General features: G+C 41.2%; 19 protein-coding genes and 5 long non-coding RNA genes across 60 annotated transcripts; 7 read left to right on the top strand and 17 right to left on the bottom strand.

Moving 5' to 3' along the window:
* Window positions 1-10,790: 10,790 nt before the first annotated feature.
* Window positions 10,791-66,820, bottom strand: LOC308187992 (sucrase-isomaltase, intestinal-like; the record flags this gene model as incomplete). Its single annotated transcript, XM_080576462.1, has 23 exons — window positions 10,791-11,614; window positions 14,418-14,576; window positions 18,246-18,295; window positions 18,667-18,755; window positions 19,564-19,694; window positions 21,404-21,456; window positions 23,896-23,984; window positions 27,772-27,920; window positions 30,075-30,191; window positions 30,727-30,895; window positions 34,017-34,134; window positions 37,814-37,898; window positions 37,980-38,096; window positions 38,209-38,322; window positions 42,878-43,009; window positions 43,555-43,680; window positions 51,556-51,668; window positions 52,459-52,555; window positions 53,234-53,402; window positions 62,541-62,686; window positions 62,780-62,882; window positions 63,432-63,663; window positions 66,775-66,820. The coding sequence occupies 23 exons, from the start codon at window positions 66,818-66,820 to the stop codon at window positions 11,555-11,557; spliced, it is 2,664 nt and encodes an 887-aa protein (XP_080432588.1). The 3' UTR covers window positions 10,791-11,554.
* Window positions 66,821-68,364: 1,544 nt separating this feature from the next.
* On the bottom strand, window positions 68,365-160,255 carry KIF21A (kinesin family member 21A). 13 transcript variants are annotated; one of them, XM_080577485.1, is made up of 37 exons: window positions 159,988-160,255; window positions 129,836-130,058; window positions 128,360-128,542; window positions 125,685-125,834; window positions 124,666-124,800; window positions 121,861-122,028; window positions 119,904-120,019; window positions 115,593-115,788; window positions 114,684-114,873; window positions 113,925-113,988; window positions 113,010-113,213; window positions 109,913-109,951; window positions 107,657-107,741; window positions 107,357-107,474; window positions 105,901-106,089; window positions 104,734-104,933; window positions 104,208-104,315; window positions 103,635-103,703; window positions 103,318-103,529; window positions 102,493-102,646; window positions 101,917-102,117; window positions 100,492-100,593; window positions 98,579-98,744; window positions 98,043-98,063; window positions 94,080-94,140; window positions 93,814-93,868; window positions 92,204-92,421; window positions 87,509-87,619; window positions 86,820-86,948; window positions 84,605-84,643; window positions 82,460-82,596; window positions 79,871-80,051; window positions 79,297-79,461; window positions 78,517-78,634; window positions 75,712-75,882; window positions 70,462-70,661; window positions 68,365-69,635 (listed from the first exon to the last, which is right to left on the bottom strand). In XM_080577485.1, the coding sequence occupies exons 1-37, from the start codon at window positions 160,029-160,031 to the stop codon at window positions 69,542-69,544; spliced, it is 5,016 nt and encodes a 1,671-aa protein (XP_080433611.1). In that variant the 5' UTR covers window positions 160,032-160,255; the 3' UTR covers window positions 68,365-69,541. The 13 variants fall into 13 exon arrangements, with proteins under 13 accessions (XP_080433611.1, XP_080433617.1, XP_080433619.1 ...); XM_080577491.1 differs by lacking the exon at window positions 159,988-160,255 and adding an exon at window positions 130,157-130,185; XM_080577493.1 differs by lacking the exon at window positions 84,605-84,643.
* On the bottom strand, window positions 116,007-119,895 carry LOC308188451. Its single transcript, XR_013945511.1, has 2 exons — window positions 117,867-119,895; window positions 116,007-116,944 (listed from the first exon to the last, which is right to left on the bottom strand). It is a non-coding gene; the product is annotated as an uncharacterized lncRNA (long non-coding RNA).
* Window positions 160,256-183,660: 23,405 nt separating the features above from the next.
* On the bottom strand, window positions 183,661-232,828 carry ABCD2 (ATP binding cassette subfamily D member 2). 3 transcript variants are annotated; one of them, XM_080577501.1, is made up of 10 exons: window positions 231,215-232,512; window positions 229,656-229,836; window positions 226,286-226,407; window positions 223,346-223,514; window positions 219,916-220,010; window positions 218,410-218,555; window positions 198,747-198,892; window positions 191,293-191,377; window positions 190,428-190,553; window positions 183,661-188,114 (listed from the first exon to the last, which is right to left on the bottom strand). In XM_080577501.1, the coding sequence occupies exons 1-10, from the start codon at window positions 232,133-232,135 to the stop codon at window positions 187,904-187,906; spliced, it is 2,202 nt and encodes a 733-aa protein (XP_080433627.1). In that variant the 5' UTR covers window positions 232,136-232,512; the 3' UTR covers window positions 183,661-187,903. The 3 variants fall into 3 exon arrangements, 2 of the variants coding, with proteins under 2 accessions (XP_080433627.1, XP_080433628.1); XM_080577502.1 differs by lacking the exons at window positions 183,661-188,114; window positions 190,428-190,553; window positions 191,293-191,377; window positions 198,747-198,892 and adding an exon at window positions 214,452-215,923 and having other exon boundaries at window positions 231,215-232,828; XR_013945510.1 differs by lacking the exons at window positions 183,661-188,114; window positions 190,428-190,553; window positions 191,293-191,377; window positions 198,747-198,892 and having other exon boundaries at window positions 218,418-218,555; window positions 219,794-220,010; window positions 231,215-232,828.
* An 11,857-nt stretch (window positions 232,829-244,685) lies between these two features.
* Window positions 244,686-260,210, top strand: REDIC1 (regulator of DNA class I crossover intermediates 1). Its single transcript, XM_080576461.1, has 11 exons — window positions 244,686-245,488; window positions 246,214-246,346; window positions 247,127-247,193; window positions 248,971-249,171; window positions 251,571-251,677; window positions 254,289-254,818; window positions 255,045-255,117; window positions 255,791-255,848; window positions 256,387-256,453; window positions 257,538-257,632; window positions 258,209-260,210. Exons 1-11 carry the CDS (start codon window positions 245,386-245,388, stop codon window positions 258,827-258,829), a joined length of 2,055 nt encoding a protein of 684 aa, XP_080432587.1. The 5' UTR covers window positions 244,686-245,385; the 3' UTR covers window positions 258,830-260,210.
* Window positions 260,211-266,593: 6,383 nt separating this feature from the next.
* SLC2A13 (solute carrier family 2 member 13) lies at window positions 266,594-427,095 on the bottom strand. Its single transcript, XM_080561517.1, has 10 exons — window positions 425,944-427,095; window positions 393,705-393,864; window positions 387,591-387,799; window positions 353,553-353,661; window positions 312,259-312,422; window positions 307,994-308,114; window positions 296,734-296,859; window positions 274,384-274,505; window positions 274,099-274,251; window positions 266,594-272,949 (listed from the first exon to the last, which is right to left on the bottom strand). The coding sequence occupies exons 1-10, from the start codon at window positions 426,488-426,490 to the stop codon at window positions 272,723-272,725; spliced, it is 1,938 nt and encodes a 645-aa protein (XP_080417643.1). The 5' UTR covers window positions 426,491-427,095; the 3' UTR covers window positions 266,594-272,722.
* A 12,476-nt stretch (window positions 427,096-439,571) lies between these two features.
* On the bottom strand, window positions 439,572-473,171 carry LOC308180019. Its single transcript, XR_013940705.1, has 3 exons — window positions 472,538-473,171; window positions 441,713-441,858; window positions 439,572-439,758 (listed from the first exon to the last, which is right to left on the bottom strand). It is a non-coding gene; the product is annotated as an uncharacterized lncRNA (long non-coding RNA).
* A 1,420-nt stretch (window positions 473,172-474,591) lies between these two features.
* On the bottom strand, window positions 474,592-482,903 carry LOC308180291. 4 transcript variants are annotated; one of them, XR_013940868.1, is made up of 6 exons: window positions 482,564-482,903; window positions 480,552-480,641; window positions 479,898-479,953; window positions 479,101-479,233; window positions 478,650-478,724; window positions 474,592-477,938 (listed from the first exon to the last, which is right to left on the bottom strand). It is a non-coding gene; the product is annotated as an uncharacterized lncRNA (long non-coding RNA). The 4 variants fall into 4 exon arrangements; XR_013940869.1 differs by having other exon boundaries at window positions 479,101-479,157; XR_013940870.1 differs by lacking the exon at window positions 479,898-479,953.
* Window positions 482,904-483,030: 127 nt separating this feature from the next.
* LRRK2 (leucine rich repeat kinase 2) lies at window positions 483,031-563,513 on the top strand. Of its 2 annotated transcripts, XM_080561438.1 has the most exons (51): window positions 483,031-483,411; window positions 483,517-483,602; window positions 487,817-487,923; window positions 491,270-491,358; window positions 493,147-493,281; window positions 494,957-495,091; window positions 498,610-498,741; window positions 501,651-501,770; window positions 502,917-503,041; window positions 503,608-503,687; window positions 504,451-504,557; window positions 507,365-507,494; window positions 508,390-508,514; window positions 510,143-510,273; window positions 512,817-512,961; window positions 513,263-513,402; window positions 514,665-514,793; window positions 514,880-515,050; window positions 516,755-517,010; window positions 517,235-517,423; window positions 518,915-519,033; window positions 519,827-519,896; window positions 520,351-520,571; window positions 521,067-521,317; window positions 522,633-522,781; window positions 523,898-523,991; window positions 526,884-527,070; window positions 527,462-527,643; window positions 527,968-528,197; window positions 529,270-529,397; window positions 530,610-530,828; window positions 533,006-533,207; window positions 533,796-533,884; window positions 534,589-534,776; window positions 535,644-535,798; window positions 536,783-536,929; window positions 537,084-537,275; window positions 537,936-538,082; window positions 538,418-538,518; window positions 538,696-538,886; window positions 539,567-539,727; window positions 540,536-540,706; window positions 541,319-541,419; window positions 542,078-542,272; window positions 543,318-543,511; window positions 543,791-543,863; window positions 544,639-544,823; window positions 546,168-546,320; window positions 547,079-547,287; window positions 550,358-550,432; window positions 552,324-563,513. In XM_080561438.1, the coding sequence occupies exons 1-51, from the start codon at window positions 483,252-483,254 to the stop codon at window positions 552,443-552,445; spliced, it is 7,593 nt and encodes a 2,530-aa protein (XP_080417564.1). In that variant the 5' UTR covers window positions 483,031-483,251; the 3' UTR covers window positions 552,446-563,513. The 2 variants fall into 2 exon arrangements, with proteins under 2 accessions (XP_080417564.1, XP_080417565.1); XM_080561439.1 differs by lacking the exon at window positions 493,147-493,281.
* Window positions 563,514-564,713: 1,200 nt separating this feature from the next.
* Window positions 564,714-587,243, bottom strand: ERGIC2 (ERGIC and golgi 2). Of its 5 annotated transcripts, XM_080561543.1 has the most exons (15): window positions 583,672-583,792; window positions 582,009-582,123; window positions 581,540-581,685; window positions 579,150-579,258; window positions 577,764-577,810; window positions 576,511-576,581; window positions 575,502-575,542; window positions 574,290-574,391; window positions 573,411-573,506; window positions 572,296-572,351; window positions 571,151-571,249; window positions 569,839-569,936; window positions 567,996-568,158; window positions 567,193-567,272; window positions 564,714-566,816 (listed from the first exon to the last, which is right to left on the bottom strand). In XM_080561543.1, exons 3-15 carry the CDS (start codon window positions 581,643-581,645, stop codon window positions 566,751-566,753), a joined length of 1,134 nt encoding a protein of 377 aa, XP_080417669.1. In that variant the 5' UTR covers window positions 581,646-581,685; window positions 582,009-582,123; window positions 583,672-583,792; the 3' UTR covers window positions 564,714-566,750. The 5 variants fall into 5 exon arrangements, with proteins under 5 accessions (XP_080417669.1, XP_080417668.1, XP_080417670.1 ...); XM_080561542.1 differs by lacking the exons at window positions 582,009-582,123; window positions 583,672-583,792 and adding an exon at window positions 587,100-587,243; XM_080561544.1 differs by lacking the exons at window positions 582,009-582,123; window positions 583,672-583,792 and adding an exon at window positions 586,891-587,030.
* Window positions 585,031-642,476, top strand: LAMB4 (laminin subunit beta 4). Its single transcript, XM_080561506.1, is given in 40 exon segments — window positions 585,031-586,718; window positions 590,866-591,061; window positions 591,838-591,916; window positions 593,450-593,627; window positions 596,033-596,132; window positions 596,326-598,083; window positions 599,563-599,720; window positions 602,833-602,968; window positions 604,083-604,156; window positions 604,808-604,996; window positions 605,507-605,570; window positions 606,116-606,297; window positions 606,299-606,331; window positions 607,777-607,897; window positions 609,195-609,383; window positions 610,404-610,583; window positions 611,265-611,374; window positions 612,366-612,445; window positions 613,518-613,668; window positions 614,465-614,596; window positions 615,629-615,814; window positions 617,060-617,181; window positions 617,663-617,783; window positions 618,735-618,912; window positions 620,067-620,210; window positions 620,464-620,695; window positions 622,303-622,460; window positions 624,343-624,567; window positions 625,579-625,799; window positions 627,011-627,107; window positions 627,979-628,354; window positions 628,729-628,889; window positions 631,846-632,051; window positions 632,966-633,169; window positions 635,108-635,261; window positions 637,090-637,297; window positions 637,906-638,044; window positions 638,289-638,465; window positions 639,503-639,656; window positions 641,103-642,476. Coding segments are annotated over 35 exon segments (5,436 nt in total). The 5' UTR covers window positions 585,031-586,718; window positions 590,866-591,061; window positions 591,838-591,916; window positions 593,450-593,627; window positions 596,033-596,132; window positions 596,326-598,049; the 3' UTR covers window positions 641,243-642,476.
* A 654-nt stretch (window positions 642,477-643,130) lies between these two features.
* On the bottom strand, window positions 643,131-645,723 carry LOC308180285. Of its 2 annotated transcripts, XR_013940865.1 has the most exons (4): window positions 645,581-645,723; window positions 644,494-644,697; window positions 644,216-644,368; window positions 643,131-643,889 (listed from the first exon to the last, which is right to left on the bottom strand). It is a non-coding gene; the product is annotated as an uncharacterized lncRNA (long non-coding RNA). The 2 variants fall into 2 exon arrangements; XR_013940866.1 differs by lacking the exon at window positions 645,581-645,723 and having other exon boundaries at window positions 644,494-644,823.
* Window positions 645,280-687,364, top strand: LAMB1 (laminin subunit beta 1). Of its 4 annotated transcripts, none has more exons than XM_080561463.1 (34): window positions 645,280-645,414; window positions 645,475-645,517; window positions 645,652-645,821; window positions 647,924-648,059; window positions 649,952-650,025; window positions 651,704-651,892; window positions 651,986-652,049; window positions 653,363-653,565; window positions 654,907-655,027; window positions 655,224-655,412; window positions 655,775-655,954; window positions 656,367-656,479; window positions 657,413-657,492; window positions 659,313-659,448; window positions 661,822-661,980; window positions 662,618-662,745; window positions 663,277-663,400; window positions 663,892-664,096; window positions 664,249-664,392; window positions 664,482-664,713; window positions 665,123-665,286; window positions 665,416-665,640; window positions 666,417-666,634; window positions 667,406-667,502; window positions 676,129-676,498; window positions 678,101-678,285; window positions 679,549-679,790; window positions 681,704-681,907; window positions 682,279-682,423; window positions 683,182-683,389; window positions 683,606-683,747; window positions 684,570-684,746; window positions 685,974-686,133; window positions 687,034-687,364. In XM_080561463.1, exons 2-34 carry the CDS (start codon window positions 645,493-645,495, stop codon window positions 687,168-687,170), a joined length of 5,346 nt encoding a protein of 1,781 aa, XP_080417589.1. In that variant the 5' UTR covers window positions 645,280-645,414; window positions 645,475-645,492; the 3' UTR covers window positions 687,171-687,364. The 4 variants fall into 4 exon arrangements, with proteins under 4 accessions (XP_080417589.1, XP_080417590.1, XP_080417591.1 ...); XM_080561464.1 differs by having other exon boundaries at window positions 645,284-645,419; XM_080561465.1 differs by having other exon boundaries at window positions 645,292-645,404.
* Window positions 687,365-689,465: 2,101 nt separating this feature from the next.
* DLD (dihydrolipoamide dehydrogenase) lies at window positions 689,466-704,374 on the bottom strand. The gene is made up of 14 exons (XM_080561529.1): window positions 704,232-704,374; window positions 703,783-703,858; window positions 702,999-703,078; window positions 699,598-699,666; window positions 697,559-697,628; window positions 697,092-697,192; window positions 696,608-696,751; window positions 696,353-696,454; window positions 695,038-695,228; window positions 693,439-693,609; window positions 692,872-693,061; window positions 692,335-692,472; window positions 690,588-690,677; window positions 689,466-690,483 (listed from the first exon to the last, which is right to left on the bottom strand). The coding sequence occupies exons 1-14, from the start codon at window positions 704,268-704,270 to the stop codon at window positions 690,418-690,420; spliced, it is 1,527 nt and encodes a 508-aa protein (XP_080417655.1). The 5' UTR covers window positions 704,271-704,374; the 3' UTR covers window positions 689,466-690,417.
* A 25,222-nt stretch (window positions 704,375-729,596) lies between these two features.
* SLC26A3 (solute carrier family 26 member 3) lies at window positions 729,597-747,142 on the top strand. Of its 2 annotated transcripts, XM_080589977.1 has the most exons (22): window positions 729,597-729,826; window positions 732,760-732,877; window positions 732,967-733,162; window positions 733,634-733,773; window positions 733,887-733,997; window positions 734,080-734,237; window positions 734,815-734,979; window positions 735,585-735,737; window positions 736,170-736,252; window positions 737,487-737,634; window positions 737,833-737,946; window positions 738,059-738,136; window positions 738,573-738,668; window positions 739,725-739,831; window positions 740,712-740,781; window positions 740,870-740,962; window positions 742,683-742,778; window positions 743,369-743,602; window positions 744,394-744,448; window positions 744,803-744,948; window positions 745,323-745,385; window positions 746,014-747,142. In XM_080589977.1, exons 3-22 carry the CDS (start codon window positions 733,032-733,034, stop codon window positions 746,035-746,037), a joined length of 2,265 nt encoding a protein of 754 aa, XP_080446103.1. In that variant the 5' UTR covers window positions 729,597-729,826; window positions 732,760-732,877; window positions 732,967-733,031; the 3' UTR covers window positions 746,038-747,142. The 2 variants fall into 2 exon arrangements, with proteins under 2 accessions (XP_080446103.1, XP_080446102.1); XM_080589976.1 differs by lacking the exon at window positions 732,760-732,877.
* A 5,725-nt stretch (window positions 747,143-752,867) lies between these two features.
* On the bottom strand, window positions 752,868-760,795 carry CBLL1 (Cbl proto-oncogene like 1). 5 transcript variants are annotated; one of them, XM_080589992.1, is made up of 6 exons: window positions 760,684-760,795; window positions 757,879-758,046; window positions 757,438-757,538; window positions 757,143-757,226; window positions 756,283-756,356; window positions 752,868-755,726 (listed from the first exon to the last, which is right to left on the bottom strand). In XM_080589992.1, exons 1-6 carry the CDS (start codon window positions 760,694-760,696, stop codon window positions 754,685-754,687), a joined length of 1,482 nt encoding a protein of 493 aa, XP_080446118.1. In that variant the 5' UTR covers window positions 760,697-760,795; the 3' UTR covers window positions 752,868-754,684. The 5 variants fall into 5 exon arrangements, with proteins under 5 accessions (XP_080446118.1, XP_080446119.1, XP_080446117.1 ...); XM_080589993.1 differs by having other exon boundaries at window positions 757,438-757,535; XM_080589991.1 differs by lacking the exon at window positions 760,684-760,795 and adding an exon at window positions 760,149-760,425 and having other exon boundaries at window positions 757,438-757,535.
* Window positions 760,796-762,123: 1,328 nt separating this feature from the next.
* On the bottom strand, window positions 762,124-786,172 carry SLC26A4 (solute carrier family 26 member 4). Its single transcript, XM_080571640.1, has 20 exons — window positions 785,849-786,172; window positions 785,061-785,200; window positions 782,805-782,915; window positions 781,012-781,202; window positions 780,369-780,533; window positions 777,611-777,763; window positions 777,418-777,500; window positions 776,319-776,466; window positions 773,908-774,021; window positions 773,051-773,128; window positions 772,730-772,825; window positions 771,261-771,367; window positions 770,097-770,166; window positions 769,681-769,773; window positions 769,475-769,570; window positions 768,039-768,269; window positions 766,504-766,558; window positions 766,039-766,184; window positions 765,641-765,724; window positions 762,124-764,864 (listed from the first exon to the last, which is right to left on the bottom strand). The coding sequence occupies exons 1-20, from the start codon at window positions 786,001-786,003 to the stop codon at window positions 764,841-764,843; spliced, it is 2,340 nt and encodes a 779-aa protein (XP_080427766.1). The 5' UTR covers window positions 786,004-786,172; the 3' UTR covers window positions 762,124-764,840.
* Window positions 786,173-793,307: 7,135 nt separating this feature from the next.
* On the bottom strand, window positions 793,308-818,253 carry BCAP29 (B cell receptor associated protein 29). Its single transcript, XM_080582461.1, has 8 exons — window positions 818,106-818,253; window positions 817,655-817,810; window positions 814,264-814,364; window positions 812,476-812,626; window positions 807,168-807,303; window positions 804,376-804,487; window positions 795,619-795,719; window positions 793,308-794,278 (listed from the first exon to the last, which is right to left on the bottom strand). Exons 2-8 carry the CDS (start codon window positions 817,744-817,746, stop codon window positions 794,240-794,242), a joined length of 732 nt encoding a protein of 243 aa, XP_080438587.1. The 5' UTR covers window positions 817,747-817,810; window positions 818,106-818,253; the 3' UTR covers window positions 793,308-794,239.
* A 3,764-nt stretch (window positions 818,254-822,017) lies between these two features.
* On the bottom strand, window positions 822,018-834,515 carry DUS4L (dihydrouridine synthase 4 like). The gene is made up of 6 exons (XM_080582450.1): window positions 834,377-834,515; window positions 833,604-833,725; window positions 827,741-827,858; window positions 826,108-826,230; window positions 825,094-825,320; window positions 822,018-823,394 (listed from the first exon to the last, which is right to left on the bottom strand). The coding sequence occupies exons 1-6, from the start codon at window positions 834,484-834,486 to the stop codon at window positions 823,144-823,146; spliced, it is 951 nt and encodes a 316-aa protein (XP_080438576.1). The 5' UTR covers window positions 834,487-834,515; the 3' UTR covers window positions 822,018-823,143.
* Window positions 834,516-834,683: 168 nt separating this feature from the next.
* Window positions 834,684-1,021,314, top strand: COG5 (component of oligomeric golgi complex 5). The gene is made up of 22 exons (XM_080582393.1): window positions 834,684-834,817; window positions 835,679-835,818; window positions 836,780-836,837; window positions 839,706-839,760; window positions 839,860-839,929; window positions 845,268-845,388; window positions 913,726-913,856; window positions 953,469-953,634; window positions 955,706-955,818; window positions 955,917-955,994; window positions 969,300-969,381; window positions 971,679-971,883; window positions 972,938-973,099; window positions 974,961-975,060; window positions 995,960-996,070; window positions 997,459-997,521; window positions 998,345-998,448; window positions 999,910-1,000,147; window positions 1,008,470-1,008,546; window positions 1,009,039-1,009,165; window positions 1,009,748-1,009,827; window positions 1,019,663-1,021,314. The coding sequence occupies exons 1-22, from the start codon at window positions 834,742-834,744 to the stop codon at window positions 1,019,775-1,019,777; spliced, it is 2,472 nt and encodes an 823-aa protein (XP_080438519.1). The 5' UTR covers window positions 834,684-834,741; the 3' UTR covers window positions 1,019,778-1,021,314.
* GPR22 (G protein-coupled receptor 22) lies at window positions 867,040-913,189 on the bottom strand. Of its 3 annotated transcripts, none has more exons than XM_080582422.1 (3): window positions 872,754-913,189; window positions 870,651-871,710; window positions 867,040-868,662 (listed from the first exon to the last, which is right to left on the bottom strand). In XM_080582422.1, the coding sequence occupies exon 3, from the start codon at window positions 868,637-868,639 to the stop codon at window positions 867,338-867,340; it is 1,302 nt and encodes a 433-aa protein (XP_080438548.1). In that variant the 5' UTR covers window positions 868,640-868,662; window positions 870,651-871,710; window positions 872,754-913,189; the 3' UTR covers window positions 867,040-867,337. The 3 variants fall into 3 exon arrangements, with proteins under 3 accessions (XP_080438548.1, XP_080438547.1, XP_080438546.1); XM_080582421.1 differs by having other exon boundaries at window positions 867,040-868,665; window positions 870,655-871,710; XM_080582420.1 differs by having other exon boundaries at window positions 867,040-871,710; window positions 872,754-881,571; window positions 881,773-913,189.
* On the top strand, window positions 913,863-936,136 carry LOC308190779. The gene is made up of 2 exons (XR_013947492.1): window positions 913,863-934,679; window positions 935,966-936,136. It is a non-coding gene; the product is annotated as an uncharacterized lncRNA (long non-coding RNA).
* On the bottom strand, window positions 1,020,530-1,038,372 carry HBP1 (HMG-box transcription factor 1). Of its 2 annotated transcripts, none has more exons than XM_080582410.1 (11): window positions 1,038,272-1,038,372; window positions 1,034,447-1,034,639; window positions 1,033,067-1,033,301; window positions 1,031,748-1,031,880; window positions 1,030,867-1,030,978; window positions 1,030,633-1,030,745; window positions 1,030,149-1,030,305; window positions 1,029,460-1,029,604; window positions 1,026,778-1,027,107; window positions 1,023,319-1,023,460; window positions 1,020,530-1,021,643 (listed from the first exon to the last, which is right to left on the bottom strand). In XM_080582410.1, exons 1-11 carry the CDS (start codon window positions 1,038,284-1,038,286, stop codon window positions 1,021,626-1,021,628), a joined length of 1,593 nt encoding a protein of 530 aa, XP_080438536.1. In that variant the 5' UTR covers window positions 1,038,287-1,038,372; the 3' UTR covers window positions 1,020,530-1,021,625. The 2 variants fall into 2 exon arrangements, with proteins under 2 accessions (XP_080438536.1, XP_080438537.1); XM_080582411.1 differs by having other exon boundaries at window positions 1,034,447-1,034,635; window positions 1,038,272-1,038,361.
* Window positions 1,038,373-1,045,129: 6,757 nt separating this feature from the next.
* On the bottom strand, window positions 1,045,130-1,126,612 carry PRKAR2B (protein kinase cAMP-dependent type II regulatory subunit beta). Of its 3 annotated transcripts, none has more exons than XM_080582367.1 (12): window positions 1,126,030-1,126,612; window positions 1,109,280-1,109,330; window positions 1,098,087-1,098,122; window positions 1,065,364-1,065,416; window positions 1,064,170-1,064,253; window positions 1,053,777-1,053,883; window positions 1,052,790-1,052,943; window positions 1,051,297-1,051,398; window positions 1,050,056-1,050,130; window positions 1,049,131-1,049,196; window positions 1,048,844-1,048,982; window positions 1,045,130-1,047,392 (listed from the first exon to the last, which is right to left on the bottom strand). In XM_080582367.1, the coding sequence occupies exons 1-12, from the start codon at window positions 1,126,340-1,126,342 to the stop codon at window positions 1,047,259-1,047,261; spliced, it is 1,314 nt and encodes a 437-aa protein (XP_080438493.1). In that variant the 5' UTR covers window positions 1,126,343-1,126,612; the 3' UTR covers window positions 1,045,130-1,047,258. The 3 variants fall into 3 exon arrangements, with proteins under 3 accessions (XP_080438493.1, XP_080438495.1, XP_080438494.1); XM_080582369.1 differs by lacking the exons at window positions 1,109,280-1,109,330; window positions 1,126,030-1,126,612 and adding exons at window positions 1,082,236-1,082,345; window positions 1,124,864-1,125,101; XM_080582368.1 differs by lacking the exon at window positions 1,109,280-1,109,330 and having other exon boundaries at window positions 1,126,030-1,126,611.
* Between the last annotated feature and the right edge of the window lie 19,852 nt (window positions 1,126,613-1,146,464).

Genomic DNA, 1,146,464 nt, shown 5'->3' with positions numbered 1-1,146,464 from the left:
ACTTAAAATTCTTTCCTGTCTAAAGTAATGCAATAAGTATGAAACAACTAGATCACAGCAGAGTGCTGAAGAATAATCAGCATACAGTTATTATTAGTAGTTCTCTGAATTCCCTTTGTGCTCTGCACTGTCTTAGCACTGGAATTGTTCCTGCCTCAAAGAGATTAAATTAGGCTAAGGTTCAACATGTGAATTTTAAAGATAACTGCAGAGGATGGGCAACAAAGATCACACAGAAAACAAATAATGCCAGATAATTACTTCTATTGATAAAATCAGTGAATGGGGACAATGTAATGTAATATATCCAGATTTCACTAAAAGATTTGATATAATTTCTCACCAAATGATGTGTTGATTAAAAATTAGCACTATACAAAATGAATGCAGCACATGCAAAAAAGATTATGACTCAGAAAATAATTCTAAAGAGCATTTATAATGGCGTGTTTGGGGATCAGTGCTGTTCAATGCATTTATCATTTACTAGGAAACTTCACAGATAAAACCTAATGGAGACCATTAATAAGGAAAAAAAGATTAGTCCTATCAAGTGATTGGGATTTTATGGTAAATCGGGTTCCCTGGAATAGCGGTAAAATGCAACTAAATGCTAACGTTCCTCTAAGAAGCAAAGGTACAGGTCATGCACGTAATATGCAGAGCTTTGTTTTAGAGAGCAGAATTTCAGGTGTGGAACTGGAGACAGGATGGACAGCAGCTGTAAAGAATTTGTGGTGCGGTACAATAGGAGACGGCGCCTATAGCCCCTTCCCCAGACACTTAAGACAGGATTTTTTTTCCCCTGGGCAAACAATATTTTGCACACATGATTTTAAATAACAGAAAGTTTTAAAGGATTGGTGAGTAATAATTTGCAACACACAAAACACTGGCTTCACTCCGTGCCACCAGCCGCAGCCCTCCTCCTTCAGCCATGCCCCACTTTTCACCTGGTTATGGGCTGTCAAGCTGGTCTCCCAAAAGACAGAGCGTGGCTGGTGCTGCACCAGCTCCAAGGGTCACTGCTCTGTTTCGGGAGGAGCCAGAAAGGATTTCTGTCCCCCGGACCTCGCAGCAGCAGGTGGCTGCTCGTCCCCCTCACTGCAGCTTGGCCAGCTGTGCTCCTGCCAGCTGTGCGGGCTGTGCAGGCTGCTCCTCCCCGTCACCAGCAGGCACGGCGGCTGCTCAGCTCCCTCAGCTGCAGCTTGCTCTGGAGTTTCACTGAATTATTTCACAGAGCATTCCCCGAAGTGTCTCTTTGCTCTTAGGGAAGGCTTGGTGGTGCACAGGAATGCGGTGGAGTCATTGCCACAGTGAGGAGAGTCCCCAGGTAGTGTCTGAGAGAAACCTTCAGTCCCTCTCCTTGGGTTTCCCTGTCAACTCTCTCTACTTTGTCAATTGTACTGTAAATTTGTAGAATCACCCAAGCTTCTCTCAACCCTATACCTTAGCTGACTTTAACAAAAATGCTCTAAATGTTACAAAATGCTCATGAATTCTAAGTCTGTTAAGGTGTGACATGTTGGCTGCTATAGGCAGCAGCTCGTGCTTAGGGAGGGCACATTCTGCACAAATGCCTGCTGCTCCCAAAGACAGCCATAATTCTCTCCACAGGTTCAGGCTTATCCAAGCACTGAAAAAAAAACCCACAATTGATTATCCAAGCACTTATCCAAGCACTGAAAAAAAAACACAAATGGTTCCCCGTGCTTGTATTTAACACAACAAGCAGCAAAACTTTCCCTTTAAATAATGCTTCAGATTGTGGGGTTCTCCTGTGGAGTATTAGCTCTGCAAGAAGTCATCCTAGAGATGGTTTTCAGCAGCATCACTAAAGTAGTTACAGCATCGGGGTTTTTCTATGTGTAACATTCACTGCAGGACCGAAGCAATGGGGGAAGAGCAACCTTGTTAGGCCACATCAGTAAGACTGATCGCTTGCCTATTTTTGGCTGATTGTCAGAGCAAGATTAAGGAGCCAGTTACCCTACAAAACATTACAGCTGACCTTTAATCTGCACCCTGCAGTAGTCTTAGAGAGCACTTAGCTGAACCAAACCAGACAGACGGGCATTGCTGTCTTACCTACGGGATGCAAGTATCTCCCAGATTTACCACTTTAACGATTTGCCTTGTTCTTCACTTATTCAGATTACTTTTATTTAAAAGCTCCTTTTCCAAAGAACTTCAGAAGACAGAGATGACTCTAAAGCTAGTGTAAAGTAAGCTACTTTATCCTTGTCGTTGCTTTTTCAGTGTTGCGATCTCCACCATCTTTCCATGCGTTTTGTAATGAAAGACCGTGTATGGAAGACTGTGGCCCACTCACCTGCTCTGCGAAGCCAGTTTGCCTGGGGACTTCCAGGGACTGGTTCCTGGGAAGCACAGCACCCTCTCAGGAAGGAGCCCTCCTTCCTGCACTCCGGTAGGGAAGAGCAATCAGTCAGTTTGGCAATCCGATTGCAGTCCAGTGCCCAGTGATCTGAACAGCTGCCACTTAGAAGCAGTGGAAACTCCAGGGATGGAAATCATCCCATCTGGGATCGGATGTCCACAGAGCAGGTGTGCACCTGGGGCTGGCTGGCCAGGTGCCTGCCGTGACCAACGAGCCCCAGCAAATGCTAGCCATGGCATCTCCACGCCTGTGCTGCAGATACCTAAATTTAAATTTAAGCAGGAAAAATCTCACTCCCTTTTTCTTCATTTCCTGTATTCAATAAGACCAAAGAAAGTTTAGCACGTACCAATAAGCCCATAGCGGTTTCTAGTCCTAAATGGTACAGAACAAATAGCATTAAGAAAAACAACTGTAATAGGTTTGACTTGTTAAACATATGCAAGCATCGGTTGCATAGGAACTACCACATAAAAGTCATTGTAATTATGTCAGTGATAATAACAACTACAGGGAAGATTAATTTCTTACTGTCTCTAAATTAGCATCTTCTATTTTCTAGAGGTGGAAAAAGAAGAAAGCGTGGAGAAAGCATTTGGCTTGAAGGAGTGGATTTTGAGATCTACTTATAATAAGATAATTATTGCTTTTTAAGGTTCAGCAGGAGATATACTTATTATGTTTAATAATGGCTCTATTAAGAACACAGAGCCAAATAAACAACAGTCTCCTGCCTCACAGGATTTACAATTAAAGGGTGCGATCTGGAACAGTGAAAGAAGGAACAGCAAAGTAGGCAAAAGTGAGAGATAATCTGCTCTGCTTGAAATCCTAACACAGCAAAACAAAAGGCTATTAAAAAATATCTGAAGTAGGTTAATGAAACTATGCCACCAGTACCGGTAATGCATACAGCAGCTTAAATTTTACAAACCTGTGAGCATCATCAAAGCAAAAGTTGAAGTCGTGTTTAAAAGGATATCCTTCACAAAGCAGAGTTTTAGCAGTTGCTGGTTTGACCTCTGCACTTCAAAACAAAGTACCATAATAGTCTTATAAACATAAAATTAGGAATCATAGAAGTTGATATGCTATCCCAGAGAAATTAGCATTAGCAGGCTAAGCTCATAAAGAAGACGGAGGAACGCTGTGTGAAGTAGGAGTATTTTAACACTCCGTTGGGAGATCTGGGCTCACACCACCTCTCCAGCAGCTGGGCTGACAGTTTTTCATATTTCTGTTATAGATGAGGTTTCTGAAGGGAAAAAGGCAGAGCATTTTATCAGTCCTTCCCGGTGGGCAAGGGTGGGCTCAGACAAAAACAAAAACCCCAAACTTCTCTGTAAATATTTTTTTTTCTGATTTTTTCCTCTTCTCCATCCCCCACCATTTTTATTAATTTGTGAGGAAAACTGCAAACTGAATTTTCAAGGTTTATGAGCTCCTGGGCTAAATTTGTTCTTGAAGCTAATGTCTGCCTTAGAAAGCAATACAATGCAAAGTGAAAGGCTAGGGACTGAAGAGCCAACATCTACCCTACATGCTTTATGGTGGATTTAATTCCATGTAGCCTGAATGCTCCTTGAGGTTTGGAGTCCACCGTGTGCTATCCTGGAGCACCTGTTCTGGTTTAGCTTGGGGTGAAAGAAATTCCCTTTGCATGCTCCTGGACCCACGTGCAGTAACTGGGTCCTCATCTGAACTACAGTGCCGATATAGGTGCACCTTTGTCATATACATCTCCTGCAGAGGAGTCAGTAGCAATTCTGTAGATGACCCAAAATATCAAATTTAACCCTTCAGACAATTTGAAATTAAGAATGCAGGCAGATATTTTATATAACATTGGTTTCATAATCCCCTTTTAAATCCTAAATAAAACATCCTGTTATTCTAATGTTATTGCCAGCTTAACGTGAACATTTAACGTGCAAGTATATTTTATGAATATATAAATAGCTACTTTTTCAAAACAAGCCTCAAATGTGTAGCTGCAGGTGATTCACTAAGAAGGAAATTCAGAAGCACTTATAATACATTAAAAAAAAAAAAATTGTCAAAGAAGTTTACACAAAAGCAGGTTCATCCACATATGAAAGAGCTCTTGAAGACATAGCAGTCATCTTCCAATTGTTGCTTCGTGGTTTGAAGTTCCCCTTAGAAGCTGAAAAACGGAAAGCATCTGTCTCAGATAGGCAAAACAGCTCCAGGCCTCCCCCAGTAAGCACTGTTTTTACTTCCTTAGCTTTTCATCTACATATTAATTCTAGACATTGTGGGTTGGAGTTTTTCTAACGCCTTCTCCTTTTCTAGCCTCTGAACCTTTATGATCACATGAAGCATTAAGAAACAATGAAGTGCTGCGTAGTTTGTGCACTACATTATTTTCTTTTATGCATTACTAAAAATAAGAAAATAAAATTGTTTCTCCTCTGCCATAAAGTACAGTGCCTCTGGCTCCTTGATCTAAAAACCTATCATAGAATCATAGAGTATCCTGAGTTGGAAGGGACCCATAAAGATCATCCGAGTCCGACTCCTGGCACCGCACAGGTCTACCCAAAATTTTAGACCACGTGACTAAGTGCACAGTCCAAACGCTTCTTAAATTCAGACAGGCTTGGTGCAGTGACTACTCCCCTGGGGAGCCTGTTCCAGTGTGCGACCACCCTCTCGGTGAAGAACCTCTTCCTGATGTCCAGCCTAAACCTCCCCTGCCTCAGTCTGACACCATTCCCGTGGGTCCTGTCACTGGTGATTAAGGAGAATAGGTCACCTGCCTCTCCACTCCCCCTCGCGAGGAAGTTGTAGACTGCGATGAGGTCCCCCCTCAGCCTCCTCTTCTCCAGGCTGAACAGGCCCAGTGACCTCAGCCGCTCCTCATATGTCTTCCCCTCCAGGCCTTTCACCATCTTCGTAGCCCTCCTCTGTACACTCTCCAACAGTTTCATGTCCTTTTTGTACTCTGGTGCCCAGAACTGCACGCAGTACTTGAGGTGAGGCCCCACCAGCACAGAAGGAAGCGCTCTTTTGTCTTTACCAACTTGGCAAAAAAGAGAGGAACATTGCGTGTATCTTAAATTTTTGTGCAAAGTTTTATATATTTTACATGTGCATATATATAGACCCAGTAATTGCCATGCTTTTTATCCCAGCTTTCACAGAATTATTCTCCAGTATGCACAATCAAGTGGTGAAAAAAAATTATCAACACCTTTTCAAAGGGCAGAGAATTGCGTTGCTTTCCTTTTTGCTTCTTCTGAATTTTTATTTAAAAAGACCAATATTTTATCCCAGCTTAAAAATGGGTTTTTAACCTAGACATTTAGAGACCTTTTAGGGATGATTGGAGTACTGTCATGGCATAAGAGTGTACCATAGAAGTATTACTAATCTGAGATGTGGGCTATAGAAGGAAAATACCCCAAAATGATGCTATTACTGTTTGGACAGGATGGTCATCAGGGCCAACATTTAAAGGAAGAGGCTCAGATAGACTTAGAGCAGGAAACCATGGGAAGGCTGAGCAGATCCCTGTGATCACCTCGGGATGAAGACAGGCTCTGGAGAAGGCAGCTGACAGGATATTTCTCATGACTGTTTTGTTATTGGTTATTCAGAGATCACAGGTACCCCTTGAAATAAATGTCTGACTTGATGGACATCTTGTAGTCTAATCACTCCTGAAGATGGAAGGAATTGAGGGGATATCAAAGAGTAAAAGTATGGCAAAGAATCGGAGTAAATATTGAGCAGCCTTTCTGCTGCAGCCACGAGTGCGTTTGGTAGCATCCCAGAACACCCAGTGCTCGGCGGTCCTTGCTTTGTCACCAAGCATGGTAACATCAATGAGAAGAGTTGTATTTCACAGCACTTTTCCATTTGACAGGGAGCTCCTTCACGCACCAAACAATCCCTGGATCCGCAGGAGTTTGTACAAGGTCAGTGGCACGCTCCAGGTGATCACAGAGTTCTGCTCGGTCATCTCTGTGAGCCTTTCTCTGTAGTGCCACTCTGCTACAACCTCCGGAGACCCTGTTACTGCTACGAGGTCTACCTAATCCCTTCTGGGTCACTAGGAGAAGCCTTCCCACCTGTCCCAGGCTCGGTGCAGCTCAGAGTAGCTCCCAGGCCGTGCTCCTGCTGGCTGGGGCCCCTTCTGTGCTCCCAGAGCTGCTCCAGCCGACTGTTTGGTTGCCCTGAGGGAAGGAAGGCCGCCTTCCTCCCCTCCTCATGGCTCTCACCCAGCCTCGAGCACAGCAGTCAGGGCAGGGCACAGGAGCAGCTAGGGAACCTTGGCCTTGCTGTATGAACAGGAGTATCTGCCCAGGTTTCACAGGCCTTCCTCAGTTTATGGGGTGATCTCAAACAGGGGAGGATACCAGAAAACTCTGATGTACATTTTTTCACTTTGAGATGCTGACAGAGACAGTGGCTGACACAGCCAAGGCATGACCCAGGAGCATTGATAGGGCTTTCAGGGGCAGCGTTTTGCATCTGCAACAAGGTTTAACCCCTATAGTTTTTAACCCATTTGCATTTTGGTGTGAGCACAGTGATGGGAGCCCAAATCTCCAGCCCCCTGCACCTGCAGGTCTGGCAGCCCAGAAGCCAAGATGCCACTTCAGGTCCGGGCCTTCCACCCTGGTGGGATCTTGTGCCTGGGGACGTCCCCGGGAGGCTGCGTTCTCACTTGGGTCGTGGTGCTGAGCACTGCTGTGTGACCGTCCCCATGTCCACCCTGCCACCACATCTCCGGCCTGGTGTACCTGGGCCTCACGCTCACCTTCCTCCGTCACACCAGTGGTCAAGTGTGGCTTGCCAGCCTGCCCCAGGCCATCTGAACGGCAAGTAATCCCTGTATAAGATGGCTCCGAACTGCTTTAACTTTCAAGGAGATTCTGGGAACTCCTGGAGACAGGAGAAAATAAGTAGCAGAACCTACAGAATGAGTTAAACAGTCCAAATACATTACACATCAAAACTTACCAATGGACTGATTGTATCAATGGCATTTTGTGATCTTTCTAACTGGGTGGAGACCTCCAAAAGCACTGACTTGTCATGGAAATTTTAATGTTTTGTGAAAACCTACAAAACACCCCTTTCATTATTCATAATTGCAAAGCCAAGAGTGATTGCTGTGATCAGCTGGTATGACACGGGCTAAGGATACGGTTAGAAAAATCCTGAATTATTGAGCAAGAGTATTTCTTTCAGAAAAGCATTCACTTCTCATTTAAAAACCTCTGCCACAGGAAAATTCACCACAGCTTATGACAAGCTGTTCCAACAGTTAAATGTCAGCCTTGAAATTTGTCTGGTTTCATTATAAGACATCGAATCTTACCTTTGCTAGTTTAAAGAGCTTCTGTCACCAGATTTCTGCCCCTGTGGTTACAGGGAGACTCTCATGGGCCACAGATCTCTTTTGGCCCTAAAGCAGAGCTCCTTTGTGCTCTCTTTGGAAGACCCATTTGCTAGTCCTTCAGATGTTTTTGTGGTTTTGATCTGCATCATCTTTTCTTTCTTTTTTGTTTCAGTATATTCCATGAATTTCTGACACTAGGACGGGACACAGCGTTCCAGCAAGATGGTACCAGTACAACACACAAACGAACTATGACATCTCTGCTTTTACTGATCTGTATACCTGAGACTGCTCTACCTCTTTTTTGATTAAAAAAAAAAAGAGGTAGAGCAATCTCTAAAAGAGAGGTTGCATTGGGAACTCATTCTCACGTGGTCATCCAACAGAATTCCAAATCTTTTTCAATATCTATTTGCTCTAGCAATGTCCCATATGCTTTTTTACTTTCTTTATTCGAAGACATAAAATACTACATTTGAACACATCAAAAAGTGTTTTTGTTTGTTTGTTTTATTTTATTTTTATTTTGTCTCTGAGCAGAGCCCTCTGTGCATGTCTCCTTCATTTACTTTGTGCTACTTTTCTTGGTGTAACTTGTTCAGTCTACAGCCATTTTTTCATGTTATACAAAATTGGTATGAAGGTTTAACAAAAATTAGCAGCAGGATCCTTTGAGATGAAGTCTAAAATTGCTCACTGTAAATAAAAAATCGTAAATATACATGAAGTAGTATGGAGGATGTTTGCTTCTTCTTTCTGTGCAGAAGTGAAGCCTAATGGCATACTCTTAGTTGTCAGTGTACACTAGCTATTGATTTTCGGTGTTCCCTTTATGGTTTCATAAGGAAGGAGCCTGCAATTAACTGGGTTTTGAAATACAAATTAAGGTTTTCCCTTTACATTTCAACTCCTTCAGGTTCTGAAGGACTTGGCTGGTGCATTTTATAGCTAACAAAGGCAGGCTGGAGAAAGAAGCTGACTACAGACACTTTTAAATCCCAGCCAGAGAAGTTGATACAGATCTTCTTCTCCACTGAAGATCTATATCTGTAATAAATTTACTCCACCTAGACCAACACTTGGGAAAGTTCATGTTTAATCTAATCTAATCTAAAAAGACGATAAAATATTTGGCTATAGATTCTTGGATCCAGTTCATATCTCTTGTAGCACCTGCTCCATATTTTTTGTCAATGTGTTTATCTTTTTCTCAAAAACAAAAAAGAAATTGTCAGGATGGGAAAGAACATGAAATACAACCAGAACTTAAAAAAAAAAAAAAAAAGAAAACAAAAGTAGATCTAAAATTACACCTGCAGAACAATGCTGAGAGGATAAATAGCTAGATAAACACATGCATGCGCACACACAGCAACACCATTTTTCTTTGATGTCTCTAATACAAATGCCTACCAAGGGCTGTCTTGCTTACTTTTATGAAATAAACATGTGAAATCAGAGCCCAGGGTAGATGTATTACAGACTGGTGATTTCCTGTTGTGTTCACTGATGCTACAAGGAGCGAGGTAACAAAGAAATAAGGTCCAGGTTGTAATACAAGCCTGAACAGCATATTGATGCTGGTAGGAGTGCATTTTTCTGCTCTTATTTCATTAAGAAGTATATGAAATTGCAGGGTTAGTCACTGATTTCACAGAATACCAGTGAGTATCAGCTGCCTTCAGACGGTGATCCAGCAAGGGCTCTCTGTGGAGGTGACATCTCTCCTATTCAGCCACATCAGCGCTCGAGCTCCCACACCAGGCTCCTCTCTCACCATTTGTCACCTTTTCCCCGCACTGTGAGGCAGATTAGAGACAAATCCTCCTCACTAAAACACACACACACCCCAAAACAACCCAAAACATCACCACCACCCCCAGGCAGGCTGCTGACAAGTCTGCTTTCTGTGGTGTTCAGCATTAGCTCTGTCCCTGCATTTTGCCATGGTAAGGAGCTAACATCCTCAGCCTGGTGGCTTTTTTTTTCAGTTTGGGGGGAAAACTGGGAGCAGAGGTGGGTACATCTCTGATGCAATCTTTGCACAGACCAGACATGAGGGGTTGGATTCTGCACAGGATGGGTCTGCTTTACTTTTCCCCATCTATCCTACACTGTCAAGCCATCCGTGTCAAGCTGCTCTGAGCACTTTGCTGCAGAGCTGTGTCACACAGACAAGGTCCTCTGGGTCCACAGGTTATGCAGCAAGTACTACTTTAACTATGTTTTATAGTCCTGTGCAAGGAGGATGGTTGTCAAATCCATCGCCTCAGATCAGCTTTCACTCCACAACCCATGTTCTGCCCTTCCAATTCAGCTATGCCTTTGTGTAGCGTCTTCCCCAGCTCCTTCCCACAAGAGCTGATGAGTGAGCTGCTTTCTCTGCGCTGTGCAGAACAGACATGTTTCACAGCAGACCTTGCTGCAGCCAACAAAAGTTCTGGTGAGACCCAGGCCTTAAATTTTCTCTGCAAGACCCAGCCCTCTTTGAGAAAGCAACCTTTTACCAGTCAGACAAAACTGTGTTTGTCTTCCTGCAGCTAGCATAAACCAGGGGAATTTACTTCTATACTGCGGGCCTGGCTAATTCAGAAGAAATGCGTTCTGGTAAAAACACCTGACATGGGTGAAATCTTTGACGTGGAGTGGTCTAGGACTGATAATTGAGAAAATCAGAAATTCCTGTTAAAAGACTTTCACTAGCGTTAGTAGAATAAGAGAATCATAGAATATCCAAGTTGGAAGGGACCCACAAGGACCATCGAGTACAAATCCTGGGTCCCCAAAGGACCACCCATAGAAATAAATAAATAAAAAATCAGATCATGTGTCTGAAAGTGTAATAAGTGTAGTAGATTGGTGAACAGTTTCCCACTGAAAAGGAAACAGTGGTTGATAATTTTAAGGGACGGCAGACTGTGGCGGAGACCTTCCACTGCAGAATTTTGGAATCCGGATCTGGGAACAGAACAAGCATTGCCACCAGCAGTGGAGTTTTCTGTACTTTTTGCAATAGTGGGAGATAGGAACAGGAAGAGTCATCTTAAGAAGCCTGCAATGAAGGATAACCCTGCCTACAATGCTCTGAAAGGAGCTTAACTGCTGGGAGAGGGAGAGCTGGTCCTAGCAGCCTACACTGGATGCCAGTCCCTTCCCAAACTCCTTACTAGAATACCTGTTTACTATTAAAGCTCTTACGGCTGCAAATTGTGACTCAGGTTTCTTATAGATAAATATCAACGAAGGTAAAAATAGTGCTGTAGCTCAGAGCTAAAAGGGTGTGAACTGCTGAGTTCATGAAGCCCCAACCTTGCCATAATGTGCATCTCTCCTGGTGTATGTTGAAGGAGAACCAGTAAATGGCTATTATACTATTATACATGGAAATAACAGTGGCTCTAGATACCATGAGATGGAGCTTCTCATGGTCTTGGGAGATCATTCGGCAGCCAGAAACAGCTGAATTGCAAAGCAGACCTGTGTGACCCCAGCTCATGGCGAGCTGTGTTTCCCATAGATGTTCCTGACAGACCCACATTGCTTCCCCCAGAGCAGGGCTATGTGAATTGGGCTGGCTGTCCAGATGTTCAGTGTATTGTTTGTTTATGGTGATATTCATTAACTACTATTGATAATTTTATTTGATGAATACTGAATTGCAAATATTACATATGAAAAGAGCAGTCATCAGGTGTGTAAGCAACACTTTAATGACTAAATGCTTCTTTACATAAAACCAAAGATCAATGTCTGAGAGCCAAGGATATCAGTGTTTTCTGAACATTTTAGTAAACTGCGATGTTCAGAGGCCGAGTAAGTGGGGCAGAAATCCATAGAGTGAGTTTCTGTGAAAAAAAAAGACACAAAAATTGTCAACAATTTTGTGCGAACTTAGTAAAGACCAACTTCAAAACAAGAAGGGAGCTTAGTCCTTTATGAGTCCCTTAACAACATCTGATAGACAAGACTGAGTTGTTGGCAGTATGCATCTTTCTACTCCAGTATCCAATTCAACATCCCTTTTAGAAATTCAGTAACATCTTAAAATTAATTAATAACATGAATTAAATATGAAATTATAGATACAATATCTATCCTGCTCTGTCTGTTCAGTGTTAAATTTGTTGTATTTTATGCTATGCAATTTCCGTTTTTAGCACTTCAGTTTTATCTTTATGTTTCACAACCAATAATCTCTTAAAATGCATGATATCCATGTGAATCTCTTAACTATTTCTTTGCCTTTCCACATATTGATGTTAATAGGACTCTAACAGTTGATCCTTAGATCACTTCTTCAGTGTGTGATATTTTCATAATTCCTCAAAAACAGTCCTCCACCACTACTTGGTAAGCAGAAAATCCACTTCTTGAATGATTTGTCTTTTACTCAAATCCAGAGCCAGTTCCAGACAGAAATACTGCAACTCCACCCAAACATTAACCAAAAAGCACAGAGCAGACAGAAAGGCTGCCCCAGACTGCGCTGCTGCTTCCCAGCAGAGAAAAAGGAGAATCTTCCTATGCACAGATCGTTTTGTTTTCAACATGAGCCTGGTCCACAGAAGAACTCCTCCAGCATCCCTGCTGCAGTTGCAGGGGAGTGTCTGAGGCTCTTAGGGTACAGCGCTCCAGCGGGAAAAAAAAGATAAACAGTCCTAATAATAGGAAGATTCTGGGATATTACACATGCCACGGTAGCACTGCATGAACTGGAGAGAAAGAAGTGGCTTATTACTAAGCAAACTGCTTCTATTTATATACAAATAACTATGGCTCAATTATGCACTTAAGCACTGCTTTTAGGCAATTTTGCTTTCTGTAAACCAAAAGCAATATAGTAGAAGTTACTTTCTGCTATATCCCTTCAAACAGACTGTAGTCTTTGTGCTTGTTAAACTATTATGCGGTATGTAATCTCATTAAGCCTGTGAGAAAGTGGCAAATTTGCCCTTTAGAATTCATTATTTTTTTAATTACATGGGTTGTAATTTTTCAAGATCTAAACCCTGGCTGCTAACGCTTTTTTTTTTTTTTAATAGAATGTCTAACACAAGAGAGGATTATAGGTAATGGCATTAAAACAGCTGTAAAGGAATGGTGGGAGAGGTTTGGCTGAATCTCTTACAGTTGTGAGAGGAATATATTTAGCTGGTTTAGGTTACTGTCTGACTTAAGTAAATTTTGTGCAGTTTGGACCTACTACAGCAGTCTGGTAGCTTTTTTCCCTGTTATCTGAAGTGGTTCTTAAGCCACAGAGATCATCTGTTGTGCTTTGATCAAGTTTTAAATGATACTTCCGTGACAAGCTTTTTACTCTTTCTTGATCATCTTTTTATGTTCTGCTGTTAGCATGCAGTTATCTTCTGGATTTCTGAGATTGGTGCCTTCAAGCATATCTCAATGGAGTGTTTTCTTTACCCTGCCACATTTATGTTGCTTTCAGCTTGCTTAGAGGCAGTTTGGCTGTTAAACAATTTCTTCCCTTGAGGCAACACTGATTACTCTTATTTATGACATCGTCTCTGAAAGTGAGTTTATTTTTTTTATGATTCTCCATGGCAGAAATTTATTCTCAGCAATTTTCTTCCTTTACAGATTTCTTCAATAAAGTAAATGTTAGAACCAGGTGCATATAATGGGGATCCCACTTTGGTTGCAAATAAACTTAAATCGTTAGGCCGAGTAGGCAGAGTAACAAAAGACATGATATCCACTGCTTGTTGCCTCAGCTACGTACCTTTGACTGAATGATGAGCTAGTGGTTAGTGTTATAGAGGGTTAGTGTTGGGAGTTCCCTGGGTGCAGACCAGTGCTCAGATGTGAGTACCACATGCACACATGTGGTGCAAGACCCACTTCAGCTTGGTGGCACGTAAGGGACAAGTAACAAGAGCCAGTGTTGCTCTTTTTGTCTGTTCTGATGTGGAAAACAAAATTGTGACCACTGAGCCCATGACTGCGGTGTGTTAGGGATGTCCAGTCCATCCCCATGGGGTGTCTCCTTGCACGTGCTAAAGGAGCAGCGCGGTACAAGCAAGTCATGCATTCGGACCTGGGACAATGACGTTGGACAGGTGGCTTCCCACTTTCAGACAGTGAAACTGCGACTGGTGACTCGCTGCTTTAATAGTTTCCTTAGGAATTCAAACATATGGCTGAGATTTCCCTTTCTTTCCTCTGACAACAGGGAGATGCTCATTAGGGCCAGCTACAGCGCATTCATTTGTGGACACTAAGTACTTGTACAAAAATACCTCTACCATTTCTTTTCAGTAGCTGATAAATATCTTTGTCAGGTCTTCTCATTTATCAGAATGATAACAATGTCCATAAAACAGCTAACTTCTCTCAGTTTGTGGAAATGTGTCTTCTTTCCATTATTTCGTTAGCTTAAAAAACTTGTGTGAGTGGCAGACATCGAGTGACAGAGAGAAAGAGAGACTGTGTGTGCAATAGCAAAGATGAAAGTTTCCTGTAACAGCTCTTTCTCTTGATTTGTTTCTTTTTCCTAAAACTCAGACTGTTGTACCAAGAATAAATGCCTGCTTATACTTGGAAACATAAAGGGTCTGGATGAAAAACTGCTACTCATTGTCTCTTCCCATTCCCCCTAGATTTTTCATAACCCCTCAGCGCAGCTCTTACCCCACTCAGCTCATAGGAGAAGGTATCTCTATGGATGGTTCTTCCATTCAGTGTGACAGTGTGAGGTCTCAGTTTCAGGCCCAGAATTGTTATTTTGTTGTACCTCAGAGAGTCAGCGCCCCGGTAGCCGTTTTTAAGTATTTCTGTCTTCAGGTTGCCCTGCAAAAGGCCACACAGGAAATTTTAGTACCATCACAACTCTTTGGAGTTGACTTACTGGTACTGTGACTGTTGTAGTCTCAGTTTTGTCAGCCAATGTACAGAAAGCCTTCCAATGTAGACAATACAATCTGAGAACATAAAGTAAAAACAACACTCACATTAATCTTCACATAAGAAAGGTTTTGTGTATCATCATAAACTAACAAAATAAGAAACACAATTGTTTCTACAACATTCGTTTGGCATCTTCTTGGGCCAGGTTTTCTACTCGTGATCAATGCAAATTCGGTTCTTGTACCCATTTGCAGGGTACAATGGCATATGCAAACCCAAAATCCAGATACAGAGATTCAATTAGTGACCTTGAGGCAGATTTGATTAACATCTGCAACTAACTGCTTTAAATGGGTAGCATCTTCCACAGACATCAGCTGCTAGATATGTTGCCCCTATTTTACATCCCACATCTCCAAAACTCCTGCTAATAATCTTCTCTGATATACATACCCCGGCTTTAAGGACAGTGAAGGAACACAGTGTGTCCACAGGGCTTTGTTTGTTATACTTCCTACCTACTATATATCTTGTATTTAGGGATGAACCAAGAGGACATACAAAGTCATTAAACAAATTCATTTGGATCACCAGCAACAGTAATTTCCCATACAAGCAATGAAGAGGAATTATTGCATTTGTTATGTGATCAAAGTTGTTAAGGAAATAAAGATGAATTATACTGCTCAGGAAATGATGAATTGCTATGCAATCATGACTTTTTAAAAATATGCCAAGGAGAAGCCCATGACGGAACCTTCTGCATAAATTAGCTTGTGTTATTTCAATATTGCACGGCAGGAGGAGGAGCAGAAACTAGATCACAGTATCTGTAACTTAGGGCTGTGCTCAGACTGCTTACTTCAGGCATCCCCTCTAAAAATAAGTGCTAATCCCCAGCACGCTGATTTAATCTGAAATAAGGAGTGTTGGCTACTGGGGAGCAAATGGGCAGAGACCTCTAAAAGCCTCTGGAGAATGCCTTGGGGTACTTGTACATGGTACCTTCCCCCATTGCTGAATGGGCTCATATTTGACAGGGGGAGATTCAGTAGAGACAGACCACCTCCCAACAGTGATTTATTTCTGTCTCAAGCATGGCCAGGCAGGTGAGCTAGCTCAAGGTGGTCTCACGGACTCAGCAAGCTCAGTGTGATGCTCAGCCCAATGATTACAACTGTGTTAATAACTGAGGTTGCACTCCAGCTCTGAGGACTCTGCAGCAGATGCCACTGTCCATCTGACAGGTCCCAATCTGCCCTCCTTCAAGGCCCTGGGGAGAAGGAGAGGTGGTGATCCAGGGCAATGAGTGACCCTCTCCTCCCCAAGCACCTAGTGTGATTACAGCAATCACCCAGGAAGGTTCCGGGTTCAATTTGGAGCAAGGAACCTTATGGATGTCACTTGAAGCCCTATAAATGTAAAGTACAAGCAAGTCCTGGACCCAAGGCCAGAAGCCAGGACTTCCCCTATGTATTTTTTTTCCCCAAACATTTTCCCCCTGAAAACTGGACCAGTTTTAAAAAGAACTTGCTCCCAGGCTATTCAGTTACCTAGTGGTTAGCATACTTTTTCAGAAGCTGCCATCTCCTTGGGCAAGAGCCCTCTTTGGTAACCCATTTCAGCAAACAGCAAGCCATCCACCCCGTTCCTTTGGTGTAGCTGAAGGCATTCGGCATGGTCTGAGCATCTCTACCTTGTCTGCTCTGGGCATGGAGGCAGAGATTCTGGCTCTCCCTGCTTGTCCCTGAAGTAAAGTGGAGCCTATACATCTGGCTCACATCTTTCTAAACTAGTAGGTTTAATAATATGGGGCACCTTGGCTTAGGTCACTTGGCCATCATGCGTGTCAAAATGGTCTCAAGTGAATTAAAACACCTACCACGGTGAGGCAGTGCCTGAGAGCAGGCAGCGTGAATCATTCCCTAAGGTTTAAGTGCCTGCACTGGTCCTGAATTCCTTTGTACTTCTGGGTTGTTCGAATGAAAGTATAAAAGAGAAGGTCTAATCCTGCAGCTGGTACCTTTGCAGAACTCTGCGCTGGATTCAGCGTAAATGCTGTGATGTCAGACCTTAACAGTAAATCTCTCAGGGACCAAAATTTGTGTGTTTTTCTAAAAGTGAATATGATTAAACTGTTCATCCATAATTTTTTAAGAATATAGAAGTGTGCAACATACACCGAGATTCTCAAACATTTCTCATACTTCTGCAATTTGCTGTTTGAGATGGATTTTTTTCTTTATAAACACATAATAAAAAACTGACATTAGAGATTATTGGAATGCAGATAGGGGCTTCAGTTATGGATTTACAGGCAGAAGTCAAATATGAGCAATGAAAAATGGAAGAGCCAGTGAATCAACAATCTAATTTGCACAGATCAGAATTTAATATAAAACTGGATATTGTTTTTCTGTAGCCTCCCTGCAATAAATTGCTATACACAGACTACAGAAAGTCAAAGTGATTTTTCTTCCTTTTTGCAGTTGAAATATCATTTCTTAGAAGACTTTTTCATGATAAATCAAGAAGAAAATAGATTAAAAATTAAATTTAAATCTAGACATGCAGTGTTACTTCCAGAAAAATACCTCACAAATATACAAGACTACATAATAAAACCCATCAGCTTCCTCTTACTTGCTCTCACTCCTGGAGGACACATATTCTAAGAGCAATATCACAATAAGCATTAATATAATTTTTTATTCTTCTGAAGATTTTGTATAGACTACTTTGGTGCTTTCAGGAACACACAGTGTGAGAACTGTGCTACAGTACATGTGAACACTGGAATTGCGGATGAAATATAATCCGTATAGAATGCTGAAGTAGGTTCAGCTTTTTTTGAATAACTCCCACAACTTACTATCATACACTTAATGAGCTTCCAGTAGGTTTTATTTTAAAGTGTTTTTCTCAGATGAAGCCGAGACTGCTGAGTTTTTCTGTTCAGCTTTCTCAAGACACGCCTGAGAAGTGAACCACATGTGAAAGGCATTGGAGCCCTGACTCTGTGCCTGTGCTCTATGAAGCATCCATCGGCACAGCACAGCAGGTTGCTGGTAGCTTGCTGAATCACTCCACGGGATGCTGACCGTGGGAGCAATCTCCGTGCCATCTGACAAGGAGATGCAAGCTAAAGAAGGGAGAGTATGCAATTCTCTGGGCCACAAAATACAAGCTTCGTGTGAGCACAGCTAAAAAGTTGTGAGGATATCCTGTAGGCGAGAACACAGCCCTCTCCTACCCGTCAGACTAAAAGTGCTTGCAGGAGAAAGGCAAGGAAAATGTCCCTCATCCCCAGGACCTGCAACTCAGGAAAAATATCTGAGCTAAAAAAGTGGATTTGCAGGTTCACATCACACCATGGGTGTTAATGATGCGTCACTGTGATAGTCAATGAAGCAAACAGAAAACTGCAGGTTCATGGTTGGATTAATTTGCAGCTGCCTGCAAACGAAAACATTAGGTAGCTTACCAGTTTCAAAGGCTGGGCTGTACGAAAAAATGTTATTTGGATGAAAGTTAGACATCAGCACCTTACAACAGCTACACTACAGTAGAGCTACCTCTAAGTCTGCGGGTACCTGGTACGTTGCTACTTACTGCGCCGTATGTGTATTTAGCCAAGAAGTAGTTCTCGTTTTCAATAGTATCTGTTAAAACACAAAACAAGGAGGATTAGTATCAAAACAGCAAAATCCATGAGCAGTTCACACTAATTGTGGCAAGCAGCTAACGTCACTCTCGGAGGACTGTGGGTTATTTAATCTCCTCCTCTATTCCTCTCGGTGTGACCTCACGAAATGAGTTACTGCCCTCTCGAGCAGAGCAGCCGTCCCCAATGTCACACCTTTCTTGTGCTGAAACGCCGCCTTCAAGAGCACTCTGCTTTTCACCTCTAATGTTCAACCTCAAAGCTCTCCAGCTCTTTGTAAGAACAGTCAGAGCCATTACACTGCTGAAAAGGTGGCCTGAGGACAGCCCTGCGTGTAGACCCTGCTTCATAGAGGGGGCCCAGACTCACCGATCGAATCACCGTCATCCCAAAAGAGAGACCCAGAAGCTTCTCCTTGTTCGTTCAGGGCGATAATGAGCCCAAATGGGTTCAGGCGGCTGTTGACAAATACACCAAGAGATGTCGGTATGAACTTCTGGCCACTGCCCCTTCCATGTTATTTAACAAAAACTTCTGAACACAATTAGCTCTAATTTCAAGGTTACAAGAAAGGTTACACAGAAAAATGACTACCTAGCTCCCTAAAATGGCTCTTGAAATTACGATGAGAACCTTACCCTGCTCTGTTCCCACCTTTCAAGTGCCTGTGTGGACAAGTTCCCCCTTCTTTAGTGGCCTTACGTGTGACAACTGGGCAGCTGGGGAGGCAGCTGGTCACTGAGGCCACGCCACTGTGCTTTGGTCTGGTCGCTGCATGGTGCTGCTCCCTCCCTTCCCTGCTCACGTTGGTGTCTGAGCATGGTTCAGACCCGAGGCCAGCCCTTTACCCATTGGTGTGGGGAAACAATCTTCCTCGAGAGAGCTTTGAGCCTCTCCACCTTGCCCGTGGCATTTGATAAATTCACCCAAGGACAAGAGGTTTGCATCTTCCCCTAGCATATGTTCACTGCGAGCGGCTGGCAGCTGGTCAGCGTGGCCGTGAGAGGTGCAAGAGCTTCTCCTAGCAAAGCTGCAGAGCCAGGTGTGGGTTTCGGCCATGTGAGAGATGACGTGGGTCATCTCCGGGGTGACTTCTAACGCAACCGAGCGAGTAGTGGGATAAAAATACTGTGCTTATCAGCTGGGATGGCAGCTGGGAGCTGCAGATAGCTTCTCTTCTGCTCTTTCTTTTTGATTGCTTTTTGGTGGTGATGAGTCTGACCTGCACCACTGTTTTTTGGGGACAGGCACGGCTCGTGATATTACCTCTTGGTAGTTGTGGTGGCTGGAGCCTGCTCTGGCAGAATGTACCCTCCACGGATGAACAGAGGGATCTTGTTCAATGGGGCATCGACGGTAGCATACGTCCCCCGCCAGGCACTTGGCACTTTGTAACCCTACCGCAAAAATTAATACAGTTAAAAAAATATATGCAAATGCAGGCACTAAACATTATCACCATATATCACTGGAAAGGAGACCAAGGGGTATATTTTCATCTGAATTACACCAGTTTAAATATGCACCAAAAAAAAGCAGATTTCAGGGGCGTTATTCCAGTTTCTTTTTTGAACGTGAAGGAGAATCTAGCCCCTGCAGTGATGCATATGCATGAAGATACAGCCATCATGAATGAAAGACAGTAAATCGTCTTTTAAAATGGTATCATTCCTCTGTATGCTGGGGAAAAAAAACTCATCAAGACATGAAGCAAAAAGAAAAGGAAACTTTCACTTCCTTTTTTTATGCATATGGAAACTGTCACATTTCAGTGTAAGGTGAGTGATTCATAATCATTGGGGAATGTAAACTGTAGATTTTCTTCTCTTTTAAGGACAAGTCTTCCCCTTTCAAAAAGTAATTACGGGATTCAATGAGTGAAATTCAAATATGTGTAGACAACTAGCATAAATTCTCTGCATCGTTTCTTTCTGCTTTAATCCCTCAAAACCAGGTGTAGGCAAGGTTTATGTGCACAGGAGGAAACAGGAGGGCTTGGCTCTTGCCTTCTGTGAAGGGTAATTATAACTTATGGTAAATATCCAGCCTTGCTTCTGGACGAGCACCAGCAAACACATGCCAAGTGCTGGGAGCTGCTCTTTGCTGATGTGTCCCCACAGGCAGGGGACACCAGGACGATGCTCCCATGCCCGCCCCTGCACATGGGCTTGGGGGGAACTGCAGCAAGGAGGGCTGAGCAAAATGCCCGACCCCACTGAACCATGGCCTTATGAGAGGAGAAAGGGAAAGAGTTGGATGAACATCCCTCTGAGGACACCAGTGACATGCTGCAGATGCCCAGAGCAGCACCTATTGAAGAATAAGCCTGAATTTCCTCTGAGAGCATCTCTGTCCTTCCCACTTGTCTGGCAGTGCTGCTCAGGGTAGTTAGCAGCAGCCTGATGCTCCTGGGCTCAGGTTTCTGAAAGCTTTTAACATCAGCCTAACTAGCTACCCCTGAAGCCAGAGCTGGTTTCATCCAGCAGATTTCAGCAGAGCACAGTTAGCTCAAAACCCGAGCACTTTGGGAACTGCAGCGCTGGGAATGGCGTTGGAGAGGTCGAACCCTGCAGCCCCTGAATCTAGAGGAGTCTGGCTTTTTTCCACAAAGCATCTTGCTCTGCAGCTCCTGAAGCATCTTCTGGAAGGGAGCCTCATGCTGCTCTGTACATATGCCTTCTGTCCAAAATGATGCGTGTGCAAAACTCTGTGCGCAAAAAGGATGCAGCATGTTCTCAGGAGCGCAGCTCAGGTCTCTGTTTCTACACAGGTAAGGGTATAGGTATAATAACTTAAGCGTGCAATAAGGGTGAAGAAAAAAAGAATAGAAATCTTGACAATTTCGTGAATTTCTAGGCTGCTCTTGAAAATTGCGTTCTCTGTGTCTTTAGAGCTTTACAGACCAAAAATAGCAAATAAAATGCTACTGAAAGCTGTGCAATTTACTCTCCCAGCTAGCCTGGTGTTGACTTTTTGTGCTCTAGTTTTCTTAAACACAGATGCTGAGGTAAAAATACTGCTGAACATTGCTAAAAGTCATTTTGCTGGAACTGTAATATTTTAAGTTCTGTAAAAATGTAAGAAACTGAATTTTAGAAATACTTACAGTGTGGTAGTCAAACCACGTTGCTTCAGGGAAATACACATCCACAGATCTCGCTCCCTGTAATTGTTATAAAATGATTAAAGTCCTTCTCTTTTTACATTTCTGATATTACATTAGCTTTATTATATTTGTGCATGGATAGACGTACACTCAATCTTCTAACAGCATCAAATCTTGGATATTAAGGCTGAGTTATTGTCACAGCAATGGACTCGTGCTGGCCAATCTATGATGCAAAATAGATGACCCTACCCAATCTGGGGGGCTGTACTACAGGTCTGTGGGATGAGTCAGTGTTAAGTTGTTAGTTCAGCGTGGCACACCGCTCCACGTCTTGCAAACATAACATCTGAGCGATGCCAGCGAGGGCTACGGCACTGCAAGGCAGGACTTCACATCAGGCAACAGCGCGGGCTGGAGTGGCAGTGAGGGCAACCGCTGCTTCGTCCCTCTTGCCAAAACAGGCAAAGAGCTATGTCTGCACGCAGGACATGCAGATATATGCCTTATTTGCAATCACTTGAAGTTGCGGATAAATTATATTATCTAATGCACTGCTAATTGCACAATTGCTGCACTTTATTTTACAGCATGCATTGCATCGTATTATTGCAGGGAGAAAATCACACTAAAGGCACTTTGAATTAATCACTCTAGGAAAAGTCAGAATCAAAACATATTTCCTTTTTTTTTTTTTGGTCATGAGTTGCTTGTTCTCACAAACAGATTAGTTTTGAGTCTCAAAGCAGACGTCTGCCCCTTTGCAGAGTTATGGTTATCCCCTGGGAGGAGATGGAGCATGAAATGTCAAGGTGGAGGAGAAGAGCTAAGGCATAGTTACCACTTGACATTTTAGGGATTTTTTTTTTCATATTAACCAATAGAAGAACTAAGAAATAGCTGCTTTTTTAACGCATGCAAATCTCATATTAGAATACAGCAACTGCTAACCTGGAAATTTGTCCTGTCCTGCGACCTGTCTCCCACAACAGGCAGTGCTGCATGGCTCAGGGAAGGTGTCCTAATTCTGCAGCAAGTAAGGCTGGGATGCTGTGCCCTGTCTGTTTAGCAACTAAAAGTTGTCTAAATGTGTAAAACACCTTTAAAGCTTGAAAGAAAACCCTATAAAGTCAAGATGTCCCTATTCCTAGATTTTCTCAGCATTACTACAACAACTCTGGTTATTCTGATGTGCAGAGAAGCGTGCAATCACCGCCTGACTCTTGATGAGCCTTGCCTTAAGGAGTCCCTAAGTAACAGCCAGTGTAAGAACATTTCCCATTTTTGTTTTGATTAATCTCCCTCACTCACACCCTCGGACTCGAGGAGCAGAGGGAAACCTGTCCTGCCACACCTTCTCCAGGTGAGCAGGTGCCATGCTGCGGTTTGAGGCAGTCATCATCATCATTTTCATTCATTTCATTGCAGGAAGCAACCCCTGGCTTGTCACCCGCTCTTTATGGGAAGGTTCCTCCCACATCTTTTCATCATCTTACTGGCCTGAGACCCTTTGAATTCTCCACGTTAGTCACCAGCTATTAGAAACCTGGAAGAGTCTGAAGATGAAGGACTGATGGATGAAGTGCCACAGAGGAGTCGGAACGGTTTTATGTGAAGAAATAAGAATTTCATTTTAAATTCACAGAGGCACAAGGGTTGCATTAAAAAAAAATGACAAGCAGAAGCCTGCTTACGTGTTTGATCATCAGCATCATGTAGGAAATGTCTCAGATATTCCGGCAGCATGCTGATCACAAACAGCTCCAGGATACATCACATGGAGATGTTTGCCTCTGCACAACTACACCGCTCTGGTGCTCCTTTGAGGCTGCACCCTGCTAGCAGTCAGCAGCGGGGTGAGGAGAGAAACCCACCCTTGCTCCAGCTGAGCAGCAAGAGCAAACCCACCCTGCAGCTCTATTCTGGGGCCCACGACAGCATCTGCTACCCTGACCTAACCTATGGCCAGCACAGCCATAGGGAAATGATGGCTTTTAAAGCCTGCCATATTATCAGCTATCATTGTCATCATTTTTGTAAGGGTGGTGTGTGCACGTGGTGCTGGTAAACGCCTTGCACAACCCTTAAGATGCTGCAGCGCCAAAACGCAATGGGCCAGCAGTAAATAAGGAGACCAGTTTGTTTCAGTCCTTCCACGTTTCTTCCTAGGCTGGCGATTATTGCCGTGTGTGTCCTTGGAGGGATCTGTCAGCGCAGGCGTAGGAGCGCTCGAGGGGCAGCATCCAGCCTGCTGACATCTGTTCAGCGCTCGCAGTGGCAGGGAAATGCCGTGCCCTCGCCTTCACCCTCCCACCTCCAGCACTGGGCAGCCCTGCGCTGCTCGGGCTTGTTTTGAAATGCCTTCTGCAGGGTTTGACAGGGGAAGGAGGAAACGGGTGGATATGAGCAAACATGCCCTGAATGTCATCTGGTGCCCCAAGCGGAGTTCACTTATTTTATTCCAGTATGATGGCGTTTTTTAATTGCAGTACTTGCCTCTTCAAGAACAGGAGCAACCATAAATGCAGGTCCCCAAAGGAAGGCAGTATCTATTCCACGAGTCTGCTGATCAGAGGTAAATCTAGCGTGGAAAGTGAGGCATGTTAATTCACATTTTTATAGAACTTGCAGAATATTTCGACATTACTCGCTGCCACAAGAAATCTGCTTCCTTAATGCATCCTTCACCACCACCACATATTTCTCCTGGCTGAGGGAGTGCCAAAAGCTGGACAGAGATTCAGAAATTACAGTAACACTGCCGTGCTCTGGCAGATTCTCTGATTCTGTGATATGGCTTCCTACACCCTTCACAGATTTGCATTAGAAATCCTTTGCAGGACAAACACCAAGCAACCTTCATACGTATTGCACTTTGTAGCTGCCTTGCCTGGATGGCACCTTACAGATTTCAGTATATTTTATTCAATGTGTTAAGATCATTCTGATTCTGATCATATCCTCCAGACATGCATTTGCAATCCCGTTCACCCAGGGTCATCTGCCAGCCTGGGATGAGTTCTCTATTGCATCCTGCATCAGCTAATGAAAATACTGACAAGCCCCAGGCAAAAAGGAGACATCCTCCCCCCTCTTAGGAACCTCAGCTCATACAACATAAAATCTCTGAGAATCTGAACAGGCTTCCAGTCATTTGTAAGCCTATCTCCTAGGACATCCATGCAGATCATCATTTCCCAGTTAGCTTATAAGAGTGTCACACAGAGCAGTGGCTCAACCCTCCTAAAATCAAGCTATGTTGTACCTCCTGCTTTCCTCCCTTTCCCACTCAATAGCCCTGTTGCCTCATCAAAAAAGGCAATCATAATTTGCTTTTGACAAATTCACACTGGTTGTTGCACATTAGTGTATAATTCCTATGTCCTCAGAGAATAATCTGTTCCAAAGTTTATTTTCCGTGTTCTGTTTAACTGAGGCTGTTCAACACCTTGGTGCCGCCCCTTCCTAAAGGCAGGTTTTTATTTTATGGAGCAGAGTGGCTCAGTGTCAGTGCCTGCTCTGACACCCTACCTGCTTGGTAGGGGTACCCAAAATAGCAAAAATACATCGGCAGTTAAAAGACATACTTTCAGTGCTCGGATTTCTAAAATATTGCAAGTTTAGGAGAGCACGTGGAACTCAGGAAAAATTCTCCTTGAAGGCATGCTTCAGCATCTCATCTATCGAAACCTCAGTAGGTGAAGACACTAGTTATTCTGCGTTTATTTTTCTATCAAAAAATAGTAGCTCTTTTGTATGTCCTAATCTTGGGCATTATTGAGTTTCAACATAACGCTTTGTAAATGTTTTCAGTGTGGTGGGTTTTTAGATGAATTACCTGGTTTTCAGATTTCTGAAATATAATGTGTTAGGTTTTTTGTCCTCTCAACAACTTCTCTCTATTTTTAATTTCACTGTAATAAAATTAGAGTATTATTTCAACGCACTGTGTTGTGGGAGATTTCAGGAGAAAAAACTGATTAAGAAATGATGACAACAGAGAAGCTGATCATCTTACTTGCACTTGGAAACAAGCATCTCACCATCTAACTAAGCACTATTTCCTTTTTCAATTACAGCAACCATGAGCACACATTCAGCAAACAAATGAATTTTCCCATTTTGAAAACATAAGCCATTAAGCACAGCATAGTTGTGATCTATGAAATACGCCTCACTCCATCTACATGCTTCCTATGGTTAGGCAGTAGCCTCTCTGCTGTCTTATTTTCCCCCGGTAGGCTATTAAGCAAAGCTTTTCCCCCCAGGAGCACAGTAATGGATTACCACCCCCAGGTCTTTTTGGACAGCCAAGGTACCAGCGTCTGTTTCACTGAGTGAAAGCCTCTGCGTGAGACACTTAAAAGACATATAGGCGTCTCCTGGGATGCTGTTCTTGTTTGTTGTTTGAAATGAGCACCTAAACATTTGAAACGAAATGAGAAATCTGAAATGACCGCATGAAGTAGGTATTGCTTGGAGACTCCCTGCCCAGCTACAGTTATTTTCATGGTGAGGTTTGTGAACTCGTAACAGCTACACCTGAAAAGCTAGTGCAGTTTTTGAGCTTTGTGTTTGTTACAAGGAAGAGAAAGATTTGATGTAAAATTCCATCACCTGGACCTCAAAAAATCTGTTTCAGTTCTCTTTCTCTAAACCCCACATTTCTCCCTTTGTTAGCATCTAGGTGACATTCTTTACCTGGGCAGGCACACTAAATAAAGAAGCATTAATTAGAAATAGTAAGAAATACTCATCAAGTAACAATAGTAACCAGAAATAAGTAATAATATTAAATATTTTAAAGCAATTTTAGCATCTAGCTATGGCAACATTAGCAAGTGACATGCCCGCTAGGATGGGACCTGGGTAGGAAGCCAGCTTGTGCTGTTCTCCTGATCTCTGCACTGCCTACCTGCATTTTAGAGGTTTTATTTCCAGTAATCCTAGCTAACTTCCTATTAATGGCAGGAGTGCACCTTTTGACTTAGTTTCACCCAACAGGAGTCTCAGCTGGTGTATCTGAGACTACTCTAGAAATGAAATCAAAGCAAACTTGGAAATTTCCTAATGTAGACGTGTCACAAAAGAGTTCAGATAAAATATATTGTGAGTGGACAGACAGACAGCCTTAACATCACCAAAATCATTTGATATTAGCAAAGGTTATCGAACATTAATGCCCAAAGTAACTTGGTCATTTCCAATATTCACATAAATCCAATTAACAGAAAATACTGCTAAAATAAATCCTTAAAATAGCATAAAACCCCTTGTAAGACATGAATACCTATAAAACTTCTCCTAAATGTTACCCTGTTAAATAAAGTAGCAGAGTAGGAAGAGGAAGGATATCACTGTTAAAATGAATCAGTTAGCCATTACACTGAGTAGGCAAAATAGATTTTGTGCATAACCATTTTGTATTAGCATGTTCTGCACTTTAGTGTAATCTCAGTTTAATTTGCAAAAATGCCTTACCCTTTAACCAAAATGTTTTTAACCTAAAGGGAAAAGAACATTAAACAGTCCGGGACGTAACCTGAACCAATGAGACTAAATTGTGCCAGAGCTTTGGGCAATAGCCTTTCATGTGCATTATTTTCTCTCCTTTTGAACACGTCTTTGGATAAGGTATTCTGAAATAAAAAAATTACCAAAAGCAGGTAAAAAGCTAATTAAACGTGCTGAAAGGGAAACTAGACTTCGCTTTGATTCCTACTTTTTCCAAACAGGGAAGAAAAAAAAAGGCAAAAAAATAGCTGTTCAAAAAATCTGAGGTCACATTTTCCAAGGGTTTTCTCAGTCTGTGTTTATTAATCTTCTCTTTGCACCTGCTTCTAGACTCGAACATCTCTGTCCCCATTTTCTCTATGCAATTTGTGGCACAGATGTAGGTTTCATACATAGCATGCAGATGCAAGTGCTAAATTGGAAAATGCAAATGCCATGGATGATTGGAAAATGGAGCCTTCTCTGTATGAGGCCTTCTTGATATTCTGGGCCAGAATACACATTTCATAGATTTAATTCAAATACAGAAAATACAGGTATGTGACTCCTACTTTTAAAAGAAAGGATTGCATATTTGCCTAAACCAAGAAACGTTGAGAATTCTCCTTACTTAACTCTTTTTTCACTAGAAACAAATACAAGCTACATTTTAATGTATATCCATATCATATATATAAAGTTATTTTTGTTGTATATATTTTGATTAGACTTCATTGTAGAACTGTTCTTTTTAAGAGCAAGCATGCACTGATATTACTATCGCTATTTTCAGGCAGATGTCAACTAGTTTGTACACAGAAGCTCAACTACTTCTTTGAGTAAAATAATAATAAAAAGAGAGTCTCTGAACTTACTCGTGCATCAGCGATCGTACCACTGTGTTGCCATGAACATGAGACTCGAAGAACAAGGTGTAGAGGTATGGCAGAAGGGAGTATCTGATCCGGAGCGTAGCTCGAGATATCTTGGCAAACTCTTCTCCAAAAAACGCTGGGTCTTGTTCCTGTTGAGTAAAAGCTTTGCACTGAGCATTATAACTATGGATATACATTCAACAGAGAAACCTGTGTGCAACCTAAGGCAAGCTGTTGCTAGCATAATCCCATGAATGTGAATGTTTATGTAGAAAAAGTACTGATTTGTGAACTAGAACATGCGTTAAGAACCACGTCAGCCCTCTGCGACAGAGAAGGAAAAGCAGAGGAAAAAGGGAAGACCAGCAACCTCCAAACAAAGGCAAAAGCATAGTTATTTTATACGTATTTTTGGCCAAGAGTGTAAAGTGGGAGTGTGTCTCCCACTCCCACAAAGTCTGTCCTTTGATCCCTCCCAGCTCAACTTCTCCAGCACTAAAATAAGACCACCAGCAAGGCACCTGGCTCCCTTCCACCTGCACAAAATTCTGCTGTAAGACTCAGTTTTCTCATTAAAATCAAAGAATATGTGATGAATTCCAAGGATAATGAAACATAAAAGGAACAGAAGTAACAAAGCTCTTTATACTATCTTGTGCTTTTCAGTGAAAAAAAAATATATTAATTAAACCATTTGAAATCCCCAGTGGATTATGCAAAGTGGCTACTTAAGATTTTATTTTAACACTAAACTTAATATTAATTAAACTCAATATTTAAGTAAAGTTTCTTCATTATTATGTTTACATCAGAATAATCTTTCCTGCTGGCTCTGAGGTCTGAAGCATCCATCTGTTATTTCAAAAATTGCACTGTATTTTTATCAGTTTAAGTCTGACACTACAAATATTGCCTAAGTTCAGGAAAAAAAAGAAAAACAAAAAAGACTTGCTAGGTGATGCTGAGTCACCCAAAATGCCTTGTTCATTTCTGTCAGGGAACACGATGTTTTAAATGGGTTTAAGTGGTCCAATAAAACCCAATGTATCTTCTGCTACTTCTGTCATTCAGTCATGGCTGAGTTGCAGCTCCTGTCACTTTTCCTGCCTATTAAATTGTGTGTACATTAATAGTACCCATTCACCTAGATTAGACCCATTTGCATGCCCAACAGGCCAAGTGAACCTATATAAATAAGGGATCTCTAATTTTATTGAACAGAGGTAAATAGAAAATATTTATCAACAGCAGCACCTAAAACCCCACAGCCATTTGTTCTCCTCAGGAGAAATATCAGCATATCTCAGGTATTATTATAGACTATAGGGTAAATCCTGACTTTCCTAATGCCAGCACAATCGCTTATTATTCCTGCTTTTGCCCTGTTTCTGGATGTACATCATACTTTCATGCAGAGGAAGAGGTCTCTTTGAGGAATATAAATGTCGCAACATTTTGATGACATAACCGTAAAGAAAATTGAAGGTTAGCTAACAACCTGATCTCAAGCATTGCACAGATCACTTTACAGAAGAAACAAAACAAAGCAAAGAGAAACAAAAAAGGCAGTTATTGAACTAGCAGAACCTTTTCATCATTGCTGCAGATAACACAGTGTGCTTACAAAGGCTGCAAGACCTTCACACTGATTGTAGTTAGAAACAACGGGATCCTTCTATCTAGGATAAGTCTTGAAAGGACTATATGATAAGTTGAAGCCAACGCACGGCTCTGATCTGAGGCCGCGCTTTTTCATCTTGCTCATGGGCTCGTTGGCTCTGTTTCTCCTTGGCTGACAGTGCTGCCGCTGTTGCTGGCTGTCCTTGGAGTCCTCACGTGCTTGTCTGGAGTTTCTAGCTGTGGCGTTTGTCTGAAACTCACTTTTAGATAGCAAGTGTGGTGTATAATGCCCTCTCTCCCCTTCTATGTAATAACTATTAAAGTTGCAGGGGTACTGAAATGAAAATTGAAGTTAGCAAGTGAGAAAGAAGATGTACTGGCACTCACTGGCTCTTATATAAAAGCTGGGCTTCAATAGGTAAAAGATGGAGAGGGTAAGTCTTACCTCTACAGGACTTTCAGATGTTAGATACTATATGTTTTTCAGTTTCTAAGCCATTTTTCCCTTACGGATGGGAAAAATTTACACTTCACAGCGTAATTCCTGCTCTCAGTACATCATTCCCTATCACCTGCTCAAGCTTTCCTGAGAATGGCAGGTTAATTTATGAGGAAGTAATACAAATCAACATCGTCAGTACAGTAATCATAGAGTACAGCTCTGCATAACTTCATTTACTTACCATGTTTCCCTCTGCGTTGTGGTTTCTGGAAAATGGGTAGAAAGAGCCAAGCTGCATCCAGCGCAAGCAGAGTTCGTAGGTAGTGTTGTAGTTAAACCCACAGATGTCAGCACCAATCTGGAGAGAAAATATCATAGCATAAGTGTTTGCAATTGTTGCTGGGGCCCAAAAATGAGAAACCACAGAAGATTGTTAATAAATATAAATTTTGGAAAGAGATACCAGTTTCTGATGACTTCATAAGAATGTTCCAGAATATAGTGATACTAATTTTGCTGGGGTGGAGATTTTATTGGCTCCTGGAGCATTAAAATCAGTGTGGAAGATCTGAACATATTTCAATAATTACACAAATCCTGCATCCCAGCTTGCAAAATCTGAAACTTACAGAGGGACCTCAAATCATAAAACACGTAATATAAAGAGATCTGTTTGGGGTGGCACGCAGTGATTTAATCTGAAGTTGGCAGTGCTATTTTTGTTTCTCTTTAGCCAGCCAAGATTGATGACATTTATTTTTTTTTAATCTGCAGTTCCCTACTCCGTACAGGCCATTACTGCTAGCCATCTCAAGCAGCTTATTGCAGAAAACATTTCACTTAAAGTGATATCAGGTACAAGCCAGCAATTGCCCGAAGGACTTCAGACTCACATAGGGCATGCCAAAGAGGTTGAATTCCAGCATGCCAATGATAGAGTAGTGCATGTCCTTCCACTGGGAGAAGTTGTCGCCCAGCCAGTGACCCCCGTGCTTCCCGCTGCTGACGAAGGTAGACCGACTCAGGACAAACGCCCGCTTGCCAGTTGCCTGCTGGACAGCACTGCAAAAAATTGTAACAAGATCATTAAAAATAGGAGTGGTAAACAAAAGAGTCATACGATCAGACTGAGCTTTCCAGCACAGCTTTATCTTGGACAGTGTTATCCTTGAAACAATTATTACTGTGGCCTGGGCCATGTGAAAGCATGGCTCCAAAACTATAAATAATGGAAAGTTTTACTCAGTAGCCAAAGTAAACAACTAAAAACTATGTGATCCCCAAAACAGTTTGTTTCAGGTATTTCTAGTTTTCCAAAAATCTAATTTGCTTTTATTTTATTATTAACATTGTCTCAAAGTAAACATTCAAAATAGAGAATCCTTTCTATATTAGTTCATTTAATTTAGTGTCCTATCATTTCTTAAAAACAAGCATAATATATATATATATATATAATGTTAGATTTGTCTAGACATTTTTATTGGCAAATAAAGTCCTAATATCCTGGACTTAAAGTTAGGGAAAAGAAGAGAGAAAGAGAGAAAGAGAGAAAGAGAGAGAGAGAGAGAGAGAGAGAGAGAGAGAGAGAGAGAGAAAGAAAGAAAGAAAGAAAGAAAGAAAGAAAGAAAGAAAAAGAACATCAACATTTTAAAATCTTAAAAAAAAAATCAATACAGAAAGCAAACGTAATCTTTCAAAATGTCACCCCTTTCCCATAGTATTTCCTCTGATTTCCTGTCATTGTTTGATTTATGAGGTTTCATTACAGAATTAGTGGTGTAATGAATTTTTCCTTTCCTTTTGGAAATAATTTTGCTGCACCACCAGAAAATCAAGGAGATGCAATATGCCTTATTAACAAATCTATTACAAAGTTCCTCAGCATAGAATAATCTCTGCGAGGGGTTACATATTGCAGCATTATAGATTGCACGAGCACAGGTTCAATTTTGCTTTAATAGGATTTGGGCAATAAAACTCCATAGATTCTCTAGGAAATCTTAGCCTGAAATATAAACCATGCTGTCCACCATCTACCTCCTTCTCCCTTAATGAGATCTGTGCAAGAGCTCTTTCACTCATACTTGTAATGGCCAACATTCGGCATTGGTTCTGTAATGGCACAGAGCCTTTAAAATGCTTCAGCACTTGCTTTCAGCCAAAATAACAACCAAACAAACCACCAACCCAACAAAACAACCAACCACCACCAACAACAACTCAAGGTCTTTCATACATGCCTAAACATATGGGTTGTATGCAGCAAGAGGTGCAATTCACACAGGACCTCCTTGGTGCTGTAACGTGGGGGCACCATTGAGCCCAATAACTGCACAAGACTCCCTGTTGTGTGTTTAAATGACATTTTTGAGCACTGCAGGGACAGAAATCTCTTTTTCCTGAACCTTTTCGTGGGTGTCCTGCATACGAGTTCTTTCCTCTGGCTGTGCAGCACAAGTTTGGCTCTGTTTGCAAATGGAGGTGCTAATGAGGGCAATATTGGATCAACTCAACTGTGATCCAGAGCTGCACAAACAATTTGCAACAAATAATTTATTGAATAAATTTCAGTCTATTATGAATCATTGCTGAACTGGTCCTAATGTTCTCAAATGTATTTGTTGACTGAAATTATTTACAGAATATTATGTGTGAATAGTTCTTGGCCTCAAGCTATGCACAAGCTGATTGTTGCTAGTTCACCATACCCAAATTCAAGCCATTTGACTGCATACATGGGTCAGATGACACATTTCCTATTCTCTAGCTTCATTAGCATAATTCTTGGAATTGTTTTGTATGCGATTATGAACTTGTCATTTGTTTTCAGCCAATACCCTACAATTGATGCTGGTTTGCTAAATATTCCCATCAGTAATTTAATTTATTATATTATTTGTGAAGAGCAGATGCAGAAATGGTATACAAGCAGCCTTGAAAAGAAATGCGTTTAAGAAAACCAAATGAATATGTATGAAAAATTCTTCATCAAATTCCCCAGCTCTGCAGCAAATCCTGCCTCTGCTAGTGTTTTTGGTGGTGTTCTCCAGCCTTGAAGGACTCTGCAAGTTTGGCTGAGCAAAATAAGCAGCACAGGGACGGGGAAGGTTCACCACCTTGGGGGGAGGATGAAATGTAACCTTGGTGGAGGTTCCTGTGGTGAGGGGATCTTAGTGGAAGTAAGGGTGCAGAAGCCCCAAAATCTTTCTGTGTCCCATGCATCCTGGCTGGGCTGGGCAGTCAGCAAGGGTGAGGGCTCAAGGGCTTTCTGCCCAGCTCTGAAAAGCTGGGCTGCTCTTCAGCCCAGCACACAAGAGCTAGCAGACTGCTTCTGGCTTTTTCCCAGTGCCTCCCTTCCCCCAGGCTTGGCACAGAGCTGCAAGTGCATCGACACCTTAAATAGGCTCACTTAGCCAACTCCCCTGGATGTACAACTGGTGAAAATGCATGCTTAATGCTAAAATAAGCCAGCACAAGGACCCCTGCTTTGGCACTTACATTGTGGCATTAAACATATCCATGTCTTCGCTCTCTGCTGGAAAACGCGTGATTTGCCCATTTGATTTAATCAAACAGCTAGCTTTCCACTGTCACTCTAGCCTGACAGCAGCAGCGCCTGCCTGTGTAAGCTCATTTTGAGTGCTTCCCAGCTGCTAAGGGACAGCTTTCCAGTAGCCGACAGCAAACCTACTGCAATGCAGCTCAGCCCTCCTGCACCCACAGAGCCCCAGGCCAAAACGCTGCCTGCCAGCAACCAGAGGCAGCTCTGGCAGCAGCCAGGGAGCTGGGTACAGATCCCTCCCTGGCAGTCATGCAAGCTCCTCCAGTAGTGAGGGGATGGAGAAATTGCCCTGGTGCCACACAAGGCTGCTTCGGTATGAGAGCAGCTCTAACGCAGGATGGGAACAACTTGCTCTGGCTGTACAAAAGCACCAGTTGAAGAGTTAAGCCCTACAAGCAGACCCTGATTTTAGCTGAGAAAAAGAAAATTGGAAAAGGTTCTGCTTCCTCTGCCAAGAGTCCCTTTTCTTGAAATTGTTCTTACTCAATGACAAACAGCAAAGTGAAACGTGGCTGTTTCTTATGAGATACCGTTGCAGGTTTCCCAAGTACCTCAGCTGCTTTTAAAATGCATTCCAGTCACCTGAAATCTGCATGTAGAAATACTTAGAAAACTCACTGGAAAGTTGGTGCAGTCTGTGACCAGCCAAAGAGAGAGTGTGTGTTGTAGTGCTCTCCCAGGTAAGTCTTGGAGTCAGGGCACAATGTCTTTTCAGCCAGGGAACGATCAGAAATGCCTGAGAAGGACAAAAAAAATGTTGTAAAATTATATGCATCAGATTTCAAATCTCTTCATGTTTTTACTCATTTAGGAGGGAAAACACCAAAGGATTTGAAAAGAGGAAAGGCTGAAGAACTGCAGGATCTGCACTGATTAGAGGTTAGCATGTAGTTGTGAATACCTTCCTGTAGACAGGCACACGTCCTCAGGAGGGTGAGGGAACTGAGTAAACCCTGCTAATGAGGTTCAAGTTTTCTGTCCAGTAATGCAGAACATCTGTACAGCTATCGTGTATTCAGCAATAGCCACAGAGAAAACATCTGCATGCTTAATTAAGAATATACACACACATTCTTCTACGTAGTGACAAATTTTACTTAACAGAGTGAAAATGTTGCAAGAAAAGCAAACAAACAAAAGCAGAAAAAATACAAACAAACAAACAAAAACCAGAAATTCGGATGCCCAGGCAACTTTTATGTTTGTGTGAAATCACAAGACCTGGGTTCGTGGACCACTGAGATGCAGACACAGGTAGGCAGCATAACCCTGCCCCACAGTGGCAAAATTCATACTTAATCAAGCCTGATCCCTTTCTTCCCCTGAGGAACCTGAGACTTAAAAGGCAGCAGGGCCAGTGGCACAGCCCCAGGCAGCATCGCCAGCAGTGAGCAGGGAGCATCAGAGGTGCACAGGGGAGGAAGATGCATCAGATTCAGCAGTCCTTAGCAGGCCATCTGCTATGGCCCGATACGCTGCACAGAAAAGAGCAAGGACTGATCATAATGGGCATATTCGCACCTAGGTGGGTTACGTGATAACTCCTTCCATGAGCAGGTCACAGACAGCGGAGGCAGTGACAGATTTTTGCCTTCAGTAATGGTCGGGGGCAGCCCTGACCTCGCTGGCACCGCTCTTGTTCAGCTGAGCCAAGGGGAAGCAGTAAGAATTGCCTGCACAGATACTGCCTGGTCTTGGATCCCCCATTAAGGGGATGCTGGCAAGACCCATTTGGTGTGGGAAAAATGTGTTTCTTGTTCTCTGGATCTAGCTTTCATGAAATTGCTATATGCAATTCAGCAGGAATTGGACAGGTCAGGTATTTGGGTTATACAATGGATTTATTTTTAGAGGTGGAGATGAATGTTATAAAATCCTCTCCCCCCACCAAAAAAGAAAAAGACAGACTGTCAAATATTTCTCTTTTGCATGCTTAATTGGGTGCATGCACTATGGTAAATACTTCTTCATGAGCAAGCAACCTCGATGCCTAATCACACTTTGCTGTATGTTTGCAGTTCATGACTACAAAGTGCATTTCTCTGTACCTGAAACCCCATTAACCTGTCTGCTCTGCCAGGCCACCAAAGCTGGCATCCCTGTCTTTGGATCTTTAGACACAAAGACTCCAGTGCTGTTGATCTGCTTCAGAAATAGCTTCATTTATAGGCAATTTCCAAGCAACCCTGACTGGTACAGCTTTAAAGAAGACACTAAGGTTCTGGGAAAAGTTACACTTAATGTCCCAGTGACACTTAATTATTAGCCCTGTAAAATTAAGGTGCAATATGAAAGCAAATGCAGCCACATGAATCATACTTTCATGCTTCTTTCATATTCTGAATATTTTGCATTCTGCACCAGCAATACTGATTATTTTACAGTGTACATAGTAATCTCCACTGTAAAGTGGTTTATAGAAAATTGATTTGAAGGATACATGTTTTTAGAAGGTCAAACCGCAGGTACAGGTAATCATGGTTATGATTTAGATAAGGTGGCTGAAGGCTACATTACCAAACACCTGAGGCACTGAGAGTGGAACTCACACAGACTCAGCTGCCCATGACAAAGAGTGAGCCCCCAAAACTGTGCTGACCCCAGGCAGGTCCTGACTTGTTGGACTGAGCTGCTTAGGTCCGACCTCACACCTACACCAGCTAGGGGCTCAGACAGACAAGGGTATGTGCAGTATTGGCATAATGTGAAATATAATAGAAAGCTCTTAAACACTGGGTGAAAACATTGGATACCAACTCTCCTGCACCTTGGAAGAGACGCCTTAGAATCCTGGCTGCAAGAGAGACCAACACCACAAGCTGCACGTAGAAGGAGAATCGTTGCACAAGAAAGGGCAAGCCAAAGAGAAACTGGGCTCAAAACACAACCCTGTCTTCTGCATCCCCCATTGTCCTTACAAGTCACTTAGATATCTAGGTCTCTAGGTCTGATTAGTTCCTCTAAAACAGCTCAAATTTCAATCCTAGGTGTCACAAAGCTCACTTTCACAGCTCAGGAGACTCTGTGTGGCTCCATCCCTCACTCCTTTATTTTTGAGGGTGAAGGGAACTCTGCTTTTCTGGTCCTCTTCCCCAAAGGCTTACGCCTCTTTTTGCAGTTCTGAATGCTGGCAAAAACAGGGAACTCAAGACAGGGGTGGAAATCATGGAATCATAGAGTCATTAAGGTTGGAAAGACCTCCAAGATCATCTGGTCCAACCATCCCCCTACCACCAATGTTGCCCACTAAACCATGTCCCTAAGCACCACGTCCAACCTCTCCTTGAACACCCACAGGGACGGTGACTCCACCACCTCCTGGGCAACCCGTTCCAATGTTCCAATGTTCCAATGTCTAGCTACTCCTTCTGAGAAGAAATTTATCCTAATTGCCAACCTGAACTTCCCCTGGTGCAACTTGAGGCTATTCCCTCTTGTCCCAAAAAGTCTCATGAGTGTCTGGACCTCAGTCAATGACAACTTGATCGAGACCCACAGTGCTAGTGTACTGTAGTTACAACAGTTTTCCCATAATGAGAGTGAACATCTAAATCTTAATTTAAAGCTCTGCTTCTGGTTTCAACAATCTTTTTATAATTTTGTCATGCTTCTGTTATGTTTGAGTTTCTCATGTGTTCAAACTGAAGAGAAATTAGGTTCAATAAATAAAATGAATAATTGACATGACAGTACAACAGCCTGAAGGGAAAAAGGGGACATTTCCAATATTTCACTGTCAATAACTCATTTATGTCTCAACTTCCTGCTGTATATTAGCCTTACTTGGGCAGCAGGGCTTTCCTGGGGAAATGTTGGCTGGATTAATTGCCAGGAGCACTGGCACTAATTGTAAGTACTCAGGGCTTCCTGGGGGAGAATGAGCATGCCATTAACGCAGCTACTGGAAGAGGTGTTCCCATTCCTAACAGCCTCCCATAGGCTTGGGCCTTTACAGCTTATTTTTAGCCTATAACTAATTTCTAATAGGGGACTGGAAATTTATTTCCTATGAGAAAGAAAATATTTTGAATTAAGGAATCAGGAAGAGGCAATCTTCCTTGTTATCAGTTGTAGAAAAGGCAGGGACTGCCCAGCGCTGAGACTAGCAGTGACGGTGGTAAAGCAGAAGAGTTACTCCTTCCATAAATCTCCATCTGAGTTATAGTCTACAGGTACCTTGCCTGTTCTATGGTGCAGGCCCATTGCTCAGAGAACAGCAAGGAAGGCCACTTTTCTTGCCTTGTTACAAGGCTGCCCCAGAGACAGAAGGTTTCTTATGCTTGGTACTCCACTGAAGCTGAGACATTTGTGTCCTGAATGAATCTGTAACCGTACACTTGGAAAATGAGAAGATGGAAAATGTATCTAAGAATTAGCTTTTTTCAAAAAAAGATTGTCAAGAAAACTTTACTTACTAGGAATGTAAGGAGGGTTATTGATATCATTATCAGCACATCCAGGAAACTGGCCTTGTAAGAAATTGGAAGGTTCATTCATATCCTTTAATAAAGAGAGTAAGACAGGTCAAAAGCCTTATTTTCTGTTTTGAAAAGAAGGGAAGGCATATGTAATCAGACTTACAATCCAGATCCCATCATAGTCAAGGACATTCTTAAACTCCAGACACAACTGGGTCCACCACTCGACTGTCTTGGGGTTGGTGTAGTCAGGAAACACTGCATCTCCGGGAGGCCAGGCCTAGAGTTCACAGGTACAAATGTCTGGTTATTGTCTTATTTCTGCTACACAGCTTCTTTAACACTTCGGAGCTCCATTTAATCAAAAGCATAAGAGAATTTAGTAAACCAACCTGTCCAACAGCAGGAGTTACACCATCAGAGTTGTTCACCCAGACTCCCATTTCCTCTCCAAGGTCATATGGCCTGTAAGTACCTGGTTCTTCGTCCTTAGATATGAAAGGATCCTGAAAGCAGTGATTACACTTCCTTTATCAAGATCTCAGAAGTAACAGTTAATTTTTCTATTTCTATTTGAGAACACTTTGATGTTCTTAATGCAGATTTCAGTAACATTGGAACAAAACAACACTAAAAGTTAGTAAGAGTTGAGAGCACGTAATAATTTAGGAAAAGTCGTTAAAGAGATGTGAATATTTTTTGTTTAAGGCAAAATTAAGTGAAATTAATAAATACCCTCGTGTTTATTTTTTATGAGACTTTCTATATTCAACTGATTTTGAAGAGGCATCAAATTTTGTTTTCCTCCCTTCTGAAGCCACTAAACTTGGGCAGCTCTGGATTCCCTCCAAGACAATCTTCATTTCAGCTTCATTAGCTTCAGCAGCTCACCTCTGGTATAACTAAAACATCTCAAGGGGCTTGAAGTTGGGACACATCCAACCTTGTTAGCCCTCTCTTCAGACCTGATGTTGGACGAGGAGTTTTTATGTCAGCCTGGTGCAGAGTAACCCAAGTCATGAAGCCGGAGTGGCCAAACTCCTCTGTTCCCTGCAGGTGCATCCTGCAGCTCACCCCGCTCCCCGTCACCACTCAGGGGTACTCACCACCTCCCGTCGCTGCCAGTGGCATGGACACCACCAGCTTTCCTACCCCGGGTCAGCCAAAAGTGGCCACTGAGCTCACTGAAAGGGAGCCTAAACTGCTCCTGGGGAAGATGGTGGCCCACCATGCCGGTAAGCCCTGAAGGCAGGAATACTTTGAGATGTCAGTGAAGAGGTTCTGTTCTACTCTGCTCAGCAGCCAACTGGGACTGAAGGAGGTTAGTGTGCTTGGCAGTATGCCCCTAATTGGGAGCAGCTCTCTGCCTTGCGCTGTTTAGAACAAAGAAAGATTGCAGCCATTTTAGAAGAAGGGAATTCTTCCCTTTTCTCTTACAAAATGTTATCCCCTCAGGTTCTGCTTAAGGCAAAGAAACTCTTGGTTATGACACACAATGGAGAGTAATGCCACTGAAATAATTCTTCCATTATACCTCGTGCAATAATTCAAATGAATTTTAATTAATATCTGATAGAAGTGTAACTGCTATACATAAGGACAAAAAATATACAATCACAAATGGTAATTCCTTTCAGGCCATGTTTTAAAGCTCATTTTAATACCTAAATTAATTGCTGATTTACTTGTAAGCCCTATGGCAGCTATAGCCCTGGTGAAGAAAGTGTATTCTTCCAAATAAAAGCCTCTGCTTAATTCCCACCTTAAATGCAAAATTCAGTTCAGCTTTAACTACGCAGCTCCAACATCGGCTTCATAATTAAAGAGTGTAAGTGTCCATTATGTTTTTAACTTGTTGAATAGTTCAGCTTTGGAAAAGAGAAAACTGTCCATCTTCAGTAATTATCTTATAATTGTGGAAAAGATGGTTCTCAAGGGACTTGAAGGCTGGAAGAAGTCAACTTAATTAGCTACTCCTGATCCAAACTTCTTGTTTCCTTCAGCTGAAAGGTTATTCCAGTGCATAAATCTAATCTATTATGCAGGTTTAGCAATGTCCTAAAGGGAACAAAACCCTCGCAGCCCTGGTTTTGCAATCCACATGCAAATCTACGGGGGAAGGAACTGTATTGCTGCTAAATCTTCCCTAGCTCATCTTTTAGCATCTCTTGTAGAAGAGGTGCAGATCATCCATACTTCTGACTGACTGCTCTGAAACCTGGGACACCCAGCACTAAACCAAACCAGCGCAATTGCACGTATAGCTTCAAAAATAGATTTTGATGCGCATCCAGAAGTCTCATCTATCTCTGGAAATTTTAGCTTCTACAGCTCACAGAGATGGACTTGAAAATGTTAAAGCACTCATGCCATATTTTGAATCATAAGCATGTTGCTATTGACTTTTTTTATTATTATTATTAAGAAATTTGTCACTCACCATTCCTAACTGTTTCCATTTTTAGTTTGATTTAATGGAAGGTATACAAGGTCTTTCATTAAATTTCCTCTTCAGGAATAATGTTTATAATTTTACATTCTAGTCACTTTTACTTTCAGAAATTCCTTCTTTGTTTCTAAACAATACATTTGTTCTGACTCAGAATAAGTCACAGCTGAAGTATGCATGTTTCTCAGCTCAATAATGATAACCAAGTACTGCCACACTGAGGCAAGATCTCCCTTACATGGAGGCAGCCTCTAAAAGACACCAGGAGAGAGGAGTGCTGAGACTGCATTGAGAGACTCCAATAACGGGGCCATGCTGCTGTCAAGGTGACCACAGGGGCATGGAGGGCTCTCAGCATTAGTGTGGGGACCGGACTTCCTGATGGTGAGGCACCAGCCACCCTGGTGGTGGTGGCACAGCTAAGTTTGGAGTCCCGGCCTCAGGCAGACCACCAGTAATTGCTAGTACTGCTGACCCTCCAGATGGGTTGGGCAGGGATTTCGGAAACCTGGTCTAGTGGGAGGTATCCCTGTCCACGGCAGGAGGTTGGACTCTATGATATTTAATGTTCCCTTCCAACCCAAGCCATTCGATGACTCTATGATCTGCATTTTTCTTGTGACCACAGTGGTCTGAAATGCTCCATACCAAGCTGAGGGACTGCACCCATCTCCCACAAATCCACTCACAATCCATTCACATGCTTTTACATGACATGAAGTGTCTGCAATCAGAGCACATTTCCTGAAATCATCAAGAGGGAGGCAACAATCTGCTGCACTTGGGCAACTCGCTCATTACTGTCACTACCCAAAGGGAATCTAAATAGAAAATTGCTCTTCCCTTATCAGACTGGATTACACTTGCCTTGATTGCAGGTAGCATGGCTTTGCTCTCACTTGGGAATGAAACCCTTCGTACCGTTCCAGCCCCTGACTCAACTTACAGGAATGACGGACATCACTAACCAAAGCTAACAGTCATAATGTGACAGAAACATCAGCAATTGTAATAAAGCAAAGAGAGAAATCTTCGCTACCAATACAACCTATAGTTCCCACTAGCTTTTCAAAAATGAAAGGCAAACTGGATTTACCTTTGTTTTTTTCTCGCAAGCTTATCTACAGTCCTAGAGTGCAATACAGTCTCTATTTACAGTTTAGGGGAAAGAAAGGACTCCTATTAGGATTCCCATTATTGCACAAATGGATAATTATTGATATATTCCTTTTATCTGCCTAAATACTGAACTTAGATTTATACTGCAACAGCTCCTTGCCCTGCTCTAGCATGCTCCATCTGAGAAACCGAAAGTGCTTTAAAAGTGTCATTGAAGTTAAATTCACGAGTAAGAAGATAACATTCCTTACCCACTATACTGTGACTGCTTGCCTGTAGCTTCCTAATCTGCAAAACAACTGGAGACATCCTGGCTGTGATGAAAAAGGGGTGACTACTGTGTATTTACTGAAGGGCAAGAGTGTGCACAGGAAAAGCTACCCCCCAAACTCAAGGTATTTTTCTCATGTATTCATGTCTCACAAACTTGTTTAGGCAAATCAGTAAATAAGCAGGTGGTATTTAATGTTAGACCTCTACAGGATTAGATGATTTTTAGAGAGGTGTTGAGGATATAGGGAGCCCAAACTGCATAGCAGTTGGAAAGAGCAGTTAGTCCTGACTGCACATGCTCACCTACAGATGGGTTAGCTATTTACAATGATGATGACAGCAACAACTTATGGACCCATCAAGGACTACTATTTAATTTACTGGCCTCCAGTTTCCTCACCACTACTGCCATTCACTGTATCTACTGTAAGAAAAAGTAATTTCGGTGCAAGGATATTTATGGGGACTTGCTGGAGAAAAATTGAAATCTTTGTTGGAAAAAATGACAAAAGAAGATAGAAATCTCTGATTTTCACTTCTGCATAAATTAATTCCTTTGAGTTTCCCTCTTTGGAGGTCTTCCAAACCTTCTGGGAGATGGTCCTGGGCAACCTGCTCCAGGTGGCCCTGCTTGAGCTGGTCCTGGAGACCAGATGGCCTCCAGAGGCCCCTTGCAACAACAACCTCTCTGTGATTCTGTACTTCAGAACCTGGTTACAGGTTCAGCATACATTTTTCCACAAATGTTCATGCAAACAAACTTCTCTTACATTAATTTAGATGAAAAGTAAATATAAGGCAACATGATTTATAATTACCATCTCTCCAGATTGATTATGAGATTTTTTTTCCACCATTCAGCTATTTCTGTGTGCATGCTAAACTCATTTGCCCATTATCAGAAAAAGAATTGCATTAAAGCAATTTTGCCTGAACTCAGTCCTGAGCAGAGGCAAAATTTATCATAAATAAGTGGAAAAATGTGAAAGTAAATTGATGTTATGGTATAGAGATGGTACTGGTACACACAGGTACCTTATAAACATAACACATTTAAAGGTGAAGTCTGTGAGAAATTGTTTGGCTCTTCTCAACAAATGACAAAAATGGAAAATGTGCTACAACAGCATGCATGCATTAGCGCCTAGATACTGCTATGAGCATTACGATGCAAATAGTTCTTATAAATGGAGAAATAATTAACACCATATTTAATTTACCAGAATAATGATGTTGTGCATTCCTGCTTTCTTCAGCTCTTGGAGGTACTCTGGCAGACCTGCAAAATTCTCTTTGTCATAGGTAAAATCCAGGCGACGTTCCATGTAGTCGATGTCAAGATGCTGGACATCCTAAATATTTTAAAAGCAAACGTTGACTTATTTTATACAGAAAATCAACATGTGTAACTGTGTTCCTAGGAAGGAACTAACCTATGAAGCGAGAGCTAAGTGTTTGGCTATAGTAACTGTAAAGAATTGAGGCCAAATTCAGCTCCTATAAATTTATGTGACAGCAGTGGACAAAGTGGACACGTGGAAGACCTAGGTTAGCAACTGTTTGGCAGTGGCATGCGTCAGCACTGCCACAGTTCATGTTTAAAATGCCAGCACCTGGTACTGCCAATTGATTGTTGTTTCAGCAGGAAAGCAAACTGGTACCCAAATCACCTGCAATGCAGCCAAGAGCAGCACTTTAAACCCATTGTTTCAGGCCAGTTTTAAACATTCTTCTCACTATTGTAAAGATATGACTTGTGGAACCACTACATAAGACTATGAACATCCTTTTGCTCTACAATTCTCTTCACAGGATAGTCACATTTCCTCTAATATAATGGTATTCATCCCACTTCAGATTTTAAAATGAACATACACAGTGAAAAATTCATACGTACGTAGGGGATATCGTAGCGGTGCATGCGGTTGACGGTTTCCTTTAAGACATCAATGCTGCCGTAACCCCACCGGGAGAGCTGAAATCCCAGGGACCAGTAGGCAGGCATGTGCGGGCGTCCAATGGCCTAGGGCAGGAATGAGGAAAATACAGGTTCAAAGGGGGAGGTGAAGATTCTGGAGAGAGAAATTACCCTGAAATACCAGGAGAGGCTCCCAGCTCATTTAAGCCACAAAGATCAGAGCACATATATCACACAGCCTTGAAATACCCCTTACTTTCTCAAACAGCTCACTGTAGAATATACTTTATTGTAAAATGTGCAATATACTTTGCTTTAAAATGAGCTTTAAAATAAAGCTTCTTCTGGTGGACCCAACTCTTCGGTCAATAAACGGCAAATCTCCGACGCTGTGCAGCAATGTCAGCTTGGCTAATTTCTGTTGTCACATCCAGCTGAACTAACTCATCTAATGTTTATTGGAGCTCTCTGAAGTTTTAGTTTTATTTGCACACCTCCCCGGTGAAATCCAGTTGCTTATGACTGCCTGCTGATATTGCTGGCCCACAGCGATGCGTTGCCAGGCATCACCAAACCCCTCCAAGGTCAGAGTTACCATTCGCTCCATCAAAATTCTCGTCTGAAGCACAAAGTAATGAGTTAACTGTGATTTTATAAATATTTGATTTCCGGCTCCACATAATCCAGATGCAAATTGCACGAGGAAACTCGAGCAGAGGGGCACGAGGCATCCTGCTCTGCTCCCTGGGGAGAGCTGCTCGGGCAGCCGGAGAACAACCACCACAGTTCTGTTCCAGAAACATGCCGAAACCTTCCCTTGCCTCATTGGTACACACCGGTGTTTCGTGGGAGCGATATCCCCAAGTCCTTATTCCCATTTTAAACAGTTAGAACCCATGAAATTAGACTTTGTTCAGTAATTCCAACATTGTTGCAGGCAACACATGGAAATCAAGTAGCTAGCAAGCACCCATGATTATTTATCAGTCACAGCTACTGACTCCCTTTGGCTAAATAACCATTCCTCCCTTATTTCCTGGTGAATCTCCATAGCTAGGTAATTATGCTAAGAAGTGAAAAAGAACAAAACTTGAATATTGGCAGCTAAAATCCATCTTCTTTACTTAACTAAAAGGAAGCAGTGCTGGCACTCCCTGTCAGCTGCATGGCTAAGCTCTCCAGCCATCACGATGTGTAGAGATGCCTCTTGCTCTGGGGTTTTCTCCAGAAAGTCTGGACTGGGACAGCAATGCTGGTCTTTAAATTGCTCTAAAAGATGCCACAGATCATAGTGGTGGGATGCGCATACTGCAATGGACAGAAAAACAGGTGGAGGAGAAATGCCTGGAAAAGCAGAGGGTGTTTTAAACCTCCTGTTAATGGTTTGAGTCCTCCCAGCAGGGATGTGGTGGCTGAGCACTGCATCTCCCCCCTCTGCCTGTTCCTCGTCCCATTCCACTGGATTTACCTGCTGTCACCCTCCTCACACCTACATGCAGCTGGAGAGAAAGCCCTTGAGAAGAAGCAAGGGCAGGTATCAGCTGCTGTGCCCGTGCCAGGAGAGGCCCTGGGCAGATGAAGGTGGCCCCAAACCATGCACGGGGGACACCGGTGGCAGAGCCACGTGCTATTATGGTACAGTCTCCTCTGGTTACACCTCTTGTTAGTTATTTCCAGCGTGTGCAGATGCATCTGATCCCCAAGACCATCCTTCCAGCTCTGCTGGGGTTTCCTGTGGAGAGCTGGACAGGGAGTGATGGCTTGGGACGATCTCCAGGATGCCCTGTGGTCTGGCACCGTGGTGTCCAGCACAGCACAGCAAGACTCGGGGCAAGAAGTCTGATCCTCTGTCACGACAGCACTCGTCTTATGAAAGACAAATTTATCTATGGAGGCAACAAAGCTTGTTTTAGCCCAGTTAGGATGCCAGATGAGATCCATGAACCCCACCACTTCGTGCTCCAAAAGCAGATGCACATTCCGCCCACGCTTTCTCTACTGTAAAAAGGGTGACCTCTCGAAACAAGGTTAAAAAAGCAGACCGAAACAAAAGAACTCCCTAATGAAATAAAACCTTTTGCACACAGGCTTCTTCCTTTGGATAAGAGGAAGAGGGAAAAACAGCTGATAAATATTAATCCTGCTGCTGGATGCAGAGCCCGGAGCCCTGGCAAGATGCCTGCATGGCACAGAGACCAGCATCCCAGTTGTCCCCTGAGCTCGCTGGGATGGTTCAGAGGCAGCGGGAGCCTTGCGATGCCCCATGCTGCTCCTGGAGAGGGGATACCCCTGGGATGCACCCCAATGAGCTTGGGACATCACTGTTTTCCAGTTCAAGAGCTGGACGGGGATTTACTTCCACCCCGTGTGCTGCGTTGAGTGCCCAGGTGGATGATGACGGGGCAGGAGGTGAAGCTGTGGCCACTGAGGCAGCAGGCAGGTGCCTCCAGAGGACACAGCCCTGTCCCCAGCGCTGGGGGATGCTGCAGCTTGGCTGTGCTCTATTCCCTGGTCCTGCAGGCTCAGAGCTGCCCTGAGGCGAGGCAGCATTTTGTGACAGCATCCCCTGAGGAATTTGGGATTACGGTTGAACAAATGGAAGAAAATCCACCTTGCAAGCAAGATATTAACTTTTAAAGCAATTAGTTCCCCAGGTTGGCCGGGCTGGCGCAGCTATGGTGAGCGTAATTGAAGTGAACAGAACATTTGAAGAGGAAGGATGAAAACAGGGCAGCTGGGAAAACAAATGTTCTTTTTTCCAATTATGCTGTGGACTCTCTCTAATGGATCCCCCTGAAGCTTCCTGATAAAGTAACTGGCATATGGTACCTCCTTGCAGATGGATCAGCAGAGGCAGAGCTGCAATTCTGCAAACCTGAATCTCATGTTGGATTTGATATATATTTAGGATCTAGTTAATTCATATAGATTGCAGTCTGCATACAAATGATCATAAAATGCAGTACACAGAGAAAGCCTGCTCGGCAAAACTGGCTCGCATAGAATCAGAAAAGGTAAATGAGGTATGGTGGGGGAACTGAGGGAGGAAAACATGAGAAATGCAGAAACAGCAAACATATGGAGTATACAAACTGAGAAAAAAAAAAGATACAGTAGTGCAGAAGGAGAAAAAAAAAATAGATGCTATTTTTCCTACCTCGATTCCTCCTGCACTTGCTTCACAAATAACTCCAAGTGTTGTTTAATAGATTCACTGTTACTTTTTCCGGGTTTGCATAACTTGGCTTTATGTAATTTTTGAACTTTTTTTTTTTTCAGGTGCACCTGAGAGCAGACACATCTAGGAAGTACCCTGGAAGCGCTCCTCAGCGAGAGCAAAGCTCAGTGAGCAGCTAAAGGCAGGTGATCTGCACGCACTCTCCCTATGCTCGCACACCCTGCTTTGGGTTATTGGCCAGACAACATTACTACCACGGGCGTCTCGAGTCAAGGATGTGAACCAAGTCATAAATGCTAAATAGCAAACCAGGATCCCATTAACGTTATGAGCAAAGACTGGTGTGAAAGGGAAGGCTGAAGGGTTGTGCCCTGTCTGTCACAGAGGCCAGAGAGGGAGGTATTCCTTCCCATGCTTGCAAGGGAGCTGAGATCTGCAGCAGTGCAGGCAAAGAGCAACACAGAAGGTTGCACTTTAACCCTTTCACCCTAGTTAGCCATATAAAATGTCTCTTGGAGACTGATACTTGCTTAAACTTCCTCTTTTTTTAATTTTATTTTTTGAGGGAAAACCGTAGGAGGAAAATATAAAAATCCACGCTGGGTTAATGTTTTGGATTTAGTCACGGAAATGGTGGCTTTGGATAGTGACACATGGCTACATACAGGTACTCCTGTGGCCTGGATGTCTGTCTCCAGCTCGTCTCCCATAGCTGAGGAGGCAGGTGAGTGCTGTGGGTGCCCCGTCAGGCAGAGGTAACCTGAACCCAAAGTCTGTGCAGAGAAGCTGAACTCTGTTTTAGGAAAGCAAGAAGAAAGGCCCTGCAACAGCTGAACAATTGCAAAGATGCTCACAGTCTCAAGAGTCTAAAAATTTTACGGGCTTTAGACATCAAGGTCTTCAAACCTCTTTCTTTGCTGGACACCTACCAGCTGCTTGGTCTTTCCTGGGGGCCCGTGGATTCAGCTGTGAGACTGCTGAACGAGCAGGCTCCCCATTTAGCTCTCAAGTAGGAGGCTGGACTAGAGACCTCCTGAGGTCCCCTCCACCCAGAACTGCCCTATGAGGACAGTGAGGAGGAAGTAAAGCAGCAATTTGCTCTCAAAACAGAACTGGGAGTCATGCGGTATGCTCTGTTAAAGCTTGTCATTGGATAATTTTCAGTAAAACAACAAATTCATGGTCTTCACTCTACCCAGAAGCTGTTAAACTTGGTATTTGTTCTTTTCATTAAACTATAACTTTCCTGAGTGTCTTGTTACGGAGCTCATATTCTACTGCTGTGCACTGTTACCCTGCCCTGAACTGCCACCAGATTTGGCAGTGATGGTCTGATATTGGGGCTGGCCCGTCTCTGTGCATGGGCCACCCCTGGGTGCTGGCAGCAAGCCACAGAGGTGCACAGAGAAAGTCTGCATCCTTCAGAGACCCCGCAGGGAGCTTCATTACAAGGCTTTCCTAACTCACTGCCTTGGAGGGAGCAGCATAAAAGCACCAAGTCGAGCTAAGCAGTTAAATCTTGTGCAGAAACAAGCATTATGGGGGGGCAGGGAAGGGTCACTCAGGTCTGGAAATGGTATTGAAGCAAGAGAATAAAATACATGAGAAGGTGCCTGGAGCAAAATACTTTGCTCCAGGCACAGCTCTCTTGCCAAGCTGGTGTTTGTCCACCCCGCGGTGCCAGTGGGGACGCACCGGAGGGGATGCAATGGGTAGTTCCTGCAAAAAGCCCCATGCAGTGGCTTTGTGCATCTGCTCGTGTGGGTAGGAGACAGGCACCATGTCCCCGGGGAGCAGCCTGGCCCCACCAGCTGCAGGCCCCCGTGGCCGGGAGCTCCTGACATGCCGCTTCCCAGAGGAAAGCCATGCAAACAGCTGGGAGAGCTGAGGGATGCTGCTGAGCGCTGCCTTCCAGGCGCGGGTCACACTCCTCCCTGCCAGCCCCTCTCCTTCCCCTGGGGGTGACAGTGACCTCACTGCGAGTCCTCTCAGCGTGACAGAAAATGCAATTGAAAAACAGAGCCTTTTCTGCCTCCTTCACCTTCCCACATATCTCGTACATAAAAGCCAAATCATTACCCTAGAGACTAATAATATGGTAATTGCAACATTTGCGATCCGGGAATTTCAGGATGTTTACTGAAGAAGTTATTATTTCACCGTGAAATTGCTACCATGCATTCTTTAAGATTCCCTAGAGAGCGGAGCACAAGCTTGAAGAATACAGAGCAGGGGATTTTTTTGTCCCGGCATTTGACATGTCTAGCTCGGAGACGCCCACCGGCTCCCCTTTACCTTGTTTTCTCTGCTCCAGCTCCATTTCCAGAGAGGCAGGGGTGGAAAGCGAGCTGCCAGCACTCATCAGCTGGGGAGTGAGAACGCTCTCATTTTATTTTCAGCTGCTGGCCACCTGCTAAGCCGCAGAAACGCTCCCTTCAAACACCAGCGAAAGACTTTGAAAAGAAATGGGGATGGCTCTCACCTACGTCGTGCTGCTGCAATGACTTCCCTGAAATAAGTGCTTTCGTCGCAGAGATCACAGCCCTGCCTAGGTGGGTGGGTCACTTGTCTTTTCTGGGCTTGGTTGCCAATGTGGAGGATCAAAAACCCATTTGCTGGTTGATCTATGGCACCAGGGCTGAGGGTTGGACAGGTGGGGAAGGCGTGCAGAGAGACCGGGACCTCTGAGGGTCACAGCTCCGTGGCTCCTGCTGCAGGACACAGAGGGCCAGCAGCAGCCTCCCACCTGAAGCTCTGCTTGGAAAAGGGAGACCAGCAGAGCTTGGACGGACCTCTTTCTAGTCATTGCATCCCTTTAATGCCCTCCTGCTCTCACTACTGAAGCAGAGCATGAACAACACAAGCCAACTCTCGGCGTAGCAGCCACTCTGAGCAGGTTTTGAAACCTTTGGCCACTTTCATCCAAGAACTCCAAACCATGAGGCACACACAAGTTTTGTAAAAACCAGTGTCAGAGCAGAGAAGACACACAAATCACACCAATATCCATCACCCCATCCTCTGCTCAGACGCAGCCTGCTGCCAGACAGCATCCCTAGCTCTGTGACAGGTCCTGTGAACAGGGTCCTAGGGTGGAGGTGGCAGAAGGGGGCATCAGGACACAAAACCACAGAAAGCCAAGCTCCAATCCTGTTTCTTATGTGACACCTAGTCACCTCTCTCTCTCCCTTTATGCGCATACATACGTAAATACATTTATATGTACAAAATTTTTGCACTCACCACCTATAGTGTAAATACGGGGTTTATAAAAAGACACCAGAGCTTTGCATCACTCGCTACAGGTTTCTGGAGCGGAATGACAAGTGAGAGCACCCAAAATACAGATGTGGTACCTAAGATCAAGAACATTTTTCTGTCTCTTCATATGGACTGAGACTGCTTCTGTACACTGGTACAGAAGCATTTAAAATAATCCCTGTTTTTCTTCCCTCATTCTTCAGGCCCACACCCCTGAGCAAACCACGCAGCACCTGAACCAGGTGGCCTTCCCACCAAACCAGCACCTGCCTGCTCCTGTCACTGGCAGTGAGAAGACCCTGGTAGCCCCAAACTACCCAGAATGAAGAAGCTGGACCAGCTCAAAACAACCATGAGGGCTCTTTCTAGGTATGCAAATGAAGCAAAAAATGACTGCTGATTTAGATTGTTAAGGGGAAAAAATAGCTGCTTTAATTATGTTAACTAAGCCCTTCCTCATTGTTTCCTCCCCTCACAAGCTCTCTGACTCATGCAAATCAAGGCGATGACAAGGGGAAAAGGGCTGGAAACTCCGTCTGGCTCCCTCAGCTGAATGCCAAATGAAAAGCAAGGAGAAAACTATCAGCCATACTGGATTTTTGGATGATTATGTCATAGGTGGTGTTCGTATGGTTTGAGAATGGGCCACACAATATGAATCCAAATATATAGATACAGACAGCTCTCTCCCATTGGAAAAATACAAAAGACATAGCAATAGGGAAGCTGCTGTAGTAATGCACAGTATGGCCCAGGTGCTGATAGGAATGTCTCTTGTCTACAGCATTCAATGTTTTTTGATAAGTTCCTAGCAACCTTCTGCCTATCAGCATTTCTATTTTTTTTTTCTCAAAATAATGGTCAGTTCGAATTATAGAGTAAGTGTTTATATAATACTATGATTATGCCAACGAAAGGAAGGTTTGGAAAGCACCTAAAGATAGCCACAAGATCAGCATCTGGCTCTTAGACAAATCTAGATTACTCCTGGCAAGTCTATATTACCATTTGTCCAACCTGTTTTTACCAGCTTCTGACAGGGGACATTCCCTAGCCCCCCAGAATAGTTCATTCAAGTGTTTGATTCCTCTTATAGTAAGAAAGTAATTCCTACCACTGAATTTTCATCTTCTGCAAACTAAGTCGGTGCTCTATTCCCAGCAGATACAAAGAACACGCAGTTACCATTCCCATCGCAAGAAGTCAGCTGCTATCCCCTTGTTTAAAATAATTTGTGCTAAGTAGCTGAGCACAGCCGTGTGGGAGAGGGCTTCAGCAAAAAAATGTATTTCAGTCTTTATACATCCTGTTATTTTCTTTCTGATAATAGGCTGTGCTCACCTTGGTCTTCCTCTTATTGCTAATGCATTCATAGGATTTTTTTCCTGCTGTTCGTCCCCACCTGCCTCACCACATCAGCTATTGCTTTTTATAACCAGAATGAGACCAAGCTTTGGCCAAGCTACCTGCTTATACTACCCGATACCAATGGGATTTGTTCCACCGCACTGCCCCACGTGCCATAAGCACTTTCTACTAACCTCTGTGTACTGCTGAACCACGTTTTCGGGAGTTGGCCCAAGGAAGACATAGAAGTCAAGGATCCCGCCAATGGTGCGGAAAGTTAAGGATGGGTTTGGACTCAGAGAAACATCTGAAAGGGAAAAACAGATTCTCAGGACTAACTCTGCATCATGAGGTGTAAGCATGCTGAGCTCCTCTCCTCCGTGCCTTGATGTGTCCCTAGGCAGAGGTAGACACACGTGCAAGTCACTACCTGGTGCCTTGCCGTGTGATCAGATGAGCACACAGGCCAGTTGGCCAGTCCTTCTGTAATCTGCATCTTCCGATTGGCACGGTGCAGCAATAAATCACAGAAACCCACACAGATTAGAGTGCCCAGATTCATTTGTCTCAGTTTCATTTATATAAAAAGGAACCACAAGCTTGTGTTTAGGGTTCCTAGATGCTATTTTAATCTTCTTATTGGAAGTCATTGCCTGCCAGGGGAAACTGATTTTATAGACTGAGTGAAGATTCCCCTTTTCTGAAATTATACTATTGGATTAACACAGTAAGGTGGCCATGGCAACGCACAAAACTACTCTCCACAGACAGAATATAGGACTAACCTAAATTGATTTGATTCAGTTATGCCAATCCCAGAGGAAATTTCCTCCACCTTCTCCTTTCCCTGTATGTGCATCTATTTTTTAAAAAATTAATCATATATTTTCCCTGAAAATACCTTACCTTGTTTAACAGTCATTCTGTTGAAATCTCTTTGAAAACTTTATAGCAATTACTGAACACTCACTTATGCAACAGTCAGTTACATTTTTACTGCACTGAAAAAGTAATCAGTAAAACAGTTTTTTTATATATTTACTAATTTACTGCCTTTCTATATGCAATCAATTTAGGGAATTTGTATGTCCTCCTACCTTGCGCATTGGAGTTCAGGAGGAGAACGCCGTGGGCATTGGAGTCATCTTCTACGCACATGTAGAAAGGGTGAACTCCATAGAGATTGGCAAATGGCTGAAACATAAACAGCATGTTACGTATGGCTTGGCTTTGCCATTTTTTCATGTTTTTTGTCAACTAGGTACGTATGCAAAGACAAAAAAAATAAATGAATTCATAGTTAGAGACTTGTTTTTAAAGGTTGGGGATTTTTTCCTCTAAACTGGTGTGAATTCAAATTGATGGAACAAGAGTAGTTTTTTTTCTGCTTCAACACGGTGCTTCTTATTAGCCAATCTTAACAAAACCTTCCATATTTTGCTAAAACCTCCAGAATGGCAAAGGTAAGACATGTTTGCCAGCTAAAATAGACTCATCAAGCACTGGCCCCAGTTTTGCCAAACATTTAATAGATCCTGCTGAAGGCCAGCTCGTTTGGATGAGCAGGAATCAATCTGCATGTGAGATTAAATGCTTTTCTGACTCAGGACTTAGATATACAAAACATTCTTTTTCTGACAACTACAGCAGCATGAGAAAGCCTCTAATAGGTATCCAAATCACCTCAAAATGGCTTATGATTTTCTTACTCAATTAAAACTTATGACACGACACGTGGCGTTCAGTCTTTGCCATCACTTCCCATCAGCAGTGTTACCACACCAAGAGAGGTGTCCCCTTAGCAAAGCTCTGCCTCGCCACCCCCTCTTCGTGGTACAAGCTCAGGGCAAAGTGCTGCCCGAAGTGAGTTACCGTTGGTGCCTGGTCCCTGCTGAACATGCCGTAGGTAACGAAGTCCATGTTGTGTTTGAAGGACACGTGCTCATGTTCCCCAAACCCGTACACCGAGGTGGATGGCACAGTCGTTGTAATCTGCAGGTACTGGTTGGAGAAAAACAGATCAACCAGGGGACTGTCCCACCTGTGACAAACAGAGGGAAACATAGTTAGCTTGCTCATCTTTGGTACGCATCATTTGAAGCTCAGGTCCAGCTATTTATACTTTTATTTTGGAGAGTAACAATATTAAAAAGTGTTGAGCTTTACGCAAGCTTCTAATATACTTAAGCTAACACACATTAAATTCATCTTGCAATGGCTGCAGACACCTCAGCTCCTTACACAATAAAACGCGTCGATATAATTTTGAAAAGAACGACTAAAATAAGAGAAGACACTATCTAGAATCCTATTACCAAAATAAGTCATCGCTTGTGCTATTTCTATGACAACCAACAGGGCAGGCTAAAAATTGTTATTACGCAGTGGGGTTCAGAATGCTTAATGAGAACAACAGATATTTGGTTGTTACCAGTTTTTACTTTTTAATGCTTTGCTGGATTAGGACCCCAACACTCTTGTTACCCCGACTTTATGCAGGCACCTAGCCCAGCAGAGCGACACCTTCCTCCGGACGGCTCACACGGGATGTTTATATTGCGACGGCTCTTCCTCACCTCTCTCACCAGTTTAATGCCTTTATTTCTATTGAATCATTTGTGGACACAGGCTCACATTTTAATTAGGTGTTACATTCTGTTTCCTATCTCTAGTGCTATAATGAGCTGCAAGCTAGATGGGGGAGAACATAGTCAAGCTGTGGAGAAGTGTTTCATTAATGGTACTGTGTATGCCATGAGTACCACATTTAGATAGCACCCTCTCGAGCCTTGTTTAACCATGAATTTGTTACAGCTAATTAAAATAAATGAGCCGAAGCCATAGAGCATAGAAGAGGCATAACTCTCCTTTTAATGGTCTTTTGTCAATGATTTTGACAAAATTAAATGGTTGATCAAATTAACCAGTAAATCGGAGCAGCAGAGGATGTGCAGTGCCAGCGGGGGAGCAGCGCTGTCCCTGGCTGCCACCAGCACCCTGGTGGGGCTGGCAGGGCTGGGAGGAAGGGATGGCAGAGAGGGTTGGAAGGAAGGGATGGCAGGGCTGGGAGGAAGGGCTGGAAGCCCACCAGCTTGGGCAGCCCTGCTTTCCCCGTGCGGAAGTGAGGACCTGCTCACAGGGGTGCCAGAGGTGGTCCAAGGCACCCTCCTGCCTCCGTGTGCAATAGGAAGGCACAATCCATCCCTGCAGTGCCCTAGACCAGCCCTAAATCATGCCCATGATCTGAAGGGTGTGTGCCTTTTAGAAAAGTCTATTTGGCCTTTTTTGACAAGCAGGAAAAGTAATAATTTGTATTTAACTCCTGATTCGGTTGTTTGGCAGCAGCAACACTCCCTCCCAGGATCTCCCCCACCTACACGCAGCACTGAATAAGGTTGTTTTCTTACACGAAGGCTAATGCACCCAAAATACCAAAATATCCCTGAGAATCAGGCCCAGCCCTTGGCAAACAGAGGTCTTTCTGCAAGAGGCTTTCTCTGGAGCTGCACGCCTGTCCGAAGGAGCTCCGTCACGTCACGTAGCTCCGCTCTGTGCCACGGCTCTGAGCAGACCGCGGGGTTATGCAAAAAGCAAAGGATGCCGGAGGGGAAGTGCTTTGGGAAGAGCTAAAATATCTGTCCTAACTCATTGAGCACCCTCCATGATGTCTGTTTGGAGGACATGAGGCTTTGTACATCCCTGGCACCCACGTTACGGCACTGACGTTTCCCATCGTGAGCACAATTAGCGTTACCATGGCATTAAAAGTGCTCCTTCCACTCGGCCAGTCCCTCCTGCCCAGGAGGGGCACTGGGGTGCTGCAAAACCACAGCCCTGGGAGCAGACTGTCTGCCCCACTGAGTCCTGAAATGGCACAGAGAAACCCTTTTACGCCCTGTGCACTCCCCCAGGACACTGTCAGGAGCTCAGCTTCTGCACAGCACCCCCAAAACAGTGCCCTGCTCTCAGCTGCGCCATGCTGCCAGCCACTGCTCTCCACCAGCGTGGTCCTTCTGCAGACCACAGCTCGATGGAGCAGCCACAAGCTAGACACAGCATTAACGATGACATTAAAAACGCAGGTAATTGCTCCCTCTTCTTTTCTGGGCACCACTATGTCTCCTTCATCTGAAAAAGAGCATGGATAGGTTTTGCCCTGGCTCCTCCTTCTGCCTCCAGTCCCGAGCTGCTGCCCTCGGGCTCTGCAATGCACAGTGGTGAGCTATTCACTACGTTCTCGCTGTGTTTTCGTTGGCAAAGAGCAATCATTTAAATGAAAAAAACACTGTCTGTCATTCCTCAAACACTCAGAGACAATAAAAGGAAATGTTATATTTCTCCCACCTCCCCGCCTGCTGGTTTTAGGCAGATAGAAGGAACGCAACAGGAGGGAGCATAAAATGACACCGCATGTGCAGGAATTTGCATGGTTCTCCTCCAGCAGCCTTGCAAACCACAGCAGTGCTGTGATGGACAACAGAAAGGATCCTAAAATCTAAAAACTCTAAAAGCCCAGCTGAGAGGTTGTTCACTGTCAGAAATGTAACCCCCACCTGCAGTTAAAGGTGGCAAAGCCTGTGCAGATGAAAATCCGTGAGAGGTGATAGCTGCACTCAGGCTCACTGCAGGAAATCCAAGCCCTGCGATGAGCCTCTGTGGTGGGAACCATCCTGCCTGCAGAAACATCAGCTGGGTGCCTGACACCTCTGCCTGCTCGCTGCTGACCCTTCCTGTAAGCCTGACTGATAAAAGCCAGGGTTTTCCCCCAAACACTGTGTGCTATACTTAAGGGTAAAGCTGTCTCTTTTTTTAACCTCACACCTGGAAAAAAAACATTGATTCAGGACTGGAAAACTCTGTAAAAATTAAAATTTCTGGCTGGCCCAAGTGCCACATCCAGCAGTCATCCCTCAGGCCAGCAGGACGAAAGGTAATGGCAGCAGAGCAGGGAGGCAGTTCTAAGGAGGATGGGCAGGCAGGTAGGTAAAATCCCCTGCCCATGTTGATGACTAACATCTTCATGATGTGTGAGGAGGATGACTAAAAGAGAATGGTTTTCAGAAGTGCAATCATCATTCCTTTGTGATACGAACCACAGCAGATGATTTGCCTGGCTGAAGGACTTCGCTGTGCTCATGTTTTAGGAGTGCTGACTGTCGCTGCTGTGAGCGAGCAACTGCTGGCGCACACAGGGAGGTCACATAAAACTCCCAGAGCGAGGACACTTGGGACAAATACTTCTTTAGGACATGTATAACACATTATTCGAACATTTAAAATCATTTTAGGTTGGGCCAGGGTTTGTTCGTTGTTGTTTTGTTTTTTTTTCTGCTTTTTGCAATGAACACCAGAGAAAAGAGCTCACTGCTTTAGGGTGTGAACACCCCTCTCCTGCTCACTGGCTTGGAGAAAATGTCCTCTCTAACACCTGCTTTTCTTGGCCTCCAAACCCTTTGGAAGCCACAGCCTTGTAAAAGGGTGAACACCCCATATCTTATCTGTGTGCAATTCAGGTGGAAACTTCACACGTCTATCAGAAAAGCAGACCTAACCCTGCCAGCAGAGCTCAGTGACCTTCGTGACTGAGAAGCACAGGCCCTGCGTTCAGATGCTCGGATATACCTGGCCCTGGCTCACCCCACTCGAGCTGCTGGGCAGCACCAGCTCAGGAGCCCCCGTCTCCCCTATTTTGCATTGCACTCAGATTTCTGAAAAATGTTTCCACTGTCTCACAACCGCCAGCCTGCTTATTAACTCTAAGTCTTGAGGAAACCCCAGGCACTGCTGGCCTGCAGAAGGCATGCCAAGAATAATTTTTTATATGTTTCTCTTACTTTAAAGGTGATCTAATAAATAGGGGGAGAAAGTTCTTGCCAGCAACGTATTTTCCACAAACCTGACATTTTTTTAAAATGAATTGCAGAGTATATTTATAGTTGTTGACATAGTTTTGCTCCACTTCTACTGAATTCATCGTCACGGTATCAGAGCATCTCCTATAAGTGGCTGGATATATAATGCTTCATTTTTGTACTGAAAAACACTTGAATAAGTGATATAGCTCCAATACGTCTCAGCTATGTAACATAAATCTTAATGATTAGAAGACTAAAATAATGGCTCTTGTAAACCAGGAGCAAACCCAAGCTACCCATGATCCACACAATTTGCTCCTGTTGCTTTCAGCAAAACCGCAGTTTAAGACAATAGCACTATAAATCATTCTAATAGCTGTGCCTATGTAAAAACATCTTCATGGTAAGTGGCATCTGTGCTTTCTACCACAATCAATAAAAAAAGGCAGCTGAACTCTGCAGCAGCCTTTTTGGAAATGAAGGAAAACCTTGATTAGATTTTTGTTATTTGTGCCATGTCTTCCCAGTAGCAAATGAGGTATTCCTAACTCTTAATAGAGAGAAAAGGGCATTTATCTGGCTTGGGAAAAATGCTGTCTTCCATTATTCATATGACATCATGAGGAAAAATCGCTTGGAGAACGGATATTAAAGTGGAGAATCAAATCAATAGCCCATCCTTCTGTAGCCTGTCTCTGACAATGGCCCATGCCAGGTATCGCAGAGGAAGGCATAAGATGTCACTCAGAGACAGCCCTGCAATAATCTGTTTATGGAGGAAGTTTCTGGCTGTTTTCATAGAATTAGCTTATGTTGTGAGACATGGAGACAAAAATATTTATTTTTTTTTAGAGATGATTTTTTTATTATGCACGAATACGCATCCTGCTAAACCTCCCGTGTCAGCACTGCCCTGGGGCAGTGAGTCCCACAGAGTAATCACACACTGCAAAATTAGTATGCCTTTGTTATTTTTTTCTGCTTTAAAACAAATAGTTCCCAGCCTTTTACTCTCTGTTTTGAAGGAAATCTGAACTTTCTTTGAGCCTTCATACCTCATGCTACCTTTTCCACGTGGTTGCTGCTGTTAACGGGCCAATTTGCCAAAACAGCTCTTGTAGTACTATAGGAGCAGGGAGAGGTTGCCTTCCCTCCAGCCTCGACTGCTCCATAAGTTTGGGAATTTCACCTCCAGGGCAGGAGACACAGCTCCAGTCCCTGTTCCTTGTGTTTGAGATCTAAGACCTGGAGCCTTCGATAGGCTGCAGGCTTGGGTCACAGCCTCAGCAAGACAGAAAACACCTGGCATCTGCATGGGACTGAGTCCCATCCAACCTCACCAGCAGAGCTGGCACCTCTTCCCTCCGGTGTCTTCTGATTGTTCCTGACACAGGAAGGACCTGCCTTGGCCCCCACTGAAAGAGTAGGAGTGAAAAAGATGGGCAGAATAGGATGGGACAGAGAAAATGAAAATAGTGGATGAGAAGGAGAGAGGCAAGAGGGAGGAAAGCCAAGAGGCATTGCCAGGAGGAGAAACGGAGACAGACCAAGAGCTGCCCACCAGCAGCTGCTGGTCCCAGAGCCCCCAGCAGCACCTGTATCATTTCCCTGCATGATCCCATCTGATCTTCACCCCATGCAGGCAAAGAGGAGCCCGTCCCCTGATTATCTTGGCGCAAGCTGAAAATGTAGTGGAACTTGGCCTTTTATTCCTGATCCTGACTCCACATGAGGTTTGCAATCAGCTGCTAATGGCTATTCCCTGACATAATTCACTCCTCTCCCCCCTCATTGTGAATACACAGCCCTGGATTTATCCTGCCCTCCTCAAGCTGGTACTCGGGTGGTTCAGCAATTGGAAGGGCTCCTTGCGCACGACTTGGAGAAAGGCCTGTAAATCAATATTCAAGGATATCTGCAGACTTCAGGACTCCACTGCTCTCCCCTACAACGTTGTGGATGTGGCGATAAATCACTCCTCTCAAGGAGGAGGCTGTGTGTGCACAAATGGCAGAGCTGGGATGGGCTTTTACATCAGGCAGACAGAGCGGCAGCTTGCCACCAGCTGTATCCGTCCTGTCATCCCATGGCTCCTGTGTCTGCAGCACAGAATTATAGAACCACCCAGGCTGGAGAGGACCTTTAAGATCATCAATTTCAGCCATCAACCTGACCTACCGAGTCCCATCACTAAACCACGTCCCTTAGTGCCACATCCACATCTCTTAAATACTTCCAGGGTCTGGGACTCCACCACTTCCCTGAGCAGCCTGTTCCAATGCTTGACCAATGCTCCATGAATAATTTTTTCCTAATGTCCGATCTAAACCTGCTCAGTGCAACCTGAGAGCATTTCTTTTTATCCTATCCTTGTCACCTGAGCGAAGCGACAGACATCCTCCTTGCTGCAACCTCCTTTCAGGGGGTTGTAGTGAGCAATGAGTTCTCCCCTCAGCCTCCATTTCTCCAGACTAAACAACCCCAATCCCTTCAGCTGCTCCTCATAACTCTTGCTTTCTGATCCCTTCACCAGCTTTGTAGCTTTTCTCTGCACACACTTGAGCAACTCAGTATCCTTCTTGAGGGAGCGCAAGCACACAGGATAGAGGCTGTACTACAGCAAGGAGGGCAGACGAATGCACGTGTGGATTTTCAGAGAACAACCCCAAACTGCTAGGAACGGACTGCTCCCACGTGGATTATATCCACCATGAGGAAATTTAGCGTTTGTGTTTTTTCTTTTAGTGGGTCATCCAACAGTGCAAAACTGTTGGTAGGAGACAAAGAGTGTGAGGAAAAGAAGGTTCTTGAGCATCTGGGATTGCTTTACAGAGGGAAAGCCTTTTTGGAGATGTTAGGCAGGTCCAGCAAGGTGCCCGGGCCTGGTTGTTATTTTCCAGTCAACCCCGTGGCATGCAGCTGTCAAAAGGGCCTCATTTGTCCACTCTGATTAAGGACTGATTCAGCTGCTTGTTGAGATGGCAAGACCATGTCTGCTGGCTTCTTAAAATAGGAAAACAAACTCCCTGCAGGTACGGCCTGTGCCTCAGGCCCAGCCCCGGCCTGCTACAAAGCCTGCTGTTGAGCGGGCAGGGCTGAGCCTGCAGCCAAATGGGCTCAAGTGGCCCTCAGGCCGGGCGGTACAGCCTGCTGCCCTAATCTGAAAGATTTCCATCCACACAGCTCCTCTGATGGCTAAATCGTCCACAAGTCAGGATGTGGCGGTGTTCCTGCACTCGTTTGCTCTGACAGGATGGACAGATGGACAGACAAGCCGACGAAAGGGAGGCATTTCTGCTCCTCGCACAGGGAACTTAACTCCAAGCATGATTCAGCTGTGAGAGGAACTGCTCCCTGCCGGGGTGTGATGCTTCAGTCTATAAGCACCGGCTGTGCCATTTGACATGAAATAAAAAACCCCAGGAGCACAGAATTTCCCTTTCTCTAGGCAAAATCCTCCGTCTCTCTGCTGATGAGGATGTTTTATTAGCAGCACTACCACTGCTCAGAGGCTAAAAACCCCACTGACCATGCCCAGTATTCACCCCAATTCCTTATTTCTCGAGAGCCCCCAGCCTGCTGAGTGGCAGAGCATCTCTGCGCCAGCTCTGGGGGCATGGGGAGCCCTCATGCATAGGATCACATCCAGTGTTTGCTTCATGGAGAGCCCTTCCCTTAACTGGGATGTCCCAGATTTGAGGATGCCCTGACTGACCAAGGCCAAACCCTCAGGTTTGGGGTCAAGATAAGCACTGAGCTAGCTGCCAGTGCTTCGCTGTGCAGGCACCTCCTCCTTCACCAAGCCAATTAACAAGCCTCTGCAAAAATCTCTCATTACAAAGAGAAGAAAATAGGGCCTTTAACTTAGCGCACTGTTTTCACAAAGCTGTTAGGTCTAACGAGGAATTAAACTATTTTTTGTTATCAGGCAATGCATAATACATTCATTTACAATAGACTGCAAAAAGAAAACTTTACAGAATTGGCTGTGACACCTAGAAAAAGAGACACCACAAGACTGAAATTTAAAAGGACAGATAGTTAATTAAAAACCCAGTGCAGTGGTTCCATCTGCAGTCTCACACCATTTCAGAGGCTGCCTTGTCTTACTTGCATCACACGTGTTAAGCCTTATATTTCATGGAAAGATAATGCTTATATTTTTAGTCTGTTTGACAAAGAGCTTCTGGAAAAAAAAAAATCTGACTTGCTTTTTTCACATTTTGGGGGTTAAACTTTCTAATGCATAAAATGAACAGCTTGGATTAGGATGACCTTCTGGGAATGCACCTTGCAAATGCTACATCTGCACTCGGAAGGGGTGCAACAGTAGCAGAGCTGGTACCAAGGTCCCAAGGGTACAAGAGGTGGGTGTAATCAGGAGATTCACCTCAAAATGTGCTGCTGATCTAAATTAAAATGCTAATACAGTCACAACCACAGCCTCCTGTGGGCAGCGCACACTTCGTTTTTTTTTCTCTCAAGGCCCTGATGCAAACAGTACCCATATTACAATATTCTGTGCGTCTCCTCTGCCCGCCTTAGTGATGCAGTGGTAACCTACAGCAGCATGTAACACCGTCATTTATCACTGCAGACGGCTGAAGGCTACTTCACCATAGCATCCCCAAACACAACTGGCACCTCAATGAGGATGTAGAGAGCCTCACCTCCCTAAAACTCTCTTGCTAAGTAGCATTACGTGCTACAGACAGGTTGGTGGAAGGCAAGAAAATGAGAAACCTGATGATGTGCACTGGTGGGGGGAGCTTCTGCTGAGGTTAAGTGCGTACCAGTATGAGTTTGAAAAGTACCAATACCAGTACCAGGTTTTCTCAGAGAGCAACGAGCTAGACCCACAAATGCTGTTCCCTGCTTCCATTGAAACCAGTGGAAGCTGATGGCCCCTGTGATTTTGAGCTGTAGTTTCCTAGACCTACATCTGGAAGAGTGGCAAGAGAGTTGGTGCTCAATTTCTGGTGTATTACAACACCCCAAATTTCATAAAATGGTGCTTCAGTGCTTTCACAAGCTGAGAATAACAATGCCTCAAGCTGTGCACCCAGAAATTGCAGTCTCAAAACTTATTTGACAAGAAACTGAATAATCTTTCCTGCATGCACGTGGATAATTGCCCATTATACAGGCAGATACTCCTATTAACAATGAGAGTTTTCTAGGAAAAAGCATAAATCTGGATTTATGCTGTTTTGTGCTTGAGCCTTTTCATGCATACCGACATACAATAAAGCAGTAGGAAACAGTCCTTGCCCCATCACTCTTATTTTCTCCAAAAAACAATGCTAATAACCTCTCGTACTCACAGCACTGTGCCGGTGCTCTTCCTCTTGATCCTGAAGTGGGAGGAGTCATCTGTGAACTCAACGTCGTAGCTGGTGTCCTCGGCAGCCACTCCAGGGGAGTCAATCTTGAGGGGTACCTCAAAGCGCTCTGTGTTGGGGTCATAGATCTAAGCCAAGGCAAAGGGGGCCCAGGCAGGTTAACTGGTTTGCTAGTGTGCGTGGCTTTCTTTAAATGACTTTCCTCCCCCCAAAATACTCACTTTAAACCTGAGCCTGTCTTTCGTCTGGAACTCCACATCTACTACAACAGGAGAAATGTCATTTCCAAACAGCGACAGCTGGCTGCGCTTGTTCAGCGTTACCCTGAAACAGAAACAGGCCTCAGTTTCAGTGTCGGGAAACAACTCAGCTATCCTGCATCAATTCTTTAAAAAAAAACAACAATCAATCAAATGTTGATTTATGAAGAGAAATAAACTGAGGTTACTCTTCCATTTGCTAGGATCTCCTCCTCATCGTGGAGGTGGTGGTGGGCTGCTGGTTCCAGCAGGAGCCCGAGCTCCCAGCCGGGAGCAGCAGGACGGGTGGCACGGTGCTCAGCCATCCCAGCTGCAGCACTAGCGCTTTCCCCTCTCTCTGATTACTGGATTTTCACCTATACAGAGGAGTCCAGTAGCACGCAGTGATATTTATTTCATTCAGCTTTAAGGCTAAAAGTTAGATGACTAAATCTCATATGGTTGACTTGGCTCTTCTTACCATTAATAGGAAGAATACATGGTTTCCACACACCGGTGGTGTGGTGTGAGTGGCTTGGTGCAGAACCCCAGTTGTACACGTCTTAGCAAAACACATCCCCATCCTCACCTTTCCATTAACAAAAGAAATACGTGGTTTTCACAGCCAGCTCACCTCCAGCCTTTAGCTGTCTTCTCCGCGTTTCCGCCCAGGGAATAGCCGTAGGGGCTGTCCTCGGGGAAGAAGCACCAGGGCGCGTTGGGGACGTCGGTGGTACACCAGGTGCAGCCCCGCGCCTCGCAGTTCTCCTGGGTAGCGCCGGGCTGGGGGTGGCAGTCCACCCGCCTCTGCACCGCCACGGCCCTGCTGCACTGCTCCGGGCTGGAGCCGCGGCACTGGCCTAGGGCTGCACAGGGGGGGGAAAGCAGTCAGAGACCACAGAAAAACACACAGAAACAAGCAATGGGATCTGCTTTGGTTATAATTTTTTTGATAATTTCTTTTTCCTCATTTGGGGGCCAACGCTACAATTCTTTTGACTGAGGTGACCTCAGGGCAGCATGCCTACTCATGACCGAAACCAGAGGAACCACTTTCTTTTCCATGCCAACACAGCATGGTCTCTATTGTTCAGTGCTCAGAGCTTCAGGTATTCAGCTGAAGCATGACCAAATAAAATACGTGAAATACTCAGAAATACTCATGGAAAGTTAACTAGCGAGCTACCAAAACTGCTGCTGAGGTGTCGCATCCTACATTCTCTATGTGCTTATTCTCTGCCATGGTATTCACAGAGGTTATGTATGTATACACAGTTATAAATATATAAAATCTTCATGCATCTGTACAACATGGGTAACCTGGTCTAGTGGGAGGTGTGCCCACGGCAGAGGGTTGGAACTGGATGGTCTTTAAGGTCCCTTCCAACCCAAACCATTTTATGATTCTATTATATGTGTAAATATAAAAATGTTGATTACATATATGTTTGTGTTAGGCTTCATTTATATAAATGAACATATAAATTATATAAATACGTTATATAAATACTACGTGTATGTATTATTAGTACTTTGTATTAACATTCCTTGACTTAATACAGTAATATAGCAAAATATCTTCCCTTACAGTAAAGGTAAAACGTTGGTAGGACAAGAAAAGGGACAGATCAGTCATTCATGAAATCAAAACCTCTTAATGAGGCACTCAGCCCTCTCCTGTCCCCAGCTGCTGGTCCAGCCCCGCTGCCCCTACATGGGCTCTGCAGGGCTGGCTGCCTTCGGTGCCGACAGGACACCCCAGGGTCCTGTGGAGAGCAGGCACATGGCTGCTTACTTATTTTGAAGTGTAAATTGTAGCCGTTACAGCAGTACTCAAAGATTAAATCTACTTGGAAGATAATTATTCTTTTCCATAAAATGACAATCACCTGCTTTAAACATTTTATTTTATGTGGACTGGTGGGTACTTGGCAGCTTAAAACGTGATTGCTGATGCAGTTGGGACTTCTCCATATGAAGAAGTTTACAAGCAGCTGTGCATAAGCAATAATTCTGGATAGTGAAAAAAATACAGCATAAAACTGCAGATTCACTAGGAATTTGCATCATGTGGTCCTACCAGAGTTTAGCTCCAAGTAGAGGATGGGAGCGCACAGAAACAGGAGCTGAACACCAGCTCCGTTTATCTTTTTAGTGAAATATTCTCAACCCCCCAGCTTGGTGTAACTAACTCATCCTTGCCACAATGCCCTCGTGTCAGCTGCTGGACGTGGGAATGGCCACATAAATCCAGTTGACCTTCACCAGCTGGCAGAGGCTGGTGCTTGGCTGCCCTCTCTGTTGCCACCCTTGGGTGGGCTGGCTGCTTTCTGTCCAGCATACATCCATCCCATAGGGCAGCCCAGAATTCTGCCCCCCTTGTTCCATCCAAAGCACAAAAGGAGCATGAACACCCCTCAGCGATCCCTAGGTGACCTATCTGTGCAGCAAAAATCAGCGAAGAGTCATCAACAACTTAATTAAACACTTCAGCCCGGGCTGGGATTGCAAACCCTCTCTTTTTCATACTGTGCCCCTGAGGAAGACATAGCGAAGTCGCACAGCTTGCAAGTCCCGTGGAAGTAGCTGCCAGGCCTTTGCACGCTGCACGCTGACTGTTCCTGCTTATCGAGGAAGAGATTAAAAGATTTCAAAGGCTTCCCACAGCCATCTGGGTGCTGAGGTCCTCAAACCTGTGCAGCCACAGGGGCTGAAGAAAATCACACCACGAACACCACATAGCTCCCGGAGCCAGCAGCTTCGTGCTGCTCTGCCTTGCGTTTGCTAGTTAACGTCTGGGTGGGTGAAGCACAAAATAGAGTAAAACCATCACATTTAGCTGCCTTTTTTTTTTCTTTTCTAATAGAAATAAAATGTAGTGTCAATGTTTTCATTACTGAAATCAGAGAATGTGACCGAACATACTGGAGCAGATTATTAACAAGAGACTTTTATCAACTTATTTCTATAATGAAATGCTTTCAAAACACTTCATAAAGATATTGTGAAGGAAAAAGCTAGTTCAAAGGAAAAAAATGCTCCTGCAGAGACCAAGAATATTTTTTAATTTTTTTTTCTCCTCCCCACCTGTATGAAGTTTAAGTGTTCTAGGGAATTTTGAAACCAAGCACTAGCAGCTCTGAGCAGCTGAACAAGGCTGCAACCTCCTTCAGCCCTTGTTACTAGAATTCCCTCTACAATAGTGCAAATGGGACAGCAGCAAGTGGAAATATATATTTAAATTTAAAGCCTCTGCATGATTTTCACTGCTTTTATGGTCTGTGTTTGCTTTTCATCTTCTACATATGTTTGCAAATGAGCAGCTGAATTTAGTAACAACTATGACTACCTGCTCCTTTTTCATGATAATTTCCATGGGATCAGAAACTAAAGAGGCAGCTTGAAAGATATAGGTGAAAAAGTATCCCCACTGTTTGTTTTTTTTTTTTTAAATCTTGACTTCAATTTTGTGAAATTAGGTTAGAAAATGCTGTGATAAGGCGTAAGCAAGGAATTAAAGCAATACCATGCCCCTTTTAGTATTAGTCTGTACATTTTGTGTTCACCTACACATTTGCAAGGTACTTGCTGCAGAGATTCCTTCTTCCTTTATCTGGCAACTTAAAGAGAGAATAAACCTGATTCCTATTATTAGGCTCTGGTATTTGTGGGTAAAAGCCACAGAAAACAGATCACCAAAGCACCAGTTAACTTTCAGCAGCTGAATGGTCGCAGTGACTCCAGCCTGCCTGCTCTGGCACCCAAGAGCTGAGCACACTGCTGGACTGAGGTATCCCTCTTACCAAGCCAGCCCTGTTGTCTTCCCACAAAGTCACATCAGGTGGAGTTAAGCCCATGCCTGCTCTCTCCTTTTCCATGTGAAAAGAGGACCTCCTGCTCTAATAGCTCTTCTGCTGTTATCAAACTTAGCTCTTGTTTTGGAAGACTACAACAAAATAGGAATACGAGACGTTTACCTGCTAGCACAGCGGCCAAGAGCCAGAGACTCCTGGTTCTCTCCATGGTTCACTGCTGATTTCTGCGCGCAGCCTGTAGCCTTTTATACCAGGCAGAGCTGTGATAAGGATCCCCTCAGATTATTAATGGCATTGCCAATATTTTATCAAAGCTAATTCAATAAACTCATGCTGTTATAACACATGGCCTTGCCTGCATTTAAGAACATATCTAAGCAGATACGACAGCGCTAGTGACTAATTTGTCCACAAACTTTGATAAACATCTGAGTCCCAGTCCCAAGACTTTTCTCAGGATTCTTATAAAAAGCCGTTTTCCAGAGACTCCCTTTATTTTTTAAACAAATATCTTCCGAGTCCTGTGCTCACCTTTTTCTGATCCATCTTGTGTCACACACATAATTTTACACTAAAAATGAAAAGTTTGGAGAAAAGCAGCTGAAGAAATCTCCATTAAAACAAGACACTGGTACTGTGACCTTTACAAAATGACAAATTCCCTCCAATTATTTGATGGCAAGAACTTTCAGAGTACCTCTGTGTTGTACAGTAAGATTCATTTTTAGGTGGGATGTCTTCTTGAAGGAAAAAAAAAATCTTTCTATACACACAATTACCTAACAGTCATATGGGTGCCAACCGCAAGACAGTTCATAAAACAAAATGTCTGTGTTTTCAAGCATTACCAGAGAGAAGCATCTGCAAGTCAGACTGTTGCAACAACAGCCCCTCGCCATATGGTCACTTAAGGCAGAACAGCCTGACAGCAAGTAGTAGTCTCTTATGTTTGTAAGGACTTTTTTGCAGTTGAAAAACACAATATTCATGTGAATCTTATGCAGTAACAAGCTACCTAGGGTTCCCAGATGACAGCCCTTAGTGTTAAGCTCCGAAGCCACAGGTCATCGAGCTGCTGGCATCATTTGTGCCTCGGCAGAGGGTGGCCTTCACCACGCTGGCCAGGGCACCCCGCAGCAGGCAGGCACAGCCTCTCACAGGTAAATCCACTCTCCATTTGCTCCAAGTAGTGATGTGGTCCCAAATCACATTGCGTACACATGTACCCTTTAAACACCCTGAAAGCATGATAGATAAACTGTAGCGATACCAATTAGTGCATATTTTAACTCCTAACCTGTATGTTGCCTAACAATGCACATAATTTCTGATTTCTGCAGAAACTTGAGCTAAATCAGACTTCAACTCGCAAGCAGCATGCATTTTCATCTGCTTTCAAGCTGAGCTGAGGAGGAAATAATTTCTCGAAGATGAGTAAGAAGCATCAGGGCTTTTCTTTGCTTGACACTGTACATAACAAGGTACGAGATGTGATCTCTTGAGAACAGGAGCCATCTGCTGTGTTTCTGCTAGTACGAGGGAATCCTACTAGGGTTCCTAAGTACTATGAAAGCAGAAATAATGCCTAACTAGCAGACAGAAGTGGGGTACCAGAACAACCTATGGGCTGCATTACTCAGCAAGCAATTCTACTGCACTACGTAAAATTGTGTGTTTTACCCCTGGGGCCTTTGCAAGTGAAGTGAATTCTTACCAAGGAACTATGATAAAAAAAAAAGTCAAAGAGAAATAGTTCACATTCACATCTTTATTTGTTACCTATATAAGCTATAATTTACAGATCTATATTTTTGGGGGGAAAAAACAAACAAACAACAACAAAAAAATCAAAAAAACTCAACATCCAAGCACTGTATCTGAATCTACATAAAATTTTAAAATTTGCAGAATTTACAAATTAATATTCAGAGCAGTTGGCTAAATTATACATCCTCCCTCAATATCCACACTCTAAGAGCTTTAAAAGTCATACAGGCACATGATAAGATATTTTCTTTATACAACCATCTATTTACATAGCTTTTTCCAATACACGTGGTTCAGTTCTCAAAGTAACTGCCAAGGCTTGCAAAACAGTGTATTTAAAATACATATAGCAGCATATAAAATTAGATAAAAAGGAAAAAACATTTTTGCTTTAAAAAAAAAGAAAATGAGATGATAGAAACAAATCCATAAGAAAAATAGATTAAGATATATTTCTGTTATGACATTACAAACACCTAGTCATTACAGAACATAGGCAAAACACTAATAAAACATACCAAGTTATGAGCGTTTTAGTTCTAGTCCTGAGCACAGAGTATACATAGCTGCACAACTTTGGTCAACGAGGATTATATGCTAACATTAACACAGATCATACAGCATTTGCTGTTAGCGGGACACAGTCATATCAGAAGGATCTGTCACTAACAGCTTCCTGCCATCTTTTATTCTCTCCACTTCCCTAACAACAGTGTAAGTGACCTTTAAAATCCTGAAACGTCTGTCATAATCAAAGGCTTATTAATAGGAAATCATCATTCCCGTGCTACCCTAAAAACGCAACACAGCTGATCGTAATTGTGAGTGAAATACAGCAGAACACTTTTCTTTTGAATATATTCCCAGTTATAATTTTGAGATGGTCATTAGAGAAGACTGGTTTCCAGTTAAACTGCAAGTGTTACTTATGCACACAAACTCAGCCATTATATATAGACATATGTACGTGATTCACTGAGATACAAGAATGCTACCTTTTTTTCTTAAATACAGTACGTGTTTTAAGGACAGCAGGTCTGGTAGAAGAGTTCACTCTTATTTTTCAGTTCATTCCAGTCATCACCATTTACTTAACAGGCATGCATCAAACTGCATAGAGTGCACCTCAAATCCATCAATATATTTATTTTTGCCCACCATCTCAGTTACTGGCAAGATCTTCACTTGCATCTCCTGTATCTGAGATCTGTCCATCTATCACATTTCGAGCTTTCCAGATCCTCACAGTTCGGTCACTGAAAAACAAAACCAAACCAAAACCGTATTAGAGTTACATAATTAATATGGATAATTTGGGAAGGGGAAAAACTTTTTTTTTTTAAATTCGGGTGCTTTATTCAGAAAGGTACTGTTGTATAAATAAGATTTCCATAACAGATATGCAAGGGTCTCCAAGAGAATTTGAAACCTATGATATACCACACAACTAACAGAATAAGGTGCTTTTCTTAATCAAGTCACCTCAGGTTTCAAGTACTGAATATGCTCACATATACTGAGGAATCAAATATTCAAATCAAGGTGTTTCAAGGATAGTAGGGCTGTCTTTTAATCTTTCAAAGCTCCTGCTAGCACTTAAGAAAGAAAGCAGGTACCATGGCTTTTAGAAAAATTCCTACAGGTCAGGAGTTAGCCCTAGCAATAATAGCCTAACTGAAGAGGCAAGTTGGTAAAATTCTCACTATTGCCTAATTCTCCCCGTCATCCTGCCCATTAGTGATCTTCAAACTGTTTTGATCGTGTACCCCTTCACTCAAAAATTTTTGAGCAGGCACCTCCAATATATGTGTTTTTATTCATTTTTAAGTTATAAACATGCAGTAGTGAAGTTCAAGTATTTTCTTCCTCCATCCCGAAGGATCATTTTGTGCATTCCTTGCAGTGCACACACCCCACTTCGGAGACCACTGCCGCAGGTTATTGGCATTTAGGGGCATGGACCAGGTTTCCCCATGTCTGCTATGAAGGGATTTACACAACTGAAGATCTCCCAAATGCATTTGCATGGGCAGAACTACAGCAGAAGCTAGAGTAAAAGGCTTATAGAGGTGAAAAACTCACTCTGCTGCTGTGAAAATCTGGCTAGAGTTGGTGCAGATTGCATTTATAGGACTGTCATGTCCTTTCATCTCCCCAATCGGGGCGAAGGTGTCCACATTCCAGAGCTTGAGGGTGCCTCCTCTGCAGCCGCTGAGCAGAACCGGAGCACCGGGCACCAGACCGAGAGCACACACCCAGTCTTTATGAGCATTAGGAACTTGCTGAAAGACAGAAAGCAGGCAAATCTCACAGGGATGAAAGAAATATAATGAGCACAGAAGTAGAAATAATAATAAATAAATAAATAACAACAACAAAAAAACAACCCTGAGTTCAAAGCCCAACTCCCATCCCGCAGTCCATTAGCTATAGCAGTCTGGACATGTCCCAGCCCTGTGGCTTCTTCTTCAGAACAAGGAGGGTGCTTCCTTCCATGAGGCTACATCTACACTGCAAGTCATCTAGGGTTTGTTTCTCTTTGATAAATAGTGCTACAAACAAGGAGAGAGAAACCAATATGCACAACTGCCATGATGTGGAACAGAAATTAATTTAGGATAATGCTAATTTAGGATAACGCTAAATCTGCATATGTTCAAATGCATATTTGAACGCATATTTGAACATATGGTCTCAGTGTATTTTTGAAATTTGTCTGTAGAAGTTATAAAACACAAAAAGAAAATAATCCCAAACACTGCTCAAAAAATATACCAGGGAAACAGAACTATGGTTCTATATTTGCTTTCCTCCTTTCTTCTTTTCCCACTACGCATCATAAATTGATTTGGTGATATAGCACTTAAAAAAGATACATTAGCTCTTTATTGAGGAAGGACACTAGCATTTCACTGTTGATTCCAAAAGCAAAATGCTGCGCAGACTGGCTGAGAACAACATCCATTTGATACAAACACCAGGGAAATAACAGTTCAAGTTTACTGTCTTTTAAGGAAACCAGGGCTGGCTCTTCTCCAGGTCAGCTTTGTAGAAACTCTTTTGTTTTGCTGCCTTACTCATATTATGGAGCACACACAGCTTTCTAGGACCTTTCTACAGGTTTCTATTGGAGTTTATCTACAATATACACTACTTGGGATGTATAGCACCAAGTAAAGTAGATGATTTCCAAATTCTTTCAAATAGCACGTTTGTTGAATGATTTTCACCAGAAAGGTTTTCCAAACCAGGACCTGATGAAATATTAACATTTATACTTTAAAGCAGCTTCAGCTCTATTTCAGGCTTTTTTCCTCATGTAGAACAGTCGTGTCGAGGAATGTCAAAGGGTACCCATGAAACCTGTGGTATTTAGACTCTTCTGCTACATTACCATATACGTGATCAAGTCAAAATTATACCTACACTTACTGAAAAAATAACTAAGTTCTAGATGTGACGTCTGCAGGACCACAGAGTAGCTGAGGTTGGCAGGGATCTCTGGAGATCATCCAGTCCAATCCCTTGCTCAAAGCAGGCTCAACCAGAGCAGGCTGTTCAGAGCCATGTACTGGTTTTGAGGAGCTCCAGGGATGGAGACTCCACAACCTCTTTGGGCAACTGGTTCCAGTGTTCAATCACCTTTGCAGGGGAGAACAAACAAGCAAACAAAATACTCTCGTTTTCTTTCTTAAATATTTCATGTATTTCAGTTGGTGTCTACTGCCCCCTGTCCTTTTCTGCCCGTTGTTCTTCTACAGGATATCACTGAGCAGAATCTGGCTCTGTTTTCTCCCTCCTATCAGGTATTCATATATACTGACAACCCACCCGAGCCCTCTCTTCTCCAGTCTGAATAGGCCCAGCTCTCTTGGTGCTTCCTCATGAGAGAGGCTCCCGTCCCTCAATCCTCTTCCTGCTCTTTCAGCAGGAAGCTCAAATGCAGGTCTTCGTTGAACCTGCTCCAGTATGTCTATGTCTCTCTCGTACTGGGGAGTCCAGCAGAGGGGAAGGATCCCCTCCCCTCAGCCCTCTTCCTAACACAGTCCAGGAGGCTCTTGGCCTTTGCTGCAAGTCTACTTTCCAGCTGGCTGGCCCCCAGCCTGTGCTACTGGTGTTTGGAGTTATTCCTTAGGAGATGTAGGACTTGGCATCTCCCTCTGCTGAACCTCATGAAGTTCCTCTTTGCCAGTCTGTTGAGGTCCCTCTGCAGGGTAGCACAACCATCTCCTCTATTAACCACTCCTCGTGGTTTTGTATCATCTGTAAATGTCGTGAGAGTACATTCTGCCACGCTGTCCAGGTCATCAATAAGAATGTTAAAGAGCACATAGTATTGACCCCTGGGGTGCACCGCTAGTGACCTGACTTTGTGCTGCTGATTACAATCGTTTCAGTCCACTTCAGCAGTTTCTAATTAGCCTCACAGTGCGCTTCTGTAGTCCATACTTCATCAGTTTGTGAATTAGCATGTTATTGCAAACAGCGTAAAAAACCTTGCTAAAGTCTGGATAAACAACTTGAGATTCCCTCCTCATCCACCAAGACAGTCATTTCATCATAGAAGGCCTCAGCCTGGTTGAGTTCATGAATCCATGCTGACTACTTCCAGTCACCTTCTTGTCCTTGATACGTTTGGCAGTGGTTTCCAGGATTACTTGCTCTATCACCTTCCCAGGTACTGAGCTGAGACTGACCAGCCTGTAGTTCCCCAGATCCTCCTTCTTGCCCATCCTGGAGATAGGCGTGATATTTGCTTTCTCTCAGTCCTCAGGAAGCTCCCACACTGCCATGACCTTTCAAGGAAAATCAGCAGTGGCCTCACAATGACATCAGCCAGATGCCTCCATGTAGTCCCATCAATTTCTCCAGTCTGTTTTAAACATTTCCTAACCTGATCCTCCTCCTCCAAGGGTAAGTTACCCTCACTCGGGACTCACCAACTTGTCTCAAGGACATGGGGCTCCTGGCGGCAAGCCTTACCAGTAAACACTGGGACAAAGAAGGCATGGAGTACCTTGGCCTTTTCTGTGCTCTTGTCAGATCACCTGCCTCATTCAGCACAGGGTCCACATCTTCCCCAGCCTTCCTCTTGCTGCTGATACCACTGGGGAAAACCTTGTTGCCTTTAGTGTCCTTTGCTAGACTCAGCTCCAGGTTGGCTTTGGCTTTCCTAACTCCAACCTTGCATATTTAGACAGTATTGATGTTCTTCCTGAGTTACCTATTCTTGCTTCCATCTCTTGCCTATTAACGTTTGAGTTTAGTCAAGAGCTCCTTCTGTATCCATGCAGGCCTCCTTTCAACTTTGCTTCACTTTCTGCATGTCAGGATGGAACACTCTTGAGCTTGGAAGTCCTTGAAAAATCAAACCATTCTCTTGGGCCCCTCCTTTCTCCAGGACCATATCCCAAGGGATTCTTCCAGACAGGTCCCTAAACAGGCCAAAATCTGCTCTCTTGAAGTCCAAGGTTGTGATTCTTCTACTCATCTTGTTTCCTTCTCTGTGCTATCATCTCATATACTTCAATTATCTCAAGAGCATATATCCTTCCCTATTTATCTTATATTTTTTATTTATTTTTTAAACCTCTATTAAAGACATGGAAGGTTTATTTCTTTCTTCCACATACTTGGGAACTCTGCAAGAATGTAGACTACAAGTAAAGGAAAGTAATTATTTCCCAGTACTTAGCAGGTGGGAGGCCACCTCTGGACTACTAGGTCCAATCTGGGGCCTCCCAGCATATGAGGGATATTGATAAACTGAAGCAAGTCCAGTTGTCCCCAGGAAAACATTTGGGGACTGGAGAACAAGGAGATGGAAAGGGAAATCAGAGTGTGGAGCCTGGAAAAAAAGAAGGCAGAAAAGAAATCTAATTTCTATCTTCTACTACCCAAAACAGAAAATCTAGTGAGAACAGTCAGATGTTTTTCAAGTGCGCACAGCAAAGAAAGTTGCAACAAACCAAATTCTGACTCGGTACAAGGAAAAAAAAGAATTCATATGGGAGTAGTTAAGGAGCGTAGTAGGTCACCCAAAGCAAACTGTGCAATCTGTGACCTTGGAGACTTCAAAACTCAGCTGGGCAATGCCTCTCTACTCAGCACTGGCGAGGCCACACTGTGCTCAGTTCTGGGCCCCTTTTTCTGGGAAAAGTCTAATGTAGGGCCACCAGCATGATGTAGGGACGGAAGAACCTCTCCTTTGAGAGGCTGAGAGAAGAACTGAGGCTGTTCAGCCTGGAGAGGAGGCTCAGGAGGCTCCATCTGAAGTACACAAATACCTGAAGGGAGGGTGCAAAGAAGATGGAGCCAGACTCTTTTCAGTGGTGCCCAGGAACAGGGCAAGAGGCAATGGGCACAACCTGGGACACAGGAGGCTCCATCTGAACACCAGGAGCACTTCTGTGCTGTGCAGGTGACCGAGCACTGGCACAGGCTGCCCTCAGAGACTGTGGGGCCTCCTCCTTGGAGACCTTCAGAAGCCACCTGGACGTGGCCCTGGGCAGCCTGCTCTGGGTGTCCCTGCTTGGGCAGGGGTGGGAGCAGCTGGCCTCCTGAGGGCCCTGCCAGCATCAGCTGCTCTGTGATTCTGTAACCAGACCTAACGTCAAAGTTGGCCTTGCTTGCAGCAGCAGGTTGCATTACATGACCTTCAGTGGACACTTTCACCTTGAAACGTAGCCTCCAGTGGCCACTTTCGCCCTGAATTACGTCATGGTTAGCAAAAACAGATGTTTTCTAACAGCTAGCAGAGATTACTATATGTGTATTACAGGTCTTATAGAATGCTTATGTTATATAATGTGAACGGCAGTCTAAGGAGGAAACTTTTTAGAAAAAGACTGGGGGGAGGAAGAGAGATTCTAAACCCCTTTCTACAAAAAGATACTCTGTAGCCTAACCTAAAGCATTGTTTGTCATTAATGAGTTCTTAATCCAAAATTTACTATCTTGTCAGTGACATAAGAATGTTGTTACCCAATGGTTCAATTCACAGAGAAGAAGGAAAGTGCTGCTTTCATTCCAAGCAAAACAAAACAAAAACAAACACAACAACAACAATAAAAACACATACTCAAAACTAAAATGAAGCCTAACCACTTCATCAGGATTTCCTGACACTACACAGACTGAAGAGAAAAGCAAGTGCATTCCTAGTATAAAGATAGGTACATTATTGATTTCCCTCTCACTCAGTGCTGTGCCTTCCATTTTAGAAACATTAGTAACTAAGTGAATAGTCATCATCTAAACCTGAAAATTTACACGACCTGAAAAGAGTTCTAAAGCATGACTGTCACATTAGCCACATTATTTTTACATTACCTGAAGAAGGTCTTTCTGAGCCAAATCCCATTTCTTAATTCCATTGTCTCTGGATCCACTAAAAAGGTTGTCTCCCATAATAGCAAGTGCTTCAATGCCATCATAGTGAGGAGGTTCAAAATTGTGTGTAGGACTCACGCTTCCAAGAGCCCCTTCAGTTACATCAAACATCTAAAATAAAATAAATTATCAAATATGGTAAGCCAAATTATCTGCTGTCTAACAAGCTTGGAGACACGCAGTGAATAACTTAAAGGGAAAAACTTGGAAAGGTCTCTGAAGTCTTATTACAGTCCAATGTTATTATGATGTGTATTAGAGAGAAATTATCTAATAGAACCACCTCTTTCTTCTCTTCTGCCTTTTGCCTGATGCAGGAATGCTGTGCTGACATAGAGAAGACTGATCTGGGAAAATATGCTCCTAATTAGTTATGAAACACACAGCACCTTCATAAGAAGGAGCCTATCTATAACATGTCTTTGGCTAGAGAAACAACACTCATGAGCTGTGTATAGGAAACATGGTTCAAACAGGAAGAAGCACAGAGACACCTGAAGAAATATATTTTTCTGGACAAGGTGTTTTGGCAAGGGATTCACACCATTACGCACTCTTAGTTTCCAGGGGCTAGACACACCTCTCTCCTTGGCTGTGCTTCAAGAATGGAGTCGTAAAACAAATTGTTAAAATGGTGTCATTTAAAGAATTTAAGCCATAACCAGCCCATCAGCTATTTGTCTCTAGAGCAATAGTATTAAGCAATCCTGTTTCATTTTGCATTGCAGCAAGCCACAACTCACTCAGTTAAACTAAGCTGAGGAGGAACAGATGAGCTGTAACTTTTAAAAACCAATACCTGTTTCACAAGCAAATGTCAGACTTCATTCCCTATTATTAGATCTTCATCGACTTTTCAAAATTAATAAGCTTGGCAGTAAGAAAGGGACAGCTTGGCAATATGAAAGAAAACCTTAACTGAGTTAAAGGTATTTTACAAATTACAGCATTCAATAAACACAAATCAGTTCCAATTGTAACAAAAATGTCCAATGATACCACCAGAATTAGGCACTTAGACTGAGATGACTAACATTCCTGGCTCAGAATATAACACCGTAGTTTTCTGTGGAGGGAGAGCAGCATGCTGTGACCAGATCTACTACATCCAGTCCATCTACCTGTGTGCAGAAGGACCGAAAAATCCCAAATCATGGCACTGACCATCAATGTGCAGATCATTTGTAGTGTCTGAAGTGACTTGACTGTCCTGGAGGTACTAACCTTGCAGAACACCCACTGCTGTACACACGGCCAAAATATCCATGGATATTCTAGTAGTGTAAGTCAAGAAGCAGGCAGCCTCATAAGAATTTAGGTAGCTTGTTCACAGCAAGGGAGCACACAAGGATAGCAGAACACAACAGATAAACTGCTCTGACCATTGACAGATAAGTTTTCCCAAAACCCTCCCACCCCCTGGCTTGTCACAGGAGTCGGCTGTGTGACAAACTTACATTACACGATTGCATCCTGTTGGCCCACTGATGTCCTCCACTCAGTACTGTGCCGGGATGGTAGCTCCTAACTAACCCAATATTCCGAGCCATATAGAGAAGAAATTATTAGAGTCTCTCTGTGTCACCCTGTTCCCTAAGAATCCTCTGGCCTATAACCATAGGGACATCCTGATAGGACTGAAATCCACAGGCCAAGCCATCAAGTTATGTACCTACCTCCCAGCCTGTCTTCTGAGGCTAGCCCACCACACAGCCAAGAGTCTAAGAATTGCAGGGTAGGAACAGCAAAAAGAGAAAGCTTATAGCTCAGAGAGAAAGCTTGCTCAGGTTCTGGCTCCCTGCTGCACTCCCAGCTGTGTTTATACACTTCCTCTAGTGTAAGAGAAGTATAGGCAAATCCAGCAGGCAACACCAGAATGAAGGATAACCCTCCACAACAAACTAGGGTCTCTTCCTCATAAAATTTATGGCTTCACAATTCACATGTTCTTTGCAGTGTGAGAGGTAGCTTTATGGGGACGATGATGTATAGCTCCCATGTTCTCAGAAACATACCCTGGTGGTTTGGGCACATTCCTGAGAAACTGGAGATTGTAGATTCAAATGCACTCTGGCTGTGGTAGGAAAAAATAAAAAAAAAAAGCAAGAGCCAGAAACAAAAAAACTGACTCCCTACCCCTGAGTGAATTAATCACAATGACAAGAAGCAGAGAAGTGTCATAACCTCACTATGCTATGCTTAAACACAACTCAGCATAATCAAAGTGTGTGCTAACGAAAAACCCAAAGGATTGAACAGCTGGGCTGAGATGCAGAGGCCTTTCTCTCCAACCCCACTTTATAAATGGGGTAACATGTAAGCAAGAGCCTGGGCTAGACCCCAAGCTCTTTACTGTGGAGAGCAAACAGAGCACCTCTGCCAAGGCAAGTAGGTCTGGACTCCAAAAGGGAGGCACTCATTGAAGTAACATTTAGCCTGTGAAAGTATCTAAACAGCAGGTGTAATGAATCTTCCTCCAAGACTTCACACACCTGAAGTCCACCTTACTAAGAATGAAGAAAAAGTTTAACTACAGGCAACCTGATTCACATTGTTTTCAAAATTGTTCTATCATGAGATTAAAAATGATGCTTATTAAGACTGAATGCTATTGATAATCTGATAGAATAATTTCTACCTTGGTTATCAGATTTCAGATACGGAGATGTGAGTCACTCCTGCTGAAGCCTGCATCCCATACTGATGTGAAGATTTAAAATAAACAGACAAATACTTGTGGTTTACCTTTATATAATGATCCTTTGAACCAGTGACAATAAGATCTTGTCCATTGGAAATTCGATCCACAGTAAGGCACATAACAGGACCCAGGTGACCAGTTAGCTTTCCTGTAGACTGAAATCTTCAAGAATAAGAAAATAAATGAATGAGGATTTCTTTTTATTTTTCCATGTATCCAACATAAGCTATAACAGTTTCTGCCAGGATGGATCTTGTTCTTTCCTCCTATGTCTTCACTAGTCCTCCACTGGTTTACTTACTCTGTTCCTCATATCCATGCATAAATGTGAAGTGGAAATAAAAGTTTCTATTTAGGTTTAAAAAAAAAAAAAAACTTAAAAACAGACTCCTTAGATTATTCCCTGTATTTTGAGTGCCCTCTTTAGGTGCAGGTTCTGTTTGGAAAAAATGCTATCTAGTAATTATCATAGCCACACATTATATTGCATTACATCAGTCAGTAATCATAACCTCATCTGCAATTACCAGTCAAGACTCATGCATCTGTCACCTTACTCTTCAGCACGTGTCTTAAACACAGAACCTTGTTTTTTTTCCCCAATCATTTTACTGAAACAACTCACCATAACCTTAACAACCAAGGAAATCAAGATCAATTCCATTATCTCTGTAACAACTATAGCACAGATTAGTTGATCCATATCTTGACTGTATTTTACCCAGAATATGGATATTATCATGAACAGGAAACACCTTGTTGACTTTGTTACACATGCACATGTAACCACCCAAGGAAGATTCTCTTCTGCTGATGCTCAGTACCTTTTCAGGTCCCACATCCTCACTGAGTTTCCAGCAGCTGCATAGAGGAAAGTGCCAGTTGGGTTTAGTGCAATCTGATTGATCTGGTTCTCTCCAGCCGGGATAGTAACTGTTCTGTTAGTACTTCCTGAACACGCATCACCGGGCATCGCCTGGCCCGAAGACCTGAGCGCATGGAGGGAGGAGAAAAATAAATAAATAAAACAAAATAAATAAATAAATAAAACAACTACGTTATGTTCTCTTTACTTTATACGTTGTTTAAAATAACACGTATTTACCTAAGCAAAAGGGCTATAAAGCCAATAATGAATACCAAAGACATGATAAAACACTATAAGCATGTACGCAAATTGTTTCATGTTTTCATATATTACCAATGCCCCACACTGACCTACCCTGAACATGCTATTTTTTTAGCATGAAAAAAATTTTTTTTAACTTTTTTTTTTTTAGCAAAAAAAAGCCTCCAGGCCCAACAGTGTATTTGAACTACACTATTGAATTTAATCTAATTTTAGATAAAGTTAAAGATTCATTCAAGCTCTTGGTATTCAAGGTTTAATATACTTACGTCAATGTCCGAACACACTTAGCAGAATCTCTGATGTCCCACACCTTGATATAGGACGTTGAGACTGTGAAGACCAGACTAGTGTAGTTGCAGTATTTTATAGAAACAACATTATTTGGATGCCCCCCCAGAGACATAATCTCTTGTCCAGTTACCAGATTCCAGACTTTACAAGTACGGTCTAAACAAAGACAAGCAAAAACAAAAACAAAAGGTGGGGATTAAAATAGAAAACTCGTATTTTTCCAAAGCTCAATAATTAAAAAAAAAAATCCATACATTCAGTTGTATTCACAGATATCCCTTCCTTTTGGCAGGCACTGCATAAAAATCACTAAACAAAATTGGTCTTTAAGAGTACACATGGGCATCGTCTACCATCATCAAAATTAAGCAGGGTGAATCATTAAATGTCATGTTCAAGATGTGCATGTTAGCTCTCAGAACATTTTAAAATGATAAAGTCCCATCCCAAGGAAAGTGAGTAAAGACAAAGAAAGTTTGGAGGTTGTGAGGTTTGGATGATGACAGATGAAGAGAAGAACACAATTTTACACCCAAAAATTCTTCATCAAGATCATAGTTCAGGAGAGAATGCGAGCCTCAGGATGATGGAGGATTGACTGCCACAACAAATACAAAGTCAAGAAGCAATTCAAACTATTCAGTGCTTTAAGAGCATCTGAAAATTCCAGCATAAGTGCTTTAGTCATAGTTTTCATTCAGTAGCAACCCAATTTAAATAGTGCAAACTTTTGTGTACTAAAATCCCAAATGCATTGAAGTTTTCAAGAATTTTGCAGCGCAAATGGAGTCCACACAGGATACTCTCCTTGTTGCACCATGCCATAGTCATCCTCTATATTTTAGAAATAGATTTTTACTGGAGTAAATACTGGGAGCACAAAGAGCTAACTTCAGGTGTCAGCAGTTGTTACGATGGCATGAAGAAGGTAAGCATACCAAGAACTGGTCAGCTGCTTTAAAAATCTCAACTGTTAAGTCCAAAGCCCAACATCCACAATGCACCTGAGAGCTAATTATCATTCCTGAATTGGCACTGGCTGTTACTGTTATATGCAGTCAATAAGCTACAGCTTTCTGCTTCAGCACCGGATTCCAGAATATTTAGCCTTATTTAATTAAACAGCTGTATACACTCTTCTACTCTTGAGTAGAAGTGCACTTTGTGAAGTTTTCCCCTCCAAAATACATGCAGAAAATATTCCTCTGTAAGTATGGGAAGCTAGCATATGACAAAAAAGAGCAAATATTTACAACATCTGCAAGCATTCCTATGTTCCAAGGAAAAAAAAAAAAAAGAAAAGATATGCAAAATAAATTAAAAAATTAAAGCCTTTTTTCCCCATATAGGCACTGAATTTGAAACCTCAATACAAATCAACTCAGCAGCATTTGCAGAAGCTATAAATACATCCTCTTATTGCACTTGTATACAGTTGCACAAATGCTAAAATGTTGGCTGAAAATTAATAAGACCAAAAATTTGCCAATTCACTCTATCAGTGTGCCTTGGTATTTTTAATAGGCAGGGGAATAGCCACAGAAACCACACCTGAATGTTAGCAGTGGAAGACCTACAGCTGAGGGTGCTATCTCTGTGTCAATGCAGGAATAAATAAAGATGCCCTGAAATTTCAGAATGGACACGTTACGTGTACTAGTGAAAAGGAGAGTCTCCCTGTCAGTAGGCACTAACTTCTTCCCAGCCACCACTCTAATTCACCTGAGCTTCAATACCTTCAAGGAAAATTCACAGATTATCACATAGGCTCTATTTGAGAGAACTTCCAAAGTTTCACGCATTACTAAGAACTTAGCGAGTCCTTTATTATAACTGCCTTATATGAAAAGATCCAGAAAAAGAGAACATACAAAAACAACTTTTTGAGTGATATGAAAAACAACATTTATGAAAAATAACCACTGAGGTCCAGTTATGTTATCTTCAAACCAAACTGAGTGATTACAATGCAGAGTCAACAAAAATAGGAAGGAAATGTTTTCTTCCAAAATGCTATTCCTATCAGCTTGAAGAGCTCGTAGACTGTTCCACCCAGTAGGGAATTTAGTGACTACTAAATCTAGCCCAACCCACAACAGCCATACAACTCTCACAGCCCACAATGGGCAGGTAATGAGATGCACGTGGAAAGCAGAAAACAGCTCTAGCTCTGCAGAATGAATCTATTCAAACCCTGTAGGTAGGGCAGCCAAAGGAGATGTGCTAATTCCCACACCTCTACCTCTACGCCCTGAGGCTATTACTTTGCCATTGCACATCATGTGAGCACCTGTTACCATGACTGGTTGCATCATAAAATTCAACAAATGTTAACATTGTTCTTGAGCGTTACCTTTTCCACTACAAATAAGTAGCTTAATACTACACAATGAGGTTAAAATCTGTAGATAATTACTGTAAGTCCTTCTTCAGCTTATGTTAGAAACAGATCCTCACATTTTCCACTGAGTGTACAGCACTGAGCACAAATTGGGAATTTCACAATAACCCCGGTTGTAAAAGCTGCCTGTACAGACAGCACAGGTGCATGAAGCTTGCCCAACCTTTAGATCCAGTGAAGAGAAGATCATCAGTTGCATCTACACAAAGCACAGCCTTGGCATGTCCTTCAGCTGTATAGATACACTGAAGTGGGGAAGATCGGATGCATTTTGAAGCAGGGAATGGGTTAATTATCCCCCTAAAGAAAAAAGAAAATGTGAGTTGGGCATAGTAATAGACACAGATCAAATTAATTTACTTATATGTAGGGGAAAAGTTAATTTCATTTTTTTACATGCGAGGACAGAACAGCTGAATGCCTTTTATAAACTATGCAAGGATTTTTACTACTTAGCTTTAACAAGTGTGAACTCTGGGCTAAATAAAGGAAATCAGAAACTAAAACAAACAAGAAACAAAAAGAGACAGGATGCTGAGTGTCGGGTACATGGGAAAACCTGCAAGATGCTGAAAGAGCCAAGATGCATAAAGCTCCTGGATTCAGAGGACCAACCACAAGACTGCAAATTGCAGAAAGACAGCTTAGTCCAAATAGCACATCTGAAAAATGCAGTGAAGGTAATGTACACAGCCAATTCCAAAGAGAAACATTCCAAAGAAGTAATTCCAGGAACAATTTCACATCAGCTACCCTCTACGGGCGAGCTTGGAGAACTGCTACTAACTCATGTGCCTGAGGAAGGTCCCTAGCCTGTACACAACACCAAACTTAAATGGCTATAAGGGTGCGCGGTGAGACTACAGGCACTCCGGAGGAATCTTTCCAGGGTACGTGTAGCTAACTCTGAGGTGGTACCAAAAAGATTGTAACCCAGCCTGAAAAATAAATACATAAAGTCACACTAATCTTCATAAAATAATAATAAGTAGTAGTCTAAAATCCCATGCATACAACTGCATGCACAGTGCACACGTACTTCCCTTTACCTGTGAAGTGTAGAAAAGCCTACCCTGTTTCCGTGTTAGATAATGCCCACAAACATGCAACACAATGTTGTGACCTGACCAGCTCACAGTCAAGACTCACAGCCACACCTTTCTAGGGATTAAGTTCATAATTACGAGAAATAGCCACTAAGCCCTACCTCATAAAAACCATCAGGTTTGGGAAACTGTAAAAATTCCAAAATATTGCCCAGCAGAAAACTGCTACAAGAAGGAAGAGGTCTTTACTGATATGAGCTAACTTAGTGGCCTGGTTTATCTGGTACGGTGTTAGAAATGATGATTTTATGATTCTATTCTACGTAATTCATAACTTCCTCACTTTGAATAATACTTTCATCTTTCAATCTGCACCTTATTTATAGTGTTTTCAAGAATACAGAAATAGACAGTTTACTTTATTATTATTATTTTAGATGTCTGCGCTTTGTTTTCTAATGCTACACAGAACTAACGTTTTTTCTCTGTAATATTCTCCAGTGGATCACGCTGCCTGTAGACTGCGAATTACTCCTACTGCTGCTCTCACCCACTCATTCCCTTGACAAGCCCTGTAAAATACATGTCCCAGAGCTATTTATCTACCTGTGTGCTGTGCTTTGAAATCTACAGACAAAACATGCTATGCTTGCTACAATGACTAGACAAAGCCACCGACGCCTTATTATTAATCTTTTAACTGCCCTTTTCTTGCTAAATTTTTTCACTGAGTGCCAACAGCCTAAGCCACTGCTTGGAAACACGACTAGGGACATTTCTTTCATCTCTCGAACCACTATGCATCCTGTCAAAAAGACATGGTAGAAACTATTTGTTTTTATTTACAGAAGAATTTAATTTTTTAGTGACCTAAGCGTACAACTGAACAAGGGAAAAAAAAAAAGACGAGCTTCAAAAAAGTGAGAAAATATTTGCTCTTTTTCAAAGAAAACAAAGAGAGAGTATGTCTAGGGAAAGGTGTACACCCTATTTCATTAAAAAAAAAAAAAAAGAAAAAAAAACAACCACCAAACTGACATGCTCAACAATGATTAACAAAGCCCTAAAAAATGGGGGGGGTGGGGACACATGCTTGACCAGAATTTCAGATTTTTAAATTTCTGGCAAAAGCAAAAATTATACAGTGCATAAGTATCAGGAAAATTCATGCATCTAAATGAAATGCAAAATGAAATTTCCTAAGAACTGGAATAACTTCACTGAGAGATGCCAGGAAAAAAGAAAAGAGAAAGAGAGAATACCTGTGTACCTCCGACAGAGAGGAATCACTTTCATCAGACCTACAACCAACAGTGGTGGAATTGTGAGGAGAAAGAATATAGGTATCAGCAGCAAAGTAAAGCCTCCATATTAGAAGAACAAACAACAGCATGGCCAGTCCAGAAAAGCAATGCAAATTCATACACAGTATGTAGCATTGCTCAGGGTATACCTTAAATCCATGATAATATTAGGGAAAAAAAATCATTAAACGGCTCTCTTGGCAGTGAGTTACATTGGTAGACTGCCTCAAACCAAGAAACTGAGTAACGCCTGCTAAGTCATTTTTTATTTCCCCAATATTTTCTTACTGTCCTGGTTCCAGTTAGGACAGAGTTAAGTAGCTCATAGTAGCTGGTAGGGTGCTATGTTTTGGATTAGGATGAGAAGAGCGCTGATAACATGCTGATGTTTTAATTGTTGCAGAGCAGTGTTTACACCAGGCCAAGGACTTTTCGGCTTCTTGCTCTGTCCTGCCAGCGAGCAGGCTGGGGGTGCAGCAGGAGCTGGGAGGGGACAGACCCAGGACAGCTGACCCAAACTGGCCAAAGGGGTATTCCATACCATCTGACGTCATGCTAAACAATATATAGGGGTGGCTGGCCGGGGTGGGGGGCCGGCTGCTCGGGAATAGGCTGGGCATCGGTCAGCGGGTGGTGAGCAATTGCATTGTGCATCACTTGTTTTCTTACACATTATTATTGTTAATACTATTACCATTATCACTATTATTATTATTATTGTTATTATTATTTTCCTGTCTTAATAAACTGTCTTTATCTCAACTCACAGGCTTCACTTTCCCGTTTCTCTCCCCCATCCCAGAGAGGGAGGGGGGAGGGTGAGTGAACGGCTGTGTGGTGTTTAGCTGCCAGCCGGGTTAAACCACAACACTTACAAAAGTAAAGGTAAAGCAAAAGGAGAAGATGGATTCGAACTTTAACCTTTGGAACATAATGCTTATTGAAAATATGAAAAGGAAAAATCATTTTTAACACCAATGCCTGTTAAGTATAGAAAAAAAGATGTAAAATGTTAATCTGGAAAATATAAATATTAAACATTGATAGCCCACTGAAAAAGGAACTGCAATTTGGAAATTATCCTTACTTCAAAGTCCTTCACCTCTCCTTTTCAAGAAGAGTTTTAAAAAATAAAAAAAAAACCAAGAGAACACACAAGAAGAAAAAGTTCCCCCAAGACATGAATGTTTTCAGTATGTCATAAGACACCCTTCATTTCTAACTCAAATTGAACAGATCCAGCAGCTTCCTTTTGATTTCAAAGCCAGTGCAAAGAAAATGAAAAAGGTTAAGTGGGAGTTAGCAGTGAGATGACATATCAAAGATAAAGAAGTTACAAGCACTGTTAAATTATTGCAAGCATTGCAAGCTACTGCTTGGTATGTGGTAACCCTGCAGACTGAAAGAAAACAAAATTTTTATTTAAAAAAAAAAAAGTGGAAAGAGACCTATTTCTCATCTTGCTATAGTCTGAACCAGAGGTTTATTCCAAGTTTCAGTTGCGGTTCATAAGTGCTGCATGGCACTATTATCAGTACTGAAACCTGCAATAAAGATTCTGTTCAACCCAAGGCGGCTGCAATTTGGACAAACTCCTGCAGAAACAGATGCCTAACATGCCAGGAAACTGAGCTCTACTTCTAAATGAGGTGTTGATATCATCTGCTCCTCCAGATCACCTCCTATTGTGAGCCTGTTCAATAATTTGGATAATCTCTAAACAACTGCATTCTAGCCATTTCAACATCCTGCCCTCCAGGGTGCTATTGTGACAGTGCTCTGAACTGGAATAACTGAACAACTGTCAAAAGCACAATTTCCTACATTGTTAGCCTAATTCTACTTTCAAGTGTAAGCACACACACAAATACACATATATCTAAAAATTCTACAGTTCTTTTCTGTCACAGTTTAAGGCTTTAAAACTACAAGTACCAAACATAGCCTAGAATACAGGAAACAAGGTTCAGCAGGAAATTGTTTTCCTTGAATTTTTACAGCAGTTTCATGTAGGTTTTTAAGTATTTTATTTGAAAGATACATGAATGCAGGAGAAATGTCTCCTCCTGTCTTGCAGGAGAAAGGCAAAATATCTAACAGATACTACACTGGTAACTTGAATGCACTTTGCCAAGTCCCTGTTCGGGGGCTGAGGCTTCCCTCTGTGACTTACTTATCCTGCTGAACTGATGTGTTTCCCTGAGAAACAGTAAGACGACTAAAAACATTCATTTCATTACGGGGCCGGCTTGGTGGGGAAGTAGGAGGTGACAGACTAGCCTCTGAGGTTCCAGAATCTGAGCTACAAGAAAAAAAGAACATCTTCTTTAACAGGCTGTGAATGATTAGAGATGTTAAATGCAACATGCCTCAAATGTTAGATCCTCTTTTCTTAAGCAAATAAATAAAATTATGATGATGGCTACAGATGTTTCCCAGAGAAGGTTAACAAAACTTAAGACTACAACTGCTTCAGACTGCAAGGTGGCAAAATGTTCAAAATTTGCTCGATAAAAGCAGAAGCTCCAAGCAGAAAAATCAAGTATGTGAAATGAAGTTCTTATATAACTGCAGTTTCTTAGAGAAATTGATGATTGCTATTTAATAATAATAATTTAAAAAATTTGCAAATGCTCCAAAGGACATTTTCAGAGCTCTGGTCCAGAGTTATTTGTGTGTACAAAATTACTTGGGGGGAATAAAAAAAATAAAAATACACACACAGCAGTTGAGCAATAATCATTTCATTGCCAACAATAAAAACAACTGTCCGAAAATTAAAGAAACAGAAAATACAGATCTGTTTTTCAAGAAGATATACCCACGGTTTAAATTATTTCAGAGAAAATAAAGGAATCTTACAGTTTTTGTTCTTTTGCCTTTGTCTTTTCCATTGTTTTGTCATAGACTTTTCTCTTGGCTAAAGGTGAAGGTTCAGGTATCTTCTTCTCCGACAAAGATGGCTGTCTGGAACTGAATCAAGAGGAATCATTATCTTACTTTACAGGCCTTTGTCAAAGTTGCTTTTCCCACATTAACTGTCATTTTTTCACTCAGAAGTACTTAATGTATTATTATTTCATCTCTTGAGACTACCAGATTTTTTTTTTCTCACATTATTAAAATATACCAAATGTATTAACTTCCATAGTTCATCAACATATCAAGAGACACATACTGAAAACACATAGTAGATCTACTAATTCAATAATAAAAGAGGTTGACTAAAATAAATACAGTAGCTGGAGGATGTGCCTCAAATTAAGACCACAAAGAAGACTCAAAGTCTAAGATCTAGAATTTCTTATTCCACAAATTTCATCTACAATAGACCACTTACGGATATGAAGAAAAGAAATCACAATGGCTCTTGCAGATGAATTAAAACATTCACTAACATATTCCCGTTCTGATACCAAATTCACAACTGGGATGTGAGACAGTATTTTCCACTGACAGCTTGAATATTATGACACTGCTTCTCTTCTTCTTTGCTCTCCATCCCTCCTTTGTCTCTCTAGCTCTTTCTACAAAATAATTCCAGTTCACAGTCACTGTGGTCTTTATACCAACTTTTTACTTCCCAATACAAATAACAAATGATCAAGAGTGCAATACTGATGTTGACATTCAAGCACCATCATTTTACTGGTAATCCAGATGATTTCCACTTTTCTCAATTCCTGTTCCTTGCTAGCTATACAAACAGAAAAGCCACGTGTGCTTTGGTTTATGCTTTTTTGTGTGTGTGTTTAGAGGTTGTTTCTATCAGAAACAACCAGCAAGACCAGAAATGCTCTAAAAGCGAGAAAGCAATTCTCAAAGTGCTTTTGTGTCAGACAACTTTACTAAGCAGACTACACCCAGTGGGCAGGCACTGGCTTGACACAGTTATTAGCATCCAGTCTCAGAGCTCTACAGAGTCTGGATCTACATATCTGCAATTTCTCCACACAAGAAATGCTCTGCTGGTTTCCCTTGAGAGGAAGTCAGTGTTACACAAACCCCATCTGAGGACCGGTGGGCAAAAATAACATGATTTAGCATCAGCCAGCGGCGTGCGTGGCAGCCTAGAAAGCCAACCGTACCCTGGGCTGCATCAAAAGAAGCAGGTTGAAGGAGGTGATTCCCCTCCTCTTCTCAGCTCCCATGACACCCCACCACCCACTGTGTTCAGTTCTGGGCTCCAGCGCAAGAGAGACATGGACCTGCTAGAGCAGGTCCGAAGGAAGGCCACAAAGATGACCAGAGAGCTGGAGCACCTCTGCTATGAAGAGAGGCTGAGAGAGCTGGGGTTGTTCAGCCTGGAGAAGAGAAGGCTCCAGGGAGACCTTACAGCGGCCTTCCAGTGCCTAAAGGGGGCCTGCAGTAAAGCTGGGGAGGGACTCTTTGTCAGGGGGTGCAGTGACAGGGCGAGGGGCAGTGGTTTTTAACTAAAAGAGGGTAGGTTCGAATTAGATATAAGGAAGGAATTCTTCACAATGAGGGTGGAGAGGTACTGGACCAGGTTGCCCAGAGAAGCTGTGGATGCCCTATCCCTGGGTGTTCAAGGCCAGGCTGGATGGGGCTTTGGGCAACCTGGTCATGTGGAGGCATCCCTGCCCATGGCAGGGGGCTGGAATTGGGTAATCTTTAAGGTCCCTTCCAACCCAAACCATTCTGTGACTCTGTGAAAACGGAGTGCACAACTAAGAACAGCTACTTGACCAAACTGTCCCAAGTGATCACATGTATGCTGAACACAAGCTCCCATACAAAGGTGAAGGTCCTACCTGTAGGGCCTAGTGCCAGGAGTTGTGTGCAGACCCTTACAGTCCCCCTAACTGCAAATAAACAAGGTCTTCAAAATAGAGAAGGAGGAGCAGAAGCAATAACTTCTATAGTTCTGCACAAAAGTGTAGTGGTTAAAGAGCACAAACATGAAGGGAAGGTGGGTTCAATTCACTCAACACCAGAGCACCTCTTTCCCTGCAGGGTCACATATCTCTAGGCATACTCTGCAAAGAACATATAAAAAGAGGGGGAACAGGACACACACTCTCCCTCTTTTTATGCTGTAGAGGTATGTATTTAGGAATGCAGAAATCCTGGGGTCACAAGGCAAGTCCTATGATCAGCCCAATAGCTAGATTTTTCAACAAGGATAACAAACTTGAGCTTTAGTTTCCACTGCCTAGATTGCCTATATCCCTACTGTGCAGCTAGCAGGTTAAATAAACCACACCAGAAACCAGAGCCCAAGCTCCTCTGACTCACACCAGTGGCTTCCAAGTCAGACACGGAGCCAGCTCCTTCCTGCTTACTCTCTACCTGCCCCTTGAGTGTTCCATCTCTGGCTCCGCAGTGATGGAGCTCAGAAGAAGGTGTAAAAAGCATGATTATATAATGAATCCTTTCTGAAACTCTGAAACCCTGGAAATGCAGGTAGTATAAAAGTGTAGTCTTCGTGGAATAAACATAGATTTAAACAAACACCACAGGTGCATCCTATTGATAACCTGAATGTAAAAGCACAAGACACACACCTAATTACAGGTTTCCAGTGTCCCTTTAGATTTCCCAGGATATCACAGACACCTGATCAGAGCTGGCAAATGTAACACAAGACCGACGGGAAACCACCATGCTCTGCTGGAGCTGAGGTGGGAGTCTCAAAGGACAACAGCACTGGCTGTCCCTATAAGCAGAATTCCAACCAAAGTGGCTGCTGGACTCAGTGTTGTCCATGCACATTTTGGTTCCTCTCTGAATCACCACAGAACTGAGAAAACTGAAGGGTTTCCACAGCAGAGTTCATGCATATGCAGACACCTAACTTTGCACCTAAGCATAAAATTACTACCTGTTACTTCCAGGGAACGCATATTTTGGATCACCGTTACTAATTCTACATCCCTGAATGCCACATAAGAGGCACAAGGGAGATAATGTTTATTACAGGTAAGATGACACTCTGCCTCAGAAGAATGCACTTCTTTACAACAGATAACGAGCACTACAGGCTCAAATAGGAAGGCCGGATGGCTCACAAAGACAATCTTTTGTCAACAACAACCAGTGACCAGCAAAAACAGAACTACTGTAGAAAGTAGACTGAGCTTTAGTTATGAAAAAAGCCTTTATGTTACAGTGAGGACATCACTACAGACTGATTGTGGCCATTTTTGATCATTTATCTGCCAAAACATGAACAATAGCAAATCAAAATAAGTGAGGCCTGCTGCTGGCTGAATCGATTCACTGCAGCACACTGTATAATGCTCACAGAATACAGTTTTTAGAAGAGATCCATTTTGCCTTGTGCAAGCTCACTTACACAAATGGATGCATTCTAGCAGATGGAGTGAGGCAAAAGTTGGTATTACCTGAGTCTTGGATGCCAGGCCATAACACTTGATGTTTTAAATCTTGAAGCTTCAAGAGTCCCTAGTGATCTCACACTAACTGCTGAAACAAGTGGGTTTCTTCACCTGTCTTAACCCCCCAAGAGCATTATTTTCAAGCAGACTCAACTTGTAAAATGCACTGAAGCCATCAGCATGGGTTAATAATTGCTGTCAGTAGTGTTTTACTGTTCATGTTTGCCACCTCAAGCACATGCTAGAAATACACAGTAGAAATAATACAAATTGCAAGTGTACATTAGATGGAGATTGCTGTAAAATCATTATGCAAATAGGACAGATGGATAGTGAAAGATGCCTAATTCCAGCATCTGTAACGGGAAGATAGGTATGGGACACAGTTTTTCCATATAGTTGAATATGGCAAGTGCATTCAGTTTACGCATGAGTTTGCAGAATATAGAAGCTAGTACCTTAAAAAAAAAAAAAGGCAAGAAAATGGTCTCTAGCAGTGAACGGCTGATAACCAGCAGTGATATTGGTAGTTATAAAAAAACAGCAAGAACAAATGAAAAAAAGCACATACTAGAGTGCACAAGAGAGGCCTCTTGGCCCCAGAGTAAAAAGACAAAAATAAAGTTTTTAGTTTAGGATTTTAACATGTTTGTTTCAACTTTACACTTGGATACTCCATTAATGTATAGACTTCTTCAGTTTAAGCACGGTCCACACAAAATGTCTCACAGGAAGATTTTCCCTGACAGTTAGGACCACACACAGATACTATTACCACATTATATTATTTAAAGTTTTTATTGTTGCTGCTTTGTTGTTTTTTGTTTGTTTGTTTCTTAAACTCTGCTGTTCTAAGCAGACTTCCTGCTATCTCCCTAGAATGTGAATTTCCCAAAGCACTAGTAAAACAAAATATCCAAGGTACGAGGTGGATTTTTCTCACTATTTAGAAACAAGGCTACAATAATCTCACTATGACAGAACAACTTAATAGAAGTTTGGAAACACATTACTTATAACAGAGCATTTCTACCTTCTAGAGTGGCGATGGCAGAAAAAGGAGGAAGGGCTTTGTCAGTATTTAGTAAGCTTGAGTAGATCAACCTCCCTTGTAAAGTTAAAATAACAGATTACAAGAAACTGGCAACATGCACTTCTAAGAAGCGAAGAATAATTAGTACAGCATGGCCAAACTTACATGCTGCCTATCTTAGAAGGTAAGCCAGATGGTGGGGGAATAAACTCCCTGTCCCTAGCAGCAGTATCATTTGTGTCAGCAGTCACCCCACTTTCTTGGGTTTCTGCAGCAGATGCAAGAGGGCCAGGCAAAGTGGAGTCTGCAGCACTAGTGTCAGAGACTAAATCGCTGCTATCTGCGTATAGCAATTCCATCTGCGTAGTGGTCCTCCGGCGGGCCTGCAGACAAACAGAAAGCAAGTTGCAACTTAAACATTTCTTAGGATGTGTCAAGAATGCTACGTTTAAGATTATAATTAGCTGGTAATCAGCATCCCCCTCAAATCACTTGGCAACTACCTTTGGAAACTAAACCAAGGAGCTCACCTGTACCCTTCGCAATGATTTCAGAGGAGGCAAGTCAAGTTCAACAGCATGAAACATTGATTTGACAACTGTTTGAAAGGATATCCTTGGAAACCAGTTACAAGTGCCTATCAATACTACAAGAGTGCAATGTTATTCTCCTAAGGTTTAACTAAATGAAATGTTATAAAGCAGAGGAATAAAGCAAAATATGAATTTAAATAACTACAATAATATTGGAGTAACTTCTTACGCTGATGCTTCTTATGATGTAAAAACATCTGCTACTTAGTTTATATCAGTTCAGAAGTAATTCAAGCCAAGACGAATTAAGATTCACTCAGCATTCGAACAGTTGGAAAACAGCAGAGAACCTCAGAAAGGTGCCAAGCTTTATGCAACATGGTCATTTTTGGAAAGCTCACCATACATTTTACGTGTTTAAGCTGCTGCTGTGAAATTTAGATCAATTCCTCAAGGAAAGAAAGGCCACTGGGGAAGAAAAAGGTCTAGCCTAAGCACAGCCCTTACAAAAATTACATGTTTACTTGATACCAACATTTTCAGATCAAAGTAATTCAGTTTACCTACCCAAAGAGCCATGAAGCCAAGGGACGCTATCAGTAATGCAACACCAACCTAGATATGTTCCTCTAAAGTCGACTGCAGTGCAAAGCAAAGAATATAGACTTCTACTTACTTTACAAATTTGCTTTATGCTCCTGTGACCACAGAAGCAAATCACAAACAGTACACGTTTCCAGTTCCCACTCCTGTTAATATTAAACTGCAGCCAACCTGGATATACACCTCCAATGCCAACTTTAATTAAGAATCTGAAGGACAAATTTCTATTTGCTTATAAACATCCTTTACACTCCTATGACCATAGAAGCAAATAATTATGACAAAATAATTTAAAAAAAAAAAAAAGAAACCATATTTCCAATTCCCCTGGCGTTAAACTGTAGCCTCAGTAATACTAAACTACAAATCTACTCCAGTTTGGAGTGCTAGTAATTGAAGAAAATCTCTTCTTAAACTGTAAAAATTCAGCCACAAGATATTGAAAGACAATGCATTTTTATCATTGCTTCTCAGAGGGGAGTATTAAGCAAAAGCACATTACAAGTGAATCACATGAACAGTACTTCAGTTCACCTTCTGTAAGTCTTCACTCATTAATGTCTCTAGAGCAATGCAATAGCATCCCCCAGAAGCTGCCACTAAAGTATAAATTATTATTATTATTATTGTACAGCCTACCTTGCTTTTGGGTTTGACTTCACCACAAAGCTTCAAAAGATCTGAAGACAATGAACTAAAAGAAATTACAGCACAATTAGAAAGAAAACAGCTGTATCTTTTTAGAATGTGTATTTTTTATTTCATCCTTCTTCCTAGGGAATTGGTAGGCAATGTGGAATGAAACCTCTTCACAGGTATCTTCTAATGGGTACATAATGTGTTACAAAAAGAGGAAGTGACAGCGTTTTTTCTAGAACCAGATCCAGTTAACAAAGATTGCTCACCTTCCTTCTGTCCCAGGACTATGCAATGGGGCATCCTCGTCAGTACTATCTTCCAAATTTTCTAGAAAATCACCAAAAGAATAACATTAGCCTGTGAATCTACAACAGGATATCCAGGCTTTAAGTACTATACACAACATTTCAGATAATGTTGAATGTAGACGAACGGCATATGAAAGGTAGTCAAGAGATTTTGCAAATCCCTATTTGCCAGTCATTTCTCATTGACTTTTCCTGTGTTTTTTTTTCCCTAATTTATTTTCATTTTTGAATTTTTCATTCATAAATTTTCCTAAGTTCTTTCACACAGCTTAAGGAAATCATACACCTTGGCATATAGTGCCAGATGTGGTCCTGTATTGTAGTAGAGCAACACGGTTGACAGAGAAATAGAAATTGTAGAAGGAGATCTGGAAGACAGAAAGAAGAAAAGCAAAGTAGATTAACTGCAAGACATGGAAAAGAAGATGCTAGTCAATGGACAGCAAGGATGCTTGTTCCACTTCCTTTTTGTGATCATCCTGCTCCAAGACAGAATCAAATCTGTTAAAATGAAAAAAAATAATAAAATGCATTTTTATCTAGCTAGTGAGCTGAGGCTCAGCTCCAGCTTATACAGAATGGCAGCATCAGCCTGACAAGGAGCAAGCACTTTGTTAGTATGTAAGCATATACGTTTCAAAACAGGATGATGCCACCATTTAATACTATAGACCTGCTTCTAAAAGTATTAATTGTATTGAAGGCAATTGTGAAAAGAAGCTGTTCAGTAGAAACGCTCCTGAGGTAAAATGGATATTCAAGCCTGTGCACAAAAGACAAAACCAGCATGCATGGCACACACTGTTACACTACCAAACATCAGATTAGCATGTCTGCATGCAAAACATCAGGCTAAGACAACCAGTCCAGGGCATATGTACAATGAATTCCAAACTGCCAGGAGAAAAAATCCTTTACTTGCATGTTATCCTAGTGATAAATCTAAGTATAGCTTAAGGATATGGGTATTAAATTCCTGCAGGTCCCTTATTTTTGAACACACGCATGAAATCGTATGGATTAAATAACATTCTGATGACATTCCACTAAATCTCTTCTTTATTGTTAGAGATGCTCTACGGTTATTTACTTATTTCTGCCAGAAAGCAGGTACCGTTTGTAACACACAGCATTAATATATTTGGTACCCATATCAACACAGGTTTGTCCATGCATATATTTTAAATGCAAGTTCATGCTTTGGAGAAAGGCAGAAAAAATATATAATCTCCAGTTGAATTCTCAGAAGAAATAATGAAAGGGAAAATGCTGCCTTCTTGTGTACACTAAATCTAAAAATGTTTCCTGAAAAAGCCTAAAACATACATCAATCTAATACCAGCTCCAACAATGCATTTCAGAGGTACTCAGGGTTACACTGTTAAAACTAATACAACAGTTGTTTTTTGTTGTTGTTCCATCCTGGGTTTGAGCCCACATTAAATCTTTTCTGTATATGTTATTATTGTGTATCTTCTGCAGGTAAGAACTGGGGTATTGTTCGCCCTAGCAAGGCATCAAAGCAGCGACAGTAAAATAAATGCATTTTATTTAATTACTGTGATGATGTTACCTCATGCACTTCTCATAAAGGGCCTGTGATCAACTTTGATGTTACTTGCAAAAGCAGAAAGCATGGGATTGCCACAAAAGATGGGATTTTACCTGTGGGCTTACACTCACATGACCTGACGTGTTGTAGTAATTGTTTCCTTGGGTTTATCTGCAATTCATCACAGGAAGACTGTGGGAAGCCCCCAGGTAAAAACCAGTGCACAAAAACAACAAAAAGAAATGCAAAGAGACAGAAGAGCAAGATTCTGCAAGAAGTCCTCAGCAAGAGGAGATGAAAGGAACAACAAAGTTAGCAAAAGGCAGTACTGCTTGTGAGGATGAAGGAGACAGAACTACTGATAATCGGTGATCTAAGACCAGTGCAGAGCTTTGCTGATGGCTTCACGATGAGGTCTTCGTCCTCATGTAGAGACACCTGAACAGTGCCAGTACTGAAATGTGCCACACCAGCACATTTAATCCAGCGGAGACAACTTTTAACCCGCTCTTTCAAGATCTGCACACACATGGCTGCAAGCCACAACCAGGAATGTCCGGCTGTCACAGGTGGGAAGGAGAAGCAGCTCCCACTGCTTCAGGAAGGAGTCACTCCAGCAGTGTTCCACTTCGTGGTCGTGTTACATCTGCACCCAAGGTAGGTGTGCATAAAAAGCCCGTTCTGTGGGTAAAAATCTGAGCCTGTGATGTAGTTCACGGCAGATCGAAACCTCTTCTTCAGGCTCCATTTGAACACAGGTATGCAACTACACTGGGGAACACCTGAACTTCTTCAAGCCAATTGTGTTCAAATGGCTAAGAATTTACAGATCGCAGAGCTGAAAGAAGGCATCAAGGGAGAAGTTCACAACCAGCTGATGATCAGCACCCTGAAGGTGCAACTACCCTGTTAGGGATGGGGCTGAGTGGGTCTTGCCCCTGAGCTGTTGAAATTTGTCTCTGCCACACTCACTTCCACCCTTGGGAATTGTGTCTGATTACCAGGGAGCCCCTGCACAAGAGCCCCAGTCATCAGTCGCAGCCTCAAAGCCTCACTTCAATGGCGTCTGAACTCACTGCAGCCCAAAAAGGTTTACCCACTAGTGATCTACAAAACACAGACTATCAACAGTGTGGATTTCAGTGTGGACTGAGGTTAGTATGGTGTATTCAGTTTAAGGTACATCCAGTGAAGTTTCCTTCCTAAAAGATGTTAACGCAGTCCTGAGTGGCTTAAGTGTTTTAAAAGCCTCAGTTCATGCTAGCAAAGTGTTAAAAAGCTTCTTTAATGGTATATACTCTACAAAAATTTTCACAGTAGAGCTACTGTTTCAATGCATTTAACAAAAGTCTTTTCAAAAGAGTGCTCCAGATGCTGTTAACAAGTGAAAAGCCTGTCCAGAGCTAAAAGAAAATGCAGTGCTAACATCCTGGCTGGAGAAGCACTGCTCTCGCACCAACAGGGGTGAATGCACACACACAAACACACGCAATAAAGGGACTATTTTTGACTAACTACAATACTAATAACCACTGATGTTTCTGAGGAAATACTAGCAAAATGCAGCAACATGCTCTAACACAGATCATCAGAAGGTGCCACCTGTCAAGACACTGGCAAAGCTGTAATTGTTCTCACTGGCTTATACCAGGTGATGATCTATACACTTTAAGACAGTCTTGGACATATGAACTGTTTCAGATGCCTATGCAGACTAGCACAGGACAGCTTAATGGGATTGGAAGTAACACAGGATGACACAAAACAAACTGACATCAGGAATATTTCTTTCAGGTTTCAAACATAGCCAAATTTATGACTACGAGCACAGGAGCTGAGAAAGTGCGTGTCATGTTCTTGGGAATAATTTAGAAGCATCAACAAAAAAAGATTAATCTCCTCAAAAGTTAGTGAAGTCAGTAACTAAACCCAATTGAAAAAAAGTGAGATAAAATCTCCACACTGTAAAATATTTACATTATGAAATAAACTATCTGCAAAAGGTTAAAAATGAACTGCATTAAGAACTTTTTTTTTTCAGAAAAAAGGTGGAATTTATCACAACTATAGTGGTAACATAGCATTAAATAGCCTTACATAGTCCGAACATACAGCTTCACAGACAGTAAGTCATAAATTTGAAATACAGCTCTGCTTTCTGTGTTCACTTGTCTACCAAACCTAATGTGATGCTATAGGGGGTTTCAGAAAGGAGGAATGCTCTGTAAGCTCATGATAAGGAGTACGTTTACAGAACAGTTCATGCAAACTTCACACACTCACAAATTCTAAGACGCACCAGTTAGTGAACATGAATGAATTAGTAACTCATGCAGCTGTACAGTACACAGAAAGCTAAACATACTTACCCAGCGGTATGCTATCTAGGTCTGTGTAATAACAGCAACAAGGAAACAAAAGCAACACTCCAATCAAAACATATCCATTTATAAGGAGAAATAAAACATAAGTACCCAAATGTACTCTATATTTTTTCTTAATATCATCTCACGAGAAGTAGAATAGATGCCGTAAGAGACATACAATGCCACTTTCAAAATCACTAACGTATGATGATTGAACAGGATTATATGTTTAGAATTTCACATTCAAATGTTAAAAACACATCAAATTGTAAATGCAATCTTTTATAAAAATAACAGACAGATTATTTGAATTTTAAGGGTCTCAATAATAAAAAGCTTATTTCCTACATTTCACTGCTGAGTGAATATACTTAAAAATGACATGCATGTACATCAATTGTGAAATAGAGTTTAAATTTAATATGTTAAAATACAGCATCTATTCAGAAAAGAAACAGCCTAGAATGCCCAGTACAGCATGCATGAAAGGCAAACATGACATGCAGCTGACGGCTCAGAATATAAGATGACAAAATTACCTTGCAAAGCATGACCCAGCAAAGCATCAAGTTCAGGATTTAACTCAGCTTTCTCTTTCAGCATATGAAACAGCAGTTGGTTTTGAGTAGCACTAGTGATTTCGGTCTGCTTAAGACGCCCCTCAAGAACTTTAATCTGAGCTTCTTTCTGAGCCGCTTGGAGACCCTAGGAAAGAAAACAAACAAAACCAAACAAAAAACCAATGATATTTCATCACAACACCCTTGTTTAGAAAATAAGAATTGCCAAAAAGTTTTTAAAACTATGAATACAAACAACATGCAACCTTTCTCCCACATCCTAAAGTTCAGATGTCAACTAAAAGTCAAACTTTTTTTTAAGTAACTGGTTTAGCATTCTTTTAACTTGTGATCCTCAGACTCTTCCTTCTGAATATGCATTCAGAGGCTAAACTGGATATGAATCCCAAGTACAATTCATAGATTTCTTGTGCTTATTCAAGACCAGCAAGCACACAAAAATTAACACCTTCATTTTTTCACAAATCACTATAGTACCCCTTTCTTTATTATTTTTCATCTATTACCTGTGATACTGTAATAAAGAAAAATCAGAACAGTAATCTTTCCTACAGAATTACTCACTGAACATTCAGCTTTTGCTGGAAGATCTCTCAGCCTAACTTAAGAGAGAATCCATTTTAAGAGAAATTCCCATGGAAAAACCCATGGTTTAGTGGGGCTTTTTTAGCTGAAGAAAGTGTAGCCAAGGAAATTTAGAGGAAAGACTTCCCAAATAGAAGAGAATTGGAAAGATGAAGATAGAAAGCGTCTTCTGAAATGCTTGCAGGATAGAAGATGATCAAGGACTACCAATTAAGAAAGTATAGTACTATGGACAAATATTTGATTCTTATTTTATCCAAACTAAAACAATAGGCATGTTTCAATAGACTCATTTTGCATGCGGAAACAATAAAACAGAAAGCGTGCATGATCAATTTTACAAGAAAGACCTTCACATAATGGAACGTTTTGCTGTTAATTGAAAGGAGAAATTGTTAACAGAGAAAGTCAGAGACTCCTCTCTCATACACTAACTCTGTTGCAAGGAATCAGGTATGCACTCAACCCACCTAAGGGCTGATAAAACAAATTTTGCAGAAGCCAATGTGATTATGGGAATTTTCTTCTCACGTTTGTTGTTTTGTTCTCAAACTTTTTAGACTACCTTAGTCACCACAGTAGTGAATCAAGAACGCAAAAATGGAACAGAAAATTAGTCAGTGGGCCTGACTCGAAGTTCATTTCAATAGCCTAGAAATCTTTCACTCAGCTCAGTGTCATTGAGCGTGGCCTCTGAACACCAAGAAAAGCAGCTGCAAGGGCATGTGATACATGTGTGCACATAGTTATAAACTGCCAATTACTCATTTTGAAAGTATTATTTCCCAAAGCTTTAAGAAAAGCCCATCTTGCTCTACTCAAAAGCAGAAGTCTGATCAAAGTGTGCCATGCAACATTATATTATCCTACCTTAAAACAAATTTTTTAAAAAGGCTTACATCCTTAAGAAAGTCGCTGAGCTGATCCAGTCTTTAAAGAGAACATCCTGAGCATTTATTAGGAGCTTGTTGGAAAACATGGAAATACGTTATTTATTTGATTGCTAATTACCTCATGTAGCTCTTTTAACAGTGCTATATTTTTGTAGAATGAAGTGGCCTCTTCCGGGGATTAGAAAAACACCAAATGGGTTGAAAGGGACAATAGATCTCAAGGGTCTCCACACTGAGAACCAGCATGACTCAGTAGCGCTGATCCACTTTGCTCTGTCTGGCTTACTTTCCACAGGTGTAAATTCAAGTTAGCCAGCCTTTATGTCAGCACAGCTCTGCTCCTGATACATGGCGTAGTCCTGACACACACGCACATTTCGCTTGCTACATTACCTTATTGATACCCATCGTGAGGAAGTGATCAAGCAAATATCGAGCTTCTGTCAAAGTGCAAGCATTAATCACCGCTGTTACATCCAAGGTCTCTCCCTCTTCCTACAAGTGCACCAATAAAAGAGTCAGGTAGTCAGAGAAAAAAATGCATTTTTGTAAGTATTTAATCATTTTTTACTTAATAAAAAATAGAAACAGTGAGAACGCTCCAACATCACCCAGTTATTCCCTTGGCTTCCTCTAAACCATGCCTGACAGTCTTTTTTTCCAAACTATCCCCCAAAATACTCCATTGTACAGATTCTGCAGCCTTCCAATTCTTCCATTTCTTTCCTGTTAGAAAACTCTTACTAACCTGTAACTCATACGCTTCCTTTCTAAGCTATTCACAGTGGATACAGAAAGAAATTTATTTCTTTAGTCTCTGCCCCCTTTGTGTATTTGAAGACTTCTCCCCCTAGTCTTTTCATTATTTTTCTTCTGATTATTCTCAGTCAGTATTAAGCACTCCAGTACCCTTAGGAATTAAGAAGTCTTTTGTGTTCACTATTCTACTGGCAGTATAAAGTCCTGTAACCTTCCACCACGCTGTCCAAAAATCAAGAAATCCTGATGCAAATAAATCAGTAAAAGCTACTGGCTATATAGCATGCTTTAACGCACAAACTAGCCCAAGGTGACAGAGGGAGAACTCAAATACTGCTATGTAAAATTACTGGTAAGTCTTACAGTTCAGACTTCATATTACCACGCACTGAGGGATCTCAGAGACTGTATCTGGTGGCTTCTTCCTGCTGGATCACATATGTTACGATGCACATTACAAATTTTCACATTTCACTGCTTTAGCCAATATTCAAGTTTCTACATCAATCATAATAGTAACTTAATAAGGGAAGCTGTCTATCTGAAGTCAATCCTAAACAAGCAACTTCAACTGAAAAGCCTCCTTAGTTACAGAAAGCTATTGTTCCATCATTGGAAATATACCAAAAGGCAATATGTAATGAAAGTAATTTACATAAATGCTAACATACAAAACTACTTATGTATATTTAAAGCATATGAAAACATCACAAGGGAGTAGAAGCGTATCAACAGCTGCAGGAGGATGATACAAGCTGGTAACTTTTGGTCCCAAGAATTATATTAATTTGACACCAGCAGCATAGAAAGCATCAGTTTCAATGTTTAAATGCCTTGCATATTAACTTGCACTATGGTTACACAAACTCAGATCTGAAGGTCCAGTTGCATTTACACCCTTCATTTCAGATGTCAGTTAATTCTTCACCAATTTGCAGTTCCTGGTTCCATAATTATACAACCAAAACAAAATGTGTTTCTAAACAAGAACGTTTTCAAGGCTAACACAGTTGTTCTTCTTTTCTGTGTTTCTATTATTTCAATTAATATTTGACCTACCTTCGCTTCTTCCATTTGCATAATGTTTGCTTGGCAGTCAGAAATGCTGTCATTAATGTAGTCTATATTTGCAGTTAGTGATTCCATCTCTTCATTTATGTTTTGGACATTTCTATCTGCTTCACTGACACCCCCGTCCTTGATGAGCTTTTCCCTTTTCTTTGAAAGTTTCTCTCTTCTTTTTGTAAGCTCTTCACGTTGCTATTTTCCCCAAAGACATAATATGACATAAAAATTAGTAAACACTTAGAGCACTTCAGTGCCCTTATTTTGTTTTCTTTTTCTTCTTAAAATTGAATTAACACATCATTATTTCTAAGTGAAGAAAGAAATTCTACAGGTAAATATTTTAACATATTTACACATGATCCCATTAATGTGTTGTTATTCCTTACTGAGCACAGAAAGCCCATCTCCAAATGCTTACTGGAGTTAAAAGCTTCTTCACTGACTGCAAGGGATTCCAAGTCACTTTGCCTATGACACCATCATAGCAACACATTTACAACAAATGTAAATAAACTACTCATTATTTAATACGACCACATAGCCAATAGTACATAGTAGGTCACCCACCGTAAGTAACCTGTTCATATCTGCCTCCATATTGGAAATGGTCATCCTCTGCATAATGATATCAGTCACTCTGCGTTCAAGTAACTGCCACTTCATCCTGGCTGCCTTTGAGGAGTAAACTCTGGTTGTCACTGCTTTCCGCTGATATTTCTTTCTGTTATAAATTCAAGAGAAACATACAGCTAAGTCTAAAATAGTCCAGGTTTGAATGGGGAAACTATCAGGCCAGAATATTTTTCATGAACAACTTAAATTTCTTTCAGAATTTCCTGCAGTTTGTCATTGCGCCAGACACCTATGTGCACCCTGCACTGAACTCTACTACACTTAAATTTATAGCATTTGTAAAAAAAATGTATCAGCACTGTGGCATCTTGTATGATGCACCACTGAAATTCAGTGCCACCTAATAATAATTCCCTGTTTAACAAGGAAATGTGCTTCAAGCTGCAGTGGAAGCCCATCAGTAAAGGTAATATATTACACTGGGTTTTACAACAGGATTACTGTTGAAAATAAGAACATTACGGGCCTTGGATCCACAAGGACATTTCTTTGAAACAGATTAACTGGATTTTGAAATTTTTGTGCATCTTAATACACTTTATCCTTTAATGTCATTTTAAATTATTCCACGCTTACTTAAGCCCACAAAATGGAAATTATATTTGGTAATGGTAAAATGACTGTTTTATGAGCATGACATGACAGCAGTTTGAAAAATACCAACCACTTCAATACGTACCATTAGCGTGAATATCTGCTATAAAGCTCATGCAATTTTCAGTTCTTTTAAGAAGAGTACTGAAGAGTTTTAATCCTTACCCTGTTCCATTTGTTGCAGTTACAGATAATGCTTGAACCCTTGCAACAGGGATTCTCATCTTCTGCTGTGCTGCTGTTCTGGAGCCATCGTGCTCAACTGATGAGCTAGAACTTGGTTCCTGAATAGGATGCTCAGGCAGACTCAGCTTTCGACTTACTTTTCCTGCCACTTTATCAGACAGAGGCCTTACTTGCCGACGAAGGGCTGTGACCTGAAACAGAGCGAAAAGACACAATTACCCTGAAACTCCATTCTAAGTTGCAGCAATACAATATTGTTCTGCTTTCAAAGATGCGTTACTGTTTTACCACAGTACCTCTTCAGTTTTGCGACGTAAGATTACTTCTTGATTTCTCTTCTGAGCTTCCAGAAGCTTGAGCTGGTGCTGTGGAAAAAATAAAAGCAACACATTATGTTCTCTCCACTATCTGCCACAAGGAATTACTGTATTAAAGAAAAAAAAAAAAAGACAACCTTTATACACTAATGTAAATTTGCAAAAATATTGTGACATGAATGGTTGTCACAATGGTTTCTTGTTCTTTCTAGGACAGAATGACAGTAGGTTTTTCACTATAGTTATTATCTTTCAAAAACAACACACATGCAAATAAGGTGGTAGCAACAGTTTTGCAAAGTTTCACTAATAAAATAACACTGATGTACATATTCAGCAAGTCTTCAGTTTTCTGTTGCACGTATCGCTTGAAGCTGGGAACTGAGTTATCACATAAGTCAAACCAAATTATGAGCATTTTGACTGGCAAAAGTATACAGGTACATGCCTGCCTCAGTAAATACATTTACACAGGGCACATGCTTGCTAATGGATGCACATCTTAATGATAGCTACTTATTCCAAATGAAAGTTCTCTATCTGTTAAATCACCTCTCGTTTGCGTTGCTCCTTTTTAAGTTGTGCAATTTCTCTATTTCTTCTAGATTCAGTCATTCTAGCTTTCTCCTGCTCTTCTTTCATTTGTTTCATCAAGCGAACCTGTGAAGAAGTCATCACTTAGATAAGCTGTTTGCACTGAAGTGCTATTCCCATCCCCCACTACGTAAAGAGTTTTTTTTCCTCCAAACTACCATCTTCCAGTATATTACATGCTTTTAGCAATTTCCCTTCTCCATCTAATGTGTCTTTTTCACTCAGTGCTGAATAACAGGTAATAAGCAGCACAAGCTTCTCCACGTTTGATGCAGTAATATCTGTTCATTAAACCTAAAAGGACTCCCCACACACATGTGCACACATAGGAATAGCACAGTCGTCAAATCTTTTCTGTTTTCGGTCTTTTGAGCAGCTGACAGCAAGAACAGAATTATCCAGGGGATAAACGCAGAGACGATCTCAACCCATTTTCCAGTGAACAAACACTCATTGTAAGACACTTAAATATACTGAAATATACCTTAGTTTTCTTCATCTCTGTCACCTCCTGCTGCAATTTCTTCAGTTGCTTTTCATATTGAGACTGATTTTTAAGCAATCGTGCATGTTCCTTTTGAGCTGTTTGAAGTCTCTGCAGTTCTTTATTCATGGCTTGGAGTTTCTTTTCATATTCTGACTTGATTTTTTTTGCCTTTTCTTCTGAATAGGTCTCTACAGAACCTAGAACAAAAGGGAATTCTTAGTCTGCTTTTGTTTACAATATTTTCATTTTGCCAGCCACAGCAGAAGACTCTTTCCTCTGCTTTTAGCATTTTTCACAATATGCTTGAAAAATGTCCTTTGTATCTAGTTCCTGTCACCTGCACTGTTTCAAGATCTTTATCTTTTATGCCTTCCTGGGTAAGGGATCAAATATTACTACTTTCCTTCTGATTTCTTTGCACTGGGCAATAAATATCCAAATACCTGAAGACACAGATACACACATGCTTGTTCACGTGCACAAGATCACAAGAACAGTCAAACCAGGTCCCTAGAGACATCAGGCCTAATAACCACATTCTGATGCTGATCAAAAGGAAAGGTCTAAGGAAGAACAAGGGAACAGCAAAAGCATACAGAGTAACTATGATAAAGCACATATAGTATATTTTTAAAAAGAAATAATAGAAACAAACCAACAACAACAACAAAAAAACTTCCCCCAGTACCCTCCCAAACTTCAATTTATTTGTGGCTCAATTAATGCCACCAATAATTTTTCATCTTAACACAACTCTATTTAAATATGTGGTAGTCAGTAAAACATCTCTGCAAGGCCACTTTGATTCTCATTCTTATTCTAGGCAAGCCAAAGGAAAGGGGGAGGTTGGCGCTAAAACAAACTTTTAATTCATGTACTGTCTTAAGAAATATGTTAAAAAAAAAAGAGAGTTCCTAGAAAATTGAAAATGCTCATTCAAGTAAAATCAAATAACTGTCAGTAGCAGTAGTTTTTTTGAAAAAAATTTCTCTCTCAATTCTGGTAGAAACTAGAATGAAATAAGTATGACTCACTAGCATTTTGGGTACAAACCTGTTTCTGTTTTCTGCAAGTGCTTGTGTTTGCAAAAAGAGGCAAGGAAAGTAGCAAACAACTCAACCTGGAGATCTTACCATTTAGATTTAAATAATTTTTACTTCTTACCCAAATTTTGAAGAACCTGATCTCTTTCAAGCTGAGTGTCTCGAATCTTATGTTGTAGCATCATTAGTTTCTCTTCATATTGTTTTTTCAGTGTTTGCAGTCTCCGCTGGCTGTTTTCTAGCTCATCTATCAGTTTCTGCTTAATGGCTATTTCACAGGTGATATTTGCCAAGTCAGCTTGATAATTTTCTGAAATAAAAAGATATGGATAATTAAGACTTCTGTTAACAGAACAGTGACCACATAAATATGGATTCCCCCTGCAATGTTAAGGTCATTTCCTGACGTGTCGTTGTACATACGAAAATTCTAAACGAAACACAATGAAGCAAGTGAAACCATTACTGAAATTCATGACAAAGTCTCCTCCTTAAACATTCTCCATGATAAAACTGAGAAACAGGGAGGAAAAGATCTCTCTCACTGAAACTTAGTTGCCCAAATGTTTTAATTCTTTACAGTTAAAACTCACCATCAGCAATCTCTCCTTCCCCATACAAAAGTTACACAGACTGTGAGACCTGAGTCACTTCAGGGCTGGAGAACAACTTTGATTTTATAACCTGCTGGGCTTATGAATGAAAGTCTGGCTGTTGCTAGGACTCCAATGGGAGACTTTCCCTTCTCTAGCTCTTGAAAAAAAAATATTACCAAAATCCTAAGAAGAGAGTAGCTGCCCCATTCATGTTAAGTGGAATGAGGAAGGGATTGAGACTAGTCAGAGGGAAAAGTAAGGAAAAAGGATTAACCCAACTGCAAGGTTTATAGAAGTTTAATTAATTTCTTTGATGAGTTGGATCCTTTTTTTGGTTTAAGATTATGTGCTCCAGATTTATTTATTTATTTATTTTAGGTTCTGCAAATGCTGCTAATTGCTTGTGACTCTCAAACAGGAAGCAATTAACAGACTTGCTTTGCCCATTTGGCCCAACTCACATGAGTGAATTGATGGTAATGCTATCTCTCACTCTAGCTATACTAATTTGCATGCCACAAGTACAGCAGCTGTTGATGCTTCTACATAAATAGACACAACCTCTGCAAAATTAGGAAGGCTGATGGACTCCCAGCATTTCAAAATTAAATTTTACCCATGCCCAAATTAGCCAAATGGGAGCTGTCACTTTGGTGACTAGTCCAGACTCATAAAAATAACCAAATACTTAAGCCTTTCACTTCAGATATTCTAACTAAAGAAAAAATGTGTTGTCAAGCACCTGATGGCTTCTGTTCAGTTTTAAAGCCAGTATGGGGACGCTTAATCAGATGTAGATTATATGTTTTAGCATCACAGGCAACAAAGAATTCCCTGGACATACAATCCACAGAGCATTATTAATAGTGGGTTGACAACATGCTATCTGACTTGCCCCAAAAAATCATAAACAACAACAACAAAAAGAATTACAGATAGCATCTGTACCAAAAATTCTACAAAATATTTCACTGACATCACCTTTTTCATCAGAGTCAGAATCTGACTCATCTGAGCTTTCAACAACTTCCATGTCATCTTCATCCTCATCATCTTCCTCTTCTTCATCCTCATGATCACTTACTTCCTGAATTTCCTCCTACAAAACATAGAGGAGAAAGACATTAAAACACACCCACGCTACTCCATCTCCCATTTGCTTCCTACTATCACTGGGAAGCAACAATATTCACCTGACTCATTCCTAATTTTCTTTCTATAACCTTGTAAATCTGTACACAGAGAATAAATAAATCAACACAAGTACTTATAAATACTTACTGCTTCCAATTCATTATTCTCTCTCTCCGAAGGGCCTTTTTCATCTCTCTTCTCTTGCTCATTATCTGTGTTGTCATCTTTAACACTAGCAGAAGAGGCACATACACAAAATATTCACAAACTGAAATGGCAAGTGCTTCCCATCCCCCAAACCAGTAAGTTGTAATTTCAAATAAAGACGAAAAACAAAGTGCATACAAAAGTATAGATGTTGGGCATGGGTAAAACACAACTTCCAAATTCCCACACAGAATAAAATAATGTTTAATCACTCCTAATCTTAGCTTACACAATATTAATGAGTATCACATTGTTTTAGTCCATATTGCACAGCTGGAACAATCAAAATACAAATCTTTGTAAACTGCAGAAGTATTCTTTTTGCATGGAAGTTGCAGTGTACCCAAAATAGCTTTTACTAAACAAGGAAAGAACATTGTGTGCAGGTGCAATATACATGTATAGACATTACTACACTCTCAATCTATAACAGAGTCTAACATGCCTACGATTGTCTGAAATCTTATGCATAAACCCTAAGAGAAAATTTCCTAACCTATAGTACCACACCTACTCTTTGGATCAGTTATCTACTTGGACATCAAGGGAATGCTCAAAATAGGCGTTGATTGATACAACAACAAAAAGAGTTGAGAAATACTGAATTTTTGCAACAGGATTGCATCTCAAAAAGAAACTTTTCCCAACAATCAACATTGCATTTCAGTATATTTCCATGCTTCTGTTTTTCAGAGTATGGTTCAAAATTTATTTAAATGCTAAGTACCTTTATATTCTTTCCTCTTTAAAGGACCTGAACTGTGAACTGTAATTGTAATGATGTCTCATCAATTTTTATTGTTATTATTATTGTTTTTTAAAGTGCAGAGCTGAGATGCCACATACAAATGTTAAAATTCAAAAATTGATGGCACTCTGCAAATTGTCATGGACCAAATATCAGTCCCTCTAGAATTACATATGCAAAACCCAAACAATCCCCAATAGCCAGGAAATTGTGATAGAACAGGGGTAGACACAAGAGGAAGGGGAGCATTGAGAGACCTAACTGACAAATCCAGTCCTCAGTGCGGTGACAAGACACGTTCAACGGATTTGAGAAACTACTCAAATTTAAAAGTCACTTTTAAGACGGAGCTCTATTCTAAAGAGTACTGGTTACAGTGCTAGATGGTTCCTTCTGCCCTACTCATCACCAGTGAAACTGAATCCAGCTGCAGCTGACGATGAGCAAGGCAGAGGGCATTCATGTGGATCCGCTGAATCCATGCAGCAGACTGGAGGCTGGAAGTAAAAAATCTACCCAGAATTGTCCAGAAAGCAAATGCTGGACAAAAAACACTGAGCTTTGCAATCTCATTTCCACAGATTCTCATCTCACTCAACCCACAACATGCTCTGTTTCATGTTGACTAATAAGCTTAAATGTTAATAGATCTTAGCTCCAATCTTCATACAGATCAAGATAAGTTCCCAGGTTCCCTTCTCCTGCACACAGTACAGAGCTCGCCACTACAGAGAACTTGTGTTCTGCCTAATAAATGGGAGAAGACAGGAGGAAGGAGACCCAGCAGCTCCTCCACACAGACCCAGACTGCTTCACAGGTATACTACTGATCTGCAGATTCATGTCATCATCCTACATGAATCCAGTGTGGATTTTTTGAATCAAAGTAGACAGCTGAAAAATAAAAGCTCCTTTACTTTAGTTTTTAAGGACAGTGTATTTCTCTTTTTAGTCATAGAGCCTTTAAAGTAACTGCTCTCCATCTATTACCTTGGCTGAAATTGAACTGAAAGAATGGTCAAGGCTTCAGTAATGCGATTTCAAAAAAATCAAAGGGATTGTGAGCAGACTTAACTGAGGTATGAAGGTCACATGCCAAAATTATTACGGCGGTATATTGCCTGCTATACATTTCCTATTATATGAGCTACAAAACTTTCCTCCTGCCCTTCATCCCACACAGGTCATGCAAGAAAGAAATCTACTTAATTCTATAGCGACTCCCAAAAGCACCACCATCCCACAACTGCTTGCAATCCCAAAGTCAACCTCAGCTCCACAACAGAAGTTTCCTCCTTGGCACTTGCTGAAAGCCAAAACAGGACAGAATTCTGAAAAGCTGAAGGACCTACTTTTGAGGTACTTATGAATCTACCCAACTTCTTTTCATGTATGACAACCACTTAATTGAAATTACAGTTAATTAAAAACCTGGGAAATATTCCAACCTTCTTTCTTCTTGACTGCTTTCCTCAAGTTTCTGTAGCCTTCAAAAGCACGAGGTACAGTATTGGAAGGCCAAGCCAATGAAGGACAAACCAGACAGTGAAAAGCAAAAGTGATAAGAAGGTAAAAAATGATATATGAGCTTGTGGAGTTTAAAAACGAAATTTTAAAAGATATCGTCAAGAGACAACAAGTAGTAAAAAGGCAATACATTTTGCACAGTTGGAAAGTAAATAGAAAACAAAGAAGCAGCATTTGTAGGTTATCTAATCTGTCACTGTCAACAACTGTAAATTCAAGTTACACTAATGAAGAAGTTTTAGATATAGAAAATATGTTTCCTTTTGAGAGTTATTTCTAACATGGATTCAAAAATCTCTTAGTTCTTAAAAAAAAAAAAACACAAAGACACTCTATCCTCTTTTGCCACTTAAAATTGGAAGTTAAAGAACTGAAAAGTTCAATAAGTACTGTCACTGAAACAAAGTTGCATATCCTCAGCAATATACCAAGACAAAAATAATGCACTAGTTTTATATATATGCTGGTAAGATATTGTAATATAAAATACTAATGAGAATTTTTTAGTAATATTCCAAATCATATATTCTGAATATAACTCATACCAACTTTTTTCAAACTGCAATTTTTTGTTGTAGTTTGGAGTCTTGTTATTTGTTTTTAAGTAAAAAGAATTGCAGTTTATTTTCTCTGGGATTCAAAAAGTAGATGCCAGTGATTACTTGTTATTTAAAAAAAAATGCATCAGAAGCAATGAGATGTATAAAATGTTAGTATTTTTACTTGTACTTTTTCCTTCTTAACAAATGGTGATGTAGCAGCAAAGAAGCGTCTGGATGACTTAACAGTAGAGATGGCTTAAATTTCAAGAACTGATTAAATTCTTCATGTTCTCTTTATTAGGGAGTTTTGAATATGAGCCTATTTCACACCGCCTGCTATCTTACTTCAGTACCAGCTAGGAGCTAACATGCTGAACCACATGGCATTTTATTGCTAATTTAGTTTAATAAAGGTTAGGGAAGTCAAAAGACTTCAAAAACTGTCAAAAAGACAGTCAAAAACTGTTTCCAATAGTCTTTATGACAGATGCTTATTAAAGGCTACAGATATGAAGCAGTACATACCTGCTGCTCATTCAAAAACTGGCTCTTAGATCTTCAGGCTACCTCAGAACAACTTGGATGAGTTGCATGTATTTAAGACCTTTAATCAATCATACTGACCCTTAACCAGAAAATGAGCAGATCAAGAAAGGTGGCAGATGGGGCGGAGTGAGTAACTAGGCTTACCAATCCCATTTTAATAGGAAACTGCTAGTTAGACGACTTTAAAATAATAGTAACCCTTTAAAGAAATAGTACAGTAAAAGCAGCTAAATGCCTGTAGAAAACAGAAGTAGAGCAAAGAATCCCTACTAAACTGCAGGGTAAATAGTCCCTTTGCAGTACATTAGCATACCTATTGCCAATTCCTGAAATTTCAATAGAATCAAAATTCACAATGATGTAACCTGAACACAGACTTTACATTTCATTAATCAGATGGAAGCACTCCGGGAATGGATAATCCCTCAAATTCTGTTATTTCCTAGCATCTATGGAATCTTTACAGATGCTAAGATATGAAAGCATCTTATCTTTTATAAGATAAAGATACTTCTTATCAATTTAACAAATGCACCTCAGAAATACAACATTATTTAGCAATCTGCAGGCAAGCCATTAGATAGACTCAATCCGTACCAGCACTTTGATAGCATGATCCCATTTTATAGAACACAAGACCCACTTTGAAACATAGGCTGGCCACCAAAAGGGCTCTTCCAATTTAAATTTTTCTATGGTTCTCTACTACTTTTTTACTACTACTCTTTTTACTACTGTAGAAAACTTCACAAAGTGTTTTTCTTTGTTTCATTCTTAGGTGTTTTGGGGTTGTTTTTTATTCCTGTTTGTCTGGTGGAGGGTTTTTATTTTCTAAGTGAACATCTCCTACAAATAAGAGGTATTACCACCATCTTTTTGTTCAATATGTTAAAGAACACATTGAAGTCTTGGGCTGAACAGAGGCCAGAGGATTCTGCTGATTTCATTTTATACTTCCACCCTCTCCTCAAGTTCCTACAAACATGACACACAAAAATCTATCTAAATCCCCATGAAAGTTTCCTAATAAAATGAGATGCAAAGAAAGAATCTACTTACAATTAAAAGGAGTGTTTTCCAGAAGTATCAGACATTCATATAATGTATGGATTTATAGATAATACCCCAAATTGCAGGGGGTCTTATCTCACTAACCCAAAGCTACTTTACATTTCTACCACATTTCAGGCTTGCACCATTTTAGATTTACTTCTAACTTGTAGAAAAAGCCTGAAGGACCATTAGTAGAAAAAGTAATAAAGTAGAAGCATGGAGAATTTCAAGGAAAAGGGAAATATCTTTAACGGAATCATAGTCTTGGAGTACACAAACAAATCCTTGCTGTACTAACTGCTGTCTGAACAGGCATTTATATCAATGTCTATGAGCATTTTAGTAGATGAGAAACTGGATAGCAAAAACAGCAAAGCACGATGTTGCAGAGAAGTAGGAAACCTCAAATTAAAAACATTCATAAAAGCAGAAGACAGAGAAAGCAAAAGAAGCCATTCCAAGAGCTACCAAAGAATTCCCAGCTATTCAGAATATCTTTTCTTCAGAAAGTTGTATCACTTTTGACACAAGGCAGAAAAAAATTGTAATTTTTGTTCTTGAAAACTTCTTTTGAACTTCAGATGCTTAAAAGAAGTTATGGAGAGCACCTGTGCTTTTACAGTTGCGCAAAATTATAAAATATAAAAAGGTCATTAAATTGGAGACATTCGTTCTACAAATACCATATACTTCATTGGAAGAAAAGATGCAAGAGAAAAACACCTATAAATTCAACGTGTAAAAGGGTTTGTAGGAACAGCAGTTCAAAAACCAAACCCACACACCAACAACGAATTTTAAATTCTCAAAGTTAATAAAATAACACATCCCTTTACTAATAAAAAATAAATAAATAACACTATAATTTATACACCACCTCTTTTTCTTTTTCCTTTCTTTTTTTTTCAGCTTTTCTAGATCTTTCTTGGCTATATCTAGAATTTCCATTGTCTCTTTTTCTGAAGAAAGCATGGAAGCAGAAAATGCTGATGGTCCACCAAAGTACGTTGATCTTGTTGAAGCTCTTGACAAGTTGCGTCGAAGATTTTCATTCACTGCTTCACTTTCTAATAATTTTGCTCTTAAAAAAAAAAAGGGAGAAGTACACCTCTTTAGTATCTGTAACTGCAATGCATTATCTTCAGTTTTAAAAGAAACTGCAATACAAGGTGAAGTTTTATGAAATAAAACTGGTAGATCCCTGGTCAGTCCATTTTACCCAGTGGGTACAGACATTGCACATATATCATATACAAATACCCAAGTGGACAAATATATTTATATAGAGACACACATATATACAGATACATACAGTATATGCAGACATGTATATACATTAAACGAAAGCTACGGTATTATGTATCATTAAGTGAGAATAGGACAGATTTTTTTTTTTTCCAATAATGCAGCTCCCAGAAAGAAAAATATAAATATCTAGAGTATTTAATGCCTTTAATTTAATTTTTAATAAGTAATTTATCAGTACTATCATTTATACCAGACTATGAAGTTATTATAAAACAACATGGCCAAATTTGCTGTTTTTGTGCAACAATATCAAGTTGCGATCATCATTCAAGTAACAACATTTATATTGTCTGCTTCATTTTTAACATTTAAATTTTCTGTGTCCAAAAGCAACACCAGATAGTCTTAGAAGCTGAAGGACCACTGTCCTAAAGCAATCCTCACACAGTAAAACACAATGATCAGTCAATTGAAGTACTTACTTGCTAACATTACTAGTATTTGTTTTTAATAAAAATGATTCAAATACATATTATTTAAATACCTGAGATCTTCAATTTCCTTGATATAATTATGAATCATGTTGCTAATTTCTTCATTTCCTTCTCCTTGGAGGGTGGGGGAGAATAACAACAGCATTAATATCTCAATAAAGCTACTAGGCGCAATGTACCAGCAAAGAGAAATAGTCATACAGACTACACATTTAGATCTTCTGATTTGTGAAAAATATTTCCTCCTTAAGCTGCATTAAGAGTGTGGTTCTTATTTGTGTCCTGTGATCAGGGTTATTAAAAATAATTTCTTGTATTCCATTTGTTTCTATATTAACAACTTTTAGTAATAGACGTACTATAAATCAAAAGGAATCTGACAAACAGTGCACAAGAAGGACAATGCATTTGTGGTATTTCAATTGCTTGATTGTTCCATGAAGTGAAAAGCAAGCCAACTGTCACCCATCTGTGTTTGGGTCCTCCCCAAAGCAAAATGTTTAAGTCCGTGTGTAACTAAGCATAGAATAATTCTTATCCAAAGGGATTATTTCACACTTCATGTTGTTCATAGTATTACATGAATGGTAAAGTCAGTCCCAAACAATTTCTATCTATAGAAGTCACCAGAAATAGAGAAAAGAGCTAGATGGGGACCTTTCCCTGCCAAAGTAGAACCCACGTTACCTTTTCCATATTCAACTCTTTGTTCCATGGGAAACATGGCAACAAGAACATGTAACTGATTTGAGTTCATGTACTTATTAAGCAGTTTACACACAAGCATGCACAGCACACCCACAGCATACCTGCTCTGGCTAGCACTTGGTTGGCCTGATCACTCACAAGCTGTGTTACTCTGGCTCTCAGTGCATCAATAGTCTCTTGCATTGCTTTAATTCTAACACGCAGGTTGTTGTTTTCTGTTTGCAGCATAGCGTTTTCATGAAACATGTCGTTGATGCTTTCAACGCCTTCTTCATCTATAATCCTTTTACCCTTAAGGAAATACAGATATTATTACTATTATTACTAGTAAATGCTGATCTATATTTAAAAAAAGAATAGCAAAGACAAGCCACAGATTGCTTAAAATTCCACATAGATACTTATAGTAAAAGATACTATTCTCTCAAAGAGTTTAAAACAGTATGGATAATTTTCAAAGCACTGATGTCTGGCCAACATCTTAGCACTTGGGTCCTGCCTGCATAGCTCCATATTAGCCTGAAATACAAGTTCTTGAGGAGGTTAAGAAATGAAAAGTCAATCTGTATTAAATCAGGATACTATCTCAAGTATAACAGAGGAAGATGATGCTATTTGGTAACCACATTTATTGCTGAAAGCATTATCTTTAGTTTAAATTTTCAGGAAGAAATGGGCATTGTGAAGTATGACTATTTAGCTTGTATAATTTAAAAACTATTTTTAAAACACAAATACTTTTAGCTCTCTAGTAAGTTTTTAAAAGCAGTACCCAATAACTGTTCACATATTCCTTCATATGCCAATCTAAACTGTGATCATTTTCACTTTGAAAGTGACTATTTCTCATCACTAAGCATGAGAGCATCTGGTAATGACTGGAAGTGCTTATATAAATGAGTGTTACTACCCAATTTTTTTAGTGTGTGAAATGGAATCAGCCAACAGAAAACAAGCTGTAGAACTATAATCATTTTAGAGCAGAAGAAATCCTAAAAGGATACACTTACTGTTTTGTATTCCATAAGCTCCATCTGTAGCCGTGTAATCTCACTGCGCAAAGCATTTATTTGTTGACTAGCCCTATCCTGATTAACCATCACCTTGTTCTTGATGTTTCGTGCCCGATTTGCGTACTTCAATGTGTTCAAGGTTTCCATGAAGTCTCGATCTGACGGGCTCACACACGCTATCATGAGTGTTTGACTGCAAGTTACAAACATAGGTTAGCTTTACAAATCAAGAACAAAAAGAGTACAGAGAAGCTAATGGGTCTTCATATAGAAGGTGAAAAAAGATGCAGTGACTTCATAACATTTGTGAATTTTTTTTAGATCTAGCTCACTGTAGCAGAAGACTGTCAACCACAAAGTTCCAGCACTGTTACATCTTGTATCACCCTAGCATAGTATAAGAGAGAGATCATTAATTGTTCTACATGTTAAATTATAAAAGCAATTAACTGATGTTCCTAGAAATCTTGTTCAGATTATATTCAGTTTTCCTAATCACATGTAAACTGAGATTAAAATACTTCAAGGCAACCTGAGGCCTCAAATAGTGATTTGTATCATGTTAGTTGTCAGGACTAATTAATTCATGAGGTGCTACCCACTTAATCTGGAAGCTGCCCAAACACTCACCTTCACCTGCCCATATGTGCCCAGAACTTCATAAAATACCTGTCTTCCACCTATCTTTTTCTACTGAGATCCAAACTGCCTAAATTCTTCAGCTCCAAATATCTGCTATACCAAAAGAAGCCCAAAAGATAGTACTTATCCTCCGTACACCTGGCAAGAAATTAATTCCATGTTTTGCAACACCACTTAAGCTTAGAGCACCTCCATAAAAAGGAGCCATAGTTGAGCTCTATGCCCAAAACAAACAACTACTTCCTGGGCTCCTCTCCACCCTCTAGCCATCCCATCTTGGGATATACAAGGTGAGTACATGCTCCCTGCTCCAAGAAATAGACTGAAAAAAAAAAAAGGTGGGGGGGAAAAAAACAAAGAAAAAAATGCCTTTCATTCCAGCCTAATGTTTTAGTTATTCGCCTGGTAAGGGGAGGAACCAGGATCACACTCACTCTTATTTCACATGAGACAAGAACAGTTTGGAGGGGTCAGAACCAGAATTCCAGCTGTAGATCCTAGCTTAAAGGCACCAATACGCCCTAAGTTCTCAACAGACAGGGGAAAACACATATTTAGGAGGTGACTGGCTCATCCCCAGCAGGCTTTAGAGGAACGTGCTTCTCTTTGTTGTACGTGGAAGCTTAGGTGGTTGTGTTAGGAGTGCACTGTCTTCAGGGCAACGGAGAAATATCTGCATTAGACAGACTGGATCTGATCTTCACCTTCTGTAATTTCAGATCAAGAAAAACAAATTACTTCTTGAAACCCTTTGTGAGGCAAGTGATTATATTCACCTTACACACTGGGAAACTAAACTAAAAAGAGTAACTAGCCTGAGGACACGGGAAAGACTCAGTATATAAGACAGGACTAGATTTCTGCAATTCTCTCTCAGATCTCCTGTGTACCATTGCATCACCTCTCCAGACTTGTGGAGTTTAGTCCTAAAGATATGAATATGCTAGATTAAGAAAATAATAGTAATTCTGAGATCAGGACTACTTGTGCTTTCAGTTTAGAATCTGACTCCTTTTCTAAGCCTCAGACAACTGCTTCTGCTAGCTTTCTTAAAAACTGAGCAACTCAAACTCCACTTTCCTATCTGCATTTTGTAGTGGACTCATTTTTAAACACCATTCTACTCCTTTTATTTTTCCACTTCTTTAAAATGCCTCCCTGAAATCTAGAGAGTGCTCCGTATTTTAACTTGAATAACTCAAGAAGCATTAATGCTTAAATGCTGCTTCAAAACTGTTACAGAATTGTATTTGTATTCTAACCTGAATTATATTCTAACCTGAATCACTACCAGCAAATCTTTTTAAGTATTTGCAAAAGAGAATGGCTAATGTGGACTGTAGTACCTAGGGTGGAATTTGAAAAGCTATGGAAAAGTCTAGCAGGAATCTAATAATCTGATTTCCCTGAGGAAAAAATGCATATTTATTAAAATTTAGTTTTCCCACAGTTTGTTTGCTAAAGCATGGATATGAAATTATTTAAGTTGTGTTACAATGTGCAACTCTTCCTTAACAGCAAATTACTAATTTTTACCTGTCTTGTCATGTATATTACATGAATAAAAATGAGGGGTGGGAGAAAAAAAATGAACATCCGTCAGGAACAGAAATAATATATCTTCATAACCTTGTAAATGATCTGGAACTGCATTCGCTGTCTGCATTTTACAGTAAGCTGTAATTTCTCTTGAAGTACAGAAGAGGGAGCAGTTGAGCTACCAGACAAAAAATGTTTTGAGTCAAATTAAAATAATATTTCAGTAAAAGTGCAATTTTAGAAGCAGCTTGAAAAGTGACTATTAGCTGGTGTATTTGATATAAAATTAGTCAAGAAATGCTATTTGTAAAGTTATTTCCAGAAACAGCTTGGAAGTCATGCACTCGGTTTCTCCTGATTTTTCCCTATTATTGGGTTTCTTCCTCCGTTAAACACTTTTGAAAATCCTAGCCTTTATTTTACCCATTTTTTATATCTCTGTGCTGCAATACTGCAGACTGTTACTGAAGTTATATCTCTGAAGAACAGAGCAGTGATTTAAGAAATCTCCACTTCTCCCTATTCTTTTGTGAAATGCCCAGAATACTTCCTGCCCCCCTGAGGACAGCAGTCAGCCATATCAGATTAAATAGAGCAATAAATGTACTAGCTTGCTAAAACATACTTAACTGCGGTCCCTTTTGTCTTTCTACATGTTCATGTTGCATGTTTGCTTAGAGCTTCCAGAGCCCAAGCCTCTCTTCCTCGTCTTTATGCAGTACATAGACAGAGAAGGGTCGTACAAACAGTTCTGGTGACACAGCTGTTTGATTTTACTCGTCTCTAACTCACTACCAGATAACTGGACATATCCACAATATCCTGAAATAGACAACCTTTATGAAAAGACGGCAGTGTATGTGCTAAGCTGCCTTGCTCAACAACAAAGGGTACTTTGTGCAAGGAGAACTGGCCGCATGAAGCTCCTGCTCATGGTGATCAGAGCAGACAGTGAGCCTGTGCCCACAAGGGCAGCAGTCGGAGCTAGACAATCTAATTTGCAAATGTGGTTTGGGCTCCCCAGCTAATAGATGGCAACACATGCTGACGCAAGCCAGCGGACATCCAGGGAGAGACATCAGCCAACAATAAAGCTTTCCTGAGAGGTAAGGCTGACATCAAAGTCAGCGTGAATGCCTCTGCAGAAACGCCTCTCTGCTTTTAGGCCTTCATCTGGCTCTTACAAGGCACAGCTTCAGCAGCAGCCAGCATCTATGAGGACTTCACAATATGAAATGCAATTATAAATATAAATAGTAAGGGCACAGTATCGTTAATCCCCAAGCCTTAGCCCTGTGGATGCAATGCAGTCACCTCCATGGTAACCAACACAAACCGTGGCAAAGGGCTTGAATGAAGAAATATAACTGGATGATACCTGTAACTGGATGGTGAGTAAATAATGGGATAACTGCACGCAGATAACCACAATGCTACCTCTTGGGGAGGGAAAAGGCATGAGAAAAGGGACTGAAGGGAAATTAGTGACAAAAAAAAATCAAACAGAGAACACAAAATTTGAGAAGTTAAAATAGCAATAGTCTGACGAAGTTCTCCAGGGAGAATTCTGGTGTTTTTTGTTTGTTTTGTTTTGTTTGTTTGTTTTTACAGTTGTATTTAAAGATAGACGAAGTCAAAGTCACCTCCTCTGTTACTATACTGGCAACACATCAAAAGCCAGTATTGTTTAACAATTCAGGTTAAAAAAAAGCAACAAAAACATCTGCTTGAAGCAGAAAGCCACCATGGCTTTAAACTATGCTGTAATTCATAAGGCTACGACACAATAACAGATTTAACATTTATGGTACCTATAATCTAAAGAGGAAGGACTTGTCCTTTACTTAGAAGTTATCATTTCCAGGTAACTCAAAGCCCCATGTCTAGTAAAGCTACAACAGCATTGAAAAGAATGATGCAAAAAGCCTCTTTAATATCTTTTCCTTGCGTTGCCAGCATTTCCAATCATAACAGTCATTTCCAATCATAACAGTCATTTAGTTTTGGAACCTCCCACCAACAAACAATAATAAAGATAACAACTCTCTTTAAGGGCTATTTTACTTTCTGAAGATCATGTACTCATTCACTTCCATTCACAATGAAACATGCAAAATATTCCCGTACCTGTTTCCCCCAAGGGAGTCTTGAAGTAGCCTTGTAAGCTTTGAATCTCTGTACGGTACATGAGTTGCCTTCTTACTTTTATCTCCCAACGCACTTATTACATTGCCAAGAGCTAGCTGTAAAACACAAGTTCACGTTACATGCAAGTTAGAATGAATTCCTGGGTAGCTTTATTTTAAAAATCAGTCACAAACTCCAGCCTGTGCATTGGGAGGGTGGGGCGTAGAAATCATATGACAGTTAACATACTAAAAAAAGTATTTCTTTATGTTTTTACATTGGAAATCATTTGATTCACTGTTAGCATGGAAATTTATAAATGTTTATTGTACAGTCTGGTATCTTCAGGAGCAAAGAGCTTAACACAGTTGTGTGCACTTTCTATTGATATCTCACATCATTCACAAACTAAAGTTAGAACTACTTCATGTAATGAACACTTTGTTTCATTTATTATTAAAGCTTGTCTATGCCTCTAATGGTAGCCACATTATCTTTAAAATTGATCTTTATCAGGCTGCTTTACGCTAAATTTAGAATAATATATGGAGCATTGATATGAAAAAACAGATTTTACTACCACTATGGATATAAAATAAATTGCATCTGGCGAGGATTTAAGCATTTAAGGTTTGAAATTATGTAGTCCATAGCCACTGCATTGCTAAAAAGTGGCTTGTTTCATGTTTATAAACAGCTAAATATTTGGCTATAAACTTATTTTTAGATGTATAACTAACTACATGTACAGGATTATTCACTTGCCAAATTAAAACACATTCCTCTAGATGGCGCCCTGTACAATCAATTTTTAACACAGTCTTGAAAATGGCTTTACTGCACCCAGCAATTGCAGAACTGCATACAGACCATGTGCTAAGAGTGCTTTAAAGTTTAATTCATCTTCATCTGTGTTTCCCAAAGTTAATGGCTGGAATTCACTGTAAATGTTTTGTGAACATATAAAATATTACTTTTACTATGCTTGTTTTCGCCTTTGGGCATTCTGTAACCCATTTTTGTTAAAGATGCATTTGTTCCATTAAAACTCCAAACTTCTATTGGCTTTGTGCCTATATCAATGATGAAATTGAAGTGAATGCTCTTCCGTTGGCTACAAAATATAACCACTGCCCTGACTGTAAGAGAATCATTAAAAGTTCCAGTGTGCAGAATACATCTGATACTATACACTAGAACCAGGAAAAAAAAAAGCTATTTAAAGGTATGATTTCAAACAAAATGAACTTGTGTTATTGGGTCTTTAAAAGAAGAATTGCAGAGCCTACGCACAGCCAAGCAGCTCAAAACAAAAGATATGAAACCACAATCTTCACTGATAATCACCAGCACTACTTTTCAGTGTACTCATAATTAAATAAAGCATTTAATAGCTAATTACAAAAATGCATAAAGAGCCAGTACTCAGATAAAAAATATGAAGTGATGCTATCAACTTAAAAATTTTATTTCTACTTAGAAATGTTTTGTCTAGGGTTGTTTTATACTACATTTCATAACTGTAATATAGAGTCAGCATTTATTCATCAGTTAAACTTGTTCATTGTCCATGTTTTATGTGCCTGTACTCCCTGAAAACTGCTTGCAATTTTCTCCACTTGTTTGGTTCTTGATGGAATAAAAAATAAATAAAAAAATAAAAATGAAAAGTAAAAGGAACTTTACCAGATCTTTTAAGAGTTGATGTAACTAACTAGATTTCACAACAGTTATAAGTAGTATTACTTGCTAGTTAGAGCCTAATGCAAGTTGGAAAATGTTAGCAAGCCACAACCTGGTAGGAATCAATATATACTGCATACTGTTACATCTTATACTTCAGGCCCCATTCTGCACATGATCTGTTTCGACTTTAGGGATTTATTTAAAGGAAGTGATCCAGAAAGGAAGAGCAGATGGTACCGACGGCCCATGGAAACAAGTTTTGTAATCTTACTAGTCCACAGTTGATGGAAATGCCTTCTTTTGCCCTTTCTCCTGTAGCTCCTGTTCGCTTTAACCTTTCAGATCCCGCTAGATCAACGAAATGGAACTTGGCAGTAAGAGTTTCAAACTCATTCATCTGAGAAGATTCAGATATTATCCTGTTATCGGTGGCATTATCCTGAAATAAAGGAGAATCCATAAAGCTTGGTAAGGTCTTTTATATTAGTCTCCCACAAAGTTCAATCGACAATTATTTACAAGAACAGCTTTTTGTCATGTCCATCTCCTTCCTATTTACTAATTCTCCTATAATAGCAACAACATCTCTCAAAAAAAAAAACAACAAACAAAAAAATGTTTTTGTTTTAGTAATATCTACTAATATATTCTTGAAGACAGCTCTAGATGCTTGTCAATATCAATTACTTCTAAGCATGGTCTACAGTTGATTTAGGGTGAGGTGGGAGGAAATACAAGGATTTTAACAAAACTGTAATGATATTGTTACACACACACCAAAATTACCAGACCCTTCCAACCAACTTATTTTGATTTTATACCTCTATACCTCTCTAATCCCCATCATCAGTTTCTCTGTGGCCCGATTGCTCAACTTTATTTTAGGAATTATTTTTTAAGTCAGTTTTCCCAGCAGCCAGTATTCCATCAGTACTTCTGACTTGACCAGGAAGTAAAGACAGCAGAATGAGTATAGGAGAAAGAGGTTCCTTCCTTTTGTCTGGTAATTGGGATGACCAGCACTTCCATCATCCCTCGGGCAGCACAGTGAGTCTGCCAAGGAAGGCACTGCACCACGAACAGGGAACAGTTCCTCAGCCTCTTTCTTTGTCACATCCCAAAGCACGGCAGTAAAATTACCTTTTATCATAGTCCAAGGGTTTTATTTGTCAATTAACTTTATAACATATCATTGATTTTAATTTACTCTAAATCTAATTAGACCTATTGACACGAAAGCAACACTGAAGAAGAGACGAATCTTCAAGCTAAACACTTCTTGACCTTCCTGCTCTGATACCCACCTCAGGGTTATTTCTACCTACTTGCCCCAGCAGCATGTAGTAGGCATATATCTAGTCTATACCAGACTTAGAAAATATTCACACAGTCCAATATACAGGCTTGATTAGGAATTTCTGTCACAATAAGCATGGTTGGTTCTGCTTTTTCTTTAAATAAATAAATAAATAAAAAGATCGGGTATTCTGTGGCAATGTCCTTGATCAACTAGCCAACAGCTCCCTCCGCTAGTGCAAGAAGCAGCACATGTGGCTACAGACCAAGCCATTCGCACAGCAGCTCAACACTTCAAGCTTTTTAAGCAATCTCCTTTTGTAGCAGTTTCAGAGACAAGATGAATTCACTCCACTTCCATGAGACTGGACTGTCCCTGTTTTGGATACTTTGACAGTCACACTGCTGGCGGATCACTGTTTCCCAGCCCCCAAAGCAATGCTTAACACATCCTTTCACTCTCACACATCCAGTAAAATCAAATGTACGTCCAGAAACTCCTGAGAAGTGCTGACAGCATGAGTGCAGCGAGAGGAGCAGCGTTTCAGTGCCCTGGCTGCCTGCCCGCCCCGCAGGACACAAGCACACGGCCAATGCCCTCATCCTCGGAGAAGCTGTTGCCCTAGGAACAAAGGTCCCCTGAAACTGCTGTCTACAGACAGCCACAAAGACAGAAACTTGAGCAGCATCTCTCCCGGCCACCCATTAGGGATTTATATTAATTTATATTCTGGGAGTGTTCACATCAGGTCCAGCTTCTGCTCTCCTGGTCACTGCAGGGAAAGGCAACGGAGACATGTCCCACTCCAGCCTCTGGCATTATCTCGCTTACATCTGCAGCCGGTGGCAAGTGCCCTTTGCAGACACACTGCTCTGCAAGAAGCGATGCTCCTGGGTGAGACAGTCAGGGAGTGAGCCACGTGCACAGCTCTCAGCAAAGCCTCTGAGCAGACAGTGCCACCACGCAGTGACTGAGGTGCCCGGCCAGGCTCTGCCAGTCCCTCCCTGAGTGAGGAGACAGCTGCCCACACCACCAGGTCCCCAGTTCTGATGTGGGAAGCAGCAAGAAGTGTTTTTAACAGGGGTATAAAGCAGGTCTACATACCACAAAGGACCAGGGAGTGACACTCATTTTGCCTGCAAATGATTATTTGTAGTGTTAAAAAGAATAAAATAAAGAAAGAACCCACACCAAAAAAAGGCATTACAAATGCATTGCGCTGTTCCACGTGCTTAGAACTGTGTTATCTATGCACCTAGGTACTTAGGATTTCAATGAAATAAACTGCATAAATTTACAACACATCAAAATTCTAAATATTTATCTATTTAAAATAAAAATGCTAAGTAACAGAACTGTTTTTTGCTTGCTCCTTACTGGATATAAACGCTTCACCTGAAATACTCTGCACTTTCAGCTTGACTACAACCCTAAACCCACTAACTGCTAAGACTTGGAAAAACGCTTTCCCAATTACAGACAAATTATATTTTAACTTTGTTACGTGGGTTATGTTGTAACTAAATACTGAAGAAAATGCTAGAGGAGAATGGGCAGGTTCATGTAAGAGGCAGCAGTTTATTGTTGCCTCTGGCTAGAAGATGGTTACATGTGCACAGATTAAATCAAATTATTATAACATTTAGCAAATGCGTTGAGCATGAAGCTAACTGTAGAAACTTTTTGGTAAGTGCAATTCAGATCTCAGCTGCTGCCAAAACAATATTCACATTTTGAAAAATGATTACAGCGAAGCTTACTAACAGCAAAGATACGTACAGTGTTAAATGCAGGACAAACTCTGGTTTGACACAAGTGAATGGTAAAGATAGCGTGCGACCGCGAGCTCTGAACGTTCATCTGAGTACTGGCAGTGGTTCGAGACAAAGCCCCCAGCTTCAGGCACTGCATCATCTAGAAGACAGACAAGAAGTACATTGCATGGCTTGCAATTTACATAAAAAGTGTTCCTATAGCACTCAACAAATTGTTTTGGATACAAGTAAGCTTTTTCTCTTTGCGATCATTTCAGTGCCTATATGCAAAAGGCACAGAGACTCTTAAATAAGTAAACAAAACGGGTTTTGTGGTTTCTAAAAGAAACCACTTAAATATTTGTACCCATCTTTTTACTGTCCCTTAGTAATAACATAGCAATCTCCCTTCCATTCACCTGTGGCAAAAATGTACAGGTTTTTGTACTTTTTGTATGAAAAAGCATAGTACAATAACATTTGTATTAAGATTTGCAATGCATGGACACTTTTTTTTTTTTTTTTAAACAGCAGTTTACCTCACATCAGTCATCATGCAGAGCTTTCCTGTCACAGGATAAAATATAAAAGGATTTAAAAAAATAACATACAAGATTTGGGAAATTAGATTTACACACATGCCAAAAAATTTTCTCCCACTGGAACTGCACTGTTGGCAAAAGTCTATTTCTGGAATTAAGAGGAAATTAATATCGGACATGATATTTAAGCCTACAAAAAACAGAGGAAAGTTTCAGCTAAATATACACCTAAATTGTCTAAGATACAGAAGGCTTATGTTAGCAAGCATAACCTCTATTTCTAACTGTTCATTTTGAACAGAATGATAATTGTGAATATTTGTTTCTCTTGATTGTTGCAGTTTTCTCTGGGATTAAGGTATGAGAAATGTTACCACCACTACATAAGGACGAAAAATAGGAATGAAAAAAAGAGGAAAGGTACGATGTTTATCAAAACATACAGACAACATGCTTAGAATGCACTTGGTATGCTACAGAGTAATTTATTTTAAATGGTCACCTCTGATTCTCCATTCACAGTTCGGGTCGTAACACCCACTGTATAAATTCCTCCAGCTGAATCTTCATGAATTTTAATGTTTGATTTTTTATTCTTTGCATCAATATCACGTGTGGTATCAAACAGATCGAGAATTTCTTCATTGTAAAGCTGAAAGAAAAAAAGGGGAAAAAAGTAACATTATGATAGGAAGGAATTCCTTCAAAGACTGCTAAATCTGTGCATGAAACATGCAGAAGGTTCTAAAAATCCACAACATGCCAAGGCTTTCAGTAAAGGGTGCTTTACAAGGACAATAGGATGATAAACAGCAGCTGCAAATTAAGTCATCTGCACACCTCACTATTAGGACAGAATAGTTCAAGTTGGAAGAACCTTCAAAGATCAAGTCCAACTGCCTGACTACTTCAGGCCTAACCAAAAGTTAGAGAATATTAATGAGGGCATTGTCCAAACGCCTCCTGAATACTGACAGGCATAGGGCATCAACCACCTCTCTAGGGAGCCTGTTCCAGCGTGTGACCACCCTCACCGTAACGGAATTTTTCCTTGTGTCCTGTCTGAACCTCCCCTGGTACAGCTTTGCGCCATTCCCACGCCTCCTGACATTGCTCCTGACGCCGGGAGCAGAGACCAGCACCTCACACTCCATGTTATGTCACCCCAGGAAGCTACAACTTCTTCCACATAGGCAGACCTGGAAGAAAATCCCTCTTTGCTGGGACCAGGCAAGGGCAGGCACTGGTGCCAGCAGAGCAACGGCCGTGCTTTCTGTGGCAAGCACCTGCTGTCTTCAGGTCTGACCTTGGGCTTCTCCTTTTGCTGATGCAGTTGGCTGCACCCTCTTCCAAACAATTCCAACTCAACACACACTCCTCCCATTACACCTTTTCTCATTTTTTCCCTTTTACCTTAATAATTCTGTGTCTGTTTCTCTTTTAGATAAACCTAGAAGGAATAGGTATTTAGAATTTAGATAATTCCTAGAAGGAATTTAATACAATAATTTTTGTACAAGCTGTTTATTAGAGACATTGTCAGTCAAAAAAAAAAAAAGCAAGAAAATTAATTTCTGGGAAATGTTCTTTCTGGGGAAGTTCCAATTTAGCCACAGCACAATAAAAAAAATAATCCAAAACCATGACATTTTAAGGAAGAAGCTATTATATATATGTGTGTATATATATATATATATAATTTACCCTTTGTCTAATTTAGATAGGGATTTCATCTGAAGTATGTCACTGTGGTTGCAGTTCAGAATTAAAGTACTGCAATAACCCATCATACTGCTATCACTGTAACATTCAATTACTGGGCTATATTTTGGGACTCTTACAGCCACATTTGTAAAGTTATTTTTAAAAATTTAAAGAAAAAAAAATCAAGGAATTCCGAAACTACACTTAAGTAGTACAGTTACTACCCCTCACACCACTGCTGTTGCAGCTGCCTGAGCAGAAATGACACTGCAGCTCCCAATGTTAAAATTGAGAGAGAAAAGAACAGCACAGCATTTCCACCACCCTTTCTCAAGCCCAGAATCTCTCTAGAAAAACATTAGCCAGAGGAACTTGAACCTCTGCTTAAGGTTAACAGTGGCAAATCTGTACTAGTGCAAAAGCCATGCCAGTTTGTTAATCTTTAAAACAGTTTTAGGAACATATGACTAGACGACCTAGTTTACTTCAGCAGTAGTAAAACCAACCGGTTTTTCTCCTTGGTAATACATTTTTTTTTCTTCCAAAGCCGCAGTAGACAAAGTTGCAAAATACTGAACTAAATAATACACATATATACAACTCTTCCCTAAAATGACTCTCCCTGTCAATATCATTTGAGTATCAGGTTTTATAGCTTGGTAGTGAATGTAAATGTTACAGTCATATCAGTTGATTTAAAAAACAGATACATTGGCAGGAATCACAGCATAAAAGCTGCAAGAGGTGAACCAGCACCTGCTGCAGGATCAGAAAAATCACAAGTGTATACACAGCTAGTAGTGAGAGGCTGTAACAAGAACAGACAAAGGGAACAGTTTATCCACAGTACCGACCTAGGTTTTCTCTGGGCCTACTGAAAGAGGGAGCAGTGACACAGAAGCCCAATCCTAAACCACTGAGGATCACACACACACAGAAAAATAATTATTTCTATGCTAGGTTTCTTCTCTCATGAGAGGAATCTACCAAGTCTACTGAACAGATTTTGAAGGCAAAAGAAATCTATGGGAAAGTTACACAAACAGGCAAAGCATGGCTCACTAGTCAAGGGGTACAACATAGAACAAATGACTTGCTTTCGTAAGCAAGAATTCATAAAGAAAAGTTTATGAAAGAAACTTTCATAAAGCATTGTAGACAAGCAACAGCAAAAGGCCCCATTAACAAATGTATGGCATAGAAAGGGATAAATGATGACAACTGTAATTATTTCTACACTTCAAAATAACCCTGTAAATAAAGTTACTAAAATAATTGGAATAAGATAAAAAAACTCTTTTCATACATTAAAAAGCCGAAGCAAACTCCATAAAAAATTCTTTTGAAATCTTGAAGATTAATTCAAAACATCTTACAGGAAAAGAAAGAGTATAAAAGTAGCAACCAGAAAAAGTGTTTCATTTGTTTTCCAGAAAATAAATGAAATTATACACACACACAGATCAGATTTACCTCTAGGAACTGTGCATTCACTTTAAAATCTGGAGGTGGGAGTCCTTGTTTAATAGCAGCTTGTTTCTTTTCTTCAATACATCTAAAAAGATGCTTAACAGCACGTGATATAATGCCTTGTTCCTCTTCTGTTATGTTGACATCAAATCCAGTGCCCATGGTGTATGTTTTGCCAGCACCTGTCTAAATTGAACAAGTAGTTGTCACTAGAACACAATTCAGAGAAACAGTTTCTGAACACTAGTGTTAAACAGAGACTACAAAGTCAGGTTTTGACATTTTTGCAATATTAATATGCACATAAATAGTCAGAAAAAGTAGACCAACAGTAGATGTTGCAGAAATTCTACTGTTTATCCATGGATCAGCTACAACACAGGCAGGGACCACTTCAATCTTTCACAACCTTTCCCCTACAAGCTTCCTCTAAGCTGCTTACACCCGCCTTGAGTTATCATCTCTGAGGTCAAAAGAACAGTTAACATTTTCAACCATGAATGCTAATTAAGGCACTTATTTGGAGGTAAAAGCATTCTTTACTGAAGTAGATCAAACAACTTTCTTAATAAGAACACCTTAATATCTCAGGTAGAATATTGCCATTTATAGACAGCACCGAAGACTACAAGCTGTACCTTCACTAAGAAAACAGCTTAATTAAAACTGAAGTCCTATAGAAGACAAGGTAGCATTGGGTTTTTACTTAATTAGTGGGTCAAGTCTAAGACAAAGACAGCATTATGCTGTTGACTATAATCTACCAAATTGGATCTGCCAACTGCTTTGTTTCACCATGGCTAGACTTCACCTAACCCACTTGAGATAAGACATTTAACAGTGGTGAAATTCAGCATCCCACTAAGATCAATTTCTATGCAATCAGTTACTAAAGGAAAAATTCAGAAAACAATAAAGCATTCTCTACGCTGTGCTCAATGATATTTCAGCTCTGAGAAAAAAAAATGCACCCTGCTTACTGAGGGGACATCTGTTCTCTAGGAAACGTTCTCAGACTTCGGAATCTGATCGTTACATTTTGCCTACAAAGTGTGGCCCGAAGTTCTCCAGGATCTATTAACAAATACCAAACCTCCTTCTCCCAAAAGCACCTGAAAATGTGATGGGATGGAGAACTGCTCAAGAAGAATTTTAGTACAAGTTACATCTGTAAATCTACTTACTTAAGTCACTAATTTGTATTGCTGCATTAAAGGGTGAATTCAGGAATTATATGGACTCATGCCATTTTCAGTACTATTATTAATCCAAACCTACCACTTATGCCTGCTGCATTTGAATTGCATTCAGCACAGAATCTGTGCAGACTCCTAAACAATATTCTAGAAAATAACTTGTTTAAAATAAAGCCAACAACAACAGGTTCATGCATTGTGAAACTTAAGAGGAAGATTAATTACAAGAAACTCTTTGTGTTTATTCCAAAATAAATACTTTAAATTAAATTGTAAAGCTTACTTGGCCATAAGCAAAGACAGTGGCATTATAGCCTTCAAAGCAACCTTCAATCAGTTTTTCTATACACTGTATATAGATTTCTTCTTGCTGCGAGTCGATGTTGAACACATAATCAAAAGTGAAGGCTTTATCTTTTCCCAAGAACACTTGAGGTTCCCCAGGTGTGACAGATGTACAAATATGGCATCCTTCAATCTTCTCTTTGGCTAGCTGTGGTCTAATTCTGTTTAAGAAGAGACAAAAAGAACCATTAGAAGTTCATCATTTAAAAAAAGGAGCATACGAACAGTGTAAATAAGAAATTTGAAAATAATTCCTTACTGAAAATTTCTCATTTTTCCTCAAGACAGGAAGCTTCCTGCCGTCTGAGCCAGAAGTCCTGACTGTATCAGAGCCCTGCCCGTGCAAACATTTGTGAAAATAATGCCACCTTCCCTGAAGGTTCACCTGCTAACTTCAAGCTGACAACTTGCACGCGACCCTGAATGTTTCTGTACGTACGGGTTGCGCTGCTGAAGAGCAACTTGCACGATTCATTTCAGATCTTGAAATCAGACTTTCTAGGTTTACCAAGCTTCTTCCTGCATTCACTGTGAAAAGGGATTTTCTTGACAGCAACAAAAATATGAAAAAAAGGTTGAAGTAGTAATTTGGGAGCAGGAACTCCGGAAGGCTACATGTTATCTTATATGAAAGACCCCTTGCTATGACAGCAAGGAAAAGGCTTGCGTTTCTTCCTTTCCTTTCTTGTCACAGTAAGAACACTTCTACATAATGCTTGGTTTCAGCAAAGCAACATATCTTCATAGGAAAAAAAACATTTTTATCAAGTTCTAAAGGTAAGAGTGTCTTATTCCTCATTATTTCCCCACTGAGACAAATTCTTGCTTTTATTTCAGTTCATTCAGTTTCTGATAAACCAGTTTGAGGAACACAGCCGTCTCAGACTTCCTACATTTTGTAATTGATTAGTTTCTCTGCATCAATACTCCTGCAGTACTGTCACATCTGAATTCATGGACTAGCTGGGATGAAAGCAGACTGTGGAAGTTTGTGACTCGATTTGCTTAATGGTTAACTACCAGGAAGAAAAAACTCTGCCCAACATAATAACATATTATTCCAGCTGTAATTAACTAATAATTTGTTTATGGAATTGACTTTTAACATTTTTTTAAAGTGTTTCCAAGTTCTCAACGCAAAACCTACTAAAAAAACATGCAGGGCCATAAAGACAGCAGAGAAACAAGGCTATATATAGGGGCAATAAAACATCAGTACAGCAACATACAAAAAATCACGGAATGTTATATACAGATTCTCCATTTAAATCAAACCTCAGGTACCTATATATACCTCAGCGTTGCTACTTTCAGTTACACAACGCTGAAGTTGAAGATCTGTATATGGAGAGCACACTTTAAAGGCATATTTCATACCCTGTGCTTTAAAGGCCATGTCTATATTCGTGCTTGGTTTGGGGTGGCTGTGCTGTGTTGAGGCAAAATGCCCCCGTGCCTTCACTTAGCTGGTTCAGAGCACAGAGCACTTGCAGTGTGCACAAATTATACCCCTTCCAGAGGAAACGAAGCCAAAACCCTCCTCCCCAGGCACGTGAAACTTCTTCCGAAAACCTAATGGGAACAGAAAGGTCCAAAGCTGCCTGCTGACCTACTGCGGCCGTCCCAGCACTTGCCGGGTAGGGAGAGCTCTCTGCACGCTCTGAATGAGTGGGCTGCAGACTAGTTTGAATTATATCACGAAAAATATATCATAACTCAGGTTAGAAACATGCTGTAAAAATTACATCACCTATTTTATTATTTTTTTTTTTTTATTACAGATTAGGATTTTTCCCACTCTGGGATGTGCATCTCTATCAGGAGCATTTTTCAGAACTTTTATTCTAAAAGCTTCACTGTATCCCACTATGTGATACTTCCAAGAATAACCATAATTTATTTGTAAGGCTTTCTGCATATTAATTGCTTTATAGAAAGTTCATTGCTAGCAGAAGATGTGTCCCTCGTCAGCATACCCTCTAGTGTGGAGTGGGAATTAAGCAAACCTTTGAAAAACATCATTAAAGGAATGACTGTATGATGTGTAAAATAAGCTTAAATATTCTAGAAATTGTATTTGCATTTAAGGACATGGAGTGTGTAATATAGGTCACGGATTCTCTGTTACAGAATTATCTTTTATTCTTTCAATGAAATAATATGAAAAATAATTCAGGAGTTGCAGAGCTCCTTCACTAGCAAACAACTTCATCCAAGTGAACTTGTGTCCACTAATCACAAAACCTGACAAAAGATGTACGTAAGCTTTTGGCAGTGCTACTTTCTTCTAAATGAATGAACATTCTGTAATAAAATGGCTTTTATTTCTAGGTAGAAAGAGAGAAATTCATCACGTGCCTTTCCAAAAAGCACCCTACACAAGTGGAAAACCGAGCAAACAAACCATTGTAGCACCCTGCCTGTAGCATGCAATGGGTAGAAGCTGCCAGCTAGGTGGGTTATTCTGCTGCTTTAGGTTAATGCCTTCGTGTCAGTCGGAGGGCAAGCTGCTTTTTCAGACTAAGCACTTATTCTTTCGCTAATCCAGTGAATTCGGCACAAAGGCAATCAGTTGTTCTTCCAAGCATGAACTCTGAGGGCTCCTGAAGTTCCAGAGGTACTTCTCACATTGCTTTCCACTACAATGAATCCTGCAAAAACCTTCTATAAAGATCAAAATGAAAAACACATTCTCAAAATTAAGTAACTTTCTGTGCATCCCAAAAACCCAACTTACCCCCCAGTTCCCAAAGGCTTTTAGCTCTGACTTGTAGAATGAAGTCTGACAAATAAAAACTAGTTTTTCTTTATGTATCTTCACTGGGTTTTGCTTGTTTTGTTTTTAAGTTTCAAATTAATTTCCTACATTGAGGAATTAACACGGTTATGACAGGTGCCAAATAATTTTCTCCCCTCTAATGCTAAGTAAAGGCTCAAAATGACCACAAAGGGGAACCGTATGCAAAAAATATCAAAGGTTTGCATGATTCACAGAGGTGACAGGACTGCCAAGCAAGCAGTTTTGATGCCAGCCCGCAAAGACTTCCCACGAGAGCCCTCCCAGTACGGAGCCCTCCCAGTACGGAGCCCTCCCAGTAAGCTCCCCGGCCTGCGAGCGGGCAGCACCTCCGAGCACCCTGCTGCCACAGAGCCCAGCGTCACAGCAAGCTGCGAGGGCTCACGTGTGGCCACAACCAGGCTGCTGCAGCAAGGCGCTACTCCAGAGACCAGCGGAGCTGATGGAAATCTGTGTCACAACCAGCAGCTTGGCCCGGCTGAGACTCCTCCACCAGGATAGCACAGCATCCCGCCCTGACTTGCAACTAAAACTGAAGGCTGTGCTAAGCAAAAAAAAAAAAAGCAGTACTGCGTTAGGATGCACAAAGGGAAAACAAAGCAAGGCTCTCCACGTCAGGGCAGCTTCTCCCTGAAGGGCTGCCTTCTCTGTATGACTTCTCTTACAGACTGTCCACGGCGTAGGAAGGTTGCACCCGTGACAGGTTTGAAAGACATCTTTCCCAAAAAGGATGTGCAGACAAGATCCTCACCACCCATCCCGTGATCTGTTCAAGGGACACTTCGTGCTCTGAAACCCATACAGCTCCCTTGATAAGTTTAGCTCCGTGAGGAGCTTAATGAGTAAGCACCATGTCTCAGCTGCAACCTGATTTATGAACTGTGTGAGTGGGTTACCTGAACTTCGTGGCTCTCAAAAAGTCTTTCCAGCTGCACTGAACGTGTGCTCTGGCAAGTCTTAGTCCTCACGCAGGTCAGCTTCTGCTCTAGCACTGCCTACAGGAAAATTTCCCCCTGCCCCGTCCCACACACCAAATAGGAAAATGATTTTTCCTCCTGCTTACGGCCAAACCTTTCTCGCTCTCATGTCTCAATGTCAGCAAAGCGGGCAGCGCCCACACTTGAAGATGTGAAAGAGTTCATTTTGGTCATTTCTCTTTGCCCAGTTCCCAGCCTGGCTGTCTGCCACTGGGATTTTTCTCCAGGACCAATATGATTTACTCATTTCATCTTCGACGTGGCCCCACCTCACCTGTTTTTCAGGCCACTCTCTTAATTGTATACAATTGGGTGTCTTCTACCTATTTCCAATCACGTCTCCTTAGATGTGGCAGCTTCCCGAACAACATTTTACCTTGCATCCTTCCCTCGCCTCCTCTCCAAAGCACGAACACACCCAACCCTTGTTTATAGGTGCTTTGCAGCCTCCAGGCCACACACATCAATCTTAATCCCCTAAATCTGTTCTGCCTCAGCACATTGGGACAGGCTGTCTCATTAGGGAGGGCTAAACTATCCAGTGGTGGCATTGTAATGCACGGTATTGTCCCGGCACTAATCTCGCAGTAGGATAGGTACAAAACGTCGCTGCTAAGAAATAAATATTGCCAGCTGGAGCCGATTCAGGTCGTACAGTTCGGGGACTACAGCCATCACTGGGTCAATACCCTGTGTTATGCAGGACACCAGGCTTCCCAGAATGAGTTCCTGTTTAAGCCAGATAATATCAGAATATCCCTTTGAAAAACATCATCTCTTAGTTTATTTCTGGGGATGGAAAATCGTCCCACTGATTTAAATGTATCTTTATTTATATTGCATACACACACACATATACTTACAACTACTTTCCGCTCCGTGAAGAATCCCCACATTATCTAATTTCTCCCCCAAGGAAAAATTATTTTGCTTCTTCATGTGAAGTATTGCAAACCTTCGGCTGCTGTAACAAAGGGCAATACTCACAGCAGTTACAGTGTGCCTTCTCAGCACATGGACAGAACAGCAATAAGCTCATAAGAGCTCCTGAGAGTGACCTATAAAGGGCAAAGAATCAAATTATCCTTGTTTTAAAGAAAAGTCAAAAGTTGAGTGCTGGAAAGAAGAAAGCATAACATTGATCCCATGTAAAGTTCCTTTTTATTAAGCTCTGCAGTGGGGAAAGGCCTGCTTTCACCTTGCTCTGCAGAGCATAACTCCATACATCGCTCCAACGCCACGCAGTAGGAGGAAGGACACAAACTGACCTGAACACCCAAGGCCCTCCAGTGCTCGTCTCTTAAAACGCTGAGCCCATTACATTTCATACAGAAAGTCTCACCTGTGAGCATATGAAATATTAACTCCGGGAGCACCTACTAAAACTTCAAATGAGGTGCAGCAGGCAGTGTAACCTAGGAAACAAAACCTCTCCAAAACAAATAAAAAAGAAAAAAAAAAAAGCTTCCTGCCACTGCTTTGGCCTTGCAATTCCCCCTCCTTTCTATTCCACCGAATTTACACTCGCCCCCATTAAACATGCTCCTTCACAACAAGGAGGGAGTAAGGAAAGCTAGAGATTTCATCCCAAAGACACCTAGTATTTCTGCGTTTCTGTATTTTTGCTAGCACACACAGCTTGCTTGTTGCTGTATTCATTGGCACTTCAAATGAGGTCACAACTGCAGCATGTGAATGAGTTCATCTCAATCAGCTGAACAGAATATTAACTCTTTACTTCTCAGTGAGGTTTAAGGATATGAGAAAAGCTGGCCTGTGACAAATGCCAGGTCTACCTCTTAGAGAATCACAGAATCGTTAAGATTGGAAAAGCCCTCCAAGATCACCTGGTCCAACCACCCCCCTACCACCAATGTCACCCACCAAACCCTGTCCCTAAGCACCACGTCCAACCTCTCCTTGAACACCCCCAGGGACGGTGACTCGACCACCTCCCTGGGCAACCCGTCCCAGTGCCTGACTGCTCTTTCTGAGAAGAAATGTCTCCTCATTTCCAACCTGAACCTCCCCTGGCACAACTTGAGGCCATCCCCTCTAGTCCTGTCACTGGTTACCTGTGAGAAGAGGCCGACCCCCAGCTCCCCACAGCTTCCTTTCAGGCAGTTGCAGAGAGCAATAAGGTCTGCCCCGAGCCTCCTCTTCTCCAGACACAACAACCCCAGTTCCCTCAGCCGCTCCTCACAGGACTTGTGCTCCAGGCCCTTCACCAGCTTCGTAGCCCTGCTCTGGACATGCTCCAGGGCCTCCATGTCCTTCTTGTAGTGAGGGGCCCAAAACTGAAGGACCCAGGAACAAACCTACAGGCTGCCGTGGGCAACCGTCCCCAGTTAAGCGTTCCTGTTCCAGTTGCCAGCCAGCCTGAGCACAAGCAGCGCTACCCCTCCCTGCCCCGCGTACACACAGGCTGGGGTGTTACCTAATGGTCATGGATAAAAATGCTTTTCTTTGGTGAGTTATTGTTCTCTAACCCGTAGTACAGATGCAGTTCTGTAATGTACTTCTCAGCACTTCCAAAGAGGGTTTGGGTAGCCATTGACACAAATGTGTTTCCAAGAGCTGTTTTAGTGAGTTTTTGCCCTGCTTTTTTACTTCCCAAACATGCATGTACCCACACCCCAACTCTTTGTAACAAAAAAGGGTGAGAGTGTTGCAAGTCATTGCCTCCCCCTCCAACCCACCCGCTTTTGAAGTAATAATACAATGATTATTTTATGCAGTACTTTAATTTTGAATGAATGATGAACAACCAGCCTTATAAACAAAGGCAAAGCACGAGGCAAATTCCGGGTACCTTTGGAACACGGTGCTATATCCGCAGAAGGATTAACTCTGTTTCTAGATGCCTTAATCAGCGCTATTCAGCGGTGTCGATCAATCGGTACCATCAATATGGAATTACACCAGACATGACGCTACTATTACCTACAAAAGGCATGCTCGCACTACAAACACACAGGCCATGGGGATTTAAAGAGGTGCTGCCCAGCAGTCCCGAGCTGGCACAGTCCCAGGTGACCCCCCAGGGCGAAGGGGCCGGCTCAGCCTCCCCAAACCCTGTGCCCCCACAGCTGCAGAGCTGCTCCCAGCCCGGGCAGCGAGCTTTAGCTCCCATGCGACTGTAACTCTATCGCTCTTACGTAAGGTCTGGGCACCGCTCCCACCGGCGTTTCTCCGAGAAGTTGCCATGGCTGCCGTGTCCACCCCGAGCTCGGCGCTGCCAGCTTATCTTACACGTGCCCGGAGCCCAGGGAAATGGGGCAGGGTCCGGGTGGGACTCAGCCAAAACTCACACCGTGTCCCTGCACAAGCGAGGCAGAGATCTTGCACGTGTGCCAATGCCTCCTACCTTCAGGTACCAGAGAACTTGCAGCCATGGCGTGTAGGGATCTAGATGAAAATTTTATTTGCTGGCTGTACCAGGGAATAAAGTCTTCCTGGATAAAATCATCTGTTCAGATGCATGGCAGAAGATAAAGCAGAACATATGTCATCCATATTTTACTCCAAAATCTTATTAAGATACTGGTAAATAGGAATCAGCATCCCTTCGATTCACGTGTAGCCACTAAACACGACCATTAAGCCGTGAGCTCAAAACACTCAGCAAAATCAGTCACTAAATTACCAAATGGCCTCTGAGATGTGACATTTTCAATAGATTGCTTGTTATACTGCAGACAAAAAACAAAAAGTTTTCAAAAAGGAAGGCAGAATGTTTTGTTTCAGTGCTGCAGACTGTCACTTCCAATTCCCAAGTAATGGGAAGGCAACAAATGAACAGCTGAAATTAGATGTAACTGAGGAAACATACCACCGCCGTAACTAGATTTGGCCCGCTCTCCCCCGCTGCATGCTATCTCTACCTCTGTGGCTACTTTTTCTTTTTGAACACAAATTTAATTTAAGACAATTACCCTGCTCAGCAGCTTGCCTCTGAGCAGCTCCCCTACCCGTTAAGTGCTGATTTGGGGATCATGTTGGCAGCGCCAGGCCGAGGCGGGCGGCTGCTCCTGCCTGCTCGCTGAAGCCCCGCACAATGGCTGCATCTCCGGGCAGTTGCTATCGCCGACCAGAAAACAGCGGAGCAGTATGATTTCACGTTAATTCTTGTGCAATTCTGTAACAGTCTAGCAGGCTTTGCAACCCAGATGGCATCCTCAGGCTGACAGGCACGGTCATGTGCTTCTGCCAAGAAAAGAAAACCTAGGGGAGGGGAAAAGCCCGAGTGTGCTCCCACACACACCTCCCACTGCCTCTGCCGCCCCCTGCCCCATCCCTCGCTCCCACTGAAGGGATAAAAGCCCCTCCAGTAATCCCGTAGCCCTCTAATATATTATAGCCTTATAACATGAATGAATGCTTTCATCCGAAGCTCCTTCTTGTGTTTTCCCTTGGCCTAATTTACTCTCTAGGGAGCTGAGAAAGCCACAGCTTTTGAGAACAATTTGACTTTTGAGAGCGAGAGAGAGGGACCGTGTGGCAGGATTTGTGCAGGCTCTGGTTATTTCTAGTTCGAGGCAAGGTCAGCAGCGATGGAAAAGCAGCACGACAATAAGCTCCGAGTGCCTGCCAAGCACAGAACTGGCACGCTCTGAATCCGAGAGCAATTTGGTTAGAGCTGAACCAATAATGGAAGTAACATTTCTACGGCAAACAGATTGCTAAAAAAAACTTGTTCTACTGTGCCACTTGCCTTGTTTTTCTTCTGAACATTTAGTGTTATACGTGTCGCCGCCCCCAGAAAGCGAATGCAGAAATAGTAACACGATGGCACAGCATGAAGCTACATCAGGGGAGGGTCAGGCTGGGCGTTAGGGAAAGGTTCTGCACCCAGAGGTGGTCGGGCACTGGGACAGGCTCTCCAGGGCAATGGGCACAGCACTGATCCTACCGGAGTTCAAGACTTGTATGGACAGCGCTCTCAGACACACAGTCTGATTTTGGTGGTCCTGTGTGGAGCCAGGAGTTGGACTCGATGATCCTTCTGTCTCTCTTCCAGCTCAGGACATTCCATGATTCTAACATATTAGAGAAAATTAGATCTAAGCAAATCCAGTAAAGATTAATTTATGAATTAAGGCCCAAAGTACTTATGGTCTGTTACCAAGAAACGAAACACAGAGTCATGCCTTCCTAAAACTAAATTAATTTCGTAACAGATGGGAATACAGCACACCTACACCATGCAGTAAATCTGCGGGACAGACATCACACTCCTTCCTGTCCTCGAGTAAACACACTCCAGGGCTGAAATGACTACAGACACCTGATGCCCACAGAGCTAATAAGCCTGGAGAGGCTGTCCGTCCTCATTAGGGCGCACAAATGAGTAAGTTTAGTGATTAAGAAGCATGAACAAGTATTTCTGCTGTTACAGTGCACTAGAACAACAGCGCTCATACTATGAGCTCGGCTGGCTAAGCTGAAAGTCTGGACACTGCGTTGTACCAAACATGTGGACATACCTTGAAACAGTCAGGTCACTCACAAACAGCTTCACTAGTAAGGTTTCACCCTGAAAATAGAGTCTTTTGCACCTCTTAAGAATGGAGCAAAAAGGAATTGGATGTGGTGCTTAGGGACATGGGTTAGTGGGTGACATTGGTGGTAGGGGGATGGTTGGACCAGGTGATCTTGGAGGGCTTTTCTAACCCTAATGATTCTGTGATTCTGTGATTCTAACTCTAGAAGGTGATAGATCATTGTAGTTTATATTTTTGAGAAGTAACTTCAAGCTTTTTAGAAAACCCTACCCGTGCTTTCAGCTTGCTAGGTCTGGGCATCACCCCAGGGCAGTAAAAAAGCAGAGACAGCCGAAGTACCCGGTTCAGGCATGAAATGCAGGTGGTCTGGGAAAGCCTCCCCCTCCAAAAGGTCTGTCTGAGGTCAAATTAAAACCTTCAAAGCCAAGAGAGGAAACATGGGATCAAGGAGAATACGCAACCCAGAAGTTTACTCCAAGGAGAGCTGAGCCATCTGTGGCTCTAAGATTAGGTGACTGTTCCACGCCACCAAAATTGTAGTTTTCCAAAGGGTTCAACAAGCTACAAGTCTGGCATTTGATGGCTGTGCTTTGCGTGTATTTATGTGCCAAGCCAAATATCCAAAAAGCAAAACAAGGACAGAAACTACAAACTAAATCTGTGTCTATCATAAGAACTCTCACTTCTTGTAAATTTAAGGTTTCTATTGAAAAAAAAAGTTTTAGCTTTTACAACTGGTAAGATCATCCATAGACAGGAAGTATGAAGTAGCATCTTCATTTCATTGGTGCTGTTTCACATCACTCATTAGCACTGACAAGACTGAAGACTAGCAAAAAATTACTGTCACAAAAAATGTATGGCAGTAGTACCCGGTGTTCACACTGCTTAAAGAACACAAGGGTCACGTAATCAAGAGGAGAGAGGAAAGAAGGGTCCTTTGGAGTGTCCCCAGACACTCAGGGACACCAAGAAAACAGGCAGCCAAGTGCGTCTTTCTGCAAATAAGCTTTCATGAGGAAAGCAATTCTAAATGAAATGGAAGAATCATCTGCAAATTACATTTTCTCTTCCAAAATTTAGCTTTAACAAGAAAGTTAGCAGCTCGTATCATTCCTGCTCTGGAGCACGTAGCAGTAAGAAGTGGTTGAGCCAGGCTGCTGTTAACACCACGGCCTCACTGTTAGGTAAGCAGGGCACTACCAGGAAATACACCTTTTGTAGCATCTTGCTGGTACACAACTGAGCACTTACCAGAGATTAAAGCTGCTAAATAAATGTCATTATATGTAAGTTAAGACGAAAAAAATTAATCAAAAGAGCTTAAGGAGAGCTTGGTGAAGAATGCACAGCCAAGCCCAAAACTGAGTCATGGTAACAGACACTGCCAATATTTTAGAGAGGTTTTATTTCCAGCTATTTTAAAGAGTAAGAATTCAGCTGAGCTAAAACTGTACTTTCAAAAGTGATATGGCAAATATAGGCTATCCAGCCTCTCAAAAAGCTCTAGGTACTGGTGCTTTACTAAGCTACAGTAAGTATAGCGTTTATGCAAGTGTAAGGGGAATAAAGGAAAGGAATGAAAAAGTAGGCTGAGTACCTAAGAATCTGAACTCGGTCACAGAGTTCAGGGATTTGAGGGTAATTGGGGTTCTTGTAAGCCAGGGCCCAATCTGCCCAACACATCCAGACACAGCCAGGAAATGGCATCCCACTCACACAGCAAATGGGCACAGCGTCAGCTCTCCATAAAGCACGCCTGTAACTACCGTATAATTACCGGAGTAAAATTTTATTAAAATACAATTTAGTGAGACACATGGTTTCAAAACTATCGCCCACAGCATCACAGGATGCTGATGAATGAATTAATGTTGCCCACAAATATTTTCCGTTGAAGGTACAGAATTGATGGGGGCTCTCTGGTTCACAAGTTGGACACTCCTACTTCCAGGGCAATGACACTTATTTGCACCCCCAAAAGCGAAAGCTTTACCTGTAGAGTTAAATGAATAATTTTATATATATATATAAATATATATGTATTTAATGCAATTAAATGATTTATTTTAAAAACAAGTGCATGCATTCATGAACTTGCTCGCATTTCAAGTTACCAGCACTTCCAGGGAAATCAAGAATGGGTGCCGCAAGCATCCTCATTAATAAGCAGCAAACAAAGCAATGTTTATTCACTATAGGAAAATAAAAGTTTGAATATGAAAGATAAAACAAGCTAACGTAAGGCAAAATCATCCAGATGACCAAAGATCTCAGCCATGCCAACACCAGGCTTCATCCAGTTTCTCCCTGTTAACAGTTAAATGAATGCCTCCTCAAAGACCACTATCTCTTCAAAAGAGCTTAGTTCTTAAAAAAGACACACTCTCTATTACTTTTAAACAAAGATAAAAGGGTTTCCTACATCTGTGGCAAAGGATAACTCCTAGCTGTCTCTTTCACTCAGATTTGCCTTTCCTTTTTGCTAAGGCCCACACACCACCTACCCCACACACTCTTCCAACCCCTAGAGCTACAGGCCAGAAATTACTGCTCGTAGTACAGCAGACTTGAAAACTGGTTTTATTTCATTCACCTCTATACAGGAATTATCTTCTCAGTTATATACTCTTAAGTCCAGGGCAGTTGGTTGCTTTAGACCTAGAGCGACGGGTTCAGGAGTTACATTTTCCCAATTTCACGTAACTCTAAATAAACAAAATGTTTTTGACGTGCTTATTATAGCTAAAGCTACAAGCCACATCCCAAGTAATTACAGTTAAATAATACCATAAAAGAAAAGGAGGATCACGTCAATTAAAAGAAAATTACAAGTCATCGTTAATTATTACTGAAATGACTGCTTACCTAACACTATTGAAATAGCAACTAGACACTTCACAACAGGGTAAGACAGCTAGAAACTGTGTTTTAGTAAGCTGCTCTGAACAGTGCCTTCATTCTTAGTTTTCAGAGCTACGCTCTTGAAACAAAATCCACTGTATGACTTTTATGCCACTCCCTACTTAAAAAAAAAATAACCCACCAGTGTTGTATCCATAACACCCGATCCACTACGTTCCAAAGCAAACTGCAGAAAATTTCTTCATGTGTATTGTCGACTGTTTCTAATGAACAGAAGTTGCCCTGTTTCCAAACAGAAGGTAGACTGTTCAAGCAGTGACTGCAAGTCCTGGCCTAGTAAATCATAACTGTGCACTACGGAGAAAATAACCCACCCCACTTAGTACTATCTATTTTTAAATTTGCAAAACAAAGGAACAATATTATGCACCTTCTTCAGTCCTTTTGGTTCAACTGTACATTTTTATATGCCTGAATGTCAAATCCAAACTTATTTCCTTCGTGTCTATTTGCAAGGCTGCAAAAACATCCACATTAGCAGCAACAGCATCAAGAATTAGGGACAAATTCTTCCATCCTTCTGCTCCAATGCAGCGGCACCGCGTTCAGCCGCCCTGTGAAGACTTCACCACCTGTCTGCTCTTGGTCAGCTTCGGATGATGCTTTAGAAGAAAGCCTCTGAAGTCAGTTGAAAGGCAGCGATTCAGGGAACTATGCTAGAAATGCAGTAGGTAACATTTTTCCACGCTGAGTCATGCTCTGAATTGATCGCTCAGTACAACGCTGGATGCTCTTTTGTTGCAAGCAAGCATTTCAGGCAAATGGGAACTGACAGTCCCCAAACTTTTTAATCTTCATTTTCCACTCCCCAGCCCCCCAGAAGCTATTTGGGAGTCTCTTGGTACTGATTCTAACACCACCGCCCATGAAGTTTCAAACAGGTGCAAAACTTAGCAGAACAAAAGATTATGGTCTGTAGTTAGCCCACTGCACACTGATTTTGGATGAGGGGAGGAACTTTACCTGAAAGCAGGTTTCCACACACAAATTCACATCCCAATGCCAGGGGGCAGACGGCTCTGCTGCAGCAACATTGGCACCGGGGGACGTGCTGCCCCTACTTCACATCCTCAGCCCCTCACCCTCTCTGCAGGAAGTCATGCTGAAGGACTTTCCAGACACTATGTACACTTCGCACAAACACCTATGGCACGTACTCAGCTTTTTGTTAAAACAGTTCTGTCAGAAAATGGGGAATTTTATTAAAAGTGAAAAGTTGTATTTGAGTGTGGATACTGCAGAGAAAATAACTTTCCAGCTGATCAACCAGAAACTTTAAAACATTTTTAATTTTCATATGTTGTTAAATACATGAAATTGACTATTTCAACTTTTTATTTGGTTGATTTGGGCTGAAGCTTCTACAGTAGGCAAACAACTGGAGCCCCTGTGGCTGCCTCCACATCGCCTAAGGTGGCAATGCCCACTGCCAGCAGGGAAGAACACGCTCCATGTCAAGCTGGAGAAACATATTCCAGAATGGCTTAAGTCAAAGCAAACAATTACTTCGTTTGGAAACTGACTGCCGCTTATCACCTGAGTGAAGTTAAAACACGTGATGCTTTGGTATTACACCTACCAGTTCTCCACTAAGTTAAAACTATACAAGTAACCCCTTGACTGCAATATCCCACTTAACAGTTGAGCTAGCACTAGAGATTTTAATGTAACAACATGACAGCACGTGCTCTTCTATCTCACCAGGAAAGTATGGTCCAGTTTCACACTCCTGACTTTGGAGAACATCAAACAGAAGAGGCTGCTTGGTCTTCTAGCAGAGAGCTGGGCAGGCCTTGCTGGCTAGGCTGAGCAAATTCAGTGTGGAAATTATTGTGGGAACTCAGTCACTGGCCTGGTTTAATTGCTACTAGCATACAAACCTTGCTGCGCTAGCAAGCCTACAGTTTGAAATAACCACTAATAAAAGGAATAGCGGTAATACCATTTCAGCAAAGTTTTAGCTTCGAGATAGAACATGTTCATGTTCAGTGCACCCAGGTACTGCATCACGAGGTGAACTGACAGGTTCACAAGCCAGCTATGTTGTTAACACTGTGAATAGGATCTAAACAGAAGTAGGTAGGTACTTCTCTGCTACTTGTTCTGCTATAAACAACTTACATCTGCGCTGGCCCAGCAGTGAGGCTAAGTATTTTCTGCTTCACGTTCCAGCCGCAGGCTTAGTTTTTCATTAAGGCTCAGCTCAGCTTACAACTCCAACCAGAACTATTAACGCAAGGGCACTTTGAAAACACTGGCCATCGCACGGTTGCTCTCTCACAGACTAAAGGCAATTCTCTCTGTTGTGCACTGCATGCAGGGGAGGCCCTGCCCACGGCTCTGGAACAATCCTGCCCCTCCATGCACGGCCGCAGCCTGGCCGCGGCTCTGCCCACCTTCCGCAGCTCCGGCACACACAAAGCAGCAACACCCGATCCCGGGAGCCCTCCCGCCTGCTCAGCGCTCAGCTGCGGCTCCTTGGGGACAGAAAGAAACGTCTGTCCAGACAAGCCTCTTCGGGGTCGAAACGCATCTCTTTGTCCTGAGTGAATTCAATCAGCTCCGCTTGGCACGCAGTACTTCAACGTCGTACGCTTCCCAGCTGCTCTCAGAAACCATGGATGCAAATCACCTGCAGTCCGTCCACAGAACAGTTTGTAGCTGCCGCATGCACTGCAGGTAGAATAGGTGCTTTCAAAACAAGCATTTTTATAAAAACTGTTACAAGTCACCTCAGAAATTTAAGCCGTCAGTTACTGTCTCCTTTGCAGCACATCAAGACCAGAGGACCAACCAAGATGGCTGTGGTCCCGACCACAGAGCTTGTGACCAAATGTCTCGTTCCACGCAGGTGATCATCCCCCTGTACTTGGTCTGGTGAGGCCGCACCTTGAGTACTGTGCTCAGTTTTGGGCCCCTCACTACAAGAAGGACATCGAGGCCCTGGAGCATGTCCAGAGCAGGGCTACGAAGCTGGTGAAGGGTCTGGAGCACAAGTCCTGTGAGGAGCGGCTGAGGGCACTGGGGTTGTCCAGTCTGGAGAAGAGGAGACCCAGGGGAGACCTTATTGCTCTCTACAACTACCTGAAAAGAAGGTGTGGGGAGCTGGGGGTCGGCCTCTTCTCACAGATAACCAGTGACAGGACTAGAAGGAATGGCCTCAAGTTGCGCCAGGGGAGGTTCAGGCTGGAAATGAGGAGACATTTCTTCTCAGAAAGAGCAGTCAGGCACTGGGACGGGTTGCCCAGGGAGGTGGCGGTGTCACCGTCCCTGGGGGTGTTCAAGGAGAGGTTGGACGTGGTGCTTAGGGACAGGGTTTAGTGGGTGACATTGGTGGTAGGGGTGGTTGGACCAGGTGATCTTGGAGGGCTTTTCCAACCTTAAGGATTCTGTGATTCCTCTGAACCCTTAACACGAGACAAGGTAAGAGCTCCTTTAGCTTAAATTGGGCATAAAACAGCTCAGTGCAGAAAGGGAGACGCTACAACAAAGAATTTTGCTGGGACGACTATACACGTTCACAAGAAACAAAGCAGTAATGGCATACTGGCAGCACATACAGGCCTGGGAGAGTCCCATGCTAGGGCCTGTGCTTTCGTAAAGGTGCACACACAGAGTTAGAGCTGATCCGGACTTTTTCCTCACCAGCCCAAAGAAGCCCGAACACTCGATGTTACAGCAAGCTCCAAACATTGCAGCACTGATGGCAATGAATCAGCCAAGTGCCTCCCACACCTATACACAACATGATTTCCACTCAGGGGATGAGCTCGGCCTTCCACCACATCCTAACCTCCACCGCCTCCACCGTGAGGCTCAAAAAAAGAATACAAATCTCAGAGGCATAACAAAGGCCCGGTGTTTTGGCCAACTGTTTCCATTTAAAATAATCTCCTTTAGCAGCATCAAGAAAGTTTGATAGATGGGGAGAACAGGTAGAAAGCTGTTTATTCCATTATATATTTTGACGTGACAGGTACCTAGAGAAAAAAGTGGAATATTTAGGCAACATTTCTTAAGCTAATTCATATTCTAGACAGATTGCCCAGCAGTATTAATCAAGGGCCTAACACAGCATTAGCAGATCAATGCTATTTGTTTTCTTCTGGAATTTGCAGATCTCTGAAATAGGTGGTTATAACTCTCGCATGAAAGGCTACTTTTACAATTTCAGTGTCAAAGCTGAAGATAAAAATCTCTGTCCTGTTTTAACTTTCAATATTTTGTTAAGTCATACTATTCAAAAAAATATTGTTTGGTCCAACTGACCACTACTGAATCTTAAATGCTAAAAGCAAGGCACAGCAATGGCAATGAAGGTTCTTTCAGTTATTTAAAAAAACAAAACACCTCTAAAATCTCATTTTTAAAAAAAATCAAACAGTTCAGCAGATGGAACCACCTTAAGATCCTCCCCGAAGTTTGCTTTCTCCCTGGTTTCACCTATAGACTTTGCTTGCCCATGCCTTATCGCTTGACTTCTGTTTACACAGAAATACAAAATGCTGTCATCAGATGAAGCGCAACTGCAATGCGGCCCTTATATAAGCCTCATCACATGAATAATTAGCAAGGCCCATGGAGAACTACAAATAGGTTATTTCTCAACCATACTTACCGGAGTTAACCATTGCTAGGCCTCTGAATTAAGAACCAGCGGCCCAAGAAGGAGAGCAAAACAAGTTGAAACTAAATGAGCCAGAGATTCAGAGCAGGGAGCAGGATTATCTGGAGCTAAGGAAATGAAAGGAGAGGACTTCCCTGCTGTGAAGTTTGAGGTCAGGACTGGTTACACCTCACAAACAAGCATGCCTCTAACTACACGCATAATTGGATTCTCAATCAAATCCCGCTGTCAGGTGTTACACAACACGTCAGATAATCTTATCAGAGTTCATGGATCAAAAATGTACACAATCCTGCGTGTTTTCTCTATACCACCCATCACCACGGTCGTAACCTGGGGTACCACAGCCACTTACTCTCAGCTCGTACCCTGCATTTCCTAGCAGCCGATGCAAAGCAGAGCATTTGGGTTGTTGGCTCCCAGGCTACGGCAGCACTGGGAGATTGTTGACTCCCCTCGACAGCAGCAGAGGGGCCTTGCCAAGGCAGCAGAAACGCAGCAACACCAATTCAGCAGCTGGAAGATGGTACAGCAGTGACACTCCACCTCGAACCTGCTGCCACAGCAGGAACAACCAGCAACACTTGCTAGAGCCACGTTTAAATGAAAAAAAGGATCAAGAGAGAACCTGACATTTACAGTCCCTTGTCACCTACCTTAGTTAACAATTTAAAACAAAAAAACTAGACTAGGGCTCATAAACAAATGAGGAAAAACCTGACCCAAAAAAGAAATTGATTTTCTTTTCTATGGAAAAAACTTAAAACCAACAAACGATTTCCTTGTGCAATCTGAAGCTCTCCTGTGATTTTTGCGTCAGCCCCCAGCATACTGAACTGAAGAAGCCCAGTATGTAATGGCACATAATTGAGGATATCCGGAAAGATCTGTGGATTAAAAGAAAGGAACAAAGCTCTGGCTGTGTCTTTTTTGAACTTTTTAGACGCAACAATAAAACTGAAAAATCCCTGGTGCTACACTGTCTTGTTATTGCTACCTAGCTGGAGGGGATGAGAGGGAGAGCTCTGAGGGTCCATTTCCTTTGGGAACAAAATGTTTCAGCTATTTACAGATTAATTGAAGACATCCCCTACATTTGTGCTGCAATTGGACACAACTCAAACAGACATTCATACCAAATAAATCCTCAGGAGATGAGCTTATTGATATCCCACCACCAGAGGTGACCCTATAAATAGGGACAGGTGTCCAAAGCCTTATAGCTTAGTCCTGTACTGAAAGAAAAAAAACAAACAAACAACAACACTAAAACAAGTTACACAGATTATTTAAGCAGTGCCAGCTTTGGAAGAGAGACGGCCAGTGACCCCGAACTGAGCGTTTGCTCATGCTGGCACACAGAACTGGGGACGCTGGTGTATGGAGAGCGACTCTTTGCTCAGTCAGATAATAACAGGACAAGGGGGAATGGTTTTAAACGAAAAGAGCGGAGATTTAGATTAGAGGTTAGGAGGAAATTCTTTACTCAGAGGGTGGTGAGGCACTGGCACAGGCTGCCCAGAGAGGTCATGGATGCCCCATCCCTGGAGGTGTTTAAGACCAGGATAAACGGGGCTTTGGGCTACGTGTTCTAGTGGGAGGTGTCCCTGCCCCTGGCAGGGGGTTGGAACTGGGTGAGCTTTGAGGTCCCTTCCAACCCGAGCCATCCTGTGATTCTACGATATAGGTCACATACGGCACTGCCCAGCCAAACAGCTCATACACCCAGACAATTCCCAGTACTGGCAACAACTGTAGCACTTCTCTCTCCCAGAGAGAAAATAAAGCCCTTGAACACAAAAGCTCTTTCAGCTATTTCTCCCAGCAGCACATTATAAGTTATACATCAAGTATCACTTTACATCGACCAACACCAGTGCTCACATGCTAATAAATCCATCAGTGTGTGTTTTTGCCCACCAGTTTTTCTTCTGGTGCTTTCCACATCTACATCTAAGATCTCCAGAGACAGAGCCTTCAGCCTCAGAGGACAACCAGATAAGGAAAATAAATTTTTATAATCCAATTCATATTTTGTACTAAAAGTAAAGTGACTCAGAGAGAAAATGTCTCACAATGAGTTGAATGAATTAATATCTGAAACCCTGGGTTACAATACCTTAAATTCATGCCTTAAACTGACTGGCTCTGAGGGGTGGCATTCAAAACCCCTTTGGAGGATCTGACATCAGAAGCTAGAGACAGATCTTGCCAAAACTGGAGACAATGAAGCAGCAAATACAGCATTAACTGTCAATGAAGAACCAAGCCCAAACCCTATATCCCACAGCAAACAGTAAGAGTGACTAAAGGAAAGCCAAGTGTACAAGTTTCGTATACGAAATACAGCTATTATCTTTAAACCACTTATGCATTAGTAAATTAAATTCAAATTACAGCACTGTTGCCTATTTTGAACAGAAAGTGGGTTAACAGTCAGGATCCCAGAGTTCATTTCTATTATCAGAATGGAAAAACACCCCAATGCCAATTGATGCAGCTTTGGGGCAGAGGGCAGGCCCTCTCACACACATGGCTGTGCTGCAGTGACCATCCCCTCTCTGCTGCGGGGGCACACAGGAGAGCTGCTTTCACAAAAGGATGTTGAGCCGTACATCACCAGCATTCTGCCCCACCTGACAGTCCTTGGTTGGACACACGGCCTTCCCAAAAACACTTTAAGCTAAAAGAGGAAATAGGCAAGTATGAATTACAGAGTACACATGAAAAATAAAAATTAAAAGAGTCTTCTGGCTAGACCACGTCAAATTTCCTCGACATATCTGATAAAGCTGGTTAGTCAGTAGCATTTCCTAGTGGCAGCCTGAGAAATCCAAAGCAGTAGGTGTTGTCCAGGAAAGATGCAGATGTCGGGAGCTTCAAAGGACTTTCCCCAGTCCCCCAGTACACGCCTCTGTTTCAAACAGACTGAACTTCAACCAGACAACTCAGACACGGATACTAGGCAGGCATCCAACAACACAAACCAAAGTGAATGTTACTTTGCCCAATGCTCGGCAGTCATTATGGGAGCACACAAATACAGAGGAGAAGAGGAAAAAAAAAAAAAACAGACTCTTGAAAATTTAAAAATCCATTTCTCCAAGGACAGGACAAAAATGGATAATGCACAAATTATAACTAATTTCCTAAGAGTCATGAGAAACTGTTCCAAGATATGTAACCAACGTTTTGGTTGTATTCACAAGATCATCACATGCTTCATGCGATAAAGCAATGACTACTGCTTGCGTTTCTTTCCGACTTACAGAAAATATATTGAACAAACCAAAACTGAAAGAATGAAACCTGAATTGTCACGGGCAGGACAGGGAAAAAATTACTCTATGAGATTGTTAAGGAAAGCAAGAACATCTATAAAGCAACTAAACATTAAGCAGTGCTGGAGGTTAATTGTTCTTGTTAGTCAGCTTGGCCAAAAGCATAAATGAGCTTAAACTGTGGCAAAGGTGACTGCCAAGTATTCCCACAGAGAGGAGAGGGAAGCAGATCGTTACCCTTCACTGAATCACATTCCAAAGGCCTCCACAGCAGCAACATCACACCTATCGTGAAGCAGCCTTCAAGACCAGGGGGTGGCAGGGAATAGACTTCAGAACAAGAAGAATCTATTAACCATGCAAACCGAAACAAAAGCCTCAACTACTTCATGCTGCGGATGCTTACAACACATTACCTCCCAACAGCAGCCTTATCATCACCACCACTGCACGCCCGTCAGTCTGCCAAGGCCCTGCTATGTCCTTCATACTCAGAACCCATCTGGAGAAGAGGCTGGGGTCCCTTTGCTGAAGCCCTCCCCCACATCTCACCCTTTTCAAGACTATACACATGGAGTTCTTCAATATCTTGCTGGCTTTTAGCTCTTGCCTGTTCTCTTCCAATACCTGAGAAGATGACCAAGACGACCAAGCCAAGCTCCTTACTGAGGCTAGGAGAACAAGAGACAGTAGTCATAAACTAAAGCAAGAGACTTCCCAGGGTGGCGTAAGGAAAATGTTTTCCCCATGAGGACAGCCATGTATTGGCTTCCCAGAGAGACCGAGGACTCTCCACTCTTGAAGGTTTTTCCAAGACCGAATAACTCGATAGAGCCCTGAGCAACATGGCCTGAATTTAGTTTTGACCATGCTTTGGGTGGAAGGTTGGTTCGGATGACCTCCGGAGTTCCCTCCATACTTGAATTAGTCTAAGCTTACCCTTCCAAATTTCCAAAGCTTTATTGTTAACGTGGACATTGTCATACCTCTGTAAGCATATTGTGGCCTCTGAACGGGATCATTCAGCTGCTGAATGCAGGCCTTGGCACTGAACATGCAGCTCCATGGAATTACAGGCAACTGAGATGGAAAAGACCTGGAAGGTCAGAGGGTTTATTCACCCACTCTACCCTTCTGTACCAATATCAGCTATGTCCAAAGCGTTCCTGGCAGACAGAAGTTTGAGCTGGTTTTAGAAGTCTCTCCTATGGGCAATTTCACAGCTCCACAAACAAACTGCTCCAGGACATCCATCCTTACAACAGTAAACAGTTCTCTTCCTATCTTTTACTTTTCTTAGGGTAAGTCAAGACTATTAACATTTATCCATTTCACCTGGAACATGAAGAACAATTTATTCCCTTTTACTTCGTGTTTGGCTTCAGGTATTTTTTTTTTTTTTTTTGCAGTCTTCACTTCCCATCTCTCACATTACGGAACTGGTCCTGTTCCCTAGATGCCCAGTCATCTCCCTTCTCTCCTGAATTGCCTCTAAATACAATTAATTAGTCTGCATTTGTCTCGAACAGTGGCACCCTAAACTGAACACTGGACATCAGCCAACACATTATCAGTACATTATCAAGGTATAAGTTACTTCATGCCTTGCATAAAAACTCCATTTTCTCTATATACTATTTTTTTTTTGCCACAATGTTTGTTTCATGATCAATTTTTATGCATTATTTATAATCGCTTGAATTCTTGCCTATAACAACAGCAGAGAGCTCACTTGCCCTTTACGTTCAGTCAACTAGTATCCAAGATATAGGCTAACACCATTTTCTGTAAGTCTCCTCTTCCTCCCCCAAAATGTCTTGGTGTTCACCAGTCACAAGAGTTTAAAATCAACCCCTGCTTTTGGGGTTGAAAGTACCGAACAGAGCACTTTCATCTAAACCTCTCAACTGTAGAATGTTTCTTCCTCTTCTGGGCCTAGCAAGGCTTTATTCGTTGACACGTAAAGAACGATGAAGAGCCTGTCTGTTCCCCCAAAGGCTTTGGGGAAAACAGATGAAGCAGACCTACACAGCCAAGACAGCAGGTTGGCTAGATGACCAGCCAATGTAGGTCACTTCAGGGGCCACGAGCAGGAAAAGAATCAGCCTGAAGCTTTTGGGAGGACAAAACAAAACAACAAAAAAAAAGAGGACAATTAAGTGTCAGTGTAACTAAACATCAAATAACTTACCTGACAATACCAGTTCAGTCCTACCTCTGATCTGATTTTTAGAGCTCACTGAACACCAGCCAGAACACTTTTTGCTGAACTCAAAGTTCTGCTAATGAAGATCACAAGGTCAGTTTCATTGTTCCTGAGTGACGAGCTGGCTGATTAGATCAGAAGTGTAAATCACACTTTTAGTTACTTAAGTTAAACAGGTGGCCTTCTCTCTGACTTACTACTTCTTCAAACTATAAAAAGAGTAACCCTTCTCTTTTCTCTCATGCCTCGAAAAAATATATATTCAGATATTTATTCCCCCTTAACCCTGTGTGAAAATATTTCATGGTCTTTCATGTGTTTCAAACAATTTGCTTATAAAACACATTAACCTTTCTTAAATGTACCAATCATTCACTCTTATGATATAATTGTAACTAGAAAAAGAAAATAGGGGAACAATCAATACCGCCTAGTCTCCAAAGTAACGTGTATAGATAAGACTTTAAAGAACAAACAAAACGAAAAAAAATCCACGTTTATCAACATTGCTAACAAGTTACATAGTTCAGTATAATGTCATGACTGACATTAATACTCTGCAGCTATACAGCTTTCCAGGTTTAAATGCCGCATTACCTTTGGTGTTTCAGTTGTCTTCTGTTTAAGACTGCTATCATGGATAGAAATAAAAGGAAAAAAAATAGTGAATGAAAATGACAAAGAAGAAATACACAGGTTGTTGGCTTCTGTCCCAACAAAGACAATAACCAAGTGGTTGGTCATTGACCCAAGACACGGCAGACCTTTGTTCAAAAACTCTGTATTAGATTAGTCTAGACAAACTAGACTAAGAAGAATGTTTGAACAAAATCTTCCTTTATCAAAAGAAACCAGGGCAGAAAAGATAGTCAGACTTTGAGATGTCTAATGAGAGAGGAACATTTCCTGTCCGGTCCTATTAGCTATATCCTTCTGCATGTTCAGCTCTGCTAGCTGAACCAGCATGCTACAGCCCTTTAACTCTTACCCACCTCAAGAATCATGCTTTATTGATGTTCTTAAAGGATCGATTATGCTGAAAATAAATGAAAGGGGAGTGAGGGGGAGATCGGTGTCCTTCTAGCTACCGTACACAAGAGAAAGCATTGCAGGAAACCTGGAGGACTTGAAGAATGGAGAATCTGCATTAAATGTAAAACATCCTCCCAAAGAGCTAAGTATTTATTGACCAACTGAACTACGTAGCATTCCTGTAGCAGTACAAACACAAGAACCAGCTGTGAGAAAGAAAAGTTATCCAGACAACAAATGCTTGAATCCATTCTTAAAACCAACAGCAGGAAAGCACTCTTTAGCTTGAATGCACAAGAATTACTGTGTGTGAGGAACAATAATATCAGAAGCTTTTGCTAAGGTTGTGTTGCTGCCAAGGCTTATGTTTGGAGGCTACACATGGCTAAGGGGACATGGCGTGGATGTAAGCACTCCAAACCCCTATCACCCACCCCAATTACACGCACTCCGCAAGTGAGCACTTCAGACCAGTCCCTGCAGCATATGAAAAGATTTTTACTCTGTGACCTATAAAAACAACTGGTTTTAATCACACATTACAAGAAATGCACCAGTTCAAAGAAATTACTCTTTTCAGGACCAACATGAACAACTTCAAGGAAGGAAAAGTTTCACAAATATGTCCCTTCACGGATTTTTCCAAGGCAATGCATGTGGTTCACAGTTTAAAACACCCACTGAACAGGCCTTCTCCACACATCAAAGCCACCAGGCCACCGACCTGCAAACCCTTTCACTGCTCTCCATTTGCATCTTGTTGCTATGGCAAATGCATCAAACAAGAGAACTGGTTGGAAAAATAAGGCTGCGTTTCTGCCTTTAGTCACACAGGAGCAGACGTTTCTTTCAGCAAAGTTTCACCAGGGAAAACTGGCAATAAACACAGAGGACTACAAAAAAAGAGGAAGAACAGGAAGAAAACGAACAAGATTTAAAACATTTTGAGAGTAGAGGGGAAAGAGGACACAAGGAAAAGGCACAGCTCATGTAGTTACTCTTGCTGGACTCGTTCAGATGGTGTTTGATTTCTAATTAAACTTTCTTGTTCTCCAGTTCAAACAATACTTTTAACTTCTTGCGAGTATTTTACATGGGAATTAAATTAGTATAAGAAAAAAATCCTGTGCCCCAGCAGCCCCAGATATGACAGAATACTGAATCTTTTCCTTAAGCAGATAAAAAGGCACCTCAAATGGCTTTAATTCCCCAGCAGCAGTCAGGTAACGTAAGAGGAAAGCAAGAATTCCAGCAGCCATCTCAGGCAGGGCAGCAAGGGCAACCTGTAAAACACTTAAAGCAAATAAAGGGAAAGCAGAGGGAGGGAGCGAGGCTGCCTCCATCCCAAGCACAAGGGTCATTCACCTACTGTAGAAGAATTTGCAGAAGTCACACAGAAAAAAGGAAAATGTGAAGCCTTCAGGAGCTCAGTAATAAAGGAACGTCTGAGCCGACAACCTAAACCCAAACTCTCCAAAGAGTGTAGCAAAGGAAATACCACCAAATGGAAACGGGAGTTTAATTCGCTTAGAAAATCCAAAGTCTTCTACAAACTTTAGGAAATGCCAAGTTAAAAACACAATTCACCCACAAGTATGGACAGACTGATACCACTCATTGCCTTTTTCTCCCCCCCCCCCCCCCCCCCCTTTTTTAATTCAAGATACATTCATCTTTTGGCATGGAAATTGTAACATCAAGGAAAATGTCTGACTAGGTTTTTTTTCCCCTCCATGAGAGGATGAATTTGTGTTTACATCACGGGTGGTGGAAAGGCAAGTTTATTTCCTAGAAAGCAAGATCACAGATTTCAGCCTGCCCCAAGCAACATCAGTTACGGTTGATCGAGTCAGATATGATGAAACCTGAATTAATTCAGCAGCAGATGGTGCTGTGGGTTTTTTTCAGCTGAAATGCAAAACATATGGATGGAGTGGCATAAAGTTTCAGTGAAGGACAAGGGAATGTTTGTTTAAGTCACGGTACAAAGGGAAACATCAAAACTTACAAAAGATATGAAACGTGAGCTTTCCAAAAACAAAATCTCCTTTGTAGCTTTCCATTAACAGACTCCCTTTCCAAAAGAAGTATTTCCCAACACCTGACATGACTCAAAAAATTACTATTTGATACTGTTCAACAATTTTTTTGTCTTTGGCAGGGAATACTTGCATACTGCTAGACTGAACTTCATTAATACTCAACTTTCCAAGACATTTTGCCCCAAAACTTTCAAACCTTCACATAATTACAGCTGGATGATAATAATTGTCTAATAAAAGGAAACCTTTGGCTCATTTTTAGGAGCCAATTCACAGTACTCTAATGTATTGCTGTTGCTTATCTACTTACAGACTGATTTATACAGCGTGAGAACGCTTAGCGCTGTATGGGAAGCACAAACGAGAGCCTCTGCCCGCCAGAGCTTAGGATGTATATACCACAGCATACACGGCCACTCGTCTGACATTTCAGGATCTATTCGTGGCAGGAAGCTTAGACACAACACTAAGTGTTTGCAGAACAGCAGCCTAAGAAAGAAAATTAATTTCAACAGCCGAAGGGCGTCAAAGCACAGCTACCAAAAAAAAAAAAAAGCCAGGTTCCCTCCACTCAGCTGCTTATTTTCTGGTGTGCAATAGCTGAGTCTGTCACAGAGGAAAAAAAAAAAAACTTTGGTGCAATCAGAAAAAAGTGCTGAGAAGGGGAATGCAAAAGGTGAAAAGGTAGACAAACAGTAGATGGGGTGAAAAAAACACAGAAACAAGCAAAGGAGGAAAAAAACGCAGAAGAGAGCCAACTGGTCACGTAGTTCAAGAACTAGGGCCAGGGTAGGAACAAATCCAGTGTTTCCATAACAAATCTATGCCTTGGAAGGCTAAGGTTACACGGCTTGAACGCAGCCCGTTTGCCTTATCAAAAGTTAACAGTGCGTCCTGATTTCATGCCACAAACAGCCTGATTGGTTGCTAAATTTATGCTCCCAAATTGTATTAGTAATCAGCAGGCCTTTCTAGAGTGCCCCATCTCCCCTTTTGGAATGCCAGAAATAGAAGTTTTTAATTCTTGAGCTACAATTACCACTTCCCCTGTTATTTAAGAAGTTTCCTGATAGAGGCGGTACATTTTGTGCACATCATTTCCATGCTTGGCAAACACCAAGACTTCAGGGAAGCGAAGCGGTGTTACGAAGTGTTGCAGACACCCAGGGCGGGTACAAGAAGGGCACTTTTAAGATGTTTCAGGGAAGAGCTGGCGGCCAGATCCCCCGGCTACTCTGCACAGGTGAGGAAGAGGGGAGCAGTTCTCCCCCTCTTGGCACGAGGGATGGAACACAGGAGAGATGCTGATCGCAGCAGCACTCTTGTTATCTTGCCAAAGCAGGGAAGAAGGCACATCTTTCACCACGACAGCACACCCAACGCCAGAGCCCCATTTCCTTTAGCTTCACCAACCACCAATTCATGTCCTTTTATTGTCCGCTCCACCCGAGGTGTCACCCAGCCACGTGTCAATAGCCATTTTACTTGACCGGTGGTCAGCTTCCCGAGCGATTCATCTTTTCACATAACTCTTCGTTATTTCTTCTTTTTTTTTTTTTCCCCCATTTAGCATCTGACAAGGCAGCGTTACAAATCAACACTGAAGCTTATCATCTGTGTGTCTGGGACGTTCAATGACTCACAGTGAATCAAGCTCGTCCTTCTTCGGAGAACCAGAAGACAGATGTTTACTACAGCGTTGACGTCTTCTGCATAACAGGATCCACGTAACAGACATCTTTCCATGCTCCATCAGAGAGAAGTCCTCCAAGCAAGCCTCCTGGTGACTTCCATCCACACATTATTATTCTTCAGCAGTTCCCTTGTCTAGCCTGCATCCAAAAGTGCAAAGGACCTAAGCCCAACTTTCTGGTCTGCTTAGACCAGCACTGGTAGGATGCTGGAACTGTACCACTGCAAGCTACAAGGAGCGAGGGCAGGCACTGCTACCTCTGCTCCTGGAGCTATTTCAAGCCCTGCGAACCCAGCCAAGCCCCGGACAGCTCGCACCATGACCCTGTGTGCAGCACGGACACAAACTGCTGGCTAGTGAGATCCTCAATGTTACGTGAGACCTTCACCTGCCCAGGAAACCTGTACGCTATACTTTGGCTGCAGACACCACTAACATGGCAAGACGCAGAAATTTGGAACTATAACTGACATCCTTTCATGGACTTGGTTCCAGAAACAGCTGCCCGACATTTCCACCATTTCATAGCCTCCTCAGCAAAATCTTCACACGCTGAAGAGACTTTTTGAAAAGCAAGACGGTAATTTCAGATTTGCCAAGAGGATAGCTTTTCACATTTAAAAGAAAAAACAGCCACCTGATTAGGTAACTATCACAGGGGCTCTCTAATTTCATCTGAAAGCAGACACTACGCACAGTCAGACAGAGGAATGCAAAGAGCCAGGCTCTTTGTTGAAGGAGCAGACCATCATCAAAATCTGAGTCCACAAGTCTTTCAGAGGCGGTTGACAATGAAGAAAGAATTTTTTTTCTTAATTGGGGAATTTTACATTAGTTACTGGATTATATGGCAAACTATTTTCAGCTTTCATGCTTCACTAAACCGGAGTATTTAGTTCATCGCTCACAAACCCATTATTACACTGAAGAAAATGGAGAGCAATTAGCATACAAAATGATAGCTTAAAGGTGGTGTTAATTGGAAAGAAATATTTTTAATGGTGTTGTATACAATTAAGTGAGATAACCATGTTCTGGGAAAAAAAAAACAATTTGCTAAACCATTTCAGTAATGTCTGTTCTTCAGCTGATGTTTCAAGTTTAAGCAAATTCAGTGCTGCAGCAGGTTCAGTGCGATACGCCTTTGAAATACCTCGGTTCAGCCACTACCACGTGGGTTGCAACCTAAAAGCTGGTCCTCCCGTTGAGCAAGCCATGTTCAGAAAACATACATATCAGAACAAAGACTAAATCATCGCAACAGTGGAGATCATCACTGAATTAAGCTCAAGTTCCCCAAAAGAACTGAAGAAGGAGAAGAAAACAGAATCCAGTTTTCATAGCGCGCTGTACAGCAATGCGCTGATGCAACTGGTCTTGCAACTCATGGTGTGTTATAGGACCTCACAAAATACACAACCAGAAACAGCAGAAAACAATCTAAACAGAGTCACTGGTGGGGAAAGAGTAATTGTGCACGCTTTTGTTCATGATTTCTAAGCAGAGAAGGAGAAATCTTGTACATGAATAGTTAATCTTCCAGAGGAAGAAAGCAGACAGGAGGAAAGATGTAATCCCTCATTACCAGTGAACTATACTCAGATATAAGGTGTTAGTTATACAAAGGTATTACAGAAATGTGCCTTGTAACGTCTGGGATTTGTTTTAAGAGCTACAGTGAACTATTTTAATCCAGCTGAGTGATGTTAATTCACTTTTACAAATTTTTTGCCAGATACTATTTCTAATCTATTCATCGCACATCTACAGCCATAAACCTATTTGCACCAGTAGCTTTTATTTAATTCCTAGTTACAACAACCCTTTGTATTTTAAATGAACTTCTACATCACTATTTTTTTTGGCTCGGGAGATATTTAATATTTTCTTCAAATGACAGAGCAGTCTGCTAACCTGTAACACGCCCTATTTTTAGAATCACACCTATCTCATATTTTCCCTTTTGAAAACACAGCCTAATTACGCTCTGGAATAATACCTCCCTGTATTTTTATGTGAAAAAGGGCTTCAACAGACACCACTCACAAAAGCATCTCTCCACACAGACAACGCTACCACAAGCAGACTTTAATGAACAACTGCAGCATAAGCCCCACGTTAGCGTGCAGGGGCGGCGTTTCTCTGTTCACCCAAAGTGCTATTGAACTGTTGCCCCCACAAGCACGTACCCACAACAGCATTCAGCGGCATCGCCTATTCCTACGGCCTTCATCCAAAAAAAAAGATCCATGCCCTCTGTTTGCCTGCACAACCCCTATTTATCTAATAAGGTGAAATGGAAGCAGTAAAGACCAACTGGTAGGGACAGACCTTCCCCTACAGCCTGTTTTCTTGTGGCACAATACTCCAGATGCATCAGCATATAATATAAATATCAAATATTCCAAATATCAGCATATAATATAAAGAATCTTCTTTAAAGGAAAAAAAGACGTCATCATTCAGCATTGCAACCAAAACCCAAATATTGACGTTTTATATATGGGTGCATGCGTGGGTATATTTCCTCTTATGTTTGAATTATGTAAAGGCATCTTGAAAGCGAAGACATCCGTGGGCTAATCTGGAAGTTCTTCAAACAATGAAATAATATCTTCCCATAGAAAACCGAGAAGAGCCAAGAGTTCACTGATGAACACCAGATTTTTATCTCCGATAAAAGAGCAATTTGAATTAGCTGATGTTTCAAAATGATTTAAGCTCCACTCCCACTACGGCTTCTACATAGAGTTATTCATGTGTAGTGTGAGCAGCCTCACGGAAACCCATCCATGCAATTTTAGGTACAAGGTTTACGGGTGGGAGAAGAAAAACCCTTTATCATCCTAGGCTGCTCTGGCAGAGCTTCGCGATGCAAACGGCTGGAGCCGAGGGGCTGCCTTTCCCCGATGAGTAAGCGTTTGCAGCGTGTGGCCGCGGTTAGCCCCGATATTTTTAGGGTTTTGCAGCTCTTCCCCCCCTCTACACACACACCCCGCTTCTTACCTGACCGCCACCCGCACCGAGCTCTCGTCCTGGCCGGCCGACATGGTGCCGGGCGGGCCGGGAGAGCGGCCCCGCCGCGCCGGGGAGGGTCCCCTGGCGACGGAGAAGGACGAGGAGGAAGAGGAGAAGGACGAAGAAGAGGAGGAGGACAAGGCGGAGGCAGCGGCTCCCCCCCCCTCACCTCCTCCACCTCCCCTCTCCAGCCATTTTGGGTGCCCGAGTCGCTAGGTGGCGGCGCTCCTCCCCTCACACACACACACCCCGCTCCGGCCCTGGGCGGGGAGAGCCGTCAGCCCGCCCGCCGGCCTGTCAGTCAGTCAGTCCGTCAGTCCGTCAGTCAGTCAGTCTGTCAGTCTGTCCGCCTGTCCGTCTGTCCATCTGTCTGTCAGTCACCCCACAGGCCGAGGTCTGGCCCGCTGTCCTCTTCCCCGACCGAAACGCGCGGTTTGCAGTTGGAAACCCTGTGGGCGGCTGACAGGAATTTCTGATGCCAGTGGTACCCCCTGCCAGGAGACAAGCCCGGTTGTTTTGCCCAAAACAACCCGCATTCCTAAGGGAGGCTTTCTGTCAGAATAAGCCCTTTTTTTTTTTTTTTTTTAAATTGTAGCGGTATGCTAAAAACCTTGTGCTTCAGGTTGTTTGGTAGCAAATACTGCTCGCTGCCGGGCCCTGGCCTCTCTCAGAGGTGGGCAGGTGAGGTCTGACCGTCGGACAGGGCTTCTGGCCATCCACGTCTCTTCCACAAGCAAGCCCCCCTCAGGAGAAGAAATCCACTGTGTCATCATTACTCTGCATGTTTCTCCTCCTTGCTCGCTCACCCTCTTCTGTTCTCCTTGATTCACTTAGGGATTGTAGCGTTTCCAGAAAGCGGCTGGCCTGGAGGTTGCTGTACAAAATGGTGGTCTCCTGTGCTCTTCTGAATCACGTAGCACCGCCATACACAGCTCCGATGTCGATGGAAAACAGGGCGGTTTAAGCTCCGCAGCATATCCCTGAGGTGTGCTGACATAACATTTACTGGAAGGGCAGAAAAATGGAGGCGCAGGTAGTTCAGGCTGCAGCCGCCTCAGGAACCTGGTACACACAGAATAAAACCTAATTTTCCCTGGGCTTCCAGCCATATTCTCTATTTTATGCCATAGGAAAAATGTTTTGCTTTTTTTTTTTTTTCACAATATTTTATAGATAATAGATAAAGTTCTCACAGATTAATTGTGTTAGCATTCGTGCAAAATAGCTTCAAAATGAAAGTGATAGAAAGCTCATAGTTCAGGGCGTTTCCACCTAGTGGGACCTAAACACTCCTGACGGTGTTGTGCATTTACCTTTATTATACTGAGCTACTTAACAATAGCTCCGTGGTGAGTGGCCTCCTATAGCATATCATATATCATAATTTATTTACATCAGATTTACCACTCAAGCTAAAAATAAAGCTTAAGCAAACATGGAAAATACAAAGGTTATTATGTTTTCGCTGTAATAGCTTTAGCAAAGTGGATACTTTCTTATCCAAATGTATCCAATACTTCTTTCCGGTTGACACAGCTACAGTGCTAATGTAACAAACACATTAAAGCCGAATTTGTACTTGTACATCACTCTGCATGTGTTCCACGCAGCATCTTTAGCTGGGTAGGCCCCAGCAGAGCAAAGCCTTATCAACCTCACCCTGAGCATGCGTACAAGCCTGCAGGTCCGCGCCTCCAGCTCTCCACAGCATGAGCTGTGCTAAATGCCCAGCCAGCAGCTGCAGGAGCCGTCTGTGACATTCCCGTCTGCTCAGACCCAGGATCACACTCTAGAACTTGCCAGGGCCATTTCTTTTCTATCCCTCCTGAACCCCTAGACATTTCTCTCAGCCTGATCACATTCAACCCTCTCTCTTGTGCTTTGAAAATGAATTTAGCAAAGTCAGTCTGGCAGAACTCCTCCTGAGCTTAATATCACTCATACAGCTGGGTCAGTATTTACATCTCAATCATAAAAGATTTACCTTTATGACAAAGATTTTTTATCTGCATTGGGATTAAACAGAAAGTCAGAAGTATGGGTGTAAAAACTAGTTTGGGTGGTAAAACTGTTCTCTTGTCATTTATGGTTATTTTGGTCTTATAATATCCTGTTAACCTTTTCTATCCTAAAGATTTCAGTCCAATGAGAGACTCCTCTGAAAATAATAAAACAAGTTACATTTAGCTTCTTGACATTTCACGTAAATTTCCTGTTCTGTGACCATTCAGATGTAAACCAGGAAAAAGACATAGGTCCTATTTCCTTAATGACAGATTTTTCCCTGTATTCCCTGTTTTGAGAAAATAACAGTCCTTTTATTTAAATGAACTGTTTTATTTTGGGTTTTCCCTATTCCTTTAATATAAGCAAGTATTCTGCTATACTGTTACGTTGGTTGGCTCAGGAAACTTAAATCACTTCTGCTTTTCCTTTCTTATAATGTGGTTGACCTGTGCTCTCCAGCATCATATTCACCTCGTTGGAGGATTAGCTTGAATAAATAAGGGCACAATCACTCCCTCTCTTTCATCGTCTATACTGCCAATGACTTGTTTATCTTTAATAAAGCTATATTGTAACTCTTACAGACTTGTGAAACCTCACAGCTGAAGAATGAGCTGGGAGGGTGCCCTCTCCTCATGCTCCTCAACATGCCTACAGGCAGGACCCGCAGCAGAGCACCACTGTGGACTCCCAGGCACAGGCACCAGGCACGGCTGGTCACCCCCGGTCAGCTGCAGAGGCTCCCAGAGAGGGGACAAACTGTAAAACTGGGGAGTAGCCAGGGACTTTATGGCTCTGATCCCTGCTCAGCGCGTTGAGGAGGACTTCTAGGAGCATCGTGCCTTGGCAGCAGTCCCATGTCACGGCTGGTACACTTTCACCCCTCCATTCTGCTCTGTGACTCAGTGCCACGAGCTTCATCCACTGGGCAAACAAACAAAGGTCTGCATTTGGACGGGCGAGGGCTCTGACTGACAAATACACACACGTGCATGCACATGCACAGCTGCACAGATGGGGAAGCTCCTCGTATTGTTCCTCAAGCGTCAGAAATTACAGAGCCGAACATCACGAGCTGTACACAGTCATGATGAGCAGCTCATCGGTCTGTGGAGAGCAATGAGTCACCCTTATGCTCAGTCGTCTCCACCTAGATGTCCAAGCCCCAAGTCTTGGGCCTCGTAATGTTTGTGGCCAGGTTGCCTAGGTCGTGCATGTGCCACATAGGTTGATTTTGAAAAGACCTAATTAAAGAACTGCAAGACCACTTAGAGCAGTAGAGCCTTAACTTCAGATATTTTAACTGTGATAATTTACTGATGCTAACCAAGCTAGTTCAATCAAAGGTCCAGCTGGCTGGTTAGGGCCATGCTAAGGGGGTTGACTATGACTTTGAGCTGCTGGAAATATCCTTTAGTTCTGAGAAGAGATTCTATTGATGGAAATAATACAAAAGTGCTAGAGAATAATGATGCTGAGACAATTTACAGCCACGAGGATCTAGCCCATGATGTTTTGACAGTTTTTTTGTTTGTTTGTTTGTTTTTAAGATTTCACTATACAAAACCTTATCAGACAACAGCCAGACATGCATAATACAGCTGTGATGTTTTCTAGTGCTGTTTCTGCTAAGTAGTCAAGGTGAGACTGTTTTATTGAGACAGGCAGTAACAGCTGAAATTACTAATTTCTGGTAAACCTGTATTAACTAGAGCAAATACAGTATGACTACTAGAAGACTTCAAGCAAGATGTGTGGGTTTTATCAAGTTAAACACTAGGTCCACCATTCTAGAAGTCAGATATTCTTCTGGATACTGAAATGTTCATGAGCTATAAAAGAAAGGCACTAATGCTTTGTTCTGAAAATTCAATATATCTAATCATCTGCATAATTTATGCAATCTTATCAAATTCTCTCACATGAAATAAATAGCTGGGATATCATCTTTTTAATGACTATTGTTTTCTTCAATCTGTATAATAAATAAATTATTTTTAACTGCATGCCATCCACAAAGTATTCTGTGATTTTGGCATGACACATTATGAAGCCTAAATGTATATGCAAATATGACACAAAATGTACATTCTAATGATCTTTTCTTTCACATTCAGTCATATGATAATTTGAAAAAAGTGTGGAGATCTTTGCTCATCATGTAAGGGATTATATATTTGCTCAATAGTTTTTTCCTTGTCCTAGTCTGTCATAATTCTACGAATTGTATGGCCCAATAATTACTTGTATTCCAGCATCTTCTGACACAGGAAGGGTGACTGGACTCCCATGAAAATGGACTTCATGAGCTGTTGCTGATTGAAATTAAGTCAGCAATATTCACCCTTCAGCAGTAATCACACCATTTTATTTAATAAGCACTAAATTCTTCAGCATTGAAGTATATAGTGCTTCTGGGTTTCTTCTTGGCAAAGTCAAACTTTTGTTTGCATTTTCCAAGTGATGCCTTAGGGTTACGTGAACCTTAGGCTTTTCCACAGTCAGCTTTTGAAAGATCTTCACTACACACTAAACTAAACTTCCTGAAACTGTTACATCTTGATTTTTAAGGGCTTTCTAGAAGCAACTTTTTCTTCTCTGGCTGGCTTCTCTGTTTCAACTTGCAGGTCTTTGAAAGCAGTCAAGCTTACAGAAAACATATCAAATGCGTTCCAATTTCTTCTCATCACTCACCAAGACTTTTGATCAAACAACAAAGAGGAACAAAAAGAGTCAAACCACTCTAAACTGGCACGTAAAAAGGTATAACAGGGGGGGCTTTGGTTCCAGTTACCATTGAAAACAGGCTGCTGAAGGGAACAGTTGCTTGGCTCATGATGGGACAGGGAAGGTAATCTCAAAGCTGTAAAGCAAGAAAGGAGCACAAGAACATGTTTATATAATCTGAATAACACCAGCTAAGGAAAGGAAACAGGCTGGTTTGGCATAGGTGGCTGTGGAGAGAACATGGTACGGAGACCAGAAGGAATGGGGTGGAGAACGAAGAGAGATCTCTGGAGTCAAAGCCTAGTGATAGCTCTGTAGGGTGGTTCCTGGAGATCAAGAAGTACCAGGAACCTCTAAAGAAAGAAAAAAGGAGATAGGCCTTTTCCATCTACCTTCCAGGAAATGAATGAATTGCAAAAGAGAAAATATGATGAAAAGAAACATGATTAAGGGAACATATCTGGAGCTGAGAACAGGATTCAGTGGGGATAGAGTTGCTACACCATTGTAATTGATGCAGAAATAAGAATTTCTTTATGTAGTAATGCTTTCTATGCACAAAAATTGCACTGTGCTAACCATAGCACTGTTAACAAAGCCGTACAGTTTTTCTCTTCTCTTTGCAGCTCAGAGTGTTTGTGCTATATAACAAAAATGTGCTTGTACCCATACACTTATTTCCCTTTCTTCGGGGCCTAAGTATTGCTGTAACTTGTTCTAGTAAAACCCTTGTCTACACTAATGATTATTCCAAGATAATTATTTTTATATAAATATACACATTGCATTGTATGCCATGTAGCACACATATGCATTAAATCCCTACCAAACCAACACTGCTAGACTAGAAGAAGAAGTAAGAAAAAGAAGAGGGCTGAAATGTATCTCTGAGGAAACCCTCCCCTACGTGATCATAACAGGCACCACTCAAAAAAATAGATTTCGTTAAGGATGAACAGGCCTTTTATGTCACTGTGTTTTAAGAATTTGTAATTTAACTGAGAGCTAGGATCAGCTTTTTTAGATCAAAAATTTGTAAATTTTCGCTGCCAACTGGAAATCCCTTCAGGTATTACAGGAAGAATATAAACAATGGAGATGAGAGAAAAATAGATCAGTCAGTAGCCTTCACAATAACGTAATTCAGTATAATGATTTACGATAACCCTATTCAAATCTAGCAGTCTGTAGAATATATAGATATATAAGATTATATAGAAGATATAACTCAAGTCTTAGCAGGATGAGGCCTTACTTTGGCTTTGAGCTATTAAATACCTCCCGAGGTGCATCCAGTTCCTGCACTTTTTTTTACAAGGGACTCTATACCATGGGTCAGAAACTTCTGCTTCTAAACCTGATTCTCACTAACGCCTTGAAAGAAACCCAAATGCTATGGGATCGGGATGACTGAATTTTATGCTTTTTCCATACTGTTATAAAAGACTAAAGAACCTCCAAAGGAAACGAGTACAAGGCCTACTGGGAGCCAAATCAAGCCTGACTTTTCCCCTTTCTCTTGTGGGGAAACAGAGGCAAGAAGGAAAAGTGAGTTGCAGATGCCCGTAGCAGGGATGGTTGTCAGAACCAGCATCTTGGTTCTAGCAGCCAGCATGGTTGTTAGACCACACCTTAATGAGATGAATTATTAATACAAAAACTGCACGGGAAATTCGTTTCTGCTGCCTCTCACCAGAGCCAGCTGTTCAGACATGAATGTGTCACAGTTGCACAACACCAGTTTTGCCTTAAGGATACAGTTACCCAACATGATGGGGTTTTCATAACAACCCTCCCAACTGTACCCTCATCCTTCCTCTGCCCTTCACCCTTCCCCCATCACCACCATGCTTTCAATTTTGGGTTCGGACTGGACATGTGGAAGGCACCAAAAGACAGGAGTCCCACATAAACACAGCGAACACAGCGTTTGCAGTCCAGGGCAGCCTCCTCGCAGCAGCTGTGCCAACCTGCCTTAGATAAGACAGAAAAAATTAGTTCACGTATTTAAACAACAAGCATCAAAACCTGGCATACTCCAGACAAAATCAGTTTTAAGTTCTCCATCACTGGGAAAATGCTCAGATGAAATTAGTTCCAACGAGGCCAGGAAAGTTGCCATTTTCCTGCAGATCCTACTAATGGCTGTTAGCAGAGGTAGGTCGGTGGCCACTTTTACGATTGCCCTGTCCTCCTGCGTTGTTCTCCCCGGCCTCCTCCCACTGTAGGTACTCACTAGCCACAGCGTGTTTAGGCCCCGGATTGTGAGTTCACTGGGTTTGCACTTGTTTTGCAGGTTTTTAAGCTGAAATCCTATTTCCTAATTGGCATCCTTAGGCATTACCGCAATAAAAAACAACAAATAGAAATAACAAAAACCTAAGGACGGAAGGTGGGCGAAGAAACGCCTAATTGCCTACACAATACTGGGACCACAAGCCACAGGCAGCATGGGGAGCCTGGGGAAGAGCGAGTGGGTGGAGCGTCACCTGCACAACAGAGGGCTGGGCAGGGAAAGAATACGTCTTGCAAGACAAAACTGACTCTTTATTTTGATAGCATCATGGAATTTATAAATTAAGGGATGACAGCTGTAGATTAAGCATGGCACGAGTTGCTTTATTCCCTGTATGCATGCAGCCTGGCTTGGCACTCTCACAGACTCGTGAAAGAAAAAAGAAAGCAGTTGCAACAGTGGTGGAACAAGCCAGGAGGTGTGGGAAGGAGTTCCCAAACAGGGAGCTGTAGGGTTTGCTACACAAGGACCACTGCTACGCAGTAAGAATCGCGTCGTGCCATGGCAGCAGCAGCCACGGCCACTGCTCCAAGCCCTGCAGCAGGCTGCAAGGCCAGGAAAACGCGTGCTTCCAGGTCTGTGCTGGGCTCCACCCAGGCAGAGAAGAGGCATTTGCTCATCCAGGCAGCAGCCACCAGCCGAGCAGCCACTCTTCGCTTTCTCCTGGGAACATGCTGAGCGTTGTTTTCCTCAGTATTTGTTTGAAGTAGTTCTCATACCACTCACTGTATACGTATTGCTTGGAAATGCTTAGGCCAAAGGACAACATGCAGAGCAGTGGCAGACAAAATCTTCTTTAAATTTGCCTCTCTGGACGGGGCGTGCAGGAACAGTTTGCTGCCGAAATGACCGAGGCAGGGCCTTGCGCAGCGGTGAGGAACTTCCGGAATCCATTGCCACAGGAGGTTGGGGAAGCAGACTATTAGCTGGCATAAGAAGGGATTAGACAAGATTTGTGAACAATGCCTCCATTACCAGCTAATAAAAGGAGCAGGCATTTCCAACGACTGGGATCTCAGCAGACTGGACCAGCCGAGGAGGCCAGGTGCACGTGCTCGCCATGAACAGCATCTCCTTCTGCCACCCCTCAGGCCCTACAACCCACATCTCTGTCCAGGCAGCGCTGTGCTGGGAGGCTGGGGCCTTGCAGGCCCTGCTGGCACCTTCAAAACCTCATCCTTGGCCGTGCAGATGGCCAAAACCTGTGTTTGGTTTTGGTTTTCAGCCTGACCCGGCAGGACTTCTCTTAGGGTTTGGCTGGTTAAAGCTCTTAAATGGTGCTGCTCTCACTGAAGAAGGCAACTAGCACAATGCACTTGAAAGAACAAATAGGAATTGGCTTTAAAAACATTCACTTGGCCTCAGAAAAATGGCTGAAAACAATGAGGATGGAGAAACATAAAAAATCTGTTAATACATTAGAAGTTAAACGATGTTTGGGATAGCAGCACAACGGCTCACTCTCCAAAACGTGCTCAAAGCCAGCTATTCCCTCATTCAACAGTGAAAGAAAGAGTGGGCAGCAAACTACCCACGACTTTGCAGCTGTCCCTTCTTCCATCTGAACCCTCTAACTCTATTCAACTTCTCGTACCATGTCTGAACATCCCTATGGCCCTTCCCAGGACCTTTTCCAACTCCACACATCTTGCCCAAAATCGGGGAACTGGAATGGAAACTGGAAACTGCACTCACAATTAGGTGCACCATGGATTTTTACTCTCTTTTTCCCAATCCTTTTGCAACTAAGTCCTGAGACTGGGTTTGTCTGCTTGACAGGCACTGAGCTGACACACATTACCCATAATCTAACATCTTTTTCCTGTGTGGTAATAACAAAAACTCTTTTTTTTTTTTTTCCCCTCTCCAAAATGAAAGATCATTTTCTCCTCTGTCTTTGTGCTCTGACTTTCATTTAGCACATGCTATCAATGAGTCAGTCTGTATTAGGAGATGCTTCTAGGTCTTTTCATAAGGACTGAAATTATTGTCTGCCTTTTCATGGAAAATAGAGATCTCAGCAAAGATTCTCATGAGGCTGCTAATAAAAACGCTGACAGATTTGTACATTGAAAATACGAGGCTCTTTATAGAAAAAACAGCAGGAATGAGGAAGAACTGCAATGGCTGATAGATGGGTGCAAGGGAGAAGACTTAAAATATCTCTTGGTATATATATAGGTATACTTGGCTAAATAACAGCACAGAGTATTCCAACTAAAGAACACAAATATTTGGAGGGAATGAACCAAGGACAGATTACGGTGGAACACAGACCGTGACTGAGAAGAATGGAAAAATAAAAAGAAAATATAGGATATCTTTATGGAAGTAAGAAATCCCTCACCTTCGGGGCACTGCAAACAGCCCTGGGAAAAAAGGACCTGAAGCACTGCCAGTGAGCACTCACAAAAATGGACTCTGTGACCTGATGTATGTCTCCGGGCTTACAGAAGATGACTAATCAACACAGGAAAGCATTCTGTTTCACTTTACATTTTTGCTTACGAGTTTTCTGCTCTTTAAGTCAAGTCCCACTGTAGAAAATAGGACACAATGTCATTAAGAAAAAATAAAAAAAGAAAAAAAAAAGAAAAAAAGAAAGAAAAAGGCAAGCCCATTCCTCTCACAGCAGCCATTGAATATTAATTTCTTAGAGAAAAGAGCACCACCTAGTGCTACTTGCTGTTTGATGCTGAAGTGTCTCCGCATGCTCTGCCTACTGCATGGCCTGATTTTAGTGTTTTCCCACAGTTTGCCCAGCCACGTTTGTCCAAGCCTTAGCAGCAAGGAGCATCCCAGCTCAGGATGAGAGTAGCTGGTTCATCCAGAGCTTGACATCTCTCAGCTGTGTATGCTGAATAAGGCAGCGCCTTGGGCACCTGGATACCGTAATTATGGTTATTTGTCTGATTCATTCAGGCCAGATTCTACTACCCTTACTCACCCAGTGGAGATCTGTGCCTTACTGATAAGCCTCGCTGCTTTCACTGGCATAAAAAACATTAATCAACACTCACAAGACTTAAGGCCGAAGAAAGCAGAAGCCAAACCCTTGCACTTCAAAAAATAGGTGGTATTCTTTGCATTTACCTTCTGAGTCTATACTCAGATCAAACTTTCAAGCGTCTTTTTACAAAGGTGAAAGCTCTGACCATTTTTTTATTATTATTATTAAAATCTCCAGGAGGGAGGTCTTCAAAGAAAACGTTGCTTTCCATGAGAATTGCCTTCACTATCATGAAGATAGATGATATGTAACAATTATTTTTTCATTATTAATTGTTTAAATCCACTATTGCTGGCTTTGTTTTGTTCTTTTGGTTATTAATCAGCACAATGTTTGTTCTCGTATTTTTAACCTTGAAAACCTTCCATTTTGTCTCACGGCTCCAGCTTTTCTGTCACAATGTAATTAAAATTTCAGAAGAAGGGAAGAAACAGGTAAATCAACTCAGAATGATTCCGCATCAGCTATCGTTATTCATTATTTAAATAGCTCCAGACTTGAAGATACATGTAGCATTGGTTATGTGGGCTGATTTACATAAAGATGTCTATAGTAAAATGTCATTTAAAAGTCTTATTCCATTTACATTTGTGAGTTTCCTAAGTGATCTTCAGGAGCCATGCTACCATGGCTGGATTCAGTTTATCTAACAACAGAATTATTTCTTCTCCTTTTTAAAGTATTCAACATTGCACCATTCATTTCAGCTGAAAGATGGTGAAACAACTATTCACATTTCTTCTACATCCTTTGATTTGCAAAATACAGTTTGTCCAGAGAGATTTTAATTTCTGTTTTATAATCCTTCTCATTTTTACCCTACCAGGCAGTCTTTGCAAAGCATATTCTTCACCTGAAAATAAATGATCCAGACTGCCTGCAGTATTTCTGCCATGTTGTACCCGCAGATACCACTTATGGTCATTTCTTACTTGGAACGGGATTTTTCTTTCTAAAATTTCAGGTTGCTTGTTTGGGACGTTTTTCTTTATGTGAAAAGGAAGTTCCTCTTCACATTTTATTTTTAATTTTAATGAATGGAACCTTGATTTATTCTTACATATTTATGCCCTTCCTAAGAAGTGACAGCAGAATTTGCCTGTGTCAGTACGTGTATTTGGATATATACACAGGCTGTTGAATAAGGGTGGTACAAAGCATGGGTAATTATGAAATAATGATGATCTGTGGCCAGATCATGCTCAGCTCCTGCTTTCTGCATGGGACATCAAGGTGCGGGTTGCAAAAAAAAAAACTGATTCAGGACGTCTGTAACCATGCTGGTTCCCCATCCTACTGGGCAGGTCTCAGGCACTTTGTGGTGAAGGAGGAAAAATCCTGTACAGCTTCTGCCCTCGGTGTGCCCCAAACACACTGACTGCTCTGGCTGTGGCGGCACTGATGCCTGCGGTTCACTGGTGGGTGTCTCCGGGGCTTGGTAAGGGGTACGATGTCAACGTGATGTCACGCTACGAAATAAATTGGAAAAGGCTGGCTTTCATTTTGCCTCTTTCCTGTAGTAACGACCGTGGGGAAATTGGGAGTGTCTGCAGGGAGCGTTATCTCATTGCACGTGGGTTTGATTCTGTTACGGCACTAAGCAATAGATTTAACATCTATTCATAGCTGCACCAGTGACAGTGTAATTAGCTAATTAGTAGGGACTAATTGTTAAAAACACTGCATTGCAGCTACACCAAATTAAATAGCCTGTATACTTCTATTTGGGAGAGTTATGAGTTCATGCTTTCTCTCCTTAGGAATCAAACAAACTCCCACGAAATAAAACCCAAACCAGCAATTCAAAGCAAATTTACACTCCACTATGACTAAACCAGGGGCAATAAGAGACTGGCAGCTGCATAAAGGTCAGTTTTATGGCCTCCTGCAGGAAGGAGAGCGTGTAGCCAGAAGCAGATGAGATCCCTGCAGGCACCGAGGGCTTGCTGCGCCGCCCTCCAGCCTGGCAGCAGGGCTTTTGTCCAAAAGGAAGCCAAAGCCACCGACCCTACCTTCCAAACCCAATGGGCCTGGGCTGCCTTTACAGCAGCACCAGGAGGGAGCGAGCCCTGCTCAGCTCTGCCTGGTGGCTTGTCCGGCCACGTGTGAAACCAGAGGCACTGCCAGGGTCTGGAGAAGCAGACTCCCACCTCTTGTAATAATACGGCTGTGTTAATGCAGTTTGAGAGGGTTGGGTTCCCTGGGAGACCTTCCTTTTCCCACACCCTGACACCGTGCCCACTCTCGGGAAGGTTCAGCAAGGGTGAGGCCAGCTGCAGGCAAGGAGCAGGAGTCCGGCTGTGGTAGCTGCTGCAGGAGGAAACGAGTGACAACCGTTTAAAACTGTCACAGACCAAAGGTGTTTTTCTTTCCTTTCCTTTTTTTTTTTTTTTTTTTCCCCAGACTGTCTATCTGTCTCTAGCCCTGGTTTTGTTCTGTGTTTCCAGCTAGCATATAATTACCATGAATTATACAGCAGAACAGGGTGTGTGCAACCGCACCTTGAACAAGCTGGTTCCCATTGGCTTGAGCAATGGCTGGAGAAGGGCACTTTCCCAAGCGCAGCTTCAAACACGCAGTCTGGGAGGCCTGTGCAGAAAACTGGCTTGTTTTAAAACTTCACCAGGTGCTATATTGTACCTCTGGTGCCATTGCTAGCGCACCCTGTAGCTCTTTAATTAACTAACCATTGTCCCTCTTTGTAGCAGACGCAGAAACATGAAAGCTCACACATTAGAACAGTATTAAAGTGATACAGATACTTGCTGTCAACCTTTTTTAACAAATGTCTGATGAATCCTTCTTTTCATGATCGGGCAGGGAAAAGTACCCATCTTGCAGACGTTGAGCCATTTCTGTATTTTGGTTTAGGCTTCAGACTATCCTGTTGCAGAAGCCTTTCATTCATTCTTCAGGAAGGCATCCTAGAGGTTCAACATGCAAGGTGATTTTAAAATGCTGCTGCTTTCAAACACTAAAGTAAATATCAAATCTTTGGCTGGCTGAAATGTTCCGCATCAGAGCACACTGGTAGAGAGCCACTGAGCCCACCTGCCTGGAAATCAGTGCTGTTGCTCAAGCCAAAATATAGCAAAACTTATATTACCACTGGATAGTAATAAATAATATTTTTTACATTACTATTATCTTTTACTATTCATTATTTACTATTATATTACTATTAATATATTACTATTATTATATTACTATTACTGCTATTACATTATTACATTACTATTATTTTTACCATTTATTATTTACTATTATACTATTATTAGTATATTACTATTATATTTATTATATTACTGTTATATACAGAAATGAAGTACGTAGGGAATATATGTTGACATTTAGTCTTCCGATTTATTTCTGAATAGACCTACTTGGTCTAATTTTCCAGGTAGGATAACACAACAGAGATGTAGAAATTTGTCTGAGAACCTCTTACTATTTGTGCTTCTTGCTGACAAAGCAAACTGCAGGGTATCAAACCAGCTATCTATGTAGATGTTTGCTTGGGTGGTAGTTGGGGGCAGGACATGAAGAAGCCCTGGGGCTCCACAGAGAATATTTCTACATTGATTTCAATTCCAATATCTTTCACTGCTGGAGTTAAGGTTTCCAGATTGAAGGCCGTAAATTAGTGCTTAAGCTCTGAATTAATCTATATATCTGGAAAAACCGTGACCGCATTTTTCCGCTTGATGAACCAAGGGACAAAGTCCTGCCTCACCATGCTGAAGGGTACGATGGACACGGAGGCCTAGAAGTATATCCCTGAGGCAAGATATCCCTCAGACCAAAATCCCCAGTAAAATTCAGAAGAAAATGAGGTCTTTCTACATCCTTGTGCGCAGTACTCCTGATGGGCTGGGCAAGCAGCTGAGTGGTGCTAGCGGCCTGTACTTTGCAGTGCAAGGTAATAACTAACGATGATAAATAAACCGTACACATGCCAAGGTCCAATGTAGACAGTGAACAGCTGCCATTACAGGAAACTTCCCTTATGGGGAAATTTTGATGTAATTGTCCACTGTGGGTGTCTGTCAGACACCGGCCAGACCCAGAGCAGCACCTCATGCACCCAGCAAACCCTTCCGAGAGCCACAAAAACCTTGCTCTGAAGTTGGGTGAAAACAGAGGAATTGAGGTAATACTGCCTTTCACTTAGAGGGCTGTTCCTGCCTTGTCTTGGCCAAGGAGGCCATTTCATCAGAATGACAGCGTTTGCCATGACAGCCTTTGTACAGCCTTTTCTGTCTAACCTCTAAGCAACAAAATTTTTTTGTTGCCTCTAGGCAACAAAAATAGTCAAAGAATTGTGCCTATGGCACGTAGACCCAGGTACACCCCAATACACCTCAATATTATTCACCACTACCTAGCTCACCATTCAGTCCCCAGCATAACCACATGTATCTTTCCAGGATGCTCCACTACATGGTCTGGCCTTCCTGTATATTTTCTAACTGAACTACTACTTACAGCCTTTCTTTTAACCCATGGATCGTGTTCTTTCAAATGAATCTGAACTTTAATCTGTGTTACTGTCTTCGGCCACATGCTGAACTATCTTCTGTTGTCCAACATGCTTTATAAATTAATTTTTGGGTACCAAAAATGATTTATGTACTATGCTGCAACCCCCTTTTTAGTTGCTAAGAAAATCTTGTGAAATCTCTTCTGGGGGGACTGAAATTTTCCAGTTGGCTCAGTTCAAAGATACACACATAAAAGAAAATACATATATACATATCTAATCTTTTTTTTCTTTTTCTCATTGCTGTTATATGATATAGACAGAGATAAAAGAAATTCTTTTCTCATTTTATGAAACATCAGTGTTGCCATTGTTGTAATGTTATTAGGAAAGGCAGAGATTTGATGTTCTGCTCTGAATTATGCAGAAGTAAAACCATTCAGCATTTTTTGAAAAGAAAGTAACCCACACTCATACTCACAAAGAAAACGGGAAAATTTAGATTAGCCATATCCCCAAGGCTCAGAAATCAAAAATACAAAGATAACAATACCCGATATTTGTTGTTTTGCACAAATATCACTATATTCAAGCAGTGATTTTTGAGGTGGGGTGTTAGCAAATCTGAAATCTTGCCACATTCCTCTTCACCTGAGTATCTGAACACTGTCATTGGAAACAGATGATGTAAGTTGTCCTCAGCAAGTAGCACCTCGTTTTGAAGCAAGAAGAAACAGGTTTTGGCTCACCAGGGGAATGGCATTGAAATACCTCTGTGTAAGGACACCCAGGAAAATATTTCATCACATCCCATAAGTCTCACAGCCAGCTGGCTGTGGCATGTGTGACAGCGCGGCTCTGAAAGACACGTTTTCAGCATTTATTGACGCGGTACACACAGCATGTCTCAACAGTCACACCAAGGGCTCATTTATCCCCTTCACTGTCCCATTTCTGACTGTTCCTCCTGGATGCACGGGGGGCAGACTACGCCAAAAGGATACAGGCACCAAAAAAACTTTAACTGTGTATTTCCCAGGCTGCAGTTTAGGAACTTTCCCGTCTTGCCATCGTGTTCAGGACACACGTTTCATAGACACTGAGGACATTGCTAAAGTTTTACACGTGTAACTCATTGCTGGCAATGCTGAGCGGTGCTGCGTCCTCATGAGGCACAACAATAGCTCTCAAAAGTCTTTATTATGGTGGAAATAAAGAGTAATTTCACATCAGCACAAGCTAGTTGGCAGTCCACCAGCCTTTACACACCTCTTTGTGTCTCACCCACACAGCAGCCAGTTAGTTTGGCTGCTCTCCTGCTCTGGGGACAGAGCCTCCTCCCCAGGCAAAGAGGAGCTGCGGGTGGCTCTTGCAGTCAGTCCCCATGCCCCACGCACTCATCGTGCTCATGACTGGTTGCCCAGGGAGGCTGTGGGGTCTCCTCCTTGGAGACCTTCAGAAGCCGCCTGGACGTGGTCCTGGGCAGCCTGCTCTGGGTGTCCCTGCTTGGGCAGGGGCTGGAGCAGCCGGCCTCCTGAGGGCCCTGCCAGCATCAGCTGCTCTGTGATTCTGTGATTCTGGGATTTGAGGATTTTGGCATTCTGGGATTCTGGGATTCTGTGCCTGAAGCCAGGTGGTCGGCCTGGAACAAGGCCTTGTCTTCTCGCACGGTGTGAGGGTGCTGGGAGCATGGCCATGGCACATCAGAACGGCATTCCCATGGTCAGAGCTGGATGTGGTTCCTGGAGGTTTTTTGTGTCCCATAGGGACCAGGGGTTTAAAGATGCTCTACAAATGGGTTCAAAAAGAAGCATTTGAACCATCTTTGGCCCAAGCAATGCTGATGAGCACTCCGTGGTCTTGAACCCAGCCATGTTCTAACAACTCTCAAGAGGCGTGCAGGCTCCCTGTGGGCTGGAAGCGTGGTCTCCCTGCAGCTGGAGGAGTGGTTTTCCACCTCACCCTCGCGGCTGGTTAGGGAGTGGGTCCCTGGCTGGCAGTCTCACCTCTGCGAGCTGGGGAGCGGCTCCTTAATCTCATTCTTGGTTGACTTCATGGCAGCCCTTGCGCAAGCCCCGGAAATACTGCCAGGCATCTCTGTTATGTGAACACCCTCGGAGCTCTTCTGTGCTCAGCTTGAAACAAACTTCAAAGATGCACTGCTTCTGGCCTTCAAAAGCAAGCTGCTGCTGCCCCCAGAGGGGAAGCATTCCCTGGCTTCCCTTCTTTGCTTTTCCCTTTCCTCTGCTTTGCTTTCTCTTCTTGCCTCTGCTCCTCTTGCAGCCTCTGCTCCCTCAGCCTCACCTCCCCAGCACAGAACCAGGACTCACGTATTCCTCCTTTCCCAGCTGTTTCCACCACGGCAGGGGACTCTTGCAGAGAGGCAGGGTGCATTGGCAGGGTGTCCTCGCCCAGAAGCCCTGCAGGAGGACACCTAGCTGCTGCTGCTGGCCTCTGCTCTGATCCTTCGCTGGGCTGAATGGGTGGAGGGCTGAGCTCTTCTCTCAGCAAAGCCAATCCTCACCCCTCTTTAATCACAAATCTCATAACAGTTGGATATTTTTCCTGGAATTCTAGCTCTGTGGAAGTAAGTAAAGAGGAGAAAGACACTGATTGATTGATTATTTAATATATATATTTCTAGGTTCACATCCAGACTGTAAAGCCTGAAAATACGAACCACAGGCAGAGACACATGGAGTGTGGTGAGGTGGGCACACATTGCCATCGCTGTGTGCCAGCCCCCTGTCCCGGGCACCTTCCCCAGCACCTCTCCTCTCCAGAAAGTCAGCCTGGATGTAAGTGAGAGTGCTCAAAACTCAGTCGATAAAAAGAAGCACAAACTGCTGTTAACCAGGTGAAAAAAAAAATAAGGTTTTCCATAATACCTGACCCCCTTATTTCACCATGGAGGGATAGGGCTGGGAGCATAGTGAGCCTTTTCCTTCTAATTCTGGCTGTCATCTTCAAATCTGTCAGTCTGCGGACAGATGGGCAGCGTCGGTGATTGCTGCAGTGGAAACCTGTCTGCAGGTGAGCTCTGACAGCCCCAGATCTGTGTTCTCTGGGAGTCTTTCTGGGCTAACCTCTTCAAAGTGCAGCAGGGAAACACCATCTGCCTGCTGGATCAGAGGAAGAGTGAACGAGATTTAATTAAGATGATTTTGCCCTCCAGTCAGGTTGTTTAAAAATTAATTTCAGCTCTCCTTCCCCTTCAATTAAGCTCGTAAGCTAGAGGGAGCAGTGCGCCCTGGACTATCGATTCTGCCTCTCCGATTGCAGTGACCTAAATTTGGGGGTGCTCCATCCGTGAGTGGGTGCCCGGGGTTGTCGCTGTCCTTGGATTAGCTGCTGGCTTGGATTAGAGGCAGAGTTCGACACAAATCCTTTAATTTCTTTTAAATGCATCATGATTCATTATCTCCGGCAGGATCCTTTATCAGGTGCATGAAGAAAGCTTTGTGAGAGGCAAGCCGAGGTTGGCTGATCAAAGCTATGCCCTAGGCAACGTGAGAGTGCTTCCCTGCCTGCTACATCTGGTTTCTGCAAAGGTAGACAGCTTCGGTTTCAGTGCTGGGATCGACGAGAAGGAAACTGAGATGTGTTTCATTTTTTTCCCCAATATTTTTTCCCCCTCAGCTTATCAGTCACGTCAGTCCTACACAACAAAGAATAACTAAAGGCCAAAATCAATTTGGCTTTCATCCACACCTGTGAAGCTTACGTCATCTTCACTGAAGGCTCCATTAGTGTGGCAGACAAGTTTTTGGCTAGTAGAACATCAGCCTGGCGGAGATAAAGCCGTGAAACTCTTGAGAAATGCCCTGGTTCCTGAGCCCTACCCATAGCTGTGCTGGTCGGGATGCAGATCTGCTCCCATTAAGTAATGCAGCATGCAAACAACAGGGAAAAGAATTTGGGAAGGAATTTAGGATCTGTGAGTACTTTCGACTTCAGCTCTCACCGATTATATATGCCATGGTGCATCGCATATTCAGCCACTCCCACAAGTTGCCGAGCAACTTAAAATTATATTCATACAAAACAAACCCCTACGTGCCTTCGTTAGGTTGAGGGCCATGCATGGAGCTGTCATGTTATGTGTCGTGCCTGAAAGTAATGGCAATTTTAGTCCAGTGACACCAAAAGGAGTTGCATACGTTGTCATCAGAACACACTACCTCACTTCACAGGGGATGCTTGCCAATAAAATTACTCTGGTTATCCGCTGGCTCCAGTCTTTGGCCGAGGAGCAAACCTTTGCAGCGCTACGTGATATGAGCCTGCAAGCTCAGCAGTAACATGGGCTCTTGCAAGTCCCTCTCTAATAATCTAACCAGCATCATTAAGGAAACCTTTTAAGAATGGAGATGCACGGTGACACTGAGCTTTGTGGACCAAACACTTGGTTTGTTTGGTTCCCCTGACAAGCCCAGCACTTCTCCAGGAAGGAATTTGGCTCCACCGCTCATCGTGGTGTTCACACCATTTCTTTCACGCCAGCAGCCCAGTGGGCTGGTGTTTTAGCAGCATTTTTCAAAGAGGGTTCCTGAGGCTTAGCGTTACCCATGAAACAGTAAATCAGAGCCCGTAAGACTGCACAAGTTTCTGTAGAGCTGTGCCTTGCCCCCACCCAAGCACACCGTGGATGAGGACTCAACTTCAAGCACAACAACACAAATCGTTTCTGCACACACCTCATTCTTTAGGAGAACGTGCGGCCGTGCCTCTTCTGCCTCCACCCACAAGAACTCCAAAAACCTTGAAAAGATCAGAGCAGTCAGCTGGGATTAGAGCAGAAAACCAGATTGTGGCCAGTTTAAGACATGTTGGGGCAGGCAGATGCAGAGGTCTTCTGCCCATGCTCCAGGCTGGCACAGCAGGAGCCAGCTCTGCTCTGGAGGCAGCCCAGCACCACGGTTGGAGCAGCCCAGCACCATGCTCGGCCCAACATTTCATGCAGTAGGTCCTGCATGAAAAATCATCTCTTTGGGGTGGGCTAAATGTGCATGCATGTGTGGGGCCAGCTGGGCGCCAGGGCAGGACGGCTTGAGTCTGTCTGTGCTTGCCCACCACAAGGTCACCCTCCTCTACTCCAAAATCTGGAAATCTGCGTGGAGGAGTGAGGAGGACAGCTCTTCTGTGGGGCTGCCGAGTCCGTGGGACTCATGGTTGGATGATTGCTGGAAAGGTGTGGGCAGGAGGGAGCGTGCCCTGCCAGGAGAAGAGCTGGAGTTGCTCGGTCCTTTGTAGGTCCTGTTCTTCAGCCTGTTCCTCCCAAACTCCCCTGGAGTTCACCAGAGCTCGGTGTGCTGCCCGAACCATCCCTGAAGGCACGGGTGGCTGCTCCCCTTCCTGTAATTACTGGTAGGCCAGGAGGGGCTGTTTTGGCACTGCATGACACGAGCCATAGTTGCCACCGAGCAGGGCCCTGCTCCAGACAGGCCCTTTCTGCTGTACCCCAGTCCCCATCTGACACAAAACCTGCCCCGGCTTCATCCTGGCCCAAATATGCTAGCTGCAGCTTCCAGCTTCTGAGCCTCGTTTACGCCTTTTGCAGCGGTGTAAGGCTCTGAATTGGCAAAGTAAACACACGTCTTCAGACATGGTGCTAACAAAAACCACGCGCTTTGAACACGGCCTTGCACTTCACGGCAGACTGAGCAGGCCTTTGTGAGGCGCCCCCGAAGTGTGGCCTAGGCAGGAGCACGCTCGGCCCACCCGATCGGGTTTGTCTGCGACGTGCCCCGGGAACTCCAGCCTTAATTGGGAACTTCGATAGGCAGACCAGGAGTTGAAGCCGAGAGCAAGAAGATTAATTTGTATGCAATAAGCCTGGGTTGGAGGAGGAGGCCGTGCTGGTGCTGATTTCACAGGCGCGGGCGCTTCGGCGGTGTCCCCTCAGCACCACAACTGCCTCCTCTGTACCCCAGAGCCACCGCACAGCCACCAAACGAGACCAAGGTGGTTCAAGGGAACATTTAGCGGGCTCTTTTTTGAGAAGGAGGCATTTTGGAGTCTCCTCCTCTGGAAATATTCAAGGCCCATCTGGACGCCTGCTCTAGGGAACCTGCTTTGGCAGGGGGGTTGGACCCGATGATCTCTGGAGGTCCCTTCCAACCCCTAGTTCTGTGATTCTGTGATCCTGTGATTTCTGAATACCTTTAAAATTGACAATGCCACTAGGTGTTTTTTTTAATTAAAACCTGTCTCAGACAGAAGCACTTTTTAGCCAATGACTCGAAGGAGGAATTTAACTTTCCTTCAGAAGTCCCTGGAAGTGAGCCTGTACAAAGGAAACACAGCCGTTCTCCCAGGAAGGCAAACCTCGCCTCGGCTTTCATCTCTTCATGAAATGCATTAATAACTTTTTTTTTTTTTTCCCACCCATAATAACATGTGTCAAATGTCTAATAAACAGAGCCCTTATCCTCTGATGCTCGGTAATCAGCCGTATGGCACATACACAAGTGAAGATTAGAGGTGAGGCCGGGCTCGAGTTCTGCACCATGATTACAGCACTGAAGTAGGCTGGCAAGAGACTGGGACTGCTCCTCCTCGCATGCTCATTTCACTCTAGCAAGGAAAGGGGGATTTTCATAATTTTGCTTCTGTGGCTACCATTTCATCCAAAATATAAAGGGATTTTTGGTTGAAGACCTGTAATTATTTAAGAGCTGCTTATATTTACGCGTTACCTAACAATACTCCGAAGCACATTATGAAAAGCAGTTGCATGCTTTTGATGAGCCCTTGCTAGGATTAGGAGGGGATTGGTTGTGCTTCGTGAGGATGAGCTCCACAACTTTTATAACACCCTGGCATCGCACGCAGAAAATGATACTGGGAAGAGTTTGCTCGGTGCAAGAATGTCTTACTATGAGCAAAAGCAAAAGCCAGGCTTTCTCAATGCTGTTGCATTTGTTGTCTCCTGCGTGGAGGGCACCAGCTCTGGGCTGGCTCGAGACAAGGCAAGAGAAGGCGATAGAAAGTGGGCACGAAGGGTGGGCAGGGAAGGCTCAGCGAAACCTGCGTGATGAAGACTGAGATCTCCAAAACCTCCAGCATGGAAACACAGTAGCTGAGAGAGAGTTCTCTAATAAACCCGATGTATTTACGGCACCGCGTGGCTATAGATGAGGAGAAAAACATTTTAACTGAGATAAAAAGAGAAGATATTGGAGGATTAGTGAATGAGATTTTGTTGTTGTTGTTTCAATGTCAGATAGGTTGGATTTACGTGAAAGTTATAGTGTCACTTACAGTGAAAATAATTTCTGTTTCCAAAGACCCAGATTTTTAGCAAAATCATCATGAATCTGATCTACTTGAAATGTGGCTCTAAAACAGAGCAAATATAAAACTTCATTTCAAAGACATTTCTATCTAACTAAACTTTACTATTTTTACAATTTTTTACAATTTTCATACTAAAATCAAACAATAAATGAGTGTTTTTTTCTCTCTTGATACCTGTGTTATCCTACAAATGCTGTCAGGGCCAGCTTGTCCCTGTATGTTTGATGACAACAGATACGTGGCATCTCCATTTTTTCCAAACCCCTTCTCCTCCAACTTAGGATTATTTAATGAACAGACACCAAGAAAGCTGACCTACCCAAAGTAGGTTTAATTATTCCCTTTGTCCCCTGTAAAAACAGAGAAAATAAGGAAAAAATAAAAAATAAAAAAAAAACTACCAACACCCAACCTCCCAGGCAATTAAGCAACATTTTTAGTTTGCAAATGATCTCTCATGTAAGAGTAAACTTCTGAAAGATGTTAAAAAGTCTTATTTTTTTACTGATTTTTTCATGTTGCTGAAGCTGCACAGTCAACATAGAGTTATCCAACAGAGAAAATTCTTCGGGGATTTTTCCCCCACCACCTTCTTTCACTTCGGACTCTTCTTAGTGACAAGTTTAGCGACATGGTGGAGACTTACACTCAAATATGGACCTCAGCACATACACAAGTGAAGAAAAGTCCTGCTGGCTTTTGGACTCCCAAATCTTGCTGTGCTTCAGCATCCTGTGCTCCTGGGAAGGGAGGCTCGGGGATGACTGCATGTCCTCCCCATTCCTGGCCATGCCAGCATTTGCAAACTCCAAGCTAGTCCAGCGCAGTCCTCTTCTCCTTCCCTAATGCCAGGCTCTGCCCTTTCTTGCCTGTTTAACCTGGAGCCTGCAGCTCTGTGCATGGCTTTTTGTGGCTCCGTGTCTTCTCTCCTGGTGATTTTCAACCAGGCCCACAGGTGTCAAAGCACCGTCTGCTCCCTGAGCCTCAGCCTGCACCAGGGCATTGCAGTCCCGGGGGATTTCGCCAAGCTCTTCCCATGGGCTCCGTCGGACTGTTTTTTTTTCCCAGACCTCCTCCCAGCCTGGTTTCTTGCTGGGGACTCTGCCCGGGGCCTGGCTGGCTCCTCAGCCCCGGATCGGCCACCAGCCACAATCTCTCTCTCTCTCTCCTTTTTAATTACTCTCTTTAAAAACAGATTCTTCACACACACCAAACTTGCGCTGGGTGGGTGCAGTATTTCTTACACTTCCTGGTGCCCTGTCATAGATGGCCTCATTTACATGGGGTTAAAGACACTAATTTAAAACACACAAAGCAGGTGCCGCAGAATGAGCCCTAATCAGAAGTTAGGCCCCGTGAGGTGTTCTTCCAGATATTCCCCACTGACCAGAAATTTTCAGCTGTACCAAGCCTTTGAACACCTCTACTCAGCCAGCACACGGCGCCAGCCCTCTGCTGGCCTGGCCAGAACATGGGGATGCTCTCCAAGGAACAAAAACCAACACGTCTTCCAAAAAAAACATGAAAGCCACGTGTGGCCTCACCTCCTACCGCAGTCCAGCCTGTCTCCTCGTGCTGCGATGAGCCCTAAGCACAGTCCTACAACCCCCCAAAACCCCAAAATGTGCGTTTCTCATGGCTCACGCCCTGGACTTTGCTCTGTCGGTGCTCTCTGACTTGGCTGGACACAAGCCAGCTCGGTGGGTGGACACAACACCTACCCCTGGCTTCCCAACCCCATCACAGAAACGAGGCACGGGAAGGGGTCCCCAGCGCGCACAGCTCTCGCACGGGTCTCAGCTGCTTTGTGCATGGTTCATAAGGAAAACTGCAAAGGCAAAGTAAATGCAACATGTTTTATTTGAAGTTGGAATAAATTACAACTGGAAAGCATAATTTATTGCTTTATAAATTGTCGGCTCTCAAAAAGGCATTAATATCAAACATAAACAAAACAAAGACACATTCGATTAGCAGTTCAGTTCTCTCAAGCTGTATGAACGACTCAGTAGGGTGATTTCATTCCATATACGACTGAAATCTGATCATAGGCTCATAAACTTGGCTTTGACATGCATTATGATGATTCTGACACACTGAGGGGCCTGTAGATCTGTTTGTTCATTTGCTTTAGGATATCATTTTTATTGCAGTTTTCCCTAAATGTACACCATCGAATACCTAGTCCTTCATTCCTCACTTCAATACAGATCCCACTGGTTTCAAAAAAATCCTTTCAAGATTCTTACGTTTTTCTACTCCTGCAGAAGGAGGGCTTCCAAATCTAAAACACGAAATAGCCTGGTCCCAAAACTAAGCGAAAAACAAACTTTTCCTAGGTTAAAATACTGAAATCCCATGCACAGAAAATGCTTCCTTCCATTTTGAAGACTAGAAAAAAAAAATCCCAGCATTATCTGAACGAACTGATGTGGATACTTAATGTTTTTATTGTACGGTTACTCCATGATTGAGACTGGTGTGAGTTTTGCTCAGCACCTTACCCTTCTAGGATGCAGACCCAGCCAAGCCCAGTCTGCCCTGAGTGCTGGGGCATGAGAGGCTGCCCTGGGAGGCTGGAGACACTCAGCACTACACCACATCCCTGCTGAGAGTGGGATCTGCCTAGCTCCAGCTAGATGCACCACTTGGAAGGAAAGCCAAGAAGGCGCTTCCTTGGCTCCCTGGGGAGCCGCAGCTCCTGGAAGCCACAAAGAGAACAGACACTGATGGATAACTCTCATTGTACCAAGAAAAAGGATACCACCGAGGCATCCTGCCCTGCTCTGGCCCCCTCTGGGAGCACTGCAACAGCCCCGTGCTCCCTCGATCGTGGCTGCAGAAGAGCATCAACCTGAGCCATTCCCCGAGCGGGGAGCGTGCACCTCTGCTCCTGCTTTCCTGGCCATGTCCAAAGGTGCACAAAGTGAGCTGCCCTCCATCACACCAGAGGCAAAAATCTAGAAACAGAACCAGAGGCTCCTGTCTCAATCAGGATTTGGAACAAGCCAGACGTTTGCAGAGAAAATCTCCAGGGCAGCTTCTCTTCAAACCGTGAAACTAAGAATGAATCACCAGCACAGAAAATCCTTCTAAAACTAGCTTGGTATTACTCAGACAAATCCTATTTAGGGAAGGGTTTTATTTTCCTATCAGCGCTCTCATGTTCTTTTCATTCCTGCAAGAATGCAGCGTGAGATGCTGGGTTATTTTACACCATATTACTGAATGGGGACAGCCAAGAATATCACTGGATCCAAGAAATACATAGCAAACTCAAAGAAAAATACTATTACATTGATTCTAGTGCAATTTCAGTTTCCATTAAAATCTCATCAGTCATGATGTACATTTTATGCAGAACTTCATTAAAAACAAACAACACGACCAACAAAAACTTTCTCCTTCTAAGCAGTTCCCTCAGAATTTTTTTTTGTTTTTGTTGGGCCAGAACAGATGGCCAGCTTGATCTCTGCAAGGCGATAAAGCAGATTTTGGGGGGCTGTGCTCACCAGTACCAGCTCCCAACCAGCCAAGTGCTGCGGTGCTGAGCTTTGGTGGGAGGCTGGGAGCTGTAACTGGGAGCTATGCTGAACTGGGCCAATCGTTCGGTGCCTCTCAGCGTCCTCCTCATTCAAGGACGGGACAACCCTGGTTAGGCTCCCAGCCACACAGTAAAGTGCATAACAGTCGTTCCCCTTCCTCCACCTCCGCTCCTGCTTCGGGAGAACCTTGTGGAAAAGTGGTTTTGTGGCTGGGTTGTGCTAGCACAAAGGTGTGCTGCAGCTGTGGCAAGGGCAGGCACACGGCGCACACCTGATTCGAGAAACATAACTCAGGAACACACAGGCCTTAAAATCATCAGTCATCTCATTTATGCTCACCCAGAGCAGATTCTTGGCTGACTTCTTCTTTCCTCAGCAGTTACAAATTTGTCTTTGAAGATGAGAAGGAGGAAAGCTAGCCTTCAGGGAGAGGGACAAGCAGAGACACTCGCAGATTAAAACACACGCACACGTCATCCACCACATCGCTGACCTGTGCTTTGTACTTCGCCTGTACTTTGCAGCACAACAGCTTATTATTTGAACCTTAATTTCTCATCCCTTTCAGAGGTTCCCAGGAGCACTCCTTTCTGTGTCAGTGAGATGTCCTAGGGGACTCTGCAGAGAAAACTAATGAGAGCTGTCACCAGAACAAGTACAGGGTTGCATTCAAGCCACAGACTCCGAAGGAGCAGGGCAGGGACCAGACATATTCCAGGTTCTGGTGCAAGAGCCATAGGGGAATAGCCAAAGCAGCAAGTCTAGCACGCACAGTGAGAAGGAAGAGAGCCTACTCTGAGATGTGAATCCTGCTCTCCTATGAAAAGCTGTCTGTAGCGTTCAGTTCTGAACACAGCTCAGCAAATACCCCAGCACATTTCTCCTCGCTCAGCAGTTGTGCACTACCCTTCCTCAGAGTAAGCAGCAATCATCAGAAATCTAAGAAATTGTACTTCTTCTAGGAAAAAAAGGAACCAACAAACTTCAGGAGTGCTGTATCTCTTCTAAGGCTCACTCATTCACCTGCAGCAGATGAAATACCTGCAAAGGCTTTTACCTGCCCTTTCACTCCTGAGCTGTCTCTAAACAGCTTCCAGCAATGAAGGAGGAGGGGTCAGCTGTACATCTTGCAGCTGCGGTATCCCCATCCCAGCACATGCTGCTGCTAAGGAACCTAATGGACCATGGCAAGCATTTCATCAAGAAAGGCAGCGTGCTTGCAGGCAGGGAGAGCAGACCAGGAGCTCTTACATCCATCCCCGTCTTTAGTTCTAGTTCACTGGGTTTGGCCTCAGGCAAGGCACTCAGGCCAGCTCTGAGGTCTCAGGGAGTTCCAGTTTAGAGCCCTTCCGACCGACTGGGGACACCGTTCCTACTGAGCTGCGCAGCAGCTGGCACGACCAGTGAGCGCACCTGGAAGCAGAGCTGTAACTGCTGTGTTCTCTTGCTTGCCCACAGGGAGAGCAGTGCTCACCCACTCTAACAAAACATGGCAGGCGTCAATTAGTGGTTACAAAATGCTCTAACTTTTCACAGCCCTTTGTAAGTGCCGAGCTTTTTAAGTGGCATGCCTGAGAATTCAGTGTATTGTTAGAAACCACCGTTCTCCTCTCCCACAGTCCTCCCCATCACAAAGTGTCTCAGTGCCTACACTCTGATTTTACCAATGGAGGAACTGGGTCAGAGTTCCAGTGGCTGGATCAGGCCCCTGAAGCAGATGAAAGACTTAGTCAAGCAAATCAAAGTCTCCTGATGCCAGGCTCAGTGCTACATTCCCCCCCCAGAGGCTATGAACAGGATACAAATAATTCCCCGAGAGAGCTGATAAATCACCAAGGGCAAAGAGCCTCCGAAGCTGTGCACAACAGCATCAAGTACAGCACCTGTGTATTACATATTCAGCTCTTTCCCTCTTTCTCTTGTTGCAAGGGCAGTAGGTTGCTTAGGCAATCACCTTCTGGTCAGCCTATTACGTTATTTCCTATGGAAACGCAGCTAAAGGTGTGTATGCGACTCAGTAGTAGAACAGGAGTTTTGTTTTACGTGGGCTGAAAGAATGTTTCTTATACCCAAGTGAGATTTTTGCACGCATCCGCATACTCACCCAGATGCTGCCTCTGCCGTGCTCCATGCCTGAGTTTGATGCCAGGTTCGCTCTGCGTAGCAGGCATATCATACGCACACAGTGACCTGGTACAAGAGCACATTCCGCAGGCCAAGTCTCAGGCCAAAACTCACCTACAAAACCTAAGAGTGTTGGTAGCTCTTTGCAGTGAATTGAGCTTTCACTAGGAATTAACATAAGCTGCAAGGACTAATCTCATACTCTGTGCACTTGCTTATTTTCTTTTCACAGTTCAACCGCGTTCTTCCTTAATACTAAAATGCTGAAGTCCTACATAGCATTCAGAGCATTATTTTTTGCTGGCTGTGTTTCTCTATGCTCTAAGCCTCTAGCACAATGCATGCAAAGGATAATGTCTGAACTTGTAATGCTTTTAACTAAAAAAATACTTTTAAAAACATAAAACATAAATTATTTATTCCTCTTTGTCCATTTTTTTAAGCACTGAGTCTTCTCCCAGCATTTTACACAGTTCATTCAGTCTCTGCTGCATTTTGGGAATTCCTGCAAGCTGGGACTCCAGTCTCTGTTTTTCCTCACTCAGTGACAGACGGACGGCCGTGTTCAGCTGTTCGAAGCGCCAGCCTCCTTGTCCATCGAACTGCAGCAAGTGACTGTGGTACTTCCTGCGTCAGAAATCAAAACATCAGTAATGACTCGTCTTTGCACGCAGTTGGGGTGTCTGTGTCTGTTTTCAGTGGCGTCTCTCAGGAAGATGAGTGTTGTCCAGTTCTGGATCACCGGTAAGACTTTCACAAGCTTTTCGGTGACCCATAAACCCAGGATGCTCTGCTATAAGGGGCTTGGGTATTTCAAAGCCTGTCCCCAGGACTTCCCTAGGCCTTCACCTCTAGTGACATTACAGATATCTGATCATAACCCCTGATCAACACTCCTCCCAGTTCCAGTCTGTTGCACATACGAATAATACCTTCTCTTCTGAGTAAGGAAAGGGAATGTGTGCCCCAGTTCATTTTATTTACTTAACTTTCCAAGAGATGTTATGCTGCTTTAGGGGAAAATACATTCAGGCACGATGCACCTGATGCTACTGATAAAAGTAGCTTGTTCAAATTATACCTCAGTTTGTTCCCCTGCACTTTATAAGGCTGGATAAATAAACCTCCAGTCCTAAAACACTGCAAGGAGACAAAATAAAAAAAAGTCTTTGTAAGAGCCACAAATCTTTTGAGTATCAGGGTGTGTGCACTGAAAATATTCAAAGGTGTACGTGTGTGTGGAGTTTGCCAGGACTTGACAGGACATTTATCAGGAGGTGCAAGAGAGTTCCCTCAGAGCTGCTGTTATGACTGTGTAATTTATCACTATAAATTACAGAAGATGAAACACGTCATAAAACAGTGATTATAAATTCCATCCGGGGAATGTGACAGTTTAATAAACTCAATAGCTTATGACATGAGGGTCAAATGAGATTCAACTTCAGGCCTACATTCACCACTTCTTTCGTACTATTTTTTGTGACAACAAATGCTTAAACTGTCCCTCTATTTCTTCACCCATAAAAAATAAAATAAAATAAAACCAGGAGGCTAAGATAGATGACTGAGACATCTAATAGTTGTGGTCCAGGAAGGTAGCCAATATTTTTAATAAAAGAGCAAACAGTTCCTGGTATAATCTTAAGGAGAAAGCTGCATGTGGCCCTGACCTTTGTCTATATAGTGCAGTCCCTATGGAAGCATACCTGATGCTTATTTCTGAATACTCAGCACTTGTTTTTTACTTCTCCAGAACAAAGCTATCACATCCCATCTAGCCACCTGCTTTTATCAACGCTCGATCCCCATAAATTACCAGATTTCTGATAATTTCAGTAATACTGCGGAGGCTACAAACCTTCCTGAACAGCACAGGTAATAGAAAACAAGAAACATCCATGGAAAACTGAACTCAAAGGTCTTTCTCACAAGTTCTTTTGCAGAATTTCCCTCTGCATCATCACGATTTGTAGGTGGGATGCTCTCAAATACCTGCATTCTTGAGCAGTGGTTTGAAATAATGCCAACTTTAAAAAAAATTGAAATTAAAAAAACTTTTAAGTATAGTTTAAATTATTTTAAAAATAAGTGTCCGTATGACTTTCTTTTCCCTATCAGAATACCAATTTTTTGTTAAAATTCAGGTTCTGATCCATTTTGTCATCAGCTTATAAAAGCAAACAACCTGACTCCAGCAGAGATCAAGGACTTCAGAACAAATAGTCTCTGCTAATGTCAGCTTACACCGTCTTATCTCCTTTTGCCCTTTAAGTATTTGGTTGTTTTATGTATTTACTGACTGTATTTATTTCCTTTGAGGGACTCGTCCATACTTAGCATTACCTCACTAGAATGATTTTTCTCAGAATTCTAACGTTTGTTCTTTTTTTTTTTTACTAGAAAATCAAATTTTGAAAGCTCATGGGCCCTACAGATACAGGACATGACTGAAGCTATGTCACAGTTTTGACATAGTTTTAATATGACATAGTTTTAATATGGATGCATCAATTCCTATGAAAGAACAAAGTGTAGGTGATTCACTTGCCATGTTTCCCATCTTCTTCCAAGCACTAGTGAAATTCCCCCAGACTGCTCATGTTATCTCATCATCTTTACAGAATAATCTGGTGACAGGTATTGTGGCTGTGGTGTAGTGGACTAATTAATTGCCCCCTAGCTACCTGCATGTTGCTATTTATAGTTAATAACTGCCACACATTTTAAAAAAAAAAGAGAGGGGGGAGTAAGTATGTGTCAAAGAATGAAAAAAATCAATGTTAAATGCATTTACATTGCTATTATTTTAGACAGGTTATCTTAGAAAGTGCAGTAACTATTGATTAAACACCTGTTCTAGTTCATAGAACAAAGGCCAATCCACGTCTGCCAGAAAGCTAAAAGCAAGGACCATGAAAAATTCCTGGACATACTTACCAAAGAGAAGGTCTGTGTGTTATAGAAAGCAGGGATATCCCAGCAGCTTTTGCAGCTTGGAATATCGTTCCTTCAACATCAATGCTTACCGCGCTTGTGCATTCATCCAGCAGTGCGTATTTCGGCCTTGCAAAAGTAAATAAAGAACAAAAGTCATCTACATTTTGGACAATATTCCCACATATGATGTTTAATTGAGATGACAACAGGAAGTAGAGAGCTGTTTTTTACAAGACAGCTGCCTCTCATTTGCAGCTGGAAGCTGCCTAGCACCAACATAAAGTTCCCAAGCATTTTTTAGGTACAGACGTGGCTTCCAGGAAAAATGGGTTTTATTTCCTGGTCCGTGTGAGTACACAGTGATCTAACTTCTGTGCCCTAGTTTGACCTGGTATTACTCTGTCCTGTCAACAAGGGACGCTGTAACTACAGGCAACTCAGAAAGTTTCTGTTCGCTGCTGTGTATGGACAGGGCTGCCTCTGCAGGGTTTGCAGTCTCCAAAATCAAAAAATTTTGGAGGTTGGCTTTCCAACTCCCATGGCCTCTAAAGCAGTCCATCAGACTTCTGCAATATTTGTAGGACAGATGTCGGGAAGATATTTGTGCCTGATTAGGTGAAGAAAAGAACATCCAGAAAATGTAATGCTACATTGCCAAAAGCAAATCTTAAGTAAGAAGCATTGCCCAAACTAAAAGCAGAGCTTACATGAATAAATGACAAGGTCTGCAGTGCTACCCACCCGTCTAGCAGTAGGGCACATTGCACGGAGATCATCATCTACTACTGCTCAAACTATTACAGCAAACCTCCAAAACTCTTCCTCATTTTCAAATATTATTTCAAGAACAAACCCAAATGCTTACTTATGATAAAACATGCGAGCCATGCCCATCCTTTGTTTTTCTCCTCCTGATAAGACATCTTTCCAGTCCATGATGGCATCCCAGCCTTACAAAAAATGCAAACAAAACATGTCAGGACAATGTGAGCTGATGAAGGAAATACACCTTAACTTGCAACATCCCCAACCAAAATCATAAAGAGCACTTCCATTGCCGGAGAGACATTCAGGGTTCTAGATCGCATCTTCAGAAATACTTCAGGGCCTTTCCCCTGGCAATCAATTGGAAAAATGTCACAAATACTATGTCAACTTTGAAAGAGGAATTTCACCTTCTCCATCATACGTTTACTGTCAAAAAACTTCACTTACCATCTCTGTGAAGAAACATCTTTGACCTGTGTGTAACTAACCATTTTTTGCCATTTTTTTAATGGAACTATTTGCTATTTAAGGAATTATTTGTTATAACTTCTTGAAAGGAAAGTGGATTTGAGTGGAAATTTAAAAACAAGTTCAGCATGTAAAAAGAAACAAACATAAAAACCATAAGCAGCAGCATCAGATTACAATGTTTAGTGCCTGACTCCTCTCACTACTGTGAGTCAGCAAACTCGAGAGAAGCACAGATGCAGACACAGGGATGCATTCTGTGCGCCCAGACAAGCAGCTAATGCACAGAACCGTGCACGCAGACAGGAGGCTTTTACATACAAACTTCCTGCTACCTTGTATTTAGAAGTGACTCACGGCTGCATAACACTGGATATTCTTATTTAATATTCTGCAGGCCTCCAACCGACTTTTATCTTATCGCTGTCAGACGCATGCAGCAGGGTGTTGATGGTATCTGCAGTCTTACAGGGGGCTTGTGTTGCTGTGCATAATATGGCACGATTCATTCCCATAAAATTATAAAAATTCTCATAAAAATTAACTTCAAATACCAAATCACAGTATGAAGTTTTTGATTAAACAATCCAGGTAGACAGAACAGCAAAAGAGCAAGCAAAGATGAGTTTTGAAAAGGGAGAGCACGGACACTGAGAAAATATGGTGAGGCATATCTCCTGGTAAATCTAATGAGAAAGGTGGGTGAGGGCCAAGTGAGGAAGAAAACATTTTTCCAAATCAGCCCAGAAGCAGTGTAACAAGCACGGTAACACAGCACTGGTGGGCTGTGTCATTGCTGATACCTGAGCAAAGGTGAGGAAAGTGAGATTTGTGGTGGTGCGGGAGGCTGGGGAGGGCTCTGCCAGCCCAGGTAAGCCCAGATGAACCCGAGGCGTGAACCACCTGCTTGTGTGGCTGAAAGCAGGGACTGAAAATGCTGGAAACTGAGTTCCAAGAATTTTCTCTGCATAAAATTGTGAATTATAAAGTAGTATCAAGATTTTTTTATAAATGTGTACATAGATTTAAAAAACACGTGTACATCAGAAATACATCACCTTTACCAATCCTACAGTTTTTCCTTAGTTTCCTTCCATTCTTGCTTAAGGATCCCAGTGAGCTCCCCCCGGGGGGCGCACACAGTGCTTCCTAGCAGCTGGCTCCTAGCAGAGAGGGAGCTGTGTAAGGATTAACTGGATCGCCGTCCAGATCAGCTCTGAACAGGGGACAGGTGCACACAAGCTCTTTCTGATGACCAGTCCCAGCACTGGGACCATGCAGAAATAAAGCTGCGGTGCTTCCCCACCAACACCTGTAGGTTCCCAAAAGGATTACAAAATGCCTGGAGCCCTCACAAAAGCCATAGAAACAGCTACGCTTCTGAAGGTGACATTCAAACGACTGTTTATGTTTTCTGATTTTAAAGCTGAGAATATAGATGATCTCCAGGGATGTGTTGTGATGGGAGCTCTGGATCTGAGCTAGGAGGGTGTGGGTGGGTGTGCACGTGTGTGCACATGGCCCATGGAAGCAGCGCCTGTGTTTAGACCAGCTGGTTTACGAAGTCTTAGTAATGGTCAGAAAGAGAACGAGGTTCATGAAGGGGCTGCAAAATGGGAAGGAAATCACAGAATCATTAAGGTTGGAAAAGCCCTCCAAGATCACCTGGTCCCACCTGGTCCCACCACCCCCCTACCACCAATGTCACCCACTAAACCCTGTCCCTAAGCCAGCAAACTCATTCTCTGATTTTCCTGAAGGGGTAAGATCTAGCCTCAGTTCACCAGGATACAGCATTTCTGGGGTCACTTCAACTCACATTCTGACTTAATATTAACCGTGCATCTTGCCTCCTGCTGCCTCGCTCCCTCCCTCAACTTCCCTACTCACCCCTTGGAACGTCTTAAACAATAGACGAGGAAGGATCCACTTTCGCATTATCCCTTTGCCATTTCAAAAATTATTTTCTAATGTCTGAGCTATTTCCTCTGAACGCTTAGGCAATCTAACTCACAATAAACTAACTTCCTACTGTGCATTAACAATAATGCATCTGCTTGTTTCTCTTTTCTTGCAGCTGGCATGGAGCAGGTCACGAAAGGACCTCAGCATTCCCAAAACATCAGCCAAGTCAGGGGCTTTCAGCACCTACAGCTACATCCCTTTTACAAATAAAGAAAAGAAATGGCTTGTCCGTGAGCACAGCACAACACTCTCAGGAGGTACCAGCATAATCCTGGCTTTCAGAGCCCAAATTCCTCACCAAGCTCCTTGGTACACACAGCCTTTGACTGCACATGATACGATGCAGATGTGACGAACAATAGATGCCACAGAAGTGCCTTTTGCAACCAGTAAGATGAATAACACATGCAGTGTGCTGGGGCAGAGTAATGGTGATAGAAACACATACAGCTGTCAGTAGAAATTAGTGATTGCCTCATGGGAGCAGCAGCTCATTTTCTTTCATGGTTTCTTTTACAATTCTTTTTCCTAAGTTTTCTGAAGGAAAAAACAAGCTAAATTTGACTTTAAAAAAAAGGATTACACCTGGGGTCGGTAGCACTACGTATCCTGCATCCTTGCACTTACATGCAAGACAACACCCAGCTGCCAAAAAAAAAGAAAGAAGTTAAAAATTTCCTTTTCCCAGTTTGTCATTTTCCAATGCAGCTCATCAGACATGGGCTGGAGGATGGTGGTAGGACAGGAGAGAGGCTACAGCAGCAAACTACAGCCAGGGAGCCCACTCCTGATGAGCTGCTGAACAGGGAGTCCTCGTGCACCACGTATGTCCCCAGGCAGCTGTCAAAATGAAAGACAGCCCTGGTGCTGCGCGGGATGAATGTGCGAGGGAAGTCCTTAGTTGAGGAAGGAACAAAGAGACGATCAATGGCATGAGGCCCAGCTCAGCGTGGCGCTGCAGGGATTTGTGGCTCTTTCAGAGCCCCTGGAAAAGCCGGCGGAGCACGCCAGAGTTACTGTCCGTGGCATGAACAAAAGCAAATCCTGGGCTAAAATGATCAGATGGAAAAATCTCGGCGAGAGGAAATATGCTTGTCTGTGTGCTTATACGTGGCTTAGCATAATGGCTCCCTGGCCAAGACCCAACGAAATGACAAATGTGCAAAATAATGAGGAATAATTATAATCTGGGGTGCTCAGAAACCATAAACAGGTCAAACCCGTTCAGTAATGTCATCAGCCCTGAGCGGGCAGGCCAGGTCCTGCAGCCAGCATGCTGCTACACGCGCTCACGGCTTCCCTCATGTGACAGGCTACCACGAGCCTATGGCTCCAGCGCTGTTGACACTTGCTAAATATATGCAGATTTTCACAGCAGGTCAAAAAAGACATCTTATGGATACCTACTGTACGTCACCATAGTATTCTTCAGACCTCTGGACGTGCCTTTTCTTCACCCATGCTGCATATAACCTTGTTTTCCTCATTTTGCACGGAATTATTGTTCTGGTATAGCTAGCAACTTTGCAGGTATTGATGGGGCACCTTACTGATGGCGTTACTGAATAGCATTAATATCATACACACAAGTTTCTCCATGATGACTCACTGCACCAATTACAATACAATGTAATCTTAAATCATCAGCATCACTCTGTTCAAGCTTCTGCCAAGTTTTCTAGTATTTTACATGAGGACAAAGTTAAGGAGTGCAGACAGGCTGGAGGGCAAAGGTAGGCAGGGGAACGGCATTCCTCTTACCGCCGGTGTGGGGTTCTGCAGGAAGGGCATCCTGCCCCCTGCTGCAAGGGGTGCTGCTGCCACGGGAATTGCAGCGGATTTATCTAGGGCTTGGGCTCAGCAACATCAGGAGCGGTGGTGTTGTGGGAGTGGTACTGCTGGTGGGGTTTTTGCTTGCTTGGTTTGGTTTTGGTGTATTCAGCTGCTACGGATTGAAAAAGGTTTCGTAAGGGTAACACTGAAGATAAATGCCAAATTGGCCTACTTATTCTTCTGACTATTCTACTTACTTCTAACTGGGTCAAACCCTATTGCTACAAAAAAATGGGAATTTATGCCATTGGCAGCGAGAATAATATCAGGCTTTTTCTGGCTACTTTACCCTTGGATTTTGGTGACCCTTCAACTGATGCAATGTGCAAATAACTCAGCCAAAGACAATAAAGTTACTCCAGGACAAATAAATTCAGAGCCAGAGCTGTGTAATTCTGGCTCCATCTGCCCTTTCCTAACTGCCCACAGGGAGCAGACTTACACAAAACTGTAAAGCGTCATATTATACGTGTGTGGCATTCGTGGTCAATTAAAGCAACGGGGTCATGCCCTAAGGAGCCTACCGTCTGGTAGAGGCACAGCACTGCAGGGGATAGGTGAAAGGGGAAGAGACAGACTCCGGAGGTGAAGAGGATCTGAAGAAAAAGGATTGAAGAATTACGTTTTGTTTCTGTAACTAGGTGGTTGATAGACAGCTCCGTTCTTGGATCATTTACGAAAACTGAAACAGCATTGATGTATTGCATGTATACCCAAGAATCTGAATAACTAAAACTGGTTTGTTGCTGGCTTTTTTTTTCTTTCTTCCAGATGCTGTACATTCACAAAATGTGTCCAACACAGAAACTTGCTGAGAATTTTTTCAGTAAAACTCTTTTCAATTGGAAAGCATCAGCTTTTGTTAACTATCAGAGCAGTTTGCCAAAAAAGAAGGACAATTTTGTGTAAGTCCTTTGTTCTGCAAGCTTTACATAGGACTTTTCATTATTTTGCAAACAAAACACTCCATTTCTAATAGAAATCATTTTAGTTTAAAAATCTAATTTTAAATAGAAGACTGAAATTAAAGAAAAAATGAATAAAAATAAAACATTCAGCTATGTATAAACAAAAAAAATCAGTTGTTTGAGCCAGAGAAACGCTTCTTGAGACCACTGGTTCAAAACCCTGAATACGAGTCTTTGACCCAGACTGGGGGAGCTCTGAAGAATACGTAAGTATATGAAATCCATGTAACGTGTCAAATCATATGTCACAGATTTCCTGTCTCTCCTCCCTTTGCACTGCAAATGCCCAAGGAGAAAAGTGACTAAGTAAGTGTATTACGGTCTTAAAAACTTCCTGGTATGTGGTAATCCCTCCCTCTATTTTCCGGCTTTGCCCACTTGTGTCATTTTAGATTGCAGCCTAAGAAAGTTTTTGTAACATTTGCTTCTGCCAACTTTTGCACAGTGTTCCCTTATCCTGACTGGAGCTTTGATTCAGTACCAATGAACATTAACACCGTCCTCTATTCCTTTTTATAGATTGCTTCCTAAGTCTCACTTGTGCAGTTAGACAAGCAGAAGAGCAAGAATGGGGTCAGCAATAAAACACGATTACTGTCCTTTGGCACAGAAAGTGGAGCAAGACTTGGGTCTTCAGTTTAGCAGCTCAGAACACCAACCCTAGGCACTGGCATCTGAGAGGTGGAGCGCAGTAACTGCCCCATCATCGCTTACATGCTCCACCTGCAGAGTTATAAACCACAGCGATGTGCGTTCAGAGACCACTGGGGATGTGGTTTTGGCTGCTGAGGGTCACGTGCTGTTCAGTATGCCTACAAGTACCACCAGGCTATGAATGCACACTCCGCAGCGGCTTCCTGCCACTTAGAACTGAACTGCTTCTCCTCTTCCAGCTCCCCATTCCAACACATCTGCTCATTCTTCTGCAATCTGCACACTCCACGTAGAGAAGTAACTGACTCAGGGATACTAACAGTAATAGCTCTAATGTCAGTGTAGCAAGTACAGGCCTTCTCTGCAATTATTCCAATCACTGCGTTTAGTTCCCTGCCCCTTTTCTCAATCCTTGTGTCATAGTATCAGACTCGAATAATAACATGAATTAGCATGATGACAGATTTTTATGTTCTATTGTATCTTGAGGGTCAACAGTCATTATTACATTCTTAACTAAGAAGCATTAACCCACGAAAAGATAAGAGTCTACCAACAGGGCTGTGAGGTGGAGAAATATCTGTAGTTATACAACTGCTGCTGTAAATGATTACTACTCCCCACTCTAAAATGCAATACACCTTCTGCCTTTTGAACAGAACAGGAGGCTGCCACGCAGGAATGGGAATTTAGACATTGCCTTGGGACTCTTAGTGGCTGAGGCACTACTCAGTTGTCACAATGATCCTGAGAGACTCCAAGCACACCTGTTACAAGGCAATGCACCCAAATGACTCTCTCAAAAAGGAGCACTGACAATTGGCAGAGTACATCACTGGCAGGGTTCATCCAGCACTCCCAGTGCCACCTCCCTGGAGGGGTTTGGAGATTCTCCTTCTTCCCTCTAAATGGTACCAACTTTGTCCTACGTTTGTTTTAGAAGTGTAATGATGGGGAAGGGGGGATTCAAACTAGAGATTAGTGATTAGTGGCTTCTGGTGGGAACAACAGAAAGAAAATTAATGCTGTGCTGGGGGAAAGAAAAGCCATGAAATGCTTCAGCTCCCTAGATACAGCAGAAGCCTTCAGCATTTCAACTTTTACTGTACCAGTGTATTTACACTGTCTCCTCTTTGGACAAACGACACTGGGAACACATTGGCAACTTAAATGGCAAGTGGTAGATGGTAAAGCTCTACTGTCAGTCAGTGTCATTTGGTTATTTTTAACTTGTTCACACTGGTGGTGTGGTATTAGACACTTCTTCCCATGGCACATAGTTCTGATCATACAAAACGGGAAGGTGAAAGCAGACCTGACTCTCCTTTCATTCACATGCTGTGCAGTTGGTGTAGTCAGTGACATTACAAGGTTTTAGGACACATTTCCTAGAAATATGAAGGGGGATCTCATAATACCATGAAAAGACTGGACGTTATAACTGAACAAGAACATTCAGCTGGGCATGGATTTGCTGCAGAGGAGAGGAGCAATTTAGCTCTTCTCCCTCCATTAGCATTAGCAGCAACATGAAGTTGTGCAGCTCTCACAACCACAGGTCTGGATCCAGTTTTGCTTGTTCAATAAGTAGAAATCAGTCTCACTAATACACACACCCAAATAATGGATTTTGTGAAGCTTTTTACCAAAATAAGCAATTTACCTCCTTCTCTTTGAACTATGTGGTACAGATGAACCATTTGCAGGATACACTCCAGATCCTGATCCTGGTAGCCTTTTGCATGCATGTCTTCCACGGAGTCTGGATAGATGACCTGATCACGTAGCGTTCCAATGGACATGTAGGGCCTGCGAAACAACACAGAGAAACTGGTGAGCCAGAGCTGGCTCCAGGTGAGTGCATCTTGCTGACAATCTATGAGCACAGTATAATGCTTTAAGCACCGTGTTGCTAAAATTGGATTTATCTGTGAGTACATCGTGGGTGAATGTTTTTCTAAACTTACCTTAGGGACAACTTTGTGTTTACATAACAGCTGATTACAACATAGCAACATGGGTATTATTACCACGAAAACAAAATGACAGAATAAACATCTACCTCAGAGCCCTTTTTGAAGGTTTCTACTTGCAATCAGAAGCTTCTTCTGAACCTCCACATTCCCTGACCTGGTAATTTCATCTGCCTTACTAAGATAAGCTGTCTCCACTTCGGAGCCAGAGCCCTCAGTCACAGCCCAGTCCCTGGGCCATGAGCAGTTTGCGCATTGTCATGGGCTGTGCACAGCCCAGGCCCTAAAAATTCTAGTCTCTAAACAAAGTCATACTGAAGAACAGTTTTACAGCAATTTAGATGATACCGGGCCATCCAGGTTAGGATAGCAAAGGGACCCTCAGACACCAGCTGCCTCCCACCCATGTATGACACCACTTGGTGAGCCTCGCTCCCAGGCCAACAAAGCACATGCAGGACCTCTGACACAGCATTTTTTTTTTAGTTTTAGTTATTTCCTAATTAGCGAGGAAAAGAAATACACAAATGCCAACAGTAAGTGTGAAGATAGCCCCATCTACTTCAAGTGATCCAAATCCAGCTTCAGTCTGCAAAGGCCAGGCCTGTTAGCACAAAATGTAAAGGCCCCATGTTGGTAATTCCCGTTTTGAACCGCCCCATCCAGTCACAAACATGGTCAGTGACTGTGGCACCATGTTGGACCATGTCACCATGTATCAACCATGTCAGTGCAGTGAGACAGACTTCTTACGAACTTACTAGAAGTCCCAGAGCTGGTTTTACTGAAGCAGCTGAGATACTTTAGGCCAAAATTTGGGCTAGCCTAGGGAACTCTAATGCCTCCTGACAAAACGTTGGTTTATGTACTCTGATGGATCATTTTAGCAATCAGACCAAGGATTGCTGGCCCTGGCAGCAAGATGAGGTGGCGCAGCAGAGGATTGCCCTTGCAGCTTTTATCAGCCACCAGAGCACTGAAAAGCAGCGGGCTGGAAGTCATGGCCCAGTGGACTGGAGGAAGACCGCTCTGCAATGAGCTGCACAGGCTGCTCCGTCAGCCCTGAAGGAAAGGGCTCATATGTCCACAGTCCTGGGAAGTCACCTGAGCTCCATGTGCAGATAGGAACTAGCTTGTATAGTGGTTAGCCAGAGCACATAAAGAGTCTGAGACACAGGTATCCGACCATCTCTTTTCCTGGTGCGTTCCAAGGATTTCTTGTGAAGGACGTCCTGTTTTGAAAGCTAGAAACAGCCCAGCTTCCAAGGAATGATCTGTAGGATTTTGAGTTAAGAGGGGAAGGTCAGAGCTGAAGAACAGTCAGGCTTAAGACCCCATCCTGCTTTTGGTACCAGGAGTTAAACTAATTCCCTCTAGGTACATCTGCCAAAATACCACTCGTCTTACTAAAGCTGTGGTGCCAGGGCATGACGACACAGAGGAGGAGACTGGGCCAGCAATGAGGAGTCTTTCAGGCAGCTTGCTCTTGCCACAGAGAACGGAGATAGTTGTTTGTGCTGCAGACACAGCCTGTACCCACCTGTAGTCATGCTGCTTCCACCACCAGCTGGCTGATGGTGGGAAGAGCAGGGAATCTGAACTGCTCACAAACATCTGGTCATGTCCCTGCTGCGGGCAGGATGGAGCAAAACCAGAACCACAAGTCAGATACAAGCTCTGGTGCTCCTCTTTGCTCTGTCTGTTCTGCTTCGTGCTTATTGGGCTGCTGTACGAACACCAACACCAAGAACAGTGAACCATTCCTATTAATGGAGCCATTGCAAGACCTTAACTATAAACATTATGTAATTTCATGAAGTAACGATACAATACTTTTCCACAGTGTTCTCAGAAACAAAAAAAAAGTCTTTACTTATTGCACAGAATTACAGAATCATTATTGTATGTAGAAATATGCATATGTAGAAATCACTTCATTTGCTCCAGACTGCTGCCGTCTCTGGGACAGAAGACAGCAACTCCACCTTGGCTCAGAAAAGTTTAGATGAAGGATGTACAAAAGGTTTTGTAATTTACATGAAGCTGCAGGTGAGAGCAAGGAGGACAGAGTTACCTGTCATATAATTTGTCTGGGGATTAACACCTTACCCTGGCGAAGTATGATCCTGTAATGACTAGCAGCTGAGATTTAACCTACAGCACAAGCAGGAAGGCAGCGCTCAGAAGCACCACACTAGGACGCTTGCTCCCATGCTGTTTCTTGAGTCACCAGCACCGCTTCCTGGTACAACTGGATTTTCCTTGTGGCCTCCCATCTAAACGCACCAGTACTACCAAGATCACTTCTCCCCACCTAGTCTGTAAAACCGAAAGAAAAGCCCAGCCTGCAGTGGAATAGCGAAATCCATCAATTACTAACTGAGAGAGGAAAAATGGTTTGTGGCTACGGGTCTGTCCCTGGAAGTGGGAGAGCAAGTTCTGCTTCCCCCATCTCAGAGGGAGCCACTCACATCCCTGAGGGCACACTTCACCTTGCTTGGCATCTAGTTCAGGGCTCCAACTCTTGACAACAAAGAGAGGCAGCTCTGTGGTTGATTTATCCCATTTATTTTAGAGTGGGGATGAATTTCATCCTGGGGTTGTCTTTCTCCCTCAGAGGGGAGGCAGTGCCCAGACAACTAGTTTAGGTAACTAACTTCTGAGGGTCTACTCAGATGAGGTTCATCTCATACCAAACCTGATTTCCCTACCCGTAACTTGAAGACAATAACCTCCTTACCTACCCATGGATGCCACAAAGACAAACACGCTAAAGCCTGTTAAAAGTCAGATGTTCTTATAATTGAGTTTACATGTGTTTGATAGCTACACGTTAGGTAGCATGAAGTACAAGAAACTGGATACAGAAGGAGTGAAGTCTTGTCTTTGCTGGTAAGCTTCTTGTTAAAATAATGTTTTCATTAAATTTTTAGCAGTTCAAACAACAAAACCAGTCTTTTTGTCCTGAAGTTCTCCTCCAGTTTAATCATTGTTCATAATTGATTTCTTATGGAGTCTTCCCTTTCAGACAGTGTCTGGGTATCCATCTCAAAGAAAGCATTCTTTAGACTCCAAAAGGAACTTCTGTGCTGTGTGGGGTCATGTCTTTGACAGTAACAGCTCTGCAATTGCTATCTTTCTTTGCTCTCTGACAAGAGAACTGGTTTTGAGAGAGGATTTAAGCCCAGTAATTCTTTTTTAGAACTTTGGTGTCAAAAGTTCAGAAAGCTGAGAAAATGTACTGATTTTTTTCCTGGTTTTCTGGAATTTCAAGGTATTTATTGGAAGATGCAATTCTAGATCCTACAAACGGACCTTCTTCAGCCAGTTTGATGGTTTTATTGCATCAAAAGTACCAGTTTGGTGCACTTCAATTCCTAGTAACGAGCTCTCATTCCCAAGGTTTAGGAATTCTCCCTTGGAGCACAGGCTTGAGAGAAAGATAATACCAACACATACTACAATCTGAAGCCTGTGGTGGGGACGATTCCCCAGTGCCCCCCTCTTAACACCTGACATTGTGTATGACACTGGCAAAATACTAGAGAAATCTCATAGGGAGGATGGGGAGGTGGAATGAAACAGATTGGAGTACACAGCAGGCACCTGTCTTTCCAAACAGAGGACTAACATGTAGGAGATGTTAAGCAACACCAATTCAAAGGAAGGGTAGATTAACACTGCATGTTGTAAACAGGCAGTACTATTATCTATTAATTCATTGATGGCTTGGAAGAGCAGGCAGCTTCACTCTTTTGGGTATCAAGTTAAGGAAGATGTCTTGCTTTGATGCCAATTTTTTTTCCAAAATCAGAACAAGCCGTATCCACATGAAACATTTACAAATACTTCCTGAATGTATTCAAACGTATTGTGGTCTTCTACACAATCTAAACTGTACTGACAAAACTGCTAACCTGTTCTGACATCTATAATACTTTAAAGAATTATAGTAACTAATCAATATACACTTTGAAAGTCTATAAAGCAATCTGAATGCGTCAGAGACTTAGTTATAAGCACCCTGAAACAAATAAGGGACTGAAAATACATCTCAATTAAGTGGCTGGCGTTAGAAGTTAAGGGATTAGTCCAATGTAAGTGCCCAAGGAACTGCTTCCAGGTACAGTCTGATGATCTTATCTTCCTTGGCATAGACTGTGATTAACATTTTCTCCATGGAAGGTGAAGTCTAAAAACATGAGGCTTGTGATTCTGGAACCCATCTCCATGCCACTGAATCAAGACCTAACTTGCCATTTTTGCCAAGTATGTTTGCAGTTATTACTGCACTGTTATTCTCACAGATGGGCAAAGTTATGTTACAAAAGCTTTATCCTCTAGAAAACAATGTGTAATACAACTATAAATTCTTGGCTGACCTACCTTTTAAGTTTGTGTCTCTGTGTGACAAGGTCCCTCCTTAACATACCCAAGGAAGAGAGAGAAAGGGAAACACTACTCCTGAGATTCTCCATTTCAGCTTGGATTTTCCAAGCAGATTGGGATGGTTTCAGAGTGCAGAATGACAGCTTTGACATCTAAAGTAAAACGTATTCCAAATGTAGGCATTCCTATTCAAGAAGATTACACTGAAGCCCAAGCTCCAGCCATGGAGACGTCTTCCTAGGAAACCTGAAAGATCACAGTGAGCCTGTGTTTGCACTGAAGGATCTTCGACACAGAAAAGTGTAAGGGCACACTTCGACACAGAAAGTGTAAGGGCACAGTACACATCTACGGATATGTCCAAATGAGCTCTAAATCCCCAGAAGGTCCACTACAGCAGGGACAGTGAAAGAAACAGTTTTAAGTCCAACACAAACCACAGTGGCTACTAGAGATGCAAAATGAGGGGGTGTATATCAAGCTAACAGTCAACAAACCTCTTCCAAGAACTGGGTTCAGGCTAAGTTCTCACTTTAGTTTGCAGGGAATCATTTTCCCATTTTTCTAGGCTAGCATCCAGGCTAAAGAGGAGTCAAAGAGAGGGCACCTTCTCATCTTCCCAATGAAGCAAGGAGATTGTTTCTAAGAGGCAGCAATCATGTGTCCAAAGATAAAATTATTGGAAAGAGCCTAATTATATACTATAATGGTCAGAGGCCACAACTGGAAAGAGGGAGACTTTAGTACCAATCCCCATGAGAAACATCATCTATGTTGTTCCTTTTGTGTTCAGTGCTCTTTAATATAAAATGCAGTAACTGTCCTACTCCTTCAGTAGCACTGTAAAAGCATATTAAAGGGGGTTCTAACCTTATTTAGGTGCCTGCTCTCAGGAGAAGGCTCGTTATAGATAAAGGGGTTTAATGTTTAGCTCTCAGCTCGGCACCTAAATGTCCTAAGAGGCAGGAGTTCATACGTTCATCTTCAGAGATTCCTATGGTTTAACTCTAGGTGGCTCTCTGCATCTACCACATAGGTTTCCTGGATAATCCTCCTGAAGCCCTAAATCTCTGACTGCCTAGGGAATCCACCTGTATTTAAAACTTCCCTTCACCCTTCTGGTGCCAAGATCCTAATTTTTAGGTGCTGTAATACCTCAGCTGGAATCACCTTAGCAGAACTCCAGCTCTTGCCATGCCCCTGGTATAAGTTAATAGTAAAAACTCCACATTTTCAAGGGCAGCAAAGCTTGATCAGTGGTGATGCTCAAGAAATTCCAGGTTCCACTAAGGAAAGTGATCCAGGTTCTTTGATGACATTAATGAAATAAGCAGCAAAGAGGCAATGACAGCGTCACCACTACTACTTTGAGAAATGAATGTTTTACAGTTGTCTTGTATCCATTACTTTCTCTCACGCAGAAGGTGGTATCACTAAAGAGTTAATATAGAGAGAATAAATAATATAATATTTACCAAATATTCAAAAAGGAACAGCCTCAGTTTATTGCACTGTGTCTAGTTTAAGGGATTTTAGGGCCAGCTAAAGTTTCAGCAACCCTTCCAAAGACATAAATAATTGATCTCTCTGCAATATACTCTGCACTGAACTTTCCTCTCCACTCACACAGAACTAACGTGAACATCCTCTAAATATTTCAAATAGATCAGTTACCGGAGTGGAATGTAACCAGCCTATAGCCATTAACATAGTTTATGGAAAATGAAGTGCTCCGAATTAAAGACTGAATTTTCAACACAATTAGGATCAAAAAAATCACACTAGTCACTTTGTGGCTTTCTCTGATAAGAAGCCACGTATACATCTTCAAGAAAATAATCTGGGAGAAAATAATAAACAGAAAGATAAAGGAAGCCTCTAACTTAAAGCATTATTCATGCTCAGGTATCATCCCATCTGATGATTTACTTATTCACCTTAGATCACTTACAATATAACTAGAACTGATCAGATGACATAAAAGTTTATGGTGAACAACTCACGAATTTATCTTCCTGTTCAGTTTGTTTCTTCTAATAGTCAGAACAGACAGAACACAAGAACATGTGTATAATTAAAAACAAAGCCCTGACAATTTGTACAAAATACAAGCAGATATGCAGTCTGAGATAATTATACCTCCTGCAATGAATCAAATCAACCAGCCTGAGAAAGGAAGGAAAAAAATCCCCTTTCCTTAAACACTCCATTTTAGCAGGCCTAGTCTTTTCATACCTTTGGCAGTCCTGATGATAAAAGGATCAACCGGATGCGTGATCAGGAAGATCAATAAATTGAAGAAAGAACATTAAGCTCTGGACAAGAGCCTGGCCTGCCAGTCCCACCAGGCATACCCTACCTAAGGGATGTTTCTGACCTTTATCACAGCAGTGTAGCACAACGAGCAAGGCAGTTTCCCTCTTTTACAAAGATCCCAGACTATTCAGGGTTTCGCGGACCACCAGTGACACCTTACTTCAGGGAGAAGAGCAAGTGTAGACACTGAGGCAGCAATAGGAGAGGCTGCTTTTGCTCTGGGTTTCTACAATCCTTAGTTGCCCATGACTTTGCTCTCTAATCCTCTGTGCAACACTTTTGCTTTACACAGGGCAGAAAGTGACAGCACATTAACACAGAGACACACCATGTATGTGGACATACAGAAAGTTCAAAACCCATTATAGCCACTTTGTAGCATTTTATAGGTACCTTAAGTAGCCACATGGGAGCTGTAGCAATGTTTAGCAGAAACTAAAATCGATAGGGCATAATTAATGCAAAACTACAGGCAGATGAACAAGCCTGGAAAAGCCTTCCCTGTCTGGGAAGATGTGCTTCCATCTATGCTAGGCTAGTGCACACATCTGAACTGCAGAAGGAAACCCACCTGCTACATCCTCCCAAGAGGCCATGATATAAAGCCTCGAGAACAAAGAACTGCAAATCCAGTGTTCTGAGGACTGCTCAGCATTATTTGCAGAAAAGACTCATCTCACCTAAAAGTTACTCATCCAAGTCTCAGTTAGGCATCCTAGGCTCTCCCTGTAGTCAGTGGAGCCCTATAATGAACTGGTACCTCCAGCAGGTCTTGTGTGTCTCAGAAGCTTGTCCTAAGACAAGCAGATGCAGCAGACTGAACCAGAGGACTGTTGTGCCTTGAGGAGTTAGTGACAGCTGACGTGGGCGGGCACCATCTTGGGCTGTGCTGCAGATATAACTTGGCCTTCAGGCCTGTGCTGCACTGCACTTATCACTTGGCCCCAGCACAAACTTTGCTGGCTAATCATAAAAAGGAGCCTGGAGGCAGCTCCTACTTGGCACCGGCAATTACGCCACCTGCATGTCCTTGTCTTTATCTTGAAGCAAAGCAGCACGTTATCATGCCAACCTCCCTTTGCTTGACAGTAGAAATGATAAATGGAATTGCTTACTTTTAAGAAAGCCCTATCAGAACTCCAGAGACCATTAATGCCAACGAACCTTAGCAGGGATGGGATCAGGGCCGTATGTGACTAGAGGTCCATTTGATGCTGCAGAACTCTGGGCTCCAAGCACCCAGAAGGACATGGTGGTCACTGAGATGATGAGGAAATCGGAGCTTCTCATGTATGGGAAAAGCTGAGAGAGCGGGGACTGGTCAGCCTAGAGAAGAGAAGCCTTGCACATGTCATCAATATCCATAAATACCTGAAGGGAAGGTGTAAAGAAGACAGAGCCAGGCTCTTTTCAGTGGTGCCCAGTGACAGAACATGAGGCCATGGGCACAAACTGAACACAGGAGGTGCTGCCTGAACACCAGGAGCACTTCTGTGCTGTGTGGGTGACCAAACACTGACACAGGTTGCCCAGAGAGGTGGTGGAGTCTCCTCCTCAGAGATATTGAAAAGCCAGCTGGACGTGGTCCTGGGCAACCTGATGGCCCTGCTTGAGCAGGGGTGCGGATGAGATGACCTCAGGAGGTCCATTCCAACCTCAACCATTCTGTGTTTCCGTGATTATCTATGCTATCAACTTATTCATTCTCATCTCCAATAAAAGGAATTTTAATTAATGCCTAACAGAGTTTGAATGCCTTTCATACTGGGATCAACAACCAACACCTTCAGTGGCGCGCTGCAATAGTGAATCATCCTTTGGAGGCAGTCATTATAAAGCTCACACAAGCACGTCTAAATTTTGCCTAAGTGAACTTAGACAAGTTCTACCTTCGGTGTACGAGTTAACTGCTCTTTGTTTTACCTTGTTGGGGTGGGGGGGTTGAACACTTGTACACAAAAACAGCTCATGCTCTTCCCTCTGGCAAGTGGGTAGTTCCTAGTGAAGTCCGCATTGTTTCCAAGAGAATGTAGAACAGAATCACCACGCTGCATAAAACTTATATTCACCTCGGACACCATGGTGAACTGAGGAGGGATGAAAATGTGACATCCTCAGCCTGCAAGCAGGCAAACACAGGACCAGACCCCTAAGATCGGTGTCTGAACGAGCAGATCACAGAGAGGCCAGGAGAGGGCTGAAGGTCCAGGTCACACTGAAACTGGGACAAAGTTGTGAAGCCCAGGCAAAAGCCAGAGCCTACAGTGCATGGGAAGGAGTGCCACCTTCTCCTCAAGAGAGAGGTGCTGTCTACGTCAACTATGCGGACACTTAAGAGCACAGGACTCTGTAATGAGAGTTTTTGATTGAGTGCTAAAGTAACAAGGAGAGGACAGGCCTTCTTCCTAGTGGAGAGGATACAGTTGTTAGTAGGGCTTTCAGCTGTCCCCCACCCCAAAGGTCAGCATCTTTTCGTACCAAGCTTTTTATATTAAGAAAGGTTGGGTAGATCATTTTGCCCCGTGCTTCCCAGTTGCATGCTGCCAAGTCGCCTCTCATAATTTGATAGCATCAGGCATTGGAAGCATGCTTTGTGATATTCCTAGGTAAAATACTATTGAAATACTAAACATTTTTCATTCTGTTCATCTATCAAAGATCCCTTATTGAACAGCTGCAATGTAGGGCATTAAGCTGGAGGGAACTGGCCAAGCTGGACACAGTAATGGCACTCCTCTGAAGGAACTAGTCAGTTTAAATGCAACCACCAGATTACTTCCTAGCATACAAGTTCATCCCTACCACTCCTATGTTACACAGCGAGCTCAGGTAACCTGTAAGTGACTTTTCCCACGGAAGTGCTGTTAAAACTACATTTTAAAAGAAAGTGAGCTTTTTATCCTAGCAAAATGAACCTAGCACAGGTTGCTTTGTTGGATAGAGCCTATAAATATCAGCCACGTACTTAGTTATAATCTGTTTTGTGACTTCATATTTATAAAATGTTTGTCATGCTTAACGTGACAATGTTCTTAAAAAAAAAATTGAAACCTCATTTTCCCAGCTTTTAAATGAAGTCCTGTAAACAGTCCAGCAGATAGATGGATGCCTGGTAAGTGTTACAAGCAACATGTAATTACTGGTGCTGGATGTCAACTTCGAATATTCCAAATCCTATCAAAAGAAGGAGGTAGAGGCTGGAGGTATTGCAAGCTCATGCTGGAAAGAACACGGTGTCCAAAACACACTCTGAAAAACAGAGCAGGTGATTGCCAGAGATCCTTTTGGAAATATTCCTGCAAATAGTTGTACACACAGACAAAAATTTAGTTCTGTAACATTGAGGAAGACACTTCAAAAGAATGTAAATGGAGGAAGTTCTGCAGATTAGTGACACTCACTCTTGTGCAGGAGCCAAAATAAGATTTATGTGGTTAATACTGAAGCAAGACTCAAAATAGGAGGGATGTTGCTCTGACTACAAGAATGGATTTCACCTTTAGGTTGCATACACGTCATGGTATTTAATCAGCCTTGCAGCTGACAGCACTTTACATTAAACCTTTGTGTACTTGTCACTTAGGAGAAACGCAATGAGTTACTGAACGGATCTTAATCCACTGAATGTTTGATTTCTTTCATGGATCACAAATAAAAGGAACTTGGCTTGCACTCAGATTCAAGTGATCACATTGTGCATTGTGTGAGCCACCTCCACGCATCTGGAGAAGGAAGCCTCTGCGTCCAACTATACAAAAGGTGGCAGTAATAGAACCCGCTTCAACTGAAAAGACCGCCAGTAGATAAGAGGTGATACTGAAATTTCTGTAAAAAAACAAGTCTGGACTTCCCTCCTGATTCAAACCTGCCTTCATTTGTACAAAGTGTGGTGCTGGCTTCCGTGCTGCAGACAACTGCCCACCAGGAAATGGGCTGGTCCCCATATGGAATAGAAGTTTAGTACAGATCAACACATCTTGATTCCTCACCCACGTTCAGTCCTTTTGGAACCTCCCAGAGGCACAGCTTGCCCCAGACAACGCCCCCGTCTGAAGGGACTGAGGCAGCAAAACCCCAGAGCATGTTGAAGTCCTTCACAAACATCAGTTTAGCTGTGGCCTCTAAGCCAGATGTTGGATTTATGCAAACACATTTTAAATCTAAACTGTAAACCCCAATGCAACAAGCTGACTAAAGCCTTCAGTCTGGGATTTCTACCACTCTTTGCCTAATAAAAGAAAAGGCTCGTAAGCTGTGCTTTAATTAGCTAACTCTGTGTCTGGCCAGTAAGGAAGGCACCTTGCGTGGCTTGTGGCTTGAGAGGGAGTAGCAGTTAATCCCTAAAGCCATTTTCCACCTCTGACTATTAGCATAGGTGAGTCTTGTTCACAATGTGCTATGAAGAGGTACTGTCATTACTGATATCCCTGCAGTCAGTCAGAATAGAGCAAACTAAAAACCTTCAAGCTTTACAGCTGTGAGTGAGCCTTCAGTGGAAACAGAGAGGTCTCCTAGTGATCCTGCCAGGCAAAGCTTCAGCTAACCTCCAGGCAGCAAGGCAAGAACTTTTCTGTTCTACATGAGGTAAGCAAGGACTCCCTCCAACCAGCACGGAGAAGCACAAGCATTTCTACCTGAGTCACAGCCAGATGAAGTAGGAGAAGCTTTGCCCTGGCTGAGGGGACAGTCAAAGGGTCCTCACAGATGCCAGGCCACTCATTCTAATGAAGAGCAGAATAGTTTGTTAACCTGCCTTCACTTGCTTCATCTTAAAAAAAAAGAAAAAAGAGAAAAACAAAGTGGTAGCTAATTCCTCAGAATAAACCTGCATCAAAATTATCACGCATAACTGAGGTATATTATCATTAGTTTTATGTTAACACCATCTATCACAGGCATTTTTCGCATCTGTCAGATAAGTGGTGAACTTTGGAAATACACATATTTAAAAGCAGTGCCATGAACTTGATAACAATAAGTATCACAGAGATGAAGTATGCAAAGGAGCAGATATCTATACAGCATGATTTGAAATGATGGCAAAGTACTGAAGCAGCAAGTCAACGTGGTGGTACAACATCACCAAAATGCTGACAGGCAATGAAAATTGCTAGTGTGGTGTTGGCACGTACAGTCAGAGTACAGCGTAACTCCGACTGACCTCCACCGAAGGGATCATAAAGACACAGCTGTGTGAGCTGACAAGAGACATCAGGACGTGTAAAATATAAAACTTAGCATTGAGATGTCTGAGCTTATCTAAACGAGTTGAGGCAACAGGACTTGCACAGGCATATTAGTGCAGCCCTTCACTTGGACTTCTCTTATCAACAGCCCACACACTAACGAGAAAATAGTCTAATGCAGAACTACACACATACACTACATATGCATATACTTTCATATGTAATATAGGGCACCTGGAAGTGAGCACAGCAATTTTGCAAGATGACATTGTTTAGGTAGTCAACAATTGTCTAGAAAACAATCACATTCTAATGGCAGTGGCCTCTACTAACTACCTCCATGCTTAAGATAACTCTAGAATTACATTATAAGCACGTGAAACCTTGCAAATTACAATGTAAAAATTACTCTTAATTTATCACTTTTTTATTTATGTCACTCAGAACTGAAATACTCGTTTGGTCTCACCCATGTGATGAATATGCTTGGACTACTTGAGGCAAATTACCTCAGACATTTGGATTACTCAACAGAGCTGAGGAGAGAAAATGTATCTTAGTAGCTGATGCAGTTTTGTTTAGTAGTTGAGGATATTTTTAGAATAGAGAAGGAAAAACACCAGACAGGAAAAGACTTGCGGAGGATTGCATGATAAAACATCAGAAATAGAGCAGACATATGCAAAAACAAGCAGCTTAGGAGGGGCACAGAAACATTTAGTCCGTTACATCCCATACTGCCCTAGCAAGAAGACAGCAAGATACAGGTATATAAATCATAAGTGATATAGAACAAACAACATCTGACACTAGTACATCTTTGGTTGCCTCTGTTTTAGCATCTGACAAGCTTGGTATTGAAGGAAAGCAGTATTAGAGCTCTACTAGAATGAGCAGCAGAAAGAACACAGAACTAGAAGCAGAGAGTCATCATAGAATCATAGATCACTGAGGTTGGGAAAGACCTTCAGGATCACCAAGTCCAACCATTGACCTGACCTACTGAGTCCCATCACTAAACCATGTCCTTTGGTGCCATGAACCATGTTCTTTCGTGCTACAATGTCCCTGTTGTGGTGACTGCTGAGAAAGTGATCAGGGTTGTGTTTTCTATCAGAACGCCACATGGAATTAGAGGGAAGCTATGCCTGCTGCTGGAGAAACACAACTCTCAAAAAAAAACGCAAATTACAGTAGAAATAAGATGGAGGGAGAAACCAGTGAAAGCGGGCATGGAGAATGGAGCACAGTGGATTAAGAACTACTTTGTTCTATGAATACAAATCAGTGAATCAATCCTCAACAAAGACAGAGAAAAATACTGATGGATGTTTTAGGCATGTGCTGAGAAGACTGGGGAGTCAGGGTAAAAGGTTAGGGAACCAACAGGGACTGCATGATACATTCCTCAATGCAAATAAGACACATACAGCAGAAAACAATGAATAATTTATATCAATATTCCAATGGTGATTACAGCTTCACTGCAGCTTCGCAGTGGAGAGACACTGAATATTCCTGTGGCGTTGTCAAGGTAACCTGCAAGTATGTAGGTGTAAAATTCTGCTGGCGTTTATATCAAAAGGAGAACTAACAAAACGAGAACCAACACATGCAGAATCTGTGTTTCCTTACAACTGAGGAAGCTGAGACTTTTAGTTAGAGAGCAAGAAGAGCAGAAGTATGTTAAGAGGAACTGTATGCTATAGCACGCTAATTCCTGTCGTCCCATGTTTAAGGTAGAGAAGGAATAGGGCACAGCCTGGAGAAATCAGACCGCCTTCAGATATACTGCTGATGTGCTATGAAAAAATATGTTATTTAAAACAATGCTTCTGAATTCTGATTTGAATCGTGATTCCTTACCAACTAGAGCACCCCCAAGCATTCCTCTTCTCTGCCCTACTACCTTCTGGACCAGTTAATTAAGAGAGTAACACAACGAGGGGATTATCTCAAATGAATTTTACTTTGCAAAGGAGGAACAGCAAAGTAGAAGAAGAGGTAAGAGTATATGCTCTGTGAACCACTGAGGTTCTAATGAGATGTGATAAATTAAGATGTAATGATCAGGGGACTGGAGCATCCTTCTTATGAGGAAAGGCTGAGAGAATAAAGAAATGAGAGGGGATCTTATCTTAAGGGAGGATCTCAGGAGGATGGGGCTACAGTCTCTTCACAGGTGCCACCTGATAGTACAGGAGACAACGGGCACAAACTGAAACAAGAAGTTCCAGCTGACTATGAGGAAAAGCTTCTTTACCATGGGGTGACTGAACACAGGTTGCCCAAAGAGGCTGCAAAACCTCCTTCTCTGGAGATACTCAAAGCCCACCTGGATGTGATCCTGTGCAAAGTGCTCTGGGTGTCTCTGCCTGAGGAGAAGGGTTGGGCCAGAGGGCCTCCAGGGGTCCCGTCCAACCTCAACCATTCGGTGACTGTGACAAATCATTCTCATCATACCATAACATTAATCCGTTCCTGAGAATAAGCTGCGTTTGTCACCAGTATGATACTGGACTGCTTAAAGGGAAGACAGAAAGTCTCCCTCCCTTTTGCCCCCCTCCTCTTCTAAAGGCACACCACAGACAGTGGCAGAGTCATGCTCACATAAATCCTTGGGCTTCTCTCTCCCTGCTCCCCAAAAGGGCAGTTTGTCCCATCAATATCCATCAGAATTGTGACTGATAAAGGCCAAATTCTACAGGCCTTGGCCCTGTGTAAGGGGAAAAAAAAACATCTATTATGACTTCAGAGAGGTAAAATCAAAAGAAGCAGAATAATGATGCTAAGCACTCTAAAGAGATAAAAAAATAGGGACTCTTAGAGCTCTGTTTTAAAGCCTACATAATGCTAAGTAAAGCTAACTACAAAGTGTTGGCACTGGTGATAAAATTTGGAGTATACAATGAGATAATTCGCTCTTTAATAAATCATACTTTCGTGTGTAGCCTTTGAGCTCAGCAAAGACATGGTTTCCCACGCATTTTTGCAATACTACAAACACTGTGATGTTTCGAGCAGAAATGAAAAAACAATCTTTTCAGTGAGCTCCTATTTACTGGGGAGTATTTTGTTACTTAGCAGTCATTGTATTCTTCACCAATCCCCATGTGCAGATGAGGTTAGTGCATACGACTTGAAGAGGCCAAGAAGGCTGATACAGAATTACATTCAGCCACAGGCACACTGGAAGAAGCTCTTACCAGGCTTGGCTGTAACGATATTGATTCACGGAGAGCCATCTCCCACGCCCTTGCAACAGAGACACGTACACAATTATACATGTTGTCCTAATTCACTGCTCTAATAGACATCCATCAACCTGAAAGCCTTTTGCTATGGCCCAGTTTCATTTACCCATCAAATTAAAGTGTGAGGTAGACGATACCTCACCGGGTGATACCGTCTTACCACCTCCCAAATCCTCTTAATCTGGAGCCCAAATTTTCTCTAAAGTAACACTGCAATATATAGATGATGAAATGGAGGCAGGGCACCATCTTTTTCAGTCTGCAGTTTTAGAATTATTTCTAAACAAGCAAACAGAAAGTTTTGACCAAGCAGCAATTTGTACAGGGTTAATAAGCAAAATGGCTGCACCAGTGTGAACTTCCATAATAAGCTGCTTTAATTTCAAGACTTCAGAATGATTTAGTAACCACTGGAGAAATTCTACATGTATTTTAGAGCCAGGGACAGACAAAAAAAATTAAAAAAAAAAAACTAAATGTGTAATTTATTTAGGCCACAAATAAATGAGCTGTTAAAAAACACTTTGAAGTGGAATAAAGGCAGCAAAAATTGCCAGGACCACATAAAGCAATCCACATCTGCTCCTGAAATGTAGAAAACTCAGTTTAAAACTGAATCTCCTTCAAGTCATTCTTGGTGTCTCTGCTTTGTGCAGTGGTCTCCAGCAGCTGTTTCAGACTTGTGCACCACCTTGAGGAATGGTACTCCTTCCCTCCCTCTGACCTTGAGCACAATCCGGGTCCATAACTCCCAGATGTTTCAACAAACTCCACCTGTGTGGAAAGAGGGTGGATCCAGACTCTGCCCTTCTTCCTTAGCTGCTCGGACCTTTCATCAGATATTCATCTAAGGCTCTCAAAGCCCAGCAAGCAAATACATTGAGCAAAAAGAAGCAGCTCAGAATCCTCGCAGTCATCCTAACAAATCTGATGGCTGTCCTCTGCCAACCCCTTCGTTGCACTCAGTCACACTGACCCACAAATCCCTCCAAGACTAAGTCTCACAGTCCCTTTCGAAATACAAGGCGCTTAAAAGTGATGGGCCGTGCTTCTGAGCCTACTGAACCCACACCTTGACAGCTGAACTCTCCATGAAACGAGGCTTCAAAATATTCAGCCACAACATGGAGCGCTCTTGTCAAAAGAGCCCTCTCTGTCACTCACTGTTGCCCTCTGAGAAGGGAATAGTCCTGAAGAAATCTTCCAGGAGTGCAGAGCTCATGCAGAGCCAAGGCATGGCAACGGCACTCAGGTATCCCAGAGACTGCCCAGCAGCAGCAGGACCTCCACACTGCACCCTTTCTCCTGGAGGATGGTATTAGGATGGACTGCATTGGCTTGACACCTTCAGGGTCCACTGTTGGGGTGATATGCCGGTATCTACACGGCTTCAGTCACGGAGGGCTGCACAGATGCTGGCTGAATCTTGGTTTCTGACTTAGAGGTCGGAAATGAACAGGTGTGCTGGAGCCAATTCCTCCAGCGCCCCAAAGTTAGAGGAAACAGCTAAGAATGAACCACGTTTATGGAAACCAAAACCCAGCAGATGGGATTCAATCCCCTCAACCAGCACCATGACAAATCTGCCCAAACACCGTCAGAGTCTACTGATTCTCCGAGAGTAAAGGGGACATCAGTGGGAAGGGCTGGAGGCCTCAGATGTTGCTCTGGGAAAGGGCTAGGATCACACAGGGAACAGAAGTGGTTGAAATTCAAGATTTCCTGCAACAAAAAAACCTTCAGAATAGTTTCCGTTCCACCTATGAAAAATAATGATTTTAGGAACATCTCACTCAACAGGAATTCTGAAATACTGCTCTGAAAAACTTAATAGAGCATGTTGCTCCAACTACCTTACCTGAATGAAGCCCTCAAGCTGCTCGGAAACTGACAAGTCAGTGTTCAGTCTGTCCCACAATGGTGATGCTAGTGAACGTTGCCCTTCCCATCTCTTTATTTCTGATTTGACTACAGAGTAGAAGCTGGCCAGGTCACTTAAACCAAAATGTCCACAATTGGTCACTACCTGCAATCTTTTTTTTTTAGCGTGTGCGACAAACATAGGACCAGACTTCTAGAAAAGCTGAGCATTCACAAATCCAGCTGGAACTATCAGATCTTAATAAAAAATGTGTTACAGAAGTGTTGAATAATCTCAAAAATAAAAGCCCTGTACATTTCAAACTGATCACCTAACATTACCAGACGCTTCAATCAATAATATGGAATTTGATTTCTGCATGCATTCGTCAGTCAGGAATAAAACTGGGATTATAACTCTTTCCCTGATCCCATACAGATGTTGTAAGATAAAGTCTTTGAGATTTGGGGATAGGAAAGACAATATGAAAAATAAGCACTCTGTACGAAGTTCAGAGCTTGATGAACTGAAATAGAACAAAAAAAGAAAAACTGAATAAGGACTTACTAAGTAACTAAGGCAGAGTCTCTCCAAAACTAGTTTTACTTAATAATATATTGATACTTTTGTTTTCAGAATCTACATCATATTAAGGAAAAATACTGTTTTCCACAAACATTCTATTGTCTAAAAATTACTGCTAATTATTACATAGAGCTGCTTCACACTATGCATTTTGAAGGTAACAGAATAAAAAAGATCATGTCCCAAATGCCTTATAACTATTAATTGAAGAGAATAAAAATAAGCAGTCCTGTTTTGTAAGCACCTTATAGACACTAATGTGCTTAATTAACCTGTTAGTTTTATATACCATCTTATTTATATCTCCCTTATAACTGCAAGCTCAGAATGGCAGATACCCAGTAATTATCAACTTAAAACATGCAAGTAACTTTCTCAGACAAACATATGATGAAATATGCCATGCAGTATCTTTCTACACACATTTTACTGCTTGTTAACCATGATTTACATACACCACTGTAACTCAAAGGAGGAGACATCTGTGCAGGTATAAACCTGAGACAAAAAATAAGAATTAAACTGCAAAACACTTAACGACTTGCCATAAACCCAGAATGTTGTGGTTCTTGCAAAGGTGTTAATGAAAGGCTGTACTTCTTGAAGACACAGATGTAGAAATCTACGGCTTTAGAGCTAACATGAGGGGAGCCATAAAATAATGGTACTGAAGTAGGAACCTCACATACTTCACCTTCCAACTCCATGTCTCTATTTCATAATCAAGTCCTCTTGATTTTCTGCTAGGAAGACTGTGTGTAGGTAGGTAAAAATATACGTATCATTTACTTTTGTTGTCTAACTTGCAAATCAAATTTCTTTTCTAGGCAGTAGCACTCAAATAACGTAATGCTTTCCAGGAGAGTCTAGAACATTATGTGATGTACTACGATTTCAAAATTTTCTCTGTGTAGAACTTTTATGACAGGGGCTGACAGTAAATTATACATAAATTTGAAAAAGTTATAGATAAATTGTCTGCGTTACCTTCAACTGCAGCAAGGAAAATCTATTCATCAGTTAATGTTTTCCATTCAGCTTAATAACTTGTACTTTTTAAACAAGACTACAAACTGTGCCATGAATACTTCTTTTGCCCATGGGAAGAAATGAACTACAGAAAGCAATCAAAGATTCTCAGTGTTTGATTTTGCTTTCACAAAACAACCTAGTTAGAAGTCTCTGAGGAGATATTCAAGATCAACTGCATTAAATTATGTTCTGAGAGTCCAACAGCACGTCAGAGCACAAACAAAGCATAAAAAAGCTGTTTCCCTTTACTGAAATGAACCCACATTATGAAAAAGGCAATTTGCTGTTAATATCAGATTGGATTCTTGTCTTGCAGTGTAAAAGCTGAAGAGCTGAAGTTTTTACCATTATTTTGAACAATTCAAAATATGGGAACCAAAACACTCTCACTTGGTTTAATCTTTGGTTTTAAAATGAAATCAGAATTACGACCTATTAAGTCTATTTCAAATTTGTTTCAGATTCTAGTCAGTTCCCTTGATCCCAATCATAAAGGACTCTTTAGCCATCAGGGAAGCGTAGTGTCCATCACATTTGAGCTACCCCTTGTCAATGACTAAAGATTTGAATAACCAACAAAAAGCAATCTCTTCTTTTAGCTCTCTCAGTACAGCTGAGGTGGTGCTCACCACCTTGTAACTGGGCTCTAGATATCACAGATGGAAAATAAGAGAAGCAGGGTCAAAATGCATGTAACCAGAAAAGGTATCGCCTTGAGCAAAACACATACCTTTGTGGTATATAAAACATGTGCTGCGGAGGGGGTTTGTAGAGAACTCCTTCATACACAGGCCACAAACCGCTTAGAATTCTGAAAAGCGAACTCTTTCCACAGCCATTAGGACCAGTGATTAAAAGATTCATGCCCTCCTCGACCTACAATAATAACGAAAATGAAAATATGTTACTGTGCAGTAGATATGACACAAGGTGCTCTAAGAACCCTAGAGGGAGGTATGCAAGCATTTATATCAAATTATCAACCCTTTTCATTAATCACCTGCACATTTTTTTATGCAAACATTCTGGAAACAGTGGAATTAGGTATAATAATGAAAATAACTTCTATAATGTCCGAGTGTTTCTATACGGTATGCTAATTATATCAAAAGATCAATACATCGCAGTCAGAATCAATTATTCTAATGCGGATCAGGCCCAAAGTTATTGATGGCATACAGAGCAGTACTATGCCCATCAGTAATAATAATTTAAGCTATGTGAGCCAGATCAAATGATTTGGAAAAATTACTTCATGTTGTCCTTTCCTACTTAATTACCAGTGTTATTTTGGGTGCAATACACTTGGTTTTATTCATTTAAATATTAACATGTGTACATAGGAGTACATATATATGCATAATTACAATGTCAATGTTTTATATAAATATACTGACTATTACATTATAATTTTTGTTGGTTTTGTCTGCTGAGACAAATAAATAAAACTGTTTCCTTGACTGTAAAGTTGTAATTTTACAAATCTGAAATTCCTACACTGGAGCCATAGGAAGCCTTGCTGTAAGTAGGACCCTGTCCTTCTAGTTGCTAATGCCTGTACTGCATAGAGGTGACAAGAAGAACACTTTGCTTTAGCTAAATTAAAGGACCTGCTGGAATTATTCAAGTTAGTGTTCCGGTAATTTCAACTATTTTTAAAAATAGTAACATCTGCACTGGTACATCAGGATATGCATGGGAGTAATTCAGTAAAGGTCAACAATTAAAATCGCAAGCATGTACTGAGTGGTATCTGTAAAAGCTTTTTAAAAACAATCCAAGTTTTTACTGAGTAAAGACTCCACTTTTACCGAGTAAAGGCTTGTGAACTATACTGTCAACTATTAGCACTGCTCTTTGTGATCATCAGCTAAAGCTAACTATATACTAAGTTTTTTCACTGTTGCTGTGAACTCAGACCTTAAAAGGAGCCCATGTGAGTAAAGCATCCCAATTTCACCGAGATTAAGTAAAACGGATGCAGACTGTCATATATGTCCTTGAAAATCCCAGGTCTCCTTTTTCAGATGGAAACAGCACCAGAAATCCTCTCTTCTCTTTCTTTGAGCAGGATAAACTACACATGTCTGCCTCTGTCGAGCTACTATGCCTACCTTTCTGGACTTCCCCTTTTATCCATATGCTCCTCCAAGTACTTAACATAAGGTACATGAATTCTGTGTTGTTTATGTTAATGGGATGGCAACAATCAGAAGATTCTTGCATATCATCTTACTTTGAAGTTTAGTCTGGAAACCACCACATCGCCATTCGGAGTAATAATTGGAACATTTTCACAAATAATTCCATGTTCAACATCAATAACTTTTCCTAGAAAAAAAAAAAAAGAAAACACCAACGTTTAATTTTTTGGAAACCTCCCATTAAGCAGTATCTTGCAGCCTTTGTGCACAGCTGAGAAGTATAAATTGGTGAGTTTCAACTTGAATAAAAAATCTGGGTAATGTATCTTAGGTGGTCAGAAAGACACAGTCAGTATTAGCCAAAAGTGTGTAAAGGATCCAAAATTTCATTATAAATATAATGCACAATATGCATTAGAAATATATTATGCACTACAAAGAGACATTTATTCACATCCTACCTGTATTTGTTTTATTTTGTTTTAAATAGGTGGTCGTTATCAATCAGTAAGAAAGTTCAAGGATAGCCTTGGACACAGGCAGTCTAGTCCACCTTCTGTTGGAGATTTCACTGGAAAATGGAATCTCCTTTTGCTACCCGCTCTGAAACTGTAAGCCCAGTTCAGCCTCCCCCAGAAACAAGAGCAAAGGATAAAATATTTAATGGCTCGCTTCTATCTCTTTTTGAAGCCACAGACAGTGTAAAAGTCTCTGAGAAGTATTTGTGGAAACCTCTATAATATTATTTCACTCCAATAGCTATATTTACTATCTGGGTTAGTGGCAAATGTAAATATACAATGCCCATCAGACATTTGGATGTATATAACACATGGACTTGGAAACAAACTCTTCTGGGAATAATTAAAAAAGAAATCAACTCTACCTTCTTGGATGCCTGCAGATGGATTTGCCTAACAAAACCCAACAGCTGGGTTCCAAGACAAGTACCAGAAATTATCTTTATGCACCAGATGCAAAGAAAAAAGAATCCCCCTCTGTATTAGAAGGCTGCACATTTTAAAACTTAGACTAATCTGAATAAAGAAAAATGGAATTAAAGAAAAGTTGAGTTTATTATAAAGGGATCTGGTAGTATTTCCTTCAGGTAATGTGAAGTTTTACATTTTCCTTTAGAAGGCTCTTTGTTCAAGTTCTTCAAACTTTGTCAAACTATAACAAACTGGGCAGAAATTTATGTGTCATGTATCAGCCCAAGTGTTTTTTTTTTCCTAAAGTAAGTTATATTTAAAACAGTTCTGCGGTGTTCAACATGAAATTATGGAAAACAAAAGTGTTTTGCTGTCAAAAAAAAAATTTGCAGCTTTATCATAGCAGGCTCTACTGCCTTCAGACTCCTCAAAGGCACCTGGTATGCAAATGAGAGATCAACCACATCACAGATTTTGACAGATTTGGCCAAGACATACTTTTGTAAAAGAGGGCCATACCAGTCACTCAGCATGCATACACCCACTGGAGTTAGCATTCATCTGCCTATATGAAAGATAATTTTCTGTGGAGACAATCTCAAGCAAATTCTGCAAAATTCACGCATATTTTTGAAGCACTTGGGTACAGGAGAGAAATTGTAAATAAAAAAAAAGCTATGATACAAAATAGTAAGCCAAGTAAATATTAAGAAAACTTAATTCTCATTTCCCAAGTTCAGAGTGTTTGACTGCAGGCTTAGCATGCCTTTAAAGCTTGTTGAACATAATCAGAAATACAACTTGCCAGTACTTCTGCAAGATGTACACAATTATATTTCAACTTTAAAATTCCAAATTGTTATATACACAACAGATATAGCGATATTACTGCCTGTTAAAATATTCTAATGTTTTTCCTATTTTCACGCTGGTCGTATTGATAATAGTGAACACAAGGCACACAGCACAAGCATTATTTAGGGACATAAGTTTACTTTGGATGATTTAAAAAGAGTACGTGTTGAAAAAGCCTTTGGAGAAGCTGAATATTACATTTTTTCTTTTCTAACAATGGAGACATACACGTTGTGAGCACGTGTTCTTTCATCCTCATATAAATCCACTCTGCAGGGATTTCTGAAGTATCAAGACTGAAAGACAGGAAGAAAACCAGTATACAATGGAACCTGTCATAAAAATAATATGGAACCTGTGGCCTAGATTCATCTGGCCTAAATTCCGTCTAAGTCCTTGTGTCCTAATGTTTTGCGTTGGCTAGCTGCCTCTGAAAACCTGCAAGCACTCGGTAGCAAACACTAGTCACCGCGACTTAGGAGGAATTCAAGTCAGATGAAATGTGCCTCTGTGGAGGAATCAAACCTCAAGAAAAGGCTGTAGAAAAAAATGAGCAGGGTATTACTGTACTAAACCAAAAGGGAACACAAACAGCATTCTGTCACACCCAAACATATTTGTTTTTAAAATGCGTTCTTATCTAAAATAGCCTCAAAACGACTTGGTTGTTCCCAATGAACTAAAAGATGTCATTTTTTCTATAAGATGTCATTTCTTTTAGTGCTGGCCAAATATTGCCAAGATTTACAAGATTAAGACATCAGCTGTTTCCACAGCTATCTATTCTGCTGCATCAGACTGTTTTGAAGAACCTTCTCAGAGGACCGTTGAGAAATTCGTGCTGAAGGGCAATGCTGTTGAAATTGTAAAAAAAAATATTTCATAGAGAGCATTCTGGTGCCTTCAACTCAACTGGTATTTTGGTTTTCAGAGGCCAGAAGGTGGGAAGCAGGCTTTCCAACACTAAAGAAGAGATGGGGAGCAGAAGGGGGCTGTTGGGAAAATTATGAAAAGTTGCAAAATCTGTATGATGTACCTCAGAGAAAAAAGGAGAGAGATGGTACATAATGGAACATAATAAGAAAGGGATGTACACAGAAAATGCTTCAGGGATGGTGCAAATAGAAAAACAGTGGCACCAAAAGGATACAGGACAGAGACAGGAAGAGCTGTAAGGAGGAAGTGCATGTTGATCAGATCATTTGGGAGATGGGGGCAATGGTAAAGTTGCCAGCCCATTTCCAGTTGACAATTCCCACTAGATGATGAAAAAATGAGCAAAGGCTGATAGTAGCTGAAAACAATTTCTTATTTTTGTCAAAAACTACTGAACCAATCTATGTCTCCCTCCTACCCCAAACAAAGCAATGTGGTGTTTGGGGATGAAAATGTTACAGTCTCAGTTTTCTGGGGAAAAAAATGTCAGAGGAAAGCAGGCACTGTCCATGTAAAGATACTAATACCACCACCACAACCACCATCACTAATAGTATAGTTGAAATACCTTTTTCACTGAAAGTTTTCACAGAATATACTTGAGCAATCTTTGTGAAAATGTTTTAGAAAAGCACTAAATAAGCACAGGGTTACAAAACAGCAGGAAGATAAAATGGAAGGCAACATGGTCTCTGGAGGCTGACTTGCTGCAGAAACAAAACCTCTGTTCAACTACTGCCCCGTTGCACCAGCCAGGAATTCCCCCCCCGAGGAATATATAAAAATGTGACTTAATTACCCTTGATTTCTAAGGGCCCATTGATGTGTAATTCTGTTTTATCTCCATTCTTACTGTTGTTTTCAGACTCTTGAATAACGGCAGTTCTTTTGTAGATGCCTCTCTTCACCTCGTCGAAAACAGCAAACATGTTGTAGACACGGGCTGTGTATCCTGCTAACTCAGTAACCTGCAAAATAGTAAATGCCTCATTTCAGTTACAGGTCACAAATTCAAACAATTAGATGCTTAGCCAAAGACTCACGAAAACCATTTCCAGCCATTCTAAGTCACTGCTTCTCAGATGTTATTGTGGAAGGATCAATGATGCATCTTTCGTCACCTATCAATTTTCCTCTGTTGAGATTCTGTGCTAACCCAAATGCCACCCACAGCTCCTACCAGCCAGCAAACACAGACAGTTTGAGGGGGACGGATTTCAGCCAGTGTAATTCACTATAGCTCTAGTAAACGAGGAGGTTGCAGGGACTGCTCTTTTCCACTGATCAGTACGGTCTTCAGCCTGTGGAGAACAGCTACGTTAGATAGCTGAGAATAGCCTATCATACAAAAGAAAAACAAAATATCTGCATTTCCCAGGAAAATAAAGACCAACAGCAGTGAGAAAAATATACACCCATAATTATTCATTTCCCTGTGTTCCCTAAACCTCCCGAGAAAAGTGTGTTTTTCCTGTGTAAAACAGGTAGCCCCAGGGCACATGCTAATGTAAAATACGGTACAGAAAAGAAACGACTCTCCTATCAACTGCATGCCAGAGCACCAGAGCTAAATCTGAGACCCTGGTTTACAACTGGGAATTTTTAAAATGGTGAGATCTCTTACAGGGCTTTCTCATTTTTAAAATCCTTTTATCTCTGTTACCACCTGGTGAATACAGAAAGAACAGATCTCCGGTCCTGGTGGTTTCCTATTCACAGGCACTGACACGCCAAGAACTCCCAAAGAACTGCCTCCATCTGCCGGCAGCAAAAAATTGAACCTGGGCATCTTATTACATAGGTATGATTAGATGATTTTAAAAAGACAGGTTTTTATACTAAATGCAGAGAACAAGATAGGAAGAGCAAGATACAATCCTGTGCAAATTTCACTGTTTGTGCAAGATTCAGAAGTGAGTACTAGGCAGGGCCATCACTCCACTGGAAGTTAACTAGCTACAGCATCTCAAAAAACTCAGTTTCAAGAGAGTAATCAGCCACTGTTTCAACCCCCTCAGTTGGACACTGTCTTGCACTATTAGTAATTGCATTTACAGCTGGGAAAAGTACTGGGCTAACAGCACCTGAGGCTGTAGGAGCTGTAACATCGTTCTCCACACTGGAGTCCTTCTAGCAAATTCAGTGGTAACCCTTCTAGCAAATAGCAGCGATGCTTGATGGAGAAAATCCTGCACATGATGAATGAAATGTGCACCAACAGCACCCCACAAGAAACAGAACTTGTATTAAGTTTCTAAACCATGCCTCTACAAACTCATTTTGTCAAAACACGAAGTACTACCAAAACTATTGAGCTGCAAGCAAAAGTTGAGCCAACCTCACCTGCAAACTGAGCAACATTCACTGGAAGAAGGCTGCTGTGGTGGATCAAGTGGGCAAGAACTGGAGCTTCACTACCACTTTAATTGGAATGAAGCATACTGTCATTTCTTGGAAACTGCCTGAATTTCTGCAGTATTTCTTGACGAAAAGTACAAATGTAAAATTAAGATGGAGGTTCTAAGAAGTGATCTTTGATCACATACTGCCTGGATTAAAATTTCACCACGTGATAAAACAAATGAGTTTGTTCAGCTGTTGCTACTACTTTGCAAGGATTTTTGTTTCCAAAAAATGAAACCACAATGTTTGTAAGTCCCCATGTACATTATATAAATGACTAAATTATGGAAAATAGAGTAGAATAACATCAGTGCATAATAGGTTATCTGGCAGTCTCATAAGAGCAGAGGTCAAGAAGGAAAACAGCTAAAGCAGCATAGGTCAAAATCACAGTCCATTAGAGAAGAACACTTTGTGAAATAAAAAGACAGGCTCTGGCTTTGTCAGAGACTGTATTTGAAGGCGCCAAACTACCTCTCCTCTCCCAATTTAAAAAGCTGTAGCTATTAATGGCTGGATTCCAAGTAATGGAATCCATAGTCTTTGATTAGCTGCCCAGCTAATGCATGTCTCCTCCCATAAAAGGGGTCCCCACCAAAAGGATGAGCAAAAACTAGCTAAACAAACACAGAACCAAATGTAGAAGAAAATGTTGAGGAGAATAACAGAGCTTTTCCTCTGCTTAACAGTCTGCACCTAGAGAAATCCCCCAGAGAGAACACAGGTGAAAGTCCAACTTGACTAGAATTGGGGTGAGATCCTGAAACCTCTCTGATCCTCCAGATGAACATCCTGTATTTCTGGGCTACCTGCAGTCCTAAGGTGGACTTTTTTCCTGCTAAAATTTCTCTACTTTGCAAAATTATTTACAATTTAACAGGTTCAGAAAATACTAAAAATGGCTCTAGGGTTTAGGCGGCCAGAAAATAAGCATTCCATTCCTTTTGCATTTCATGTACTTTTCTACATGCGAGTCCCAATACACTGCCCACTGGGAGGAGGACAACCTGAATGCAGGTCTGTGCTCCAAACAGAGGGGGAATCTGAACCCTTATCACTCAGATTCCAGGAACTTCTACTGTACTCTGATGACACCTGAAGACAGGTACAACAAATTACATTTATGTGTTGCATCATACTGGCAGCTGTGCACTTTTGACTCTTGGAGGAGTTAAATCTAAAGACCAAACTCTAGTCATTTCAAAGATCTCCATGGATTTAGCTGCAGTAGAATTTTCCTTAAAAATAACATCTCTATTTTTTAACTTTACATTAGATGTAAATCCTGTTTTACTTTTATTTCCTTTCTGGTTCGCATTTGACTGATGTACGATACCTCTTTGTATGAAGACATGATCCTTTCAATAGCATCTGCCGCAGAAATCAGCAGGTTTCGTGACGTAGTAAAAGTTTCTGTTCTTTCACTAACCACTGCCTGTTTCTGGCCATCTTCAATCTCTAAAAGTAAAAAATAAAAAAAATGTTAGATATTCTTCTGAAAATTATCTCTACCAAATAAATTATGATTAAAATGTGAGCCACTATAAAGCAGCTTTCAAATTAAGAAAAAATTAACTCTACAACAACTACCCTTTGGAAAGATCTGGTGAATGCAATTAGCATAGACAGCTTGGGAACAATAAGTGGGAATATAAGGAATTCATCTTCTTATGCAATACCTCCTATTCTTTTATACTGTTTCTCTACCTTGATAATTTCCTTTTAATACATAATTACGCAACTGAAATTTTTCAGAATATGAAAAAGTGAAACCTAATTTGAAACAGATTTCTGATAGAACGTTTACTGGTTTTGCAATTATTTGTTTTCAGCCTTGTTTTACTCACTTAAAATGAAACATTCATATCGATGCAAACTTGGCAACATTTCTGTAAGAATGCAGCAAGTTATTTGATTATTAAAGGCATGCGTTTAAATAAAGTATTCTTCTCTAACAACACAGCTTCTCTGTTTATCTGACCAAAGAACAAGAGTATAGCAAACAGTATTTTTTTTTCTTGGTAACTGCCTCATTTCACCGACAAGATCAGGTTGTAGAAATCTACTGTCCAGACATCTACATGCAGTGTCAAAGCCAGATGTATGTATCTTTCTGTCCTCATTAGGTACTTCAATCTAACTGTGGTTTGTTTGTTGTTTTTTTTTATTTTATTCACACATTCAAAAAGATATCCCTACAAAATTACATCTAAATCACTGAAATAGGCTATATATCATTTAGGGAAAACTTTATAAACTTCTCATTTAATAAATTTGTTCATATACACTATATATTCCTTTTTCTGTCCTCAGATGGTCTTGTAACTTTTTAGTAAGTGAGACACGTGTTCCTATTTTCTAGATTAAATTATACAGCACCAGTACACCATCAACTAGTTGCATGTAATCTAGCCACCTGGAATGCAATGAGAGGTATGTTTTTATTAAAAAAGACAGGAAACCGCTTGCAATGAAAGGAGGTATTACAAAACTCTTGCTCATGTAGTTCTCACTTCTTTGGAACATCATTGTCACTCCAAGAAGAGTAACCTTCAGTTAATTCATTACTATAAACTAAACTGAAATTTGTTTCTTCCTTCTCAGAGAACCAAATTTAACTGGTCTTGTTTGGAGTATAGCCCATGCAGGGTACATAGAACTATCAAAAGTATGTCATTTAGGAACCGCCCATGTCTTAACTACACTAATGCAGTATTCCTCTTGAATGAATTTTTTTTAATCTGCTTCCAGCACCCAGGCTAGCTCATTTCCCAATAGTTTGGAGATCTCTACAAACCGCTGCATCAGTCATTTCAGGCATAATTCTGGGGGTATTTGAAAAATTAAAACTACACAGAATTTATGAGCATTTTGCTGTTCTGAAACACGGTCTCTAATATTACATGCCTAACCCACCAAGATTGCTTTTCTCTAACTTTTTTCCCCAGACATTTTTCATACAGCTTGCCTCCTGTGTTTAAAGTGAGACACTGTAACAGGGCAGAGAGGTTATATATACCTGAAATCTCAGGTCTGATCATGATACTGGTTTTTTGATACCAATTCTAAAGTAATGAATGTCCTAAAGTAATGAATCCAGCCCATCTAGTCCTTCAGATTTGAACCAACTTGCTTCTGACCTGCTGAGACATGAAGCACTGTTTTACCAGCTAGATCAATGTTCGTTCAAAGTTCAAGTCTGCTCTATTATTTGAATAGCTGTTATACTTCTAGCCGATCTTGACAGTGTTGATTTGTCATTATTAATAATGTGTTTATGAAGCATCATTATGATATGCCTCTGGGCTCGATAATAAGTTCTGTGCTTTAACATTTTGTGTTGCTGGTAGCAAATATTCTGCTGCTTTACAACATGAGCTATCTCCTTGTCTTTTTTTTTTCTCCCACATTTGAAAAGTATTTATCAAAAGAATATCCATGAGTAACAGGAATGTTATTTAGTTTAGCATGCACGCAAATCAATTATCACTCATTTGTTCCATACACTTTCACTGTGACTTAATCCCCGCAAAGGACATTCTTTTTCATTTTTCAATTCATGCTGTTAATACCAGCGAGATACTTACAATGTGTGGTCTTGACTGCACTCATTCTCATGCTAGCAGACAGACTCTTAAACTGATTAATCGCTTCTCTGTTGTGCTGAAAACCTTCACTAGTTGCATGACGTAAAATGCCTTGCTACGAATTAGTCTGTTGGGAATAGGACCTCCTGGTATTTCTGATGCCGTTACCCAGATGCCAGCCTTGGTCCTGATATAGTGCCCTCCTGAGCCATGTGATGGCCAGTGGCTCAGGCAGCTGAAAACCCAGCCACGTGCAAGCACAACTGCAAGCCAGCTAAATAACGTGAGGGCAGGTTGAACCAAGCTTGTCCAGTTGGACAGCCCTGATTTGGAATGTAATTACCAAGACCTACACTGAAAACAATCCATTCATTCCTGGTTAAACATATCAAACATAGAATGCATCCTTCTGCTTACACTGTATCATCTACACTTAATGAATCCCAGAAAATTTGTAATATATCCTGTGGTTCGAGTTGTGCATAAGGAAACCTGTTGAAGCAAACTCCCTGACTCGTCTTTACCACTCCCTAATTGCCCTTTTTTTCTGCTCTCTTTTTCTTATACCATCTGCAATAACAAATGACTTGAGTCTTCTACCACTTCCTGGAAAGCTGGGACAGGATGTCAAAAATGATGCCATGCAAGCCTGAAATATGAACATCATCCCTCTTCCCTCAGTGAGTCAGGGGAAAATAGTGGTTCCTAACAGGCCAACATGTAATAGAATAACTAATTGTAATTACAGTATGGTTTGTGGGATGAGGAGATAAGCTCTCTAGGAATGTTAGTAAGTATCAGTTTGTAAAATAGCGGGAGATGTTGCAAGAATCAGCATGCCATCCCAACAAACTAGTGAACAGGACTGCAAGTGTCATTACAATCTCATGTCACACCAGCATCCTGAATTCATGCCGTTTATCGGGTCTATGTTTGAAGCTGTATCTTTTGCATTGTTCCTTCCTCAGCTGACTTCCTGTGCCTGAAAGTTATCCATGAGACATGGATCTGGTAATAAAGTCTGTGCACAGTAAATAAATCTGAACAACATTTAAGGAAAGGATAGTCTTTTGAGGAAGTATTGAAGAAACATTTGGAAATCAGTAAAAAAGCTATTACCGCCATCCGCAAATCCCGTTGCAGTGATGATGGGCACAGCGACCATAATCATACCACAGCTACTCCAGACATACTTCATCAGGAACTGCTCTATCATGATGTACCACAAGCGTTTGGATAAAATGAGATTCATTTGATCTGTCAAAGCCTTGTAGCTTTTTTGCAGTTGTTTCAGTTCTACCTACAGTTAAAAAAAATAAAAATAAATAAAACATTTATACAATGCAACAAACATGTATGTGCCACACAAGTACATTCACACATGTGCACAAACCAATCAATTATCCAGAGTTGTGGCTTTTAAATCTCATTTAATGTGTGGTACTTCATCTTCACAGTGCTGCACTCTCTCAGCAAAAGTACGCAGCTTTAGGGGAGTCAGCAGACCTGGTTCTTATTTACATCATTGTCCCTGGATGGCCCACTGGCAAGTTTTCAGTTCTTTTAAGATCTCTGATATATACAGGAACAACATACCAGGCAGTCACTATAGCTGATTCTAGCAATCAAAGTAAGATTGATTCTACACCCTTTTAATGAAGATGCAGCTGTAGAGTTTCACAGCAACTGAAACTTCTCAAATTGGAAAGCATTTGGGGATCAATTATCTCTGACTTGCAGGGCTCATCACTGAAATGCAATGCTTCTTGTTTTTGTGAGCGGTCCAGAGGAAGAGAGAATTATCCCAAGAGGTTTAACAAGTCAAAGATAGTTCCAAGTCAGTGTGACATAATGCGTTCTGTTCGAGCCAGTATACGTGGGAATAGAAGAAACTGTTTAATTTAGCTGCACTTCAGACGCTACTACAGGCAGCTTTAGAGAACAATTGCTTCTACCAAAACAAACCATTTGCATTATATAATCCTTGCTAGGACTGGAAGTGTTAGTAATACGTCAGGCTAGCTTCCAGTTTTCATTTTCACTTTATGCGATACCACTTGTTTTTCCAAATCATGTTTGAAAGCTCTTACAGCCAAGATTCACTTCTAATAAAATACGAAGAATTGCTTGGTAAGGTGGCTTTAAAACAAGCCACTGGTTTATGTAACTGCGACTGCTGAAGTACAGTACTTAAGCTATTTTAAGACTCTGATGACTATATCTTTGCTTAGCTATGTAAAAGAGTGTCAAAGGTTGTAGCGATCTCTACTATCACAGAGTTTTCCCCTCGACTTTCCGGTGTGGTTTGGTTTTGATTTTGGCAGCATTAAATCTGGTAGCTCATAAACAAAGAAGGAAAAAAAAAAAAAAAAAGCCTGGAAGAGTTAAGCGGAATGCACTGGGTGGGAGAAAAACAATAACGACGATTAGCTTTCTAGAAAGGCATAGGGTACGGCTGCAAAACAGGAACACTGTCAGAGCATAAGGGAACTACGCTCTGCTCCCCCCAGACACTGCCTGTGAGATTGCATTTTCCTAGGAAACGGGAAGTGCTAGCTGTAAACAGGTTTAAATGTCAGAGGGACTCAAAGTGCTCGGAGAGGGCGGCAGGGGAAGTGCAGGTCAGCTCGGGCACTGCTGAAGCAAACCCAGCACCCTCAGATTTCTGTCCTCCTTACCTTGTGCCCCCGGTAGAAAGCGATCTCTTCCACATTGGCAATGATGCGTGAGTGCATGAAGCGCAGGTAGCCCTTCTTGTGAGCCTCCTCAGCCACCAGCTTGCCGAACTTGGGCGAGCAGGCTTTGAGCACGCGGGCCGTGGCGTAGACGACGAGCCCAGCCAAGACCGTGGGCCCGATGGGGTTGGCGCCCCGGGACCGCGCCGTGCGGATGAGGGTGTAGGAGGTGAGCATGACATCCAGGATGGGCTTGGTGAGGTTGGAGTAGAGATGCGCCACCGACTGCGAGAACATCATGATGTCCTCGGTGAGGGACTGGTCGGGGTTGGCCAGCCTCCCGTCCATGCTGATCACCTTGTAGTAGGTCTGGTTGGTGAAGTAGGTCTCGTAGGCATGGTGCACCAGGCGCGTGCGGAAGGCGAGGGCCAGCTTGCACTCCAGGTACCGTATGGTGCTGTTCACAAAAGTGGCCGGGATGGCGATCATCAGCCATTTGATCAACTTGACCACGAAGCTCCTGGGCTCCTTCTCCACGATGCTCTTCACGATCTTCCCGTCGAGCGCTGCCACATAGATGGAGAGGAAGGTCCTGGAAACCAGCGCAACGGAGTGGAGGCACAGCAAGCCCAGCTCGGCGCTCACCAGCTTGGGGAAGAACAGCTTGCGGAGCTCCAGCAGCTGCCTGAAGAACTCCGCGTTCACCGCCGGGGGGGCTCTGCCCGGGCAGCCGGCGCCCCGCGGCTCCCCCCGGCCGGCATCTTGCTTGCCCGCCCCGCCGCCCGCCCGCCTCAGGCGCCGCCGGATGACGGGGTAGAGGAGCCGGAGCCCGTAGGCGGCGGCCACCAGGCACGCAGCCCTCTTGGCGGAGCTCGACCGGCTCCACTGCACCCTCCGGGCCGCCTCCTGCAGCATGCGGCTCATCCTTCCTCCCCCCCCTCCCCTTCCTCCTCCTCCGAGGCTCCGCCGGCAGAGCTTGCGGTTCACGCCCGGCGGCGCGGGTCCCCCCGGCGGTCCTTCATGGCTCTGCCGGTGCCCGGCTCCCCCCTCGGCGGCAGCGGCCGACTGAGGGCTGCCTTCCCCCGGCCGCTGGGCTCCCGCAGCGGGCGGCCCGGCGCCTCGCAGCCCGCCCCGCCGCCCACCATTGGCTGCGCCGCGCTGGGCGGCCCCGGCAGCCACCCGGCGGCCCCGGCCGCAGCCGCTCGTCGCCGGGGCGGGGGGAAGCTGGGCCCCGGGGAGGGGAGAGGCTGAGCCCGAGGCCGTGCCGCCGAGCCCTTTCCTTCCGCCTGCCCTGCGGCGTGGCGCCGCCTCCGGAGCGGGGAGAGGCGCTGGGGGGGGCGGCGGGGCCTCCGCGGCCCGGAGCGCCGGGGGGGGGAGCGGGAATGACAGAATCATCTAGGTTGGAAGAGACCTCCAAGATCACCGAGTCCAACCTCTGACCTAACACTAACAAGTCCTCCACTAAACCATATCTAAACGTCTTTTAAAGACCTCCAGGGATGGTGACTCAACCACTTCCCTGGGCAGCCTATTCCAATGCGTAACAGCCCTTTCAGTAAAGAAGTTCTTCCTAACATCCAACCTAAACCTCCCCTGGCACAACTTTAGCCCATTCCCCCTTGTCCTGTCACCAGGCACGTGGGAGAATAGACCAACCCCCACCTCTCTACAGCCTCCTTTCAGGTACCTGTAGAGAGTGATAAGGTCACCCCTAAGCCTCCTCTTCTCCAAGCTGAACAACCCCAGCTCCCTCAGCCGCTCCTTTTAAGACTTGTTCTCCAGACCCCTCACCAGCTTCGTTGCCCTTCTCTGGACTCGCTCGAGCACGTCCATGTCCTTCTTGTAGTGAGGGGCCCAAAACTGAACACAGTGCTCGAGGTGCGGCCTCACCAGAGCCGAGTACAGGGGGAAGCACGCAGGCAGGGCTGTCAGTATCAGTATCGGAGGGAGCTCACCGGGCTGCGGGGGGCTCCCCGTTGCACCTTCCCTCGCCTCAGGGTTCAGGGAGAGCGGTGCCGGGCTGTGGCAGCGCTGGGAGATGGAACCACCCGCTCCCAGCCCCTTGGTGGGGTGCCTGGCCGCGGGAGCTGGCCACAGCCATGCCAAGGGGTTGGCAGTAAGGGCGGTTGTTTGTTGGTTTGCATTTCTCGCTCCCAAATTCGTTATCGCTGCTGCTTCACTTGTTTGGGTAAGGTATTGTGTCTGAAGTCACTGAGGGAAGAGCAGAGTCCTTAAAAAATCGACTTCGTGTTCTTCACGCTTTAAAAATGAAGTGACTGCATCTACCGGTATATCACAAAGCATTATTTAAGATGTGTGAGACAAGCAGGTTCAGAAAATGTGCTCCAGGCATTCAGAGGAGTCCTACCTTCCCCCAGGCATGCACAGGGAGGCCACGTAACCTCGCTGTGACTCAGCACACGCAGAGTTAAATTAAGTCTCATTACTGATATAAAACAGCCCTCTTCGGACAGAGTGCAATGATGATGTTTACATAGTAAGGCAAGCTTCGGGGTGAAGAAATAGTATCTTTGGTTTGAGAGAGACAGCTTTGCTTATTGTAACCTCCAGGTGCCATCCAAAATACCCAGCAAGCCAAGGCCAGCAAGACATGACCGTGTAACATCCATTGCTCACTTCTTCTGTGGGAGGCTGCCCAAATTGTGTCCACAGTGAACTGGAAAGTTATGTCAAGATGTGGAGTAATCTTGGGTCTTACTGGAGTTTCTGCCGGTGGGGAAAATGGTGATCTAGGTGACTCTGCTTGGCAGGAGGGTCAGACCAGGTGATCTCCAGAGGTCCCTTCCAACCTCAATTATTCTGGGATTCTATTCAGACAGGCTACCGATCTGGATAGAGGTCCTTGTATTTTTTAATGCACAATTCAAAGCCAGGAAGATGTCAAAATCTGAACTAGAGCAGTACAGCTAACTTTCAGTTTCTAAATAAAAGTAGGCCTGGTTTCACTGCTGATTACTTCATGAGTAAAATAAAAAGGGTTTTCAGGACAGGAGGATACTGACGAGATACACTGGCTAAGAAATTGTCTTGTTTAGGATTTGTTATTTTTTAATCCTGATCTCCAAACTTGACATTCTGGCTTGTGTGTAACACAGCATGTATTAGAGCTGTGTTGCCAAACCACAGTTATTTGCAATATTTCATTACTCTAGCATTTTCTTAGCAAGGGGAAAGTTCACAGATCCCTCTCAGTTCTGCATATCTGCTGACCTTTCACTCCACAAGATCTTCTGATGACTTGGTAACAGAGCTGCAAGTGCAGACGTACACCCACAGTCAGATCTTTGGGAACATTTAGGTAAAGCAAATCTCACTGCAGTGTTTCAGTCAATAATAGCAATGTATTTCCTTCCTTTGATGAAAGTATGGAGAAAAGGCCAAACTTGTTTTAAGTACACCCTTTCTTCTGTTCTTGCTGCCTCAAGGCTTTTTCTTTGCCACAGTCCTGCTCTATAATCCATAGACAAACTCCTTTGTGTGGAACATGGCCTTAGCTGGTAGAGTTTTTTGTAGTGGTGAAGGCAGCAATTTTACTATATTTAGGCATAATAAAATTTCTCACTGAAATTTCTTACTGAAAAAAAAAACACAACCAAAGATTCCGCAGTATTGGTGCAGTGTTCAGTGCTCTGCTGCCTCCACAATTTCTACTGATTTTATTTAAAAACTTTTAAAGGTAAGCACAATCAAGTAATTTAAGTAACTGAGGCTGGGGGTTTGGAGGGAAGTTGGTAGCCGAACCAGAAGTCTTTTTTCTCCTCTCTTAAGGAGAACTAGATACTTTCTCTTAATGCCAAATGATTGTTATTTAAATCATGTGGTTAGTTCTAATCAAACACATTAAAATAATCTGAACTTCGGAACATAGGAACCCGTAACCGAGAAGATAAGAGGAGTTTATTCTATTTTTATAATTTTTTAGTATTCTGTAATATTTTTTCATTAAGTCAATTTCCAGCAGAACAGAGTGCCATAATTCTGCTCCCAACTACACAACTAAAATTATTATCCAAACAGTGCTTCTGTGATAATCGAAGTAACAGAGTCACTGTATATAGAAACAATTTGTGCTTGGATGCAACCACTTTCTTGGGAGCAGAAATGGAAACAATGCATATCAGGCTGACTAATCTTCATGAATATTTGAACAAGTGGGAACCAGCATGTAATCACAGCAACACTGATGCCTCTTTTTTCTCTGGTTTTATGCCCATTGGCTCCTACACCACCACTTCATACACAGTTTTGTGACTGCTGTGGAGATAGAGGCATTGGAACATGCAGGTCATGTAAGGTCTCATCCAGCTTACTCAATGATCATTTTTTAATAACTTTTGATTTAATGTTTGAAAACTAAAATGTGCAATCCTTGAAGCAGAAGGCCCTTTACCTGATGACTTATGAGCTCCTACCACAAGACCAATGGCTATAACATCAGTCTTGGCAGTAAACTGGATTTTCCTCACTATTACAGAGTTACCCAGTGTACCATAAAGAGATACAAACTGGAATAAAGGTGCTGAAAAAATAACATAAAAAATACAGATTTTGTATCGTTGCTATTTGGATATTTAACATTTAAACATCTGTGGAACATGAATAAAGTACATAGCTGTTTATATGTGGATGAAATACATGTGAAAATGTGAATCCATGCAGTGTCCATTGTTTTCAATTTTGTAACAACACTGAACAGTAAATTGTTTTTAAAATATACCGTGTAGTGTACTCTAATATGGTAAGCTGACAATTTCTGGATTTTCTTCTTTAATTTTGAGCTGTATGGCTACATACTGGTGTGGGAGTAGTAGGCCTCAATTAGAGCTGATTTCAGCAGAGGACACTCATGCAAACCCTTACTCAAGTAAATACCAGACTGAAGTGCTTCCAAAGTTTCTGTTGACTTTACTGTAATCACTTACATAACGATGGAAATACACCTAGAGATTTAGTTTGCATCATCACGGCAAACCAATGACCAAACAGGCCTTTTTATCCAGAAAGGGGGATGAGACGTGACATTTGATTTTAAATTTGTGGCAGCAGAAGATGACTGCTTATTATGCCTGCTTGGCATAACATTGGCTGCAGTCATATCCCCTGGTAGAATATCCAGACGCTGCAACTTGTTTGGGCTCTGGAGATCTAAGCTGAGCAAAAAGCTTCAATTTTAACGTGACAGATGTGGGAGCTCACTGAAGAAGCATCCCTGTGGCTAGGCTGACCTGATCCTACTGAGCTGCTGGTTCCAACTCTTCTGCTCCTAATCGGGCAGTATTGTACCCAGGCTGGTCAAGAGATGTGTCATGGCAAGAGGAGACAGAGGAAAGGGATGGTCCTGCTCTGTTGCTTGATGGCTGTTTGTTGGTTTGAGTGTAGGCACCACAGCAATGGTGCAAATGGGGAGTGCAAATTACTGCATGAGTAGTCTCTACCCCTTATTCTGTTTCCAGGGAGATACACGCTTGCTGCTGTAGATTTAAATCCTGCATGACTTTGAAAGTTATGAGAATTTATCCATAAAGGATTTGAGTTGTCTGGCTGTCAGTGTAATCCATAGCGGACCGATTGCACACAGTTCCAATTAATGAGAACAGCCTGATTCTGGACAGAATACGCCTCTAGAAAGAAGTGTAAACAAGTCATTTTCCCTGTAGAGAGAGATAGAGAGGGAAAAGGCCAAGGATATTGAGGGTCAGTGTCAGCTGCCCCAATCACAGTGAACTGCTGACTAATGACACCAAATGAAGAACTACACGTTTAATACTAGGGCTTTAATACATAGAAACTTTCATATCTGAATTTTTTAGACATACTACAGTTGTTAAATTTATTTCTTATTCCAGCCAGCTAACTCAGCTGAACCCAGCAATTCCAAAAGAATACAATTGTGGGAAGCATGTGTCTATGTTATGCCTTCAAAGTCTCAAATATTTATGTTTTTCATTTTTTGCTTTACAGCTCTAAAGGTTTCTATTCTCAGATCATCTGAAATAATGCTAACATTTCTGTATCAATCCTTTGCTCAAGTGCATTGTAAACACTTAAGCTACGTGCCAAGTACAGGTATAAGTGGTAAAATCATGTAACTGGTGTCAATCAGCAGTGGTTATATCCGCACTACTGGTAGCAGAGCCACTGTTCTGCTCTGCAAAGGTGCAGGCAGGAGTAAATCCACAAAAATAATCTCTCCCGTTCATGCATCTCAAATACTACATTTGCTGCCATCCTTTCGTCATGCCTCAAGAATTTATCTGAGGGGGGTGCAGCTGGTACGTAGGACAACAAAAAGATTGTCTGCTGTAATTTGTTTATTAACACATATTTGGGAGACTTCTGTGCATTAACAATACACAAGCTGCTTCAGACCAGTGCTCCAGCTAACACAGTATTCTGTCTCTGTCAATAGCTCTAAGCAGATACCCAAGGAAGAGGAGGAATTGTAATTCCACGTGGTGCTGCCCCCTCTACTCCAGCTTCATACTCTAACAACCTCTAGCCATTTTTAGCTGTGTGAATTGCATGAGACTTTGATTTTTTTTTTTCTATTAAATATTCCATTCTCGTGCTTGTCGAGTCTCTCTTGAACTCCTGTAAACTCTTTCACAAATAATAACATCCCTCAGCAAGTATTCCCTGAGCTCTACTATCCCATATGTGAAGAACAAACTTTCTGCTTGTTTGGACCTGGCTCCCACAAGTTCCAATTCGTGGCCACCCATGCCTGTTCTGGAAGAGGCATTCAACAACAGAGCTCCCTCTCTCCAACTTTTCCATATTGTTCATGAGTTTGTCAGCCTGTGTCCTATATCCCCACCCTCTTCCCAGCCCCTGAGTGCATGGATGCAAGAACTAAATATTCCCTCTGCCCTCTACTATTCTTTTGCCAATGGCAGGACCTTCCCCATTATTTCACAGCTTCTTTCTTAAAACCTTCAGATTTTTTCCTTAAAATGTCCATCAAGACTATAGCAATCTCTCTTTTCTACATGTTTATGAGGCACCACTTCCAAAAAACAGAAGCCATATGCTGGCTCTTCACATGTTAGCCTATATTATAGTTTCTGTTATTATTTTTTTTTTTGTGATACAGATGTAGGCTTTCTGGATTGGCCCAGAATCTTTTAGTTTGTTTGTTTTTAAATTGTTTCACATTTTCTACCCTCTAGTCTCTAGAGCCAAGTTTTAAGTGGCTCATTACACACTGCTGTATATATAAGGAACACCAATTTGTCTTGATGCTATGGTAGTGTTCATTCTGTCTTGGTAAGATCATTTTGTCCTCGTCTATTGTTATTTCCACTTCGGTCAGTTCCTCTGCTAAGTTCCCTAGAAAGGATTCCTGCGTAAAGTTCTCCCCAGTTTCCTCATTTATGAATACTGTTGTAAAAAACTAACTTACCTTTTCTTTATCATCGATGTCTCCCCGAGCTTTTCTTTTGTACTTTGGTCATCAACTGTCCGTACAGACTTTCTAACAGGTTTTTGCTCCTGTTTGGTTTGTAGGAAGAATTATTTGGTAGTTTAGTTCCTGTGGTTATTTGTTTCCCAACTCTTTTTGGCCTGATTATATTTTTGTATTTATCAAAGTTTATGTTCCCTTCTGTTATCTTCTTTTGAATGTGGTATAGCTTTCTGTTGTCATTTGAACTGCTTCTTTTCTTCACATCTGGTATCCTTCAGCTTTCTCCTAGCCACATGTAAGGATTTAATTCTTTTAGCTCTCTCCCCTAATTTATTTTTAACAAGCTTCACATTGTTCCCTTACTGGAGTTTAGTACAACTACAGAGGGTTCTTTGGCCTTTGTTGCTCCTTGTAGGAATGTTGTTTTTTATGAAGTGGGGATTCCACTGCGAGACTGAACCAGTTCTTGTGCATTGTTCTACATCAAGCCAAGGACCGACTGCGCTTCATCTTGAGGGCTCATACTGTGAAAAATAACCCCCTCATAATAATACCATTTGAACTTAACTGTGAGAATCTCAGTGATGTTTTTTATTGTCATTGTTCTTTTGTTGTTACTACACATTTATCTGCTTAGTAATCCCTTTGTTATAATCAGCATTAGGCTAAGACACTAGTAATGTTACAATGCAAGACTCATAAAGAAACATGAGAACTTTGTGGAGTTAATTCTAAGAAGTGATTTAGAAAGACATCTTTCTTCTCTTTCACTCTCTCCAGATTTTGTATAAGCAGTGTCAGGTCACTCAAGGGAAAGAATGAAAGACTGTCCTGCATAGGGAAAGAAGGGTATCCAAACCTGCAGGATACAATAATGCTGTGAGCAGCAGAACACACTTTCACATCATGCAGTTTCATTTCATTTATCTAACTGAAATGCTGTTTTCTCTCTGGGTGCTGGGACAGTGTAGGAGTCTAAAACATGCTTTGAGTCATCCATCAGAAGACTCCCTCTGTCTCATTTGATTATACAGGAGTTCAGTGAGGATTTAGTCAAAGGTGGGTGCCGAACGTTGCATGGTCAATCTTTCAACACCAGCCTTCCTGATGAAACATGGTCTTCCATCAGATAGTACACTGGTTTGGACAGCTTTGCAACATTGCTTTTAACTAGAGCTGATCTGATAATGAAGCAGCAGGTCAGAGGAGAAGACTCAAGTGCTGTAGGACTGCAGCTGCTTTATTTCAGCAGTAGGTGGAAAGCTGTTCTGAAGAAGATGCTGCATAATACTTTCTTAACAAAGAAACATGAGATGTAGTTATATTGAAGAGTGACTTTGTTAAGTTAGAAATACAGGAAATCTTCAAGGGTCTTTTCTTCTTAATACTTCAGTTCCTGAAACACTGAGGAACTCTACTTGTTCTCTATTTACTTCACTTCCCAGAGAAGTTGTTAAGCTCCATGAACCTCATTATCATGACCTTTTAAAAATGAAAAATAATGTCCTGCAGTTTTTTGAAAGTATTGCATCACTTCCAAACTCAATCAACTCTTGAAATTTTCAAATGTTGACAGTCAAGGTGCAATGTTTAGTCATATGTGTCTCAGGTCTTATTTCACAGTTTACTTTGCCTTCAATGAAGAAAGAATTCTTTGTTTTATAACCATTCTAATTATTTTTTTAGCGTTATCTGCAGAAATTAATTTCAGAAGTGGAAGATTTCTTGCATTAAAATATAAATATCTGAAGCTGCCACATCACTTTTCCTGGATTCTTCTGCTGTTGCCTACCAGATTCATTAAATCACACAGAAAGAAAAGTGTAGTGCTTTCCTTTAAATACAGATTATGCTGTGGAAGAGTAAAAGTAAGGGTGGTACAGAAAATATCAATAGTATGTTAGAAAAACAAACATAAAAGGGATTTGATTATGTCACACCTGAAACTGCCTTTTAGAAATAGTATTAACAAATTAAATATTTACACTAGGTGAAAATACAAACAAAATAGAAAGGATTATTTCAAGTAATCAAATGAGTTTAATATTTCAGTGTCATCTGTCATAGTAGCTGTAGAGTTGTGCATACAGGCAAACACTACAGATGTATATTTTACACTGAAAATTTTAATGTAGTAGTGCTACAAGAAAAAAAAAAGCACATTAATCATAAATATCTGGGATATCACAACAAACAAAAAACATTCTGTCCAATGACTTTATTCAGTTTAATTGGCAATATGTTAAAGAAGTAGAAGACATTTTCATTTTTCTAATCTTATAGCCATGGGTTCTATAAACACTCTTATCAAAATTAAAAGAAAGAAAAGACTTGGGTCATATTTGATAGTAGGCTCCTTAAATCTCTCTGAGCACTCCACACATTGTTGTACCAATGGCTATCCAGCATTGACACCTCAAAAACGTTAGGCTGAAGATACCTCAGCAAAGGGACACCTTAGGAAAATATTTATATAAAATTGTAATGGTTGTTTTGTAAGGGGCAGCAAATTGCTTCAAGGACGAGGGTGCCTGCTAGTAGCAAATACTCACTGATTCCCCCATTGCCCCCAAAATACCTGAGGAAGGGCAGGGCGGTAAGACGAGTGCTTACCTCTTGCCCTACAGAAGATGCCAATTGTAGCTGTGGCACCACAAGCTAGGCCTGCAAGACAAAACATCAGCAGCTGTGTAACCCCCTCCAACAGCTGTGAATTTGATGCACATGGTACGGTGAGAGGATTGTGACTCCCCCACAAAGGGGCAACGGTTTCTGTCAGCGGCCTGTATGGAAATGGAAGTGGTAGAGGAATGGGGTCCGTGGTGGAGGAATGGTGGCGGCAGCCAGAGCTCATCCCTGTCCTTCTCCTGCTGCTGTCTGTCCCTGTGGCACCCTCTCCCTCCTCTCCATTGGCACTGGGCAGCCTGAGAGCACGGAAAGCGGCCGCCCTGTTGCTGCCGGGCAGGAGGCCGCTGCCGGCGGGCCCTGCGCACCCAGGCGGGCGGCACACCGTCCCTGTGGGGGCCACGGCCTGCCCGCCCCATCCCCAGCACTGCGCAGAGCAGCCTCTTCTGCTTCCTCTGTGGCTGAAAATGAACTGGGTCGGTGGCAGCCGGTGAGTGAAATTTCAAGAGCTGCCAGAAATGGCTCCCTTTGGAGAAATGGAGCTCTGTGTTTCAGGCCCAGTGTCTCCTCAGAGACCCACAGGGCCATGGGGTGTGTGGCAGACCCTGTGCCCCCTCACAGATTGGGCATTTTTCAGAATCACTGAAATATTAAAATAATCACCAATAGACTGGTAACATTAAAAAACAAGTATATTCAGTTATTGAATAAATATTCAGTTTCATTGGGTGCCAAACCACCTGCCTATCTATTAGAAATTTAAACCCCACAGGTTTTTGCAGCATTTGAAAGTAGCTTTGCTAAACACCATTTTGTAGTCATCCCGACAGTATATGCAGAATCAAACTAAAATAAGGCTTTACGTATCTGGAACTCTTTCCAGAAAAATGAAGTTTCTGAAAGCTGCTGGGGCGGGTTGATCTTGGCTGGCCACCAGTGCCCACCACACGTTCCTCTCACTCGCCCTCCTCAGCTGGATGGGGGGAGAAAATCCAATGGAAAAAACTTGTGGGTTGAGATAACAGCAGTTTAAGGAAAGAAAAGGAAAGGCTGTATATGGAAGCAAAAGGAAAACTAATATTCTCTACCTCCCATCAGCAGACAATGTCCAGCCACTTCCTGGGGAGCAGGGCCTCAGCACAAGTAGCAGTTGCTTTGGAAGACAAATGCCTTCATAACCAATGTCCCCTCACTCATCCTTTCTCAGACCTCTTATTGACACCATACGGCATGGTCAGTTTGGGTCAGCTGTCCCAGCTGTGTCCCCTCCCCACCTGTTGACCCCCTGAAGACTACAGTCTTTGGGTTGGAGGGACAGCCCCGGTGCGGGGCCAGCACCGCTCAGCAGTGGCCAAAACACTGGTACGGCATCGATGCTGACCTTGCTACAGGTGCAGAGCACAGCACGGCATGTGCTGCTGGGAAGAAACTTAATTCCACCCCAGCCAGAGCCACTAGAGCTGCCTATGTGAGGCAGTTCATATATTTTGATGCACATATAATATACATATATGTTATGCACATGTTCAGAGTGGGTGTGTGTCCCTTCCAACTCAGGATACTCTATTCTGTGAGTGTTATATCTTCAGGCACAGTATGAAAAGAAAAACAAAAGAAAAAAGAATGTAATTCCAAGGAGATAGTCCATATTTCTAGCTCTCAAATAAAAGTGCTAATCTTATTGACACAAACACTGCAGCTGTATTCACCACGCTCACAATAGTGACCCAGAGCTTATATTTTATGCAGTGTCCTGCAACCAATCAATTTAAAACTATGTTTAACAAGTGATATGTGTAGTTTAAGGTATAACTGTCTCCTATACAGCACAAACAACAGCAGCTCAATAAAACTTGTAGTAACAATCTTTTTTATTTATAATTTATTTTTATTGTGAACAAAATGTTCACAATATGCTGTAAAGTCCGGAAAGGTAGGAAGTTGTGCTGTGCTCCTTTGCTTTCTTTGCTGACGTGGTTTTGTAACTGTGTTGCAGCATGACATAGGAAATTAGAAGAATTAAATATATTGATGTAGATTTCTTATAATGTTTTAAGAAATTAAGAATTGATGATTTCTTGCATTACAGGTTAAATGCCTAAAAGCTTTTCCTTCTGAATGTTCAATAGATTTGATAGCCTTTTCTGAGTAAACCAGGATCAGTCCAAGTGACTTCAACAGAGTTATATTGACTTTACTACCTGAAGGTTTGATCCATTGTAACAGAACAGAATAATTTGTGTCCAAGATTCTTAATAGCATTGATGTGTAACTCAGGCCATGACTCAAGATTACACTTTTACAATTAAAAGCATAATTATTTGCATCTTTCAGGAGCAGAGTCATATTAAAGCAGGAAAGGAGAAAGCAAAAGGTAATGTAGTAAAAGGTAGCGTAACACTTGTAACGTGTTTGCCTGACTGTGCTTAGCTTTTAGAACAGAAGTAATTTCCTAGGTTTACTACACTGAATTCCAGCAGGAAGAGGAGGGAGTAGGAGAAGGCTTGAATGAATAAATGAATGTGCCTAATTTAAGTTTTACTGAATTACTTCTGTTACTATATTTTGCTGGTATGTGCTGACACACAGGATTGTTTAAAGCCTCACAATGACGACCACATGGTCAGCTAGCCTAACACATATACACAGCACTTTTTTCTGGGCTACGTAAAAGAACGTTAGGTTCATTGATGTACTTTATTCTGGCACTCACAAAAGTAGGCCAACTTATTTGTATTTTGAATCTGAAAGTGCAATAATAGAATCAAATTTATGTATTTATACCTGGCTTAGCAGAAGACATTTCAAACAGGGAAGGGGAAGAAAACAGTACAAGAAGATAGTTATAACTGTAGTAGAAGAAGTCAGTTTTCTCCTCAGCAGCTGGGAAAAAAGAAAGAGAGAACATTATAAGGAAGCCCACCATCAAAGCTGGTACCATCCAATGCCCAGAGCAGATGGACTGGCATGTATAGGAGGAGGAATAACAGGCTGACGGTATGGAGCCAGTCTCTGAAATGAAAATCCTCCACCTAAGAGACAGTGGGAGCAACCAGCAGATCATTGCCTAGTCTCTTGAAGGCCTGTGAGTACTCAAAATACCTGTTTTCTCAGGGAGTCATTGGCCTAAGCTGCATCATGTACAGCTATGCAATTTGCTTCAGAGTAGGAGAGAAAACAGGAAAGGATCCAAGTAATTTAGTACTAAATTGTTGAACACAATGGTGTTTAGTACTAAATTAGTGAAACCAATGGTAAGTTTGTAATTACTGTTGCACAATTAATAATAATTCAGTCATTTAGAGGTAATGGGACACAGAAGGAACATGGATAAATTTAAAGAGTATGGACTCCAAAACAATACGAATTTTGAAGATTTTGAAGTGGTTATTTGTACACAGAGATTGTGGGGTGATTATTAATATTCTTCTATGAAATGGAGATTTTCTTTCCTAAATGGCTATTAGTAGTATTCTAGGGTTATGCAGAATTATCTGCTTGATGTGTGGAAAGTGGTAGTCATAACTCTTTTTGTTTCTTGCAACAGAAGGCATTTCTGAAGTCCAAGCCATAGAGGTTTTTCTTCTTTTCTTTCTCTCTCTCTGTCACAAGACCTTATTTATTGCGTCAAGGAAGACAAGTTTAGAGAACAATACACTGTTTGTGTCAATATAGATGGCCACGTGTATGTAATCGTGCTGATTTATTTGCCCACTCATTTATAAGCTGCCTAAAAACCTCAGGTTTATTTATTTTTTTAAAAGACTTTTTCTTTGCAGGATTTTGGTATGTCTTTTATTTTAAAGAAACGCTTTTAATGATCATACACAGAGGTTGAGGCATGAGTGTTTAAGGACTAAGTTTTTGTCATCAAGAGAACAGTGATTTATTTTGAATATGACTGAATTAAAATAGCAATCTTTTTCAAGTTAATAAAAATAAACTAAATTATAATAGACAGAGTGTGAATTTGGAGAAATTTAATCATTTGTTTTTATTATTAGGAATTATTTCAATATAATTATATATACCGCTAAAGTGTTATGAAGCTTCTGTCAAAACCTTGTTCTCTCTTTTAAAAAAAAAAAAGGAATTCTTTGAAAAGAAGAAACTTAAATCAAAGATGAAGCTTCTGGAAACATCATCTCCTAAAAGTTCAGCGGTCAGTTTAGATCTTCTCAATCTATATGTTGTGAACCAAATATCAACCAAAAAAGACAGCACTGGTGAGTTTAGTGTAACAGTGTTCTGACCTCATACTTAACCCAATTAGTTATCCTTTATTATTACTGCTATTATTTCAGTTCTTCTTTTTCCATTGCATTATAACAAATCATATTTAAAAAAAAATAAAAAATTGAAATGATAAGTAAATATGAAAATAGTGACTGAATAAAAAATCAGGGCCAAATTCTATTCTCAGGAACCAAATAACCTTGGCTACTACCTATTTCACCGTTAAAGCCTTGCACTCTGATGCACCTTCCTCATTCCATTCATTAATTTTACCCTATAACCATTTATTTTTTAATTTTGTCATTAAATGGGTCCATTTATATTCCACTGCCTTATTAATAACTTTTTTTTTTTTTCAATTTGGAATAGTCTGTCAGTTCTACCCAAAGTATCTTTCTTAAAATCTGTCATTAAGATTCTAAAAAAATCCCTACAACTTGAGTCCTAACTCTTTTCCTCTGTGAGATATTCATGGACTAGACTGGGGATCACTTGCTTCCCTATGCTCAGAAATATTAGGAGGTGACTGAGCAGGGCAAGAGAGCCTGTCCATACACCTCAATTGACCATAAATAATTTTATACTATGCTGCCATAGAGAAGAGAGCTCTTACATTGCTAGTAATAAAGAAAGAAAGAAAAGAAAAAAAAAAAGGGCTTTAAATGGATGGCTTTCTCCAAGTCCAGCGCTGACATTATAAATGTTTTCATTACAGTGAACCTGAAGAAGCCAGTTCACATTGATATCACTGGAGACTTAAAAGCTCCTGTTAGAAGGTACAATCTAGAGCTTCCCAAGTCACCGCTGCATAAACAATATACAGCAAACTTAGACCTCATCCAGAACAGGTACTTGTATAAAACAGGCAGTAGTTAAGCTACAATGAAGTTCTGAAAAAGGTGTTTCATGATACACTTTCATCTGATTTCTGAAAAAATTAAAAGGAGTTACCATTGCAGTGCAGTGGAAAACAAACCTGATAAGGATCTATTTTTTGTGTATTTATTAACATGAATGGAAGGGTGTCACTTTGGAGGCAACTAGATAACTGGGAGAAGAGGTCTAGGCCAGTACTGTAGCACAGAATTACGGAGAGGAAGACTGATCTGAAACCGATCAATCTCCTGATTATTTGATCAACTGATCTCTTTTAGGCCTATGCTCATGCGTGTCCTGCCTTGAAAGGACTGAAAAAATGTATATTTGGGGCATTAAGTGAGCATAAATATAGTATTCTAAGACAAAGAAGTTTCGTGACGCCTTCTGACATTCCCGTGATATTCCTATTATGAGAGAATAAAGAAACATTTAAATTCAAAACATGAAGCTGAGAGATTTAAATATATATATATGTACGTCTTTACTCGTGTCAGATTGTTCATGCACTAAGTATATCTCACAGAGCAGACTATTCGAACAGCATCTTCCACTTACACCATTTTCCTATCCATTTCAGGCACCCTTACGTGACTGATTCACAGACTTTATGGTCAAATCTGCTTAAAATCAAGCCCTTTGTAGACACCTGGAAAAATATTGTTGCATTTCTTTGAAATCAATACTCTAGTTAGGATGCTTTAATCTTACAAATCTCATATTTCATGGGCTGTTTTTATTAATTTTACAAGGTTACACGAGCAAGTATTGGACAGCAGAAGGCAGCATCTCTTAGAGAAGGGAAAATACCAGCATGATGTAAGTTTATTGTTTTCACTGATGTCAAGGTAAAAATATGTACTAATAACTGTATTTTTAAGTGATTTTTCAGTGATCAAATCTCATGAGTACTGAAACATGTGAAGGCTTCCTCCTTAAGGCTACATTAATATGTTATTTGCCAGTCATGTTTTATACTTTTTCCTTCTATTATCTTTCTTCTATTATTCTATTATTTTCTTTTATTCTCACATATATAATGAAAAGCTCAACTTGTTTTAGGCATTTTCCAAAATACTCAAGAATATCTATGCTCTAGCTAGTTGCAAAGGACAGAAATTATGGGAAAGTGACTGAGGCCAAGATTAGGTAAATTAAAAACAATATGCATAACGTAAATTGATGAAATGTGAAAAGTATATGCACAAGTGAGTCTTTAAGAGAAACTTATGTACAAAACTTATGTACAAGTCTCAGTGGATACAATTGGGAAGTTCACACTCTCATTGAAGTTAAAGTGCATTTTCTATATCAAAAGCAGGATTTTTTAATGATACATTCCAATTCTGTGTGAAAAACAAAGAAAAAAGTTAGAAGATAGTTTAGATTACTCAAGCTTGCTTGATAATATAGCTCCACTGACTCCTGCTGCTTATATCAGAAACGATTCTGAGGAGAGAGCGATTAAAAAAAAAAAACAACAAAAAAAACCCTCAGTATTGTTCCGTATCTTCTTTGCCTTTTCATGTTGCCAAACCATCTTTTGCTAGAGTGAGAAAGATAGATGTGTTCCTAGTTCCTTTTGAGTGGGGAAGACTTGCTTAGCAGGGGTGAAAATTTATCTGTCTAATGTGTTTCAACCAAGATCACCATGAGGTGCCACTACTTTTTTGGATATCACATTAAGTCAGCCTTCTCTTACTACCCTTTTTCCTCTGTTGCTTGAAGATATAGAGGCCATATTTCAAATTCAACATGGCCAGGAATAATGGATCAAAATGACAGCTAAGTTTCTCCCCAGACACTACCAGAATGAAGAGATTTATATCATTTCATCAAAACGCACTGCATGATAATGCAGTGCACACACAGAAATTAATGTATGGATCAAAGAATAAAGGCCAAGTCCTGTATATTGCAAAGAACTGTTTTAAAAAGTTTTATGAGGTAAAGTGTGTCCCATTAAAATAATTATGATATATCTGCTTTATTAAGCAAAAAACGGGGCTATAATATTCATAATTTAGCTTTCTAGAAACAGTCTGGTGGCACAAGGATCTTGTGCAGTTTATGTACAAAGCTTTTGCATTGCATTAGTTTCTTGTATTGTTTTCACTGAATAAACTGGATTACAGGCACTGCTTCCATGTAGCTGTGGTTGCAGAAACATTCAATGATTTTTTTCTTCAAATTTCTCCAGTGCTCTGATGTGCTTGAGATAGCATTGTTGGTCTCACAACATGCTGGAGTTTTCTTCATAGTGGAGTAAAATAATTTTATTTTTCTACTTAAGAATCAATTCAACAGATCATTTAGCTAAAGCTAAAAATGTATTTATACCCATCTCCCCTCAGGATAACATTTGTGTGTATACTTCAACTTCAGTATGTACTGAAGTGTTTTCCTGAAATAAACCCTTACTACTTTATGTTTTTAATGAAAAAATCGTATCAAAATACATGATTTTTTTTTCCTGTGAAAGTGGTATATGTGGAAAGAGATGTAAAAGATATAGAAAGGTTTGATCTTTTTGAACTTTATGCTTAGATCAAAATAGTCTTAGATAAATTAAATCTCTTTGCTATCTTTTATCTAGTTACCACAAGTAACAGAACTATCTTATGCTGACTCTAGTATGGAACGTGAAGACAACATAGCAACAGCTTTTAGCACCTGTCCATTGTCCCCTTCTGTTTTTTGGTCCTCTAACTATGCACAGTTTTCAGAAGAAAATTTCAATACAAACCTGATGGGCAACCCTTGGGAAGAGACCTATGAAGATAAGCAGCAAAACCAGGTTTGATTAATATTTTTCTTCTCCTCAGAATTATTTTTAACTAAATTTCATTTATTTGGGGTATAGAATTAGTGTAATGTTGAAGCTAACAACAAACAACAACATTTCTTGTAGGCTAGTGGCAACGATTATTCTGTGTATACAAATATATTTCTTTTAGTGGTGTGAAACAGCCTCAATTTGAGCCTGTATTTGCTGAACTCTCAGTATTGCTGATATCTGCAGGAAGGAAGTTAGCCACATACTGCGGCTGTCTTTTGTTTCTGGTTTGTAAAATTGCTTAAAGAAAACTGAAGTACACTACAGTTATAAATACAGCTTTCTTGAATGTACAGTTAGTATAAAAGGGTGTCGTATGATCCCAGGTGATAACCGTGGCCTAAGGAAACAAGAACTTCTATAGCTCTGTCATCAGCAAAAGGAAACCAAAGAAAATGCTGTCCACTGCTAAACAGAATCGATGACCTACTGACAAAGGACACGGAAAAGCCTGAGGCAATAGAGACCTACTTTGCTTCAGTCTTTTCTGGCAAGGTCTGCTCTCTGGCATGTTTTCAAGCCCAGGTTTGGGGAGAGACATACAAAACAGCAGTGAAGCAACAGGTTAAGGAATCCTGAGTAAACTGGACACAAACAAATGCATGGGACTGGACAAGGTGCATCCAATACTAAGGGAGTTGGCTGACATCACTGCAGGGCAGATGCTCATCATCTTTGAAAGACTGTGGTGATCAGGAGATCTTCTCAGCAGCAAAAAATACAAAAAAGCTATGCCCATATGCAAAGAAGACAAGCATGATCCAGGGAAGTTCTAGATCTTCAGCTCACCTGTTACAGAACCAGACCTCCTGGAGGTCATTCAAAGTTGCATGAAGAACAAGAAGGTGACTGAGAACAGTCAGCATACATTTCCCATGGCCATGCTGTGCCTGACAAATCTGATTAACTTCTGTGATGAAATGACTGGCTCTGTGGATAAGGGTCAGCAGTGAATATTATTTACTTTGACTTTAGGAAGGCTTTTGACAAAGTTTACCTTGTGGGATCCTTGTAGCAAAAGTGGGGAGGAATCAACCAGAGGAGTGGATGATAAGTTGGGTAAAAAACTGGCTGTACCATCATGCTCAAAATAATTGCAAAGACAATTATTTTATGTCTAGTTGGCAACTGGCAGGGATGCCCAGGATTTAATAACAAGTCTGATATATTTTCATCAGCAATTTGGATAATGGGACAGAATGCACCCTCAGCATCTCAGCAGGTTCATAAATGACACCAAATTGACAGAGTGGTCATTACAGTTGGAGGGCTGCTGCTCAGAGGGATCTTGACTTGCAGAAGGCCAAAAAAAAAACTCATACAGTTCAACACAGATAAACAGAACATCCTGCACCTCAGAAGGAATAACTCCACATATCTGTGTAGGTGGGGGACTGACTGAGTAGGCAGCAGCTTCGCAGAGAAAGACCTGAGAGTGCCAGTGGTTAACAAGTTGTACACAAGTCAGCAATGCACCCATGTAGCAATAAAGGCCTTCTACATAAAAGGCTGTAGTAGAAAGAGCATATACAACTGTCAAAGGCAAGTGATTGTTCCCCTCTGAAAAGCATGTGTTAGAAGGCATCTGAAATATTGTGTCCACTCTGGGCACTCTTAGCCCAAGAGAGAGATCAAACTGGAGGAAGACCAACGGAGGGTCACAAAAATTGCTAGTGGATTGGAGCTTATGATAGACATGGAGAGACTGAGCAAAGAGGGTTTGTATAGCTTGGGAAAGAGAAAGCTATAAGGGGATGAGGTAGGGAATCAGACTCTGTCTTCCAGAATCTAAATAGAGTTACAGACAGGACAGAGTAAGAGGTGCACAGTGAAATGACAAGAAATAAAAGTCACAAGTTTAAATGATGGAAATTCTGCTTGTATAGTAAAAAGTGTTGTCACAAAAGTAGCTAAACACCAAAATAGGTCATCTAAGGAGGCTGCGGAGTCTCAGTCCTGAACAATCCTGAGCAATCTGGACTAGCCTTGAAGCTGGCCCTGCTTTGAGCAGGAGGTTGGATTAGACACCTCTTGAGATCCCTTCCACACAACAGCATTCTGTGATTCTGTGACCTTCGGTGGAATGTCAGCTCTTTCCAGTCTATCCAGCTTGTCGATATTATGGGAGCATGGAATGCTTAAAAGGGCATTTTGCATGCTAGCAGTGACATGTGCATACAGAAAAGTATGAATTGTATGGAACTCAGTTGGGCTGTAATGTTTTAGCCTTTACTGTAAAGATAAAAAGAAGTAAAAACAGTTGGAAATCATGTATATTGTTTGCAAACACAACTTTAAAGTTTAAAACGCTATAACTATTCTATAAATTCAGGGTTTGACAGTTTTGATCATTTTCTCAGCCAGGAATTATTTTGGATCAAGACCCTTGGCTTTCAAAACACCCAAGCCAGTGTATTTTAAGAAAGTCTGATACAGTGCCTCTGGAGCTGTTCAAGCCAGTGCACAGGTAGGCAGTGATTTGATATTAGAGAGAGCAAAAATCACAGTAAAGTAAGTAAGGGCAATACCTGCAACTTATTGTTACTTGATTTTTCACAGATTTGTAGTGCTTTTGAAATAGAAATTAAAATTAAATGAGAAGACTGAACATACAAAGCTGTTTAAATTTGCAGAGAGGCAGCAAACTGTGATTTTGGTAGGTTCTTGGAACCATGGTCTGTTTTTTGCAATGTTGCAAACAGAATGGTATTTCTCAATTCATCCACAAGCATGGATTCACTGACAGGCCAAGGGGAGGGTCACTGCTGCCACTCTCATTAGTTCTGGGCACTGTTGCAAGCACTTTTCTGATGACCTTGATGTTGTAGCAATTGAGCAACTTCTCCACCTCCATTGTTTATATTTGGGATTCCAGGAGCAAAAACATTTATTCTCCTTCTCTTTTATATGTGATTCTACTATCTATAGCTTTTTTTTTTTTTTTTTTTTTTTTTTTTTTAGAATTGATTCAAGAATACTTTCATGAGAAATGCACTTTGTTTCTAAAAGAACAGGCAGAAACCTAGGATTGCTTTCTCTTTACATTTGCTGATTAAAAATCTTTTAATCACAGAGGGTTTAGGGCCAGAGTCATTTGTACTGAACAGCATTTCACTGAACAGTTTCTTTCTAGGTGTTATTTCCTTATATCTAGGGATCTTACAGGGCTAACTTTCCTTTATTCTTTCTATTCTGTTAGTCTGTTGTCTGTGAAAGTTCATGTCAGTCTCTGGAGAGAGCCATAAAAAGACCATACACTATTCTGCAGTTCCTGAAGTACCTGCACTCTGTTTGCCTGGGGGGTCAAAGCACTGGGTAGCCCACTGACCACGATACCTTGGTGGACACAGCAGCCTCCAGTCTTAGCCAACATAACTTTCTCACTTTTCCTAGCTCCTCCTAGCTTTCTGCAGCAAAATTTAAAGTTAGGATAATGCTCACCTTGCTGTATATCTTCGTGACTTCCTGATGAATACCTTGATGTTAAAGCCCTACATAATCTTATCTTGCCTACGTCTCCCTTTTCATTTCTCCACAGGCCATCAGGTCTGCACTCCCCTTAGTCATGGCACCTCTCACAGTCCTCCACCCACTCATGGCTCACTGACAATGTGAAATCTCCTTTCCGACAGCTCTTCAGCTCCATTTCTGTGTGCTTTCCTTGTTTTGTTTTCACTCATTATATCCATAAATTCTTTTACCTTAGTAGCTGTCAACTCTCCTGGGAAGGACGTATCTTTCACAGGATGTGAAAAGCATAAACTTGTACAATCATTTAACATAATTGTAGCATACTGATGATGGAATCGATGTGCATACATCTGAGAGCTGTGACCCCTCAAGTTCATTAAATATTAACTAAAAATTGTAGGTGTCTTGTAAAAATAAGTCTTTCACTCTGAGTAGTGCTTAGCCATTTCCTCATCTATTATCTTTTACTTAGCATTACAAAATGTTCAGCTGGAATTGCTCCACAAAAAGTTTTTACCTTCCTCAGTGGTATCCAACTTTCTCTAGATACAAACCATATTATATTTAGTCTTTTAAAACTGATGCATGGGTACTTTCTCCCTTAAGTTCTCTAGGATCTTTTTCCAGTTCCAAGTATTTTCTGATCAAGACATTACAGATTTTTTTTAAAAAGTTTTTACTTTACCACATTTCAATTTTCAAGTTCCACTGATAGCATTGTCTTTTTATTATTATTTTTGTTTTATTTTAATAAAAGGCATGTTTTGAATGTCCATGGCCATTTCTGCTAATTCTCTGCATATATAAATCTCTTAACTCTTCCCTCAGATTTTCTGAAATGTCAGTCAAGAGATTAAACCTAGAAAGAAGTGGAAAATTTTAAATTAATATCCAAATAAGTCAAAGCGTGATAGCTTTTGCACTAATGATAAACATGATAGCATCCTTCAAAACCACTACTACCAGAAGTGGGGGAGGGAAGTATGGGCAAAACAAAATGTCTGACTGGCCTCCTGACTGTAGAGTAGAAAACCTCTGTGCTTAATTACGATTACTGACCTCAATTACAAAAAAAAAGTCATCTTGCTGAAGAGACCAGGAATTAAAAAAATGCTCAGATCTTGTAATGGGCTTTCAGTACAAGAGTGAACTGTAGCCCTGAAGAATAAACTTTTTATGAACTGAAGAAGCTGTCTACATCTTCTTTTTCTTCCTTTCTTTTTTTTTTTTTTCTTTTTTTTTTCTTTCTTTTTTTTTTTTTTTTTGATACAGAGTGGACTTCTTTGGTCAGCTGAGTGGAGCAGCAGTGACATACTGTGGCTGATTTTATAAATCACAGTTTCCTACTCGAGGATATGCTCCATGTCTTGGCACATTTGGAGAAATCATGAAACAGAACTCTGTTTAAATCAGCCTTACTATAACGTGGAGATAAAATACAGGCACTCTTTCAGTGGAAATAACATACACTCAGGACAGAAGCAAGTGTGTTGAGAAGCAAAGTCTGATTTTTTTTATCGAGTCGATCATTTGTAGTGTTAGCAGTTAGTATTTTGCTAATTTATATACTGAGCAAGCTGTGTTTTTTTAATTCCCTTCCCCCAAAGGCTGGACTATATGAATTCTGCCAGGAAAAATCCGGTGATAATGACCAGTAAAGAATCAGAAAACAGTGAAGGAATAAAAGAACCATTGTTTGGTGTCGTGAAAGAAACCACAGAACGGAAAGCTCCCCAGCATGAAAGTGATTGTCCCTTTCTGGCACTGTTTGAAGATGAGAGCCGATCAATCCATAATAATTCTTCCACAAGACATTTTAATCCTTTTGTTAACCAAAGCAGTACTGCCAATTTTTTCATTGATCTTGAAGACAGAAATCAAATGACCAACAGAGATTATACATATGATACTGGAGAGGCTCATCCTGCAATTAAAGCGCAAAACAAATCCATAGACAGACACCTGAAAGGCATTTTCACAGCTCCAGAACAGGTTTTGTGTAAAAATAACAATGCATCACTTGCAAGCTACCAGAAAGGCAGCTTTCATAAAACCCACCTGCAGGACCGTCATGAGGGACAGCACTACTTCGTGCCATCTGGAAACAAAGAAAAGCCTTCAATACTCGAAAAAAGTGGTGAGTGTCAGCATTTTAGGGACATAAGTTCTACGTTTTATTCTTCTTTTAGACACTTTTTTTTTAAACAGAGGTGTGTCTGCTCTGACCTAAAACACGTTATGAATCTTTGTGGTGCAGCAATTTAATTTTAAAACAATTATTGTTAGAAATTGACAGAAGTAGATATTTTCAAATTGTATTTATGCTACTGCATTTTTAAAACAAGATTTACTTTTGATTTTAGAGACATTTGCTTATTATCGTGATCAGCAGATTAACTTAAAGGAGAATGTGCAGAACTATTCAGTAAACAAAAGGTGAGTGCAGTAAAAATAGTCCATCTATTAACTAGTGACAACTGCAGACACCTTGCTGAATTGCAGAAACCCTGGCTAAGAGGACCTGAAGGCAAAATTCTAAACAATATTACTGAAGGCCTATTCCAGTGAAAATAATAGTGAGTAATGTGAATAAACTTACGTGCATGTAAGCCCTTTGTACATCTGTCTGTAATAGCTAAAGAGGAAGATTCCCCGCAGTCAAACTGTTGTTGTGATTTTGTTCTCTAAAAGACCTTGTCTCCTTTCACTGACTACAAAGGAAATTAGTGTCTTCCCTGGGCCAGTTAACATGTATGAGTGCCCCACGTTTTTCATCAAGATAGTTTTGTCACAGACTGATGTATAACAAAGCAGTGCTGTCTTCAGTCAACTCATAATATAGTTTGGATTTCAACATAAGTGAAATTTGTTAAAAAAAAAAAAAAAACAACCAACCAACCACCACCAACAACAAAAAAACAGTTTCTTGGCGTTAAATTTCAGGTTCATAAATTAATTGAATTATCTCAGTAGTGGGAAACATTTCATGAGTACTGAAGACAAAACAAAAATTGCATGCAAAAAAGTAAGCAGTAGTGACTTTATTTCAGAAAGCAAGTAAAAGTACAGGGAAATCACTTATCAGAGAACTTATGTTTGCATCCCTCAGAGATGAGCCTGTGAAAGAAGCAGTCTGGAAACAGAATCAGCTCTTTGAATTTGAAGAGGTAACCTTTTAAATAATATATATATATATATTTGGTGTTACCTACTACTGAAGTGTTTGCACCATTCATTTGGGGTGAAGAAGGAATATCCACAACAGTTAGAAACTGAATTTAGCTTCTCTGAATTAACTTGGAATCTTCCTGTCCTTCATGCTTTATTTGAGGAGTCCAGAAAGAACAGCTGCTAGTTAAGTGGTTCAGCTAGTCCTTTCAGGTCCATAATTCACATGGTTTGATTCACACCTAAGCTGATGCCTGAAATGCAGTATATAAATTACTCTTTACCCTAAGGTCTGACTCTGTGGCTGGGTACAGAGGTTATATGCAGGATACTTCAGCATTATAATGGAGCCCTATGCCATCACACATATAAAATCTCCTGTAGATATTTTGCCTGTAGAAGTCACTCAGGTGCATATGGTATTGCTCAGGTTTTTTTGCAGTGAGTCCTTTATGTAATAGAGAAACAGAAAGTTCCTCACCTGACCTGAGGTGCTGAACCAGCTGAGCCCTCACTATTAATGCTTGTTTTCAAAAGTTTGCAACAGCACAAGAGGAAGAGTGTAAGTTGGGAGTGAGTTCAAACCTTCACAAGATGAAGAAAGGTTAGTACCATTTACACATTATTAAGTCAAAAATCAGATTTTTCTCTATATATGAGACTGAAACTTACTTTTAAAGCCAGGGAGAAGTGTTTTTATCTTTGTAGGATGTTACATTTGATGAGTGTTCCTATTTTTGATTGATGCAGCACTGTATAAAGACCATTACCAGGTAACTAAGTATTAGCTTTTCCTTGAAGAGAGAAATTCAGATGGTGTTCTTTGTGGTGAGTATTATCCACATATTTTCATTGCCCCATATCCTCCAAATTTGTCCCCTAAACTGAAAAGACAGCTCTAAAAGTAGGGTTAGCTTCGAAATAAATAAATAAATCCATGAGAGAGGTCAGGTGTGTTAATCTGAACATCACAGCTCAAGTTTACAAACATCACCATTTTGTAACGGGGCCAAGTAAATGCCAGTCATTGTCTTTCTTTCTATTCCTGCAGATCTCCATTGGTAGGAAAAAAAAAATCTTGGACAAGTCTCTTATATTATTTAATATGTTCACAAAATGTTTCTTGTTTCATTTTACTGGTCTAGTCTTTACCAATCTTTATTCTCTGCCACCAGACTACGCAGTGCAGTTCAACATATGCACAGGGTGAGGGGAGTCGGCAGAGAGATCCCACAGCCTTTTTGCTCCCGCAGTAGCTGTATGGGTCAGCCGTGCTGGCTGTATTTCCGAGCAGAAGACCTCCCAGGGGCCTCCAAGAGAAAAACCTGACCATAAGCCCACATAACTTGTATGGTAGCCAATGTGTGCAGGGTTTTTGCTGCATTCAATCCCTTCCCCTGCTCTGCAGAACCCCTCCTCTTGGGTAGCACGACGCTGCTGCCAGTGCAGATTAGCAGCTTAGCGTTAGCTTTGGGACACCCGTCTCACACGTTCTGCTGTGATATGCTGTCTTGAGAGAGGGAGAATTGACTCTTGCCATATCCCAGACTGACCTTGCTAGCACTTTATTCCTGAAACGGTATCTTAAAACTGCTTCAGAAGTAGCAGTTATGCTTAATTCTGCATTCTGTGCTTGGGAGTTGGATGTTTGGGGAATATTTGGTGAGTAACTTTTCCTTCTGTTTGAGCTCAAATTTCAGATGTGGAGTCACCGCTCAGCAGCCCCTCACCCAGCTACTCTCCAAGACAGACAGAAAGCTGTTTCAGCTCTAGTCCTGACACGGTGAGTGCTGCTCCCTGACGAGTTTACAGGGGTTCGTTTGAATGGTATCTGTATGCCTGCGCACATCTAAGGGTGGATGCAGCTGGAATCTTATTTATGGTTTTTGTTTTGTACAAGACAACTTCATATGTGAGCAAAACAAGAAATGATTAGATGTAAATTTTCTTAAGTTTAACAGCCCTGTGGTCTGATCTCTTTACAATACCAGGCCTAGTGGAATTACGATAACACAACTGTGGAAGGACGCTAAGCAAGCTTCTGCTCCCTTCCTTGGTGTGTGGCTGCCTTACTTTAAGTGCCAGTAAGGGAGGAGGATTTGACACTGTGTGTGTTTTCAGCCATTACTGAACACAAAAAGGCCACACTATATAAATAAAAAAATCTGCATGAGAGGAAAGATCCACCTTACCCACCTTCTTTCCAGCAAAGGCCAGGAGCATGTTCCTGCAGAAAGAACACAAAAATCCAACAGACAGTTCTGGCCTTTCAGTTTATTTCATAATTTAATTGTGAGTTGATTATTAACTTAGTTATTGAACTGTTTTAACAGTTATTCACACAATTCCGTTCATACAGTCTGAAGAGGAAGACACGGCCAAAAAGAAGTATGTGGACAAACGGTGTTTCCAGATAGGCAATGCCAACAACACCTCGGGCTCAGGAAGCAAAGAGACCCCCAAGGCCTCTCACAGGGGATCTGAGCCTCTCCAGCACTGCAGGAGTTTGACCAGGGTGGAAGATAACTATCTTCAGCAGAAACGCGCTAGCTCACGTGCCACAGAGGAGGCAAATAAAGACCACGCTGCCCCAAGTGAGGGCAGCTCCTTACACCAAACCCGTAAAAAAGAGCACGTCCCTGACAGTCCAAGGCGTGATGGTTGGTCACAGACTGAGAGCTGTGCCCCAGCAGCAGGGAAGGCGGATGCTGCCACCCAGTGTGACACCGGGCGGGTGTGCAGCTGCGGAAGCTCCCTCCTCCCCGCCCGCAGCCCCGGGGGGCTCCCTCCTCCCGGCACCGCAGGCACCGCTGGAGGGCACAAAATGCCAGAGCATGAGGCGCCGCAGCCTGCAGGCACAGGCAGCGCCGCAGGGAAGGCAGCGTTTTCTTCTGAAGCCGAGTATCTGAGTTTGGCTGACAGAACAACTCTAGAGGTTCTGAACTACATCGATGTCATGAAGGAGAGAGAAAAGCAGTGACCAAATAGAACGGCATGCAAAGGATACAGAAATAGTACTTTCAAGTTTTGTCTTGTTCACAGTAGGTTTAATTTAGTTCTCATATCTTGATTTTTCTAGCCTGGCTAGACAAAATAATGTTGCTGTTGCTTATCACTTGTTGTTGTTGCTTATAAATTACTTACTTTGGATCTCCATCTACCTTCTCTAACTATGGATTTCTATAGATCTCCCAACTGTTAACAATGGATTTTACAATAGCTTATTAAACATAAACCTTAGGTACTAGATTTGCGTTCCCACCATATACCTGTAGGATTCTGTGGTTTGAGGATGAATTTGCTTCTCTGGAAGGTAGTAGAGGGATTTTACTTCACTTAAGACACATTTGACGTGACTCTTAGTTCAGAACTACTGTCTGATTTTTATCCATTTTAACAGGCGAACTAGCCTTTGCCTTATGTTTGTACTAAACATTAAAATGAAAACATAAAAATGAAACAGAAAAGGCTTATCTGCGCACATAAAAGGTACTTTTAAAGGAACTAATTTATTAATTTTTAACAAAACAAACAAACAACAACAACAAACCCAAATGCTTAAACTTCCTTCCACAGCAATCTATTGATTCATTCTCTGTTAATACTGACTGTTAATATTGACTGTTAATACTGACAAATCTTTTATGTGTTTCTGCATTTTGCCAGCAGGTTGAAAATATGGAATTATTTTTTTCCTTATTCCAGTATTCGTTTGAAGCTACAAATAACAAATAAAATTTCCTGATAATATTGTGTCTAGGTTATATTCTTTCCATTTAAAATGGTTCCTAGTAAAGATGGCTCACTGTGTTACTTCTGATTATATTTCTATACATCCTTACATAAATGTATGTAAGCTATGTTACAGGCTAGTGCTTACACACTGCAGGAGACTTGCTCATATGAGGTTAATATGTTGTGTTTTATCCCTCGGAGCCAGCTGTTAGAAGATTCGGGGCCCTTATTGCCACCAGGTCAGTTTCTTTTATTTCTACATTTTGTAATGAAAGGTCTTGTGGATGTGGATGTGTATCATCCAGCACCGAAGAGATCCTTCGCCATTCTTTGTCTCAGTTCTCATCATCAGACCAATGGCTGTGTTTTCTGCCGGGTTTTTTATTTGAAACTAAAAGGCGGCCTACATTGCTGAACAGTTTGCGGGTTTATATCTACGCCATGTTAAAAATAGCATCTCTCGGAAATGTCAGTGGACTTTTTTCTTCACTTTGAAGAAAATAGCATTGTATTTTATATAGAAAAATTGCATACACAGGAAGTGGCTTCACAGCCGGACTTCTGAAATGTGGAACTATCATTTAGCCAATTCACCGCCCACTTCCTAAGGCTTGACATAAGCAGATTTTCTTTTTTAGGTTGCCTCAATTTATTGTCAAAGCAAGCTCCCTAGTCATTTCTTTAGCTGAAACTGCAATGATCATCTTCTTCACAGGGGGTATAATTTATCTGAATAATGCTCGTGATTTGCTGAAAGCTCAGCAGTTACCAGTATTTTGTGAGGCACAGTTGTTCACTCAGCGTTATGAAACTTGCTCAGACTGCGCCACACGAGGCTGTGATGGCTGGAATCAGGACATTTCCAAGGCAAGCACTGTCCCAGCTACAGCCCGTACACCACCTGGCTGAGAGCTCTCTGGTGGCTGTGCTTTGATGGTGCTGAAGTGACCCATCCCAACACAAACAGTCAGTAACGTGCAGTGGGAGAGATACTCATGATTTCTGCTAGAAAGGTACCATTGCTGGGGCTTCTGGATTTTGTTTTGTCTTGCAGTGAGTGAAGCTACCCAAATTGAGGCAGATGTATCTGATCTGCAGAGCGAGGCAGATTCCCAGTCTGCTCCGGTGAACCTACTGGGCAAAGAGGGCAGGCCAGAACTGGGAGAAGAGGACTGGTAGCACCGCATGGCCCAGTGTAGGTGTTTCAAAGGAAGCAACACCTCCTTAGTAAGTTAGTTCCCACATTTCACACAGTTTAGGGCCTCTCACTGGCTGTAGCTTATTTTCTCCACTGCACTTAAGCCACTGTAGAGAAGCTTTTAAAATCTGCCAGCTCTCAGCCTGGATTGCACCATTTCCCAGTAAGGGCTGAAAATATGCAGCTTGGAGCCAGGCACAAATTTTCTGACTGCATGCAAGAGTTGCACATATCTCTCTAATATGATAATTCACCACTCAGGATATGTCAATCAAAGCAGACCATCATGTTCCATGGTCTTTGGATGAGAGCCTATAAAATCCAATTGCCTTGCAATTTTTACCTGTGATTACAAACCAACTGCAAGGCTAAAAACTATCTCTGTAGCGGTATGTGTGCTGGTGATGAAGATAAATAAAACAGCATGTTCTTTTTAGCCGCTGGAGAAGTATTTTAAAGTATTTATGTGACTCTTATTACATTAGAAGAGAACCATGCCTCCTCCTTATCTCAGCGTCAGTCTCCCACTGTGCTCAGGAGCTTTCTTTCACCTCTGATTTCTTGTGACTTTTTGGAAGAGCTGAGCTTGGTTCGGCAGGACTCTCCTCTGTCTGGAGCGGCAGCCTCCAATCCTGATTCCTTCAGGTGATATTTTAGCAGTTGGTGCTATTTAACCACCAGTACTTACAACCTTCAGCACACCCATCATACACATCCATCACTACAAGCTTTCTCTGAGGCAAGGATAGACACAGAGATGCTCCTTTTTCATCCATTGTAATCTTCCTGGAAGAGTGATAAGCCTCTGGGGAGGCCACAGGAATGTACGTTGTTTAACTGGGTTCAGTGAGAATCAATTATAAAATGAGTTTTGCTGGGGAAAAGGACAGAATTGTACCTGTAATTAACCAAAAATAATGTTAATTTGTTTTATTGGCGCGTGAACATTTATAAATAAATATGGATGGAAAGACAGATTCTCTTACTGAAAATGTTGCCCTGAGCTTCAGTCCAAAGCAATTTTCATGTGCAGCTGGTAACCTGTTTTTCCTATAAAATCAACTCTAATTACAGTAATGTGCAAGGTAAGCATTCAGACAAAGTTTCCTGGGCAAACACCACCAGGACCTTCATTTCATTCCTCGGGCAGTGTGTAGCTGGGCATTATTGTGCCAACAGCCTCTACGAACTTTGTAGAAATCCCGATTTCATTTTTGCGAAGGATTATCATTGTGAGAAATGAGAAGCTTAAGTCTTCATACAAGTGATTATTTCTCAGGTGGAAAGTGTTTGTGAATTGGCTTTTTAAGGGTTTTAGCAGAGAGATGATTTAGGAAGAATGAGGTTTCCTGGAAAAAGCATTAACTCCCTGCATCCAAATCCTCCTCCATCCCCAACAAATCCAATGACATTTCTGCTACCGTTCTCCAGCCTCTTTTCAGATACGGCTTCTGACAGGTTGGAGGTGACAGCCTCAGTGATTTGAGTCAGGGCTGGCTTCTCCAGCAAGGTCTCGCGACTCCGTGAGCCAAATACCATCCTCCCTCCCTCCCACCTAGCCACAACAGCCTATGGGGAGCCCAGGTGCGGCACCCAGACGGCTGCAGAGGTGCTGGCATACCAGCTGTGTGCGAGGGGACAGGGAATGCTGCTCCAGAAGACATCAACGAAGGTAAGGCAGGAGGCTGCAAGGGTGCCATTGTACTATTTGAGGGTCAGAACAAAACATTTCCAAACCAGCTGCGTTTGTGCAAGCTTGCAGAGAGAGGGCTGTGATTAATGGCAGCAGCGTCCTGCTCAGCACACAGGGGTTGGTTTGGCCGGAGGACCCAGAACCGTGGCCGCTGATTTGACAAGCTGATACATCACCCTGCAGCAATGTACTCTGGGCCCTGGAGTGGAGTAGTTCTCATGAAACAGGAGGTCTCTAAGGGGTTTTGGTCCCTGCAGATGGACAGATTTTTGGAGGGCCTGAGCCTGGGTGAGGCTGGTGGGGACCTCTGGAGCTCACCCAGTCCAAGCCCTGCTCGGAGCGGGGCCAGCTGGAGCTGAGCTTTGGGCTGCAGCAGCTGCTATCACCAGGCAGGAATAAACCACACCAATGCCCTCAGCGCCTTCCTGTGAATGCCACCCACCATAACATAACGTGACATATGGAGAGCACTTAAACGCTATCTCATCCACTGCCAGGCTGGGGGTGGCAGTCATCCTCCACCCAGCTTACAGAAACTTTGCTTGTCCTTAATTCTTTTCCACCACTCTTAGCCTTGGTCCCTGCCTGTGAGAGGAGAGCTGCAGGGATGCCAGTGCCAGCCCAACCCTGCTCCGATGCCACATGGTGCAGCTGCTTCCCCCTGCCCCAAAGGTGCCCCAAAGGTACCCCAAAGGCCAGAGGACAGTGCAGATGAAGCCGTGTGGCATCAGAGAGTGGCTCTGGCTGCAGCCATGTCTTGTGGCAGTCCAGGAACGGGGCATGCTGTCATATCAGACATCCTGGGCAAAACAGGATAGCACTCAGACGGGGATTGATGCCATCCTGCCGTGAAAAGATTAAACCAAGCACCAATTTAGCAGCAAGGCTTACTCCGGAGCATCACTTCCCAGCAGGGATGAGGCCACCTGCTGCCGGCCACTTTGGGGATGGAGAAGTCATCTTGTGTTAGCAGGATGACACGTTATGGGGCTGGCAGTGAGCCTCCTCTTCTGCTGTGATCCTAAGAGAGTGGCAACACTGAAACAGGCTAAAAGCAAATGATCAGCGGTTGGCTCCATTTAAACAAAACGCACCAAAACACGCTCAAGCTTAAGGGCGCTGTTGTGCAGGAGGAGGGCCGGAGGTGCTGTCAGGGCTGGCACAGGGTGCCAAGGGCTCACCCTGTCCCAGTGCAATGGGGAAGCCAGGGGCAATCCTCTCTGTGTATGTGCTCTTGGGAGATTAAGCACTGAACTAATGCTGCCGTGCCCAAGAAATGTCAAAAAAATAGAGAAGAAAAAAAATGGAGAAGAACAAACTTATGAAAATCTGAAGTCTAGATAAAAACACATGGTACAGAGAGATTTAGCCCGTTCAATCTGTTTATCAGAAGGAGATTGAAAGGAAACCTGATTACTGCACGGAGGAGGCAGCACAGGGAGCAAATGCAGGCACCACAAGGCTCTGATGCTGTTGATCTGCCGCCCCCTGGCAAACCCCTGTGTGCCATGGTGTGGTGGCAGCGGCATCCCAGCCCCACGCTGCCCTGTCCCTGCCGTCTCTACAGCCTGAGAGCTGGGGGCTGTGATGGAGAAGGAAGGGGGGAACTGCTGTTTTCATTGCTGCGGGTGTTTGCCATGCAGCAGGGCGATGTACTTTTAGCCACCTTGCCCAGCTCGGGCATTGCCACGTGGCGATGCTTGTGCAGGAGCTGCTGCATCCCTGGGAGCTTTCCCAGTCCCAGCCCAGCTCCTGTTTTCCACCTTCACCTCTCGCCACCCCAGAGAGATGCATCATTGTGCAGCGGTGTCGCAGAGGCGCCGTGTCCCTGTGCTGTCACACCACCGGCCTTCCCTTGTAGCCCCCACCCTGCTTCCTTCCTCACCTGCTTCCTTCCTCCAGCCCCTGTTCGGGATCCGCTCTTTCCACCCTCGTTTCCTCGGCAACCTGAGCCAGTCTCCGTTTCTCATCTGGTCTTCCTCACCGCTAATCCAGCCCCCTCAGCCTGCTCGGGCACCTCCAGCCCTAGTGGGACCTGAAGTGCTCCTCTCTCCCTCAGACTTGGACCGCCCCTATCCAAACTTCCACCAGGGACGAGCACGTGGCTCAGCACTTTGCTGGAAGGGGGCATTCATTTGTCCTTCTCACACCTGGATTCCCTGGGGGTTGGAAAACCTCACCCCCCCCTTTTGGGGTCAGCCCCAGCATCCCATCCCCGGCACCCACACAGCCTCTGCAGGGAGCGGGGACGTGGGCTGGATGTTGTGCTCCCCTTATACCCCATACAACTCCTGCGTACTTGTGCGAGGCTGCTTGCTCAGCCTCATCTCTTTTCTCTGAAGAGCAATGCACAGAGAAGGGCTTGCTTGGAAGTTTTCCACCCTTTGGCCCCTGTTCTCGCTGTGACAAAATGCATCCTGCATGATGATGGTCTGAACGCGTGACAGGGCCGCTGAACGTAGGCCTGCTTTCTCCATTCATACCGTGCCGGTCTTACAGAGCTGCGTGAGATGCCCTGCTTTGATTTTTCAGCGTTACGGATTCTGTTAGCACTTCCAGGGGATATCAAAGTCCCCAGAATCAGTGTGCTAACTAAGTCAAAGGGCTCGCTCCTGTGACAAGCAAATGGCTGCTTGTATCCTCCTGAAACCCAGACCCCAAGATGTCCTAAAAAACCAGCTAACCAAACAAAAGCTCTGCCTCTGGAGCCCTCTCACCCTTACCGTGGGCAGCCCTCGGCGGGCCATGGGGCAGCTGGCGGGATGGTGCTGGGGGGCAATCACCAAGATATCTCTCCAAACAGCTCAGCACCACTCCGCTGGCAACCACCACGATCAGCAAAGAAGGGGTGCTACGTTTCACCCTACCTTTATTTCCTCCTGGTGCTTCCTCCCACCTGCAGCAGCCCCAGAGCAGGCCCCTGGTGCCAGGCCCACAGCAAAGGCCGCCCAGCACCCCGGGGGCGGCCTTGGTGCAGATGCAGCAGCACCCAGCCATGATGCCCGGGGGCCAGATCCCAAAAAGCTCACAAAGACTTGGGAGCAAGTGCTGCTGCATGCGGTTCAGCCCAGAATCACCTCAGCAGAAACAGATCTATCAGTAACTGCTTTGTGAGAGTAGCCGGAGTGGAGGAAGCCAAAACGCGGAGTGTTTGACAGCAGGGCCACCAACTTTTCATTACCCCACAAAGCCGCTGTGTGGCTTTGGTGACAAGTAATCCGAACAGCAGCCATCCGTCACCATCACTGGCACTATTGGCCAGAAACCTAAAAACATAACCTGTCAGAGTAACTGATTAGCCTCCTCTCCCTGTCCTGGAGGTAAGATCCAGCACAGATAGCGGCCTGTCCTGCGCTTTCCTTGTGCCTCCATCTCCCCACCAGCGGTGCTGCCGCCAGCTGGGAGCCCTCTGTACGTGGGGCCAAAAGGCCACCCAGCTTTGTCAGGGGTGATGCTGAGCCTCCCAAGGGCTCAATAGCGGGTGGACACAGCAGGGAGGAGCAGGACCCATTTCCACTTCATCTAGAGGGTCTCCCACAAGGGTCTTCTATCAAATTTCTTAATAAAACAGAGCTAGAAATGATCAGTTTCTGCCCTCTCCCATAGGTAATCAAGTCTGAATGTATAAACTGCTCCAAAAATCTGCTCTGTTTTTGGGTAGAGGACACTGAACCCCTGCTGGTGGATGTCAGGACGCGGTAGGGAGCAGAGCCCCCTCCAGCCCCAGCCCCACGCTGGAGTTTGCTGTTTTCAGTGGTGAGTTAAGGAGACACTTGGGCCACCCGTGACTGTAAAAGGCCACAGCAGGCTTTTCAAAGAAGTGCATAAACCCCATTTGCCTGGTCATCCCTCACCTTGGTACTTAAGCCGTCTGCCCCTCAGTGTGAGCTGTAATTAATTACAGCCCTTAGCAACTCTGTCCCAGTGTGCCACAGTCTCTCTCTGGCTTAAAACATATTATTTAAGACCACACCAATCATATTCAAAATTATTCTTCTCCTTCACTTATTTCAGGCAAGCCCATAGCCTGTTTTAGCTCATTTTTCTGGGCAATGCCATTTTGCATCTCTAAAAGGCGACCTGAATACCCACACAAATAAAACCTTGAGAAAGATTCTGTAATTAAGTATCTCACCTTTTATTTTGTTCATTTACACTTCTGGCACTGACAATTCTTTGAAGATATTTACTTTTATGTAAAGACCAAACTTCATTAAAGCAATCAGAACAGAGGTCAATTAAATAATCATACATCACTGAAGTTTCAGAAAATGTACAACACTTTCATACATTATAGGCTTGACTGGTTGCAAAAGGAAATGGCACGCTTGACATTGTTAAGAAATAACTTGGACAACCTGACAATTAGTTTTGCCAAAACCTGTTTTGTACTGAACGCCATACCATGTGTCCTGATGGCACCATATGCATGTTATTACTGAACACAAAAGTATTTATTTCTATCAATTTGGTCTCCAATAATGTTCCCGAAAACCTTAAATAGAATTTGCTGCAGAAAGATCCGGTTGATGCTTTTGTAGGGTTGTGAGACTCCAGATGAAAAGCGGACACACAACTCGTGCCAATTCCCAGCTATGCCCTGGACCAGCAGGACACTCGAGCACATGAAGAATTTCAAGAATAATAATCCTAACAATTTCACGGGCGCTACTCGAATGCTTAACACCGCACAGATGGCAGGCGTGTGCTAGGCAGGAGCTGTGGTGTAAGCTGAGGCTGGAGCCCCAGCACCACAGAACCACGGCGCTTCTCCCCCTGCCCAGCATCCTGCCTGCCAGATGAAGTTTCTCCTGCAGAAGTCATACATTCAGTCCTCTCCGAAGTCTGTGTAATGTTTAAGGCAGCAAGAGAAATTTGCCTTTATTTTAACGCTGATGTTAAACTGGTGTTTCCTTTAGAAATACGTGGACGTTATTCATAATTAATCAGCGCTCCCCTTATTTATACAAATGCGATGAAACGGAAAACCAAATTTTGAAAAATTGTATCTTAGCGGGACTGAGGAGTGTAACTGAACCATAGTTGAAGCTTTATAATTACACATACCAGGTCATTCAGATGTAACACACCGAGTAGGAACAACGTGAGGGATCTGGGTGATCTCTGGGTTCTTGAGGCCTGATTCTGGTCCAGCTTCCCCCGGTGTGCATGAGCTCTACTGAAGCTGACGAGTGAACGCCTCCAAGGAGAGGCATGGATAAGATTGAAAACATGCCGCTGGTTCACACTAACAGGTCATCGTGGCTAAAGTATATGCTCATATACAGAACTCTGGAACACCATTAACACCCATTTACAAAACACTACAGTGATGGTTATTGGCACATAAAAAACTCCTCCTCTATATGAAAACATACACAAAATAGATAAGAACTGCCATTTTTTTTTCAGACTTTTAAAATCTATAATATAGTTGCCTTTAAGGAGTTTTTACCCCCGGTATCACAAACAACAATATTTCTTTAACAATGTTCACCTAGATTTTACTGTGCTGACATTTTTAACACTGCCACAACCTAGACCACTTTGTGGATTATGCTTAACTGTACTGTACACAAGGCGATGAAGATCGATAGAAAACCACTAAGATTTTTGCACAAAAATGTGACTTGTTAAAATCCAGAGAACAATCGAGTCACTTGATAGGCAGCAGCTACATGTAAGCTGTAAATGTTACCCGCAATAAAAACACATTTTGCCATAAAGCACATATTGTGGAATTATCTGCTTCTGGCCTGGTACACAAAGCTCTATTTTCTTCCCAATGCAGAGGAATGGGTTTTGGTTAGCTTGACTACCTCTGAAAAAGTGCACAGATATCTTACTCTTTAAAGTGCTTCGCAGAACCCGCTCTTCTGTCTTTATTTCTACTCTGAGACTTCTGTACAACAAAGACTCTGCCCCTTCCTTGCTTAGCAATGTTCGGCTAACAGAGCCTCTTCGGCAAGTCCAAGTAGACTTTCCAGACAACCATGTTGGTGTAGTGTTAACGTTGAGACGTGGGAAGTTGGGTATAAAGCTGAGGAGCACAAGGTCTAGCTTTAATTAGCCCACTGCACACCTGTGGGACAGCACCCAACACCCTCGTGTCCGAAGGGAAGACCCTCGCTCAGGGCCGGGGCCTTGCAGCTGCCCTCGACGTCAAACCTTCTCCCCAGGCCCAACCGGAGGACTTGAAAGGGCAAAAGAGATTTCACAAAGGAAACAAAGCGTTAGCTTTGCAAACTCTATTGCCATGTCCTCACCCCCTTGCAGGGAGCTTCCTCCCCTTGGTCTGCCCGTCCCCGTTCCCATCCACGGGACCACCTGTGCCGAGCACCGGCTCTCCAGGCCCCACCTCTGGGTCCCACGGTCCTTCTGTCTCACCGGAGGGAGGTCACCGACGGCTCCTTTCGGCTCTGACACCCATCCCTACTGAAACGTGACTCTGTGGAGCTGTCAATGCATCATTTCTTCCTTCCCCACTCCCTACCTAACTCCCACACTGGTGAAATGCTGCTTTTTCCAACTCATGCAAAAATAAGTCAGCGCTGGAACAATGTTCCTTAGGACATATCCTCTCTCTTGTCACAAAATGTCTGACAGGGCTGTCACGGCAGCTCGCTGGGTTGCAAATGTTTGGGAGCGATCTGAGGTGCATGCAACAGTGCAACTTCAGCCCTCCGAATGAGTCCTAGGGGCTTGCTTTGTGTTATGTTTATTTTCAAAACAGGTTTGTTCCGCCTTTTAAAGCCTGATTTTGATCAACATAGTGACAAGGGGAAGAAACTAGTTGCAAATTACCTCACCGCCCCCCACCCCCAACACTTAACGATTTCAACATGGTTAATAAACAAGAATAGGCGAATTAAATTTAAAAAGATTAAAAGTGCATCAGGAATTGTTTCTTTTATACTTCTCTTAGGCCAAAACTTGTAAAGAATCAGAACTACTAAAATATCTCAAATTGCTGTGCATAACCAAGACGGGATTCATGCAAAGCTCTACCAGCATCATGAAGCTAGCACTCCTGATGCACAGAATACCTGAATGAAATGTGCAGTCCTTGTGAAGAAACCATTTCACATCTTCTGCAGAAAGCTTTCAATAGAACGATACTGTGCTTAGACACACTATTTATGCTACTTCATAAATTTAAGAAATTTTTCAGCTTTTTATTCTTTTGTCTGGAATGTTACTATGTCTACCCCTAGCAAAATCTCTTAAAACTTAAAATATGCACAAATATAAAAAATCTTTGCAAAATAGAAACATTTATTTAATTTTCTTCATACATTATAAATGTTCACAGACTCTAAAAATAAAACCCTAATTGTGTAAGATTAATTTCAAGTATTTGACCTCATTTTTATGATACATAATGCTTGGTGCCAGGTTGGGTATTTCTGAGGTGTGGAATGTTTTCTTTGTGTAAAGCAACCTTTGTTGTCCTGCTTTTGGCTGGGATGGAGTTAATTTTCTTCCTAGTCGCTGGAACCAGCCAAAACCAGGACACAACCCTAGGAGGAAGACTTAAACCCAACTCTTTGCAGGTGGAAAAGGGTGGGTGACAGCAAAGAAGCCGATATTTTTTGCACCTTCATAACCAGTAGCAACGATGAAAAAAATGGTTGTGTTTCAATCGCTTTGCCTCCAGAAAAAGGGCACGGGATGCAAAATTTCAGAAAACTGCTTCCAGTGAGACTGATCTGGTGTGAGAAAATGAGCCTAGCGCCGCGCACAATTGCATGCTACTTTTGAGAACATCTGTGGAACAATGCTGGCAAAGAAAGATGGTCTGCTGCTGCTAAAAAGCCCCAGCACTGCCTGAAAGAAATAAAAAGAGGCTGATCTTGTGCCAGCAATCTTTACAGAGACTTTGTTTCAGTTATGCCACGGAAATGCCGTGGTTTCCACTGCCTGTGGACACGAGCACAGCTGAGCAGGGGGTAAGCGCTGGAACCGGGAGCGCAAACCACTTCCACCAAGGGACCTACACCGTGAGCGTGGGGTCGTTTTGGGGGATCAGAGCTGTAAGGCCCTCTTCTGAAACGCCAGTAAATGCCCACTGAAATCTGCCTCTGTGTAGGACACCAGGTGAGCACAGGGCGGGCGTTAAACACTTCTTCACGTGCTGTGCTGGACAACAAAACTGCTCTGAAGAAGGGTCTTCCAGCACATGTTTTTTCACCCTGAATTCACCCTGATTTTTTTTTTTTTGTCTGTGCCAAGCATCCCTTTTCTCGTGTTAGGTACTGCACCTTTGGTGGAGGCTCTGAAGAGTGCGTACAAGGCGCCAAGCACTGTGCGCTTACGGGAGAGGGAAGATCGAGGGCTTCGAAGTGCAGCCCCCTCGCCGCCAAGGGGAGGGAGGTTCAAGGTCAGTCTGCTCCTCACAACGACTCATTTGCAGTTCCCTCTGCCTGCTATGCTCTCCCCTTTTATTCCCAGTCAAGTTACAGAAGGATGCTCTAAAATGTTCTCTTTCTAAAAATACTTCTGTGATAAACAAAGTAAAAAAGAAATAAACCTAAAATATATCCAATCACTGGAGTTCTATAATTCGAGTAAGAAACCCCCCTGTATAAGATCAGATAGCGTAGTGTCAGACTTCATCATTACAATGAAACCCCACATATTACCCAATAAAAATAACTTAGTAACAAATGTCCAGTTTCATTTTGACAGTACTCCTACCCTCAAAATATTTTTCAACCCTAAAAAGTGCACAAAACATATCTATAAAAGCTAGCGAACCCAACAATTTAATCTTTAAAAAATTAAAAATAAAGGTATTTTTACCAAATAAATGGGGAGCAGCCCACAGGCAGAGGAGGCTTTCCACATTCTTTCATGAAGCAAATGTTTCAAAGATAAAAATTTGAGTTTTCGATGCTTTCAAACTCATATCTCTGAAGAATTAAAGCAGTGAAAGGAAACAGGAGAAGGAAAAAAACAATATTTTTATGTAGCTGCATAAAATTCAATTTGCCAAGGCAAGCAATCATGGCAGGTGAATAAAATGCCATTAATATTTTCATTACCATGCTAAAGGCAGCCAAGTTGATTTTTGTGCCTGACATTTTCTTGACAGTTTTGCAATGCTTCAGTAAGGCAATTAATATGAGATGTAGGCTTCTGCCCAACACGAATATTTTTCTTTAGATCCAGCAAGACACTGGTTGACTAAGGGCATTTGAAGGAAAAATGTGCTGGGATTCACTTACTCTGCATACATGAAGATAAACTGAAGGCAATATGATTATGCATGAGCAAAAGGCACAGGAGGGATGACCACTGTGCGTTTTGCAGCAGAAAACCTCTCCCCTCCTTTTATTTCTTTTAGCTCATGATATGTTGTGTTCAAAACTAGGCACAAACCCAAATGTTCAAATGCGAAAAAGTAAACCAAAAATCATTCATTTCCAACTAACTGCAGCCTCTGTGTTGTCCATAGCAATATGCACCAGCTCATTTGTACACGCGGCCACATGCTTAGTTCTGTTTTCCTGCTACCAGGATGTTATTTTTGGCAGTGTATCTCACAAACACCAACTACTGATCGTAGTGTGTCCTCAAAGAGCAGCAGTGGCCAGACGGCCTGGGATTACACAGCCTCAATGCCACCCTAGTTAGACACGACCTAGGTGACTATGGCTCTCTACTTGTTATCTCAAATAAACACAAACGCAATTCTGTCGGGGTAAATTTGGGCAATGTTCCTGCTGATAGACACATCAGATATTTGTAGTTTCATGATCAGATAAACCTTTTAAATGGTTACCATTACAGCAGCATCGTTCGTTGCGTTACATAGCAGAGCTATCTGCTAGGCTGCTATGGGATGGGGATCGGACAGATGTCGGCTGCTTTCTGATTAGTTACTGCATTATTTTAATTTTTGTCAGTACTGAAGATAAGGACAACCACTGATCACCTATATAGCCTTCTATATTCACCTGGTACAGTGCACTGTACAAAATACCTTGTGATGGTGTGGGATTGCACACACCTGGTTGATTTATATAATCGTGGAATTTAGTCTCTTTTGGAAGCCATTGCTTTTCGTTATCAAGAAAACATGAGCATATTGATTTCCTCCCAAATGGAGCATTTTTGAACATGAAGGCATTTTTAACTAGACAGTAGAAAGGAGAACCAGACCAGAAGCAGGGCAGTGAGGTCACCAGAGAGCTGCTTTTCCCCCAGAAGGCTTTTAAATGATTAAATACATCAGCAGCTGAAAATTATTCCACATCAGAAGCATCATTGTCAGAAAGATGGTAATTACTTCCCTTCACCCGAATATACTCAATATACCTCCCTTCATCAGAATCTGACATACCACATGTACATAGCCTGTTTTCAAACAAAGATTCAATTTCCTCTAGTTTTTTCCCTTTAGTCTCAGGAAGGCAGCCATAGATGAAAACGAGTCCCAAGCCGGCAAACCCTGCGTAGAGGAAGAAGGCTCCTGCAATGTAAAACAGTACGCACAGTCAGTTACAGAACATCCCCTCCCCTCCTCTGCTTCCACGCAGGGGAACGGCAGAAGCAGCAGGCTGTGGATATCAAAGGGGCATGTAAGAGCAAAGGGTGGAACACCACGAGCTGCTTGGCTGTGGGTGTAGGAGAAGACTGCTTTACAATATCAATGCAACAGAGTCAATGAACAAAAGCAATTTAATTTAATATGGAAGAGAATTTTCTTCCTTTTTTTTGGCAAGTCATTCTGCTGTTAAGATAAACAGCAACTATCGCATAGCCAATAAAAAAAGCAGATATGGAAGGCAAGAACTTTCTTGGTTATTCTTAACAGCAAAGGAATCACTAAGACAACTGCCAAAGACGAGAAGTTTCAGAAAAAAAGAAACAGGATTAAAACAATGTTTGCAACTCTCATATCTAATTATTACTTATAACTCCTCTGCAAAGACAATTGGCAGTGAGAAAGAGCTCGTCCCCCCCGCCACCCACCTTAACTAGAGACAGAGAAAGCTCCGAAGGACCAACATTTACCTGCCATTTGTTTCCAGACCAAAGACTCTACGGAATGACAAGAGCCGCTGAAAGGCTCTGCACTAGTAATGATATGAAGGTCACAAAAACTCAGTAGCAACTTAATGTAATTTAAATGACTCGTACTGGAGTGGCTGAGCAGTAATCTGACCATCTCTCCACAGGCTCGAGCAGACAGGACTTAATCAACAGCTGGGAGCAGGACGATAGCATCTTCAACTATACGGCTGTTTCTGCAAGGACCATCTAATAATGGCCTTGGATGCCATCACAAAATGGAAAATTGCTGATGCTGTCTTTTTAAGTGGAAGACAGCATTTTTCACCAAGCCAAAATGTATTTTTTTTTCAGCTTCTCTACTCTATGCAACTTTCTAGATTCACTTTCAAGGACAGAAATAAATGTTTCTTATGAAAGCAGGACCAAACTCCAGGCAGGTCATATCAGGTCTCTGGTTTTACTACACCACAGTTAGCTGAGAACACTGCATTCACAGTTGGAATTTTATAGCAAAACCAACTAACTTTGAGTCCCAGAACCCAAACCAAAGGAAATCTATGCACCAATGCCAGCACAGCACCCGTGGACACACACTGTTTCTTACCATAGTATGTCAGATATTCAGCTGTATGCAGAAAGGTCAGTGACACGAGCACGTTGAAAACCCAGTTGACTCCAGATGAACATGCGTTTCCTGTACTTCTAGCCCAAAGTGGGTAGATTTCAGAATTGACAGTCCAGGGCATGGGACCCATCCCTAAGAATTAAAGAAAGATCAAACTCAACTTAATGGCTGGACTGAAGAGCAAGTTTAATGCGTAGCCTCACCATTTGACATTTTACTTTGACAAGTTTTTACACTTATACATGAAAACAAATGTTTGCTTACCAGGTGCAAAGAAAATCAAGTACAAAATAAGGCCCAGAAGTGCGGTCCAAGAGTATGGAGTGGGGCAGAAATTGTATGCCCAAAACAAATCTTCCTTTTTGAATACAGTTTCATTCGAACACCTGAAAAATAACAGTAAGATCTAGTATTAAAGAATTTTCAGGGAAATGGATGACATCTCAAAATAAACCTGGCACATAACATCGTATGAAAAGCTGACAAGTGTGAAATTAAGAGAGCAAAGCTCCGCCCTGTTTTATCAAAAACTTTTGAGCTGAATCCTACATTCAGAAACGTACTTTTTCCTGTGCCTTACAGATAACATTGTGCTTGATTGTGTGGCCGTAGGAAGAGTACCCAGTATAGCCCATTCCTGAATTTAAACATTTCACCTGTATCTACTCCTTCAAATGCATTGTCTTTACTAAGCCAGCAGTCATACCAAAGCCAATGAGGCCGTTCACATGAGTATCACACAGTGCAGCAAGAGCTGCAGCAGCAGGACTTTGAGCTCAAGATGCAAGAATTTAGGTCAAATGAAAGTCAGTCACCGTTAGTCACTGATGAGCCGTACGCAGTGCATGCCGGGTGTAATGAGTAAAGTCTACAGTCAAGTGAAGTTGTACGGAAAAGAGAAATAAACTTTCTTTTCTTCACAGTGAAATAATTAAGAAGGCGGCAGCATTTCTAACCAGAAAGTAAAAAGTAGAATAAACAGAAGTAAACAGTGCCTGAGCTACTAAAAGAAAAAGTGATTTCATTGCCAGAACTATGCAGAAATTGCATATTTCTAGGAATAGATATAAAATCATGTATTTTCATCCGACTGCTAACAATATATTATATTTTAAAGGGATACTTGCAACTTAATCTTTTTGTTATAAACCTCAGTTTTGAAAATTAGCATTTGTCTAAATGGACAAGTTATTGCTGTAACTAGAGAAACTTCAGCTGCAATCACATCAATTGCCGCAGCTGAAAAAAATGTGTACTTTTGGGAGAGTAGACTTAGGCAGACACCTCCCTTTCATATGCAAACCATGTTATTTACTTGAGGAGCAGAAATCACAGAGCGCTGAACATCTGCCTGGACTACAATTTCCAGATTAGCTGAGTGTGTATGTGAAGGATATACCCTCTCATCTGCAGGAAAACTGGAATGAAGCCTGCAACAGGTGATAAATTAGAGCTTGACAACGAAAAGTGAGATGGGGGAGCAAAGACACCCTGAAATGCTTCAGGGGACTGACCACTGCAGTTGACTTTCAACAGCAAGTTCCAGCCAAATATATCCTCTCTAACTTTTCTGTTCAGAAACAACCAGCTGGCCCTAGGCTGAACTCATGCTGGTGAGCACTGGTGGCCAACCCACCACCTGTTTTGGGGCAGAAATCATGTTTATGTTGGCATGAATGTACCCGTAAAACAACATTTAAAGCAGAACACCGCTATAAAGTCCTAAACCCAGTTTCAGGACAGCTGGAAATCCAGAATTCAAATACACTTAAAAGAGAGGTTAAACCAAGAAATCCTGGAAAAATCCATGCCCAAAACCACTGACAAACCCTTGCAACTATCTCATTCAACACACACAGATTCAGTTTTGGGGTGAATAATACACGGACAACAGAGTTCAACCAAATACCTCTCAAAAGATATGTCCCTCAAGCCCGAATACAACAGGCCTGTGGCCTCAGCTGCCACCTGGCCACCACATCACCCAGCAGTGTAAGATGCTGGCAGCTGCCAAATCTGATATTTTCACCGTCTCTCAGCCAAAAGTACTACTGCCAGCCTTGCTATTTCTTCACTGTGCTTCTCTGTATTGCCCCCAGGTTCTTTCTTATGTCATTTTGCTCTTTCACAGCTTAGCTTGGCGTCTCTTTTATGTTATGACAGCTAGGCCGGGATCACTCCCTGTTGGCACCCACCTGACACTTCCATACTGCCCTACATCTCTCTCATCACAGATGGGTTAAATCATGTTTGAGCCATGTCTCAGATACAGAAGACTGAACTGTGCTGGAGAGCTATTCTTATGTTTAAACCAGCAATTCCTTACACGTTAAGAAAATGATGTTTGCAAGAGTAATTACTTAACCCCTGGAGACGGCATTGCTGTCTCCCATCCTGGCCTGCTCTGTATCTGCGCCGCTGTGAAACCACAGGATTGCTCCATGTCACACATTTGTACAACTGCACATTTGCTTCTTTGCTGTTACTCTAATTTCATTTGCAGGTGTTTGGTAATGAATACAAGCTGATTAGCATTTTAAAATGTCTTGATGCTGAAATTGGTTTCTCCGGTTGGTCCAGCCAGATCGGCAGCTCCTCAGAGAAGAGCCTCACGCTTTCTCTCAAACATTGCTGTAAACAAAGATGTACTTGGTTTATTATCTTGCATCCATCTCTATCAGTGCAAACCAACCTGCTGATTCATACAGACACAACCACAGGGAGGTCTGGATGTTTCTTTCCCCCACTACCTCTCCCAGATGTGTCCTACTTTTGACAAAGTGGAACACGAAGTATATAAAGGAAAAACAGATGTCTCTGAAGCCTCCAATTGCTGAAGCCACTGACTTCTCTGCTGTCTGACAGCAACTGAGAGGAAATTCAGTTGCAAGAAAGCAGATTCAGTACATTGAAACAGGAAAAATAGCACTGAAGACTAGATTTAACAGAAACCTTGCAGTAATAAGCTTCTCTGCTTTGCTTATCCTTTGGTAGCAAAATAGGATGGTACACAGAATAAAAGCAAAGATAGCTGCATTTGCTGGAGTTTGCAGTCTAGGGATTTACTTAGGCACTGTCACTGTCTAATTCTTGCTGCACTATCGGTCCTACAAGAGCTATTATTTTGCTAACAAATACATTAATAATGACTGTATAAGATAATATCAGACAAAAATCTGAATTTGGTTCTGTATTAAGGGAGCATCTATGATGGAAAGCAGTCAAGAAGCTACTGATCTCTTCAGCAGCTGAAAAGCAGAGAAAACTCCATGTAAAGAGCTCACAAGTGAAATTATGCAGTCAGGTACCACTGCAAAGAGTGTGTAAATCAGAATGTGCTGGGTAATTAGTACAAACTGTGAAAACGGACCACATCATTTCCTCTGAAATTACTGCCAAAGTGAAAACACGACAGAATTACATTGAAAATCTTTACCATGAATTTCTTTCATTATGTATTTTCCCCAGACAATTTAAGAAGCTCATCTGTTGTAATTAGTGAAAACCTAACTTTCTGACAATTGATGTGAACAATGCTACTGACTGGAAATAAATCAGAACAGCAGCAGTTTTCTACTTTATATGCATTATATATTCGGTTTCACAGTCACAGAATCCATCCTTTCTCAGACGCAGCCTGTAGCTCAGAAGATCTAAAGCCTTGATCCTCAACTCCTAAATTGCCTTTATACAGCACATTAAAAAGGTGAAAGAAGGGTTGTTGCAGGTTGTCTAAGATGTTATTGTTAATAATCAGAGGATGAAACAGGATAAGACCAATTCCTTGATAATCAGTCTAAATTATCCTAATACTTGAGCCAATTTAGCAGTAGAATAATTCTCAAGTACAACATAGAAAACTACAAACTAGGGAAACTGTTAGATGTTATGTAGCAAAGGCCATGTTAGCACAGCACAGGAAAGCTGATTTTCTTGTCAAAATTCCATTAATTTTTACTTTGCTGCAGAGTGAGGACTGTGTCTCTAAAGATATGGCTTTTGTTGGAATTAAATGTTTCATTCTGAACAGTTCATATATTTTTAATATGAAGGTTACTGACTTCTCATTGTCTTTTATGCCCTTCAGAAGTGTTTTAAATGGATTTAGATCTAAAAATCCTAAAAGGTCAAAATTCAAATCAAATCAGACTATGGAAATAAATTACTTCTAAAGAAAATCACTAATGTTATCATTCATATCCCTAAAAAGCTTGTTAGAGCAGGCTTATTTCAAAATTACACATCCTGCTCTGAGATAAATTTTAACTTCGGGGTCTGATGATACATAAAGAATTTAGATCTAATTCACAGTTTTACTAATCTGCTATTTCTTTGTTCCAACAAGAGTAAAACTATTTAAGGGCTCTTATTATGTCAGATTTTGTGTCTGGGTTATCAAGATGAAGATAATTGACAATTTATCAACTTAGTCTCTGGTGTAACACCAATACAAGGGATTTTAAAAATCTCTGTGAAAGAGATTAAAAAAAAGTCCTTGCGTAGGGTGCTGACTTTTATACCATGCCAGTCAAGATGAACAATATAAATTGATGCCAAGCTTATTGACTCAGCTTTTCACCAGAATTCTGGTCATGGAAAGGACAGAGCAGAAAACAGACCTAATTAAGAGTAACAGGTTTTAGGACTAAGAAAGGTTTTTATGGAAGATGTTTGAGGAAAGCTGAAATTATTTATCCACAAGCAATTACTAGTCCTGTGGAAGAATCTGTCCCTTGACATTTGGGTTAGTTCTTACAGCTTCTCTGTCTCTGCTGAAGATCTTGAGTTGTCTGAACAGACTTCTGATCTTTAAATTACTTAAAGGAGATAATTTAGTAAGGTATCAGTTTAATTGTATAATAATTTAATGTTAGACAAGTAACAGATCTTTGGAAACTGCCTCTATAGTGTCCATCAGGTGAAGCTTGGGCTCAGGTTGATCCAAACTGTGCCTGGAATTAATATTCACTGGCTCTAGAGTCAGGGGCGTTCACAGCTACAGGTTCATTCATCTGGCTTCTCTAATCCACCAACACAGAAATAAGTTACATTAGTACAATCCATAGAAACCAGTGAAACTGTAGGGTACGGTTTCACTATAAATCAGTATATTCTGATCTGAAGAAAAAGCTCTCCTCCTTACAGCACTTAGTTTTATTTTATATATATATATATATATATATACAGATATGGTAGGATGCTATCTGAAGTCTCAAACAGTGTAACTCTTTCCTAAAGGCAAACAACAAATTAGCTTCGAAACGACCAATAGCTGAATCAGAACTGTCTCAAGGTCCCGTAGCTACTGGATGCTGTGCTTCAGAGAAGCACTGTAGGTCCATGCCTCTCTGGACAAGTTTGCATCCACTGCTTTGACTTTGTAGCTGACATGGAGAACTAACTCACCCATTAAACCAGATGTTGCGAAAAATATGTAGGTGAAACTTCTTATGCCAAATGATGGCAGTTGAAAAAAACAGACAGAAAAGCATAAAACAGATGCAGCCTTGAAAAATGTACCCATAGAATTTAATGGTATTCACCTAGACATTACTTAACCTTCATTACATAAAAATATCATCAGCATTTCGGGACATTTATTGCAGCCATTTGCTAAAACTGGCAATGAGTTTTTAAAACATTAACATGCAGTCTAAAGTCTTGGAAATACAGTTCTGTTTACTGCAAGAAAGTTCTTGTCAAATGAACTTGTCCATGAGTGAAAAACTGTCTTTATCACTGTGAAGCCCACTGCTATAGGAGCTATCAGTTAAGCATGTAGAGCGGTGAGTGAGATCTTGAACAAAGAACAGAAACCACGGCAATTTAATTGGACAATAGCTGCAGTAATTGCCACTGTCCAAAATATCTAAAAAATCTTATATTGTATAAAAAAGTAATTTCTTTCTCCATGCAATGCATTCCATGCCAAGTACGTTTAGGAGCAGCTACTATGGCTAGCACAATGCCTACAGGAGGATGTTCTCCTCAGACTGAATGACTGGCACTTCTTATTCTGCATCTGGGAGACTGAAAGCAAATATTCAAAGATCAACTGAAAAAATAATAGAGAAGCTTGGTTGCTTTGCACATTTCAGAGCCAAAGAATTTAGACAAGCCTTCTTCATTGTGTGCTATAGGGTGAGAATTTCTAATAACATTTTACACTTAAATGAATATTTCTTACAGATCTGTGTGGAGACAGCTAACAGATATAGAAATAACCATCAATTATTCCCACTGAGCACCTCTTTCCCTACTGACTGTTGTCTTCTGATCCTTTGACTTCTTTCTTACAAAGAGACTGAAGCCCTACAGACTGCTAAAATCTGAAATCAATCATAAGGAATTTTTCACTGTAACTTTTACACACTGTTAAGGTAAAAAAAATACTTAATATTTATCAAAGCAGAAGACCTTACGAAATAACTACTTCACAGAAATATTTCTAAGACATAATTGCTTTCCCTCATGCCTCTCAGTCTTGGCAGAAAGCACACCTGCACCAGATTCAGTACTGATTTACCTCTGTTCCTGACCACCTAGACACAGAAGCACACGCTTTTAATACATATGTGAAAAAAAAATAAAAATTGTTAAGTACTTTTAATTCAAACACTTGCATTTTCCCCAACTGAGAATTTTTTGCTTTGCAACTGCATCTGAAGCTGTCCAGTAAACAGAGTGCCAGAGCTATTCTTCAATCTGAATAGACTGAGACTGCCAAATGACTGAAAACAGGACCATTTTTTTTCCCATGACAAATAACTCTCCAGTATTCATCACACCAAGAGGGTTTTTAACTGTTCGCCATGCTGGCCGTTTCAGTATTTGTGTGACTACTTCTGAGCCGATTCAGAAGGGTGGGCGGCCCAGGTCCTGCATCTTTTGCCAAGGGAAGCAGCTCGGCTGTATGGCAGTGCCACGTCGGGTGCTTCGATAGCTGTTGGTCTGAGCCAGCAGCTTTTTGTGATTAAGTAACTCAATGCCTGATGAAGGATGTTCAGCTTTGGATTTGTTTCGGGACTGGAGGTTCTCTTAAATATTGCCATCCTATTCCTATCCTGCCAAAGTTCAACTCGCTACTCCTTTAGACTTCTTTTACATCACGCTGCTGTCTTCTGAGCCCTGCTGGCCTCCTCCAGGCTGCTGGCTACAACTGTCCCACGCTGCTGTCAGGCCACAGCTGCTTCAAGCTTCATTTTCCATCACATCTACCAGGGTCGAAGAGAGGCAGACCCTTGGTACCTCCCGCACCGCTGTCAGACATGCTTCTCTCATCATCTGCTCTGCTCTCCTTGGCTTGAAACACAGACTCAAACGGGACAAGGCAGAAGGGCTTAAATCTAACGTTAAAGCCTTTCCACCTGAGATTTCACAGCAGCTGGTAGCGTTTGGTAGGTACACCCATAAACCAGTCTCGGATATGGCACACTTAGAAACCAGGAACAGAAATACGCAAATACACGTTTTTGTTACAGGACACATGATTACCTTAACCACACCATATATATTTAATTTCATTTTCTTCCCAAACTTCTTTCCACTATTCTGAAGTAACAGATGGTAATAAAATTGTCAGGAAAAATCTGACGTACCTGTGTTCGAGAGAGTGCCCCCTTCTCGGCCTAATTCTGATCCTGATCGGACACACTCAGTTTCCCCCAGCATAAATTAAAATTAACTAGCAATAATTAAATCGTATGGTTTCATAATTCTGTCATGAAAAAATCATAAATAATTCAAATATTATATTAATAATGCATAAGCTTGTGGGGGCTCATACAACAACTATGAAAAAAAAATCATCATCTGTTCACTTAAAAAACCTGCAGTCATGCCTGCAGAATTTTAATGGACAGAATTAAAATTAAAACCTGATCAAAATGCAAACTCTTAATTAGATTTGAGTATAAGCATCTTAGCTTAACATCACTGTCCTTCATGCATTTCTACCTGTGCTCATTTCAGTGACTTTAGTCATTACATAATAGGTCAGAGTTTCAAAATACGATAATATCCTGTACTTCTTCTTAACATCAGACACTTTCAGGTACCAAATAACTGATGGTACAAAATTAGCTGCTCAGTCAAGAGACAAAGATGAAGGAAAAAATGGCATATCTACTTTTTTATTTTGTGTGTGTGTGTGTAAAAAAGTTCAGAATAGCCCCAGTTCTTAGAAAAATGAAATGAGAGAAAAAAAAGGAACAGAAAGATCATAAACCAACATTTTATGCTTTTTAAAGACTTTTTTTTGCATTTTATTGCAGAAGAAGGGTTATAAAAATGTTTAAATATGTATTTATAGACAATGAACATCTTATAACAATACTTTAAATACAAAACTCATATATCTAAATATATTACCACACAAACTGAGTGTACAGAGGTCCAATCTATAACCATATATATCCAAGTCTAAGGCTTAAACAGCAGGCAGAAGGCTTGGGTAACACCCAGCTAAGGGATTCACAGGTTGAAATCATAGCTGTAAAAATCAGATGTGGTATTCTCAAGTTAGGAAGCCATGACGAAAATGTATTCTTATGTATACCCAGAAGACTATTTTTAGGGTTTCAAGAAGTAAAATTCAGTGACACCTACAGTAAGGAGAGATTACTCTAAGATGGAGAATCAAATGCCAGTGGATACAATAAATAAACAAGAGTATAATCTGGTAATTGTTTCTGGATAAATTCTTCATAAAACTTGGTAAATTATTTAAAGATACTTTTTCCTTTGTAGTCACATAGAGATGTTTTTGTTTCTTTAAAAAAATATATACATTCTGAAGAGCTTTTTCCCAGATGTATGACTCACTTATTAGCTTGATATGTTGATATTTAGCTGCAGAAAATATTTCTCCAAAATACCAAACAAAGCTTCACTGACACTGGATGTCACATAAGGTCAAAGTTGCAGAAAGGTGACATTATAGGAGAAGCAAAGCCCACATCTGCTAAATACTTTCATAAGAAGACAAAATAACACATTTTTGCAACTTTAAAGATCAATCTTTATATTTGAAAGCTAAAAAAAAAAAAAAGAGTATGAAAATGAATCAACTAAAGAGTGCACTCTTTCAGGTATGGCTGAGACAGTAGACGATATAAGATTTTTGTCCTTTTTCCCCTCTCATGGATGTACTCTAATGATTTACAGTCATTTACATCTGTTTGCTTTAAAGACCAAGGCATTCAGTAATTTTTCCTGCTTTTTCATTTACAGAACAAACCCTGTTCTCACAGCACTAACCTATCTGGCAGTTCTTACTGAAATATATGCATGTAAACATTGATTTTGTCCCATTTATTGACAGGCATACCTTGCTGCTAAAGTTCCTGCATCTGCAAGAGATTGTGCCTGCTGGTACATCAGAATTTTACCTGTCTCCATGAATTTTTGATTGAACAGCTCGACTAACCCAAATCTTTTATCACTATCACTCCATTAAGACAGATTCTACTGTTTCTTGCAGCTTCCAAACTAATGATGTGCATGAGGACCTCAACCACTTCATAGAGATGTGCTCCAGCACAGTACCGTAGGCAAGTTATGAAGCCTCCCAGATTCCAGTGCTATATTTAAAATAGTCTAAGCTGATCTCCACAAAGAGCAAGATCCAGTAAGAGAGGAATCGTTAGTTTGGTCCTCAGTCTTATACTGAAGAATTTCAATCTACTAAATGCTGTAGTTTTCACTAATTCTTTCATTCAAATACCATCAAGTTTTGAAGAACTTCACCGGGGTGCAAATAGAAAATAATGTTTAGAAAAAGTGAAATGCTCAGTTTGGGTAAATAAAATGGAAGCAATACAGGTCGATATTTTGAAGCCTTTTGTTATGAACAATAACAAAAATATTGCATTCTACCAGATGGAGTGAAAAATAGAGTATGATGGGGCAAGCCCCTCCGGTAGAGCATCTTAAGCACCATGTACTGTTGTGCAGGGCTGGATGGTGATGGGACACGAGAGAAGTGATGTGTGAGATGGGGTTGGGGCTCACATCATGACTTGCACATGCAGCAGTGCTGCTGTCACCTTGATATCTGCCACCAGCCCCCCTGGCTCTTCTGGTCCTGCTCAAAGCAGTCAGGTACAGGACTGAAAAGAAACATCTCTTCTTATGGGCACAGCTATGAGAAATAGCACCTGGGAATCATAGCATTGTTTAGTTTGGAAAAGACCTTCAAGATCACCAAGTCCAACCATCAGCCTGACCTACCAAGTCCCATCACTAAGCCATGTCCCCTAGTGCCACATCCACACATCTCACAAATATCTCCAGGAATGGTGGCTCCACCACTTCCCTGGGCAGCCCATTCCAATGTTTGACCACCCTCTCCATGAAGAAATTTTCCTTAATGCCCAATCTAAACCTCTCCTGGTGCAACCTGGGATGGCTTCTTCATGTCCTATCCCTTGTCACCTGAGGAAGGAGACAGACACCCTCCTTGCTGCAACCTCCTTTCAGGTAGTTGTAGAGATCAGTGAGGTCTCCCCTCAGCCTTCTCTTCTCCAGATTAAACAGCCTCATTTCCCTCAGTCACTCCTGATACATCTTATTTTCTAGTCCCTTCACCCGCTTTGATGCTCGTATCTGCACACATTCCAGCGACTCAACATCCTCCCCGTAGCAAGGTGATCCAAAGCTGAATGCGGTACTCAGGGTGCAGTCTCACCGCTGTCATGTACAAGGGGACCATCATTCACAATTTTTAGTATTAACTACAGGAGCACAAAGCAGTCTGTGCACCGCAACAGCAAAAAGGTGTTGTGGAAGCAGTCTGGAGACCAAGCGAACTACTTATTCACTCCTGGCCATAGTCAGGGTTGGGAAAGACTCACGGACTTGTTGTGACCCCTGAAGATGCTTCGCAGCTTGTCCAGTGTTCCTGGGGCTATACAGAAACAGCTCACTTTTGGAATAAGTGCTCCAGCAAGGTGCGCTCACACGTGCGTTCATCCAGCCGTTACTGGCTTCCTTTACTTCTCAGAAATGAGCTGCTCTTTGATGATTTGGGAGCGATAATTTTGAGTTGGAAGAAGGCTGTCTGACACCCCAGCGGGGTCCGGGTGCGAACCTGCACCATGCTGTGGTTTATACCAGAAAACAAGCAGATTTGGGCACTCTCCATTGGCAGTCTGTCCCACATATCATTTGGTACCTACTGGTGCCCGCAGACAGGCAGGCTTTATTCTGTTCCAGCTCCTTCAGGAAAATGGTGCTCAGAAAAGCAGGACCTGTACGTATTTCAGTGTCTGTGAGAGAATAGCACATCAGATATTTCGCTTCTGTGCAAACTTGGTGCTGTCTGTCTTACCCTGGGGTGCTTCTGCTGCTCCTGCCACGCGTTTTTTGTCTTGTGGAAATTTGGAGTCATCACTGGTTTTGCAGGTTTTTGGGAGCTGAGGGAGCGTGCACAGGGCTCTGTATGGAATTACCGTCAGAAACAGGGTCACAGAGCTCAGGAATTTCTGGTTTCTGCTTCCATATGTAAAAGCAGTTAGTCTTTTCAATTCTATCACCTTGCAGCATTAAAACTTAATTACTGAAGGAAATTGATCTGAGAATTAGGATATAAAATGCAGCATTTCAGAATTTCATGCAAGTTTACTATCAAATAAATCCCTGCACGATATTTAATCTCATTTGTGTTGTTTTTTTTTTTTTTTCCCATCCAATTTTACATTTAATTTACATAATAATTAGCATTGTAAAGTTCTTCTGGTTACAAGACAAATATCTGCAGAAGTGCCGGTTCCCCCGATGCCAGCCAGCAGACCCCTCTTTCATAAGAAGTTGGATTGCCTCGGCAAGTCATGCTGGCACGGGCTGAGCACTGGGCCCAGCTCTGATTTTAGAGGAGAAGAAGGAGAGGGGAAGGATTTTTAATCTCTGTGCAAAAGGGCTATGCTTAAATATTAATAAAAATATCAAAAGCAGTGACTAATCTGTGATATTCTCTTAAAACTTTTCCTTTCAAATATTAACAGAACAGTGTGCAAGAATTGCTGGCACGATGGAACAAAGTCTATTCTATAAAACACAGGCAAAGGCCAGCTGCAGAGAAGGAACAAAGAAGGAACAAGGACCAGCATCTTTTACTCCATCAGTCAAGGTGCTACAAGAGAGATCAAGGTCAAAGTTTCACACATCTGAAGCTGAGCAAGACAAATCCTACCCACACTTCTTCATCTTCCTTGCACTTACAAGTAGCCTTCGTTCACGCTTGTGGGGTTCACAGTGTGTCAGCAATACCAGCAGTATTGTTCAAACGAATGTCATCAACACACGAAAAGCATCTCTTCAGTTAGAGTTGCCGAAAGTAATTCTGAGCCCATGGTCAAAAAAGACCAAAGACAAAGAAAGCCAGGGTGTTGTTGTAACTCAGTCTGAAGGTGACTTAACAGAAATATCGCCAATCACCTCCAAATGAAACAGGGTCTCTTCCAGTGTTATAATCTTATTTTTCTGAATGCTTCCAAGCTCTCCGTATAGCAATAGAGACAGAAAAAAAAGTGTATTGCTTCTAGTTATCCCAAAATATTAGATGTGCCAAAGAGTTGCGAAAAATAAGCTTCTGTGTTGAAATTTGGCATATCAAGTTAGTAGTGAGTGGTGAGACTTTGCAGTCAAATAAATAAAAAAACCCTTCCCCAAACCCACAGGTGGGAAATGCTGACAAAATTATACCGAGTTACAGATGTGGCACATAAAATTTTTATCCTTCTGAAATTTCCACTGAAATCAAAAGGAAAGTAGAAGGGTAAAAATACTTTCCCGAACCTGTTCTTTTGTTGAATCTCGGCTGAAGAACAGTAAGGACAAAAAGCTTAAAAACACATATCAGTATTACGTGTATTAGCACGCCTTTTTTAGCAGTTCCATGCTTTATTTTATTTCTAGTTATTGACATATATGTGGAAAAATTACATGTTAATAGTTCTGGTAATAATGTTTCGTCCAACCTCCGGCTGAAGTACTGAACTGCTACGTTCAATTTCTGTAGCCATAATTTAGAAGCAAGTCTTGCATTTTAACTATTGCCAGCAGCGGTCTTTCTGCCAGTACAATCAAAATCCATCTAGACTAAGAATCGAAGACCTTGTGTTCACTTTTCTTAAATAAATCGTGGAAGAGCATTTTTTAAAACTAGCTTTTCCCTCATGCCAGTAGGTGGCAATGTCTTTGCCCTAAAAAACTCAGAGAAAATGCAGCTTCATAAGGTAAAAGCAGGCAGCACATCCCTTCCACTCAGGGGGTACTGGGGACGGTCTCAATTAAATTAACCAACGGAGCTATATGAAGAATGATTCCCCAGCTGTCAGTCCTGGTAAATGCTCTGGAAATCATTAATTTTGTAACTGAAAATGGAGCCCCAAGGAGATTTTTAAAAAAATACCCAAAGACCAATTATAACAAGGCAATTATTTTACACCCAGTTTGTGAGAGCAGCCATTTAACATACAGTGTCACTCTGCTTTGATTTGTGCATGCAGGTACAATACCTATGGCAAATGCAAGGAATTTTAAAAAATACAGAAATGATAACAGGTTACACTATCTCTAGCTTACGACGTTCATAAACGTTGCATACTGAGGCTCTCATTATTACATGAAATTCAAATTATGGTATCTGACAGTAGAAGAACTTAGCAGAAATCAAAATAACTCTTATTTTCCTTGGTCTCTGACAGATAAAATGAACTTTACATAAATAAGTGCTTTTTAACAGCAGTTATTTTACCAAGAAAATGTGGTAAATGGGAATATACATCACCCGAATCCCAGGTCTTAAGAAGTAAATAATCATGCAGAAGCTCAGACTTCTCTCTCATCAACTAGCTTAAAGGTTGGACTTGATGATCTTAGAGGTCTTTTCCAACCCGAGTGACTCTATGATTTTGTGATCATCATCTGTGCAAAGCTAACGTGACAGGGGTGGAAAGCCAAGGGGAAAAAAGAGTCTACACAACCTACAAGCAGAAGTGCCCCAGTGCCACTGCTCAGCAGCACGACCTGCTCGCTAGCAGACTGCCCATTTCCTAGCTGTACGAACAGATACGGCGGGTTAAAATCAGGTCACGACTTTAAATCAAATGAATCGATAACTCTGGCTCATCTTGCGCCACTGAAGGATTGATGGTACTTTCTCAAGGAAATGACCCACACATGCAGACAGCACATACAATAATTTATATGAATTAAACTCGTCAAACATACTGAATTATTCAACAGTCCTAACGTAGAAATGTGTTAATTTATTTCCCCCCAAAAAAAGAAAAAAAAATCCTCTGAATAAGCTTTCATCTTATGAAAAGAAGGGAAGAGATCACAGTTTTACTATATCAGATGATGTGATTACTGAAGAATTACTTATTATGTAATAAAGGTGGCTAAAATAAGGACAATGCATGCTGTTAAAGCTCCTGTGAGAACTGTTTTAGACCCTGATGAATGTTCTTTATCAATAAAAATCCCCAAGAACACCCACCTTTAAAACAGTCTTTTTCCTCAAAAGAAAAAAAAGAGAGGAAAAATAAAAGAAAAAATATATTTATTAAATTCAATTCAGAGTGTAATAACCTAAAAAAAATCTGTTGAGACAATTTTCACTGATTTATTTAAATCTGAATTTCAGAGTCATTAGTGAATACACGTGAAAAACCTCTACTGGCAGTATTCCTCTCCCAGAAAAAAAAAAAAAATAAAAATCCACGTGCTTCAAAATGTGAAGCAGTCCTTTTTGTTCCGGCTCCAAGGCAGAAGGGGAACTTCCCAGCCCTCTCCCAGGGGCAGCTCCCTGCTGTGCTCCCAGGAGAGGCAGCAGGGTGAGGCAGGGCCTTTCCATCTGCCCCTGCAAAGAGGAGCAGCTGAAGAAGCTAACCAGCAGCAGGCTCCGACAGGCGAGAAAAGATCCTTTCCTCCAATGCACATTTTGTAAGAGAGTGAGAAAGCGGCTGCAGGAATCGTCCATATAGTCTAAGCACCTTGACATGAGACTGGCAATTCTCTCATGGATGTTGGCATGCTCTTTTTCCCTTTCCTGTCCTATCTATCTCCTTTGTCAACTGAAAGCTTTTTAAATGGGAAACAAGATTATTTTCCTTCTAGTCCCATCTCAGCCAACCAGAGGTTGGCTGGAATAACCAGGATGCTTTCTACTTCAACAGGATGTGAATTCAGATTTTAGACACTGCAACATCTTCTTCCTTGGACCACTTTCAAGCAATGAAGAGCAGTGACTCAAACATATTTTCCATTTAAATAGCTGTAACACATTTTTACTGACATAAAACAGCATTTGGGAATGGTTTAGCACAAGGGCCACTTTTGCTTTTCCATTCCAGTAGCCTCAGTGCTACGCCATTTGAGTGGTAGCTACAGCAACTAACCCAAACAGCTGTCAGGATCTGTCTTTTCCTTGTTTCCTTTCAAAATGCCTCTTAAATAGTAACGTAGACTCAGATCTGGAAGCAGGGTAGACTAAGATCTTGCAGCAACCTGCAATATCAACGAGCAGGTAGAGAACAAATGCCCAAATGACATTTCAAACTAAGCAGACCTGCTTTAAAATCCTATTTTGTGCTGGATGTCTCCAACAAATGAATGTTGTCCTCAGCAAATAAACTAAATGCTTCCAGAATCAGAACTTCACAACAGGACTGACAAGGCGTGGATTTTGTCCTTCCTTTCCTGCATCCAGAATTTGCCATTGGTTGAGTAGATGTAATGAGTTAAGAGCTATTAATAGTAATTCCCAAGTAATTACCCTAAAGGAACATAAACAGTTTCAGCTTAGATTATCATGTTGCTCTGCTTATTATTTCAGACCTAAGATACAGATGCAATATAAAAAGGACCTTAATTTTTCAGGCATTAGATGCAGTCAAAAATCATATAATTTCATAAAATGAGATTATAAAAAATGCTCCCCCCCAACATTAAAAAGAATCATCAAGAGATTGTATCTTCTGTTAGGGTTACAACAATATTCCAACCTCATTTAAATTATTTAAGTAGATATTTAGATTTCACCATATTTTTAAATGCTTAAAAAGATCTGATCAAAGTTATCAGGCCCACCATGTAATAATTTCCTTTTAAAAGACCTTAAAAACACGGCGCCTTAAAGATTTGAGGGGGAAGAGTGGCTGAGAGGATCAGAAGATTAAAATTGCATCCATTTCGCTACCTGCTCCTGCGTCACCGAGAGCACAGGCTTCATCTGCGGCTGAGGACACAATATTCTGCATCACTTTATCCTGTTCTTCCTATTTGCCCTTGGCCATTAGCATTAAAATAAGCACACAAGATTTCTAACGTTCCTCCTCTGCCTCCCTAGCTCTCAAGAACCACCCCTCTCCATGCCACATAACCACGGTGATTACGCCAACACCCCCCTCCCAGAAAAGACCTCGTTCTCAGATTTTCCACCGACAAAGACTGTAATCAGTTTCAGACCTTTCTTTCATTTCTGTTTCCACACACCTCACTAACTTACATTAGATATTATTACCCTGAAGGATGTCCTCCTAATCAAAGAGGACAAAGAGCACCGTGTGCCGAGGCCCTGCTGTTCCACGTTTCCATCCTTACTGGCAAATGGTGAATGTAATCAGAATTTAATTCTATTTGAAACTACAACTATTTTGTTTTTCTTTCTTAAATGATACCTGGAGGGAGTGGGGGGGATTCTGTGTTCTGGCTCCCAGCGCAGTGATGAGTATTTCAATTTAGTAAACATTTAGCATGGTCCAGCCAGAAATTTTACTAAGACTACTGGTTATAATGACGGCTCTTCTCAGCAATGTTGATCTACACACAGATGTAAATATTCTGTAGATCTTGCCAGTTCCCTGAAGCAATTTACTCCCTCTGTCACATTTCTACTTTACAAATGTGAGAACCACAATCCTATGCATAATCCTTACCATTCTGAAGACTTTGTAAGAGAAATACTAGTTTCTCTTCTAATTGCTGGTGAATTTGGTAACACTTTCCCATACAAGCCCTTTCAGAAAGATTCTAAATAATCATTTCAGAAATAAAATCCTCCACCAGTCCTTCCTGCACCACAGAAGAAGCAATGTCTACATGTGGACAGAGGAGTTCTTCATCCTTGGAGCGCTCTCTGCTGCCAGCCTGCCCGTGGGAACAGGGGAGGTTTGTACCTCCCCGCCCAACCAAGTCCTGAAAATAGGGTCTCAGTCTTTAACTGCGTGAAGACACACACACATATTTTTGGTATTAGTAAAGAAGTCACAGCAACTTTTACTAATGGACTTGTCTCACTGCAAAAGCATCTGCAAAAGATAGAGAGTAGCAACACAAGTATAAGGAAAGCATTTATGTCTCTTCACTTACAAGCAGCAAAATGGACCTGATATTTTCAGGAAAAAATCTAACATTGCTCCAAAGAAAAAAACATTCTTATAACTTTTATCACTTTCATCTGCTATGGATTAGACAACAGGCAGCACAGGATGGATTTAAAACTCTCCAGAATATTTACAAGGCTGTGACAGACTGGCACGTCCCCCAGTGGACATAAACCAGGCTGTTGTCTGAGAAACCAGCTAATGAACTCCTCTTTTTTCTTGTAAACCACTGGAATCTAGTCAGCGTCCAGGCTCGAATGCTGAGGCCACGAGGCACATTCCTGCGGTGGAAACTCTCCTGAAGGATTTAGCTGCCACATCAGCTCCCTTGCATTGCCCATGCAGTTGAAACCCAGTTTTCCCCAGAACAGGTTTCTGAGGCACAGCTATGCAAAAACTGATGGACGTGAGCACCAGGCCCAGAGCAACACGGCATCTGTAAGCACACCACTTATTTCACATCGAAGGGAAGAGCTTAAGAGAGCAGTGGACACCAAAAAGTGAGGGCTTCCCAAAGGCAGAGCTCTGCTTCCTTTCACCTCCATACCCAATGTCCTCGGCGAGGAGAATTTTTGTAAATACAAAAGCTGAATTCTCCATCAACCATTAAACTCCCGTGGCAGGAAGATGTTCCCCTAACGAAGTTAATAAAAATGGCAGAAGAAAGCAAATCACTCAGCTCTTCTCCCTTTATAGATTTCTGCTCCCAGTCGTCCTCCTCAGGGGACTGTGGAGACCTGCCAGCTAATTTTGCGGACAGGATGGCTTCTAGGCTCGCCTCTGATCTGCAGATGATGTTATTATTTCTTCATCATTGTTTACTGTATAAAGTCAACATCTTTCTCCCCAGAGGGAGATTGCTCAGAGTCACTCATGAGAGCCTTTTAGCTCGCAGTGGCGGGCCTACTGTGGTCCTGACAATATCCTCATGTCAAGGTTAATGTCATGTCAAGGCAGTATTAGTAGCTCCTTTCTTTCCACGGTCATTCATTCAGCTGTAAGAATATTAATGCAATTTAAAGTTTCTTCCAGAGCACTCTTGGCTGGCCTTTAGGGTTATTGCAATTATACACAGAGAGAAGTTTCAAGGTTTCTGAGAGTACTGGGGGAGTAATTGAAGTTGTGGGGAAGAACTAGATCCTGGTTTATGCTGTGAAAGTGCAGAATTGAATGCAATCTCCTCCACATTCAGCACTGACTAAGAGCTGACTCTGCTTATGACCTCTGCCGTGCCACCCGAGCTGTGTATTGCAATTTTCCCATCACATCCCCATCTGTAACACCAAGATAATGCTTTTTTTATCAGCTCCGTAGGGATTTTATAATATGATGTTCATGAAGAGCACAGAACTGCCAGCCGTCCAGAACTGCCAAACACAAAACTTTTGCAGACCTTGGAAAACAAAGTCCCAACACAGAACGTCAAATCACACCGCGAGAGAAGATGCAGCTCTTCTCTTTTTATTACAAAGTGAATAATTTAAGAATATTCTCGCTTACTGTCTTGAAACCATCCTTTATATGTCCCTGGGCAGAGCTGGAGGCAGCCAGGTTTGCACGTCAGCCGTTGTTTGTTAACTGATTCAGTGATGCCACGGGCTGCGAAGCACTGACTGTGCCGGTGAGGCAGACAAGATGCTCCTCTGTGTGTTATCCCAGTATGAGAGTCAGGCTTATGTAACCGATTAAATAACAACAACAAAAAAATTCTCTTCTCTTTGCCTTACGTGTATGATCTCGCAAGTGTACCAGTTGTGCACTACCCGTGCTGCTTCAAGGCCAGGCTTGGACTTGGTCTGATTTATTCTTACACTATTTCCACAGCATCCTTCCTCCCCTGGAGCCACTGCTGGCCACAGAGTTCTCTATATTCAAAAGAACCAAAATGCTATATTCTTCTTGAAAAACATTTGCATGGTCTAATTGTCTCCCTTGGTTCCTATGACAACCCACAGCAACATAAACAGCCTTGTTGGCAGCCACAGGAGGCTGAAATCTCTGCTCTTTCCCCTCCTTTTCCCTTCCTTCCTCTCCCCTCCCCTCCCCATAACTTCTCAATTTAGAACATACTGTAACTGAATAAATATGATTAACAACAACAACAAAAAATAGAGGTGGTGTCTAGTACACAAGGCTGGCACTTCTTGCAAATAAAAAAGCATTACTGTATTTTAAGATAACAGTCAAAACATTGCCTGTTATGTCAGCGTTATCGAAGTACCTTGGGACCAACTGGGAAGAGCAGAGCAGTGCAAAGCTATAAACATACAAAGAGAAGGGCTTTCTCTGTCAGTTTGTGAGGCTGTGGAGCGCTGTAAAAAAATACAACGAGATCTCTCCTGGTGCCTCTGAGCACCTCTCACCTGGCTGGTGGGTTACACATCTGTTCAGACAAGCCCCTGAGTGCATGTCAGTGTGGTTGGGGTTACAGTGGCTGCAGAGTTACGTGGCTGCAGGTACATTGTACGATGTGACCATATGCATGTCCATGGCTGCTGCTCCCATCTTTCCAGCATGAAAAGCATAAAGAAGACGCGAGCAGGGAAACACACTGCATGGCACCGTTAACACGAGTGCAGCAGAAGCCATTTCTTTGAACCTCCGGCATCATGGAAGGTGGCCAGAGCTGCTGCTTCTGCTAATACCCAGGCAAACCGAGGTCCAACAGATCCCAGACAAATAGCCCAGGTCTTCCTCCTCCCCTCAGCAAAATTTTTAGCCAAAGAAATTGGCCAGAATTAATTCTGGAGGTTTTAAGACATTAAAACACATTCAGTCAGTCCTGGATGGCATTAAACCAGCAAAATACACAGGAGTTACAAAGAGGCTGCATGTGGCACCGCATCTGTAGCAGATGTTCACAAGTCAGAAAATCATCTTTTAAACCATTGAACTAGTTTCTGATCATAAAAATGCCATTTATTTTTAAATACCCACTTCTGTAAATCTAGCTCGTGACAACATAACTCTGAAACGAAGGGATTGCAATATCTAGCATCAGCGCAGTCGTAAGTTCTTCACCAGTGCAGTTGGTTCGCCTTAGGCACTTGTGCTCCCTATGCTGGCAGAAAGACAGATTCCTGCTGCTCTGAACAACTGAAAATGTAACTACATGGTTTTTACGGCTGCAGTCCTCTCGGTTGGAGAAGAAATCCTCTTTGTGGGACCGATTTCGCTGTGAAGCAGACTCAGCATTTGAGGAACCGGAGCTGAGGAGTATGTGATGTGAACCCTTGGAAGTCAAGATCTGTGGACTGTTATGTAGAAGTACATGTATTTGTGAGGAGAAGAAGGAGGGAAAATGCATGCCTGTCCCACAGGGTGTGGAACAGAAGGTACCACCTGGCATTTCACAGCTTGAAGGACCAGCTTGCTAGAAAACTTCCTGACTACACAGACCAGGTGGAGACAAGATTAGAAATTCATGAATTAAACACTAGAAATGGGGATGAACCCATACTCTTTGGAGAAAGAAATACAGTTATTTCATTGAATTTATTTCTCAAGGCAGGAATTTCACTCTAATGACCACCAATATAACAAATTTAAAAGTGTAGAGATTTTGCTTGAAAGATTTTGAACAAGGTCCTTATACTATGGAATTATTGTACAAGATGTAAATATTTAAATCTGCATTTCGAAATGGAAGTATTTCTTCTTTCCTGTCTAATTTGCTCCAGTAGGCCGTACAACAAGGAGCTGTGAGACTGAATCATGAATATAAAAGGATTACTGATGCCTACATTTACTACATGTTATATAAGACTGCCTAATAAATAAAGTTCGACTCTTATCTATCAACTATCCGTAACAAGTTTATGCTTCCATTTATGTCATAGCGCATGCTTTTATGATTTTGCTAAGTACAGACATGGTACTCAAAACTACAGCATATATGAAATGAGTGTTGATGAAGACATATGTTAACTGACAAACGTGAGAGTCCAAGTGCTGCTGAGCACATCAGGATATTAGGTAATATGCAAGGTATGTTGTATCTTGTACAACTGAAGACAGTCACAGAATATGCAAGAGGGATGAGCTTTTGTAGTCTTCAGTTTTTTATTTACGAACAGTAATTGCCACAAAATGATCACAGTACTTTTAAAATAGGATTACAAAGGACACAAGCTACCCTCTTCTGCATATAGAATGAGCCATGAGGCATAACACCCTACCAGTATTGAAATCAAAAGGAGGGCAGTTTTAGAGTAATTTTAAATTAATGATTTCACAACTAGTTGATATCTTCATACCTTCCAAACTCTGTCAAATACGACTCACTACCACTAAGATACTTAGACTTAACTTCTGAGAAACACATATGAAAAAAAAAAAAAAGCCCAAACTACCACACAATTTTTTGCATATTTCCCAAGTATGTTTAGAGGTGTTTAGGTGGTAGAGATAAGATATGGCAAGAAGGTTTTATCAGCTGTAATTACACATTTATCAGCAATAATTACACGATTCCATTGTGGCATTGAACCATTTTAAAAATAATCTTATCCCTGATCAATTTTAAAGTATTGATAAAGCCCTTACAGGACTTTGATCCATCTCATAAAGTCATTCCTTAAGAACAGTCAATATTTTAGAAAACCTGAAAACTGTTGTGACTTCACAGGGAATCTTTGTGCTGCCTAAGAAAAAGAGGTGTGATATATTTTGCAGTTATGTTGGAACTTTTTCTGTGAATTCACACATTTTTACACCCCAAGTACAACGTACACCATGATGCTCACTTTAAGCCCAGCACAGAAATCTGTGGCTGCAAAGCATGCTTTTGGCAATTTGAACTTTTCAGATTTTTATCATTTTAGATTCTTCAGCGGAGTAACTAGTTTTCCTTAATAGGCCAATATTAAAAGTGTGGCTTAATTAAAGCATTTAAAAAGAAAATTAACTCAGAAGGCTTTAAATGTATATCTAGGGAACATGCCACTTCAAATGAATGGAAACCTTAGGGAAAAGTTAATTTAAATAATTGCTAGTACACTTTTGCCATACTTTCTAAGGGACAGAGCTGGCTGCACACACCAGGGTGAAGGCTTTTATTTAGAATATTTGATAGAATGTAATTGCCCATTCCTTTACATAGCTAAACTATTTTTTTCTTCCAGAGTATCCTAAGAGTAACATTTGGTGATAAAAAGTGTTCTCAATAGCGCAAAATACACAGTCAGTAGATCATAAGACCAGAAAATCTTGAAAAGTGACATACCTGCCCCAAGCTGCTTTCATTGTAGAATCTTTATCAACAGGGATGCACGAGGACTCGACAACACTTGATTTATTCAATTTGTAGCAGAGACCACAGTCTGGATCTAACATACATCCATTACAATAACTGAAAGAGAAAGAAATAAATACTTTAGGAAGACTTTATTTATTTGTACATGTCAAAGCCAAGAGCACCACCTAATCATTCCTGGGATGCACATAGTCAAGTTGTCAGTGTTGGAGACAAGATAATAGAAACTACCCAAAACAGAATACAAATAGCTTTCTCCTTCTTCTCTACCACGTTTTGGCAAAGGGTGAGCCCAGTTGCAAAGCTCCCAATGAATCTTGATCAGACTGCAGAAGAATTCACCCAAAGAATGAATTTTAATTTAAAAAACAACAACCAGGATTTGGGCACATATGGATGTGGGAGTCAGTTTGAAATATGACACCATGCGCCTCTGTGTGAGAACTCAGGCACTGAATTCCCATTATATTTAACGGACAGAGTGCAGTCAATTCACATACAGGCATCTAGTGCCCAAAAATACATCCTGCTTGCCCCTCATGGCAGTGAGCAGTGCTCTTGGAGATCATTCCTGTGCATCACACTTGCCAGCTCCATGCAGATGTCTCAGATTTCCTTGGGGTTCTCAAGGAGCAAGAAATGCTTACATTTTAGGCAAAGTTTGGTCAGTGCAGTCTTGTGAGTGACTCAAGCGACAAGGCAGTAAACTTCTTCTTCAGACTCCATTGACTACAATGACCATGTCTCCACTGACCCTACTGGGAGCTTAGGTGCCAAAAGCCCTACAGATATTTCACTAGGGTATCAATCTAAAACCTACCTCAAATGGAGTGGGATTCAGGCATGTAAACTACAAGGACATTCCAGAACTCTTCATACAGTGCAAGTTATCTGAAAGCTTCTGGCAGAAGCTTCCAAGGAACTTACAAATGCTCAAGACCATTGCTACTGTGGTTAAACTACCTGTGTGTTTAGCTTCCCAGAAGCCATCTGAAACTTGGAGATACATTCTCATCAGTAAAGTCCCTCATATATTCTAAGGGACAACTTTAGGGTTTAAAAATAAAAGCATAAGAAACTTTATAATGTGGAGCAAACTTGTAAATTTTAAATTAAAATTAAACTTTGAAATATATAATCTGGAAATGTATAATTAAGGTGACCAAAATACCTTCAACATATATACCTGCAACAACAAAACCAAGGAAATAATTCTAATAATTCTGAGTGTGCATCTATAACAATGACTCAGTGAATGAAGAAATGATCTGCTTCAGCTACTATACTGTTATTAGCAAAAGTAAAAGTAACTGCATAACGAAGTCACAAGAAACTAAATCAGTAAAGCAGATTATACAGATTTTAAAAGTCTGAAAGCATATTTAACATCTAGTAATTCCAACTTTCCTTGTTAAGATGTTTCTAAAAGTGTGATAATCAGGCCAGTTTGTACGGTAGTTGGCAAGAAAGAGTCCAGGAAAGCATTAAAACAATGTATTCATTTGAACTATGCATTTTCCTACTTCTCTGAAATCTAAGAATTTTGTGCTCTTTGACACTGGGAGCTTTCTAAATTATCAAATTATTGCAGAATTTCCAGACTGTCTGCTCTTTAGAAACTAAATGTATTTTAAGTACACCTCACTCTTCCACAAATGAGTGGTCAAATCCAGGTTTGAACAGCTTGCTCTTCTTTTTTTTTTTTAAATTGGAAAAACTACATTAGCTCTTATTAATAGAGATATAAACTGCAGAAATCATTTTTATAATGGAGATGAAACAAAACTTTCATGCAGAAGTCGATCATATCATCTGATAGTAGTAAGCATTTATTTCTTCTCTCGCAAACATAGATGAGAAAAATGTAACTACAATTATCAACTATGAAAGGAAAGGACCACTCTGATCTTATATTAGAGAAACTTAGTTGCATTTCATTAATCAATATTAGGACAAAAATGGACAGCAACCAACACAGTTGACAGGTACAGAAGACTACAGATTAAAAAATAATGTATTTTTTTATTTCATAAATTTTTAATAAATTATTTTATATTCGATGCTAATATATGCTAATATATGATCTTAATATCGTAAAACACCTTCCAACCAATTTATGTTGTATACCAAAGTATCTTTTAACAACATGAATTGTTAAAAAGACTCAGGTTGCTAGTACATGCAGCATGCCTCCCCGGCATGGAAAGCAGCCACTTCCGAACACCGCATGCTATCAAAGGAGGTAGTGGATTTTCAAGTCAACTATATGTAAATTATATTTAATGTGAACATCATGTGCAAACCATGACACACTGAAGTGTCAATTGTAGGCAACAACTGTCTCAGGAAAATTTCAGGATTCAGGGTTCTCTAGATTTATTCTTCTCGGGTCTTCAAGCAGCAACATAGCCAAGTGCACAGCACCAGCCAGAACATCAGCAAGGCACGAGAATGCAGAGGAATGACAATTAGACACGATGATGGGTATCACTCTGATGGTGTTGCCCAGGGAGAACAGAACAGGGACAGGATGCCTCATCATTTACTTCAGTGTCCTCACAAAAATCAAAGCATGAGAAGAATGACAGGACTAAACTGTGCACTCTTTATTGTGTCCTACCGGGCTCACTTTACTGATAATTCCATAAAGCCACATACAGAGCTGGGTACTGGTAACCGGTCAATTGTGAAGTAGAAGGTATCTCATTTATTCCTCCTTTCCCACCCGTCAGTCCAGTAAAAAATCAAAAAATGCGACTATTGATCCCAGTGGCTGTCTATAGGGCTGTTAGTTCAGCTGCTCCTCAGGCTTTATTGAGTATGCATAACTGTGTCTTGCAGTTGGCGTTCAACATAATAAAGGTTGCTGCATTTCATGTGATGCCAAAATGTCAGAGGTTATAGTTACTCATAACAGCTTAAGTAATTTAAAATTATTATTTTCCACAGCTTGGTTATTTTCCGCAGCTTTTCTGAAGCTTGTCTTTCAGACTGAAAAGTTAAATGACAAACATTTAAAAAACCCTTTGTGTTAAGATTTTTTATTGTTAGCGATATAGGGAGTTCAGGATTTGACTTTAGGAGACAAGACCAATTTATGTCAGAGGAAACAAACCTAGATGTTAATATACAGAAAGACTTGAAGTCCTTTCAAATCTAACTCCCAGCAGATTTTGTCGAGGTTGTTGCTGTCCAGACAATCCAGCTTTCTTCCGTGCTCTGTTTTAGCACTGATACCAATTTTTTATGTTGATTTGACATGGCAGATAGTCATATTTTTTTCCGAGATGGAGAACAATGGGTTTCTTTCCTCCAAAATTCCAGCATAGAATCAATACAACTGCTTCTCATAAAAAAGTAAACAAATCTGTATCAGTTAATAATGAGCAATGGTTGCTGAAGACGCAGACTGAAATAAGCAGGGAATGTTTTCTTAAAAAAATTAGCAATTTAAAAACAGAAAAAAATAATGTGCTGAAGCTGCTTGCTCTAAATCTCTTTCTCCAAAAATTAAAGTGGAAATAAAACATGTATTAGTTTGAGGCTTATGCTTTTCTTCACTTAAGCCCCATTCCTATTTGCTAAATAGAAATACTTAATCAGTTTGAACTTGGTCACATATTCTTACATATATGCTCAGAGTGATGTAGACAAATCAGGATGCATAATATACCAGGAAAAGAAATGCATAATATAATACTTACTGATATGTAACTATCAACTACAGATCTCCTTCCTGTCCTGAAATGTACCTTCTTATCAGTGCTACCCAGATATGCCCAACTATATGTCAGAATAATGAAATAGAAAATAGAAATACTGCTACGTATTCAAATGTACACTGCAGATCCATTACGGCATTGAAAGGTCCATACCAGAATAACCCAGGATGTCTATGTTAAGAAGGACATTTGCATGCAATTATAGGAAGGAAATGTGTTTCTTGCTCTTTGCAATGAAATATTGATACCCATGTTAAGGTTACGACGTAGTGTCTTGCAAACAGGTTCCTTTGTGAAGAGCCAGCTGAAAATTCCCAGACAGGATGGTTCTCAATCGGCCTGTCAATTCATCAAGACTGAAATATCTGGCAGAGATGATTTGATTTTGATGAAACCAGGCAGCATTACAGCAGGAAGGTTTTACAATGCGCCTGGCTCCCTCACAGCTGGGCTTCCAGGCAACACAAGAAGGCAAGTGTCTAGACTTCAGGTGCTTCAGCCTGTGGAGAGGAGGAACAACGAATAGAGAAGGCTCCAGAAGTCCCAAGATGTCCAGCTCGTTTGCAGCTCAGCTGAATGAAGTCTACAGAACAGAAGCCTTGGTATCCTGGCCCCTCAAAGTATTGGGAAGTGCCACAGAATGGGATTTCTGGGATCCTGCTTCATTGTCAGAGCACGTTTACTGATAAAGTGATGGACAGTTAGGAGACTAGATATCCCCAAGCTTGCAATTCCTCACTCTGGCTGCCAACTCAGTCAAGGCTCTATGTTCTTTTCATCTGACCAGTTGGGAATATCTGACGTTTAAAAAGCCTGACAGCACTAACTTCAAGTGCTGGCAATTTCTTGTTAGCCCGAGCACCACCAGCTTTCAGGGTGCTCTGCTCTGGAGCAGGCTGCCCTGCCAATGTTTTCTGAGGTTACAGGTTGATCCCAAAGATGACAATTTCCTCCTCTTTCAGAGAGAACTGAAGTGTATAGATGTATTATTAATCAGCTAGCTGTACCCATCTTGCCTGATACTGAAATTTTGGCTTCCTTTCTTCCTAACAGTGTAGCTTAGTAGCCTCTGGTGCAGTCTCTAAAAAGATTGAATAAAATCTGTCCTGCTGAAGTGACCCTCCAGATGCCAATGAAAGGTTCACAATTGCTTCTCCCCCCGCTGTTTAGAATACTCCGTACTTACGTTTGGATTGCCATTGTGTTTTGTGCTCTACATTTGTAAAATGACCTTGTAAATACAGCTTTCCTACAATTCTCAGGGGTCTCTTAATTTGAGCTGCAAATTGCACCTTGCCACTTTTTGTTGAGTGCTTTAGTAGTGAGAGACCTTTGTCCAATGCCTTTGTTCTGTAAGTGCTGCTGCTCTTTCTGTCAGATTATTGTATATTTTTTAGGCTGAACCTTGATTTCTGAATTGTTAATTTCAAACATTTATCAATTTTCACTTTTGCCTCACTTCTAGGAACCTTCAACTTTGCCTTATGTATTTTGTTATCCAATTATGGAAACTATATTAATATACTCCTGTCATCCACTTATGGAAATGCAAACTGAGCTTGGTAATATATTGTGGACCACATGGTTCTTTTCCAGGATTTCCTAATATCGTGCTACGTGGGTAGCAAGAACAGCCTCTCAGAGTAAGAAGACATTCACAAAGAAGGACATTTCATGGTGATGTACTCTTTCCACTTGTATCGGATTCATCAGTCGCACTGAGCACATGCTGCACAGTCAGCCTGTGTATGTGAAGTAGTAGCTCTATGTGAAAATCTGATACACTCACAACATGCAAGACATTTCGCTTGTCCCTTGACCGACTGTCTTCTCCGTAAAAGAAGTTCCACTGTTGAATGTCTGCTGAACCCACCACTCCTGCTCTGCATGGTGCAAGTTTTCATAATTCTGAACAAGGTTTTCCTTGTAGAACTGTGGCAGTTCTACATAAAATATCATCTTAGGCAGGAAATGCCTGATGTAGGGACAGAAGGGCCTTGTAGTATCTTTTGAGGATTAGCAAATGCCACCAAAGAGAACACAAGCTGAAAATCACCACAGGCTGGAAGGCAATGTCACTTTGATTGTGCTCTTTTCTACTCTTCCCAGCTTGCTGTTTGTCACACTGGAGACATGTTCTAGGCTAGATGGATCTTTGATCTCACCTGGCATGCCCTGATGTTTACTCTTTGCTCTCAAAATTGGTTATGCACACAACCCTCTACCTCCCTTACTTCATTTTTATACACAAACTCCAATTCAGTTAGCTATTAGGACCTTGTTTAAAACTGTCTCATGCTTGTGTTTGAGGTCTAGTGCTGTTTGCACATGCTTCACTGCACCTCAGGCACGAAATCAAGTACTTCCTTATTCTTCTGATGATTCCCGGGTTGCTTCCAAAAGCTAACCATTACATACTGATTAAATATCACTCTGCAAAAAATATGGGGGATGCTTTAAGTAGTTAAAATGCCTGGGAACTGCAAGATACTACTTCAAGCTGTCGTATCTGGGACACAGGAAATATGATATTTAACTAAGAATGAGAAAAACCCAGCAGGACTTCAGGAGCACTTTCCTGCTACTGCAAGAAACCAAACTACAAAAGCTTGTTTGCTGGGCTCTGCTGACAGTCCTTTCGGTAACGTGTGCATCTGATCAGTGATGTCCACTGGGAAAAGCTACCTTTTATAATCACAAGACTCACACTCTACGTGTCATTCTGTATCTCGCCACACAGCTGTTTGAACAGATCTAAGTCACAGTTACATTCCTCTACAATCAATGCTTTGCATCTTCAGATCAGGCTCCTGCTCCACCTAGTCCACTGAGACTGTTCCTCAGTGACCCGTTCCTAGGGAAAGTTTCAGACGAGTTTTAAATACTTACTCTTCTTGATATGCCAGCCACATACGAATATATTAGTTCTCTCCAAACCTTCCTTAAAACCCTCTTTTCCAGAACTCTCATGCCTGAAATAAGCAACATGATTTAAATAGAGCAACTGTTCTCAGCTTCTTGGTGCTTGCTGCTTCTGCTTTAGGTTTGAGGAGTACTCCAATGGCTCATCCATTTTTCCTACCTACAATACTCCAGTAGAGGAAACTACTCTCTAGAAACCTCACTTTGCTTAAGTGCTTAGGTCCTCACAGCTACACCTCTACTACCATAAGCGCCTTGACAGCAGATTCTGTGCTGGATGCTGACACTCCATAAAAAGCATCCTGATCTACTTGTACATAAGTATCAACCATCTCTTGTCTTAGATTATTTTTTTTTTCTGAATTTATACTTTAGATGAGTAGCTCTTCAGATTTTTGTATTTAAGTTGATGAGGGGAGTTTTCTCCTCAAATTGCATTCAAATTAAAGGTGCATGTAACTGACATAGTCCTGCCTATCCCCTATGACTTTTAATTTAAATGACAAGTTTTGATTGACAGGAATAAGACACCAGCAAAAGGAAAAGCATTACTAACTGATATATCCTTACTACCTATTTAATAAATTTCATGACTATATTGCAATCATTCTACAGTTCTACAGCATAAACTGTCTGTCAGAATCTTAATGACATTTCTAAAGAGCTGGCAAAATTATTCCGAAAAGTTTCTCTCTTTACATACTCATAATCTTCTGAACTTAATAGCAGTAACACATTACTATACTTATTATTGCAGTCCTGAGTTATCAGAATGACCAGTAGCTCAGTCATTTTGACACTGGAAACATAAAATGAGAATCGTATTATAAAAAATACTGGTTCTGTGATATAGCAACAGTATGAAGAATCCTGATGTCCAGTTTGCAGATAACTCAGATTGTTAGTGAGTTAATTCGGAAAAATAAAGTACAATAGCTAATATACTTACTCTCTCTATCTTAAATGCTCTATTAATAGAGTATTTACTTACTCTATGTATATTAAAGCTATTTAATACAGTAACACCAGTTTTAGTTTCTGGGCTGAGTTTTTCAGTCCTGGTCATAATAAAATACTTTTGCTAAATTCATAAAGAAAATACCTATTTCTGTCTATTAGCTATCTTGAATATGATGTGTATCAGCACTAAGCACTGGTGTCGTCATCTCAGTGGCGTGCAAGTAAGTGGTCAATGAGCTCAGGAACACAAATCATGTGAGGGTGACTAATTCAAAAACGAACAAGAGAATCCTTGTGTGCCCAGCCCAGCTGGTGCTGCCTGGATTGTTTTAATCGAACTCTGAAGACAATCAGATCAGGAAGGAACCTGAGGAAATTCTTCACAGGTAGCATTTCCCTAGGGTATGAGCCTCATGGTTAACCTGAGATCAGTGCAGAAGATACCATTTCCACAGAGCAGCATTACTTAAGCAGAACAAGTTCACATTATGTCTTGTACAGCTGACCAAACCTGAAGCAGTACAGTAAAAGAGACGGACACTTGAATGAAAGAAGACAAAAAGGCCAAGAATACGAGGAAATGGGACAATGGCTACTGTCCAGAAATGGATCATTGTCCCAAAGCAAGGTGTGGATGGTCACACCTTTGATTTGTTGAAGATTGGAAAAAGACAGAAGATGGTTACTGCATGTCCCCTCGACTTGACCTCTTTCTAGACGCAGGCAAGTCCCCCATAGAAAAGGGAGCATGTTTATGGAGCTTTGAGCAGATGGGAAAACAACTGGAACGGCCAGCTCATCTGTTAATTTCTCAGATGATAAATTTTGGAATTGTGCTGTTTTGTACTCCCAACTTTACCTCTGAATTTCTCTGTGGCTTTGAGGATAAGGGACCACAGGTATCCCTTTAAGGATAACAGGCCACAGCTGTTCTACTGAAGATCAAAGAAAGGTCACACACTGCAAACACCTGTACCTGTATGGGTTGAGTGGCAAAATTAAGTTTGATTTAAGGGTGGTACATAGGAGAGTGTTCACCTTGTTTTTCCACAGTGAGACACACACCCAGGGCCACCTGTGAGGATGCAAAGAGACTTTCAGTGCTCAAGGATCCTGCTGGATTTGCGTTACTTCCACGATGTCCTTATGAATAAGGATTACATTTGATTTTTTCATGGATATACAGATTATTTTTTGACTGTTGCTCATCTATGATATTTTACTTCTTTACACCAAGTGAAAATGTTTTACTTGATATTTGCAAAGAGTCTTATTGGTTTGTTTTCTGAAAAAGCAAACAAACAAACAAACAAAAAACCACACATGCATCTGTTTGCATGGCACGGCTCTTTCAGAAGGTAGTATTCAAGCCCTGGGTGCATTTCTCAGAACAGTGGCTGTGTTCTTCATCTGTTAGTCTGTTCTATCTTCATTGTTATTCCAGCAGCAGAAATTAATCTGTGCAGAGGAATACGGATCAAGGGAACAACAAACAAACAGACTGTTTGTAGTAGCTCTGAGGCTTCCATTATGGACACCCACGCTTACTCGAACCCAACAGATCTGCAAACATACAAAGCATTTTTACTCCGCACAGTATCACCAAAACTTCTGTCAGCAAAATACATTTTGACGATGTTCTTTTTAACTTGTAAATATGTTTTGGCAGAGACAAAGGAAAGTTGTATTTAGAAACACCCCCATACTCCAAGCTGGCCATGCTGCACACGGGCTTAGACCCTGGTGAGTGCACCTCACTCAGAGAAGCACTGCTCCACCGCTAGCTGGAGGACTATTTGTATTTGTGGGGGCACACGTATTTAAAAGTGCCTACAAGGACGTGACATTACTTGATGATCTTCTGACATCCTGCTGTCTTTTGCTTTTCCAAAAACTTCTGCGACCGCTTCAAGGCTTGCAAGGTACAGAGCTAAGCAATGTAAGGTACCAGCAGTTACACCAAAGCGAGCTAAAACATGGATAAAAAAGGAAGAGGCCACTGTCATTGACTTAACTCCCCCTATATATTCACTTTTATCTTTAAGCTAAGCTCTTTCTTTTTCAAAATACTCCCAAATGCAAATATTTAAATTAATTTATTGCTCTTTGTTAGACCATTTGATTTTCTACCATATCTGCTTTTGCTCTCTTCCATGTCAGAAATCATGACAGATTAAAGCATTCCAATAACTAATTAAATAACATGCCTTTCCTAGAACTACTTGCTTTAGTTTTTCATGGCTTTGTCCAGAATTACATGCTGAGCAAGCCACAGTGAATCCAAGTTTGACTAGCCGTGGTTAACTGGAAAATGAAAACTGTGTCAAATAATTTTCTATACTCCTTAAGATGAACTAGTCATATTTCTTCTATGCAGTTTTATATATTGTTTCAGGTTTCAGGTTATATCATAGTCATCTATGTTCATTAGATATCAAATAATGAGTTCTGAAAATGGTGCATCAACTGTCTACAGACATCCCATCCAAACAGTTAGCTGAAGTCCTAGGCAAATCCTTTTGACATCTTGATATTAACATCATCTTATTCTTAAACAAGAACATTTGAAAGCTTTTTCCACCTTTTCATCCTTTAATTATTTTACTTGCCATTTGAAAAAGATGAATAGGTACGTCTCAAAAATAGCAATATAGGTGACACTGCAATAGCAAACAAGGAAAAACACAGTTTTTGCTAGTTGCAATCCTCATATCTGGTAGTATCTAGTGTTGCAGTTATTAGCATCTGTTTACACTCTTTTGAAGACCTTTCATGCCCTCCACAGGGTCTGTAAAATTTCAGCTCCTTAGAGTCAATGTTCTATCATATGAAAAGCCACAAACCATATTTCTAAACAATATCTCCAGGAAACTAGACGCGTACTGCTCATTTCTTGATATTTATGTCTACAACCAGCACATGCAAGGCAGATTTTCAACACAAATAAGAATTTCTTCAGCCACTTAGCCACTCCTCTCTCAGTTAGGACACTGGTGTTTTCCAGCCTACCAGAATGTAAGAGCACTCACACAAGAATAAAAACACACAAAATATAGAAAACGGCACATTCCTAACACCTTAGAAGTAATATTATTTGAAACCACAACTGCATACAAAAGGAATGTTGTACTCACTGTACAAAAATCACATTTGTTAGTAATTACCATTATTCTAAAGATTTATTATTATTATTATTATTATTTTGCTCAGTAAAACAAGAGGCAAGGAACATATCCTTTTGAACAGTTCATAGATGTTATACATGACAAATCTATGAGTAGACTAATAACAGCATGTATATTTTACAAATTACTTTTAAAATACTCCAAACTGTGTCTGCTATAAATTGCAGCAGGTCTGATATAACAGAGGAGATCTCAAGTGTGTAGTCTGGTGCCTACCTGCCTTATTTAATCCAAGAAACTCCAAAGGATTATTCAGAGTATTTAAGGAAAGAATCTATTTTTCTCTATTGAAGAAAGTAAAGATTTTAACTTTAGGGATTTAACTTAGGCCCTTGTACTGGACTGTCTGAATACTTGTCCATTACTTGCATGAGGTTGTAATACTCAATTAACTGGAAAAAAATCTTCAAGAAGACTGGATGAATGATCATGAAATCTCACCTGTATTTTGTGCAGGTAGAGTTTTGATGTGAAGGATCTGGTGGATTAAGTGTGACTCTTGGCGAGACCTGAGCTGATAGCAAAAATCCCGAAGCTAGGATAATGAGTGCTACAGCAGTACCTAAAAATACAGATAAAGAACAATGTGATACTTCTCTCCAGAGAACACGAAATAATTCTCTATTGAACCAAGCTATGCTCGGGAAAGCAAAGCACCCCATTATTATGCATACAGCATTTGCCATTACACTGAGCAGTTGTGATGAGAATCCAAGAAAAATACCCTTTGCTACATCCCCATCTTGAATCAGGTTAGATGTTAAAGTCAAGTACATTCAGTTTAATGTCCAGATATTAAATTAACAGGTCAAGACTATTTTGTGGCATGTGGAATTGAAGACTGCATGAAGAAACTAATATATTCTTCTTCAGTGTTGAAAATAATGCTGTAAAGGTAAAATTTAATAGCGACGTTTAAATCATCACACTTCCTCCCACTACCAGGCTTGCAGGCTTTCCTGTAAAATAGAAAATAGCATCAGCTGTTTCATCAATTCTTCGTGCCTTTGTGAAAAGAGAGAAATTTGACTTTTCATACAAATGCCACCAAAATGTGCAACTGCAATTTCTGAATTTCTTGTTTCAAACAGCACATGTAACAAATCTGCTAGGGAAGAGCCCCCTCCACCTGTTAGCTCCTGACCCCAGCAAATTCCTTCTGCATGGACAGGATTCCTGCTTTGTAAAACAGGTCATTATTAGAGCAGTACATAGTTTTCCTACCTGATTTGTCACACACATAGAATATGCTGTATCATTTTAATGAAATTAATATAATTCATCACTATGAGTACTGCAACTAACCCAAACTTGGACATCTTGAAACATTTACACCTTGCTACATGGTGAGGTATCTAATTCTGCCCCCTGTATCTATTTGTATACTCGCCACTTGTGGCATCTTCTGAGAGGTCCCACAGACCATGTATATCCTGATGTACAGACAACCAACACTAAAAATACAAAACTAGTTATAGCTGCATTTATAAGTCGGTTACTGATTATTTAATAACATTTCCATTACCACACAAAAATAGATGCTCTATTCAATTAAAAGTACTCCTCAGCAACCCTTTGCTCTGTACATTAGAAATTCTCAGAAATGCTTCTGTGCAAATCTTTAAAAATGCCTCTGCATTAAAAATACAGCATATCACTCTTGCCACTCTTTAAGAAATTATACGTTCTTGTACATGTTTTTTACTTGTTGATTTTTACTGTTTTGGCAGTTTGGGGATGGGCCGGGGATGGGCCAGGGATGGTGCTCTAAAAGGGAAAAAACAAAAGTTTCCTAGCAGGCAAACCCGTCAAGTGTATGATTATTTTTTTCTGAGGAATAAATAATATCTTAAGCACCAAGATACCATGAATGTGTCTGTGCAGCAGCCATGGCTAATAGGCATGAATATGCATGAACTCAAGATTACTGGACCACACATTCACTTAGACCGAGGCAACAAAGATCTTAAACTCAGTTACAAACTACTTGTGAGAAAGCACCTATCCACCATAAAATGTAATTTCAATTTATTTTAAATTGGGTTTTGTACTGCTATGACTACTAGTCATGCTGACAATCCCAGTGTTCTGGGTGGGCATGATATTGTACTAGATCTACTGTACTTTCTGTATTTACTGTACTTTCAAAATGCCATAAACCAAATAGCAAATATATTTAGACAGGACCTATAATCTTATTTATATTCATTCTAAATATGCCTTGTCTGTCTTTCAAGTTAAACAAACACACTAGCACGCAGTTACAGTACCTCTGCAAATGCTTTATTTCTTTGGAAAAGTACCGAGTATATAAAACTGGTGAATGAAGCTTATTATACGTTGTCATTCTGTGGAAAGTTTGTCTAAGATTAACAAAAACATATAATTACAGAATGCCATTAACTGAGATGAAAAAAGGTAAATATCCCAAAGACGTTTTAGATCCTCTCTGCTACAAACAGAGATAAAAATTGTCAAACGCCCAACTAGCACCATGCTTTCAAATTGCCAGTTGCTGAAGCAGTAAAAGGAAAACGCAGATGAAATGGATACTGCAGTTGTGCCAAACTCTCCACATTTCACAATGAACAACTTTGAAGAAAGAAACAAACTGAAGAAAAAGAGGAAAAGAAAGATGAAGAACTGTTGCCAGGATAAACTTGCAGCAGCCGGCAAAGGTAGTAGTTTTGCCCTCATTTCATATAATGGAAAATGGGCATATACAGCTTCTGCAAAGACCAGAAAAGCAGCCAGTGTAATAACTCCATGTAAAGGTCAATTTCCTTAGAAACACAGACCAAAACAGAGCATTAAAATATTAAGTTTATCACATGAGAAAACTCATTATTGAAAATAAATCCATCAGCAGATTCAGTAATTATCATTTTAGCCCTTTTGCTGAGTAAAGCACATCATACTCACCACTACGTAAGTTTGTGTCAACCCTTGCATAAAAAAACTCTAAATAGCACAGAGAGATGACTTGGCTACATTATTGTCATTATTTGTGTTGTATTTTCCTAAAGCAGAGACCATAGGATAAAGAGCACGGTACGAACACAGCATGGATCAAGAGATGCTGCAGAGTGACAGTGGGCCACTGACCACAGAACAAGGAACATGGATTTTATTACTAATTACTTTGTGTCCAGATATCATAAACAAATGACCTTTAACTGCATTATTCTCCTTTGTTAGTCCTGTGCCTTATTTCTATCTTCTCATCTGTTCCATGACTCATGCTTTACAAGACACATTAGCATCTACATTTCAAACTTATAACCTTTGAATATGTCAACGAGAGCCAAACAGCAAGGAGTTCTGTGATTGTATGGAAAGCCCATGTGGGAATAAAAGCTATATGCTGGTTCCAGACAAGCAATGTACCCCCGAGGGGCTGGCCACACATATTAGGTATGAGGGCCTAATGCGTAAATACTCCATTCCAATAGAGTATTAACGAGAGGCAGCACCCACAAAACAAGTCTAGGGAGAATGTCATGAGGCTTGCACTTCCCAGAAAGACAAGAAAACGCACATGTACCACAGGGAAAAGGTGTTGGGTACAGGGAATGGTAGAGGAATCTGTACCGGGAATGGTACAGGACTACTCTCCTGGTGTGACCACATTTCTGAGCTTAGATCACAAGCTCAGGAACCTAAAAAAACTTTAGGAGTCTCGGCTCCAAATCAAGATGGTATCAAATACAGATTCATTATAACTTAAAAACACCAAACTGACTCCAAAGCCCATCTTTTAATTCACCAATTTGTGCGGTTGTTTGGACCACAGACAACACGGCAGTCAGCGTTGGGCCTACATAAACGCATTCCAACGCTGTGAGCGCAGACTGACGGCTGTCCCTGGGGGTCAGCAGATGGGCAGCGGCCTGGCAGGTGGTCCCCCCTCTGCCGTGTCGCATCAACAGCAAGTTGATGAGCTTTTTGGATGTTCAGCCAGGGCCAGGTACCTGCTTCAGCCAGAACGGGCACTTACAAGGGCACAAGCAGGGACGGTCCGGGTAAGCAGCAGGATGCTGCTGAGTGTAGGCACGACTGCTAGCTCTGCCCTTCCAGCTCCTAAGAGGTGGCTGCATCACCGAGTTACGGTGTTTGAATATTCGGACAAAATGCGGAAATTCAGAATTCTGTGATTTTGTCCCTCACGCAAGAGACCAATTACAGTCGCATTAATGCAGGTAATGCACTGACTGTATTGCATTTGAAATAATCATGCAAAGAACTGCTTTACTTTTTAAAAAATACTTCGACGGTTGTGTGATATGCTTTCTCCAGTAGTTCTTAATAAAATGTTCTGAATTCACATTAATGAGCCAGAAATTGCATATTGCAGATGTACATGAGACCTAAAAACTAACCAGCTGTGAAGTTCCAAGCATTTGATTCCTTGCACCAAAACAAACAAACAAAAAGTATAAAAAACTAAGTAAAGACATTATCAAACATAGCTTGAAAAAGAAACTGCACCTGAAAAAATAAGATGCTAAACCTCTATTTTTATAACCAGCTCTTGGCTGTGGTACCGTATTACTATTCTTGAAAATCTACAGGATTTCAGCAAGGAGACAGGGGTCAACATCATTAGTTTGAAGAGGATTACTTTGATAAAATTAGCACTTGAAACTTTATCTTCGTTTTATTCTTGTTACCACGAGGCCGACCCAATTCACTCACGAAGCACTCACCTGTTAAGCTGCCAAGTGTGAGTTTCCGGCGACCCATCCTTTCAACAAGCCAGACTCCCACGAGAGTGAAAATGAAGTTTATAAAGGCTGTGAGGGCGGCCAGCCAGATCGCCAGCCTGTCGTCTTGAACTCCAGACATCTGCAAAATGGTAGCACTGTAGTACCTGCAAGACAGACACCACTGATTTGAATTTGGCTCATATTGTACTTCCTGACTGTAAATCAAAAGAGATTGTAACAAATATTAGGCGTGACCTCCTGCATATGCAGCCACACGCTGACACCCAGTTACCCTGGGAAATCAGGCAACACCAAGGGACAACCTGTGCTTGACTGAAGTTTTGGCTGAAGGACACCAGGAGGTGAATTGCCGTTGCCTTGGCTGTTTGTATTTCCTATGATCAGTCACGTTCTGCTAGAAATGGGGTTTGCATTTTTAATTTAAATAAATCCGCACAGCCACTGCTTTGTGCTCTATTTTTTTTTTTCTGCCAAAACGTGGGATTTCAGAACTCAGTGTACTGTCTAGGGAAAGACAGCTCAAAAATTGAGTATGTTTTCACTCTCATTAAAGGTCACACAGAACTAATCTATGGCATCCAACACGTTGCAAGCAATCCTCCCAGACTCCTGGTTTTAGGTCTTGCAGCTTAAATGCCCTGCCGCCAGCTTGCCTGACACTCTCCACTGCATTACTTCTGTCTAGCCAGAACATGATCGTTTTGAAATGCGTTAGCACCACATTGCAGGAATGTGAATCTGCACCAAACAGGAGCGTTTGACAGAAGTTTCTGTTTAATTTTGAAATGAATCAACCATTCCACACAAACGGGAACTCATAAATAACTCAAATGAACAAAATGAAAAGAAAAAAAAAAAAAAAGGAAGCCTTCTATTGTTTTTCACAGAGATCAGATGAATACAGATATTGTGCCTGTGTTCTCAGGGAGAGCTCCATAAACCTTCAAGAAAACACGCAAATAGCTTTGTTCGTGTTGCATAAGCACTTTTCATCTTGTTCTGTTAATTTGTGCCGTCTGCAATACTGAATATTCAATCCTTCACATACCTAGCAGCCCATTGGCTTTCACGCAGTAATAACCATCAAAAATGTCAAAGCTCACGTTTCTTTTTTCCCCTGCTCAAAATGCAGCTTCCTTTAAATGCCACCCCATTGTCTTAATGCCCGGATGTGCTAACCTCAGAAATTTTAGCATAAAAAACATGTGGACCACCAAGCAAAAACATTTTTATTTCAATACAATAACCCATGATGGACAATAGGCTCAGCTGACTGCTTGTGAAAGCACCTGAGTCAGTTGAGACACTACCAGTCATAAATTATGACACCTACGTCTGGATGTTACTGACTCCCCTGTACGCTGGGGCAAGGTCTTTAGATCCCCCTGGTTCCCTTCCTCAGCTCGTCTTCCTCACCAGTTCTGCCATTTGAGACTATACAAGCAACTCCTGGGGTGCAGCAGGAGAGGAGCCCCAGAGTGAAGCTGCTGGCACCGAGGACCTGGTGTCTCCACACGCTCATGTTTTGGGCCTGGCTCCATGGACAACCTGCCTGCTAGTGACTGGAACATCTCTTCCAGGCTCGTTTTGTCTGAAACAAAGAATTGCATCCTCCGAGATCACTGCAGTCGTGTGAATCTTGGGGAGATGGAGATTCAAGAAGCATAGACGTGATTGGAATCAAAATGCTAATGTTCATGCGCCCTCGCTTCTTAAGGCTCTCTAAATTAAATTGCTAACTGCTTGTCAAAACTTACATCATACTGCACTACTCCAGTCACCAAAATCATCCAGGCTGTCTCTGATCTCCCAATACTGCCTTTCTTTTTCTTCTTATAGGTAGGAAAATAACAACAAATGTCAAGACTTGGCCTGCTGACACCTGCTATGAGACTCCTATTTACTTCAACCAGACAAGGCTTCATGAAGCCACTTTTAACTCTACACATCTAAATCTTCTCGAAATCCAGTTCTACTGTGAAGCCAGAAATTGCCAGTTGTCAGCAGCAATGCATAGCGCGTTGATACTAGATAGTCAGAAAAGCAAAGAATAAAGAATCACTTGAAAGTGTGTCAGTCTACTTCTAGCCCCATACAAACAGGCACCTTCCACACCCGACATGGCTCCAAGTTGCTTTTTGCACCCGCTGGTTATATATTCTCAGCTAGAAGCTCACCGTTTATCCATAAATAAACGACATATTTCACTTCTGTGGAAAACAAAACAGGGAAATTTATAATCTGCAAATCCAAATGACACGCTAACACAGCTTGGCTGCTGGGCAACACTGGTGATGTTTATTACGGCATAGCAATCCAATTTCAAAATTCAGAAGAATATTTGCATAGATTATGATAAGCACTAAATACGAACATTTTTAATACCAACCTGTGCAGCCCTAACTGCCTATTAGTGCAGTCTTTTTAATTTCTTCCTGACAGGGAGAAAAACTGTGTGGCAGAAAAAGGTCAGGCTGTGATATTATACAACCACGGTAAATACTGCAGCTCCTATGGGGAATGCAATGTCAGTGACAAAGTTTGGCAGCCCTAATTTATTTTCTAAAATGTAAAGAAAATGACAAAAGCACATGCATCTCCTTGGAATTTTAAAGCAAGTACTTTATCTTTAAAAGCAAATAAACACAATTACAAAACCACCCAAAGTAACTGAGTCAGATAAATATAAGAGATTTTAATATGGATCATCTGCAAGAATGTCAAAACTATAAAGTTGCGCTATCAAGAACAAAAAAACAACGGAGGTATTTCCACAGTAAAGAATACCCAGACTAATCTTTCTACGACATATGCATACTGAAAATGTGCAGTATGGATTTGAAGCAAATTAACGCCCTCACTTTCCTCCCTTGCCTCCTTTAAAGAGTCAGGATTTTTATAAAGTGACTATGTCTAATGTTTGAAGAAAAGGAGAATGCCCCCTTCGAGCAGGTCTTTAGACGATTCGAAACACATCAGGCCCCAGGTCAGCTCATTCAGCAGCAGAGGAGATCATGCCAGGCTTGGGAGCTCTCAATCAAAACCAAAAAAAACCTTGTGGATAAGCTGCCAGGTTGTTTGCATCACAGCTTTGATTGCCCCAATCTTTCAGGAGGGGCTGCTCCAGCCCATCTGTTATATCTGACAAAGTTTCTGTCTAATGATGTCAGCTTTTTTGGACAGAATTTGTCATTCTTCTAAAATTAATGAATAAACCTAAATAACCTAGAAGTACCTTTCAACATCTTAAAAACATTTATTTTACATTGTTGCTTTTAAGAAAATGAAGATATAATACTCTGGCACTGGTTTGCAAAAGCTTGTTGAATTTTTCTAGCACAATACTTTGGAAATCACTATCCAACTACTCAAACTACTCGGTCCAAGAAAAACAGTCCTCAGAGATAATGAATCTCTCCATCTTTTTTGCAACTCAGTTGAAATAACACAAAGCGAAATGGCAAGTAGCGCCACAGCCAAGAAACAAATGATTAAATGTTGAAGGAGATCCAAAATGGTGGCAATTTCAACAGATGTACACACTCTCTTTCTGCAATTGTGCATGACCTCTCCTTGTGCTCTATCAGGTCATTGCATGTCAAAACTGCCGGACTAAGAGGAACAAAAGTAATCATAACAAAACACAATCCACATTCACAAAATGGTCTTGCTTCTACACCTTGACATTGTTTCTCTCCTTCTTTAGGAATTGCTAAAGCTTATTGCCACCACGTTTGATGACTTCCAGCACAGGCACTGCACTGGACCAGGCACCAGGCTGCAGCGTTGCATGGACAACGCAGCAAGGACACCGCAGCATCCCCTGCCCCATGCAGCTGTGCTGTCACACTGAGAGCTGTCAAAACCTCCTTTTGGCTACAGCCCCAACGAGAATGACCTGTGCTGCCAAGCAGAAGACAGAGCGCAGTTATTTAAAAAATAGCTGTAATTTAGTTACGGCTTACATACACGTGGAATACAGAGTCTTGCTCCCCAGCTGACTTTTAAGTGGTGAAAGGTTCAGGTGGGAGGTGGCAGGTCCACAATTTCTGCTGTGGACACTTGCAGGCTGGCCATGTAAGTGCTGCAAGGAGCCGTGGTGCAATCTGCCCAGCCAGGTAGCTCATTGCTATGGGACTATGCCAATGCCAATCAGATACAACAGACAGACACCAACCTGTCAGAAGAACTGAGGGACTAATGCTAAATCATGTTGATTCGAACAACAGTATTCAACTCGAATTATAAATGTTCTGACTTATTCCGTGTCTCCTTCCTATTGCAGACTATCACACATCCTTGTAAGTACAGCCATAACGTTCTCCAAGACAGCCTGTTCTGATGCATGCTTTGACTATATACATCTGGACAAAGATTAGGAGAACAGGTAAAGCCATCCTTAACATTTCACCTTCAGATGATAACAGATCAAGACGGTTTTACATGTTGCTAACCTGAATTGCAACAGCCCAACAACTGGTATAGCCATAGCGTGCCACACAGAACCTCTGAGCAATAAACACGTGGCTGGGGCTGCCTTAGCATCCCGCGTCCTGCTCGCTGCAGGGGAAGGAGGTGGGGTAAGACCACAGGCTTCCAAATGCAGGTCCTGAATCACTCCACCGACTCGAAGGCCTGATGTGACTTTGCTCTTGATACACTTTTGTTGAATACTGAAAATGAACTTGAGCAATAGCGTTACTGCTATTAACTGGTTTTAACCCTGCAAATGTACCTGCCTTCCTCTTTTGTGTGCAGCTTGAGCACAACAATCATACCGTGTCTGGCATTTCTGAATATTCAGAGGCGTTAAAGAAAGAGCAAGCACAAGCCAAGAAACTCCCATTGGAATTACTGCTACTGGAAAGAGGCCAGGCACGTGGAGTAACTGCAGGTTAGTGAAAGATGTGCTCTATGAGCTTGGGAACAGCTTCTAGAGCAAAGCAGGCTTATGGAACTGCACACTTGCATCTGCCTGTCCCACCCATTTAGACCTTTGTTACGAAAGAGGGTTAATCTAGAAAGTTTAAGCTTGCATTTTCATCACTAAAGGCCTGCAGGGTTACGACAGCTTCACCAATGTGTTAAAGTGTGGCAGCTCATCTGTGCAGATGAACTTACAGAAACAGCAGGAGAAAGCAAGGGCAGCATATGGGAAATGAGATGTCAAAGTGTTGGAAATGAAAACAAGATAGGAAGAAGCTGGTGTATCTGGAAGGAGCCAAAGACAGCATATGTTCCAAGCGTAGCGGCTCTCAGGCAGGAGGGATGCTACAGCCCTGCTAAGCACCATGTGAAGCCTGGGGAAGGGAAACAGGCACATTGGCAAGGTGCTAAAGAAACAAAAAATATCCCTTGGTTAGACTTGTTCGAAATAAGGACTGCAAAGCAATATGGTAGCATTTATTGATATAATTGGAGTGTTGGACAACGTGGTTCTGCCTCCCAGTTTCACATCCCATACACGGCAGTGACAAAGGAGATGCAGCAGTTTCCACTCACACACAGAGGCTGCACGCAGAGCAACCATGGACACCAGTTTGGAGACTGGGTAGTTATTCAGACTCTGCTACTTCCCTGTCTACATTTCCTATCATGTCTGTCTAATCCCTTACCTTGCCTTTTAAACCTCCCTGCTGGAGCAGGGGGTTGGACCAGATGACCTCCAGAGGTCCCTCCCTGGCTCAACCATTCTGTGATTTTGAAACATTGCTTTGCGCAATTAGACACTGGTTTGATTGGCTCCTTTCTGGACTCCTATAATAAAGCTGGTAATATTAATATCAACAGCAGCACTGATATTACAAAACACATGAACACAGACACAGTTTTCAGTGGGAATTGCCTTTGTCAGACAAAATGTTTCAGATGCTGAATTTCCTTTGGCTATGAATAATGAAAATGGAAAGTCACAGAAAGGATAAGATCTAACCTCATCTTTGACATTAGGCATATAATAAAGCTAATCACAAAGGCTGTAAAAATCCATTTCACCACTTTGATTCATCACCATTCCCAGGACTACTGTGTTAATCAGTTTACAGCCTTTAGATTCCTTAAAAAGTAATTTCCCTTTGGTCTTTTCTGTGCAACAGATCAATGGCTCATTTTAGTTACACAAACTCATCTAAGTTGGGAAAAATATTATTTCCTCCTTTGTTTCTTTATCAAAATGAGATATACAACTATCCAATGTTATCAAACACTTCTCTTATTGTCATTAAAACATTTACTTTCTGTAAACAAGGTGGATTTTTTTATGTCATACACTTCAAAAGAACAAAGTGACATGCCTGTAACAGACCTCTTTGGTCATCAAAACCCTCGAGTGTACAGCTAACCACCTCACAATAATAGCTTTTAACAAAACAAAACTGTCCCATCTTAAAATACTTTAAATTTTCCTGTCCCTGATAATCCATATAAAAAGAAGTTCAAGACACCCCGAATCTTTGGTTGATAAAAACTTTTTCTAACTTACAAACAAAATTTTTTCATGGCAAGGTCACACATGCCTTCATTCATGTGCCTAGATCATCATAAAAAATCAATAGTTTTTCTTCCTCTGAGACGTTTATTCTCTGATTTTAAAGAGCAATTATAATTTCTGAAACATCTTTCTGCTAGGCTAAGTGAGCTACTTAGTCTCCTTTTGGAAGATGAGTTCTCCAGTCTTCCTGAACACCCTTTTACCTCCATATTGCACCATTTTTTTTACTTTCATTTATTTTTTTTAATGAGGATGTCAATAAACATATAGCAAGAAGCACTATTACATGGTTATAGCAATGCTTCCTAGTACCTCTTGGATCAGCTGTCCCAATTATAGACATTTAGCAATACCGATACAGCAGCAGGACAACAGAATGATGACTAAAACAGCAAGCCTCTCCTCTCCATTTCCAACTAGTGATATCCAGATTTCTACAAAAATTTTCTTAGACCTGAAGACTTCTAACCTTGCACTCGGCTATTAAACTGAATCTAGTTTCTACAATTTAACTGTTGAGAGGCGATAGTCTGGTTTTCTGCTCCTCCCATTTGATACTCTCATCTTCTTCCTGTTGACACCCTCCACCAGTGTTTTTTGTCGCTGTACTCTTACTCGTCATCAGTGTATTCCTAATCAACAACCATAATATTAGTATATCAAATAGTTCAGATCATGGCACAAAACCACAAGGAAAAGCCATTTAATTCTTGAAGCATCAAAACATCACCTCCTAAGTTGAAAAAGGGAATACCGAAAAACCTCAACAACCCCTTGGCAGCCCATATGGTGGGCTATATAGTGACAGATGGGGGTGAATCTGCCCACCCACAGCAGTTCTGTCAGGTCTTGTATGATTCCCTCACAATATCTGCTCTCCTCTGATCCAACTTGATTGCAAACTTTTTACTCATCTTCTTAGCTGATTTTTTAAAATTATGCTGAAAACCTCTTGCATGAAATGACATAACTTGATTGCTTCCCTCTTTAGCATGTACACCGTCTTCCTTCAATTCCTATTTTGAAAAAGTACCTCACGACCCACACTTGTGCTGTACTGCAGGCTGGCATCACCCAAAATAACAGGATTAACTTGTCTCGAGGTTCTGCTCTGCACAGTGCAGGTTCAGTTGCCAGTACCTCCTGCAAGACACTGCTGTCCTCTAAAATAATAAAAGCTACCATGTCTCATAAATATTAGTAAATCTAGTTTCATCTTCTGCATTTGAAAATCACAGAGAATATGAACAATGATATTTACACAATATTGCAAATTTGAATATATATTGTTCGACACACAATTACATACCTACGTATACAAACTTTGTGGCTAATATTACTCTCAAACACAACACAGCCTCCCATGATGAATCAATCGCTTCAGCAGGGCAGCAGAGGATATTTTGTCATATCTGTTGTTGTCTTCCAAAAGTTGCCTAAAAAATCGTTTCAATCAATTACGGCACTTTGCTGTTTTGTGCACGTCGCTGGCATCTCTTGTGGCAGAGATGAGACGTGCGTGTATGACAACGAAGAAACAAAAAGTCTTTTATAAACAATGCACTGGGTGTCAGTGCATTGATTATAGAAGTGTTTGACCACACCTCGCGGAGAGGGTGGTCAAGCATTGAAGAGGCTGCCATGGGAAGTGGTGGAGTCCCCATCCCTGGAGGTATTTAAGATATGTAGATGTGGCAGTAAGGGACACGGTTTAGTGATGGGACTCAGTAGGTCCAGTTACATGGCTGGACATGGCGATCTTGAAGGTCTTTTCCAACCTAAATGACTCTACGATTCTATGTCAGTAAGGCCCTTCCAGCTTTTTAGCTCCAAAGGCTACTGGACTTTAGCTATGATACAGGACTACGGGAAACACATGGCTATCCTTTACTCTCAGTTTTAAAAGGCAAAATATCTAAGGATCAGATCCTGAAATTGTACTGAAGTCTTCCAATTCATAGCAGATTCTTCTGATTTACAGGATGCCAATGTAAGACGTAGAGTTTAAGAGCGCTCAAAGGAAAAGGCTGCTGTATTTTCCAAAAGTCTACACTTGATTTTCAAAAACAGTGCCTCGGAGGCAAGCTGGGGGAGTGCCATTGTATACTTACATATTGCAATTACATCTTTGAATTCCCTGTTTAGCAGTAATAATGCACTGCGTTACAAAAGCTTTCAGCATAGAGTGAAATGACACAGTGACTGTCTTTTATTAAAAAACAGTTAATTTTGATGATAAAAATCCTTAAAATTTGGTCCTGTTTGATAGAAAACTCTTTACATCATCCACTAGGTTCTCTCATTCACCACACGTTAAGCACAGGCAAGACACGCAAAGGTTTTAAGGATTACCATTTAATTATGTTAAAAAAACACTGGATTTTTTTTTTTTTTTTTTTTTAGTGTGTAAAGAGACTAAATTATATAGCTATTAAGCAAAGTGAAAGTACCAGTGTTTGACAGGGATTAAAAATGCCTTCAGAGGCTTAAGATCACCAAGTTACACAAAGGAGTATTCACTTTCCTAATTTAATGGGATTCTGTCACACAGCTATTGGGTCATTTTAAAATACTGTTGCAGTATCTGCTGTGAGATTGGGAAAAACCCGTTTCCATTTTTATGCTTACTCACCCCGCTGCACCAGATGCATCTCTGCACACAGCCACACTTTATAAACTCAGTCATCACCCCCATTAATGTGGGTCTTGCACAGACTTCACCAGTCTCACATGAGAAACTACAGGGAGGGAAATTGTTTTCTTCTTCATAACAGAAAAATGGTAAAATACAAGGAGGATTTCAGACTATTATTTAAAAGGAAAATAAAAAAAAAATACCGACCCTCAACCTAAGTCTGTAATTGACAGAGTGCTCTGTAAATTTGAGGACAGAACCCTGTAGTCAAATCCATTAAAGAAATGGGTTGAATTTAACGACAGAGTTAAACTGAAGAGTTTGCAGCACAGGCAGTGCTGGAAATTAAATGAAAGCACCAGGAGCAACAAAGTCTTGACCCTCCTCCTCTTCCCAAAATACAGACGTAGTTTCCAGAATAGAACGAATAGGCTGCACTCTGTAATACCTACAGCTTAGCACTGCAATGAAAAGCAAAATGTCAACATTTTCATCTTGTCTTTGGTATTTTCACTCAATGTATAAGTGCCTAACTTCAACAGAACCTTTATGAAAGAGAATCACCACCATCATCCCTATTTCATAAACGTAGACCACCAAGGCTTTTGGGAAGAGGAGAAAGACAGAGGAGTATTTGCAGTCATCCTCCAGTGCTACCTGGACCAGAATAATGACACTACAGAGTCTCACTGCAGATAAGTGCTCTCTGCAAATTAGTAAGTATAAAAGCAGGGAATGAAAATCCCCCAGGTATTTCACAAAAACTACCTCATTCAATTACTCATTTATTCTGATAACTTCAATTTAATTTAAATTATGTTTAATATTGTAGGATATTCTAATGCTGGAAAGCACTAGTGCCTGCCATAAGGTGTCCAGGATCCAGAAAAACAAATCAGTCCTCATTAAAATCAATAGACTTGCTAAATGTACATAGCATTAGGAATATTAAAAAAAAAAAGAAGAAAAAAAAAAAAAAGGAAAATCAAGCTATCTCCCTTGTTTAAGCCAAACCTGGTGGCAAACAAAGGGCCTATTACTATAGCTTGGAGAGGCAGGAGTTAGCAAGCTGGGAGCAGTGGGAGCTTGAAAGGTAATGAAAAAGAAAAATCAGTCTTTTTTGAACCCAGTTCATGGGTGCTTCCTCAGCAAAGAGCAAGTTTCTGTGCTAAATATTCGTTCACCTTTGGGGAAAATTGTACTATTTTCTTTTTTTTTTTCTTATGAATAAAAAAAGGATAACACCACAATTTAACCTTAGCTTTTGATCCATGGTTTTGTATCTGAATTGAATTGTGCTAAATGTCCCAACTTCCCTTCCAGTCACTCAGAAGGTAAATAGTATATTAATAAATGCACCAAAAGTGTTAAAAAATACATATTTTTAATGTTCCTTATAGAATCTGACCTTTCAGTCATTTTTCAGTTAAGAAAAAAGAGGATTAGCATGGCAAAGTGCTACCTCACTTTCACAGTGCTTCTTTTCAGATAGTACATCTTCAAAATGCTGCACCTCTTATCCTTTCATTCACCTCCTAGCAGGGTCAGATTCCCTCCATGTACTCTGTGGAGCTTTATCTGGGGTGGCTCTGAGCAACCTCAGCTGGTGGAGCTTCCTGTGGAAACCATTTCACATTTTATTAGACAGCACTGACATAACTGCCGTAAGTATGGTAGGAAAGGTACCGTACTGTCACCGACCTGGTAGATAGAAGCTGGAGTATCTGAGCTTTATTTCCATTTTTTTTTCTAATTACAACAGTGTACTTACAATCATAACTTCAATATATACACAGGGGAACTGCAAAACAACATCAGCTTAAAAACAGCCCTTTCCTTGGCTGAGATACATGACAGCAGCCCCAGTATTCCCCTCCACAACAAACTCATTAATATACGTACATGTGTCTTCTTGTAGAAGGACACAAGCATGGCATTGCTACTTGGGAGAATGCAGCTGCTGAAGCGATTAGGTAGAGCTAGGCGTTCACAAATGATGTATCTACCATTTTCTGCCAATTACTCACAGAACACAGTACTGCACACTCCGTAGATGTTACTGCACCCACACAGCGAAGGCGGGTGGTATGTACTTATAAGCTGGAGAATACACATTAAATAAATGAATCTTCCAGCCACAAAACTGCAATTTCGCCATTAATTCAGCCTTTTATGGTGTAATGAAATATGATGCAATCTTTACAGATGGGATCACATTATTTCACATTACCCTCTGGTTCAAGCCCATTTACTCTGTGACTGATTCCTGCTTTCTGCCCACGTATCCTGCTGCCACCACGCTCCGGCCAGCTCCTGCCACTTCTCCTACCTCCCAGAAGCTCTGTCAGGATCCTGCTCTCTTATCATCCTTCCGTCCCACTCCTTGCACAGAGTCGATTATTTCTGCCATCTCATTTCTGAATGCTTCATCTTGCACATGTGTTTTAAAACTCAACATTATGAATCTAAAACTTCACAGTTATAAATATTCATACAGCACCAGAAACAAGGTATCTTTGTAAATCTCCCAAATCTGTAAATGTCTTCATTAAAAACCTCAGTCTTCCACGTGTGGAAATCTATTTTCGTATTGAAATCACACAAATGATCAAAATAATTTGTCTATGGCATAAAAAAATAGTTAGTATTCCAGTGACACTACAAGTATTAGTTCATATGTGAAATCTTATTAATATTCTATCCTTTTGAATTTTAATTAAAAGCTGTTGCATTAATACTGTTTATCTTGCACGGCTTAACATTTTTAGAACTCAGCCCATGAGAATGATTGCAATGAATTCTTACTAAGGATCCACAAAATTGGTCTAAAATAATCAATAGGTCATTGCAATATCCTCCAATCAGCAAGAAAAACTCCAGATGGACGCAATAAAGCCTTTGCTGATAGCAAGCTATATATTTATTTATTGTAAGAACCTGACTGACCATCTAACACAGATCTCCTACGAACTTTTAAATCCAAGTCTTGTCTGTTTTGTAGAAATCAGTCATTCAGTGCTGTATTAAGCCTCCTTTCTTTCTTAGGTCGCTGAGCTTGATACCAGCATTAATTTTAAAACTGATGAAGCCAGCAAGTGCTCTTCAGCTTCCTTCCTCACCGTCCTAACATCACAACTATCAGGGACAGGTGGCCAGAGACAATGCTGCTCCTGAGCATGGAGCAGCTAGACAGTTCAAAACCCATGGAAAGTCTAACTTAACTACCGTAGAGGCTTTGGTTTTCTTTGGATCAGGAAGAAAAGAAAAAGAGAAGCTCCCAAGCATCCAACATTGCTATATGGCTAGGGAGGAGCTCTTAAAGCCACTGTGGTCACCCTAACACACATCCCCGGTGATGTTGGAATAAATGGCAGAAACCTACTTTGACAACTTTACAGTAAATGCACATTTTCTTCTCATTCTGAATTAGTCTATTACAGCACCACTCAATAAAACATAAAAAATTTATTGGCACCAGTCCCACAGTCATTCAGGGAAAACTCCACGCTGAGCAATGAGGAGTAACAGCATGCATATGTGCGTATGAGAGCACCATAGCTGCACTCACTACTGGGCACGATGCCCTTACTAGTAACAATTTTGAGCATATGTCCTATGTAAGAAAAAAAATAAATTCTGGGAAATAACTGGCACAAAAGTCTTCCCTGGGCTCAAACACACAGATGCACCCATATTATCAACAGTCATTTCAGGACTGTTTAAAAAACAAACCAAAAAGAGTAATTCTGCTGTGACACCATCTGAGCTCATCGCTCGTGGTGGCAGATGAGGTCCTTTTTTGGAATACAGGCTTTGGCAAAAATATCCAAAGCCAACAACCTCTACTGACCAGTCTACATCTGCATCCAGGAATTTATATGTTTGGAGGTTTCTAGCACCAAATACCATGAAATCGCAACTGTTCAGCACCTTTAACATTCATGCCACTCGTGGTGCTTTAATTGAGATTTCTAAATCCAGTCTCAGGTTTTAATATTCATACAATCAAATATTACATCTGTAGTATATTTCAGACATATGCTGCACATAGTCTACATCTCAACAGACTTGTATTTTCTCCTTCCTTAGAAAACAAAATTAATTGCACAGCAAACTTAAACGTGTGCAGTGTGAATATTAATTTGGCAGTGTATGCTTCTATCACACAGTCTTTTCTGTTGTCTTTCATCCCATCTGTTCCAGCAGAGAAAGGAAAAATCATGGCAGACCCCAAGAAAATTCCTTAGAGTGACATCACCAATATACACAGATTTTTTTCTTTCATGTTCAGGATGGATAAAACCATTGAAATAACATTAACAATTGAAATAACATTAACATAGCACATAAATGACAATCAGAAAACCAAAGGCTTTGATTTCTGATGTCTGAATGATTAATCCACCTGAATGCATCATCCAGCTGCTGCTTTTAAAATTTCCTCTGCAAGATCTAGGCCCAAGCAGCCTCCTTCTTTACCTCTCACTTACTACAAAGCAGTCTGCAAGCATCCCAAGTACACAGTTCTGCTTTTCTGCCAATAAACAAGCAAAACATCATTCTCAGTTTCTTCTGCTCTAACCTGAGATTTTGGTTAAACCTCTTCCCACCCATGCTCCAGCCCTCCATGTGCTCTGTGGAGATGCTCTGCTCATAGCAGAGGTGAGAAGAACTGGATTCTATATTCCAAGCCAAGAAGTTTTATACAAAAGGTAACATCACCAGCTGGAAAGACCCAGAACAAGCTTGTCTAGAGAACTGCTCTCTCAAGCTGAGCTTATTTAAAAAGGACCTGCACCATCTGGTGCATTACGTGCCCAAATCACCAAGCCCTACTGCACCTTAAAGGGACCTTGCTGACCTCTTTTGAGAAAGACCTGCCCAGGTCAGACATCTCATTCTAGAAGGAGATTGATGGCTGAAAACTACAAGAGAAGGCAGGTATCACCCCACTCTGGAGGGAGCTATTTGTCCCCTTGCCATCTCCTACAGCATGGCTTGCTGGTCCTCTGCTTGCTGGTCCTCTGCTCGAGACACTGACTTTGGTGAATCCCATGCACAGACCCTACGGTCCCCTAACTTCGATGTGCAGAACCCAGAAATTTTACCTGAGGAAATTGAATTTACCCATTCCACCACGGGTTTAGCTCTTAAATTGTACTTTCTTAATTGTTACGTGGGCGCAGCTATGTTTCCCTACTGCTGTGAGGTTTGCGACTTCTCCACCAGCAGCCATTCATAAATGCTAAGTATAACCAGCATTACTCTGAGGATGCAATGAAAAAGTTAAAGCAGCTAGGAAATAGGCCTCGTTTCTAATGTACTGTGAAAAATAAAACTGCACTTAGAAAAACACTGAATGGCTATTTTGGGAATGTATATTTCTACATAGCCTGCACAATGAAAGCAAGGCAGTGTTTGTGAATGTGCTACCTATTTAAAAGGACAAACACATTGCTCTTTTCTTCAGTATGAGATGTGGCAACTAAGTACCACATCGACATTATTAAAGCTATATAAAGCACGGTGAAAACTAATGTAATAAAGACTAAGATTCTCTACAGTGCAGAATAGTTACCTTTTAATCTATGAACCATATGTTGGGCAATAAACTTGTCTGATAACCTCTGGAGCACATTATAGCTGTATACTTCTATTCTGCAGGCAAATTCTCCTTTAAATTTATATAGGCAACTTTTTAAATGTTCTTATATATGACTTACTTACCCACATAGGAGAAGACTTACTCTTTATACGATGTACAGAGTTCAGTATTCATCATTTACTGCTGTACGCTATATTTAAAATTTAAATATACTTTGAATTAAAAATCCAGTGAAGCTACTGGAAAGTATATATAAAACAAAGTTTAAGATAAAATTGTGTGAAGATTTCTGACACAAAACCAAGAGATAATAGATTTTGTTAAAGATTCTATGCCGGATATTTTTGAGTTCCTTTTAAAACTATGCTTAACTTATCTCTGAAATAATCACTGTTACTTGTGAACACCTAGCCGAGGATGGATAGAGAATGGTCTTTGGGTTTAAATGCTTCAAACAAACACTTTCCATATCAGCTGTCTGTTTTCCTTTGCTGCCTCTGGGTGAAGATCACTTTCATGTTTATCATTTCCTTGTCGCAGCTAATTAAGCTGCCAAGTTTTAAATCCCTGGCAGCTCACACTATTCAGACCAATTATTCTATGCGCAAGGATAGCAACTACATACAATTTATCTTCTCTGTCCCTCAGAGTTCATCATTTGAACTCAAGGCCAAGATCAAAAATCTAAATTTTAATCCCAGCTCTCTGACTTTGTAACCTTGGAAATGTCATTTCACTACTTCATATTTGTTCCTCCTCTGCAAAAGCTTTTTAAATATCTTTTCCACACCTCTCATGAGAGCATTCATATGTGGATAATACTTGAAAACCCTTGGAAAAGAGAAAGGAAACAAAGGTAGGTATTCATCCGTTCTCCTAACACTCACCAGAAGCACCCTATGGAGATCTGTGTTACAGTTTAGGAATAGGATGAACAGCAACAGTGCTCTGGAAAAGGGGGTGAAGAGTGGGGTTGTTTTTCAGGGCAATGAAAACATAACCTGGGGCTATCTTGTAGATTGTTAAAAAGCTGAAACTGTCTTTTGCTATCTTCCAGACTCTTCCATAAGAGCGCACTGCCAAGATCATCTTCCATTCCATGCACGGAGCCTCTTGTGCAAAGAAAGAACGAGGGGACTGGCTCTGTTTTGAACATAACTTGCAGTAATACTCAAGAAAACTTTAACACTGATGTGCTCTAGTAATTAGTACTTGAGCAGTGCTTCAAAAGGATACACTAGTAATGTCTGCACCAAGCCCAGCACTCGGCAAACACTACTCACGAAAGCAAACTGAAGAAAAACTAGGGTATTCTTTCTTAATTACAGGAATTGAGCGAAGATATGAGGAAGAATAATTACTTTTATTTAATTGTGTATTAATTCCATAATTTAACATAAAATTAACCTAATCATAGCTTGAATACAGAACTAATCTTAGATCCATCATTGTGCTACCTTACTGGAAATCAATGCTATGTACCAAACAAACAGAAACACATCGGGTTATACAACCCGCAGCCAATGGCAGGACACAGGGCTTCGGTGGGTGTTGAGCAGAATATGCTTCCGTAAGAAAGATTAATTACACATAAATTGGTATGATGGCAGGGCCCTGGGATTTCCCATGTTGCTGCTGCTCCATTGCATCAGGTGCGCATTTACAACAACAATAATAATAGCGATGAAAATCAAAACTAAAATGCAGTCAGCCTGCTGCATCTTACTGTAGGAAGTTATCCTCTTTGAGCTCTAACACTGCTTTAAAACAGAAAAAAGACCTGAGAGTCCTGGTGGACAACAGGAACGTGAATCAGCAAAGACCAACTGCGTGCTGGGCTGCACGAGCAGAAGTGTAGGAGCACTCAAAAGTAAGCCATTACGAGGCTGCCTCTGGAGAACTGTGTCCAGTTTGGGGGCCCCAGTACAAGAGAGAGACTGGAAAAACTGGCGGGAGTCCATCATGAGGCCACTAATGTGGTGAAAGGAGTAAAGCATACGAGAAGAGGCTGAGACAGGTGGGGTTGTGTAGCCTGGAAAAGACAATGTTATGGGGGATCTCATTGGTATCGTCCACAACCTAGGCAGGGTTACCAGCACAGTATATCTCTTCTCAGAGTGAAAGGACTAGAAGCAATTACCACAGGCTGCAAGAAGTAAAATTTCAATTGAAAATAAGGGGATAAAGTTATTCTCCGTAAGAATGTTTAAGCCCCAAAAGAGGTTGCCTGGAGAAGCCGTAGAACACCCGTTCTTAGATACCTTAAAATCTCAACTGGACTAAACCCCAAGCAACCCAATCTATCTTTGAAGGTAACTCTACTTGGAACAGCAAGGTGGACCACATGGCCTCTACATCTTCCTCCTAACTTTTATTATTCATTGCTTTGAACTCAGTACAAGTTAACTCAATAGTTAAAGGCTGCTCTGTCATTTTCACAATCAGGCATTAAAGACATGTGAGTACCATTCCTAAACTTCTTGAGATTCATCTGAAAGAAAGTACTAGCATTAAACTCCTAAATCAATCCCATGCTACTGCAGGAAACCACAACACACTTCATAAAACCAGTTAAGCTCCACCTTACGTTGTGCTCTACCGCCATCCTCTTCCAGAGGTTAGGAACTGCCTTCTCATTTACAGCCTGTATTTATTGCCAGTGGCAACAAATCCTAATTCTGTTTCAATTTTATTGGCAAAATGAAACCTTTGACACTAAGGTCTACAACAGGAATGCTAAATAAGGCAAGATTAATTACTCCTTCCAGTGCAGTACCTTTTCTCACAGCCTTCTGTCACATCATCTTTGCTTAGACCTTTACTTATCGTAAATACAATGCCACCTACCCTTGACCTGAAGCTCAATTAAAAATTTTTCATGTGAACAAAAATCAAAACATGGGTGGTATCCAGATAAATGAAATTTTCCACTTTTTCTCATTCTAATAAAAACAGTTATTTGTTCAAAGAATAGCATCTGGTTGATCTACAGCTTGATTTTTCTTTGTTAAATCAATGCATTACAGCCTATTTATCCCAATTCATCCAATTATTCTTCATACTTTTAGTCAATTTTCCTTTATTAGCTTGCACTACTTGCTCTCTATTTGGCTATTGTTTTATCCTAATTTTTAATTGTAATCGCTAGAAAAACCAGCTATCCTTTTGATCTATAGTTCTACACCACACAGCACAGCACTGTCTCGCTCCACAAATGAGCTTTTAAAACATAACAGTAATACAAATAAGTTCTATCATGCTAGAGGCTGGCTACCACAAAATTTCCTGTTTTTCCCACTATTTAGTGAAACAATTCTGTATTTTCTTGTATTCATATGCCAATAGAAAAGCTTGCTGTTAATGGATAAAATGTTTTCTCTTTCTGGAATTTTCTATGATTCAGCCATTACTAGGCTGGGGAAGAAAAAGTACCCTTTCAAGACTTCCAGTAAATGACACACCAGTTATTGCTAACTTGTTTTTTTTCTTTCTTTCTTTAAACACTACTGAGTACTTAAAATATAAAACAATGGGTGCACAAATCCAGAGAAGTTGAACATTCAAATTTATGGACTGAGGGAAGGAAAAAAGTCCAATTGTTATAGCGTGAACCATGAAGAATGAAGATGACTATGCCATTCATAAAATGATTGTGTTTTACACAGAAATTGGTTTTATACAATTATAAATTGTAAGTATATATATATATAAATATATACTACATTTATAATCACTCATATAAAGATATATTACATTTATAATCACTCAGGCACAGTCAGCTGGTAAAAACAAATGGCAGTCTGCACAAGATTTGTGTAGAACAATCTTTAGGGTTCTATGTTAATAATGTAGTAAATATCAAACTGCATAATATTCCCCGAGTTTTCTTATGTAGATGAAGGTAATTCACTTACAGCATTTTCAGAAAAGTATTCTACCAGTTTGAGTATTGTCTAAGAAAATGAACAGCAAAAATGCATTACAAAAATGCACAGAATAACTTTGATGAATAACTTTGATTCTTCCTTCTGGATTTTTTTTTTCTTGTGTGTGTGTTTAATAAGCAGTTTTATGATCATCTGTGCACTGCTTGTGGACTGTAATGTCTAAACAAACTCATTTAGGTTTATATTCATGTTTCACTCAGTAGGTCTTACTGATCTGGTTATCTGGCAAATACTTACTGTTCCTTATTAGAACAGGTTACACGGAAATCAGAATGAAAGATTTCTTCTGACAAAATAAGAGAATTGTGTAAAATTCAAGTGAGAATAAGGCTGAAACTTGTTAAGGTCTCCAGAGAAAACCAGTCTTCCTGACAACTTTAATTTAAATCTTGCAACTGGGATTTTGCTCAAAAATGTCACATTGAACAAAAATTTACATTTGAGACTCTCCATGACAGGCATCCAGAGAACTTAGGGGCATACAAGAATTTGAACTGAAGTATTTTAATGAAGTAGCAATTACAGGGCAACAGGCATCAGCTTTCAAACAAAGTCAGTTCTTCCCAAAAGTCCTTTTAGAAATAGCAACCTTGAATGAAAACTGCATCCAGACCTGACAGCCCAGGTGATGGAAGACGACTGCCCTCATCGTGCAAGACAGACAATTTACTGTTCCGCAGAATATTCTGCTTCAGCCAATTGAGGACTGTGGCTGTGTATCCTTATTGCACAGCCTTTGTTGGTCTGCTAAGGAGGACGCTAGAAATAGCACTGGAATAAAAGTCCTTTTCTTCTGGAAGTAGCCAAGATAAATTAATCCAAGACTGGCAGGAATAGTGAAATTGATAGGAGAAAAAACATCCCGTAAATGAAATTTCTGTAAGAGTTTCATTGACACAAAAGAAAGGTCTTCTTGCCTGAGGACATTCACTTCCAAATTCTTTGTGCTTAGTGCAAGGTTTCATTTATAAGAAGAGAAGAAAAAGGCAAATAAAAGATGGAGATTTACAAAAATACAAAGCAGAAGAAGAATGAACTGAGCAGATGCCTGACTTATGGGGCAAGCTCTAATTCTAGTTCCATTTCAAGGGAAAAGCAAAAATCTTTGCAAGCAAAGTTGTTCACAAACAACCTTTTCCTTTCTTTGAGGGAGAAATCCAGGCGAGGGGTAATCCGTATACACGTTCCCACTTTTTTGCACTGATTGTCCTGGCCATATAAACATCAGTTGGGTCACTTCCTCAGAGGTGGCCTGCAATGCCTGGAGCAAATCACTTCTAGCGGAACTTCGTACCATGTTTAGCAGATGCAAGTGCCACCAGATTACTGTATGGACTAGGATCAGATAATGTAGCTTCTCACTCATCTATGTTTTTAAATCTCTTTTTACTTTTTTTTAAGGTGTGACAGTTATATTCGTCAGCAGGTGACTCAGTGACCAGCAGGATGATGCTGCCTTTGTTCTATTCATTTCTACTCAAAATATCTCTGCACAAAGGAAATACGGCTTTTCTTGTTATATCTGCCTTCCCATCAATTACAATCTGATTGCCGTTGTTTTGTCATAGCCCACCTTTTGTGATTTGGAATGTTTCAAACAATATTAAAAAGTAAAATCAGCTGGATGGCAACTGCTAAGTCGCACACAGGCCAGCCAAACCGTGGCTGGCTGACAATAAAAAAGTTAAAAAGTTAGCAAAATGTAGGATGTAAAACAATCCCTCAAAAATTCAAAGGTCTGCTATTATCTTATATAAAGAAGCCTTTAATAAGATACAACACCCATTCTTATTTGTTCAGAATATTTCCCATGCCGATATAGCAGAAGTTAACAGCAGCATATAGCGGCAGCATGCTAAAACTCCCCTATTCATCTCAAATCTTGCTTGTGCTTCTGCCGGTTTTTCCCTACTGATTGCTCCTTTTGTCTTCACTCTTCCTGGCTTTTTATTCAGTCTTACATTGCTCAGAGGGTGATGTGCAATCTCCTTCATTTTTTTTCTTTTAGCTAATGCCTTTTTGCTTTCTTCCTTTACTTTCCTAGGCATCACACATTCTTTGCATTGGCCTTCTAGTGCTAATTCCCATTCTCTTCCTGAATGTTGCCATTTCGATGAATTTTAGATTAAAAATTATGTTTGAGTATATTTCTCTTAGTTCCGTCCCAGAATCTAGTTATTGCATCAAGGAAAACATCCAGGATTAACCCAAGGAAGGTGTGTCTAAAAGATCCAGTTTGATTTACTCAAACAAAAGCCTGTCTGGGGATCCTTGCCAAGAGAGGAATATCTGTAAATGCAGCAGCATGACTCCACTACACACATGCAGCTACACTGCCCCTCATAACAGTGCCTCCGACAATGACAAGAACCTGTAATATCTTATTTCCAAGACTGTACAGAGATGCTAACACACATCTTGAAACAAACGGTGATCTCTTAAAGCTAAGCTGCCATTTTATTTTCTACTTCTACAATAAACATGCTACATTTTCACACTTTTGTTTAAAGTTTCACCTTTTTTGACAGATTCTCAGATCTAATACTAGACAGTCATGTGTGTTCTTCCGTTAAACATTTCATTGTAAAATAAAGCACACTGCAGTACCAATGACAAATATTCTGGGGTTATAAATTAAGATGAGCTCTGGTAACTACGGTGCACTCAGACACCAACACTGACCTACACCTACCATCAGCCCACATCTGTACTGGCAAAGAAGGGCGACATCTGAACAATTTTTCACAAAGAATTTAAAATCTCAACTTCATTTATTAAAAAGGGTGTCCTATATCATCAGTAAAGCTCGTTTTCCTTCCCACAGTAGATAGAGGTGACTATCTACTTTTGTTTGTCTTTAAGTGGGAGGGCTGCTTTTGCTAGAGGCATGAGGTACTTATGGCAGAGAAGCAGGGTAGCTGTTGCCTGGGACCATTTCACAGGATCACAGAATCACAGAACTGTAGGGGTTGGAAGGGACCTCCAGAGATCATCGGGTCCAACCCCCCTGCCAAAGCAGGTTCCCTAGAGCAGGCTGCCCAGGTAGGCGTCCAGACAGGCCTTGAATATCTCCAGAGAAGGAGACTCCACAACCTCCCTGGCAGCCTGTCCCAGTGCTCCGTCACCCTCACCGTGAAGAAGTTCTTTCGCATGTCGGTGAGGAACTTCCTGGGCTCCATCTTGTGACCATTGCCCCTTGTCCTGTCCCCACAAACCACTGAAAAGAGGTTGGCCAAATCCCTCTGTCTCCCATACTTCAGTTATTTATAAACATCGGTAAGATTCCCTCTCAGTCTTCTTTTCTCCTGGCTGAACAGACCCAGGTCTCTCAGTCTTTCCTCATAGGGAAGATGCTCCAGGCCCCATATCATCTTTGTGGCCCTCCACTGGACTCCTTCCAGGAGATCCCTGCCTTTTCGTACCAGGGAGCCCAGAACTGGACACAGTACTCCAGGTGAGGCCTGACCAGGGCAGAGTAGAGGGGGAGGATCACCTCCCTTGACCTGCTGGCCTCGCTCCTTTTTATGCACTCCAGGATCCCATTGGCCTTCTTGGCCACCAGGGCACACTGCTGGCTCATGGTCAACCTGTCATCCACCAGGACCCCCAGGTCCTTCTCCACAGAGCTCCTCTCCAGCAGGTCATCCCCCAGCCTGCACAAGACTACGGACTTCTCTCCAAATGGGAAAACAACCAAAACAGAGCAGGCTTTCCACCAGCACGCATTAGAGGGAAGGAGAAAGAGGTAAAACCAGAACCTCAAATTCTACAGCGGGATAAAAATAATTATTTATGAGAGAACTGCCTGCAAAATGACCCCATCAGAAGCAAACTGCTGCACAGGCTCATTCCCAAAGGTTGCTGGCATTACTAAATGTCTGTCGCCCTCACTGGAAAGGACTCAGTGTGCTAAGTGCTGTACGAATACAGAACAATTAAATGACCTCTCCCAGAAAGCTTGCAAAGCGAACACAAGGCAAAAAGAAAACAAAACGACCAACAACCTACGAATGGATGCTGGCAGATGGGGAGCGATGAGATAATGAGAAAGCACCACTCATCTCCTCCGTGCAGCAATGTCAGCACGCCGACACCACCGGCCTCTGCTGCTCGTGCTTTGGGAGGGTTGCTTTGCTTTATTTCAAGAAGAAATTTTGGTTCAAGAAGAAAAACTCCACCGTTGGGGAAACTGAAGGGAAACTAAAGGTGAATAGCTTTCAGCAGTAACACGGGTAAAATGTCCGGACTGGGGAAATGCAAGACTGGTACAGCAGAGAAAGGAAACATCAATTTTTCTGAGTGGTCAACTGTACAACTGCCCAGCTTATCTGCCTGACAACTTTGTCCTTTCTTCAAGGAGCAGGGAGCAAGTAGAGCAAAGGCGTGATTACAACTAGCCCAGAGGCTACAGCAAGCTGCTGTGCCCACTGGGATGAGGGAAGCAGCTAGAGACCTGTGCATGGCATAAGCTGGAGCTCACCGTGCTCCTCTTCATCCAAACATACAGGAGCAGTGGCCGAACACCTGGATCACTGCAGCACCATCATGTTGGAAAGAAGCGAGCACCACTTCTCACTGGCTGAGCAACAGCTTTTTATCAGAATTACCTCTGAGAGAAGCCAAAATATTTGCTTTGTCTTTGAATGCTGAAGGTTTGGGCATCTCCTGAAGGTTGCTGCTGACATGCTGCTCCTCCTTCAGGCTGGTTGCTGCCCCTCACCAGGCTGGGTAACATTTTCTCCAAACAACCCTTAAGCCAGCTGCTTTTCATTCAAGCCCTTATCTCACGCTGGCACTCAGAAATCTGAGTGATGTCACAGCCTGCATTCAATGGGAATAACTGCTGAGCTGGGAGTTGTCAACATTTATTATAGGCATAAAGAGACTGCCACATAATGTGAGACCGGAGAAAATCAAAGGCAAAAGTGTATGATACAAATACAGCTTCTGAAACAAATGAATACTAAATATTCACTTTTGCTAATTGTGCTTTCACATGGAGGGGCATTAAAAAAAAAAAAAAAAGAAAAGAAAAGAAAAAAGGAGAGAGAGAGAATACATTTTTAAATAGATGGGAAAAAAATCTTCACAGAATCACAGAATCATCTAGGTTGGAAGAGACCTCCAAGATCACCGAGTCCAACCTCTGACCTAACACTAACAAGTCCTCCACTAAACCATAACAACACTTACTGGGCAGATCTGTCTACATAGGTACCGTGTTCAAAAAATTCACAGCATTCAAAATATAGCAAATAGTAGCATGCATACAGCAAATAATTGTGCCCTTTGCCCTTTGAGTATGCCTCTCTTCAGTGTTCTTCACAAATATTTGCAGATATGCATTGGAAGAAATTTTCCTCAAAGGTTCTGTCACAGGGACACAAGTGAATTACTGTGTAATTCACACAAAAATAAGTTTACTTTGTTGACCAATTAATAAAAGATTACTATTATTTGATACATTGTCATTTGCTGGCTAATACCTAGCAGGAGGATTGGAAATCAAGTCAGTGGTCAAGCATGGGGGAAAGAGAACATTGCTTCAGAAGACTGCAGAGCCAAACCTCTCAAGCAGTGATGGATAGAGAAATGTTTGTTCTAATGCCTTCTCACCATCCAGTAACACAATTTTTCAGTCTTTTCCAAAAGCTAGTAAAACTCCACAAGCCCTCTGTACCAGGCTTCAGTACAATGTCCCTGATTTCATCAATGAAGACAGGGTGATATTACTAATAATTAGTTTAATTTGCTTAGACATACAAGGATTCCTGCATTTACCATATCTAACATATATTCTGTAAATAAATTTTATTTGTAAACACTGTGGGCAGTTAAATACATAAAGCACCTTTATCAGTATCAACAATACGTAAGCCATGAATGCTTTGCATGTTTATGTTTTTACCCATGCATTGCAAAAATAAAGTTGATTCAATCTACATACTTTAGAATAATAGCTTATTTTAAAACTGCCATATCTTCATCCTTTCTCTGCCCAGAAGTAGTCCATGTACTTTTAATTTATCTTTAACCTAAAATTTCTTATCAGTTTCTAGAACCTCTAGAATTGCCCAGAGATAGGAACAGCCCGCAGACTTTAGATACGTAACTTATATTTTTGTGGATACAAAGGAACTAACACAATTATAACATTTATCTGTTGATAGATTTATTATATATACAAATGATAATTAATTATGCACACAATATAATTAGGTATTGTTATTTTGAGAAGAACCACAAGGTGACTGTCTCAGCACCTTCCCTCAAAAACTGGTACTGTAGGTGTCTAAGTAAAGCAGTGTAGGTGTCTAAGTAAAGGTAAGGACAAACTGGTAGGCAGTCCACTCTTAAAAGTGGAAAACACAGTGCCACTATGAAGTTTCAGTGCTGATCTTGTTGTTCTGCTATTTTAAGGAGAGAAACTAATATAAGCATCATGGTTTGCTCCCGTTCTCCCCTTTTCACTCATCTCTTCTCAAAATACCTCTAATTTCACACAGGGAAAGAGTTACAACCCCTTACAGAGGGGTTTTTGCCTGCCCATTCCCTTCCACAAATACAGGTTTTGCTGTGTTACAGCACAAGCAAGATTATACCAGGCAGCAATCTACTTTTTCCTTTCATGAAATACATGCGTGTTTAAAATCTTGCATATAACCATTTATTTAGACAGAGAAAATAGTTGATACCTTGAATTTTCCAGAAAGCTAACTGATATGTTAAAACAGCCAAGCCATGTCATATTGCTTTACTTGATTGTTAATTAGTGTAATGAACACTGAAACCCCGCTAGATAGGATGAAGTTGTGACTCAGAGCAACAGATGTGGTTCTGATCTCAAGTCCCCGGGGAGTGCCTGTGACAGTGAGCGTGGCAGTCAGCCTGAAGAGCAGTACCATGGAGGAAGGAATTTCTGCCATGAAGGAAGAAATTAGTCCTTGAATGGCAGTTAATTTGTTCCAGACAAAGAATTTTTTCTGTTAGGAAAGGAAAATGTCTTTTATGAAACCAGAATAAATCCCCAAACAGGCACATTATTTCAACTCTGTGGAAAACGTCTAGCTCAGAAAGACAACAAACATCAGCTGCCAATACCCTCCTCATAACTATATTTAGATACAACAAAAATAAGCTAATATACAGAACCTAAGACATACTTACATCATTTAAAATGTTAAAATGTGGATGCTAAATTTACTCCTAGTGCTTCCATACATGACGGTCTACCATGCAGCAAAGCATGGGATCGCTACAAGATAATGTTGTTAGCAAAAGCCAAAACCTGGTTTGCAGAAAAGACGAGGGACAGATCAGCTTTGATACTGCAAGATGAAAGATGGACCTCAGAGCTGCCCAGCTAAGGCAGTCGTCCTGCACCAGTCACCCTGACTGACCCTGCACGTACCGCTTCCAATGCTGGAAGGCTCATAGAGACCAAGAGCTTTACTGGAGCTGACCCACAATTTCTTCCAAGCTTCAAACGAGCCCAAACGAGCCTCACGGCTGAGTTAGAGAAGCTAAAAAATATGAAATCTTATCACCACGTGAATACTGGTATACACTACAAACACATCACAGGAAGCTAAAAGCTGTCATCTTACAGAAGTGCAGTAAGCTACTAGTTTTAGTTAGAAAATGTGCTTAAAAATGCTTGCAAGTGTATGTATATACTAGTGTGGCTACCTGAGAAAGAAGTTTTATAACAGCATCTTTCCTTCTCTTTAGCACAGCCATTTGCTCCACTGCATTCTCAAAAGACAAAGTTGAAATGTTGCCACAAATGACTCAGAGCTACTTGTTCAGCTTTCATAAGGCAAAAACCTCAACATGGCTCACGTTCTGTGGAGAGGAAGGCCAAGCGAGCTACGCCTCTAAGAAGGGAATTCATTTCTCTTTCCAACAGACACTTTCCAGTACCTTTTCAAGCACCTCAACTAAAATGTTTTTCTTCTCTCTTTCTGTATTTCTTTTTTTCACCCTTGTTCTCTACTGTTGGGTCCTTCTCTAGCGTAGTTCAGTCTCCCTTTCACACCAATTGCTTCCAGTAGTGTATTACACTATGAAGAGAACGGAGATTTCCAAAGCTGGGCAGGAGTCCACCATCTCAAACTGCTCACCTATACCTATCGTCTGGTTAATAAGCATTTCTAAACCGAAGGGTTTCCATAGACGGCGGCATCATGTACGGCCAAGCCAGGAAAAGTCACTGCAGTTGCTCAAGCACAACTGAAGACAGCATTGGACAGCAAAAGCTTTTGCAGAGATGCTCAAAGAGTCAATCAGACCAGACATTTTAGAGAAAGGGACTATTCTCAGCTGACAAGTGATAGGACATGAGGAAATGGGCTCAAGTTGCACCGGGCGAGGTCCAGATTGGACATTAGGAAGAATTTCTTCATGGAGAGGACGGTCAAGCATTGGAATGGGCTGCTGTGGGAAGCGGTGGAGTCCCCATCCCTGGAGGTATTTAAAAGACATATGGACATGGCTCTCAGGGACATGGGTTAGTGATGGGACTCGGTAGGTCACGTTGATGGTTGGACTTGAGGATCTTGAAGGCCTTTTCCAGCCTCAATGATTCTATGATTCTATGAAACCGACCATACGAGAATTAAAATTATTTTATAGCTAGTTTAAGTTAATAAATGTCATAAATCAGCAAACAAACAGTGAGATCCAAACGCCTGTGGAGACCTGACCAGTATCTTGCAGAGCTTGTGTTCCAGATCTCAGTACACTCAATCATATTATATATACACGTTACCACGAGAACGTCCAGTTTCTGCCTCTGTTCAGAATTCTGGCAGTGCTCGAGTTCATTTTTCACAGTGTGACAAGAACCTCCCCCCAGAATTGTTCTTTGCTATAAGATATAAGCCTTCAAAGTAGGACTATATACCCTGAAAAATACAATGAATTAAACCTTGCTAATTTTACTTATTTAAAGCTCTAATAAAGCAATTGAGACAGAAAAAGAGAACGGTTTTGTATTTGACAATTTTCAAATTATAAATGCTTAAACATGATGATTATTTCTCTACCATTATATGAAACTGTATGAAAAGAAAGAATGGAAAATGACTCAGAATGAGTATGTGTTTTTCTTAAAAGCTGTCCTATTTCAATGATAAGCCGCTCTCCTTACACGCATCAGAAAAAAACATCAGCCTGTATCCTGCCTTTTCTTTCCTCTGTAAACAAACAGCATATATCACACCTTGAAATAAAAATGTAAATTTGGTTATTGAATATTAAAATTAAAATGGTTGTTGAAAAATCTAAGATTTTTGGAACATGAATTTGAAAAAGGGTCATCACCAGCAAACAAACTTTACACTTCTCATTCTTTTAAGATCCCTTTTCTTCTGCTCTTGTGTGCAAATGGAAAGGAGCTGCTGATGCTGCACACTGCTATGATTTCTTTCAGTACTTTGTATCTCACTACGGCACTAAATTATGGTTGCAGTCTGGATCAGTCCCTTGTTCTCCAATCCTATTAAACGCTCAGATGTAGGATGTATGGAGATTTTAAAAGGTTACATTCAAAACTTTGCTTAAAAAATAGCCAGATTGATCCAAGTTTCACTGAGATCCTACCTGGTTCCTAACAGCCCTTGATGCAAAAGCAATGAAACGATACTTCTGTCTGCTTCCCTCTCTTATCCACATAAAGGCAACAAGTATTTCTTTAGTACACAGACAGATCTAATTCTTCATATTAGAAAAGCCAGTAGAAAGGGTATCATTTGAGGGATTAAAGCATATGTGACAAATGTTTGTCTTTTCTCATGAGGTAGACCAGAAAAAACAGGAGGAAAGCCAGAACTTGCCTCATTTTCCACCTGACAACACGGTCATCTTTTCCATTCTGGCTCATTGAGGATATATTTGCAATGCACACAGCAACTCCACTCTGTCCTGTGTGACTTCAGACGATTTGCCTTGAAAGTCGCAAACTGAAGAAACTAATGAGAATCTAAATTTTTCCTTAGAGTTTTTCTCAATTCTTAAGAACCGAATTCATTACTCTGATGCTACACCTATGACTTAAAGACCTGAAGTTGAAAACATCAGGTCGTCATCGTATAAAGTTTAATAGCTCAAGCTTTCTCGTCTCTTTCCCCAGTCTACATAGAACAGAAATAATACAACTAAATAGGAAATAGAGTACGGGTAAGAAAGCCCAAATCATCTTAAATGATTATTTTTGTTGTGCTTTTGTCCCCCTTCCCCTTCTTCTAGAAATTGCTTCTAAAGCACCTTCCATGCATAATCCTGACCAAAAAAAAACCATGTTTAGGTGAAAGTGGAGCCTTCAGAAAACAGAAGTCTGAATCAGCAGTATGCTATTTAGGTGCTCTTCCTTTCCTTTACAAAATGTAGAGAATAATTAAACTTCTCTGTAAAATGCATGAAATTCTGCTGACAACTTAGTCTCACAACTTTTTCCTGTTTTCCAAGACATCTGTAAAACATGCCTTTGGGAGGATGCAATGTACAAGTAACTACTGAAAGGAAATAAAATATCACAAAATGATCCTGTTCTTCCTGAAAAAGTTCCGAATGCATTAACTGAAGTATTATTACCTCCCACAGGCTTGTTAGCACTCTTTAAAAACAAACAACCATGTTAAGCCATCAGAGGCGAGTCTCCCCTCCTCACCTGGAGGGGATCAGACTCACCTTGCACCCACCAGATTTCCCTCCAGCTCTGCTAACCCATGATCTTCAAAGAAACTACTGGAAACAAAGACAGGAAGGACATTTCCATTTCATTTCTGTGTGCTGACACCCTCGCTTATGCCCTGGGCTCTCCTCGTTAACACTCTCCCTGTTACGACTTATTTCCCTCACTGGCTTTACATTCTTCCTCACCACACTAAATTAAGAGTCTCTTCGGTGATTTCTTATTTTTCTTTTGATTTGGTGACTGCAGTCCATACCACACCGTCTGCATGGGCTACTTTGATCACAGTAATCTTTGTTTTGCAGACTCCTCATCTTGATTAGCCTTTAAATGTCACTTTTTCTTTTTTTTTCCTCCTTTCTTTTTTTTTTTTTTTAATTTATGATCCATTTCTGGACTATTTCCATTTATGGTAACTTCTTGCATTGAGCATAACCTTTCAGTGTGAATATATATATATATATATATGTTTGTTCTGTCTCTCAACCTCTGTTGCATAGAGCATTTCGAGTAGCCTGCAGTGATTTAACTCCTATTGACAGACTCCAAAGAATCCAATTTACAGGGCTGATTTCTGTGCTCTTAAAGTAAAGGTGAATAAACAGATCTAAAGGGCATCATATCTCTTACTCTGTGTTTGAATGGTAATATATTGGTAATATATTTCACTGAGGTTTTTGTGTTGAGGTATTGGGCAGCATCTAATCAGGTGACCTTTTATAGTTTAATTTTGTGTCTTCTCAAGGTGTGTTGCGTTGTGAGCTTTGAATTCTTTCACGTGTATTATTCCTTGTTTTCTGTTTAAGTAGACACCTCATTCTTGCTAAGAATACATTTGAGTAATACATGTCCTTGTTTTCACAAGTGAGCAACCCAGGACATAAACAAGATGTTCTCCCCTTACCGTACCTTAAGGAAAACTGAATTAAATCGGTCGCTGATTGCTGTCTGATTTCCTGGTCTCAAACCCAAAGAATGGCCCTTGCTAGAGATACCAGAAACATACAGTCCAACAAAATTATGCCTACTAAACATTAGCAACTGAATAAGAAGGGAATTTTTACAAGAGAAACTGTTGAGACAGAACTGTGCTCCAGAAGCTATCTAGACAAATAATATGTTAAAACAAACAAGCAAACAAACAAAACAGTATTACTATTTAGGGAGCCTCCTCCAGCAATCGTTCATGAATGATTTATAAATAACATTGCTACTCTGACTTCATTTCATTACTTGGCTTTACAGATGAGCAGCATGAATGAGATGCATTTAACAGACTTCTCAACAGCTACACCACGTATAGACAAGAAGTAAAACAAAGCCATTTTACTCCAGGTAACTCTTTTACCATAATTGCTAATAACCCAAGCCATATGTTCCAACAAAGACTTTGCTCCCACCCATGCAGTTCAGTTCATATATTTCCTCCTGTATGGTCCTGCAGTGAAGTTAATACCGACTTTGTGACATGAGAGTTATTACCAAGGCAACAGATAGAAATCAAATAGCATTATGATTTCACAAAAGGCAAAAGGAAGAGTAGAAGCCCAAAGCTGAAAAAATGGGGAAAAAAAATCTACTGAAGACAAAACTTTCAATAACAACAAAAGAAATGCTAGAAAATATCTCATTTTGAGTACACTTCTTCTTTAAATTAATACTTTATTTTCAAGTTTTCTCCAAGGTGACAATCCTTCTTTAAATATGGTTTCAAAACCTGCAGAACTCTAGGAACAGATTTTTATCATCTATCATTTAAAAATATATATATTAAGGCAAAACAACAACAAAAAAGTCCTAGTAGCACGATGGCTAGTTGTTTTGCAGTGTTTTAATAAAAACATCTCAACATTCTGGCTAGTCTAGCACTGAAGATTATATTAATTTTTATGAAGAGATGGGGAAGCACAGGGACAGATGTGTGCTTGTGCACATAGTCCCTGCCGATCAGATTTTATTAAAAAGAAAAAATCCTTCTAGCTAATAACCCAAGACACTAGTTGAAAAAGTAAGGAAAAAAGGGAAAAAAAAAAAAAAAAGAGGAAAAGATTTCACATTGTAGTTCTTCAGCTCATGGAGTTAAAGGTCCAGCTTTAGGGAAGAAGTAAACAAACATGTTCAGCAACAGAGAAATCAGAAAAAAAAAAGTATTTAAAGATTTATGAAATGGAAAAAAAAAATCCAGTGTTTCAAAACAGGCTGAAAATCTATAGTTAAGTACCCCGGACCTGCTTCCTCTGCAGTTAAAGTTTTTTTCATTGTTTTTTAAACATGAGAAAAATTATAATACAAATAATCACCAGCCTCAAGATCAAGACTGAGGCTTGGCAAGATCGAGCGCTTAGCAGTCTAAGATTTTTTTATTATTATTTGTTAAGTTTGTTTAGGTTTCTTTTTTTTTTTTTTATAATACGTGTATAGCTTAAGAGACTTATTGGGAGAGAGGTAGGTTGTAAAAATTTAAGACAAAGGAAACTTTTTTTAAACATGAACTTACATTTACCTTCTATTACAACATAGCTGCTAATTCAAACACCAAAAAAAAAGAAATGTTATTTCTAATACAACAGTAGAGAATGTATCACTTTAAGCAGTTAGAAATGATGAATATTTCCTACTTTGCCTAAGAGACACTCTCAGTGTAATACCTCTAATATCTCCAAGAACTAAACCATGTTCTGATAATCATTCCAGATTTTACTTTTCTTAATTTCATCCCATTATACCCATTATATAACATCTTGAACTACTTCCCTGATCTTTCTGTTACTCGTCCCTTGAAAACTTGTATGTCTGAATTACTCATTCTTTGATCTCCACGACTTAGGACAAGGACGCATCCTTAAAAGCCATCTCCCAAAAGCCTTGACTAGTTAAATTGGCAAAGCAAGCGGCTTCTTAAATAAGACGAACATCTTACAGCTTTCATCTAGTTAACAACTCCATCACGATTCGCTGGTTTGTTTTGCATCTTTTTTCTTCCTTTTAATGGCTTAAAGGTGCGGTTTTTCTTTCCTATTTCAAAAGGAATGAAAACACGAAATGCACACGAAGTAGCACGAGTGGTGAGAGGCTCCCGCCAGAGAGGGAGCCTTGCAGCCCCGTGCAGGGCGCTGCCCAAATAGCCCAAGCCACAGGTTTCTCCTTGCTTGCTTTACAGTGAATGGTAAAATCTATACTTACAAACTGACTCAGCCTAGTTTCTCACCGCCACACAAGGTCAGCACAACAGGAGACGGAAGATTCGTATTCTGTTCAATGTTATTTTTAATTTGAAACTGAGTGGAGTGTGGTTTCGGTGCTATCAACGCTGCCTCACGGGTGACTTTTTTTGTTGCTGTTTAATACAGATTTACTGTCTGACTGGTATCCTAAGTAAACTCTCACAGTTATTTCAGCTGATAAATTACTGCCTTTAGAGCTAAACCATTAAACCCTTAAGCTGCTGAGATGTGCACGTAGTCGTACTCACACAGCGTGGGGTGACACAGGCCATCTCCAGCAAAGGACACTCAAGAATAATCCAAAAAAGCATTTTACTCTATCTATAAACAGAACTTTTAAAGCACAGGAGTCACCTTCTGACACAAAAGGTGACACACACACTTCAGCAATATCATGACAGACTTACAAAATTTCAAGTTTACTGAACTGCCTTCCTGAAACAGGGTTTTTCTTTCTTTTCCTCTCCTTCTGGAAGCCAGGCCCTCCTCCAGGTACTGGCAGGGTGCTCAAGTCACGTTCCAGATCTGAAGTAGGAGGCAGCACAAGCTCTTCCCCCCATCCCAGCATCCTCTCGCTCTAGCAGAGAGTTAATTTTATTCTCAGACCTGCTGCAGTTTTCCTTAGCTGGCTGGCTTGTTGTTTATTTGCTTGTTTTTTAATTCCTGGGCACAGCTCTTGGCATCCTGTCACCAACACATCCGTGTTTCAGCTCCTTCCTATCAGGTTGGCTCCCCTGACAAGGCAGAAGCAGAGACGACTTCAGGGCAGGGGGTAGAGAAACGATGGTGGGGCTTCTCCTGGAGAAGCTCAAGGAGAAAAAAAACCAAACACCTAGTTCCAGGGCTTGGAAAACTTGTAACATAGTCTTTTTTTTTTTTTTTTTTAATGCAAGAATCCAGTGTCTGATAAGGACAAGTATCAGGTATCAGGTGAGGTATCAAAGTGAGTATCAGGTGTTTGAAGCTCCCTCTTTAATGTTTATATATATATATATGCTTATTTAATATATATTTTCAATGTTTCCTTTATTTAAAAGGAAACAAGCTCAGCTGTGATAATAGTACATTGCTATGTGGTTGCTGAACGTGCAAACCTTTTAAAACGCCAGAGTTAGGGTTTCATTTTCCTTCAAGTACTATGAAACTGGTACAGGCTGCTTCCATAAACACTAATTTGGAACATTTTACACTGAGCGATATGAAATTTCTTTATTAGCTACAATTTTTCCTCTGAAGACCTATTATAAATGAATTATTTCTGTACAGCATGTAAAACAGAGGCATTTGGTATAACAGGACAGTCACCTGCCCTAGAGTGCTAGGCTAGACTTGAACGTTTTTTTTTCCAAAACTATCTAAAAAGCAGCTAGATACTATGCCAGTCATTTTCTAAAGATGCATCTCATTTCTTCACTGAAGTTTTTTACATTATGAGTTTGCATGCAGTACTATATAAAGCATCTTTCAATATGAAGAAAGGATAGCCTGGTCAAAGGAAGGGTCACTTCTCAAAAATCAAAATAAAAATAAATGTAAATATTTATCAAAACTCTATAAAACATTTAGAGGGTTATTATCCAAAATAGCAAGTGAGCCTGCAATATAAGCTGTCTTTTGTTTTTATTAAACACCTCCTAAAGCCTAAGGGGAAAATGCTAAATTTAAGAGAAAGATACAAGTGAGAAATATTATTCACAAAATAATATTGAAAGGTAAAAAACTGAGCAAGTAGAAGCTTACTGTTCTGGAGTCAGAGACAGCTAGACTTGTCAATTGCCAGAACTTCTCAAAAATGTCTTGACAACATTGCAAAGTCTATGTTTTAAAAACATTAATGTAATTGCCCCTCTCTTCTGTAAGATTTAGATCACTGTTGGGTCTAAGAGATCAACTGAGTAAGGAAGTTACTGGTCATGCAAAAAAAAAAGGTTACATGGCAAACTGCTTGAAAATTACTGTCACCCAATTTAAATCTAAATGGAGACCACAATAAAAGATATATTGTTCTTTAATAAACACCGTGCAACTTGGATGATATTTTAACATTGTTTAAGCTTTTTTTTTTTTTAAGTATGCTACTTTATGGATTTTGTTTTAAAATGCACAACCAGAGAACACAATAAGAAATTTATACAGCCTTAAAATCAATGCTTAGCTACAAGCCACAAGAAAAACGTGACCTGCTGTTGTATTTTTCCAGTACAACCTCTGTTTACAGATGCCGACAATTTTCCAATACAAAAATCAACAGTCAACGGCCTAGCAAAGTCTCATTTCAATAACCAATTTATTAATTTTAAATCTGGTGTAGTTTATAAATAAATTACTTGTTAAATTAGAAATCTGTCTATGGTTGCTGAAGCTCAAGGAGAAAAGCAGGTTGCTACTACTTTTGCTGTAATTCATGAAACATCCTATGTAAGTACCATTTGACAAGACACTTTTCAATGATCTCCAACCAAAATACGAAGGGTTTATCTGCAGCCTCTGTCCTATCCTACCTACTCAGTATTTTATTTTAAAAAAAGTAGTTTAAGAACTGGAATTTTTTTCAGAGTTTCTCAGTCTTGACTTTCCTAATACCTCTGAGGGTTAAATCACATTGCTGTCCAGGCAGCTGTCCCCAGGGGCAGCAGCACAGGGAGCAAGCTCCTGCTGGGGCGTGATGCTAGAGAGAAGTGACTAGTGCCTGGGGCTCACTGCAGCTATCGGGGGCCGAGGTTTACAGCTCCTTGCAGGTCTGAGCTCTGTAATTGCTTCACAATAAACCTGGCTATTAAAACTGCCGGGAAATGTTCTTTGACTCCATTAAACTCCTCACTAGCATCCATTACACTTCAGAAGTATCCTGGCTTCTTTCCAATCTCACTCCTTTTCTCTCCTCCCTCATTTACATTCAGTATGGCATTCCTTCACTTTTCATGTTAATTGTTTTTAATATTCTTAACTTATCTTCAAACCTTCAATTTCCGCTTGTTATATAACCTCCTCTTGTCCTCTTTTGTCTTCTCCTTTCTTTTCTCCAGCTTCTTCTTCTCTCTCATTACTCTGAGCTTTTTCCCTTCTCCATGTAGCATTTTCTTCCACTCCCTATTTCTTGCCAGCTGGAAGAAGTTGCTTTTTTTTTTTTTATCATCTCTTTTTTTTGTTGTTGTTCTTTTGTTTGCTTGCACAGATTAGGGGGGGGGGAAAAAAAAAAGCCTGGTAAAGCTCAAAAGCATCTGTGGACCAAATCCAGACATGAATAAATTTTACATGTGGATTCACTTAACTTTTAGGAGATGCAAAGATATCTTAATAAATCATCATTTTATTGACTTGGAAAAACAGATCACATACACCAGCAAAAACACATGCTTAAATGTTAATAAAAATGCTGAAGGCCATAAACTCTCCCCGTTGATACATTAAACCACGTTCCTGCTACAGAAAGCTTTCCTAACACAATGTGAAAAGATAATAGCAAATGACTAAATTAACATCACATCAAGCTTACTGTCTCAACTGCAGAACAAATTATTTTGTTTGGCTTTCATCAAGTCCACTTTTCTTAAAGTTTGGGGAGAAAAGAATTAATTAAGATGATACAGCTGTCTCTTATCTCAGACGGAGAGTCTTGAGGGCACGGGCAGCCTGCGTGAAAGTACATCGGTTAGCCCCAAAAAGAGCAGCACAAACTCCAGCACAGGCGACTATACCTACATGCCGTTCTGACAAGACAATACTGAACTGTCTCCAATTATGGCTAAATTACCACTTAGCATTCAAGATAACTCAGGATTTTTCCAGAAAGCTTTCTTGCCTGTGACTTTTTTTTTTTTTCTTGACTGCAATAAAGCTGCACTGTATCAGAAATGTTTGCAGAAGTCACAATCCTGCTGGGATTTGAGAATATAGCTCAAACATTGACATACTCTATTGATGGTTTTCACCAGACAATCTGAAATAGCCAGATCCTTCAAGTCCCCTCTCTTTCCCACTCCAAAAGAAACGATCTTCTGCCTTTTTGATTATTATTATTATTTTTGCAAGATGGAATTAATGGGAAATCTGAGCTTACAGTTTTACCATAAAATGACCCTCTTCTCCCATGTTTTAACTACAGATCACAGTGGGCTTGAAAATACCTGCATGCCACTGTTTCAACACAATTCTCGGATAGGTTACTATCAGATAGCTAACTTGCTATCCTGGAACAGAACTTCCTTCCCAGAGCCCTTTTCAGTATACAGGCAGATTTGTCAATCTAGGCTTGAAAGAGTGAGTTTCTGTTTTTAAGATGAGAAAATACCAGAATGATAAGAAAGGGAAAAGTTAAACCATTTCAGACCCGCTTGCAGCAGTGTTAGAGATGGTTGTCTAAAATTGTGTGACTTTATCTCTTACAGGTCAGTTAAACTGGCAAAAGCCAGGACAAAAAGGAAACATTTCTTCTACTTCAGGCACTCTAACAGCAGTGGTATCCTTGTTCTTAGGGGGAAAAAAATAAAATAGAATCAAATCAATAGGTCACTGAGCTTTATTCTTTTATTGACTAAATTTATCATGCTAGAATTTGTTCCCATGAGAGACACACGCTCCTTAGCCTATTTTTACATTTTGCTTCTTTTTTCAATCCACCCCCTCGATGCAGAGGTTGCTCTGCACGCAGTCCTCACCATTTCAATAACATCTTGTTCAGGACCGCGGCTCCTCACGGTTGGATCTTATGCACATACAGGGCTGCTACAATATGAAACTATTTCTGTGCAAAAACGACATCATTTTATTGCAAAACAGCATGGCAAGAGCACAGACCTCAAGAATTCTTACCACAGTTCTTCCTTTCACCATTCTCAAGGGAAATCCAGCTACACATGGACTTTGTTGCTTTCACTGGGTTCACTACTTGTACCCAATTTTTAACTAGAAAATTAACCCTTAAATATTGAAGCTCTATATTTTTGTTGTTGACTCCATGTGTTTTAGGTTTTTTTGTTTGTCTTCCCCTGCTTTTTAGGATCTCTTCTACTCCTGGGAACACTTGGAGACTATTTTTAGACCCCTACAAAATTTCTCTATATAACTCCCTACCTCTAGCACCCATAGTTTTCTAATTAAAATTTGTGATTTCTTAAATAGAAGAGCTATTCAGTAAAGCATAAACAATTTGGGGAAGTATTAAATTATTCTACAACTGCTTTCTTCCTTCTATTTTCATTTCACTGTCCTGCTTTGTGATTTGATTTTTTTTTTAAATTGAATTTTCCAGACCCACACAAACCACTCCTCTGGCCTTTCTTTCTTATGTTAAAATACAAGATATAATGAATTCTTCTGCATCAGAAATAATGGAATGCCCCAAGTCAAAAGATTAGAACAAGCTGGGGCCCATTATAGGCACTGCTAGGTTAACTGGTCACAGTGCAGAAGAGTCCCATGGAAATATGTAAAGGCAAAGGGGAAAAGTGGAGGCTGCTAAATTCTCTGCAAGGGAAAGGTAGGCAAAAACAAGTCAGAGTTATCAGCCCCTTCTCTTGCAGCCTACAAAGGGGTATAGCAAGAAAAGAGGATTCTCAGCAGCACCAAAAACTTAAGCGAACAATAACCATCAGATCAATTTTTGTGATCAACACATTTTGGTAAGTGAGCTTGCAAAACCAGTGAAGTCCGCACACTCCTACAACATCCATTTTCCTGCTGCTACAAAACAGCAATCCCAGAATGACAGAACCAACTGTTACGGTGAGGAAAACAGTGCTTAGAGAGTTACTACAACCTGACAGTTCCATAAGGTACCATTTAATTACTGCATTAAAAACCAATCATCAACTTCTATGCAAGCAAACCATCGATAGCAGATTACTTATATTTGAAAATCTCCTTTCACAGGACTATGTTTATCTTGCATACCTGATAACCAAAAATATATTGGATTATTTAAAAATACTGGATAATTCGAATGGTTTACAGGACAGTCCTTTAACAACAGTGCCTTCACGTGTTTATTATAGGCATTTTCTTATTTTGAAGTTAAGATTCAGCTATGTTTTATAATTGCAATTCTGTCCTCCTACACATTCGAGAGCGAATTAGGTCAATTCCAAACTATTTGTAGAACCTCCTACAGAGAAAGTAGTTTGAGATTTTACAACATATGAAGGTTAAAATAAGCAGAGTCAACCTACTGGTGTCATAAGACTTGTGAACTGTCAATTTTTGTTTCTAGCCTAATAAAGATCCCTAAAGTAGTAAGAATCAAAACATGAGAATGACTGTCCTTGGCCAGAGGTTGCATCCACATCATGTTTACTAATACTTTAACAATGTTTATTATATCAGGTTCCCTAATTACCTTCTAAACTTATTTCTACTTTTGGCATCTGTAACATCCTGTGGCAATGAGTTCCACTATATAATTATGCGCTGCATGAAAAAATGTTTCCTTCTGTTTATTTTAAGCCAACTGCTGGGTAAGGACCAGGAGTCTACAAAACTATGTTATAAGGAATAATGAATAACCATACCCTCCCCATCTTCTGCACAGCATTAGTAGTTTTATATATCATGCATTTCTTCTGAGCTTCTTTTCCAGGCTGCAGAGTCCTAACCATCCTGTTCAAATACAGGATCTCTCTCTCCACATACAACCAGGTTTATCAATATTTAAAAAAACGACATTGACAACTCTTTGTACTATTCCAGCCTGGTCATGGATATCATCGTGGTGTTTGTACAGAGCTATATTCAGCTTCAAGATCTCTAGCCAGTTCCCTCCTGTAAGCATTATTGGACAGTATTAAAAAGTTAACGCTTTTGCCATTTTATTAATATGTTATTTTGTATCATCTTCCCACAGCTGTTCATTTTCACAGATTTGAGGATTTTAATCTTCTGAATCGTGTATGAGTACAAGCTGATTTTTGCTGGTTAGCCCCTTTCACTGACTTAAAAATACTGCATAGCAAAGACTCCCATGTAGATCCCTGCAGGATCCTACTCCTGACTTTCCTTCATTGTGATAACTGATATTTTATTCTTATCCTTATTTCTTAGCTTTGTTTCTTAACCCAAGACTTCTCTCTTACTTTTTTGACCAACTGGTTTCTTCAACAAACTCTGGCAACATGGGCTAGGATAGTCAGTTCGTATGGTATAGTCCTCACGTGCCCACCAACTCCTATCCAACAGACTTGCAGGTTATAGTCAGTCTACAGCAATCATGTTTGCTCTTTATTATTTTACTTTCCCTATGTACATATTTTTCGTATTTACAAACACATCTTCTCCTTTGATTTTATGACAATTTTAATTTTGATATAGACAGAAATAAAACTTTCTGGACTGCAGCTTCACACAGAGTAAGCTACATTTCCAAATTCTTTTTGACTATGTATTTGAAGTAGTCCAGACTTGTTGTACGCTGATTAGTCCAGGCAATTTGTTATAATTCATTTTAATCAGCTTATTCTAAAATTTCTTCCCCTAACACTTCAATTTGAAGCAGACCTTCTGCAAGCTCTAGCGCGTAAGCTCCAGTGTGGGAACTTTGATATACCTTCCATAATTAACACAGATGCAAAAGGAGTCTTTAAGATTTGCTGCTGCAGATTTATCTTCTGCTACTGTTCTCACAGAGCCTTGATCCGTACTGGGCCTTGAAACCCTCTCTTGGTTCTGATGAGCCTGAAGATCTCCTCAAAGCTCTTTCTGTGCCTGTCTTCTGTTTTTCACATGTAACTCAGCAGCTATTCATTTGCCTGTTTTCCACATTGGGTTACAATTTCTACTGTATAAAGTCCCTCTTTATAAAGTGTGTTACAGATTTCCCTTATTTGCAGTTAAATATGAGAGTAAATATCTATTGTTAATACTGTATTTTTTCCCACTTATGATAGATGGTAGATATTTACTCTCATATTTAATATGGTAGCTCTTGATACCACTACAAGCTTTATGATTTTAGCTGTTCCTTTTAACTGTTTCCTAACTTGCTTCCTCATTTAGCTGTAGTTCTCTCCACAAGATATTACTGCAATGTATTTTACACTTGCTCTTAAACCGATATGGAAATCATTTGTTATGGCTACTTTTGTAGGATAGCTCAGCAGTAATTTCATCTTGAACTAGGTCTTGTGCACTGCACATTTATCAAAAGCTACTCCTCATGTGAGCTGACAGCTTATCAGAAAACCCAATATATTCTTCTTCACCTCTACATTTGCTGAGTCTTCATACACGAAGTAGAACATATAATAATGGCAAATGCTTCTTGCCTCAGCATCTTACCTCCTTTAGCACTTCACAGTAATTTTCCATCCCATTTAAATGGTCAACAGTCTAGCCCTCACAGTATTTTGATCTATTTGCACACAAATTCGAGCCATAAGAGTACTTTCTTATCTACGCTTGCGTAGCTTTAACCATAAACCTTAACATATAATATAACGTCTCTCAGTAGTTTGCACTGTCGTCTCTATATAAATGTTTATCCTTATACTGGCATCTTCTTGTACCAATTTTCTGAGATACCAAATATACCAATATCCAGATTTAAAACCAGCATGTCAGCTCTCACACTCAATTTTACACATTTCAAAATTTGTCGAGAAGTCCATCTACAACTGCTATTGGTCTAATTGACTTTTTAAAAGTATTTTAAAAGTATTTTTAAAAGAGAAGCAAGCAGTAAATACATACATGACGGTGTTAATCCCTGACAGCTGTTGAAACATCTGCAGACCACAACCCACAATTAAGGCTCTTCGAGTTGGAGGGTATGTTAGCATTCTGCAGATCACAGGTCCAGCTTCAAAAACAAACAAACAAAACAAAACAAAACAAAAAAGAATACGTAACAGTTCTTAAGTGATCTCTGTCAAGACAATGTTCCCAGGCACAACAGGTTTCGCACCTTAGCTTCAAACAAGTTTGGGCTATTTCACTTATTTTTGAACAACTTTTTCAGTTCAGTTCTGCTTTTCCATGCTGTACTACATAAGATGATTTTCATGAAGCTCAAGCAAAAAAAATGAAACAATTTTTGGACACAACGTACAGTGTAATTGATGGTAGATGCACAGCTCCCCTATATCGTAGCAACAGATTGCACATCTGCTGTAACTGAATGTACTCAAAGTCATCACAAAATATCATTTTTGTTCCTTTTCTAAAAGTTCCCACTATTACTGAAGGGTTACTTCAGAAATGCCATTACTTACTGCTCAAAGCTGAATCACACAGATAAAAATGTACTCCCAATTCCCACCAATGTTCTCTCAATTTCCAAAAAACTGTTGCAAATTTGGGTATTTTTAAGGTGTGGGATAGGTCTATGCTGCACAGCTGTAAGGCCAGTAGAGGGAGCATAAAATAATTAAACTTTACCCATACCTTTGGTAGCATTGGTATGACTCAAAAGTCAGAAAACACTTTATTACTGAAGAGAAAGCCAAACATTTGTGGCAAACAGAGAAAGTTTCTTCTCTGCAACTTTTACATTTTTAAAGTAACCTTAAAAAAAACGAATACAGAAAACTATACCAAACCAGGCAAAAAAGAAATTTTTTTGTCTCTACTACTTACTTGCCTTTCTTTCTGCTTAGTTTGTTGTTTGGGCCAGAACAGTTCACAAGAATATGTTGAGTTTTATACATCGTATCACACCTGATATACCTACCCAGAATACCTAACTAGATGACAATACATACAAGTCAAAATAGTTGCCATCAAAACAAAAAATAAGCTTAACACAAGTTGTAACTGGAGGTGAAAATGATCTATATTTTATTGCTACACTTCTACATTTTCATCAAAGTCCTCCCTGAACATATAGAAAATATTACACGTATTGATTCAAAATAAAAACCTATCTGTTAGGTAAGAACAAATATACATACAATGAGTTTTGATTTCGGACAACTTACATAAAATGAGTTTTGATTTCGGACAGGTCCTGCCGTATAGGTGCAGCATGACCTCCGAAATATCTTTCTCCAAGTGAGATCAAGTTACTGATAAACAGAGCCAACCTCAAGCAAGGTAAGATATTCTCAAGCAAGATGCATGGCACGGCTGGGCAGCCAACTACATCTAAGGGTTCTGGAGTCGAAGTGGCATTTCCTTGGTAGAAGGACAACAAAACATTTGCTGCTAGCTAGGAACTGTCCACAGCTCACACATAGTCTCAGATTTCTCCTTCACTACAAGCTTTACACAGAAAAAAAATGCTAATAAATGCGTCAGCCCTCAGCTTTCCATGCTCTGCATCCCACTTGAGCCTGAGGGCTTTGGGCTTAAAAAGCTTGATCTGCAATGGATTCTGCAGCATCTGTCATGAACCCAGGCTGGTGAATGCCTATGAGACATCATCTGTTCTTACTAAACTTCCTATACAGTCCTTAATCAAGTTAAAAAATGGTCTTCATCTTCTGAAGGCCTTACACAGCTCACCTAAATCTTGACTCAACAATGATGATCGCTGAATGAGCTGGAACTCTACAGCAGGGGTTGGTAGGAAAGGAGGCAGAAGTTTCACAAGGAACTGATGCAAGGTTTTTAACAACTCCCGATCCATCAGCTATTCAATGAAAGTTACATGAAACTCTATTCACAATAAGGCATTGTACAAAACAATTAGAAAGAAGGCATTGAAATGAATAGCTCGAAATTAAAGCAGCTGTTCCCAGACAATGGCTTGCAATTCGGAGAGAGTCATGAACTCTCCGCAAAACTTAATTGCAAAAATCGGTCTGTATGGCTGAAGTGGGTCACTGCAGAAAAGTGTGAGACCGTGTATTAAAGTCTGCCTAGACCTTTCCAGCATCCAGTCACCTAAATTCGGTAAGTACTTGTGGTTTTGTTGTTGTTTTTTTTTTTCAGATTTTTGACTAACTGCATCGGAACCATGATGCTAAAATCATCATATTGGTTTATGTCAGAGATTAAAAAGTTTCAGTGCAAATCTGTATCACAGCAACTGCACATCTGAATAGGCATACACAAAATTAAAGGATTTTCCTTCATAAAATTCAGGTCTACAAACCAATAAACTGACTGAAAGACATAAAATAAATCATTATCTCTATATTAAAGGAGTTTTTCAAACTCAGCTAAAAACTCAAAGGACTTGGACTATAAAGTGTCCGGTTTTTGAAACAGAAAGGCTTGAAACTTTTTCTTTAAAATATCTAGCCTTAAGACTATCTGTACTATTTTTGCATTTTCCTATCTTCAATCCCGCCATCCATCTCGTGCTGTGCTCATGTACTACAGCCATCTTAAAACTAAGCAACTGTAGGCAAATCATGGTTGTTCCCAACAGAGGATGCTGCTAAACTGAAGGATGAAAAAGAATTTTTCAGAATGAAGCACGTTTTTCTACTGAAAATAATTCTTTTGAAAACTAAAACTGTAGTTCAATAGTTTCTGATAACTGTTACATTTCCCCTTATTTATTACAATAGACTAAAATAGCACAAAGCAACAAAATAGAGAAATTAAAGAATGGAACAACTTAGCTTTGCACAGAACTAAAGGGAAACAGATGATGCAAAAGATGCATCACCAAAAAAAAAAGGTAATTTTTACAGTGGAAAAAATAGATATTTATCTCCAAAAGTCAGTATTTTTTGTTCATGCTGTTGTCTTCTCCTTAGCTAGGAGATTTAGGAACATTCCTGCACTTGAACTTGAGAAACCACTGAGGTGTTTGTTTTTCTCCTAAACCATGAATAAAATTGAAGTCAAAAGGATGAGACCTACTAATGTCATCATTAATTTAATGAGACTAGATTTGCTTTTTTGTACTGTGGCTTCAGATAATTACTTTATCTGAAGTAAATTTCCTTACTGCATATGTTTACAAGGGTTCAAAATACGCTCTAGTAAAAGGCAGCTGAAGCTTGCTCCAGTGAAAGCGTAAAACGGCAGCAACTGATAGAGAACAATGGGAAAATTGGGATACTGCTGTTGTAGGAGGTGATGCTACATGAACGATTGCTGTGTTTGAACTGGCTTTTTCTGAGCTTGGTCTAAACTTCCTACCTAACCAGACATTCATCCTTGTAAGAAAAAGAGAAGAAAAAAAAAAAACAGTAAGATCTGGGAATTTGGTTTTGCATTCAAAAGAATAAAGCAAAAACCCAGTGGTGACCTCTTCGCTTACACTGAGATAAACCAAGATGGGGAGAAGCTGTTCTTGTCAAATTATTCTGCACTCTGAGGGCGAGGGATGCTTTCCAAATGTCAAACTGTGTTAGTTACCTGAAGCTTTTAACACCAGCTTCTTATATTTTAGCTGGTCTTCTTGTTATTAGGTATAACCCATAAGTAAGCTTGGTTCAGACGTTCTGAATCACCGGGGAAGGCTTTTTGGTTTTCGTCTGTAGGGAAAAGGAGTAGTGTGGAGACCACAGGAGTTTGGGCATGACCCACTGCCAACTACATAATCTAGAGACTTTTCAAAAACAACAAAACAAACAAGCCCTAGTTCTAAGAGGAATTTAAATAATGAAAGCTAAAAAGCAGAAGAATGGGTACTAATGATTTCTCAGCATCTCCTCCTGAAAATATGCTACATATAATTCCAGGGGAAAAACAAAATACTGTAGATAGACATAAAGCCAACCTAAAAATCCCCCAGCAAATGCAAGCAGGCATCTGGTGCCTGGAAACCTTGTGATCCCCCAGCCCCTCAACTTATTAGTACAGTACTTGGCAAAATTCCACATCCAGGAAACTATGACGAGAGACTGGGCTGTGCCAAAGCCATTTACAGGTTTGAACACCCTTTTGCCAAGTAATCGAGGTGACAGCTTGTAGCAACAGCTTAAAGCTACCTAGGGCTCCTGCCAGCATTTTGTGTTCTTGCTGTAGAGGAGTGTTTCCGGAAAAGCAGGCTTACCAAGCAGTAAGAGTCACTCACCGGTTTAGCATCAGTTAAGCTCACCCTAGAAACTAGTTTTGCAAACCTTTTCTCATCCTAAAGTCAGTCAATACCTTCTATTCCTTCCAGACGTACCTTCAAAGAACTGGTCTACAGACAGAAATGGGGCAAAGGAAGACGTCAGGCTGGTGATGTGGAAAGCAGACCACTGATGTAGGAACCACTCCTCTTGTTTGGCCTTTCCTTACAGAAAGGCAGTTTCCAGCCCTGCTATCTCTGCATCATCTGGAAAAAAATCCTCTGCTTAAGACCCTGAGCTAGCTACGATTTTCTGCACAGATGTGATATTCTAAAGCAAACACTCTTCCCCTTCACTAGCCTATTATTATTTCTAAAAGTATCAACTTCATTCACTTTTCCCTTTTGTAAAATTTACCAAATTAGGCAACAGCTTACATAGTTTTGAGATCAAAACTGCATTATTTATCCTGAACAGATAAAAAACAATTTTACCCACAAACCAAGCTCTTCCCCACTTTTTCACAACGTTTCTACTAGCATCAGAAGAATAACTTACAGCAGCAGAGGAAGCTTCCTAGCTCATACAGTTCTCTGTTCCTTTGAGAAAACTGAAAAGGTTGCTTGTTTGAGTCTTTTTTATGTCAGTCACCCATCAGCCAAGAATGAGAAAAGATTGCCAGCTTGTCTAATATCTGTTTCTTAGGATTTTTAGGTTTTCCACAGCGAAAACATTCAATGGCATAACAAGAGAGCCTGCTCTAATAGAAAATAAAAGTACATTAGACACAATCTTTTCAGTTCTAAAGTTAAGGAATGCAAGGAGTTTTTCCGTGTTTATTTGAATTGAAAGAGGTTTTTTCCTTGCTCAGGAAACTTAGATTTCAAATAAATGGTCCCTCCAAATTATGTTTTTAATCCATACAGAAACACTTAGAACAAAGATTTTTTTTTCCTTTTTGTTTTGACAAGAAGTTGTGTTAGTCTTCTGCAAATCATGAAAACAAAGCAATTTTCTTCTATTTGTAAAAGGAAGAAAAAAAAATCTTTCCCTTGGTAACACATTCTTTGACATAAAGCTCTAGTGATGGAAAATCTATATGACTGAGTGCTCGCACAAAGAAAGCAGCAGTTAAGAATGCCTTTGAATAGGACAAGAAGCAGTCAAAAGTTGGGAACCAAAAAAAAAAGTGCATTTTGCCTCTGTATTACATGTTCTTTATGAAAAACAGATTCCACTTTAATGAAGTCCTTTCAAACTGGAGAAGCCATGGCAAAGCAGGTAACAGCACAATTTACGTGATGCCAATGGGAGCTGAGAGAAGTGCTCACGATGACTGAAGAGAGGCGCTGACCTAGGAGCTGGACCGCAGCCTGGTACTGTCAAAACCTGTGGAGCAGGGCAGCGAGATGGGGGGTTTACCTGTTTATTTGGTAGGAAAACTGGGGTAGGGACAGAGAAAAGCAAGGGTCACGTTACGGTTTGCCTCTGTCATGGTAAGTAACTCGGAAACAAAGCAGTAGGCATTAAGGCCGACTTGGACATACCCACAGCCTGCAATGTGGTTTTAGCAATTATTTCTTGTCATAGTCTGCTCCAGAAGTGCTTTACACAGGAAAGGGGAACACGATCCTCACAGCTGGAGAAAGCAGATGAGGAAAGATAAGACGATGTACCTAGAATTACGCAGGCACAATCGAAAGGAGCCAAGCATTTTAACAGCCTGAAGATCTGCCCACTCCACACCCTCATCACCTAATGAATGGTAGCGCAGAGCATTTATCAATTTGGAATTGGAAAGCTTTTTTCTTTTAGTCTAAGTCAAGGAAAAACACTTAGAAGTGCAGTGAGGACAGTTTCGAGAGTGATTTATTTATTTTTTAATTAAAAAAGCACAAGAAAAGCTGATGACTCAGAGTTCCCTCTAACCTAATCAGTAATCTACTATCAAGCTGATCTTTCCAGCTGTTACTGTATTAACACTCACACTGATAGTGTATTTTGTTTCCAACACGGCACAATTCAAGCCTTACATTTTTGGCAAATTTTTCTGCCAAGATGGTAGGGTTGGTTTTTTGTTTGCTTGTTTTGTTTCATTTTGTGTTTTTTTTTCCCTTATCCTCTATCCTTTGTTTCCAAATGAAATATTCCCATTCCCACCCTAGGTCAGTGGTTTTAACAGTGGAAACAGATTTTCAGTCCTTGCAGTCTGAACAAATTAAACACAGGGAGACACTTCCTGGAGGGAAGGAAAAAAAAGGAAATTTAGTAGAACTGGAAAAAGAATTCTGGAGCTCAATGAAAGTCTCAATGGGAACTTTTGGATATGATCTGTTGCATGCTTGTTCTTTTATTTACTTTCTTAATAGCACATTTAGTTTAGACTATCTCCTTAAAAAAGGAAAAAAAAAGGATTTATCTGTGGGATTTATCTGAAAAACTCCTGTAATATTTTTTTTCTCTTTTTAAAGTTCAGATTACATTAGCAGAAGAGAAGAGAAGAGAAGAGAAGAGAAGAGAAGAGAAGAGAAGAGAAGAGAAGAGAAGAGAAGAGAAGAGAAGAGAAGAGAAGAGAAGAGAAGAGAAGAGAAGAGAAGAGAAGAGAAGAGAAGAGAAGAGAAGAGAAGAGAAGAGAAGAGAAGAGAAGAGAAGAGAAGAGAAGAGAAGAGAAGAGAAGAGAAGAGAAGAGAAGAGAAGAGAAGAGAGCCAAGTTTTTGCTACTGCAGATTAGATCTCACTGGAGCAGCAAATCCAAACCAACCACCTGCTTAAGTATTGTCACTGGCTGAACTAGTAATAATTTGCAATTAAAAATACGGAGAACAGATAGCAATCTCTTGGGCTATGATCTTAAGAAGTATTTTTATCATGAGAACTGAAGATTATGAAAAGCTGACGTTCATGACAGTTTTCAAATCTTCCAATTTCTGGAGGATTCACATACAGCCTATGCGAATTAAATTTGAGCCACTCTGGAGTTTCAGACATAATAAAGTACTTCACAACAAAGTATGACTCTTGACAATCTCGCATCAGATATAATCATTAGCATCAATACAAAACCAGCACGGAAGCAGTTTATTTTGCACAAAAAAGACTCTACAGAGAGCCAGATTAGGAACCTTTTCTCATTTGTTTTATAATGCTGTCAGTGGTAGCAACAAATTTCATCCAGAAAGATTCTCAGACTGTTTCTAACGTACACCCACTGCACAGTAAAGTCTTCCTGGTTTCCAGAATTAACAAGATATTTCCTCTGCAAAAACTTCAGAGAAGGCCTCCAAGAGCAGTTTTTGCTAAGGTCAGTGAGACTGGCAGCAAGTAGCTGGATCTATACGCAATTGTTTGGACAGCTGAAATACTTTTTGCCTGTAGATTAATAGGAGAACATACTTTGAGTTTTGCTTTTATTAAAATATTTTTTAAAAGTAATTTTGAAACCTTACGTGCAGATGTCCTGTATCATCAGCTGGGACTGAATCACCGAACAAAGGCTCATAGATAAAACAGAATTAAAGAAAATATATGATAATGCTGCACAGAACAGCAGGCAAAAGGTATCTTCTCGTGTCATGATTCTGTTTTTAGGGAAAATAGAATTAATAGTATGTAACAGACATTTCAAGGTCCCTCACGTACTATAGACAACATGAAACCTGAAAGCTGCTTAGCTTATACTGAGTGGAAACCCCTCTGATCATTTTCAGCATAAAGGAGACAGAATGGCATTGCCTAAATGCCATGTTTATAGTTTCCTTATGCATATAAAATACTTTAAAAGGCAGTTTTTTAAAAAGTTCTTCAAAATCCAGTGGAGTCTAAGATTATACTTGATATCTCTTCCCCACTAAAGTATGTTTTTTCCTTTAAAAAAAATAATATATAAGTCTAAATCATATGTAATTAACTGTGTATATTAATGCTTGGTTGTCCTACAAGATAAAAACATGTGAGGAGAAAGACATTCTCATTGCTCCTATGCAACTTCACAGATCTAGTAGATAAAAAGGAAGATCATAAAGATTTTATTAAACTATTTAGAAACCTGAGGCCTATTTTTCAAAAGGATATAGGAATTCTGAGATTTCCTCATGAATTTCAGTAGGTAGGTTTTTATGCTGCTTTCATACCCTCAGCAAGTTGAAATAAAGAATAATAATATCCAAATGATAGATATTGTGCAGAAAATGTTTCCTCTCCTGCTCCTGTGCTGAGCTCTGTTTTAGAATTTTAAGCTGAAACTTTAAGTTTTGACTGATGTCATTTTTTTAACCTGTGTTTCTGATGCAGCAGCTTACAGCTGGCCCTAGGGCACACGGCTCCAATCACACCAGTAAAACAGAACCATTAAGAGGGGGTCCAAGCCCCAGCAGAGCTGCCTTTTCAAAGGGGACATTTAAGTGAAGGGACATTTCTCAGACATTTGCAGTGATCTGAGCCACCTCAGTTTCCACCGAAAGACATTTCTTTTCTTCCCCACTATAGATACTAATAAAAAATATTAAAATATCAATTCTAGACTTGTCACAAGAGGATTATTCTCTCAGAAGAAAAAGTAAAAGGACCGCCAGGATTTCTCCAGCGTTAAGAGTAAAAACAAACATGCCTCGAAGTTTTACTGAGGCAGTAAGAGCAAGCACTGCATGCCGTGACTTGCAAGCCAGTGAGAACAAACGTGAGGCTCACAGGAAAACTGGGATATTTCAGAAAACATACACGTGTTGTGATGTAACTACCAGGGAGTTACACTACCCCACACTCAGTAGGAGATGCAGGAAGACTGAGTGATCTCCGAGCCCACCCAGACAAGGACAGGGTAGGGCAGAGTTTGTACTGAGAACGTTCCCCTTCAAAAGGCAGGGTGCACACAGCTCTGGTTCTCCTACCTGCTACAGGACTACAACTTCCAGTTGTTGCTGGCACTGGGACAGGCTTCCCAGGGCAGTGGGCACGGCCCTGAGCGTGCCACAGTTCAAGGAGCATTTGGACAGCGCTCTCAGACACACGGTCTGATTTTGGGGCGGTCCTGTGTGGAGCCAGGGGTTGGACTCGATGATCCTTGTGGCCCCTTTCCAACTCAGGATACTCTGTGATTCTGCTGCCCAGACAGCCCACAATACCTTATCACAGTAAAAGCAACGCAGTTTATCACAGAGCGATGTCAAATATCATTTTTCCAGAGAAGAACAAAGCGCTAAGAAAGCCACCGCACATCAAAAGATCAATGTGAGGTTTTAGTTAGTGGTTACAGTACAGAGTTTCACCAGCATATTTTGACTCCCAGGACATGCAGAGATATCTCAGAAGGACACGGGTGTGGTAGCAGGAGAGCTGGTAAAGAGACTCTACCAAAAATCCAGTGGAGTTACAGGAAGGAGATGATTTGAACTTGTTTTGTTTGGCAAGGGCTGATTTTGCCCCCGTTACTCTGGTACAAGGACAGCATCTCCAAAGCACTGGAGTCCATCCTGGAGCTGTATTCTCGGGGCCATACTGACCAAGGGAGCAGGCACAGAGCTCGCCTCCCTCTTCCCACCATGCGGTACTGCTCGGCTTCGTGCAGAGTCCTGCCTGGGGAAGGGTCGTGCTGCTGCGGTCCCCAGAGGCCACATCAGGCCCTGGTTAGTGGGATAGGCATGGATGTGTCCATACTGGAAGAACATCTAGAACAGAGGCTGATTTGATTCACTTCCACACTATTTTAAGGAACAGAAACTTCCAACTTCCATTTAAAGCACTACATAAAAATTATGGGTTTGTTTTCAGCATGGGGGTGGGAGCATTTTTACAGAAATGAAGTCTGTTCATCTGACCCCCTGTTTCACGGCTGAAGGTCAAGAAGAATCAGGGCTCATCCTGCCCTTGTGCACCAGTGCTCTGGTTTTCAGCTCCAAACAAGATCAAAACTCTCCTGTGCAGCTTGAACTCCCCTGCACCACTAGACAACACAAAGGAACGTGCCCTGGTTGTCAAATGAATACTAAATTAAAAATAAGTAAAAACTGGCTTTGCAGAAAAACAATACTTTGCTTTGAGCTGGTCTATATACACCCTCTGACCAACAAAAGAGAATTGCTATTATAATAGAAAAAGTATAACCATCTACTAAAAAAAAAAAATATATCTCTTCAGCTTCCTTTGGTTTTTGTTTTTTCTTAGCTCTAATTCCCCAAAGCCATGTCCCTGTGTCTATACATCTGTCCCTGCAACCTGCTTCCCGATCATCCCAGCTGTCCTTAAAGATGCTACATGGGAACATGTTACATTCAGCTCCTTCCTAATTTCATTTGTTAATGCTCATTTTTTTTGCGGGGAGACAAAAGACCAAGGATGGAAACAGAGCTAGCAACAATGGCAACGTCAGGACGCAGACAGCAAAATCAATACATACATTTTATATATAAAAAATATGGGAAAACACACTTCAGGCTAATTCTTGCACAAGGAAGATGCTATTAAAATATGCTATTCAAATATTTTTGGTCTGTTCCAGACCAAGTCTGCTGGAGTTCAGAAGTAATGCCTGGTGAAAAAATATCCACTTTACAAGCTCACTGACATTTTTAGGGTTTCAACGTTAAGATTATGACTTGCATAAATGCAGCAAGCATTCTCAGCTGCAACACTATTTCAGAATGACTTAAACTCCTTTCTCAAAGGCAATAAGAGCCTCAGCTGGGCTAAGGGAAGAAGTTGTTTATAGCACCAGTACAAATTCTTATCTAGGGCTTCAGAAGCATACATGCAGTAGCTGAAGCTAAGCATGAAGCAAGACAAACTTCCCACAGTGATTCACAACATCCCAGTGTAAGCATGTGCTCGGAAATTAGCAGCTACCGAACAGTATCTCAATTTCTCCATGTTTTCCTTACTTTCCTTTCCTTTTTGAAGGCAAAAAGTATCACTTGTGTGGCTGGAATTTCAGGTAACCTTGGTAATCTTCATAGCTTCAGGGCAAACTTCACAGACTGTGATCAGGCTGTGGTTCAGAGAAGGGGCAGGAGTTTACGCAGACATGCGTGTCCTCCATAATAAAGAGCAACTATTTCTCCAGGATGCTTAACTTCTTCCTAGAGGCAACACAACTTGTTAGAAGAAACAGATGCTTTAAAGATAAGCCCTAAAAAGAACAGTACTAATTCCTGTAAACCAAAAAAAAAAAAAAAACAAAAAAACAAAACAACAACAACAAAAAAAAAAAACACAAAAAAAACAACAACAAAAAACCTACTGCAATTACTGCAGTTAGAATTTGTCAGCTTCGGGGGCTGACAAACATGAAGTTGTCAGCAAATCTGCTTTAAAACATTAGGATTTACAACAGCGTGGTTGGCATCGGATTGCGTCAGGAAATAATGAAAGTTAATTTTCAGTGTTAGATATAAGAAGCATCTGCATCTTTATATGGGTACCAGGAAAATATTTTCATGTTTCTCAGTAAGAGCATCATTGCCCAACTGTGCCTTCTGCCAACTGTCACCAACCTATTAAGCGGGCTGAAAGGAAAAATTCTTGGGCAGGAAGTCCGGGGGAAAACTTGTAAACAAAACCAGAGAGAGAGCAAAGCTGGAAGAAAGCTGCAGTGTTTGGACCACCTACGTTTCAGGGTGGATTTCCAAATATCTCCGTTCACCGACCTCATATTTGCTGGCTTTCTCTGAGCTGCCACTTAGTCACCGAGAAACATCTCTGATTCTGATCACACAAGCTGTGCAGCTAATCGGAGAAACTAATTCAGTTCCATTCTCCACCTATATACAGCTATCTATGTTCTCCCCTGTATACATACCTATATACATTCTCTGCTGACCCAGCTGAGATGAAGACACCAGCAGACAAGCATAGAAAGTGGACAGTGGAGGTAAGAACAACTTGCCTGACACATGGGAAAAAGAGGCAAATATAAAATTAAATAAGCACGAACTGAATGAAAAAATCAAGCTTACAACACAGAAATAACACCATCTTTGATGAGTTCACAACTTCACATTGACTTTGGACAACCAAATAAACAGAGGACGTCTTCCATTTTGGAGACCACTAAGGTACTACACACTAGACATTGGTAATTTTACATAGAAACACCAATAGAGAAAGAAAAAGCCCACATGCCTGTAGTCACAAACCAACTTCTGTAAGTGTTTTGCCAAATTACCAAGCTATGAATGCATGAAGGAATCATCATTCAAGCACTTAACATTCACCTGAAGGAAATGGTGGACATTCAAAATCAAATATAGTAAAAAATGCAGAGTAACACCGAGACATGCTATCTGTTTGTCTCGGTTTCTGCATCTGACACAATAAAACACAAACGAATCACTTGTGTTATCAAACGTTACTCAACTGTAAATCCACACCCAACACCAAGAGTAAGCAGCAAGACTTTGGATGAAAAGTTTGGCCATGGCAGGGCAGCTTTGAGATCAATTCCACCACCAAGAAGAGGAATTTCCTTAAGGAGAGACAACACTGTGAAGTCCTTCCCTCTTTGGAGAAGTGCTAACTCCGACTGGCATAAGGGGAGGATACATATAACCCTACCAACCGCAATTGTTTTAAAAAGTTAACGACGTTCCTGTACGTTGTTATACAACATGCTTCAATGGAGAAGTTCGTTCATTTATAAAGAAAATTAATTCCACTGGGCAACACACGGTTTAAGAAGCAGGCATGGCCATATGCATCTCAGCAAGTCGTGCAAGGCAGCAGGTGGGGATCATCAGGTTGAAGCCGTTTGAAGCCAAGCCCCATCAATGTACACAGCACATGATTTGTAGGTTTTCTGTCAGACTGGATTTAGTCTGGTCCCCGAGCAGAGTATGGCCACACATGGGCTGTTAGAAGCTGCCAGAGACCCTGTCATTGATTTGAGCATTCACGTCTCCGTGAGGGTCAGAGAGTACTGAGGGTATCCCTGGATACCCTCTCGTTTTGTTCCCCCTAAAGGCATTTTTTCCATGGGCACTAATACCACGTTGTGATCCGAACAGGCAGTACGTGGGGTGACAATGGGAGACGAGAAGAGACTTACTGCAGAGCTACACCGCTGCTCGGAGCCAAATGCAGATGCAGTCGATGCATCTTTTAGCAGCTGACAGCAACTGCACTGGTTTTGCATAAAACCAAACTAGGAAAAAAGCAATATGAGCTGCCCCTGCAAACGATTAGGTTTTATTCAAAATTAATTTAGAAGTCTATGACAAAATTAATTCAGTATTTTGTAATGCTAGCTCAATGAAATAAATTTTGCAGCAGCCGCCTATGGGCTTGAGCTTTTTTACTTTTTTTCTTCCCCTCCATTACTAAAACCTGAAAGTCAACGCAGGTCCTTGCCCATTATTGCTGACATTTTTTGGCAAGAAGCAGAAGATTTTTTTTCCTCCAGAATAATTGGGTTTTGTTTTGTTTTGTTTTTACAACATAATTTTAAGGTCCTATTCCCTCCCGCAGGGCTGTATGTCTTTTTACCAGACAAGCTTAGTAAGTAATAATAAAAAATGTGTGGTGGGGTTTTAGGGGGCACAGTAAAGGCAAGCTCTGACTGCTCATTATGTCCTAAGCCCTTTGCCTGCATCCTGGATTTTCAGGACAACCAAAAGGAAGAGAATTTAGATTTTAAAATAAATCTGTCAGAAGAGGTATGGAAAGGATGAATAAGCAGGCTTTCACTTTTTAAAAGCAATTTAAAGCAGTGTTTACCATATTGCTGCTAAAAGTTATAGGAAATTAGAAGTATGCTTTCAGGTCAAATGTCAACCAAATCTTGTGCATTAGGAACAAAGCTAGGTGCACATTGTCGTCCCTAAGCCAACGTGAATTTGGACACTGAAGAGATTAATGCGATGTTACTGCGACGTGTCTCCATAGCCTGAACCTCAAGGAAGGCCACTATTGAAGTGCGTTTTAAATCTAAAGCTTTCAGATTCAAGCCCTCACGCCAAACAGGAATCACTCCTTACTTTCTGCTTTTCAGCAGCACCACGGCCTTGGCCTGACCCGCACACACCTTTCGCAAGGCAGGAGCTTGACAGAGAGCAACTGTCTGACATCAGCATGCGGTACGGTTCTTCCCCGATGTCAAACCAACCTTTGCAGCGTTAAGAAAAAGAAAAAAGACAAGATTTTTAAAGAAGCTGGGTAGGAGGTATGACTGGAGAAGGAAAAGCAGAAACCTGGGGCTGTGACTCTGGATATAATTTATCAAAAGGAAAAAAAAATCACAAACAGATCTTCTCAAAGAGGTAGTTTTAAAGAAAGCAATTTGCTGCTGTCTATAGATGAGGGTGCTTAGGAGAAAACTCTTACATGTGCCACAGAGCACAAGATCTCTCCCCTGCCTCAGAACCCACCAGGGCACTCACAGCAGGCGTTTTCGGGTGCACTGCAGACCTCTGAAGAGGAAGGCTGCTTCTGCTCCTTCCCCTCCCATGGCCAGGCACGGGACCTTCCACCAGCAGCTGGTTCTGCTCGGGTGGGCAGCAGCGGGCTGACGGGGTTATCCAGGTGACAGTCACACCCGGGGGCCAAACACAGCGTTTTGCAGAAACACTACACACTACATCATCTATAAAGCAAGATATGGAAGTGGTCTGATATTACTTAGTGGTCTAATATTACTTACTGCTAAAGAATAGCCCACAGTTTCCTGTGAGAAACCCTGAAGCTAGGCTGTAACTCACTTAGTGAACTAAGGGAGAAGAAGCAAGGATGTGGGACCCAGCCGTGTTTCTATCCACAAGAAACGCCTAAAACTCCTGTCGAAAAACAGCAACAGCCTCTACAACAGGAGCTGGGGAGGAAGCAGCTTGTCAGAGAGGAACAGCTCCAGAGGCATGAACCCCCATATGTACTGGCAGCACGGGAGCTCGGCATATGCAGCCCCTGCTCGAAAAGGGCGCAGGAGGGGAGATCTGGCCTGGGGTCCTGGAGGCCTTGCAGCTGAGTCAGGCAATTCCTTTCCATCCGTGCTCTCCACACAGCGCCTGAATCAGAACTACCCGTCCTCTGCTGCTACAGGGCGAAGGGTTTACCTCAGAAACACCCAGCCACCCCCTGCCGCGGCCTGCTGACGGGCACTCGGACCCTCCACCACAGATTCGGAGAAATAGGATTTCATGGAGGAAGTGCAGGCCTCAAAAGATGTGATAAGTGATGCTATTTATAGGGAAAGGGAGGCTGAACGTTTTTTGCATTGATTCTTCCAGATAATTCACTCGGTAAACCAACCCGTGAGGCTAAGCATAGAGAAAATTAAAGCGGTGTCACCCCACTCTCCTACAGTACAGGAATTCAGGTTTGAAACAAGTGACCTTCCCCAGCAAAGGACAGCAATTCAATCCTGTGATTGAGAAGAGCAGTGTTTCACTCTGCCATTCACGTCTTGATAGATGGCATTGCCATGACACTGATTTGAAATGGGAGGCTTCTCTACTCTCAGCGGACAAAAACAATGATCAGAAATGTCACCTACGTGATACGCGGCTTCCCAGGCCTTGGGCAGGGAGAAGCTCTCAAAAGCAGCTGTGTGTGACATACCAACAGCAAAAACACAGAGCTCCATCTAAGAAAGGGACATCAACCATTATGTAACCGTTTCAGATTAGCAGCGAACCAAACGAACGCCAAAGTGCCCTTTCCTCTGTGCGAGGTGACACTGAACTTTCCACAAAGCTCTACGGGACTGATCCCTGCACTGGGCATTTGTCAGCTGATTTCTTACCATACGTCAAATCTCTTAACAGCCTTCCTAACACCCCACCCTACTTATACTCTGTTCCTCCCAAAATTCAGGTATTTGCTTTATAATCTCCAAACTTGTTGATGACACCCACTCCCTGTGACATTACATCACAAGGGCCAACTGCAAAGACTGCACCAATTGTAATTTTTCCACAAATATGCTGTATAATATTCAAATAAGTAAATAAGGTCTTCAAAAAACATGTCAATGTAGAGCTTAGTGACACGGTTTAATGGTGGACTTGGCAGTGCTAGGTTAAAGGTTGGACCAGATGATCTTAGAGGTCTTTTCCAATCTAAATGACTCTATGATGCAAAGAGTCTCTACATCAAAAACAATCTCAGTAATTCAACTCCTGAGCAGTGTGATGCAGATCTAACATCTGGGTCTCCAACATTTCCCCTTACTTTACAAGCATGGAAATAAATACTTAAAAAGGTAATCTGACATTAATCTGTTGCTGAAACAGTGACACTTTTGTGGTTTTGATATCAGCTGGAAGGCATGTCTCAAACACATGTAGATACCAAAGAGCAGAAAACGAAAATTAATCACGGCACGACAACGGCTTTTCAGTTAATAAGAGCGGAACAAATGTTTATGAATTTTTGCTTGTTCGTGTTTTCTCTGAGAACACTGCAGTGATGCCAGTGGTTTGAAATCAAAGGAAAAAGTAAAGTGAATAATGCAAGACTTCTCAGAATGAACTATACAAATAATTCAGTTGCTCCTTAAAATGCACTTCACGTTTTATATACAAAACAGAGGAAAATACATCCATAGAATGTATAAGAATCTTTCTTACATTCAATGGACATATTCAGTTTCAAGACTTGAAGAAAAGTGTAAATGTATGCAGACAGGCACTCAAAATGAACCTTTCAGCCAACCTTTCCAGGTACACTGAAGAAGTGCCTCTGATGGTTTTGCTTGCCCCCAGAAGTAACAAACCTTTCTGGACATGGTTAGGCCAAGGGGTTTGGACACAAAGATTCATGAATAATGTATATATGGGGGGAGAACAACCAGCATTGTTACAACACTACCTTCCTAACAAGTAAGAAAGCAATTCTCTTCTTTCTCACAGCTCTTTGTTACAGTCCAGTTGTTCTCATTGATATTTTAGATTCTCAGAATTACTGGGGAAGCTTCAGCTGTGGCTTTACCAGCCCCGAGTTTGATTTTTATTCCAGTGTGGCGACACTGTTATAGCACGTTCCAAGCATCCAAATGGATCCTTTGGAAAGTACATGAGCTCTGGGTAGGACATTGCTGAGATGCACCACAGAGTCACGGGCTCACAAGTGATGCACTGCACTAATGGAAATTGTTTTATTGAAAATGCCAGCTGATGGAATAACACTATCACTGAAAGTATGAAATATTCGTCACCAGAGATGATCACAACTTCTTGCTGACATATAGGAAGCGTTTAAGATATCTTCTTCCAAGGAGTAGTTTGCAAGACACTGTATCTTTCTAGATGTGACAACTCTAGTAAATAGGCTATAAAAGAAGAGAAAATTCATTTAAGGCAGGCTGACAAGACAGATATAGACCAACAGTAAACATGGTCAAAATTTCAATCCTGATTTCCCTCAAGTATTGCAAAACCTGTAGTTGCAATCATCAAGTCTCTGTTCAATTTTTCTTAAGTATTCCTTGTGGATACCAATTCATTAGCCATTGCTACTGAAACAGCATTATAATAGAAGAAGAATGAAGCATCTATCCCCATAAGGTATCACAAGAATTAGGGAAATCGAAAGACAATGGTAGATCTCAAGAAGCAATAAAAGCAGGTTAAGAAAATGAAGAAAATATGAAGCAACTAAAAGCTCTAAGACAATAAGCACTGCCCAAAGCTCATTTTTCAGGAGGCTTGTACTTCAAAAAAGCATCAGGGCTTTAACTTTTGACTACAGTTTTGACTAGACAGCTCTTCATACAAATGGATGTTTCACCTTCGAACCAGTCAAGATGTAATGCGCGTAGATTGCCTGTCCACATCTGTCTTTGGGGATGCACTACCCTAGTTTGCTATGTGGTGCGATTTTTTTGTAATCATTTTAAAGTTTCTTGTTCGTGTTGCTTTGCATTAATTTTTAAAGAGACTGTGAGAGGGATACTGTGTCTGTGCATGGCAGCTCAGCTTGTGTAATGAGAGCACAGGCACAGGCTCCACTGATGGCGTAAGGTTTCTGAAAAGCTCAGGAGAAAAGCAACACACCACTCCAAGCTTGGTGAAAGCATCAGCCAGGCACCAGAGTTCAAGAAGATGTCTGTAAAACCCCATATTTGCTGAATGTTTCATGTTTGTCTGTTTGATACCTATGGACTGCACAGAAACCCTCCTCACACGTCCATGATCCGATGGGATCCAATGGGATAAGTCAGCAATACTTTGTCGTCGTTTTAAACGCATACAAAATATTCCAACCAACCTTCAAAGGATACACAAAAGAATATCACCCTCTAGGAAGTGGAAATGTATTCAAGGACCAAGATGGGATAAGCTATGGAATAAAAGCCTGAATACTTGCTTGTTTTAGCAGCACACAGTTTGGCACATTGGACAGTAGTGTCAGTTCCAAGTCATCTTTGTCAATACCCATGCTTAAAGCTTCTGAAAAGTTCCACCCATGGCTGGCATCTGCTGTCCTCTTGCCCCAGGGTGCACATACGTACTCATGTAATTTAGCATAACATTTTAAGGACGGTCTAGTATTGCCATGGGTAGTTGTGGGACATGAATCCCCCCACAAGCCTCACAGGATCCTTCAAAACTTTCTGGTGAAAATCCATCCCCTGTTCTCTCTCTGCAAAGTGGGAATAGTAGTGCTTCATTTCATTATGGGTTTTGAAAACACAGTTATTCAGAACAAGAGTTGCACACCTTCTGTAGTGGGGCATTTCCTACTTCAGACAGTAAACCTGAAAACCAAACATCTAAATGCACAAGAACATCTGCTGAAAAGCTGAAAGAAAACTCCAAGTAAAACAGAAAGTTACAGAATTAAAACCATGATTAATCGCTCTGTGGCTAGTCTGTGGTTAAAGTTTAAGTATGCTTAACATACTAAAAGTGTGCGTGGGGAGACAAGACAATTTCATGGATGATAAACCTCAAATGATCAGAAACTGGAAGAGTGCTTGGGTAAAATCTCATGTAAGTTGATGCTCTTCTTCTACTCTTCCCCAGATATTTGCTGTTGGCAATTTACTTCTTTCACTTCCACAAATGTGTAAATGCTTCTCTTTGCTTCTACATGTCCTTCTAATATTACTGCTGAATGTTCTTTTGGTGTTACCAACACATGTATTTTGGTAATTAAAAAATAGTGCAACCATCTGTTTGGAGCCTCTCGGGTCCATACATACCTTTACTAAGTGAGACAAGAATAATCATCTAGCAGCAGATTTATTATCACTAGAAGATGCCAAGTAACAAACTGAATAGGAAATGGCAGACGCACATTTCACAGGTGGCACATACAGCATGGGAACTACGTCGTGGCACAGAAAGATGCTGTAGTCAAAGCACTTGATACCTTGGGTCTATTCTCAGTTCTGCCAGAAATTAAGTCAGACCACCTCAGCTATTCTTTCTGTAAAACAGCAAATTGATCTTGAGCTCTCCAGTAACTAGCATCTTAATGGTGGGGAAGTCATCAGAGGAACTGAAGCCTTTATCTCCAGTCCACCTTATAGGCTCCTGCCCAAAATACTTCAAATGGTGGAAAAGAGGAGAAAGTGAGCTGCGAATGAGAAATGAAAGCTGAAGCTTTTATGGAGTTTAGTTCCATGCTGTGCTTCCCAGCAGTGCAGGAACACACTGCAATTTTTACAGTTCAACAATAGATGGTTTGTTTGTTAAAAAAAAAAAAAATAAAAGGAAAAAAAAGAAAAAGCTAAATTTTCTTGTGTGGGGGAAATTACAAGCCACATAAGTTACTTTACCAAGCACACAAGAAGTTTGCTGATGCATTACAAGAGGAGTAGTACAGTTACTGCAGTAATAGATGTTTTTGCAAATATTCACTAAGAAATATTACAGACACAGAAAAATATATACAGCCCTTATAAGATACACCTTTTGTTGTCTGCTCTATCAACGCAGAAGAATAAATCACTGAAGAGAAAACAAATAAAGAAGCAAACAAAACCAAACAACCAAAAAACCAAAAACAAACAAATAAAAACAACAGTCATGAAGACTCTCACTAATGGACAAAGAAAGGTTTGCAGTTTGTATTATCAAATCCTTTAAGTCTCTGGCAATAATTTTTCCAGTTGAACAAGTAAATTTTAAATGTTCTTGAATTAGTTTAAGTGTTAAGTCCAAGTTTACTCCACAGGTAAAGTTTGGGATGCATTACTACAACTCCAGCCCTAATGGTAACACAGAGTAAAAATAGTTTTGTCGTCAAAGGCTAATACTCTCGATGGAACTCAGGCTGGAGCTGATACTTTTTCTCTCTGTAGCCATTTCAATTATCGTAAGCTGCTGGAAAGAATCCTGAAGAAAACCCTACTGTGCTCATCACCACGGCAACAAAATACTACACTTTGAGTATGATGCTGGGCAGGATTTACACAAAATTGATTAGTAGCTTGCAATGGTTATATTTTACAATTAGAAATCTCTCACGATTTGTCTAATACAACACTAATGTCTCAATTTCATTATTACTAAATGTAAGCAAAAATTAGGTCTAATCCTGACACCAGCATAAACCAATATTCAAATTTGCAAGCACTTTAAGAACATAGAGGGGAAATTTTATCACCAAACAAAATTAATGCATTTAAGAAGAGCCACAGAGGGAAAAGAGGATTGTTTTAAATTATCCAAGTCATGATAAATGAAAACTGCTTTGAAACTGCTATGCCAAAATAGAAGACAGCCCTTCATGAGGTTCCTATCAAAAATACAAAAAGGCATGTAACGTTTTTTTCAGGTTAATTTATCTCTACTAGAGTTAGGGAAGAAAGGAACAAAAGTTTATCAGCAGGGCAGAAGTGTGCAAGCTTATTAAAACTACATTTCAGAATAACCCTCAGTGGAGTTTGAAAACCAGTTTCAGCTGATAAGAAGAAAAAAACCTGTAAACTCAAAGCATATCAGAAGCCCATATTTTAAAGTTCTTTTGTCATGTCGTATCTCCTAGCATACCCACCATAAACTGCACAGTCTAGGAAACTGCAGCTGCATCCATGAAAGGCCCGTGAAGGTTTTGCAGAGCTCACTTTTTCAAGGATCTGCCTGCACCTGTACTGAGAATATCGTGACCACCCCCAGCCATGTTTCTGGGGGGCTGCATGGAGCGGCCGATGGTTTGTACTTGGAGCCAGAGCTCACAGAGCACCAAAGACGATTTGGCTGCAGATGGTGGGGAATGTTTCTTGGCTGAAAACAAAATGCTGAACTGCACAACAACTTCCCAAATTGGTAAAATATGAATTATTTGCCTCAAAATAACTAAATAACAACAACCAAAAAAACCCCTTACCCTATAACTCCTTTGTAATGCTGCTGGGTTGTTTTATTCAAATATAGAATAAATTTAAGCTATATTTTAAAATGTCCCTTTTTGTTTATTTCAGGGATTTACATCAGCTAATACTTTATGTCAAGAAATATTTTAAAACACTATCATTATGCAGCACTGGGGTACATATATTACTTGTAGGCGTCTAAGATTATTCATTATCCGTAATTTGTTGCATTTATACGCAGATTTATATAAAGCTGGGCAGTTTTCCCCTAATAATGCAGCAACACCAACAGATTCACTGATAGCCCAGCAACCCAAAGCCCTTTCTTTATATCTCAACTATTCACATTATTTGCCATATTTCATTCGCTGTTTTTGACATCGAGTTGTTAACCACCGTTACATGAATTACCAAGGACAACCACGTGAGCACCTACTGCAAGGAGAGCAATGAGTGTGCCCCTCATGAATACCAGAATCTCTGCAAATTTAGCTTGCTATTTACACATGAATTTACACATGATTCTCAGGTTATAACTTTGAGAAACTCTTGCCTGTTGTGGCAAAAGATTTCATGAAATCTGACGTTAACATCAGCTGAATGATCCAGTTTCAGCCTTGGATTGGCACCACACGTTCCCACCCTGCTGAGTGCACATGAACATTTCTGGTGTTTGGCAAGGTCTGGGTCTGTTAGGGTATGGCACGACACATCAGTGTGTGAGTGACCGACAAGATACCATTTGGTTTTTATGTATGCACGCATTATGCTTAAATAACTGCGAATTTTGACTTCAAACATCATCTTACACATGAAATAAGCTGCCCATACTCCTTTATTTAAAAAAATAAAATAAAATAAAATAAAATAAAATAAAAGAGAAAAAAAAATCAACCCACAGCTATGCAATCCTTAGACTCCGATAGTCTGTCCTACCGATTTTCAGAAGACTTGGAGACCAAAAAACAAACAGCTTGAAGGACACCAGCTATGACAGATGGGGGCAGGATGATTAATTTGAGGCCACTCATTCATGAATAGGTGGTATTTGGGTATTCCACAATGGATCATTCCTCTGGGAATGTGCTTTAGAGGGGTTTTAGGCATGTAAAGCTTGCAACAATCCAATCAAGAGATGAAATGGTGTCTCAGACCTCTTCCATTGTTATCCCGCGCTGCAATTAGAGTAGGATAAACATTTCTTACCATATTCCACTCTATTTATTTGCAGCCTGTGATCCCCTACCCACCCCACCAATCTGGTGTTCTTTGGTAAATATTGCTTTAATTTATCTTCCTTTCTAAGGCTCTTAAGCCTCTTGTCTCCAAGTACCACTAAAAATAATCACCACTTAACAAAACATTAAAAATTTAAAGTCCCAACATACATGACAGATGAAAAGGTAATACAAAAAAAATTAAAGTTTAAATCTATTTGAAAATAACAAAAGATTTGTATAGCATTTATATGCAGAGTCCTATTTTTCCTAGACAGTGAAAAGAAAGAAAGAGAATTTAATGGGGGAAGAAATAAATACCAGGAAGAGCTTAGAATGCCAAATTTTTAAAACTCAAGTATGGGGCAATTTAGATCAATTTTTCTTTAATAGAAATATTATTTTCCTTTGGCTATGGAATGAACTATTCTGCAACTGCCACCTTTATTTTAGACTAGCAACAGTCAGAACCACCTACATTTTAAATTTGATTTTATTGCCATAGAAACGTATATTTGCTTTAACTAAAAAGGAAGTCTACTGGCTCAGAGCCAGTAGGCTACTTTCCATATCATACACTACAGAAGATATTATAATTTATCCATCTATAGCCATACTTGCACTCTCTTAAGTGAGCTACATCCACCTCAACTACAATGAAAATTACATGTATTTTGTGTTATATATTTATGCATTTATATATAAATGAAATCAAACTAGTGCAATCCACTGTATATCATCACAGAAGGACAGATTTTTTTCAGAATTATTTATGTTCTTAAATCAATTGAACTTCAAGTATGCTTTAGATGACTTCTGCTTCAATAACAATTTGATGCTTAGAGCAGTTGCACACCGTTAGATTCAATATTTGCAATTAAACTTCTCCATTTTCAATAAATGATGGCAAACAGGTCAAAACATACTGAAGAAAACTGTATTTTTGTCCTCTTTATAACCACTGATGCCACAGAGAATGCAGATAGAAATGAAAGGTTTTCAGCACTCTGAAAATATATGTGTGTATATATTTATGTGTGTATGCATATATTCATGCAGTTTAAGTACCGAAACAAAGACCTACAACCTTCTTTCTACCCCGAAGAAGTGTTCTGCAAGGTGTCAGAGCAAAGAAGTGCCTGAAAGCCCTCACGCCCCAATTCCCATGGGATCAGGGACTGCAACACAGCCCCACAGAAACCACGTGGCTGCCATCGGCAGAGCTGCTGGCAGGTCCAGGCTACCCTGTTTTACAGCAAAAATGCCTGTTTCATTATTAAAGGCCAGAATAAACATCCAGCATGTTCAGTTAAACATAGCGAAGTAATTACAGGCAATCCAGCTACTTGAACTTTTGGCATTCTCTTAGTAATTCTACAAGAATTACTACAGGAGAGGGGAAAAATAATAACGTACTAGGTTTGATGATGTTAAATATTAGCCTAAAGTTACCTCTGTATGGGTGAACTGGATGCACACTAAGCATGGCAGGGAAAAGGAGACATTTTTCTAAGACATTTAAAGTTATTCTATAACCAAAGAAATTTACACTATCGGGAGAAAATGATTTCTTCATTCACAGATCACTACAGCTACATGGTTAGATAACTTACATTGACTAGATAAAAACATTTTCCGTATGACTTTTGGCAAATATTTGAGTATACTTAAACACGGAACTAGATTGTTTTTGAAAACATTATTTCTTATTTTACAGAAATAGAAATACTGAAGTGTGTCCAGAATTGGGATAAAAAAAAAGTTCAAAATGACCATTACTCCGAAATGCAGTATCTGTCTCTGAATGTTCAGTGGGAATCACAGAATAACAGAATCATCCAGGTTGGAAGAGACCTCCAAGATCACCGAGTCTAACCTCTGACCTAACACTAACAAGTCCTCCACTAAACCATATCACTAAGCTCTAGATTTAAACATCTTCTAAAGACCTCCAGGGATGGTGACTCAACCACCTCCCTGGGCAGCCCGTTCCAATGCCTAACAACCCTTTCAGTAAAGAAGTTCTTCCTAACATCCAACCTAAAACTCCCCTGTCGCAACTTTCGCCCATTCCCCCTTCGTCCTGTCACCAGGCACGTGGGAGAACAGACCAACCCCCACCTCTCTACAGCCTCCTTTAAGGTAACTGTAGAGAGCGATAAGGTCGCCCCTGAGCCTCCTCTTCTCCAGGCTGAACAAGCCCAGCTCCCTCAGCCGCTCCTCGTAAGACTTGTTCTCCAGACCCCTCACCAGCTTGGTCGCCCTTCTCTGGACTCGCTCGAGCACGTCCATGTCCTTCCTGTAGCGAGGGGCCCAAAACTGAACACAGTACTCGAGGTGCGGCCTCACCAGAGCCGAGTACAGGGGCACAATCACTTCCCTAGACCTGCTGGCCACACTGCTTCTTATGCAGGCCAGGATGCTGTTGGCCTTCTTGGCCACCTGGGCACACTGCTGGCTCATATTCAGCCGACTATCAACCAATACTCCCAGGTCCTTCTCTGCCAGGCAGCTTTCTAAGCACTCATCTCCCAGCCTGTAGCACACAATTTGATGACTTCTAGAGCAGTGGGATGACCCTCTCCTCAGAGGACTGAGGGAGAGAAATTTACCAGAACTGTGGTTTCCTGGAAAAAAAAGAGAGTGCTAAAAGAGTGCTAATGACTTCTGGTGACCATTCTTCATTTCAGAGTGCCAGAGCAGGAAAGTTCCCGAAGGAACTGGGTTTGGTTGTGTTTTTTTTTTAACAAAACAGAAACCTGAAAACGCAGGGGAGAGGAAATCACAGTCTTGCTGATTCTTCTAAGAAATTTTAGTGTGGTAACTGAGCAATTTAGAGTTTTATTCGTAAAGGCATTTCTAGAACATGACTGAAATACTGTTTAATATTTGTCAAAAACACAACCTCCAAAGAGTGTATACTGAAAATGTTAAGTATTCACTGCATTTGTTACAGCTTCACACAGAAAAATTCCAAAGCACTGTAACACTTCCCAAACAAATATGTCTCAGGAAACTGCAGTTTCCCCACAGACAACTGACAAGCAGAAAGGAAGTCTAAATTAATTAGACAAATTATTCATTGTGAATTATTCACGCTGCATTAGTTACCAGACACACACGCTTCAACCATATACAAAACCCCCTAATCTGCACTGACATTTTCCAGGAGGCCAACAATATCTTGGAACACAAAAGGCTCCAGTAGCACAATACGCTTCCTAGAAAGTGCTTTACTGCCAAAAAACAGCACATGAAAAGCGTAAGCCCACAGCCTCATTCATTCAGGTGACAAAAGAAGAAGGTGGTGCTCCCCCTTCCTATTCAGGAATGAAATAATGCCGAGAGGAATCCTGCTCCGTCCCAGCACCTTGCTTCTGAGTCAGGGCTGACACACCGAGCGCAGGTACTGAGCACCGCCATGGCTCTGAATTGGCTCATAAAATAAAAGAAGAAGCTTCTTCTTATTTACTAGGTAAAAACACTAGATCTAAACACATATTCTGATCAAATAAGCCTAGAAGCACTGTATCATTTTTCATGTCTTTTCAGAAGGACAAAATTCCAGCAGCTTGCTTTCTGGACATAGGGAAAGCTCAAAAATATCTAAGGAAGCACTCAAAATGCATAGTTTGGGAGTCACAGCAGCAACACAACAGCAAACAAATTTAAACTATTCTTTTTCTTTTTTATTAATCTATCTTCAGTCAAAGGAAATACAACCCACACCACATTGCAGCATGCCAGTCATGATAGACTTCAAATTGGTTGACAAGATTTACCAAAATGCTCACTGCATGAATATTTTCTATTAACTATCAGAAGACGCGGAAGGATAGGTGCTTACTTTGAGTCAAACCCCTCAGGAAGAAGAATACCAGAATAAAGGATCTTGAAAACAGAAGAGATTTTTAAAAAATCCCAAAAAATAACCCACAAAACAACACAACAAAATGCTGTTGTGATAAAAAGCAAGAGAGAGATTAGCACTGGACAAAATCACAGACGATGTTTTGGTGAAGGTGTCCAAAGAGAATAAAGATTAGAGAAGTATGATATGGACTTATGTAAAAGGAATGGAGTCAAACTGCTTAAAAACCTTTTTGCTCCCTAATGGCTTCTTCCTATTAACAAAGTACTTCAGTTTCAACAGGTTGTACAAACACTGTATTCATGTTAGGGTCCACAGACCCTAAGAAAAGCTATTGCTGTTGAAGAATCACTGACATCTGGTGGGGGGTCCTAAATCAAGCCCTGGTACCAAGCCCTTCACCTCAGTAGCAGCAGTGGAGGAAGAGTCAACCCTGCACCTTCTTGGTTCCTACCACACTGAAAAGCAACATTAATACTAATCGTATTTTTTTGTGACTGTAATGATCACACTGAAAAGGCTAAAATGGCATCAACAGTTTAAGTTTGCTTAGCTACTTGTTTGTGGTATTTACATGGAAGTGTTATTATTAAAACCATTAAATCCATTTTAGAGTTTCAACTCATCTTGACGAGGTCAGAGAGCAGAGAAGCTACAAGACTGTCTCCAACTTCTGTTACAGAACCTGCTCTAAGAGCTAAACAATTAATCATATTACTAAGCTTAGTGAAGTGTTATAATTATTCCTTAGCAGCCTAAAAACAAGTTTTCCACTATGCCAATTAACATTTTCACACAACACTGTATATTTTTTCCAAATCCCTGCTGCACGTAAACATGCAGCTCAAGTGGGAGCATCCAGCTCAGAACTGCGGATTCAGAGCAGATGCTGGATCCAGCAGGGAAACGGTGAATATATATATATATATATTTAATTTTATTGTTTAAATTAAGTGAGCTCTTGAATTCTGCTGTCCGCACGGTGTGTGCCCATCCCTCACACGAGTATACCCAGGGAATTTGACACGATGCTTCCTATTTCTGGCAAAGCTGGCATGCCCAGCAGCCTGATGGCTCCCCATGCTCAGCTGATAGCTCCCGACACTGTGCTCTGGGCACGCCTGCTTCAGCACTCCCCCATGAGTTATTTTCCATCCAGGCCAAAGATGAAGGTGATGTTATCAGAAGGCCATGGCTGGCAAGGCTGGTGCATCGCCAAGAGCCTCAGGCCTCGAGCCAAGTGTTGTAACTTTCCTTTACACACACGTATTCTGCCCATTCATCCTACCCATCGTCAACATCCCACGCCACCTTCCACCACTACAGGCTTCTTTCTGTGGCCCACCTCGCTTCCTCAGACTGAAAAGCCCAACCTGTGTCTCTTACAGACAGCATACAGGTGTCTCCCACCATTTAGTTTTTCTCACATTTCTGTACTGGGTAAGGAACCAGCCTTAGTACTCTTCAGAACAGGTTTCCCATCTAGCAATACAAGAACCAGCACCTCCATATCTATTTATTTATTTACTTTTTTTTTATTATTTGTAGTCTTTTCTGATTGCTTTGTTCCTTTACTATCACCCATGCAGTGCACACCCATTTGTCTTTTTACTGACCAAGAATGTTCTCCCCAAATCTTTCGAGTTCACTTCCTCCAGCAAGCTTTCCGTGCAGCTTCATTAAAACAAAACTTACCCTGTGCCACCCTGATTTTGTGTTTTTCACCTGCACCAACAGGGAAGGAACTGCAGTAAATGCAGTTACAAACGTTGTTTGAAGTTTATTCTATTATAAAGCAGACTTTCAATAACCAGTCAAATTATACAGCTAAGCTCTACTTCTTCCAAAGCCCCAGTTCCTAACAAAACTGTTCCTCTTTCTAAAAAAAAATCTGATCCCAAACCTGTTCCTAAACAGTTCCTAAACAAAACCTAGGGAGCAGCTGTGTCTAGCGAGGCACTCGGATTTGGAGCAGCACCCAGAACTGCTTCTAGACTCCCAGCCCCACAAGCTACCTGAGATGAAGAGCAGTAGTTAATACCACCCAAACATCAGCAAATTCAGCTTCAATCTGTGAATAATGTCATTTGGCTTAAAACAAATCATTAGGTGCAAATACATTTTTCAACTGACAGAGATGAAAATGAAGATTTCTCATTTTCCTGACTTCTGGCTTTAATTTTCTGTAAGCTTCAGAACCTGCGGACTAATACAAAGATAACAACGCTGCCAATGGAAAGTTAATTCTACTTCCAGAAACTTCAGAATGAATCTGAAGTGGGGAAAAAAACAGAACAACAACCCTCTTCCCTTATAATGGTTCTCTAAGCTTTTGTGCACTTTCATGCAGTTCCGTTTTTCCCTGCCCTTTAGGACTACGCTATACAAAATCTGCCTGGACCTCAGGTAAAGAAGAATTTCTTCCAGTATGTCCAGCTGGGCATTCTATCCTAAAGTAGTTCAACTTCAGAGAGGCAATTAATGCCCATTTCCAGGTAACCATTTAATTTATGTAGGCACATTGAAAACCCATGTGACGGACGAAGGGATTGGTTTTGGCCACGAGCCATTCAAGCAAGGTCAACTCCAAACGTCCTGCCAGGTGTAAACTCTGTAGGGGTCCCCCAAAGCACACAGGACTTCACAAACTCTTGGCTACATCTGCAACCTGAAGGGATGAGCAGAGCTCTAACTTACCAGAAATGAACTATTATTTTTAACATATAGTACTACATTTCTAGGCATGGCAGAAAAAAAATGTGTTTTTTTTTTATAGACTGTATTTTTCAAAGGTCATATTTCTGAGAATTAGCCAGCCTTTTAAAAGGCTTTAAGGATAAAAGGAGAACCAGAAAAGCTTTTTATCTGTCTTTATCAATTGTTTAGTACAGTAATTCATACTTTCAATATTCCTTGGTGATTTTTGTAGAAGGCTTTTTCTCATTATCTGATCATACACTGAATTGAGTTAGCGTACTTTCACAAGATCAAATGTCTCCATGTTTTACTTGCCTGCATTATCTAAATTTTAAATTAGTCAGGAGATCCTTTTTATGGCTTCAAGTAAAAACAAAACAAATTCCAGTGAAAACGTGTCCCCACACAAGAAGAATTTCTGTTCGTAAAAGAACAGACAAGGAAATAATTCTGCAGCTCAAACAGTTAAAATATGAGAATGGAACCAGGGCGTTCCTTTCTAATACCTCATGAGCTGCCCTTACTCCCCACTAAATTCAACGGCAAAACAAACCTGGATCTGACCCTTGCATTGGTATTGTCACAAGCAAGAATTTTTGGCTGACATGACTACCAACCATATGGGATTTGGGGTTTTCTTGGACAAGTCCTTAGCCCAACTCTATTACTCCTTTTGCCTGAAAGACTTCCACCTCATTTCTTGGTTACTGGTAACAACAGCCACTCAATCCCATGAACGAGGAATTCATTTTAAATAAGGATTGGAGTCCCTAAAGCTGGAATGGTTCAGAGCTCTGCAAAACCCTACTACAGCATCACAATATTAGCAACTTTCATTAAATAGATTCTAGCTGACATCCAATAACAATAAGCATGTCTATATCTTTTTGAATTCCAGGCATGTCAGACAATTGCACAGGATAAAAAGGACTCCCAGAAGCAAGGAGAATATTACGATTAAGAATGAAAATAATGAAAGCTTCCAGTATCTCCCCAGAGAGACAAGTGTCAAATGGTTGCAGCCAAAGCCATAGGCAGAAATACTGACAAGTTAAAATATTATTTACGAAGGAAAGTTGAAAGAAATATAAATATACTGTAGCCAGGAAGAACTGAGGGGACAGCTCTCTTCCCTGATAACATCCTATTTTAACTGACAGTTAACTGGATAAAGGTATGAGCTGAAAACTAATGGTAATGAGGTGATTTTTCCTTTATATGACAACACATTTATCTCCTGCAGGGAAATACAAAACCTAAAAAGGGAGACTGACTCACTGATCCAATGGCAAATTCAGTACAGAAGTAAAGCAAGTGAAGCCTGCAGGAGTAAAAGGGTAAGAGCGGTATGAATACATTGTTCTTGGTCTCAAAAAAATTACAGAATTACAGAACATTCTGGTACGGACACAGAATGGTAGGTTAAACATTACCACAGTGCAATGATGAATTTTCTAAATCACTCAGTGGACTTCAATGGAAGCAGCACAGTTCCACACACCACTAAGCCCAGCACAGCTTTTACATGGAGAGAATTACAAAGCATAACATGCAAAAACATCTTCACGATCAGAAGTTGACTCTCATATATGCTTAAAAGCAGACTATAAAACGTAAAGGTCCACCTGAGTGGAGGTCAAGAGTCTCAACTGTAATTCACAGGTTCGAGAAATGTGGAATAAATAGGGCTGGGGGAAGTTGCACTGCTCTCCTAGGGTAATTATGATCCATGGCTTCACACACTTTATCTACACAGAAATAAAAGTCTAGCCTTAATGCAAATGATATTTATTTTGTCAGGATGTTAAATTAGTACTATACTCATCACTACCGATTTTGTGTGAAATATCAGGCATCCTGGCACATCACAGCTCAAGGTTGGCACAAGTGGGGCATGCGGAAAAACCAAGCAACTTACAGGTGTTTTCATCCAAAAAGATAACACAAATTGATATTTTTCCATGATTTCCTCTGAATGTTGGACATCTGTTAAACATCTAGGATTAGGAAGGAAGAATCACGCCTGAGCTCTCTCTTGCAGTACAGTCCTGACATCTGAGAGGGTAGGTGGTGTTTAAATATGCTGATCAGCTGGACTTGAACAAGGTTCAGCTTGTCCTGTGCAAATGCAATGCCTTCCTCTTCCCATTTTCCAAATGCAAGGTTTTACCCAGAAAACTGTTATGGACTTTACAAGACCAGAAGTCACACTGGAAGCAGAGAACAGAGCATGCCAAAGCCACGCTCAATACTCCTAGAAAGATGTCCTCTGCATGACCAGTCACGGGGAAAGTGTCAAAAAGATGCATTCTCTTCCTGATACCAACCTGAAATGCTAAAATATAAGCTGCTAAGCAGTATCGGCACTAAAGAGTTCTGAAACCAAAGTTGTTGCTCAAGGCATTTTTACTTTTTACAGAAGCTGCTTGATGACCATATGGAAACTGCAATGAAAAACTCTGGTATTATGACAGACATTAAAACTAAACCTTTTGAAAAGTAGCTTAAGCAACACAGACGAAGCTCCCCTGTGATTCATTATTTCAGTGACAAGAATAGTTGATGAAACAGTTATAAAAGACTTTACAGTTTTTAGTGTGGGACTGGACAATATGTTTTGGTTGCATTCTGTTACTCCCTTGTAGAGAAGGAGTCAAACACAGGCTTTTATTTCAATTAGAAAATGATGCCCTGAAGAACTGGCAAAGATGCTTGTGTATCAGTTAATGAAAAAGAAAATCTGTTCTTTTTCAAGAGGGGAAGTGACAGAAGAGGAAAAGACTCTATTACCTAAAAGTAAGCAGGATGATTTTTGATCGACAAAGTTGTATTTCATTGAATTCCACATATTCCACATTGAAAAGCAAGTTGCTCTTGTACCACACACCCCAAGTTCAATACTGACTACCCAGATAACACCTCAAGAAATGAAACTAATTACAATTCAACACCACTTGTAAATATCACCTTTAAGTCACAGACAGGTAACAAAAATAATGTATGTCTTGATGCTGACATACAACATAGCTTTTGACAACAACGAAGACTATGGCTGAAATGGGATGAAGTGCAATTACAATCAAGTTATGATCAAAATCAAGAATGACCTTAACTATCTAATGCCTATTTCCTAAGCATTTATAACAAGTGGGACAGCATATACTCATAACTACCCTCGCTTTTTAATGCCATTTGATGACAGCTTTGAAGCTGTGGATTGCCTATGAGGAAAACGCTGATTTCTCTGTAATCAAGCTTTTTCATGGGAATGTGCTTGACTTATCTAAACTCCAGTAAGACAATGTGTTTTGGAAAAGAATCAAGAGACCAGAAAGCCTCATATCTAGTGTGCCAGTCCAAGTTATGGCTGTACTGAGGACTGATTTAATAACTGAGCTGGAGTCAGTCCTACTGCAGTCTTACAACAAAAATATATTTAATTTACAAAAAGTGAAACAGCAGAATGAGGGGAGAGAGAGAGAGAGAGAGAATATGAATGCCACCCTCTGTAGCCCAAGGACTACAAATACGGAACAGAATGGGTCAAACACCTGCTCCTTTTATTTCTACAAAGCAGAAAAAGCTTTAATACCAGACATTAAATGGCTCTCCATGGAATCAAACAGTCCAATGACTACTACGATCAAGAACCTTGGAACAGGACCCAAGGTGTTCTCTGAAAATCCACTAAAGCTCTATATCAAATTGACTTCAAGAAACTTATTTTTTTCCCCTGATGAAGATCCAAAAAAAAGAAAAAAAAAGGGAAAAAAAAGGTATCCAAAAGCCTCAAAAACATAATGGGAGAAAAATCCAGCCCTACTTCAAATCAGTGATGAATACTTTAAAAATCTTGTCACTAGAATGCATCGAATAACTTTCCAGATAAGTAAGTATTCATTTATTGAGTTTGGCCTTAGAGCTTACAATGAGGCAATGACATTAGGTACTGTCAGATGTCAAATCTCAATTCCTACAGCTGTAAAATAACTTGCATTTTTCTTTCTGCTATCTCTGAGAAGTTACAGAACCATGCTATCAACATTTAAGGAAGCAAGAACTAAGGTAAGTCTTACTTCACAGACTTAAGATTCCTACCCTAACAGTTCTAGAACACAGCAAAGCAAAAATACTTAGTAGACAAAAAAGATAGTCAGTGGAATGGTAATCTTGCTTCATAAATATATACCGAAGTACACACAAAGTTCTGAGCAATTATGGCATAAGAATACAAAAACAGTGCAAAAGCATTTGATTTAGATACTTCATTCTCTTGGGCAGACCGAAAAGACTTCAAAAGCTGCCCTCACTGAAAAATGATTTCAATATTACATGCCTAGGTTTGTAAATCTTTCCAAAGCCTGCTTACCTGGAATTATCATCAGCCAGAATATAAACTCTGAATCATAGGGGCATGTAAAATGCCTTCTGACCTCCCTAATAGCCGTTTGGTCTTTTCCACTGAGGAAAGAAACCAAACTTTATTTTATTTCTACTCTTCAATATGTGCACTCTTAAACTGAGTAATTTTCTGAATGCAATTCTCACATAGCTGTAGCTAGTATAAACTTAGAATCCTACACAACATTACTTCTTCCTCATTTAAAAAATCAGAACTAAATTTAAAACTGTAGGACTATAAAAACATCTGCTCACCTCAGAAATCACCAGTATATGAAATATTTCAAATAACAGCAATATTGCCAAGAAAAGCAAACAATCAAGCTACAGGCTACAACTTGACCATTTTGTCTGATTTTTAGCTCCTCACTGATACACAGAGATGCGAACAAGCATTCAGCATACCTGCTCCAACTTCTTTTTCTTCTTCTTCAATGTTGTTTTTGATGCTGTCATACTCCTCATCGATTGCCTGGTTGCCACGCATCTGAGACAGAATCCTCCGTGCTCTCTGAGTCTGGCCTTTCTGTATCAACCATCGGGGACTTTCAGGAAGAAACAGGAAACCAAAAAACTGTATAACTGCCGGCACGGCTGAAAGCCCCAGCATGTACCTGGAAATAAATAAACAAACAATTTTCTCATATTTGGCTACAGAAGCATGCTACGAGAAGACTTGTATAGAGCAGCTCAAGCTTACAAACCAAACCTCCTCCCTTCATATTCTTTATTGCCGGAAATTAAGCAGGCAAGAATCCTATTCTTCCAGTACTGTAGAAAACAAGACCTTCGCTTTCAGTTCCAGTATGTCTCAGGACGGGCTGAATATTCTGCTGTCGCTGACCCAACAGCCAGTGCTTCAGAGGACATTCAATCAGACTAAATAAAAACTCAAACATTCCAGTAGTTTCAAAACTGATAAACCCTTTTATGAAAATATAAGAAAAGAACGAACAGAATAAGAAAGCAAAGACAGAGAGAACAGATGGGTACTGCTGATGACAAAAATGAGACTGAAATCCTGCTAATTGTTTTACAGACCTATAAAAAATGATAAACTCCAAACCAGCCAGCGCTAAATGCTTAATTTGATCAGTAAGTACGTGTATACAGATACGCATTGCCAGGGAATAAGCCTCTTGTGTAAGGAGATGCCTGTTTCTGACTGTAGACAGAAACACTGAAAAAAGTTCATTTAACCAGCGCTGCGTCCATTTACACTAGATCTTTCAGATCTCTCTCTTAAATCTTCAGGCAGCTGCACCGTTGTTTTAAATCAAAACAGCATTTTAGGTGCCCAGAGGGATTTTACTATAGACAGCATTAATGCCAGTTCTCTATTCAGCAGAGAATTACCTCTGGCAGGAGAGCTACGCTTCCAGGAGCCAGCACTGACACCTGTGACAGCACCCAGAGACACCACCATTTGCTCCGACTAAAGCAGGGCGAAAGGCTGTGGAAGATGAGCATACCACCATCTTTCATGGGTGGTTCTGGTCCACCCACTTCACATTTTTATATTCCTTCAATAACAAGAATTACGAAATACCATGTAATTTTGTTCTGCTTTTTAAATCTTTTTCCCTACATCTGATAAACCATTTGTGCTAGACACTTTACTTTGGCTTCCATTAAAGTCTTTAAATGGAGCTGGTGCCACCTGTGCATTATTGCAAACAACACAGGTTTCACATCAGTTGTCCTAACCATTACACCACCTCCAGAAACCAGTCCTCAGACTGAATATTGGGGCGGTTTGTACTCATAAATAGGTTCACACCTTGAGATCAATCAGGAAATGAGGGGGATTAGCATATCTCTCCTCCAGCTCCTCTTTTATCCTCAGTATACATGTTTTCACACCAATGGTTCTAAATTCTCTCCCATGGATGTCTTCATAAAGCTCGCTATGCAATGAGAGATTGTTAATAGAGTAGGAAAGAGAACGCAACCGTTAACAAAAACCTTGTTTCAGGACAATAAGCCACATGTATTTCACAAGCCCAAATGCATTTTGGGTGAATATGGAAAAAGACTTTCTTAGAATGACATTTGCAGATTAAACAAAGAAAACCATGAGCAATACAGCAGGGCAGAAAAATGGAGAACGGGGGAAAAAAAAAACCACAAAACCACATAAACACACAAAAGGTAACGTAAAGGGGCTGGCCATCCCTGGATAACGTGCATGTAAGGCCAGTCTTCCCATCCCCAAGCCAAGCCCTCAAGTTCTTCCTAAACTGTGCAAAAATTTCCAAAGGTCATACCAGTACATCTTGGTCTGGAAAGAAAACTGTAAACAAGTCACTCATTTTCTAGCACTTTAAAAATGATATAGCTCATTGTTAGTTTAAAAAAAAAAAAAGGAAAGCAGGAAAAAGAAAATAAATTCAAAATGCAAAGCTTGTGGCAGGACTATTAGTTAAGCAGTCGTCAGCCACCATATCTAACAAGTGTCACTAATGTTCTCATTCCTCACTCACTAATGTCCTCATTCATCAATGTCCTCCTTTCTTCCTATGCTCCTCCCTCTCCACAAACAGTTTTTTTGGAAGCTGTATATAGAATCCCTTTAATACATACACCACTGAAGCTCAACAAACAGTATATTCAATATCTGTATTAGTGTGCCATTCAGAAAGCCTCTTCTATTTCTAATGACAGGGAGACCAAAACTGTAGAAATTAAAAACACAATTGCTGCATTCTGCCAAACTGCAAGCAAGAAGAAGATCTCTTGGTACATTTAAGTAAACAGATACAGTCCTTTACACTTGAATTACCCCATTTCTGTTCCTCCAAAGCCCTTCACTCCCTTAAATGCAGCAGAACCTCCAGAATTAAGCAGTTGGGTACCTGCAATCATCTTAGGAAGGAAAAAAAATACATACAATGGAGGCTCCTGAAAGCTAGATCTAGCCTGTTAAAACTACCAGTTGGACTCTATTGGATTGTTTATCACAAACAAGATAGAAAAGAAGAGCAGAGAGCTCAGTCACTAATGTCAGTTTCCAATTGACATGTTTCTGGTCAAAGTGGAGTACAAGGAGCAGGGCAGGAGGAAAATGTTCAGTTAAGAGCATACATCCACTGCAAGTTCACGAGTCATTGCAATTTTCAGATCAAGCAACTTTGATAAAACCAATTTAGAGTAAAAGCAGGCAATTTTGGACATTACATGCAGTGAGCCAGCTTTCAGAAATCTAATATAGTTCTTTCCTACATAGAGTACAAGACTTTGCATTCGAAGCCAGATGTCTAGCAGACCTGAAAAAATCCAGCATGAAATTTAATAAGTCTGCTGCAACATTTCTCCTTCCGAGACATACTGCTGCAATACTATTAAGATGGCATTACCAAGGTTTATAAAGCTAACCTGACATAAGAGTTGGGTTAAATATTTGTTTTCTTTTGTTTGTTTTTAATTTAATATCCAGCATTTCCAAGAACAACCAGAAGTAAAGTTCCTTCTTGGTTTTTGTTGCACTCCAATGCACAGCCATTCAATCACTACCAGCTACGATAATTGCTGTAATTTTCTTTCTTGTATGGGATGACTCAGGAGTGAACATCTGTGATGTCTCGCCATGTGCACGTTGGGCACTCTTTCCAGGTGACAGACCATCTGTACACTTCTCTGCTCAGCCTCAGGTTGCAGTAAACTAGCTGAGGACAGAAAAGTAAGCAACCCCCAAACAACAGCTCCAGCACTGCAGCTGAGAATCCCTGCATACCTCACCATGAGCAGAGCCTCAGCTTCTGCCCAAAGCATCTTCAACAGTTTCATTCAGCTCCGCTCAGTCCTGCAGAACAGTGCTTGGCATGTACATAAAACACAGCGTTATTGCATTAGCAGAAGTTATCCAGCGTGAGCCAGCAGGTTGCAAAAACAATTACTCCTCATTACGCAAAACACCACGCCGCATGTGGAAGACTGGGACCACCAACATGAGAGCGAGCTCCAAACCAGGGATAGCTCAGCAAAGGATCACTAAGATGGAAAAGCAACAGGAACACATGACAAAAGAGGCTGAGATCACCTAGTCTGTGCTGCTCAGAGAAGAGAAAATCAAGGGGGGATCTAATTGCATCTTTCACACACGAAAAGGAGCTCACGGAGGAGATGGAGACAGACGCTTCTCAGACGTACGCTGTGGAAGGACAAGAGCCGATAATCACACACTGCAGCAAGAAAAATTCAGATCAAAGATGAGGGAAAACAGTTCTTCACAGTAAGAGTGATCGAACGTGAGTGAGTTGTCCTGAGAAGTGGAAATGGCTACCCGTGGAGATTTTCAAAAATCAGCTGGACAAAGACCTGAGTAAATTAATCCAACCTGATTTAACTTGGATGCTAACCCTGCTTGAAGAGCTGTAAATTAGCCTTGAGACCTTCGAGTACCTTCCAACGGATTTTTTCCTGTGATTCAGAACGTGCAGTAGATCCATTCTTAGCTTTTCACAATTTATTTCTACCACCTTGAAAGCTGCAACATTTCCTTCCCCTTCACCACTGGGCTTACACACAACTCCCTCTTTTCTTGATTAAAAATTCAAGGTAGCAGATTTTAATTTGTCTGAACAGCTCCAATAAGATCAATACTTGTTGGATACTGTGTTAACGTGTATTTTTCTTCCAATATAGTAGCATTTACTGAAACGCACGGATTTCAAACACGTCCCTATCTCATATGCATCAGCCCACTGAGGGGAAAAAACACAGATACATCCACAAAAGCCTTCCCCAGCTGAATCCCTAACCCATGAGGTAAACCAAACCCAAAAAAATCTGCCCAAAGAGAAAGCACACAAACACTTGCAACAGTAACAGTGACCCAGAGCTCCATTTCTAAGTAAATATCTTTCCTGTCCATTCAACAACACCCAGCTTCATGCCTAGGGACCCATTATGTTAGCAAACTAGTTAAGCTAAAAGTCAATTTAAAATAACAATACAACTGGACAAGTGGCATTGGGGGTCAAATACTTAGTTTATTTTACCTAGACATGCATTAGTGTATATCATGATAACCTTTTCTAAAAATTGACCGTATTTCATTAACTGCAGAAAGGGATTAACCACCTTATAAAACTAAGTTTTTCTTTCAGTGAAGGCTGTTTCTCAGTCCTCCATAACTGGACACATGGTCTGTGGCAGCATGAGGATGCATTGCAATAAAAAGGTCATCAGAAGCTTCACGTGAAAATGTGAAACGCTATTTCCATTTCAGCTTGAGTATACAATGCATCTTCAGAAAGCAAAAAGCAGAGCTAGAATTGACTATATTAAATAAAATCAGCATGAAGTGACTTTTTTTTTTTCTTCAGGTCAAAATATGGCATCTTTTTACGTAAGAGGCAAAGGAAGCAATCATATGGACAAAAAGTAAACCCCTCAAACTTCTTTAATTTTCAGACATATACAGATTAACCTATAGATTCATCAAGAAAACATTACCTTTTTTTTAATGCATATTTCTTTACATACTAAAGAAAGACCAGCTTCTAAGTATTTCTGAATACCAAGTCCCAGATGAATTGTTCATAACTTCAACTACAAACATCAGTCCACCTAGAAATCCTTACTCAGCTCCATCAGAAGCCAGTGAAAATAATAATATTTAATTTGTAAGCTTTTCTGGAGGTTGGAGGATCATTCAAATTATGATTTTCAAATAGCAAAACAATTCCAGGCTGTAGCAACAGAAATGGAAGACCTTACAGCAACATGCACCCCTTTCCCAAGAGACTTTCAAGAGAACAGCACACCTAATTAAGCACAAGTTTCCAGAAGCTGGAATGTGTAGTATAAGTTATTCCTCCCACACAGTTCTCCTAATTATTTTTTCACATCAGCACTGCAAGTAAAATACTGAGCCACAGAAATGTCTAATCACTCAAATGACACACCACCATAAAGAAGGTAGGTGCAGTCCAGAATCACTGAGCAATGTCTACACGAAGATCATATCCAGAAAGTAGAGAAAAAGAGAAAAATATTATTCTATATAACCCAAACTTTTAACTATAAAGGTATCCTACAATATCTGTCACTTCATTTCTCATTAGATTGCTACTACTCAAGTTAAGAATATTCAATATACACCTCTATTTTGTGCACGCAGCACCACAATCACTGGAAATTTGCCTTTTGAAAAATCAGGATGTAATTATTCTAAATGCAAAAGGCAAGCTACTTTTATAAACGTCATAACAATCATTCAAGCTTGTTGATGCATATTTATTGCTCATCCATTTTAAAGTTTAGTAAAGTCAGAAAACCTAAACATACTGTGAATATTAAGCTTAAGTGAAAGCTTACCATTGTATATCATTTAGCAAAAGTTAATTATTAAAGTTCCATTTCAGTATGCAGTTTTACCAGTTTATATGTGAACTCTATTTAACCAACACGAATTATGATAGCTGTCAACCACTAAATGTTCTTTCAATTATTTACCTAGCCTTGCCCAAATCGTAACTACGCCAGTTTTCCTTTTAGCAATGAAGACTCACAAACCTCCATCCGTCCTTCGCGAGGTAGCTGAAGATTCCGTCCACGACACTTGCGAAAAATTGCCCTCCGGTGATGAACAGAGTGTTAATGGTGACTAATCTGCCTCTTAAGTGTGGAGGAGCAACTTCTGCGATGTACACGGGCACTGTCATAGATGCTACACCTACAAGAATAAATTAGATTACATTTATGAAACTGAAAGAGATGTTACATCCTTTTTCATCATAAAATACTATGCTGTTTAAATGGAACGAGCTCTAAGAGTGGGATTTTCCAGGTTCCAGAGGATGACAAGGAAGAAAATACACCTAACGAACTCCAGAAGAATATCCAGAGCAAATGGGCACACACACTGGCTGCTAGTGACTGCATCCCAAATTCAAGGATTGATGCAACGATGCAAGTAATAAATCACTAATTCACATTGTGTGTACACCAAGGTTAAATAAAATGCATAAATATATTTACAGTTTTGAGATAAAGAGAAGCTACGATCCAAGTAAACATTCATAACGCAAAATGCCTAACTAAAGGTTTTACAAGAAAAGACACAAAGCGTTCTCAGTTCTGTTATTGTTAGACAGAATGGATTATTTCTCAACTTTCTTGGAGTTTAAAACTACCCCAACACCATACTAAAAGTTCTACCACCATAAGGAGGCAAGGACTGAAGCTAAAAGCACTGATGCCTGTTATTCTGTCGTGATATTGGCAATATTTCTTGTGAATGAAGGGCTGGCTCTAAATGAGCCATTTGTGCAAAAGACAGAAATGCCCACGTGGAAGACAAACATGCACGCATACACGAACCGTAAGAACAGATGTCCGGTGACGTATGAAGAGCAGAGCTGAGTACAGCACACGATGGGTGCCATATCCACCAACAAATTCATGCTCATTTAAAGGAAGTTTCTATTCCTTTTTCATTAGAAGAACCAAGAGCGACATCCAACTATATATATACATATTTTGGTAAAAAATGGAAATAGGTTGGCGGCACACACTCAGAAGCCCACTTCTCCTGAAGCCAGCTGAGATACCACCTCAGTAGAGCGAACGCAACCTGACCGGCAGTGGGGACACCACCACTCCCAGCCCATCCTCCCCGGGGAAGCCCCACCACCTCCACCAGCACAGGCCAACGCCACCCCACAAGCAGGAGCTGGGGTCGCCTCACTGGGTGCACGGGTTCCTGAAGCACAGGGATGGTTTCCACCACATGCGGCAGCAGAAAAGCCTCATGGTGTGAATACCTGGCGGAGGGTCGGCGAGGTGCCCGCTGCCCAGCTGGCTCACCAGACTAAGAGCACAAAACTCCCCGCAGCAACAAGGCTAGCCTGACAGAGTTGCTGGAGCCTCCCAGAGCTCGAGTGAGGAATACAGATTGTTTAATAATAAAACAGCATCAGAAGATCTTTTTTTTTTCTGATACGGAGATGCTTGCAGCGGCCGCTCCGCGTGATAGCCCAGTTCCCGGCAGAGCTCCCAGGACACACCGGTGCCTCCTGCTGTTATTGACTCAGCAACCCACATACAACAACAAAATACACATAAAAGTGTCAGGAAAAAAAAAAAAAGACATTAAAAATTTATTCAACCTTTTTTCAAAGTGAACCAGAATGCACCACGGAGAAAAGCATTCAAATAGCCTCTTGCGATATAGAAGCAAATTTTCAAACACGCCTCACCATTAGGGATATTTCTCTTGCATCTTTCACATTAGTGTTTTAACTAATTACAATTAAAGCGATGGAGATAGCACACATATAATGGAAAGGCCTTTACAGGAAAGCGTAGGAGTACGTCTGCTTTCTCAAAACAAAAACCATCAACCAAGGACCAGCCACGGAGACCTAGGAAAGGCTCGGCAGTAGAACAAGCACCAAGCAGCCCCCTTGGTGCACTTTAAATGGGTTTCCAGTAATCACCAGGTTTGACAATTCATGGACCAGAGATGTCTGATATCTCTGGAGGGTTTCATTTTTTTGGTTGGTTGGTTGGATTTTTTTTTTTTTTTGAGACCATTCATATTTTGCTCTCCACTAGAGCAATCATCACTGAAAAGCCACAATGCCTCAAAGCCGGAAAGAAAACACTTTGCCCACCAGTGGCTATTTAATCAGATGGGCCATAACCACCTTCCCTGCTGACTACGAGAGTGACACGGAAATGAAAGGTGATTGAATTCAGAGCAGCAGGAATGACGTGGGAGACCAAGTTCTGCCAACAAGGAGCCTGCAGGTACAGAAACAGGATTTGGTCTTCCAATATGGACAGGGAAGAGAAATATTGTTCTGCTTCCCCCTTTCAAGGGACAAAAAGAAAACTGGCCTTACATCTTTCTCTTGGAAGCTACTGGAAGTCACTCCCCATGGCCTGCAAATACGGATATCATTAAAAGCCTTCGAAAAATAGCACGTATTCCCAAGAAGGCTACTTCTGAAATAACCATCCAGTGAAGCCACTTCAAGAGGTAACAATGGCAAGGTCTGTATGTGCATTTTACTGGAAAGTAGCCAGAAGGACATACACAACCAAGAACAATAGATGACCTGTAAAAAAGCTACCTTTTACACACTCATACTTGAGGGGCATTTTAGCCCATTTGGTTCTTTCTGACGGTTGATTTTACCCAGGATCTGCCCAGAAATCTTGTTTCAGTCACAACAGACAAATTTGCTTCTGAGGCATCCAAAAAGCAGAGCCGTGCCACTGAACAGAGCACCAACAGCTAGGGACAGTGCTGGAGCACACCGTCAGCCCCGGAGCACTGCCAGAACCACTGATAGCTGTGGGTAACTAACACCATTTACTGAAAACCTAAAGCCTGTTGCTGTAACATAAGGGTAGTGCGAAGTTTAAAACACCTTTGTGAAGTGTCTTGAACAAGAGCTGAGAGCAGCAGGTTTACTGTTTCTGCTGTGATCTCACCAGAGGGTTAATGGCTACAGGACTTAGCAGGGAAGAGGGAAGCCCGCACACACGCAGCAGGCCAGTCACAAGCTGCCCAGTGACTGCAGGTATTCAGCTGGCATTAATACAAGAGTTGTAAGGATTTATTTTCAAACCTGCAATGAACAGCACGTGATTTCTTAGGAAAACCTACGGAGTTAAGAGTGTTAGCTCAGAATTGCATAGAATTGTTTAGGTTGACAGGAAATTTTGGAGATCATCTGGTGCAGCTTGCCCAGGACCTTGCTCATCTAGGGCAAGGTGTCCCTGCCGATGGCAGGGGGTTGGAACTAGGTGGTCTTTAAAGGTCCATTCCAACCCAAACCATCCTATGAGTCTATGCTCTGTTACGCTATAATCATCTCTGTGGGTGGATGATCTCCAACCAACATGATTCTGTGATTCTACAGCTTCCACATCAGCTTTCTCCCCTTGACACCTTTCACAATGTTGCTGCCTTGCCTTTTACTCTGACCTTACTGCCTCTACTGGGTTTCCCAAAACCTACAGGTTCAAAACTTCCAAACCAAAAACTCAGTTCAGCAGAAAAAAATATGTCATGTCATTTACCATTTAGATATCAAAACATATGTATTGCTACTCTGAGCCTGAAACGCAGAGCAGCAAGTTTCAGGAGATGGGGGGAGGCAATTAGGAAAGCCTCCCCAGTTTGACTGGCTGCCACCCAGCCAGCACCCATACAGAAAAGCAAAGTTATTTCTAAAAAAAATCACCAAGAAATATATATATATACATATATATATATATGAGGAACATATATATATATATATGCTATTCTGACACAAACCAAATTAAGGAAGAATTCATAGCACTTTAAAGGAAAAAAAAAGCAATATTTTAGACTTTATAACATTATTCACACTGTAGTTTTGCTTTCAGTGCCTCAGAATGCATTCTGCAGATTTTTCTTTTTCAACTTAAGACCTGCTACAGTCTAGGAGAGCGAGTTAAATGTTAATCAACTATAAAAATATCTAAAATACATAACTAGTATTCATTATGTAGTTATTTTAATGGACAGATATTAATCAAATTTGAAAGCAAAGAACAGCTTTCCTTGCAAAGTAAATATGGCTGCAATGTAATCTTTTCTTTATCTTTCATATGAGAATGCTTTCATTTACACTTAGATGACATTTTCTAATATGCTCTCACTGTTAAAGTGCTCACACCAAATAAAAGATCCTTGCTGCAGGCAAGTATATTACTACCTAACTAATAAAGCTGATAAGTGACAAGATGTGAGGAAAAGAAAATGAAAACAATTAACTGGAAGTCTGTCAGAGAAACTATAAGCTCTACATTGTGTACCGCAGCTGTGAAATCTGAGAAGCGACAGCAGAAACCCCAATCTTTATCCACTGGAGTAACCAAGGCATTAGCCTCCTGACCTCAGTAAAGAATATGGTTCAGAAAAAATATAATTGAAGGTTCCTTAAATTTAAACCACAAGATGCAGCTAATTATTGTGCAGGAAACATCAGATGACTTGATGGACTGAAATCATCATATTAAATGTATTTTCCACTTCTAAAATAGTCACTTACGACATTAATTACTAGAACTGCTACTATAATCTGTAGATTTACCACTGCAAAGCAGAGACGAGAGAGAGTACACAGCCCAATTTTAAGACAATCAATGAAACCAGGTGTGAAAAGGCATCTTAGAATCACATTACCATCCAGAAAGGTATTTTCAGTATGAACACGTACGCATTATAAAGAGTTCATTACGAAGTTCAGGAATGAAGTCAATAAACTTACTGGCAGGAGAGTTAAAAATGATGGGATGACTGGCTTGGGTAGATGAGGGTAGATGAGAGGAAGTGTGGGATAGATGAGTGGATCATGAGGTGGACTGAGAACTGCCTGGATGGCAGAGCTCAGAGGGCTGGGGTCAGCAGTGCAGTCTAGTTGGAGGCCTGTAGCTTGTGGTGTCCCCCAGGGGTCAGTGCTGGGTCCAGTCTTGTTCAACTTGCTCATCAGTGACCTGGATGATGGAACGGCAGGCAGCCTCAGCACGCCTGCTGCTGACACAAAGCTGGGAGGAGTGGCTGACACACCTGAGGGCTGTGCTGCCACTCAGAGGGACCTCAACAGGCTGGAGGGAAGGGCTGAGAGGAACCTCACGAAGTTCAGCAAGGGCAAGTGCAGGGTCCTGCACCTAGGGAGGGATAACCCCAAGCACCAGTACAGGCTGGGGGCTGACCTGCTGGAGAGCAGCTCTGCAGAGAGGGACCTGGGAGTCCTGGTGGACAGCAGGCTGACCACGAGTCAGCAATGAGCCCTTGTGGCCAAGAAGGCCAACAGTAGCACAGGCTGCATTCGGAAGAGTGTTGACAGCAGGTCAAGGGAGGTGATCCTCCCCCTGGTGATCTAGTCAGCCCTGGTGGGGCCATACTGGAGTACTGTGTCCAGTTCTGGGCTCCCCAGTACAAGGGGGACATGGAGCTACTGAAGCAAGTCCAGCAGAGGGCTACTGAGATGATTAGAGGACTGGAGCACCTGTTGTATGAGGACAGGCTGACACAGCTGGGCCTGTTTAGCTTGGAGAAGAGAAGGCTGAGAGGGGATCTGATCAATGTGTATAAATATCTGAAGGGAGGGCATCAAGACAATGGGGCCAGTCTCTTTTCAGTGGTGCCCAGTGAGAGGACAAGAGGTAACGGGCACAAACTGAAGCACAGGAAGTTCCTGCTAAATATGAGAGGACAATTCTTTACTGTCAGGGTGACAGAGCACTGGAACAGGCTGCCCAGAGAGGCTGTGGAGTCTCTTCCTCTGGAGATATTCAAAACCTGCCTGGATGCCATCCTGCACAACTTGTGCTGGGAGTCCTTTCTTGGCAGGGCAGCTGGACCAGATGATCCCCAGAGGTCCCTTCCAACCCCAACCATTTCGTGATTCTGTAAAAACGTTGTGAAGGAGAAGCCCTAGGATAATTAGGATCATTAAATATGTATTTTAAGAAACTAGATTCATGTAGCAAAAGAGGACTAAAAATGAAATCCAAGCTCTTGTTCATTAAAAAAAGCATTTGGAAATAAATACTAGGGAGATGGAATAACTCTTTTTTTTTTTTCAAGATCAGATAAATACATTATAAACATATCCTGTAACAACTAGGACTTCCACTACAGCTCAAATCATATCTAGCAGACAGGAGGGAAGGTGCATCATATAAACAACAGATGAGCAACAAAAGCTGGAGACAGGATATTGAATGAGATGCACTTCTACTCCTAACATAATAAAAAAGCTCTAAGGTATCACGGATGTAAGTGTCTATCATTTCAACAGCATCAACAAATAACCAGCTTCAGCAGCAGCAAAAATACTGGGAAGGATTGGGAAGGATTCTTGGCAATTTTTTTGTTGTTGCTGTATTGATTACCAAAAAGGTTCATAAAAACAAAGAAACCATACACCCCACAACTCATAATTGCCAGCCTTTTGTGCTTGGGGAATAAAAAAGGCTGATCTTTAATATGAAGCACTAAGGAAACCCTTCCAGGAGCTGGTGTCTGTGTGTCATTTTGTCATTCTGTCTCTCCTTCCCACCAGCTTGTAGCAACCCGTTGCATCAACACAACTGAACCCACTGGTAAACCAGCTCAGAGGGTATCCCCCTGCCCACGCAGGCTTTTATACCACTAAGCTCCCTTGAACAGCTCACCACGAGATCCAAAGCCTGTACTGGCCCATAGGCAGAACCACGTATGATAGCAGAGATTGGCCTAAACCACTTTGGGACTCCACACCATCTATTTCAAAACTAAAATCAGGACATGAATCACAAGAAAAAAAAAAAGCAAAGATATTCCGTCCTGTTTCAGTGCTCTCACAATCCAGTAATGGAGCCATTAATCTCCATTAACATCAAAGAACAGTCAGAGCTCATTACAGAAATTTGTATTGTTAGAGGTTCCAAATAAATAAGCAGAAACAGAAATTACTGAAACATTTCATTTCAGGAGGGAATGCCTCATTCACTGGGAAAACATTCTTTGCTGACATATAAAGCTGCACTGAGATACTTTAAAAAAACATAACTGTTATCTTGGTTAAAATATACTCTATCACATATAAATGAACTGTCAAGAGCAAATTTTCATTAAAATGTTAAACTTTAATGCAAGCAACTTTAAATTTCGCTTCATTAAGAAGCTGCCCGTGGTGGTTTATGCTACTTGTAAGGGTTCCAAGCAGCTGTAGCAAATGGCTCCCCAGATGGAGGATTTGTGGAGGCCACTTGATGAAGAAGGGAGTTCGTGGAAAAGAGAATCAGGAATGAAATATTAATAGACAGATGAAGAGATGTTACGCTATGAGAAAGTCTGAATAGGAATTTAAGGTGGGTGAATTGTTTTGGTTTTAATTAAATAGGAAATCTGATAAACTTCTTATGTCTTGGACACTGGACATACAATTTAAATTTAATTCCTTGAAACACTACTGATTCCAGAAGTATATCAGATTATACAGACACTTTCATCAACAATTTTCTTTCTGCAGTATTCCCAGAAATTATAGTATAAGGTTTATACTTTGTTTCTGACAAGAAGGGCACTCTTGTCAACAGATAATTTTAGAACATTTTCGCATCTGAGTAGTAATATTCAAAGGGATAGGAAACACATTAACTTTGTGAAAGCAGCAGTGAGTTCCACAGTAATCCTATATTCTTGATTGTCAGCCTCAAGAAGAACCATTTAAGTAGTTTGTGGGGAGAAGAGCGTCTATCATTAACGAAGGACACATTTTATCCACAAAGGGTATTTATTCTAAAAGACCATTAGCTTTCACAAACACATATGTGAACGGGAAGAGTCACCAACCTTTATTCTACAGGCAGCTCTGAAGCATATTGTAAAGTCATCACCAATTATAAGGATTCACCAAAACAAAAATTAAGCCTTTCTGTAGTCTTGTAGAGTCCTTGTTACAGTTAACACTTCAGTTTTCAGTAATGACAGTCAGCCTGAGGGGATATTAGAGTGCCTCATTAAACAAGCTAATGGGAAATATTTGAGAAAGCAGCACATTTGTACACTGTTCTAGTACACTAACCACTTGCCTAGCAGATAAAGCTAGAATCTTCATTGAAACAGCTCTTATTTGAGTGCAAATATCAGGGGAAGGCTCATGTCCACACTGATACCTAAGATTTCCACCCACCACGCATATCTAGTAAAGGCATTAACAGCAGTTAAAAATGGTTACTGGAAGTTATATCAAGGGTGTTTGGCAGCACTCAGCTACAGCAGAGCTCTGAAATACGTCAGCTCAGCGGGACAAACCACTAGCACTGAAAGCACATTAATTTGTGAGAACACAAATCTCAGTAACCAGCAGGCTTAAGCGCAGCTCCTCTAGATTGGGGGTCTAACGTCAGCAGACTTCACCAAAGTCTTGTACTTTATTTAAACACTAATTTATCCAAGCAGAATGAGCTGTTTCATCTTAGAGAACCTGTATTGTTGAACATCTAATACACAAAATTGTTGCTGACGCTTACGTTCTTATCCAGACACTGACCCAAACCAGACTGACTATTATTATTAGTGCCCAAAACCTATGTTGTTATAGAGCATCCAACTGTGAAGGAGTCCAGTCTCCTGAAGAATCTGAAGGAAAATCAATGAAACTCTTCCCAAACTGATATCGTTTCAATTGTATACAACAACTTTACCTTAATGAGACAGGATGAATAACTCTTTCTGCTGTCCACTTGAAGACTTTTCACTGTCATGGGTATCAGTAAGGATCAAGAACACAGAATCGTAACTCAGAAAAAAAAAAAGCAAAAAAAGCACAAAAAAGATAAAATAATAAGCGTGCCACTAGAAATAACCACAACTGTCATATTGTGAATGCAAAACCAACTGAGATACCATTAATCTTTCTGAATTGCATCACAAGCATAAACTCTCCTTTGATCAAAAGGTACAGATGCAAACCCAAATCTTTGGGAAAAAAAAAAAAAAAGAGAGAGATGCCGACAGGGTACAACTCTTGTGTAACAAAAGTGCTAAGATCTTTCTCTAACATCTCCAGGGCAATATCTGGCAAGAACAGTGTAAAGAAACCACCTATCATAGCAGACACACATGACTATCTAACAGAATATCATGAAGGAACTATTCATCACAGGAACTATTCATCACATCCCTACACTGGGATTCTGCAAGCCAGGGAATCTGGTTAACCTGGAAACTGGGTGGGTACAAAATGGGGAAAAAATGAGCCAAGAAACTTGAGGCAAGGTCGAAAAGAGCCTACCATTTACAGGCTAGAGCATGAAAGTTTATTAAAATAAAACCTAGTTTGTTTAGTTTGTTACTTAGCTTACTAAAAAAAAATTAAATCTGAAATCATACATAAAAATTTGCAGAAATCTTTAATGGCATTTATAACTCACACAGAGTAAATAAGATATTATTCACAACCAGAAAACTGCAAGTATTCAGATCTATCAAATACCATCTGCATGTTGAGGGCAATACAAGACATGCCACAGTCTGTGGACACCTAGAGAATACGTAGGAGAGCTAGAGGGGGAAAATACAACATTCATAATAGCAGGAAGGGAAAGAGAATTTTGCATGAAAGCTAATAGGAGTGAGAAGGTTTTTAAGGTCAGATGAAAACTAATATTTAAAAGCATTGGAACCACTGCAATTACAGGGTTCCCATTCAACCTCAGCCTCAACATTAGTACTATAGAACAGTTCCTTCAGGGAATAAATTTAAATATATATATTTTATCCAAAGTTACTCTAAGATTATTCAACGTTACATTAGTCCAAAAAGATGCAATGAGAAAATTTAGTGTGAGTGTTAAAGTCAGGAGAGACTGGGATTTAATTAAGTGTAGACAAAACACGGGCCTGTGCGCACCTCATGAGGTTCAACAAGGCCAAGTGCAAGGCCTTGCACCTGGCCAGGGCAATCCCAAGCACAAACACAGGCTGGGTGGAGAATGGATTGAGAGCAGCCCTGAGGAGGACCTGGGGGTGTTGGTGGATGAGAAGCTCAACGTGAGTATGCAACGAGCGCTTGCAACCCAGAAAGCCAACCGTGTCCTGGACTGCGCCAACAGAAGGGTGGCCAGCAGGATAAGGGAGGGGATTGTGCCCCTCTGCTCTGCTCTCATGAGACCCCACCTGGAGCCCTGTGTTCAGATCTGAGGCCCACAGCACAAGGAGAACATGGACGTATTAGAATAAGTCCAGAGGAGGGCCATGAGGATGATCAGAGGGCTGGAGCACCTCTCCTGTGTAGAGAGCCTGAGGGATTTGGAGTTGTTCAGCTTGGAGAAGAGAAGGCTCTGGGGAGACCTTACAGCGGCCTTCCGGTATCTAAAAGTGGCCTGCAGGAAAGCTGGGGAGAGACTCTTTGTCAGGGAGTGCAGTGATAGGACAAGGGGGAATGGCTTTAAACTAAAAAAGGGAAGATTTAGATTAGATATTCAGAAGAAATTTACTGTGAGAGTGGTGAGGCCCTGACCCAGGCTGCCCAGAGAAGCTGTGGCTGCCCCATCCCTGGAGGTGCTCAAGGCCAGGCTGGATGGGGCTTTGGGCAACCTGGTCCGGTGGGAGGTGTCCCTGCCCATGGCAGGGGGTTGGATTGAGATGGTCTTTAAGGCCCCTTCCAGTCTAAGCTATTCCATGATTCTATGATACATCTTTTTTTGGGTCATTTACACAACTATCAATTTGTATTTAATAATTTGAAGTTTTCGACATTGAAATGGATTTTCTCTTTTTCCTAAAACAAACCAGGCAGGAATAGGTGTGTTATTTCTGGAACAGCATTTCTAGGAAATGTGAAGGGGAAGAAAAGCTCTTTCAAAAAATATACATATATGCACATACGCAGGGGAGGGAGTATCACTGATTTTCAATACTGAATTTGCTATGGCTCTCTACACCTGACAGGTACCAGAAATTGTGATGAAGTGCCTTTCTGAACCATTAAAAGAAAACAAGACTATCAGCCCTAAAAAAACACACACACAAAGAAAAAGACTACCTAAATCACTGAAGTAGACAGCCCTAATTTATTTTGTTTCTGAATTAATTTTAATCAAGCATTATTTGTAAAGATTCTGTGAACTTAACAAGCTGTGGGAAATATTTCATTGTGTATTTGCTTACAACTTAGTGAAATTTTTCTTTTTTAGCCATATTACTGAGCTTGTCACTTCAGGAAAATAAGAGCGTTTTATTTTTCTTCCACCTGAAAACCAGAAACACAGCATAGTTTTCTTTATGATGGCTTGTATAAATATATGACAGACTTTACTTCATTGTGCTTTGAAAGCAAAGCTTTAAGTTTTAATAAATAGTAATCGGTGTCAGTAGTGCTTTGCTGTAGACTCCTGTTAGCATGTGCAGAGCTTGCACAGTACATCTGCCCGCTTACATCTGGGAAAAACAGGCAGGTGAGCGTGGCCAAGTCACGGGGAGAGATAAGGAGCTGCTTCCCCAGCCGGCTGCTCCTCCCCTTCCAGCAAGGCAGGGGATCAGGATGCGGATCTGCACCCGAGCTACTCCTTTCCTGCTCTGGCCTTGTCATCTGGTGGCTGACGTGGCCTCGTGCTAAGGCACGGGATCAGCACAAGCAGGAAGGGAGCGGACGTCCAGCTGGTTCTGCTGACTCAGCCCAGCAAACAGCAACTTCCAGGCGGGAAGCATTGCCTGAGAGTGACCCTGAAAGACTTGGCAGCACCCACCCGCATAACCGTTCATTTATGCTAGAAAGCCAGCATTAAAACAGTGCAATCCTTACATGTTAAAAAAAAAAAAAAAGGCAAACCAAAAAACCACACACACAAGAAGAAAACCTACACACACAACCCTACGACAACAGCAGTTGAACACTTCAAGGCTTAGTGAAGATTTTCTGTGCAGATAGATTTATTTTCAGAGGACAAGGTTAGGAGTTGGAAGTTGCACAGTAAATGAATACCCCTTTTACCCCTTTCCAACTTTGCACTTCTGTTTATAAACCACTTTTTCTGTCCTAGTAAAGTGATGCTTTACCCAGCTTATGGAAGTGAAAGTACCCAGCTTTATGGAAGTACCCAGCTCTAAGGGAAGTGATATTTAAAACAAACAAGGCAAGCATCAGAAGCTGAACTTTAGAAGCATGCCTTTAACTTAGACCTGAAAGCCCTGCATCTTCAACTAAGAAATAACTTGGTTTTAACTGTGTCTGTTTCTACAAGTGCAATTATTAAAACAATTGAGCCACTTTTCTGTACATTGCTTTAGGTTTCACTGAGTTAACTGAAAATCCAGCAGTGGACACCAAACACATATCTTAAGATGAAGAGAAGAATGCATTTTCTTACTAACCACTTGTCATTAATTTCAAAAACAAATATAGAAAGTAAGACTAATCTCATTGCAAACTTACTATTTTAGAGAAAAATTATGGAGTAACATTGAATGTGTTCATACACTATTCTGGAAAGCCAGAATATTTATAAAAATACACTGTCTAGTTTACATTTCCAGTAATTCTTTGTTTGCAACACGTAAATACATTGCAACTATCAATGAGGAAAACCATATTTTAATACAAATTACATTTTATTTTAATACAAATTACTGTATTTAGTTACCCACTTATGCAAGACACAGGATCATTTCTAGGAAGACAGATACCAGTTATATGGCTTTATAGCTATTACTCTGAAGAGAAAAAGAAAAAAGAAAAAAAAAACACCTTGCAAGCCTTTAACAACCTAAAACCCAATTTTAAAAAATAAGTTTCAATTATATCATTATAATGCAAGTATAATGTATTTGTGAATGTAAGTATAAGTATCATTGTCACGAAAATATGTCACAGTGAATGTGTTTTCTTTCCGTGGTAGATGTTTCATTCACAATGTTGTGTCTACATGCTACGTTTAAAACAAGTGATCCATGTAGAAATAATAAAACGTATTTTTGACCATACAGAAGAGTAAATGGTGTCTGTATTTGCAGCATTGAAGGTTGGTGTGGGGGGGACAGAAATCAATGTAAAGCTTCTTCCTCAAGATACCTTCCAAGGCATGCAGGTTTTGCACGCTAGGGTGAACAAGGATGTTCCCAGTATACACAGGTTAAGTCAACACCGTGAGTTTATAGTCCAAGCACTGCCTGTTTCTTTGCTTTACGAGAAGTGGCCTGTCAAATACCTAGCTCGCATGCAAGTCCTCCCCAGGGCCTGGAGCTTCCCCTCTACCTTTTCAATGACAGCTGCCTGTGCCAGTGAAATGCGACTGTAACAGGAGATGGACCTGACAAGATGAAGGACCCCAGGTGAGAATCTCCCAAGTAACATGGTTAAGTCCCAGAAAGGATTCTGACCACCACAAGGACCCTGCACTGGACTGTCCTTATTAGACAGAAATTTCATCAAACCAGTGCTGAAGTTCTTCAGGCCACACGGGTTTAGTCCTACAAGTGGCTTGTGATGGTCTAGACCAGCAGTCACAACTGCAGGGCGAGGTGATGATTCACAGCATAATACTCAAGCTGTCAAGGAATACAAGGGTACTTTAGCCTATTTTGGTGTGTATTTACTTCCCTCGGTTGCTTGTGCTGGCAAAAGAGATGTTACATGTGAAGAATGAGGCTGCTGCATCCACAGAAGAAGACAAACAGGAGCTGTCAAATGCTGAAGGGAAAAAAGGAACAGATCAACTACTCCGTTATCAACATCTAAAGGGCAAAAGCTGAGGAGTCTCAAAACTAATCAGGAGCAGGTGGGAAGAAATTACTGCCAAATTTTCTCAGGGCAGTGGACTGCCAAAGAGCTTCCTAAAAACAAGGCTGCAAGTCTCAAGGCCTTGAGGAAGAGACTGGTGGACAGAAAATCCCAGGAAAGCCTGGGAGATGCTACCTTCATGGCTTTCAGCTTTTGACAGCTTGCAGTCTCTTAGACACATTCTGATGGACAGACGTCCTCCAAGCAGCAGATGTAGTCCTCCTGTAGTCTCCCCTGGCCAGTGGTTGTGCTCCAGGCATGTCAGTAGTGGAAAATTAAGACAGAACTGAAGGCCAGCCCGCAGTCAGAGCTGAGCAGGCATCCTAATGTTCTCAGTAAGTTTTGTTAATTGTTACAAGACCCTGGAAACTCTAGGCTACCTAAAGGTGAAAAGGAAGTAAAGATGGATATCCAAAACGCCCTTCTGCAACACCGAGCGCTGTACTGATTCTCTCATCTGGCAGCCTCCTCCTCTTACTGGATGTGGGCAGCATGGAAGGGAAAACAAGCAGCTTTAGGAATTAAGAGTTGTCATTCAACATGGCGTATCTGACAGAATCTCGTCCCTGTTAACACAGATGCAGTAAATATCCTCGTTAAGACAAAATCCACTCTTCCTGTGAATCGTACTGCTCCAGTTGCAATAAATCACTCGAAGTCGTAAGATGACTAAACAGACAACGAAACGTGCTGCTCTTTAAGTGTGCCAACTTTCAGCCTTAAGTGCCTCATCTTTTTTGTATGCTGAATCACAGCTGCTACAGTCTCTTGTTAATTTTATGAACCTCCTTCGTACCTGCTTCTGCTGATAAGCAGATTGTCCTGAAAACTGAAAGCTTTACAGGTAAAAATGAAGCCACGCTCTCTTTTGCGGTGGGAAGACATTCTAATGTCAGGTTCAAGTCTTAAGTGAAAACATTCCTGCCACAAACCACCACCAAGAAAAACAACTAAGGCCAGGATCTCTCTGAAATACAGCCTTCACAAGCTCTGCACTTGCATCATTACTCTGCCTACGCAGAGAAAATTTATGAAGAAATTTTCATATTTGAGGACAACTGACAGTCCTAATACTAGAGCGGAGAGGGAGCTCTGAATCCTCACTGCGCTCTTTGCGAGGAAACTCTATGAAGTACTCATTATGTCTCATCTTCTTTTTCCCTATAACCTAGTCACTTTTCACCTGATCTTTTAATTAAAGTTTTCATAAAGCAAGATCTAACTGGAACATCAATTATAGCAAAATCTAGCTACAGATAATTGAATTTTCATTCAAAAGTGGAAAAATTACTTTACATTTTTTCAAACATCTCCGATTTTTTTTTCCCAAATCAAAACAGTACAGATTGCTAACAATACTGCAAAAGGGCAACATCAGGAGGCAGAATTAATTATCTACTGGAGAAGAACTCATTAAACTGAGCACGAAGAGTTACTGTGAGTAGGAAAGAAACCAGTCATGAGAGCTTCTAATAAAGCACCAAGAACTGGCAACAAAGGACCAAACAGCTCACGGGTGACTGGATTTCTGAATTCCTCATTACCCTCTCCTACCTTCCCAGTTAATACCATTTATATTTGTACACAGTAAGAAACTAATAAGAATACCAGAGTATTTTCCCTCTAGAAATAGTCTTATAATCCACTGCAAAGCTGCTGATGACAGGTTTATATGTAGATAAGGTTCGAAGGAAGTCTTTTCTAGCAGCACGCTGCTACTCTTGCCACCAAAGATGACTTCCTTAATAGCAGAACCTCGGTCCTTATTGCCTGTGACCTCCTGCACTACTGTAACAAGAAAAACTTCCCATGATCTGTTTCCAATGCAGAGCAGGTGCTTTCAGCACTGCAGATGCCTACTGCTCATTACCTTTAGGTGCAGCACGACCCACCTTTCCAACACGGTCAAGTTCACATCCACATTCATCTGCTCACTCTGAGATTATGTTGCTCTCCTTTCTTAGCTTAAAGGACTTTTTAATTGCTAAGACATACAGACCCTTCAAGTACGGTTTCAATATGCCACAGCAGAAAACTCAAGCTTAGCTGGGAAGTACAAAAAGCATTCAGTAGCAAAGTCCTTTAATGAATCTTGTGCTGACTGCTTGTAAGGAATGGAAAAGGCTCATGGGAGTAATTGAAGAATTACAGCAGTTAATGATACAGCATGTCAGGTTAAATCCTGCAAATTAGAATCTACGTAACTCCACTGAGATGCATCTTAAAAACATATTTATAGACCTGAGTTGATTTTAGGTATCTTTTCTGAGCAATGACAAGTATATGAGAATTTGCATATATGTATCAATGAACGCATGGTTTGTGTTTCCAGTTAAACAGAACTACACAGTTACAGAGCCAAGTGGGAATTATGTAACAACCATTAATTGTAAGATTTGCAATAAATAATTTAAAAGCATTTCAGTAAGAGCTTGAGCATCAGGCATCACCAGGCACAGGACTGACTGCTGCCACCGGGGGTACTGCCTGCCAAACACGCAGGAAGGAGAGGAAAGCAGAGAGAAGAGGTCTGGCTGTAGAAGAAGTCTGAGAAATGGAAAACCAGACTACGAAGTGCATTCACATAAATTGTAATGTTGAACAGATCACGACTGATGGAAGTATATATTTCTTTTTATTATTTTTAGTTTTTAAATAAAGTGTTGTTCACCTGCAGGTCCCAGAATGCCTTCCAAAAATGCAAGCAAACATCAGCCCCACCTTACAGAATGGCACCTGGAGGCACGAAGTGCCACTGTTACTTTCAAATCAGGTCACCAGGTAGCAACAAATCCAGGAGTTACAGACCAACCTTATGTTCACTTCGCAGATACCAGTACATCTGACATTTGGGGTCTCACAAAGTGCAAGTGAGGCCTTTCAACAGCATAGCAGGCGTTTTCTTATTGCAAGCCTTAAGTTCACCAGCCTACTGAGTGACAAATTAAAACAGCTGTCTATGTGTATTTATTTAACGCAACACTAGGCTTGCTGTAATTCAACCTCGACACTATAAAACTGTATGACAGCACAACATCTTGCCATAACATGAAATATTGCGAAGATGGGTTCAAGGCTGTATGTCTCTTGGCCTTTGCATCAGCATGAAATACGTGGGTTTTTTTCAGGATTTATTGCTACTACAGCACGCAGCATCACTGTGTGGGTTCCAACTCTTAAGACAGGCAACCCAAGCTGGTATTTGCACTTGCAAGATTTTTTTATGACACAGAAAACTTAGATGGCTATAGATCCCGTAACGGGACAAATTTCCAGAGTACAGAACACACAAAGCAGTTGTGAAAATGAAATGCAGCAGACCAAACGCATTTCAGTCTATTGTTGCTTCAGGGTTGTATGTATTTTTGTGACAATGCAAACAGAAATCCAAACCAGAGCAATGGTTGAAAGGAGAGACAGCAGACCAAACACTTCCCAGTCCGTTACTGCTTTAGGGAGACATGTATTTTAGTGCTGATAACATATAACAAATAGAAATCTAAAGCAAAAAGAGAAATATATTGCTTCTGAATGATTCAGCTACATTGGGAACATATTTACACAAGACTGAGAAATAAGCACACAGGCACTTATTTTTTTTATGTTTTACTGCAACTAACTGAATCATTTAGTTTAAGCAAGAAACAGCATTTCTGCAAGCAAAATGTCATAGAAGACAAATGTAAGCATTTCCAAAGAAATATTACACACTTCATCTTCAAATACCAACTTAAAAGTCTTAGAAACTTCCCTAACAATTCTTTCTGAAGTTGTATTTTTCAGCTATAGCTCAGTGTGACATCCATATCTACCCTACTTCCATAAGAACCTATGATTACCTGATGAGCAGATTCACATCTCCTGTAAAGTACTGTACTAATTAGTAGTTTATCAAGATCGTGAGACAAAGTAATTAATGTGGCAGTAATGACAGTGGAATCACGCCGGCTGAGAGCTGGTGAAGGAGTGCTGAATTGGGCCTCTTGAAGTTCTCTCTTACTCACTGCCACAGCACTGATGAAAACCAGTTACACTCGGTAGGTGTTAGACCTCCACGTTATCTAAGCCACGAAACATACATCCCTACTTGATAAAAATGTAACAAAGGGGAAAGAATTAAACCAAGAAACATATGCTACCACTCCAGAAAAATCTAAAGCAGCAAAAAGAACTGCTCCGTACCCTAAAGCAGCTCTTCATACCTTCTCTGGAGCTTCTCTCCAGAGCCCAGCTGCGGAATACAACCCCAAAGCAATCACTCTGACCATCTGCACAATTGGTTTTTGTTATCCTTTTGCATAGCCTCCTTCCATCGCAGTTTTTTCCTACCACAGAAACACAACCGACTCCTAATCAGAATATCCCCCAATGTAATTGTATTCCATTCCTTGATACTTCCTGTGCATGCTGGCACAGAGGCTTCTCTGGATGTCTGGATTCTGGCTTCCCAACGCGACTGCCTGGGACACCTGGATCACAGATCCCTTCTCACCAACGTGGGCCAGGAAAGACAAGGCTGGCAGACGGGTTACTGATGTACAATTATTGCTGCTTCAGCACTCACACTTCAAGTTCTCCCTTCTACAGGCCAACATAGCAGGCACGGTTCCCCTTTATCCCAGTCCAAACGAAGTTCCCCAGTATGCAAAACTTGGCGATGAAGAAGCCTTTGCAACTAGACAGAGATAGATTGAAAAACTGAATATTTTGACTGTAAAGCGGACTTCTTAAGTCCTCATCACACCTAACATGTAGTTTCACTTCATGTATTCTGGAAAGAGGAAGAAAAGCAGAATCCACACAAAAGACAGCAGGCTAACAAGCAGGGTGTGCTTGCCCTCAGCCAGCCAGCCCACAGCCATAAGTACTTACACCTCAGCAAACCGTCTAATGAAAACAGTCACAGGCACAAATCCATACTCATGGATAAAAGGTGTCCATACTCATGGATAAAAGATGTAAGGGAGCATATGACTGCGAGCATCTGGCTGACTACTAAGCCAGCCCAAAACAGGTTAAGATTCTAGGTAAGGAAAAACGAGAAAACACATGACGTCCCTAAGAAGTTTCACCATTATAGGGTGAATTATTCAGAATTAAGTTCTGAATACACTAAACTTAAGTATTCTAAACAGATGGCTCAGATCTTGCTAAGGATACGATTGATATTACAGAGGAGAAAGCCCTGCTGGTCTTGAGCTACCAAGAAAAGTCTTTTCTACACTGCTGCGTATGTTAGCTCAGGGCACCATTTCCTTCTGTGCAAGGGAGCACTCCACATCTAAGAGGATAATGATTAATCACCCAGATAGCACTTGGGTGTCAGGCAAAGCAATTAACTTTGAGTCAGGGAGAGGCCCTGCAGAGTGATACAACAGGCAGCTTTTGGCTCCAGGGAATAAAGATTCAGAAATAGGTGGGGACAGGCAGAATCAAAGCCAAAGCACGAGCTGCATCTTTCCTTACTTTACAAGTCACCACCAGCAGACACAAATGAAAGCAAAAACAACAACAACAGAGCTTGACCTAAAAATTAGACATTAAAACTAAAGCTTTTGCAGAAGCACACAAGCTGTTGATCATGATAACATTTTGTTTGTCCTCCCTACTAAAACGGCAGGCTTGGAGCAGGAGAGGAGGGAAGCACTGAACCTTCAGGACATTAGGACACACAGAGGTAATTACAAAGGGTGCACAGGTGTAGGCAGCCCTCCCTGAAGCCAGAATTTTAAGATAAATAGCACCTTTCCAGCCAAGCTTTCAGGTAATTTAGTAAGTGCATTCCCGTTTACTAGAAGAGAGAAACTAAAGAGAAGTCAGTGTTATTTGTGTGATGCTCTACACAATGTGAGAGTTCCTGTGCCAATACTTCTGCTACACACCAATAATTTTTCCCAGGAATGTTCCAGTTAATCATTACAATAGAAGGAATCTACTTTCTGTGCCCAATTCCACCTCCTACTCAAGAACAACACACAGCACAAAACCAGACCCCAGTATTTGGCTCTAAATTCACAGATTCACAGATTTCTCTAGGTTGGAAGAGACCTCAAGATCATCGAGTCCAACCTCCGACCTAACACTAAGTACTCCACTAAACCATATCCCTAAGCTCTACATCTAAACGTCTTTTAAAGACCTCCAGGGATGGTGACTCCACCACCTCCCTGGGCAGCCCGTTCCAATGCTTAATAACCCTTTCGGTAAAGAAGTACTTCCTAACATCCAACCTAAAACTCCCCTGTCGCAACTTTAGCCCATTCCCCCTCGTCCTGTCACTAGGCACGTGGGAGAATAGACCAACCCCCACCTCTCTACAGCCTCCTTTCAGGTAACTGTAGAGAGCGATGAGGTCGCCCCTGAGCCTCCTCTTCTCCAGGCTGAACAAGCCCAGCTCCCTCAGCCGCTCCTCGTAAGACTTGTTCTCCAGACCCCTCACCAGCTTGGTCGCCCTTCTCTGGACTCGCTCGAGCACGTCCATGTCCTTCCTGTAGCGAGGGGCCCAAAACTGAACACAGTACTCGAGGTGCGGCCTCACCAGAGCCGAGTACAGGGGCACAATCACTTCCCTCGACCTGCTGGCCACACTGCTTCTTATACAGGCCAGGATGCCGTTGGCCTTCTTGGCCACCTGAGCACACTGCTGGCTCATATTCAGCCGACTATCCACCAATACTCCCAGGTCCTTCTCGGCCAGGCAGCTTTCCAGCCACTCATCTCCCAGCCTGTAGCTCTGCTTGGGGTTGTTGCAGCCCAGGTGCAGGACCCGGCACTTGGCCTTGTTGAACTTCATGCAGTTGACCTCAGCCCATCGCTCCAGCCTATCCAGATCCTCCTGCAGAGCCTTCCTGCCCTCGAGCAGATCGACACACGCACTTAGCTTGGTGTCATCTGCAAACTTACTGAGGGTGCACTGGTCGCCCTCATCCAGATCATCGATAAAGATATTAAAGAGGACCGGCCCCAGTACCGAGCCCTGGGGGACACCACTAGTGACCGGCCTCCAACCAGATTTGACTCCATTCACCACAACTCTCTGGGCCCGGCCATCCAGCCAGTTTCTAACCCAGCGAAGCGTACGCCAGTCCAAGCCACGAGCAGCCAGTTTCTTGAGGAGAATGTTGTGGGGAACGGTGTCAAAAGCCTTACTTAGGTCAAGGTAGACCACGTCCACAGCCTTTCCCTCATCCACCAAGCGCGTCACTTGGTCATAGAAGGAGATCAGGTTTGTCAAGCAGGACCTGCCTTTCATAAACCCATGCTGACTGGGCCTGATCGCCTGCTTGCCCTGCAAGTGCCGCGTGATGACCCTCAAGATAATCTGCTCCATGAGCTTCCCCGGCACTGAGGTCAAACTGACAGGCCTATAGTTCCCCGGGTCTGCCCTCCGGCCCTTCTTATAGATGGGCGTCACATTGGCTAGCCGCCAGTCAACCGGGACCTCCCCCGATAGCCAGGACTGCCGATAAATGATGGAAAGCGGCTCGGCCAGCTCCTCCGCCAGTTCTCGCAGTACCCTCGGGTGGATCCCATCAGGCCCCATCGACTTGCGCACATCCAAGCTCCGTAGCAGGTCGCCAACCATTTCCTCATGGATAGCGAAGGCCACATCCTGCTCCCCATCCCCTTCCACCAGCTCAGGGCACTGGGTGTCCGGAGAACAACCGGTATTGCCGCTAAAGACTGAGGCAAAGGCGGCATTAAGCACCTCAGCCTTTTCCTCATCCTTAGTAACTAGGTTTCCCCTCGCATCCAGTAGAGGATGGAGATTCTCCCTAGTCCTCCGTTTCGCGTTGATGTATTTGTAAAAGGATTTTTTGTTGTCTTTAACGGCAGTAGCCAGATTGAGCTCCAGATGAGCTTTGGCCTTTCTAATTTTCTCCCTGCACAGCCTCGCTACATCCACAATGACCATGTTACCACAATTGTTACCACAATTTCATCCACAATGAAATGTTACCACAGTGACCAAATTCCTGGGCTAAAAGCATCCTGAATGTCTATGCACAACATTTTGTCTTTTCCACCCCTTTCTTCAAGATCCTGAAGCTGTCGTCCAGATGTCTCTGGCTTTCCATCCATCCCAGGCTGATCCAACGTGAACTGGACTGGTGAGGTCAGCAGCACCTATGATTAACGCAGCAGCAGGGAGCCTGTGAGGCAAAACTCTCAGCTGGTGAACTCAGTAGTGAATAAAACTGGACTTACCTCTTCCCCTCAGGCAGATTCCCCATTCCTGCGCTGACATAGCTACTACTGACCTCAACAGTCCAGTAATCAAGGACCTGCAAACAAATAAAAAAGGTCACTTCTATGCAAATATTTGCTGAAGCGCGTGCTTGAAGTACGCAGGTTTGGTGTCAGCCTGTACTTCCTCCATGCTCGTGGTGGCCTAGTTCATCTACTGCCACACCGCCTTGCTCGGATGTCAGGCTGCCAGGATCCATCACAGCTCCAACCAACAACCCTAAAAATAATCACCAACCAAATCAAGGGAGCAAGTATTTAGTGGCAACTTCTCTTGTTTTTTCTCCTTAGCCTCACAAATTAAACAAAACATCCTAAATATGCAGCTATAAACATAAAATTAAGGTAGAAGTAACGATTGGGCAGTTATTCCTAACTGGATTAAAACTTACGAATGTAGCACATTGACCTGAAACTTCCTTATACAAAAAAAATATGATAAGTGTATATATCTCCTACTATTATACATTCCACAAGCAGGCAGACTGCAAAGTGGCACTGCCTCCGACTCCAAGCATCTAACTTCAGGATCCTGGATCCTCCTTGCGGTTCTCTCTTCACCAGCTATCCAAGACCGTAGGCTCCCAATTTTCAGTGCTCCCTACTGCAATTCAGACAGATGTTCAGACAGACAGCACAAACTTTCCAGCACACCACGGAAGCAGCTCCGTGCTTCAGTTATCTTTCCAGATTTCTGAAGTTGCTCCAGCTTCACTGCCACAGCCCTCACCAACACGCCTAGCTTTCTACCAGTTCTCCTTTTGTATCTATCTACATACAAAAGCTCATCAGGAATACGTCATTTTTTAAACATATTTATTAGCTTTTCCCTCCAAACATTTCTGGGCACCTTTAAGAAAATATTTTTTTTCCCTTCCTTCCATAATCCCCTGATTATTTTTGCTGTTGAACAGGTAAGTACACGTGACACCTATGCTCCAGCCGACAGTTCAGCAGCACACAGGGAAACTATAAGATGCTCAGAAGGTAGCTGTGCTTAGCATGAGCTAAACTCTTCCTTAGAGCAATCACTGAATCCTGACTGCCTATCCATTTCTAAATGGGCAGTTAAAGAGACGGAGAATGAACGATTTTTTTTTTCAGGCTAAGTACTCTCGGTTCCTCCAGGAACAGCTCTGTGAAAAGTAATGTGCCACACTACTTGAATTTTTCAGAAGAGTAGTTAAAAATTACAAACAAAAAAACAGAATCACAGATATCTACCAAGTATCACAGCCCTATTATGTACTTTAGACATGAAGCAACAGTGCTTTAGGGGAGGACAAACAGAGGGGTGTTTGTCACCCCTGTTGCCCCTTCCCAGGTACAGAATCCAGCACTTGCTCTTAAACTTCATATGGTTGGTGAATGCCCAACTTCCTAATTTGCCAAGATCTCTCTGCAAGACCTCTCTACCCTCAATGGAGTCAACAGCTCTTCCCAATTTAGTTTCACTTCTGGATATGCAATAATTATTAAACAGATGCTAAATTCCCCCTATTGTTGTATACCTAGGGTTCAAAGAAGGCCACTTCAGTGTTTACTTGACTACTACGATAATTAACAGACCAATTCTCAGTCTTCCAGGCCATTGCTAGCTCCTTCTAGGTTATCCACAGAAACTCAGAGACAACACAGGGAGACTTGAGCAGGAGCAACAGGAGTAAATGAAGGGCAGTCACTTGTGCAAATGTTCATACACCTTTGCCTCTAGACATCTAATGAAATATAATCTCATGATTCTCCTGGAATTTATAAATTGGAAAGTCTGATTTCCTGTTCAAACTGTAGAGGTCCACAGTGCTCTTATGAGAAAGAATAATTTCAAAACAGTTATATGATACAAGGTTTTCAATCCCTCTGACAACAGAAACTCCTTGTTTCCCCAAGTGGGTCTGATCTTGCTCTGGAGGCTGCAGTGTGGGGCAGAGCGGGGCACCAGGACGGCACCGTGCCCCATCTGCCTCCCTGCTCCTCCCGGCACAGACGCTCTGCTCGGGTACTGCACCGGGGACCCGGCTGAGCTGCAAAAGCTCTTCCCTTAAGATTTCTCAGGGCACTCCACATAGCCCTGGTGGGGCTAGTTTTATATATATATATATATATATATATATGTATGTATATTTGGTCTTCTTGGCTGGAAATCCTGGACAAGAAAACAAATTTGAGTACTAGACCTGTTATGAGTGAAGAAAGATACACGGATAGAAAGCTAATATGAGAAAGATTTGTAGGTAGATTTTTCAAGGATTTGTAGGGTCTTGTTGTCATTCTAGTACAGGCTGGGTATTTGCAGAATGGAGAATTTCTCAAAAGTAACCAGAAATTAAAGTCCTTTTTCCATTGGCATGTGCCAGTGATCTCCTCAGATGAGTTTCTCTCATGGTTGCACTTCCTGGAACATGTTCCCAATTTACTGCAAGACTGCAAGCCATATCGTACAGGCAATACGAGGCGTGTGATACCAGGCATGCTCTCAGTCCTTTTCAGTTTGAAGCTCACTGGACTGGGTTTCCAAAGCAGGACAAGAAAGTAGAAGATATGTGGCCACACACAAAGACATTCCTAAAACTCAACCTTCCTTTCCCAAAGTAATTACATCCACGGGCTCATTACAACCACAGCTACTGGCTTTGCCTTCCTGAAAGCTCACAGGAGAACCAACAGTGGAGAAAATCATGCACATGAGGCTCCAAGCCAAATGAGAAGATTTTGGAAACAGAAGGGCCGTAACTCCGTGTTTCTGCCCAAGACGGAACAGGTTTGCCTGCAGAAAATTCCCACCTCTGAAAAAGACTGGAAAACTCTTGCCCTATGACTGCCACTGATGGCATAGGTTTCTCACATTAAGTTTGTGTAGACTATGAAAACACGGGCCATTGCCAGGTGAATCTCATTTTGGGCACAAATTTTGTTTTACACGGCGGGTCTGCCACCATTTCTGACTTTCATATGTGTGTGTGCCTATTACCAGGAAATCAACCATCACTTTAGTACTTGCATGGCTGCAGGTGCTCAGCTGGCTGCTTGGTACATCAGAGAGCCCCTCAACGCTCCTGCTTGGCATGAGCCCTGGGGAAACTCAGGGCTTCTCAAACACGCGGCATGGAAAAAAGAGACCAAAAAGCTCCAGACGTGAGGCCTGAAAGCGCCTCCCAGGGAAACCCCGCTTCTCCCTACAGGCTGCTGGGTCTTGCAGAGGATCCTTCAGTCTCCTCCCCATGCTACAGACCTCAGGGACCACCAGGGCTTGGTAGCCTGCCCGAAATGCCTCACGACTCAGGAGCGTGAGCACTCACTGATGTGAAATGCTCGCTAGTGAACGACGAGCTCTGAGGCTGGTGCCAGGTGCTTCTGGAAAACATCAGCTCTAACGAGGGCCAAAAAGCCTTTCAGATCAGCCACCGAGGGAAAACCTACTCGAGAGAGATACTCCCCGGACTTGGCAGACAAATTACACCGAGAAACCAAGAGCAGGGGGAAAAGAGTTCAACCAGGAGAGCTGGGGTGACTGCTCCTGAATATAAGCAGCTGGAGAACCCACCTCTGGGGAGGATGGAGAGGGTGTTTGAGGACTCACTAAAGGACAAGCCTGTATCAATAAATACACTTACTTCGTTTTTCAATCCACATGACTGCTTCAGCGTCTGAGCCTCCTAACGCAACAGCCACACAAAAAGGAGGAAACTCTGCTCCCAAGGAGATCGGCCTGGGAGCAATCCCTGGGCACAGGTGGCAAGGAGACGCTGCTGAGGAGTCACTGCTCGAAGGGGAGGACACCGGGAGCGAAAAGCAAGTCTGTACTCTGCTTTTACCATCCTTGCTATTCAAATGAAAGCCAGCTAAATAAGAGACCAAAAGGAGGAGGGAACACGTTTGCTAAGGGCACAGCTCAAAGCTGGTTGTAACCCATACACAGCCGAGCCAGGGGCTGAGGGAACAGCATGCGTGTCTCACCCATGGGAGACGTGACTTGCAAAGGAAGGAGGCACCAAGTCCCTGAGCTGAGAAACCCAGCTTCGGTGACTGGGTCTACAAACATTCAGAATGAGAAACCACATATGAAAAACTCAGCTTCAAAACAGGCACGCACTTTGACTGAACTCTTAATAAAAACACTTATCTAAAGCCTCCCACACAACACAGGAAGGTCAGAAATGGAGAGAAAAGAAAGGTGTGTTTTTGAAGTCTTAATTTCTTCCTCAAATATCATAAGCAAAATACATTTTACACTGAAGTTACACTGTAAGACCTACAGAAGGATAGGTTAGCTACGGTTGTGAAGTAACGGTAACCCTCACACAGAACTGTGTTGCCCAGGATCTCTACAACACATTCACTACTGCTTGCCTTGCTCTTTGTCCACGGGCATAACCTTCACCAAAAGAAACTGAAGGGAAAACCCTCCTGCATATCAGTGCTCAATGGTTTTAGGCCTTCAGCAGCTATAATGAGTGTCCCACAGGATCCGGTCTCTTCAGGAGCTTCACATCAACTCTGCAGTACTTGAGACAAAAACTCAGCTCTTTACCACAAAAGACAAAACTGTTCGTGAGGCCCGTTACACCTCCATGGTACCAGCGCACAGCACAACCACAGTCACAGGGGTCCAGCTTGAGTTCAGCCATTTTATGTAGAAATAAATGATTTTCAGGGCTTCCATAGGATTTTGAAACACAAAAGCTTGTCATACTTTGATGGAATAATCCCTAAGATTTCTAAAATGCTACATTTTTAAAGAAACTAACTTACGTAGGAATCCAACATTAAAAAAAAAAGCATACAACTACTGATAATGAAAGAAGAAAAAAATCATTAAGAAAATTTTCAGTATTTCTGTATTTTTTTTCCCCCATTGCTTCTCAGGATGCAACTGAGTAAGTACATACTAGTATGCTCAGAATAAAAATGAAGTGCATATCCTAAAAGTTCGCAGCAGAAGTCAGCAGCTAGCATTTGAAATCTGCCGCCTGGGCTGTCCTCAGATGCCCTCCGTTGTACCTCTTGGGATGGGGCTGGTACAGGCTTCAGCTGAACAAGTTACTTAAAGCCAAGAGTTGTAGCGGAATGATTTAACATCATCACTTGGTAAGTGGATGGCACCGGCCTCTTCTTCCTGCAGTAAATGAAGTATTCAGGAAATACGGCCACCTGTGGGTATCCATGTGGGTTTTTCAAGACAGGTAAGGAAATACTTGTGTTTAACCCTGCAAGTTTCCTTCAAGTTACCTTTCTTACAAAGAGTAAGAATATCATAGAAGTTGCAATTTATGCAACATATGAACTGGATGCTATGTTTCAACATGAACAAAAAATACTTAAAATACCACAGGAAATATGCCTTGATAGAAGAGTGGCAGTTTAACCAAGTACAGGGAAAGTTAATTTACAAGATTCCCCTGCCTCGATTTCAAGGTTTATGAAGTATGGGATTTTTATTACTATTATTTTTCTTTCAGTTAGATAAAAACAACAACAAAAAGACCACAAGGGAAAAGAAACACACACACACAGGAAACACCCTTATAACTTTAAACAATTTCTGGAAGAACCAAAAGATAAGAACCAAAAATTTTCTTAGCTGTAACTCACTGTGTATGCAACTTTATTCTGAGATGGTCCCCAAATATTTGCCAAAGGAGGTAATATTTATGTATAAAATGCTGATCTTTTGGTATTACACCATCAACAACGCAGCATCTAACCCAACAGCACCAGAGCCAGCACTTGCCGACACGACAGCGAACTGCACCTAGCAGCACTGTGCATAGGCTCCAATGCACACAAAATTAGAGGACTTCAAAAGATACGGTTTTTCATCTTAATATATCCCTGGTACTCTGCAAGATCACAGACACAGGCAGAAGCTAACGTACCCTTCCAGTAACGAACCAGATGTTCTTGCCCAAAAGCCAACAGATCGAGCTTTTATGATGCACAGACCCAGCTCCTGAGCACAAACACAAATTTAGGCAGCTATAGAGCCTGGAAACTTGGAGGAGCATCTCTGGTCAGGGGCGGTACGGAGCCCATTCCAGCAGCACGGCCGTTTGTCTGCCATTCCCCACCATCCCCACGGCAAGCTTATACTTACAAACCATTGTCTCCAGAGTCAAAAAAAACAGCCTGTGAATCTCTGGATTGAAAATTACAGGCCTCTGCCACAACATATCTGGGGGCTGAGGGTGACTTTCTCCTCCAAAACATACCAAGGCATAAACTCCTTTAAAACCCTGGTTGATGTCCACTCATAAAAACAGCCTGAAGATTTCATGCTTCCCATGGCAGGGCGGAGGGGAGGAAGAAGAGGAGATTAACCTATAATTTTCCAAGAGAAAAACACACATCTGAACAAAGCTCTGTTGTACGCTTCAGAAGTAAAACAACAAGAAGCGTTCCCTCCCCTTGATCGCACTGGTTATTTTCCAATCCTTTCACATCACCTGGACTACCACATATGACAGGGCTCACTTTTTTTTTTTTTAAACCACTGTAAAAATAACATAGAGCTGGTATTACCTGATGCAAGCACTTTGGTTATCCTTGGTTACTTTTATTTGTGCCTGGCCCTGCGTCAGCAGGAGCCAGCCCCAACAGGGGAGCCCTGCACCATATGCCAGCCATTTCCACTCCTGCCCGGTTCTGCACACAGCCTTGTTGCCTCTGCTCAGAAAGTGACCTACATATGCAGTAAAAAGATGCTGCGAGGAACACTACATATGCCACGGTCAAATACAGCGTGTACAACAAACGCTAGACATTTTGGATAGCAGGCAAGCACTGAGCTTGCTTGCTCAGTGGGCTCGCGTTGCAAAGATACGCCACGAACAGCAAGCTATGCACTGAGCAAGAAAAAACGCTGAGGAGCTGATCATTAATTGCGTACCATCTATTCTGCATGCTGAACGAGGCAGGGGAATCTAATCATGCAACTGATGATTGTACATTATGGTAGCAACCAATACTGCACAAGTGAGCTTAATTCTGCCACTTCCTCAACTCTGGGTAGCTTCAACAGCTTCCACAGCTGGTACCTGAGTTTTTTTGAAAGCCTGATCTGGGCAGCACACTACCTGAAACACCACACCAACACCCACACTCATCAGCTGCACGCTTCACATTAACTTTGCGTTATCAGACACAAAAGGTCCAAGTATGCCGCGTACCAATGCAGTTCCTCCTAGCTAAGCTCACACAAAGCACTACCAAACATGTGCGTTCCAATTTTTCAAATGTTTGGTTTTCGCCCACGTTTTTTCGTAACGAACATCCCTCCAAATGTTACATTCCTGACAGCAGGCTCAGCCAAATTCCTGAAGAGTCAGGGACATCAGAGCTGCTAGGGAAGCAGGGAATGATGGCTGCAGCCTTGCTCCTAATCTTTTACCTCAAATTGTCTGAAGAACGTCAGCCTGGGATGGACCTTTACCCACTGCATTTCTTGAACTTTGCATTTAAAAACTCAGACTTGAAAAGACCTCAGTTTATTAGCTTGCTCATCATGCTGAACGGGGTTTCCATTTTTTGCATTCCATATACTCTGAATTTACAACTGAGGGGAAGGGGAGGAGCAACACAACATGACTGCTTCCACCCATAAAAATCTGTTCAACACTTGCAATACACGAGGACTCTGGTTTGTCCTTGAGAGAAGGTCTTTATTTTCCAGAAATATCTTCTGTAAGTGCTGGGGAGAAAAGGAGAGCTCTTCTGTCTACAAATAGCGCTATGGAAAACGGTAAGAAATGGAGAAGACAGACAGGTGAGAGATGTTGCTCATTTCAGCACATGCCCTGTGGTTTTCATCCTTCAGTTTAACCACAGCCCTTTCTAAATCACAGTCACGAGAAAAAAGCCCGCTTTCTCCCGCAGACACAATTAGCACAGATCCACACTGTACCGGCCAGGGCTGAACGAAGTCACACAGGCAACCACCGCTCCATCTGCTTTTAGAGCACTGCACGTAATACAGTAACTCAGTTCTTAAATAAATGCACACGTATGGAGTAAAATTATTGTTGGACAATTCATAGAGCTCTACAAGAAAGACTTCAAAAACTTATCAAATTGTACACAAAAGTTTTTACTGGTTTGCATGTAGGAAAGCATTTCCTACCCCTACCCCATTCTGCCTCTGCATTTCAGCAGCTGGCACTGCAACTGAAGTGACGCTTCACCGAGGGATCTCCTTAAGCCAGGGCTAGGAAGCTCTTGCTCGCTGTTGGCAGCCAAAGGGGAGAGAGAGAAAACTGGTTAAAAGTTCCTTCAATTTCTAACGCCTTCATGAAATTATCCAGGCTCCCTCTGGTGGAGGATTTAGTGCAGCATTTAACAACGGAGAGTGCCGTTTGCTGTATGAGAACAGTTTTCAACCCCAATTTTTTCTTTTGTAAAATAAATCTGATTAGGATTTGACTCTTGTGATGCTTCAGTGACAGCAATCTAAGGCAAAGCTTTGTTTCCAGCCAAGAGCTCTAACACATGGAAAGAAGAGAAACCTCTGATAAAAAGGAGAAAATAGCACTTTTTTATTATTATTGTTTATAAATTAGTGTCTTTGTGCTCCAAAATTCTCAGGACAGTTCCCAGTCCTTACATCAGCTTTCTGGACCCCACCAAAACGACCACCTCTCTCCCTGATGTGTGAAGGGAACAGAGATCTCTCTCCGCAGGCCACACACGAGGTCCTTGACTCTACAAAATAGCAAACCCTTAGCTCCCATTTCCACTGTGGTATTTTATACATTAGGCACCAAGTCTCACATCCCTGAGACAATACCACTGTTATTTATTTGCACCACCATAAAACAATTCAAACAGGCCTATGCATCCTGCCGAGACGTATGTACACAGAAGTCAAGCAAACCATCCCCTTTCCTCTCCACTCCCTCCACCTCCAGAAGATGTCAATGTAACCGGTTATGCCCATCAAATAAAATAGGAAGGTTTTCAAGTGCTCAAGAGGGTCCCATTTGGTATTTCAGTAGCTACCACTAAACGCAAGGACACCATCAAAATACCCATTCTGCCCCCTCACATCGTAATTCTGTTTTCTTGTCTCCTGAATGTTACAAAGGTTATCAACGTTTGGCAGTCTGAAGCCTTGATTTAAAGTATACAGCGGGTTAGCACTTAAAACAAATAAAAAATAAAAAACTAAGCCCCCAGTTTGGGGTAGGAAAACAGCAACCTGGAGATGTCCCTTACTGCACAGGAAAACCAGCAGGAGCCCTTCTGAGGACGGAGCCAATTTTATTTCCGACAGCCTTTATTATGACTCACTAACTTCTTTCCTTAATAAGACTATGAATTGCATCCCAGCAAGCGTGTTTATAGCATGCCAGAGGATTCAAATAATTATTCAATGGCTAAGAAACTGAACGGAGTTATGTAGAGGAAACCAGTCTACTTCTTAACTTGTCCTTATGCTTTTAGATAGGGAGGGCTGCAAGATTGTAGCCAGAAAGATTTACTTCTTTTTTTTTTTTTTTAGATACTATAGTGCAAGGACTTTTAACACCCTCGCAGTGCCTATCTCTGATGATGAATAGTGCCCAAACTACAGCCTGACAGGGAGGCAGCTGAAGAGAAACCAAAATTCTGGGGACATTTAGGATTTACCTTGAGCAGAAAGGAGGCTCAAAGGTTGGAGGAAACACTCCCCATTGCTTCAAGCTCTCTGGGACAAGTACAGCGAAAGTTTTAGCAGAATCGACTGCTCGCCAGTTACACAACGGGTACAGGTGGGCGAGCGCGTTCAGTTCTGCAAGATGTCCTTAACAGAGCCCAAAGCCTCCGAAAGCAAATGTCACTGAAAGGAGGCTGCTGCCTCAGCAGTACTACCTGATTTTGTCCCCACAGCATTCCCTGAATGCCCCATAGCAGCCAGAACCACACAGGGAGCTGGAAGAGAGGTATTTAGAGTCCAGAACGACGGGTATGCTCTCGGACCCCCCTCAAACCTCCAGCTTACGGCGTGAGCCCCCCGGGATGGGCTGGCAGGGATGGGGACACCCCCTCCTCAAGCAGCCAGCTCCCCAAAACCCCACAGCACCCCCGGGGAAGGTCCAGGCACCCACATCCACGCCGGGATCTGCCCGCAGCCCCCCTTTCCCTGCAAAACCAGCCACCTCGGGGACCCACAGCGCACATTTCGGGGGGACAAGCAGCCCGCTCTCGCCTCCCCGCTACATAAACGGGAGACGGGGGGAGGTCGTAGGGGGGGGGGGGGTCCCGCCGGGTCGGCCACTCACCGATGCCCAGTCCCACCACCACTCGTCCCCCCAGCAGGGTCTCCTTGTCGCGGGCGGCCGCCAGCACGCCGGCCCCCGCCGTGAAGAGGCCGCTGGCCAGCAGGATGCAGGGCCGCCGGCCGCACAGCCCGTTGAGGACGCCGCCGGCCAGGGCGGAGAGAGCGGCGGCGCCCACCGTGCTGGAGACGAGCAGCTCCTGCCACAGGGCGTCCAGGTTGAGCTCCCGCTTGAGGAGCAGCAGGGCCCCCGACACCACGCCGGTGTCGTAGCCGAAAAGGAAGCCCCCCAGGGCGGAGAAGACCGACACCACGTAGACGAAGCCGGGGGTCTCGTCCTGCTGGAACTGCCGCCGAGCCGCCCGCTCCAGCTCGGCGCCCGACGCCGCGCTGTTGAGGCTGGAGCACGACTCGGCGGCGATCAGGCTCCGCTCGCCCGCCGCCGCCGAGCCGGCGGCCCCCTCCGCCTGCTGCCGCCGCCGCTTCTCGCCCATCAGGTTGCTCAGGCTCCGCAGCGTGTACTCCACATTGTCGCTGGCCTTGCGGGACATGGGACGGCCGCCGCGGGTCCCGCCCCGCCCGGGGGAGGGCAGCGGGGATGGGGAGGCGGGCGGGCGGCTGCCGGGCTGCGGCGGTGGCGGTGGCTGCTGCCGGTGGTGGCGGTGCTAGCCCTGCCCGCCCCTCCCGGGCCAGCGCTCAGCCGGGTCGCATAGCCACACTTGAGGGGAAGTTGCCGCCGCCGCCGCCGCTCCCAGCGCCCGGGCGGAGCTGGAGGCGGGGGCGGGCGGGGACAGCGGCCAGCGCGGCCCGGAGGGAGCCAGGGGCCGCCCCTCGCCGCTCCGCGCAGCCGCCCCGGGGCCGCGCCCGCGCACTGGGAGCCGCCATCGCGCCGCCCAGCGCCTCCCTCACGGCCGGCGGGAGCCGCTCGGCGGGGGAGAAGCCGCCCCGTGAGGGGCCCCCGTCCCGCCGCCCGGCCATTTTGTGCTCGCCGCCCCGCTCCGAAGCGCCGGTCCTCCGGTGCCTCCGCCTCGCAGAGCCCCCCCCCCGGGGGGCGGCGGCAGCCCCCGCTGGAGAACCGCGGTTAAAATCAATAAACTCGGTCGTTTTATCGAGCAACATTCAGAGTTCGCACCTGTGGTTTTCTAAAGCGCCGAGTGGCCAAAGTGTGTGTGTGGGGGGGGGTCTAGGCCAATCTTTAGTGTCAAAGAGGAACAGGTTTGTTAGCATAAAAGAGGAAGAAAAAAAAAATTGGGGATTTTTTCATGTTTATTGTCAAAATGAAAGCATAGCGTTTTGGTATCTTTAAGCGTTTTTTATTTGGGGTTCTCACCAGTGTAAAGATGAAGGTTTAAATCAGACGGAATACAGTGGAATAACGCATTTTTTTTTCTATTATTTTTTCAGTGGTTTGATAGGAAAACTGTGCCTCCTGGTGGAGAGTAGATGAAATATAAGTGCGTGTTTCCTTCGGAGGAAACTGGAGCATTTGCTGGCCAATATCCACGGCAGAGCCTCCTAGGTGTAACGCAAACCTTCCTGACAGAAGAAGTCATACCAGAATATCACCAGTTGTGCTTCATTCTTGAGGCCTGATCTAACAGCGTGTATTGAAATAAACACAGTTTTCCTACTGACTTAACTGTCTTCTGTAAAGGTCTTCATAACGAGCCCAGCCCATAGATGGAAAGTTTTGGTAATTCACTGGATCGGCACTTCTCAGCCCACACCTTGTGAGCAGTACTAGTCACAGCCACATCAGCTACAAATTGAGAAGGGGAGCAAAGTCCTACAGGGCCTGCTGCACGCAACCTCGTCAGTGCTTTGCCTCTGCCTCAAAGCAAGCTGTGAAAGGCTGGTACTCTGCTCCGGGTAACGCTGACTGAATACAACAGTGAGCTCTGGCTACTAAACACAAGATACTAACAGCTGTCTATGTAGTGAATCCAGTTAGCAACAGATGTGGCAGAGGATTTTTAAATATAATGGGTCAGCTTCCACATTTGAGAAACCTAAGTAAGAATTAAATGTTAACATTCTGATGCTTTTAATCGAGATTTGGATAATATGGTGTAATTGGCACAGAGCATTCCTCATTCCTTTACAGCCTGTTATGGCCCAGCCCAGCACTCAAGCAAGACCCAGACAAACCCATCCAAGCTGTAGCATCAGGAATAAAGCTGTGCTGCAAGAAACTGTCATCCCCTCAGGTCCGGGAGCTCTCCGTGAGCAGACTGGCTTGCGTTTCTAAAATGCCACCAGTGGAGAGATCTGCAATGTTCCAGAAACCTCCCGACTCACCCAAGAAGCACAGCGCTCACTACTTGTATGTGGAAAGCCCAACTATAAAATGTGGGACACAGTGCATTAAACAGAAAATATTCACACCAAATCCCTAGCCAGCTAGAAGGAATGCTCTCACAGCATATTGTCACAACAGCTGGCTGTCACAAAAACAACCTGTCTTTTTAACAGCCATCTCAGAAGCTGGAGGCATTCTGTATGTTATAGTCAATAGGGACTCAAGAGAGCTAACAAAAAGAGCTTTTTTTTTCCATGGCTAGTCCAACACAATCAAAAATAGACATATTTCTCTTCAGATCATGCTGTCAAGCTTATCTCTTAAAAGTATTCCCTGAAGAAACACAACAAAGAAGTTCAGCTGCAGGATACACTACACTGAAGAGTGACTGCATGAGAAAGAGGGAGGATTTGTTTGTTTTGTGTGTAGATGTTCATTACTGTGATCATCTCTCCATAGCACCTGGATTTCATGATAACAGCTGCCTTATAAATGATTTCACAGTAATGCAGAATGTCGTAGGTGTGATTAGTAATCTAAGACCTGGGGGTCAGATCCAAAGAAGGATTTGGGTGGATGTTAGGCATGCTATTCTTTCAGGAGACTAACTGTTTAATTGTAAGACTGTTCAAGACTCGCTGCACCTCTTCATCCCTCCCTACAAGGTGTGTTTGCACAACTGTTTGCAAGGCCATGTTGTGAACTAGGTCAAAGAGCGTGTCCAGCTTTAATAAACCCAACATGATTTTTTCCATTTCAGCATACAGCAGGAATAATTACAGGATTTTACTGCTTATATATTGTTGATACATGGCCCAGAACTCCCCCAGGCCTGAATATCTGGGAGTTAGCTGCTGTCTCAGGATTTATTGGCGTTCAAAAGCAGGTGGATCGGTGCCTAAATCTCCTGGCTATTTCAGTCCAGCCAAGATGCACAGTGAGATGCAGTAGGTTTTGTTTTTACAGCCTAATGGTTGATAGCCTCACCTAGGAAGTAGGACACCTGAATCACAGATTTGCTTCATCCCAAGAGGATTTAAATGTGTCTCGCACCTCCCAAGAAGACTGTAGGTTAAACTGGGGAAAAGATGGGTTTTCAGAAACTGGGTTTTTCAGAAAGATGGGTTTTCGGAAACGGAAACTGGGCTGCTGTGCAAGAATGTAAGAGCCATGGAGCTAGGTGGACAACAAGGTAGAAAATGATCTGACTATGTGGCAGATGAAGGTCCTGCCTTCTCAGTGCTGGTTATATTTTGTACATGAAGCAGCCAGTGCATTAAGAAAAAATAGATATAGGGAGCAGATCCCCAAGCCAAGGATTCTTCCCATCTCAGTCAATGCTGTGAGGGTAAGCAGGTGGTCTTTAGCCTCATGTAGGCTTTAGCAATACACCATGCATTTTGCGGCTTCAAAACTATTTTCTTGTTCTTTAGGTTATGATGCCTTAAACTCTGATGGGAAACCTCTATGATATTCACAATATTTTGCTATGAGCAGAGTTGCTACATAAGTTTAGAGATACCACTGCATTGGTCTGAGGGAAATCACCTAGCTAAATATGAAAAAAAGATCAGCAAATACTGTTTACAGTAGCAATTTATCTTATGTCTGTAACACTGGAAAAGCAATGATCTTTTCTTGTTCACTGCTAGTAATGTCAAAACCCTCTCTTACACATTTTCTATGTTTGCACATAGTTCTCGGGGTTCAGAAATCTTCTGAACACAGAATGATACGTTACCAGTGTGCCAAGGAACATAGTTGGGTACCTTCTTACAAGTCGGCCCTCTGACAAGGCACAAATCCTGATCCTGGACCACATCAGTTGGTTGAGTTTGTGAATATGTGTTGGTTACGTAGGGCTGGGACTGTAAGGAAGGCTGAAGTTTAAAAAAGAGAAACAGAGAATGAAAATAGGAATTTAAGAATAAATATAATCTGAAATAAACTGTGTATTACCTTAAAACTTCATTTGTTCCAAAATCCTCCTATTCTTGCAACTTTGTTTGGTTTCCTTGGAAAGAAGAATAGTTTTCTGATCCTCATACAGCATTCCTTGTCCAGCCATTTTCACCCTTGTGACACACTCATTTTGTTCACTTACCTGAATCTACCTATCCCTTACCTCTCAAAAAATCAAATGCAGTTTGTAATCCTTCCTGTGCCTCCTTTGGGTTTTCCTTTACGCATACAGTGCCTGATTGGTCCCAACATCGATAGTTGAACAAAAGTTACCCTTCACAGACAGAAGCTCTCTTCCATTTGACTCTTTTGTATTGGACTTTAATTTCTGGCTGTCCTGGTGTGCAAGGTGCCTTTAGGCCAATTATTTACCTTCCACCTTGGTTATCTGAATCTTGGTTCAGTTTCTTGGTTATCTGAATCTGGGGCACCCTATAGGCATCCTCTGTAAAATTCTTTCAAAATTAAAGTCAGAAGTTATTAGTAAGGAACCTACTGACACCGCACATTTAATCCTACTGGTCAAGCGTTAGAGATAATTTGCTTAGCAAGTGAGAGGAGTTACAGTATTAGCACTGGATGGGGACTGCAGAACGAAGCTGACAAAAGTGTGGGATGACACGTTCCTTGCCTGATAGGCAGAGCTGGCAGCACTGGAGCTATGGCTGCCGAAGACTTCACACCATGAGCTTTTTTAATTCCATATAACTTTACCAAAGTAATCATTTGAGCTCATATTTTGCATAATTGCTCTCTCTTTCATGCTAAATATATAAATCCCATAAAACCCACTTCAGACCCATTGAAAACGCAATTGTAAGAAACACGTGTTTTCTGAAGTTAAATTTTTCTGTCTATTTTTAAGATCTCCAGCTTTTTCATGCTGTAGAGTGGGGACGGGATTTTTGGCAGGAGAACAGTTCCTTTCTGCCTTTGGCTGTCAAAAGGAAGAACTAGCAAGATGTGACTGAAACAGCCTCTGATAGTCAGCAGCAACATGTGTAAGAGAGTGCCGCTAAACCCAAGTGTGCCCTGCGTGAGTCTGCAGCCGTGGTGCACCGATGGCTGTGCACTAAGCTCTCTGCAGGCTTCCCAGGGTGAGACGTGGCCAGCCCACTTGCGTGCACTGCCTTAAAAAGCAGCCCCACATATGCTGAAAGCCAGCGGCAGTGCAAAATGGAGGGGGAGGGAGTCTTTTACTATTGTACAGTTTGGGAATTTTTACATTCATGTACTTGAAATGATGGCTTACCATCCTTATCAAGTCATTATTACCCTCCAGAAGTTGTAACTATGTAGTTACGACACCTGGCAGCATAAAAATCAAGGACTTGGTACCCACAAAATACCAAAATACTGGCCTTGATACACCGTGTCTTCAAACTAATACACGTCAACACGGAATGGTTTGTCTGTCTGCCAAAGAGAAACCTCTTCAAGAGCTGCAGATGGGCCCAGAAGAACAGCACGTCATCTCTCAACAAACCCAGGTTCTCGGGATCAGGTGGTAACCAGCTCTTGTTTGAAGATGATCATCTCTATCACGTAGTGTATAGGAAAGACACAGGCGGGAAGAAGAGAACCACATGCAAAAACGACAATTTTAGTAAAAAGCCCTTAATTCCGTTGTTCACTGAACAAATCTGATTTCTGAGGACCTATTTCTCTAAAAGGTGTACAGTACTTCTAAACCAAATCCTTCCACAGATTATGTCACACCAGCACATCAGTTGTCCATCATTTAATGAAATAAAACCGAAAAATAAATTGGAAAGGCTTTTAGGCTTATGGATCACTCCACGCTATTCTGCATTCCTATAAAAAGTAGCGGCTGACCCAGTATGAGTTCACTGCTTTATAAGCTCCCACCCCATCAAAGTAAAATCTAAGCTTCAAATTAGAGTCCCACGAAGTGGAAACCGTATTTTTTAAGCAGCAGGTTAAGAGCTGTCTCTGCTGTCAGCCCTGACATAACTTTACCGCTGAGCAGAACACTGTACAGAAACGCTGCATCCGAGGTTTGCAAATGAAACTGAAAACAGACGGGGAGGAATTCAGTTACTGACTCAGTGAGTTGGTCATACTCTCTGGATCTGACAGATGGCGAATCAGTCAAAACTTGTTTGGTGGTTGTTTTTTGTTTGTTTTTTTGACGGAACTGTACAGTGGGGGATAAGCAAGTTTGAAAAGGAAATTGGACCACATGAATTCCTTGCGCAAAGGCAAAGAACACGCGTAGAGTGCTTAAAATGGACTGATACGAGCCAGAACATCATCCTGGCACATGAGAGATGAAAGCCAGCACTTTCCGTGGTGGGGAAACAGGCCGGAACAGCAGAAAGCTGAGACTTTTATCTGCCTCCTTGCTTATTTCTTTCTGTGTCTGTACTTCAAAAGTCCTACTTTCACCACTGTAGATAGGCATCTTTTTTAATCTATTGGACTAATTTGTTAGACTGGCAGTATTAAAATCTGCTGCGCTTTTTAAGTAGGTCCTCTGTGAAATGTTTTATGGAACTCCCTCTAGAATTTTAACAAATTCCCTGACAAGCATCACACCTGCCACAGTGATAATTTTAAATATGAATTTAACCACTCATGAAAATCACATTACTGGTGATTCTTGACCCCTTCAAAGCAACCGATATTGCGTATATGCTAATCTCATGGGAAGGTTAATGCTGTCAGTAGGAAGTGTTGAACAGTCTCTGATATTCACTGCAAAATGACACCACTGATTCTCAAAAAGCCTCTCTGAGCTCGGTGGGGACTCCTGCTTCCAATCTGGCCCTACCAGGTGGCCACAGGCACATCTAGGAGGCACTTCTGGCCTGGTGCTCTAGGTGAAAGAGGAAGGGTGGGAGTTGAACCCATAGGGTCTCTTTTTAGAGTCCTTCAAAGCAGTGGTCTGTTTTCATTAATTATGGGAAAATTGCACACCTGCCTCCCTCTACAGCTGCAAATTATGCACGTGGCCACCAGGTTGCTCTGTGTTATCCCTGGGACATTGATCTGAAGGAGTGTAGGAGTGTCCTGGGTAAGAAGGCAGCTTTGCTTTCCACGGAAGTGGTGGTTGTTGAGCACCACGGGTGTATGTGGCAAGAGGGGTCCTGGGGCCATGCTGGAGGGCTGTGCGAGGCAGAGAGCCACCACTGCTGCAGTCACGTTCCCGCTGCTTGCAGAAATGGTCCCTGGAGCAACCCATCCCCAGGTTTGTCTCAGATCTGAGTGGTTTGCTCCAAAATGGAGGCTGGGGTGAACTGTTTCACTTAGCAGGGTCAAAGACCCTTTCTGTTGACCATGTAGGGAGCTGCAGCTCCTGCCTCGTCATTTCTGCTTACATGCTTAAAGCAGATGGTGTGAAAACCCACCTCAGTGTAGGCAACTGGGCATGTTGCCTGTGCTAAAGCATTTACTACAGAAAACAATTAGGTCCCTGAGAGGCACAGCCTCGTAATACAGACATAAATGTGAGGTCTTGGCTTACAGAAAGCAACATATGGTATTGTCAGTGGAGAAATAAAGCAATATGCATTTTATTTATTAATGTGCTAATTTGAAATATATGAGGTAATAAAGATGATTTAGTATTCAGTCTCACTCTAAGAAATTAGCAATGCGGTTTAGGATATGTGCAGCTTCCAGCTCTGACAATGACACATTTAGGTGACTCTAACTGTGCAGTTAACACAGAAACAGCATGTACCTACTGCTAATCAATAGTGCAGGTATCCTGAATACATCCTAAGGAAACTTCTAATCCTAAGGATGAGGAAATCCTCACTACAAGAAAGACATCGAGGCCCTGGAGCATGTCCAGAGAAGGGCTACGAAGCTGGTGAAGGGCCTGGAGCACAAGTCCTGTGAGGAGCGGCTGAGGGAATTGGAGGTGTTTTGTCTGGAGAAGAGGAGGCTCGGGGAGACCTTATTGCTCTCTGCAACTGCCTGAAAGGAAGGTGTGGGGAGCTGGGGGTCGGTCTCTTCTCACAGGTAACCAGTGACAGGACTAGAGGGAATGGCCTCAAGTTGTGCCAGGGGAGGTTCAGGCTGGAAATGAGGAGACATTTCTTCTCAGAAAGAGCAGTCAGGCACTGGGACGGGTTGCCCAGGGAGGTGGTGGCGTCACCGTCCCTGGGGGTGTTCAAGGAGAGGTTGGACGTGGTGCTCAGGGACATGGTTTAGTGGGTGACATTGGTGGTAGGGGGGTGGTTGGACCAGATGATCTTGGAGGGCTTCTCCAACCTTAATGATTCTGTGATTCTATGAAACACAGCCAAAAGCTCACACGGAGGTATGTAAATGTAAGGGCTTGGGGAGACAACACATTTAAGGATTGCATTTTGAGTTGTGCAGTGAGACTGATACTCTTCACAAGAAGATCGTGAGACTATAAACAGATTAAGAAAGTGTGAGAGGTTGGGCTAGTTGAAATGTGTGCTTACTCTTAACAATCAAGACTACACAATTTATATTTTATTTGTTGCAGTTCTGCAACTGTATGCTAATCCTTACGAAAACTTTAATTTCAGACGGAAACACCTAATTAAGTAGTGGGAATTTAAGTGGTCTATATGTATCTAATAGTAACCAGGTGAATAAGAACTACTCAAGGAACATGACTTAGTGAATGTATTTACCATTAACATAAAAATACAGTTCTGTGAACAATGGGGTGGCTATTGCTTCGCACCAATGACAAATCACGAAGTGATGCTGTCATTTAATTCTTAATGCTCAGCTCTCCAAAACTGGCAACTAGAGATCAGAGAATGGGAGAGAACCAGTGTTAGCTTTAATAGCACCACAGCAGATAACATAAAATAAGTGAGAGAGGGGAAAAAAAAAAAAAAAGAGTGAAACAGAAGAGAATAAAATTGGCAGGGGAAGCAAAAATTGAAGTACAGTAGGGAAAAGTCAGAATCAAATACATAAATAGGTTTGTGGCCTTTTGGAAACTTTCAAGCAGTGAAGATGGAGAGAGAGACAGGAAAAAAAGACAGAGAGTAACCAGATGGAAATCTAAGTCTTAGACACGAGTTCCAGCTGGGTTAGGTCAGGAGATCATCAAGCAGCAGCTTTTAAGGCAAAAATTCAGAACATTAGCGATATTTGGAAAAAAAGGAGTAAACAAGCAATCCTTTTTATGGCGCTATCTGTCCCCATGCTCCCTCTCACTATTGAGATTGACATTGTTTTAAAATCTCAGTTGCCTCGTTTGTAGTCTGACAGAGAAGCAGTTATCAAAGAGCTGCTATTTGTTAACAGGAACTCCCACTGAAGCACAAGACAGTCCTTTACTAGGTTTCCTTGCAGGAAGTATGAGTCCTGATATTATTCTTTTTATTTTTCTTGATCCGTCTCCAAACCTCAGCCCCATACCCAGACCTGCAGGTGATTCTCTGGCAGGATCCTGCCCAGCCTTCTTGTGGAGGAGGCCCTTTGCAAGGCGTAACACAGCTGCTTGCTCTCCAAAAGTGTATCCTCACCCAGCCTCTCTATGAGGTGGGGACGAGGGGAATGGATGGGCTTCCTTTCTACGTGGAGCCTTCTTTCTCTGAAATCAGCCTTTGCCAACTTAGCTAGTAGCATGCCTCACCAATATCATTTGTTAGTGCCCTGAGGTTTCAACCCATGCCCAAAGGCTGCAGAGGCTGCAAGCACTGGAAGATACAGGCTGGCCCAGTTCCCTGGCAGTTCCAGCCCTCCCTTGCTGCTGGAAGACGGCAAGTGGCCACCGAATCAGAAAAGGCTTGGTTTTCTGCAAATATTGTCATTCATCATGGACACACAGATGAGGCCAGGATGAGCTTGTCCCCCATGAAGATGGCTGTGAACTGGCCTCTGTTTCCTCTACAGCATTCAGCCTCCTCACGACACCTTCCCTCGACTGCAGCTCACTTCCTCCGAGCCAGATGCGCTTTGGTCCCTGCAGACCAGGCTGGTTGCTGCCCTCCACACACAAATGACCTCTCTCAATGTATTTTCTCCTATTCCTCCAAGCAGCACGCTTAGCAAAACCAGTGTGTTGACCAGCTCTCTTTGAACAGGAAAAATTACTTCAGCATCACAGCGATCTTTCTATTTTCCCCAATAATCTTGCTGTGTATATTACATTGTGCTTTGGGGCCAGCAGAGCCTCAGAACAATGTTAGGTTTTTGAGCAAACAGCAATCTTAAGAAACAGATCCTGCCCTGTAAGTTTAGATACAGTGAAAATGGAGATGATATATAATGCGAGCAGTTTGCTGTTACGTTAGCTGCACAGTCCTTTTTATTGCCCACCAGAGAAAAAGAGGGGAAGGTAGGTAGGCTGGGAGATGGATTATTTCTTACAGGCGTGATGATTCCTCAAGTTTATCCATAGAAGGGGAACAGGGAAGAGAGGCAGGGCACTGCAGTTCACAAATTACACTGGAACTTTCTTTAGTATTAATACACCAGTGCTTGTCACTTGAAATTTCTGCATCAGCCATTGCTTTGGGAGTTATGTGAAAGGACAAAAAAAAAAGTTAATACCTTTTTAGTCATCAAATTCTCATAACTACTTGCAAAATAGGGTTCACCAACAAAGATCAAAGAAAGTTTCTGAGATGTAGGGTAAAAAAGGAGATGAGAGGAGGATCCTTCCAGATGTGTAAGATCCCCGAGGAAAAGAATTACTAATGAAAGAAAAATTTTTTTAAATAGATCATTGATTTGTTGGGGATGGGTGAAAGGAGGGAGTTATAAGTGTAGCAATGTTCTTTCCTCAAGGGTAAAAAGAAGGTAATATTCTTTGTGGCCATGTCAGCTGCCACTGTTGGGATCTTCCTGATGCTGCCTAGGATCACCACCCATCAGACCCAAACATGTTTCTGATGGGTACCCTGGGACAGGACCTGCTTCTATTCACACTTACATTGGGTATGCAGCTGCAACTCTCCTGGATGCAGCTCCTACAGCTCCTGAGATGCCCACATGATTAAGCTGCTGTTCTCTGGGCACCTCAGTTTAGACTCTTTTTCTGATGTGATGCAATTTTAAGAATCAGCACCCTATTCTGTTTTTATTTTCTAATTGCTGGTCACTTTAGTGAGTTAAGTGTCCCCTTTGATGAAAGGGATGGACTTTCCATTTTGGGCAGACTTTGTCCAACCCTTCGAGAAATCAAATAAGCTAAGAAGGGCTCAAAGGGCCCTGATGTTCAGGGGCAACACAAATATCTGCTTGAGACCAGCATTTTCAGAGTGGAGCATATTCACTTCAGCTTCATTTTCTGAACAGCTGAGACTCTCTCACAAGATCTCTCTCACAAGATCTGCTTCTCAACCTTTTTTGTTTGTTTTGTTTGTTTTTGTTTCCCCAGAAGGTTTTAATGTCTCTTTTAGAAATCACAGACATCTGAATCCAAGTCCCTCGGCTTCCCAGCAATCATAGTCTCCTGAGTCCAAAGCAAAGAGATTGCGGGTCTTCTCAGTACGAAGAATGAGAATTGGATATTTTGTTACTGATGTGGTTAAACCAATATGTTCTTTCATCATTTATTCCTTAGAAATTTTTACTGTTATTTATTTATTTACCGAAAGAAAAAAAATGCAGACTGAGATAAGTGATAGAGACAAACTGCAGTCTGATGAAGTTAGAACTGCTTCTTATTTCCAATGGGAAGCACTGAACAACTTTAACTGAAGAAGTGAGAGTACATATGCACCACACATTGCAGCAGCTTCAAGAATATGTATCTGAACTAGAGTAAGTCATGGGTACACCTAGCCACCCTAGCACAGAGCTCTCTTCAGGCTGCTTTGTCATTCAAAAGCAGAGGTTTTGCTAATGCAGTACTGAACATCGCACTAATGAAAGCTATGTTGAACTGGTAGCCCAGTTACCACTGAATCCTTGACAATTCAGTAGCATGTCTGCACCACTCTTTGGCTTACAGCCTTCCATTTTATTGCACTTACCTAAGCCATTTGATACAGAACAACTTCATGCAGGCAATATAAGTTCTTTCATATTAGTAAGTCATACCTGAAGTTGGTAACAGCTGGTCCTCACATTCTCCTGTGCCAGAAGAATCATTGATTATTTCCTTCTTATTCAATCGTTAAGAATGTTGTGTCCCCAAACTGTTTTTGATGAAACAGAGTAAAACAGTTTCACAGCATAACGGACTACATCTGTTGTAAGCAGTGGTGGTACAGCAGCAAACTGCCATACCAGATGTGTTCTGCAACATGAATTTGTCATAGGGATGAATCCTTAAAAAAATCAACCAAGAAGTCACAGTGGGTTCAAGGGATTCTACTTATCTTGTATAAATAGTTAAAGGGTCAGGCCTGCTTGTGCCTGCTATCCAACAAGAAAAAATCTGTGGATTTTCAGGCAAAGGTTGTAAATGTTCAAAAACACCCCTTAAAACAATAATGTACCAAAGAATATGTTTCATTAAAGTATTAAGTTGTTTCATAAAATAGACGTTCACCAAAGAAAACTAGAAATGAAGGCATTACTCTTACATGGGGACAACAGTTACAGCAACATATAGTGTCTCAACAAGGTCTACAGCAAGAGTAGACCTTACTGCCTCTATGGCGAGTAAATACAGGAGCAGAAGTCACAAGAGGGAATAGCAAGAGGGAGTACAGCTCCTTTTTGAAAAGAGGGTTGACCTTTTATAACATTATTTTAGAAAAACTGAGCATAGATCCTTAGCTGCTTTGCAGCTACTTTGTACCACACTGCTGTCTTCAAGATGTTGACTTGCCCCTGCAATTACTCGCTCCTCGGGAGTAAAAGCCTGCTTCGTACTGCAGAGAGCAGCAAGGAACTGTGGAGGAACATCGTTGCCATGGCTGCTGTCCCACAGTACTTGAGCAAGATGAGCAGAGCAAACCCAGTGACAGTAACCAGGCCCAGCTGAGGGGCCACAGCACTCACAGGCCCGCCTGTCAGGTCCATAGCAGTAAGGCAGGTCCAAGGTCATCCAGGGAAATCCAGTCAGCACATCAGGGTTGGGGTCTGGTCCAGTGAGGATAGCCAGGGCAGCCAAGAGTCAACAATGGCCAGGCAAGTTCGTACTAATGAGGCTGGTCGTGCCTGGGAGTCAGGTCTGTGCTCGGGGTGCAGACACAGAGGGTAGGGGGCCGGGCGTGGGCATGGCCATAATGTAGCGCAGGCACAATTGGGCCGGGGCCTGAGCTGAAGCACAGCTGCTGAGTGAAGGGGCTGCTTCTCACAGCTCTTCCTCACACAGCTCTTCCTCACACAGCTCTTCCTTACACAGCTCTTCCTCACACAGCTCTTCCTCACACAGCTCTTCCTTACACAGCTCTTCCTCACACAGCTCTTCCTCACACAGCTCTTCCGAACACAGCTCTTCCTCACACAGCTCTTCCTCACACAGCTCTTCCTCACACAGCAATTCCTCACACAGCTCTTCCGAACACAGCTCTTCCTCACACAGCAATTCCTCACACAGCTCTTCCAAACACAGCTCACATGCACCAGGGTCACTCAGCAGCACCTTCATCTGGTGCATAGCCACACAACTCCAGGAGTGGGGAGCGTGCTCAGGGCCTGAAAACAAAAAGAGCAAGACAAAAAAAAAAAAAAAAAGAGTGCATTGCCTTATATTTCCCGAAATGGCTGGAAAATAGCATTATTCAGACATCCTTCAGATGGGACCCGAACTGCCAGGACTGAGGGAAGAGGAAGTGGCAGTAAAGCGGAGGCAGTTTTGGTGCCTGCGGTCACACATTCCTGTAGCTGCAGCATGTGGTAGGACGCTTTTGGCTTTCCTTAACTGAAGTTGGCTGATGAAAACACCAGTTAGCTTCTCTTGGATGACCTGCATTCATTCCTGCTGTTATGATCTCGCTGTCTGAACCTATTTATTGGTCTAAACCTACCACTGAAGATCATCTGACCAGTGTTTTTTAATTTACCACTACTTCTGATATTAAGCAAGACTCTCTGTTGCAATGAAAGTCAATCTCTTTTGGGACTGGCTTTACCTGAACAAAAAGCCCTAGGGCAAATATAAACCTAATTATCCTCCAGCATCCCGCGCTACTAAAACAAACCCAAAAGAGTCAGCAGCTTTATCAGCTAAGTTCTACAAACTGTTTCATAAGGAGTTTCTTACATGGAAACTGCTATAGACCCTGTGTGCTGCAATCCATCGCATCTGACACTTGGAAAACAGCAACACAGATCTGGAGAAAAGTGGTTAAGAAGCTTTGGCAGTATGAGTTAATATTCCTTCTGTCTAATAATATTGACACAAACATACTACTAACTCTCAACAACAACATTTTGTTTCCTAGTTTAATACAAGAATGTGGTGCTACAGCTGCTATTTTGATATCAACATCTGTCGATGCCTTATGGAGATTTTGATTTTAAAAAGAAAACTAACCTAGTTTGTGCCAGTTGCTGGAATTTATAGAATATTAATGAATTAAAAAGCATTAAAAGCTGATTGAATATTGCAGTGTATGAAGAATGAGAAGTGTAAGGTGAAGTAAGGCTGGATGTGGCTCTGGGCATATCATCAAATTTACCTCGCATGTGGAAATCCCCACCTTCCAAATCACAGCTTCGTGGAAACTTCACCTTGAAGCTATTATGCTTTTGTCTAAAACACTGAGGTTTGTCACTTCTCATTTTCACATGTAAGCATTTATGCAACATCATCAGTCACCTTCACAGCTGAAGAGACCACACTTCTTATGTTTCATATTAGAAGATTTATTTTACAGCTTATTTATTTTTCAGGCTTTAATTGTGGGCAGCGATACAGCTTTCATTCAATACACATGGATGTATTTATTCACGTATATACGTTTTTCTCCACTGCTTACTGAGGTTTTTCATTTCTCATTCCCACATGTAAGCATTTATGCAACATCATCAATCACCTTCACAGCTGAAGAGACCACACTTCTTATATTTCATATTGGAAGATCTATTTTACAGCTTCTTATTTATTTTTCTGGCCTTAAGTGTGGGCAATAACACAGCTTTCATGCAATACACATGGATGTATTTCTTCATGTATACACATTTTTCCCCCTACTTATATTTCTAGCTTAGGATGACATGTAGGACTTAAGGACTTTATTGAAAAAACTGTGATAAGACATACATTGAATATCATACCATCATGTCCAACAAGATGCACCTAAATCTTTCCCATGTGTGCTTCATTTCACCTTTTAAGACAGTTCTTTCAAGTAGAAGAGTAAAAAAGAGTGCTAAATTCAGATGCAACATTTTAGTTGTTGGGAATCAGCATTAAGATTTGTTGCCTTGAACTTCTACCACCACAGCTGACAGCTTTCAAATTACCTATGCTGGCTGGCTGCTAGCATAGCAGCTTAGTTTGGAGTTCCCACCACTTCCCAGAGCCTGGAGTGAGACAGCTCAGAATAGGACCCACAGGCAGGTAGCCAACAGACTTGGGACCTACCTAGAAGTTTGGAATTGAAGGTGAAAGGGACACCCTATAACTGTATTCTATATCCTTTACCTTAAAGGAGACACGTTTCACACATTATCCTTTATCCTTCAACTCATTCAGCACAGCTGCTGTGGCTGGTGGGCTGGGAACAAGGGATGCTGCATGCTTGTGCAAAATAGAGCATTCCTGTGCAGTTGCTAAAATTATCATGAGGACTGAAAGAGAGTGAAAGGAGATAGCAATTAGCAGCTTACAGTTGCGCAAATGCTGATCAGAATTCTGTGTGATGCTGAAGAGATGCTTCTGAAGCCTGGTGTATCTCCCCTGGTGGATATCAAAAACCTGTTACAAACTGAGGAGTTGTGAGAGATTCTTAAAGAAAAGGCAACACTGGTCCTTAGATCTTTTGTTGATACCAGTCTTCCCCATCTGCACTCCTCTTCTTCTCCCTTCCTTTATAAATGTTCTAAAACATGTAGCATTTGGCCATACAAAGCACTAGATTTACACTGAAGTCAGTAGGATGATCTTTCTGTCCAGCTAGTACTTAAGCAAAGACTCCCCAGTAACAAGTATTCAGACATCAGAGAACTTTACCCACTGAATACAAACAAAAGCATCTTCACGTCACATAAATGCACTTCCTAACCTCCTGAAGCAGGTTTTACATTGTGTTCAGAAGACAGACAGATCAGGCTCTTGCAGAAAAGCTGAGGAATCTATTTCAAATCATAGAACTCTTTCTTGTAGGAAGACCTGCTGTTGTTCAATCTATTTTAGGGAAGATGATTTCTAACTCTCTACTTTTGAGGGTGGTTTATCATCATCTCAAAACATCTCAGACAAGGAGATTTCACAGAGGAACACCATCTGTCTTGTTTGCGCTCTCTCCAGCTATTTGGAGTGAGCACTTTGCTGAACTTACAGTTCACATGCTACCTTTTCTCAGTCTTACTTAGCTTCTTATAGGGAGTTACTAGTGACAACTAGTCCTTGTCAGCCTCATGCTGTAGACCCAATACCTACCACGCATCCAAAAACTTCCTTGTGCCTTGTAGGTGTTTCCACCTTCTGCATAGGGATGACAGACACAGCTACTGCTCACATCACATAGCTACAAAAATGCCTTAGGAAGAAAAACAGGCTCTTAACCAATGTGCACAGTCTATGAACGGTGACCTACATAAAAGCAAAAAACATGTATGAAAGAAAAGCCGTGTTCCTTCCTCTATTTTCAACGTAATATTTTTTTTCAAGGGAGAAAATACCAGGAAAAAAAAAGCTTCTCAAATATTTTTTCCTCTAAAGAATGCCACACTAGAAAAGGATTGCCCATTTCACCCCAAAAGAGTACACTGTGCTTTCTAATTGCCTCATCTTCTGAGCATTGGGAGCCCAGAGAAATAGAGGGGCAACAACAGTGCAAGTGCCTCACAGCCCAGCATCCTGGAAACACAGGAAAGAATACTGATGCGGGCATCCCGACAATGTCTCACAGGAGCCAGTAGTTGATTCACTACAGGTAAATGTCACGTGGAGGCATTTGTGGTGACACATGCAGTGCACCAGCGCGGCGTCTTCAGACCAGGGTCTGCATCTCCTACTGGGACTCTCTGCATGCTTTTCCTTTGCAGCACATCTTCTGAGACCTAGTCTTTTGCCATTTGCTGTATTAGTATGAGCATTTCTGTTGAAGGGGCCTTAAGAAAGCAAAGGATGGGTTTGATATTGAGATGGAAATGTCTGTGTAAAGAAGGCTAGATGTTCTGGTGAGAGCTAACATCATTACTAACCCCCAGTACAGCCTAGTGTACATGCTCCATGAAAGAACTACCACCCTACCCAGGCGTGCATAGGCATCTGGGTAAAACGTCTGTGCATGTCTGGGGCATCTTCTGCAATTTTATTGTACTGTCAGTTGCTACAGGTTTATTTTGTGCTCATTTGTGCAGACCCATACGGACAATAGCCCTTTCTCTATCAGCTAGCCAGTATCGGCCTGAGCTCTACTACAGAACAACATGAGTTCCTCAGCTTGCCCTTTGGCTTGACTGCACAAGATGCTACACCCATTCAGAGAAAGGGGCCTCAGCTCTTTATTTCCCCAAGGAAAGAAAGACCAAAGTCACAAGTTACAGTTAATTCTGGACAGACTTTCCAAAATCCCAAGGAGCCAGTAGCTTCTTTGGCACCAGCTCAAGCGTGTGCCTCTTAGGACAGAACAAAATGGAGGCAACAGCAGCATCTGGCAGCAGCCCATATTTTAGTACATTCCTGTAATGGCGGCAAAGATGGGCCCGGACAACAGTCTTGGGAGCTTTTTCTATTATTATTATTTTTTCCTGAGAGAAGGTATGTATCAAGGATGAGGGTCTTTCTTCAAAGCAATCTGCAGTAGCACTTTAGATGCAGCTGGGATTGTGAGCAACAACTTGGCTAATAATCAGTAATCATAAAGCAGAATTTTTCCCCTTGCAAATGTAGTTGCCTGACAAACTGAGAAGAGCCACAGTATCATTCAAGAAACTTAGAAATGGCATGAAAAATAGTAATAATGCTTTTGAGTCACAGAGGTACTACTACATGGGACCCAACACAAATGCAGCTTCTGAGTGCCCATCCTCAAAACAAATCAGAACCAAAACAATGCATTTTAAGATGCATTCATGCCCTCTCTTCCCATCACATTTACATAGGTTGAAATTCCACAGCAGCGATACCCACAGTGAAATGGTTAGTAAGGTTTCAGATAACCACTTGCTGAAAAAAAGCAGCACATGCTTCCCCACAGCTGATACCTCAGGTTGTTTCCCAAGTCAGAAAGGACTCTTGTCAGTATCTGCCTCCATACAGCAGCATTTGACTATGTGCCTCTGGCACAAACAGAACTGGACCATGGCAGGGAGTGGGGGAGAAAGAACACCGAGGACCATCTGGGACAAGGAGTCTCAGGGACTCTTTATCAGCCCCACTGAGAAGTACAGCCTCGCTTCCCGGTAATATGGCTCTGGGAATAAGATTCTCTTCAAAATAAAATACCCATAGCTCTTTGTGAGTAAATTTGAACGAAAATCTTGCAGAAATGACTGAGTAGGTTTCATTTTCTGGTCACGTAAACTGTTTTACTCCTACTAGTTACTTCTCAAAATCTGACCGTTTCGAAAGAAATTGGTATTAAAGTGAATTGCTAATGTGGTAAACAGCCTGTGATGCAAAGGAATTGAACATTTCATGAAAGAAAATGTGGAAATCAAAATAAATGGTGGGAGCTGATGTACAGCCAAATCTTCGTTGCTAGAAATGGGAAATTTCCCTCCCTACCCAGGAGCGTGAGCAGCCCCTATGTGGGCAAGAGCTATCACAAACAGGATTCTGGGGGACTTACCCTGCGCCCCTGTGACTGTGCCAGCATAACCCTTATTGAGTTTATGTGGGGAGGTTTTGGTAGCCACAGGGATGGTGGGGTGTGGGCTGCAGGGGTGGCCTCTGTGAGCAGAGCCCAGCAGCTGCCCCGTGTCAGATCACAGCCAGCTCCAGATGGCTCTAAAGGGACCCACCGCGGGCCAGAGCCGAGCCAGTGAGTGATGTTGGTTGTGCCTCTGTGAGAGCAGATTTAGGAAAGGATAAAAAATATTTGGCAACAGCTGGGAGAAAAGAGGGAGAGAGAAACAGCCCTGCAGACACCAAGGTCAGGGCAGGAGGGCAGGAAGTGCTCCAGGTGCCAGAGCAGAGATTCTTCTGCAGCCTGTGGAGAGGCCCGTGGTGACACAGGTCATCTCCCTGCAGCCCGTGGAGGAGCCCCCGGTGGAGCAGGTGGATGTGGCCTGGAGGAGGCTGCGGCCCATGGAGAGCCCCCGCAGGAGCAGGCCCCGGGCCGGAGCTGCAGCCCGTGGAGAGGAGCCCACGCAGGAGCAGGGGGTCTGGGGGGAGCTGCCGCCTGTGGGGGACCTGTGCTGGAGCAGTTTGCTCCTGGGGGATGGGGGGGATGAGACATCAGCTTGGTGGGCACCACAAACACATGGGGAGATCATCCTGGTCACTAACCACACCATGGGGAAGGGCAGTCAGCTTCCAGATATCAGGAGGAGTAAAATCGATTTGCAGCTATCTTAAAGGAGCAAGCATTTACCTGCAGGTGTCAGAACTGTCCCCAGGGCACTTCTGGGAAGTACCATCAACACATGACCTCAAGATCTGGAAAAAGCATCAGGAAAATGGCTGGGACAGGGAGTTGCACCTCGCAGCACTGAACAGCTGATGATGAAGCTTCTCTCTTCCACTTAGAAGGGCAGTGAAGCGAGAGAGGGCACTGTTCTGTCTCTGTGTAAATCCTTGCTGAGCCCTCATCTCAAGACTCATTTGCAGCCCTACTCCCCACATCTCAGGAAGGAAATAGCAGAGTTAGGGAAATAACACAAAAGGGCAACTAAAATGATGAAAGAGAGATCAGCTGCTTTGCAAGAAGAACCAAAAACGCTGAGAAGGCACATGAGCCAGGCTTACAAAATCATAAAGGTGAAGGAAAAGTCAAATGCAGAACTTATCCACCAAATCCTTTAACACAAGAACTACAGACCACTCCCTGAACATGTAGGACCATCCTATAAATAGGCAAAGCCTTTGCTCGTGCAGACACTGAGGAAGGAACTGAGATGTTCATAACAGGAGCTTATTCTTCTTCCACCAAACAGACAACTTCAGAGGCTCTATACAGAAAATCACTGAACTGACCAGGGCACAAGCTTAGCAAAGAGCAGGATTTGGGGGATAATTATATATTTGACTTATGAGAGCTCTGGAGGCTGGGGTGAGCAAAACCCCACAAGTTTCAAAATGGTCATACTTTGAAATAGGATAAAGCATGCTGCCTGCTGGTACAGTCAGAAAATTGGGCCCAATCTCAATTTTCTTTTAATTGTTTAAAATAAAGATAAAACTGATAATACATACATTAATAAAATAGAGATAAAATTTCTCCCTATATACATTGCCTTTTCCTATAGACTTAGGTCTTCCCAAGTGTAACACCACCACAACTACAGTGCAACAGTAACCTTACTTACCAACCGAGGATCAATGATGTACATGATAAGATGACAGCATTTGTATTCAAGATTGTTTTTTATAAACACCACTTTTTTTTTTTTTTTTTTAAGTACCTGAGAAAATACTGCATCAGGGCAGATAACAAGTCCTCAAATGGTTGTCTGTGGCTTTCTTAACCTCAACCTCTTTTTGAAATTATATTAAGGAATTCAATCTGTGCAACAAGAAAAATGGACTAAGCTGTCATTCAGGGTTGCTTATGCTGCTCAAGACAAATCAGTGGTGAAAGATGTGTTAATGTCACTGTGAAATATATTGTAGCAACATCGCCCCCAATGTACTACTTGGCATTGCCCCCTCCCCACCTCACTATGCTGTATCAATTTAACCTTGACCTCTTTTGTTTAAGTATGAGCAAGTGGCTGACATGCTCTTTCAACTAAATCTACTCCTTTTACTCAGGCTTTTGGCAAAGACTTAGTATAAACACAAGGGGAACCTTCTGTTCTTAGCCCTAAGCCATGCACAAGTGTTATTCCAAGAGTCCGTTCCCTCATCCAGTAGGGCTTGTTTGGGTTTGATTTTTGTTTGTTTATTTCTAAATTCTTTCTCAGATTCCCATTTTTAGTAGTTGTTTCTCCTTTTTCAGCCTTGGCAGCCACAGGTCCCAGGCTGCCAACCCCAAATAATGAGATTTCCCCCTGTGGCTGAACCACAGGCTATGGCCAGAAGCTACTATTAGTATTCGGAGTCTGGTGCTCATTTGCCTCAGCAGTGATTAGCTCAGCCTAATGCAACCATATTTGCAAGTTTATAAGGCCAGCTCATCCTCTGATGCATTTCCTTTGTGCCCAGAGACTTGTCTGGCTTTTTAACGTCTTTTTAACTGAATTTAGAGTCACAGAAATATGTTTATAAACATGTAATATATTATATTGTATATTGAACTGAATTTGTATTTCACTGTCTGGTAACGTTTATCAATCAATAACTTTTATAAATACCATAAAAACACATAACATAAAAGGTAATAAAATAGAGACAAAGACAGACAAAAGAAGGTTAATCTCTAAAATAAAACACAATGAAACAGAACCCAGATCCTTAATCCAATCTCATTACTTATTTATCTCAAACTACCCAGGAATTCCACCCAAATTACGTATATTATTAGTTATTATTGAAGAACTTCTTTTCTGTTGTTGCTAGGGTGGCCACATCTGGAAACTCACCTTTACAGGGAATGTTAATCATCAATTCTGAAGGAAAGTGGGCTTAGTCACTACCAGAGCTACTTGGAACAATGGAGATTAAGCACGGTATCTACTAACCCTGAAGAAGTATGTTTTCCTTTAAGCTCAGTGTCAGATGGAAAGGTTGATTTTACAGTTGACTTATCTGAACAGAAGGTTAGGAAAAACTTGCAGTACATGAACCAAAAGGTGCACCTGAGTCCTGACGTAGCAATGCTTGCTGTGACACAGTCCAGCCCTCAATAATTTAACATGGAGCACCATATGCTTTCCAAACACATTTTGCTTGGTAGTAGAAGACCAAGCCAATAAGCACTTCATCTTCCAGAAAGTTTCCTGGTACTAACATTCTCTGCTAATCCAGTCACTTCGTATTTATACAATGCTATGGTATTGTCACATACTGGCTTTGAGAAAGCCTCAAGACTATTTTATTCACATGGCAGTTAAGAATAACAGATTCGGACTAAGATTTTAAAGCTACAGAAATGACCATTTAAAAGTTTTAAAAAGATTAACAGCTTAAAAACCTAGCTTGCTAGTGAGAAAGCAACCAGCTTTTCAGAAGTTAAAATGGCAAACTAAAGAAAATTGAAATATAATGTATTTTGTTGCCTATTTTTTAATGCACAGTCATAGCCTGAGCTAGTTTAAATGCACAGGAATTATGCATGCAGTACAAGTCTTTTCCATCTTACTCCAGAAGAGTTTAGTACAAGGAAAAAAATAATAATAATAATAATAAAAATCATTGTCTAATCAAGACTACAAGATAATTCAAGCCTAGGGTTTGTTCAATTTCAAGGGGTTGTTTAGCCTGGAGAAAAGAAGGCTCAGGGGAGACCTTATTGCTCTCTGCAATTACTTTAAAGGAGGCTATAGTGAGCTGGGGATTGGGCTCTTCTCCCAAGCACCAAGTGCTAAGAAAAGAGGAAAAAGCCTTAAGTGCCAGGGGAGGTTTAGGTTGGATTTTAGAAAAAATCTCTTCACTGAAAGGGAATTTCAGTGTAACAGCACTGTAACAGCAACAATGAAAAAGGTCTTATGTGACTATTAATGATTTGAATTTGACCTGATAAGAATACTATTTACATAGCAGTCAAAAGGCTACCATTGAAATTATGCAATAAAAATTACCTGAAAGAAATGTATTTCAGAATTTAATATATCGTGCTAAAACATCATAAACACCTCACTGTTCCCTGTCCAACAAATCCCATGCCAAAGTATGGGCTCCACTGTCTGAGATCTTTTATAGTATACAACTAAAACTCCATCAGCAAATATACTTCAAATATCCTTGAATCAGACTTTAAATTGATGGCAAAAAAACTCAAATGGAAGTGTTGCTTTCCTATCAATACTTATATAAACCATCATTCTAAACATGACAGATATAACGTGTCTGCAAGTACTGGAGTCTTTCACAGCGTAAGGTTGATCTAATTTATTTCCATTCACTTAATCAAAAGGCACACCTGCCAACAGATACAGAAATATTTCAAGTGGCAACGGTCAGAAAGCCTGAGCGTCCAAGGAAACAGAGAAAAGTCCTAAGCAAACACAAACAGGGCTGGGTGAAGTGGATGCCCAAATATAGGAATACTGTGATTATATCTACTTAGAAGTGATTGCTTTTACAATGGTCATCACTGAACCACAATTCAAACAGGAAGGTTATAAAACTATTTAGAATTATGACAGCTTCAGATTCAAGAGATCCAGAATTTCAATGTATGCTTGAGATATATGTCTCTAATTTCAACTATGATTGATTGTTGTCTCAGATAAAACTATTGCAAGCCAACAGACATCTTTCAAAAATTATGTCCAAGTCAGTTCATAAATATCTCAGTTCACTCAGCCAAACCAATCGTTATCTCCTACACAAATGGTGCAATTGGTAATGATGAAGATGTTATCATCAGCTCATTGCTTAGGCAGCATACTTTCTGTGCTCTGCATCATATTAAAATCTGCTTTTCAGCCCAGCAGGACAAATAACGCTTGGCTGGTAGATAATTGCACAACCAGCAAAGGGAAAACTCATTGAAGGAAACAGATAAAAATTAACACCTGGAGTTATCTGAGTTTTCTGTTGGTACAAGTTGTGTAGATTTTTACCAGGATGAGTCCTGTCCACTGTCCACTTCTGATCAAATAAGATTAAGGAGCTACTCTTACAAACTGAGAGCTTCTGTTACAAACTCCCATTAATGGAATGGTAGGGAGGAAGCTGACAATATATCCTGCAATGCCCAGTACTGAATCAGAATCTGAACTGAAAGGCTGCAGATTTAGTCTTCTTTCAACCCTCCCAACAGCAAAAGGGCCCACATGCAACTTCAAAGTATGCCTGAGTGGGAGTTGCCAGCTATCTGTATTCAGTGTTCAACCCATTCTGCAGTATAATTCGTATGTCAATTCTTGTAACAAGTCACTTCGCAAAATCAGAAGGACTTCTGCTTTCATTTTTTTTCAAAAAAAAACAAAAACAAAAAAACCCTTGAAAATGCAGAACTGCTTCCAAAACTGAAAACCTCTTACTCTTCCTCAAAAAAGAGTAATTACAAACGATCATCTGAAAATACTGTAAATTAAAGCATTAAGAAGTATATTTTCTTTCTCTTAAATATTCTTCAATGTCCTGGTGAAATCACCTTAAGAAACAAAACCACTTGCCTATTACACTCTTCTCTCCATGATAAATCTGTTGTTTCATTACCAGACTAGTTTGGCAAGTAAAATAATCCTGCTTGGACAAACATGGCCATGAACACTACCATCAATCAAACAGACACATCTTGGAGACATGCACTTTCAATATGCCATCTCTGCAGTAACTTACAAAGCAGATGCTTTCTCTTCTTGCTGAGTTTGGTCCGGGACTGCATAATCCAGGTCAATTTTGGGCTCCTTCCAAAGGCTAGGAAGGCTTACCAAAGGCTTACCAATGACTGCTAAGGGAAGAAAAGGAGATAGCACTCAAAGGTTACAAGACTTAGAGTTTCTTTACCTCCCTAGGTAAGCAATATTTTATTATACCAACCTAAAATGGTCCTAGATATTGGTGGTGCTTCTTCAGCAGCAAGAAGAATAACAGGCTCTGAAAACAATTTGCTGTCCTTAGTGCCATAAGCACAATCCTTTCAATGTGCTAACCATCCAAGTCATCTCTGACGCTAACTTTATAACAAGCTGAAAAACAATGAAAGTCAAACTTCATCCCATGCTCAAAAGGCCTCCAGCACCAGGTGCTGCATCACACTTGACAGCAGGTACCCCACTCATTAGTATAATTTGTTACTGTCCTAATGAGTCCACTAACTCATCAAGAGCCCTGCATCCTCTGTTCTCTCAAGGATGAATAATTACATGCTTTTCAAAACTGCTCTCACAAGATTACAGGAAAGTAGAAAAGTGTGGATCAGGATGATGAAGTCATGGTGAAAATATCTGAGCAATTACACTCAGCTATCTAGATGTTCTCAATTTGCACCTACAAGGAGACAAAACCAGTCAATACTCCTGAGAAGCTAAATCTTTCCAAATATTTTTCTTCTTTCAGCTAATCTGAATTGCCAAAACATCTTGGTTTCCTAAAGCTGAATAGTTCTACCACACTGTCAGTCAAAGTCCCCAGTGGCATGCCAGATTTTTTGATCAAGCTCCAGAACATTTCAGCCAACAAATGCCAAGATTTTCACCTGATTGAAGTCCACATGCTACTTCACCTAAATGTGATTTTGCATCAAACCAAAAGCACTTGCTGCTGCCTCTTGGTAGCAGCGTAAATTTAACATGACCAAAGTCATTAATGATATGTCCCCTACCTTCACAAGGAAAAAGTAGAACTTTCCAAACTGACCTTGACATTGTGCTTTGACTATACCACATAAAACTTTAATATAATTATGTTTACAAAATTGTGTAAAATCTCAGTGTTATGCTATTGCAGAAGTTTTACTTACATACCATTTGTAAGTCTTCAGTATAGTAAAATTTTGCTTTAAAAAACAATTCAAAATCTAGGAAGAATGCTACTATAAAATAAAGTGAGTTAGAAGAATTACCTTTCATTTTGATTTACCATCATACAAAGCTTAGATTCTAATTACAAATAATTGGCTAGTATCCTTTATAATTTACATTTGTTTTGAAAATATAAGATAAACTGAAAATAATTACCCATGCTGATGTGTAATTTTAAACAGTCTCATCATGAAAATGCAAAGGCTTTTGTAGCCCTCTTAGTTGCCTGACAATAATAAAGCAAAGGAGTAATTGTTTTCCCCAGCAGTGGGATCATAAAAAACAAACATTCTAAAATCTGTTTATACAATCGTCTTTTAAAGGTGTAGAGATACAAAGAAAAAAGGAATGGTTCTTACGGGAAAGCTTTCCAATCATTTTCCAATTAAAATCCTAGCCCTGAAACAGTTCTCAGCTTAGATAATGAGAACACTAAGGCAAGCTTCTAATTACTTTTTATTTCTGTGAAAACTGCAAGATATTTTGAGTGTAATCGGTACAGCTCCTCCTACAGTGTTACTCCAAATGCACTAGGAGGAGCTCTAATTGTTCCCAAAAAAAGGACTAATTACCACATAATTGCTGCTAAGGTAGGCCTGGTGTATTGGGTTTGTCAATGTAGATTTTTATGTAAAGGTATGAAATATATCCATACCACAAAAGCATATGGTTTATTGCTAGAGTTAAAAACAGAAAAACAAAAACAAAAAACAACCTCCTGCAGATCAAACTGTATCGGTACTTCTTGTTATTTGTGTGTGTGTGCGCATATATACACTTATATATATATATGTTCCCCCTGTTCATCCTGTACATACTCATGATGTGTTCCCATTAGCAGTAGAATGGTGATGGCTGCATGTGAGTTGGCCTGCTAGGCCAGTACCACGTACCTGAGTGAGTATATAATAATGTATACATGTTATACAAACTTTTTTGGTTTGAAACCACAGGATGCTGATCAGAGTTAAAAAGCAACGTTTTGTAGAAACGTGGTTTAAAATAGCCATTCTTTACACATGGCTTTTAATAAAATGTCTTTAACTTATTAGCAATGCATATTTAAGCTGTGTGTGGTTAGGTACCAAAAACTGCATTACAGTTACCTCAGGTCACATTTACATGGACAAAAACATCTTCCCTGGGGAGCAGTTTCCCTTCTGCAGCCAGGCAGCACAAAGCACATCTACTATATCACATCCACACTGCACTTGAAGGTCTCAGTTTCCATTCTGGGATCTTAGATCTCCTCACCTGCACACCTCCTTAGTACAAATTATGCACTGAATGCACCATTTGCCTGTTTTTATCCCAGTAACAGGTGCCTTAAGGATGGCTCCTACCCTTGTGTAGCACTCCTTACAATGGCATCTGCATGTGCTGGTCTCGATGCCTCCACATCCACTGCATTTGCTCCCTGTGCTCCTGTCAGAGAACCTCTGATAATCTTTTCTCCCTAGTTTGTTGGTCTGGCTTTTCCTACAGATGTATCATGAGGATTGCCCCACAGACCCTAGTTTTTACTCCAGGTTAAGCAGGACACCTGAGCTGTCCATTCAGGTATGTGATACTGCTGTGGCTGGCAAACTCACCTGAGCCATCGTGGTTCTATTTCTGATGGGAACAATTGATGTATACATACAGGATGAACAACAGCAGGAACACAGCTTTCTGGATATCACGGAACCTAACATTCACTATTCACCACAAACGAACCATCTCCCAGGATACTACACTGCTGGAAATGAGAGTTACCATTGTCCTCTTGGAGCCATGCTATCACATTTCAACCAGAAGTAAAACCAAGATCCTCTTCCCAGGCACAGATACCAGCCTGTTCAAAGTTCAAACATAGCGTAAGGCTTGGCAGATATTGTGCATCCCCTTCTAACACTATCACACAAGCATTCACTGAGGCACCACCACTGCCTTGACCACCTGCAGGACCTTGAGTGGTGCCTGCATTTGTCAGCTGAGCTCATGATGGCAAACTTCCAGGGACTGGGTGAACACCAACAACCCCAGTCCTAGGTGTGGCTGCTTCCCCAAATACACAAAAGTTCTGCAGCAGGTCCTGGGATAGCTTCCTAAAGGAAAATGCTACTATTATTAATCAAAGGTCAATGCCATCAAGCGAAGATCCATTTGCACATAACTCTGAAATGCTAAAATATAGACATTTCTATTTCAAAAATAGAAAGAAAAAAAAAATCACGATAGTCTGAGGGGCTCAGCTCCAGGTGCAATTTGTACCCTACAGGCTAAGAACTCTCCAGTTGGCATTAGTAACTGACATCTGTGAAATCCATAAAGAATCCTGCCAGTCCTGAGGAGATGATATTTATATTTCTGCCTACATTCAGAGCCAGAAGACATCGCTACAGAGATCTGTGGTTAAAGAAACAGTGAACTTTGAACAAACGGCCTATGCAGACGTGAGGTACTAAAAAAGGCCAGGAGCAATTCTCCGGCCCTGAAGGCCAGTAGCACCACACAGGCTCACGCTCCTACAGCTAAATAGTCTTCTCCCACCAAAAATGGCATAAGTCATACCACCCCTTGGGAACTGCCCTTTGCCTGCGTTTTTGCATATCTATGACAAAGCCAAGGAGTTTGCCTACAATTAGATGACTCTGACCAAATGCAGAACAATTAAAAGTGTTCTTGAATCTGGCTAATAAAGAAGGGAGAGAGGAAGAGGAAGGGCATGAGCTCAAGAGATGGACTGAGCCAACACAGTATGTGGAACAGCCACAAAAGCACCTAAAGCTCTCTCAGTGAACAGCTGAAGAACAAGAAGCTCACATATTGACTGAGAAAACAGCCTGTGCAGATAAGGTGTCGGTCCCAAAAAGGGAGACATCCCTCGTTATGTAATTTGCACTTAAGAAACTACACAGTGGAAAAGTTTCATGGACTTTCACAGCTACAACTATGTAAATACCTTACATTAAAAAAATACCTTACATTAAAAAAATACCTACCAGCATAACTGAACAGCCAAGTGACCTGCCCAGAACCCAGGTCTATTTACATGAAACAGTCCGGCAAACGCAGGGGCCAACAAAAAGAGCCAGAACCCCCAGACCACAGACATTCCTCAGTCCTGGTCTTCTCTTTGTCGCACACGCAGGTGTCAGCACAGGAGAAGTGATTGCTGTGCTCCCATTGCAGTGATGCATCAAGGAGCAGCAGCCACCCTCCTTTGTTAACCGGGTGAAACTCCAGTGGTGAGATTCATTGTCTCATTCACAGCATGGAGTTCATTGTCTTAAAACAGTCTCTTTCCAAAATAAATAAATAAATAAATAAAAAGTTGAGATTTTATTTATGATATCAATCTGAAGTGCAGAGAACCAGTACTTCCCTGCTGAAGAGGCTCCAGCTAGATGTTCTCATGCAAAATACAACCCAGTTAGTTACAAATTGAGCATTATCTACCAACCTAGATAATCCTTTCACAATGAGCAAACTCTGTGGGTATCTGAGAAAACTTGTAATCATTTAGATGACTGAAGCATCTACGTAGCTCCTCTGTATCAGATAAGACAGGTAACAGATATTTCATCTGTTTTAGAGAATGATTCATTAATAAGAGAATGAAGCAAACTGATGCTGACCAATGGAGCCCTGCAGTGGATAGCTATATTTTTTAATGGAATTCAGCAAAAAAATCAGTCTTATTCAGGAAATAAGAAGCAATTGATACTGTGACAACAAATTATTTGGGAACTGAAGGAACTTTAAAACGTACTGGCAATAGGTTCTATTGACCAAAACCAGCAAAGGATGTCTTGTGAGAACCACAAGATGTACTTGGGTGTTCAGAAGAAAACCCGTCCATCTAAGCTAGACTCCAAGAAATTTTCACTGATTGTGACTCTTTGCCATTAGCAATGTTGCAACGTATTGACTTGCTTTCCAGAAAGGCAGACACAAATAACTCTGGTAACATCCTAGTAACTACAGAACATGACACTCAGGAGTCACCATTTTTGACTTGAAAGCAGACAGCTGATACAGATGCTTGCAAGTCACACTTCTGTGTGGATTCCATGCTTGGAGGCATTCCTCTAGCAGCAGCCGTCACCTCCTCAGAGAGGAGCTTATAGTGACGAAGGACTGAAAATCCCAGGATCATCCCAGTGTCCACACAGTGATGCATGATCTCAGAAATATTCTGTCAGTTATATTGAGGAATTCATGACCAGACCCAAAAGCTAACTGGAGCCAACTCCGTGCCATTTTGGTACTTGAATAGAATGCCTGCGAGGCATGAAGTCAGGCCTGGAGTCAGGCCCACCTTCTGACATTGGGTTGAGAGGCAAACACCACTAAAAGAAATGCAAGTGGTCAGACTCAGGGGTGTGTGCCTAATTCTTGGTTGTTCGAAACAGAGTAAGTCCTCTCTTCATTCAGCTTATTAATGGCATTATTAATTTTCTTACTTGGGCTTATCTTTGAAATTTAGTCCCTTACCTCTACTTCTAATCTGTGTGGGTCCTCATCTAAGGATGTGACAATGCTCTGATAAAGATATCAAACATTTTAAACTGTATGTAATGCAGACAGGCTTTTCTTTAAGCAGACATGTTTGCTACCACTGCTGCTTGGAAGAAAACCATACATCTGGGTACTGCTGCAGCTATCTGTAACTCAAGTCTCCAGCCATTAGGGAGCACTGTCAATAGCATTACCTACCGAACAGTTGGCAAAAATTTCAATGAGGTGCACATCCACCCATGCAGCTTGAAGAGCCAATAATTCCATAACTCTGAAACTGTCATGCATGAAGGTAGCATCTTCCTCCTCTGCTAAGAGTCCTTGAAGTAGTTAATTTGACAAACATCTACAAATTCAAGCTCAGCTACCCTGAGGAGATACGATCACAGCTACACTTCTCCAATAGTCCTAAAAATACCTGCCTAAGAGAAGCCAGCCCTCTATGCCAAGCGAGCCCTCCTTCTGGCACCTTGGAGTGAGTGGATATACACCACAGTTCTTACAACCTACACATTTCCCACTTGTGGGCCCAGTTCTTCAGCATCTGGAAGATCATGGCCATCCTCTGTGAAGTCAGGAAGGAGTTAACACGTGTCAACGGGTGATGCAAATTCTTGTTTTGCCAGCTGAACTCCCCTGTGGGAGCAGCACTAGCAGAGCTGAGGAAGCAGAGAAAGCACACTTCTTTAAAGAAAGATTTCAAATGTGTCAGATGCTTGGGACCCTAAGCAAAAGCTGGAGGGAGGGGATTAGAATCACTTCGTGGTTTCAGTGTTGTCACACAAAACTGAATTGGGGCAGGGGAATTTAAGAAGGGGAAAGATAAAGTGAGCTGTTTGTAGGCAGGTCAAAGGATAATGCTCAGAATATCAACAGTATAAAACTGTATAAAATGACAGTCTGCCTCCATCTGTCTGAACAGATTTCTGTGTTGAGTTTGGTTTTGGCAGGGGATAGAGATTAGAGAGCTTAGACAGAGACGCTGGTATTAAAACCTCTTCTCTAAGTCCAGAGCTGCACTTGAAGTCTGTTGATGAGCAGAAGAAGATAGCCTTTCCTTCCAGCATGTCACTGCACCGCCCTTTGTAATCAAACATGCTGCAGCTGGCAGTACCACGCTTCATGCATACAAATCTAGCTAAATATCCCAACTGTATGAGTTCTCCGTGATGGCTGCCATCTCTTCTCCATGTAGGCTACCCATGCATTCGCTAACAACCAGGACCTCTACCTGCTGAACTACCAATGTTTTTGATACTGTTTCTTGACTTCTCTATCAATTTCAGCATTATCACCACATTTTTGCCATTAGACCCACTCCAACTTGAACTGCTCAGCACCAGTACAACCTGTCATGTGTCTCCCATTTTCAGCCACTAGCAGTAGTCTCATACTGCTTAGATTTAGCATAGAATAGAATAGAATAGAGTAGAGTAGAGTAGAGTAGAGTAGAGTAGAGTAGAGTAGAGTAGAGTAGAGTAGAGTAGAGTAGTTTCAGTTGGAAGGGACCTACAAAGATCGAGTCGAACTGTCAGAATACTTGCGGGCTGACCCAAACTTAAAACCTACCATTAAGAGCTTTTCAACTGTCTCAAACACTGACAGGCATGGGGCATCAATGACCTCTCTAGGAAGAGAGTACCAAGTGTATAATATGTCATTTGTTCTTGTTAAATTTCACGCCATTGCTGATGGCTCAATGCTCCCATCTATTTAGATCCCTCTACAAAGCCTCTCAACCCTCAAGAGAGTCAATAGCACCTCCCTGTTTAGTATCACCAGCCAGATCATTGATAAAATTATTGAACAGCACTGGACCCAAGATTGAGCCTTGGGGAAGCACTGATTGTGTTCCAGTGTTGCTCGTTTCCTGCTTCAACTTAGAAGACAGAGCTGCTTCTAGCCTTTCATTTCAGATACAGGCTGGCCCAAACATCTCGGCTTCATCTCCTAATAACCAATTACATTCCAGAGCATCAACACTGCGAGGTTTATCCTGACATGTGATGTGCAATATGGCACAGAGGTGGCAGCACAAACTTGTCAAAAATCATGTAACACCACAGCAGGTTTACAGGAATACTGCAAGAGCATGAATAATATAAAATATCTTTCAGAGCAGCATAAAAGATAAAACCTTCGTGATAGACAACATAGCCTTGTATGTGTTCCAACTTGCTTTTTCATCAACAATTTCATCTAAGTTCAATTTTTATAATTTTTATAAACTTGTTATTGATTGCTGTTACATCTGCGTGGAAAAAAATGTGTGTGGGTGAGATGTGGAGCATTTCATATTAAGTAGCTGCTGAATTTTGGCATTGACTGGATCATGTCGATCAGTCTACCCTATACAGAGCAGCCACGATTCCCACATTTTTCAAACTATGTTTGCTGAAAAATGATATAATCAGATTCTGTTCAATCACTAGTAGGAGTCTGGGTATGTTCACTTTTTTTCTTTTGTACAGTAGACAAAGAACACATTAAGTTACTGCAAACTCCTGCTTGATATTTATGTAGTTTAATTATTTTTCCCTGCTTTTCCAGATTGTGGTGTTCACTGCCATGTCACCAAGCTGCTAGCTACTTCCATTTTGCCTCGGAGTAATAGTAATATTTGTTTAATTATGTTTTGTTTAATGACTTTGATACAAATATTTTCTGGGTTGAGAAGGAAGAATTCAGTGAGTTAACAAAATATAGGTAGAGACTGGGATACACAGTTGAATAATGCATGTGCAGGGATAGGAGAACAGGAAAAAGAAATATTTTAAATTCTTTCTGCAGTCAAAGATGTTGCCCACCCATCACTACCTGAGACATTGGACCCTCTAGGATCTGTCTCCTAGACAGGCATAAAAACTCTCCCATGAGGCTGCCTGTACCACTGCTACAACTGCTAAAGATTATGTCCAAGATCCATAAAATCATTGAAGGGAAATGGCTGTAATTAAAATAGATAGAATCATGTCTGTTCAGCTGACTGTTGTATTTAACTATCCATTAGCTCTGGAGAAGGGGCAATAAGAAGAACATGTCCGCATGAAACCATTAACAAACTACAAAGCTACCATATACCAGCTCTACTATTCTGGCATAGGCAGGAAATTAGCCTTGCTAGGAGAAATCTTGGAAATTTTCTATAAATAACACCAAGTCTCCAGGAAGCAAGGATCAGAAAAAGGCTGCGAGTGCTGAGCCACACATTCTGAATTCAACTGCAAATATATTTCTCGCAGAAATATATTCATATATATATAAATATATATTTCATGCAGAAATATATATATTCTGTACAGACGGAAGCTTCTGTACTACTAGCAAAACCATCAATCTTTTGTACAGATATGATTTTGCACCCACTTCTACCCCAGTGCATAGGTATCATTGATACTATTGGCATTTTCGATGAATAAGGTCTCTTAGGCTTAATTAATGACTCAGCAATGTGCCCTTCCTACATAAAAGGCTAATGGTATCTTGGGTTTCAATAGGATGAATGTTGCCAGCAAGTCAAGAGAGCTGTTCATTCCCCTCTACTCAGCACTGGTGGAGCTACAACTAAAATACCACGTCCAGTTTTGGGCTCCCCAGTTCAAGAGATACATGAAGCTACTGAAAAGAATCCAGTCAAAGGTCACTAACATGATTAAGGGACTGGAGCCCCTCACATATGAGGAAATCCTGAGAGAGCTAAGACTGGTCAGCCTGGAGAAGAGGACTCTCACAGGGATCTGACCAATGTAAATAAATACCTGAAGGGAGGCTGCAAAGAAGATGAAGCCAGGTTCTTTTCTGTGGTGCCAACTGATAGGACAAGAGGCAATGGGCACAAACGGAACACGAGGTGCTGTCTGAAAATAAAGAAACACTATTTTACTTTAAATGCAACTGAGCTCTGGCACAGGTTACCCAGAGAGGTTGTGGAGTCTCCCTCTTTGGATATATTCGAAAGCCAGGATATATTCAAACCCCCTCCCCAAAAGGGGTTGTTCCAGGTGACCTCCAGAGGTCCCTTCCAACCTCAGCCATTCTGTGATACCCTGTTTCTTTGGTTTCCACATTGCTTAGTCTCACTGAACCATCAGGACTATTTCTCATTTTGGTGATACCTTACATTTCCTCAGCTGCACAGGTATTTCAGGACAAACTTCTCCCCAGCATTTGTACAACAGATGAAATTAAAACCTTGAGTGCCAGATTATAGCACTGCACAAGCAAGTGGGAACAGACTGCCAGATGTCAAGGTTTGATCTGAGCAGCTCAGTCCAAGCTTCAGCTTACTTCCAGGAATTAGCACCTCTGGGACTTCCTCAGGCAGAAGTGAATCTTTGTATTTAATTTGGTCACTGACATTTTTCCTCCATGATTTAATCCAATCATTTCTGGAAAACAAGTAAATCTTTAGCATCTACAATTCCCTGTGATGAGCAGTTCTACAACTGAACAGCATGTTATGAAGAATTATCTTTTGCATTTGTTTTGGACATACTGCTGGCTAGTTTCATTTGACACCCACTAATTCTTGCACAGAAAAAGGACAGAAGTTCCCTACACAGTTTGTGCCATTCACAATTTTATGCACGTGTAACGCAGATCAGTTCTCTTTTCTGGACTAGAGAGTATGGATGAGGAACAGTTTTCCTCATACAGAAATCATTCCATTCCTTGGAAATCAGAAAAATCAGAAAATCAGCCACCTATTAGAACTTTTCCAGTCCTACTATGTTCTCCTTGAGATGGGAGGACCAATTATAAAATGTTCAAGATGTCAGCGTACCACAGATTATACATTAACATAATCATTTAGTGATGAACAGTTCAAGAAAAGAGCACAAAAAAGGATGTTGCTGAGAGAGAAGATGATGTTAATTGCATCTACTGAGCCTCACAATGGAGCATGATGGCTTTAGAGCTGTGAATAAGCCTGGGAAGAGAAACATTTCTACACAAGGCAGTGAAAAGGACTCTTGTGACAGAAACAACAGCTGCAAAGAGAGGAACAAGTAGCATCTACAGAAAATGTTTTAACCATTCATGAGATAAGTCACTGCCACAGGGGTGATGTACAAGACCATGGAAACAAAAATTATAGCTATGATGACTTCTTTTTCAATGAGTTTTCCAGCGTGTGTACAGTAAAGTGCGAACATGCAAAGACTGAGTAAATTTTTGCCTCTCCATACAGAAAAAAATATATAGTCCTTTTTCATCAGCATAGATGCATCAAAGATGAGACCAAGAAATTTTATTAACTGTTACTTATTATTTTCATAAAGAAGAAGGCAAAAAGTCTTCAGATTTTTGGGAATGTATTCATGAAACCTCCTTGACTATACCACAGCATACAGTCATGTATCACTTACAAAAATGCTGGCTACTCTTGTCAACAACAATATTGGGTTTGCTTAAAATGTGGCAAACACTCAAAATTTGCTTATTGTGACTCTACAAGAAAGGATGCTCTGCTCGTATAAGAATTCCACATTCATAGAATGCTTTGGGTTGGAAGGACCTTTAACAGGAATATAAGCTGGCCCTACTGTAAGTCTGAATATGCATAACTAATTCTGAGTTGCAGGGAAGTGTTACTTGTGATCTGATCCCAGTACCAGGTGTGCTCTTCTGCTTTGGGCAGCTGTGAATAACTTTGCTTCAAGTTCTCTGGATATTTAGCTTAATTTCATAGAATGGTTTGGGTTGGAAGGGAACTTAAAGTTCCAACTCCAGTTCCAACTCCAGTTCCAACCCAGTTCCAACTCCACTTTTCACCAGGCCAGGTTGCCCAAAGCCCCATCCAGCCTGGCCTTGAACACCTCCAGGGATGGGGCATCCACAGCTTCTCTGGGCAGCCTGTGCCAGGGCCTTACCATCTCCGAGTAAAGAATTTCCTCCTAACATTTAATCTAAATCTCCCCTCTTTTAGTTTAAAGCCATTCCCCCTTATCCTAACCCTACACCCCTGACAAGGAGTCCCTCCCCAGCTTTCCTGCAGGCCCCCTTTAGGTACTGGAAGGCCGCTGTAAGGTCTCCCTGGGGCCTTCTCTTCTCCAGGCTGAACAACCCAAACTCCCTCAGCCTCTCTTCATAAGAGGTGCTTCAGCCCTCTGATCATCTTTGTGGCCCTCCTCTGGACTCAATCCAACAGGTCCATGTCCTTCTTGTACTGGGGACCTCAGAGCTGAACACAGGGCTCCAGGTGGGACCTCACAAGAGTAGAGTAGATGGGTACAACCACGTCCCTTGACCAGCTGGTCATGCTTGTTTTGATGCAGCCCAGGGCACGGCTGGCTTTCTGAGCTACAAGCACACATTGCCGGCTCATGTTGAGCTTCTCATCAACCAGCTGCCCCAGGTCCTTCTCTTCAGAGCTGGCCTCAATACATTTTCTACCCTGGCTGTATTTGTGCTAGGGATTGCCTCAGCCCTGGTGCATCACCTTACGTTTTCAGACTGTTACCTTCATCAGTTCTGTGCTTTCACTGTTTGCCAAAGCAATTGGAGCCTGAAAAAACAGCATGTTAGCACAGAACAGCAGCAGCTAGATTTCCATGGTATACCTCCAAAACAAGTGCACATTACTCAAAGGCATATTCATCAGCAAGAAATGCAGGTCTGACATCAAATATATGATGCATGTCATTGATGCAATGACTGATTTTCCAAAGATAGCTCAACATTTTATGGCAATAACAGGAAGCAATACTCACATTATTTTCAGCAACATCTAGGGAATGCACATGCTGAGCGTTTTTGCCCTAATGAACACTTAGAGGTCTAACACAAGAAGTGAAATACAAAAAGGACATTCACAAAACAGAACCGTGCTTAAAACAAAACCCCAGGTTAACCTCCGTGACATTTACAGAGGAAATGGAAAAAACAGTGCAAGACTGAACATTAAGTACAAGGATTATTGCGGGGAGTGTAGTAAGGCTAGTGAATGAGATTGAATTGCATCAACTTTCTCGTTGGATTTCTCTGCTCTAACAGTATAATGGGGATATATGAACATGGCACATTTTTAAGTCTCGTTTATGAAATCTTCAGTTAGCAAATTGAAATTATCATTGTTGCTTTTTATCAAAAGCAAACTTTCAGATATATTTTTAAATTCCTGAAGAGAAGCACTCTGACAAACAATGATAATGGCAAATTATCACCATAAGTATTTTTTTTAACTGTTCTAATAGCCCTGGACTTTTTAAACATAAAACTTGAGTTCTGAGCTTATTCTTGTATGTGTATTTGAGTGAATTCATTGAATATACAGCTTTTAGATAGGCTTAGGTAATTTGGACTGTTAGTTCAGTATTTGTGCACACAACTATTGCTCTAACTAGGTTTCATGTGCAGCAGCAAAGACATCTGTTACACATTGATTTAACCCTAACAAGTTAAGGCGCATGCTTTCCAAATTTAAAACTGGAGTGAATACTGGAGGTCTGGAACAAGGATAAACTTCGGTGAGGCAATGTACATCTCATTGCTGCAGAATCTGTCCTCCGGCTGTGAGACTAATGCCACCACCCTTTCCATTTAGGTGGTGTCTTACTCTTGTAAGAGCTATCCCAGAGAAAATGGGTGAGGTCCAAGCCATATCCATCGTGTGAACGTCCAGAGCTCTCAGCCATAAGGCATGACCCATTCAGTTGAGCTGTAATTCAGAATGAAGCTGGCAGGGTAGAACTCCCCAGATGTCTCAAGAGAGCAATTAAAAAGTCATCTCGACACATGTATAATTTCTAAACCACATTCTGTGTGTGAGTTTGGAAATCAGTGCCTGGGGTTTAATGTTGACAGCTTTCTTTTGCCTCCACCTCAAATAAAGTTTAATAAAATATAATCACTACAGAAAAAAAGCTGGGGCGGGGGAGCAGGACTTTCTTCCCCACCCCCTTTATAACGAAGGGCCAAATTTCTACACCACCACCTATTCATGAGCTGTGCTGATAAGACAGCACTACGAAGATCCACAGGATACACAGGTATACAGCCAAGGGCCTGGCAGAGCGTAAGACCACCCCATGCCACCCCCGTGGATCCAAATCCTTTCAAAAAAAATCATCTCATCTTCATCCTGTCTGTCCATGAGAGCAAAAAGCCACCTGGAAAGGCAGCCCAGCGAGAAGGTGAAAGGGAAAATACGGAGAAGTGCTACATCACTTAGCGTTTGTTTGGTTTCTTGTATTTAAAGAAGGTGTGAAGCTATGCCAGGTAGACAAAATGCAGCATCAAAACAGCCAGGGAACAATTACAAACCAGCAAGAACATTCGCAAACGTTGGCACTAGCACACTGGCATGAGGAAAAGCAACTGAAAGGGTTAGGTCCCTCTGAGAGCCTGTGAGTCTGTCAGAAGGTCGCTTCCTGACCAGAGCGTATAAAAACCTGCTTTCAGTCATGGGCTGGCCAAGCACAGATACACAGAAGGGAGACTGTGCTGTGTGTATCATACCTAGCGGCGGTGTCAAAGGCATCTTCAAAGCAAAAGATCTAACAACAACCGAACCTTGAGCTATGTCCAAGCTACACTGGGCTGGCCTTTGAGAGCTGGAGCTCTGGGACAAAGAGGGGTGAACTCACACCCTGTAAGAGAATCTCTTGCCTTACACTGACACAGTCCCTAACTGACAAATGATTTTGGAAACCTCAGTCTGGAGGGGCAAGGTCAGAAGCCATGTACAATTCATCTCGGGATGTATAGATGTGTGCATACAGTTTTATTATATGTATTTATACACTTACATATAAAGGTTACAACCTGCTATTCAGATCCAATTACTTCAATATTTCTGTCGTCTTTTTGCCAGTGTCAGAGCAAATTACTGCCTGCGGTTTGATTTGGGTGATGATATACCTGAAATAAACTACTTACAAACACTGCTGGATAAAAAGCACTTCGTCTGTGATAAGTCATAAAATCAAGTTGAATTCTAAGAAGTTCCTGAATACTAACAGGAAAATTGATCAGATTTGCACGTGTTATGATCCAGATCTGGATCTGTCTGTAGTCTATGTTCCACTACAAATATTCCACATTTTATACTTAATTTTCAAAAATTTCCATTTGCACCAGAATGATGAAAAAGACAGCTAATTACAGTTTCTTAAATTAAACTAGCTCTGTAACAGATACTTTAGAGGAGCTGGCTTTGTTACAAAATGCTTCAGTCTCACTTTATGGCTCTGTCCAAAGCCAAAAATCTAATGTAATTGCACAGTAAAAACCTTGAATGATATCCAGACAGAAACAGAAAATAGGATATACCAAAATTGGCTGAATATAAAACCTTCCAGTGCACACACTTCAAAATAGCTCAAAGCACTTTATTTTTTACCCATAAAAAAAGACTAAATCAAAGCATAATTGATCAAATAAGAACAAGACTTATCTACAGCCATTTCCTACCAATATGATTAGAGGCAGAAAAGGAAAGCTATAACAGCAATAAAGGGAATTTTAATGTTATTTCAATAGGAGCAAGCAACATCATCACATAAAGAAATGTTCTTCCAATAAAACAGTGCTGAAATCATTTCAGCTAATGAGTATTAAAATTAACTCTCAGCTTCAATGACTTCTTAGTCATGGTCAACCCAGTGACATACCACACGCTATCCACTATTTTGTGGGAAAAGACTAGTGAATTACAACTGCAAGAAGCTGCACAAAACCAGTGCAAAACAAGGCTTTAATTTGATGCATGACAAAAAGAAGCGAGCAAAACAACTTCCCTACCAAGAACGACCGACTTAAAGACTGCACAATGTATCTGGAAACCAGCGACGTATCGATCAGCAATGCTATTCAGCAAGATTGGACCAAGAAACTGTTGCCTGGCTGCTGACCCTGAAATTCAGATGACTAGCACCAAACTATGCAGAACTGAGAAATGATACTAAAACTTGGAGTATAACGTAAGTGGAATTAAGACTTACCGAAGTGTGCCAGCGACTAACATGAAATAAGTTTAAAACCTGAATGTTTTGTTCAGCGATTTTCATCAGTATTTTTATAGCTTATAAAATGTCAATTATTTCTGCTTCACTGATACTTTAAGAAGTTCTGTCAATTTATACTTATCTTTTAGGTGCAAAATCTTCACTCATGATCATTTTGACCCAGATTTTATCATGAAACTAGCGAATCCAAAAGCACGTGGGCAGAGCAGATGTCCTACTGTGCACGAATGCTGAAAGATGAGAAATGAAACGCAAATAACTATTGAATGGCCTGGAATTTTTAGTCTACAATTATGGGATGAGATTATCCAACTGTGAGGATGGGACTGAACTCCTTTATTAGAACATATAGGTAGAAGATTTGGCCTTAGGAAATGAGCCTTAACTGAGGAACAGAACTTTTTGTTGTGGGAGGAGAGGAATGTGGTGATGTGGCTGCTATGTAAGATGTTCTCCAGCACTAGACAAATATTGTCAGGATTAAAATTATTCTGGGAATGAAAAATGAGGCATTATCTGAGAGTATCTATGAAGGTTTATCTTACTGAGAGCACAGTTGCGGCCAACATATTGACAACACAAACTTCTGGAATACTCCTGCAGTTCCTAAGCATTCCTTTCTGTCACTATACTCCAACTCATGCACCTAACCATGGACTGATTTTAGCCTTGGGACACATGGGAACAGTGCTCATCAGCACATTGATGCCATATAGCTACAAGAATAGGTCCTACTTCACAAAGACCTTAAGAAATTAAAAGTCTTATTGTAGAATATACTTGCAGGAACCAAATCTTAATTTCTCCTGTGGAGAAAGAAGGATATCAGACCTGCTCAAAATGTGAAATGCAAGGTATCAAATACCCAACTATAAACCCTTCAGGGAAATCACCGAGCTTTGATTAGTAACCGAAGTCTGTGAGTATTTCATATTAGATTCTCTTAGAGCTGTGCAGCAGACAAAACCAGCTGAGATATAACACTATCAAATACAGTGCTTGCGACTGAGAAATGAAGTGCTACAGTTCACGTTGTGTGGGACTGCTGGCTGACTACCCAGGAGACAACTCCACCAGTGCAGTATTCTGTTATACAGGGACATACCTTCTGTGACCAGGGATGTTTAAAGACACAAGGTTAATTATTCAAGCAATTTCAAAGAAACATCTCAGGCAGCCTACAGGTGGACTTCACAGCTTAGCTTTGTGCGTTAAAAAACGCCTGAAAATAGATGAAATCTAGGCTTGCTGTTTCTAAGGGGGGCATGGGTGGTAGTATGAGGAAAATCTCTATGTTCTCCCACTCTTAAGGGAAGGCACTTCATAGAATCACAGAATGGTTTGGGTTGGAAGGGACCTTAAAATCATCTAACTCCAACCCCCCTGCCATGGGCAGAGACACCTCCCTCTAGACCAGCAGCACTTGACAGTGTGTGATCACTCGTCTAAGATCAGGGCAGGGAAGGGCGACATGGCCCTGACGTGACATTGTTCCAGCCCTCTGCAAGGAATCCCATCCTCCCAGCAGGCTTGCCTCCCTCTCCTCTGTGCAAAGTTTCCACAGTACCAAACCCCTCTGGTCCTTCCACTCTGTTGGCTACCCCTAGACACCACCTGGACCAGGACTTGGGGACAGGCTCTCTTGAGACATCACAGTGTCCAACTAGGCAGGGCAATGAGCAGCACATACGGGGTCCTTATTTTCTTTTCTATTTAAAAATTCAGCCAAGATGAAGTTTAAATTAATATTTTCCCCTAATAAACATTTATGATTTGTTTTCCCCCATTAAAGACATAGCTACAAAAGAGCCACATGTGTATTCAATTATAAATATCTCTTCCACCATGATCTTGTGGAGCCAATTGCTCATTCCCTTTTCCAGCAGGCCCTGCCATGGGTAGCTGGACAGGGCCACTACTGGTGCAGGCAACCAACACTACACATGATGTTGAGAGTTATTCAGTGACTGAAGTGAATGATGGATCAGCTCCGAGAAAGGTTTGGTTACACCAGCAACACTAAGTAAAAGAAAAAGGACATCGTACACAGGACTCTGTCAACAGAGTATAAGGAAAATAAGTAAAATCATACCCCTTCTTTCCCAGAGTTGAAACATCACCAACTGATGCAGTAGGAAGCCTGCCAGAAAGCTGACCACCACTCCTTTGATAACACTGAGATAAACGCCCATTACAGCAAGCAGCTGTGCTACTGGAAGCACCCTGTGCCAAAGGCTCTGCTGCCTTCCCCAGGAGCACTTGGACACACTTAACCTCCTTGGAAAGATGCAAAAGCACGGAGGAGTTGACACACTGGAGAGCATCAGCTGAGATATGGGACTAACCCTCTCGTGGCTCATGGCTTTTACCTTACTGCCAACATAACATCAGCCAGTACAGATAGACCACAAAGGCTTCCACAGCACCACGAGCAGTATAGAACTACACAGGTGCGCTGTGTTTATGTACTCAGTGTTGGTGACAGCGTGTTGAGCATCACTGCTCGCTCAGCAATGCATTTACTGCGTTGCTTTATACTGTGTTCTGCTAGGTGCAATATGGTCCCAACACGATCATCAGTTACGCACACCAACTGGAGATGCACCATTAGGAAGCTGCCATTCTGCGACACATTTCAAGTCAGCTTCATGCTTCATCGCAGTACCTGATAGCACCGTTATAGTTTTTTGATATCAGCACAGGCCTTGAATATGCTTAATTCGCTAGTGAAATAAATTTAATTTTTTGCTATTTTTAGATGAGGACTTTCACATTGCTGTTATTCAAATAACTTGAGATTAACTGTATACTTCAGGCCTTCCCATACTGCTCTGACATGCCCAGAAGTTGTATTTAGGGTAAAAGATTTTAGAATTTGCCTGTAATTCAAAACAAAATTACAAATAAATAAGTCCATTTGGAAAAACTGACAGTATAACTTAAGCTGCAGAGAATATACAGAGTGTCCACCTTTATAGAAAAAGCAGATGCTAACTTATGCTTTGAAAATTAGACTTGGGTTAAACCAGAGGAACATTCCCTTTCACTCCCCCTGTTTTAGCCCAATTTATTAACAGTGACACAAATTAAGAATTACAGAAATTGTGTAACAAAATTAAAATGTTACTCAATTCTAGCAGCATACTGTTACACAAAACCTTGTAAAATATATCGTAAATGCATTTGATATGGTAGGTAATTTGGGAAACCATTTATACAGTAAAATTTTGAATTGGAACTAAACCTGTTCCAGTGATCAAGGGATCAAGTCTTTACAGCTTAAGCTTCTAACTACAGCTGCTGCTTCTTCCCTCATACGAAGGACTGATAGGCTACCACGTCATCTAGATGAAAATTGTTAATAGCCACCAGACCACAATACAACCATTTGAAAAATACAGATCAAAGAAAAGATGTCCACCTTTACCTGAAAGCTCTGCTTGCATTGTTATTTACATTATGCTTAGAAAACACAGAACTGAATTTTTCAAGAAAATTCAAGGTACAACTTGGAATTAAGAACTCAAGATTCATTTTTATTAGAAATTAAAGACCAAAAATTGCACCACAATCAACACCAGTAAGCTTCAATATATAAACACGGGGAAGTGGCCAAAAATTCCTTTCCATCAAAGATCACTTGACGTACTTCAGAGAGCTCGTTTGGATGGGAAGGACACAACGCCCTTGCCTAACCAAACTTTAAGCACTGTCACCACACGTTGAAGATGTTCAGTACATACACACTTGTCATGCAATTCATAAATTTATTTAAGCAACAATGCCTGAAACTTGCATGCTTGAGAACAGAAATAGTCACAGAATGGTAAAGAAGAAATGCAGAATATCTTTAGTCCTTACAGGAGTCCTAGTTATTCATAAAAAGTGACTGACTTGAGATCAAAGATCCTTATTGGCACTGACATTGGGCTTATCCCACCCCCATAATGGGGGTGGGATAAGCCAGTCCCTGTCATCTCAGCATTTGGACTCACTCAGAGAAAATTTATTGTCTCTATACTCTTCTACAGTTACAGGCAACATGATATTTGTGGGTTTTTGTTTGTTTGTCTTTGTGGAATTGCTTTGCTAATGCCTCTCTGGGTAACTGGGGTTATCTGAAGATGCTTCAAGCAGTTTATCACAACAGTGCAGGAGATGATTCATAACGAGAGCCATAGATGGATGTTGTGTTACTTGCATTGCTTACTACTATCGCCTCTCCCTGCTGATGAAGCAACTTGGGCAGAGCTGTTGAATTGGCACAGTGGATCCTGCGCTTACTACCAACACCACTGGATCCAGCCTGAAGAAGAAACCAACAAATCACTTTGCTATTTGTCAGAGGAATTTGCCCTCATGGATGGACAATCACCTGGAAATCAGAATTGAGTGCTGTGCCCATTCACTTGTCGTTGGCAAATAGGTGCTCTGTTTCCATTGATTATTCTCCCTTACCCATCAGATTAACAGCTCTCAGTGCTGTTTGATTCCCAGCTGTGGGAACCTGCTTTTTTAAACCTGCAGCCCTTTGCAAGCACATCATCATAGTGGGTTACATCTCCCCCAGATCAGCTGTTCCCTCTGGATCAACTGGCCCTTAACCCTCCTCCCCCCAGCCCTCTTCAAGATACTGTCGAAGCCCGTGTCCAGGGATTTAGGCTTTACGTTACACCTCCTTAGAAAACACTTTTTTTTCCTTAAAGGTCTGATCAAGTGAAAGCTTTGCCTCTTTAACACACACTGTTTAATCAGCTGGATACTGGCAGAAAACATCCTGAACATCTCCTTCAGTTTCTAATTTAGAGACACAAAGTGCATCATCAGCTGTTCAGCAAGAAAGAGCAGGAAAACTTATATGAAGTACTACCATAGTCTGATCTGCTCCATTAACATAGAGACCTAGCAATAGATGGCAAAGCAGTGCACCCCAAAGGATGACAGAAGGGAAAAGCATGCAGGAGGAAGACAGGAATTTCAGGAGAGTGGAGGGCAGGAATTCCAGGGACAGCCCTTCTTTTAATCAAACCCAGGTCTGCTCTGGCCTCTTTTGATAAAAGCATAGTTTCAAGAAGCCTTAACTTAGAGAAGCCACAAGAAAAAGATCCATAGAAAGTATACTACTGTTTATTAATGTATTATAAAAACACCCACCACTAGGTGTCACCCCAATTTAAGATATATAATATGTGCACAATTAAAATCTGACCTTCATTATACCATACTATGAAAATATTCAGCATTTTTAATAAGAGTATCAGTCCTTTCTGAAACATACACATGAAACACTCTTAAGCTGCCCATAAAGAACAAACCAAATGACACTTGCATAAAAACATTGCATATCTAGCACCTTTTTGAAACTGCTTTGAACAAAGGCACATTTGGAGGCTGTGGTGATGACAAGCCTTCTGTACAGACAGCAGAGAACAAGCACAGGCTCACGAACAGTACTTCATCCATATTTAAAACCCAAAGCCCCTGATGACTAAAACATAAGCTGAAAATGCCATCTTTTAGTCTGAGGTAGAATACCTGCCCCAACACTGCTTTCTGAAGCAGTGATTCCATTAACACCCCAGAGTCCCTGCTGACTAAGAGATAAAAGGAGATGGACCATTTTGGCCAGGAGGCAATCAAATAACTCATTTCTGAACAGGCCCTGAGTATTTTCTGTCATTCAAATAACAACACCTCCTTTCCAATCACAGAGCTTAATACATATAGAACAGGAATGTAACACAAGGAAAGGTATTTATTCAGAATACTGTGCCTTCAGTGATAAATTTGCATGGGCTTTTCAAAGCAGACTTCAAAAACAGAAAAGGTGGTTATGAGGCCTCCTGTAATTAAATTTTCATTCCTCTCTAGGGAAAGTATGATGAGACAAAACTGAAAGTGGAAAAATGGACCCAAGACTGCACATGGTCTGAAAGAGCTTGCAAAGGAGAGTCCCCACGTAATGCCTAATGCAGCCTCTGAAGGCTCGCCAGTGATGTAAAGCACTGCAAAGAAGGAAACAAGAGAGCAGGAAGATGAAAGCACTAGAAACAGTTCAAATAGAAGAACAACTGCTTCATAAAATCACCTACCTTTCTAGCAAGGCCTTTCCAACAGCCTTCAGAGCCTTTCCTTGCACACCGTCTCCCTCTTCTGTCAAAATGATGAAGCTCCAATTCTGAAATATATTTATATCACACTGCAACACGGTCTTTCCACAATTGACCCACCACCTGTCTGCATTTCCTGATCTCTCATCCTAAAAGGATCACAAAACACCCATGTCAGTGTCAATACCAAAGTCAGGAAGAAATGAAGGAACTACCATGCAGCTGATGGCAAGAGCAGGTCTGAGATGAGTGATATCAAGGACAGACTGAATTCAAACAAAGTGGGAAATTCTACAACAAACATGATAATGAACGTAGCCAAGATGAAAAAAGCAACCAAGGCAGCAAAATGACTTGCAGAAGAACCATCAGAAATAACTAATAACAGAAGGCAAAAACAGTCCCTTTACAACCCTAATCTGGAGCTCCAAGGTGGATTTCACTTCTAAATCTAACCCTAGGACTGGGCTGAGCCTTAGGCTCAGAGGCCAGCCATAACGCAGACAAAAAGCTCCTCAGGGGAAGGGGCTTCTGGCAGCCTGCCCCTTCATACAGGAGCCCCTTTGGCAGCCCTCCTCCAAATGAAGCTCCAGGCTTTGTCTCTCTCCTGGTCCTAACCCTAAGGTCGGGCACAGCCAGAGCATTAAGCCAAGAATCCCAGCAACAGCCCAAACAAAAACACTCTCATGGGGAGGCCTGTTGGCAGCCCAACCCTTTGCATAGCAGCACTTTCCAGCCCACACCACGAGGAACTGGAGGAGCCTTGCTCCTAACCCTAGCCTTTTTCACAGCTTCGGCCTCCAGCCCTCACCTAGGCAAAACAGCTCTCAGGGGAAGAGGTCTTTTGGAAGCCTCAACCTTTTCTCTTGGTGGCTCCTTTGCACTCATAGTCTAAGTGGAGGTCTAGACTTTTTTCCCTTCCTAACCCTAACACTGTTCAGAGAAGGGCTACAAAGATGGTGAAGGGCCTAGAGGGGAAGACGTATGAGGAGTGGCTGAGGTCACTGGGCCTGTTCAGCCTGGAAAAGAGGAGGCTGAGGGGAAGCCTCATCACGGCCTACAGCTTCCTCATGCGGGGGAGCGGAGGGGCAGGTGCCGATCTATTCTCTTTAGTGACCAGTGATAGGACCTGAGGGAATGGTGTCAAGCTGTGACAGAGGAGGTTCAGGCTGGATATCAGGAAGAGGTTCTTCACTGAGAGGGCTGTCATGCACTGGAACAGGCTCCCCAGGGATGTAGCCATGACACCAAGCCTGTCAGAGTTTAAGAAGCGTTTGGACTGTGCTCTTAGTAATATGGTCTGAATTTTTGGGTAGACCTGTGTGGTGCCAGGAGTTGGACTCAATGATCCTTATGGGTCCCTTCCAACTCAGGATATTCTATGATTCTGTGATTCTGTCATAGCGTGGCAACAGCTGGCAGCTCTGCAAGGAGAGCAGAGCCAGGAGCTAAGCACAGACCAGGCAGGTCTGCTTCAGAACTGCGTCCAGAGAGCGTGATCTGGGCAGGCACAGTCCAGCGATCACCCAGCAAGGCCACGGTGATGAGGCAGGTGCAAGGCCAAGCCAGGAAGCCGAGCCACAGACCCAGGTCGGGGTCTGACCAAGACCCATTTCCTCCTTTTACATTCTGAAAATTATTATAGTGTTAAAGATGTCAGAAGGGTACCTGGGGCAATACATTTTTTTGTGAGCTTTGTCTACAATCACATCCGTAGCAGAACTATAGCCATTTCTGCCTGTTGCAAGACTGTGCAGTTAACAGTGCTCGTGGCCACAGACTGATGTGCAGGTCTGAGGAATATTTACAGAGGAACAAGGCCTTTGCTACTACAAAACTGATTCTATTTATTGCTATGATCAGTGTGCAAGGCCTATGTGGAAAAGCATTGCAGGTGTAAAGGCTGGAAGTGCACAATGTGTTGCGAACAGATCCTAGACAAAACCCAGCAGCAGTGCTTCATGCGTGTGGCCAGAAGCTGAGAAGCAGGGCAGAGTTATATTTTCCTATGACAGAATGCATACAGAAAAGCATGACATACCAAGAGACATTTTTGCCATGGAGTTCGCACTAGAAGTGCAAGAATGTAGAGGTGGAAAGGAAAGCTGACTGTTTAAAGATGATATGCCTCATGGACTTTATTTGGATGCTTATAAAGCAAAGTTTGAGGCTTTCCTAGTATGTAATGCCAAAGGCTGTAACAGATACATTAACATATCATTTGTTTAAGAAAGTGGCTGCAATCACATTTGCTCCTAGAATTCATTCAATAACTCCTACTTTTCCCTGCTGGGAAGGGATGAGAAGACAGCAACAATGAGGACAAAGATAACAGAGATAGAGATAGGAATATTCAAACCAAAAGCAAAACCACTCAACTGAAAATGGGTAAGACTGGAACTCAGTGTGGAAGATGCACACATGCAAAAGTATTGGGAACTATCCTGAGAAGCCTCATGATGAGAAAGCTCCAGGGGAATCTTATCCATGCATATAAGGGAAAGTAAAGAGAGACTCTTCTCAGTGATGCACGCTGGCACAAACTGAAATACAGGAAATGTCATTTAAGAAGAAAAAAAATACTTCATGGGAAAGTGGTCAAATAAGCAGTCAATGAAGATACTCAAAACCCAACTGGAGACAGGCCTGAGCCTCCCACACTAAGTGACCTTGCTCTGAACAGCAGGGTGGACTTAACAGTCTCCAGGAGTCTCTTCCAGTCTCTGGTTTCTCTGATTTTTAGATTAATTACTGTTGAATGTTGTCTGGGCAGTGAACTAACAGCAGTGTTTAAGCCTGAAATAAGCACATACAAACAGAAGGTCAAAAAGAATCCTCCTGATCCATTTCACATACAGATAAACCTAAGCTGAGTGAAAAAGCAGCTGAAGTCACAATGCCACATTATCTGATTAGATGTGTGGGAATTAGAACAGTTCTCAGAATTGGAAAAATATCACTACAATATCAGAGAAAGGTTATTGAAAAAAACATACAGCCTTCAAAACAATTTCCTTTTCTTGCATGTAAGAAAGTCAGGATGAGACTGTCATGCAAATTATTAATAAACAGAAGTAAAAGAATCAGTTCAACTGTCACAAGAGGTCAGGTGGCCACACTGATGACTGATGAGTAAAGCATGACAATACAAGCAATTGTCTTTACTTTGCTGACTGCCCTATGGATGTCACAAAAACAATCAAATTTAGAAACAAGATCGGCTGAGTGGCAGTCTGCAACCCACCACCAGCACCAGTTCTGTTTGCATAAAAGTGAAAGCAACCTCTGATGGCAGCTGCACACAGAAGTTCTGTTCTGTGTATTCCACGATGACATGAAACAAGAGATCAAAGATCTTGCCACTACAAGCTGCTTCCAGAAAGACAATCTAACTAGGAGCTTTGCTCAGCCACTAGCCATACAATCATGTGCAATGCAGACTTTATCACCATTTCATCATGAGAATAGAAAAACTGCCTGTGATCAAATATTGTTAGCTCTTCAGAAGCTGTCTGTGCCATCCAATATAACTATACCAACAGCTTGGGGAAAAAAAAAAAAAAACAAAAAAAACAGATTATCTCCTATGGTCTGCCACTGAACAGAAGAGAAAACATAGCATCATAAGATAACTCAGACTGGAAGGGACATCAGTAGCGCCTAGTCCAAGGTACTGCTGCATGCACAGTCAGGCCAGGTCAGTCAAGGCTTTATCCAGTCAAGTCTTCAGGGCTTCTTGTGGTGAAAGAGTTTTCCTGATACCCACTCTGGACCTCATTTCAGTTTATGCATGTTGCCTCTTATCATCCTACTACACACCACTGAAGAGCTTGGCTCCATTTCCTCAGATGTATTGGCAGGAAGGTGTTAGGTCCCCCTAAAGCTGTCTTCTCTGGGCTGAAGCCATTCCTTCAGCTGCCCTTCATGGGGTAGACCCTCCTAGTCCTTGACCATGTTGGTAGCCCAATGCTGACAACAGATTTCACTCACACGGACGTATTCATTAGGTTCCTGTGTGTTCACAGACCTATCTATAATACAAATTGAGAAAACCTCTTACAGTAAAGACACGATAACCCAATAATCAGTAAGAATTCCAAGCAAACATCACAACTTTTATTCCAGATGTAAAAGTCAGAAGAGAAATAGATTACATGGGCACAGGTCTAGGTAATAAGCAGAAAATAAAGAATTGTTTATTTATCTACATTTGTAAGGAGCAGGAATCCAAAGTCAAAGTTTCACTGTGCAGGCATTGGCTTTTTGGCAATGGCTCCTTAAAAATCTTTGCTTCTGGCCATCACAAACCAGGACTTGAGATTTTGGACAGGTTATCACCCTGTGCTCTCATGTACAAGCAGGACAGATGAGCTTTCTGCATGTTTTCTGAATTCCTATCCTAGTCAACCACTGTGTAAAGTTAAAACAAAGATCAATTACCGTACGCTCAAATCCATCATTGCATTAATTTAGAAAGTTACTTTATGGTTCAGTGCATCCTTCATTTCTGCATGACATTAAACAAGTTGTGAGAAAGCATAATTATTCATTACACATTGGGTGATGAGGCCATGGAAATTGTTATATTAAATCAGAAGACCAGCTGATCTGGAGTTACAGCCTGTGGCCAACATGAAATTCTGCTTCAGAGAAAAGAGCAGAAAACCTTAGGTGAGACTGGAAAAAACTGACTTAAAATTTCTTCCACAAAGTCTGGCAGAATGTACACATTTTTGCTTAGTAGACTCAAGCTTGATGGCAAGAGTCTTAGTGTATCTTCATCTTTGCTCCACACTTTGCTCTGTCACAAGTCACTGCCCCAAAGCACGAGCCCAACAAACATACCATCGTGGTAAGAAAGTTCCTTGTTGCTTTGCCAGGGCAGATGCTGGTCACTGCTTCTGATTCTGCCTGCGGCAATGCCTAAACGACAGCCCAGCCCACTCTGACTCAGTGAACCAAGCACACCAACGATTCTGGAAGCGACTTCAGCTACAATTTAGATGCCTACGTTATTACTCAGGTGTCACACTGCCCTGAGGGAACAGGTTGTCCTCTTCAGTGAAATTCATTTCGTACTCCTTAGGTCTCTCTGCCAGGTCACTGCAACATGCCCAGCAGTTCCCCAGGGTGCCTACCTGGGCATCCACCAGGCACACATTTATCAACTCCCCTTGAAAGGTGGCAGCTCTGAGAGGATGAGAAGGTGCACACGGGTCACAGCCCCAACATGCACTCTGCACGTAACCACATCAGAGGTGCAGTCACACCACAGCTTGCATCAGTTCTCCAAATCGATCTTGGAGAGCCTCAAGTCTCACCACACCATCCTGAGGCATCACTGCGGCCAGGAACCACACAACTGCAAAACGCTGGCAACAACCTAGAAGAAACAGCAACCAGAAAATATCTGCAGGAACCATAGCTTCATGTCCAGCTCTGCACCCAGTGACCCACGTAGACCTCAGCAGATACACAACTGATGCACAAATCAGAATATTCTTCAAGGTTATCTCACTGTGGCTGCCCAAAACCACAGTTAGCTGTTTTTTTTTTTTCTGGGAAAAGATGAGCTAATTAAGGATATTGGGATTTCTTAAGCAACAAGGCAGAGACTGAAACCTTGTCATTTGTGTGCACCCTAATATAATTGTTAAAATGTACTTTACGATTTGGGTCCCTTGGTTTTTGTTTGGTTTTGTTGTCACTGTTTTGTTTTAAACACTCTGCACAAAATTGTGGCCACACCAGAACGTAAGCGCAAAGAATAACAAAACAATCAGTTGGATCACTGCTCGAAGCAAGTAGGTCTCCTATCACCTGTATCACAATCTGTAACAGTGCTAAAGCATCTCAAAGCATTTCAACTATAGGCACCCTGGCTGTATAGCAAAGTGTCAGGGTGCACCAAACACATTTAGCCGAGAAGCATGAGTCGATGACGCTCCCTCACTCTGACACTAGGATACAGGAGTGATTTAGCCAAACTACCTCCAATGGTGAACACCACCAAGAATCAGATGGAACTAAAAAGTTAAACGCAATTTTGGTTATTACAGCTGGACTTCATTAAAAAAAATCTTTGTTGCCATACTTATCGGATTTCCTCCAGGAGAAGAAAAATGTCTTCCCCGAGCCAAATCTCTTCTACCCACACTGCACAGCTGACCTAGGATGAAAGCACAAGTCAGTTCCCTCTAAAATATATTTTTTCCCACAGTTAAGACTTTTTTTTTTTTGAGTTTAAGTGTAATTTAACACTCAAAGGAAATCCATCTTTGCTAGTCACTTCCCACAGTTTATCTGCTGTATTTGTGGTACCATTTCCACAGGCTTTATATACTGCTTGACAGGGTTAAAAAAAAAAAACGACTATTATATTCTAAACCAGACAGACAATTCCCATTTTAGGGAAATGGCTATATAGTCTTAGTGATGCACTTTTCTTTTGGCCTGCATGGGACATCACGTTTTCCTGGTATATCCTCTACTGACTTTCCCATTTGTGGTTTCTGCAAGATGCCTCTCAAAATCATTGTAATTACCAGCTCCATCGTCCCAGGCTTAGGATACACAGCTGCTATCACTGCTGCTGCTGATACCTAGGAAAGATAAGACCGAGGAAAGTGCAAGGTCTGCGAGCAGATGCAAGGAGGTGTATCGACTTGTCAGGCTACACTGAAAACCAAAACAGCGTACAGGTTACACAATGCTCTGTCTACTCAGGCCCGTAGCTTCTGGGAAGCTACGGGACAAAATCAAGAAGTTGCAAAGGCCACCACAGACACAGTTGCACAAAAGTCAGACCAACTACAAAGCCTGGTACTCTCATTTCCCAGTCTTCTCTCTCAAGAGAGAGTGAGGAAGGCTAGTAACAAGGAGAGGGGCCACCAAACCAAAGACAAACAGAGAGCTGAAGTAATTTAATTCACACAAGTGCACGGTGCCTCTCTGTTCAGCCCAGGACAGAGCCACGTACTTGGCTGAAGGGCAGCAGCAGGCTCTCAGGAGGCACAGGGAGGACGTGGCGTGGCATCACGTGCGTGTTGAAGCCACATCCAAAGGACAGGACTAGAGGAACACAGGACAGTGCCCACAGAGGAACACCACACGAGAAGTGGGCTGATGTATGTCATAAGTCTGTCTTAATGCCTGTGCTCTCACAGCCAAATTTTTCTTGCCACAGACACAGAATGAGGAAGAAACACAAGCCGGAGTAGTATTTCCCACTATACGGGTAACAGCTTAGACTTGATCAGTCCAGGAATACGTCCCCAACATGCACACTTGCAGTTTGGTCCATGGCAACCCATTTTACAATGAAATTGAGATTCAAGCTCACATGCAAAAAAAAATTCTCCACTGATCTGGTCTTCTCTGTTTCAGTTATGGCTTCACCTACAAACAGAATAAGGAAACGGCTACTTGCTTCTTACAGGAAATTACCAACCCAACAAAGAGCAGACAAATATATCTTGCTTTCTTCTACTATATTTGGAAGGTTTTACATCTGCACCGGTTAAGTTCTTTTCAGCAACTTGCCGGCTGCGCTTCAGGCCCCCTGTTGCACAGCCCCACATCAGCCCCTGGGTCAGCCTTCCAGCCACCTGCATGCATTGCCCAGAAGAGAAATCTGCCCGACAGAAACCTGGATTCCACCTCAACAAGCTCTCACCAGGTGCATTACCGACGTGACTACTCCCAGCCCCATCCCTAAGGAGCCCCAGCTTCCCAGAGGCAATCAGTCCCTAAAGGTAGAGGAGGTCACTAACTACAGCCGAAGCTGGGGTGAGTCAGAGTAGAAAGAGCAGGGTTCAGACACACCAGCTGGGAAACGCAGCCCCACAGCCTTAGAGAGATTAACCAAGCACAGCCATGGTGTGACCAGTAGGATCAGGTCGTTACTCTTTCCATTAAAATCAGATGACAAATAAGAGCAGACTTCCCGAAGTATGTGTTAAAAAAGCAATGGTCAGGGCCAAATCCAAACACTCACACTATCACATATCCTAAAACCCTTGATTTCAGAATCCAATTGAAGTTCAATGTTCCACATAATTCTGTGGTACCGCAAGGTGTTCGTAACCTACAGCAGGAAAGAAAAAGCAGGGTGACCTAAAACCATAGTTATCCCATCGATACCACAACCACCGAGCTCGTTCAAACAAGAGTGTCAAATCTCCAGGGCTCTCTGGTGCCACGTAATTTTCCAGCTGATGCAGGAATGCAAAAGCTGGAGGTAGAACAATGTATTAATCTCTTTGTTAATGTGCTACACTATCTGTTCATATCTGTCTAGCTGGTCACACAGCAGAGATGCTATATTACTTAATGAGTACTAGTAGTCCCATCCACGTGGAATAGGATAAATACAGACCAGGACACACAGGGCAGACAGCTGCCAATCTCACTGAAAACAAAAAGGGGAAATAATTCTTCTATGCCTAAAGCGCTCAACCTCAAGAAAGAGCCAGGTGCGACAATTCTGATTTTGTTAAAAACAAAAAACCACACACACCACCATGAAAAGAACACTCAAGGAGACACGAGTGTTTGGAAGCAAAGATCGGTTGGAATTTAGGGAATTACAAGGGAGGTGGAGTGACAACAAAACCCCTTGATACACAAGTAGGACATATGGAAGAACTGCGCTTGAGATCTCTTGAGAAACAAAAATTTTCCTTAAGCAATTTTCCTTAAGGAAATCCACAACTTTATTCCACTTTTCTCCACTGAAACACCAATACATAACCTGTATTGGTGCATTCTTATTTAAAATATGCTAGAAAGAAGTCCAGAGCAGCAGCGCATCCAGAGGGAAGCTCTGCTGAATGGACAAAGCAGCCACAAATTCAGTTTAAGAGTAGGATTTGGAAGCCATATTAATACAACTTTTATCAATATCACTAGTTGTACCTTACAACTGCAGAGATTCTAAAACTCACAAGTGACATTTCTGATCAGTATAAGCTATGGAGACTGACCTTTTAAAAATCTTTTGCTAAAGTCTCATAGCAACTACAGCTTCGCAGATACGGGAGGAAGTCAATATAAACTGAGACTATTTGCATTCATTTTGCAAGGCAAAAATACTACTGTAAATCAAGAAAAAACATTTTTCAGTTATTCTTTGTGCTTGCATTAGTGGTTCTGCAGAAAAGAAAAACATATTTCAAGTGCAACCAATCCATTTAATTCAACTCATTTTTGTTTCAGTCCAGATGTAATGTGTTCCACACATCTCAAACTATGAGTCACTATTTCATAACGCTATCTCACATTCATGTTTGTTTTCCAGTGCTTTAGAGAGGGAAATACTAGCTCATCATTTAACAAATGCAGTCCTAGTTAATGGACTATAATTGGGATGCCAAGACAATAGTTTCTTTGTGCAAAAAAAAAAAAAAGCCTGAACGATGAAGGCAGCCGTGTCCAAGGTTTTCAGGACCGATACACCAAGAGGCCAGGGACAGTTCAGCCAGCTCCATGTGGATTCAGAGGCATTACAGAGCACTTTCTTAAAGCATGTTTTGAGAAACAAGCAACCTGTGAAACTACTGTTCAACAAACAATACGTGTTTCTAACAAAACACTGTGAACTAAGCAAAAGCTTCAGGTAAATCCATACTCCTACCATGATCCTCCAAACCAGACTTTTGTCTAATGAAGTCCAATTTAACTGGAAAGTTTATTCCCTTAATTAATACTTAGGTATTACAAAGGGCATGCAACTTCTGTATAACATATCCCACTGGTACTGCCTTTCTAACCAAGTATTTAAAGAGGTGTCCGGCTACCTCACACCCACACACCACTCTCCCAGAAGAGCAGTGAGGTACCACAAGTATTGCCAGGTTACAGGAAGATTGCATCAACCACAAGTGAAGCAATGAACATGCAGGGCAAGAGAACTTTCTTATCTCAGAACTGCAAACTCTCATTGCGCAGCTTGGAGCGAAATTTGACTTCCAAGTACAACAAAGTTTTGTTTTAAGCAAACCCACAGACCTAACGGAGTCCGTGAGGCCAAAACACTCATGAACATGAAGCAAGGGTCTTCCTTGGGCTATGTTAACCCAAAGCTGGTGATCCTTCAGCTTCACCTCAGCTGCCTCAAACCTCATGAGAGGACATAGCTCCTTCTCCACCTTCCCTGGCCCACCACAGCAGGAAAAAGGACACTACATTATGCAAGGAGGCCTCAGGACCTACTGCCTGCCCATGGAGCCGCACACATTAGCTGCATTTGCTCCCCTTTTCCGAGGAAGAACAAAACAAACCCAACGCCTCTCTCGCCACCACCCTCACCTGAGGCGCGAGGGCACCCTCCAAACCGTATTTATAGCCTAGGCACACTAGTGGGCGGACCCCGCGCTGCAGGTCTGCCATTCTATTGGATATCCGCGCTGTCAATCTCCGCAAGCGGGCGCGCTGTCAGCGAACCGTGCGCGAGTGCCGCGGGCGCCCCCTAATGGCGGCGGGCGGGGGGCCTGAGGGAGGGGGTTCCACGCCCGGCCGCGACCGCGTCCCGGGGCGGGAGGCAGCGGCGGCGGGGAGGGCGGCTCGAAGGGGCTGGGCGGCGCTGTCAGCGGCTGCGGGACGGGCCCGCGTCGTCCGCTCCTCGTCCCCGCGGCGGATGGGGTGAGGCGAGGCGAGAAGAGGCGAGGCGGCCGCCGCGGAGGGCAGCGGGGCGGCCATGGCCAGCGCCGGCCCTGCGGAGGAGGAGGAGGCGGCGAGGGAGGAACAAGCCCTGAGGAAGCTGGTGGTCCGGCTCCAAAACGTCCAGGAGAGGAAGCGGCTGGAGACGCTGGTGCAGACCCTGAGCGACCTGCTGGAGCTGGCGGCCCGGCAGAGCGGTAAGGCGAGGGCCGCCCTGTCCAGCCCAGCCCAGCCCTGCCCGGCCCTGTCCATCCCGGGCTGCCCCACACGCCCTAACGCGGCTTTTCTGTGTCCCCCTCCAGCTCCACGGCTCTTCAGCGGCAAAAACATCCACGTTCCCGTGCTGCTGGTGGTGGACATGTACGCGGGGGCAGCGGGCGTGCAGCAGGTAAGCGGCCCCGAGCTCCCCCCCGGCCGGGCTCCGGCCTGGGGCCGGCCCGCTCCGAGGCTGCCCCCTGCCCTTCCAGGGGGCTGTGTGAAGGAAAACGCTGCTCCTCAGCAAAAGGACAGGAGAGGGGTTGGGGTTGGGAGTCCCAGGTTTCTGCAGATGCAAACAGCAGCTCTAAACGGCAAAAGAAAGTGGAGTGATGAGCGTAAACGAAGCGGCGTGGATGCAGCACACCCCACGCTTCTGAGTTACACGTAATGCTGTTTAATATAGTTCTGACGTATCGACGTGAAATCCTGCCATTTGATATAGTTCCGACATATCGACATTAAATCCTGACGTTTAATATAGCTCCAACATATCGACATTAAATCCTGCCTCGCTTAGGCAAACTTTAGGAGCAGGATGATTTAAGATGTCTTCATACATACGTCTCCCCATCCTGTGAGAGTTGTACGAGGCCACTTTTCAGGGGAAAACAGTGTTGTAACTCAGAGGAGCTTCTGCAATTTAAGGTTCTGCCTGGCTGCTCCTGTGACAACACCGACCCACTTCAATGAGGTGTGGCGCTTGCACAACTTGGTGCTGTGCTTATGGTACAGCTGCCAGGCTTGTCATATGAAAGAGCTCCTTCCTGGCAGGCATAGATTAAGTTTCTGACTACGTTATGCTCAAAGGATGTTTATGAAGTCCAAGTTCGCGTGCCACTCGCTTGCTTTCTTTGTTAAGCAATTTTGTATCATTACAAGCTTTTGGGCGTCTTTTTTTTTTTTGGATTCACTAGAAAGCAAAACATAAATAATAATATTTTTTAAGATTTTTTTTAATCTACTAGATCTTAAGCTAGAGATCACAAGCATAAGATTCAGATTAAAACATGAAAGTTTCCTTTGAAGACTAAGTAACTTGTACAAAGTCTGAACTTTCAAGTTATTTTACTATTGAATTGTCATTAAGTAATACAAAAGGATTGTTCATTAAGAAATACAAAAGGATAAATCTTTATTTTTTTCAGAAGAAAGCATATGAGGTATGTAACAATTTACAAAACCACTGCCCAGAAATTTAGTCTAGGAAGTAAAAAATATGAAATTCAACCACAACCAGAAGCAGGTCTGAAGTGATTGCACAGGGCTCTAAGAAGCGTGTAAGAGGACCGTGATTGTTTAATTTTTATTTTAGTAAAGTTAAAAATCTTCACTTTGATTTAATATAGAATTTTAAAATCAGTTTTAATCTTCTCTCTGCCTACATTTGCAGTCATACAGTGCTTCAGTTTAGAAGTTTTGGATTTCCTTTGCATTACTACATTGTATTCAAGTGTCAAATTCAAAGCCAGTGCAAAGCTCTAATCCAGTTCCTCACGAAGTGCCATAGGCAGCTCGTCCTTCACATTTTGTTATGATATTTACCAACATCCACAGTGTGTTAGTAGAGCTCTGGCTTCCTTGCTTCATCCACAGCAGTTGATTTACAGCCTTTGTGAATACACAGTTCTCCCTGGCAGCAGTGAAGTGACGTAGTCCTGACTTCGCTGTAGTCCGTCTGTACTACTAAAGAATTCTCATTGAATAAATTGATTAACCAACCAGTTGCCTCCTTGGCTTTTGGCATTGTAATAAAACTGACCCATGTAAGAGAAAAAACATATTAGGAGCCATATCTGAAGTGAGGATTTCCTTTTCTGTCCTATGCTTCCACAGAGTAAATTGGCTTAATAGATCAATATTGCGAGTACCAGTGCAAGTCGGACTACAGGCATAAGTCTTGCAAACTTCTTTATAAGTAGGAAGATACTGAGCTGCAAAGTCAGTAGTGCCTTAAAAGTAAAATAGACATCTTTTAAGTAAATATGATAGCGTGTTTTTTTTTTTTCAGTTGCTGGCTGACAACGATTAGAGCAGGTTAGAAACAATAGATCAAAACTTGTTTACACTTCAGAAAGGAGCAGTCAGTAGAGCTTTGTCTCATGTAGAAGGTGTGAGCTAATGTAATATAAATTCATTGCATGCCAGAAATGAAAAGGGGCTGACAAAAATAACAGGGTTTCAGTGCTGCCGCCAACTGTCCCTGTGTGTCAGAACATGTTAAAGTGTTTACAAGAACATCTTTGTTTACTGCATTTTTTTTCCTTTCCCTGTAGCCTTTAGTATCTCTGTTATTTAAAAGACCCTTACTTTCTTACTAATTATTAAAAGGATAACAAGCTCTTTGTTACCCAAGGCTGTGATTTTAATATTGTAAAATAGACTGCATTATCAGCAGGTCAAATGTCTGCTTCGGTCTTTTCTGGCTCCACAGTCCTTATAAATGTTTGTCAGTGCTTGGAGTCACAACAATCCAAATAGAATCTTTAATAGAAATATAAATTTCATCAGAGACAGTACAAAAGTGACTTTTCTAAAGACTTTAAGCTAATTTTCATCGGGTTCTAAGTTTTACAATTAGCAGGGCAGGAAGTGGCACTTTAAAATCTTTTTTTTTAGCAATAAACAGTGTTTGAATTAGTGGTCACTTCTACGATGTCTTTGCCGTGCAGATTTGAAATTTGTTGCTTGAACATGGAAAATTAGGTAATGCATAACCCCATCTTTGGGGGATTTGGTGGTCACTAAGGCTGTTCTTTGAAATTATGCTTGATCAGGAGTTGATCCCACAGTCCAGACTAATTTTCCTGAATGTCCATAGTAGTTGGTTTGCACTCTCAAGTAGAGCAAGTCAGCTCGCTGTCTAGGCAAGGAAATTGTCTTCTGGGCAAGCTCAATCTGCAGACATTAAGGGTATAATTGGCTTAAAACATTTGACTCTGGAAATCTAAACTGCAACAAAAGCAAAGCTACTGCGGATAGCGTGAACGTAGTGCCTGTGACCTGTGAAATATAAAAGCAGAATTCCAGTTCCCGGGGATTTCCATCACCTTTTTCATAGACTTGCCAAAGCTGTTGTGAAAGCCGCCTGCTTTCTAGTCTACGTTTGTTTGGGTGGCTTTGCACTACCCAACTTCCAATTTCATTCATGTCTCTCGTCTTTCACACTGCAGGGTTAGAGATCATGCAATTTCTATGAACTTTGCAGTGAAGCTCCTTCGAAGCAGCTGTTTACATTCCTGTTGGTGGTGGATGTCCTTTGTTGACCCCTTTGCTTTGCATAACTCTTTGCTGAAATGGGATCTCGTTATGCATGTAGTTTTTGGGCCACACCTAGGTTATCTTCTGTCTTGACCCTATTCCTACAGCAGACAGGCCTACTTCCTCCTCCTTTTGTTCTTTTTTTATTTATATGGCCAGGGAGAGTTTTATGCTTTAGTGTTTTTTTTAATCTGCTTTGTCTTGAACTTTTGACATTTCTCAGTTTACTTCCTCTCTTTCAGTACAGCAAGGTTTTCTTTTCATCAGTTAATTCTTTCTACATTTTTTGCTCACTGCTATCATTCACACTAAAGCACATTCAATTTTATCAGCCTGCAGGCCGATACGCCCAGCAAGCTCTCATAATAATAAAGAACATTGTTCCAGGGAACATGGGGGGAACAGATTTCTCCAGTATGGACATTTTTCATTTTTGGTATTATTTACAGATACCTAAAAGTCAAGGCACTTGCATAGGATAGAGCAGGTAGTTATTAGAATAAATATATTGTTTTCAGTTTGTCTTTCACTCCTTGTGTTCTCAAGACTTTCATTGCCCTTTTTGTGTTTTGTAAGCACACAGAAACTGAGGATTGATGGCAAGAATATGAAATATGTAGTATCATTTAGGTACCTCACCCCATTTAGAACATTTACACCTTTAACACGTCCACTTTTAAAAACTATCCTTTCTCCTTCTCATTTGCAATTAAATAGCAAATTCTTATGGAGGCAGCAATGCTTCAGTGAAGTTGGACTAGCTGTAATAGTGCAGTGGTCTTCCGTGACCCATGATGGCATACTATTGATCTCATTTTTCTCTCTGTCAGCATCTCTTTTAAGTGTATGTCCTCAGGCAGTGCTGGAGCACATTGTAGGTGATATATTGCTACAAGCAAGGCACTGAGAATCACTGACACGTTCTAGTTCCATCTCTCAACTTTTTATGTCCCTTGTCTTGTGTAATTATCCCTTATTTAGCTAGATAACTGTTGAGAACATCCATCTTCTGGATGCCATGAATATTAGTAGACATTTAAGTTCCAAATAGAGCATCTGTTCTGATTTTTTTTTTTTATTTTACAGATGGGTTGGTCACTTCTTTGTAAATTGATAGAAATTTGTCCAAGTACTCTACAGAACATAGCTCCTAAGGATGTTGGGAAGGACTGGGAAGTCCTGGGTGTTCACCAGTAAGTATGTTGTATGCAAAGAGTCTTCTGGATATCATGGCAGCATATTTATGCAATAAAATGTATTTATATAAAGTTATTACATCAGCTTCTACATGCTTAAAGATCTTTTTTGGGTTTCTTCAGTTTCCAGAATAAAAAGCTCACACAAGCAGGGATGTTAGCTGTACACACAAATACCTGATGAGGAGAGTAAAGAAATCTGAGCCAGGCTCTTCTAAGTGGCGCCCAGTGATGGGACAGGAAACATTGGGCACAAATTGAAATATAGGAAATTCCACTTCAAGATTTTAAAAAAAATCAAATGATTTTTTTTAAATTATTTTGAGGTTGATCAAACACTGGAACAGGTTGCCCAGAGAGGTTGTGAAGTCTCCAGCCTTGGAGATATTCAGAACCTGACTGGACCTGACCCTGAACAATCAGCTATAATAGACTTCCCTTATTTGAGCAGGCAAATTGAATTAAGAGACCTTCAAAGGTCCCTGCCAATCTCAGTGATTCTGGGATTCTGTGGTTAGGAAGAAGTTTTCTTTTAATAGACATATGCAACATTACCTGGCAGGTTTTGTGTATGTGTGTTCTTTATGATGCATTACATCCCCAAGCCTAAAGTGGTACAAATCAAGAGAAGGGGTATTTTTTAGTTGTCTAAAAATTAAGTATTTAAAGTAGACACCTCAACTACCTGTGCAGTCAGTGGACGCAATTACCATCAGAAGGTGGTTCTTCCCATCTTTTTAGTAAGTAAGCCTGGAACTAAGTGTAGTTTGATTTGAGTCATCTCTGTGCTAACCGTTGAGGGAGCCTAAATAAATGGCTTCTGCGTGTCTTTGGTTAGATGGACAAAGACTGGCAGAGGTTAACCCCAAAGCTGTTCCGTAGCACAAATGCTAGCTGCAGATGTAAGTATAACATGAATAGGAGAGAAGGACTTGGTTGGATGTTCTCTCTCTCGGACAGATTGCCTCACTCAGGGCTGATAATGACAGCAAGGAGCTACAGCTTAATAGCTCTGCTAGTAAATCTGCCTCTGCTTTTATAGCCTTCACCTGCCCTTCCTTAGAAAGGTTGCTATTATGAGATGATTTGCATGAAGATGCGGTATGTTTGTGATTTTGGTTGCTTTTCATGAGCAAGGAATGACTGAGCTGAAGCTGTACTAGCTAGTTAAGATTTCTTTGGCAGCTTTAAGGCTTGTTAATTGACTGATGCTTATTCTTAGGTCCCAGAAAATTACTCCATTTGAGCTGATATTTCCCATAGTTTCCCATTGTGGGTTAACCACCCACACCTCTTGTGGGTTAAGCACCACACAGTCGCTCACTCGCTCCACACCAGTAGGATAGGGGAGAGTATTGGAGGGGCAGAAGTGAGAAATACTCTGTGTGAGGTAAAGACAGTTTCATAAGTAAAAGAAAAAAAAAATCAGCAAAACAAAGCAAGTGATGCAAAAGCTCTCATTTACAACCAGCCAAACGATGCTCAGCCAGTCCCCAAGCAACAGCAGCCCTGGCAAAGTTCTCCCCAGTTTTATTGCTGAGCGTGACATTACATGGTATGGAATATCTCTTTGGTCAGTCCAGGTGAGCTGTTCTGGCTCCATTCCCTCCCAGCCTGTTGTCCACAGCTGCTCCTGGAGCAAACAGGTGAAGGCATCTGCATCCCAGGTACAGTTTCTACATGTGTATGCATGTGCGCACACACCTGCAACCACACAATAAAGTGCATTAGGAAGGCTTAAGACTAAAACATTTTAATCAGGACGTTAAAGAAGTGCATTTAAGGGTGTCTGTTTAGCTACTCTACCAGCTTGGTTAGGGTGGCTCCCTGTTTTCTTTGATTCATCACCCTACCACTTAGTCCATACATCTGGGCTGTGTGCTGGGCCAAGAATTTGCCTGGGGACTGAAATGCCAGTGCCTGTCCTTGTCTGTAGACTTACTGGTCCAAAGTGTGCATACAGAAATTTCAGGGAGGTATCTATTCTCAGTTTAAAATAATAAGAAATAAATAATAATAATAAATACATTTATCCTAGTTTATAAAGTTAGACCTTAGCAAGGCACACAACATCATTGCTATATCTTGGGAATGAAATTTGGATGAAGCTTTCAGTGCTGTTTTTGTTTTTCTAGACAGGTCAGGAATGTCTGTTAACATTGCCAGCTACTGCACGATCCCTTTTGTTTAGATATCTGTACAAAGACACTCTCATTTGAAGATCATTGAGATCGCAGAGTCAAACTCTCCAAAGTTATGAGTATCAACAATGAAAGTTTCTTGATATTTTTTTCTGAGCCTCTTTATTTTTATTTAGTTTTTAATTACATGGTCTTGGTTTTCCCCCATTTTAGGATATGCTTCATTAAGTACAAAATCAAATGCTCATTTATTTTCTGCCATCATCATCATTCAATATGGGGCCCACTGCCTTATTTACGTTATTGATACCTTATCTGAAAATCGGCCTTTTAATTTCTTCTCAGTTTTTCTTAGTGCTCATCAGTATTGTCTAGAGATTTAAAAAAAATGTTTAATGAGAAGGTATTACAGATTTTAGGTCACTGTCTTAGAAAATCATGTTAAAAATACCAACAGATTTTTGGGCACACAGTTTGGTACATTCACTGGATTTTTCAGAGCACTTAGCATTGTCTGGCTCTCCTTATGTTTAAGAATTCAACTTTGTTTGACTCTGCTTGCAACATTTCAGAGGGTAATATCCCTGGGTCTCAAGTCAGGCCACCTAGAAAGCAGAGAGTATACAATTGCCAGTCTATGAAACACTTCTTTTTAGTGATTTGTCCAGCATCCCATAAGTGCTACGTGGTGGAACCTTAGATAGGATAGAGTCCTTCAAGATGCTGTTCAAGTTCTTTAGCTGGGAATCTGCTTTGTCTCTTCCAGCAAGCACTTGATCATTCACTGTTACATCACTCTTGCAGCAAGCAGAACACTGCCTTACCATCTGCAGTCTGCTGCACCCCCCAGCCCTGCTTTCTGTAGAACAATTCCATCCTGGATGTAAGACTTGCCTCCTGTAGAATTAATATATGCATATAAAATTAATTAAAATTTTAATTGGTAAATTACACGTCATTACTTTCATGAAATGTAAAAATTGTTAGAGTAACCAAGTAATTTAATTGCTAACTTGAAAAAAACATAAGCTGAAAGAAAAGTTTGAAAAATGAATTGAGAAAGGACAAAAATGGCTTTAGAAAGTTTTTGCTAATTTCTGTAACTACTTTGTATTGTTTTTTTTTAAGTAATGTTTGAAAAAAATAGCGTTGTTAGTATTTACTTAGCCCTAACTCTTTTTTTCCATCTTTTAAATTTTTAGGTTGATCCTTAAAATGCTCACAGTTCACAAAGGAAATGTAAATCTCTCAGTAATAGGACTGAAAACATTAAATCTACTCCTCATGTCAGGTATTGTCCGTTTCACTTTCCTAGTTTGAGCCTTTAAAACAAAGAACAGTAATATAAAGTGCATGACCATACATTTTGGACCTGATTTGTCTCTGTTTTATTCTGTAAAGTCATTTAGAATCATAGAATCCTAGAATATCCTGAGTTGGAAGGGACCCATAAGGATCATTGAGTCCAGCTCCTGGCACCACACAGGTCTACCCAAAAATTCAGACCATAGAACATTTGTACTTGTATACAAAGTAATAACAGTACTGTTTTTATCCAGGTAGAAAGGAGTCTCCAAATGGCAAGGCTATGAACAACATAGCCAAATAGTTTTGTCAACTTGTTATCAGCATAGGCACAAATACTTGTTGTATATAGCTAAGTTAAATAAGTAAGAACTTTTTCCTAGCAAAGTATAAAATTGGTCACATTCTGACTTGCTTCCTTTAGTGCTAGTTTATGTATTTGAAAAGAGTGAATTGTCTCTGATATATTTCTTTTAATCTGCTCTCCAGAGACTTGATCTTATCAGGAACTGAGAACATTTTTCTTGATCTTCTGTTGAAATTAAAGAGAGACTGTAAGGGAGATATCTGCTAGCATGGTTCAAGGTAGCATATAATACTAGTACTAAAATTGTTGAAATAGGAAAGTTTCCACTGACTTTGAAAGGCCTTGTAATCAACCTTACTTACAAAATAAGGCTTAGACTTTAGGTGGTTAAAGCTGATCTGGCTGTCCAGCTTCCTGCTATAGGCAGTAGAGTGAAACAGGAACTTTAAGAAGATGGTTTTGCTATTTATTTGTCTATTTTATGATAAGATCAATTACCTCTTGAATCTGCTTTCTTCTCCCTTTTAGTTATAGAGAGAGACTTAAAGTCTCGTTTTGACTATCTTACTTCAGAAAAGTATTTGAAATTGTACCTTGTCAGAAAAATCTCTTGGTATTCTATATGTCTGTGTGTCCAAAAACTTGAATTGCACTACAGCTGGAGGTGGTAGGCCACTGCGAATGCAGAGTGGTAGCCATACAGAAAGATCCTTTCTTTAAAAGGAAAAAAGAACAGCTGCAGCTGAAACACTGGATCAGGCACTATTAATTTTATTGTTATTCATGTAAGCTTGAAAAATTGTCATGTATATGATTTTTTTTCCTTATACATGCTATAGAGACAGCAACTTTTTTCAGTCTGTTTTTTTTTAATTATTATTATTATTGTAAGAGCAACAGTGACATTGGAGGTTTAGTTCATTTTCAGGTAGCAATTATCCAGGCTGAAAGAATGGGCAACAGAGTGAGAATAGCATTTTCAAGAAACAGATGGATCAATTTCATGGTTCACCATAGCTGAAAGGTAGATTTCAACTCCCTATGTGCTTTCTTTTGGCAGTGTAGTCCTACCCTTTTTTTTTTTTTCCACAAATTTAGTTTCTTAGTGAAGTTCTTCAGCTTGCAAAAAGTGCAGTTTTTTGGACTGATTAATTTTCCACTAGTTTAGTGAGATGAGCTGTCTCTGAGAAGTCAGACAAGTACCAAAGCCAGTGCAATGTGGGAGAAGGAGTGGAGAGGGGAAACTGTCTTATTACCAGTAATATTTTAGAACATCTCAGTTGTGTTGTAAAACATTACCTTAAGAGATAACTGCCTCACAAGTTATATAAAAGCCTGGGTGTGAGCCACCAGAGTAAATTTGAAGGACAGTATTAAAGACTTCGGGATTTTAATGGTTAAGTACAGTGCTCCAATTAACATGTTGAGAACACCTCAGCACAACATGTAATCTCTTTTGCTTTTTAGATGTAGTTGCTTTCCTGCTCCTGGAGGAAGAGGTGGATGTGTTTTCTTTGATATTTAATGCCATGCACACCTTCCCTAAAAATGAAGAGATCCAGCAATATGGATGTAGAGCATTATACAAGCTTTTTGAAAAAGGTATCTATATCTTGTGGGCTAGTTAGAAAAGCATATAGATTGGGAGGGGACTGCAGATATTTATTTAACTGAAAAAAATGAATTATTGCATTCCAAATTTTGTTTTGTGTATTATATCTGTTCTTCAAACCTGTTAGCACAAAACAGGTTTTCCAAGCTGTATCATAAATTTTCTGAATCAGATAAATTAATGTGTAAAATGTCACTACATGTCTGACTAGAGTTAACTGGAAAGATGGGATTCAAAGTTAGTCAGTAACACTGGGACAAAGAGTAGTGATACTTGATTTTAATTCTCAATAAGTAAAGCTGCTTCTTGAAAGACTGGTAAATTTTAGGGTTGCCAGGAAGTTGTGAGCAAGTCTAAAATCAAGCAAAATGTTTGCACTTTAGAAAAAGTATATAATTCAGCTTTTGATCCTGACAATGCTGAAAGGCTAAGTATGTATCTCTACAATATTCCTGTGTTTCTTTGGAGGGATGATGTCACCATGTATTAAATTTCTGCAACATTTTCAGGAACTGTGTGTGTGTAATGGCCAAAAATCCCATTATTGTGACAGTTTTTCTTTGCATCGAGTTTCTTGCTTCAGAATAACTATTGAGAAATTCTAGTACTCCTAGTAAGTCCACTATACTCCTTTGCTTCAAAGACAGTCTCCAGTTCCTCAGATTTGTTCTTCCTGGCACCATTTTATATTGCTTCTTTCGTAAGTCTTCCTCCCACACGTGTGCCTCGAACTATTTTCTGCTTTCCTTTCCCTTTTCCACTCTCCCTAAATACTTTTGTCCTGCCATATTTTCTCTTCAGTCTCCACAAGTGTCTCAGCTTCTTGCATTTTCTGTGTATGCCTTTTATAAGAAGTGCCTGATTTTTACAGATTCACAGATGTTTCAGGTACAGACCTGCAGACCTTCTTCTTGACAGCAGCGTAACAAGTTCCTAGGCTGTCCCTGGATATTTTTTTCTTGCCTTTGAGAAACCTTCTCAGCTACTGTAATGTGAATGTTTGTACCCTTATCATGAACCAAATTCAGAAAATGATTCTGCTTAAAAAATTTAAAGTGTGGGATTTGTGCTCAAGCTGGATTAGTTCCTTTATCTGGTTCACTGCACAACTGCAGTGATGTCAGCACAAATGATGGGGGACAGTGATTGAAAAACCTTAAGCGATTATTACAGTGAAGGTAGGATATTATTAAAGCATGGCTGTAGTCTTTATGGAAAGAACTCCATTATCAAAAAAGTTGAGAAGTAAAATAAAATAAGGGAGTATGTGAAATGCATTCCATCAAATTGTTTTCACTGTGTTCTTAGCTTTTCCTTCACTTCTATGTCATCTTGGTGAGGAATACCTGAAGTTCGTTCTGTGAAAAAGACTAAAAGAATTTTTATTTTTTTTAAATACTCATTCACAGGAAGGCACTTAAAAGTCAGAACTCATTTACAGAAAATGTGGGCTAGAAAAAGGTCTTTGTAAAGTAGCTCAGTTTTTGGTGTGAGGAATTTTAACTGTGGAATATGATCTCTATGGAGGAGACTACCTTACTTTCTGTGGAATATACAAAATAAATATAAGGAAACTTCATTAGAACAACTGTATTTTCTCATATTGTATCAGGATATGAATTACTTCCTCAAAACTTACTGTCTCTCTCTTTCTTTTTAATTTAGTTCCAGAAGAGCAGCTGACCGAATTTGTTGAAAGCAAAGATCATATGATCATACTGGAAGTATTTAAAGAGTGTCCAGAGAAAGAAGAGGTGATTCTTCCTGCACTTTACTCGTTACATTCCTTAGCTGGACCATGTAAGTGTACTGTTGGAAGTCATTTTCAATTCTTCACCTCCCACAGCTTGCGTCAGTTCACCTGAGTGCATGGTAATCTTTCAGTGACTGTGAAAGCAAATAAAACTTCAGAGTCTCTCTAGGGAAAAACAGTTGGTAGTGCTGCAAAAATAGTGACACATTTTGACAGAGGGAACAGTTTTGAAATGAGGATTGGTTGGGAGCTGCTAAACAAATCACTTTTCTGTTTTCTGTGGGAAATACTGACTTGTAATTTTTTATGGGAAATTTTCCTATTCAGTCATACTTACAAGGCTGGAATCTCATAAAGTAGGTAAAGAGTCTTTCTTCTGCTCAGAGCAAGTGTTAACTAAGATGCTTATTATGGCTGCAGAGGTCAAAGTTCAAGTCCTTGCTCTGCCTTTTTTTAAAGTTTGAATAATAAGATATATTTATTGACTAAATGAATATTCAGTGAGTTTGGGTAGCACATTAAGAACATTGGTGGCAGAGGCTGTTCCACAAGGGGAAAATTTCCCATGCAAATCCAATTGCCAGAGCTAAGACAAGGTGTTGGGGCTCAAGCACCTCTCTCTGACCAGTCAGTGGTGGCTGCAATGAGGAGCACAGTAGGATTGGGCACATTTTGGAGTCTCATGGTGTCCTCAGGTGTTGTGCAATAGGACGGAAGAAAATCTCATTGTGTCTCGTTCTCTCATCACAGCAGTCCCTATTATGGGCAAAATCAGGTCCCAAGAAAAGTCCCTGATGATATGTGTCCCTTTATTGACTTGGTGCGTGATGTTGTTGACACAGGGGCAGCTCTTGCACCTTACTGTTGGCAATTTCAGCAGGCATCGAGCTCTTTGTCTTTTCCGCAAGATCACAGAATCACAGAATCATCCAGGTTGGAAGAGACCTCCAAGATCACCGAGTCCAACCTCTGACCTAACACTAACAAGTCCTCCACTAACCATATCACTAAGCTCTACATCTAAACGTCTTTTAAAGACCTCCAGGGATGGTGACTCAACCACCTCCCTGGGCAGCCCATTCCAATGCCTAACAACCCTTTCGGTAAAGAATTTTTTCCTAATATCCAACCTAAACCTCCCCTGGCACAACTTTAGCCCATTCCCCCTCGTCCTGTCACCAGGCAGGTGGGAGAATAGACCAACCCCTACCTCTCTACAGCCTCCTTTAAGGTAGCTGTAGAGAGCGATAAGGTCGCCCCTGAGCCTCCTCTTCTCCAGGCTGAACAATAGTTGTATTCTTGCAGAAGTGTTTCCTCATACATCCTGTCCATTTGGATAGGAAACGTGCTGGCCCAGGGTGTGCCACAAAACAGGAACTAGACTGCAGTTTTCCAAATTTCATCATTCTCCAAACTATTTAATTTCGCTTTCACAAGCTTCTTGCTGTTCCAGTTTGTCTTTAAAAATTAAGCATTCCTGGAGACAGAAATAATTTTACCATAGCCTAGAAGTTATTTCCATTTTCTAAAGCAGAGAATGCTAAGTGCTTTTTTTTTTTCTAAAGAAGAGAGTGCACTTCAGAGAGAGCCTTAAGTGCTCTTTAAAAAAAGTAATTAGAGAATGTGTAACAGTTCCAAGAGGAAGCCATGACAAAGACTTGCTCTACAGTAGGCGTTGTTTTTGGAGTTTGCACTTTCTGATATGAAGTATTGAAAACAGGGAGACAAAGATAGTTTGAGCATAGCTTGAGTAGTCTCCCCATATCCTAAAGTCTACATACATCAAGGATTTGTACCTCAGTATGCCTTCTTACACTAATACGTAACGTAGACTTTACTCTGGCTCATATGTCGTGAGAAATTGAGGGCTGGCAGTTTATCCCAATGCAGGACAAGAACTCTTTCAAATTTCAGTAGTCTTGAGTGAATGAGAAAATGCTTTGCTGACAACTGTCCTTCAAAGTCCACGGGGAAGTGATGTATCGCATGATGTTTGCCATCTAAGTGTTAGTCATAGGCAGCTATCCAGGCTTCTCCTATATTTAATGGGGAGAAACAGGCACCTCCAGAGGCAATTTCACCTCACCCTGAGAGAGGTACCTGTTATTCCATGAATTATAGAGTGCTCACATCTCTTCCTCAGTTACAGTGAGAAGCTGGCTGTCCAAGTTCTAGTGGTAAATATTAAATGAGAGCCATTCCATACCACTGCTTCGTTCTTGCAGGATTTAAATATACACCTGATTGCGCTCTCTCTGTAATCAACAATTTTAGAATTGTCTGAATATTTTAATATGTTGATAATTATCACCTGTGAAGTGTGCAAACCTTTACAATGAAAGGTGTTTTCAGTGGTGAGTGACATTAATAAATCACTGTCATCTTAAAGCATTGTGAAAAGTACCTTCCTACACGAACAAACAGAATGATTCAGAAATGCTTCCCACTCAGAGCTTGCTTTTTCAACTTAGTATCTTTGTATACAGGAGAGCCAAGCTGTTGAAAAGAATATTAAGAAAGTTTATAGACCTCAGTAGAGTAGTGCTGAACCTCTTGGAGGCGGTGACAGGACTTTGATTCACTGGAACCAAGATTTTGACCAAGATTTTTGTGGTTCTGTATCATACCCTGGATAGACACATACTGCAAAGATGCTTTCATGTACTGTGTTTTTAACTACCGTGATGCTATTTTGTTTTAAATTACTGGGTGTGGGATCTTCAGTAGGGAAGGATGTCTGTCAGTCAGGGACTGACTTCAATAGGAAAGGACGCATTCTGTCTTTTTACTGACTAATGTGAATGCCTGCTGGTTTCAGTATCTGACCTGCAGAATAAACAGTGAATAGGGTGAAGGTGACCGAGCCCTGGCACAGGTTGCCCGGAGAGGCTGTGGATTCGCCATCCTTGGAAATACTCAGAAGCCACCTGGTCGTGGTTCTGGACAGCTGGCCCAGGCTTGTGCAGGGGAGGTTGTTCAAGATGACCTCCAAGGTCCCTTCCAACCTCTGCCATTCTGTGATTCTGTGAAATATTTCAGGATCATTAGGTGAACCTTTCTATACCCTCAATACGTAATAGTCATACAGTAGAACTAGTTTAAACCAAATGAATAACTTGCTAACTTGCACCCTAAAAAAGAAGGAAAGCATGAGAAGCATGGAAAAATGACATTTCTTAGAAAGAAAAAAAAATCTAAGTTGTTTCTTAGCTGTATGCCTCTGGGAATATTTCTCAAATACTGTAAACTGTTTAGCTTATCTCAGTTGTGTTATAAACACCACTTATAAGATTGAATTAATATTTATAAAATAATGTGTTCAATAAAAAAAAGTAAGAATAGTTTGTAAGGAGGTTCCTGTTACATGTCATGATATGGAATGGAATAAATTCACAAATGTTAATATTGACTCTGAATTTAATTATTTTTTTAATTTGAATTTAATTAATTATTATAAATTATTACCAAGTGTTGGTAGTCATTAATATTAGAACCCAATTACCATGCTTCTTTTTTTTTTTTTCTTTTAATCTTAAGTAATTTTTGTTTCTCTTTCCCTCTTTAGCCAGCAATGTTGAAGTGCTGATGTCTGGAAATGTTCGCTGCTACAATGTTATAGTGGAAACCATGAAAAGATTCCCCAGTAGTGAAACAGTTCAGGAAGCGTGTTGCTGTTTGTTGCATAAGCTTACATTGGGTAAGTTCACAAACCTGGTGTTAGTCAGCTTACTCTGTGTAAGAACTGGAGGTACTGACATGAAATGTTAGGCCAACTAGAGAGCTACTGTTCCAGTGAATCCTCACGGTAGTGTATAGCTCAATTATTCTAATGATGTGAAGGTCTGGTGGCAACACTGGCAACAACCAGCATGGAATCCTTTTGTGATAAAGGCTAGTAACAATGACAGAAACAGTCATAAAAACCTAGACTGAAAAAGTGAGAAAAAAAGAGTATATCAATAGATAAACCATTCTTTGTAATGTTATTAAAGAATGGAAGAAAATTCCTTCTAAATTTCTTCTTCGAAGTGGTAGTTCTGGTTGTGTGAGATACTATTGGTGCTACTGAATTATCTGGGACATGCTTTCCAAGACGGTGTTTTTCCTCCTTGCAATGCATCTACCCAAAGGCCTGTGCTGCATTCCTGCTCAGGTATGGTGCCAGCCTTGGGGCCCATGGCCTGCAGCAGTGAAAGAATCAGTTTGCTGGAAAAAAAAAAAAAGAAAAAAAAAGTAGTTCCATTGTCTGGGCTGACACAGGCTAACGCCACGTCAAGCCAAATAATGGCAATGCCAACAAGGATTTTGTTGTGCCTCTTCCCAGCTCTGTGCTATCTCTTGCCAATACGATAAGATGATCTGAGCAGTTGCAGTAATAGCAAGTTCAGATGAAAATAAATACATTTTTTCCCCTGTTGTGTGAAAAGACTGAGTAGAGCAGCTGGAAGAGCCCACACTACATGACAGGTTTTTCATCACTCCGCCAAGGTCTTTCTCATGAGTTAGACTTCCCAGTTCTTGCAGGTGGTGGCCTGAAGCTGCTGCAGATGCTGGTGCCATTGCATGACTCCTCTTAATCAAATCAGTCTCATCCTGTCACCATCTGCTTCCACTCCTTCATGCAGATACCGTAGAGAATACAGATCAACCTTGAGTGCAATGGAGTGCAACTTCCAGTTCCCCTTCAAAAAGCCAAATAAACATTTAAAGAAAATGTGGCCTCTGAGTTGGTATTTGCAGTTATTTGGCAAGAGGTGATGTTAAGCTTGAACAGTTTCCTCTGCCAGGCCAACTGCATGGTAACCAAGCTCTTGAGGGGACACAGCAACTTTGTTGGCATGCCTTGATCCTGTCCTATGTGCAACCAGCCTGACTTCATGGCCTCAGAACGTGCATTTGTGATTTGTGTTTACTGACCAACAAGTAAGAGGGGCAGTTAAACAGACATGAGATCTATAAACTCTTTTTTCAGCTCCACAGATGCCTTTCGTCTTAATATGCAGACACTTTAGGAGGAGATTGAGTAGGGGTGCCCACAGCACCAGAAAGTTAGATAAAACAGGTGTGAAATTGCTAGGTTGTCCTTCCTGTCCTTTCATATGAGACTGGAAATAGTCTGGAAGACTTCCTTATAGCCAGTATGGCTTCCCAAATTATACTGATGGACACTGTTTTCCTAAACCCAAGTTATTTGTTAGTGAAATTGTAAAGTCAACATCTATTAGCTTCCAAAATCACTATCATGTGTTCTTGCTAATCTGGTAATGAATATTCAAGACGAGAATATCGTCAGAATTTTAACTGACTGATATCTGTTTAAGCAGCCACAAGTCCAGCATAATTATTAGTCACATAGCCTACATTTCTTACTTTCTGTGAAATAAGTAACATATTTACACAAACATGTCATTTTCAGTAAAATACAGCAAGAAACAGCAACGCTGCTACAACATGACCACGCTAGTACAGAGTAAGAAGAAAAATGCTGTTTCCATTTGCACTTGTGTGGATGGTAAGGCCAAAGTTTTAGAATGAGGGATCTGGAAAGGACTTGCCTTAAAGTCTGTTCTTTAGAGTTCTGTTGACTTGGACTAATAGGGCTGAATCATAAAACACTGGGAGAGGTACCTATTTCCCAGTGAGCAACCCAGACATTGCAGGTAGCCAGCACCTATAGGGCTCAGGACCAGAACTGAGGTAAAGAAATTAAGTTAGCTTTTCTTCTGCTTGTAATTTTATTTTTCATGCCCCAAAATCATATAATTCTTAATTTTGTACCTTATCTGAAGCGCTTGAGAAACGTTGATACAGATTTGAATTTCACCTTTCATGTGGTTAGTATGATTCTCATTTTTAGTAATTGAGAATTAAACAAAATTAAATATCAAAATAGAAACTGTATCTATCAGACTATATTTTACAAAGTGAGCATAGCCATATTATTGTATGCATGATACTTGTTTGCACAACAAATGGGGAAGTTATCTTCTTTTGCTTGCGTTCATTTGTAGAATTCCTTATATTCAACCTTATATTCAATTATATGTAATGTATAGCCTTTGATAAAAGCTGTCCTTTAAATACATTTATCATCAAAAGCTAGTTATTTCTACTGTTCCAAAATGTATTTATTCTGTATTTATAAGGCTGACTTTGATCTATTTAACAAGGAGGACAAAACCAGAGGCCAAAACAGGTTTTAAACGCTTGCTTGGCAGGATAAATCAAATCATTGCAAGAATTCAAGACCAGGACTGCTTTGGTTTCCTGGCAGGAAGTCTGCAAATGATATATAGATGGTATCTTATTTTGCTGACACTGTGGATGTCATGTTGCATTAAACCTCAGTCTTCATATTAAAAATAAAGAAAAGAACCTAGATCCCGGTTGTTTTTTATCCTTGTCCTCTTCTTTCCACAAATAAAATACCATTATAATATACCCCATAAAATATATATATATATACACCATAAAATATCCCCTAATAACAAATCTAATGTTTGCTACAAAGTCTGTGCATTATGTGCTGCTGAGAAATCTATGCTAAATGTGTATAAAGCTATAGATGTGTGTTTGCATTCATTTAATATCTTAATCTATTTCCAGGAAATTTTTTCAATATCCTCGTGTTACATAAGGTTCCAGAAGTCATTGTGAAGGCTGTGACAGCGTATTCTAACAATGCGAAGTTACAGGCTGCAGGTCTCAGCTGTTTAGCTCTTCTCAGTAAGTAAATTCATTCTTAAACACATAAATAAATTACTTATGAAATAAGTAAATGTTTTCATACTGGTGATTTCCTGTAGTTATTCTTAATTCTGCTTCTTTTTTAATGTGGAAGCCTCAAGTAAGGTAGCTTTGATAGAGCTAGATTTCCTGCACGTTTATGGTTTAGTGTGCCATTCCTGTGTTCATACCATATTCCCAGATATTCGGAGCTGGGACATTATGTTGATAGATCTTAACAAAGCAACCTGTTTGTTCATAGGCAAATATTGGATAATCCCTACTTAATATAAAGTGTCTGGAGACAGCAACATGTATTTGATGTTTGCCATGTTTGCCGTGTGTGGCAGGACTCATTATGTTCTGCCAGTTGATTGCAACACCAAGTTAATGCTTGTGCCTGAGTTCTGAAATCAAATAAAAGATTTAACCTTTTCCTTGAGTACGCTCCAGTTGTTATTTTTAAACAGAAATTAGTTACCTAGTGGCAGAAAGCTAAAGATCAGATTCTGTTAGTCTCTGAGTAGTACAAATGTCAGTAGAAAGGCTGTGTAACAGTCCTCAAAACAGCAACTGTTAGTAATCAGCGTACACTCCAGTAAACTTCAGACAGTATGGTCGGCGCTGATACCTTTTTTTCTTAAATGCTGAAAAACACAGGTATGAAATTATTTATTTTACATTTCATTGTGCTTTCTGGGACCTACTGTTTCTCTCAGCAATTGCAATTTGTATTTTTAAATGGCATATCTTCAGAGTGAAGATGGCTCAGCGATAAGTGGTTACGTGCAAATGAACCACAGTTATATTGTATGTGTGTGGCGTTCTGTATGTAAATGCATAACAGAACAAGTGTGTGCTGGTCTTTTCAGAACCTGACCATTGACTGATCTGTAACTATCTATATAAGTGGCTACACTAAAGTACTACATAGCAAAGGGTTTTTTTATTCCTTTTATAACCTTGAAGACGTCTCAATTCTGTCACAGAGCTTATGTCAAAAGACTTCTCCCTTTCCAGAAAAGACTAATCCTCCAGCTGACTTTCTTACACAGGCAATGTGAGCACCTCCATGACTACAGGAAAGTTAAGACAAGTGTTTTGTCTTTGCAATAAGAATTGATTGTAAATATTTTGTATTTCAAGCTGAAACAATATTCTTGAACCGAGACTTAGAGGAAAGAAAAGAAGAGGAGGAGGAAGAAAAATTATGCTGGTTGGAAGCATGCTACAGAGCATTAGAGCTACACCGAAAAAACACAGATGTACTGGTGAGAATTTCTGGATGATGGGGGTGTAGAAAGACAGCATTACACAGTAACTAAAACATTTAGCAATATAATTTTCTCCCATATATCATCAGACAAACTAGGTCTGAGGGACTGTATTAGCCTTAGAAAAAATTTCCCTTTCATTCCATCCTTACGTTTGTTCACCCCAAGCAGTTTCAGTTACTCCTTTGGATCAAATGTGATTAGATAGTTGAGACTTAGTGCCTGGAACTTTGGCCACCCAAAAGCTTGTTGTCTACTCAGCTGCTCTGTATACAGCAGCAAAACACAGGCTCATCAGCTGAAGAATTAATGTTGGCCTAATGTAGGTATCAAAATGAAAATCAGATAATGAGAACGTGGCACATGCTTGTAACTGAGTTCTATCCCAGATATAAAAATGTGACAGTCCATACTTAGTTGTATTTCTACATAAAGCAACTAGTACTTTTATCATGGACAGAACAATTCTCAAACTTCTTTTTCTTTTTTTTTATTTTTTTTTATTTTGCTATTCTGGAGGTTTATTTCTTTAATCCTTTTGTCTCCTCTTGTTTTGTATTTAGGAGGCTGCATGCTGGGCTTTGAAAAATCTGTTTCTGTATCAACGCAACCTTCATGAAAAGATTGGAGATGGAGATAATCAGTCAGTGTTAATACCTTGAAATGTGTCTTTGGAAATGAAAAAAAAAAAAAGTGGCCTACTATTAGGCCATTTGGGTCTCATGTTTCTGTTATTTTTATTTTTCTTTCTTGTTTTCTAATACATGATGAAATGCATGACAATCAACATAGAAAGTTTCTTTCTTGAAAAGCATTCTAAACTCCACACAGACCAAATTGCTAGTGTTTTAATAAAGAGTAAGGACACAGTGTAATAGAGCGAATTTGTACAGTTCACAAGGAATTTCATCTTCAGTTGCAATGAGTATAGGGAGATTTAAAGAATGTAAGAGTAGAGAAAATAGAGGAGATTAAGATTAAGTAGGTAGGAAGTATGGAAAAGCAGCACGCATTTTCCCACAAGTCAGATGAAAGAGCATAGCAGAGGGAGCACTGGCTGTCAGGGAGAATCTAGGCACGAATAAGACACAGAATTTCCCTTAAACTCTTTCTCAGAGTTGTTTAAAATTTTAATCATTCAAATTTTGGTAAGCCTGTTTTTTTTACTCACTTCTGCACCTCAGATCACTTGGAAGTCATGACTCCAAGTGAATTGTGTAAGATTCAGAGTTGGCTTACACACGTAGTATGCAAAGATGTGGCTATAGTGAAATATTAGAAGCCAAGTTCAGTCATCTAAAAAATTAACTATGTCACTTAGTGTGTTTTTAGGAAACTGAACGATAGTAATGAAGTAACTGCTGTAATGTGGTCCATGTGCAGTGATTTGTTTCTCTCTGTGAAAGGTTCCCAATAGACAGGGCGGTGATGCTGTCCATGCTGATGCACTCCTCTTCAAAAGAAGTGTTTCAGGCAGCTGCTAGTGCCTTGGCAATTTTGTCACAGCAAAATGGTAAGGGAATTTAACTGTCTTTGCTTTCTAATTCTGCAGTCATTGCTATAATATTAAATATTAATATTAAAGAACATACAAAGTGTGCTAGAGTATGGATACCGTATTCCCTGTGATTAGAATATTGTACAGTTGTGTTTAATAGGAGGTTTATTCCTTGCTTTGAGAAAGGTATTGTTAGCTAGTAGCCAGACCAACCGATGTCATCTACTTGGACTTCTCTAAGGCTTCTGACATGGTCCCACACGACTTCCTAATCTCTAAATTGGAAGGATATGGACTTAAGGGTGGACCGTCTGGTGGACGAGGAACTGGCTCGATGGCTGCACCCAGAGGGTGGTGGTCAATGGCTCTATGTCCAGGTGGAGACCGGTGATGAGTGGTGTCCCTCAGGGGTCAGTCTGTGGACCAGTGCTTTCCAATATCTTCATCAGTGACATAGATGATGGGGTTGAGTGCACCCTCAGCAAGTTTGCAGATGACACCCAGCTGAGTGGTGCAGTCGATACACCAGAAGGAAGAGATGCCATCCAGAGGGGCCTGGACAGGCTGGAGAAGTGGGCCCATGTGAACCTAATGAGGTTCAGGTCCAAGTGCAAGGTGCTGCACCTGGGTCAGGGCAATCTCCGACATGAGCACAGACTGGGAGAAGAACTCACTGAGCGCAGCCCTGCAGAGAAGGACTTGGGGGCTCTGGCGGACAAAAAGCTCGACACGAGCCAGCAGTGCGTGCCTGCAGCCCAGAAGGCCAACTGCGTCCTGGGCTGCACCGACAGAGGGGTGGCCAGCAGGGGAGGGAGGGGATCGTGCCCCTCTGCTCTGCCCTTGTGAGGCCCCACCTGGAGCCCTGCATCTGGGTCTGAAGCCTCCAGCACAAGAAGGATGTGGGGCTGTTAGAGTGGGTCCAGAGAAAGGCCACGAGGATGATCAGAGGGCTGGAGCACCTCTCCTGTGAAGAAAAACTGAAAGCTGGGGATGTTCGGCCTGGAGAGGAGAAGGCTCCAGGGAGACCTTATTGTGGCATTGCACTTCTTAAAGGGGTCTTATAAAAAGGATGGAGAGGAACTCTTTACTTCGGTAGATAACCATAGGACAAGGAAGAATGGTCTTAAAGAGGATAGATTTAGACTAGACATTAGGGAGAAATTCTTCACTCTGAGGGTGGTAAGGCCCTGGCACAGGCTGCCCAGAGAAGCTGTGGCTGCCCCATCCCTGGAGGTGTTCAAGGCCAAGTTGGATGGGGCTTTGGGCAACCTGATCTAGTGGGTGGCATCCCTGCCTGCGGCAGGAGGGTAGGAACTAGATGATCTTTAAGGTCCCTTTCAACCCAAGCCATTCTATGATCCTAGTATTGAAGAATTCGTGTCCAAAGAAAGAGATCTTTGCCAGTTTGTGTGTTGTGATTGCTGTTTTTTTGGAGCAGGAGACATGGGTCTGTGCTCTCTGTATGCTTGTTTAAATGTTTATCACGTTTGAATTTCATTAAGACCAGAATTTGTTAAAACTCACATGAGTAAGGATTACAGCCTGACAAATAATATTTTCTTAATAATACAGGGCATTTGAGCAGCCATGTTGACTTCAGTGAATCAAATCTTATGTAGAAAGTTAAGCATTGTGCGTAACAATTTTCAAGATCGCTTTAGTCCTGATTGTGTCCCCTAACTGGTTTCCTAACATTTTTCAATTTGCGGACCCCTTCAACATTTTTCAGTGGCAGCGTGGACCTCTGGCTAGAGTATTTAAGCCTACTTTGGCCTTCTTTTGTCAGATACTTTTCCCAGAATCCTTTGAAATGTTTCTGGATCTTAAGTGGTTTGTAGACTGCTCGTTGAAAACCACTGGCTTGATAGGAAGATAAGGACTAACAGTTAATTACCATTCTCTAGGTGAGAAAGCTTTGTTTTATCACTAGGTTACTGAGCCATCCAAGTACATAAAATGTAAAAATGAAGAGTTTTTATTTAATTATGGAGAAATAGATCTCATAAATAGATGCATAGTGTTATCATATATTATATCAGGTACTTCCATAATGTGTTACTTAAAAGTAGGCCTCTGATTCCCACTGGAAATCCAAAGCCAATTTTCATTTTGTCTTTTTTTAAATTCCTTCTTTTCCCCTAAATGAATATGCTTACAACATAAATGATAGACATAAAGAAGCTTAGTAAGACCCTGTGGCACAACATAATGTTGCTTGAATTTGTCATTTGAAATGGATGTACTGAACTGGGAATGCCAAGAATTGGTGGTAGTTACCATGATAATGTAGAATATTTGTATAGCATTCTGAGCTGTATTGGCTACAGTTATAGCTACAACCTCTGCTTGGGTATTTGAATTCTCAAAAATGTGTGAACAAAGTAATTAGATTGGGTTAATATTTTATTTTTGAAGTCTTATTTTGGAACTTAGAAGGTTTTTTGAAAAGTAAATTCTCACTTTCCTACTGAATCACAGAGTGCAATTCAGAGAAAAAAATGTTTAAAAATAAACATTTTTCAAAAATAAAAGTAAAGTGATATATTCGCCTTCCATTAAGTTAATGGTGCTAGTAAAAATACAGATGTATTTAAACTTATTAGGCACTTCAGGAATTTTAATGCTTTTGATTAAGATATGGAAATAAAGTCAGCTTCAGCTTGAATCATTTCCTGTTTTAATTTACAATGCTATAACACATATGATTTTGAGGAAAAAAAAAAACAAAATGAGAAAAAAGTTAGTTCTGTTGGTTTTTTAGGACTCTATATATAGGGAGAAAAGAGATTTGCTTATGGGATGCTTGCTGTTTTGTCTTGTAGGAAATATTAGGAGGACACTTTTGTCTAAAGGAATACACATGAATGTTTTGGATATAATGAGGAAACATCCACATTCTCCCGAAGTGGCTGAAAGCGCCTGCAGAATTCTGAATCATGTTTTCAAAGGAAGGTAATACACTTAGAAATAAGTGACCACTTCCAAAGTGAAGGTTTGTGAGATTCAGTGCTGTAATTGATTGCATTTAAATTACTGACTGTTTCACTTATGTTAAAATTGACTAACCTGACAGCTGTATTTAAGACACTGAATCACATCTAGCCCCTCCTGTTAGCCACACTGATTTCCATTGAGAGCTAAGAATTTTACCACAATACTAACTCTAATTATAAAAAAAAAAAAGTGTTAATATTTCTTTTGTAATGGCTTTTGCAAATGCTCTAGGACATGGGTGGAAAACAAACTTGTGACTCAGAAAGAAAATCCCAAAAATTCCATAAACACGTTCACAGGAATAAAATGTATTATAAAATAAGAAAGTGGCCTTAGAAGTAAATTAGTGGCCCTTGGCTACTGCCATTTCTAAGTTAATGTCACTGTGCTACCTAATTGTAGGTGTTCTTTTTCTTCAAGATTAGAAACTAGCATGTTTGATATTTTTCTGATTATTCTGCAAGTATCTGGCAACTCATCAATATTTTATGGCAAATTAGGGAAGATCTATCTTCTCACATGTCTGCACTAGAATCAAAGAGAAATATATGAATCCACCGTTCACCCTGAGTGAAATACTATACTCCCTGTGTACCAGTGTTCTGGACTGAACTGAAAATTACCTCTCAGTAGTCTCAAATTGAATTAATTACATACTCTGCATTCATGAAATGACATGAAAATAACATGTTTGCTATGCTAAAGAAAAGCACCATTGTTTAATTTATATTTTGTAGCTAAAACAGATTTGCAGTGTTGTAAAGGGATATCACACCATGCTAATGAAAGAAGCAAATATGTGTAAAATCTAGAAATGTGTTACTTTTATTTATTCTATAAATAATATTTTCAGTTTCCCTCATCTGGATATAATGACAGTAGCTGCATCGGAAGTTGTAAAAGCCATGAGGAAACATGAAAAATCACTCTCTGTACAACTGGAAGCACTTCGAGTCCTTTTACACTTTATGATGCCTGGTAAGTCATCTAAAAATATAATTGGTGTGACATCATACATCAAATCAGAGAATATAATTAGATAGCTTGGTTTTAGTCTTATCTAATGAGACAGCCTTTAGTAGGACTTAAAAAAAAAATTACCAAAATTCTGTATTTAACCGAGCAACTGTAACTCTTTAGAATGTACAAGATGGAGGATGCATTGAAAATAACAGGCCAAAATTATCACTGCTGATATCCCTTTGATTTCATCAGTGATGATTTAGCTCTGCTGCTTCTGTAGAGTTCTTGGAATGACTGTGGAGCCATTGCTGTGGTTGCATGCTTCTACCATAGATGATTTTTAATGAGAGCAAGCAGTGATAGTGATATCAGCATAGTTTTACCACAAAATACAATTGTTTTGATAGTATCTCTTGGAAGGAACATCAAAACTAGACCTCTGACACCAAGACAGTGATTCAAAGATATGAAAGCTACTATTACATGCTATTTTCTACAGCAAAGGAGAAACCAAACTGACTAGCTTAGGAATTCCTTTTCCTCCCAAAAACAACTCTTTAAGAGCAATCTACATTATGAAAAAAGTGTTCTTTTTTTATTTCCATACCTTTAACAGAGTATGGGGGAAGTTTTAGCTCTTCTTTATCAGTTTACTGCTGTATATCCCATTTTTCTTTCCCCAGTGTTAAATGTGAGAGTACAAATGTGCTGATTTTTTTGCAAGTATCTTTTGTCAGTTTTAGTTGAATATTACAAAAGCAATAGTTTCTAAACTAGTCACTCCACTAGCATGCAGATTGATTACAGATTTCATTTTTTTTCTGTTCATTGAATTATAATTCTAATTCTTTCCAACTTTTTCAATAAACAAGAGGATTAAGACTTTATACATATATTCTAACATGTAGGCAAGAGTATTTTTTGGTGAGAATCCTTAAAGTGAGGCCCTTCTAAAGTGCAATGAAGCAAACAGAGCACAAAGTGGATGTTAAAATTTGCATGTTAATTCGGGAATAAAAAGTCATTTATGGGAAAATAGTAATCAGAACAAATATGAATGCTGAATTGACATTTAAAGGATATCTAAGTACTTTCTGTAGTGCCATTTGCCTGCAAGTACTGATAGCTACAGGAAAGGTAAATCTGAAAGACCATTCTGTGTTCTTTAATTTGTACTCACCTTTCACTTATTTCATCTGTTGGTAAAAGTCAGCCTCTGATGTAGTGCCAAGTGAAGAAGAACAAATAGTTTATGGCTTCCTTATAGAGTCTCCTTCCCAGAAGGAAGAAGCATTTTGAAGTAGTTATCTGGAACACCAAGAAATCATATAGCTCAAGGAAGTACTAATGTGTTGCAGTGTACCTTAGGCAAAATTCTTTGGCATGATTTTGCATTTTCACAGTAAGTAGTGAGCAAACATATGGTGAAATTACCATTTCAAACACGATGTACCCAATACTACATTGTAAATCTGGAAGAACTCCAGTCTCTATCACTGCAGCGTTCTGAAAAAGTCATAAGATTAGAAATATGCCTGCGGAGTCATTTAGCCTGTATGTTCAATCTGATTGTAATATTGGGTTAATACTGGGAAGAATATTAAATCTGTTCTTCTGATGAATTCCGTTTTCCATTGTTTCAGATACAAAAAATGACCAGAATGGTTCTTTGGGAGATATGGGAGATGCTGCTTTCACACTTACTGTAAAAGTCATTAAAAGCCAGTGTCTGTTGGAGGGAACTCATTCGCTGGTGCTTGGTGCTTTGAACAGGGTATGGTTAAAGCTTTATCCTAATGAATTTTGTCACTATTTTACATGTGCAGTGATGAATCATTTATAATTTTTAGTTCCATGGTGATTTTCCTATCGATTGGATTAAAATCAATCTCAACCTTGAGTTTCATTTATCATTGGGTGTTTCTTTTCTACTTTATATACTAGAGTATATTAGATCATCTTTTACATAGTAATTCTAGGGGATGCTTATACAGTGCTGATTTTTTTCAAGTATTTTATTTGTGATTTTGTTATGGACTATTTTGGACATGAAAGGTGTTCTTGTGTCTTTGCCTCAGCTATGCATAGAGCCAAGTGGTTCTGTAGTATAGTTTTCATTGATACATACTTCTTTGTTTTCAACAGAACAGTGTTTCTCACTTGTCGCCATTCTTTGCATTGTTCAATTCCATGACTTTTTCCAGCCACTGGAAAGCAAAATGATCACAGTGCCTTAAAATGGAATCTGAAAAGTGAAAGGCATCACTGCCAAAGCAGGCCCAGGCTAAGCAGAGATAGTACTTGGCACTTTGCACAGCAAATTAACCTTAAATCCTGGTGATAGGAAATTTTTAACTTCCTGGCCTTCAGAAGATTCCCACTGGTTTACAGGTTTCACATGACCACAATCAAAATGGATACAGTACTTCATGATTTTCTAGAAGTTTGTCAATGATTTTAGACTTGGCAAAAACCTTCAGTCAAGGAGATATGTCTTGAAAGTCTATTATAAAAGTCAGAGCAAGTGATGTATCAGCAAAAGAAAGCTAAAGTCTAAAGGACATTTCTTGACAGGGTACAGGAGTTAACTAGGCAGAGAAAATGATTTTTTACTTCAGATTGCATTAAAGCTTTCAGTGCTTTTTGACCACCTCGATGGCTTTTTTGAACTTGCTGGTTTGTGATTTGGGGTACTATATTATCAAGCAGAAGGGCTAGAAATTAACATATTTTTATGAAAAAGTAGAGAAGGAATAAGGAAGGAGGTGGGCATGACTCCACTAAAATAATATTGCAGCTTTGCATGTCACTGTGATGCCCACACACACTTTCAGATCTAGGCCGTATCTAGGTTTTCTCCACCTAAAAGTGGGGAAAACTTGTGACAGATAATAACAAATAAGCTGTTTAATTACTTTGTAATGGAAAAGAAAACTTAAAAACTTGTTGTGGTGTGGCAATAGGTATCCTGCTTCATACCTTTTTCCTATCCTAACTTTATCAACAGCCACCGCATTTGTCACTTGTCCCTTGCTTAACAAAACCTCATTTGGTTCCATTTAACCACAAAGGAAACACATTTTCCCACCCTCCTTTTCCTGGCAAGATCGTGTGAACTTGAGTGGTTGTAATGAAAATTAGAAAAAAAAATCATAGATTGAATCATAGAATGGTTTGGGTTAGAAAGGAACTTAAGGATCACCCAGTTCCACCCCCCTGCCATGGGCAGGGACACCTCCCACCAGACCAGGTTGCCCAAAGCCCCATCCAGCCTGGCCTTGAACACCTCCAGGGATGGGGCAGCCACAGCTTCTCTGGGCAGCCTGTGCCAGGGCCTCACCACCCTCAGAGTGAAGAATTTCTTCCTTATATCTAATCGAAATCTACCCTCTCTTAGTTTAAAGCCATTTCTCCTTGTCCTGTCATTATCCGACTGAGCAAAAAGTAGCTCTCCATCTTTTTTATAAGTCCCCTTTAAGTAGTGAGATGCCGCTATAAGGTCTCCCCAGAGCTTTCTCCATGCTGAACATCCCCATCTCTCTTAGCCTTTCTTCATCGGAGAGGTGCTTCAGCCCCTTGATCATCTTTATAGCCCTTCTGTGGACTCACTTGAACAGGTCCATATTATTCTTATGTTGGGGGCCCCAGAGCTGAACGCAGTGCTGCAGATGGGGTCTCACGAGAGCAGAGCAGAGAGGGACAATCCCCTCCCTGGATCTCCAACTCCTCTGTTGATGCAGCCCAGGACACGGCTGGCTTTCTGGGCTGCAGGTGCACGTTGCTGGCTCATGTTGAGCTTCTTATCCACCAACACCCCCAGGTCCTTCTCTCCAGGGCTGCTCTCAGTTCATTCTCTGCCCAGCCTGTGTTTGTGCTTGGGGCTGAACTTCATGAGGTTTGCACGGGCCCATCTTTCAAGCCTCTCAAGGTCTGTCTGGATGGCATTTCTAGTCGGCAGAAAGTTCACTGGACTGCCAGAGCTTCTCAAACATGATGAATAGTGGCTTAGCAAGTACATCTGCCAGTTCCCTCAGGACCTGTGGATGTATCTCATCAGGTCCCATGGACTTGTACACCTTCAGGTTCCTTAGATGCTCTCGAACCTGATCTTCCCACTCTCTGGTAGAAATCTGAGGGTATGAGCAACTGAAACTTTGACTGAAAAGGAAACCTTTTTGAAATTGTACTTCTTATTATTTATTGTCACATCGGCTTTAATTGGACATACTTCTTTGAAAGATTATCACTATCAACTCTTCTATTGCCATTGTAGCAAAATAAATCGTTCATCTGATTTTTTATTCATTTCTCTGTTAGTTTATTGGAAATCCTAGCATTCAGAGGTGTGGATTAAAACTACTTACTTCTGTAGCTGAGTGCACTGGTGCATTAGAAATTTTAACCCAGCAAGGAGCTACGGACACCGTGCTTCACACCCTACAGATGTATCCAGATACACAAGGTATGGAAGTTATTTTGTTAGTTCAACGTTAATGATATAGTAGAAGGGGCTGATTAATCATCTAATCTGTAACCTATTACACTCTTTAGTACTGGTCGTGAAGTAGGTTACATGGCAAGAAGTGCAGCAGGACTGTATAGTCCCCAGGTTTATCTACTTTCTAGTTATGCTTGGCCCTGTAATAGGTAATGCAAGCAACTTCCTAGCATATTAGCTGTATAACACTCTACTTAGGTCATGGGTTTATCCCACTCAGAGTGTCTGAACAATCAACATTATTAATCTTTCTTTTTTCTTCAAGACATACAGTGCTTGGGTTTGAGTCTTCTGCGCTCTTTGATTACAAGGAGGAGTTTGTGTATTGCAACTATGCATGTCCTGGCAACAGTTCTGGTTTCTACTCTGCGGCGATTTAAAGAGGTCACTGAAATCCAGATGCATGTATGTGTTATTTCTTTCAATTTTAATTACTTCATTTTCATTTTATTGCAATTACTAGGTATAAGCCTTAAAAATTAAACCAATATGATTGCCAGAGAGAGAGGTTTCTTGGAGGCGTATATTCAATTCAGTCCAAAATATATAAGCACAAGTTTGGTTGTTTATCTAGCAGACTAGAACAAATTTTTTGGTCACAGTCCATTATTCAATCAATCTAGAATCGTGTAATGAAGCAACCATCATTACTGTATAAATCACTCTTTTTTTAAAAAGTAAGGGAAAATATCTTAGTTCACAGCCCTGTCACTAGCAATAAGCTCGGTTTAAGAATTTTGTATTTAAGAAGGACATTACTGGAATGCTGTGTCAGAGTGACAGATTTTGAATCTACTTCTGAATATGGAAGTAGAGTTCTCCTTATTCTGTCAGAGAAAACATGTTCAGTCTTCCTCATTTGAAAGTTCTCTTTCCGCTGCTTTGGAAGCTTTCCCTGTTTGTTGCCAGTTTCACTTTCTGGTGGAATGAAGCTTGCCTGTGAGATCAGCTTCTTGTGAGATTTTCTGCACTTCTGTTTCAGATCAGTCAGAACTATCACAAGCACAGCCTCCTTTTTTTACTTCTGTTTTTCCTCCAGTGCTTCTAAGTTTTGCTTAGGAACCAATATAAACCAATATAAAGAGAGATCAAAATAAAGTAGAGAAATAAGGAAGTTGCATAAAGTCATTTAGTTTTGGTGACATTTGTACAAGAGTCCATGATTTACCCAGTTCACCGTTCTGAGTGAACTTTACTAGTGGAATCACAAGATAATTTTGTAATTATTTTTTTTTTTTAGTTTCTGGATTTACAGTTTTTCATTTAGCCTATATATTTATTTATATATTCAAGGATTCTGGAGCAACACACTGGGACAGGCAATGCATCATCATCCCATATCCTTAGGAGCAGATTGTTTCCTCTGTAAATATTCAGGAAATCATGAGTACATGTGTCAGGCAGGATGTTGTCAGATATTACTGTGCATAATTGTGCTTTTCAAAATGTCAGTTCATATCTGCTTTCGTGGGTCAGCTATGCAAGCATGAGACTACAGCTATATAAACACTGAAACACCAGGTCTTCCTTCCTTCTTTTCTAATGTGTTACAATTTGTGAATTATTGAATGTTTAAAAGCAAAACAAAAATAAAGTTGCAGCTTGATTTGTTTCATGTCTTGTTTTAAAATGACCCTGCACTTACAGTCTTTTCATTGTGCTTGCAGGGATTTCATGCAATCTTGTCAATTCTTGGTTTGTCACCTTGTTTTGCCAAGCTGCTGGTACACGAATCGTTTGACACAGTCATTTTCCACCAAATGTCTATGTGCTTCACTGACCAGCGAGATCGACAGGTATCTTCTCTCTTTTGACTGCTCAATATCTGAAAAACTTTGGTGCTTCTTATGTCCTAACTTTGATTGTTTGTGTTCCCTTTCAGTTTCAAAGCCTGTGTTGTAAATGCTTTGCTAAAATAGCTGAAAATGATGATTTAAAAAGTATGATGCTTGAAAAAGCATGTATGGAGTGCAATAGTATTATGGCTGAATGTTTAATTCTACTGGGAGCTGATATTAATAAGAAGACAAAGACAAGCTCTTTGATCTATCAGGTAATACATGGAAATATATGTAGTTTCATTGCTATAAAATACTGGCTTTTGGGTTCCTTTCTCTTTTTGTGTATAGCTGTATAAGCCAGAAGACAGTTGTACTCTCTAGGGCAATCTAACTGTGACTTAAATGTTAACAACCATTGCTGTTCCTGGTGACTTCAGACCTAGTCTGATACTCATCGAAACACCCTTCACTTCAATGGGGCTCATAGTTATTGTCACATAGATCTTGCCCGCAATGCTACTTTGGTTCTGATGCAAGTTCACGTCAAAGTCTGCATGCTTTCGGACTGTTCACCCTGCTCACATGCAAACCAGGGTTCATTCAAGTACTGACTTAGCCTTAGATTTAAAGTAGTTTTGAGGAAGAAGACTTAAGCTCAGGCCTTGCAAGATCACTGGTGATTTTTCTGAACTAATCAGGCATAGATAGCCACAAGCCCATTAGAGCTCAGTCCATGAACTGATCTTCCGATTCAGCTTTTCCCAACCACTCTGAAGTCAAAACGCAGACAGACCAGCATGCAGTACTGTCCATAAATAAGTTTCAGTGTGCCACTGAAAAATCCCACTCTGTCCTAGACCTTGCAATGAAGACTTTGCCTAAAATGCCTGCCCTGGAGTGGTGGATCTTTTTTACTTTGTGTTGTACTTACAGATCAATACAGTCATCAGTTTTTGTGCTGTTTTAACTATTAAGTTAGGGTTCTGACTTTCTATCAACATGGCTAAAATAATACAACATGTTAGAATGACTGTACTCACGAGCTGCAAAGAGCTTGATCCAAACAGTGGCCACATCCAGAGTTTGAACTATTTGAAATACACTTTACGACAGCCACGGGCAAGCATCCCATCTGGATTCAAGTGTGCCAACAGATTAGATTGTTCCCACCTGATCATAAGTATTCCCTGCTAAATGTGACTGTCTTTAAAACATTTGGAGAAACTGTTTGTATGAGCACGTCTTAATTTTGCTTCAATGTCACAATTTTAAATGCTTGGTCTGAGATAACTCTACCAAGTACTGCTTGAAGTAAATTTGGAAGTGTTCCCATGAAGATTTCCGCCAGCAGAGCTGGCTGGGTGATAAAGCACAGATGGATTTGGAACAGACCATGAAATCTGAGGCAGGCAAATCAGTGTGAGTGAACCACAGTGGAAATACTGAAGTAACTGGAAGTATTTCTAAAAAATGTTTGTAATATTCAACACTGCTCTGTGTAGCAATGCAAGCTGAGAGGTTGGAAGGAATGGAGCTGACTGAAACCAGTGGACTTGAGCTCCTAGCACTAAGCAGAGCTTAATGAGTCTCAGTGTTGTTGGCCTTTCATCTGGCATCCTGATAACATGGCAAAATAACCACAAAGAACGTTTTTTCCACTGAACCACAGACCACATGCAATAACCAAATTACATGAATTACCATTCATTTTTGTCTAAAAATTGGGTGTAGTCATGGCAAAAATTGCAATTACAGAACTCAGGCATTTGCTGTATTTTGGTAAAAACTTGATGAAAATGGGAGTTGGTACTCAAATGCCTTAAGCAGGCATGTGCCCTGAGGTGTAGGGAGTTGTGTAATTGAAAAGGGGGCATGAGCCTAAAAATGTCATGAATCTGAATTTGCGAATGTCTCTGACTGCAGTCTCAGCTATTGTTTGAGTCCCTCACATAAACTTGTTTGTTTTTCTGTGTTAGGTTTGTGAAAAAGGAAATAGTCCTAAATTGGTGGAATTGCTGTTAGCCAACGGTGCTCGGGAGCAGGATGTTCGGAGTGCTTTAGCCATCAGCATAAAGAGAGGAGATAGCCAAATCATCAGCTTGCTCTTAAAGAAGCTTAGCCTTGATGTCGCCAACAGCAGTATATGTCTTGGAGGATTTGGTATAGGGAGACTTGAACCTTCCTGGCTCATTCCTTTGTTCCCAGATAAGCTTACTCCGTTACGAAAACAAAGTGAGTATACATAGAATTTGCTATACTTCATGTGTTATTATTTATTGATGGTATTAATTAAGTGTTTTTTATCAAGACTTTCGGTTGAGGATCTCTTCATGGTGCTTAGCTGGTTGTAGAAAGATTGCCAAGCCTTGAAAATAAATCAAGTATTTCTGTTACTATTTTAAGCTATAGGAATTTCTTGGAGAACATGTTACCTTCTCGATTTCTTCTTCATATAGATGCAGGTTCTGTACTGGCAAGAATGGTGCTTAGATACCAGATGAAGAATATTTCAGAGGATAGATCAGGAGCCTGCTCTGATTTAAACTTCTCTGAAGACGGAGTGGATAAAAACTATGATTGGAATTTCATTTCTGACCCACTAGTGGACAGTGTTTTTCCTTTGAATGATGATATTGATAGCGAAGGTAAATGTTTTCTTTTTTTTTATTATAGTCGCAGTGTAGCTTACTAGGGTTCGGCAATAACTATGAATTCCTTCAAATTATATAGGGAATTTTAAGACCATCAGCTGAGGAATAAATAATATGCCAAAAAGAAATCATAAATCAGTTGTTTATTTGTTTGGGGGACAAAACACTTCACATGGAAAACAAAAAAACAACTTTTATCTAAAATTTTGTTTGTGGTACCACTGGAAAATTGTTTGTTGTTAGTACATTCTTTATGTGTGAAATTAGCACCTTAAAGTATTTTTTTTTCAATTATCCATTTAAAATCAGTTCTTTCTGAACTGAAATGCATTCAGTTGCTTTCTTGTAGAAAGGGTGGAATTCAGCTAACCATATTTAGATAATGAGTATTTTTCTATTTTGATGCCTGTTTCTGGGCTAAGCTTACATCAACTATTTTGATGTCTGTTTCTTAGCAATTCTTGTATACTCCCTTTATAGTCAATGGCAAAAAAGCAAGTGCTTCAAAAGCACATTGTCTCATCATGAAGTCAGATGAATTGTGATTTAGAAATGCCCTTTTCCCACTGTTGTCAGTAAATGAAGAAAACACAACTAAATTCGGTACAGAGGACTATATTATTAACAAATAAATAAAGTGAAATAAGCCCTATCCCAAAGATATCTAACTGATGAGAAAGTGTAAGCGACAAGTCTATGTTCAGTCCAACATTGTTCTTGTTAGCCATGTCAAGAAATCTGAATGCCTTTAACGTATAAAAAACAGCATTTCTCTCTGCAGCATCAGTAACTTAATAGCAACAGTAAGTGTTCTTTTCTTATAATGTGCCTTTTATTTATTCAGGTGTCACTGTTGTATTAGAAGTGTTTGTTCTTTTCATTCAGCACCATTTTCATTTCTGTAGGACCATAGTACAGACCTATGACACTGTTAGGTACTATTTTCACATAGAAAAGTTGTTAAGTCTTACATAAATTATAGTAAAAAAAACATAGGTTTCACTAACAGGAGTGCTTTTAGGAGTTAAAAAACTAGCTTTGAAAGGAAGAATACTAAATGAGTCCAGATGACCCTAAATCACCAGTGCCAGAGAAGTGTTTGATGTTTCTTTTTCAGTAAGGGTGTGAGTGCAAAAGTATCTATTCAAATACAAACTTTTTCTATATTAAAAGGTTACTGACACTGCAGTAGCACAAAGGTGTGTTATAAAACATGTATAATAATAGAAACCTGATGGAAATTTTAAGCGATAAAGCACCAATGTAACAAGCTACATTTTATATGTAGAACATATCAGGTAAGTATGGCCTTTATGTTAATATTATTGGCCTATTACACATACAATTAACCATTAAGCTCCTGCTGTTATTGATGCTTTTGAAATATATCCCTCCTTTGTATGTCAGCATATACGTTACAGTTGAATTCAGCTTTAAAAATATTTTCTTATTTACCTGTCCTCCTGTGTTGTTGCTTTGTGCTAGGAAGTGAAGGTTCACTTTTTACAAAAAAGAAGTCCAATTCCATTGCAGTTGCAGATTTATATTGTAGGGAAATTGCCTTTCAAAGAGCTTCTGCTTTGCCACGACATTCCTACTCTCTGGTAAGTCAGATCCTTATTCATTCCAGGTTCCTTACAAATCCATCTGGGTTGCCTACTGTGAAACGGTTAATAAGCAAGTGTAAGGATAGATCTTGTAATTATATGGGCTCTTGCCTGACTGTTGCTATTTAATGCTCCCTTCTATTGCTGTGTAATTAATGTGCTCCAGATTACCTGTATAGATGAGAGTTTATTTCAGCAAAAATTTATGATCAATAAAAAAATGTGTTCTGAGTTGCTCAGATTTCCAGTTTGATGTTCTGGTACTGTTCAAATACAAATACAAAAAATAAGGTTCTGTTCACAAAGACTTAACTATCCTGTAGTGAAGCTGATCTCTGGAGTGCCACGGTGGTCAATGGAGACAGATTTCTTAAGATGACAAGTCAGGGAAGTCAAAGTCAAGTTCCTGTGAAAGGAGTGTGTCTCTTTCCATTGTCTGCAAAACCGGAGAGACTGGCTTCCTGGGAGAAAGTTAGTTTTTGCAATATCTTTCTTCATCCTCTTAGCCTACTCAGGTGAAAGTCGTTTTAGGTTGTCAAAAAACGCACTATATCCATTGCACTTTAAAATCTACTCTTGTTTCATATTGCATGGATCAGTAGTTTTTATAAAAATGTGACCTGGTGGTATTTTTAGAGTTTAAAAATTCGGTCTCTGTGTTACCCCTGGGAGATCTGATAAAAAGAAATGACAACAAGAAGAAATCTACTGAATTCAGATCATTTCATATATCTGCATATGTCCACACCTGTTTTTTTGGGTTTTTTTATTCTGTTTTGGGATTTTCCAGGGACCTGGCACAGAGTATGAACCATCAGTGAAGCAAAGAAGGAAATTACTGCCTTCAGATGAATCTCCCAGTAAGTAAACTATACAGTTTAGGATATATATGTGATGTTTCATCCTTAATGCTTTCATAAGCATAGCACACAAAGGTTTTAGTTAGATTATATATTTGTTTACAAAGAGGAAGATACATATTGAAATACTACCATGGAGTACAAATACTGTATATATAGTGAAACATTTTTTCCTGGGCTTCACAAGTAATTTATGTAGATTCATGCAGACAATGTAATTTCATGAGTGCCCTTATTAGCTTTCAAAAACTACTTCTGTTGTGTAGTGCATAAACCTATGTCTCTTCCCTACTGTCTTACAAATTTGTCTCCTAAAAGAAATATTCATGGGTTTGGATCTTGACTAATAACCAACCATTCACTGTCTTCTGCTTCTTTAGATCCTAAGCTGATTCATCTTAATTTATGTATTCAATGAAATCATGCTATTTTTCCCATGTTTTTGTTTTAATAGAAGGAATCTCAAAATTCTCACCGTATTTAAGACCATCAGACAGTCTTTCTTCATTGATCTCAGAGAAAGAATATATTAAATCACTAGATCTTTCATCAAATGATCTGGAGAACATAGATGCCATCAGCCAGAATAGCAGCTTAACTAGTCATTTGGAACATCTTGAGAAACTGGAGCTCCACCAAAATGCTCTTACAAACATTCCAGAACAACTGTGTGAAGTAATTCTGCATAATTTTATATAACACGAGTCAAGATGAGTTACAATTAGTTGTTTGTCTCTAACAATCTACTTATAACAATAGTACTCGAGTATGTGCGTATATCTTTGCATGCTTCATCCATTCACTTTGTTTTCATTCAAGATTCATGTGCAGCTAGAATTAATAATAATTTCATGGGACTGTTTTAAACCATTTATTTCAGAGAACTGCTTTGGAACGTGTTATGTTCAGTAACATAGTAACATAAATGTAACTGAGAACTGCAGGCAATTCATAACTTAGATTTTATGAAACTGGGCTAATTAATTTTAAGGAATGCTTTATATTTTATTCTTTAAAAGAAATATGGCTTACATTATTATGAATGATATTTTCTTCTATTTTTCCTAGTGAGACAAATATAAGTAAATTGTATAAAATATAACTCAGCTTAAAAGATATGAATTCATATTTGCATTACATTCTTTTTTGAAACAATCCTTTTTCTTTCAGAACTTGAAATGCTTGAATTATTTGGATTTGCACAGTAACCGATTTACTTCTTTTCCTACTTACTTATTGAAAATGAATTGTATTGCAAACCTTGATATCTCTCGAAATGACATTGGACCTTCCTTTGCTTTGGATCCATACCTCAGATGTCCAACTCTCAAACAACTTAATCTTTCGTACAATCAACTGGTGTGCACTCCTGAATTTCTTGCAAATGTTGCTGAAAACCTGGAACAGCTATTGCTAGAAGGGTGAGAGTAACATTTGTAAATAGACTGTAGCATAACAAAAATAGCAGAAATAATGTATTTGTTATCCATTTGTTATCCAGAATGGTGACTGCTATAGCATGGAAAGGATCATTTAATCAGTAGTGAAACATTGACATTGTTTTACAAATGTGTAAATTGCTACAGTTTCAGCGTTACATTACAAAGTACATTACAACATCTGTGAGCCTTGATAGAATCTAATAACATTGCATTTTCAGTAACGTACTAAAAATGTTGTAGTTCAGCATTTTTCTTTTGTCATACTACACATCCACAGGACTGTCCATGTCGTCTGATATATTTAGGTAGGTTTTCAGTATGAGAATACAGTTTCCACTGTATTTCATATTAACTAAAGTTATTTTGGAAATATGATTATGGATATATGTTATGGATATATATCAAATAACAGAAGAAGAGAAAATATGTATTTTTTAGTTTACCAGCATTTTTTATCATATTTGTTAGTGAATGAAATAATTTGTACCATTGGGAATTCGTACAAATGATATTGTTGGTAGTTCTGTAAACTGCAGATGCTGTCTCATATGTTTCCCACAATTTACATAAGGGTATGATATGTCTTACACAGAAATCCATACAGACTTAGTAAGTAATAGCAAGATACGAATCTAAACCAAGCAGTATTAAGTATGTGAATCAAATTCACAAAAGCAATATCTTAAATTCAAAATCCTGTAGCACTTTATTTTAAACTTTATTAGCTTTATTTTTATGAGCTTTATTTTCAACTTTACTAGCAACATTACACTTACAACACATTGCTACGTGGTTCTTTTATCAATGTATTTTCAGTATCTTTGTCTTTTTCTCTTTCCTATGTTATTCTTTTCAGAATACATTGTCTGTGGCATCAAATACCACCTAAATTATATCCCCTATGTGGAATTTCTGTTGTTGGTTTTTTTTTTTTTTAGTTTGACAGTCTTTCTGTGATTGTAGTCACAGAAACAAATACACATCTTTAGTAAACAGAACTATTCGCAAACGTGGCAATTCTCTTTGTCTGGGACTGAGCTTACGTAATCAGGAAATGACGCCTTGTAGTATATTCTGACATCTGCTTTCCACATTAATTAAAGCAAATTTAAATCAAACATGTTATTCCATGTTGCTACATGTACCAGTTTTCTGCTGACCAGTCAGTCTAGATAAGATTTTTATCTTTTCTTTACCAGCGTAAGGATAACAAAGTCAGATTAATACTCTTTACTTTCACTTTTTAGCCAACAGTTTCTGAATAACACATTTTTTTTTCTTCTTGTTATCACAGAAACAAAATTTCATGCATATGTTCACCCATATGCTTGAAAGAGCTGAAAATTTTAAACATCAGTAAGAACAGTATTTCCTCCCTTGCTGAGGATGTCTTCATGGGCTGTACAAAACTGGAGCTGTTCAATGCCAGGATGAATGCTCTTGGTAAGTATCTATGAAAATAAGACCCACCTTCTAGAAACCATTCCAAGTCACAAAATGCCTCAACCACCAGCATTTGGAGTCTTGGGAGAAGAGTCAAGGAGAATACCTTATATGCTTGTCCTTGTTTATGTTGTTCCCTAAGCAGCTTTTGGTCACCGTTGGAAGCAGTATACTTACAGTAGAGCTTCCTGGACATTTGATCTGACTCTGTAACTGATGTTACTCTTATATTTGTAATGGAAGCTATGAAAATGGTTGGTTGGAGCTGAGATGTTACATCCTGTTGGGAAAGGTTCTGCTCAGCATAGTCTTCTGAATAAAATAGGATATTTGATTCACTTGCCTAAACACAGGTGACAGTTGCCCTGAAGTATGCCACTTGGCCTACAGCTTCAGATCCAGAAAAAGCAGGTCTTCCGTAGCTCCTGTGTGTATCTCCAAGTCATGTGCAGATAGCTAAGGTACCACAGAGTACCTCACCTTCCTTAGACCCCTGTGTCTAAGGAAATTAATTCAATCCAGAAAATGTTTCCATGGCTGAGTATATTTTATGCAAAGGTTTCAAAGTTATCTTATGAAAAAAACAAATGACATAAATGCAATTTTAGTGATATTGCAGGATTTTATAAATTACTGTTAGAATTTATTTCCATCTTCAAAATACAAAATTTCCATTTTGAAATAATTGACACAATATTTCAGAAAGTAGCTCTTACACCTGCATTAAATACAGCTGAAACATTAGAGTCATTTTTGAATGCGTAAGACCTACCACTCATATGGTGAGTGATGTGAATGTCATGTGTACTGACAATACAGTTAAGTGTAAGTAAGATTATTTCAGTGTTTAATGCCAATATGAAATAAAGTTCAGTAGGATGCAACATGATAGAAGCAAATACATTAACTCTTGTTCTACACTTCTTTTATTTGGGAAAGTTAGTTTTAAATAAGCTTTTAAAAAAAGATGCAGTTTCTGTCCTGAGCAGTTTATATAAGTACCTGTGTATAGATGATAGACTGACATTTTAGTCTCTGATTTTAGAAAATTCCAGTATTAAAAATAATGTCAATAGTTCTGAAAAATAATGGTATCAACCTCTTTTTCTGTTCCAGAGATAATGCCTGACTTGTCATCCAGCATAACAACCTTAAAATTATCCCAAAATAATTTTATTAACGTTCCAGAAACAATTCTTCTTTTACCACAGTAAGTTATTATTTTTCTTATTAAAGTTAATGACTAGTTCTTGATGAAGAAAATCTTGTGGCAAGACCTTTGTTAAGCAGAACATTCATCATGTTTTACTGATTTTCAGGAAATCCTCTCTCAAAGATTAAATGTTTAGTAGTATCTTTTAACTGAAGCCAAATCAGTAACATTTTCTTCATTATCCTGAGAAGCATTATTCCTCAGATTCAAATCGTTATTATTAAAAATATGTTGCTTGATTGCTGAAGCTGACAGTTCTGAGAAGACTAGAATTAATTAATTACTTCCTTGAAACCAACACAGTAAAAAGATACTGGCAATTTTCTTCCTTTTCAAGAGGTTCTGCAGCTTCTTCAGCACAAGGCTACTCAAATGAGTTTTTCACTTCCCAAATATCACAAGATGTTTATTCTCAGAGTGATACTTCCTCTGTATGGAATGAAGATGCATGTGACATTTCTTTTGCTATACCTTCAAAGCATTACTCACGTGAAAATCAGGACTTCCCCTTTTTCTATAGAAGTTACTGACCTTCACAGGTCAGTAGAATCAGATGGTGGAAGGAGCACTGGGAGTGGTGATCAGATCAGGTGTCTGATAGATGTGGGTAGGTGTGAGTGCTGAAGGCACCCTGGCGAGGAAGGAGAGCATTAAAGAGCACTGATGCCTACAAGGTAATGAAAGGGGACTAACAAAGATAAGATGGAGGGGTAGGAGGAAAGAATAAACAAACTCTTGTGCTCACAGGAACAATCAGATCTAAAAAATGTTGCTAGGCTACATATGTAGCAACTCTAGTACTTAAGCAAAACAGACTTGTGGACTTGCATTAATCAAATTTACATACAGCATGTCATTATTAATATGATGTTACACTGTGTCAGCATGCTGATGTTTGAATTCACAACAGCAGATTTAATAGATGGAGTGAAAAAGATGCATCCTTCAGGTTCCACGCTCCCAGTCCTGATGAGTCAATAAGGAGTTGCATGCATTTCTTGCGTGGTTCATGTTCCACAGTGACATAAACAGCATATTTGTCCAGCAGATGACTTGCAGAAATAAAATGTTCTTTATTATCTGGTTCTTAAATACACACATAGTTGAACTATATAATTTATGCACATACTTGTATATACAAGCATATATGCATAGAAACATTATGATAAAACGGTGAGATATCCAAATGGTCTATGTTAGTCTCCTAAATTAGAAGCAAGAAAGAGAGAAGTTCATTTTATTTATGTTAAGTGAATCTTCATAGCTTGTAAATGGAATTTTGGTTTCTGTAAGGCTGATAATACCTTAAGCTTCCCTATTGCATTTTTTAGTAATATTTTGAAATTTATAAAGCACATGAATATAATTATATATATATAATATATATATATATATTATACCAGTAGTAACATATTACTGGTATGTTAGGCTGCAATTAACTTTTAGAATACATTTATTCTAGTAAGTTCAATGTTGTGGTCCTGCACTCAGCTGTTACTGGCACCCTGAGCCTAATTCTATTCTTTGTTGCCTGGATATAAATCGTAGAATCATTTAGGTTGGAAAAGACCTCTAAGATCATCTAGTCCAACCTTTAACCTAGCAATGCAAAATCCACTACGAAACCATGTCCCTGAGCTCTACATCTGCACGTTTTTTGAAGACCTCCAGAGATGGTGACGCAACCACTTCCCTGGGCAGCCTGTTCAAATGCCACACAACCCACTCAGTGAAGAAATTTTTCATAATATCTAACCGAAACCTCCCCTGGCTCAACTTAAGGCCATTTCCTCTCATCTTTTCACTTGGTGATCACTTGGTGCCTGGGAGAAGAGACTGATCCCCACCTCACTATAGCCTCCTTTAAGGTAATTGTAGAGCATGATAAGGCCTCCCAAGCCTCCTCTTCAGCAGGCTAAATGAACATTAACTGTACTGTTTACAATTAAATTACACAATATATGCACTACAGGAGTGTGAACCATATTTATCTATGTCCTACTAATATGAATAGAGCCATGCATATCTGCAAATCTTAGAGTAAAGAAATGTACTGTTATCCCAATATACACACTTACTTAAATTGACTAATTTAGACTCTTTAATTAGAGCAGATCCAGAGGAGGGCCACGAAGATGATCAGAGGGCTGGAGCACCTTTGTGATGAAGAAAGGCTGAGAGAGCTGGGGATGTTCAGCCTGGAGAAAACTCCAGGCAGACCTTATAGCATCATTTCACTACTTAAAGGGGACTTAGAAAAAGAAAGATGGAGAGCAGCTTTTCACATGGACAGATATCGATAGCATTAGAGGGAGTAATTTTAAATTAAAAGAGAGGAGATTTGGATTAGATGTTAGGAGGAAATTCTTTACTCAGAGATGGTGAGGCCCTGGCACAGGCTGCCCAGAGAAGCTGTGGATGCCCCATCCTTAGAGGTGTTCAAGGCCAGATTGTATGAGGCCCTGGGCAACCTGGTCTAGTGGAAAGTCTCCCTGCCCGTGGCAGGGGGGTTCGAGCTAGGTGATCTTTAAGGTCCCTTCCGACCTCAACCATTCTATGATTCTGTGATTTACTCTCTGAAACATATGTGCACAGTATAATGTAAATGTTTATTTTCATGACCAGGAAAATTCATTCACTGGCAATTACATTGAAAACATATGATACTATATTAATCATATGTATTTTCTTGTTATTTTTTTCTGATATTAATTACTTTTGATCATGGTAGTAGTTCTCTATCTTCCCATCTAGATTCTGGACAGAAAACTGTCCATTCTGATACCTAATCTGTTTATTTGTTTATTGAAAACTCATACAGTTCTAGTTAATCTCAGTTTTATTTATTGCACTTTCTAACTTTTCTCTTTTGTTTATTCATGTCTTTAGTTTGCGATCAGTAGATTTAAGCCAAAACAAGATCATAAGCCTGCCGGGGCCAGTGCACTGGAAATCATTAAACTTAAGGGAGCTGTTATTTAATCATAATCAAATAGGCATCTTGGACTTGAGTGAAAAGGCATGTGCGTGGTCTAGGCTAGAAAAGCTACACCTGTCCCACAACAATTTAAAGGAGGTAAAGTACAAGATTCTACCTAAAGAAAATGAACTCACTTTTTAACTGAATACAGTTTTTCAATGTTCAGTTGATTTTCCTGTCACTGCCTCATATCACCGAAAATTCTATTAGTGAAATGGTCTCTAACTGGAAATAGTATTTCCTGTGAAGGAAAATCCCCATATTCTATTAAGCTTTTCTGTCTAGAATGTGACATAAAATCAGTTTTCATAAATAATTCATTATGAGGTTGTTTGTCTATTAATGAAGGATATTAGATTTGTTTATTAAAAAAAATAAACTACAACTGTAAAAATTACACCTACTTTTGTTAAATATTTATGGTATTCTTGCTCATACAATATTAATTTTTTATGTTCAGTCATTCATTAAATGTTCTTTTATTTAGATTCCTCCTCAGATTGGCTTCCTAGAAAATTTGACTTCTCTGGATGTAAGTTATAATCCCGATTTGAGATTCTTTCCAGATGAAATGGGAAGGCTATCCAAAATCTGGGATCTTCCTTTGGAAGGACTGCATCTTAATTTTGACTTCAAACATGTGGGATGCAAAGCCAGAGACATTATCAGGTTTGTTGCCCTGTAGCTCTTTAATATTCTTGTTTTCTTGGGATATGTGGTGAGCAGTAAGAAAACAACATGGCCTTTTGAAAAGAAGTGCTGGTTTGTCATGTGATATCAATATGATATGCTTCTCTATTGAAGGTAAGTTTTATGTCACACACACACAATAGATTATAGTCATAAAAGTATGACTTGAATGCTTCTTGAATTTGACATTTCTATAAACAATGCAATAAATTGTATGGTTTTCGATTTCTGCTTGGTCTTGAGTTCTGGTGGTGTTTTAATTTATTACACATTTCTGAGTTCTCTAAATTTCTTTCATGCCAGATTTCTTCAACAACGACTGAAGAAGGCAGTTCCTTATAACAGAATGAAGCTCATGATTGTTGGAAACACCGGTAGTGGGAAAACTACACTATTACAACAGCTAATGAAATGCAAACGATCAGAATTTTGTTCCCCAAAAGCTACAGTAGGCATTGATGTGAAGGACTGGATCATTCAAGGGAAAGGCAAAATGAAGAAAGAGCTTATATTAAATGTCTGGGATTTTGGAGGTAAGTTTAGAGCTTATTGTCCTTTATTATTGTCTTCTCTAACACATGAATGCATTGCTTATTCTTAGAGTCAGCCTGTGAAATTTCAAACTGTAGACAGTAGAATCATACAAACTTACACCAAAACTTACATGGCCACTGAAGTGGCAGTGAATTCTGCAAACTGGCAGCAAGTGCTTCAAATTTAATGTAAAGCTTCAGGAATTTCTTATCACCAAATGTGGTCTGATCATTCATTTCAACCATAGCACTCTAAAACTGTAATTTCAGAATAATAAGAAATTGCTTTTTATCACCAGAAAAATCATCTTCCACTTAACGCTGTTTTTCCCTTTTGCAGTCTGGGTCTCTCTAGGCCGCACAGTATCACGGTTTTGTAAGGTCACAAAACAAAGCACTTAGGGAGAGACTTGGGATTTTAGAAGGTAAAATTTTCTAAGTCTGGGGATTCCAGAAGCAATTCTAAAACTTAGGGGTGTTTTAGACTATAGAAAAGTTATTTTTAAGCATTGGTATGTGATCAGCTTAATAGAATCTATATCACAACGTATGTACACAGAATAGCATTCACGTTCAATGTCCAGCTTTAGCTGAGACACCTTGAGATTTTAGGTGCTTAAGCATGTGAACATAAGACACTTTATTTTGAAGTTGCTGAAATGGTGGGAGAAAGGGAAGGAAGAAGGACAGAAAGGAAAAAATAAGGGAAGGAGCATGGAAGAAAGGAGTTAAAATTTTAGTGATTAGGAATTCAGTATTGGATTTTTAAAAGAATCGTGACCTTTCAAGTTCTGTTTGCAGCAACTGTGTTTATCTTGTTGCTGAACCTTGCACTTCTTGATTCAAAACTAGCTTATGTATTTCAACCCTACACTTCAGTCAATGAGATATCACAGAATACCTACTTAAAATTCACAGTTTTTACAGGTTTCCTGTCAATGTAGATAATTCTATGCGAGTGTTAATTTCATTTGTGGATTAGTGATGTGAGAATAAGTGTTCTGCTGCCTTTTTGTGGTCTGAAGTTGCTCAATGAAGGAAGTACTAAACAGTGGGATTTTTTTATCATTAGGACAAGAAGAGTTCTACAGTACCCATCCTCACTTTATGACCCAAAGAGCTTTATATCTTGCTGTTTATGATCTCAGCAAAGGACAAGCAGAGGTGGATGCTATGAAGCCGTGGCTTTTTAACATCAAGGTATTAAGCCATGGATATCTACAGAATGGATTGACACTTTCAGGGGTCTGATGTTGAACGCAAATTAACCACAAATGTTTTTAGAGAGGGGAATAAAAAAGAAGCTCTTCAGCAAATAAGATGATACGTAAGATGAAACAAGTGCTGAAATACATAATAAATTGGATATGAAAGATCAGCACCATTTTGTGTTTGAAATGGTACACTGATGTGCAGAACGGTTTGCATGTTCTGGCAATATTTTGGATTGACTGATAAAAACAAGAAAGGGGTGGTATTAAAGGATAACGAGTTAAGCGTGCTTTTTCTTCTACACCATTGGAAATTCTGGGCAAATCAGAATTTCACTAATTTAAAACTGACTAGATATTGGTTTGAAATCATGCTGTTAAGTTTATGCTTAGCATCCTGTTGTTAATAGGAATGGTCCCAGGACTGTAGTAGGGAAATTGATCTTAGAATCTGCCTATGGATTTTTCTTTTGCTGTAAATGTTTTGTTTGCCTTGGGTGGAATCACCCCATGGTGGACATTGCTTGTCTTTCAGCTTTCAGTCTGATAGTCAGCCATATCTGGGCAATGCACTTACATCAAGATTTTACATATTGTTTGTTAAAATTATTTTTTTTACTACTTTTGCCTTGAGCAGTGGTACAGGACAGAGGGTTATGGTCAGTTAAGTGTTGATGGAGCCGATTTCTGATGTATTCTCTTCTGCTATGCAGTGCTTGCTGGTGTTCCATCGATGCACTGTTCCTATGACAACTGACATAGTACCCTTTGCTTTTCCTCTTTGTTGGACTGTGTTACTGCTGATACTATTAATCTACAAAGAATGAAATCCAGATCTAAACTGCTTCCTTTAAAAAGTGTATTGTTTAGATTTCTGTTTTGATTCAGACTGCTCTCTTTATGTTAAAAAATAAGTTTCATATTTGTAGGCTGATGCATTTTTATTGCCTTGTCCAGTCAAGACTATTGGATGGGTTTGCAGTTTAAACTTACTCTGAATAAAGACTTGAGGTAGTATTTCAGATTTAGATCTATTCACTGCTCAAACTTACTTAGAATAAGTATATTTAAGAAGAAAGAGGAAAAAACAGTTGCTCTTTTCATTGTATTATTTTAACTAAATTGTTCACATTTTATGCACATATAAAATAAAATCAACATTCACTGTTGAATTAATGGATTGTATGGATCTTGCTAACAGGCTCGAGCTTCGACATCCCCAGTCATTCTTGTTGGCACTCATTTAGATGTTTCTGATGAAAAGCAACATAAGGCCTGCATGAGTAAAATTACTAGAGAGCTGTTAAATAAGCGAGGCTTCCCAGCTATCCAAAATTATCACTTTGTGAATGCTACGGAAGAATCGGATTCCATTATCAGACTTCGGAAAATCATAATAAAGGAGAGTCTTCACTTCAAAGTAAGCTACATACAGTTTGTAACATTGAAAACATCCTAGTTTTAGTGAAGTAAATATATTTTGAAATGTTTTTAAACACATAATTACATTTTTAGTTTGATAGTAAACTCATCGTGACTTCTATAAAGCATTAGACACAGCAAGTCACCAGTTTTGTATTCATTTCTTTTTCTATCAAAAAATCAACTTAGTAAAAATCTCAGCTAAATTTAATTTTCAAACACTTATATCATACATAGAATATTTAAAATAGGCTGTTCTTTTTTTGTAAGAAGAAATCTGGTCCAAAACTGCCCATTTTTGTTGGTTGGAGATCAGGAAATAAGATGATGTGATTTCTGAAAGCCAGCTAATTCTCCATTTACTGATTTGATTCACATTGTGTGATACTATTCTTAGAGGAAAGTGAGTGAAAGCAGGAAAAGAAGACCCCCTGGACTGGATGATCCTCCTAAACTGGATAGTCTCACAGTTGTAAGACTTTCTGACCTGGAGTACTTATAGTTCTGTTGTCTCCAGAGTCATCACTAACACTCATTACCTGCTGTCTACTTGGCCACAGCATCCGAGTGTGAACAACTGCAAAGAAACTAGCCCAAACATGAAGCTTGTAGGAAGACATGATCCCATTAATAGTAGAAAAAATATACTTGCTTTTATTTTTCTGTTTATGCGATATAGATCATGTATTCAGTGTCATAACATGTTGAAGAGAAAAGGTGATGTTTGGTGCTATTTAAGGCAATGGCAGAAATCCATAAGTCACAGCAGAGTCCAAATTTCTTCTGATTTACTGCTCTGAAGATCTTAAAAAGCAAATGCTGTATTTATGACTAGCCTCACACTGTTGAGCTACAAAGTGGGGGAAGAGTGCACACTTCTCTTTTTTCTCTCTGAGAAACCACCAGCTTAGCCACATCCATTGTCTGCCTAACTTCATTCCACAGATCAAGGGATGGTTAACCAGTGCTAAGGACAGTGAGGTGGCTTATTTGGATTAATTTTGTTTATAATACATCCAGTAGGCATGAACAGAGATGATATTATAAAGGTATATGTACTCTTCTCTTGTACTCGCCATATGTGTTCAGCACTCAGGAGAAATGCTGCTTTTTCAGAACATTTTGCTCTTAGATAACTAAAATTTCTTTCTGTAACACCCACATCTCTTGCAACTGTGATTTAAACCAATATTTGAACTTCCACACAAAAGTAAGGCAGCCTGAAGGAAAGGAGATAGTTTCCATAAATAATGCAGACACTTTGTGAAAGGAGAGTTACAAGGTACCTGCTTAGAAGTTAGTCAAAGTGAATTAAGTATTGAACATGGTCATCGAATGCTTTGAGTCTTTGAACTTAAACAAGGTAATGATTACATTTTTGACAAATAAAAATGCCACAGTGCATTGGTACTAACTTCTTTGAGAAACTTGAGAAGCCAATTTAGAAATGTTGGGAAAGTCGCTTCCCATTTTCTCCACAAAATAGCTAGCTTAGACTCTGTGAAGAATGACAAATCTGGCTGGTTGCTAGCTAATACCGAAGGTCAAAACACGTCTCCAGGAAGAAACTCAGGCTACAGGAAGCGGGTACAAAGCACCTGGCTGTGTCTCCATTAAGTCTCACTAGCCCTGCTAGAGTTATTCCTTCTCCTCCTGTCATCCACTGACTAGCACCACCAGTTGACTGTGGAGACTTACTTGAGCTACCACCCTTTTCTCCCTAGCTTGTCTAATGATATCTGGAGACATTACAGATTACAAGGACCATATATTTTTTTTTTAATTTATTCTTTAATTTACCTATTGTCCTCTGTTAACCTGAGTATGGCATCATCTGTTCATACAGTGAACATTTTCCTTTTACTTCAAATCAAAGCTTCTCTTTGTACTTCTCAGATGTCATTTTTTATTTTTGTGTACATGTACACACATGTAATATGGAAGTATCTTCTTCTGTGAGTATTCATTTGTAGAAAAACATGCATACTTTAATTCTGAAAGAATTAGTCCCATTGACATTTCAATGACAATTGACATTGACAATAAAAGAGTGTTCTTGTTCCTTATTGCCATTATTATTGAGTGGATATACCGTCTTGCATCCTAGTTGCATTATTGTTTGCACTTCACATGAATAAATTAATACATTTAATATTATCATTCCTAATTATACAGATCCGAGATCAGCCAGTGGTCGGTCAGCTAATTCCTGACAGCTATCTGGAGCTAGAGAAGAGAATTTTGCTGGAACGTAAAAACGTCCCAGTTGAATTTCCTGTGATTGATCAGAAACGATTACTAGAACTGGTACAAGAAAGCCAGTTGCAATTGGATGAAAATGAACTCCCTCATGCGATTCACTTTCTGAATGAATCAGGTAAAATATTGTCTTTAATGTATGTTTGTTAGCATTTTGTTGTAAATCTGCAGCAGACAGGACTTGTATGGATTTTTAAATTTCAGACAAAGTTGACCCATTCTGTGGAGCTGAAACGCTAACCTTGGGTAATATTACAGTTTGATAGTCCAGATATTTATTTCATGAAGGAATTTCATGATACAAAGGATCACTGCTATAACAATTTACATATCTTATCCCTCCATGGAAATCACACCTGCTGGTTAGACAGCACAGCTTCTGAAGAGAGGTAGAATTGCCACAATAGCCTGAATAGTTAGGTGAATATATGATTAAATAATTAACAACAAAGAGCACAGCTGCTTGACCAAAAAAAAAAAAAAAAGATTACATACCTAACAAAACATTCAAAAATAAAGGTAAAGCTGAAATAAAAAATGATTGCATTCTACTGTCCTGTCATACTGACATAAAATCAATCACTGTAGTTATTATTCAAATTGTTTATATCAATTCACATAAGGAAGACAGCCCAGAGTGGGGTGTTTAATTTGCTTAATACAGAGCTTGAGGAATGCATTGCTAATTACAGTGTTCTTTGTGCAGGTGTACTGCTTCATTTTCAAGACCCAGCACTACAGCTCAGAGATCTCTATTTTGTAGATCCTAAGTGGCTGTGTAAAATCATGGCACAGGTTAGTCTCTGATTACTTTCTGCATCTACATTCGTGAAACGTTTTCTCCTGTTCCCAACAACTGTAACCTATCTGTGATTCTTTTTCACAATTTCTTTATAGTTTCATGATCTAGTATTTTCTCAGGGTCCAGGTTGGTTGACCTGGCTCTTTCTGGTTTTGCATTCTAGACAACTGTCTGTTTTGGTTGTTCCATGATTGAGAAACATTTTCAGACTTTCTGATATATATTCATATAACCTAACCTCTGAAACTTCACTTTTCATTCAGTGGAAGAAATGGGATGGCAAATAAGTTTGAGCCTACAAAGCTGATGGGAGTAAGAGTGAGAAAAGACCTGGAAAGGTTGTGTAATCTGTACCAGTCTGCATGTGTCAAGTGCTGATACGAAAAATCACTGTGCTCATAGGCTCCTTTCAGACAAAATTTTCACAAATTAACTTACGGAATAATTTCCCATAGAAGATGAAACCGTGGAAGCTACTGAAGAATGGGTGGCACACTAATGTCTTGGACAGGTTACATTTTTTCACTGCTCTCTTCTTGCTAGCTAGCATTATGGAAGCGTTTGGTTTCACTGTGATATGGAGTCCTTTTTCCCCCCTAAATAATAGGCTACCAAATATTTCATAGAACAAAGTTTGTCAGGAAAATGCAACCAAATGGTTACTCTCCATCTCAGATTGTTTTTCTTTTTTGGAAAGATTCTGACAGTGAAAATGGAAGGCTTTTCTAAATATCCTAAGGGGATTGTAAAGCGTTCAGATGTAGAAAAATTCCTTTTAAAGAAGAGCAAGTTTCCCAAGATCTACATGTCACAATACTTCAAGCTTCTGGAAAAGTTTCAGATTGCTTTGCCATTAGGAGAGGATCAGCTCCTAATCCCAAGCAGGTAAGCAGAGCCCACAAATGTGCCACGGAGATCAATCAAAATAAAAACCTTCCGTCAGGCTAGCTAGCTTAACTGATCATCAGAGCAATTTGGGATATGAAAGCGTGATACGTTCTTAGTACAGTACATTTTAGTAATTGCTTTCAGAGACATGTTAAACTGATCTTATAGCAGATAAAGCTTACCGTTATAAATAATGAAAGGCTTTATGAGAAAAATACTTCTTTTACAGTTATCATGCCCTACAGCGGAAGATTATAACCTAGCCTTACATCGTGGGCCAACATTACAGATATTTACTGCAAATTGTAACCATGAATTCTTACAGCCTATTTGCTTGGAGTCAGAACAACTGTCAAGTTACTTAGAGGCAGAATCTCCTCCAAACAGTCCAATGATTAAATGTCACAAAAAAAAGTGTTCTGAATTTGAATGTGGTCTTTTTGGTTTATATGAAGCCAGTAACAGTTTCTGTGCTTCAGTTACAGATTTCTCTCATGTGTTTGTGTACTTATTTTTTGTAATGAATGAGAGTATTACATGGTTGAACTGATAAGAGTTTCTACATTCTTCTAAGGGCTGAATAAGTAGATTTTTTTCTGAATGCCTCTTGGTTGCCTTTATATATATTTCAGGTTTTTTTTCACACATTATCTAACGATTGTTAGCGAGGTTGTGATGGGTTTAAACAACAGCAGAACTTTACTTTAGCCCAGGCAAACAGAATAAGCAAATATACTGTCTGTTCCCTGATTGTTTGAATCGTTCATTAATAAATAAGACATTTATATAGCAAATAATGTATGCCATCATTCAGTTTGAATAAAGTACATCATTAAATACTGCCTAATATTTTTATTCTTTCAGTTTGTCTGATCACAGACCTGTTATAGAGCTTCCTCACTGTGAAAATTCAGAAATTATCATAAGGCTTTATGAGATGCCATACTTTCCTATGGGATTTTGGTCCAGGCTGATCAACAGGTTGCTTGAAATATCACCTTACATGCTGTCAGGAAGAGGTACAAATCTTTGATTTCAAAAGCAATAGTGAGCCTGTTTTCTGAAAACACAAACACCTGTGTGTTAAAGCTCTTATCCCAGATATTGTTTTGCTTTAGCTATTTTCTGTCCACTTCATAAATGTGAGAAAAAGAACAGTGGTCATTTTTGTAATTTAGAAATATCCTGAAACAATTGGTGCCGGGTCTTCACAGTGATGTGCAAAAGAAAGTGAAGGTGTAAGCAGCCTATTTCTCTCCTTCACATGCCAGAGAGATAGAGGAACTTCTTGTACTTATGCAATATTGCTGTTCGGTCCTGTATTCTGCAGGGAATACAGGAAAGGATAAGTCTTCCACAAAGAAAGGTTTGTCTATGCTCCCTTTATGAAAATCTGAAAGCTCTGCTTTGGTCAGAAGGGGAGATTTTTCTCTTAATTTTTTTCTACCATTTACATGTTTTGACATGAGATCTGTCTCCTGAACTTTGCAGCTTCATTCATCTTTGATTTTTTAATGTGTGATTTATGAATACTGGTGACAAGTGAAGTATGCAAAATATGCATTGCTAATGTACAAACATGATTTATAACTATCTCTTTGGTATAGAATTCCAGTTGCATCCTATATCAAGATTGTGTGATAGAGGGAAAATTTAAATCACTGAGTTTTTTTCACACAGGCCTAACATAATCTATATTTGAAGCCAAGTGTACTTAAGCATTTGGGTAATCCCTACATGCATCACCTGCTGCATTACTTACCATCTGATGAAATACTCAGTTTGTGGATTTGCCTTGTAGAACTGATGACCACTTGACACGTTTTCAGCTTTTGTGGGGCTGTTCTGACTGCAAAGTTGTAGCACTCAATTTGTTTGTTATTTGGGTAGGCGTAAATGTACAATAATAATTAAATATTTTAATACTATTAATTATTCCAAATATTTAAAAATAAGACATTCATATTAGAGATAGATTTTTAATCAAATTTTCTATTTTCTAGCACGAGCTCTTCGTCCTAACAGAATGTATTGGAGACAAGGCATCTACTTGAACTGGTCTCCTGAAGCTTATTGTCTAGTGGAATCAGCAGTATTTGACAACAATCCAGACAGTTTTTTGAAAATTACGGCACCTTCTTGCAGAAAAGGTTAATTATTCCTGAACCTGATTTGTGCTCCAGTTTGATTGCAGCTTGGCATTTTGGTTTGTTGTGCTTTTGCCTTTTGGAATGTAGACTTTAGCTTTGTAATTATAGCTATAGCAGATAGAGGCTGTAATTTTCCTCTTTTGTTTTGTTAAAGGTTGCATTCTTTTGGGACAAGTTGTGGATCACATAGATTCTCTTATGGAAGAATGGTTTCCAGGTTTGCTGGATATAGATGTATGTGGTGAAGGGGAAACACTGTTGAAGAAATGGGCTCTGTACAGCTTTGAGGATGGTGAAGAACACCAAAAAATACTACTTGATGACTTACTTAAAAAAGCTGAAGAAGGTATATATATTTGTGCTATTTGAGGTAGATAGATAAGTTTTACGTCCAAGGTATCCATTTTATAATATTTGAATACTTCATGTTATTTAAAAATAATTACAGCATGAGTCAAAAGCAACTTGTTCTTTTTTTATCCAAGCAACATATGCATAACTATATAATGTGGATCAGTTTGCAGCTGCCTAGTATATTCACGTATAAATGACAGTAATGAAGAGTCTTTCTGTCATGGTACTGATAATGCAACTTCATTCACGTAGTCGAACCCAACACATAGTAAAACTGATACTAGATATTTTTGTTAGGACCATGTACAAAAGTAATTTAAAAGGTAATATTCCTGATGACATACTGCATAATAAGCAAATTCTTTCTTTTTGTAGACAGAAAACTGATCACTGGGTTAGCTTGGTATTGTGACATAGCAGCAGTTGCTGTCACGTTTGATTGGTACACGTACAGAACCTTGAAAATATTTAAACATGTCAGATACTGTAGAAATTGAATAGGATAGTTAATTAGTGTTCTGTTGTGTATGTGTGCACACATATATATATATATATATATGAATTTCCTTTTAGCTATATTCATCATGTGTACTTACAGAGATTCATGCGTTCTTCTTGCATCTTAGAGTATCGTCTCATTTATTTTTCGCAGGTGACCTCTTAGTAAATCCGGATCAACCCAGACATACCATCCCAATAGCTCAGATTGCTCCTGATCTGATACTGGCTGATTTGCCTAGAAATATTATGTTGAACAATGATGACCTGGAATTTGACAAAGCTCCTGAATTTCTCTTGGGTAATCATTATTTTGTAGGTCTTTTTAAAAGAGCTTACGTAAACAAATCTATTGAAATCAGTTCGGCAACATGGAAACATTTGGAAAACATATTAGAGACTTCTCCTCATTGGAAATGTATTTTTTATGTACTCTGAATTTCAGGTTATTAAGTTTTGAATTTTCCATTAACTTTTATACTAGGACACTGCTTTTTATGTGGTTAGATTGCTGTTCATGAAGTTTGACACAGTGGATGATCCACATGTTTTAGAATTGGACCCTTTCAGCAATATTTGAGAAATGGTTGATAACTCTTTGTTTTTAATATTCTTTTCAATTTTATCTTTGAAAAGGTGATGGTGGATTTGGATCTGTGTACCGTGCATCCTATGGTGGAGAAGAAGTTGCAGTAAAGATTTTCAATAAACATACTTCCCTCAGGCTTCTAAGACAAGTAAGAAATGTTGCTTTTTCTGCTGTAATGCTGCTTGTGGAATACCAGCAGCCCTAGTGAAGAGCTTAAAAAACTTAAGTACTGTGCAATACTTTACTTCAAAACATGTCTTAGTTTACTTCTGAGCTACAGAGGTTATACTACTTGCAGTGTTTCATCTGATTTTACAATTTACAGGAGCTTGCAGTGCTATGTCATCTCCATCACCCCAGTTTAGTGTCTTTGCTGGCTGCTGCAGTCCGTCCCCGAATGCTGGTGATGGAATTGGCCCTCAAAGGATCTCTTGATCGCTTGCTTCAACAAGACAAAGCAAGTTTGACTAGAACACTTCAGCACAGGATAGCTCTACATGTAGCTGATGGCTTAAGGTAAATGTGACTCTATGTTGCTGTAAAAATAGGATAAAACTGCAAGATGGACATAATGAAAATGAAAATCTTATTTCTTTGTATAACTCAAGCAGAATATTTCCTGGGTCAGACAAGTGCTTGTATTTTTATGATTGATTAGCTGGTATAGACCACATGGTTTTGTTACCTGTTTTTTTTTTCTGTTAACGAGTGGTGCCCATATAAGTAGAGAAGCAGCAAAAATGCTGCTTGGAATTTGCGAAGTGGCTGAAGACGACTGCTGATTCCTTGTTAAAGTGTCAAAGAAAATAGTTTACTGTATTTTTAAAGTTCTGAAAGTCCGTGAATGTCCTCAGGAGCTGTAGAAGTGTGACTGTAGAGCCACAAAATCTTCAGAGGAGCTCAGGGACAAATGAACCTTCAGCTTCTGAGATTCAGTTATCGAACAGCCAGTGACACTTCGGATAAGAACTGACACTAAAATACTGCAGTGTTTGTGTGCTGGTAAATAGTATGTCAGAACAATTCTGAAGTCATTATTCAGTAAGGCAGTATCATGTTGTTAATATTTGGCTTGTTACCCAGTATTTAACACTTGAAAGCACAATTTACTGTTGTGGGAATAGAGCATTTACCATTGTGTGCACATGCATCCCTTAATTATGAATGCTTTTAATAAATATCTTTTTGCTTAACAGGTATCTGCATTCAGCAATGATCATTTACCGTGATTTAAAGCCTCACAATGTGTTGCTCTTTACCCTATATCCCAATTCAGCTGTCATTGCAAAAATAGCTGACTATGGCATCGCCCAGTATTGTTGCCGAATGGGAATAAAAACCTCTGAAGGCACACCAGGTAGGGAAAAATGCTTTGTTCTACATTGTGTCAAAAAAAAAAAAATAGCTAATACATTTTTGGTTTAGTGTGTAAGAAGTAACTCCAATGTATACTGCAGCTGAAATCGCAAAATGTACTCGTAATCATATTACACATTGTGATGCCAGATTTATACCCCTACGCCTTTCTTCCTATTTGTGCTTTAACCCCTTTTAGAAGAATTGAGAAGTATACTGAGGAGCTAAAAGGAGAAAAAATTAAATAACATGCACTAGTTTTGATATTTTTTTTCCTGTCTTGTTTTAGTATGGTTATTGTGGTAGTGAAATTAAACTGCTAAAAGTGTTTGTTGTTTTAATCTTCAGTAATGCATAGGTAGGTCTTGATTTTATTTAAAGGCAATGAATACTTGCCCTGTTCCCTGACCTGAGAGAGAACTTGTTAGCATCCATTTTAAAGTACTGCACACTTCGGGAACTTCAAATAGAGCCTTTAGGTCTTTGAAATCGTGCGTGAGGGTGTGACTGCAAGTGTTAAATATTAGGCCTTCAGTAAGGACTGTAGAATTTCAGTATTCATTTATAAATGAATTATTTTATGTGTAATGGTGCAGGAGCTTCGTAACTAATGTACTGTACCCTTCCTTTGCACTGATTGCTGATATTTTTGGTAGTATGCCACATGCAAACTATTCCAGCCCAGAAATAGTGTGCCATTTTTGGTTCACTTCCTGTGATATTTTTATCAGTTAGTGGCTATTCTTAAAAGGATAAATATGGCTTCAGCTTGGTATGAATCATAATAACTATAAATGATTTATTTGCAGGATTTCGAGCACCGGAAGTTGCCAGAGGAAATGTTATTTACAATCAGCAAGCTGATGTTTATTCATTTGGCTTGCTTCTGTATGACATTTTAACAGGAGGAGGTAGAATAATGGAAGGCCTGAAGTTTCCAAATGAGTTTGATGAGTTAGCAATACAAGGAAAGTTACCAGGTATGCCTCGTTTCTTCCAGTTTTAACATGAAAGCAGACAATTTGTCCTGCCTCCTCTAAAAATAGCACCTCGTGTTTTATGTTGTAACCTGACAGTGATCAGAGCAAGAGGCTAAATAATAGCAATTTTTAGAAACTTCTCCTAATTTCACACAGTCTTCAAATTGTGAGAAATAGGCATCTATTCATCATTATGTTGGTTATAACTTCAAGGGAACAAGCTGGTTCATTTGATAAAGAAATAGAGATTTTGTGTACTTGGGATTTTATCCAGACCTGGCTAAAATGAATATTGCTGGAAGTACCTTCCAAGACAGTGTCTGGCATTGATCCTTACATATTGCTTTGATTATGCTTATCATGTACTAAGTTAAAAAAACAAGCTGCTTTTAATGAAAAAGACTCTAGCCCAGTGACTCTCATTATCCTGTAATGACAGATGAGCAATTCCAAGCTGATCATACTGACATTTTACCTCAGACTGTAGTATTTCTTAGAGCAGCTTTGTAAGCAGTTAGATAAATTCTTAAAATACGGAGAAAGTTATTCAGAACTTATAGTTCTACATTATGGTAAACATTGGCTAAGAAGTTGTATGATTTTACATTTTAGATCCCGTCAAAGAATATGGGTGTGCCCCCTGGCCTAAAGTTGAAAATTTAATTAAAAAGTGTTTGAAGGAAAATCCTCAGGAACGACCAACGTCTTCCCAGGTACTGCTTAGTGTATTTATTAGTATTTTTGTGATAAACTATACCATGAAGTTATCGTGCTTTCTGAAAAGAAATGGCAAGATTATTTTAGTAAAAGGCATGGTGTTTTTTTCTGTTGTTTTCTTTTTCTGGAGTGGAAACAGCCATGGAATATTGCCTGGCCTTGCTATCCAGAATAAACGGTTCCATTCACATTTACCAACCATTTATTGGTAACCTTCTGTTTTTCTCTGTATGATGGTATGTAGTGATGGTATTAAAACAGATTGCAGATCACTTTGTGTTTTTTACTAGAGTTATGCAGAAAGGACTTTGTTTTATAACATCAGTGGAGCTAGCTTACACTGTTCCACGCACGTGAGTGGAAGAACAGTGGTGTGGATCTGAAACCTACTGTGATATCACACATCGTACTGCTCTTTGAAATGGGTGGAATTTTGAAAAGAGCCTTAATCCCATTGATTTCCTGAAATTTTAATTGAAAAATAAAAAGAGTGAAGGTGAAATTGCTCAGTGAACAAAAGTGGTATACAAGTTAGCAGACCTGCTGAGAAGCTTTGTCGGTATTCCATAAAAGATTGCTATCCATTCCTTGTTATAGATGTATCACTGTACAAGCCATTTTTATTACCATGTGCATCTGTGGCTTTCTTTGCAGGTGTATGAGATTCTGAATTCTGCAGAGCTTATCTGTTTGATGAGGTATGTTTCAATACCCAGCACTTCCACAGCAGAGTGCATGGTAGCTGCCAATCAAAGCTGCAAGAAGGCAGGAGTCTGGATAGGCAATGGGAACACAGAAAAAGCACAACTTTCGTTTGTGAACCTAAATACAGATGGACATACTTGTGAGGTATGTGAGGAAGTTGTCATTTATTCTGTTTTTGGCACCCAGATGTATTTCAGAAGAATTATCTGTATTTGAACAGTAGGATATTGCTTCGGAAAGCTCTACTTCGGGAGACTTTTGAGAGAACAAAGATTGCTTATGTATCAGTCTTCCTTGCATCCATGAAATGAAGCAGAAACACAGTCTCTTTTCCTCTCTTCCTGCTGTCCAGCCTGAAATTTTGACTAATACTGTCTTTCCACTACTGTGTTTCTTTCTTACACTCAGATAGAAGCTGTTTCTGGCGTGGAGGCTAGGACAAGAAGTAATAGTTATACAACCCTTTGTATCTCTGTCTCCCGCCTAACAATCCAGATAGTTTCTTATCAGTTCTTCTCTTCCTGTGGATGCCACCTCCTTCTCCCGCTGCAGGCAGGTTTGTTTGTTGTTCACCCCAGTCTTGTGCCACCAGAAAAGGGAAAGTTTTACTCAGGCTTGAAGTGCTGTGATGTAATGTGTTTCTCTTTGTCTGCCAGAACTGAGTATGACTCAACATCAAAGCTATTTAAATTGTATTTCCACAAAGTATCTGCCATCTGTTGACCATGATACATTTGAATTAGTAGATTTGGTTTAAAGTTTATGGCTTGTTTTTCTAAAACTAAAATGGAAAAAAGGTTTTTAGACCAGTAGTTTTATTGTTAGCAATTAAACTGAACCTATACTGTGTAGTTCCATTTGCTTAATGTTCTGGTGGCTTTGAGACCTTCATTAAAATAGAGAGATAATATTTTTTTATAATATTCATCTTAAAGGTTTTCCTATGTACTGTTTGAGGGGCCCTTCCCAGCACACTGAAGATAGATGGTATCTCTGAAGATAAGTTCTGCTAATCAGGGATTAGATTTCATGGGAAGATCTTCATGGGAAGACCCAAGGCCCGGGGTCTTCCGCAGTACAAGATTGTACTTTATTTTTATTACCAGCTATTTACTAGTATTTATCCTTGTTGAAAATGTAACCATATCATTGTGGGTTTGTTTGTTTGTTTGTTTTGTTTCTGATTCAGGATATTGCAGATAGTAAAATTTTAAGTTTGGCATTAGTGACCCTTCCTACTGAGAAAGAAAACTGGATTGTAGCAGGAACCCAGTCTGGTTCTCTGTGGGCAGTTAACACAGAAGATGAAACAAGAAGGCATCGTTTGCAGAAAATGACAGATTCTATCACCTGTTTATACTGTAATTCTCTTTCAAAGCAAAGGTATGCATGATTTTTAAATATTTTGGGTTGCATTTTGAAAATACCACTAACGGTGATGTGCAGAAAATAACAGCTGTACATTCATGCAGACAGCTTTCTTCACACAGCTGTTTATTTTGCTTATGTTTTCACTTAGTTTTGCATCCAAGGTAGCTGGAGACTACATTCCTGACCACAGCTGGTTGTTTTTGCTCTTAGTGTTCAGTGAAACTCTTGAAATAGCAGAGAATATGAATTTAAATTTTTCTTACCTGATCAGGGCATTTTATTTTGTTTCAGCAAACAGAAGAATTTCTTTCTGGTTGGCACAGCCGATGGCAGACTGGCAGTGTTTGAAGACAGAGCAGTAAAGGTAGATTTGTTCTTTGCTGTCCGTTCTACAAAAAACTATCAGCAATATGCATACAACTACTGATAGTGGCTTTATTTCATGCATATTATTTTTAACTTGCTTCTCTAAAATTAGAAATCATTTTCTGTACACTTAGAGGAAATATGCATGTGTTACAATAGATGTTCTAACCAACAGATTTAAGAGGGGGGAATTATTTCTAATGAGAAGTAGGTCTTTGACAGGCTTGGCAAATAATGGCCAATCTATTTAACAGATATTCAGTTACAAAATATATATAATATTCTAACATAAAATCTCCTTTATTTATTGCTGCTATAGCTCCTTTTCTCCTTTCAGTCACACTAAGTGTTCCCTCTGTAGAACAGATACCTGCAAAAAGACAATACTGTTTAGATTCGCTCTAGCTCCTGACCATATGTACCTTAGAGCAGTTGCACAGTTGCAATCTGTTGCAGAACTAGGATATGGTCCAGTGTGGGATTTCTCTAGGATATCCATGTGACTTTCTTCCCAGTTCTTGAACTGGGCCTCTGGTTGCAGGAAGTATGAGTCCGAGCTCCATCCTGTTTCTGTTCACACGGGCTGTTTTCTTTGGGGTATTTATGATAGTACAGTGCTTTGCAGTCCCTAACATTCTGGAAAGAGAACACAATAGTTCACAAAATCTAGCTGTGTAAGTATTCTGCAGGTTGTGTGGCCTTGTTTTAACAGTTTGTACTTCATATGTCTGCATACTTCGTGTTTCTAATGGAGAGTCTATTTCTTTTTGCAGTGTAAGGGTGCAACACCTTTGAAGATACTAACTATAGGAAATGTTAACACACCACTAATGTGCTTAAATGAATCCTCACACTTATCTGAAAAAAATATAATCTGGGGAGGCTGTGGAACAAAGCTCATAGCCTTATCTAGTGATTTCTCTGTCCAAAAGCTGATTGAAACAAAAACAAGTCAACTGTAAGTTTATTTTTATGTAATGCTACTTGGCTCTTTTGTTGTTTTTATTAAAGATTTCTAACAGTAGTTTTATATAATATCATGTTCTAGAGCTTTTTTTTAAATTTTGTTTCCATTATTTTCCTTCCATAATATTGCTGAAATATAATATGCATTAAAATAAGAGCATTGAGTAATGTTTGAAGTATTCATGACTGCTTTTAAAGAAGGGATGTGCCTTTTTACTATATAAAGGATTTATGAAGTCAGTATAATGAAGTCAGAAAATGTATAAGTGCTACTGATCAGTTTTTCTCCCTTGATTACATTTGACAAGCCCTGGTTACTTTATTAAGAGCTATACGTGCATACTTTACACAGCATTTCTCTTTACATGTTTGTTTGCACAGTATGTGTGCATATCTTTGCTGACCTCTCATTATATAGAAATTAGAGACTGAAGTTTTCGGAGCACTTGCTATAATCCTTACCTGGGTAAATCGTGCTCTGAAGTTAAGGGGAATTTTTCCTGAGCAGGTGGTACAGTGTTTGATTTTATACTAATAGAGGTCATTTTTCTAGGAAATGAATTTGCTTTGGAAAATAACATGTTAATATAAAGCAAGAAACTAGAGCTTTAGTAAAATTCAGTTCAATCGCAAGATGAAAAGTGTATCACAGGAATACCTTATGCTTTGTAGAGGCAAAACTGAAAATGAAGTTGACAAAAACAAGTAACATCAGGCATAGCAGCAGCTTGGCACTCTGAGTCTGCTGTCAGGCATCTGTGATTTGGAGCTGCTCTTCAAGATGAATTGGAGTCGGTAAAATAAGCTAATGCTATTAAATTGCAGAGCCAGTAATACTTTGATATGTACAGGCACAGAGACACATTCATATGTAGAGAAAACCAGACAAAAAGGCTGTCAGTTGCAGTGAAACAAGCAGAGCAAGATGAGCTAAATCTCACTGCTGCGTTTTAGGCTTAGTCATCTTTGTCGAGTGACCCTTGATGGTCCTGTGGGCCCTGTAGGAACTGTCAGGTGTCTCCAGACATCAAAAGGTGGAGTTTGCCCCGCTGTGATGTGAGCATATGTGATCTGAGCAGATGGATGGGAAAGATTTCTGAACAGACTTTGGGCATTGATACATCTTCAGGGATAACGTAACTCCAGCTCCAATTCTGTAAGAATTTAGGTCAAACTGCAGGAAGATCATAGCAAACCTTCTCAGTTGTATCCTAGCCCACGTAGGTCTCAAGGCTGAGTGAATCTCTTAACAGTTATAGAGAACCTCACTCATAATATTCAAGTTTTTCTACTGGATATTGCCTGTGATTCTGACTGGAGTTCTTCTCTCTTCTAGGTTCTGTCATAAGGCTTACAGTGATGCAAACATAATTTCAATAGCAGTAGATAAATCCATCTACTTGGCAAAGAAAAACAGTCATTTTGTGGAAATCTGGGACAAGAAGACAGAAAAGCTTTCTGAGCTAATTGACTGTGCACATTTTCTTAAGTAAGTACTCCATTTCAGATCGGTGACCTGATGCACGGAGAGCTGACCAACAGATCGCCTTCTCTAGCACAGTACCTCACCCTTCTGGGGTGAGGAGAGATAAGAGACTTGCCCAGTTCTTTGGGCAAATGCAGAATTCTTTTCCTCTCTTCTGGCCCAGAACTTCAAAATATCCCGTGCAGAATCTCAGTTCTGTAATACCCTTACTGTATTTCACAGTCTGTGATTATGAGAGGATACACTTAACTCTATGAGATAAAGAAGAAAGTATTTTGCTGGCCTTACCCGATGTGATAAGGTACTGCCGCTTTTGCATCCAGTTACTTCCTGCATCCCGTGATTAAGAATCTTATCTCTGCATCAGAGTTTTAGTGACGGTGACAGTGATTTACATTTGCATTTAAATTATTCTTCTTCCTTCATGTGCTATGTCCATTTCATTTTTATGGTGAAGCTAGGAGCAGCTCTAGTTGTGCTCCTCCCACTTGGCAGTGACATTATTCTCCTGCATACTGGGAGAAAACAGAGAAATGTACCTGTCTCCTGTTTGAAGGTCTTTTCAAGCACACCAGCAGGGCCTTAGAAGTCCAATCGTTTTCATCCCAGATTCTCTAAAGTAAGACAGCTTATTAGCATGATTTTTTTGCACTTTGTCTTGATGAATGATCATTTAAAAGGCTGGTATTGAGGGAGTCATTTTAGCAGCTGTGCAATAGTGTGCCACCAAAATTTAATGCAAGTTCTCTCCATACTTTTAGGGAGGAAGTAGAAAAACTAGATAAAGAACTAAAACAGAAAGTTGCTTATTCTGGAAGAGTGAAGACAATTTGCCTGCAGAAAAATACTGCGTTGTGGATAGGGACAGGAGGAGGACATATTCTGCTGCTTGATTTATCAACGCGTCGCCCTGTACGAGTTATAGATAAATTTTGTGATTCTATTCGAGTCATGCTAACAGCTCAGCTAGGTAAGTAAAGCCATCAGTGAAATCAGTGCCAAGTTTAGGATTGCTGGCTTTCGTTTGACACGGTGTTCCGGGAACAGATTAGCATTTTCCACGTCCTGTTCCTTCATTCTCTTCTCCTGCTGTCATCTTCACTCAGTGTCAGATGGGCCAGTGTTAGCTGAACACCAGCAGGCTGTCCTAGCTGTGCCCGCGTAAAACAACAGCTCTTCCCTGGCTTGTCACTGATCAGCCTGTGAATGCTGCCCGCCCTCACTGCATCCTTTGTGCCCTGCTTCAGCACAGCTCTCGCTGTCCTCTGTCCGGTAGTCTTTATCTTGTTCTGTGTCTGCCTGCATTCTTTCTCCGTCTTGTGTTTTATGCTTCTGGCTTCTCTCTCTGTGGAGCTCACAAGGTTTTAATTATTTTTCCTTAATTGCTAATTTCCTAGTCGTCTTCTCCCAGCCTTATTCAGGAATCACAGAAACACAGAATCATTTCAGTTGGAAAAGACCTTCAAGATCATCAAGTCCACCCACCAGCCTGACCTATCCTAAACCGTGTCCCTTAGAGACGTGTCCACACATCTCTTGAATACCTCCAGGGATGAGGACTCCACCACTTCCCTGGGAAGCCCAGTCCAGTGTTTGCTCACCCTCTCCATGAAGAAATTTTTCATAATGCCCAGTCTAAACCTCCCCTGGTGCAACTTCAGACCATTTCCTTACATCCTATCACTTGTCACCTGAGAAAAGAGACACACATCCTCCTTGCTGCAAGCTCCCAGGGAAGTTGTAGAGTGAAATCAGGTGTCACCTGAGCCTCCTCTTCTCCAGACTAAACAACCCCACTTCCCTCGGTCACTCCTTATAAGACTCATTCTCTAGTCCCTTCACCAGCTTTGTTGCTTTGTCTTATTTGCACATGCTAGAGCAACTCAATATCCTTCTTGTAGTGAGGCGCCCAAAACCAAACACAATATTCAAGGTGTGGTCTCACCTGCGCCACACCCAAGGAGACAATCACTTCCCCAGTCCCGCTGGCCACACTCTTTCTGTGACACAAGCCAGGATGCCACTGTCCTTCTTGGCCACCTGGGCACACTGCTGGCTCGTGTTCAGCTGTCAGCCAGCACCCTCATGTCCTTTTTTATCGGGCAGCTTTCCAGCCACTCTTTCCCAAACCTATATTGCTGCATGGGGTAGTTACGGTACAAGTGTAGGGCCCGGCACTTACCCTTGTTGGATGTCATTCAAATGGTTCTTTTGTTACTTTGTCAGTGTGATTTAAGGTGTGTTTGCTGTCAAAAAAAAGACTCCAAAGCTGCTTTTGTGGAGTCAGAAATACACTGTAATCCTGCTAGCAAATTTCACCATTGCAGCCTGAGGATGTTTTTCTCATTACCATTGTAAACCTAATTTGGGGGCTGCTTTTTCCTTCATCAGGAAAGGATTTACTGCATCAGAAGTGTCTGTAGACTACAGCTAGCTCACCGTGCTGACAGTCAAAAACCCCTCCATCTTCCCGTGATTTGCTTCTGCCTGAGACAGCAAGTTTGTGGAGTCTGTTCAGCCCTCAGCTGGTAGAGTGCCAGCTGTAGAGTCCGGATGCCCTAGCACAGCACTTTGAGTCCTTCGGGTCCTGATAGCTGCAATATTAGTGCCATAAAGGGACTGTTTTGTTTCTAGTATTTTTTAAAGGATAGTTACTTTGAAAATAAGATTTCTGCCTCACATTATTGTCATTGGTAGGCAAAGTATATTGGATAGAATAATAGAATGTGACTTAGGAAGCCTTGAGTCTCATATTCTCGGTTTCCAGTCAACACAGCATCTTTAATCTAAATTTTATATACAGAAAAGTTAGTGCTTCATGAGATATAGATGAGTTGTGTTTGCACAGAACTCAAGAATGGCAAGTGAGACTGATGCATGCGGTTTGATGTGTGCTTCTTCTTTTGATCATTTTCTCCCGGCAATTATTTATAAGGGTTGTGGGTTTTTTTCCTAAATTCAGGCTTTGGTTCCACTGGTATATTCACAGAATTACTGAAAATGGCCCAGAGGCTGCTGAACACGTCTTCAGTAGTAACACACTGCATCTGTGAGATAAGATAGAGGGAAATATTTTTGCATTAAAAAGTTTCATTTTGAGATTAGAACACATAACGTCAATCAAATGTAAATATTTTAGGGAAAAGAGATTGCCAGATGTTGAGACATCAATTTTATCAGTAGTTTGTGTATGAATATAATGTCTTTTTCTAACTCTCTCACCTAACAATTGACATATAATAGACAAGACATCATATGTAGAGAATGATTAACGTGTAAATATATGTATAGTTCATTTTGCAAGGGGAAATTTAGAGTTTTCAAAGCAAGGACCCTAGTCTGAGTAAGAAACATTGTACTCAAGTTCCAGTCTGTTTGGTACAGAGTATGGCTAGAGCTGGTTGCAGAAAAAATTAAAGTGATGAAACATCTGATCAGGGAAGGTGCACGGGGTTCCCACCAGCCCTCCGTGATCCATCCACTTTTGTCTTCCCACTCTGTTTTTTTTTGTGTTATTTGGTATTTACCTTATTACGACCCATCCCCATTTCTACATCCCTACTAACTCTCCTTCCCTACCTACGTGCTATTGTTACTTGAGAACACTTTTAATTAGTTTGTATCATACTTGGTTGTTTTGTTTGTTTGTTTTTTATAACCAGACTGACTGCTGGCACTTTCTGCTTCTGCTGTGCATTGGGACTTCATTTGCAACCTATCCCTTCGCTGTGACATCTGTTTTCCATGCCTCTGCTACCTCTGCATGTGGTAAATAATAGGGTGCTTTGTTCTTAGGCTCGTTCAACAGGCTGGCCGGCTGATCCGGTGGTTACAGCTTTGAACTCTGGCAAACCCCTACATTAAATGGAGACGTGAACTGTATTGTTTCTGTGTCCTTTTTTTCATGGTTACTGACTATGAATAAAGAGAAAAACTCTGGGTTTTATCCTGTTAATGGCATCACGTAAGCTACTCTTTCTTCCTTAAATGACAAAGTTCCCATGAAAATTAAAATGTGACATTTTATTTCTTTGAAAAAGGGAGTCTGAAGAATGTGGTGCTGGTTTTGGGATACTGGTATAAGAGTGACACCGAAGACGACAAATCTCACAAAGGTAGCTGAACTGTGTTTTATTAATTTCTATTATTAGTGGAATAGACAATATTATGCTTGACTACCCACTGAGATATGTTTGGAGAGGTGGTGATCAACATTTGATACAGTGTTAGCAAAATATTGTCACTAGTTTTTGTAGTCTGGTGCATTTCTGGGCTCCATACAAACTAACAGTAACTTCCAAAAATGGATCGGATGAAGCTACTCTTTGAAGGGCATGTAATTTGCTGGAAAACTGTATTTAAAGAGTAATAGTGCTTGTCTAATCGGAGAATGTATCGAATGGATTTCCAGAGGGGTTCATGCTAAGCCAGAAATACTCAGTGTTTTCATGAATGATGTGGAGGAAGGAACGGTGAATTTGCTTTTCAGATTAGCAGACACCACTCAGCTAAAAGAAGCCACAATGGAGGACAGGATTAGCATTTGAAATAACCTTGACAAATAGAATAAATGGTCCCAAAGGAAATAGGATACAGTTCTGTAAGGACAGATGCAAGACCTTTTACTTAATTAGGAGTGATCTGTTGTACCAACATGAGGAAATGGTCAGCTTAAACAGCAGTGCTGCAACAAAAGGTTTATAATTGATCACTGGCTGAACGTGAACCAACAGCATCATGTTCCTGCAGAAGAGGCAAACACCTTCTCACACTAGTAGAAAAGTGGCTTCTCTAAGATGTGTGAATTTCTGTGCTCTGCTGAGCTCTGGTGAAGCCTCTGCTGGAGGAGCATTTCCATCTGGGACCCTGCCGAATGATCTGAACTGTTAGGAACAGCCCAGAGGAGTGGAATGCAACCTATGGGGAAACACTGAAGACAAAGTGGTTAATATAAAGAAAGCATAGAGAAGACGTGATGATAGGCTTCAAATGTGTAAATAAAGAGGACGGGAATAAACACTTCAACATATTCCCTGTGGGTAGGATAAAAACTAAGCAGTTTCTGTTACAATAAGGGAGATTTAGCTCAGGCACCAGGAAGAGCTTCCTGACAGTTAGGATGGGGAAGTGCTGGAATAGGAAGATATGAAATCATCTTTGTGGGTTTTTTTTCTTAGTACGGTTACATTTGATGCTCTGATTGATGCTCTTCACCTTTCTCTGATCCCAGCTTCTGAGTTTCTTGATAGTGGGGCAGTAATAGTATAAAGTTAAAGGTGGCAAGTGTAGGTGAGCTGACTGGACTAAAATAAGAATCAGACTTACAGCTGTGTTTTTTACATTGTGATAGTCCCTGCTTATTGCCGTAAGAGCACCTATTGCCTTTTTAGCTTTCTAATCGTATTTCAGAATGCCATTGATTACACAAAGAGTAATCAGACTCTCAGGAACCTTCAGGGCCTTAGTTTGTGAGCCCCTGCTCGTGTAAGTGTTCTCAATTTTCCGTTAAAAGTAATGTTTCTCCAGGAGCAGAGAGTTGTTTGCTTGAACGGAGATCGAAGAAGTGACCTGTTTTCAGTACACTTACTACCTTACGAAATCACTTTTCATTTCTGGTTATAGTGAATGGGTTTTGAGTCTTGTAAGCATTTAGGGTATATCTGCTCAGGAAAATCAAGACGAAATTTTATGCAGGCACCTCAATACTAGCATTGGCTGTAGCTCAGGTAAACACCCTATAGCCCACAGGCACCAGAAATGTTTCTTGAAGTGCTTTTAAATGGTTTAGGAACTGGAATCCAAACTATTGTGCAAGTAGAAATGGCTTGTAACACGTATCTTCATCACCTCACACATAAGGTGGCACACAACTTGGCCTCCAGGTCCTAAACACTGTGCCTCAGAGAGGCAATTTATGAGTAATTAAAAGAAAGAGCAGATAAGCAAAACCACTTCTAATTACGCAATAATAATTCTCACTGTTGCCATTTTCTTTTTTTTTTTCAGAATTACAATCCTGTTTGTCAGTGTGGGACATTAACCTCCCCCATGAAGTGCAAAACCTGAAAAAACATATAGAAATGAGACAGGAACTCGCAGAAAAAATGAAGAGCTTTCCTTTGGAGTGAAAAAAAACACCCTGCAAGTGCTATTCTCTTTTCTAGACTGCTATCGTAGCTTACTGTGCAATATTTACTGCTTCTTGTTGCTGGGCTTTTTAACCCAAAACCAGGAAAAAAAGTGCCATGGGACAGGATCTTCCCAAATCATGGTATACCAAGCAGAAAGAAGGTTTTTATTCTGTAATATTTCAAAGGACAGAAAATTGTTGAGAATTTAAGAAACTGAAGTGTTGTCACGTGTCTGTTTACTTGTTAAATCCCGTTCTGAGCAACTATGGCTCAGCTTCAGGATAACTTTGTTCATCCGGTTTTTGATCCCTGTTAAACTGGTAACAAGCCAGGAGCCTGTAAACGGCTCTTGTTTACTTCATTATCTCTGTTGAGTTGATGCTGTAATAAGGAGCAGAATCTAAGCCTCTGTGTGCTTATTGCAGTTTGCATGTGTGAGTTTTCTCTGATGATTCATATTTTCTTAGTAAGTCAGAGCTCATGACCTTGGGCATGTGAAAGAAAACATGCTATTTTATATAAATAGCAGTGTTTAAGGGAGCATAGCGTGGCTGCATTACTGCTTGTGAAAACAACAGGCAGAAGTGAGGCATCGCTGAATAATAATGAATAATTCCATGAATAATTGACATTTTTCATTGGGATCAGAAAAGAAAGCATACTAAAAAAATAAAATTATTAGTAATAATTTTAATAATAATAAAATAAGATTTCTCGGAATTCAGCATTTAAATACATTAGAGATACAGACCAGCTTCTGCAAGTTGGCGTCCTCTTGCAGTACTGCAGTCTGCCTTGTTCCAAGTGATGTAGGCACATAGCTCTGAACATTACCAGTCGTATATGTCTGTTGTACAGATATAAATGCCAAGAGAAAACAGACAGTGAAAACGCTTGATCTAAATGCTGCTACAACTTGTACCACAAAGAAAGAAGCACGCTGCTGCATCTTGACTGCTAGTTCTTAGTGCGACGTGCTTGTTTGCTTATCTCAGTCTGGGGAAACAAAAAAAAAACTGAGCTTTGATTTAGTCTTGTTTTAATTTATGTGATATAAATCATATTCATGTTTTAATTAATATCATTTTGGCAGTAAGCAGTGAAACCTTGAGGAGTGTAAGAATTAGCTACCTCTTGTGTGTAACTAACTCCACCAGAATTTGTTGCCACACGTCTTCATTCAGGAGATGTATCTCACTGTTCCCTGGCTATTAGTCCAAGCTGCTGCTTACAGCCTTCACTGACCTGCTCTAGGTGCCTTCTTTCTGTCCACCAGAAGACAGCTCATTTTCTTATTGCGATACCAAAAGAACTTATAGGGTGCGCCTGAAATCTCAAGCGGTACCCAGAGCCACTCCTGAGTTTATTTCTAAGGAGCTGAACAAGGGTTAGCGCCACCAGAAGGTTCTCGGATCCAATTTTACAGTTCTGGAGAATTTGTATACTGGGACAAGAGCATTATTGTATCCAACCACTGCAGCCCTTGTTCTATTTTCTGCCTGTGGTTGTGTGTGTACTCAGGATTCCTTTCAGAGATGTACCCTGGTTTTGTTTTGTTTGTTTGTATTTAATGTATTCTTATATTCTTCATACTGAGAATAATTTGCTATTTATATGGAATTTTATAACTCAGAAAATATATATTATTGTATAATCAATACTTTTTTTAAAAAGACAGAATATATGTAATGTGATTATGTTTATTTATAAATCATTTTGACATGTAACTCTTATACCTGTTTATTAAAACCCTGCTTTGTTAATAACATCGTTTACTTTCTCATTGCTGAATTTCCAGGGAGGAGCTTTTCTGTGCAGCTTTTGTTGAGCTTAATCCCTTACATCAGGATCACAGAATCACAGAACTGTAGGGGTTGGAAGGGACCTCCAGAGATCATCGGGTCCAACCCCCCTGCCAAAGCAGGTTCCCTAGAGCAGGCTGCCCAGGCAGGCGTCCAGACGGGCCTTGAATATCTCCAGAGCAGGAGACTCCACAACCTCCCTGGGCAGCCTGTCCCAGTGCTCCATCACCCTCACCGTGAAGAAGTTCTTTCACATGTTGGTGAGGAACTTCCTGGGCTCCATTTTGTGGCCATTGCCCCTTGTCCTGTCCCCACAAACCACTGAAAAGAGGTTGGCCAAATCCCTCTGTCTCCCACACTTCAGTTATTTGTAAACATTAATAAGATCCCCTCTGTCTTCTCAAGGCTGACAGACCCAGGTCTCTCAGCCTTTCCTCATAGGTAGGATGCTCCAGGCCCCATATCATCTTTGTGGCCCCTCTGCTGGGCTCTTTCCAGGAGATCCCTGCCTTTTCGTACCAGGGAGCCCAGAACTGGACACAGTACTCCAGGTGAGGCCTGACCAGGGCAGAGTAGAGGGGGAGGATCGCCTTCCTTGACCTGCTGGCCACACTCCTTTTAATGCACGCCAGGATCCCATTGGCCTTCTTGGCCACCAGGGCACACTGCTGGCTCATGGTCAACCTGTCATCCACCAGGATTCCCAGGTCCTTCTCCCCAGAGCTCCTCTCCAGCAGGTCGTCCCCCAGGCTGTACTGATACATGCAGTTGTTCCTTCCCAGGTGCAGGACGCTACACTTGCTCTTGTTAAACCTCATTTGGTCTCTTCCTGCCCATCTCTCCAGCCAGTCCGGGTCTTGCTGAATGGCAGCACTGCCTTCTGGCGTGTCAGCCACTCCTCCCAGCTTCGTGTCAGCGGTGTACTTGCTGAGGGTGGACACTATTCCCTCATCAGTTCTCAACCCACCTTACTGTCCACTCAACTATCCCACACTTTCTCAGCTTTGCTAACAGGAGTCGAGGGAGACAGTATGCTAAAGTCAAGGTAGATGACATCCACTGCTCTCCCCGTCCACCCAGCTGGTGATGCCATCATAGAAGGCAACGAGGTTGGTCAAGCACAACTTCCCCTTGGTGAATCCATGCTGACTACTCCTCATAACCTTCTTTGCTTCCTTTTGCTTGGAAATGACATCCAGAACAAGTTGTTCCAACACCTTTCCAGGAACAGAGGTGAGACTGGCCTGTAGTTTCTTGGATCCTCCTCCTTGCCCTTTTTAAAGACCAGAGTGACATTGGCTATCCTCCAGTCTTCAGGCACCTCTCCTGTTCTCCAAGACCTTTCAAAGATGATAGAGCGGTTCAGCGATCACCTCCGCCAGCTCCCTTGGCACATGTGGATGCATCCCGTCGGGGCCCATGGATTTGTGTGCATTGATTCCACTCAGACACTCCCAAACCACTCCCTCGTCAAACGGAGAGGAGATCTCCACTTCCCAGACGCTTTCTCCTCCCTCCAGGGTCCAGGAGTCCTGGGGGGCAGTCTTTGAAGCAAAGACCAAAGCAAAGAAAGCATTCAGTACCTCCGCCTTCTCGGCATCCCCTGTTACCAGGGCACCCCCCACCTTGTTCAGCAGGGGACCCACATTAGCCCTAGTCTTCCTTTTACCGTTTACATACTTTAAAAAAAAACTTATTACCCTTTATCTCCTTTGCCAGCTTCATCTCCAGGTGGGCTTTAGCCTTCCTCCCTGCAGGCCCTGAGAACACTCCTATACTCCTCCCAAGGGGAGGGTCCATTTTTCCACATTTCATAGACCTTCCTCTTCCTTTTGATCTTGTCGAGGAGCTCCTTGCTCATCCACGCAGGTCTCCTGCCCCCCTTCCCCAGTTTCCTATTCTTCAGGATGCACCGATCCCAAGCTTGGAAGAAGTGCTGTTTGAATGTTGCCCAGCTCCACCACCTGCGTCAGAAAATTATCTTCAATGTATTGTAGGAACCGTTTGGACTGCGTGTGCCTGGCCGAGTTGCTTACCCAACAGCTGTCTGGATAATTAAAGTCCCCCGTGAGAACCAGTGCCCAGGATCTCGATGCTACTGTCCTTCCTAAAGAGGACATAGCCCTCCACTTCCAGTCATGCAAGCTGTCCCACCACGTCTCCATGATCACGATGAGATCATGGCCCCTCAACCATCCACAGATCTTGAGCTCATCCTGTTTATTTCCCATGCTTCGCGCATTGGTATACAGGCACTTTAGGGAAGCAGCAGGCGCAGTTACGCCTAGAGAAATACAAGAAGAGTCCAGACAGGGTATCAGGAATATTACACATACATGTACCCAGAGCTAACGAGACAAACAATCGACGTTATGATACACTCTTCGGATACAAGAGGCATCAGAAAGTAGTAAGAAAAGGAAAAGAAAAAAAACTTATTGGCCAAGCAAATGGAGAAGTGAATGAGCAAAAGATGACATCTTTCTATCAGACTTCAGTTAGAGAATTTTACAAACAATTCCTCCTGTTATTTTTTTTCCTGGCCTGTCAGTCATTAAAAATCTGAAGACAACTTGCATTACTTGTCTTAAGAGGATGAATTTTTCTGCTCAGAATTAGCAGTTATTGTTTTTTCTGTCTGAATTAGTTTTGCAGCCATACTGTGAACTCATCCCAAGACTACCTATCTGCTGTCTTTTAAATAAAACCTCCAAGGCATTTCAACACGTGTAAAAAAAAAATTCACATGTATTGGCTGTCCACTGCAGCCCTTTTGTGACTTTACCAAATCACTTTGTTCAGTTAGATGGGCGCGCATCCTTTTAACAATTTAGTTAGTTTTTAAGTACATTGACACAGCAAGGTGAGATCTGAGAGTCATACTTATTGCATATTTGTATTTTTAAATCCAGGATTTTTAGGAAAAAAGCACAAACGAGTGCTGTTGTATTAGCAAAGTGAAACTTGGTTTAGCAAAGATTCAGAAGCAAATGCAAGCAAAATTTCCAGTGTTAGCCTTCAAGAATTTGTTCTCGATATTTATGGGCTGTACACCTACTGTATGAAGACAGCAGTGCCCATATGTGCACAGATGTTGGTAAGACTCTTCAACACAAACTAGTTCCTGTTCGATTAAATAACAGAATTACAAGAATGATCAAATTATGAGTTGGTTTTTTTGTTTGGTTGGTTGTTGGGTTTTTTTGCCTGCAGAGTACACTGTGATGAATTTATGGTTCCTGGTATCTACAGTTTATTTATACCGAGGCAGTAAACTGGAAATATTTTTTGAAAGTTATTAAACATTACAATATACCGACGTAGCTATAAAAACCTTTTTTTTTTTTTTTTTTTAAGACTAGCCTACTACAGCTCTGCTAAAACCAATAATAAAAGCAAGTTAAGGCTTTTGTTTTTTTCCTTTCTCTCTGCACTGCTTTGATTTTCTTGCTGCCTGAGAAGGCAGCAGCAGATTACAGTCATGTTTGTTAAACTCTGCTGTCAATCCCTACAAAGGTTGTCAGTAATTAGAGAGCAGAAACTTTAATTAAATACATAAATGTTACGTCTCTTATGTTTGTGACTATTCACTTCCAACACAGCCCATTAGTGTTAGTGACCTGAAAAGTCAAAATGGATAGAAAAGGGGAAAGAAATGAAAGATCTTTTGTGGCAATTCCATTGTTTTGCCTTTTTCTGCACCTTTTGTTTATCTGCCTTTTGCTGTGCTTGTCCCATGCCACCTCATGGTGCCGCTATCAGATGCCATGGACATACGCATGGGAGATGCACAGAGCTTTTTGCTGTGGTGGGATTTGACCCTGCTAACAGCTGGAGGAGCAGCACAGAAACAATTTTGCAGTCTGGAAGCACACAACAGGAGAAGAAAAGAGAAGACAATGACGAAGAGAAGAAAGATGCCCAGCTGAGGGCACGCAGCCCCAGCTTGACTGCCCTGGCTGCAGCGTGCGACAGCTGCCACCTGCCCTCCTGCAGCAGGACATCACATCACGGACTCGAAGGACAGGCTCTGGCCTCACCCAAAGGTGCTGGGTCCCCAACAGTGCCAGGAGCGCAGTGACCCAGACCTCCGGCATCGCCCCCTCTTCTCCTGCCCTACATTTTGACAGCTCCTGCCAAGCTCTGCCCACACAGGATCATGGTAGAGAACAACTGAGCTGCAAATAAATGAACTTTGGTACATTAGTGCTTGGTCCTGCTGCTTTTCATTGCCTTGACATCTCTGCAGTCACCTTGAAGGCATCTGCTCGCCCTCACCGCTCCCCAGCAGGGCTGAGCAGCGCTCCCAGGCTCCAGCAAAGGAGCTAAGGCCAAGAGGCTTAGAAAACAGTTGGTTTCACGCTGTCACCTTCAAAAGTCACAGTAAATACGTAATAACTGCAGAGGTAGCGTGCAGCTGGCTCAGCAGAGGGTTGGGGCGGCTTCGTGTGGTGAAGTTCCTGGAAGACAGATGGTGGTCCTGTCCCCATGGCCGACCCCAGCGCCTCGGCCTCCTCAGCTCTTCTGCCCGTCCCAATTACTGCCTGCTGACACACAGCAGCTCAACAGGCTGCAGCAGCCCAAAACAAGGATGGAAGATCAGAAAAAACACCTGATTTTTCCTCAGAAGATGTTGGACATCAACCCAGCCACCTCCCCCTGTGCAATGGGCTGGGGGCACAGGGAAGCAAAAAAATAGCAGCTCCTGTCATCATCCCCCACCGGTGCCTACATCCCAAGATGGTGCTGTTGGCGTGGGGACGGGGATATATCCCTGCACGTTCCTCCCTGGGGGGCTGACAGGGATCTGGGCTGCAGAGGGCACTCATCACGGCAGCAGAGTGAGGCGGCGGCCATCTTGTGAAATGAGCCCATCATGTCCCCAGCTGCTGGGCACCTGCCCCAGGCCTCTCCTCGGGGCCGGGACAGCAGCAAAAGTGGGGTCCAAAGCCAGAAAACACCCCTAAATCCTGCCAGGCATGGACAAGCCCTTACACAAACATCTGGGGAGGCTAATTACACACACTAGCTCTGTTATATTGCTGAAAGCATTTCCTGCCGAGCGCTTGCATAAAGCCATGCGAACATTGCCATTTTTAAGCCCTCTACCTTGATGCTTAGAGCAGGGCTGACCCTTCTCCACCTTGTCCCAGCCAGACCTCTCTGGGAAGAAGGGCATTTGGTCTTCCTTCAGGGATCCAGCTGCTCGTGGTGCTGCTGGCCAGGTAAGGGGAGATGTTCCCTCCTGCCCGACGGCCACGGACTGCTGCAGCCGCAGCTCTTTCTGCGTTACTCTAACACTGTCGGGTTTAGGCAGCTGGTGTATCTCAAAGGAAGCTGTTAAATTGCATTGCACAAGGTTCAATGAGTTTGATAGCACTTTGAAGAGGTCTGACTTTGAAAGCTGGATTTCTGAACCTAAAAGGAAAACCCTTCTGCAGAGCCCCTGCCCCCTGGCTGAGGCTGCAGAGCAATAGCATCCCCAGCTGGGCGGAGGCAGCCAGGCCCAACCACCACAGTTGGTCACACCTGCTCTTAATAACTAACTGCTAGCCAGATAATTAAGCTTTGGTAATTAGCAATTCTCAAATATTTTCCATGCATCAAAATTCACCTCTTCCCCCCCCCTTCCCCCCCATAATAATTGTATGAGCTGAGCGTTCTGCAAAACACAGAAAACCTCACAACACATTCATGCTTTCGTTTTCCTTACAAATAATAATAATAATAAAAAAAATCAATTCCCAGGTATTACAGCTAAATCCAGGAGGGGACACAAACACCTGAGCTCTGCAGGGGCTAAGAAGTGCAACTCTCTGGTCCAGCATCACGACTGCGCAGAGCACTGAGTCCTGCTGGAAAAGCCTCAAGTCCCCATAGCTGAAGCTGGAACAAAAAAAAAAAAATGAGGGATGCCCAAGGTGGGTGGTTTTGCAAGCCATGTCACTTCTCGGTGGCACTGGCACTGAGAAAAGTCTTGGAAAAGGCAGATGCCGACAGGGTATCAGGGTACGGGGGGAGACACCTGCTTACAGGATGCTGGTGGCCTTGGTCCTGGAGATGAGCAGGGATGGTCCTTCCTGGAGCAGCTCAGAAAGCCTCTGGCCTCCACAAATCCAAGCCTGGAGATGAGGGCACAGACAGGCAATCTGCACAGTCTTGCCCAACTTGCCTTGTCCATGGTGAGGCTCCTGGCTGGAGACTACAGCCCACAACACCTCCGGTGTTGGCACAGCGAAGCTGAAACAACAGCTTCTTCCTGGGACAGTGGAGACCTGAACACGGCTGCCTGCAGGGCCTCTGCTCACCCAGAGCCTGCCAGGCACCCGTTTGCAATTGCCTCTTGCCCCCAACACCGGGTTCCTCCCCAGCTCAAGCCAAACTTATCTCTGTTTCACACCTCAAATGACTGGACCTCACACTTTGAGCATCTCTCCCTCTACATGTCAAAAAAAAAAAAGTCACAAAACCAGATTTTGCTAGAATCTTTTTATGTGGAAGCCAGAAGGCTTTCGTTGGCCTTCAGCCCTCCCCCACAGAAGGCAGGCTGTGATGCTGCCGCCCAACATCAGTTTGTGCTTTAATGAATTATGAACCAGCAGTTCAGTTCTGGGGCCTCTGGGAAGCAGACCGAAGCAGCTGCAGACAGCACGCGTAAGAGAGCAGCTGTGCCTTGAGCCGCACAGCAGCAGAAGGGAGCACACCCCACGCCACTGCTCTAATCTGTTTGCCACCTCAAGGACACTCAGGATGCCCTCCCTTTGTGCCCAGGTCGATCTCCTCCCCAGCCCCTGCACCAGCCAGCATCAGCACCCAAGGTGCCCCTGCACTGGGCAGCCAGGGCGGGATTTTTACAGTTAAAGCACCCAGAGCAGGTAATCAGGCCTCAGCTGAAGTCCTGACACAGCAGCGCTTCCTTTTTGTCCTTAGCAGGGCTTTGATCGAGACCTTGGGAGGGCAGAACAAAAACACCACGCACTTGGGGTCAGCCAGCATCACCCCCTGAACTCGGCATGGCTGTGTCCATCCCTGCCGGTGAGGGCCCCCCGCTGCTGTCAGCGCAGCACTTCACCTCTTCCTTCCTATTTTCATGTAAGTTTGGCAATTTTCCATCAGACTTCCACACCAACATCCACCGGGCAAACTAAGGACAGGACCAGGAGCGGAGCTATCTTGTCACTGCGCAATAAGCGCTTTTAGAGGCTGACACTGCGAGCTCTCTGTTTACCTGGAGCGACACCAACAATTCTAGCACAGCGCCACTGAGAATTACAGAAATTGAAACCACCTCCCTTGGGGGCTAACACAGGAGCAGGAATTCTGGTGGAAGTCCTGGGAACGGGCTGAAAGTCCTGCCACACACCTTCAGCTCCGGCAGCGCTGCAGAACTCGGGGCAGCCTCGGCACCACCCAGGTGACACCAGAGGACACCTGGAGCGAGGTGCAGGACAAGAGGTGACGCTCGCTTCCAGATCCCTGCACAGAAATGAACCACCAGGAGCATCGCTACGGGAGTAGTGACTGCGACTGGCCCAGAAGATGCTCTGGCACTCCTTGCACCCTTGTCAGTTCTTGCAGGAGATTGCTGGGGAGAGGAAATAGTCACAAAGCTTGTGCACAGCAACAACTCAACAAATGCTCGTGCAGCCCCAAGGTCCAGCTGCAGCTATCGGACAGCAATAGGCTGCATGCGGCATCCTTACACAAAGCATAACTCCTATTCATTGAGCGCGCGCACAGAAGATGGAGAGAAGCCTCCGCAGCTCTTGATGCACCCGACAATACGTGAGACTGCCAAGTCGGGGTCTTGCCCATTTACAGTGATCAGAATCCACAATCAAGGATCAGAGAAGGATCAGAGAAGGGCTACTGCAGGGAGGAGGAGGAGGTTACTTTGTGTATGGGGACTGTAAGGTGGAATTAAAACACAGAGAGAGCTGCAAGGAGGCAAAACTTTAAGCCATACCTCTCCCAGGTAGAGAGCCAACGATCTCAGTGGGAGTGAATTGCTTACAGTTTCTTCTGGCCACCTCCAATTTCTCACCATTACACCGGAGAACTTCTTCGCCAGCAACAAACAACTTCTGCACCAGCTGCTTGGTATAAAATAATTGCAGCAGGCTCAAGAACTGAGCAAAGCAGGAAGCCGGCATCGTTTCATTGCCAGTAGCAGAAAGGCAGCAGCGAGAAAGGGGGAGGCACCTCCAGAAGGGCCCGTGTCTCCGCATCCTGAAGGGAAGAGCAGGCCTGCACATGCTGTAGGGATGCACAAGACCTCTGCCACTGGACTCAGAAAGCCGTGCCGCTGCCCCCCACAGTTAAAATGGGTAAAACTGAGTAGTGAAGAAGTTGCTCTATGACAGGGCTGAAAGCTTGCTCCCTCAGCAAAATTGTCTTGTAAGGGCAGAAAAGGGAAACCTCTGCTCACCAAAGCACCTCGGACTCACAGAAGACTCATCTAGAAAGACAGGAGAAGGTGATGCTGCCTTGCTCCTGTGCCAGGAGGAACTGGAGATGCTTGGGAAAGGACACTGAGCCACGGCAGAGGAGAAAGATGAAGCATCTCAGTACGCTGACCTGCAGCACCAAGCCTTTGCTAGGGCACGGGAAGCAGCAGGCAGAGTCCCGTAGGGCTTTGAGAAGCGTTAGCAACTCGACAGCTGTGTACGCAGGCAAGGGCATTTTCTCTAAACAAGAGACTACCACCAAGTCCAAAACACCAGACATGTCTTACATTAACCACGTGTTTATTAGCATGGTTTAATTAACCAACTTGGTTTATTAATTTTAACATCATTATCAGAGATGTGATCAATGTGAACACACTCCTCCTGCTTTAAGTAGTGTGGGCAATATATTTATTAACCAGGGCACCCCTGGAGCCACATCCTCTCACACAGAACTGAACGGCCGAACGACAAGGCACAGGCTGACTCCCTGACCTCGCTTCTGTCCGTACGGTTAATCACGGCCGAATTTATCCCAAATGTCTGTCTGCCCCTGACAGTTCCTAAGCAACGGTGCTGACTGCTCAGAGCTCAGCTCGTCACATCGGTCCTTGAAGAGCTCAGAGGGAGGATCTCCGTGAGCCACCTCCCGAGAACAGGAGGCACCCAGGGCAGAGCCAGTGGCTGCAGAGACACTGCAGGAAGCCAGGTGGGTGCTTTTTGAGATGGGAAGAGTTGAATTTTAAGTTGAAATTACTCCGACATTTCTAGTATGAGAATTTCAAGGGGAGTGTTTTTTTTTTGTTTTTTTTTTTTTTAAGAAAATCTCCTACTTAGGTTAACGCAATCCCTCTTCCACTACTGAGCATGAATTCATCTCGATTCATCTCTACTCCTGAGCGTGAATTCATCCTCCTCAGTTCCATGCCAGCAAGAGTCCCAAAACATCTGCTAGGAAAGCCAGAGACAAAGAACGGAAGGAGCCCAAGGAAGGGAAGTTTCCTTCTCCATTCTTACGCCCACTCTACTCGCATTTCACCGCCTGTCCTGCAACAGGCACTGCACGCCACAGAAGGTGGTGAGGACGGAGCGACCCCCGGCTCTCCAGCTGTAGCCACAAGACGCAGCAGGAGGCTGTCGCAGGAACCTCCGTGGCTTCCCCGTCACACCGCCTGCCTGCACGCACCCCAGCACAGCCCGCTCGTGTCGCGCTCCCCCGATGCAGGGAACGCAGCACATCGGCCAGCATGCAGCCGTTATTACTACAATTACATGAATTTACTCCCTATTTCAGCTCACAATCAAATGAGCCCTAAAACCAACAGGGTTACTCGAGAAATACCTGCTCACGTTCCTTCCCCACTTTCTCTTGGGAATTAAGGCACCGTTTCCCAGGAGAGAAAGGCAGCAGCCGGGCAAAACCCAAACCATTCCTGCTGAAAGCAGGACAGAGCTTTTGCCCAGAAACACAGCTGAGAGGAACAGGGCTGCCACAGTAGTCTGTAAGACATGCTAATGAATACGCCTTACAAAGGTTAAATTTCTTCATGTGCTCCCTTCTCCAGTATCATGTTAGAGACAAAGATAGAAATACATGATTTTGATCTTGTTCCTGACCCAGAAAACGATCATATTAATCACCATCAGGATTTGATTTCCCTTGGGAAGCCCAATCCTTTCATTTCTTTCCATACTCCACTCACTTTTTGCCTACAACATAGGTAAACATGACAAAAAAAAAACATTTCAAGGAACTGTTTTCTCTGGAACCCCCTTGCACATCCTGGCTAAGGTAATTAAAATGTGTGGTGCAAGGCTAAGTAGCACCAGCTGTAACGACCAAACCCTCTGCAGGGAGAAGGCAACTGGCCCCAAACAGCGAAGTTCAGCCGATCCTGCACTCAGTCTGCAATGCAGTGCCTCAGACCTGGAAGTCAACCCCAAATTCTCTCCCATTAGCAGCCAGCTGTCACGCAAGCTCTGCTCTAGCCAGAATATGAATACGCCACACGAGGATTTAAGACACACCAAGCCACTTGGCTGTTTTATGTGAGAATAGAAAATAACATTTACATTCTGATACAGAGTCAACTGAGATCAAAACCTCCGCCGGTGCCGTCTCTTCCACGCGGATCAGAAACAAGGGTTAGGACAGAGCCCAGAGCACAACCAGCCTGAGCAGAAGTAGGCAAAAAGCCTCGGTGGGAAATGCCAAAGAGATTTGGGAACCCAGAACTTACAGCTTCTGATCTTCTTGCTCACTAGGGACAAGAGTTTGTTTCTCAAGTTGCTGGAGTTTTAAATAGTGTTAAAAAAAAAAAAACACAGAAAACCATAAATTCAAAAAATATAAAAAGACCAAACTTGGCTGTCAATCCCAAGGACCTGCCTTCCTGTCTTTCTCAAGAGTCAAACTGGACAAAGGTCTTTCCTCATTTCCTGCATTTTATTTAGTATTTTGTGTAATTTCTCAATTTCAGAAGCCCTTTGCTTTGCATAGCAAATCAGCTAAATTATTTATACTGTGCTCATCACCAAGATCCAGGTGTCCAGTAAATTACATGAACAGAAGTCAGCAAAATCTGACAACGCCGGAGATCTTTATTTTCCATAGTCAGTCCTCCCTTCTTTTTTCTTTTCTTTTTTTTTTTTTCCTTTTTTTTAATATCCAGTATGGTGAATAAGGCCAGGGTCAGCATAATCTCCTAATACGTTATTAAACCAATTTTGCTGAGAAGGAATCACACTGATTATTTTTCACCCTGATGGAGTAACTGTTTAACCACAGGTGTGTGCCAGTAGTTCAGCAGTAAGAGGATGTTCTTCAGTTTCTCGAAGCACCGTCTACATCAATACCATTCACTCTCAGTAGCATATTTACAATATAAAACCGATATTGCTCTTTTCATTTATTTTACAAAAACCTTCATGAACAATCAGGATTAACTCCGCGTATCACTTATCATTTGTCTGCAGCTAAATGGTTCAGATTCCCCAAAGCTGGGGCTAACTTGGGGACCACCTCCACTGCTCCCTGCCTGGACTAGCAGACTGCCCAGCTGGCCTGAATCCCGTGTTTCTACGGTATTTAACTGAACCAGAGCAAGGCAGTTTCTTGCTCTTGCTCTTTTTCCTTATGTGCTAGCAGCAGGGGTACAACGAAGGTTGCATCAAAGCAACTTCTTTACTTAAGAAAGGGGCGTATGAAGAGTTTTCCTCATCTGTTGCTAGGGAGCCAAGACTACGCTCAGAAGCCTTATTTGAAAGGTTTCTAATTCCACCTCAAAAACCAGCACCAGGCACACGGGAACTCATTCTCAGGGGCCTCGAGAACTTCCACACTAAGCACCAGAAGCAATATTGTCACTGCTGGCTACGCGGCCGTGTGGAAACAGAGGCACAAACCTGCTCTGCATTAAGGAATGGTGAGACCACAAAGGCAGCAGCTACGACCAACGTTATGGCTTGGGCTCCATCTTACTCCCTGAGCTCTCTCTCTCAAGCAGGACTTCCCAAAATCACTCCCAGCCTATAAGAATGGCATCTTAGCCCCCACCCTCAGCCATCGCAAAAGAACAAGAAAACCCAAACCCAGTTTGCACGCCTAGAAGAAAAGAACAGCTTTGCTACTGTCCCTCTTTGCCTGCTGCCCGGCCCTTCCACACATCCCACTTGGTCTCTGTCCCCCCTGGAGCCCGCTAGCCTGCCCAGGCACAGAACCAAGGCCCGTAAGCAGACGTTCCAGTGCCTGATGGCAGACATCACAAAGACGTTCAGCTTGCCCATGAATACTGTACTGGCAGGAACGCTCCTTCAATCCCCAGCTGGTCCACCGCACCGGTCTCAGAACTTCCCATGACTCCATACGCGCTTAAAAAGACAAAAAGTTACAGAAATTTTGTTTGCTGCTTTGTTGTTTGTTTTTTTTGTAGAGGCTTCATTTTTTCCGCTGCCCATCAGTACTGTCTCTGCATATTGCACAATGTTTTCTTTATTATAAAAAAAAACGTCTTCTGTATCAGGCAGGATGAAAGAAAACTCTCTCAGGAGGCGCTAATGCGTGTTATTGTCTGTACTTAGAGGTAAGTGGTTGCTTGTGTGGCCATCAGGAAGTGGGACCTAGTTAAACGAAAACCAAATGTTATTAGCAGCTTGTCTGGGAACATTAATCCACCACTGCCACCCCAAAACCACATTTCTTCTCCAAAATTTGTACAATTTTTATTACACAAATCTATTTACCTTCCCTTATCTCCTCCCACTCACCTAACTTTGCCAGCTGGCAAACTTGAACAAAATTTGAAGACAAGGCTCCCTATAGGCTACATGGAAAAAGTACAATTAAAATAAAATCAAGTAGCTTCTAAGGAACATCACTATTAATGTCCAACGTAAAAGACTGCTCAGTTCTTCCACACTGCTTGACAGTAGCCCACAGGCTGACCAGCAGTAACACTGGATACTTATTTAACACCTATAAAGTAGTTTTTCTTACCGACGTAGATCTGTAAGAGCCCAGTCTGAACCGGCAAAAAATAACTTCTGCTACAAATCTTCCAAAACCATGTAAAATTCCTACGATGTCAAACAAGATTTAAATTGTCACAAGAAGTAAGACCAAAGTATTTATGGAAATATTACAACAAAACTCTATGATACCTAAAAACAATGCAGTGCAATACACCAGTATGTGAAATGCTAAGAAAATAACTACAAAAAAAAATGGAAGCATCAAGGAAGGTAACAAAATTCTAACATTCTGAAATGCATCAATAAAAACAAAAACAAGGCTATCCAAACAAATCTAATCCCCCCTGCCTGGCTTCAATGGGTGAAAATACACTCTGTGAGAAAAAACATTACTTTGAAAGACAGCTCTTTTACTACACCCTCTTCAAGTGAAAGCCAAGAGGACAAATAACAGGGCATCTTGCTTACACGTCATGTTGCGACTAACAAAGCGAATTGTGCCCTTTGACTTGGTTTATTTCCTCTGAAGACCAAATCCTGCAGTACGCTGACAAGTTACATATGGAAAACCCTCCCAGTGACTTCAGATGGAAATGCTACCTCAACTTTTGGCACTGATTTAGCACGAGAACCCAGCTACAGAAAATTCACAGAACGTCAGGAGGAAACAGCAGGCCCCCTCCAAACAAAGCGTTCTGGGACACTGACAAGGAGTAGCTTTTATTGCACATTTCAGGACTCCCTCTTATTTATCCATAACATACTCACAGTAACCTATAAAAAAAGATCTAACAGGACATAAGAAAAAGGGAGAACATTGACAGTTACCTGTAGTTGAAAAAATTCCCCCAATAATGCCACAGAGACGTACTAAGAACTGCCAAAAAGGCATGTGCTCTTCTGTCACCGTCACCATAAGTGAACTGATATCGTATTTCATGAATATTCCTGACACCCCGTGGCTGCCAGCTGCATGGTTAATTACTCTTTCCTGAGAGATGGGAGAGAAACACAAGTTAGTTGCACCTTATTAGTCACAAGGAAAACAATCTTAATAGATGTGATGACAAAACCACTTCATCGGAGAGATGAGGGTCACGGTCTTGGTCTAGACTGTGAAATCAAGAGCGTGCACTGGTGTAACAGTGCCCCGACCCCTCCTACTTTACGCACTGCTATTAATCACTTAACTCAGGATGAGAACTTCAAGAAAACATTTATGGTGCTGAACAGCCTGAGCTGCGGCTATTTTCTCACGAGGTACGTGCAAATCTGCATACAGCATCTACAACTTGTTAGGCTTCACCCTTCTTCTTTAGGATCATATGTCTAGATTTACGTGCCACAGAGGATTTAAATGCTGGTTCTTAGAAAGCATCAGGGAAGATCCTGAACTTGAATATACCATCATAAAAATTTAGAAGCATAACTTAAATTAGACTAATGCTTTTTTTTTTTTTCTCATTGGGTGCTTGCTCTGCTTCCTATTATGCTCACCACTGGCTTCTTACTGCATCCACATTTTAGCCATGCCTAGCTGACCACCTTTCTCTGGGTCTGCACACGTGCCTACTCTTATACAATAAATATGTTAAGTTGTCCAGTGAATAACTGCTCTTAATAGCCTTTTCTTAATAGCTCATCTGCTGGGGGGGTTGGTTTCCAAAGGTAAACACAAGCAAAATTTACAGGCGACAGGGCTACCTACTGAGAGAGACCGAGCAAGTACATAATGCCACTTCGCCTCCTCTATTGACAAGTTTTTCTCCCTCACAACTTGAGAGTGTTGCAACCTTCCTACTAAATAAAACTGCCATCCTAATCTCTGAACTTCCTTTTAACCCAAGGCTTCCTCCATAACTTTCCCTTTAGCTGCTGGTTTTAATTAAGCTTTTTCACAAAGATTCTTTTTTTCTTGGCTTGTGAATAAAAGATCAAAATGTAGTTCAGAGCCTGGAAATGATGAGACACGTAGCTGGTACATGTAAGGCCTTTTCTCTTATTTCTCTTGTAAGTCTTTTAAATTGGTATCTTATGATTTGCTCATGCACCATACTGCAATAATTACTTCCTTCATAGATTCAGCATTAAAAGTTTCTCCAGGCTCAGAAGAATTGGAAGCTCTCCAGTCTGAAGAATAATTAAAGTTAGTGGTTCAACAAAGGCTAAACAAGATAGCTGAGAGACAGAAATGCCGTGTGTTTTGTTTCATACACATTGTTTCCATTTCTAACACTCCACAACCAAGCTCATGACATCGTGACATGCAATTTTCACTCTGCTTCCCACACAGACAAAAACCTAAAGGGCTAAGTATTTTTAAGGCTACACACGAGGTTACAGACCTGTAACTTACAGGACTTCCCCACCACCACTAGCATCTAGGCAAAATAAAAACGACTGGACTCTATCATTAATTCTAGTAGCAGACTCCAGATTTAGAAATGCAAAACATTAATGCAAGAAGTTACCATGCATCAGCAAGCATATGGATTTGAACATCAGAATCACACTATTTACACACAAATCCAGCGCACTGGAATATTTTATAGTCTACGTTTGTAATAGGGGAGGTTTCAAAAACTAAGCCTCAGTTCTCACATTTGAGCTTTTGTTAAGACCAATCACTGCTAGATTTTCCCCTGCATGGTTCTCTCTTATTTCCACTTACCCTTTCTGTCACTGAAAATTGATGAGTTTCTGCTGAAATTTTATACGTGTGGAGTTTGGTTGGCACAACTGTGATAAAATACTGGAACATCTGGTTGTCTAGAAGAAAACAAATCTCACTGTTCAATTAAGTACAGAGTAAAAAGATCATCTGAGACACAGTCATAAAGAAGTCAAACAAATACTGTGTAAGACAGTAAACCAACTACACCGTTTGCAGTAGGGACATTCTTCAAGGGATCCTAGAACTGCCAAGACTACTTCAGCACAATCTACGTGAACAAAGTTTACATGGGGCAAGGCCTACATCAGGTTTGTACTCAGAGAAATTTACATTTTACCTACATAACAAAAGATTCATTAAAGTCAGGCCACTCAGATCTGTAAATGAAATGCATTGCGTTTCCCAGGGCAGTAGAATGAGTTTCACGGTCACATTTCACATGATACAAACTGCCACAGGCATATCTATCTTGACAATGGTTTGAACAGATTTTAGGCATTTAATCATCTATGTAAAGCCAGAATCCCTTCAAAACTCGTTATGGTTTCCTCTCTTGATTAGAGAGTCTTCTACAGACTTCTTCTAAAGCAATCAGTAGGCTTACGCATTTATGATTGCTCTGTCTTCACTCAATTCCCTTAGAGAACAAACATTGATAAATTGAAGCAATTTATTTCAATTACACAAAATCATTCTGGCTGGAACAGCCAACGTACCAAGGACTGACTTCAAAGCAACAGCAGCTTTAACATCCTGGGGATCACTTGCATGGGGAATAAGAGTCATCAGAAGATGAGACATAAGTATCTCTGTAAAGTAGGTTACTACTTTATTTATAGATGAGAAGACAGCAATATACTAAGGCTCCTGATGCCAGATATTTTACTTTTTTTTTTTTTGGTGGAGGTGGGTTTGGGGGTTTTGTTTATTTTTGAGTGGTTTTTTTTGTCGTCGTTTTATTTTTTTTTTTTCCCTGTTATGGCAACAATTGGTTCTATGACCCTCCTCTGTAGCACACAGTTGCAGAACTCTTCGCAACTACAGCAGGCGTACAGTAACTTCAGTACAAGCCTGAACTAAACTTCAAAACATCTTTAGCAAAACAGTGAGGTCCAACAATACCAATTTTAAAAAGAAACTGTCTAAGATGCCATGTAAGTAATCAAACAGTGCAATGTTCACTATCAAATTTAATAAGGCATATTATTTGTAAAGTCACACAAATCATGAAATGTGATAATGTTTTATATGTAATTACTGGAAGAATATACAAAACAAGATGCTTTTTTTTTGAACACACAACACTTACGGTCTGATGCTATTTTTTCTGTTCCATCCAAGGGATTGATAATTCCTGGAATAAGCTCTCCAAATGACAGATGATCTATTCTGTGTGAGAAGTTGTAGGCTGAAAAACAATACAGAAGAATGGAACGTTTTTAAACTATGAACTTCTGTACCTTTCTCAGAGAAAAGGACACACATAATTCTCACATTGGAAAACTTATTAATTAGGATACTTAAAACACCAGTGTGCATTTCATTGGATTTGTGCTTGTAATTGTAATAAATTCACATACGTATCTCAAACACAATTCGAATTCAAAGTATTTAGAACGAAATTCAGTTTCTGTACAAACGAAATTCTAAAACAAATTGTATCTGTATTTGAACCAACCTAGAAGCTGAAGAGCCAAAACTTCATGACAGGAAATTTCTTGTTCATCAAATACTGAAGTTCTACAATTCAGGTTGTTGCACATAACAATATTAAAAAGACTAAAATTTCATAAATTAAACGTACAGAGGAAACACAAGGCACCTGTCAAGTTATTACATTGCCTGATTTTGCAAAGATATCTGAATTCTACAACATTAAACACCTGTGCTAATGTACATTCACAGGCAGACGTGGAGATTTAAACCAATTAGATATCAAGTTCATTTTTCACAGTAAGTCACCCTTGCCTGTCAGTAAGTATTGCAACAACACACATTTAGTATCCAGACTCATAACCTAAAAAATGAAGCGTCTAGGGACAGAGGTCAAACATTTTTAACCTTTTGAAAAACAGATTTTGCAGGAAATTGGTATTTTGGACTGAAATACAAGAATTTCATATGGTATCTGTGTTATAACAAAATACATCCAAGATTCCTGTGTTATCATTATATTATCATTACTATAGAAGCAACTTATTAGTATTACCTTTAGGTATAGAAGCAACACTATTAGTGTTATCTATAGGTAACACAAATAGTATTAAACACATAGGGGGAAGGTGAAATCCCTACTGAGTTACAACATTGAAAAGAATATTCTTCGCTCTCTTCTGCAATTCAATTGCCAAGCTAGACGACCTCTGCAGCAACAACCTATGTTAACATCTGAAACAGATGACAGCAGTCTGAAAGAAGCAATACTCGTTCATAAGGAGATAACAAAGAACTTACACTCATGGCTTACAAGGGCTGCCAAGTGTGCATGGCCTCGAGGGTGTGGTATTGCCCTAAAGAAAGTAAGATATGTTTTATGGAACACTCGTTCAATTAAGCCACGCACACACAGTTCTCCTAAATAGGATTATGCAGAAAAATTACCTCTCCCTCTCTATTTCAATACTATACAGGGAGAGAATGTCTTTTCGTTTATTTATATATGAGGACTACAACAACTAACCAGGTAATGACTCGTAACAATGAGGTATGAAGCAGGCCAGCGAAGGAAGCAATCCAAAAAAAAGCAGCAGAAGAGGAACAGCCTTAACAGCGATAGAATGTAACAATGAGCAAAAGGAAGCAAGGGAAAGCAGAAGATTATTCTGGGTTTAAAAACTGGAGACACAGAGAGAAGTTAGGATAGTCCACATGAAAGGCCAAAACAATTGGCTTTGAAAAGGGCTTAAAAAGCTGGACATCTAGGTGCAAATCAGAGAGGTGGTTCAAGACCAGACTATAGAGACACTTGGAGAAACATCCACACAAAGGCAGCAGTTGGAATTACATGTGGATAAATTAGAGAGTACGGACTGCATGTTAAGGTCTCTGCTGAAAGAGATGACAGGGAAGTGAGGACAGCGGAGTTGGAGAGCACAAAAAAATTAATACAAATTTGTATGGGATGTACCTAAGCTAATACCATTACAGAAGCATATCAGAACGTCTCTCTTCATATCAAGATGAATGGGAATTTAGCTCCCTCACCATGGTTGTTACTACATCTCAGCTTTGAAAAGTCTGGACAGGCCCAGAGATGGAAAGCCGGTAGAAGCAATCCACTCCATGTTATATATTTACAGAGGGCCTGTTTTCAAGATGTTTCATCCTAGAAGTCAATGGAATTCATAACCACTACACTGAATGCAAGAAAGAAATAGCAAACATTTTAATAGCTTATAAGAGATTTGTTTTAACTGCTCCAGGAAATACACCACATGGAAAATGCATATGTATGTCACAGTTAATGAAAAAAGTAACTATTTAGAAGCTTAAAAGCATACAGACACATATACATGCATGTACTACACACAATGTAGAAGTCTTATTTTCAGAGACTGAACAGAACATACTTGCCCACAGTTATGTGAAAATTCCCTGCCACTTTATTGACATACAGATGGCCATGAATTCTGCATGCATCTGGAGACTGTAATGAATTATCTTCCCTGTTTAAACAAAACCAACATAAAGAGTACTTGAGAATATTTGTTAATAGAAGTAACAGTAGTATAGTTAGATTTTCTTTTTCCTGGCACAAAGATAAAGCATTATCATCTACCTCTCCTTACCATATTCTCCTGGAACTATATTAGGGATGGTAGAAGGGAGAGAAACGTATAAAGCTCAGCCCAAGGAAACCAATAAGTTTATGTTCATACTTGTATTCAGAGATCTGGCCTACAAAGCTAACATATAACACTTGAAAAACTGAACAGTAAACGTCCCAAGACCTTACGTATATCTTGCTGCCCTGTGATTTTTTTTTCCAATTATTTCTGCCAGATATAGATTATTCTGAAAGTTTTCTTCCCACAATGAACAGAGCAAACTGTGCGTCACATTAATACTGTAGCAACAAGAGCTTTCAACATTTTTTTTACAAAGCCTTCCCCTTCCCACACTGTACTATATAATATTCCCCTTCCCACGCTGTACTATACTGTACAATACTGTCTGTATTATGTGTGTGTACATACATAGTATGTACATATTTTTACATATATACACACACAAAAAAACCTGTAAGCCTTCTCCATGTTGGAAAACCCTGAGATTTTCATAAAACTGCAGCCCTCCAAAACCAGCATCAAATACACTATTTTAAAACGCAATTAAAAGCACTAACGCCTTCTTTTCTTCCAAACTTATCTTCAAGAAAAAATAAGCCCACAAAAAAATGAAATCTAATTAAAGGGGGCTGGGGGAGAAACACCCCAACTTTTTCTTACCGTGGTGGCAATGCTGTAGAAGCACTTTTAAAAGCACTTTTGAATATCACATCTTGAAGAGAGTGTTCTTCCTGCAGCCTACTCTGAATTAGCTGCAGCATCCTAAAGGTTATACAGACAAGTGTGAAAGCATGCAATATAGAAATAGAAAATAAATTCACGATTATCAGCTTTAATTGCAGGTTATAAATAGGAAAGTTAGCAAGACTTCAAGTCAGCATCAAAGCGCTGTATTAAACATTGACAATCATATTTCATACAATCAAAAAATAAAAGTAAATATAGCTTACAGTTTTGCTGTTAATAGCAGTGCATTATGAAAATACCAAAGCTAGACAGACTCCCAAATAAGCTTTTTTTTTTTTTAACAGAGTTATCAGCACAATGATCACACATAACCAAGCTATTCCAATTTCAGTGATAAACAGTGTGTCAACTACCATACACAGAAGATTCAAACTCATTTGCTTTGCCTGAATGTGCAATCTGTTATTATGGCTCCGCTTTGACATTCAGATGTCAAGCTGTCTTGTGTCACACATCTGAAGCCCCAATTAAAACCTGTGCTACCAAGTGTTTGCTCGGTAATGTAAGCTGAGTGAGTCTGTGTACTTATCTTGTCTTGCAACAGCATGACCCAATTCCACAAATCAGTCCAAGCCCAATGGAGGGATTCTTATCAAAGCCAACTACTAGAGCAGTCCGCAGGCCTCACATAAAGGCACCTTGTGCATTATATGCACAGCCTTGTGTAAAACACAAAAAAGAAATGTTTCCCCCACCCTTTTTTTTACAGATCTCTCATCTTCTGGAATAGTATAGCTCAATTATTAACACATCTGTCAATAGAAGATGAGCTATTCTGGCAAACAAATATTTCTTCTCATGACAGCAAATGAACAGTCCCATAAAGAAATACAATCTTGCATACATTATCACACAAAATTAAACAAAACCCTAAGTATGCTTATAGCAAATTCATTACAAATGCCTGATATGACAGCATTTCACTGAAAATAGCGAATTTTTTCTCATAGCAGAGATCTCAAATGATGAGAACAGCAAAGTAATTTTTTTCTCATAGGTTTGCACTCAAATTACAAGCAGGAGCTGTCAGACCCAAGACACGGCTCTGTTATGCGACTCAGGTATACCTCAAGGTCGCTTCCACTACAACTAACACAAGCATGCATCTCAGTACTTCAGAGTTACCTTTGCCATTCTTTTTGTTGTGGGCTGAGTTCAAATACTACCTGAAACAAAAATAACACACCTAATAAAACACACAGAAAGCACTGGTCCTCTCCCTGAAAACCTAGAAGAGACCTGGTGGGGTGGGAAGTTGTGGGAGGCTAGAATTCACTTGCTTTCATTTCTAACTTCAGAATCTTTTCCTAAAGCTCTACTAACTTGAGTTAGCAGTCCCTGCCCTTCTAGCCTTTGACTAATACAGGCTAGAAGAAGCATGAAGCAGCAATTTAATTCTAAGTGCTACAATTGACATGCATGATTTTGATGAAAAAAGGCAATGAAATGAGCAGAGAAGCAATCGCTGGAAGACAAGGGTTCAGGTGCAGCATATTTCTAGGGTCATTCCTCATTGAGGATGTCTGGAAGACAAACTACCAGACTTCTCCTACTTCAATCTGGTAGTTTTCGGTAAATGATAAATTACTTGTATACAGTCTAATTACTTCAAAGGTTATTGTATTACGCAAGTCCACTTTAAGAGCATAGGCTTACACATTTCTAGCACTTTTGGTTTGCAATACAGAAATTAAAAGGATGCTTTTAAATTAATTTTGCCATTCCATATTATAAGAATATCGTGGTGACTTTTCACTTTCTTAGAATCACAGTATTCTTCTAGTTAAGAAGCAGTTAGATCAATTCTTTTTAGAGCTCTGACAGTTTTCCTTCCACATCAAACATTGGCATTTATCCCAAGAATTTAAAAGTGTAAAAATTAATAGCCGTAGAAATCAGTAGCTTGTTAAGAAGCACTGACCTGGGGCGTCTGCTGTGTTTGAATCTGCTGTTATTTGCAGAGAGTGAACAGAAATCGCAGTGTTAGCCTAGTTCCCTAGCAGATTCCTGCAGTGAGCACTGCAGACCTCACTCCAAGATCAGACAATACTTGGGGAGGCTCTACGCAGCCCAGCTGTGGCAAAAAAACAGATACAAGACAGCAAGGCAACCCAGCATCACAGAATGAACTTACTGGTTCATAGATTAGGCCATCCGCAGAGGCAACCATTGTTTCTGCTAAGTCCAGAACATCAGCCCCCACATCTGTTTTAAAAAGGGAGAAAAATATTGAGGCATATAGATGATCATAAACAAAAAAAAAGTGTTCAAGGTAAGATGAAGATTCACAGTACAGTGATAAACCTTCAGTGTAAGATACTGTGGAGAAGGGGAGAGGGGTAGGGCAACCCAACTCTGTATTTCTTGTTAACAAAGTCCAAACCAAAAGAGAAGCAAAGCTGTCAAGAAGTAATTACTACAGGATGGGGTGTGTGTGTGTGTGTGTGTGTGTTCAACCTATCAAACCTCAAAGTATCACGAGCTGATACACTGTGAGCAGAAAGAAACTCTTCGCACTTGTGATATTTCCTCCCTGATGTACCACCTTCAGAGATGTTGTATGCACCATACATATACAAGTTTTCTAGGATCTGTTATGTGCAAGTGAGTGCTTTTTTTTGTTTCACAAGCACAGAATCCAAACCAAGACTAGCCAAAACATAGGATAGTTTTACTTCTCACATTTGAACAAAACAAAAAACCTTATAATTTCAGAAATTTCAAACTTTTGATGCTAACCAGAAAATATTTTTTAAAATTAAATTTTCAGAGTAAGGAGGTATGACTTGTGAATTAATATTTGTGAGACAAACATAAGTACCATATAATTACACTAGTCAAAAAAAAGACTTGAAGGTTTGGCTTGCGTTCCCGGTAGAAGCAGTACTCTCTCAGTCCAGGACAATTAAGATCACTGCATAGAACTAATGGTTCATTACCTAACTGTTGTCAAAAGAACAGCAAGCACTGCCTTTAAATGGGAAGGCGTTCATATGTTATAACCTAGTGGTTCCAGTATTGTTTAACAATAGACCAGGTTAATATTTGCAAAGTTCATTACTGTGATAAATTCCTGCTGCTAAACCGTGTCTCACAATGAACTTTTAGAATATTCCAGGTAGAGACAGACTGGAACAACAAATCATTTTCTTTCTGAAAGACAAACCAAAGTTCTGCCAGATGTGAATGACACAGCATAAATGCTTTTTTTTCTTATCTCATACCAATTCTTTCAATGAGTCATATCAGTACACTACATGCCATCAAGAACAGAATAAATCCCAGTGTTAAAATAAATGCTTTGAACAATATCCAGCCATACCGCAAGCAAAAGCATACACTAAGAGTCCTTACAGTGCTTTTAACCTTTCACCGTTGGATACTTACACTGACACCTCATGGCAACTGTAATATCAATATTGATTCTTAGCTTGCTGGAAAAAAAAAGGCAAAAAAGTAATAATTAACAGTGAGTACAAGTATCAAGAGAAATATTACTAAACTTTGCAGATTACTTGCAGAAATACAGTCAAAGGACAAAATTCACACCAACAAATATAAACCATTTGAAATTTGGGTGAACCAATACAGTTTCTATTATTAATGCACTGAGGACTGTTCATAAGTTAAGAGATAAACTCTCCTTATAGTCATAGGGTTCTATCATCTCTAGGGATCTACTTCTGGGAACTCAACTGGCCACAAGTAAGTCACATCAGCAAGTGATTCAACGTTGTCTCAGCTCAGGATCAGACACAGTCTGAGCAATTACAGTGATACCAATTTACAGTGGTTTAAATTGTCACAGAACCACAGACTGAGTGATAAACCTGCACGATCTAACTGCAACGCCTGCCGCAGGAAGCCTCCCAAGTCCCGTAACTGTTTCTTAAGCACCGGACTCTCCTTCCCTTCTGTGATAACTTCACTAGGGAAGGAACCTATTTTAGAAAGACCTAAGTGTGGAACTCCTGTCTGTCTGAATGGATTTTCTCTAAGGAGAAAAAACTTGATTTTGATGCTTCTCCCTTACATTTCTCCCATTCTTTATTCTTTTTATTACAGCGCCCTTTGGTATTTCTGACGTACAAGGCACCCGATTAATATACATATATTTAGCTTGTTACCACAGCAACCAAGTCAAGTCAAACAGCTTTTAAAGTTCTTTCAATTCCAGACGTGTGACATTTAGAGGTGCTCAGTATACGAAATCTCTAACTTCACACAGAATCAAGGGTGCCTGGCATCACCTCAGGGAGAAAGGCAAATGCAATCCAGAGAAGCACAAGAAATCCACAGCAAATGTATCCTCAGTGATCCTGGGGCCCATAACAACAGACAAGATCAGAAGCAGCCTCCAGATAACCCAGTTCTGAGTGCTCAAGTTTCATCTCCAGCAGCATTTCATGGTATAACAGCAATATACAAACTGTATAAACTAGCATCATGCAGCCTTGGTGGGCTTACATAGCTGATGGGGAGCTACATGTTACAATGTCCTCTGAATCATTAGCAAATAGATCCTCACAGCTCTCCTTCCCCAACACACCTACACTATTTTGACTTCTTCATTGCAGTAATCTCAGTTTCTCTTCTTCGCAGAGTCCAGGAAAAAAGCCGCAAGCCAATCAACAAAAGATAAGTTACCGCCCCCCCCTTAGTATTTCACTTCTATTTCAACCATTAATTGCTTGCAAGTCACAAGAATATCTCACATCTACTCTTTCCTGAAAGGCAGACTTCAATTTTAAAATTATAATGAATAAAAATTACCTAGTAAAATCCTTGTCTACTTCATATTCGTACTTCATCCACGTGTCCCGATACACCATAAATTCCATTACAGTCAGGAAAGCTATTGTTGTAAATGCTATCAGAGAAACTGAACAATTAAAAGAAAATTAGACTGTGACAAACATTCAGGAACAAAAGCAGGCCAAAATTTTAACGCTCCACAATCTGAGCATTACCAGTACAATACTGGTATCTTTGATTGGTTTATAAATCCATAAGCTGCTCTTAGAAAAGTGTTTTCATACCTACAGTATTTTCTTTCGCATAGGAAAGGAAAAGAAAAAGTCATACATTTGCATCAAGAAAGGACTTCTCATATTAAGTACAGTCAAACACTAGAATAATGGGGAGGTTATGAAATCCCCAGGGGATTTAATAATAGGTTAGATACTCCTGAGCATAAAACACAGACAAATCACTGTCAGAGTTGGGCTAGGCAAAGATAATCCTAATTTCAAGTATGAAAAAAGGAACAGGTGAACTCTGAAGCCCCTTCAATCCTCCATTTCTCTACAAATTATGTTTTTATTTTTTTTTAATATCTAGTTTTAGAGCCAGGAAGCAGGCAGGTAACAAATAATACGCATTGCATACACCGTCCAGTAAGCAGAAGGTACCCTTATCAGGGCACATCAGGAACATTTCAAACTGAAGCTTTCACCTGAAGCTATGCAACAATCATATATATAAAGACCTTCACGTCCAGGCACACCATGAAAGCAGACGCACTAATCAGTTAATTCTTCTGGCCATGTCTCCTCTTGGAGGCCAGCAGCCCAGCCACGCACCGTCGAAGCTGGAGCCATACTGCCTATCCAAACCCACCAGCAAACAATCCGAGCAGCAGATGCTTTCTGGGCAATTCTGAGCAAGGGAATTTGTGGAACTGAGTAGGTGAAATTAAGTCTTTTAGACTAGACTCTCTTTTCTGAAGGCTCTCCCAGCCTAGAGCCAGAGTCAAAATTCATCCGGAGGGACTAGTCCTTCTTTTACAATGGGTTTTAAGACACTGAAAGCCTGTGAATAGAGTCCTGAGATGTTTTGTATCCCTGTCACACCAGAAAACAAGCCTGGTACTTGAATTCAGAATGAAGTGGAAACACTATAATCTATGCCACTATAAATTCTGAATAAGACAATCATATACTGTCCTAAGGCTATTGGTATAAACCATATAAAGAATGCTACAGTAACTGCTGGTGCTGAGAAATCCTTAAGGCACCCTTCAACAAAGCGAAGTTCTCATGACGTATGATGCTACACCAGAAAAGAGGATTTTTAGCCATTTATTTTGGTGTAATTTGCAGGGGGGGTGGGGGAAAGCACCTCACTTGCTTCATCTGGAACTGGGCTTTTTAAAATTAACAAAGAGTTATTTCATTACCTCTTAGAGGTTGTTTTACATTCAAGAACCCTTTAATTATTAACAGTGCAATTCAGGAAATAGCAAATACGGATCCTTGTGATATTTACTTCTACACTATAAATCGTCTAATGACTTCAAAGGCGTATCCGCAGATTGCAATTGCTTCTTGTACTTTTTATTCGACTGTTTCCGAAATAATTACACATGAGAAGATTTTTGTTCTCTATTTCAAACTGCTAGCAGTTTCCTATCTAACTGTGAATCATTCCGATAGTCCAACAGATGAAGTCACTGCTTCTGTATCAGGCTGCCTCTAACACAACCCAACTACAGGCAAAATTTTCTGGTCAGATACAAATAGAAAAGGTACTTCTTATAGCTACAGTATTCTGAGAGAAGCTCAAGTGACAGTACAAGCACATGCCCTGGAGTAAAGTGGTTAGTCCTTCAAAGGGCTTTCCTTACTCTTAAAATAAATGCATCTTCAGGACAAGAAACATTAGAAAGCTGCTCTTCATCCTGATGCTCAGTTCTGCCGGCTTTGAGAATGGAGAATTCTAAGAGCTGGAGATTTTTTCTTCCTCTTTATAAAAGCATAAGCGCTGAATCCAATCTGCCTTTCACTGCATGCTGACACAGTCTTAGCCAGAAACTTTACGCCGAGAAAAGGAAAGGGCTTAGTGGGATTCCACAACTTACAGTTTTATTATGGCCTTGGCACACTGCACTTCCAGCCATAATCATTTCAAAGTGTTTACAGGGAATGTTTACATTCGTTTGAGTCTTTCATCAGTTTTGCACAAAAGTCTCCCTTGAGATGAGCGTTAACTACATCTATCAGGAGAAGATAGCTGTCTTTACATGAATGAGATCAGCTCCATCAGTCCACAAAAGAAATCAAGACACCAATTTTGGCTAGTTTCAAACAAACACAGATGCCTGCCCTCATCCAACTGAAGGTTCTATCCTCAGAGCGCCACGTCAGCATCCCAGGAAGGCCTACCTGTTCCTCCGCTTGCTGAAGTCTCCACATAGCTTTCAGGAACCTTTGGGAAGGCATCCAGTTCTTTCATCAAATTCAACGTCTTCTTCCGATTCAGTCGCCTCATCTTCAGCACACTCCTCCACTTCCTCCTTCATATATTCCCTCTGAATCGAGAGTAAATTGTTGTGATTAAAAGATACAAACAATTTGGCTCTGCCTCAAAACCAACTGACAGTAACGTAGCAATTAAAACCTAAGAAATGTGCTTTCCAGAAACACACTAGACAGTAGGATGGTCATTTTTGCTTCAAGAGAATGACTGAAATTGGCACATACCCCGCTACACACATTCCAGCCACAACCAGTACACTCAGCAGTTAATTACTGTGATTCATTTACTTCTCAATGAAATTCCTACTCACATTGGACATACAGAATTTTCATTCAAAAAACAAACTTAGTTCTGAAGTAAGCTTGCTAAACAGACCTGACAATGCACGGAAGTCATCCACTTAGCAAAAAATATAGAATTGGCTGCATAAACTCAATGATTTCGAACTGCTCTGGGCTCCTGTATCCAGCCAATGTGGACACATTATATGCTGAAGAGAAAAAAAAATAATGCATTTTGCATTTTTACTTTCACAGCTTTAGAATTTTATGATCATAACAGGATTTTTTTCCTATAAAAATGCCCCCAAAGCAAATTAAGCATCAAATCCTAGCTCTGTCCTTCAGAATCCTTTTTGTCCGTGACACAAACTCATTTTCACTTGGAGTCATTGATACATTAAGCAGCACGATGCTGAGAGAAGCAGCCTGCCCCAGAAGCAGTTTTAAACTGTTTCCAAACTCTGCAAATGCACTCACAACGCTGTCCTGCCAACACACCGCATGTTTTAACAAGCTGGCACTGCTGCCTTCCTCCTGAGGAAGTGCTGCACTTTGCCCAGAATCTGAAGCTGAGAAAACCATCGTGCATCTACTAGATTTGGAGAATATGTCATATTATCGTACCTTGTTTAAAGACACCAAGGCAGGCAAGCTAAGCTACCAAGGTAACACGTGAGACACTCATCATCGTCTTGTAAAAAATCTGCTAATTTCTCTCCCCCGTTCCAAGAGCACATTGCGCCTCCAACGTGGCCTAGTGAAATTACTTCAGAATTATTCCCTGTTCCGCCCCTCCCCAGTGTTATGCAGACTTTGCTACTGTGAAATAGCAAGTAGGCTTTACTGGAAATGGAAGTTCACAGACCAAGAATCACGATCTACATCTGTCATTTTCTCACTACAGAAGTTTGCTTCGGATCTTAGTGAGACTGTACAGGCCCTGCACTTGGGAGCAGCAGCCAAACCAGCCTGCAGGGACCAAGAAAATAACACTGCATTACAGAAGATTTGAGGAGAATGCAGTTAAAGCAGGAAGAAAAGACGGATGCTGGAACAGAAGTTTGGTTATGCAGCATCAAAAAAAAAAAAAAGAGAGAATCTAGGAAGGAAGGTCCGGAAGGTCTTGTCCTTACTACACTACATAGTTGTGGTTTATGGGATCATCTCAACTGCACTCAAAGCAATTTGGGGAAAAGCTGGGAAACTTAGGCACAAAGATACGGCAAAGCTGCTGCTTTGCTGCAGTGACTGCAGCCGTAACGTTTGTTAGCACAGAGGAAACGCTGGATGGGGTCGCCTGCTGTCCTACAGACAGCCCTGGCGTCGGTTCAGCCCCATTTCACATTCACATTTTCTGTACTGCGTGTGGAAATACGACAGACTCAGGGAATTTGAACACACTTTAGCAAGAAACTTTCTAAACCACCCCGTGCGGGTGGGCAGGGCATTTCTGTGTTCTCCAAGCACCGTGTTTGTTGATGGGTCTTTAATCCCATACCCACACCCCACGTATAGGGCCCCGAGGGACACGTTACCTTCCTCCAGGCCCACCTCAGGCCCCGGTCACCGCGCACACTACGCCCCTACCCCGCACCACGACCCCCGGAGCCACCTGCGCCCCACGGGGTGCAGCAGTCAGCCCCCCACCCAGCCCCTCCGCCACGAACACCCCACAAACCCGAGGGACCGGCTCAGCCCCGCCGCTCTCCCGGTTGGAGCCGAGCCGTGCCCCCCCCCCCGCCTCCCCCCCCCCGTACCTGTGGCGTCTCCGGGCGGCGGGCGAGGCCGGGGGCAGGCGGGGGGCCGCCCCGCTCACCATGGCAGCGCGGCTCGGCCCGGCACTGCCCCGCTGCCTTCCCGCCCGCCCGCCCGCCGCGCGCATGCTCGCCCCTCACACGGGCATGCGCCGCCGGGCGCGCCGAGACGCTGACGGGGCTGAGGGAGGGAGGGGGCGGCCGCCTGGCGAGCGCGGAAAGGAAGCGAGAAATAAGTATAATATATATGTATATATAAAGTTTTCTCATATATATGTTGGCAGGAAGGCAAATCTCTTCTATATATACATATATATTAGTTTCAGAGGTTACAAGGGGGCTTAGAAACTCCCCTTATCGTGAGGAACTGCCCCGAGTGCGGAGCTGTGCCGGAGCTCCCCGTGCTCACAGTTAAGGATCAGCCAAAGGGGCTGAGCTGAGGTAAATTACACGTAGTTGGGTGAATTAGGGGTTGCCAGTGTGGAGAGGTTCCCCCACTGCAAATCCTTTGGGTTTCTGAGGCTCTTGAGGATTGTTAATTCCCTGCTGCATCAGGATCCAAAGCCAGTGACGCTCCAACTGGAGAAGATCGTGCTCCGAAGAGGGATGAACAGATACCACACATTTGTGAAATTCAGAATTCAAGTGATCAGTTAGAGAACAGCTGTTTTAGAGTCACAGAATCCTTAAGGTTGGAAAAGCCCTCCAAGATCACCTGCTCCAACCACCCCCCTACCACCAATGTCACCCACTAAACCCTGTCCCTGAGCACCACGTCCAACCTCTCCTTGAACACCCCCAGGGACGGTGACTCCACCACCTCCCTGGGCAGCCCGTCCCAGTGCCTGACTGCTCTTTCTGAGAAGAAATGTCTCCTCATTTCCAACCTGAACCTCCCCTGGCACAACTTGAGGCCATTCCCTCTAGTCCTGTCACTGGTTACCTGTGAGAAGAGGCCGACCCCCAGCTCCCCACAGCTTCCTTTCAGGTACCTGTAGAGAGCAGTAAGATCTCCCCAGTCAGCCAAAGGGGCTGAGCTGGGGTAAATTACGTGTAGTCAGGGTGAATCAGGGGCTGCCGGTGTAGAAAGGCTCCCGCCCCCATAAATCCTTTGAGTTTCTGAGGCTCTTGAGGATCGTAACTCACTGCTGCATCAGGATCCAAAGCCAGCAATGCTCCAACTGGAGGAACATCGTGCTCCAAAGAGGGAAGAACAGATACCACCTATTTGTGAAGTTTAGAATTAGAGTGATCAGTTAGAGAAAAGCTGTTATACCAAGTATCTTTAAAAGGAAACTAGAGAAAGCACTACTGACCTGGTCTGTGGCAACAATGTTATTTTAGGCACTAGGGGTCTATGGATATAAAAGGAGGCAACATCTATCAGACCTATGTTCGCTGTGGGGGAGGAGACTGTAAGACAAATAGTGGGGAAACTAACAGATTTTGAGCTCACAAGCACGTCTTCTAACTGGAATTAAGGCTGAGCTAATAAAAAGGTCCTACCTCCCACCACAAACCTTATGCCCTTAGTAATGGCAATGCTTATTTAACCCCAGAAACCAGAAATTTAACACTAAAGTCACAACACTTCCTTTTCCTTAACCCTGATGTCCCCTAGAGCCTTTCCAACGGTGCTACTACCAGAACAGACTCACAAAGCCAAACTGAACGTGGTTACTTTGTGCTACTGCCACAGCGCCTCAGTTCACAAGCAGCTGAGGAGATACAGGCATCTTTCTAGAGTCAGAAGGGGAGATCTTGGATATCGTTTGGGAAGTACTAACATCTCACTCAAGATCAACATTACACAAAGGAGAAGTGCAGTTTTTAAGATTTTTAACAAATTAAAACCCATTTTATCAAATATTAAACCATAACACCAAACATTTATACCGACAGATCAGAAATGAGACTGAAGACCACTGTATTTTTTGATGACACAAGCAAATAAAATCCACGCATAACCCCAGAAACACACAAAGTGAGCTTCACAGCATGTGTACAGATTTGCCCTTTTTAATAGTTTAGAGAAAAGAAGCAGAGCCACAACAAAATTGTTTCACCTAGCCTGTTAAAGTATACTGCAATTTGAGGAAGACAACAAAGTTTGTCTTGGCATTAACAGCATATGAGAAGGAAAGGAACCTGGAAAGGAGGAAGGACTACGAGCAGATCCAAAGAATACTTTTTGCTCTTTAGGGATAGGTGGACACTAGGCTTTGAAGAAGGAAAGAAGATACGGCAACATGCTTATGTTCTCACTGAATTCTAATCTGTTATAATAATTTTGGGAGCTATAATAACTGAACAACTGTATTAGAGTCAGAAAGAAAACATGGCTAGGAGAATGACACTACAAGAGACAAACGACTGGGCCAAAACCAACTTTATCTCCGTTTGTTCCCTCATCTCAGGCACAACAGCAGGCAGCTTTAGCCACAGGACTTTAAGCTCCTGTATTGCGGTGCCAGTGTTCATGAGTATTATTCAGCAGCCAGGGATTTCACTGGCTAAGCCCTGCTTTCCCTTTAAAATGCTCTCAACGCTACGGACTGGAAAGAGCAACGGAGAGATCTGGTTATTAGCTGTGCATCAGAGATGCTCAACAGATGTTCTCAGAGGCTATGAGCTACAGCAATCCAATCTGCTCACGGGTTTTGGCACTACTGCTCGATACCACACTGAGATGCTTCTTATAGAGGGGAAAAAAAAAAGTAGCACAGGAAAAAAAACACAGCTTTGCACCGTTATATTTGTATCTACAGCTGTCTCTATAAGATTTTACGGGGGGAAAACACAATAAATGTTTTTCAGAATGTAAGAAAAATAGAGAAAGCAAGCGTTATACCCAACATTATCTATTTAAGTATACCACTCCTGCAATACCAGACCACTCTGACTCAAACCCTGCTCCTCTCCAGGTGCACCTGCGTGCTGTTTTCTGCACTCCTGATGCCATGCCGGCAGCCTCCCAGCACCTACCAAGTTACCTTCGGGAGCCTGAGGGAAGGAGGAAGAAACCCTGTTATTGACCACAGGCCCTGCAGGTGGGTGACTGGGCTGCCCCACAGCTACTGTTCGACACACTTTTATTTCAGTGCGGCGTTTAACAAGATCCTAAAGCACTCTGAATCACGAGTACAGTCACGTATGTAGAAATACAATTGATATAAAGGGGGAAAAAAAAGCACTTGTTAGCCCTAGCGATTTATGAAGTACCTTGGTGCTTACAAGGAGGGGAAGACCCCACAAAACGCCTCACACCCGTACAGTTTAGCAGAATAGAGGAGCATAAAGACAAAAAGCAACAGCTGCAGGCTGCGGAGCACACCTGAGGCCGGGGAGAGCAGCGGGAAGGGCGGCTGAGGGGAGGGCGGCAGGGCTGAGGGGGGGACCGCGGGAGGGAAATGAGAAAAGGGCCGCTTTACCGCAACGTGGAAGCACCGCGGTGGCATTTGAGGAGGAGGAAGCGCAGGTGCAAGAGGGCGAGCGTGGCGATAAGGGCTGGGAGTGGCCGCGGGCGGCGGAGGGGAGGGGGGGAGGAAAATGGCAGCGGGGCGCCGCGCCTCGGGGGCGGGGAAATGGCGGCCCTGGAGGACCCGGGGGCAGCGAGTGGCGGCCGCCCGGCGGCACAGAGCGGCAGCGGCACGGGCGGGGTTGGGAGGGGGGAGCTGAGCGCAGCCAATCAGAAGGAGCCGAGGAGACAGGAACCAGAGAGGAGGCGGCTGGGCGGGGCCGCGGCTGGGCTTGTCTGTCCCCGCCCTGAGGCGGACTCGGTGGTTCCCCCAGGAGGGCTGAGGGGGCAAGTGGGGTTTTCCCTCAGGTCACCTCAGCATCAAGTGTTCCCGGGGTCTCATTCCTCATACTGACTTCTTTTATTGCCAGTCTGATGTGAAACAACGTCTTCAGCAGTGTTTTTTTCCTATATATATATATATATATATATTTTTTTTTTAATACATAATGATTGGGTCATACTCAGTAATTCCAGTAGCACTTGTTCCCTTGTCCTGTGGTGGCACAGCAATCCAGTTATGAGGAAAAATGTCTCAAGTGGGTAATAAATCAGACTGTCGGTACTACTTACGCCATCCCAATCGTTAGCTGCTGAATTTGGGAGGTGGGCAGAACCTCTTCTGGGGGCGTATTGGTATCAAGTTGGCATACGCACCCCAAATCATCAACAACGACCTTTCAAAGCACGTTCATGTGGCCCACAGCATAAATTCAACTTGCTTGGGAAAATAAGCAGTTGAAATTGCACCTTTCATTACAATCCCACCCAAGCACGATTTCCATGCAATAAAATAAGAGCTTGGGTGGTTTCCAACCTAAGAACCCCAGGGACCTGTAATAATGAGCCAACAATTACAAATGGTGATATTTTTGATAGTCCAGAGCTCAGGAGTCTTCATTAATAATATGAATTGCCAAAAGATATTGTAATTTCACTGGTCTTTTGCTGTGTGTCTGTCCCTCTGTCTTGCAATCCCTCTTTGTTAAGGAACTCAGTTGCATGGAGGGGAGAACTGTGCGAGGCTGAGGAGCAGAGGAGCACATCCTGCTTTCCTTGTGAGCAAAGCAGTGAACCTGGCTTTGCTGGCAGGCACGAGGGAATCGATGCAAGGAGAGCCGTGGAGACTGCACGAGGACATTCTGTCATTTATGGAGTTGCTTCTCTTTCCCTATTAACTTTGCTTCCTATATTTATCAGAATAAAATTTTACTGGGAAACCCTTGCAGGCTCACAGCTTGCAAAATCAGTCTCCCAATATGCTTGGTAGACTGCCAAATATCTGAAACCACCCTCTGAAGAGTTGATGGGGCATCTCAGAATGAGGTATTTTAGCATGTGTCAAAGACCTCAGCCTGTATTCCCTCCAGGTTTCTGACTGTTGGCCCAGTACTGACTCCTACAGAAGCCTTCTGTTACAAACAAGACAGTCCGGAAACATTTCTGGGTGCTCTTCTTCCCTTTGGGTGCAGGAACCTACAATTCTGTAATCCGGTCATTTTATTTAAATCGCTGCAGCAAGTGCATAGCGTGTGTATTCTGGCATTGCGTGGCCAAAGGCACTGTTTCTTTGCCTAAAACCTGGATGGAAAACCCCATTCCTTCATAAACAGGAATTGCAAATGCTGTGATACAAATAGCAGTCATTATTTTAGTCTCATTTCTTTACAGTCTTCTAAGTATTCCATTTTCTCGGTGCATCTGTAGCTAGTTTAAATAAAAACAAGTGGCAGTTAAAGGAGACCTTTATCTCTATTTTTTACAACATTTTTCCAGTTCAGTGCCACTTCTGTTTTTTTGAGAGATCATTTTTTAAATTATCGTTATGAGCATTTATTTTCACAGGGTTTCACAATGCACAAGAGCCCAATTAACCAAAAGAAAAAATGTGTTATAGCTACTTAAGCTATTTGAAAAAATCCCAGTTAAAGTGAATTCATCATATAAGTAGGTTGACTCCGTTCTCTGGAATCTGAAATCATTAACCACTACAAATCTTTTTAAGGAAAATTAATCCTTATTCTTCTTTTCAATGTTTCTGTGACTTGGCTAGCATTTTAAATGCAATTTAATACAGCTGCTACTGAGGCTCGTACTTCACTCACATGGAAGCTGGGATAAGTATTGCCCTTGAGTGAAGTGCTATGAAAGCTGCAGTTAAAGATGTTATAGTGTGATCTTGTTTTTTTCCTTTCCCCAAGAATTTAAATTGTTTGGTGTAGACAGATAACTAATTTGAAGTTGTGTCTTTCATTCAGCAGAGATTTGCTATACGTTGTTGATAGACGGTGTGGCATGTGGCAGGGAGGAAGGTAACATAAGTCACTGAGCTGAATTCCTGTCTGGATTACAAATGTCAGTTTGTGAGATGATGATCATCTGGTTGGTAATAAATCCTGATCTATCACCACTTGGCTATTTTTAGTAATTAGATCGTGATTACAAAACAGTAATATTTTGATAATTGATAAAGTTACATAAAAACACTAATCCTTTGGCATAAAGGCTTCTTGAATTGTCTAAACACTCAGCACAAGGCCAGCAACTCTCAGGGGACAGAGATTCTTACACTAGTTTAAATTGTGAGACCTTCCGTATTTCTTTGATTTTAATGTTTTGTTTTCCATTCTGTGGAACACGGTTTTACTGGAGAGAAAAACAAACAAACAAACAAAACCCCATAGCCATTAATAAATAGGTTTCTCAATGTTTCAAATCTTCTTTGAAGTTTTAGTCACAAATCATCATAAGCTGTTTTTATTTTTCTTCTTTGCTGCCTCCCAGCATAACGCTGTAGTCTTAAAAAGCATCTCTGGTCTTAAAAGCAGTGCTCTGGGTGGTTGGAAGGATCTGGGCTTCTGCAGGGCTACCTGGTTGAGAATTGTGTCAGCTGGCATGGTGGAAGGATAGGAACAATTTTCCTTTAATAGGGGAAAAGGCATTTCTGTTTGTTAATTGCATAAAAGACACTAAAGTCTATTTCAGGGATCAAGGGGAGGTTTGGGTAAGCATACGTGAGTTGATGTTGACAGTGAATATTCAAGAATACTAATAATTTTGCTATAATCTTACCAGTATTTTATCAAAACGTTTCACGTTTTTGTGATCCATGGGACGTTACAAATATACAAGTAACATAAATGTACATAAATTGGTGCTTAATCAGCAGAATGAGGTTCCCCAAATTTCTTATGAAACCTGTGTAGTTATGTGTGCACATTTGATTGTTTGGGTTCTATAAGCAATATATCTGTAGAGATTTATTGAAAATTATTCCGTTGATGTTCTGCCAAGCCAAACAGGTTGTAAGAAAATCTCGACAAATCACTGGAAAGGTTTTGCTTTATAAGAAGCAAAATTTGGTTTAGTTTTAATAATGAAGAATGTTAACTCCATGTTTGTTGTTTTGTTTTGCTTTGTTTTACTATGCCTGTTATTTTCTCTAACAATTTAAATACGATTGGTGAGAGCTGAACCTAGCAAAAATAACAGCTGTTAATTAAGCTTTCTCTAGTCTAAGTGTCATCTGGCAATCAGCAAGGATCATGGTTTTCGGTAATTTGTAGAGCACTTCTGCAAGGCAGTCTGAAGGGGTCAGGATGCTCTTACGTGAGCACCACAACATGCCCGGTAGGTCTAATGCACCCCACTCTTTTAACGAACGTTGTATTTCTGCACAGGTCTGTCCAGGCAGTGAATGGAGGTCCTGTAACCCTGCTTGTGGATAGCCCTGTTTTTTTCTGCCCCCATTCCTGGATGACTGCTTTTCTTCCTGACTCCTAACATGCAGCACTTACATGTCCGTCTGACTAAGCCACAACTTCCAACAGCTTGGTATTTCCCTGCCAGTTCTTACTGTGGCCAGTTTATGTCTCTGTGAGTACCTGTGGTCCTTCTCAAAACATTAAATCTTTTCCCTGCTGGGATTACTGGATCAGCCTGTTTTCCGTCCCACCCTCTCAGCTTCAAACTGACCTTGGCTTCCTCACAGCTCTGGTCCTTTTCTTCCTTGTTTTCTGTTGCAGGCTGCCTGCCTTCCAAGATATAGCAGGCTCTGAGGTGCCATCTGCCCCGTGTTCAGAGACTCCCACCCCCTTGACTCCATGGCAGGGAGCATGGGGTGATAGCATTCACAGACTGTCTGGTGGGAGAGGATGGTCAGCGTGCAAGCAAACCAACTGTTGAAGTGTTCTCCTCACAGATGGTCAGCAAGGGAGAATTGCTTCCTCCCTTCTTTTGCCAAAAAGGAGCTGCCTCGATGATAGCATGTGAAAGCAGGAGGGCTTTCCTTCTCTCCAGGTTTGCTGCTGACGTTTGCTGAGCTTGGCTGGGTTTCCGACTGCCTGGCAGTGACAATGCTTCCCCTCCGTGTGACAAAGGGAGAGCAGGAAAGTGAAGGGAGACATTAATTTTCCTACTGTCTCCATCTGGAATAATTAAGTACTCGCAAGAAAGATAAAGGAGAGGTTATGTATTCTTGATCCTGGGCAAATCGTATAATTATATGCACCAGTTTGCAGCTTTTTAGCACGCTGTGTTATTGCTGTGCTGCTGTTACATCAGTTACATCGCTGGGGTCCAGGACAAAATCTAATCCTTCTCCTCACTTATTTTGTGCATGACTTATGTGTGATGCCTCTTTGTTTGTACAGATTCCAGATGTTACAGGACAGACACAGACACAACCAAACAGCTGACAGTCAGCCAGCCATCATTCTATCATGCTTTTAGGTAATTAGCATGTATATGTTGAGAGATTTAAATACTCCCCAGAAGCCTTTGTGTTAAATTTCACTTGGAACTGAGACATGGAAAATCTCCCAAATGTCAGTCTAGCTGCATATATTGCCAAGTTAGGCAACAGAAGGTATACGTAGCAGTTGGAATCAGGGGTTTACCACGGAATGTATTTCATCTTTTATTTGTCAAAATATGGCTTGATGTTTTGAGACAAGTTATGATTAGCTGTATGTTTTAAGAGCACACAGGTAAATCCAATTCAATAAACTTGTATGCAGTGGCTGAATAAAGCCAAGAGTGTGCTTGAGAGGGTAAATCTGCTTTCCTTGGATTGAGGGCATTCAGAGTACCTAGGAGTTTGGCTTTACCACGTGGCTGTGCTGATCTTCCAGTTCTCTGCTGGAGACCTGTTCTCTCCAGGCTTTTTCCACACCTCTGGCCTTAATGCTAGTGTGTCTGATCCCATGTAGTGGTATGTCACCGGTGGGCACAGTCCCACTGGATCTGGACGTGGTGGCCAGAGCTGGGTACTGGTAATGGGGTTCTTCAAAACCCTCAAACATGATAGGGGGTAAAGCAGCCTTGGGGTTCATCTTGGAGGTCCAGCTGAGAGCAAAGATTGGTGCCAGAGGCAGAACTGAATACCAAGGTGCAACATGGGTCCAAGGTCCATCCTCCAAGGTCCTTCCAGGAGACGGAGTCAGAGCCAAGTACACCTGTGGCATCTCTGGGACAGGGACTGATGGCCCCAGGCTGAGCCGTGGGCAAGGGGGGGGGATCCCAGGTATTGCTGGTGTGGGGCATTCAGGTATATTGGGGTATTCAGGGCCCAGACACGGGGGTAGTTCAGGGAGTTAAACTGCCAAAAATAACAAAAGAAAACAACAACAAAACACAGGTGGGAAAAATAGATACCTGGAACTCATATCTTCCTCTTGACTGTGGGGGGAGGATACATAGATTAACTTCCACATGCCTCTGCCTTAGGTTTACTTGCAACAGAAAATTAATTTTTAGACTTCAATTCAGTCAGCTTCTCCTTGTGCATCTTAAGCATGTGGAGGCTGAAAAAGCTCTTTTGCTTCCTCTTCCTTATGCGTTTCTTCAGTTGTTTCTTCCTGAGCATATTCCTTTTCTTTTTGCATTTGTCATTTCTGTTGTGTTTTCATGCACAACGCTTCTCTTGGATTTGGGAGGAATAATTGTTTCTGTTTAATAGGCCAATAAGCAGTGAAAAGAAAAGTGAAAAATGTCAAGTACTTTGGTTCATCGATGGTCAAAGGCTCCTAGAAATAGCGTCATCCAGTTGTGCTGCATGAACCCACGGATTCCAAATAAACTAATATGAAATCAGACTAGGTGCCAGACTTTTCATCCTGCCAGTTGAACTGTCAGCTTGGAAGTGTCAGGACCTCATGAAACATTAAATCTTGAATACATATATATCTTGAATAGCACTTTGAAAATTGCACTGATAATTTAAAACAATACAGTTCATCACCCTCTGTCTTTTTTTCTCCTTAGTGTTGATTACAACCATCAGCAACGCTGTGCCTGCCAGGGAGATAACATTCAAGTTGAAACTGGATTTCTTGCTTGCGGTGGAGAAACCAAAGGCTTCAAATACCAGACTTGCACACAAAAGGTGCAGGGCACTGCGGGTGCTGTGACTGTTAAAAAATGAAGAAGCATCTCAAAAAGTGTAAGTATGCTTTACATCCTTTTGAAATGTGGAAAAGTTTATCCAAGTTACAATTAAATAAAACTCTAACAGTAGTTATTTGCTCCAGAATGCAGAATTTGCCTCACAGAGGAGCAGAGCACAAATTGCTGAGTTTAGCCTCTTGGTCAGTTGTTTGATTTTTGCTGTGCCATACTCTGGGTCATAGCAAAGTTATTTCTGCCTGTGCCCTGGACTCTTTCACAAAGATCATTTCTATTTTTCAGAGCAAATGAAAATGCATGTTGTCCTGCTGTCCCCAGTGCTCTACTGATCAAATCTGTCAAACAAAATATTTCTTATTTTACTGTGAGCTTATGCTTTGTTCTGTTTTTATTATTCAGTGCTACATTCTGTCAATATGTGGAAAACCAAAAAAATACACACTCTTACCTTTGAGAAATGACACTTTAAACAAAACGGAAGAAATAAGAGCAGAAACAAAAGGGGAAAGATAGAAATGTAGCAAGAAATTTTTGCTTTTCAGACCATTAGATTTCATTTACTATTTCGGCTAGTTCTTTATGGATGGGATTCATCTAAGTACACTTTAGGTGCTTAAAATGCCGGCATCTGGTCTAAGCTAGGGAATGGGGCTGCCTGCACCCAAAGGAAAGCAGTGGATACCTCCAGAAGGTGAGTTATCCCTTTAGGTAAGCATCTAAAAATAGGGTAGGATGGACCTGCAGGGGTCCTTGTCTTTCTCCATGGACTTCATGAAGCCCAGGTAATTTGTTTAGATTAAGTACTTATTTTTCACATGGCAGGAATAATCCCAGGCTTATTATTTTATTAAATTTATTAAATTATTTTATTTCTCATCGTTTTTCTTTTTTCTTTGTTTTTTTTTCTTTGTTTTTTTTTAAGATAAATTATTTGTATTCTTTCTCTGATATTTTTGAAATTTTAATTAAAGGGAAAAAAAATCCATATACCCATAGAGATATGTTTATTCAACATGTTCATCAGAGGAAATCATGCACCTGCAGGGGCTGGTGCCACTCTCTGAAGCGTGGCTGGTGCACAGAGGCTGTCAAGGCTGGTGCCTCTACTCATCCCCCTTTCCTCTCTGCTGGTTGGTGCCTATGAAGGGAAAATATGCCGAAGTGCTAGTAATTCCTGTCCTTCGTATGTGTTAAGGATATGCCTTGGGCCTAAGAAATGACGCCCATAGGATCTGTGATGACTTGAAAAATCATGCACAGTGCTATCTACCCTCCAGCCAGCATGGGACGAGTGATGCATTATAAATCCAGATCCTTTACCCGGGGAGAGATTAAAGAAGCAAGAAAAAAGTTTCTTAATCCCTGCCTCAAGCGGTTTAAAATCTCCTTTTTGTTTGGGATCCTACATAAATCAAAACACAGGACCAGCTATATTCTGGAAATAAATCTTCCTTCATATTCACTCCTCACATAACTTGTCTGTAACAAAATCTGAATTCCCTACGAAATATGCTAATAAAACATCAACCATTCTATAATTTAGTAGCATTACAATAATAATACTTTCTTCAGTTAAATGTCATTCTTTCAGAGTGTACTTGACATCCTCCTTACACATAAAAAGTAGAATTCATATCTTAATTTATCACTTAGTTGATTATTTCTTAACATTGAAACTCACTAAATAAAAATAATAATATAATATATGGTAATTTAAGTAAATAATTGATCATGTATGGATACTAAAAAAATGCAGATTAAATTAGCCTGAAAAGTCTCTCATAGGTAATTTCCACATGAACTTGTGGAAGATAATTTCAAAAAATGTAAGTATATGCATTATTTCTGCTAGAGTGAACGCTCAAAGTAAAGGTAGAAGATACATAGCACTGAACAGTACAATATGATTAAAGAGCAACTACCTGTTTTTTGTTTGTTTTTCTGTGTTGGTTTTTCTTTTGAAAGAATAGGAACTACCAAAAGAAAAGCAGTGATTAGTATATAAAACATATATTTTGCACATTTAGAAAACCTTTTATTTGAAGATGTGATGCTTTACAGACAACTATTAGGCCTTACAAGCAGTCAGAAGAAAACTGATAAAAAATATATCAAAAGCAAATATATGTATCCAAGAAGGTCTGCTGTTCTGAAAATTGAAATTAAAGTGCCATAGATTTTGGCAAAGCCATCAGAAAATGGTTCAGAGCACAAGCGGATGAGTGCCATCTTGGAGCTGCTTCATCACAGTGCTTCTCACAGTGGTGTCTTTAGCTTTAAATTGAAAACAGTAAAAGTAAATAAATAAAAATAGTGTTCATGCCATTGATCCAGAGCTTGAGCTAATTTGAAGCTGGCTTGATATGTCCACGTGGGCTTTGATCACGGCTTTTGGCTGGGGACATTTACAGTCACTACAAAACCAAAACCTGGTCCTTTCAGACACTTTGCACCCCTGCCATGAGGAGGAGTCCTTTAGACCACGCTCAGTTAAACCAGTGCCACTGGACCTCTGATGCAACGCAATGGTGAAGACTTCAAGGTATGGGTGCAAGACAGAACAATTTAACGGTTGTTCAATCATACAACAATTAAAGGGCTGTTTTTTAAGAATCCCACTCTTCTCTTTTGAGTTGTGCGAGCTTTTTCTGCCTGTCACTGTGTTCCTTCACTGCTCATACTTGCTAATGCCAGAAGCCCCGGCAGAATGACTTCACAAATCACCCCCTTGGCAGGTTGCAGGCCAGGTCTCATTCGCACCTACACCTCGGTGCCTCGGGGGACGCGTGATCTTGTTCGGCTGAAGTGCACAGGTATGCCTTTACTTGCTTCCCTCATTCTGTGCTGTTCACTTCGAGCTGAAACACTTGGCTGTCTGAAATACAGGTAAGACGTCTCCACTATTTAATTTTCCTGCTAAGCGTGGAACTGAAGTAATGTTGGGGTTTTGCTGGTCCTTGTTTATCTGTTAAAATGAGCCGTGTATAAAGAATATCATTGGTATGAAGCGTGACTGGGACGTGTAACTACCAAGATAGGTAGATTACTCCTGCCGTGGATATCTGTGTTTTACTGCAGTGCTGTCACAATGGTTGCATTTAAGGTCATCTCTGAGTTTGTTCATTATTTTCACAGACTATGAAATTTGAAGTCCATCTTGGCAGGACATTTTCTTTGTTTTGCCTGATACTGGCTTGGCTGCCAGTTCTCTCTGTAAACAGGGGAAAACATGCAGCTGTATGATGGTAGCCAGCATCATCTCACTGTAGCACACCAGGCTCTCCATGGTTGTGGCAAATGACAAACCAAAAGAGCACGAAATTCTGGTGGCCCCTTATAGCTTTCTCTACCTATGGTTGCCAAAACAGCTGTGCAGGTATGGCTATTCTCCCGTGTACTGAATGGGACTGTGTAAAACAAGCCTATGTGGAGCCTGTAAAATCTGAAATACTTTGAATGCCTTTGTTTCTTAAGTGACTAGTTCCTCTAACACACTGGGGTATTTCATCTTAGCTCTTGCAGGGAGGGTAGTGACAGCTGTGTGAAGGTGAGAAACAAGAACAGAGCCAAGAAGCAGCGCACTCGGTGTGCTTGCATGGGGACACCTCAGGAAACAGCTGCATCAGGACATGCTGGTCCCAGTGATGTCTACAGATGAAGAAAGAGGTGGAAGGCACAGATTTGGAGTCAGGCTGGGGTTTGGGAGCTCTGCTTGGCGGCAGGACGGTTTTCCATCCATGTCTGCCTTCTGTTTTTCTAAAAGAGTTTTTGTGTTGGCAAATCATATTTTCCTCCATGTGAGTGGTAGGAGGAAGGGTGTAAAGTAAAAACCACAATGAACCTGCCTTGGGTTCCAGCTGAGGACTCCTCTATACAAGTATTTTGCACTAATACTGACATTACCCATTTTTCCTCACTGCACTTAAAGATTGATTTTATAATTTATAATTTTGTTATAATTTTGTCTCTGACGAGACCAAAATTCTTAGCACCTGACTTCAGGCATTTCTTGGTAGCATCTACATTAGAACCTCCGGCTTTGTTTGAAGTCAGTGCAAAGAAACAAGAAACAAGAGAAGGAGTTAGGTGTCTTCAAACAGCCCTGTTGAGTCTAGTTAGGATTAAATAGCTGATATTCAAATACTACAATATTTTTACTGATAGCATTTTTTTTTTAATTTCAAACTACCTGAATATGTTTTTATGGTCTTCTGCTAAAGCACATGCGAGGTGTCCCTCTACTTTGATCCCATTCTGAGCACTGAAAACTCTGTCATGAGAAATTTCTGCTAGAACAAAATCATAACCAGGGTTTCCTTTCAGTCGTGATGTTTTCATTTCGTTCCTTAATTTTGCTGAAGGATAGCCCTGCAGAAGGTGTGCCCTTGTGCAGCGGAACACTGCGTGACCCATCAGGTCTTCTCTTCCAGCCAGACCAGCCTGAGCTCCACACAGAGGCATGAGGCTTGGGCTGGCCCTTCTGTCACTTCTCAGTAAGTACAAGTGTTACAGTCATTCTAGCTAATTTTGAAATACTAACATGTCATTTATGTGTCTCTCCAAGATTTTGCTAGAGTACTTCTTTTACATACACTGTTAAAATGAATGTGATAGTGAGTCCTTGTTCCCCACTCTCCTGCCTAGGAGCTATGAGTGATGTGAAAGCTTTAAATACAAAGAAAAGATACACGTTGTGATTGAATCTGAAACAGGTCTTGAAGTGGGCAATCAATGCCTGCTAACAGCTAATATGTGGTGGACCTGGATAAATAAAAAAAGGCAAGCCAACCAAACATATGCATTGTTTTATACTTAATGAGTCAAGCTTCATTGATCGCCTGAAGTATAGCCTGAGCCACAAACTGAAATCTGGATGTTACTACAACCATTCGTAGTAAATAATGCATATTTACTGCTGTAATTGCATTACTGCTCCTCATGTCCCTGTGGGATCTTCACGTATTGATTCTATTTTTTTAACTGCACTTTTTATAACAAGTTGAGCCAAGTAAAGCTGAGCAGATAAAGCCTCCAAGGTACCCATTCCTTTTCAGGGTTTCAGGACAGAACTTGTTTAAAAGGACAAGCCCTGTAAGGGAAGTCTCGACATAATGGAAAAAAAATATATAAATTCTTGTCAGATAAAATAAACTGAAAAAACCTCACAATTATTTACAGAACCATGAATTATTCTGTTTATTTATTAATGGCTGTTCCATGGGTTCTGAACAGAGGGTGCTGGGACTGGATCAGGATGTTCATTGCAGATCACCAGAAAATCATAAGGACCACTGTCTCCACACCTGTACTCAGCTCCATCAGTACAACTTGGACAACTCAGCAGAAATCAGCAGAATGAATCAGAATCTGGTTTTGCTCACAAAGTCAGAGAATCATAGAATGGTTTGGGTTGGAAGGGACCTTAAAGACCACCCAGTTCCAACCCCCTGCCATGGGCAGGGACACCTCCCACCAGACCAGGTTGCCCAAAGCCCCATCCAGCCTGGCCTTGAACACCTCCAGGGATGGGGCAGCCACAGCTTCTCTGGGCAGCTTGTGCCAGGGCCTCACCACCCTCATAATAAAGAACTTCTTCTTTCCTTCCTATCTAAGTCTTTTTTAATGCCTGTGGTTCTGCTGCAGTAGTGCTGTCTCTGAGTATACCAGGATCGGACACATCATATGTTATTACTCCTAGCAGATTGGCATGTTTGTTGAGCAATAAAGTGCAGATTATTTAAGTTTTAGCATAAATTTGCAATATCCTAGGTGTATTTTTTTCATGATTTTGCAGCAGGTGTGTTCACAAGCAAAGCTCTTCCAGGTTCAGAGAGGATATGATTAAGTACAAAAGGAAAATAGACAAAGAATTTACTTTTCTGCTGATGTCGGAACATAACTGATATTCTCTGGAGTGTATTGCTGAGTACATGAACTAATTTCAACTGTCTCTGATTTTCTTCTATGCTCAGTGCTGATAAGACTCCAGCAGGCGCAGGATGACTGTGGTGCTGGGTCCTGCCACCCAGCCATTGGGGACCTCCTCCTGGGTCGCAGCAAGCAATTAACAGCCTCGTCAACCTGTGGGATGAAGAGCCCTCAGAAGTACTGCATTATAGGTTACCTCGAGGTTGGTTTGCTCTTCTTTTTTAATAAACTGAGCTCTGCTTACTAATGACGTTCTTGTCTGTAAAAGAAGTCAACCAGACTGTGAAGCTTCTACTGGAGTTGTTTGAATAATCATCAGACAGCATGAAATATGCCTGGTGTGAGGCTGTGCCTTATTGCAGCACATATGGAAGGTTTGGCGAAAGCAGCACACAGCCTTCCCAGTGATGCACAGCTTCTCCAGAGGGAGAAATATCGGTGAGATGCAAATGAGCACAGGGATTTCTGAGCGAGCTTTGGTCTGCCAGTCGTTCCCTGCTCAGAGATGAAGATCACAGTTTGTGTGTGTGTGAGTGCTTAGCAGGATGAACGTGGTCCTTGACATCTCTTTATTAAGGGACACGTCCCATACAGTGCTGAGAGCTGAGGCAGCCCGTTAAGAGATTCACACTGCATCCTCTCATGTTGTTTGATCTGAAGTAAGACCAACATTGATGAAAGCTAAAAAGCCCTCTCTGGCAGAGGAAAAGCTGCAGTCTTCGGCCTTGTGGGTAGGTAGGCGGACACAAAATGTGGGCAATTAAATGGATCCCTCTTGGGGAAGCACTGTGGGTCCATCGGATGTGTGGGAACACTGTCCAGCAGAAACAGACTCCCCTGCAGCACATCCTGGAGGACTTGGCCCCACTGAGCTAATAAATTCTTGCAAGCAGAAGTATTTTCACTAAATAGCATCTGTAGGCTAAAGAGGAAGTTAATAAAATGCCACTTCATTTATAAGCAATTAAAAATATTTAGTTTATGACCTTCTGGCAAAACGCTGTGACACATTTACAGTGTAAAGCTCTGCCATACTGAGATGACACCAAGCACTGCTCCAAGTTACTCATTGCAACTGCATTTTTCTGCAAAATGTAAATATCTTTTTTCCTTTCTGAAAGGTCGTTTGAGCTGCTCTTCACTCTTTGCAGTTTTTCCTCAGGTTGTTTGAATAAATGGATCCTGGGCACTAAATTGCTGGCTGTGCTCCGAGCTTTGGTGCAGCTTGGTAGTGAGGCACAAAGAGTCATCTCTGGGACATGGCATTTCTGGCCCTTGGCTGTACGGCTGCCTTTTTTGTCTTTTTAAGAGGAGATCAAAGAGTGATAAAAAATTAATATTTTCACTTGTCTGTACTTATCCTTTGTATTATGTAAATACAGACTCGAAAAGAAACAGCTGTTCCTGCAATAATCCCAATGATTTAATGCTGCCTTGATGCATCTTGACCCTTGGTGACTGTCTCCTGAAGACAATGAGAGTTACAAGTCCTGCAGCTTCCCAGAGATGTTTTTATGTTCTAGCAATGCGATCTGCTGTACCAGCTCCCCTTAAATGTGTGTGCCACCTAAAGTATATAGAGAGTCCTGCTGAAATCAATTCTCTTTCCCACCAGCATACCCTTGAACACTTTGCTGGAGGCAAGCCAGGAAGCTTCACGCCTTGCAAAGTCAAGTTCTTCCTCCCCAGATTCCCCTCCCGCTGACCTGTGCCGTGATAATAGCACCGTGACGAGAGCAGTCCCGGCGCGTGGAAGTTTGTCAGTCAGCGTGGCAAGCTGCCAAAAGCCCAGGCTTGGTTAGGATGTTTAATGAAAATTCAGATTGAAAAAAAAAAAAAAAATAAGAGTTTGACTTCTTTGTGTTTGAAAAGAAGCACTTTAAATAATTGTCAGTCTTGTTTAGAATAATGTCTCTCTTTGTTTCTAAATGTAGGTTAAGTGGGTTTTGGCCCTATGTTTGTACTCACTGCTTACATGTGTTTAGGAAGGAAAAGAAAGAGAACTCGGTGCTGAGGAGAGTGTAAAGCTGCGTGCTTCAGAGGCAGATGGGATCTGGCAGACCTGCCTACGGGGACATGCACGTGCTTGTCATTTGGGGCACAAAAAGGTTGTTACGGCGCAACCTTAAACATAAGTTGAATGAGTGTCATACTGAGTGTGTCTATATAAACCAGAGCGTGGGTGTGCACAGTCCTGCCAAATGCTGAGATAACCGGAGCTCTCCTTACCAGAGCTTTGTAAAATGAGATGACTGAGTATTTTTTGTGCTTCTGTCTTGTCTTATAAGTCGTATTTTCATCATAGGCCACGCAGTGCAATGTAGAATGGCTAAATATGACATACATTTATCATAATATTTATTGTAGTATTTAAAACACATGGATCATAGCACACCTGCGAACCTGTATCTGTTTATTCATTTAAACGTGAATAATTCCTAGGTGATTTCATAATACATGAAAGCTGGCCGCTTGGCCAACCTGATCTAGTGGGTGGCACCCCTGCCTATGGCAGGGGGGCTGGAGTTAGATGATCTTTAAGGTCCCTTCCAACCCAAGCCATTCTGTGATACATGTGCAAACCATTCCTAGTGTTTCCCTGCACATCCTGAGTGTGTTGGGCAGGCACCTCTGCCCCAGTCCCTTTCCAGTCATTTCCAGCCTGGCCTCTGACCATTTCTAGCCACTTAACTCGACTTTGTGCTTTCAGCTGAATCCCCGGCAGCCTCAGCCAAGGCGCTAAATCCGTGCCTCCTCCTTCCTTCCCTGTAGGATGCTGTGCTATGCCCAGCTCCCTGCTGCATTTCTGCCGTCACACTCAGCTTGTGCTGGTCCATGCAGCTCAGCATGGCTCATCTGCCCACCTGGTGTGTTCACCTTGTCACCTCTCCTTGTGTCTTCCCTGTCACCTTACTGACATCCCAGTTTTGCATCGTTTTTAAGCTTTTCCCACTCCACGCTGCCTGCAGAAGGCACCGGCAGTGGTTCAGGTGATGGTGTCAGCCCAGACCACTTACATTTTACGTGGATCCAGACTTGCTTTCCACTTGCACAATTGCACCTGGCTGCAGCTCCTAGCATCACCTCCAAGGTGCTAGGAAATGTGCAAAAAAGAGAGAAACAAACACATGAGTGAACATAGTGAATGTTCCTCTTCAAGGCTTCCTCAGTCCCTGAAGAAGCCAGTCCTCCCTTGCATCCCCTCTGCGATCTCACTCCAGGCCAGAGCCTGCAGTCAGATAAATACGTGTGCATCCACCTGATCTTTAGAGAAGAGACAACTCATCCTTTACCCTGCTTGTTTTGTTTTCTAGGCTGAACAGAAGTGCTTTCTCTGTGATTCCAGATACCCGTACAATCCCTATACGCAGCACAACAGTCACATGATTGAAAACGTTATCACAACTTTTGAGCCTGATAGGAAAAAAAAGTGGTGGCAGTCAGAAAACGGTAAGTTTCCTTGGCAAAACATCGCTGCATGCGGTTAGATTCACTTCTGTAATTGCTATCCACCACTTGGCCTTCACGAAGACCGCGTATGCTCTTTGCTTCAGCAGTACAAGGTACATTTGCCTACAGATGCATAGTGACAGAGTAGGCAAAGCACAAAGACCCATTTAACACAAGTAGTGCTTGCAGTAAAAAGTACTCGTATTTTAGTGAATAATTAAATAAATCTTGGCTACCGTACCAGCACATTTATTGCCCCATGTTAATTTTGTCACAAGCTTCTCCGTAGTAGTTCTTCACTGACATCAATTTATATATTCTTACATCTTCTCTGTGAAGGCATAATAGGAGGAATATCATTTACTCTATCTTATTTGGCATACAGTGAATGTATAAAGATGTTTGACAATTTGGAAATTAAGGCATAGAAAAATTAAAATTATATGTTACCGCTACTTTGAGTATCCAACTAAAAATTCCTAAGCCTTGTTTTTTCATGATGTTTACCAAGGAACTGTCACCAGTTTTGGGCACCACATTAAATTTCACAGCTGTGAAAGGATTCTTCCTTGCTCTCCCTATCTTTCCTCTGGGTCTCGTGCATAGCCTGGCCAGCAGGAGCCCAAGGATGGTGCATGCAGATGTGAACAGTGGGATATCAGCTGAGCTCCTGCAACTCTCTACAGAGAATGTGTGAATTGTGTTTTGTTTGTTTGTTTGTGTTTTTTTGTTTTGTTTTGTTTATCTATATCTGTTGCACTTTTGGAAAATGTCTGGTGTGGTAGCTTTGCTCATGACACTTTCAGGTCTGTCAGTATAGAAGGGTTTAACAGATCAATTTAGCATGAAGAAAACCCCATATTTTGTACCCAGAACCTTACGATCACTGTCATTTTCAGTCTGAATGGTCTGAGCAGGACCTTCAACCATCTCATGCGGCCTCTGACTCACAGCATCGCGGATCCCATTCTGGGTTTGTGCTCACAGGATGCCCCAAAGAGCATGGCTGCTGTGCTGGAAAAGGCAACTTTAAATTCCCCAAGGAAAGCTGCCTCAGCAGTCCCTCAAATGTGTGTGTTGTGCTCTTCATTTCATTTTCTTTCTCTTTTTTCAGGTATTGACCATGTCAGTATTAGACTGGACCTGGAAACCTTATTCCAGTTCAGCCATCTTATCCTGACCTTTAAGGTACTACATGCACATCTTTTACCAGAGCTTTCATGTAATTTTATACACTAATTATTTAACCACAGGAGTAATTGCTTAGAGAAGCAGTGAAAGCATCATCTTTAGAGGTTTGTAAGAGCAGGTTAGATAAACACCTGTCAAGTATGGTTATAGTTGATCCTGCCTTAGGGGAGGTGGATAGACTGAATAGCTTCCCATTCATGTGCCTTCTCTTCCTATTTTCTATAAATCTGAGAATTACATCTAAAAAAAAATTCAACATTAAGCCCAAACATTTTAGGGTGTTTCTGAACTGAGGTTGCTCTTTCAAGTTTAATTCAGTCTTCTTATGCATACCTATTATGATCCATCCAGATGGTTACACACTTTTTTCTACAGAGTTCCTACACTGTTAACATAGATTTCCTTATTTAGAAAGCTATCTTCTACCTCTATGGGAGGTTGCCCTGCCCTTTTGTTTCTAAGGTTTGTATGAGGAATCTGGCTTCTTTAGAGACACCAGTAGCCCCATACTGCACCTGCAAGCTCCAAGCACATAATTTTAGCTACAGCTGTTGGCATCCCCCAACAAGAAATGTCAGTACAACAGCTCCTGAGATGTCTCGTCAATGCCTGGCTAAGGAATTCTTGAAATAATGTGGTTTTTTGCAGACATTTCGGCCTGCAGCAATGCTGGTTGAACGCTCCACCGACTTTGGACAGACCTGGAAAGCATTTAGATATTTTGCACAAGACTGCGCAGCTTCTTTTCCCAACATCTCTTCTGGTCCAGCAAAGGGTGTGGGGGACATCATTTGTGATTCAAGATATTCAGACATCGAGCCCTCCACTGAAGGCGAGGTATTGCTAAGAGTCTGTGTTTGAGATCATACGTGGCCAGTTTTCTGGAACTGATGGACTCACTTTTGTACCCATCAGATCCACTTATGCAAGCCCTGGGACATGAAGTGCTATTGATTTTACTGAAGTAGGAGGGAAAGAAAACCACAGTGTTTTACTCTAATTTTCACATCCAAATGAACTCATAAAACAACTTGTGCAAAGCCTTCTAGTGCTTTTTGCTCATTTCCAAATTAATGTGAAAGTCCTTCCTCATAAGAGTTCTTCAGCCTCTGTGGCTGAAGGGCACACACCTAATCCTGACACGTCAATCTGCCAAAAAGGCTTTTTGCCTCGCAAAGCCAGGGTGAAAGAGTGAGAGTGCGTGCTGAACCAGGGCCACCAACTGGTTTTAAGTTCTATGGTATCTGTAAAGTGCAAGCAGTATCTAATGGGTCTTGGGTAACAGACTTTATGTCCAAAAAGAATAGCTTCCATGACTTATAGAGCTGTTTTTAATTTGTTTTGCAGGTTGTCTTAAAAGCTTTGGATCCCAGCTTTGAAATAGAAAACCCATACGTGCCATATATCCAAGGTAAGAACAGTGCAGGTTTTCTCTGAAGATACTTTGCTGGTGTTCCTTGTTTTGTACACTGAGAGGGTCAAAAGCTCAGCTGGTGTAAATCAGTGATATTGAAAATTAATCCCTAAAGATCATAGGGAGACATCTGTATTAAAAAATAAAATGGGCTGGTCTTGTTCCTTAGCCCAGCAGGCAAACAGACCAGCCCTGCACAGATCCATGCAGCTATGCTATGTTTCCCTCAGGGACCAGGTGGCCTAATCCTCACTGCCTTTTGGGAACAGCCCCGGAGCTGTGCATGGGCCCAGGAGTCATTGGATGGGGAGACACAGCTTGGCCAGGCCAGGGCTGTGCCAGGGAAGGTGTGAATGCTATGCAACTGTGTGCCAGGAGTGTGTCCGTGCCCCGACACTGTGTGGGTTACTGGTCATGGCCAATATAATTTTACCTGTTTCTTCAATATGGGGGAATTACTGGATGTTCGATGCAAGCTGAAGATTTGACCCTCTTCATTTTCAAGTGAACTTGGGCTCTTGACTTCTTTTCTTTCCCTCCAGAGCTCATTACGATGACAAACCTAAGGATCAATTTCACTAAACTCCATACCCTTGGGGATGCTCTGCTTGGAAGAAGGCACCGTGACCCCCTCGAGAAGTACTACTACGCTGTCTACGAGGTGGTTGTGCGGGGCAGCTGCTTTTGCAATGGGCACGCCAGCCACTGTGATCCTGTGCAGAAATCTGCGGGGTGATGCCTTCCATCAGCCCGGGATGGTATGTCATTAACACTATCTCCTACAAGGGCAGTCCCTACCTGGTATGCTGGGGGAAGGAAGGGATGAAAGGAGGGAGGGAGATGAAGGAAGGTCCCTGATGACCTTTGGATTGACCATTTGCAGCTCCAGTGCACAGCTCCTTCCTCTAGAGCTCTGGGCCAGATAGCTCAGAAGTTTCTTTGTTGGCACCGGTACGGTGTTTCAAAAGCAACCGGGTCGTGACATGTTGATAATAGCAGCAAAATACCAGAGCTGTAATGGTGCAAGTATAACACAGTAAGTAGCCCGCGCTGTGTGAGGACTTGACTGGCCGCTCGCTGGGCGCATTCCATGCTCCAGCTGGGCTCGGGGGCTCTGCGGCAGGGAAGGAGATGCTGGCACAAAGAATGGCTGATAGTGCAAAGCTAACCCATGAAAAATGGATTATTAAAAAAATGAGGAACATTATTGCAAATTCTTTCTGTGAACAAGAGTGTTTTGTTTCTTTTCGTCTTTTTTTTCTTTTTTTTTCTTTTTTTTTTCCCTGGAAAATATGTATTTCAGAATAGAGACATGTAGGGAGAGAGATACAGAAATAAAAAAGTTGAAGTCTCCATTGGTATCACTAGAAATCTTTTTTTTTTCTTCAGTGTTGCTCAGAAGCTTTAAAACTGGTTAAATTTTACAGGTATTCTCCAGAACTTTTACTCAAATAAATGAGCATTTTGTCAGCTGAGGGAGCCAAAGAGCTTTGAATTTCCCTGATCTTGCTGGTGTACCTCAAGCAGATTATTACTGACTGGATTTGCAAATAAGCCTTTTAACATAGCATAAGCAGCTCTAGAGGGGCTATATCCCTTCTTATGAATGCAGATATAATTCCTGGAATGATAAAACTTGATTTAGGAGTCCTTGCTGGAGATTAGTGGTCATTTTGTAGCATTAAGACTTGCAGAATCTAATTACTTAAGGTTGGCAAAGCCATCAGGAACAGATTACTCCAGCAGACATAGAGAAAACATCATTTTGATCCACATCTGTCTCACTTGGGAGAAGAAAAGATGCTTTTATATTTCACTTCAAATTCCACAAATCTGAATAGAGTCATTCTTCTCTTCTCTTCTCTTCTCTTCTCTTCTCTTCTCTTCTCTTCTCTTTCTCTTCTCTTCTCTCTCTTCTCTTCTCTTCTCTTCTCTTCTCTCTCTCTTCTCTTCTCTTCTCTTCTCTTCTCTTCTCTTCTCTTCTCTTCTCTTCTCTTCTCTTCTCTTCTCTTCTCTTCTCTCTTTCTCTTCTCTTCTCTTCTCTTCTCTTCTCTTCTCTTCTCTTCTCTTCTCTTCTCTTCTCTTCTCTTCTCTTCTCTTCTCTTCTCTTCTCTTCTCTTCTCTTCTTTCTCTTCCTCTTTCTCTTCTCCTTTCTCTTCTCCTTTCTTGTCACCTTATCTCATCTGTTCTCACCATATTGCAGGTCCATGGGAGATGTATCTGCCACCATAACACTGAAGGCCTGTCCTGTGAAAGATGTAAAGACTTCTACAATGATGCTCCCTGGAGGCCAGCTGAAGGGGCACAAGATAATGCTTGCAAACGTAACTCAAACATGTCACATATCATTTTCCTTTTTAATTTCTGGGAGGGTGGTGAGGGGAGGGTATGCAGCACGGTCCCAGCACAATGCATTATGTGGTGGTTTCTGGGGTGGAACCTTTTCCATGCCTCATCTAAAAAAACAGATGGATTCATGCATCCGTTGGTGTTGTGTAGCCCTGCAAGAAGGAGAACTGTTTTACATTCTTATTTTTCATAAAAAGAAAAAAAAAAGTCAATAATGCAAAAAAGACCATTCATTGCTTAGCATAAGGTCTTTCTTGCAAATAAAAGAAGTATTTAGACAAGACTGAATTATTATTTTTTTTTTTCACAATGGTGAATAATGTAGGACATGCAAGAATAATACACGAGGATCTGTAGCAAACATTCAGCTAGATCTTTCTTTGATGGAGTGGTGTTCCCCACTCCGTATCAGGCACAGACCCCTGCATGGGTGCTTCTCAAAGTGTAGGGTCCCAGTTCTGACTTGTTTAAGGCTCCAGCTACCCTACAGAGAAGGACGCGATGAGGAGGTTACCTTACCTCACTGTCTCTCCTACCTTACCCTCCCCAGGGTGCCTGCGGGGTGTTTTATGGGAGGATGCTGCCTCCTCCTTGGGGCAGCTGCTGCTCCCTGGAGGGGGTAAATGGCAGGCCGAGGGCTCATCTCCCTGAGCAGGATCGGAAGCATCCAGAATTTCCCACAGCGTCTGGCAGCTGGTATGTCAGCCTGAAATGGTGTCTCTCATGTAATGAGGTGCTGGAGCCTGCTGTCATGTTCCTCCCTGGCAGCTCGTTTGACTTGGTTTATACTTTAAGACATGAACATGTGCCCAAGACAGGACTCTGAAATGACTCAGAACTACCTCCTGTGCAGACTGCTGACTTCTGCAGCCAAGAGATTTAGCTTTCTTCACCTTTGGTCTTGCTCCCCTTTCACTCCAACTTTTTTCCACAGTCTCATGTTTCCTTTTATTTTTTTTTATTTCAACTAGTCCCCAATCTTAGCACCATTATATTCCTACCAAATAGGTATAAATCAAATCAACCTCGTTGATGGCAGCAAAACAAATCTGCAATAGAAGCATCATTATTTGCAGAACCTGGACTCTGTGATTTCTGGAAAATCTTGGCTTGACCCCACTGTAAAGCACAAGGCCTGGGATGCTGTAGTCTATCTGGAACACTGAAGTCATGTGAATGACAAGTAACCCAGTGTTAAAGGTAGACAGCAACGGTGGCAAGGCTGCAGCAGGAACCGTGGTGCTAATATCTCCTGTTTGTTTTTGTTTGCAGGCTGTAACTGCAATGGCCATTCTGGCAGATGCCACTTCGACATGGACGTGTACCAGGCCAGCGGTGGGGTCAGCGGCGGGGTCTGCGAGGACTGCCAGGACAACACTACGGGGCAACACTGCGACCAGTGCAAGCTTTTCTTTTACCAGGACCCACGCAAAGTCATCTCAGACCGTCACGCGTGCCTCCGTAAGCTTCCCTTTTTTAGCTTCTATTTGCTTCTGTTGCATCCCCATACCTGAATGCTAACGTGGTTGTAAAAATGTCGCCAAGCCTATAACATCCAAACTACTGTACAAAATAGCTGCATGACTCCCTTCTTGAAAGAGCGTTATACAAGGAGCTGCATATTGCATCATTGCCAAGGTGAGATTTGAAGTCCAGCAGGGGCATCATCTTTCCTGAACAACATCAGTATAAATATCACTACAATAGTGCTGTTGCTTCTGTGATAGTAAGGGATTACAGAAGAGGTGTGAAATGGTGGAAAGAGGAGCATCTTTTACTAGGTCATATATAGAAAAAACAAGCTTTCAGGTATGCAAACCCTTCTTTTGAAAGGTGAGCTAAATTTAGTATTAGCATAGGATGGGAAAGATTTTTTGAATATAATTTAATTTTAGTAATTGATTGGTGTGGAAAATCCTTAAGGAGCTAAGGGGAGGTTACAAAGGGAAGTGCTGCGGTAGATTTTAACACTGCTGTGAGAAACAGCAAGTGCCGAAGCAGAAAATGGAACGCATCATGAAGGCAGCGTCCCCTGCTGATCCCATCCTTTCTAGCAAATAGTTCGGCCATGGCCAGCTCAGACCAGCTCTGGGGAGGTGGCTCCTGTGTGGTACCCCCTGTAACCTTACAGCTTTCACAAGAACATCCTTGAAAGCACAGGGCCTGCTTCTCCCCACGTGCTCTGGACAGGGTATGGAGCGGGTGAGTGACACCTATTTCTACCTAAAGCAAAGGGTAAATTTCTACCAAAGTGAAGACTGCAACTTTCCTCCAGAGAAAAAGTAGATCTTTGAAACCCTCTTGAAATATTTCTTAGTTGTGGCTGTTCGTTAACTGTGAAGCATCCAACACAGCAGGCATGGGTGAAAGTCTCTAGTCTTTACAAGAACACCGAATTTTTGACAACCTGCACTTCTATAATTGCATTTTCATGCCTATATCTAAATATGCCTTTTTATGCCTCTTTGACCCTGCCTGCAGCTTGCAGCTGTGACCCAGAAGGCACGCTGCACAACGGCATGTGCGAAAGCCGCACGGATCCTGCTCTGGGGACGGTGGCGGGTCGGTGCCCGTGCAAGGAGAACGTGGAGGGTGACCGCTGCAACCGCTGCAGGGCGAACCACTACGGGCTGAGCGGCAGTGACCCCCTGGGCTGCCAGCGTATGTAGAGCACTGCTTTTGTTCTTCTTCCCAAAGTATTTTAAAGAGATGAAGGTAATTGAATGTACAGACGCACTTGCTAACACACAGATACTATCCTCATTACAAATACTCAGTTGCCTACTGTAATTTTAGGTCAAGGACATGTCCCTGGTACAGCATGTGAGAAAAGCAAGGGTTATCAGGACAGAAAATATATGAAATCACTTGCAGAACACATAGTATTTTATAATAGATCAGGCTGTTGTTAATAGAAAGATCATTAAATATTCATTTTAATTGGGAAGGGAGGTTAAAACACATGAAAACTATTTTTGTACAAAAATCAGCACAAGAGTCATTCCTCTGAGCAAGGGTTGCTGGCAAACACATCTTACCCCTACTCAGGCATGCTGTGAGTTTGCAAGCCCATTATGTCCAGCACATGTTTCTCAGGCACATGGAAGGACTGTGCAGTGCAGATCAGCATGCCGGAACACATGGCAAAACACCACATCAAGCTGCTGCTGGCGCTCCCTGTTCCCCCCGAGGGTCCCCACCGAGGAAGCTGCAGGGTGTCAGGACATGTCCACCCAGAGGATGGAGACTGCCTGCCGTGCTGCTGCCACATCTAAAGCCAATACCAGGCCTGCTGCGGTCACCGGAGCCAGCAGAGCTAACCACACATTTCTCTCCCTGCAGCCTGCAATTGTGATGCCTTTGGTACTTTGCCTTTCTCCATCTGCAACCCTGCCACCGGCGAGTGCCTCTGCCAGCAGTTCGCCACAGGCCGACGCTGTGAGAAATGTGTTGTATGTACCCAAACAGTTTCTGTTAATATTTCATGCTGGCTCTCCTTGCATGTGGTTGTAGAAGTCTCCTCTCCCATCCCCTGCCTTCCAGTGGGCTCTGGGGTGGCATTTCATCAAAGGAGAAAATGGTATCTGTTCTGTGCATGAGACGTCATTTCTTGTGCAGTGACACTATTTAGGGAATATGAAGACCATCTGGTTTTACCAAGGGAGTGCCTCCACCCTGGCATGGGACAGCTTGGGGGTTTGCCCTTGGTGATGTCTCCATTGTTTTCACTCTGTGTTCGTGGACTGGGATCATGCCCGCAGATGAGGAAAGCAGCAGGAGCTGAGTCCCTGAAAGTGTCCTTCATTCAAAGCCTGAAACTGTCCTTAGATTGATTCAAAGCCTTTCCTTAACAGACTCTGGATGGGAAAAAGTGTCCTCTGTGCAGTAGGCTGTGAACTACTGCTACCCTGACCTGCAGGGGAGGATGGGGAAGCTGTGGATTTAGCTGCTCTCAAAATATTTGTAGTGAGTATCCTCACAAAAAAAATAGGATCTCATAGTCTTTTTTTTTTGTATAAGGGAACAGTCATTGCCAAAAAAAGTAAACAATTAGATTTACTTGAAATTAATTTTACAGCGATACACTTCCATTTTGCGTGGACACATTTGGTTCTTCTCTTTTACCTCATGCAAACGTTTGTGCAGTCAAACTGGACTAGGAGCAACACTGAGAAAGGAAAGGAAATGCAACGTCAAGTCCTCAGACCATCTCTGCTGTTTCCAGAACAACTTGCCTGCACAAATGCATAAATATCTGGCCCTTCTTGCAGCGTCTGTGCACCATGCAATCTGGTAGAAGAAGCGATCTCACATGGCCAAGCACAGGCAGGCATCTCAGGAATGGTCCAGAGCATCGGTCATCCAAGCAAATAAATTACGTTGATGTAAATAATTGCCATTAAATATATATATATATATATGTTTCATTTTCTTTTATTTCAGGTGGAATACTGGGGTCTCGGCAAGAGCTTGTATGGCTGTTCTCCATGTGACTGTGACATTGGCGGATCCCAGAATAACTTGTGAGTTAATGTTCTTCATCAAGATTTGTCCTATTTTTAATTTTTACAAAATCTTGGGCTAGACTTTCTCATTAGGTTAATAGAGTCTCAGTGCAAGTGGGAAAACAGACTGTCGACATAATTTCATCACATATGAACAGTATAAAGTCATGGTGGGATTGTGGAGATTTGGTTGTGATTTTAAGTGGAATTTACCTTTTACCTTCAAAGCCAGCTTTGGATCAGCTAGAATAAAGACTAGTTTAATATAAAATACAAACTGTATAGTTTGAGAGAAACAGAGGCCCTAACTTCAGTAGAAATTATTAGTTATGGGTGACATTTTTAACTTAGCTTCCTACACATTCTTCAAAGCTTCAAAAGTTAGAAATATATACATATATATTTTTATTTTTTTTCCTAAAGCATTGGCTCATATTCAAAATATATCAGTTTAGAGGCCAGTTTTGTTTCAGTTGGGCTGCTCCAGTCTGTCAGGCAAGGTTCTTAACTGTTAGACTTCAGACACATCCTTCTCAGACATCCTTCAGACACCCTTCTCAGACTTCAGACACAGAAGCATGTAGTCCAGTATCATGCATAGTCAGCAGCTCCTCAGCATGTATGGCATGTACTTGTCAGTAAGTTAATCAAAGCTAGTAATCATTTAACGCATTAAGTAAGAGTGCAAGTATATGAAAACTACCATATCACTCAAACCAAAGGTCCTTGTGACCTCATGTCATGTTTCTAAAAATGTGTGAGAGGTGCTTACGAAAGGATACTGTAATAGATATAGAAACAGATATGAGAAATGGATACAGGAATAGATGGGAATAGATGCTCAGGAAAGAAAAGGATCTGTGCTCCTGGTTATAGGCTGGATGGAGAAAGACAAGGCATGTCACGTCTCCTAAGTGAGGAAAAAGAAGCACTAAATACATACAGCATTGGAAAGAGGAAACAATGAGGGTTGTTGGTGGAAATCCTCTTCCACAATGGAAGTGGATTAAGTAATTCACGATGGAAGAAATGAAACAGAGCTAAAGCAAGGGTGGAGCTGAGCAGCTCTCTTTACCAACTCTTGCCCCAGGTGCTCACCAGAGGACGGTCAGTGCCAGTGCCTTCCCAACATCGTGAGTCGCCAGTGTAACGAGCCAGCCCCAGGCTACTTCTTTTTACCCCTGGATTATTACATTTATGAAGCTGAGCATGCAACGTCCCTTTCTGGCTCTGCACCCTTGGTATGTACCTGGACTTTTGGGTGTCATATGGAGAACGCGTCCATATGGTGGTTGATACTAAGCAAGTCCCTCGACCATCCTCAGGACATTCTTGTCTTCCGTGTCTCCCATAACTGTGGCTGTTACCCAGGGACAGTCACTACAAATTAATCAAATTAATTTGATTATTTAAGTTAGAGGAAAATGATTGAGTTGCCAACAGCTTGAGGAGAAGCTGTCACTAATTGTGATATTTCTGGAAAGCTCTGACAGGGGAAGAAACAAATCCCTCTCTGCGTCATTGGACTCATTACTGCTGCCCTGTATAAAGGTACTGATGGTAGCCCTAAAGAATTTGGCATTAATTCCACAACATTTTTAGAATTATTTTTTTCTCCTCAAAATTAGGGTAGCTGTTCCCCATGCAAAGTACAAGTCTCGCCTTGCTGGAATGTGTCCCTTCCGCTGCATAGATTTTTAATAATGTTTTTTAATCTGATGTGTTGTCCAGAAGCTATGGAGAAGGAATAATAATAAAAATGTTTATTTTCAGGTCACATCCACAAATATTTAGCTATAATCACAGCCAGTAATCATCCTACAGTCCAATAATTAAATGGAAAACAGATGTCTGGGACGAAGCTAATTTTAAGAGTGAGGGAAAAAGGTTTCCAGCAGTTGCTGGGCTGTGTTTCAGGGTTTCACCCAGCAGAGAACAGAACTTATTTTAAAATTGGGTTTTCCATTTAGTTGCTTACCAACCCTTCACAACTGTTGAGACAGTGATACCTCCTCTCTCTTTACTTCTACCTCATAGGTTAAACCAACCGCTCTTCCAAGGTGTGACATCTACTTCCAGAAGCAAGGATATGAGTTCACGATTGAAAATGGAAAGATTGTGTTAAATAGGAGCAAAAAACGAAGTGTAAGAAAAGCTGGACTTGGGCAGGTAAATAGGTGCTTTGTTATTTAAGGAAAGATTACAACAAATACTAAATTTAATCTTGCAACAGGGAGAGAAAATGTCTGAGCATGTGGAATTCACAGTCCTAAGCATCAGAATCCTGACACAAGTGAAATCATTTTTTTTATACACTTTAGCTGTATTTTTTATAATTCCCGCAGACAGGCTTGTTTTGCTATGCTCAGTGCCACTGTAGGCTCAGGTTCAATGAATTGTTTAGAAGGGAAGAGCCTCAAGAAAGGTAAAATCCCCACCACCACCACCTTTTTATTTTGTTTTGTTTGCAAGACCTCTACAACATTTAAGTGTACCTAGATGTTAACATGGTACCTTCTGTATTTAAATTCTCCATCACTCCAAGTCAGCTTAGTCATTTTAAGTATTAATATTTATTCATTCAGCTTATAATGAAAAATCCAGTCATGTACAAAATCAATTTTAATCTGTTTAAGGTTTGCAGTGTGAATGCCTGGAGGTGCCAGATATACAGAGATGGATGGATTAATCTGGTCCTTCTCATTGCTCTTGTAGCAAAGCTATAGGAAGCTTTTCTCTATCTGTGGCCCTAAACATCCTACATGTGGGAGAGTTCTTAGCATGCAGATCATAGAATCATAGAATCATTGAGGTTGGAAAAGCCCTCCAAGATCACCTGGTCCAACCATCATCCTACCATCAATGTCACCCACTAAACCCTGTCCCTAAGCACCACGTCCAACCTCTCCTTGAACACCCCCAGGGACGGTGACTCCACCACCTCCCTGGGCAACCCGTCCCAGTGCCTGACTGCTCTTTCTGAGAAGAAATGTCTCCTCATTTCCAACCTGAACCTCCCCTGGTGCAACTTGAGGCCATTCCCTCTTGTCCTATCGCTAGTTCAAGAGTGTGTTCAGAAAATGAGGCTGACCAGTAGCTGAAATAAATAAATAATATGGCAAAAAGCAACTCCTTTCCTTTTTTTTCTGAGTTTGCCTGTTTGTAACTTGCATTGTTGAAAATGTCAACGTGTCTTTGCAGGATGCCATTCAGCTAGGACAGGGCTCAGCTGTGGCAGTGGTTTTCAGGCAGCCCAGCGCTGGCCGGTCTGTCACGTGGACAGGAGCTGGCTTTGCCCGTGTCCTCAGTGGAGCTGGGCTGAGATTTGCCATCAACAATATTCCCTTCGCTATGGACTTTGATATCTCGATCCGTTATGAGCCTGAGGTATTTGTGATGACTTGTGTGTCTTGTGATGTGATAGATGCAGGGTCTATTTTGCCAATAATAGGCAACTCCTCCTGCTCTTTATTTTTTTAAAATGAAAATTGTTTGCCTGCTCATCCTGAACAGCAGAGAAACGTGCACTATACTTATTCCCTTATCTCCTTGCACTCATATTAAAAAAAAAAAAAAGTGTTTTCTAAGTATCAGACAAATTTTCATCTTCTGGAGCTCCTCATTTGCTACCCTTGCTTGTACTGCACTTTTGTTCATGGGTCAGACACCTGCAAAATGCCAGCTCTTTCTGGATGGGCATCTTATATTTCTATCTGAGATTTTCTGGGCAGGACAATGTGCACAGGCAGGAGTGAGCTGATCTGTGTATACACAGAAGGTATCTATCCAGGACCTTTGTAGGCATCCAGCTTCCCAGTTGCTCCAGCTGGGCTCTGAGATGTGTGAAAACTGTTGGATATTAACCAAAATCATAGAATCATAGAATCATTAAGGTTGGAAAAGACCTTCAAGATCATCTGTTCTTATTTTGTGTCTGGACAAAATTTCTCAGTGATGAAGATATGTCTAGGGAAATCCATTAACCCGAATCTGGTTAAATCCAAGTCCATAGCCATGTGTTCAAAGACATATGCAAGTGTTTTATCCATACCAGTTATTCATACATGCTTTGTTCCTTCCCTTCCCAGCTCCCTGGGTCTATCCCACCACTCAAGATACTTCTTCTGTCTATTGTATTCTGCTCTTTTCCTGTCATTCTGAGGCAAACAAAACTCCCATTGACTTAAAACATGAGAATAATTTCACAGTGGGCTGGTTTGACGTTGCTTTTTCCTTCTAAGGACTGGATGAAACAGCTGAATTTGAAAGACTTGTGTAACAAAATCATTTATGTTTGTTATTCCTTATTAGATGTGAGGGGAGGCACACAGCGAAGGCTATCTGTGGGACAACACTGTGCTGAGAAAGGAAACAACTCCAATGGCTTTAACAGAGCTGTTTCCATTTGCACCAGCTGAGGTCCCATTTCCGCTACTGCTATTCAATTAGCCATTGCAAATACAATGCATTTTTCACCAATAACCTTATTTTTAATCCTATAAAGAACAAAGAGAAAACGTGCTTTGTCACTGCTATTTGCAACCACTCAGTTGGCTTTCACAAACCGTGGCAGGGAGAAAGAGGGTTTTTCAGGTATGAAAAATGATCATAATTCTTGTCTTTTGTTTATAGACCTTAGAAGACTGGCTAGCAAGCGTCGCCGTTCAGCCCACTGGTGCTTTGTCAAGTCAACGCTGCAGAACCAAGGGCTTTTCACAGGAGCCACATGTGTTGGCTCTCCCAGCTGCGAAGAGGTCCAGCTATTCCTGTCCTTTCACTGTAGATTTCCTGTGTACAAATCCTTTGCTGAACCACTGCAGCACGTTAAATCTGTGGGAAAGCGGGGATATTGGAAACACATGTGTGGCCTTTCCTGTTGCTGCCGTACCACAGCAGCAGGCGGACTGAAGGAGGGCAGGAAGAAGCAGATGCTTCAGCCTGGCAACAGCTCGCCAGAGCTGGGAGAGCAGCCTTAGGTCCTGCTGGGGCTAATTCCTTTGGCAGAGATCCAGCTGAAGCTATTTCCATACAGGAAGGAAATACTGACCTAAAGACACTGCCGTAGCCTATTCTCAAAACCAGGTTTTCAGATTGCACCTATGTAAAGAACAGAGAGGAGCCAGGAGGGCAGGGAGAGCTCACAGCATCCCAGCAACGTGCCCCATCCTGCTCTGGTGAGGGACCAAGCATATAACTATGCTCTGTCCATAACTGTGCTTTGTTTCTGCTAAACAGGGTCGCTCTCCTGCAAACTCCAGTCTGCCTGGAGCCAGGAACAGAGTATTCTGTGGACGTGTATTTCTCTCAGCCCTCTGCCTCTGGCCCAAAGGCTAAATCGTTCATCTTGATTGACTCTGTAAGTAACGCTGTCACAATTCCCTCTAGACTGGATTTATACCACTTTGAAATTTGTTTGTTTTTCACATAGACTCATCCAAATATTTTTAAATCATTTGTGGTGCATTTTATCAGAAATCCAGGGAAGCTTACTTCAACTTACCTCCATTGGCACTGTCTTTCTGTGCTTATATATGGAAAGACAGGATTGCATCATTTACAATTTTTATGGAGCAATACCATAACAGCTCACCAAATCATACATGTATGTTAATAGCCAGAGTGTGTACCTCTAGAGGTTGCTCATTTATTATGAGCACATTCCACATATGCTGACAGAGTGGTGTGGTTAGGGACACACATTTTTCAATTCTTCATTCACCTATTTTTTTGAAAATCTATATAACTGAACCTAATTAAAAAATCATGGGGATTTGGAGATGGGTCTTGTCACTGGAGAAGTAAAATTAGTTCTGTGATATCCTGGGAATTATGTCCAGACATTTCCCATGTTTCCACCAAGGCAGAAACTGGGTATTAGTTTTGGGTCTTTCTCTTGAGAAAAGTATTTAAAAATTCATTCCTCTAATTACTTCTGTAGAACTGGAGCTGACAAAGGCTGGCCATACTTGGACATGGAGCCTCCAGATTATTTTTTCCCTATCTCAGTAACACAAGTAAAAATTTTGGCCTGCTTTTGGAGTCGTAAACATGGTACCTCTTAGCAGCAAAAACAGTTCTGAGCATATATCTGAGGTCTTATTATAATCCGACTTTTTTGTACACAGTCTCTTTTATGTGAGGAACGCGGGGAATGTCTAGACCTTGAGAATAAATGTGAATTTAGATTTAGAAATCCGGTGCTCCAGGCCTCTGTCCTCACCATGCGCACCACAGTCAGGGAATGTGGGAAATTCTGTTTTTCACTATATCTAAGCAAAAATATTTTCTTTTCCTCTTAACGCCGCAGCTTGGACTTATTCCCAGAATCAGCTCTGTGGAAAACTTATGCAGAAAAAAGGATTTAGATGACTACCAAAAGTATCGCTGCATTGAAATTGCATCAGAAGTTGGACCTCACATCCTGCCCGAGGCATGCTCACGGCTGATCGCGAGCATGTCTGCCCGCATTCACCACGGTGCCGTCGGTAAGGGGCAACCCGCACAGACACCTGGTTTGGTCAGTTGATGTTTTTTCCTTGAGTTTGTTGGGCATGTTGACTGGAGAGCTTTCAGTCCATGGTGGTGTAGGTAAGTGAAGCTGATCGGTTTTGGCATGCTGGACACATCCCATGGAACCCTGAGCATGCTGCAAACATCTCTGGGTGGCATGGCTCTTGACCAGCCATGGATCTTGAGCCCATCGCATGTTGAGCTTGGTGGAGCAGCAAGATGGAGCAGTGCTTGTGTGTTTTCTGAAGAGCATTGCAACCAGAAGCAGTTTCACCAGCTGCCCAGAGCAGCAACTTGGCTAGTTTTTGGCTGCCAGAAAATGACGGAGGAGTTTTTAAGCCCTCTCTACAGATCCTGCAAGACATCTGGATGGCCTGGTAGAGCTCCAGGCCTGATGGCACACAAGCCGATGTGCTGAAACAAGTTCTCCAAGAAAACATCAGTGGTGTCCCAGCGAGAGTGCAGTGGCAGGTGGGGTTTGAAGCCCCTGGCAGTATCCTGGCCCCATTGCAGAAATAACTTCTCTGTTGTTGGGCCCACAGTGAGGGACCTTCTCTGTACTTCCAGCATCAGGAGTTGTCTTTCTGGACACCTTTGGTGGTCATCTCCCTGTGGAGATGACTTTGATCCTTGCCAAGACCTGGCAGCATCTCCTTAGTTCGTGCTGTCTTTAGAAGAACAGATGCCTCACTCACAGATCATGCGATGTGGCCATGGCCACACAGCTGCAATCTTCCCCTCAATTAAATTTGGGCTGCACTGATTCTGTGTAAGCATTCCAGTACGGCTCCCCATAGTGATGGGATTCTCACTTTGGCTTTCTAGCACTGGCATCTGAGCATCGTGGACAAACATCCTCTGTGAGTTAGCAGACCACCTTTGTTCAGTAGGACAGTCCAAGTTGCTCACAAAGGAGCAGACAATGCACAGGCACAGGCTAAGCACTGCTTGCAGACCACGTCCAGTGCTGCAGCTAGCGCATCGCTGTTGGTGGTTAGTGAATCCCTGATGAGAGGTCATCAAGCTCTTCCCTTCCTGTTCCTAAGTGCAAAACTGCAAGATTATGAGAACAGTCACACCCCTTTGTTTTTTTAACCGCGCCTGGTTTGATTTTCTTTCCCACTGGCAGCATGCAAGTGCAATCCCCAAGGGTCGCTGAACGCCAGCTGCAGCAGACTCGGGGGACAGTGTCACTGCAAAGCCAACGTCGTGGGACGCTGCTGCGACACCTGCGCTGCAGGCAGCTACGGCTTTGGCTTCCACGGCTGCTACCGTGAGTACTTGGCAGCCAGTCCAGCACCAGTACCAGCACCAGTACCAGCACCGGTAACAGTATGGTGCTCTTCATGGACACCCCAACCTTGTAGGGCTTTGAAGCCACTAATATGCATGATGCGATAAAAAATTATTTCCACATATAACAAATTTGCCATCCCCATTGCTTGTCCTGTCTCTGAGCAGTGTCAGTGATGGGTGTGTTGGTGGGGACATGCTGATGATGCAGCTTCTCTCTCGGTGTTTTCCAGCATGCGAGTGCCACCCGCAAGGCTCGGTGAGCTCGCTGTGCGACCAGGTGACGGGGCAGTGCGCCTGCCGCCAGGACGTCGATGGTCAGCGCTGCAGCCAGTGCCTGCCTGGGTATTTTGGGTTTCCCCACTGCCGCCCGTGCCCGTGTAATGGCTACGCAGAGCTCTGCGACGCGGTGACCGGCGAGTGCCTGAACTGCAGCAGGTTTACAGCTGGAAGCCACTGTGAAAGGTAAGGTGATGGGCAGCACTGCACTGCTCACCCCAAAAACAGCTGTCTGAGATATATGCTTTGCTGGGGACCCACCTACATCCCATCAATGCATCAGAGACCTTAACTGGAAACATAGCTAAAAACAGGATTGAACTGGACCTCAATGCTGAATGACAGGTGCCCGTTTGTTGGGTAAATGTGAGCGGGAAGGCGGATCCTCTGGGATGGACCGGGGCACAGCCACCTGCAAGCGGCATTCGAGACATGGGTGCCCAGGTGCTATGTGCTCAGAGACCTGTGCAACGTGCTGCACCTGTGATACAAGATTTCCTGCCAGCTTCTAAATTGTCAAGAGGCTAAACTAGAGCTGAATACTCATTTTAATACCTGCAATTATCTCTGAGGAGCTTAAATAAACATGCCCTCTTTGCTAGCTCATGTCATTTCCATATGACCAGCAAATGACTTCACCCACGTGTTTCCACCTCTGCTCAAAACAGTGCTCATGTTTTTCATTTATATCCTTGCAGAATTATCAGCAGATTCAGCAAGGACATCAGAATTAAATTTATTGGCTGGTTAGTTTGGTTTGGCTGGATTGTACCTCTTCATTCCCTTTTAAGAGGATTTCCCCATGAAGCCTGTTGAGCTTCTCTACCAATGCGTTTGGACAATGCGACCTTTCGCTATTGTGGCTGTAGATGTCAAATAGATTAAAAATGGGAGACTGAAACACTTGTTGCCCTGCGCCTCCACGGGAGTTCCATTACCCAGGGCGAGGATAATTGGAAAGCCAAGACTTTTAAACTGGCTTGTATAAATATAGAGAATTGTGTTCCCATTTGCCATAGTAAAGCAGATTAAAGACCGAGGATGCTTCAGAAGCTGCTCCATTGCCTGCTTGTCCGGGTAGTGCCACAGCTGCCACCACCTTGAAGCAGCCATCACCCCAGGTTTGCAGAATGTTTCAGACAGAGCATTTCTACATAAATGTCACGCCTGAAATATGCAATATTCCCTGAGTACTCTGAATGAATATTTGCTCTTTCACCCATGCTGGGACTTTCTAATGTCATGCCAATCACTCTTTGTGTGTATATATGGCAAAATACATGTGCAAGAGGAATACACATAGTCAGAGCTGGATATGCAGATTTTTTTCTGTGATTTTACAGAATCACAGAATGATTGATTCTATAACCTAAATGACAGTATGTGTATGACATATCACACATGCTCTGCACATACAGCTAAAAACTACCATGCAAAAATTCTGCATATCCAGCTCTTACTATGTGTATTCCTCTCTCACGTGTATGTTGCCATATACACACAAAAAGAGTTAAAATTATTTCAGAGTAGGTGAAAGTTTTCAGGAATATTCCTTGAAAAGAAAACGTATTTTTTATTTTTGTTTTGTTTTTCTCCAGATCTTGGGAATGCAGCTCTGATTTTACATTTTAGAGCACGTTTGAAGCTGCATACATCTGCACCAACTAATGGGGATAGCATTACAATGGCCTGGAATCCCAAATTAATTACAGATATATATAAATTGATTCACATGCCAGGACTGAAAGGAGCATTTGACAATTCCTGCTGCTTTGTGTTGACTCTTTTGACAGGTGCATGGATGGCTATTACGGAAACCCCCTGAACAGAGAACCCTGCCGCCCATGCATGTGCCCAGGGGCACCTACGAGCAAGAGGTTTTTCGCACATTCCTGTTACCAGGACTCCCAGACTGCACAATTAGTCTGCAACTGTCTCGAGGGATATTCAGGTAACAAGCAAAATAAAGACTGGTTTTGATTATATTAAAACTGATGTAAAACAAAAATTATGATCCTCTGCCCATCCTCTGTTCAGAAATGACAAGTGAGATAATGATAAAATAGATAAGAAAAGTTAATGCCCAAATTTACTCAACTTGAGTGGGAATATCCCAACTGAGAAAAGTGGGATTTGTGCAGTTAGTATTCAAAAAAGGCATTCATCTATTCGTATTCAGTGAAGTCATTAATTAATCTAATGTCACTCTCTGGAAACGTCCCCCTTTCCAGGGGTACCTGGTGGAGGGAACTCCAGTTGCTCATCACCTCTGAGAAGCAAGCATTGGAAACCCAAGTCAGAAAGATCAGGGCACCAAAAAGGAAATGTTTCACTGTTTGAAAGGTCACTGCAGAAAGGGCCATTCCCAGCTATCTCAGATGCGGGTATTTTTTGCAGCAAACTGATGTCTCACTTCCAGAGATCCCATTGACTTAACTTGAATTTCTGCAGGGAAAAGCTGAAGTTATTTCCCTTCCCCTGGGCATTACAAAGATTTCCAACAATGGAGCCAAAACTAAACCAATGCTGTCATATTTATTTAGGCCATGTTCCTGTATAAGTGAAGCGCAGTTTTGTCCAAGGAATCACTGTTAGGGCCAAAATGATCCCTGTTGATACTTACCCAGGGGATTGCTGTCCTCAGAAACAACTGATATCCTCAGTTCAGGACTTTCTTCCAATTGCTCCTTCCTGCCAAGGTTCTTGGTCGCCTCTGAGGCACCAGGCTCACTCTTCTGGAGACTGGGAAAGGCTCAGCTCCTTGGGACTGTGGTGAAAGAGAAAAGAGTCTTTGGCCAAGGATGAGCCAGTGGACAAGGTCCCAGTGACACTAGCCTGCCCAGAAAGGTTTTTGAGAGTGCAGAGTGGTAGCACCTTGATTGGGGGGTGGTGGGGAAGCTTTGGGATGGATGCAGACAGAACTACAATGCCAGAAAGCAAGGACAGAATGTCCCAGAGCTCCTCTGACCTCCTGGAGATCCTCTGTTAGAGAAAGGAAGGCAGGTCTGGTGGGCTCTGCATCTCTCCAGAATAGGGCACATCCCACCTTCCCGTGACATTGGGGTGAAGGCACCAGGGAAAATCCTGCAAAATGGCCTAACTCCAACTACAGTTTTGTTCCCTACGACTTTCCAAGGAGGAGAAGTAGAGATGGAGGTGCTCAACTATTTTCCCTGCTGTAAAGCAGAATCAGGGGAGGTTCAGACTAGACACTAGGAAATCCTTCTTTACTGAGAGGGTGGTTAGACACTGGAACAGGCTTCCTGGAGAGGCAGTTGATGCTCCATGCCTGTCCATGTTTAACGGCCACTTGGATAATGCTCTTAATGATAGGTTTTAACTTTGGGTCAGCCACAAAGTAGTCTGACAGTTGGACTTGATTGTCTTTGTAAGTGCCTTCCAATTGAAACTATTCTGCTCTGCTCTGCTCTGCTTTGCTCTGCTCTGCTCTGCTCTGCTCTGCTCTATCCTATCCTATCCTATCCTATCCTATCCTATCCTATCCTATCCTATCCTATCCTATCCTATCCTATTTGAAAATACTTTGCTGGAAAAAGATGCTTGGAGGTGGTGTCTGAGGGGTATCCCTTTACTCATACTGAAAGGGCTTCCCTGGTAAAAGAGGCTTGGGGTGAGAGGGGTGTGTTTCCAACAGATTGCAGTACGGGAGATATAATTTTAAATGATCACAGGATTAAAAGGCACCAGTCTCAAACAGATGGGTATCTTCCATTCGAAATCTGAATTTGAACAGGCAACCTTTTATTATTAAAAATTACATGACTCACTTGAATTCTCACCAGCCAGCACGTTTTTACCTTTCTCTCCAACAGGCCGGCAGTGTGATGCGTGTCCTAGCGGGTTCTACAAAAACCCAGGAAGCCCCATGGAGGACTGTGCACCATGCCCCTGCAACAACAACATTGACGTGACTGACCCGGAGTCCTGTAACAGAGTCACCGGGGAATGCATCAAGTGTTTGCACAACACCCACGGAGCACACTGCCAGTTCTGCAAACCCGGGTATTTTGGTTCAGCCCTTGCTCAGGACTGCCAAAGTAAGTGAACAACAGCACTGCAATTGCATATTATCAGCGAGAAAAGTTTTAAACAAATTAGGCTATAGGGAGAAGTTAGCCCCTAAGGGGATGATAAGACTAAAGCAGACAAATGGAGCAGTATATGAGGGTCCTGAATAAATCTCTACCCAGTGATACATATAGCTGCTAATATGGCATCTATTAAGTTCTATCCTTGTCATCCAAGTCTCCCTAAATCTTCTACTGAATATCACTCCTAGGAAATGATTATTTGTGAACTGAAATCAGTATTAGCTGTCAGAAAAATAAATGTGCATTCTTGCTATTCAGGAAGGAATCAAAATTAAAGAAATCAAAGATAATCAAAAGCAATGCTGAGTTAGCCAGATGACCTCTTGCTGAGCTCCCTGCCTTCCCAGTTGTTTTGATGATATGGCTAGAAATAGAGACTGCTCGGGCAATTTAATAGACCACATGAGGACACTGTCAATAACTCAGCATTTTGAGAGGAAAGGAAGCAGTGTAAGAACATGCAGGTCATAAGTTTCTTCCCAAAGTTTCTCGAAGACCATTTCACAAATGTGGCTGATTGAAGGTCTAATTTCAACAGGCCAGAAAAATATATCTATTTTCAAGTATCTCTTTTTCTGGGATTCTCTGAAATACAGTACAAACCAATTCCTCATTCATTCTTGGAAGATGTCACCCAGAAATGGTTTAGCAAGAACTTTTGGCTCCTCAAAAGGAAGTCCTCTTATGTTACTCAGCTTGCCATTAACTGGGGGTTCCCACACTGTACAGTGCCTACTGTAAATCAGTTTTGCCTTATCCAACATATTCAACATTTCATTATAATAAGATTCAAAATTCACTACACCTTCATTTTTGTGCCGGTATTAAAAGTAGTAAAAGCTCCCAGTAAGTTTGTTCAAAGCCACGTTTCAAGGCCAAGCTGTGCTTTATGTACAATTCTGATTGCTCATCTTCTGTATCAGCATCTGCTGTAGTAGTTGTCCTTTTTTTTTCCAGTCTGCACATGCAATCTCACAGGTGTCCTCCCTGCCACGTGCCCAGGGAGGGACGCAGCCTGCCTGTGTGACCCGGCCACTGGCGCTTGCCCCTGCCTGCCCAACGTGGTGGGCACCACGTGCAACCAGTGTGCACCTGGCTACTGGGACCTGGCTAGCAGAAAAGGATGTCAGCTCTGCGACTGTGAGCCAAAAAACACCCAAAGCAACCAGTGCGACCAGGCAAGGAAACTACTCTGCTCTCTGGGAACTGGGATGGTGGCATTTTGGCCTGGCATGCTTGGGACCTGCTCCTATAAGAATGTTTTTCTGTCTTGCACCCTGAAAACAATGAGTCTTTGAAATTTGCGGTTGTTACAACTAGGCTTGGAGTCAGTATATCAAATGTGCTGTTCTGATACTGTGACTTTGCTTGCAAGCAATTTCTCTTTGCTTGTGTGTTTCTTTGCAAAGTGGATTGCAGAAATTGAAGAGAAAATGATATATAGGAAAAAATGCCTCATACACATATGTACAGGGAAAGAGAAAGTCCAGGCTTGGGCCCAAGAGACTTGCATGTGTTTTTTTAAGTGTTTCCTTTCATAAAGTAGAAGCTGCTGCCATTACATTAATCATGCATCATCAATCAGACTGCTAGAGTATCTTTTCTCACCTTTAATTCCTGTGCACTTTCTAGAGCAAGAACGTAGAAAAAATAAAACAATGCTTCAGAATAGAGAGCTAAAATTGTGGTCCCATGGAGACAACTAAAATTTTGCTCTTGACTACATAGCACCAGGACCTTATGCCAAGATCTTGCTGATATGCTTTCACATTTTCCCTTCAATATGCTTTCTGTTTGTTCTGGTTTATTTAGCGGATTTATTATTTTTCCCAGGAAATGTAGCTCTTAACGTGACAGAACTACACTACTACTGCTTTTCTGAGTTATACCAGTTATCAGAGCTGTAATTCCCTGCAGTTTAATTTTGCTGCTGAATTCCAAAATAAATTTTCTAGGGCAATGTGCATAGTATACCCTGGAGGTTTTCTGTTACAGCTAATATATCATGTAGTTAAAAGTTGAAATGTTAAGCTTTGTTCAAGCAAAAATAAGACATTAATCTGTTTTGCAAAAGGAAAAAAAAATCCTCTTTCAGATAATAGTCAGAGGATGAGTTCTCAAAGATCGTCTGTAGACTGGACCATACAAAACCTTTCATATCAGTAAAGAAAAGCCAGCTCTCCATGCCCATTTTGTTTTCACAGCCTTCAGGAGGAAGATGGGAAAAGTGGCTTATCATGTATAAACCATGTTGTTTAAAGAACATATGGAAGCTGTGTCACTGCAGTCCCCATGCAGCTGTATGACAGAGCAAGAAAGAAACCCAGCAAATAATGTCTGTCCAGTCATTCTGTGTGGGCAGCTGTTTAATCCTGACCTGTCTTTACAGCTTACAGGCCAGTGTCCATGTAAGCTTGGCTATGGTGGAAGACGTTGTGATGAATGTGAGGAAAATTACTTTGGCAATCCCCAGATGCATTGCATTTGTAAGTATTACTAAGTGGGGACAACCAGACTAGAAACTGCTGCAAAAGGAATGCTTGGCCCTTATGTTCACAGAGAAGACAGGACTTATACCTAGAGAAATAAACTTTAACACATTTGAGTGTACAAGATGGATAAAATTGTTTATATTATTTATCAGTACTTTTCCCTCTACAGTTATGATGTGAATATGGATGCAAGAGCTAAAGAAGAGATGTTAGACATGTAGTCCCTTTCACTCTAACGTGAACACTGGTTTCACCCTCTGCTATTTAGAAATGGTCTACACTAGCTGAAGGCTGCAGAAGTGGAGTGTAGTGCAGCTCTCAACAGACAGCTCCCCACCCCAGGGAGTACCAGGGTGAAGTTTCAGGAGGGATTTATCTCACCTGACTTCAGCTGTCCCAAAGCCAGGGACCTAGTCTGAGCTCCGGTGATCAGTGGTGCTGATTTTCTGGTTGTGCAGGCTGAAAAGTGTCTCCAAATAATATTTTATGTCCATTTTTTGTCGTTCAGATTGGATGTTAGGAAAAGGTTCTTTACTGAGAGGTGATCACAGAGACACAGTGCTAGAAGAGCAGAGCTGCACACAGTGGGGGAAAACTCCAACATGGTTCAAGGAGCAAGTAGCAGTAGAATCACATCAAGAAAAAGAAACCCCATGAGTGGTCTGCTCAGCAGGATAATGTTGATCCATTGTTCAACATTAATGTTGATCCATTGATCTCTGCAGACCCAGCCTAGCAGGCTCAAACAGCAGCAGAGAGAACCAGTTTCTGTTTGCACCGTTGAAGTGCATGATTGTGTCTCCTGTACACGTTACTCCTGCAGAGAAGGGACAACTGCATGTGACTTGCTGTCCCTTTCTTGCAGCATGTGCGTGTAACCTGGAGGGAACCAGCCAGCCCCAGTGTGACAAAGCCACCGGCGCGTGTAACTGCCGTGCTGGTGTCACGGGGTGGTTCTGCAACCAGTGTGGCCGTGGCTTCGAGAAAGACTTTCCCTCTTGCCGTCAGTGTCACCTGTGTTTCGATCAGTGGGACGCCGAAATTACTGCCCTCGCCCAGACTGTTCAAGGGATAATGAGGTTTGCTGCAAGTCTAGAGGATAAAGGAGGACGAATGCCCAGCTGTGACATGCGCTTCAAAACCTTTGAAGATGCCATTTCTGAAACTGAAAGAATTTTGAAGCATCCTGTTCTTTCACTGGAGGCACTCACAGGCATCAAGGATTTTCATGGCTACGTTCAGTAAGAATTGACTGCCCCATTAAAATCTCTTGGCTAAGAAAGCAATCTTCCCCCAGGTTTCACCAGCCTTACCTTTGCTTACCCTTACCTTCAAATCCTGTTTCTGATCAGCACACAGATGTTGGAGTGCTAATTCACTGTTTCCAATAGATCTGTGAACAAAATAATCTTCATATATTATATTTCCCCCCCCACAGGCATGTACTTAAATGTGGGAATTTTCCAGTTCCTAAAAGATTACCAAATAAGCCATTACAAGTAAATGTTTCTGCTCATTTAGAAATTTATCTCTTGTCATCTAAAATATTGTGTATCTCAGTTGCAGTTTAAGAACATTTCAGTCTGATTACTGACAACTGTCATTTCCCTTGTAGAGAAAAAGTTGCACAAATGGGTTCCCTTCCTAGAATGCTGTATGAGTTTCCTGACCTTAATGAGAACATTGAAGATATTAGGGAAGAAGCTGACCTTGTCTATGAACTTCTACAACAGAAAGTGCATCTGCATCACAGTTTTCATTACTTGAACCTCAAAGGTAAGTCAGCCAGTAATTAACTGGAATAAGTAAACATATTCCATGAAATTTCACAATGTTTTGAACCATTGAACCACACATTTCAAAGATCCCTAGATTTTAGTTCCATAGGTTGAGAAAAAATGGAAATGCTAAGAACATCATCATACTAATTTCCAAACTCTCTTTTGTTGTAAAATGCCGTGATTTCTAGCATCATAAATTTCAAATGCATGCACCAGGGTCATGTCAGTCAAAAATCCCATGAGTCCTGATGTTTACATCAGGATTTAAAGGCCACCCAGTTTTACATTATAGACTCACAAATCATACAGTAGAAGAGCAAAGGATTTTTTTTCCCTGCTTCTGACTCCTATTGCTCTTAGCAATAGTTAAAAAATGTACGGCAATAGTTTGTTTAATTAAAGCAGAGAGTCATAGTGCAACTTCTCAGTGTTCCCATGGGAAAATGCATTACTTTATGTGGTAAGGAACTCACTCTCCATCATCAAAAAATGTGAAATCAGAACTGAGTTGTTTGACATTTTTAAAATAATTACACCATCTCTGCTTGAGCTAAGTATAGTCCCATCAGCTGCTAATGGCAGTAATAACAGTGTCACGGGCTGAATTCTGGAGAAAGATGGGAATGTATCAGTCAGGGATCTTGAGCAGATACTAGATCATCCACAGCAGCAGATTTTCAGCAGTGTACACTCTACCAAATGACCAAAGAGATGGCTGCCAAGATACGAACCCCCAGAAGACATGGTAAGCACCACAGAAGACACCAGCTACAGGCATTGCACTGCCACTTTGAGTTCCTCTGTATTTTGTTCAAACGAGAAGAAGATTGGACTAAAAAAGATCGAATAAAATGAAGGGAAGGTCAATGGAATGTAAAGCCAAGGGAAAGCAAGAGAAAAAAGAGGGATTAATTAAGATTTAGGGCTCCCTGCACTGTTATGCTTGGCAGTGCCCCCAGGACTGTCTCCTCCGCTCAGATCCTGCACGAGAGGTCAGCACAGCTCTCCCATGCACTGAGTCCCAGTTTGATCAGGTCTTGTGCTGACTCTGAGAAAGGCAGGAAGGCAAAGAGACAATAAATCCCAGTGAGATCAGTGGATGCACAGCTGAAGCATCCGTGGTGCTCTCTGGTCATGTTCCAATTCCGCTTCATCTTTCGGCCTCCAGAGGCAGATAAACAGCCCTATAAAAAGCACACGGGGGTGTGGGGAGGGGAAGACCTTGAATATAAGTTGAATTGCTGGTCAGAACCACAAATATTCATTGGTCCTGATACCAAACATCTAGCAGCACAGAAATTACTTTTCCCTCAAGACAACCGTCTTCCCTGATGTCTGGGAGAAAGCCTGGTTCCCTCTTCCTTTCTTCATTCCAGGACCAGCAGCAAATCCTAGCTATGGCTCTGCTCTTGTATGCCCTCTACCTCATCTGGGGCGCATTTGACACTTGTGCTCTAGACACACATGGGGAATGGGCTCCTACCTACCTCCTACCTACCTCTCCTTGTAGAGGATCAAGTGAAACGAGTTCAGGACTCTTCCTGAGCTCCTCATGGGCATATACTCAGCTGCCTGACCTGGAAATGTCAATATCTAATGATGAATTAAAATCCCTGGAAAAAACAAAACACACATGTCCTTAAAAGAAGGCTTGCAGCTTATGAAATCTCATTAAATTACCTCCTCCAGCCTTGGCCCCTGGCTTTGCAGCCACTGTGGTGTGGTAGTGTGGTGCCTAGGCTGTAAATCAAGCTATGTTTAACATAAAGGAACTTGGAAACTCTACAGCTCCATCACAAACCAAGCATGAAAAATATATTTGGGCCATTTAATGAAGAGCTGAACCACTGTAAAATATTCCTGCAATGGAAATGTTGCATAGAAAACAGCCGCATGCTTAGATATGGAGTCACAGCAGCCCCTTGCCAGGTATTTTATATTAGTATCTAACTTGAAACTGTATGTTGTTTCCAAGAGTTACGAGATAAAACAAACAGCCCCAGTTCCACATGGTAATTAAACATTGGTCAGCTTCAGCCAAAGCAAGGCCAAGAGCTTTAGTGCCTGGTAGAAAGCAGTCAGGACTTGATGAGATTCTTCTTATTGACTTCAACCAGTAACTGAGCCATTATCAGCACAGAGGGATGCTAGTCAATGACCTCTAATGCTTTTTCGCTGCTGACACATCAGTTCTGGCTCATTGCACATACTTCTGCCTGGGGATGTGCAGAAAACTTTGGGTTCCCTGGAGATCCGGGAAGCCTTGACAGCAGCAGCTTTGAATTGTGAGTTTCACAAAAGGCCTGAGTCCTTTCTTTAGGCTAAAAAAAAAATTAAAATAAAATAAAAATGAATATTCTCCATGCCGTTTGAGCCTCTACTAGAGAAAAAGGTTACACTAAGTAAACAGGAAAATGTTTGTTGCTTGGCCTACAGGCTTATCATGGAAATGCATTTTTTTTTAGCACATCAACCCTGCAACTGAATTTTTCCAGAGCCAAAGAAAACTCATAAATTCCCATTTGTAATCTACATTTTGGGCTTAGTTAAGCTGACTGTTTAACTTTTGGGTACTATGCTGACCAAGGAGAGGACAAATGCTTTCCTGTGTCACAGTCCCAGACCTGGTCATTTCATAGGTTTCACAACTAGCAGGAACAGTTTTCAGCCTAAACTTCGATTCTGGAGAATAACACAAGATCCAGTGCATTTGTTTCTATTTTAGAAGGTTTTATGGGTATCAATTCCTGCTTGGTAGCTGGCTGAATAAAGGATTTAAAAATTGGACTGAGGAAATCACAGTTCCTGTCCCTCCCTGCTGACCCACATCAACCACCAGTGACACAGACTGAGTTACTCATCATTCACCATTTGTCTAGAATTCAAGTAAATACTTGAATTAAATACAACCAAAATACAGTTAGTACTAACCACTATTTCTATTGCTATAGAGGCCATCAGCAACATTAGGAAACACTTTGAAATGTCATTGCTGGCAGAAGAGAAAAGCAGTGGGACAACCCCAGTCATAAGATACTCTGAATACACCAGGAACAGCACGCTCGCTGTGATGGGCCAGCAGGCCTTGAAAGGAAGCAATGTGCTGGAGCAGCTCAAGATGATCAAGATCCCTGACATCCAAAACTTAAATGAAAAGGTAAGTGCTGTGGGTTTTTAACAGGAGCTAAATAAAAACTACTTTTTTTTTTGTATTTTTTTTTGATGCTGCTATTAGTTTTTATTTTAAAAGGGTGATTACGTGCATTTTAAATCTGGAAAAGGCCACTTCCCTGCCACAGCCGTGCAGTCACATCAGAAACATCTGTACTTCTCAGCTGTGGTTGCTACCACCCTTCTGCAAGCCATTGTTCCCAGGGCAGGCCCACCAGGAGGGACTGTTTCTAATCTCAAGCACTTTGTAGTCTCAAGAGGACTTCCGTGTAAATTCAAAAAAATTGACACCAACCTCCTCCATCAGTGGCTAAACCTAAGCAGAGCAACTTTGCCCTGGAGTGGATGAGGAATGTTCATGTCTTTTGTGGCACCTGTGGGACAGGAAGGCCAGGAACCTTCTGCTGGGCAGCAATGATTACCTGACAGCATCTTTAGCCAACAGTGACATCTGGCAGAGCACATCCACCTTGGTCTTTAGCCTTGACTGACATCTGTGTCAAAATACGTAGAGGCATGGTACTGTGCTGTGTGAGACGTGATCTGGGTCCTTCAGAACAAGCAGGATGGGTTTGGATGCCCCATGGACTGGATATGGCCAGGGGACGGTTTCAACACTTCTGCCACAGAGTGAAGCAAAGGCCTACATATAACACAAAGAGCCCCAAAAATGGCTCCTGCAAGGAGGGGGTCGGAGCTGGGGGCTGCCATCGCATCCTTCAGGTCAGGGAAGGGGGTCCTGTTACAGTCCGTGACCCTATCTTTGGAGATATAAAACCGCGACTTTTGGGGAAAATCACACGCAATGTTCAATGTTCACATTATGCCCAACATCCTTCCCGCAGGAGGTTGTTTCAGATGCCCAGAGGAGTCCTGACACAAACATCTTCTTTATTTCAGATCTGCGGGGTGCCAGGGAACCTGCCCTGCACTGCAGCAGCCTGTGGTGGAGCATTGTGCCAGGACAGCCTGGGACTCAGGGACTGTGGTGGCCCAAACTGCAGCGGAGCTCTTCCCCTTTCCTCCAATGCCTTCAGGAAGGCTGAGGAGACTGCTGTCCTGTTAACTAACTTGACTACTCAGCTACGGGAACCTGAGAATCAGGTACACATATCAAACTTATATTTGTTCGATGCAATGGATGGAGATGGGAAACAGGGCGGTCCCCTCCTGGGAAACACCGTGCGTGAGCACTGACCTGTCCGTAAGTCCACAGTTGGGCTAAAACCCTCAAAACCCAGGGAGTTATGTGCTTCCCACAGCATTGCTGTCTTTGCAAAGTAAGCTTTTCCTCTGCTCTCCCTGGATGCTTTTTCATATTAGGGAGGAAAAACTGTTCCTGGGAATCAGAAAAGGCCAGTTTGCTTCTAGAACTTATAATCAGAGAGGGAGCTAAGGATGGGGGTCCTGCCACCTCCCTTCACAGGGATGGAGTTGGCTACATCCCAGCTAGTCACCCACCCTCCTCTTATAATCAGTGGAAAGAGTCAGGCAACTCCAGCTTCATTTTCTCCATACCAGCTATATGTCTGTCGTTGCCTGAAAGTACTTTTTTTTTTTTTCCACTTCGCAAGAATGGCGGGCATAGATTTGGATGGGTGAATTGTGGATAGCTAAATTGAGCAAAGATGCAGTAGTAAGCATCAAAAACTCAGCTGCTCTTTGGGCAGAGAGCAGTGACCTAGTCATGGACTCCATCCCAATACAGTAGGCATATTGTGGTTCAGTGCCAGGAGTATTAGAGGCAGTCCCACCAAGTGACAATGTCTATCAGTGCCTTCCTCTTCCTCACAGCTTCCAAGGTCTCATGGGTCATGGTGTCCTGTGCCTATGGAAGTTGGTAGCATGAGGCTAGTGTTGTCTATATTTTTATTGGGAAAGATTCAAATGGAGCCCTTTGTCAGTAGCCTGAGCGTGGCCCACGTTTATTGCATTGATATTATTACTCACATATCATTAAGCTCAATTTATACAACTTCATTTTACTATTATGGTTGCCATAAAGGAATTATTGCAGACAATTTCAAGCTGAAGCTTTTCTGCCCCCCATAATGTTTATAAGGGCATCGAGTATTTGGCTGCTCCACTTTACTACAGAGGAGCACTGAAAATAACTCAAAGCATGGCCGATGCAACATGTGCAAAGGAAGCAAAACAGACAAGTCCCCAGATGACAGTGAAGACAGTTTGTTCTCATTAACAGTCAGAGAGAACGCCAGTTACAGTGATAGGCAAAAGCCATTTTCCAACAGAAACATCATTCTGCTGTGGCTTTGTCCCCTCCCTGCAGGGTGTCTGGGCATCCATTTCCTCCTGTTAGAGTCCACACGACATTGCTGTGCAGCTACCAGGTGTAGAAATGAGCAGTCAGGGCACACGTTGAGGCCCCAGTACATGCAGGGACAGCAGTGATGGGCATCCCACGGACGTTTCAGAAGTAAAAACATCATTGTTTTTCTTGCTGCCTAGGATAACAGGGAATTTCTTCCCTCCATCCCTGTGCATTTCCTTAAAAGCAAAGCACAGCCCCCAACAAAGCAAAGTACTGTTGGGGTTTGGTAATTAAACTAAAGTTCTCAGTTAAATGATTAAATATATTAATTTAATGGCAAAATTTAACTTTTAAAGACAAGCATTAATTCTAGCTTTTTTATCTGTGTCATTTTAAGTGCATTTTTAGCAGCAATTCCAGCGTGAAAAGGCAAATGAAATAATGTGCCTTTTCTGTACTGAATCTGATCAATGACACGGCGCAATACTGCAGGAGAAAATAAGTCAGCACCTTCTTTTAGGAACAGAAGTGGTTGTGTTTTAGCAGTGGTTGCACAGAGAAAAAAAAATAGCTTGATTTAGGTTTTTTCTAAGGCCAAAGGCCATGACTTAACAACTTTGAGAGCTGCCGAAAGTGGTCTCCTACTACAGGTTTTTCAAAGGCACATCAAGCGACTCCATCTGAGGCTTGCATCAAAAGTATCTGTCAGAGCTCAACTTTCCAAGCAATGATATACAGCCTCCAGAAAATGGCACTGCTATTTCTAATAGCATTTCCAGGTTGAAAGCATCAGAAAGATGGCGGAAGACACCAAGCTGAAAGGTTCACTGTTTAATGGGGAACTGGAGAGAGCTAAGAACCAGATTGAAGTTGACCAAGAAATCACAAAGGAGTTCATCAAAAAAGTGAAAGACTTCTTGTTAGGTAAATATGCAAGGAAAGTTCTTCTGACTCTTTTATATATATATATATATACACTTATTTCAATGTAATGTTAACATAATAGATGGCTAGAAAGTGATCTAGCTGCATGCATATCAAATTTCTTGTCTACCTCCTGATCTGTGCATCTTTTTTTGATTCTGTTGTTTCTTTTTTCCCAGATGATGGTATTTTGTATTAATTTTCCCATAGATTGCTATGTTCTGATTGTCATCTTTTATTAATTTGCTTAATTTGAAGCAGGCAAGTAGTTCCCTCAGTTCCTGGTTCATCTGACAAAAGGTCCGCTAATATAGTTTCATACAATATATAACATCCAGGCATCTTCAATGCACCCTCAAATTGTTATTCCACCCTCTTCTTCCCGGCCCGTAAATAGAGGCTCTCTGTAGGGAGCGTGGGAATTAGGACACAAAGTGACAAACTGCTCCATCTTCTCCATAAAGCTGTAACTTGAGGAATCAAAGGATTCTGGTAGGACTTCAGCCCTCACAAAAAAAAAAAATAACAAAATAACAATGCATGCCCTAAAACTTTTTCCACCCTCACAATTGCAGAAATGTCTTTTACCAGACGCACATAAAAGGAGTTCAACTGTGTTAGTATAATCTCTTGAATGTAGCTGATCTCATAATTCTCTAAGGATTGCATGTTGGCAGTCCTTTGGCATTCATACCTCCATATCCAAACAACAGCAAGGGAGTGAGGGCAGAGGACTTCCTTTGTTCAGGAACATTTAAGTTATTTTTCTGAATTTGAAGGAAAAACTCAGTTTAAGTCCTTAGTGGTCTCATATTTTTATTTGGTTGCAACTGAGAATTTCATCTTTGGCTCTTCTTTTATGTTTCTTAGAAGACATATGGTATTTACTAATAATTGTAAAGAATTTATTCATTAATTTTTGGTTTGTAAATTGAAGTTTATGCACCATAGCAGCTAAAATGCGTACAATTACATCAAATCTGCTATACTCTACAGCAACTGGCGCAGTGGTTTTAGATTAATGTATTTTGACAGAAGATAGCTCTCAGAAATGCACCCCTGGTTGCACAGTAACTGCCTTTTGTTTAATTCTTGGTAAGTTACTTTGGAGCATTAGCACAAATGTAGCATGTTTCAACTGCCTTATCACCAAAGGCCTTGTCTACAAGGGGAAGTGAGCAGAAAACAGAAGTGATGATGGGACTTTGCAAGGCGTTAGCTACTCTAACCCTGGATACCCGCACCTCTTAGCACAGTTCGTATTGGGATGAGAGCATTTGGAAGAGGGGTTGTTAAAGTATGTCTTTCCTACTGTAAATTCCCATCCTATCTCAGTCTGTCCCAAATTCCCCTCTGCAGCTTAGCTTTCCTCATTAAGCAGCGGAGGAACCACTTTCTGAGCGCTGTGGCAACTCCAGGGAAGGGATTACTCCCACCAGCTGGCTTGGAAAGCTTCCTTCACACCCCGGTCTCCCCACCGCCTCTTTGATCTGGGGACCGAGGGAGAAATGGGCTCTGACACATCTGGCTGTGCCTCATGCCGACTTAAAACCTTCCATGGGTTCAGTTCTGCATCAGAATTTTAATAACCCAGTTCAAAGCGGGTTCAAATCCTCAGCTCAGTCAGCTCTGACAACACCAACAGCAGTACCTGGAAGCGTTAATATTAAATCACAAAATGGTGGAGATAATTCTCTTACCCCCTTGCTGTGCTTGTCAGCTTTATTCTGCCACATAACTCAATGTCTAGGCAACCCTAACGATCCTTTACATTTCGCTGGGAGGAAGCCTCCACTTCAGAACATCCCAAGCTCAGTTTCTGTTGCAGATGAGAGCGCGCCTCCAGAAGACATTGAGAAGGTGGTGAGTTACGTCCTGGAAATCAACCTGCCCCTGACTCCACGAGAGCTAACGAGCATGCTTGGCAAAATCCGAAGCATTATGGCCCACTGTCAGAAGTACAAACTGAACGCAAATAAGAGAAACAGGAAAATGGAAGCGGCTCAGACACTGCTGGGGGAGGCACAAGATGCTGAGTGAGTAGGCTGTTCTCTTACATGCTGACTCCAGCTGAGATGGCACTGCGTGCAGAAGGACTGCTCCGTACCCCAGGCACTGAGTGTCCTGGGAACTCTGGAGGGAAAGTCCAGATTTCAGCACATTTCAGATTGCCATTTTGCAGCAGCAAGTAGCCACGTTGGCCTGGGCTGCGGGATCTGACCTGCTGCAAGAGGTGGCAGCTCCCCAGGGCTCCTGGTCCTGCCTGCTGAACGCAAGGACCGAGGCAGCTACATCCTTCCATGTGGGTCATTACACCCGGTTCACTGGGAGGCTGAAATATGGGTGAGGAAGAAGAGCCAGAACTGGGGAGGGAGAAAATATGTTCACCTCATAAGTGAACTTTCCTTACCAGCATTGCTTGCAGTATCCATCCTCAGCTTCATCGTAGCAGTTAATGCACTCCCACACAAGGCCCCTTGCTGGTGTTGTGCTTTGCCAGCTAACAAATCACACTTTTAACAGATGTTGGTGGACTTGAGGAAACATTTCTGCATGTGAGCATGGGTGTGTTTGCAATGTGTTCTTGCTTTGCCTTCTCTCCACACCACAACACTACACACATTTTTATTTTTCCTTTTTTAAGGAAAGCAGCTAAAGCTCTTCCACCTGTGCGTGAAATTAATGAGAAACTAAAAAATGCTGTAAGCTCCCAAGGACGCTCCAAAAACACCTTCATTAAGTTGAATGAAGAGATACAAGGAATCAGAACACAAATCTCACAGGTATCTTGCTGTAAATCTTTTAATTTATTTGCAACATACATTTTAGAAAAAGATAGTTCATCTCAAATTTTCCTCAACGTAAATGTAAAATAAATAAAACCAGAATGTGTCTCAGATACAATATCAGTTCCACAATGTATAAGGGTCTCCTCTTTTTTATCAGTTGCCATTCACCTCCTTCATTACCAAGCCCTGCAGGCTGGGTGGACATGGCGTAAGAAACCACAGCCTCCTTCTGTTCTAGGCTGAGAACCAACTGAACAAGACAGGCGATGAACTCAATGACTTTTCAGCAAAACAGTCCGAGGTGGAAGATGGAATTGCCACGCTGCAGACGAAAATGCTGATGAACAGGAATCAAGCTACGAGTGCAAGAGCAGGGGCAGAAGCAGCATTCAAGCGAGCTCGGAAAATTGACAACGTAAGCCGTTCTGTCACATATTAAAGGAAAAAAGGTTGCGTACATGTTCGATAGTATTTTTGATTCAGAAGTGTAATTGTGCTACCCGGCTCTCCTCAAAACTCTAAGCTGTCCTTATGCCACACAGTGTGCAATCCCCCAGGTTAAGTCTAATTTCCTTATTGCTTTAAGGTTTCTAGAGGTTCTCCAAACTTCTGTTTGCTTGAATGAAAAAAAACACACACATTTCTCTAGCTACTCTGTGACGTTCTTCCTCACACTGCGTATAAGACTCGTAGTCACCATGGGCACCAGAAAACACAACAGAGCAAATCACAAAACCAAATATTAAAATATGTGAGCGATGGACGCAGTCTGGCCATTCATCTTGTGCTGTTCTCCTTCAGGGAAAATCGCGGTGGGAGTTATGTGGAGGTTGTGGCTGGCTGCTGTTCGATAGCTCCAGTTTTTGAGAATGCACTGAAGCAGCTGAAAATTTACTAAAATGCTGTGTGACAAGAACCAGGTACCCACAGCTCTGAAGGGAGAGCACAACTAAGTGGCCAGGTTATAAGAAACACAGTAGAAATCTAAACTGCAGCCTCCAAGGCACCCTAAATCAGCATGAAAAGGAGGTAGCCAGTAAATATTCCTACATCCAAAATTGTTTAAAAAATTGATGCTACAGGTAATTCATTACATTTGATTCAAGCCTCATGGCAAAAATGCAATCTACAGACAAGCCCCATCAAAAGAAGTAGTAAGAGCATAAGCTTTAAAAATCTTACACTGGATTTTCTTTACATCCTCACCCTCCATTGACACTTCAGATTGCTCCACTGGCAGTGTGTTTAATCAAATTATACCTGGTTTTGCAAAGCACTGTTCAATGTATACTTAGTATGGATTTATTTATGTTTTTATTTATTTAACTTAAGAGAATGTGAGATTTTAAGTTTGGTTCAAACAGGATATTCAAAAACTGTCTAAAAATCGCCTTGGGTATGCCAGACTAATTATGAGGTGCTCCTAAACCAAGAAATGGCTTGCTGTTACAGGAATTTGCTGCCATTAAAAGGAAGTACACCATTCTTCAAGACAGGCTGAAAGCCAAAGGACCTCCAAAAGCAACTCTAGCGAAAGTGAAGCAGCTGAAAGAAGAAGCAGAAAAACTGGCTGAAGAGATTGAAAAAAAAATTAGAAGAGTAACAGGTGGTGTTCTCCCTTTCATAGAGAGCAGCAGAAATTGTGGAACTTTAACTGAAAGCCTTTCTCACAGATACCAGCAGACTAGATTCACCTGAAATTGGGTCTAAAACAATTTAGCTAGTGAAAATCCCTGCTTGAAGCTTCTCGGTTTCCAAGTAGCTGATTTGGTTTGGCTTATGTACATTTTATGACATACATTGGTTGCTATAAGCAGAGGTCAAGAAGTGTGCACAGAGGGACTTGCAGTGATTTGACTCAGGCAGTGGAAAAATAGGACAAGCACAAAATCTGTGCAACCTGTCCCAGGCTCTCAGAGATGGGCTCCGAAAAACTTAGCTGAAGCTTTACCTGGGAGCTTTGATTTATGTCCTTGCTCTGGGCATTTGGGCCTTCGATCCTTCACTTGTATTCTGCCTTTTCTTACACTACCAGTGTGATGACTTGTGTTACAGACAGCTGCGTGGAACTGTTTTTCCATCAAAAAAGTGTGCAGACCAAATCACTTCATCTTGGGTGTCAGTTAAACACCCCTGGCCTCAATTCCTTGATTTGATCACAAAAAGTCTGAGCAGATAGGTAACTTTGTCCGTCCAGGTTTGCCTGAGAAGGAAAACATTGAAAAAGTTTTGATTTTAGGTTAGGGGTTCATCTGTGGCTAACACTGAGAGGCCAGCATGTGTCAGGATCTGGCACCCTGCCCCTTCTGGTGGGTGAGGGTCTGGGACCTGCAGGAAGGCAAACTTCCAGTACAGCTCCTGTAATTGCACAGGAGGGGAGCTAATTCTGCTCGTAGTGAAGGTCTGAGCAACTCCACTGGGAATCCTTGAGCATAGGCTGCTGCTCAACACCCAAAACTACCATGTAACATGAGCAGAACTGAAGCAGAAATTGCACCCTGGGAGCAAATCCTTCAGGGCAGGAGCTGAATAAATATTTTGAGCAGATACCTTGAGAAGAAGCTTTAAAAGCACTCCAGTCTCTCCAAACACCCAGGTGATAGATGAATTGGAAGCAGGCGGTGAATAATGTGTTGTTGACTCACTAACAGTAGGTTCTCATCGGTGTAGCTTCACAGGGACCAGCAAAAAGACAGTAAAGGAGCACGACTTAAGCCCATTACATCCAATTTTTCTAGGCTTTACGCACATCGACGGACACACTGTTCCTCTCAGTGTTTCCATTTAAACAACTGCTTTAAGAGCTCCGTGTCCTGCCCCATTCTAGCTGATGGACAAAAGCACGTGTCGGAAAAAAAAAGCTGTTTTAAGGCTGTCATGTTTCTCTTGCTGTCTAGAAGCCAGGCTTTTCCCTCCAGTTGCATATATAACATTCCCCATTTGAAATGGGCTTGTTGCCTCCAAAACTGCTGGGAAAAGGAGCACAGTTAATCCCTGGATTTTACTTACACAATTAATGTGTGTATCACTGCATGTCACTTTGCTCTTACAGATTTGGAGAAGAAGCTTCAGGAGCTGAATCAAACCAAGCAAGAGAAGGCAGAGCAACTCAGACAACTAGAGGAACAAGTGATAGCCATCACAAATGAAATTACAGAGCAGGAAAGCAAGTATGCAACGTGCAAAAGCTAAGGGCTGAGCAGACCGTAAGGTAAAATGCAACTGAGGTCTCTGTTGGCCACCTCCTGAGCACCCCAGCACGGGGTGGCCGTCCTTTGTATATAACTCTGAAGGTGTATGCAGTATTTTGGCACAGGGAATAATGTAACTTTCTCTTGTTTTTTAACCTGGTTGGGTATATATGGAAAGAGGAAATACCTTTTAATAAAACACCTGATGAAGTAATCAGGGTGCTGTCCTGGAGGGATCTCAAAACCACACTGCTGCCCACAGCCTGGGACTTCTCATTGCCTGGGGTGGGAATGCAAAAGGGGGATTTCTAAGAGACCACCAGGTAAGTGCCTCAAAGACAGCCTCCCAACACCCTCAGTCTCACTGCTGAACCCTACAACAGCCTGGGGCTGCGCGGGGACGGCGATGGGGCCGTGTAGATCATAGGATCACAGAATCATTAAGGTTGGAAAAGCCCTCCAAGATCATCTGGTCCAACCATCCCCCTACCACCAATGTCACCCACCAAACCATGTCCCTGAGCACCACTTATGAGGGGTTTCTGCAGCCATCCCTGCTGACAGCCAGCATCGCCCCCACAGTCCTGCCTCTCCCTGATCCCCATCGCCTTGCTGAGGCAGATCAGGGACCACCAGCAACCCCTGACCGTGAGGGGGTCCCCATATGTTCCCCAAAACATGAGGCGGTCCCCATATGTTTGCCAAAACCTCTCGGCAATGCTGGGCCACCTGAAGAGGTGGGTGACAGGGAGCAAGGTCCCTAGCGCCCACTGGATGGCAGTGCACAGATGCTCAATACTGAAATCAGCTCCATGCTCGCTTCCCCTCCTGCAATACCTCTTTTTTGTATGTTCAGCGAGGGGTTGCCCATGATTTTCATCAATGCAGCCCGCACACGGTGCTGCACAGGAGTCAGGGTTCACACAGCTGTGTCTCGTAGCCATACACAACACCACAGGATTTGTCCTAAATTTTAGTTTAGAACTTGTGTTTGATTTAACAAGGAGACTGGGGACAGGTAAATACTACAGCAGGGCTAGGGTTTTAAAAAGGCTGAAGGGAGCAAAGCCCCCATTTCGAAATCCTGCCCTTGGTATTCTGGAAGCTGAGCAGAGTAACGCTGGCTTTTCCTCTGTAAAAAGGAGTCACCTCATCCCCCGTCCCCATCTGGACTGCTTGACACCGGCCCCAGAGAGCCCGGAGGCAGCCCTGTGCCAGCAGCACATCCAGAACAAGCCTTACCTGAGAGCAACCTCGTGTCGATGCATGGGAGATAAAACCTCTGCAGTTAGGAGAGCCAAAGCAGCGCCTGCACGTGGTGGGGGGCTTGGCTGGGAGCTGCCGGCGTGGAGGAGATCTCAGGGATGTTCCTGGAGCGCCAAGCGGTGCGTGCTTGCCACGTGATTACCCGTGTAGCAGCTCCTGCTGTGAAAATCAAAAACTTTGCTGCCAAATCAAAACCTTGATATAATCCAGCGATGGCACTTCAATGCAGGTGTGCGCAGAATTTAGCTTTTTTTCTTAATTTTAGCACTTAAAAAAAAACACCTGTGAGGTGCAAGGTTTCTTCGCAAGTCACTAGGCTGTAATCAGAGGAGCATATGACAGATTGACTTTGCCATGATTAAACTGAGCACCTCTAACAGCCAGAGGGCACAGCTCAGCTAGCTGCTCACGTGAAGGTCTCAGGTAATGCCAGGGAAGGAGCTCGGATTTCCTGCAGGTTTAAATGTGGCTGCTACACTGCACCTGAGCAAGGCAAGCCGGAGCTCTCACATTAAAATTTCAATTGTGTATAAAACAAAAGTGCTTCATTCACGGCTTTAAAAATCTGAATTCACAAGCAGAAACCTGACAAATTTCATCTTAAAATGCCACTGCTGCCTGGGCTGCTCAGCGAGGTAGTTGCCACATGGCTGCCAGGATGAAATGTCCTTGAACACAAGGCAGTAAAACAGGCCTGGAGAGGAAATGTATCCATGGGAGGAACAGAAATTGCTGGGAGAAAAGCAGGAATGGGAAGAAGAAAGCCTGCACAGAGTCCCAGTTGTGTGCTCAGAGCACACCAACCAAGTGGGACGGGTGGCCACAGGCCCCCAGGTCCATTTGAGACAACTGCTGAGGTTTAAAACTGGGTAGCATTCCCCGCTGGAAGCGGCACAAAACCTTTTAAAGTATTTTTGAAAAGTCAATCTCTGTGAAAATGCTTGATCTGGTTCAAAACCACCTGTTTGTAGTTCTTCCTTCCAGTTCTCTTTCTTGCGGATAGAAGTGGCTTCCGAAAAATGTTTATTGAAAAAAAAAAAATGAAATAGGTATCTTCTTATACAGCATTTTGACTTCGATGATATCAAACACAATACAAACAACATTTAACCAATGCCACATACAATCACAGACATTTAATCAAATATGGTTTCACCAGTTCTGTTTGCTGGGCGTTCAACCACTGCGGTGGTAAACGAGAACAGGCGATAAATCGGGTCCCACTGAGGTCAGAGACAACTCCGAACGTGGTTCTTGGAGGAAACTTCCAGCCACACAGAAACACAACACCAGCAGTGCCAGCAGCCTGACCACAGCATGAAGTGCTCCACAGAGCAAGCTTAGCCCATTTAGATTAAGGGGAGGACAGCAGTTCTGCAAGACTAAGAAACAGAAAAAGGAGGAGAATATTTCAATAAAAAAATTGAAAAAATGTGGGACAGAAAAGAACCCAGTGGAAGTGAAACACGCTGCTGTTGCACATGCACAGGGAGGATGCTGCAGAGCACCGCTGCCTTTCTGCCGTTTACTGGTACAGCTCGCCAACCACAGCAGAGTAAAACATTTTTTCTGAGTAGGATAAACATATTTGTTGGATTGATACTTAAATGCAAAGCCATGCTGTGATTTACACGACAGGATTGTGAAATTCTATGAGTTTCGTGAATTCAAAAGACCACGTTGCAAAAGAGGTTTAGAATAACAATACCTGCCCTGCCAGCTAGAATGGTTTAATTTCCTGGGTATCTTTAATGAAACACAGCCACCGCTTCTTCAGTCGAGGGCCCTGGGTTATGTTTCGGACGTGGTGTTTAACCTTTAGGGCAAGTCGCTCGGTATCTCTCTGTTTCTGCTTATCCATCTGTAAAACGAGAGCGAGCATATTTACCTACCCGGCAGGGTTTTGTGGGACACACAGCCCGCCGCGTGTTTCCATTCAGGGACTGCAAACAGCGAGGGCAAAGTGTTCCCGAGGCACTCCAGTACCTGGTGAAGGTTTACACGCCAGCTCACGCGCTACGCGCGCACTATCAAAGCTCACACGTGTGAACGTGGGCGCCCATTTCAGTGTGTGCCAAGCCAGGGCTGTGCTCTGGAGACCTCCATTTCCAACCTCCACGCCGGCTTCACCGTTTCCTGAGAGCAGCAGGAGGGCAAACGCAGATGGACAGGCAGGCGGACGAGATCCCCCTGAAACAACAATCTGCCCCGCTCGCCCCGCCATCTCCATCCCAGCACTGCCTCGACCTAATGGCAAACGGGCTGGTGGCCCCTCGGGCTGCTCGGTGGCCTCAACCTGATGGCAAACGGGCTGGTGGCCCCTCGGGCTGCTCGGTGGCCATCGAGCATTGCACGCGGTGGCTGTGGCCCTTCACCGCGCCAGCGGCCTCGCCACGCAGGGTGGCCCCCTCCATCCACCCCCAGCAGCGGTGGGGGCTCCCTGCGGGGTGCTGAGCCCCCCCAGCCCGGCTGGGGGCCCGGGCAGGAGGCAGAATGGGGCCAAGCACCCCCAGTCCCACAGCGAGCGCTTTCTGGTGGCCCTGTCGGTGGTGCCCGCTCCCCCGGGGGGTCGGGGGGGGTCCCCTCCTCTCCCCCCTCAGGTCGTTCCCCCTCGCCCCAGCCTCTCCCCCCGGGCTCCCCCCTTCCCCACAGCCCCTTCCCCACGGCCCGGGCAGCAGCGGGAAGAGGGGAAGGGAAGGGAAGGAGGGAAGGGGCCGGGCCGGGCCCGCCCCGCCGTCGGGCCGGGAGCTCGGCGGGGAGGGGACGAGGGGGAGGGCCGGGGGGGGCCGCCCGGCGGCTCGGAGCCGCTCCCGGGGAGCCGCGGGGAAGCTGCGGCGCCTGCGTGGAGCCAAGCGGCGGCGGGGGAGCTTCCGGAGCGGGGGTCCCGTCCCGTCCCGTCCCGTCCCGTCCCGTCCCGTCCCGTCCCGTCCCGTCCCGTCCCGTCCCGTCCCGTCCCGTCCCGTCCCGGTGCCGTCGGTGCCCGCCATGGGGCTCCTCCCGCTCTACCTCGGTAACCGCCGCCCGGCCCCGCTCCCACCGCCGTCGGGGCAGGGGGCTGCGGGCCCGGCCTCACCTCGTGTCCCCCCTTCTTCTTCTTCTTCTTCTCTCCCCTCTCTCCGTGTCCCCCCGACCCCGGCCCCGCAGCGCTGTGGGTCGCGGCGGCTCAGGAGCCCGAGTACAGCTCCGGCTGCGCCGAGGGCAGCTGCTACCCCGCCACCGGCGACCTCCTCATCGGCCGCGCCGCCCGCCTCTCCGCCTCCTCCACGTGTGGCCTCCGCCAGCCCGAGCCCTACTGCATCGTCAGCCACCTCCAGGTGAGCCCCCCGACGGCGGGGGGGGGGCGTCGGGGGGGCCGGGGGCACCGAGCTCCCCCCCCCGGAGCCAGCCGAGCCCCGACGGGGGGGACGCGGCGGGGCCGGTGCCGCGTTTGGGGGAGCCCCCCCCGGGGCTTAACGGGAACGAAGAGCCGGGGTGAGTCCTGTTAACGCTCGGGGTAAGTGCAATTAACACCGGGGGTGAGTGCAATTAATGCTCGGGGGTTTTTTTTACAGCCTTAACGCGGAGCCGTCTAGACAGCTTCCTGATTGGAAGTGGTCGGTAGGAGCCGGTTATAATGTCTTGGCCGCTGTTCTCGTCATAGAACTGCATCTGTATGGCCTCCGAGTAAAAGGAGGCAGATAGGCTCGCCTGGTGGAAGGCACAGCCTTTAAGAGACGTTTACAGGAGAGTATTTAAGGTCCCCGAGACGCGAGGGGTGGCGGATGGGAGCGGGATCTCCGCTGGGTTAGGTGGAAAGTGAGGGAATAACCCCAGGCTGGAGGAGCTGCCGAGACAATGGGGACGGATCCTGACACCGGGAAGGGGGACGCCTCCCGTTTGTGCCCTGAAGTTCCAAATCTCCCCGCCGCCCGATGTTGCCGCGCTGCTCTGTCTGCCGGAGGTAACGGTGGGTTTAACACGGGGGGTAGCCTCGCTGCAACGTTTTCGGCACACGTTGGGGTTGGTTTCTGTGCATCTCTCCCACAAAGAAGTAACAAAGGCGCCTTGTTAGTTTTATTGTCCCAGAAAATGCTGAAGTTCCCAGGTGGTTTATGTTAAAAGCGCCGCCTCAGATGGTTTTAACGCGCCCTCGTTCCCGATCTCGCAGCCCCGTTTCGGTGTTTGTCTGATATGTCCCCGCTTAGTTCCGAACCGCAGGCGGTACTGAGGAAATCTGCCAGGCTGTGGGCGCAGGAAGGTGCCGAGCATCCCCTTCATCACACGGGGCCGAGCACTTGGCAGGACGGGACCTTTCGGTGTTGGGCAGCGATTCGGTGGGAGAAGGACGAGTGGCTGCAGGGGGCCGATGCTGCGGGATGGGATGAGAGGGGACGGGAGCGGATGGGCGCCTTCCCAGCCCCGCAGGACTCAGTGAAATGGGAAATCAGCGTGGCACAGACCTGCCAGCTCACGTGTTCCTGGCTGGCAAAGCACCGCGCGTCCGTCTCCCCAGCCGCGCTGCAGGGATGGAGCCCGCAGCGCTCGGCTGCTGCTGTGCCGGGGCTGGGCGCCCCTGCAGCGTTAGGAGCCCCTCTGCCCCCCCTGCACTGCCACACGTGGTTAATTTCTGGCAGAAACCCTCCCTTTCGGTTCAGCTCGAGTCTTACCTTGCAAGCTTTGCATGGTTTTGGCAGCCCTGTGTAAAAGTAGTGTATATAGCAAAAGTCACGGTGGGTTTTTGTCCTTTTGGTGAAGAAGCGCTTGTCCATTTTCCCAAAAAAACATGTGCCAGGCTTGTACCCAGCTGTCTTGTAGGGTGTGCAGGCTGGGTTTGCGTGCTTAGCTTGAGACAGCAGTCACGGGTGAAGGTGCCTGGATGCGGTGTAGGTAGGAGCCTGAAAAGCCGGATTCAGCATAGAGCTAACCCTACAGGAAAAAGACCCGGTCAGTGAATCACCGGTGGGCTACACGTGCATTGAGACTCCATGGGGATGTCCCTACCGTGGAGAACTTACGGCTCAAAGCTAGCCCCTAAAAGCCAGGGTTACATCACTCAAGTTTTTGAAGGTGCAGTTTTGCGTGCGTACGTTTCGGTTCAGGGATTTTCTGGAGATGCTGCCTCTGGTTATGAGCTCTGCTGGGGAATCGGCATGCTGGCAGGGATTTCCTGAACCCGCAGCTCAGCTGGGAAGTGTGCTCTCATAGAAACACAGTGTATGGAATTCCTGGCATATCTTCCATCGGGCAATTTGCATTAATTCGAAAAGGTAAATACACTTATCAATTATAAAAAAAACAAAACGAACACCACACCTTCGATGCCTCCTGCAGGCAAAATTCAGAGGAATGTGATATGGATGGAAAATACTCTTATCTGCAGGAAACAACTATTGCCCCGTGGATAAAATCAGTAATGCCAGTTATCTTGTTGTTTCAGGAGGACAAAAAATGTTTCATATGCGACTCTGAGGATCCCTTCCATGACACCCTCAATCCCGACAGCCATCGCATCGAAAACGTGGTCACCACATTTGCTCCGAATCGCCTGAAGCTCTGGTGGCAGTCAGAAAACGGTATGCAGCTTGTCTGGGAACCGTTCCCCGGGCTGGGAGTCGCTTTCCCTTCTTTTGTCTGAGGGTACCGACGTGTTTGCTGTTAGCTCAGGGCTGGTAATCGCTGCTGTGGGAAGGATCACGCTGGTAGCGGAGGGCTGAGTAAAACTGGCTGCTTTTGTGTGTCCGTAACGAAGCCCCGCGAACCCTCCAGGAGTGCTGGAAAGAGCTCTCTCCCGCCGCTCTGTGAGAATCCTTTCCTAAAAAGAGAAGTTTCCCACCCCGGCTCCAGATCTGCCTCATGTTTGGGCAGAGGCAGCGGCGCAGCCTTCCAGCGGCGAGCATCCCGGGGCAGCCAAGGCAGGAAGCGCCGCAGGGCTTCCCCGCTTCACCGCTGCCGCTGGGGGAGCCGGGGGAAGGAGGTGGGCTGGGGGCTGCCGGGCTGTGGTCCTGCCCTCAGACCTCCACCTCCCTGCCTTCCCTGCCCCAGGCACCCTATGTTCCTGTACTCGCGTGCCAAACGGTGAAATGAACACCAGAAACGAGCCAGCAATTTTTATTTTTTTTTTCAATATATATTGCGTGTTAGTTTGGTGGCCTTTTTATTTTATTTTTCACCCTTCCTCTGCCCTTTTTTGCTTTTATGGTTTTGCTTTTGGCGTGCTTCCCTACACAAAGCGAGGCATCTAGATTTTCATCCTGCCCTAAAGCCTTAAAGCCAGATGCACAGGATGGGATTTCTGCACATGCATTAGCGGGAGCTATCTGACTCTATGTTAAAATAACGTGGTAATACTTGTAACATTTCTGCTGTCCAGTAAAGAAAGATTTTCTCTAAATCCTTTTTAACCATTTTTTTTTAACAATTTAGATCAGACTGGCAAGCTGCTCATCTCTAGTGGCTCTCTTGTAGCGTTCCAAATAATTCATGTTTTTTGCAACAAGCTTGGCAGCATTCAGACAGAAAAGTTCTTAGCTCATAAGGTCATGAAAATGTCCTTCAAGAGTGAAAAACAAATGATTCTTTCTGTCCAATTCATGTTTTCTTCCATTCAGGCACGCAGCAGAAGGGACTGTTGCTGCACACTCTACATGAAGTCACAGCTAGTTGAAAATTTAAGTGTTTATCAGTTTATTCTTTCCATTTCTTACCCTTCCTCCACTCTGTAAATCTCACTTGATTTTTGTTTTGTTTCTAACTTCAGCATAATTAGTATCCAGCTGTTTTGAGAGGTCTTTTCACATGGCAAAGTAGTATTTCTAACTGTTTTGCTTCCTTTCTGCACAGAGTCTTTGACCGTAGGTAGTTGTGCAGCACAGTTGGGAAAACCTTTTGTTTGTCGTGGTTTCCTACGGTGGCAAGGCAGGGCTGGGATAGTTGGCTTAGGGGCATTCCAAAAAATAGGTTATAAAGAAACAGTTCCTGCGTCTGGATGGACAGGAGAATCCAGAGCGAGTGAAAAGAGATGGGGAACAGTCCCCACCAGCGGACGGTGAGATTTGGGGTGCCAGGGCTGGGTTGCTGCCCCATGGGCTGTGTTGTGTGAGGACAGCCTGGGGCTGGGCTCAGCATCCTTGCCCTTACCAGCCACCGAGCACCTCGGTGCCAGGATCCAGCCCTTGTCCTCATCCTGCATCCGTTGGTGTTAGCCACGTTACGCGCTCTGAGATCACAGCAGTGCCGGCTCACGCTTTGGGTGTAGCTGCAGGGTGTCTCTGCAGGTGATGCACAGCAGTCCCGGTGTGATACGGTCCTCAGCAGCTCCTTGCTGTCTCCCTGTAACTTTACTAATGCACTAAATCCCTTTCTGACATCAGATCCAAGCGGCGAAGAAAAGAGGCCCTGTGCCACCAGCCTGCAGAGACTGACGGGTGTCCTTGTTTGTTGCAGTTTCTTTGCTCTGCCCCTGCAGGTCTGGAAAATGTGACTATCCAGCTGAACCTGGAGGCCGAGTTTCATTTCACTCATCTCATCATGACCTTCAAGGTAAGGACACCACGGCCTTATCCACACCCTCAGTGAGAGCCCTGCACAGAGCCCCACAAGTCTCCTAAAACACAAGGAAGCAAGAGTCCTTCGCAGGTCGACGTTTGGAACGGGCGCTCTCTTTGAGCTGTTTAGCCTGATTTTTAGATCTGCCAACCATTAACTCCTGAAGTCACGAAGGAAGGGTGAGCTGTGACTTGAGTTGTGTTTAAACTTCAAGTGTGCGGGGCTGCGGAAGGAGTCACACAAAATCCAGGTCGTTTGCCTCTCTGCAGTAGTTGTGTTTCTAGAAGATCATTACCTAAGTCATATAGTAGCAAGGGTTTTTCTTTAAAAAAAATAAAATTGGCCATGCTATCAGTTTTCATTTGGCAAATGTAAAGGTCTTCAGGAAGAAGGAACATCTGTACACAAAGTGTCTTTGTTTCTTTCCAAACAGATGTCTTGGAATGGCAGATTATGTCCTGTACATCCTAAATCACAGGCAGCCTTCAGCTGAGGATTCAGGGCCCACAGTCCCTGCAGGGCTAAATCTCCTTGTATGTAAACAAATTAATCTCCTAACTTATACCCGCCAGCTTTCCAGGAGAGCCAGTTCCTTTGCCTTGAGGCATCGGCTTGGGTTTTTCCCCTTGCCTTAAGGTGTTGGCTGAGGTGGAAGGTGTTCCCCTCTGCGGGTCCCCAGCAGTGAGGGACCCTCACCGGGTACCAGTGCCTCTGGGCTCGTTGGGATCTTGGTCAGGATGAAGGCTGCAGGGGAAAAAGATGTTTTTTTTAGGGATGATTTGCTGGCTTTGTGGGATAGCTGCTCGAGCTGCCTTACCCCGATGTCACTGTGTTTTCTGTTGGGTGAGATACCAGTCTGTAAGGCAGGTGGTGTTTTCAGCCAGGAACCAGGAGAAAAAAAATTCTTTCCAGCTGTGACTGAAATGTTTTGTGTGCTTGGCTCCTTGAGTGCCTTGTCTGAATCCATCTGATCAATGAAAGGACTGTTGGCACTTCTTGCTGCAAGCCAGGTACTACATTAGTGCCTGTGTTTTGGAATGCAGTTAATGGAAACATTACTATTGTTACAAGATTTGGGGATCAAAGGGATTCAAAATCTTTTTTAAAAATCTCATTAGCTTGTTGTTCTGGAGTGGAATACATGCAGGGAAGAAGGAAGGTGGAGTAGGGTTTTGGGACTCGGGGGAGCTGGGTGCAGTACGAGGGAATGAAGCTCAACACCTCGGTTCCTTAAAGAGATTCCTGCTCTGGGGACAGGAGGTGAGACCCAATATGTCTCTGTGGAAGATGAGGTGACGAGGTATGGCAAGGAAGAAGGCTGTGCCGCTTCCCACAAGCAGTGGAAAAAATCCTTTTGTCTCCATAGAGCCCTGCTTTAATCTCCAGTTTTGAGAAAGGATTTGGAATCTGAGAAACTTGCAAGTTTGGGTGCTCGATTGCTGAATGCTGTCTGGTCTGTGGTTTGATGTGCGTTATTTTGAAGGTCTGCCTCTGAGCAGAAAGTAGAATATCAGCAGTAAAGGCTGAAAGGGTAAATATTGGATATAAGCACTGCAGAGAGAGAAGAGAGATTAAAATCCAGATGTGTGGATTGCTCATGCTTAAAGGTGCTCAGTGTAAATGCAAACAACAATTAACCAAGTAGAATCTCCTTTGGTTTTCCCATCACTAGACATTCCGTCCTGCCGCAATGTTGATAGAAAGATCATCGGATTTTGGAAAAACATGGCAAGTATATAGGTATTTTGCATACGACTGTGAGAGCTCGTTTCCTGGGATTTCAACTGGACCCATGAAGAAAGTGGATGATATCATTTGTGATTCCCGATACTCCGACATTGAACCTTCAACTGAGGGAGAGGTCAGAGGGTTTTCTTCAATATGTTGATTGTATAGGCTTTTTCCATACAAATGCAGATTCTCTGAATCTTTCATTGTACTGTTTTTCCTCCAGGTAATATATCGTGTCTTAGATCCTGCTTTTAGAATTGAAGATCCGTACAGTCCAAGGATTCAAAGTATGTATGCAGTCATCTTCCAGGCTTATTTGAAAGGGTTTCTGTTCTTAGTTATTTGCTATCTAAAAAAATAAGCCACAAATAAAGTCATGCATTTACCCTGGTAATAATTTTGAAGTTGTATGAACACGTTTCTGGTATGGCTTCTTTTCCTGAGACAGTGGTCTACTGGGAAATAACAATCACTGGTGTCAATTCAAGTGATCGTTCTTATGCACGTCATTGGAGTTGGTCCTTTTCTTATTTGTTGTGGGAAATATTTTTGCTAAAGAACTCCCCTCCCCAAAGTACATGCAGTCGCTGAGAGAAGCCTTGGACATGATCATGTAATTGCAGGGTTTTCAGAGAGCAAAGGATCAGAGCTACAAACGTACTTAACATCATTTTGTTGTTAACATCAGGGTTGTGTTTTATGTTTTAGAGTTCAGAACCTCTAAATCACAGCTTCTGGATGGCTGGCCTTGGTAGCACTGAATGACTGGTCCGTGCAGATGTGGTCATAAAACAAAAATGCCTGTAGCAGGCAAATAAATCTGAAGTAAAAAAATATCTGAAGAAAAAGAGTGTCTGCTAGTTGCTATATTGCTTGAATCTTTTTTATTCAAAGTTTTAAAGGAGAGAGGGTCTGCTTTCATTGGTTTGAAGTGCTTTTTCAAGCCTTGTTTCAAGCCCATAAGAAATTACGCGTAATATCCAAGTGGACGTGTAGATTGAATTAATTATGGCAATATTGCGTTTACGCAGATTATCCCTTGAGAACTCTTTTGTGTTTGATCGCTGATGAAGTGTTGCCTCTTTCAGCAAAGTACAACTAATTAAATTTGCTGGGCAAGTTGGGTGTATAAGAAAGAAGAATATATTTGTGTCTTGTTGCCAACCAAGATTTTTGTCCAAAAGGCTCATAACTTTTAAAGCTTCTGGTCCGTTTGTCAGCAGTTCCTTAATATCACCCCCATTTTACACTTTAAACCCCAAAGTGTGGAGAGAACCAGTGTCTCCTCGGTGGTGCTGGTGTACATGCATTTAATATTTGTGCCTGTGCCTGCATATGCCTACAGTAAAACAGACTAGAACTTTTAATTAAGCTTAAACTAACTTTCACAGTGATCAGCATGTAGTAAATTAATGCAATTTTTGGATGTTAGGAATATGAAGTGATACGATGTGTATAGTATGTTAAGTGCTGAAATTAAATCTGATCTAATCTGCCCATAGGAAGCGTGTTTGGGAAGTCACTGCTGGCTTCCTCCCATTCAGTACAATATCTGGTAAATAACTCCAAAACATGTTTTTTTTTCTGGTGTCCTCTGCAGACCTCTTGAAGATCACAAATCTGAGAATCAAGTTCGTCAAGCTGCACACGCTGGGAGATAACCTCCTGGACTCACGGATGGAGATCAGGGAGAAGTACTACTATGCCATTTACGACATGGTGGTGCGCGGGAACTGCTTCTGCTACGGACACGCCAGCGAGTGTGCCCCGGTGGAGGGCTTTGAGGAGGAGGTGGAAGGAATGGTGAATATTCTCACTTTTCTCCCCAGAGCTGTTCCTGGTTCTGTCGTTTTTTAAAGTGATTTAAAAACAATGAAGTGAAGATGTGATAGGAGAAATGTGAGTCCCCCTCCACCCTTAACTTTCAAACAAGAAAACCATTGAAAACTACTCTTTGACAGTGAGCCTTTCTGTCAGTGAGCCTTTCTGTTATTGGCATTAATCAAGCACAGAGAGCTCAGATTCAGTGAAAATGGTTCTAGCATTCCTTTTCTAATTATGTTAAAGAGCTGATGAAATTAAAAGGCAGGAGGGCAGAAAGGGAGGGTATTCTGATGGGCTGGAGACAGTATGGGCTTGAGACGTGTGGATTGTCTTGGTTGCCCTAAGATTGAAGTAAGCAGGGGCTTCAAAGGATGAAGCCCATTGATGAATCAAACAAAATCTGCGTTTGTATCAGTCCTTATCTGCTGAGAAGTGGGGGCTATCAGTCTGTATAGTTGTAGCCCTGATCAGTTAACCGGAGGCTCTGGAGGAAAATCCTGCTGCCTACCTTGCATGCTGCTGTGTGAGTGCCCCATCCCTTCTGGCTTGTGGGTTTGCCCTTGATTTTTGCCTGACGAACGGTAATAGCAGCCCTGTTAATGAGTGAGTTATTAACTGCATGGAAGTGCAGAGGCATAGGGGGAGGTTGTGTGGGTTGCCCCAGGGGCCGCAGGATGCAGGTACGCTCCATTGCTCCGAGCTTTCTCCCAAGGTCTCCTCCACCTGACCGGCAGCAAGACCAGGTTTGCCTCTGAAATTGTGGGTCAGGTGCTGGTAGTCCCCGTCACCAAGGGCAGTGGCTGTCACACAGTCACTGTTTGCCTGTTCAGTGCTTGTGTGTTGAAGGCAAACTTGGGCTGATGGATAAAACCCATCCAGACTGTGGTGGTCTCTGCTCTTGGCTTCGAGAACGAAGGCAGGGTGACAGTAGGCCAGAATTGACGTGCTGATTTAACAAGATGCGTGTTAACATCTAATTAACAGGTAATAAACAGCTAATTCTTATCTTTAAGACACTTCTGCGATTATTTAGGTGCAACTGTGCTGTCCTTGTTTGTGTCTGAAAGCATTTTTCATGCGTTTGTTCTGGAAAGGAAAGAAGGACAAGTTTGCATGAGGACATTCTTACCTAGGCAGGCAAGGGGTGCTCCTGTGGCCCTTTGTCCTCTTATGTGCATTAAAGTCCCCAAAAGTATATCTGTTATGTACTGGCTGTAGTTTGAATGAACTGAAGCAGCGTGTTTGTATTTTTTTCCCATCATCTTAAATAACCAACTATATTCCTCTCATTTTTTTATATATATATGTTTTTAATGACAGGTCCACGGGCACTGCATGTGCAGACATAATACCAAAGGCTTAAACTGTGAGCAGTGTTTGGATTTCTACCACGACTTACCCTGGCGACCTGCCGAAGGCCGCAATACTAACGCATGCAAAAGTGAGTTTGGATAAAATGCAGGTCTGAAGTCTGCTATTTCTTGCTTTTAGAGCATTAACGTGTTTTTGAATGAGTGGGTTGTGGGATTTGTGACCATCCATGAAGTTCTGCATGTTCTTCAGCAGACTTTGGCATGCCTTTTCTGCAGGCTCGCGTCTCCCCTGAGGCTAAACGGTGCTTTTTGTCATTGTCACAGGGTGCAATTGCAACGGCCACTCCACCCAGTGCCACTTCGACATGGCCGTGTACATGGCCACGGGGAACACCAGCGGGGGGGTTTGTGACGACTGCCAGCACAACACCGTGGGACGCAACTGCGAGCAGTGCAAGCCCTTCTACTTCCAGCACCCCGAGAGGGACCTGCGGGACCCGGACGTCTGCGAGCGTAAGTGCAGCCCCACTCCTGGCTGGAGTCGTGGTGCCTGGGTTGTCATCCCTAGGGCTTGCTCTGGAGGATTTAGGATTTACCATAGCTTCTGCTCTCTTCTCCACCCCTTCTTTCGTCCCGAAGATCCTGGAGAGGAGGTGGTTATCTTGGAGGTCTTGAGTGAGGCTGGCTGGGTTTTGTTTTCTCTTCAAAAATCTGGAAATGCATTTGGCCGCTACATGTACAACCCATGTCATGTCTAATCCTTGTGGTAATGGTGCCTGCTCTCTACGCAGCAGGCGAGCTTAAATAATTCAGTGTGAGACTTGGCCTTTTCTGTTGCGGCAGTCAATAAAATGTGCCCAATGCTTCCTTCTTAGCCTGTAACTGTGACCCAGCTGGCTCCCAGAATGGTGGCATATGTGATCGCTACACCGATTTCTCTACTGGCCTCATTGCTGGACAGTGCCGTTGTAAATTATTTGTCGAAGGGGAGCGTTGCGACCTCTGCAAAGAAGGTTTCTATGGTCTGAGTGCCGATGACCCAGCGGGCTGTCAGTGTGAGTAAAAACATATGTTCCTTTCTGTGGGATCAAAAGCTCTTTGAGGAGCTGCTAGTGCTGGGAGAGCTTGGTTTCTGGGGTGGTTTTTCTTTTCCTTTCTTTCATGTTTTGCTAAAGGAAAAACATTCTTGTAGATTTGCTGCAGCTTGGAGTCCACCCTCCACTAAAACTCAGCTCCCCAGCTGATCCTGGGGAATACACGCAGTGGAAATAGCGGAACCCTCCGTGTTTGTTTTTAAGCCTCTAAGCCAGGGAAGTTTTACTGGGATGGGCGGTGGGCAAACTGTGCAATTAATCTCTGACCTGGGAAATGAGAGGAAGCTTAAATATAAATATTTAAATGGGATGCTGTCTAAAAGGTAACCAAAGTCCTGTGTTTTTACCTGCCTATTTGTATTTCCCCATCTAGCTTGTGCATGTAATCCTCTGGGTACCCATCCCGGAGGGAATCCTTGTGATTCAGAGACAGGAAACTGCTATTGTAAGCGCCTGGTGACAGGAAAGCAGTGCAGTCAGTGCCTGGTAAGTAGATTACGGTAAGAATAATTAGAAGATGCTGGTGTGAGGGATGTTGGTATGCGGAAAGCAGGGAGCAAGGTGCTGGCCTCAATCTGCACTCGCCTGCAGGCAGGATCCTGAGGTCCAGGCTGCAGCGGGCACCTCGGGGTGTGAGGAGCCATGGAGCACGCTGTGTTACGGATGGGGAGCTGGGATGTGTGCTAGGGGAGAGTCAAGGCAGGTGAGAGCATCTGGAAATTAATTGCAGTGCGTGTAAGGAGTAAGACGTTAGGGCACCTATTGCAGTTGCTCTGTGAAAAGGAGATCTAGGGCAGTTCTGCGAGAGCCCTTTTGATGCAAAAGACAAAAAGGTCTGAGAAGAAGTGCTAACAAAAAAAAAGATTTTTTATGCTGGCCATTTTTCAGGCAGGGATTAATTCCTACACATACATTTCCATACATTGTTTACATGTGCTGGAGTGTTACAGAAACAGCCTGTCAAATAAAGGGATGTGTTTGTATAAACATTGACAGGCTCTCTTATCTGACAGTAAACTATACGGTAAAGCTAAACAAGGCTGTCTGTCTGCTGAGCCAGCTGTAGAGGAACAGCCCTGCACAGGCAGAGCCCAACTCAAACCCCACCAGCCCACATGCTGCTCTTCGCTCAGGCACAGTGTGCTGGGCTGTCGTTTTCCCAGCCCTTTTGTGGGTCAGGAGCCCACATCCGAAGTAAATGGTGCAATAAGGGTGAAGCCAAAGAGCTGGAGTCCTCTGGAAGCTGTATTTTAAAGCTGGGTGGAAAAGGGGTTTATTTCTCAAGCTCCTGAACCAGTCGGAAGAATGGAGGAGAGCTCGACAAGGGGGACAGCCTGGAGTGGCTTATATTGAGTATTGTGAAATGACACTGTGCTTTTGGGGTGGATGGGGTTAAATCGGTGATGTCTCCTCCTGCAGCCGGAGCACTGGGGCCTGAGCAATGACATGGATGGATGTCGGCCCTGCGACTGCGACCAGGGGGGAGCACTGCACAACAAGTGAGTCCCAGCTCAGTTCCTCTCCTGCAATCATTCACCTCAGCAAGTTTCGCTTCGTTTGCCATCACAACACCTTAGTGTTTTCTGGAGGGCAGCATTCGGGATTTTCTGCTCTGACATGCAGAAAGTGGCACATCTTGATTGCTGCAAGGGGCGATAGAGGCGTCTGCATTTCTTCTGTGCTGAGCCTGCTCTTGGTTTTCTCCCCCAATGGCCCTTTAGCCAGTCTGTCTGTCTGTCTGGAGGGAAATGTGTTAGCAGTGCAGTACTGCTGCATTGCCCCTGCGGTGCTGCAGGGGGTTGGATGTGGGTCTGCAAGTGCCCGCTGGGGAAGGGGAAGTTGTTCAGACAGAAACCTAGCTTTTGAAGATGCATCCATTGGTAAGAGTATGGAAAGTCCTGCCTTAAATGTCCAGACAGGCATTTTGGGTAGCCAGACCACTCCTCCCATCAGAGAAGTTTCCCCTGCATTGGGTTCATGGCTTTTCAAGAGCAGCACATTCCTTTGTCCTCTTTTCTTCTTCCTTCCCTCCACAGACCCTTTGAAATGTCTCAGTTTTGTCTGAAACCACAGCAGTTTCCCGGGGGGATGGATTAATGCCACGTTCCCTGGTTTGCTCTCTACCGTTTCTTGGTTGCCACCGCCTGGCTCCCGCCCAGGGTGTGGGATGCAGCACCTGGGGCAGCCACACCTCGCCCCAAATTCATCCCCACGCAAACCGCAGAGGTTGCAGCCTCGGCGTCCCCGGAGGGGAAATTTCCCAGCTCCCCTCCTGGGGCAGCTGGGGCACTTTAGCACCTAAAAGCAGACGCTGAAGTGAATCTCCATAATTTCAAAAGTTTTTTGGGTAAAAATTACTTTTAGACGAGGCTTAAAAAGTCTGCAGATTTTCAAGGAAACTCAGAGGGTTGTGATTTTAGAAAAGATTTCTGCATTAAATTTAAAATTTAGGGAAAGCAACATCTTTTGGTGGACTAAGAAACCCTCCCATGAGAAAGTGTAAGCAGGTCTCTTCAAAAATAAAACCTACCCACGCATTCTTCATAATGCAGGGTGGCCTGTTCGGGGACAATAAAAATGTGGAAAGGCAGTCTGGGGATAAAGCTACACTGAGAAAATAAAATGGCTTGTTACGAAGGAGGTGGATCTGTCCATGCCACTGTGGACAGACCTTCGCTGTCCCACGTCTTTGGCTGTGCCCATCCCAGCGTGAAGGAGCTGGGCACGGTCTGGGCTGGTAGTGCCGTGCCGAGCTACCTCGGGCAACCTCCTGGGATGTGCTCTGCCGTGTACCAGAGCAGCCTGGCATCCCGGGGCGTGCAGGGTCGTGCATGTTCTTGCTCTGCACAAGCCCAGACGAGCAGATCAGCTGCTTGCCTGGCTTGCACGCCTGGAGCCAAAGGACAGACGTGCCTCTTGGCTCTGGATGACTGTAAAAGCAAGTGAAGTTCTCCCAGGACTGCTGTGTGGCCCCGAGGAACTTCTTGCATCTGTAGCATTCGGTCCTCTCGCCATCCAGACAGGGGAAACCACGCAGGCCGTCTGTTGGAAATGGTCCCTGGCCCGTGCTCGCTCCGAGGCCGTGCCTGGGCGCTGCTTGGGGGAACGCCAGCTGGGCTGAGCCCTGACGTCTTGACAGCACCGATGAGCCAGCTGTAGAGCTTGGGATCAGGTCCTAGTACCACCTCCTGTCTAGATGCTTCTGCATCCAGGAGCACTTCTCCTCTGGTGCCACTTAAAATGTAAAACCTGGGGGTAGCTCTAGCAGTGTCTTGTCAGAGCCAAGCAGCGCTGTACATTCACCGTTCTTCCATTTTAGCTGCTCGAGTGAATCTGGCCAGTGTGAGTGCCGGCCCCACATGTTTGGACGTCAGTGCAATCAAGTAGAGCCTGGCTATTACTTCATCTCGCTCGACCATTACATCTACGAGGCAGAGGAAGCCAACTTGGGTCCCGTGAGTAGCGGTTTGAGCTTGCCGCTCTGTGGGAAAGCTCTGTTGTGCCATTTGGGTGTTGGAAAGAGGCTGTTTTATGACTTGAGTGTTGTGCAAAGACAATGTGGAAAAATGCCAGACTGAATTCTATGAGAACACTGCCCATCTGTAGCTGTTCAGTCTTAGTATCAATAAATAATGTAGTAATTTAGGGGAGGAAACTTTCCTTTTTTAATAAGTTTAGAATCGCAGAATATCCCGAGTTGAAAGGGGCCCTTAAGGATCATCGAGTCAAGTTTCTTTGATCATGACCATACAGTTTGTTTCATATCTGCATCCCTTCTTTACCCACTGCATATACACCCACTTCTCTTCTCCCTCTTATCCCACGTGTGGTGGGACACCAACGCTGCCTCTTCCCTTCAGTGCCACTGACTGGGAGGGAGCAGCGCACACATCTAAACGTTGCTGTGCGGTTTAGGGTTTCTGTATATCAGTGGCATTTCTTTTATTAATGACCAAGTACGTGGTTAATCATGCAAAAAACTGATTTGTAAGTGAGGTTCCCTCCAGTTTGTTTTGCCCGCTGGCATGGTACATCGGGGTCTCTGGCTTTTTCCTATCCCCAAGCACACAGCCTTGCTTTTAATTCATTAAAAGAAGCTGGGTGATTACATCAATTATTCTTGCCTCCAGCAAGGAGACAAGGAGATGAGATAATGGTTTCTCTGAAGCAGCAGATCGCTGTCTGCCTGTAATTGGGGCACTAATTCCTAATTTATTTGTTTCAGGCAGAGTGCGGTCACTTTGCCGTTTCAGCCAAGACAGAGCAGTTTGGCTGTCAGATAGCAGTGCAGGGCTCAACTTGGACTGCAGCAAGGGCACTTGAGCTGGCAGGCGATTTTGGGTGAATTTGTGTCTGCCCAAGTGGAAGGGCAGTGCCAGGGGCTCGTGGTGCTCAGGGATGAGGGGCTCAGCTGAAAACTTGCCTTGCCAAGCAGAGGGGAAAGCGTGCCCCTATTTGTCTTTTGAAACCATCAGAACAAACCATTTGAAACAGTGCCAGTATTGGGGAAAAAAACCACTTTCTTCTTAATCTGGTGGCAGAATAAGACCTGAATTTCCAGGCAGAGACCCAACATGAGACAAAATGAAATGGCATGGAGTTACAGGGGTTTTCAGATGGTGCCAAGTCCCGGTGCACAATCCCCGCACGCTCTCACTCATGTCCTGCCTGCGATCCTTTCTGGGAGCTCCAACCCTTTGTCCAAAGCCAAAGGGTAATAATTTATAGCCTGGCTCTCTTCAAAGAGTGTGAGAATACATGAAGGGACATCCTGGAGTGATAGACGTATTGACATTTCCTTACATTTTATCCCTTTCTACTGAAGCAGCTTCCGTAGGAATGCACAGGATGTTGTTTTATAGCGAGAACTATTTGTGGATGCAGATAGATTTGAAACGGGAAGTTTGGGCATCACAGATCGCCATTTTCTGTTGCCTTTTTCCTCTTTTTTTGCCTTATATAAAGAGTAACAGATAAAAACCTGATGTCTCAGACTGAAAGGAATGGCCAGTATGAGTCTGGGTGTTTAATGGGTAACGATAATTAGGGTCTCTGTTATTCAGTGACACCCTCCCCATGGTAGCTGCCGTCTGCTCCTTAAATGTTATTCCAAGCAGTGGTTTGCCTTGGCCTGGCCCGATGTAATCAGGAAGCAGTTAGCACTCAGCTCGGGCAGTTAGCGGAGCAGTTCGGTGCCACTGCAGTAAATCCTCCTGCTACAAACGTGATGTGTGAGTTATTATGACAGAGCGGTTATATCCTGCACTGGCACAAATCATGCATCTCTTCAGGGTGAACTAGATGGCATGGATGGTCAATGAGTAACTCACAGCAAGTTTTTAAATTTAATTGCCCACCGCAACAGAGAAGTGGATGAAGAACCGTGCAGTATCATCGAACCTGTCTTTCTCTTAGTGTACTGTTACATGGAAGGTGTCTGTGCCGTGGCCTCAGAGAGTGGTGAGGCCCTGGCACAGGCTGCCCAGAGAAGCTGTGGCTGCCCCATCCCTGGAGGTGTTCAAGGCCAGGCTGGATGGGGCTTTGGGCAGCCTGGTCTGGTGGGAGGTGTCCCTGCCCATGGCCGTGGGTTGGAACTGGGTGATCTTTAGGGTTCCTTCCAATCCAAACCGTTCTGCGATTCTAACTGGAAAGGCAACAGTGTGCATGCATGTGTGTTTAAAAGAGAGAACTTGTATTCTCTGTGACACAAATGATGTATGTGGCGATCCAGAAATGATCCATCAACAGAGCTCGTCAGCCCACATATTCCGGTGGGGCTCACAAATTCAGCGTATTGGTATTAAAATCTCTGTTCCCTGTTTCCGTAGGGAGTAAACATAATAGAGCGCCAGTACACGCAGGACCGCACACCGTCATGGACAGGCATAGGATTTGTGAGGGTCCCTGAGGGGGCGTACCTGGAGTTCTACATCAACAATATCCCCTACTCCATGGAGTACGACATTGTGGTCCGCTACGAGCCACAGGTAGGTCTGGGGGTGCGCGTGTCACTGCCCTGTGCACGACTGGTGGGAGACGAGGGTTTCCTGGAGGAATCAGGACTCAAAGACAAGGACAGGAGCTTTTATTTTTTTTATTATCCCCAATGTTATTTGCTTTACAGTTTTATTCAGTACCATTGTAGCATGCTGCAGCACCTGTTTAATAAGTAAATTAAAAAGTGACAAGTCCCTTCAAGACCGATTAGAATATGAATTTGATATCAGCCAGACAGGTTTGTAATGGGTAGAAATGCTGTTACACACCTTAGGAGACACATTGCCCATCTTGGATGTTGAACGTCTTCAGCCAAAAGTTTGTGAGCAGTCATTTTTGGCTGTGGGTGATTCATAGTGGGGAGGGCAAGAGAAATATCCACCGTAAAAGACATTCCTTACCTAGAGCTTGGCAGCAATTGACTGCAATGAAATGCTGACTTGGGTCTGGTAAGCAGAGGTGGTGGGAGAGGAGGTTGCCAAAACCCCTGCTGATGCCATGTTGCGGATGGGGATGCCAACTGCCTGCACCTAGTCATCTATTTTTGGGCTGGAGGATGGTTGGAGCACTTGGCTCTCCCCGAGCTTACAGCCCTTGCTCGATGCTGACCAGCCTTTTTCTCTCCAGTTGCCAGATCAGTGGGAAAAAGCAGTGATCACTGTGTCGCGCCCAGGCAAGATTCCCACGGGTAGCCGATGTGGCAACACGGTTCCTGATGATGATAATCAGGTCGTCTCGCTGCCTCCCGGCTCCAGGTGTGTATAACAGGACGGGACAGAAAGAGAAAACCTTTTAGGAAAGAAGAATGGTGAATTCACCAAAAGCAGGCATCTGTGAGGCACCCAAACCTGTAGTTTTGAATGAATGTGCCAAAGCAGTTTCAGTCCAGCTGAAAGAGAATCGTCATGTTTTCAGTTTGCTGTGGCCCCTATGAAAATTAATGAAATTTAATTTCCAACAGGTTATAAAAAAATCTATGTAGTACTGTGTCTGTAGTCTCAAAGCTTTTAAGTTTATTCCTGTTGTCTGACTTTTGTTCACTGACTACAGGGGGAAAAACAGTGTTTGCACAGCCCGTGAGCGAACATCGCCGTTACTCTTTACCTTGCCGATAAGCTTTTCCGGCTCTGACTCACGCAAGTCTCTGAAGCGCCTCTTTGCATCGTAGCTTTTGTTCTGCCCATTCTTGGCTGCTCTCTGCTATCTCAATTGCTTTATAGGGCTACCTGAAATGCCTGACGGTGCTGGGCATTTGAAGTGAGGCATATTTCCTGTTCCCAATCCAGATATGTCGTTCTCCCACGGCCAGTCTGCTTTGAGAAGGGGCTGAATTACACCATCCGCCTGGAGCTGTCCCAGTACTCCTCGGTGGACACCGAGATGGAGAGCCCGTACACGCTTATTGACTCTGTGAGCAGAAATTACCTCAGGGGTGCTCTGGTGGACAATTGTTTTTAAAATACTGAAAATTTGCATCTTTTCTGGGATGGGTGTGTGCCTCACGAAGTTGTTGCTTAGGGCTCAATCCAGATCTTAACTGAATGGTTTAAGGCGGGGTAGATTTCTTCAGGCTCAAAGTTGGTTTTCTGCTAAGAGGCTTTTGCTGTCTTTCACAGGACTGTAGATAGTTGCACAGAGTTGGATGTTTGCAGCGCAATGTATGTTGTGAATATCAAACTGGTTCTTTTGAACTGATAGAGTTTGGTAAGAATTTGTTAGATACCAGAACTACGCCACAGAAAAGTACAAAAATTCTGTCACTTTCCTTCTAAATTTGGTCTGGCTCTTTGGTTTTTGGCCTAAGAAAGATGATAGGAATTGAGATAGTAGTGAATTTTCACAGTTTTAATGGAGGCTATTTATAAATAGTGACACGTGGCCATTGTAAAATTGTTTTATAGCTCGTTCTCATGCCGTACTGCAAATCACTGGACATATTCACAGTGGGAGGCTCAGGCGAAGACGTGGTCACAAACAGCGCTTGGGAAACTTTCCAAAGATACCGGTGCCTGGAAAACAGCAGGAGCGTTGTGAAAACCCCGATGACGGATGTCTGCAAGAACATCATATTCAGCATTTCTGCGCTATTACACGAGACCGCCTTGTGTACGTAACTACCTGCTTGTAGAGGAAACCATACCTGGAAGCCTGATGGTGCTTCCAGGTTTGCATGGGGAGCGCGTGAGCATGGGATGAGCCATGGGGTGCGTGTCCCGCACAGCAATGCTCACTGCTCCCTAATGCTTCTCTCTTCCTAGCCTGCCAGTGTGACCCCCAGGGCTCTCTGAGCTCGGTGTGCGACCCCAGCGGAGGACAGTGCCAGTGTCGGCCCAACGTGGTGGGAAGGCAGTGTGACAGATGTGCCCCCGGCACCTTCGGGTTTGGGCCGAGCGGATGCCGGTGTACGTGAGACCCCATGCTCTGGGGTGGGCTGCCGACGGGGCTGGGCTCTGAGCACCAAAACGCAGCCCCTTTCCTCCTCTCCTTGCAGCTTGTGAGTGCCACGTCCGAGGTTCGTACAACGCCTTCTGCGACGCGGAGACGGGCCAGTGCCACTGCTTCCCCGGCGTGTACGGGCGACAGTGCGACCGCTGCCTGCCCGGCTTCTGGGGCTTCCCCAGCTGCCAGCCCTGCCACTGCAATGGCCACGCTGACGACTGCAGCCCCTACACCGGGGAGTGCCTGCACTGCCGGGACCACACGGCAGGCCACAACTGCGAGAGGTATTTGTAACAGCGCTCCTTGGATGGCCCGTTGCGGCAGTCACAGCCAGCGGGGCCTTTGCTGTGAAATGTAGGATATATGGAGGGAGGCAAGTCTGTGTGCCCTGGGAGCCAGGGAGTGGGGACCACGCTGCCCGTGGCTTCCCATCTCCCAGCAGAGAGCACGTTGTGGGACCCCAAGGCTTTCCCCATTGAAAGCCTCCTGAGAGAAGCATCTGCCTTGGGTCTCCAACTCTTAGGCTGGAGTGAGGCAAATTTTCTCCACTGGCACAGCTGCTCGGAGCTTGGGTGGCACGGGAGAGCTGCAGGGGTCTATCTGCCCTTGGGTTCTTCACCCTCCTGCCATGGTTGAAAATATGAATGTGTGTGTCTGCCTGCGGTCCCCTGCATGCTGTACTCCACTGCGCAGGTGCGAGGCCGGCTACTACGGAGACCCCGTGCTGGGCTCGGGTGACCACTGCCGCCCCTGCCCTTGCCCTGACGGCCCTGAGAGTGGACGCCAGTTTGCCAGCGGCTGTTACCAGGATCCGGTCACTCTGCAAGTCATGTGTGTCTGTAGCACAGGATATATAGGTACTGCCTCTGCTTTGAGTGCGATCCGATTAATCCCCCCCCAGTTAACGGCCCTTATTGTCTCGTGTTGCCATTTACGGGGCTGTGAGCCGTGCTGGTAATTCCTGCCGTGCCTGCTTGTTCAAACAGGCAGTCGATGTGATGAATGTGCGTCTGGCTTCTTCGGCAGCCCCGACGAGGTCGGTGGCGCCTGCCAGCCCTGCCAGTGCAACAACAACATCGACACCACTGACCCGGAGGCCTGCGACAAGAGGACGGGGACGTGCGTTAAGTGCCTGTACCACACGGAGGGCGAAAACTGCCAGCTCTGCAAGGAGGGCTACTATGGGAGTGCGCTGCAGCAGGACTGCAGAAGTGAGTGGGGAGATGTGTCCGTGTCCCCCATTTGGCCACCCACCATGAGGCAGGGCGGCAGCGGCCACCATAGCTCTTTATAATTGACCTGGGACCATTTGGGGTAGTGGGGAATTCGAATTACCTCCAGCTGGGCTTGTGTGCAGCTGCCCTGCCGCTCAGTGGGGCTGCTGGAAGGCAGGGGAGCCCTTTGCCTCCTGCGGGGAGGGATGGGGCAGTATTTGCATGTGCTGAAAGGATGAGGCTTCGGGTTAGAGAAGGGTTTCTTGCCCTCTTGTTAGTGTTCTTTGTTTCCCTCTTATCTGGAGATCACCCATGGCAGGGTGAGGATTTGCCTTTTGTTGACATAAAAGTTCCTGCAGATGTGGCTTAGCAGCAGGAGCTGAGTCCTGCCCCTGAGGCAGACTCCTCTCCCTCGGTGGCCTGATGCAGCCCTCCCTGCTCCCCTCCACAACAGGAGCCCGGTGGGGACATTTTGCTGCTGCTCCCCATCCAGTGCAGCAAAAGGGTTGCAGGGCAAGGAAGCTGAGTCCTGCTCTGCTTTGCACATCACCACTCTGAGCAGGATGATAGGAGCCGGGAAGGCTTGGGTTTCCTTTGTAAAGGAGGAGACAAGAGGAGGAAGGCTGGAGGGCATGCACGGGGTCACGGAGGGCTGCTGCCACCTCACGCTGGGGCAGCAGCCCTAGAGGTGACCAGCTTGAGACCCAAGGAGGGCCAAGGGGTGCATGTCAGGGTGCTGTGCCACACACCCAAGCTGCCGCCTCTTCTTGCAGAGTGTGTCTGCAACTACCTGGGCACCGTGCGGGAGGACTGTGACAGTGCGGAGAGCTGCCGCTGCGAGGCGGCCACGGGGCAGTGCCGCTGCCTGCCCGGCGTGGTGGGGCAGACCTGCGACCGCTGCGCGCCCCATACCTGGAGGCTGGCCAGCGGCACCGGCTGCGAGCCCTGCGACTGCGACACCACCCGCTCCCTCGGGCTGGCCTGCAACGAGGTGAGGAGAAGGCTTCTGGGAGCCACCTGCAGCCTTTCTGCAGCTGGGCTGGGGTAGGATGCGTGCACGGGCTGGGTGCAGTCCACCAAAAAGTGTTGGAGCCATGGGTCAGCCTGCTTGTCCCATAGCGCTCTGCTTGTGTGGCAGCTGGGGGCTGAGGTGTGAGCGAGGCGGGGAGTGAAGTTAGGTGGTCACGCCACGTTGGCTGCCACCACTGCTTGGTGTCCAAAAACACGGAGCTTGATCAGAGGGCTGGGGCACCTCTCCTGTGAAGAGAGGCTGAGAGACCCTGAAGAAGAGGAGGCTTCAGGGAGACCTCGTGGTCTTTCAATACTTAAAGGGGGCCTACAGGAAAGCTGGGGAGGGACACTTTATCAGGGCGTGTAGTGACAGGACAAGGAGAAATGGCTTTAAACTAAGAGAGGGTAGATTTTGATTAGATATCAGGAAGAAATTCTTCACTCAGAGGGTGGTGAGGCCCTGGCACAGGCTGCCCAGAGAAGCTGTGGCTGCCCCATCCCTGGAGGTGTTCAAGGCCAGGCTGGATGGGGCTTTGGGCAGCCTGGTCTGGTGGGAGGTGTCCCTGCCCATGGCAGGGGGTTGGAACTGGGTGGGCTTTAAGGTCCCTTCCAATCCAACCAACTTCGTGGTCCTGTGACTCTGCACGCCCTGCTCCATTAGTGGTGTCCATGCTGGTGCTGGGTGGGGAGGGGGAAGAGCCTTCAGGCTGGGGCAGCCCTGCTGAAGTGGCCGCGTCCCTGTTTCTGGCAGTTCACAGGGCAGTGCCACTGCATGCCGGGCTTCGGAGGCCGGACCTGCCGGGAGTGCCAGGAGCTCTTCTGGGGAGACCCGGGCGTGGAGTGCCGAGGTGAGTGCAGGCGCCGTGTGGCCTTCGCGCCTCGGGAGGGCGGGAGGTGTGGTGGCGGCCATCTCAGCGCTCCGCCGCCTGCCCGTGTCACTCCGGAGACGTGACAGGGGCCTGGTGTGGCACTCGTGTGGTTTGTTGTATTTCTTGTTGGGCCCTTGCTTGGAGACCAACTTCTCTGTTTAGAAACTAACTCTTTAACCTTTACTTTGCAATGCTGGGAGGTAGACCAGTGTGGTTAGAAAACCCTCGTTTGGATTCGAGAAATGATCTGGAAATAAGTTTATTTGCCTTTTGATTTTACTTACTAGAAGACTCCTGTCCCTGTTTGTGTTTTGTTAGGGAGACTGTAGTTGAAAAAATAAAGTTTTTGATTTAGCAGAAGATCTTCCTTTTATTTCAGATTAAAGTAGAAGAGAAAGCAGAGACCATAGAGCTAGTTAGCCATAGCTGCATGTGGGAAAACAGAGTGCCATGAAGTCAATTGTTTAGAAAACTGGATTCTCTCTGTCCTTTCATTATAAACAAGTCTGTTCATTAGCTGGAAAAGAAACTTCAAACACTGTCCAGACCAGAACAAACTTGTATCTCTGATCTGTTCAAATAGGAGTCTTTGCCAGGAGGGTTTGCAATAGATTAAGGTATTTTTTCCTTCAGGGAGGAATGTGCTTGCTGTGGTCTTTAATAAATCCTTTACAATAGGGATACCTCAGAGCCCATTATCTAGGCAGGTAGGAAGGTCACAGTTACCTGGTTAATGCTGCAGATGAAAGGGCTGGGGAATTGTCCTGGTTCCTGAGTACATATTAAGTTTCTCATTTCGGAGGCTGTGTGTGTTCTGGCCGTGCCGGCTGCCTCCCGCTGCTCCAGGGCAGTGGTTGTCTGCTGGTATCAGCTGTCTCCATCAGGGTTTATTGATGGGGTCCATCTGCATACCTTATCAGCAAGATTTTGCTGCGTACCAGCATTTCTGACCTCTCATCAAGTTTCTGCTGCCTTTAGGGCGTGTGAAAACCTGCTTTTTAGCCTTTATGAAGTAAAAAGAGGATGTATTCCTCCAAAGTCATTTTTCTTACAAAAGCACTGCGCTTTCCTTCAGACCTGTCGCCCCTTCTGCTTCCAAGTGACACAGCCTCCGAGGGAGGGGAACAACCTCTTCTCATCCCTCATTCAGTCCTGACTGGTGGAAGGGTGGTGTTCAGGCTGTCAGAAACGCAGCCGCTGCGTGGGAAGGTCGTAGCCTGCTGTGATGAGTGGTTTGCAGGCAACCTGGAAAACTGTGCCCTTTACAGAGTTACAGAGTTGCAGAGCAGTGCCCTGGAAAATAGCTTAAATGGGGCCTATAGCCAAGGCGAAGCTGAAACTGAGACAGAAGGGTGTTTGTCACAAAGACAAGCCCTCGCTCAGCCCAGGCGGCCAAATTGGCCACGTTTTGTATTGCATATGAGAAAAAAACACAAACTAGTTTGGATTGGGAGCTGTCAGAGAGCTCTGAACCATGTGAGTACTGATGAACACGCTTCAGTGCAGGCACCAAGCTGATGTGGAGGTGTGAACATCCATCCTGACGTCTCCACAGTGAGATCCTCCACCAGCCTGGGCAAGCAGCCTCTGCCCAAGGTTGGAAATTACAGGGTGAATCACTCAAGGGACGGTAATGTCTGACCTCTTCACGGGAGGTCTTCGGCCTGGTGGCACCAGTGGATACCAGGTCCTGTTGAGAAATCAGGACTGTGCTGCCCACGCTGCTGTGACACCCTTTAAAATGTTTGAGTAAGTAAGAGAGAAATTAAAGAATTACAGAGATGTGTGGATGTGGCCCTAGGTCCCAACACCATCTGCTGGAAACCAGACTCCAGGGCGTGCTTCCCCACTATCCCTGTTGGCGGCTGTGACTGTTGCCGGCTGATGCCTGTGGCTTGTCTTTTTCTATAAATCTTTGTAAAATGGGAGACGGTGAAGCAGGAGATGGAAGAGGTTGGGGTCCTGGTGCCGTGGCAATCAGAAGGGAAGTTTTTGCACCTGTTCTGGGTGCTTTGATTTGCAGTGTGTGCTCCCTGCAGTGGAGAAAAAGTGTCTTCTGATGTCTCCCTTCTGCATCTCCTCAGTGCTCACAGTGGGACCAGGCTGCTGGGGCATGCAAAGGTGGGTGCCTACATTTGGGTAGCACATCAACCCTTCAGTACTGGGGACAGTGCCACCACCCACGGGTGTCCACTGGGAACTACACACCTCAGAGAGCACCCAGAGTCTGTAGGACTGTGTCCTTGGAGACTGCTTGCCCCATACATAAGCATAGCACGACGATTATTCATCTAATTGAATGTAATTCCTGAAAACGGCTCAAGGAAAGGTTAGAAGATCGAGGAAAATCCCGGTGCATCTCAGCCTCGTGCAGGTCCCTGTGAGGACTGCAGCAAGCGGGAGCTGAGCAGAAGCTCTGCTTGTGGGGCAGAGCCAGCCCCTTTGCCAGACTCTCCAGCTGTTCCTTCAGCTACGATCCTGCGCAAGCGTGCGTGTGAGTGTGTGCGTACACATAAAAATCCTTGCTAAGGTAGTAAATGACAGGATTACAAATTTCATGAAACTCAAGTCTCCCGGGCGCCCTGCTGGAGCTTTTCCAAAGCCTGGCAACCAAACTGCAGGACTCAGCATGCTGAGCTCTGCGCCGACTGCAGCCCACGTAGCACGTTTCTGGCAGCAGACTCCAGGCTCCCGAGATGCCTCTGAGATACCCCGTGGCAGCAGATGCAGCTGGAACAGTGTGTTTGCGTGGTATATATGTGAAGCGTACGTGTTTCATAAAATACAAAGGATGTGACAATTTTAGTATCATTGGGTTTTTAACAAATTGAACAAAGAGAACAGACCCCAGTTAGGAAAGGGCACTGTAGGAGGCTGAAAGTTAGGTTGTATTGCTATGTCCCCTTTACATGAAGGGGACACGTGTCAATGTTCTTCTGTGCTGGACCTGAGTATCTTAAAAAAATAGGCTCTAACTGAGCTAAGATGAAAGGAGTGTTGTTGCTTTTATTGAGCGTTCATTACCGACATCGGCAGAAGTTTGCTTTTCTCAGTTTTAAGTCTTTGTTGAGTTCCTGGTGCTGAAAATACCTGCACTGAAAAAAACTTCATTGAAAGTTATCCCATTGTCATTTAAGAATAGGCTTCGTAGTCTTAATTTAACATCTGAGTCTTAAACTAGGCACGAAGGCTGCTTTTATAGGAGGTGTTAGTGGTGTGGAAAGAAAGATCAGCAGACGTTTCATCTCCTCTTGTGAGAAGCCTCTAAAGGAAGTCAGGCAAGTTCAACACTAAAGAAAGTACAATTTTCACTTTCTTAATTTTAATCGACCTGTGGTCTTAGAATATTGTAACGTGTATTGGCTGTTTTCCAGGAAATTGCCCTTCTGGCACAGTCTGCTAGCATGTTAAAATGCAGCACAACTCTGGTAATTCTAAGCTCGAACGGATCTTATCTTAACACTCGTACTGAAAATTGTAACGCCGAGGAGTTAGCAATATGCTTACGGTGTAATTTGAGTCAATAGCTGATTGTTCAGAAGAAATTTGCTAGCTCTGCAAAACTTCCAACCTTACAAATTGCTGAATGGTTTTATCATCATAGTGCCTCGCTACCACCAGGAGATGATGCCAGGAAATCGTGTTTGAACAAACTCATTGTTTTCCTTTTTTTTTTTGCTGTGGAGGAGTTAAACATTTGATGCCTTCTGTCCCCGATCTCAAGCAGTAAAGAAAATATTTCTGCAAAAATGCTTTCTCTTCAGTGTTGTGTAGAATTATGTAAGACTCTTGCTTGTTTCCTATCATCCCTTAATAAGTCTTTAAACACCATGACTGCCCTTTGTACAGCCCTTTCGTGATCCGCAGATCATCTCAGCTGTGGTAGCAATATGTTAAGTTGCAGTTGTTGAATCAGAAGCGAGTTGTGAATATTTAACATCAGTGGGAAAGGTAGCAGAGCTGTCAGAGCAAGTGAAAGAAAAATAGTAAAGGAAAAAAAAATAGTAAAAGTGAAATGCTCAAAAAGTGAAATGATCAAGATGGTAGGAAAATAACCCATGGGTACTCTGTGCTTGTATGTGCGCGTGTTGATGTGTATGCACGTGTGTTTGTGAGTAGATGCAGCTACAGTCTTTTGTAGTCACAAATTGCTAATCAGCAGATCCTGCCTACGAATTTGGCTAGAAAATTCTCCTGCCAAAATGTGATTTCATTTAAATTGGAGTATGCGCCAGCAGAACGTCTGATGGAGTTAAACACTCCATTAAAGGAAACAATACATCCAGTTCCAAAATGACATTTCAAAACAGAAAACTGTTGTTTAATTTAGAGAATGCTCCTTTGAAAACCCTCAAGTCCTTGGCCAGTGATTTCAAAAGACTTCTTTTACTCCCCTGTATTTTCCATGGGAGGTACTTGAGTTTCCAGCCCTGCTTACACGAGGACAGATTTGATGTGTGTCTAACAGTGATCTTCAAAGCAGCCCAGTCCATATAACCTTGCTGTCATTCACCTCGGCCTTCTTCCACCTCTGTCACTGAAAGAATAGTCAGCTGTTTGTCAAGAAGGCCATTCCCAACCCAAACAGGTTAAGGTATCTAGATCTCTCCTAGTAAACTCAGTGTCTTTGTGGTTTTATAGTGCAAATTGAACCTCTCTTCCCAATCTCTGGTCACGTACGCCATAGGCAAGGCATTTAAAAGGAGCTTACAGGACTTTGTTTTTCCCTGTTCCTCATGTACTATCTTAAGCCATCCATCATTAGCAACTGAATAATATCTGAAAGATTTTTGCATCTGTAAACGTGCCTGTGTGCTTCTTGATCTTCTGGGGAAAAAGTAGATAACCAGCCGTGTGCTCAAATTAGACGTGGTATTAATACTCAAGTGTTTCTTATGAACATTTTGGTTAAGAGTCAAAACCTCCAGAGCCAAGCTCTGCTCTGGAGGGTGTGTTTGGCTCAGCCTGTGTGAGTACATCAGAAACGGAACTGCTGTGACAAAGGGGCATCATTAGCCCCACAGGAGCTGAGTCGCAGCGTGGCCAAAGGAATATCTGGACATTAATGTGGTGCTGGGGTATTTTCGCAAAAAAATGCGCTGGGCGTGGTGTGCTGGCTCATTGTGGCACGGCATTCACTTCATACCAGCAGCTGATAAGAATCGAGGCATCTCCTGTTTTCATATCCCCACTCACTGACGGTGATAACGTCTCACGAAGCCTTTTGGTGGTGGTGCACCCACCGTCACGGATGGTGGATGTGCACTCAGCACGTGGTTATTCCTCCACGAGCTATTTGCAATCCTGTGCTTTTCCAGTCCGCACGAGGACCTGGAAAGGTCTTCCTTTCCTTTCCCGCGGATCCTGGCTCTGTCACCGTGCTTTTGCCCCTTTAGGACAAGTTTTTTGAGAACTGGCCACAGGTGAAGTCAGTGAAGGGTTTGCTTTGAAGAGAAGATGCTCTCTGCAAGGGCCTCGGACTTGCTTCTTGCCAGGGTGTGGAGTAGGCTGTTGGTGGCCAGAGTACAGGCCTGCTCTGCTCAAGGTGTTGGAGATGGTGGAGGTCCTGTGCCACAGGGCCTCGGAGAGCAGAAAAACAGTTTCTATGGGTTTCTGGCTGGCCAAATACCATCATTAGCACAGTGTCTCTGGAAATGGGAGCCCACCATCTCATAGAGGTACTCACAAGACTGACTAGTGAGGAACAGAGCTGGTTCCAGCCATGGCGGGAAGCACTTGGCTGAAGTCATCTAGACTCTAAAAAAGAAGATCACATGCAACCAAACACTGGCACGCACGTGGCACTTGTGAGATGAAAGGTTTGTTCACAAGGTGTGAGCTGTAAGAGGAGCAGTGATTCTTCCATGAGAACCTCAAAAATGTTGCAGTCAGTGACGCAGTAAAGATGTCCGTGGACTGTAGCTAGGGAGACCATGCCACACGCGTAGAAATGCCTGAAAAATATACAAAAGGGAAGGAAAAAATGACTGGGATCTTTCTACTCTAGTGCCAAGGGAGGCCTTTTTCTTGTTTTCCTTTAAACTACCTGACTTTACTTAAAAATACAGATAAAATTCTCTTCATTTTACTTTTTATTTTGAAAGATGTTCCTGTGCGTGGTTAATGTCTTGGGTAGATCATGAAAAAGAGGACATCCAATGCTTTTGAAAGCTTTCTTTATATATGTATGTTGCATTCACACAGCTGGACCAACTCAGAGCCAGCAGTGCCTGGGCTTGATGCAGAATCCTAAAATGGGGAAATAACCCATAGTAATGTTTCTGTCCGCCTTGTGTAATTTTCTCGTGGGTCCCACAAAGCTCAGTTCGGACATTTCGTAGAATTCCAGAAGTGTAATTCTCCCAGCTGCTCGGCTGTATTTGGGATAAATTACTTCTTTCCTATTTATCACCTCCCAACAGGCAGCCCTGGAGTTTTGACTTTGCAAATGAGCTAGTGCTTAAATTCCCCTCTCCTCGGGCCCAGCATTTTCTGGCTCCAGAGATTCTGTAATCCCCATTACCATGTAAATGGTACTAAAGCCATGTCGTCTGCCTTTCCCAAACATGCAGGTATTCAGGAGTAGAATTACCAAAACGTTGTGTTGGTTTTTTTTTGTCACTTTAAGCTTTTTAAATCCGCAAGTAAATATAGTGATCTGATTTGCCAGCAGCAAGCATTCGTGTAACTTGATCGGATCTCAGCCCCTTTGAGAAAACCCACATGTCATTTAGCCTCTCTCTGTGCAGTGGAATTTGGACAATCCATCATTATAGCGCGGGCCCTGTTAGCTGACAGAAGGGTTAACTGACCTCCTTCCACCAGGAACTCCACAGTTTGCCTGCAGGGAACCTATTCCTCGGCGAGCTGACTACTTAAGCACTTTCGATGTAAAGGAAAAACAATCTCTTTGTGTCAAGATATAACTCGAAGAACAAAGGCCCATTTTGCTCAATTGCGCAGGCAGCAGAAGTTATTTTTGTCTCTCGCCCGATCGTATTCGCGTTGTACAAGAAAGTCATTTTGCTGAGGGCTGATTTGTTCTGCCGAGGCTCTTTGTGCACTTCTTGAACCGAAGACCACCACTGTGGGTTGACATCGAAGCAGACAATGCCCAAGCTTGAAAACGGCTTTGTGCTGTGCCCTTTTCCAAGGGGGCATGTGCTTGGGGTGTGCGAATTGATTTATGGACCGCTTTGAGCCATTAACCTCCTCCAAGGATGCCTGGTAAATGGATGTGTAAGCGAAGGCTTTTATCAGGCACCACGATCCTCTCCCTGTGAAAGGAATGTGTGCTTGACCTGCCTCAGCTTTACTGTACCGCCAAGATAAGCGGACGATCTGCATATTTGCAAGGCCTCTCTTCAGAGGGCCGTTGGAAATGACTGTGCATCAGGAATTTAATTGAGTAACTTCTCTTCATGCAGGCTAGTGCCAAAGAAGTGCATCCTTCTGCTAAAAGCTCGTTAAGAAGCCTGCTGCTCAAACATTGTCCCTGTAATTGTGGCAAGCACCAGGAGCCCCTGGGTCTCACCTGATCAGCACACAGGGATAGGCAGGTGGTCACAGTCGCAAAAATAAAATAAGAGTGAAAATACATTTCAGGAAGGTGTAAATACCAACTGTGGTGCTAACAGTGTGAGTTAATTTACCAAAAATCTGTTAATCAGCCACTAGAGGGGGATGAGCAATGTGTGGGCTCCTGGTCGCTCACACCCAGGGGGGAGAGGACTTTACTCAGCCCCTCAGGCAGGGCTGCCCACGACCACATTCTTCATTTTGCAGCTTTCTGCCTGATCTTTACACGTCTTCCCTGTTCTCCAGGCATCAGCCCAGTGCCAGGCTCCTCAATGCTTGTCTGCGTATGCTGTGGGGTTGCATTCACATCCCTCCCCCGAATATTCGCCCAGCAGCTGTGGTAGGAGCACGTCCTGGGCCAGGCCCCGTGCCTTTGTGTACGAGATCTCTGGAGGGACGTTAGCCTGTAGATTTGTCGTGTTCTTCTCTGAAACCACCTCAATTTTAGCACCCACGGTATCTTTCAGTATGGGGCTCTGCGGCTTGGAGATGCAGAGGAGGGTGTTTACTTTTTGGATTTTTGCTGGATCCCTTGCTTTCCCCCTGCTCCTGTGCTGGCGGAGACAGCAAATGGTTGTTCCTCGTTCGCTTTTTCCATTTCACTCATGTTTTGCCCTTAAACCCTCTGCAGTGTGCCTGCCTGTCATTTCTTTTCCTGCCTGGGAAGCCTTGCCCTACTGACCCGCACTGTAGAAATAAAACTGGGGTCCCTGTCTTCATTTGCTGTCAGATTGTCCCCCCAGCTTTGCAAGGTGCATCCATATTGTGCCTGTTTCTGAGAGGTGCAAACCAGGCACTCCCGGTCTGCCCAAGAGTTACTGCCCTGTCTCTCACCCCTTTCACACCCAGTCCTGGTTCCCCCACACCCAGGCACATCCATAATTAGCTGACTATAACCCAGACACAGCCCGTTTCTACTCTCGTTTCACCACTTCATTACAGCCGTTTTTGTTCGTTTTGTCTGCCTGCCAGCCTCACTACCCGTTCCCTCGCCTTATCCCTCACCTGTGCCTTTTTCTCCTCGCAGCGTGCGACTGCAACCCCCGTGGCATCCAGACCCCGCAGTGCGATCGCGCCACCGGGCAGTGCATCTGCAACGAGGGGGTGGAAGGGCCGCGCTGCGACAAGTGCTCCCGGGGCTACTCGGGCTTCTTCCCCGACTGCGTGCCCTGCCACCAGTGCTTCGCCCTCTGGGACGTGGTCATCAGCGAGCTGGCTAATAGGACCCAGCAGTTCCTGGACCGGGCTAACGCCCTGAAAATCACTGGGGTCACTGGGCCGTACCAGCAGACGCTCAGCACCCTGGAGGAGAAGCTCGGGGAAATTAAAACCATCATTGCTCAGAACCCAGCCGCCGAGCCCCTGAAGAACATCGGGAACCTCTTTGAGGAAGCAGAGTGAGTACAGGTGGTGTTACGGGGGTAAATCCAGCTTGGGAAGGAGTGGGAACGCCAAGGAGCTGGGATGTAAAGGAGTGGCCGATGTCCCCGCACTGGGCTCGAGGACACCCTGGCGAGGTACGCCGCTGCTCCTGGCGCTGGAGAGCACCTCGCCACCTGGAGCATCCATCCCGCGGGCACAAACCTGGCCGGGGAAGGCAGGAGCAGCGCAGGCACCGTGCCCTGGCAGGGGGTGTCCCGCTCCCGCTGCGCAGCGGGCAGCTAATTACCAGCCAGCCACTCGCGCTTGCCTTGCGCTCCCCCGGGGCAAAGGACAAACACTGCTATTGTGCGAGAGGAGCCAGAGGGGAGAGATTAAATTCCTGGATTTCCGTATGGAGCCGATGAGTTGGAAACTTCGGGCTTCTTTCTCCGCTCCGAGCCTGGGGTGGGGGGGAGCGCCAGTTTTCTAACAGCTCTCGTTTCCATTCTTCTCACAGTAAGAGCCCTGCATTTTGTTTTAAAGGTACGCATACTGAAGAAGGCAGTCTGGGCTTTCGCAGATCAGGCAGCTGTGCAACCGTTCCAGGCTTGCTTATGCACTGCAAGGGGACTGCACGGAGCAAAGGGGAGAGGATTAAAGCACAAATGTCTCAATTAGGGATACGCCGTGCCCTGCAACTCCCCCCCCTCCAGCTGGAGAGCTGGGGGTTGCTGCTGCTGCGCTGGGGCTCTGGGAGTACTGAGGGAGCTGAGAGCAGCCAAGGAGCTGCTTTTCCCTAACATCTGCCTGTGTCTGCTCTTGTTCTTCCTCGTCTTGAGGAACTATTGGGCTTGAGGACCCCTGGAAAGCAGCAGGCTGCTGAGCTATTGAAGGATGTAAACCGATTGTAAAGATTAAATACTGCCTGATTCTTTCAGAGTGAGGAATAACTGGGTATGGTGGGATTGCCATGGATGGGAATAGCTTCCCATGCCCAGCTCTGTTCTGCAGCAGCTCTGTCTTGGATCGTGCATTTGCCTTTCCTTTTAGGGTTATCCCACCAGCTGAAACCTGCTCGCTGAGGCTGACTGCAGGAGGTTTTCCTTCTTAGTCCTAGAGAAGCAGCTGGTGAGGAGAGATCTTTATAGAGGAGTTAAAAGAATCCATTGTATTAAAACAGGCTTTCCCCCCCCCCTTCCCGAAGTTCAGATCTGTCCCATGAGCTCGTAGTAATCAAAACTGCATTTGTAGCTGTGTGGGATGAGAAGCAAATTATGTATGGATCATAGTAGTCAACTTTGACCTATGCAGTTGCCATGATACAAGAGCATTACACCAGCCCTCTGGAATCTGCCTCCAGTTAATCTTACACAAAGCAGCTGTTTTCTGAGCAATTTGGTGCTTTGAGTTTATAAACGTGCTGTAGATTAAAAAGTAGTTTTGTGTGATAAAGGAAACAAAACAGTACTCTAGGTAGGCATGTTGTTACAAATCACTTCTAGCTCCACCGAGGGAGGACAGGTCCTGCCGTGGGAGAAGCATGGCACAGCTCTCACTGTTACTCTTCACTGAAGTCAAACGCTGAGGCTCACAACCTTTCCTCCTCCCCCGGTAAGTCCTGCTCCTCTGTCTTCCAGAAAGCTGACAGCAGATGTTACGGTTAAGATAGCTGACTTAGAAGAAAACCTATCAACCTTAGCAGAGAAGAGCAACAGCACAGACGGTGACCTGAGCGCGCTGGAGACAGATGCCAAAAGCCTAGACCGTGTCGTGAAGGAGCTTGCAGAACAGCTAGAGTTCATCAAGATCTCTGATGTTCGGGGTAAGTGTCGCGGGGAGGGGGAGAGAGCAGTGGGGTGGCTGAAGATTTAATTAGTGCACAGTTTTAAATACCGGGTTAATCTTCTAACGTGTAATAAAAGTCAGCTCTTAGGAGGGCAGCTTCGCTCTGTGCGTTAGCTGAGTTGCTGATGCAGCAGGAGCTTTGTTTTGCCCCCCTCACCCCTTCTTTCCCTCCCTCCATGTATTGCAAAGCTGGCTCAAGTTCTTGGGGCACAAGAACTTAAGAGACTTCAATTAAAGCATTTTAGATGAGGCACAGCGGCTGAAAGCGAGGCCGATTCCAAGATACACCTGCACAGTTCATTTGCTCTCCCCAGGCTGTGAAATTGCTTGAAACTGTTTGAAAAACTACCTGTGTCTTTAGGAGCACACCGTAAGAGAGCCCAGTTCTTCCAAGGCACCCAAGCCTTGTGTGCCCACTGGCACAGTGAAGTGCCAAACCCCCCCACAGAACCAGAGCTGGCTGGGGAAAGAGGCAAATCACAAAGTTATTGGGAAGTTTTCAAAGCTGACTTAATTCCAACTTAAAAGAAAACAAAGTATTTATACATATATATATATACACACATATATATAAATTTCCAGCTTTGCAGGTAGTCTGAGATTGTTTCTGGTGAATGTGGGATTTCACAGAGTGTGGCAAAAAGGTTGTAAAAACTCGGGAGTCCCTGGCTTGTGGCATTCTGTGGAAGAAAGCTGCCCCGAGGTACAGAGCATGGCTGCTCCGTGGGGACCCTCGCACCTCTCAGGCCTTTCCAGCAGTTGTCCAAAACTAACGCTTACAGAAATCAGAATCTTTCATCAAACAGTTGTTTCTTGGGAAAGTTCTGACCACTTTCCACGCAGTGACTCCGTAAGCCAGACATCCTAGGGCAAGCAACAAGAGCTAATGGCGTAGGGGACTCCCTAGAAAATGGATTTGTGCCTTGAGAACCTAAAAGGTTGGAGCTCTATTTGCCCTCAGCACGAGCAGAATTCAGTCAGTCCCTGGGGTCAGAGAACCGCTTAACATTAAAATCCAGCAAACTCGACACCTTTCAACCAGGCAAAAAAGGATTTTTTTTTTAAAGACAGGCCAAATTCTGTCCCCTTTACAACAGCACTGAACACAGCTGTGGGGGCTGTGGTTGCTTTAACGTGCTGCGCAGATCGCTAACCCAGATGTGTGTCTGCCCACCTCCGTGATACAGATTACTTAGTGTTGCTTAACAGATTTCTGAGCAGCTCTGTCTGATTCCTGCAGGGGCCTTGGACAGTATCACCAAGTATTTCCAGATGTCCCTGGAGGCAGAGGAAAGGGTCAATGCTTCCACTGTCCACCCCGATAGTGCCGTGGAGCTGTCAGCACAAACGCGGCAGGAAGTGGAAGACTTAATCGACGAGAAGGAGGCCCAGTTCAAGGCTAAGCAAGAGGAGCAGTCTCGCCTCCTGGATGAACTCGCAGGCAAACTGCAAAGCCTGGATCTCGCCGAAGTGTCAGCAAAGGTACGCAGCTAAGATGTGCTGGTAGAAAACCCACAGCAAAAGTTGTGTTTTTTTTTTTTTTGAAGAAGTGACAGGCAGTGAAAAACTGTTCAGAGCTGGATAGTGTGAAAGACACGGTTTGTTCCTGAAACATACACATTTCACTGATTTTTGAGGTATTCCGTGGGCTCTGAGACACCTATGGGCTTTCAGGCAGCAGGCCTTCATGTCGTTCTCCCTCCTACTTCTCCCCAGCCCTGACAGAGCATCCATCTTTTCCTCACCTCCTAAGCCAAATCCCTTTGCTGTGGGCAGAGCTCTCAAGTGCAAAGTTCAGCAAGTCCACTGGACTGAGAGCCAGCCCCTTAAGTCTTCGCTCACACGCTTGCTTTCTTCCTTTTTGCGCTTTCCCAGAGTACATGCCAGGGCAGCACTTCTGCTCACGCTGCCCTCCTGGGTGTCGCCACGCTCCCATCCTCCTGCTTGGGGCAGAGCAGCACTTAAAGGGAGCTGGAATCAAAAGGGCACATTCTCTGTTGAAGCTGCCTGCTCATCTGTAAATACGATCAAGGATGGCTTTTTCTTGGGAGAGGCAGGGTGTTCTCTGGGTTTCTCTTTGAAGCCAGGCAGCTGCATTCAGAGAACAATCCCGCTTGAAGTCCCGACTGGAGGGGAGAGCTCATTAACTCCTCGGGGCAGGGCCAGGCCTGTGTGAGGGGATGAGGTCTTCACACAGGGAATTGTCCCCGGTCCTTTACAACTGCAGCCACCCCACCCCGCCTTTTTTCTTGGGAAGAAAGAGGCATCTTTTTGTTTAGCTTCCCTTGCCCTGCATTCCTGCCTAATGCGTTCTTGAGGACTGAGAGTCTCGGTTAGATGTTTATCAAGGCAGTAAACACGAGTTGCTCGGAGGTGTAATCACGGGATGCCAAAAAAAAAAAAAGTTTTTTGCTTTCTAGCTACTGCCGGGTTGCATGCCAAGCAGGTAAGAGGGAATCATTTACACTTCACAGGAGACAGCTGCAGCTCACTTGGTTTTTCCCAGAGAGATTCCAGGCTGCAAAGTACGTGTCAGTTAGCAACTACCATTTGGCATAAGGAGCGTGGTGGAAAGGGAAAAGTACCTCACAGGAACGGGGAATTTCTCAGTTTGCCATCTGGCTAAAACAACTTCTGTGATTTCATTGCCCACTTGACCAAGTAGTGGATAATTCCCAGTAAAAGCTGCTGAGTGAGGCAGTTTTGTTTGACAAGTCAAACTTGATATCTTCTTTGGGAACACTTCATTGACACAAGTCATAATTTGGAGTTATTACGGAAAGATGAAACCAGAACAAACATTTCATGGTAGGGAAGGGAACAGCTTTTCAAGAGAGGTTAAAAAAAAAAAGTTTCCTGTTGAGCTTGGAGCATTTCAGCTTCTATTTTATCTTTTCCTTTGCTCTCCTTAGAGAGAAAGGAAAAAAAAAAACTATCCTGCACGGAACACATTCTTCCTTTTAAAAAGTTGCTTGGGATGGCCAGTTTTTCCTCCAACAGTAGTGAAGACTAGCTTCAAACAAAAGGAATACAGACAGGGGTAGCTTCCAGCTTGAAATCAAAGCCTAAAGGCAGCTTTCCAGTTAAAGATGACATCTGGCAAAAGAGGACAATGAAAGCAAGGCTTCCCTCATACCCCCTCTTTACTTCAGCATCTGGGAGCTAGCTGGTTGTTACCCAGTTAAGGCAGGAAGGTGTGGAAGGGGCACAGAAGGATTAATAGCGTGCTGGTGTGGACCTGATGCAGCTCTCCTTCAGCTTCCTGTGCTTTGGTACTTGAGGCCCTACTTGGAAGGGGTAGAGATGGTGCCAGGGCAGCGCCCTATTCCATCACCCTCGCAGCTCAGCAATGGGAGTAAAGCCGGGACTGTTGCACTTGTCTCTGTCTGCTGCAGACGTGTGGCACCCCCCCAGGAGCCTCTTGTGCCGAGTCCGAGTGCGGCGGCTTGAACTGCCGAACCGACGATGGGCAGAGGAAGTGCGGAGGACCTGGCTGCGAGGGGCTGGTGACCGTGGCGCACAACGCCTGGCAGAAAGCCATGGATTTCGACCGAGACATTCTCAGCGCCTTAGCAGAAGTTGAGCAACTCTCCAGAATGGTAATATGCAGAATCAATTGTTACAATAGCAAAAAAATCTTCTAATTGTAGCACAAGTTTAGACACTAATTGACAAAGTATGTGCCTGGCTTACTGCAAAATATTCTTTCTAGTTGCGTAACATCGTCATACACAGAAAGGGAGCTTGCTAAAGTAAAGTTTCATGCGTAACACTAAACATTAGCTTGAGTTGTTTAAACTAGCATTGGTGGTGTGGATCACGGCCAGCTTTTAAAAGTGTTCTGCGAGTTTTATGAGACGAAGCATTTCTCATTACTGTTACCTCTGACTCCAAGAGAATTCTTGTTGTAAAACAGGCCTTAGAGCAGAAGCAAATATGCATTCAAGCCTTCCATTTTTATTCTCTTCAGGTTTCTGAAGCAAAACAGAGAGCTGACGAAGCCAAACAAAATGCACAAGAAGTTTTGCTCAAAACCAATGCTACAAAAGAGCAAGTGGACAGAAGCAATGAAGATCTGAGAAATCTCATTAAACAGATCAGAGACTTCCTAATGCGTAAAAACCTTACATTACCTATTTTAATTCTGCGTTTGTGAAAACTGTCTTTATTTTTAAATCATCCTCCACAGGGTAATGCAATAGTTGTCATCCCCTGCTCCTTTCAGCCAGATTTAATGGGTATGATGAAATCTGGAAACAGAAAACCAAGACAATAGGAAAACGAGGCCAATCTGTAGTACTTTGTTGTGTTCATTTCAGCTGAGACCATTGTACTTCTGTAGCTTGCCAAGTGTGTTCATAAGCTCTGGCTGGAAAGACACACACAGTACTATTAAAGGGGAGGAAAGGCAGAAACGGTGAGGTTATCTCCCTTTAAGAAAGCAGGTAAAGGTTAAATGAGGGCCTTGTTCGCTAATGAGTGGCAGCATGGCAAACCCGTTCCTTCTGTGTTTGCACAGGGCTGAGTGTACTGTTAGCACAATTACATTTATGTGCAGCTGTTGGCTTCCTTTCCTGTGGGCTCGCATCCCCAGCCCCCCAGCCCCAGCCCGGTGTAGCTAATCGCTGAGATCTTCAAAAGGCTTCCAAGAGAGCGATGCCAGCAGGGCCTACGCGCCTGCTGGGCCTCTTCTCAGAGGGAAGTTTCACCCCAAGGAAGCGGTTCTGACCCCTTGGTTTGCTGCTAGTCTGGGGGAGGAATTTTTTTCCATTATTTTGCTTCTTGGGGGAGCAGTTGGATGAGAATTTGAGTACTGAGCCTTGACAGTCTGAAGCATTTACTCACATCTTTGTAATGTGTCCCCATCTTGTAGAAGACAGCGCTGACCTGGACAGCATCGAGGCAGTGGCTAATGAAGTACTCAACATGGAGATGCCAAGCACTCCCCAGCAGCTACAAGCCCTGACAGAGGACATCCGTGAGCGTGTGGAAAGCCTTTCTGACGTTGAAGTCATCCTACAGCAGAGCGCTGGAGACATTGCCAGAGCAGAAATGCTGCTGGAGGAAGCTAAAAAAGCAAGGTACGCAACCCTGTTCTGTATTAGATGTCTTCAGTCACCAAGAACTGGAAGGAGGCTTTGATTACACCGTCAGGAAACATGGAGTGTACCATACGCCAAGGCAGATTCCCCATTCCTTCACTGAAGGACAAAAATAGCCCTTTGCAGTGTATGACTAGTGCTTTTCCCTGTACCGAAGTAAAGTGTTCTTAGTGTTAACATAGTTTTGTTCCACAGCAAAGGTGCAACAGATGTTAAAGTCACTGCAGACATGGTGAAAGCAGCACTAGAAGAAGCTGAAAAGGCACAAAATGCAGCTGAAAAAGCCATAAAACAAGCTGATGAAGATATTAAAGGAACTCAAGACCTGCTGACCTCAGTAAGTTATTTCCTTAAGATACAGAAACAGCAACACATCTGAAACCAATGTAAGGATGTCTAGGCAAGGCTCTCGGGTACTACAAATAAAAGACTGCACTTAAAATGAATCTAAACCATTCTCGCTTTATATAAACTTTTGAGTTAGTATGACGTAACTAGAGAATTAGGGAGCTACAATCCTGCTCATTTGACTTCAGTGGTGTAAGGTATGGATGGGGGTGATAAAAGCCTTTTTCTTAGGGCTTTCTCTAACACAGCAGGTGTGCCAAGATCCCTGTAAAGTCATACATACCCAACCCATTGTTGCTGTAGTGTGTTGGCATAACCGTGCTATCTAGCAATGGCATCCACTGCAGCAGGGGACTAAGAAAACTAATGCTGTACTAAAGTGGCAATTGCTGTAGTCTCATCAGATAATATATTTTTAGACTTTAACTCTGTACCCTGGTCTCATGAGAGCAATATCTATGCCCATGAAGTTTGGCTAGCTTAAGAGACAGGCAGCTTCAGCCATTTAACACTATCATTTAATAATGAACTTGTGAAGTTCTGTTTGCAGATTAAGCAATTCTTGCATGTGTAATACAATCAAGTCTTTTTTAATGAGGTTCTGTAATGCTTTTGCAGCCCTCTATAAACCTGATCTTCAAGCAGTGGTTTTTTTCACCCTGACTGCAGTTGTCCATTTTTAATGAAACTGTAACACCTTTTTATATCAGATCTATGGACGTGACCTAATTAGTTGATCGGGGCTTACTCAGAAAGTTTGTATTATATTTAGGAACTTTTGAAAGCATATCTTTGTCCCTCCTTTTATTAGATTGAATCTGAAAATGCAGCATCTGAAGAAACACTGAACAACGCCACTTTACGTCTGTTTGAGCTAGAGAGGAGTGTTGAAGATCTTAAGCAAAAGGCTGCTACAAATTCAGAGAACGTGGACAAGATAGAAGAAAAAGCTGGCACTGCAAAACAAAATGCCGAAGACGTTAAGCAGGTGAGAAGGTTGGGAAAAATGCTAAAGGAAAGCCAATAAAACTTACCCCAGGTATGGCTAGGGGAACATTACTGAATATATTTCATTTATTGACCAAGCACTGAGGACAAAAGAAGTGTTTAATGCACTTACCAGAGATACCTGCTTTTATTCACGTTGTTACCAAATACAAAGAGAAGTATTAGGAATTTGTCAGTTTCTAGAATAGCTGTAGAAAACACATCTTGCTGTCACGCTGTCAGCCTCTCATAGATTTGGTTCTGTCCCTCAGCTTCGCCATATGCCACAAATGCATTGGCTAATTTTTTTTAATCTCTATTTTTGTTTCTGCAGTGATGGTCAGGCCAAACAAATCAAAGTTTGGCATATACAGAATTAAATGGCAAGAAAAAAAAGAATCCTTAGCTCAGTATAAAACCAGTCTCATTTCTAAGTACCAGAGATACAAAACTCACTCTGACCATGTGCAGGCACTCCCAGTGTCTGCTCTACACCTTCGTAACACCAAAAGAATGTTCGTTAACAAAACAGTTGACAAATCCGCCAAAGAAAGTTTCATTCCTCCAGTCTTTTGGCTGGAATTAGCCCATCAGTCTCAAGAGAGAGATCTTCTGCCAAGACAGGGATACGTTATCCATCAAATCAATTATTTCCAAACACTAAATAGTATTTCAGGTGGTTGTCAAGTAAACCCAAGAGACTTCCAGCACTGCTGCAGAATGTTAACTCGCCTGTTAGTTGAATTCATGTGGGTGACAGTACTCCTTAACCTCACAGAGAAAAAAAGCACAGCTGAGAAGCCAACCTGATGTCTTCTCCAGCACCTTCACCTATGCGAACCAGGCAGCTGCCCTCTTCTTACTGAAAGGGCAGCAAGGTTATACCTCCCTAAATGCATACGTTCAACCAGAAGCATGGCCAGTTCCTTAACCTTCTCAGCTGTGCTAGGGGCCATAGCTTCCACAAGTTACACAACGGTGTAACTGAATCCTGTAAATCCTTGCCAAGTATTAAAGCTGTAGAATTGCCACAGATCTGCAAGAATGCAACTGAGTCTTCATGCCAACCCTTAAAACCTCGAGTATTAAACAGGATATACCCCCGACCCTGTTTCTGCCTTTGTTACCTGAGCTTACAGCCTGTGCTCTCCTTACCCCGAACACTGAGCAACTCCCCTTGCATTGTCTTTTGAGCGGCTCCATCTTGTGTTTGAATCTGGAACAACAGGTCCTCAACACCGAGCTGAACAGCAAGTACAAAACGGTGGAAGATCTCATTGCCAAGAAAACAGAGGAGTCGGCCGACGCTAGGAGGAAAGCTGGCATGTTGCAAGATGAAGCTAAAGCCCTGTTGGCTCAAGCAAACAGCAAACTCCAGCTGCTCAAAGGTAAGGCTGTTCTGAGCAGGCAAGTCGTTATCTTCAGAATACAAAGCACTAGCGTGCTGTTAAACCAAGTATTCAGCAGCAGCAGGAAAAGAAAAAGGAAATGAATTCTTTGTTGCTGAGGTTTGAACAGATTTCCTTATTAGGGACACAACATAGCCTTGAATCAAAGATTTGCATTAAAAAGAAGAGCTAAAATTTACAGTGAGACACAAACTTTTGGTATGGCACCTCTCAGTGTTCTAAGAATCCTTACAGGGTGGAATTAAAATGTAACTACCATGATTAGGATGAGGACTAGCCCATTTGGCAACACTAAAAGCAGCCCACTTCTTGACAGACTACCCAGAACACCATCTTCAAACGGTAGTCCCCTTACCCCCACCCTGGAATGCTGTTGAAACAAAAGGCAGTTAGGATACAGCAGTTCCAGTTTACAGATGAATTTAACATTTACAATTGCCACGTAAAGTCAACTGAAGCGGGAGAGGGCAGCCTGCCCGTAACTGCCAGGGAGGAAGCTGAGTTTTCCTCCTGTTTTTGCCAGTCCAGGAACCTACTCTTCCCCTTAGCTGCTCCTGCACAATTACAATGAATCACTGAATAGTTTTGGCTTGTCATAATCACATTTCAGGTCAACACAAAAAACACCAAACAAATGGCAGTTATTTTCAACTTGAATCAAAGTATACCTTTTCCACTTAGAGAAAATTACTTCCATGTTGCTTTATGTCCCCACATTAAGGAAACAAAAGGTGCCATTCCAGCCTTTGCTATTTTTTTTGTCAGATTTTCTTCCACAAGAAAATAAACTTGGTAGTTTATCCGTAACAGCTATGATTTATATTTTACTGCATTAAAACATACCTAATTACACTGTTTTTCCTTTTCCTTTGCTGACAGACTTGGAAAATACATACGAAAACAATCAAAAAGTTCTCGAAGACAAAGCCAAGCAGGTGGTGGAGCTGGAAGAGACAGTTCGCTCCCTCTTACAGACAATCAGCCAGAAAGTTGCTGTTTATAGCACTTGCTTATAAAAGGAAGCAGAAAATGCTTATGTTCAGGATGGGGCATTTTTTTTTTTTTTTTTACAAGTATTACACTAGATTTTTTTTGACATTACACTAAGACCTGATAAAGTGAACAGGTTTTATATTGACTTTTAAGTCACAGAACCAAAGACAAGTAACTTTTTGACATTGAAAATAAACAGTACTTTTGTATCACTGTATGCACCTCGTATGACTCATTAAGTTCCTTGCTGTTTTCAGTAGCTGAAAAAGTAAATCAATTAATCCTTTAGGTTCTGCAAATCTTGTTTTTAAAATAGCTAGAGATCTAATAAAATAGGGGTTCCAACTGCATAATTCTAAATAGGGGTTCCAGTTACTGTGAAATACAGCATGATAACTCAGAACAGTTAGTAGTGAAAGAAGAAATACCATCTGTGTGGTTAGCTAGCATTTGCACCCTACTACTTACTGCACAAAGAATATTTAACCTCTGCATGATACCCATTTAGGCTTAAAACAAGTTTAATTTCACTGAAATACTTTTTGAGAGGTCAGCACTGAAGGGGTTCTGCAAACCACATGTGATAAACCATCGTTGGAGGATCAAGACTCTCTAGAAGAAAGCTACCAAGTTCATAGGGCACTTAATGTGAAGCAGTTAAGGAGTTGTACAGACTCTTAAAGCAGCACACTGAAGCTCCCTAAGAGCAGCTTGTACTTAACAAAACACAAATAAGACTTTTTTTTTTTGAAGTGCAAGAGTGATATCCAGTTCATATAAACTGTGTACTTAAGTTCAAAGTTACTATAGAACAGCGCACCTTCAGCCAACCACACAGTAATTGTAGTAATTGATCTGTAGTATTAACTAACTTATGTGCAAGTTAGCATCCTCATCTGCAACAGGCATTTACATATCCTGACTGCTAACTCTGACCTGAGAAACATATTTGGATGTATTCTTTGATCAACAATTTACCTCACCTTGACTGTGAGCAGAGCTGGTCAGGGCAACTACAGCTGAATTATAGCGCCACCTATGGAAACTGAAGAGCAGTACACGTAAATCATCATCCAGCCTTCACACATTACAAACACTAGAACAAAAAAATCCAGAACAGGAATTGCTTACCACAGCAGCATCATTTAACAGCTGTTAAAAATAAAATCTGCAAACTTTGTAACATTCAGGCTTATTCCTACCTCTACAAGCACTCTTCGTATATTTAACTAGAGCAGAAATGATACTGGGAAGTAACAATACCATAACAATCCCAGGCCTTGATTTTTATTTTCAAGTGTCTGGGAGACAAATCTCTGGTACAATTTTAGTAGCAGTCTTCAAAGCGTTTCAAACTCCAAAAATTTAACAAGAACAAGATGACATATGAGAATTTGTAACTGATGAATCCCAAGGCTGAACCACAGCAAGACTGTCAAAAACTGCCACAATTATGAGGGGAGGGGAGGAGTGGACACAAAAGTATTTCTTAGAGAGCAGGGCTTCTATCTAGAACTTGCAAAGTGTCAGATGAACACTTAATAGAATTTACCCATAGGGAGAAGTGATTCTGAAATGCCTAGATCTTTGAGAATCGTGTTCTTCCTCCCTCATTCTATTGTCTTGCCTTTGCTTTATTTCAGCAACATCCTACTAACACCCACCTGAAAGGAGATCCACATTAAGTCACTTACTCCACTAATTCAAGGATACACTGCATTATCTCTTAGCCTGGTGATGAGCTTAAAGACCCTGGTTGATTCCCATCTACTTTTCAAACAGAGGTTATAAAAACAAAATGAAGAATAGTATTACAGGTGTATATAGATTAATTGATATCTTCAGGAAACTGTACATTTCATAGAATCACAATGGTTTGGGTTGAAAGGGACCTTTAAAGATCACCTGGTCCCTGCAGAGGGCTGGACATCTTCCACTTAGACTGGTTGCTCAAAGCCCTATTCAACCTGACTTTGAATCTTCTTCCATCTCTCAGCACGGACAGCAATTCAATACTTGAATTAGAAGCTCTAAAGAAAGGCAAAGTGACATAACCATCTTGTCTATACATAAAGTCAAGTAGCTTTTGCAGATTTTTTTTTAAAGCATTTCTTCATTTATCATTCCAACGGCATAATGGAAAAGGACACGTACAATATCAGCACACATTAAGATTTTCTTCAAGGCAGAAAAGCATAACAAAAAAAAGGCACCTTGCAAAACAAGTGAGCTACTGGAATTGGGCACATTCCCTATACACATTAGGGATATTCCAAAGATGCTATTTGTGACAAACAAAACCCAATATAACCCTCCAGCCAGCCATGTTAAATATTTATTAAGCTCTCTTGCTACAGCAGAGACACAAAGAGAGCACAAAACAGAAAACAGGAGAGAACAAAGTACGTCTCAACTATGTGCAGAGCTGATGCTGCAGCCCTTGTGTGTGGAAGGTGCAGAAGATTAACCCTCATGTTATCACACTCAACTGTGAGCGCTGCTTTGCTATCCAGTTCTAGCATTTTGAGGTTGAAGAGAATTGGACAATGGAAGCTTTAAAAACAAGATTAAGTAGCAGAAAGATGAAATTTTTCTTCATTTTTTCATTTCTCTATCAGCACTTGATTTTTCCCGATGAGTTTTCAATATGAAAACATGATGTGTGGAGAATCACACACACACGGAGATTTTCTCTTAAAAAAGTTAATATAGTTTTAATTGATCTATACAAGCCCCTCTTCTCCCAGCACCCTAACATTACTAGATCAAAACAAATTTTGGTATTTGTATGCAAGAAGAAGTAGGTTAAATACTAAGTTAATCCTTTCAGAAGGACATACGTTTTTGTGCGGAAGTGACAGTGGCATTTTAAGTGCCAGCAGCATTCTAAGTGCCAGCATTCAACTGTTTTAGTCTATCACTACTTCAAATAAGAACACACCAGGTATGCTGGACACTTGTTCAGAGTTTTGACCAACACACTTTATAATCCCATGCAGCAGCGAAATGCTTGGTTTTGAGAAAAAAAGTTCTCTTAGGCTGTTTTTCTGCAACATTCAGAATGTAAATAAACACGTAATTGTAAGTATTTAATTTACAGAGACCGGATAATTCCGCTTGTTCCAAACTCTACTTGTTTAAATATCTGATGGCTAAAATGAAGAGATTCACTTAATTCAGTCCTAACATCCTCAAACTCAGCCTTCCACAAGGGACCACAGTCCATTTCCAGACATGTACTACGCATGTACAGAGAACTGGTCTTTCGTTTTAGAAGTTGATAGCTTTGCCAAAAGATGCTGCTAGGTTTGCTTCCCTGAAGGCTTCTGACACCGTCTGCAGAGAATAGACACAAAAGGTACAAATCGTTAATATTTACATGTAGTTACGGCATGTCTGTGCAACCATGGTGTTCAACAGTTTGTTTAGAAAAAACTTACCGGATGGGCATGGCAAACTCTGGCTACATCTTCACATGATGCCCCGTACTCCATAGCAAGAGCAGCTTCGTTAACCATTTCGCCAGCACCCTGTAATTTAATGTTCTTTGCAGTTAGAACAAATCTTTACGCAGTTATGCAGATTCTTTAAATTACTAACTAGGAAGTATCCAGCTTGTAAATTCTATTTTGCTAAAAAATAACAAAACACTGCCATAATATGACTAGGACTTCAGCTGTGTTCTAATGCCAGTTTTAAGTACTCAAACTGAGCGTAAATCTAAACATAACACAAAATCAGAGTTCTTATTACTGAGGGTTGTGTAAAATCTGGGCATTTTTCCCACAAAATACTGATCAGGTACTACCCACATTCTGATCAAAGGTACTGTATATTATCACTACAGAAAAAAAAAACCACTAATGCCCTTCTGGAAAATTAAACTGATAACTAGATAAATAAAAGAGGGCCCTCATTTTCATTAATTTATAATTTCATAATTAATTTATATTTACATTATATTTATCTGTTGTATTTATAGGGATTTACCCAGAAAAGTTGAGTAGCTGAAATAAAATAACGAAGTCTCCAATTACGTTTTTAGCATTCACATACACAAAGTTTCTCCCCAGCCCTTTCCCTTTATTGATGAAAATTACTGTCTCTCACTGAGTTGTACTTTCTTTAGAGAATGGGGATTTTTTTTTAATTGATTGGCACTGTGAGAGAAGAGTAACTAGCATAACACCTTACTATGTATTCCTATAAGGAATGATAGAAATAGGATTCAGAAACACAGCCTATCCACACAACTACCTATAACACAACTTCCGAGTGTCTTCCGCTAGTCAATGCTGTTTAGTTACAAACACTTTTGTTATAAAGACTTTTCACTAGAAAACACTGACAGCCATGGCATACAAAGACTCAGGGTCCCTTATTTTTCAGTGTAAGTAATTTCCCATTCAGATATGAATGTTACAGTGCTGATCTTCCAGTGTTGACAGTATATCCTTCCATAGGAATAAAATTTCCTTTCCAGGAAAACAGAGAACAGCTTTGGTGTTTAACACTGTTTTCTTAAAGAAGTTTTCTTTCTGAAAACAATACGCAAAGATATATGGAAATGTTTCTGCATACATCTTTAGGGGGAAAGAATAAAAGAAGAGCATTTACACCTTTACAGCTAAGAAAACCAAACCAAGCCAAAGAGTGAGATTAGGGTCTAAGATACAACTTCTGACTGGTAGAGCAGAAAAGGGTATCTTTCACATAAAGAATTTTCTGATTTCAAATTCTGAAAAAAAGATCTGTTTTTAATCAAGTTCCATCAGTTACTGACCCCGGACTTGGTGAATGCCACATAAGGCTACCAACTTTGCTGAAGCTGGAATATCAGAGGAGAAAAAAAAGGAAAAAAAAAAGTCCATTCAGCTCCCCAACTTCTAGAACTTGAGTCAATTTCTGCTGTTCTCTCAAGTATTTGGCAACATTCATAAAGAAAAAAAAAATAGAGTAACTGAATAACCCTAGCAATTCTAGGTAATCAATAAAAAAAAAAAAGGTGGGTCTGACACCAAAGCAACAGAAAAGCCTTGGGGACGAGGGCAGGAGGGCATGGCTGCAGAAGACAACAGCAAATTGAAGTGATCTGGGGAAATTCAAATCTTCCTTTTTACAAGAACTACGTAACACAACAAAAAGCCCTTAAGCTACCAAGACAACAGCACAATTTATAATACTTACTGCGCCTAAAATGTGAGCACCCAGCATCCTGTCTGTTGATTTTTGACTAAGTATCTTCACCATGCCATCTGTGTCAGCATTTGTCTTTGCTCTACTGTTCGCAGCAAATGGAAATTTCCCAATTTTGTATTCTACCCCCTACAAAAGATACGTGTTACTGGCATTGAGTTAATGACCTGAAAGCTCGACAGGAATGATGTAACCATACAGATAAATATAAAAATAGAACTAATACAAAAATAAGAGGCAGATAAGACAAGCAGATCAATGCATGAAGATAACAGGTATAAAGGTGTATTAAATAAAAATAGACAAGAATCAATATTAATTTCACAAAACAAGTTATTAAACAAGACCATGATCCTTGTGAGGGTAGCATGCAGGAAGGAATCAATCATACACCCTACACAATACATTCAGATAGAGAAATTCTCCTGCACAAAGTAGCTAGATAAACTAATAGCCGTTACTAGATTATGAAACCACATCCACGTTGGAAAAAAAAGAGTTTTGTCTGAGAAGAAAAACAAACAATACCTCTTCTTTCAGTTGTTCCTCTGATTTGCCAACCCAGGCCACTTCAGGGTGAGTGTATATTACAGAGGGTACGCAGTTATAATCGATGTGAACCGCTCCCCCAGCCATCCCTTCAACACAGAGAATGCCTTCATCCTCAGCTTTGTGGGCCAGCATCGGTCCAGCAACTACATCACCAATAGCATAGATGCTATCAGACCAATGAAACAAAATAAGATGCTGTTTAAAAAGTCCTAGTACACCTAGGCTACTTTATATAACAGTCGTTTTAAAACATACTCCAATAAAATCAGATTCAAACATTAATTTTCAGAAGTATAGAGACTACAGAAGAAAGGCTTCCACCAAATGACCACACTTCAAGAATTAGTACCAACACATAGTGACTTTTAAATTACAAAACTAAGGGTTGACTACAAATCTTCAACTGCATAAATAAACAGAAATTTAGGTTTTCCTTTCAGAAAAAGCTATATTCAGCAATTATAGTGTTTTAATAGGTTAAACTTTTAAAAATAAGAGTCCCGTTTCAAATAAAGTCAGAAATACTATTAATTAATTACTTACTTGGGAATTTTGGTTTGGAATCTGTTATTGACTGGGATTCTCCCCTTCTTATCAAGTTCAATTCCAATTTCTTCGAGACCCAGATTCTTTGTGAAAGGACGCCTACCGATACAGACTAGGAGCACATCACAAGTTATTACTTCTGCCTTGCCACCAGCTGCTGCTTCAACACTATAGAAAAACAAACAGCAAAAATGCTAAGCTGTAAACTTGCAGCATTGTGTTTCGCTGACTAGTAATTAATATGATCCAGATGGTGACCTACTGGCTAAATCTGGCACCCAAAACCACTTGCCTTCAGTCCACCCCTCATTTCCTTACAAGAGTTGACGAGTAGGGAGGGAAGAAGGGCCAGTAATTCTTACCCCATTTGTTAATAACTCTTAGATACAGAAATTCAGCCTACGCATCCATTAGCAAGTAGCATGGCCTGCTAAGAGCAAATCTGTACAGCAAAGCAATCGGTGCTGAGTACTCAGCATCCAAGCTGTTTCTACTTCAGGGTGAGGTAGGGCCATGTATTCTAAGTAAGCTTTCTCCTGGTCCCAAACTGCAGATCTGTCTTGCATAAGGTACATCCCTCAAGTTCATCTTCACGTTTAGTTGCATCCAGAACAAGGTCAGTTCATGTGCTCAGAGTGCAAGAAAGAACCAAAGCATGGCAAGTGGGGTTGATTAGGAAGTGTGTCTGAAAAGCACACTCCCTTTGAGTATGAAACATTCTAAATACAGAGACTACATGAGAGGTCCAGCCAGCATCAGCACGGTACATAAAGAGGCCCAAAGCTAGGACCTCTACAATGGCGAAGCACAGACTGTCCTGAGGCATGGAGATAGAGCAAACAATTCATCATATTAAGACTTCAATGAAAAAGGCATTTAAGCTTACATTTGTTAAGTAACGTTAAACTGCAGTTTTAAGAAAATGCTTATGTAACCTGTCTGCACAGAGAATATGTAGACAAGAAAAGGAACAGAGGTAGTAGTGTACAGGTAGGGACCTTACAAAGAAAATTTGCCTTATATTTTTCTGCATTAGCCGTTCATCTAGAGTCTTCAGCAGGCTCAAGTCTGGCTATTTAAAACATTCCAGGACAATTTCATTTATTTCTAATCGGAAGCAATCAAATCTCTATCATGCTTATTTGGAGACAAGGGGAGGAAAGGACAAAAGATCCTTTCCAGTAAGCATCCAAGAATTAATAACTTAAAAATAACCATTTGAATAATAATTTATGTTAATTATACCAGAAGCAGAGAACTTCCATGAAAAGCATGACTTAGGGTGGTCTGTTTTTTTTTTTTTAAAATCACTGATCTCACTAAAAACAAACAAAAAAACCGCTGTTTGTTTTTTTTTTACACTAGCACACCAACTCAAGTCAATAGAACCTCTCCGATACAAACAATTTAGAATTCAATAAAGCCAAAATTATGAACACCAAGTTAAATACAAGATAAAAATTAAATGCCACTGAAGAATTAAGTTTCATTTCTTCTTGTTTGAAGAACAATATCAGACTGTATTTTCAAACAGATCTGAAGGACTGGGTGGAGGAACGTAACTTGCATTCCTTTAGTTTTATGTTAAATACTTACGCTACATCAATTTTTCCATCTGGTTTCTTGGTAGCACCTGTAACTTTGGTGTTTAGCTTAAACTTAAGTCCCTGTTTCTGAAGAATACGCTGGAAGTTTTTAGAGATCTCCATGTCAATTCCCATTCCACCAACATGGCCCATGAACTCCACAGCTGTCACGTCTGCACCAAGGCGCTGCCAAACTGACCCCTGCAGTCACAACAACATGCTTAAGGGAAGAGAAGGTTTTGAAAGGAAAATTTCATGTTTCTTTACTGCAGTATTTACCACAAACAGTGAACTCTGCAAAAGGGGGACAAAACGTTATAGCAAACTGATCGGTTTTTACAAACATTATAGTGTAGGATAACACGTCTGCCTCCCTAAACCCAAGCCTTTCAGAAAAAGTGAATTTATCACTGTTTGCACGCCTAAAACTACTGTGATGTAACCCATGTAATTAAGCTTTTAAATAAACGGTTAAAATAATAAGGTATATTTTAGGTTATAGGAATAGAAAAATTAAAGCCCAAAGAATTGGCATGTAGCTCAGAAAACCCAAAAGAAGTTGTGGTGTCCTAATACCACAAAATCAAACTAAATCAAAACAGTAAGACATTTTATTGCATAAAACTTACATAATAACTACTGCTGCTTCTGCATGTATTTCTAACGATAACCACTACCATCAGCTTCACAAAAGCCATATATACCTTATTTAGCCCACATCCATCCAGATAGTATTTCACTTTGCTTACTCTTTCCTTGCTTAATGGTCTGCAAGCTAAATCAACCACTAAGAAGATGTGCAAATCCTCAAGCCATTGCAAAGCCAGCACATAAACATACTTCTTGAACTACGCAGGTGTGAGGCAAAGGGACTCACCCTAAGATGATCTACAAAGCCTTCACTCCTTTGGTTATTAGATATAATACATGTAATTGTATCACATAAGACTTTTGGGATTAATTGCTATGAACAGGAATCTAGGATAGTTTAAAATGAACTTCCCTTAAAAGAGGAAGTTCCCCTATCTAGATACAGAAGAAGTACAAACCTCAGTGGAAGTTAAACAACCCAAAAAACTGTATGTGGGGCCTGTATGTTCCTCTCTCATTTCTCCACTTAGCTAACCAGATGCAGGAATGCTGATGCAACAAACACTTATCCCAGATTTTCAGGTAGGAAAGGGAGCTAGCAGGCCATAGATTCTGAGATTTCACTACAACTCACACAACATCTGTTAAATCACAGCAATACTGCTAAGTACAATGAAAAACAACATCCTGTTCCTTTATAAATTAAGGACCGAGTGGTTTAAATATTCTCTCACCAGTTCCACGCCGATGACTCCTGCACCAATGACAACCATCTTTTCAGGGACTTTTTTTAGTGACAGTGCACCAGTGGATGACACAATATTATCTTCGTCAATCTAGTGACAGGCAAAGAAATCCACAAAGAGAGGCTTACAATACGTACAGCTCACAGAAAGCGAAGGCCAATCAGATGCAAAAAGTTATTACACAATAAACGATGTGGATATTACCCACTGAAAGACAGTAGCACCGAGATTTCAAATACATACGGTAATTCCAGGGAAGGGAGCAACTTCTGAGCCTGTGGCTATAAGTATGTTCTTGGTATTGATAACTTGTGTGCTGCCATCGTCTTTGGTTGCAGTGACTTGGTTTTTGCCAGTTATTTTTCCAAACCCAGATACATGTGTAACCTTTGATAATCAGAACACAGTACATTAAGATTCAAAATACTTATGTAAGTTATGCTACATTTAATTTGAATTTCACTGCTTTAGAGAAGCCGCTAACACTAACCTTTGCATCACCATCTGGTACAAATCACAAAGTAAGTTACTATTATTCTTTTAATTAGATTTAAGAATAAAAGAGCTGTTCATTTATAATAGCCTAAAAAGTAAAGCATTCAGAATCTGCCCTTGCTGAGTCAGTCACTCAAATTAATTTATGTGGCAAAAACATGAGAAAGCAAAAAGCAACAAATTTAGATCAGAAAAAAATACAGATACACTGCAGTATATAATCCAAACTAACCTTGTTTTGTTTAAATAAATGAGCAATTCCACCTGTTAAGGCCTTTACTGCTCCGCTCTTCTGTTCCATCATCTTCTCTAGATTCAAGCGGATTCCTGTAACTAAGGTTAAAAAACTTGGATTAAGCATCCCAGTTTATTTATAGGAGCTAACCTACACAATTAACAGGTTTGATACAATAAGATGTACTGAAGGCCTCTACGAAATGATACAGGTTACATTCAACAACTGCTATGTTAAATAACAGTACTATGCTTTTCAAGTATAACTTCTCTACTCAGGACTCAAGGAATAGTCACATGTCCCTAAACCTCTAGTTGACAGAGAAAGGATATTGTTTGCTAGTCAGTTAAGTTTTCTGAATAACTTTCCTACAATTAAAACAATATGATTTGAACTGTTATACTTGTTTGTTGATGGAAACCATTTACATTACCAGGCACTGACAAGTTGCTCTGCATACTCACTTTCAATTCCTCTACTAGCAAAATCTTTTCCATGGGCCAAATGATAAAGATGCGAGTTGTTCAGCAAGGCCTAAAGTATACACACAAAAACATGAATTGGGACATACACTTGCAATTGAATTAATTAAATATTAGTAGTATTAGCTAGTGTATTTAAAAAAACGTTCTTTGCACAACATTCTCTAGTAAGTCTGAAATTGATATTTTAAAAGGTGCATTTCAAAATCACAGCTGCACAGCTAGTTGTAGTTGATGGCTTAGAGCTAGTTCAGGTCACTGGACACTCACAGTTCAAAAATAAAGTTAGAACAGTTCCTTTGTAAGTATGTTTATAAATGAGCAGCTAGAAATGCAGAACCACCAGAACAGCATTTTGATTAGAAACAGCATTATTATTAAGGAAAGATCTCAGGAAGAAACAGTAAGTCTTTTATGATAACCATCACAAGCAGGGAACTATCAATATCTGTGCAAGAAGTAAACTGCGTAGTCTGCACAGACTGAACCCTAAAGAAGGTACAATATATTCAAAGAATATATTGAGATACTAGCCTCATATACACAGGCTTGAGTAAAACTAATACTGTTGGACCAAGATAATATCATTTTTCTGAGTAACTCTTACTGACTCTCAATGTTTAAAATTTGTCCATTTTACCTAACTGCTACAACCCTGAACCTGTAATAACCAAAACATTAACTGGAGACACAGCCACTGCGCAAGACTTCAGCAATTACAAAGGAAAAAAAATCCATGACCAATATATTATTTTGAGTGGCTTTTTGGAAATGAGTATCTGAAATTGTTACTGTTTCAGTGTACGCAGCCTACATATCCACTTCTTAAGAAGTTTATTGCCACCTAAAAAAAACTCTGGCTAGCATCCAGGTTTAACCATGGGTTCAGAACCACTTTTGTAAGAACCTTGAGGATAAAAATAATAATCAAGGACTCAATAAGAAAAGTCAATTAAATAGATCCTAGCAAAGTTCCAAGTGTGCATAGTAATGATGGGTTGATCTACATCTAAGTGTTGAGTTTTTCCTCAATATATATTCTGAGCCGCATTAGAAGTATTACTAAAATATCTAGGCAAAATAATGTATCATTTACAAAACTTTGTATTTATACTGTATTTTCTCCTATAACGCTAACAGAACCTCTCTAAGCAAACAGATTAGGAACAGCAATACTGTTAGGAGGGATCTTTGTAAGAAAATTGTATCTGTTACTATGGTCATCACGAGCCTGTCAGTATCTTCCCTCACCTGCTGGATGCTAGCGAAGAAGACTCCTTTCATCTAGCAACAGCACTGCTCTTACAAAGCTCTAGTTTTAAAGTTACTTAAAATGGCATTGATAGCATCAAATATTAGCTACTTCTGAATTTCTTCTTTCTCCTTCCTTAGGAGCACATCTTGGGTTCTCCCTTTTCTCTCCCCACCGGCACTACTCCACAGAAGCACCACCAGCCCCACTCTCCAGGTTATCTTTTTGGGCCAGTGAGAATACTATTTGAGCTTAGATTAATATTTCAAGAACTAATCAATGAGGCTCTTCCTACAGTCATTGGAAAGGGACAGTTATCTTCAGAGCGTGGTGCGTCCAATCAAAACCAGACAAAGTTAATCATTTTTCAGGGGTGCCTCTATCCCTGTAATTTCTAGTGACTGAACAGGGAACAGCTCAGCATCCCTTTAACGTAAGTACATCACCTTGGACAAAACTACAGATTTGAAAAAAAATTTGGAAGGATCTGGAATTTCACATGGCATACTGCAAGCTCACCAGAGTGAGAAGATAATCTGTATGCACCCCTGGTTTTCATCCCTCTTTCATTTGGGAAACCCCGTAAAACAGTCTGTAAACAAAATATTTCTGCTTATATTTATGAAGCTCCTCAGTTCATTTGGATTATAAATTCAATTTCTAAACAAAGTGTGTCAATCTTGGAAAAAGATTAAGTAATGGTTTCTAAAGTGATACATGCAGGTACTGTTCTTTTTTAATGAAGTTATGACAAACTATGTACACTTACCTTGGAAGGAATACATCCAACATTCAGACAGGTTCCACCTAATGTTTCATTTTTTTCTACACAGACAGTCTGAGGGGAGAAAAGGAGGGAGAGGTGAAGAACATTGCAAACCTTTCTATAGAGGCAAAAATAACTGGCATCTCCCCCTTTGCAATGGGCATGCATGCTCGAATTAAGAGCTCCTTGGATTATAATCTAAGAATTCAAATCTGCTGAGAAGTGACCATGCAGGTGAAACCCTTTCATCATTCCTTTAAATTGATGCTTTTGAGCTAGAGTAGAGGTGGTGGTAACATGAAGAACAGGACTCATTCCTCATTCTGTCAAATCAATGAAACACATTGAGACATGCTGATCCCCTGTCCACCCCGCCTCCTGTTTTAAGCACATGAGGGCATGTGAAACGATCCGTGGGCTTTAAAAGCCGCACTATGGATCAAACAGCATAGGCTGCTCCTACACTGACCTGATAAGGTTCTGCCTCGTCCACTTTAAATCAACTCCACTGATCAGACCAAGCAAAATTGTTCAGAAGCCACTGCCCAGAGAACATTGCTGGTAATTGTGGCAGTTTTACTCAGGTGGGTAGCCGAGCTTCACCACAACCCCTCTCTCACACCCCCCCCTTCAAAGGGAAGTGGGGAGAAAATATGATGGAAAGGGCTCAAGGGTTGAGATAAGGACAGGGAGTTCACTCAAAAGTTATTGTCACAGGCAAAACAGACTCAGCATAAGGGAGATTAATGTAATTTATTACCTATTACAAACAAGCCAGAGCAGTGAGAAACTAAAAAAACAAACTAAAAACACCTTCCCCTCCATCCGACCTCTTCCACCTCCTCCCCTCAAGCAGCACAGGGGAATGAGGAATGGGGGCTGCGGTCACTCTATAGCACTTCACCTCCACTGCTCCTTCTCGGTCACTCCCTGCCCCTGCTCCCCATGGGGTCCCTCCCACGGGATGCCGTCCTTCCCGAACTGAGCCTGTGGGGGCTGCCCACGGGCAGCAGCTCTTCAAGAACTGCTCCCAGATGGGTCTACACCACGGGGTCTGTCAGGAGCAAACTGCTCCAGCACGGGTCCCCCACGGGCGGCAGCTCCCCCCAGACCCCCTGCTCCTGCGTGGGCTCCTCTCCACGGGCTGCAGCTCCGGCCCGGGGCCTGCTCCTGCGGGGGCTCTCCATGGGCCGCAGCCTCCTCCAGGCCACATCCACCTGCTCCACCGGGGGCTCCTCCACAGGCTGCAGCGTGGAGATCTGCTCCGTGTGGGACACATGGGCTGCAGGGGGACAGCCTGCTCCACCAGGGGCCTCTCCACAGGCCGCAGGGGAACTGCTGCTGCCTGCCTGGAGCACCTCCTGCCCTCCTGCTGCACTGACCTCGGGGGCTGCAGGGCTGCTTCTCACTCCTCACTCTCCCAGCTGCTGTTGCGCAGCAGTTTTTTTTTTTCCTCCTTTTCTTACATCTTCTCTCACAGAAGCACAAAAATCATTGCTCACTGGCTTGTCTCTGGCCAGCCTTTTGAAGCCGTCTGGAACTGGCCCTTATCTGACACAGGGCAGCTTCTCACAGAGGCCACCCCTGCAGCCCCCCAGCACCAAAACCTCGCCATGTAAACCCAATACAGCAATAACATGGGATGTTGTAGTCATGATACAAGGACTTAACACTTGTGCTAGCAGAGGTACCACTAAAATTCAAGGTTCAAAGTTCTGTAGAGCAGACTCAGTTTTATCTGTGGATGGACAGACGGAATCTATCTTTTTGCCAGTGTCACAAAACCATGGCATTACATTCCTCAGCATAACCATTCTTCAAGTTTCTTCAACACTACAGGTGATGAATGTAAGCCTGCCCAGAACCTTTGCCCACTCTAACTGTAAAACAAATGACAAAACACAACAGAACAAATGATGAGCACTTTTTTTTTAATCTCCTTGTATACAGTAACCTACTGTTAACCACATATATGAAAAACTTGAGTAAAGTGTTGCTCCAGGAAAAGCAGACATCCAGCCACACAAAATAGCCTTAGAATAAATGAATATGAAACTATAAAGCAGATGGCCTAAATCTCAATTAAAACCTGTAGCACTGAGTACCTTTTTTTTCCACATGGTAATAGCTCAGCAACAACATACATATAAAGGCAGGAATATTTATTAAACCGAGATAAAAAAGGTTTTGCAAACAAGGATAGACATTTCAATTATCTGCATTAGGGTCACAGGCAGATGCAAAACTTCTTAATGAAACCTCAAATATTTATATTTTGGTACTGCTACACATTAGAAGGCTGAAATATACCCAAAAAGACATCACTGAAAGCCAGTTGCTGGAGTAACGACCAAACAGAGACAACACTCAAGAATTAAAAAAATACATTTAGGTTGAAGGCACCTTCCTTGCAGACTATCTAGTCAAACTTCCTTCTCCAAACACAGTTAACATCAAAGCTGTATCAGGTGGCTCGGTGCCTTTTTACAGTCAAGTCCTGAAAACCTCCAGGGATGGAGACTACATTTAACCTGGGCCCCTGTTCCAGTGTTGGACTGGAACTCCACTCATAAACGGGAGCTCCTGTCCTTACCAGGTGGTCTATCCAACTTGTTCTGTCATGAAGTCCAGCTGTCAAAGCACTGGGACGTACCAGCCAGCAGGAGCACACGTAAGTCTGCCAGCACTGCCTTCCTTCTCAGATTTCAAAATACTTGAGAATAATGCAATGCCAGGAGAGCAAGTCGGGCTCAGATTAAGGAGTAAAGGTAAATAACAACCTTGCTGAAGTCACACTCGCTTATGAATGAAAAATGAAACTTACGAAAATACTTGCCTTCACCTCAAATTCTCAGATGGCAATGGAATTCATCCACTCACATTCAAAAAGCCTATCAGCTGAATACTGTTTTTCTTTTCCCCACAGAATCACAGAATGGTTGAGGTGGGAAGGGACCTCTGGAGGTCATCTGGTCCAACCTTCCTGCTCAGGCAGTTTGCTCACAACCATTTGAATCCCCTGTCTCTTCTTCATGATTTCAGAGTAGTTTTTAAGTGGCTTTTTTGTCACTGTCTCAATTTCTTTTTTTTTGTTGGGAGAGTTTCCTTCATAGCATTCTTTTCCTACCTTTTCCCTCACAAAAGAACATAAGCCTATCCCAACTATCTCTTCCAGCCAGAAGCAAGCTGACCTGAGTAGCCTCCTAGCAGTCTAGACAGTAATACCTTCCTCATTTCAACTTCAACTTCCATATAATATAGGTAAGCAAGGTAACAGTTTATGGTTATGTCAACAGCATCTGGCAGCCCAAGATGGGACATACGAATTTCAGTTTTCCCAGTTTCACACAAACACTTTCATCTGGATGACCATTCTGCTCAGTGACCAAAAGGTCTGGTCTTACCTTAAATCCAAGCTGAGCTGCTTTGATTGCAGCAACATACCCTCCAGGGCCAGAACCAATAACTGTGACATCAGCATCAACTGAAATAGAAAACATTTCAGTTATTTTTGGTTTACAAACTACTGCAGGAGTACCAACCTATTTCTGAAATAATTCATATCTGACAGCACCAAAACACTGAAAAGTCACTATTAAAAATTATGTCATTTAATGCATTAGGTAAATTACATTTTGCATTCGAGAACAGCTTTCCAGACAAAAGGAAAGGCTGCGTAGATGTATTCACTCTGCAATAAAAACAACCACCCTTAAAATTCACAGGGAAAATAATGTAAAATGAAATTAAATAACTAGATTTTGTCTGACGTGTCCCTGCTGCTATAAAAATTCTAGGAATTTAACCCAAGATGTCTAAATGGTTTATTACAACATTCTTTCAACTTAGCTTCTACTGATGTCTAGCACAAAAGATAAATGCAAATTATTAGCTTATAATGCAGCAAATATTGCTAAAATAGAGATCCACGCAACCTCTATTGATTGTGAATCTTGCAGAAACTATGAACTTTGTACCAAAGTCATTATAACCACAGTCTCCTCTATTAATTAGTGCCACCGTTCTGATGATATAAAGTTCAAGTTCTGCGTACGCTTTTAGTTTGATAGCAGGTGTGACGAACAAGCACTTTTCAACTAAAACTCTGAACCGGACTCCACCACCTGGGCGCCCGACTTGTCTGAAGCTCTGCTTCCCTCCCGCGTGGGTTTACCTACAGCGGCTCACCTTGCTCGGCATAGCTCCTTCGCGGCACCGCGCAAACCCCCTGCAGACCGTGATGAATCCGATCAAAATGGCTCCTCTGCAAGAAAAATAACACCGCGTTTTTAGCAGCCGACGCGCACGCAGCGGGCAGGCAGGCAGCACCCCGCGTTAGCACCCGCGACGGGCACAGGGCGGCCGGGGGCAGCCCGGCGGGCGCTGCCGCTGCCTCGCCGCCCCGTTTCGGTGCCGGCCCGGCGGAGGGCAGCCCCCAGCGGCGCCCCGTTACCGACACCGAGCGGCCACCAACGGGAGCCGGCGGCGGAGCCCCTCCCTCCCCGTGTCCGGGTCGGGTGGGGGAAGCCCCGGCGGCCGGGCTCGCCTCGTCCCGGCTGGTCCGGTCCCGGCTCGTCGCGGCTCTGCCCGTCCCGTCCCGTCCCGGTCCCGCCCCGCCGCAGCCCCCCGCGCCGTACCCGAGCGAGCGCGCAGCAGACGCGCCCCCAGCGCTGCATGATGGCCGCCGCCGCTCCAAGGACTCCGCGGACTCGCGCAGGCGCGCTGCGAGCCCCGGCCGCCGCAGCGCCCCCTGCCGGAGGGCTTCGGGGGCGTGGTCGCCGCGAGGCGGGCGGGGTTATGCAGATGAGCTCTTAAAGCGGCAGGGCGCGCGGCTTGGCCTCGTGCCTTGGCCTCGTGCCTTGGCCTCCGCGAACCAACCGCACCCGAAAACCAACGTTTGGGAACGTATCGGGGCAGTCTAAATACTTCGTTTTCCAGAATAAACACCTTTTTTTTCTTCGAAATGACAGCCAAATGGGCATGTAGTCAAATTTTAAAATAAAAATATAAAAGCCAAGGTATTTCATTTTGGAAATAACTTCAAGTGAATTGAATTAGAATATCAACTTTTTCTTTTTCTCCTTTCCCTTTCCCTTTCCCTTTTTAATTGGAAGAGCTTAATTTCATTCCATTTGTATGCTTCCCACCTACGTGCTCTCTAGAAATCAGGCTGCACACCCTGCTGACCCATTACCTGCCCATCAGCACACCAGTATTTACAAACATAAGGACATGGAGGCCCTGGAGCATGTCCAGAGCAGGGCTACAAAGCTGGTGAAGGGCCTGGAGCACAAGTCCTGTGAGGAGCAGCTGTTGGCACTGGGGTTGTCCAGTCTGGAGAAGAGGAGACCCAGGGCAGACCTTATTGCTCTCTGCAACTGCCTGAAAGGAAGCTGTGGGGAGCTGGGGGTCGGCCTCTTCTCACAGGTAACCAGTGACAGGACTAGAGGGAATGGCCTCAAGTTGCGCCAGGGGAGGTTCAGGCTGGAAATGAGGAGACATTTCTTCTCAGAAAGAGCAGTCAGGCACGGGGACGGGTTGCCCAGGGAGGTGGTGGAGTCACCGTCCCTGGGGGTGTTCAAGGAGAGGTTGGACGTGGTGCTTAGGGACATGGTTTAGTGGGTGACATTGGTGGTAGGGGGTGGTTGGACCAGGTGATCTTGGAGGGCTTCTCCAACCTTAATGATTCTGTGATTCTATGAAATCACTCCTTGCCTGGAGGAGAACAGCAGCAGGACACTATTTCCTTCTCTACTGAATTCCACCTGTTTTAGAATATGTGCCATATTCTTTTTCATTTATACTAAAATCATCTAACTGTGGTTTTAGATAAGTAATAGGCAACGTAGTCCATAACATTGCCCATCTTGCCCAAAAGTGAAAATATTTTCTGTTCACAAGTTTCCTAGACGGGCTTGCTAACTCCTTGCAGGGAATGGAGGTTGCCATGAGGTGGCGGTGTTCTGCTGCGTCCCACCCAGAGAAGCACATCACTAACCACCGCTTGGGGAGCTCTCTTAGAAGGGAGGCATGATATTCATAAATGCCAGACTTTGTGATTAAAGCAGACTTGAATTATTTAGAGGAACCATCAGGGAGAAGAGCAACATGCCCATTAATAAAATATAGTCAGATCTGTGGCAAGTGCTTTAGGAAATGTGTGCACTGGCACCTACTAACATTGTGAACGATCAGAGGGAAAGGCCGTCATCAGTGGGCCGGACTCCGGTCTTCCTGTACCAGGATTTCTCTGATTGCCCCTCCAGCAGCCCTGCAGACTGTATGTGCCTGATATTTCTGTGATTAAATCCCTACCCCTTAGGCTGACTAGTGAGAAAGCAGCCCAGAGTCCCCTGTACTTGCAGCATACATGTCGTGGCCCCGTCACTTACCCCCATCCTCACTAACCAGCAGGCCAAAGAGAACAAAATGCAAAAATCCTCCAGTTGTACCTGACAGACAGCACCCATCCAACAGGTTTTATTTCTCCATGGCTTTCCCACCCCATTGCACAGCAGGGTACGAGGCCATGCACAGGGCTGCCCCGCAGCCATCCTCCCCATATAGGCCATGCTTGGCAGGCCATGACTTATTTGTGGGGAAAATATATAATTTTTTTCAGATGTGGAATAAAATGCCTTGAGCACATTGTTAAGGCAAGCAGCGAACAAGACCAACTTCTGCAACAAGAAATGACTCGAGGCTGCAGGTTCACACTGCACCGTGACGTTTTTGGAGACTAGAGAAGAGGCTCATGATTACCAGGGCCACCAAAGGGACAGAGCCTTCTGTGGCCATTGCTTTAGGACCCAGAAGTAACAAGAGGGTGTGGGGGCCTGCAGAAATGCAGAAAGCACCAAAGCATATCTTGCTGGACAAGAAAAGTGGGGAGGTAGAGGAGCATGGGGTTGGATTCCTCCAGCCCATTCACCGCAGGCCTGGCAGTCACCTCCAAACAGCCTTGCCCATTATCTGTGTGTTGCCTGGGTTCATGGTGGCCAGCACTGCTTTTCTGAACATTCCTGGGGACTTTGACAGGATTTGGATGTTGTTAAAATAGTTTCTTGATGCTTTACATCACTGAGTAATAATGACCATAAAGGTCAAATTCTTAGTGCATTGCCTTTAAAATCATGTTAGTTGTAAAGAACAGAACAAGTTCTTTTTGTTCTATTGCTCCTGTGATATGACTCTACCTTGCTTTTCTTTTGTTGTGGCGCTCCTTTCCTGAAAAGACACGTTACAGTACATGGGTACACTCCCGATTTTTATTGCATCCTAATTTTGTCCTGATTGTTATTGCTCCTGACTTTTATTGCCTTTTTACGTGTGAAATGTGGCCTTGCTGCAAAGCTGGCTGATGGTATCCTGTATGAGGATCATTGCCTGCAGGTCAAGGAAGTAATCTTTGACATCTGGATTACTATGTCCAGTTACGGGCTCCCTGGTACAAGAGAGACATGGACATACTAGAATGAGTCCAATGAAGATCATCAGGGGACTGGAGCACCTCACATATGGAAAACCTGAGAGAGCTGGGACTGCTCAGCCTGGAGAAGAGGAGGTTCAGGGGGGATCTCCTCAGTGTCTATAAATACCTGAAGGGAGGGTGTAAAAAAGGTGGAGCGAGGCCCTTTTCAGTGGTGCATGGTGCCAGCAAGAGGCAATGGGCACAACCTGGGACACAGGAGGTGCTGCCTGAACACCAGGAGCACTTCTGTGCTGTGTGGGTGACCAAGCACTGGCACCGGCTGCCCACAGGGGCTGTGGGGTCTCCTCCTTGGGGATCTTCAGAAGTCGCCTGGACGTGGTCCTGGGCAGCCTGCTCTGGGTGTCCCTGCTTGGGCAGGGGTTGGAGCAGCCGGCCTCCAGAGCGCCCTGCCAGCCTCAGCCTTGCTGTGATTCTGTGTCAGGTAAATAAACTGGAGCATGAAGCCTTCTGGTTAGCCGCCCTGACAAGTCAGCTCTGACTCGGAGCCGGAGGAGGAAAGCTGCAGGCACATACTGAAGCCAACAGAGGGCATCATGACTGCACGGACTAATGAAGATCTGCAAGGATTTCGTTGAGAGAAGTACACGTAAAAACCTAGATGATTGCATTTCTTTTTTTAATATCGAATATTACAAATTGCATTTTTGTATGTGCTTATGCACATGTGTATTTGTACACATACACATCAAGATGATCAAATTATCAATCTAGTCAGAATATTACATTGATACTCACTTGGAAAAACATAACTAAAAGATCTGACACTGATCTAACACAATTGTTCAAGATAAGTATCCTGTACCTTGAAAAGCCATATTTAACAACAACAACAACAAAAACCTTTGGTTTTTTTATTTTGTTTTGTTTTGTTTTGTTTGATGAGAGTGAACACCATGGCAGGGCAAGGTATATCCAGAATGAAACAGGTGTGGCATTTTGTTTCACATCAAAAAGCAGGGTACCGTACTACTTTTTGTACTGCTTATCCTATTGTTCTGCTTAGATAAGCTTCCTATCACTCAAGCATTAAAACAAGACGACAATGGAAGTGGCCAGAAAGCTACAGCAAGCCCATGCCCACAGCGAGTTGTTCTGTTCGAGGTTCTGCATCAAGCAAAGAGACGACAATGTGTGGGCAACATGGGATAAATAGGAAGGAGGAAGGAAAGTGGGACAGGGTCAGATGCAGAACAGCAGCATACTTCAGATTCACAGAAGAGGCAGGACAAGTGTCTCAAAAGCATATCAGGACTCCTGGTATGTACTCTGTTGTCGGTATTTTACAACGATCTGTGGCTCCCAGCTGCTTGCAGGAGAGTTAAGCGTTTGGGACATTCCTCTGCTAGCTGGAGCTCAGGAGAGCTCGCATAGGCGAGCAGGGGCTGGGGGTGCAGAAGTGCTGCAATTTGAGTCAAAGGGGAGCTAGACAAGAGCCCCAGGCCCCCCAAAGAGCACCAGAGGTGGGACTTCTGGCAGGACCACTTTAGGTTCTCTCACACCAGGTGGTGCCTGCAGAAAGGGCCTCAGTCCAAGCTGTAACTTTGACATACCTAAGGCCTTTTCACATGCTGTGGTTAAACACCCAGCACTCTGCCTGCGACAGGCTCAATCCAGCTGCCTCACTTGAGGGAGTGACCCTTCTTTGCATTTAAAGGTTAGTCACCCACTGAAGCCATCCTCCTAAAGAAAGCACCTAAATTCCCTGCATGGTCAGCAGGTGACTTTGAAAATAAGTCCCCAGGAGATGCTGTCTGCCCATCTTATGTGCATGCACTAGGGCCAACACAACCTTGCTTAGGGCCCTCAAGGATTCCTGCTTCTGCTTTTATTATACAGGAAAAGTGAGCGATCAAGGCAGGACTTGTCTCACCTCACTGCAGCTGTCAAGAAGTCAGACATCTGGTTTGGCAGGTCTAATAGAAAGCTCGTCTGCTGAGCTCCTGCAGGAGATGCAGAAAGGCTGGCAGATTGAGAGGGTTATTCACCTTATCCCAAGATGGGTGTCAAGGATTGTCCTGCTAAGGGTGACCATAACAGTGCTATCTGCTGAGCACAGAGGGAACACAAGTCACCCACATTAAACATGTAACTTTGAGATAGACAAAGCTGGTGATTAAAACTCACCCCATTTAAGGATTGCACAAAACTGTGCTGTGGCCCCGCAAAGGAAGCAGAGATGATGCCAGCTTTAGCCATCCGTTTGCTCAACTTTATCAAGTCTGTGGTTCAGATAGAAAGTGAGAGCTCTGTCTCTGAAGTCCTTCTCCCTGATTTCTTTCCATCTGACTTCCTCTTGGGGATTAATTATTTTGCAATACCAGTGAATAGCTTGGCATATCAGTAACACGGTGTACCTCGTAAAATTCTGTTCCCCGCACATTACTCAGTTCTGAAAATTGGTGACCTAATAGCTGTGAGAGAAGATGAGTGATGAGGCCAGATGCAGCTACATCTGAACATGGGAAAAGTCTGGATCGTTTCTATTAGGTTATACGGAAGGAAAAGATTATTCTCTGCAGGATAAAATTGTGCAGTGGCCATAATTCAAAGTTTTTAAAATGTGAATTAGGATAGAATTATACATAACTGATGTTTTCTGTTTCTTATGCTCAATTTTTCATTGTCCATTTAAATTTCCTAATAGACGTTTATACCAGAACTGATCATAAAGTACCAGTTTGTTTGAAGAGAAGAGAAGAGAAGAGAAGAGAAGAGAAGAGAAGAGAAGAGAAGAGAAGAGAAGAGAAGAGAAGAGAAGAGAAGAGAAGAGAAGAGAAGAGAAGAGAAAAGAAAAGAAAAGAAAAGAAAAGAAAAGAAAAGAAAAGAAAAGAAAAGAAAAGAAAAGAAAAGAAAAGAAAAGAAAAGAAAAGAAAAGAAAAGAAAAGAAAAGAAAAGAAAAGAAAAGAAAAGAAAAGAAAAGAAAAGAAAAGAAAAGAAAAGAAAAGAAAAGAAAAGGTACTTTCATACATTTTAAGCTACCATTATTTTTTCATTTTTTTAATCAAAACCAAAACCAAAACCAGAAATAATTTTTATTTTAAATACCTGCAAATTTCACTGATTTTATCACTGATGGAAAACGTAAATTTAAACTGAGACAGCAAATTTCCACAAAAGTTTTCACATTAACTAAAATCTCGCTTTTGTGTCAAAAGATGGCCATTAAAAAAATGCAGTGACTATGCAGTATTTCATTTTCTTTGATGTCAAATGCGTTGGCAAACATGGTAATTAAAATAAATGTAAAACCTAAATAACAAGGCAATTAGCTTGCATATGCCCTTCAAGAGATATATATTACATCAAGGAAATGGCACGCTTCTACTCAGAGAATGGGCTTTCTAATGATCTGCTCCCTCAGTCCTTTTAATCCATAAAGTGACGAGAGAGGTTTTGTGATTCACGGGAAATTCTACACCAGGAGTCAGGGGCATTTTCTACGCTCAAAGAGAAAATCTTTGAAGTAATAAATTGCCACTGTTAGATCATCTTTCCTTTATGAAAGTCAAAGTTCTCCTTGAAGCACAACATTATCGTTCTGCTTGGGGCCTTCTTCGTGATAACAGTGTGATAAACAACGCACACTTCCTTCACCTAAGATCATCGTGGCATTAACATTGTAAGTGCTGTATTGTACCTGGCCAGGGGAAAGCCTTGATCTAGCACAGCAAGTCAACTGATACTACGAAAATCAAGGTGCATTGTGCTAATCTGCAGTTCGCCCTTTAAGAACCGTAATTGATATAGATTAGCTGTATTGACATTGCTGTTTGCTTGTCATTCTGTGTTAATGCAGTACATTATAACATTTGTAACGAAGTCGTGGACCTGGGAGGCACTAACCCTTCACTGAAGTGTAGGCTGAGCCCCAGCTGCTGAGAAAGAATCTCTGGAGAAAAGAGCCCGAGGGTCCTGGTGGACACCGCGTTGACCATAAGCCAACAATGTGGCAGCAGAGAAGGCCAACAGCCTCCTGGGCTGCATTAGCAAATGTGTACCCAGCAGGCCAAGAGAAGTGATTATTTCCCTCTGTTTGGTGCTTGTGGGACTATGCCTACAGGACTGTGTCCAGTTTTGGCTCCTCTGTGCAAGAAAATATGGTGACAGAGGCAAATGGCACATGGCAAATTCCTATTAAGATATTAGGCAAAAATGTTCACCCTAAAGGTGGTCAAACACTGGAAAATGGGACCAGAGAGTCTGTGGGGTCTCCATCCTGGGAGATATCCAGAATTTACCTGGACAAGGCCCTCAGCCTTGTTCTTCCTGGCCCTATCTAGGCCACCTGAACCAGATGACCTCCAGAGGTTCCTTCCAACCTTGGCCACTCCATGATTCTATGTTTGGAAACAAATTTTCTACTACTTTATCATAAACCCATAGCAAACTGTCTCAAATTAATGATTTTTTACCTACTTACAGGAAAGTATGTTTGGGACCTTAATGGGAGCAGTGCTGATGACCATACCTAACAAGCTAACACCGTAAGATGCAAAGCACCTCCAGGAACACCCCAGCTGTCAACAGTGACAAATGACTTAAGTGGGGACACAGACAGGACCTCATTCACCACTGAGCAGAGTTTGGTTCTAGTTATGTGTGATTTATGGTAAATGCAGGAATACTGAGAAAAGGTAGAAATGGAGGTGGGCATTTCCTGCGCACCTGTCCCCAAGGTTATCTAGCCTGCTCTTTAGAAGCTCCAAGGAGATTTCACAACACTTTTGACTGCCTATTGCTCACCTCTAGTATTGTTATCGTTAGAAAGTTTCACCTCTACCTTAGAACTACGCCAGGCGGGTTACCCTATCAAAGAGAATGTTTTATCAGTTTGATGCAATTTGTTCTTTAAAAATGTTGGTTCGTAGTTGCTTATCTCTTTATTACTGCCAAGGTGCTAAAACATACATAAAAACGTTGAAGTAGTCTAGAATTCCCTTGTTTCTCCTTTCTCTTTCTGTTAAAAATGAAATAAGGGCTTTTGCACTCTGCAAGACCCACACCATCCCATCCTTCTCCAGGTCTCTGAAGACAGTCAAAGGTTGCTTCTCTGATTCCTTGAATAGTCCTGGGTAAATCATAGCAAGTCTCGCCAAGCTGGGGGACTTTACCTGCAGTCTATATGCAAAAGTCTATACACAAAAATTTTATATATACATCTTATATTTATTGTTAGGATACAGAGAATAAAGAAAATGTTCAATAACACTTAGGCATCCTAGAATGATACATGACTAATCTTTGCACTAAAGTTGGTGTTTCAACAATAAAGAAATGCAATTTTGCTGGTAGTAAGACAATGTCAAGCTAAATGTTGCCTAAAACTACTTGTACAAAAGCATAAGAAAAGAAAGGAGAGGAAAAGAGACACAGAGAAAAAATGTGGGATAGAATGAACAAAAACACCATGACTTGTGTTACGAAGTGAACAACACAGACACAAAAGCTACCTCTCCTGCATGTATAAGGTAGAACATACAAGCAGGACTGGATCTGTAGAGCAAAGCAGTTGGTGCTGAGGTCCTGAAATTCACATTTCAGTGTTTGCTTGTTTGTTTGCTTGTTTGATTTTGGACTAGCTGTAGCTTGGCTTTGTTGAATGCCCCTCTGTGACAACCCCTGGATGCATGCCTGGAGCACTTCTTCCCATTTGTTCCCGTCCATAGGAAGCTGGTTCATGTGGTCCGAGGCTGCTCCACCATGCAACCCAAAGCAGAGATCAAGAGATTTGCTATAAAAGCGAGCTTGTGTTCTGAGCCAACACCCTAATGTAGATGCTCCCAATGAGACTGTGCAGAAGGCTGCAGGCACTCATGTAAATATACAGCAGAAAATTTGGAAACTACACTGCAAGAGAAGAGGCAATTTAGACTTTTAAAAAGTGTGCACATGGCAGACAAGATGATACTGATAGATTATTCATACCGATGGAAAAAAAAAAAAAAAGTAAGGAAAGACGAACAATAAATGCTTAATTCTTCCAAACTGGCCACAGAACTATCGTTAGAGGTTTAGTAGATAACTAATGTTAATTATTATTCCTCTCCAGGCAGCCTTAATAAACATCGAACCCAAAAATGTAAACTCCACCTTCTATTCTGTTCCACATCTTAACGTAAGGTCTCATTGTCATTAACGTATTAATATGGAGATGAGCTAGGAGCTGTCTGGAAAGCTTTTTTCCCTCTATTTAACCTGTCTGGCTTTCAGTGCAGTCAGTTCTGTGATGGCAGGAGCTATGAGGAGGAGGCAGGTCCCAGCCCTATGGCAGGAGAAGACCCTGGACATGCAATCTGGGTACTGTGTGCGCCTGCTTGCAGTGGGGCTGTGCTCCCCTCTGGAGGTTTAGTTTGCACCATTCTAGACCAAAATGTCAAGCGCTGTGTCTTTCACTCTAAACAGTGTCCTGAAATGCACTTCATGTGCAAGAGTTCATACCAATCACTTTTCCTAACCCTGACACTGGAGGACACCAGCACAAATGTGCTTCTGCTGACACTCCTGGACCCAGACATGTAGGATCCCAGACAGACCTTCTGTGCTACCACAGAACCTCTTCAGTAGGGAGGTTTCATTGTGTCCAGGTTCATGAACTCGCAGGCAACTTTTCAGCACTGGAGGAAAGCAAAGGTGAGCCAGGGAGTCGGTAAGATTTAAAATGCAAAGTAATAATAATAATAATAATTATTATTATTATTATTATTATTATATATTAATACAAGAACCCAGGAGTTGGAGAGAAGAAAAGAGGACATGTATGAGTTTTATTATTATTATTATTATTATTATTATATATTAATACAAGAACCCAGGAGTTGGAGAGAAGAGGACATGTATGAGTTTTTACGCAACTAGGTGCAAGCCAGATCAGAGTGTTTTCTATTATCAGCATCTAAATTAACCAGTTTTAGCCAGTTCAGGTATGTCTACGTGAGTGGGAGTGAAGAGCAGCCATCCCCCTAAACATTGCTTCAGGGTGATGGGAGTGCCTGGATCAGCTCAGCAAGGTTCGGCTTCTTTGGGAAGAGGATATCTGTGGATCTCTAAGGATGGTTTAAAGTATGATAAAAAAGAAGCACCCAGCAAGGTGCAGGTCATGCTAGGACATCAGGTGCTCCAACATCCCAAAATCACATAGCAGTAGCCTAAAGTACATTGTCAGCACTGTGAGGAGTCCAGATCTGCTCTTTTTACAGGAATAAGGAATATTCATTTTTGGGTATTTTTGCTCCCTCTGAGGGATGCACTGCTTTCCCTGCAGAGCCGAGGGTGGAAGCTTTGTCCTGCTCATGTGCCATGGGGATTTGCTGCGCCCACAGCTCTGTGGCGTGGGAGCAAAGTCATTTAGGGAGCTATGGACGCAGCTGAGTCATGGTCAGCATGAGTGAACAGCAGTGAGAGAACTCACCTGGAGTGAGTGAACAGCATTGGGAACGTGGCACTGGCCCAAGCTGCCCAGAGAAGCTGTGGATGCCCCATCCCTGGAGGTGTTCAAGGCCAGGCTGGATGGGGCTTTGGGCAACCTGGTCTGGTGGGAGGTGTCCCTGCCCATGGCAGGGGGTTGGAACTGGGTGGTCTTTAAGGTCCCTTCCAACCCAAACCATGCTGTGATTCTATGATTAAACGTGGAGGACAACAGAGGACATGTTATCACTTCACGTACCTCTGGTTTTATGGTATTCTCTAATTCATACAACTTGGGCATATTTAGACATTGATTCAGCAATGCTATAAAACATGAGTTAAAATCCATTTCTTTTCTCCAGCGGTTTTGTTCTAGAGATATATTTTCATGGTTCACCAGAGATATTACTACATTAATTTCTCTTGCAGAAGCAGCCATCTGAACCAACTTACCTCTTGGTGTATTTAGAATTAAATTCAGAGTAACTATGCTCTAGTTCAACTCCAATTTCCCCAAGCCCATGGTTCAAGCACATTTATTCTTCCCAAATCTAAAACAACTTTTCTCCCTCCAGAGGGAGCTGAGGGAACTTGAAAACTCCTGAAGACACCAGGGGTTGGGAAGGACTGGGACCACTCACTGCACATTGCGTTATCACCACAAGCCCCACTCACAATGCTCTTGGGGGAAACCTAGTTGCAGAGATTCACTTCAAAGCTTTTGATCTGCTGTTGCTCCCCTGACTTGATTTATGCTGTAAAACTGGTCAGGTTATGCCAATGGGAGATCTAATAGGTTTACTTGGAGAATTGTATGTTAATAGAAGTTGTAACTAAAACTGCAGAACAGAGTCAGTGTCTGTTTCACTGGTAGCTGCCAAGTTTACACTCATCTTTCCCCACTTCTTCTTACTGTTCCTTTCATACCTGTTCCTTCATCGAGTGGCACATGAACACCTTTGCATCAGTACAAATTATACAGCAGCACTGTAAAACACCTCCTCATTAGCACCCACACCCATTTAGATCAGCCCAGCTCACCTGTCACCAAGCTGGGTGGTGCAGCTGACACTGCAGAGGGAAGGGATGCCATCCAGAGCGACCTTCATGGGCTTGAGAAGTGGAACCAAGCAAACATCATGAAGTTTGTTGAGGCCAAGCCCAAGGTCCCTCACCTGGATCAAAGCAATCCCAAACATCAGGACGGATTGGGTGATGGTCTCCCACATTTGGGGTACTCCTCTGGAGTGGTTTTGCAGTCAGTGGGAGTGACAGATATTCACAAGGAACAATTCAGATACCTTCTGTTGTTAGCCACCATAGGAAGATGGGCTAATCACACCCTGGAATTGCACATGTCTCCATGAAGGGAGCTGAGGGTGATCAGCTCAGCTATGGACATCCAATCCAGCCTTCTTCCATGAGCCACCCAATCCATCTCCAATGGAGACCTGCTTCTCCATCAGGAGGAGGCAAGGATCCTGTGGGACACAGCAGTGAGATCTTGCAGTTAATGTCTATATCCAATACATATGCAGATAGGAAACCTGCATTCTGTCATGTCCTAATTTGGCCTTCTTTACTTTGCAATCTTAATAGTTTTCTTTAGCTTGCATTGGTTCTTGGGCTGTTTTAAAAAGTAACAGCAAAAAAAAAATGGGAGACACAATATCTGGCTTCATTTTGGTCCCATATCAGCAGGTCTGCACCCTCAAGGTCTACTCCATGGAGCTAGTGGGGTATGTCGGAGTGTGAGCGAGCAGATGAGGACATTTCACAGACAAAAGCTGACAGAAAATGAACGTGCTCTTCTTAAGTCCTATTCTAAGAAAAGTCTGAACCATTTGGACTGAAACCACCCCAGAATTCATCCTGAACCAGAATTAATGCACGGAGGCTCTTTGCACACACCTGCAGCTCAGCACAGAGCACTGCAGCTGCGAAGCAGGGCCATCAATAGTCTTTGTTAAATTCCTGTTCGATCATTGGCCTCCGTGATATTGTATGAGTTTCACCCCGAGTTGGACACTGACAGAGAGAGGATTTTCTTTATCAGTTTTGAACTTCTTTCTCTCTGGTTTCATTTAGCACCTTTTTTGTCTAGTTTGGAGGTCAGGAGCTCCCACTCAGAGCCTTTGACAGAGAGGTACGTGTGTCATTTGTATAGCTGCATTCTTGACATATTTGCTGGAGCACAGTCACATTAATGTCTAACAGGCTAATATCGAACACCAAACACTGGCAATGCCCCTTGCAGACCTCCCAAACAACCTCAAGCACAGTTATTGTAATTCTGGAATTCCTGCTGGTGGCCAAATTGATGACTAAATGGATTAAAGAGGTGTTGTTGGGAAACAATAAAAGAAGACATCTAATGAGACATCCTTGTGGGTGCCAGCACATGAACAATAGCACCTGAATACCTAGGTCACATAGCTGAGGCACAACCATCCATGAACAAGTTGGTCATGGAGCAAATCAGTGCATACTCCTGAAGGACACGGTGATTTTGAGCTGTTAGTGGTGAGAGAGAAGAAAAACCATGTCAAAAATTCAGCCCTGCTCTGATCACAACACAAGAGCAATAGCACCACCAACAAAAACCCCATTTTGCTTTTCACTGCCTGAAGGAAGGAGCAGATTTCTAGGTCAGTGTTTTTCAACCCAGAGATCTAAGACCTAAAACAGTGTCAAGGACTCAAAGCAGGAGTGAGAGGGAATATAAGCATGGTATTTTTCTCCTTAAAATAATTCAGGACCTGGTTAGGCAATTACCGCCCAGTGTCCATGACCTCCCGTTGCTGGTCACTTCAGCAGAAAAATGAACAAACCTTCAAGCTTTCTGATGTGGCTCTCAGAAGGCTTCCCCCAGCCAAGGCTATTTTTATTCCAGATCAAAGAAGAATATTGATTGCTATGAGCTAATATCTGCCTCTAACAAAAGCTGTGTATTGGGCTGTCTTGGCTGTCACAAGAGAAGCTGTCTTTGCAAAAGAAGCTTCCAAAATATTTACCGGTAATGCAACCTTTGATGTGACAGAGAGTAATTTTTCCATGTCTCAGTTTCTTTTAAGTAAAGCAAATATCGTATGTTTATCTACTGCGGAATACAGTAGTCCATTAATAGTCATAAAGCAATTCAAGATTCTTGAATGTACGGTCCTAAAAATGACAAGTGATATTATATCATTAATATCTTAATATTAAGATAGCTTAGCTAATGTTTAACTGTAGAATGAAATAGATGTAATAAAAATGACACTTAGACAAGCATTAATTGCTCTTCTAATCAAAATACTGTTCCTCTAATAGGACTATTATCTTCTAAAAATTGGATTGATTCTATGAAAGGTGTATTTACAAACACTTTATCTTCTGAGTGTTTAAGTTATCAACATAGGTTTACGTTAATAAATTACGCTTGAGAAAAAATTATACTTTGAATTGGTTTTCAGATGCTAACCAGAAATAAAAGATTCCAATGGCATTTCATCTGCTTTATTTTAAAAGTCAAAAGAAATTATTATGTGTATATGAATAACATTTTCATAAAATACCAATATACATAAAAAGAATATTTTATAGCTGTCAGAAGAGCCCCAACTCCTTTTTTACATGATCAGGCCAGCCTAGTGCTTCTGTTTGCGTTGCCGTTAATATTCATTCATGATTGTTTTGGAATTGTTAGTAGTATTCATTTGTGTTTTCGTAAATGTACACAAGGAATCTGACACAGATAGGCACAGATAGGCAGACGCCTAGGAAGTGAGGCGAGAGCTCGATGTATTGATTCTCACGAAAAACATGTTTTTACAGTTGCATCAATCAGGAACAGGGTGCCTGGGATATTCATCCTCAGCCTTTTCTGGTGAAGATTTATCTACTAATTTGTCAGTGCTTTAAGGAGACATCCACTACCCAGCACGCCATTTTGTCTTTCTATGCATTTTGCTTTTACCTTGTTCCTCAGCCACAAACATGGTACTCTCTCATCCTCTCCACCCTGACTTCAAAAGACCAAAACTATTAAAGCTTTTCTTGCCTCATGTGAACACAGGGACACTGTGCAGGTCAGCCGGGCTGATGGGGCACTGAGACATATCTCTAAGGAGGTTATGGGTATGAATTAACTCTTTACCTTGGTGCAATTGGAGTTCTACTTTCAGGACTGTAGTGGTTGGCCTGTTGGCCTCAAGTAAAAAAAATATAAAGGTGGAAGGTGGGAGATCTATCTGAAGCTACTCTGATACCTAGGGGAAAAAAAATGGCAAGAAGACCCAAAACATCTCTATGGAGAGAAAATGCATCCTGATCCTTGCAGAGCCCTGAAGAACAGAATCAACACAACATATGGCATTTAGGCCATCTCTTCTTGAAGACAAGGCAAGCTTTGATTTCATACACTAGAATGATCTCTGTTTTGTGTGCATGAACATCTGGCTTGCACAGAGATGAAAGTGCGTGTAAACAGTGAACAATGGGTTGCCAAAGCTCATGTGTGACAGCTCCACCAGAAGTACTGCTCCCTACCTCCTGCAAGGGCTGACCTGCTTACATAACCCTGCTTAAATCACAAACACTTGCCATGGCTTCTGGGATAAGAGTCAAAAGATTGAGTTTAAATATTAACAAAATGCGTTCTGGGACACAAGGCAGTCACGGCTGTGTAGGGCCTTCTGCAGTTGGGTTGTACCAGTTTCAAAAAATCTTAGGTTTCAGTTGCCTTCTCATCTATACACAATAAAATTTAATTTCCCAGCACTAGGAAGTTGACAAGAGAAAGAGTTGACATGATCTTTTTTCCTTGAGAAATGCATTTTTACCTCATTTTGTTAAATTAAGCCAAGAATAGTCTTTTCTCAGCCCAGAATGAATGTTCAACACTTCCTGCTTCCCCGGACCACTCCACAGGAGCTCCTCTAACTCCAAATCCCATCTGAGGTGGGAGAAAAATGGGAGGTGGGTGGGATAACAGGAGGAGGAGGACTGGAAGCAGGGTGGTAGAGACATCCCTCTGCTCTTCCTTGCTGGTGGGACAGACTTCTGAGCCTGCTGAAGGAGCCTCACAGGAGGGTGGCCCAGCTGCAGAGCTGGCTATCACAGGACCCCAAAGGGACTGAAGGGGATCCCAAAGGTGAGGTTCTGGATGTGGGATCACAAAAACAGTGTTTCAGTTTTTGGTACGTCTCATTATAAAGAGCTGTGCTTTAACCAATCGTTGAAAGTCAAATCAAAACCAGTTACCTAAGAATAACTGAAACTTGGCTTCGGGTGGATGACAATTGCCCTAGAAACTTCAGGAAAATCTTAAAGTGCTCAAGAAAGGTGGAAGGGTTTATGTGGAAGTGGATACCCTTTTGAGAAAGCCTCACTATATCCAAGAGAAGATGCAGAAAGATTTTTGGACTTGCCACCACAGAGAGCAGGAGGTCTCTTCCCACAGGCAGGCTGACCTACAGCCCACCAGGACCCAGGCTGGTCGGGATGAGGCAGCCTTTTCAACCCCTACTGCAGCAGCTCACTGGTCTTTAGCACATCAGAAGCCATATGCAGATGATTCGTGTACATCGTTTATTTATTGTGATTGCTAATTAGGAGTTGGCACCAATGGGAACAAGAGCAACACACTTATCTTGCATCTTAGAGTTCAGATGATAATCCATGTGTAGCTTCCCCTGACAGTGAATGACTGCTGTCCAAAAGCAATTGCAGTCTGACTCCTCAGCGCCATTTAAAAACGGCTCTGAGTATGTAGTTCAGAAAAGAAAGGGAGAGATTGGCTAGGAAAAAAGAATGGTTTAACAAAATGAAGGAGCATACACGTTTGTGTGGTTGTTTTTCCACAGGCGCATGTTTTTCCACATTTAATCAGGGCTTGTACTGATAGTGACATTAGACAACAACCTACCTGCATTTATCAGATGTACTTACATACACGTTTTTTTACTTTAGGCCCATCCTGAGTCATAAATGAAAAGTTTTTTCCAGAGGACCTTGGAAAGTATTATATAATGTAAGTGCAGACAGTAATTGAAAGGTAATTAACTTTTTATCATAAAGGCAGATAATAAAAAAGTGCAAATACTTGAGTGTATTTTTTCATGAAAGCCAATATCATATAGAAAGCTACTACTACATACATAATGATGAATCTTCAACAGTTAATTATAGTTTATGCCTTTATAAAGGATCTGACCGAAAGGGGTAAGGGATATGACAAGCGCAAGGCATTTCCTCAAACTCTGGTACTTTATAATATTGTTTCAGTGTTGAGCTTTAAGCCTCAGAAAACCATGGTTTTATGGCATTACAAAGAGCAGGCATTCAACTTCCATGTAAAGGAAGAAATTCTTTCCTGTGAGGGTGGTGAGGCCCTGGCACAGGCTGCCCAGAGAAGCTGTGGCTGCCCCATCCCTGGAGGTGTCCAAGGCCAGGCTGGATGGGGCTTTGGGCAGCCTGGTCTGGTGGGAGGTGTCCCTGCCCATGGCAGGGGGTTGGAACTGGGTGGTCTTTAAGGTCCTTTCCAACCCAAACCGTTCTGTGATTCTAAAATTTCATTGCCAACCAGATTTGATGACCCAAACATACCCAAACACATAGTCTGTGTAACCTTTTTTTTTAATGCAACCATCCTGGGAAGAGAGGCAGGGAAGATATTCCAGAGATATGAAGGAGAGCCTGAAAATGACTGATTTGTTTTCTGGCCTTTCCTTCCAGGAGGATCACCTCCCAGACCTTCAGCTCTAGGTTTCTAGCTGACTTAAACAGTTTTCCCCACCTCCCTTTGCCCAGCCTGTACAACCGCCCTGTTGTGCTTACAATGGCTCCCAGGTGCCATCAGCCCCATACCGAGGAGCATTTGCATCTTGGAGGGGAGAGTCCTGCTGGAAATCCTGTTCTATTTTATGGTCCTTTGGTTTGCTGTAAGTTCCCTGCTTCGTAGACCGTACTAGCTGGACTCCACTTTCCCATCCTATTTACCATTCCCAAATGCTTGTTCACATGGGGCTTGTATCCGAGATTACGGTTATTTTTCCCAGGCTCTGTGCTGCCCTTCAGGTAGATGGATCCATTTCTTACTGCCTTATTTTCAAGTCCTTTTGCACGAAGGTCAGTGTGGGACAGATTCCCATTGTAGTTTCACCCCAAAGACACGTCTCCCTCAATCCAGCACTCCAAGCTCCATCAGTGACTCAGTGGGAATGATGCCAGCTATTGAGAAAGAAGATAATTTCCTGGGGCAATTATCTTTTCTGAGATGGCCTTGATCCTAAACTGATTAGGCCCATTATTTTTAGCTTGTTCAGTCTGGCACGGTTTCAACCTGACGCAGTCTGGCCAAGAGCAAAGGGGAGTGCCGGCTCGAGCCGCAGGCGTGGTGTCCTGGGTCTGCTCCCCACAAGCTGCTGCAAAAGAAGGTGCCACCACCCTCAGACCTGAGGGCTTCACCCTGCGCAGGGGCAGTGTTGCTGCTAAAGCCTGCTGGTTACAAAATGTCTTGCACACACAGCTTTCAGATTTGCTCCTCTGCGTGTTTGCATCGCAGGTGGAGGAAGTACAGCTCTCCTAATCAATCGGGCTGCAGATATGAATGGCGATAGGGGCCAGTGTGGGATCCAAAGGCAGCTACTGGCCTGATTACAGCCCCGAGTGGATGAGCCATCCTTGAGGCTTGGCACAGGGAGCAGATAAGCCTCTTCTAATAGTGAAAAAACAGCTAAAAATAAAAGCTTGACACCGTAAGGCTGTATGCTGGTCACACGGCTAAGCCACGTGAACTGTGAGGTTTGTTGTACAGGCAGGGGCCAAAATACCAACCGCAAACATCTTGCAGAGGGGGGAGAAGCTCGAATGACTCGGCGATGCTGTGGATGAGCCCAGCAGTCCTGGCTCAGGGACAGTGAGCACAGCGGTGCGGGCACTGACACCCCCACTGTGCTCCTGCTGCCTTCAGGGAGCCCAGGGTGGGCTTTGCACCTTGTAAATAAAAAAAAAATAGTTCCAGGAATGGGGCTGGTGTGTGCTGCTGTGTCCTCGTCATGGCAGAAACAGCCCTGAGCCCCAGCTGAGCGCTCAGGCCAAAGCAGTGAAAGCAGAAGTGTCTGACATCACTTGTCTTCTTCTGTCCTCTTTGCTGAGACCTGGACTGCTTTCAGAGAATGTAACAGCAACCCACAAAATTAAAATACTTCCTTTGAACAGAGTCATACATAGTATTTTGTGATTATTTTATTATGAGAAAATGCCATTCTTGTAAACCTCATCAAATAAATAGTGCTATTAAGGAGTGCTGAGGCTGTAGTTATCTCAAAAGCCTGAATTTAAACTTTCCTACTTCTGCCTTCTGCCCAGCAGACAGATCACCGGCTCAGGCCAACTGCTGATCTGGATAAAGATAACTTTATCATTTCCACGTATCGCTCTGCAAACAAGAAAATAGGAAGGATATTTAGGGGTATTAGGGAATGCAACAGAGGATACCCTGTGTTGTGTTTTTTTAACATTTTTAACATCATGAGAAACATCTCATTTATAGATGGAGAATGATAGGAATGAACAAAATGGTTAATTTCTGCTTGTGACCAAATTCAGCTCTTGAATTTTATTTTTAATTTGCCCTTCTCGTATTTACAATAGTAGCAGTTTTTAAATACATTTAATATGTTACTCAATATATTTAAATATATGTTAATATTTTTAAAGTATGTGGTCTCTATACAATATAGACCTCACCTCTGAAGAAATGAAATTTGCTAGTACTAACCTAAAAATTTAATCTAAATTGCTTCAATGTGTGGTCTTTGAGCCTACTAGTCACTACTTTACCTCTAAGGGTCTCTATAACACGGCTTCTGCATGCTAGATGGCAATATATACTTGGGAGACTTGTATGGAAATGTTTATGATCCTACACAGGGAAAAAGTTAGAAACAGTACCTGCAAATGTTATCCAATTCACTGTTTAAAACTATAATAACAGGAAATTTTAAATAATAATACGTTGAAGAATTTCAATGACAATTCATTGCAATACAGAAACTGGAAGTTCATCTCCTAATAATTACCAAAATAGTCAAGGGAGCAAGGTTGCTTAAATAATCTGCCACTATCCTGACACAGCATCAGAATACAAAATACTCCAAGTCCCATGACTACACGGTTTGTGCAATCCCAAGGGAAGAGCAAGCTGGCAATAAAGGTGAGTTCAGGTTAAAATTTCCAAATCCAGATGTGATTTCAAACAGTTATAAACAGCAGGGATGTAGACACCTGAGCAGCGCTGGAACAGACACTTGGCGAATAACTCGGGTGATGGTGTGGGGAAGCGCAGAGCCCAGAGCAGGAGCTGCAGGAGTGCTGTGGTGAGGTACCAGAGGTAGGTATGGACCCCTTCAATGGCAAGGCCTGCACACAGGCCCTTGTCAAAACACCTTATGTAATGTCATTCTTTCTTTCACAGGATGTATCTTTTGAAGACTGAGAGGCTGGCGGCTGGAAATGGCGGCGCAGTCAGGTTTGTGACTCACGCCAGGGCTAAAGGTGAAGCTCCATGATGAGGTGCTCATAAGCTTGTCTCTTCCTAGACCTCAGCTAGGTGAGCCCCTCTGCTAGAGGAACACAGCTTTCTTGCTCCATGAGCAAAGCCCCAGATCATTTCATTTTGCACGTTCTTGCAAAACAAGCTGGAGCTGATAGCAATCCGAGCACTGATAAGACACCTGGAGAAATATTGGGAAATACATTCTTCCATGTCACTGTTACCTGAGGGAAACCTCAGGCTCAATTCACACCGTTTAAGAAATGGCACAGTCTAAAGTATCTGGAGATAATGGAGTATTTTATTGCACTGCTATCTGCAAAGGTAAACCACGTAGGGAGACCTGGAGCACAAACATAAACGATAACAAGGAGCTGGTTCTGACAATGTTTGAGTATATTCAAATGTTCCTCCAGTTTCATAGAAATGTCTACTGCATATTTATTTGTTTATGTTATTTTTAAAACTACCTTTAAGGGTGTCTCAAAATGGATAAGCAACTAAATATGTGCTCTGCTGGACTTCAAAGAGGAGACTGGGAATAACATTCAGCGCTTGCTTGGGAAATACAGTGCTGGCACCTGTTTGGAGGAGTTGCCTGTCATGTTCTGTCCTCCACAGCTGCACTGCCAGGCAGCATTTGGGGCATTTGTGATTACTGTTTGGTGTTGGGTTTGCTTTCATGCCCGTTTGACTTTGCTCTTATTTTACAAAAACTGTTTGGGGTTAGTGATTGAAATTAGGTGACCATTGTGGTCTTCAAGGTTTAGTAACCTAACTGACCTCTGGGGAGACACACACTGGGATGAAGTCATGGACATGGGTTGGAGATAGAGTCATGGAAAAATGGTTCAGCAGAAGCAATGAGTGAGCAAATGGGACTTTTCTTGCCCAGCAGTGCTGGGACAGGGACTCTGACACGAGTGTCAGACCCCATCCAACCTCGCTCCTGAGCTGCAGTTGACCAAGTCCAGGGAAGACAGGAATAACTGTTCTTCCTGCCACCTGCTCCTCCATGCTGGGATGGAGACACCTCTTGTGAAACCCAGTGGGGACCGGGACTTCCCTGTCCCACCATGTCAGCGTGGTATTTGCACAATGGACTTGCACAGTCTCAGCAGCAAAGGACTGTGGTGTAAAGCCACAAGCAGAGGTGGGATATACGTAGAGATGGGATATATGTAGCTGCTGTATGCAAGTCTGAGGTGGACAGGACCCTACACAATGCCTCTCCCTAAGCCTGAAGGGATGTAGGATGTTTTTAGACTCTAATGTGGCTGAAAACCTCTTGCAGGTGGGTGTCCCACAAGCACATATTAGAGCAGCTGCCCTTGGAGCCAGCGGGCAGAGCGTGGAGAGGCACATCTGAGCCTCTTGCTCCACGATGGCACAAGCAGGGCTATCTACACCTGCACATTATTTTCAGATATCTGAACACTCATTACTCTCTGTGAACATACACTACGTGAGCACGCAGCGGTAGAGTGATAACTTCTCTGCCAAAGGAGAGGGCACATCCAGCTGTGAGGCTGCAGGTTCTCTGACTCACCCATCGTCAGCAGGAGAAGATCTGCAGGGCTCTGTAATTGTGCAGCCTCCCAATGCTGTGATTCTCAGCCCAGCCAAATCTTAAATAATGTGCTGGTATATTCAAGCAAAGTGTTAAAATATGGTTAAATGCTGAATTAACAAGTCTAATTTAGTTGATTGCCTCTGATGCAAGGGACCTCTTAAGAGATTGATCTGCTGCATGCGATCAAAAGACAGCTTCAAAGAGAAACAGCAGAACTACTTAAGCCTTAAGCAAAATATGGAAAGTTCTTCAGAGAGAAAGTAACATTAATATTGGATTAAAATGTGACTTTTGCCTTGAAGAATGGGGCCCAATTTTAATGTTGATGTAGGAGGATGACAAAATACTCCCTGCTCTGAAAAGTAACGTGCAAGATTTTGTGATTGTGCTCTTTATGGCATGAAGTCATCATATAAACACCCATCATTCACGCCAAGATTGCTGGCTTTCAGGATAGAATAACTCTTCAGTACATAATAAAAGAGAATCAAAATGCAAAAGCATTATAAAAGAAACGTGAATTAAAAACAAGAGGGATGTGACTATGGTACCAACCCTTGTACTAGAAGTTTCCAGCTCCTCTGCACGAAATGCTCCATAACAGCACTAGGTGCTCCTGCTCATTGTGTACTCTTCACAAAGGACTGATAGCTTTCTGTGACCCATGTCCTAGCAGGGTATTACCTCTTCCAGAGACACTGGCTAAAATTCAGAACCTTTTCTTCTGTAAGTCTCAATAAATGAGAGCAATCCAGAAATATCCATGTTAATGGAACTGACCTTCTCCTCCTGCCCAACCTAACTACCTTTTCCAAGCGTATAATGACTGCCTGACACTTGCTTCCTAACTAAAACGTACTCATCCTCACCCCATTTCATGCAACACCACTAAATTTGACCCAGCAGCATGGCTGATTTGATTTGTGCCTCAGGGTACTAGAAAGAGAAACTTGCTGTAGGAAACAAGGTGCAAGATAATATGAGAGGCTGGAAGTGAAATGCTTCCTTCTAGCATTAGTGTCCTGAGTCTGTGAGTAGAAACAACACCTCTGATTTCTATGAGGACCTCTCATGGTCGCCCAGTTTTGCTTTTCTTTCTTGGAGGTCCTCACAGGGAAGATTCTATTTTTCCTGGGGCTGTGGTCCCTGTCCTTTTTCTGAAACATTTCTGAGGAAGTGACACCCACCAGAGCTGCACACCCAAACCAACTACCATACTTACTGCTAATGTTTCTTTTGCCCACTGAGCTGCCCAAGTAGAACATTTTCATATCTGAGAGGGTTGGAAGAGCTTGAGTTTGGGGTGTTCTGTGTTGGAGGCAGCCCAGCAGATGGCATTGAGAGAGATGTTTTGCCTGAAGGTTTCAGGCAGAACTGGGCAGCATCGTGACCAGCTGGGCAGCAGAGGACAGGACATGGCCAGAAAGCTGCACACAAGAACAGAAGCTTTATAAAGCACATGGTAAAGGAAAACATTGGGAAACACACTCAAACTCAGCACAGGCTGATGCTGTAATGTACATTCTCAGCCACCTAATCTCCCAGTATCGATAGTGGTGTTTATTTAACACTTAGAGAAAGACATGGAGCTCTTCACAAGACAAGGAAAATGCATCTCCGTTTATGAGTCCAACAGTACTGTTTTCTTCTTTCTCTATGAAAAATAGTGTCTCTCTCCCTGTAGTTTTGAGCTGCTCAGACAATTTGTTAATGCTTTATCTCCTTCCAGCCACTCGTTCCTCCCTCCCCATCCTAACTGGAGTGGGAGGCAGCACACGTGAAGCCCTTCAGAGCTCAGCTCACCAAGCAGCTTTCAAGAGCCGTGGGTGGTTTTCAGAAAACAAGAGGAAGGTGAGGGTACTTGACACTTGGCAAGGGCTCAGGCTGTGACTCATTTTACAGTATTCAACTCTTCTTATTTCTGGGGCTGCATGAGAGACAGAGCAGTGAGAAATTTTCATTTCCTCCTCTTCTGCTCTTTCTTGGCAGAAAAGGCCACGATTTTCCAACTGGCTATGGTGTTTAGCTGGTGTTTCAGCACCCAGCATAAAACCACCAGGACTTTGCACAGCCAAATTCGTGCAATGTGGGACAGAGGCAACCCCTCTGCTGCATGACCCTTGTGCACAAAACCTCTCCTACACCATCAAGAGAAAATTGACTTCTAACATTATTGCTGCCAGAATAAAAGGACAAAGTTTTTATTCCCTTTGTCACCCCATGTAGTGAAGACCTTATTGTTTGAGTGAATTCATGGGAAGTACTCCAAGAGTAAAGCACTTACAGGTGGTCCTGATGAAGCCGAGGATAAGACTCTCAGAGCTAAGAGCCCTCCTGCACTTAAGCCTGGTCCTCAAAAAGTTGTCCCACTGTTCACATTGCAGCTTCTCGTGACATACACTGAATACAGGGACTTAAGAATACCTTGAAGACTTCAAACTGGGTTTAATGCACTTCTATGACCACATTATACCTGCACTTTGACAAGGCACGTGGTCAAAAGCTGTTTAATTATTTTATGGTTTGAGCTGTTCTGCATCTTTTCAATATTTGTTGTTTTTATGGTAAATGTCCTTTCTGTGTCAGTTTTACAAACTGCAGCAAATCCCTTAAGCCTTTCAGCAGTTATCAAAAGCTGGGGTGTGCTGTCAAAGGGAAGGCACTCTCAGGTTCAGGAAGTGACCTGGGATCTTTACTGAGTAGAAGAGCTTATGGTCTTGGTTGGAAATGTAGCTTAAACTTTCAAAAGCACCCGAGGGCCATAAAGAGCCTCAGAGAGCCCAGAGCCATGGGCTAGAGCGCAGGAAAAGAAACCCTGATTGCACAAGCAAACAGACACACACCTTGTGGGGATGGGTACTGGGGTTCTGTTCACTCCATTATTTCTTGGCTTAATCATTGACTGAAATATGTACAAACCATCTGAGAGCAGCACCTCAGGCTCCTGCTACTATGCCTCCTCCTAGACTCATGTGTCTGGCTGTCCCTCAGGAGCGCACGCAGTCTGCTCTCCCTCACACCATGCCCTCCCTCACATCATGCCCTCCCTCACCAGAACAGGGAACCTGTTCCTTCGGGGGCAGGGTCTGTGATTTCAAACCCCCAAAGACTAAGACAAGCTCTGGTTTCCAGACCAGAGGAGTTCCCTGAGGAGTTTAGCACCCTATGGCCACCTGTGTATTACAGGTATCAATGGCTGAAGTGTGCGCAGGTGTTTGTGGCATCATGACCTAAGGAAAGGGTCCCAAGGATGGTTTTTGTCAGGAAAATTTGATGCTGAGGTGTCCTCAGCACCTCAGCACTGAGGGTGTACTGATGTCCTGAGCACAGGCACCTGCTACTGGAGTTGCACAGTGAGGCATCAGAGTATTATTTCATCTGTCTGTCTCCTGAAGTGGTTTTAGGTATCTCACGGAAATGTTTACAAAGACTCGCTTTGGCCTAGGGAGGGCCCCTCAGTTCCTCTACAGGCAGTGAAGGGGAGCAGGATCCCATAGGACAATCCAACCCACCTATACCACGTTTGTGCCCCAACACTCGGCTGCACGCACAGCCTGCACCTTTCCACCGGCTGTCACGGGGTGCCGCAGCCGCCAGAGCCACCACCTCACAGCTGGCCTTTGAAAGCCCTGTCATGGCTATATTTGATACGGACCTAAGCATTCCAGAATTGCTCCTGGAAGGATGATGTTGAGTCCCTTAAAGGTGCTTGGGAGAAAGGTTCAGAGTACACGCCTTGTCCAGAGCTACCACACCCAGCAGCCCCATCTCGCCTACCACCAGGTCACGCTTTTTGAGAAATGAAGGGTGCCATACCTAGGCTCTGGTCACCGCTTCCTACTACACCCAACAGAGCCCTGGCAGATGCACAGCAGAGCATTGCAACAGACAGTCCTGATTCATCTCTATTTTCCTGCATTAATCTCTGCAGACCAATCAGGAGCAGTTTTCCAAACAAAGTTAAGCAATATCCCAGAGAACTTTAAGAAATGACTCTTATCATCCCTCCTGAGGGTAGACTCAATGGTCAAGGCCACAGTGAAATCTTCCTTTTCTTGTAAAAGTTAACTGAAGTTAGTTATTAAAATGCTGGCAGTATTTAGGGAGGTTCTGAAATGAAGGACAGCACAAGATACCTGTGCAGCCTCAGAAAATTTCAAGGTTATCTTTTCCTATATAATCTTTGTGTGGATTCTTCTGAAGAGCTTCACAGAAGACACATCAGGTACGATTTTCACTTGCCAGTCTGGATATGGGATATGGGAAGTAATGCTTATAAATGAAATGTTTCTTGTAAGATGTGAAAGGCTCCCTTATGGATTTTTTTATTTTTTTTCCAAATGTTTATATGGTAGAGAAACAGAGGTTTTGAGTGTGTATCTCACTGAAAAGTGAGACAAACCATGTTAACATTTGATTATTCTGTAAAAGTTATCACTTTTTTGTGTGAGTTCCTTAGTCAATATTTAGGATAAATTAAGTAGGAGGGAAAGTATGCTTTTGTTAATCTGTTCAATAAAGTGACATACATCAAAATGTGTATTACCAATGGTTCACATATGTGGAGATTAGCAGGGGAGTTGGAGCCTTTTAGGTGTGAGAGATTGGTCACCTTCCCACAAGAAGTCCAAGGACTTAATGATGGGAGCGTACTAGGAAGACAATGGGACTCACTGGAGTACAGACATCTCCATCAGGGGATTTGCAGAGGATCTTAGCCTCCACTATACTGGTACTTTACACAATATCCCCGTTTTCCCTAAAACACCTAAAACAAGTAATGGTGCAGACAGCCCCAAAACTGCCCATGCAAAGGGGATCCTATATTTCTAAATATAGATGTGAAGAAAATGAGAATGGGAAAGAAGAAAGCAATACTGACCGAAGTTATGTTATAGCTGTTGGCAGAGCCCATGGAAAAGGGAACAAGATGAGAAAAGCTCGAGAGCAACTAGTAGCAATGGTCATATAGCTGTGGTAGGGTGGTGATCCATAAGGTCTCGTCTACCCTGCCAGGAAACAGGCTGAAGGCACCTTCTTCTGTACTTCAGGCACTCAGTCTTGCTGGTTTAAACTTAAGTTGGATAATGCCACATGGCACCATGGTCTTTGAAGCAGACCCACACTTCACACATCATTCAGCTTGATGAAACCCTCGGGGTGAGGGTCCAGGGCTCCTTCTGCAGTGCTAAGCAACCCATCAAAGCCAGGCTGTAAAATGGGGTTTCTATCAGGAAAGACAAAAAAAAAGAAAAAAAAAAAAAAGACATGCAAAATACTTATGCTTTCAACAAGACAAGCACTGATAAACCAAAGAAGATTTGGAGAGTTCTGAAGAGGCATATTGTACGTTCCCTGAGATGGGGGCATTAAATTTGGTCTGAGGAAAGGATCAAGGCTGGGCGAGGCACAGGGGAGACAACTGAAGCATTCACAAAAGCTACAACAGCTGCAGAACTGGGGAAAATTTGAAATGAAAGAGTAACCCACATGCTTCTTTTATTTGTATGGCTTATGACCATTTCAAAGGGTATAAATAGTACATCTTATGCCCTACAAAGTAATGAGCAAAACTATTCAGCAGGGCTTTTGACAATATTCCTCTCTGTGATGTGAAGTGTAAAGGACTGATACTCAGAGTAAGAAACAGCAGTTCTAAAGTCTTTGACAGATGAAACTTCTTCTTGAAATTCTATGTACAACAAGACTTACAAGAGAAAGAACAAAATCAACCAAGTTTTTCACTTCAATTTCATCAGCACTGGATTTTGGCACCAAACAGAGGGAGGGACGGTAACGTGCAACTATAGGATTGGAGTGTGATTTCTCTGGCTGATTTTAACACTTTGCATTGAGGTCTTGAACAAGCTTTGACTTTGAATATTAGCCTCATAGAATAATGACTTGCTTGTGTTTGGAAAATATTACAGATCTATTTTTTTATGTTAAAACAGATGGTAAAATATTTAAACCATTGCCTAAATAGTGAATCTTCTATGGCAAAATAATATAGCCACAAAAAAAAAAAAAAACATATCTAAGAGGTTCATCTGTCGTTATTTGGACTTCTTTACATCCACGAATTTCCCCAGAATAAACTAAGAGAAAGCTAAAAGTGAAATTATTTGAAGTAGGTCAATAACACCCTGAGCTATAGCAAAGCAGTGAGTTTCAGGATGGGATTTACATTTTAATGCAAAAATTGTTACAGATAAACAGCTTTCTGTCTGTTCATGACAATGCAAAGCACTTTGTGCCCCTTGAAAATATGTTCTGTGACGTCTCCAAATGTTTCGTACACACAAGTGGAAATTAGAAATGCACGTGGGGTGTTTCAGTGCAAGTCAGCCGTTAGACGTGGGTGAGGAACTATCGCTGGTCAGGCATTTCATACGAGACCAGCAAGCACCAAGGCACAAGGAGCATGTAGGCTAGGGGAGAGAAAACAAAGAGAAATGATATATTGTCAGGGTATTGAGGCTCCCAAGAGCAAGTCCCACTGTTGCTGTCTAGGACTAGTACTATATTAAATATTTAATGGTGACTACACTAGAAATAAATGTTGTTAGGTGGCTTTAACATAGGAAGAATGCGAAGCACCGAGAGAAACATAACTGAGCACAGTGGGCAGCACAGCAACGGAGTCAAGGAGTTGCCAAAAAATACCCCGTAGTACGAATACAATGAATCTTAAATCTGTGCAATGCGGGCTTCAGGGGTCATTTCTGGAGTGACTGAGGAAAGCCTCTGTTCAGCACAAACTTGACAATGTGGGGTGGGACAAGACAGAAAGCAATATTTAGGTCAGACATTGCAACAGTTGTTTGTGAGCATGAAACGTGTTTTTACTGCTGAGTCCCCAGCACTCAGACACAAGCCGAAAGATTGAACCCTGTCTCCAAGTCCAGGAGGGAACGGCTGAGCCCTGCCTTGGCTCTGCCTTTTCCCTGTGCATTTGCGGTGGCTTTCAGCTCCCAGCCTTCCTGTCTAGGGTCAGTGCTTCTTCACTGTGCCACAGAGACAAAATGTTTGGGATCTGCTTGTTCGTTCCTTAAGAGATTAGTCCCCTTGAGAGAGATAGTTATCAATTGTAGACAGCCGACTCACAGATAAATTAACTCAAAATCCATCTTGTCCACTTTTTGGCTGCATCTTTAGAAAGAAATGCTTCATGCTCCAGTGAAACACTGCCCTGCAGTGGGAGGAGAAGGGCAGGAGATCACCTTGGCCAAATGAAGCGGGTGTTTCTCAGCCATCTGTCTTTTGATCTTCAAAGGTGGTAACGCTCAGTTTGGAGCTCACTCATATATTCTGTGGCTACTCGCCCCACAGTACATAAGGAGCTAATTTTGTACTTCATTCCAGGTTTTTAATTGACTAACGACAAAGAGAGGCACACAACAGTCCCCATCCTCGCCTTTTCAGGAGAAATGGTTGAACCTGTAGGCAACCATTATATCGTAGCCAGACCAGTGTACTCGGAGAACTCGTTTGATGAAGAGCATGAGAAATTGCACAGATACCATAAAAACTTTTGGGATAACCTGAAACTGTATTTTCGGTAAGAAGGTTTCTTTCTTTAATATGGATCTAAGAAACAACCTGGACTGCAGCTCTCAGATAGTATTAAGTCCATTCTGACAACTTGCACTTCAGATTCCAACAAAGCTAATGAAAACTGATTTACCACATGCACAGTCAGAATTTTTAGCTGCTATTACCTTTAAAGGTCTTCCTACAATTGTATCCCAGGCAGCTTGTCTTTTCCTGGGCACTTGGCAGCATAGACTCACCATGTCGCTGTTGGAGGGGACCTCTGGAGGTCACCACATCCAGCCCCTTGCTGGAAGCACGGCTGACTGTGCAGGTTGCTCAGGGCCGAGTCTGGCAAGACTTTGACCTCTGGCAAGCCGAACCTCAATCCTACCCCTGTCATTCCCCTCCAAAGATAGGGAGCACATCCTGGTGTGCAGAGATTCAGATTCAGCTGGGACGCTCACCCAGAGACCTATGTCCTCTTGTGTCTTTACAGTTGCTCCCGGCAAAAGGTCAAAAAAATTGCCTTGGGTTTGTTTCCCATTGTCTCGTGGCTGCCAGCGTACCGCTTTAGGGAGTGGATCCTCAGCGATATCATCTCCGGCATCAACACGGGGCTGGTGTCCGTGCTGCAAGGTAACAGCTCTGGGGAACCTCTGCTCTAACACAGCTGGCTGGTTCGGGTGGAAGGAGGCCGCTGGCTCCAGCCTGCCACACACACCTCCCCACCCCGCTGTCTGTCCTTACAGGTCTTGCGTTCGCCTTGCTGGTGAATGTCCCCCCTGGTTATGGACTCTACGCGGCATTCTTCCCAACCCTGGTCTATTTTATCTTTGGCACATCCCGGCACATCTCAGTGGGTAAGTTCAGGCACACTGACCGCCCTCATCGCCGATGAACTTGCAGTCTGCCTTTCGGGTCTAATGCATGCCTCGTGCGCAGGTCCCTTCCCCGTCCTGAGCCTGATGGTAGGAGGAGTTGTCGTCAGGCTGGTCCCCGATAGCAGTACTGGAAATGGCACTTCCACCAACATGTCAATTATAAATGAAGAGCGCGTGATGGTAGCTGCATCTGTAACCTTCCTTTCTGGGATCTTTCAGGTCGGTAAATATATGTGTGTCTGCCCGCATGCGTGTATATGCACTTCTGTGAATAGATGGCTGGTGACTGGCCTTCCTCTCTGCTTTCTACCAGAGGAGTCACAAAAATAATTCTCTTCCCCTTCCCATGTAACTTACCTTGGCGTACTGATGAGGAGATGTCTGTCTGCCTCTCATTGCCACGCACTGATTCATGTTGGAAAATCACCGGTTCTGCCCAGACCTAAAACTTCTAAAATTCCTTCCTTCCTAATATATTTATATGTTCGTACTTCATGAAGCACAGGTACCATATAAAAATACAACTACTGAAAACCCTAAGACTAAAGAAGGTTTATTTTGCTATAAAATAAAAAGAATAGGTTTTAACTGCTGTAGCAATTGCTCTTATAAGTCATATGCCCCTTGTTGCTAAGTATCAGCTTTTATTGCCAGTCTGGTGACAGTATTTTCCTCAGTCCCTGGATGTACAGGATTAGGTGAAAATCTGTTTCCTTTAAATATGGTTCTCTTTGTTGCAGAGGTTGCTTAAAAGCGCAAGTGAATCACACTAATGCATGGTCATTTTGCATTTCAGTTGCTTCTGGGAATTCTGCAGTTTGGATTCATCGTCATTTATTTATCACACTCATTAATCAGTGGTTTCACGACTGCTGCAGCCATCCATGTTGTGGTGTCCCAGCTGAAGTTCATGCTTCAGCTGTCTGTCCCCGGATTTAATAAACCATTTGGCATCATCTATGTAAGTGCTAGCAGTTCAGCATTTGTTAATGTTATGGAAACCTGTGGTGTATGCCTGACTGTGTGCCACAAGGCAGCAGTAACATACCTGAGCGAACAAAGAGCCAAGCAGGAGGAAACACAAGAGAAAAATATAAAAGATGTCTTATCAGTATATGACAGATCTTTAAATTTCTCACCAGATACCAAATCACACCCTGTTGGGCTAGTTAGATAGTGTTTTCTATTGTATGTTAGCATATTTTAATTTTGTGTTCAACTTTGACTCAAACATTTAATTAGTCCTTTTTAGATCGATATTTTATGTATCTAATGTGCGTATGACTCCTTGAGGGCTGTTGGATGAGAAAGGAGGTAGAAGAGGGGACAGCCCAGAAGGAGAGGGATGAGAGACATTGCAAGGGCCCTTTCATGGATGCTTTCATGGTTTGGAGGTGCATGTGTGCATTCACTGGGGGCTTGCAACCCCCATGGTACACCAGAAATAAATCCCGACCTTACAGTCCTTAGGCTGGTTTAGGTACAGGCATTTCTGGAAAGGATAAAGCTGCTGTGTAAAGACACTATTGCTTGAAAAGCACACCACATTTCTTATTGATTTTGCAGACTCTGGAGAGTGTGTTCAGCCAGATCACAGACACAAACATCGCCGACCTCATCACCTCCCTTCTTGTCCTGCTGATCGTGTTTGCGGTGAAAGAGTTGAACGACCGCTACAAAGCGAAGTTACCAACTCCCATCCCCATTGAGCTGATTGTGGTAATGGTCACCCCTCTTCGATTTCATGATCACTCCATCACTACAGCAACATGGGGAGCAGCCCTTTAGCTGGCTAGCTTTGTTCACCAGCAGCAGAGGGAACAAACCGCCCCGAGCTGCAGCGGGGTGGGGGAAACCTCGACAGGGCGGCTCCCTCCCCACCTGTTTTCTGTTAGTTTTCTATTTTCTATCAGTTTTCTATTAGTGAGATACTCTGACGTATTCTCTGTGGGGTTTATGAATGTAAAACCATGCCTATAAAGTTATTCAGGAATCACATATGAACATGAAATGGATGTGCAGGCTTGGGGCACTATCCTGCTTCTGGTGATGAGGCTGAAGCATGTCTGGGAGAGGGAAGAAAATGTTTCTTAATGGTTTCTCCATACGCTTATTTGAATGTTCCTAATGGAAGTGGGTTTTATGTTTCAGACAGTCTTAGCGGCACTGATTTCCTATTTTGTCAACTTTGAAGAAAGATTTAATGTAGCTGTTGTTGGAAAACTAGAAGAAGGGTAAGTGATTTGTTTCCAATTTACCAATGGAGAAAAATGTTCTCTCTATTTTGTCGGGGCTAAATCGGTTTGGCTCTATTTTATGATCAAAATCACTTCATCTTCTTTCAGCAGGTAAATAAACAGTTTGCTCTCAACAATATTAGGACCCATTCTGAATAGATAAAAGTTACTTACTATAGCACATCTATGCAACAAAGAATGATTTTTCTTTCCTGAAACTGTGGCATGCATGAAATAATCTCATGCTTCGTTTCCCAAGCTGCTGAGCAGGATTTTGCTATATGCCCCTTTTACTGAGCTACACACGCCTGAACCCCTGCATTTCCCCCTAAGTATGCCCATGATTCAGCAGCCACTGCCAGCCCTGGGAGGCCACCACGACACCACGCAGATCTCCTGCTGGTCCCCTGTCCCCTGTGACCAGTCACGAGCTTTCCCCCTGCAGCATTATCCTCACAAGGCCTCGATGTACTCTCCTCCGGGAGTATATCCACATATAGATTATGTATCCATTTGTAGAGTATATCCAGTATATAGAATATATCCAGGTATGCCAGAATTTTGGCATAAAGACCTAATAAATGTGCATTAAGTTTAAAGGAGGGAGGAAGACATTTACTAGGACATCAAACTGCAGCAATTTACTCACCAGGGCACTCAGCACTTATAGCCTCAAGGGTGTTAGTAGATGAAGTTTGCAGAGGAACAGCTAATTCTGCTCAAGAGTCTCCATTCTTCAGATATCAGTTCACTGGAAAAAGAAAAAAAAAAATAGCAGAGAGGAATTCCCCCCAGGATCTGCAGAAGACCCTGAGCAAAGGAGTAGGACATGGCAAAGCTAAAGCATCTAGCAGAGAGACTAACCTGACTCAGTAAATGTTTGTTTAGCTGTGTAAAGTGCTTCAGTGAATCACACAGGGATTTTTTAAATCCATGCGTAATTAGAAGGCAGAGCCATGCATGCACTTCAGCCAAGATAAGCTGTGACTGGTCCTGGCCAAGTAAACGGTAACCCACCGAGACACCACTTGAGATGAGTGCAGATAAAGAGAGTTCCTGTCCCAGTCAAGGGTCCCCCAGAGTTTTGTAAGGTTCAGATCTGCAATTATGTGTCTCACCTCTCCAGGGCACCCAGCTAAAACTGTATGAGCTGGACTGCTGCCTTGCTCACTTGCTTGGCAAATTGTCTCCCCAGGTACATCCTTAAAGAGCAGAGATTTTTGTCTTCCAGATTTCAAGCTCCTGTTGCACCTGATGTAGGCATCCTCCAGAAGTGTATCGGTGACGGCATTTCCATTGCAATCGTTGGGTTTGCAGTAGCCTTCTCCGTGGCTAAAGTGTATTCCATCAAGCACGACTACCCAATAGATGGCAACCAGGTAGGTCAATGACACAGAGGTCAGTACTGTGCATTTGTCAGTGGGAAATAAGTCATTTTAGGAATGCTTTTCTTGTGGGAAATAAGTCATTTTAGGAATGCTTTTCTTGTGGGAAATAAGTCATTTTAGGAATGCTTTTCTTGCGACTAACCATCATGAACTAGTTTTTAAGAACAGTCTTTTTGGTTTTTATTCCAGGAACTAATTGCTTTTGGGCTGGGTAATATAGTTGGTGGATCATTCAAAGGATTTGCCTCCAGTACAGCTTTGTCAAGATCAGGTGTGCAGGAGAGCACAGGAGGCAAAACACAGGTACAGAATACAAAGGGGAATGATGGCTTTTAATGTGAGAAAGGTCTCTTCTTCACTGCTGACCCTAATGCCTTTGGGCACTTATTCATGGTGGGATTGTTGCCTCTTGCAGATTGCTGGTATTATCTCAGCATTCATCGTCTTGATTGTCATCTTGGCCATTGGATTTCTCCTGGCACCATTACAGAAGGTATTTTCTTGATTTACTTCATGCTCTCTCCTGCTTGCCAAACCTAGGAGGCTCTAGGAGGCACTGGGAATGTTCACAGAATTCAGTGGGAGCCAAACAGGGTTTTGCAAAACTAGATTCTTTCTCCCAGATTATAACAGGCAGAACCACTACATGTGGTCAAAGGGAATGCAGGTGCCCACACACCAGACATCAGAGCACCAGCTTTTAGGTGCCAAAAGTGGGATTTGCAGCCCCAAGTCAGGCACCTGCGCTGCACCACAGCTAGGGAGATTCCAGCGTGATGGAGGGGGCATCCCGACTCGCAGCAGGGACACAGGGAGGATACTGGGAGGAGCTGCCTTTTGTCCCTATTTGTATAACAATTTAAGTCTAAATGTTCAATATATGCTTTGCAAGCTTTAAAATTCAGTATGCGTTTTGCTCTTCTTAACAGTCAGTCCTTGCAGCTTTGGCTCTGGGCAACTTGAAAGGAATGCTCATGCAGTTCAAGGAAGTGGGCGTCCTGTGGAGAAAGGACAAATATGACTGTGTAAGTTGAGTCCCACAAGCAGTCGGGAATGAAGCACTATGGAAAAGTCACCTATTATGCAAATGCTCTTAAAGGTCATCTTTATTTTTATAGCTGCCTTACTTCCCTACATGGAAAGGACAACAATAGCATGCCTTTTTTAATCTTGTACCCCTTGCTCATGTTTTTTCATTGTGTCCCAGCTATCCTGAGTCAATTCTGTCTGCTCACCTCTCTTGGGGACATCCATTTTCAACCATGTCATCAAAATACAGTTCCTTATATAAAGTCAAACACAGAAGGAAGTTACCAAAAAAAAAAGTCTAAATACATGCTGCATTGGCTACTGGAACATTTTCTCCTTTTTATAAACTCATGTAGCACAGCACATGGAAGGTAATCAGCAAAAAGCAAGTGCAGACCATGGCTGGAAGTATTTACTCCCAACAGTAAAGCTGGTGGCTGCAGGACAGGGCCTCTTACCTCTCAGAAGATGAAGTCTCTTGCCTTTCTCACCTGTCAGTTCCTTGTGTTTCTGAATCATTCCAGACCTCAGATTTCTGAGCTGCAAAACAGCCATTTTCCACATGAAAATGTACTTTGAGATCTGTGGTTAAAAATACTCATTATTATCCAGTAATTTGTGTTTATCAGTCAAGTACTTTCACGGCAGCTAAATTTGCCTGTCTTGATGTCCAAAGCATATTTACAACTCTCAGCTTCGCCAGGACACTAATTTACTTGTAACCTTGCACTTCTGTTGGATTTGTATGGAGCATTTGGTGAACCACCTATGGAAGATTCACACTTTTATTATTCCGATCCTTCAAATGTGTTGTACAGAAACTGTTTTCTCTAGAATGACATCCTGGTGCTTGTTGGTGAGTGCAGCCCTATTTTACAAGATAAGCAGCTATGACAGATGAAATCACTTAAAAAAAATAATAACAACAATAATAAATGGACATCCTGTACCAGACCAGAGAAAGCAGTTCAGATGTTGCGGCTCTCACTCGGGGCTCATGATCCAGGTCCTCATCACACTCATAACCGCTGATGTCCTTCTGCTCCCTGCAGGTGATCTGGGTGGTGACTTTCTTAGCCGCCGTTTTCCTTGGCCTGGATATTGGGCTGGCAACTGCCGTGGCGTTCGAGCTGCTGACCGTGGTGATCCGCTCCCAGATGTGAGTGCTTGGACGCAGTGATAAGACGTCTCAGGGTCTCCTGTTACAAATTAACTCCCCCTGTGCAGAGAGAACCAGCAACTATGTTGGGCAAACCAGTCGTGCAGAAATCCCTGAATGCTGGATCCTGCTTCAGGCCCTTTGCTTGTCTGTGGAGCATGGGACCAGCACTGACAGGCAGTGCTGAGCTCTTGGCGAGGCGGAGCGATGGTGGGGGCTCACCAGCCAGCTCTTGCGTGTCTGAAAAATAACATTTCCATCTTTACTGCTGCTGCAAATTGCAGTGGAAACCCGCACTGAGGTGCCCAAAAGCATTTGGCCAGTGGTGTTTGTGAGGAAGGAAATGCTTATAGCTCTATGCATGCAGAACAACACCGAAAATAGGCTAAACCTGCAAGAAAAAAAAGGAATATCAACACTGGCAACTTCATTGTGACTGTACATACCATTACAGGCCAGACAGGGGGCTGCCTTACAGGGGTGAGCACATGCAGGGACAGAGGCACCCTGTGTGAGCAGCCCAGCAGGTCAAGAGGATGCGGGTCTTATTCTGGCCAGGAGCCATGCGGATGGCTGCTCACTAGCGTGAAGTTCAGACCGGACAGCAATAGGACTGCCTCCTGTCAGCATCCTCCCATCTGAATGAAACCTTTCAGCCATTTCCCTGCTCACCCAGCACAGCTCCATGCTTGGCTGGATTCCAGCGGGGTGGCCGGAGCTGCAGCTGTGCCCAGGGCATGACCACCACAGGCAGGGGCCGAGCTTTGCAAAGGAGGTTTTCACCCTCTGAGAACCGCACAGCAAACTGAGAGCAACCCCAGCTGCCCCTTCCACCAGGTTTCAACATGGGGTACAAATAACCACGTGTGTTTTTTTGCAGCCCGAGCTGCACTGTTTTGGCCAACGTTGGAAGAAGTAACATCTACAGGAACAGGAAGGATTACACTGATGTAAGCAACCTCATGCTTCTTTTATTACCTGCTGCATTTGTGTTTCTGTATCAGACGTTGGTACTGATACCTTTGCTTTGTGTTGCAGATCTATGAGCCAGAGGGAGTGAAGATTTTCAGATGCTCGTCTCCTATCTTCTTTGCTAATATTGAATTCTTCAAAGAGAAACTCATCACTGCTGTAAGTGTCTGGGGCCGTCAGTTTGAACAAACGAATTATGTGACACATTAAGGCTGAATACAATTTCCCCATAACTATGCAGTCTGTTCATAGTTCAGAGATGATTTTCATGAATTATTCACGACTGTATTCCCATGTGTACATACATACCTCTGGGAAAGAGAACAATCTGATTTGTGCTGAACTTTTACCATAGCGATGTACGTACATGCTTTTAAGTCCTTTAGAAAATCTGCTGGGAACACAGAGAATATAAAGGGCATTATTTTATTTATATTATTTACGCCCAATAAATGCTAGTTTACTCACCTTGCCCTAAAGAACTTAATCGCAGCAAACAGAAGAAAAGCTGAATGAAATTGCCCCGTCTTCCTGCAACCAGCACGAGATGCTGAGCCCTGCCCGTGCCAGCAATGCCCACCAGCCCCAGGCTGCCCGAGCCCATCTTGCACCCGCAGCCGCCCCTGCCTGCTGCGTCTGCGGGGAACAGATAGGCAGTGGCTATGCTGAGCAGTGGCAATGAGTGCCTTGTTCACCACATGTGGGACTGAAATTGACACGTGGACGAGGAAATCTGGCACGTTCGGGTCTCCATGTGCTTGGCTTTCATGTCAGAAAAGTCTGAAGGATTTTTTTTTTTCTGAGGGTTGTGAAGTCCCACACCTCTCTCTCCTTCTTCTTCTTTTCAAACAAATACGGGCACTTCTAAAACCTCTCTCCTCCAGCCACAAGCTCGATGAGTCTGAAGTCTTGCAGAAATGTAGTATTTTTGTAACCCTTATTAATCTGACATACCTGCTCTTCTAATTTTGTTAAAGAAGATCAAAAGATCAAATGATTAACTTTTTCTTCAAGGAAACAAAATGATGTGTACAAGATCCACACTGCTGTCAGGTGGCACAGAGCACATATAAAACCTGTGAGCTCGATAGCCTGGGTGGCCATCTTATAACACAGATGAGTAAGACAACCTCAGGGCTAGCCAGGAATTTACCAGCTTGCTGGAGCTGCTGGCCTGTGCCACAGGATTGTTATCTTTTATTGCAACCCATGCCAGTGTAGATGTCTTCCCAACTGGAAAAAATGATTTGTTTAATTGGTGAACAGTGGTAGGTAGCATCGAGTCCAAACCATGCTCATCATGACTGTAAAGAAGAGCTGCACGAGATGCTGTGTCCTTCCGCTGGGGTTTTGCCCTGGGAGATGCCAACTGGCAGGAGCAAGGCACTGAAGGCACCAGTCAGGGACAGACCCTGGCCTGAGCCTCTTCCCAGCCACACCAGTGTGACCCCACTGGGGAGCACCCTCGTGTGGATGGGGACACGGTGGCACCAGCTACTCCTGGCAGGGCGAGGAGACACCAGCCTGGGCGCTTCATCTGGAATGACTGAGGAAGGCAGGGGGAGACCCTGACAAGCAGCTGCACCAAAGGCAGCTGGTTTTTGGAGAAAAGCAGCTCAAAAAGACATTACTAAGATGTTTAAAGGTAGTAAAGTTCAAAGGTAGTAAAGAAATATAAAACAATACCTTTCCTAAAAAAGCTCTATGCCTGAGATTTAAGGCTTCATAATTAATTCAGCTAAGGATATTTGCTCATTTATTTTTACTTGTGTCATTACTCAAGAGTTTATGGGTGTTTTCTAGCCTCACCATCATGATTATTTGATATGTTACTGGAATTTTGGGCTAAACCTAAAGAATTAAAGTGATGTTTCTGCAGGTTGGCTTCAACCCACTTAGAGTCCTGAGGAAACGCAATAAGGCTCTGCGGAAGATCAGAAAGATGCTGAAGAAAGGAGAGCTTCAAGTGACACCTGTACGTAAGTCAACTCCACCTGATGCAGACAGGGTGGGCAAAAAGGAGGCAAGACCCAGGGGATTAAGCAACCGGCTCCCTGGCTTGAAGTGCAGAGGAGCACTCACAGCCTCCCATCCTAATTAGCTATGCTATTCCCCAGTCACAGCCTCCTGTCCTAATTAGACACTCTGTTCTGCAAGTCACTACCTCATGACATAAACACACTTCAAAAATAAGATTATAAATGGCTCTCACAGTCACAAATCCTGCATGCTTTTTGTTGGCTTGTTCCAAATCTACTGAATCAAAGTGTATCTGATCATTGACTTCATGGAACAATAAATTCTTGTGGAAAATAAAAGACAATCATTAACGGATTATGATGACGATTAAATGATTGGTTAGAGGAAAGCCTACATTTCCACACTCCCCCAGATGAGGGAGAGGCAGAACTTTTTCTGGTGTAAAGTGCAGGTGGGTCCTGCTCCATCACATGGGCTCATAAGCTTCGCGTTGCCACCACACTCGCCCTTGCTTAAGACACGCTCCCAACCAGGCTGGGTCTCAGACAGGAGCATTAACTGTGGTACTTTTCTCTGCCAATGCAGAAAGGCTTGATTTGCATGGCTAACCAAACGCACGAGTCCGATGAAGAGTTAGACAACAACAGGATAGAGGAGCTGGACCAGCCCACCAACATGACAGACCTGCCCATTCGGATCAACTGGGGCTCCGACCTGCCCCCCGGCATCACCGTGCCCCAGGTCAACATCCACAGCATTGTGCTGGATTTCTCAGCAGTGTCCTTCCTTGATTTTTCTGCCATGAGAGTCCTCCAAAAGGTAATTCTAATTCCCAAGACAAACAGCAATCTTACAAAAGAAAAACATATAAATGTGGTCGTGTGCTTCATAGAGGTATTTCTGTATGGACTGGAAAGTCAGTGACAACCTTTGAGTTTAAGTGAGTTGGAATCTACATCTTCCATAGAAACTGATTAAATAATTAACCTAAATTTTCTTGGAATTAGAGTGTTGGTTCTGGCACCCTTTCTTCAGCTAGTAAGGTTTTAGGAAACTTTACAGAAAGGCACCGATGAAATATGACTTTAAACATAGGGTCAGGAGTTGGAGCGCCAGAGTTTCATTTGTGCTCCTGCTCTCGCTTTCCAAGGCAACCTTGAGCAGGGCAATAAGGACAACATTTTCCAACAGCAATAGCTAAAGTTAACTATCTAGATCCACATTAGCTGGGTAAATCTATTTCCATAGGAACTAAATGTGTACATGCAATAGGAACAGGAGTTCTGCTCAAATCCCTAGTTAGAAAAGTCTCCCCAGAAGCTTTTGGAGTATCAGTTTCGTCATGTGTGAAGTAGGTACAATAAAGCCATGCAGTTTATGAGAGATCATCTTTTTCACTGTGGGTGGAACGTACTAAATACTGCCCCTCCCCAAAAGGACCAGTCCTCCCTGTCCTCTGCCACTGAAGAGACTGTTCTGCCTCCAGGTGCAAAGCTCTTTGCCATTATTCAAATACAATCAATACCTTAAATTGCTCTAGCTAATTGCTGTAATGGCTGCTATCAGCAAAGGTATCACTATCTAAATGGTGCCTGTTTGCTGTTTAACAGACTTTGAAAGAATTTATCCGGATCGACATCGACATTTACATTGCAGGGGCACATGGTGAGTACCTTTGTTTCCCTCTGCCTCTCCATGGATGCCCCAGTCCCAAAAATTATTCCAGTTCCCAGTTTTATTTCCCAGAACTGGATAACAACAGCTCCATCTCCATGCTGCCCCTATCTCGGGCAGCCTGTGTTAAATGAGAGCCAGGCCCCTGTTCCCTCCTGCCCGGCATCAAGCATGGCAGTGCCGATGGGGTTGGTGTCCCACCCTCTCCAAGTCAGTGATGTCTGCTCTAATAAATAAAGCTGTGCACTTTGCCAGATAGCCCCGTGTTCACTCGTGCAAAGGATGCGCTATTATTTCTTCATTTTCAAGGCCTGCAGGTGACTTTTACACTTTGTTCCCCTGCAGAGGGCTTCCTGGAGAAACTGGAGAGGTGTGCATTTTTTGATGAGGAGATTAAGCCGTCCATGTTTTTCCTCTCCATTCATGATGCAGTTTTACACATCTTGTTGAAGAAGGATATAGCCAGCTCCCCCAAATTAAAGCTCACTGAGGTAACACTACAGTTTTCCTTTTACTATTTTTGTCCCTTTACATTGCCCACAAACACCCAACTCTGTGCAGTGCTCTGCCTATCCAGCCATAGGCCCAATACCATGTCTGTATTCAAAACGTTAATAATAAAAATTCTGCTGGTCTCTGATAAACTGAGAGTGAGCGTGGCTCTTGGTGCAGGTGCTAGCAAGCCACCAGTGGGAGCAGTAATTCCCACCAGAGACTGGCCTGGCCTTGAACTTCTCTTGAAGCCACCTCCTTGGGAAAAGGGGTCACACACATGGTGGGGCTGGCAGGGCACAGCTCCTCCCTGAGAGCATGAAAAAAGGAAACAATCCATTTCCTGACCCCAGATTTCATGTGTTCATTGCAGAAGGGGACCAACAAAGACTGTATCATCAATACCAGCAATGGGCTACGCAGCCGGGAGAACAGGGTAAGCCTCCAGTAGTGTCACTCTAACCCCAGTTCTGTAGGTGATGCAGTCACCAAAAGCTGCTCACAGGAACCGCTAGGTTAGATCACAAACTTCATCACTAAGCTCGTGTCAGCCCCGTGCAGAAAGCACTCAGTTTATTATTGGGATTTGACTTAGGGCAAAGCGTTGCAGGAGTAAGAAAGGCAGGGCTCTGCCCACAGGAGGCGTCCCTGCCTTGCCTTGCCCATTGATGGCCTGCAGAGGGAAGATGGGCAAAGGCCATCGCCACTGGTCTACTCACCCCTCCACCATGGTTCTCCTTCAAGAAGCTCACAGGCCTCTGGTGGAGCGCCCATGTGGCAGGGACTTCATCGTTAGCGCCATTTATCTGCACGTCACAGACAAAAGGGGAGTCTGGAGGCAGGGATAGGAGAGGGACACAGCCTTTTGTCACTGACCTGTGACAAAGAAGAGAGCGGTGTCCAGAACACAGCAGCCCCCTAAGGAGAAGATGGTAAAGATGTTAAACAGCAGCCTTCCCACACAAATGCTTTAGAGTAGCAAGCTCTTATGTCACTCACCAGAGAGTACCTTCCCCAGATATTCCTTCCATAGGTGACATTTGTTTCCATTTCTTTTCCTACAGAATCCAACAGAAACAAAATTTTAGATTTGATTTTTATAAGTAGAATATCCTCCAGCAGCACAGCATCACTTGCAGAAGATGAATACAGATGCAGCGATGAGCATAACGACTGATGGACGCTTTCATATACCCTAAGAAGGATTTACTTCACATGACTACGGTCCAAGTCTTGGAATGGGCTTGTTAGTCTTTATGTGTCTCTGTAAATATAGAGCTGTATTTATGTACATACGTGGAGGCTATAATCACCTGGATTTTCTTATTTCATACCCTGCTGACAACCTACCCACGCAGCTGAAGAAGCAAGTAATGTTAGCCCTATTTGCATATACTTGTACATACATCTATGTTATTCTGACAGTTTGTAGGCAGCTTGTACAGTTACTAGAGAATATATAAATATTTGAAATCTTGTAATTTATAACAGTCTAATAGTTGGGAGAGAGATTTTATCTTCAGCTTGTATATAACTTGTATATAGTTTTCATTGTGGTTTACAAGATACCTAGTAGATTGAGTTATTAAACTTATTTTCAGCTCACTACTATGTGCACAGTACACATGCTGACTAATGTATCTACTGTGAAACATGAAAACAGCTCAGTAAAGATACACAGCATTTTCAGATCCAAACACGATTTATTGATTCAGTTTGGGATGCTATTAAATGCACAAGACAGGATAGACTTACAGTGAACTAGAAAAGGATGATTTTGGTAACCCTCCATCGCTTGCCGCATTTGTCAACACACCAGCGAGGTAGCTCGTCATCAGTCTGATTTCCTGCTGAAACACAAAAATTGACAGCAATTGAAAACTGAAAAAGAGTTCTCTAATTCAGTTTTGTTTGGGTCCATTTGCACACCAAGAAGAGCTGCAGTGAATCCCCCTGTGAATCAGTCTTCCTTGTTAAATGCATCCCAACTACCTCACTTCTGCTGACAGCAGCAAAGAGCTCGAGGTGATACAGATGCTAAGAAATTGCAGCCGGGAATCTAGGCAGGGAGCACGGCAGCCTTCTCGTGGAAGGGTTTTCGCCTTCGTGTTGGCGTGACAGGCAGCCCCGTTACGCGTGTGCCCCAGCAAGCAGGCACACACACTGACCCCAAATCTCAGCTTGGGAGGAGCTGTGGGTATGGAGCTGCCAGGTAGGTAGGATGAATTTCCCACCTCTCTTGGGCAGGTGCTCAAAGGGCTTCAAGTGAAGAGTCTGTTCTGATCCTCTGGCCTGCACAACCCAACGTACTGGAAGGCTTGAAGCTGAACTACAGTACATCTCTCAGAGAAAGAAGAAGAGAAAAAAAGAAAAAAGAAAGAAACGTGACAGAACTTTTAACTTAACAAGTGCTGGAGGCATGAAAATCCTCAGCCTAGAGGACAATGGGAACATTCCAGGGGTCTGAAAAAAAAGGAAGTAAAATCACAAGTGTTTAGTTTTCTAGTACAGCTTTGACTTTCAACCAAGTCAGGGGTGACCAGAGCAGTGCATTCAGACTCGTCCTTAAGAGGGGCTGGAGGGAAGGAGAAAGTGTTCCAGGTAAATAAGAACCATGATTTTTATCTCAGTAGTATGCAAGACTTCAGAACAAAATTTGAAGGAAAACCAGACAGGAATATGTGGGAAGAAATGTGGCTTGCGTTTGTAAAAGGTAGATGTATGCATGCCACGCTCACCTAACCATCATAGCTCACATAACCACCAGTTAGCAAACAGAGCTCCCAAAGGGAAATGCCATAGATTTCATCTCTCTAGACCCGAGCAAAACCTACCATGCAGAGCCAGGTGGGCAACAGTTAATGTGGTTACAGAAGATGGGATAAGCAAAGGCACTGAAAGGCGAAGATGGGTTATACTAAGGAGGAGATGATGAGCAGGAGCTTTGAAATAGAAGTACTGGGGTGGAGGAAGGATTGATGTGTTAAATATTTGCATTAATTGTTTGTTACAAAAATCTGGAGTTATCTGATGAAATCTGCTAAATAAAGTCAAGCTGGAAGATAACATTAAAATGAGGAGGCTCCGAAGGCAACTGGAAGATAATATTAAACTGAGGAGCTTTTGAATACAAAAAGAAAGAGGGGACCTTGAAGACTGAGGTCAGAATGTCACTCAACTGCTTTTCTAATGCAACCTTCAAAAAACCATAGATTGTATCAGAGCAGATTTGTTTCTCCAGCAGAATAAGATAGTTGTTAGTGCTGCTGCACAGTGCATGGATGAGATTTCACTCTGAATGCTCTGAACGCTCACAGTGAGCCCGCCTGTTCAAGAAAGAAGAAATCAAACTGCAACTGAAGAGGAGAAGAGCTATGAGGATCTTTGTGGAATGGAGAGCCCGTATTCAAGGGCTGACAAGAAGGGTTATAGATACATCAGGGATTTAAACCAGGAGAGAAGAAAAGCTATGTAAGATTAATAAATAATAATAATAATAATAATAGCATATGAGGGGAAGAAAAAAGAAAAAAGTATAAACTGGCTAAAGCTAAACATAACCTAGATATTAGAAGATGCTTCCTAATTTTTACAATGGTGAGATTCTGGAATAGCCTTCTCACTCAGAAAAAGAGAAGAAAATATCTAACCTGCTTAATGCAATTATGGAATCTCAGTACCACATCCTACTGGAGTCAGTAGAAGCTAGACTTCCCGGCTGGGGCTGCTCCTTTCAGCCCTGTGCTCGCACGCACTGGCACAGACTCGGGCACACATTACTAGCGTAGGCAAGTCAGTCTGGTGGAAGCAAGAAAAGAAAAGGGTAAGACACCAGACACCACGTATTTCTCTTCAAAAACATTGAGTGTACCGACAGGCCTCAGCTTAAGAAAAAGTATTCTCAGTTGCACTCCTCAGAACAATTAATTTTAAAACTAATGACTCTCCTGATGTAGCACAATGCCCTGTGTGCTATGCAAACAACTGGAAAAATCAAAACGTCATAGTGTGCTTCACTTGTTACCAAGTACCTTGACAAAACTAGTTCAAGCCTTCTGATTTCTACCAGATATAAAACCAGAATTCAACAGAGCATAATTTCACCTTCCAAAACTATTCACCATTTCTAAAATGGATGCAAGACCCAGACAGCCTTAACCAGAGAGCCTTGCACTCCCACCTCACTTGTTCCTAATACTTGGCATCTTCTTAACCACCCGCTCATTTCTTGCATTGACAACAGCATTGTGTTTCTGATGTCTTATGTGATTTCTGTTTTTTTTTTTTCTTTTTTTTTTTCCTGGTTATTTCTGCATTCAACTTTCTGTTTCTCTCGTACCGCTAACATTTCTCCTGGTAGTTTACCCTCATGCAGGCTGCAGCACAGAGTCTTGCTCTGCCGTGGGATGTGGTGGCGATGCAGCTCTACCGGCTTGTTTTTGACACAGGGACCTTTGAAAACCCAAAGCTTGCTCTTCCACTGAGCAGTTACTGCTCGGTCAGAGCAATACCACACAGTGCTTTTTAATCCTTTACTCAAGAATAAAAAGGAAAATTTCATACCTGCTTTCTTTTTGGAGAGCTGGCTGGTGTCATCAATCCATTAGGACATATTCTGAGCCCACCTCTCCCCAGCACAGCACAGATGCTTGGTAACTTCGTAATAACCATCTTAGAGCCTACAAGGGGGTGAAAAATACAGAAGCCAAAGAGCCTGAGACGCTCAAGCCTACTCCCAGGCCTGGTTTTCACTTTGTAATGCAGAAGAGATTGTGTGAAACATGGAAACAAAACCAAAAAAATCAAAGTTACTCAGTTATTTGAGGCCTGGGGACTGATGGAGAGAGTTTTATAACATGTAAGCCCATAGTTTTCTCAATTTCTAACTAAAAGTTCATAGTTTGGAAACAGGAAAAAGTATCTGTAAATGCTATTAGAAAAGAAACACCGATTACAGCTCTCCATTCCTCATCCCTGTGCCAAATGTAGACGGCTTGCTTCTCATGCTCCTCTTTCCACATCTGCTCCTCTACGCTTCCTAAGAAAATGCCTGGAAGTTTACCTGACCCAGGGATGGCTAGGAACAAGCGCAGGAGCTCTCATTAGCACTCAGGTAATTTGATTTAGTGTAGGAAATCACTCACCATTGATTTTGGAGCTGTGTTCAGGTATTGTTTTTCACAAACAGAACTGAATAAAACACTGTAGACTGGAGGGTATTCATGTCTATTTAAAATCATTTTTCTTGTTGTTCTTTGGTTTAATAACTTAAGCTGCAGTTCTACTGCAAAACACTACCATACAGAAATGGAGCATTCCTGCCTGTTTCTGAACACGAATGATCCCTCTTTCCATTAACAGAAGCGTGTTACACTTCTAAGTCCTGTTAGCACTCACTGATAACAGCATCAGGACGACTGAGCCAACTTAACAGCTTCCTGCTGCTATTCCACCCACATCTTTCAGGATGCATGCTGGATTTTTTAGTCTTTTAATTTCTGTTAATCTTTTGCACTCAGAAACCAAATTAAAACTGGAAAAAAAGATAACGCCCCACATTCACAGAACAAGCAAATAAAATTCAGAGTAGGAAAAGCTTCTGAAGTCACAATGTCTTGTGGCTAAGTCAAGACTAAAAGGAGCTTTAATCTTCATTACTGTCATTCATGTTGCCCAAAGAAATGCAGCTAGTCGGGTTTACAAACCGCTCAAGATGAACCATCAGTATGAATATAACATTCCTGAACCCAGTGAAGAACCAGTGGAGGGCACCATTTCCATACAGAGATGAATTCACTGTTGTTAAGAATTGTTTTTAACATAAAGTAAAAACCAGTGAAAATACAACTTGTATAATACTGATATGTCCTTTAGAAATGTAGAGTCGAGATGAAAATGAACAAAATGAGACCCGAGTTTTGCAGAGCAGGAAGCATTTTAGGAAGAGAGAGGTGTGCTCTGACTTGACCCACAGAGAAAAAGTTATCCACAAATTTGCTTCTGAGAGCACTTGACTTTACATAACACAGAAGACAGACCAGTTTACTCCATTGTGATGTCTGCAAACTCCAACATGAAATGAATATGAATTACTTCCACTTTATTTTCTAACAAACAACTTGACTCTCCCTCGAGAGCCATAAACACAAAGGAGGGACACTCCATCCACTATGGACTTCTAACTCTCCCGGATTAGATCTAGGACGCAATTTTTCTTCTTTAAAAGAACACAAAAAAAAGTCACTTAAATGTCACTCACCACATACAAGCACCCAATCTTTATGTTCGTAGCATTCTCAAAACCCAAAGAAGGTACGTGTTCATGTAATTAGCTGCTTGTCGTGAAACATGCACAGTTGCAGGCGATCCTTTAAGCAAAATTAGAGATGGAACTGAAGATAAATCTTAAACCACTGATGTCTTCAGGCCATCCATTCGTGTCCTTTAATCCATTCCATTGTGAACACAAACTATCATCAAACTCCTTTTCATTCCCTTAAATGGCCCTGTTGGAGGATCTCACAATAACTAACATTTTAATGTTGTCAGGGGTCTCTTAAAACCTGAGATCTGCTTGGCAATGCCTCAGCAGGGAGATCGCTGCCACTGACAGGGATAATCGTTCAGAATAAGACCAGCTCGATTCAGTGTCTGTCATTAAAGGAAGACCCAACTATGAATCCAAAGAATTCAGAAGTACTTCTCACCATCTCAAAGACCCTTAATCATACAGTGAAATACAATATACGGCATTCCTGAACTTCACACTGAAACTACCAGTGTTTTAAAAATAAAACAAAACCCCAAAGAAAGACATAAACAAAGACGATTGTCAACGTAACGTTTCAACCAATGCAAAAATCTTTTAATTTTGTAAATATGAGATTATCAATGGTACCCTTGGCTATATAGGTAAACTTAAAACTTCAAGATGTAAACATAAAACACATTTAGGTCTTCCAATGCAAGCAATACACAGAAGTTTGACCCAAGTCCAAATCCTATCTACAGGAGATGACTCTTCAGTAACTTCTCAATCACAAAGACTTTTGATCCATTAAACGATTCAAGGGATCCCATTGACTTTTGGGGTAATAATAAATTTAGTAATATATTGAGGTCATTATACAGCAAGCACAAAGTCATCGCCTCAAACATAAACAAAACCCCCAAATTCTCACACAGTTTCTACGGTGACATACGTTTATCTTCTGCACTTTTTGATGGAACAAGGGCTGCTCTTGTCCCTTAACCAACTAAAGGAAACTGTCCCAGGATTTTCAGAGAAGCGCTTCAAAAATAGCTTAAAAAAATGCAGCAATGGACACAGGTATGAAAACTTCATTTGCTTCACAACAGACTAGGTAACGTTTAACAAAAACACATAGTCTGATTTATTTCTAAAAACTAGCATGATGAAGAGATTTGGATTACTTCCTCATCACTCCGATTTGATGGGTAATAGCTGATTTCAGAAAGCCTTGTTTTGCAAAACAGAGCGTGCTGGTGATGCTGGCGCACTGCCCTGTGTTGTGGTTTAACCCTGCACAGAAGCGTGCCACGTGGTGCCCGAGTAAATCACGCAGCACGCCTAACAGAACGCAGCCGGTGCCGAGAGCCATCAGCAAGTCTCTCCAGAAAAGGTCTGTCAGCCGTCAGTTTGGCTTTCAGGAGTCAAGGAGCGTTGGTCACTTCAGACACAGGGATTTCCTCCTCAATGAAGTTATATTCTGTAACACAAATCTGCCCCAAGCGACCTCCTAGTAGCAATGACAAAAGGGAGCACTTAAAGGTTCCTCATGCGTTTATTATAAATTACTGAAAAAAAATAATGCTGGCGGTCATTTTCTCCTTCACGCACGCTGACGCACTCAATCGTCAACCAGCCACGTACCGCAGCACAATACCACAACCAACCTTTTTCTTTGCCAGTGTTTTATTTAAAATGACTTATTCTGCAGAGAAACCAAACCAAAGAACTCTGTCTTCGAAACAGGCACATCACAGCTAAGCAGACTTTTGGCCAGCTGACGCTTACCAGCCATTTGCACACCCCAGAATTTATTGTACATCCCAGAATTTATTTGCACGTCTCCAAAGAGGTGTCATGCAGCTGCATTTGTTTGAAAGGTAGACCGAAAGATTTGCCCGTGGTCACAAGGAAATCAACGGCAGTCAAGGACAGAGCAAATTTACACAACGCTTGCTCAGGTAATTAAAAAATACATGGTTGACACAGAACTACAAAATTGGGAATGTTGTACTGCCACAGCTCTTTGATAAACTAAACAATTATGAAGCAGGAAAAAAAAAAGTACAAAATAGAAAGAGTGAGGTTTTAAAGAGAATTCAGATTTTCTGCAGGAAATTACAAACCTTAAAAAAACACACAGGATTTCTTCATCTAAAATCACTACTACTAGAAACGTGACATTTTGGAGAAAAAGAATAAAGGGTTCAGCACTAACATTGATTAGAAACACAAAGGCAAACATTCAAAACTGTCTTATCACTGTCTGGCTCAGCTACCAGCTGCACTAAAAGAGAACATTCACATCTTATATTTAAGAGCGTGCTTATAAAACCTAAATATGGGGTCAAAACAGCCCCCAGGGCCTGCTTATATTGCCACCTTTATAAAAAAGGACTCTTAACTGTCCAATTAAGTATGCAGCACAAAAATTGAAACAGTTGAAGGATGTGTAGCTTTTATTATTTTCTTTTCATATCTACATAAGGGATTTCAGACCCTTTCTTTCATGTTACCAAATGGGAAGTTTTCCAACTGTAAGTATTATATAAAGTGACAGAGGTAAATGCCACTTCACGACCAAAAACAATCTGCTTCTCTCAGACATGGCAAGCCAGTTCATGGCCACTTCCACACGAACATAACCATAAGTAAACAAAATAATTTGAATTCACACCACTGAGGAGTGTACATGTAAACAGAATCTTCTCAAACAAAACTAGCCCCCAGACCACCACCCACACCCGTAACATCATAACCTGGTTTCGTGTCACACCCAAAGCTGCGTTTCCGATAAATTTATCTTGGTCTTGATACTGCAAAAATTAAGACAAAAAAAAAAGAAACTAAAACAAACCCAACAAACCTGAAATACGGTGTTTGGATGTCTGATTTCTAGTGTCATGAATTCACCATAGCCTGAATTCATTAAAAGTAACAGTAGATGTTAGTAAAAATATCAAAGTTTCCTTAATATTTCCCCTTATGTTTCCCACTTGGATAGCATTAGTGCCAAAACAGTGTCCTGGAACCGTGTCTGTGTTGACTTCACATAAAAACCCACCACTTTTACAACCATGTTTTGATTTAATTATTGTACACAGGTTAACAAAAATGTATCACAAGTGAAACTAAATGTTGGATTTAACAAAAACAATATTCAGAATGGTACAACACGTGTTCTTTTTCTCCAGGAAGAAATATTACAAGCGTTCATCTTAAGGACAATTTAGCCACACTATAGACAGAAGTTCTGTTAAAATGCAACTGTGGTCTACTAAGCCACTTATTTTAGCACTACAGAGTATCTGAAGTCAGAGTCCTACATCCAAGGCTTAAAAATCATTAAAGATCCAAACCCAAAAACGTCTTACAGTCAAAATGACAGTATTTAAAAAAACAACCCCCCCCAACAATTAATTAAAAGGCTGTTGTATATAGTTTTATCCTCTTCATAGCACTCTCTATTCATATAACTGCTCCTATCATTGGTAATAGGGTCTGTACCTGGCTTGATCAGGGTGGTGTGGTCCAGGAAGAGGGGCCTGAGCAGGAGGCCCTTGCATTCTTGGAGGTGGAGGCGGCCCTCGTGGAGCTGGCCAAATCCCTGGACTCATCCCCCCCGGCTGCGTGAAAGGGGGACTAAGAGTCCCTTGATCTTCACTGAACTGTGGCAAAGAGTTAGGGTTGTAGTGGTGGGGAGGGGGCGCGCTTACATTTACGGGGGGGCCTCCGTGCTGAGGAGGGGGAGGTCCCGGAGGAGGATGATTCATGTATGGCGGCATCTGGGCAATTATATGTCCAGGTGGCGGGGTTATTGGAGGAGGAGCAGAGGTCATTGGTGGCGGAGGAGCTTGGCTATACACCATGTGAGGAGTGCCTGCTGCCTGGGGAGGATGCTGCAGAGGATGGCTTATTGGTGGAGGTGGTGGTGGGGGTGGCGCGTAATGCTGCTGTGGAGGCATTATATGGTGAGGGTGCGTTACCACCGGTTGCCCCTGATACTCGGGATGATGGTGAGCGGGTGCCGGGGCTGGCGGAGGTGGTTCTCGAGCACCCGAACTGGAATCATCCTGAATGGGAACAGTTATCAGGTTGCTGTGTTTCCGCGTGGAGATGCGGAAGGTGTCCTGACTGACCGGGCGGGGCGGCGGCGGAGCCATGGCCATCTCCGCCGGAGGGGCACGGATGTCTTCGTGTGGCTGGTTGTAATGCTCGTGCGGCACGTGCTGCAGAGGAGGTGGGGGCATCATGATGTGCTGCTTTGGCGGAATGTGGCTCATGTGGTGCTTCTCAGGCGGCATTATGAAGCGCTCAGGAATTTCAGCGGGTGGCGGGGCAATCGGAGGATGAACGGGCTCGAGCGGAGGGCGAGTAACGGGCTTCCCAGCTCTCATATGGCGGTGGTTGATGTGAGCTTGTAGGTCCCTCTGCGACAGGTAAGTTCTCTTGCACCCTTGAACAATGCTACACATGAAGAGAGACCCTCGTACGCACTGCTCGATTCGCTGCACGGGTTCGTTACAGCTGAATGAGAAGAAAAAATTAGTTTACTGTCATCACAGACAATAATCTGCAAGTTTTTGTTGTTGCTGTTGTTAGAAGTCAACCATTTTGCCATAATTATCCAAATTTGATATCATGTTTTTCCCCCCACTGCAGCAATGAAAAACATTTTGTTGATTTTGAAGTTAAACAAACTTGTAAGCCTCCAAATACAACTGTGAAATAACCAACATTTCATGGGGTGGAAATTTAGATATAGCATCACCCTCTGTCACAAATTCCCTTGGCGTTTTAGTACTTACCCAGAGTGACACTGAGTAATTAAACAGCTTTTTATTCCTTTTCAAACTCGAGCAATTACACTTTATCTACACAAATATTTAAACAGCAATGTAAACATTAATCTTTTACACTCTATTAACTGTGAGATATGAAACTGTAATCCAGCGGTGCAGTAAGAGCACTCTGCTACCTCTCCTAAGTGCACATAAATAAGAAACGTTAATACATTATCCGAAATGAGGCATTTAATTTTCTCTCCTACGTTTCCCTTAAGAAAAATTTCAGGAGAACTTACCCTGGACACATTTTGTCTCCCTTCTTCTCATGGAGTATAGCACAGTCATAGCAGAAAACATGCTTGCAGGGTATCTAGAAGAAAAAAAGGCTCTGTCAAGACAAGATACGTCATTCCACAGCACACAATTCCTAATAATAGAAGCACTTCAGTTACTTATGAAACAAACAGATATAACGTAGCAGTTAACAGTCTACTTTAAATAGAACAGTTCAAAAACAGTTTGAGTCCAGGGCTTGGGAAAGCAAGTTTTTTTTTTTTTTTCTTTAAGGAGCTGGCAAAAACAGTATAGGTAAAAATGTTAAGTTTTCCAGTAATACTGAACCTTTACAGAAACTGTATATGCAGTCTAATTACACTTACTTTATGTGCAAGCAGGGAATGTCTTAAAAGCATCATCAATCATCAACAATCATCGAGTCAGAGCCCTAAGTCTGCTACATCACATGAATCTAAATCTCTAGGAATTAGTTACACTAGTTTTAAAGGCATAAAAAGTGTTTTCTACCTTGGTTGCCAATCACCCAGTGACATAAAAAGATTATTTTTAAAGCCAACTGGTACAAGATCGAAAACCACTGAACTTGAAAGACTTTTGTTCCTATTTTGGGGTTTTTGTTTTAAAGCTTCTCATTTTAACACTTTCAAGCTTACTTTTCTAAATCAAGGAGCAAAGTAAACTCGACCAGAACAAAACATTTCAGTAATTAAGGCCCTGGTTCTATCCTGATATTCTTCTGCTGCTGCTTTCTGCAGACCTCCGAATAAACCATCCCTAGAGGCTTCGCAGTGATACAGCAATACCAAATTGTACCTAAAGGGAAACCATGGCTGCTGCTTCTACTGATGGTTTCACTCACCATGCGTCCATAGGTTTTGATGGGCAACCCACACTTATCACAGAAATGGACAGGTGTATCGTCCTTCTCGCCCAGCAGGTTTATCTGGTAGAAGAGAGAAAGGGGTAGGGAGAAAAAAAAAATCACTAAAGCTGCTCATTTCAATCATCATCAACCAACACATTACTTCTGAATTAACTGAGAATGAAGCAAGAACACCACAAACACGACAAGGCAGAGAATGTGTTTTTAGTAAGCACTGTTATTTTAAAAAGTATTCAAAGAGAGATCCATGATTTTCCAAACATGACTGTACCTTATAATCCCAAAAAATGGGTCCAGGGAATCTCCTTTGATTTCCAAACATCTCACCTCCTTTGCATTCATACCGCTCCTCTTCATTATAATCAAATTCTTCTGTGGGAAGAAGAAAGAGAAGAAGACAAGCCAACTACAACACTTCCCCGGTTGACACCAGCTGCTGTTAAGCGCATGCATCATTTATAATGAAATAATCAAGAAAGGCCACGACATTCCCAGCCTGCTGGGCCCATTCTGCGAGAACGTACAATGAGAAAAGTAAGAATGCATTTTGGGAATTGGCATCATTTATTCCTTATAGCACAGCAGAGCCTGGAAATGTGAAACTTGCTTTGCAGTTGTACAGAACCTCGGATTCCAGGTCCTCAAAACTGACTGGAGCTGCAGAATAACATGCTTCCTTCTTACAGGGCTGGTGTTTGTAGTATTTACTTACCTTCATCACCAGCTTGGGTCTTGGAAGGCATCCTGTTCATATTTCTGGGAGTCCGAGGGGCAGGTTTGGCTTTATTGGTCTGTTTTGAGATCAGCTTTATAGGGATTCTTCTACGAACATCAAGACCACCCAATGATCCTGAACTATTTGTTCCTTGCAAATCATTGTCTGTGAAAGAAAGAAAAGCATTTGTTATTTCTCAGTTATTAAATAGTGTCTAAAGAGGCTAAATATTAACCGAACAGTTATTATATAAACAGGAATTGTTTTCAAAACAACAACTATGGTTTTAGGAAACCTACCTCTAGAAACTAAGCTATTAAAAAAAACAAAACCGGTCTGTCATTTTTGCACAGTAGGAAAAAAAAGGGTAACTGTACAGCTCTTATCACAGCATGAACACTACTGAAGAGTCAATTCTTTGTACAACCTTGACAGCATAGAATTTCTTATGAGAAAGCATTTTTACAGTTCATGTGAACTGTTTACAGGCTGGAAGGAAGCTAGTCTCCACATTAACGCATAGCACCTCGACATATCACTCAGAGGTTTAGCATAAAGAATCACGGAAATGTTGGTGCTTAGGGTACGCAGTAGTTTCCTTGCTAAAGTGACACCGACTGTTCTCCACTACTGAATTCTCGTTAACCAGATTTAAAGCTGAGTGCCAGGGCAAAGGAAAACAGAAACTGCCTGACTCATGCCTAAGCACACGCAGGCTCCACGAGATAGTCTGGAGGGGACGATGCAACAAGCAACACCAAAGAAGGGGGTACAAGACACAAACTACCCCAGCTTTCAGTACGTCTACCTTAACCTACCACACAGCTTCTCATTTACACCAAAACTAAATTATGGCCTTCACAAATCTACCCGGCTCACTTCCATTTTAACTGAAAATCTTGTCAACACGTATCCCTACCAGCCCTTTGCAACCAAGGGTCAAACTTCTACAAAAAACACTATTAGGCTCCTATTCAGAAGCCTTTACATCTTTATCCACTACAGGAACTAGGTGGGTATACGCATAAGGAAAACCAGCAGTTAAATTCACATTTTGAAACCAAATCACCCAAGAACTTCATCTGGAAGCCTCGTGCACACGCCAGCATTTTCGGGGATGTGGTTTGGGTGTTTTTATTTACAGCGTTCAGATTCAAGCCCTGTCCATGCTTTTGATTGGAAAAGTGAAGACATAAATATTTAACGTTGCTGTCATTTCTGGTCCGTCATGAGAGGACTTCGCGTCAGAGGCTGGAAACGTTTAAGGGGGGGCATGCTCCACCTCCGAGCTGTGCCACAAGCTGTTGGGGTGTGAGCCCTGCCAGCCCACCACAGGGACAGAGTCGGGACCACGACCAAGGCACCACGACACTGAAATCGGGGCTCCATTGGGCCCCGTTATTGTGCTCTTCACCTCGCCCGCCGTGAATTACTGTTCCTCAAAGCTTGTAGCTTCCCTATGCAATACAACAAGTCAAAGGAAAAACAGGAAAAAGAAAAAAAAGGGGTCTTGCTATAAATCGTTCAACACCTAACACCAAAATTAGGAACTGCAACAAAGTTTCACATTTGGACTCTGCCCTGACAGTCACTGTACCTCAGCACCAAGAGCCCCTGGTTTTCTGAGCTAGATAAACCTGTTTCCCGTAGCACTACTTCACTCTGAAAGGAAACACGCAAACCAGCAAAGACAACAAGACCTGGTTCATTTGCTTTTTTCAGGCTGTCCTGTTGGCTGGACAGGTGACCCAGCAAGCAAACAACTCAGACACCAGGTTTACAGAGAGACAGGCCAGCACATCAGAGGCAACGGTAAATGCTAAAGTTGCCTGTTTTCCACTTGCTGGGAGGATATTTTTAACTATACTACAGAAAAAGACTCTACTACAGACCAAAAAGTCCATGAAGACCTCAGTCCACCTGCAAATATGGATAACTAAAACTAAATATAATATAATATATAACTAAAGCAAATCTTTGTATGCTCCACTGACCTGCTGGTAGGAAGCAGTTACGCTGTGATGCTGCCCAAGACCTTTGCAAGCTAGCAGTATTTGCGTGACTTAGACACTCGCTGAACCAAACGAGCAAATTTTAGTCATTCATATTTACAAGAGAATAATAGATTCCAGTACGAGCATGCAAATCCAGCAGGATTAAGTCTCAAACTAAATGACAACAAAAAGTACCCCAAATTAAGCCGCACCCCAAAGTACCCAAAGCATTTAACTACTTAGAGAAGATACAACAGAAGCCTAGAGTACCACCTGCATGAGCTTTGCTTTGGTTATATTTTTGAGTTCCAGGGGTTCTTAAAATCATACAAGCACAGGATCGTTAGGGCTGGAGAAGCCCTCCAAGATCACCTGGTCCAACCACCCCCTACCACCAGTGTCACCCACTAAACCCTGTCCCTAACCACCACGTCCAACCTCTCCTTGAACACCCCCAGGGACGGTGACACCGCCACCTCCCTGGGCAACCCGTCCCAGTGCCTGACTGCTCTTTCTGAGAAGAAATGTCTCCTCATTTCCAACCCGACCCCCCCCCCCCCCGGCGCAGCCCGAGGCCGCTCCCCGAGCTCCCCCCAGCACGCGGCCGGGTTCGGCTCCCCTCAGAGCGGGCCCCACGCACCCGCCCCGCCGCCCCCCGCCGGCCCCCGGCCCCAAGGCCCAGCCGAGGCCGGGCGCTGCCCGCCCGCAGCGCAGGGCCGCAGCCCGGGGGCCGAGGAGGGCCCTGAGGGGCCCTGAGGGGCCCCGAGGCCGCGCGGGAGGCGCCGAGACCCCGCCGCCGGCTCCTCACCAGTGTGGGCCATGGCGCGGCGCGGGGCGCTCTGGGAGCGGAAGGGCGAGGCCGGAAGCGGAAGCAGGGGGCGTGAAGCGGGGCGCGGCGGGGCAGGGCCGGCGGGGCCGTGCTGCGGGCTGGGAGCACGCGGAGGGGGCGGGGGGGGGGTATGGAAGTATGGGGGGGGGCGGCACCGGGGCTCCGTTACCGGGGGGGGCCGGGTGGAGGGGTGGAGGGGTGGAGGGGGGTGGTGCCGCTGTGGCTGACGGGATGGCGGCGGGAGAGCGGGGCATGCTGGGAGTTGTAGTGCCGGGCATCCCGCACATGCGCGCTGAAGGAGGGGGAGGTGGGAGTGGGGCTGGCCGCCATGTTGGGGTGGTCTGTGAGGGGAGGGGGTGGCGGCAGGATCCCGGCAGGGGGCTCAGGGCCAGGAGAAGGGGCAGCGGGCACAGCCTGGGGCACGGCGGGTCCCTTCTGCGCTGTGTGGGTGGCTGAGCGCCGGCACAGGCTGCCCAGGGAGGCTGTGGGGTCTCCTCCTTGGAGACCTTCAGAAGCCGCCTGGACGTGGTCCTGGGCAGCCTGCTCTGGGTGTCCCTGCTTGGGCAGGGGTGGGAGCAGCCGGCCTCCAGAGGGCCCTGCCCGCCTCACCTTGCTCTGACAAAACCTGACCCTGTGCCTTCTTGTGGAAGGATAAAAAGTAAAAATGAGGCAGCGTGTCCTGTTCAGGAGCCCTGTCTGGCAGCTTAGGGGGATGGTGTCCTGGTACACTGGGCTTCTATCAAATTAAACAAATCTGAAACTGCACTGGGCTCTGCCAGCTGCTGACTGACCTGTGTTTTACTGTGGAAGTGGTAAATGCCTTATGATTGGAGCTATCCTGTAAGCAGGTTTATAAAAACTTAATATGGCTTGATGGAACAGTGGACCTCCAGTATGTACTAAAGCTTCATAGAAAGAGCGCCCTCCCACAGAGACCACTTCCTGGATTTCTATAAAGTTAGGGTTTTGAAAATACTATGCAAAGAATGTGTATAGCACTGAAAGAATATACAAATAATGAAATCCCAGGCTATAGGGCTGAAAAGGCCCTCCAGCCTCAAGTGCTCAAGGCCCTTCGGTACCTCAATCTCGTAGTACCACATAACTAAGGCAGGGACAACTCCAAACACTCCAGACCGGTGAGCATCCCACTGAAAGTCCTCAGGATGGGGACCTTGTGTCCCTATAGAAAATTTTCTCCGTTATCTTTATAGCCCTAGCTTCACAAAACAGCCTTTTAAGCCTCTCGTTTCTTGTCTTACCTCCAAAAGGTGGAGAGAACAGGTTTGGCATTTGTTTCTTTTGTTTGTTCAGAGGCAGAGCCAAGGAAAAACAGACACCGGTCTGTGCAAAGCACATTTCCACAGCATACAAATTCACAAAGAGAAGAAGTTTAAGAAAATGCAGATGCATATAGTATTTTTTCAGTATGCACAACTTTATTTTCTAGTTAATGAATACAATTACTTTCAAAATGCCACTTTTTAAAAGGGTAATAAAGTTAAAATGCATCTCCAAATTTAGTACCTGATACGCAAAGACAAGATAATAATACTCAGAATGCATACAGAAAAAGTCACTTCTTCATTCCACTGAGGGGGGAAAAAAAATCAGTACCTTTAGTTGCATTACTTGTGGTTGTTTGAATTAGTACAAAATCGGGTAGAATTTTAGCTTCAATGCAAAATTGTTTTGGTATCCTTCATTTTGATGGATAAGTAGATAGAAACTCACATACTCCTTACCCCTCTGAAAAAGGTATACGAATGCGTGCTGCATGTTGCCTGTTACCATTCTGTGTAAATGTAGGCTTTCTGTGGAACACAATTATTCAGGAAAGGTTGAGTGCAATTATACCTTGAAGAAATACACAAGCCAAGAATGAGAGTAAGTGCATTGCATCATGTATTAACACAACTGATTGCAGCTGAAATGTCATGTTTGGACAGAACAAGAGTGTCAAAATTTTTATTTTATTTTTCTAAATACCTACATGGACAAGAACTGGAGGAGGTTCAAAAGATAAGGCCACATTTTTGTCAAGAATCTATGCTCAAACTTCACAGTGCAAACATTCTTTTGAGGGGAAAAATAATCCCTGCTATGATTTTTATACCATCTTTTCCATAGCATGTGTTCTGCATAAAAACTAGCCGGAAGCTCTTTTATAAATCCCAGGTAGAGTATTTTCATTTTGCTTTTTCCATAAAATGTGCAGCCTCTGAGAAACACGCTACTGGCCTTGCCCTTCACTGCTGTGTGCCGCAGACCCCGGCGGTAGTGCTATAAAGTTCGGGTTAGTATAAACTGGGGCCACGGCCTGACACAAAAGTTCTGTCAGTAACCTCACAGAAGTGATGCTGCCAAATGGAAGGGCAGAGAATGAGGAGGGGTTGTGCTAAAGGCACGCGTGGTTAAATCCCAGTCTGAGCCTAAGCATTGCTAATGTAGAAACCTAGGTTTTTGCTGGCTTGGACTGCAATGCCAGTACCTTTCAGGTTCAAACCTCTGGTGCATTTGAAACGAGAAACTTCACCATCATGAAGACTGAAGCTTTTGCCTTAATTAGGGAATAAAGATGTCAGATTGATGCTGTTACCCACTGAGTAAGGATCCCATCCAACTGATTGAAATTTATAGGATTTTTTTTTCCCACTGATTTTAATGGAGTTTACTCAGGTCTTAAGGGCAGAATAATTTATTTAGTGCTTAGCTTTTCACCTGAGACTTTCCACTAACTTTACTGGCAGCAAAAAAATTCTCAGTGCAGTGAGATACAGGAAAAGTTCTCTGATGGAATCAAATAAGGAGACTTAAGTATGTGAATGTACTGAAGCTATTTAGCCAAAATTGTGAATTTTAAATATTAGAGGGCCTTTATACTGGACATTTCATATACTTTTGTTATTATATATTCCCTCACCATGCAGTTTTTTTTCCATTAAAAAATATAGTGCTAAAATATTTAAGGTAGTAGTCCATTTTCCATCAAAACACACTTCTTTTTTCATGAAAATTAAGAACATTGACTTATTGCATATCTATTTTATATACTCCTAAAACAAGGATTAAAGTTGTGCGGTTCAACTCCTTTATCTTTTGAAAATTATTGCACTTGTGCATTATGGACTGTCAAATGCCTAGACATTTCCTGCAAAAGAACAGCAGCAGTCTGATGTAGAATATTAAAAGAAAAATACGCTATATAAAAATAGAACTGTTCATTAAACTAATTAATTTCCTATATTTAATTAAAAAAAAAAAAACACTCTATAGTAGGTCACATTCTGACTCTTACTTGCATTCAGTAGCAGCCTGTTGTATGGATTCCGTTAAGATTTTTATTAATCTAACCCAGGTCAGAATCTGCCTATTGATGAAAGGTATGTAAACTAGCCAAAATAATCTGCTGTGGATACTTCATTTTAGGGATGGTCGTTAATAGTAGTGCATGATCTGCTACGGTGGGATTAATACAAAGCTAATAAACCCATATCCAAATGTCTTTACTATTGAAACTCACTCTATTTAAAGTTTTTAGTGGTTCAGTGCAGTTTTCTGTTCGTGTGGCTGTTCCACCCGTCACCTGCTCTCCAACCAGCTATCCAACAACCTGTAGCAATTTAAGGAATTGCTTGGAAAGAACAACGTAGATAAATTTTTCAGGAAGATCACACAAATCTTCTAGAATTGCCAAAACTTGGCCAGCTAGAACTCCTGCCCTCTCGCTAGGCATTGTACAAAGACATGACAAAAGGCCTGCAATCCAAAGATCTTGGTCTCTTCAACTCCCTCGGTGGAGCACAACGCAGCTTTTCTTCCTGTACACACCGACGCAGCAGTGTAATGCACCTTTTGCCTGACTAGTCCCCGAACTGAGTACATCTTTCATAACAGTCTTCTGATTTTTTATCAAGATATCATATTGGAAAGTGCTCGCTGAATCAAGGTCCAGAATATTTCAGGGATAACGTTAGCTAAAATTTGAAGATTTCTAGAGATCTGTATCATTCAGACTAAGAATCAGGGTTTTCTTCAAGTGCCACGATTGGTTTCATTGCAGAAAATGCGTATATAGTACCGGTGCATAAATATTGCTGTGAATTCACAGGTAAGAAAGTCCCAGCAGTCCCTCTTCAGGAAGCCAGTCTGCGCATAGCCTAGTGAAAAGGTTTTGAAAAGATGGAGAGAAACAAGCCATGGTTAGTTCTGAGTATGCACCACCTGGAAAAATACAATGTTTGTCTGTGTGTTAACTACACAAACACTAAGTGCAGCCTGGGCTCATTGACAGTACAGAGCAAGTAACAGTGACTCATGTCTGCACCAGACAGATCAGTCAGGAAGTTGCAGGTCTGAAGATATCTGGCTACCACCTGCAGAAACTGGCCATAAAGGTGAAGGACAGAAGCCTCTCAGAACAATGTCTGAGCTTCGATTGGTGTTTTTGAGCCTGGCTTCTTTTTCATATTTAATGACAGTAATGTAAATATCTAAGCAATTCTCTGAATAGAAATCAGAATTCAAGTCTTTTGGCCTGCCATGTAAAAGTGCTTCTTTTACAGAACCGTGGTGTCTTTCTAGCTGTTTAAATCCTTCGTTCCTTTCTGCACCGTGACTTACAGAGGAGAGAAAAGTGCTTCTCTGCACAATAAACCGGTGATTAGGGCACTCACTGGAAAGGTGGTAGGTATTTATATTAGTGATAGAGTAACATTTGGGTTTCTTGCAATATTCATAATAATGCCTCTCCCCCTCAAAAAAAAAAAAAAAAAAAAGGCAGGGGAAGAGGTATGGGGGGAGGACGAGGGTTTAATCAGGAGTACCAACGACCACAGCCTACTGAAAAAGCCTAACAGCATGGCTCAGTACTACAAAGGAATAAAACCAGCAGTATTCTCTAAATAATAGACACATTCAGATCTAAAGAGCATACCTCTTCCTGAACATCAAGCTCGTCATCAGGCCGGGTTGTTTCTGTGAATTCTATAGGTTCTTTAGACTCCTGCATAAGTGAAATCTTGGTAGAAAGAAAGAAACACGATGAGTTATACATTGTCATATCACTGAAGTAGATTTGTTATTCTGAAGTTATCTTAATACAACTTCCACAACAGACTTACAAGTCTGTTGTTTCCTGTTCCTTGACAAAGCTGTTGTTTTAGTTTAGCTGAGAGGAACTTACATGTTGGAAGCTGTCCAATTTATTGAATTCTTACTTTTTTGTCCTGTGGCTCTATGTCTAGTTTTCAAATGTGCCATGCTGTAGCAGAAATTGCCAGAACGAATGCTAGGCGTTGGAAGGAAGGGAAACGTGCTACTAGATATCCTTACCTTCTCAAATATGGGATCCTGGTTGTCACTGCATGTCTTTTGATTCCTTATATAGAGCACAGCATCATGGACAGTCAAGAAGAATATGTCTTTTCTGACAATGTCATCAAAGAAGGCACTCCGTTCCAGCTGAGATATAAGGTTGTCTGAATTTAAAAAATAACAGTCAGAGCAGTTTAATTTGAAGTAATTAAATAAATAAATATCAAAATACTTGGCTGCAATTATCCGAAATCAAACATATAGCCAAATAAATCATTATCAACAGCTATTTCTTGGCTTTTACTTTCTATGTTTCCTTTAAATCCTGCCATTCTTTGTGTCCTAGAACAGCCACCATGATTATCAGTGTGATAATTCACAATTTTATTAGAAAAAATGCTTCCACAGACACATCTAGAGATCCCTTCTCAACTTCACTTCATTCTTTGCATGAGTGATAGTAGAAATATTTGAAAAGTTTACCTTGATATGAAGCAAAGTATACTCTCACATCAATTCTCTCAAACTCTCTAATTATCTACAAAAAAAGTTTACAACAAAAACATGAATAAGCAAAGTCTGTAAGGACAAAATACATATATATGTATATATGTCAATGAATGTAATGTATAGACACACACATGTGCACACATACTTTTAATTTGTTTCTGAGTGTTTTCATTCGAAATTTCATGTTTTGTTTATTCATAGCAAAAAAGGAACTGCTAAATTTGCTGTACTTAAAGATCTGTTAGTTAAGTACCTGGTTGCTGAAGTGACCAGTCTTTGACTATGTCAGTAGAACTATCCATTTTACACATACACAAATTGCTGCCTATTGTTAAGGTTCTAATTCTGTTCTCATAATATAAAAAATCTTGTCTCTTAAGTGAGAACCATGTGGATCTGAGCAACCTTCCTTTCCCTCAAGTATCAGTGATACAATACAGTCTTTCATTGGCACATGCTTTTAATTTATTCTTTTTTACAGCGATTTTCTCTCATGCTGTGCACCAGATGGACCTGTTCTTGGATGAAAAAGCTGCATATGGAAAGAGTTGTCTCTGTGGAACCCATAATCTCATTTGTCTCAGAAGCTGGAACTGAATCAAAAGTAGGGCTGAAGCAAGTCACGCTGCATTCCTGTATTTCAGTTGGTTAAAATGTTAAAAGGTGGGAGACTGGATTCTACCTCTGGCTTCCTGATGGTAGGCAAGTCTCTCCAAAGAGCATTTTCAGAGGCAATTGCTAATTGTATTCACTTCTGTTTAGCGATAATCTAGAATCGTGGTAATCTAAGATCTGTTTTATAGATAAGATGAACAGTCCCATCTGCAACTTGGAGTTAGTGAAAGCAGTTGTCTGAACATAGAAAGTATAATAAAAGCCTAAAGACGAAACAATCTGGTCATAGGTTTGTAACTGGGCACCAAAAATAATGGAAACATTTGGCCGATTAAGGCTTTACCTCATTTCCCTCTCCCTAAGCTAGGAACATTATCTCCTTATGACCTCAGTGTGATGTGTGAAGATGAACTAAAGTTGATGAAGTGCTCTGATGTTACCTGCAGAAAATCCTATTAAAAATGAATCATTCTTCCTTCCTTCATAATTCAAGTAATATGGAATAAATAAATCTCATGACTAAAGACTGAAAATGATGATAAGACAAAATATTTACTACCTCTGTGTTGAGTGAGCATCGTCCTATACCCATATTAAAGCAGGAGGCATGTGGAAAGAAAATATGGAACTAAAATGTCATAATGCATGCACACAAAGGGACCACATTATCCAGTTCTAATTTTAGAGTACTTGACTATGCAACCTCTACAATGTTCTTTTCATGCATTTTTGGATTTTTTTTTCCACATAAAATATGCACACACCAATATTCTACCTGTGGCTGTGTAAGTTTTAAAGGTATTTTTTCAACATTACCTTCACCTAACAGCTCTTGATTTAACATACTGCTGGCTAGATTCATTTCATTGAAACACCAGAAAAAATGTCCTTACCGTTTTTATTGATCTCACAGCTACAATATCCAAGAAGGTTACTGCTCCAAAATCAAGAATGAGACTGTGGATCGGCACCTTGGGGATATTTACTTTGACTGGCAGATCTGAATTCCAGTCCACCTGGATCTCTACTTCTTTGGTGGGAACTTGAAGATCTTCATTGTCTTCAGGTTCCTCATCAGTCTCAAAAGCTTCATTAGTTATGCCAGGCTCACTGATGATGCCATTCTAATGGGCAGATAATATATGGAATATATCATTTAACCATGGAAGAATGTTTGGATCTACTTCCCTGTGATAACTTCTGCTTCAAGAATAAGACCAATATTGCATCCAAGAACTTAAAGAAAAACAAAATGGAGTAAATAATTTCCTCTTCCTTTATGCAGTATATTTCCTTTCCTTGTTTTTTCTTTGTTAACAGAGCATCTTCCTACAAAAAAGGCCACTATCAAAAAAAATAAAATCTCAGAGCTACTTCTTCCCTCAAAAGCTTTATTTCTAGGAGATATTTAAGACCAGTATCTTGAATTTGAATCCAACTTTGAATTAGGTTTACCACATATGATAACATGGCAAAATGACTAGGTCAAAAGTTGGAATGTCACATAACTGAGCATTTAACTGCACCATAAAGTGGAATATATGCAGAAATATCGCGTCCTGCACTGAAAGCACTGGCAATGGAATACCTGTTCCTAACTTCCCACACTGGAGATTTAATTGGTTACCTGTACCTGTCCACTCCTGCAAGCATTTAATTCTTGAAACGTACGTTCTGTACTCAGAGGATATGGAAGACCAGCCAACTGGCACAGCTCACCTGTGCACAGGAAGCTGGATAATTGTGCCATGTACACATGAGAGAGCCAGCAATTTTACTGTGCAGAGACAATCAGGAGAGGGACTCTGTCAGGGAGTGTAGTGATAGGACAAGGAGTAATGGTTTTAAACTAATATAGATTAGATTTAGATTAGACCTTAGGAAGAAATTCTTTATTATGAGGGTGGTGAGGCACTGGCACAGGTTGCCCAGAGAAGCTGTGGATGCCCCATCCCTGGAGGTGTTCAAGGCCAGGCTGGATGGGGCTTTGGGCAACCTGGTCTGGTGGGAGGTGTCCCTGCCCATGGCAGGGGGTTGGAACTGGGTGGTCTTTAAGGTCCCTTCCAACCCAAACCATTCTATGATTCTGTAATTCAAACTGAGTTCCACTGCAGTTAACACTACGACTGTCACAGCTGCCTGAATCTTGAGGTGTTTGGCAACAGAATACTGTTCTGCTGGACACCCTGCAGATCCCAGACTTCCTATCACAGTAGTCAGTCACACTTTTCATCTCTATTTTAAAGATGAGTACAGAGGAGCTCAAAATTAAGGCTAAAGTAATAAGCTCTAATAGTAATCCTTTGAGAAGAAAAAAAAAAAGAATTACCTTAGTAGCTTTCAATTTCCCCTTCTTGATTAGCTTTTGTATCTTCCTTAGTGCTTTGAGTCTCTTATTATATACCTTGACTGCATCAAATCCCACCTACAGAAAAAGGATCGAGACACCAAAACGATTTAATTTCACCTAGATATAATTCTAAGGAAAACCCAAAGCCAATTAAATTGCATCCAAAGCCATCACATATCACTTACTGTGGATTTGAGGCTACTTTTCAGTCCATCAATGTTAGCATAAAAAATTGGACTTGAAAACTTGAGGATCTTCACACCTTCTGGTTCTACAACCTGTTGTCAAAGAATATAAGGTCGAGCAGCAACAACCATATTTTGGCTGCTAAGAAGCAGTTCAACTGTTTCAACAGTTCAGCTACATAACTAATTCAGTAAAAATGGGCTATCTTTGCTGATTATTGAGGTGATTCAGTTTTTAGATGCTCACAGCCCAGCATGCAATATGGAACATCTGGATCAAGATGAAGAATTTAACGTTGCAACTTGTTATCTTCAAGCACTCGACTTCCAAAATTAAGTTGTCAACAATCTGCAAGGTACAACTTTGTCCTACACTGGCTTGTAGACTGAAGGGAAACAACTCAGCAATGACTTACATTTTTGTAGTCCTTGACCTTCTTGTATATGTCTGTGCCTGGAATGTTTCCAAAGCCACCCCATGAAGGACTAACAGAAACAAAAAGACAGCGAAGGTAAATATCATAGCTAGGCTTTTTACTCTGAAAAAAAAATATTGATCACGTTTCTCTATTTTAAATCAACAGAAACAATATATTTACATTATCTTCAGATTACCTGAGGCTTTTTCTCCAACCCTTTTCCTCTGGATTTGGATCAAAACCAAACCCAAAATGTTTTGTAGTCTCCACATACATTTCTAACAGCTGAAGAAAATTACTTAGAAGTTTGCAAAGCCTTACTTCCCTTTCTTACTTTGATTTCACAAATCTGAGTTGAATTTGTGGATATTTTTGAGGATCTTAAAATTCTTCTTTTTAACAATTGTGAATTAGTAGATTTTACAATCTCCTACTCTATGACAGCTTTTGGAAGGCTATTTTATGCATTTGCTGACAGTGCAACTAACCTTTGGTATTGCTGGCAACCCTACTGTATGGACTCCAGGCTGGAGGAAAGAAGTTATGTTGTATTTTCAGATAAAAGATCAAGAAAATGTAACAAGATGGCCAAATGAGATTCTGCAAAGTCAGCTTTTCTCACCATTCCACTACCACATGTTCTTAGAGCAGAAACAAATCAGACACAAACATGAGATTTTGTCTTATTCTCATGCTTTGTCTTCCCCTTTTCCCATAGGCGTACACTCAGCCTTGTACAAGTAATGACTGAAAAGGTTATTGGCATGTGCAATGTACTGTAGTATGATTATATGCTAAGAGTGACTATAATGATTAATTCATTACAGAAGCTGTTCATATATCTTTTAAAATTTGATTTAGAATATTCCTTTCCCTTTTCAGAATACAGCTATGTGGATGCAGAAATAATATATGGCTAAATACCACCAAAGTACCCAACATGATACAGAATAGATACTGATAATATAATGCAGCCCCTCATGTCACTGTAATTTTAACTGATAGCACACAAACAGTGTTTTGTTCTAAAGAATAGATTTTTCCACTTCAAAATCTTTGTAAACCCAAGCAGATTTTCTGCCACAAATCATCTTGCTTTTCAGCATATTGTCTCTTTCATGGTATAACACTAACAATTATTTCTGATCCTGTGTTACTTACAACTGAATTCTCAGCACAACTGTCAGCAATCCAAACAAAAGGCCAGCAAGCAATCCCAAATCAAGTCCCAGAATGATGGATGCTACACATGTAAAAACCCAGATCATCTGGAGAGGAAATAACGAAATCTCTTAATTATATATAGTACTCCTAGTCACTCTATGGAATCACTACATCAGACAATAAGAGTAGTAGAAGAATTTAATGTTGGAAATGATTGTAGCACACTGGCAATTAGCTGACTTCCATATAAAAGTATTAATTTTCCTCCAAAATACTTCTAAACATGTATTTCATTAGGCATATCTAGCTTTTAGGAAATTAAAAATCAGAAATAATATTTTTCCTGTGAGGTAAAACACTGTAAGGTGCCCCACCTATAGACATATACAGAGAGAAGGGGGCTCCTCAGTGATGTCCAGGAATCAGAACTGTTCCACAGAGAGGTTAGCAGGTTGCCATTAGCAGGTCGATGGCACTCTAAAAGTTTCTGCTGAATGTTTAGGCAGAACAGTTGAAGTGGGCTCCTCAGTTCCTCCCTGCATCACTGCCCAGGCAGAACATGCAGCGGACCCAGTCCTACCAAAAGCTGAGTGCCCCCACTTCTCACTCAAGTGAGTGGGATCTTTTATCTATCAAGAGGACTAATAAATGATTGACTAAATAAATTCAGACCTACCATAAGCAGATACTACTCAGACACCCACTGTAAAATCTGTGTGTAGTAGAGTCTGCACACAGAACATACATTCCATGCAATTGCCTCTTGCCCTAACAGCTACACAGGGCTTGTTCCACAGAAATCCCAGTGGGAGATGTGAGCATGTACCCTGACATAAGGTTACAGTGGTTTTTAAGAAGAGCATATTCATACATCCCTTAGTACACCAAATGAATCCACTTTCTAGCTTGGATTAGTCTTGCTACAGCAAGAAAATGTACTTTGTAAGGACTATCTGAGATTATCCAGGCAAATGGGAAACTAATGTGATAACAACATAAGCATATATGCATGAATTAAGAAAACTTCAGCTTTTCTGGCCCATTTAAATTTTGCACAAGATCAAAGCAGAATGGTAGAGGCGACCACAGGCCATCTTTATTCTGATTTTCAAGCCATCTCAATACAAGATTACTGTAGACTACGGTAATTGCTGCAAAGGAGTCATAGCTGCACAGGCACCTTTACTGTGGGGTATAGGGAATAAAAAAGATAATATTATGTAAAACTCTAAAAAAATGGGAAATTTTCACCTGACCTCATGACACTTACCTTTTGAGGATGCACACAAAACTGGTTTGCTATAGCAAACCTAAACTAAAGATTTTTCTGATGGTAACCCTACAAAATTCTGTTGATGTGGTAGTAAAGAGAAACTTGGATGATACTGAAAGGAAAAACAACAACAAAAACAACAACAAAAACATACAAAAACATTAGGGAGAGAAGGAAAAATGAGTTGACTTACAGCATCCACTTTATTCTGTCTCCACAGACGGGGAACATCAAACACTTGCATGAACATCCCTTTCAAGTTAGCTATGACTACAGCTGCCAACACGGACTGCAAAGAAAACCAGTGTAAAGGCGCTATTCAAAAGCAGAGATGCTTATTAAGATATTTTAATCTTCTGTTTTCTGTTTACAAAGTGTATATCATTACACAGTATAAAACCAGCGCCTTGTCTGGTCTCAATCACCACAATTTCAAACAGGGCTATTAATTCTGTCCATCAAAGCTGAGCATTCAGATCTGATCAGTGCTGGTGGCAGAGTACAAATACAGTACCTTTTGTAAGGGCTCTAGCAATTTCCCCAGGGCAACAATGGCAATCAAAACAATCCCGGCTGAGATTATACCAGCAACCTGCAGAGGACACAGTGTTTATAGAAGATGAGCATGTTAAGATTATATCTTATGTTTCTAGGATTACAAAGTAGTTGTTTCCAGGATACGCAAGTAGTTGCACATTACATTTCTTTAGGAACAAGGAGACCTGCCAAAATGCCGCTGTGTTTAGGCATACATGGGCAATCATTACACACTTCAGCTAACACAGAGGGAATTCAATTAAGCAGGTAGTGCAAACAACTGCACGCAAGGTAGTAGCTCTTGAGGGGGCTGAGTTGCATAGAGAGATGAAAGGAGCTGAGTCTGTGTGGCAGCTGGAAAAGGGGCTGCTGGATAACCTGTACTTCTCCACTGTTAAGTAAGTGTGTAGCTGTAGTCCTGTGAAACCGAGGAGCACCATGCAGAATGTGAGAAAGACCGCACATGGGCAGATACAGCAGGGCTGCTCAGGCCAGCACTCAGGAAGCTTAGGTATCTCACAGAGGACACTTAAGGATGGGAGAGGATTTTGTCCTGCATGCTGAATTTCTACTAGGACAAACTCAATCCTTTAATTCGTAATGAAATTCTGGGGAATTAGGCTGGAAGGATTTTGGAACCTAATGTAAATCTGCATATGTAAAACTTGATTGCCCTCTTCTGGCAGAGCTACAAAAATGATGCAGTACCCGCACACAAGCTGCTAGCTAAGATACCTGTGGCATTTTATGCGACACAACCATTTCAGGACCACTTTCATCCCCATAGAATATTAAACTCACCTGTGTACACTACTAGTAAGAAGAGGTCATTACCTGAGTCTTTCCACCAGTACTTTCTTGGACTGCAGTCCGTGAAAGGGCAGTCGTTGCAACAAAACAAGAAAAGGCACCAGAAAAAATGTTGCTGATCCCAAAGGCAATAAACTCCTGAAAGGTAATTGGATGATGCTGTAAATACAGATTCCTGAAGGTGATTTTGCAATGGAGAGTGACAACAGTTTTTACAATAGTTTATAAAGTAGGTAGCACTGAAATATTGAGAAGAGTCTGGATTAGTAATAGCTGTTAAGTTTACTCTTGTGCCAGTATAACTATATGTGTTTAGAAACCAATGCAATGAAGTTGGTGTACCCTTTCTAATGTGGGCATACCTGTCTTAAAATAAAGACTTTTACAGATATTTTTTTCCATCAATGCTGTCAAAATTAACATTTCTAACAATTACATGGGTATAATTGCATCAACAAATGGGACTAGTATAAATTTAACTCCTGAATATCATCATCTAAACAAAAAAATTTAATCAGTGCAACAGTCTGAGTTTAGACACGGCTTTAATTAATGCAAAGCATGGTATTATTAGTGAAACTAATCAGGAGCTTTGCAAAAAAACAGTTTCACTGAAAACTCCTAATTTGTTGAGCCAGAAGTTTTCCACTCTGAACATCCCAATGAACTCACGCTGAGTCCCAGGCAGCATTCTCATAATTTTGCCCCAGGGTCACAGATGCTGGCACCTACTGATGCTGGTTGTTCTGCTCAAGTGACAAGGACCCTGGGAGCTTTATGTCCTGGGATCTGGGCCATTCCTCTGCTGGGAAATGAGGCATTTGGGAGCTGCCTGCAATCCCATATAATTGACAGAAACATTGTTCTTATCAAGCTGACAGAGTCATAGGAGCTTTCCACTCACTGTGAATGTTTAAAAATATAATTTAAAATTTGATTTTGATTTTTTTTTTCTTCTCCAAAATGAAGTTTCCTGTAAGCTTTTAATTAAGCTGTAACTACAAGAGCAGGATTACAAAGTCATGTTCTTTAACAGAACAGACCAAGATGAGTCCTGCCTGCTCCTGTGTAACAGCTGTGTTCTGCAGGAAAATGCTGGAAATGCAATTCCTAGTGTTCTTAGATCTTAATAATCTGTGAATCTATGAAGACAAAATAAACACTAGCAGATAATAGTATTGGACTGTCCTTCAAAATGATTTTACTACCTGCTTTTATGATACTATTTTAAATTCTCCGGTTCAAGTAAACTATTTGCCCATCATTTATGACTGCATTTAGCCTTTGATATGCGTAAAATTCATAGAATCAGTACTGGAAAGAATGCACTTTGCTTTTATGGGCAAAAATTCTACTACTATAATATTTAATTAGTATCTTTGAAGCACATCAGTGCTGGAAGAACAGCATATTCAATGAAAGAACAGCATAAAGAGCACTTCCAGGAGTATGCATTATTCATTCACATGTATTAAACTGAAAGTTAATGCATTTTAGGCAACTTTAAATCACAGTGTTACCAGATATGAACTTTGTGTGTTATAAAGTGACCAGCATGTTCAGAAATAAAATTTTGTTACATTCTGCAGAACATTAGTTCCAAAAACAAACTTCACATAACCCATTAGCACTGAAATAAAGAAGGACTCATTAAACAAAGTGCTCAGCTTATCTATTTATTGCAGTGAATGTGTTTTCCCATAGTTCAAAAAAAATCAAAATTAGCATAGATGCAGGACAAGGAGGCTTTCCGACATGTTTCTCCTGTGCCCGTGGGCACAGGAAGACACTTGTAGGCATTTACTTTTGTGAAGCTGCAGGACTTGCTGTACGGTTACAGGTGTATTCATATTGACATAACTGGTGTCATGCTGAGAAGCACATCAATTTATTCCATAGGAATAAAATCATACCTTAACGGAAAAAGTTCAAGCTTAGATAAAGCTGCCTGGAGCAGCTTCTTAGCTGGGCATTGCCTTCACCCCCAGTCCAATAATTCACGTCAAAACCTCTCTTATGAGCAGAAATGGAAGGGAGGTTACTCAAGCTGGCCATGTCAATGCTATATCACCAGAAAATTCCTGTGTACAGTGCTTAGCTTTAACTACCCTTACAGATCTACTACACTCCCAAAAGTGATATGGGAGCAATTAGGATGAAGAGCAGACACTGAAGATAGAGCTAATCTGGCTCATCTTTGTGAGGTAAATTTGTTAGGTAATATATGGCCATTGCAGATTCTTTTTTTTTTTTTTTTTTCCAGCAATTAGAAGAATGTTTCCCATTAGACTTTAACTTTTGTCTGAAAACAAACAAACAAACAAAAACAAAAACAAAACAAAACAAAAAACCCATTTCTTTCATTTGGATACATAAATCATTGTGAAGCAGAAATTACACTCCCTGTGTTTGTGAACAATTTTGCTTATACGTACCTGATTTCCATCAATAGCATAGTCATACTTGGTTGCATATACTTTCCCCACAGATACAGCAATAGCATAGGCAACAATAGCGATGGAAAAGGAGGCTGCTATCATCTGGGAAAACAGGCTGACATCTGGAGGTTCGGGAGGCAAAAATCTAGCATTTAGAAAATACGTTAGTATTATCGACTTTGATCAAATTCTGTTCTGAACTAGAGCTGTCAAGGAGTTTGAGGTGGAGGCACACAGGTTGCATATAATATGAAGTGTAATGTTTCAAGTTAATAAAAAGGTGGAAACAGCCCACTGACATCCAGAACATGCTTATCTAGCTCACCATAGCCCAAATCCTGATGCTATTAGTCAGCGACAAAGCTCCCATTGTTCTCAGCATAACTGAGATTTGGCCTTGTGATAGCGAAGTGAAAAAGTATATTTCTGAAGAACTGAATAAAGGATATATTGAATAATATGATGAATTACATAAATATGTTAATGACACTGTACTGTTGTTAACATATTTCAATGGAAGACCTCAAAAACATTTTATCCCTTACTGTGTTTCCACAAGTTTTAATTAATCAAGGCCTGAATACCAAATGGAATGTGAAGGTTACTACTGTGAAATGCTCTGAATCTTTCAAGTGAAAGTCTCTACCAGTGTAATCCTCAAAATCCTTGCTCCTATGACTATGTAAGTGACAATATTGATGGTGATAACAGCCTGAGTATGAACCGTAGTTGAATAACTCAGTTTTATAGAAATTAAATCTATAGAGAAGGAGAATTTCATTTAAAACCCTTTAATTTATTTTTTATATTTTCCTTAGGCATATATTCACTTCAGGAACATGAAATAATTAATTCTCAGATGAACTTCATGAATCAGGTAAACATTCCTAAACCCATTTTACAGACGAAGAAAAGGTACACAACACAATTAGGCAGCATAACTGACAGAGCCAGAAGTAGAACTCATGACATCTCCAGCTCTGACTTCTGAAATCAGGTTACAGCTCTCAATCTCTCTTTCACGTCTTTTATCTTACCACTGTCATTTTTAGCCAATTAAAATGATATCTATGTCCCAGAAAACAAAGGCACTCACCCTCTTGGGATGCTCTTAACAATGCCTGCATTGTATTTTTTTTCCAAGTCGGCAGCATATGAAATGCCAGTGGCTACTATTGTCTGTAATCAAATGAAACAACAGTTTCAATACTTAAAAAAGGCTCTTGTCTTCTTGTAGCCAGCCCCATCTATTTTACCTGGTACCAGTTTTGTTATGCTTCTTTGCTTACCACAATAACTTCTATTGGAATCGGTATAGGAATCTTGTGTTTGAATCGATCGTTTATTTCTTTAACTAGCATGCAGACAAAAATGGTGAGGAGTCCGGCAATAAGATCTGCAATGTTGGTGGTACCAATTCTTTCAAACGTTTCAATAAGAGTCTGAAAAATAAAAATGACAACACGTGCACGTGAAGGATGTGAAAACACTCATGAGACGATCTAGGCACGTAGGCTTCTGGAGGAGGCCAAGAGCTGCTCCCTCCTTTGCTCTGGCCTGGAGGAGCTTGAGGATAACTCTGTCTGATGTACTATCGAGCTGCTACAGAATCAGTGACTGGATTTCATGGTGTATTTAATGGAATAATTGACTACATGGGGCTTCTGCATCCTGATTTTTAGAAAATTAATGCTTAGTAACAAGAGCTAAAGCCCTACCTGTGTTTACACCAACCTGTTCTTAGAGCAAGGTTGGGAAGACCTGCAGCTTACTCACTTTCCAAGCAGCAAGAGAGATTCTCACCTTTCTATTCAAATGACAGCTAGCAGCCCCACGGGCAAAATTCTGCTCCGCTATATGGCCGGTACATACACCCTGTAGGTTACAGATTTCCTATTGCCACTGCTGACATCCAGACAGAGAGTATGACAGTGTAGATCCTGCCAGGCTGTGGAGAGTCCTGCGCTTCAGAAAAGCAGATGCAAAATCTCACCTTGCGGTGCATTAAACCTGCTCCCACCAGAAGTCAGTCCCAGGCTGGAGGACCCTCACAGCTGGACCAAAATAGGCAGCTCCCTCATCTGCCCTTCCTATGTCCTTGCTTGGTCCTGTTGTTTATAGCAAACTACAGTCCGTGTAACTGACATTTATGGTTGTACAGTGTTTATACAAACACGACAAAAGTATCACTTCTGAGTGTACAGAGAAAACAGGAAGGGCTGATAAGAGAAAAGCCACCTATCGGTGGCTTTCCTATCTCCTCTCTCCTCCTCCTAGGTATTGGGGTAATTCTCATTTGTCCCTTGTCTCCAGGAAAATTTGATTATTCCATACCCAGTGAAGGATGATATGATAGAAAAGAGGTTTGAAACAGACTTCTTGCCTCCAGGTTAGCTCCTGAAATTCTAGGCTGTTAGTTTAAAGGCAAAGGGAGGGTTGCAGCAGCAGTACCACTACTACCCTCCTAAAAAGACTCTTGGTTTGAAATAAAACACCTAAGTGCTTAACCAGCGATGTTTTCTAAGCTAAAGAAGAAACTTTTCTGAAGCACTGAATCAGATGCCATTCTCTGGGAACTGAAGACATTTCTTTCCTGGTGTACTGCTTACCCCAAATCCCATTCTTACTTACCACATGTGCCACTGCCGCATTTTACAGGGGAACAAGAGGCTCCTGACTTGGAGTTGTGAATTCTGCCAATGTCAGATGCTCAGTGTTGCAATTTGTTAACCACCACTTCTGAAGCAGGTCCGAGACTGGCTGAAGCTGACGCAGCAAGTCTCTGGTTGAGCAGACCAGAAATCACAATTTCTTTGCTCTGCACACATCTGCAAACACCTTCACCTGGCTCACCTGCTAGAGTGCAGAAGCTTTGAGCTTTAACCTAAAGAGTCAGCAGTCCACTTAGGCTTGCAGGAGCTGGAAGACCCATTTAAATTCTTTTCAAAAGTACCTTCTACTAGCTGAATCGCCCTTCAATAATCATAAAAAACAGAGGGAATAACCTGCTGGATCAATTAGTCCATCACCAGGCTCTGAGGTTTATTACATAGTACTGTGTCTTATCTAATTTTCCATGCCCCAAGGGAAAGAATTTTCATTAATGTTAAAAAAGGCCCATAAAATGTCTTTTTTTTTTTCAAATATTCCACCTGATTTTTTTTTCTAAATTTTACCTTGCTGTTTGCAGTTATATTCATCCTATTTTTGGTACTATAGATGCCTAACATATTTTTGCTGGTCTGGCTTTCTGAATTGACACACAAAAATTGTAAGTAATTTTTTTCTAGAGCAGCCTCTTTTAGAAATCTATAATTTTAATGTAAAGTGCTATTGAAGACCTAAAATGCTATGAAGCTGAACAGTTTCATGCTGAAGTCAGTGACAAAACTCTCAATAATTTCCCCGGGAAAGGAGACTATTCTGTAATATGAGAACCTCTAGGAATTCAGTATTTCTGTAATCCAGCCAAGACATTTCTCCATTTGATCATTTCCTCTAAGATCAACAAATGGAGTTGTGACAGCAACGTTTAGCCTCAGCTTAGCTAACCAGCAGGTACCTGGCCACTGGATGTGAATCCACACCCTTCAGTAGATATTCACAGGAATGGAGAAAGATGCCCTTGACCAGGATGACTGACTGCTTTAAGAGTAAGGAGGCTTAGGACCAGTTAGCTTTGCGAGTTTCACAGTGAAGCCAGGAAGGAAGGGGTGTGAGGGAAACAGTCTCCAGAAGTGATAACCCCCCAAAAAAATGTTTTTCTGGATAATTACTTTCAAACTTTATATGAAAAACTGCTCAGCCTGAAAAAGACTTCAATATAGCAATTAGCCTTTTATGGTCCGAGAAAACAAGAAAGCAGCGACTGAGAGCCCCTCAGCTGTACATGACCACCTGCGGATCTTCCTGACAGTGAGAATTAAAGAGATGCTCTATACATATAAATCGTATATGGATCACTCCTGTATGAAATCCTAGCAGAAGGTAAACAATTATGCAAAACTTCTGGCATAAAACCAAAACAAATTAGAAGGGCATACTTACGTATATTATGGAAAGGACACCATTATAGTTTTTAGTTGAAACATTTAGGACTATTTTCAGTTGCGACACAAACACTTGAAAAGCAGCTGCAGTTGTGAATCCCCCAACTAGTGGATCTGCAAGGTACCTCACAATGAAACCAATCTGAAGGACTCCAAATATTACCTGGAAAAATCATGAAGAGTAATAGCTTGCTAAGCAATAACAAAGGCACACTTTTATTCGGTGGTTTCTTATGCTTTGCTCTTTTCTCTTTTTTGACAGTCTTAGGACCATTTTCCCCCATTGCAGACTAATGTAGCTTAATATCTTGCCGTCCAGTGAAATAAAGGAGACCTGAAGAGCTTTGTGAAAGGATGCTCCAGGATATGTACCATTAGCACCGAGTTTTGTGCAGGTCTCATGGTCTGCAATCACAACGCTATCCTTCTGTTGTCTGTGCTCCCAGTCATGCTGCAACAAACTGTGCCCAGGATAAGAAGAACAATCCCCAAAAAGCACTTCAGAGTTTGAGATGACTTTCCTTCATTTTTGTGTTTTACTACAGGAAAAAGGCTTATTGCCCTAGTAGGTATTTCCATTCTGCATGTTTTCCCATTAACACTAAAATACCAACTTTGTGTTTTCAAGACAACTATTTTACCTGTAAAATTCCAACCAGAAATGTGAGGGTGCTAGCAATCAGCACTCTCTGTGCATCTCTGGATTCCGTGTCTATCAGCGTCCCGGTACCATTAATCCCTGTAGCATTACTGCCATCTATGAGAAAATTATCATCGGGGGCCATGCTCAATACAACAGATCCCACCATCAAACTGACTACAGGGAATGGACCTGTAATGACAAACAGAACGTGCTGAAGTTTAATATGCATTCAAAAGAAGCACTGATCAGACTAGACAAGCAAATTCTAAATCAGAAAATCCATTTAATAGTTTAACTGGGGTACATTACTTAGCTGTAGTAGTTGTAGTAGAGGGCCAGAAGCCATTGGCACTCCAAACGTGGCACAGAGATACAATTCCTTCCTTAAATAACTTTTGTTATACATAGACATGTAGTTTCATCCTTTGCTTAAGCCAATTAGGCTGTACCAAGGCCAAAAGCTGTGACATCTTCCAACCACCCGCCTTGCATCTGCACCAGCAGCTCTGTGGCCCACTACCAGATAAAAGGGATCACTTATCCAGCTGAAAACAATGTTATTATTTACTTCTTTTTGGTAACAGTTAGTTTTCAGCTGAATGAATGAACTGATGCAGATCACCACATAGCTGCATGGTCACGAATCCCAGTGCAACGGTGGTGGCAAGACCATGCACCCAGGGGTAGGATTGTCCTTTCTGGCAGTAGTTTGGTATTACATTGGCTAAAGATGACTGAAACTGTAACTGGGGCAAGATACAGAGATAGTAAATGATCATTATATCAGCAAAACACAATCTAAAAGCAATCAAATTTGTTGCAGTTTTTACTAAAATTATGCAGAAAAGGAAAATGTCACAGAATGTCTTGAAAGAAGCTAAGTTAATTTTACAGATTTCTTAGATTTTCTTAATGAATAAGCATATTGAAGAAAGTATAAAATGGAGTGGAAAATGTAGACAGTAGGGATGTCAACATAAGTAGACGTAAGTGCTCAGGGCTGGAGAGAAAATGTGAGCTGGTAGGTAGGGTAAGAAGACAGAAAATGGAAAGAACACACAGAAGTATTTGACACCATAGAGAAGAAAGTTGGTGAAAAAGCAAAATACCAGGTCAAAGCTTTGTGAGGGAAAAACAATCTAGTGTTAAGAGGTGTGAACAAGGTAAGACTGTATTTGTCGGAGTGGAGAAACAGAAATTTCAGTGATCAAGCTGTAACATGAATTTTAAATATGTGAACTGACAGGGAAAATATATACATTTTAGAGAAAGTATTCAGAAAGAATCAACAAGTTTTACCCATAGCCTTGATGTGAGGACCTAGAGCGAGGCTGGAGTAGACACAGGTTCTGGGTCTCCGCGACAGGCAAGAAGGTGATATTGGCCACAGTGATCAAAGAAGGATGTAGCAAGGAAGGCTTGGGGAGAAGACTAAAAGACCTGTTTTAGCCATCTTGAGCTTTAGGTGATAGACAAAATGTCTGTTCTTATTGCCTGCTGAGGGAGGCTTTATCTTATAATTTCTTGCATAGAGTGCAGCCAAAGACAAAATTTAAACGTCAGCATAAATGCCAGTGAAAGACATGCATAGGAACAAGTGAAGTTAGCTATTATGCATAGCTGTCTGTACAGAGAAGAAATAAGTCTTAAGTCCCCCAAACCCACAAATATTAATATTCATCATAACCAATATGGTTCAAAAAGTAGCCATCGTATGAAATACTGATGTTCACAATAAGGTTTAACATTTTGTAATAGTTAATTTACTGTAACTTCAACACATGCAGTTACCAACTGAGATGTGCCTTGATGTTCCCAGGAAAAAGTATGTCAGGATGGGGAAAAAGGCAGAATAGAGACCGTATCCAACAGGAACTGCCACCAGCAAAGCATATGCCAAACCTGAAACGATACATGATCAAAAATTCACATTTAAAGTCACTCAAACTACTGTCTTGTCTAGAATAGACTTTCAGAAAGATTTACTCCTTTTATCTGGATACAAATTAGAATGCTTTGTCTGTAAATATGTTGCAGGCACATATGTGAGTACTGTAAATGATTGTATATCCCACACTGCTATTTGGATGAGTAACTACTGAAAGATGTTCCTACCTGTATAGGTAGCATAAAACACACGCTCAAATAAGAAGTTTAAGCAGGGGAACGCTGTTGCAAGACTGAATGGTCTACCCTTTGAGAGAAAAGAGGGGCTACTTGAAGTGCTCAAGTTACAGACAGAATTTTCAAGCATAAACTCTGAATTACTGCACTACCAATATGCTTCAGGATGCTCACCCTTCTGAAAATCAAACCATTCTTTGACAGGTATCAGTTTATAATTGTAAGTACCAAAAGTAAATCACCCAAACTGGAGAGTTTTGATCCTTACCATCTTCTCACTTCATATACTCACGCTTGTCAAATCCAACATAGAATGAAAACAAAACAAAACTAAATGGAAAGAAAAAGTTGCTTTCAGTATCATGCCCTGGTTAGCTCCCATGGCAGACTGTAGTATTCTGCACTGATACCACAAAAAGCCACCAAAACTATTGAAGACCTGGTCACACTGCTATGACTGGTGAGAAGACTGCAAGTAGCACTCAGCTGCTGGGAGTTAGGGACTTCAGGCACTTTAGGATCCCAGAAGGCTTTTTTGGCAACCATTTTGGCCAGTTTTCCCAGTATCCCATGATTTGGAATTTCATAACTGTTATATACATATATTTAATTACATCCCGTGCAAATCTAACATGGTTAAATTTCTACTCATTTGTATTTTGTTTTTTAATGTATTTTTTAATACACAGAGAGGCGGGAAACCAGACAGGATATTTCAGAAATCAGTTCTACAAGTGGAATCTAATTATGAGAAAATCAGGCGCCACCCTAAAATGTATATGAGGGGGTTACAGTGAGAGCATAATAGCTGTAATAAGTCATATCGAAGGCCCATCTAGCACAATTCACCTTAAAAAGGAAGGATAGTCCTGTGATTGAGGCACCACCTTCTGCAGAGATCTTCCAGCTCTGCATGACCATGGACAAGTCACTTCCCTGTTCCTCAGGTCTCTCTGCCTGGGGCAGGCATTTGTACCACTCCTTTCTGCAGTCCGTGCCTTCCTAGCACGCTCCAAGGGAAGAGACAGCAGGGAATATTTGTGGCTAATTAGGAAAGAGGCAAAGTACCTTCTTTGTTCCCAGTGTGGTCTCTAATCTTTGCCACCTTGTGTAAGCACCTTATTTCCACTGAAGGAAAACGTTTTGGTTGACACAGCTAACTTGACCTCCCCCAGTCCTGAAAAATTGTGAGGCTAGTGGAAGAACAGCATGGAGGTGAAAGAAATGAACGTGCTGGCTCACTTCAGGATTACAGCTAGCCTCATCTCTGAAAAGGGGACTGCCTCAGGCACATGAATGGTCCTCCCCTAAGTCCTTCTTTACTAGCATAGTTTCATTAATTTCTGCTTATTTCTGCCACTTTTCTATTTGTTCATCTGCTGAATGCTTTCCTCATAGGCCATGTACCGTAAATATCCATCAAGATTATCATTTTTTTAAAAATGTGAATACAACACCACCTCCTTGAGGACTGTTTTCTGCAGATACTTAAACAATCCTGCAGGCAAAATTTTAAAGGAAAGTTGATATCAAGATTGCATGATTTTGAGGGGAATAACTCGATTTTTTTGTAAGCAGCTGCAGAAGAACTATAGGTTCAGATAATTAAGAAACAGAAATAAGACTGCAGGACCTACCTGATCCATTGCAATGTAATTAAAATTATTTAAATATCAAAAATAATACTCTTTGAATAAAAAGATGGAAAAAAAAGCTAACTAACTCAATAGCATATCAAATATAAATCTCCTAGCCAAGCAGAGAAAAAAAGGATAAATTAAAAACATCAATTATTTATCGCCAATAATACCTAATATCTAGTATTAAATAACAAGCCTCTGATTTGTAATTCCATCTGCAAAATATCATTGTGCTCGGCCAGAAATATCCCAGAAAGCAGAGGACCGGTGTGCCTGGGTTTACCTTGCAGGGTGGCGACGAGGCCGGTGCTGACCCCCGAGATGATATCGCTGACCAGCCATTCCTTCACGCGGTAGTTCGGCAGCCACTCCAGGATGGGCAGGAAGGACTTGGTGATCTGAAAGGCCCTTTTTCTCGAACAGCTGTGAGAAAACAAGTTATTAACATATGGCATGGGGCTGTAGTCAGAAGACAAATGCGAAAGTCCTGTCAGAAAGCAGCTGAAGAAGCCCTGACAGAAAGCAGTCAAGAAAGTCCTGACAGAAAGCAGTCAAGTAAGCTTCAGCAGAAAGCAACCAAGAAAGTCCTGACAGAAGGTATACAAGGAAGCCCTGACAGAAAGCAACCAAGAAAGTCCTGACAGAAAGTAGCTGAGGAATCCATGGCAGAAAGCAACCAAGAAAGTCCTGACAGAAAGCAGCCAAGGAAGATCGGCCAGAAAGCAACCACGGAAGGTCCGACAGAAAGCAACCAAGGAAGCCCTGGCAGAAACTGACAGAAAACCGGGATTTATAGACGTTTCAAGAGGCAGAGATGTTTCCTTGGGCACCTCCCGCTGCCCAAAATGCCACCTCCTGAAAGAAGCCCCCCCACGTGTAACCGCGTCCGAGCTCTTCGCAGGGAGGAGAAGCCCCGACGTGCAGCCAGACTCCGCAGGGGCCGCTTCACCCCCCGCCACCAGCCGCCACCTCGCCGCTCCTTGGCCGTGCCAGGAGCCCGCGGGGGCCTCGGGAGGGGGGCGGCTCCCGTCCCCGTGCGGTCCCCGTGCCGGGAACCCCCCCGGCACCCACCTGCAGGCTGCCTGCGCCCGCTCGCGGAGCGTGGGCGGCAGCGGCGGGCGCCGCTCGTTCTCCTCCTGGAAGCCCGCCTCGCTGTAGATGGGCCGCGCCACCACGTAGTGGCTGAGCTCCGCCAGCGGCTCCGCCGCCCGCTCGCCCGCTGCCATGGCCCCGCCTGAGGTGGCAGGCGGCGAGCGGAGCCCGCTCCCCGCTCCGGCACCCCCTGGCGGCCCCGCTCGGTCCCGGGCTGGGCTGGGTTGGGCTGGGCTGGGCTCGGCCCCGCGGCGCGGCGCTGTCCGCGTCCTGAAGCGGCGGGGCCCCACCTGAACCGCAGAATTTATACGGCCCGGCCGCGGTTATTTATGGGGAAACACCGACAGCCGGCTCCGGGCTGGCCCGGGAGACGCCTCCAACCACCCCCAGGCTCCTTCGCAAGCCCTGCCCCGGGCCGGCCGCTCCCCAGAGCGACCCTCCCAGCCCCGCGGCCCTTCCCCATCCCCGGCCGCTCTCTCGTCCCCTCGAGGGGCTGCATTTCAAAGTAGGGGCGTTGTGTGTGGGGGGGAATTCCTCCCCGTGTGTGGAGCCGGGCTCTGGGCACACGCACAGAGCCTGCTGACAGCTGCCCTATGTCTCCCAGGTGAAAAATCTTGTCTCCCCCTCCTTCAGCCATCACCTTCCCTGAGGGCTAGCTCCTTGGGGGTGGTGGCCCTCAGCCATCTGCTCAAGGACACAAAGTGCTTGTCCCTCACTGTTAAGACAAGCCTGAGGGGACGAGACAGGTCCGGCTGCTCCGCTCATTGCTTGGCCTACCTGGGAACCTCCTCTGAGCTTCCTGACCCCAAAATCCCGTGATCGAACCCTTGGAGGTTGACTCCACGCGGAGGTACGAGCTCCAAACAAACCAAGCCATTCGCAAACAGGAGGCTGAAGGCAGGAGGCTGGAGACGGGAGCATCGAGCAGCAGATCTGTTCCCCCAGCATCACCCCACTGCCTCAGCGGGAAGCAGAAGCATTTCAGAGCCCCCGGGCTCTTTGGGTCACACCTGAAATGACAGAAGGCAGCCTGCAGTTGCTAGTTTGCCCAAGGGGGATCAGAGGGAACAACCTCCTTGGCAGCCCTGCTATGACTTTGGCTTAGAGATAAGACTGGGGCTGAAAAAATCAAACCTATTAAGTACTGCTAGCTACACCTGCAGCTGCTCCATGTTTTGTATAGAGGACAACCTCACAAAGATCTTGCAGGGGTAAAGCAAAGCCAGTGTCCTCATCACCCCAGAAGACTTTCCAAATCTAGAATCAGGGCCAATGTTTCAACTGACACCAAAGAGGCACACATTGAGGGTACCTGATCAAGCAAAATATCTGTTCAATGAGATACTCAGCTGTGAATATTCTTGATGGCCTTGGTTTCAAAGCACTTAAGCATAAGTGCTTAACCTAGCTTCAGGCATGTTGAAGCTGGCTTTGCTGAACTGGAAAGAGGTCACTCGCTGAAAGTACGTTTTGTAGTGTTCAGGCTGTGACAGACTTCCCCTGCTGCTGTACTGTGAGAAACGTCTAGGTGAGCTGCTGAAATGCTTTGATCTGAGCAAAGTTGTATCAGGCAGCCAAACAGCCAGGTTCCTAAGCAGAGTCCCAACGTTTTGTAGAAGCCCATAAACACAGCCCTGGAGCAAGTAAAAGCTGACAGTTAATATTTAGCAGTAGGACTTTGATTTTAAGAAAAGTTATCCTATGTAAATGTTATGCGCTGCAGAATTAGGCTGCTTTCAGATTTTATTTTATTATTATTACTAGCAGATAATGCTGCAGGGAAATGGAATGTGTGTTGGGAAACAGAACAGGAGCCTGATTCAGTTAGATGTATGCTGAAGTACATATGGAAAACTCAGCTGGCTTCAAAACTGGGTAATCTACTGAGTTATAATCCACTCCTGTTAAAAATGGAGTAGCACAAAGAGCAGTTCTGAAATCTAGCTTTGAAAAGCTCTTGTGGTAATATCTTCTTAGGTTCAAAACTGAACACAAAGACAATGAAAGGACTCCAGAAGGCATAATGGCTTCTAGGTTAATCATTAAAGTAAAGAATTACAGCAGCAAAAACATTTGCAGGAATCCAATAGATGCCCTACACTTAAAACACACAACATAAACTCAGTTTTGAGGACTGGATGCATATTACATATCCTTTTCTCCTATAACACCCACAAAAGTATGATTATTTTATTATTCATATAACTAGAATTTTAGAAGAGAACTAGATGATACCAAGCAAAACCAAACCAACCCCAAAGTCATACTGAACATGGCAATTAACATTGGAAGACTACAGTCTGAAGAATCTGAATCAAGTGTAACTTGTGTTCCTTGCAAATCTATTACCTGCAGCATGTGAATGCTGAGGTTCAGCATCTCACAGGTGATGAGATACTGTAGAATCAGCAGTTGGTGTAGAGATGAGAACCCTGTAGGACTGTGCATATTGGCAGGATGAAGTATGCACCTTTGAGGACAAGAGACTTCAAGAAAAAGTGCCATCTGTGTAACACAGTGCACGCACCTGTACTTGAAAACAAAACAAACTGAGGAAGAAGACAAAGAATGCAATCCCTGATTGGTGTAGAATGGATCCCATACACACAGGTGGGTCAGTGTGAAATCAGAATCAGTGAGTTTCTAAACTGAGATATTGCTGACCCTAGTCAGGATGCTGCCCCATTTAGCATCCTCTTTCCCTGAACTGTATCCCTTAAAGCTAGAAGGCTGGCTGCTCATTTTGTTTTTCAACTTTAGCTTTTCTTGTTGCTGTTTGTTAGCTTCAAATCAACATCAGCCTTCTAAACCCTTTTGTTCACCTTATTATTTGTTACTATTTCCTACATAAATCTTGTATCTAGTATGAGAGAAACAAGGCTAGGATGGATACAGAGCCTGTTTCCAAGTCCCTGCTTCTGGTATCGCTGCATGGTCTATTCCAAGTCCATAACTCAAAATGCCTAAGTCATGGCTGGAGAAGAATCAAAGCCTAAAAGTTTGTTACTGGCCAAGAATAACAGTCCCTTTTACTTGCTCTCTCACTGTATTTTCTGTACCGTGTCTTACACTCTGAAGGGAAGGAGTAGATAAGCACCTTGCTAGCCAGCTCTGAGTTTCTTCTATAGTCAAAGGAATATGGGTTTAAACCTCAAGCTAAGGAAGATGTTGAACAGAGTTCCACTTTTCAGGTGAGCAGCTATTAAGCTGTCTTACAAAGTATGATTATCACCAAAAGTACCGCCTCTTCTGGCTCTGTTTTCAAAGAAAAAAAGTAAACCTCATCAGACTACACAGACAGTCTGATCTCTGGCAGCCAAATACAGGAAAGGATTTAAGCTATGAACCCAGGTCTTGCAGACATGCTTTTATTACAGCTGCAGTCGGTGTCATTTCCCGACAAGTATGTTCTGAGAGATGCTTCCTGTTTTCATTTTTCCAAGTAGCTGCCTTTGGTATCTCCTCACCTCTAACAGATACGCTTGCTCTGGTATCAAATTCCCCCTATTCACAAGACATAGGGCATAGGCTCCCACTTGCTAAACCCTGATGCACCTAAGTGTATTCGGGAATCTGAAAACCCCAAACTTGGTTGTGTTGGTGCAGAGTAAGACCGCCTCAGTGGACTTCATAAGGGAATGCTCTAGCATAGAAAGAACTGGCCTTTAGGATTGCACCACGTTCTCCTTCCCCCCGCCAGGAGGTGGAATATCAACATCCTTTTAGGACAGACTTACTCTTGCAGATGACAACAGGGATTTCCCATAGAGCACAATCGCATTTCAGCGTGAGGGACACAAAAAAAGAGGGACTCTCCTGTTTTCCTCACAATGCACTTTGCAATGCTTGGCTCTATTTACAAAATTTCTCAAGAGTGAAACGTAAGTATCACATTTTATCATAGAAAACAAAACGTTCCACGTTCTGTCTGAATTGGAGATGCTCAGTTGCAAAACTACAGTTTTAGACCTTACAGTTAACATACACAGCAATATTCAGCACGGAGTACTGGAGAACTGGAAAGACATAAATGAGAACTGATTTTCCAACTTAACTTTATCTGTGAAATCATTTGCATCCAGTTGCATAAGGACCCATCTTATAGTTGCCACCGGGATAAGCACTGTCCAAAGGCAAAGCAAAATGAGGATTTCTGTCCCAAAGAGCTTACAAAGTAAATTCAATATTTCAAGGATGGCTCAAGAACTGAGGCAAACATGTGATACTTCTACAAGAACTTCACATTTGGAAAAAATAAATGTGTTATTTTCAGTGCTGAGCAAAACCAGAGCTTTCACCCTTCAGAACAAGCTCAGAAAGCATAGTGCCTCTTCGATGAGGAGATGTAGCTGGGGACTCCTGCTGCAGCAAGTGCAGCTAACACGCAAATACATTTCCAGGAAAGACTGTGTACATTTTGTTACTAAATAAGGTACATTGCCAGACATTTGTTTCAAAAAATGGAAAAAGGCGAAAACACTCTGCCTAACTAAGGTTGTTTTCACTTAAGGAAAAGCATGTAGTTAAGTCTATTAATATTCAGGTCAGTTCTCATGCACCCACCATGACCTCACTGCTTTCTTGACTCAGCAGAAAAAGGAGTTTATGAAAAAACATGAAAACATGTTTTGTCTTTTTTCTTTTTTCTTTTTTCTTTTTTTTTTTTTGAAAAGCCGCTATTACTTAAACCTGTGCAAGTACTTTTAGAACTGTTTCGTACTCTCTCATATGTTTCCCCACTCAAATACTGAAACTGCACATTCCTACTTTTGTAAAGACAAAAAAAAAGCCCCCAAACAACCAGACAATTACGTTGACATTAGGTATAAAGAGCTTTAAATTCTTCCTTCTGGAGACATACCCAGAATTAAATCAACCATTAAGCAGGAGTATGGGAAGTAATTCTGATTCTATCGGTGTTAGTGCAGATGTAATTTTTTTATAATTCTTTCCTACAAAATGGATCAGGAGTTAAAAATGTGCAATTTTGATTGACTTTTCCCTGCATATGACTCATAACTTGAAATATTACTGACCAGAAAACTTTACTTAAAGCTGATCAATCCAGACCCCTGAAGGCTCTGAACATGTATAAAATAGTTTGAAATAATGCACATGCAAGCTGTTCTGAAACACTTGCTGCCTACTGGAATTTCCAGGTATATGATCTAGACTTCTGGTTTTACAAAAAACGTGTCTCAAGTGTTCTGTGGAAGAATAGTTCTACAAAGCAGGTACTACAAAGGACTTCCATATGAGCAACAAAAAATTACTTTTATATGAACAAAGCTGGATGGATGTGTTAGGTCTCTAAAGAGCTGTGCATGGTATCCAACTCAGTGAAATGTGTGTGACCACCCACAGTAAAGGTAATTGTCATATTCTACTATGTGACAGGGAAATTTGATAAATGATACAAATAATGGATATGACAGAAGAAATAACTAGAGGCAGAGTAGGAAGCCTGGGAGCTTTAGGCAATCCCTGATGTTTATTTAACGGAATATCCTCTGTGGCCTGATATGTAGAGGGGTTCTGTTTGTTTTTAGACTGCTGCATCTTCAATCTCTTTGTAAGTGGATCGCCACCTTCTGATCAGGCAGTAGGAATGCTAGGCTGAGGTTACACCATGCTAGGCTGAGGTTACTGATGTCATTACGGAGGGCAGTACATGAGTGTCACGAGTTGAACGTATATTGTTAAAAATACTAGGCATCATTTTCACCTTCTGGTGGAGCAATACATACCACTATGCACACCTTCAAACTTCACTCATGCTCTACAACAAAAATTACATGAAGCATCCGGCCTTCCTCGTCAAGGTGAAATATTGACACTATCAGTGCAATCACAACTGATTTTTTTGTTCCATATTATGCTTACTAAGATACATTTTTAGAGATGAAAAGTACTCTGTGTGATGTTTTTCATTTAAAATACTAATTATGTATTTATCATAGAATACCCCAAGATGGAAGGGACCTACAAGAATTATGGAGTCCAACTCTTGGGCCCCCAAAGGACCACCCAAAACTCAGACCACGTGTCTTGAGAGCTTTGTCCAAATGCTCCCTGAACTCCAGCAGCTCGGTGCCGTGCCCACTGCCCTGAGGAGCCTGTCCCAGTGCCCGAGCACCCTCTGGGTGCAGAACCTTTCCCTAACCCCCAGCCTGACCCTCCCCTGTCCCAGCCCCATGCCGTTCCCTCGGGTCCTGTCGCTGTCCCCAGAGAGCAGAGCTCAGCGCCTGCCCCTCCGCTCCCCTCGTGAGGGAGCTGCAGGCCGCCATGAGGCCTCCCCTCGGCCTGCTCTGCTCTGGGCTGAACAAACCCAGGGACCTCAGCTGCTCCTCATACGTCTTGCTCTGTAGGCCCTTCACCATCTTTGTAGCCCTCCTTTGGAAACTAAGTTTTATATTTTTCTTATGCTCTGGCACCCAAACCTGCTTGAGGTAAGTCCACACAGCTGAGCAGGACAATCCCTTCCCTCGCCCAGCTGGCAGTGCTGTGCTTGATGCACCCCAGGGTACAGCTGGCCCTTTTAGCTGCCAGGTCACACTGCTGGCACACATTCAGCTTGTTTATATGAAGAAATGCTTTAAACTCAATGAGTAGATAATAGTAAGTAACAAGCAAGTGATACTTGCTCTTGTTTTGGGTTTAAAGTAAAAAAAAGAGGAGACGGGGGTACACTGTTTATTCTGTTATTAAGATCAGACGTTTTATATGTCTTTTTTCCTTTTTCTTTTTCAAAAGTCTCCTCTCAGTATTTAAAACATGCGAGACTGTGTCTACCATAGATCCTTGTTAGAAGTGACAGATCCACAAATATTTCAGCCTTTGAGATCCATAACTAGTCTTCTGAGATGAAAGTGCTTCAGTTCCCAGGCTTCCAAAAATAGTCTTTAGATCGGATTGTAAGATTGGGGTAACATTCAGCTATCATTTTAAATATTTCAGAATGTCTGGAAAGAAAATATATAGACAATATATTCAATTACATCACCAAAAATTGGGGAGGGGGAGGTGCTACTTAGAATTGGGAGCTTTTCCTTTGAAGTTTTGATATAAAGAAGCGAATCTCCAACCTCTTAGAATCCCTCAAAACACATTCTGTACTACTGGGTAATATTGGTTGGATCAGACGATCTTGGAGGTCTTTTCCAACCTTAATGATTCTATGACTCTGCAAAGATGAGCTACTTTTTACAAACATCCTTATTTAACACGCTACGATGATATGCTTTACAGCACTCAATATATGTGCTGTGTTAAAATTCTAAGATAAACAAATCCTACTTGTGGAGGGAAATTAGCCCTATGAAGAAGGCTGTACTTCCAGGAGTATCACCAAGTTAGAAGTGTATTTTGTTCTTTGTGTACACACTTCGTAACTCTGATAAGATTGGGTAAGATTTACATGAATAAACTCAAACTCATGAACTTAAACAATCCCTTTAATATAAGAAACATATCCAACTTTCAAATACAAATTGGAACCAACTAACAAAAAAAAAACTCAAAACAACTGTCAGAACGCCAAAAAGAGCTTATGCAAAACAGTGCACATTTATTCGAGGTATTGTATCCACAAAAAAATAAAACAATGTTTACCTAGCAAGGCAAAAGCAGTTAGGTGGCATGTACTGAGTAAATGGATGTAAACAGTGTAAAAGTTCAGAATGTTAATAACAACCAATTAAAAAAATAGGTTATGAAAACTGGCAGAACCCAGTATATTAAAGAAAAAGAAGCCAGAGGCATGCAAAATATTATTTGTTAAAATACATTCATCCATGTGGCTAAGTGAAAGTCACAAGCTAGTGAGACGGATTTAGAAATACAGTTTTATTTAGTTATTTTCTTTAGATTGATTGTCATTCAGTTTTCCACTGAAGTGGAAGGATTGATGAAAAGCTTGTACAACCCACTGCTAAATGAATTTTTGAAGACTCCAAATAGGTGTCACAAGAGACTTTTTCTTTTTTAGGTAACTATGTTTTTCAGGTTTAGCATGATATACAATCTCACTCAAATTCTACAAGCAAATGGTGCATAATCTTTTACCATTTTGAAAGGTGTAAGCTTGGAGACCAGTTGCTCCAGATGGAATTGAAAGATTATCATGTTTTTTCTCACAAGAGCAGTGACAAACTCCAGGGGAAATCTGGTAAGCCACTTAACGTTTTTATTTCAAACACAGAATATATTGGCAACCAAGATATATTAGCGGAATCTGAATCATGACCTGCAGTGCATGTGCTTTTCAGAAAAATCAAGTTTTGTTTCAGATACGCATCAGGAGCCTAAACAGTGTGAGGCTTTTCACACTGAAGCAATTGTACCAATGCCATCCATCCGCCTTAGACACACTTACAGGTCTTTCTTGTCTTCTGCTTCGCTTGAACTGTCCTGAAAACAGAGAGATTAAAAATTATGTTTTATGTTGGCAAAATCAGGAACTGTTGACTCCAGATGCCCCATTTTGCCCCCTTGTACTGAACCTGTTTGTTCACTCCAAAAAGCTGCAGTCCCATCAATACTCCCCACATAACATGTGTGCTTCAGATTCTAATACATTAACAGCCATGCACCCTACTGCTCTCTGTTCATGTTACAATTGAATTGTGAAGCAAACTAAGCAAAAGGTGTTTTCTTCTAACAACTCCTAGGGATAAACCAGTTGAATGCGCTGGGTGCTAAGTATCTTCTGTACTTTCAGTCAGAGGTAAACGGAAAAAAACTTGAGGATGTGTATCACGGACTACAAGGCCGTTGGCAATGCAGCAGCACTACTGTGGCTCATTGCACTAGGAGGCATAAAGACAGGACACAGATGGTGGTCTCAACTTCAGAACACAGAGACCAACTGGGCAGTCTCTGTAGAAGGACAGGATGAAGCCAGGAAATCAGTACGCAGCTTTACACACCGCAAGATGATAACCACCTCAGATTTGCCTTTTTTGTTTGTTTTTTAATACACAGCCAAACTGCCCTTCTTGAGAAGTTGTCACCAGAATGTTAACATCATTGATGTATTTTATCCCAAGGCCACTACTTGTAAACAGACTAACATTCATGTTTACTGACAGATTTCAGTCAAAACTGACAGGCTGAGGCAGATGTTAGGCATGCAACATACAATCACCTCTCAGACAAAAAGAACAAGCAGGGCTCCCAGTTTTACCACAATTACTGTACATAGTATGAGTATTCTAGCTATGCACATATGCAAACCCAATCAAACTGCTAATTCTGCTTTAGTTTATGTTTTTTTGTATTCCGTACTTCAGTTGAATTTTTATACTAGCCTGTTTTTAGCCTAGGCATTTTTTTTTTCCTTCTTGCATATTAACAGTATTGCAACATTTATAACCTAGTGTTGCAAAAGCATGTTTAGAGAGCAAACAAAATAAAATGGCACCTATGAGCTATGTATATACCACACACACTATTGCTATCATTTTCTCAGAAGCTTCTGTTTGATCTGAATCTTAACTCCCAAGCGACAGCCAAATAGTGTCTGCTGATGACCTGAAGAGCAAAGAAGAAAATGCTAATAGCTTTGCCATCCAGTTCTTACAAGACAAAGTTTTACTATTTTGATGAAGTTTAAGGAGTGCTGCCCATTGTAACTTCATGCTGTACTAAAGATTTTGGTAAATTCCTCGCATCATAAACACCTAACAAGCAGATTTTTGCTGGTACAATTTCAGAATGTTGCATTCATACAGTGAGCCAGAACCACCTACCTGAAGCCGTTCATGTTCTTTCATCAGACGGTCATATTCTCTTTTAAGGCCTTCAGACTGCTTTTTAACAGCTGTCACTTCATTATTTGCCTTGAAAAGAGCTGTAAAAAAATCAGAATTTGTGTTATTACTTGTATTCCTGCAGTTCCTCAGAGCCCTGCTTATATATTAGGGCTCCATTGCACTCGACGGCCCTTCCTCACAAAAAGCTGAAATGTAAAATGGAGCATCACAGATGGACACAGAAAGAGACAAGGAGGACAGGGAAGGGAATGACTTGTATTCAAGAACAGCAACACAAGGAACAGGAAAGCGTTATATGTAAAGCAAGGGCAAGACCAGTAAACTTTTGACTGAAGTAAGAAATGAGTGAGACTAGTCTTCTGTCATATTGCAGGAGACAACTCCAGAAAAAAATAAAACTCTACAACCCCCAGAGCAAAACTGTCAGACATCTTAAAAGGAAGACAGTATTCAAACACTGCACAGGATTTTAGCAAAGTAACCGAGGCTGTCTATCAAACGGGGGTAGGAGGGATATAGGGATATAATACATTATTACAGGAGCACTGACCCCCTTTTTGCCCTATCATCTGTTTTACCACTCATGAGTTCATTCGCTAGAACTGTTGCTTTATGGATGAGAAGGCAAAAACGGTGGTGGTGGGACAGACAACCAAAACAGGCTTTTCCTGTGAGGAAAAAGTACTTATTTTTCTACTCCCTACTTCAGCAGTAATAAACCAAGAACAAGTATACATAGCAGGTCTATGCTGCAGTGCGAAGTACCAGGAATCCACAGGGGCTAATTTACAATGCAGGGTAAATCAGCATAAAGTTTCATAAAATCATTACTCCTGAACCGTTACGTGAGCATTCAGTAAGGTCACTTAGACATCATTACATACCTATGCTATAAGTATCCCACATATCTGTATAAATTTTTCTGCTGTAACAGCACAGGCATATCCAAAAACTTGATTTACTCATGCAGAGGAACATTGCTAATGACCTATAGGGCTGCCTCACATAGCAGATGTTTCTTTCTATTTGTACCACTGAGATCTGTGCTTTTAAATATGGCTATTTTCCTTATTCCAACAATGTGGATGATCCTTTGTGAGCTGCCTGAGGCAGACTGCTCCTTCCCAGAGACCTCCCAGACACTCAAGAACTGCAGCACTTTTGAGAGCCTGCTCTCAAAAAGGTTTTGAGAGCCTGCTCTCAAAAGCTGAGGAGCTAGATGTGCTTTCTGTTAAGCACCTAGCTACAAGCACTCTCGTCTGAACCGTATTTCACTTTGGGAGCTTACTCCTGATCCCTAGTTCCTGGGACATCAGGACACAGATCTTGAAAACTTTCCTGCATGCACAGAGGAAAATTCCCTCCTCATTCCCTGTTTTTAATTAATTTGGATGTTTAGATTCAAAATAATTTTGAAAAAAATCTCATATTAAAAACCTTCAAGTGTTTTTCCAGTAATATGACTTTTAACTTGCCTGAAATTCTGATCTACTGAAGTTAATTACATTTAAGCCTATTGACTCCATGGTGATCAAAAATTCATTCTGTACCTTTCCATTCTTTCTTTCACTTCACTTTGCAGAGTTATCTTTTCAATGCAATCTTGACAGCATCAGTGCAAACATCTTTTTCTAAAAGTCTTGGTATTTGGATAACCATGATTTCCACATGTCTGGCAAGTAAAACCCCACTGCATTTACTCTTTCTGATCCTCTCTCTACTCTTGCTACTGTTTAAAATATGGATAGTGAAATTTGGAAATCACTGTAAAGCAGTGACAATTTGACAAGCCTCTGACTGTTAAGCTGTAGGCAAAATTCACATCCATATGCCATTTCACCTCTGCTAAATCTGCCAGTTTTCCAGTTAACTACCGTGAAAATACTGTATTTCTGAAGAAGTCCTAATTGATCTAACGCTATTCAGCTGTTTACAAGCAGCAGCACAGTACATTAGGGGCATCTGAAAACAACTGTATCTTTAAAACTTGAACAAAGTATCTGAAGGTATCTGCAAATCAAGAAAGCAAACAAGCCAGCGCACTGTTTCAATGTTTTGACCAAAACAGATGTGTGACAGGAACACCTCACCTAACCCCAGAAGGGGAAAAAGCAAAGAGCAGATTGTCCTTTCCACCTGCCTTGGCTGCGGATTAGAAAAATCGGCCTCGCTCCTGCTGGGGCCACACAATAAAAAAAAAGTGTCACATTTTTGACCACATGAATTCTGCAGCATGCCAGCTTCTCTGGATGTCTTCTTGTCAAGCAACAGAGCCTCTCCAGACGTCACTGCTCAACTGTTTTGCCATGACATGAACACTGCCCTACAGCCAAATCAATTGTACAGGTATATTGTTTGTCATATGGATCGCATCAAACGAACACTGCCCCAGCATAAACCAGAAAATAGTTCTTGTACACAACACAGTCAGTTATTGCTTCCAGCTTCCATCTGGCCTGTTGTTTAGCCTCAAAGGAGACAGAGCAGCTGGACTGGCAGCAAGCAAAACCCAAGAGCTGATTGTTCCTACCAAGTAAATGCATGAGCAGGCATGAGGTGAGAGACACTGCTTCTATGTTAATGCAGCTAATTAGAAAAAAAGTCATTAGGTTCCAGAACTGGAATGCACAGACTACTTTGGGTTGGAAGGGACCTTAGAGACCGTCCAGTTCCAACCCCCTGCCACAGGCAGGGACACCTCCCACCAGAGCAGGTTGCCCAAAGCCCCATCCAGCCTGGCCTTGAACACCTCCAGGGATGGGGCAGCCACAGCTTCTCTGGGCAGCCTGTGCCACCCTCAGAGTAAAGAATTTTTTCCTTTAAGGGGAAATTGAATGCCTGCTCCTTGTAATGCCAAAAAAAAACCCATGGGCTTCTAAGGCTTAAAACTCAATTCTGAAAGAATTCTTCCTAATGTCTAATCTAAGTCTCCCGTTTTTAGTTTAAAGCCAATTCTGCATGTCATACAGAGTCCCTCCCCAGAGCTTTCCTGTAGGCCCCCTTTAGGCACTGGAAGGATGCTCTAAGGTCTCTCCCAGAGCCTTCTCTTCTCCAGGCTGAACAACCCCAACTCCCTCAACCTGTCTTCACAGGAGAGGGGCTTCAGCCCCTTGATCATCCTTCTGGGTCTCCTCTGGGCTCATTCTAATATGTTCAGGTCCTTCTTGTGCTGAGTGCAGCCTCAATACTGTGAAAGGTAGAACATCTTTTTCCATTATTTCCCTTTCCCTTTGAAGAAATTGAAAAAAATCCTTAGGGCAGTTTAATATCAGAAGACGTTTATGGAAAACTATCCTGTTACACTTAAACGTGTGATTGGAGGTCCATAAAATGATACAACATGTACAGTCAGGGAAAGATAGAGGACTTGTCCTTCCCTTACCACATTCTCTGTATCTTGTTCCAGGATAAAGAGTTTACTTCAGAGATCAGATTCCTCTGAAGTCCAGTCCTACAGCCCAGTAGCTGCACTATTTCTGTTACCTTCTAATTTTAAGAAGTATGGAGAAACAAAAAGAGTAGAATAAAATGAAACAACAGCAACAGAAGCAGCCTCCACCCCCCTTCTTCGGGCCTTCTGCACAGCCACTAGTCCTGGTCTGACTGAACTACTTGATTTAGAGTGCTCACCACTAAGGAAATTTGGTATGGTCTGGAATTTAAAATTAGTGTTGCTCACAATACAAGTCAAAAGCTCAAATGATTTGGAGTAGTTTAAGACTACAGAAGATCTCTCTCTTTTGAGAATACTCATGTTGAGGAAGAGCTAGACACATTTCAGAATTTAGGCACAGATGAGACAGGATTTGTCAAGAAATCTTTGGGAACACAGCTCCAGTCAAGTAGTTCCAAATCAATTCTGAATTCTCTCTTGAAGATATAATGATCAGATAAACACGAAATGAGAGAAGGCAGAGCCAAAAAAATTACACCAAGTGATTTCAAGTACCTCTGACAACCTCAAATGCAACATCACTACAAAGTGACATTACAGCAGATGATGTAAATGCCCTTGTATAAACAAAACCACGCTTGCTATATGTAGTACCAACCCTCTGAGACAACAAAAAATGAATATAAGCTTTTCTTGCATGTGACATTGTGCAACGGCTCCCACCACGGTTACGATCTCAGTTAAAAAGGTTAAGAAAGATGGACTTTGGTTTCTAAACCTCCCCCTGTCACTGGCTCAATAACACGAGACCACGGTCAATTCATTCCCCTGTCTCATGCCTCCTATTCCCAGCTTACAAAAGAAAGCTGATAAAGGGTGATACTTTGTTTGTTTGATTTTAAGAACTGGAGTGTTTCAGCAGAGCTCAACGTCAATACGGTTTTCATGTGTGTGTCACTAGCCTGCCTAGCAGCACAAAAGCCCAGCTGAATTCTCACTGGTGGCAACAGTTCTAGGAAATGTATTCACAAGGTCTCTGGTAATCACTTCTATCTTTCCAACAACCAGTAATCTTAGTGTTTAGGGGAAAGCTGTATATCTGTACATGCACGCTTTCTAGAACAGTCAACAGTTTAAAAACTATTTCTAAACCAGCCCTCCCCACGTCTTGCTGTTCTCTTTACTCCTGTCTCCTACAGAGCTGTGCAACCATGAAACAAAACCCACCCTTGTTACACATTCTGTGCAGCGCACAAACCTCACTGAAGGATGCACAGAGGTTTCACCAGAATTTTCTCCTGCCCTCATTGTATGTCTAGGATAAAAATACATATAAAGAAAGGGTATTTTCAGGGAAAAGTCAAACTGAAGTTCAAAGGCACCAAAGTTCCTTTGATAAGTTAGTACAAAGAGTGAAATCCTAACAGCAGAGACATAGACACGTTATCTTTGCATTTCTTCTCCATGTGGCACCACAGTCTCAGCTCAAAGATGCCATGAAGCCACAGCTCAACAACTGTACGCAGGTGCTGGGGACAACAACGTCCACTGTGCTCCATTAGCCAGAGGTAGAAGCTTTAGGTGCACGTCATTTGCTACGAGACACTGTTAGAACAGTAAGGAAGGGGTCAACAAGCTGGCCAGGAGTCCACCAGGAACGCCAGCCTGTTCTCTTACAAGACTCGACCGATACTAGCTGTTCTGTATCAATTTCTGTTGTGTAAATAAAGCTGGAGCCTCCACCATACACCAGGACAGCGTCACCAAAAAGATGACCCGAGATAGCAGAAAGTGGAATAGTACAGCCGTGCGGAAGTCTCCCTCCTGCCCTGAAGGTCCCATAGTTACAAAGAGGGATTTCACACAACAGCATTTCCACAGCGCAGGATCTGTGAGCGAGAAAACAAATTTAATGCGCTGGAAGTCCCAGTCCTGCCCTCAACCTGAGGATGGCTGCTTCACCAAACGTCCTTTGACTCCGACCTCATCTCCAGCTGCAGATGGTTTGTGTTGGGGTAGATTTTTGGATAATTTTCAAAGCCATCAAAATGAAACAAAGTAACATACCACTACTTACATCTATTATACTTGTCACAATTAGCATTTTGGATAAATGAACATTGCAGCAATGCCACATTTCACAGATCAAAAAAACAGTTGTGAATTTGCATGGCAGTTGCCTAACACTGCCCAATATCGTACTACCTCTTCTTTCCCCACAAAAATCCCATAGGTCTGATACTGGCAGCCACAGAGAGCCTTTAATTATCTCAGTCAACATTTTGTTAGAAATGCATCTAACGTGCATCAGGAAAAGCACGCTCACCTCTGCATTGCCTGCTCCTAAGATTACTCATACTTATTTTAGATAGTGAGACATTTTCCTTAACTGACAAGTGTATCAATAAAATACCATCTCAGAGGGTTTTTAAAAAAGTCGTGTTATTACATGTCCAGGTATGCTAAAAATGGATTTACGCTCCGAAAGTGCTAGCCACACTGCTGGGTGCCTATAAAGTCCCCAGTATGTGGGTCTGCAATAAAGGAGTGAAGAACTAGCCCCCTTTCCTTCACACCCTCAATAAAGAGAAAGAGGGCCTCAGCAGGGATAGGAAGGTCAAGTCTGAAAGGAAAACAAATTCGGCTGAAATCTTTGCCACTTGCTTCCAACCATTCTTCAGATTTTAATAATTTCTCTACTCAGTCTCTTTGTCTTGTACTTCTACTCGTTCATCTCTACCTGTCTAGAGCACAGTAAGTGGCAAAATATCTTCTTAGGATTTCACTTATGGTTAATTGAACAAAAATATACGGTAGGTTGCATTTCCTGTAAAAGGTAGAAAGCTGAAGAACTAGAGATGAGTCTCCTGAATGTTTGCAGTAGTCACTGTATACACTGAAATTTCAGTCAAAATTTCAGGAAGAGGAGACACACAGCATTTTCTCTGCCAGAAGTTGTAAAGAGCATTTCAAAACGTTAAAGAAAATTTACCACTCCCATGAAGTCACAGCACTGCTCTGATACTAAACTGACTTATTGAAATGCAAAGCAGACATGCTTAGGATGATTCCTAAGCATTCCTCTATTGAGGTACCTCACCTTCTGACACGTAGACTACTACAACATAATATATCACCCTCACACCATGTGTAGGTAGGTTTACAAATGTACCAGACCAGTGGATATTCGAAAGTACTTGGTGAAAAAGATTGCATTTGTTTTTCCAATTCAAGCAGAGCAACGACCAATCAACCAGAAAAAAATAAAATCACAAATTTCTAATTCTTACTGACATAGCAGGAAAAAAAAAAACGGGAAACTTATTTTTTTATATTAGTTTTGCTTTGTTTCATATCCAGGTTGCATTACCTACACTCTTAATCCCCTCCCCCTCAAGTGTCCCCAAAACTTCAGGGACTGGACTTTGTGGACATAAAGGAAAGGATCCATTTTAGTCATGCTCAATGGCATGCAAAAAATTGACAAGCTTGTTTTACCTCTAACAATCCCAGCTTTGATTTTATGTAATTCATTTCTCACACTTAGTGAGCATGAAACTCAGTATTTACCTGCTCAGTTGCAGAAGTTTCAAAAGAAACAGCAAGTTCAATTCACGTGCAAACTCTTAACACTCCATATTGAAGTTGTCTACAGATGTGCTTGGTATCAAGTACTTCCACAGCTTGTTGGCTGTCAGTTTGCTCAAAATAAGGTATAAGAATACTTACCAAAAAAAAAGATAGACGTACCTCAACACCATTTAGCTGATGATGGTAATTAACACAATCATGGGGTTTTCTGTTTGATGTTTTGGCAACGAGGGGGGTGGCATCAGGAGGAGGGGTATAAATATTTCCTGATTCATTCCTTAAAGAAATCCTCTCCCCCACTTTTTCCCCCCCCCCCCCAACAAAAAGTCTCAAGCATGCCTTAATTTATACATCTTTCTGGTGGACAACAGCCTGCATGGAGAATGCAGCTGAAACAGCATGTGGTAAATCTATTTATTCCTTAGCTCCCTCTAGCACTCCTGACTGAAAAGCTTACATTTTATTAGTGTCACATACCACCAGTTAGTTTAAATAAAACATATGCATTTATGTTTTTCATTGATCTTGTCACTTCAAAGGCAGCTTTCCTTCATTTCTTTAAGAAAACAGCAGGAGAGGGAAAAACCACAATCAAACCTGCCTGGGAATGCGAATTAATGAGACCCTCTGTTTAAAGATTCGTGTTGCTTCAAGCCCAGCTGAAAACAGCTGTTCTTGTTTGTCTTCCCAGTGGACAACGAAAAACGATTTCATGAAATATTTGGTGTTGCTATTTTTGAAGCTTTGTAGCAGTGCCCTGCAATATGAAAGCAGTACTATGTTTTGATGAAAACATGCTATCTGGTACCACAAAAATCTGTTTCGTAACAGTCTGAACATCTGATTAATGCTTACAAGGTCACAGATAGTGTTATCTTAAAAACATTAATTTCAGATGAGTAGGTGTTGTTCGTAAGCACCACACACCTTGGCAGATCCAAATAGAGCAGATTTTACCTGTTTGGTTCTGTCCTATCTCAACACAGATTGCCAAGAAAGCAGTTTTGACAAGCTAAACCTTAAACACGGAAGCTGCTGACAGGTGTCATGCTATAAATTGCAAGGAATGTTTCCTTGCAGGCTAAAAAGGGATTAAAAAAATAGCGCAGTCACTTCTGTTGCAAGAGATACATACATTTAGAATACTAGTCAAAGACTTACCTGCTACCTGACCTAACACTTCATACTAAAAAAAAAAACCAAACTGAAAATCACAGAATATCACTAGTTGGAAGGGACCCACAAGGATCAAGTCCAACTCCTGGGTCCCCAAAGGACCACCCAAAAAAGTCAGACCACATGTCTGAGAGCGTTGTCCAAACGCAAGCAGCCTTTGGACACAGACTTAACCACATTCGTCCCCATTTTATACATTGATACTGGCTGCTATACATAACACAGGAGATCAGTCTGATGCCTACAGCAACCTGCAACTGATTCCATATCCTCCAAATGTCACCACTGAACAAATCAACTCAACACCACTTAAACATATCAGTTTGATTTGTTAATGATTACCATTTAACTAAGGGTGTTCAAATTACACCATACACATTTTTGTAACAAAAACATTTGCTAAGAACTAGCCATGGTGATGACATTGTTCCTGTTCCTAGTCAAATGTAAAGAAACCCCAAACCAAGAGTTCCTGTAAACTGTAGTTAATGCTACATTTAGAATAAAATTTTGACTTCCAGTGTTGAAACAATCTTTTTCATAATTACAAACAAGTCCTAACCAATATTTACCATTTGATGTCTTCTGTAACTCTGATTTCAAGTGTTCAATTTCCTTCTTCAATTTTTCATTAATTACTTTTGCTGACTCTTTATTTCCATTGCTTCTTCGTTCATTCAAGGCCTATTAAAAACCATAGATTCTACAATTAGTTCTGGTTAAATTAGTTGAATATTAATGCCAAACTACCAGAGAATATCAGCCTTCACTTTGCAAGGTGACAAGTTTTATAAAATGCCAGTACAACACAGGCAGATAGTCAGTTGTTCCAGGGATAAAAATTAAAAAAATAATAATAAATTGCTCAATTTTATAAGTTGATATCAAGTCCTGTTGTATATGTATGTGTATATGTGGCATTACCTTCCACATAACAGGACCTGGCATCTCTGTATCAAGCCCACGACTGTTTAGGTTATAAAAGGCTTTTCAAAAAGACATATACTGAGACTTCGTGTGATGTTTATATGCAACTTTTTTTCTAATAATTAAGTTATCCTGATTTAGATGTCACAAATCCCTCATTTTAGGTTCATAGCTACCTCTTTAATCTTCAGAATACCTCAATATCCCGAATAGATTTCCGCTGAAATTCAAGTAAAAACTAAGAAAGGATTCAAGAGTAGCCCTGTACGCACTGGACACAAGAGCAGTATACTCCCCATACCCTGAAAATGTTGGCACTGCTATACTTATGCATGCTCTTATCATTAAGTCATCAGTAGCAATTGTCTTAAAGTATCATATGTTAAGGATTAGACTCCATAATTAGACCCTTTCCTCATATAACTTCTAGGAGCCAACCAAGCAGTGTCTCTGTTGTGACAAAGGCAAAAATAGTGCTAAATGCTTCAGGGGAAAAAGAAAAGAACTGAGATGAACAGCTGTTAGGTGAACTCACGGTATGGGAGCTTACTGGGAACGAGGAGGAACAGAGGGGAGAGATTACTTCAGGAAGAAAAAGAACAGTTTATAAAAACTGTTAAACAATCCAAAGAAGGGAGCTGAAGAGAAGTTTTCAGATGCACTGTAACCATAGCGCAGAGATTCTATTTCACTACTGGTAACAAAACCATAGCCAATTTGTTATGAAATAAAGCTAGAGGGGCCTCACATCGCCTTTACTTTCTCAGCTCTTTCTATTAATACAGTTATTTCTATAAACTTTTGTCTTACGTCCAGTGCACTGTAGAACCTTTGAACAGGAGACAGTGCAAAACACTGGAGTAAACTTACAGGATTTATACTTACAGCCAGAGTGCCCTGTGTACTATTGCTTTTACCTCTCTGACAGCAGAATGAATCACATTTGTATTATGAACGCAAATGCAGGGGGCCAAGCCTCAGAGGAACCTAAGCCATAGTATCTCTATGAGGTTATAAAACAAAGATTCTGAACATTTTGCATTTTCAGCACAAAGGAGACCTAGCTACAGCATGCTGATTGTAACTGTGGTTACCATTGCTTTTGCAAATCATAAAATCAAAAATACAAATAGAAACAGACAGGAATGCAGCTTCCAGTTGCTGGCTATCACTTACAAGCAGCTAAGAGAATGTGTTGCTTGGGAAACACACGCTTAAGGGTGAATGCTGAACAAAAGGAGGACTTTTGGCCAAATCCCAGCAGGACAGAGAGGAAAAAGCGTAGCAGGATGCAGCAAAGAGACAAGCTCCAAGGCTATGGGTGGAAGTCTGGATTATTTTGTCAAAATACCAGACTCTCAAGATTTTGGGATCATTTCATACTTTGGAAATAGGTAACACACACCTTAGTGATCCTCATTTCATCATACCTTTCAAATACCTGCATTTATTTATTTATTTATTTTTTAAAAGCCCCTCTAGTACTTTTTGCCCAGAGTTGGTTCCCTTTGTCTGGAAACTTACTACAAAAAAACAAAAGGCAAAAAAATGGTGCTGGTAACTACAGACACTGCTCCAGACAGACTGTAAGGAAACCGACACACACCTACAGTGAGTTTTGTTTTGACAATGCACTGTATTGAAGAGTGCTGCAAAAGCCTTCATATGCTGGATATGCAGCTTGGCTTCTGGTTCATTCTCTTCCAACAGAAGTCAAAGTAACCACCAACAAGAAAAGATTTCATCCATCCAGACCTTTGTTATTTCCCTTCCTGCATAATAGCTTAATTTTATCCGCTCTTCTCCAAAAATAACACGGTTTTGGTCCACTGATGGTGGTTCTTTTAGGTAAGAAATGTTTGGTACTACCCTCATTAATACTACAGCAGTGCCTTACTGAGAAGGGAAGGTACTAGGGAGTAGGCTGATCCACCATAAAAATACATACAAGAGTACAAAATACAATAAATACAAAAGACCAATTTTGCAAGTTAGAAAAAGACATCTCAGGACCAGAGCAAGTCCTGCTTAGAAGAGACAGCCAGCATCAGCACAGCTGTATTGTAGGCTTCTCTGTACTGGACCGCTGTAGCCCTGACCCAAACAGCCAGCTGTTTAGTGTAAGATGAATAAAATTAGTGTCTCCCTCTACTTTACTAAGATTAAATTCAAACAGATATTTTAAGAATTTATTAATATTTGACAAAATTTGTCCCAGAAAGACAGAACTTCCTCCATGTACTTGTACTGCTTTAGTTTCCCTTGTTAATAAAATGCTCCTGAAATTTGTATTCAGTATTCTGAATTACGTATGGTGAGAAAATTATTCTTCCTTTTTCAAACAGAAAAAGAACACAGTTTGCTACTGAATTTATCTCCAGACTGTTTTGTACTAACTACTTTCTGCATAAGAAAATGAAAAATGGTAAAAAGATACCTCCTGCAGCCTCTCATTCTCAGCCACGTATTTTTTGGCTGCTTCAGTAGCGTCGTTTACTTGCGTTTCCAGAGCCGCATGAGATGCCATGCTTTTTGCCAACTGAGTAAGAAGGGTAATAGTACGTCTCAATACACTGGTGAAGAAACACAGTGAACAGCACAGTAATTCACAGCACAAATTAAAAACGAAAAAACAAAAACAACACACAAAACCAAACCTTTTTATCTGTCTTTCAGCATTAGATGTGAAAATGAAGACACAAAGCACCTCAAGGGAAACATCCAGACTCCATGATGACAAGTAATAGCAGAGTAAGAGACTGAAAATGTATTTTCATCCAACAAAAATCTGTTTTTTACTTGAAAAGGTAACACGCCCCTCCTCCCCAAATCTGCAGCCATTAGGGGATTAGACACCTCTTTGCGTAAAGGCCAAAATACTCTTACGTAACTTTCTGTTTTAAATATGATGGATCTCTGAATACAACACACAAGCAATAGGTTATGGTAACGAGCATGATTAAAAACAACGACAGCAAACAATACCCCTCCCCAAAAGGCCTTACCAGAATAAAATTAGCAATATTTTATTAACCCTCCTATTAACTCTCAAAGTACTCTGTCAGTACAGTATAAATCAGAACATACATGAACGTCAGCACTCATCTGGCATCTCAAACCTAAGCTTTGCAAATACCTTCCTTGACTTGAACTAGTGATTGCTTCTTCGCATCACTACTTCCATTATTTATCCATCTTGGAGTCTGTCAAAATGGTATGTTACTGAATCAAGGAAAAGCCAAAGCAACACTGAATTAAATTCATTCCTGCTGCATAACTATACAGCTGCTCTTCAAAAAAAAAAAATAATATTTGAAAATCCACTTTGTTTTTTCATAACTGAAAGTGTATTAACAGACCTTGTAGCTCCCAAGGTGAGCCTTCCACCTGCTTTTTCACTGAAAGCTCATCTTCTGACTGTTCTTAATAAAAAAAAAGTTACTCTATGTCACTGTTTATCCAAGATACAGCAGCCAGAAGACAGTAAAACATCATTACTAAAACAGAATCACAGTATTGTGTAGGTTGGAAAGGACTTCAAGAGGTCATCCTGTCCGAGGTCCGGCTGAAAGCAGAGCAGGCAGAGCAGACTGCTTAGGGCCTTGTTCGGCTGAGTTCCCCCCATCTCCAATGCCAGACATTCCACAGACTTTTGGGGTCCTTCTTCTAGTGCTCAACCACTCTTGACAGTGGAAAACTACTTTTAATCACAAGTTCCCAGGTTTCAGTTTGTGCCTGTTGTCTCCTGATACTCCAGTGTGGATCCACTGAGGAAAGTTCACTCCATCTTCTCGACTCCTTCCAACTAGACAGCTGGAGAAAGCAATAGTCTTCCCCTCCACTTCACTTCTTAGGCTGAAGCTGAGCACCTTCAGCACAGGCTTGTATGTCACACAGTTCAGTGCCCAGCATTCTTGGGCCTCTCTGCAGTACTGCAGTACGTCAATGTCTGTTTTACAATGGGGAGCCAAAACCCTACGTGGTCCTGCAGCTGCAGTCCCACAAGCACCAGATGGGGGGAAGTCATCATTTCTCTTGGCCTGCTGGCTACACCCTTGCTATTACAGCCCAATAAACAATTGGCTGTCCACGAGGACCCCCAGGTCCTTTTTGGTGAGGCTGCTTTTTACCCTGCCAGTTAGTCCCCAGCCTGTATGCTCTATGGGGTCATTCTATCAGACGCAGGACTTGCCACCTGCCTTCGCTGAACTTCACGAGGTTTCTGCCAGCACATTTCTCCAGCCTGTCTAGCTCCAACTGAACAGCAGCCCTGCCCTTCAAGACATTAACCACTCTGATTTGGACTTTAACAGTCTGCAAGCTTGCTAAGAGCACACTAACTCATCATTCAAGTTGTTAATGAGGTCATTAAACAGTACTGGGTCCAGTACCAATCCCAGAGGGACACCAGCTAGAACGTACATCACTAATCACCATCCTTTGAGCCTGGAGACCCAGTGAATCTTCCACCCTCTTTTTTTTTTTTTTCCCATCTCCCCAGACCGTATCTCTCCAGTTAGGCTATCAAGATACCAAAAGAGACTTGTCACAGGCCTTGCTAAAGGCACACAACAGCCACTGCTCTGCCCTTTGTCCACATCGCCAGCCATTTCATCACAGAAGGCAACAGGAATGATCAGGCATGATGTCTGCTCAGTAAACGTGATGGTTTTTCCTAGTCACCATAAGGCCATTTCCAGGGTCGTAAAGGTTAAGGAAGATTTGCTCCACAACCTTTCCAAGGACCGAGGTGAGGCCGCTTAGTCTGTGTTCTCTTCTCCTTGAAGACAGGTGAGACACGTGCCTTTTTGCAGTCATCAGAAACCTCCCCTGATCACCAGGATCCTTCAAAGACGACAGAGCACAGCTTCACAGCAACCCTGGCTGTTGCGCAGATTTGTTCTAGGATACTGCACATCCTTCTGCATGTGTTCACTCTAGGATCCTACAGATTTGTGTATGTCCACTTTGCTTAAGTTCTCTCCAGCTGTACCTGCTGCGGGTAACATCACATTTCCCGCTGACCCTCCTACAACTGGGAGGCCAGAGAGCAGATGTTACGAGCAAAAAGCAAGGCAACGTGAGGCTGGTAATGAGATACCCAATGCCTCAGTCTCTTCTGCATCCTTTGTCATTCAGTCCCCTGCCTGACTAGGAGTTGGCCCATGTTTCCTTTCCACATTTTCAGGCTTTGCACCCACAGCCTCCTTGCTGGCAGGGCTGCACAAGCAGCAGAGAAGTCCTTGATTTAGTGTAAGGACTTTTCTACAACAACATTGCTGTGTTATCAACGTTATTTTTCTCCTAAATCCAAAACACAGCACCATACCAGCTACTATGACGAAAGTTAACTCTCTCCCAGGCAAACACAGGACACTCTGCAACTGTGCACAAGCTTCTAAAGCCTCTTTTTTGTTTCCCGTGCTTTACACATTTGTGTTCAAACACCGAAGATTGGCCTCCCGTTGTTCTGCTTTCAGAAGGGATGTATGAGACCCTTCCTTACTGTGTTGACTTTCTGACACTTCTCAGCTTTTCCCCAAGCCTTCACTTCTCTTGAGAGCATGTTGCTCCCCTGACATACCTAGTTTAAAGACATTTTCAGTTTCACACTCCTGCCCCACTTCATCAGAGACCCTCTTCCTCTAAGGTCCCATGATTGCAGAAGCCAAGGCCAATACACTAAAATCACCCACACACTAACCCGATGGATGCATCCGCTCCACTTCAGCCTTTTTTCCCCCCCCTCACTAAAACTGAAATGAACTCCACCTGAGTCCTCCTGTCCTTTCCCCTTGCTCCCAGAGCTTCGTAGTCCCTTTCCATACCCAAAGATGCCCAAGTGGATGAGCAGCACTGGTTAACAGGGGCCAAGCAGACCTTGGCAGTCTCTCCACTTCAGAGACATCAAGTCATGTTAGTGGACGGGCATCTCTGTCCTACCTGGAGGACAGTCTTGGGTAGCAGCTATGACCCTCCTCTTCTCTGTGCAGATACTTGACAGATGGAGACTCAACTGGCCCCGTTACCTCCCCTGACTGGAGGTCGTTTTCCTCATCTGTTCCCAGTGGTCTGCGATTGCTGGACCACAGATGGAGGAGGAGTTTGTTGTATTACCAGAAGTAACAAGCTTCCAGCCTCCCTCATCTTGGGAATTTCCATCTACCCCTTTTTTGGGATTCTCCACTTAGCCGCTGTGCTAAAATGAACCAAAAGTGACCCAAGGAATGAACCAGGAACATCCAAGTACCTATTCACAGGTACAAGTGACCTTAACTTGGTTGGGTGGCGGTAGCAGGATATGACAAGGAAACCCAAGAAATACTTCCCTCCCCCTCTGTCTTCTGATAAACACTGTATCTGTTTAACAGATAAGCAAAACTACTCTACTAAGAAAAGTCATGCTCTAGCCATTATTGTAGGAGTATTTAGTTCTCCTCAATCTTTGTGAAAGTCCTGTAGCCCCCAGAAGACCTTCGGCAGACCTCTTCAAGTGCACAAGTTTTCTCCACAATTATATCTATTATGGCCACCTGACAAGTTTTCTTCCCTGATAGTGGGAATACGGTCCTGGGGGACCAGCTTCTAACTCTAGTCCAGGACACAATCCAGCTACTCCTCACTTGGAGCAGAGATCAAACACACATTTGTGCATATTTACTTAACCTTTCTGCAGGAAGATGAAGAACATGATACATTCCTATCACTTTTGCACAAGGCTACAGATGACTTTTTTTTTCCTCCGTTTTTCCTGCTCAAGTTTTGTATGAACTTTTCCTTGAAGCTTCTTTATGTACAGCGTCCCTCCTAAGCTTCTCCTTGTAATGATTAACTAAGATAGCCACACATTAGTCCAAGGAGAACAAGTTCATCACAAGTCTCTGTAATTCCAGGCATTTTTTTATTCTGTGTTCCTCTTGCATATCCAGAGAATGTCAAGCAACTCAAAGAACTGCAGAAGAGGGTCAGCATCACCATCAAATGTAGGAAATCTTCTGACCACCATTCCTGTTCCTATTCATTCACGTTATCTGTCCAGTTAGTTCATGTGCTCCTTGTCCAGCTGTGAAGATTTGCAGGTTGCCATGGCTACCGGAAAGATTTGCAGGCAGTCTTGGCTGCTACTGAGCAGTTCAAACTTGCCCTCTCTGTTACCCTGTGTTACTGGCTGTATTCAAACATCTTGAAAGGGATACCACACTATCACAGCAGGCCAGCTGCCACTAAGTGCTCGATCTGAAATAATATCTGAAACTTCCCTTAGAATCTGGAACTTTAAGCTTTAGATGAAATGGTTAAAGTCAGACTCCAGTTTTGCTTCTTAACACAGCAGGATGCAGTAAAATAATCTTAATATGTTGCAAGCTGGCATTAACAGTGCTTTAGTTTTTGACCTTTTAAATTCGTTTTCCTTGTTCCAAAAAAAAAAAAAAAACAAAAAAAACAGGACATATATGTAATGAAAAAAATTAGTACTCTCTGAAGAAGCTTTTCCTGCAAAATGTTTTCTCAAACATTCCAAACATGTTGCTTTCCACGTGTTGCTCACATATCCTTCCAATATTCAAACATTTGTAAGTGATTATTTCCCCTGATCTTGTTTACCTCATAGCCAATCTGCTTGCATTTAATTTTTTTAATCTCTTGAAATCAGCCTTCTGATCTTTTTTTCTAGCTGCATTACTTTGTGCAATAGCTCCCGTAAGAAATCTGCTACGTAGAAATTCAAAAAGCGTTATACTTACAGCCACAGAAATAAGGAAAAACCCGAGATATAGAGGTTTCTTTGTGATCGGAAGAGTTTCATATGAATATGATCAATGGCATTGGTATTGACATTTGCAACCTTTTCAGTCACCTGAATGGCCGAGTACTTTCTAACTTCTCTAATAGCATCTGTAAACAAAAAAAGATTGTTCTTAATCATATCTGTGAGTATGCACACATGATTAACCAGACATAGAACTAGAAAGAGGTATTTGCACTTTTTGCTCAGCATACAGGCAGAGTGCAAACAGTAACATCAGTCATGTGAGCGACATGGTTAGTGACTTGGCAGTGCTAGGTTAACAGTTGGACTAGATGATCTTAGAGATTTTTTCCAACCTAAATGATTCTATGTTACCCATCCATTTTAAAGACAGGTCTTGATAAACCACTGAAGCAATAACATATTTCCAGAGACATGCCAAACTATTACCCAAAACACGCTTGAACAGTTATTTCCAACATTCGCACTCATCCACCAGGAACCTGGCCAAAGCAACACATTCTACAAATGCTACCGGAGACCCAACAGTGTCAAAAAGTCACTGTTGACAATGTGAATTAAAACCCAGCCAGTGGACAAACAATAAGAAAATGGAAAGGGAAGGAAAAAAGAAGAGATGCCTTTTGAAGCATTTACCTCACGTGGAATTTGTTAGATGAGCACAGTAGTAGTATCTACTTTTATGCTTAAACCACATCACAAAAAAAATATTTCTATAACATCCATCAATATAGAAAGCCTATAGTAACACAGATTTGAAGTGAAACTTTGAACAATGCGGTGAAGGCTAAGCCCAAACAAAATACCATATCCCCATGCTCTGTGAAGAATCTAGACCTGCAGTAATCTATTATCTCATTGCTGCTCTACTTTGTCTCAAATCTCTCTCCCCTCTAACATAAATGACCATCACCAAAGAAAGCTTTGGTTAAAGTTTCCAATTGGATTTCAAAGAGAGTAGAAGAAATCCACCAGTTTTCAATCTCAAGCCATTTACTGAAATATCTACTTCTAGTGATATTGAAGATCTAATAGATATAAAAAGTTTATTTGCATTTCCACTACTTTGTTCATTATTAGAAGTACAGAATTACAATTTAGCCTGACTTTATTATATATGCAGTACATTTTTATGTTTCTCTCAGCAGCAGCTTGGAATTAAACGGCATTTTCAGTGTAAGGCACTGGAAACAATCCCCTACTATCCACGTGGGAGAATTATTTCCACCTCTGAAATAAAGGAGATACCACACAAACCAATCAGGACAGACATTACGTGAATTCAGGCAGACAGTCATCAGTCAAGCTCCAGTTTCACTTAAGCTTTACTCCTCCTTTAGAGACCTCAGGCTTTAACAAGCGTAGCCAACAGCTGTTTACTATCTGTGCTGAGTAGAAGTACTCATATAGCCCAGGGCTTTGACATATTCTGGAGCATTATTTCAACAGCAGCTGAGAGAAAGAGTGCCATCTACTGCAGGTTGAGCAGCTCTGCCACATACAGGAATCAAGCCTTCTGCGTAAGAAAGCGAAACCAAGCAGCAGCCGAGGCCAAACTCCATTCTTCCTCTTCATTCACTCCTATATTACTACTGTATTTGGATTCCCAACACAAAACCTATATGTGTCCTCTCCTCTTCTATTCTGTTGCAGAACTTTTAAAGAAATACATTAGGCTTGAATCTGTGCAAATTATCTACTGCCATGAATTCCGTATACCAGCTTATTTTTTCAATTTATTAGAAAGTTGTTTAACACTTACCAAGAAACAAGATGATCAGTAAAACTATTATTGTAAGGAACATCTTGTTCCAAAAAACAGCTATTTTGCTCCAAAGAGGAATCATAAAAATCTTCTGCCATCTGTAAAATAGCATTGTGTTATTCAAAATAATTAAACACTAGAAGAAAAGCATAATAACCTCACAGAAGAAAGCCTTGTTATTGATATGAGACTTAAGTAAGGTCTCTAAACAGCTGTTTTAACTGCAATATAATTTAGAGTAGGTATATATAACTTTCAACAATTCAACTTGCTAGGTTCCCCCCCCCCCCCCCATTCTCAATACAGGCAAAGACAGTTGGTTCAACACAAAAACATCTCATATGGTAGCAGGTACTCTCCAGATGTGTTTTATTTTAGATTTTATTTTAGCATTACTTCGTGTTTGTTCCTGACTACGATAAATTCAGGGATGGGTTGAAGACTGTAAAATCTGTCATTTTTCTACCCAACTATACTTCTTGTTGCCAAGTTAAAAACAAAAACCAAACCAAAACACCCACGAAACCAACCCTTCATGAATTAAGATTGTCTCTACCACCTTTCTTCAGAAGGGTCATCTTTTACATTGATGAGTCTGCATAATTATAAAGTAGAAGGAATTACTACATTCTAACACACAAATGACAATAAAAGGACAAGTCTCACGTTTATATTTTATCAAGAACCTCTTTCAAGAGCATCAACTTGTTGGCTAATGAAATAGCTTCAGACAGGAAGTGCTGCAAAAGCGGTAACGACCACTTATTTTTCTTTTAAACAACCATCTCTTTAATATTACTACATGGAGAGATCTGTAAGAATTCACACTTACAGCACAAATGAAGAACTTCTGGGATGGTCAAATGAACTTAAACCCAGAAGAGACAACAACAGATCAGACAGCTCTCTTTGCTGCAGGTTAGAATCAGTGCTACTGCATAAATACCTACTTATGCTATAAGGGATGTAACGCAGGCATGCTAGTCAGCATCTAATTAACCAGGTAACATCTCCAAATTTTGTTAGGACTATTTACATTTTGCAGAGACCATTAGAATTTGTCCTCTAAGTAGTTTCCAATCTACTATGAACTTAACTTAGACAGTAGCATCACCTCCAACAACGTTCTGCACCAGAAAGAATAAAGTTATTATTTTAGCCTTGTATGCACAATAATTCCATTCAGATCTTTTGGTATAATCTCAATTCTTTTTAGCAGACATCCATAGCCTGTATCAACCAAAAAGCTTAATTAAAGTAAGCCAAGTTACAACTCAAATGAAACCTACTTGTTAACTCTTTAAATATGTGATTCTTCCTGTCTCGTACCAATCTCCACTTAAGAAGTGATTCTCTGATGTAAACATCTTAGACCAACTACACTGCTAAGTTATATTAAGGCTAAAAATTCTCTCTCTTTACTGCAAAGTATACCTACATTATATTCTCATGCTTATTTTTCCCTCTACAAGTAACGTTAACATTTATTAATGCTGTATTGCCTTTTGGTGACAGAAGCCACATAAATATAATCCTTCCAAATTGCAATACTGGCCACCACTATAGATGTTGCAATCACCTGGCAGTCCAATTCTGTCTTTTTGGGTACTTGCATTTTTATATTGTCGATCTACTTGTTCCCCAGGAACTTAAAATCTTTTTAGCAAATTTGAAGAGGAGTTCATTACCCAAAAAACCGCACAGGCACAAGAGATGCAAACAACCTGTTTCTAGACTGATGAGGAAACCGAAACTTTGAAGAACAGCAGTTTCACATTTCTCTAGCTGCACATGCTTTGCCCTGTGACAGAACCAGCTCTCAGCTTGCCAAGATGCGTAAAGCAGAACTGCTGCCCTCCAATACTCTCACAACAGCTACACCTAATCTTTAACCCTACAAGATTCCTGTGGCAATTTTGTTAATAAGATAATTGACCACATCACAAAGGATAAAACTATTTAATTATTTCAGAAACTATTGTTTGAAATAATAACCGAATGCCACAAATCAAACATAAAATGAATCCATTGTATGTTACTAAAAGCACTGTTTTTAAAGTTTAAACAATTTTTGGTAGCTGAATTTGCTTTTCAGCTTCAAAGACTCAATTCAGGTCCTATTTAAGTCATAAGTGAAACCTGTTTCAGTCCTCTTAATGTGTCATCAGCCTGAAGAAACTCTTGCAGCTGGTTGCCTCACATAAGCCATTATTATTAATAATCTGATTACAACTCCCACAATGCTTTTGCCTTCTTACATACGGTTGCACTTCTGATTAGAATACAGAAGAAAACACGGAAACTCAACAATCTATGTTGAAATGCTGAAAATGCTGTTGAAATGCTTAAGTTGTGATACTGGCTGCAGAGGATTCAACCATTTTCAAGACTCTCCCACGGGTTTAAGTTGTCAAATTCTAACTCTGCACACTGCCATTTTTTGTTTTAGTTCTTTTTCCTTAGCATATTACAGTATGCATTCTTCATTCTGAATATATCTAAAGATGCAGAAAAAACATTTATCAGTTTTATACAACACTGAGACAGCGGCAAATTTTCTGGATTTTTTTTTTAGTTACTAATATTCTGCAAAGAAATCACAACTGTTTCTATAGCATCATGTTGAGAAGCTAGCTGTATTTCTTCAGAAGAAATAAAAAGAGCATTACCAAATTTGAACAGCTACTTAGAAGAAACAATCTTAAGGCAACACTACAAGCCAGGCCTCTGCATATAATGGGAGTAACTAACACATTCTGTTTCTGTTTATTTCCCTTACCAAGGGCGTTTGCACGAACGAATGATTTTCTTAATGTTTATATTGCGTTCCAGAAGTATTATTATTTTGTTCAGTTTATATACTTTTATGGAGGCATTTCTTACAGTAGTCCTGAACCTTCTGCATCAAGCTGAAGCCTGTATTTATTTTTGAACAAATGACCACAAATTTCTTACAAGCTTTTCTTACACGTCATATATGGTTAGCTTAAATATCAGATGTGCCTTATCAGTTCTGCACCCACAATGCCTACTGCACACCAAAACGCTGGAGACTTGATAAACAGCTCTTGAAAAGGCCGCTGTGTCATCTCATTTCCTAGTTCATAGCAAGGGGAGGCAGAAAACTTCCTGCACACTGGCTGCTCCAAAATCGACAGGAAGACTTCCCCCTTACGGAAGGGAAGCGCACAGGGGTGGTCAGAAAAATTAACAGTGTGTAAAAAAAACGTTAAGCTCCTTCAGACAGGCTTTGGTTTCCTGAAACTCCTGGCACTCGTGACCCAAGCAGCACGCTCAGATCCCAACTAGCTCACGCTGCAGCAAAGCTGAACGTTTACCAAAAGGAAAAACGCGGAAAGCGGGTGAGAAGCACGCAGCAAACTCCTACCTCAAGGGAGAAATAAACGGCAGGCAGAGCACGAGGATCACTGCTACCTCGCCGTACAGGAAGGTGGCAACTGCCGTCCACTGGAAAGTCATCGTCCCCCGGCGGCCTGCGGGGCTGAGCGCGGCTCGGGCGGGCCCCGCACTGTCGAGAGCTAGGCTGAGTTTCAGAGAGGAAAAAAAAAAACAAACACATTTTTAGGACAACTTAACGGGGGTGTCCCTGCCGTGCTGAGCTCCCCCCTGGCTCCGGCCGCTCGGCCGCAGGCGGCACGCAGCGGGCCGGCCTCCCCCATCGCCGCCGCAGCGCCCGGCCGGGCAGGGCCAGGGCCGGGGCCGGCCCCCGTGAAGCCCCCGCAGCCCCCCGGCTCCCTCCTGCCTCTCCCCCCGGCCCGGCAGCCCCGAGCCCGTCCCGCCCCGCCCCGCTCCCCCCGAGGCCTCCCGGCCTTCGCAACCTGCCGGGCTCCGCGGCCCGATGGCGGCGAGCCGCTCTGGAAAGGGCGGGGAGCGGGGCCTCGGAACGGGGAACGAGGCAGGGGGCAGGCGGCGGGGCCGCTCCTCGCCGCCGGCGCTGAGGGGAGGTGGAGCGGGCACAGCCGGCGGGATGTGGGGCGGCACCGGGCTGACTGACACGGCGGGGAGCCGGGGGCGGTGCCGAGCTGGGCGCCTGCCGGGGGGGAGCGGGGGCCTCAGGCTCGGTTAGGGACGGGACGGGGCGGGAGGACCCCCGCAGGTGGCGCCCCGGTGGGGCTGGGGTCTCCCCGCAGTCTCTGAAGGCATCGCAGGTGCCTGCGGTGGCGCCCCGGGTTTCGGTTCTGGACGGGGAATCAGGACTGGGGGCTCGTGTGGGGCGGCTGGAACTGCAATCCCAGGTGACAGTCTTGAAAATACTCAGGGGCCACTCCTCTGGTGGAAAACACAAGGATCTACACGCTAATATTGGTTAAAATCAACACCTTTTTTTTACATTTAGGCAACAGCTAGAAGCATTTTACTGCAGGAACCTGCTGTGATCATCGTAACACTTCATGACTCGAGCTTATTCGATCAAGGCCTTTGACTCTTTGACTCTGTGACTCCACTCTCTAACGTGCTCATTAGTTTCTGAAGTTCAAGTGAAATGCTGCCTCCCCTCCTCCCCGCGGAAGCATTGCACTTCCCTAGTATGTGGAGATCATGTAAAGCTGTATTCACAAGGTGCTGCCATTATTCATAAAGACACCACAATATCAATCAAACAAGGCCTCAGGCACTGTCAAACAGGTCTGTTTGGACCTCACAAATAAAACTACATTCCTTCAAAAAATCCTCTTCTGTCCTCTGTTGGGTGTGGTGCTTTTCACCAACATAATGAGGCTCCAAGCATGTTATCTCCATGCATTGTTACCCGTTTTCCAATTTCTCAACCATCTTAGCTACCCTTGCAACTCCCCTTCGCTGCCCCTGAGTAACCCTCCCCTCATCGCTTTTCCCCATTGTTCCCAGTCTTGCTATATCTATACCACATTCAGTATTTGATTCAATTATTTAGGTAATCTAGGCCTCGTGGTATTACTGAGGTACTGATACAGTTACAGGGCACTGTAAGCCCTGAAAATTTCTAGTCCTGAAGGACTGCCAAAACTTCAGTTATTTGTGTAGTTCGTCTGTTCTTCACATAAATACTGCTTAACCACAGAGCCCAGACAGCAGTGTGTTGATTTGCCTGTGATCCAAACAGCCCCTGGGATGCTCATCGAAGAGGTTACCTGGCCTAGATGAGCATGATCAGCCTTCTTGACACAACTGCCTGAGGGGCCTTGGGGAATTCTGTCCCAATAAATTTCCATCAAAATGACTACTTCGTTCAGTTCTGGGGCCCCTGACATAGGAAGGACATAGACTTGTTGGATTGAGTCCAGAAGAGGGCCACAAGAATGATCGAGGGGCTGGAGCCCCTCTCCTATGAAGGGAGATTTAGATTAGACATTAGGAAGAAATTCTTTACTGTGAGGTTGGTGAGGCACTGGCACAGGCTGCCCAGAGAAGCTGTGGCTGCCCCATCCCTGGAGGTGCTCAAGGCCAGGCTGGATGGGGCTTTGGGCAGCCTGGGCTGGTGGGAGGTGTCCCTGCCCATGGCAGGGGGGTGGAATCAGATGATCTTTAAGGGTCCCTTCCAACTCAAACTATTCTATGATTCTATGACATAGATCAAATAGTGTGAGTAGTAGCTCTTTGTTTCTCTAATCTATTGGAAGTGAACTGGGTTAGGAAGTGTTTGTATATACAGTTCGGAGCAGTTGTTTACAGCTGCTCTCAATGTGATATCACTTGCATTTAAATTTTCCCAGGTCTGTGGCTTGGGGATTGTGTCAGCGTGTTAATGTTTTCCTAGTTGCTGCCAAGCAATGTCTGGATGAAAGTTTATATCCCAAATAATTGTTTATCCATAGCAAATATCGGACAGTAATACAACCAGCCATTTCAATCCAATCTACACTATGGAAACAGCCTGGGTTTTAAGAACTATTTCTAACATGTTTTCATAAACATGTAATCAGAAGCATTGACAAAACATAACCTCTTAATATGTCCTGGTTATTACATTTTAGCTATTGGCCTACAGCCATTATGCTTTATTGAAGCTGTTAAAATGTTATTAAAGACTTTCTCTCCTTTAATTCCAGAGCAGTTTCCATTTCTGAGCTGCTTACTCACCTCTTACTAGCACTATAGGCTGCCCTCCCAGTAGCCCAGCTGCATACATCTGCACAACCTCACTGCCAGAGAGTCTGAGTCTGCTTTTTCACTTCAGGGGCTCTGTAAGATCTCTGAAAGGTAACTGCTGTATGTGCTTTGACTGCAGCTGCCGGGTGTTCCCACTAACCTGGGATGACATCCAAGGTAGCTGAGGAACAGAGTAACTTTTTGAAAACTGAAAAGCTGTTAGAAAATGGAAAACTGAGTACCTGATGATGTTACAAATAACATAACCAGGGAAGGAATACGCCTGATGGCTTTAAACTCATAGTTTTCCCATATTCAAAAGGCTTATAATAAGAAATAAAAACCACACTAAAACTGCAATATAAATAACTAATTGCCATAGGGGTATCTTTAGCAATTTATGTATCTATAAACAGTATAGGCTGTTTGAAATATGGCTTTAAGACTCAAATTTTGCAGTTTATTCTGTGTCAACACAGTGAAATGCGTTCAGATGCAGACAAAATTGATAAGGGGAAGGAGGCATACAAATCAACTATCAACCATTCATTTCACCTACAAAAAGGGATGATAAACTTCTATCGACTATTATGATCCATAATTGGCCAGATCAAGCACTCCTTAATTACTAACAATATTAACTGTACTTCAGGCAGAAATCTCTATGATAGATATCACACAGGCATAACAACTGCTGCCTTCAAAATCATCATGTATTCAGTTTCTAAATAGGTCAAGGTATTTCAAGTCTTCTAAAATACCATTTCCCCACTAATAAGTCTTGCATTTGTGTTATTTGATTATAATAAATAACTTTGCTCCTCGTGGCTAACAGGGAATTTCACAGCAAATGGTAATTTGTTTGCCAAATCATAAAAATCTTAAGTAAATGCTAACACAAGACTTGATTAATACTTTCAAGAATCCCTTTCCTATACAAGTCAGTTGTGTAGCTTTACTTTTTAATTTTGATGCAGAAGGCTCAAGACAATTTCAGAACTGAGGAGAATTACACTATAGTAGGATGAACACGAGACTGGAAATTTAGCAGTACAAAATACAACATCATGCAGTTAGGTAATAAGAACTGCTGTAAAGTTGGGACCTCATAAATTACATGTAAAGGCTCAGAGATACATTAGTTAAAGAAAAGCAAGGCATTAGAAAGTGAAGTATTAATGCCGTTGTAGAAGACACCACTGGCATGTCACCTGGAATGCCATATGTAATTCTGCTCATCTCACTGCCAAGAGAACCTAACAAACCAGAAGAATGAAGAAAGTAGTTGTCTGAAGGAATGGAGAACCTAACACGCCCAGAAAGGCTGAAAGAGATTGTCTCAATTACCCTAGGACAGCAAGGCATGTCTGTGGTTTTTCATTTGCTAACGCATCAGGAGGATGACCGTATCAGAAGAGCTATGTAACTTTGCTGTCCTGAATAGTGAACTAGACTTGATGACTCATGTCATGCCTTTCAAATGCGGTAAACCTAAATCAGTGCATATTCTCTATGAAAAATGAACCAGTCCTTTATGCCACTGCATAAAAAACATGTGAGAACTTAGATATCTATACAATGGATTTGGGAAATGGCATCAAAAGCAACACACCCTCCACCATGTTGTCATAGTTTATAGTGTAATAAACAAATTACTATTGTATATGAAAACAAGTAATTTATTAAGAAAATTCAGAACTATTCACTTGTATATTCATGGAAGTACTCGAGTTAGAAAATGAAGAAAATTCTTGTATGAATTTCAGTGTAAACATAGAAAGGAAACAAATTATCTGATTACAAATAATTGTACTGCACAGATTTGTGAAATTTCCTCTGCAGAACAAATGCAGCTGGTGTGCAATGTTATTATCTTGTTGTAATTTTCACTGTTTTTCTCCTATACAAAGATCCAAAGCCAAGTGGCCGTCATGCTTTGATAAGCAACATGCCTGCAGGCAGAAAGGATGTAGGAGCCCCACTGGGAGAATCTGTCAGCTTTTCTTTGACCTATAAAGTTCTGGTTTGGTAGATGATTGCTTTAATCTTTTATATGATTACTATATAGTAGATAATCGATACTGTATTTGGTTACATTGAACTTTCAGGTCTTGTATTCTAGATTCAGCTAGGTCTGTACTTTGTTTAAATTATCTCTTCAGTTTATTCTTTCCTTCTTTCTGTCATTTTATATGCATTCCAGGTTTCTTTCACTATACGGAAGTATAGAATTTTTCTGAGTTATAAATAAGTTTGGAAAGTTTTAGATTGCAAAAGGAACATCTAATTTGAGAGGGTACTACATTGGGCTTCAAGGTCTCACAGTCTTTTAGCTTGAAAAGTCTACTCAAAGTTAAAAGCACATCGTATGTCAGTTAAAGCAAATATTTCTATAATTGCTCCCTTTGGATTCTTTTGGTCTGAAAATCTTGGTATTACTTATCAGCAGTCCTGATTTTAAGAAGTTTCACTTTAAAAAAGCCGTAGGTTTGCTAACATATTGCTGTAAGCAATTGTCTGGTGAAAAATTAAATTACTGGAGTCTTACAATAGTCAATCCTCTGTACAGTCATGTATTGTAAATAGAATTATGCATTTGTGGAATATGGAGTGAAATATGATATAAAAATACTAAAAATATAAATTATCAGCCTGATCATGTTAAACTCTATTGAAAAATATTTACATGGTTATGAATTTGGCTAATAAGTAGAAGCCCAAGTAAAATTATAACAATATATCAGCAAATGCAAAATACAAGTTTACATACAACTAAAATACTTTCAGTTAGCACACACCATAATGATCATTCAGATAATCTAGAACTGCTGAGGTACTTGATAAAACATTAAAAACTTTTTTTTCTTGTTTTGAAGTTATCCGTTCCATCATGTACATTAAGTGGTGGTGAAAACATGTAAAAGGAGTTCCATGTTCAAGAGCAATGTTAACCCAGTCCTGGATGCACTTCAAAGGTGTTTCTTCATATCCTGCAAACATTGCCGGATTCGCTAAGAGTCCTCGAGCCACCATTACACCTTCAAATTGCAAATTAAACAAGTAAGTTACATTATAGTTAAATTTAACATTACTGTTTTTATAGCACCCATTTTATAGCAAACATTAGGACAACTAATGGGAGAACAACAGGGATGAGTATTATATATTTATACCAAAGAAATCAGTTTAACAACCCAAGCCCCACAGTACCTACATCACCTGACATATTCTTCCAGAAATTCTGAAGCAAAACACAGGACACAGAAACCTTTCTTCCCTACTTTTTAAAAAACAATACAAAAGTATTTTGTTTTTATTCATTACACACATATAAACCCATCTTTTTAACACAAAATTATGATGGAAAGACACAAGGGTAGTAAAATGCTGAAGTTATTTTTAGTGCAGCTCAGCTGATTCACTGACCTAGAATCATTCTTCCATTAACAGCTCACTTGCTCAGTTATAGAGATCTCAGGGTTCTTAGTCTGCAGTAAATCTTTGCTTTCTGAATAAGCCAGTGTATTTGCAACTATATTCCCAAATTGTTAGATAAATCCGGCCAAGTTCTATTGCAATATTTCTGCAACAAAGGGATTTTCCTGCACTGTCAACATGTAATCTAGCACACTTAGTCTCTTCTCACAAAATAGGATGATCAAAACCAAAAATGATTTTAGGACTCTACATGACAGAAAAAAAATCCACAAAGTTTCTAGTTTATATTTATTATATTTGTATCTACACTACATTTTGATCTATAGGTTGATATTTTACATTTCTGTTATTCAGGAAAGTCAGATGGGATACAAGAACATTCTTTTGTTATATGTTTTCTTCCTGCTTTGTATTTGTGGGGAAAGCCACTGTAGCAGCATGGCAGTTTGGTGCAACTAGTTTCTAAATACCAACGATATCAAAAGAAACCTGCCACATGAGCTCTTCCTAAATGATGACACTAAACTGGGAGGTGTGGTTGACTCCGTCAAGGGTAGAGGGGCCATGCAGAGAGATCTTAACAATATGAAGTTTAACAAGAGCGAGTGCCAGATTCTGCACCTGAAAAGGGGCAACCCTGGCTATACGTACAGACTGGGGGGCAAGAGGCTGGAGAAGCATAATTATTCTATGATTCTGTGATTCCTTATGACACTAACTACTGTTCTCTGTCCTTTTATACTCTAGCTGTAAGACTCAAAGTGTGTAGATCCAGATCCCTTCTTCGAGCTATATAGTGAACTTGCATGTTGGCTTGGAACCACAGACAATTGCAGGAATGTGTTGTGACCAAGTAACTGCAGGGCAATCCTTTACCCCAAAATTTTACCACTGAAGGGTAAGGCAAGGTAAAATCTGTTGCAGTGTGCAGGAAGTAGAGGTTTCCAAGTTAAAGTCTACTGTTCTGTAAAAAGATGATCGGCTCCATAAAGAGATAGAATGGATGTCTGAAGGTCCCTCCTGACCTCCACTACCAAGTGATGACATAGCATAATTAAGCAAAGAGCTTTTGTAGCTTACCTCCAAAATCTATTTGTGGCTTTGAACAACAGTGCTCTGGTGCTTTGATGATTAGCAGTGATTCTGCTTATTAGTTTATAAGGCATCTAAAACATCATCTTGCATTTGTCTCCTCAAAGAGTGAAAAGCACTGAAACTAGGTCCTAATTATAGCCAAAATAGATACTTAGAAATTTAATTTGTAAGTTTACTTAGAAAATAGCATGCATTTCATCTTACCATCTGCTCCTGTCAGGTGATGAACATTTTCAGCATCTTTTAAAGTTTTAATGTCTCCATTAGCCACAATAGGTATAGACAGGCTTTCTTTAATTACTTTAATTGCATCATAATGTACAGGCTGATGTCTTTCTTCCACATTTCTCCCATGTACTGTAATCCATGAAACTCCAGTTGCTTCAGCTTTTTGACACAAGTCAACTGTTCTTTTTAAATCTTCATGTATCCTAAAATTACAAGGAATAAAAACATTAGCTATTAAGTTACCCGAACTGTATAAAAACCCTCATCCATAAGGAAGAGTTACCAAAGGTTAGCATAAATAAAGAAAATACTTCTGCTGGAAGGTAAAAACATTTTGTTTAATAAAGATATAAGAGTTTAACACTGAAATCACTATATAATTTAGCATTTCCCAGTTATATCACATCTTTGAAGTATGCATGGTGAATTTTATTGAGATTAAGGTAAGTGTGCACAAAAGACTCTAAAATAATTGTCATTATTTTGCATAAGTTTGTGAAAAAAATCTGATTTATAATAATTCTCCTTTCCTAGGCAATTATAAACTGAATTGAAACTTAACCAACAAATACGCAAAAGCCACAGGAGATGTGAGGATAAACAGTGGATGAAGTGGATCAACAGTTCGTACAGGTTTAGAAAGTGATGAAGGGAAGCAGAATGTGTCCTTACAGCAGCTGTGGGGACCAGTTCCCAGCTTTGTTATCTTGCCTTTTATAGGCAACTACAGTTGTGGCTCTGGCCCGTAACAGCTCACAAAGTCCTCACAATTACAGACCACGCACTGCTTTTCTTTCATGGAATCCAAAATCATGTAACTTGTACTTTCATGTCTTCTGGATTGCAAGAAAATTCTGGCTGCCACTCTGTTATCTATGTAAGTAGTCAAAGGCTGTGCTGGTGCATATGCCCTAACATATTCCTTTATCTTTATGAAAGCATTAAAAGGATTTTTCCAAGTACCACAAGCAGCACTTACGTTAAACGTACCTTATTTTAATAGATACCGAAAATCTAGGATTGTCGATCTGATTCCGCACATGTCTCACCATATCTCGAACTAGCTCTGGTTTATTTATCAAGCAAGCACCATAACCTTCTGCCATTGCCCATCTTTAAAAGAAAAATAACATTCGTATTCTACGTTTGAAAAATGCAGATCAATTTCAGTCCAATACATCAATTTCTTTCTTTATAGCTTTTAGAATGCGTGGCTAAGTAAACAGAGATAGTCACGGCTGTAGTTTCATGACGCATCTGCGCTGTGACACCAGCTTTCAGATCCTGGCTCAGTCTGTGTCTTCCTAACAGCATTTTGGACAAGTAACTAATCTCTTCCAGTTCAAATTTCTATCCACAAAATGGGCTTGCAAGGAAGATAATATTTAATTAACAATAGTTTAGATCATACATAATACAAATAGTTTGATGTTTCCCCTTCCATCAGGTCATGGATTTCTTCAGAACACAGAATGACTTGGGATTGAAAAGGAAGATTTTCTTGAGTGGAATTAGAACCTGATTGCAATAACATCTTTTCTCTCAAGTGTAAAACAATTACTTTTGATTGGATAACTTTTGCTTTTACTGAACAGCAGCATTTTTTTTAGCTTTATTTTTTTGTGCCTTAAACTAATTTTTCTTATACAAGCAGATCAAGTGTATGCAGTTTTACTATATTGAAATCAGCATGCACATGAAATAAAGGACTCAAATGTAAGCATAAATTTTTGGCCTAAAAAGAAGTTAAAGTTTGGCATACTTGGTTGCAATTAGCTTAGAAAAAAATACGCTTCCATTTTGAGGTCTCAGATCTCTGAAGTATTTTCTCAAATACTGTAATTTTAAGCCAAGACAACCTAATTAGAATAGACAAATTAAGTATTTGGACCATTATATTATCTTTGCTTTCCTACGTTTATTTTTGAGGGTTTTAGTTACAAAAAGACTGCCTGACAACCGTGTAATAAATGGTTCTCAATTGAACCTGTTAGTGAGAATCTTCATTTGTGCATTACTACTCTGTTTCATTGCCAAGACAAAATCTTTATCAATTTAAGTGAGAAGTAGATCTCTAATTCACTGCATTTATAAACCTAATGAAAGATGGAGGGAATTCTGTTCAGCACTTTCTGAATAATATAATACGTGTAATTATATTTTAGAGACTATCCTTCAATTGCCGAAGTCTGAGATGTCAGGGACTTGCCTTGGTATTTTGGGAACTGCCGCACTGTTTCTCAAGACACTCTTCAAATTATTTGCAGCAAAGCTCTTTTTCTGGGAGGTCAAATGCTGCAGGGTGGCATTAGTAATGCATATTTCACAGCTGTTAGGTAGACATGGACACTTGACTTCTAAGTCAACACTCAATATGTCAGAAATGAAAGAAGTTGAAGTTGGCAAACAAGCCTGGTTTTCCCAGTCTCATCACAGCGATTGGCATCTCAGAACATTCAGAACAGCATCTTGCCACACACACATTTCTAACTGACAGGTCAAAAAGCTGTTTCAATCTCCAAGTCTATTTTTAAGTTAAATTATAAAAATGAAGGTCAGCATCCTTTGTTTCTCAAATTATTTCACTATATTTACCCCCTTTTCCTTCCCCCCATAACTTTACCTCTGAGGACAGCCACAGTTTAAGTCTATTCCATCTGCGAAAGGACAGACGATACGGGCAGCATCACATAAAACCTGCGCCTCTTTAGCAGCAAACTGAACAATCAGTGGATTATCACCTACTCCAATGAAAAGATATTTAGAGATTAAAAAAAAGAAAATGAAAAAACAAATCTGAATTTTGAATGATTTATTATTTAAATGGTAGTGTTTAACTTTCTTAAAATTCTAAAAAATACATACTTGTTTACAATTGATAATTTCTTGTCAAAACCAATAATCTGTTTAAAAGCAGCATTATTAATTCAGTCTATTCAGAAAGTAACAATGGGAAAATAATTTCTTCAACTATTGTTCCGTCAGATCGCGTATTGTTCTTGGATGTTCTTAGACCGAGAACAGCTAAACATTAAAACCAAAATGAATAAAGACATCAATACTGCCACTGTATCTCCAACATTAATAATCTATCCATTCTCTAATTTGTTTATTATTTTCCCCATTACACCTCCATTATTAAAATAAAATCTTAAAGGTCAAGTTACACTGTCATGTAATCTTTCAACTGATCCCCGCTGTTGCTATACTGAACTCTGAACAATGCATGCAGAACCAAATAAACTCTATCACTCCATTTCAGCATTTTTTCAGCTATTCTTCAGACCATAAAACAACAACTCTTGTAAAAGCAGTAACAAATGAAGAAATGATGTCTTACAGGAGTAAGTTATACAGCAGACTGAAAGCAAACTCTAGGAAGAAAAAAAGAAGCTTCCTGAAGTGGGACACAGATGTAAGGCACAGATCATACTGATAGTCCAAAAAAATCCAGACTCAGTAAAAGATGTCAGAGAACCAGAAAACTGGGTATACTAATGAGGTGGCTTCCAGTCTCTGCTCCCAGGACTGTAACAAGTCCTGGATATAAAACAAGTGACTGTTTAATGCGAAATCCATAAACCCAGTATTCACTAGATGAAAAGACTACAAACAGCTGTGCTCTCTTTTGTGCCAGTTCCCCCTCCAACTGATCAAGGTAGTCTGGTGTTCCTTATTGCTGTATAACCCAGTTCTGGCAGGAGGAGTAGGAAATATCTTCTCCCCCAGATTATTTTTTGGCTACTGAAGTGCTCTTTGCACAGGTAGGACATGTAGTTTTGACCTGTTGGCTGAGGGAGACCTAGGAAGAAGGAAGCCTGCTTCTTCTGTGTGTTCTAATCAATATATTATTATTATTATATTATTATTTTAAAAAGGACTCAACGGTCTTCTTCACTCCCAATGTTCTCCCACTGACAAAGGAAAAACAGCACTGAGAAGATGATAAAGGGGCTGGAGCATCTCTGAGGAGAGGCCGATAGACTTAGGACTGTTCAGTCTGGAAAAGACAAAGCTCAGGCAAAATCTTATCAGTGTATATAATAAATAACTGAAGGGAGGGTACAAAGAAGATGGAGCTGGGCTCTTTTCAGTGGTACCAAGGGACAGGACAAGAAACAATGGGCACAACTGAAACACAGGAGGTGCTGTCTGAACATTTTCCTGAAGGTATGATTTTTATTTTTTTTTTTTGAATACTGTGTGGGTGACTGAGCACTGGCAAATGTTGCTTGGAGAAGCTGTGGAGACTCTCTCCTTGGAGATCTTCAAAAGCGCCTGGACATGGTCCTGGGCAGCCTGCACTGGGTGTCCCTGCTTGGGCAGGGGTTGGAGCTGCTGGCCTCCAGAGGGCCCTGCCAACTGTTTTGGGGTTCTGTGAGCCCTGGATCACAAATGAATAGAAGTAGCTAACCTCTATTTAGCAACCTTAGTGGTTACTAAACACATGCCTCTATCAAGTGAGGTGGGAATTCAGACATACACCTGTGTCCTAGACAGCTGATTACTCCACATACACTTTTTTTCTGTTTGAAATTGGTCAGATGCTTAAATTTCCCCAAGATGATACATGAAACTAAGCACCTGGGGCCAAAATACCACTTAATAGATATTTCAGTTCTTTACTGGATCTAGCCTCAGTTTGTTCAACATAAAGATTTTGAAAGGCAATTATAAAGGGGAAAAGAGAAGTCATACAAAAGTAGCCCATACCACTACAGTCTTTTGCCCCCCACTACAAGAAGGACATCGAGGTGCTGGAGCATGTCTGGAGAAGAGCAGCTGAGCTGGTGAGGGGTCTGGAGAACAAGTCTTTCAGGAGTGGCTGAGAGAGCTGGCGTTGTTTGGCCTGGAGAAAAGGAGGCTCAGGGGAGACCTCATCGTGCTGTACAATTACCTTAACAGAGGCGATAGTAAGGTGGGGATTGGGTTCTTCTCCCAAGCACCAAGTGATAAGACAAGAGAAAATGGCCTTAAGTTGCACCAGGGGAGGTTTAGGTTGGATATTAGGGGAAATTTCTTCACTGAGAGGACTGTGCGGCATTGGAACAGGCTGCCCAGGGAAGTGGCTGAGTCACCATCCCTGCAGGTCTTCAAGAAACGTGTAGATGTAGAACTTAGCGTGGCTTAGTGGTGGACTTCAGTACGAGGTTAAAGGTTGGACTAGATGATCTTGGAGGTCTTTTCCAACCTGAATGATTCTATATTAGAATAGAATTACTATAGAATATAATATAATAGAATATAATATAATAGAATATATTAGAATAGAATTACTATATAGTAATTCTATTATTAAGCAAATGAAGCAGAACAGTAAGTTTAGCTTTAGAGTATTCTCTATTTTTCAGTAGCCTTCCTGCTTCCCCTCCTAGCCTGCCCCTTCTTGTCTGCATGCCGTTCCTTTGCTGTGCTGACATCGCTGTCTGTCTTGCCAGGCATGAAATGTGTCCAGCTCCTTTCTGAAGGATTAGTTCCCTAAGCAACTCACTAACTTTCCCCTTCCTTATCCCAGGCCATTTTTCCTCTTCTGTGCAAACATGGCTGGGTTTTATTCACAAGGCAGTACGCAGAGCTGGAATGAGAACACAGAGGCAGAAGCAGCTTTCGCAGCTTTGTCTTGAGTGGGAAACCAAAGTGCCAGTGCTCCTCTGCTTGGGTCTGGTGAACTATCTGTGATTTACTAAGCCCCTGCAGAGAGCCAGATGGTCATTTGGAACAGGCTCTCCTCTTTTACAGCTACTGCAATACATTAAAGGCATCTAAAAATATTTCAGTATTAGCACTCCCTTTCCATATACACTATTGCTGCAGTTATGGGGGAGGGGGAATGGGTTAAGACAAGTATTTGAGCATTAATCCAAAGAGAAAATCCAACAAATGCACAAGGCACATGCACTTCTGGTGCTGACAAGACCACAAGTGCTTCTGAAGGTTTTCCTATCTTATTGGAAAATACAGAGCTCTTGAAGTAGCTGAGCTTCAGTCAGAGAGGTCAGCAGTATCCTCTCAATCAAGTTGAGACACTTCTATAGGTTACCTAAAACTCCAGCAAGCCCCCCAAAATCCCTTGCATATTTTCAAAAGTGTTCATTTACACAGTCCTCTAGCTGAAGAGATTTACATTGTTACATCTAATATATTGGAATAATCATAGAATCATTAAGGTTGGAAAAGCCCTCCAAGATCATCTAGTCCAACTGTCCTCCTACCATCAATATTACCCACTAAACCATGTCCCTAAGTACCACATCCAACCATAATCCCATGCTCCTAGTTTTTTTGGTTGACTGTTAAGTAATAATACTAGCCATAGTTAATCTTTCAGTAGCAGCCGCAGGGATGATCTACCTCTATTTTAGAAATACACAACAAAGAAATGTCAGTGCCAAATAAAATGGAAACCAGAAATTGTAACTGTAGGCTCTGAACCTACTCTGCTCATTAGAAGACAAAATCCCCAAACAAACAAACAGAAAGTTAAACATAAAACCACAGTAAAATTTCATGACCTGTTGTGAAGCAACAGGTTAAAAGCATAAACGGTGATGTAAATACTGTAATATTGGCAAAGATGTCAGAGGCAGAATGTTTTTGGAGACTTATAAAACTAAGGCAAACATGAAAGCGGTGAGTAGGGAAAATATATTGTTTACAACATTAGAACACTTCATTCTGTAACCCCTGTTAACAGGCAACAACATTATAGCAGAAAGAAGAATTTCCTCTCTCTCCCCATCCCCTTACACCCCAAAAAACACTACAAAGCTAATCTGTGGATCTTCAAAGCCACGGGACATTGTGAAGATCAAAAGCTTAAATAAATGCAGGAGGACCTTGGTCTGTAGACCTTTGAGCCATATATAGTGTCAATTATGTTCTTATTCATCTATTTTTGCACAAAAAAAAAATTATTCAAGCTTTCTTTCAAGTTGAACTCTACTACTAAGGGTCTACCTGTTCTTCCCCATGTGACTTTTCTCTACAACTGACTTGCTGCATTTGAATAACGTACCATAGTAAATGGTCAGTGATAAAATCATGAAATTTACTTCCACTGCTATTGTATATATACCTACAAAACCACCAACTCAGCAGTATGAGTGGATGAAATCATCACACTCTGTAGATCATAAAGGCCAGTCTTAGCACATTAAGTGCTCTCTCCATTCCTCTACTTATAGCCCGTGCTTCTATGTTCCTTGTTACACTCTTCTACTACAGCCACTTCATGCCAGCGGATCTGTATTTATATTGTTACCTCTTCCCACGTACTTCATACTACATTTCTCTTTTCCTTTACAGCCAGGACTCTGAACAACTCCTTATACTCCTTTTTTTTTTCCTCTGTTCTGGTTACATTTCTATACCGTGTGTGAAACCTTGCTTCTCCCCATCAACCCCAGCTATGCTTCACTTCCTGGACTCTTCTTGCATCCTTCTCTTGATATCCCAAGGAGTCCATCTTCTATTTTTCACTCCAGCTAATTCAAACCTGCTTCCCTTATCATTCCCAGTTTCATTGGTCTATTCATTTTTCCCCTCTTATTTTTGCTAGAAACCAGAAAACCTTATCTGGCAACAAGCTAATTGCACATCTCTGATATATACAAGAAACAGCAATTGCTGGCAGAAGAATCTTACTACTGTCTTGTATTGGGTCTAGCTGTGATGGGGTTAACTTTCTTCATAGCAGCCTGTATGGTGCTGTGTTTTGGATTTCGGGGCAAAACCAGTGCTGGTAATGCACCAAAGTTTTAGCTTTTGCTAAAGAGTGAGAGCATCATCGGAACTCTCTCTTTACCACTGTCTGCTCCCCCAGCAAACAGGTTGGTGTAGGAAAGAAATTTGGAGTGGACAGAGCTGTCACAGACGACCTGAACTGGCCAAAGGAATATTGCACACCACATAACGTCATGATCAGTAATAAAACTGGAGTGGTAAGGGAAGAAGAAAGCTTTTGGAGAGGGTGGAAATTGTGTTCCATTGTAGCCACTGCCTGGAGACTTGCTGGGCATTGGTCTGCTGGTGTGAAGTAGAGCAGGATTGCCTTTGCATCACCTGTTTTCCTCCTCCACTTAATAAACTGTTTTTAACTTGACCCACAAGCTTTTCTTGCATGTTTCTCCTATTTTCTCCCTGCGCCTTGGTGGGGAGGTGGAGGAGGAAAGGAGGTGTGGAATGAGTTAGCACCTGTGTGCATGCATAGTTGCTGGCAAGGGTCAACCCACCACACGCCGAAATCAGTTTGTAGGCCCTGCTTTTCAGGAGAAGACAAGGTTTTCTATTATTTCATTTGAAACACTATCACTGGAATGTACTTACTCTGATTGTAAAACCACAGAAAAATTCTATATAATTCAGATATAGTATCCTTAAATTGTTATGGATGTCAAGCCGTGTGATAGACTTCATTTGCTTGGCCAGTTTGGTTTATCACTGCATAAAGTATTCTGAAAAGGTAATGATTTATTAGAAAAGAATACCTTTATTTGTTGTGAATTCGCTGTCTCTTGCTTTTGCAGATCTCACAAAATCAGCTGCCACTATCATTGGTGTATAACACAAGTCGCAGCCGTATTTTCTAACCAAGGTTCTGAAAGCCAACCTGCGGACACATGAAAATTAATGACAAATAGCAGTGTCATTTCCCTGATTAGCTACTCTAAATCGCTGTTCTTACATGCAATACTGTGCGGGTGAGTGAGTAAAACTGTAAGACAAACATATCCCATGTCTATTGCAATCTTAAACAGTCGCAGGAGAATCACAGAATCACTAAGGTTGGAAAAGCCCTCCAAGATTATCTGGTCCAGCCACCCCCCTACCACCAATGTCACCCACTAAACCCTGTCCCTAAGCACCACGTCCAACCTCTCCTTGAACACCCCCAGGGACGGTGACTCCACCACCTCCCTGGGCAACCCGTCCCAGTGCCTGACTGCTCTTTCTGAGAAAAAATGTCTCCTCATTTCCAACCTGAACCTCCCCTGGTACAACTTGAGGCCATTCCCTCTAGTCCTGTCACTAGTTACCTGTGAGAAAAGGCCAAACCCCCAGCTCCCCACAGCTTCCTTTCAGGTAGTTGCAGAGAGCAATAAGGTCTCCCCTGAGCCTCCTCTGCTCACACAACAACCCCAGTTCCCTCAGCTGCTCCTCACAGGACTTGTGGAGAAAGGCAACCCTCCCTGTTTTTGCTGTCGCGACAAGCTTCCTGAGAAGACAAACTGAGAGGACAGCTGCCACGCCAGTCACTTACTTCGAATAGCGCACCATCGGGGCACAGATCTTTACAACGCGCCCAGACCGAAACAAATCCCCGGGCTCCTTCCCCGGGCATCCTTTAATTCCCTCGCCGTCCCCACTCATGTATCACCACCAACCCTTCCGGCATCTGGAAAAACAAAGCCCCGGGGCCGTCAGCAGCTGGGGTCCGCGGGGCGCTACGGGGGAGGGCTCCAAGGGGCTGCCCTTCCCTGCCCGGCTCGGCTCAGCCCGGCCCCGTTCACCACACGCCGGCAGCTCCCGGTGGGACGGCCCCGCTCCGCTCCCGTCGCCCGCCTTCGCCATCATCGCCGTGCGCCGCCGCCCGGGAGTGACGCGGGGCCGCCGGCACCTGCCAGCATGGAGGAGGAGGAGGCGGCCGGAGCGGCCCCGCTCCCTGCTCCGGCCACGGCCCTGGCCGAGCTGCTGGCGGACGGTGAGCGTGGCCCGGGGCGGGGGCACGGGGATGTGGGGACGGAGGGGGCGGCAGCGCCTCGTTGTGTCCCCGGGACCCGCGCTGCTGCCGCCGCTGTTGCCTCAGGGGTCCGGTTCGGGGATCGGGGGGGAAGAGGAGGGGAAAGTGGGGCTCCTCGGTTCCTGGGGCTCTGCCTGCCGGTGCTGCCCTCATGGGAGAGGAGACCTGTCCCGGTCCCTGTCCCTCTTCCTGCTCCTGCCCCTGTCCCTGCCCCTGTCCCTCTTCCTGCTCCTGTTCCCTGTCCCTGCTTGGCCGGCGCCTTGCCTGTGATCCCCTTTTCCTCCCGGAGAAAGCTCTTGCTAACAGCACCAGTGAGCCTTCCGTGCAAACCAGCGCGCGTCACGCTTCGTTAAAAACCACCCTTGCGGCATCATTTCTTAATTTAGCATTGTAGTAAACTAGCACCATTATCAGGCGCGGTACGGTTTCACGAAGTTGTGTGTTTTGTCGCTTCGATTCTCAGTGGTGGCTGCTGTGTGTTGGTTCTGGGTCCAGCCTCAGCGGCCTCACCCTGGTCGCATTTGCAAAGCTTGAAGGTGTCAGTACCTTTTGGTGCCCTCTGCTCAAGAAAAGGCTGTGGGGATTAAAGGAACGTTTTCTTTTTCACCATTTACATAAAAAAAAAAAAAGAAATCCAAGCATGTTCCTCTTGCTTGTGGTCTCTTCTCAAGTCAGTGTCACGCTTATATTATGCGATGTAGAGAACGCATGCTGTTACATCTGGAGAAGCTGAGGAGAGATCTGTGTGCTGAGAGCTGTATGCTGTAGGTCCACAAGTATTGCTGGTTTGAAGCATGACGATAACGTCTAAATCTCTTTCAGAATGTTATGCTGACTTCTTCAGAGAAGACTTTGATGTGAAAGCTTACACTTCGCAGTCCATCCATCAGGCTGTGATAGCTGAGCAACTAGCAAAACTTGCCCAAGGTATTAGTCAACTGGATAAAGAGCTTCATTTGCAAGTAAGTTTAAAGCATGCTTGTTGCTCTGGGGTGGTTGATGTAAACTGATTAAATGCCAAGTAGTCTTGTGATCTTGTTGCTTCTGAAATTGCCCAGTTAACTGTGCAAGCACTAACTAACTGAAAATACAACTTCCAGCAAAAAGAGTAGTGAGTCTGATACCTAACTCAGTCAAGCCCACTCCTAATGACCCTATGAAGAAGCTGTACGCTGTTTGGTTTTGTTTTGTTTCTGCACTCAGTTTCCATATGCAAGGAGGTTCCACTGTCCTTTGTAAGGATGTTCCCTAATTCTTTCCAATTAATCATGTCAGCTATCAGAAAAACTTTCCTGTTATTTGGGATGGTGACTGTGAGAAGACAATGAATGATTTGTCTTGCACCCTTTCATCCTGTGCTGGAGTGTATCCTAGGCCCTAATCCTCACCTTTATCTGGGCAAACGTAACCTATGCTAACACACCTTCAGAAAGGCTCTTGAGTTTGGATAGTCAAAGACTGTTTGGTAAAATCCACACAGACACCACAAAACTGTTGACCTTTCCATGAGAGTACATGTTAAATTTGTGTGTGGTTTGAAAAACTGCTCCCTCTCATTGGTAAATTCTTTGGGAACTAGTTTTTAAATTTCATAAATAGAAATGAAAATACTAAAAATATCTTATTACTGTGTGATTAGTAAGCTTACATTTACAATTATTATATCTGAGGGTGAGTTGAAACATGATTGATTGCTCTGCTGACTTTAAGATGTCAGCTACGCTGCAGTAACTGACCCTCTTCCCTTTTTGAGTTTACCGTTTTTGTGAATTAAAATGTGTACTGAAAACCCTTTCATCTTTGAGATGTGGCTGCTTTTTCCTGGGTCTCCTTAATGTAGGAAGACTATGATATTTTAATATCCCTCTCATCTCCTTTCATTCTTCTATCGTGATTTCTCTTTTCTCTCTCTTTTTTTGTGAGGTTGTTGCAAGACATGAAGACCTGTTGGCTCAAGCAACTGGAATTGAATCCCTGGAAGGTAGGAACAGTTACCTTACTTGCTATTTATTATGAGTGAGGAAGCATTTTTAACATGTGCACAGGCAACATCATTCACTGTCCACTTTGTTTTTTGTAGCTACAGATCTTACTTCTGAGAAGTAATGTGGCAGTGCCTTTTTTTTTTTTTTTTTTTTATGTCAGCAGATGGAGCTCCAGGGAGAAGATTTGACCGATACTTCCCTGGAATAACTACCTCATAGGAAAAAGTATCTTGATAATCAGTTCTGAGCAACTTTAGCAATCGAGTCTTTTTAACCTTTTAATATATATATTTTTCTAAATAAACCTAATTTTATTGCAGTATCTGTTGCCATAAATACCAAGTTTGTAAATGCTGCATGTGCATGTGTCGCATAGTTTAGAAATCTTAAGTGAAGGGGCTTTAACACGTGATCTTAACTGAACTGAGATTATTTTTTTCCTAGTAGGAAACTAGTAAATTAAATGCATACATTTGTGTTATTCCACTGTTTGGGTTCTGGCTTTTAATATAAACTGCTGACTTGTAAAGGCTTTACTTGAGAACCATGGAATCTGTACAGAAAAATGGTTGCAGAATATGGATCTGCCAGGAGCTCATTAGACCTGTCATTCTGCTCTGCTCTTTGACACTTGTTGGGAACTTTGTATGGTCTTGTTGTGTTTTTTTTTTTTTTCCCAGATAGGTATTGACTTCTGTAACATGCTAATTTACATACACTATGAGATCCAAGCATATTCCCTTCCCTGTCTGTATTCTGTAACTTGCAGAGTAACTTGCCTTTGTCCCATCACCTGCTTTCAGGTTTTAGCATAACCAGAGAGTTTCTGGTTGCTGACTGTTGTAGTACCTCTGAGCAACTGGAAATTGTTGGATACGGTATTCAATTTTTGGCATTTGTGTGTAGATATAAAAATAGAGAAATGCTTATTTAATCTAGCAATTGTAGCCCCCAAATAGTTTTTTAAACAGTTGGAAAATTAAAGCATAGGAAGTCTGGAATCTGTGTTCATCCTCCAAATAAGGTGTTAAGAACCTGTAGTCGACATCTACATCTGTCTAGCGGATCAATATCTTCCAGTCACAATCTTCAGCAATTTGTGCTCAGTGGACCTGAGTGTTCAGAAATCATGTTTGTTTTTGAAGCATTCCTACCTAAAATTGCTCTGAGGAAACAGTGAAGTGTTTCAAAAAGAGCTGTTCAGTTATAAAACAATTCTATAGGTCGGGTGTGGTAACACATTTTTTACAGCTGATAACCAAAAGTAAAAATAAAATCTAATCTGCCTAAAAATTCTTGATTTTTTTCCATTAATATAGGGCTATTCTCCTTAAAAGGCCTCTACTATGTGTGAGGGAAAGAGAAATACGGGAGGGCTCTAATCCTGAGATTTGTAGACACTTGAAACATTAGTAGAAATGACAGTTTTGTGCAAGCTAAGATGGTATTTTAAGTATTGCAAAACCTTTACTCTGCCCAACTTGTCAAGTAAATTGCTGCTGGGGACTTTTTTTTTTTTTCAGGTCTGTTCACTTTGTTAGTTTGTACACTGATAAATACTTTTCTGGTTCTGTTTCTACAGATAGCTCAACAGGTATCTTGAATCCCGCGTTAGCTGAAGATAAGCTAGACAGTATCATCCTATATCTTATACAACAGATGCAGAGGGTAGATTACCTTTTTACCCATCCTAATAATGCCTTCTGGCAGGATTGGCTACAAAGCATACGCCAGACACGTAGCAATGTCACTTTACTGGCCCTCCCTTGTTCTAATGTAGAGTGCAGAATTCATCCTATTATATCTTCATCTTTTGGTGTGTGAGAATTGCATGCCTGTCCTTCCATCTATAGATGTCAGAAGACCCCCAAAGCTTACAATAAGCCAAGTTAATAGTTTTGGAATACAGGGAATATGGGAGTAGGCATATTTATACAATACAAACGAAATATGGTCCCAGTACAGAACAAGCTGAATAAAACACTATTAGCAGTAATTCTGTTTATCTTTTGTCTTTCTGTATTGTAGTTCTGTCCGATTTGATGAAGACAAGCTTGTAAACAGGGCTTTACAAAAACATGGAATGTTTGAGAGTGCTAGCAATAACTGAAACCGAAATAATTTCGTAGGTCTGGGTTTGCATAACTTAATTAAATTCTCAGCAGGCTGATTCCACATTGCAAAAATGACTGCTACCCTTGACTGCTTTGTTTGCAATTTAGGAAGAAAAGAAAACCGTGCTTGTGGGTTTTCTTCGTGTTGCTTTTCCAAATTCATCTGGAACAAACACGATTAGGGTAGTTTGCTCTGTTTGTAATCTAAATTAGATGATCTCACAATGACATCGGTACCTTACTTTTTGCTAAAGATGCTTATGCACAGGAAGAAAATCTTGAAATGGAATTGCTTATCTTTTCAGTTTTCCCTGTCTGTTGGTTTCTCTGAACTGTCTAGTTCCTTTGTTAAACAAGTTGTGGCATTTTTTTATATCATGTTCAGCTGTTTATATCGGGTTATATGCGTTTGAACAGCATCTTGATCATCATTCTCTTAGAAAGCAACATCCTCTAAATATTATTTGAAACTTAACATATGATGAATTTGAGAGCAATATGTCTTCTGTAGGTTTTTGTTCTGTACCAGTAAATTTTTCCGTAACATTCAGTAATTCACTGATTACCTGCTCAGTTTATTTCCAAATATCATGTGTCTCATTCATTTAAATCTCTTTGAATGTTTTATTGTAAAGTGTGAAACGGCTTTTTTTTTTTTAATGTGGAAGTAGTCTGCAGGAGATGTAATTTGAGGATTAGTTCTTTCTATAATTGATGGGTGATGTGTAAAACATCTGCTTTATTTTGCAGGTGTCCTCCAAATGATGCAGACTAGAATTGGTGCCCTACAAAGTACTGTTGATAGGTATGCCATTCATGATGTGATTAGAAAGCCTAAATTCTTAATTGTTCCATCATGTACTTATTAATACTTCCACAAATAAACTTCTCTTCTAATTTTTAGAATTAGAGCCAAAATCATTGATCCCTACAACAAAATAGTATCACGCACTGCTCAGCTAGCAAAGCTTCAGGTAAGTTGTATTAAAAATACATTTTAAAAAGTCTTTTTAATATGCTTTGTTTCACAGTCCTCTAGTCCTCCCATGTGAATTGTCAGATATGGGTGGGATTTCCAGCAGTAAACTGCAGTTTGCTCTCAGTATTTCTGAGTAAAAGCATTTGCGTGTCTCCTCATGAACTACTGAGAACTGCTTCACATTACAAAGCAGGAAACTGACCTTTGCATTAGCTGTGTTAGTTTCTGGAGAGATGGTGGGTAAGAATGAAAAGCTATCAGAGCACAGGTTAATTAAATTATCATTACTGTCTGGGTATATTTGATACTGTTATGATATCAGTGTATTGGAGATACTTTTCTCATTTACATTAGTGCAGGCTTAACTGTAGTTTAGTAAAGAGTTCTTTAGTAAATAGTTCTTTCAAGATGGCATAGGTGCAATTTACAGAGCCAGCTGGGGCTTCAGTGTTTCATAAGGCCAGGTATGTAGCTGTTCCTATCTTTTAAATATAAGTGGAGTCTACAGAGAGTATAGTTCTGTGTTAAAGGAGAGCAGTGTGAGAAAGTTTTTCACAGTGTTGGTGAGGTAAGTGTCAAACACTTCTATTTCTAATTTTATTATAGTTGAAAACTATTCCATAGATCTTCAGGAGTCAACATAGCTGCATTATTCAGTTTATGGTTTGAAAAGAAACACAACCCCAAATCTGTAAATGTTAAATGAGTTACTGTTTGGACTGTTTCTCTTCACAAATTTACCTTGAGTTTGCAGAGGTAGGAATTTATCTTTTAGTAGCAGAAATGTGAGCTGTGGATATATGCTCAAGTAGATTGCCATTGACTGCTGCTGTACACTAGAGGAGGTGAGACTGCAAACAGTTGCACGCAGCCTCTAGTCTGGGGGCTGGTGGAGCAAGTGCAGTAGTCTCTTGGATGAAGTTCTGATATGTTCTACATCATTTTCAGTAGCAGTGAAGTTCAGCAGGAAGCTCTTACCAGTCTGTTCAGCCAGTTTGTTCAGCTGCTTCTCCTGTTCTTCCCAACTCCAGCTGTCACTGTTTTTGCCAATGGGCAAAGTTTCCATGACTTCCGTGTGCCAGGTTAGGTGCAGATTTTCTTTTTTGTTCTCTGGTGTACGTTGCAGCTGTGGAAAGTGTTGCAGAAATTTGAGGCTAAAGATCAAGATAGTTTCTTCCTTGACTTTACACAAAGTCAAACTGTGGAAGGCCCTGAACGTAGGCAATATTTGTTGGGTTTGCTTTGCTTCCTCTTTGCTATAGCAGGGGTATGACCTTACAGAGGTTACATGGATTTTTCTGTGGTGTGAAAGCATCGTGCACCGAGGGGCTGGGGTCAGCATTACTCAGCCTGTGCCAGGGCATTTGTAATACCTGGCTTTTCTGGGCTGTGAGTCCTCTTGTTCTAAATGCCAGACCAAAAAAAAAAAAAAAAGGTGCAGGGTGAAGGCAGCCCTGCTAGGCTCTATCCTTGTGTCCATAGCTGCCTACTTATCTCAGCGCACAAAGAAAGGATGACTCCAGCTTGTCTACCAGTGAGAGTCCTTGGCGTGAGAGCTGCTGTCCCCTTGTGTTGTCGGATACGTAAAGAGTGCATTATGTTGCTGTTGTGTCCTTTTTACCTGGTTGCCTTATTTGTTTAGGAAGGAAGGGCATCAGCACAGCAAACAACTCACTTCCTGGCTGTGGCACAGCTTATGAATGAGACACTTGTGGCATGGACGCTTTCAAACGTGCTAATTTTATCATTTGATATACAGTTAGTAGAATAAGTAAAAAAAAAAAAAAAGTAGGTGACTGATAAAAGAGGATGCTTTCTGTCAAAATCTGTAGGGTTGGCAGTTATCCTTTGCTGCTTTGCGGAGCTGTGTGGTGTTTAAGGGCCTCCTGTATTCGTGGTTGTATTGCTTTAGTGCTTCTCCTTTGATTGCTATGGGACTGCTCACAAACTGAAGGAGTATTCGGCTTGCATAAAGCTAGATTTTGCTATCCTTAATTGTTTTTAATATAGTCTGGCTTTTTCATAAACATTCTCACTGCAAATTCATTGTCAAACTTCAAATCCAGTCCTGAATTCTAAATCTCTACTGTATGCTTGTATTATTTCTTGCTCTGCTCTTACAGCTTCATGGCATCCCAGGGGAGTAGTAGACTCACAAAGCTTACTTCCTACTTTAAATCATACTATCCTCTTCTGAGCACATTCATAGTCTTTCCATGGCATATCACAAGCTAAATGGGATTAGTTAACAGCTGAAATATGTAGAGTTTGTCCTTCAGAGAGTTATTTTCTGTGGAGTTCTGTTTCTACATATTTTCTTAATTTTGGATATATTAGAGTTTAAAAATCCCTGTAATATCAAAAATTTTGAAAGCTTTTTTATTTAAAAAACATATGTCTATAGCTTAAAATTATTCTCTCTTTAATGTGTTTTCCAGTAGCAGAGTTTTTCCTGGTATTACAGAACCTGAATTGTCAATGTTGTCTTAAGATAGTGGACTGTCCCATCTTTCTTCAGGCTTGTGTTACATATACAAGCACAAATGTATCTCATATATATTATGTTGTATATACAAGCATATATATACATCACATATACATATGCAATTCACTTGCATTGTGATCTGGCAGCTATATGCAATTGCATATATGAGCTATGTGCTGGCAGAATTTCAAGTGGTCTTGTCTTTGTAATTAAGTCTTCCTTCAATAATTTCATAAAACTAAGTTAAGATTAAAAGTAAGAGGCTTTTTGTTTGTTTGAATTGTAGCAATAGTGTTGATACGTTGGTTTAAAATTCAGCAGATAACTGGCATGCAATCTCCAGAAAAATTGTGTTTGATTTTTAATTTTATTAAAAACACTGGGCCTAACTCAGGCCACTGGCTTTGTTCCAAATTACTTCCTGCTTGAACAATGGAATTTATTCCTTCTTGGATGGAAGCATCTCCTTTAGAAAAGCATACTATTTTGACTCCAGAAGTGACCGTTTCTTGAATTAATTCAGACTTCTGTTGTGCCAGTGGTCAGGCTTGATAATCTAGCATCCCTGAATAACTCTGCTACTAGATGCGTTTTTTATTTCCATTACACAGTCCTCATATATTGCATTCTTTTATAGTGACTGAGAGTTTTATTAAGTTTCACAAGTCATGTAAGTGGAAATACTTACTTAAAACATAATGTTTGTCAAGGGCACAATGCAGTAGTGATGGCTGTAAAGTTAAGAGCGCATCTTCAGGGTCTTTGGAATTTTCTCTCCCTCCTAATTCACAGGGTTAGAAGTTGTATCTAAATGTAGCTTTTCCTATCTCTTATTCAGCTCAATAGTCCTTTCAAAAGTTTGTTTCTTGGTATGGGAGATAACGAACAACAATCAAATGAAAGAGAAATATTCTTTGGCATGTAAAGTACAAGATGGTCAGAAGATAACTGAAGTTGAATTCCTAGGGAAAAACGTTAGTCAGAGGTACACAATTGGATTAGGAAATAATTAAATCTGAAGGCAAAGTAGTAATACTATGCCCTCTTATTTGATGAAGCACAGTGCACGATATCAAAAGCTATTTTTGATCCGTCTTGCAGAAATTTAGTTCACAGATATGAAAGTGATATGTGGATCAAGATTTTTCTAATTAAAGAAATGGATTAATAAAAACTGATATGTTAATCTCTCAAAAGCAGGATAAGCCCCACTTGGTTCTCACTAATGATAATAGAAATCATGTGCTTAAGTCATCTCAGAACGCCTAGGAAACTTGCACTTAATGCTATGTGATACAGAGCCGAAAGCAATAAGAGTAAGCGTGCTTTTGGTGATTTGTCTCTGTGGGGCTTTTGTAATTTTTCCTTCCTTTGTTGTGCCTAGATGTTGAATAAAATGTTAATATATGTATTTCCATTGTTTTATGCTGGCGTACAGTAGGGATTGGCAAGTTGTGCAGTCCGCTGAATATTGGTTGAAGGGACTTATTTTTATATACGAAAATATGCATGCTTAACATTAGTTTTCAAGACATTAACTTGAGTCTAAAAAAAGGGTTCAAAATCTGTCAGGTACTAAATATTTTTTAAAGTAATTTTAATTTCATTTTGGTATCCATCAGATAAACATTTCAGGAGGCTTTATAATCAGTACAAGGGAAAACAGCTCCGAACAGCTGTGTCTTACTCATTCCAAACTTCTTACTTACCTCTCTTGTTACTCTGATTGCAGATGCTGGAGACAAGTTTCAAAGTAATGCCAGTGACTGTACTGAAATCCATATACTTTTCTGCCTTCTCCTAAATCACATTTCTGAATTGTAATTTCGATGCTAGCCACTCCAGAATATTGCTTCTCCTGTAGCACGTACCTTCTAACCTGACTGGCTCAGTCCAGTCCTAGGTGAACTCTGTTATTTATCTCTGCTCGTTCTATGGTCTATCTCTTTACTGGCCTCTAAAAACTTTCATGCATCTTTAGGACTCCTCTTATGTCATCAGAACCCTCTTCCATTGTAAGACTTAAAAAATTCATCATGCACTTGATGTAACTCTTTTTGTCTCTGTTATTTACTGCGTAGAATGAGAAAACCTGTTTGAAAACATCGGTTGAGTGAAAAATGGTGAAACTGTTATGTTTGACTCAGATGTCAGCAATATCTTTGTTCTGAATTGGTGCTAAAGAAAACATGATGGAAATATTTTTCCTGAAAATTTGCATAGGCATCCATCTTAATTTTAAGCTAAGAGTGCCATGTATTTTCGTAAACCTGTGAAATAATATGAACTAAGAGTTGACTGCATGTAGATGACTGGCCTTAGGTTTGATGAAAATGAATCTTTACATACCTTCTTACCGTAAGAGCCAATATTTATAACAACATTTTTAAGCCTTTAAGTTTTATTGTCCTCAGTAGTAAATGGTGCTATTTTGCTTATTTTGGATCAATATTTAATTGGCAAACCCAACTTCTTAATTTTACTCATGTTTAGAGAGGGGAAAACTATTTAGCAGGGGTGCAATACATAAAAAAAAAAGTTCATTTCTGGATAGAAATAGAATATATCTCTGTCATGGGGTCCTAAATTTCCTTCTTTTTTTTTTTTTTTTTTGGCTAGTAACAACAGCATAATCTCAGTAGCCCAGTAAATATAATTTCCAGCTGTTGAAAGTATCTGTCATTGCATTAAATTGTGAAAAAAAAAATCCTTTTCAATACTCCAAAGTTCTTTGTTTTTATTCACATTCGTATTTCCTTTTTGGTTAAAATATTTCCATATTTGAGGCCCAAGATTATGTGATCGTAATGAGCTGATAATATCCTCTAACGCTAGGATTTCTCTGCAGGCTGCCTGCGACTTGCTGCGGAGGATAATACGTATCTTGCATCTCAGTAAGAGACTTCAAGGACAACTGCAAGGAGGAAGCAGGGAGATAACAAAAGCTGCCCAGAGTCTCAATGAACTTGGTGAGTCCTTCTTAGTTACTTTTAGAGGCATTTTTAGATTGCATTCATATGACTTATGATAGTGTTTGATTTAACAAGCAAAGAACCCCCTAAAACTTTTTACTGTGGTTCTCTCTGTTTCCTGACTTGAATTGAGAAATGGCGTGGACAGAACTCTGTTCTGAATTTGTTACCTTCATTCAGTATCTTCAATTTTTTCATATGACTTCTCTAGATAAAGGTATTTAATATCATGAAAATTTTGTGGTAACTTAAGTTTTTTGGGGGGCAACAATTCTTACAGATAATTAATTTCTGTCTGGTTTGTTTTGTTATGGGAAACCCTTGTTTCCCCTAGCAGAACGGGTCTCCCCAGGCGTCCAGAATTCACTCACAGTCAACTTTTTATTAAAACGGCGAGAATTTAGTAGTACCCGTATATCACCTTGAGCTGGGTGCCTCCAAGGAGGGGCCCTGCTCAAAACTTTCTCCGGGTTCTTATACCCATACAATCTTCATTTTGTCCACTATAGTCCAAACAGTCCTTCACACATACACGTTATGTTCCTTCAGAATGGTGGTTTTTTGTTGCAGGGCAGCGTGGCTTCTGTTGTCTCCCAGGACAGGATGTTTCCTGTTACCTCCCCAGGCGGGGTGGCTTCTGTTCAGGGCAGGCGCTGATCTGGCGCCATCTTTGGTCAGCACATCCCCCCCTTCCCCATCGTCGCACCCAGGCCTTCCCGGTGCCGCTCATTATTCCTTACGTACCAGCGTCCTTTTTCCCTTTCAGTTTGTATAAAATACCTTCGGAGGCGACAGATTATATATTTAGCTTTAGGAAGACATTGCAGTACAGTAAAGCATAATTTGAATGACAGCTTGTGCCTTAAAAGAAATTTATTGGCCCTTTGACCTTTATGAAAACCATATGTGATGTGATACACAGATACCTAGGCTAATTCAGATACTGGAAGCATTCTGCTGCGGTAGTGACTAATTTACCCTGGATTTTACTGGCTTGTAGAAAGAGTGATACAATACTTCTCGTGACACTCATGTTACATTGCTAGACTGTTTTTCGTTCTTCAGCTAGCTTGGGTACTTCCACACGGTGCTGCAGGAAGCAGCGAAGAACATCCCATTAGTCTTGGAGATCAGTCATCACTGTTGTATATGGTATCTTGCCAGTTGTTTCTCCTTTGGTTTAATTTGGTATTCTAATTTCAGCTTCCAAAAATAGGTTGTGGGAGGGCTGAACTATCAAACATTCAGAATCATCCTGAGGTTTATTGTGCATATTTGTCACTACTGCTTCTCTTATACTGTGTAATCAAAAAATTATTAGACAATGATTTAGTCTTATAATTAGCAGATGCTATGTTGCAAATGGAAAGTTTAAATATTTATTTAGTTTATCAGTTTGGCTGAAGCACTAGAGCATCAATTGTAGTGTTCTAAGCTAGTATATATTTTTTTCTACTGCATCTTGTTTTTGGTCTCTCCTCTCATCATGAGGATATATAAGTAATGCTGTCTTTTAACTGCCTGAATTACTGCCTTAATTTTGGGATTAATCTGAATGCTAGTTTCTATTCAATTAATTAGTACAATTTAATGGTAATATAGGAGATGTTTACGCTATCTTGTGTAGTTTTTAGGATTTCTTTAAGAGAAAGAATATGCCTTTTATTACTCTCCTTCCTCTTTCTTCTACCATTTAAAAGGAGAACTTCCACTTTCTTTTGTTAAAGTGCCACAGTTTTTTTGAGTTTCTTGTTTTCAAATACTTGGTCTTTTCCTGAAGCTTGTGAAAGTCTGAGTAATTATTATTGTTAAAGGGAAATGTGTTCCCTTAGGAAGCACTCTTGATTTTCATCCTACAATACATGGGAGAAGCCAAAGCTTGTGGCCCTTAATTTAATTCTGGACAGTTTATAGCCAGGTAAAATCCCTTGTCTATTTCTCCCTTCTTCTCTTTTCCTGATCTCTCTTCCTTTCTCCTCTCTTACTTCTCTATCTGCATCCCTCCCTCACCTTTTAGCTCTCTGCTCTTTGTTATTCTCTGCTGCCTACCTTGGCTGTTCTGAATTTTTCCTGCCTCCCAGATGGCCATGAAGGCCAGTGCCTGGGTGCATGGGAACACCACGGTGCAGAGAGGCCAGAGCAGGGTCTGTCCTGTTTGGTGGTGGTTTACTAGGAGTGGGGTGACTCTGCTCACAGGGGAGGAAAATGCACAGTGGCTGGGGCCAGCGCTGTTCAGGGCGTGTTGTAGGGAAATGTGATGTAGTGCCCTGTGGCATTGGGAGGGTGAGAAGCATGGAGAACAGACACTGGTTATTTGGTGGTGGGATGCGAAATCTTTGGGAGGGTTTAGGAAATACTGCAACATCTGATGGTAGTAAGTAGGTGGTAGAGATGGGCAGTGTGAAAGCCTGGTGTTGGTTAGGGAGCTCTGCATCATGAAGGCTTGCTTTTGAAACAGGGATCACAGCCAATATTAATAATAATCTGTGTTTTCAGCCAGATGTTTCTGAATATCCCTTTTGGCGGCTATTCAGGGAAAAATTCTTCCCATTGTTTGTTACCTTTCTGTCGTGCTTCTAGTGCAATATAATTTCTGCTTTGTGAAATCAGCAGCAGCATGATTTTACTATGAAAGTTCTGCATTTTTTATAGTGTAATATAACGTGCTTATAGGTTATTCTTGGTGGGGTCTTGGGATACTGGACATTTATTTTTACATACTGATACACTCTGTGTATATGTATGGTGTGCAGGAAACCTTTGTGTGTGTCCATTTAGGTATATGCATACAAGAAACACTAGCTTTTACTGAGAAGGGTTTTTTCTTCCTGGGTACTTTGTTAAGTTGCTAGTAGCCTGCAGAACTGCAGAACAGCAGATGATGTTAGGAACTTGACTCTGAAAACATCTGGTAATATTTTCACTGAGATCTCTACTTAAAGCTGAAGTAGACTTAAAATTCCTCTGTGTTAGACTTTTGCATTGTTTGAAATTAACTTTCCACTTAACACAGTAAGAAGAAAAAATGAATTCAGTATGTAATTTTTGGAGATTAAATGGTGTGTGTGTGTGTGTATATATAAATATATATATTTATATATAAACCTTCTTCTGCAGTTCATCCACCTCCTAACACTTCTTTGGGTCCCCTATCAAAGTAGAAGCAGAGCTGTGATAGTTCATTAAATGAGCTACAGAGCTGTGATAGTTCATTAAATGAGATATTAGCTGGTTCTCTGGTTTATTCTTCATATTATAGAATCTGTTGCAGCATATGGGTAGGTAAAGCGCGTGACACATTCAGGTGTCACGCAGTGGGTAATACAGTGGATTACATGCCCTGACTACTCTTGTTTGTGATGCTTTTATACAGATGTTTTATAAAGTGAAAAAGAAATGTTCCTAATCAAGCTTAAACAATAGAATGTGAAAAAGAAAATGGTATGCTATAGACAGTTCTCTTTTACAGAAGAAATTCTATAGGTATTGAAAAATCTGCTGTCTTCTACGTGCATATGCAGAAATTACTGTCTCTAGTTGTCGCTAACTGATCAGTTGAAGATGAAAAAATTAGCAGTTGCACTGTGAATAGCTGGACAAGTTGTTAATTCCATTTATCATTTACAGAGCTGGCTATGGACAATAAAGGATTTATATCTTTTGTTTGTTCAATAACTATAACTTGATGTCATCGTTATTCATACAAATGCTTAGAGTTCTAATTATAATAAACCCCTAGTCTCTGTGTATGGCTGCATTATAATTTATTTTACAGCAAGTGAATTTATTTGCTTGAATGACCTTGTGAGCATGTAAAACTTGGAGACATGCTTTCGCAGCGACCATAATTTTGCTCTTTGGTAAACTCAGAGTTAGTCTGTGACTAAGCTGTGCAGCCATAAAATGAAGGGGAGGGGATATTGAAATATTTAATTAGATGTCTTCAATATAGAAGTTGCTCTGGGAAATACTGTCTTCCAAGTATTTTAGGAGGGGAGAAGATGGGGGAACGTAGGACTGTGACCTCGATTTAAAGGTACATAATTGTACAAAGAAGGCAAAATATTGACAGATATGAAGGTCTAGCTAAAATGGAGAAAGTCCTAGATAAGTATCATGATCTTTCTAAGAGGCTAGCAAAGCTTGCAGAAGGCAGTTATTTAGTCTCAATAACAACAGAAGACTTGAGAGAAATAAAGAGAAATAGAGCTCACTCTTGTAAAGAAGTGTAGGCTGGATAGAGAAAACTGAAATTATGATATACATGTTTTTGGGTGAAATAGTTTGAAGGAAGTCATTTGGCTATGTCTGGAAAGCTTTTGTTTTTGTAGCTGGCATAAGGTAGGTAGTGGTAACTCTGTCTTTTGAAGTGCATCCTGGAACTAGTGACATCCACAGAAACGTGATTGTGATTTTGGGCCTGAACCATTCTCCTATGAAGAATAGAAAAAAGTACCTTTCCAAGGTAAACAAGATGTGTCATGGTATCATTTAAACAGGGAAAAGCCTGGGTACAGCTGGTAAGTCTGTTAGAATCAAAATTAAAGGAAATGGGAGGAGGAAAATGACCTCTTCTGGTGCCTTGACGGGTGTTGCATTGGTAGAACCTTGTCTTATCAAGTATGGAAGTTTCTATGTTTGTGTGGTTTTCTAGTATTCCTGCTACATGCAGTAACCTGGAGTTTCCACTGAAAGGGAGCACCACTGTAGATTGTGAAGCTATCTATAGTCTTACGGCTCTTGACACCCAGTTTGTATCATACAGCAACACAAAGTAATGCTTGGTTGAGGGAAAAATGAAATTTCTCTGTGAAAATTAAGTTTCTTTTTAGATTTTGTTCTTGTAGAACTTCGTGACGTAGAACTTCGTTGTATAATGGCACACAGTCACTATTTTCCCTACTTTTGAAAATGCCAATGTCATTAAACAGAGAAAAAGCTTTCCAAATATTTTAAACGTAAGTCTACTTTTTTCTTCTGTGTAGCTGTTAAAACATGGACCTATTCCATAGAAAGGAGAGTGTGTACATACATATTCCTTTGTGCACATATATATCTGTGTATGTAGATATTTTAAATATAAATAATATGTATGTTCATTCTAATGTATCCCAACTGCTTTTCAGAGTAATCTCATTATTCTTAGTGGTTATCTTGGATAATTCCCAGGAGAGAGAGATGAGAATCCAGAAGACTGGAATGTTTGCCTTTTTGAAAATACAACTCACTGGCTCCTATTTTACGTAGACAACTCTAACTTAAGTTCTTTAAGCAAAGGAACTCCAGAACAAATAAACTGTAGGAATCTAGAATATAAAAATGCTGTTAAATACTAAACCACGTGAATCTTGTTTAAATGACTTCATTTTCTTCCTTGGCAGCATAGCACATCTTCAGACTAGAGAAATCAATGACTGCCCAGTAGTTTGATTTAAATGGGGCTCTCGACACTGTGTCATATTAGCAAGCTCAGCAATATAATGCAGATGAAAATGTTGTACAGTAGAAGCAAAGTTTTGAGAAAACTGTGCCCGAAAAGTCATCATCAGTTGTTCACTGTTGCACAAGTGAACATACATCAAGTGGGGTTTTGTTGAAATGTGTTCTAGTGTTTTCATTAATGAGTTGAGTGATGTAATATGGTATATATCCTTATTAAATTTACAAGTACTAATCAAGCAGAAAAGAATGGAAAGTATGCTGGGAAACAGGATTAGAATGAAGAATATTCTTAGCAAATTGGAGGTATGTCTTAGTTGAATTGCTTTCATTTCTCTTCCAGACAAGTGCGAAGTCCTAGCAATAAATACTTGTAATTAACAGCAGAAATACAAGAAATGACTGTGTAGGTAGTAGTTCTACAGGGAGACCTGTGCTTAGATGAAGGCTTGATAGTTCTTCACAAATTGAGCGCAAGCCAGTTGTTCATTTGTTTTGTAACAACGTGACATTGCTGGTAATGAAAATCATACTGATCTTTGTAAGGGAGGGTGTTTTGTGCAAGGCACTTGAAACCTTCTTTTGTTCGTGCTTCAGCTGGAGTATCAAGCCTCTTTTAAGGCACCTCATTCAAGGAAGGCGTAGGTTAATTGGAGAAAATCCTAAGTACAGCAATAACGATGGCTGAAGGTCTTGAGGATGGGCAGCGGGTGGAGGAACTGAAAGTGTGTGGCTCTTTGGTTTGGAGAAGAGGGGTTTGAGAGGCGCAGTAACATTCTTCAGATAAACCAAAGTTTTCTAGATGGGAAGGGAGTAAATAGCTCTCCACATCCCCTGTGATCAAAACAGTAAGTAATGGGCCTAAAATGAAACAGAACATTTTTATCTGAAATGTTGGGAGATCTTTTCATTGCTGCCCTGAAATTATCATTACGGGCAGAAGCGGTATTTGGAGGTTTTTTAAAAGCAGTTTAGACAGATGTGTCAGCAATACTTTAGATAGAGGTGCTTTTGCTTAGAAGCAGCAGGAGTAAGCTGACCTGCTACCAGCTCGGAGGTACTACCCCTCCTTTACCCTCCCCTCTACTCCCCTCCTCTGTTAATAGAAATTGTATTATAGTGAAGTTTTGATTAATTGAACTGCTTGATGTTCAGTTTGCTTCCCATGAGTTGGTTTGTTAGACACTGTCCAGTTACCTCCTAGAATCGTAGGACAGTGCCATTGAAAAATTCATGCCGCCACTTTAGTTCAGCTTTTTCTTACCAGTCCTTCAGATGAAATAGTAGATAAATCTCCTCAAAGACCTTCAGCTCACCCGTCTGGCACAATTACTTCTGTTCTGGTTACTCACTGTGTAACTGACAGTCAAGTGAACTTCACACAGCTTGTCATGTTACTGGAGTGCTGCAAAAGTGACCCTCAAAAGCTGTTATGTCAAAACTCTCTGGAGAGTGCAGTGAGCACGAGGGAAGGTGGTACTGACTGTGTGGATGTAAATGCCGTATCTGTACCTTTTTTCCTTTGCCAAGACAGAAGGCAAGATATCCATCTCTCAGAGATCCAATTGGTTTTTTTTATTGTTTTTTTTTTTAAGAAATATGTTAATTTACCCGTTTAGGTTTTTAATAGTTGAGAATGATGATGCGTAGTATTTAGTGTTTATCAAAATACTAAGTACCACTAGTCAGTATTCAGGAAACAACAGCTCTAATTAATTGAAAACGTAAATAACTCATTTTAATAGTAAGGGTTCATACTTGTTTTATACCAATTATCCATATATGTTGCAAGTTGTAATTAACTGTGCATATTGTTTCCACAGTGTGTTTTATTAATTTAATATGACATCAAGTTGGGAGGTAGTGTCGATCTGCCTGAGGGTAGGGTGGTCCTTCAGAGTGATCTGGGTAGGCTGGACTGCTGGGCTGAGGTGAATGGGATGAGGTTTAATAAGGGCAAGTCCTGGGTCCTGCACTTTGGCCACAATAACCCCATGCAACACTATAGGCTTGGGGCAGAGCGGCTAGAAGATTGTGAAGAGAAAAAGGACCTGGGAGTGTTGATCGATGCTCGGCTGAACGTGAGCCACCAGTGTGCCCAGGTGGCTAAGAAGGCCAATGGCATCCTGGCCTGTATTAGAAATAGCGTAGCCAGCAGGAGCAGGGAGGTGATCGTCCCCCTGTACTCTGCTCTGGTGAGGCCGCACCTCGAGTGCTATGTTCAGTTTTGGGCCCCTCACTACAAGAAGGACATCGAGGCCCTGGAACATGTCCAGAGAAGGGCAACAAAACTGGTGAGAGGTCTGGAGCACAAGCCTTATGAGGAGCGGCTGAGGGAACTGGGATTGTTTAGTCTGGAGCAGAGGAGGCTCAGGGGAGACCTCATTGCACTCTGCAACTTCGCAAAAGGAGGTTGCGATGAGGAGAGGGTAGGCCTCTTCTCCCAGATAACTAATGATAGGACTCGAGGAAATGGCCACAAGTTGCACCTGGGGAGATTTAGATTAGATATCTGGAAAAAACTTTTCTCTCAGAGAGTGGTCAGGCGCTGGAACGGCCTGCCTGGGGGGGTGGTGGAGTCACTGTCCCTCACGGTGTTCAAGAGGTGCCAGGACAAGGTGCTACGAGATATGATTTAATAGCTTAGTGGGTAGTATTGGTGATAGGGGGACGGTTGGACTAGATGATCTTGTAGGTCCTTTCCAACCTTGTGTTTCTATTATTCTAATATTAAAACAGTGTAAATAATCTGACCAGAACATGCAGGAGGCTTACTCTGAAGTGATTGTAGGTTGGCTGAATGGGATACTTGTCCTTCAGGTTTAATAAATATTGTACAAAAATGATTTCATTTTGACTGCTGCATTTTTTGAGATAACATTAAATATGTTATGTGTCTACTCAAGTATTACTAGCCTTGCAGTAGTAAGCGGGCTGAACACCTGCTATAGATACCACAGTAGCTATCTTTCTCTGCCTTCTTCCCTTACATGTTCAGAGATGAACTTAATTTGTACCTGTTCCAAGCAAAAATTTAGAGTGCATGGTTACAGAGCGAGTTCTTGGGTTGAACAAAGTTCCAATTAAAGTGAGGAAGGATTGGTTACTATTACGTCAGTGAGCCCTTTCCCTGCTAGTCCACAAGGAAGACATTTGTTGATATTAATATCGCTGTGCACAGTTTCTCATAAGAATTAAAACATCGATCTGGAGGGAAAAGTTGCTTTCGTGGCACTTTTGCTCAAGGATTTAGATGTGTTAAAACTTACTGCCTTGTGCAAGACCTAGTGTCCTCTATACAGTATAGCATGTCTATAGCGTAATGCACTGTTCTGTAGGGGTAGCTGAACTGATTTGATTAATAGAAATTACACAGCCATGCTAGCATGATGCTTAGCCTGGGGTAATTAGTCCTGCTGAGAATGACTGAACTTTATTACTGGCTCGGAGCCATCTGCATTATTTCTGAATGCCACTGCTTTAGGTGGTACATCTGCATCCACTGTAAGTGCAAAAATCTTGCTAAAACATTTTTTTTTCCATCCCCAGTGATGTTAGTAGTAACACTGCCAGACCTTTGCTGAAATTGCTTGGGCTCGAGTATGCTATTCCTTTCTGTAATTTAATGTGATCTCCATGTCCTTCAATTTCATGTTGTCCCCTTTTTTGTTGTTTTGTCCCTGAGGGTGTTTTTTGCCTGAGGCTTTCTTATCATAAGATGGAGGATTTTGCAAGAAGCGTCTGTATAAAGTCTTATTTGTAGTATTCCAGGCTAAAAAAGCTATCTGTTGGGAAGGTCAAGCAGACACAAAAATAATGCAAAAACCTTAATATTTGTAGTAGTCTTGAACTTTTTGGAAACTGAGCATTTGTTTTTGGAAAAAAAAACCAACAAAAGAAACCTTTATATAAAAATCAAGCTTTATGAAGGATTTTAAAAAAAAAAAAAAAGATGTTCATCATAAGTAGGAGTATAAAGAGCCAGTATGACACATGGGAATATATAGAGAGTATGCTGTCTGAACTGCTTTTCCATAGCATCTCCGGTAAAAAAAGTGAAAATGATAGCCTGTTGCTCCAGTTACATTGTTGATTAACTGTATACTGTTAATAGTGCATTTAATCGCAGACTAATTATAAACTAAATATATAGTCTAAGAGCATATATAGTGTATATAAAGAGCATATATAGTGTATATAGAGAGAATATATAGCATTTGTGTATACACTATATATGCTCTTAGACTATATATATAGTATATAATTACTCTGTGACTGTATATATATGTATGCACACACATGCGCACCAGATACTGTGTTTCTCATGGATACTGTCATGCTGGTGTTGTCCAATATATTTCAAAATAATTATTCTTTATTTTGAATGTGATAATGTTGATAGAAACATTCAATTTACAGTCATACAACAGAGGTGGTTGAAGAGGCTTTTTTATACATTGATAAAGAAAAAGGCATATTTGTAATGCTTCAATTTACTATCTTTAGAAAGATTATGATTTTATTAATTGATCTGTCTTTTCATTGAAAGGAGTGCCATGTATAGCTATGGATAGTTATTGTTAACAAAACATTCTTTTGTTTACTAAGAAGATCTTGTTATTTTCTTAGTGGTGTTCCTGGCTTCATGTTCGCCAAAGTCACCATTTGATTTATTGTAAACTAAAGGAAGAGCTACTCAAGCTTCTGCAGAATCATATTGTTTCATGAATTATGTTGTACAACCAAATATTGTGTAACGAGTGTTGAAGCCAGTCCTTGTGCCCTTCTGTAGTTGATATACCACCCGCTTATTTCTTTCTCTGTTTCAATTGTGTACATAACAATCTTGTTGTATGCCATCTTATTTTATGTTGTCTTTACCTTTTATGCAGAGGCAAGGAGCTTCTGTGGATATTTGTTTTCTTCTTGTTGGCTTTTGAAATGAAGGAAGAAAAATCTTGATAGTATGCATCAAGTTCATTAATTTGATCTATTTGCTTTAAGATACTGAATTACTATGCATTTAACAAAATGACATGGAAAACAGTATAATTTTTCATTAATAGGAGCCTAATAGCATAAGATTTCTTCATCCTCTTTGAACAAGACAGACAAAATATGCAGTTTTTACCATCAAATTGTGTTTTGCTGTGGTTAAGATTCCTAGCTTGGAAATCTTTTTAGACAAATCATTTTATGTAAATAGTTGCTGTGTTTTACCTAATCTCTGGCATGCGTCCTTTTTGTAACCATTTTCAAGAGAAGTCGCTAAGTAATTATAGGCATATGAGAGAAAAAGCTGAGTCTGAATTGATGCGAGAAAAAAAATCCCATTGGATTTCTATTTTTCATCATAAGCCTTAAATAGGGCTTGAATTTAGACTTCCTCAAATTTTTAAAAGTTTGGTTTCTGTTAAGGTAGTTTCATTGTTGTTTCATTGCTGTGTCACTTTTTTTTTCTAAAGCCATAACCGTTCTTGGTTTCTCTTGAAATTTCACTTTCTTTTCTGCATACAGTTCTAGAAAATGAAACCAAGTATAATTGTAACAGTGGGTATACTTGGTGTCTAGTTTCCTTTAAATGACCATGAACATCCTTCAAGTTTGCCATAATGAGTGACTTAACGAAACTATTTTTCCCTATTAGCATTAATCTGACTTCAGTTTTTAATGATGTTAGTCTTCCAACTGTAACTGTTTGAAGAATTTGATTTTGCTGTATTATTAGGCATTTGGTAAGTTTAGTTTCACTTATATAGGCCTTGTCAGAGGGCTATATATCAGATATTTTAGGATGGATTCAGTACTCTGCTCTCTACCTTGAGGTGTTAATATGGTCCTGAGAGGCATGTTATTGATGTCTCATCAGAATGACTGTGTCAGAAGTTAATTACAGTGGGTTCAGGTTGCCTTTGCTGTAGCACATGGAGTATTTCTTAGCTTTTATCCTGATTCCAGGCCCATCAAAGACTGTTTATTTCTTCTCTTGCTTACTTGCACTTACAGATGTCCACACCTACTGTTTCTTACATTTCTAGAAAGCTCTGCTCTTTCAACTTTTTGTCATCAGTTAGTCTGAAATCCATTTGCTGCTATTTCATTTTTAATACCAATTGTGGTTACTATTGTCATGATCTAATACACAGAAGTTTTGGTTGTAAGGCTATATATTTGTACCTGCCTTAGGCTTCAGCAGGTACAAAGTAAAATCTGGGGCCTGGCAGGTTGTGATTTATTTGCTTCCAACAATTCAAAGGATCCCAGCAGGAAAGAAGTGATAGTGGATAAGAACTTAGGAAGGAGGGGGGGATTTAATGGCCTGCCAAAGAGGATATTCTTTTTGGACAGGAATTATGATAATTATGACAAAAGAGTTTAAAAGAATGATTTTTGGCTGAGAGAAGGGAAGACATACAGAGGATAGCTGTGAGTCTCTGAAAGATTATCTTTTTGCATCTTGTAAATTTTGGAGCATGCTGCAGGCTAGTTCTCCGAGAGCCAGAGGAATCACCTCTAAGTTGATCAAACTCAGCGGTTCAAATTCGATAGATATTCATTTCCCCTTGGGATGGCCTGGGGAAGATTCACGTACGTATTTTTTTCTAGGGGAGTTTGGCTGAGGATAACAGAGAGGATGTGCACTTCCTTTTGTTTATGTATGGCAAATGGTGAAATCTGTTGCTTAGTGGTCAAGGAAATAACACTGAGAAGCAGTTCATAATATTTATCTTTTTCTTTCTTCTGGGTCTGAAGAGTTTATTACTGTGTAACCTAGTGGTTGTACCGAAGAACATGGTTGATTCAGAAATTACATCATGTCTGAGGTTGTTCCCTTTGAACAGTTGGATTCAGAAATAGTGTTAGAGAGGATGGAAAGGGATGAAAAGGACAAGTAACTTGGTATGACCAAGGAAAAGAAATGTGCATTTGGTTTGTCTGGAAAGATTAAATAATGGTGGTAGCTATTAGCCAAAAATCCTGTCTGGAGAATTTCATTGAGGATAACGTAATAAGATGTTACATCTGCAAATGCATACGGATTAGAGAGCCAGGTAACAAAATCCAAAAGATGTTAGTTTCACAATCCACTGACTTAAACCAGAAAAATTGAATCATTGTTTTCTAGGTATGTTTCTGAGATGTGTGGAAGAAGAGATGATGGTGTTGGGAGCCCAGACTATGTGCTTCCTATGGCCTGTAATAAAGCATTGCTAATTTCTAAACAGGAATTACTATAATCAACAAGGAAAATGTTATTCTGTATTCTCTTATTATAAATAAATTTACTGTATTTGGGCGACAGTTGTTGCCAGAAGATTAGTAGTCGTACCACATAGGACAAACTGAGAATAGATCCAGTGTTTAATGTTTCAATTCTGAAAAGAGTTAATTTTTTAATGCAGTTGATCTGGTCATATTTTTGACAAATGTATTTACACAAACTTGAAAGTTGAAAGCTTATTGACAAGACTTACTAGACTGTGAAATACTGTTTTTTTTTGACAGTCAAGAAAGAGGGTAGTGCTGGCTACAGGCCTCTTCTAATGTAGTGACAAAGCATGGACAACAATTGTAATTGGAAAGGAATGTGTAAACATAACTGATACGCATGACGTGTATAGGTATAAATTTAAAATATTGCAGAAAATCCATGGCTGGCAGGAACCAGAAAGATACGTATCATAGAATAATCTTACCAATATAGAGGTATCCAGAATGTTCATAATGATTTAGAATAGGAGGAGGCAGAATATTAGAATATTAGAGACGGAATATGAGAATATTATTTTTCAATAAATGCTCTAGCTTTACTTTTGGAGAGAGGCAGGGTAATTTGTTCATCTATAAATTAACGACACCTCGTATTCCAGCAATAAGTAAGGAGGATGTTAGACAAATGTACTACTTTCCTGGAGCCATTTGTTTATAACTTCTTATTGAGTGGGGAAGAGCAAAGTTCAGCATTCAGAAAGGGAAATGGGGATTTCTGTTAAAATCAGTCAGTCAGACACAAAGCTGTTAAAAAAAATAGTAGAGGAGTTGAATTCATTTGAAAGAAGATTTCAAGGGTATGAAGTTGAATGAATGATAGTCAAATATTTTTTAATGGAAAATATGCATGGTCAGACAAATTGGTGGATTTTGATTGCTTAGTTGATTAAAGAAATTGTGTAGGGGCATTATATATTCATTTTATGTGTAATATCTGTAATTTAGATGATTTAAATCTCTGAAGTTATTGTTCCCCTAAGTAAGTATGTAAATAAGCCAACTTTTCCTCACTTCGCAGTTGCTGTACATTCTTGGCAGATAAATTTGTTATTAGGAGAGCTGGAAAAGAGGAACAGAGGTAAGGTAGTGATAGTGTTCATTGGGTATGAACCTCAGATTATGGCAGATTACTGGAGGAAAAGCAGATGTGGGTGGGCAGGGCATTTTATATATTCAACTCATATACACGCTTCTATTAAAACAAAAGCAAACCCTGTTTTAAAAATATGAAAATACTGTACTAAACTTAGGTAAAATAGTGGAATAGGACTGCATCCATGCTGAGGTTGCTTTTCTGATGTTGTTTCTGTCCTAGCATTCATGCAGCTGTAGCAGGCAAATGTGTACTTCACCAATTGGTATGGGGAATTGTGCTATGCAGAAAAAAAACATAGTTTTGTGGAGACCTGTGAATAAATGCAATTATACATGTCACAGGAGGAGATTAAATGGCCTCTTTTTCTTGAAGATAAAGACTGTAGAGGTGCATTCATGGGGAGAAAATAAAGGGTCACAGAAGGACTTGTTGATTAGCAGAGAAAGAAATGACAAAAGCTAAGGACTGGAAAATGAGGCCTGGCAAATTCAGAAGTATATAATAATTGAAAAATGGGAATGTGTACACAGGTTTGTTGTAATTCCTCAAGTAAAAGTAAATACTGGTTATTCAAATCCTAAACATAGTAACCAATGTTGATATATAACTGTTGATATATAATGTGTGAGCATGTTCAGGTTAAAAAACAAAAACAAAAATCACCAAAACCAAACAAAACCCAACAAACCAACTAACCAAATATCTGTGAAAGAGGACTGAAGTCTAATCTGTGTTCAGGTGCTGGATGGGAGCCATTTTTTTTGTGTCATTCCTGCCTTGCCTTAAGGATCAGTGAAGGTAAGGTGTTGCTGTATGTAATAGAAGGTAATGAGTGGAGCAAGATTTAATCCTTGAACATAGGAAGCAGCTTTGAAAATAGGCTGTTTCCACAAGAGTAGTTTTACCTTGTTTCCTGCCTCACGCTCATAATCTTAAAATATTAGTTTCATCAGATGTTTAATGGACTCTTCTCTGTTATTGTTTGAAAAGTAAATTAGTACAGTCTTCTTATTTGTTCACCATTCAGAGCCAACCTTCACTGCCCAGAGGCACCGAATCTGGTTACCTGTAGTATTGTCTTCAACGTAGCCCCTCTTCAGCTGAAGAACAGCATGGTCTTCATGTCAGTTCAGGGAAAGATGTGAAGACCTAACCTCATTAAAAGAAGGAACATCCTATTATTTTTGGAACACACTGTTTCTGTGGCAGATTGTAAACAATTCAAAAAATTTCCCCCAATTTTTAGCTGACCTATCTTGCAAACTAAAGATGTAGTAGAAGCCTGAGATTTTTAAATGAAACAGCTGTGGCATAGCAAAGTCTCAGTGACTGAATCAAGTTTCCAACTTTCATTGCACTTGATTTAAACCATTTCTGGATTTCTACATTGTAGGCTGTGCAACTGAGGCAGGATTTGTCAGAAACCTCTGGATGCATTTATCTTTTTAAAGACGCCTTTAACTTGTCATCATGTGCGTTGTTTTTTTTTTTTTTTTTTTTTATAGCTCAGTTTGATATTTATGGGCATAAAAAGTCATGCGGTCACAATTATTAAGCCTAAATGTTTGTTGCAGTTTCAGTATAGGAAGTGAAGTGATTCACTGTGTTTGGAAATTTCTTACGATTTGACGTTTGCTTGGTAACTGTTCAGAAGATGAATTTATAATTCAAATAACACTCTTGTTTTTGTTACATGCAAATACACTCCAGGAAAGTCAGTTGTGTCTGGAAAAAAAGTCTCTCATGGAAGACTTCACTTACCGATCGCAGTAGCAACTAATACATACGCTAAATCTTCTTAATTTAGCTATAGTGCATTACATATATGTGTGGGTGTGCGGTATTTTGGCAAAACACAAAAATTAGTTTTCCGTGAGCGTTTTTTTGGGTTAGATATTTAGCGCATGGAAGCTGCTGCTGCACTTATCGAACCACTTACCTTTTGTTAAGACCTCTTTGTCCACAAATTCTTTTCACTTGTTTTGTTTTGTTAGTTCTCATACAAGGGTAGGTTTCACTTACTAGCTGTTAGAGCAAGAATAATGTATCTTTCTCCTTACTGTTAAGGAGTTTAGAGCAGCACTGCTCACATTCACCTCTTTTATGATGATACACTTCAAATAATGTTTCTTTCCCCTTTCTTATGCCTGCAGTTAGCACACTGTTAAACGCATCTTCAAGCACAAAGTTGCACTGATACTTGTAATAATTTCCTGATGTGGGAAGCTGTCCTTTTTTTTTTTTCTCTACTTCCCTTCTGCTCGCTCCTGTGGTTATTTGTGACAGGGATTTATGAAAAATATCTTGAAATAGGATTTGGAAGAAAACCCTGATACAAAAAAGCGGTAGGTTGTCATCAGTTATTGTGCTTTTTCCCCGTTTCTAATTGAGTTTAATATGAAGTAAAATCTCACAACAGATTGTGAGAGATCCTAGTATAGTTGTAAGTAAAGCTGCACTGATATTGCTCTGCTAATAACAGTCTGACATAGCCAGAGTGACAGATTTTCCAGCAATAATGTTGTTTCAGCAGTGACACTGATTTGTTTATCAGATACGGCAGCAAGTTAAACTGTTGCAAGATAGGGTAGGAAGTTAGAGATCATAGCAAGATAACAGAAACCAAATGTATCTTTCCAAAACCCAGCTTGAGAAGGAAACAAGGGCGTGCTGTTTGCCAACAGCATTGTGCCGTCAGCTTGCCCGCCTGCCTGCCTGCCTGCCGAGTGTCAGCAGTCAGAATGAGGACATAATAATGCATATATTCAAAGAGTATGGTTAATTCAAACTATAAAAATAAAATATGTTTTAATAATTTTAGGTTGAACACCTTCCACAGATATTTTACTGTAAATCTTGTGTTTTTTTTTTTCATTTTAAGTGATTTTCTATTGTGTGAGAATTTCTTCATAACATAGGAAATTGATGATACCAAATGCATAAAATAAATACATAAGAAAATATTTCTTCCATCCTGACTCTATTTATAATAATCACTGATGTTGCATTTTTTTCAAATAACATAAAAATGTCTAATGACATTTCTCCTTCAATTTAATACTCCACAAAAGTAAATTAAGATAAAGAAGCAGTAATTGAAAACACACCATGCTTATGAAACACTTCTGAAGCATCGAGACAAACTGAAGTTATCCAACTAAATACTGATTTGAAAGAAAATTCAAGCATTTTTTTTTTAAAGATTTATCACTGGGAACAGACATGTAACATTTTCCTTTCAGGTCTGTTCTTGGAATGCCTGTACGCTCTATGCACTCTGTACTCAGTAAAACATACAGTATCTCTCTAGTAAAAGAGACAGTAGAATAATGCACAATCTCAGTTTTCCTGTTACTCCACGTACAATTCATTAAATCAAAAACTTTGTCAGAAGTTACTCTTCATGTGGTTCTCTGCCCTGCTCCTAGCAATTTTTGTCAGGACCACTTACCACACTTGACGATTCAAAGATTGGTTGTTCTGGCTTTCTGTTATCATGGAGTAGCTTGGGCTGGAACTCAACCTTAAAGGCCACCCAGTTCCAACCCCCTGCCATGGGCAGGGACACCTCCCACCAGACCAGGTTGCACAAAGCCCCATCCAGCCTGGCCTTGAACACCTCCAGGGATGGCGCATCCCCAGCTTCTCTACTTCACATCCTTCTTCTTTAACAGTCATTGGGTATGGGGTATGAGTCAATTCTAATTTTCCTATTAGTCAGTTATTACGTCTCTCTTTTTTTTTTTTTTCCTCTCCAGATAAGTGCCCAGCAAAACAAAACCCAACCCCCAAGTTTAATTTTGCTTTTTGAATTGCAGGATTGTTCTCTGAATTAGGAAAAGGAGAAGGTAATTACGGAGTCAGATTCTTCTCTCCTTTGGGTGTAAGACGAATGAATTCAGTGATATCACAGCAGTATGTGTGAAGTGGGAGTGGGATTTGGCTGTCGTAAAGCTGGAAGGTTTTAAGACTGAAGCCGATTGTCCTTAGCTGTATGGTTGAGGTGTTTTGTTTGAACAGTGGGGAAGGGAATGGTAAGTTAGTGTATTCTGTACCTTTTAATACTACATTGAAACTTTGCTAAAGAAATGCTGCATTCTTTTCTTTTAAAAGACTTTAATGGCAGTTGGTAACTAAAACACTTTCCTTCAGAGGAAACGTGTCTAAAATATTCAGCTATCAAAGAGTTCTGATGCCTAGCACATACATTGATGTTCAGTAAGAACTATTGTGTGTTTTGCAGTGTGATGTACATAATGGTTAACATGGCAGACAATTCCTTTCTAATGCCCAGGTAAATTATATAGCATATTGAATATAGTATTTCTTTTAAATAAAAAAAAAAAGAGAGAGAGAAAAGAGATGTTGAAGCATGTGTACAGTGGGACATAGTGTCTGTCTGCCTGTTCGGTTCAGAAATAAACTTAGAAAAATCCCTCCATATCATACCGAATTCTACTTTCACAATGCGTACTGATGTGAAATAATTATGTATAACGTGCATGTGTGTATTTATGTAACAACGGAGGAAGAGAGTTGTATTGATCTAATATGTATCTGGATGTATACATTTTTAATCTAATATGTTTATAAATCATTGTAGTGATTCTTATTCCCCGGTACTAATGAAGCAGACAGAACTAGTGACCAAGTAGTAGTGTCTTGTAACCCATAAAAATTGTTGCCATCCATCTTGAAACTAGGTATCTGTGATCTACTTAGGTTTCTATTTCCCTAGTGTGTGATGTACCAGTTTAAGGTGTGGCTCTTGAATAGGTAATAGGTGCTGGCACTGTCCTCATCTTTTTGTATTTTTAGCATGGGCTAACCTCATTTTACAGTGTGAAATCGGATGGAACTGCGTTTGAAGCTAGAAGAAAACAGATACCAGCTAATGCTTTAGGGATAGAGACTATGTGGAAACTGGTGGTTGTTGCTTGAGGTTCCACGATGTATTTGCTGGAATTAGCATATTTAGAGTCCTGTACAATTCTGCTTGCCTTAGGCTGAGTGGTGTGAAGTGTAATTGAACTAATGACTCACTCTGATGAGATCATTTTTAAGAATGTAGTGGGCTTCTTATTGTACAATACTATGGCATGTATTTGCCCTTTTTTCTCCAGTGTTGCTGACTATTTTTTGCATTCTGTTTTAGTCTTTTGTCTGTCAAGCACCCACGGCACACCTTCATATCCCTCCTAAAATCCTCTTCTGTATCAGTAGGACATACAGTGTTCCTCCACTAGTTAATCTTTATTTTGTCTTGTTTGTGTTAAATCTGTCATCTTTGTGGTACAGGTCATGTATGCTTCTGTTTTCTAATGAATCCTGCATGTATACAGTATTGCACATATTCTTACTCCCTGCTCTGTGCAGAATTTTCTTCTGCAGACCTCAAAGTGCACTCTAACATTGTACAAGTCCTTTTTCTTTTCCTTATTTAATGCAAGATGAGGAACAGTAAATGTACAAATGAACTGGCTTACGTTCTTACAGCCAATCATTGACTGATCGACATAACCTTTAAAACCTGACTTAATCTCTTGCCCTAATTCCTAGGCTGTATTTTCTCTTTGTTATGAAGTACTGCTTCATTGAATCTGTATTTCTAGTGAATGAGCTTTTAACACTAAATATGTAGTACTTGAGGTTTTATTTAGTTTTTAAAAGTAAAGCTGTATTGTCGAGAAAGCTTTCAAGTCTGCAAGCTTTTCTTAAACGATTATTTCAGATAAGGACATGAGTAATGACAAGCATATTCATGTGCAGTGGTCATTATATCTTTTTTCTTCTTTTTAAATAAATGAATAGTATTTTAAATTCATTTAAGAATGTTTTATTGGAAGGTAAGTCATCAGTTAAATCTTATTATGCCATTAATCTTAGAGATCCCACTTTCTCTTCCTTCTAATGCTCAGAATACTGAACACAGTTACTCAGAGAAAGAAAGAACTGTTATAAAAAAAAAAGTTTCTTAGTTTTTTTGAGTTCACTTCTTTTCAGAAAAGCTTACTCCTTCAAGAATATTTTTAAAATGGTAAATCTGAAACATACAGGATTTAAAAACCAAAACCTTCATGTACACAACTGTTAAGTTTACTTCTGAATAAGATGAAGGATTTCTGTTCTTGTAGGAAATGAGGGGTAGCTTGGATGAAATTCACACTAATTCATACTGTTTGTAAGTGGGTACAGTTGAATGCAGGTATAGTTGGGTTAGCTTTTAAAACAAAGCCAATGAAATTATGGCTGAATGAATATTGCACAATAATTTTAGGTAATTAATTATTATCAAATAGATAATAAACCTTATGGTCAGAACTTGGCTAATTTGAAGAGGCTGGTCTTTTTGGAATATAGAGTCATTATTTTTTTTGAGACTTCTGTTCTGGTAAACTAAGCCATGAGCTGAAGTAAACTAAGGTATATTAAAAGTACTTTTTTTTTTTTTTTTTTAAACCATAAACCAGTGTTGGCAATACAGATATGATTTAAAAATGTGTTGGAAAATGACTTTTTGCTCCCTTAACACCAAACTTAATTTTTTTTTCCTAGGCAACTTTAGAAAAATGCTTCAGAAATACTCACTTTTAATCTAATACTTTAGTCAAACTAGTTCTCATATTCAAGGATGTGTTCTGTCTTTGTTTATTTGTTTCTGCTTTTAATAGAAGCCAATACTTATTGAGAATTAGCTTTTAATTATAGTGGTAGCTGGTGACACACTGAGCAGTTTATATAACCAGACAAGTGAAATCATTCTAATTGATTTTGTAGCTTTCTGGGTCCTATTCCGCACTCCCCCCCCCCCCCCCCCCCCGACCCTATTCCCCCTGCAACCGGTACCCAAGTCAATGAATGTAGCCACTGTTCATTGAAATAATTATTTTTTATGCATGGGATAGTGCAAAAGGCTCACAAAAACGTTAGGGGGAGATGAATATCTCAATTCTTGCTTGCAGTGCTATGGATGATAATGACTTCTTAAGGCTTCCTGATTCTTCACCAAAGGTATAAGATGAAATGGAAAAAGGATGGAGTGATGGTATATCATGACTGTCCAGAAAATAGAGAAATAGGGTAGCTAGCAGTCATGATGGTTGGCTTGTGACAAAGCAGTTGCATGATCAGAACTGATCATCATTGGAGGAAAGGTGAATTCTAAATAATACAAAAGTTAATGAGGACAAGAAAATCATATACTTTATCTATGGCACTTGACAGCTGTATCTGTCTATGCAGATAGATGCTATGAATGAAAAATCGCTTTCCGGAAGATTCTCCAGCCTCCCCATGGCTGGAGGTCCAGTCACGGAGCAGTGTGAAAATCTGAGTCTTTGCACACAAATGGTTTGTTGGTTGATTGTCTTTTAATGTCAGGCCCAAGGACTTTTACATCTGTTTTTGCCTTTCTGTAATGTAATTTCTTTGCCTCTAGCCCCCTCCATCCCTCCTGTGTAATTATTCAATATCGTGTGCTTTCCGTATAGAAACTGCAGATCTGAGGCTGTGATCAACTGTTTCGGAACTCAAGACTTTTCCCTTTTTTTGTGGAAGTATTCTCAGTTTTTGAACCAACCTGAGTACTTTTTCCCATAAAAATGAACTGGTTCTGAACCATTAATTGAAGAGCATAGCATAAATGGCTCTTTTATTTTTTTAAACATGTGCATGGTAATTGTGTGCTGGAGAAATTTGAAATAATTACCTATCTGAATATAAGATTAAATAGTATGTCTTGCAAAATGTTGAATTTGTGCCTTAGAATACGAAGCATTCCCGAGTGGAATTCTTGTTTAAAAATTATTTTATATTTACAGAGAAACTCAGCCATACAAATATTTTTAAAAGTTTGCACTTCATTAAGGCTATTTATTTTCTAAAAAAGAGGACTTGAATATTTTTGACAAATATACACATGGTGTTACGCTAACAAACAGCCATGCAACAGATATCTTACATAATGAAGAAATCGAATATACAAGACCTACTCTATTTAACATAGATATTGGAAAATTTACAGTCTAGCCAATAGTTTTTTTGTTTTTTTTTTTTTAAAAAAAAGTTTTTCTTATTTGGCAGTATTTTTCTACAATTTGTTCAATATTCCTCTTGATGTGTTTTGGTGAGTACTGAAGTCTAGTCAGTGACAACCTGAGGTACTAAACATTTCTGCCTTACTTCGTTGTCTTCAAAGGTAATCTTTTTGTTCCTTTTAGGCTCTATCCATGAGTTGTGTATTACCGCGTTATTTGGCATGGGGTCCGCTTCCACTATCGAAACAACTCGTTTTTTCATCTTACTTTTCAGAACTTTCTGAAACTTTTGCCTGGTGAATGCATAAAGGAGAGGGTGAAATATAGTCGTTCCGTACGCCATCACTAGAAAACATAATCGCAACTTAACCAAAAGGTCACTTGGGCCCAAACACAAGATTGTGGTGTTTAAAACGGAGATGGGTGTCCAGCAGAGCAGGAAGGTTGAAATAATCAAGAGGGACATTCTGAAGACTCTCTTTTGCCGCTCTCGTCGCTCCCGGTGCCGTTTCACGGCTCGGCGCAGGGCGATTATGACCGACACAGAAGTCCTTACACCAAAGACTACATTCCTCCCCGCACTGCTCTGTGAGACGTCGGTAGTCTCGTGCTGAGTGGTCAAAGAGATAGTTTTTTTCTTCCGAGCTTTCTTCTTTTGTCCTGTTGTAAATCTCGTGCCAATTCGGATATTCAGAGCCTGGAGTATTTTGGTGTAGGTAATGAGCATTACTATAACGGTGAAGAAGAAGATTGGGATCTGCACGAGGAGGTGGTAGTACATCCCCAGCTCCGTGTGGTATTCGTTTGCACTGACGCACAAAAGCGTCTTGTTTTCCCAAGTGCTCACGCTTTGGAGGCTGAAAAAATTGACTTCAATGAAAGGAATCAGGAAGGAGAAAAGTGAGATGATCCATATTGATGTCATTAATATCACAGCCCTTCCCATGGTCAGAATTCGATTGGCAGGTTTTACAGAGATATCGTATCGGTCCAGAGTGATAGCAAAGACATTGATTGCAGTTGAAACGCTTGCAAAAGAGACACAAGCCTCATGGAAGCAGCAGATTAGAGCAGTGTTACTCTCCAGTGAAAGCAGAAGGATAACTATAGTTAGAGGAATACATCCCACACAAATTATTACATCAAGTACATGAAGGTTCATTGTAATTATGTTACTGACAGAATTGATTAAGTTGGATTTCATACAGTAAAGTACCAGCACGGTGAGGTTGCTGCCAAGTCCCAAAACAATTTCTAACATCAAAAATCCAGTGAGAGAAACTTGAAAGCTTAATGCATATGACAGGGGTCGGTACATGTTGGTGTCGATGTCATCAATGGCATCTCGAACTGTAATGTTAGATTCAGACTGCATGTTGACCTCCAGAATGGGGGAGAAACACATTCTTTTGTTGCAGTTGTTTTTTTCTCCTGAAAGGTGAAATAAATATGGAACTGTTTGATTTCTTTCTTTTTTAACATTTTTTTTTTGTTATTGTGGAAAAATGCTGGGAAAGGAGGAGGGAGGAAAAGCATCTATTCTTACCAAATTCTTAATTATTTACTGTATGTTTAGAGCTGTGCTTGGCATGGACTCAAAAGCCAGAGAATATACAATAAGGTCTTTCCTTTTAAAAGGAAAGCAGGACTTTTTTTTTTTTCCTTTAAAAAAAAAAAAGAGGAAAAAAAAGTGAAAAGCTTCCACTTAGGGGAGACAAGGCTTTATTTATAGTGATGTGGCTTTTACAAAGGGCCCGCTTGTTGAATAAACTATACTTGTGCATTGCCTTTGTATTGTGTTGAGGGCTATTTCAGAAGAATGCTGTTGAGTATTAACAAATTAGTACTCAAGATCAATTTAAAAAGGCTCTTGTGGAAACAGAAAGTGATAGGAGCGTGGAACACTTGCTTATGTATCATAAAAAGAACACAAATTATTTTATGGCAATTTAGCAGTCTCTTTCTTATGAAGACTTCGTACGTAAGAGTGTTGTAGGCAGAGATGGGAAGTTCTGCAATTAAGCAGATTTTTTATAGAGCTTGGAAACTTCTGCTCACTTTTATCTTGTGTGCATCTACATGTATGAAACTTATCACTGTAGCGATTTTATGTAAGTATGTATAATTTCAAATGCAAATCTTACATAGATTTGGGGTAATGGAGTTTATTATAAAAGGCTATGAATATTCTATTTCTGCAAGAAATCAGTGCCTAGATGGAATGGAAGTGTATTTAATTTTGTTCCAGAATAGATTTAAAGGAATAGCTTTATAAAATAACATTAAATATAAAATTGTCTCTTTCATTTTTTTTTTTACATACTGAAATTAAATCCAGCAGATTTGTATACACAGTGTATTTATCCTAAGAGAAAGTGAGGTTCAAAAAAAGTAGCATTTAATGCATCTAGGAGATCCAGAGATATCTAAAAAATCTAGGAAATTTTTATTTTGTGGCTGCATCTGCTTTGTTTTACACATGCTGATAGGTTGTAAACATAGCATCTGCATCTAATACCTGACATGTCTATTATTTATAGTGTCAGCCAGCGCTGGAGTTTGTAATGAGATGAATAAACAAAAGAGAGGTCATTCAATTTCTTGTTGTGATGCTTGAGGATTTTAAAGTAGCTTTAAATTTAAGAGGGGAAGTACTTGGCACGAAACTAAATTTAAATGCAGACCTTTGTTCCACTCTGCATACATTAAAAATGGATAGCACTAAGGTGAACAAAAATGAGCTGTTTTTAAATGAAAGTATGAATTAAGCACACTTGGGATACAATATGCAAATGGATTTTATCTGCAGTTCTGAAAAGCCTCAATTGCACAATACTATTAATTGCAAATTGTATGATGAAAATTCTTGCTATGCTTCAACAGTTACTTCACATTTGCCTCTTAAATACAAAAGATATAAATTAGAACGTATTAGTTTCAGGCGTGAAATACATTTCAAAAGCTTTGTTTAATTTCTAATTTAGGCAACCTCTAATAGGTTTATATTAAACCTCAGGAATATGATTTCCTCTGTGTATGTAGTCCTGGCTTTGACTGTATTTCAAGGACCATTCAGAATACTTGAACTTGATAAATTGAGTTCTCATGTATTAGTAAAAGCCAGGACGAAATCAAAAGCAGATCTCACTCAAAACAAACAAACAAAAAAGATCTTAACTGTGACATTATGCTACCCGAAATCTTGCGACAACAGAAAGCCTCAGATGTGCTATATCTGAGTGTTCAATCTAAATACCCAGATTATGTATCACCTCTTTGTTGCATGGGTCAATTTCAGTTAAACACGAGTTGAAATGTCAAGGCAGAGGGGTAATTTACCAAACACTTTGCCTTTCTGAACCCTGCCTGTTCCCTTGTAAATGCAGAACAGAGGCTGGGTGCATGCAACTTCTGACCTACCTGTTTTCTGTGCCTCAGGGGTCTTTCAGATCATCGTAGCAGCTTGTCATAAATTCGTACATGGTGTCACTGCCAGGTATTTGACATGCACTGTCACCTCGGAACCAAGTGGTAGCTGGGCTCTTATTTCATTCCGTGCAGACTTTTTTTTTCCTTTTTTTGTTCCAGCAATTCAGCAGCAGCAAATTTTGATTAAACATGGGGACTCCTCAGTTGCCTGAGATGCTTGTACAGACCAGCGCGTGTTCTGTGTGTCTGTTCTGAGTTTCAGGCCAGCAATAACAAACCTTCTTTTACGTGATGTTAATTTCTTTCCCCTGTTGCATTTTGTAGCAGCCTCTTTTTATTTTCCAGGTTTAAAAACCAAAAAATATCTGACTTCTGTGTTCAGAGTGTACGTAGGCATCCTTTAGTTACAGTTGCGTGTTTCTTTCTGTAATATTCCTGCTCATTACTTTTGAGTGATGGCTTAGTCAAAGAAGTTGCTGTACATCATAAAATCCAGTTCATGTGCTTTGCGAATAACCATGAGTTACCTAATTTGGTTTATTTTCACTTAAGGAGAATACATAACAGATCATAAAATTGAGAGAAAAATATCCATTAGTCATTATGACAAATAAGATATTTAATGAGCAGTTTAGAAAAAGCCTGGTTAAACCCTTGTGCAGCTTGCTGGTGAAGTATGCATATTCTCCTTGTGGGAATTCATGTTTCATTGTTTCTTCATGCATCGGTAGTTTCCACAATTCTGGTTTTAAATTATAAATCCCTCTTTAAGAGATGCTCACCATTTTAAGAATCAATCATTGCATCCTTCTTGCAAGGAAATGTGAGCAGATGTGTTAGTCTTCCACGTATACTGTTGAAGTGTCGTGCACGTAAATGGTAATACAAGCGTGTTCCATTTTTTTGTTTGTTTCTAATTCCTTTATGTCTTAAGAATACATTTTAGTGATGCATCCTGCTGCTCGGAGGTCATACAGCTAGAAAGGTACCCGGTCAACTGCATTCTTCGTATTGTCAGTTGGAAAACTGAATTAGTTGCTGCATGCCCTTGTGAAGAGGAGAAAAAAAATGGTTAAAAGTAGGGCTTATCATTTCAAAATCAAGTAATGCAACAATATCTTTTGTAACATCACTTATTTCATGAATAAAAGATATCTGAAATTGGATCTTACAAATTCCATAGAAAACCACTTAGTGTGTTCACTATTTCCTAGTAAAATCATGTCATTCTGTTAACTTCCTTGAATTTAGTTTTTTGGATAAGTCTCCTCTTCTCCAAATAGTGCAGGTTACAGGAAACCCCGACTAGGAGCAGTAACCGTTGGATGCAGGGTGCCTGTGACTAGAGCTAGAAAATGTAGTTTTATAGCGCCTGTGAGCAGCTAGTTGAGACATACAGCTCTCTTCTTCTAATAAGAAATTGAGCAGCCAACGAGCTTTTATAGGAAATAGGTTTTTGTTTGATTTGCACACTGTTCAAATTTTCTCTCTTGATATAAATGTGTTGCAAATCCACATTTGTAATACATGGCTCAATGTGGGGGGTAATGGAAGAAATAAGTTTTTTTTTTTTTTTTTTTTTTTAAAAAAGCAACAGGAAAAAAAAGGGACATTTCATGAGCAAGTCAGAGATTAGTCATATTACTCGACCTTCAGAAAGCAGTAAGTATACACCAATTAACAGACCGTCTGATTCTTCAAAGAATAACTGCACAAAGCTGTAACCTATTTAGCTGCCAATATTTGGAAATACTGCTGAGGGAGGAAAAAAATATTGCTGCTTGCATTTTGTGTCGTCCGTCTCCCCCCTCCCAGTACTATAGTAACCCAAACTGTACTGTCTTCGTGGTGTACGAGCAAAACAGGCTCTCAGTATTTTGCAAGACTTTCATACAGAATTGCATTTTTCTACCACTGTGTTTTTAATGGGTAAGGGGAAATAGCATTCAAGTATTTCCTGGACTCGGATACAGCCAGATAACTAGCATTTAATGTAAGTCAAATCTGACGCTTCCTTTTTTTTTTTTTCTTCTCCCTTTTTTTGTTAAATGTTGCTTATTCTGCATACCATAATAAGGAACAGATCTTACCTCCTCTAAAGGTTTGATAAATTCTCGATGCAGGTGAAGCAGTTCCAGGTTGGAGGGATTCATTTTGCTCACTTGTTAGCAGAGTAGAAGGGAAAGAGGGTAATAAGCATATCTTCGAAAAATGCCCTTAATGAAAATTTGTGCCTGTACTGTGCCATTGTTTCAGCATACTGCTAATGTATACAACTGGTTGAGTTCTGCTTTAGAGGCTGCTGCAGTCTCCCACTCTTCCCACTGTAGAATCAATAAGCATCTGAAAATACATAATGAAAGTCATTTAACATACTGAAGGCTTCTCGTCTCCAGAGACACCGCCGAGATTCAGGCTTTCTAAAAAAGAAGAGCAGCGCTTCAGGGAGGAGAGCTTGCGATGGGCAGCTTTTGCAGAATGACAGCCTACCTTGTCGCTTCCCTTCACTGCAGAGAGATGCAGTGCATTCACTAATTTTGATTGGTCAGTGATGTGGGGCTTAAACTGTGCTTCATATATGGGATTGATCCCCCCCCTCGCCCCCCCACCCCGATTTATATAAGGATTCTTTTCTAAAAGGACTAAATTTACGAATGATTTATGAATTCTGGAATATATTAAGGCTATGCCAGTTTTATTTTTACCTTTTCACTCTTTACTTTGTGTACACTGGGAGCCACATGACGCTGTAAAAAAAATCTGATTAAACGTTATTACTTAAAAAGCTTGCAGTGATCTGTATTTGAATTTGCCTACTTTCCATTTGCGATTTTTTTTTCTTTTGTCCTAGGAACATCTCTGAAATAAAACTGTCTTGCCTTTTCTGCAAGCCATGCTGTATTTTACCCAGTATGTTTATATGCACGCCAGTGTTTAGGTCTTGTCTTGAATAAACGATATTCAGGACAAGTCGACACCCCCATGAATATTAGGAAAATTTCTATTAGGATTCACAGAGATTATTCAGACCCTTAAAATGGGTTAGTAATTCAGTTCATGAATCAGAAAAGAATGATTTTTATGATCCATCACCATGTACAATGTATCTGTAGTAGTGTAGATTGTGAATTTTGCTGAAAGGTTAACTTTAAAGATATTTTATATGTTCTACATGAATTTTGCTACAGACTTCACAGGTTTTTGTAAGGTTGTTTCTTGCGTTATGTTCTTCACCTTTGTGGGGGCTGGGGAGGGTCCCCACTCTCACTTTTTTGTTTTGTACCTTATTTCTGAATCTGTTTTGTCAGTGTAAACAGTGCTCACAGCCACATAATGAGGAGTGTGAAAAGTGTAGTACAGTATCAGTTTTAATTACTACTAATGCTAAAGTAAACCTTATAAATACATTTACTATGCAACTGAAAATAATAATTTTTAAAATCAGTTTGTAGAAGCAAGATAAGAATATCTCAGAATAAAGTGTTCTACTGGTAGTAGAACATTAATAAAATTAACAAATTAACAAATTAACAAATAAGTGGTGAGGGTTTGAGTGTTTTCTGATTTATCTTGATTTTAAAGAATTACTTTTTTTTTTAAAAGTTTAATAAAGTATTAACTGTTAAAGCTTGGTTTAACATGGCAGTTTTGGTCAAATTTTGGTGGTGTCCTAAGTTTTTAAGTTGCTATTGCAATTATACAGTGCAATCGTGTAACTCAAATGCCCGCATTTCGTTTTTATTTATTTTAACTTTTCCTCTTTAACAGCCATCCAGCATGCTATTTATATTTAGGTAACATCATATATATTTTTAAATGGCTGCATATTTATTTAGCTTGCTTCCTATTCCACTTTTACCTTCAGAAAAAAAGGAAAGTGGTAAAAAGAAAAAGAAAAAAAAAAAAGGAAAGATTACAGAAACTTTGAACAAAGATCCTGGACTCAGAAGGTGCCAGCTGGCTACGCTGAGCAGCAGCTGATCAAACTCTTTGAGCTGTCTCTGTTTCTTTTGCCTCCCAAGAGCTTGAAACCAATGAACACCAAGTACAGCTCCGAAGGATGACGTGATAAAGAGGATTCCTGAAATGAAAGCATATCTACTAATATTATTAAAGAGATTTGCTTGCTTCACTTTCAGTATGACTTAGGATAAGTAGGGAAGCCTGTCTAAATTTAAACAGATGAGTCTCCATCTCCCTGTCTAATTCTTCAGTGTGTGCCTGAGCAAAGATGGAGATATTGGCTGGGCTGTAGTGTTAGAAAGGAAAAGATGGAGGAAGATGACAACAGGATTTTTGGATATATAGTTTGGAAATATAGTTCAAGTGCAAGCAAAGGAGTCAAAAATTACTTCTTATATTACAGGAGGCAAAAACGAAATAATGGCAAAAATTGTATCCGCAGAAAGCGAGAAGAATGATAAGGAGTTGAGTTAAGAGCATATCACGCTCAAGTTTTCTGGAGAGAGAAGCAGGAGAAGCAGCAGCACCATATGGAGGCAACGAGGAGTAGGTGGATGGATAGACACGCTTACCAGGCATCGCTGTGCAGCTGCTGGCGGAGATGGTGCGAACAGATGACATCATCCCAAAGGGTAGGTAGGGAAGAGTGGGCAAGAAGAGCCTTGTGCAGACACCCAGCCGAGACAGAAAAATGTGCCGCTCTTGTACCTGTTTCCATATCAGCACATTCAGCGTGATGCCGGGAGAGAATAGGTGCAGAGAGGCAGGAGGCGAGGCAGAACAGAACAGAGGTCTGTGCGTATAAACAGGCGCTGGGGCCACAGGGGTCAAGGTATCTGCAACTGCCATAGCATCCACCCCTATATAGTACTTACAAATTGAATTCATCATCTTCTACCAGAGTATGTTTTTCTGCTTTGCTGAGAGAAGTAAGTCCAAAAATTTGAAAGCTGTAGCATGTTTCTTGGTGGTCTTCATCTTTTATCCACTGCCTTACTTTCTACGCACAGAAAGTGATGTCCTGCCACTGACTGTTACGGCACAGCGCTAGGGCACTGGGAGCTCGGCAGGTCTCAACTCTGCTGGTGACCTTCCAAGATCATCTCTAATGCCACCTCTTGCAGCACAGATTTTAAAAGAAGCTTTGTTTGTTTGTTAAAAAGATCCCTTACATTCGCAATGTCTAACAGCTGTACAGTAAGCATATCAGGGCCAAATTAAGTACTCAGTTCTGATGTTTTCTATTAGAATTCTTGATTTTGGAATGTTAGCATGTTTTTTTATTGTGGCCTTTGGGTTTAAGTTTACATAAACCCGTTGCAAACTGTCAAACATCCATGTGCCATGGGATAGGCACATTCTTGGGAGTCTGTATTGACACATTTGCGGAATTGTGCCTGCTACTTCCCTTGTTCCCTGAACCGTTCTTGTTTCAATTTCTGTGATAAACTTCCCTGAGATCTCCGGCAGCGTTCTCTGTTGCTTTCTTTGGGATTCACGTCTTGTTGCAAAGTTAGAATCCTGCTGCTCATTTAGTAGTTGTTCAAAATCTTACTGTTTCTGGGTGTAAAATTTCATCTGCTCTCATTTTTGCAAGAGACTTGGGCTCCTAGATCTTGCACATCTTTCAGTGACACATAAGGTCTTTAGACCTTAAGTTGCTTTTCGAAATGATTAGGTGATTTGGGAAGTCTTGCCCTAGTACTGTTCTTCATCCTTATTTACACAATGCACCTGCAAAATTGCAGCTGAATTGATCGTCCAGTAGCTTGCACTAACCCGCACTGGGTAGTGTGATGCCCACTCCTAGTGTAGTCCTTCTGGATAGTTTTTTGTTTGTATGTGGCCTTGTACTTTGTGATCCATATCTAAAACGTGTTTCTTACCTAGCTACACCTTAGTTTCCTCAATAGGCTGTTGCAAAGAACTTTCTTAGAATGTTGTTGAAAATCCAGTAACTTGTATAGTATTAAGAGTAAATAAGCAATGGATGATGATAGTTTAGGTTTGGAAGTTGTACAGACATACCGTTGTTGTGCTGTATGTGCCAAGGTGTTCTGGTTTACCCCATACCGAAATTATGGCCCAGACCATGCTGCAGCAAACTTTCATTTTCAAGATGTATAAATCTGACTGCTGTCCAGTACACAAATTCTACTCGTAAGGGTTTTTAGTACTGTTTAAGAGTGGCATGTTGAACAGATAAGAAAAACTCTGCTAGAATTTATAGATAAATACCATTCAGAGTGATGGTAACGCAGTCTTTTCCTTCTTTTGACACAAGTGCTTTATCCCTATTTTTCTAATGTAATGAGAACTGTTCTAAGACTGTTATCACTTTTCTGTAGTGAATACCAATATCCAGAAAATTAAATTTTCATGCAGTGTTCTATCCTTAATGTTGGTTTTCTTTTCTCCCTCTTTGTTGACTGCCACAGTTTTCTTTGTTTTGTTATTTTCATAATGTCTTATTTATTGGTTATTTCTAACTTCCCCTTTTCCATTGCCAGAAAACATTCCTACACATGGGATATTGCTGATTTTGGTTTCTCCATTTTAGAATTACCTCCATAGATTTAAAATAAAAGAAAAAAAAAAGATTTTCTAACTTAAATATATATAGTTTCATTGTGCTGCCTTTTGTGTTTGCAAAGATGTATACCTTTGGAAATGACACAAAGCTAATTATATATACACATAATAGTAAACGTATATCTACATAATTATATATATAATGAATACATATTCATTGTCAAGATGCGGATCTAATGTTAGCATAGCAGCTTGAATACTTGAAGTTACTTGAATAAATTGAATAACTTGAAGTTACCCTGCTACAAAGTAAATATGTTTTAGGAGCTTTGTTTGCTTTTGTGAAACTGTTGGGCATAGGTTATTTGTCCAGTAGTAAACCACTTGAGTTGACCTGCTCACCTTTTCAGCACTGAAAGCTCCTGTACTTGTAAGCAAATGCGTAAGTTTACAGAAGGCTCTTCAGCAATTAATACTGAAACTGTATCTTATAGTTCTGCAAAATGAGGAGAGAGCAAAAAAAAAATCATGGAACCATTGATGTGGTCATCACTCATAGGTAGAGAAGGCATCCTTTTTCATATTATGACAGTAAACTTGTTTTAGTGATGTAGCTAAATCATGGTCTTGGTCCCTTATTGTACGATTATTTATTCATTTTAATGGAAAAAAATAGAATATAAATTATCCTCAGGAAGGAAGTATGGCTGCTAAATTTAATAGTAATTTGAGTAACATCACTGTGACTCCTACTTTCCTCTGTGGAAGTGACTTGTCCTCCAGTATAAACATTCACAACAAATGGTGCTATATCTTGTAGTACATATTGGCAAAATTTTAAATAATGGCTATACTTTTCAAGATAATATTTTCATTTTTCTTTAAAAACCTGTAATATGACAGTGAGTTTAGGTTTTCCTTCATTAAAATTGCACTCTGGGAGCATGAGAGATTTCTACTCTTACAAAATATTCTTAGTTGGCAATCAAGAACTGAACCTTAGTTAGGGTTTTTGTTGGAAAGGCTTTTGGAACTCTGACATCTTATCTTTTATCTTGCTTCAGACACAAACACAAGCAGGTGGCTTGCATTGTTCATTTTAAGCTTCCAAAAGTGCGCCTGAAAGAAGGTCGATTCTCTAAGTTGGAAAACATGTCAGTGTGGTAGCTGAAGGGTCCTAATGCTGCCTGTGGACATACTCCCTTCCGGCTAGAAGTCCCAGCTGATTGTTCACCTTGCTTTCATTAAAATATTTTGTATTCTGGAAGAAGCTTTTCAGCATTACGTCTTGAAGCTTGGGTTACTGCACTGCCTGGCACACCAAATCCTGGCTGACGATGGCATTCTGCTCTGTGTGTGACAGAATGGCATCGCTATCAACAGTTCAGTAGGCTTCCTGGCTGGTTTATTACAGTGAGTTAGAGGCAGCTGAACTCAACGTGCAGGTTTATGCTTCAGGATTCTCCATCACATATCCCGGATGCTGTGGAAGCCATGCCTGGTCACATACGCAGGGTGAGAAGCAGCAGTAGCAACATGAGCTACCCTGTTATAAACCCTTGCCGCAGGAGTTCTGTTAGACACCCCTCTGCCGTAATAGCCTTTGAGTGGAATTGCCGATTTAAAACAAAACAAGAAAACAGAGTTGTTTATTCGACAGACCCTGGATAGACTACTTTCCAGTCATTTTTAAAAATAGGAAGGCAATATGATTTTCTCTTAATTAAGACGAAGTGTTAACATGCAGTGACTACTAGCAGCAGTTCTTCTAGCTGAAATTAGGAGACGAAGGTCTTACGATCTTAATTGCCCTGTGAGTGAAGAGTGAACACAACATGAGCGTGTATCACAACATAAACTATATTCCTTCAGTTTTGCTGAGATCACCCACAGTGTATGGGTTACCATCAGCGTGAGTTCATGTGCTGCAGTCTCCCTCAATTATCCCCTGGGCTGATTTAGTTTGGAAGTGCTGCAAAAAGCACGGACAAAGGATCCAGCAGGCTTACTACCTTTACAATCAAAGTTCAGCAACACACACAATAGCTCTGAATGTTTCCATGCAGCTGCAGTGACAAGAGCATGCTTTGCCTTCTTCAGACAACAAGGTAAAATCTCTGGACAGTAGTTTGATTTCTCCCTGGCCCCCACCAAGTTGTGGTTGTCTACTATAAGTGATTAAAGCAACCTCTCAAGTCCCTGTGTTCAATTCAAATATAAAAAGTCATTAATTCACAATTTGATAGTGGTGATATTCCTTATATTAAGTTCTCAGAAACTGAAAGAATAGTATGTGGTACTATGTTTTCTTGTCTGATTTTTTAAAAAATGATAAAATACGCTGTCTTCCCCTCTTTGCCACCTTAGTTTTGAGTTATTATTTTTCCGGATTGTTGGGGAAACTGATAGAAAATCTGTTTATGTAGTGCCATAAAAAGACATGTGAAAGTTAAAAAGTAATAAGTTATAATGATAAATGTGTAATAGTACAGAAATTGAACTAAGATAATGCAGGGTGTTGGATTCACCATTCTCTCTGCTAAAAAGAATATTCATTTGATTGATGTGCGTGTTGGTTTAAATTTAGGTTAGTGTTGGTATCATCTCCAGGTTATTTTCTTTCTTCCTCTTGTTCGGGTGCACTACTTTGCTTCATTTGTACCTGTAGTATAGTTAATTTTTTTGTTACGTGTTGTTGAAAGCCTGTCACTTTCGTAAGAGAATATATGTATATAATATCCTTGATATCTTCTTTGTTTTTAACACAAATACTGTAGTTCTGGAATCTAAAATGAATACCTGAACTGTTTAAATTGCATGCATATGAAGAACAAATTTCGTCTGTGATTTTTAAATATCATGGGGGTTTGGTGCGTGAACCCTAGTTTCATTTTTTTTCCACGTCCTAAATTATTTTTAACCTTAGTGCGTAATTGTTGTATTTGAAATCACTTATTGTAGTACTGAAACAAACCAGAGCTTCTTTGAAAAATGCTTTAATTTTCTGCTTTTTTTTGGGAAGGTTGAGAGCAATAATGTCAGCAGTAAGTCTGAAGAAGGGCATACTGTTTTGCTTCATATGTGGCTGATGCCTAGAAATGGCTTTGCAGTCATTAGACCTGAAGCCCAAGTTTTATTTTACTAATAAAATCTCAAGAAATTGAGAGTGATTAGTAGAAACATTTTTGTTACACTAATGGATGTTGAACAAATACATGTGTACGGAGAAAAAACTTGTCAAATTATTCAGCAGCCTTCACCGTTGGATCTGTTTAATAAATTAAAACATAAAGGTAGAATGACGTTGTGGTGATAGAAGTTATAAAGTGGAGTTGGAATGGGAAAGTAGAAAAATATTATTTGCATTTCTTCTGGAAGCTTTCAAAGTGGGAAGCTTTGGTTTTACTAGGTCAGCTAGCAACTCTGCAAATGGATGCTTACAGGCAGGATCTCCTGGAGGAAAAGACAGCACATAGCAATGGGTACAGCCTATACAGAGGAATACCACGTGAGTTACTATATACCGACTCTGCCGGTTATCCTGCTGTCGTTGTAAAAGAGGCATTGCAGTCCTGATGGAAGCAGAGGTCTTTTCCAGCCCTTGCTCGAGTAGATGTGGTGCCCAGTGAGAAATGACTCTTCCTGAGAGACAGCTGAATATGGAGGAGAACATAATTTCTCTTATTAATCAAGCAAATTAATTTTAATGTGAAGAAGGAAGGGAAGGAAAGGAGAGCCTGCCCTTAGAAAGTGGTTACTACTCTAAGCCTGCTGGTGGTCTGTTTGGAGATGTTTTTCCATAAAGCTGTTTTACGCTGCAATATTTTCTCTGCAGCCTTGCTTACAAAGGGGAAACAAAAACTAATTGAACCCCACCTGTTCACCCCAGGGGGTAACTTGTTTTCTCTGCAGTTTTTCATGTATTCTTCAGAAACACTTTTTATTCACCAGCATCAAAAAATTCTAGGTATCGCCCTGTTTATTGTTTTTTTGATAATTTGCTGTTTAACACTGCCTCTCCAAAATCTTTAAGCCAACATTATCACAGTGATCAATATGTAGGTTGGTGTAGGATAGAATACTTCAACGAGGATTTTCCAGTGGTGTTTGAGTACTTGTCTGTAGGGACTCTATTGCTCTTCAGGTTGTCAGTTAAATACATGCCGTGATGAATATTACAGCATGTGATGATAACAACTTCTTAATACAGTTTGTGAGAGTCTAAAAACTGCTCTCAGTAATCTTTAAGTCTGTAAGCAAAGGAGCTCTTACAATATACTTTGGGATAATAAAATAATAAAATGTATTAGTCACAGAAATTTCAATTTGCATTCAGTACTTTTAATCTAGAGTACACTTGCATGGACAGCTAGAGATGGTGCAGATTAACACTTCAACTAAGGGTTTGACCTGCTTGTGTGATGTCCATGACCACAATACGTGAGCATCCTATATCTGTTTCATAGTTTCTCTTCACACCATTCTGTTTTGTAGCAAAGCAGTTTGTCGGTGTGCTAGAAGACAAGGGCAGATCTGGGAAGTCTGCCTGTGTTTTGTGGATCTGTTCAGTCTATGTAATACAAGGCCAATTTCTTTTTGAAGAAACACAGGGACTATATAAATTTTACATATTATTGTCTTAGCAGGTCTTTAAACACAGATTTATTTATTTATTTTTTAATGTCTAGCTGGACTGGATGAAGAAAGGTAAGCCAAGGCAATGCTTTGGAGTAATAATGAGCAAGTTGAAATTTGAGTGGAGAAATAGTTCATGGATCAAAATCTTTCTCCTAGGACATTAATTTTCTTGTACCAAGTAAAGTAACATATTGGCAAAGTCAGAATATAAATTATTTCTTGCACTAACCTTACTTCTGCCTAAATTGCTTTAAGCCCTCAACTGCATTGGAAGCGGGGGAGGGAGCAAAACAAAGCCCCAAAACATGCAAATAATTAATGAGATGTAAAAAATATATTGATGAAATGCAGTAAAACTCTCTCATCTATCTTTAAACTAAAAAAAAATGTGCATCTCTAAGGAAAAAGGCCTTGCAGCATGCATAGAGGGTTATTAAACACAGGGAAAAAATACAGAACTGTGTATGGAGAACATTTCACCTGGATTTTGACATCTGGGAGCTGTTGCTTCTAACATCAGCTAGGAAGTTATATTAAGTGTAAAAATACTTACTGAACCAACCCTGTAATCATGTAGGACCTAACAGTTCAGCAAATCAATATTGTGAATAGAACAAAGTGGATATAGTGCTTCTGCGTGCGGTACTTTGGGTTGTGCCATGCTGGAAAACCTTTTACTTACAGCTTCGGTGGCTCGTGTTTGGTGCAGTTTTCCTCTTATCCTTCCCAATATAAACTATATCTTAAGTGTGAGTGTGATGGGGCAGGAAGAACAGAAGATGCGTCTATTCAGGATGAGCCAGGCATGGTGTTGGTAGGATCAATTTTTGATGAGTACTAAATGATTCAGATTCAAGGACAGGGAAGCTGCGAGAATTGCTGCAAGGGTAACTGAGCTGCTCTTCAGAGTTCTTTATATAGCCAGGTACAGGCTTTCCTGTTTCTTTTTTTTTTTTTTTTCTCCTTAATGATCTTTTGCTGTTAAGTGAACAGAGAATGTTGGATACTTCACGGTCTCTTTTGTAGAAAACTGCTAAGAGCTTGACATGCAAACCTTCCATTAAGGTTTTGGTTGTTTCTTTTTTTTATTTTTTTCCTTTTTCCAATTGTTCAGCTATATCAATGTTTCTTCAGTTTGGTATCAGAATATAATTCATTTGAGTGTGACTGCCGTGTATGGCAATCTGCTGGATAGCATCCCGTGATCAGCTGGGAACAAAATTGCCCTGAACAGCCCACAGTGCCTGGAGTAGATTTGCACATCTACAGCACAAAGAAATGAGAATGGAGATGGGATTGATCCCAAAAATTCCATAGACAAGCAGCTGCAGAGAGAAGTGTGGACTGTAGAGAGTCCACATAAAATTGCTAATCTGTAATTTTAAATCTTTGTTTAAATATGTGATTATGATGCAAAGTTTATTTTCTCTTTCTGTGCTGGCCTGAAAGCATCCGTACTTTCAAAGTATATTTTAAGATTGCTGAGCGCTGTTAGTCCTGGATGCTTAAGAAATGAATTCACCAAATCGCTAATCTTTTTAATTTTTTAGATTCTTTTTAGAAGCGCATCCAGCTGAAATAATTTAATATTCTGTTCTTGTGCAGAGTCTTGGATAATGCATCTGTTGAATGAATAAATAAATGGAAAGAAATGCAGTTTTAATTCTGGCAAAAACTATTTTTATTGCTTACGTGTAAAATTGGCAGCAATGCTCTACTCTGGGGTAGCATTATTGGTTATTGACACAGGGGAATATTAGTGGTTAGAAATAAATGCGAATTTAGCTGAATTTAAAGCATGGGCTTTTATTCATTATTTTAAAGTAATACTAGCACCAGCAAAATAACGCAAGATGTTGGTTTCTCTTGGCAAATATTACACATTCACAGATCAAAATATGGTTTATGATCCCCATTGATTACTATTATTACTATCTGACGCTGTAAACAGGTCAGGGATTGGGCCAACCTCTTTTCTGACTGATGCTCAAGAAAAGCATCTGGCAGCTTCTATTCTACCCTCTGGTCAGAAAAATATTTTTCCTTTCTTTTGCTGCCTTTTGGCTTTTGACTTCCTACTTAATTAACCATTTAGTTCTGTGGTTTGGTCTTTGAATGCTATTTGAGCTTCTGAGGAGGAAATTCAGTTGAACTTGTTTAGGAGAACGAAATCATGTCCGAGTAGTTTTAATTGCAGTACCCAACTCTTTGCTGTTCAGCTCAACTGATAAATACAGGGTTGCTCACAACGCCTGCCGTGTCCGCCTCCCGGCCATTCTCAGCTCTGTCCCAGATCCTCAGGCAAACTGGGCACTCAGGTGGCAATTTTTTTCCTCTCTTGAAGAAATCAGTGGTTGCTGGGCTCAATTAAAACTCTGCCACTGCCAAATAGCGCCCACTGTGAGTCTTGTCTTGTTCAACTAAACAACGAGTACCTGATAACGTAGTTATTCTGTATCCTATAGCTATGATTATATATATTATGTATGTATGGTAGTCACATTTGTATATGTGTGTGTATATATATACACATGTAAGTGCATATATAAAGTATATCATCATTATAAAATCAACTTGAATTCTTCAGAAGTGTTGTGAATTACGCTTTTTGGTGACAAACAATGTAATTGTTACTGTAGAAAATGTTGTTATTTTATCAGTTGGTCTTACAGTGTGGCCTTTCTAGCAACTGTAGCCTGTGAGAATAATGTCTAACTCTTATTTCTCTCCTCACCTTGAATTGTGACTCGAACTTTTGGATGTATTTGCAGACTGGAGAGGAAATGCAGTTACAAAGTTTTCCTGTGACAGCAGTGAATAGTCTAGCTTCAACTGGTTTGTTACAACTCTTAGGTCCCCACTTAACAGGAATTAGCGTATGTCCTCTTGAATTTTCTGTCAAAGCTGACATTATGAGCAATGAAACCTGTTCATTTCATGCTTCACCGAAATCTTGATGCTGGTCTTCCAACATCCAAGAAAGAACGAATAGATTTTTTTCTGTGCTCATGAAATTCCTTTTCTGGTGACATACGTGTATTTAACACTGCAGTATAATTTCATTAAGGGAAATCTTCTGATAAATTTATGGAAAGAAAAAGCGATCTTAAAAAAGAAGGTAGGTATCCTACTGTCAAACAAATATTAGCAAAGAAAAAGCTATTCCATGCAGGTAATTTAAAAGTCTGCAAGTAGTTTTGCCTGTAGTACTTGGGAATAGATTCTGGTCGTTTTGGATTCTTCAGCTAATTTTAGAAATTGTAGTATTTTTAGCTGAGAATGGCTTGTGGGCTAAATCACACATCAACAAAAAAAGACTTGAATACGAAGGAACTGTTCACTTACTGCATCGATGAACCCTAAAGTAAAATGTTTCTGTAAGGTCTTAGACCAATTGCGGTCTCTGCAGAGGGGTTATATGTTGGAGGAAGACAGCAGAGCAGTTTTGAGGTGAACAAAGCCCCAGTCTGAAGTGGAGGAAGGGCTGTGCAGCCCATCAGTGCATGAAATGACATGGGAAAACAGGCAGCTCCAGCAGGTGCTAGTGGAATGGGAAGAGCCAAAGCCCTTCATCCTTCTGGCAGACGTGCACGGCGTTGCTCAGGACCTACCTCAGTGTTGTAATTATTTCCATTTTCCCGGTTCTTGCTGGGTGCCGAGGCTGTACAATAGATCTCATTACCCACCTGCATGTAGCAAACCAAACAGAACCAACAACCACATCTCTGCTCCAGCTGGTTAAAACACCCAGGAATGCGTTCTCTAAAGTGGAATCCCGGTTCCAGAAAGATACCAAGGAAGAATGCCAAATTTCAAATACTGCATTCCCAGCCCAGAAGCTTTCCTAAATGAACTTTTTCACAGCAGACCTTTCACCAAAGATGGGCCTGCTGCAATGACAATGGAAAAATCAGTTCAAGCCATGATTTGTATGAACGTTTTTACCCTGGTTTTGCTCATTTGCACAATGGACATTGTGTTCTTTTTTTCCACTTCCCCCTCCCCCTTCCAATCAAACAAAGAACAAAGCTTTTTCTTCTGGCATTTAGTTTGTTTAAATGCATCAGAAAAGTTCATTATCTTTATGGAGGTTGGGCAGGAGGAAGGACAGACATAGATCTGTTTACATGTATAGAATTACAACCCCACGCACCGCTACCTTTTGGGGGCCACCCAGCTGGAAAACAGCTTGGCAGAAAAGGTCCTGGGGGGTCCTCGTGGACACCAACTTGACCATGAGCCAGCAATGTGCCCTTGGTGCAGAGAAGGCTAATGGTATCCTGGGATGCGTTAGGCAAAGTCTAGCCAGCAGGTCAAGGGATGTGGTCCTTCCCCTCTGCTGGTCCTGGTGAGGCCACACCTGGAGTATTGTGTCCAGTTCTGGGCTCCCCGGTACAAGAGAGAAATACAGAGCTAATTCACTTCTTTATTGACTGAGCACTGGATTAGGTGCCCAGAGAGGCTGTGGAGTCTCCATCCTTGGAGGTCACAGAATTATAAGATGGTTAAGGTTGGAAGGGACCCCTGGAGGTCTGCTGGTCCAACCCTCTGCTTAAGCAGGGACACCTCGAGCAGGTTGCCCAGGACCATGTTCAGGTAGTTTTTGGAGATCTCTAAGGTGGGAGACTCCAGAACTTCTCTGGGTGGCCGGTGCCAGTGCTCAGTCACATACACAGCACAGAAGTGCTCCTGGTGTTCCGACAGAGCCTCCTGTGTGCCGGGTCGTGTCCATTGCCTCTTGTCCTGTCCCTGCAGGGACAGCAGCCAAGAATACCGTTAGCATTCTTTGTGACAAGGGCACATCACTGACGTATGTTCAACTTGGTGTCCACCGGGACACCCTGATCCTTTCCTGCTGAGCTGCTTTCCAGCTGGGTGTCCCCCAACAAGTACTGTTGTCTGGGGTTGTTCTTCCCCGGGTGCAGCTTTCTGCACTTCTTGTTGAACTTCCTGAGATTCTTGTCAGCCCACCTCTCCAGACTGCCAGGGTCCCTCTGGATGGCAGCACGGCCCACTGGTGAATCAGCCGCTCTCCTCGGTTTCATCATCCTTTAATTTTATGAGATCTTTAAAAGCTGTTTGGACAACCTGCAACCTGCTCTAGGTGACCCTGCTTTAGCAGGTGGGTTGGACCAGACAGCAGCCTCTGTCATTTTTTAACAGTTTTACAAACTTCAGCCTTGCATGGTGAATGAAGCGCAGTAAGGAAAATGATTTCACTTTCAAGCTTCATGCATCAATATGCTCTTTTAATATCAGGAAGAAGGCACTGTAGCAATAGCATCTGAAGGTGCTGCTTTCCCTTCCTTAACTGTTTAAAAGATGAGCATGACTGACTCTATAAATATCACAGGATCACAGAATCACAGAATTGTAGGGGTTGAAAGGGACCTCAAGAGATCATCGGGTCCAACCCCTCTGCCAAAGCATAGCTTTAAAAACCTGAGGAAAACATTCTGTGAAAAATAGAATGGCTGGGCTCAAATTCTCAAATTTCAGTACAAGATCTTTAATGGGATGTTCTATCAGTAGTCTTCAGTAATTCTCTCCCTTAATAAAATAATAAATAAAAATACCCAGGTCTCCAAGCTGCCCCATTGTGGAGAAAATGGCAGCCAGGAAGAATTTCCACTGCTCAAAGAATGTTTTACAATTGTAGTGGTTTGAAAAATTTAGCAGCGCACGAAACTCACAGAAAATTTCTCTTTCATTATGGATGAAATATCTGCTTGTTTCAATTGTAGTCCGTGGCTGATGAATACTGTCCTTCACCATTGCTTACAGAGAGGGGTATTTTATTCACATTTGAAGAAGGACACTTCTGAGCATAAACCGTACTGTGTAGTTGAGGATTGGTTTTATGTTACCTGAAAAATTTATATTTTGTGTAGTTATTTTTAGGCTTTCATTACTTGAAGTCACATTCAAATAAGCATGAGGGAAGAAATGGTGTTGAAGTTGCACTCTCCCTTCTATTCGTAATCTTTACGTGATCTTTGATACATGCAAAAATGTGAGTTGTTGCACTAGTACCTGTAATTATTAGAATTAATTCATTGCTGTCTACCTTAAGCTGATTCTCATTATCAAAAAATTGCTTTTGTAGTTAAGTGTGTAATCTAAGAGACAAAATTACAGCTCTGCTATTGTGAATATAAGCAATGCTGCTCATATCTGTCTTAGCAAAGCAAACATCTCTCTGATGTAATGTAAAGCACAAAGTATATTGGCTTTCGAGTAAAATATTGAGTATTACAGCTAGTTCTCTTATTCATGAGTGTATAACTTGTGAATAAATCAGATATATGGGTGGTAAGGTTTTCATTAAATATATTTGAAGTTTCTATCATACTGTTATGCCATGCTTTCATTCCAGCGACAATAGTTATGCACTGAGTTATGCATAGAGTTGTTTGCTTTGCAGGCTGAGCATATCAAGCTGGGTTTTGGACCAATTAGGGCATTTTTAAGTCTGGAGAAGTTTATTTTTAGTCTCAAAGGGAGTTCAATGGGGAAAGATGTCTTACAGTTTCTAGTTCATGTTTATTATAACTGTATTTCTACTTGAAGAAATCCTTTTTCCCTTCATTTGCGGATGGATTAAATAAGTTAGCAGCTTGTGTAGATACAGGCAGAGCATGAAGAAAAGGCAATTCTATCTTGCAACGTTACGCTGCAGCCCTTTTCACCCACCTGTGAATCACAGCGAATGACACTTTTTTTTATTTCTTTCTGTTTGATCTGAAGTTTTATTTATAACGTAATAGTCTACTGTGCTATAGCAGCACAAAAATCAGGGTTAGGAGGTTGATGCAGAAAGAAGGTAGATGGAAGAATTAACTGGCACACTTACAGAAGGAAAAAAGCTGTGCTGCTCAGCTCCCCTGGATAAATGAGCCCACTTGTAAAGGCATGAGTGCAATGATCCCATTTCGAGGGAAGCTGGTCTTTGAATTATTGTTCAGAAAATAACTAGTCATTGAACCCCTGCTGTTTCAGGGCTTCAGCTTCTGTTTCTAGCCCCGGTTTCAGGTTTGAAAATCTGAGCTGTGAAGACTTTGGGCTCATCAGATTCACAAATTCAGAAGTGTTACTTATTTAAAGCAGGCTGACGTAGTTGCACCATGTATTGTGTAATCTGCAACTCAAAAAGGTCCCCTCCCCAAATAATAAAGTTAGTCAAAAGAGAAGTTGTTTTATATCGCTGTGTTCCAATACGTTACAGGTGACCTACTTTTGTACTTTCTAGATGGGAACACAAAGAACACCATCACATTTATGGACTTTGACATCTCCCTATATAATTCTCTGTTCTTTTATTTTTTTCTTCCATTTTTTGTGTTCAATGCCCAGAAACGAGAGGCTCAATGAAATAAAACAACATCATTTTTAAATTTGACCAGAGTCCAAAATGCACGTAAATTTCAATATAATCATGTGTTCATTTTCGTGTCTGAGAAATGCTGTAGTCAGAGCTTACGAAGATTTTATTTACTAGTCTTTATGTATACCTCAGTTTTTATTTGAATTTTAGGTTTTAATATACTTCTCTTATATATAAATTCCCCTTTTAACAAAGTGTTGGGTCTTTTTCTTTTTTTTGGGGGGGGGAGGGTCTTCTTTGATTTATTTTTTTTTTGGCAAAGGAGTAACTTAATTCTTGGATAAGTGAGTGTGGAAGATACATTACTAAAGTTAACTTCATACTGTTAAATGCCTAGCTGAAATAAGACATTTTCCCCCCTTCGTTAACTTTTTTTTACTTTACAATAAAATGTATTGTTGTAATAAAGCCAGCACAAAATTTTCAGGCAATATTGTTCCTCAGACTCATGGTGTCTGTTCAGTTGGTGTTGAAGCGCTGTGAGATGCTCGGCTGACTGAGCCTATACTGGTGCATGGTTGGTGGCACAGTGCTAAGGAGCAGCACGTCTGAACTGATGCATACTGGACCTGTTTAAATTTAGTTGTATACAAACCCTCCTAAGTAAAATAGGCTATGAGAAGCAAAACATAAGCATTAAATTCCTCGGCTGTCTTTATTGGGGAAGCAGGATTGATAAAGGCACAATATGTTGCAGGCTTTATTTCACAGTTCTGCCAACACGAATCCAGTCTGAGCTAGAGCACAGCTGCTGTTCCTGCCAGTCCTCCTCTCTCTCCTGATGGAGCTTGATCAGCTTTCTTTGTTTTTTTTTTTTTTTTTTTTTTGTGTCCTAAAATGAAGACTGTTTAATGATTGACTTGCCGCTAATGAATTAGCGATGTCCTGTTCAGAGGCCTTTCTTTACAGAGTGCTTCCTCCCAGCATTAAAATACTCTTTACTGACACAGTATTAGGGTAAAATAATGAGGAAAAACAAATGTGAAGTTGAAGATGGATTGTGATGGATAGAAATACATAGAGAAAACTAGATGTTCTTACAACAATTGTGCTATTCTTTTTATCCCTGTAATACAGTTACTCCTCCTCCGCCCCCCACACAACAGATTTGTAATGAAAGAATAGAATCTTGTGCAGGCTGCAACTCCCAGAGGTAAAACCCACAGTACTAGACTTCCATCTGTATAGCCTATTTTATTTCAGAGAGATTTCATTGTTTTCCTTGGGTAAATTAGTCTGAAATACTGTCTTTGCAAGTTCATTAAAATTATTCTTTAATGGGCATGTACTGTAATTTTGACATTTTGTATTCATTTGATTGGTGGTAGTGCTTGCTATCTACCTGAAGTTCTCTTCATCCTTTCTGCTCTATCCTGACGTTTGTTATGTGCTCTTGCCTTCATGGTCAGAGTTGTTACTCCTGATCAGTTCTCCAGAGGAGACTGTCTCCTCTCCCATCCCCATAATAAAACACTGGAGTAAAAGTCTCCCGTGTTGGATATAATTGGAGTGGGAAACAGGATCCTCTGTGATTGAATAATATGTATTCATAGAAATTAAGAAGAGATTCCTTCACTAAAAAACTTACCTGAAATGTTTGTATTTACCAAACATAGCCCGTATGGTTTGGTAAAGGCTTTTATCTGCTTGGAGAAACCTGGATTTGAAATGAAGCTGTAAACCTTAAAAAGAAGGAAAGAAAGAAGGAAAGAAAGAAAGAGAGAGAGAAAGGAAGAGAGAAAGAGAGAAAGAGAAAGAAAGAAGCTCACAGGTGGGAGGATGGTGCTGGATTTTGTTTTTACTCTTCAAGCAGCATGCTAACATGTCCTAAATCAATATTTTGAATCAATATGCATGTATTTAGTGTTTTCTTAGGAGCAGTTAGAACTACACAAGAGGCCTAATCCTAACGAGAGCTGTGCATGTGGGTTGTTTAATAACCTGTGAGCCAGCAGAGGCAAGCAGAGGTACAGTGCCAAGTGCAGGACCGGGCAGGGTCTGGTGAGAACCTTGCTCACCTGCATCAGGGTGCAGAAATGGAGCAAGCACAGCAGCATCACTCCTAACACCAGAAACTCTCCAAGGCTCAGTGACTTCCCCTCTTCGCTGGCTTATAAGACAGTATAGCATCATCCCTCTCTTTTGCCAAGTAATAAATCCGTCTTTCCCCAAAACATGAGCAAACAGATGAATTAGATACATAAACTACTGTGAATGTTTGTAGGATCCACATAAGCTACTTCTGTGAAGGGCAGTGATTGAACACTTGTAAAAGACTGATAAAAAGCATTATCTGAATAATCTGAATAATCTGGATTTTTCTAATTGCCATTTAATAGCTCCTTTACTTTTTCCATACAGAATTTACCCATATGGAAGGTATTTGTTTCAGTATAATCTGCCACTTTGTTTTCTGAAGTTTGTTACTTTGCTCCTCTGTTGTCTTCGGAATTTGTACTTCAGCTTTGAAATTTTTGAGTGTTTTTGCCAGAACTGATTTATGCATTAGCTTATTTAAATGCTATATGTGTGTGTTAATTGAGTAAATGGTTAATTGAATAAATGGATATCAGAAGAGATGTAGTAATCATTGTAGAAGAAAGATGTTGAAAACTTGATGTCAGTGTGAACCAAAACTGTATAGATTTTTCTATTTTATTGCTTTAGAGTGGATCTTCACACACACACACACGCACACACTCACACACACAGATTAAAGATCATCTTCCATATTTGTTTAATTGATCTAAGTTGTTTTCCTGCATCCCTGCCGTGCTCAGGTACTTGTTCTTCACATAGATGTTGATGCTTGCATCTCCAACGGAGTGAGGCACTGAATCGAGGAGCTCATCTGGCTGAAAGCTAATTGCTGGGGTAATTTTCAGCAGAATGTTTGCGTGGGTTCAAAAAAGGGGAGAAGACAACATGGCTGGGAGATGTGGAGGAGAGAGGAGCCACGGAGGCTGGGATTTAGAGTGGTAGCATATGGTGACATGGAAATGAATCTCAAGGAACTTGTATCTGGTAGTAGATATCACTAGCTTCCCTTTCTTCAAACCTTTAGTATGGTCAAATTAAATACCAGTGTCTGAATTATTACTGTTCCCCCTCTCCCTCAGAAGTCTCTGAATATTTTGTAAATGCCGCAGGACTTGGAGATAGCTAACCTTATGGCAGTACTTAGAAAGGGGAAATAAAATGACCTGTATGTAACCTGGATCAGTTTTGCGTTCATCTCCGACAGAATCATTTTATATTGAGGATATGGGGAATAATAAATAAAAGGACAACTATAATTCTAATCAATATTAGAAAAAATATGTTTTGTCATTTAATTTTTCTTCTATTCTTACTGTGATAGCATTCTTTTGACCTTACATGTAGGTACGGGGTGATCTGCTAGCTGGGGATTAAGATGGCTGTGATGTATGTTCTAGTTTTAAATACCTTTTTCTAAATGTGGATGAGAAAATTACGTCATGAATTTTGCATAGACCCTGAGACAAGCATCGAACACAACCGTTTTGCTAACAAAGCTTGCAGGATCCTTTTTGTCACCCTCTGTCACATAATTTCTGCAAGCACACATGGAAAGGGTTTAACAGAAGGTAATAAACTAATTTGATTTTTTAAATAAGATTACAAGTCTGATAAAGCCTAAATGTATTAACACTATTGAGTTCTGTAGACCTTCTAATATGTTTGAAGAAAAAAAAGTAAAAGATAAAATGAAGCAAAAGAAACTCTGAGCAACTAGAATGTTAGAGTAATATCAGAACGGCTTTTCTGTGAAAAAGTATGGCTTTATCTTCATTGTCTTGGTTTGTAGAGTTTATTCCATCCCAAGATCTGCAGTTCTTAAGCCTTCCAACCATTTTCCTCTTTGAGCTGGAAGTCTTTTGTGTACATAGTATGTTGAAGCAATTTTGGTATCAAGTTTTTTCTGAATACCTATAATTTTTATTGTAATTTTTCCCTGTCAAGTATTTTTGAAACTCTTATATAATTCTTCATTAGCTTTTTTTTTTTGCAGCACGAAATATCCCATCTGTCAGAAGCTGACTTACAATTCCATCCTTCACCTAACCACTGAACATCTATTGTTTCTTTTTGAATTTATAATTATGTCTTAATTTCATAAAACAGTAGAAATATAGCACATCTAATATATCTATTAATGCTACTTTTAAAACTTCAGGGAGGGAGAAGAATGGAAGAGAGTGGTTGTGTAGTCACTGAATTGGGGTCTGAAGGAATGATGGAGCTGAGCCCTGCTGTGCCAGTTGAAGAAGGCTAATTAGGGTGAAGCATCAGACATAATTCTCATCAGTTTTGTTCCTTGATCAATATGCAGGTGCCTCTTGTCCGTATTGATCTTTTCTGCTTACTTAATGTACTTTCATTTTATGAGATCTATACAATCATTAAATGGAGTAGTTTGAGTTATTTTCACTTGCTAGGACATCGTTTTTAACATACTGTGTTCATTTATTGGATATCTGTACTGTTAGCTGCCATTAAGATAAAAATAGCTCGCCTACAAAAACAGATCACTATCTGTAGCCAAGCGTCTCAGGGTTAAATGATCTGACCTACTCGAGAAAGTTGCACAAACTCAGTATCGCTATTTCAAAATGTCAGGTATTTTCCAGCAGGTGGTTTTTTTTTGTTTTGTTTCATTCTTTTGGTTATATATATATATATATATATATATAAAATTTAACTCTGAAAACTAAGGAAATACTAATTCACACCAGAACAATTTGATCGCAAACAGTGTGAACAATACTGAAGATCAGTATGCTGAGAATAGACTTCTGCTGAGCAACAGCCCATGTGCTGCTGAGTGATAGGATAATTTCTAATTCTTAGCTTGCTCTCTGCCTAGCAGCATGTGCTGGAGGGGCTAGCTAGAGATCAAAATAGTTGTCTCTTATGAAGGCCCAGTGGTGTACACTCTGGTGTAGTGCTCTTTCAGTGCCGAGGTGCCTCACTAGATTAGGTCTGATCTACAATGGACAAGTTTATCAGGTATGACTCTTCCAAATAATTCTTTCAGCATACATAGAGGTTCTGTTGGTGCAAATGCATTTTTGCCAGTGCAGCATGTGTTAGTTCCTGGATGAAGTGGGATAAAATACACCAGCAAAAGCACTTTTGTATACCTAGGATTTTTTTTGCTGGTATAAAAATACCGTGGACTATTAATTTCATTGCCATGTCGCTACACTACTAAAAGTTTTTCATCTAAAGATGGATTTAATGCAACTCTTTTTTTAGTGGGGAAAAAAAAGGACATAGAATCAACTGTTACATTTAGTAAGCAAAGCTAGTGCAAAATACTGGATGAGTCATAGTGAATGCTGTGAGTCTTTTCTTCTGTCCCCCTTTTTTGTCCTCAAAACAATTTGATGGGGCTGGTTTAACAGATGGGCAGAAAACCTATCAGTGTGTGTTGGAAAACTGTTTCCAGATGAAGAACAGTTTTCTTAAGTTATTTGCTCTCTTTTTTTTCTTTGTTCAACACTGACTGAACTAGTCAAAACATTTTAAGCATATTAAGCAATAACATATTAAGCAAGTCTATAAAATAATTAAATTGAAGCTAGAAGCTAAGAGTTCTTAGAAATATTTACATTAATATTTGACTCAGTATAAATCTTATGATAACTACTTTTGAATCTGCTAGGAACCTCGTGCTGAAGATAAAATGTTGGGTTGTCAAGGTTGGTATGCTGTTTTATACTGAAAATAGTTAGGATCACCTGGTAAATTTATTTCTGAATCCCAAATGAGCTATGCTTTCACTTTGCTGTAGGTGCTGAGATATGATGAGGCAACGAGACATAAGGTTTGTTACTGTCCTTCCAAGAGACGTTTTGTAGAGTTTTTAAGGTGTTGCAGCACGCCTTGTTTTTTTGTGGACTTTATGTCAGTTCATTTCCATGTACAGCAATTACACAGCGGTGCTATGCTTGAATTCAGGTGGAGGTTTTAATGTTTCTTCCTTACTTCTTGTTGTTCTGGTCACTGGTGTTATGAACTGCAAAGGTCTGCCCTCTGCATGTACTCTGGGGAGACCCAGCTTCTTAAAATTTATGTAAGGTTAACACTCTGCAGAATTTTGCAGAGTATGAGCAAGTGTCTTGGCAGGAGGTGCCAAAAAGCTGCAGCAGATTTATGTTGCGCTCTGTAGTCTCAAAACTGGTTCAAAGGACATTGATGATAACAGGTGACTAATAATAAAGCATGAAATAACTCTGTGTTGAGGATGAGTCAGGTAGTTATCAATTTCTAAACACATTTGCAAAGCAAAAATCCATCTAATGGGAGGTTTAGAAGTTTTTTTTGATTTGTGATTTGTTGGAATCCTGCTAAAATGTATGTGTAGATTTTGGGATCTTTTTTTTTTTTTTCCTGTCCACACAGTGTGAAAAGGGGTGGGAGCATCACATAATTTTTGTACTTCTAGTATCCTGTGACTCTCAAACCCTTGCAGTGTCTCAAGTATGTGTTCCCTTATATAAGATAAATCGCTGTATTTTTTTTTCTTTCTGTCTTAACTCTGCCTGCAGGCTCTCCATGCAGCTCTCACTGGTGAATTGTCTTCTTCTCAAGATGTCTCTGGGGGTGGAGCCAGCAAAGTGATCACTTTCAGGAGGAGGCAGTGAGAAAAGCCTAGCTGAAAAACAGCTTCTTAACCTTTCTTCATAAAGCTTAGCACTTACGAGTGAGGGTACTATAGCTTCCTTTATTATCAGACTTCTCACACTGTGCCCCTTTTTTTTCTCAGAGGATTTCTTTGAAAATCTGTCCCAGCTGCTGACTGTGCTCTGGGAAAGGGAAAAGCAGTACTACTGCTCTGTGACTGCTTTGCTAGCTTTTGTCATGCAAGACTGCAATTCTTATGCTACTGATAATATATATATTTCCAAATTGTGTGATTTGATGAAATTCATTGATGCTACTATCAAGATAATGTTTGAGAATCTGAACTTTCATTTTAAAGATGCCGTTTAGTTCTCAGGGCTTCTGAAAACTTTGGGAATGCAAAGCAAGGGTGCTCTAGAATTTCAGAAATAGGGAAATAAAGTAAAATATCCATACAGGTACTGCTTTGAAAAGTTAGAACGATGCCACATTTTCTTGAGGGCTAACTCATTTTTTGAACTCTTGACGTTGTTACTGCTGATGGCTGTCTTCCCTGTCATTTTTCAGGAAAAGAAAAAATAGGTGTCTCTCTCCCTCTCCCCGTGTTTGGCTTCCTCTTTCCTGCTTGTAAACCAGATTAGCCAGCTTTACTCTGGGGAGAGGGTAAGAGAGGCTAAGGCTCTACTTGGAGAGTACAGGTAGAATGGAGAATATATGTGCAAACAATCCTTGGACTCCCAGAATATTGCTCCTCAAAGTTGCAAAGCATGGACAGAAGTATTCTGAAATGTTCTGCTTTATGAGACTAACAAATGTTTCTTTTTTCTTTTCTTCTCTCAGAAATGTACACCTGGTGATTTGTGCATTTTATTAACTTAACGTGGTTCCCTCAGTGCGCCCAGACAGATGCCCCTCTCTTAGTTGCTGTGAGGCCTTTACACTTGCTTTAACTTTGTTTTATCTCATTGTATTTCTGAAATTGGAATTGTGTGGAATTATTTTACCCATGCAACAGGCTTCACACAATACATCTTTTCTGTCATTTGTAGTGGTATATGAACTCTGAGTGATTATTTATAAACATATATGCCACCCTGCCTTTTTTTTTTTAACAAACACTAGTTACTGTGGTGGTACATGAGAAGATGGAAAACGAGCATTCTCTAAACTAGCCAATGAAATTATTTTCCTATTTCCTGCTATCAGATACAAAATTTTATTATTGAAGCCTGATGCTCCTAAGGAGTGCTCTGTCATACCTAGAATGCCTTTGAAGACCTGTCTGTTTTCCCTTACTTGAGCAATTTGCCTTGATCCCTAATGCTGCTTGCCAAAGTCAGACCAAGCATAATTAGCTTTGTGGATGAAAATGAGCCTTCAGAAGATTTAGATGAAATTTGAAATTGTTGCTTTCTGGGAAGGTTTGACATTTTGAAAAGCATTTTTTGTCCAATTCTTGACAACCCTGAAACCGTTGCAAGGCAGGAATTTGAAAAAATTTGTATTTTGGAATTGGATAGGACTCTAAATTATTTTGTAACATAATACGACATATTTATGGAAAAATATTTTAATTAGGCAGCAATAGCTGCTTCCAAACACTTACTGAAATATCTTATAAAACAATGCATTTAATTTTAATTTGTCACAACAAGATGCAAACAGCGAAAAAAAGAAAAAAAAGCCACTGCCTTACGGAGGTTGTAGTTTTCATTCTGAGTTCCTTTGTGTAAAACTAAGGGAAACTCTGTTAAATCTGACGTTTTTTCACTTGTACTCGAGTAATCCTTGTAGTGGGGTCCTTGTTTCCTCCTCAGTGTTTGGTCTTGGAGGGGGAAGGCCCTGAGGCGCATCAGCAGCCTCCCTGCAGCCCTCTCCGCTGTGCTTGCCACGAGTGGCTAGCTCAGCCTTTCTGGAGGCACTGCTGCACCCGTCTCTTGCCAGTTTCCTGTGCTTCAGTCAGCCCTAATAAGCCATTTTATTTACGAATATGATCTGTGTAATGTCTCCTCAAATGCAATCAGCTAACCCTGCCTTTTTAATTACTTACAATGACTTTAATTGGATCAGAAAACAGCAAGAAATATAAAGTAACAATGTAATAGAGTTAGCACAGCGAGAGGCCTCTGGTGGGAGCTGCGGCCAGGTTACTCTGTTCCTAGGCCGGCTCCATCTGGCACGGCTGGCAGCTGCCCCCAGCCCCGCTCAGGAGTCTGCTGTGGCACAAGTTCAGCCACAAGACAGCCACGTTCATTTAAGATGCTCAGCACCTGGATTTTGTCAGTATTTCAGACTCTCAAGCCTCAGAAAAAAAACTTTTTTTTTTTTTTTTTACTCAGAACAATAGACCGGTGTTGAGCTTCCGTGTGCCGCAGTTCCTTGTTGGTGCCCGTTAGGCCTCCTTCAGGCCCTTCTCGATTCTTTCTGTTTGCCACTTCCTCACAGCCCACCAGTCGAGCGCTATGTAAATACAAAAGTATCTTCAAAAACAAAATGCACGTCTTCCATTCTTTTCTCAAGGGCATTGCGTAGGCTGAGTGATTTCGCCTCTTTTCAGCATAGCTGCTTCTCTTGAGAAGTCAGGCAGGCCTTCATGTTGGGACTGGCCAGTCGCTGCTGGCTTGGGCTGTTTGCTTGAGGGTTGCTCAGGGAAACTAATAACCTACAGCAACCTTTATTGCTCCTTACTTTCTGGCCCTATCCAGCCATACAACTGAGAGGCCTAGTGTGTGTCTGCTGTGTATGTCGGAGTTTGAGGCATTTCCCTGACTGGCCCCTTCTGATAATTCTTTTTTTTTTTTTTTTTTGTTAACCTTCCATTTTTTTCTTAGAAGTTCCAACACACAGAAAGGGATTTTAGACTGTACCCAAAGTACCCAGGATTTCATATATTTCTACAAACATTCATGTGTACTATATTTGCAATGCTTTTCGCACGTATATTTTTCTAAAAAAGAAAAGTCTCTTTTCACATATTCAATTTGCAGATGACAACGTCATAAAATCAATAAAGTGAATTGGGAGTTTTATTTGAACTAATATTCACAAATACTTGTGATGCTTTTCTCAGTACAAATTGTGGCCTCTTTACTTGCATAGCATAGAGTCACTAGAAACCTAGGTGCGACTTCTGCAGAATCAAGCGCAGCACTGCATTGCCACTGATTTGATCAGCGGGTATGCATGCCAACTGTAGGTAATTGTCAAAATTCTCGTCAGAGAAGTAGTTTGATAAATCATTGCCTTGGTACCCCGAGAAGTACCCAATGAGGAAATAATGTCAAATGCTCCTTTGGTAGGGTGAGGGTGGAGAAGTCAGTCAGCAGTTGGTGGCCACCTCCTGTAAATGACTTGAGAAGGGTTACCCAGCCTGGAGAAGAGATGGTTGAGGGGAAGATATGATGGATGCATATCGAGTCATGAATGCTGTGGGAAAAGCAAAGACATATCAAACAATCGCTCTCTTCCATTACAAGTACTAAATGGCATTGAATGACAACGGTGGGTGGCAGGTTCATAACTTAAAGCTACTGCTCTGTACAGCGTGTATTTCAGACATCATGGAAAGCAGTGATTGCTAAATGTTTGCGTGGTTTCAAGGAATGTTTGGATGATTAACAAAAGGGGAAAAGGAATTGAGGATCATTAAACGCAACAGTACCGTTGCTCGTAATATTGCTAATCCATAAATTGTATCTGTGTAGAGCTTTTGCATTCAGAGATGTCTATGCCTGGTGCTTACTGTCCCCTGTTGTGAAAAAGGAGCTTGGCTAACCCGAGGACATAACCAAGTCATGGAAATTAAGAGCTGAGACCACAGCTCATCCAGAAGTATGTCTTTCAGGATCTGCTGACAATCGTTTTACTCAGCACAATAGATCATCTGCTGGTCTCTAAGCATGGATCTCCTAGTGAGATATATTTGACAGCAAATAAGTTTTACATATTAAAATTGCAAATATTGTCATGTTTCTAGACAAGACTCATTGCTGCTGTTACTTCTTAGTTTCCAGTATTTCAGTGATAAATTGTCATGAATGTATCAATACCATTAGTACTGAAGAGCAGTGATAATCTTTGCTTAATTTTCTGCTAAAGATGAATATTTTCAATGTTTAACTATTTTATTTTCATAAGGCAAAAATAAACATTCTGTATGTTGGAAAAATGTAAATCTTAATTGTGCTGTAGTGTAATATATATATACATATATATATATATATTACTTTAGGGCTGTGTTCCTACAAGAAAGTTAGTAAAAGCTAATGAGAAATTGTTTTTCCTTTGATGTTTTTAATTCAATTTTGTCCTCCAGAAGGAAAAGGTGTTTAGTCTAATTGTTGGTATTATGAGTTTTAGAGAAGAATCTGTTTCTTTCCTGCTCTTGAAATGATTCATAACTGTTAGCAATGAATTCCACAAATTAGGCTTTCTGAGGCCTGAGAAAAATCTGTTGCCAGACTAAATATTGTTTAGAATGAGAGGAACTGTAATAAAAATTATTATGGAATCATATGAGTACACAATGAGTCTATGTGTTTTGTCAGTTTTGTTTTAAAGTATTAAATTGCTAACCATCTTCTGTCCTTGAAGCAGCACATTTTTTTGGTCCATGCAATTTTTCTGGTGTCAATTACTAGATATAATTGGCTGGTAGATAATTATGTAATTCCACAAAGAAAATGTATGCATTTATTTAATAACAATTATTAATTAAATGAAATGTTATCTGTTAACAGTTTGTGCCTTTAAGAACCAAAAGACATGCTTGAACTTGCTGCTTGCTTTCTTGGATATGCTTTTTTTTTTTTTTTTTTAAATTCTTGGTATTTTTATCATTTAACTCATTATTTTGAACCCTGCTACCTAAGATATAAATTTTTAATTTTGAGTCTGTGTGGCATTAGTGATAATAGAACTCAAATGTGTCATCAGTACGATATTTGAGAAGACTTAGCTTTTGATTTTTAACTGCTTTAAAATTATGAAAGAAAAAGACAAGTACATTTTAATGAAATCTTAATCTATGGTGATTCTCAACCATCATCTATTATGCGATTCCTAATTTTATTAATATCTGTGTTTTACTTGAAGGAAAAAAAAAAAAAAGGACACCAGTATGTGTGTAAGAACCCAAACCTAGTGAGAAATTATATTATACTTTTAGGTAACTGAAGAACTTTTACAGGTAGCGTAAAGGTATAGTGCCACAGCTGTCTAAGGGCAGTCACAGAGAGTGTATTAAAGGCTTGTTTCTTTTTGCCTAATCTTTGAAGAGCAGCTGTGCAGGTACATTGTTCAAATCCCCTTTCACCTGTGTTCATACATGAATAATCTGGCAGGTTTGGGGGGAATGATGAACATGAGAGAGCAGTTTGCATGGGGTGGACTGGGGGGTACACGACATTTCCTCCAGCTTCTTTGCATTCTGTTGTCACTGCAGATGCAGCTAAGTAATACATTAAATGGTAAGGGTGAGAGCTGTATTTTACTCTTTGTATCTTCGTGGCTGTTTTAGCAAACTATAACAAATGGGGAGTGGGGCTAGGAAAGGAAAGGATTAAAGCTTTAAATTTTCTATTTTTCAACTTCACTATCTGATTTGTACAAGATAGAAGGTATTAAAGGATTGTGGAAGATAACTGCTGTGAGTCTTTGTATCATGGTTAAATGCTTTATATTTCTATTGGAACATCAAAAGACAGGCATCTGTAGAGGCTAACTTCAAATACAAATATTTGGAACCTGAACGCTGTTATGTTGAGTTTGGCTTTCAAACATTGTTCTTTCTTGCACCTCTTTTTAGTACTGCTGCTAAGTTTTATTGCCGCTAGAAGAACTGGTGGGAATTCTGGCTGACTGAGTTGATTTCTGCCATAGGCTCATCTCTAAATTTTAATAAAGCTTTACTGTAGGAGATAAGATATTGTATGGTGTTTTAAAACTTTGCAGTTATATTCAGGATGTTTACAGAAGCACTCTGGATAACACAAGGTTCACTTTGTTCTCCCACAGAGTATCTGAAGTACATAAAACCTGTGTGATTTATAGCATATGCAACATCTGTTGACTCTAAAGATGATAAAATCAAGCAAATCTGCAGCTAATTGCAGGAAGTTATTGATGGTATGCCAAGGGAGAGGTGGGAGGAGGAATTAAATATGCATTTATTAAAGATAAAAATTACATATATTTTTAAGTACCAAGGGAATTAACAGCTGATCCTAAAGAAAATGCAGTTCTGGTTTTGCAGAAATGTTTTCCTGAAGGTGTAAGTTCGAAAGGGGTAAATGGTGGGTGTTGAAAAGAGGCAGGAGAGACCCACAAGGACTGAAGAATATTGACAAAGTATTTACAGCTTATATATATATAAGTAAAAAAGAAAGTATTGCGTCTTACATTATTCAGGGGCCAAGATAATAGCATGATTTTGGTTTAATTTGATTTTACAGGACTGTATCACTATTGATCTTGAAGTATCTCCTGGCATCTACAAGTATGTGTTAGAAATGATCTGTATTCTCTCATGTACAAACTGACATTTTTGGATGCATGCTGTTATATAAAAATAATGATAAAAATAATAATAAAAAACAGGATATAACTCATTGAAATGAAAAAAATGAAGTGCAGCTAGAAATGACTAACTCTATAAGGTAATTGTAGACTTGTATACTTGAAGTCTATAACTGTTAAAGTGCATACCTTTATCCAGATAAAAACGTATTCAAGAATTAGGGCCTTAATTATTAATATCACAGATTAAAACTCACAAATGAACAAAAATCTCTTCTGCCCTCCTTTGAGGGCATTGACTCAGTGAAGAGTTAACCATCTTTGCTGTCTCAGCGACCGGTGGGATGTTTGAAGGTTATTGTTCACTAAGATTTTTGGAACACGTGATTTTCCTTCATTTTCTTTTATCAGTGTATGTATCTCTTACAACGTGGTGCAGTACTGACGGAAACTGAATCATTGTACTTTTACATAAATCTGAGCAATGAAAAAATTCTACTTGCCTTTTGAATGATAAAAGTAATAATATTTAATATTTAAAAGCTGCCAAAAATACTGGTATTTTCATGTCCACATGTAAATTTTTATTATCTTTTACATCCTACCACCCATCACTATTTTGCTTGCTTTCATGGCTTTATTTATGATGCTAACTTAGGTAAATAAGAGAGAGTCAAAGTCATATACCTTCATTTAGATGAGCCCTTATCTCTGTTCTGGAAAGATTTTCCTCAGCCACTCCAGCAATACAGTTAGAAGGGCATAATTCCTTTACATGGGTATATGATGCAGTTGCAATATATTTTCAATGCAATTATCTCTTGCAGATATGAGAATACATTTCTTTTCATTCTCTTTCATTTTATGTACTGATGTGATGCTCCATTTCAGGGAAGACTGCTTATTGTACAGCTGTTGGGATTTTAAGAAATACTTCTCTGACAGTAAAGATCCTGATTGCTGTCTGCTCAAAATTTATTTAAAAAAGCATTCTTCACCCCTTTGTTTTCCAGTTTTGGATGCTCTGCTGAAATTAGAGCAGAAATGCTGTTGGCATTGGTAATGAGCAAGCAGTGCAAAGCTACTGGTTTAGATGGGAGCTGGGGGGAAACATTCAAGGTGGAAAGGAAATGACTCTTACTAATTAATAAGATTGTATGAACTGATTTGTATTTCTGTCCTTTCACAGCTCACATTCCAACATTTTTTCTGTATCTTATTTTTGAGCGTGCTGTCAGTCTCATCTCTTTCAACCCGTAAGTTCGTTTCTTCAGTAATCCCCAATTTGTGATTCATACCTCTCCTGTTCTGCATTAGACCTATCCGTCCCCCTTTCTCTTTCTTTTTCACATATGCTGTACACATAGCTTTGCATCTGCGATGGTATGAAGTCTGTTCAAAACAGAAATAGGACAACTCGATTTTTACTGGCAACATGCTTTATTTTTGCTTAGCTCCAAAAAAAGCCCAAGAGGAGTATTGACTTGTAGAGGTATTATTGCTTGTTGCCACAATAAATTTGATTTTGGAAGTCCATGTACATCTGAAGGGCAGTGCAGTGGCTAAATTAAACTTCAGTGAATTTATTATAGAGAAGTGTTTTCCTCTCTGTTTATTTTTAATGAAGAACAACCTCTTAATTATCAGAATGAAACGTGGACTTTTTAAATAATATATATATTGTACTTGTTTTTATGATTATAACTTCTGCTTCACGTTGGGAGTGCTGTTGTAGAGGTGATGCACTACATAGGCAGTGGTGTAAGAAATTTTCTTTTGAATGTTTTCTGATTTCTAGGCCATAGGTCAGGTAGAGCTCCACCCAAAACATTTCATCTAAATGCTGAGGATGAGTGGCACAGAAGGTCCTTGGGAGTACTTTATCACAGAGAATTTAGAAGAATGAAGTTTTAGCTGGTAAAAATGTTTGGGGAGCTCTTGAAGTTTCTCAAGTCAGCTTCTTTTGAGGAAAGGCTTAAGAAGCTCTGGGTGATTTTCAGAGTTCGAGATTACCTTAACAATATTAATGCTCAGTTGTTTCATTAAAATGTAAGTTGCAAACATCCCTGCAGGCTAATGTCCTCCATGGGTAAGGTGTACAGCAGCACAAATACAGGGTTCTCCCCAAATATTAGAATTTCCTTTGTTGTAGCTCGTGTCTTTTACCTCTTGACCTGTCTGCGTACACCTCTGAGAGAGGTCTGCCTCTGCTTTCTCCCCAACACCTGCTAGACAGAAAAAGACAGCAGTTACATCTCGTCTTAATGATCTCTTCTTCTTAATGATCTCTTCCCTAGGTTAACAAACAGTTCTCTCCTCCTGTCCTCACACTCCACGTGCGTCAGCTCCCTGGCTGTCTTGGTGGTTCCGTGTTGGACTCACTCCGATTTAACTTACTGCAGGTTAATTTTGTCCCATCACCCAGGTTATTAACGATGATATTAAAGGGTATCAGCCCCAGTGCTGACCAGCCACCAGCTGGATGTGAATCACTGCCCACCCCACTTTGAGCCTGGGCATTTGAGGAGAAGGAATTGGGCAAAATAGAAGAAAGCAGAGGTTCAGTAAGGTTGTCAGTCTGAATCCAGCACGGGGAAAAAAAGGGGGAGGATCTAGTGCTGGGGGAACCTTAAAGGAGTTCAAGAAATCTCGCTTTAGGCCTAAGTGGATGTGGGAGTAGCGCAGTATAACTTGTGATTAGACCTAAGTAATGTTTGTCTTGGTGTGTTAAGCTATTTTCTGAATCATGGCATTTTCACAGGGATGTCTCCAAAATATGGTGCTCATTGTTAAGTCAGTGATGATGATAAAAATAGATATCAAACTCATTTCCATCAATTCCAGATCTTGCCTGACGTCTGATTTCCAGCCCAGAGAGTAGGAATTAACTCTTCCATCAAGACAATTTAAATGCAGCTTTAATATAATGTTAAAAATGGATAGTCAGGCTTCCTCACTACTCCTCCAGTCCTGTTATCAACTTTGGCTGTGTTTCTTGAGTTCTGTGCATGCAGGCTGGAGAGAAAAAGCAAATTTCCTCTGTAGGTAGAACTGGTCATAGGTGATAATTGAAGCACTACTAAATGTTTTAACAGAAAGTGCATTCTTTCAAAATCAGTAACAATCATTTTGAGGAAACAGAAACCCAACTGCAGGATGACAACCGGTTTCTTCTTCCTCCAGCCTCCTGTACACCTGAAAATTTTCACTTTGTTTTAACATGCTAGAGGAAGTTAAATACTTTAATATTTAGATGATCACTAGTTTTAGACTGTTGAACTCCAAATTTTCTTCTGAAATGAAGCTTTAGTCAGGTAAAACAACACAATATAGATTACATCCTTTTTTTACAGTACAAGGTAGATTGCCTGTGTTTAAATGGGTGGTTCAGGTTTTGCTCTCTTTAAATCATTCACTTTCACCAGTTTGGGTTTGGTACCAGTGACCTGATTTCTTTAAAGCTCAAACATTCCTGGCATGTGCTTGATAAGAAAAACTGAGGAGTAGGTCTGCTCCGGTTTTACTTTTCATGTCTCCTTTCCCTACGGACACCTATGCGAAACTATACGTGGTTGTCTAATATTTTATTTCCTTTTCTGGACTTAGCATGAGCGAGTTAACATGCTATCTGGGAGAGCAAACAGAAATTCAGTGCCACTAGCTCGATTCAGTTTCTGGCTCCAGCAGGGCAGTTTTGCCTCCCTTGATGTTGCTCAAACAGCTGAAATGCTAAACCTTTATGTATTATGCATACAAGTAGTTAATTTTTAAGATGGTAAAAATTGGTTAAATAAAGATCAGTTTTCATAGGAACTTAATGGCATTTTAGTGACAGATATTTTATTCTTCATTGTTTCACTGAGGAAAGGAGACATTTGCAGGAATATTGTCCTGTAGGAAAAGGAAGGAAAGATAGTAGGAACTGTTTGAGTAACTGGCACTGTTGTAAAATGAAATTTTCTTCCTCTCCAGTAATGAATTCATAGTTTCTCCATAAAACTTTCAAAATTAATCTTTTAAGGTTCAAAATTAATCATTTAATCAGTTCATACAATATATCTAAAATACACGCTGTATTTTCTATGGCACAGTATAGAACACTGACATTGTTGTCTTGAACACTTCACAGAGCACCATGATTTATGCAGTTTTATAGGACTAAACATTTTTCTGAAGAGCTTGCGCTATGTAAAATGGCTGTAAGATATCATTTCATAGTGACCGTAGAGGAATTCTTTTCACTTGATTTAAAGGCTTAATATTAGCTTTGCTTCAGCAAGTGCTTAGGAGCCTGGTGCAGGGTGTGGGGCAACCTCTCCAGCCTATGTGGAGAATAAAATGAATAAAACAGATCATGGAGGAGGTTCTTCTCTGAGGCACCAGTTTCCATTTCTGAAGACCTACAAATGTGCCTTCTCTTGCCATTCCCCACCTGCTCTGTGTATCAGTGGCATGGAAAATTTAAGTGCCTCCAGGGAGCAGACTGTTGTTCTTCATGTTAGTTTATATTGTTTTTTATGTTACTTTATTCACCTATTCTACTTAGAGAATAAAGACGGAATACAAAATGTCAGGTCACCTTCACCAAAGGGTGAGCCTTGGGTTTCTGCCAAGGTATCGGGCTTGGTTGTAGGACTATTTTTAGTTTAGTATTACCTGCATTGTTGAAAACTAAGAAATGAACCTATTCAGGCCCAGCAGCTTCCTGGGTTGTGGGTTCAGATACAACTGAGGCAAACAGGATGTCATCCTTCCTTTTCAGGGCCTAGTGCTGTAACTAAGATTTCTGTGAGGACCATGGATTAGATTTGTGGCCCATTTGAATTAGTAAATTACTTCGAGGTATGTTAGAAGCAGATGAAAAAAATAATTCAAATTGGTCATCAGCAGTTCTAACAAATCGATCTACTCATTTTGTTTGTTTTGTGCTAGTATCTAGGCACTGCTGTAGGACCAAAGGCTGAGTGCTTAATAACTCCCTTCAAAAATGAAATTGTTGGTCATTACTGAACACTTCTCCCTTGTAGAAAGGATTTTATGTGCTTTTTACAGTATCTGTCCATTCCCTCCTAATTCTGTGTAATGGAAATAAATACTGCAAATAGTGATTTAGACTCAGCTTCATAAACATTTTCTACCAGTTTATATCTGAGCTTCCACCAAGGATTGTAGCCCGCCTATGGGTTCCTACCCTCTCCCATAAGCCAGCAATAGTTTTTGAATGCCTGTGTCATGCATCAGATGAGAGAGAGTGCCTTTGGATGAAAACTCAGTAGGAAGAACTCCCATGAATGCTAAAACTTGCAGGCTGGGGTGGAAGGAAAGGGCAGGAGAGCAAGTGAGGGGCATGGAGGTGGAAATGTGAGAGCATTCATGTCAGGGCAGCCTACACTTAGATCAGCTTAAAGTAATAGTGATATTGCAGTTGTACCCCATCTTGACATTCTTTGTTTCTAGTATGTGATTTGTAAGGGACAATTTCAGCCAATTTGTTTTGATCTTTATGTTCTCTCTTGAGAAATTTTCAGCATAGGTGCAACGTTTGCCCTGTAGCAGTCTTCTGCAGTATTTTTTAATAAATCATGTTTTGGTAGCCTCTCAACTTGCGCATACTTAAATCTCAGCATAACGTTTGGGGATCATTTGGACCTGTTGAGTTTTTGGATTTTAAATCAGTAGTTTCTTCTAAAATCATGATTTTTCTTCATTATGGAAAAAGAACAGCCTTAGGGTACAGATGTCACCAACATTTTCTGCAGCTAGGTCTGAAGAAGCAAAGTAGAACAAAAAGAAACAATCCCCCAAAGTTCCTCAAACAGGCAAACAGAAATCACTGAGAATTTCAGGAATGCCTTAATTTCCTTTAATTACTCCCCATGTTCCATGAAAAAAACCCTCTTAATTGGTCACTGGATTCTTGCTACTTGTGCATCGGGTGGATTGCTGGTGTTTGCTCCTAGAGAACCACTTCAGCTCTCCTACTTTGCTTCTGGAAGTTTGCTGTAACTTTGCTCTTTGTTATTAGCGTCACTGACACCATTTCTCAAGGCACGGAAGGCTTTCTCTTTTGGCTCACATAGCCTCTTGAGTGACGTGGTTTAATCACAGTGGTTTATTGCTGGCTGTCCTGGTTTCCTTTTGTTAGTGCACCTGATTGTCTTAGTCTTAGTAGACTTAGTGTTGATTCTCTAATTTCCAGGAAAAGCTCAAAATGAGCTCAGTTTAAATAGAGAGCATGATGCACTTTCTGCGGAGCTCATAGTGATGCTAGCTTCATAATTACCCTGTTTTTCAAACATTTGAATAGTGAGGTCAAAAAAAGGAAATTGTCTTGTAGAACGTTTCTAAGTTGTTGAGTCAGATTAAGAAAAACTAGCTGCTTTGCTCAGTCTTGTTTTTCTACCTCAAGTACTGTGCATATCAGATTTATCTCTGTCTGTTGAACTCCTCTTACATAACTATCTGGGAAACGGTGGTTTAAAAACCACAACTTTAAGCAACATCTAAGCTGGTAGATTAGAAAAACTGTTCTGATTTAGTAAATGGAGAAAATTTGGAAGCATAATGACAAAAGTCTTTTCTTCTTTAAGTATAAAATTCTAACCCTTTCTCAGGCTGAGGTAGATTATAAATGTCACTTATTCCTAGGGCTCAGCGTATTTTGCTTTGACATATAATACTTTTGTTCAAGAAGAGGATTCAGCAGGCAGTCTGTATTTTAAGTCCGTAAAAAGTCATTTCCAGCTGTGCTTTCCAAGCTTAATAAGGTGTGATGGTCAGAGTGGAAGCACTACCAGCACCCTATGGGAGAGTCAAGGATTTGCCTTTATTTTTGTGCACCTCTATAAAGAGCTAGAGTTAGCAGAGGGGCGGGAGGTGGAGGAATGGCTACAGCACTGTAGCTCCCTCCTCTGATTTCCTCCTGTGCTCCGTGGCTTAGAAGTGGCTGGTGCAGCGTGCTGCAGTTCATGCTGGTGTGAGGGCAGTGCATGGCATCCAGCCTTGGCTTGTGGTCTGACAATATATTTAGGTCCTGATTCATTTTAAGCACGAGCGTTCCCTTATTTAGTTATAAATACTGTACTCAGTAAATCTGTAATGGTTAATGTAGGATTAGCTTTACTCGGGAGCTTTAGGGTGAAAGGCAGGAGTGTGGAAATCCTGCTGTCCCTATTGGAGTGACGGAGAACCAAGCTAAGAGTGATTGATTAGTTCAACTTCAGAGAGGAAAGCTGGCAAGTTTTAACATGGGCCCTGGTCTGCAGAGCCTGCAATACCTGGAAGATGAGCCTTCGCAGCTGCTTCATTCTCTGTAAGTAGACACAGGTACCTTACAGCCCACTTCACCCGTGCTTCTTTGGTCGTGACTGTATAGTTAGTCGGACTGTGTAGTTGCTGGCTGACTGTACACAGCAAGGAGCAGGATGATGGTACTGCACAAATGCCTGGAGCAAAATTCTGCCTTCGCTAGTCCCTGGATTAACAACCGCTAGTATCTTTGTTGTAGTGCATGTGACGTGTTTTCTTTATTAACTACTATTAACACTTTGGAATGTGCAGGTTCCTCTGCAATATTTCAGATAAACCGTATCCTAAATGTACCAAGGGCCTGGCTACAATCTGGCCGTGCTGGTGTCAGCTACCTCTGCTGCACTTCACCTGCACGGTCAGCAGTGGCAGCGTCACTGGTGGCAACGCAGGAGCAAAGATATTTCTGATATTATGCTGTCTGCTTAGACAATAAAAAGTATCCAAAGGTGTGTGTCCTGCTGGTGGCGAAGCTTCTGCTATTATATAGGAATGGCAGGAAAGCATTTGCAGATGTTTTTACTGTAGACTTACTGTCCTCACGAAAGCTGCTTTTCTTTTGAAAGCGGTACAATAGGATTGCTAGGGCTTCCCCACGGGTTAGGACGGTAACTCCCAGCAGCCAGGGTAGGCGGTCTAGCTGCTGAACCCACGGAAAGGCTCTCAATTTTGAAGTCCTACTGAAATACATTGTCCCAAGGCATTTTGTTAGGATTGCAGGAAATCCGAAACGAAGCTGCAGATTTTGGCAGATAAGCAGGAGGTGGCTGCCAGTCTGAGGCGCAGATGGAGTATTTGGAGAAGCCAAAGCAGCATGGGCTCTCTGTTCCTCCCATGGAAGCATCACACTGATTAGATTTTTAGCGCCTGAAATGGCCTAATTTAGGTTTTGAGATAAAATATGGTAGGGAGAAACAGTCTCTTCTTTATTTCTTTTTCACAGATATTTAGGAGATCGGAATCATGTTTTAATTTTATTTTTTTAACAGCCTGGGGTTGTAGAATATGATTTTATCACGTAAGCGAACTCCACAGCAATTTTTTTATTTGTGGACTAGGTAAGTCTTTGAAGATATTTTTAATGCCATGTTGCCAAGAAACTACTTCAAGGTTTATGATTGCAGTAGACTTAGTCCTTAGTCTTTGCACCTTTTTTTAAATTTTTTATTTTAAATTTTTATTTTTTACTGTGTCAGCTGAGGGAAGGGGTCAGGAAACTAGTGTTCATGCTCAAGTCACTTGTTGGCTGAAGTTAGTAATCGAAGGCAGTGGGAGCTTAGTATTAGTTTTAATAGGAGCACCTTTATACGTGCAGCTTAGTCACAGCAAAAAGTTGCTGTCAGCTGGGTAAGTCACTCCTGTCTGGGTATGAGGGACTGCCATGGCCCCCAGCAAAAGCAGCTTTGTAAACATGCATTTGTATAGGGCTTCAGTAATAGCCTGTGCAGCATGAAATGTACTTTCCTGCTGCTCAGCTGTCCTTTGACTTCTCTGATCAATTTTTAAACAAACGTGTACAGACAAAACCATTTGCAGGCCTATTCTTAGTAGGCTAAAGCCTATTTAACATGCTGTACTGGTAAGCAAGTTGATTTCCTTGATTCCTAACTCAGCTTTATGCAGCACTTCTGGATTTTTTTTTTATTTCAATTTCTTATGCAGAGTTTTTCATACACAGGTACAAAGATTTTCTTCTCTACGTAGCTGTGAAGTCACTCACTTGGAGTTTTGTGTTCAATTCAGAACATGTGGTTGCTAAAATTAATCTGATGCTTAGATGAGTTCATTGTGAATAAACAAAAATAAATGGCTACTAAAGTGAAAGGTTATTTGTCAAAGATTTAAAAGTTCAGCTGGCTTAGTAAGAATTTAAGTCTGTGCCTTAATAAACTTACTGGGAGGACATTAAAGGAAGATAACTTCATTAGGAATTCATAATGGGCTGGTTATTAATGGAAACAGTGCAACATTGTCTTACGAAGGAAGTATAGCAGGCCCAGAGGAAGGACACAAAGATGATCAAAGGGCAGGAGCACCCCTCCTATGAAGAAATGCTGAGAGAGCTGGGGGTGTTCAGCCTGGAGAAGAGAAGGCTCTTGAGAGACCTCGTTGCAGCCTTTCAATACTGAAGGCGGGCTTATAAAAAGATGGAGAGCTACTTTTTGCTCAGGCAGATAATGACAGGACAAGGTAGAATGGTTTTAAACTAAAAGAGGGGAGATTTAGACGAGATGTTAGGAGGAAATTCTTTACTCTGAGGGCGGTGAGGCACTGGCACAGGCTGCCCAGAGAAACTGTGGCTGCCCCATCCCTGGAGGTGTTCAAGGCCAGGCTGGATGGGGCTTTGGGCAGCCTGGTCTGGTGGGAGGTGTCCCTGCCCATGGCAGGGGGTTGGAAATAGATGATCTTCAAGGTCCCTTCCAACCTAAGCCATTCTATGATTATTTCATTAATTTTATTGAATCTTTCAAAAGAAGGAGTGGAACCCATGCTTGATTGAGCAAAATGCTGATAAAAGTGTAAATGAGAGCATTTCTGCATTGTCTTACAGATAAGCAGTAGTGTCAAGGTCTAAGCAATCTTGACATGGGGAATTGGAGTGATTTAGATCTAGGAGGATTAAAAAAAAAAGAAAAAGAAAAGCATAATTGTCTTTGAAGGTTCGTCTGGTACACTGAAGACCCTTCTTAGATGGCTTTTACAGTTCCCTGGGGATCTGTTCTAAGTGACCCAGAGATGTTTAGCATGTCCATTTAATGAATCTAATCATCCAGTTCCCACCTAATTTATGTTGTATTTCAGAGATTTAAGTGGAGAGGTGTATCTGTTCTTGGAGGAGCCTAAAGATGTAGGTGCTCACAGGTCTTACTTTCCATATTCCAGGATCATGGATTTCAGCACAATGGCCATATTTGGGTTGATTTGCAAAAATGTGCAATAGATATGGGTGTAATTGCACAATATTAGAAGAAGATGGATTCTAGGTCAATCTGAGCTGTAGGTCTTCATTAGCGTGAAGGAGACTGAATATACAGTTCTTGCATCGCAAGAGAGCACCAAAAACAAGCCAAAAATGTCTGGGAAGAGACATCCTCCAGCCCTTCTTTCGGTGATGGTCACTAGTTAGGTCAGGAGTGCAAGACCAGGCAGAGAGCCAGCAGCAGAGAACTACTTAGCATAGAGGTCAGGTGTCTCAGGGAGTGTGAAAAGTTGTTTTTTACTCCCTGGGTTGTGTTTTATATCTAAAATTTCCCCATGTGAAAAGCCTAAATAGTCCAAAGAGCAGAGATTAGAGTGTCATGCTCTTTAAAAGAAAATGCATCTCAAAGATTGTCACAGGTTCAAAGCTTCTCAGATAAAGGCAGACGAAGAGTGGGGTTTTCAACTTGCTGGAGTGCTCTAATTACAATGGGACTATTCATCAAAGATTAAGCAAATTAGCCACATCTGCGTAGCCAGTGACAGAAGTCAGGTTTGAGTAGATTTTCTAGCTGCAGTCACCAGTCCTGCCTACTACTCTGTAGATGTCATATTGGTGGTGGGGTGGTTTCTATTATGAAAACAAATATGGTTTTGCTATTGAAAATGTTTTCTTCTCTTGCTGTTTTTCTTTTTGTATTTGATCCCTAATGTTTGTAATTGTAATTTGTATACATGGAGCATAATTTAAATACATAAACTTATAATACATAGAGGATTTCAGGAGCAAACTATGCTTATTCAAACACCTGGTTAGAGAAGTTCATTTACAGAGTTAATCCTCTGGGACGAGGCTGTGACTTCTTACCCCTTTATGCACTGAGATTCTGGAATTCCTTGAACTCACACCTCTTTCGAAGTGTCTAGGTCTAGAGAGGTAAATTTAATGTATGTAATATCCATGTTTTCTGGAGTCTTTTAGTCTTTTGATTTTAGTTAGTCTTTTTGTTTTCGGTTTTTCTGAATAATTCATTGCTTTGGCATACTCTGTTGTCAAAATGTTCCTTGGAGCTAACTGTAACTTCTAAATGTTTGTTTAAAATGTTCCATTATCATAGGTCATGCTTATCAATATTTTGTTGCTTTTATAGATTACCTTTCTCAAGGGATAGATCTCTCTGGAATAGAAGTAATTGAAAATGACCTGCTTTTTATTGGAAGAGCTCGGCTTGAGGTGGAAAATCAGGCTAAACGGTTGCTTGAGCAAGGTGTGGAGACTCAGGTAAAATACATGTTCTTGTTTACTTCCTTTCAAAAGTGAATTTTAGAAAGTGCTCTGAGACTGATTTCCTTTGGTGTATCATTGTCTAATAGGGATTAAACATGAAAAAAACAACACCTTACTTGCAAGAGAAAGTCTTACACATCTATCAACATCCAAAGAAATTGACAAAAATAGCTTTGTGTAATACAGTTATTTACAAGAATAAAAATTTTGCAGAATCTGACCCTGAAAATTTGTGAGAAAGTATGTGCAGATGTGAAGAGTTTAATTCTAAACAATGTGATAAAAGCCTGGTAATTGATAGGATTTTGCATTAAGCACACTATACTACATTGATAATATTGCCATGCTTTATAGATAAATCAGAAGAATGTAGTTTCTTTAAACTGTAAAAAAAATTCTACTTTTTATCTGTGCAATTATATAATAAAATGATTTAAAGGATTAACCATTAAAACTTTAAAGAACATTCTAAACTTCAAGGTAGGTATTCACTATAGGGAATATCAAAATGAATATGCATAATTACTTTCATCCATACTAAATGTAATTATCTACATTTTTAATAACCTGGCCAAGTATATTATTTAACTGTTTGTAGTATCATTTGTGCTGTTCTCTTGCCTTTTTAAAATTTGTTCTTTTGTCTATATTTTTATTAGTATTCTGTAAAAAAAGCATACTTTAAAGCTCCATTTCTGCAGTAAAAGGAGAAATCTAGCACAAGTTCCTAGCAAATTTGTTTTTTAATGAGAGAACAAAGAGGATTAGAGCAAGACATTTATATGCTGTTTGTAACCGACGGCTAAACTTCATTGTAAGACAGTATAGCATATGTTTATAGTATTGAAGGGTGACATGAAAATGGAATATAAACAGAATGGAAAATCTCTTAATTAATTTGGCTTCATTAGATAATTGAGGATTAAAATGATTGGTATGTCTCAAATGTCTATTTAGACCTCATTTTAAGTAATTTTCAGAAGTAAGAATTCGTAATTGTGGTAAACATCATTGACTAATTTTGATAGCAAAATGACAAGAAAAAAAACAATCTTTTTTATTTAATTACTATCCAAATGTTGAAACTCCTGGCTATTTGAGCATGTTGCTGAGCTGTGATTGGGCTTGTTACAAACTATAAAGCATATGCTATGTTAAATAAAGACTGAATGAAGATAGGGCCTGAGAAGAAGCAAGTAGACATTTATTTTAGATGTAGCAAAAGTCTTCATCAGTGTCTACACCTTCTAGTTTTTCATGTCAGATTTGACCTTCTCTGATAATTTTCTCTTCATATTAAGTACTAAAACGGAACTGACAAAGAAACCCTGGGGAAATCAATCCCACTCCACTTGAAAAATTGACAGATTTATTAGGTGTTCCAGGCTGTATCCAGGTAATCAAGAGGTTATTAAAGTATATGCCTGTTGTGCTTTAGCCAGGGGCCTGTTTCCAGCATGAAAGATTGTTTGGAAGATTGTTTGGAAGAACATTATTAGCGCTTAGTCATATCAGGAGTGGATATTTTCATGAAGTGATGTTGGGGTATGCTTCACAGATTTGTTGTTGGATATGATGAGCAGATCAAATGTTGCAAAAATAATGTGCTTTATAAAGTATGCATTCAGACATTGCCCAATAAACCTAGAATTTGAAATATGGCTAGCAGATAATGTGTCTTTGATTCTTATTATTTGTCTTTGATTCTTATTATTGTAGCTGTGTGTTTATTGGCAAGGTGATTTACATTTATACCTTCCAAGCCCTGAGATTTCCCATAAGAGGTCCTAGGATCTTCATCTTTTCTTCTGTGTTTTGCAGCACAGAATTCCTTAGATAGGCAGCCTTCCTGCTAATTTCTGTTGTGAGAGCCAAGTCTGTACAATTGAGAATAGTGCATCTGTGTTTTGTCTAGGTGTTTCTTCGGTTATTTGATATATGTATCTGCGATTGTAGTTTTAGTTTTCACTTGTGTTTTCATCTTCTGTGTAAATAATACAATGGATTAGTCTCTACGTTATGTGGCTGCTATACTTACTAAGAAAGTTTTCTTTGCAGGTTAGCTCACACTTCAAATCCTTTCTATTTTCATACTTAATGTGAGACTTTTCATCTTACAGCCAGGGGTGCCCAAACATAGTTCCATCAGGTGATGATAGTGTTAGAGCCATTAGGAGCCTGGTCGTGTGTGTGCAGAAGAGGCGTACATTTCTATCTCCACCATTTGTACTCCAGTGAAGATATAGCACTAGTTCTGAGCTAGGCTCACTGCTTTAGCCACAGTTATGGGTCTCCTCTGAGGAAGAAAGATGAATTTTTGCATGTATGTACTGGTATGTGTGAAATGGGTTAGAAAACTATGCTTGTCCTTTTGACTTTACCAATATAAACTTTGTTAATTTGTTAGGATATGGAGGATGAGGACTACGGTATCACTGAAGGTTGACTAAAATATAAAATATCTATTTAGGTCAAACAAGACACGATACGGAGATGAGAGTAGAACTTGTAATTCCTTAATTATGCACCTTAAACACAATTTGTCCCTCTGTGTGATACTGACAGGTTCTGTATCTTTGGCCACAGATACTAAAAAATTTTCTTCTTTGTTTCCTGGATTGATCAATGGATGACTGACTGTCTTTTGTGAGGAAACTTTTGGATAAATTATGTGATGTTTGTTGACCTGTTCCCATTAAGGTGTGGGCAGATTTATTTTCCTACCTAGCATGGATCTGGAGAGAGTTAAAGTCATTGATAATGAAATTTTCTGGTGGTCTTGTAGTAAAGTTTCCTGATCATGTTAGAGAAAGCAAAAGAATAAGTTAGAGCTTAATAACTGTTCATTGTCCAAATGAACGTTAAATTGTCTGCAGTATTCTTTAATACATAGATTTATTTTTTTTTCCAAACGAATAACTTTATTAATTATAATCTCACAGAATAGGGAAGAGGGAAGAAAACAAAACAAACAAACAAAAAAATCCCAAAATTTACGTCTGCAAGATACTCAAATGCTGGATTTTTATACACACGATAAACATATAAACAATACAATCTGGACACACTTACTTTCATCTTTAAAATGTTGTCACACTGAGCATATTTGGGGGCATTTTGAATTTTCATATTGTAACTCACTGGGTTGTGATTTGTTTTGTTTTGCCTTCTTTTTCATAAAAGAAGCCCCTCCTCCAAGATATATTGTCTTTGGGACAACTACAGCATATTTTTTTCAACATTAAAAAATTATTAATTAGATGCATATTTATAACTGTTCTTGACTAATGCTATTCAACACCTGAGAACAAGCTATTGGAGGATGAAGTATCTGCATAATTAACCATTTTTCTGGAGGTGATGATCTAGAAGAAGTTGCTCAATTTATCTCTGACCGGGGTCCTCTAAGATAGGTGCTTCTGTAGTACATCTTGCAGTGTAACAGCAAGATTGGTGACATTAATCTGATATCCTGTGCGGACCAGCAGTTAATCTCATGTCAAGGATTTCTAACAATAGGTGTTCTTCATTATCCTCAAGGGATTGCAGGGAAAAGTATGTGCATAATTGACCATTTTTCTGGAGGTAATCATCAAGAAGTTGCACAATTTGTTTCATTTCAGGGTCCTCTGAGCTGAGTGCTTATGTTGTACAATTTGCTATGTTACAGCAAGATTGGTGAAATTAATTTTAAGTCCTTCATAGACCAGCATTTAATCTGGTGTCAAGGACCTTAAACAATACATGGCACGTCCTGTGGCAGCATGTTCCAGACATACAAATGCACTCGGAGGTGCTCAAGATGTTGGGATATTGAATTGAATTTCTAATTATGAATCTTGCATACTTTAATAAGACTGCATGTTTTATTGAAACATCTTTCTTCATTAGCTTGTATTTTAACATTTTCCTTTGATGTAAGTAGGCTTGCTAATTTTTGCTAGTTTTAGTGTCATCTTCAGATTTGAATGTTGTATAATGAAATGGTCTGTGCAAGTGTATGAATATGCTGTCTATAGTTGTCAGCCCTGTGGAGAAATGCTTAACCATAAAACAAAGTGTAATGTCACAGTAGAGTGACACTTAGGCTGCCCCACAGTTGTGTAGTGGGCTTCTTTGTTTTTAGCTTCAGTTCACTTAGCTTAGGATGTATTGTATTGCACACACTGATGTGCTGCGCTAGTCGAAAGAAAAAGCTGGACTTCCAGATGTTTTGGCCTGTCCTTTGCTGCGGTTTTCGTATAAGCTACCACATTTTGACATACCTTCTAAAAAATATAAGCCCTCATATACTTCAGAAGGCAAATGGAAATTAATTTAAATATGCATTTAATTGTATGGATAAGTACTAAATGATCATTATAATAGTAAATAAAGTAGAAAAATATGAGAAAAGAACTCCAATTTGGCACACGACTGGTCTTCTTTGTATCCATATTCTGTAGGATACCCTCATTAAAAGTCTGGGAAAACTGGAGTTGAAATGCTACACAGAGTATGCATTTTTTTTGAAGTTGAAGAGCAGTCATTGCTTTTCTGTTGCTGTTGTTCTGACATTTATTTCTACTTTGAAAGCTTGAAGTTGGAATTTAACCTTGTCACTGTCAAAAATGTAACCAGTATAGTACACTTCAGGCAGTAGCTGTTATGCTTCCTTATTATTCCACACTCTTGATTCCCTGGAGGAGATCCTGATGAAAAAGCTGTCTCAGTCTAGTTTCCATAATAAAGTGATTGACTACAATACGGTATAGAAATGGAAGGCATTTTTGGTTATTCATTTTGAAGTCAGTTACTTGAATCTAGAGTAAGAAGATTATCTGTAAAAAGGAAATTTTGGACCTGTGTGCTACTTTTGGCATAGGGTGAGGGTGGTAGCTATACTTAATGTTAACTTTAAATCATCAAGTTGTGCTTAGTGAAGACAGAGGATGAGATCCGCAGCTTTTTTTTTTTTATTTTTAATTCACGTTAGCCACCCATTTTAGTTACTTTATGTAATTCTAATATAGACAGAGAAGACTTATTTCAATATGTCATGTAGTTTTTTCTTTTACAATAGTTCTGTATGCATATAGGGGATTTTCACTTTATGTATCTTTACTTTATTCTAACCTTTAAGCTACTTTGTCACAGAGTAGTCATGTTGCATTATTCAATTTTATTTTTCGTCTTCAATATTATGGTTATGGTTTTCATGATCTTGTTAACTTGCTAAATCAAATTCCTTCATCTGGCCATCTGGTGCATGGTACTACTGAAGGAGTTTTCAATAAATCTAAATTAGTTCTTCCTTAAACTATTCTGTTAAAATCTGATATAGCAATGTATGGCTCATCTAACAACCAAAAAATATCTTCTAAGTGTATATTAGTTATATTCTACTTTCAAATGGTAGACTTCATGGGGATTAACCAAACCTTGTGAAAATTTTCCATTTACTATTTTGGACTAAAAAGAGTTCATTTTATCTTAAAGTATAATCTAATGGAACTGAAGTGTTGACCGTGTTTCAGAAAGTCAAAATCACCAAGCTAAACACTAAGTATGAATTTATGTTTCTGAACTATGGATTAAAATAAACCAGAGATTTCTCTGCAACATAATCGGCTGATACTGATATAACCTAGAATATCCTTTCAGTTTCCATAGGAACAGATGATAGAATGTTTTGAATTTTGGAATAGCTAAAATGAATGTCTGGCTTCAATATAGTTCACTTTTATTTTGCGGCTTGCAACCTCTGCATGTGAGGGCTAAAAATGTGCATAAAAAAGAAAAGTGGAATATTCCCAAAACTCATATTAAAATGTGTTTTAGGAGTAGTAGCAATAATAATAATAAAAATATTACTTTAAGTCATTTCTGTGTATAATTACTCAGGTGTTGTTTTACTAGACAGGTAGAAAAGGTATTTCAAAATCCACAGGAAAATAGAAACTGCGTATTATTCTTGTTTGTTAATACCTCTTCAAATGTTTCCCAACCAAAAAAAACGTTCCTAGTAGGTCATCTCTAATTTAATCTTCAGCCGTTGCTTCATCTCACCGTGTTTCCCTGTAGAGGTATGTTTTCTCATTGGAACAATTTGTACAACACAAGCAAGAACTTCCTGCAGCCAGAACGAAAAGATCAGCAAGACCTTGGCAAAATGCATACCATGTTGTATAGGTGGATATGACTAAAGGTGATAATCCAAGAAAGACAAGGAAACATGCTAGCTGTAGTAGTACTTGTTTTATTAGATGCTTGACATTTCTTTCTTAACAGGTCATGTAGCTAAATCAGAGAAGTGGTGCTTTGAGTGTAAGAACATTAAGAAGATTTAAAAGATACCTCTTGGTTTGGGACGAATAGATATGTGACTCCAACATTTATGTAGAGGGGAAATATGGAGGCCTTGTTAACAAACGACTGGGATTCTAAGTGCCTCAAACCTGAGGCCTCAGGAATGTCGATAATGTAGGACTGCTCAGTACTTGAGCTATTTTCATTTGTTATAACATTGCAGATTCTTGATCTTTAAAACATTCTGTACTCAGGAATTAGTGTGGTACTGGAAGGCAAAAAAAAAAAGAAACAAGGAAACAAGCAAGTGCAAGTAAGTTAAATAAGTACAAACAAGTAAGTAGCATGTTAACTCAGAATAAGTTCTTTTCAGTACAACAGTTTTTTGGTCTGTGAATGGGGTTACATTGTACTAATGTTCAAATAATAACTTTCTCTAATATCCATATTACAAGATTATTTTTAGCTACCATTAAATAGAAGACTCACATGGGCTGTAGTTATCTGAACATATGGGCAAGTTTAATAACAATATTTTGAAAATACAAGGATTTTCACATAAGAATGTTATTTGGATATTGGAATATAATTTACTGTTGCAAATGTGCAAAGGACACTGTCACATTTCTTTCTGAATATTGATTAATAATTTTTATTTGATTTTATTAGTGCTTTTATTGATGGTTCTGGTTAGCACTTTTGCATCCTCTTTTAGAAAATTCTTCACAAAGTGTAGTACTTGGCTTAAGCAGGTATTAGCAAATCTCATTCTGCAGGTATGCAAATACAGAGTAGTTCTAATGAGAGGAAGTTGGAAGCTTCTTAACAAAATATTTGTGTTAGCAAGTTTCTATGCCTTAACAATTAGGCAGCAGTGGCCCCTTTTAAGAGGCCTTTTTTCATGAAATTCTTTTTTTTCACACTGAAAATAATGTTTATTTATTTTTAGATAGACCTTGGAAGCCTCTATTTTGTAACACAGTACTGTCTGTAGCAGTAATTGTTCATCTTTCCAAATCTAGTGCAGTGAAAGTAGAATAAGCATATTAAAATGGAACTAAATTTTAATTCTTTAATTTATGTCCAGCAGAAAGTTTCTGGGTGTGAGAGGGAGGAAAAGAGGCTATAGCTAATTAGTCATTGAAGGGCCCCTCACCTTCCATCAGTGTTACTTCCCAATCAGTAACTCTTGCTCCGAGCTTTCCTTCCAAGATCCCTAACTGTTAAGCAGCAACGTAGCTGTGCAGCAACCTCGTCTGCAATTGACTCCACATCCATTTCTTGTTCAATATTCAGTGTCAGGTTTGGCTTTTATAAGGTTAAAAGATGATTTTGCACCAGATATTGAAGTTAGGAAGTGCCAGTAAAATGTTCGCACCAATATCTGATGCAAAAAAAACCCACAAGTTTCCTTTTTTGTGAGTTACTTTGTCACAACATATTGGGGACTACAGTTCTACAGTTTAGGTTACGGCTTCAAAAAAAACTTCATATTTAATTAGGTCCAGGTTAGAGATTTTTTTTTCCCCTCTTCCCTCCCCTGCATTGTTTTTCTTCCTTCATATCGTATTAAACCAGAATCATTGTTTCCTAGATTTGGGTTGCTTGACTAGCTCCACTGGGGTGATGGCAATGGCAGCAGCTTCTATCACAGTACCTAGTCACATACATATTCAGGAACAGGGCATGCCACCACTCTATCTTCGTCTGTCCAGCTGCTTCCATTATACTACTATATTATAAGACCTCAGAATGCCTTCAGAAGCACTCAAATTCAGATGACGAGGCCATGTCCCCTCACACTGACCACTTTCCTAGGGTACCTCTATTGATTTCCAGACTGAGACCCCAGCTGTACCCACCACCTACCACCTGAGAGCTCTGTTTCTCTCTGAGATGTTCCCGTTAATCATCCTGGGATTCAGGCAAGCCTGGCAGAACCAGAAACTGCCTCCTCCTTGGCTAACAACGCAGTTAGTGTCCCCTGTGCCCCACTGGGAGAGGTGTGGGCTTATGGGTTTGGGTGGCTTGGCAGAGGGATGTTTCTGGTAGATCGGCTGTTAGTGCTCTTGGCAATTAGTTATACGTCTGCTGGACACGTGTTGCACAGAGTAGCTCTCATCAAACTGCAAAGCAGACATCCCCAGTAGGATGCTGTGAATAGCAAATGAGGCAGGAAGCAACCTTCCCTTTTTCCCTTTTCTCTCTAGCAGGTAGTACATTGTGGTGTAAGGAATTTGTAATTAGTTGATATGAGGCAGAGGGTAATAAGCAAATATTGAAAATAGCAGAAAGCTGGAGACTGGGGTTTCGGGGAAAAATCTGCTTGGATAGAGACATGCATATTTAATAAGTCTTCAATAATTCATGTAATATTAATGTGATGTGTACGGTAATGCAAGTGTTTAGTATTTTAGCTGAAATTCTAATACCTAATTGGGATTTTTTTTTTTAATTTCTCTCTTAAAATTCCTTTGGAACAGGTAGAATTAACCTAAGGAAACATTAACTGTGCTACAAACATGTCTGCTCTAGATATTTAACTGAAAATAGTTTAGTCCTTACAGTAATTTACAAATCTGCTTTTATCAAAAGCTTTTATTAACTGAAAACTGTCTGATTTTCCAAATATTTTTGTGCCATGATCTCTTTTAATGCCTTTCCCAGAGAATCCATCACTATCTAAGCTGTCATTTTTTTCCTTTGTTGTTTTTCTTCTGACAAGGTACTGCTTTATGTTTGCTAGTCTGAATTAAAAAAAAAAAAAAAGACAGCTGCAATGAGTGGTATAAAAGGAAGGTCTATGTTATAAAAACAACAAAAAAGGGAGATATTTTTGCTTTGCTTTTTGGGCTTGATAGGAGCTTATACATTTGCGATATTTTATGAAACTGTTGAAGCTAAATCTGTATCTTATGTTTCTACGCTACACCCAGTTATATAAAAAAAAAATTTCAAGCTTTCATAAAATGGACGTTGAAGAGTTTTTGTACCAACTTTGTTACCAAATATAAGCTTTTTAATAAAATATGGCATTTTTAATGTACAAGAAGGTGAAGATTGTTTGAGCAATTACTTGAATAAACAGTAACTTAAATCCTGAGACAGATCCAGCATTCCTGCTGGGCGAACATGCCAGAACTGCAGGAAAAGCGAAAGCACCGGAATTTTTGAAGAGTGTTCATGCCAGAGATCCAAACATGCAGATTTTTGCAGGTCCACTGGATTCATTTTCCAAGATAGAGTTTTGCCCCATATATGGCTTGCTTTTCAAAATAAAAGGCTTTATAACCCAGCAATGAACGATGAGTTCCTTGGTGAATACTGTTGGGAACACAGTGCTAATCGGTAAGTATGTGAGCATACGTTATAGAAACCCACATTTTAGGGAGCATCACTATAGCGTAATAGAGATAAAATAGCTGCAAAGATGGCAATGATAGTATTTTCTTTAATCGAGCTAAAATTAGTTCATGCCAAAGTATATCCCTTGTAGTCTGGTTGCTGAACCATGCCGAAGCGTGCACACTACTGCTGCTGCCTCTATTAGGCTCGAGGAATGTAAGCATGGGAGTGTGTGCCCACGCTGCAAGCGAGATGGACAGCATGTTGATATTTTCGTTCTGTTCTCCTTGCTTGCGAAGTGTACATGTAGCAAAGGTTATTGGATGCTGACACATCTTCCCTCTCCAGAACTCAGAGGGTGGGTATTTTTTGTAACTCTTTCCCTCCAGGAGGGGGAAAGGAGTGTGCTCTTAGTCGTTCCCCCTCCCTCTTCTAGCGCTGTATGTGAGCAAAGTTAAAATGTATATGCATATGGGGAGGAATGTGTGCAGGAGTAGGAGTTACCAGTGAGGAGGATGGGAGGGTGCCATATGTTCTCCTGCACTGCAGGTTTTACTGTTCCCCTGAGACTGTTGTTCTGAAATCCTATTGATTTCTTGTCCAAAAAAAATCAGTTGTCTTGCAATAAGCAATCAGTATTGTAAAAGATTTGGCTATTACTGCTTATGGTTGCTATCCTTGCAATTACTGGGATGTAAGCACTGGCTTATTTGAGGAAATCCTAAGTCACCTTGTTTTTTGTTATGAAGGATTTTCCTGCATTCAGATCTAGGTCAGTATTTATTATTATTACAGTCTTTTTTTTTTTTTTTTAACTACATATTGCAAATCATGTTCCTGAAGCACGTGAGTATCACCCAAAAGAAGCTCAAAAGAAGTGCTTAGTATGAAGTTAATGTTACTCACTTACTTTTTGGTGTAGATTTTTTTCTGCCTAAGAAGTTAATGCATGAGGCTTTTTCCATTTTGTTCTCCTTTCTACATGACTCTTATTTTATCCCCTTTTAAATGTTAACTAGGAATTTGCTGTACAAAATCCTGTACAAGTAAATACAAGCAAACTTTACACATATTGAAGACTTTTCAATTGCTGGGTTGTTACAGGCCATTCTTCTATACATTTGGAAAATACACTCCCTTTAATTTACCCAGGCATCAACACTTCCACCACACCTTAGAATTAAACTGAACCTGCCTCACGATCAAAGATTGTTCTTAATACCAAGTAGCATTCTTCCTGGAGACAGTCTTGACAGTGTTTTCCTGTACTGAGTAATGGGAAAGCATCGCCGTGTGAAGTTTAAGTTGCTTCAGTGCAGGTTATAAAGCAATCATAAAATCAATGAATTCATAGACTTTTACGGTGAGCTAAGAAGCCTCGTGCTCGTGTAATCTGACCTATGGGGTGCTGGACATAGATTTAATTCATTAGAAGCTGAATGGTGTGAAGGTGTGAAGCAGAATAACTATTTTAAGATGTGAATTACATTCTAAAGCAAGGGCTTGATAAGTAAACTCATCAAGATTGACCACTCTTGAATTTGAAAAGTTCTGTGCAAGAAACCACATTGTAGCCATGTAAATAGTCTTTGGTCTGAGGTGCTCGACACACCAAAGCTGCTGGTAAAATGAAGTATGTCATGAGAATAATGGTCCGGCATGTAAACATCTGAAAGATGATTTCTAATGCATATTATCTTAAAATGCAAGTTTGCTTACAACCACTTCTATACACAATCTGGAATTACTCTTTTCTGTTTGGAAGTCTCGTGATTTTATAGAACATCTTTGTTTTTTTTTTTAAGAAAAGTTTTAGCATAGGTTTTACTTCTGTTTGGAGATTTTTTCTTCTAATTCTAAAATAAATGATAAGAACTTAAAAAAAAATAAAAGTTAGGTTACTTGCTTTAACTAAAATGTAGTTCTTAGATTAGTTCTGTAGTCTACAACTGATTTTTTTTTTCCCTCCACTCAAAGTACCTTGTGGGTAGGGAACCCAGTACCTATATGGGGCAGGGAACTTAATCCTGCATCTTGACATATAACTGTGCCTGGTTCTAATTACTCTTGCACACTAAATTCCTTCTTCAAAGACTATTTCTATTGTATCTATATACAATTTTTATGAACAAGCTATTACTTCCCTTTTTTTTCCTTGGAAATTCAACTAGTAAATACTCTGTGCCCCAGGTATAAGTACTAACTGTTCTAAAACACTGTGATGTTTTCTTGTGTAATGGTATTATGCACTTCAGTTTCTATGAGGGGTGTTTGCATCTTTGTTTTCTATAACACGTTGTAGCCTTATTTATATTTCATGTTAGTTAAATTCACAGTTTATGTATCTTTTGAACAAGGGAAAATACAAGGGGGATGGTAGCTGAATTTTAATAATAGATGAGGAAAGAAGTTGTGATTGTAGTAGTTTTCCCTAATGCCACTTTAGTCAAGAATCTTTGTTAACAATCCCTATCAATCCTTTATATATATGGAAACATTTTACTTTGTTACTGAGAATTCAGAGGAGTGCTGGCAAAGCTAATTTCTGTTTCCATTTAGAGTTCAGGTTCTCCATTTCCAGTCTCCTTCCATTTTGTAGAGCTCTTTCGTACTGTAATTCTATATGAAGTATGAGTCAATAAAAATCTTGGCCACCAAGTAGTATTCATACTATTGCTCTGCAAGTTCTGGGCAAGATCAAACGTATGTCACGTCCACAAGGCATCCCGTTAGGCAGTAGTATCGCATGTGAAACTTGGATTGGAGCACTAGATGTATTGTAGTAGTCAGCAAGTAATGTTGAGAGGTTTGTTTGTTTGTTTGTTTGTTTTCCGCGAGTTATAATTATAATGACTAGTGATAGGCACTGTATTAATGTCTTTAATTAAAGACATATTTTTTTGAAATGTGCATCCCCAAACCAGAGAGGTCTCATGTTGATGTGAGAGGGATTCACATTCCATACGCCTTATTATAACGTTTCATTTAAACAGATTATGGTGTTTGTGCTTTTTGAATTCTAAGCTTGTCCAGCTTGAGAAGTTGCATGTCATCATGTCTTATTGTCATATGCATATTTTAATAAACTCCTGCTGGTTTTAGGTCCATAAGAGAGAATGTTGAATAGTACCTCAGTTAGAACAGACGTTGGGAAAACCTTTAAAACCCTTTTAAAACAATGTCCAAAGACATTGGGAGATCTTTTAAAACCCTTTCAGTTTTGAAGTGAATCATATAGCTACTCTTTCAGTAGGGCTATCCCACCCAATTCTTTATGTTTTTATATTCAAAGAGGCATATGGAATGTAAATTCCACTCACATCAACATGAGATCTCTGGTTTTAGGGCACACATTTCAAAAAAAAAGCAACAACCCTCTTTAATTAAAAACACTAATACAGTGCCTATCACTAGTCTTTATAATCGTAACCCAATTCTTTACGTCCATCTTATGGCAATTCAATATATACCATGTTTTCTTGTTTTGCTTATGAGAAAGTCACGTAAAGTAGTGTCATCTGTGCTTCAAATCAAAATGTGTTATCTATCTCCTATTCAAAGGTACATTACTCTGTCACAGAAATAAATTACTTTGGTTTGGCATGATTTGGTTCTGACAAAGCCATCTCAGCTATTATTTAGCACCATATTAAAATTTCCTTGTGCATATCAAAAGGTAATTTAACTGTGCAGTCAAATGTAAATAAGTTATTACTTTGTGGCAATAAGACTATACAGTACTACAGTGCTATTTGATGGTCTAGTTTTGGGGAACAGAAATGTAACGTACAAGATGCTAATTTCAGAATAGTGCTAGTGCTAATGACTTCGTTATACGAGAACTTTAAACTCCTTAATGTCTTGTTTGGATTTCAACTCAAGCTTCTGGGAATTTGCTCAGGTAAATTGGCAATTAACGTACTTTCTGGACGTAATTAGTGAAGCATACTTTAATTAATAAACTTGCAATCACTAAATGTAAGTTCTATTCTTAAAGTACTACAGCTTGGATAATGAAAACATTTACAACCTATATCATTCATGGAGAACAATAGTAGAATACACCTTATTACATTTTGCAATGAATCAGTGAGCTCTCTTCTCTTTCTTCAGCCCCCGCTGCTGACAGCTATTTTAAGAACAGAATTAATACTTACGTATTTACAACTCCTGTAAATCAGATGGATTAGATGGATTAGATAAGTTGTAGACAATGCTAAAGTTGGAATACATTTTCTAAAGTGTATTAGACACCAGCTGTAAATATATAGCAGAATTCCTCTGTAATAAATTAAAGCATTTATGGTAAGCCTGGGCTGTGTACTAACTAGTAAGCATATTATCCTACTCATTCTTGTCGTACTTTTGTACATAGTAGGGCACATCCAGTTAAGAAGTGAGAACAGACATTTTTGTGGGCTACTGTGGTTAGTTCTCTGACAGCTAAATAAGATGCCAATATGGAACTAACATAACCTGCTGTGAAACTTTTTTTTTTAATTCACATATTTGGAGTTTAAATACAGTTTCTGACCAATCCTTAAACTGGATGTGAAAGTATGAATTCTAGAAGAGCTTTACATTATCTCATGGAGACGTAGCCATGATTCATTATAGCTTTTGTGGATTTGCTTACTGCAGGTCACCACTTTGAAGACTGGGTGATGGACTAGGTCAGCAGTTGCTGTATAATGATTCTCATCTTCTTGTAAGGTGCTATAAGCCCTGACTTCTTCAAGTCACGTTTACTGTTGTGTTTGTTTTTTCTTTCTTACTAATCACACAGGTCAACATTTGTGAATGGATCTTTGCTCACAGTCCCTGCAAAAAGGGGGTGGGCAACTGGTAGTGTTTTCTTTGGGCTTTCAGTTTCCTTTTTTTTCCAGAAGAGTTTGAATCTTTGACTTTGAAATCTTTGCATCTGAACAGTCAGTTTCTTGAGCACATGATAGCCAAATTTATCTCCACTTATAGCTATGACTCTGTTGAACTGTTTTAGAAAGCTGACTTCCTTCTAATTGTAACTTTGTATTTTTAGAGTGTGTGTATCCCTACAGAATTTATATATATTAACAGGGAGAAATGTGCTAGAAATAATGGAGGTTGAAGATTTTAAGAGTGGTTATTTAAAGACAAGATAAGCAGCAAGACATTCCTAAAAGTTATCATAAGCACAAAGCTAACACAAAACCAAATGCTACTGGTCCTACTGGTCAAGAGAATAATTAAAAACATCAGAGATGTTGCTGAGAAGGTGCTTTCTTTTATTCCTTCTGACTCGCTGCAGAAGATGCTGTGGAAAATACATCTGCTTTGCCAAGGAAGATATGTAGAAGATACTCATGTAATTATATAAATTGGGAATACAGCTATGTTCAGAATACTCTAAACTGGACTAATTGCTGTCTCAGAAGTGTTTCAGAAAAGAGCACAAGAAAGTTTAGGAGTATTAAAAAAAAAACAACAAAAATGTCATAAGAAGAAAAATTGAAGATACCATGAGGTTATTTAGTTTAGAAGTCAGTTAAGTTGAACCAATAAAATATATGTAATTACCTAAAACAGTGACTGTTAACAGAAGAAATTGACATCTGTTAGACTTTCCAGTTTTTATGAAACTGCCCAACACTTATGCATCTTCAATTTATTTCATTATTTCTGATAATCTTGATTTACTGTAGTTTAGTAGATTGTGCTTTGGGGGGTGAATTTCTTGACAAAATTGGCCAGAGTTCCTTTAGATGTCTGGATTGTTCAGATTCTTGACAACAGGGAAACTTGTAATTTTAAAGCAAGATCATATTAAGTAGTGAGAAGTCCTTTGAAATGAGACTTTAAAAGAGGGAAAAGAATTTGAAGACAAACACGTTTCCTTCAGATAAAATGCTGATTTTGATTTTTAAATTTCTATGTTCATATTCTGTCAACACTAAAAATGGATATTAATATTTTGAAATTGAATATTTGCTAATTCTTTCATGAAAAAGACTATTTTTTAAAATCAAAGCCTCATTTCAAAAAGCATCACCTTTTTGCATATGTATTTTTGATAGAAAAGAGTCCCGATGGAAAACTTTTGACTGAAAGTGGTTCCGTAATTATTATTTATCAATCTATTAGTGGAGGCAGAATACTGATGTAATGTACCTTTAACCTGATCAGGAATATCACACAAAACCCATTAAATAGTTACCTGGTGTAAAAGTAAACTTATATTCAGTGTAATTAAATCAAATGACATCTCTGAATGCCACTATCAGCAGGCAGAATAAGACTAAATTGCTGTTGCAGATTTAGAATAGTTCTGAAATTTTGAACTTCTAGTTGGTGAGGTTAGAAGCATGTGCTAGTTAAGGTTCCTCAGTGGTCCCAGGAAAACGTAAAGGAATATTTATGTTAGTACGTAGTACAATTTTGTAAAAACTGTCCTCTTCTGTAAATATAGAAATGGTGTTTTTTAATTTGTTTCTTTTTGGTTTTGTTCTATTGTTTTCCAGCCAGATCATACAAAAATTGTTGAACAGAGACTTTCAGATCAGTAAGCAAATTGTGAGACTTTCATACAACAGTCACAACTTAACAGTGAGGAAAATTTGTTAATTATTAACATTAGGACCTATAAAGTTGTTAGTACAGAACATCTCTGAAACAATGACATTTAAAATGTAAATTTCAAGATTTTTAATGTATGTCATTTACACACAGTAATTCCATTAAAAGTCTGAAAAATCTCTGAAGAACTTGCTAGATTGGAGAAAAGTAATGGATTTTGTTAGAAGGTGAATTACTTTCACTTTAGTAACTTATTATACAACTTAGTAACTAAAGTAACAATATTTTGACAATAGCATCATTTAAAAAATGAAAATCTTTGTCACGCTTTAATATTACCATAATGCTAAGACTTGGCTGGCATACATGGCATCAGCAGGTCAATGAAAGATGTCTTTTGGTTATTGCTTAAGTGAGTGTAGATTACAGTTTTGCTGAGTAATGCAGTAATTTTGTTATATTTTTCAAGCTTAGGAATTTAATACTAATAGTAATACTCTGTACATCGTTCGCAATAGGTTCTCTTTCATAAATAACAGTCATAATAAGATAAACAGAGAAATCTTGAGTCCTCAAACAGGTTTCTTCTGAACAAATTTATTCTCATGAAAAATAAGTATTAAAGGCAGTTCAACTAATGAATATCTACACAATTCATCCTCACTCGCTGACTGCTACAGTTACCCTTGGTTCGGTGTTACTGGATGACATAAGTGGTCACGCTGTTTATCCAAATGACATTGGTACAGGAAAGAGCTATTATTAGTCCAAATGTTTCCCTTCCAGAAGTCCATTGGAACCTGATTGTCCCTATTTGGGTTTATATTAATACAGGTCCCTGAAAAAAGTCATGTCCTTTTAGTACAAGTTTTCTTGCCTCTCTTTTTTCCTTTAAAAAGCAAGTGAGCTACACCTGGATAAAATTATGCTCTTCCTTTAGCAGTATTTTTCCCCAAGGAATGTTGTATAAAGTCTCTGATCTAGAGTTTTAATAAAAGGGATATCATATTAGATGTCAGAACAATTCCACAAAGTTCAGAGGAGTTGTGAGGAATTACGAGAGAATTAGTGTAGGTACAACCTGGTTTTAGTTTAGTTCTGAACATTAGCTTGAACCCAACCATTTCAAGCTTTGCAGTCAGAAACTTCTGCAAGTGTTAAAGATCTGTACAGTGTGGTTGTTTCTGTTAGGAAGGACTATCTGACCTTGAATAAGTGTAAAAAAAATACATACTCCTTTTGTCTGTAGCCATATAAAAGAATGGGTCTGACTGAACAAATGCATTTTTATTGGCTTGAGGTCCAGCTTTTTTTTGTACCCTCTTGACCGCTTCTAAGTGCAATGCTAAGACTTAAAGCATGCAGTAGAAACAAGGCTGAGCGTTGAAGATGCTGTTTTCAGCTTTTCTTAATGAAAAACATGCATTTGTGGGGTATAAATCTATGTTTACATTGCATCTCCTTGGAGAGTCATCTTACTGCCTACTGTTGAAATTCAGCACTTTGCTGATGCTTGAGCTAAAGCACGGTCCTTTAATACAAGAATTGTTCAATTATCATCATGGCAGAGTGAAGGATGGTGCCTTACATGGATGTCCACGGAGGCTGATGTTAGAGAAACTGATCCAGTTTATCAGACTGGATCAGGATTAGAGTTATTCTTTGAATTCTTATTGCCAATTTGGAATGAATGCATAGGACCCTGCAACACTTATGTCTGGAGAAGAAGCCAGTGTATTTTAGGATTTATTTTTACATTATCAGATCGTACTTTAGTCCCTTAGAGGCTTAAAGAATATTTATATTGTCCTTGAGATTTTTTATATGTAAACAGACACTAGCTTCTCCCTGATGTAATGATTTAACAAGCAAAGTTCAAATGAGCAATAAGACACCATAATTTCTTCAGTGCTGCCTTATGTGCTTCATTAGCAAACAAGGATAGTGAACAAGGATTCATCACCTCCTTAGAGAAACAGGACAAGTCAGTAGGGCAAGTGGGAATAGATACAGGAATACGGCTTTCTCAAGTCATAGGAATCCTTGCCATAGTTTGTCCTAAGTCCTACAATAAGAAGTATACCTCTTGTGTTTTAAATATATTCAGAACTTGTCTCAATTGGTCTGATACTTTTTTACTGGAGTCAGGAACTGCTAATGAAATGTTTATTATTTCTGGTAATAACTGTTAGAGGTTTATGAATATCCCACGTATTTCCACCCCCCAAAAAAGCCCAAAGTGCAAACAGTGTAAAACTGTGCAGAAGCACTTTTCGGTAGCAAACCTTTTAATGGGCTGTGGTTGACCATGCTATTAAATGGACTATTTTGAGTTGGTTCAACCACTGATGTTTTTGTGTAAAGCTTCCCCTCTAGAATTCTGCCAAAAAATAATAGTGTGAGAGAAGTTGAAAAAAAAAAAACAACTGTGTACTTATTTGGCTATATGCAACTTCAGAGGAATACTCTTAGGTCATCTTAAAGATTGTTTTTTCCAGACCAGAATTATTTGATTTGCACTTAATTTCCAGTAATCGGTGCTAATAGAACAATTCAAATGGTTCAATTTATTTATGACAGTGAAATAGGTCCAGGTCAGGAAAGACTTAGATCACCTTATCTGACCTCTGCAGTTTTTTCAGCTACAGCATTTTAGCCTCAAGATGTGCCGTAATCAGGGCCATGATCCAGACGTCAGCATGTCAAGGAGCTGACAGGGTGAAATATGCCCTTGCAAACAGTTCGGTGGAAGAGTAAGATGAAATCCTACTTTTTGGTAAGATGAATTCACCACTTTTCCAGGAACCACAGTTGTTACATGGCCTTCTGAAATATTTCATTGTGCATTCTCTTTAGAATTTATTACCTTCCAAGAAATGTTCCTTGGTAAATAAGGAAAGACTGGAGAATTAATCTTGTGTTTTCACTTACTTTTATTTTTTTCTGAAATAATTAGAAGTTGTTGTTTTTGTCTGGTTAGTTGACTATTTACTAAGAATGAACTAGGGGAGAGAGAGAAGGCAAGGAAGGTGTGGAAAGTAGCTGGAGGTATAGATAAACATAATTTATGGTTATAGCAAATATAGTTATGGCAGGCTCCCCAGTGGAAAAACAGGCAAATTTTGGTTTCCAAGGATTAAAGCGCATAACTTTTGATTTTGTGATAGGACTTTAAGTTACTTCTCTTAATCCAGCCTTGTAACTGTGAGCAATGTCATTGGAATTAGTATATGGAACTACTGTATGGAGAGAGAACTGCTGCCTGTTGTGGATACATTCAGGAAAAGTACACAATGATCGTGCAGAGAAAGAAAAGCTTTTTTTTTCTAGGAGAATTAATGCAGTTTGGGGGGTTATATATAGACTCAGAAAAAAACAGTTTAAATACACAGGGACAACAAATACGATGTGGAAGACAGAGAGGGAGAGTGAATGTTCAGTTTAAAGCATTTATTGAGTGTGTTCTTGCTGCCTCTTTCTGATAGCTAAGTTTCATTGTTGTCATCATCTTCCCCAGGGAAATTGAGATAGCAGAGTCAGCTAAGTGATGTACCAGTCGGGTGCTCAGCCTCACGAAGGAAGGGGCTGACATCGCTTGGATCTTAACTCTCGGAAGAGCCAGCAGCATCTCCTCTAGTTGACACTTTGAGTATCCTGCTTCTCTTCCTGCATCCTCCATGTACTGTCCCCCTGTGTATTTAAACCATGTGTATTTCATAAATCTCGTATACAACCCTGCTCAATTACATTAATTTTATGGGAAAAGCTGCTTTGTCTTCTCTTGAACTTGGCCACTGTGATGTGATAATGATTAATGGAGCAAGGTGTTTGCTGACTGGCAGCAGGGCTCCAGAATGCCACGTAGTGACATGATGTGTTGCCAGCTATGCTTGTGAGCAGCCTATTTGATCTTATAATCAGTACATTTTTTTCTCTGTTTAGAGCTAAAAGCATGAGAATTTACTGCACTGTTTTGAGCATTACAGTTTCTTGCTTGAATTTGGCTTAAGGAAACAAAATCGCTTGAATCTTACATCCAAATGGAAATGCTTCTTTTCTTTATGCTTGCACCTAAAACTTGTTTTCATCCTTTGAAAACTTTTACTTAAAGAAAAAGAAAAAGATGTTTTTTTTATTTTATAAAGTACTAAGCCCCATGAAATATTTTATAAACATCACCAAAGATTTATTTTTGTAAAGGTGCTGGAATAAGGTCATATTTGGTCAAGACAATCAGAGGAAAAGTAATAGCATTGATATATATGTACCTCCACATAATGATGATGATGATAATAATAATAATATAGCTTGAAAATGCCTTGTTAATATAATAGATGGTCTTTGTTAGAAAGAATGACACCAAAACAAACAGTTCTAAAATTATGCATTTCTCTCATATCCCAACTACCTCGGCTCCAGAAAACAAAGGTGCCAGCATCCCAGAGAAGGGAATGATCAAGCAGTACAAAAGAAGCCGGAACTTTAATAACTTTTCCTCTGTGTGTCTAGCTTTTATTTCAGGATATCTGTGGTACAGGTAGTAATCCTGCAAAATACCCTGGAGACTGCAGAAATCTTTAACTGTTGTTTTAGAGATGGTCAAACAGAGATCCGGATGAATTGCTGCTGAAGGTCAGACACGGAGTCGGTAGAAATACTGGGGAGTATTGATCCTGCAGGATCCTGTATTGTGTTACTGCTTGGTGCTGTTCCACAGATAGCCCCTGGTGTCAGAGGGGAAGGCGTTGAGGATACAGCTGGCCACAGGAACTAGTGGGGAAGCAGTATTTGTTTGGTAGAATACATAATAGAATCATAATAATATACTATTTTTAAATAATCAATTTCTTAATTAACATAGATACGACAGCAACATTTAAATATTTTTAAAACCTTATTTTTTTACAGTATGCATGTTTTGTTAGTTATACAAATGTAGCTTTAACTATGTTTTTGATAATAGCTGTAAACAGGTGTGTTGCCAACTGGGGCAACTTACTCAGCGGGGGGAAAAAGATGTTCATTAACTGAAGTATAAAATCCAAGTCCTCTGAGTCTAGGTATAAGAAAACAGTCCCAGACTAATACTGAATTTGCCATTTAGTATGTGCCTTTAGTAGACAGATATTTAAAATTGCTATCCTATTTAATTGCCAGATAAACTGTAAATATTTTCATATCGTATTGGTTATGTAATTTTTTGAAATATTTCAGTCTATATTAAAGTTTCTTTGGTTATGGCCAATTGGATATTTCCCGAGTTCAACTGAATCACACAATTAATTTTGCCTTAACATACTTTATTTTAGAATAATTTCTATAAAGTTTATATATCGATATGGGATTATTGAGATAATTTATTTACATATTTTTAGTAAATTAGTTTTTTAAAAAATGTATGTTTCATGTGAAGATTTTGAACATTAACTGCTAATTTACAGTATATCTCTGTTAGACGGGTGCATGTAACTCCACATCCATTTTTATATACTCAGGAATAGTTCAGACAGATCAGGTACTCCAGCTGGATTTTTACTTCCTCACTGTGGGAACGTTTTTCCTTTTTGTCTATATACAAATGCCTGAATCTAATGTAAAGAAAGTGCAAAGCCAGCCATTGACTTAGTTTGTAAGATAGAAAACTGAATATTAGGTGGAATGAGAAAGTTTTAAAGACTCGTATATAGTTTGTGCATAGATGGAGGTAATATGATGGTAAGATAATGCTGTTTTTCTGCATTTCTATTTGTGTTCACCTAAACTAAGAGATAAATATATGCTATAACCACTAAAGGTTGTTATTAATAGGTTACAGATTCAGTTATTTATTTTTGATTTGTTTTGCCTGCTTTATATCAAGCCAAAAAGAATTGGGCACTCTTCTTACCTTTTCTCAATCTGTGCCTCATCTTTTTCAGTTTGGCTTTTGGGATGCTGCTGTTTGCCTCCTCCTTCCCAGCTGTTCACTAGAAAAATCAGGACTGAAGCCAATTCATTTGCTTTCCTACTTTATTACCAAAAATGGCAAAATTTTGCCAATGTTGTCACTTTTCCACTTCAATAATAGATAATAAAGTTGCACATGGGAATTTTTGCATATTTTCAAATTTTTGAGTGTGGGAGGAGTACTATTTCTGGCTCTTACTCTGAAATGCTAAAACATGAAAGACTGTATTATGCATTTTTTTTCCCATGATAACCAATATTTTTAGCTTATTTCTGATTCATCTGAATCCAAGATAAGCTATCAGAGGCACAGAAACAAATGGTCATGTATATGCTGTGGATTTCCTTTCTCTATATACTTTGGAAAGACAAAGTGTTTATTACACTAACTGTGTAGAGAAGAGGGAAAAAAAATCTGAGAAATGTATGTTTTTTCTTTTTGAATCTCACCAGGGTAATTTTTTTGACACCAGCTATTATTCAGTTTAATAGGAAATGGTTTATGTCTGTGAAGGACGTATTCTGTTCCATTTAAAGACATTTAAATATCATATATTATACAAGGTGTTTTGATTTAATTGTATTTCTGAATGCTACATAGCTTTAGTAGAAAAAGTTTGGAAAAAAAAATTGACAAGGCAAGAAGGAAGCAAAATCTTTTTTGGATTTCTGTATTACACCCAGGGTCCGTTATGGACGTTGTAGGAATTCCTAAAATAAATTCTCTGGAACCAATAAAATCTGGCACAATGTATTACTGATGTGAAGAGATCTGTAGTCTTCACACCAAGTTAAAATTTAATAATATAGCATGTGCATGCCTACCGGCTCCAATGTTGTTTGTATGACTAGTACTATTCCTCATTCAGATTACCGTTCCTCATTCTCCACTCTTATTAATGAAAACATATGTGGGTATAAAAAAATATTGTTTAGGGAAGACTGACTTGTGAGTTAACTGTACATTTCAAGGTGAAAGGGAAGGGTGACAAATATGACTTGAGAATTCCTGCAATTGTGTATATAATCTCCAAGAGCTAAAGGACATTTTTGTAGAGGATGTGCAGTTATATTTAAAGAATTTAAAAATACTAATAATAATTAAAAAATCAGTAACCTATCTGTTAACTTACCTGTTTGTAATTCTTTTAAGGCAGATAATTTTCATCATTTGTTTAGTGCCGTCAGGACTGGGAGCTGTTTGTAGCATAGGCATAACCACTAACCACTGAGGATGTACAACTGAAAAACGTAATGTTAGTGTTTCAACAGATAGCGAAGCAGTTTTTCCTTTTAGAGTTGAAGTAACAGAGCGCTGATGCATATGGGGACTTTAAATACACCAGTGTAAGATCCGTGTTGTGGAAGGTGGATATGCAAAGGTATGGTTTTCAGGATTGTCAGCTGGAGGAGGTGCTGGCTTAGCAGCAGATGATTTTTCTTAGCAGGCTATCACTGTGAAAGAAGGAGCTCAGCTGCTTCCTACATGCGATTGAACACCCAATTTTAATTTAATACTCTGGGCATTCTTGCATTTTTCTACTTTTACGCTGTGCGAATCATCTTCCTCAGAATAATCAAGGTCTATCAAAGCTGTTAGAGATGAAAGACTGCAAAACCAGGGTAATGGCCATGATTAGAAGCAGTAGGGGGTATAAGAGATGGGTGGTAGAAGTCCAAAACGATTAACATAAATGGAACAGATAGTGGTGTGTTTCTTTACCAATAATGGAAAATACCCAGTACTGTAAACTAGTCATCAGTTTGGTTCTGTTTGATATGTTCATAAGCCCATGAACCTGTCAGCACACTGGGTGCAAGGACATTCTGTACCAGCACTGTGCTCTCTCGTGTTCGTAGACTGGCAGCATGCTTTTAAGATGGAAGTACAGAGGGTATCATTGGGGCTTGTCAGAATGCTGAAAATCTGAATGATGGCTTTCTTAGGTAACCATTATCTGGAGCCCTTTTACCTGCAAAGTTCATCAGTGATTGGCTGTAATAAGTAAAAACCACAAGAGAAATGCAGGTAATGTGTAGGGTAGGAGATGACAAAAATTAAAAAAAACAAAAACAAAAAAACCAAACACACAACTTTTTAATAAAACAAAAATATTAAAGTGGGCAGATTGATGAAATGGATATTATGTAGAAAGCTTATTAAATAGAGTGGGAAACTTAAGAATTTAAGCTTGTGGAAACAGAGAACAACATCTGAGGAGAGGCACTCTCTATTGATGAGCACTGTAGAGATCCAAACCTGAGTAATGTTTTCCCAAGTAAAAGTAATCAACGTGTGTTTCAATAATGTCAGTATTTCAGAAGCGTACATAAATGTATACGTTTAAACTGAAAGTTGGTATTTACTAAAGCTTTTCAAACAGAGCATAAGGTTGAAATACAGCGCATATGGGCCGAGGGATGTATGTTCATGGTTTGCTGGGGTTTACTCAGTGCACGTGTAAGGAGTGTTCTGTAAGCTCTGTTAGGTATAGTCAAAGAGAAAATTTGTCAGCCTTTTGAGGAGTAATGTTCTCTTAAGGTACTACAATTAATTTGAAGGCATCCAGTCAGGAATTTCTCTCAAAATATTTGTGCTGCACTCACCACCCCCACTCACTCACTTAATATAGTGCAAATGTATAGATAATGGAATCGTTTTAAGAAAGGGTAGACTACAGCTCGCATCTTAGAAATTTAAGTACAAGTTATGGGTAGATAATACAGGTTTCCAATTTCTTTATCAGAGGTAGTTTTTTGAAAATATGAGTAACACGGGAATTGAGGGAGGATGGACACAGTACTTCTGTAGGTTGTGTGAAGTGCCAGAACTTTAGCAATGTAAATTTATACATAAAAATGTCCATACACTGCAGAATTTAACACTTGCAGTTACACAGTCAGTATCATACTATATTAATAAGCTGAAGGGGACAGTAGGCAATTTCCTTCAGTCCAGAGTTCCCCAAATCTCTCAGGTATGTCAGCTGTACTGTTTCTCTAGTGGTGATAGTGGCATTACATTAAAACTGGAATTGTACACTTTTGATCTTAATTTCTTAGTTTATCATTATGAACAGTTGGTATGACATATGAGTGGTCCATTTGAACACAGAAGGAGGGCAGTACTACATGATGAAGATCTCTTTCTGGGAATTCCTTTAGACTTCCGTTTAAAAGAAAATACTAAAAAATCATTGGGTTTCACTCATCAGCTATTTTGGCAACAGTCCATGATATAAATGACATTTTGGTCTCTATTCAGCACCTCTATTTCTGGCTGACCAGAAAACTCAGACTACTTTGTTAGGTTTATCAAAGTATTCAGAGGCACTAAAGGTCAGAGGTAAAAGATAAAATACTCATTTTATTTTCTGAAAAAAGTTAGTATCTAACATTAAATGAAATATTATCCTCAGTCTAAAAATAAATTGCACATAGTTATATATATCTTTTAGTATCTTTGCTCTTTGTCAGTCCTTGTGGCCTTATTTACTGGTATGTAAGTAGAGAAAATGCAATTTTTAGCTGACATGCTCAACTGTCTTGTATTATTTAGTCCTGGTGCAAGCTGTTACAACTGCGTGCATGGGTTTTAATGGACGAGTTCATTCAGAGATAGTACTGAGTTGTAACATTTCATCATATTAATTCTTTGTATTCATGACAAATCAATAACCATCTGTTTTGATCATGTACATGATTTGAGTTTCAAGCAGAAGGAAAACATGTACCAAGACTGAAAAATGTTTTCACATCTGCCAGAAATCCCCTGTGCCAAGTTTCATCTTTACTGCACATTGTTTCCAGGTGTGCACAGTAAAATACTGTTGCTGTTCACTGGTATTCTGTATTTTCTGTTTTGATCTGAGGGGTTGGTGCTTTCAATAAAGATATACCTTGAGTTTGATCTACACTCAATAAATCTATAATCCGTATTACCAGAATTCCTTACAGTTGCTGTTGCCCTTTCAGCATCTTTTTGAAGTATCAACATCTGTGTTTTGCAATGAAAAATAGAGGCCCAGTGAGATTTATAACTCTCCTAGATCTTGCCACACACAGTAAGCGTTATGGCAATAAAAATGAAGAGGGAGAGAGAAAGGTCAGTGTACAAAAAACAGCCTTTCTCCTACACCCAGGCACGCATTTACAGTTCTTAAAGGAATTGCTTTGCTGGGTTTCACAAGCAAATACCTTTCCTGAGCTGATGTACCTGAGTCTTCCTTTTAGGCATGGCTGGCTGCTTGGAACGAAGGCGCCTGTGCTCTGTGCTACAGGCGCTGAAGCACGTCTTCAGGGAGTGAGGCCCAGTGCCATGCCAAGCCTGAGTGGCTTTGGACTGTTTCTCATTTTAAGAAGTGCCCTGGAGCTCCCAGCAGGGCCGGGGTGGTAGCACGCTGCTCTGGCCGCTCAAGGGCTCATCACTACAACGTGTCCAAGTCAACTTCTACAAGCATACGTGAACTTCATCGTATACTTGTGCAGATGAGACAACTCATTTGTGCTGAGATCTTGGATCTACTTGATAGAGAAGGTATAGACCCAAGGGAAACAACGTTCGTGGGTAAAATGGAGGAAGAGCTGTAGGCCAGTGGGGACAGCATGTCCTTGGCAGCTGGGAGGGTCTGGGTTCAGGACCCTGTGCACTGAGGCCTCAGTGACCTGCTCACAGTCACATCTTAAGCTCCCGAGTCCAATCTCCAGTCAGCAGATTGTTTTTTTCTCTCTTTAACTTAAAAACACTTTGAAGCCATTAAAAGAACTGCTGTTTCCCTGAATTTTCATTAACTGCACTGCTATTACTTCTTACCAAAGAATTAACATGGTTGGAACCGATTTTAAAAATAAGCTTGCCTTTACTTTGGTGACTTAAACCTGCAAATGGTGACATACCCCTGCAAAGGGGTATGGGAGAGCAAACAGCATTGTTCAGTGTTGCTTCCTTTCTGCTGCTGTTCTGGCTGTAATGCAGAGGCAATTTATTTAAGCCCCCCCCCCCTTTTTTTTTTCTGAATCTTTCCTTTTTTTTTTTGCTAGTCAGAGTTATTTTTTTAAAATAGAAATAGAGAAGGCAGAAGCAGTGATTGCTGCAGGGAAGCACTATGGAAACCTGTCACGACAACAGCTTCAAATGAAAGAGGATCTTCAGCATTTAAAAAGTAAAAGTATTTGTCAGATACTCCAGAGGCAGAGTTGGAGAGGAAGGAAGTGTACAGAGAGGTGTTTAGAAGAAAATACATGTTCTTGCTTTTCACTAGGGGAAAAATGTGTTTCTGGGCTCAGACATGCAATTATATATCCTACAATGTATTTATGGTCTGGGACCTAAAAATGCCCAATTATTTAATCTGCTCTAACGCTATGTTAACAATATTGTCCTTTATGGCTGATTAGACACATTCACTACGAAATATAACTTGAGTTCCCAGCTGTTTTTTATTTTTTGTTTGTTTGTTTTTTAAGAAATTGTGGACAGATATTTCACTTCTTTGAAAGAGTTAGTTATTTATAAAACCGAAAAGAAGTTTTTCGTGATGCTTGCAGCAATAATTAAATAAATACATCTTTAGCGTAGATCTCGGTTGTGGATTATTGTCTTTATTTTCCAGATGGAAAATGTGAAGCATGATGTCAATGCGGTATTTGATCCCAAATCACTTGATACTTGTTCCCTGTGCCCTTGCTAAAGAAAACCTCAAATGCATTGTGTTGTTAGTAGTAAAGCAAGCAGAAGACAAAAAATGACATGAATGTGGTATTGCTCTAAATGTTAAAACTGGTAGATTCACTTTGTTCTCCTGTCACATTCACAGTGCCTTTTAAAGCTTTCTAATTGTTTCTGCACAATGCTGATGCATAACAGTGTAAGTACACTTATATATATGAATGTGATATTAAAAAAATGAATGTTTGGAATGTCAGTGATTAATCACTAAATTAAATACAGTGTCCAATGGGGATATCCCAAAAATGCACAGTGAGTGCAAATACCGAAGAATTTCATTGCCCTGCAGTCATTTAAGTTCCTGGATGCATTTTGTAATGTTTCTTGGTCATGTTCATTGCTAGTAGAAGTATTGGAAAGCAACAATTAGTAACTAGAGAATATGTAAAGGAGAATTTGATTTGATTTTCTTTTAAATAAGAGAAACACTGCTTTTCTTAAAGGGTTATTAAGAAAAAAAGAATAAAAAGACTTGGTAGTGGAGAAGTCATTCTAAACTAGCAGATTCATCTTTTATACTGTGCATGCTTGTAGAAAAATGGTTATAAAATTAACAGAGGTTTTATTTTCATATTGTGACTTACTTTTTTTACTGCTGGGTTATAAAGCCATGACAGTAATGGACATGGGTGTTCTCTCTTTCTACAGTGGGATTCTGATCATTCAGATTTTGATGGATCTATGCATTTATTAAAATACGTATACTGAATTTAGAAACAGATTATGGGGTTGTGCAGAATTTGTTTGCTTTCAGATGTGATGTAGAAAGCTTTATATCACTTCACCATTGTGCACTTGCCCTATATAGATGTAATTTAGGAAGCTTAATGTAATTGGTGTCCAACCGTGGAACGGTATTTTTATAAATTCTTTGCTGCTCCTAGCCTGTGTAAATGGTTAATCAAAACGGATTGACAGATAATGTGTCTGGGATTTTTTTTTCTTTTTTCCTTTTTTTTTTTTTCCTGTAGGTGTTTGTGACTCACAAATGCAGAATTAGACCAAAAAATCTGTGACTGGATAATGGAGTATTTGCAAGTACTTCACTGTACTTTTCAGTGCAGCACAACAAATAGCCTGCACTTTCCGGTGTTTATTTGTAAGGATTTATTATTCTGTGGCCCTTCTAATTCCATCATTTCTGTTCCTGTTTTTATGATAGTGCAAGAAAGTGGTTTATAAATAGTTCCTATAAATGGGTATTCCTGAAAGTACATCTGATCTGTACAATATTTTTACCTAACCGTCTTTTATAGTAAAGTAATAGGTGAAAATTGAGAAGTCATTAATGTTTTATATCCCTTCACTCTGCTATGATTCATCACTCAGCTGTTTGCCAAAATCTTTATATTCTGTTTAGTGACAGTTTTATATGAGAACAGCTGGATGATTTTTAAATTCACTCATGGTCCTTTTTTTTTTTTGAAGGTTCGTCTTGATTAATCTGGCCGTTTGCCAGCAAAATGTTAAAACTTAATCTTCCATTGTAGGTGACGTTTTAAATGCATATTAACTCAAGCTTGATAATGCTTTTCAAAGAGTATGGGTAGCTGTACTGGTTTTACATATCTACTGGAATTAGCTATGCATCGTGTGTGTTCAGGAAAAAAATCAGAGCTCCTTAGAAAGCCATAAGAAACTACCCCGAGTGTTAGATCTTTCCATTGAGACCAGTTATTCTGAAATGGGAAGCACTTAGTTTGGTTTCATACCAATTAGTAAATGTCATTCGTGATCACTAAAAAATTACTCCTCGTAGAATATCCGTCATGAAAACACAGGAATGTTTAATAACACTGAGTTCAGCTTTCTTTGCAGACAGAAGTGATTTCAAATTAGAGGCTGCTGCGTAGTCTGCTCGTGTGTTCTGGCTGTCCATCTGTTTAGGTGCTTTCTGTGGACTGGAAACGTGTCAGCTGGTACCTCTTGGGCAGCCCTGACCACATTGCAGAACTGGAACGGCACGAAGGCTGGCTAATATGTAAAAGGACAGGAAGGTATCTGATTCTAATGCTGTTAGGATAATTAATGCAAATATGGTAATTGATTCATCCATTTATATGCAGAGAGGCACGGGCCACTGCTATGAGCAGCTCAACTGTGAAAGGCTTTGTAAATAAAATATGCTATAAGGGTAGAAAGGAGGAGACTGAGGACGGTGTGTATCAGTATGGGAACTGGAAACTAAGTTTAGGAGCTGAATCTAGCTGCTGAGAGAAAAATGTGAATGGAAGGAGCAGTTAGGAGAACAAAACTGTACAGAAGGGTTGGAGGATGAAATGGGAAATGGATAAGGTGGAGCTGTGAAATGAGGAAGTGTTGTTTGCCTTGCTACAGATCAAGAAAGGCAAGCTAAGATTAGATCTCTTTGAAAATAGTTGAGGTGAGATTGGACGGAGAACTGTAGAGGCTTTTTTTCGTCACTGACATCACAGTGCTTCAATTAGGGTGGTCTTGTCTCTACAGAATGAATTTAATAAAAATTGAAATAAAATATTCTTCCTCCAAAGTCCTTGTCCATTCAAACGTTTTATACCAGTTTGATTAAAATGATTTCTAATTTGGTTTAAATACCCATAGGTAAACAGTGTGTATGAAATTCTGCTTGGATTCCACAGATAGAACTGAGCAGAGAGTGACCCTGGCTTTGGCTGCATCTCTGTATAATCCATCCCAGTCTTTTTAATTGGTACTTTTGTGTATCTGTCTCTCTTCAAAACTAAGGCTACAGCGAGGCTCTTTCTCCCCAGATAAAATAGTATGTTACTGTTAAATGCCTTTTCCAGACTGTAATTCTATTTGGGGTTTGTGCTGTTGGCTGTTGATTGTTAACAGGTTCTGAAATAATGCAATTAGGTGATCCAAGGAGAACGGATCAAGCATTAATAAGCCACATCTGCATACAGCAGAGTGAAAAATCTGATCGAAAAAACATGATACTTATCTAAACAAGATGATATAATTCATTTTGCTTTTTTCTCAGGTTAAAAACCTGTTCTTTGTCTCAGTCTCCTCTGAGAAACGGGTGTTTCATCGTGTTCTTGATCTGCTACTCAATGCCACATGAAATTCTGCATAATCGCCTGTTTGGAGATGTTCCTATGATAACAAAGTATTTAAAGCTTTGGGTTATTTTGAAATGGTATATAGAACTGAACAGTATGTTGCATTGGAAAGGAGAAATCTTGCAGCAAAATGCTGAGGCTCCTAGATGATGAAAAATGTCTTCTGCTTGGAAGAAGTCAGGCACTTGTTTATTCTTGTCCTATTCTGTCCCCCTCCTTTCCTGCTGCAGGTATCATTCCCAAAAAGTTAAACATGAAAACAATAATTTAAAATAATTTAAAATAACTTTTTAAAGTTAGTCCCTTTAACACATTTGAGGGCACTTCAGAGCTTTTGACAATATGTAACACGGATTCCATAAATGAGATGCTGTCACTTGCGCAGGTAATTATTATCTTATTGCAAAGACTAGCAAGGGAACAAAAAAAAAAAACAAACAAAAAAAACAGGTGGGCTTTTAGGTACTTAAATCATTCGGAACATACCTTTTGAAGGGTGTTTGTCTGAAATTGGATTTTTTTATAAACAGAGGAGAAAAACAAACCAATTACAGCTCTCAGGTAGCTAATCCCTAATCTTAAGTGCTAAGGCTTAATTAGAAGGAAATCCTAGGATTTCTGTTGCTCGTAATGACTTTGTTTAACCAGTTAACAGAGTGAGCACATGCATAAGGATATTCTGTGGTGGGAGAAAACACCTGGTGATGAGCTGCTGTCCAGAGCTCAGAATTACTGATGAGATTTTGTATACTTATATTTCTGTGCTTCAGTCAGCAGGTGCAAGTTGAAGTTGCATGGAGGCAACAGAGGTGCTACTCTCTGGCCCTTGTCAGACAGTGATAACTGTGGTTTTTTTTTCAGTAGTGATCATCTTCAGATTAACTGACCGAAAGTTTTGTTACCGTAGAGAGCTTTAGAGATTGGTCAGGTTGTGTAAGAGGTAGGTGAGAAATGCATTTTAAGAAGTTTGATTTGGGTCAGATGCCCCCATTTCCTTATAGCCTGCCAGATTTAGCATTTTGTCTGATTTCTATTCTGAATTTATACTCTTTCTAAACTCAAATGCAGCATTGTAGGATAAACTTTTTAATTGTTATGGACTACTTGCCCTAGCTGATCTGTCCTCAGAGGTGCCAGATACTTTCTTTCAAATTGCTGTCACGTTTATAGCCTAAGGCTTTGGTAAACTTTGGGAAAGTGCTTGATGTTTCATGAGATAATTCTTTACGACAGTTCCTGATGCCTTTCTGTTCCATTAGCTCTTAGCCATCTGTTGCTTTGATTACACTATTATTGAGAATAAGTGTTTTGGCAAGCTATTTAGCTGTGTTGAAAAATCTTGTTTCTTTGCTTTCTAGTATTTTATTGCTGCTGTTTCTTTTTTTTTTTTTTTCTCCTTTCTTTCTTTTCTCAACCTTTGTAGTGCAGTGCTTCTTGTTATATACTTCTCATTACTCTAAGAAACAAAAGGCTGACCTAGCTTGAGGACATGATGGAGTTTATGGCTCATTGTTCACTTTGAAAGCCAAAGTCCTTCTACTGCAGGAAGTTGGGTATTCCAAACATGGGCTGGCAGAAGGTAGATATTATAACCTAACCATATTTAAATATTTAGCTGGGGGATTCTTGCCTCTTAAGGTTTCAAATGTGCTTTTTTAGAGTCTAGCCAGCGTATTATGTCAGTATTGCCTTCTATAGAAAAATGTAACGTCTTAACCTCACACTTCCTCCAAGTCTGCAAAGGTCAAAACAGGAAGAACTGGAAGTTCATTAGAAAAAAGTCTGTATTCTTTGGCTTTACATTGTCAATTTGACCTTTTCATGTATTGCTCAGATTTTAAAGATGAACAGAGTAAAAGACAGATGGAGTGATAATGATCATAGAGATGTGCTTCCCTAAGTAGGTTCATTTTTAGGAGTTGTGATATACCAATTAATTTTTTTTTAAAGCCTGGACATATAGAAATGAAATAAAATACTGTTTTTAGATTGCAGTTGAATTTCATTGGCATTTAATTTCTACTTCTAGGTTTTTGTTAATTTTTTCTGCAATTAAAATAGCAAAGTGATACTGCAAAGCAAGAGTTCCAGCAAGTCTCAATAAGTTATTAACTCTGTTCAGTAGGTCACTTTACCTTTTCTGTGACGGGGGTGGCTGAGTTTCCTTCACTGCTTACCTGTTTGAGCTCTTTAAATTGAGGCACAACTTCCAAGTAACTTCTCACTTTTTTCACGTTTGGTTTCTGTAAGAGACAACTAAGAACTACTTGTAAGTGGTAACTGCAAGTGTCTACAAAACCTTTCTCAATTATCTTGCCTTCAAGTAGTAATACTTATCATTAGGGGTAGTAACCTCATCAATGAAAAAATATTTGAAGGAGGCAGTGGGTTGGATTGCATCGAGAGGTGAGAAGGTGAAAATACTGTAAATGAAGAGCTGACCAGGGATTTTCAGCCTCACAAAGAAAGCTAGACTAACTGGTTGTTAACACTGTATATGCACATGTATTTGCAACAAATTTAAAACCATTGCAGAAGCTATGAAGAGCACTTTTTCAGCTTGTTGAAGTGATCTTGTACAGCCATGCTGTGTTGGAAATTGCAAATGCTATTTCATACTAACAAAATTAGCCACATGAAGTAAATGTAGGAACGTAACGGAAATAGTTTCCAATATAGTAAATCTACTATCAAATTAAATTATTTAATACTAAGTGCTAGTCAAAGTTACTCAAAAGCACCATTCTGGAAGATGGTTTTTTAAGTATTTATTCCTAAAGAATTGCAATAGCCTTCTGAATCCTCAGTCAGAGAACGTTTCTTAGCGTGCAGGTTTGGTTATTTCAGTTTGTGCCATGTTCTACTGTTCCTATATGTTTATGACAGCTATTTTTTGATGGCTAGGAAATGTTGTGCCTTTGTTGAAAATATTATTTGTGGTAGTTCTTGATTTGCCACATTGTCAGACCACTTTGTTGAAGTGATACATGGAATACCTGGACTTACTAGTAATTATGGCTCTTCCTTAACTAAGCAACCTATGTAATTCTTTTTGTATTCTGTTACGCTTTTTGTTTGTGTGTATGTGACATGGTAAATGTTTTGCCTCTTAAGGGTATGGCAGCACATAATATATATGCCTACATATACATTTTATATATATATATATATATAGTGAAAAGTTTCTGTTGTGTTCCTGCCACGGTCTTTCCTGAACAGGGTCTGTGAGTAATACAGATTTTCAGTCAGTCATTCTTCTGATTTTAGTAAGGAAAGCGAAAGTGGTTTGGGGTACACAAGTAGCTGTGGAACTTCATTACTAAGTGAGGGACTGGTTCAGGCTTGACTTCCCTGAATATAGTGCTTCTAAACTGTTGTGCAGAAACATGTTTCCTCAGAGGGCCCTTCTGATTTTGTGGTACTGGCACCTGTGAAATTTAACTACAAGACAGTTAGGAATGAGTTACTTTTCTAACACTAATTATTCATGAAGTTTTAATTGTCACATATAGTATATGTCCATGAGTATTCTGGGAAATTCACTTGAGGTGGTAGTCCACACGGGTGAAAACGCTGCAGCATGGGGTCATATGGACAGATTTGCACTGTGTAAAGAAATAGGATTCTGAGCTCCTGGGGACAGCACTGGCTGGAGAATGAAGGGCCACGTGGTCAATCCCATGCCCTGAGAAGGTACATTGAGTTTGGAAACTGTGTTTATAACTGTTGAGCTGATTAGTTTTGCCTGTCATCTAGGTTTCTTATTTTCAGTTCAGCCTTGTGCTAGGAATCTTCCTGGCCCCAAATTAGCTCAGTGTCATCACCACACTTCCTTGTGAGGAGCAGGCTTGCTCATCCAAGCTGCATTTCTAATAATGAAAAAGAAAATTGCTTTTTATTTAGCCATGCTTTCAGAAGATTGTTCAGATAATGATAGTGGCAATCACAAGATAAAAGCCTACAGTGGTGGACATTCTATAATAGTCATTTGCAGTGTTGGTATTTGACAGAAAAAAAATGACTTGCTTCCATCCTAGGAGATATTTACAAACTAGAAATTTGGTAGGTATTTATTTACTTTAAGTCTGTAATGACTTTTTTTCTATCTAGTCTTCACAGGGTCATTATCTCTGTGGGAAAGGAAATGACCAGATAGGGTTCTACTCTGCAGAATGACTGTAAATGTTGGCTTGGACTGGACAGCACCTCGTGGGTTATTGAGTCTCATTGCCTACTCTGGAAAACAACCACATGATATAATTGTGAAAGAAAAAGACATTCATACCTAATGACTACAGAATGATTCCTTGTCACCTTTTTTTTCTTCTTGGCTATGATGGTCTAGAGAACCAAATGGAATGGAATAAAATGCATCAGAGATGATGTTGCTAAAATGAACAGCTTTGAATGACTGAGAAAAGGAGCTTTTGGTATGAAGGTGCCATCTCTTCATAGGTGCTAGTGATAATGGGTATCTTCATGTTTTGCTAAAACATAAATTGAAACATCCATACCTCTTTTCACATGGTGACTAATATCAGCCTTATGATGATCAAGCTATTTCATATGTTCTGTGATGAGTGTCTAGGAACTCTGCTATTTTGAAATTTTGTGCCAGTTTCTTAAATTGTAGAACTTACTTTTAAGCAAATTAGGGCATTTTTTTTTGTGGAGTCTCCTTCTCTGGAGATATACAAGACCTGGGCAATCTGCTCTAGGGAGCCTGCTTTGGCAGGGGGGTTGGACGCGATGATCTTGGAGGTCCCTTCCAACCCCTACAATTCTGTGATTCTGTGACTCTGTATTTTTTCATATACTGAACTGATGATTCATGGAGTCTTTCTATACTCTTCAGTTTGTCAGATTTAGTTTCCGTATATCTGTAACGTATTATGTTGTGACATGCCAAGTGCAGGGGTGATTTGAACAGAGAAGAGTATTACCGCGGGACTTAGCTCCATCTCTCCTTAGCTCCCTGCCCCAGTGTAATTTTTATTATCTGAGGGTCAATGTAGTTGATCTTCAAGTAGGTAGTATTGTAGTCCTACAGGTTGTGGGGTTACAGTTTTATTTCATTTGTGTATGGTTGTGTGGATGCACGTTATGTTATGCTGTACTGCTAACATTTTACTAAAAGCTATGCTATTTTTCTTTATCCCATCTCTCTTGTTTGCCATAAATTGAAGTTTATGGTATGTGTATAAATATTTTGAGGATGGTAATTTATTATATAAAGGAGTATTTTCTTGTAAGACACTGTTTTGTTAGAAGCAGAATTTTGTCTTCCTCTTGCTCTAACTTCCCATACCTTCTTACATGATAAAAATAGACAATCCAATACTACTTCTGAGTGTTCATTCACAAAACAAGGCATTTAAAACAAAAAGGAACATAGGATCTTATGTTCTCTAAGGTGAACACTTACAAATTGCTAAGTGTAGGTGCCTGCAGTGGCAGACAACTTGATTATGAAATCCTGTTTGTAAACTTCTTAAATCCCATCTAAAAAATAGTTATACTACTTTACCCAATGTTCCATTTTGGATAGCTGTTCTGGATATTATTCTCTGATGTAATTCCATTTTCCATTGTAAATCACTTTTGTAGAGAGATTTTTTTATTTGAATGCATGCTTTACATTTGATAAAAATTGTGACAATCGTTGGACTTTCAGAATCATTTAGATTTAAGCTTTTGCAAATAGAAGAAAAATATATGGGGCAATTTCTTATAAAATCTCTTGGTAGTGGCAAATTCTGCAATACTGATTCTCAAATTTTTGTTTAGTGTGTACTAATGGTAAGCAGTCTAATTTTGAGGTGTGTATGCAAGCCTGAAAGTACAATTGTTTTTCTTCTAGCTTTCCAACATTTTATTTCTATGTAATACAATTGTTCCCAAGAGATTCTACATTTTTTTTAACATATTGTCTAAACCTAGAAATTAGCTGTGCATAAAAAAATGCAGTTCTCCTGGGACTAGAGCTGAACCAACAATGGACTTTATATAGCCTGTCTGGGGCAAATAAAACACAGACTGTTTTTGTAGTGAGAAAAATGCTGTATACGAAAAAAAAAAAAGGTATTTTGTAGTATAATGTCAGATTTTTGGTATATGTTTAATCCTTGATATACACAGGGTGAACACATGAGCTAAAACCCATCTGTCAGCAGCCATGTCCACAATTTAAAGCAAGAAGTAAGACACCTACATCATCTTTCTTCTACTCCGATTTTCACTTTGCTACCAAATTTGGAAGGTATTTCCAGTGAATAACAGTTTTCCATAAGAGTGTGTTTTGGTTATTCTCTAACAATTCCTAGCTTCAGAATGAATTGGTTGACCACCTTTGGCTAAAACCAGGTCTTTTGAAACAGAGCCCAGGCTCTGTGGGAACGCATTTCAGTCTTTCTTGACCAGGAGCTGCAGAGATAGTTTGCTAACCAGTGGGAGCCCTGAGGTTCATCTTTTGACTGAAAGGGTTTGTGCCTGTATTGCCTCTGTCAGGAAAGTATCTGACCATAGGTTATTCAGGATAGCCAGTGCCCTGTCTGCTGTTCTACTTTTTTTATTTTGTTAATTAATATATGAACATTTACTGGAATCTGACTGAAAGCTGGTTGAATGCTGTTACAGTTGCAGTATGGTATTGATTTTACATTACTGCCTTTCTGTCTGGATTTATAATTTTATAAACAGTCTATAAAAATCAAGACAATTTCAACAGGGAAGACTGGTAAATGAGAGGAGTCTTGTCTTGGTTTCCTTCCTTTCAGTTTCATTCTTTTTCTTCCTTCCAGTTTCTTTCCAATCTATTTCCCATCTTCTTCCCATTTGTATTTTCTTTTTCTTGTTCATTCTGTCCCTAGATTCCCTCCTTGCATTATACTATTCTTCGTTTTCTGACATCCCATTAATCTTCCAGTCTTTATGGCTTACTTTTCCACCTCCACAAGCACACCCACAGGATGCTTAGAAATTTTACAGCATACCCAGTTGTCAAAAAACTAAACCTACAAGTCCCGGGCCCATAATACTCAGCTGGGAATGCTCATTAACACCCACACTGTTTGGAAAAAGAAACTGGTACAGTTAGTGTAAGGTCTGCAAACCATATTGCATGCCTAATATTGCATTGCTTTGCCCTAAACCTGGAAACTCCTCGTCGGGATCTGGCAAGGAGGTGGGGTCTAGTTTTTGTGCTTTAGTTGTGGTTCTGAGCTTTGTAGTTATACAGAAGCCCTAGAAAGTCATGAACATGGATTAAACCTGTGAAACATTAGTTTTGGGGGAGATGCACTGTTCATTGATGTGTTAGGAGAGTTGTTGCAGTAAGTGGATGTGCCAGCAAGCGGACCCTTGATCTAACAGCTGTGTCGTAGCTTTACTGGTGTGGTGTCAGTGCAAGTTCCCCACGTTTGAGAGGCAGATGAGCACACACTTTCTTTCACTCAACAGTGTCTAGCTGAAGAAAACTTTCACCTGGGGAAGACGAAGCAAGGTTACATGGGTCTTGCAGTCCCTTTTAATGTCAGTGGCTGCTACTGCGGCAGCCTCGAGCAAGGAGAGTGTGATGGCCTAAGGCCTCACTGCTAGAGGAAGTCAAAATGGGGTTTCTGGTGGGATGCTCCTGTGGTCTCCTGTGCTTCTGTCTCGTCTGGGGGCGAGGATTTCTGCCAGACCACATTCTTTCCTGCTAGCAGAATTCACTAAGAAAAAATGAGGAAAGGCTGCATCTCTAACGTGTGAATGATCAACTGATCGCTCTCCTCCACTAACTGCCTGTGAAAGCTGAATAAAAAAGCAGTATTCAGCGTCTGGATGACAGTGCTTTGTTTCCAAAGGCAGTAATTTGAGGCTTTTCTCTTGCTGAATAGCACCCGTGCCAGTGTTTAGTGTTGCTCAGTGGTATTATCATGAGATTTAATTATAATCAAAGGTCTGTTAAACAATGGACCTGAAAAGTTTTTGAATGGCTTTCACTCTCCTGTATTTTGGAAAAGCTCACAGTACAAAGGCACTTGAGCTTTTTTTTTTTTTTTAAAGGCTTTGGAAATGATCACTGTGTTGCTTTGCACTCTTAATTCTGCTGTGAGGAAGATGAAGTTATTGTCAGCACTAGAAAGAGAAATGTAGAAATATTACCTTAAATTCTGCGTCAGTCAGTGGTAGGGCTTGACCTGCTTGCCCTTGGTTAGTATTTTTTTTTTTAATCTATATCAGATTTAATCAGCTGTTTGGCACTGAGATGACAGTGCCGTAAGAGATACCATACGTTAAAACAATATTACTAGCTACACTGTAGCTGAATATAGCTGTACTTTAATTAACCTAGGAATTATTGGATCAATTATTGGATCAGAACCTAGGAATTATTGGGGTAACCCACCCTGAGATATATTGCCAGCTGTGCTTCCCATCCTTTTTTCCATTCTTCTTATTCAGAGGGTACTGCCAAAAAAAGCTAAGCTCAGCATTGCTAAGCAGTCAAAGGAAATCAGCCCTCTCCTTTCCCCTCTGATCTCTGTTATACATACCATTTATTTAACATTAAATGAAATGAATTAGCAGGCTGAACTTTAAGATGAACTTGTCCTGTAAAACGATGCCTTCATCATGGAAAAATAAACCTATTAATACAGTTAAAGGTAATTGTCATTTTTGAAAATCTTCTTTCTCTAGAGTCCTACTCAAGTGGGAACTGCTCTTCAGGTTTTCTATAACCTTGGAACTTTGAAGGATACCATTGCTAACGTGGTGGATGGATACTGCACAGTCCTGGAGGAGAACATAAAAAATGCTTTGGATATCAAAGTATTGACCCAGCCATCTCAAACTGTTACAAGAGGTATGATACTTGTTTTACAGAGATCCCTACCTGCTCTTTTTTGACAGAAGTACTGTATGTTGTCAAATAGAAGAAACTCACATCCAAGCCTGTTAAATGTTTCCCTGCTTGCTTTAACTGGTAGATGATGGCAATAATCATCTAATACAAAATTAAAATGTTTGTTGTTATTGTACTCAGAGGTTTTCCTATGTTTTTTACCCCCTCTCTTTTTCCTCATCTGCCCAGGAAATTGTCTTCATTAGTTTACAACTTTGCAGTGTTTTCTTAGGAGTTTGTCATGGAAAGCTGAATCCAAATTTTTCTTTCTTTGTGTTGGTGGAAAGATGATGGGTGGAGATTATTTGCAAGCAGTAAAACAAACCTGAAACTACATCTGACAGGGAGGTGATTCTACCCCTCTCCTCTGCTCTTGTGAGACCTCACCTGGAGTACTGTGTTCAGCTCTGGGGTTCCCAGCACAAGAATCACAGAATTGTAGAATCATAGAATGGCTGGCTTGGATTGAAGGGGCCTTAAAGATCATCTAGTTCCACCCCCCCTGCCATGGGGCAGGGATGCCACCCACTGCATCAAGTTACCTCATCCAGGTCCAAGAAGGACATGGACATATTAGAACGAGTCCAGAGGAGGCCCACAAGGATGATCAAGGGGCTGAAGCACCTCTCCTATGTGGACAGGCTGAGGGAGTTGGGGTTGTTCAGCCTAGAGAAGAGAAGGCCCCAGGGAGACCTTACAGTGGCCTTCCAGTGCCTAAAGGGGGCCTGCAGTAAAGCTGGGGAGGGACTCTTTGTCAGGGGGTGTAGTGACAGGACAAGGGGGAATGGCTTTAAACTAAAAGAGGGTAGATTTAGATTAGATATAGGGAAGAAATTCTTTATTTACGTGAGAATTTACTGAGAATTTTCATGTTCGACTTGATGTCCACCAGGACCCCCAAATCCTTTTCTGCCAACCTGCTTTCCAGCTGTGTGTCACCCAGCCTGTACTGGTGCATGGGGTTATTCCTCCCCAGGTGAAGGACTCTGCTCTTCTCCTTGTTGAACTTCACAAGGTTCATACCAACTCATATCTTCAGCCTGTCAAGGTCCCTCTGGATGGCAGCATGGCCCTGTGGTGAATCAGCCATTCCTCCCAGTTTTGTGTCATTCAGAAATTTACTGAGGTTGCACTCTATCCCATCGTCCAGATTGATGAAGAAGATGCTAAACAGGGCTGGACACAGTATTTACCCCTGGGGTACTCTGCTCATTACTGGCCTCCAACTAGACTTTGTGCCACCTATTACCACCCCCTGGGGCCATCCATTCAGCCAGTTTTCAGTCCACCTCACTTGTGTGTTTATACATCCCATACTTCAACAGCTTGTCTATGAGGATCTTATGGGGGACAGTGTCAAAAGTCTTACTGAAGTCTGGGTAGATAATGTCCACTGCTCACTGCTCATTCATCAAGTTTGCAATTTTATTATTGAAGATTATCAGGGTAGTCAGGCATGATTTCTTCTTGGTAAATCCATGTTGACTACTACTCCTGATGATATTCTTTTCCTTCGTTTGCCTGGAAATGGTCACCAGGATTAACTGTGATGAAAATTTAAAACATTAAAAAAAAAAACACCTCTTGCAATGAGTTCGAGGTCTGAAAATAGAGATGTGGAATATAGTATAGAAAGTATAGACGTTGCATGCCCGTCAGCTGGAATATCACTTCTTTTAGTTCACATGTGCATTTAAGTCCTGAGCTGAGCTGGTAATATCCTGCTATTATATGCTGCAACATGGTCATTGGCACAACCGTGGTGTTTCTGTGGAGATATGAATCAGTAAAGCAGGTAATAGTGATGAACCTTGAATTATTCTCACTGAACTTTAGAATTTAGTTGACGTAGAAGTTGAGACAGCTGAAACCATTCACAAAGCTTTGTTTCAAAGCTATTTGAGGCTGCTCAGATTTTTTTAAAGAAAATTTCTTATGTCAGTGTATGCATAAAGATCTCTATTTGTAATATTTTAATTTTCACATGTGAAATCTGAAATGTGCTGTTGTGTGTTTCTAAAAACACATGTAGGTGGCCCTGGTAGAGCTGCTATGCCAACACCTGGGAACACAGCAGCTTTTCGAGCTGCTCTCTGGACAAACATGGAAAAACTCATGGATCAGATCTGTGCTGCGTGTGGACAGGTACTCAACAGCTAATTCCTGTTTGTCTGGCAAGGCAATTTTGCATGTAAGGTATTAGAAGGTGTCACTTTTCCTCTAAATAATTTATTTTCTTACAGGTGCAGCACTTGCAGAAACTATTGACAAAGAAGAGAGATCCTATTTCACATGTCTGTTTCATTGAGGAAATAGTTAAGGTAAAGTTTTAATTCAGATCAATGCATTTTAGTAATTCTGTTTAGGAAATTGTCATGAGGGAAAGCTTTTGTTTAAAATTTTAGAGTTCCATAACAATTTGTAATTATATTAATGGGAAAGTGGTAAAAGTCACATTAACACTGAAAGCTGTATTTATGGTCTGTGGGTTACATCTGTAGGGCATAAACATTCTTTTTATAATAATGTATTTTGTTTTTAAAGGGAGCCAGTAAGGCACCACTGTCAGTTTTTATTACTGATCATTAATGTCATTCCATAAAATACCATGTGATTTGAGCAATTAATTAAGTCTGTTAGTTAGCATAGGAAAATGTGTCTTCATCTAACACTTTCAGCCATCTGTTTCCCAACTTCTTGGCAATTTTTTCCTTGAAAAATAATCGTGGCTGTTCTTTTGAATACCTATTATTTCTCATTCAATTGCATTGTTTTCTATTCATATTTGGAATAATTTGATTAATGGTCTCCTTTAGTGTTAGGAACAGTATTACTGAAGCTTTCTCATCTACCTTGGTAGATGAGAAGATACAAAAACAAAAGATGTATTTACGCAGACATCTCCTTTTCCATGTATATGGATGGATTTTTAATTTACATGAATTTAATTTTTGAAATACATGGGGGAAACTGTTCATATGCAAATGTGGTCTTCTCAACAGTAAAAGCAAATAATGAAGGTTGAACACAGCATATAAGTTTATCTGTCAGTTAAACTGAGCTCCAAAAGATGTTGCGTAGAACATTATTTTTCTGTGAGGTACTTTAAACATCTTTCTGTATCATGAAGAAACAAAACAACAACAACAAAACACAACTCAAGAAAGCTTATAAAGTTTTACCGTATTTTCTTCATTAAAAAGTTTGATTTGGCAAAGGTGTCTATTACTGCCTGGGTGGATCCCTTCAGTAGAGCAGCATTTTTAAGGAGAAACCTAGAGAGAGAAGGAGGAACTCTGGAAGGTTTGGGAAGAGTTTGGATGGAAAGGGAGCTGAGATGAAGGAACTTGTAGTGTTGGTGGGTAGCTCCCATCCTGAGCCTGTGCTTCTCAGTTTCACTCTCCCCATTGGTAGAACAGCATTTGAAAATGGTTTTTATTTTTTCCGGTTGTTGAAGATGGTAATGAAGGGAAGCCAAAGGAAATCTTTTATCATTATGGAGAAACAATGAACAGGTAAAACAGATCTCAGTAGAAGCCAGATGCAGAATAAGGAAAAATTTATTAGAAAAAAATAAATAAAAGGTTTTGGGGTTGTCGTATGCTAAGCATCTTTCATGTTACCTTTTATAACTCTTCCTTCCCATTGACTTCATAACACAGGATTACTTACAATTAAGAGAGAAATTGTATTTTCCAGATAAAACCCATCTATTTGTTTCTTCACAGTTATCCCACTTCCAATTACTTTGCTCTTCAACAGGATTTTTGGCAGAGCATAACACCAAGCTGGACAGTCGTCATTCTCAGTGAGGCAGCTAAGGAGCAGTGGTACTTCATTGTCTAGTTGTACCAGAACTCTCTTAGCATTACACGGTACTGCTGCTAGCACGGACGCTTTGCTTTCTTCTTACCTAAGTGGTTCATTGTAACAGAGTGGTTTTCTTGGCCGTTCTCGCAGTTATACCATTTTCCATAGTGTCCCCTGAAGAGGAGGACACTCTGAAAGCCTACAGATGGGTGAAGTGACACCATGCAGTACCAGCTGTTCTGTAGACAAAATCAGGCAAGTACTAGATGCTGCTGAAATTCAAGAAAGCATGTACAGATGGCTGTATGGGAGAGCAAGAATTGTTGTGTACATTGAAAATAGATATAAGTAAGAAATTGGTAATTTGCCATTTACTAATGAAGATTCCATCTATTATTAAACCAAACTGAAACAACATGCTTTCCCCATCAGGTGTTCTGGTCAGGCAGAAAAGTTGGTTTTTCTTTATCATATTGGATTTCATTAATAAACTGAGCAAATGAACAAAACAAACTAAAGGTACTAACATTGTATCCATTCACTAGGGCAGCATGCCCGCACCAGGAGATAGGAAAACGAATCATCCACTCTACAGTCTGTGCACTAATTACTGTTACTGATGTCAACATTATTATTATAGTCATCTTCTGCAGCAGCTGCAGTACCACTTTGCCTGTCCATCTGCTTCCTTGTTTTGATTATTGCAGTGCAAGTATCATCCTAGGAAGCAGAAGAGGAGACCCAGCTTTTTTAAAGCACAAGTCCTTTAATAGCAAGGAAGCAACTTGCTTTTTTTTTAAAAAAATCATTCTCTTTTTTCCATAGGGAATTTTTTTCTGTCCATAGGGAATTTTTTTCTGTCCTTCCCTTCACAGATAGCACAGCCTGCATTTTCTCTGTTAAGATCTCAAACACGTGCTTTCTGGCCTTCTAATTACCTGTTACCATAATAATATTTAGTAGCGTTGTAGCATGTCGTATCCAAAAATTAGTTTTAAATACTAATTAATTAAAGGATTCAAAAAATCTATTTAAAAAAAAAAACAAGAGCAGCAACTACTACAACAAAAAACACTAAAAACCAACCAAACAAAAACACACACACACACACAAAAAAAACAAACACAAACTCACAAAACCACTGAAACTCAAAAATCTGACAGATGGAGAAACTGAGGTATGGAACTTCATAAATTTATAAATACTGAAGTTCAGCAGCAGGGCAATGACAACACCCACAGCTTTTCTACACTGTGGTTTCTCTTATTAGTAACAGAATTCACTTCCAAATTTTTTCACCATGTAATGTGGCCAAGAGCTAAATGACATACCAGGCTTACATGAGTATCATGGAAGAGTCTGGAGACGGAATTTACACTCCTGTTTGTTCCAGTCCTTCCCTTTGCACATCTGGATTTTCATATTTGTCCTCTGCCACAATATTAAATGTATGTGAAGGAATTCACGTCCCTTTTGAGGAGAAGTCATGCACTCAGTGTACATTGTTACATTTCATACTTCTAATGAAATATAGATTTGTTACCAATCTGTAAGTATGCAAATTACAATTTTAATTCCTCCAAAAGATCTAGACATATTTAAATGAGAAATACTCTTGTTTTAAGACTGAATGGACATTTTTTGTGACGACTTTCTACATCAGGGAGTGTAGTGATAAGACAAGGATTAATAGTTTTAAACTGAAGAGGGCAGATTTAGATTAGATATCAGGAAGAAATTCTTTACTCAGAGGGTGGTGAGGCACTGGCACAGGCTGCCCAGAGAAGCTGTGGCTGCCCCATCCCTGGAGGTGTTCAAGGCCAGGCTGGATGGGGCTTTGGGCAACCTGGTCTGGTGGGAGGTGTCCCTGCCCATGGCAGGGGGTTGGAATTGGATGATCTTTAAGGTCCCTTCCAACCCAAGCCATTCTGTGATTAATGACTACGTTTAAGTTCATGAGTGAAGCTAAGAAAATTAAGAATTCATAAATTCTAATTTATGGTTTTGTGGGAAAACAAATACAGATTTAATTATACATTTTTTTAAAGGTGGGATATTTTTTTCATAATCTTGAAGGTAAACATTAGAATTACAAACATGACTTTAATATGAAATTGATATTTTTGTTCACCTAGTGACTGACTATTTACATCACTTCCTTCAGTTGCTTAATTCACCTTCAAAGGGCTAATAGGTTATTCCAGTTTACTCTGCTTTATTTCGCTCTTTCAATATGTAGTGACTAATCCTGTTTCAGCTATTTTAATATCTAAACTACAATTGGCTTCAGTGTAAGTCACAGCAGAGCACATCATTCTGTGACAGCCAGTTTCCTAATTAGAGATAAGAATCCCTCTAAGCCCCTTGTAGAAGTGTTGAAAATGATCTCTGATCCTTATCTATTTTGGGTCCTTCACTCCTACATAGGCATCAGCGAACAGTTCTTCAAAGTGAGAAACAGCCTTAAATGGAGCAAATGATTATTTGGGGGCAGCCGGGGTGGTTGGGTTGGTCAATAGAAAGGGTGAGCTGGGTTCTGTGCTCCCAAGGGAGGGGAGGCAGGGAAGAAGTCATGTCTGTGAGAGGGCAGAGCTGCATTTGATCTCCTTTGGTCTGCTGATGTCCGCATTTGTTAACAGCTTGCAAGACTGCAAAATCTGTCATTTACGTAAGTCTCTGGGTACAAGAGTGAGCTGAGAGTTATAGGGAGTGTTATTATGTACTTCGTGGAGGGCTCTTATCATTGCCTCTCCTGATGAACGTTTGGTGAGTAAGCAGGCTATTTTCTTGAGCTGTCAACGCTGGCAATGTGAGGTGTTAACGATACAGAAGGGAATGTCCTCGTGATTACATAAGATAAAGAAAATAAATGGAAAATATAAATGCTTATTTCCTGAAGTGTACTTAACATTTCACCTTCTTATGTCTCCTCCCCTGTCCAAACTTGTTAAAAATGTTGCTGCTTTGAAGTTATTCACATCTAACATCACATATTCACATTCAGTTGACCCAATTAAAAATAATCCCAAGTGGAAAAAATGCAAAATAATCTAATTACTGCCTTACATGAATCCATGAAATAATCTTTCACCTATTATTGCAAGTGTATGATCTATTTTCTGGTATCTTTTGTAGAAGCAGATTTGGATTATTTGTTCACCATTTCTACTGTAGTTTCTGTTTAATATTTAAGCATTAGATCTCCATGAAGTGTGCTGTTAAACACAGGTGAATGAGCAGGTTTGCTATCCCCAACATACTGAAGATGCTCTTAATTTCAAACCCACAAATTGTTGTGCTGAATTCTGTTGCAAGATTTCCCTAAAAAATAAAATAAAATTCTAATTTAAGAGTCTTGGTTCTAGTTTTAGATGGATCTATGTGTCCACAGCTAGCCGTGTTAAAAGTAATTCAGAGCTGGCGTAATGGTTTTCTAGTGCATTTTCTCTAGGACTCTAATCCTGTTTCTCTGCCAGAAATGTGCAGCTATAAATAGAAGGGATGGTGTTGAGGTTGCTTGTCTTGGTAGGTTAGAGAGACCTTTGTTGGTTTTCACTACTGTTTTGTTGGGGTCTGTGCAGATCGCAGTTCAGTGATGACTGAAAATTATGAAGTCGGCTGGATTTCAGTCAGCTTGCTATTAGGAAATAAATGCATTTAATGGCAGTGCCGCTTTTCATCATTATTCTCGTCAGTCTTACTTGAACAACTGGGGGTTGAATGGGCATGGTAACAAACTACCCCTTCGTCCTTGGATGAGGTACATGATAGTCAAGGTGAAAGCAGGGTTGGAGCTGCAGCTGTGCATACTGAATCAGTTCCCTGGACAAAAGGCAGCTGTCGAGTCCCTTGGGTAGTTACTGGCTTTTAGAAACACTAAGTTCATTTACTTCCATATGATACATATCTTGCAAGAGCACGGAAGGATTAATTAATGTTTTTAAGTAGTTTGAAGATACGGGACACTGTTTAAGACCTAAATATTTTTGATCGTTACAAATGAGTTTTTCTAAGGAATAGTGTAGGAATTCTAATGTTAGAATTGGGAAAATGCAGACTTTACTTTCTAGTTAAGAAGATTATATTAAAAAAAAATAATAAGATTTTATTTCTTTTGTCAGATGCATATAAGGAGACCTTTTAAAAATGTTGCACTACTGCTGGAAGTCTAGAAACTATTGCACCTTGGGTATGAAATGATCAACACAGTGTAATGAAATTCTGTGCCCTGCAGTAAAACAAAAAATCAAGGTCATTTTTAAAGTCATGTTGTCATTTATTGACATGTGTTCACCTACAATGGTCTAATGTAGACAACATTAGAAATTCATATGCACTGATCTTTTTAAAAATTTAATCTAGACTACTTTGAGAACATAGAGAAGGTTTATTCAAAACCCACTGAATTTTTCTGTTTCTCTACTGATTAATTGCACTACTGATGTTTTTTTGTTCAGTCTTACATTTAGCAATTTTGTTGCTATAGAAATAGTGCAAATAGATTTTCTTATTTCTGTTCCATAAGATCTTGCTGTACAAAATCGTTAAAGCATTTGCATTGTTGCTTTATTGGTGGAAAAAATATTTAGGCTGTCCTTTAAACATCTTCTGTTTTTAGAGCAATGTTCTCAAGCCCCATATTTCTTTATGGTGGAGCCTTTGATTACAGATAGAAAACACTGTATGTGTTAGTATGCAAAGCCTGATTTCAGGAGCCTGCAGCAACTCGCTTCATGGTAATATTCACTATATTGTTTTACACTTCAAAGAGGCTTCACAATAAAGATTTTTTCACATTCTACTCAAAGTATCAAAATTTCTACAGGGAAAAATAAGTTTGAAGCGATTGTCACGAAGTGGGAGCCAGTTTAGAATCAGTGGGTCAGATTTATTATTTGAATGTTAGAATAGCTATTTCAGACAAACACAAATATGATAATTCACAGATGGGAAATTATACTCATTAAGTTCTAAATTTACAGTGTGGAGGAAATAGAGACGTTTGTAAAAATAAATATATGTCTTTTCAGCATCTTCTTGCATTCTTGTCTAATACTGAATAAGGGGATGCTTTCATTCTCATTCCTTGAATTTAGATTTAATGTCAGATGCCAAGCAGTTATATTAAGAACAGAGCTCAAGAGATTTCATTTCTGTAATAGCAAAGTTAATTAGAAGCTTGGTATGTTTTTTAAAAATGAAGTAAGCTGTTCTGTTTTTATGTTTGAGGAATTTTTAAGTCAGTTTTCCAGGCTGCAACATTAATATTATTGTAGAGTAATAGTGGATGCAGATCTTCAAATTTCATTGCTCTTATGGTACTGGTACTCAGCTCACTATTGTTTAGTGGTTTATTAACTTACTAGTAGCTATTAGTGGAAAATGGGTTATAGTTTTTGAACTGTGAAATCAAGTCACTTCCATGTGAGTAAGTGGGAAGGGAGTTTTAGCACTTCGATTTTGTCAGCCTGTATTTTTTTTTTCCAACAAAGATAATCTTGTAATCCTGTAAACAAGGAACATTAATCTAAATTTCAAATCTATACAGCTGAGTAATAATGTCTCTTTGCACTGTTAACTGGACTGCAGACATGCTATAATACAGTGCATTGAAGGTATAAAGACTACTGAAAAAAAGGATTTTTAATATGCCAGTATATGTATGTATTTTTCCTGTTCATTTCATACCAATATATGAATACTTAGCACCAGTCATTGCATAGAGGATAATTGAGTTTGCAGTCTCTCACAGTTGCACTGTGTGCTATAACAGCCCTCTTTTTGGAGCATTGAGACTCAGCTTTTTGTGAGCATAGGGTTATTGACATGTGGCTTAAAATCTCTGCCTGAGAGGCAACTGGGCTGCTTTTAATTTGGCATCTACTAAATATAGACCATTTCTATGCTAGACTATCAAAAGTTAAACTTTTGCCATTAGAATATTAAGTTTTTACACTTATTCATGCTTATATTATTGGGGAAAGACTCCATTTTATTTCTTTAAAATAGAAAGATTTACTTAGGAAACCATTATCTTAAAATATGGTTTGCACAGAAATTGCTCAATGTTATTGTCTGTGAAAAGTATTGGCAACAGTAACTTCATATTAATAGTTGAAACTAATTATACAAGGTGAACACATTTTTTTTACTGATTGTTGATTATGGCCCTGGTTCAGCAAAGCACTTAAGGACATTCTTAATTTCACATAAATAAGAAACACAATGGAAGCCTAACAAACTGCCTTGCATGTATTATTCTAATAAGGGTAAACTTTGTTGAATTACGGCTTACACTAATGATTTTTGTCCAGTTCATGTAGTGAGCCCTACTGCTGAGAAAATTCATTGCCATTTGTGGTCTAGCCTGATGGACATATTTTGTCTGATTTATGTGTGTAATTTCCATAAGCAAGTAATTCCTATGTGAACAGTGTGTGTGACTGAATACATAATTTTTAAACGGTATGAAAAATGGAAAAATTGTACTGGATGGGTCAGAGTGGAATCTGATGTATTTTTCTATTTCACTCTATACAGATGCAAGTGGATTTCCTAGGAATAACATTTTCAAAAGTAGCTCGTGTTTACATTTCATATATTTTTCAAAAGCATCTTTATTTCCCTGGTTCTGGCCAGCTGTGCAGTAGGTCAGAATGGCAGAGGGTTGCTCTAGTTGATGTTAATGGGCAGTCCAGTTTATTTCTGACAAGAAAGAATTGACAAGAGGAAGACAAGACCTAAACTGCCTTGCGCTACGCACAAACTTGCATAGAGGCTACTAAATTGAGTGTCTCCTCAACCGCTTCACTTCTGGAGAACATAGTGGTCACTGGGCACAGCAAGAGCAGTGACAATTTTTTTGATTCCCAGCATGAGTTGGTAGATTATTAGTTTATGTAAGTGCAGTTGAGATATAGGAGCATTTTCACAGTAGATTTCTATGAAAAAAATAGCCAGTTCTGTGGCTGATCTTAACTTCCCAACCCTTTTGCAATGGTGCAAACTCTGATTTCTGTGCAGATTCTTGCTACTGAGAGATCGAAATAAAGGATCTGGTTTGGGGGAAAAAATCCTGTTTTGCCATTGTAGTTCTACAGTTGGTTGAAATTAATGTTCATAGATTTCATTCAGTTGTGTTCTGTAAAGGGCAAATATGTATCTGCCAACCTGAATCTTGCCTGTCTTGAGTATTAGGTACCATCAATCACAGTTAAGGCTCTTTTTGTTGAAGAAGGAACGTATTGCATGAAAAGAGGATACAGGATTGTATTTTATGCTAAGGTGTAATAACTTCCTTCAGAAAGACTTCAAATTATTTATTTTTTGGGGTATACTATGCAATGTACACCTGAAACAGTTTTGCCCCAGGTAACTGTAATGTTGGACTTTCTGGCTAGACCTCAACTTCCAAAGGTTTGTGTGTTTTCTGCATTATTAAACATATCCGCTGTTGGGGGTGGAATGTGAGAGAATGGTGACCTTTTTCCAGTGCTATTGGTTATGGAATAGGAAGCTGATGGAAGATGATTGCCACAGAGCTGAAAAGATAATCGGATGCAGTTCATTACTCATCTTGTCAGCTGCTCCTGCTACAAGGGATTGTATCACAAGATGTTAATCTGCTTGTGACTAGATTTTAAAGCAAGCATTTTTATTGGGAGTGTGTGTGTCTGTAACTTCTTTCAGTTTCATATACTTTTCAGAAGCAAGAGAAATGGAAAATTCCCAGTTTAAAGTCTCAGAACGTTACTTGATAAAAATATTAGCACATCATTTTGGGTTCTGCTACAAAAATATGATGATACGCTGCAAAAAGCTGTTTAATTGCAGAAGCAGTTCTTTTTAAGCTAGTGATGAGGTAGTGTGTTTACTGAGTAGTGGAAGTTAGTCTGCTAGGCGCCAAGTATAGATACAAGACAAAGCTGAATCAAAAAGTATCCTTTCTACATAATAGATGACTCATTTAAGTGTATCCAATGCTCCCATACGTTGTCTACCAGTGAGGACATTTGGTATAAGTATAGTATAGTGGAGGACCAGGACCCTTGCTTACATACTACAAAAGTAAAGATGACAAGAATGCAATTTCAGCTAGATTACAGCTTCTGAAAGTGAAAAGTCCAGAAGAGCTGTTCCTTTCTGATTCTGTTGGGACATTGCTCACAGTGCTGTATGAAGCAGAGGGGAAGACTTACAAACTTACCATTACGATGTGTCAATAGATCTGCTGTGTACATTCCAGGCAAGCAGCGCTGCCCTTTACTCTTCCACCTTCATCCTGCCAATCTTTCTAACTCCTTGAAGTTGTCCAGTACAAGGAGAGGGAAATTTCTTCAATTTTTCTGCTAAGCTGGAGAAAAACACTCCTTTTGATACTCTTTTTTTTTGTGTGTGTGTGTGTGTGTGTCCCCTTTTCTAATATTGATTATCAACAAATGGGATTGCACATTATATTTTTAATAGTTAAATTATAATTTCCATTGTGATCTACAGCACAGAAGTAATCTCTGTTAGAGTACTTTCTTTAAGAAATAAGCAGCGAGGTACCTAAAAGTATTTAAGAAAATAATATATTGAGGTGATGTGTAAGCAAAGAAATTACAGGTTTAAACAAAATAAATAAATGGTTTCTGGATGCTCATGGTTGCATATGGCACTCTTTACTCCAGCAGGAATATCTAATGCCTTGCTGTGTTCCAATTTCGGTAACTACAGTCCACCCACTTAAATACCCCTTGGTGTTTGCGTAGGCAACAGTGTTTTCTAGTTCCTGCCACAAACTCTTACGTGGTCTTTTGTGTACTACATTTCACCACCAGCTGTATTTCACCTCTAGCGTGACTGCATCTCAACACTGGACAAAGTGAAACATCCTACCTCACATTATAGAAGCAACCAGCAGTAACTCCCTAGATAATGTTTTCAATTGTTCCAAAACTGTGACATTAATCATTTTTTTCCCTAAACATTTTTGACTGAGTAGTCAATCAGTATAAAATGTTTGAATTTTCCATGCACTTTTCCCCTCTGTTTCTCCTCCTGCAAATTACAGTTGGATAGCCAAGCCATGAGGGCCTAGATCATTATGAAATTCTGAGTAAATGAACACCATTTGCCCGGGTCAGAAGAAACACGCTAATGGGCAGAGGTTTAACTGGTACAGTCGTGGCTGCTATGCAAATGTTTACATGAGTACATAGGTATATATGTCTGAGTTTATACATATGTATGTGTGGCTATGTACAAATGTTATATATTTTCACAAAAAAAAACCAGAAATGTCAGGTTTATGTTGCTGTTATTTGTCAGTGCTGAATCACAATTAAGATAGAAATGTGGAGGGACTGCAAGCAAGTTTGTGTTCAAGACCATTTAATCATTGTATTTTCTGCTGAGACTATGACAGAGGTGTAGATGGTGATTACAGTAATGAAAGAAAGTTGTTTGAAGGTGCTCTATAAGTCTTTTTCTACATCCATTAGATTATTTTGAAATTGAATTGAGTTACTATGCTGAAAAGGCAAACAGTGTTCCAGGTTGGGATAGAGAATATGAAAGCTAATTACTTTACTTTATAGTTTATGTGAAAGGCCATTTGTTTTATAGTAATTTTCATATTTCAAATGTGAAACTGTGAAATGAAGAGCTGAGTGGTTTCACATTTATGCTATCGTAATAAATTTACCCCCAAAAAGACTTTTTATGCAGTATACCTCCTGAATCACTGTCTAATATTATAATTTTATTTTCCCCATATATGAAAATCAACTACAATTTTACAGAAAATACAAGCATAGCTATAAAATGGGTTTACTTTGGTTTCTAAATCCATAGGTGTCCTCAAGCAGTCACAAATGAGATCCCATCATTCCTGTTGATTTTAGTTTTCTGTGTTAATTCTCATACATTTTACAGGTATGACTCCCTTTTCCCCTGGTTACCCAACAGGATAAAAGATGTTCTCTCTTAGTTCTGCCCCACAGATTTTATTGTTCTTTGGATATCTTTAGAGATAAGGGGTAGGGTTGGATGAATTATGTGTCTAATCTCAGAATTTGTGAAAACATTCTGACTTACAATCTGATTTAAAAAAAAAAAAAGTGTACCTTTGACTGATTTGCAGGCTTTATATCAATTCTTTAAGATAATAGTTTTTGAACTGAAAACTTGAGCTTGAACTTGCAATTTTTCAATGACCAGATCTTCAGATTCAATGCAGTGGTTCCCTGTTAGTGCAGGGCATTTTAAACACCCGTATTGCTTTCTGTGTTAGTGCCTATGCAAGTGAATAGAGTGCTTTCTTTATAACGTTGTTGTTTTAAGTAATTCATTTTGGACTAGCTAGACTTTTGTATTTGAAAGAGCTTGTATTATTAAGAAAAACTAGTTGTTTAGTTTAGTTTTATTGTTTTTCTATTTTTCTCATAGTGAAGTCATTGGCAGCACCAAAAGGAAAGCTGAGAAAATGCATTGACAGTGCATCCTCTTTGACAGTGATTTCAGTGTTGAGTCCTTTGCTTAAACTCATCTTTATCTGTGAATATTGTGCTTTGGTTTAAAAACCGTGGTGTTTCAGATTGAGTTGGGATAGAATCATAGAATCATTTAGGTTGGAAAAGACCTCTAAGATCATCAAGTCCAACCATAATAGAAACAGCCAAGTGCCAACCTAAAATCCGTGTAATTGCTGACAGCCGTAAGCATTGATGGGTATTTTGCTTTTCATTGCTGGGTGTTTTACTGAAAACGTTTTGCTGATAATCCTTAGTATCCTTAGTGATTTGGTCAAGTTGTTTTATTTATACAGTAGGGTCAATATGTTGCTTATATATACCATGCAATCAAGAAAAACATTCTGAGCTTTCCCCTCTCAGGAGGTGCTCAAGGCCAGGCTGGATGGGGCTTTGGGCAACCTCATTTAGTGGGAGGTGTCTCTGCCCGTGGCAGGGGGTTGGAACTGGGTGGTCTTCAACGACCCTTCCAACCCAAACCATTCTGTGATTCTCTGACTCTAAAACCCTGGATGGCCTCCCAAGTGTCTTAACAGGTGGGTAGGATAGGTTACCCACCATCAGGTCTTGCAGATTTTTCTACCTCAAGCATAAAGACAGGAAGAGAGCAAAAGAGGGGAAGCAAGATCATGCTTTAATGCTTGGTTTGAGCTTTGAGTGCAAGATGTTGAGAGGAGTAACTGAACAGCCTGCTGTTTCATGCATGTCTTTTCTGCAAGAGTACACTACCTTGTTTCCACTTCTGGCGGCAAGCCTTGACACAAGGTGGTGAGGAGTCAACTGTGAGGTTCACCGTATTTCCTTGTTTTGTATGGGTTTTGAAACTGGAAATTCTTTTGCAGTTCGGTGTCAAACAGAGCAGCATGGACTGCTTCTGGTCCCTGATCAGCATCTATAAGCGTGTCGTACTGCCAGTGACAATAATTGCTGTGATTTAGCCAACATGAGAACTCCCACTGAATGAGAAGGTCATTGCGATATGAAGAGATTTTCTAACACAGTTCCCAAAGTATACTATTTCTTTCTACACTCATACCTCACTCCGAAAAATCTATGCATTTCCTGTGGCAGTGTTTCACTCAGATATGAGGGAAAAGATGCCGTTTGAGAGATGACTGAAGCTTTTATTTTTGTTTTCTCAAGTATTTTCTCTAGCTTTAAACTCGGGGAAAACTTCTCAGACTTCATAGTTTTCATTCTCAATGGTGGTAGAAGAGCCGTGATGGAAACATTTGCAATGTTTAAGATTATTTGAAAAGGATTTGCTTTGAAACTTTCTTTTCTTTTCTCCCTTGCTATCAGGATGGCCAGTCTGATATTTTGTACAAATTCTGGACTGCAGTAACTCAGACTCTCTCCTCTCAGTTTCAGTCAGCAACAGACTGTAAGTATTTGGTATAAATGATTTGTGTTTTGTAGATATTTTGAGTCTCTCATTTCCATAAACTATTTGTTCATTATCTCCTCTACTAAAACTATATCAGTGGTTCATTCAGTGCTTGATCTGTGAATTTAAATAGTTATGGTTTTATAATCAAACAGGGTGGTCTTCCTAAACTGAGATCAAGTTTTCAGGAAAAAAAAAGTTTTCTGTTTAATTAATTAGTAGTAATCAATCAAAAAAAAACAATATGTGTTTGCAACTGTATGTGTAAGCAAGAAGATTTGGAATGGTACATTATTTTTTCCAAAGCGGATGGGTTGGCCAAAATCATAAATAGTAATTTGATTTTAAAAAGCAGTTCATACACACCTCCGTTGTTGAACGTTCATCAGTATTAGTCTGTTTTTAGCCACTTTTTGATACTTTATAAACAGGAGCTGAGTTTTGTTAAAATTCTGTCTTGTCTAGATAAATGGTTAGTGTTCTGATTATACGCAATATTCAGCACAAGTGTAGTAAATAACTAGCAGATGCAACCAGGCAGTATTAAATAAAAATCATGTTATAAAACTGTTGTCATATTAATGCAGCATGCAGTTGGATCATAAAACCAGATGAGCTTGGTGCTTTCACAAATACATCTTTCATGTTTGTATACAGAGTATAAAGTTAATCTTTTGCATGTACAAAAGACATAAGGTTTGCATTTATCTTTGTGATCTCAGCTATTGCACTGGCCCTTCAAAATTTCGTCTTGCCCTGCTATAAGGCAGCAGTATAATTTTGAGGAAGTAGCTGTTTGATTCATTTTCAGTGGTTGCTAAGTAACTAGATGATCCCAAAAGAAAATATATTCATCTTGTGTTAAAACATATTAATTTTACTGTTTGCCTTAGGCATACTTTAACAGCAGTATATACATACCAGGGATCTCATGTTCACACAGAACATGTGCTAACTGTTTTCAGCACAGCGTTTTAAGACTGTAAAATTGTGACATCAGTTAATGGGATCAATCAACATCTCAGAAGTAAGGTAACTCTTACATTTTGTCAGCAGTACTTTGACAGCTATTCAGAAATATTTTATTACTTGTGATTTTTAATGATTTTTCATATCAACGTTTGGAGAGAGCATTTGGATTTTTAAACTGAGTGCTGTTTTTAGTTTGCCACATCTGATTTTTGGGGAAACTACTCACAGCAAGTAGACTTTTTTTTTTTAATGGCACATCTGTATAAAAATGTTCCTTCTTAACATGTAAATTCTAAGTGATTGAATTCACTGATATGAGTCATCGACCTTGAGATCTTATAGATTAGAGGAAGATCAATATCAGAAAAATAGAATAAAAATATGAATTCATGCCAGTTTACAGGACATGCTAATAGATCAATATCTGCTTCTGTGAGGCTGGGACAGCTTTATAAACATCATTTTATGACCTAAAATAACTCTGTGTATGATAATAAATGTGAATCCTCCAGTATTCGAAATAAGAATATACTTGAGTTGAAAAGATAGGCTGGGTGAAATGGGGCAGAGGTCCAGAACCTGGAAAACTTATGAATGAATGGAACAGTGTTAATCTCCTAATGTAATGGGGAAATCCATAAAGTATGAGTGATGTTAGATCAAGATTACCATCAGTCTCGAAAACAGTTGAATGTTTGTTTCATTTCCTGTTACTTTCAGCAAGCCTTTCAAGGCTGAAGATAACGTTGATTTTTCTGCTGGCTTTGTCATGGCTTTATTTGACAAGTTTAGGAATTATATTTTAGGTACCTTATTTTAAGAGGTGTGTGTAAAAGCATGTGCTTCCGTCATCAGATTTTGTAGAGCTGGGCTCATAGGCATTGTCTTTGTCTCTTCTGAGTATCTTGAAAGTTGCACGGCAGCGTATTTCTTCTGCTGCCAAGCTATTGTTAGAAAAGCTTTGTTTAGTGAGTTCTAATCACACTTAAATGAATAATAATACTAATAATTAAGTTTGTTACCAACCATTTCATGACCATAATTAGTATATTTAATACACAAAATAAGTTTTCCGTGTCCAGTCTTTGAACTACGGAGTTTTGTTACTGGAGATTTAGACACATATTGTTGTCAACTGCATTTAACGTGATAGCTCATACCACTCTGAAATTAATTATAAATATTACATTAGTAGTATTAGAGAGAATGACATTACATATCATTTGTTGACTTAAATGCAGGGATACAGGTTATTCATATAAATCAAATAAATTAGTTTGAACTTGGTAATGTGCATTACTAATTACTGCTTTATTTTGCAGCCTCTATGTTTTTGAAACAAGCTTTTGAAGGAGAATACCCTAAATTACTGAGGCTTTATAATGACTTGTGGAAGCGACTGCAACAATACAGTCAGAATATCCAGAGGAATTTTAACACAAGCGGAAGTACTGATCTCTTTGCTGAACTGCAACAAATGGAAGAAGATACACAGGACATATTCATGCAAAAAAAACAAGATTATGAGTATGTATTATGAACTCTAATGCAGTACAATGTAAAGCTTGGCATCTTGCAAGAAAACAGTATTTTTAAAAGCTTGGTGTTAATCAACTTGTCATAGCAGGAACATTTTAAAGGCTTTTTTTGGCCTCTTGTGTTTATTGTTTTGATACTATTTTAGAGCTGTGGGTTTTTCATTAGATTACATAATTAACAGTGTTGGATTGTCTTGTATTTCACAAAGTGCTTAGTAATATTACTTTGAAACCAGTTTTTTTTTTTGTTTCTTTAGCAAAAGAAAAATTGGGATTATCAAAATTCAGTTTTATATATATTGCTATTGCTATAAGATACTAATAGTAGCTTTATTTTAATGATACCACAATCATTGGAGTGTGACATATGTTCTGTTTGTTATGACTCACTATCTATATGTTTATATATCATTAGGAAAACATGATGTGAGTGGTAGAGACCAGAAAGATCAAACTGAAACAGGCTTATCAAGTCTATTAGGATTTCTAGACAAAGGAAAAAGTTCATCAAACTTTTCTGACAATGAGAGAAAATATTTGAGAAAACTACTACTTAATCACTTTCACCAATATAAATACTAAGGACTGGAACTTGGTAATTTTAAGATGGGTCTTTCTATCTGAAGCTTTTTATAAACATGCATATACCAGGAGAGATTTGTTGTATTTTTTTTTAAGTATACCATTGATCACAAATATCTTCTAATGAAACACTGGAATACAAAAATGTCTTTGATTGCAATAGTTATTCTGTTGATGTTTTTACAACTGTTTGTCTCGAGAACATCTTGAATTAGGGATTCCACATGGGTCTTACTGAAAGGGCTAGGAACTCTACTGAACTACACAGAATAGCTGCCTGACCAGTTACATGATTCATGTGAAAAGCAAGCTATTCAGTATTCAAATCTTTTCAAGTATATGTATTTAGAGAGTAGAAAAAAGAAACATGTTGGATACTGCAAAGTTTATATGGTCTGGAAAGATTTGATGCTACTGTGTATTTGAATTTAGAATGTCATAATTTTGTCTTATAACCACAGCCCAGAAAAGGCCTTGAAAGATTCACTGCAACAATATGAAGCTGCTTATTTGTCAAAATCCTTATCTCGACTCTTTGATCCCATCAATCTTGTCTTCCCTCCTGGAGGTCGGAATCCTCCTTCTTCCGATGAGCTTGACAGCATCATTAAAACTATAGCCAGGTATGCACATATAATACATTGCAAAACGTAATCTTCAACGTGTTTTTTCTTGTATATCACGATTTCAGAAATAAGATTTTGTTAGCAGTAAAAGGTTGGTTACTCTTTAATTTTAAAACTTAATAGTGTAAAAATTAAGTCAGTGTTTATCTTCTGTATTTTGTTGTTCTGGAACAACTGTAATATTCACTCAAGTTTTACTGTTCAAGATTACAAAATACGAGGAAGAGAAATTTTAAACCTATTGTCAATATCTGGTATCTTAATTATTCTGACTGTGTCAACAGTAAAATGATACTTGCTTGGCTGCAAATGATAATCCCTGAGGTAAATAATCTCTTAGAATGAAACAGCAAGATACTAGCTGAACACAATTATGCCATGTGGAATTTATAAAATGAGATGCTTGAATTACCGATGTATATTTGCATTCATAAAGTTTTGGTAAGGACTAGTCTGTTTAGTACAGCCTGAAAATGATGGGCAGTATTCATACTGTGAATGTGGGTGAGTATATTTGGGTAATATTAAATGCTGACACTGTACTTGTGGCTGGGAGTCACAAATGCCCAGAAGATGCCTATCTGTGTGGCTACTGATGTTGTTTTCCTTCTTGCAGAGGAGAAGGGAAAACGACATTCAGCTCTGGAACACACAGCATAAGAAAGATGTAGGCCTGTTAGAGCGAGTCCAGAGGACATCACCTCTCCTATGAAGAAGGGCTGAGGAAGTTTGGGCTATTTAGTCTAGAGAAGAGAAGGCTCTGGGGAGACCTTATTGTGGCCTTCCAATACTTAAAAGGGACCTACAGAAAGATGGGAAGGGACTCTAACAGGACAAATGACAGGACAAAGGGTAATGGTTTTAAACTAAAAAAGGGTAGGTTTAGATTAGGTATAAGGAAGAAATTCTTCACTCAGAGGGTGGTGAGGCCCTGGCACAGGCTGCCCAGAGAAGCTGTGGCTGCCCCATCCCTGGAGGTGCTCAAGGCCAGGCTGGATGGGGCTTTGGGCAACCTGGACTGGTGGGAGGTGTCCCTGCCCATGGCAGGGGGTTGGAACTGGGTGGTCTTTAAGGTCTCTTCCAACCCAAATCATTCTATGAGTCTATGACATGAAAATTAGTAAGCTTCAGCTGAGTTTTACGAAGTGACCTCTAGCTAATGATGTTTGGGGCCCTGCAGAACTCTCAAAGAAGGACATCCCTCATTTCTCTCCAGTTCTTGGGAGAGACTAATCTCATCACTAGCAGCACTGTGATCCCTTGGGATGGTCCTTGTGCTTGTCTGTATTCTCAGTAGAGCATTCATGAATGCAGCCCCAGCTGAAGGAGATCCGTGGAGTTCCATGTATGAGCAATACTGCAAGTGATTTAGAAGTATTTTCCTTCTTCCGTTTGTTCCCTGTCATTCCTTTGGGGCCTTTGTTACTGCGTAGTATTGCCTAAAACACAGCTTATTAGTTGTGTCAAGCTCAGGCATCCCCTGGGTATTTCTCCACAGCTCGTGTAATTCCAGAGTTGAATGACTACGTATTCACCTGTAATGTTTGAAGGCTGCTGCCAAAGCTTGAATGTAGTTAATTGCAGTCAATATTTTTGAATGGCTTACTAATAGCGATTTCATACTGAAGTGTCATTCCTAAACTTTGCTCATTTTTACCAGAATAGGAACACTCTGAACATAAAATTCCCAAATGACTTGTTAAATTGTAAACTGAATTACAGTGCTTAGAAAGACTTGGTTATATGTTACTCTCTCTAAATTGACATGCCACATAACTAAGTATTAATAGTTAATTTCTTATCAATCAAATGCAGCGCTGCTAAGTTGTTAATTAAAATTTGTAATCTTTGCTTCCAGTGAGCTAAATGTGGCTGCTGTTGATCCAGACCTCAGTTTAGCTGTTGCAAAAAACGTGGCAAAGACCATTCAGCTCTATGGTGTAAAATCTGAACAGCTTGTAAGTAATTTTAAATTTCTAAAAAATTCTGCCTTTCTATGTAAAATGTTCACTTTTTTTGTAGATTTACAACAGAACAGTAATGCAACCTAGAGAGACAAAACCTTTGAATTAGCTTTCCACTTGGAAATCTTTTCAGTTAAATTCTGCCTTCACATAAACACAGTCTATTGATAGCAATACAATTTGTGTGTATAACTTGAAATTGCCATATTAATTAAAAAAAAAAAAGTCTAGTTGTCTTTAAGTAAAATCAAGACAGTTCAATCCAGTTTAATATTTACTACCATTGGATAGTCCATTGGTTACATGATATATTGTCTTTATGGTATTCGAATCTGGACTATTGAAATATATTTTTTGCACTACTTACAACAGAATTTAGGCATTTTTTCTGTATATTTATCATTTGCCATATATTTACCTGACCTTTGATTTGTTTGCACTTCTCAAATGCTTCCAGTCATTCGCCATGCACTGTTATTTAATGTTAAATTGAACAGAGGAAGGGGGAGGGATTCCCAAGACGCCAATGGGTAGTACAATGAATGTCATCATATGAAAAAATATTTTTTAATATCAACAATTTTCTTGTGAAGTCTGTTGCTAAAATATTAATACTTTTATTATGAAAAGATGAAAGTTGCTTTCGTGCAATATGGAGACCCTCAAGAAATTACTAATGACTTGTATTTGTGAACAATATTTTCTCTTAAACAATGTTAATTCTGAGAACAAACTCAGACTCTGGTTACATTCCTTTACTATATGGCTCATTTAAAGACAGAGGTACTCACTAACAATTTTTTTTCAACAGTTGGCTACAAAACATTGCAGTAGTTAAGTTAGTATGGATTCTGTTTAACTTTTAGACACCTGCTGTCACTGAATAGCTTTAAAATGTGAAACTCAATAGCAAATTCTTTGTTTAGCATGTCTGTTGGATGAATTGTGTTGGAAGATATCAAATCATGGTGTCATAATTTTGGAGTGAAGTTTGCTCAGGTTGGCAGGAGTCATCATGAGAGAGAAAAAAAAAAAAGAAAAAGAATCTTGCATCTGTATTTATCTTGAAATGTAGAGTCAAATAGTGACGTATGTATCAGCTGTAACTGTGAAAGTACCAGGGTCTATTGTGCTCAGCACCCCGTTAGAGTTTGAATCTGGCCAATGGCTTGTTCAAGAGCATATATAATTTTGTGATCAGCCAGCTGGCAAGTTCTTAAGAAGCCCTGAGAAAAACAATATGTAGAAATAATCTGATGAATATATAATTTGTGGCCTTGTGTTAGTTGATGAACTAAAATAACGTAAAACTAAAAGAATGTAAGAGTTAAGAGGGAATCTAAACCCTTGAACTTCTATTCAAGCTAGTGAAAATGAAACTGTGAAAAATTAAGAGACAGGATTGGTCAAACTGGCAGAGTGAACATCAGTGTACTTCAAGAATATACCTGCAAATTGTAAAACAATACAAATTGTTTATTGTACAGCAATTTTAAAATTTATTTTAATTTTATTTTTTACATTGTTTTATTTCCTTACTGATACACATGTTAAAAAAATAAATCTGGAAGGGCTCAACACAATTGTCAAGGCATGGGTATATAGTGTCATCTTTAAAGTGTTAAAATGCCTTGCCTAGCCTCCAGCAGCCTCTCCAGAAGAGCATGGCTATCTCACATGTCTTGTGTCATGCTTGCCAGCCCTGTGCATGTGGTTTAAGATATCCTAATGTTTTTTTTGGCTGATGTTGGGTTTTTATTTTTTCAATTCCTTCTAGATGAAATGACGATTTCACAAAAAAAAAAAGGAATTACATTTTACTAAGATTTTCTCACTGCTTCTCTAGTTAGCTTTAGATAGGAAAAATAACAAGAAAAATGTTTTCCAAGATTCAAGATGTTAACTTTGAGAAAAAAACAGCATATAGCAGTCTGTACATATAGAATTAAAGCAAAAACAAGTAAGAAAAAATGGCCTTTTCCAATGAATCCCAAATGTTTGTTCCTATTACTCGTGACTTTGTACACTGCTGGCTTTTGGTTTTCCTATATACCTATGCCAGTAACTAGCAGTTGCTGTGCCTCAAACCTATTCTTGTATTAACCAGTTCAAATGATTTCAAAGAAGGTATAAATAACCACTTGTGAGCAGTAGGTAGGTTTATTCTTCTGCTGGGTGAATCTTTAGTTTAGCTAATCCCTTGTTGATGCTTGATGTGGTTGGTATATGCCACGAGGTGTTCAGAATTATTGTCCTAGTTTCACTCAGTGTAATTGCAGATGTTCTTACTATGCAGAGTTTGAAGGAATAATTATACATTGCATTAATTAAAAATATATTTCTGTTAAATTAAGACTACTACCTTTTTACCTCACCACCTATCCTGTTTTTTATTAGGTGATGCTGAGGAAGAGTACTTGGTATTACTACTTTGTCTCTTCTTATTCACATTTTCCTAAATCACACAGCCCAGGCATCCTTACAATGATTACAGACACCATGAGATTTCCATTTAGTCACCAATTCTATGTCCTTGTCATTCCAGATCAGAAAAGAGATTAAAAAATCTGATCTGTTATTTTGGATGAGTAATTTTTTTTCCTGCATTTGCGCATTGTAATACACTCCTTACTTTTTAATGTAACTACTGCTTACTGAGCTAGATTTTGTTCATTGGCCGCTTTTTATGAAAAGTGAGGGGTCACAAATTAAAACAACAACAAACCCACTAATTTTTCTCTATATTTAAGAGTTTCCAAAGGGGTTCATCAGTTCTCATTTACAAGTACCTTAAGTTACCCATCTACCCATCTTGATTGACATATGTAACACATGGTCATATTTAACTGGCCACATAAGGGAAATTAGCTGTTTCATCAAGTGCTGACAATAAGTACAAGGGAGGGGACAGATTCATGAGAAACTTATAATTGCTTTTCCTGAAAACAAAGAAAAAGTTGATTTTTTTTTTTGAGAATCCATGCTACTTAACAAAAGACGAGATCTTACAAATCTGCCTCTTAGATTTTGACCAATTTATATAATTGATAGTTGAGAAGAGACAGAAAAGAGAGCTTCTATCTCACCAACATCTTCATTAGATGCCTTTGACATGGCAGCAGTAATTGCATGGCAGGATCTTCAAGGGCAGTGGTCTCCAAGTTTTTGGTCAGGCCAGTAAAAATTCCATGCACTTTTATTATATGTATATTTATATATTTATAAGTTATATACAATGTACTATTGAAATTCTTATATTTTGTTCCTACACTCCAGTGACTCATTTGCGTAACACTTGTGGTGCATGCACCCCACTTGAAGACCACTTACTCTAGGGTGATACTCTGCAGAAATGTTCTGTAATCAAGAAGTGAACAGATTTTGGCTGTCTGTTTTTGGAAAATATACCTGATTGATTTCAGAAATCTTTAATATATATATATGTATTTTTTTTAATGAAAACAATAGTCACCTGTTGATTGGAAGTGAGACATCTCCCCAATTCATTACCTGTAATTTTGTCATTTACTGAGCTGAATTTTGAATGTATTTAAAGTGTTGTAGTTCTGCTCATAATTAGAAACCTCTTTGTTGCAATTTTACAGTCACTGTGTTGTGGTTTGACTGTTGGTAGGGTATTTCTCTGATACTTAGGACTTGATGTTTTGCAGAGAGAAGTCATGAAACATTGAGAGCTAAAAGCTCTGAAAGTTTACAAAATTGGTGCTTTTGCCAACAAGCAGAAAAATAAATTGTAAGACCCGTTGTCCTTACAGAGATGGAAGAGCCCTCTTTGGTCATCTAGTCTGTTCCCTTCCCAGCTCAGGACTAGTCCAAACAATATTTATTGTTGCCTTTTTTTTTGTTGCATTCTTTCTGCCTTTTGAGCGATGATTTCAATTATCTCATATATTGGGAGTGGAAATGTAAGTACTGTATGTTCTTTTGTGCTATTTCTGTTCAGCTTTGCATGTGGGTGGACTGAAATACACTAATACACCCACCAAGTGCACATAGATGAAACGTGTTGTGCTGTGAACATGACAATGCAGTTGTTTAGAGGAGATGCGATTCTCCTCCTTTTTGAACCTGCAGACCTCTTGCTAGTTTCTTTCCTAGAGTTGCAGTCGTCCTGTCAGACTGTCTTTATTAATCATAACCCACAGCGCTCCCTCCGGTCATGCTGTCCGTGTTGTGGAGGTTGTCATGTTGCCTCCCACCATAAGGCCTGACCATCGGAGACTAATGGCCTGGTATCTTTTGACCAATAAACAAGCAAAGAGTAATTGGCAGAGATAGGATTGTAAAAGTCAGGTTGCCCACTTGCTTTTCGGAGCAGGTGGGGGTGGTTATGCTAGCAACTTATGGAGGATCAAACTGTCTTAAAAATCACTTTTACATTTGGATATGTAACGGTGTTGCTTCATGTCTGCTAACAGTACAGGCAAAGCAAGAACCTACACGATCATATTACGCCAGGCAGATTTATCCTAGGGTTAGGATAGATAAGGCTAAAATCAGTGGGAGCTGTGATTTCCTGTAATTGGAGAAGGTTCCTAAATACGGAATATTTGTATTTTATGGAGTAATACATTTCAGTAAAGTTTGTCTAAAAAAAGGGATCTTTCCAAGAGACGAGAGGCTGCAGGCAGATGACATAATGGAGATCTTTCCCACTGTCAGACTTGTAAGCAATCATAAAGAGGAAGCACTCAAAAGATGGAGAAAGAGAGTGGGTGTAATGAGGGAGGAAGGAAATAGAGAATTTGAATCATTTTTTTATTCTCTTAACTAAATGTGGTTGGACTTGTGTCGTATATCTAACAAAAGTTGATGAATGAGTCTGTGGGCAGTGCTCTGGGAGAGCTACTAATCTATCCTTTGCCCACAGCTATTGGTAGAGGCTTGGCTTCTCATCAGGATTTTACCCTGGGCAATGGGTGTGGGATTTTCTGATTATCAGATTTGTCTGGTGCAAATAAGCTACCTGAATACTTTTCAGCTGTATAGGGGAGAGAGCACAGTCCTTCCTGGCATTTTGAGGAATTCTTCCCCTGGCCTTCTTAAGAAAATACAAGATGACACTTGGTGCACTTTATGTATTTAAGGATAAAATGCTAGAGACCCAGGAATAGAAGTTAATCTTGGGATTAAAGATTAAGGGGAAGACATGAGTGCCTCAGAAAGTAGAGTCCCCACACCAAAGTTCAAAAAACATTGTCCCGTATTTTCAAAGGTTGATTCATGTATTAGGGACCTCTGGTGCTGAACATGCCAAAAGGAAAATGAGAGAGAACTTGACATTCTGATCCCAAAAGCAATGGACTACCACACACTTGGAACACAAAGAAAACTGTAGGGATTTTTCTTTGGAGAACTAGATATCTAAATTCTGGCTTGTTTTGAGGGAAAAGTCATCATCAGCTGATATATGTGATAGAGTGGAGAGTGGGCAGGGTGTTTCTCACTATCTGGGATCTCGGTAGTATATGGAGATTCATTTACATTTACATAAGTAAATATCTGAGTTATGTAATGTTATATATGGTTTTAGAATGGGCACCAATGGCGGAATACTGGAGCAATAATACAAGTAGTAATACGGTAGTCATTAGCCATGTACAAAAAGGTGCTTGGGAAGTAACAGGGAAACCTTGAATTAGATGTATATAATTTTCCAGTGCAATGGTGAAACTAGATTTCAGGTGTTGTAAAACAGCTCTGAATATTTACTTGGACTAATATTTAAATGTAAAGTAACTCTGACATAAAAATTATATGAGTAAAACTAACACACGTTATTTCTAAACTTTGTTCTGAGGGTTTACATTGCAATTAATTGCTACTAAATAGTGTAAGTGGAACTGTGTTAGTATAAAGTATATTATCCATGATAATATACAGTGATAATACAATGATAATACAATGACAATATATCCATGATAATATACTATGATGAGTTAACGTGTTTTTGATCACAGGTGTTTTTAGTGCCTTATTGTTTAAGGAAGTAAATACCAAAAAAAGCATGAAAAACAGAAAAATGTAACAATTTGTTGTCGTTTCAACCCCTCCTTCAGAGTCAAGTGCTGCTATATCCCAGTCACTCCCTGCTTGTCTCCAAGGCATCTGAATTTGCTTTTGAAATGTATTTGAGTATGGATGTGTAAAGAAACACACATAACTGTCCTCAGAACAGTAAATGTGAGTAACTAAATGAGCTTGGTCTCATCTGTTTGAAGGCAAATTTGTATCATTGAGGCTTGTTCTGATTAGTGTTGGCCTCACTTCAAGGATCAGCAAAACATGTCTGTTTTTGCTGCAGAAAGGCTGTGTATTAAATCACTCCACGCTGCCACTCTGATGTTTATGTTAAAATCTGCCTCTGTCACTTGAGAATCCAAGGTCAGCAAAGGCTTCTGACCGACACTCCGAACTTAATTTGCTCTCCTAGCTGTGAACTTTCTAAGTCCATGACATGGGACGGAACGGTGACATCTATACTGGTGGGGGAAATGTGCCCGGGAACATTCCTGGGCACTGAGGCCAGCTGGCCTGGAGCAGCCTGCCGCGGTGCTGGTGAGGGTTCTGCTTTTCCACAACACGGTGGCTGCCTGCCAGGGCCCTTCTGGGGATAATTTCTGCAGTGTTGCCTCTCTGCAGCCGTGGCTGGAGATCATTTGGGAGAGCAGTCATTTGCCCAGGCCAAAATCTTGCTAAGGAGTGTCCCAGCGGCTTAGCAGTGGGGATGATCATGTGCCAGAGTCCGGGAGCCTTTCCTGGTACTGTTTAATTTATTGCTGTGGATGTAGCCAAGATGTGAATGAGACCGAAAGAGAGCGACATGCAAAATCTGTTCAAGAGGAAGCTTAAAATGCTGACAGATTGAAGTAATTTTTCCTTGCATCTGGAATTCATGCTTTCTTACTTCTGATGTAAATAAACCTCTGAGGCAAAAGTTGGGAGATGCTGATTTATTCTATAGTAACATTTCTGGTCTTAAGATTTTCTTAGAGTGCCAGAACTTCAAAAGATATTCTTTCCTAAACATGTTTTTCTGCCTGTAATGCTTGTCAGCCGTCCTTGACTGATTTCAAATAGCGTTTGCTTTCTCCACTAGATTTCGAGCCCTTGAAAAGAGCACAGTTGTCTGTGGTGGTGTGGCTAGATGGCAACTCCACATATTGTTGCCTGGGTGCTAGAAAACTCTTGGATGTTAGGACTTTCCGGTGTTCAGGGGTTCAACACTTTCTTCTGGCAGCCGAATCTTTCTTTGAGCCAGCTCAGATGACGCCTTTTTGTATGGCAGTGCAACCAACCCCTTCTGTAATTTAATATTCTATTTTTAGTGAATGCAATGGATGGATATATAGGCTGAGGAGCATCTATCTGTCTGTCATGTTCAGATATTTTTAGAGCACTGATCTTTGTAATGCTGATCAGAACCAAATGCATTACATAAGATCAGCATCAATATATATATAATGGAAAGTCAGCTCTGCTGCAGTTGTTCTTATTTTTAGTATTACCCACAAAACTTGTGTGGCTCAGTGCATTATCCCATCATTGTGTTCTATCTCTACTCTGTAGGGATCATTTTAAAGATGAATTTCTCTTATCACAGGTCTCCTTCCTGAGGCTTCAGATAAGATTGACAGCCAGTGATACTCTTTACGAAGATTTTAATAAATGCCCACTTTCCTTTAAGACTGAAACTGAGCCAAACAATTTATCCCTCATCATCCTTCAGTCTAGTTTATGTTTGAACTTGTAATTTGCAGGTGCAAGATTCCAAATTCTTCTTTACTAGTATCTTCAGCTACTATAGTGTTCTTTAATACTGCTTCAGCAGCTTAATCTCTTACTGTTACCTGTAATGATCTTTTCAATTTTCCACTTTTAGTGGATATTCAGCCCTAGTATCTCTGGTCCACTAGCTAGCCATTTAGAGTGGGTTGGAATAGATTATTTTGGAGTTTTTTACAGAGGCAGATTGTGAGAAAACAGACTGTATTCTTCTTACGCCGCTCTAGAAAATTTATTTTTGTCTGTCAGATTTACTGCAAAAAAAGCTGATCCTTTCTTTGGAGTGTATTTAAAAACTGGTTTGTAATTACTGAGGTTTAAAATAGATGACAACTTTCTGCACATCACTCCCATCATCATAATTATTTGTGATTTTGTGGCATATTAATCTTGATTTTTTTCGTGATTTCTTTCTTTATGGGTTTATGGTGCATCTGATATATGATAGTCAATAGAAAATAGGCTGCAGTTTGTCTTTGTTGATGTAGTTTTGAGACTTAATTCTGTCATGCTACAGCTTCACAGACCTTCTAGAATCTCCTCCTGAGATTGCAATGAAGTGTGCTTTGCTCTTTGTTTAATTTTTTTACTGTTTAAAAACAATCTCTAAATAATTAATGCTTCTCCTTGGTTTGTAAACCTTGTTTCAAAAAAGAGAATGAAAAAAGAAAATGCTAGAAGGCCAGGTGGAGTGGAGAAACAGCAATTAATTCAGCTTTAACGTTGAGCTGAGAAAGAGACAGCATCTTTACAAGGAATTTTCATAATGTCATTTGTCGAAGAAAAAGTGTCTGTCATGTTTGATCAGGGGAATGAAGATTTAAATAAGCTGTTTTCAGCGGGTTATTTAGATTGTAAGCAATATGAATGGCTTATTTTGTCCAGAATCTAAAAGGCTAAGTGTGTTATAAGGATCCAGAGACTATATTGGAACATCTTGGCGCAATCATTGAAATTGTTGAGAAATGTAGAAATGCAAGAAGATGTGATTTAGAAGTTAAAATACTGCAAAGATAAACTAGCTGGATAAGATGGATTGGTTCTTAGTCCTCTCTCAGTATTCATGGTGATAGGATTTTTTTCTGAACCTTTCTATCTATACTCAGTGTTTGACTAGGAAAAGGAAGAAAGGGGCTAGACTAAAAAAAAATCTCCATTGTCTGCCTGGTAGAAAGTAAAAATATCTGTAACACGTCGCAAGAAAGAAAGATGTTGATGTAGGAGGGCTATAATTCTGGTTCCTTCTTGGGGAAATGGAAAAAAAATAAGGCCTCATTTATGGAGGAATGTGTTTGTTGGGCTGGCTTTACTGACACACATTCCTGAGGGAAAATGTACTGTACACTAACCCCCCCCCCCCCCCCCCCCCCCAAAAAAAAAGATTGTTTTGCTCATTTAATTTATACAAGGCCACTGAATTAAATATGCTATACTAACAAGAAAACTTACAGCTGATGTGAGCTGCATCTCTGTTAGGTTGTTTACCGACATAACGGTGCGGTTTGGGGCATCTTATTTTTTCCCCACTCATTCTCTTATCCAATATAGCTAAAGTTAACTAGCTGAATAATTCAATGAAGAGGGGAAGAGAAGGGAGGAGAGGGAGAGAGAATACGTTTCCTGGGATCAGATTCTTACAGTGAAGGGAAGATACTATTCATACACTACAGTTTTGGCACCACCTTTAAACGCTATCAGATTTATGAGACCTGTGATGGCTTTGAATTGAAAAGTAAGATGAGTTCTCGTTGTAATGGCATAAGGTAAATTTCTGATTGTCATTTTTATTATGTGGTCTTACAAGAATTAATCCCTGTCTTGTACTAGGTGGTGTTATATTGAATTGTGAGCTTTCATTTGAGGATGAATCACTATTCAGAACATATTCCAACAATGAGATTTGTCTGACAGCTCCAGGGAAATGTATCCTGTCCTCCTGCCTAAATGTCGAATATTGTGAACTTTGGAAGGAGGCATGAAATGTAATGAGCTCACAAGTAGTCACGAACAGTAGTGAAATGATACTTTGAGAAAGGTTTTCTGTAAATAACAGGTCAGTTGTAATGGTGTAAGTAATGTGAAATATTAAATTTTCCCCACTTCTTTCTGAAACGTGTATTAATTGTAATACACTAGTACCTTGAAGACATGGTGTTACTGCCATTGAAAAACTTGGATCTGTGCTATCTAAGTGAGAGAACACAAAAATACAAATTCAGTATTTGGCACATTAAAGGAATTCATTAATAGGTATTTAAATAGAATATGTGGGAGGCTATTATATACTGAAATAATTTAAGAAAAGATTACTATTTCATGGTACAGGAATAAAACCTAAAGATGGCAGTGTGTCTAATTTGAAAATAATTATGGGTCAGATAAGGACCTCTTTTTTTTTTTTTTTAATGGAAAGATCACAAGAGTTTTGTAAGAACAGTCATTAGGAAGCTACTTATAACATTCAGAAAATACCTAGAAATTCTCTATCTAGCTGTTAAGTCACTTAAAAAAAAAAAAAACCACAAGCATTTAAACTTTTAAAAATTGAATTAAAAATCTAGAGGAGAGCATTAAAAAATAACTTCGTGAAACATTTTCTTCATTCTCATGTTGTCTTTTACTGTTTAGATCGTGACTCACATAACAAATGTGTGATTTTTTTTTTTTTTAAGAGATACTGGCTAACCTCCAGAAAAAAAAAATCCAAGCATAAAAGGCTGGCTTTGAGAATACTATGCACTTCACTTTATCTTGCTGGGAAGGTGGTTAGAAGACTTCTTTGAATCTAGCATGTAATTTTGCTAACAGGTAGAAGAAGAGCAAGACTGCACAGTCCTTACACTATTTTGTTAGTGTACTCTAAATTATCTCATACCAAATTAAATCTTATGATTCAGAACTAGATTTAGGTAAGTGTATATTGGTATTGTGTAGTCTTTGGAATTTCATAATTTTGGAGCAACTTTAGTTGGAGTTTGACAATATAAAGCTCCTTCGTAAATTTCCACAGTGTAGAGGTGTTAGAATCTCAGTTAATGCATGGACTGGATACCAAAAAATTTAGATGGTAATTAAATAAGTAGATTCTCTTTTTTTTTTTTTAAATATGCAGGTGAACCCTCTCATGTTGGACCTGCTCATTTTGTGTCTCTTGTAGATGGGAGTCTGCTTTTTGCCTCTGGAGGTGCATTTGGTTGGGACCAACAGTTATTGGGATGACATATAAAATGTGATTAATCATTCAGTCATTATTCTGGCAAGCATAAAAAATTTAGTAAACTGTTACGCTCAGAAGTATCAGGATCAACACACATTGTCCCTGAAATCCTTCGAAGACTTGGATTAGTCAGTTTGATAAACCCGAGTCTGAAAAAATACAGAGGGCATAATTTTCAAGAGTTGACAAATGATTGCAAGTGCTTTGGGTTTCAGATTCTCTGAGATTCCTCGAACAAACTGGTTTTAGGTGAATGACTGCCAGCTGCTTTTGGAGAGTGGAGTTGTTTAAAGCATCTCATTCTTTAAAGACCATGAACCATTACTCACTTTTGATTATTTTGCCCAGTGCTTTTTGTCTCTCATGATTCAAAGACATAGAGATAAATCCTGTCTTTTCTGTTACAGAAAGGCCATTTGCCATTTTCCTTCCATTTCTTCCACTTTTGAGAATATTAAAGTAGAAAAAAAATAACCCTCAGGGAACAGTTTGATGATTACCGTTGTTCTAGCATGAATAGCGTGAGCATGATGTTGGGTCTTTTTTCTTTGGTCAAGGACTTAACCGTCCCTCCCATGTTAGTTTCAAATTTTTCTTCCCCAAAGAATTACTGTGGTTTTATAAGATTTTGAATTCTTTCACAAGAAGAACTCCTTTTCTATATTCCTTGCATATAAAATTTCCATATTTCTGAAAAAGGCAAGAAAATAAAAAAGAAAAAGAAATGCTGGAAGCTATAAGAATGTCCTGAGGGTGCAATAGAAATGTTTTTATGTACATTTTAAATTATTGCCTGAACTCACAGCTTATTCCTTTCTTAATGCCCTGAAATATATCATCTTCTTTGAAAAATTAGAAGTCATTTCAAGAACAAATTATTATTTATGATTTATTCTTAAATTCTAATTTATTATTTTTAAAGCAGGACATTTATTTTAATTTATCCTTGTCTATGAAGGACGTCATTGACCCCTGACACATTCATTTAAATCTTACACTTTAAACCTCTATATTATGCCTTTTTTTTTTTTTCCAAATTGTCCTCCAGGTAACTAATATACTAGCTTGCATAGCTAGTGGAGTTCGGATTGTTGTGTGTTTTGCTGTTAAGTGGCGTCATATTTTTACAAAAAATAGCAAACTGATTCTGGTAAACTTTTGTGTTCCTTGGGTGGAAAGAGATTGTAAAAGGCTCCTTCTGCCATATGGAAAATATTAAACTAAATAGTAAACCATCCCAGTTATTTGTAGCTTATGGGAGAAATCCCAGAGCCAAGCCCTATTGACTCAAACTCTGCAAATGGATTCTGTTTTATAATAAGTTGTTATGCTCAGGCAGGAGGCCAAGCACCAGATGGATTGATTGTTTTCTGCCAGAGGTATGGCCACATCAGCTGCCTCTATTAGGAATGTATTTATTCTTGAAAATGTCAGCTTGACAATTGGAGTTCAATTTGTGCTATCAAAACACATTAGTCTCGTGATCCTAGAGTTAGATCAAATGCTTTGTTGAGAGGCACTGCTTTAGTCTTATTTTGATTTAAGATCTTCTCGGTACTCCTAAATTACGATGTTGTTTCCTGCTCTTTAAAGAGTGGGTTTGCTGAGGCTGTTTTAGAACAGAGAAATGAAATAAATGGAGTTCTCTAAAACTGTCATGAAAGATGTACACAAGATCTTAGTTTCTAAGTGTGAAACTGAGCTTCTTCACAAAATGTGTAATCTGTGAAAGGAATGGTAGCAAAACAGCTAGCAAATCAGTGTCGCTTCTGAGCTGCCACCTGTTGCAAGAGGGGAAGTTAATCACTTTGAATCAAAGTTAAACAGATTATGGGAAAAGATGTAGCAACAGTCTGAACATTCTTACAAAAAAAAAAAAAAGACAACCAGCATTTTTTATAGCCCAGGAGAGAATCAATTAGTTATTTTTTTGTCTTAATCTAAATTCTACGTTAATCGCTTCCTGGTAAAAACAGCCATTTAACCCAAAGAAAAATTATCACAACATGTCTCAACATGAGAGAAAAAATACATGCTGCCAAATTAAATATCTCATTTTAGGGATTATGCATAGAAAAGAGTAAAATCTAGACAACTTGATCTGGTTATTTCCAAAGCATATTTCCAAGATGGGTCTACAGAAATGGTGCAGATACAATCAGAGAGTGAGAATTCATCACGTGTATCTTCAGGCAGCATATTCACATCTTTGTTCCTGCTTTGCAGTTAGTGGAGGGAAGTAGGTGTGCATTTACAGGGTGCATTTACTCCCCCTTAACTAGGGTCTGTACAATAGATTAATTACTCAGTAGATGTGCTTATTTCTCTACTTTTGGTTTCCTGTGTTTGGTCACATGAATCACTCGTGACATTTTCTGCATCATGCACCATACTGACCAGACACGAGGCACCTGCAGTCTGGAGGCAGGGTGACCATGTTAGTATGGGAAGGATACAAACTAAACGAAACTATTTTACATGACTTCTGAATTAGGTCAGAGCACAGTTCTCAGTCATGTGAGGCCGAAGCAAGTCAGATGGCCTTCAGTTGGCTTGTTCCTCTTTGTGACACATTTTTTGTGTAGCAGGTTCTACAAGTGTCATTTGTGGTTCAATAAGCTACTTAGTAAATTCCATCTAATTCATTTCTTATATTGCTCCCTGTTTCAATAATATGTTCAAATCAAAGCATTATTTGTATTAGATACAATTTCTTTATTTCTCCTGTAATACTTAGTTATTCTTCAATACTTCATAAGGGTGAAATGAGTTGGGCAGTGTTTTAAATTTGGATGGTTACATCAGTCTGAAGCCCAGCAGTTTCATGAAATTTATTTCAGGGCACTTGGCTCCATTGGAACTTGTATCAATATTTTACCAGGTGTGAAGGCCCCTGAAAACAAAGCTTCCAACTGATGACAGCAGTAGGTGCCCACTGAGCTGGTAGATAGGGAAGGAGCAGGGCTTTGGGGCAGGGAAAACTACACAGGCTGCTTGATCACCTGTCAGGTCACTGGGTTTAGGTAACTGCTCCTCATCTAGAATGGGTCATTTTCCACATTGCACTTTTTCGCCAGGGAAAGACTCTTTCCTCAAACAAGTTGTTGTGATTTCACCACACACACACACACACACAAAAAGTATTCAGATACAATATTAGTGTATATACCCATGTTGCCAGACGTTTTCAAAGCAGAGCTATGTACAACTTAGATGATACTGATACTGCTGTCTTAAGGGTTTGGTGGTGAACTTAGTTCAAATTACTTCTAGTTCTGTGTTTCAGTTTCCCACATTTCACTTCCAAGTCCCTAAAATGGGGTTGAACATCTCAGTCTGCTAGCAAGAAAATAGGAGGGAAGATTTACTTGTTATAACTTAGTTGCCTTTAATGCAGACGTTTATAGACATTGAAAACAAGTCTAAATTCCATTAGTACTCAATGGAGAGGAGGAGCCTGGTGTGTTTTGGACTTCTACATTAGGATGAAATGAATCATGCCCTATAGAGGCGTATATTATACCACTGGTTTCAAAGGGGTCTATAGATCACCATTTTCGGTGTACATGTATAAAATTACCTGAGAAGACTCTTCATTCATACCTGAAGATAGAGTTGAAAACTTTTAGTTGTGCTATTAGCTTAGGATATAGAAGCATAAATTGTCCTTCAGTCTTGGTAGAGTTCTCTATTCTTGGTGAAGTCAGGAGGGGGACCAGTAAAACTGCTGTCTTGGACTTCCAGAGGGCAGACTTTGAGCTGTTCAGGACACTGGTTGGCGGAGTCCCTTGGGAGGCAGTCCTGAAGGGCAGTGGAGTCCAGGAAGGCTGGGCACTCTTCAAGAAGGAAATCTTAAAGGCTCAGGAGCGGTCTGTCCCCACGTGCCCAAAGACGAGCTGGCATGGAAGAAGACCAGCCTGGCTGAACAGAGAGTTGTGGCTAGAGCTTAGGAAAAAAAAGAGGGTTTATGATCTTTGGAAAAGAGGGCGGGCCACTCAGGAGGATTATAAGGATGTTGTAAGAATGTGTAGGGACAAAATTAGAAAGGCCAAAGCTCATCTGGAGCTCAGTCTGGCTACTGCTGTTAAAGATAACAGGAAGCGTTTTTATAAATACATCAACACAAAAAGGAGGACTAAGGGAATCTCCATCCTTTACTGGATGCAGGGGGAAACTTAGTGACGAGAGATGAGGAAAAGGCTGAGGTGCTTAGTGCCTTCTTTGCCTCAGTCTTTAGTGGCAAGACCAGTTTTTCTCTAGATCTCCAGTACGCTGGGCTGGTGGAAGGGGATGGGGAGCAGGATGTGGCCCTCACAATCCACGAGGAAATGGTTGGCGACCTGCTACAGCACTTAGATGTACGCAAGTCGATGGGGCCGGATGGGATCCACCCAAGGGTACTGAGAGAACAGGCAGAAGAGCTGGCCAAGCTGCTTTCCATCATTTATCGGCAGTCCTGGCTATCAGGGGAGGTCCCAGTCGACTGGCGGCAGGCAAACGTGACACCCATCTACAAGAAGGGCCGGAGGGTAGACCCGGGGAACTATAGGCCTGTTAGTTTGACCTCAGTGCCAGGGAAGCTCATGGAGCAGATTATCTTGAGTGTCATCACGCGGCACTTACAGGGCAAGCAGGCGATCAGGCCCAGTCAGCATGGGTTTATGAAAGGCAGGTCCTGCTTGACAAACCTGATCTCCTTCTATGACAAAGTGACACGCTTAGTGGATGAGGGAAAGGCTGTGGATGTGGTCTACCTTGATTTCAGTAAGGTTTTTGACACCGTTCCCCACAGCATTCTCCTCAAGAAACTGGCTGCTCATGGCTTGGACTGGTGTACACTTTGTTGGGTTAGAAACTGGCTGGATAGCCGGGCCCAAAGAGTTGTGGTGAATGGAGTCAAATCCAGTTGGAGGCTGGTCACTAGTGACGTCCCCCAGGGCTCAGTACTGGGGCCAGTCCTCTTTAATATCTTTATCGATGATCTGGATGAGGGGATTGAGTGCACCCTCAGTAAGTTTGCAGATGACACCAAGTTAGGTGCGTGTGTCGATCTGCTCGAGGGTAGGAAGGCTCTGCAGGAGGATCTGGATAGGCTGGACCGATGGGCTGAGGCCGACTGTATGAGGTTCAACAAGGCCAAGTGCCGGGTCCTGCACCTGGGGCACAACAACCCCAAGCAGAGCTACAGGCTGGGAGATGAGTGGCTGGAAAGCTGCCTGGCAGAGAAGGACCTGGGAGTACTGGTTGATAGTCGGCTGAATATGAGCCAGCAGTGTGCTCAGGTGGCCAAGAAGGCCAACAGCATCCTGGCTTGCATAAGAAACAGTGTGGCCAGCAGGTCTAGGGAAGTGATCGTCCCCCTGTACTCGGCTCTGGTGAGGCCGCATCTCGAGTGCTGTGTTCAGTTTTGGGCCCCTCGCTAGAAGAAGGACATGGAGGTCCTTGAGCAAGTCCAGAGAAGGGCAATGAAGCTGGTGAGGGGGCTAGAGAACAAGTCTTACGAGGAACAGCTGAGGGAGCTGGGGTCGTTCAGCCTGGAGAAGAGGAGACTCAGGGGCAACCTTATCGCTCTCTACAGGTACCTTAAAGGAGGCTGTAGCGAGGTGGGGGTTGGTCTATTCTCCCGTGTGCCTAGTGACAAGACAAGGGGGAATGGGCTAAAGTTGTGCCAGGGCAGGTTTAGGTTGGATATTAGGAAAAACTTCTTTACCGAAAGGGTTGTTAGGCATTGGAATGGGCTGCCCAGGGAGGTGGTTGAGTCACCATTCCTGGAGGTCTTTAAAAGACGTTTAGATGTAGAGCTTAGTGATGTGGTTTAGTGGAAGACTTGTTAGTGTTAGGTCAGAGGTTGGACTCGGTGATCTTGGAGGTCTCTTCCAACCTAGATGATTCTGTGATTCTGTGATTCTATTTTCAGAGTGAAGTTTTTATTTGATGTATTTTAAAGGATTTTTATGTAACATATCCTTAAGGCCTGTCACTATGTATTTTTCCATATCCTAATTCATGAGAGCTTTAAATAATTAAGTGTTGTGGGTCTGTGTTGTTCTGCTGTAGCTTCTAGGACACAAGGTGGTGCTGACTACAGAAACTCCCTCCCTTGTTCAGTCTGGTGCTAAGTTTATGGCTTTCACTGTTGGGGTTGAGTCCTTACTCTACTCAAATGGTTAACACCTTTCTCTTGCAAAGCGTCTTGATGAGTTTCTTTAAACTCATTTCTCTAAAATATAGCCAGATCTGCCTCTCATGAATAAACACCCAAATTTTTAGTCTTCAGATCCTGTTGAATTGGATTTAAAAAGTCTTCCAGCCTCCTTCTTTCAGCTGCTAGATGGAGCAAATTTCAACCTCCTACCTTCGAGAGTGTCAGAAAGGCAATTCCTCCAGTGTTTCATTCTCATTTTAGTCTAGCAGCTGCCCTTGGAATTTTCTTGAAATGCCCAGTGGAACAGCAGCTCATTTTCACATTCCTGAGGGTACCGCAAGACACAGCCCTGGTGATGCATTATGCAAAAGCCCTGGCTGGTGTTTGCTGGTGGGAGACTTCTCTCCCTCACTAGCATCTCATGTTAGCAAAGGGAGCCAGTACTGATGTATCACCTGTTTTACAATTGCCGCTTGCTGGGGTAGGGGGTGCCTGTGCTTTGAAGAGTTGTAAATGGGAAACAGTGTTTGAGGTGAAAGTGAGAACAGTCTACTCAACTGAAGTGAGCATAAGAAAACAATTGCTATGTTTAAAGATGGATACAGACAAGTGGGACACTTACAGTCCTTGTTGTTACTGCTCATTTAGGTCTGGCTTCAGCTTGGTTTCTTTTTCTTTGTTTTCTCAACTATCAGGCTCAACCCCAGCTAACTCCCAGGGTAACTGATGGTTCCCTGGAGATGGGATCTGGTACTTTAGCTAAGCTTTGTCTTTTAGCTGTTCCCTTCCCAAAATAGATTCTGAACCGGGATGAAGTCACCGCTTCTGTTCTCCCAATTTCTGTTTAGCATAAATTCACCCTTTTGGCCTTCTGCAATTCTGGATAAATGAAACTGATTACGAAGGCATCAGATTTTATCTCTACTGCCCTCTTCTAAAGGGACTGTATCTTACAGCTGAGTGGATGTGGCTTATTCATACTTATTTGACTTAACCTATTTACACAGTGCAATTTCCAGCAGTCATACAAGAGAGTAACAATTACATTACCAGTGTGCTTAAGTGTATAAACTTATGGACAGCACAGAACTTCGAAAGTACTTGCTATATAAAGAAAACGATGACTATGATTCATTGATAAAACCAGGTATGATGGAAAATAAATTGAGAGATGATTTGTGTCTAAAGTAAATGGGCCATAAGCATGGTTTGTTGGAACTGGGAGGGGACAATGACATTTTCCTACCTGGATACAGATTGTTCAATGGATATTTGAGGTGTCAAGAATTCAGTCTGAATCGTTGGGATAGTGAAATAATGATAAACTACCTGAAATCCTGGCAAATATGTGCCAGTGGTGAAGTATATGTACATGAACTGTTGCCTCAGTGCAAAACCTTCTTTCCTCAAAGCAAGATCACATAAATCGTTGAGGTTACAGCAAGAGAAAGGAATGACCACCTGAGACTTACGCTGTACATGGCGGGGAGCCATTTCCGTGGCCCACCTTCATGAGAAGCCATCTCGGTGAGCCTGGAGCTGCCCAGTTCCTACTGCTAGTTACAGGAGATGAGTATTCCAAGCCTTGTTGTTTTAGACCAGCGATCTTACTTTAAAATACACAAGGGAGCAACACATCTAGCTGTCAAAGTTCAAACGGATTAAGTTGAAGAGAATTTAATATTGTAAATAATTTTAGAAAGGTTGTTTGTTTTTTTTAAGGCATTTTTAGATTTTGCCTGTGAATCTATTGTGCTCTATTGCTTACTGCAAGAGTTGCTTGTTCTGCAGAAGGCTTGTGTTTGTACTTGTTACTGTTTTTATTTACCAGTTAAGCTGTTTTTACCAGCTAAAGTGACACAGTCTAATGATTTCATAATGACTAAGAAAAAGAAATCGTAAGACTTTTGTAACAGACTCTGAGGAACTGAAATTTAGGTGACTAGGATGCAGAATTGTCTGTCTTAATAGTGTCTTTTGTGTGTAATAGCTGTAAATATGGAAAAAAAAAAAACACCACAGTTGAGTTGAATAGTCTATACAGTGCTTAAAAAAGGTGTGAAAAAAGGTTACTGGGTGAGGGTGGGCAGCTGGATGGACAGGGTGTTGTGTTTCTCTGCATGACTCTTTAGTTATTAATCTGTGAAGCCATAAGTGTGAGAAGCAGAATTCTTAAAACCAGCCAGGTCTGTCAAATTGCAATACTAGGCAGCAAACAGGATTGTACGTAGCTTACATGGCTGTCCTCATCAAGCAGGCAGGGAGTTGCTGAGATGATTTATTTATCAGCTAGTCTAAAGATGCATCCTAATGTCAAACAATTAAAGGTATGTTGGAAAAGACTTCTGCCTCTGCAAAGGCCTCAGAAACCTGTTTATTCTGAAATAAGCCCTAAATTTGAAGAAATGGGAATGAACTGATACTGTCACTGTAGTGCTGTGAATAAATTCGTGTTCGTGTGTGCTTGCAAGAACTTGTCTAAAACATTATTAGCAATGCTGGCAAATCCTAGATAACTTGCTTGCTTGATGTCTGTGTTTATGCTGAGTGGAAGCTATGGGAAGTGCAGGAATAGTCTTTCTCTAGTAAGCATTTGTTGTTTCACTTACCTTAGAAATCTTCACGTTATATTTGTTCCTTTTCTTGAACATTTTTTTTTACTGCATATTTAGTTTAGGAGCTTTCCACAGGAACTACAACTGTTTAAAGACACACTTCATAAAGGTCTCTTGATGACTTGTTCAATGAGTCAAATATATTTTTACTGGGAGACTTTCAGATGTAGGCATCTTCAGGAGTTTCCTGGAGGATAATTTTGTATCGTGAAATACAGATAGCTAGTGAGATAATTATATCGCAGTAAAGCTTTCTATTAATAGCTATTCTTGCTGTAATATTTAGACATACTTCTAGAATTCACATAGCCTTTTGTCAATTCTTTGTATTTTTTTAGCTTTCTGTCCACAAGAAAATTTCCATTTGTTTCCCAATTACAATTTATTTTATTTTAAATTACAAACATATGCTGCAGTATCCTTAGAGAACTGTTCTGTAGTTAATTGCTATTTATGTGTCATCCTGGAACTTTGATTTCTGTGGTAATGATAAAAAAAAAAACACACACACTGTGTGGAGTTTAAATATGAAGAATTAATTTTCTGGTTTTTGCTGGAAGATTCATGCAGAAAACTCTCTTTAATGGGAGGAATAGCAGTTTTGGTTCTTGCAGTTCTATTTTCCTGTTTGCTTACAAGCCACAAATAGGTATAAAGTTGCAAGCCACCTATTTGAAGAATAAAGAGTTTTTAGAGAGATGCTTGAATGGTTATCAGAAGTAAGGACTGAAAGCTGACCCACCATTTTGAGTTCTGCTGCTGGTAGGTTATACGGCATCCTCTGATAGGTGACTTCAGCTGATTCTTAGATGATAACGTTGAAGATGTGCAGGGACTGGGTACCTCCAAGACACCTGGCTCTGAGTGCTGTGGGTTTTGTAAGCTGAGACAGCTATCTTTTTTGCTTCTTGTTCCTTTTGTTTCAGTTTGCGTTACATGGAGATGGAAATCACACGAATCACGACAAGTTAAATGGAAGAACATCGGTTCTGAAGGATGAGCTAAAGTTTTCTGCCATGACCTAAGTTTAGCTAACTACAATTTAGAGGTGATGCACTGTTTAAAGAGTTGATGTTAATATTGTTTTAATAATTTCTGTTATCACTGCAGCTGTCTACTCAAGGAGATGCCAGCCAGGTCATTGGACCTCTCACAGAGGGACAGAGGAGGAACGTGGCTGTAGTTAATTCACTATACAAACTACACCAATCAGTTCTGAAGGTGGGCTTCCTTTGATGTTTCTCTTCTTTCCTTAATGTTAACTTCTTTGCTGTATTGCATGCATGTCATCCTACTAGCTGATGAGAACTCTGACAACTACTGTCAAATTTTGGATTAAGCACTGCATCTTTCTGTGCATTTGTGCAGCTTTTTGAGACTTGGTTGGCCCTTGAAAGCGCTGCTTTGTGATAAGGTGTCAATGTTAAAAAAAAAAAAAAAAAAAAAAGGAGTGAAAGATGTCTTTTATAGACGGTAGTCACATCTCACAGTCATTACTATAAGAGCCTAAACAGTTGAACTCTTTCTGTTTTTTTCTTATCACAAAAGCTCTGTCTTAGTCTTGGTAAGCCTGATAGCTCTTATCTGCATCTGGCCCAGCCTAAGCTTATCTTCCTAGGAAAACCCCAATGCTTTCCCACAATTGTGGCCCAATTGAAAAGGGGAAGAAAAGGGTGAAATCAAGAAAAGTAGTACCTCACAAGTATCTGTGTGTGTTGTTCCTGTGACCAAAGTCTGGCATAGAAGTGTTTTGAGTACTCAGTTATGAACAATTCCAGTTTACTGACTCAGTGATATCAATGGCTACACAGTCTCTATAAATTAATACGAACAGATATAGTGGTGGTTGTAATTAATTATGTTTAAATCCTAGTCTGATTAGAAACAAGATCATGAGAACTTCTGACTGGGGATATGTTTAAAGAATGTTAAAAAAGGCCAAAAAGCCTACAAAATTTGCTTGGATTTTGCAAACAGATGGTAAATCAACTTTTAAGTCTGCTTTCTCTGATGTATTTAGTAATGAACCTCATGTGCCTTAGTGTTGGAGGGAGATCTGATATGATTCAGCCTGAGTTCAGTACTTATCTGGCTTAAAAATACTATTATATAGCATGTTCATAACTGTAAGGAAATTGATAGAATATTCCTCTAATATATTAGTTCTAATGTTGCTGTAGCTGTACATAAGCAGCTACTTAACATCTAGTATCACAAGTCATAGAAATGAGAAAGAACACAACCATTTTTTCAAATATTTGCAGTAGACCTGCTTGTACAGTTCTCCATAAATTCTATACTGAGCAGTAGGAGAATAAACCAGTTAAATTTATTCTGATTATAATAACCCTTCAGCTAAATTTCAGTTGAAATCTCTTAAATAATTTATTTGCCAAGGTAGCAACAGAGTCCATAGGAAATAGGAGAGCAAAGGACTGATACTGGTGCATTAAGAATTCTGTCTGTATGAAACACATTTGATAGTTATCTGTACATGTGTATTCCACTCATTACTAAGAATAACTCTGTGTTTTTAAATGAAATTAAAAGTTGTAGATTCTAATCATTTGTTGAATGTTGACTGTTAACAATTCCTTTAACATTTGTAGGTCATTGCCAATCAGAGCTCATTCCCAGCAGCTGCTGAGCAAACAATTACAGCTGCCTTAAAGGTAATTGAATGTCCAGATGCTGCAGGGAGAGGGTTGAGGTTTGCTTTTTTTTTTTTTGGTTACACTTTAGATGGATGCTTTTTTTCTAAGTATTATTTTGTATGAATGTGTGTTAGTCAAAGCTAGACAAATATTCTGTAATTTTTATTTTGTCTTATGCAGCTACATAAGTGTTGCATGTGCCAAGTCACAGCTTGAGTAATGTTTGTATTTAAGAATATTCTCATAATGGTCGGAACCCAGTTGCCATCAGACTGTGAAAATAAATATCTTTCTCTGCAGCACTCACACAGCAGTAACTGAATCCTTTATCACCACCCCCTGACACACACACACAAACCACCCTGTGATCTTTATGCTATCTGGTGCTTTTCTGCAGGGTGGTGTGGAGAGCCAGGCTATGCTCTGGGTGCTGTGGGTGACAGCTCTCCCCATCCATCCTGCTGTGCGCTAATCTGGGAGCGGTTGTGTGCAGAGGAATGAAGGGCAGCTTGCCTGTCTCAGGGGAGTGAATGGCTGAATGAACTGTGTACACCAGAACATGTCTGTCTGCAAACCAGGAATGCTAGATTGTTCTGCACATTCTTGAAAGAAAGGCTTTACGCACACAGAAGTAGTAAACAGCCTTATTTATGTACTTTACTGGTTAGATCAATTGAAGTTCAATGTTATCTTAGGGTTTTGTCCTTCTGCTTAGCAGTTTCTAATACCGAGTAGTAAAAAAGATGCTGTTGGTATGAACTGTTTGTCAAGGTATTTTTGAGGTGTCAGAATGCAACTGCTTGTAGTTTCTGTTCCTTATTTCTGCCTTTTTCTGTTTTAGACAGTCCATGATCTAATGGGTAGTGCTGTTCAACCGTTACTGAACTCTGTAGGAGATTCAGTAGAAGCTATTATCATCACTATGCACCAGGAAGATTTTTCTGGGTAAATACCTTTTTTTTTTTTTAATTTACTATTGCCTTAGTAAGACATCCTGCATATGCAAAATAAATTATTATTGCCATATGCATAATAAATTGTTACTGCCACAGTGTCCTTGGAGCAAGAGCCCATGATTATTGAGGGGAAGGTAGGTGATACATTATGGTCAATTAACACAGAAAGCAGAATTATAGCTATTGAAACAAATTAATCAGGCAACATATGTCTTCCTCCTTTTTTTTTTTGTATCTGATGAGTAAAATTCCTTTTAAAATGAAAAGAAAACCAAGCAGGGGCCATTTTTTGTATTTAAAAAAAAAAATTCTTCTGCTTTCAAAATGTTTTTTTCTTTTTTTTTTTCTTGTGGGCAATTCTCAGAATTGTCAGTGTTCCTATTTCTCAAAATAAAGCATATAATCTGATTCAAAATTACACAGAAATGTTTCTAACTTACTGCTAAATGTGAAATGGTTCAAATTTATTTTTATTTTTATTTTTTTTATTGTAACCTCAGACTTACTATACTACGCTACTTTTCTGTAAAATTTTAGATTACTATTCCCAGTATTCTTTATCTGCAAACATCTCAAGTCCTAGCTATATTGGAGGCTTTCTCCTTGAGCATTGTTTTGGTTATCTCTGTTCTGATATTTCTGATATCATGAGATGTCCTGCAGACACAGAAGATTTGGTCAATAGCCATCAATCTTCTTTTTTCTGTCTTGGAAATTCACTGAAAAAAAGGTATATTTTCAGAGCAGTTTTTCATTTTCCTTTTGACTTTTTTTTTTTTCTTAAAACAGTATTTTACCCTCTCCATCTTTCTTTTGCTGCCACTAGCAAGGTATCTGTCAGAGTGGATAAACTGATTCCATCCAAAGGCTGAGTTTTGTTAGATAGCCTGTATGCTCAGGTTCCTGAGTTTGGAAGAGCTTGGTTGCCCGGCTGTGATTCAAAGAAAGACAAAGGTGTTTATTTCTGGGTTTTCTAGCTTCTGTGCTGCTTCTGTGGTAATTAGATTGACTTTATAATCCTTGGTTTGGAGCAATCTATGAAACTAATTCTATGCAGAGAACAGGTTTGGGATAGGCTAAACTAGTGACCCTATGACATGTATTTTCTGATCCATTATTAGAGTTTTATATCAACAGCTGGGATGTTTAAATTTAGTGCTGCATTTGAGCTTTAGGCTCCAAAGTAGCAGGGGCTCTGCAAGTTAGGTGGGAGTGGGGTGATTTCCTTTATCTTGCTAGGATGGGAATGGCTGATAAGAGAGATTTTTTCACCACGGTTTCAGAAAGAGCTACACACTCTATTCAGAGCCTAAATGATACTCTATAATTCATGCCATGGCTTCATGGAGTAGGGAAAAAAATGAAAAAGAATTCAGTAGTTTTTGGTTGTGTTTTAAAGATGAATTTAACTGCTTCCATTTCTTTTTCCTTTTTTCTTCTTTTTTGGCAGATCATTATCCAGCTCAGGAAAACCAGATGTCCCTTGTTCTCTCTACATGAAAGAACTACAGGGTTTTATAGCAAGAGTAATGAGTGACTACTTCAGACATTTTGAGTGTTTTGACTTTGTCTTTGATAACACTGAAGCCATGGCTCAAAGAGCAATTGAACTTTTCATTCGCAATGCCAGTTTAATAAGGCCCCTTGGTGAAGGTGGGAAGATGCGGCTTGCAGCGGATTTCGCACAGGTACCCCTAATACCAGCTTCTGCTTTTTATTGTTGCTTCACTGTGTTCTCTGAAAGGTATCGATACTTTTACCCCCAGCAAAGTATAAGCAGGCACCTGTAGAGATTGGTGCATTCCAGTTCTAAACATTTTCTCAGAGATACTGATTCCAGAGAAATGCATCCAAGTAGTTGTCACCGCAAAGCACATTCAAGGAGGTGTGACAGCTCCCCATCAAGTGACTGTTTCATTTAAATTCAGCTACGTCTTGAAATATTATCCATCTTGTCTGACCTCTTCGGTACATCCATCATTTGCCACCGTTCATTCACTTCATTCTTTCTCTCTCTTGTAATGGAATAGAGTGTCGTTTTCTTAATTGCTTTATATATCATGGTGCCAGCAGTGGTTAATCACTAGCTCACCTGCCTTGCAGAGTAAGAGACAAGCTAAAGAAATATTAATATCCCGTGGAAGAATTGCCCTTGCATTAATAGAAGGGCAGTTTTCCTGTGGGAGTCTCTTCATGACCTGACTCACCTGTCTCTCAGATTTACCCATATCTTTATAGTGAGCTAAAACACAAAACAAATCACTAGATTAATATCCACTGCTTCTCCGTGTTATCTGCTATATTCAAATTTAATTTGTCAATAGTAACACCATGTGATTAACTTGCCAAAGAACACAGGCATCTATTAGATTGGCCTGAAGGATACAGGCTATCCAAGTGGAAAAGGGAATTAGGCACCAGTTGTCTGCATATTGAGTGCTGCTTTTGGCTAGTAGGTGACTGAGGTAGAAGAGGAAGGCAGGGAGGGGAGGAATTACTACCTTCTTTACTGGTTGTGGCTGCTTTGTATCTTTTACCTTTAAGTGCCCTGAAAAAAGGCAAGAAGAAAAATCTTTGTCAGGACATACATACAGATCAGGTTGCCTGACACTGTCAGCCCTTAGGGGTTAAAAAAAACTCCATACGTGAAAACCAGCCCTCCTTTTCATGTTCCAGATTGGGACTTCAGCTGTCATAACCAAATCAAGGTATCAGGGCAATTCCATGTGGGGCATTTTTTTTGGGTATGGGTATCGAAAGGATCAACTCCAGCTCTTTCAGCTTTCAGGCTCTTACACAACTGTCATTTTTTAACAGTGGACTAAACCATGCAATAGGCTTCTACTGATTACTCTTGAGTAAAGTTTTTGTATTCATTACTCAAAAGCAGCAGACCAGCCTTTAACCAAAGAATTTAAAGGGAAGTGTTCGATTGATTTCAGTGGGAAGGCTCCATTCCCTTCGCTATTTTGAAGACAATGGCATAAAATAGAAAAAAAGGACACTTGACTCCTCCTCTGGAAGGAATATAAATAATTTTTGTAATTTATGCTGCAGTGCTAAAGTAAGTCGTATAAATTTGGGAAATATCCTTACCTAATTCTACAGTTCAGAGCATCTGATCTAAGCACCTATTATTATAATACTAAAAATATCACTCGTTTATCTTTTTAAACACATATTTTTCTCGTTCTGACACAGGTTGCCTTTTAAGTAAGAAATGAAGGTATGTTTTCATCTGAGTGTAGGGGGATTGCATGTTCTTCCCCACCTTGCTGAGTGTAACTCCTGAGTGGACAGCTGAGTGAAGATAAATTTTTCATTTTTCTTTTGTATTGAGGAAGGAAAAAAAAAAAAAAAAAGGTTCTGAATTCATTCTTGTCTCCTGCCTTTGACAGTTGCTGCTTCTGGGGTCTTGCTTGTGTTCGTCTCATCTTCACATGGCATAATATGTTTGGTTTATTTAAAAGTGGCCTTACACAAGAACTGGCTGGGTCCACTCACTCAGCACCTTCAGGTATCTCTGCATAGAGCTCCCAGGCTGCACAGGGATTTTTTAGAGTCCAGAATGGCCTGGGATCACTCAGGATAACAGAAAACAGACTAAGTATTTTGTATTTGAAGGCTGCCTTATATCCATTTTTTCTGGGGTGTGTCTACTCCTCACCAAAATCCACAGGTTTTGGAGAACACGTAAACCGGTGCCAGCTGCCAGGTCGCCCTGGTGGAGAGGGTGTAGCTTTGTCCTAGGCACGTTTTCTGTGTGCTCAGCCTGAATTTTGGCTGCAATCCAGCACGGGAGTCAGTTCATTTCCATGCTGTTGTTGGCGTGGCACTTGCCTTTGTTGAGGAGATGGCTGGATTCCTCCGAAGGGAAGGGGAGCTTGCTGCTGCCCTGGGCTGGGGAGAGCAGGGAGCAGCAATTCAGCTGGGTTTCTGACTTGATGGGAAGGACAGCTTTCCCAAGCAGCCCTAAATGCTGCGTGCAGAGTACTTTCAGGCCCAGAAAGGCACTGTGTTGCTGGACAAACGCCAGAGCTGAAGGAAAGAACCTGCCTGGAAAGACACTGTGTGTGTAGGAGGAGGTTTGTTTATAAAACGCTTCTGCTTGTACTCTGCCTTGTAGAGTCATCTTGAATTTTCTGTACTCAAAAAGGGTTACATTAGCAGGCTTAAAACTGTCTTTTGAGATTAAAAACCTTTTTTGGTGTTCTGGGGTTACTTGCAAGCAGAAGACTTGGGCAGATCTATCCAGCTTTGGTCAACTTGAAGTGCTATTATAAACATTTATGTTGCAAGTCAAATAATTTTGGATTGCATCAGATTTGGGGCATCTTATTAAATGTTCTCACCACATTTCTTCCAGGTCACTTAGAGATACAGGCCTCTTACTTAGCAGAATGACTTTGGCTGAGAGTCAGATGTGACATTTTTTGCACTACCAGCTCGTTTTACTGTTAAGTTGCCTCAAAACAACAGGTATCTATACACAGAAGAGGGAAAGCAGAGGCTTCAAGCTCTCTTCATTCAGAGCTGGGTCCGGTGAAGTGCGTAACAGATCCAATTTTCTTGAGTAAGGCTCAGCTGCTTACACAGTTGGAATTATTGCTGTAATTCTGTTGAACCCGCACCCTCTGTCTGATCCTGTTTGCACAGCCTCAGTATTGCATTTTGCTATCTTAGGCATTACAGATATTCCAGCAGTAAGACCAGTCGTGTGCTAGTTTGGCAGCTGTAAAATAGGTATGGTAGGCATGAAATATGCCAGAATATCAGGATTTCATGAAGATCAGTGCTTACAGGAACACAGAAGCTTTTTAAGCCCTAGAAAATGTCTGCAATGCTGCAAGCTTATTATCACATACTGTGCTGTTTCTTGGGACTCTCATTGTTTGAAATACTTCCAGTGCATAGGTTGAATTCATGCTCTCAGCTTTTATACAGGCAATTGGACAAGATTACTTTTCAGTTCAGTCCTATAAATTCCTGGATCAGGTTGTTTTCATTTGTTTTTGTATTTTTAAGATGATCACGATTCAGTATTCATGTATGTAATACTAAATTTCACTTTCAAATTCAGTTCTACTCAGACTGGAAAAAATGTTCTCCTGCAGGCAAGCAAGCAAGCCCTGATGGTTTTTTATTTCTGTTTCTGGGGAGTACCAGTTCTTCTCCAGAGGACCTTTTAGCTTGTTTGGTATTCAGAGTTGCTACAGCACTTACACTGAGGAATGCTCTGGGATTTGTGGCTTGTGGTTCAGGCCTTCTTAAAGCCTGGTAGAATTTCTGGACAGTGCAGCCAAGGAAGAAATACAAACACAGTAAACTGAGACTTTTATGTAGAAGAAATGGGGATTCTACAGTAATATTTGGCATGAAAATTAGTAGTCTCCTACATACAGTTTGTAAACCGATATAGGAAAATAACTATTTATTAATAATAAATACAAATTACAACTACATTGAAATCAACTAGACCAGTTGTTGCAAAGACTAAGTCGTCCTTAGGCTTCATGTGTGAAAGCATGATGTGATTTCCCATCTTGTACCATCCATGGCACAGGTTTGTGTACTGTGTTTGGAGTGACATGGAAAGCTGGAGCCACTGCCTCTGCCACAAGCCCCATGTCATGTCATGACTGATTATTTTCAGCCGTTGTCGAGTGGCTGAAAATATTTTTATTGGTCCCGCTTGAGTTAATACCATTCTGTGTATAGCTTCATATATTTCTTACCTAGGTGTGACTTGAGGGTTTTTTTGGTCGTTTTTCAGTACTGTGGTCGAACTGTTTTGATGGGGCGTAGTTAACACTGCCACCAACTCTTTAAGTTTTTGTCAATATATTGCAAAATGTTTTGGCGTTACTGAATTTTCCTAGAAAAATGCTTTTACTGTAGAAGTTGACTGCACTAAATTCTATCATAGAAATAGTGTTCCTATCTGCTGGTTAGCTTATGGTCAGAATCTATTTTCTTGATTTAATATGCATTAAAAAAGCAAGAATAGTAATCTTGCATTATTTTTTTTTAATGTAAATAGATTTGCGCCTTTGATCAAGCATGCTAATACAACTAAAAATGTTTTTTATCATTTTTTCATAAAATACTCTCCTTTTTAGATTCTTACAGAGGAGTAAGGGAAGCAGGAAGTCGTAATCACAGTCGTAGTCACAAGGGCAAAAGCTACTAAAGATAAAATGTACTTAATGTTTAGTGCCAACTATCCCGCCAGAAGGAGGAAACTATTTTCTTATGTGCAATATTTTGGAGGTATTGCAGCTGAAGGATTTACTTAAACATCAACCATTTTGGAATTGCTGCATGGTGGAGAAATCAAATTCCACATCCCTTCAAGGCCAGCTTCTTTCATACAATAATTCACTCTTCTGCTCCCTCGCTTGTTAAAGCATTCTCTCCTGCTGAATGGCTAGAAAAAAAGCATTCTGAGTTAACATTTAAAAACTTGGAATTCATCTTGGCCAGGAGGAAATATAATTGCTAAAAATTTAATGCTAAGATTTTCCAACTGAAAAAACAGCTTTTTGGTTACGAGAGATCTTGAAAATACCACAATAGGCACAAAACAATAACTTCACTGTGGAGTTTTTCAAAGCACCCTTCAATCTATATGCATTATCTGTATCTGGACTACGTATTAACTTCACCCTTGGGTTGCTGAACATAATCCGATTAGAGAAGCCAGCCATGTGATGGATTTGTTTTTACAATATGGCTAGCCAGTGAATAGTTCAACAGATAATTGACCAACTAGCCATGGGCTATGACAGGGTCATACGAGAAGAAAAGATAACATAGCCTTTTTAGGCCTAGAGAGCAGGAATCACTGAGGAGAGGAATACGTTTTATATAGAAGTTGGGCGAGAGTCTGTCATTCTGTTCTGTGAAGCATAACAAAATAACATGAATAAATCATGGAAGAGCAATGGGTTTGGAACAAAGTTAGCGGGAATGAGGCAGTCGTTAGGCCTTCTTCCATTCTAGCTCTCCCTTTTCCATGTGCACACGCACTTCTTATGGCCTCTCCTCCAACAGGTCCTGAGGTCCTGTGATAACGATCATCTCATGTTAGTTGTGGTTGCACGTTATTCCTTGGACACCTGATTTCTTACTGAATTTAACCTAGACGTACCAATTTTCAAATATGTAATTTTGGGAGAGAAATTTGGAAAAGAAACAAAAAATGCTACTCATCGTTACATATGTAACGCCCATTGAATGTGGATGCATTGAAGGCCTCGCACACACCACGGTACAAATACTGGCTCGCAGACAGCCAAAAGCAGCACTTGACCTGGAAAAGCTCACCGAAATGCTTTGGAAGCTGTAGTTACATCTCACAACAAAAGCTGTTACAGCAGAACCTCATTGCGTGAGTCAACACTTGATGCAGCTTCAGGTGATGACAGGTGGCAAAAGCACGCAGTGACGTGTGCTCTGTCTTCTGCCCAACTGCAGCACCTTAAAACCAGCAGCTGTTCCGGAGCCTCCTGAGCCAGCGGTGCCATCCAGTTTGGTGCTCAGTGGAGGCACAAAACCTCTACAGAGGGCCTGAAGAAAGGACTGCAGCAGCAGAAAGAAGCTGCGGCATCTCATTATATCATTGGATCCAGACAAATGCTAAAATACAAGTGAAAACCACAATCTTTGTTGTTATGCGAGGTACAGTTTTTATTGGAGGGATTGGGTTATAACACGTAGCAGACTAACATTGTAAATTAAAAAAAAAAAAGAGTTTCTGTGGTTTATGTTCATTTTTACCACATCAGTTTTCACTCATTCCCACTCTTCGTGAGTCAATTTGAGATGGTATAGTATGCTGCAAAGCTTAAAAACATTTTTTTTTTCCTTTGGCAACTAGTACTTCACGAATCAACCATCTGCTGCCATTAAATTTATCTAGCTCTAGCAATACTAATAATTCCCTACCGTGAATAAAGGTTGAAGATGAAGTAACAGAATTTTCTGAAGGAAATTTTATTCTTTAGTGTTTAAGACTAAAAATGTTGATTTATGTAAACCACTAAATAAGTCTAAGAGAAATCATTGAAATTTGTTTTAATAAGGAACTGGTTAAGCTGTAGAAGGTTTCACTTACGTCTCATTACATCATGTTGTGTTTCAGGAGAGAAACGATCATTTAAAACTTATTAAGCAGAATTATGTTGTGCTGTGCTGGGATCTCTTTCTCCTCCTGGGTACAGTTTGATCCACGCTTCTCTGTTTCCCCGAGTCAGAACGGCATTTTGTTGCCTATTATCAAATTCTCTAAGGCACCTACAAGAATTACTTCTCCCAAGTTCTTCGCAGCTACAAGCCCACGGCTCCCACCAGCACAGGGACGCCGGCTCCTGCAGGATACCAGTTACTTCCAGCTGCCCCTGGCCATTTCTGATGCCTGAAAAGAAGCTCTGAAGAAATCAGAGCTCCCATTTGTTTGTCAGGGTCTGCTGGGGTCTTGTATGATGATGCAGCAAATCCTGTTTAATAAGCTCCTCTTTTTGGCCACTTGCTCCTGATCCTGTGCAGCAGGCTGGCCTCTTGGCTCCCATGGGTGCTCAGAAGTGTCCCAGGAGACCTGGGGAAACAACCCTGAGCTTGTGCTGAGCTTGGGCTGAGCTTCATCACTATTTAGGAGCTGGGGCACCTCCCTGCAGAAATCCCAGGGAGAAGCTGCCTGTCTTGTGATTGTGCACTCCACATCGCTTACTCTGTCTGAGAAAAGGCTGCAGTTGGAAAGAATAACAGTATTAAAGGCTTCACCCTAAATACTGTATTACTGCAAGTGCTTTAACACTACTTCAGTGATGTTACTTAAATGGGAAGCTGACTGTATGGTGGTTTTTATCTGGTTACTTATTTTAGCTCTAATCCTTTGAAAAATCTTAATTGTGTGTTTTGTGGAAATCAGTCTGAATAGTCTTCCAAAGTGGGGATTTTAAAAAATCTACACCAAAAACAAAATTTGCATCCCTCTGTTGACTGACACTTCAGGAATGCAAAAAATGAAGACTTAATCCGCGTCTGGATAAAATGACTTTGCCAAAGTTTTGTTGTTTTTTTTTTTTTTTTGAATGGTGTTGTTTGGATTGTTGTGCATGTTGACTGAATTTTTGCCCTGTAATGGTACCGAAGGGTTCAGCTGGGGATCTGGAGGTGAAATTATTCTTTCTCACTTCTGTGTCTTCACTGGTAGTGTAGATTTCTGTGACAGGAATTGAGTCTCACGTGAATGCCATAAAAACCGAGCGGAGTCTGGCTCTTGTTCGAAAAGGCAGGTGAACTCCTTAGTGCTTAAAGAACAGAAAGAGTTTAAAATTGCTTGTTTTTAAAGATGGATTCTGTAACTCGGAGACTGAACAGGGAGCAGACAGCTGAGCAAGAAAATAATGCTCTTATGGATGCTCTTTTTTCTGATTCTGTATGACCCTGTGGCAATAGGTCCCAGCTGCCTGCCAGTCCATGTGGGTTTTGTGCTCTTGAATTGGGGGCTGAGGATTCAAGAATGAACTACTTTAATCTCATCCTTCGCCAAAGGAAAGGGTGCCCAGCTGAAATATGCATGCGCTCCTACTGCTTTTGTAATGGTTTGCAGAAACCTGCCTCGATTTGCTCTCTTCCCATTCTGAGCTCACGCTGTGTGGGACCTTGACATAAGTGCTTTATCTGGAAACTCATCGCTGGCAAAATGAACCTGCTCAGGCCAACAAAGCTTCAGTTGCAGGAAGCTCACGAGAGCCCATCCTGTTCTCATCCAGGGAGAATAGCTGTTGTTTGCCGTGGGGCGCTTACCGTGTTGCCAAAAATGAGCAGAAGTCCTGGCTTGGGCAGTGCAGTATGAAAGAACAGCTTCTTGTCTCAAAAGCAGCCACCAGCAAGGAACTGATGTCTTGGCCTGCAAGTCTGGGTTATTATTTAAAGGCAGACTACTTAAACGCTGAATTTTAGATTTGGGGACAATCTAACTCAAATTAAAATGTTTGTTTTTATAGATGGAGTTAGCAGTAGCACCGCTGTGTCGGCGAGTCTCTGACCTGGGAAAATCGTACCGGCAGCTGAGGTCGTTCAGGTGAGTTGCATCAGCTAACAACTGGTTATATGACCAAACTGTATTTCAAAACTGATTTATTAGCTTTTGATAGTTCTGACTGAACTGAGAGCTTTTTTGGCAACACCCACAAGCGAAGTAGAAATATGTTAAAGTTCTTCTAAATTTTAAGCAGCGTGTAACTATGATTTAAAAGTCTTTGTCATGCAAATGATGGCCAAATGGTAACGTTTTGTGTTGCTTTCAGTGCTGCTGCTTTATGACAGTGAGTTCTGTAGTTACCTTACATGCTCTCACTGAAATACAAAATTTACAGTCCTTTGTTGTTTAATTAAAATACACAACTTTCTACATTTTCACAAACCGAACCTTTGTTGAAAACCTGAGAAGCAGACTAGTGGAAAAAAGAGGTGATTCTATCCTAACACAATATTGCCACTGTATAGGTTATTATTCTAATGCATAAGATAAGCTTTTTCTTCCTTTCACAAGTATATTGTTGCATTTTTCCAGACCGCTGCTGTTCCAGACCAGTGAGCATATTGCTAATAGCCCAGCTCTGGGAGAGGTTATTCCATTCAGCATTATTCTTCAGTTCTTATTTACAAGAGCACCACCGGAGTTAAAATCACCCTTCCAGGTAGTAAGATCAACCTGTCTTTGCTTAGCAGATGTCCTAAGGAGTTAGTAACTAATGTTACTGCTTAGTAGATGTCCTAAGTAACAAATGTTATTGTTTACCCTAGTTATTTTAGTTAAAAAAAATATTCAAGCTCATGTTTTGTATGGCTTGATGGCTTTTGTTTTTATTGTGGCAAAGGTGTTATGGTCATTAATTTCATATTTTGATTAACAGTATGAAAATGATAACCTGATTTTGAATGGGCTCTCAATTCTTTAATAGTTAGTTAGCTCGTAGAAGAAAATTGAGGTCTTATCCCAGACTGCAAATTGCAGTCGGATGTAGGAAATCTAGATGCAAACCACTGTCAGAACCAGGCAAACAGCTGATGTAGGAGATCATCGCTGAGCTCCCAAAATAACATATTGGGCTGTTTCTGTTAAATTGTCTCTGACTTCTTAACTGATTCTGCATCACTGCAGTGTTAAGCGTGCCTCTTATTGCCTTCACTTATTTCTTCTTTGTTTCTGGAATTGTTGCGTGTATATCCTTGTCTGCATTTATGTGTAACTGGTATTTGTTTGTGTTTCCCTGTATCAGAGGGCTGAGTGGTCCATTGCCCGCTACTCCCAGTGGCTTGATGATCATCCATCTGAAAAGGACAGGCTTGCACTCATACGGTAAAAATCATGTTTCTTTCTTCTGTACTTTTATGACAATTGAGCAATAGCTTATCTGGACACCAGGGCTTGTCTTGAAAAGTAGAGAAGAGTGCGGTCGGTGACTTATCATAAATACTGTTATCCTCTCCCCACTCACGGGACGAGTTGCAAAATGGGAGAATAAGAACACCTTCCTGTCCCATATCCAAATCCTCCAGTGCCTTTGGAATGAGCACATAATCCTCTTCCAAAAGAGGGACGCCACACACAATGATGGTCCAAGTTAACACTGTATTTTAGCAAAACAACCTCTCTCAGCTATTGAGAAATCAAGGCTGCAGCCATCCTGTCTTCTGTGTCAAGAAAGAGAGGCATTTAAAGCTTTAGCAATGAAAATATAGCTAGGAATTTTAAAATGCAAGAGCCTTGTTTGTAACCCCTGTAATATTATTCTTCAGCAACCAGCTGGGGATCTTTAGGAAGTGATAATTATGTCAGATTTATTAAAATCTTACTAGGGTAGAAAACTTTATAGGTAAATACTATTTTGTGTCTTAAAATGTTAGGTGAAGTTGTGGAGAGTTTTGTTTTTCAAGACAAACTGATTTTTAAAATAAATTAGAGGGAACATCAGTGCTCTATGAACATTACGGAGCGAGCACAAGGATCCTCTGGATTCAAGGCTTGGATGATCATTTGGCTCCTAATGGCCAAATTTTTCCAGCCACCTTCTCCGTGTCCCAACCCAGCCGAGGTGTTACACACTTGAGTGGCGCAGGAGAGGTTGTCACACAGAGCTGTACCGGGCTTGATCAGCTCTGTCCTTGCACTTCTGTGCATGGTTGTGGTCAGCTTTTGCTGAGATTGTAAAAAATGGCTCTTAAGTTCCAGCCAGCAGTGGTTGTATTTGAGAAAATAGACTATTATCTGTCTACATTTTCAAAGCACACAACCAAAAGGAGTCTGCTATAAATATTTATATATCTATGACTTATAGTTCTTGAAGCAGATAGCATGATACAGCCCAGTACGATGCTTGGGCCAATTACAGAAATGCTAGTTGATCACCAGTAGATGTTAGTGGGATTTATTTCTGGAATATTAAAATACAGACTGTGTCTCTTCACATGTGTATTAGAAGAGTATTTTTTGAAAATCTTGCATGTCATTAGTTTAATTTGATTACAAAATTATAGGTTTCTTGAATCTCAAGCTATGGCATCTTTCATTACAGGGAATGGATAATAGGTATAGTGCTGATAGAGCTATATATGTAACAGGTATTAATATTTTTATTGTAATCTCTGTCCTGATAGTGCTGGCAAAGCTGATGATTTCAGATACATTAGAGAAAGCCAGGAATGAAGATCATATGAGAACTGATGGGATTTAGGTCTTTTCAATCCCTTTATACAAATTTGAGATTGCCATCCTTAAACTACAACACGATTGTCTTTGCTCGCAATTAAACTTCACTCAGACTGATTCAGTTAACGGGCTTGCTGGTGGTCATGTTCAGACACTGATAAATTGCTCCGACCGTGGGGGTATTAATACACCTGGAAGAAGGCTTTTAGGCAGAGAGAGCATCTTCCATTAGACCAACTAGTGTAGTCGGAAAACTTAGGCTTTTTAGTTCAGAATTCCTTACTCATTTTGCATGAGATGCCTCTGTAAAAATACTTACACTCTGTAATCCCAAGAGCAGGCTGCTGCAAGGTTCTCACTTGAGCATTTTATGGTGGGACTGTGGTCTTCTTGCTTTGTGCCATGGAGGGTTTGGACACTGCTTGGATATCCTCACTCCCAGGGCATGGAGCAGGCAGCTTTGAAGACCTGCCCTTCCCAAATGCCTCTGCTGGCTCTCCAGGGGCTCTTCCCTATTCCTGACATGCCATGGGATGCTGTACCTCCTGCCTCTTTGCTGAGCTGCATGAATGAACGTCCCTGGATTTGTCGAGCAGCTCTCTCCCTGCAGGCGGTGTTTCCAGGATCTCCCGTACGTCCAGGACCAGGCAGATCAGTGGGGGCCAGCCGGCCGACTGCTTGAGTGCGGTGGGCACAGGGCACGGGTCTGCAGTGCAGGGGCCGGTAACCTCTGTGTGCCTGGCCGTGCGCACTCACCTTTTTGTCATCTCTTGTCATGCCTCTTAGTCACTTCTAAGTAGGCTGCTTACCCGTCCGCGAGGCAGGCAAGCTAACCAGCCGCTTGTGCGACCATCTGTTTCACTCACACTCTCTATATTTTCCTTAATATTACATCAGAAGATTTCTGAGCTATTCTGTACTTTGTGCCTCATGTGAACTTAAGTTGAACTGCAGGCATCTTGCTGATCTCTCTAGTATTTTTATCACTCACCCTCTTCGAGCCTTTGCCAGTTGCGGTTGTTCAGCCTTGGACCTCGTCTGCTTTGGGCTCTCAGATCACTGCACTGCTTCAAGAAATTATCCTTACGTTTGGTGCAGCCTCACAAATGGGAATTTTCTGCAGCTTCAGTTTATAACAACTGTGCAATTACTCTGGGGGCCTGCTTCTCAGATATTAATTCACGTGTTATCAGAATCTTTACAGCTTAATATTAAAACTAATTGCAGTTTTCCTTCTGCTCGGCAGATCTTAAATGCCTGCTATGCAGCACGGTGTTAATGCTGTGAATTAGGAGCATTCTGAGCATTTTTGTGCATTTCTGTCTGCTTGTGTTCGGCATGAAGGGTGGGAATTACCTGGCCGGGGATGTATTAGCTCGCCTCCCTTTATAGCCAGCAGAGAACTGGGCACTGCCGGGGCTGATTCATCTCCTCCCGAAGTAGGCACCTAAAATAGGTCAGCTGCGTTGTGTCCTGGAAGCTCCATTTTCTCTGCTCAATGGAGGGGGAGCAGGCAGGAACACAGGAGCCCTCTCGGGCAGACGGCTGCCCTGTGGGCACTGACGGCCAGGTGAGATGGCCGTGCTGCGGGAGTCGTCCCAGAGCCTGGGACGGTGTTGAAAGGAGCACTTCTGCAAGCAGTCAGGGCACTTTCTTTTGCTTTCTTCTTTCCCTTCTTTCCCTATTTAACTCAGCCCATCTCCCGCAAGAGAAACATTTCTGTTACACGTGGCAGCGTTTGAGCCAGCCTGAAGGACAGTTCATGGTAAATTCTTCTTCCAGCTCACCTCTTCCCATTGCAGTGAACAGCAGAGTTCATTTCACAAGGAGCTGATATCCCGAGCAGCTCTGACTACCGACCTGCCAGGGGGCAGGGTTGGGGACCACCCTGAAATAAGCTCCTGGAAGCTGGCTTCAGCCCTGCTAGGTATAGGGCCACGATGGTTTTGTTGCAAACGTCAGCACCAGGCTGCATTTCTGCTCCCATCGACGTGCAGCGAGCAAGGGGCAGCCGCTTCGTGTGGCTTTGCTCGCCGCCTGCAAAGGGGTGCGCCCACCCACGTCCCCGGCCAGCACCTGCCTGTCCATAAAAGTGCTCCGAGTCAGTTATTTTCGGTCATTAAACAAAAATCACAGTTCCACCAAGCTCTTCGTTAGGGAATTTTCAACAAATAGCGATGTCGCCGTTGCGCTATAGGTGGTGCTGTCAGATTTTACTGTTTGGTTTTCCAGTAACTCGTGTAGTGCCCGATTAAATGGACGTGGTGTCAGACAGGTGTGCTCTCACGCAGCACATCTTCCACTTTCCCCTTCAACTTAACTCTGCAGAGCAAACAGGATTTTAACAGCACGCTAAGGAAAAGTCTGCCCCACTGACTGGGACCTGGGTCTACGGCGCCCTGCAGCAGCACCGAGCAAAGAGAAGGGCCCTGCCTCAGCTCGCAGCTGCCGTCAGGCTCCAGTCAACTGAAGCAGAGCCCAGGAGGGCAGCACCGGTATTCACAATGCCGTATAAAATTAGCTAATTAATTAGAGTAATTCCAAATGATATGCATTAAGATCCCTTTAAGAGCCACAGCCCAAATCATACGTTTTTTTTTTTCTCCCCCTTTTTGCTGTAGATGTAAATCTCCATGCGTTGAAATAACGTTTTAAAAAAGAACTATCTGGGTCTTATATAATCAGCTTGTCCTGATTTCCAAGAAAGCTCATGTTTTTGCTCAAGCAAGTGAAGTAATTTAATAAGTGCTTTAAAATCCTTTTCCGTATGTGGGAGGGTATCTTAAACTTAGATTTTTTTTTTCCTTACTTCTTATGGCATTTTTAATGAAGCATTAATATATGCAGAACAGCCCACCAAGCCTCTTTCCATAGCTCCCTTCTACAAACAGCGTTTGTAATGTATACCATAGCTTGTCGTTTAAAATAGAAACAGATTGCCGAACAGGTTTTATGTCCTTTATTAGACTGGAAGATGCTGAATTTAGGGCATTATTTAGTCTAATCCCTTCAAGAGTATGTTTTGTGTATTACATAAACAGGGTTTCTTCCATCTTCTTAAACATCGGTAATATAACTATAAATTCCATCTTTTTCCGTGAAAACAGCTGCGATCTCTTCTGTGCTGCAGACTCGGTGATACCGTTTTCACCCATGATGCTGTTTATTTCCCGTCATTACTTATGCACAAGCGTTTTTACAGTGTCCTCTACAGGAGCAAGTCTATCTTTTGTAATACAGATATTTTAAATGGTAAAATGGTGCATCTGAATTGGATGCTGTGCTGCCAGCATAGTTTACAAAAGCTTGTTTGATCTAGGACCAGTGAAGTGTGCAAAAATAGCATATGAAATATGCATTTCAGGCGTTAACGTTGCTATTAAACACATTTATCTCCGAAACAAGACAGCCATGTAGGCATCTCAGCAGCTTCAGCGAAGCATATTGCTGAAGGCTTTCCACCTCAGCCAGCCTGAGCTGCAGTCTGGCCGTGTTGCAGCCAACACGGCGCTTTGCCCTAAGCATCTTCCTGCAGTGTCTGTGTTTCTGTGCGTCGTAGTCCTGAAACCCCTCTCAAGATTACAAGATTAGGTAGCTGTCTTCAGAGAAACTAAATTCCCATCCAAAATGTACTTGTGAAATCACGTCTACTTGGTGACCATGTGTGCTGTTACCTCTCCCAGCTCCTTTTCCCTCGCACTTCTAAAGCTGCCTCCCTGTTACTCCCTGGACTTTGAATACCCCTTCTCCCAGGATTCATAATTTCTGCCATTTTACTGCCCGTACCTTTCCTTACCAGGGGTCCTGTCCCGAAAGGGAGGGACAGGCTTCCTGCCACATCGCCATCGTGTCCTTGCCATGGGCAGTGATGCTGAGGAGTTTCCTGAGCTGCTGAGGGCTCGATGGCTGGCTGATCAGGAGTTGTTCCGTGGTCACCACGTAGGGAATGGGAGCTCCAGGTCACAGCAGCTGCAGCAGCTTTTCATCCTCTCACCCTGGCTCTGGCTGCTGTCGTACACCGTGTGGGAGGCAGACTGCTGCTCTGCCTCCATGGACACGTGAAGCAGGTAGTTCCCCAGGCCCGTTTTGCTCTGGCGGTCCCCATGTCCTCTGCTGGGCTGTAGGTGTTTCTCCTTGACTTGTGAATCCCTTTGGCACTGCAGTTCCCATGCGTTGTTCACCACAGGGTTGCAGTGCAATCCCCACCAAGGAGAGATGTGGCACGTGCAAGGTAACCTTCAAAAGTTGAAGGCTGACGAGTCAAGGAAGCCTGACATAAATGTTAAATTTGGTGAAAAGTTGGTGCTCACCATGCCTTTGTCTTGGATTGGGCCATTAACAAAACTCTGAGAAGAACTCAGCTTCTGTTTTAGAGTTCCACCCAGTTCCTAGTTCTGAATTGCACTTTAACTGTTCTAGAGCATTTAAATACTTCTGTTGGAGATGCAAACACGGGACATGGGAAAATAGTGAACACGTGTAGTCTCAGAGTACTGAGAAGGCTTTTGTTTTCATTATTCAATGTAGACCTGTACAAGGTATGTTTTAGGAAAATGCCTGAGAATTTATGTTGTAGTGTTGATGGACTGGTAATTACTGTTTGTCTTCTGGGTGGAAAAGAATTAGTTAAGATGTTCCTGGGCTGGTGATACTGCTGAAGTTTGACTTTGTCTCTGAAACAAGGCAGCAAAGCCCCAGTAAAAGAGAAAGCCCAACAAGAGCTGACGAAGATCGGCGTCTGTCAGCTCTTTGTGTGCTGGGGAAGGAGAAGGGACTGGGCAGCTCTGAGCCTGACCAATCTCCAGAAACAGTTCACAAACAGTTCCTTTAGCCGCTTTTTGAGTTCTGAAGTGACAGCACCTGCCAATGCTGCCGTTCATTCTGCCAGGTAAATCAGATTCTTTTGAGACAGGAAAGAGAAAAAAGGCCAAAGCTGCTGGAGGGGGTGACGGCAAGGCTCGTACTGGTGTTTGGCACTTGGGGTAGCCTAAATCTCGTCCCCTCCTGTTTGATCTGATGGGAACAACAGTCTGGCTAAGGATTATCAAGGGCTGACAGTGAGTGGTTTTGGGCACTGCTTGTAGGGTAGAGCTGCTTCTCCCTTTCATCTGAAGTATCTGGTTATCTCTGTCATCTTTTTCAAGGTTTTTTTTGTTGTTGTTGTTTTGGGTTTTTTTTGAGCAAGGAGATGATCAAAGTCAGAAAGGGGCAGCAGTGTTACCATCTGGACAGTGATGCCATCCCACAACTTCACCAAGAGGTGTCAGAGCTTTCTAAGTTAAGCAGGTCAATATGTTTTTGTTATTGTTGTTGTTGTTGTTTGTTTTTTTTTTCCCTATTTGCAGCTTTCGATGACTTCAAAACTATTTGTGACCAACAAACTTTGGGGAGTGTATAGAGGCAAAGACAGGGGCACTGGTGAGTGGGAGGGGAGGAAGATCTGCAAGATGAATAGCTGACAGCTACAGTAAGAAAATTGCCACAGAAATTTCTCAACTTAAGTATAGGGGGGCTATTCTTTGTAGAAAGTAACTAAAATCTAACGTGTTGAATGATTACTGCTGACCTGAGCAGAACTGTGATTACACGTCTGACTCTTCTGAAGCATCTCCCTTCATCACGATAGGATCCTTGAGCCTTCCCTGCCTGCGCCTCCCGCTTGCTGTTCAGCCTGCTCCTCACATGCCCTGCCTGCGCCCCTCAGAGCCACCAGAGGCCCCTTGATCTAAAAAGCACTTAGCCTGCTGTCCCTTCCCCCTAGTCCCGGCTTCTCTTGGGATTTAAAGCTTACCTGAGGATGTGGCTGAGCTCTGCGGTCTCTCTGGCTGATGGCCTTTGCTGGGAGCGAGACGAGCTGCACGTGGAGCACTCGTGGGCTGCAGCTAGCGGTTCTGCAGTTGTTGCTGCTGTCCCTGTAGACCCTGTGATGCTCCAGGAGACCAGCGGGCAGAGCAGGCTGAAAGCTTTCAGGGAGCTGACCGAGGGCAGAACGCTTTATTTTGGCTAGAGAAAATGTTCTTTCCCTGCCTTTCCAATTGTGAAGGGGGATAACTTTGTTCCTGGTGTGTGTTATGTGCAAAAAAAATGCAAAGCAGCTCTTCAGCGTGTGTTGGTACCGGGTGTGGACCACGCAGTGGTAACTCACTAGTAAACTGCTAGTACAGGTGAGGAGCTCTCAAGTGCATCCAGGCCAGCAGCAGGGGCTGTTTCTTCACTCAGTCACTGCAGCCTTCTGAAACCTCTCGACTCTCTCCAGTAATCCCATCCATCCTCCTGTTCCTTCACCTTGGACAATGAGCGCTGGGCTTCAGCACAGGGGACCTGCAGCCCAGCGGCTCCGTCTGAGGGGGCTGCGGCGGGTGGGGGCAGCGCCTCGTGCCGCATCGCTGCCTTCCCAGCCTGTGCTCAGCAGCAGATAGGCCAGGCCCCAGGCTCCTTGCACGCGCATTTGAACACTTGGCTCTCCCTGTGTGTCAGACTCCCGTAGTGTGACAGGCTAGGCACTTTGGCTGCAAATGTGTGCATTTGTGAGCCGCTTGCGTGCACCCTGTGGCTGTGCGGGTCCCAAGTCCATGGCGCTGACGTGGGGGCACCCCGGGATCAGCCCGCAGGGCCGGGCTCTCGTCGCGCCCACCGGCTTCTCAAACCCCAAAGCTCGGACTCGTCTCTCCCCCAGACTGAGTACAGGCTCTTGGCCTCAGGAACGTAGCCCACTTGACTCAACTTTGCTGAAGATTTCCAGCAAAGCTCTGACGTGGGTGATTTTTAATTTTCGCTCAGGCAGTTCAGAGGCCTTGCTGCTTTAGCGATGCTGTCACTCAGAGGCAACAAAGTGTGTTATGACCCCCCCTTCGTCCTACCAACTTCTCTGTTTGCTGGGTTTGCCGAGCTCGTGTAACTTGCCATTGCAGTAGGCTCGTACAGGGATATGGGACTCTCTTGTCCCACATCACCCACCTTAACCCCGACCCCTATGGTGAGAGGAAGGGGCTGAGTCAGTTTTGAATGCCTCCTTTCCTTAGCCTTACCTAATTGAGGGCCTGCTTGCTTCCCATCAACTTCACTTGCCACAGCTGTGCACGGGTTTGCAATGTTCCCTTAGGTCCCCTTAACAATTTCGGCAATTCTGCGTGATCTCACTGCGGGCTTGTCTGGTGGAGCAGCAGTGGCAAGATGGAGCCGTGGCCCCCTTGGCCCTGCCCGCAAACTTACAGCCGCTGACGCGTACTCAGAGGCGCACCGCTGCGGTTCTCTCGGTGCCACCTCCCTCGGCCCTGCTCACCTGACCCCGATGTGCCCGAAAGGCAGCCGCCTGCCCCTGGTGGCCTGGGCACATTCCTGCTGCGTTACCCAAACCCAGTGCCCCATCACGGGCAGGGCAGCCTTGCTGGCGTGTCCTGCACCTCCAGCACACAGACGACAAACCCAAGACCCAGAAAGGTCTGCGATGGGCTACTGCACGAGCTCTGTACGAGCCATTACCAAACAGAAGTGGGCTAGGTGTGCCTCAGGAGTTGTCAGTCCCCACTTGAAATAGTCTGTTGTGTTTTTTCCTAAGTGTCACAATCTTGCTGTAAATAGCACCATGGACCATAATACGGACAAGTTCTGGAAGCAACCTCCCCAAGTTCACTGTTGCATAAGAAGAAATGGAAGAAAAAAAGGATATGGGAAAAAAAAAAAATCACCTAAATTAGCCACCACAGTCATATATGGCAAAACCAACTTGGCCTACGTCATGAACTATTAAGTCAAAAGCTGACACTGGGCTTTACAAAGTCTTTCCTTTACAGATACAGTGTAAGTCAACAATACTATTTACTAGAGTTGTTGGTTAGAAGGTGGCCATGTGCTTGTAAAGCAGGTTAAACTATTTACAGACATGTACATGCTCACTGCTGCCCCTTTTAGCTGTGAAAGTTCTGTATTTGTGTAACTTGCACACCGCTTTTACGTGTGACACCCTACAATAACACGTAAGTAAAACACTGCAAAGCTACACAACCTCAAACATGCAATTTGTCTCCGATTTAGACCAGTATTTCCCAAAGGGCAGTAGTTCAAAAGACTTAGCCAGGAAATCACCTAAAGGCATTTCAGTTGTTCACCAGTGTCCCAGTTTTCATTTTCTGAGTTGTACTCTTAGCGTCTGCAGCAGCTGGAGTCTATTCTTTTCATTTCTAAAGGTTACCAGTACAGCAATGTGCCTGAGTCTGTGCGTCAGAGCTGTCATTTCAAGCCATCTGCAACATGCTGCTGCTGATTATTTAAATGTTAACTTCTTCACTCCTCAAAACATGCAAGAAAGGAGAGAAGGATCATGAAACAATTCTGTAGAGCTCTGTAAAGGCTTTCTTCACTGCTACCTTCTACACAGACATGCAAAATTCTTTAGTAGGGGAAAAAAGTTTTTAATTTAATTTCAGATCTTGAACTTATTTTTGTAGGACATTGCTTTAACTACTTTGCTGGTTTTTCTTTTTAGAGGCGCCCTGGAAGCGTACGTTCAATCAGTAAGAACGCGAGAAGGCAAGGAGTTTGCCCCTGTCTATCCCATCATGGTTCAGCTGCTGCAGAAAGCCATGTCAACCCTGCAGTGACCGTATCTGGACAACTCTCAAAGTAAGAGGCTGGACAGTAACGACAGTAATGAGTCTTTGGTGCCACAGGGATGCTTGGGGTTAATGTAAATTACTTCCAAATATCACAAGCTTTACAATGAGACGTGTTTACCTATTTCATCTGTGAAACTTCTATCTTCTTGCTTTACCTTCTCATTATAGGAACTTATTTATACACAAATGTTATGAAACTGTACCATTTTTATGTGCTGTACATCTACATCTAATAAAAATGAATCATACTCCAGCATTCCTTTTGAATTTAGAAAGGTTTAAAATTAGAACATACTCAAATATTACAGTATAATTGCTGAATATGTCAAATAAGGAAGTAGCTCTTTTCCTATAAGCATAGTTTTAAGGAGTTGGATACATTTTAGCCTTATTCAGAAAATTGTGCTTTTGAAATGCTAGAATCATCAGTTTCTATCTAAAAATTACTAATTTTAACACAAGGAAAAATACAACTAACATAAAATGATTTGCTATTGCACTGCTGTCACTTCAGAATAACTTATATTGATTTCAACTCTCTTCTGGCTCAAACTGTAATAAAGGACGTTGACTACCCAATCGTGAATTCGGTATTTAAAATTCTTCAGCAGCTTCCTAACAGCAAAGCATCAAAATATACTTAGGATGGGTCCTTGTGAAGACTTTCACGCAGAATTTGCTTATCTGTGTAGGGCTGACTTAACAACTAGTCTTCATTTTACAAAATACACAACACCGAATTTTAAATGAATTTATTTGAAATAATATACAAGAATATAGTGTGCAAAAATCTTAGGGGCAACATCTTGTAGACGTGTCATAAACTGAAATTTACAGTTGTGATTTAAAAAAAAAAAAAGAGAAACACAGCTGTTTAGTACATGAAAAGCCATGATTGTAAAAGTTCACAGCAGAAGCATTTGTAATCCTACTGCAGCTGCTCTAATTTTAGACAGTTGGAGGAAAAAAAAGTAAAGTGCAAGTGTTGCACGTATAGTTAAGTGCAAAGTTTGCCCCCACCACAAAGATGTCTTATGGCAAAATAAAATATTGGAGAATATGTGGCAAAGACAAAACACAAAGTTAAAACTATGATGGTGACAATATCGACAGCACCATTTTTCTTGAGATAATGCTATTCGTTCATTTCATCCTGGTCTGGGCCATTGCTTCCATTGGAAAGAACAGCTCCTGCTATTGCCAGCGGGTGCAAAAACATCTCGCTTGTGGACTCAAAGTTTATACATGGCAACCCAAGAAGCGGCTCCCGTGCTACATCACACTACGCTCTCCATTTACCACGTCCCGGTAACGTGTTGGCATCTGGGCGGACTGGGAAGGCGACAGGCTGACGCTATGTTTTGCCATTTCAGAAACTCCCAGATCCGAGAATCGTAATTAATAATATGGTTGTGCAATACATAGGAATCAGCAATAAGAATCAATGTATATAAACAGCTGTTACGTATTTTAAAATTCCCCTTTTTGTACATTTTCTTTTAAAAATAAACATTTATACACATCTCCTTCGCCTCTTTCTAAAGTACTTTAGCACCACAGGATATCCATTTTCAAGCCTATATTACCTGATACATATACGAAGTTTGGAAGAAAAATAAGGCAATTTGGTTTAAAATGTTGATAGTTTTAGCTTACTTAATGTTCTATTGTAAAAAGCAAATCTGCACTCATACTACCTCATTTCTGACTTGACGGTGCCAATATTTTATGGTCACACAAATTCACAACAAATAGTAAGACCTTGATCTTGCGTCTTCTTGCCATCAAGCAACAGCCATTTTGTAAATACAGAGTCAACAGCAAAGTTCTGGCTTAATGCTGTTGTGAGCCCTGAGAACAGAGAAAAGAAGAGAAAAACAAGTTAGCAATTACCAATCAAAGGGAAATAGCCATTATCTTAAAGGTAGCAAACACTTATTTTGAGAGCCACAAGAACTTATAATCATTGGTCAGTTACTCAGAAGAAAACAAAAGGCCAGACCAGATGATTTTATCCCCTGGTCATCAGAAGACCAAGCAGACTTCATTGCTGCAGCGTGGAGTCAACTATCATTATTTGGAAAAGGAACCAAGCTGTGAATGAAATGCTTAGTTCACGAGAAACAATTAAACAACTTATTTCCTGCTGTTGCTGTTGGAACACCAAGGTAATAGGTTCCACAGATCCTATTATCTCAGCCCGAAGGCCCTGCAACAACAGGGAAAATCCTACGATAGAGGGTAAGAAACACATTCTTCTCACTGAGGCCAACCCAAATACTCCTCTCATTTATACACCAGCACACCCACCGCGTTCCCTGAAGCTCAGAGGTGCAAGTGTGAAGAAAACTTGAGCTCACAGGCCAATGTCCAAGACTCCAGAAGTGTAAAAACAGTATTAATAAATAGTTATTCTAACTAAAACCACATGAAAGCTAACAGGGCTGTCACTGTAGATGAAAATAAGATGCAGTGCAACATCTGGATGATACACTGAGCAGAAAAACAGCTTGCTCCTAGCAGCTGGGATTCGGTGAAACCTTCTGCAACAAGGGACTGAAAGCTCAGCACAAATTATGTACAGCGGTGAAGAAGCAACTTGGTGTTGGAGCATTTCTTATTCAGTCTTAGAGCAGTACTTGCACGTGGTCTTGAGAAAATAATCTCATTTTCATGTGAAAATAAAGGGGGTAATTAGAGGATCAAATCTTGGACCTGTCAAGCCCACAACACACGTGATGCTTCCATAAAATGCCATAAATTCCAAAAATATGCTATAAAAGGCATAAAATGGCTGCTGAATGGCATTCGGTGTGCCTCACAGGACCTTTCCTTCCAACCTACTCGCCTGTTCGAACCTGCAGGTTACCCTGAAAGCCCTCATCTTACTTAATGCATCCACCACCTACTAACGACACTGCTGCAAACTCTTAAACTGATGGTCTTCTAACACGTGGAAAAGAACTTACTTCCCTATACAAGAATCATCTACTGTATTTTACAATTAAAGCATAACCAATGGAAGTGATTAAAGAAAAAATAAAAGATTTTTTTCTCTCAATAATTTTGTACATGCTGATATAAACTAAGGGTTTAAAAAAAGCGGTGAAGAAAAAGCTTTTACTGAAGAAAAAGGAGAATGTGATATGACTGAATCACAACAGAGAAGGACTCCATAGAAGTTTTAGTGGTTTTGGAGAAATCGACAAATCTGTTTTACATACAACCTCAAACTCAGTTACTTCAACCAAGAGGTCACGCCCTTCCCCTGTATTTCACAAGGATGCTCGCTTTCAGGCCAAGAGAATTCAGAGAACTCTCACAAGATCCCAGACACAGACCGTCTCCTCTGTCTCCTGCCAAGTGCCCCAGAGCAGGTTACACAACGTGGGAATAAAAACGAAGGTTTGGTCTACCAAGAAAAGGAGGAGACAGCAGAATGTATCTTGAACTAGCAGAAAACTCTGTAGCTACCATATGAACAGATGTAACCGCATAATGAAAAAAACAGCTTGAGAGAACATACAGAATTTGTTCGTTTTCGTTTCCAACAATCAGGATTTAAACGTTTCTGTTCTTCCGCCAAGGCCTTGGCTTCTAGTGTGTACATCCGTCTTTCTTCATTTTTCATTTTCTTCCACCTGTCACCAAGTATCACACTTATGGCTCTGCAAGAGAAACGTTTTAGATTGTGGTCAGGACAGGATTGTAGAAATACCCTCAATTTCCTTTCTTTTTATCTCAACCCTTTTAAAAAGCAAAAGTGTAAAAAAAAAAAAAACAACCCAAAAAAACAGAAGAAATAAACATTTTTTTAAACAACCATGTTTCCGATCATCTTCTCCTACTTCTTTCTTTTCAGTTAAACAGCTGAGACTTGTGTGTTAGCTGATCGTGGGTCAATGCATTTTCTAGGATTTCAAAGGGCGTATATTTGAGTACACAGCAACTTGCACAAGCCAGCAAAATAGGAATGTTAAAAAATCAGCGTGATGCGAACCACCACCAAATGGTAGTTCACATTTGCTTTGCTCTACTTTCATGTTACACGATTATCTGGCAGCTTTGCTGAAAATATGTTCTCTAATAATTAGGGCAATGATCTGAACATGACCTCAGCCAAACAAAGATTTGATTAACTGCAAATCCCCGGGTCTATTTAACAGATCCGTGTAGCTTTCTCCCCTTTTAATCCGTGCTGGGGAGAACACGAGTGGGCAGAACATACTGGTAAGTTCCCATGCTAACGTTCCTACGCAGAAAGAACCGTTTGTTCTAACACACCCATCGTTACTTCCAAAAGCTGAATGAATTTTTTCCTCCTCCTTATAAACTTGACAGCCTTTGGACAGTATTTCCCCACATTATCATGCCATATTGCTTAACTGCGCTCCCAAATGTTGGATCAATATTCTATTAAAATGTGAATGCCATCCTTTGGCTGAAGGAAGGCCTCTATAAACCACAGCTGCTTTAGAAAGAGTTATGAAGCTACCGGGCAGGTATGCTTTGGCTTCAGCTTACAATAATGAAGGCTGCATGACCACTTTTAAGAAAAAGGGGTATACAACCAAAAGCAATCTGCTTTTTCCTATCTCAATTTCCTCGCTGGCAGTGAAGCTATCCACAGCCTTCTCACAGAATCCAGCAGTGTCACCAGCCACTTCCGTAGCATTTCACATACGGCAAGTCTGAAGAAGGCTGTTCTGCACCACACCCGCAAGAAAACGCGTTTTAATCCCGAAATACTGCGTGGTACTGGTCAGGCTTTTATGAGCCCAGAGCCCTAAGGGAGCACGGTGAGGACGCCACCGGGGCTGCCGCTAAGCCCGGGCTGTCAAATGCTCTGGTGACTCCTCAGAGCAAACCCCTCCTGCAGCAACCAGATCCCCTCGACAAGTCCATGTGCACAGCCTGTCTCTTCGGCAGCAGAATTTCGGCTTTTCTATTCAAGGAAAGAACTGGTATCCTTGGTCTGCCATTAGAGCGAAACACACTCAGTTTAATTAGCAGGTTTTCATGTTTTGGCAGTATCCGGAGGCACACCAACAGCACCAGCATCTGGTTTTGTCAACGTTTTGTAGTGGGCCACTCACACTCCCAGGAAAGAACACCGTGACCCAAAGCGAGAAGGCTGGCTGAAAAAGGCATTGTATTTCCAAATAAATGTGCAACATCTGAAATCTTTGTATTTCAAATGAACAATGGAATAGTACCTCCAGAGCCAAGCTGCACCGAGGCACTAAAAGGGAGTACAGATCTGTGTATTTTAAAGAGCTTACAGAATCTAACGCAGAAACAAAAAGCTTCATTTCTCCAAGGAAATATTTCTATGAGCGAACTGCTGAGACTGGAGAAAGATGCATACAGAGACATTTCCTGACATAACTGAGACCTATTTCTCCTGACCAGAAACAAGAACACACTGACCCTACTTGCACCTCATCACACTCTGTACACTGCCTTTTTCCTCTCAGAAGGCTGGCAAGGAGCCTAACAACATTTTAGCAATGCACTACCATGGAGGATGCGAGCCCTCGTATTGCAGTTAACTCACAAGAAATTGTAAAACAGAATCGGAGAACGCCTCAACTTCACTCAGTAATCATGTTCAGCATTAACAAAGGCTGTTAAAACACAGGTTAGGGGATTTGCTTCATCTTTAGGATGTACACTGCCTCAAATTACTCAAGTATTTCTGAACACGCAATTAGGTCCAACTATGGCTACAGTAAGAGTATCTGGAGAAGAAACTAGAATATGTGGAACAGCCTAACAGCAGCTGAAGCCCCTGAAGTACGGCCCGTACGGGCGATAGCATGATGTGAATGGATTATGAATGCCTGCAGCTCACTATCTTCGTGACGCTCTCGAGCCACTTTATCTCTGAACAGTTTAACTCTGAACAGTTCGAGTTTTGTCCTTTCTCATATCCATAAACAACATAAAATGCTGTAATAAATGTAAGAATTACAGTGTATGGAAGTGGGTACTACATAAAACCAACTCTAAGATCTGCTCAGTAATCTGAAAACCACACACACGTGCATTTCAAAAGCACGAGAGCTGCCTCCAAACAGCCCAACTAACGAATGCCTCAGCAACACATAAGCAACAATAGCTGAATGCCTATAAAATAAATTAGCAAACTCTTAATGATTTATTTTGTCTTTTATAGATGCCAAGAAAGTGCTTTCAAGGGAAAAAGGGAGCAGTGTACTCTGAAGCTTACTTGTAACTCTCACCACTCTCCTTCATAAACTTAAATGTTCTCACTGAAATATTCAAACTATTTCCACATCCATCCAGCTGCGGCTCCAGTTCACTGCACCCATTTAAAATCAGCATTTTTAATTAAGTAATCGTCAACTTTCCTGGCTGTCTTTCCATCTGATTCCTCGCTTACAGTTGCGATGAATTTGGGGACGACAGATGTGCTTCACTGAAGTTACGATAAACACTGCAGAACATCGCAGCCAGGACACACAAGACCGGCTGGAATTTAGGGAAGGGTTCTTCGTACGGCAGGATTTTGTTTCTCAGCAGCAGTTACAGCCTCCCCACCAGAACAGGACGAAATACCCAAAGCCCTCTCAAAGCCCTGCCAGCTCGTAACTTTTGCCAGATTCAGCACTAGGATTTTTATATGAAATGAAATGTTTATGGTAACATTTTCCACATTATATACATTTTTAAAAGTCTGATTTTAAAATGGGTGCACATTCAAGTGTTTTAGTTTACATTTACACATGCACAACTAGCACAAACCACTCAGATTGAATATCTGTATAACAAACATCTTTGTGAAAATGAAAGAGCAAACCAAGAGCCTTCCCCCAAACACAAAGACATACGACTTCCTGCAAGTTTCAGCAGATGGTTCAGTGCTTTTAGGGCACGGAAAATTTACCAAAGTGCTGTCAGGATTAAGGTCTGATCGTGCTAGCTCACCAGCAACAACAAAACCCCCCTTTTATACCATTACCTGTTGTCTTTCCCTGGATACATCTGAGTATATTCAACTCTGTATTTTTTGGCAAAAAGCATGAAGGCATTCATTGGTCTTTTGCACTTGTTTGGAGAAGTGGCACTCACAGTACTTGCAGTCCCTGAGCTGTGGCTTTTGCCAGCTTTGCTGTACAAAGAACTGGAGGAAAGATGTGCTGATGCAGTAGACACACAGTTTTTAGTACTGCACTCTGATCTCTCAGCATCTTGATTGTTTGATCCTCCGCAAGATAGAGAAGCGCGACGCTGGCGAGCCATGCTGCTGAGCACATAAACTGCAGAGGAATCCATTGGTGTAAAATCATAACTAGAAGAAAAAGACATATTATGAAATGATCCGGTATTTTATAGGTACAAGCCCTAGACAGCTGTTCGTTCTTCAGCTGTACTATCTAGTCGTCTGGGATCTTTTGGGTGAATTTGTGCTTTGAGTCTGTGCTTGATGCAGAGGTGAGTGAAGAAGAGTCTGGCAGATGAACTAACACTTTTTCCAAGTGACACTGGACTGCTGTTCTGCAGGATCTGCTGGGCACTACCAACTCCCCAACTGTCTAACAAGTAGATACACACTGTCTTCAGATTTCACAGTCTTTTGAAGTAAGTTCTTTTCTTTCTGCAACTGTCCTGACTGCAGCCCAAGTCTGGTCAGTGCACGATAGGTACCGAAAGTGACAACTGCTCTGGGGAGAATGCGTGTGTCAATGTTAGTAACAAATATGAAAAAATTATATTAAAATAAGCAATATAACACACACTTTTGTACAAATAACTGCTCTAGACTGTTCAATTTGAATTGTTTTACAGACAAACCTTCCACTAAGATTAGTATGTTCAAAAGCCCATGACACTGCATACTATTGAATTTAAAGCTGACAAATGTCTGCCCTCTAGTGACAAGAATGTGAGAATCCCTCCGTATTTCAAGTATTTCAACAGCTTAACGAGTTGTTTCCATACCATTTAGACCTGCAAATATTACAAACTGTGTTATTCTTCTGTTGACCAAAAACTACAGAAAACTCCAGCCACTACAGGAGATGCACAGACTATTTGTTATCACCTCAGGAAGCACCAGGTGTGAGCAGATTATTCTGGGAAACACAGGCTGAAGTCTTTAGCATGCTTTATGGGAAAACACACCTATAAAGGCGCTGCTCGACCACAGCTTTAAGACACTACATTACCACCACAGAACAAACACAAATGAGTGTAACTCTAAGGCTCCTCTCACCCACTGCTGAATGAGGCTATAGTTAAATATTTTGCCATAAATTGTTTATTTCCAAGCACAGACCAGAACTGCTAGCAGGGAAATGCTGCAAGTTACAGCCCAGACCCATCCGTGCAGGCAGGCCCTTTCTGTGGGATGGAACCAAAAGCAAGGGTGGAGACTGAAAGACTGTCTCCAAAATCTCCTGGAGAAGGAAAAAGCAACAAAGAAGGGGTAACGCTGACAACCCTGCAGGCCGGTTTACAAGATAATGAGAAAGGACCTCCCTGTTCTCCAAACAGTCCAGCAGCTTTCCCAATCTCCTCCTAATGCAGCAACAGGATTTTGTTATTTAATTCTGTCCTGTTAACCGCAGCTGCTGCTGCTGCATGCTCCTTTCTCACAGACTTACTCTATTCTGCCCAAAAAAAACAGAGATAAGGAATTTGAAGTGTCCAGACAGCATTCAGCTGAGCTGCAGGGTGAGTAAAGAGCCACAAGTCCAATGCCTTCAGTAAGACACAAACATGATTCTATCGGCTCTCCACATGGAAAGTTCAGAACAGGAATTAGTAAGAAGAAAAAGCCTAGGCAGCAAATGAGTGAAGACGAACAATTTGAACCCACTGTTATTCCCCACTGAAAACTTTCAAGAGCTCATAGAACTTGAACTGCAAACAGCGTTTTAAATCCTTTCTCTTGTAAAAAATAACAAAAAGCAACTGGACTAAAATCAGATGCTAACAAGAAGCTAACATCGTAGGAAATGATGGGTTCTACTAAACTTAGAAAGCTCAAAATAGTCTGGAAAAATCTTTACGAGTACTCCTATTTCCTTTCTTAGGATCTTAGAATTATTCTGTTGGACTGGACTTCTGAAGGTCATCTGGGCAAATCCCTTGCTCAAATCAAGGCAAACCTCACTCAAACTTTCAAGTTAGATGTAATTGCTCTATTAGGAAAGAACCACAAATAGCAGAATCTACGAAGAAAAGAACAAATTACAAAAGCACTGTATTCTAAAGCCATACATGCGTTAGTTACTAAGAAACTAGTCAGGCAATTTCAGGTACGCAGCTGAAGCACGCACTAATAGCTGGCAAACACAAACTATTATGGAAAAACTACCAGGTTTTTGAAACCTAACCCACTTCACCTAGAGGATTTGTCCAAATAATATATTCTTTGCTGTTTTATCTAGTCTGTCTTAAACTATCAGAAGCAGGGTCTGCAAAGTTATTTTACCCCAAGAAATTACTTCGCAGTTTAGCACAGCACAAAACTACGCAGCTTTCCTGATCATTCGGACTTCATTTTCCCCCTCTCATTTATCTTCTATAACCAGAAGTATGCTCTCTTTGCTCTACGTTATGCTTCAAATTCTTGTAGACTTAAGGTGCCTACTCATTAAATACGAAAACCGCTGAGGCCACTTTATTCAAAAATTACCTTTTAAATGTATCAAAAACACCTGAATCATCAAAGTTAATGGCATCAGGGTGTCCAGGAGGTAGACACAGATCTCCAAGATGCATTTCACAGCATGGAATGCCATGCTGTACCACAGTCAAGCTTGGATAAAAAGATGACCAACCTGAAGTGGTAAAGAGTTAAATTAGACAGACGGCCAGACAATCTCTAGTTCTTAACCGGAGCAATCCTATATGCCTAAATGACACCATTTCATAAAAGTGTTCTGATGTAGTTTCTTTCACCCAAAAGAAAAATCAGAAACACTCAGGGAATTCTTACTGCAAATAGTTTATGTTTATCTCAAGTAAAATCTCACTCTACCAAAAAAAAAAAACAATCAAAGGCTGGGAACTTTTATCATCAGAAATTCAATGCTTAGTTGGAGAGAAAAGCCTCCCTTTTTTTGCAGCTTTCCTTTCTCCCCCCAGTTTATCCGTTTTCCTGCACTCCGCTTGTATACTTGACCAAATCTTGCCTGAAGAGATGTACAGTATTTCTGTAGTTTTAGTTTGTTCCAATTCTGGTTTTCCTTCTAAAGATAGTAAATTGATTCTACAACATTGCTTTTATCGATTTCTCGAGCAACACGGGGCAGTAGTAAAATCTGCAACTACTTTCTAAGAATATTTTAATATAAAACCAAGTGTACTTGTAGGATTGCATACCTTTGTTTTTAACATAAAAAGGGTGATCAAGTCTGCATTCTACTGTAAGCAAACCATCTTCCACTGTGCCAGGATCAAAAGTCAGCTTCAGCACTGACTCACCAAAGGAAATACTTTCTTCATGAGAAATCAACTTCAAACCATCAGAACCATAGCCCTGTAAACATGCATACAGGTCAGAATTTTTCCCCCAGAAAATGCACACACCTTTGTATACAGCAAGCGTGTATTTATCATCTTAGGGTGTATTACAGAATATCAACATTCTAGGTGTTCTCACTGAAATTAATAAAATGATAAAACATTCAAAACATACCTAAATGAATTCAGTTGAACTGCTTCACAGCACGATAATCAAACAGTACAGTCATCAGCACTAGACAAGATCGGTATAAAACTCTTCCAGAGATAGTAATTAAAGGCGTAGAGATAACATTGCAAGGTAAGTATTGTGCTGCAGCTATTGAAATGCACTAACAGCTACCTTGTAGGCACTTGCTGAGACATTTTCCTCTTTTCCACAGCTTTCAGATCTTGCAAAATCTTCAACGTCCTGCCATTCCTTATTGCGGCCTTTATGAAAGCACAAACGAGAGCCTAATACATTTTTTCAAGGAAAAGGAAAAAAAATAGATTAATGGCATGTAAAAAAAGACGGTATTACAAAACAAAACAAAGGAAAAAAACACGTGCTTTTTCAGTAATGCATGTTATTTACCTTTTAGAAAACAGTGCCAAACAGTTGAGGGCCAAGAATGGCACCATCCTAGATCATCATCATCTGAAAGTGACGACATGCAGAAAATGCCAGATTCTGATTCGCTATTCGCCTATCAACAAAAGCAAAAATGGTGTCGATATATTAATGTGTGAGATTTCAGGGCTGGTCCTATACATACTTAGGCACATTGTCTAATTTGCATCTGTGTCATAATTCTGCCTTTAACACAAATAGGAATGCAACACGAAGACAAAGACTCAAGGAATGCAGTAAATGTGCATGGAGCATTCTCATGTCCTGTACTTGACAGGTGCTGTCCTGAACTTTTTATTTTTCATCCCCTGAAGCTCATCTGAGCCCCTCTGGATCATCTTAGGCTAAAGTACAAGCAGTTTACAACCTATCATTCCTTAGTCATCCACAGAAACACTCAAAGCACATGTTATTCTGCGGTGAGATTACTGGAAAACTGCAAGTTTGTTCTAGATAAATGGCTGGGAAAAACACAATGTCATTAACAGGCAAATTTCAGACATGAATTAATACACAGGAAAGGGAGAAACAGGACTGACAATTTTTGTCTAAAAGAATATGGTTCCACATCCTTGCTTCTCAAGATAGCGAACAAGGTAACGTGATTGTGAGAAGCTTGCTGTAGAAGGAACAACAACAGAAGCAGAGCTTTCTCAGAATGTCTTCTCTACTAAACTATGCACTCTATCACGTAGTACAACAAGCCTACAGTGTTTACTAAAATGAAAACTAACAGAGAATCTAGCTTAAACTTAACAGTTTTTTAACAAGTTTCTCTTTTCAAAAAGCTTAACTAATTTCTCATTCATCTTTACTTATTTTAGATATGTTTCACGACAACTCACCCTTTCATGTCTGACTGGTGTTTCATCCAAATCATTCTTGGAGAAGTTGGGATCATTCTTTGAAGATCCTGGTGGAGGACGTGCATAGGAATGTAAACTTTTGCTTGTAGCTATTATATGAACAGGAGATGATCTACAACAGAAAAATGTATTTTAAATATTTCAGATTAAGGCGATGCAAGACTTAGCTACCATTGCTCTAAACTGCTTTTATGTGGTGATATTTCATATATGGAATTTTAAACCACGCTCAATGTACATATAAAATATCCCGCCAGATTTTGAATATATACAGAAAACTCTTAGTAATTCAGGTAAGTACAGAAAACTATTTCATTCAAAAGCAGCAGATATCGCGTAGTCACAGGTGACTATTTGCTGCATGTGACCCTGTGTACGTGTATGGCTGTATCTACACTGCAGTCTTAGGGAAGAGCACAAAGACAGCATTAATGGAGTTAGGAACAACAGATTTACTTTAACAAATATTGCTGTTTGCGTGAGCCAAACACCAAATAAACACCCCCACAACAATACTCAAAGGGGATGACTAAAGGGTGCAACCTAGGCAATGTTTAGCATAATTGCTGCATAGCTTCTGTGTACCACCCAAATGACAGTACTACTTCCTCAGCAGCACCTCCTTGTCACAACGTTGAAGTTTTAACAAATATCTTGAACTGAATACCCCATTCTCAAAGCAATCTGCTCTGTCATAGTGAATAAATCCCAAGTGCATTACTATTAACAGTACTGCATTTCATTTTCTTATTATAAACTTAAGAGCAAAGCCATATGACAAAAGGTGAAGCCTGGAAAATTCTAAGATCCCACAACACTTCCCGCAGCCTTACAGAAGGTGCAGATTACACATCTGAAACAGTAACAGTAAATAATAACATTGCATTAGATTTCCAACTAGCTCGTTAAAAAGCACCTGAAGTCAGCGCACTAGTAGGTATTACTGACTACTTAGTACTAGTAAATATTAAGAGATTAACCCAAGAAATTCATCTTAATTTTTCAACTGCTGCTTCGCATGAGGTAAATGCCAATAATTTCTGAGCTTCCTGTGGTTAGGGAACGTCCTTATACTGTCCTACCTCATTCATGGCTGGCACTTAAGAAATTTTTGCAACAGGCTCTGAAACTAGTCCTGTGCAATCACCTGTAAAAGGAATGAGGTTACTGCACAGGAAGATAAAAAACAGGTCTGCAGTTCAAAGTCAGAGAGCAGAGGGCGTGAAGAGTGAAGGAAACGTTTCTGGAGATTTAGTATTACAAATCCTGGAGCTAAAACTTGAAACAAACATCAGTACCTGTTATAAAAAGAGCACTGCATCAAAGGACTCTGAGGACTTGTGGCTATATTTGCTAGTTCTGTCAACCAGTTCACCCCATTCTCACACGAGTAAGCGCTCTCTGAATCGCTGCTTGAGGTATGTTGGTTCCACGAAGGCCTTGAACATTCCTGGTGTGAAACATCGGCACCAAGCTGGAAAAGTGCAGGTGGGGTAGAATCTGTCTGCACAGCCTGTAGCTCAGGAAGATCGTCTGCAAACAAAGGCACAAATTGCCATAATTATACCCGCTGGTAAGCACTAGTTGACACTGAACCTTGCAAATAAAGATCAAAACCAAACTTCAAGGAAGCAAATAATCGTATTTTCTCATCTCACAATTGCCAACATTTTACAAACCCTGTTCGTAACACTTACAGAAATACATGCACAGGAATAATCCTATCTCTGGTCTCCTATGCATTCAAACAATCATTCTAAGAGAATTATCAAGCAGCTCTAGATAAAAATATAGCTTTGGTAACATGGAAATAAATCCTTTTAGTAGACTGACTAGTTTACTAGAATTCTACTAGAATTACTAGTCAGAATTCTGCACAGGTGGCAACACGCTTCACTAAAATACTAAAAGTTTCAGCAAAAGGCAACTAAATTACTCTGTCCTTGCAGGTATGTCACTAAAAATAATCAACGTTAGAGGCTGCAAAGGGTGAGATTTCCCAGGCTTCCACCAGTCAACTGGAATCTAAAAAGCTCAGAAATGGTGAAAGCTGGGTATGCAGCCTGGTGGGGGTGAATTCCTATCAATAATCTACATAGTTCCCATGCTATGCAGGATAACAGAGGGGAACCCAGCTTAATAACAGAAGTCTGTCACACACTGTCACGTGACTTAGTATCATTATTCTTAATTACTTTATGACTTCAATTAAATGTGTTAATATTTCATGGATCATATCAATCCTTTCTAACGTGCATACTATTTTTCTCCAGTAGGTAAGAATTGAAGTTTAATGCTCCTCTACCCCAGAATCTCTATTTGGAGTTGATCTAAAGGAGCATAATTTCCCTTTAGGAGGAGCTCTTGAGCTGTTTGTTATTCTTGTGCCAAAAAAAAAAAAAAAAGGCTCCTGTGGAAATTAGGAGCAGAAACTTGCAGCTCGAAGTTCAAAGAACACATTTAAGTCAACAAGCCAGTGTGTCAGAGCTGGAAATAGGTTACAGGGAAAAGTGATAGTAAACTTTCCGACGTCACACTTCACTGTCACATTCCCTGCCCTACCTAAGTCAAAGATCAGTCAGAAACCTCATTCAGTCGGCTCCCAGTAACCTCACTATAGGAAAACTGCACCCAAAAAAGCTTCATAATTGGCTTCTTCCGAGAGCCACGTCATTTACCGAGTTCCATGTGCTCATCACAGGACGCGTATCCCGGAGAAGAGGGCAGGTTTTCATTACACTTCAGCAACTCCAGTGAGTCATTCATCCCTGAAGTTCTCTTGTCCACTACCAAGAGCAGCTTCTGAACTGCATTAGGCATCTGATTTGTCTTCACTTCCCACACCATGTTAGGATGCTCCAAAGTATCTGACTTCAAAGAGACAGAGGTTAAATACTTGTGTACACCTAAATTAAAGTGCTACAGCAGTGCTCCTGCTGTAAGGAGCTTGTTTGCTTGCGTGTGGCTGGAACTTGCCTTGCCACAGCCTGTGACTGCTGCGTCCCAGCCTCCCCAACCCTCCCACAGCCCACACAAACAGCGCTCACTGCACACCCAGCCGCTCAGCCCCCCACAGAACCACCCAGATGCGATTTGCCTTTGGTTAGCCCACGCTGGCTCTTCCCGCTCACCCTCCTGTAAGTGGGGGCTTGTGGTTTTCAGGAGGCTTTGCTCCCCCGCCTTCCTGCCGGCCAGGGTCCAGCTGCCCAGCCAGCAGTTTCCCCGCATCCTCCTCCCGCAAGCCAGGCGTGACGTTCGCTTTCCCCAGTTCCCGGCAGCCCTCCGGCCCCTCGGAGATCGCCCTGCTGATGCTGGGGCTGCTCCTTCCGAGCCAGCCGCCGGCCCCAAGGGCCCCGTGTGCCTGGCTCCGGCGGCTGACCTGCCCCAAACTGCTCGAGCTCAAGCTCTGCTACAGGCAAAATGCACCTCAGGACCTGGGCAGCCGGGACACAGCCCTTGCAAGCGAAGACCGGAGCAAAGAGGACATCGCCCTCAGCCTTTTGCCAGCAGGTCTCCTCTGTCATTTAGCATCAGGCCCCCCTTCTCCCCGCTGGAGTATCTGCAGCAGCCTTTTCACAGCCCTTCGCGCCCCATGCTAATTTCGGCTCTAGCTGTAGCCTCAAACACGTTTAACTGCTAACGTCGCAAAGTGGGTTGCAAAAGGAAACAAAAGAAAGCCGCCACTAGAAGCTTTTCTGCAGTTTCATTTCCCCAAATCTCAGTACTGTAACATTTACACCAAAAGACTAAAAAAGGATCTAAATTATCTTCAACAGCCACAGAACTGTGATTATTCTGTACTACCACTGTCTCTAAACACTGAAAAACAAGGTTATCCGGTCTATATTAATTTCGTTATATACTGGTTTTTTTTTTTCAGATGATGAGGAATTAAAGCTACCATAACACTATTACTTTCCACCTTAACAAAGTGTCATTGGAAAAGTAATAGTCCCTCACAAAATAGCAAAAAATACAGCCTAGTAACAAAGAAAAGCTCAGTGGCCTACCATGACCCCTATGTACACTTTCATGCAGCCCTAATGGGCTGTGAGAAACACAAACAACAGCTAGCAACAGCTAAAAACTGGTCATTTCATGCGAAACAGTAAGCCTACCATCCTACCAGTTCCCCTGCTGTAATGCATAAAGGCCCTGAGATAACAACTAATAAAAACCACTTTATTTTAATAAACGGTTGTAAAGTATTGTGTGTGTACAGGCAGCACTAACAATATTCTGTTTTTGCTCGTTCCAAGAATCTGTTTTGTTCATTTTGCAGCCTATCACGTACATGACACGGTTTGGCTGTCACCCCTGCCTGACATCCTGGCCCTGCTCAACCTACCTGGTCCTTCTCTGGGCCAGCCCAGCACAGTTATGGAGATGCTGGGGAAATTTCAAAGGTACACTAGGCAAGGTGTCAAGGACAGTTTGTGAGTAACAGTATCAGGGATCTTAACCTTCTCCTCTGCTCTTCTCTTAAATACGCCCAGAATTCACATAAACTTGCATTCCAAGCATGGAAGAGATGGTTGATACTACTGAAATGCCACTACTGTGAAGCCACAATGGTACAATTCTGATTTGAAAGAGGTGGAGGAGGGAGGTAAAAGAAATGAGAGTGTGTTCTAATAAACTAGCAACGGTTTGTGTGTTTCACCTCTAAGCAGCATCTCTAATGCAGTTTGTTCTTCTATCCTCCACCGGTAAAAATACCGAATACCAGCAGAGTGGAAAGGCATTTCTGCACAGAAAAAGCAGACCTCAGTAACGCAGGCCAGGACCTCGCCGATCATCTCCAAGTAATCAGCTCTACAAAGCCACTCCTTGTTTTTCTGGCTTGTCCGTGTCCTTCCCCCCCGCCCCCAACATCTGCCTTGGTTTTCCTTCTATTTTTTCCTCCCTTCCTTTCTCCTCCTCCTGCCAAAACAAAGGAGCTGATTTGTTTCGGGAACGTAACCCTCTCCTTGGGGCCTGCCAGGTTTGAAAATACCTGTGCTGGCACCACGACACAGCGAAGGTCAGCGATAAGGTACAGGGACAGCACGCTGGGCGTGACAGGAAAGCTGCCTGCTCCACTTGAGAAATTAATCGTGCTTCCAAATTAACTGTGCTTCCAAGTCTCGAGGACTTTTCTAAACCAAAGCTACTCATATGTAAGAGCCAAAAAACCTCAAGCAAATGAATTAAAAGGAAAAAAAAAAAAAGTGCCGAACTTCACTGTTCTTTTTTTCTACCCAATTAAAGCCTGTTTTGAACAGCGTGTGCTTCCTGCCTGGGCCTTGGCCTTTCGGTGTTTTGAAACGTCAAAGGGACGGTCATGAATTAGCTCGCACGGACTTTTTTTGGTTCAGCTTCACGTTCAGAGACTGTTGTGAAACGTGCTTGGTGGGGTGGGGGCGCTGCGCAGGGCCGTGATCGCTGGCAGAAAGTTTTCCTCAGAGCCCAACGGGTTTATGAACGAGGACCCGCGCTGTAAAACGAGTCACTTTCTCATGTTAAGAAGAAAATAAGGCAATATTAACAAAGAGACATTAGCTACGAGGAGTTACTTCCATTTTGGAAGGGCCAAGGGTAAATTAATTCTCGGTGAGGAGGGGAGCGGGGGGGGCTGGGCGGGACGGCTTCGTGAGGAGAGCCGAGCCCCGCCGAGCGCCACCGAGCCGAGCCCAGCCGAACCTTGCCGAGCCTTTCCGAGCCCTTCCGAACTTTGCTGACCGTCACCGGGCCGAGCCCAGCCGAACCTCTCCGAGCCCGGCCGAACTTTGCTGCCCGTCACCGGGCCGAGCCCAGCCGAACCTTGCCCGCGCCTTTCCGAGCCCAGCCGAACCTCTCCGAGCCCGACCGAACTTTGCCGAACCCAGCCAAGCCGCTCCGCACCCCCCCTCCCCCACGCACACACCACGTGACCCCTCCTGGCCGCTGCCCTTGTTTATAAACTCCCCGCCGGCAGCGCGCATGCGCGGAAGGCCCCATTCATTCACAACTGCGTAACAGCCCGGCCCGCCCGGGGGGGGGCTGCTCCCCCCCCCCCCTTTCTCCCCTCTCCCCCTTCTCTCCCCCCCTTCCCCACCGCCCCTCTCCCCGCGCAGCCGCCTCCCCCCCGCCGAGGGGCCGGGCGCCCTCCCTCCCACAGCCCGTGCCGAGCCGCCGGCCCCTGAGGAAGGGGAAAAGGGGCCGGGGAAGGGGCTTCGGGCGCTTTTTCAGCCTGGCGCCGCTGCTGGAGCACCCCGAAGGGCAGCCGGCGCCGCGGAGGCGTCCCGCGGGGCTCAGCCCAGCGCTGCGGAACCGGCCCGGCGCCGCCGGGCGGCCGAGGGACGGAGCGGGGTAAACAACAGCGGGCCGCCCGCCCGCAGCTGCCAAGGAGAGGGCTCCACAGGCTCCTCAGCGCGGTCCGCGGCCGCCGCCATCCCCCCCCCGCAGCCCAGCAGGCCCCAGCCGCCCCCCACCGAGCCCCGCCGGCCGCCCGCAGCGGCAGCCCCGAACTTGGAGGCACTTACCAGACCCGTCGCCATTACCGAATTCCCCTCAGCTTCCCCCCCCGCGGAGTCCCCCCTTCGGAGTCCCGCCCCGTGCTGACCAGACTCGGTCGTTGATTGGTTGGAGGCGACGTTGCTCAACTTGTCGCCGATTTCTATTGGCTGAGCAGCCTGCCCATCAGGAATCCGCCCGGAGGGCGGACATGTTTTGACTATCCTGCACAGCTGATTGCACCAAGCCGCGAGTCAATCATACGCAGGCAGCGCCGCGATTGGTTAAATCCATCCTCGCCTCGCTGCGAGGCATTCTGGGATCCGTAGTCTTCGCTGCCGCCTCCGCCTACCAAGTTGGGCGAGTTAAGAACGACAGCCCCCAGGGTGCCCCGCGCGGCGCCCGGCCGATAGTAAACAAGGGGCTGAGGGACACGTGTACCGCGCCGCCGGCCGCCCGCGCCGCGCCGGGCCCCGAGATGGCCGCCGGGCCCCTCAGGGCCTGTCCGCGGCGGGGGCGCGGGGACAGCGCTCCCAGCGCGTTACCACAGCGCAGGGCCGGCACCCGGCTCCACAGCCCCTCGTGTTCCTCTGCCCCCTGACATCTCCCCTGCGTTTACAGTGAAATTAATAAAATTAACGGCCCGGATTGCTGTGACGGCACCACTGGGCTTGCTGCCACAGGCTGGCTGAGGAGACGTGCCCGTGTTTACACAGCAAATGGCCTAGTAATGGCCTCCTGGGGCCCAGCCCCAGCAGAAAGGACGTCACCGCATGACACATCCGTGCACAGTTCAGAAATAAACCATAGTGTTTAAAACAACCCATGGAGATAGACGAGACTTTGTAACTTCGGGACTTCCCGAGAAAATTAACTTAGTGCACTGCTTTCAACACCATCCCAGTCACGTAACGATGCCTTAAATCAAGTATTGGAGCTGTTGTTGCAATTTAATGTAGTATCTACAACAGTCCTGACGTTTAGGTATGCTAACAGTTGGTTAAGCAAGCAAGCAAAAAAAAGTTAGCTATTCCAATGTAAATAATAATGACTCATGATCTAGAGTTCCCTGCGAGCTTTGAGCCCCGTGAAACATGCTGGTGGTGGCCACTAGGGGGAATGCTGTTTGTATCGTTACCACACGTCCAGAAGGGTTATGCAACGGAATAAAAAAAAAATAAAAATCACATACGGGAATTGTATTCAGTATCAAAGCACACACAGCGTGCAGATTTCTGGACACTTCGGGATTTGGTTTCTCCAGGAAGCAATAGTTTGCCTGTTAGTAAAGTCATTCCAATTTGTAAGGCACTGAAGAGACATCACTTTTAAAAACACCCATTATCTTCTGCAGTACGAATTGGAGGTGATCACTTTTTATATGTGCTAGTTTACCTAACAACAAAGTCAGCAGGAAATCAGTCCCAGCTTTTTTAGTTCTTTAACTAAAAAATCTTTGGTGTTTAATTACATAACAAAACAGCCCTTTACAGATCATTTTCCCAATTTGAAAACACCACGATTGGAACAAATGCCTCTGGAAAAAAATCTGAAAATTAACGTTGAGTTTCAACTATGAAGAAACTAGACTGCTTTTTATAATACCGACTGTCTAACTCGACATTCTACAAGCTCAGGTTTTCCCTGTGCTTAGAATTAAGGCCTTTCCTAAGTAACTGGTAGATCTTTATATAAGAAAACTTTTACAGCATCCTCTCTCTAAAATATATGTTTTAATAAACTGAAAAGTGGTAAATCAGGAATCATCTTTACACCTCTCTACAATATAATTAACTTTAAAGCTGTGTTCCTTCATCCCCTTCGCTTTTCTCCTTTGATCTCCTGTGTAAGTCTAAGCAACCTTTAGGCTCTTTGGGGAGAGGCCCAAGATGCTGTTTTTTTATTTCACATAAAATTTACCGTGGACCTTGCATTTCCAGATCGAGGTTTGGCAGAAGACCTGTATACGCAGATGTCTCCACTTTGCCAACAGGTTACTAAGATTGTGGTACAGCCACTTGGAAGGTAAAACTCCCTGTTTACTCCTCAAGAAATCCCCTTATACCACAGTAGAAGAACAGTGGGAAAGGAAGGGCATACACAGGCCAGATCAAGTGTCTGTGGAAGGTACAAAATCCTGTTTCCAGGCCCAATGTTTTCTTCAGAAAAACACTGTCAGCCTAAAGGTTAATACGTTGTTGTGGAGTGCATTTCCACCCCATTACATGCTTTTTCTACCTAAATGGAAAATATTTTACAACTACTTTGGGAAAACACATTTGCTGGGAAAGTTCCCAATTCTTTACAAAAACTTGTGTGTAAAGGTTACATGTGAAGCCCAGTCTTCTCAGATCCATTGGCCCAGACTCCAGATACTGGTCTAGATGAGTAAATACCACAGCTGAATTAGAGCCTTGGTATCACACTTACCATCTATAACATACAGAAAAAACACATAAATATGAATCCTAGTTAGGACTTAGATTAAAATCTCATAAATATGGGCGTCTGAATTGTTTTTAAGAGTCTAACACCAGAAACATAACATCTTTCTTATTTTCAAATCAACCTCTTCTTCTTTGCGTAGTGTAAATTAAAAATTATTCAGTGAGATGAGAAAATGAATAAGAGGACACATTCTATACAGTAGATGGCAGTAGAACACACAAAACCATATCAAAGATTACTTACAAACTCCCTGGTTGAAGTCAAGTATGTATCTTCTAAATTTTAGAATTAAGATTATGTCAATCCCATACTCCTTGCTCTGCATGTCTACTCTCTAATTAAATCATTACTCCACACACACACACCCTACCTCGCCTTACACCATTCTCAAAATGAATGCGTGCTCAGAGAATGAATCAATACTGTGTAACACTGACATTGTCAACAGCTTTGCTGATTCAGTTGCTTTTTCTGTTTTAAGAGAGGTAGGCAAGGTGGGAAATTGTCAAGTGTTGATTGTGAATTCTCATCACCTTATGTATGGATGGTTACCAAGGAGCACAAAATAACCAGGAGGCTCTACACAAACAGAAAATAATGATACAGATAAATTTGAATTTACCCTCCCTTTCTTATCCTATCTATTTATTTCTTAAAATTGTCAGCCTCAAAGTTAAGAAATCACAAGGTAGATTTTTAAAAATAAAAAGTCATACTAGTAAAATAAATATTTTATATTGGGTTTGTTTCTATCTTTACTTTTCTGAAAAGACAATGTCCTGTCTTGCTTTTATGACATAACTACTGCTGAGTCTCTGAAATACAGCATATCATTATTTTAATTCTGCTACACAGATGCTTTTACATCCACATGTAGATAGTTATTCACTCTCAGTAATTAACGAAATACTCCCTAGACTTCAGATCAACCCTGCTCACCAGAGCTTCCACTTTTACCCAGCGTGCCAGCCTCTGTTCTGCTGCCATTCTGCCTGGCCCTCGCACGTCATTTTTCTCCTTCCACCATGACTTCAGTATCTTCTATAGCTATTCCTACTCCATCCCTCTTCTCACAGCCTTTTATGGCTATCTGCAATGGTGGTTGACTTGCTCCACCTTCCTAAGGGCTCCTAAGGCATGCCCACCCCCACTTCACCTTTCATATCCTCACAGCAGATGCTGTTGGGAAGGCAGAGCACAGGACAGAGGACTTGGTGCTTCCAAGAAAGATCAGCAAACAATTCATTTGACTGCTAGAAGAGAATCCTTGCTTGCATCCTATAGTGGTTCAAACAGGGGAGAAGAGAACAAACCACAACCCAGATAAGTCAGGTCAGGAATGAATGAGAAATTTACTTTGTGTCATTATGGCATAGATTCCAGTTTTAGTTAAACTGTTAAACTATCTACCGAGATAGAGCAAGGCAAAAAATGACTACCGTATCAAGAAAAAAATAAAGATCTAACAGATCATGAAACAATCCAGAAGAAAGGGAAATAAGAAAACGCTCTATCCCAGCTCAAAGCTTGCAGAAAAACAAATCATGAAGAGACTACAGATGATCTGTAAGTTCTCTCCACACTAGTAAATTAAAGTATGAGGGAGTATTACTGGGTACTGGAATACAATCATCTGTACTGATTTTTTTATTATTATTTTTTTAAAGAATAGTCCTGGCATAGTTTTTGTGGGGGCCAATAGCAAATAATTCTCAGATACGGTTTGGGAGCTAGCATGGGCCTAGGACTATTATCAGTTGGCCATCTGCATACGTCCATCCCATATGGAAAGCCAGAAAAAAGTTTGTAAGACAGCTTAGAAATGAGCCTACAGAAATACTAGAAAATGGTATGAATGTTGGCCATTCGATGCCTCGGTACTAGCAAATTGCGTCAGGCATGTAATTTCCTACTATGGATATAACCATACAGACATAGCCAAAAGTAAGAGTAGTAGCTAAAGGGACAGTGAAGCTAAGGTTGCTTAAGATAGTCACACACACCATCCAACTCCACAAGGACAAAGCAACTAGGAGAAAAATAGGATACAGCTTGGTGGAAGTCACATAGCCTTTTCCAAATATGACATTTATCATTTATCAAAACCGAGTTTCCAGCATCTTCAGAGATGTGGGGGAGCAGCGCTCAGAGGCTCACTTGGTCGCAAGGGAATTCCTCCTCCACACAGTGAGACCTACCCACTGAGTGTTAATCCTTTCCCAAAACTTAATAGCTGCTCAGCTGAAATAATTCAATACTTTCAAAGAAGAAAGGCCAAAGTATTCATACTATGCCACGGTGCTATTTTTAGTCTGTCCTAATTTCATTTATCTCAATCAGAAGAGTTTGAGTCAGCAAATACTGTCAAAATGGCCTAGCATAACTTGTGTTGGAGTTCTTCACACTGTTTTGTTTTTCCTTTATGTAATTGTTTGGCTTTCCACTCTTCCCTATGGAGCATATGTACACCTTCACCAGTTCTAAAGAGGAAACACAGCCAATGGCAACACCATTACTGCTCTCCAGCTCCGCTGGATTTGTGGGGGGTGCATGAGATCGAAATCTTTTTTTTTTTTAAATATCATTTCAAGGTTTTTCTGCTCCCCTTCAGTCCACCACTGTTAAGCACCCTTCTAAGTCATAATGTGGATGAAGAATTTAGAAACAGTCCTGGTATATATTTGAAGGAATATCCAACTCTTATTGATTTGAAAATGATCCTAAAAAGACAGTCAACACCACAGATCTCTACATAGTTGGCACACAAAGAAGCAGTTCCTTACAGGGGAAACGGCAGTAATACTTATTTGAGGACTACAGACACAGGAGAGAAAGGTATCTTAGAAACTCTGAGAACAGCTATAACCATCATGTGTATGCGTGGATAAAAAGAGATTTAAACTAACATAACTTTAGGAAGAACATGTAAGAACGTTTGTGCAGTGGCAAACTGACTTTCAGCAAAGCACTTTGTTCAGCAGAAGCTATCATATGCAGTCAGTGACAAAAAGACTAGGAATTTCATGTGCCAGTTCTGTGAAGGATGACCAGTAGGTGGTCATTTTGCATATCTGGGAACCCTCGACACTGAAAAAAATAAAACCTCCCATGGCAAGCGTGTCATAAACTACAAAATGACACAAGCTGTGATGTAACCGATTCCACAGTCACCTTATATGAAGCTTAAAGCACCAAACATTTCAACAAAACTCTACCATTCCAGCAAGGGCCAGAGCAATCTTCACTGAATACCAAGGACAAGACTAGGACAAGCGTGACAACAGCTTGCGTTGCAGGTGGTTTCACAGTGCTCTTCATAGCTTTGCTCCAGGACTTTTACAATCGGTCACTTCTGGACCTTAAACAGGAGGTGTAGAAGGGCGTGATTTCACAAGCTTTTATCCCAGATGAACTTAAACAAAATCTCACGAAGCACAAACAAAAGACATTTAAAAAGTAGTGGCATCAGCACTAGGACCAAGGAAGCTTAGTTTCCTTGGGGTTTCTGTCTTGTGATTGACTGAGGGCTGTGGCTGAAATTTTTTTCCCATGGTTAAGACATTTGTAAACATTCAGTGCCTTGTGGATTCTCTTGTGCTTAACAACATGTGAGCCCGTGACTGCCTTTTTCATACAGAATTTCTCTCAGGCTTCTTTCTCCTTACCCAGCAGGGCATATTTTCAGCAAACTCATTGAAGCATTTATTTAGTTGGTTTTCCTCTTTAGAACTTTTGTCAAATTCGTTTAAATCACCTGAAGAATTACAAATCGCTGGGGAGGTTGGGGAGAGAGGAGAGAGCAGACTAACATGCAGACGCCGAGCAACCTGACTGCAAACAAAGATGATAAAATCTTTAATACTGAAAGTTTCAGGTAATCTAAACATGGACATAGATACTCTCATAAGGTAAATATGACATTGCTCAAAACTATGAGAACTATCTACTTTTTTTTTTTCTTTTTGAAATGCCCAAATAATTAAATATCAGTGACTTGCCATGATTCCCTTTTTAGGATGAACACGTCACATTTATGACACTAAGGCTGCCATGTCTGAAGTGTACACATGACTAGATCTAGAAGAAATCCCAAATGCTGACTGATGAAGGATATACGGATTTGTACAAAACTTACAAAGCGACCATTTATTACTGTTGGTAATTCACCAACAAAGAAAATTCCAGAAACCATCCAGTCCCCAAGAGCAACACAATAAAATTGCCGTAACAGTAAGCCAGACTTTGCGACCCAAAACATCCAAAGTGTCTGATTATCTTAAATTTGTCACTCCCCACTACCACATCTTCTTCCCAGCTATAAACTACAAGCAAATCATCAAATACAAAGCAGCTGTGACAAATACCACACCAACATTTTGTCTCTACTGAGTAGCTAGAGTATCTAAATAACTTCATTTATGAAAATCGACATGAAACTGTTAAGAATTAGGAATGTTTTAATAAATGAATATAAATAGTTCACTTGCCGCTTTATAATAATGGAACTAAAACACAACAATATCAATAAACGTATATTTATATATATAAAAGTGTCGTTTATTGTAAGGAAACTTTAAATATAACCAACAATATTGAAAATATCGTGACTGGCATTTATGGCCTTGATTGTAGTTTACTGCCATACAAGTAATTTCTAGCATTTCTCTTAATCACATTAAGCTAGTGCAAAATATAGGTAGCTTTTAGAGATTAAGCATACAGAACGACAAGTGTGTAGATTTTGGTTACCTGATATTTCCTTCTAGTGTAACAGGCTTCTCTTTTTTTCCATAAATCAAAAGTACAAAGGCAAGTTATATGTGTAATTGTTCATACCAGGTTTCTAGGTTAAAAAACATGACACTTGTAAATTTTGCTCAGATTCTGTTTTGTTAATAATTTGCCTTATAATTTACATCATACTGTATGATATAAATTATATATTATAATTATATAATCATAATTTCATATGCAGGTATGATTATATAAATTGTCAGAACGTATCACTAACTATGGGGTAATAATTACATCAACATACACAAATATATGGCATTAGAAAAGTCATTATCTAAGAAGGAAAGATGTTATCGTTCAGGTATTCAAAACAGGGCACAAGCAGCCTCCCTCCCTACAATTCCTGTAGTACCATTTTGGCAGAACCACTGCCAGTTGCCATTACGTGCACTAGCTTTCCACATACATCAACAGATAGGTCAGTAAGCAGTATTAAAACTGGACTGTGCCTGAAATTTCCAGTCACAGACCTTTGTAAGCAATGAGCCCTGTGCTCGTATTTAAGATGATAGTCTCTCTCCTCAGTCTCAGAAGGTATCCCATGCTATTATGGCTAAAAAGGTATTATTTTATGATGACCTACAGGTTTTGAAAGCAGGACATGTTAGCTTTAACAGCAGCATAATTTCCAGACTTGTACAAAGCTTTTAAACTATTGATCTTTAAAATTCAATAATACTTTTGTACTTGCTGATAAGGATTTTTCAAGAACAAGCTTAGTTTAGCATGGCTTTCAGTATCAGTCACATCAGTAATTGGATCTGGTCTTTGATAGCTAAGATTAGACTGCAAGAAGAGAGATATACAGAGATCAGTTGAAATAGGTAAAAGATTTAACAGATAAAAAAGGTGAAATCTAAAAAAACAACTAACTAGAGAACAAGCATAGATAGAGAAGACAAAATGCATGAATATAAAACAAGGGAGAAGTAAAACAATATAGGTTATGCATGATTAGGCAGAACATGACAACAACCTCTACCTTTGCTTTTAAAGCATTAAGGTTAATTTGTCAGCTGTTCTCACTCTAGACTGTACAGAATACATGTAACTAATAAAAAATGCAGTTTATTGCAAAAATATACAAGTCCTCTAAATTGCATAAGATATTACAATGTCGTGCTGAAACATGACTTATTAAACAAAGAGGACTTTAAGACAAATTACAAAACGTTAAAAATCAGATTTGGGTCATGAGCGTTACACAAAATGCATTGTCATGCTTTATCTTACGATTAGTCTTGTGATTCACTACACTCGTGATAAATGCAACATAAAATCATGACAACCGTAATAGTCAGAAAGTAATATCTACTGTATATCTTCTGTATTAATACATATAAACACTTTGTGTGCACTAATACTTTCAACATACCACATTCAAACTAACAGTCTTCCCAGAAAAATTGTAACCATTTTGAAGAACAGAAGCTGGTTTAACAAGTTCATCACGTGGGTTTGTTTTGAAATCTACTCTTTATGGAAATGTTGCATTAAAGGACTTGATTTTCAAAGGTGCTGTGCCACTGCAGGTGGTCTTAATGTCAGATGGAACCATCAGTGCTGAGCACTTTCAAAAATCAAGCCCACAATTTATTAAATTCCTATTTTGTTTACTAGTATTTCCACTGTAATAAGTCCAAAAATACCCCCAAACCCGCTCCTAAAATCACAGAAAATGCTTGGCATCTATAGGAAGAGAGACAATTTCTCAGTGGACTAACCACTACTGTGCTATATTATCATAACAGATCTTGTTGCTCCAATGTTTAGTTCATGCACTGGTATCAGCAATGTCCATGTTTGTTCCAAACAGAGCAACTAGCTGCTCTTCATAGTTTGCAATGTTTCTTTTCAGAATTTCCATACAAGGTCCCAAAAGCCTTTCAAATGCCTGCACATCCATGACTAAGATAAAAGGGGAGAGAAAGAGAAAGAATATGATGTGCTGGTCAGTTGCTGGCACCAATCTTAGATGACATTCCAATGTAAAATTTTCAATGGTAACAGGAAAGACAGTACTGAGGCATACACTTTGTTTACACAGAAGAGAACCACTTACCGTACCATAAACAAGATCAACCAACATACTGCTGTCTTGATACTTCATAAATGAACTTAGAATTTGCTGGGTTTCTCATTTTGAAAATATTTTTGAATTAAGATTTACGTGATGCAAGAGCTCCTGGAGAAGTTGGAGGGGCCTGGACTCCTCCACAGAATACGGTCTTAAGGCCCTTGAGCTTTCAAAAAAAATGCATCCTTTGCTGATGTTGTTGGCTATATTTGGGGTCTACCTTAGCATATTTCCTTGCCATTTTTCACTTGTTTCCACTCACAGTGGAGACTAACGTATTTATTTCCAGCAAACAGGAAAAGTTGGAAACAGTGATTCACATGTTGTGTCAATGTGCTCTAGCCAACCAGAATGTTTTCCTTCCCTGACTGTATGATGTTATCTGTCATTCTAGCCAACAGGTCAGGGAGGAAACCTCATACTTCAATTAGCTTCCAACCTGGTGGCCTGTAGTCTCTTGGCTCCTGAGAAAAGTTCAGATCTCTGACATTCTGGAAGTGCCAGAGATCTTAGTGACTCACCAATGCTGGGTGATGACATTCTTCCTCACCACTGCCTCTCATTCTTTTCTCTCTCTGATTTTTAATTTTTATTGCCTGTTCATCTGGGTGTGTTTGGAGAGAAGGATTTTAAAAAATAATAAGTTCATAAGAAAGAAAGAAACTTTTTGGTTACTGGCTTGGTAATCAAACCATCATTTCAAGGAAGCCAGATTTGTCTTTACAATCATCCATTACTGGATGCAGGCATGTAGAAACTAAACATTAGACTATGAAAAGTAATGGGTGAGAAGAAGTTATCTATAAGCAGGCTACAGCGTGACAGAATGATTAAATTAACAGCTGGTTAAGACAAAGAATTTGTTAAAGCTTAAGTCATGGTGATAAAATGGGACAGAAGTTTTACCACAAAGTTATTTCTTGGGTGATAGTATACTGAAAAGAAATTCTTTACCTGGCTGCTGTGTTGGACAGATTTCTCTGATAACTATAAAAGGTTTGCAGCAATACTCTCTGCACTATCTGGAAGCAAAATTTACTTCCATGTAATCAGAAAAATGTTGGAGAATTTGTGTTCAATACCAATTATTAATTACAAATAATTTTTGCATATAAATAAACTAAATAGGAATGCATAGTAATAGGTGATGTGCTTAAAAAAATCAAATGAGGGTAACAGTAATTTAATCTTATATGCTGGAGAAAGATGGAGTTCACAATTAAAACAATCAAATACATCATATCTAATTTTATATTAGATATAAAATATTATTGAACAATACCTAAACATTTTACGGTGCCAAGAGCAAATGCAGAAGCAGCTCGTGGTTTGTTAGTTACAAGAGCAAGTTCTCCAAAATACTGTCCTCTTGAGCATCGAGCTATTTCAACTGCTCCATTCTCTTCTACATCTGGTTTACCCTGAAATATCAGGTAAAAAAAGAGAGAGAGAGATTGAGTGCAAGATTTGCTGAACAGTTGTATAAGCAAAATAAACAACAACAGTAACACTTAGAATGCATCAAGATTTCAAAAAAATAAAATTATATGTGTTTTAGGGATGTTTTACCTTCCTTGTCATTATAATCCTTACTTCCCCAGATTCCACAATGAAGAAAGAATCAGCCATGTCACCCTGTAGAAGAAAAAAAATAAAGTGAGTAAATGAAATGTGAAATTTAATTTTAGTTTCATAGCAACATTAAAATATTGGCAGCCAGTGCCTTGAAGTTAACCTTTTTGATACCTACTGCCAAAGAAACCACTTTTAATGTAAAATCCACACTCAAGGCACAAAACAATCAAAACAACTATACAGAACTGATAGCAAGTCCTTTCCATGAAAAGACACAGCCTATACAAAAAGCAGGGGAAAAAAAAATTATGAAAGATTTTAGGATCCTTACTCGTGTTTCTCCACCTCTGCATAACTTCCAAATGATTTCCCTTACAGAGTTTCCAGTATAAATAAGCCTGTAGGGGCTGTATCTGATATCCAATAAATATTTTTGGTTGAGACAATCTCAGTTGCTTATCCTAAAGATTTTCCTAGATCACAGGGTCATAGAATATCCCGAGTTGAAAGGGACCCACAAGAATCAGAGAGTCCAACTCCTGGCTCCACACAGGACTACCTAAAAATTAAGCTTTATGTCTGAGAGCATATACAGCTAAAAAAAGGTAGGTCTTCAGTACTCTTTAGTGTAAATAATCATTCCTTTATGTAGTTAGAATTTCTAAAAACATTAAAAATATTGACTTGTTTATTTATACCAACAAAAAGGGATGTTTTTCAGAGTACTGTGTAAGTAAAAAATTAGCATATGAAATAGTATCACCTCTGCCAGATTAAGGCCATCAGATTAGATGCCAGATTCATTTTGTTTCTTTTGACAAAGAACAACATAGTTTAAAACCATGTACTGTTTATAAATAGTATAGCAATTGTTACCTTTTGGAAGAGAAGAACTAAACCAAGAAACAAACAACTGTACCTGAGCAATGATTTGTTCCCCATCTTTGTACACTTTGGTGCCAATCACATCAACCACTTTCAAACGCTCCGATACCTTCATTTAAAAAAAGAAAACATGAGAAATATTTGATTAACATTACAATACTGGACTTAGAAAGTCTCTTTATTCTTCACAGAATCATAGAATGGTTGGGGTTGGAAGAAACCTTAAAGATCATCTCATTCCAGCCCCCTGCCATGGGCAGGGACACCTCCCACCAGACCAGGCTGCCCAAAGCCCCATCCAGCCTGGCCTTGAACACCTCCAGGGATGGGGGCAGCCACAGCTTCTCTGGGCAGCTTGTGCCAGGGCCTCACCGCCCTCAGAGTGAAGAATATCCTCCTAACATCTCATCTAAATCTCCCCTCTTTTAGTTTAAAACCATTCTCCCTTGTCCTGTCATTATCTGCCTGAGCAAAAAGTTGTTTTCCATCTTTTTTATAAGCCCCCTTTAAGTATTGAAAAGCTGTAATAAGGTCACCCCGCAGCCTTCTCTTCTCCAGGCTGAATATCCCCAGCTCCCTCAGCCTTTCTTCACAGGAGAGGTGCTCCAGCCCTTCGATCAACCTTGTGGCCCTCCTCTGGACTCTCTCTAACAGCTCCACACCTTTCTTGTGCTGGAGGCCCCAGGCTTGGATGCAGCACTCCAGGTGGGGCCTCACAAGGGCATACTTCTTTCCATGAATCTTTACACAGAACAGCCTATCTTTATTCTCCTGTTTTGATAATCACTAAAAAAGGAAGAGCTACTGAATAGCATTTCTGAGTGTATGTTACAGTTTTAACAGCTAGATGTTCTGATAGAGCCTCTGTTTTTGTAAGAAGCCTATACACCAAGTCTTTCTAAGTTATTTCAGAAAAGCATGCATGTAAAAAATGTAGCCATTAAATGAAAATATTTTGAAATTTCCTACGTCATTTTTTAATTTTATTGACAAACCTCAAGTAAAATTAAGCTCAAGAAATTGAAGGTAAAAGTAGAAAAAAATATAATTTTTAATACAATGTTAACAACTGTTCTTTATCATGAAAATTCAGAAATAAAAAAAGTATGGCCTTTGCAAATACTTTCAAAGTACAGTCTTTATATACTTTTTCCAAAAAAGTATGCCAAATGTTATTGTTGAGAAAATTTTAATTCCGTATTTTACGACTGCAGAAGCAGAATCTTATCAAGTACCTCTGATACAGCCATTAAAGTAATGCAATACAAAGCTTACTTCTAACGATTTAAGGAATGGCAATGACTCAATAAAATTTTCATACATTCTTCTCTTTTTGGCATTATTTTTTACAATGATTCTTCGGAACGTTACCCTGTCCTGTAAACACAAAGAGAAGAAGCGAGTTTAGTAACAGAAAATATACGTGCGGTAGAAAATGCTTTAGAAATGGCTGAAGATGTTCAAATTACCCAATTATAGTCACTCAATTTAGCCATAATACTAGCTGTCTAGACTCTTCTTACAGTCATTTGAGAAAGAGATACTCCTCTAGAGGTCATTCAAGAGCTCCTAAAATTAAGCTCCTGATCTTAAACAGGTTGTGAAAAGCTTCTCTGCCTTTTGGCAGAACATACATATAGAGTTTACTTTTAGACAGTAGACAGATCTGCTTAAACAGGTTGCCTACATGATGAGCACGGAGTGGTGTGAACAACAGCTATCCCAAATATAAACCATTTAATTCAAAACAGGAAAAAAAAATCTAACCTTTTGGGGGTCAATTGTGTATTTATTAGTCTCTGTGTAACAAGTTAGTGTTTGATGGTTTACAAACAATTTTGGGTCTTTAAGAAGTCCACAATATTTAAATATTTGATTTACAAAGTTTCTTCAACATCCCAAAGTCCCACATACATTGATATGTAAAAAAAGAATTTATTTTATGAAAACAAAATACATGAATCTGGGTCTTAGATCACAGTAAATCCACTTTCTGCTTTTTCAGGAGAACAAGACTCATTGCTGCTCTAAAGAACCAACTGGACATTCCTTGGTATTTGGCAATTGAAGTGAAATGGACAGATGGAAAACTACATGTATGCTGTTTTCTTCTCTTAACTTCATGTGACTATGTCCTGGAGAGAAAAGTGAAATGTTTTATAAGTCTTCACTGCAACAGGTGAGTATTGCTGGCCAACACAACCCAGTCCAATTTAAAGCTATTCTCTTAGTGTCCTAAACTCTGCAATGATCCCAGAAGTCATACAAATTAAAAAAGAAATAAAAGAAATTTTGCATGAATAAATATACATTTTGCTTCAATGGGAAAATAATGTTTTGGGAACAGTCATTAAATTGATACGCAATTCTTGAAGAATGGCTAACCAAATTTTACTCTTTCTGCACATTCTGTTACTGTGGACAAAGATCCAAATACTGTAACATTGATAAATAAATAATATTCATAATTGAATTTTACTCTGAAAGCAAAGGCATTTCCTATCAAGTTGTGGGAAAACATTTTGCAATTTGGAAAATTACCATTAAAATAGAATAAAACAACATTTTTAAAAACAAAAAAAATCAACTCTTTTCTTGAGCCTCAAGTTTGCTTCTGCAGTTTCTGGAAAAAGTGTCAGGAGTTCTCAGAAGTTTTAATATTAAAACTTTCTAAAATCTTTTTTTTGATGCTGTGGTAGCATATCAGTGCAATTTATATAATATATTTAAAACAAATGAATAATACATTACACAAGCATTTCACTTACCAAACCCCAGATGGCACCAGGAGAGGTAGCTATAATTGTAGCTGCTCTGGGTGTATTGTACATTAAGGCCAACTCACCAAAACTTCCTCGGTTATCGTAGGTGCCAACACACCTCCCAACACCATCACATTTTACATAAATATCGTATGTCCCTCTGTTAATAAAATAAATGGATACAGTGAGTAGCATCGAGGTCTGTTCTTTGCTAAGCACTCTCACTATATTTTTATGCCACAAATTCAAAAAATAAAGCATTTGAAATACAGGCAAATATAATTTTGTTTGCTTGAATTATATTAAGCACCTTGCAGAAACATCTCAATCACTTCAGTAAGTAATAAAAGTAGTTCCTCTTTAAAGGGAAGGATAAGGTTACTAGTTTTGACAGCAACTCACTGTAGAAACAGACTAGATTTACAGTGATCTATTGATCACCAGAATTGTATTTATTAAAAATGAAGATCAAACACAGTATCCATGTTTCTTAATTTCGTTTTAACCATACTACATACAAATGTAACATATTGCTATGATATGACCATTCAAGGAATAATACAATTCATTTAACTTTCAAAATAGTAATTTGAAAGGTAATTAGAAGAGATTAGGACACAATGAATACATATGAAAAGCAACGTAAGATTCTGATATAAAGAGATTGTGTAATATAAACAAATATATTGCTTTTTGTTTTGGGGAAGCAACAAAATCTGGTATCTCGTAAAACATGACTAAGCCATCCTCACTGACTGATGCTCAGCCACTGCTTTGTTCAGTGCTGAGTATTCTATAGTTCATGTTGATAAATCATGTGGATGATTTCCAAACACCACTTTCCAAAGCTCAGATACTGTTCTACTGCTTTACATTTGTTCTATTTTCTTTCTTTCATGCAAATGAGTAAGAATCAAGTACAAGTACATAGAGAAACAGATATTTCTCAGCAGACTTTTTGCATAATACTTTGTGCTATAAGACAGCATTCACCTATCAATGACGTAGAAGTTGTCACCATCATCCCCTTGATCAATGACATGTTCCCCTCCTTCAACCAGCTTTTCAAACATCGCATCCAACACCTGAGACATCTGTTCCTGTTTAAAAGAACATGGAAAAAAAAAAGTAATTGTCATCTGCTTTCAAAATCTTACTCTTCAAATTAAGTAGCTGCTCCACCTCCCAAATATGCAGAAAATCCTTAGGGACATAGAAATGTTCATGCTACAGAAATGTGCAGATCAATCAGAAAGATAATTTTCATTTACTATTTAGAATTAACTTCTTCTTCTTCCAGTGTTCAGATCCCATCTTCCTTTCTTATCTCTACCAATGACAACACAGATCACGACTGTGAAATAAATTGCTCATGAGGATCCAAAGGTGATTTTACCTTTCACAGAAACAGAATTTCACCTTTCATAATTACATATTTTTGTCCCTTATTGCAAGCAATACACTTACCTGGCTTTGCCTTTAGAAATATTTTATAGAATCTAAAGTTTCAGAATGATTGCAAAGTATTTTGAAAATCTAAATTATACAACACCTGCAGCACTTTGGTTGAGTAAATGCTAGACTTGTTGGGAAGGAGGAATGTACACATGGTTATAAAAATACTTTATTAAACTGAATGGAATATGAATGTCTAGAGGGAAATGTTAACAGATTAACAAAATGTCACCTTCTGAATGACTGTCTGTTAACAAAAACAAACCACTAATTATAGAATTTGTCTTGTATGTTGTAAACCTGCTAGAACTTAATTATTCATGTTAAAAAAAAAAACAACAAACGCAACTCTTCTGGGAATTGACATGAATCCTAAAAGGTAACTTAATAAATCACGTTTTATTGTCAGTTTATTCAGCAATATACTTAAAACACTGAGAACAAGCACAAAATAATCATCTACTTTTTGTAGCTTATTAAGTATGTATTGCACTGGAACAAACAGATTCTACTGAAAAACACAATATAGATAAGCCTGTAGATTGAGATCCTCATGCATTTTACAATGGTTCCTTTTTAGCATTTCCAACCACTGCAAAATGGCATTTACCTTCCAAACAGAACCAGCCTAAGTCAGTCCGTTAGAGCCCTTCTGCAGTCTATGGGCAGAGATAACCATACCATGTATCTCAGAATCATTCTCTAGAGATTCCTCCTTCTTCCCATCAATGACAGAGAGCTACTATACCTCAAAGTTAGATACTTAAGTTTTAGATAGATAAGGTTAGATGGAATTAATTCCACCTTTAATCTATTGAATTCCTTCACTTCCACAAAGCTTTTAAAAATACCAGTAGCACTGCATTATCAGATCCTATTTAAAAATGGAAGCAGCCAAATACAATTTTACTTTACAGAATTAATTTATCGTGTGTGGGCACAAAGAACAACAGATGGGCAGCATCTACTCTCAGTATAGATCATGGTAAACTATAGTAAGACATCATGCAGTGTACCTAGGACAGAAAGAAATCTTTTAACTGTCTCTCTACTTAGTACCTTTCTTGGTACTAAGAACATTTTCAGTTTTCTAAGTATGAACCAAACTCACGAAAACCAATGATTTTTCTGGTAGGTAAATCTATGACTTTTTAGACAGCCCAGTAGAATTCACAAATACAGCTCCCCTTTAAAAACTGTTCTAAACACTTGAAGTTAATACATTTGAGAGCTAAAATAACTGCTTATTATCTGCTGAAGTACGACACACATTTTAAGTTTCTCAGTAAACTGCAACTAACTCAAAGACATCTGGGCCTAACCCTAAAAATTTCTACATAGAGTAACGATAGAGCAGACTGCAACAGCCAAGCCAGGCACATGGTTCTTGCTCTCACCATAAGAATCACAAAAGCTGCTTGCCTAGCTTGCTTCTGTGTGAATCCTCTTGATTCCCTGCCAAACTGAGGCTCAGCTTACTGGCACTCTCTGTAGCTGCTCTGAAAGGATAAAGCCGGGTAATTTCAAAATTAAAAAGTAGATCTGTTATCATATGCAAAATTAATTCCAGCATTCTGTAGAATGGCTCAGTCTGAAAGCGTTACTTTTTAAAAGCAGTTCTGGTTTATAAGATAACTTATAAAATAAAACCAGGACATTTTTTATAGAAATGTTTAGATCCGTTATGTGTAATGCTGTGTCAACCTAGTAATCCATATTCAAAGAATGATACTTTATTGAAATGATAAAATTTTAATAGAAATAAGATTTATAGAAAAACAGAAGTATTGAACATGTATGTTGTGCGAGCTGTGACTTCTGCTAGAATTTCATTGTCTTAATACAGATTATTCAAACATTACAAAGTATCTCTTTTTCTTAAGGACAATGTACTCCACAAATATGAAGTGCCAAAACTGAAGTTTAAAGTATATGAAATTTGATTCTCTGTAATATTTATTTATATACCCTGATTAATAGCCGCATTCTGAACGATGAAGCATGCAAATGTCAAAAAAGCAACATTCTGGAGAAAATTATGGGGATCTTGTGTTGTTGCCATGAAAGTACACTTTTAACACCTTCCTTTGTGAAAGAGAAAATACTTTAACTTCCTTAAGAATGAAGAGGCTGAGTAAGAAATCAGATTTTCTGAAAGATGCATTCACAATACAAACCAAGTTCATGTACCAAGATTTTCTTTATAAAGGTATTTTTTTTTCTTTTGAGGTGTAGTAGTTATTGCCTTTCTGTCTAAAAGTCATTAAGTTCAATTGTTAGAAAGACAGTGTCATTATTCTATGATTTCAGAAAATAATTTGCTATACAAGTGAATAAACAAGCCATAGTTACTGTCTCAATCATCCTTGCTTTCAGGTGTGGATTTAAAATCATAACCACCATACAATAGCCTGAGTTGAAAGCAACCCACAAGGATCATCGAGTCCAGCTCCTGGCTCCACACAGGACCACCCCAAAATCAGACCGTGTGTCTGAGAGCACTGTCCAAATGCTCCTTGAACTCCAGCAGCTCAGTGCCATGCCCACTGCCCTGGGGAGCCTGTCCCAGTGCCCGACCACCCTCTGGGTGCAGAACCTTTCCCTAACACCCAGCCTGACCCTCCCCTGTCCCAGCTCCATGCCGTTCCCTCGGGTCCCTAACCATTCGGAAAGAGGAATGTCAAGGAGCATCAGCTCCCTCACCAGCACCAGTCAGTACGATACATCACTGTTGGCAGTATCATTGTCGACGTGGATGAGCAGCAGCATGAGTCTTAATGGTTTTTGCATCATCCTTGATCTGAATCTCTTGTAAGTAAGAATCTTCAAGTGAGAACAAGTCTGGTCAACAGATTGGTGGCTCCATTTGCTGTAGAAAGGCATGCTCATCTGTGCAGTGGACTTTTCAAAGATCCTGTCAAGCTCCTGTTTGTCCTGCCTGATGCTATGCATCCTTTACCTGGCAGCTCAGCACTCTGACCACAGCACGTCTCCCACATCGCCCCTCAGCCTTCAGGAGAGATGCTAGACACTCTCAGGAGCCCGAGGCACAGATGGCTGTATCCTACCTTTGGATCTAGGTTGAAACCTCTGATGTGTCACGGTTGGCTGGTCCAGTTGGTGTGGGGGAGCACTGCCTGTGGCTCATCATCACTGTTATTGCTAAGTCTAACAGTCTCACAGTCTTTCATGCACTGTTTCCAGGCCACCTTCAAGCTCCCATCTGCACAAGCTGCCCCAGCTGTAAAGTCTCTGTTAGTTTGTCCTCTTCACTGTGCTCCAGGGAGCTCTCTCTTCTCACTGGCAGTTACAGAGGTGATCTTCAGCAACACTTCAGCAGGAGCCTGACACTCTCTGACAGTCTTCATGTGCAAAAGTACTCTAAACACTACACCTGTAGCAAAAAGTAATTGCCCCCTCTTCCCTTTTATCCCATGGTGGCTACATGAGACTCTAGCATAGAAGCAGAATTTTAATGTCAAAAACACGTCTGGTAGTTATTGTGGTGCCTGTGAACAGCACAGCACCTAAGCAGAGGTTTTATGAATCTCCCAGAGTTAGGAATTATTTTACTGTGCCTAAAGTGAAACTTAGGTACCAAGTACCTTTATGAGTCTAGGCTTGTGGTGACACCCATGCAAAAATAACATGTGTAAGCCTGATGTATTGTCATTTCATATCTGAAATGTAAAAAATTGTGTGACTATTGAAATCAGTTACAAACACAAGACATGGCATGAGACTCAGAAGAACAAAACCATGATAACTGGTTTACTAAGGAAATCCCCCTGCAACAGTGTCTGGTTCCATCCTTCTTGCCAGATCATGTGAAAAACTACAAATAATCACTCCCGCATCTCCTGACTTTCATTCTGTATCACATAAAGTAACTATTGTCCTCCAGATGAATGTTACATTATTCAAAAATAGTATTTTAGCCCCAACTTCTTTTAAGTCAAGAAAACAAATGTGACAATTACATCTCAACACAATTCCTTGAAAAAATATCAGTTAGATAATGGACATTGAGCACAACTTAAACTTCATCCAGTCATTAGTGTGCCCTTGACAAAGAGCTTCTGATTCAGTCTGGAGAGCTGACCGACCACGACACGCCCTTTCCAAATGCCAATAGCTTCTAACTGCCGAACTACCAAGTCATTTGCTACCACTGTGCCAGCTGTGTGTCTTCTGAATATCAGCTTACAGATTTACTGTGAGCTATTTGGTAAAGGGAGAAGAACAAAGTTTTCCACACTCAATTCAAGAGCTCTTAAACTCTGAGGCTTCCAAGGAGCATCAATGTTTGAATTGCTGATACAAATTCTTGCTGTTTGAGAAAGTGCCACCAGTTCTGAATCAATCAAGGCATTGCAGATAAAATGGGAAGTCGGACATGATCATCACTGAAAATCAGGACGACAAATGCAATGAAACAGACAGAGTACCAGAACAGGGAGAAAAAGAAGAGACAGAAGAATTCAGCGAAACATAGGCAGGGAAACCATGAGAAGAAAAAACAACAACAAAAACAACAAACAACATTAAATCAATAAGCCAGGATCTTGGAGATAAAGAGTGAATTACAGAATACATGTCTCCAGCTCTCCATGTTTGTTTTGCAGAACAAAAACCATGTACATATACTCCCCTGGAACTCTGATATAAATGTTAGCAGCACTATTGACCCAACTAAAAATATTTAGCTCCCTTGTGTGATATCTACTTGAAAAATAATCAAAGGCATTTATTTCTTCACTATCAAAGAATTTATTTTATATTTAGATGTATGATAAACATTTTTGAGTATTAACCAGTATTTTCCTTAAGAATTTACCCTAAACTTCTTCTGCATGGTTATATTTAATATATAACACACACATTAATATATAGTTGTTATATTCTGCCTCTGACATATCCCATGCATGCCCATCAAGTTAGGCTTTTATATTTACTTTATTTATTTATATGTATTTACTTTATTTATTTATTTTTAGTACACTTTTTATATTTTGTAACTAGCCCCTCTGAGTAAGTTGGCTTACTCTTTTTAGCAGTTTGCTTTAAAAAAAAAAAAAAGCAGAGGTAATACCAAGTTGCAAGCAGTTTCCTTATGATGAAGGCACCTTACACTGGGCAGTTCTGTTATAGAACATCTTCAGTAACTGATCATAGGCCAGGTGGAGAGAATCCCTGTTCACCAGATACAACGTGAATGTTAATTTTGCCTTACGGAAAAAAGAGAGGATTAAGGGCAATTCTATTTGTTTGGGAACCCATTAGTTTGCAGAGTTTTGTGCCATCTAGGAAAGCAGAGTATTAACGTGTTCAGGCATTCTGGGCTCTCTCACTCATATATACATATTCACTTTAAGTGCTCCAACATCTGTAGTCCTAATTTTTCACCAAAAAAAAAAAAAGAATCCAAAAACATTATGAGAACCTTTCGTTAGTGGCACTTTTCAATGATGCTTTGGCCTTAAGTGTAAGACTCCACTATTCATAAAACATGGCTGCATTATGCTTGCTTTCATCCTCCCCTGCGTTAATCAATTCTAATTGATTAATCATTATTTGTGCTCTCTTATAATAATTCCCCAGGTGAATGAGTGGCAATATGCCCAGAAATTGCTCTTGCATATTTGTGGAGAATATGTATAATTTATTACCTTTTAAGGGTCAGATCATATTTTAAATATTCTCTACAAGCTTTAGCGGGGCAAAGATCTCCAAAATAAAATTTATCTGAAACAAAAGAGATCTAAAACTGTTTGTGGATTTTTGCTAAAGGAAGGGTTCAAACTTAAAGTGCAAGGGTACAGCACAATTTCAATGGTATCAGTCCCTTCAGCCTTGCAGTTACTCTGATAATAGGTTGATTTATCAGTTGCTTTTTTTTTTTTCTCCAAACTGCTGGCCTATGGGCCATATCTAGCCCATACCGAACAAACCACATAGCTTGTTGTTAATCAGCCTCAGCAAGTTTCGTCTTAAAAGACAAAACCGAAAGAATAACTTCTAGAAGGCTGTGTTGGCCAGTGAATGAGCTGCTGCTCTTCCTCTCAGTGATAAAACAACTGTTGGGGTGCATGCACAGGAACAAAGTCTAGTAGCAGCAACTTGGGCTCATCACAAAAGTAATGCTAGGATTTCTGGGCAATGGTGTGGCACACAACAAAGACTACTAAACAATAAATAATAATGTGGTCTGATAGAAAGAGACTTTCTGGTAAGAAGAGCAGAAGAGATGTTTAGAAGAGGAATAGGTTAAACTAACAGAGGCTAGAATGACAGTGTGGGGAGAGGGAAACAGACACGCACCTTTCTCTCGTTTAATTCACTCATCCACACAGTTCTGCTCCTGGAATTTCTCGATTCTTCCCTGATTGAGTTCTCTAAAAAGTAGCTGAAGAACCGTGAAAAACCTCCTTCCCTCATCTTGTTGCACATGTTTCAATATATATTCTTCTTCCAGGAACTTTTTCAGTACTGTTACATGCTAGCTAAAGGGGATATTGAGTGACCCCAACTAGATGGGAAGAGATTAAGCCCCCAGAAAGGTGAAAAAAAAGGCTAAAATACTTTTTTTAAAAAGTGTTTTTTATATAAGAGAATTAACTCAGGAGTGCTTTGCCGAACTGATATTAACTGACCAGTCACATCCTCAGCAACCCACGAAGTTAAAGAAAGTTCCAAGATAATTCAAGGAACTTTACAAGGAATTATAGGAGTTGGTCTTTAAAGCAGATATTGCTGCTTAGGGAATTGTACCAGAGACTAATGCTCCTTTATACTATGCTGCATTTTCAGTCAGAGCCATTATGTGAAATACTTATATTTATAAATACTTGTCCATAAGTTCACCTATCTAATATTTAAACACTGCTATCAAGTAAACGCAGGCTTAAGACAATGTTATGTGTTTAGAACGTCCTAAACCGTCTCAGAGCCTGAAGGTTATCTTTGTGTCCTCTCTCTCATTTTGTCTCACATTCGAGTGGTTGTTTTTTACTTTTATGTGAGGCCTCCTGTTTTTTCAAATGGGCTCTTTAATTAAAATGCCGAGCAGTACTGTAAGTCACCTCCTAACTACTGCAGCTTCTCCTTCTGCTTTTATGATATCCTTATCTTATCTTTTCATTCACATTAAAATACAGTGCGTTAGGGTAGGATAAACTTTTAACAAAATGTGAACCCCATCTCCCATCACATACTGAACACAATTCTGATCATGCCTCAGGACATGCTGTTATGCTGCATTTCAGAGTGGTGCCCTACCTAGGAATGGTGTTTGACACCTTGCTAAAAGGCCGTCAGGGAAAAGCCATTAAGCACTTTACATTCTCTCTTCCCCTCTACTCATTGACCTCTGCAACAACATTTTTCATACACTTAACTATAGCAGGAAGAAGCTGAAGTTCAAGGCAATAAAAACAAAACAAAACAAAACAGTGGGAGCGTGAGATGATAGATACATGGCCTGACTTCTGTTCCAGAGACTTTAGCTTTAGCTGCTGAAGATACTATCTCTTTAAGATGAAAGAGGTTTGGCTTTTTCTTTTGCTAACACGCCAGACAGTGAATTTCATCAGCCGGCGTTACACTCACTTGTGCTGTGGGGTGGAGAGGCAGAGGTGATGAAGAAATCTGGGATAAGAAAATTTAAATTGTTGCAACCACAGTCACAGAGCTCTTGAGTCACTGCCTAGAAGCAGAACAAGCAGGAGGAGTGGGAGAACTCCCCTGGGGACTGCAGATCTTAGCTCAACAGAAGAAGCAAGCCAGACTAAAGAAGGCTACGTTTTAATATGCTTGCTATCTTCAGAGCCCAGCAGCTTTCCAATGCCTTTTATGAGTAAAGTTATTATAATTAAAAATTCCTTTACAAGAATGATCATCTTTGACTTCCCAGAATGCTGTCTGTGAAGGATTTAAACTAGAAGAAAGTGTTCATAATCCACTGGACACAAACCTGAGCAAAGGTGAGTAAACAAGAAAAAACTTGGGAAATCCCAGGAATAGATTTCAAGGCAGAACTCCACAAGGGAAGGGCTCAGCTAAGAAGTCTTCTGCCGGATACCTGGAACTGACCACAGGAACTATGAACAGTTACAAGTAACTGATTCAGAAGCAAAAAGAAAGCTTCAAGGGGACAATGTATCAGTACAGCAACACAGTTCTTAGAACACCTCCAGCAACAGGGGTGGTGATCCCTTACAACTCCTTAGAGAAGCCATATGAAGTGCCCACACTGGAACAGCTCCATATTCTACGTCTACATATTGCTTTGATGTCATGCATGTCAACATTACCATATAGCTGGTATGAAGCCAATAGATCCCCGTCCCGCAGACCAAGTGGCTAGCGAACATTTAGACAGAAGATGTAGTTCACATTGGAAAATAAACTACATCTCATCCAGAGGACGATATAATAAGCAGATACTACCAAGAAACTGGGTAAAACCAAACTCAGGAAAGCAGTAGCCCCAAATTAGCATCACAACAGATTTTAGGAGCACATGATAATCTGTTAGGTCACAGGGCTTGTAGGACAGAAATGCTCGGAGACTAAACAGGAGGGATCTGCCAACATGCCATTGGCAAGCTAACGTAACACATGTCCAGCCAAGTGGAAGCCAGGACACAGCAGTAACAAGGAAAATATAAAATAAACCAATTTCACATCCAGAGCAGATGTCTCCAAACCTCTTTGTGTCCCTGAAGTTATGAAAATAAATAAATAATAATAATTCAATAATGGAAGGGACAAACATTTGGGTAATTTTAGCCCAAACCAGTATAGTGGAACAGCTAGTTAACTACCCATTAAATAGAGAGCAGGAGATCCTACGTCAGGTTCCCTGAAGTCCCAAGAATGCACACATTTGACTTCCTATGTTAGGACTCTTCATGCCCTCCTACAGCTCTAACTCTACGGCTTTGCAAAGCCCTGATGGGGTCTGTGGCTCACTGCTCCTCGGGGCCCCTGTGGGGATGGCTACCCTGGGTCAGAGCTTGGCTTTTGTGCAGACAGAAGCAGGAGCTGGGAACTCGCAGCACGAATTAAACTGCATTCTCTGTAACTGCACCTGGCTTTCAAACAGAGCTGCAGGCTGGTCTTTCCATTAGCTCCCTCTTGAATTAAATTTAAAACTTTTCATTCTCATGCTTAAAACTCTACATAATTATTCCCCCTGCTCCCCTGACAGCGCTGAATCAATTCTCCCAAGAAAGCATTCGGTGTGCTGTGAGTCATCCCAACCTCAGTATGCATGTTCTGATTGATACACTCACCTTTCCCTGAAACAACCCAGTGCATTTTTGTAGTATGAGCACCTTTGTCTGATCCAGGCCACTCATTCACTGTATTTAAGCTTTCTTAAAAGCTCAGAATTGTTTTTATAGATAATAGAAGGAAATTATCTGCACAGATGAAAATTATCTGTAGCATTTTTACAGTGTCTATATTAAGTGAAGTAATAATGTAAACATCTTGCTATTACCTTTCTCCGTCTATTGCTTAAGTTGCTCATTCAGTTACATCTATAGCTAAAGTGTAATTTTAGGTTTTGATGGTGCACTTAGTACACTTTTGGATGATAGGAAGTAACTAATAGACACAATTTAAAAGTTCTGATTAACCAATGACTTTATATAAATTAATGTAAAGCAAAATAGTTTTAAAATAAGAAAATAAGATACAACACAATCATATTAATACATACATTCAAATTAACGTACTTCAGGACATATATATATACTAAAACTGACAACAGTTATCAAAATGACACTTCAAGAGATTACAAAACGGTCAAAAAAGCATACATATGAGCTTATAAAAGTAAAATCCGTAGGTTCAATTCAAAACTTCATGAGAATTAATTCCTGTCAACATTGCTAAACCCTGTTCATTATAAAGAATCTCTTACCGGATCTAGGTTCTTAAAAAGAAGAATGTCCTTGCAAGCCTCTTGCAGCCTGTTTCTTTGATCATCTGTTTTAGGGTGAATAATCTGAGGGATAGAATAGAAAAACCTTTAAAGTGGTTATCTTACAGCAGCAATTAATTGAAGGGCTAAGCTAATTCACCTAAGTATTTTGCGCAATATTTTTTTTCCATGCTTTGTAACATTTTCCTTCCAAAACCTTCAGGATTTGAGTAAATAGTCAGTGATAACGCTGTATCACCACAGCATGAGCAAATGAAGCATGTCTGTATTTTAACTAACAAGATCTTCACATCTGTAGAATCCAGTACATTTCACAAGCCATTCCAGATACCTTTATTTCAACAATTTTTGAATAAACATTATTCTACTACTGTCTAAGCATATATGTTCTATAAAAGAAAAAAACAAAGCACCACTGTTATCCATTTGCCATGACTTCTTCCTAAAGAATATTTGTGAAATAATCTCTGTGATAAATTTATATCAGAGATTTAACAGTGTAAATGACAGACTTCACATCATATGACTGAGCAGAGATTTACTAAATTACCCATGCCTGGTTAATGTGACTATCAGTCAAGTTATTAGTTTAGCTCATAAGCTTATGATAACCTTTTTCCACTTTTATTAGCCAGAAAGTGGATAGAATACAAAAACATAGAGCAATCTTAAAAGTCATGATATTTCATATTAAAAATCAAGTAAATGCCTTTAAAATGGTGACTTAAGTAAAATAAGCAAATCTGTTTCATTAGCATTCCACATCTGATAATCTTAGTGATTTTATCATTTATCTTTTCTCTGCCTTATGTACATACTTTAATACTGATTAAAATACTGCAAGGTTGCAAGGACACTACTGAATTAGTTTTAATAGCAGGCACTCTCTGGGCAAATGTAATTGCATAAAAATGTTTCCATAACAAACCATGGATCACGGGTACAGTAAAATAATATTTAATTGTGTCCTACATGGGTGACTACTACAGAGAATTTTTAAATGTTCCTTTAGTAAGAAAACCCTACAAATTATTAAAGAATATTATAATAAGGATGCTTTTGGAAAGAAATGGTAATGTTGGTTACATAATTTAAATAATCAGCCCTATTTTCTTCCTAAATTTAAAGCCTGAGAACTGAAAAAATAAGTATTTAACTCAAAGTATTAAATACCCTAGATTCTGCGTCATCTTCTTCCTCATCAGGATCATAAGCTTCTGCACACACTGAAATTTAAAAAAAAAAGTACAATATTAATTAAAATATTGTTTTACAAGCTTTATATTTACAAATGCATTGTGTGGCGTACTAATAATATATAGCACTGAAACACGCCCAGCAGAGAACCACAGAAAATATTGCTGATAAGGTCCATAGTAGGTTATCTCCACACTGCTGGTGAAAAAAACTATATTTATGTAGTTTTTGGACATGTTTTCTGTGTTTTGAAAGACATCCAGTATACTTTTCAGCTTCCCAAGTAACCTGCTGTAAGAGATTTGACCTTACTATGGGCATATAAAAAGGGAAAGATCTAATCTTTGTGTCCAGTAGGGATTGCTTAAGTGCTGAAGAGAAAGGACCAGTTTAGACAGTGGAGAAAGTGTCAACACCATTTTGAATTCTAATCTCCAGCATTATTCTAATCCATTTTCAGCTTTGTAAGATCAGCAAATTTAACGAGCACACTCTCCCATATATAGTCCAGATTATTACTGAAAAAAAAAAAAAAAAGAAAATGGAAATAGTATCTTGAAAACGTAGGGCATCTGCTCCTTTTCTTTTATCCCAAAGTTCTGTTCTCTTGTTATAGGACACTAAATAGTTCCAACAAATCCATGCCCGCTGCTACTTGTACCTTTCCTCCAGGTACATATAAAACATTTGATTATTTGTCCATAAGTTCTCTAGGAACAAAAATGATCTGTAAACCTGTGACAGGTCTCTTCCCTTAGGTAGCCACCCCACCCTTTCAAGGATCAATTTTTCTGTTATTTCCCCCCACACTCTCTCATTTATCTTCTTCAGCTTCTCAATGTTAACTTCTAGCAGGGCTGAGGCTTATTTTACCAGTTCTTCCAGTCTCCAAGCCCAGCACCACTCAGGCACAGCCAACCTGGAGACCCCTGCTATGTGAAGTACTCTGTGGTTTGTCCTTTCTCTGCTCTTCACTGAGTTTTCCATACGCTCTTAATGCCACTGGTGAAGACTGACACAATTTGGTAAGCAGCAGAGCAACCCTTTCCTGGAAGATGCTCTTAGTGGTAATATACTCCTAGAACAATTTCTGTTATTGCTAATGTTTGTTCTTGTCACTGGATTGCATTCATTACCTTGACTTCGGCTTTTTTACTCCGTATCTTTGGCTATTCTTTTACATTTGTTCTTAATAAACCAAACCAGTTTTAATCTTCTACATGGTTCCTTCTTGTGCTTGATATAAATACGGAGCTTATAATTTAGACAGATTTATTTTACTGTGCTTTTGTTCTTTTGTGTGGTCACAATTTGAATTTGTTCCCTTTATATTGCATCTTTGTGGAACATCCAATTCCTTTTCTTTCTTTTCTCCAGACTTCTTTTCCATGAGCTTATGCCTCCAGTCCCTTTTCACTCTCTTGACCTGTTGTCCTAATCCTTTCAGGCTACTTCTTTCCCTTCCTAAAACGTGAACTCTGCCATCCCATGGGAATTCTCACTCACGTTGACTTTTCTCTCCCTATTCTATAGCAGTTTCTCCCCCAGAGTTGGTATCACATAGAATAGCTTCCCTTCAATGGCTTCTCCCAGTCTCTCAAAGTTTTGTCCGAAGTACGTCGTAAAACACGTTGGGCAGTCGGCATTCTTGTTTATTCTCTTCCAACTGATGACTGATCATTTCAAATCAGTCACCACCGCCATCACCGCCATCCCTGGACCCTGCTAGCTAATAAAAACCCTCACCTACCTGATCTCTTTGGTGGTCTGTGCTATGCAGACATAATGACAGAGCTCCTGAGCTTCTCCCCTTTCAGTATTACTCACAGACCACCAGTATGTCCACCTCCCTCCACAGCCCGGATCGCAGTACGAGTGTCTGAACCCGGTACGCAGCAGCAGCCTCTTCCTCTGCCCTGTCCGCCTTCCACGTCTGGTTCTGCTAGTTCAGTCACATTGCTCCTCGTGGATTAAGATTGCATGTCCTCTTGTTTATTCTCCCTATTTCCTATATTATTACACAAACACTTCCTAAAGTAGTCACCAGACAGACCCATTAACCTGCCCGTTACCCTATTAATTAAGCTGATTTCACTGTATTATTGCACTTATCATGCACAGTCCCCAAGGAAGTCTTGGCTTTCACCACCTCACCACCTCACGCACCCAGCAAATCCTAGATTGTCAACTTTATAAAACCTGGCAGCTTCAAAAACTTCAATAAATTTGATACGAGTCCCTCTGGAACTAACTGAAAGCTTTCTACCAAGTGTACTAGGAACTGGTTTTGGTTCCAGAGAAATATAAATGCCCACAAAAGGAAGTTTGAAATATCTTGAACAAGTATAATATTTTACCTCTAAATAAACAAAATGTTCCTACCAACTTTTTTTATGGCAACTATAGTATTTCTGTGATGTCTGAAATAAACTTTAGGGGGGGGGGGGTTATTTAAATAGCAACAATAATAGCACGCAAAGTAAGCATCGTAAGCCATCATAATGTAAATCACTACTTTGTCTGAACTGCTATCAGCTTCTGTGCTATAGTGCACGTATGTGTACATGGAAATCAACAGATGTGTATTACAGCGTGCTGCTGGGTGTATAAATAGTCAGTCTCAACCTGGGGTACAGGGACACCCTGTCCTTACCTCGAATAAAACCTCTAAGAGAAAAAAATTAATCAAAATGGGAATTTAATAGCATTGGTATTGTTATCACAGAATCGATAGGTCTCAGAAAGTATGGCTGAAGACTTAACAGCCTTCCAGAACACATAAAAGAAACTGAATTTAGCCTCATCCATGGCCATCCTGATCCATCTTACCAGTTCCTTTCACACAGCCTCAAGCAGGATCAGAACAGAAAGAGAGGATGTACCTGAGGTTTTCCACATCATCTGGTGTCTCTGCTCTAAATTCACTTTTCTCTGCTAGAAGCTCATTTAAGTCAGTCACGCTATTACCAGCAGATACTTCCATTAAATATTTCTTCTTTATCATTGATTACGTGCATTATATTTCTTTAATAATTGCAGTTTCTTCTGGCTAGTGTCCATCTTCCCAAGTTTTAAAATGATTTATTCTTATCTGCCATGAGAAACTTCCCTTCTAGTTTCAGTTCTGTACTTATTTTGTCTTGGCTTATCTTTTTGCCATGATTACAGATGCATCTTTCATTTGGGTCACAACTTAAAGATTATACAAATGGTGTAGCTCTGCAGTTTTAAATGTGCAATTTCTTTTCCTCCATTATTTCAATAGTTTGTCTTACAGACTTTGTAGTCCAGTAATGTATTAATTTCTGGGTGGAGAGCAGTAGATGGGTCATGGAAAAACTTAAAACATTTTACTTCTGTTCTTGAAATATGTTTTTTGACATTACTACAGTCCACTGAATTTCAGGACTTGAAAACTGGGGTGTGGCCCATTAGAACCCCAAGGATATAAATCATCTAGAACTAAGTAAGATGCCTCTTCTGAAGACATCCACATCTGCAGAAGTGATCTGGGTTCCAATCTCAGTTAATGGGGAGAAGCCATCACTTTTATGACGTGATTCATCTGACCTGTATTACATCCCCAGATTAAAAAAAGATTAATTACAAACGTGACTAACTGGCTGAGCTAAACCCTATCCTTCCTGAGATGAGTCCTGCTGTTTAGAGTAAGCTGCTAGACTGGTTTCTGCACTTCTCCACTTAGTCCATATTCTTTGGAAAACAAAGAAATAACTCAGCTGATGATGACAGGTTGCTCATGCAATAGCACCCCTTCTTTATTCTTTTTGTATATTCCAGGGAGACAGTCTGTGGCCCCAACTCTCTTGTCCGAGGCCTGACTGGCATCACAGACATCATTATTCTGAACCACTCCACTGCTGGTGGCTGGAATACTCGTAATGTTTGGTGTTTCATTTTCCTGCCTCCCCAGCTCATTCCACATTCCCAAGAGCACACAGTACAGGCTGACTTTATCATGCTCAAACACCCTGTCACATTTTGCTACGTGTCACTGCTAAATTTAATATCCTACCATTGCTCAAAAAGCAGTCCTAATACAGTTCTTAGAGGCCCATTTCACCCATGCATAAGTACAGCTTTAAAAATAGTGATACAAACACTGCACATATTTCTCCTTTGGCTCCTAAGCTTAACTAATTGAAACTATTTTTATTCATTTTTTTTCCAATGGAGAATTATTTCACATAATTCACCAAGATGGACACAAGCACAAACACATCAGCACAAAGTATTTGTAGCAAAAACCCAAATTATCTGACAGCAGTGTGTTATTAAAATACATGTGCACTGAAAACCACACACAAATCTAGATGGATTGCTTTGCCAGCAAGAAGAGGCAAGCTTTTATAATCTCCAACTCTTTAGTCCAAGTAAAGTAAAATTTTTGGAATTCAGTTAATATTGTTTTACATTAAAAAAAAAAACCACCGGAAATAAAGTCACTTTAGATATGAATGAATTCTAAAATGAAAACTAACATATAGTTAGTAATTGTAAGATCACAAAAAAAAATAATGTTAAACATGCTCTATTCCCTTGGTGTATCAGGAAGTAAGAAGCTATCAATAATGAAATGAATGAAAGCTGATATGTAATCATAAAATATTGTATTACAATGAAAACATGCAGGAAAACAACCAATGTGTGGACTGTTTCCAAAGCACAGAAACCCCTAGTAATAAAGCATGTTACAAATAATTTTACAACAACAATAAAACATCCATGGAAGTATTTCTTCCTCCCATTCAGGCCAAATCAAGACTCCACAGTTTTGTCAGCACAACTATCAGGCTGCAGTACGAAAACAACCCATCTCTTGCCATTGTAGCTATGGCAGCATGCCCTACGTCCCTACAAACATCCCAAATACAGCAGCGATGCCCACCCCCTCGTACAACAAGAACGTCACTTCACTGGTTTAGCCAGATGGAAGTCACAAAGGTGACTTAACTGCAGGGTGAGATTTCCCCCCAGTTTGTCAGGATGTACTTCTCCATCTTCTAAACATAGAACAGAAACATGGTGCACTGAGACTCCTGGCACAGCAGATGCTAGTACCAGACTGGACTGCAAATACTGCTGCACCTTCATCAAAGTTTCTGACACTATTTGCCACAAAAATCTGTTTTTTAAACACATCACCAGTTCCTAACACTGCAGGAAGCAAGCAAACTCTGCACTCCAAAACCCTGCATTTCACAGATAGCTTTTATTGAAACAACAGCAATCCTGTGTGATGGTAGCAAAAAGAAATAACTGGTCGTGGTCTCTGATGGTCATGATTACCAAGCCTGTATTATTTCTAGAGATGGTTTTGTCGGGACCACATAGAAGACAAGATTGAAGAGCTGTAAGTAAACGTAAGGACTAAAGAACAACCCAGTGAAAGAAGAACGACTTTCTTCTCTGAGTGCACAATGAGATGAGAGAAATTTTACCTTGTTCCACGCAGCACACAGAGAGGCAATACCAACTGGCTCTACTGCTGACATCCTCCATTTGGGCAAAACACTGAAACTATCTCAAGGACTTGCTTTCTTTAAACGCAAACTAATTTGGAACAAAGCATGATCACTGTGGCTATTGTTTCCTATGATACTGTCAAAAACAGAGCATCTGAGAAATGCCTACACCTGACAGGGTCACTAACTTGAAACTTTATCTAGGCACAATTAGGTGAATTAATATACACAATGCCTGAGACATTATAATTGTGTTATTACTGTACTACATATGGAGTATTTACATTACAAATGCTATCCAAACTAGAGTAAAAGTATGCATGCTCAGAAAAAAGCTCTAGCAATGATAGAGACATGAGTATTTTTGAGATTTCCTCACATGAAAAAAAAAAAGAAATAAGAATTTCCCCTCCAGTCTACTAGATCTATGTGATATCTACTTTTGGGTGGTGCATCACTTAACACAAATAGCTAAATGCTCAGGACACCAGCCTCAAAAATTCGAAGCTAGGTAAAATCAGTCAGTCTCCTCTTAATTATTAGGAAGATGGCCTTCAGGTCATTAGGTGGGGACTGAACTGGAGGATTGGGACCACTGCCAACAAAGTCTGTTTCAAGATGGACTGCTCATGAAGGACTGCCTGCTCTGCCTTTCAGTAAATAGGCTGAGACTTACCAAAGACTGTATGCCAGTTGTAAATACATACCAAACACGCGGTTTGTTCTCAGCTACACAGCCTAACAGCAAAACATTTTGCCAGAGTTGGAAGACCATGCTCAGCCTGCGCTACGTGCCTGCAAGAAATCAAACACTTTAGAAGAACTAGTTCATTCAATCAATTTTTCCATTCTATTTTCTGTTGTCCATCTGCTGCTACTGCTATTTTAAATTAGTCAAACTTCAATATATTTCCTCCAGCAATGCTAAATAACATGAGGTGCCTAATAATAAGATGTAGCATCTTGAATGAGATCCACGCCAACAGTGAGTCATAGATCCTCCTAAGGAGTCTCCATTCAGAAGTCCACGTGAAGTTTATTCATGTTACATCAATCCTCACACCAAAGCAAGGATTTCATCAAGATCACACTGAACACCGTTAAAGCCCATCTGAAGAAACCTGATGGCCCACACAAGGCATTTTTAGAGAACTAGTTGAGTTATTCATGTGTGGGTGCCTTTGCACTGCAAGTTCCTTAATACTTTGGAATATAACATGGAAAATTGTGACGTGTTAGACTGCAATATCTTCCTGTACTCCACAGGGCAAAGCACTCCGCATCAAAGGTAGCACACTCATCACTGGGGCAAAGTTATGCACTCTTTCCCGAAATCATACTGGTTTGAATCGCTGGCTCTTCCACAGAAGCAGCATGTTTGAACTTCACCACAAGCAGCTGAAAAGACTTCCCTATTTTTAAACAGGGACATAGAAAAAGGCTTTAGTAGATTCTCCCCAAGGACTTGCATAGTCCTTAGTCCTATTTACAGTCCTATTTCAGCTCTTTCCATAATTGTGTCATTTGTCAAGATGGAGCTAAAAAAAACAGGCTTATGGTGAGGAGACAGCTTTGTGGGGCTTCTCAGGAAGTGCCTGACTTCATCTGTCTGGGTAGTGAAAACGAGCACAGACACGTGTTACAGTGTCCAGATCACTGCAGGTAGTTATTAAACAATAAAATCATTACAAAACTAAGATGCACTTCCACTAGAAGAGTTTGCCAGTATATACTATACACTATAGCGCTTATTCTGTAAGCTTTCCCAGCTATAGCAGCATACCATACAATGACATACTGTACTCTGATGTTGACTTGTTTAACCTTCTGTTCCCATTCTCATACGGGTCCAAGCAGTTCATAACTCTACAGTGTGCTATTTGGTTTGGGACAGAACTGAACTATGCATAAATATTTGACAAGTTCTGAGCAGACACAGAGCTCTTTGCATACATTTCAACTTTATATTTGCCAATACCAAAGCAAAAAAACAAAAAACAAAAACAGAGCTGCACCCAGCTCTCTCTCCCATATTATTTAGCGCTTCACAGCCATCAACTACAGATTTTTCTTATAGAAAAGTCAGCAGTCCACTCAGAGAACACACTTTATTTTCCCACCAGAAAACTCATCCCTTACATAGAATGTGCTGCAAAAATTTAAAAGATTGTAGCTACAAGTGTTTTTTTTTTTTTTTTTTTTTTTTTTTAATCTCTGGAGCCTACATCCCAAGAACGCAAGAACGTACACATCCACATTTTTAAAATAGCCACATAGTAAGTAGCACACTTTAAGGAACTATATACAATACAGAAAACCACAACAGCAACTTAATTTTACCCAAAATGAGTTCTCTGTCCAGTCGACAGGGTTTGTAACTTACGCTATTCACCATGTCAGGTTTCATAGTAACAGAGCCCCAAACAATAAAATCCTTGCTGTAGATTTTGACTGAACTATGTGAACTTCAACAAGAAACCACAGAGATGAGTTCTAAGATGTTTCAATACACATTAAGGTGAGTCAATAGCATACTAACTACCTTAGCCGTATTTTTCAAAATTGATTGCAGAAGTATATACATACGCCTTAAAGAGGACACAGAAATAGACACTCAAATGAGTTTATCACTCATTCATCTCTCCTAGCCTCTCCTTCGGTTTCTCCAATCATGTCTTATCCTCAATGTTGTAAAATATCTGAAAAGGAGGTGTTAGTTTTGATAACCAAGTTGGCATGTTTGGTGCTTAATTATTAAAAAATAATTGTTTTTTAATGGTGGATTAAATATGAAAGAGGCATGCAGGAAAACACTACTGAATTTACAAATCTAGTAGAGTAAACCATGAAACTATTAATAGAACAGAATAAAAAATTGAAACCAGGAGAAAAACACGAGTCGAGAAATACCAGAAAAGGAAATACTCAAATTCTGGAGTAGTAAGAAGACACTGAAGGTGAGATGTATGAATCAGTCAGCTGTAGGACAAGGTGGGTAGAAAAAACTGCAAACAAAGCAAAACTGGGAATTATTTGCAAAAAAAAAAAAAGAAAATGCTAAAATCATATTAAATAAGATACTTAAGAACAGACAGCAGGGGAAGCAGTAAAAAATGGAATTCCAAGGCCCACAACCTTACTGGAGAAGGAGGGGGAGCACCTATTAATGCTGAGCAAAGGAGCACCAGGAGAAGTAGAAGGAGAACCAAAAAAAATATAAGAATCACAGAATTCAAGAGGGCAAAATGAACGGCAAAACTCAACTCTGCCAACAGGTCACGAGGTAAAATTAAGCACACACCTTGATTTAACTGGACTGGGCCAAGAAGAGGGGAAAGGAGAGTGACTCATGTTACATATCTGCAAAGAGTTAAAAAGGCTAAGGAAACCAAAATAAGATGATTAGTTTATGAAACCATGTATTCATGGCTATCTTCTATGCTGGTATTTTAAAGAGTAATACAAGAATCAATTTGGTAGCTAAAGAAAAGATGTAGTGAGGCAAAGAAAATGCTTGGAAGTAACACAAAGAAAAGAATTGCTGATGGCAGGACATGTAAAGATATAAAAAGATTTAAGAAAAGAGAAAAAACATAGAACAAGGGCACACAAGAGAAGGTGACCTGTGAGCCATAGAGTTGTGCAAGCGATCGTAGGGACGTTAGGGACAAAGCCAGAACTATGAGCTCTGACAAACATGTCCCGGTGTCCTGCCAGCAGACTGGACCCGTTTGATAAAGACAAGGTGAAAAGCCTGCCAGAAGCAGTGCGACCATCCAGAAAAATGAGGAAGGCACAGATAATACTAAATCTAGAATACTCATACGAACCCTTGGAATGATGTCTAATTAAGTCATAATTACAAAATGGTAGAACTTTAAATATAATAAACAAGCCCAGAGGAGATTGGTTTAAAACTGTTCTTTATTGCTGTGCTCAAACCTCTAAATAAATGCTTCACTTCGCAAAGCCTGTTTCTGTGAGTCCGTATTCAGATTAACTGTGTGAACTCCTGAACTCAGGTGCAGAAACACTTAGGAATGTGGACTCCTCATCCCTGAAGGGTGTCCCCTAGCTCCTCAGAGGCACATGGCAAAAAGTGGGGTACACTTGTATTGGGCACCTGAGGGAGTGTAAAGTTCAATCTGAGCAGGCTTCACAGAAAACCCTGTATCCATACGGCATTTAGAATAGCAAGCTGAGGACGGGCACCTGAAGAAAGAGGAGGAGTCATCCTTTGAAATTTGCCTTCGCTTTTCACAGCTATGGGACTGAGGGAAGGAAGCTCGAATTCACCCTTCCCTCTTTTCCAGGAAAGTGCCCTACATACTACATTACAAAATAATCTGTAATGAGATGCACTTCATTCCTCCTGAGGCCAGGCTGTTAAGCAAGATGAAACACAATTATAAACTAAAGGAGCTTGTCTCCTAGAATTTTAACACGATTTTTGCTTGAAATGTCATGCTCACATAATCCTCTCTCTCAGAGCTCTGATAAACCAAATTTATTAAAAAGGTTCCAGATCAAACAGGAAGACAGGTAGACAAAAACAGATTCTGAAAAATACTTCTGCCAAGTTTTGAAAAGGTTGATTTTGAACATCTGGTTTCTCAACGACTCCAGAAAATCTATTTAAGACCTTTTGCTGACGGGATTTTCTTTAGATAGCCAAAGGAAGTGTAGAAGACGAATCACAACTATAAGATAAGATAAGCCGCTTTAATTTACCACAACTAAAATATAAACTGTTATTAGGAAATAGTACTGGCACTACTTACTAAGGTAAGAAAGTAAGTACCTGACACAGTGATCACTACGTGCTTGTCTACATCTGTAATAGTGTAGACAACAGTAACAAGCCAAAAGATGGTCTACAAATATTATTCTTCCAAGAACGGGGTCTGTAATCATCCTAGAAACACCAATTACCACACTGACATGCTCTAGTAACAGAAGACATCCATACCTGTGTGACTACTTACCACTCAGAACAAGAAAGAGGACACCAAGGTCTCACAGAACTAGTTAATCTTTTTCTAAAAGAGAAGAAAAAAAAAAAGTAGCCTCCCCTCACACAGATAATGAGCAGTCAGTACCTGGAGCTATCATTTCTCAGAACATCCCCAGCCAAAGGTAAATACGGATAGTGTACTTTGATGAATGAAAAAATATTTCTTAACATAAATACGTCTATATTGCCAACTTTCTAAACACCCCCCCCCCCTCCCCCCACATTTGGTACCATTAACTAAATACTACTCTACTTCCAGAGACTAAATGGCTACACAAACACACCGGTGTGAATCTAGCTTTTTCCCACATACTATAAAACAGTTTCATCTCTTCTATCTGTGGATCTTACAGATTTCCACAGTGCTCAATTTATCCTCCTGTCATCTTCTAACATTACAAGAAGATGCAGAAAGGCTGGAAGAAGTGCCATAAACCTACGAAGGACACTCCAAGTCGTATCACTCTTTCACGTAGCCACCACCACCTAGCTCCATTTTCTCGATACCTGCTTAAAATCGCATTGCACTTGAAGAGAAGCTAGCTAGAGGTGAACCCAGAAAACTGACATCATGCCTGCAGGAGATGAATACCTGGCAATGTGACCTCAGACAGCCTCAGATTGTCAACACAGCTGTTTTGGACTTCCCAGTCTCTCCATCCCCAAGTAGTTGCTATGACAGAAACAGGCTCATCCCCACCTGCAACTGACCAAGAGTGAGTGTGTTCTTTCCACTTAATGAAGAAAGAGTCGAAGTGATCCATGCATGTATGACCTCCAGACTCCAGCAACTAATCCCTAATAATTAAGCTATATTATCTTGGATAAACTGATGACATCACCACAAATACCTTGCTGCTGTATGCCAGTGCCTGTTCTCCACTTTGTGTACAGCTCCTTGTTTTATGCAAACACCAACTCACAATCTCTTGTCCTGATACAGGATCTTCTCTGGCACTGGCTCTTGTGTCCCTGGCACAACCACAACCTTACGCTGTTTCAGCAGGAGATGAAACTGTTAGGCAGCAGGGGAAAGCTCATGAGTGTCCATGCAGTAGCTTTCTCAGAAACTGAATCTACACCAGAAAACACTGGCATACAGAGAGTAGAAGAGAAGTGGACTTGCCAGTTTGAAAACTAAACAAAATTCAAGCTTTCAACGCAGTTTCTTATTGGTCAGTTCTATATGCAAAACATACCTATACTTTCAGGGAAATGTTACATAAATGAACTTAATCTTACTGAATGGAAGGAAGCAGCTATTTTTATTTTTACTTGATGAGATGTGAGATAACACATACCCCCCTCTCTAAACTACGATTCTTTCAAATTTGGAAGTAAAAAAAATAAAATAAAATAAAATAAAGAACCTCACCCAAGCCAGACACTTTATATTTCCTGACGACTAGTGACTAACAGAAACCAATATCCTGGGAAATCATGTATGTCAGGTGATCATATTTAAGAAAACCTATTAAAATTACAGCATAAGTTAAAAAAGGGTTAACATCTGGCTTTGTGCGGTGTTAGAATTCAGGCTTATAGTTTTGTCTTGTCCTCCCAGGAAAGAAATTACCTATAGATGCTCTTCAGCAACAACTCTGTTAAATATCAAAGGAGAGTAAATGAACCTCTAGGGCGAGACAGAGCTGCATCTAGCTTCTTCAACCAAAACCATCATTTGTAACAGAATGTTCTTATAGACAGAAAACTTAGACAGAATAATCAAGGCCGCAGTGAAAGCTGAAGGAACCCCAAGGAAATTGTATTCCCTTATAAATGTCCTGTGTTTAAGCAGCAGTGTTAAAGAACTTGATTTAATTTGTATACAGTTCCCTTGACAGTTCTAGGCATTTCAGGTTTAATGATTAAGTAATCATTCAGTGAAAAGTTACCAAGATAGCAGCACAGCTGGGAGATGGCAAAATATTCTAGTGGAATGAACCAGACTATTTGCTGACTGAGGTACCCATTGCTAGCGTATTAAAATAAAGCACTCCTAATTCTAAAAGAATAGAAAACAATAAAAAGCAATAAAAATTAAAAGCTGCACATGTAAAAAATAAAAAGTGCCCAGCTTGGAATACTGTGATAAATGAATTTTAATGTACTACTTTTACTGTAAGTACTTATATATCAACATGTTTTTTGTTTGTTTGTTTGTTTTTTATATACTCTCAGGGCCTTTCACTGTGTCAAACCACAAAGAAAAAGTTATTTACCATTAATTGAAGACAGAAAAGATGCACAGTACACATGTCAGTGTATAGATCATTCAAGTCTAGTGAATGTTTTTCACCTTAGACTATCCTTGAAAAGGGCACATGTGTCCAGTCACCTGGACAGCTGCATCATCATCCTCATGCTGGAAACAGCTCAGCTGGCCACTGCCTGCCTGGTGAGCTGCTCCAAAACAGTGCTGAGGGTCTTGGTGGGCAGCAGCTGACCACCAGCAGTGCCCACCAGCAAACAGTGTCCCAGCAGCAAGGTCAGCCAAAAGGCCTCCTTGGCTGTATGAACAGGCAAAGTGACCGTCCATCTCTGCTTCTCTACTCCACACTCATTAGACCACATCCCGAGTACTGGGTCTACTTTTGGGGCCTCCAAATACAGAAAGACATGGATAAACTGGAATGAACTCAGTGGGGGGCCACCAGTGTAGTTATGCACTTCAGAGGCTGAAGGAACTTGGCTTGTTCAGTCTGGAGAAGAGATGGCTTTGAGGAACCTGGCAGCAGCGATGGGGAAATAACTGAGGCTCTGCACACTGGTAGATGATGGAAAGATGATAGACAGAGGCATGAGCTGAAACAAAAGAGTTTGAGATTGGTTACAAGAAAAGCTTTTTCACCATGAGGCCAGTCAGGTGGTGAAGCAGGTTGCCCAGAGAAATTGTTCTCAAGAACCCAGCCCTGAGCAACCTGGTCTGATCTAAGAGCCGACCTGCTTAGAGCTGGAGGTTGGGCTAGAAACCTCTGACGGTATCTTCCAACCTGAATTATCCTAAGATCCAGAAGAATCTAGTCATTGGGAAACCTTGAGTTTATTCGTATTATCCGTAGCTCCAAGTTGTTTCCCTGATGCTATTAAATTACCTGGTGAAGTGTATCTGAATGGTTATCAAAAAGAGCAACGGCAGAACCAATTTACAAAGTGCCATAAGAAAGCTCAAGGCTTTTCTATCATCACTACATAAAGCACACATGATGTCACTGTGCTAAAAGACAGGCGAAATAATTGGAGATCTTCCCTCAAAGATTTTAGCCTGGCCATGTCACAAAACAAACGTTGCAGAAGCTGAATAATAGTGGCCTGCTTGTTTATCACAAAAGACTACAGTGCCAGCAGCAGATCTGGAAACGAAATCTAGGATGAAATAGCACAAAAATTCAGCACACCACTTACCACGGGAGACAATGATGCTGAGCAGTTGACCAGAAGGCAACTGTTGATTAACAGTTAATACAGACTAGAATTTATGGTTCTGGATTCAACAAGTGGTCAAGTGAACCGTATAATCTGTGATGATACAAGATCTGACTTTCAAATGCTTGAGAACAGAGATGCACAAAGAGAAATGCGCAGAAGGCAAAAAGGGTATTGATTTTAGCCCTGAGCATACCTGTTGGTATTTATGTCCAAATGCTCCTACCAGATTAGAAAGACCAAAGTTCATTACAGTTTTTCAGTGAAGAAATTTCTGCTTCTGAGTGGTCTATTTGATATTTTACGGATTTACCTTAAATTTAACCACCTGAAGCCTAATCTCAGGCTCCTCAGTGTGAAAAAAAGCACATAACAAAGCCAAAGTAAAAAAATATTCAACGTATCCAGCAATGAGCTGCAAATTTTTGAAGGAAACCAGGACATTTTCCTGGTGACTGCAAAAAGAGAAGCCATCAGATGAGAAATTCTTGACAAACATCAGCATTTTTCTATACAGGCCACAACTTTGAACAATGTCCTACTGTCTCAAGAGGATGTAGGAAAAAGATGACGAGGATGAGAGAATGCAGTCATATAGCAAGTTAAACTCATTCTCCTGAGATTCCACAGTGCTTTGTGTTACTACTGAGAACAAAGCGTCACTTCTACAGAGGTGTCCCCCAGTTGGTGCCAGGGGATCTGAAAGAGCTGTAAGTCACAGTTGCTGAACTGGAGAAACCCAACATATGCCTCATGTCTTGGTGTAGTTTCAGTAAGCCATGGCTACAGAGTCAGTGCCAACATACACGCCTCACCCATGTCAGAAGACTCTGTGGTAACTCCACTGGTCCCACAAATCTTCTTTATCATGACAAGTCTGGGGAAAGAGGCAGGCACCTCCTTGAGGGAGTCACCTCGGGAATGGCATCCCAATCAGCCTGGTCCCAGGTCCGGGTCCCTGGCAGTGACCCGGAGGCTCACTGCAACCTCAGACGCCTGAGACAGGTGAGGCTTTTGTGGCTTTTCCAGATCCACTTTTGTGCAAAACAGGCACCCAATCCCTTCACTTGCTGAATTTAAATGAACAGCAAATAGAGCCCTTATCAGGCATGTGTCACTTACTAAGCAATAAAAAGACTTCACGTACGGACCAAATATGGAATTCAAACCTCCCAAGTATCACAGCAATGAACTCAAATATAAATATATATAAAGACATCACTGCTCTAAACAAAAAGAACTGGATATGGAATAATCAACCATGCAGAAGAAAATGTGTCTAAGCAGAAAGTGCTTCATCTCAGCAGAGTGGATGGAGGAATGGCACCTCCCTGAGCACAATACAGCTCGTGCTGTAACACACTCCTGCCTCCGAGAGTGAGGGAGGGTTGGGCATCGAACCCCTACAGGTACTGCCAAGGGAAAACAATGATGTGGTCTTTGATGCTGTCAGTACACATACTCGTCACTAATGCACATGTAGAGTATCACTCAAAGAAAGACACAATTATTTACTGAGGATAACAAAACTAATTAAAATAGACACAAATTCCTACTGCTACTCTTACACCCAGTAGGAAAAAGGCCTTTTTGTATTTTCTTCTATTCTTTTTCAAGACCAGTTCAGAATAAGGCGTTCGCTGTTACAGTGTCAGCGCTGAAAACCTAAATGACATTGGAAAGGCACCACACAAGAAGGAAAATAAATAAATAAATAAATTTGGTAAGCTGATAACAAAGGGAAACTCTAGGAACCTCCAGATCATACCAACCCATTCATCAGTTTCAAGTAATTGTGCTGCCCAGCAAAGTGCAGGCATTCCCACAAAACAGCACCTGTGTGCTTACTTGCACAAACATGCACACAAACTCACAACTGAAGCTTGTGCCTCCATACAATTTGACAAAAGAAAAGAAGCTATCTTCTGACAAATATAAGAACAGTGATGGGGAATTATGACCGAGCGGTGGTTTAATGTCTGACACACAGAGTGCCTGAAGTTATCTCAAGGTAAACTTCACTGAGATCACAAGTTCAATCTACAATATTTTTAACTTCAAAGGAATTCATTAAATCACAGAATGGCAGGGGGTTGGAAGAGACCTTAAAAATCACCCAGTTCCAACCCCCTGCCATGGGCAGGGACACCTCCCACCAGACCAGGCTGCCCAAGGCCCCATCCAGCCTGGCCTTGAACACCTCCAGGGATGGGGCAGCCACAGCTTCTCCGGGCAGCCTGTGCCAGGGCCTTGCCAACTCCGAGTGAAGAATTTCTTCCAAATACCTAATCTAAGTCTGCCCTTTTTTAGTTTAAAACCTTTCCCCCTCGTCCTGTCCCTACACCCCCTGACAAGGAGTCCCTCCCCAACTTTCCTGTTGGCCCCCTTAGGCACTGGAAGGCCGCTGTAAGGTCTCCCTGGGACCTTCTCTTCTCCAGGCTGAACAACCGCAACTCCCTCAGCCTGTCCTCACAGAAGAGGTGCTCCAACCCCTTGATCATCCTTGTGGCCCTGAATTTTTGAATTTTAAGAAGCAGCCACCTGCCTATTATGTTACTGATCAATAAATTTATTTTGATACTACTTTTTTAATAAATTGGAAATATTTGCTTTTATTATTACTTGATTTTATCACATTATTAAGTTTCTTCACCACTCTAATGCAACTCATTTGGATACTGCACTGACCTTTAAAAATGAAAAAAAAATTTAAAAAAATCAGTCAAAACTTGGTTTTAAAAAAAAGGAAGAAGTCAAGCATTATTGCTGGTTTCAGTGGGCAGTACAGAAGGCCCTCAGAATATTTTTAGGCCCTCATGAAGTTAAGTATTATTAGCATAATAGACCCATAAGGATGAAGCCAGGTAATAACTACAGGGCTATATAAGAATTAGAGACACCACATAAAAGCACTGTACATACAGCATGGGTAGCCTGTGGGATCCAGAGAATGGTGGATACACCATGTACAGAGCCTCCGCTCCCTCATACTGGTGCATCTGTCCCCCGTAGTCCCCAGCCATTCCTTATATCTGTAAGAATATAATAGAAAGAGAAGGCGTAACAGGGTGCTTCCAGACCTGAGAGAAGACGGGAGCACACGGATCAGGGCCTCCACCCCCTCACCTCGGTACTAGCCAACAACTCTGGGCCTTCAGCTCTCTGTCATGGAGGACAAACTTCTCAAGTTTAATGGCCACAGGCACAAAATGCTTCTGTTTAATACAGTTTTTAGAAGGCAGGGGACCACTGCTTAGAGTATAGCAGTTACAGGCTCTTGTTCCAATCTGTTTTGCAATGTTTATCACTGTAATTATCTGTTCTGATAAGCACAAAAGGGATAGCTTGCAGACAACAAAACCGGTGACTAGAAAAAAAAGCAAAGTAAATTTCTAACTTTTATTTCCCCAAATCCATGCCACAGGTGAAGGGAACCAGCATGCAGTTCCTGAAACACGTCCTGTGGCTGCATCAACTAAAGCCCAATGACTCAACTAGAAAACTGAACTGTAAGTACTCACTAGCCTTGCTCCTCCAAAAAATAGGACAATATGAAGAAGCAAATAGCCACACTGCTCTCACTTCATTTTGTTTAGAACACAAAATAAAACCATAGGTTGAAAAAAAAAGTTCAGATGCTAAACATTTACTTAATAGAGAAAGAAATGTACATTTACATCGTAGATGGCTGGAACAAAGAGCTTCCATTACCCCAGACAGCCCAGAGTTACATTATACTCCTGTCTGGTAAGCCATTTACGTATGTTCTACCCACTTGCATCAATGTGCAATTTCATAACCTACTCATTAAAGCATGTTGGTTTTGTCCTCAGAAGCCAGGGCAGCAGTAGTTTTTAACTTCACAGTCATCAAATCGAGACAAGGAATCAAAATGGAGAAGTGTCATTAAAAAGGAGTACTCATTTAAAAATGGCGACCTGGGGATGTAAATGCAAAGCTCCTGCTGGTACCACTTGTATGATGAATGCACTAAGAAATCCAGTAGTCAGATGTGATCACAACCAGGCTATAAATAGAAACAATTCCCATTGCTTGTATAAATAATGTCTTTGAAAAGGATCCATCACTCACATTGTGCTCTGATTAAGGAGTCCTTCATGAAAATTGTGTACTGAACAGAAACCTGAAAACTTCCTTCCTCTCTTGCACAACACAACTACGTGCCACCTCACTCTCCATCCAACCGAATGCCTTCATTCTCGTTAAAACTGGTGGGAGATATTTAGCACTTTTTAAAAATAAGGTCTAATTCCAAATATATAGGTTTAATAAATTCATGGTAGAAAATATAACTCAAAATCAGTCAGTTCTAAATTCTGGCAAATAAGTTTGTTTGTTTGTTTGTTTTTACACATCGAATAATTCAACTTTAATGGGGAACTTCTAACCATACACTTGAAAAGCTATTTTGTCACACATATGGTCCTTAAACTAAAATCCCATTACTCAGATATTGATTTTACTCCAGCCTTGAAAATGTCACAGATATTGAAAGAAATTTGCTCAAACTTCAAACAAGAACTACATTATGGTCAGAGACAAACCGCAAAATATTACATCCTAAAAATGATGTGCCAGAAATTTATGGGTATGTTAGAATTATGGATATCACTGGCACTTTTTATAACTACAATTATAAAAGTCCAGTTACCTAAAGAGTTGTTGAATAAAGCAAATTATTTTTGAAATTCAATAAACCCCCAATTTTTATGAAAACTAAACTTAGTACATTCACTTTAGAAGAATCTGCAATTCAAACCAAGCACTTCAAATAAACATCAGTGCACTATACATCATGGTTTCTAGTGTTTTGAAAGAAAGCCAGTTAGCACCCCTGAAATCTTGGCTGTCCTTCCAGAATGAAATAAACTTAAGATGTAAAAGAAATAATAGAAACTGAATAAAAATAAATAAATAAATTAAAAAATAAAATCAGTAAATTTCTACCTGCCACAGCAGACGAAACAGAGCATTACTTTAAGAACAACAAAATTAGCACTCCACAAGAAGTGTTGAGAAAAAACATGTAATTCTACTTATAAAGTAAGAATACACGAAAGAACAACAGCATAGGGAAAAATGTAGTACAGCTTTTCAGATAATTTAGCAAATAATATTACTTAGCACGTTGCTTCTATTATTTTTTTTCATATTAATTTCTTTTTTTGACAAAATAGTAAGCATGCCCCATGTTCAAGTATCTCTTCATACAAATGGTAACACAACGTAGATATTCCACTGGATTTAAATAACTAAAAATCCTGGAAAATGTAAAATATCAGGTTGTGCGCCACGTATGAAAGCACACGTCGCCATATATACTGAACAATTTACTATTACACAGTTAGAATAGAAACATACACATGACAAAAGCTGCACGTGTGAGCACATGCATGTGCACGCCCGTTAGTCCTCCCTCTACTCCAGATGCTCTCCTCCATTCAGACACTCGCTGGAGCATTCTAAGACTGCCACGGGGCTTCTGCCTCTCCTCTCACCACATACCAGTTCAAGCTCTTACACCAGAAGGGCATAACGCCACCATCCTACAAATCTGAGATATTTTTTTTTCTTGTCCCTGAGAGGCCACTCTTCTAGCTCATTCAAGGCACATCATTCACAATCTTTTAAAGAACAACTACACAGATTATTTAATTTCTTACTTTTTATTTACTCAAGACACCATTTACAATTCTGCACTATAACATCTAAACAGCCTGAGCTGCAATTCCCAGAGATGCGTGGTACAGTCACACACACATTTGTTTGTGATCTCAGTGTGTCAAGACCAGCTAAATGTACTCGTCAATTCGATTAACTGCTTCTCAAGTAAATTTGTCAGGGCAGCTTTTTGTTCTGTGCAAGGGGAAAGTAATGTTCCAGCTTTGTGGAGGCCAGAGCATCTGTAAGAATGAATTTATTGCTGTTATTGTCAACCTCAAATCTACAGTTTCTTGACCCTTTCACAGCCAAGCTGCGTTCACGAGGTTTTAAGCAATCAGCATCCTGAGTCACGGCTGCTGGCAGTGAGGATAACACAAGCTGCACAACTGCATCAGCAAAAGCAGTATGAGCAGAGCAATAAACCGAGTTAACACTTCTGCCACGCTGCAGCAAATCACTCTGTAATAGTAGGTAGGCTTTGTCTGCCCTGTGCAGCCCAGCTTTTATGTCATGACGCATTTTAATTACCTTTCCCTGTAAGACCAGGTTCTCTGCAGAGACAGGAATTTGCCCAGTACAGGAAACGAGAATGTCTTACACTGATCAAGAGCTGCTGCTGTGCATTTGGTGCCGGTGCTCCACAAAGAATTTGAAACCCCCCTAAATCCTTTCTTTTTGACTCCATCAAGTGTAGGCTTCCTATTCTCCTCTTCCAGTCCCTTACTAGGTTGTATCAGCTACTGTCACAACACATCACTCCTCTGTCTCTGCTTTGCTGCTGTGACAGGTGACTGACTACAGTTCAACAACCTCTTCTATTCTCCCGTGTATTTTCCTATCATTTACAAGTGGATGGCATTTCTTGAACTGATCCATAGAAAAAGTACCACTTACCCTTCCTCATTCTTCCAGCAGACCAGTTTCTTGGATGATATATGCAAGAAACCAGCTGATTAATACATATAGGGCTTAATAAGATGAAGTTTAGGGTGCTCCTTACTTGTCCTTCTCATGTGGTTTGACTTGTTCAAGTAGGAAATTTAATTAGCAAAATGTATGGGCTACATCAACATGCAACCATAACTTGGGGTCTTTGGGCACTGCTGAACTCTGATGGCAATTTAGATTCTACCCTATAACTACTCACCAACAAACTGACCTCAGGAGCACATGAGGATCTTCTAGATTAGGATCCTATTTCAAAGTAATTATGCTGAGCAGTAGGTACAAGTATTTTTTCTCTCCTTTCTTATCTGTTTTACATCTGAAGCATTCCTCCATAATGACCATGAGAAAATGCAATTGACTCCATTTGATGTGCCTAAAAATCCTACAGGACAGCAGATGACTATCTTTGCACAATACTGAAGTACATTCCTATGATGGGATAGACAAAAAGGGAAGAGTAAGCATATGCTGCCCTAGAGCCACACAAAATTGGTGTGAAAACCATTCCCAGATCAATGCTAGCAGGAGAAAAACATGGAAAGATGTCTTTCCCTGTTGCCCCCTGGCAAGAATATTATGCAACAGAAAGTAAGTCTTGATTCAGGACTCTTCCCTTTCAGTGTTTTAACTCTGCAGCTCTCAGAGAACTCTTCTGCTACAATATTGTCTCACTCCAAAGCTATATTTCCAAACTACAGTCTGAGATGGCAGGAAAAATGAAGGCTGGCAAGTAAGCGTTGAATTTCTGCCTTAGAAGATGCACTCTCCATTTAATAAAATGCATGCACAGAAACTGTAAGAGTATGAACTACCAGTTTTGTGGCTGTGTTTAGCTGACATTTGAGTGTAAAAGATTTCAGAGGCTGAATTAAGCTATGAGATGAGGCTGATGGGGTTCTTCTTGTGTAACTGGTTATTTGAAGCAATCTCTACATTTTCAATATTTCCTTGTGCGTGGAGAGGTGTGCTCCCATATGCCCTGACATGTGACATGAAAAGTAAAGTAAAAGTAAAAAGGTTTTAACATTTGCACTTAAAATGTATTCTTCTGACTAGTTCATTCGTCTTTATTCTCAAATCAAGTTCTGTTTCCTATATTAAATATGTAGCAAATACATACATACAATTTTCTGCACTAGTGGGTTGTGGCACCTGGTGGTATTTCACTCTGGCATGCTCCTAATAATTCTTCACAGTAATGTCAGGCACCAGCAAAGGGTCTCTCTGACTTTTGCACAAAACAGTGAGCAGAAAGTGAATAGGAATTATTCACTCTTGTTATTGATCTACATCATTAGCATAACAAAAACAAAACCTTAAGGTGCATTGCATTAATACAACAAAATTTTATTATTCTTATTTTCCTCTAAAGGAGAAAAAATTTGAGTGAGACATATATAAAGAAGAAAAATATTTGTAATATTTGTTCAGAGAAATTTCTAAAACAAACTGAGATGTTCAAATTCGTGTTCAGTCCCTGTATAATTTCTATACGTTTCTTATGCTAAAAGCTATGTATACGCTGTTTATGCACACAGAAACACCACTGCAGATTATTCTCCATTTGCCATGAGATCAAGCACCCAAGGGAAGGAGCAGGACTCTTCCTGTCCTTACAAAGTCAATGTAAGATAGAACAAGAGTGAGAAATCCTGAGTTCAAAATCTATTAAGGAAACCCCTTAATAGGTAAGCAAATAATCATATGGCACAACTGGGAGTAGAAAAGGTCCACACGGAAGGATGGTTTTCATCCCTGGATGGAATATGCCTTGGAATGATCCATTGTAGTTTCATGCTGCTAAAACACAACTGTGCTAAGCACAAAATCTCGTTATTCATGCTTTGCTCTGCCCCAGCTATTCGTATGTAAGGGTCACAAAACAGTTTCCATTACTTTCCGTACACAACAGTAAAACAAAACAAATCTTAATCACAAAGAGTGACAAGCGAGGACCGGCAACTGTCAGCAGAATGTATATATAGTATTAATAATGACTTCATTTGAAATAATTCATCATAGGCTTAAAAATTAGATCTCCAATGAGCTTTTAAGACGAGACTTTCCACACACTATCTAGAAGAGGAAGCAAGATCTGAAATGACAAAAGGGGCCTTGCCTATGGCTAAGGAAAGAAGGGCGATTCCAAGCTAATAAATCTGGGTTAAATTCTTTTGTGACTGACTCCAGCTCCTACAGAAATTCCATTCAAAGTCAGAAAATGTTCATAAGGCCAAAGCATCAAGTGGATACAACAAAACCATTACTGGGACATTACCAATCTGCTTGGCTGGTAAATATATATGGATGTTCTACACAGAAATATGAATTACTTTGGGGGCATTTGTGGGACCCATTGCCAACAAAACAAATAGCAGTTTCTGAGATGCTATCTTTATCCATTAAGCTGTATTTTCTCCCAGGCTTTAAACTTGTCTGTATCCTCCTCCAAACTAAAGGTTGGAGAAGTAGGTCTGAGAGATATATAATAAAGATGTATGAAGCAAAGACACTGCAGAACAGGATTACGTGGCTGGGGGAAGTGGGAGCTGGAAGTAGGGAGTGTCTGACAGTGAGAAAGCTTTGCGCTCACGCTTTGACAAAAGACATTTTGTTTAAATAACTGAAAAATACACCATGCTGTTCAAGACATCATGCTTCCTATGAAACATGCGGAACTGACACAGAACATTTAGGAAGCAAGACATCAGGCTGCTGTACGTTGCCAGTTTATGCATATTATATACAAAGATATTTAATTTTCCCCTTTCGTTGACTCCACAGCATTTAAAAGAAGCAGTGCCTGCCAAATATTAATCCAAACTTAAAGGTTAAAGGCCAAGCCATTTGTGTTATGGTGTTCTACTAGAAAACGTGCTAAGCAACATGTTCCATGAGTACTGTTATTCCATTTTGAACGACTTAATAAGCAAAACATACCTTGCCCTATTCATCTCTTATCCTCTGGAAGATGTATGCTACAGCATGAAAGTCACACCACACAAAATCAGAGACGGAATGGATTTACTTTAGCAGATGGCAGGCAAATATTACAGCCAAACATTATAATTCATACTCTATTACCTCTAGTGGCGTTGGCATACCCCCCTAATCTAAATAGAAATGTTAAAGAACAAAACAGCGAGGCAACCAAAGCTGAGTTTATCATAGAAACAGATACTAAAATACTGTAGAGAATTAAAAATCAGAATGATTAAATAATGACTATCTATAAAGGCCTGCTTCAAAAATCATTTAAAAAAATACTTTCTACTTATTTCAGTAATGTGCATACTCATTCATTCAAATAAATATCAATTTTTTTATTTCTTTCAAAATCATGAGTTACAAGCAACCTGGTAAATTCACCAGAAGGTTATTAGCTTTTCTGCTCACGTTTAGATTCTGGTGTGTTATTGGGATTGCTGAGACTATCAATGGTGGAAGTGAACTTGGGAGCATGTTAAAACAGAAAACACAGTATGAGCTACAGGTCGCCAGACACAGGAGGGATTTGTTGCCTGTCAGATTATAACTGGATGCAAGAGAAGAATGATTAACCTGAAAAACCTACTTATAATGAGAATTCAAAATACAAGAGAGAAAAATCTGTGGTTTATATCAACTAGTTTACAGCGTTCACCGCTGTCTGAGAGCATCCATTAAGAAATCTTAGTACATTTTTATTCAATAATCATCAACATTTGCTAACTACTGTTTGCAGATAAATAACAGCCATACTTATTAATATGAACATTTGGCATCATTTCTATATTTATTTTGATAGACAGTCTGTTTTGTCTGGAAAACCTGTTTTCTCTGGAATTTATTCACTACTACTTAGTTACATAACAAGAAGATATCCACTTTGTCCATATTGCATTTGTTTTGTCATGAAAGAAAGATTAGATATTGCATTAACGAATTCCAAGGACAAGTGTGTCAAATACTGTTCTGCCTAAAATAAGGGGAAAAAAAAATTAGCTCCTTCGATGGTCCCCTCTCTGGGCTTCACACCTCAAGTAGAACACGAGATGACAGCAACTTTGCACGCCGGAAAGCAGAGGGAGCGCAGGCTCACACGGGGAGGTTTCAGCATACAGACACAACCTATGCTGTGGCACTTCCCCTTACCCTACCTTGTTTACCAGTTACACACACACTATTAGTTTAAAGGAATCCGTGTGCTGGTCTAGCAGTTCCGTACCTGGCTGGGATATCCGAGCTCTTTATCACACAGACTGGACAGGAATCCATTAAGACGAATTTCATATTTCAGCTGCAACCTCTGGTTTACGTTCCCTATAACTGAAACAAGATCAGCCCCAAAAACAGAAAAAAATACGGTTCTTCATTCTACTGATACAAAACCATATGTAGAATATCTTCCAAAGATAATAGGAAAACAGCAGGAAAAATGACAGCTTCCCATAGATGTGTGTATGCAGTAATTTCTGAACTTAAAACATATTTATAACACGCCAATAGTCTGAAGAGGTCACTATCTATCTTTACCAAATCACGCAATTTTAAAATAATCGCTCTGTACATTTTAATCAGTCTATAAGGTGACATCTAGAATGTGCTCTCAAAGATATTTAAACAGTCACAGAAATATGAAACATGAAACCTGAAGAAATCATCTAAGTTATTGTCTTTCCTCATCTTTTCTCCTCCGTTCCTTAACCCCGTTCAAGCTCTGCCTTATAGCAAGCACCTAATAAATCTCTTCAGGTTTTATTTAGTCCTAAAGTGTTATGACAAGCCAGTCTAAGCATAACCATACATTAAATCTAGCATTACATTCCCCTGCAACTGTTGGCCTATTCCCATAACTCTGCTACAATAGGCCCTGAAAATTTTGTATTCAGTCTCTGCTGAGGATCTATACAAGGAAATACTGACACAACCTGCTCAGATCTGTTCCAGACTTCATTGGTTTTATAAAAGGAATCTTGAACAAACCTACAACTTAATGAATGCTGAAAGTGAGCCACTTATAAGTTTAAAAGTTCCAGAAGAGTGCACAATTAGATTAAGTTTTGTTTTCGTAGAATGGTTTGGGCTGGAAGGGACCTTAGAGATCACCTAGCTCCAAACCCCCTGCCATGGGCACGGATGCCACCCACTACATCGAGTTGTTTTTCTTCTTAAAAAGAACATCACTGTCCAACTATATGCTGTAGTATGGAAGAGTAAAGGCACTGATGCGATGATATAGAGAGGATAAAGTTTTGCAGGGAGGATCTTTCATTAGAGCAGCTAAAATAACTGCACAAAGACGACAGACAACCTTCCGAGCATGCAAGCTCTTCTTAAGATCAGAACCAAAAGGAACAAATCTCAAGGTAAAAACAGGTCAGGAACGAGCGTTCTAAGTTTAACTTCATTATCTTAATTCATTAGATTTTCTGAACGAAAACAGGCAGCATTTGGGAGTAAATGTGGATGCTCTCCACGCACATTGTTTTTCTACAGGAACTTTTCTCAAATTCCTAGAATTTATTAGAAGAGACCAGACAGCAAATTGAACTCTTGCTACCGTGAGCATTTCATTTGCTGCAGTAATTTGTGAAGTACACAGCAAACAAGGCACATAAGAGAAACTAAATGAGGGAGTTGGATCTTCTTTATGGACTGGGTAGGAAACAGCTGTCGTAACATTTCTCAGAGCATACACAGCGTGTGAGAGACAGGCCACCCAAATCAGCTCTTTGTTCTCGACACCTGTGCTTTCAGCAGGCACCTGCACCAGACTCGAAGAACTACATCAATAAAGTTCTTAATTCTTCTTCCATTGCTATGACTTGACGTGCTTCCACGACAGCACTTTCTCCTACCTGAGCTTTTAAGGGGGGGGGGGGGGGGGGGGGTTACAGTTACTGCATTTCTAACCATCATTTTTGGTACAACTCCAACCTCTGCCTTATTTTATAAAAGGAAATACCATTTCACTCCAGTTAGCATTCTTTCTCTGACATTTCTAACATGCCACAGAACAGTGCGTGATGATTTCCTTAACACAATCTCAGTATGATTCAAGAAGATTGAGATTACAAATGGAAAATCTGGTTTTTTAAGTTCAAAACTTCAGATTCTTTCCTAGAGGCATATTCTATTCTTGGCTAACAGAATCAATTTGCTCTTCCTAAATGCTAGTTTATATTTAACGATTGAATTTAGTATCACCTATGTTCTCTCAAGCTTATAATTGCAGAAAGCAATTAACCATTCCTTCACTAATAAGCCTCACATGGTCTAAATTCAGTAAAATTCCTCTGTGTTCCTTAAGTAGGTTGTCACATTTTCTGTAAAAATCATTCAGCTGAAAACCGGCAGCGATATATGAAAATGCTACTGTGGGCATGACTAATCCACAGTCCGCAGATCTGCTCAGAATAATGAGGCCCCAAACTTTTATCTTGTCACTTTCTTCCCAATAGCACCTTATGCAAAGATGTACAATGAGATAAAGGATAGATTAAATTGTTCTGGCAAACCTGCTCCCAGATTTTCTCTTTTATGAGGGCTGTGCAAAACCTTCCTCCTCCTATCTGAATGTGTGCTAAAATGCAGGCTGCTATCATATGACACGCAGAGGCGTGAGTCCTGTGCGTCAGCCCGTAGCAGCTGAGAACACCCATCTCTGCAGGCACATGATGAGGATGCCGGCAACCCATGAACGACAGGCAGGAAGGGCTGCATTTTGGTCATACGACAGGGAAAAAAACACGTAACGTGACCCATGCGTGACATGGTATGCATGCATCTGGTCTGTGATGTGGTGACACCGTCCTGTTCATCGCTAGCAGCTAGTGGCTAGGAGATCCGACAGGTGACCCAGCACTAAAGACACCACCACATCATGATTATAAATGATGGTGCTATAAAGTACTCACTGCAACTAGCTGGTTTGTGAAGCACTTCACCATGTCTGTGTGTAGGTGTGTGTATGCAGTAGCGCAGTAGAAACAGCTAGCTTGAGGGGCTCAGTAATTAATCAGTGTGTTCTCATTACAATTTTTTCTTATTTCTGAAAAATTCTAAAAGAACTGAACCAGTTTCATCGGCTTCCTTTTGAGCATTTTCTACCTACTAGAAAATATTTCTGATCTGCAGAAACATTTGCTGCATTTAAATAATTGCCAGGCCTGAGCAGAAATCAACTTGCTCCACAAATTCAAGTAAATTACTGGTAGACACAATTCCATGATCACAGCTTTGGGACATATCAGACAACTTAGAACTATGAGAACGTTGCATCTCCTCCTTTCTTTTCAAACCATTGTAAGGTTTTGTAAGGTTAACATTTGTAGAGTCAAATAAAATGCGTTTTGAATCTTAGAGAAACTTGTGTGCTGTAGGAGTATCTGAAAAAAAAAAAAAGAAAAAGGCCACTAAACACAGCCCTGACTTTGTTAGAAATCACCACGGTACAAAAGCAATTTGCCTTCCATACCAAAATATCTAGAATTTGAGTGCTTGCTAAATGAATTAAACACACTCTTTTAAAAAGGCATAAAAAAATGCTGCCTCCTTTCTCAGCCTTTCATCTTCGGTTAGTCAGCCGTGTGCTTACAAGTGGCAGTTCTTAGGAGTGCATGGAAAGGCGAAAAATGCTTCCCAGTTTCAACTGCCACAAATTAAAAGTAAATAAATGAAAGTTTCAGAAAGTCAAAACTAGAAAGTTATTTGTTGCACAGAGATCTCTAGTGCCACGTGAGATTTTCTTCTCTCTTTCTCACCCTCCCCCCTCCCAGGCTGATGACTGACCCTGGAAGTGTAGGACATCAGCCTCAATTTATTTAGGTGCTTCTGTCTTTTCTTTGGAGAGGTCCTTGCTGACATCCATGGAGAAGGAGCCTGAAAGTTTTTACCTTCCCTGCTCCCTTCTCTTTTGGTTTTTGTTTGTTTTCTCCTCCTCCATGACAGTGTTATTTGCTTGATAACAAATTTACTCCAACTATACCTAGGGCAGTTTCTCCTGATAGGTTCAGCATTGATGACTATATTTAAGTAATTTTGGTTTAGAGCTTTGTGGAGGAGCCAGTATAAATAAATCAATAAACTACTTCTCCTTCCAGCTTGGTCGAGAGAACAATATTTAAAACATCATTTATTTCCTTTCCACGGGGCTAAAATGGTATTTTGAAGTTAGCCATTGTTCAGGGGAGAGCAATGGGGAGGTTCTCTCTGTCGCTGATGCTCCACAGATGCCCTGGAGCCTACCTACCAGTTCTTCTTAGCTTAAGCAGGCTAACTCTTGGCAGCCTTGTTTAGGTTCTCTTCAGTCTTTCAGAAGCTAAAGCAGGTACATAACTGAAGTAACTTTATAGACTTACCTATTTCTTAATTAAAACGATACTATACATTTGTATAATAAACAGCCTTAGTAAATGGCATTACTAACTATAAATTTAAACTCAGTCTGTAGCAAATCCATGCTGGTTTTGCTGCATTATTCTCAACTCCTGTCAATATTTAATGAGAAAATTTATCTGTTTATCTATTTGTCAAGATGCTGAAAAGCACAAACCCCATGCCTCTGCTAGCATACAGAACCTCATTAGCTTTCCAACCCTAAGTATCTCATGCTCAGATGGGTGGATGAAAACTAATCTAATCCACAGAAGCAAAGTATCTGTCTGTATTCAGAAATTGCACCTCTTGGCTACGTCTGCTTGTTCAGAAATTTCCACATTGTTTTTCACCTCATGAACATTCAGTTTTCTCTTCCACTTCATGCTGCCTCTACTAACTCCATGTCCCCCTTTCTTCCCATCCAAGTCCATTGATCACCTCAACATTTTTTCCTCCTGTCTCTTCAACTCAGTCCCACCAGATTTTAAACGAAAAATTAACTAACTTGCGGCTGTCTCATTGTTCATTCTAGCTACAGAATGTATCATTAATCTCCTCTCCTTGCTAAACTTATCTGTTTAAGACCGTGATATCTACTGTTCTTTGTTCATAATCTAAAACAATAGGGTGCATTATTAACCAGCCTGTAAGTAGCTATGTCATCAGCACTACGGTGTACATACATGTGTGTTTTATGTATAGGAGACACATTGCATAAATGCAAACACATGCAAAACACACAGAAGAGACATGCTAAATTATGTAGCTCAAATTTTGAGAAATGAAATTCAAGAACAATTAATTGATCCTAGCTTACTTATTCCTTTATCCTCCATATACCAATGACAGTACATTAGTACACTCACAGCATGTTAACAGGAACAGCTGTTAAATAATGAATGCCTTACTATACTGTTTTCAGCAGGTGCTTCAGCAATTAATCTCCGGCTGCTTAATTTCTGGCTGTTAGGAAAAATAACCGTATCCTTTGCCACCAAGTAAAATAGTAGGGATTATCCAAGGAATAGCAGAAACATCAAAATCAAGACACCCACTGTTCAGAATTATTGTTCTTGGTGAAGAAATCTGTGTCATCTGGCTTTTCTCCCTGCTTATCATTGCAAGAGCTCGAAAAGCAGCTTTTAGCAGAGCAGTCTAGGAGTCTTTGCTGCAGGTATCTCTCGATGTTTATCCTCACCTGGTGTCAGTGTGACTGCTGCCAGTAGAGGCAGCTCAACTCTTTCTCCATCCCTGGTTAAATGCAGCCACTGCTGCCACTGTTGTGGATATGGTTATTTGGGACCCACAGCATTGGTCAGCTGGAGGTCGAATGAGTATTAACACACCGAGAACAGCTGTGTTTCTACTTTCATTTAATCAATGCACTCTCAGGCAGCACAACTCCTAGATCTGTGCAGAGAAAGGAGAGAGCCTATGGACAGAGGTATTATGAAGGCAGGGACCCTAAAAGTCACTCTCAGAATCTGTCTGTGATATCGCTAGATCAGACAAAACAACGCCACGTGCTACAGCTAACTCTCCAGCTACTTGTAGTTAATTTGGAGAAATGTTCATCAGAAGCAAATCTTCAAAAACACTCCAGAATCAACAAGCTTGAACATTTCAAATTTTCAAATAGCTCCTAACCAAAAAGCCTAAAATTAAGAGACACGCATATTTGAGGAAAAACCGTACTTTTCACTGGGTCAGCCTCTCGTTTCCTAAGTATTAGAATCAACTTAGATTGAAGAATGCTATTGAGCTACAAAGCATTAAAACACGAATACTATCTGGTATCTCTATTTGCAAAGTAATCTTGACTCTCTTAATGTATCCCAACAGTCATCCAACTAAAAAAGGTAACTACCTGAAAATATGGCTATGATTGTTAAAACATTTCTGTAAAATATCTGTGTTAGCAGTATTGTTTGATAGCATGTTTTCTATTTTATCAATCAAGCTTCTTAAATATACCCTATCTCTCTGGTAGTCATTTAGTATTTAAGAAGAAAAGTAAGAGCTATCTCTTTCCATGGGCTTTCTTGTTTGAAAAATAATTATTTTGACAATTAAAGCTGCAGGAGACTTAATAAAACAGTACATATAATAGACTGCAGTATTACCTTGATGCAACTTGAAGCTGACTCACATGATTTACATCTGGACCACATAATACAATTTGACTTATTATTCTGAATAAGATAACTCTACTTTATCTCTCCACAAAAAGATCAATACACATTAAATACTAATTGCCAAAAAAAGTTATTTATGCGTTTTCTGAGTAAGTGTGCAAAAAATTCAGAATTCTCACACATTTTTAGTTTTAAAATAAATTAATAACATTTTTTTTCCTGAGCACATATTAGCTTTTCAAACAAAGTCTCCTACTGAAATGCAAAAGCTTATCACACATCTGTTACAAAGACTGAATTCATTAAAGTCAGCTATCAATCACTCACAGTAAGACCATGCTTAAAACGTGCAATTTGCATAAAGCCCTGCTCATTGTTACTGAGTGCTATTTACCAATCATTCCTTTTGTTTCATGCTACAGTACCTTATGAAATATCAATCCTTAAAATTGTTAGCATGATTATATTTGGAATTAATTACTCTCTCTTACTGTGTGCTACATACCTGCTATGCACCAATCCTGCAAATGTAAACCTCCATTTTTCTATACAGTTCCATAGTTATCCTTAGCAACTCGGTATTTTTATATTGACAAAGAAGGAACTGTCTGACTGACACTGCAAGAAGTAATGTTAGAAGTCTGGCTAGACTTTCTGGATTGTGAAACACAAAGTTGATTACATTTACTCACAGTGACCTGCAGCTGAAAACAGAAAGGGCTTTACAGTTAGATTGTACGCTTAGCATACCGAGTTGAACAGGAACAGATCACATCTCCTGGTCTGCTGACTCGTATGAGTCTGTCATGAGTCTCATGACATTGAGTGGTGGCTTCTACGCCCCACTTTCACATTCACAGGATTTCACAAGCAAGTAAGAGTTAAGTTCCAGGCCTCACGCTTCAGGAGAATGGGCTCAAAAATATGAGACCTCATGACTATGTTGTAGGGAGACAATAAGGAAAGAGCAAGAACCTTAATTGTTAATGATACATAATTTGGAAGGACCTATTACATGTTGTAACATCCACTAGGTGAAGGTAAATGATCCTCTGAGCTGGCACTAACCAAATTAATTTGCAGAACAGACAAAACGACAAACTAGGCAGGCATACCCTTACAGCACAACACAGTGCCACCATGGCAGTGCTGCTTTTAGGACCCAATCTGCCAGCTCTCCAGAGTAGAACAATGCACCACATAAACAAACCAGCTCAGTTTGGGAAAAAATAAATAAATAGAGATTTCTAGCATGCTTGTACATTTTCTCATGCACAGATGACCACCAAATTGCTGTTTCAGGTTGTCTAAGTAAGCAAGACAACACTACCAGATTACAATCAGTTCGTGCTTTCAAAGTTCAGTCCTGTTAGGTATAAAATTATTTTGAAGGAAATTATATTGAAGAAGAAAGGAAAAGCATACAATTTTCATAAATTTCACACCAAGAAGACAGCTTCAAGCAAGCTCTATGATCGTAAGCCTTGGCTACATTTTTCAGTAAACCAGACAGTGAATTTGAGGCAAATCAAAAATTTTTGAAGAAATCTGATTAATGCCATTATATTTTACATGACAATTACAGTCAGCATTATGTTTCACTTATTATGTAGACCAATGAAACATGCAATTTTTCCAATTTACCTGATGCCCGTCTTGTGAATCGATTTATCACTGGAGCTGAAAGAAAACACGACATTTCAATTAGACTTTTTTGTAGTAATCTAATGTAGTTCACACATAACAATGTTAGACTTTATTCAAAGTGCAAAAACAACTTTGTCATTTGTGATTAACAAATAACTGTTAATCAATTTTTTGTATTTATAGAAACCCATGTTAACTTCATACACACTTAAACCTTTAAGCAGGTTTGCAAGAGATATGCTAGCAAGTAACCAGTAAACCTTCAAGACCATTTTCAGCTTCTTATAAGATACTGTATGCAAGCACTTATTGTTGTTCATGACTGGCTGTGAAATATTTAGTTCTGTATTTCCATTATTTATTGAGAACACACAAATTGGCATCTTGAAAACAATGATGCAGACATGGACTAAAAAGATGTAAAAAACAACTTTATTTCTACAAATATACCTATAGGAAATCTAGCAACAAAGATACTCCTACACATTAAAAAAACACTAATTTGCACTTCTATCTGAAGGATGAACTTCTGCACTGAGTAAATTTTAAAACTCTTTGGGTAAATCAACAATGCCAGCCCTAACCACCCACACCAGCCGCCTCCTCCCCAACCCCTCAGAAAAAAAAATCTGTTTTACAATGAAAATTATTGTTTTATAGTGCCATCTTGGAACATCTCCAAATACTTGCTGCAAACATTTGGAATCAGATTCCTATCTTGGTTCCAACTGGGAGAGATCACAAAATACATCTTAGAGCACACAGCTCTGAGTTTTGCCTCTTTCTTCAAAGGCTACCAGAGAGAAAACGATGAAGTTTCGTATGTTTTGCCTTCCAAATACAACCCTCGGTCTGCTTATTATTAGTATAAAACACTGGTCTTGAACTCTACTTGCATGTGATAAAGAGAGCTGGAATAAAGAGTAAAAAAAGATCTGAATGACCTAATTTCGAACATGGGCAACAGCTACATTAAAAATGTATGCTCTTACAGCACTTATTAATATTCAACTTTAAAAAATTACTCTGAATGTTTACATGGAACTGAAAAATGAAAAATATTGAACTTCTTTATTTCATCTATATTAATATTACATGGGAGTTATACAGCCTTTCTCAAACATCTAAGCCAAGATAAAGGAAGAAAAATGCTGAGAAAACAGGAGAGAGCAACAGCCTGAGATGCAAAGTGATTTTTTATTCCTTTGGGCAGGAGAAACCAGAGCAAAGATACAAATTCTGAGCCACAGCCGCAGATGGTTTGTGCAAGCACATACCGCAGTGACAGGTCCAAGTGGCAAGAAATACACTGGGAAACCTAACTGCAGTGGTTCAACATGCTATTCAGGAGCAAGGAAACCTCTTGTGAATAGGCTATCACAAACCCCAAACACGTATATAAGTAAACAAGGGATTAACATAACCAGCAAGGTTATTTTTAACCTCAATTTCCAATTCCCCCCATTTCTTTTTTTTAAATAAAAAAGCAAGGTATTTAGACATCTTTTATTGGAGAAAACATCAGATTTTATGCAACTACTGTTTTGCAATAGAGGGAGCCATATAATTCCTCAAACTGCAAAAAGAATACGTTTCATTTTGTCTCTAGGGTTACAGGCCAAATTCATTTCAGCACACTGGTCATGACTGCACATGAGCAGCAGTTCTCAGCAGATGTGCTTACATAAAAAAATACAGTTGGAATCCGACATATTTCCATCAAGAAAACGTAAAATTGTGCTCTGCTTCCATTAAAGAGCTTTCCCCAAACTCGGGGAGAGTATTTTGGTTTGGCTGTCAGTTCCACACATCATCTGTAGATATAAAGCTTTAACTCCTCCCGACAGCCACCTCAGCACATTTTACCAACACATCAAATAATTCAACTTTTAAAAAAATAACACCTAACACTAAACTCACACACTTTGGAGACTACTCCTGTTTGAAACAAGCTACTGGGACTGTCAAAGGAACAATTCCTATTTTGGCTACTTCCAGCCACATAAACATTTAAAAATCACTCTTTTCTTTGGCTGCAAGAAGTTTTACAATTTCTTTTACAATAAATTTTAGAATTTATTTACTGTTAGGAGTGAGGGGAAAAAAGAGCAAGATTTTTTTTTTTTAAACCAGAATCTCAGGACCCTGATAAGCAACTATTTTTGAATATTCAATGTCTGAACAGCAAGCAGACAAAGCCTTTCTCCCAGACTGGGATTTCGTGAGGGTCATCCAAATGTGTTAGTGGGAGCATCAGAAGCAGCACCCACAGCTCTTTGCTGTTTACCACGCTGAACTCCTCTCTGTTTCTTGCGCAGCAAATTGCAATATACTTTTGCCGCCCAGAAAGATGGAAACATAAGCTTACCAGGAGGTCTCAGAAAATCATCAGCCTGAAGAAATTTAGCTGGTATTTTCACTACAAAGTAGACGCGTGAACAACCAGATGGTACAATGGCTGGCAGGATAAACATAATAAGGTGGGCAAAAGATAGATTAACAAGCATTTTGCTGCAGACATAAAAAATAGTCTTAAATTATCTTTCTGATGTGTCAGGAGCTGGAAGCCTTGGCTCAGAAAGCCAACTGACAAATCAATAGGAGAAGAAATATTCCACGAGCCATCTGTGAGTGGCTTCTCAGGACTTCAGCAACCTGACTACTGGGCTTTGCAGGATGCCCTCAGGACTGCCCGCTGTCCCATGAGAATAGCAGGAAGCACTGTCAGTGGCTACCCCATCCCTGGCAGCACCCTCCTTACAACACAGCTGGTGCACAGCAGCAAAATATTCCAGTGAAGCTAAACTTGGGAAGGGAAGGGAACAGACTTGAGGCAATACCTACAAAGCCATTGAAATTAACTCTATAGTGAAAATATACTTTACCTTAAAGGTTACAGTGACATTGTTCTGGGAGCTGGTTGCTCAGAATGACTCAAACAACTGACTGGAAGGAAAAACCCTGCTTACAGTAACTGACAGTTACACACCCCCGTCACTGCCTTGTACAAAATGTAAAATGAACAAAAAAACATGGACAGCAAAACCTCACAGTTGCAAAATCAAGTATTTTTTTTCCAATAAAGGATAAACTGGCATGCAGATAAATTCATAACATGTCCAGAGAGACAGAGATCTTTTATTTGACCAAGAGAGAGAGCTGCACCATGACTGAGGAATACATTTCTGTGCATGGAGGACCTTATTTACATGCATGATGTCACTCCAATATTGGACGTGACGCTTCATATTCTACTTTGTCTCAGCTACAATCCTTTACAAACCTTCAGTGAGGAAAATAAAAAAAAGGCAAAAAAAGTGTCAGGGATCTTTTTCCTGACAGAGTTTTGACTAAATTGTCTCAGTTATCAGTCCTTATGTGACATACCACAGCAGTTTTGCTGTTAGTGCTACATAATGAGAGAAGTGCATCATCCAAGATGTTACCTGCTGATAATTGAAATTCACGTTTGCCAATCCTTGTTTGGATGGCTGTACAAAAATTACAGTTTTTGAAGTATTTTGGCAATACAAATCAACCACACAAACAGAAATAATTGATAAATGATCAAAAGAAGCTAAGGTGGTTTAACATATTTACTTTGAATATACACTATAAAAATTTCAACTCACATGAAGCATGCACTAAAAATATTTCCGTCACTCAAAAACTGTCTAACCATCGCTCTTTCCCCCATTGTGTATTTTACTATTCACATTATTCTTTAAGAGCATTAAGCATTCATCACAGCAGCCCTGTGAGACAGACAATAGAAGTAGCTTAATTCTTCAAGCAGAGGAGATAGAGACGGGGCTCGACGGGGCTGTTTGCAGAGCACCAGGACGAAGCTCGGTGCCCCAGCTGGCCACCCTTCCTGCGGTTAACTCGTTCTGATAGTGCTGAGCTGTCCCTTTTTCCAGACTCCCAGTTTAAGCCCTCAAAGTCAAGTTCGCTTCAGAAGCTGTCGTGAATGTGCCACGAGTGTCACCTGGAATAAGAAGCTAAACACATCGCGGCCACCAGACACGCGACCTTCCTAAGAAGCCAGGGTTTGTCAGCCGGGGATTTAACAAGAGGCTACGCAGTGCCTTCTAGGGACGTGCTCAATCACCCTGCCAACCTACCCTGCACGCCGTGCCTTCTGCCAACAAGGACGAACACCCCACGTGGGTTGTGCCACAGGACCCCAGCCCGTGGTGCTGAGCGCGCCCGGCTCCCTGCGGCCTGCTCCGGTGGTGGAGGCCACGGGAGCCTCCCCAGGCCGTGTTCGCGCAGTGCCAGCCAGTGCTCTTTTCCAGCAAAACAAAGCAAAAATGAGTGCTCTGAGTGATGAGGGCTGACAGGAGATTAGCGGCTAACCTTTGGTATTAGTGAAAATTAGAACGCTTTCCACCAGCCTCGCTTTCAATTAGCTCCTGTAATATCTTCATAGGGAAAAGGATAAGCTCCCTTAAAAATAAATAAATAAATAAATTCAGCCATTACATTTCTAAAGCTCTCAAATTTGGCAGGTCATAGCCCCCAAAGCCAGCTATATTTACAAAACAGGAGTATTGCTAATATATCTTAAAGGGTAGATGCAAACAGAAGTATCTGCACCGTAACTTGTCATGCTTGTGTGAGAGGCACAGATGCCCTGAGTGAGGTTATGAAACAAAAGTCATAACCCAACCATACAGTTTTTCTATCCTCTTGAAGGTACAACACTTAAAACTCACAGATGTCACTGAGGTCAGTGGGTCAAACATAGCCAAAATTTCAAGAACAGCTTGAGAACCAGCTCTCAACACATCGCACTGTTTGTACAGTCCAACTCCAGTGATCTCATAGAATCATTAAGGTTGGGAAAGCCCTCCAAGATCACCTGGTCCAACCATCCCCCTACCACCAAGGTCACCCACTAAACCATGTCCCCAAGCACCACGTCCAAACTCTCCTTGAACACCCCCAGGGACGGTGACTCCACCACCTCCCTGGGCAACCCAATTTCAATGAGTTATTCCTGTTTTACTTATGTTTTGCTACATTTCCCAAAATCCCAGGCCAAGTTTCAACTGATAAAGCCTTACACACACTTCAGGCTCCACCTCATCAGTTCCAAGCTCAACCATTTCTCAGATGCCCAGCAATTTTCAGAAATACTTTGAATTATGCCTGTTGTAATCACATTCCTATATTATGCAAGTAAAGATTAGCTTGTCTTCTTCCACAAACGTTTTATTAATTAGAATGAACTAATTAGAGCAAGAAAAAAAATCAAATATGTGTAGACTGCATGCCTTTCTAAAATACATGCTTTAGTGAGACTTTGGTTTTTACAGCCCAAATGAATGAAATACAGTAACTATCACCCAGAACAATGATAGACTGGGAAACCATGGAGAACAATAATGGAAATAATTTGGAGCCACTGCTATTTCTCTCCATCACTTAATTTCTAGATATTCCAGTCAGATTGATTATTTCAGAGCACTTCCAGGTTGAGATGGCCATAAGATAACATAGTTAATGCACATGCACATTAATAAGACCTCATGAAATCTCAAGGCAGGCAGGACGTGCACACCTGCCCCACCACCTTGGGTGCTCTCGCCCACTTTGTCCCTGCAACCAGACTCAGCTTGGCCAAGCCTTCCTCTTCCAGCACTACTGTAGGTTCAACACAGCTGATGCTGAGCCCCAGGTAATTCAACAGGCCTCCCAAAACAAGCTCTGATGTGGTGCTGGTGGTATGTTGAGTACTGCAAGCCCATCATGGAGGCACCTGCATTGTCCCTGCGCAGCTACGAGATAACACAGCTCTTTTTTTTCTCCAGCTCAGCATGGAGCTGGCTGTGAAAGCTGTGCTTGAGCAGCACCGCCAACATGAATAGCAAGGGCACAGATCATCCACAGCCACAAGGGCATGCACAATCCCCAACAGACCATTTACCAGTGGATAAGTAAGAGCTGACTGCATCAGAGGTCACGGTACATGGTCATTTCGTGCTTAGAATCTCCACAAGCCCATGAAAATTTTACCAGAATATGGTTTTAGGACGATGATAAAAATCAAGCTGTTAACGTTAAATTGAATTACAGCAAATAGGCAATAAAACTGTATAACATAGATCTCTATATTCACTAAGAAATTTGTTAGAGTTGGAATAACTTTAGAAATGGTCTGCTTTACTCTGAAGAGCTATTCTTCCTTCTTGCTTCAGACTGTGGCTGGTACGTTCAGTGACAGTTGGAAGAAGCGACTGTGACAAAGGAGGGAGTTGTTAGGTCTTCAGAGAGGGGTTCTCATCTTTTCTCTGTGAAAGGCCATGATGTCTGTGACAGGAATGAGGAGAGGGGACGAGTCCAGGGAACACGCAGGTTTTATTCAGAAGACAAACAGTCTTTGCAGTAGGGTAGTTAGATACAGCACAGCTTTCTAAGAGTAACTTCACAGCAACAGTAATGTTTTAAGATATATCTTATTATTTCCCTCACCAAGTAAGTCCATCTAAAAAGATTATTTTTTTTTTTTTTAACTAGAAACAAAATTAATCATCTGTGCCTTTACACAAAGTGAAAAGGTAAACCCCAGCCACACAGAGGCACAGCCTAAGTAGCCTTCTGCCACAGAACCTGAAAGTCAGGGCAACAGCACTGCCACCACACTTCCTAATAACCAAACCTCAGCAGCTAAGGAGAATTGTAAGTCCGCTCCAAGACACTGATTTTCCTTTGGAAGGAAAATCCATGGCTCCTTAAAGAGTAAGATGTGCACGTGGAGGGGTCTGGCTCCACACAAAGAAGGGTGCTTTGCTGGAAGGCAATACCAGTACGTGCTCTTCAGGAGGGCATGCTGCCTAAGGAGCCAGGGTTGCTGGGTACCAAAAGAGGCAGAGTGCAGGCATATACGGGCATTCGTGTACACAGGCAGAAGGCAAGCTGTAAGACACAAAGTATTAAGTGCCTGCTTTCAGGGAGTCCTGTAGGCAGAGACCAAGAAGCCAAGATGAGGTTGAAACAATGCCACAGTATTAGTATTTATGTGCTACTTGGAGAAAAACTGAGAGAATATTTTTGCTGTTGCAAGAGAAATAGATGTTGATAGTGGAAAATAGCTACATCAGAGGGGATACCCCAAGATAATTACTCGCCTTTTTTTTAATGACATCTAGATATTTGAAAACCATCTACACCACAACATAATACAGACACAATTATTCCTCTCTGAAGACAACAACACATCTGTAAAAATATACGTATACACACAAAACCTGAATATCATGTTATACCCATTTTTGTAATATGCAAGAACCTTACAAAAGGTTGTAGTCCTAAAATGCAGTTACCCATAACTGAATTTTGAAATTTTTATTAGCTCTACAGATGACTTAGCCTCTTGCCATTTTTCAGTCTGGAAAATGAATTCTATTTCATTGCACAATAGCTTCTCAAGAAATTGGGGAAAATTTTATAGTCAAAATAAGCTGAAAACTATATTGAATAATTTGCCTTATGCTACTTGTGATATATCTCTGGAGCTCATATTTCCAGAATTAAGTGCTAGTACGATAAGATTGCCCCTGTTCAAACCCAATGCCATGCATTTCCAAGGGTTGCACAGGATTCTGTGGTCAGGATAACCCTCAAAAGAAACTGAGATGAAGCATCTAGGCATTTTTTATTATTATTATTATTACAAATAGGGAAGGGAAGGCGAACATAACATCATGGAAGAAAGTTGCTCTTCTTTCCATGCCTCAGTCCACATACACGTCTCCCAAGCAATACACAAGTTGCTTCTTCAAACCAAAACCAAACAGCAAACTCTCCTACCTCACCTCTCCCTAGCCACTACTTAGTATCAACCCACAAATTACTTCTTCACAACCCTCAAGCCTGACTTGAGGACTCACGTCAAAAAAACTCAATAAAATTTTTGAAAATTGATTCAATGGATTATTGAGATGTCACCGCACAAGAACATGAATTAAATGTGTAGATAAATACATCAGTTTTTGCACTGCTGAACATAAAAACTCATTCTGTATATCATTTAAATGGATCACTGTGGCATCAGGAATGCAGCAACATTTTGAATGGCCCCTGAACACATGTAATAAACAGAGACTCTAATATATCGTTTTAGTGTTTTTTCCATTATTCCCAGGTTATAATTAGTGTTCATTTTAAATATATTTGTTTTTAAAATGCTACTACCGAGCAGCTCACTCTCATGGCCACATTTTGACACGTACATACAGCATTTGCTACACCACGAGCTGGCTAGTTATTTAGCCTGTCATAACACAAACTTTGAGCGAGAGGCAAAGAAATCTCTCCTGCTTTATCAGTTAAGAGATTTCAGCTGTTATGAATATTTGATGCTGTACGTAATTACTAATACTGAAAATAAAAAGATGAAATGCCTGTCTGATGTGTTAGACCAACAACATGATATCGTGAAAGGGGCTGTCACAGCCCACTAATGGGGATGAAATTCTGCTTGGAAAGAACAGTTACTCTTCCCAAACAACCACCTCTTTTGAGATTTGGGCTTTTTCTTAAAAAAAGTATATTTCAGATTAATGTCCTATGCTAGGACATAAAAGTGTAAGTGCATATATTGCTGTATTGAAATCTCCTTATCTGAAATACACATCCTGTTACCCAGAGCTGCATGCAACGCACAGCACATCTTCCCTTACAAATTCATCCTCGTTATTGCTTGTGACCAGTACACTTAGTCATTACCACATTAAAACTAATCGGTCATCTAGATAGGACAGAATAAATAACTAAAGCAATATTCACAGCAATATTTTTAATCCTTAGTTATGCCAAAGGATGCAACAAGTTAATTTGCACCAGAAATTGCCCAGACTCAGGCTGAAAACTTGAACCTGCGAGGAAGCTCTGGCTGGGCGTACTTGCTGCCCTCGATCCCACGTTACTCAGTATATATGACAAAAACTAATGATGTGTATATGAGAAAATGTATGCCCACCAGAGATGATATATTTAGAAAGAAGAAAAAAAGTGTGAAATTAAACCTAAAAATACCAATGGAATAAATGTATAAGGGAGTTCAGTCTTCTTACAGAGTCTAAGACGCAGAGTGCTGCTTTAGCTTGAACACCATCCATAGACCCCTTTTTTTCTTCCACCCTCTGCTTTTGTAGAATTTACCAAACTCCCTATTTCTGCCGAACAGACTCTGCAGGATTATTTTCTTTTCTTTTATCACCATACCCCACACAACTTGTGGCAACACCCCTCCTTTGCTGCCTAAGCAATTTATCATAACCTTCAAGAAATATTCTGCCATAGCCATAACATAGTTTACAATTGCCACTAAAGCCCATCTGATACAAAATGTCAGTAATGCTTTTATCTTCTTACCATCTGTAAATGGCTTCTTTCCACTTGAAATTTCATAAGCTATTTTAAGAATATTATGGTTATTTGCTTTCTAACACTGTAGTGTAGGCGTTCAGATCCAATTTCATGTTCTTTTCTGCTTTCTAATTTTGCTGCCTGAAGCGTATTTACTAATGTATGCAAGTTTCCAATCAGGATGGGAGAAAAACTGGTCATCCTGCCAAAGCTCCACCAGCAATCCCCAAAACAGTTGGATAGCTCTGCTCCTCGGTAAAGCTAACAAATTGACATTTATATGTCACCAGGCTTCAGGATCAACACTGCAAGAGACAAAGAAAAACTTGCACCTCTCTTTGAATCAATGTTTTTATCGAACTGCATAGCCCAAAATTTTTACAAGTGACCCATTCTTGTTAATTCTTGAGTATCTAAGAGCATCCCTTAACTATTACACAATTGTGCTTTAGGCCTTCATTTTTACAAAAATTTGGCCCACCTTTTTTTTTTTTTTTTTTTTAAATCTCTTGACAATACCTGCAAGTTATATTTATTACAAAGGAATCCAGTTGCAACCTCGTTGATGGTCGTGGGTTGAAGAAGATGTCATGGCTGTCAGGATTCTTCTCTGAGGGAGTACACCTTTGTGTGGAGTTTATAATTATCTCATCTCTTTTATATAGTTTAACGACTGTGAACATCAGTGATTTCTCTCCATACACATTTATACTACCTATGTTTAAACCAAAATCTCAAACTTTTTAAGACTCAGGCTCTCCTACTATTATTCATGTTTTTGTCACTTTGCCACTGGGTTATTACAACAAATCCTACATGGGCAAACACCATTAAAACTTTCTGAAGTTTTATACAGAGTCTCTGACTGCTTGCTAAGACTAGTACTACCAAAGTACCTTGATGAAAAAGTATATGAATATGTATGATCTGCAACCTGCATTGCTTGCATATTCGTTTCCTAGCAAAATTTAAGATTTTGGATTTCATGCGTATTTTAAAGTTTGTTTATTTAAGAACATTACTTATTTAAAGGGAGTTTCTCTTGCATTCACGATACCCATTCACAGCTGGTCAGAATTAACATTCAATTTTGTTAGTTTTCAGAGCATGAACCAAAGCACTTACCCTGTCCTCATTTCAGCACAGACTTTACGTACCCATGTGATGATATCTGCACTCCTTTACTCTTGCAAACATGCAGGACAGCATGCAAACATGAATCCAGGGAGAAGGTGTAACTCAGACTCAGCTTCATTAATAAGAGCCACCTACGTCCTTTTCAGATGGTCAAAGCCACTATCCACAGGACTACTGATGAAGCACAAACTAAAGAGACCTCAGGCGTGGTTCACATTGACCACAGACGTCTTTATGAGTCAAGGAAGGGGTTAAAGAAGGTCACCAAAGTGATGGTGAATATCTAAGTGACTCTGCACACCTAACCACAAACACACTGCATGCTGGCCTGTCGACATTGCACCAGCAATTCAGGTGCTGCTGAAGACATCATGAAACCTGCAAACCAGCAGGAGGACTGCAGGCAATGGCAAAAATGAATCAACAATGAGCTCAAATAACACAAATCATCGTCCTTTCTATTGATGCATAACCATGCAGAGACATCATCCTGGTAGCAATGCCAAAAGAGCTGCAGAACTTTATGTAAGCAGAGCCCATTATCTAGTGGGTTTTCATTAGCCAGAAGTATATGGACTGAGGCTCTTACAAATAGCACTTCCCAAACTGCATTGCTGGCCATTATTTCCCCTGAACTGAGTGGGTAAATAATAGTGGAAACTAGGGATAACCACTTACAGGTGACCGGGGCAGCACTCATCCTTGTATTCTTTGGCTCATGCCAGCGAGCTGTTGAAAAAATAAAGGGCAAATGTAAGGCAGATCTCATCTCCATCACCACTGTCCTGATGCTGAAATTCTCCCCGAACAGCTATCCCCCTTCTCCCAAGCACAGGCATGCAGAACCCGCTGCAGCTCCCAGCAGCGCACGCAGCCAGGCACAGCTCGTCTTGCGTTCCCAGCATGGCTGCAGCTGGGCCAGCATTTGTATGGCCACAACCAAACACAGACCCATGCACTGCACGTTACCGTCACGGTGCCCAGACACAAACAGCAGCAAATAACTTTGCTTAGATAAGAGTATAATGCATCTTTTTTTAAGTTCTTTTTCCACGGCCTGCGAACTGTTTTTCTCCTCCATGGGAACGATTCAGAACATCCCCAGAGTACCCCAGGATTACAGCCCAGAGCACACAGCTCAGTTGCCTAATTCGGTGTGGAGATTTTTGTGTCCTGAAGGTAGATTTATGCACAATGATACCAAACATTGTCACTTGAGGCCCTTTATAGATCCAGTCTTTGTTCTCAAGCTACCCCTTACCCTGAGTCAGTACCTGAGCCTTGATTATGGAGCCTCTGAAACTCATTTCTCTAGAGAATGAGAGGTCAAAGAGAGCCCACAGTGTGAACAGACCTTACGGACAGGTTAATAGGATACACCTTGTCTGTCCCAAACCAACAGACTCATGCAAAAGAGGTGAGATGGGCCCAAAGGAAGCTTCAGATACCAGTTTACTTCAGCACTTTCTATGCGGACTATTCGGTAGCAGCCGAACAACACCTTCCAGCAGAGGGCTGTTCAAAGCACAAAAATCTCTACCACCATTTGCTTTCTTTTTATGCTGCAGTACCAGTAAAAGCATTCTGTGAGATGACTGAAAACTTTAAATCCCATGTTTTATGGCTGCATTGCCTTGGGATCACATTTGGAAATTTCTAGTGATGACCAGAAATGGATTTTTCAGTACCGCTCCATTTTGCTCAACAGTTTGGGCAGCATTTGAAAAGTTGCATCTGCTGGAAGTAAACTTCGGCATCACAGTCACTTTCACTCCCATTTCGCTCTGCTCCTGGCTAGCAAAGCTTGAGAATGTTGTCCTGACTTCCTTCTGTAACTATCTGTGAGATTCCTGCGTGGGGCCAACTTTCCATGACTCTTGATAACAACACCCTCCAACCAGCCACGGGCCGATTAGTCATCAGGCAATGAAATAGCTCTTGGCACCACATCATGGTCTGCCACCAGAGGGCTTTTCAAAAAATAACCTACGGTGCTCCCAGTTTGGAGTCGATACCAAAATTACAATTGATAACAATACCGCTGCCTGAAATACTGCTAAACCCAATTGAAACCAATGTATGTGGTCATACAGCAAAGATCCCGTCCCTCCAGACCCATCCAAAAAGTCAACACACACTTCATGTTGTCTATTTACAACTACCTACTTGGGCTGAGATTCAGATATTAACCAGGGAAATACACAGAATGAAGGCGGACCAAGAGGTACAGCTGGCAGTCTGGAGCCTTGCTCCGGCACAAATCGTTGAAGAGTCAAATGACTCCACTTTGGGGACGTGACAGAAACTGTGTCTGGTGAAGTGCTACTTGTCCTGCCTCGTGTCCGCCCCCAGCCTCCACTGCCTTTGAAGAAATGTTTACAGTCTGCAAACACAAAAGGTCAGGACTCTGCATTGGAAAGGGAGAGACAAAAACTAAGAGATGAGTTTGCTTGACCGGTTACACGTCAGACTGGCAACCCACACTTGCGAAAACGTGCCCTATTCCCCCGGCTATGCTACCCAGGGCAGGCACTGAAAGCTCATCTCTTGAATCCAAGCAGGCATGCTAAAAAGCAGGTAAGAAGCCTGACTCAGACTTAGTGATCTCAGTAATCAAGTACCCACAAAGAAGAAAGGCTAGAGTTTTTGTTTCCACTTACTGGAATAAGTACGTTTTACATTATACACTCAACAGAAAAAAAAAAAATCAATTTCTGCAAATTACTTGTAACTTTCTAATATTTCTTCCTTGTTTTCTCAACAACTTTTTAGAAAATACGGACTTCTTCAAAAAGCTTCTGAAATTAAAGGATACTCAACTTTGTAAGCTTAATTAAAAGTAATGTTTATCCTATGTTCCAAGTACTCACATTGGGTTACTAGAAGTGACCATGAGGAATACTGCTGCTACTTTTTCTTTTTAAAATGATTTTGGAAGGAAAAAATAATTCATTCTATTAGTGGATTTAAAAAAAACATGTTTAAAACAAAGACAACTCAAAAACCAAAAACCAAACACGGGACAAATTTATTCACTCTTTATAATCTGGGTGTAAATAGCCCTGCATTTCCTCCATGAGGTTATGCTTGGGGTGGTCTGCTCCAGCCGGGAAGAGCTGGCTGCTGGGGCAGCAGCTACCCAAGGCCACCTCCAGCCCCTTCCAACCCCACAGCAGCACATCCCTTTGGGGCAGCTGCTGGCTCGGCAAGAGTTCTGTTCATTGGGGAATGCGCCCTCCGCAACACTATGGTTTTTAACAACCTTACCGGCACTTTCCTATGATAGGATCTGGAAAATGGCAAGCTGGCCTAGATGTAATCTTATGTAAAGACAGTGATAAAATATACTGAAGCAGTTTTGATACGGCTTTTATAGGCAACCTTCGTAGTCTAAACATGTGGCTTTGGGGGGTATTTTTTAATACTTGAGTTTTTTTAAGAAGTCCTAAGTTTTCAGCTTGCCCACTTGGAAGTTGTTTTGGGGAGAGAAAAAAAAATAAAACCAGACTTTAAGAAAGGTAAAGAATGAAATAGCTCTTTATGTGAAGAAGTCTGGTATCTTTACGTCATACAGGTTTCATCTGTTTGCAACAGTTTTGCTGATTATTCAGGTATTCCTATACATTTCCAGAAAAATGATGAGCAGAAAAAGTGATGCATGAGGAAAAAAAAAAATAAAGTTAATTCTAGCATCAGCCAGGCCCTGGCCTCCTGATATTAGTTCTTTGAAGTACTGCAGTGAAGTGATGCTACACAAGCCCCTTGCAACTCTCCATGAATGTATCAAGGTCCCTGAAAGAAGGGGATGGCAAATATTCCACTTTACGGAGTTACAGCATGTGCTCGGGCACACAGCGCAAGCTACTCAGAGGCACACAGCAAGTCTGTGACACACATGGAGATTTAACCCAATTTGTCTCAAAGATTTTTAATTGCTGGCTCATTCTTCCTCCTCACAGGATGATTATCAAGTGATGAAATTAGAAGAGACCAAACCTTAGCCTTCAGTCCAAATTCCTTTGTCTTGTGGATTTCATCCAGACCCACAGAATATTTAAATAAAATTCTGTTGCACATTTTTGAAACATCTCTTAAGACCAGCAGAATATGGGAAAAGTTGCCCTCAGCTACTATATTGTGTCATATAAACACATTTTTAAATGAATGTATAACTAACTTGACAGACCATAAGAGCTTCATCAAGCTGGCCTGTAAAAATAGACATATATGCATTTTCTAAAGCATGCAGTTTCATAGGCCCTGCAGGTGTTCCTGTATTACAAAGTTAAAATGCCTAGCAGTATTATACAGGAAAGGCACCTAATTTTACAGACATGCCAATAATTCTGATTAACACGTCTCTTCCATTTGTTTCACAGTTACAGAGCCAAATTATCATTTTGATATTAAGACAAGAGGTTACTTGGACGTATCATAAAATATGTAGTTGACCACTAGAAAACAGCATGGCATATATATTATTTTAAAAATCAAAACTACTGATCACCAAAACCAGTATTTTTGAACTGGAAACTATGATTAAACATGTTTCCTTTCAGTAAATTCATAAAAAGCGACAGCTTTATCTCCACCAGTGAGTTTCATCTCACAGCCTCACTGGAATTTGCATGACTTTTTACAGACTACAAAACTTCAACCTTCTTTCCACTCCCTGAAGCGCAATCAGTTGTATGCATTCAATTCCTCACTGCATAAACACAGAAACCGATGTCAAACATAAACTACACTCAGAGAAGAAGAATCTATAATACGCAACTTGTGTAAGAAAACCTAGGTTAGTTTTAAACAGAAAATCTTTATTACCTCAAACGTAATCCATAACAAACACTGAGACTAAAGCTAAATTCACCCCTTCATCCAAAAAAAAAAAAAAAAAAAGGGTAATTCTACGGCTCTATAAACTATTTTGTGCTGGAACGCAGAACACAAGTTAAACAATGTCAGTTCCTAGCCAGAAGTAAATATAAAGTAGAGTTTCCGGAATGAATGCGTAAATCTTCTTGGCTCTGCCTTTACATTTTCAAAACAGTGCTTGTGTTTATATTCTGACCTTTGTATCTCTTCCAATTTAAAGCAAAACAAAACAAAATCACAAAGAAATACTTTTACTCAGCAATAACCAGACTCATCTTACCTTCCCAGTGCAGGTTACAGTAATATGTAAGCGCTCTGAAGTGTAACAGCAATTGTGTTTCTATTCTGGATATTTAGGAAGAAAGACTGCCTTTTTGCTAAAACTGGCATGTCAAGTTTAAATTAGTTTCAGCACAAACCATTGAAACACTGGGAACAAGCAAATGTCATTTCATTTTGCAAATGACAGACCAACTGATAAATAGGAACAACAAATAAGGGCTACTGCATAATCTGCTGCCATTAATCAGGGTTAGTAATAACTACCTCATTTTGAGAAAACTGCTTCCTGCTTCATTTCTTTAGCTTTTTTTTTTTTTTTAGTTCAAGGAAAAGTTTGTACGGTGATATCATCCATCTGCTTGTTCCCGTTATCTTCTGAACTAGCTGAACAATTTCAATTGAATTTTACAACGAGGAAAGACCCAAAGAAAAGAAGTTCTTACAAATTGGTAAATATTAACAGCTGACACCAAACCACTATTCACCACGAAGGAAAAGTCCCAAATTCAGTACCGCTCTGCCTCGTTTGGCCTGCCAGCCAGCTCAGCAGTACAAGGCAACTCCAAACGGCGGGACTGGACGGCTCTGCATCAGGCACTAAGGTGCTGTCCCTGCCTGCACGCTGTAATTTACCTTTAGTAATGTGCTTCCTGAATAAACCTAAACATTGCAAGTGTATGATGCACGCTCCATGTAATACGCCAGCTGGCTCTTTCGAGCCATGAAACACTTTCCTAGTTTCCCCCGCACAACTGAACTGAACATATCCCAGCACCATACTGGCCGGTACAGCTTTACACAGTGACTGATTTAAAGAAACAAGAGTTACATGCCACTTCAGATGTTCAGTGCTGTGTAGTCAGATTCTTTAGTCCTTCCCAAGCAACTGTGCATCACCTTCAGCAAACGAAACATCAAAGTTTCAAAAAAAATCCCGTTTAAGAGGAGTTTGCAATTAACGCTGAAGTCAAGACATGGGATTGTAATCTACCAATTTCTAGCACAGCCACACATGATAATTCCCTCCTCAGAAGTAAAACGCATCTCAGAAGGCACAGGGGAACCCAGGCCTCACTTACTCCTGGGTCGTCTTCCCCTGTCTGGTGTCACCTGTAACGACAGCGAGTGTCGTGTGAGAAGTGTAAAGCTCACCCTGCCTCCTTTGGGCTGAGAAGTGTGATCGTGCACATTTTTGTGATTTATCCTCCATAGCTGCCAAGGAAAACTGCAAATCAGCCTTTACCTCAAAGCAAGGAAATCTGATGTTAGCCACTGTCTGAGTTTCGGTTTAAAAAGCCGGTCAAGCAATCTTCTTCATTTCCCATGTTACAAAAAGCAAAAGAAGGAAAACACAATACTTGACACACTCGTAACAGCAACAAAATGTGACAAGCAGAAGTGTTACTGTATTTTAGTCTGTTACTGCATTTCCCTGTCTCTTCCTACAGTTTGTTTCTTTTCCCCTCTCTGCCCATCTAGTGCTCGAGAAGGTTCCTTAAACAAAAAATGAAGCTGAGATGGAGGAAGTAGGTTGCAACCCACTGCTTTATTCTTACGCTCTGTATAACTTCCCTAGAAAAACCCTTTCTGTGGTGGAAATGGATCAATGGCATCCAATTTTGGCATTAATATGGAAGTTGGCCTTTCTAGTTGTATTTACAGAAGTTCACGTTACGGAACTTCCCTCTAGAGGCTGTCACACAGTACCAAAACTCCCCTAATACGCAGTCAGAGAAGACAAACTACTACTAGCTGTATGGATGGAAAACAGCCCTCTGTCTCAAAAGCTCAAACTGTTCTGATTGAGACTTCCCCAGGTCCCAGGACTTCCCAGTCACTGTAAGCACCATAAAGTCTACAAATGTGCAGAACGCAATGACTTGAACAACAGAGTTAGAGAAAGCCTGATAATTGCTTTCCTTTGATTTTTAATTTTTTGAGACTGTAACTTGAAATAATGACAGACAGGCCACGTGCATATGACAATGCATAGACAAACAGCGAACTGGGGCCCACTTAAAAGAGCGGCTCCATTTTGTAAGTGTTCTAAGAAAGCAAAACCAGAAGAGAAAAGTACTTCTTTTTGGAAGGTGGATAATGGAAATGAATGTCTACTCACACCTCACCTGCCAGCAGCAGCTACATTCCAGTAGAAGGACAAAACTGACAGGTTAGCAAGGGAGACGTGCAGATAAATACTGCAGATTTTCCCCCAAGAATTAAAGCTTGTAGTATCTGAGAATAAATAACCATCTATCTACTTTCCGAACAGTTTTTTATGCATACGTTAGCCATTAAATAATATTTCCTGTAGGTTGAAGCAACAACAGGAAGGAAGAAAGACTTATCTCTATATTTAAATTCCCTCCCAAATGCTTAAATAATGTAGTGGTGAAGGCTAGATCGGTGTTTCTTATGTTTTGAGTACCTATTAAAAACCAATAGAGACAGACAGATCATCAGCTAAATGACAGCTTTTAGAGAAAGATGCCTGAGCATTACTCAAAGGTATTGAACGAAATGGCTGAAAAGAGAAAACACTACGCATTAAGAAGAGAGAAGAAAAAAAGAAGAAAGGAAAAAAAAAAAAGAATACGACAATTTTATCTCTAGTACTAGAGACGCATGAAGAAGCAGGTCTGTAACGGTATCTGGATTCTAATTCCTCGATTTCAATAGAAATGAGGCAGAACAGGGAAATAAAACAAAATAAAAATCTGTCCCTCTAATTATAGGAGTCTATTATTGAAAACCTACATTTTTAAATACCTATTCATGACCAAAAAATGGTTTTACTAGAACAGTAGAAAACATGTTCAAAGCCTTAAGAAAATTAATATATGTCTATAGTACACTTTTTTTTTTTTTGACTGTAAATGTGATGAGTTTCACAAAAATTGTTTTGGAAGAGAACAAGAAATATCTGTACAATCCCAGCTCTGAATTAGACAATGTTTTGGTCCTTGTAGTTCTTCACTGTTGTTAATCTAGGAATGCTGTTTTAATGGGCTCACTAGATTCTAGACATTCATTTGCAGAACCTTACAAGGCAAAAATTTCTTGACCGACACCTATTTCAAGGAGTTGTGACATAGGTCAACAATTTCTACCAAAGGCGATTACTGGCACAACCACTGGAGTTCCTTAAGCTTCAATGGAAAGAAGTGTTACAGCTGCACTGAGAGGATCTAAAAGGGAACAGGGTCAGTGGTTCAAGTAATGGGAACCAGAAGGACAAGATGACTGCATTGACAACATAGACTGATTTGTGCGGTTATCAAAAAGAGGCCACCACGATGCTCTCATGGACAGCTTGAGTTCCAGATAATCCATACGCTGCAACAGTTACAAATGCCTGGTAACTCGCTGCAATTGATTTTATGTTTTGCACTAGCATTACAAATCCATCATTAAAATCAGAATGGGAAAAAAAAACCACTACGCTTTGCAGCCTGCGCTGTCAGGCTCGCAGGTCTGAGTGTTTACACTGGCTTCCAGCTTGTAGCCATCCTGATAGTGAAGATTCTGTACATCTTTTATTTATAGCCTATACTGAGGCTTTGCAAGGAATGTTTTGTCTCCAGTGTTAGGCATGGATTTCTTTTCTTCCTGTCTGGTATGTATTACAGCAGACATGTCATGTTAAAAATTATACTATGAAAAGACTACCAATATTTATAAAAACACGTTTTACAGCTGAATCACAGGGATTCAGAAAGGGTCGATGCCGTTAAAAAGATCTCTATAAAAGCACGATGGTCTCTGGAACAACTCTGAGCAGGAAAGATCATGTTACTTAATTTCCTTTCAGAATCTATTTTATGCAGCAATTTTCTAGTCCCTCCATTAAAAAAAATGTCTTCATAATATTTACTAATTGACCCTTTTAGCCCATCTTTGAAAAAAAAACATTTTAGTCGAATAAGGGGAACAGTATGGGTAAGAAAGCTGTTCTCATTATTAGCTTTCACCTTCTCAAGCTCTCAGCTTCAAATTCTTGCTCTGATTTTTTTTTTTAATATTAATATCATTAAGCAGAGACATTTAAGAGGCAAACAAAAGTGAAAACACTTTATGTTGTTAAAGGGTGTTTTTACCACACTACCTTCCACCATCCAGAGCGTTACAATAAGGCAAGGCTGGCTAAATTTAAATTTGGAGCTTTGTATAGTTTCATTCATTATCATTTCCTCATTTTACCTGTGGTCTGTAAATCACTTTTCCGAGCAGCGATGCTAATAGGATGCCTCTTATGGGAAGGATGGGAAACTCTCACATGGCTGTTGTTCAGTGCACTCCATTGTGCCCTCAACCTGCATTTTACCTCCCATACACTTCAGACACCTTTGCCTGGCTACATCCCCTTTCATTTCAGATCTCACACTTCCTTGTGTGACATGGTATCATTTAAAATGCTGAACTGGACATCTGATTAACAGCAGACATTTCATCAACATCATATCTTTGATGTAGCTCAAAAACTGCACTTCTAGCCTACTTGCTATATCAATCTATATCTGGATTAATATATTACACTCCCCAGTGACTGCAAATAGAAATTCTGTCTGAATACGTCTTCTATGTTTACCATAAAATGCACAAAAAACTTGGAATAGAGCTCTTAGATTTTTTTTTTTTTAGTAAAAAATAGAATTGACAAGTATGAAGCCTTTCTTCAAAGAGAAATGTAATTGACACCAGTCAATTAGCAAAGCAGAAAAAAAAGAGAAAACAAAGGATAGTCGAGGACAAACAATTTAGCTTAACAACACCTCATTTAGTACTATGACTGAAAATTGATCCATAGAACAAAAATGTACTCTATATAGAAAAATATTAAATAAAACACAAAATTTGTAATTACTTGTCATGACTGAAATTCACAATAAAAACTTCCTGTTTGGTTCCACCAAGTAAATAGTTCTTTTCCAGCAAGTAAAAGGGTTTACTGAAGGGGTTCCCTGAAAGGAAAGGGGCTGTCAGTATAAAACCTCTGCATAAAACTGTCTAGAATCATCTGTTCCATCACCAAATAAAGAAAAAATAAACATATATATATCCCTTAGACTTATCGTAAGACTGTTATCAAGCAATACCCAAACGCATGTTTATGGTAGTAATACCTACTTGTAGGTGTGCATACTCCTTTTAACACATTTACCTGGCACACAGTAACTCACACATACACTGGTTTTATGCACCCATATCCATATAGCAACCTAAAATATAAAAATCCATGTGATAAATGTATTTTTATATTAAATAATACCTCTATGGTAAAAAGCAAACAAACAAAAATCCTCTTTTTCTTCTACTTCATGTATGTCAAGACCTATTCTAGCAGCAGAGCCTTCTCCCTCCTCCTTTCACCTTCCTAAAATCATTCACCTTTTTGAAGTACCAAATTTCCCCATAAGTACACTCACTCAAAGCTCAAATGAAGAGCTCAAACCTGAAGAAAGAATAGTTCTACTAGGGCATGACTTTAAGGCGTTCTCATTATCAATGTAGTTGGTGAAATAACCACTGCGATTTTGATTAAGCACTAATGAAAGGGACGTTTCAAAAAGGTTTTGTATTACATGTATAATTCAATATATAATTTTTAATTAAAATCATTTTCACTTTCTTGATGATGGCCATTAACTATTATTTTTTTTTAAAACAGAAAATGGTTGAGAACAATCTGAATTCCCCATGACAAACTCAAGCTGAAACTTTCTTTCAGCTGTTCCATGTTTGTTGAATTTGTTAAAATGTTAGAACGTAAGTGCACTGGGACAGGCTCCCCAGGGCAGTGGTCACAGCACTGAGCCTGCCAGAGTTCAAGAAGCATTTGGACAATGCTCTCAGACACATGCTCTGATTTTGGGGTGTTCCTGTGTGGAGCCGGGAGTTGGACTTGATGATCCTTGTGGGTCCCTTCCAGCTCAGGATATTCCATGTTTCTATAAGCGTTACAAGTCTCCAGATGCGGTAGTAAGAGGACAGATGAAGATGCCAAAATATTTTAAAGATCTTTCACAGTCAAATGAGCAAGTTTACATTCATCAACTAAAATTAATGTTCAGTGTCTTTTAAGTTTGCATTTTTGCTTTTCAAAAATATATTTACAAGGAAACCAGAATTTCAATAGGAAAATCAGGACATGAGTTTAGGGTGTATACATGAGGAGAGAAGGGTTACATCTAGGTAAAGGAAATAAGAGCAGAGCATTAAATTCTCTTTCTCCGTGAGTGCTCTCTTTTCTTCCATCTTCTTCCCCTTACTTCACTTCTGTGCCTTCTCCTTCTTCTTGTCTTCAACTTTACATTTTCCTTACCACACACAGACTCCTTTTTTGCCTCTGCGCTTTGCCTTCTATCTTGCCTTCTTGTTTCTCTCATCAGTGTCCTGACAAATGAAATCTCCCAACCTAGAGGTCATCTTTGACACTGGAAGAACAGAAACGGGGAAGCTGCCAGTATTGTACCTTGATTAATCTGTACCTTGTGACCTAAATGTGCAGTTTCCAAACCATATGCTCCAGATTTACAGGAGCAGCTAAGGCCAGTGAGTCTGCAGAGACTTCACTATTTAAGGTAGATTTCCCTCAAACCGAGGGAAACTGTTCTGGTGAACAGAATGCCATACTTTTGCGTAACAGACTGGGGATAAACCCTGAGATGCGCATGCATTAAACCAAGTTTAACTTATTGATAGATACACAAAGCACCAGTCTGTGCAGGTTATAAACACTAGGCTACTACATTGGTTTTTATTTTTCTTGTTCTTTTGTTTTTATAACTTCAACAAGAGTACATTCTAAAAATAGGTGCTTTCTTAATGCCCATGAACATGTTTATTCTGCTTACTTAAAGAAAAAACAAATTGTTTTTCCACTCATCCAAAAGCACAACCAGGAGTACACATGGGGAACAAAGCGTAAGGTTTCTCTGGGAAACTGAACCAAAGTCAGTGACTGACACAGAACTCCTGGAAGATTGAGTGAGCCAGTTTTCCTTTAGAACATACATGATGCGTGCAAGAAACTGAATGGTGGTACGCAAGTGTTAGTGCTGACACTATTTACACCTTATCATTCTTAATGCAATCATTTTAAACTCACGCCAACAGAATTTTATGTCTTCCCATACTTCCTGCATTAATACTGTTCTCTTTTTTTGAGCTGAGCAGTCAGCCAAAGGCGGTTTCAAGCTGTTTCCTTCAGAGAAAAAGAAGCTGGAAATACATTAAAATATTATTGCTATAGTTTTACTTCTTCTCTGTCTTTATGTCTTAATTTTTTTCCCCTGCTTTTCTTAAACGCACAGAGAAACTTTAATAAAATAATAGCCAATAGATGCACCTTCACTCATGCATGCTTTTGTTTTAAGCAGGGACACACAGGTGCACTTGAGTGGAGATTGCTATTATTTCAACTAAAGTCTTATTAAAAACATTTACTTTAAAAAAAGTTGTTATCGCAAAAGTATGATTTTCATCTGTAATTACATACATACGCACGTAGGAGGTGGAGCCATGCTCCTTACTATGAAGGCTGCTAAATGCTTCCCATTACAAGATCACATTTCCAGTTGCTTATAATTTTGTCAAACTAAGTTTTTGGACTGCAGTTCTCCCAGGCTGAACAAAACACCTGGGTCAGATTAAGAGAACGAGAAGAGAGAGGGAGGGGAAAAAAAGGACTAAACTGCCAACTTGCTCAGGCTTGCTTTGTGAAATAACTATTGGCAGAAAGAAGATATTTTAGTTTGCTCCCCTCAAAAATACTGGAGGGCATTATTTCAAAAAGCTCCATCATTCTTATGATTTACAGCAAGGAATCAAAGGTTTGTGTTTTTGTGACTCTGCACACTGGGTAAGAGCAGCCAGTGGCCATCCACTGACCACCATGGCCCCCTGAAACAGCAAGGCACCCACCCACACAGCTAAAATTTTCCTTTGCAGAAGCTCTCTGCATCCCAAACACTTGTTTTGAATGGTCTCTGACATGCGCTGTGTTCTGAACCATACCAGACACAATTTGGAAATGCCCAAGTAGGTATAACCTAAAATTATGCCGAGGAGTATGCCAACAGTGCCCGTGCTCACACACTTGCAACAGGGGCTCGCCTGCAACTGGAAACTTCTCTAATATGCATCCTCAGTAAGGCTGCTCCAGCCCGGGTCTGACTAGAAAGAAAGAAAGCATTACTTGCATGCCTATATTTCAGCTGAGAGAGTGCAGAAATGATTAAAACGTCATTCTTAGAGTTGGCTAAGCCAAGCTTAGACAGCAATGCTTTCAGCCACCACCCTTAATAACCCAGATTTCAATTTGAAAATACACATTTTTAAGAAATTTACTTGTCTTTCTACATGGCCTACTACACCCTATACATTTTTGTATTGCCTACTTGCTCTCATTGACCCCTTCCATTACTCTAATCTTCCTCATCATTGCATGAGGGGCCTGGAAGAAGGTTAGAAACTGTTCAGTGCTTTCTGGTTTTGTTTAATTTCGGGAAGAAAGCAGCAGGTTCACAGACCTGATGAAGCACCACAGATCATCACAAAGTTGTCATGGACACGTGCAAAGCTTTTTCCAATGCTCTGGCTTCTACAGTTTACCTATTATTTCAAAATGTATCACATACACAAAGTTCGTATACAATTCAGACTGAACAAAGAAACTAAAAGAAAAGACAAGCCTCTGATACCATAAGCTAGAATACGTATGCTTTACCTAACATCCAAATAAGATTTTGCTGCTTATTAGTGGGTAAAACTGAGATTTACTGTTGCATTTTAAGCTTGAGTTTCCAGGGAAGGAGCTCAAAGCCACCAACACACCAACAGAATGACACGGGGGAGGAGAGGGACAGCTGAAGTATTTTTGTCTTAAAATACATTACTATCTGGGGAAAAAGCAACATAGTAAAACAAAAGAAAAAGTAAACAAAGGCTACACAACACCAAATGGTACAGTCAACCTTGCAGATTTTGAATTTAAAGAACAACGTTTGTCCTAAAAACATCTAATAATTGATATCACGGCTAGACAAAGTAGGACTTTTGGATCTGAGCAAATATTTAAACACAGCTGCTACAAATAATGTGGGTTATTACCCATCAAAACAAGGTACACACTGACATGTAAGTGGCAGTGCAAAGAGAAAAGTATAGTGATTTGTAAATGAACAATTAACTTATTGAGTATTTTCAAATTTTGCATAGACATGGTACAACGCCTTTTAATATGCACTTTAAACTTTCAAAAATTCAGAAGAATTTGCTAAGAGGGGGCTCATTTTTACATGTGCAATGTAATTAAGTCCTATTCAATTTAAGTAATTGCTATTCATATTAATAGGAATTAGTTGTGTTCACTGACTAACCCTACTACACCAATGTAGGGCAATCTAATAGAGAAAAAATATATACCTGAAGACCTAAAAATCACTTCCAAATTAAGCAGTGTGTTCAGGAAGGGAAAATTTGAATGCCATGAACTTAAAGAATGTCATTTCAGAGGTCACATTAACTCCAGGTGCCAATGCCAATACAACAAAGTTCCCCACATCAAACAAGGTAGCTTTAATTGCATCAGATCAAATGATTTGGGGGACTGATATAACAGACACAGCACAGGACCTGAATGTAGTTCAATCTGTGGTTCATATAGGACTCTTAAACATGAGTACAGTATTTTTTTTTTTAAACAGCTTATGCCTCAGCTCGTCATTTCTAAAATGGAATAATGCTTAAGGACCTTCTGCAATGCAATTCAAGGACAAAATTAATACTGACAAAGCGTTCAACTGCAGTGCTTGCAGGTACTTAGAAACATACATTGCAAGGAAAAAAATAAATAAAGGAGTTGGACACAACAGCAATTCCAACAAGCTCTCAACAACATCCTGTTTGAATTGCCAAATTAAGGAACACTGTCAACTTGACATTTTGAACACACTGCCTTAGCAAAAAAGGTACTGCCACCAGGTCTGAGCTCCTTGCCAGAGTTTTTTATTTTACATTTAGTTATAAACTTTTCAAATTTGTTTTCCTCTGCTGTATGAAAGCAGTATACAACACAGAGGCAAACTGACTACACAGAAGCAGTTTGATTATTCACAAAAGCAAAAGAAAAAAATGCAAAGAAAGGAAAGAAACTTACATTCAAGAATTGCTACTTACAGAAACAGAAAATAAAAGTATAAAAGAAATATGCTTTTAAATTGGTATTCAAACCCTTAACAATGATTTAAATACAAGGCTTTATGCCTCCGGTTATTAACAAAAGGCTGAATGGATGCATTGTTATGTCACCTTAAAAGTATACATATTCAGGGCAGACATAAAATTGGAATTTAAAATACACACTACTGCACACGATTAGTAATCACTTGCTATAACTTACTCATTAATTCACCTTCCAGGTGGTTTCACAAATATTTTTGGTTTTGTTACTTCTAATTATTAACTATTCCAACTGCCATGGACTACAAGCCAAAATATAATTTAAAATTCTAAATATATTAGGCTTAAAAATGTGATATTTTTACGCATTTCAAGAAAACTCTTTGGTCAATTAGTTAAACCAAGTCATGTCCCTCAATGAAAATATTGACAATAATCAATATTTTGTTTGTGATCTTGAAAAAAATCACAGAAGAATGACTATTGAGAAAATCTTGATTGTGGGTATTAACTACGCTTCAAAAGCTTCTTAAAATGCCCTATAGACTTTTACGTATGTAATACGCATAGGCTAATAAATTCGAGCTCCTTTTCTGCACTTCCAGCTCTCCATTCACCAATGATGAAGAGTCTGTTTGTTTAGCATTACAAACCTCATGTTTGAAAACCATGCCTAGTGTTAATGAATGGAGGTATTAATTTTATTCTTCCACATTATCCCTGCTTCAGTTTTCAAATACAGCAAGTTTCCAGATTTTAGCAATCTCACAGATGATATAATCAGCATTAGAGTTCAATTACCATGTAAATCTGCAGAACCTGATTGACAGATTCAAATTCTCACTAAACACACATAGTATGGCTGCAAAGAACAGATGAAAAGAATGCCAACTACCTTACAGTGTAACATAAGGAAAACTTACCCAGTTCTTAAACATCTATGTTTTTTCCTGACAAAATGCACACAAGCCATAGTTTTAAAAACTGCACTGATACTCATCAAGAGAACAGCTGGCCTCTGTACTCTGCTAAGTAAATCTCCCTTCAGCACAACCTGGGAGGCTGAATGCTTCATGGTCTGATGAGGTATACTTCAATTTCAAGCTGCTCTCAAAAAAAAATGCTCAAAAGATGCTCTGACACTTCCTCTTCTCCACCTAGCCTCACTGACTGACCTTTCAGTCAGCCTTCCCGCAACACAAAGACCGAGCGCTACACACCCTTCAGAGACAGCTGCTTCTTGTCCCGCGAATCACACCGATTAGATAGATCGGCGTTGTCTCTAAATAAAGCCTGTCAGCCACACAAAGGCGACACGCTTTCAGCTGCGTGCAGATAGGTGTTACCCTGTTACCCTCACACGAAAGGGGAGATGCTGCAGACATTCGTTCTCTGCTGTCCCCACAGCTACGTTTGCTCCACAGGCCCTCCTGCCGCGCAGAAGATTTCAGCCTGACTTCTAAGAAGAAATTAGGGGTTTAAAATATGTGCTTCATAAAGCAGAGCACAGAAGTACGGCTACGTACGATGCTTAATCAAGCGTATAAATACAGCACCTCGCCCCTGAGAGGTGTACAAACACCAATGTGTTACCGGGCTAATTACAAAATGCAGACTAGCGCTGTCGTGCTCTTCCAGAAGGCAAACGTATAGATGGCCCCTAGGAGGATGCCGTTTATCAGGAGTACTCAGGCCTATGCGTAAGAAGCGAACAGCCCCAGAACCGGGAGCTGCACAGGGGCACCCCACCCAGCACACCTGAACAAAAGGGACAAGCCCGGGAGGTTAAAGTTTGGGGACAGCGCTGTCCCCAGCACCGCTGCTTGCTGCCACAGCGGGGTGCGAGGTGACCCCAACCACCCCCCAGCTACAGAGGGCAATATGTGCCTCACGCCCCCTGTTCCCTGGCCGCTGGGCAGCCGGCGATCTGCCCTCGTACCCCTCCATCCTCTTCCTCATCCTCCTCCCCCGTCGCTCGCCCCCCTCACACAAACGGGCGCTGCGGGGAGGGGACCGCGGCCCCGCCGCCCACCTGGGGACACCCCCTGGAGCCCGGGGAAGGGAGATTAAAGCGGAAAACGACCCCTACCCGGGAACTTCTCCTCTTCCTCGCCGCTCTCCGAGTCGGTCTGCATGGGCTCCTCCGCGAAGTTGACCCCGCGGGCGTCCGGGGGGGCCCGGCGCGGCGGCTGGCTGCCCCTGTCATGGCCGGGCGCGGGGGTACCCTTGCGGCCGCTCGCCTCCTTCTCCTTCTTCTCCTTCTTCGCCGCCGCCTCCTCCTCCTTGAGGCGCCCGAAGTACTGGAGGGCGAACTCCAGCAGGTCCCCGGGCTGGCTCCGCAGCACCTCCACCGTGAAGCCCTGCAGCAGCTCCGTCAGCCCCGCCGGGATGGAGATGCTCATGCCGGGGCCGGCCGGGGGGGAAGGGGAGAAAAAAAAAAAGAAAAAGGGGAAAAAAGGTGGGGGATCCTAGGCAGCAGCGGGAAGGGGGCGGGCGGCGGCGCAGGTGGGGGCGGACCCGCGGTGCCGCCCGCGGCTCGGTGCCAGGCGGCGGCCGCAGCCTCCGGCTCCGCTTCGCCCCACAGCCGGCACGGCGGCGGCGGCGGCCCCGTCCCCGTCCGTGACTGAAACCTCCCCGCCCCCGCCGCCTGCCGCCTGCCTTCCCCCCCGCTCCGTGCCGGGGGAACCTCGCACACATGTGACCCGGGAAACCATGACAACCTCCCGCCGGGGACTGCGGCCCGCCGAGCGCCCCCGCCCGTGCCGCCGCGGGATGAGGGAGGGCGGCCCGGCCCGTCACGGCACCGAGCCCCGGGCCCCGCAGGGGGCTGCTCCCCCCCGCCGCCGATCTCTCCTCGGCGACCCTGCCCCTCCTGTGTTCCTTCTCCCCTCCCTTTCCCTCCCCGAACCCCGGTTCCCGCAGGGATTTGGGTGCTTCCCCACTGAGGAGTCAATGCCGAGGGCTCCTGGGGGGGGTTTGGGTGTCTCCCCCCCCTCAGCCAAACCCTACAGAGGCGTTTGGCAGCTAATTGCTGTTGTGCTTTTTCGTGGAAGCCTGGTGGGCCACGTACAGGCATAAAAGATACCTCCCGCATCGTTCATATGCATAGATACGCCATATATTCATATAATTCAGGATCGGAGGGATGACGTGGTGCCAGGAAATGCATCCTGTTTGTCAGCTGATTGCCTTAATGTCCATGAAAAACACAGCCAGAGAAATAAAAAATCTTAAAAAAAAAAAAAAAGTTCAATTTAAACATTGCCAAGCACCATGCTCAGCACTAACACCCTTCATAAGTTGTGATGCAGGGACTGCTTAGCGCGCCGGTAAGTAGGTGCTGCTTCCCATCACCTGTGTGCTTATGTGTCGTAAGGAGCAGCTACGGGTCCAGAGTTTTTCCTAAGGCTTCGCTAAACACTTCTTGACAGGTGAGGTCCTTGGAAAGCATGAAAACTGAACCGCCCCTGGATTTGTTATCACCTCTGCAAGTTTGGCCACCGTGTCGGGGGTCCTGAAATTTGTGTTAGAACCAAGTGAATTAAGTGCCATAAAGTCAGAGGTTGGGACTACATTGCTGTTAATTGATTTCGGTAGGCATCCATGATTACCTAAACTGCCTTGAAATATACTTCATAAGGGCTTTGGGTAAGATAAGCAGTCAAAATTTGAGTTTGCAAGAGCAAGGGGGATTTAAACAACCTGGCTTCAAGCAAGTAATGTGACAACAAAATGCAGAAATCCCTGCGATGCTTGTCATGCAAATCTGGATCTCAAAGCTATTTTTAGTTTAATTCATTTCCAAATGGAAGACAATGTTTCCTGTAGAAGAATTTTCAAATAGAGTTTGGTTCGAGAGTTAGATATTCAAAGTGCTATAGACCTAGCAAATTAGTCAAGTGAGTGATCCATGCACGTGTGGGTGATATTACTGCTCCATAGCAGGTAAGAAACACCTCTACGGATGGAGTTGTGGAATGCTGCTCAGCAATGTCTTGTGGCTTCATTTGTCTCTGCAGGAAAAACCTACAGCAAGCCATTATGGAGTATTTATCTGAAGTGAAATTCCCTGCTTTTTAGCACTGTCCAGCCTGAGAAATATCTCCGTGGTCAAGCTAAGTCCTCTGGGGGTAGACCACAAGTGCACTCTGGGCTGCAGAAGATTGCTCTACCAGCAGGCCCTAAGAATCGCTGCCATTTCCTGCTGTTGGCCGGGCTAGCCAGCACACCCACGCTTTCATGCCATGCCCCAGTGCCGAGACGTCCTGACCACATCTGCCCTTACAAAGCACTGCCAGCATATTGGGTAGCCACACACACTGCTATGGCCAAGAATCAAGTGCAGCAGGAGGGCTGACACCTGTACATTATGGACAGATGCATATCTTGGTCAGTGTAAAAGGTGTTTTAGCTAAAAATGCCACAGTGATTCATTTAAAATTCGAGGAGCTTAAAAGCCCTCTCACAACATTGAGAGGGCTCACCTGTTTGTGATCAGGTTGAGAGGAAACCTCAGGACTCTGAGGAAACCTCCAGGAAATGTTGACACCTAGTCCAACTATCCACTTGGTGCCTATGTTCTGTGAGCATACAACATTTCATTTACTGGAGTCTTCCAGGACTAAATGGATTGTCATCTCTGAGGTCTTGTCAAAGCCAGACAAGGCTGTCTATTAATCTAGGAATTTACCAGCAGCACAGGGGAGTCTTTCACCATCTATTCAAGGACCTCCTGTGCTTGCTAGAGCTTCCCATATGCTCAGACATCATTCAAGTGAAAGGAGATTCCTTCTCTAAAGACATCGTCAAGAGTCAGTCTTTGATGTTTGTATGCAAAACTGGGACAACTCGAATAAGAGATTCCTAACTGATGGCACCCTGAAGAATTACTCTACTTTAAATTTTTTAAACAGCCCAAAATATATGTGTCTAGTGAGACTTAGCTTGAGTTTTGGTGTATCTCAAAGAATGGCAGTGATTTTTGTAGTTGAAGTTGGTGTTACCTGGTTTCCTTAAATACTTTCTGTTCCAAGAAGCTTGCCTTGACTTTTAAATTGCTTTCAAATCCTTGTAAGAGGGACAGCTGTCCCAAAATGTGCTATAGTCTAGCAGAGTGAGCAATTAGATAATGAGAGAATCGGTTCACACCTCTCTGATAAGTTTGATTAATTTGTACTAATTTTCATGTGTCATTCAGCTGTGAGCATCATCTTGAAATGAAAGAGAAAATAAAAACTTTAAAAATCCTTCTTTATTGAAAAGGTATTGGGCAGAACCTTACCTTGACAATTACTGAGAAAATGAAGTAAAGACTTCTGTTGTCTCCTTCCCTCCTTGCCAGTAGATGCAGTCTTCATAACACACTGCTTACCAGCTTTGCCAATCTGTCGCTTCATCTGGCTTGAGGTAATGGAAAAACTAGTAGAGTACAGGTAGCAGCCGAGAAATAGCAAGAGCTGTGTCCCCTACATGACTTTTCTAGATATCATGCTTTCGAAAACAGGCTGGGACTGCTCCTGTCAGAGATCAGAGAAAGATCTTTTCTGAGCATGCAGAGGATAATGAACAGAGCACAGAAGGGAGGACAGACTTTCAAGGCTTGTCTTTACCAGGATAAATGAAGATTTAGTAAATTTAATAAACTTGAGCTAACAAAGTCCATCCAACATCCAATAGCCATTTTCCTGCCAGCTTCCCACTGTTTGCCTGATAGAAACATCTTTCTCCAGTGCTTCCAAAAATGTTCTCTCAAGCACCTATCTTCTGATTAACCCTGGCTAAGCTCTGCAATTCAATACACACAGAACATGCCCCATAGAGAAGATCAGACATGCTTTTCTCTAGAGGGGAAAGTAATCACACTACCGGAGAACAGGCTTTTAAAGAAACTCACTTTGTCACCTTCCTGGAGGTAAGAAAGACTATCATTATCTTCTGCTTGGACCAGCTGCACAGCTAGCCCAGAAATAAGAGACCCTGATCTCTTCACCCATAGTATTCTCTGCCCTATGATGGCAACCTAACAGCTCCCCGTGGTAGTTCTCAATGGAAAGAGAGTTTGTAGAGTACTGGAGAAAACAGGGTAAAAAGTGGCCCTGTGCCTATTGCAACATATTAGAAGACTGACATTTGGGTGCATTTCCTGATTTATTATTTTTTTTTTAAGTTTCTTGCTTTGTGCTATCCTAAACCTTTTGTCCTGACTTTTGAAATTTTAAATGCAGACAAACTTTGCGTTCTGCATGATTAAAAGCTGCTACTGACAAAAAACTTGAATCCCTTCATGTCTTCTCTTTACTTCCAAATCTCTTTATCTTTATGCCTTTGCAGGCTCTTGATCTTGCAATAGCTGGTTTGTAAGTTTTGAACAACCAGTTTGTAACAATAATCACACATCAATTTCTGATCTTCCCAAATGCCTTTAAAATGTCACATATATTTACTTTTTTTTTTTCTTCTTCTTCTCCTCAGTTTACAAACCAGCTCACGCTGGCTTACTGGGTAAATCTTACTTACAGAATGTTCTTATTAACAGATTTTAATGGCAATCATTCAGCCGTGGATTCTTTCAGCAAAAACAAACATGCAGCTGTGCAGGTTCATAGTTTCCTGTTTTTCTGTTGTTCTGATTAGAATGATATATCACTATTATTATTCTACCAAAGGCATTACTGAAACCAAATCCATTTGTCAGAAGAATGTTCAGTTCTATCAACAACATAAAAAAATGGTACCTGTGATTCATCAATCAAATTTAAACATGTTGCTCATAGCTCTTTCTTTTACTGGATTCTTCTGTTCTCCTTCTTGTATGTTTTGTTCTGCCTGTTCTTATTGTTCTGGAGATTTGAAATGTGTAACTCTTCCTGTGCCTAAGTTTATCTAGAATACAAAGGACCAAGTAGCCATTTACATACTCAAGCAAAATTCTTACTTACGTCAATGAGGGTTTTCCATGAGCTAGTAGAAAGGACAAATTTAAGATGTGGGATGGGAGGAATCCACCTCAGAAAACAGAATAGCAGTGAAGTGTTGTAAATGAAATAGCCCCTGCCATTTTCAGTAGCAATTCCTAATCAGCTTAACCTGACCAAAGGTTCAAAGGGTTTTACCCCACCACCAAAATGGCACCCCTGCTAACCCTTCAGCAAGGTTTTCTGTCCTCTCCCTCGTATCATCTTTCAGCACTTGTAGGAGTATGTGGTCAATCAAATTAGACACCTGACAGATCTGAATCATCATGCTGACAAAAGACCATTCTTTTATCAGCAATTCAAATTTAGTTTGGCTTACACTTGCCATGAAACAGTCTTCAACCAACCTTGTTTACTGCAATAAGGTCAGAAGAATTGCAGAATATCATATTTTCTGACCTCAAGTCTCTTACTTTTCCACTCACCCTAGCCCTTTTTAGCCCAAAACCTGGCTTTCCAGGAACTATGAGCTTCGTGGCTTATTGTGAACGCCGCGTACAATGGTTATTTATTCAGTGACTGAACAGCTGTTGATTTTCTTTTAAATCTCTTGTTTTGTAGTCTTTGGTATTCAGAAACTGCTGAATACCCTCTCTTACAAAATCCATCATTTTATGTACCTCACTTTGGGCACTAACAATCACCTGTAATTTCACAAAAATTGAGCAGAATTTTTAGTCAGTGTAACGAGTGCTGAATTTGCCATTAAAAGTAAACCTTCTTGTTTTAAAAGTCATGAGATAAAACGACAGCGTACATGTAGTAGACAAGCTGTTTAAGTATCTTATGCTCATACGGTGTCCTACTCTGTTCACAAAAATGGCATTCTACATTGTCAACACAACCTGTTAAATGGCTAACAGAGACATCACTCAAACTAGCTGTCAACAGAAAGTCATCAAATGGAGATGTTCCCCAGGAACTGACAGGAGGCTGTTTCTATTCAACATCTCCCACATTCACTTGGAAGTAAATACAAATGTTGCTGGTATAATTTCCAGGTGACACAAAACCCATTTGAATGGTGATATCAGTGAGCTCAGGCAGGCGCAGAGCAGTCTGGATTGCCTGTCCATTTAAATGAAATCTTTCTTTATTCAGCTACATATTAAGTCATTGACTTGAGAACAAAGAGTGCAAGATGTTTCTGCAGAATGGGAGGACTTCATCTTGGAAAGCAGTGCTTCTGAAAGGGTTTAGGGATCCAAATGGAGAAACAGCTCAACTTGAACGCCTAGTATAAATCTGTAGCGAAATGAGATAAGGAGTTTCTTGGGTGTTTCAGGAGGGAGACAGTAAATAGGAAGGGGGGATTTTCCCTTTGTGAAGCTATTGAGACCAGTACCAATGTACAAGTGTACAGCCTATAGTTTTGGTGTTTGTTATGTTCAAACAAATATTGAAAAATAGGATCAGTGCAGAAAATAGACACCAGAATTATTCATAAGCTGAAGAAAATACCTTAAGGTGAAAAGACTGGGAGAGTTCCTTATTATTATCAAAAGAAAGACTGAAATTATACTTAATTATAAATGCCTCCAGAAGGGGAAAACAAAAGGTACTGAAGGTTTTTCAAAGTAGCCAAGAAAGACAACCAGGAAACAACAGTTTGAAGTTGAAGGATAGCCTTCCAACCATAGTCAATGAGTCGTGCATATTTAAAAGCAAAGATTAAACAGTTGGAATCCAAGGTAGAAGAGAAGTGGTACACTCTTTGTCCCTTGATGGCAGCTCTGCATCCCTGCTTGGATAACAGCCTTTATCCAAAAAATTGTTATTTTGCTGAATAGAAGAGGCTTATACAAGATGATCTGAGTGATGAAGGCTATTTTGAACATATGAACACAGTCTAGATAGTCTAATGGTTCCTTCTAGCCCCTTTGAGGTAAAGAATAGTATGGGTCTCATTTATCAGAAATGGTTCAACATCTTCTCTTGGAAAGTAAATCTGTTTACTGTCTCTAAAGGAACACTTGAAGTAACCAACAATTTAGTTAAGATTATGTCTGTAGTTTTAAAAATTCAGTGTAAAAAACTCTTCCACTCTTAATGCAAATAAAAACGATGCAGTAATTGATATAAGATATGACATAGGAGCTGCTGTACCACACAGAAAATTATTGATATCTCTGAGGTGAAATAAAACACAAATATCCTAAAATGGTGCAGTATTTCTTAGCTCTTATGAAATATGAAGTAATAGTGAGAAATTCATGGTATGAATATACTTTTAAAAACCTACAGTCACCACTGTGGATGCTTTGGTATTTTTTAAATCCAAAAGAGCTGTACTGAATGGATAATTTTGCTTTTCACTTTCCTTGAGGGAGCAGGAGAATCTAATGATTTGTGAAAAAAATGAACCTTCTTGCTACAAAGCTTTTTCTCCTTTTACTTGCACTGCGTTTAGCTCTGAAATCTTCAGATCATCTGCTGTGTGGCAAAAACAAGGCCCAAAGGAGTAGAAATGGTTGTTGGATGGAAAAAAACCCAAACCCTACAATTCCATGCCTTGCATTGCTCAATAACTGCCAGCTTTCCTCCAAAAAATCTATTTATGAGAATTATTATACATTTATTGGGACCTAACTTCCGAAAGGAGGGACTCAGAGCTGCAGTCTGTGGTTCTAAGTGATGTTGTCCCCTAGTGAAGAGGCAACCTTTTTAGTAGGCATTAAATGTGGGTTTTGTTTTCTTGGGGGTGTGTTTTTGTTATTTTGTTTATTTGTGTTTGTTTTCTTTTTTTCTTTTCTTTTTTTTTTTCCGATAGATTTAATTGCTATTTATTATTTTCTTGAATAATTTAGTATTTATTCTTGGCAGGAAGTATAAAGCATCTGCGTAAGTATCAGTGCAACAGGACATATAAACACTAGCTGAAATATTTTCCTGAGTTTGAACATTAATGCAGTGGCAATATTCCTGCAAGCATTCATCCTGTGAAAACTAAGAATGGTTTTATTCTGACCCCAGCAAGGATGTGTTTCTTTCTTGATTTGTGTGTCTCTACACAACTACACTGAGCTTGAACTGAGTAGGTGGACACACTAGGCCGTATGACAGGCATGCTATCGGGCATTAGTGGACATCAGATCACAGGAGTTCAGGTATTGCCGAGTCTGTGAAGGAAGGCATGCGCCTGTAGTTGGAAACGCTACATTTCAGAGAAAAACCTTAATTCAAAACAGCAGATTTTAAAGGACAAATGTGGACACTTCAGAGCTGTGCACTGGAGTGCCAAGTCTCCAGTTTGTCTCAGGATGGTTTGTTTATAAGAACTGGTAAGTGTGCATTTGATTAAAAAATAATCCAAATGTAATGACCTTTACAGATTCTGGAACAGAAGGACTGCCTTTCTCTCCATCTCTGTCATATGAGTGTATTCATGTGTACATGTGAAAAAATACAGGCATATACATACATATAAGTCTGTATATGACATTACTATTTCTATTTTGGCAGAACCTAGAGACCCCATCGTATTAATCACTCTACAAATGCAATATAGGTATCTTAACTTAGTTGACTTGCAGTAAGTTAAAACTTGCTATTCAGTGTAGACTTATGGATCATCAAAAAAAGGGATGGGATTATTTTTGATACTTTTATAAGAAACAGAAATATTTACATTTTTAAGTAAAATTCATAATTGCACCACCCTTTCAATATTCCAGCTTTAGCCCCAGGAGTGGAATACAAACAGTGCCAGACATGCATTCCCATGAGTTTTTTTATCGTTGTTTTTGACATGATCTATTTTTGTTCAATTCTATGGGAAATGCACACACTGTGTGCAGTTGCCAGAATGTGATTTCTCAATGCCCCCTCTTTATTTCCAAGTGTGCTTTTTTTTGGGCTTTTTTTCAGATTCAAGTCCGTTTGCAAGAGCGCTTTTTCATGTTTGATCGTGTAAGTGATCCTTGCTCATACTGAACCCATTTGCTGAGGACAACGGTTACATATGTGGAGCTGAAAGGTCAACCATGTGAGTTAACCAAAGTCCCACCCTGACAGTAACAGTTGGTTCTTCTTCCTTTTGCAGGGTCTGTCATTATTTGTGCTCACTCCACCTAAAGGCTGTGTGCACGTACCTCCGTTGGGAGCCGATGGGGCAGAATCTTTGCTTTGTTCAGATTCGGCGGAGTGTAACAGACCCGGGTGGTTGTTGGGCTGATGGTCACATTTTGCTGAAATCCCTCTCTCTGGGCCTACATTGCAGGGCTATTTGGAGGCTGCCCAAATTCGCAGCAGATTAATCCGTAGGAACCATCCACGAGCTGAGGCTAGCCAAAGCATGTCTGGCTTCAGACTGATTTACAACACAGCAGTTGCATAAGGAACTATGGAGAGGTTAAAGCTGATAATGAATTTGTTGTACATGAGAGCAGATTTGGCTGTGGAACCTGCCCCAAAAGGACAATTTAACAAAATAAGGACATGGTTCTTAGTCAGCATATCCACTCAAATCTACACGGTGCTTTTCAGGTCAGCATCATTTTCTGCCCTAAGATCACTTTCACTTGATGGTCTTTTTTCTCATTTACCTTTAGGGTTTCTTTGTGTGTTAAAATCAATCTGACAATGCCCTTACAGCCATACAACCCATGCTGTTATGTCATTACCACAGAGCCTGGTCAATGTCTTTTGTGTTCGAACACACAATTGCAGTCCCAGTGCAGTCCTTTCTGAAGCACCCTAGGCATGTCCAGACGACATATAAATGGTGCACCACTGCAGAAGACCTCTTCCAAGCTCCCTTGCACCATGCTGAGTATAAGACATTACTGGCCCCAGCCCTGCTTCATCTGCAGTGTGAGCTTCACAGCACCTGCACCATGATGCCCTGCATAAATGTCCTTGTCTTTTCTCATGGCATTATCCAGCAGAACCTTCAAGGAAGTAGGAAAAGGAAGAAATGTGGTCTCAAGGCCAGGTATTTAGGTTGGTAGTCTTTTCTACTTCTTTTACCTGCCTCAGTTTATATCTCGTAGCTCAAACATGAGCTTGTTCCCAGAGGTTTGGCCTATCTGATTGCTTGAGGACAGGGTTATACACTTCCCCCCCACAACACATATAGCAAGGCTCCAGGTCCAGGCTACTCCTCTTGCCCTGTGGATTTCTCCATCATCCATCTAGGTGATGGCATGGCTTCTTTGTCCCTTAGGGACTTGGACCACAAGCAGCTGGGTTTGATAGGAAGATAAACTTATGAAGGAAGGAGAAGAAACATTTTAAATTTTGGCACCAATGTGGAGCCAGATCTCCATGAGCTGGCATAGAAGTGGAGAGTCTCAAGCTGGCAACATCAAGAGGAGCCTCCGGGAGAGGGCCAGGACCATCCACAGAATTCGTTGTGCCAAAAGCATCTTTCCCTGAAGAGCCAAGAACTCCCACTGAAGAAAGCATGCTCCTGTCCTTCCAGGTCAGCCTCCAAAGTAACTGTTTTCAAAAACTGTCTACTGAGTCTATTGACCAAGGAAAATCTACATTAGGTACATACTGCAGAAGGCATCCTTCCTCCTGAAAGAACAAAAAGAAGGAAAACAAAAAACAAACAAAACAAAAAACACGGTGTAACCAAGAGCCTCAAGGGCTTGTAGGCTTGTCCCTGGTAATGTCCCTGGCCTGTCAGATATTTCTAAGATGTGGGCTCTGAACACCTCAAACAATGGTGCCCATAAGAGATCTGGCTTTGAAAATGAGATGCGGCTTATTTTCACACAGGTTTTGTAGACTGTCATGAGCAATCACCTCAGGACCTCTGAGCTGGAAATGGGTCTTGGCAGACAGCACAGCTTCCTAAGTCCTTTTGGCTCAGTATGCTTCTCAAAATCTTATCTCCTTCTCCTAAGTGCAAGTGTTCAGAAAGTCCAAATCTCTTGTGGTAGACCCCCTCTAAAAGAGAGGCCACTGGGGTGGAATCACCAGCAGAGACTTCAAAACATAGCCTGGCTCCCTGAATAGGAAGAAGAAATGCAGTCAGTATATATCCTGTTTTACCACCATTAGTCTGCCAGATTGTCCTGTGGGAGCTGGCAGCAAGGTCCAGCCGGTCTTATCCTTGTTATAGAGTGGGATAATGAGGGGACAGAAAGATTCTCAGTGTGTGAGCAGTGCCCACACTGCTGCCTTGGCCGGCTCCCAATATGATACTCCCCAGGCTGAGATCTTTTCCTTAATCCAGAAAGTGCTACCCTGGTTCTATGGGCCTCCCCTGGGAATCAGTTTTGCATGGATTAAGATACCTGGAGAAGCCCGGTCACGACTGCAGCTGCAGGTGGGAGGGAAGGATCTGGGATTGCACTGCTCTCCTTACCTGTCCTAGGTGGTCCAGACCAGGCCCATCTGCAAATCTGGTGTGCACTTCCAGAAATGAGACTCTTCTCTGCGAGTCTCTACTATTTCTTTCTTGCCCCTTCCAGATGCAGAGAAATACCTATTATTTTTAAATATCTATGATTTAGTAAAGCATTAAACATTATTTCATTTTAAAAGTGCAGCATTTGATGTTTTAACCTTTAGAACATATAAACATTTTTAAATTATTCTGTTGTATAAACAAATATTTGTTTAGAAGGGTGATGTCTTGAAAAAGACTTCTACAAAAAATTTGACATATTTTAATTGATGGTTTTAATTTTCTTTTTGTGTCCCAACCATTGGCATACTTCAGTTCAGATGTCAACATTCTTATGCCTGGAAGCTGGAGAATAAAAATAGTTACTCTCCAAAAAGAGGCGGTGCTGAGGGTGAAAGGTCCTGATCTTGCAAGTTCTTGCTCAAATGGAAACTCAATGGGACTACTAGGGTGTGGAGAAATTAGTCACCCAACAGCAATTGCAAAATGAGGCTGAGCTCCAGGACTAAAATGGTAATAGCTCAAACATGGAAAAGCTTAATCATTCTGCTGAAACAGGGCAAGCAGGAGTGTAAAAATCTGTGATTTTCAGAGAAGTGACCACGTCTGAAAACCACTGGATATGTTTTGAAAACAGATGAGAACATCCTGCTAAGTGCTTAGACTGCAGTGTTGTCTTAAAAAAAATATATTTTTTTCTTTTGTTTTTATGTTTAATATAGATGAGCTACAGTGACTGCAGAAGGGTTTTGAAGCCAAAAAATGTATTCATGTCAATATTAACAATGCTTTAGGCTAGACAGAAAGCTTGAAAACTATGTATTAACATAAATAAAAATCAGTGGATTTTTGGAATGACTTCATTCTGTGACCTTAAAAAGCATTTCCTTGGCACAGTAAGATGACCTTATCCTTGAAAAAATGTACTACATGGCAGGAATGTATTATGTGGCAGAAATGTCTTTATTTCTACCACAAAGAAGGGTCCTGACACAGGACAGAAAACCTACTCCAAACAATCCAGCTTGTACATATGAAACCCGGAGAGAATGAGCACATCAGGACAGCACCATACCAACTGTCTGACTCTTGAGATAAGGGTAAGTGCCTAATAGCTGCTTTCCAGACAAAGAGTACTCAGCTAAGGACCAGGGTACGTGTCAAGAAGGTTTTAAAGAGGAACATTACTCACAGCTCAACAGTGATTAAAGAATATTGAAATAAGCTGCAAAACTCTCTCTTCTTTCAGTGATCCAAGTGAAGGAAAAAATATCCCTCAACCTTTTTCTCCTCCGGATCTTTTGTACCTGGAGCACCACCAACTCTGATGCTGAACATCTCTGTGCTGATTTTCAATTTACGTTTGCTAGAAGAGGCAGTCCCACCTCCAGGATTCAAGGACTGTCCAGATGGCATGCCCAGATCCTGTATGAGGACTCTGCCACACACGACCAGCTGCAAAGCCATTTGTACCAAAATGCATTTTCAAGAGGAGAAGATCCCTAATTCTGAATCCTTCAAAACATCACGGTTAATGTAGTAGCAACTTTTAGTTAGCCTCTGAAAGGGCGACTAACCTTTTGAATTGCTGGTCCCATCGCCCTTTGCTCCTTTTTGTGACATTTCTGAGTTTCCCTCTGAAAGATAATAATCTCATCAAATATTAGGTAACTTCATAATTTGCTTCTTATCTGTACTTTGTGGTAGTTACTCCCTAGATGAAGGTAAGAAAAATGCGATTGATTCTCCTTCTCCTCAATCTTTTCTACAGAAAAACAAAAACAAACAAAAAAACCCAGCTCTTTGAATATACTTATTATTGTTCCTTATATAATAAACTATACAGAGTCATCCCCTTATGTGTCTAGAGACAGACCCGTCTTTAGTCAATGCTGATTTCTTTCCTTAGTTCTGATTATCTCCAAAAGTATTTGTTTCATTTGGAATTACAAAGCAATTACCTTCTCCAGATCTCAGTGGTTTCCTCTATTTTTTTAGGTCTTGATGTTGTAAGTAGATGTGTGCATATGTATGGGTCTCTGTGTCTGACCTGCTTTTGCTGTTGGATCAAAGTCCAACATTTTATTTCTCAGAATTATTTTGTAAACAATCCCGTGCAAGACCACAGCTTATTAATTTTCTGAGGGAAAGATCAGGCGTCTTGAAAAAAAAAAAAATAGACATTTCATAATTTTGTGTCATTTTAAAGTTTGTTCTTGGAATTTGTTGATGCCTGAGCTACTAGTAACTAGACCTGTCTGGCTTAGTTTGGGGGGATATAATCCATGATCTTCTCATGGATCCATGAAGAAGTTGCTTCTTTTTCCGTGATTAGCACATTTTCTGAGCAAAGTAAGCCTTCACATTACATTAAGTAGATCTTCCACAGTTTGTTATTTATTAGAAGGCCTGTTCTTTGTAGAAGCCAATTCCCTCTTAAATGCTGCTCATTTTTCTGTGACCCACTCTGACAGCTGTGACAATCCGTTTGTCACAGACGTTAGTACATCCCAATTTATATGTTAGAAGTAACTGGCTGTGGAGCTTCTCATTTGTGGGTTTAGGACCTTAAACGTGGTGTGAAGATTTACCAGATTACTCTCTATTTTTTAAAATGAAGTGTTAAGAAATTTCTCTTTAACTTTGCATTTCAATGAGTTCTCTTGGAGGAATGACACTTATCTGGAAAAATCTGAAATTTCCTGATTATTCTCTACATTATAGGTACGATAACATGGCAATGTGGGAATGCAGCAGGCTGAGGCAGGTAGCGGGCAGTTTGCCATTCTGGGTGAATTGTTTCTGGCTTGGTACCATATGCCTGACGATGGCATGTGTCTTCTCAGGAAGGACAAATTGCCCTCCTTCATGTTTGGCAAGCTCCTGCTGGCAGGCCAACGGGGCCTATATTTAGTACTGGTCCTGTTTAGCCAACAAGCTGGGAAAATTGTCATGATGATGCAACCAGAGATTTACAGAGGCTGTTTGCCAAGAGCTGAAGAAGACATGGTTGAAATGGGCTTTGAATTTCCAGATCTGAATCTTGTTGTTCCCATTTTCTTAGGGTACGGTACATCCTGCTCCCAAGCCCAGGCTGCAGCAAGAACTAGAGATCATTCCAATTTTGTAGTGCTGGGATTCCTACAAAGCTGGCTATTTTGATATACAGCTTGGCACCCAAAACTTTGCTCTCATTTTTCTGTTGAGATCCAGCTGCAGCTTCCTCCTTCCTTGCTACTCTGGTGGCATGTTGCTCCCTGGCTACCTAAAGCATGCGTGCTCCCAGATGTGCTGTGAGCAGAGATCCAGAGAGCAGCAACAATTTTCCTTATCTAAACCCTCTTTGTCTGTCATCTGCCATGGGCATGTATCCTATGTACCACTCGAAAAGCTCCTGATATCGAAGGCAATGTAAGCCCTGATGCTCAATGTTCTTTCCCCTTGTGAAAAAGCAACACCAGAAACCTCCCAGAGAAGTGGAGAGATACCATAGGCTTATCTTATTTATTTAATTCCCACCCAGAATTGGCCACAGGGACATCCAGTATTCAAGCAGAGCATCTAATGTGCCTTCTTTCAGAAGCCATTCCTATGGGAATGATCACCATACTGAGAGGAACATTCGTACTGTTCTCAATGATTGCTTTGGTCTTGGATATGTACTGTTTGCATTTAAGTTACATTTTCAGCTGGAAATTTAATCTGTACTTAAGCTTTGCACATATACCAGTGTTTAGCAAAAGTATGAAAGAAATTACCTCTTGAGGAGAAAAAGAAGCAAATATCCCAATGTAAACATGATTTTATTGTCTTTGTTTAAGCTGTGTGAAGGAATGGAGATCCATATGGGATGAACTAAACAGTCCTTTTATTAACAAAACTTTTCAAACACACTCTGCTCAGCAACTCAAGGCACATGAAAAAAAAGATTAAGGAGGACACTACTTTTTTTCTTCCTTGCTTTAAAAATCCATACATCGGAATACTTGCTTGTGTCTTGCCGCATATTCTCATACGCAAAGGAATTTTGGAGGTATTTTTATAAGTGTTGTCAGGAAGTACCATAATACTTCATTTAAATCTTTTTTCATCTGAAGTAGGCATTATTTGGGGTCTTCTAGCTACAGCAAAGCATGAAAAGTTAGCTGTGCTTGGGTTGGCTCTATTGGTATTTTCTATATGCTAAGCAGGAGGTTCCCAGGACTTGCTAACATTGTGCGTGTGTTCTCTGCTTTTGCTGCTTCAGCATTGCTGGCAGCATCTTGCACAACTAAGAACAGGGACTCTGCTGTTAGCCCTGTGTGTCCATTCCCTGTACATAAAAATTAGGTTGGTCTGCTGATTTAATTACTGTGAAGACAGGTCATAACTGACGTTTCTTGTGGAAGTTTTCAGTGATTTGACACTTTTTGTTACAGTACAATTTCTAGCTCTTCTTCCAGTGAACAAATGTTGATTAATAACTCTTGGCATCAGAAATAACTCACAGCTTTTGCTTATTTTCAGCAGTTTAGTAAACTGAGGGAAGGTCTTGACAATCTTCATTTGCTTTGATTAGTAGCTGATTGACTGTTTTGTATCTTTCTCAGCTTTCTGTCCATTGGGCCAAGAATAATATGGAGAGCTGCTTGTGCATGTCTGAAACATCCATCCTGTACAAATCCCCTCAGATGTTTGTAGTGTTGCCTTAAATAAATTCACTGCAAACTCCTTATCTAGCAAACACTGCCACATAATGACTTGTGGGTATGCACATTCTCCAAGTCATAAGCCATCTCTACTCCACTGATCTGCCAGCGAGATACTTGCTTGCTTCTTCCAAAAGAGTCTTTCTTCCATGAATAAAGTAGTGTAGAGAATAGTGCAAGCTGCAAACCAATTCTTGGAGAGTAGGCACTCAGGAGTAATGCATGCTCCTACCTTTACGGGAATAGTTGTGCTGTATTACTTGGAGACTTAAGAAATATTGAAAAGAATGCTTTTATTTGGGCAAAACAGCCAAGAAACTAAGTTACAGTAAGGAACATTCAGCCCAGCTCTCAGCTTTCAGCGCCTTGCTGTCATTTGGTCTGAAAGCAGACTGTAGTAAGGACTTGTCCTGTTGCATCTCCTCTGCCAGCTGTCCCTTCTTTAAGGCCTTTCTGATCAAGAAAACCACTGAGCAGGGATGGATTCCCAGACTAGATCCTGACTAGTGACAGATAACACCTTCCTTTTATTTTTTTGCACTTACATTCAGTTCAGCAAGCCACCGTGTGTTAGTTTTAGGTGTTGGTAGAAGTGTTAGAGAAGCATTTTGCAAGTTGGTTTCTCAATCAGGCAGCCTGGGCTTGAGTGGTGCCAAATGCAGCATGTGTGCACAGGCTGGACTCTTCCACGGGCCTTGCTACTCCCATTGAGCTTCCTAAGCTCAAGGCTTTGTTAACCACAGATTTTAGGAAAAAGCACGGAGCCAATTAACAAGAAACATCTTGCTCTGAGCAAATTGTAGAGACTAAATGGGATACATGGATGTGAACATCTATTGAAGGTTCTCCTGTTGTACACCTCTCCCCCTCACAACCTGGGAGCTTTGTGGTATTCTGTCACAGCCTGATTTGCTGTATTGCTGGCTCCCATGTTGTGTGACTGACTTTGAAAAATTGCTATAATAATCAGCTATCAGCGGGTAATGGTTTCCTCTGAGTTAAGAAAGAGCAGCCGCCAACTCCTGCTATGCTCTGTTGGATGCATTGGGCATCATCATCAGGCTCCTTGGGTTCCAGCTTCTGGTATTTTGAATGAAGGAAACGATCTCTAACTATTTTTGATGGTTCTTGCTGGGGGAGAACATGGCCCATCTTTCGCTATGTGTACCATTCCAAGAGGTCTCCCGAGTATTTTTTTCAGCACTATTGAGGTATTTGAGTCACAATGACGATGTTCTCCATTTCTGTAATCCATACTCTAGAGTCAGCTTTGTTTCTTCTTCCCAAAAGTCTTTGGTAGCCAAGAAAGCCGGGTTGTTTTGCAAGTTAAACGGATCTCCTAGGTTCCCCAAAAGGACTGATTGTCGTAAGGGAGTCATTGTCTCGTTGATCTCTTTTTATGTCTGGTAGGCACTGAGAAGTTTTGGGGAATTATCTGTTTGTATCTCTCCAGATGTCATTCTTTTTTTCAGCCTTCTTAAAATAAATTATTATTTTTTTCTTCTGGACTTATATTTATTTTAATGCCTTACTTTTATGTATTTTTTTTAAACCACACCCTTTATGGATTTGTGAAATTTTGGACATCTACAAATACTTCCTTTCCTGTTGGAGCAGAAATGTTGTGATATGGACATTTGTGCCCTTGTCTGCTCCCATGAAACTTCCCCCGTAACAGCGCTGTCCTAACCGAGGCCAGCAAGTTGTCTACTTCTAGTGGTGTTTAAATTGTTCCAGGGATTGTGGTATCCATTAAGTTTTTTGGGAGGTCTTGCTGTAAACTACGTGTTATTTGCTGTATTTAAACAAATCGGGGCAGGCAGTTCCCATCTGTAGCGCAGTTTCCATTTCTTTTTGAGATTTAATTATTTTTAATTGCTTTCTTGTGATTCAGCCTCAGGTTTTATTCTCTTGATCTTGTAAATAACACTGATAGGTATTTTGTGTGCTTTAGCTTTGATGCTGTTGCAAATTAGGGTATTGTGATTACGGTAAAGCCTTTTCTATGACTCTCTTTCTTGGCCTCTTTCTTGTGAAGATGATATCCAAAGGGATCTCTCTGAAGTCTGCCTTAACAAGATGAAGATAGATAAATCACTACTCAGCAGGTCCAGTCACTGATGCCACTAGCTAGACTGGCTTATTTTGGGTAGATCCATACATGTTAGGGTAAATACACTGTGGTGGTCCCACACTATTACTTTCTTCAAGCCTTAGTTATCCTAGAAACTGACTTATTTTTGTTTGTTGCCATGTCCCTCTTGTTTGCTTGGTTTATTTCTGTTATTACTGCACTAGCTGCGTTAAGACGTTTCCACTTTCCTAGTCAAATGTGTATTTATTACGAAGTTCCCTCTCCACTTTGAGCCTGTTGACACCAGTACTCAGGAGGGAGAATACAGAGCATTATGCTGGGTCTTCCAGTGCTTTGCACCTTGAAGCATACAGAGACCCACCTGGTTTCCTGGTTTCTTTTGCTGTCAGGTTCCTTTTCTGAAGGGATTCACAGTCAGGAGAATTTTTAGCATTTCTGTCCCAGTGCAGGTGTTGCTGGTGTCTGCAGCTACCTGCACTTTTGGCATTTGGTTCTCTTGCTGCCATTCCGTGGTGCATTTCCTGGCTGCTAAAGGTGGTCAGTGTAGTCTGGTTTTAGTTTTAGAGCTCCAAGCAAAAGCAACAAGAGCTGAGAATTGGGGCGAAGATCCTGAGCTGCAGCAGGGAATAATCATTCACATTATGGCTTTATCTACTGATAAAACAAACAAACAAACCTATTATGTATTTTATGAAGTGTACTTATTCTCATTGTATAGTCCTGATAATACAAGTACTTAAGGATTGCTTTGTGAAAAAGTCCTTTTCTTTGTGAAAGGGAAAGTTTTGCAGTAAACTAAAGACCACTCTGCCTAGGTTGGGTTTTTCCCAGCATTTATGTGGGTGGCTGATTCCATAAAAATATTCCTCCTCATACAGATCTTTGCAGCTCATGTAAATCTTTATTGAGACACATGAGGTAGCAGAATAACACACTATTTTTTCTTGGATGTTCACTTTTTTTTTTTTGGTGCACTTTGTAGGCCTGGTATAGAAAAGGAATATGGGGTCAGGTGGGAAAGCAGTCAGGTAGAGAACTAAGCAGGGAACGGTTGGTGGTTGGCTTCTTGGAGGGGAGATGGAGGGCTGGAGGATGCATGTATCTGTGTGCATCCACAGCCAGCTTTTTGGAGGAAAATACTTGCAGGTACACACAGGGATGGAGCAATAGAAGGGAGTTAAGAAAGACAAGGAACTAAAAATATATCAATGAGTTAGTTTTTTTTTTTTTTTTAATCATAGAGTCACAGAATCATTAGGGTTGGAAAAGACCTTCAAGACCATCTGGTCCAACCATCCCCCTACTACCAACGTCACCCACTAAACCACGACCCTCTCGAGTTTGGGGTGCAGGGCTTGGGATTGAGCCCCCTTGAAGACAGCTGGTTCTTTTCTTCTGGTGCTAACTCTGTGAAAACAGTGCCTCTTTCTTTCTCTCTCTCTCTCTTTTTTTTTAATCCTAATGCTATACATTGTTGACTGTGTTTAGATGGCTTGTGGGAATACAGATCTCCAGAGGACAGGGTAAACTAAACAAGCTTTTATATACGGATAAATAAGGATTTTTGAGTGCACACTGATCTCTGAAGTGCTCATGGTAGCATTTGCTGAAGAAAGCAGAGGGAGAATAAGAAAAGGAGAACAGCAGGAATAAATGAGAATTTAGGAAATAAGTCTTCCAAGAGACGCATTCTGCAAATCCCTCAGAGGGACATTTAACTAACATTGAGTTAACTAACTACAGTTGTATGGATCCCGCGAAGCAGTCCTTTCAGTAATGTACCTTCTCTGACGAGGGAATTGGTTTGAACTCTGCTGATGGTGCACCAGGAGCCCTCGAGCGGTGTGCGTGGTGCCACTCGAGGGTCAGGAGTCTGCCTTTCTTTTCAGAAAAGCTGAGTGCCTGGTGCAGAGTGTCATAAAATGGCTTTGGTCTGGCCTTCGCTGCAACGTGTCCTTGCCTCAAAGACCCAGAACACACAGCTCATCCCGGCACTTGAAGCTCAACTGTTCAATGACTTCTAAACCCCCCTTTGCCCTGGTTTGCCCAGCTTTTTGCCAGGGTTGCTGCCGCAGGGTTCCTGAGGGCCTGGGAAGATGCAGCCACAGGCAATGGCACCGACTCCCCACCAAGCTGGTGCCAGACCCCACAGGACCTTCAAGTCTCCGGTCTTGTTGGAAACCACTCTTCACCCTCACTCCAGTGCGCCATTACAGTATCAGATGCCCAGAGAAGTTCCCCTGAGAAACGACCATGTGGCTCATTAACACCTCCCCAGAACACAAGGCCCGCTGCGGCGTAACGAACTGCCTGCCTTGGTGCGAGGCATTGTCCTGAACTGCAAGGCCCCTGCCCGGAGCGTTTCAGTTTCAGACCCCTTTAAAGTTACGGAGGTCTCTGTGTGTATTT

Source organism: Anser brachyrhynchus (assembly GCF_964034855.1).
Source record: "Anser brachyrhynchus genome assembly, chromosome: 1".
NCBI classification, from domain to species: Eukaryota; Metazoa; Chordata; class Aves; order Anseriformes; family Anatidae; genus Anser; species Anser brachyrhynchus.
Note: the sequence above shows the minus strand (reverse complement) of the source record. Positions and strands in the feature narration are given on the sequence as shown.

Coding starts and splice junctions, on each gene's coding strand:
- ERGIC2 (XM_080561542.1), bottom strand. CDS start 581,645: ATGAGGCGACTGAATCGGAAGAAGACGTTGAATTTGATGAAAGAACTG. Junction 572,352..573,410: donor TTTCACATAACTGTGGGCAA/GTATGTTCTGTT, acceptor TACTTTCTTTAG/GGCAATACCACACCCTCGAG. Junction 566,817..567,192: donor GCTCTTACAGATCTACGTCG/GTAAGAAAAACT, acceptor TCGTTTAACTAG/GTCCCACTTCCTGATGGCCA.
- SLC26A4 (XM_080571640.1), bottom strand. CDS start 786,003: ATGGCAGCGGGCGAGCGGGCGGCGGAGCCGCTGGCGGAGCTCAGCCAC. Junction 781,203..782,804: donor ATCAAGGCACATCTCAGTTG/GTAACTGCATGT, acceptor TTGTCATTACAG/GTCCATTCCCTGTAGTCAGT. Junction 777,764..780,368: donor GTGTCCTTTCCATAATATAC/GTAAGTATGCCC, acceptor TTTATTTTTCAG/ACTCTTATTGAAACGTTTGA.
- LAMB1 (XM_080561463.1), top strand. CDS start 645,493: ATGGGGCTCCTCCCGCTCTACCTCG. Junction 656,480..657,412: donor AGCAGTGCAGTCAGTGCCTG/GTAAGTAGATTA, acceptor CTCCTCCTGCAG/CCGGAGCACTGGGGCCTGAG. Junction 679,791..681,703: donor TCGCCGAAGTGTCAGCAAAG/GTACGCAGCTAA, acceptor TGTCTGCTGCAG/ACGTGTGGCACCCCCCCAGG.
- DUS4L (XM_080582450.1), bottom strand. CDS start 834,486: ATGAGTGGGGACGGCGAGGGAATTAAAGGATGCCCGGGGAAGGAGCCC. Junction 833,726..834,376: donor CCGATGGTGCGCTATTCGAA/GTAAGTGACTGG, acceptor ATGTGTCCGCAG/GTTGGCTTTCAGAACCTTGG. Junction 826,231..827,740: donor AACTGTGGCTGTCCTCAGAG/GTAAAGTTATGG, acceptor TTTCTTTTAAAG/ATGGGCAATGGCAGAAGGTT.
- SLC26A3 (XM_080589976.1), top strand. CDS start 733,032: ATGGTTGAACCTGTAGGCAACCATTATATCGTAGCCAGACCAGTGTAC. Junction 738,137..738,572: donor TCCTGGCACCATTACAGAAG/GTATTTTCTTGA, acceptor TCTTCTTAACAG/TCAGTCCTTGCAGCTTTGGC. Junction 745,386..746,013: donor TACGCAGCCGGGAGAACAGG/GTAAGCCTCCAG, acceptor CTTTTCCTACAG/AATCCAACAGAAACAAAATT.
- COG5 (XM_080582393.1), top strand. CDS start 834,742: ATGGAGGAGGAGGAGGCGGCCGGAGCGGCCCCGCTCCCTGCTCCGGCC. Junction 1,009,166..1,009,747: donor AGTTAAAATCACCCTTCCAG/GTAGTAAGATCA, acceptor TCCCTGTATCAG/AGGGCTGAGTGGTCCATTGC. Junction 1,009,828..1,019,662: donor GACAGGCTTGCACTCATACG/GTAAAAATCATG, acceptor TTTTCTTTTTAG/AGGCGCCCTGGAAGCGTACG.
- GPR22 (XM_080582422.1), bottom strand. CDS start 868,639: ATGTGTTTCTCCCCCATTCTGGAGGTCAACATGCAGTCTGAATCTAAC.
- KIF21A (XM_080577485.1), bottom strand. CDS start 160,031: ATGTCGGCCGGCCAGGACGAGAGCTCGGTGCGGGTGGCGGTCAG. Junction 114,874..115,592: donor AGCTTATGGAATACAAAACA/GTAAGTGTATCC, acceptor TATTTCCTTAAG/GGTAAAAGGATTATAGATGA. Junction 104,934..105,900: donor TCAGGTTCTTCAAAATTTGG/GTAAGAAGTAAA, acceptor CTTTTGTTCTAG/GTTCTGTAGAGACCTATTCA.
- LRRK2 (XM_080561438.1), top strand. CDS start 483,252: ATGGCCAGCGCCGGCCCTGCGGAGGAGGAGGAGGCGGCGAGGGAGGAA. Junction 539,728..540,535: donor AACCTCTGAAGGCACACCAG/GTAGGGAAAAAT, acceptor ATTTATTTGCAG/GATTTCGAGCACCGGAAGTT. Junction 546,321..547,078: donor GACTGTGCACATTTTCTTAA/GTAAGTACTCCA, acceptor CCATACTTTTAG/GGAGGAAGTAGAAAAACTAG.
- HBP1 (XM_080582410.1), bottom strand. Junction 1,030,979..1,031,747: donor CACCAGTCAGACATGAAAGG/GTGAGTTGTCGT, acceptor TTTTGTTGATAG/GCGAATAGCGAATCAGAATC. Junction 1,029,605..1,030,148: donor TTTTTATGTTAAAAACAAAG/GTATGCAATCCT, acceptor TTACCACTTCAG/GTTGGTCATCTTTTTATCCA.
- PRKAR2B (XM_080582367.1), bottom strand. CDS start 1,126,342: ATGAGCATCTCCATCCCGGCGGGGCTGACGGAGCTGCTGCAGGGCTTC. Junction 1,050,131..1,051,296: donor CATTCCTTAAATCGTTAGAA/GTAAGCTTTGTA, acceptor TTTTAAATGAAG/GTATCGGAGCGTTTGAAAGT. Junction 1,049,197..1,050,055: donor GGGAACAAATCATTGCTCAG/GTACAGTTGTTT, acceptor TTTCTTCTACAG/GGTGACATGGCTGATTCTTT.
- REDIC1 (XM_080576461.1), top strand. CDS start 245,386: ATGAAGCTTCTGGAAACATCATCTCCTAAAAGTTCAGCGGTCAGTTTA. Junction 245,489..246,213: donor AACCAAAAAAGACAGCACTG/GTGAGTTTAGTG, acceptor TTTTCATTACAG/TGAACCTGAAGAAGCCAGTT. Junction 256,454..257,537: donor CCTTCACAAGATGAAGAAAG/GTTAGTACCATT, acceptor CTTCTGTTTGAG/CTCAAATTTCAGATGTGGAG.
- CBLL1 (XM_080589990.1), bottom strand. CDS start 760,203: ATGATTTTAAGAACCCCTGGAACTCAAAAATATAACCAAAGCAAAGCT. Junction 757,539..757,878: donor GACCCAAGCTGGTGATGAAG/GTAAGTAAATAC, acceptor TTCTTCCCACAG/AAGAATTTGATTATAATGAA. Junction 756,357..757,142: donor TCAAAACCTATGGACGCATG/GTGAGTGAAACC, acceptor TTTTTCTTCTAG/ATACCCTGCAAGCATGTTTT.
- ABCD2 (XM_080577501.1), bottom strand. CDS start 232,135: ATGAGCCGCATGCTGCAGGAGGCGGCCCGGAGGGTGCAGTGGAGCCGG. Junction 220,011..223,345: donor TGGGCCCTTAGAAATCAAGG/GTAATTAAGTCA, acceptor TTTTTTTTCTAG/GAAAAGTTATTGATGTTGAA. Junction 198,893..218,409: donor ATGTTTTATATACCACAAAG/GTATGTGTTTTG, acceptor GTTGTTTCGCAG/GCCCTACATGTCCATTGGAA.
- SLC2A13 (XM_080561517.1), bottom strand. CDS start 426,490: ATGTCCCGCAAGGCCAGCGACAATGTGGAGTACACGCTGCGGAGCCTG. Junction 308,115..312,258: donor CACACTTGGCAGCTTAACAG/GTGAGTGCTTCG, acceptor CTGTATTTTTAG/GTACTGCTGTAGCACTCATT. Junction 274,252..274,383: donor CTTGATTTTCTTTGCACCTG/GTAAGCAAACAT, acceptor TTTAATTCTTAG/GGATGGGTCCCATGCCCTGG.
- BCAP29 (XM_080582461.1), bottom strand. CDS start 817,746: ATGACTTTCCAGTGGACGGCAGTTGCCACCTTCCTGTACGGCGAGGTA. Junction 812,627..814,263: donor ACTGATCATCTTGTTTCTTG/GTAAGTGTTAAA, acceptor TTTTGTTTACAG/ATGCTATTAGAGAAGTTAGA. Junction 795,720..804,375: donor GTTACAGAAGACATCAAATG/GTAAATATTGGT, acceptor ATTTTTTTACAG/CTCTTTTCAAGGCAAATAAT.
- DLD (XM_080561529.1), bottom strand. CDS start 704,270: ATGCAGCGCTGGGGGCGCGTCTGCTGCGCGCTCGCTCGG. Junction 697,629..699,597: donor TTGGATGTATTCCTTCCAAG/GTAAGTGTACAT, acceptor TGTATACTTTAG/GCCTTGCTGAACAACTCGCA. Junction 690,678..692,334: donor GTGCTCACATTTTAGGCGCA/GTAAGTATTATA, acceptor ATTAAATTACAG/GGTGCTGGCGAAATGGTTAA.